Source organism: Nomascus leucogenys, chromosome 8 (assembly GCF_006542625.1).
Source record: "Nomascus leucogenys isolate Asia chromosome 8, Asia_NLE_v1, whole genome shotgun sequence".
Taxonomy (NCBI): Eukaryota; Metazoa; Chordata; class Mammalia; order Primates; family Hylobatidae; genus Nomascus; species Nomascus leucogenys.
Genome location: NC_044388.1, coordinates 40,045,532 through 41,198,964, shown reverse-complemented (window position 1 = coordinate 41,198,964; position 1,153,433 = coordinate 40,045,532). Strand labels below are relative to the sequence as shown.

The window sequence follows — 1,153,433 nt, the reverse complement described above, 5'->3', positions numbered from 1 at the left end:
GTTGTTTGCACTGTTGAAACCATACCATGAACCTGCTGCTATACTCAGTACTACTTTCTTCAATCCTTAATAATCTACTCTTAGACTCCATAAGCGATTTGCCTTTTTTATGGGCTACACAGTGCGAGTGTACAAAAAAATTGTTGCTGCCACTCCAACTTCAAACGTGCCATTAATTAAAGTGGTCAAAGTGGTCATCTCTTTTTACCACCAGTTATGCAATAATGTTTCAAATTAACAACCTGTATGGGAGCAGGCAATTCTATAGATCCACATTTAGTATTTCAAATTAATAATGGCCAAAGTGTTACATGCCTTTTATTTTGCAATGCTAGATAGTGGAGGTGTTTCTCAGTCAGACATAACATCTATTCCAATAAAACATTCAGGTAAAGGAAATACAACCACTTCACATAAATTTGTTCAAACATTCCAATTTTCACCTAAACTTCTACTTTAATTTCATCACTCATTGCATTCCCATAGTGTCCCTATCTAATTGTAGCCCAATTACTGCACTGGATTCCTGTGTCAAGGATTCCAAAAAAAGTTTTTTCTCCACTCCTTGGTCACTTTACCCGCACATGTGCATATAATCTTGGGTCCCCATGCCAGGGGTTATGACGAGAGATTCCGAGGTCCCTTCATCAACCTTTTATTCTTACTAATTTGCCAATTGACCATGGTAATTCAAGGTTTGGTTTCTCATTGTCATTTTGCCTTCCGACTTTGTACATTCCTCCAAACTAGGGTAAATAAAGTGGATTTGTTCATGGCCCTTCAAGACTGGGAGACCATCAAGACCTACCATCAGTCCACTCAACCCCTAGTAGTGTTGCTTTAAGACCTTTGTGTTGCACCGTCACTGTCCACATTACAAATACCATTCTGTAATAACAACTTAAAGACTTCCACCCCATTAGGGCAGGTATGTTGAAAATCCATTTTGTTTTCCTCCCATTTTTTGTGAATCACTTTAATTCTGTTCGCCTCTATGATACCCGTAAAGAGAAGCTAAGACAACATTTTAGCAAAGGTTCTTCAGGAAGCTAATAATGCCAATCTACAAAATGAGACAACATCTTCACACTATACGCCCTGGTTTTAGTAGTTCCTTGATTCAGTCTTTCTACTTCTTATAGATTTATTCATATATTTTATTTTCTCTTGAGCCAATATTGGTAGTTTGTATTTTCTGGGAATTTGTTCTTTTTTTCTAAGTTGTCTAATTTGTTGGAACACAAGTGTTCATAATATTTTTTTAAAAATCATTTTTATTTATTTAGGGTTAATAGCAATAGTTCTACTTTTCATCCTTATTTTAGTAGTTTGAGTAATTGTTGGTACTACTACTCCAACTTCAAATGTGTCATTAATTAAAATGGTCTTCTTTTTCCTTTGGTCATTCTAGCTAAAAATGTGTCAGTTTTATTGATTTTCTCAAAGAACCAATTTTGGTTTTGCTGAATCACCTGATTTTTCTATTCTTTTTTTGTTATTTCCATTCTAAATCTTTATTATTTCCTTTCTTTCTTTTGCATTGAGTTTAGTTCTTCTTTTTCTAATTTCTTACGGTAGAAGTTGAGCTATATGTTTGTAATCTATATTTCTTTTTAATGTAGACATTCATAGCCATAAATTCCTTCTGAGCACTGATTTTTCTGCATCCCCATACATTTTGGTATATTATGTTTTCATTTTTATTTATCTCAAAGAATTTTCTAATTTTTTATGTGGTTTCTTTGATACATTGGTTATTTGAGTTGATTAGTTTTCACATATTTGTACATTTTCCAGATTTCCTTTGACTACTGACTTCTAATTTTATTCCACTATGATCCGGGATGACACCTTTATGATTTCCATCTTTTTTGATTTATTGAGGTTGCTTAGTGGCCACATACATGGTCCATGCTGAGTAATGCTTCATTTTCACTTGAGAAGAATGTGTATCTGTTGTTGAGTGGATTGTTCTGTGCATGTCTGTCAGGTCTAGCTGATTTATGTGTTACTCTAATCTTTTTTCTTGATGATCATATATTTGGTTGTTCTTTTCATTACTGAAACAGGAGTATTAAAATCTCTACCTATTTCTCCCATCAATTCTGTTGTTATTCAATTCATATATTTTGATGCTCTCTTATTAGGGGCATAAATGCAACTAATTGTTACAACATCTTAGGTGACTGATACTTTTATCATTATATAATATCCTTGTCTCTTTAAAAAAGTTTTTGTATTTGAGTCTATTTTGTTTAGTATTAGTATAGCCCCTCCTGTTCTCTTTTGATTACTATTTGCCTGAAATATCTTTTTCCATCCTTTTACCTTCAACTTATGTGTGTCTTTACATCTAAAATGAGTGTTTTGTAGAAAGCCTGTACTTGGATCATTTTTTGATCGAATCTGCAAGTCTCTACCATTTAATTGGAAAGTTTATTAAATTTACATTTAATGTAATTACTGATAAAAAGGTATTTATTTCGCCATTTTTCATTGATTTTTGTATGTTATATCTTTTTTGTTCTTCAATTTCTATGTTACTGTCTTCTTTTGTGTTAAATAAATATTTTCTAGTGAATCACAATCTCCTTTTTTTCTTTTACTAAATATGTTTTAGTTATTTTCTTAGTGGTTGTTCTGCTGATTACAATTTATATCTTAATTTATGATAATTTAGTTCAGATTAATACCAATTTGTTTTTGTTAGTATATACATGATATTGCTGTCTTCTGTTTATGTTATTATTGTCACAAATTGTATCTTTTTATACTGTGCTGCCATGAGCATCAACTTATAATTATTGAATTATGTGGTTTTCTTCATTATATAAGAAAAACAGTTAAAAACCAAAAGTGTATTCATTTCAGCCTGAACAATTATCATTAACATTTATTGTAGAGCAGATCTATTAGTAACATACTCGATTTTTGTTTGAATGGAAATGTTTCAGTTTTTCTTCAGTTTTGAAGGATAGTTTTACCAAATATAGAATTCTGGGGGGTGGGATTAGGGTAAGTTAAAATGCCACAAAGCTCTCTTATTGACGTTCAGTTGGCTTTTCTTTATTAAGCATTTTTCTGTTTGTTGCAAGCATTTGGTTATATCTGGTTAGTTTCCAGAGTTCTGTGAAAGTTGATTCTGACAGTTTTACCAGTTTATTTGTTGTTTTTGTATAGGAATAAACTTTTGGAATTCTCTAATATGCCATTTTTGCTGATGTCAACCTTTTCTTTCTGCCTTGAGACACATTTCTTCAAAGGGTGAGTGATTTTCTGAATTTCATTTGAAAACCTACCTACAACCTGTGTCACCACAGAAAATTGTTAGAACTGAGCTAAGTGGAGTATGGCCAACACAGGTATTGTAGGCCCCCAAAGTATGCTGAAACCTTGTGCACAGTTGGGACATCTATCCACAGAGCCCCAGTAAGGCAAAGGCAGTAAATTCAACAGCCCACATAGCACTGTGTCAAAGATCACACTAACCTCGTATATGATTCATTCGAATGTGGGTCCCAGGGATTGCAACATGGAGGGCATGCCAAGGCAGTGAGAAATTCCAGATGATGGATAATAAGATTGATCTGGGTTACTTGGAAGTCATATACAGGAAACCAAATAATGATGTCAGAAGCTCAGAGGATATGAAGCAAAATAAGATTTAGAGTGAAAAATGATCAAGAAGTTTAGAAATAGGCTATGAAAAAAATGAGTGATAATGATTTATTTTTAATTTTTTAGTGTGTTCTAGCTCTTTATTTGCTTGGTCGCTCCTTCCTATGTAATACTTTCTTAGACCATACTTATAGTGATAAATTTTAATTCAAATTTTGGCTCCTTCATAATTTTTTAATTATTATTTTCATTTTTAAAAGGCTTCCTGTTTTTAGAGCAGTTCTACATTAGCAGGAAAACTGAGAGAAAAGTACAGATATATCCCAAGTACATTCTGCCTGCATACATGCATAGCCTCTCCCACTATCAACATCCCTGATCAGAGTGATACATTTGCTACAACTGATGAACCTGCACTGACATTAGCACATCATTATCACCCAAAGTTCATAGTTTAAATTAGAGTTCGCTCTTGGTGTTATACATTCTATAGGTTTGGACGAAAGTATAATAATATGTATCCACCATTATCATGTCACACCAAGTATTTTCACTGCCCTAAATATCCTATGTGTTCTATTCATCCCTCTTTCCCCCCAACCACTAGCAAATACTGATATTTTACTGTCTCCATAGTTTTGCCTTTTTCAGAATGTCAGTGGAATGAGACAGTATGTAGCCTTTTCAGACTGACTTCTTTCACTTAATAATGTAAACTTAAATTTCCTCCACATCTTTTCATTGCTTTATAACTTTTTCCTTCTTAGCACTGAATAATATTCCACTGTCTGAATGTACCACAGTTTATTGATCCATTGACCTACTGAAGGATATTTTGGTTGCATCCAAGTTTTGGCGATTATAATCAAAGCTGCTGTAAAGATCAGTGTGCAGAGGCCGGGTGCGGTGGCTCACGCCTGTAATCCCAGCACTTTGGGAGGCCGAGGCGGGCGGATCAAAAGCTCAGGAGATCGAGACCATCCTGGCTAACACGGTGAAACCCCGTCTCCACTAAAAATACAAAAAATTAGCCTGGCGTGGTGGCGGGTGCCTGTAGTCCCAGCTACTCGGGAGGCTGAGGCAGGAGGATGGCGTGAACCTGGGAGGCGGAGCTTGCAGTGAGCCGAGATCGCGCCACTGCACTCCAGCCTGGGGGACAGAGCGAGACTCTGTCTCAAAAAAAAAAAAGATCAGTGTGCAGGTTTTTGTATGGATATGTGTCAACTCCGTTGCCTAAATACTGAGAAGCTTTGTTGCCACATTGTATGGTAAGAGTAGTTCAGTGTGGTAAGAAACCACCATCTTCCAATGTGGCTGTAACGCTTTGCACTTCTGGCAGCAATGAATGAAAGTTCCTGTTGCTCCACATCCTAACCAGCATGCGGTGTTGTCAGTGTTCTGGATTTTGGCCATTCTAACAGATGTGTGGTGGTATCTTATTGTTTAATTTGCATTGCCTAATGACACATGATGTGGATCATTTTTCATATGTTAATTTGGTATATATCCTGTTTGATGAGATGACTGTTAAGGTCTTTGACCCATTTTTGTAATCAGGTTGTTTGTTCTCTTATTGTTAAGTTTTAATAGGTATTTGTATATTTGGTATAACAATCTTTTATTAGATGTGTTTTTTGAAAACATTTTCTTCTAGGCTGTGGCTTTGCTTTTCATTCTCTTGATAGTGTCCTTCACAGAGCAGAAATTTTTAATTTTAATGAAGTCCTGCTTATCAATTCTTTTATGGATCATGCCATTAGTGTTGTATCTAAAAAGTCATAATTGGCTGAGCATAGTGGCTCATACCTAGCATATTGGGAGGTTGAGGCAGGAGGATTGCTTGAGCCCAAGAGTTCAAGACCAGCCTGGGCAACATAACAAGACTACATCTCTACAAAACATTTTAAAAATAAGCTGGGCATGGTGGCATGCACCTGTTGTCCCAGCTACTCAGGAGGCTGAGGCAAGAGAATCACTTGAGCTCAGGAGTTCGAGCCTCTAGTCAGCTATGATCGTGCCACTGCACTCCACCCTGGGTGACACAGAGAGACAGACTGTTTCTAAAAATAAAAAGAAAAAGCCATTATCATACCCAAGGTCATTTAGATTTTCTCCTGTTATATTCTAGAGTTTTATAAAACTCATATTACATTAGGCCTGTGATCAGTTTTGAGTTAATTTTTGTAAAGGGTATAAATCTGTGTTTAGAATCTTTTTTTTTAATGTGGATGTCCAGTTGTTCCAGAATAATTTGTTAAAAAGACTGTCTTCTCTCCATTGTATTGTCTCTGCTTCTTTGTCAAAGATCACTTGACTATATGTATGTGGGTCTATTTCTGGGTTCTTTATTATTTTTCATTAATCTATTCATCTATTCTTTTGCCAATACCACATTATCTTGATTACTATACTTTTGTTATAATTTTTTTAATTTAAATACTGCTAGCCCTCCAATTTTGTTCTTCTTCAATATTGTATTGGCTATTCTCGCTGTTTTGCCTCTGCATATATACTTTAGAATTTGTTGATACCCACAAAATAACTTGCTGAGATTTTGACTGGGATTGCATTGACTTTCCTAGATCAAGTTGAGAAGAAGTGACATCTTGACAATTTGAGTCTTCCTATCAATAACCATGCAATCTCTCCATTAATTCCTCTTTGATTTCTTTTATCAGAGTTTTATAGTTTTTCTCATCTACATCTTTTACATATTTTGTTAAATTTGTGCCTACATGTTTCATTTTGGGTGGTGCTAATGTAAATGATATTGTGTTTTAAATGTCAAATTTCATTTTTTTATTGCTGATATGTAGGAAAGTGATTGACTTTTATATATTAACCTTGCATCCTGCATTCTTGCTATAGTCTCTTACTGGTTCCAAGAGTTTGCTTGTTAATTGGTTTGGATTTACTACATAGGCAGTCTTTGTGAATGTTTCATGTGAACTTGAGAAGAATGTACTCTACTGTTGTTGGATAAAGTAGTCTAAAGATGTCAATTATATTCAGTTAATTGGTGCTATTGTTGAGCTCACCTATGTCCTTACTGATTATCTACATGCTGTATCTATTTTTGATAGAGAGTTGTTGAAGTCTGCAAACTATAATAGTTTCTCCTTGCAGTTATATCAGTTATATCTATTTCTCTTTGCAGTTATATCAGTTTTATCTCCAGTATTTTGATGCTCTGCTGTTAAGGACAGACATGTTAAGAATTGTTATGTTTTCTTGGACAGTTGACCCCTTTATCAGTATTTAGTGCCCCTGTTTATTCCTGATAAATTTCTTGCTTTGAAGTCTCCTTTATCTAAATTTAATATAGATGCTCTCACTTTTCTTTTATCAGTGTTAGCATGGTATAACTTTCTCCATTCATTTACTTGTAAGCCACACATATCTTTATATTTAAAGTGGGTTTCTTGTAGATAATGTATGTCGGGCCTTGTGTTTTGATCCATACCACCAATCTCTATCTTTTAATTGATGCATTTAATTATTGATGCTCAAAGTAATTATTGATATGTTAGATTAATATCTACAACATTTGCTATTGTTTTCAATTTGTTACCCTTCTTTATTTCTGTTTTTGTCTTCCACTCTTTTTCTGCCTACTGTTGTTTTAATTGAGCATTTTATAAGACTGCATTGTTTCCTCCTTTCTTAGCCTATCGATAATATTTTTTTAAAAACTAGAGTTTGCAATAAATATTTATGACTAATTCAGGATTACTTACTTACCTACTTTTTTTAAAAGACAGCAATGATGCAACATGCACTCAGGATGGGCCCTTCCACCTGCCTTTCAAGGTAACTTTCAAATAACATGATACTGCTTCACAGGTACTGTGGGTATCTTATAACAAAATAATTCTAATTCTTCTTTCCCATCTTTTGTATCATTGCTGCCATTCATTTCACTTATACATGAGCATATATATACATAAAGTATATACATACATAAGCATACCTAATTAAATACATTGCTGCTATTATTATTTCAAACAAACTTTTATCTGTTAGATCAAATAAGTGTTAAAAAATAGGCTAAGCATGGTGGCTCACTACTATAAACCCAGCACTTTGGGAGGCCGAGGCAGGTAGATTGCTTGAACCCAGGAGTTTGAGACCAGCCTAGGCAATATGGTGAAACCTCATCTCTACAAAAAACTTTTAAAAAGATTAGCTACATGCATGATGGTGCATGCATGTAGTCCCAGCTACTAGGGAGGCTGAGGTGGGAGGATCACTTGAGTCTAGGAGATGTAGGCTGCAGCGAGCTGTGATGGCATCGCTCCACTCCAGCCTGGGCAACAGAGAGAGACAGGTCTTGGGGGGAAAAAAGAGAATTAGAAAGTAAGCTTTTATTTTACCTTCACTTATTTCTTTTCTATGCCCTTCCTTTCTGTATGTAGTTGCAAGTTTCTGACCTGTATTACTTTTTTCTCTATAAAGAATGTTTTTAAACATTTCTGATAAGACAGGTCTACTGGCAACAAATTCCCTCAAGTTTCTATTTGTCTGAGAAAACCTTTATTTTTTCTTCAGTTATCAAAAATAACTTTGTAGAACACAGACTTCTAGATTGGTGTGCTTTTTAAAAATCTCTCAACACTTTAAATATTTCAGTCCACTCTCTTCTGCTTTGCATGGTCTCCAAGAAGTCATATTTAATTCTCATCTTTGCTCCTCTATAGGTAAGCTGTGTTTTCCCCTCTGGTTTCTTTCAGATTTTTTTTCTTTTGATTTTCTGTAGTTTGAAAATGATATGCCTAGTTGTGATGTTTTTAGCATTTATTCTGCTTGTGTTCTCTGAGCTTTCCGGATCTGTGATTTGGAGTCTGACAATAATTTGAGGGAACTCTCTGTCTTTATATTTTAAATATTTCTTCTCTTCCTTCCTTTCTTCTTCTAATATTCCCACTACACATCTCCCTAACTTTGGTAGTTTTCCCACAGTTCTTGAATATTCTGTTCTTTTCTAAATTCTTTCTTCCCTTTGTTTTCCAATGTTGGAGGCTTCTATTGATATATCCTCAAGTACAGAGGCTTTTTCTTCAGCTGAGTCCACTCTGCTAGTAAGCCCTATGAAGGCATTCTTCATTTCTCTTATGGTGTTTTTGATCTCTAGCACTTCCCTTTGGTTCTTTCTTAGGATTTCCATGTCTTTGCATACATTGCCCATTTGTTCTTGCATGCTATCTACTTTACCCTTTAGAGGCCTTAGTATACTAATCATAGTTGTTTTAAATTTCTAGTATGATATTTCCAACACCCCTGTCATGTCTCGTCCTGATGCACGCTCTGTCTCTTCAAACTGTATTTTTTCCTTTTAGTATACATTGTAAATTTTTCTTGATAGCTGAACAGGATGTACTAATTAAGAGATATTGCTGTAAATAGTCCTTTAGTAATGAGGTGGTCAGAGCATTCTATAGTGCTATGATTAACTCTCAGTCTTTTAGTGCGCCTATGCCTCTGAACTGTGAGTTTCATAACTGTTTGTCAGTGTTTTTTCTCCCCGGTCTCTTAGGCAGAACAGCATGGCTAGAATGGGCCAGAATTTGGTAATTTTTTTCTCACACATGGAAGGCTAAAGTGGACTGGAGTTGGATATTTCCCTACCACAGGTCAGACTGGCTCTAATAAAATCCCAATAGTTTAGGCCCTGGTTAACTAGTTTCTGCTGAGAACAGACCTTGTTAAGAAGAACAAAGCTCCCATTTTGTAGGTTGCCTGTTCACTCTGATGGTAGTTTCTTTTGCTGTTCAGAAGCTGTTTAGTTTAATTAGATCCCATTTGTCAATTTTGGCTTTTGTTGCCATTGCTTTTGGTGTTTTAGACATGAAGTCCTTGCCCATGCCTATGTCCTGAATGGTAGTGCCTAGGTTTTCTTCCAGGGTTTTTATGGTTTTAGGTCTAACATGGGAGAAAATTTTCGCAACCTACTCATCTGACAAATGGCTAATATCCAGAATCTACAATGAACTCAAACAAATTTACAAGAAAAAAAAAAACAACCCCATCAAAAAGTGGGCAAAGGACATGAACAGACACTTCTCAAAAGAAGACATTTATGCAGCCAAAAAACACATGAAAAAATGCTCATCATCACTGGCCATCAGAGAAATGCAAATCAAAACCACAGTGAGATACCATCTCACACCAATTAGAATGGCCATCATTAAAAAGTCAGGAAACAACAGGTGCTGGAGAGGATGTGGCGAAATAGGAACACTTTTACACTGTTGGTGGGACTGTAAACTAGTTCAACCATTGTGGAAGTCAGTGTGGCGATTCCTCAGGGATCTAGAACTAGAAATACCATTTGACCCAGCCATCCCATTACTGGGTATATACCCAAAGGACTATAAATCATGCTGCTATAAAGACACATGCACACGTATGTTTATTGCGGCACTATTCACAATAGCAAAGACTTGGAACCAACCCAAATGTCCAACAACGATAGGCTGGACTAAGAAAATGTAGCACATATACACCATGGAATACTATGCAGCCATCAAAAATGATGAGTTCATGTCCTTTGTAGGGACATGGATGAAACTGGAAACCATCATTCTCAGTAAACTGTCGCAAGGACAAAAAACCAAACACCACATGTTCTCACTCATAGGTGGGAATTGAACAATGAGAACACATGGACACAGGAAGGGGAACATCACACTCCAGGGACTGTTGTGGGGTGAGGGGAGGGGGGAGGGACAGCATTATGAGATATACCTAATGCCAAATGACGAGTTAATGGGTGCAGCAAACCAACATGGCACATGGATACATATGTAACAAACCTGCACATTGTTCACATGTACCCTAAAACTTAAAGTATAATAATAATAAAAAAAAATTGACAAGAAAAAAAAAAAGAAGAACAAAGCTTTCTGGCATGTTTCTAAGTGGTCTCCTTTTCTTTTCCCCTGCTAGAAGCTAGGGGAGATTTTTCTTCCATATTTACTGTGAGAACCTGGCCAAAGTCCTGGAGGTAAGACATACAGGTTTGACCTGGGTCCTCACTTATTAATCTAAGAAGAGTGGTTGATTTTTCAATTTGTTTAACTTTTTACCTATTGGGACAGATTGGTGGCTGTCAACCCCCCTACATGTGGGAATGGAAACAGAGGTTATGGTTTATTTTTTATTCATTTACTCTTCATTCAGTCATCATTCATCAATTAATCGAATAAGAAATATTTACCATGCATTTGCTAGATCTTATCCTAGGGACTGTGGATATTGTAATAAACCCAATAGTCGGAACCATATGTTAATGAAACTTTCAGTCTGACAGAACAGCATATTTCAAACAATTATAAAATATAAAATTGTATAAGTTATAATAAGAATGATCATTGCATACTGTGTAAAAAAAGATAAAAAGTCACAAAGAAGAAAAATAAAATTATCTGTAAATCTTTCCTCCATTTATCTTTCCATTCAAGGTTTCCTAAAATAGTAGACACTTGTTATTCCTTCTGTATTTCCAAAACTATTTCTTGGTTATTATTTGGTAAATGTCTATCAGGTTCTCAGTCTATGAAGATTCAAAGGGAAATAGTTCTCTTTTTTTCCAATTCTCTTTCTGGTATTTCCAGATCTTGAAATTGACTTCAATGACTCTAATCTAGTTCATGAGCCATTCTAAAAGGGCTTACCATGGTAAAGGGAAGAAGAGTCATTTTGAGGAGATCTAATTATTGGAATAGGCAGCCAAAATTCTAACTCACTACTCATGAAAGCCTCTGAACTAAACTGTGAAGTTTACAAAAGTTGTCCTTTGAGCACTTTAACGTTGGTGTGCCTCTCCTAATGCAGCACCAACCCCTTGCCAGAATCTGGCCTTTTATGCCATCTGCTCAAGGTGAGAATACCACACTGCTAACTGTGGTATAGATCTTTCCTTACCTCCTCAGCTCTGCCAAAATGTGTATGTCCCCTGATCCAGTTCTTTGTCCACTTTAAGTGAAATGTGTAGGCATTTATCAAACATAAAAGGCAAATACAGTGAATGTTTATTTTTGTGTTTATTTGATGCCTTCATCAGATGTCATAATCATCTAATTCAATAATTTTTTCGTGTCTTAAGAAGCTCCCTATGCATGCACATGCACACACACAGACAAACACACACATTCTAATGTGGAAAAATTTTATATGAAAATTTCTTATCAATGACATTTATAGAGGATGGATTCTTGTCACATGCCTTGAGACAAGTAGTTAATTATTTTTTTAAGCATGGCACATTTTTAAATCTGCTCTTAAATGTCACTCTATTGTCAAGAGCAGCATTTCATAAAGATGGAGAACAGTTGTGCTCACTCAAACCAGAGTTTTCAAGAGGGCACATTTTATTCTTTCTAAGTTGAATAATATCATCTAGAGGATAAATGGTCTGTATGCTTCTTCTTTTACCCCTATTCTTTCTATTACTCCTTCTCCACAGACTTTAAGTAAATATTTGCTGATTTAATTGGGTCTGGTTGATGGGATAGATAGATGGGGTCTATCTATCCCATCCTGGGAAAATAACCCCATTTGCCCTATGTAATAAACTCCCACTGACTCCTCACTTAGATAGGGCAACAGTAGATGTTCAGGAACATGGGGCTCCAGGAATGCCCCTGCTTACAAAGATTTTTATCCTACTCATTTTCAAGAGCCAATGGATAAGCCATTTATCTTCGGTCACTGGACTAGGTTAAGCAAGATCTCATGACTTTCCAGGATTGAGGGGCAAATGGGTAGGGCCAGGTTCCACCTATACCATACAACCAGATCCAATTAAATCAGCAAATATTTACTTAAAGTCTGTGGAGAAGGAGTAATAGAAAGAATGGGGGTAAAAGAAGAATCATCCAGACCATTTATCCTCTAGAAGATATTAGTCAACTTATAAAGGCATGATATAAATAGCAGAAAATGTTAAATAAAAACACAAGAATCTCCTTTAAAAAAGGCAAAGTGCTAAAAGATGTTATAAGCTAAAACATGAATAAGAGGCTTGGTTTTGAGCCAAAAAAGAATTTTCAGACTAAACCTTTAATTTGTTTGTTAAAACTATCATTCATCTTAATTAGAAGAAATTATAAATTGATTATCAAAATGATTTGGGCTGATGTTACTGGGCAACTCACCATGTATTTTGTAGCATTTTTTAAAAGTCAGACCTCTTGGAATGCCTGTAACAACTCTTCCTAAATCTTCCTTTCACTCACAATGACTGTTATCCAGAGTATTTATGAGTATAAGAAGTCCAGCTGAGGACTTCTTACCTGTCAGTCCATTCCTAGGGCTGGCTACAGCCAAGTGTCACCAACGCTTTGGCATGGATGTTCCCCACTAGGCTTCTACTACATGGTACATGGCTCACTTTGGTTGTGTCTCCATGACAACCCTTCAGTCTAGGGGAAATTATATCCATTATCTAGTTGCTATGTTTCCATAGTGTCCAGTAATTTATGTTAATGATCCCCCTACCTGTTTGGTTACAATGCCCCTGCCCCCCAGCCTTTTTATTTTATTTTATTTATTTATTTTTTTTGAGACGGAGTTTCACTCTTGTTGCTCAGGCTGGAGTGGAATGGTACAATCTCGGCTCGCTGCAACCTCTGCCTCCCAGGTTCAGGCGATTCTCCTGCATCAGCCTCCCAAGTAGCTGGGATTATAGGTGCACACCACAACACCGAGCAAGTTTCTTTGTATTTTTAGTAGAGACAGGGTTTCACTATGTTGGCTAGGCTAGTCTCAAATACCTGACCTCAGGCGATCCACCCACCTCGGCCTCCCAAAGTGCTGGGATTACAGGCATGAGCCACTGCGCCCAGACAACGGCCCCTTTTAACCTTAGATATAAGTTTCTGTGGTTATTTCTGAGGTTAGAGGATTTGCAGTATATTATTTCAATGAACTAGTTTGGACTACTTTTGTTCACCAGTAAATTAACTGCATTGGCCATGAACATACCATTTTCATGAGAATGAAATGGCTGCAGTTCAATAAATAGGGTCTTCTTTTTAACTTTCATTTTTCCCTTATTTTCTCAAGTCTTTAAAGAGAAATTGAGTTAACAGCCATATAACTACTTGTTAATGTGTCAAGTTCTCATTTATATAACTAAATTTTAATAAACACGCGTGAGTAATGAATATAGAGGAAGCACCTAATTTCCTTTGCATTTTACCCTCCATAGATAGTTACAATAAAATATCCTGTGTTGTGAACATTGCATTTTAATGAATTTTAATATGCAGAATCCTTTTGGAGAGTTTTAAAAATCATTCTTTTAATTACCGAGATCAGCTTGAAGCAAAGGATTTGAAAAGCATTGCCAAAGAGAAAAAAATAGTATTCTAGAAAAAGCCAAAGTAAAGCGTTTTGACTTTATTTTTCCTCTGTTAAACTCATGGCAGTACTATGTTAGCAATTACCATCTTTTAAGTCAAAACTTTAAGAATCACTAAATATCAGCTAATCAGCAGCATTGTGCAATTTGCTAAGAAAGATTTAAAGCCCAAGCAAAGAGAAAAAATATTCAAGCAGCTCTGATAAGCTCCCAAAGATCAGTCCTTATCTGAAAATTTGATAGAATCAGAGTAGAATGGAATGTCATAATTAACCAGAGCTATTTTTTAATCTAAACCATTTTTTCTGCTATTGAACTTGAATAAAATTAATTCAGTTTGAAGAGGTCACTTTCTGATTTCTTCAATAAGATATTTTACAGGTCTACATGAGACTATCTGCCTTGGAATCAAAACTAGAAGAGTTTGAACTTCCAAATACTGAATTCAGGGTCAGAAAAAAACATTTTTTCAAGTGTGTCATCTAGTTAATAGTCAGACAATGGTTTCCTTGATTTGTTAGACTGTAACGTGCTTTTAACGGACATACATTCATTCCTTTATGCAAGAATATGTTTACACTGGGAGTAGTTAATTCACAAGAAATTTTTGTCAGTCACTCCTAATGGAGAGCCTTCCAAAGATGTGCTATTAACTTTGACCTTGAAGCAAGAAAACAAGTAATAATTTAGAGATTATATGTTTTTACTATTAAGTTTAAGGAAAAATACTTTGAGTCATACTCTCATTATGTTTATGTAATTTTCTGACTTCCTGACAGTTTCCTAGAAAGGTGAATGTTTAAGGTAATAGACTGTCAATTCTCTCTTGTTTTGTCTCATTGTGACTAATGTCTACCTTCTCACATCCCTTGCCCTAAATTATAAATTTGGAAGTTATTTTGAGTATTGCTATAATCAAAGTATTCAGCATGTGCTGGGTTGAAAGTGATTTTAGTAATTTGATAATTGTTTCCACTTTTTTCTATTAAATTGACAATTAGCATTAAGAGACTTAGTCATACTCTGCTATTTGCTAACAGTGTGGCCTTAGAAAAGTCACTTGACCTTCCTGGGCATCATCATCCTCATGTGGACTCCCCAGAGGAGGTTTGGAGCTATAGATGGTGATGTCGTAGAGAAAACTGTAAGGGAATTTGGGATGGAGGTGAGCAGAAATCAAGAGGCTTTTGGAATGGACAGAAGGAGTAAGGACTTTGACTATCTATCCTATTGGATGTGGTATCAAACCCCACATGCTCTAATTTATGAGGTCCAAGTGCACAGTAGCTCTGTGAGCAAAATCCTAAGGAAGCACAAAGGCAGGGTCCAAGCAGTTGTGAAAAATCCAGGAAAACCTAGAGACTAAGAGGCAGTTCAAAGGAAGGACTTTACTGCTTTTGATGTTACTCCCGGGCCTTTGTCTACAGACTGGAAAGCAGCAGGGATTTGGAAGGAGAATGGGATACCACTGTAGAAACATTACCTATGGGCCTACCTGAGATATGGAACTCAGTTCCATGACTCGTAGCACATAAAACATCATAGAGAGGGGGCAGTGGGAGAAAAAAATATTGAGTGCACCATGCAACCCAGAGAAGCAGGCAGGCTTCAAGTCCTTGGGAGTCATGGTTACTGACAGAGTGGGGGAGAGGGCTGAACAAAAGGTACAATTCGAGTGTCAATTCCTGCTTATCCTAGTTGCAATGAGCATCCAGCCACCTGCCCAACACTTCTCTGTAACCAGTGGAGACCAGCTTCACAGGATATCCAGGACTATTATTTTGCAAAGTATTGGTGAAAGAAGCAGTTTATTTACTTCTTTAGTTTTGATACACTGTTCTGGGGAACCGAAACTTCAGAATATTAGAAATCTTGTTCTCAGTGTCCACCCACTTGTTTTAGCAGAAGGCATGGGATCTCAGCTGGACAAGTTAGTGTGAACCTTGGAATTTTGCTGAGAATGCTGAGATAAAAAGGCGCTCTTTTCCTCCCGAATGTAAATGAGGTATCCAACCTAGAGCTGCTGGTAGTCATCGTAGAAGCACAGAAGAGCAGCAGAGTGACAATGGAAGTGACTCCAGAGGAAAACATTTGAAAACTGGCAGAAGGAAAGGCATGCCATGTTTAGATCATCCCCTGGAATGGCCAATTACATGAGCCAGCATATTTCTTATCTTCCAAACCTGTCTTTTTCTTAAGGCAATTTATATTGAGCTTTCCATTGTTTGCAATCAAAAACAATTATCGTAATCTCTAACCTAAGCTCCAGGCTCCCTGATGTGCCACTAACATGCTGTGAAATCCAAAGCTTATCTCTGAGACACAGCTTTCTTATATATAACATATGGAGATTGGACTAGGATATATTTACAATCATTTTCATATCTAAAAGTCAGTGATATCTGTGAACATGGTGTCAAACTCATATCAAAGTCTAGTTAACTAATTCTAGATTCTACCCTGAGGGTAAATTTGATGGGAGAAAAAAGTTATACCTAAAAGCCAAGAAAGAATGAGCTAGAACAAAAGGTATCCAGGATAAACTGCAATGGCTTTAGAGTTTCAGCAATTCATGACCTTGGGCTTTGTCTTACTCCTCTACTTAGGAAATACTTCAATAGTTAATGGAAGGTATGTCCACAGTCATATGGAATTGTTAATGATGTAAAGGTGCAAGCACAACGATCACTGGGACAATTGGACTGGGATATAAAACAGAGTCAGTCTCTGGTAGAAGAGTTAAAGCAAGTTTGGAAATTAAGGAGCATCGAAACAAAGTCTCCTCTTTAAAACTGACATAGTTTCCTCTGTGTATCCATGGTGTCTTATGGAGCTGGCAAAGCATTCGAGTCAATGCCTGTGAAAATCAGTTCCATGAGAATTGTTTTCAGTGAATGTCACATTGCTTGCTTATCTCCTTTGCCTAAGCAACCCACTCAGCAACATTCCTGGAAATATCTAAACTCCATCGCAGATAATCCAACTGTATTGTTATTTCAATGTACACTTGTAATATGATGAAATAACATGTAACTAAAATCACATTGCATTTCACAGAATGCCAAAATGTGTCACTGATTGAAATCAAATATTTGAATGGTACCTCCTGCATATGAATGAAGGTGGAAACCTGTTCTGGCATCATTATCCCACATGATCTGAGTGGCAGCCAATATCTACCACCTTTCTCGAAACCCCAAATGACACTATCTGTGTCACCATCTTCTCTGTTCCCTGAGTTATCCTTGTCTTCCATGCCTTCTTCATAGCCCTTTATTAAAGAAACAGAAAAAGTTATAGTTGCTTCTCTTTTTGAAGAGTCACCTCTCCTTTCTTCTGCCCATAATTATCATAGTTCACTCCTCCTGCAGTTCTTTCTGGGCTTAACAAATAATTATCACTAATTTTCATTAGTCATCATTTCCTCAGTTAGTCCTCTAATCTCCACTAGACCTAGAACATCCCCCCCATTTAACTATACACTACTGTGTGGTTAAAATAAGACGTTGTGATTCTTTGATGGTTTGTTATAAAACCAGTGGAATTTTACCCTAAAAACTGACAACCTCAATGTGTCTACTGAGGGTTCAGTTGGTTTAATGTATGAATATGCTACAATTATAACCAAAGTCATAGTTATAGTTGCTTTATGCTTTATTTTCATAAGCCACAAATATTTGATTTAAGCTCATTGCAGCCTTCATCCATTAATCCATTTTTGGAATAAAAATAACTGGATAACATGGCAAGTATTAAGAAACGCAGCTTTGTGAACTATAGTGCAAACTTGATAGATGACCAATACCATTATAATGATGACTAAAATTCAAACATCAAATAATAATCATCAGTCAGCATGCAGGCACACACTTATTGGGCATATGCTGTGTGCAAAGCACAGGGCTGAGTATTGTGAGAGGTATAATGACAAATAAGCTCTGGTCCTTATCTTTCAGAAGTTTACAGAACAGAGCTGACATCTTCCATCAGCTTACAAATGAAAACACTAACAAGATTCTGTTAATAGAACAAAGACCATGACGAAGATATAAGCAATGTGCTTTGGATACAGAGGCAGGACGGTTAATTCTTTCAGGAGAAATTTTTACAGGCTTCCCAGGGGCATGGGAAAATAATTAGTAATGAAGAAAGGACATAGCAGTCCTAGGAAACCAAATGAACAAAAGCTGTCCACTAGAAATCCATGTTTTCCATTATTGTTTTTGCCTATATTTATGATGATACAATGATAATCATCAATCAGAAAAATAAAGCATAGGTACACACAATTTTAATCCATCTTTAGGTTCTACTTCATTACTGAAGTAGCACAGATCATGTCAGTAGAATGAAGCTGCACATAAAAATGAATGGCATCTCATCAGTTTGTAAGTTTCAACTTGTCAAGCAAATTGTTTTCAACGCATGTGAATGGGGATTTCTGGGAGCTATGAACTGGATTGCTCCTTCCCACATAGCCCAAGTCAAGTCAATGAAGTACCTTAGCAGAGCTTAATGTGCTACACGAACCTCCCTATCTCAACCATTTCCTCTCCAGCCAATTCCCTGTAAAAATATTCTTATCCAAATTTACGTGCTCTTGACCTCCATAGTGAAGTTTTACCTGACTCTGCCTTTGACGGTCTTGTTCCATCTTAGAGGAATACCTGCTACTTTCCCTCTGCCTTCCACATGGCTATTTGTCATTGTCCCTTTAGGAAGCTTTTAGTGACACTCCCTTGTGTGATTAGCATGCCAAGAGTATCTGCTCAGATTATTCAGGTACTAGAAAGTATGATAGCGTTTTTAATACTTAGTTGTCTGTTTGTTTGTTCGTTTGTTTGGAAATAAGGTCTTGCTTTGTCACCGAGGCTGGAGTGTAGTGGTATGATCATAGCTCACTGTAGTCTGGACCCCCCAGGCTCAAGTGATCCTCCCACCTCTGCCTCCCAAGTAGCTGGGACTACAAGTGTGCACCACTATGCCTGGCTAATACACACACACACACACACACACACACACACACACGCACACTTTTTTTTGGAGAGATGGAGTCGCACTGTGTTGCCCTGGCTAGTCTTGAGCTCCTGTCCACTGCATCCAGACAGTTTATTGGTGTTTATTGCCTGCTAGGTCATGTGGTCCTTGAAGATCAGATATGTGTATTATTTTGTATTATTTTTATTTATTTGTATTTGTCTATTGGCGCTTACTGAGAAATAGTAAATGCATGGTATATTTGGCCCCATTCTCTCTTCTCACTCACGACAGACGGCAATATCCATCACCACATTATTTCTTGCTGAGCCCTTTCTCAAAATCGTTCTCATCCCAATTCTCCAGGCAGATGTTGTCAATCACTCAGAGTTACACACAAATCCACAGGCTACCGTTGCCTTTAGCAGGCTCTAAATCCTCATATGAATAATTAGTATAGCAAACAGCACCTCCTGTTTTCCTAATACCACTTAGATCAGGTGTAATAAGTACCTACTATGTTCAAGCCATCATGTTAGGTCATTTCTATGCCTTACCTGATGTAATTGTCACAATAATATGTTTGTGCTAACTGTTCGTTTCTTGTCCTCCCCTAGATGAAAAAAACAGATAAAGAAGAGTTAGACACTTGTCTAAGGCCATGCTAGGGAGTCTGGATTAGAAATCACAGCTATTTGACTTCCAAATCTAATGTCTTTTGTTACCTGCGAGAAGTCTGACTTGTTTTGCTGTTTGCTGTAAAGCCCTAGCTTTTAGCCAGTCATACTCAATGAACCCCAAGTCAGGCATCCACTGTTGCTGCCTCTGATCTTGTTACAGACTAATCCTGCATCCCTGTGCAACAGCAAAGAGACACATAGATCTGCTCAGTGTCAGCGAGGTGAGGGAGACGGCAGGGCTGGCCACACAAAGAAGGTTGGAGGAAGCCAGCTAAATACAAACTCTAGGGTTTTCATAATTTTAGGTGGAATTGGTGCTTTCCCTCACCTTTCCCCAATCACGTTTTCTGCACTGTTTCTTTTTTTTTTTAACTTCCTACCTTTTAATAATATCTTTGAGTATAGATGTTTCCAATTCTCCAATAGAAAGATGCAGAGTGGCTGAATGTTTTTTCATACATGTTTCACTAGTCCAGACACCCAAGAGTATGTCCTTCTCTTGGGCATAAGAAAATCTAGAGTTATATTTAGGGTATCATAATGTGTGGTGAAGAGTGGACAGAGCTGGCATGCTCACAATGACCAAATTACGTTGGTCATGTTTTAATCCAAAACATTGATCCACTATTAACTTGTAAATAAATAATGTACTTGCTTTCTAGACACATTCCAGGAAGACCAGAGAAACTGACTTTTATCTGTATAGAATAATCCACTGGTGAATTTCTTTTAGGATAGACCAAAGCTCATCTAGAACATAATCTTTACATACTTGGATCCTTCCCACCAGACAAAGAAGAACATCTGGGCTGAAAGGCACCATTAGAAGAGCAATGTGGGATGGTGCTGTGCCGACAATTGGTAGTCCCTGCCCTACATCTTTGTAGAGGACTGGAGCCCAGAGTGGGCCATGGTCAACTTACATGTTGAAGTAAAGACATCCTTCTAGGTGAGCATGTGCTTATTACAGATATGCCACGGTGCCAAGTACCCCAGGAGTACAGGAAAAAAATAAGAATACATCCTGTATCCATGATCAGGAGGCACACAGGTCAGAGTGCCAGCTGTGGAATCGCAGAGCCTGGGCTCAAAGCCTGGCTGGGCCACGACTGGCTGAATGACCTGAGGAACGGTCTCAGGCGAATTTGTAAAAAGAAGTGGAGACCCTGCCTGCCAGGAAGGGATGTGGTAAAGGGCAGCATCCAGTCAGGTCAGGGCACCACATCCTCTACTTGGAAACCTGCGCAGCCGGGCTGGTGGCCCTCAAGGCCAGGGCGGCCATGGAGAAGGCAGGCCTGGCTCCAGGCAGCACAGAGGTACTGGAGAGGCCCCGGGGGCGCCTGGTGGGATCTGGCTGGTCCTATGCTCTGTTTCCAGCAGGTTGTGGCCCTGTAACTCCAGGGACAGGGCCAGCCAAGACAGGGCCATGGGGTGCTAGCCAGCGCCTGGGCCAGGCGCCAGGTGGGAAGGGCTCTGGCGGATCAGTCCTGCACCCCCCACAGCCCAGCCCACAGCCCCACAGCCCCACAGCCCCACAGCGGGGCCCATCCAGGGCCACACACCTGCCCCCAGGAACAGGGTGTCCCTGAGGCTAGAGAGTCCAGCTGGACCAGTGGAGGGGCCTAGCCCTTTGCCCTTTGACTCCTCTTGTAGGCCCTCCTCGCTGGGCTCCTGCGCACTCCTTCACACCTTGGCTGTATCACCAGCCCCACTGTGATGTCCCAGGTGCCCAGGGCACACAGGCCACAGAGAAGTGGGTGACTAAGGAGTATCCTCTCCGCTTCTGACCCTCAGTTTCGTCCGCGCACAACTCGCTCAAAATGGGCAATTCACTAAGCATATTTTATTCCTGGTTCCGCTGCAGGTCCGTGCCATGCCATAGGCAACATGCTCCTCTAAGCTTTTTTGTTCTTGAGACAGAGTCTCACTCTGTCACCTAGGATGCAGTACAGTGGGGCGATCTCGGCTCACTGCAAGCTCTGCCTCCCGGGTTCACACCATTCTCCTGCCTCAGCCTCCCGAGTAGCTGGGACTACAGGCGCCCGCCACCACCCCCGGCTAATTTTTTTGTATTTTTAGTAGAGACGGGGTTTCACCGTGTTAGCCAGGATGGTCTCCATCTCCTGACCTCGTGATCCGCTCGCCTCGGCCTCCCTAGGTTCCGCTGCAGGTCTCGGCCACGCCATAGGCGACCTGCTTGTCTAAGAATATTTTGTTCCTGGTTCCACCAGCGGTCCTGGCCACACCATTGGCAACCTGCTAATCTTGTCCGTGAGGCCTTCCCAGCTGGCAGGGCTCCCCCCGCGGCTCCTGCGCCTGTGCCTGCCCCGGGAACCCTGGGGTCTTCCCGATTCCTCTTCAACCCTCTGCGATGTCCTAGGCCTTCTTTTCCAGCCAGGTGGGACGGAGCCCCTACAAGGCTGTGTCTTCTCCCTCAGAACACGGGCACCCCACTGGGGGTCCTGACTTCTGTGGTCTGGAGGCTCCCCTCAAGGAAGAAATCAGTGCTGTCTGCTTGCAACTCCATGATGTTCGGACACCTCAGCCCCATGAGGATCCCTGTCTCAGACGCAAGCTTAACCTCCAACTGCCTTCGCTAGAGGAGCAGGTGATCAGGTCTTGGAATCTGACCCTGATCCCAGCCACGCTCCCAAAGCCAGAAGTGAGGGCAGAAGAAGAGCCTGAAGAACCAATGGAGGTGGATCAGGTAGAGACCCCAGGACCAGGAGGACAAGAAAAGGGGCAAGTGTAGCAATGGGGAAGCAGCCTCCACCTCTAGGCCCCTGGAGGCTCAAGTGAACCTCACTTCCTCCTGGTGCAGTCCCAGGCGCTTGGAGAGAAATGTCCATCTCAAGAGCTTGACGGAAAAGAACCAGACTGACAAGGCCCAGGTTGCATGCAGTGAGTTTCTACTCCAAGGGCCATGGAGTCTCCAGCTCACACAGCCCTGCTGGAGGCATCCTTCCCTTTGGGAAGCCTGACCCAGTTCTAACAGTGTCCCTGCCCCAGTTCCAACAGTGCTCCCTGACCCAGTTCTGGGCTGCTCCCTGTGTCCAGAGAAGGCGGCCTTGAAGGTGCTGGGTAAAGACCACCTGCTCAGCTCTCCAGGCTTGCTGATGGTGGGGAAGGAGATGCAGTGCAAGGATCCTGCAGCTCTTGCATCAAGTAGCTCTTCTCCACCCAGAGCTGCCGGCCACAGGTCCCGCAAAAGAAAACTGCCTGGGCCACTGCCGCGGCTGCCGCCGACCCCTCCCCTGCAATTGAGGTGGGATAGAGACGAGCTGCCCCCACCTGCTAAGCTTCCCTGCCTATCTCCTGAGGCACTGATGGAGCTGGGTCAGGCTTCCCAAAGGGAAAGACGCCTCCAGCAGGGCAACATGGATGAGAACATGGGGGTATTAAGTAGAACATCAAAATCCAGGAGACGAAAACAGCCGCTTGGGAGGAGAAAGACATGGCAGGGCAAGCGCGGTGGCTCACGCCTGTAATCCCAGCACTTTGGGAGGCCGAGGCAGGCGGATCACGAGGTCAAGAGATCGAGACCTGAGGAGCGTCTCTGCCTGGTCCCCGCCCCATCTGGGAAGTGAGGAACGCCTCTGCCCAGCTGCCCACTGTTTCTTATAATTGCCCTGTGGAAGTCTGAAATGGTAGCTGCTTTTCTTACCACATACACTCTCCTTTTCTGTCACACACACAGACTGATTTGTTATTTCTAGGTTGTTCTTGAGTACTGGACTGTTGTTGATCATTGATTTTTTTTTTTCTGTCTCAGAAAAAGGAGCTGCAAGGCACTGCTTTTCAAAGAAAAAGAAAGAGCTAGGGAGAGAAAAACACACACACCTCTGAAGGATTGCATACACTTTGTAAATAGATGTGTTTCTAAAAGTTTTCATTTTAATCCAGTCAAAACATTTGAGCAACCTGAATGGTATTGCTACCTTCAAAAGAACTTAGCTGCAATTTTACAACAGAAGCACACCATTTTAAAGCTTAACAGTAACATGCCTTTAGATTCAGTCGCTAACAGTGGGAAAGGATCGTGATGTGTCTCCTTCCCCTGGGTGTTTCTTCTTTTACCACTTTTACCTCTTTTACTCTGCATGGCTTGGTCTTTGTACAGACTTTAATTGTGAATCAGCTTGGTCACCTCTTTCATCTCTCAAATTTCAGATTATATTCATATCCACAGATCTCCTGGTTTACATATCTGCCGAAAAACAATCTAGGAAGGCCAGGCATGATGGCTCATACCAGTAATGCCAGTGCTTTGGGAGACCAAGGCAGGAGGATTCTTTGAGGCCAGAAGTTCAAGACCAGCCTGAATAACATACTGAGACCTCATCTCTATAATTTTTTTTTTTTTTAAGAATTAGGCATAGTGGTGCTCCCCTGTAGTCCCAGCTACTCAAGAGGCTAAGGCTACAGTGAGCTATGATCTCACCACTGCACTTTAGCCTGGACTGCAGAGTGACAGAATGAAACCATGTCTCAAGAAAAAACAAGACAAAAACAGCAACAAAAAAACACTACAATCTGGGAAAATAACCGTGGCATTCAGAACTGGAACTCATATCAGTGTCTTTTCAGAAATGTATTTAAAATCTTTAAAAGAAGACCCATCTTAAACCTTGCTAAGTTTATCCAAATACTTTTAGCAGGTAAAAAAATAAAACTCCTTGTTTTCTTCTTTTGCATTCTAAGCAAAAATAAAATGTCAACAAAAAGGTTGTTTTAAGTTTCTAAAACATTTGTTACCCTTACAAATCTCTAAGTCTAAGTTAGTATGGTGGCAACTTAGTTTTACTATGTGACAAGTTGATTAGAACATTTTGGAAAACATTAGTGAGTTAAATTACTCTTAATTTTTTTTGAAAATAAGAATTCAGAAGTGGTAAAATTATGGCCCAAGATGTATTTGGTCTTTGATTATGTTTCTATACATTATTGTAATGATACAAATGATTTTCTTTTTTAAAAATACTTTGATATGCAAATGTAGATAGATGTACCCATAAAGTCGTTTTAAATATTATTTAAATAGTTATCATAAATAAAATATTTTTCTTTGCTACTTAATATATTAAAGATATAAAGTGTTTTTAAAAAATCATAGCACAGATATGCAAAACTCTGTCTCTTCCACCACTGTCCCCATTGGAATCGCCAATATATCCTATAGATTGCTGAGTTCTATATTATTTACCCCAAGGAGTCAATAGTTTTTTTTTTAATAAACTGGTAACTCTGAGCAAGTACGTGAACATGTTTACAACAGTATTCTCAACTCAGAACAATATTCTGAACACTTATGGCAGATTAACTCACTTTTGGCTGAAGCCTAATGCCAAAAAGATAAAGATTCTACATCAGTTTTAGGTAGCATCCTTTCATTTGTCCACTTCCGGAACCCAGGCTAACTCTCTTAGCCACTAATGCTTTGGGAGTAAATGCGACAGGAGTGTGTGAAATGAGCAGAGCGGAAACACCCACTGTCACTGTGGGGAAAGAAGAGCTCGCGAAGACTTCTCTGATCAATGGGGCCTCTCCCACGTTGTCTTCACCCTTATCAGAAAACATCAGCAACGTGCAAGGATTTTATTTTTCTAAATTGTTTATCTGGATACATTCAAGGTCATTGTAGAAACTTCCATCCTACATTTCTTCGGGAAGCATTTATCAGAGAGGACAATCTATGCAGAATCTCATGCGAGAGGTTAGGGGGTGGCATTGGAGGCTTAGGGAAAGGAGGCCATTACAAGAATTTTATTTCTGCTATCAGGAGAGAATATGAGCACATGCAAAATAATTACTCCTTGAGTTGCCTTATGCTTTGCTGCTGAGTAAAAACATCCACATACACTAAGTATTGTATTTACCTTCATTATGACTGAGGTGAAGTGACAGATATTATGAATGTCTTTTATTTATGTTTACATATTTTGTATTTTGATAGATTTAGGGAATATAAGTGTAGTTTTGTTACATGGATATATTGTGTAGTGGAGAAGTCTGGGATTTTAGTGTAACCATCATCCAAACAGTGTCCTTGGTACCCATTAAGTAATTTCTTATCACTCACCCCCTCTCTGACCCTCCCACCTTTTCAATTCTCCAGTGCCTGTTAGTCTACTCTCTATGTCCATGTGAACACATTACTTAGCTCCCACTTATAAGCGAGTCATCTACGTGTGGTATACGACTTTCTCTTTCTGAGTTATTTCACTTAAGATAATGGCCTCCAGTTTCGTGCAGATTGTTGCAAAAGACATAATTTCATTTTTCATGGCTGAGTAGTATATCATGGTGTATATATGCCACATTTTCTTTATTCAGTCCTCTGTTGATGACCACTTAGGTTGATGCCATGTTTTTGCTGTTGTGAACAGTGCTGAGGGAAACTTCAGAATGTAGGCATCTTTTTATATAATTATTTATTTTCTTTTGGGTAGATGCCCAAAAGTGGGATTGCTGGATCAAATGGTTGTTCTATTTTCAGTACTTTGAGAAATCTTCATACTGTTTTCCATAGAGGTTGTACTAATTTTCATTCCCACCAACAGTTTATAAGCATTCCTTTTTCTCCATATCCTTGCCAACATCTGTTATATTTTTACCTTAATAATAACCACTCTGACTGATGTGAGATAGCTCATTGTGGTTTTAATTTGTATTTTGCTGATGACTGGTGATGTTGAAAATTTTTGTACATGCCTCTTGGCCATTTGTATGTCTTCTTTTGAAAAATGGATTATTATCCTGTTTTAGAAATGAGGAAAATATGTCTGGGAATGTAAGAGAATTGCCTGTGGTAGATGGCATGTCTGGCTAAGTTTCTCACTCTTCTCTATCCATCCTCTTTACCATGGGACTTTCATTTGTCACATAAGGAGTGGGGAATATTACCCCACTCCTTGACTGGGACGCTGGCTTTATCACTTGCACTGGCCATCAGAAGAAGAGGGAAGCAACCCTTCTGAGTTCCAGCCTCAAAGCAACTTGCATGTTTCTGTTTATGCTCTTGACCCTCCACCCCTACCATGAGGAGGATGTGCCCAGGGTGACTCATGGGTCCCAGGAAAAGGATGAGAAGGACATGGAACACAGCCACCCTGGCTAAACCCAATCGTGATCAGCTGACCAGACCTGTGAAGAGTAAGAAATGGTTGGTCATTGCAGCCACTGAGTTTTGGCTCAGTTTTGCAGGACTAACTAACTAACACATTGCCCAAAACTACACAGGTAGTTGGGAACTGAGACAGAGAAGCAGTCATTCCTTTTGCCTTAAAAACCGTTGACATTCTATAATGCCAGCCAGATCTCCTCCTAAACATATTTGTGGGTAGACAACTTTTTAGTTGTGATGCTAAGAAACTTTCTTTTTTTCTTTTTTTCTTTCTTTCTTTTTTTTTTTGAGATGGAGTCTCGCTCTGTCTCCTAAGCTGAAGTGCAGTGGCGTGATCTTGGCTCACTGCAACCTCTGCCTCCCACGTTCAAGCAATTCTCCTGCGTCAGCCCCCTGAGTAGCTGGGATTATAGGTGCACGCCACCACCCCAGGCTAATTTTTTGTATTTTTAGTAGAGACAGAGTTTCACCATGTTGGCCAGGCTGGTCTCGAAGTCCTGAACTCAAATGTTCCACTTGCCTTGGCCTCCCAAAGTGGTGGGATTACAGGAGAGAGCCACCACACCCAGCCAAGAAACTTTCTTTTAGTAAGCTGTACCTTATCTAGTCCAATTTATCTCTCATGAGTCCTAAACATAGCCCTCTGTGAAAGATAGTCCAGTGTCCTATCCACCAACCGTTCCTACACGTGATTTTCTTTTTCCAGATACTCTGATGTAGTGCCTGTTTCTCCCTCTCAGCTCAACCGAATCTTCTACTGATTGAACACCCCACTTCTAATCCCCAGTTTTGAGAGCTCCCCTAATTCATCAATTCTCTGCTTACCTGGCACTTAGCATTCTGATGTAGTCTAATCCCACGCAATTACACCCTTAATCCCCACTCTTGAGGACTGTGTGTTTTGCCTCCATAGTTCAGCATGAGCTGCACACAGGAGCCAAGACCTCTCCTTCCCTGGTGCATCTATATGCACAGACGAGTGAATAAATAAATAAATGTTGGAAATAATTAAACTCATTGAGTATGAACTGCACTAGTAGGAAGGCTAAATTAGCACAACATCTTTTTTACTTCTCGTGTAATTGCTTCACATCTCTAGACTGGTAAGAAGCAAATACAAAGATCCTGTGACATTGTCTTGCTCTCTTGTCATCTGAAATATTATGGAAAAAAAGAAATAAGTGTGCCTTACCCAGAGAGAAGAATGCTTGCATTCTCCACCAGGTGTCTCCTCAGGTTCAGCCATTTTCTGCATCCCTGTAAAAGATCAGCTTGTGGCTAGGTCTAATGAGCACAAAACAGCGGAAGCCCACCTCCTGTAAAGGACTGCTGGGCCTGTTACATACCAGAGTAAGGCAGACAGAGTTACAACTTCAAACATTACCTTCCCTGCGTGCAATGTGGGCACACAAATATTTAAAAGAACATACCTTTTGAAAGGTATGTTCATGGATCATTATTTATCAAGAATTTCCAGCTCTTCTTTTAAAATTTAATTTCTACCTGAGGGAAAACCTTGATTTCTATGCATATTACATTTATTATCTTTGGTATACAGGTGGCTTATTAGCCGATTTTGGTATTTTTCACTACCCATTTATTGGAGCTTTTGCATTTGAAAGAAAACCAAATCAGCAATAATAGCACAGGATTTGCTCTGTTATTCTTTCCAGCTTTCCAATTGCTGCACTCAGAGTTGTAGGCTTATATTAGCCTTGCCAAAACTGTCATCCCTGTACTTCATTTCCCCGATGTGATTATTACACATTGTATGTCTGTATCAAAATATCTCATGTACCTGATAAATATGCACACCTACTATGTACTCACAAAAATTAAAAAGACTGTCATCCTTAAGAAGGGCCGTTATTATCACCAGTAGCTCCTCTGTGGGCCCAACTGACTAAGGGGCTTCCCAACATGGAGCGAAGCCTAGGTCATTAGACAGCTGTGTAGTCAGTGAAGGAGGAAAAGGAGAATCTGCCAGTTTGTGTACAAAAAGACACAGTTTTCAACTAAGAACTTGTATAAGTACTAGGCCCTCCTGAGAAGGCACTTCTTATTCTTATAGAGTATGCACACTGGTATTATTTCTTGCTATTTCTTTTCAGGGGTTTCCCTGGATACTCATTTTAACACAGTTTCCTCAAACGTGTGTGTGTCTGTGTTTGTAGAGGGAGTTGCACGTGTTCACATGGATAAACATGATCTAGGAATGAGATCAAATACTGCTTTGTCCTGGGCACTGCATCTTCTAGGGAGGGCTTTACCGGATGAGAGGGAAGGAGAATGCATTGTTGGCCCACTGACTTGCTAATGTCCCTTCCCACAGAGACCCACAGAATGGAATAACCTCGTCTTGCACTTTAAGATTCTGCCTATGACCTAATCATGTAGATCACACTGAGGATGGGGACCTAGAATGGTGGAGATGTGATGTTGCGGGTTGAATTGTATCCCCCCACCCAAAAAAGATATGTTGAAATCTTAAAACTGGCATCCCAGAATATGACCCTGTTTAGAAACAGGGTTGTTACAGAGGTATGCAAGTTAAAATGAGGTCATGAGGCTGGGCATGGTGGCTCATGCCTGTAATCCCAGCACTTTGGGAGGCTGAGGCAGAAGGATTTCTTGAGGCCAGGACTTTGAGACCAGCCTGGACAACATGGTGAAACCCCATCTCCACTAAAAATATGAAAACTGAGGCGAGATAATCACCTGAGCCTGGGGAAGTTGAGGGTGCAGTGAGCCATGAAAGCATCACTGCACTCCAGCCTGGGTAAGAGAGTGAGACCCTGTCCCCTCCAAAAAATGCCATTTAAGCCATCATGATGGTGGCGTATCATATGTCACTAGCTCAACTACTCATTCTCAATTACCTCATCTAGTCATTAAGTCCCAAGGAAATGCTTGGGGTATGGTTACCATTGCTATGTTAAGCAAAAAATTCCGCAGAAATCCAAGATAAAATAACAACCTCTAATGTCAGTTTTTGTCCTGCATTTTAGGTAGTGTAATGTTTAGATATGGGGGCATTATTAAGTAGCTGAGGAGAATTCAAATGAAGGAGACATTATTGTGAAGCTCTGTCATACCCATCACATTTCCCTCAGCTCTGAAGCAGGCCTGGTGTGATCTCAGGGTTAGAATGAGAGCCTGGACACTAGCATTCACATCCACCATTACTGAAGTGTTGAGTCCTACTGCCGTGATCTACCTTGGATGTCTCCCTGTCCTCCAATCCACATTTTCATTCTGGTAAGGTATGGAGTCAAATATTGGTATAGACACAGAATAATGATACTGATATGGTTTGGCTCTGTGTCCCCACTCAAATATCATGTTGCATTGAAATCCTCACGTGTTGCAGGAGGACCTGGTGGGAGGTGATTGAATCATGGGAGCGGACTTCTCCCTTGCTGCTCTTGTGATGGAGTTCTAGTGTTGATAGCACTTGCTTTTTCACTCTCTCCTTCTCTTGCTCCGCCATGGTAAGAGGTGCCTGCTTCCCCCTCACCTTCCACCATGATTGTAAGTTTTCTGAAACCTCCCAGCCATGCCTCCTGTTCAGCCTGGGGAACCACGAGTCAATTAAACCTCTTTTTTTTTTTTTATAAACTACACAATCTCAGGTAGTTATTTATAGCAGTGTGAGAACAAACTAATGCAGACACTGACTACTTGTGGATCTAGTTTTATAACTACATAATCTGGAAAGGTCGAAGTGTTAAAAGGTGTATGAGTAAACAACACAATATGTTCCAGGACATCTAGAAAGAAATAGCCATTCTCAATTAAATAGTTCTACTCACAAGGCAGGGAGACTTCACAATACACACAGCTCTACTCAGGTTTTAATTCAGCCCAATTTAACTCAATATCTATTAAGTGGCCCCTCCCCCATGCATCCAATGCTGCATTGAGGTTTACACAATGTTTCTGTTTTTCTTTTGTTTTTTTCACTGTTTTTTCTTTGCTTGCTTTCAAGAAAAAAGTACTGCCAGATTATCTCCACAATCAGATCTCTTCATATTAAAAAAAAAATAAAGCTTTAAAAGTAATGGAAGAAACCAAAATTGTCTTTTATGAATGTATTGATGTCTTCTTCGGGAAGATACAGGGCGTACACATGTACACATTTAGAACTGAGAACCACTCTTAATAAAAGGGAGCTTTGGGGTTCTGGGAGCTGCACCAGGACCAAGTGATAGATGCCCTTGACTAGGATGTTCTCCAAAGAAGATGGCCTTGTGCGACTACACACGAAGGCACACAGCTAGAAGCTGAGCTGCAATACAAAATGCATGTAGACCATGAGTGAAGACACCTGGGGGCAGAAGAGCATCCTGGTCATGTTTTATTCCCAGCAACTGACATGATGTCTGGCCCCACATGAAACCTCATCAATGTGTCCTGAATGAATAAAATAGCAGGATTGCTAGTGACTGGACTTGAGGTAGATAAAAAAAAAATACAGTAAAGCAAAATAAAGATAAACATTGAACTCATTTGGATATTGAGTTCTTCACCATCAGAATCTTATCGACTCTACTACTCTTTCTCACTCAGAAGTCATAGTGAAATTGATCAATTAACAAACCACACATCCTGAATTGATTCTGTTTGTTTGTCATGGGTTGAGCAGGAGGTGTGCGTGGGTGGTATATTTGAGAATGCTCTAGTGTTACTATGCCCTGGCTGTACCTTAATTGTTTGGATGCTAGCAATGCAAGATGCTGAGTAAAACAGCATCTGTTTGTGAAAACAAATTCTCGTTTTGAAGCTCCAGTAACAGAACTAGCCACATAGAGAGTGGTGAATGCAATTTATTTTCTTTTAAGTTGTGACAAATACTAAATGCATACTTTTTAGTCATTTTTCCCTTGGGAAAATGACTGCCGCAGGCTCCCTGCTGACAAAGCTTATCACTAATTCATTCGCCTTCTTTAACAATAAAAAACATTTTCCGTAAGCTGAAGTGAATTTGCTGCATTATAACTCAATCACCAACTAGGAGAAGTTTCCTTCTGCATCAGTTGAAAAACATTTAAATTTTTCTCAATTTCTTTGCAACATTAAGAATCTATGTGCTTTTATATTCCCATTTTTAACACTGAAAAAATGATTTCTCTCATTCTTGAAATCCAGCATGTTCTAGACACTTAATCAAACCTCTCCTGTATCTTCATAAAGTTGGCATAAATTACATGCATCTGGGAAGGCACTAATTCTGAAATTATTAAGTTTGTACAAGTGAATAAATAGGATATAGAATCTGAAACCAAATGGAAATTAAACTGACCTCCAGCCTTCCTGGAAACTTTTACTTTTATTTATTCATTTTCCTTTTCTTATTTGTAAGTGCTCACAACCTAAATTGGAGACAGTTCAGCTGAGAATATATTACAAAATAACATCATTTGTTTGTAAATAGCTAACACACTATTTGGGCAAATTTCTTAAAGAAATGTGATGCTTTCAAAACAATCATTTAATGTAGAGGAGAACAATTAGTTGTTATATAAATAAATATCAGTTGGTTGTTGAAAGATTATTTTGGAGGCTATAAGTAACTACATCTAAGCATTACACTACTTTCCCCAAATTACACAAATATGAAGTGTATAATTAGGATGGAAAATTAAAGGTCTTTGTGCTGTCATGATATAAAATGGTGACACTGTGACTGTAGTTACAAAGAAAGCCCCATGTAAAAAACAAACAACAAATGGAAAACCCATCACAAAGCAAAGCAGCCTGTGGTGCTCTCACACAAGCATGGTGTCTATACAGTATAATTTAATTCAAGTGTCAGAAAACATTCCTCAGGGTGTCTAGACTTGCTCTATTGAGGTACATGTCACCAGAAGTAACTCTGCTACGGGTTAAAACAGGAATCCCCAAGCTTTGCTATACACTGAGTCTCTTGAAGACATTTTAACCCTGATGCCTGGTCACATTCCAGCTTAATTAAATCAGAATGTTTGGAGAAGGTAGCCAGACTTTAGTTTTTGTTTTGTTTTGTTTTTTAATTGAGACAGAGTTTCACTCTTGTTGCCTAGGCTGGAGAGCAGTGGTGCAATCTTGATCTTGGCCCACTGCAACCTCCACCTCCCGGGTTCAAGCGATTCTCCTGAATCAGCCTCCTGAGTAGCTGGGATTACAGGCACATGCCACCACACCCAGCTAATTTTGTATTTTTAGTAGAGACAGATTTCACCATGTTGGCCAGGTTGGTCTTGAAGGCTCACACCTGTAATCCCACCACTTTGGGAGGCCGAGGCAGAGTATTGAGTATTTTTTAAAGATGTGCTCGCTTCGGCAGAACATAAACTAAAACTGGAACAATACAGAGAAGATTAGCATGACCACTGCTCAAGGATGACATGTAAATTCATGAAGCCTTCCATAAAATTTTTTGAAAATAAAAAAGTAAAGATGCTCAAGTGATTCTGATGTGCAGTAAAGTTTAGGAGCCACTGGGTTACAGAAAAATAAAGGTTAAAAGATCATCCAAATGTCATTCAATGTTGAGGCAAACAGCACTCACATTTTGACAGGATGGATACAAGTACAGGTTCCCATTTTTTATTTTGAAATCTTTGGGGATGATATGTTTTCATATGGGACTTTCTTTGTAACTACAGTCACAATGTCACCATTTTGGAAAAGTAGTGTAAAGGTTAAATTTAGTTACTTGCAGCCTCCAAAATAATCTTTCAACAACAGATTTTTAATTCTGTGACAACTGATTTTTCTCCTCCAAATTAAATGATTGTTGTGAAAGCATCACATTTTTTAGAAATTTCCCCAATTAGTGTTTTAGCTACTTACAAGCAAAGGATGCTATTTTGTAATATATTCAGATTCTTTTCATATTTTAGACATTACATAGACCAGAACAGACCAAATTGTGGAGATGGAGCACTCTGTAACCATCAAGCACTAATATTTCTGGAGGAAATAATTCACACTAAGTGAGATAATTGAAACTGTGGATCATCTCACCTCTACTGATGCCAGATTTTGACACCAAATATATTTTTTTCATACATTTGTAAAACCACTGTTGCTCACAGAGCTTTTGGGATTTTGTAATTGTGGATGAAGGCATGTGGACCTATAAACTGAGTCAAACCATAATTAATTCAAATCAGGAGCTAAAGCAAGACTTCATTCACAGCAGCAGCCCCTGCAAGGCTGACAGTGATGAGAGAGTGAATCCCACCACCTTCTCATCACAGTCTCAATCCCTTATCTCTAGGAACAATTCTTTTAAAAAAAAAAGAATTTTTTTAGTTCACACTCTTTTAATCCCTTAGTCCCCATAAAATAAACATTCTAAAGTGTAAGCAGTAGAAATAATGTAAACTCTACAGAAACAGAAATAAATTAGTTTCTTGACAGAAATAAATTAGTTTCTAGACTTGGTGGAGGTCCTTTTGCTGAACACCATACTCCATCGAGAACAGAATTCATCTTGAAGGAAGAAGAAATCTTTGGCCTATTTCTCCATGTCTTCAGCATTGCATAACAGACATTTTTCAAATTCAATTTCTTCTCCAACTGCACCAAAAAGGCAAGGATTAGTCTGTTTTAGGAGCCTAGATCTGGTTCTGTGAGAGCCCTGTCCATTTGGAACAAGCCTTTAACTTGTTCTGTTTCAGTATCAAAATCTATGTCACCAAAGCAGCGCCTAATGGGCATTCCTGGCGTGGTGCTCATCATTCCAACCAAAGGGTAAATGAACCCATTGCCATTCTTATACAAGAGCTAACAAGTTTTCTAAAGGCTGAATTATGTGTATGTGTGTGTGCGTTTATACACACATACATACATATATCATACACACACATATAAATGTGTGTATAATTAAAATGCCAACCCATTGGGACCTATGCCTTCAAAAAATCAACCAGCCACAATCTATAAGAATAATTAATCATCATGGTCTGTACCTCTTGAAGCTCTCAAATAGAAAATTTACAGTCATCTGTAATAACCTGTTATTTAGTATCTATAAACCACAGTTGTGTTTCAACAGCTCATGGCTCTAGAAGCCAGTCTTATCACATCCAAAATAGAGCATGCTGAGTCAGTTATTGGAAACAGCCTATTGGCTTTCTGTCCTCTGGTGGAGTTGCTCACTGGCGTTAATCAGATGAGGAGAAAACTCATGGATTTTTACTGGGGAAAGATGGGGATTGTCAATTAGAACAGGACCAAACTAAAGACTGAAGCTTTTACTCTAGAGGCATCTAAAGAAAACATAGCTTCATAGTATGGGGTAGAAGACCCAAGCTGATTATACAGTTTTGGTGCTAGGCAGCCAGTGGATAGCACCTCATAAGTAGTCTCTACAGGGATCTGATAGGATAAGTCTATGAAAAGCACATGAAGTTAGAAGAGTTATCCTTGTGGACAAAGTTCCCAAGGCTTCCTTCAGGAACTCATTGAGAAATAATTAGCTTCATTCAATGATCTGAGTGTTTCCTCCACCCACTCACTCAGGGGCACCAAACTCAAGAATCAGAGGGAGAAGCAGGCCTCTCGTTCTAGTATTGTCCCAAATAGCCAAGTGCAGATTTTATCACAGTGAAAGAACTAGCAAGGATAAGAACTACTGACTCCATTTGAAAACCATAGGTAGGTCTTCAGAGCTGCTCAAAATAATCCTTTGCTTGTTGCTGTTCACCTTTATTCATTATGAATAATAATGAATGTCTTTGTAAATTATACCAAAACATAATTTTTTACCATAATAATGGTATGAATGTCATTATTATTCTGAAGTCTTCTATCCCACCTCTCTCTCAGGAAATAGGCCTAGTTGACTAAACAAAATAAGTCTATCATATTTGGTTTCCCTCAGCTTCCTTCCCCACACCTACAAATTGATTTGCATCCACACCCACTATCCTGTTTCCTTCTTTCTTGTTCCTAGTCTAATTGTCCCACTTTTGCTACCAGCAGCAGAATGCAGGGACTTCTCTCTTGCATTTTCTATATTCCCCCTCCCAAATAGAGCTCTCTTTTACCTGTAAACATGCTAATACATTTACCATCTGAAAAACAACAGCAAAAAGTGAAATGACCTTAAGTTTGTCATAGCTTCACCTTCCTAGCTTTTATAGCCTAGGTTTCTTGAAAGGGGTGAATGAGAGGTGAGAAAATGAAGCTGGTTAACTTAGCTTCCCTTCCCACCAGTGCACTGAAATTATTCTGGCCAGGGTCAATTATCCTAGCAGCAGAAATTCAATAGACACCTTTTAGTCCCCTCCTGCTTCACCTTTCTGCAACACTTTTCATTCTTCCTGAACTAGGATTGGCTTTTTGTGACACCACTCTCTCTGGGTTTTCTTCATGTCTCTAAGCCCTTTATTCTGTTTTTTTTATAAGCACTTCATCTTCAACCTTCCAATTAAATTATCATGATCCCAGGGTTCTGTCAATGATTTCAATTACATCTTTAATATCACTCAAATCCATCCTCTTCTCTTGAGCACCATGGACATTAACTTAATTTAGAACTTCATCATTTCCACTTTGGATTCATCAACAGCTTCCTAACTGCTCCTCCCATCATTCTCCCAATCTTGCTTCACTTACCAGCCCTTTGATGGCAAATACCTGTCACATGATCTGCATGTCTCTGCTACTGTGCCCTTGAAAACCACACTTATTTTTAACAATAGGCAAAAATCTCATTTCTCTTGGAAGCTGAATCTTTCCTTGACTTATATTTCCATCGATTCCTCAATATGCCTCACATTTTCTAAATACTGCATGGTGAAGTCAAATGCATTCTTTTTGGAAGTGATACAATGGCAGCACACATATTTTTGGAAGTTCTTCCTGGGACAACAGTCATACCTGGATACATAATTAAGGTTTTTTTTCTACATTAGCCTGAACATAGCCTCAGAATCCTCTTCAACACAGTGCCAGTTTATGTAGTTTGAACACTAGTTGAAACTAATTGTCATTCTTGCTTTGAATATCCTCTACTCCACTGCACTGTGGTCCTTCTAAAACAAACAACACAGTGTGATCCTGATGCCACAGCTGACAGTCTTTCAGTTGTTCTCTTTTGCCTACAGGATTTGATCTGACTTTATTCTGACCCAGAAGTTCCCCAGGACCTGGTCTTGCCTATCTCAGCAGTCTTCCCTCCAGCACTCTCAGACTTTCGCAGTCTAAGCTGTGGCTTTCAAAAACTACTTACTATTACCAAAGACTGCATGTGCTCTTTTGTTTCCATAGGATGTTTAAGGCTTTTGTCTATGAGAGTCAATGAGGTCAACAACAACAAAATGAGCGTTTAAATTAGACAAAAGATCCCAGGAAGAACCTTAGCAGAAACCTATGCCATCATGCATCACTTACGGATGGGCTATGTTGTAAGAAATGTGTCTTTAGGCAATTTTGTCATTATGTGAACATCATGGCATGAACTTACACAAAGCTAGGTGGTGTAGCCTACTACACACCTATGCTATGTGGTATAGCCTATTATTCCTGGGCCACAAACCTTTACAGCATGTTACTGTACTGAATACTGTAGGCAATAGTAATGCAATGGTAAGCATTCGTGTCTGTAAATATATCTAAACATAGAAAAGGTGCAGTAAAAATACACTATTATAATCTTATGGGACTACCCTTGGATATGCGGTCACTCAGTCACCGACTGAAACATTGTTATGCATTGCATAACCATACTAAGGATTAAAGAAAGGAAGAAAGACAGATAAAGAGTGGGAAAGTAAAAGAAACTTGTCAGAAAAACTAATAGAGAAAAGTGTTACAGCAATCAATGGAAGAGAAAAATAAAAAGATGTATGTGAGTGAGTCTGTGTGTGTGTGTGTGTGTGTGTATGTGTGTCTTGCATCAGCCTACATTGAAAATGCTGAGGAAAGAGTAGTGATTAAGAGAGGAAGTAGATATGTGACCAAAAAGATGACCAATAATTTCAAATATTGCAGAATAGAGCAAAGTAAATGAGAACCAAGTAGAAGCTATTCAATATGGTGTCTAGATTGACTTAACTTGAAGTAGGTGTTTCCACTGAGAAGTTGGGGAAAATCAGATTACAAAGTGTTAGGGACTGAGTAGGTAGTGAGGAAGTGGTACAGAGTGGAGGAAACATGGTCTCCTTCCCCACTGGTCAGTGAGTTTTCTGGAGGCAGAGACTAGCATCTAGTACAGCATTTGTGCAGAGATTTCTTTGATAAGTAAGATTTATGAAATATCCAGCTCTGTACAGCCTGAAAGCCAAGACCTGACCATTGTCATGAAAATGACAATATGAGTACCTTTGATTGACATTTAGCAAAGCTTGACATGGGAACCAGGTAGATCTCCTTTGCTCCAAAGGGTGGTCCATTTTTATATTGAAGCCATCGGACTTCAACATCAATCCCCTTTTGCTTGAAAGCAATTTGATACATTTGAAAAATCTAAGTAGAGATTGCATAACCTCTGTTGGAGAATTATGTGAATGAAAGAGCATTTAAGCTAGTTATCCTCTCCATTTTTATGCTTTTCCTTTGTGATACTCTATAGGCAGTGTAGCCCTTGTCTCATTTTTGACTATCATCCTTCTGAAAGCTGATCTGTATTGCTTCACAGTTTCAATTATACCATGTCTTAATTGTTTTTCCCTTTTTGTTTGTACTGTGCTAAACCTTGTTACTTTTCACCTGGATTGATTTAACAGCCCCTTTGAAGCTAACAATTTCTTGATTATTTTTTATTTTGAAATTCCTTTATAGATAATTTTCTTGCTAAAAATCAAATGAAAGACATTTTAAAAAATTTATTTAAGTTGTTCCCTATTATCATCCAAAAATCTTAAACTGATTATCAACACTCACTAATCTGTCATTCATTTTCAATTGTATCTCTAGTTACTTCTGTATGTAGCCTACCCCCAACCAAATCCATCAGTCCCATTCTTACCAGAATCTTTCTCTCTAACTTATTCACACAGTTCTCACTCCTTTTCCTCTCTTTGGGGTATATCTAAATGTTCTTTTTCTTCATTTTGTGGGCAAGGAAATGCACCCCATGGAGTCATTCTTAGTCTTCCCCATCTATAATTTGCCTTCCTCATCTGTAAATGTTCACAGCCCTCTGTGCCTTTCTGGTGAGATGTATCATATTCTACCTTACATTATAGCTGTTTGCATGTGTCTTATTTCTTCTCCTAGATCTTCACGTAGTTTTTAGCCTAGTGCCATCCACATAGCAATTACTCAATAAATATCAAATGAATGCATGAATGCATGGATGAATAGGTGAGAAGAAAGATACAAGAGATTAAAATGCAAGATTAAAAACCAATCTGTGGGGATTTACTAAGCAATTTATTTAAAATATGTGGACTTCTAAATTGGCTAAATTAGGCAAACAAAGGAACACGGTATGTCTTAAATTTTACAGTTAGTATTAGATCCATCTCAATAGCCAAAGTCTCCTCCTCATTTGGACTGAATTGATGTAGCAAGCGACTGTACCCACTAACAAGGATAGAGCACTGGAACGTTTGTTTGTGGTCAAGCTAATCTTCACTATACAAATTTATGTTTTAAATGCTGATTTGGATGTGCAGACCAAGCAAATTAACAATTTTATGTTAGTGTTCCAATAAGCATTTTTAATGCAAATCTTTTAAAAGCACTGTCAACAATTAGCTGCATTTCTTCCTTAAAATATTTATCCATAAAAGACCTAAATTTTTCACCCACCAAGCCCTTAAAAAATATATTAGAAATGAGACTTGGACTAGAGAGTAGAATGGAGTCAGTCTGGATAAAGACAAGGCCAATCAATTAGTTGGAACATGCTTTTTAATGAGGTCAGGGTTATATATTCAATCCCCACATTGACCAGTTAGCTGGACTCCATTCAATTTCCAAAGCCTAAACCTCCATCCCTGATCAAATGAGAGAATGAAGCTGGATTGGCATAAATGTATCGCCGTTCTTGGAAAATAAAGCAAAATACTTCCCTTATGTAAAGAAGGTCAGAATAGCCATCAACTTGTAAAAGATGCAGCTCATTAAATTGGGGGTGGGTTTGAAGATAGAGGAGTCAAGAAATCTGTGGAGAAAAAAAAGGACTCTTCTACAGGTGAGCAGGGAGCAAGTTTGCTGTTGTCCCAAAAGGAAGTTTGGAAGTTGAAGACTTGGGGGTAAGATGGTTTAAAGTCATTTAGGAGAAATAGAAAAATATTTTTAAAGAGATCTATGGAAGGCTGAATGTCATGAAAATCTAGGGAAGTATTTTGTAAATCCTGCTGTTGTTACCAGAAAAGGATCCTGATCCAGAATTCAAGAAAAGGTTCTTGGATCTTGTGCAAGAAAGAGTTCAGGGTGAGTCCTCAGAATAGTGTGAAAACAAGTTTATTAAGAAATTATAGGAATAAAAGAATGACTACTCCATAGACAGAGCAGCGGCATGTGCTACTTGACTGAGTGTACTTAAGGTTATTTTTAGTCATATGCTAAACAAGAAGTGGATTATTCATGAGTTTTTCAGGAAAGAGGTAGGGAGTTCCTGGACCTGAGGGTTCCTTCCCTTTTTAGACCATATAAGGTAACTTCTGGACGTTGCCATGGCATTTGTAAACTGTCATGACATGGGTGGGAGTGTCTTTTAACATATTAACACATTATAATTAGCATATAATGAGCAGTGAAGATGACCAGACGTCACTTTCTGTCATCTTGGTTTTGGCGGTTTTCACTGGCTTCTTTACGGCATCCTGTCTTATCAGCGGGGTCTTTGTGACCTGATACCAGTCTTGCTGACCTCCTGTCTCATCCTGGACTAAGAGTGCCTAACCTCCTTGAAATGCAGTCAAGCAGGTCTCAGCCTCGTTTTACTCTCCCCCTATTCAAGATGGAGTTTCTCTGGTTCGAACACTTCTGACACTCTGGCCCCTTTCTCAATTGTATATATCACCGCATGCTTGTCATACTAGCTTATTGCATTTTCCGAGGGAGTAATAGGAATGGGATCATTATCAATGAGTTTACTCTCAAGATAATTATGCTGCTAAAGAACAATTGAGCACAAAACACCATTACTTGTAGGATGAATTAATGCACATATCCCAATAGATAGATGGATAAATAGTGATAGATAGATGATAGATAGATAGATGATAGATAGATAGATAGATAGATAGATAGATAGATAGATAGATAGATAGATAGATAGATAGATAACTTATCAGAGATTTTCTCTCTAAGGCAAATGATGTGGGTTGCAGTTAAAAGTAAACAATTTAGAGGTTGGGAGCTGGACTAGCAGTAAGAAAATGTACCTGAAATTTGAAATTTCCCAAGCATGTGACCCTGCTGGTCTATAAAACTACTTCAAATAAGCAAAAAAAGGACATTGATTGAGGCAAAGCAATCCACTGTGAAATGCTCGTGTCTCCTTGGTGTGCAGCACATTTCAAAGTAACTAATGCTTCCAAATTACTTTATCCTGTGTACATATCCACTTCCTGTCTCTGCCTGCAACATATGTGTTTATAATGACATATTGATTTCAAGTCCATCTTAAAATGGAATGGAAGCTGCCCCTCTACTGGAGAGGGGTCCATTTCTCCTGACTCAGCTCACACTGTGTACATTCTTAATGCATGATCTGTCTACTGGGTGATTGGTCCTTGGACTATGTGGAGAAATAAGGTTGAGAAAAAGGGAATAGAGTAGAGAAAAAAAAAAAAAAGGAGATGGCCCCTTTCTCATTTCAGAGGTGAATTGAGTTCCAGGCCTGGGTTAGTAGTTGTCTATCAAATTCTGTCCAAATTCTTTCCAAAGTCAAACACTTTAAATCTAGCAACCTTGACAACTCAAGATACACATTTTCAACCGTAAAGTTCAGCTCAGCATTCTATCTCGACATTGACAGCCACTGCCAGAATTATTACCCTGCCTCAATTCATCCAGTGACTCATGAATAAGACACCAACCAAGTGAACAGAAGACCTCAGAGAGTTTCCATTCTAATTCCAGAAAACTTCATCAATTCTGAACAATAAATACTCAGGAAAGTACACAGTAAAATACAGCAGCAACAAACAACATGAAATTACATAGAAAATATTAGACATGTAGAGGCCAAAATAAAATGCAAACAAAAAGTGAGCCAAAATTATGGATGTTTAAAAAGCAAATACAGTTTTATTACTTTCAGCTGCATATAATAACTTTGAAATAGAGTGTTTTTAGCTAGACAGACAACTGGCTCTGCTGTAATGAACAGATAAAATAAATTTGTTCCAATAACCTTCGATTTTCATAGAAATACAATGACATGTTTTAAAAAATGCTTTTTGATCTTCAGTAAAATAACATGCTAACATTCATTGGGTTATTACTAAATGCTGAAACGCTGAGACCTGTGTAAGATAATTTGCCCATGTTATCTCACTTAATTTAAATTCTAAAAGGTATTTAAGATCTCCTTACAGATGAGAAAAATAAAATTTGGGAAAGATAAGTAAAATGTCCAAGTGTATATAACTAGTAAATGATAGAGCTCAAATTTGAACTCAGTGCCCTTTGGGCTGCTGGTTCCTGTGGTATAGAGTAAATGTGCCCAAGAGCTCATTTATTTCTATTATTAAAATACATTGATCACCTGAGGTCAGGAGTTTGAGACCAGTCTTACCAACATGGTGAAACCCTGTCTCTACTAAAAATACAAAATTAGCTGGGGCTTGGTGGCAAACACCTGTAAGCTACTCAGGAGGCTGAGGCAGGAGAATCATTTGAATCTGGGAGGTGGAGGTTGCAGTGAGCCAAGATTGTGTCATTGCGCTCCAGCCTGGGCAACAAGAGTGAAACTCTGTCTCAAAAAAAAATAAAAATAAAAATACATTATAGGAAATGTGACCAAAAATTAAGACTGGCTTAGCTGACAATTTACATGTACAGATAATGTACATAAATGTTATAGGGAAGCAAATTTGGAAAGTCATAAGCTTATTTTAGTAATGCCACCCATCCTTGAAAATCTTAAAAATAATTTTAGAATTCTTATTTGAAATACCTTGAGAAATTTGTTTAAGTTCCTTATGGATTCTGAACGTTGTCAGATGCATGGATTGCAAATATTTTCTTCCATTCTGGAGGTTGTGTATTTACTCTGCTGATAGTTTCTTTTGCTGTGCAGAAGCTCTTTAGTTTAATTAGGCCCATTTGTCAATTTTTGGTTTTGTTGCAATTGCTTTTGGTGTCTGTGTCATGAAGTCTTTGCCAGGTCCTATGTCCAGAATGGTATTTCCTAGGTTATATTCCAGGGTTTTTATAGTTTTTGGTTTAAGATTTAGGTCTTTAATCTATCTTGAGTTAATTTTTTGATATAGAATAAGGAAGGGGTTTAGTTTCAATCTGCCACATATGGCTGGCCAGTTATCCCAGCACCATTTATTGAATTGGGAGTCCTTTCTCCATTGCTTGTTTTGGTCAAAGATCAGATACTTTCAGGTGTGTGATATTATATCTGGACTCTATATTCTGTTCCATTGATCTATCTGTTTTTGTACCAGTACCATGCTGTTTTGGTTATTGTAGATGCTGGTGAGGTTGTGGAGAAAAGGGAACACTCATGCACCGCTTGTGGGAATGTAAGTTAGTTCAGCCATTGTGGAAAACAGTTTGGCAGTTTCTCAGAGAACTTAAAACAGAACTACCATTTGACCCAGCAATCCCGTGATTGGGTGTATACCTAAAGGAATATAAATTGTTCTACCATAAAGACACATGCACACATATGTTCATAGCAACATAATTTACAATTGCAAAGACGTGGAATCAACATCAATGCCCATCAATGGTAGACTGTATAAAGAAAATGTGGTACATATATATCATGGAATTTTATGCAACCATTAAAAAGAATGCAACAACATGGATTCAGCTGAAGGCCATTATCCTAAGCAAACTAACACAGAAACAGAAAACCCAATATCACATGTTCTTGCCAATAAGTAGGAGCCAAACATTAAGGACACATGGACACAAAGAAGAGAACAATGGACACCAGGGCCTACTTGAGGATGAAAAGTGGGAGGAGGTTGAGGATCAAAAAGCTGCTTATTGGGTATATGCTTATTACCTAAGTGACAAAATAATCTCTATACCAAACCTCCATGACACACAATTTACCTATTAACAAACTTGCACATGTACCCTTGAATCTAAAATAAAAGTTTTAAAAAATTAAAATTAAAAAAAAGAAATACCTTGAGAGGCAGTGTATGTCATACGTGAAACAATATTCATGACATATTAATTGAGCACTGATATGGTTTGGATCTGTGTCCCTACCCAAATCTCATGCAGAATTGTAATCCCTAATGCCAGAGGTAGGGCCTAGTGGGAGGTAATAGGACCATGGGAGCGGAATTCTCATGAATGGTTTAGCACCATCCCCTCAGTGCTGTTCTTGTGATAGTGAGTGAGTGAGTTATCATCAGATCTGGTTGTTTTAAAAGAGTGTAGCACCTCCCACCTTTCTCTCCTGCTCCTGATCCAACCATGTAAGGCACTTGCTCATGATTTGCCTTCTGTCATGAGTAAAAGCTCCCTGAGGTCTTCTCAGAAGCAGATACTGCCATGCTTCCTGTACAGCCTGCAGGGCTGAGAACCAATTAAACCTTGATTCTATATAAATTACCCAGTCTTGGGTATTTTTTTATGGCAGTATGAGAACAGACTAATGCAAGCAACTTTTAAGTCACAGTCACTAAGTTGGGAGGGAAATAAACATATACAAATAAATATAGTGATGCAATTACTTCTCTCTAGTCATTTGAAATATATTTGGGAGAATGGGATATTTTCACAAATACCGCAGTGCAAGACAGCTTGCCGTTCACATGTCCTGAGGAGGGCAAATTTCTGCATATTGTACATGACTACATCAACAGCTATTCTGTAATTACATTTGGACTACTGAATAATTTTAGTTTTATTTTAAAGCTAAAATATCCAGGTCATGCTGATGCAAAAGGTAGGCTCCCATGGCCTTGGGTAGCTCCACCGCCATTGCTTTGCAGGGTACAGCCCCACTCCGGCTGTTTTCATGGGCTGGCATTGAGTGTCAGTGGCTTTTCCAGATGCATGGTACAAGTTGTTGGTAGATCTACCATTCTGGAATCGGGAGGATGGTGGCTCTCTTCACACAGCTCCACTAGGCAGTGTCCCAGTGGGGATGCTGTGGGGGTTCCAACCCCACATTTTCCTTCCCCACTCCCCTAGCAGATGTTCTTCATGAGGGTTCTGCCTCTGAAGCAAACTTCTGCCTGGACATCCAGGTGTTTCCATACATCCTCTGAAATCTAGGTGGAGGTTCCTAAACCTCAATTCTTGACTTCTGTGCACCCACAGATTGAACACCACATGGAAGCCTCCAAAGCTTGGGGCTTGCACCCTCTGAAACAATGGCTCAAACTGTACCTTGGCCCTTATTAGCCATGGCTGGAGCTGAGGCAGCTGGGACATAGAGTACCATGTCCCAAGGCTGCACAGAGCAGGAAGGCCCTGGGCCTAGCCCAGGAAACCATTTTTCCGTCGTAGGCCTCCGGATCTGTAATAGGAGGCACTGTCATAAGGTCTTTGACATGCTCTGCAGACATTTATGCCATTGATTTGGTGATTAATATTTTGCTCCTGGTTACTTATGCAAATTTCTGCAGCGGGCTTGAATTTCTCCTCAGGAAATGAGTTTTTCTTTTCTATTGCATTATCAGGCTGCAAATTTTCCAAACTTTTATGCTCTGCTATCTCTTGAATGCTTTGCCACTTAGGAATTTCTTCTGCCAGATACCCTAAATCATCTCTCTCAAGTTCAAAGTTCCACAGGTCTCTAGAGCAGGGGCAAAACACCATCAGTCTCTTTGCTAAAGCATAGCAAGAATCATCTTTGCTCTAGTTCCCAAAAAGGTCCTTATCTTCATCTGAGACCACCTCAACCTGGACTTTGTTGTCCATATCACTATCAGCATTTTGGCCAAAGACATTCAACAAGTCTCTGGGAAGTTCCAGACTTTCCCACATCTTTCTGTTTTCTTCCGAGCCCTCCAAACTATTCCAACCTTTGCCTGTTAACCAATTCCATAGTTGCTTCTACATTTTGGGGTATCTTTATAGCAGCACCCCATGCTCTGTGGTGTCAATTTACTGTATTAGTCTGTTCTCATGCTGCTATAAAAAACTACCCAAGACTGGGAAATTTATAAAGGAAAGAGTTTAACAGACTCATAGTTCCACAACACTGGGGAAACCTCAGGAAACTTGTAATCATGGTGGAAAGGGGAGCAACCATGTCTTTCTTCACATGGTGGCAGGAAGGAGAAGTGCTGAGGAAAGGGGGAAAAGCCCCTTATAAAATCATCAAGCCTTGTGTGTCATGAGAACAGCATGCAGATAACTGCTCTCATGATTCAATTACCTCCCACTGCGTCCCTCCCACAGTATGTGAGGATTATGGAAACTACAATTCAACATGAGATTTGGGTTGAAACACAGCCAAACCATATTATTGAATCTTGATGAATAGTTACCAATCTATAAACGGGGGAGTTGGAGAAAAGTTTATTTTCTTGCAATCCAACAATGAACAAACATTGTCTATGCATTGAAAAGTGAAAGGATAAATTCTACAGTAACATATTATTATTTTATGACAGGGGCATCATCTTAAACTTTATCTACTACATCCTGGCTAAAATAATGGGTCTTATTATTTTAAGGCAAATCTGGCCAAAGGTGGATTGGACTTCTACCTTAGTTAACAAATTTAGATTCCATATTTAGAGAACACATTTCCTTTTTTAGAAATGAGCAAAATTGTTCACAGCTATCATAATTGAGAATAGTCAAAACTCAGTTACAAGCTCTGAAGACAACTTGAAAAAAAGAAGTTGAAATTTATGAATGTCAGTAAAAAACCATTTTAAATGAATGACCAGACTTCCTGGGTGATCCCTTTAAAGGGGACAAATTGCCTTTGTCAGTCACACTTTGCAGTCACATCTCACGTGTAATATAGTCTGATATAGTTTGGCTAGTCTGTATATTTGTTCCCTTCAAATCTCATGTTATAATTTGATTATCAATGTTGGAGATGAGGTTTTGAGGGAGGTGTTTGGGTCATGAGTTTGGATCTTTCATGAATGACTTTGTGCCCTCCCTATGGTAATGAGTGAGCCCTCACTCTGTTAGTTCACATGAGATCTGGTTGTTAGAGAGGCGTCTGAGACCTCCCTTACCCTCCCTCTCTCTCACGTCTTCTCACCCTATGATCTCTGCACTCTTTGGCTCCTCTTTGCCTTCAGCCATGAGTGGAAACTTCTGAGTCCCTCACCAGAATCAGATGCTGGCACCATGAATCTTGGACAGTCTTTAGAATCATGAGGCAAATAAACCTTTTTTCTTTATAAAATACCCAACCTCAGGTATTCTTTTGTGGCAACACAAAATGGACTAACACATAATCCTTACCTTGAAAGGTCACCCAAATCCTCCTGTCATGGGAAGTTAAACAAATAAGATTTTATTATTTCCATCAAGCAAAATTATCTTCCTTCAGGACTTTACTCACTTTTTTAATGAGCACAGAATGAGGAAAACTTCTTAAGTTCAGAAATCTTTCAAAATCAGCCTTTTTTATTGCCTGCTGTGCCTTTCAATGGTTTGCTAAACATTTTTTCTCATTTTAGTAACTCCATCAACAAAAGCATCTATGCTTATGGACAAAGAAAATAGGGACATTTCGTAATTATCTGACTTGCTGGCTGATGCAGAAATCCCCTGTAAATAATTCAATAATTCAGGCACTGAAGTGGATATTTTGGCCTGAGCTGTTCAATTGAGCTATCATAAATTATGACTAAACATAAGATTTTCTCTTTGTTTAGCACTGTAAATCAGGGACAAAATGAAAAGTGTTCCTAGGTGTAGTGTAGATAAAAAGAAGAACACAAAAAGCAATTTTGTTACAGCATTTTTCCCTCTCAAGGCTTTAGAATTTCTGGTTATTAATCTGCCGTGGGAAGTTTCTATCTGTGTTTATTTTCGGTTATCTCATGAGCAGGTGTTCTGGGAGGCTCCTTCTTTCTAAATCTAACCTTTTAACAGATAAATAAGTATTCTAGGGGCTGGGAAATCAACAAAACCAAAACCTTCTTTCTCCCCACTAGTCACCAGGAAACAAGTATCAATAGCATATTAAAGGACAAAAATGGTTCAGGCCTGCTCTCTGTGCTATGGAAACGTCCACGCACACTGTGCCCAGGGCAAGGAGAGAAAGGAACATTTATTGCTGATTTCCATGGTGCATTGTTGTAAAGATTCGCAGATACAACTCAAGAAAGCCAAGTACATTGTTCGAATTACAGTTGAAGAAAAGGTAACCAGTGGCGGGCTGAAAGGAATAGTTGGAAAAAAATGCATTAGATATTTCCATGTCTCTCGACATTAACTCAGGCAAGAATTAAGCCAAATACAAATTAAATACCTCCTCTGTGTCTTTTCTTACTTTCTACAACCATCCCTCCTTCATTAAGCTTCTAATAACATGCTTCCTCCTTTTCTCTTTTCTCCTTTAGCCAAATCCTTCACGCTCACAGCCTCTTTATGGACCTAGAAACTTCAGGTGTGGACACTGAGCAGGCTGCCTAGGCTGCCCCTCTGCTCTCAGGACAGCTTGTTGGCAGACGCAGGAGCTGCTACTCTCCTAGGCCTCACTAGCGAGGGAGGGCATTTCCAGGCTAGAGGAGAAACTATGAGAGCTCTGCACCTCACTAGGCTGCAAAAGAAGACACATCCTGATTTTTATATAGCCATGGATTTGTAGTAATTTTATTATTTTTACAAGCTCACTATGATTATTATAATAAAAATTTTAAGTGCAATGTTCCTAACTCAAGGAAACATAAATGCTTTAGGTGATGGATACCCCAATTACCCTGATTTGGTCCATTATATGTTGTATGCCTGTGTTCAAAACATTACATGTACCCCAGAAATATATACAACTATTACATACTCATAATAATTAAAAATAAATTTAGTTTAAAAAGTAATCATCATTTCAAAGTGGTTAACTGTGCCTTATGAACTGAATTCATATGTGTGCACACACCCCATGACAAGGCAAACGAATCGTTCTTCTGATTCTTGTTAATGAATCTGAATATTGTTCAAGTAACATCTCCTATTCAGGGGAATCAAAAAAGTAGGCCATTTTCCCAATGGCAACATCTTCTTGAATTTTTGGTTCATTGGATTGTATGATGTTCTCCTTATTTTCTAGCATCTTTCCAAGTGTCCAGAGTTATCCAACAAAGGATCATCTTGAACAACCACCAATCTGATGCATGGATTTTCCTTTATGATATATTCCAGCTTCTAGTTTAAGTATCCAAAGGGATTTGAAACTCGCTGCCTCCCATGGTATTGAATGTGGCTCCGGATATTAGAATCTTTCCTTCTACTGACCTGAAATCTGTCTCCTGTAAGTTCCATCCTTTGGTCCTAAGTTATGCCTTGTTGTTGCATAGTTTAACTCCCCCACAGAAGGCAGTCTTTGAGCACACCCACCTTAACTCTCAATTCACTCCTCCAAGTCTGTTCCTCATACATCCTGATTCTTTTTTTTTGATCTGGAGTTTCGCTCTTGTCACCCAGGCTGGAGTGCGGTGGCGCGAGGTCGGCTCACTGCAGCCTCCGCCTCCCAGGTTCAGGCGATTCTCCTGCCTCAGCCTCCCAAGTAGCCAGGAATACAGGTGCATGCCAGCAAGCCCAGCTAATTTTTGTATTTTTAGCAGAGACGAGGTTTCACCATGTTGGCCAGGATGGTCTCGATCTCTTGACCTCGTGATCCGCCCACCTTGGCCTCCCAAAGAGCTGGGATTACAGGTGTGAGCAACTGTGCCTGGCTTTTTTTTTTTTTTTTTGATGGAGATTTTGCTCTTTCCCCGGGCTGGAGTGAAGTGGCACGATCTCGGCTCACTGTAACCTCTGCCTCATAGGTTCAAGTGATTCTCCTGCCTCAGCCTCCTAGTAGTTGGGATACAGGCATGGCTAATTTTTGTATTTTTAGTAGCGGTGGGGTTTCACCATGTTGGCCAGGCTGGTCTTGAACTCTTGACCTCAGGTGATCTGTCCACCTCAGCCTCCCAAAGTGCTGGGATTACAGGCATGAGCCACAGCATCCGGCCCATACATCCCAATTCTTTCAAGTCTCTTTGTTGTAGAATTTTACTCCTTAGTTTGGCTAAAACCAGATTCTAGTCACACAACCAGGAAAATTTAGGCATGCAGACACATTGAAGAGTGAGTAGAGCAGGATTTTATTGGGTGAAAAGGAAAAAAAAAGAAAAAAAATCCCTCAGCAAAGTGAGAGGGGAGTCCTGCTAACAGGCACCCCGCCTCCCAGATTGATTCCAGGCCATATACGCAAGAACTGAAGAGACCAGGCTTCTCTGCACTGAAAATGACATAAACTTCCTGAGGCTCCACCCCGCCCTCTCAACGCACAGGTGTGTCAGAGATTCTCCAGGGACCCTCCCCCTTATCTGCCTCCTGCGTCTATAATCTTCACCATCTTGGTGCTTCTTCTTTGGCTTACACTTCATTAAACTTGCAAGCAGTCCCTCTAATTTAATGTCCAGAAAGCAAGAATTAAAAGGCCCTGCTCTAAATGTACCTTTTTAAGTCAGTGAGCGGCAACTTCTGAAAGAACCCCCAAGAATTCTGCAGTAGGAGAAGCAGTAGAGGGTAGAATTCATCTCTTGTTCAAACTTGCGAGGGGCACCATCCTCTGGGATGTGATGTGAACTTGCCTGGAGCGGCAGTAACAGGCTTTAGATGGGGAGGAGAAACTTAGATGTGTGTTTTGCTGTGGTCATCAGAACATGGACTTTGGAATCTGGCAGACCTGGATTTGAAGTGTCAGGTCTGACAGTAACTTATCAATTGACACATTATTTAATATTACCAGGTCTTAGTTTCCTTATCTGTAAAATGAAGAATAATAACCTGAGTCCAGTGACTACAAAATTTTGTTTGTTTTGAATGGGAGACTTGAAGCTGAGTTTTAACAAAGAACATATATAGCATTAAGATCTTCCCTCTATTCAGTAGGAAAGAGCATAAAAGGAAATAACATTTTTTTCATGTATTCAATAATTCAATTATTTATTTAGTATGATTTATGTGGCACACACTATTCTGGGAACGGGACAAAAAATGCAAAACACAGCTGCTGAAATTCTACTTATACTGATGTTTAAGATTCCAGAAAGAAAATGTTGATAAATATTACAAATAAAAAAGTTATCATTTATTTATGTAATTCTGAAGAAGGAAATAAGAAAAAGTCACCCAGTTGCTGCTCTATGTGTACTTCTTGTGCTACTAAGTTCTAAAGTAATTTTCTGTTAAGAACATATAGCAAGGGCACACACAAGAGTAGAGGGTAGAGTTTCCCTGGAAGGGAGTGGATATTCAATCTGTGAACTTGTCTGAAATGATTCAGAGCCTGGAAAAAGATTTATGACACAGTAGATGAGAAGGAAACTATTTTCTCTAACCCTGACTCCATTGAGCCTAGTGTGCTAGCAATACAGACACTTAAGTGTAGCTCTGGGTGGTGGGAAGCTCTACAACAGAACATTCCTCTAGTTAGTCAAGGAGGTTGCTTTGTAGACATCGAGGGAGATCCCTATTTGACATTCAATGGGGATAGGCTTCCAGGTCCTGGGAACAACGTCATCTAGTAGTAAGTTGTAAGTTTCTTCTGCATTAGATACTTCCTTAATCTTCAAATGTTCCTTACTCTCTTGATAAATATACAATCTGGGTTTAGCTAAGCTGACCATGGCCCTAAAGCCATTATATTAAAGATAGCAACTTCTAAAGCAATGGTTCTCAACCAGGCACAGTTTTGCCCCTCCAACAGACACTTGACAATGTGTGAGGATATTTTTTATTGTCATAAAAATGAGGGAGCCTCTGAGATCTAATGAGTAGAGGCCATGGGGATGATGCTAAACATCCTGCAGTGCACGGGACAGAGCCCTAAATCAAATAGGTGTCTGGTCCAAAACGTCATTAGTGCCAAGGCTGATAGATCCCCTCTAAGGCAGTGCTTGCTGCCTCAGACTTGTGCAGACTGAAGTTGATGTGTGCAGGCAAGACTGGTCATCTGAAGCCAAGTAAAGTGAGTGGCAGAGGCAGTGACCAGGATCGTATCAGAAGCACATGTGTGACTCACTGTGTGACTTACTGTGGACATAGTGGAGTCCCCTGGAGTGAAGGGGAAAACTTCAAAAAGAAATCAAGGTCCTGTCATCATTCTGGTGACACCAGGAAACTTTAGGTTCTACCAGTTAGCTTCTACAGACAGTAAAACTATTCCCAAATGAATCCTATTTTACTCCAAAGCAATCAATCTTGACTTGGATGTTACTGCCTTTGGCCTTGATCTGCTGAAGCTTTTAAGACAAAAGTCAGTGCCACATTGCCCAGAGCCTAGGTGCTGTCATTGTCCTGAATGTGTGAAATGCAGGAATTGTCCTCCTGCTTTGGTGGATGGTTTCACAGTCTCTTAACAGGAAAATCTTTCAGTCTTCCTTTCCTCAGCCTTATCTCACTATCAGTTTGGCATTTGTCAGGGTTTTAATCCTTTTCATCTGAAATATCTGACTCTAGACTGATTTTTAACTTCCATTTTGCTGAGTCCTTGATTCTAAGTCAGTTGATATGTGTATATATTTTCTGTTATCTCTGCACAATAGATATTTGCCTGGATGGATTCATAACGGCAATAGATTTCTTTAGTGTTCTAAGATTGATTCTGAAGTGTTACTGCCCCATTTAGCATGTTGTGTCATTTCTACAGCCTGCATTATGCTTATCAATCTGTTCACCTCATTACATGGGGAACAGGACTATGCCCATTATAAATTAAAATGCAATAGTATTATTACTGTGTTTCTTGTGTTTGGGATATATTTTTGCAATAGAACAAAAGTACAATAAATCATTTGCATATAATGATTTTTCAGCACCTTTTTGAGATAAAAGCCACCCTGATTTGTGTTTTCAAGTATGACCTCCAAAAGATCTTCCTAAAACACAGAGAGCGTGAAAATGCTGAGTCCGTAAATCCTTCTCAAGATTAAGAAAGTTGTCCTGTTGACTCTTTAAGGGTCAATAGCATATGAATCCCTTCATCCTCTAGTCTGGTCTGTTGATTTGGATAAGCTCAGGGCTCTGTGATGAATTTGAAATAGAAGAAACAAAAAGAATATGGAAGAATGGTTTATTAGGAATGTATTATATTCCATGGTAATGTCAATATAAATGCAAAATAAAAACCCAGCTGGACTTGAATGTTTTAGAAAGATTCTGTTATTCTTCAGAATTTCATTAATCCAGTCACAAATAACAGTGGACTAGTCTATCTCCCCACCTCACCTCCTTTCCCCTACCTTCAGTCATTGTTCATTTTAAATAGTTTTAATGGCCCTGGAAGTATTCATGAATTCTGGTTGTTTCACTCTCTTAATCATGTTGTAGGCTTAAAATTCACATTTAATTAACCTCTTCACCCAAGGCAAAAATCAATAAGAAAACTCCAAATGCTTACCATATCAATCATCATTTTCATTTGGAGGGAAACTGTTGAAAATTAGACATTAGGATGCCTGAAAAAAAGCAGAGAACTAGTGGTGTAGAGCAAAAAGGAGTTAACACATGAGCTATGAAAATGAAAGCACTAGATATGAGGGAAAATATTCATTCATTCAGATTTCAGGGCAACTATATATTTGGGATGTGTTCAGAAAATTATGTTTTAGAGAGAAAATATTCATTCATTCAGATTTCAGGGCAACTATATATTTGGGATGTGTTCAGAAAATTATGTTTTATCTAGAAAAATTAGAGGCCATCTAACACACTGAAATCCAAGTGATATAGAACCAAACTTCTCAGGACAGGGAAATGATCAAAAAAAGAGTTATGATTTAGAGAAAAGACCAAAAATTTTATGGCTTGACAAATGTAGTTCAAATTCTGGCAACAATACTTTATCCATATTTCTTTCATCATGGATTTTAACATCTGTATGTGTCAGTTTCCCCATCTATAAAATAGAAAAATATTTCTATCTAATAGAACTATCCTAAGGGTCAGTTATGAGTAAATCAATTGAGGAGAAAGATTTCACAGGTATGTGTGATAACACATTCAAAGACACACACACATTGATTATTGATTATTAATTGACACAGAGGGGCATTGGGATTCAAACCAAACTAATCAGTGTTCTTCTTTGGAAGTTGTAACTGCAGAAGGGAGTTAGTTTGCATCCCCTCTCAACGAAGAGTGTTAATAAATGTAAGCCAAGAAGCCATGTTTCTTGACATGAAGAGAATATAGTGCACAGGAAGTATAGATAAAACACACACACACACACACACACACACAGAGAAGTAGAATTGAGAGATGCAGAGACTGATTCATGTTGGTATTCAAGTCAGGGGTTACAGCAGTTTACAGAGAACTTGCTATATCCACATTCCGCTTGTGTTTGGCTGAATGACTGCTTCCTGACCTTCTCATTTTTGACAGGATTATTAAGGCAAAAGTCACATATCATAAAATACATTGATTGTAAGTGTACACTTAATTCAATGATTTTTAGTCAATTTATAGAGTTATGCAACCATCAACACAGTCCAATTTAGACAAGTTTCATCACTTACTTACATTTGCTGGTTTGCAGTCAATTCCCATTCTCACCTCCAGTCCCAGCAACCACTAAGCTGCTTTCTGTCTCTATACGTTTGTTTTTCTGTGAATTTTATATAAATAGAATCATTCAATATAGGTCTTGGAGTATGACTTCTTTCACTCAGCATAAGGTTTTAAGGTTCATCCATGTTGAAGTATATATTAATACTTTGTTTCTTTTAATTGATGAATAATATCCCATTATATAAATATATCATACTTTGTTTATCCTTTCATCAAGTCACAAACATTTGAATTGTTTCCAGTGTTGGACTGTTATTAATAATGCTGCTATAGAAGTTTGCATGTAACTGTATATATTATTTATATTATTTCTCTTGGGTAGGCCTTGGAGTAGAATTGCTAGGTTGTATTGTAAGTTTATGTTTAAATTTTTAAGGAACAAATTGTGTTTGAAGGTGGTTCTGCTAGTGTACATATATACCAGCACCATTTCTTCACATCCTAGACAGTGCCATATATAAGGGAATAGGGTGTGGGTTACTTTAAGTTTGTGGCAATTGTCTGAATGGTCTATTTAAAAGGAGGCAATGGGAATGTGAGAAGTCCAGTCTGCAAGGCAGGAATGATGCCTCTAAGTTCTGATCTCTAGCCACCAGGTTTGGGCCATTTGGGTGTGGTGTTCTACTTCTAATTCCAGGCAGCAATGTTTGCTTTGTTGCTCCTGTTATAATGTCTCCACTTAAAGGTGATAGGTCATATTTATAAAAGTTCTGAACAGGACAGTATAGAAGTACATAGTGATAATTATAAATCCTTTGATTTATAACAAACACCTATTGCTATGGTTTGAATGTGTTCCCCAATTTCCTGTGTTGGCACCTTAATCCCCAAATGCAACAATGTTGAAAGGTGGGACATTTAAGAGGTGATTAGGTAATGAGAGCTCTACCCTCACAGATAGATTAATGTCATTATCGTGGGAGTGGATTCATGATTAAGACAGTGGGTTTGTTATAAAAGTAAGTTCAGCCCATTCTTGGGCTCACAATCTCTTTTCCACCTTCTGCCATGGGATGACATAGCACAAAGGCCCTCTCTGGATGCTGATCCATTGATCTTGGACTTCTTAGGCTCCAGAATTGTAAGAATAACTCTTTTTTTAAAAAAAAAAAATAAGTTGCCCAGTCTCAGGTATTCTGTTCTAGCAGCATAAAATCGACTAAACCACATATATTACTATTAATGCCCTTTTTTAGGACTGCATTAAAAAAAAAATCTTTTTTTTTTTTTTTTTTTTTTTTTTTTTTTTTTTTAAGATGACGTTTCACTCTTGTTGCCCAGGCTGGAGTGCAATGGCACAATCTCCGCTCACCGCAACCTTCGACTCCCTAGTTCAAGTGATTCTTCTGCGTCATCCTCCTCCGTAGCTGGGATTACGGGCACCCACCACCATGCCCACCTAATTTTGTATTTTGTATTCTTTAAAAATCATATATAACAAGGACACATATGAGCTGGGATTAATCCCTGTGCAGGACCTCTCAGGAAGTAGAGTGGAAGGATGAAAAGAAAAGACAAGTACTTCAGAGAGAAATACCATAGAAATGCCGCTGATACCAGGAAAAATACACTTCTCAAGCAATGAGGGATGTGGCTTCCTTAGTCACTATTGGGGTTAGATTGGCCAATATGACCTATTTCCTATTCAAAGGCACAAAGAATTTGTTAATATGAACCTTAGATTTTACCTGCTCCAATGATTCAAAAGATTCTCTGATATTTTTGTTGTTGCTGTTTTCTTTTTTCTTTTTTTTTTTTTTTTTTTTTTTTTTTTGACAGAGTCTCGCTGTGTCACCCATCCTGGAGTACAGTGGTGCAATCTCAGCTCACTGCAACCTCCGCCTCCCAGGCTCAAGTGATCCTCCTGCCTCACCCTCCCAAGCAGCTGGGATTACAGATGCCCGCCACCACACCCAGCTAATTTTGTATTTTTAGTAGAAACGGGGTTTCTCCATATTGGTCAGGCTGGTCTCAAACTCCTGACCTCAGGTGATCCACTCGCCTTGGCCTCCCAAAGTCTGGGATTAGAGGTGTGAGCCACTGTGCCCAGCCAAAATAATCTCTTTAATAAAGCCATTATGCCTAGAATTTTTGTAAAATTACCAAAATTTTTGAGGTATTTTTATATAAACTTCTATTAAACTAGAGCTACCATGCCTCACTTTCACTACCATTTGCACTTAACCTAAATATGGCAATTGACATTCACCGGTGTAATTTCTACTTCCCATTTTTTTCTATGATAAGATACCCTTGAATCCTGATTCTATTGTTTAACTTCTCTGCTATTTCTCTGAAATTTACATAATTGATACATTACATAACCATGATTTTTTTTGTCTTCACTTAAAAATTTATCTAGAGTAAGAATAATTTTGGATATAACCATGAAACAGGGACCAGACATAACGTTTCACCTTAAACTACTAAAACATTATAAATATATATATATATATAAAATAATGATTGTCAGACATTGGAAAATAGGTAGTTTAGGACTGCGATTCCTAAAAGAAGGGAAACAAATGAGGTAAACTCAGAGATTACTCCAGCTTCTTGCCCAGACTAAGTTTTCAGGAGGCAGCATAGAAAGGGGATACCTAGTTGCAGCCCAGTACTCTTTTTGCATAGAGTATATTGAGCTCAGTGTTGAAAAAGCAAAAAGAAAAAAAAATCTTTAGAATTTTTGAAGCAGATTACTGGAGAGAAAGAACCGTACAGAGAGAGCTCCAAGGATCTGCAGGGGTGATGGTCTCCCTCCAATCTTTGGTATGTATAAGAACTATGCAAGAGCATGGAAATAAGCATAGAAAGCAGTAAAATAAATAATTTTTAAACTCACATAAGGCTAGAAATCTTTTGCAATTCCACCAGACAGAGTGGAATGACCTCTTAATACACTGGGCTTCAGGTAGAGCCCTGAGAGGATATCATCTTAGGAGTGGAGGTAAATTAGCCAAAATCTAAAGACTAAACTGGATTTACTCTAACAAACCTGAAAAGACTTGAAAAAATCTAAGTGTCATCAGTACTTTAGCTGCATGCCAGGAAAATACATCATCATTTAAAGGAATAAAACAAAACTCAGGACACAAAAATATACAATCCACAATGGCTGACATCCAATAGAAAATTACCAGATGTTTCAACAAGCAGGGAAATATTAAACAGTAGAAAAATTAATCAAGATAAACTGATTCACAAATGACAGAGATGACAAATTTGGCAGGTACAGATGTTAAAACAGCTATCATATATATGTTCAATATGTTTAAGAACAGAACATGTGAATATGATTAAGAAAGAAATACCCTTCCTCTAAGATCTGAAACAAGACAAGGATGCTCACTTTCACCACTGTTGTTCAACATAGTACTAGAAGTCCTAGCTAGAGCAGTCAGACAAGAGAAAGAAATAAAGAGCATTCAAATTGGAAAGGAAGAAGTCAAATTATCCTTTTTTGCAGATGATATGAAGAAAACCTAAGGACTCCAACAAAAAACTATTTGAACTGATAAATTCAGTAAAGTTGCAGGATACAAAGTCAACATACAAAAATCAGTAGCATTTCTATATGCCAGCAGCAAACAACATGAAAAAAATCAAGAAAGTAATCTCATTTATAATAGCTACAATAAAATAAAATACCTGGAACTAATCTTAACCAAAGAAGTGAAGATCTCTACAATTACAACTGTAAAAGTCTGCTGCAAGAAACTGAAGACAATACTAAAAAATGGAAAGATATTCCATGTTCATGGATTGGAAGACTCAATATTGTTAAAATGTCCATACTACCTATCCAAAGCAATCTATAGATTCCATGCCATCCCTATCAAATACTAATGATATTCTTCATAGAAATAGAAAAAATAATACTAACATTTATATGGAAACACATAGGACCCAGGATAGCCAAAGCCATCCTGAGTTTTTAAAAAGAACAAACTGGAGAAATCATTTTATGTGACTTCAAATTATACTACAGAGTTACAGTAAATGAAACATCATAGTACTGACATAAAAAGACATGTAGACCAATAGAACAAAATAGAAAACCCAGAAATAAATCCATATATCTGCAGTGAACTCATTTTTCACAAAGGTACCAGAAACAGACATTGGGGAATGTTTGTTCCTGTCAACAAAGAACAGTAATGACAGTTTCTTCAATAACGGTGCTGGGAAAATTGAATATTCCTGTGCAGAAAGAATGTAACCAGACCCCTGTCTCTCACCATATACAAAAGTCAAATCAAAATGGATTAAAGACTTAAATCTAATACCAAATTATGAAACTACTAGAAAAAACATTGAAGAAACTCTCCAGGATATTGGTCTGGGCAAAGATTTCTTGAGCACCCAAAAGCACAGGCAACCAAAGCAAAAACAGACAAATGGATCATAGCAAGTTAAAAAGCTTCTGTACAGCAAAGGAAACAATCAACAAAGTATACAGACAACCCACAGAATGGGAGAAAATATTTGCAAACTATCTGACAAAGATTAATAATGAGACATTGTAAGGAGGTCACACAACTCAATAGGAAAAAACGTAATAACGTGATTAAAAAATGGGCAAAATATATGAATGGACATTTCTCAAAAGAAGCTATACAAATGGGAAAGAGATATATGAAAAGGTGCTTGATATCATTGATCATCAGAGAAATGCAAATCAAAATACAATGAGATAGCATCTTACCCTAGTTAAAATGGCTTTTATTCAAAAGACAGGCAATGATGAATGCTGGTGAGGATGCGGAGAAAAAGGAACTCTTGTATACTGTTGGAGGGGATGTAAATTAGTATAGCCACTATGGAGAATACTATGGAGGTTCCCCAGAAAACTAAGAATAAGGCCAGGCACGGTGGCTCACATCTGTAATCCCAGCACTTCGGGAGGCCGAGGTGCACAAATCACATGAGGTCAGGAGTTCAAGACCAGCCCGGCCAACATGGCAAAAATCTGTCTCTACTAAAAATACAAAAAATTAGCCAGGCGTGGTGGTGGGCGCCTGTAATCCCAGATACTTGGGAGGCTGAGGCAGGAGAATTGCTTGAACCCTGGAGGTGGAGGTTGCAGTGAGTCTAGATCATGCCACTGCACTCCAGCTTGGGCAACAAGAGTGAAACTCCATCTCAAAAAGAAAAAAAACTAAAAATAGAAATCCCATATGATCCAGCAACCCCACTGCTCAGTATATACCCCAAAGAAAGGAAATAAGTGTACTTAAAGGTTATCTGCATTCCCATGTGTATTGCAGCATTATTCACAATAGCCAAGATTTGAAGCAACCTAAGTGTTTATCAACAGTCAAGTGGATTAAGAAAATGTGGTACATAAACACAATGGAGTACAATTCAGCCATAAAAAAATGAATGAGATCTTGTCATTTGCAACAACATGAATGGAACTGGAGGACATTATGTTAAGTGAAATGAGCTAGGTACAGAGAAACAAACTTTGTATGTTCTCACTCATTTGTGGAAGTTAAAGCAATTGAACTCATGGAGATAGAAATAGAATGTTTACCAGAGGCTGGGAAGGTAGTTGGGGGAAGAGGGGAGATGATTAATGGGTACAAAAATCAAAATAGAATAAATAAGGTCTAGTATTTGATAGCACAACAGGGTGATTACAGTCAAGAATAATTTATTATACATCTAAAAGTAACTAAAAGTATACTTGGAGTGTTTGTAACACAAATAAATGATAAATACTTGAGGTGATGGATACCCCATTTACCTTGATGAGATTATTATGCATTGTATGCCTGTGTCAAAATATCTAATGTAGCCCATAAAGATACATACCTACTATGTAGCTATACAAATTTAAAATAAATAGAATACAAAGAAAAATAAAATAAATAAAAAAAGAAATGACACAAAAAAGACCTAAATGAAACTTTTAAATGTGAGAAATACAACATTTAAAATATAAATATATTGGTTTAGATTAATAGCAGATCATACAGTTGATATGTTTAACAAAGATTAGACAACGTAAAAGAAAAGGTGGGTAAGCCTAATGACGTAACAATAGAAATTGTACAAAACATGGCACAAAAACAAGTGAAACAAAATGCTAAGTCATGAAAAGGCATCCATGAGTAGTGGGATAATATCAAAAAAAAATCTAATATACGTACATTGTGATTTCCAGGAAGGGCAGCGTTGGGGAGGAAGAGAAAAATATTTGTGGATATGAATGTTGAAAGTATTCCAAATTTAAGTATTTAAAAAGTATAAAATCAAAATATTTACAAAGTTCTACAAACTCCATAAGGAATAAACATAAGGAAAATGATGCAAAGAAATATTATAATCAAATTATCAAAGATCTGCAATAAAGAGATAAATATTAAAAACATTTAAATGGGAAAGACATAATATGTACAAAGTTTAAAATATAAGAATGGTAGAGTACTGGTCATAAGGATCTATGAAAACTAGAGATGATGGAGGAGAAAGCTTTAAAATGTTTAAAGAAAAAACAAAAAGTAAAAAATCTTGTCAAGCTACAATTCTATAGCCAGTAAAAATATCTTCAAAAATGATGTGCAGTAAACACTTCCAGAAAAATAGAAACTGAGAAAAATCATTGCCAGCAGGTTTGCTCTATATGAAATGATAAAATTTTCCAGCATAATCCTATACACAAAAAATTGAAAAATGCTAGTAATAAAAATTATCTGAGAAATATAAAACATATTTTACTAATTTTATAATCTCTTTAAAAATGACTGCTTAGGGCAAACAAAATAAAAAGTGTAATGGATTTATTACATGTTGGAGAAAAATGCATGAAAACAGCAGCACAAAGTATAAGAGAGGAAAAAATATAATGTTCAAAAGTTTTTATACTATTCGGGAAGGGCTATAATATAATTTGAAGATAGGCTGTTTTGGGAGCAAAAACTTTCCCTCTACCAACCTAGGTCCTGTGATCAGGGGCCTGCAAATTAAATCACAATAGACGGATTAACAGAAGAAAAGACAAGGTTTATTTATACGTGCATGCAGGAGCATTTGATGAAGAGTCTCATTGAACAGCTAGAAAGAGGGGTTTATATACCAACTCATAGAAGAAAGCAAGGGAGAGAAAAGGACGTCTATGGAAAAATGATGGGCTTTTAGGAAAGACTAATGGCAGGTCTGATAGTTTGTGATAATGTTTGTCTGTGCAATTTTTCATCCCAGTGCTAAGGGTTGGCCTCCTTACTGGCTGTGAAGCTCCCCCAAGGAGGGAATTTATGGCAGTATCACTCTCAGAAGGCTCTGCCTTTAGTCAGATAAAGGAAGCTCTGAAAGGCTTCTTTTGCATCTGCTATAACTCAAAATATAGTTGCTTCCAGTGCAATAAGTAAAAAATGTAAATTGTGAATCACAAAGCAACAATCAAAAAATATATATATAGCTAATAAGCCAATACTGGAAGTAAAATGAAATCACACAGAATACTAAGTTATTTCAATAGAAGGTAGGACAAGAGGAAAAAAGACACAAACAACAACTGAGCAAATAGAAAATGAGTAGCAATATGGTAGCCATGGAAACACATGAACCATAAAAAATTTACAAATTAGATGTTATCAAAACAAAAATCATTTTGAAAGATACAGTTAAAATTTCAAAATGCAAACCACAACCTAGAAGAAAATATTTATGAAACATTTATCTGATAAAGGTCTTTGATTCAGAATACACAAAGAACATTTACAAATCAATTGTAATAAGAAAAACAACCCAATTTTTCCAATGGGCCAAAGATTTACACAGACACATCACCAGTGCAAGTATGCAAATGACAAAAAGCACAAAAATGCTTATCATCTCCCCTCCTTGGGAAATAAAAGTTAACTAGAATGTAAAGTAATGAAAGTGAAGCCAAAAGGAGGTACTACTACCCACTGTTTAGAATGGCGTCTACCAACGAGGTATAAGGAGAAACTTGAATTCTTACATGTTGATAATGAGAATGCAAAATAGTAGAGCTATTTTGGAAAATAATTTACCAGGTTTTTATAAATTTAAGAATACCCATGCCATTCAACACAGCGATCGAATTTCCAAGGAAATTAACCCAGAAAAATGAAAGCACATGATCAGACTGGAACATTCATAGTAGCTTTCAACTGTTGAATGAATCAACTATGATATATCCATGCAATAGAACACTGATCAATAAAAGAAATAGGGAAGTACTGACATATTCAACAACATGGATGAATCTCAATAACATTATTCTAAATGAAAGAATACACACAGTTCACAGTTCACAGTTTACAGTTCCACCGCACAACCGCCACTTAAATCTATCTATAAGCCGAAATCTGGTATCACTCCTACTAGATCTAATTTGACTAGAAAAATTCATACCAAAGACAATCTCACAAACCCAAATCACTGCCTCCATTACTACAACCACTCAAAAAGCCATAATTAAATTTTATTCCCCCTCTTTCTTCATTCAACCCGTCCTGACCTTACTTTTAATTGCATAATCTATTGCCCCGAGCAATTTCAATTACAATATAAACACCAACAAACAATGTCCAACCAGTAACCACCACCAGTCAATGCCCATAATCATATAAAGCACCCACACCCCATAGAATCTTCCCGAATTATCCCTGGCCTGTCCCCTCAAAAATCACTCAACTTCCCATGTTATTAAAATTTACTACAACCACCACTCCATCATACTCTGCTGCCCACCAAACTAATGCCAATTCCATTACTAAGCCCACTAGGACACTCCTTAAAACTTCAATGCCTGACCCTCAGGCCTCTGGGTATTCCTCAATAGCCATCGCCATAGTATAACCAAAAACAACTATCATTCCCCCTAAATAGATCAAAAAGACTATTAGACCCATATAAGCCCCACCGTAATTTAGAACAATAACACCACCTACTACACCACTGATAATTAACACCAAGCCCCCATAAATAGGAGAAGGTTTAGAAGAAAAACCTACAAACCCCATAACTAAAAGGATACTTAACAAGAATAAAGTATATGTCATTCTTCCTACATGGATTATAACCACGACTAATGATATGAAAAACCATAGTTGCATTTCAACTATAAGGACACTAATGACCATAGTACGTAAAGCAAATCTACTAATAAAAATAATCACTCACTCATTGACCTTCCCACTCCATCCAATATTTCTATATGATGGAATCTCGGCTCAATTCTCGGCACCTGCCTAATCCTTCAGATCATTACAGGCCTATTCCTAGCTATACACTATACACCAGATACCTCAACCGCCTTCTCCTCAATCGCCCCCATTATAGCCGAGACATAAACTACGGCTGAACCATCCGCTACCTCCACGCTAACGGCGCTTCAATATTCTTCATCTGCCTCTTCCTACACATCGGCCGAGGCTTATATTATGGCTCATTCTTGTTTTTAGAAACCTGAAGCATTGGTGTTATCCTTCTGCTCACAACCATAGCAACAGCCTTTATAGGTTACGTACTTTCATGAGGCTAAATATCATTCTGAGGTGCCACAGTAATCACAAACCTATTATCCACCATTCCATATATCGGAACTGACCTTGTCCAATGAGTCTGAGGTGGATATTCAGTTGACAAGCATACTCTCACACGATTCTTCACTTTCCACTTCATCTCACCTTTCATCATTGCAGCCCTAGCAGCCCTTCATCTACTATTCCCCCATTAAACAGGGTCTGATAACCCTTCAGGAATCTCCTCACTCTGATAAAATCACTTTCCACCCTTACTACACAATCAAAGATATTCTAGGTTTAATACTCCTTTTTCTCACTCTAATAACACTAGTGCTATTTTCACCTGACCTCCTAAGTGACCCAGACAACCACACCCTAGCCAATCCCCTAAAGACTCCACCCCACATTAAACCTGAATGATACTTTTTGTTCACATATGCAATCTTACGGTCTATCCCTAATAAACTAGGAGGCGTACTGGCCCTCCTGCTATGAATTCTTATTCTAGCAGCCATCCCTGCACTTCACACATCTAAACAGCGAAGTATAATATTCCGTCCACTAAGTCAATACTTATACTGACTGTTAGTCACCGACCTATTAATCCTTACATGAATTGGAGGACAACCAGTAAGCCACTCCTTTATTACCATTGGACAAGTAGTATCCATAGTATACTTCACTACGATTCTTACCCTAATACCACTCACCTCCCTAATCAAAAATAAGCTACTTAAATGAACCTGCCTTTGTAGTATAACCCAATACACTGGTCTTGTAAACTGGAAATGGAGACTCTTTCCCCAGGGCAACTCAGAGAGAAAGCACTCAACTTCACCATCAGCACCCAAAGCTGAGATTCTAATTTAAACTACCCTCTGTATTCTGATAAGGCATACAACACAACACATATGCACTTTATGATTTCATTCATGAAATGCCAGAAAAGTTAGAATCTAGTCACAGAAAGCAGATTGGTGAGTGCCAGGATCATGAGCTGGGGGCAGGGAGAGGAGATTGACTGCAAAGGACACAGAGGGAGGTTTTTGGAGTGATGGAAATGTTCTACATGTTGATGGTGGTGATGGTTATGTGTCTGAAACAGTTGTCAAACTCATGACACTGGCGCGGTGGCTCATGCCTGTATTCCCAGCACTTTGGGAGGCTGAGGCAGGCAGATCACAAGATCAAGAGATCGAGATCATCCTGGCTAATATGGTGAAACCCTGTCTCTACTAAAAATACAAAAAAATTAGCCAGGTGTGGTGGCTACTCAGGAGGCTGAGGCAGGAGAATTGCTTGAACCTGAGAGGCAGAGGTTGCAGTGAGCTGAGATCGTGCCACTGCACTCCAGCCTGGGTGACAGAGCGAGACTCTGTATCCAAAAAAAAAAAAAAAAATGGTAATTTTATGGTACATAAGTTATACATCCATCCATGAAGCTGATTTTCTAAAAAGTATAAAGCATCTCCCATGTTACAGGTTGTGCTAGTTACCACAATAAGAAAGCCACAGTCCCTTCTTTTACAGTCTGGTCATAAAGGTAGACAACAAATGCAATAACTGCAAATGATATGTGATATAATAGATGTATGCCCAGGATTCTAAAGAAATAGAATTTTAGAGACTCAGGGGAAATTACTAGATGAGGAGCTCAGGCTGGCAAAGTACATATCTCTATCTTACTAGCCTATTAAATTTACACTTTTTACTAATACATATCATATAAGGGCAAAGAAATCTACATATCAGAATTTTGAAAATTTTGTTAACAAGATAGATACATTTAAGTTCAAATTCTTAAGAGAATTCTCTATATTTTCTGTGCATCCCTTGTACTTTTGTACTCTTATTGTTGTCTTCATTTCTGTGAAATATAACAGAGTAAGACACACGAATCCTAAATGTACCACAAAATGAGTTTTTGCATGTCTATTCCCTCATAACCACCACCCAGATCAAGGGTTAGAACATTCTTAGTCTTTTTCTTTTTTTAAGGCCATTATTTGCTGGTTGATTATTGATCAGCGTTTTGAAATTTAAGGTAGAAGAGAATGTTGCCACTCCATGGTAAATAATGTCTGGGGAGATCAAGATTGTCATTGTTAGGTAGGTTGTGGTGGCTTATTCCTATAATCCCAGCCCTTTGAAAGGCGGAGGCTGGTAGATGGCTTGATTCCAGGAGTTCAAAACAGCCTGAGCAACATGGTGAAACCTCGCCTCTTTATTAAATACAAAAATTAGCTGGGCAAGGTGTTGTGTGCCTGTAGTCCCAGCTACTTGGGAGGCTGAGGTGAAGGATGCTTGATTCTGGGAGACTGAGGCTGCAGTGAACTGAGTTTACACCACTGCACTCCAGCCTGAGTGACCAGAGCGAGACCTGGTCTAAAAAAAAAAAAAAAAAAAAAAAAGATTGTAAAAGATTGTCATTGTTTTTTACAGGAATTTTTCAGGATTATCAATTTTGACACTATCAACTTTATTATGAGGACAGCTAATTTAGGTAATATTTAAACACTCCCATGGTGAAGCATGTCTTTCTGAGAGATGTAAATATGAATATTCTGTCCTTGGAAAAGCAACTGGAATTTTAAAATTATTCCACTGCAGGGGAAAACATAATTTTCAATAGGAGCATGTTGAACTCTAAATAGGATGGGTGCATTATAGTGAGTCTCCTGTGTGCTTTTGAGTAAGGAAAATATCTTTGTGAACCATCCTTAAAAGTCACCTTTTCTATGGCAATAATATATGGCTACCTACTTAAAATAATAATTAATGCCAATAAAATTGATAATTAGGAGCCATCTCCAATTTTAATTAGACATACAAATATTCTAATTAACCAGTTTTGGACTTGTCTTGAAGCTGAAGGTCTTCTATTCTTTGACAGAGGATGAGGACAACTCAGGAAAAGAGCAACACATCTGCTTTGAATTAGCCCATAGATCTGATTATCGTCTACTATGGTTTTCTGTCTTTGCGTGTTAGTTGGAGAAATAAGTACCTCCGAAGGAAAAATTGGGTTTCTTTTCAGAAAGAGGATGCTAAGGTCTTAATGGCTAGGTTCCCCTAAATATGTATGTTTGAGTACTAAGTATTAAGAGGTGGGGCCTTTGGAGGGTGATTAGGTCAAGAGAGTGGAGCCCTCATGAATGGGATTGGTGTCCTTAATAAAAGATGCCTCCGAGAGACCCCTCTTGCCCTTCTACCATGTGAGGTCACAGCAGAAAGGCACCTTCTATGAACTAGAAAGTGGACCCTGACCAGACACTGAATCTGCCCACACCTTGATGATGGATTTCCCAGCTTCCAGAAAGTGAGAAATAAATTTCTGTTGTTTATAAGCCAGTTTATGGTGTGTGTGTGTGTGTGTGTGTGTGTGTGTTTTGAGACACGATCTCATTCCATCGCCCAGGCTGGAGGACGCTGGCATGAGCACAGCTCACTACAGCCTCAACCTCCTGGGCTCAGCCAATCCTTATACCTCAGCCTCCCAAAAGGCTGGGACTACAAGTATGAGCCACTGCACCCAGCTTACGGTATATTGTTACAGCAGCCTGAACAGATTAAGACAGAGGGATACAGGGCCCTGGGCCAATCCACCAAGCTTCCTTTGGCACCACAATCTTCTCTTGTCAGTTCCAAAGTTTCTACCTTCAGACTTTTGTCAGAACTTTTCTGCTACTGGATCTTACCTGAAACTATTTCTATCCTGAGTCCTGAGCTCACAGTGTGTGAGAACTGAGTAGGTACTAAGGCCTGAGACAGTGATGGAATACGACACCAGAAAGGCAGATGGAGATGAGTCATAAATGTCCTTAACTCCAGACTATGTCCTTTCTAACCTCCATCAGTCAAAAGTGGTTTGAGATTCTCACTTTTCCTTAACCTTGCTCTATTAATGGGGCATTGATGTTTTGTTTGATGACACATTGCTCAACTAAAGCAACATTTTACAAGATGTGTTCTCATATCTATCCTAACTGAAGGAAGTGAGTGATGAGGATTTCAGGTCCTTTTCAGCTTTAGTAGGACGATATTTCTGACCAACCTGTCCTTTCCCCTCCCTCGGATTACCCTATATGGGTACTGCCTCCATGTAACTCGGGGTTGGAATGTTCCAGAACTTGGATGGCAAGGAGATGATATTAAGGATGTCACTTCTACCCCAGAAAGAACTACACTTGACAGCTGGTTTAACTAGTCTCATTTTGAAAACAATTTTGGACAACATACCCTATTCTCTTTAATGGCTGAGGAAACTGAGGCATAGTTCTGTCTCTCCCTAGAATCTCAGCAGCTTTCTCTGAGTTCACTTTCACTCTATCAGGACATGAAGGCTACTTTGCTGCTGGTATTCAGGCAAGTTAGTTTCCATAGTACCATCATGCCAGTATTCCCACTTCATTGACTGAAAGATTATGGTGTCAGTATCCAGTTTCTAAGACAGAAGCCTCTGGTTACAAATGTCCCAGATCCTGACATTCCCCACTGCAATTGTCAGTCTTCTGATGCACATCATTAGAATGAGATGGGTTTATTTGTTCTTTTTTTTCAAACAAAAGAAAAGGACATGGCTCCGTGCTCAGTCCATTCATTGAAGGATCCAACGGATCTCTAAGCATCATCTTTGCATCGAAGTGTCCTGGAGCATCAGCACTGGAGGACATTGCATAGACTTCTTGGTGAGCTTTTTTTTAAGTGAGGCTTTTATTTAGAATAATGTGGGAGAAACATTTTATTTGTAGTAATTTTGGATTTATCAAATGTTGCATGCTGGGAGCAGTGGCTCACGCCTCTAATCCCAGCACTTTGGGAGGCCGAGGCAGGCGGATCACTTGAGACCAGGAGTTTGAGACCAGCCTGGACAACATGATGAAACCCCCTACTCTACAAAAAAATTAAAAATTAGCTGAGTGTGGGGCACATGTCTGTAATTCCAGCATCTCGGGAGACAGAGGCATGAGAATGGCTTGCAGAGGTTTCAGTGAGGAGAGATTGCATCACTGCACTCCAGCCTGGGCAACAGAGCAGGATCCTGTCTCAAAAGAAAAAAATGTTGCAAAGATAGTACAGAGTTCCTGTATGCCCTTCCAGTTTCATTTTTCCTTAATGTTAACATCTTATATTACTGTGGTACATTTGTTAAAACTAAGGAACTGACGCTAATAAATTAAACTCCAGATTACTTGAGTTTTCAGTTTTTCCATTAATATCATTTTTTTTTTTCTGTTCCAGGATCCAATTCTGACAGCTTTTCAAATCAGTCCTCTTCACATCTAATATTGAAACAGGAGGAGTTTTCCCTTATCCCCCTCGCAGGGCATGCAATGGGGATGCGGCTCATTTCTTAGGTGCCCTACAACTCAAATTCCTGAGGGAGCACACAGACGGGCAGGTCATGGGGAGCATTTTTGGGCCCCGACCCCACAGCAGTGTCTAGGATTGAGTGTTTACAGTCCCCGAAGCCCCAGTGGGCATGCATTACAGTGTGCTCTTTCAGCTTAGCCATCCACAGGCAGCTTCTGTTAATCAGCTCAATTAGACCCTCTGCCTTATTGTAGGGACAGAGGGCTTTCTGTATCCCGGGGTTCTTGCCCTAGTGTAACAGAAACATCGGATCACACGTGGGCTTGGAGAATGAGATTTTATTGAGTGGTGGAAATAGCTCTCAGCAGATGGATGGGGAGCCAGATGGGGATGGAGTGGGAAGATGGTCTTCCCCTGGAGTCAGGCCACTCAGCAGCTGTACTCTCCTTCAACTACCCCCAACCAAATTTCCCTCGATGCCACGTCATTCTGCTGTCAATGGCCTGCCGGCATCCATCAATGTGTTCTTCTGCTGATGTGTTCCTTTCAATGTCCAGCTACTTCTGTGTGTACCTGATAGGGTCTCAGGGTTTTTTTATAGGCACAGAATGAGGGGCACAGCAGGCCAGAGTGCTCCTGGAAGATGCAACACTTGGGTGTGAAAACAGCAGTGTCTGTCCTCACTTAGGTCCATGGACACAGTCCTGAGGTTGGAGCCTTCTCCAGGAACCTCACCCTTCTCTACCTAGCACTTCCCTGCCCCCCCTCCCCCGTATCAATATGGGGTTCTTTCTAGAATTTATCTTCAAATATCAAAATTTTCTGTCTAATAGCTCTTTTGGTCTGTTATGGATCTCAGTGAGAACAGCATTTAAGCCTCTCACTGTATGTTTCTTGTTTTCTTCCTCACAACAGCGAACATCCCTTCTTCTAACACTTTCTGCTCTAATTAAACCAAAAGAAAGCAGATGGAGGAGGGATTTTTTTAACTGTCTTTCATTCAGTTTTATCAAGGACACAGTGGACATGAGCCAGTCTCCTTTCATTTTCTCTTTCTTTCTTTCTTCTGAATGTAAACATTGAGGTCGAGTTTCTCTGAACTAAAAAGCAGCTGAATTTTTTCCTGGAATCAATAGACTGCTTCCATAGCATCCACAGTGAAAGAGAGAAAAAGCCCTTGATGATCAATGCCCCTGATATGCTAATAATTCTTTCCTTTCTGCATCTGAAGGGTCACTTCAGATGAAGTGACCTTTAATAACAAAGTCATCTGGACCTCAAAATTTAACCGTAAGATGCATGCTCCTTGCTCTGGGAAGTTATGAAGTATCCTAATAGATTCAGTTTGGAATGCAATTCTTGTTTAGACAACCTCACCAAGCATGCAGCTCATGGGTTGTCCCTTTAAAGCTTATATAAGCAGCAGCATTTAGTTGCCTTTAAAAAAAAAAAAATTAAACCTCCGAACCTGAAGTTTACCTCCTCTCTAAAAAATGTCAATTCACAGTCACTCAGTTTACTGATGCATGTAAAGAGAAAGAAGGCAATTATTTCTGAGAGTAGGCAAACCGGTGTTCATGGGGCACGGAGGAAATTGTGATGAGCATTTACTATATTTAATTCACCTATTCATTAATTGAAGGAAAAGGCAAGAGGCAGAAGGAAATTAAATTATAGACTTTTTTGTGTCCACTGCCTTGAGAATTCTTTGTCCAGGTACTGTTACACAGTTACATGGACAAAGCATCCAGTTAAAACTATCCCCTAGATTTTAATAATGACTACTTTGGTTTGGTTTGAGTTTGGGTTTGATTTGCTTCACAGGAAATCTTCATAATTTCAGATCTCACTGAAACGAATCTAAAATTTTAAGTGTGTGCTGGGCTGAAGCTTAATTAACACTACTATGAAACATACCAAGTAGGTTTTTCTGAGCTGGGCGTGTAGGGGAGCCAAAATGGCAGGATTGTTTGAGGCCAAGATTTCAAGACCAGCCTGGGCCACACAGTGAGACCCCTGTCTCCCAAAAAATTTTAAAAATTAGTCAGGCATGGGAATGTGCACCTGTAGTCCTAGCTATTTGGGAGGCTGAGTCAGAAGGATCGCTTGAACCCAGGGGTTCGAGGTTACAGTGAGCTATAATGGTGCCACTGCCCTCCAGCCTGGGCAACAGAGCAAGACTCTGTCTCTAAAACATAAAAATTTAAAAGCAAGGTTTTGCAAAGGCAGTGGGGAGGGGAAAAAGAAGTATGTTTTTCTTAATACATGAACACTATGAACAAAGACTCATGCAAAGCTTTAACCCTATAAATGAGAAAAATTGGCTTTCAGATAGTGAAGAGGTTCAATTCATTGGGGTAAAAAACAACATTTTTTTTTTCACTATCTGTACCAGTTTTACTCAGCTGATGTCCACTCGTCTTCTTCCTTGAAAAATGGGTTTTCTTAATGAAAATTAAGTCTGATTGCATAATCTTTAATTAAATTTGTTAGTAAAACAATTCCATTCACTTAAAAAAGTCATTATCATCACTGATTCAGAGATGTGTTCCTCCCCACCGCTCTAGCATGAGGCTGGACTGGTGGCTCTGGTGGCTGCTACGGGAGTTGTACCCTCTGCTCTCCCTAATCTCTTATGCACCTAAACACACACACGTGCACCTTCTCTGTATTTACACTTTCAGTGTTTGGACAGGGATAAGGAATAGAGAAGACAGGTATTGTTGTGTGTGTCTGCGTTGAGTAAGTAAGTCAATTGCTCATAGCAATAGATCCAGTTTATTTTTCCCTGGATGAGTGGTGCTTCCACAAGCCCTGTGAGAAAAGACTCAAGTCCAAGAGGCTCACTTGGGCATGGGTGATTCCTTCTGATTCTCACCCACATCTTCCAACTGACTGCCAGGCAGTAGCATCACACTACAGTCTTCTAATATTTCCCTTTGCCTAGGGCTGCGATGGTTCCCAGCAAGTGTTAGCCCTAATTTCTTCTACTCATCACAGCCCCCACCTCTTGCTCTGGTTCTCCCTCAATTCCCCTTACCCACTAGCTATCCCTTCCCCAGTGCATGGTAAATACTAGTCTTGCCCATGGGAGAGCAGATGTCAAAGCATAAATAAATGTCAGGCTTCCCTTTTGGCTGAGCCCCAGGCTATAAAGGGATTCTCTTATGGACTCCCTCCTTCAGCTGCTCTCCACAATAAGTGCATTAATTTAAAAGTACTTATATGTATACCTAGCTTTAAATTCACATGTTAGAGCTTTGAAATTGGCAAGTATTTCACAAGTACTTAAATAACATAAAGAAAAAAAACTAAAGATCATGCAATTAAAATTTTCAGTTGTTTTTTTTTGTTGTTGTTGTCGTTGCCACAACTCATTAATTTGTGAAATACATAAATAGCTTTTGGAAGAAAGTAAATATATATATATTTTTTTTAGACGGAGTCTCGCTCTGTCACTCAGGCTGGAGTGCAGTGGTGCAATCTTGGCTCACTGCAACCTCTGTCTCCTGGGTTCAAGCGATTCTCCTGCCTCAGCCTCCCAAGTAGCTGAGACTACAGGCACACGCCGCCACACCCAGCTAATTTTTGTATTTTTATTAGAGACAGGGTTTCACCATATTGGTCAGGTTGGTCTTGAACTCCTGACCTCGTCATCTGCCCGCCATGGCCTCCTAAAGTGCTGGGGTTACAGGCATGAACCACAGCGCCCAGCCATAGTAAATATATTTTTTAAGTTATTCATGAAATAAAGCAAAGAAGTTATTGTTAATATTTAAATGAGCTATTAGCCTATAGCACAGTTATGTATTTTTTATTCTTTGTCTTATTCGTTGTAGGAATGTAACAAGGTTGAAATGAATGCACTTCAACTTAAATGTAAATAATGACGATGACGATAAAGCTTTCTTTATTTTATATTATTGATTTAATCCTGCTCTTAACCTCACATACCCTGATAAGTAAGATCATCCACTGGCATTTTTTTAGGACAATCTAGCTGTTTTTATTCCCATTGTTTCAAAGGGATTTTAATCGTAAGCAGAACAGTAAAGTCTAAGCTGTTGCTCTTTACACTATCTTTACACATTTCCCCTCTCACTGAAATCACCATTGCAAAATTATAACTGAGACAGTGAAAGAGGTCTGATGTAACCAACTCCATTTTGCTTCTAACCTCCAAGCTGTCCTGGCACAGACTGAACTAACCTTGGGAGAAACTTAGTTTATAGTTTAAAACAAAGACGGTAACAGCTCTTTCCCAAAACAAACCTCCTTCTTGCCTGGGGTCTAGACTGCCTTTGTAAGACTAACAAGTTAGCCACGAGATTAGAAATTATGGTTTAGGAGTCATGCAGCTGGAGGCTACAAGATTTTGACCCTCCCTAAACTGCTCCTAAGATCAGTGCTTGAGATATTTTGCAGACCCTGCACTTGATGGATCAGCTGGCACCACCCAGTTGGAAAAGCTGGCTTATCTGACCTTGTGGCCCCCACGCAGGAACTGACTCAGCACAAAAGGACAGCTTCAATCCCTGTGATTTTCATCTCTGACCCAACCAATCAGCACTGTCAACTCATTGGTTTCCCCCTGTCCACCAAACTATCCTTAAAATGTCTGATCCCCAAATGCTTGGGGAGACTGATTTGAGTAATAATAGAACTACAGTTTCCCACACAGCCAGCTGTGCATTAATTACTCTTTCTCTATTGCAGTTTCCCCATCTTGATAAATAAAGCTCTGTCTAAGCAGTGGGCAAGGTGAACCCATTGGACGGATACATCACCACTAGAGGCTCTTTTCTCCCTCTTCCTTTGGAACCAGACCTCTAGCCCTGCCGTATATTTCATCTTCTCCATTTGTAGATTTTTAAAAGATATTGTTATTCCTTTCTCTGGGTTCATAATCCTCATGGACCTACATTAATGGTTAAATGCTACAGAGGAAAGAAAAAATATGAATTGCTGACCAATAAAAGATTTCTAACATTATTCTCACTATATAAATATTTGGGCATAAATTTATGAGCATAGTGATGTTCCAGACTTAATTTTTTTAAAAACCTGTGCTAATATTATTGATTTCAGTGGCTATGATTTCACTAAATTAGAGCATGTGGCTAACGTTTGCATATTCTATTGGCCTTTTCCAAGGTGGCTGATAAGCTCAATTTTCATACAGTGATCGTTGTATTTTGCTGCTTCTTTATCCAGGAGCTACCCTGCTATATAAATCAATGTTTTCTAATTTTTATTTCATTTAAAAGGAAACATTAAGAAGTCCAATTCAGTATACACAGAGGACCACAGGGTATATTCTCATAGCTGTTGTAAATCACTGTACTGCTAATCAACTGGGAAGGTGGTTACTAGCCTGGATATAAATTCACATAATGTTTGAGTAGTATTTTCTTGACATTACTAATGTGGACAGGAGGCAGGGAAATACTGGGTAGAAGAGGGTGGTTCCCTGGCAAAGGATCCACCCTCAGGCCTGGAAACCTGTGGTCCAAAATGGGAACAAGCATTCCTGTCTTCATGCCCAAATGTTGCCTTTTGGCCTGCCACACCCCTATATCCTGTACCTATATAAACTCCAAGCCCCAGGCTCCATGAGCCGAAGAACAGAGGAGCAGAGGAACAGAGGAGCAGAGGAGCAGAAGAGTAGCACAGCAGAGAAGGAGACAAGAGAAGGAGTGTCTGAACGTAGAGAGGAGTTCAGCTGGGGATGATCAGAGAAAAGATCAGCCTTGGGACCTCCAAAGTCCACAGAACATCATCTTTCCACTCCATCCCCTTTCCAGCTCCTCATCCATCCCACTGAGAGCCACCTCCATGCAGCAATAAAATCTCCCACATTTGCCATCCTTCAATTTGTCCATGTGACCTGATTCTTCCTGGATGTCAGACAATGACCCAGGTACTAAGAGGGCACTGAGCTGGTTAACACTTAAGCTGTCTGCGAACAGCAGAGCTAAAAGATAACTGTAACATGCCCACTGGGTCTTCGGGAGTTGCAGGCACCCACCCCTAGACACTATCATGGGGCTGGATCCCAAAAGTGCTTGCCCGGCTCCTGCACCTGCACGTCTATGTGCTGCTCCCCATCCTGTAAGAGGTTTGAGCACATGGCGGTTGAACAGATGAGACACACCATTGTCACTTGTCCTGCAAGGGAGGTCAGGGAACTCTGCCATTTTAATATTGCAGTAACCCACACAATGCTGCCTATGGAAAAGAAAAAAAAAGAAACAACAGATTGTTGAGCAACTTAAAAGCAGGAAATTACAATATTAGAGAATGTGTATTTCTAATAGAATTATGTTTTATTGCTTCTAAAAGTTTGTAAATTTGCTACGCGGAAATGGAAATTGAGTACTCAATATAGATCTGAAAAGTTCTCAGCTCTAATTTGTTTTCTATAAACTTAAATAAATGGCATTTGGCTGCTGATATGGAGGCTGTAGAAGGGAATTGAAGCTACATTAATATTCCTAACTACATATAGTTCTTGTCCTTAAAGAAAAGATCATGATCTTTGACCAAGCTCTCAGCTTTGGGAGGGAAACACGAGGAGAATCAATAGAAGAAAATAGTGGCTGTTTGAGAGAATTGTACAGTACATTTGAGAATATAGCCATAATAGAGCACCCTTGGACCCATATATTCTTTATTTTTAAAATTCAGTTTATTATCTTATTAGTTGAGTCTAAATTAGGGCAGTTTGATGTGTTACCCCTTTTTTTTCTTTTTTTTTTTATTACACTTTAGGTTTTAGGGTACATGTGCACAATGTGCACATTTGTTACATATGTATCCATGTGCCGTGTTGGTTGGCTGCACCCATTAACTCGTCATTTAGGATTAGGTATATCTCCTAATGCTGTCCCTCCCCCCTCCCCCCACCCCACAACAGTCCCCAGAGTGTGATGTTCCCTTTCCTGTGTCCATGAGTTCACATTGTTCAATTCCCACCTATGAGTGAGAACATGCTGTGTTTGCTTTTTTTGTTCTTGTGATAGTTTACTGAGAATGATGGTTTCCAGTTTCATCCATGTCCCTACAAAGGACATGAACTCATCATTTTTGATGGCTGCATACTATTCCATGGTGTATATGTGCCACATTTTCTTAATCCAGTCTATCGTTGTTGGACATTTGGGTTGGTTCCAACTCTTTGCTATTGTGAATAGTGCCGCAATAAACATACGTGTGCAGGTGTCATTATAGCAGCATGATTTATAGTCCTTTGTGTATATACCCAGTAATGGGATGGCTGGGTCAAATGGTATTTCTAGTTCTAGATCCCTGAGGAATCGCCACACTGACTTCCACAATGGTTGAACTAGTTTACAGTCCCACCAACAGTGTAAAAGTGTTCCTATTTCTCCACATCCTCTCCAGGCCCTGTTGTTTCCTGACTTTTGAATGATGGCCATTCTAAGTGGTGTGAGATGGTATCTCATTGTGGTTTTGATTTGCATTTCTCTGATGGCCAGTGATGATGAGTATTTTTTCGTGTGTTTTTTGGCTGCATAAATGTCTTCTTTTGAGAAGTGTCTGTTCATGTCCTTCGCCCACTTTTTGATGGGGTTGTTTGTTTTTTTCTTGTAAATTTGTTTGAGTTCATTGTAAATTCTGGATATTAGCCCTTTGTCAGAAGAGTAGGTTGCAAAAATTTTCTCCCATTTTGTAGGTTGCCTGTTCATTCTGATGGTAGTTTCTTTTGCTGTACAGAAGCTCTTTAGTTTAATGAGATCCCATTTGTCAATTTTGGCTTTTGTTGCCATTGCTTTTGGTGTTTTAGACATGAAGTCCTTTCCCATGCCTATGTCCTGAATGGTATTGCCTAGGTTTTCTTCTAGGGTTTTCATGGTTTTAGGTCTAACATGTAAGTCTTTAATCCATCTTGAATTAATTTTTGTACAAGGTGTAAGGAAGGGATCCAGTTTCAGCTTTCTACATATGGCTAGCCAGTTTTCCCAGCACCATTTATTAAATAGGGAATCCTTTCCCCATTTCTTGTTTTCGTCAGGTTTGTCAAAGATCAGATAGTTGTAGATATGCGGCATTATTTCTGAGGGCTCTGTTCTGTTCCATTGATCTATGTCTCTATTGTGGTACCAGTACCATGCTGTTTTGGTTACTGTAGCCTTGTAGTATAGTTTGAAGTCAGGTAGCGTGATGCCTCCAGCTTTGTTCTTTTGGCTTAGGATTGACTTGGTGATGAGGGCTCTTTTTTGGTTCCATATGAACTTTAAAGTAGTTTTTTCCAATTCTGTGAAGAAAGTCATTGGTAGCTTGATGGGGATGGCATTGAATCTATAAATTACCTTGGGCAGTATGGCCATTTTCACGATATTGATTCTTCCAACCCATGAGCATGGAATGTTCTTCCATTTGTTTGTATCCTCTTTTATTTCATTGAGCAGTGGTTTGTAGTTCTCCTTGAAGAGGTCCTTCACATCCCTTGTAAGTTGGATTCCTAGGTATTTTATTCTCTTTGAAGCAATTGTAAACGGGAATTCACTCATGATTTGGCTCTCTGTTTGTCTGTGATTGGTGTACAAGAATGCTTGTGATTTTTGTACATTGATTTTGTATCCTGAGACTTTGCTGAAGTTGCTAATCAGCTTAAGGAGATTTTGGGCTGAGACAATGGGGTTTTCTAGATATACAATCATGTCATCTGCAAACAGGGACAATTTGACTTCCTCTTTTCCTAATTGAATACCTTTTATTTCCTTCTCCTGCCTGATTGCCCTGGCCAGAACTTCCAGCACTATGTTGAATAGGAGTGGTGAGAGAGGGCATCCCTGTCTTGTGCCAGTTTTCAAAGGGAATGCTTCTAGTTTTTGCCCATTCAGTATGATATTGACCGTGGGTTTGTCATAGATAGCTCTTATTATTTTGAGATACACCCCATCAATACCTAATTTATTGAGAGTTTTTAGCATGAAGGGTTGTTGAATTTTGTCAAAGGCCTTTTCTGCATCTATTGAGATAATCATGTGGTTTTTGTCTTTGGTTCTGTTTATATACTGGATTACATTTATTGATTTGTGTATGTTGAACCAGCCTTGCATCCCAGGGATGAAGCCCACTTGATCATGGTGTATAAGCTTTTTGATGTGCTGCTGGATTCCGTTTGCCAGTATTTTATTGAGGATTTTTGCATCAATGTTCATCAAGGACATTGGTCTGAAATTCTCTTTTTTGGTTGTGTCTCTGCCAGGCTTTGGTATCAGGATGATGCTGGCCTCATAAAATGTGTTAGGGAGGATTCCCTCTTTTTCTATTGATTGGAATAGTTTCAGAAGGAATGGTACCAGTTCCTCCTTGTACCTCTGGTAGAATTTGGCTGTGAATCCATCAGGTCCTGGACTCTTTTTGGTTGGTAAGCTATTGATTATTGCCACAATTTCAGAGCCTGTTATTGGTCTATTCAGAGATTCAACTTCTTCCTGGTTTAGTCTTGGGAGGGTGTATTTGTCAAGGAATTTATCCATTTCTTCTAGATTTTCTAGTTTATTTGCGTAGAAGTGTTTGTAGTATTCTCTGATGGTAGATTGTATTTCTGTGGGATCGGTGGTGATATCCCCTTTTTCATTTTTTATTGCATCTATTTGATTCTTCTCTCTTCTTTATTAGTCTTGCTAGTGGTCTATCAATTTTGTTGATCTTTTCAAAAAACCAGCTCCTGGATTCATTAGTTTTTTGAAGGGTTTTTTGTGTCTCTATTTCCTCCAGTTCTGCTCTGATTTTAGTTATTTCTAGCCTTCTGCTAGCTTTTGAATGTGTTTGCTCTTGCTTTTCTAGTTCTTTTTATTGTGATGTTAGGGTGTCAATTTTGGATCTTTCTTGCTTTCTCTTGTGGGCATTTAGTGCTATAAATTTCCCTCTACACACTGCTTTGAATGTGTCCCAGAGATTCTGGCATGTTGTGTCTTTGTTCTCGTCGGTTTCAAAGAACATCTTTATTTCTGCCTTCATTTCATTATGTACCCAATAGTCATTCAGGAGCAGGTTTTTCAGTTTCCATGTAGTTGAGCGGTTTTGAGTGAGTTTCTTAATCCTGAGTTCTAGTTTGATTGCACTGTGGTCTGAGAGACAGTTTGTTATAATTTCTGTTCTTTTACATTTGCTGAGGAGAGCTTTACTTCCAACTATGTGGTCAATTTTGGAATAGGTGTGGTGTGGTGCTGAAAAAAATGTATATTCTGTTGATTTGGGGTGGAGAGTTCTGTAGATGTCTATTAGGTCCACTTTGTGCAGAGCTGAGTTCAATTCCTGGATATCCTTGTTAACTTTCTGTCTCGTTGATCTGTCTAATGTTAACAGTGGGGTGTTAAAATCTCCCATTATTATTGTGTGGGAGTTTAAGTCCGTTTGTAGGTCACTCAGGACTTGCTTTATGAATCTGGGTGCTCCTATGTTGAGTGCATATATATTTAGGATAGTTAGCTCTTCTTGTAGAATTGACCCCTTTACCATTATGTAATGGCCTTCTTTGTCTCTTTTGATCTTTGTTGGTTTAAAGTCTATTTTATCAGAGACTAGGATTGCAACCCCTGCCTTTTTTTGTTTTCCATTTGCTTGATAGATCTTCCTCCATCCCTTTATTTTGAGTCAATGTGTGTCTCTGCACGTGAGATGGGTTTCCTGAATACAGCACACTGATGGGTCCTGACTCCTTATCCAGTTTGTCAGTCTGTGTCTTTTAATTGGAGCATTTAGCCCATTTACATTTAAAGTTAATATTGTTATGTGTGAATTTGATCCTGTCATTATGATGTTAGTTGGTTATTTTGTTCATTAGTTGATGCAGTTTCTTCCTAGCCTCGATGGTCTTTACAATTTGGCATGTTTTTGCAGGGGCTGGTACCGGTCGTTCCTTTCCATGTTTAGTGCTTCCTTCAGGAGCTCTTTTAGGGCAGGCCTGGTGGTGACAAATTCACTCAGCATTTGCTTGTCTGTAAAGTATTTTATTTCTCCTTCACTTATGAAGCTTAGTTTGGCTGGATATGAAATTCTGGGTTGAAAATTCTTTTCTTTAAGAATGTTGAATATCGGCCCCCACTCTCTTCTGGCTTGTAGAGTTTCTGCCGAGAGATCAGCTGTTAGTCTGATGGGCTTCCCTTTGTGGGTAACCCGACCTTTCTCTCTGGCCTCCCTTAACATTTTTTCCTTCATTTCAACTTTGGTGAATCTGACAATTATGTGTCTTGGAGTTGCTCTTCTCAAGGAGTATCTTTGTGGCGTTCTGTGTATTTCCTGAATCTGAATGTTGGCCTGCCTTGCTAGATTGGGAAAGTTCTCCTGGATAATATCCTGCAGAGTGTTTTCCAACTTGGTTCCATTCTCCCCGTCACTTTCAGGTACACCAATCAGAAGTAGGTTTGGTCTTTTCACATAGTCCCATATTTCTTGGAGTCTTTGTTCATTTCTTTTTATTCTTTTTTCTCTAAGCTTCCCTTCTCACTTCATTTCATTCATTTCATCTTCCATCACTGATACCCTTTCTTCCAGTGGATCGCATCGGCTACCGAGGCTTCTGCAATCTTCGCATAGTTCTCGAAACTTGGCTTTCAGCTCCATCAGCTCCTTTAAGCCTTTCTCTTCATTGGTTATTCTAGTTATCCATTCGTCTAATTTTTTTTCAAAGTTTTTAACTTCTTTGCTATTGTTTTGAATTTCCCCCCGTAGCTCGGAGTAGTTTGATCGTCTGAAGCCTTCTTCTCTCAGCTCATCAAAGTCATTCTCCATCCAGCTTTGTTCCATTGCTGGTGAGGAACTGTGTTCCTTTGGAGGAGGAGAGGTGCTCTGCTTTTTAGAGTTTCCAGTTTTTCTGCTCTTGTTTTTTCCCCATCTTTGTGGTTTTATCTACTTTTGGTCTTTGATGATGGTGATGTACAGATGGGTTTTTGGTGTGGATGTCCTTTCTGTTTGTCAGTTTTCCTTCTACCAGACAGGACCCTCAGCTTTAGGTCTGTTGGAGTTTGCTAGATGTCCACTCCAGACCCTGTTTGGCTGGGTGTCAGCAACGGTGGCTGCCGAACAGCGGAATTTTTGTGAGACCGCAAATTCAGCTGTCTGATAGTTCCTCTGGAAGTTTTGTCTCAGAGGAGTACCTGGCTGAGTGAGGTGTCAGTCTGTCCCTACAGGGGGGTGCCTCCCAGTTAGGCTGCTCGGGGGTCAGGGACCCACTTTAGGAGGCAGTCTGCCCGTTCTCAGATCTCCAACTGCGTGCTGGGAGAACCACTACTCTCTTCAAAGCTGTCAGACAGGTACATTTAAGTCTGCAGAGGTTCCTGCTGACTTTTTGTTTGTCTGTGCCCTGCCCCCAGAGGTGGAGCCTACAGAGGCAGGCAGGCCTCCTTGAGCTGTGGTGGGCTCCACCCAGTTCGAGCTTCCTGGCTGCTTTATTTACCTAAGCAAGCCTGGGCAATGGCAGGTGCCCCTCCCCCAGCCTGGCTGCCGCCTTGCAGTTTGATCTCAGACTGCTGTGCTAGCAATCAACGAGATTCCGTGGGCATAGGACCCTCCGAGCCAGGTGCGGGACACAATCTCCTGGTGTGCCGTTTTCCAAGCCCGTTGGAAAAGCACAGTATTAGGGTGGGACTGACCCAATTTTCCAGGTGCCATCTGTTACCCCTTTCTTTGACTAGGAAAGGGAACTCCCTGATCCCTTGCGCTTCCCGAGTGAGGCAATGCTTTGCCCTGCTTTGGCTCGTGCACAGTGCAATGCACTGACTGTCCTGCACCCATTGTTTGGCACTCCCTAGTGAGATTAACCCAGTACCTCAAATGGAAATGCAGAAATCACCCGTCTTCTGTGTCGCTCACACTGGGAGCTGTAGACCGGAGCTGTTCCTATTTGGCCATCTTGGCTCCACCGAAGATCTGATGTGTTATCCTTTAAAAGAATAGGCTTTTCTAGGTACCAATATTTCTTGTAATTAACCTCATGCATTCAAAGTTCATGTTCTTAAAGTGAGGTAAAGAGATGCTTCTCAGGCAACAGCAGAAATGCATGACACCAGCAAAATGAGGATAGGGCTCAATGGAAAACAATGGTGTGATATGCATGTGCCTTGAAGACTTTTCGCCAATCTCTGCTCCTCCTTGAAGATGAAATAGTTTTGCCAGATGTTCAAGCAGGCCAGCGAAAGCAGCTCCATAGAAGTTATTGTTCACTGACAGTAATTTACTACTTGCAGGAAGCTTTTAAATAGTGACAACTTGTAGTGGGCCTGAATGGTAGAGAAGAGCTTGGGGAAGGTCCCAACAGTTAATCAGAGGCACCAACGTACGTGAGGCACGTTTTGGGGAAACCTGGTTCAGATGCACCTGACTGGCTCTGGGGGGCTTGGATGAGCCATTTGTTCTTCTGGAACCGATTTTATCATCTATAAAATGAAGAGGCATGTAACTACAAAGATGTCCCTCCCAACCTGTACTATTCCAAGCCAACAGAGACTCATTAATAGAGTCTCAATTGTCACTTTAACTCTTTCTTTGACTAACACAAGCAATTCCATAAAGAGTCATATTATGATACCATGCAGATTGAGTTCTCAAGCAAGAAAAGGGATGAGAATTCTGTCCATGAAAGCAGTCTCTGATTGAAATAAAACTTTTTTGGCTACTACCACCCCAAACATTAGATCATAAAACCCTAAGCACCCAAAAAGGGTAAAATAAAGCCATATGAGTTCAGTACCCTAACATTCGAAACACACACACAGAAATGCTAATACTAATACTTTGGGCCAAGATGAATATGAAGTATTAAAAGAGCTGACTTTTAGGGTACTTTCATATGGTCATAATGTTATTATGTTGGTACTTATAACCACTTGGACACCAGTGGCAAAATGTTGCTGGTGAAAATATTTAAACAAGTTTATGATTTTAAAATAAATTGAAATCAAGATTAATAACTGAATCAGAAGCTCATTCCAGTCACCCTGCTTCTCACTACTGCCTTTGAGTTCCCTCACGACTCCACTGGAGAGCCCAGGCCACTTGATCCTTTTGGTTTCTGTGGTCTCCAGGGACTTTGTATGTAAGGTTTCATTTTCTATCAGTTTGACCAATTTTTTTCGTCCTTTGTCTCAGCTGAGCATAAAAGCATTTATCATTAACTGCTTTGTGTATCAGTAGAGTTCAGGGTATTGCGGGAAGTCAGGGACCCTGAACGGAGGGACCGTCTGAAGCCACGGCAGAAGAAGATAAATTGTGAAGATTTCGTGGACACTTATCACTTCCCCAATCAATACTCTTATGATTTCCTATGCCTGTCTTTACTTTAGTCTCTTAATCCCGTCATCTTCGTAAGCTGAGGATGTATGTCGCCTCAGGACCCTGTGATGATTGTGTTAACTCCACAAATTGTAAAACGTGTGTTTGAACAATATGAAATCTGGGCACCATGAAAAAGAACAGGGTAACACTGATGTTCAGGGAACAAGGGAGATAACCATAAGGTCTGACTGCCTGTGGGGATGGGCAGAACAGAGTCATAGTTTTCTTATTGCAAAAAATGAGTGGGAAAAATATCGCTGAATTCTTTTCCCAGTGAGGAATAACCCTGGGAAGGGAATGCATTCCCAGGGGAGGCCTATGGACGGCCACTCTGGGGGTGTCTGCCTTATGCGGTTGAAGATAGGGGATGAAATATGCCCTGGTCTTCTGCAGTGCCCTCAGGCTTGCTAGGATTAGGAAATTCCAGCCTGACGAATTCTAGTCAGACCGGTTCTCTGCTCTTGAACCCTGTTTCCTGTTAAGATGTTTACCAACGACAATGCGTGCACAGCAGGACATGGAACCTCATTGGTAATTCTAATTTCACCCTGGCCTTGTGACCTTGCTCTGTCCTTCTGCCCATGTGATCTTTTATTGCCATTTGAAGCATGTGATCTCTGTGACCCACTTGCTATTCATACCCCCCTCCCCTTTTGAAATCCCTAATAAAATCTTGCTGGTTTTGCGGCTCAGGTGGGCATCACAGAACCTGCCAATATGTGATGTCACCCCCGGAGGCCCAGCTGTAAAATTTAAAAAAAAAAAAAAAAAAGATTAATAACTGAAGTTGCCAATGACTTTTATACTGCTCTCAAAAAGTTTATTCTCTTGAATAGTTTAAACCATTTGGGACCATTTAATGAAGATATATAGATTTATTTTAAGCAAACGAAAAATACAGAGATTTTGCAAAGGTAAATTATAGCTGATCTTACTTCATTTGTTACCAATTTTGAGTCAGTGTAGTAGGATTTAACAATTTTACCAAAGAAAAGTATTAATTCAAAACAAATAGACAAAAAGTGTGATTACAGAAGATTTCATGAAAAGAGTAAACAAATAAATATGTGCCTCAAATATTGCTTTTATCTTTCCATCATAATGTTAATTTCAAAATCTTTGTCTTTTTAATTTTATTTTTATTTATTTATTTTTTATTGAGACAGAGTCTCTCTCTGTCACTCAGGCTGGAGTTCAGTGGCACAATGTCCGCTCACTGCAACCTCCGCTTCCTGGGTTCAAGTTATTCTCCTGCCTCAGCCTCCCGAGTAGCTGGGATTACAGGTGCCCACCACAATGCCTAGCTAATTTTTGTATTTTTAGTAGAGACTGGGTTTCACCATGTTGATTAGGCTGGTCTTGGACTCCTGACCTTAGGTGATCTGCCCGCCTCAGCCTCCCAAAGTGCTGGGATTACAGGCTTGAGCCACCGCGTTGAGAAATCCTTTTTTTTATACTTCTTTTTTTTTTTTTTTTCCTCCTCTCATCTCAGTTAAAGCAAGGGTCCTGCTTCACTGGGCAGCATATTTCAATCTCTCTGAAATGATGGCAGATATAGCTGCTGCTCTGAGATTTTGCGTTTTGCCAACTATGTGGTGGTGATTTTAGTAATATCTTCACCTTTAAATAGATCATATCTTACAAAGCCCCCAACAGATCCTCACTTACTCATTCCTGTAGTACTCCTAGGGGAGAAGACAAGGTGTGGCTAATCACGCCCTGGAGTAGAGAAATTAGAGATCCGTGAGGATATGGAGATGACAGGGAAGCCCAGCATGATGGAGTCTCAGTCACAAAGCAAAGCCACCATAAGAAATCAGAAATCCTGAAGTATTTCCAAGGTCAAATTTTTACCTTATGAATATATTGCCTCTAAAATCTTCCTGTTTATAATCATGCAGGAAAGGAAAGGGAGATTACACCACTTCTAATTAGGTGGACTGGTTTGCTTAAAGGTATCTAAGAGGTTCCTCAACTCCTTCCTGCTTCTCAAATTTCTGCCTCTAAAGGAAGTGAGCAGATCCATTCCAGCTACCACAGAGCTTAGCCTGGTTTAGTCCTTCAAGTAACCCTGGCACCAGGACTTGCAGAAAGTTTACACCTTACAAACTACCGCCTCCAGTGTTGAGCTGCACAAGTGCCAAAGTAAGAGTGAGGACTGTGAATGAATTTGCTTATGTTGCGACACTAAAAATTGGTTATAGTTACAATGTCTTTTTTCTTAACAACAGAGATACCTCCTGAGAAATGTGTCATTAGGCAATTTCCTTGTTGTGAAAACATCATACTCTGAACTTACACAAAACTAGACGGTACAGCCCACCACACACCTAGGTATAGACTATTTCTCCTAGGCTGCAAACCAGTGCAGCAGATTACTGTGCTGAATACTGTAGGTCATTGTAACACAGTGTGAGTGTTTGTTTATCTAAACATAGCTGAACATAGGAAAGGTACAGTAAAAATATAGTAAAAAAGATTAAATATGATACACCTATATAAAGCATGTATTAGTCTGTTCTTATGCTGCTATAAGACCATACCTGCAACTGGTAATTTATAAAGGAAAAAGGTTTAATTCACTCATAGTTCTGCATGGCTGGTGAGGCATCAGGAAACTTACAATCATGGCAGAAGGGGAAACAAATACGTTCTTCTTTGCATGGCGGCAGAAGAGAGAAGAGTAAGAGCCATGCAAAAGGGGAAGCCCCCTATGAAACCATCAGATCTCATGGGAACTTAATATTCTGAAAATAGCATGGGGGAAACTGCCCCCATTATTCGATTACCTCCCACTGGGTCCCTCCCATGACATGTGGGGATTATGGGAGCTACAATTCAAGATGAGATTTGGGTTGGGTCACAGCCAAACCATATCAGAGCATTTACCATGAATGGAGCTTCTAGGACTGGAAGTTGCTCTGAGTCAGTGAGTGAGTGAGTGGTGAGTGAATGCAAAAGTCTAGAATATTGCTGTGTACTACTGAAGACTTTATAAACCCTGCACTCTTAGCCTACACTAAGTTTATTTTTTAATCTTTTTTCTGTAACAAATTAACCTTAGCTTACTGTGACTTTTTGTTTTATAAAGTTTTTGTAATAATAGCTTGAAACACAAACACATTGCACAGCTATACAAAAATATTTTCTTTCCTTATATCCTTATTCTATAAGCTCTTTTCTATTTTTAAGGTATTTTAGTTTTTTCTTTACTTTTTAAATTTTTTTGTTAAAAACTAAGACACAAACAGATACATTAGCCCAGGCTTACAAAGAGTCAGGATCATCAATATCGCTGTCCTCCACTTCCGCATCTTGTCCCACTGGAAGGTCTTCAGGGGCAGTAGCAGGCATGGAGCTGTCATCTCCTGTGATAACAGTACCTTCTTTGGGAATACCTCCTGAAGGACCTGCCTGAGGCTGTTTTACAGTTCATTATATACACACACACACACTCACACATATATATACACATAGATATATATGCATATACATATATATGTAGGGGTGCACTCTAAAGTAACAATAAAAAGTATAGTAAATACATAAACCAGTAACATAGTCATTTATTATCATTATCAAGTATTAGGTACTGTATATAACTGTACGTGCTAGACATCTCTAAGACTGGCAGCTCAGTAACTTTGTTTGTAACAGCATCATCACAAACATGTAACGCGTGTTGCTATTACATTAGGATGGCTATGACATCACTAGGTGACAAGAAATTTTCAGCTCCATTATAATCTTATGGGACATCCATCATATATTTGGTCCATTGTTGATCAAAACACCATTATGTAGCACATGACTGTATTACGTATATAGTATGCATAATAAACTATTGCAATGCAAAGTTTTCTTTTTTTTTTTTTTTGAGACAATCTTACTGTTGCCCAGGCTGGAGTGGAGTGGCATAATCTCAGCTAACTGTAGCCTCTGCCTCCTGGGTTCAAGCGATTCTCCTGCCTCAGCCACCTGAGTGTCTGAGATCACAGGCATGTGCCACCGCGACAGGCTAATTTTTCTATTTTTAGTAGAGACAGGGGTGTCACCATATTGGCCAGGATGGTCTCGAACTCCTGACCTCAAGTGATCTGCCTGCCTTGGCCTCCCAAAGTGCTGTAATTACAACCATGAGCCACCATGCCCAGCCACAAAATTTTAATAGACTTTGTAATAGACTTACAATATGAATGTAAGTGCTATGCATTCAAAAGCTTTGCAATTGTGTGTTAGTGGCGGGGCGGGGTTTCCTAAGAATGAAGAGTGTACAATAAATCAGGAACAGTTTTCTTTCCTGAATCAAAATCTGTTTCTATTTATTTAATGAGGGAGAATGATCATCATAACAATTTTTTTAATGTAATTAACATGTATTCAGAATTCAGTGTTTGGGGCTAGGAAGACAAGACAGTTGAGGACACAAGATTCCTCTGTATCCTCTATAATGAACTGTATTTTATCAAATAGATTTATTCTGGCTCAAATGCACAAAGGAATAACACTTTAACAGTCAGGTATTAAAGTCACAGAACAATAAAAAGGTAATATGTAAAATCTAGTCCAACCATGTCATTTTAAAATATTTAAATAAACCTTTTATTTTATAATAGTTTTAAATTTACAGGAAAAAATGCAATGATAATACAGAGATTTTCCATGTATCTCATATTAATTTCCTCTGTTGTTTACATCTTACATGACTACAGCACATTTATCATAAATAATAAACAATATGGATATATTTTAGTCACTAAATTTTATTATTTATACGGATTTCATTTATGTTTCCTTAACCTCCTTTTTCTATTCCAGGATCTCATTCAAAATACCACATTTTTAAAAAATTATTTATCTAACGCAATCAACTTTTCTTTTCTTATACTTTAAGTTCTGGGATACATGTACAGAGCGTGCATATTTATTACACAGGTATACACACGCCATGGTGGTTTGCTGCACCCATCAACCCATCATCTACATTAAGTATTTCTCCTAATGCTATCCCTCCCCTAGCCTCCCACCCCCCGACAGGCCCCGTTGTGTGATGTTCCCCTCCCTGTGTCCATGTGTTCTCATTGTTCATCTCCCACTTATGAGTGACAACATGCAGTGTTAGGTTTTCTGTTCTTATGTTAGTTTGCTGAGAATGATGGTTTCTAGCCTCATCCTGCAAAGGGCATGAACTCATCATTTTTAAGGCTGCATAATATTCCATGGTGTATATGTGCCACATTTTCTTTATCCAGTCTATCATTGATGGGCATTTGGGTTGATTCCAAGTGTTTGCTATTGTGAGCAGTGCTGCAGTAAACATACATGTGCATGTGTCTTTATAGCAGAATGATTTATAATGCTTCGGGTATATGTGCAGTGATGGGATTGGTGAGTCAAATGGTATTTCTGGTTCTAGATCCTTGAGGAATTGCCACACTGTCTTCCACAATGGTTGAACTAATTTTACTCCCACTAACAGTGTAAAAGCGTTCCTATTTCTCCACATCCTCTCTAGCATCTGTTGTTTCCTGACTTTATAATGATCACCATTCTAACTGGTGTGAGATGGTATCTCATTGTGGTTTTGATTTGCATTTTTCTAATGACCTGTGATGATGAGCTTTTTTTTGTATGTTTGTTGGCCACATGAATGTCTTCTTTTGAGAAGTATCTGTTCACATCCTTGGCCCACTTTTTGATGGGGTTGTTTAGTTTTTTCTTGTAAATTTGTTTACGTTATTTGTAGATTCTGGATATTAGCCCTTTGTCAGATGAATAGATTGCAAAAATTTTCTCCCACTCTGTAGGTTCCCTGTTGACTCTGATGATAGTTTCGTTTGCTGTGCAGAAGCTCTTTAGTTTAATTAGATTCCATTTCTCAATTTTGGCTTTTGTTGCCATTGCTTTTGGTGTTTTTGCCCATGCCTATGTCCTGAATGGTATTACCTAGGTTTTCTTCTACGGTTTTTATGGTTTTAGGTCTTATGTTTAAGTCTTTAATCCATCTTGAGTTAATTTTTGTATAAGGTGTAAGGAAGGGATCCAGTTTCAGCTTTCTGCATATGGCTAGCCAGTTTTTCCAACAGGGTTGGTTAAATAGGGAATCCTTTCCCCATTGCTTGTGTTTGTCAGATTTGTCAAAGATTAGATAGTTGTAGATGTGCGGTGTTATTTCTGAGGCCTCTGTTCTATTCCTTTGATCTATATGTCTATTTTGGTACCAGTACCATGCTATTTTGGTTACTGTAGCCTTGTAGTATAGCTTGAAGTCGGGTAGCATGATGCCTCCAGCTTTGTTCCTTTTGCTTAGGATTGTCTTGGCTATATGGGCTCTTTTTAGGTTCCATATGAAATTAAAAGTCATTTTTTTCTAATTCTGTGAAGAAGGTCAATAATAATAAGAGCTATTTATGACAAACCCACAGCCAATATCATACTGAATGGGCAAAAGCGGGAAGCGTTCCCTTTGAAAACCAGCACAAGACAAGGATGCCCTCTCTCACCACTCCTGTTCAACATAGTATTGGAAGTTCTGGCCAGGGGAATAAGGCAAGAGAAAGAAATAAATGGTATTCAAATAGGAAGAGAGGAAGTCAAATCTGTTTGCAGATGACATGATTGTATATTTAGAAAACCCCATTATCTCAGCCCAAAATCTCCTTAAGCTGATAAGCAATTTCAGCAGTCTCAGGATACAAAATCAATGTGCAAAAAATCAGAAGCATTCCTATACACCAATAATAGACAAACAGAGAGCCATATCATGAGTGAACTCCCATTCACAATTGCTACAAAGAAAATAAAATACCTAGGAATCCACCTTACAAGGGATGTGAGGGACCTCTTCAAGGAGAACTACAAACCACTACTCAGGGAAATAAGAAAGGACACAATCAAATGGAAAAATATTCCATGCTCATGGATAGGAAGAATCAATATTGTGAAAATGGCCATACTGCCCAAAGCAATTTATAGATTCAATGCTATCCCCATCAGGCTACCAACAACACATTATTTGCTAAGGATCCTCTTGACAGTGACAGTTTTGCAGACTTTCCTTATTTTTCATGGCCCTGACAGTTTTGAAGAATACTAGTTAGGAATTTTGTAGTATGTCACTTAAGAAATAAAAATAAAATTCTAAGCCACCAAATAATTGAACAAACCTGCTCTTGGCCAAGGGGATCCCAGAAAAATCTTGAAAATGGACTTCATGGCAATAAGATAGATGGGAGGTTGAGCACACCTCATTATACCCCTTCACTTACTAACTACTTTGATGATTTCTTCCCTAAGGGCTAAACAGAAACAAGCCCTTGCAAAAGACTCCACACCTGGCTTCAACCAAGCCTCATTGCTGCCCCTCCCTTTTGCAATTTTTGACAGAACTGACCAGCATTTCTTCCTGATAAGAGACTACCAGCTGACTTCAGAGTGGTTCTGGTCAGTCTACAGAGGATGCACAGTGAGAATTTTTGTGTCCTCTGCTTCACCTTTGAAATCAGAGGACCAAAAACTCCATCCTAGGATTATGCTAACACAGCCATCTTTTATACATGGGACCCATGAAGAAGCACAAAGCTCAGTTGCACGTGCGCACATTTCTCCTTTCACAAATATTCGTGGATCTGCCTACAGCTTATTGAATATGCATATTTGGCCATTCTGCACTGCATATATTTCTGTCCCCTTTGTTCCTCCCTTGAAGTGCCTCTTTCTGGCTTCTGACCAGAGGCTGTGCTTCCCTGCTGGTCAGAATGGCCACCCTGCAGGCTGCAGCACTTTATATGAGAAATAAAGCTCTTCTTTCCAAATTTATGACCTCATTACTCTTCAACTGACACTCTCAAGTAGAGTTTGTCTGATGTTTTTTTCTCATGGTTACACTGGGATTATGAGTTTTAGAGAAGAAGTCTAGTATAGAGTTCAGAATATAGCACCCTAAAATATGACTCCAGGGGCCAGAACATGCTGCTCCAAAGGAAGCCTCTTTAGCATAAGGAGTATTTTGAGCCGTTATTTTGAGAAACTGCAGACACAGGAGAATCTCTGAGAAGTTACTTGTTTGTATGAAAAATTTACATATAAAGCAAATCTCCATTTGTAAGGGTGTCTTCCCCTCTGCGCTAGGAAGAGAAGGATGACTAAATCGTTAGAGATTGTTATCAATGGCATGAATTTAAATCTGCAATACAAGGTTTTGTTTTACAGCTAACTGGGACTTTCCCCAGTCACTTCTTTATTTCAGAGAATGATGGTATTTATCCTGAAGTGTAAGACAGTTCTTTGAGTTCTGCTCCAGAGATTTACTCATGTCTCTGGATATCTCCCAGAATATAACTCCTGATGTATACCTCTGGTGTACATATATTAAACTCATGTTTGTTTTCCTCTTGTTTATCTGTCTTTTCATAAAGGAAATCCCAGCTAAGAACTCATTAAAGGTGAAGGACAAAATTATTTAGTTATTTTATAACTACTGTTAGTTATTACCAAGACTGTTCTAGCCATTATGGATGATATAAAGATGAATTAGTCCCAGAGCTTGCTGGTAAGGGTACCCTAAAACATATCTCACTGTTGACTTCCATTGCTCCCAGTACAATGTAATATACAGAATAAGCATTAAGCAAGCAATCCTTGTTTAACAAATTAATAGTCCATCTATACAATATTGAGCTTTTGCGGTCTCCACTGGTAATTGTTTCAATTAAAGTGTTTACATTGTAATTGGTCAATAATGCGAATTGTGTGTTGGAAAGGCTTTTAATAATTATTTCTGTATGCTATCAATATCTTTGCACTTTTGATAATAAATCCAGTAAAGTAAAACTGATCCCATGACTGTGTAAAGCCCCTTCTTTATCTCATAACTGAAGAAGTGTGAGATATCTCTGAGGTGACATTTTCCTGAATGGCCATGCCTGTTGGTCATCCAAACTATTCCCAATAGTAAAGACAGATTTAACCACTCAAGTTTTATTTTTTAAATGGAAATTATATTTTAGATATACATTCTTAAAGCAATTTCTGTCAATTATTTTAATTTTAGCATATGAAATAAAGAATTTGACATAATGTTGAAATATATGTAAACTGTTCAGCTTCCAAAATGTCAAGTTTTTTCACCTTTCAATTATTTTTCAATTTATTCTAAATCAGTATTTTATATGGGATTGCAATTAATGCCAACATATAACATTTATATCAATTACTAGTCATGTAGCAATCAATCTACTGCCATCTAGTACCAAATGTCTAATGTAGGCAAAGCATTTCATACAATAGTAAAAATAATCACATTTCTACTTACATTTACAGTGGCTCATCAATATCTATCTCTGATTTATTGAAACACTATTGAAGGAATATAGTCAGAATTATAACTAAGGCATTTTATTGAGAGGCCATTTTTTACTGGCTTGTACTAAATAAAGCTAATTGATGTTAAAAGCAGTATCTTAAAGGGCTTGTTAAGAAATTTTTAGTCTCCAAAATACATAGATTTCTTTTTTTTCCCGATTTATATAAATTGAACATATTTATATCTTCTCTAAAGCAATTTATTCCCAATCCCAAGTGGACAAGAACGGTTGTTTCTTTTATAGCCCTTTTTAGTGTGTCCACAACCTTCATAATGAGTGGTTGAGTTTGGAAAGTAACAGATGTTCATTAGGATGTTGCAGCAACTTTTCCAGCTGGTCCACATAAACCTTCAACCACATACCTGGAAAACCCAGTGGAGTTGATGTAAGCATATTGGTTAGTGTTATTTGTGTAAAGGATGCTGCTTTGCATCTTACTGTAAATCTCTCAAGCTCCCCAGTTTCTGACCCCATAGGAAGAGAAAGTTTTTCAGAACTAATTTATCAGTGGAAAAAAATACATATATTAAATATGGATCATCTTTAACTTTATTCTTCAATTTTAGCTCTTTTCTTTATTCTTGCTATATTATTTTTAGGGTCTTTGTAAACTTCTTTGGTTTTAGTTAATTTGTTATTTTAGGAAAGCTCAAGTGAGTCCTGGTTTCCTATTAATTTGAAGATCATCTTGAGTAGAATAGAATCAAATTCCTAAATCCAAAGGAACAGAATAATATTCCCTAAACTGATCAAATTGAAATGAACCTATGAGAAAAGGTAAAGGCATTTGTAAAAATGAACTAAAAGTTTATCCCTCACTTTCTAAATCCTGCCGAATGCTCAACACACTGAAGTCTGAGCTCTGGTCTTCAGTCCGGCATATCATCATTCTCTGCACTGACATTTGGACTAACTTCACTGATCTGTAAAGATCTCATTTTCCTCTTTGAGGATAGGTGAAATTCTTCCCATCTAACAAAGGAGCAGACTATTAACACACCCACAATTGCTGGGGTAAGTGAGATGATCCAAAAACCGTAACAATCCATGGTTTAAGTTCAGATAACAGTCGTATTCTGAATATCTGAATGCTCAGCTTTAGGGAATTTTGAACATTACCCATATTTTCATGGTGCTAAGAGAAAGATCTGTACCAACATTTTATCTTCTCAGAGCATATAAAACAAAATTGGACTTGCAAAGCAAGATTGGTCTGCATCAGTAGGTATAAGCTTTAGGGAAAGACTGGGATGAACATGCTGCTCAGAGGGATTCTGGGGCATCACAACAAGCCCAATGCCTGGGGAACCTGTATAGGACTCCTTGCTCTTCTCTCTTCTTGCTCTACAATCCCATCGCAAGCCTCTATTTTATGCCTATTCCTTCAGGGTCAAGCTTTGTGGAATGTCAGTAAAATCAGGGGTTCACAGACTATGGCCTATGAACCAAATCTGACCCCATTGCCTGTTTTGGTAAATGAAGTTTTATTGCCAGCTCTGGTGGTTCACTCCTATAACCTCAGCAATTAGGGAGACCGAGGCAGGGAGGATCACTTGAGGCCAGGAAATTTGAGACTAGCCTGGGCAATATAAGACGACTCTGTCTCCACAAAAATTAAAAAAAAAAAAAAAAAAAGCTGGGAGTGGTGGCATGCACCTATCATCCCAGCTACTTAGGAGGCTGAGGTAGGAGGATTGCTTGAGCCCAGGAGTTTGAGGCTGCAGTGAACTATGATTGCACCACTGCACTCCAGCCTGGGTAAAAGAGCAAGGCTCTACCTCAAAAAAATAAAGTTTCATTGGAACACAGACACACATTCATTTACATGCTGACTACGGCTGCTTTTCGGCTACAGCCTAGCCTATTTTCTTTCTTACCCTTCAAAACAAAAAAATGCTGGCCTTGAACTGAAGGATCGACTGATAACTTTGAATGTGTAAACACTGTGGTGGTTTGCTGACTCAAAAGGCCAGGACAGACCACATACATCACTTATATTTCTTCATTGAATAAAATAGCATTTTTAACCCCAGACCATTTTCTCATTTCCACTCTGAAAAGAGAACTATGTGCTGCATGTTAAGAAAAAAAAAATCCCGGCAGGAAGGAAACTAGGAATAGTTCATCTGACTTCATTACTTTTCCCACACGTGTGACTCAAAAACGCGGAGAATATTGTGGACAGTGGCACTCCGTGTTTCTTTACAGCTCATCATTACTGATGTTGCAAGAAAGCACAGGCTTCCTCACTGCAGGGTTGGGTTCTTTTGCGCGCACACGCAGGCACGCACATGCCCACACACACGCACACATACACACATGCACGCAGGCACACATACACACACACGCACGCATATGCCCACACACACGCACACATACACACATGCACGCACGCACACATATACACACACGCACGCATATGCCCACACACACGCCCACATACAGACATGCACGCACGCACACATACACACACACGCACGCATATGCACACACACACGCACACATACACACATGCACGCACGCACACATACACACACACGCACGCATATGCACACACACATGCACACACACACAGACATGCACGGAGCTACTCTCAGTGGACACCCAGCCCCTTGCCTCACTTTTTAAGTCCACTCAGGTGCTGACTGCCAGCTGGCATAAATGACAGATGATGCTAACTTTCAACAGATGTCTTTCTGACCCCAAAGATAATGGAAATGACAAATAATAACTTTGTAATTACCTTAACTTCAACCAAAGCAGAAGCTGAAAAATCACCAGATGAGAACTGCAGGGGACATGTGGGACCGACTTTCCCATTAAGCATGCTTAAGTGTCCCCCGTGCTGTGCGGCTCAGGAGCTGTGCCAAGAGGGCAGGGAAGGCAGCCGAACATGCACCCAACCATAAATCTTCTTGGCCCCATGATAAACAAACAAGATTTCAACATCTGCACGCACAGCTGACTAGAAATGGAGAAAAGAAGATTAAACGGGAACTGGGGCACTGTCAGAGCTGGGAGCTTTACAGTTCCTTGGATTCTATAAAAGTCCTCTAATTAAAAATACACTTTAAATGCTCACATTTCATTTTTCTTTGCTGTTTTCTGGGACTGTTCCATGAGAAGAAACAATAGGAAAGACAAAAATGGCAAATAAAATTTGAGCTGATGAGAGTGTGCCTTTTGCTGGTATTCTAGGTGTGAGAAGTGGTTTAGAAAACTATCCTGAAATGCAGTGCACCGTTTCGAATCTTGACCAATTCTGGCATGGTTGCCTGGGTTTCACGAGATTTCTGAGCATGTTGGGACTTTTCTTTATTTTTAAAAGTCTGGAGCTTGTTTGAGCTACGTCTGAACCACCACTGAGATATAAATTTTTTTAGTTTGACTGAAAATTCTGACCATGCTGTCTACACATGGATTGAAATCAATCAATCAGTCTCTGGGTAGAAACAATTCTCACTTGTGATGATTAACTGTATGTGTCAACCTGACTGAGCCAGGGAGCACCCAGATATTCAAACACTATTCTAGGTGTTTCTTAGAGGGTGTTTTTGGATGCAAGTAACATTTAAATTAGTAGACTGAGTAAAGTAGATAGTCCTCCCTAACAGGGCAAGGCCTCATCCAATCCCTAATCCTAATCCGTCAAGGGCTTAAACAGAATAAAAGGGCTGACTCTTCCTTGGGTAAGAGATATTTTTTTTTCTGCCTAATGGCCCTCAAGCTGCAACATGAGCTTTTTTTCTGCCTTTGGACTTGCTCTGAAACATCAGCTCTCCCTGAGTGTGGAGCCAGCTGATCCTTGGACTGGAGCTACACCCGCAACCCTCCTGGGTCTCCAGTTGGATGACTCACCTTGCAGATCTTGAGACTTGTCAATCTCCATAATCACATGGGCCAACTCTCTAGAATACGCCTTTTTCTATGAAGACATATCTTGGGATTCAGAAAACAATACCCAGTATAAGGGTCTCAAAAGCAGAAGTTTTCTCTGATTTTTCTCCTGCCTTCCTGTCTCTCAGTCCTGTCTCGCTCCCTCAAGGCTAGCCATAAAAGCTAGAATTTGTATTCCTCAAGGCAGGTCATAGAAACCAGAACCCCTTTTCCCTGAAGCCAGCCATAAAACCTAGAAATATTAGTCTAATTCCCCCCACCTTTACGTATATAAACTGGCCATAAACAAATGATCTGACTTACTGTGTCTGACTGTAGGTTGTAAGACCTCCATTTCAGAGAGGGTCCTGCCCCATACCCAGAGCAAAAGAATGCTGCTCAGAGAGGGCAAGAAGAATCTAGACAGACAGGCCTTGCTCAGTTTCCCCACTCAGTCTAGTAGCATTAGGGCATACACTTTTTGTCCAATCCTATTTCTACATGGCTTTTCATATTTATTGAACCTATGCATACAAATGGATAATTTCTCCTGTATCACCAGGTCATCATTCTGAAGGCTCCCATGTACAGACATTAAATAAATTTGTGTGACTTTCTCCAATGAATGAGCCTCTTTTGGCTGATTTTTCAGCGAACATTCAGGGGCCCAAGGGCATTGGCTCCTACGCATACATCCCATTGGTTCTGTTTCTCTGGAGAACACTGACTGGCCATCAAATCTGAGGGTAATATCTTAGGACATGCATGAGATATGAACAATCTTATGATTGAAATCTTCTATATCTTCCTGCCATTGATACTTGTTATCCCCCTTGTAGCTATACTAGAGCAAGCCATATGACGACCATTGTCATTATCCGCGTTTGCAGGCTAACCACTCCAACTTGATCAAACCCTTCCTCATTAGAGGTAGTTGTGAGTTCTCCCACCCTCTGTGTCACTCTTTTCTACGTGTCCTCCAGTCTGTCTATATCCCACTTGAAGTGTGGTACACAGCCTTCTCTAGGTGAGAGTGGCATCATAACCTGAATCCTAGTGCCACATATCTACTCACCTTGCAGGGTATGTTGTCATTAGCTGTTTTAATGATTACGTGAATGTTTTTACCCACATTAGCTTAAATACTGCTGCTAAACTAAATGTTTCCGCTAAATTGCGTCTTTGTGCAGTAAGTTTTTGTTTGTTTTGTTTTGATTTTGTTTTTTGAACTACAAAAGCCTATTCTTGTTTGTTTGTTTGGAGCACAGTCATGCAATATCAGCTCACTGCAGTCTCTGCCTCCCAGGTTCAAGCAATTCCCCTGCCCCAGCCTCCCACGTAGCTGGGATTACAAACATGTGCCACTACACCTGGCTAATTTTTTATATTTTTAGTAGAGATGAGGTTTCACTATATTTCCATCCAGGCTGGTCTCAAACTCCTGGCCTCAAGTGATCTGCCCTCGGCCTCCCAAAGTGCTGGAATTATAGGCATGAGCCACCGCACCTGGCTTCCAATCTTTCATCTAGGCTCCAGAACCAATTCAGTCACCTACTGGGATGTCCACAGATATCTTACTGCAGTGAGCTTCAAGAGGAAAGAAATTTCTGTTTGTTTTATCCACTGCTGCATGCCAAGTGCCTAATGTACTCTCTGGCATCTAGGAGGTTCTCTACAAATATTTTTGAATGAGTAAGTAAATTAATTTTTTGTGTGTGTTTTTTTTTTTTGAGACAGGGTCTCACTCTGTCACCCAGGCTGGAGTGCTGTGGCACAATCATAACTCGCTGCAGCCTCAACCTTTAGGGCTCAAGTGAGCCCCCCACCTCAGCATCCTGTGTAGCTGGGACTACAGGCACATGCCACCATGCTTGGTTAATTTTTTTGTAGAGATGAGGTTTCCCCATGTTGCCCAGGCTGGTCTTGAACACCTGGGCTCAAATGATCCACCCATCTCAGCCTCCTAAAGTGCTGGGATTACAGGCATGAGCCACCATGCCTGTCCAATAAATGAACTTTAAATGTAACATGCTCAAGTATGGCCTTATTATCTTATCCCACTTGCAATATACACTCTCAGGAGAGTGGTGCTGCCATCTCTGCAGCTACTAAAGCAAAAATTTGAGAGTCATCTTGCATTTCACTCTCTGCCTCATCTTACATATCCAATTAGATCTCAAGGAACACAGATTTTTCCCAGAGTGTCTCTCAAATTGATTCAGTTTTCCCTTTCTCATCATCACTGCCATAGTTTAGGTCCTTATCTTTCCTCTATTGATGTTTTTTAATAGCCTCCTAAATGAATTACCAACTTTATTCTCATCCCCATTCTTTTAATCCATTTATTCTTCATACTGCTGTCAAATCTCTCTTTCTGAAATACAAATCTGATCAAATTATTGTACTGCTTAAAATTATTTACGGCTTCTCATGATTGTCACAATAAAATACAAATTCCTTAGCAAGCATCCACCATTTTAAGCTCCTTCGTGAACTGGCCCATTCCCACCTCTTCAGCTCCATTTTGTTTACTTTGACACCAAGTGCTCTGTTTTCCAGTCGTAATGAATGTGCCACACTCTCCTGTCTGACCTCTGTGTGTGTTATAACCTTTACTTCTCCCCTTTATTTATAGAATTAACTACAACTCACCAAACCATTCAGGAGGTGGTTGCGGATCACCCCCAGGCTGGGTAAGACTCTTGTCAGCACTCACAGAACACCTGTGCCCACCTTTAGTTGTAGACAATCAAAATCAAGTGTGATAAGAGCATTCTCTCACACTTGATCCTAAAATTGGGTGAACTTGTAATCTGAGTGCACAATCCCGGGTTCAGGACATATTAAGTCCTCAGCTGAATGAATTGCACCCTATTAAGCAGGTTGCAGAAGATGGGAGATGAAAAGTACTAAGAGAATGAGAGGCATTCCAGGACAGGTCATCCGTGTGAGCAAAGGCACAGAGGCAAGAGAATGTGGCTTGTGTCTGGGGGACTGTGAACTAGGCACATAGAGGTTAGGGAGGGAGGAGGGCAGCAGAGGGCTAGAAAAAAGGCTGTTTGTTACAAGGAGAATTTCGGAGGTCAGTGAGTTGCCATCTGGCCTTACTGCTGACCTAGTATTCCATTTCTAGTCTTCTAGCAAGCCATAAATTTTGTGCGTCCTTCTGACTTTCCTCTGGGTGTCCCACATCTCACATTTTGCACTGTCTCCCCTTTGTCAGCAATAACAGCAAAAGTTGCTGAGTTCAGCACCTATTATCTTGTTAGCAAGACTTTCCCTTCAGTGCTGCCTCTTTGCGACTCAGTCTCTCTAATGCTGACTACTAAAACGACTTGGTGTCCAGATGCAGATTCAACATCTGAGTCAGGAGCGCTGAAATCTGTGCCTGCATTGTGGAAACGTGCTGGCAGATGTGACCATGATTTGTCTGTTGCACATTCAACTGAACATTTCAAAGCTCTGAATAAAAACTCATGGCCAGGCACGGTGGCTCACGCCTGTAATCCCAGCACTTTAGGAGGCCGAGGCGGGTGGATCACCTGAGGTCAGGAGTTCAAGACCAGCCTGGCCAACATGGCAAAACTCTATCTCTACTAAAAAATACAAAAATTAGCCAGACGTGTTGGTGGGCGCCTGTAATCCCACCTACTCAGGAGGCTGAGGCAGGGAGAATTGCTTGAACCTAGGAGGTGGAGGTTGCAGTGAGCTGAGATTGCACCACTGCACTCCAGCCTGGGCAACAGAGTGAGGAAAAAATAATAATAATAAAAAAACTCATATTTATAGAGTACTTATCATGTACCAGGTATGGTTCTAAGTACACTATATGCATTACCTCATAAAATTTCTATGAGGTACATGCCATTATTTTTCTTATTTTACAGATGAGTTCACTGAGGCACAGAGAGGTTAAGAAAACTTTCCAAGGCCACACAGCTGACAAGGGCTGGTGTCAGAATTTTTTAAATGTAGCTCTAAAATCCATGAACTTAATCATTATCCTATATGCCTCTTTAAAATGCGTAAGAAGTACAGGACATAGAGAGAGTAGAGCTTCTAATATTTACTTTGCTATAAATTGTATAAATTTGAATAAATCAAAATCCCGTGTAGCTTAGTTTATTTCTGTCTACAATGAACACATTTGCATAGAAAAGCAGACTTCAAACACTTTTACTTTTGTAGCCTGTAAAAAAATATATTTTTAAAAATATTGTATCCCATTGTACTTTTTAATAATACATCTATTAATAGATTTTCAATTATATGTTTAAACATTTGCAAAGAAAATAGTTTCTAGCATTTGATAATATAAATCTTAAAATGAAACTATTCCACCACTCTTTTAATATAGGTACTTCAGCTTTCTTCTGGTTACTGTTTGCATGTATATAATTTTCCATCTTTTAAATTTCAGTCTGTCTGTGCCTTTCAATTTAAATTATGTCTGTTGCACAAGGCATATCATTAGAACTTGTTTCTTTTTTTTCAATCTAGTCTGATGATCTGTGTCTTTTGACTGGACTCTTTAGTGCATTCATATTTAATGTAAGTATCAATATGGTTGGATTTATGTCTGTCATTTTGCTGTTTGCTTTCTATGTGTCTCCTTATTTTTCTTGCAGTTTCACTGTTTCTTTTTTACTGGCTTTTTTGTGCTAGACCACTATTTTTTGGTAAACCATTTAAATTACTTTAAGGTTACTCAAAGTAGTTTACTTTACTTTGAGATAGCCATTAATTTTTAAATTAATTTTCAGAGTGGCTCACTCTAGGGGTTGCTACATGTATCAATATACTTCAGATTAATACTGACCTCATTCTAAAAAAAATATAGCTCCATTCCCCTACTTCCTTTCTGCTGTTATTGTCATATATATTGCATAGTAATACAGTGTCATAATCATTGCTTCAAACAATCTTATGGGTACTTTTAAGAAATTATGAGAAAAAAACATATATAGTAAGAGTATTCTGTACTTACCCACACATTGGTCATTTTCCTGCTCTTCACTCCTTCTTGTGCATTTGAATTAATATCTGGTGTCATTTTCTTTCAGTCTGTTGGACTTTCTGGTGGGGCAGATATACTAGCAAATAATTCTCCTCGTTTTTATTTGGGAATGCCTTTATTTTGTCACATTTTTAAATGATAATTTTGCAGGAAAAAAAAACCTTGACAGTTCATGAACTTCTACAACCTATTAAATGCGAGACAATTAGAACTTGGGGCAGCATTCCCCAAAAAAGTGTAGTCTGTGGCCATTCATTTGCTATGAAATATCCATGATCTAGCATAGTTGAAAAACACTAGTTTCTTTGCAATAAGGATTCTGAGTCTTTCAACCACTAATACATGTCTCGACTCAAAGAAGAAGGTAGGGCTTGCTGTCTAAAACTCTTTTGACTATTGGGAACTTTTTCTACTGAGCATCTTGCTTCACTGTTGTTCGACAAAGAGTAATGGCAACCAAAATGAGTGACTGAGGCAAAGGTCTGAATCACTGAGTTTTGTTAAGCCAGCATTAAAGCACGTCCAGGAAAAACAGGAACCACAGAGACATCTATGGCTGTATTTCTTTTTTCTTTTCTTCCTTTCTTTTTGTTGTTGTTATTGTTTAAGACAGGGTCTCATTCTGTCACCCAGGCTGGCATGATGATGGCTTACTATAGTTTTAAACTTCTGGACTCAAAGGATCCTCCTACTTCAGCCTTCTAAGTAGTTGGGACTACAGGTGCATGCCACCTTGCCCAGCTAATTTTTGTATTTATTGTTGAGATGAAGTTTTACCACATTGCCCAGGCTGGTCTCAAACTCCTGGGCTCAAGGGATCCTCTCATTCTGGTCTCCCAAAGTGCTGGGATTACAGGTGTACAGGTGTGAGCCACCATGCCCATCCCTGTGGTTGTTTTTCTGAGGACGTTTTCAGAAAGTTTAGTATGTATACATTTCCTTAAATGGAGGAAAGGCATGTAGGCAGAGGGGCAAGTAAGATATAAGATGAATGGTTACATTCCTGTGACATCTTGGTTAGTACCCAGTAAATCTATCTATATTTTACATAAGAGAAGGTGAATGATTTAAGAGAAAAAGGCAGTAAAAGAAGAATCAATTATGCAGACATCTCCTGGAAGGTGGAAGAATTAGTCTAGTCTTTGTCCTGCACCTGGGAAGACAACATTATCTGTGTGGAATCAAACAGACTTTAGTTTCAGGAGCTAGACTTGGATTGTAGATCTAAAGTTATAATTGGCATGTCCTTGTTTAGGGAGACCAGCAAAGAATTTACTTATGGATGATCTGTGGGGGCAGTCCTTCCTAGATCCCTGAGGCCTTTTACCTTTTGTAGGGATCTGCTAAACGCGTAATGTTAGTAACCACTATTCATTTGTAAGAGAGTGTTGCATGACTCAGTCTCCCAGCTTAACCTTTCCTTTTGTGTAAGAAGTTTGTGAGCCTTGAGATTTTTTATTTTGCAATATGTTCAAAAATTTTAATATAGTATGGGTAAGTACACTGACACACAGAAGGAACTGAGTGGGGCCCAGTGGGTGAAGCCATGGTATGATGAAAAAAAGAGCAGAAGGATTGCATTTCCATCCTATCCACTCCCAGCAGCCTCACAGCAAGGAGTATGTTATTGGAGAAGAAAGTCCTTTTAGCAAGGGTTATGACATTTATAGATAATCAAGAAAATATGCTGTGATTTATTTATTATTGGGTGTTTTGTTATTGTTACTTACTACCCTGCATTTAACCACAAAGCTTGCTAAGTTATTTGGAATTTGGTTCGTCATCTTCACCTTAATGCACTCACATGCTTGACTGTTATAGTTCAGACTGAATAGAAAAAAAATATGTATATTTGGCAATTTAAACATCCCTATTTTATAATTACATTTTGATTGCTGAGGTATTATCAGGGCATCCTGCAAAGCTCAACTAATGCAAACTTAATTCTTTTTTAATACCAACCCCAGGAGGAGTTTAACTTGAAAACAGTAAGATTTATTTTTGAGTCTGTAGATTATTTTAAATACCTAGCTTCTAGATTTTATGCACTATATAGAAGGGAGACAACAGATTGTCAGAAATCTCTATTAGTTCTTCCCTTCTGAAGTCGCCAGGGAAAGGCACCGAGCTGAGTGGTCAGCTCTATAGTCTGGAAGGTGACTGCGGGAAATCTAATGTACATGACACAAAATATGCAACAGCCCCTCAGGTAAGATGCATGAGAATTGGACTGCATCCTTTATGGGATTATAATTATTAGTATGATGAACATTTATTTAGCTTTCACTATATATAATTTATCCACACAACAATCTTAGGCAGTAGCTAATATTAATTATTCACACTGTAAAGATCAGGAAACTAAGCTTAAAAGATTAACATGCTTAAGGCTTACTCGAGGTCTTGTTTGATTTCATGTCTGTTTTTCACCACTGTTCTCTACTGTGGCTAACCATTGAAAAAGACTCTTTGTTTGATCAAATCTGAGTCCAGCTCCCCTGAACCATCTCCCTAAAAATGAAAATTTGTGTACTTCCTTGTAGAGTTCAGTTTTAGCAAAAATCTTGCTAAGTCCGTTTGGTAAGAATTCCCCACCCTCAATAGCTGATCCCTGATTAAACTCTTCATCCCTGCTATCCCCAGATGATATCAAATTACCCTAGCATTCCTGCAGCAAGAATCCTGTTAGGTCAGTTCAACCAGAAGTCCTCGCAGCCTTGATGACCCACCAGTGCCCTACCTCCTCATCTTATTCCTTGGTTATTGATATGGTTTGGCTGTGTCCCCACCCAAATCTCATCTTGAATTGTGGTTCCCATAATCCCCACATGTCATGTGAGGAACCTGGTGGAAGGTAACTGAATCATGGGGGTGGGTTTTTCCTGTGCTATTCTTGTGATACTGAGTAAGTCTCATGAGATCTGATGGTTTTATAAAGGGCAGTTCCCTTGCACATGCTCTCTTGCCTGCCACCGTATAAGATATGCCTTTGCTCCTCCTTTGCCTTCTGCCATGATTGTGAGGCCTCCTCAGCCATGTGGAACTGTGAGTCTATTAAACCTCTTTCCTTTATAAATTACCCAGTCTTGGGTATGTCCTAATAGCAGACATACCCAAGAACCTAAGAACAGACTAATACAGTTAGAAATCCCCACTTGTTATGATTGTCTTTGGAATTGAGTCCAATTCTACACTGGAGTTTCTCATCCCCTATTGCAATAGTTTTTTTTTTCTTGAATAAATCTATCTTCACCACTTAAACCTCTGTTCATCTCTGGCTTTCTTCAACACCACTCAGCAGTACCTCTCAAAGTATGGTTGTTTTAGCAGCAGCCTCAATCTGACTTGGGAATTTGATAGAATGTAAATGCTTGGGCCCCATCCCAGACCTACTGAATCTGAAATTGGGGATAGGACCCAGCCACCTGTGCTTTAACCAGCCCTATAGGTGATTCTGGCACTCTGGAAAGTTTTAGAACCTCTGTCATTTAGCACAATACTTATAAGTGTGGTTTGGATTGAGTTATATTTTAAGAGACAATATCAAGGATTTTTTTTTACTAAACATAACAAATCCATCACTCGAGTTTTCAGTGTCAAACTACAAAGCACATTACAGCATATATGCCTTAGGTCCTATTTATAGAAATGCATGACAAGATTTCTGGGTTTTTTTGCCTTGTTTCTTATATCAGTAAGTATTCTTGATGTCACTGCATTGTATGGGCACCTGACTCAGCTGCGTTGGGGAGGTCAGTCCACATCTATTCAAATCTTCTGAGCTTCAATTTCCTCAGGTATCTACCCAATTTACCTATCAGAATTGACCAGTATCCAGCACAGTCTCCAGTGCACAGCAGATAATGAATATTCAATAACTAAATAATTGGTTAAATTGCTGGGTACACTGTAATGCAGATTTCAAATTATTATTCTAGATACTCTTTTGAAACTGGATTTTAAATTCTGTTGACTATCTCATTGAAGTGGTTATAACAAGAGTCTACCAAAGTCAAGCAATGACATATTTCAATAATGACAAATGCAGTCATTAGTCTCCAAAAACGAACCCCCTCACCCCCCATGAACCATAGTTCCCAGGTCCTGTGTGGTGGTATTGGGTTAATTTCAAGACTAGGTAAAAATAAAAATGCCATGAAATTTCTGCATTAGTCTCTTGAAATACATGTTCAGGGAAAACCACTCACCATATAAGAATCTATCTTGAGACCTCCCTGCTGTAAGGAAGCCCCAATTAGCTAGCCATGTGGAGAGGCTATATAAATAAAGAAAATACCCAGACTACTCCCAACTCTTCCAAGCATCCCAAGTGAGGCACCAGACGTGTGAGTTAAAAGGCCATCATGAACATCCAGCCCAGTTGAGCCTTTAGATAACACTAGCTCCATTTGCCATCATCATTATGATGACTAAATATGATAGAATGAGTTAAGGGAGAAGGATAGGCAATATATGTAATTTATATCCTTTTGCTAGCTCTAGCAATACATTAGTGTTGCCTAAATGTAGACTGTAAGTGCTCTTATTGTGGGTATAAAAACTGAATTTGCATGACAGCGTTGCATATTGCATACTTTAGTTGGGTTAGAAATTTCATTAACAGCACAGGGAATATTTTTATGAGTGTCCATTAATGAAAAAAGAATAAAATTTGTATCCTGTTTAAAAGTTTATAACTGGAGTTACACTGTACATTAAGTAGATCGGTTTCTAATACCACCAAAGTAAAGTGACAGAATGTTGACTTGTACTGCTTCCATAAATCTGCAAACACTGGTATCCTGTGAAATAGCACCCAGTTCTCACTGTGACAGCCTGTTCAGAGAGCCAGGTCAATACACATTACATTTGCCACACTGGGGCTTTCCCTGTGACACCTGGTAAGCCTATCTAGTTAGCAAAATACAGCTTAAAATTTGTCAAATTCCTGATCCCGTAAAATCACCTTTTATACTAAAGTTACCTGTTTCTTTCTTCCATACCCTCCTTCATCTCCAATATATAGTAGTAGACTAAATGCATACCTTTATGAACTGCTTACCATTTGCCACATAGTATAAATGCTAGCTTTATCCTGCACAACTATAATAAATAATAATCTATTCATAGGCAAATGCATTTCTTAATTTCTTTTATACCCCCTACAGTACCTAGCTTTGTATATTAGAAATTCTTCAATAAGTACATGTTAAATGAGGGAAATGAATAAATGTATTGTATGCTTGAAAGATACTGCATTTTATTTTCCACATCCAGATACTTACAGGATTGCAGATAGATTGTACTTTCTTTATCCTTAATCTCTGATTTGTCTACTGAACTCTACTCTTTATTCTCAAATGCCATTCAATCTCTACAATGGGCTGGATTCTTTGGGAATATAGGAGAGAAGAAGTAATATCTGTTCCTCTCCCACTGAAAGTTTCATGGCTGAAATCCCTATAACAAAAGACAGGTTAACAAGAGAAAAGTATAACAAATTTGTTTAGCCAAAGTTTCACATGACACAACAGCCTTCAGAGAGGAAGAGCCAAAGACCCAGGGGAAACTGTATTTTTATGCTTAAGTTTGATGAAGCATGAACAGTTGTGTAGAGGTGTAGTTGGACAGGCCAGGTGCAGTGGCTCATGCTTGTAATCCCAGCACTTTGAGAGGCCGAGGTGGGCAGATCACTTGAGGACAGGAATTCGAGACCAGCCTGGCCAATATGGAAAAACCCTGTCTCTACTAAAACTACAAAAATTACCCTGGTGTGGTGATGCACACCTGTAATCCCAGCTACTAGGGAGGCAGGAGAATCCTTTGAACCCAGGAGGCAGAGGTTGCAGTGAGCCAAGATTGCACCACTGCCCTCCAGCCTGGGCAACAGAGTGAGACTGTCTCAAAAGAAGCATGGTTAGACAAAAAAGTACGATCTAATGGTAACAAATTGGGGGGAACATAGCGAGGTCTGGATTTTTTTCAGATTTTTCTTGGCATCTCTGTGTCTTCATTTCTTTCCTCCAAGTATAAGACAGGGCACCAGTTGCATGAAGGCTTTATGACCAACTTTTACTTTCATGGGAGGTAAGTCAGATAATTGTTGCTTTCGTTCTTTCTTTTTTTTTTTTTTAAGAGATGGGTCACTGAGGCTGGAGTGCAATAACTCATTGTCTTGAAATCCTGGGCTCAAGTGACTCTCCTGTCTCCCGAGTAGCTAGAATTATGTGTGTGAGCCACTGTGCTTGGCAGAGAATTACTTTATGTACTACTATTACACAGAAAGGCAGGCAAAGGTGAGAGTATGACCTCCAGGGTGCTGTATGTTGGGGTAGCATGTCCTACATCCCACCAAGGAGAGACAATCACTGATTTTAAATTCTGTGATGGAACTGTTAGACCCATTCCTATCAGTTCACCTTTCGACTTGACTCAAATAACAAATACTCCTAATGCCCCACTGTTTTGCTTGTGGTAAAGGCTTCCCTTACGGGAACATTGGAGAAATAAATTATAAAGTTATGTGTGAGTACTCAAGGCTTCATAAAATATTAAATCACCCTAAGAGGTGACCAGTGAGTCAAGCAACTGATATTTACATGCTTTATGTACACTTAAAAAAGTCTTAGCATAACATTTAATCTTGAGCTAATGGAAAAGGTATTTTGCAATGTCCTCTAAATTATTCCCAGAACCTTGTTTCTTAGTTTATAATACAAGAATGTTTTATTTGTCCACAATTTGGAGAATTTGGTTCATATGGTACTGGCAAGCCCACCCGCAAAGAAAAAGTACCATACAAATATATGCTTTACAATAACTCAGGCACTGCAATCCACACCTTGAGATTCACCACCACTAAATACTTTTAACACTTAAAGCTTTAAACAAGAACCCTATTAGTGGTCTACAATTTTTAGAGCAAGTTCTACTAATGAATTCCACATTGTGTAAGCACAGACACACACACACACACACACACACACACACACACACACACACAGCTCTCCACAGTGTGCTGGAAAATACTTTGTGGAGGAGAGCCCAGCTGGCAGGAAGTTCTCTTCCTTGTTCTCGTCAAATCTTTAAGGTTCGTCCGTTCCGTTGCTTAACACGGAATTGCTGACCCCTCTTTTCTCTTCCTTAGTTTTATTCTTACTAATGTTCTCAAAGATTAAGAGAAAGGAAAATTAAGAAAAAAAACTCTATTCATGAAAAGGTAGGAGAGCCCCAATACTTGGCTAGTAATGGACTGTTATCACTGAGCCAATGGAAGCGAAAGAAGAGCAAGGCACTGGAGATGCATCGGAACGTAGCATGCATGAGGGGGAATTGAAACCTAAGGGGCTGGTTTCTTGAGGAGGGATGGACAAAGAAAATCTGGGAAGTAAAATAGCCAGAGTCAGGGAATGCATTTTGCTGTGAGATCGGGGACTCCAGCAACATAATCCTCAAAAATGTAGAATTTTGTATTCATGCTACTCAACTTACTTCTTTGCTCCACTACACTCACCTTTTCAGAAGTAATTATTTTTTTAACTTAACATGACTAAAATTTTCATAGGACATATTGGCAGCTATGCTTTAGACCATAAAAGTGATGTTATAATGGTAATAATGTTACTGAAAACAAATGAAGTCAGCACTCTCTCATTTCCATACAATCCCCAGGAAAGCATCACGTCGTGAGGCTACTTGAAACATGTTTTGAGTTTTGCAAACCAGTGAGCCTTAATTCTTTCCCAGAAAAAAAATTAGTGAGGCAGGTGGAGATGTGATGTGGCAGGGAAACCCTAACCTTTAGCATCCTTACATTTCAAATTTGTTAGCTACAGAAGTTCTTTGTATTTTGTTAATGGATAACGTGGCATCTCAGACTCAACAGGCACTTGAGTTCCAGTGATGATGAGGCAGCTAACACAGCGACCTGTGTCTTTCTTTGCAGTTAAATCAGCCCTCTTGTTTCATCAGAGCCTGCCAAAAAGCCTACCCCTCCCTTCTCAGATGCCACTGATTCAAAGTGCCTTTATTCCTCCTATAATCCAATAGGAGCTCTCCCTTCTGCACCTCCATCACTCATAGCATCTATTGCATCTGCCTTAGATCCTACTCATGTCTTTGTGTCCTGTCTTTGTAAATTGTCTACTCTTTGAGGGCAGCATCACAGCTAGCTGATCTTTGTATTACCTTTAGATTTTAATACACAAAGGATTTTTGTGCCAGGCACTACCATATGCCCTTTACTGCATTATCTCAATCCTTAAGACACCATTGATGTCCCAGTCATATGCCTGTGGGCCTGGCTATTGTAATGCTCCTAGGACTCCAGTTGCAGAACCCACACCTCCTTGCCAAAGGCTTACTTTAGAATCCATTCAGCTCAAGGGCACTACAGACTAAAGTGCTGGAGAATTAATGTTTCTTTCCAATGTCTTCTTTTTAACAGCCCTCCGTAATTACTGGCAGGAATTGGCATACAAATATCCCAGCAACATTTTCCCCTTGGTGAGATAGCTCTGAGAAAGGTATTCTGCAAAGCTCCCAGAGTTCTCTAGCTCATTAGTTCTCAAATTTGAGTGTGCATCAACATCACCTGGAGGGTTGTTAGACCAGTTTGCTGGGTCCACATGCAGGGCTTCTAATTCAGTGGGTCTGGAGTGGGGCCTGAGAATTTATAACTAGTGCCAATGTGATGCTGAGGCGAGTCAAGCCACAAACCACACTTGGAGATTCTGTCTTTGCTCCAGGTATCACAACAATAACTACTTCCTAGGCCATCCTTCCTTGGTTACCTTTCCTCTTTTCACTCCCTAGCTCCCTTTCCAATGTTTCCTCGGATCATCTCAGAAGTAAACTATTTGTACTCAATCCTTATGGTTATTCTCGCCATGATATGCATGAGGAGCTTATTGCATACAGGGATTTGGTTACTTGACTCAGGTTCCACAGCTGGAAAAGCCTAGTTGTTAACAGTAACATAATGAAATCAAATGGTGTTGAGCAACTATCAACACTGGCTTACGGTGTTTGGAGTCACAAAGGTATCATTAGGAGTAGTTCAAGTTTTAGAATAGAGCTATGCAACTGAAAAAGGGACCAGATTTATTTAAGCAAGTCTCCTAGCACCTGAAGAGTAGGATTGGCTTGGCTCTGTATTGACACCATGGCCTCCTGGTGAAACTCGAGACTCCTGTTGTACTCTGAAAACTCAGATGATAGCCTGGAGAAGTTTACAGCTGTTTGACAGCTGGAGTCCAAATATCCGAATGCCCCCCTCTGGAGATAATTAGGCCCACTGTCTGCTGTCACTGATACCCTTTGATTCATCATTTTACATTAGCCAAGAGCCCAGATCCATCTCTCTCCAATATATATCATCTTTGCCTCAGCTCACCACTCTTAAAAGAATTTTGGAGTGTGTGTGTATGTGTGTGTTCTTTTTCTTCTCCATTTGTAGATGATGCTAATTTTTCCCCACACAGAACAAAGCATATGTCACAGTTTGTGAGTGGTCTTATGATGCAGTCACACCACTCTTTAAACTGCCTTGTCAAAAATTTAGAGATGGCTGAATACTCAGAGCTCAAAAGCAGAGAGGACTCTGGCTTCACAGATCAGTCAATCACAGAGCACTGGGCACCCAGAGAGAATTGTGTGTAATAGGAAAATAATATGTAATTGTGTGAACAATTCACTTTATTAGTTTCCTTGGGATTAAGCCTGTACCATCTACAGTCGATTTGACAGCAAAGAAAGGGGAAAAAAGGAAAAACTATGTGCAATTTTCATAACTTATTCTGTAATAAAATTGAATTTGAATTGAATTGTATGGTAAGCTAAAAAAATAGAATGAATGTAAGTTTGATTTATTTTTAATTAATTTCAGTGATGATAAAATGAGCCAGATCTCCAACTAGAGAGTTAGAACAATACCCAGAACAACAGAAAAAGTAGATAAGTAGGAGAGTTTATATCATGTAGAATGTCAATATCACTTCCACCATTATTCATAAGTCAATGGTTTGGAGTGCTTATACACAGCCCTTTGGAAAAGCATTGTGGAATGTAAGATGTCTCTGTATCAGGCCTGATTTTTAGGTCAGCTTGTACAAAATAAGAATAGCACAGATATTTTGAAGGAACTAGATGTTTTGCCTATTCAGTGTCTGCTGTCTACAAAATATTACTATTACTACTAAAAACACATCAGCAAACACTTCTATAGTGCTTATTTCCAGGGTCAACTTCATGGGTATAAGTCTCACAGAGCTCTACACTAAGAAAGGAGATCCCTACTGGGCTTTAATATTCTGCAGTTGCCATCTTGAAATTCTTAATAATTGTATCTCTGAATTTGTATTTTGTAAGTAAAGTCCAATGGGCCAATACAGCACGTGCTGGAAGCTTGAACTCTTGATTTATGTGCAGCCTACCTCCCAATGTCTCCTTATGTCCCCAGGATATATTCTCAGCCACCTTCTCTCCCACCCCTTGGCAGTGGGATACCCTGCTGGCCTCCCTCTCCTTCTGCAGCCTGGTGACCATTGCCACCCTCTGCCCTCAGCAGGGGCCTATGTGTAGATGCAGGAAAAATTGAGCTTTCATCCCTAAGACAATGAATATGATGAGCTATCATGCCCATGATTATGTTAGGTCACATAGCAAAAAGGATTCTTGTGAGAGGTAATTAAGGTTACTAATCAAATGAACTTGAGTAATCAAAAGGGGTTTCCAAGTGGGCCCAAGCTGATTACATGAGACTTTTAAAAGCAGTTGAGTTTTGTCCAGCTGAAGCATAAGGAGAAGTCAGAGACATTGAAAGAATAAGGACATGGTGTGTAATTGATGCATTGAAGGTGGTGGGGTCATGCCAGAAGGCATATGAGCAGCCTCTGGGAGAAGAAGGCAGCCTTTGCTTTAGCAGTCAGAAAGGAAATGAAGACCTCAGGCCTACAGTCACAAGGAACTAGATTCTGAAAACAGCCTGGATAATTTGGAAAAGGATTCTTCCAGAACCTCCAGATAAGAACTCAACCCGACTAACATCTTAATTTTGATTTTCTGACAGCCCAGTGAAATCAACCAGGGCTTCTGACATATAGAACTGTGAGCTAATAAGTGAGTGTTGTTTTAAGCTGCTAAATTTTTGGTAATTTATCACACAGCAATACAAAACTAATACACGTCCATTCTTTTTTTTTAAATAGGAGGTGGTTATTATATGAAATTAATGGTTGATTTAAGTAGACTCTTTAAAGACAGCTTTTCTGTGTTTACATCTACAAACAGTATTCCTCTATGAAATAATTTATGACAAGGCTGAATAGTTTTATAAGCAATAACATTTATAGTCATGTTAAATAAAGATGCATTAAAATATAAGAACCCTGTAGTGTTCTAAAATAAATTCTAAGTCTCACTCATGTCGAGCCCATGTTTTATGCAGGATACTACAAAACTTAAGAGAAACGTTATAACATTCTACCTCTCTGAGAAAGCCTCAGAGAGAGACAGAGGGCAACTTGGTGGAGAGCCATCTATCCTGTCAATTCTACCTTTGTTTTTCAATCTTAATCTGGTCATTGTGCATTTTTTATGCAAGTGAATTTTCAGAAGGGGGTCTTCAACTTTCAGCTCCTGTGAGAAACAATGTTGATGAATAAATGGGGCCAGAAAGAAGAAAGAATTTGCACTAGACTAAAGGAACCCAATTTGCTATACAGCCAGGATTGAGGCTTGGACAATTCAGAGTTGATTTTGGTCACTAGCTTAACTTCGTGTTCATTGTAACTCATTTTCTCTGCTCTCTTTCTTTATCAGTCTTTCTTCCCTGGCCTTTCGCTGTGTGAGACCCTCCAGAGGCTAACTCTAGAAATGCTCAAGGAAAACCTTTCATTTATCCCTCTGATCTCTGCTGGCCACTCGTCATCCCAACAGCAGGTGTCCTTCTCTTTGTAGTAGACTGTAACCATCACACCATTAGAAGTGAACTTTCAAATTCCTCCTGAAATTCTCCTGAAGCATCCAAGTTGTCCAGAAAAAATAAAATTAAGTCAATGATCCACACCGAATAAATGAAATTTAAGTCAATACCCATATTATTATTTTAAATTCAATCCCTAATAGAGAAACATTGATTTTACTTTTTTAAAAATTTGATGTCATTCAGCTAGGAGACTCTTAAACACAGCTTGCTACCAACCATTATTTATGCTCCTTTTCTGAGCAGCACCTAATAACTGCTAATTAAGTCTTTTGTAGCCTGACTCTGAACTAATTAGGGTTAATTGAGCCTGCTTGTGCATTAGCTATTCTAGCTCTTGTCCTGATAATCAGGATTTTGGAGCACATTGAATATTTAGTCAGTCTGTTAGCTTAGACTTCGCTCCACTGGACATTCTGCTGCAGGTCTTTGTCATCTCTTAATGAGCAAGAGTGTGCTGCTCTCTGCCTGATTTGCACATTGTGGTGTGTGTGTGTGTGTGTGTGTGTGTAAAGCCAGGGAATGTGATAGAGAACTAAGTCCCAGAAGAGTGGGCAAGCAGTAGGGTTAGTGTCACATTATTTTGAAATTGCCTTTGCAAAATTATGACAGTAAGAGGAATTTGCCATGGCTGACTCCATCTTGCTTCTAGCCTCACAGGCTGGCTGTCCTTGCTCATTCCTGGGCCTGGGCCAAGCTAACTTTGAGAGAAATTTAGTTAATAGTTTAAATAATAGCTCTTTCCCAAACCAAACCACCCTTGTAAAACTAATGAAAGGGCATCAGGTTGGGAGGATGCGATGGGCCTGAATTCTACTTAAGACATAGGTGCAGTTAAATGATTACTAGCCAGTATTCAAGAGGTCACAAGATTTGTTAACTTCCCCAATTACTCCTATAAATAACTTCACTATTGTAGAACCTAAGACTGATGTTTTGAGATGTCTTTTCAGGCTTTTACAATTCTGATGACTCTACGGCCCCACTCAGACCAGTGACTCCTCTGTGGTCCTTACTCAGAAATGGACTCAGCACATGAGGACCATTTTTCACACCCTTATGATTGCATCCCCAACCAATCAGCAGCACCCATTCCCCTAGTGCCTGGCCCGCCAAGCTATCTTTGGAAAAAAACTCTAACCTCTGAGCCTTCAGTGAGATTGATTTGTGTAAAATTCTGTCTCCTGGTGGTGTGGCTGACCTCATGTCAATCAAACTCTTTCTTTACTGCAATGTTATGGTCTCAGTGGATTGATTTTGTCTGTGCAGCAGACGTGCAGAACTCATTGGGCAGTTACAATTTCATTTTTGACTTTTTAATCATTAAAGAGAATCACCAGGCCAGGCATGGTTGCTCATGCCTGTAATCCCAGGATTTGGGGAAGCTGAGAAAGGAAGATTGCTTGAGTCCAGGAGTTCAAGACCAGCTTGGACAACACAGTGAAACCTTGTTTCATTAAAAAAAAAAAAAGAGAGAGAGGGAGGGAGAAACAATTACTGAATTACTAAGGAATATCACTTCTTGGAGGATGACAGTAAAGTTTCTGAGGTTCTGTGTTTGTGGTTCACAAATAAGACATTTTTAGTCTTTCTTCCTGGCCCTATTCATTGATTAGATAGTCAAAGAAGTCAACATATTTTTCCCCAAATATGGTTGCATGGTATAATGAGAGTTTTAAATTAAAAATCCTTAGAGGTCAACAATCACTAGAGGAGATTTTTCTCCTATGTACATAAAGACAGGACTGACCCTCAAGGAGAATAGTTGTTCTTGTTCCCCTCCCTGTTATGTCATTATTCATTAGCAAAAATATAACCACACCTGAACAGCCCCCTTTTCAAGAAATGACTGTCCCCAAGGAGCATTTAAATTCCAAAGAGAACTATTAACATGTTAATTTCTTCACAGATCCAATCCTTCTCCTTACTAATCATTTATTGCCTCTCAATAGAATTTCTCTTCTCCCCCTCCCATGCCCTGTTTTATCAGGATCCAAGCCCCCATTCTTTCTGTAACCTCAAGATAGTATATAAGCTTCTCTACCTTACTGAATGGGAAGTTGGGTCTTCATTCTAAAGGATCCCATGTATGCACATTAAATAAATTTGGATGCCTTTTTTTCTATTAATCAATCTGCCTCATGTCGGTGATTTTTCAGTGAAACTTCAGCCTGTGAACTGATACTGGATTGTGGTGCACCTGGATACATGTTATTGTTGATATCATTATTTCTTTTATTTTAGGCACGATCATGTGGTTCATATTAATAGGCTCTGTGATTGTCAGCTCTACATTCACCCCATTTCATGCCACTGACCATCCAATCAGTTTTTGAAATTTCCTTAAAAGATTAGATCATTTAACTTGTAATCCCTTCAATTGTTTAGTCATCTTTACTGTAAAAACAATTCTACATAAAAACAAATTTTTAAACATAATCACTGTAGTTTCTCATGGCTGTACTTTTCTTTTTTCTTTTTTCTGAAAGATATTTCCATTTATTTCAGTGGTATATTAGCAGATGAGATAGTTTTCAAAATAAGGGAAAGGGAAAGGGAAAGAAAAGGGAAAAAAATAGATGTATAAAGTACAATTTTTTTTCTTGTTTTAATTTTACTTTAAGTTCTGGGATACATGTGCAGAACATGCAGGTTTGTTACATAGGTATACATGTGCCATGGTGGTTTGCTTCACCTATTAACCTGTCATCTAGATTTTAGGCCCTGCATGCATTAGGTATTTTTTCCTAATGCTCTCCCTCCCCTTTCCCCCAACCTCTGACAGGCCCTGGTGTGTGTCGTTCCCCTCTCTGTGTCCATGTATTCTCATTGTTCAATTCCCACATGCAAATGAGAAAATGCAGTGCTTGGTTTTCTATTCCTGTGTTAATTTGCTGAGGATGATGGTTTCCAGCTCCATTCATGTTGCTGCAAAGGATATGATCTCATTCTTTTGTATGGTTGCATAGTATTCCATGGTGTATATGTATCACATTTTCTTTATCCAGTCTATCATTGATGGGCATTTGGGTTGGATCCAAGTCTTTGCTATTGTAAATAGTGCTGCAACAAACATACTTGTGCATGTGTCTTTAGAGTAGGGTGATTTATATTCTTTTGGGTATATACCCAGTAATGGGATTGCTGGGTCAAATGTTATTTCTGGTTCTAGACCCTTGGGGAATCACCACAGTGTCTTCCACAATGGTTGAACTAATTTAAATTACCATCAACAGTGTAAAAGTGTTTCTATTTCTCCATAGCCTTGCCCACATCTATTGTTTCCTGACTTTTTAATAACTGCTATTCTGACTGGCGTGAGATGGTATCTCATTGTGCTTTTGATTTGTATTTCTCTGATAATCAGTGATGACGAGCTTTTTTTCATAAGTTTGTTGGCCACATAAATATCTTTTGAGAAGTGTCTGTTCATATCCTTTGACCGCTTTTTGATGGGGTTGTTTTTTTTCTTGAAAATTTGTTTAAGTTCCTTGTAAATTCTGGATATTAGACTTTTGTCAGATGGATAGATTGCAAAATTTTCCTCCCATTCTGTAGGTTGCCTGTTCACTCTGATGCAAGTTTCTTTTGCTGTGCAGAAGCACTTTAGTTTAATTAGATCTCATTTGTCAATTTTGGCTTTAGTTGCTATTGCTTTTGGTGTTTTTGTCATGAAGTCTTTTCCCATGCCTATGCCTTGAATGGTATTGCCCAGGTTTTCTTCTAGGGTTTTTATGGTTTGTGATTTTATATTTAAGTCTGTAACCTATCTTGAGTTAATTTTTTGTATAAGGTGTAAGAAAGGGGTCCAGTTTCAGTTTTCTGCATATAGCTAGCCAGTTTTCCCATCACCATTTATTAAATAGGGAACCCTTTCTCCATTGCTTGTTTTTGTCAGGTTTGTTGAAGATCAGATGGCTGTAGATGTGTGGTGTTATTTCCGAGGTCTGTTCTGTTGCATTGGTCTATATGTGTGTTTTTGTACCAGTACCAGTACCAGTACCATGCTGTTTTGGTTACTATAGATTTGTAGTACAGTTTAAAGTCAGGTAATGTGACTTTGTTCTTTTTGCTTAGGATTGTTCTTCTTGCTTAGGATCATTCTTTTTGCTTAGGATTGTCTTGGCTATATGGGCTTTCTTTTGGTTCCATTTGAAATTTAAAGTAGTTTTTTCTAATTCCTTGAAGAAAGGCAATGGTAGTTTGATGGAAATAGCATTGAATCTATAAATTACTTTGGGCAGTATGGCCATTTTCATGATATTGATTCTTCCTATCCATGAGCATGGAATGTCTTTCCATTTCTTTGGGTCCTGTCTTATTTCCTTGAGCAGTGATTTGTAGTTCTCCTTGAAGAGGTCCTTCACATCCCTTGTAAGCTGTATTGCCAGGTATTTTATTCTCTTTGTAGCAATTGTAAATAGGAGTTCATTCATGATTTGGCTCTCTGCTTGTCTATTGTTGGTGTTTAGGAATGCTTTTGATTTTTGCACATTGACTTTGTATCCTGAGACTTTGCTGAAGTTGCTTATCAGCTTAAGAAGTTTTTGGGCTACGATGATAGGGTTTTCTAAACATAGAATCATGTCAACTGCTAACAGACAATTTGACATCCTCTCTTCCTATTTGAATACCCTTTATTTATTTCTCTTGTCTGATTGGCCTGGCCAGAAGTTCCAATACTATGTTGAATAGGAGTGGTGAGAGAGGGCATTCTTGTCTTGTGCTGGTTTTCAAAGGGAATGGTTCCAGCTTTTGCCCATTCAGTATGATATTGGCTATGGGTTTCTCTTAAATAGCTCTTATTATTTTGAGATCGGTTCCATCAATACCTAGTTTATTGAGAGTTTTTAACATGAAGGGATGTTGAATTTTATCAAAGGCCTTTTCTGCATCTATTGAGGTAATAATGTTGTTTTCGTCATTGGTTCTGTTTATGCGATGGATATGTTTATTGATTTGTGTATGTTGAACCACTTTTGCATCCCAGAGATGAAGCAGACTTAATTTTGTGGATAAGCTTTTTGATGTGCTGCTGGATTTGGTTTGCCAGTATTTCATTGAGGATTTTCGCTCTGATGTTCAATAGGGATACTGGCCTGAAGTTTCCTTTTTTTTATTGTGTCTTTGCCAATTTTTTGTATCAGGGTGATGCTGGCCTCATAAAATGTGTTAAGGAGGAGTCCCTCCTTTTCAATTGCTTGGAATAGTTTAAAAAAAAAAATGGTACCAGCTCCTTTTTGTGCCTCTTGTAGAATTCGGCTGTGCATCTGTCTGGTCCTGGGCTAATTTTGGTTGGCAGGCTGTTAATTATTGTCTCATTTTCAGAACTTGTTATTGGTCCATTCAGGGATTCAGCTTCTTGCTGGTTTAGTCTTAGGAGAGTGTATGTGTCCAGGAATTGTTTTAGATTTTCTAGTTCATTTGCGTAGAGGTGTTTACAATATTCTCTGATGGCAGTTTGTATTTCTGTGGGATCAGTGGTGATAAACCGTTTATCATTTTTTATTGTGTCTACTCGACTCTTTTCTTCTTTCTTAGCCTAGCTAGTGGTATATCTATTAATTTTTTCAAAAAAACATCTCCTGGATTCATTGATATTTTGAGGGGTTTTTCATGTCTCTATCTTCTTCAGTTCTGCTCTGATCTTAGTTATTTCTTGTCTTCTGCTAGCTTTTGAATTTGTTTGGTCTTGCTTCTCCAGTTCTTTCAATTGTGATGTTAGGGTGTCGATTTTAGATCTTTAAGTTTTCTGGTATAGGCATTTAGTGCTATAAATTTCCCTGTTAATACTGCTTTAGCTATGTTCCAGAGATTCTGGTATGTTGTCTCTTTGTTCTCATCGGTTTCAAATAACTTATTTCTGCATTAATTTTGGTATTCACCCACGAGTCATTCAGGAGCAGGTTGTTCAATTTCCATGTAGTTGTGCTGTTTTGAGTGAGCTTCTTAATTCTGAGTTCTAATTTGATTGCACTGTGCTCTGAGAGACTTTTTGTTATGATTACAGCTCTTTTGCATTTGCTGAGGAGTGTTTTACTTCCAATTATGTGGTCGATTTCAGAATAAGTGCCATCTGGTACTGCGAAGAATGTATATTCTACTAATTTGAGGTGGATAGTTCTGTAGATATCTATTAGGTCCACTTGATCCAGAGCCAAGTTCAAGTCCTGAATATCCTTGTTAGTTTTCTGTCTCATCAATCTGTCTAATATTGACAGTGGGGTATTAAAGTCTCCCACCATTATTGTGTGGGAGTCTAAGTCTCTTTGTAGGTCTGTAAGAACCTGTTTTATGAATCTAAGTGCTCCTGTACTGGGTGCATATATATTTAGGATAGTTAGCTCTTCTTGTTTCATTGACCCCTTTACCATTATGTAATGCCCTTCTTTGTCTTTTTTGATCTTTGTTGGTTAAAAGTCTGTTTTTTCAGAGACTAGGATTGCCACTTCTGCTTTTTTTTGCTTTCCATTTGTTTGGTAAATATTCCTGCTCCCTTATTTTGAGTCTATGTTTGTCTTTGCATATAAGATTGGTCTCCTGAATATAGCACACCAATGGGTTTTGACTGTTTATCCAGTTTGCCAGTCTTTCCCTTTTAATTGGGTCAGTTAGTCCATTTACATTTAAGATTAATATTGTTATGTGTGAATCTGATCCTACCATCATGATGATAGCTGGTTATTTTTGCACACACCAGGTGATGTAGTTTCTTCATAGTGTCATCAGTCTTTTCTTTTTTAGAAAGAGTTTTGCTCTTGTTGCACAGGCTTGAGTGCAATGGCATGATCTCAGCTCACTACAACCTCTGCCTCTCAGGTTCAAGCAATTTTCCTGCCTCGGCCTCCCAAGTAGCTGGGATTACAGTTGCCTGCCTCCATGCCCAGATAACTTTTGTATTTTTAGTAGAGATGGGGTTTCATCATGTTGTCCAGGCTTGTCTTGATGGTCGTTATATTTTGGTGTGTTTTTGCAGGGGCTGGTACCGGTTTTTCCTTTCCATGTGTAGTGCTTTCTTCAGGAGCTCTTGTAAGTCAGGCCTGGTGGTGATGAAATCCTTTAGCATTTGCTTGTCTGGAAATGATTTTATTTCTCCTTCTCTTATGAAGCTTAGTTTGGCTGGATATGAAATTCTGGTCAAAAATTGTTTTCTTTAAAAATGTTGAATATTGGCCCCCACTCTCTTCTGGCTTGTAGGGTTTCTCTGGAAAGATCCACTGTTAGTCTGATGGGCTTCCCTTTGTAGGTGACCTAACCTTTCTCGCTGGCTACATTTAACATTTTTTCTTTCATTTCGACTTCGGAGAATCTGATGATTATGTATCTTGGTAGGGTATCTTAGTGGTGTTCTCTGTATTTCCTGAATTTGAATGTTGGCCTGTCTTCCTAGGTTGGGGAAGTTCTCTTGGATAATATCCTGAAGTGTATTTTCCAACTGGGTTCCATTCTCCCTGTCACTTTCAGGTATACCAATCAATCGCAGGTTTGGTCTTTTCATGTAGTCCCATATATCTTATAGGCTTCGTTCATTCTTTTGCATTCTTTTTTTCTAATCTTGTCTGTATGCCTTATTCCAGCAAGGTAGTCTCCAATCTCTGGTATCCTTTCTTCTGCTTGATTGACTCAACTATTGATACTTGGGTGTGTTTCACGAAGTTCTTGTGCTGTGTTTTTCAGCTCCATCAGGTCATTTATAGTCCTCTCTAAACTGGTTATTCTAGTTAGCAGTTCCTGTAGCCTTTTATCCAGGTTGTTAGCTTCCTTGTGTTGGGTTAGAACATGCTTCTTTAGCATAGAGGAGTTTTTTATTACCCACCTTCTGAAGCCTACTTCTGCCAATTCATCAATCTCATCCTCTGTCCAACTTTGCACCCTCACTGGAGAGGTGTTGCAATCATTTGGAGAAGAGGAGGCATCGGGCTTTGGGAATTTTCAGTGTTTTTGCACTGTTTTTTCCTCATCTTTGTGGATTTATCTACCTTCGATCTTTGAGGCTGGTGACCTTTGGATGGGGTTTTTGTGGGGGGTCTTTGTTGTTGTTGTTGTTGCTTTCTGTTTGTTAGTTTTTCTTCTAACAGTCAGGGCCCTCTTCTGCAAGTCTGCTGCAGTTTGCTGGAGGTCCACTCTAGACCCTGTTCACCTGGGTGTCACCAGTGAAGGCTGCAGAACAGCAAAGATTGCTATGGGTGTACTTTTCAAGGTAGTTATGTTGGACAAGAACTAAAAATTTATTTTTAATTTCCATTAACAATAAACAACATTCCTAATCCCAACAAGATAACTGGCTGCCCAAAAATTTCTTCATGTGTATTATCTGATGAGCCAGAATTTAGAACAAATAATCTGGCCATGGCACAGATGAAAATGGTGTTTCTCTGATGGACTTCTGATAGGGAGGTAGGGAGGTCATCATGGAAGCAAAGACCCCTATTTGTTTATCTCTCATCATTAGTCTAATACATACTTCACAAGTGTGTGTTGACTTATGAGGACTGAATGAATTAGTGACTGAATGTGTCTTAATGACACGGCAAATAATTTTTTTTTTTTTTTTGAGACAGAGTTTCATTCTGTCACCCAGGCTGGCATGCAGTGGTGCAATCTCGGCTCACTGCAACCTCCACCTCCTGGGTTCAAGTGATTCTCCTTCCTCAGCCTCCCAAGTAGCTGGGACTACAGGCATGCACCACCACATCCAGCTAATTTTTTTATATTTTTAGTAGAGAGCGGGTTTCACCATGTTGGTCAGGCTGGTCTCAAACTCCTGACCTCAAATGGCCCTCTCAGCTCAGCCTCCTAAAGTGCTGGGATTACAGGCGTGAGCCACAGTGCCCAGCCAGTTATTTTCTCTATCTTATATATCTGTGCGATCTGGGTATTTACATTATGCAATTCCTTAATGTCTTTACCTCTGTCAGATTAGCAATTGAAAATTTACTGAGCCAGGCTCGTTCTGTCTGTTGTGAAGTGTGCTAATTACTGAGAAGATGAGTTTTGTACAGAGAAAGGGTTATTTACAAGGCAACCAAGAGAGGAGATAGGAGAAAAGATTTCAAATCAACCTCCCTGAAGATGGGGTTTTAGGGATATTTATGGGATAGAGAAGCAAGGTGGTCCAAGGCATAGTGAAAGGTGATTGGGGGTAAGGAAAAATGAGTCAATCGGTGATCTGCACAAGCACAGTCAAGCTTCATGGCTCTCCATGGGATGCATGTTCACAAAATGGCATCATTAGCATGATCTAAGGGTGGAGATTTTTGCCCTCTGACATCAAAGGGTCACCCGTCAGAGATTAATGCAGGCCAGTCAAAAGGTCTCAGCCGGCTCGAGCTGAACAAAAATGGACTCTACGTTCCCACAAAACAACTTAAGCAACTGTTACTGTGGTGACCTATACACCAGAGATATTACCTATAAGGAAGCCAGTGCAAGGTTAGTTATATATCGCTTAGCTTCATGACTTTTAGGTCTATGGGTTTTAAAATCAACTAAAAGCAAGTGACTAAAAAACAAGTGAGACAAATTAACGTTGGCGGGCCTAATCAGGTTAGCCCTCAGTTTTCAAAAGACCTATGATTTTTCATTTTGACCTCTCCTTTTTTCAAATCATGGAACTGAGAATTATAGAGGCCAAGTAGTGGACCGAAGGTCACTCACGATTAAATAGAAGCAAAGCTGAAATCCATACTCAGGGGTAAAGGTGGCCCCCTGCAGATGGGTTTCATTGTGAATGGAGATTCTGAGTGCTGACGTCATCTGTGCATGGTCATTGGCAAGAAGCTCTGTCATCCTCAGGAATGAGACCAAGCCAGTTACAAAGAACTGATTCCAAGCCTCCAAGTCTGAGCTAATGTCCACAGAGCACCTCGTTTCAGCTGTCCATTAAACAGCAATCTACAGGCGAACATTTCCTTTTCTTACTTTATGAAATTTATATAAATATGATCCAAAGAAAAATCTTCGTTACAAAGAATAGAAAGCTCCCTTTAATGTCTTATCTAAATAATATAACTATTTATCTATATATAGCATAGGGGCCAAGGGAAAACTTCCTCTTCACCACTGACGGTTTGCTGAAAAAGCAACACACAGAAGGCAGATTAATAGAAATGGCACACAGATTTGTTAGTGTGCATGGGGGAGAGTGATAGTGCCACCACACTATGGGTATAGATGATCATATAACCTGTTTCTCAGGGAAAGGGAAATGGAAAGTTTGAATGATTTTAGGAGGTAGTAAATAATTTTTAGGGGAATTCAACAGGCTTGAAGAACATACAGTGACCTGGGGCAAAGCCTGTTGGACTCAAACAGTAGACAATGGCTTGTGACAAAAGTCTGTCCAGGTGTGTTGACAGACCTCAGTCTTTCTTCCTGCAATATCATCAGACGCATTTGAACCACAGCAATTCCATCTTGAATAGGAGCTGAGTAAAATGAGGCTGAAACTTACTGGGCTGCATTCTCAGACGGTTAATGCATTGTAAGTCACAGGGTGAGATAGGAGGTCAGCATAAGATACAGGTCATAAAGACCTTGCTGAAAGAAGCCAGCTAAAACCCACCAAAATCAAGATGTCCACAAGAGTGAACTCTGGTCGTCCTCACTGCTATACTGCCACCAGCACCATGATGGTTCACAAATGCCATGGCAATGTCAGGAAGTTACCCTATATGGTCTAAAGGGGGAAGGCATGAATAATCCACCCCATGTTTAGCATATCATCAACAAATAGCCATAAAAAAGGACAACCAGGCCGGGCACGGTGGCTCACGCTTGTAATCCCAGCACTTTGGGAGACCCAGGAGGGCGGATCACGAGGTTGGGAGATCGAGACTATCCTGGCTAAGGTGGTGAAACCCCGTCTCTACTAAAAAATACAAAAAAATTAGCTGGGTGTGGTGGCGGGCACCTGTAGTCCCAGCTACTAGGGAGGCTGAGGCAGAAGAATGGCATGAACCCGGGAGGCGGAGCTCGCAGTGAGCCGAGATTGCGCCACTGCACTCCAGCCTCGGCAACAGAGTGAGACTCCGTCTCAAAAAAACAAACAAAAAAAAGGACAACCAGGAGCCCTTGGGACTGCTCTGTCTATGGAGTAGCCATTCTTTATTCCTTGACTTTCTTCATAAATTTGCTTTCACCGTACTGTACCGTAAGGACTCGCCCTGAATTCTTTCTTGCATGAGATCCAAGAACCCTCCCTTGGGGTCTGGATCAGTACCCCCTTCCTGTAGCAGTATGAATTCAGTTAATGAACACACAGGAAAGGGGCCAAAGGTAATTGTTTTCTTCTTTGGCAGGTCTGACCTTTAGGCAGATAAGGGAACTTTGGAGAAAAACTGCATCTGGTGGATTGGAAGAGACAGAGGACTGAGAGACAGGAGGGGTGGGGAAGGCCAAAGAGATACTAAGATTTCTTCAGTTCAAAGCACCACATTTTGGGATATCAGTTTCTGAGCCCCAACAACAGATGTGCCCATACATGTAAACATTCAAAGAAAGCTATGTGTAAATGGGAGTATATACCGTCATAACAAAGGCTATGGATATTTTTGGATTGCTTTCAACTGAGTTTATAATTAATCAATAAAATTAATACGTTGCCACTGAACTCTCAAAAACTTTGTGTCAATGGTTTTACACTAATGAGTCTTTTACATGACTTTAAAAAATACTGCCAACCATTGGCTGTGTATTGAAATAATATCTAATTATTACTTTATGTAGGGAAAAAAATAATAGAATCCATAATTGTAGCCCAAAAAACTGCAGTTTAAAGCATGCATGTGGCTGCTGAGATTTAAGATTATACTAATCAGGTTAATGTCAGGGTTTATTTCATAATGGGAATTTTATGATTCAGGAAAACAACTGTGATGGCTGAGAACCAGTTAAATGGATTTTTGTCCGAAGTATTGTTCCAGAGAACGATGTGAACACGTATTGCAGTGTTTCCCAGGGAATTCTTTCATTTCTTTTCCTCATAGCTCTCTGCATTCTAGTGTGATTAATATTACAGGCGATTCTTGATTTTACTCGTTTGATTACTATTACATGCAATTCTTGAGGGAAAGGAGCAGGGAGAGTACCGATGATTAAAATTAATCATATTATTCAAAGATTCATTACTAGTTTTTGTTTTACCTATACAAAACCATTTCTTGATTGTACCTAGATTTGATTTATAGAAATGACTAAATGATGACACACAAAGTTTTGTTATTCACAGTTCCCAAGAGAAGGGGACACAGGGCCACACAGAAAAGTAGCCTGTTCATTCAGGAAGCAGAAGGAAGGAAGAAGGGAAAAGCATGGCTCAGAGCCTTTGCTGTAGTTTCCCTGGGAAGAAATGGGTGAGACAAAGTGGGCAAGTTTGATCAAGTTTAGGATTAGATAGTTGGAATAATTTTAGCAGGCTCTGGGCTACAGGGGTGGTCTCTAGTTGTTTAGTACCTGACATTGGGATAATTTAGGGCAGGGCAAATATTGGCTTGGCGTCTGAGAGTTACATAAAGGAGGAGGTTGGAGATAGGAGCTTTGGCTTCTTGGTTTGCAAATAAAAGGCATGTTCACAGGGTAGGTGGGCTGCAGTGGGGGAGTGCATTTGCTATCTCTGGGAATTAGATAACCTTTGGAGGGACAGTCTCTCCCAAGCCAGAGAGGCCCCGAAGATGTCAAAGCTTCATAAAATATGAAATAGAAATAACACGATTAACATAATCATCCCGTAAGTTTCCTCTATTATTCTTCGTCTGTGCAGCTTCGAAAGAAAAGATTGGTTAAAGAAGGGATGAAGCTGAAATAAAGGAAAACCGGAGGGTCTTATTTGGTGTCACACAAAAAAGTTATCTTCATATCTGACCATGTGGTAAATGTGTTTCCCATCATTAAAATAAAATATTAGAAAATGAATTGTGTGTGTAACAAACATCATATGGCTATGTACGCATGTGTGTGTTTGTGTGTGTATTACTATTTGTTTGTACTTAAACTTGTTGTGAGTTTACTCTCAAACTACCATTTAGGAATATGTCTTTCTTCTGTATGTTAAAGCAAACTAAATATGGCCTGAGAAGGACTCCGTAATTCTATATTTGAGTTCTTGTGAAAGAACTGTAACCTAACTTAACAGGCAGACAAGATTGTAAACCTAACTTAGGAGTATGCATCTGTAACAATAGCTGAGTCTTGGCCAATCCTGGCAACCATACTTCAACCACTCATTCACTACTGAGTGTTCAAACTGTATTCAAATAAGGCAAACACTGAGCTGTAACCTATCCAGCTGTTTCTGTAACTCAATTCCTATTTCTGTACATCACTTTCCTTTTTTTGTCTATAAATTTATTCTGACCACAAGGCACCCCTGGAGTCTGTCTGAATCTGCTGTGATTCTGGGGGCTGCTCAATTTGCAAATCGTTCATTGCTCAATTAAACTGCTTTAAATTTAATTTGGCTCAAATTTTACTTTTATCATATACAATGTTCTTTTTCCCTTCAGAAACAGTATCTCTGCTCTCTCTCTTTCTGTCTCTCTCGCTCTCTCTATCTCACACACACACACAGAGCAAGAATTGAAACTTTTAAAATCTAAATTAGCCCTGTATTTAATAATTGAAAGTAGCCATGAATTAACTAGATTATTTTTCTGAGACCTTGGACTCTTACTTTTGAGGGACTGAATTTAAATCTCAATATTTATCTAAATATCTATTTTATTTTTCTTTTCTAGCTATTTTCTTTTCTTTATCCTTTCTTCCCTAACTTTTCCCTGTCTTTCTTCTTTTGTTTTTTACTATGTTCTTTGAACACACATTTCTATTATTTTTTGAACACTCAATAATTTATTGAGTTCAAATTATTCATTAAACTGGCTAATTATTAGTGATACAAAGATGAAAAGGCATCATTAAAATCTTCAAAGAACTCAGATACTGGTGGAAAAACACTGTGCTGAAAAATGAATATTTACTGGACATTCTAGGGGCTATGCTAAGAAGAAAGTGGGAAGGAGGTAACAGAGCAGGGAGATTGAAGTTTGTTGAAAGAGTCAAGGAGTTATTCACAGAGGAAGAAATTTCAGCCAAGAAGGAGCAAGCATTTGAAAGGCAGACAAAGGAAGCAAGGAAATTCCAGGAACAGTAAGAATATGTGGCCAGAGGTGAAGGGAGACCTAGTGTCTTTAAGCAGCTCTAAGTAGTTGAAACTGACTGAAGTTTAGGGATCATGGGAAGCAGAAAATATAGGTAAAATATAAGGCAAGGTTCATATCATGAAAGACTTTTTATGCCATGCTATAGAGTGTAGATTTCACCCACTCCATTCAACAAATATTGAGAACCTACTCTCAGATACCATTTGGAACATTGAGAAAAAGGCAGCAAACAAGACATCCCAAGTCCACTTACATTCTATTAAGCATATAAACAAATGTGGGCTGGGTACAGTGCCTCACATCTGTAATCCCAGCCCTTCGGGAGGCCGAGGTAGGAGGACCGTTTGAGCCCAGGAGTTCGAGACCAGGTCGGGCAATACAGGGAGGCCCCATAGCTAAAAAAATAAAAAAAATATCTGGGTGTGGTAGTGTGCTGTGGTCCCAGCTCCTAGGGAGGATTAGGTGGGAGAATTGCTAGAGCCTGCGAGGTTGAGGCTGCAGTAAACCTTGATCACACCACTGCACTACAGCCTGGGAGACAGGGTGAGACCCTGTGTCTAAAAAAATAAAATTAAAAAATCAAAAAATGTATAAAGTGTGTGAGCTGGTGATACAAGTAAGGGCTTGGGCTCTGATATGAGTGCAATTTAAAATAGGATCATCAAGAATCTCCCCATAGGACACGTCATTTAAACAAGGGTCTACTTGGCTGTGAGAAAGGACACTGGAACAAACCTGAAGGAAATGTAAAATTAAATAATTCAAACTTAAAGTCGTTGAAATTTTAAATTTTTCTGAGCCTTGAAAAGAATCTGGCTATATGGCCTGAGTGACGGGGCACATAGCTGAAGCTTTTGCCTTCTGCCCTTTTTTAAAAAATTATTATTATTCTATAAGTAATTAGGAAGAACAAACAGCAAGAGAGATAAGACCCACTCAGATCATTATCACTCCTCATAGAGTAATAAATTAACCTTCCTTGGAATGCAGCAATCTGTAACAAATCAAATTGCTATAATATATGCATCCATCTTCTATGGAAAATGCAATCCTGCTGAAACTTCTCTGTCTCTCCCCTTTGTAAATAAAATCTTAACTTCCCTACTTTGAAGCACTGACCCCATTTGTTTGGAGTCAGTGTTTCCAGGGTGGCTACCCTCAAGCTTTTCACTCAAATACATTCTATACTTAATCATATTTTCTGAATCTCATTATTTAAGGTTGACAGAAGGAAGACAGAAAGCCATGAAAATGTTCTAGGCAAAGGCAGAGATGAACTTGAGACAACTAGGAAAGACCATAGGCATAGCCTGTGTGAATGAGGGGTAGATTTGTAGGAGAAAAGGTCAGAGAGATGGGCAGGGTCCTACCTATGTAATTATACAAATGAGAATGTAACCACCCAAGGGTTTCACCTAGCCCGCTGCCTAGACAGAGCAGTTCATCAAGACAGGAAGTGCAATAGAGAAAGAGTAATTCACACAGAGCTGGCTGTGCAGGGGTTATAGGGAGTCAAAGATGTCTTCTTGCACTGAGTCAGTTCCTGGGTGGGGGCCACAAGATCACATGAGCCAGTTTATTAATCTGGGTGGTGCCAGCTGATCCATCAAGTGCAGGGTCTGCAAAATATCTCAAGCGCTGATCTTAGAAGCAGTTTAGGGAGGGTGAGAATCTTGTAGCCTCCAGCTGCATAACTCCTAAATTTTAATCTTGTGGCTAATGTTAGTCCTACAAAGGCAGTCTAGTCCCCAGGCAAGAAGAAGATCTGCTGTGGGAAAGGGCTGCTACTGTCTTTGTTTAAACTACAAACTAGGTTTCTCCCAAAGTTAGTTCAGCCTGTGCCCAGGAATGAACAAGGGCACCTTGGAGGTTAGAAGCAAGATGGAGTCGGTTAAATTAGCTCTCTTTCACTGTCTCAGTCATAATTTTGCAAAGGCGGTTTCAAGAATGGGAATAGAATTTCATTCTGTGATGGAATGCTTTTGAGAGTAACAAGAAACATAAGAAGGTTTATATTTTACAAAAAAGATGACTGATGTGTTATATCTTAATTAGATAATGGTTTCACAAATATATTCATTTGTCAAAACACATCAACACACACACAGTATCTGTATGTAAATTATGCCTCAAAATATTTTTAAAAGCTAATTGTCCGTGCTCTATGGAGATTCATGTATGGCCAGGTAGTGAGTGAAAGTAGTAGTTGTTGGACAGCCAGTTTTTTTTTCTTCTTAAAATCAGTTGAGTGTCATTGAGAACTGGCAAAAAAACAGGATCAGATTTATATTTCTGAAAAATAAGTTGAACAATAAGACTGCAGAATGAATTAGAGAACCTGAGAACAAAAAACCTGCCATTACTAGGTAGGGAATGATGAAGACCAGGGATAACATAAACAAAGAAGCGAGAATAAGTGAAAGAGGCATTCAGAAGATAGAACTGATATGATTTGGCCAATTGGATTAAAAAGGGAAGAGAGATAAGAGTCGAAGAGGAATGATTATCCAATTTATGGCTTTGGGCATTGGGGAAATTGTGACATATTCATGGAGATAGAAGATATCAAAGAAGGAAATTATTTGTGGGATGCAGTTCTATTTGCAACATGTTGAGTTTGAGATGTTTAGGTAACATGTGAGCAGCAATGGCCAGTATGCAGCCATCAAAACAGGTTTGAGTGCTGACAGTCACATGATCGGTAAACAAAAGTTTATGAGTTGCTAATAAATGACCATTGGTTAAAACTATGCATGTGAATATAAATGCCCTCAGAGAGTCTTGACTCACAGCCTACAGTCTTCAAAATGTCAACACTATTATTTAGTATGAAAGAATGACTTTACCTCTCCATATCCCATATAATGTAATCAAGGCTTTACTATGCATTCTAAGTGCTCAGTGGTAAGCTAGACACTATGATTAGCAAAATTTGGGTAATTTACATGGAATTTCTCTCTTAATGGGAGACAGATACAGAAAATAGTTAACTAGAATTATAATACCTTTAAAAATCTATTAAGTCTTAACTATATTTTATAGAGGAATTACCATTTATTGTATGCCAACTACTTGCCTGGAGATAGATTATTTTCATATAAATTTTACCCCTGGGTGACAGGTTGAAGTCTAAAGTGTCCCCAGGATTCCTGCTAGTGATGTGCATGCTCTGCAACATCGTGGGTTTGTGAATATCATAGATTTTACTCCCATGCTTAAGTTATGTTATATGGTACAGCTGACCTTAACGTAGGGAGAGGGTCCAGGTGGGCCTGACCTAAGCATAGGAGCCATTTAAAAGCAGACTTTTTTCTACCTGTAGCAGAAGAAGAAGTCAGAGAGATGTGTGTTAGCTCTTCTGGAAAAATGCAAACATTCGTCTTGTGAACTGTCCTTGGGGGGCAAAGAACTGCCGGCAGCCTCTAGGAGATGAGGGCAGCTCCTTGCCAAAAGCTAGCAGGAAGACTAGGAACTTAGCTCCAACTCGAAGGAAATGAATTCTGCCCACACCCTGTGAGCCTGAAAGAAGGTCTCGAGCATCAGATGAGAACCACAGCCCAGGCCAACACCTTGTTTTCAGTCCTGTGATATCCTGAGTAGAGACCAGCCATGCCGTGCCTGGGCTTCTGACCAACTGAAACTTGAGATAATGAATGGGTGTTGCTTTAAGCTGCTAAGCTGGTGGTAATTTGTTATACAGCAGTAGGAAACTAGTGCACACTTCATACTCAACAATTCTCCATGCTGAAGCTCAGGGAGGTAACATGCCCTAATTCCCTATGCTGGTAAGTGGAGCAGCAAGGATTGCAACCCAGGTGCACCTGACTCCAAATCCCCTGCTTCTCTCCCCCATTGCTCATGCAGAGCAGAGTCAGCTGGATGGCACAGTGGTGCAAAGGGTAACTAAAGCTTAGCATCCTCACTGAAAACCTTTGCTTCCTGTTTCTGTGCTGCCCATATCTACAACACAGACCCAGCGTCCTCTTCGGCATCCATTTATCTGACTCCAGGAAGGGCAGGAAACACTCTTCTCATGTACCAATTAATCTTTGACCAGGAACACTGCCTAGCAGAGGTAGGAAGGGTGAAATGGAGTCTTGTTTTTAGGAACTGAACTGAGACCCCTGATTTATTCCACATTGTTTTTGAAACAACAGCTAATGATTTCGGTTCACTACCCACCCGGAGTAGATTCAGGGAAACTTGTCTGGGGGAATCACAGGAGAACACAGTAAGGGTCGGAGCCAATGCACTTCTGCCTTGGCAGTAATTCATCTTCCCCTAGGTTCAAAAGGCTTGGGTAACCAGGGGAACATTTACTGTGGTCTTATAAAATGATGTCAATAACATAATCACTATTTGTGCTGAAACAGGTGTATGTTTCGGTTGTTCTTATGCTCCAGGTAAGCCCAGTAAATATCCCCTTTGTGTCAATAATATATAATCATAAAAATTCCTGGTTCTTAGATTCCTTATCTTCAACAGTAATATAGTAATACCTCATGGAAATATTGTAATGATCAAATGTGATAATATGCATGAAAGTGCATTAAAACTATAAATTGTAATCCACATTTAGGATACTACCGGTTTACGCTCAAGTTGTCTATAAAAAGCAAAAAAAACTTAATTAAAACTTCAAGCACATAGAAATTGCTAAATATGAATGGTTGGAAGCTAAATCTATTTTATATGTTAAGCCTCTCTGTCTCTCTCTGTGTATATGTATATATTTATAATATAAACATATACACATATAGATATAGATGTATGCATATATATGCACACACTATATGCACATATGTGTTTTTCTAAAATATGATGATCCATTTTGACATTTTCAATTCATCTTACATCACCTAAAAAATGTTCAGTTTATATGTTAAGTATACTCAGTTACACGCTGTCTCATTCCCCCAACCTCTTAGAGACAAAGATGATATTACTTACAGCTGAGACTGCACTTTTCTTAAAGCTGAGTAGTCTTGCCCAGGATAAACCGGGCTGTCTGGGTACCAACTATATCAGAAGGCTGTACTAGGCTAGAGAAAACTACCAAATGAGATACTGAAAGTGGAAGGGGAAATAAATGGAATGTTTCAGCTCCTAAAAGGGAATTACCCTCAATAGTGAGTGAGAAAAAAAGAAGAAAAATTACTGAGTGGGTACTGGAGAGTTACTTAAAATACATTTTTATGCATTGGACAATAGTGAGAAATTTGTCAACACTGGGTAGCATTATGTTCATCAGAGCTATAAAAAGGTTATGGAAACAGTAACCCAAAAGAAATAGAAACACATTAGAATTTATAGGACTAAATTTTTCACTATGTAAATGAAGCTTTCAAATATATATGGTCTATGGAAATTAATGTCATATTTATTACTCAGCTCCAAGATTAAAATTGGAACCACTCTGATTAGGTAGCATTACAAATCAATTCCCATAGAGAGAAGTAATAATAATACATCAAAGTACAAATGCTCTGATTAAACAAGTTTATATATAAGAAGAAAAAAGACGTGTGCCTTTCTTGACTGCTGCTTCTGAATGCTAGTCAGTTTTTTTCCTCGTTCTTTCCAAAACAATGGGCTGAAAGTAAACAGACAAGCTGGGTATGACACTTCTTATTTCAGTAAACACACAGGGAGAAAAGAGAGGGAGAGAAAGATCTGGGCTCCTTTCCCACAAGTTAAATATCAAATCATGTGAAGCTTGTATTGCTGAATGTGGCAACACTTCAAGTGCTACAATCAATGTAGCATTTAGCCAAAGAGAAGGCAGGAAGGCAAACAGAATGTATTACTGGATCATCTTTCAAATCAATCTCTCTTTTCCTTGGTTCTTTCCAACTGGGGAAGAGGGTTGTGCGGTGGAAGAGAGACTATTCAAGAATTAAAACATTTATTTAATTCAGTTAGATGTACTCACGACTTAAGAAAACTGACATTAACCATGACGTCCAAAAACATTGGAACAATTTTTCCAAAGTGGGGAAAAACATTCTACTGAAAGATGACAGAATGAGAGTAAATTTAAATCCCAATGCCTTTCCGGGTGCATAGGAGGAAAGAAACATTTCTAAAAGTGTGCTTTCAAAGCCTTCCATAGGAGCATCCACGAGCAGGACCAGTGTTCACTGAAGTCACATATATCTAATCATTTATATCTAAATGATTTGGGACCAGATCTTCCATTATTAATAGACAGAGAGGCCTTATCAGGGAAAGTAGCAACAGATAAAATAGAATTCAAAACAGACAGGAAATTTTTTTTTTAATTAACAAAGCTACTTCCCTCATCATGTTCCTTCTGTCCTGATCTACCCTAAGGTCTCGTTTGTGAGGCAGATCATGACTGCTCACAGGTGAGCTGATCAGGAAGTTTTTTTCTACTTCATTAAAGATGGATGTGATAGACTCTTAAAGTAGCTTCCGTATTTTATAGCAATATTATTTCTTTTATCATATTCTTCTTTTACTAAGATAAGTATAATGACCATATTCATCCCTCATATGGGAATAATTTGGGTCTCATGGAAATTTCTGGTCTCACTCCCGTCATCCTGGAGACATTGATATGGTGTGCTAATGATTGTCCCCCTCACGTCACTTAATCATCTGCAGTGTCAAGGTACACTTAGAACATTAAAAAAAGTGGGATTTGCTGTCTAATTGGCATATGCTGTATTGATCAATAAAAGACTGGATAGTTTCAGAACATGGCCATTTCATCGGGACACTGCCAAGTACAAGAAGAAGCCTCTTTATGGGACCAGAATCATTAGTCCTTGAATTTACTGTTGTAACAATGCTTAATGTGATCGACACCAGCATGGATATCAATGCTTTGATCTCTCAACTTTTTAACTGGGTGGTCTCAGAATTATGTGCAAGGTACAGTGCCAGGTGAGCCTTGCCTTTGAGCATGCTGTCATCCATCAGTGGAGATGGGACAGATAAATAATGTCCTCGTATTATCATTAATTTTAGTGTCATAAGAGAGACAGAACAAAGGTACAATAGGAGTTTAGATGAGTCATCAAGAGCTATTTTTACAATGTTGAACATCAGCATCGCATAAGGTTGGAGTTGGAAATGTCCCTGATGTCAGCCAGTACTGTAGAAATAACTAGCTATAGCCCTTTCTCAATGTCCAGCCCTACTACCTACTCGAAGCATGGAGGGGCTCAGTCACCACTCAGTCTTGGGTAATCCCATACTTAGATCTCATTCAGGCACGTCCTGATATCTGTTATGGAATTATGACTTTATTCCACATGTTTACCTTTTTTTTCTAGACTAATGTTGACAAAAAGAGTAAAACTCTGTAAAATACTCTTTAAATATTTCTTTAAGATTTTCTTTAATATTTTCTTTAAGATTTATTCTGAGCCAAATGTGAGTGACCATGGCCTGTGACACAACCCTCAGGAGGTCCTGAGAACATGTATCAAAGGTGGCTGGGGTGCAGCTTGGTTTCATACATTTTTAAGGAGGCATGAGACATCAATCAAATACATTTGAGAAATCCATTGATTTGGTCCAGAAAGGCGGGACAATTCAAAGCAGGGGGCTTTCAGGCTGTAGGTAAATTTAAACATTTTTTGGTTTACAATTGGTTGAGTTTGTCTAAAGACCTGTTATTAAAAGAAAGGAAACATTCAGGTTAAGATAAAAGACTGTGGTTCTTTTGAAGTCTCATAGTGGCTGCCCTTAGAGACAATAGATGACAAGTGTTTCCTATTCAGACCTTTGAAATGTGCTAGACTCTTGGTTAATCTCTTCAGGATTGGGAGGGCCTGGAAGAAAAAGATCTAGCTATGTTAACATTCTTAACAGATGCAAATTTTTCCCCACAAAGGATGGCTTGCAGGACCATTTCAAAATGCGGCAAAGCAACATGTTTTGGAGTAAAATATTTTGATTTTCTTCTTTGTCACATATTGTTGTGCCAGAGTCAGACTGGAAAGTAAGTCACGATATATAGGGTTAAATAAAATCCATCTGATGAGAATTTATGGCAAGTAGGACATGACTTCCTAGATCCCTCAGATAGGAATTTGGGCATGGTAAAAAAAAAAAAATCAAAGCTTAGCCCTCACTAACATTTCATTCTCTTTTTTCGGTACCAGCCATAAACTCTTCTCAGTTTGGGTTTCATTATTTCTTTTCCTGCAACTGGCATTCATGGAGAATAGGGAAGGCTTCATAAAGAAAGCAGCATGGCATCTGGCCTTTGAAGGATGGACAGAATTTGGTAACATGGAAATTGGTGTGAAGGGAGGGGGGAGCATTTCTTACAGAAGGTACATCATGAACCAAGACAGAAAAGGGAAAAGCATGTATGTTGTGCATGTTTCCTGCAGCACAAGGATATAAAGGAGAAATGAGGAAAAGTTTAACTAACTGTGAGGCCTTCATTTTTTTGACAATGGGAAGCCAGTGTCAGGACCAAGGGAAAACTCCCCCTTTGACCTCTAAAGTTTCACTGAATAACTAACAAAAGGCAGATTAATTGGAGAAATAGCATACAAAATTGTTAATGAGTACGCATGGAGATTTGCAGAGTATGACTCACTCTTCTAATGGGGTTTGGAAGCTTATGTACCACCCTGGCAAAAACGTGATAGTGGCAAAACGGGTTATGGGAGTGGGGTGAAGAGGACTTCTGTTGAAGGGCAATAAATGATTACTAGGGAGAATGAATAGATGGGAAATAGAGATTAAGTTGTCAGTAGCTCTCTTTGGAATTTGAATGATCCTGAGAGCCGGACATTATCTTGTGAAAGGGTCTTTTCAAGTGTGGTTACATTCTTGGTCTTCTTTTCTGCAACAAATAATGAGACAGGAAGGAGGGGAAATAAAGAAAATGATTGTTCTCCTGCTTGTACTGCTCACTGCGTGACAGCCAGTAAGTTGAGAAACAAGGAGTTGGAGCAAGAAAAGTGATGTTATTTTGGACCACCAGCAAACCGAAAAGATGGTGGACTAGTGTCCCAAAGAACCATCATAAAAAATATGGATCTCAAAAATTCTTCTTATATTGGAAAGGGGCAACAAAGAGGGAGTTGAGGTCAGGAGGTGAGTGGGGAGGTGTGGGGAGGTCAGGCTTCTTCTTCAGTTCAGCATGTGAAAGTGCCATATTTTGGAATATTGATTTTTGGCCCCAACACCAGGAAGGATATTTGAGCCCGAGATCACAAGGTCAGAGCTACTTTTATGGAAAAGTAATTTGGTAGCTTTGTGTGGAATGCTTTAGAGTGTGAAGAGAGAGAAAAATAAAATGAGAAAGTAATTATAATAGTTCCTGAAAAACTTTGCTTGTCTGAATTAAGACCACAGTTATGGAAAACAGAGGACTAATTATCATTGCCTCAAAGGAAGTGTGGCTAAGCCAAGAAGGAGAGGTGGCTTATAAATCTTGGCTTTCGTTTTTCCAAAGTCTAATCCCATAGAATACCTTATAAAGCTTGCAGGAAGTAAATGGGTTGGGGAAGCAGAGTGTGCAAGAAACAAGAAAGAGAGACCCTTGCTCAAACTAGAAAATTTATTCCCCTAGACTGTAAGAGACAGGTCTGTGGCTTGCAGAATTGTGGGACCAGGGCACCAGAGAGGCCTCACTACAAGCTTTAATTCAAGCATGTAGGCACAGAATCCTGGCCTCCTGAGATTCTTTCCTCCTATGCATAGCTGGGAAGGACCTAAAGGCACCAAGGAAGCAGGGAAGAGATATCTCATCATCACAGATATCTATCAGGTGGGGTTCCCTCCAGTACCCCCTCTCTGTGGAAGCCTTGGAATTGCATATGGCAATTATATATTTTTGTATCTTGGGCATATAGCACAGCATGTGTTATGCAGTCTGTATTCAACAAATAATAAATGGGGCATATTAATGTAAGTGGATGAGATTCAAGATAAATCCAATTTATTAAAAAAATACCCTATAGAACATAATAATAGAAATGTTTGTATTTGTTTTTTCCCTACTGATAATTATTTACTTTTTCTTCAAATATCTGATTTCATTGTTTTGAAAATTAAATTACCATACCTAGTACAAAAACAAATTCTATTTGCTCATCTGAAAGTTCTTGAATTTTGTCTTGCTTTTTGTTTTCCTTCTATTTTTTTTAACTCAAGGTAAATCCAATATTGCTTATACATTTTAAATCCCAAAAGATAACAATTCTTCCATTTAATTATAACATTAACTGGGAGGAAAACAGCTATTCTGCAAAAGCAAAATTTAATTGTGGTTTTAACAACAATAAATATCTCTTTTTTAAAAAACCAGCTAATCGCTTGCTTTCTTGCCACATTTAACTTTTTTTTATTAATGGTTTCCATCGATTTACGTGAGAATTGAGTGTACTTGCTGACAGAATCTGTCCCCGGTTCTGTGTCTGTTCATTAACCCAGCAATGTCATACAAAGGCCAACCTATTTATTCATTCCTGTGCACTGAAAACTTCTGGAAGCCTCAAAGTAGGATGCAGCTGGAGCTGGGGACACCTTCTCTTATATTACCTCCCACTTATAGTTGAGACTAGGTATTTTTCAGTGGCAAGAGCACCTCTTCTACAGTAAATTGTAACCAACCTTATTATGCTAAATGTTGAACAAAAAATCCACAGCCTGGCCCAGAGTGGTGGCTCATGCCTGTAATCTCAGCACTTTGGGAGGTTGAGGCGGGTGGATCATGAAGTCAGGAGTTCAAGACCAGCCTGGCCATGATGGGGAAACCCTGTCTCTATTAAAAATACAAAAATTAGTCGGGCATGGTGTCAGGCGCCTGCAATCTCAGCTACTCGGGAGGCTGAGGCAGATAATTGCTCAAACCTGGAAGGGGGAAGTTGCAGTGAGCCGAGATCACGCCATTGCACTCCAGCCTGGACAACAGAACAAGAATCTGTCTAAAAAAAAAAAAAAACGTATAGCCTGCATACAAAGTCTTACTATTTTTTTTCTTACCAAAATTCCAATGTGGCTATGTACTGGATTATGGTTGTAACTCTCTTATAATAGAAAAAGATTGTCTAGGCTGGGCACAGTGGCTCATGTCTGTAATTTCAGCAATTTGGGAGGCCTAGACAGGCGGATCACTTGAGGTCAGGAGTTCAAGACCAGCCTGGCCCACATGGTGAGACCTCGTCTCTACTAAAAATCCAAAAATTAGTTGGGCATGGTGGTGCACGCCTGTAGTCCCAGCTACTTGGGAGGTTGAGGCATGAGAATCGCTTGAACCCGAGGTTGCAGTGAGCAGAGATTGTACCACTGCACTCCAGCTTGGGTGACTGAGGGAGATGCTGTCTCAAAGAAAAAAAAAATTGTCTAAAGAGTCTAGGGCCAGGCACTGTGGCTCACATCTGTAATCTCAGCACTTTGGGAGGCTGAGGCAGGAAGATCACTTGTGTCCAGAAGCTCCAGGCCAGCCTAGGCAACATAGCAAGACCCTGTCTCTACAAAAAATAAAATTAGCCATGCGTGGTGGTGTGCACCTGTAGTCCCAGCTCCTCAGGAGGCTGAGGTGGGAGGATCGCTTGATCCCAGGAATTCCAGGCTACAGTGAGCCATGACTGTGCCATTGCACTCCAGCCAGGGTGACAGAGTGAAACCTCTTCTCTAAAAAATAAAAATGAATGAATAAATAATAATGAAGAATCTGGAAAGTTTTTATACCAATGATTTTTACCCTGGTTTCTGTGACAGTAAGTGCTTTAGGTTCCTTTGTCTCATGTTTTTCTTGATCTTTATGGGAACCCATTAGGTAAGCAGATATGCAAAGAAGAGGTGAGAGATACAAAGTAATACACTCCAGGTCATGCTTGTGTCTCAAGACATAACTCAAATGTGCACATAATCCTTCTTGGTACCACATTAATGTTTAAAAGATTTCCACCAACGTTTAGAAGAGCCTACTATGTGCTAGGCACATTTTAGGCCCTTAGAATAAAAAATTGTAAAAGGCTCAATCTTTGTCTTTTAACAGTATTATGGTATTTTATAAAGGATTGGTCAGAAAAGAGGGCATGTGTAAAATAAACTAATTATTGCAGTTTTCAGGACTGATTTTACTTTCTGAAGTAAAGCAGAGAAATTAGAGTTTAACCCAGGTACTCTTACCTTTTTTTTCCCCCATTGGATTTTCTATCACATTCATGCTTTGTAGACACAATGCTCCAGGAATGTGCAAAACAACATGGTCTTAGCAAGGAGTGATTGAGTCACAAGATGTAGAAATCATCGTAAGCTGGCTTGGTGTGGGGACCTGAGATAAGAGTACAGAAGTAAGTCATAGAACACCAAAGCAGGAAGCACAGAAGCACCTCCTGATCAGCGAGGCCTGGGCTCTGGAAAGCTGTCAGCGAAACTGCCTTTGTCAAGATGATGATAGCAAGAGAAATCTAGCATGGCTGACTCCATCTTGCCTCTACCTTCACAGGCTGGCTCTCTTTGTTCATTCCTGTGCATTGGCCAGGCTAACCATGGGAAGACTTGTTAATAATAAACAATATTTCCCAATAAACTTCCCAATATACATGGGAAGTTTATTGTTTAATTTTGGATCAAGGATGATAATAGTCCCTCCCTAAAACTGCTTCTCTCCTTGTTCTGGGGCTGAAGCCACCTTTGTAAGACTAATGAGAGGCCACGAGATTAGAATTATGGGAGAGGCTGCAATTCTGCTAAAATATAGATATAGTTTCTATAATCCCTTAATGCCCGGGGGTCATGTGGCCAGAGGTCACAAGTTAAGTGACTTCCCCAATTGCTCCTATAGATAACAACATTATTTTAAAGCCTAAGATTGTTCTACTGAGATTTTTTCAAACCAACCTCACTTGGACTCATGACTCATGATTTAACCAGTCCTGTAACCCCCACACAGAGACAGACTCAGTGCACAAGGACTGTTTTTCACACCCCTATGATTGCATCCCCAGCCAATCAGCAGACCCAATCCCTAGTTCCCTGCCCACCAAACTATCCTTGAAAAATCTTCACCTCTGAGCCTTTGGGGAGACTGACTTGAGTGATAACTTCAGTTCTCCCATGAAACTGGCCGCATATTAATCAAAGTCTTTCTCTATTGCCATACTATGGTCTCAGTAAATTGGTTTTGTCTGTGCAGCAAGCAGGAAGAGCCCACTGGGTGATTACATCCGGAACTAGGACAGGTCCTCTCCCTGTCTCTTCATGTCTTTCATCTTGCCTGGCCACTCATAGGGTCATGTTTCTATATGCATTTAGAAAACAAAATGCACCAGACAACTAAGATGCTTTCCTTTAGGATATTGCAATAGGAAGAACACTCATTAATGAGGAACATCTCAAAGAACATGGAGACATCCTAGGATTTTATAAAATGAGGGAGTCATTGAGGAAGGCTGGAAATGGATTTTGTCTCAGAATATGCAAGGGCAAGTCAGTCCTTTATGGTTAGCTGTTTTACCCAATACAAAAAATCACAAAAGGGTGGGGGATTTTACCAGTGCTTCTCTTTGCTGAGACACTCACCCTGCTTGTTCACCAGCATACGTGATCCAAAAATGGCCACTCTGGACCCAGTGTCTACCTAACCTCCCATCCCCACAGACAACTGGAAACCAATTCCTGATCAAAATCCTCAAGAGAAAGAAGGTTAGAAAAAAATCTCATGGGTCAGATACTTATGCTCAGTCCAATTATCCAAAAAAGGCTGGGGTTAGTAGATCACGCACTAACAGAAGGGATCCATCACTTCTGCTGCCTTGGTGGGGGATGGAAAAGGACAAGGCTCTCTAAGAAGAAATTATGAGGAAAGAAAATGCACCAATAGAAGTCAGTTACTTAGACAGCTGGAGGTGGTGCCTCACACCTGTAATCCCAATGTTTTGGGAGGCCGAGGAAGGAGGATCACTTAAAGACCAGGAGTTTGAGACCAGCCTGGGCAACATTAGTGAGACCCTGTCTCCACAAAAATTTTGAAAAGAAAATTAGCCAGGTGTGGTGCTGCGGGCCTGTATTCCCAGCTACTCTAAAGGCCGAGACAGGAGGATTGCTTGAGCCCAGGAGGTCGAGGCTTCAGTGAGCTATGATCATACCACTGCACTCCAGCCTGGATGGTAGAGTGAGACTCCGCCTCTAAAAAAAAAGACAGTGACCTAAAGGATAGCTATTGTGCAGCTTCTTGAAATGTTAATATCACTAGATAGTTTATGGGAAAAATGTTATTTACATAGTAGCACAGATAGGATATTGATCAAGGTGGTAGGTTCTGTATGCGTATGTAACTTTATTTCTATTGAAAATCTCTAGCAGTGACCACAAAATATATTAAAAATAACAAGTTAATATTTAGTTAATATTTAGAAAAATTTAGTTAATAAAATAAGTTAATACTTAGAAAAATTATTTATCCCAGGAATTTAGGGAGGATTTGACGTTAGGCAATATATTGAGGCATTTTACTGCAAAAACTTATAAAGTAAAAACAATAGAAGCTAAAAGATACTTTTTAAATTTAATTTCCATTCTCTATAAAAATTCATAAAAAGTTAGGAATAGAAAGAATCAGCACAAATCTGTTTAAAGTATCTTCCAGAAACCGATAGTAAGCATTATTAATATTAAAACAGAGAAAAATTCTCATTGCTGCAAGAGAGTAAATTTCCTCAGGTTTTCCTCATGTCGTCAAAATTCCTTTGACCTCTCTTACAGCCCCCAATTAATAAGAAGCAGGAACTGAGGTACGTAATTCAGGCCAATTAAATTTAAACTAAATATGACCCAATAATTTAAACAGTTTCTCTGGGTATAACTCATTGTTTGATGAGCTATTGACTATCTTTCCATTTCCTTGCCTTTTCCCCAGCTCTTCAGATGGCTCCTGGGGTATGAGGAGGCCTTACTCACTGTGTGACACAGGAAAAAAGGGACTTCCTGGCTTCTAACATGCCCCTGAGTGTGTACTGCCTGCCATCTGAGGTGTGCACATTCTGCAGTGTCTGTATTTAAGTTTGGTGTCTTGTAGAACTCTAGTCTTCTCTTCCTCCTTGGCTCTGCCACGGCTCGGTCACCCCTCCACGTGCAGTCAGTGTTTTTGCAGCTCTCTTTGGTATGGCATCTGTCTCTGAGCTCATGTCCTGTCCCCTCTGGGCCCTGGAGGAGCCCCCCATCCCTGAGCATCTCACCCCAGCACAGGAGGACCAGTGCAAAGCCCTCTAGCTCTAAACTCAGCAACTGGGCCAAATTGGAATGGAAATAACTCTGAAGAATTCCTTGCTGATTCTTTCTACCTGACCCAAGCTGCTCTGACCAATTATACTCTTTGTTGGTGCAAACCCAGCCCGTGGAGCAATAGAAAAAGAATAATTCAAATTATTCAAAATTATTCAAATATCGCTTCTATACCGCAATAACAAAAGGAAGGAAGGAATGCTGAAAGGAAGGAGGAAAAGGTTAATAAAACACCCCACCACCCCCCAAAAGAGCCAGTTCGCATAAAGGAATTTATCATGGTCAATGCATACATGGAATGAGCCCCAACACCATTAGTAATCGGAGGGATAAAAAGTGAAATAGCAATGAGATCTCATTGTTCTCCCATCAAAAAGACTGAGTTTGAATTCCAGCTCCATAATTGATCAGGTATCAAATCTCGGACAAATGACTTACTCTCTCCATGTCTGTTTTCTTATCTGTAAATGGGATTAGTAATACTACCTACCTCAAGGGCTGTCATGACCATAAAATTCATTAATAGGTGTAAAGTGCTGAGAACAGCACCTAGTCAATATAAGTGCTCTTAACATGTTTGGCAAATAAATAAAACTAGTGTTAGCAAGAATATGGAGTAACTAGTCATTTATCACTTGTTTCCTGAGCATTTCGGCTGCAACAGCCACTATTCTAAGTGCTGAGGATGTAAGACAGAATCCCTCCCTCAGGGTGTATATATTCTAATGGAGAGCCATGCAGGGAAAACCACATATTTAAAAAGAAATGGGGGCTGGGCGAAGTGGCTCACACCTGTAATCCCAGCACTTTGGGAGGCCAAGGCGTGCAGATCACAAGGTCAGGAGTTTGAGACCAGCCTGGTCAACATGGTGAAACGCTGTCTCTACTGAAAATACAAAAATTAACCAGGTGTAGTTGCATGTGCCTGTAGTCCCAGCTACTCGGGAGGCTGAGGAAGGAAAATCACTTGAACCTGGGAAGGGAGGTTGCAATGAGCCGAGACCACACCACAATCAAATATACACGCATATTGAAAAGATATCTTTGTGAGCACATTGTTTGCAATGTGGTGGGGTGTGAGAGGGTTTCCTTCTGGTTTCTAAAAACTTCACATGAAACAAAAGCACATCATACTTTTATGTGTTCTCTTCCATCAAAGGATTCCAAAGTATTTAACAACTTTCATTAAGTTTCTCCAGCATCTCTCAGGAGCAAATCAATATTTTTTCATACACCTTGTTACAAGACAGGGAAATAAAGTCCAGACCCCTAGCACATATTTAACATTCTTTTCCTGAAACATGAAAATTTCTTCTTGAATAGATTTAATTACAAGGGAGCAAACTTTTTTCCTTTTAATATGCCTTACCTTTTTTTCCTCAGTTAGAAATGAGACCAAAAAAAGCAGGCCTTATAGAAGAAGCCTGAGAAAAATATGATTTTTTGGAAGCCTGAGGAGTAAAAGCAAAAACATTTTTTTAATCTCTTAAGCATTATGGGAAGATATCCAATTTTTTTTTTTCTGACTGTAAGCAAAAGTACAGCCATATTTTCAGAGCCCCCAAATATTTTTTTTAAAAAGATAGATTCACAAAAGCAACTGAACCAAGTCTTTACCTCAAAAGTGTCATCAGAATGAATTAGAAATTGTTCCTCTGTCAACCTGTGAAGAGGAGGGGGGTGATGACTTTTATTTTCTGTTTTCTTTGTAGGATAATTGGGTTTCTCTGTGTCTTTTGATTGAGGATTGACATGCTCTGCTCTCAAAAAGTCCAATTGTCCACTGGGGAGAGACTAGGTTCTGCAGCAACCAATAGATCCTGGGATGTTCTCCATATGATAGGACAGGAAAGGGCTGCTCTGCCCCGTCTGAGGTGGCTCCCTGGGGACTCAGGGGGAAGAAATAATCTTGGAGAACAAAGCAGGTTAACTACTCACATTTCTCCACCTGGAGGCTGCTGTTTGTAGGAAACAAATTGCGATAATAATAGCTACACTTCTGCCACCTTCCTAGGTTCACCTTGGAGATGGATTAATGCTTCTGAGATGGAGGTTTCTTTGCTGTTAGGGTGAAACCGTGAGTGCCTGCAACTCTCTTTTAATGGATTCTGGAAGTGGAGGCCGTCTGCATCTCCTGCTTCTGAAAGCTGGAATCTGAAAGCATCCAGGCTGAGCTGTATCTAGACTTCATAGTTATGCAGCGGCTTCACTGCAAAATGCAACCTCTAATTCTAGTTACTTATGGCATAAACAAAGGGAAATGGCAGCTATTTGGTGTGGTAAATGAACATCTTAGGATTATACCCACTTTTTCTTGGGTGATCTGTTCTCAGGCACTTTATTCCGATATTCTCTAAAGTGGTTTTGGCAGATCTCGATGGTCAAGAGGGTATTGGCGTTCTTCCTCTCTGCTCACGCCTGCTTTGCCAGGAAGAATCACATTCCCAGAGAGGGTTTTGCCTGTTGAGCTGTGTGTACAGATGTAATGGGATGAGTTGGTGGGATGGCTAAGCAATGGTAGCATCTTCTTTCCCTACTGTCACCTACAGGAAAAAGACATCAACATTGTGTTTCAAAAGACCCATTGAGGAAGGTCTACTCTGAAAGAGAAAGGAGAAATCAAACTTTCTTTGTAGGATAATTGGGTTTCTCTGTGTCTTTTGATTGAGGATTGACATGCTCTGCTCTCAAAATATCTAATTGTCCAATGGGGAGAGACTAGGTTCTGTAGCAACCAATAGATCCTGGGATGTTCTCCACATGATAGGACAGGAAAGAGCTGCTCTGCCCTGTCTGAGCAAACTGTTTTTCCTACTCTTACACACAATACAACACAGAACACATCTGTGACCAGACCTACGTAGTTTTTCATACACAGCAAGCAATCCATTCTCCAGTGGACACCAGCTGGATGTCCTATAACTCAGTTCAATTTTCACACTGTCTACCTAGAGGTAGCATTAGATTCCACAGGTTCAGGGTTCAGTCCCATAAGACTGTCCCCACTTCAGATCCCAATTACAAGTCACAGGTTGTGATCTGTGTGCTTCTGACCAACTGTCTATAAATCATTTTCCCACTACCCACTCCTGGAGTTCAGTTAATTCTCTAGAACAGCCCACAGAACTCTCAAGGAAACACATCACTTATCTTTATCCATTTATTATGAAGGATATTACAAATGATACAGATGAAGAGCCAGACCAAAAGATGCACAGGGCAAGGTATGGGGTTGGGAGGGGCAGCGTGGAGCTTCCATGCCTTCTTTGTCTGCACACCCTCCAGTAACCTCCATGTGTTCAACAATCTAGAATCTCTCTGAACCCAGTCCTTTAGGGATTTTATGGAGGCTTTATTATGTAGGCAAAGTTCATTAAATTATTGACCATTGGTGATAAAGTCAACCTTCAGCCCCTCTTCCCTCCCTCCCTAGATGTTGGGAGGATGGGAGAGTGGGGCTGAAAATCCTAACTTTCTAATTATGCCTTTGTCTTTCTAGTGACCACACCCATCCTGAAGCTATCTAGTGGCCACCAGCCACCAGTCATCTTATTAGCATACAAAAGACAATCTTATCAATAGGATTATTCTAAGGATTTTGGAGCTGCACTTCAGGAACCAGGGGCAGAGACCAAATACATATATATTTTTATTATATCACAATATCACATCTACACATAGGATAATCATATATCCTGGTTTATACCACCTGCTTTCCTAATGCAGTTATAACTAATGCTTGCTTTTAGACTTACAAGTGTTCTGTTTTGAATGACATATGGTCACACTACCAGGCAAAATTTGCCCCAAAATAAAGAAAGAGAGAGAAATACCTAGAAAGTTAGACAGAAGGGCTGGTTCTAAAGAAGGAAAAGTCATATAGACTGAAAAGGAAGCAGGGTTTTACCAGGAAACAATTTCCTCATAGCACCCTGGACCTTCCTAGTATGTCTATTGAGGTTGATGCCAGGTGTTAAGAATCCAGATTTCAGTAAGACCTCTATACCCAAGCTTGGGTAGTAACAGGTCTACACATTGTGAATAGATAATGTGGACTTGAACAACATACATATCAGAGACCATCATGGTTGACTGAAGATTAGAGAACATTTCCTCAGTTTCTGGATACTCACATAAGCCACCTGTTTCCAAAAATATTAGAGTTTGAATTTCTTTGGGAGAAAGGAGTTCCATGACTAGTGTAGGCACAAAGTCAGGATCAATTTGATTTAGAAAGAATAAAATGTAGGATTTGTTACAGCTAGATGCAGTGGTAGAAAAATCATACATAATATACAAGCAACCAAGAGCTTCTGTTTGAATCACTAAAGTAATTGGTAGGCAGGTTGTTGTTGAGTTCAGGACCAGGTAGTTAAATCTGAAGTCTTGAGATCCCATAGAGAACATGTGAGGTTGGTGTTGTCAGTCACCTCAGATTCCTGTAGGGTCTTGTGAGCCAAAGTGGAAAAGAATGGAGATGATGGCAGAACCGCTATAAGGTTAGTCATTTATTCAATTGAGTCCACAAAGAGTTATTAAGCATCATTAACTCTTCCATGGCTGTGATGAAGTCTCTTACCCATGGATTCATAGACTATGTGCTATGAAGGTCCTTCCAACAAGTACACATTGTCTCAGATTGTAGAGTCACCTGTGGGAAAAGTGGCTTAGCAGGAGAGGTTTTGTGATTCATGTAAAACAGAACTTCACTACCCTCCATGTGCCCAAGGAGTCATGTCTAAGAGAGAGAGGCTGAAATACGAGAAGAACCAAAGTCCTAACAAAAAGCAAATATATATTTGGAATAAAATATTAAAACACAGATATAATGGAAACATGTCCAGGGGAACTAAAGATTTAAATAATAATGTAATTAGCTAATTGATTAATGTTCTACCTCTTTCTTCAATGAATGTAAGAATGCAAAGGCACAAGTAGAATGTTATTATTAAGGAAGTAGCCTGAGAGAGTGAATACTCACCTCTTATACAGCATAAATGTGCTTTATTTATTCTAAGGTAAGAATACAGGTGGAATATGGCTGCTGTAGGCAATTTTAGACTTTATAAGGACAGCCTCAGAGAAAGACTCCTTGAAATCTTAAACAAGCCATGATTTTTCCAATAAGGACATCTGAGGGCTTATATCAAGCCAAGTTTCACGAATCAATGAACCAATGGAAGATTTTAATGTCCTGCCTGCTATTTCTCACTTGAGCATCCACAACCAGAGTACAAAACAATTTGAAGTCATAAGTGATTATGAGCCATAATAGGACCCATAGATAGCAGAGGCAATTGGAATTCATGGGACATCATGGACTTACTGGTCCTGAACAGCTTTGTTGGGGGCTGAGGCCTGAAGTGGACCTTGAAGTGTGAGTAGGAGATGGGTGGAACACCAATAATAAATTTCATCATTGTCCCGTGTTTTCATCTTGACCAACAGAACCTGAAACTAATGTGCTTGTTTTTTCCAAATTCGCGTTCTGCCAGAGGCTTCTCAGAGTATATCTAATAATAATAGCGATAATAATCAGAATCAGCATCAGCATGACCTAGACCTTGAGGGGACACAATGATGAGTGTCTATGTCAGGGTTGCTCCGCCCATGTGCAGTGACAGTCTTCAGAATTAGTCCTGGGTGGTTGCCCAGGAGGAAAATGGATATGTCCACTCTCTCATATACTGAGGCCACCAAGGAGCCATCGATGAAAGTGACCTTAAGCCACAATCAACTTTGGCTAGCCTCAAAGCAGTGACCATGAAGTGGGAGGGGCTAACTATAGACTATCTTTCCTCTGACAGGCTTCAGAACTCTTGGCACATGGTTGATTCAAGCCTTGCAGCTGTTGCATTAAAAATTGTTATGCTGCCACTAAAATCTTCTTGCTCCTGCCCCTTTTCCCAAATAATTATCAGTTACAGCACAGATATTAAAAGTGTGCTTTAAAAATTAAAACACAGTTCTAAAAAGAAGACCATATAAATGTAGAATTAATTGCTGTATATGCTTCGAATTACCAAGAGACTTCACTTTATTTCTGTCACAGCAGAAAGTGCTGCATCGGGAAGAATTCATGTGGAGATCCAACCATGTCCTAGTTATTTTGTGTTTAATATGCTTGAGACATTTAATTATTTTTGATTAATTCATTTACCATTAAACTACCCAAAGACTTAGACGCATTTTGCACTGGGTGGCATATCAGTGTGTTAGTGATAGGGACTCCTTAAAAGAGTCAACATTAAAGTTCAGTATTGGGGTTCAAAAGAGATTAGAAATCAAACCTTGGCTCCATTACTTACCAGTTGTGTGAATTTAAATAGTTAACCACTTCTGAGCTATGGTTATGTCATTTGTAAAGTGATTCCTACTTCCTAAGGCTATTAGGAGAATTAAAAATTTTGGACTTAATGACTGTTTTAGGTAAGCACGCTATAAATGGTAATTATTATTTTTATTAGTTTGAAAAAATGCTAACCATGTACTATCCACCAAAGAAAAATACATACAATCATTGTTTGTTTTTCCGTATAGTGGTAAGCAGACTTCCTGAGATGAGCTCAAGTTCCAATTCAAACAGATGAATCTGAAAAAAATCAAGGTAGAGAGGACTCTTTAGATGGCCTGGACCTCAGCTCACATTTTTCAGACTTATATCTTACTAATAATCCCAAAGAACATGCAATTTTAGTAAAACTAGTTTCCGTAGTGTCTGCTGAGCACTCCTGCCCACTAGTCATTTCCCACCTACTCTGAGAAGACTTCTGCAACCACTACCGCCTTTGTTGTAACCTCCAATCCCTCTGGCACTTACTGAAGAACCATGGACAGATCAGAGAATTGAGAACTTACAGGAACTCACAGAATGTCAGAGTGAAAAAGGACCTTGGAGATCTTTTTCCAAAAAAAAAACACCTGAGTCCTGAAATATTAAATACCTTGTTCAAGGTCATACAACTAGAAAACAGCAAAAGCAGAACAAAAACCCGAGACTCCCAACTCCATTCCTACTATCCTGCGCTGGGCTGGCACGCTTGGCTGCCTCAGCTTGCTGATTGGTTTCAATTTGGCAACTTCTAGACAAAAGTAACCACTCAAAATTCCTTGCAGGGAGATCTTGGGGGTAGCATAAGCAGCTGTGCAGGAATTAAAGGGAAATGTCTTTGCTTCTGTTGTTACTACCAGTGTGTAAGCATCTGTCTCCAGGAAGAAAGGTGATAATTACTGATTCTTTACTGTGTAGCTGGCACCATGCTGTTATGGCCTTCCATGGCCTCACATTTTCCAGGCTTCACTAGTCTGGATCTAAAAACTGGAGAAAATAAGGGTGCTGTCTCACCATAATGGGAAAGCCAGATACCCTCCAAATCCTCCCTCCTGAATCAATTCTGGACATCCCACGGGGATGCTTCATATCCGCTAATGAACACCTTCACAGCTGCTGAGTGGCATCTACCATTTTCCTCTTCTCTTACTGCAGTTATTGAAAATTATCTTTTATCACCACAAACACAGTGGAGATGAGGCTGACTGTGACGCCACCACAGTATGACATCTTTTTGGTGTTTCCCGCCATGCATGATTCTGCCTCACTAATCAAGCTGTTAGGTTTTTTTTTTTTTCCTGCACCACATCCTGCTCCAGTAGAAAACCAAAAGGAAGGAAATACCATTCCTTGGCACAAACACAACACATAGCTTCAACAAAGCAGGTCTTATACTCTCAAATATTCATCTAGTGAAAATTGCTGTTACAGATGTTCCTTTGCTGATTATAGACCATGTTCTAAGACTCAGAAACAAGGCCCATGCAGGCTCTGACATGCTATGTGTGGTCCTGAAATCACATCTCCACTGCAACACTTCTATCTTGTCCTTAAACAAAATTTGTCTCCTAAGCTTCTCCATTGCCTTATGATGGGTTACCCTCACATACACACCCCACCCAGGCTCTCCATGACTTCCTCACCAGTCATATCTGAACATGAATCTTAATTTAGAGAACTTCACTGACACAAATTTTAACTCATTTGATTTTAACAAAACTGTTACAGGTAGGAACTATTGTCTTTATCCTTCAGATATCAGCACGAAGTCATAGAACTTATTATAATCTAAAGCCAGGAATGGGAGGCAGGAATTGACTCTAAGTGTGAGCCTATCCTCTGGGTACTTTGCTACTGAGCTTCCTATCGGACTTGGGAAAGCCTCCCCTTGCCACCTCCCAACCATAGTCCTCTATGACAGTACCAGTTGGGTTCTTGCCTACCTTCCCAGTGTTCCTTGTTTGAGAGCTCTTCATGGTTTTCACGTGTTCTGACTGTAAATAAATTTATTGCAGTGTTTTATTCTACTTCCGTTACCCTTGTGGCCAATGTGGAGTTCCTGTTGTTTTCTAATGATATAGTAACTGCCACCTACTGCCCTGTGTTATTATGTTATTATATGTCAAAGGTGAACATTTTCCAAAGAAAACCACAACTACACCATGCTTCTAATTAAAACTTACAGTGGACTAGGTACAAGAAAGCAAAGCTGTTATATATCCTGACAGTGACTAATAGAAGCTTGTGTCCTTGTTAATCTTTTAGTGAATTATATATACTGCACTGTATACACAAATGACAAAAAATACAATTTATCTCCCATGTCTCTAAGGATCTGGCCTATAAAAGCAGGTCTATCATGAAGAAGCATTTTAATAAAAGATGGAATGATAACCTGGAAAATAAAACTTCCATATAGACATTCATATGTAATAGGATGCTAAGGGAAGAAAGAACCCCTTAACTCTGATTTAGCCTGAAGTCATTGCAGACATCTACAACTTACTGGGAAGATCCTTGTATATTTTTCACATTCAGAGACCATTATTTAATATGAATATTGCACACAAGGAAGGATTCCTGATATACCAGTCTCCCAGCGATTTATCTATAGTATTAGGGTTTCCAGGAAGGGTTCCTGACATACCGATCTCCCAGTGTTTGATCTACAGTGTTAGGGCTTCCAGGAATTGAATGTCATTGTGGATGATCACTTTGTAGAGCAGGTAACTGAGACATGCAAGTTCAACAGGCAGCCAGCTGCCTCTTGCCTTCAATGTTGGAAAAGTACCAGGTCTCTTAACATTTTGGAAGAGGTGCTATCCTTGTTCAATTTAATTATTACCTCTCTTATATGACCAGGAACATGACATGACAGAGGCATCCTGAGCCATTCTGTCCATTTTGGTTTGGAAATCCCATGAGTTTTGGTTTGGAATCAGGCCATGAGTGCTTAAGTGGTAGGAAGACTGGAATGGAGACACAGCTCTCCACTCATACATTGTATCTGTTCTTCAAGTGCTCCCCTTAGCCACTGATCAGGAGGGAAATAATATTAACAGCAGTGACAGACACGAGTCCTTCATCATTTTTTCAAATTATTTTTTAGAAATATTCATTTTTTTTAATTTTTTAAATTATACTTTAAGTTTTAGGGTACATGTGCACAATGTGCAGGTTCGTTACATATGTATACATGTGCCATGTTGTTTTGCTGCCCCATTAACTCGTCATTTAGCATTAGGTATATCTCCTAATGCTATCCCTGCCCCCTCCACCCACCCCACAACAGTCCCTGGAGTGTGATGTTCCCCTTCCTGTGTCCATGTGTTCTCATTGTTCAATTCCCACCTATGAGTGAGAACATGCGGTGTTTGGTTTTTTGTCTTTGCGATAGTTTACTGAGAATGATGATTTCCAGTTTCATCCATGTCCCTACAAAGGACATTTAACTTTCACCATACTATGTCATAATGTCTTTTCTAATTGTTCTACTCTAAAACATAAGCCTTAAACACACATTACCCAGCTTTGCTCTACCTAAAAAGAAAAATGCCCATTCCTTGTTGCCAATTGATTCTTGTTCTCACTCACTGACATTTTATCTGTTCCAGTAATGCTAACATTTTTCTGTAAGGCTCTAGATCTAAGTTGTCTAATAGGGTAACCACTAGCCACATGTGATAATTTAAATTTATTAAAATTAAATATAGTTAAAATTTTGGCTTCTCAGATACAATAGCCAAATTGTACTTGCTCAACATGCCTTGAAAAAGCCACATCTGCCAATGGCTATTGTGGAGCATAGTACAGATATAGAACACTTACATTGTCTCGGAAAGTCCCATTGAACAAGGTTGTTCTATGGTGAAAGTTCAGTTATTGTTGATGATATTGTTGATGGTATTGTTGATGTTGTCATTGTTTTATTTTCCCAACTATCTCAAACAAATTATTTATGGTCTATACTCTATTCAAGAATTGCTCTTCAGGCCATGGTGGGGTAACAGGTACCCGATATTTATCCTTTGATCTTAAACAACTAGAAAATTGAAAAAAACATATGAAATATATTTTGGGGTTTTCAGGCATTGAAAAAGAGGCAGCACAGAGCCTGACCTCTGAAAACACTGAAATAAAGACAGGTAAGTTCTACAATTGACCCAATGCATGCCTAGTGACAGTTTTTAGGCTTAAAAACGTCTTAAGAGAAACCCAAACACAGCAGAGATGTCTCCATGAGTCTCTGCAGAGGAGACAAATATTAGAGGAAAGAGAGGTCAGTGATGTTAGAATGTATGGAGTGGAGTGCTAGGAGAAGTGAATTCATAATGAGAATGAACTCCAGATTCCAATAGAGGGTGGCCTTCATGGCTTGAGCTGATTACTGATCTACACTTCAATACAGTAAACTACTAAAGTACTGGAGAAAGAACTACTGAAAAAAATAGGCCAGGCCAGTCACAGTAGCTAATGCCTATAATCCCAGCACTTTGGGAGGCCGAAGCAGGCAGATTACCTGAGGTCAGGAGTTCGAGACCACCCTGGCCAACATGGCGAAACACTACCTATGCTTTAAAAAAATACCAAAATTATCTGGGCATGGTGGCAGGCACCTGTAATCCCAGCTACTTGGGAGGCTGAGGCAGGAGAATCACTTGAACTCATGAGGCGGAGGTTGCAGTGAGCCAAGATCATGCTGCTGCACTCTAGCCTGGGCAATAGACTGAAACTCCATCTCAAAAACAAACAAACAAACAAAAAAAACTGGCCAAAAAACAATTCTCGAAGAGGGTTGTGAAAAGTTTTGTTCTCATTATCCAGAGTGACAAAATAATAATAATAATAATAAACCATAATAGACATCAGCCTGAGAAGAGTATCACACTATTTTTAGGTATAAATTAGCCTCATTTAAAGGGTGTGCAGGACCCATTGTAACAAAGCTTACAAGCAACTTAACTGTATGCCAGGACAACATGCAGCATATTTTCAAGAAATTTTTAAAAAAAATTGCCTCCCCAAAACATAAAATTCACAATTTCTGGCATCCAATAAAAAAATCACCAGATATGACAATAGCCAAGATGTGGAATCAACCCAAGTGTCCATCAGCAGATGAATGGATAAAGAAAATGTGGTACATATATACAATGTAATACCACTGAGCATTAAAAAAGAAGGAAATCCTGTCACTTGAAACAAACATGGATGAACCTGGAGGAGATTATGCTAAGTAAAATAATCCAAGCACAGGAAGACAAACACTGGATGATTTCACTTACATGTGGAATGTAAAAAAGGAGTAGAATGGTGTTTACCAACGGTTGGGGAGATGTTGGTCAAAGGATACAAAATTTCAGTTAGATAGGAGGAATACATCCAAAAGATCTATTGAACAACGTGGTGACTATAGTTAATAACAATATATTGTATTTTTGAAAATTGCTAAGAAAGTAGAGTTTAAGTGTGCTCATCACAAAATATCATAAATATGAGGTAATACATGTTAAGTAGCTTGATTTAGCCATCCTGCAATATATACATATTTCAAAACAATATGTTATACATGATAAATATGCATAGCCTCTTTGTCACTTAAAAAATCATAGGTTTTCCAGGAAGCATGAAAATATGGCATAAAGATAGTAGAAAATTAATCAATTAAAACAGACCAACAAATGGCATATATAATGAAATTACCAGGCCAGGTGCAGTGGTTCATGCCTCTAATCCCATTGCTTTGGGAGGCTAAGATGAATGGATCACTTGAGTGCAGGAGTTTGAGACCAGCGTGGGTGACATGGCAAAAACCCATCTCTACAAAAAATATAAAAACTAGCTGGGTGTGGTGGCATGTACCTATAGTCCCAGCTACTCAGGAGGCTGGGGCAAGAGGAATAGTTGAGCCCAGGAAACAGAGGTTGCAGTGAGCAGAAATTGTGCCACTGTACTCCAGCCTGGGTGACAGAGTGAGACTCCCCCTCAAAAAAATAAAATTAAATGAAATATAAAATTAGCAGACAAGGATGCTCATATGGTTTGGCTGTGTCCCCACCCAAATCTCATCTCAAACTGTAGCTCCTATAATCCCCAAGAATCATGGGGTGGACCCAGTGGGAGGTAATTGAACCATGAGGGCAGGTCTTCCCATGTTGTTCTTGTGATATTAAACAAGTCTCACAAGATCTGCTGGTTTTATACAGGGCAGTTGCCCTGCCCATGCATTCTTACTTCCCACAATGTAAGATGTGCCTTTGCTGCTCCTTCACCTTCCACCATGATTGTGAGACCTCCCCAGCCATGTGGAACCATGAGTCAATTTAACCTCTTTTTCTTTATAAATTATCCAGTCTTGAGTGTGTCTTTATTAGCAGCATGAGAACAGACTAATACAGTAAATTTGTACTGGTAGAGTGGAGTGCTACTATAAGAATACCTGAAAATGTGGAAGCCACTTTGGAACTGGGTGACAGGCAGAGGTTGGAACAGTATGAAGAGTTCAGGAGAAGACAGGAAAATGTGGGAAAGTTTGGATCTTCCTAGAGATTGCGAGAACTCAGAAGACAGGGAGATGTGGGAAAGTTGGAAATTCCTAAAGACTTGTTGAATAGCTTTGACCAACATGCTGATAGTGATATAGACAACGAAGTGCACACTGACATGATCTCAGATAGAGATGAAAAGCTTGGGAACTGGAGTAAAGGTGACTCTTGCTATGCTTTAGCAAAGAGACTAGCAGCATTTTGCCCCTGCCCTAGAGATCTGTGGAACTTTCAACTTGAGAGATATGATTTAGGGTATCTGGCAGAAGAAATTTCTAAGCAGCAAAGCATTCAAGAAGTGACACAGCATAAAAGTTTGGGAAATTTGCATCCTGACAATGTGGTTAAAAAAGAAAAACTCATTTTCTGGGGAAAAATTCAAGCTGGTTGCAGAAATTTGCATAAATAACAAGGAACAGAATGTTAATCACCAAGACAATGGGGGAAATTTTTCCAGGGCGTGTCAGAGACCTTTGAGGCAGCTCCTCTCATCATAGGCCTAGAGGTCTAGGAGGAAAAAATGGTTTCGTGGGCCAGGCCCAGGGCACCCTGCTGTGTTCAGGCTAGGGACTTGGTGCCCTGTGTCGAGGCTGCTCCAGCCATGGCTAAAAGAGGCCAAGGTACAGCTCAGGCCATGGCTTTGGAGGGTGCAAGCCCCAAGCCTTGGTAGCATCTGCCTGGTGTTGAGCCTGTTGATGCACAGAAGTCAAGAATTGAGGTTTGGGAACCTCTGCCTAGATTTCAGAGGATGTATGGAAATGTCTGGATATCCAGGCAAAAGTTTGCTACAGGGACAGAGCCCTCATGGAGAACCTCTGCTAAGGCAGTGCAGAAGGGAAATGTGGGATGGGAGCCCCCACACAGAGTCCCTACTGGGGTACCACCTACTGGAGCTGTGAGAAGTAGGCCACCGATCTCCAGACCCCAGAATGGTAGATCCACCAACAGCTTGCACTGTGCACCTGGAAAAGGTGCAGACACTCAACACCAGCCCATGAAAGCATTCAGGGGTGGAGCTGCCCAAGAGCATAGGAACCCACCTGTTCCATCAGTGTGCCCTGGATGTGAGACATGGAGTCAAAGGAGATCATTTTGGAGCTTTAAGATTTGACTGCTTTGCTGGATTTGGGACTTGCATTGGGCCTGTATACTCTTCGTTTGGGCAAATTTCTCCCATTTGGAATGCGTGTATTTACCCAATCCCTATACCCCTATTGTATCTAGGAAGTAACTTACTTGTTTTTGATTTTATAGGCTCATAGGCAGAAAGGACTTGTCTTGTCTCAGATGAGACTTTGGACTGTGAACTTCTTATTTTATTTTTTGAGACAGTCTCACTCTGTTGCCCAGTCTGGAGTGTAGTGATGGTGCAATCTCAGCTTACTGAAACCTCTGCCTCCCAGGTTCAACCAATTCTTGTGCCTATGCCTCTTGAGTAGTTGGGACTAAAAGCATGAGTCACCATGACCAGCTAATTTTTGTATTGTTAGTAGAGACAGGGTTTCACTATGTTGGTCAGGCTGGTCTCAAATTCCTGACCTCAAGAAATCCACCTGCTTCAGTCTCCCAAAATGCTGGGATAAAAGATGTGAGCCACCACACCTAGCTGGACTATGGACTTTTGAGTTAATGCTAAAATGAATTAAGACTTTGGTGGACTGTTGGGAAGGCATGATTGGTTTTGAAATGTGAAGGCATGAGGTTTGGGAGGGGCCAGGGGCAGAATGGTATGGTTGGGCTGTGCCCCTAGCCAAAGCTCATCTTGAATCGTAGATCTCATAATCCTCATGTGTCATGGAAGGGACTTGGTGGGAGGTAATTGAATCGTGGTGGTGAGTTTTCCCATGCTGTTATAATAATAGTGAATAAGTCTCATGAGATCTTATTGTTTTATAAAGGGCAGTTCCCTTGCACATGTTCTCTTGCCTGCCACCATGTAAGATGTGTCTTTGTTCCACCATGATTGTGAGGCCTCCCCAGCCATGTGGAACTGTGAGTCCATGAAAGTTCTTTTTCTTTATAAATTACCCAGTCTTGGGTATGTCTTTATTAGCAGCATGAGAACAGACTAATACAGATACCTAAGCAACTATCAGAAATATATTCTATATGCTCAATAAGGTAGAGGAAAACATGAATATGACTTGGAAAGAAATGGAATATATCAAAGTAACCCAAGTGAAACACCTAGAGATTACAAATGAAATATCAAAAATAAAAAATATACCTTGGGTGGAATTACAGCAGGTTGTATTCTGCAGAAGAAAAAAATGGTGAATTTGAATACAGAAATAGAAATTATCCAAAATGAAACACAGGGGAAAACAACAAAGTGAAAGGACAGAGTGTACAGATCATTGACATGTAGAGCAATATTGAATGATCTAAGAAACATGTACAGGGAATTTCAGCAGGAAAAAGTAAAATGATGGAAATAAATGATAACATAATGTCCATTTTATTTTTCAAATTTGATAAACACTTAGAATGCAATGAACTAAGAATCTCAATCAATAAACTCCAAATAGAATAAGCAAAATAAAACTACAATAACACACATTATTATCAAATTACTGAAAACTTATGATAAATAGAAAATCTTTAAAGCATTCAGAAAAGAAGAAATATTAAGTACAAAGAAACAAAGAGAAAAATTTTGCTTGATACCTAATGAGAACTATGCAACCTGGAAGACAATACAGTAACATATTTAAATGCTGAAAGAAAAGATGGTCTACTCAGAATTCTATATTCAGCAGAAGTAGCTTTCAAAAATGAAAATATGATTATCAGACAAACAAAAGCTGAGAAAATGTATCTACAGCAGACCTATACTGTAAGAAATGATAAAGAAATTTCCTTCAGCAAAAGGAAAATAGTAACAAATACAAGTCTGGATCTACTTAAAGGAATAAAGTATTCAAAATGTGGGTAAGACTGAATGCAGAATGCATGATGACTAAATAATAAATAAATATGAAACAAAATTTGGGTCAGTATAGAAGATGTTACTAAACTTTTCAATCTCTTTACAAAGTAACTAACAGTTTAAACAAAAATAATAACAATGTATCATGGGCTTTATAACATATGTATTTTAAAATATAGTCATAGCACATGTTTTAAATTTGTCAGTTATACTTGAAGTGGCATAATTTTATTTGAAAACAGACTGTGATAAGTTAAAAATGTACATTGAAAACATTAAAACAACCAGTCAAAAAAAGAGGTATAGCAAATGAAACAATAGTGGAGGAAGGAAATAATAAATATAATTACAGAAATTGGTTGGATACAGTGGCTCACACCTATAATCCCAGCATTGTGGGAGGCTGAGGCAGGGGGATCACTTGAGTGGAGAAGTTAGAGACCAGCCTGGGCAACAAAGCAAGACCCCATCTCTACAAAATATTTTTAAAATTAGCCAGGCTTAGTGACATAAACCTGTAGTCCCAGATACTTGGAAGGCTGAGGCAGGAGGATCGCTTAAGCCCAGGAGTTTGAACTTACAGTGAGCTATGATCATGCTACTGCACTGCAACGGTGGCAACAGAGAGAGTCCTTGTCTTTAAAAAAAACATTTTTAAAATGATAATAGCAGAAATCAGTAAAATAGGAAATACAAAAGCAATAGAGAATATTAATCAAACTACATGCTGTTTCAAAGAAAAGATGAGCAAAACTGAACACACTCTGCCACACTGATCAATAAAATCAAGAATACAAATAATCAAAGTCAGAAATGTAGAAGAGGCCATCACTGTAGATCCTAAAAATATTAGGAATCTAATAAGGGACCATTATGAATAACTTTATGGAAAGAAGTAGCCATCATTGAGGAGTAAAAATGCTGTTCAAAGACACAAACTACTAAAGTTCACTAAAGAAGAAATAAATAGTCCTATATTTAACTTGTAAAATTAAAATCATAGTTTTAGGAATTACACAGAGAAATATTCAGACCCCAGTAGTTTCATTGGTTAATTCTATTTAACATATAAGGAAGAAATACTACCCATTACACAAAGAAACTCTTCCAGAACATAGAAGATGAATTCCATCCCCCAACTGATTTTAGGAGTCTAGCGTTATCCTGAATCCAAAACCAGACAAATATATTGCAATAAAAGAAACTACAGACAAATATCCCTTATGAACATAAATGCAAAAATCTCTTACATACATTTAGCAAATCAAATCCAGCAATATACGCATCTTGACTATTTGGGCTCACCCCAGGAATGCGAATGTGGTTTAACATTCAAAAATCAATCCATGGTATTCACTATGTTGATAATCAAAAAAATTATGATTATTTGATAATTATGATGTATAATCAATATATTATGATTTCAAGAAAAAGTATTTGACAAAATTCAGCACACGATTATCAGCATACTTGAAATAGAAGGGAATGTCCTCATCTGATAAATTACATCTCTTATAAAATGTATGGATAATATCACAATTAATGATGAAAGATTGAATGCTTTCTTTCTAGATTGAGAATGAAACACAAATACCCTTCTTATCACTTCTATTCAACATTATCCTAGAGGTCTTAAACTATGAAAAAAGAAACAAAAAACCCCATGCAAATTGGAAATGAAGAAATAAAACATTCTTTGCCAACGACCCAATTGAGTATTTAGAATCCCAATAAATCTACTAAAAAGATACAAAAAAGGATAGATTAATTTAGCAATTTTGCAGAATAAAAGGTCAATACTGTATGCAAAATTTATTGTATACACTATTCAGTACGATAAATCTATTGATGACATATTTTGATGCTGCAACAATATCCAATTTATATAACAGTTTCTAACACTCATTCTCAATTTTTGTACATCTCTCATTTTGGGCTTGTAACAAGAAGTTCATGGACTGGCACCAGCCTACAGACCTACCCAAATGAGACTCCCTTTTTTATTAATAAAGAAAATGTTTAATTTATTCAATAAGTACTTAGTATACATGAGTCACTGTGCTAAACACAGGGTCCCTCCCTGCAAATAAGCAAGACTCAGATTTTATGATAGAACCTCTAGCATAATATGTGACACAAGACAAGTATACACATAATGAATATTTCCAAGACAACCTTTATAGCCATATGCTCTGAGAAATTATCTGCATCTGACGAATGGAAGAATAGGAATGGAAGAGTGTACTGATTGGAAAAATCATAATGATTGAAGATGCATTTGAATTCACCATAGAACAGCAACATAGCAACCCAAACTTAATCACATAACAATGAACTTAATAGTGAGAGCTAGCATTCTCATATGAGTTATTTTTTCAAGCAATGGATTTCTATAAAACCTGGGATTTGGAAGGTAAGGAACTGACCTTAAATTCCGCTCTTCCGGTGTCTTCCCAATACTCCAAACCCGCTGATACTTCTGATTCCCCAATAGACACGGTATTCATGGCTGAAATCCCAAGCATAATATTTATGTACACATTGTGATCTCTGTATAATAGAATCATCAGTTATTAGAAATGGACAGTCTTAAGAAATCATATGATCCTAAAGTTTTACAAATAAGGCAATAAGAGAAGAAAGCTTTTTCCTAGGTCATGTGGCTTTCCTGGAAACAAGAGCCTTTAGATTCACCTCTGACACTAAATCTACTTCTCTTTCCATTGTACCATAATGCCTCGCCAGGTATAAAAGAAATGAAAAGCATTTGCTGCTGCTTCTGTTATTGCCCATAATTAACAAATTCAAATGAATGATGAGTGTGACAGGATGACAGCTTTACTCTAAGCATAAGGGCATGCCTGGACATAAATGAAGAACTGAGGACAAGTTCTCCAGATATGTGTTTAAAGGAGTGCAGAAAAAGCATCCTGGGAAATGATGTTTCCAAAAGGAAGAGAAATTGAGGTACGAAGAAATCAATTGATATACATATTAAAGCATGATTGAAAGAATTAGGTAAATCTGAAAATATTAGGTTATCACTAATACTGTACCCAGTCCAGCTCTCCTTAACTGACACCCGCATTCCAGAAAAAGTAAAAGCTACAAGATGAATTTCAATAAAATATCAGTGTGACATTGAGAGCAGTATTGGTCCTGGGCATGGCACTGGCAAGGGTATCAAGAGCACTGCCACTGGAGGAACTAATCCCGATGAGGGCCAATTCATAGCTGATTTGTTGGTGCTGTCAGCATCCAGGCAATAGTTTCAACATAAATGCCATAATATAAGGGTCTTATTCTCATATCCCACCAGCAAATGGATTTAAAAGCACATAAAATAAACCAACAAAAATCATGGACAATCCTCAATAAGACACATAGTAGCATGTCCTTGTTTTCAGAACATAAAGTCCTAATATAGGACAAACTACATTAAAAAAAATAAACCTCTGGAAATTCCATCATTCCAGAGCCCTTTCTTCCCACTGCTGTACTCCTTTCAATAGAACCAGGGACTCCTTATTTCCCAGTCCACATACAGAAAGTCAATTTATTTATTTTTTTATTTTAAAGCATTTTTTTTTTTTTTTGGAACAGTGGTTCCTAAACTGTAGGGTACATTGGAATCACCTTAAGGGCTTTTTAAAACAAACTGCTGTGACCAACTGCGCAGTTTCTGATTCAGTATGTCTGGGGCAGGGCCAGAGAATTTGCATTTCTATCAAATTTCTAGGTGTTGCAGACACTGCCAATCAGGATACCAAACTTGGAGAATGGCTGCTTTGGAGCTATATCCGTCCTCCAACCTCTTAACACAACTTTTACATTGTTAATAACATGTGAATAACACACGGACAGTAATCTCATGTGCCTCCTTCCCTGTTTTGTATGCAGAGCTTAGCACAGGACAGGGCATAGAATAGGGGTTCAATAAATATTTGTTGTATAAATAAATGAAAAGATGAATGGATGAATAGCTGAACTGTGAATGGATGAATAGCTGAATTGTGAATGAATGAATGAATGAATGAATGAAAAAAAGCATTTGCATTTGGTTTGCCTCAAAAACATTTAGAGCTGTTCTAAATGCAATGAAATGAAACACTACATGATGAAGAAACCCAACCAAAATGATCCTATCCCAGAATAAAGAAACTGTCCTAAAGATAAATTTCCCATTACACCTTTTGAACCACAGAGAGCAAATTTCTACCACTTTTCAAATAATGACATTTTCCCTATTTCTAGGTTTTAAAGGTCAAAACCTTGAGTGCCAGCCTCAGAGTATCTTTCTGTACAATCAAATTACATTAATGATTTTAAATGAAAATATTTATTTTAAGAAAAGAATATCCTTCTCCTTGAGTAAAATAAATTGCACACACGTGTTTATTTCTTCTTCCTCCTGGCATCCACTATGTCATCAACCCACAAAGACAAAGACTGTGGGAGAGAAACAGCACCAGAAAAGAGAGGTCAATGCTATTCTGAAAGATGGAAAAGAATGTCTGAGTGATAACTGCCTGGGCACAGCAGGGGAGGCTGGACCTTGAGTGACTGCAGAGGAAAAAAGTAATGAGCAGCAAGTTGACCCATGCAGAGAACAGGGAGAGCTCAGGGTCTGGAGGTCCCAGATACCTCCACTGGCCATGGTGAGAAGTGAAGCGAAGACAGGATTAATTGAAAGTTGTACAGTGTGAAGTGTGACCTTCAGACACTCATTCCAAGCCATGCCATGAATTCACATTTGAGATCTCACAACATTTGAGGAGCACCATTATCAGGAAATATAGAGACCAAGTCAAACAGGAAAAGGACGTTCAGAGAAAACAGAGGCAATGTGGGAAGCAGAATATATATATATATATAAAAAACATATATTATTAACATATATATAATATATGACATATATTAAGAAACATATATATTACGTATTTATATATTATATGTCATATGTTTATATATTATATATGTTATATATTTATATATTATATATTATATATAATATATGTTGTATATTATATATTATATATTTATATATTATATATGTTATATATTATATATTTCTATATTATATATGTTATATATTATATATTTATATATTATATATGTTATATATTATATATATTATGTTTTATATATAATATATATAATATATTTATATATTATATATGTTATATATAATATATAATATATATTATATATGTTATATATAATATATATTTATATATTATATATTATATATAATATATATTATATATTATAGATGTTATATAAATATATATTATATATTATATATTATATATAATATATTTATATATTATAGATGTTATATAATATATAATATATTTATATATTATAGATGTTATATATAATATATATTATATATTATAGATGTTATATGTATATATACATAGATATACACATATGTGTATATACACATATATACAATGCATATATGTATATATACGCATATATATATGCGTATATACACATATATACATATATACGCATATACGTATATATACGCATATATACGTATATGCGCATATATGCGATGCGTATATACGCGTATATACGCGTATATGCGCATATACGCATATATGTATGCGCATATATGTATATATATGCGTATATATGTGTATATATACATATATATATACACACATATATGTATATAAGTTCCTTAAGGACTATGTATATTGTTTAGAAAGATGAAAGACACTTTTTTATTTCTGGAACACACAAAAAAGTATAATTTTTTAAAAAGCTCTTTTAGAACTGACCTACAGTTGGATTAAATTTTAAGGGCACAGCTTCTGTTGCAGACAATGGTCTTAAAATGCTGAGTCAAAGAGTAGCTTCCTCTCAGTTCCTTCCTTAGCTGGGGCCTGAGTACATGCCTACCTCATGCAGTGTTGCCCTTTTGAAATATCCATGCTTTTTTAGTTATAGGAAGCCTGATCTGACCACACACCTTGGTGTCAAGCAGGCAATCCTGTGGTTGTTCCCATGATGCTACTAGATATATCAAACCATCTGAATGATTTTGAGTTTAGAAAACAGTTATCATGTCTATTTCCAGTGCTAGACAGAGCTGTCAAAAAGACATGCTCACTGTAACAGCCAGAAGCATCTAAGATTTTATAGGCAAATATGAACCATCATTATTGTAACAGTGAGCAAATGGATCATCTCTACTTCCAAAATACTTATAAATAATACTCAGAGACCTGCTGCTCCAGGACAGAAGCCCATTTGCTTATAAACAATTTAAAGAAAGAAATATATTAGGATTGATTCCAGCCACACATCTCAGCAGCTCTAACTCTAAAACCCTTCTGGAATCATCAGTTAAGATGATGGTCTTCTAAGATTGCTCAAAGAGAAACTAGAGCCAAAGCCCCTTTTGGCTAATTAGGTCCTATAAGTGCTGAGCTCCCTGGTATCTCTGAGCACTGTACACTTGCTTCTCTTCCTCCTCCACCCCAAGCCTCTTTCTCTGCCAGTCTGAATCCTACTCACCAATCAAGGCTTAGCTCAAGAACCATTTCCTTCAAGAAATGTTTCTGTAATTGAGAATCCAATGGCTTCTCATTATCTTCAGGATAAAAATCCAGACTTAATATGACATATTAAGCCCTTCATGGCCAGGCCATAGCTTTCCTGTCCAACCTAATTTCTCACCCTTACTTTCCTCCACACTAGTACTGAACATCCGGCTCTCTCATACCTCCAGGCCTTTGTACACACTTCTCCTCCTGTCCTTAACTCCTCTCATTCTTCAAACCCATCTCAGGTCACCTGAATTTTGGTTTTCTTAAATGTCTCATCTATGTACTACCATTTCTTGTCTTCAAATACCCACTTATATCTGTAACTAACTACTATTTATTGAGTACTTACAGAGTACCAGACATTACAATGGGTGTGTGCTTATATTAGTTTTTTTTTTTTAATAATTGCAACACCTGTATGGTATGTACTGTTATGCCTATTTCCCAGAAGATAAAAGCAGGTCTTAGATAGGCTCAGTAACATATTAACCACAGGTTTAGTACATTGTAAAGCCAAGATGTGAATATAGATTGATTTTACTCCAAAGCCTATCTAGTTTCTTACTCAGCATCATGAACTGTTCTCTTGAATGAGTGCATAATAATGAATCCCATAAAGCAAAGGACCATATCTAGCTTCTTTTCTATTTTTATTTTTTTTAGAGATGTGATATCACCAGGCTGATCTTGAACTCCAGGCCTCAAGCAATCCTCCTGCTTCAGCCTCCAAGAGTAGCTGAGATTACAGGCATAGACACTACATCTAGCTGTATCTAGCTTCTTAGCATTATGTTCACATTATATAGCAGAGGGCCTGGGTTATAAGAGGTACCCAAATATTTGCTGAATGAATAAATGGTCTATTCATTCAATGTGTTCTCCATTGCTTATATGGTCCTTAAGGATGGGAACAGCATATTAGCCATCTTTGCATCCTGAGATACTAGCCCAGTGTTTGTTGAATGAGTAAATGAATGAATGTACCACATATCTCTCTCTCTCACTCTCTCTCTCTCTCTCTCAAACACACACACACTCACACTCACACACATACACACATATTAGTTTTTACTTGTTCATGTAGGGCCTTGGAATCATACTTTGCTGATTTTGGACTTGTATTATTACCCAAACAGATCTGACACCTTTAATGGCCAAGAGCTGTATCTTTGGGATTAGGCTCTCTCTGCATTGATTAGCACGAGGCTTGGCACCTATTAGATGCTTAAAAATGCTATGTTGGTTGCTCCTTGCCTCAAAGAGAAAAAGAAATGCATCTTTGGAGTGGATTGTAAAAAAAAGCTTAGGTATCATTTGCTTGAGTAACTCTGGTTTATCCCTTCAAGTGAAACATGTTTGGCTGTGGAGATTTGAAAGCCATCCGACATGGATGGGCCTAAACGGTACACTGGCACTGAAAGTAATCCTGCTGGGTTGTGAGCTCTGTGGTTTCCTGTGATGAGAGTGTTGCAGAAAAAACCATACCTGTTCCTCAAAGCTGGTGGGGACCAGGATATGGGTGAGAGAGGAGCATTAACATTTTACTTCTGTAAATTAGAGGTTTTGGCACCTCTGGGGAAAAAAATCATGTGGCCTTTTAGAGTCTGCAAGAGCTGCTGCCAAATGTCTTTCTCCTTGAAACAAAAACTGTGTTCAAGTCTTGATAATTACTACTGAGCTGTGCCAAGTCCAGAAATCCTTCTCAGCCAAGCAGCCCCACAGGGAGTTGAAATTTAAATTTATAATCATTTACCTTCAAAAAAAGTGAGTTTTCAGAACCAAGCTCCACAAACATAACCTTGGGTTAGATCTGATTTAGACCTGAGGCTGGACCTACCCGTATCAACTAAGTAGGAGAAAAGCAGTTCTTTTCTCCCTCTTTAATTTAATAGGGGAAATTTAGAGGGGAAATAATGAAAGAATTGAACAGCGGAAATATCAGAAGCAAGACTGCCTTTGTTAGTACCATGTAGCCTGCTTTTCTGGAACTTTGTAATCCCAGAAATGAGTAGACTGTTTTTCATCTGATCTCCTGAGGACTCTTGTAGACTCAAGAGAGACACAGTTCTCAAATCCATCTGATCCCCTTTGCCTATCTGAGCAGAATCAAAACACACAGAGGCCCAAATATTTGGCCAAACAACACAAGTAGCCAGGCAACAGATACTAAAAAAAAAAAAAAAAAAAAAAAAAAAATCAACTGAAAAAGACGGATTAAGTTGCCTGCCTTTTCTCCTGATAAAGACAGTTTTACCATTGTCACAGAAAACATTCGTCGATATTATAAATGTCTGATTAATTCAGAATAAGTCCCTGTTTTCTGCTTTAGGTCCCATTGGTTTATGAATTCAGAATCATTAACAAACTGTGTGTCAATGCCTTAAGCTTTTATTTCCTTTTCTTCCTGGGAAAATTAAAGTCAGTCCCTGCTGGTTTCTTCATCTTTGCCCAACAAATGTACCAAAAAAAAAAAAAAAAAAAAAGCAAGCAGCTTCACAATAGAGATAGCTGATTGTAGAGTGTATGGTGGCGGCGTGGATGTTGGTAGTTAGATAAGGTAGGGGCCAGGGGAGTACTCTCAGCAATGTCTTCCTATTGGGATTTGTCGACAGTGGAAGAAGAATTTAACTGCCCCTCCCTCCTTCTTTAAGTGTGACAAGGGTAATATATTACTGCCAAACCTTGTGCGAATGTTAAGAAACATCATTCCAGCTGTTAGAGTCAATGAGAAAAGCCATGAGTCTTGTCAAGTCCTTTTGCTACTTCACAGCATAAAACTGTCACTTCATTAATTAGAGGAGCGTGTTGCCACGAGACTCCAGTATGCTCACTCTTCATCACTGATCTTTGTCAATTTCAGTAATAAAACAGCAATTTAATAATCCCCCCTCACACATTAGTAACTGTTTTATGATGGAATTTCAGTTTCTTGGTGGCACTTGATTAATCAGTCTGGGGAGGTCTTAAATAGATATATTAAGAGTTTAATTAAAAGGCAAGCTGCAAGGAAGACACAGTTCAAAGAAAACAAGTTGCAGAAAGCAACCAATCAGAGATACTTTCAATTTTCCATCTGCCACACAGAAAAAGGGAGGGGTCTTTCTTGCAAAGGAAGTAGCCTCTGGTCCTTTTGTTACTTAGTGTGGGAAGTTGGGGTTTTCCTTTTGATTTAGTTCTAGGCAGTCAGTGTGAATCAGCCTTAGGTTCCCTGCCTCCCAGACCCTATTATCCTGTCTCAGGTTCTGGTTCAGCTCTTCCACCAGCCATGACAAGTGTCCCTTGAATTACTCAGTTATTCAACTGAGTGCTTTCAGTCATTCATTTTTATCTCTCTCTGCTTTAATTTCATCATCTACACTTTTTCTAATGCCTTTTTCACCTCAGACAGCCCTAGATCCCTGTGCTATACCCTGTTCCCCTTCCTGTCCCTACCCCTGTGGCTTTGACAAGTGCTTTAGGGTTCTGGGAGAGAAAGGTGGCATTACACATTAACTAGGAAAAAATGTGGAGTACAGTCTTACTGATAGATAACATTAACTAGAGAACCCATAGGCAACACTATTGCATTCCTCAGTTAATTATATATCTCCACAAGACCAAAACCCCAGGGCTGGGTAGGGGAGGGGAGAAGCTGAGTACCATAATAGAGAGATTAAAAGAAACGGTCACATAATTCAAACAGCTAGAAAGAAATATCAGAGGCTGGGCATGGTGGCCCATGCCTATAATCACAGCACTTTGGGAGGCCGAGGTGGGTGGGTCACCTGAGGTCAGGAGTTCGAGACCAGCCTGGCCAACATGGTGAAACCCCATCTCTACTAAAAATACAAAAATTAGCTGGGCGTGGTGCCCTGTAATTACAGCTACTTAGCAGGCTGAGGCAGGAGGATCACTTGAGCCTGGGAGGCGAAGGTTGCAGTGAGCCGAGATTGCACCACAGCACTCCAGGATGGGCGACACAGCGAGACTCTGTCTCAAAAAAAAAAGAATAAAATTTAATAAAATGAAGAAAGAAACAAATATCAGAGAATATTTTGAATCATTGGAGTAGATAAAATCTAAGGTTCATATTAACAAATTATTTGTGCCTTTGAATAGGAAATAGATCATATTGGCTAATCTAACCCCAATAGTGACTAAGGAAGCCACATCCCTCGTTGCTTGAGAAGTGTATTTTTCCTGGTATCAGTGCATTTCCGTGGTATTTCTCACTAAAGTACTTGTCTTTTCTCTTCATCCTTCCACTCTACTTTCTGAGAGATCCTGTGTAGGGATTAATTCCAGCTCATATCATATATGTTATATATGATTTTTGAAGAACCTCAGGTTTACAGAATTAAACATAAGCCTCAGTCCATGATATCCTATCATTAATGATTCATATATGATGTTAATTTACTTGATTTATTAATTTTGATAATATAATAAACACTCAAAAATGTACCATGCAACCAAATAATTGGAACTCTGACAATAATGTTTATCTATTTATATGCTCCTCCCATACTGTTCCCCTATTTTCCTTCCACCATAAAATAAATACAATCCCAAATTTTGTGTTATTTATTCCCTTAAATATTAAACAGTCTTAGAAGTATATGTGTATGCTTAAACCATATATTATTTAGTTTTACTTGCTTTTGATTTTTGGAAAATAGTATTTTGCTATATATTTGATTTGATTTCAAGTCCCCATGATTTGATTTTTTTCTTTTCATCCATATTGTAGTGAATACATGAGGTTGATTCAGCTCACTGTCCTACAAAAGTCCATTGTTTGAATATATCGTAATTTAATTATTCATTCTCTTAAATTTCTTTACAGGTTTTCACTATTATGAACAGTGGTAATGTGAAAGTTTTTGCCCATGACTTCTGGTGATCCTGTGCAATTATTTCTCTCAGGCGTAAACCAAAAATTTGAATTGCTGGGTTGTAAGATACATAACTGTTCAACTTTCCAATATAGTACTCTTGTCCACTGATATCCATGGGGGATTGATTAGTTTTACGATCCCCCTGCAAATACCAAAACCTATGTATGTTGTAGTCTCTTACACAGAGTGGTGTCATATTTGCATATAACCTATGCAATCCTTCCATCTACAGTAATTTAAATCATCTCTAGGTTACTTATTATTACAGTATTATTTTTCATTTTCCTCATTGCTAATGTTGTTTAAAATTTCTAAATATGATTATTGGTGATAAATATTTTCTGTGAAATAACGATTTTCTCATTTTAATATTATATTGTAGAAGTTCTTTATCCTTTAAAGAGACAGTGAGTATACTCTATCAATGTATCAATTTATGTGCTGCAAATACAGTCTTTCCTATTTATAGCTTATATATTTTCCCATTTTCTTCAGCTATCTTTTGATTAGCAGGGGTTTTTATTTTAATATACACAAAATTATCTGTTGTTTCTTTTATGGTTATCACTTTTGATATCTTAAGAAAAAGTTTCCTACTTGTACGTTATCTATATTATCTACCAAAATGCTAAAATTTTACTTTTGATATTTGAATCCTCAATGCATGTGAAGTTGTTTGTTTTGCATGGTGTCAAATTGATTTCAGTTTTTTAGCCAGTGAAATAAGATAAGAAATTAAGTAATAAGGCTTGGAAATGAAGAAATAAAACTGTCATTATTTGCAGATGATATAATTATTAACATAGAGAATGCCAAAAAATCAACAGAGAATTGTTATATAAAAATATTACAGGTTATATTAATAACATGTAATTATAAATAATAGGAGAATTGAGCAGGGTCTCACTCTGTCACCCAACATGGAATTCAGTGGCTCAATCATGACTCACTACAGCTTTGACCTTCTGGGCTCAAGGAATTTTCCCACCTCAGCCTCCTGAATAGCTGGGGCTACAGGCACGCACCATCACACCCAGCTAAATTTGTGTGTGTGTGTGCGTGTGTGTGTGTGTGTGAGAGAGAGAGAGACCGAGTCTCACTATGTTGCTTTGGCTGGTCTCAAAGCCCTGGGCTCAAGCAATCCTCCCACCGCAGCCTCTCAAAGTGCTGGGATACAGGCGTGAGCCCCCATGCATGGTCATCTATTGTATTTCTATACATCAGTAACACATAAGAAAATGTAAGTATGTGAATAAAGATGTAATTCACATAGCAAGCAAAACTCCAGACTATTTAGAAATAAATCCAACTAAGATGCAAAGACCTGAGAGCAAAAAATTATAAAAATTTAACTGAGAGACAGTCAAGAAGACCTAAACAATTAAAGAGAGGGCTGTTTGTGATAGAGATGTATCATAGAGATGTCAATTCACCCCAGATTGATCTAAAGATTTGACACAATTCCAAAGTCATAATTGGACTTTTTTTTTTCTTTTTTTTTGGAAACAGAGTCTCACTCTGTTACTCTGTTGCCCAGGCTGGAGTACAGTGGCACAATCTCGGCTCACTACAACCTCCACCTGCTGGGTTTAAATGATTCACATGCCTCAGCCTCCAAGTGGCTAGGATTACAGGCATGTGCCGCCATGCCTGGCCAATTTTTGTATTTTTAGTAGACATGGGGTTTCACCATGTTGGCCAGGTTGGTCTTGAACTCCTGACCTTAGGTGATCTGCTCACCTTGGCCTCCCAAACTGCTGGGATTACAGGCATGAGCCACCACACCTAGCCTCATAATTGGACTTCTAATTAGGCTGATTCTTAAATTTCTATGAATATATAAATGGTCAACAACAGAAAAGACATATCTAAAGACAAATAATGGAGGAGACCAATTTTGCTATATATCAGGCTTCATGATGAAACTATAGTAATTAAGACAGGGTGTATTAATGCAAGAACAGACAAACTGACAAATGGTACAGAATAGAGAGCTCACAGACCAACACATCTATGGAATTGTGAAAGGTGACAAAAGTGGCATAGCAGATCAATGTGAAAAAAATTATTATTATAAAAATGAAATTGGGAAAAAATAGTTGCTCATAATGTATTTCGGTGAAAGTTAGTTTAGTGTCATTTGTATAATCAGTTAGTATTTATTAAAGTGGTAATTCATAGCTCCCAGGTTTGACTTCATTAATAACAAGCTCCCAGAAGTCTTTCTTTTTGGGGAGATGCTGAACGCTATTAAGAGGTAGATAACAGTCCCTTAGGAACATGCATGAATCACAACAGCTAGTGCCCATTCTGTTTCAAAAAGAATGAGGCTGGTCAACTTAAAGTTTTTTTTTTTTGTTTTTTGTTTTTTTTTGAGATGGAATCTCACTCTGTCACCCAAGTTGGAGTGCAGTGCACACAATCTCAGCCCACTGAAATCTCCACCTCCCAGGTTCCAGCAATTCTTCTGCCTCAGCCTCCCAAGTAGCTGGGATTACAGGGACCCACCACAATGCCCAGCTATTTTTTTTTTTGTATATTTTTAATAGAGATGGGGTTTCATCATGTTGACCAGGCTGGTTTGGAACTCCTGACCTCAAGTGATCAGCCTGCCTCGGCCTCTCAAAGTGCTAGGATTACAGCTGTGAGCCACTGCGCCCAGCAGGCTTGAAGCTTTTGTATCGGTGAGTGGGATGTGCAATTTGAGATCAAAGTCGAACTCCATGAGGCAAAAAGGAAAAGCTGAGTGCTGATTCTGGCAGTCAGGAATCCTTAAAAAAAAATCAAGTAAGTTTTTAAAACTTCAAAACTATTAGCTTATCTGCAATATTCATATATTCTGGTCTGCTTTTACTTCACAGTGGTTAATAAAGTCATGACTCATTTGCTTGGGCCCACACATTTCAGTACATTTCCAAGGTAACTGTCCATCACTGACATGTGTCTTTCCTATCATGCCTGAAACTTAACTTCTTATAGTCTCAATATATAAGAGCGTGTGCACATTAATTCACTTCAGCCCATAAATGTTCTCTAGGTAGACGTTTACATGTTGTCTATGGAACCATTCCCTTAATCATTCTTTCAGCTACTCTGTTGAGATTTATCTAAGTGTCACTTCAAGGATTCCTGCATGGTGCTCTGTAATAATATGTACCCAAAAGTTTTTCTTTTCTCACCATGTGTGTCTTAAAATATTTTGATTCAATGCATCCTGTGTGTCATTTCCTCATCTATTATTGATCTTCTGGGCTCTTAATATTTTGTCTCTGGTCTATAGACTTAAATCTTCCTTTTGAACTTGAGGTTGATGACACCGCTCAGACTCTTAACTTGACTCTGAGTGTTAACTGAAATTGTAATGCTCTTTGTTTTCATCCTACTTTCCAGGGTAATTTTGATTCCATTCCCTAGAACTAGAGCCAAAGCATCCTACCCTAGCTATAGTTCAAATGGCTGGCTTTCCTCCCCCATCTTCTGATGGAGGGAGTAAGCCACACAGCACTATTACAAGCCTTCCAAAAAGGCACAGGTTTGAGGAAGCAGGATATATACATTAAATATTTAGAGAACAAATCCCAGTTAGCATATGACTTCATGCTACATCTCTGTCTATTCAAATATACTCCATGTTTCAACTGCTTGGTTGAATTCTACTTCATATGGGAGGTCTTCCTATAACCTAATTCACAATTTACATTAAAGCTTTCTCTGCTTAGCAAATATGAAAAAGTATTTCAAAATCAGACAGGAACTTAGAACTGGATTTGTGATTTGGAATCCTTTTCCACATGCTGAAATCCCTGTGGTTGTTGTCTGTTTCATTCACTTGGCATTTACAGATACATTAAAAATAATTAACATTCAGTTGTAGAATATATGTTTCTTCTATTAGAGTAAAAGCTTTTTGAGAACAGCTCTACGACCCTTAATTATACTTTCTGTATTAGTCAGGGTCCTGGGAGGCAGCAGATGGCATACTCAAACTGGAATACCAGGAGGAAATTTAATTAAGCCATTATTTACAATTCCTAAGAGGTAGTGCAGTACCCAGAGGCTAGTAATCGTAGGGTTGATTCCCTGACTAGTTCTAAAAGGCAAGAAGGGAGAGCAATTGTCATAAGTCAGAAGCAGAGAAAACTTTGTACAGTGTGCTGGCTGATCTTTGTACAAGGTAAGCATCTAGTGGTGTCCTGTAAGGAGGATCCTAGAGACATAGGTGCCCTGGCCACATAAACCTCCTTCCCTCCAGTTTCCTGGTGGTGCCCCACATTGAAAATCCAAAAGGAAAGCGAAAGCAAGTGCAAAGGCAAAACTGAGTCCATTGCTGCAGTCTCCACCTGCAGCCTTTCAAGGCACAAATTAAAGTGGAGAGGAGACAATAGATCTGCAGGGACACAAGAGAGACACAGAGCACATTCTCTGAGCCTCAGAATACTTGCCTAGTAAATGGAGGTAACCAACTGGAATTAAATTAGAAATAAATAGCAGAATAGTATCTGGGAGATGCCCACGTATTTAGAAAAATGAATAGTCTGTCAGTCAAAAAAGGAATCAATAGAGGAATTAGGAAACATTTTTCCCTGAGTGAAAAGGAAAGCACGGTATACCAAAGTCTGCTGGATGCGTATAAAACAGTACCAAGAGGGAAATTTATAGCTTCAGAACTACATTAGAAGAGAAGAAAAGCTCAACCTAACAACCTTAGCTTCCGTAGTAAAGAAAAAAATATATTAAATTCAACCTAAAGTAAGCAGAAAGAAATATTAAAGGTATGAGCAAAAGCAAAATAACAGAAAGCAAAACATTATGGAAAATCAGTGAAACTATAATTTGGCTATTTGGGAAAATCGATAAAAATGAAAAATCTCTACCCAGAGTGATCAAGAAAAAAAGAAAAGTTACAAGTTGTAAATATCAGGAATGAGAAATGTGACATTACTACAGATTCTTCAAATATTAAGAAGATACTAAGGGAATATTATAAAAAATGCCCAATAAATTTGACACCTTACATGAAATAGCAAATGTTGAGGAAGACACAAGCTAACAAAGCTAACTCAAGAGGAAATAGATAACTTGAATAGTTCTATAACTGTTTTAAAATTTGAATTTATATTTTAAAAATCTGCTCACGAAGAAAACTCCAGATGCAGATGGCTTCACCGGAAAATTACACCATTTAAGAAATAAATAATACCAACTCTATATAAAATCTTTCAGACAAAAATTAAAAAGAAAAAAGTAATTTCTAAGTAAGTCATAAAGCCATCCCTCTCTGATACCAAATCCAGAAAAAAGTCTTTCAAGAAATAAAACAAAAACTGCTTACCAAACTCCTCATAAACATAAGTGCAAAAATACTTAATAAAATTTTAGCCAATCAAACCCCCACAATACATAATATATTATATCCAAACGGGATTTATCTCAGGAATGCAAGCTTGCTTTAACATTTACAGATTAATTTGTGTACAATAATCCCCCTTGTCTACGGGTTATCCATTCCAAGACCCTCACTGGATGCCTGAAACTTAGGATAGTACCAAACCCGATTGCTATCAAATCAAACACCTTTCTGTTCACATCTTCCATCCTCAAATTTAATGCCTTCTGTATGTTAACTAAGCACTTATCACACACTATGACCACAACTTTTGCAGCTTGAGGTGCAATGGCAAAATTAACATGAAATCTCTCAAATGTTCTAATTAGGATTAAAATGAAATCGACCCATTTTGCTTATAAACATAGTTGCATGAAACTGTGGACCATATGTTCTGAAATTTGATCTATAATCCTTTTTTTTTTTTTGGAAATGGAGTCTTGCTTTGTTACCCAGGTGGAGTGCAGTGACTCCATCTCTGCTCACCGCAACCTCCAACTCCTGGGTTCAAGTGATTCTTCTGCCTCAGCCTCCCAAGTACCTGGGATTACAGGTGCACTCGACCATGCCTGGCTAATTTTTGTAGTTTTAGTAGAGATGGGGTTTCACCATGTTGCCCAGGCTGGTCTCAAACTCCTGACCTCAGGTGATCTGCCTATCTCAGCCTCCCAAAGTGCTGGGATTATAGGCATGAGCCACTGCACCCAGCCTAATCTATAACTCTTGGTCATCAATTTCATTGCATCTTTGATTTAGTCTGCTTTTTTATCTCCTTTACACACTCTCTGTATTCATACTGATAAAACTGCCATAAGCCCTACTAGCACTTTCAGGTACTGACTATTTCTCTGCTCATCTTTATAGAAAAAGTAAGTCTCCCCAGTGAGTTGTAGGTAGTTGCTGCAGGCATTTTCTCCCCATACATTCTCTCTTTGTCCTATGTCAATCAGGATTTCATGCTAGCACTTAATTAAAACTACTCTTCAAAGATTTCTAACACCTTCCATTCTGCCAGTGCAATGGTTAATTCTCAGGTATTATCTTACTTAATTGATAAGAAGCATTTGACACATTCGATTTCTTCTTCTTTTTTTTTTTTGCTTCGAAGACAGCCTGCATTTCTGATTTTTCTCCTACAACTCTAGCTGCTCCTTTCCCATCTCCTTTCCTGGCTCCTCCTCCTCTTCCTGACCAGTCAAACTGCAGTGTCTAAGGATCTTTGGCTTTTTCCTCGGCCTTACTCCAGATGCAAGCATTCAGCTTCCAACTTGATATATTTTCTTGATGTCTACTAGGAATCTTTTTATTTATTTATTTTTTGCGATGGAGTCTTGCTCTGACGCCCAGGCTGGAGTGCAGTGGTGTGATCTTGGCTTACTACAACCTCTGCCTCCTGAGTTCAAGTGATTCTCCTGCCTCAGCTTCCTTAGTAGCTGGAATTACAGGCACACACCACCACGCCTGGCTAATTTTGTGTATGTGTGTGTGTTTTTAGTGGAGACAGGGTTTCACCATGTTGGCCAGGCTGGTCTCGAACTCGTGACCTCAAGTGATCTTCCTGCCTCAGCCTCCCAAAGTGCTGGGATTACAGCCATGAGCCACCATGCCCAGCCAGAAATCTCAAACTTGCTATGCTATACATCTATAACGGATTTTCTTATTTCACTCTCCATGTCTATTATATCTTCTTTTTCCATAGTCTTTCCCTAAATCTTACTAAATGGCAGTAGCATTAACCTGGTAACTCAGACCCCACATCGATAAATCACCCATGATACCTCCCTTTCCTTCACTCCTACATATAACCCATCAGCAAGTCCTATTGGTGCCACCTTCACAATGCAGTATATCCTTAATCTGATTGCTTCACCCTGCCTACACCACTACTACTCTGGTTTTGACTGGTATTCTGTCTCTCCTAGACTGCTCTCCCTTCTTTCACTTTTGTCCCCCTAAAACCAATTCTCTTATACTTAGCAGCTGAAGTAATGTTGCTCCAGCTCAAACCCGAGTGATATTAAGAACAAAGTTTGACCGCGATCTGTACTGTGATCGTAGGACTCTACGTGATCCAGCCCTTCCCAGCTATGAGAATGAGAATATCTTATCCCCTACCTCTTTATCCTCTCCTCTCACTTCGTTCTAGAAACAGTGGGGTTATTTTCCTATTCATTGGCTATACCAAGCTTATTCTTGCTTTTGCTAATTTGTACTTGTTCCTTCCTCTGCCTGAAACACTTCTCTTCGAAGGACCTGCATGGTGAATTCCTGCAGTCCAGTCATATGTCTGTTCAAACATCACTAGCTCTGAGAGGCTTTCTCTAATTGTGCTACTCAGAAGAGCTCCTCTCTCTCTATTGTCACTTTCTATTTTCATATCCTGCTTTATTTTACCTTAAAACACGTAAACTACATTGAATTGTGTATCTATTTGTTTATATATTTATGATCGGTCTTCCTAATTAAAAATATAAGTCCCATGAGGTAGGCTCTTTGCCTAGATTGTTCATCGCTATATACCCGGTACTTAAAACAATGTCTGGGCCATAGTACACACTCAATAAGTATTTTACAAATGAAATTTTGAAGAAACTATTGCATCAGGTCAATATATTTAATTAAAATCTGACCCTGTTTTGCTAATTAGCTTTTTCATTTTTTTACATGGCCCTTTCTTAATTCCATTTTGTGAGATAAAAAAGGAAAACGGGAACATCAATAAAACAAAAGAAATTCCAAGACAAGCTTAGATTTAAATATTAAAAGCATCAATCATAATCATGCCTTGTGTTTCAATAGCACTTAGTGATTTTCTTGGTACTATCTTATATTCTGTCCTATTTAATCCATATAACAATCTTTTATTAGTATCTCCATTTTGCATATGAGAAAATGAAAATTAAATGAATCTAAGGGACTTTAACAAGTTCTTGCTGCTAAGAAGTGTCAGAGACAAGATTAGAAGATGCTTCGGTCAGACTCTTCATCAAGGATTTGCTCACACTCTTAAAGCTAATCTAAAAACTTTCTGCTCTGTGCCAGGTCCAATATGAAAATATGAAAATCAAACAAATTTGAAATTGACATTCCATGGCTCACATTATGAAAATGACAGTTTTCCTTAAGAGTCAAACTCGAATTTGAAAAATATTTTTTTTCTGATTCTGGAACTCTGAGAATGAGCAAGAAGGGGAACTCGGCTCTGCAAATTCACACTTTTGGAGCAGGGGCTATAACACGGGTGTCAGGCAGAGAAGACTTACTGGCAGGGAACGTACTCAGGCCCTATCTGGTAAAAAGACATCCAGGTGGGTCAAGAATCAAATGAATTAATACAGAAGAACAGCTGTAAATGTGCAGGTATAGGCTGAATTCAGGCTGGATATCTTAGCTTGGGGTTGTGTTTTATTTATCTTATATTAGTGTGGTGGGGGGTTTTCCATTTTTAATTTGGGTTTAAATATTTCATATTCTGAGTATCTAACATAAAAGTCTGAGTTTCTCAGTTTTCTTTTCTTTTTTTTTTTAAATAGAAGACAGCTGGTTTACCATACAAAATCATGGCAAACCATGAAACGATGTAGCTGCTGCCTCTTCAAGTGGGGTGGCTACTTTCTATTTGCCACACTTCCCATTCTTACTCATAACTTCCACCTTTCTGCTTTGCTCATTTACATGGTTTACTTGATGCCTGTAGATATTTGAGTTTGTGATGTTAAATTTAGAGATTGCTAGCTATATGAAGCAGGAGGCACCAGAGCATCATCAGTGAGATTGATTTATCAATGGTATAAATGAGCTGCAAGGACGTGTTACTCCAAACTGAATATTTTTGTTTCACAGCAACAAAAAAACCTCCTTGAAAAGAGTGTCTTCTTAATCCATGTGTTGCAGCTAGCTAGAATAGATGGGTAGCCAAAACGGCAGCTTTCTAGTAGGGCTGATTCCCAGGTAATCTGCTGCTTTAACATATGAGCTGAGGATATTTATTATGACCTGTTTTCCTCTCAATGTCTTCCTCAACAGCATCCTGTAAAGTCTTGGATGAAGATCTTCACAGGTATATTATAACCCCCTGTTTGTGAAGGGTGGAACTTACTACGTAAAATATAGATCAAGTATTTCTGTTGGTATTGTGTAGAAGAGAGCGAAAAGACAATGGAAAATAAGAGAGAGAACGAGAGACCATGGGCACTTTAAGTAAGGACAGTACTGGAGACAGTGAGCTTGTGACAGTCCCTATGTTACTTATGGCAATGCCACGGTATTGGGCATTGTAAAAGGAGAAGAATGGCACTTGCACTAGGAGGCAATGTCTACTCCCTTTATCACAGAGAAAAATACGGGAAGAATCTTCTCACTCCTCCTTCCCCAGAGAGGCAGAGTCACTTATGTTACTCCCATATTTAGAAGACGTAGAATATTCTCAACACAGCCTCGCATTGTCACAGTGCATCCAGTATGCTTGTTCTCATCCTGTGACCTCTGGACGGTGATGGCATCTTCAGTGTGTCATCTCATGAGTGGCACATGCAGAGTAAGCTTCATTTAGAGAGAATGTGGTAAACGTTACTTCGACTGACCTCTTTGGCCATTTCTGGGTGCTGGACTCTTGATCCAATAGGTAGAGAGCACCACCAAGCAAGGATTTTTCTAGAACTTGAAACTATGAAGACAATAAAATGACTTATTGAAAATAACCAGACCTGTATTTTGAAATGAGGTCTCTTATAAATTGATTTCTAAATATATAATTACTTACAAAGAGTAGTTATGGTTTTAGCATCATATTCTATTTCCTCTTCACTGAAACTCTGGTTATAATGGTATAGGGTGGCCCTTCTTCTGTGTGAGGAACATTGCTCTTCTTCCACAAAATCTGGTCTTCTCAGAAGTGTTTGCTTTTTATTTCAGAAACTTAATTAGTAATCACACAAAGTTATTCATATTTTCTAATTACTCCTAGGCATGGCTTTCAGTCTCCAGGAGAACTTACTAAAGCTCAGGTGAGAGATAGTGCTCTACCTGTAGGATCAGAGTTCTTATTTCTGGCCTTTATGTTCTTTATATTACCTTTACTTTCTTTTATGTACTGTGATGATGTCGGGAAGTGGTTTTAAACTTTCTTTCAAAGATCTATATTTCTATACCTACTGGCAATGGGAACTGAAAATTGATCTTCTCCCCTATTTACAGTCCATAAAATTTCCTGTATTCCATCACAAAGACGGTGACTCAGAGCATTACTTTTTAATCACTTCAGGTCTACTTCAGTGGTTTCCAAATGCCTTTGTGTAAATGGACTGCATCAGAATTGCCTGGGAAGTATATTAAAATTACAGATTCCCAGGTCCCAACCCAATCATTCAGAAGAATCTCCAGAATTGACTCCCTTTAAGCTGTGTTTTAAACAAGAACAAAGGCAATGCTTATTCCAGCCCCCAGTTTGGAAATTTTTAAAAACACTATGACTAACATGCACCTACAGCTAGCAGTCACTATTTTCTGACTCAATGAATCAATGAATGGGTAACATTCATAAACATGAAAAAGACAAAAAGAGTACTTCTGAGCCTTCTAAAACCCTGACCCCAGACAGCTGAAAGACTACCATCTGTTTAAAAAATTAATGCAGCCTAGACTTCTGTACACAAACCAATGTTTCTGCTGCAATAACCAGAAGTCAGACATATTACCAAAAAAAAAACCCAAAATATATTTTTGGGTTCTATAGCATCAAAGAGCTATGGAAGCAAGGAGAATTAGATGATCTACAGCTCGAGAGGAGAATATTTCCTAGGTGACCTGATTATATCCAACCTTTTTGTTCATCTAGGAGCATTTGCCAATCCTGTGAATAAGCTAAGGATAGTGTTCACTGAGAAACTCTTTTGGGGAGAATAAGGACATCAGTAAGCTTTGTAGAGATTCTGTGGTGGTGAACTAACAGTTTAGAAATTCAGAGAGTGCAAATGCATAGCAGTTTTCCCTATGAGAAACTTGCTAAATTCCAGTGCTGAGTAGATGACTAGGACAGTAGGCTGAAAGTTTCTACAAGGCACAGTAAAATTTCCTGCAGGTTCATGGTGCTTAGGAATAAAGAAATTTGCAAGTAGGAGGCTTGCTTCAAACATACTGCCAATCTTTCCCTACAAATATTTGTCAAATTTTGAAGCTATATGGAAGTGGAGTTTGGGAAGCTGGGCTGGAAACTATGGAGAAAAAAACTTGATCTCTGAAATCTTCCAGAGCTAAAATATGAATTGCTGAAGACTCTTAAAGAAAGCTTAGGATGGCCATACATTAAGTAAAGAGGTAAACCAGGGGTAGCTTGATCTGATTAAAACTACAAACTAGTCCTGACTCAGATCTATTTCTGACTGGATTGAGATGTTTAGCTTCTCACACTGTCTTTCTAAGAGAAATGGGAGAATGAAATATAAGACCATTTGGAGTGTCTATAATTTCATTACACACAATGGCTAGCATGTATTTATAAATTACTATACAGAGCCTGGGCAATATGGCAAAACTCCATCTCTACAAAAAATACAAAAATTAGTTTAGATAGTGGTGCACTCCTATAGTCCCAGCTACTTGGGAGGCTGAGGTGGGAGGATAGCTTGAGACTAGGAGGTTGAGGCTGCAGCAAGCTGTGATCGTGACGCTGCACTCCAGCCTGGGTGACAGAATGAGACCCTGTCTCAAAAAAAATTACTAAGCAGGTAAACAGACAAGAAAATACGACCAATAATGATAACGGGGAAACCCACAGATGATCTAGATATTGAAATGAGAAGTCAGGCATCTTAAAGTAGCAATAATTAATATGTTGAAAAAAATAGAGGACAAAATGAATGAAGACTGGATAATTTCAACAGAGAATGGAATCTGTAAAGCAGAGTCAAAAGAATAGTCTGAAACTAAAAATACAATATTTGAGATTCAATGCATGGGTTTAGAAGCAGAACAACATAGGATTAATGAACTAATCAGTGGTTAGTGAACAGGTCAATAAAAACACACAGATTGAAACAGAGATTTTAAAAGACCAGAAAAAAAGACAGAAATGAGCACAAGATACTTGAGAGATATATTCAAAGAGGCTAATACATATAGGCTTGTAATTCTAGAAAGGAAGTAGAGGGAATGAGACAGAGCCATCTTCAAAGACCACAGTGTTGACAATTTTCTCAAAATGTATGAAAGATATCAACCTCAAAATTCAAGAGGGTCAGTGAACCCCAAGCAGAATACACACACATACACGTGCACGCGCACACACACACACTCCCCAATCTATGTAAATTAAGGTAAATTTCCTGAAAACCACTGGCAAAGAGAAAATCTGGAAAGCAATGAGAAGAGAGATAAAATCACACACTGCATTCAAAAGAACAATAAGAGTGACAGCTGATTTCTCAAAAGAAGTAATATAAACCAGAAGGCAATAAACTTTTATCAGACATTTTAAAAAATCTGATCAAATATAGTCCAGCTAGAATGTTATAACCAGTAAAAATAGCCTTTGAAAATGAGGCTAAAATTAAGATGTTTTCAGACAAAGACTAAAATATTTGTGGCTAGAGAACCTGCCCCAACAGAAAAAGAACAAAGAGAATTCTTCAAGCAGAAGATCCCATCAGATTCCAGAGAAAAAAGTTAAAATGTAAGAAGAAATGAAGAGTATTTGGAATTATAAATATAAGTGAATATTGTTTTTATAAAACAATAATTGTAATGTTTTGGGAAGTTAAAATTATATGCAGAACTAAAATGTATTAATAATACATAGGAGATGTTAAATGGAATTTAAAGATTCTAAGGGTTTAATAGTATTAGTACTATGAGAAAAGCAATCACTTCTATTGGGCTGTAATAAGTAAAAGATACATGTTGTAAGCTCCAGAAAACTGGTAAGAGAACATATGACTAACAAATTTATGAAAAATGTATAATAATAAAAATACTTGATAATAAAAGAGAAAGCAGGAAACTATTTTTAAAATAAAAGAAACATAAAAACAGTGGGCCTGTAGAAAATTACGAGTAAGAAGATAGATGTAAACCTAGTTTTATCAGTAACTACCTTAAATCTTAAAAACTCCAAATAGAAGACTAAATAAAATTGTCAGCGAAAAAGAAACCATAACTGTGTAGTCTTTAAAAGTAAACAGTTTAAATATAAGACAGACAAATCTTTGAAAAAATATATACCATAGTATCATGTATGCACTCATCAAAAGAAAGTTTCCAGTGTCAGAAAAAGCTAATTTTAAGGAAACAAATATTATTAACAAGAAAGAACCACAGAATATTCTGGCAGTTGCTCAAAAAATTAAACATAGAGTGACAATATGACCCAGGAATTCCTAAGTACGGGGTCATGAGAAGTGAAAATGTATGTTCACTCAAAAACTTGTACAAGAAGATTAAAAGCTGCATTATTCGTGATAGCCAAAAAGTGAAAACAAGCCAAATGTCCACAATAGGCAAACAGTATGCAATATGTTGTATACACATTAAATGGAATGCTATTTAGCAATAAAAAGGAATCAAGTACATGCTAAAACATGGATAGACTCTGAAAACATTTTGCAAAATGAAAAAAACAAATTAAGTTACAAAAGACAGCATATTATATGATCCTATTTATACAAAATCTTCAGTATAGGCAAATCTATAAAGACAAAAAGTATATTAATGGTTGCCTCAGTCTATGAAGGTTAATGTGAGGTAATGGGGAGTGATAGCTATTAGATACAAGATGTCTTTGGGGATTGCTGAAAATATTCTAAGCATTTGTGGTGATAGTTACACAACTCTGTCAATAATCAAAGACATTGAATTGCATACTTTAAATGGATGAATTGTGTGGTATATGAATTAAATTTCAATAAGGTTCTTAAAATAAAAAAATAGGTAAAGTTTCTAAAGTAAAAAATGTCAAACAGAGAACATCATAATCCTAATTTGTATAAATCCTATGGTACAGCTACAAACTTCATAAAACAAAAATTAACAAAACTATTATAGAAGGAGAAATGTACAAATCCTTAACTATTGTGGGAACTTTAGCACATGTCTCTCACTAACTGACAGGAAAAGCAGATAAAGAAAATGAAAGTCCATACAGAATGTCTGAATGGCATAATAAGCAAACAAACTGAACTGTCATATTTAGAACTCTGCACCCATAGACAACAGAAACATGGAAACACATCCCATGCTCATGGATGGGTAGAATCAATATTATGAAAATGACAATACTGCCACAACCAATCTACAAATTCAACGCAATCCCTATCAAAATACCACCATCATTCCTTACAGAGTTAGAAAAAACAATTCAAAAATTCATATGGAACCAAAACAGAGCCCGCATAGCCAAAGCAAGACAAAGCAAAAAGAACAAATGTGGAGGCATCACACTACTAGATTTCAAACTATACTATAAGGACATAGTCACCAAAACGTGTGGCACTGGTATAAAAATAGGCACATAGACCAATGGAACAGAATAGACAACCCAGAAATAAACCCAATAATGATATTATTTTCAAGTATACATAAAACACTTACGATTAGAGCTGGGCTGTAAAAAAACAAACAAAAAAAGCCTCAACATAATTCAAAAGTTCATTATCCTTCACAGTGCATTCTTTGGCCACAAAAATATAACCCCTAAAACTCCACTTTGTGAAAATTAATGAACCCACATTATTTTTGAAAAACTTCAATGGCAAAATAAGAACTCAAAATATAATTAGAAAATATTTTGAAATGAATGACAAAGAAGATACAAAATATCCAAACTTGCAAGTTGTAGCAAAAGCAACGATAAGAGAAAAATTACAGCTTTAAAATGTGTATGTTAAAAAACAATCATTTCAGCTAGAGCTGAAGGTCAGATGAAAAAAAAGTAAGATAAAAATAAATGTTTAAAGAAAAAGATGAGAAAATAAAGTGAAATAGGTTCAAAATTGAATGATTTGAAGTTTCTGTTTAAGAATCTAGACCAAAGGAAGATCAAATCAAACTAAAGAAAACTATGAAGAAAAGCATGACAAACATACTGGGAGAAATCAATGGCATAGAAAAGTGTAAAATATAGAAAAACCAAAAAAGACAAAATTAAATTATTTAAAATAAATGTTACAATTGATAAGCCTCTAAAACTACCTAATCAAGAAAAATGGGAGAAAACACAATTATCGATACTAGGAATTAAAGTGGATGTCACTTTAATAACAGATAGAAAATCAATAAACAGCTGAGTTAAGCAACACTGCAGATCAAATGGACCTAACAAACATATTCAGAATTTTCTACCCTACAGCAGAATATATATACATATTTTTCAAGTGTTCATAGGGCATTCTCTAGGACAGATCATTGGTTAGGTCACAAAACAAGTCAACAAATTTAAGAAGATTGAAATCATAGCATGTATCTTTTCTGAACACGATCAAATGCAATTAGAAATCAGTAACAATGAGAAAATGAGAAAATTCATAAATAATAAAAACTAAACAATCCACTCTTGAACAACCATTGTGTCAAAGAGGAAGTCAACGGCAATTTTAAAAAATATCTTGAGGCAAATGAAAATGGAAACACCACACACCAAACTTTATAAGACACAGCAAAAACAATACTGAGAGAAGTTTACATTGATAATTGTCTACATTAGAAAAGAAAATATATCTCCAATAAATAAGGAACTATAAAAAAGATTAAAGTATAATATTAACAGAAGGAAGAAAATATAAATTATAGCAGAAATAAATGAAATAGAGAATATGAACAATGTATGCTAGGCATGGTGGCTCATGCCTGCAATCAGAACTTTGGGAGGCCAACGCAGGAGGATCGCTTGAGCCCAGGAGTTCGAGGCCAGCCTGGGCAACATGGTAAAACCCCTGTCTCCACAAAAAAATATTTTTTTAATGAGCTAGGCACTGTGGTGTGCACCTGTATTCTCAGCTACTTGGGAGGCTAAAGTGGGAAGATTACTTGAGCTCAGGAGCTCAAGGCTGCAGTGAGCCATGATTGCACTACTGCACTCCAGCCTGGGCAACAGAGTGAGACTATGTCTCAAATAATAATAATAATAAATAAAAACAGAAACAAAAGAAATATTAACAAATAAATAAACAAAAGATAAAGATAACCCATATTGACAAACCCTTAGCTTAACTAAGAAAAAAAGAGGAGACTTAAGTAAAATCAGAAATGAAAGATGAGACATGACAATCGATGACTCAGAAATACAAAAGCTCTTAAGAGATGATTATGAACAATTATACACCAACAAATTAGATAACCAAAAAAAGAATAAATTCCTAAAAACAGACAACCCACCATGACTGAATCTAAAATAAACAGAAAGCCCGAACAGACCAACAATGAGTAAGGATGTCGAATCAGTAAACCAAGACCTCTCAACAAGGAACAGCCCAGGACCAGAGGCCTTCACAGGTGAATTCTACCAAACATTCAAATAATAATACCAATTCTTTTAAAACTCTTCTTAAAAAATAGAAGAGGGAATACTTCAAAACTCATTTTATGAGGCCAGCATCACTGTGATACCAAATCCAGATAAACATACTACAAGAAAAGAAAATGACGGGCCAATATTCCTGATGAATGCAGATGAAGAAATTTCAATGAAATACTAGCAAACTGAATTCGACAGCATATTAAAAGTATCACACACCATGAATAAGTGGGATTTTTCTCTAGAATGCAACATACTAAAATCAATCAATGTGATGCACCATAGTAACGGAGTGAAAGATAAGAACCATATAATTATCCCAAAAATACAGAAAAAGTGTTTGACAAAATTCAATATCATTCATGACAAAAAAAAAACTTTCAACAAAATAGGTGTATATAAGGAACTTACCTCAGCACAATAAAGGCCATATATAAAAATGCTACAACTAATACCATAATCAATGGAGAAAAACCGAAACCTTTTTCTTTACTATCCACTAAAGTAGCCTTCTCCCACCACTTATATTCAACATAGTACTATAAGTTTCAGCCAGAGCAGTTAGACAAGAAAAAGAAATAAAAGACATTTAAATTGGAAAGGAAGAAGTAAAATTATCTGTTTGCAAATGATAGGATCATATATGTAGAAAACCTTAAATACTAAACAAAAAACTGTTAGAGGTAACAAATGAATTTAATAAAGTTTCAGGATACAAAATCAGCATTCAAAAATCAGTAGAATTTTTATGCACTTACAAGAAACTATCTGAAAAAAATTAAGAAAATTTCATTTACAATAACAACAAAAATAATTAAATACTTGGGAGTAAACTTAACCAGTGAAATAAAATACTTTTATATACTGATAAACTATTTTAAAATTGATGAAACAAAGAAGACATATAAATGGAAAGATAGCCCATCTTTATGAATTGGAATAATTAATATAATGAAAATATCTATAATACCCAAAATGATCTACAAATTCTATGTAATAGCTATTAAAATCCCAATGATATTCTTTTCAGGAATAGAAAAAACAGTCCTAAAATTCACGTGGAACACCAAAGACTCCAAATAGCCAAACAATCCTCAGCAAGAAGAACAAAGCTAAAGGTATAACATGCCCTGATTTCAAAATATACTACAAATCTACAGTAATCAAAAAAGTATGATGGTGGCTTAAAATCAGACATATAGATCAATGAAACAGAATAGAGGGTCCAGAAATAAATCTGGACATTATAGGCAACTGATCTTTGACTAGGGTACCAAAAACACACAGTAGGGAAAAGATAGTCTCTTCGATAAACAGTGCTGGGAAAACTGGACATCCACATGCAGATGAGTGAAATTGTACCATTGCACTCAAGTGTGGGCTACAAAGCGAGACTCTGTCTCAAAAAAAGCAAAAACAAAAACAAAAAACCCAAAACATATAAAAAGCTCAAACAACTCAATAGTAAAACAGGTAAACCCCAAATAAAACCCAATTATAAAATGTGCAAAGTACCTGGATATACATTTATCCAAAAAAGGCATACGAATTGCCAACAGGTACATTAACAGGTTGTCAGCATCACTAATCATCAGGGAAATGCAAATCAAAGCCATAATGAGTCATTGCCTCACATCTGTTAGGATAGCTACTATCAAAAAGACAAAAAGATAATATGTGTTGGCAAGGATGTGGAGAAAAGGGAACCCATATACACTGTTGGTTGGAATGTAAATTGGCACAGCCATTATGGAAGACAGTACAGAGGTTCCATAAAAACTCCAGCAATCCCTCTTCTATATCCAAAGGAACTGAAATCAGTGTCTTTGAAGAGATAACCACACTTCCATGTTACCTGCAGCATGTTTCACAATAGTGAAGATATGGGAACAACCTAAATGTCCATCAAAGTATGAACGGATATGAATAAAGAAAATCTGCCCTATCTATCTATCATCTATCTATCTATCATCTATCTATCTATCTATCTATCTATCTATCTATCTATCTATCTATGTGTATAGTGACATATTATTCAGCTGTAAAAAAAAAAAAGAACCATGTCAGGTGTGACAACATGGATGAGCCTGAAGGGCATTATGCTAAGTGAAATAAGCCAGGTGCAAAAAAATAAATACTGCAAGATCTCATTCATATGTGGGATCTGAAATAGTCAAATGAGTAGAAGCAGAGAGTAGAATGCTGGATTGCCAGGGTCTGAGGGATAAGGGAAAGAGGGAGATGTTGGTCAATGAGGTGCAAATTTTAAGTTACACAACATGAGTAAGTTCTAGAGATTTAATGTACAGCATGGTGACTATGCTTCACAATACTGTATTGTATACTTGATATGTGCTAAGAAAATAAGTACATCTTAAGTATTCTCACTACAAAGGAGGAGAAGGAGAAGGGGGAGGAAGAGGAGGAGTGAAAGAGAAGAAGAAAATGATGATTTTGTGAGATGATGAATGTGTTAATTAGCTTAATTATGGTATTGTTATTCAGTTAATTAGCTAATACATTTGAAAATTTGAATGAAATGTGCAAATTCCTTGAGAAATACAAATTACAAAACCGGACAGAAGAAGAATTTAATATCTGAATAGTCTGGCATCTAATAATAAATTTGAAACACTTATTAAAACCTTCCCACAACAAAAACCCAGATGGCTTTCTTGGTGAAATCTTCTGAATATTTAAGGAATAAATTATACTAATTTTGTACAAATTCATCCAGAATAATTGAAAGAGCGAATATTGTGTCTTTATTTTTAGGCTAACATAAACTTGATTTTAAAAGTTTTCAAAGAACACTCCAAGAAAGAAAAATTATTACCTAATCTCTCACATAATCATAGATGCAAAAATCCTTAACAAAAGATTAGCAAATCAAATTCTATTATATATAGACATATATAGATCTATCTCTCTCTCTCTAAATATATATATAGATATAGATATAGATACATATATGGAGATATTTATCTCTCTCTCTATATATATAAAGATAATAGATCATTATCACGTTGGGTATTCCAGAGTGTAATTTATGAAAATTCAAAAATTAACCTACTGGTCGGGCGCGGTGGCTCACACTTGTAATCCCAGCACTTTGGGAGGCCGAGGCGGGCGGATCACGAGGTCAGGAGATTGAGACCACGGTGAAACCCCGTCTCTACTAAAAATACAAAAAAATTAGCCGGGCGTGGTGGCGGGCGCCTGTAGTCCCAGCTACTCGGAGAGGCTGAGGCAGGAGAATGGCGTGAACCCGGGAGGCGGAGCTTGCAGTGAGCCGAGACTGCGCCACTGCACTCCAGCCTGGGCGACAGAGTGAGACTCCGTCTCAAAAAAAAAAAAAAAAAAATTAATCTACTGAATTTACCACATTAACAGAATACAGAAAATAGTCATAGATAGGATCATCCAGATAAATGCAGAAAACATTAACAAAATTTAAAACCTGTCATGACTTTAAGAAATAGTTTTAGCAAATTAAGACCAAAGAATATATTTTTTAAAACACTACAGGAAATATCATACTCAATAACAAAGCATGGAAAGTTTTCATCTGAGATTAGAAATAAGACAAGGATACTCACTTTAGATCACTCTGTTCAATGTTGTTGGTAAAGTCTGAAAAATACAATAAGGTAAGCAAAGAAACAAAAGGCAAATTGATTAGAAAGGAAAAGATAAAACTGTCACTGCTGGCAAGTTATATAATTATGTATACAAAATCTGCCAACACACAAAATCTCTTTCAAAAGAATATTACAATTAATAGGTGAAGTTAAGAAAATTTTAAGATGCTAGGTCAGTATTAAAAATTAATTCTATTTTTATATAGTAGCAAAAAATTAAAAATAAATTTTAAACATATCATTTATAATACTATCAAAAAATTGCCAGGTGTGGTGGCTTATGCCTGTAATCCCACTGCTTTTGGCAGCCTGAGGTGGGAAAATCTCTTGAGCCCAGGAGTTTGAGACCAGCCTGGGCACCATAGCAAGACCCAGTAGCTGAGCACGGTGCCACATGCCTGTGGTCCCAAGCTACTGGAGAGGCTGAGGTGGGAGGATGGCTTGAGCCCAGCACGTCAAAGCTGCAATAAGCCAGGATCATGTCGCTGTACTCCAGCCTGGGTGGCAGAGAAAGACCCTGTTTCAAGAAGGGAAAACAAAACAAAACAAAATATAAAATGCCTAGGAAAATATCTCATAAGAAAATATGAAGAAATTGTCAGCTAAAAATTGCAAAATATTTTTGGGAGAAATTTTAAAGGACCCAATACAATGGATGAATATATCACATTAATGGACAGGAAGACTCAGTATTGTAAACATATTCATTTTCCCCAAAATCAACCTCTAAAATCAATACAATTCCTCTTTTTTTAAAAAAAGTATGTTTTTGGTGGAACTTAAAAAGCTAATTTAAGCATTCATGTGGACATGCAAAGACTTGAGAATATCACGGCAATCCTAATAAAACCAAAATGCTGAATGACTGACTTTTGCCGGATATCAAGATTCATTATAAATCTGTACTGCAGGGACAGACAAACTTACCAATGGAAAAGAATAGGATCCAGTAATATAAGCACACCTATATTAATCCATTCTCACACTTTTAATAAAGACAAACCTCAGACTGGCTAATTTATAAAGAAAAGAGGTTTAACTGACTCACAGTTAAGCATGGCTAAGGAGGCCTCAGAAAACTTAACAATCATGGCAAAAAGAGAAGCAAACACATCCTCCTTCAAATGGTGGCAGCAAGGAGAAGTGCCAAGCAAAGGGGGAAAAGCCCTTTATAAAAGCATCGGGTCATCTCATAAGAACTCACTCACTGTCACAAGAACAGCATGAGGGTAACAGACCCCCTGATTAAATTACCTCCCACCTGGCCCCTCCCATGACACATGGGGATTATGGGAACTAACAATTCAAGATGAGATTTGGGTGGGGACACAGCCGAACCGTGTCAATGCCCAATGACACAACAATTTACTTCTATCATACATCCCACAAGAATATAGATGCAGGCCGGGCACAGTGGCTGATGTCTGTAATCCCAGCACTTTGGGAGGCCAAGGCAGGCGGATCACTTGAGATCGGGAGTTCGAGACCAGCTTGGCCAACGTGGCAAAACCCTGTCTCTAATAAAAATACACAAAAAAAATTTTCCTGACATGGTGGAGCACGCCTGTATTCCCAGCTACTCAGGAGGCTGAGGCAGGAGAATAACTCGAACCCAGGATGCGGAGGTTGCAGTGAGCCAAGATCAGGCCACTGCACTCAAGCCTGGGTGACAGAACAAGACTCTGTCTCAAAAAAAAAAAAAAAAAAAATACACATGTAGGTGCACATTTACTAGAATGTTCACAACAGCGGTATTAGTAATCATTCCAAACTGGAAATTACCAAAATTCTCATTAACAATTAAATCATTTAAAAAATTATTATAGTCACATGATTTAACACTATGTAGTATTTTGAATGTGAATAATTTACAGCAAAAGTATCTACACAGAAAAATTTAAAAAAACTTACTGTTGAACAAAAGAAGCCAATCAAACTAAATCTCTACTATAGAAGTCAGGATTGTGGCTATCCTTGGCAGGGACAAGAAGGTAGTCTCTGGAAAAGAGAGAAAATAGCTCCTGTGGTGCTGGTAACATGGTATTTTAAATGTGTGCTGGTCCTATAGTTGTGCTCCGTTTATGAAAAGTCATCAAGCTGAAAGCTGATTAATTGTAATTGAGCCTATTTCTGTAAATGTATTATATTTGAATAAATCTTAAATAAATTAAATATCATATCAATAAATCTAAAGCAGCCTAAATTATTAAAGAGTTCTAGAGTTAAAAGTTATTCCAAAGCACCATATATGTGCTTCCAGTGTGGGAAATAACTGTACATGTTTAAATACTTATAGAAGAAATGAATAATGGACATATAATCCTATAGAAAATTAAACAAAAATTTATGGAGAACTTACTATACTAATGCTCTGATGGATGCCAAAATGAATTACCACAATCCCTTTACTCAAGAAGTATACAATATATAAGCGATTACAAACCTATAATAGTATCATTGGAAGGTCTACTAAAATAAATGTCATAAGATAAATACAAATAAATCACTGAAAGACAACTTTCAATTGCAAGTGGGAAGAAAGGAAGTCTATGGGAGAATGGTGTTGAAATTTACCCCGAAAGCCAGGTACAACCCTACCAGCTGAAGATGAAGCCAAGGCAGAGTGTATTTATTCCCAGCCTGTTGTTTTCAATACCCATTTTTAATTTTTATTCAAAGAGATGATAGTTCATAAATTAACATAGTGCCTTTTAATTTAATTTTTCTGTTTGGTTAGGCAAATGCCACTCCCTTCCCCCATCTCAATAACATTTTTTTCTTTATAATACTTCCACTGTGGCTTCATTTTTTTGTGGGTGCACAGTTCAGTGTTGTATTTTTCATGATTGAATTTCATCCTAGTATTTTCAACGTCGTTTTGAATCCTTTTTTCCTTAGATTGTTAGCACCCATCCATGTTTACATCGGGTCTATCTGATGGTATAAATTGACTATGGCATGATCAATTTCATATTTTTCACCCTCTTAGTGATTGGCCATGTAGCAATTGACTGAGTTGAAAGTATAAGGATTCAGCAATTTTTATCACTGTAATAGTCAAAATGGATCATATATCAAGGTTTATACATTTCGACTATCTAGCTCTGGTATCAGATTTTATTTTATCAAAATAAAATAACTTAGAAAAAGACATTTTGCTTTATCTGAGACAAAGTTCATTCTCTATGAATTTCTTATATGATGGGACTCTTCTTTATTAGATAACAGATGACAGATATTTGTGCCAGTCTCTAGCCTGTTTGCCCTTAGATCCATTGTTTTGTCTGCTTGCTGTGCCCTGTACTGCAAAGAATGTAGCAGGCTTGTTTTCAACTGTATTTAGTCAGGAGGAGGTCCTGGTAGAAGATTGAAAGATGGAAAGAAGAGAATATCCATTTATTTCTTTCCTTCCCTTTCTCCTCCAGAAAGCATGTTTAGAAGCAACTGCATTTCCTTCATCATTCCAACTTCCACCTTACATCTCCATTATGGTTTTAAGCTTCTGCTGGGACCTCCTGATTCTTGCTCTAATAATGCTACCTCCTGTCTCTATTCTTTCTGACTTTCTTCCTTCTGAGTGGCTTTACTTCCAGTTGCTGGATTCTCAATTCCTCTCTTCTATCATCCATATAACCCATTCCCTGCATTTTGGTCTTTCTGTTCTAAATACTCTGAATGCTGTTTGCTGAATAGATCCTGACCAATATAGCATTTCATGCTTAAAGTTATAAATTTACAACCATCTTTTACTCATAGAAGCATGAGTTGATCATTTCATTAATGTTGCAGGGAATAGGAGCCCAGTACTTTTATTTGACACAATTGACAGATCATGACTAAAAATTACTTTTAGTTAAATTAGCCTAGAAGCTCAAGATTGCTTGGCATGCACTAGCATGCCACCGCATATATCTACCAAACTCATAACAATATAGGGAAAAACATGCAGCATCACTTTCCTTTTCATAGATGCAAAAACTGAGAGCAAGGCACCATATTCATAGACTGTTATGGTCTAAGAGATCTTAGAAAGATAATCTTCAACAGGTTTCTCAATTCACAGTAGTGTGTGGAGGATTTTTGTTGTTTGTTTTTAATTTTTGTTTGTTTGTTTGAGATGAGGTCTTGCTCTGTCACTAAGGCTGGAGTGAAGTGGCATGATCATAGCTGATTGCAGCCTTAAACTCCTCGCCTCAAGCAATCCTTCCACATCAGCCTCCTGAGTACTAGGACTACAGGTGCACCCAACCACACCTGGATAATTTTTATATTTTTTGTAGAGAAGTGGTTTCACCATGTTGCCCAGGCTAGTCTCGAACTCCTGGCCTCAAGCAATCTTCCTGCTTTGGCCTGTCAACGTGCTAGAATTCCAAGCATAAGCCACCACACCTGGCCAGGAGGCTGTTTTGGTATTTTTTTTTTAAGAAACAAAAAAGTTGAGAATTCTCATCAAAATATTTTATAAGGGGATAAACTGAGACCCAAAAAAGTGAGAAGGCTTGTTCATGGACAAAGTGTAAGCTCAAAACTTTATGTGTGATTCTTGGCTTCCAAAACCAAATTTTCATCAAAGTGAGAATTCAAAATACTCTTATGATTACAGTTCTTCAATATCCCTTTCTTATCCTGAGAACCAAATAGAATTAAGTAGCTGTTGTGATCATTCATGCTAGATTTTAATTTAATAATGGCAAGACCCATGTTTTATATGATCCATAATCCTTGCAAATCCTGGAAAAATGGTTTTAATTTCCATCAACACATGGTTATTAATTTTCTACTACATAAAAAAGACACCATGCTTTTTACTACTATGGCCAACCAGACTTTAAATCAGATTTCCTGCTCTACACTGTATTCAGCTATATGAATGGATAAGTTGGACCAAAGATTAAATAGGTATAAGCATTTACTTCATCATTTATTCATTTACTTAACAAATACATTTTGAGCACATTTAATGAAATACCAGTTTTGGATACTGAGGATATAGCAGTGCTAGAGCTTCTAAAATCGTGGAGGAATAAAACATAAATGAGCAATAAATAATTTCAGCATGCAGTAAATACTGTGGATGAAACAAACTGGATGCCGTGATAAAGGGTTAAGGGTTGCTGGAATGCTGTGTGCAATCATGCATGTTTTGCACAACACAACCCTAGGAGGCGCCACTTATTTTATGGACATTGCAGATTTGTGTATTTATTGCAAAAATTTTCCGGCAGATGGCAGCAAAGTGTCTTGTTCAAACACATTGGTATACTAAAATTATTTTTTTTTCTGACAGATATAAGTAAAGACTCTTGAAGAAGTGCTGCTTTTTTTCCAATTTGCCCAAAGGCACCATGTGGACTAATGAAAGTTCTGAAAAGGGGAGATAAACTTTAAAAAGAAAGTCAGATAAGACCACTTTGATGAAGTGGCATTTAAGCTACGGATAAATACGAGTCAGTCATTTGGAGAACAGGAGTTAAGAACACTCCAGAAAGAGGGAAAACTATGTACTTCACATTATCTACTCATCTTTTGTTTTGCTTATTTTGACATTATATTCTTACAGTTAAAAATCATAAAGTTCTTTGTAGATGAACGCAATTTTCAATAGCAGAGTCTCTGCTTTGGATAGTTTTTGTTTCCACTGGTGATGACCTAATCTCCTTTCTCCCTCATTTCCAGGGCTTCTTGCTAAGGTTAAGAATTTAATATTTGGGCCCACGACCTAATGGAATGACCTCATTGGCAGGAGGTACTGAACAATTAATTTGACCTAATCAGTCCTCAAGGAAACTTTCATTACTATATATTAGGCCCTTCTATCATCCTTCCTTCTACATAACAGGTACCATGCTGTTTAGCCATACAACAGAGTTAAAATATCTACACATTATGTATCTTATTATGATAATAATAACCGCTAACACTTGCAGAGTATTTATTAAATGTCAAGTGCTATGTTTAAAATGTCATTAACTTAGCTCATGTAAAAATAACAACTGCCTAGAGTAGATATTTTACCTAATCTATAGAGGAATCTGAGGCTTAGCACACCTGAGAGATGTTGTTTGAATTTTAACCCAAATATCCTGGCTCCAGATCCATGCTCTTAACTCTTAAGAAAGACTTCAATGAATATTAGTATTACTAGATACCAAAGAGTGAAGTGATAAAGAATACAAACCCGAAAAGTTGACATGCTCACCTCTTAGGTGACTTCTAATAACAACCCTAAGGGAAGATATTACAACCTGACTCAACTACCATGGGACTTCTGTTCACTTCGTGCTTTCCTATGGTTACCGGCTTTCTTGTTCTTAAAAAGAAATCATCTTCTTCAGCGTACTCCTCAGAGTGACGCAGTCTTTATTCTCTCCTAGAAGTACCTGATTCCAAGGAGGAGCAGATATAGAGTATGCCTAAAAATTTCTCCATTCATCTAGGTTCCCCCTTCTAAGAGAATCCTACTAGGGTTCTCTAGCTGCCTGAAGCATACAGCAAAGAACTCCAATTAACAACAAAATACTTCTTGCCATCTCATATATTGCAAGAATACGGTTAAAATATTTAAAGTCTGCATGGCAGACTTTTACAGAAATTTGCAATTTTGAAGTACAAGGAAAACGCGCATGATGGTACTAATTTGATGAGAAGACAATTCGAAGCCAAGAGAGTGTTTAGACATGTCATTTTATTAAACATCATAAACTCTGCTGTGTTATAGGCACAGTGGAACCAATAAACCATTAATGTGGCGTCATGCAATAGCCAAGAGCAGAATATGAACCAGCTTTGATCAAGAGCAGGTGTGAGCACAAAGCAGAAAGTAAATTGTTCAATCAATTAATGGGAACAGAGTTAAATACTTTTGTTTATAGGTTGATTATAAATCATAGCATCCCAGTGGGAAGGGCTATATAATAATTCCCTAACAAAACTTCATGATTCTAAAACACTACAGTAAATCTTTTATCAGCATCAGCCTGGCATCTCTGTTGCAAGAGCCAATCTGTACTTTGTGTGTTCAGCCCAAATGAGTGCCCAGAAAAGAAAATTTTAGTGGAAGGGACTTAGGAGCAAAGCCCCAAATGTTCATGTTCCTTATCTTGATAAATACCCACAAGTTCAGTGGCTTATGTTAACTGTTAAAACATGCAAAGACAAGCTAGAATATGTGAGAATGGGCATTTGGAGTAGAACTAAGTAAGCACTCCAGGGAAGCCAGGGAAAATTAAGAGTCATTCAAGGAAATAGGCATCCAGACAATTTCGATTTTTTAAATTATTATTATTGGGAGATTTTTTTCCTAGGCAAGTATGCTCTCTAAGTCTCTAAAGAAGCCTCCCTAAAACTGGAAACCTCCCCCCCCCCCTTATGTCAGCTAAACTCTGAAACAAGCAACCTGGAAGGCAGCAAGTCACACTTGAAAATCTGGAAATTAAAAAATAACAATCCAAACTGCAACCAACTTAGATCACTTAAGAACTTTGATCACTTAAGAAAGGGTTCCTTTCTTTCCCTGGCCTTTGTAATTTTCACCCGGCTCTCAATTATAACAATTATAACCTCAATATTGTTACTGGTGCCCTGAGTTCCTGCAGTGTCCCGGGATCGAAATCAAGAGAGCCTACCAAGTACAGCATCGAAGAGAAAGTTTATTTAGCTTATGCCCAAGGGAGCCAGCACTGAAAAAGGAAAAGGAATGGGCTGCTCCCTGAGGACAGCGTGTGGGTTAGTTTTATAGGGTCTTTCTGTAGGGAAGGGTTATGTCAGGGCATGTATAGAAGGGCTTTTTTTAGTGCTGGCACAGTGGCTCAACATGCTTTTTCATATGTAGCATTAGCATTTTAAATCTCCAAGTCTAATTGTGCATGCAGGGTCTCTGGCAAAGTCCATAGCCACCTGAAATAGAAATTGGCAGTCAAAAGCTCATTGGGTCTTTTTTTACTGATTGGTTGAGAGTTTGACAAGTTAGAGCTCGAGTGAGGGGCTTTTATCCTTTTCCTCCAGATCATATTAAAACAGGAAACCAACCAGCCTGCCTGTCTCAATATGATTACTTAAATCCTGCCAAAAGAGCCAGTTTCTAAACCAGACTCTGGGATGAGCCTTCACCCTAAATGAGGGACATATATGATGCTTAAGTGTGGCACTAACTCTCTAGTTCAACCTCACGGGCAGTTTTTACATTGAGTGTTTTTGACCTTGGTAACAAGGTTCTCAATAACTGGATTCTTGACATGCTCTCCAGTTATAATGATTAAATGAGTACCTGGAACTAATGTACATCTGTGGCTTGTTTTCTCTCTGAACCTGAATTTACCCAATACTTGTTCTAAGTCTCTACATATGCCCATATGCCTCCAACCTATTTGCTTGTATTTGTTTATTATTCCGGATTACTTGATGTACATACATTTCCATTCTACCATTAGCAAATTTCTCAGCTTTAGTGTTAAGGATTTTTTTGTTTTTATTTTTGTTTGTTTGGTTTTGAAACAGAGTCTCACTCTGTCACCCAGCCTGGAGTGTAGTGGCACCATCTTGACTCACTGCAACCTCCGCCTCCTGGGCTCAAGCAATCCTCCCACCTCAGCCTCCCAAGGAGCTGGAACTACAGGCATGTGTCACCAAGCCCGGTTAATTGTTTAATTTTGTGTGTGTGTGCGTAGAGACGGGGTTTCGCCATGCTTCGCAGGCTGGTTTTGAACTTCTGTGCTTGAGCAATCTGCCTGTCTTGGCCTACTAAAGTGCTGCAATTACAGGCACGAACCACCATGCCCAGCCTACAGTTAAGTTCTTATTCTTTCCTTCCAAACATATATTGAGTGCCTCTTTGGAACTTGGTCTAAAGAGAGAAAATGACAAACTTCCTGACTTTAAGAGTAACTGTGAGTGTCAACATTTGAATAAAATCAGGATTCAGTCCTGCTTAACCCTTAGAACTTTCTGACTTTCAGGCACTAGTCTACACCTATTTAGTCTAAGGAACTGAGGCTGAGATCCCAAAAGGACACTAAATAGATTTCTCAAAGCTGATAAGCCTAAAGTATTCAGTGATAGTGTTTCCCAAGTGATGTCCATATTGCTAACTGGTTTGGCTTGAATTGGTTTTCTTTTTGTCTATTTTGCCTAATTAAGTTGTACAATGTTAGGGCTAACAATGATACTCCATTTAATATCTGCGTTAAGAAAAAATATTTAGTAATTTTTTTTTTTTTTTTTTTTTGAGACAGAGTCTTGCTCTGTCGCCCAGGCTGGAGTGCAGTGGCTTGATCTTGGCTCACTGCAAGCTCCACCTTCTGGGAATATTTAGTAATTTTTACAATAGATGTATAAACTTAATTCCTAGTAAGGATATTTTTTAAATTCCAGTTAGGATGTTTTGCCTTAGGTTGTGTCATGTTCACCATCAAATGAACGCATAAAGTTTTCCACACAGGTATTTAAATGGTAGAGACCCACCCAGTAACTCACTCAACACCTTATAGTTCTAGCACTAAATAATAACACATAAATTTAAGTTAAATTCAGAAAATGTATTTCCTTATAAATGAAGGATAATCCCTTTCCTTATTTTAAAATTTTTTTTGATGGGAACATTTGTCAACATTCCTCTAGGTGAGTGTAGAGTGTGGTCTAAAAGCCTACATTGTTGTGAGGAAAACTTTCCAACCAAAACTGATCCAGTGGACTCATGATCTCTCATTTCACTCTCTCTCTTTACACACACACACACACACACACACACACACACACACACACGGATAAATGTGTTCTATTTTAAGCATAAGATGAAGTTGAAAAGCAGCAAAAATGCAAGGACAAGTCCTCTATTTTTGTACTTTTGGCATTGATGGAAGAGATACTCAGAATTGCAGATTTCAACACTGAGAACAAACATTATCAAGATACCAGAAAACTAATAACATAGTTTAATGAGAAACAAATACTATGCATCAAATCGTTAACAGTTACCTTTGAGGATTATGGATTTTACCAATTAGCAACTTCTTTACAAACATATTACTTATTCATGAAAATTGATTTGATTTTCTTCGTCTAACCATCAGCAGCCTCATTTAGTGACCTTAGAGATAATAAACCTGGGATTATTCTGAGCCCTGGGGTAGATTTATAAAATGTTTTGTATTTATTTCTGGAAAGAAAAACTGATTTTTGATCAGAAGATATGGGCCTGAAGCTTAGTCCCTCTACTCATTAATTATATAATATTGTGCTAGCTATTTAACCTCTCTGTGGCTTAGCATTTTCATCTATTTAGAAGTTAATGACAATATTAATAATAACTGCTCTCAATTTGACTAGGTTTTTGCAAATGTTTTTGATTCTTTTTAATTGTAGTAAAATAGATATAACAAAATTCCCGTTTTACACATTTTTAAGTGTACAGTACTGTGGCATTAAGTCTACTTACATTGCTGTGCAGCCATCATCACATCTATCTCCAGAACCTTTTATCTTCCCAAACTGAATCTATATCCATTAAACACTAACTCCCCACTGCCCTTTCTTCCAGCCCTAAAAACCATCATTCTGTTTTCTGTTTCTACAAATTTGACTACTCTAGGAACCTGAGATAAGAGGAAGTACACAACATTTGCCCTTTTATGACTTAAAATACGTCCTTTTATGTCCTTATTTCACTTAGTAGAACGTCATCAAGATTCTTATTCATATTGTGGCATGTGTTGAAATTGCCTTCCTTAATTAAGACTGAAAAATTTCCATTGTAGTTATGTACCGCATTTTTTTATTCATTCATCTGTCATGGTGATGGGTGCACAACAATGTGAATGTACTTAATGCCACTGAACTGAACATTTAAAAACGGTTAAATGGTAAACTTTGATGAAGGCAGAGATGGATTCACTACAAACTCATGGAGCTTAAGCTGCATGGCCCCTGGCTTGTATAAGCTCGTTGCAAGGTTCTGACAGGAGCCCAGGAAATGTGTGCACAAGGTTATTTGTGCTTGAAAATTTGCAAAAGTTGGCAAATGGCTCTTTCCGTTGTGAGTTTCTCTCTGTCACACTTTCTGTTATGATGGGTAGAATGGAAGAACTCTCTTTGATGACGGTGAGCATTTTGTGGGATGCTGCTAAGAAAAAGTTGAGTTGGGCATTCATTTAGTTTGGGCTGATTGGGATACACTGATGCTGTTTATAATCATTTCCCATGGAAGTTAACTTACCGCTAGCCATTCTATTAAAAACAGCATCTGGGATTCTGTCTCTGGACACTTTGCTGACTCAGTCATTACAGTAGCACTATGATGCAAAAAGATATAAATATGTACTACAATGCCTGGCACAGAAACTCTGTGATTCGTGGAGGAAAAACAAGGTTTACCAGTATTAAGTCATAAACTTGTCTATATAAAAATTCATTCAATCATTATAAATGAAACGTTACAAGCAGATAACTCAGTTCCTATCAATGTCTAGTCAAAAACCAAAATATACTCAATAATGCAACATACAAAATTGTAAAACTACCATACATTTTTTGCATGGTAGTTATGCAAAATAGAATTTGCCTAAATTCATATTATTGTAAAATACAAAATGGTCCAAATACTACAAATAGCAATGAGTATGTTTGTAAGTCGTAAATGAAAGAAACTTGATAGAGATTTATAAAAATTTGTCTATACTACCAAAAAATATATATATATGATATTACCGGTAATGAATTGTGAAGCAAAAAAATAAAAAGAGGAACGCTTCTAAACCCTTATTCATAAAAAAACAGATATTTGTCAACCATGGTAGATTTAAAACATAAATTTTCGGGGGCTCATGCCTGTAATCCCAGCACTTTGGGAGACCGAGGCGGGCAGATCACCTGAGGTTGGGAATTTGAGACCAGCCTGACCAACATGGTGAAACCCGGTCTCTACTAAAATACAAAAAAATTAGCCGGGCATGGTGGTGTGTGCCTGTAGTCCCAGCTACTAGGGAGGCTGAGGCAGGAGAATCACTTGAAACCAGGAGGCGGAGGTTACAGTGAGCTGACATTGCACCACTGCACTCCAGCCTGGCAACAGAGCAAGACTCCATTTCAAAAATACATATATTTTAAAATGAAATCATTTAGCAATTTTTTGCTTAAATATAAAAATACTTTACTTAAAAATTTTACTTAAATTTTTATGTTTTATAATTTTATATTTACTTAAAAATTAAAAAATATATATTTTTCTACCTATCAGAGACACTCAAGATAGCATCAGGAATTTGCTTACAATCTCATCTTCACCAAATATTTGAAATTCTATTTAGACAAAGGTGCAGAAACACATGTGGTGAAGACATGATATTTCTACTCAGAAATAGAAGTTCTGATCTTGGCTTAAAAGTCTATGAGGCGAGGACCTCTGCATTGCAGGCTCCAGGGACACAGGCTCTCTGGTCTACTGACTTGGAAAGCAGAGAGAGAGAGAAGAAATGAGAGAGAGAGAGACTCAGGCATCCTCTGTAATTATTTCTCTGTCAGAATTATAGTATCTCAGAAAGCAATCTGTCATTTGTAGGAAACTCTGTGAATCAGCCAACATTTTCTACATTATCAAAGAAATGTGATGTGGTTTGGAGGAGAGGTGGAGAGAGTGAAAATGAAGATGCTATTATACTATGGCTTTCAATTCCAAGATAAACTTTCAGAGAAATTTGTCAAAATTAGCTACGATGTTCCTTCTAAGTAGTGCTCAGCTGTCACCTACTCTGGGAAAAGAAGAAGCCTGAAGGATGACTTTGTATTCTTCCATGTCTCCTTGTGTCTGTCAATAAGGAGATGACTATAATATGGAGGATAGTCCCTATTGACATTTTTCAATCATGTCAAAAGAACCACAGAACATTAATACTAATTATACCAGAAATTATAATAACTTTTTCTATTTAATTTTGCTATTGTGGCTTCCATCTCCATATTTCAAAGCTTATTATAATACATGACTCTTGCGTTTATCCTCCACCCCAACCCCAATCAGTCAAGAGAGTTTTATGGATTTTCCTGAGTTTGATAGTGAAATGTCAAAAGCCATGGAATACAGCCATAAAGAGTGTTAGTTATGGCTGGGCACGGTGGCTCACGCCTGTAATCCCAGCACTTTGGGAGGCTGAGGCAGGTGGACCACGAGGTCAGGAGATCGAGACCATCCTGGCTAACACGGTGAAACCCCATCTCTACTAAAAATACAAAAAAATTAGCTGGGTATGGTGGCATGCACCTGTAATCCAGCTACTCAAGAGGCTGAGGCAGGAGAATGGCATGAACCCAGGAGCCTTGCAATGCCTCAATGCAAGCTCAGCTTGCAATGAGCTGAGATCACACCACTGCACTCCAGCCTGGGCAACAGAGCAAGACTCCATCTAAAAAAAAAAAAAAAAAAAAAGAGTGTTAGTTATTAGATGAATGTACTCCTCACTAAACAGAGTTATCTTAGGTAGGAAAGTTGTTTATGCCTGCGGGAAATAGAGTATGTTAAATAATTAATCTAATTGAATCAAAAGATGGCAATTTGATCAGCAAATGTTTTTTATTAACAAAGTTGGGAGAGGAGATGAAAAGGAGAAAGAGATCATAACCATACTGGTGAGAAGATTTAGAGATATGTAAGATTTTCATCACTTCCACTTCTCATAAGATAGAGTAGATATAATTTCCCTATTCTTCCCACTAAGCACAATTTAAAAACTCTAGACATTATATGTAAAACAAACATAAGAAGACTCTAAAGGATGGAGAGAAGAAGGCAGACTGGATAGGGATGTCAGCAAGGAACAACACGGTGGTGAGTTTTATAGGTTTTCTGTTTCCATTATATACCCCAAACTGACAGCTGAAAAACCAGTGTGCCAGAAACAGTGTATGAGGACTGGAAAACCTCAACAAAAGCTTGTTCTGTCTAGCCAAAGGATCAGGAAGAGGTAATATAAAAATACAAAAAAAAACCTTTTAAACTGTAAATTCTCTATTTCAACCAAACATCATAAAAATAAATACAGACAACTCCCCACCCACATCATCAAAAACCAAGGGCAAACACAGAATCCCATGCTAATGACACTGTTGCAAGGTGCTCCAGCAACTCTCCTAGCACGAGGCCCAAGAAAGCTAAGTAGAGAGTTAGGACTTCCAGCACTCTTGGGCAATAACAAGATGTTCCCTGTGGTGTCATTAGAGACTACATAGGTTGCCTGGACTTCCACCGAACTGAAAATCAAAACAGGAGCGGGCCCTTCTCCTTTCCACTGAAGTGGTATCAGAGGATATCTAGCAGAGAGTCAAGTTTTTCACAACTAGCCATTAGTATTAAGGTCCTCCCTCTGTGATTTCAGTGGAGGCCACATGAGGAACAGTAACAAGTACTCCCCTCAGTCTGGGTGTTATTAGTAGAGGCCCAGAGGAAATCCAGAACTCCTCCTCCACCCAACAGTAATGAGAAGCTCTCCCCCTCATTGGATTCAGTGGAGGCCAATGTGAAACGGGGCTTCTACTCCCACCTGACAGTAACAATTCAGCACTCCCAGGCTCTCACTGTTGAAGCAGTGTCAAAGGGAGCCAGTTAAAACAGAGGGTTTAAATAAGATTCAGAATTTCATAACATACTACCCCAAATTTCCAGTTCTCAATTTTAAAAATCACTTGTACCAAGAACCAGGAAAATATCAACTTACAAAAAAGGGACAATCAATAGATGCCACCTCCTAGATGACAGAGATGTTAGAATTATCTGACAGAGATTTTAAAGTAGTCGTCATAAAAATGCTTCAACAAGCAACTACAAACATACTTGAAACAAAATAGTAGAAAGTCTTGGCAAGGAAATAGAAGGTTACAGCAAAGAAATATATATATAATATATAAATTATATTACATATCATATATACATTTTATTTATGTATATATACACATTATATATATGAAAATTTTAGAACTGAAAAATACAATAAACAAAATTTTAAAAGCTCAATGGAAAGTGCCTTGTTTAGCTCAATCTGCCAAAATAAAATACCACATATTGAGTGGCTTAAACAACAAAAACGTATATTCTCATAATTCTGCAATCTGGAAGTTCAAGATTGGTGCCAGCATGGTTAGGTTTTGGTGAGTGCTGTCTTCCTGACTTGCAGATGGCCACCTCTCCCTGTGTGCTCACATGACCTGTTCTCAGTTGCATAACAGGGAGTGGGAAATCAATCTCACTTACTTTTCCTTTTCTTCTAAGGTGCTAATCTCATCATAAAGGTCCTACCTGATGAAGTCATCCAAATTTAATTAACTCCCAAAGGCTTCAGCTGCAAATATTATAGCATTGGGGGTTAAAGCTGCAACATATAAATTTGGGGTTGGAGGACACAATTCAGTCCATAGCAGAAGGACTCAATAGCAGGATGGAGAGGGCAGAAGAAATAATTAGTAAACTTCATTATAGAACAATAGAAATTACCCAATCCAAACATCATAGAAAAATTACTCTGAAAGGAATAAATGAATGGAACATCAGGAACATGTGCATCTATAACAAATATTTAATACTTATGTAATCAGAGTCTTAGAAGGAGAGGAAAATGAGGGCAAGGATGAAAAATTATGCAAATAAATACTAACTGAAAATTACCAAATTTGACAAAAGACATTGACCTAAGAGGCTGATAAAACCCTACACAGAATGTATCCCAAACAATCTACAGGAAAACATCATAAGTACATTTCTGAAAACTAAAGACCAACAAAAAATTGTAAAAATAGCAAAGTAAAAAATAACACCTTATCTATACGGAGGGAAAAATTATCCAAATAACAAAAAATTTCTCACCAAAAATTATGAAGACCATGAGTAAGTGCCACAACATTTTTCAAGTGCTTTAAGAATTGTAAGTATAGAATTCTATATCCTGTGAAATATCCTTTAGAAATGTGGGGGAAATTAAGCTTTTAAATGATAGAAAAATTAAAATAATTTGTCACTAGCAGATGTGCCTTAAGAAATACCTGAAGATAATTCTCTAAAGAGAATAATTTGATAAAATAAATCTTGTAATATCAGTAAGAAAGAACAATGAAAAGAGTAGAACAATGAAAAGAGTAGTGCCATGCATAAAAAACAGATTTTTTTTCTCTTTTGAGTTTTCTAAGTTATGCTTCATAGCTGAAACAAAACTAAAACAGTATGTGATATGTATCTAAATGTCTGTGGAGGAAATATTTTTTCCAGCTTTATTGAGGGATAATTGAAAAAAATTGTTTATATTTAAGGTGTACAAAATGATGCTTTGATATATATATACATATACATTGTAGAATGACTACTGTAGTCAATCTAATTAACATATCCACCACTTCAGTTACTTTTTTTAATGGTGAGAACACAAGATTTATTCTCAGCCAATTTCAAGTGTACAATACAGTATTACTAATTATAGTCAGTTTGCTTGTACATTAGAGCTCCAGAACTTATTCATCCTGGATAACAGAAACTTTGTACCCTGGGACTAGCAGGGTCTGATTTCTCCCATCCCCCAGAACCTAAAACTATTAATACCATTTTACTCTCTGCCTTTATGAGTCTGACTTTTTAGGTTCCACATATAAATAAGATTATGCACTATTTGTCTCTCTGTATCTGGCTTATTCTACTTAGCATACAATTCGCCAGGTTCATCTAAATTGTCACATATGGTATAAATTTCCTTCTTTATTAAGGCTGGATATTATTCCATTGTGTGTGTGTGTGTGTGTGTGTGTATTCTTATTTTTAATCCATTTTTAAAAAGAAACTTAAAACTGTTTTTAATAATGACTGTTCTAATTAATATCCCCACCAACAGTGTACCAGAGTTTCCTTTTCTTGACATCCTCACTAACGCTTATCTTATGTTTTTTTAGTAATTGCCATTCTAGCAGGGCTGAGGTTATATCTCATTGTTATTTTAATGCATTTCTCTACTGATTAGTGATGTTGAGCATTTCATCATTTATCTGTTGGCCATTGTATGTCTTCTTTTTATTATTATTATCATTATACTTTAAGTTTTAGGGTACATGTGCACAATGTGCAGGTTCGTTACATATGTATCCATGTGCCATGCTGGTGTGCTGCACTCATTAACTCGTCATTTAGCATTAAGTATATCTCCTAATGCTGTCCTTCCCCTCCCCCCACCCCACAACAGTCTCCAGAGTGTGATGTTCCCCTTCCTGTGTCCATGTGTTCTCATTGTTCAATTCCCACCTATGAGTGAGAACATGTGGTGTTTGGTTTTTTGTCCTTGCGACAGTTTACTGAGAATGATGGTTTCCAGTTTCATCCATGTCCCTACAAAGGACATGAACTCATCATTTTTTATGGCTGCATAGTATTCCATGGTGTATATGTGCCACATTTTCTTAATCCAGTCTATCTTTGTTGGACATTTGGGTTAGTTCCAAGTCTTTGCTATTCTGAATAGTGCTGCAATAAACATACGTGTGCATGTGTCTTTATAGCAGCATGATTTATAGTCCTTTGGGTATATACCCAGTAATGGGATGGCTGGGTCAAATGGTATTTCTAGTTCTAGATCCCTGAGGAATCGCCACACTGACTTCCACAATGGTTGAACTAGTTTACAGTCCCACCAACAGTGTAAAAGTGTTCCTATTTCTCCACATCCTCTCCAGCACCTGTTGTTTCCTGACTTTTGAATGATGGCCATTCTAACTGGTGTGAGATGATATCTCACTGTGGTTTTGATTTGCATTTCTCTGATGGCCAGTGATGATGAGCATTTTTTCATGTGTTTTTTGGCTGCATAAATGTCTTCTTTTGAGAAGTGTCTGTTCATGTCCTTTGCCCACTTTTTGATGGGGTTGTTTGTTTTTTTCTTGTAAATCTGTTTGAGTTCATTGTAGATTCTGGATATTAGCCCTTTGTCAGATGAGTAGGTTGTGAAAATTTTCTCCCATTTTGTAGGTTGCCTGTTCACTCTGATGGTGGTTTCTTTTGCTGTGCAGAAGCTCTTTAGTTTAATGAGATCCCATTTGTCAACTTTGGCTTTGGTTGCCATTGCTTTTGGTGTTTTAGACCTGAAGTGCTTGCCCACGCCTGTGTCCTGAATGGTATTGCCTAGGTTTTTTTCTAGGGTTTTTATGGTTTTAGGTCTAACATGTCTTCTTTTGAGAAATGTCTACTCTGGTCCTCTGCCTATTTTTTTTTTTTTTTTTTTTGAGAGGGAGCCTCGCTCTCTCCCCCAGGCTGGAGTACAGTGGCATGATCTTGGCTCACTGCAACCTCCGTCTCCCACGTTCAAGCAATTGTCCTGCCTTAGCCTCGCAAGTAGCTGGGATTACAGACACCCGCCACCATGCCCAGCTAATTTTTGTATTTTTAGTAGAGATAGGGTTTCACCATGTTGGCCAGGCTGGTCTCAAACTCTTGACTTCAGGTGATCTACCCACCTCAGCCTCCCAAAATACTGGGATTACAGGCATGAGCCACTGCCCCAGGCCTTGATTTTTAAATCATATTTTTTTCTTGTTATTGAGTTGTCTGAGTTCTTTATATATTTTGGATATTAACCTTTATCTGATGTATGGTTTGCAGATATTTTCTCTCACTCTGTGGGCTGTCTCTCCACTCTGTTGATTGTTTCCCTTACTATTAAAAAGCTTTTTAGTTTAATGTAATCCTGTTTGTCTATTTTTGCTTTTATTACCTGTGATTTTTGTGCCAGAGCTACAAAATCAGTGTCCAGACCAATGTCACATCTTTACTTCTAGTAGTTTTATGGTTTGGGATCTTATGTCATTATCTATTTTGAGTTGATTTTTTTGTATATGTTCTGAGATAAAGGTCCAGTTTCATTCATTTGCATGTAGAGACCTAGTTTTCCAAACACCATTTATTGAAGAGACTATCCTTTCCCTATTGTGTATTCTTGACACACCTTGTCCAAGATTAGTTGACCATAAAAACATGGATTAATTTCTGGGTTCTTTATTCTGTTCCATTGATTTATATGTTTGTTTCTATGCAATTTTCATTTTTTATTGTTTTGATTACTGTATCTGTGTAATACATTTGGAAATCAGAAGGAGCTGGGCCAAATGGCCGACTGGAAGCAGCAGCGTTCAGAGGCTTCCACTGAAAAAAAACATAGTGTGTGTATCCTTCACCAACAACCAATGTATCCAGGTTCTCTCATCAAAATTGACTAAAAGGCTGGCATGAGCCACGGAGAGAAGGAAGAACAGTGTGGTGCTACAGCCCACCTGAGAGCCACACGGGGAAGGGGAACCTCCTCCCCCCAGTGAAGGGAGGTGGTGAGTGAGTGTGCAACCCAGCTGAGGAAACTGTGCTTTTCCCATAGAACTGTGCAACCCACGGATGGGAAGATCCTATTTGCAAACCCAAGCCACCAGGGCCTAGCAACCCAACCATGGAACCTGCATTCTTACAGCCTCTCAGTGGGAATCTGCTTAAGCTTACCAGGGGGAGGGGTGAGAGTTGCCTGCTGTGTAAGCCATTTGAGCTCCTTGGGGGGGGGGGTCAGCAGCCAGCACTGGGACTGGCAGCTGCCTAACATATTAAGCTCCCTGGCAGGGGAAGGATGGCATCCATTTCTACAGCTCCAGGCTGCGCTCTTCCCCTGCTGGAGCCAGGGAGGCTGGATGGCTTGGTCCCAAGACTTGTCTCCACAGCCCAATACACCGGTTGTGGCCAGAGGGCCTCTTCAGGTCTAACTCTGACCTATCCTTCTTCAGTGGGTAAGGCTTCCTTGCAGAATCTCCAATAACTCCAGCCAGAGGCTCAGGGACAGAATTTGGATCTCCCTGGGCCTGAGCCCCTAATGGGAGAAGTGGCTGCAGTCACTGCAGGCCAGCAGACTTAGCCTCTCCTCCTGGTAGTTCTGAGGAATCTGGGCAGCCCAGATGAGTGGGTTTCCCCCCAGCAAAACACATCCTCTCCAAGGGACAAAGTGCTTCATTAAATGGGTCCTGCTCCCCATGCCACCCAACTGGATAAGACCCTCCAACAGGGGTTGTCAGGCACCCTATACAGGAGCATTCCTACTGGTATTGGGTTGGTGGCCCTTGAGGTCAGAGGTCCCAGAAGAAGGCACAGGCACCCATTTTTGCTGCTCTCCAGACTCCTTGAGTGACATCTCCAGGTACGGGAAAGAATCAGATGAATAGAGCCTGAAGTGAACCCCCAGCAAACTGCAGCAGCTCTACAGAAGAGGGACCTGATATTGAAAGAAAAACAAGCAGAAAGCAGCAACAACAGCATCAACAGCAACAACAACAAAAAGGCCCCCACAAAAACTCCATCCAAAGGTCAGCAGCCTGAAAGACCGAAACTAGACAACTACGAAAATGAGAAAGTATCATCAAAAAAATGCTGAAAACCCAAAAGGCCAGAGTACCTCTCCTCCTCCAAATGACTGTGACATCTCTCCATCAAGGGCACAGAACTGAACGGAAGGTCAAATAGATGAATTGACAGAAGTAGGCTTCAGAAGATGGGTAATAAAAAACTACAATGAGCTAAAGGAACATGTTCTAACCCAATGCAATGAAGCTAAGAACCTTGATAAAAGGTTAGAGGAATTGCTAACCAGAATAACCAATTTAGAGAGGAACATAAACGACCTGATGGAGCTGAAAAACAAAGCATGAGAACTTCTTGAAACATACACAAGTATCAAAAGTCAAATGGACCAAGTGGAATAAAGGATATCATAGTTTGAAGACCACATTACTGAAATAGACATGTAGACAAGATTAGAGAAAAAGGAAATAATAGGAATTAATAAATCCTCCAAGAAATATGGGACTTCATAAACACACTGAACCTACAATTTATTGGAGTACCAGAAGGAGGTGGGGAGAATAAAAACAAGCTGGAAAACACACTTCAGGATATTAACCAGAAGAACTTTCCCAACATAGCAAGACAGGCCAACATGCAAATTCAGGAAATACAGAGACCACCACTAAGACACTCCACAAGTAGATAAACTCCAAGACACATAATCATCAGAGTCTCCAAAGTCGAAATGAAGGAAAAACTGTTAAGGGCAGCCAGAGGGAAAGGCCAAGTCGCCTACAAACAGAAGCCCATCAGACTAATAGTGGACCTCTCAGCAGAAACTCCACAAGCCAAAAGAGATTTGGGGGGGCAATATTCAACATTCTTAAAGAAAAGAATTTTCAACCCAGGATCTCATATCCAGCCAAACTAAGCTTCATAAGCGAGGGAGAAATAAAATCCTTTCCAGACAAGCAAATGCTGAGGGATTTTGTTACCACCATGCCTGCCCTGCAAGAGCTCCTGAAAAAAGCACTAAATATGGAAAGGAAAATCCAGTACCAGCCAGTGCAAAAACACACCAAAATATAAAGACCAATGACACTAGGAATAAACTGCATCAATTAGTGTGCAAAATAACCAAATAGCATCATGATGACAGGATCAAATCCACACATAACAATACTAACCCTAAATGTAAACGGGCTAAATTCCCCAATTAAAAGACACAAAATGGCAAATTGGATAGGAAGTCAAGACCCATCAGTGTGCTGTATTCAGGAGACCCATCTTATGTGCAAAGAAACACACAGGCTCAAAATAAACAGATGGAGGAAAATTTACCAAGCAAATTAAAAGCAAAAAAAAGCAGGGGTTGCAATCCTTGTCTCTGACAAAACAGACTTGAAACCAACAAAGATCAAAAAAGATAAAGAAGGGCATTACAAAATGGTAAAGGAAACAATTCAACAAAAGAGCTAACTCTTCTAAATATATATGCACCCAATACAGGAGCACCCAGATTCATAAAATAAGTTCTTAGACACCTACAAAGAGACTTAGACTTCCACACAATAATAGTGGGAGACTTTAATATCCCACTGTCAGTATTAGACAGATCAACAAGTCAGAAAATTAACAAGGACATTCAGGACCTGAACTCAACTCTGAACCAAGCCAACCTAATAGATGTCTACAGTTCTTTCTATCTCAAATCAACAGAATATACATTCTTCCAAGTGTCACTTGGTACTTATTCTAAAATCAACCACATAACTGGAACTAAAACACACCTCAGCGAAAGGAACTGAAATCATAACAGACAATCTCTCAGACCACGGTGCAATCAAATTAGAACTCAGGATTAAGAAACTCACTCAAAACCACACACTTGCATGGAAATTGAACAACCTGCTCCCAAATGACTCCTGGGTAAATGATAAAATTAAGGCAGAAATCAAGAAATTCTTTGAAACCAATGAGAACAAAGAGACAATGTACCAGAATCTCTGGGACACAGCTAATGCAGTGTTAAGAGGGAAATGTATGCACTAAATGCTCAATAAGAAAGCTAGAAAGATCTCAAATTGACATCCTAACTTCACAATTAAAAGAGCCAGAGAGAAAATAGCAAACTAATCCAAAAGCTAGCAGAAGACAAGAAACAACTAAGATCAGAGAAGAATTGAAGGAGATACAGACATAAAAAACCCTTCAAAAAAATCAACAAATCCAGGAGCAGGTTTTTCAAAAAAAATTAACAAAATTGATAGACCACCAGCTACACTAATAAAGAAGGGGAGAGAAGAATCAAATAGACAAAATAAAAAATGATAAACAGGATATCACCACTGACCCCACAGAAATACAAACTACCATCAGAGAATACTATGAACACCTCTATGCAAATAAACTAGAAAATCTAGAAGAAATGGATAAATTCCTAGACACATACACCCTCCCAAGACTAAACCAGGAAGAAGTTGAATCCCCAGATAGACCAATAACAAGCTCTGAAATTGAGGCAGTGATTAATAGCTTACCAACTGGAAAAAAAAAAAAAAAAAAAAAAGCCCAGGACCAGACGGATTCACAGCTGAATTCTACCAGAAATACAAAGAGGAGCTGGTACCATTCCTTCTGAAACTACTCCAAACAATTGAAAAGGAGGGACTCCTCCTTAACTCATTTTATGAAGCCAGCATCATCCTGATATCCAAACTGCGAAGAGATACAACAAAAAAACAAAACTTCAGGTCAATATCCCTGATGAACATCAATGCTAAAATCTTCGATAAAATATTGGCAAACCTAATCCATCAGCACATCAAAAAACATATCCACCATGATCAAGTCGGCTTTATCCGTGGGGTGCAAGTCTGGTTCAACATACACAAATCAATAAATGTAATCCATCACATAAACAGAACCAATGACAAAAACCACATGATTATCTCAATAGATGCAGAAAAGGCCTTTGATAAAACTCCACATCCCTTCATGTTAAAAACTCTCAATAAACTAGGTATTGATGAAACATATCTCAAAATAATAAGAACTATTTATGAAGAACCCACAGCCAATAACATATTAAATGGGCAACAGCTGGAAACATTCCCTTTGAAAACCAGCACAAGATAAGGATGCCCTCTCTCACCACTCCTATTCAAAATAGTATTGGAAGCTCTGGCCAGGGCAATCAAGCAAGAGAAATAAATAAAGGGTATTCACATAGGAAAAGAGGAAGTCAAGTTCTCTGTGTTTGCAGATGACATGATTTTATAGTTAGAAAACCCCATCATCTCAGCCCCAAAACTTCTTGAACTGATAAGCAACTTCAGCAAAGTCTCAGGATACAAAATTAATGTGCAAAAATCACAAGCATTCCTTTACACCGACAATAGGCAAGCAGAGAGCCAAATCATGAATGAGCTCCCATTCACAGTCACTACAAAGAGAATAAAATACCAAGGAATACAGCTAACAAGGTATGTGAAGGACCTCTTCAAGTAGAACTACAAACCACTGCTCAAAGAAATAAGAGAAGGCACAAATGGAAGAAATTCCATGCTCATGGATAGGAAGAATCAATATTGTGAAAAGGCCCATACTGCCCAAAGTAATTTATAAATTCAATGCTATTCTCATCAAACTACTATTGACATTCTTTACACAATTAGAAAAAACTACTTTAAATTTCATATGGAATCAAAAAAGAGCCCGTGTAGGCAAGACAATCCTAAGCAAAAAGAACAAAGCTGGAGGCATCATGCTACCTGACTTCAAACTATACAAGGCTACATACAGTAACCAAAATATCATGGTGCTGGTACCAAAACAGATATACAGATCAATGGAACAGAACAGAGGCTTCAGAAATAACAACACACATCTACAACCACCTGATCTTCGACAAACCTTACAAAAACAAGCAATGGGGAAATAATTCCCTATTTAACAAATGGCGCTGGGAAATGGTGCTAGCCATATGCAGAAAACAGAAACTGGCCCCCTTCCTTACACCTTATACAAAAATTAACCAGGATGGATTAAAGACTTAAATGTAAAACCCCCAATCATAAAAACCCTAGAAGAAAACCTAAGCAATCCCATTCAGGACATAGGAATGGGCTAAGACTTCATGACAAAAACTCCAAAAGCAGTTACAACAAAAGCCAAAATTGACAAATGGGATCTAATTAAACTACAGAGTTTCTGCACAGCAAAAGAAACTATCATCAGAGTGAATGGGCAACCTACAGAATGGGAGAAAATATTCGCAACGTACCCATCTGACAAAAGTCCAATATCCAGAATTTACAAGGAACTTAAACATATTTACAAGAATAAAACAACCCCATCAAAAAGTGGGCAAAGAACATGAGCAGACACTTCTCAAAAGAGGACATTTATATGGTCGAAAACATATTTTAAAAAGCTCAATATTACTGATCATCAAAGAAATGCAAATCAAAACCACAATGAGATACCATCTCACACCAGTCAGAATGATGATTATTAAAAAGTCAGGAAACAATTGAGGCTGTGGAGAAGTAGGAACACTTTTACACTGTTGGTGGGAATGTAAATTAGTTCAACCATTGTAGAAGACAATGGAGATTCCTCAGGGATCTAGAACCAGAAATACCATTTGACCCAGCAATCCCATTACTAGGTATATACCCAAGGGAATGTAAATCATTCTGCTAGAAAGAAACATGCATGCACATGTTTGTTGCAGCACTATTTACAATAGTAAAGACATGGAAACAACCCAAATGCCCATCAATGATAGACTGGATAAAGAAAATATGGTACACATACACCATGGAATACTATGCTGCCTAAAAAGGAATGAGATAATGTCCTTTGCAGTCACATGGTTGAAGCTGGAAGCCATCATCCTCAGCAAACTATCACAGGAACAGAAAACCAAACACCCCATGTTCTCACCCACAAGAGGGAGTTGAACATTGAGAACACATAGACACAGAGAGGGGAACAACACATACCAGGGCCTGTTGGGGGGGGTGGGGAGTTGAGGGGAGGGAACTTAGAAGACAGGTCAGTAGGTGCAGCAAACCACCATGGCACACATATACCTATGTAACAAACCTGCAAGTTCTGCACATGTATCCCGTTTTGTTGTTGTTGTTGTTGATTTTAGAAATAAAGAAAAAAAAATCAGGGCGTGTGACACCTCCAACTTTGTTCTTCTTTTTAGAGATTGCCTTGGCTATTTGAGGTCTTTTGCAGTTTCACATGAATATCAATTGTTTTTTCTGGCCGCTGACCTTGCATGCTTCACTTAGGGAGGTTGCGCCGCCCTGCCCAGACCTGGGATCCTATCACATAGGACAGTGTGCACCTTAAGATCTTGAAGAAAAGACACACAATATTTAAGTGATGTTTAGAAATAATTTGTGAGGGTGTGTCTGGGAAATCACGCAGCCATTAGGACACAGGCTCCGGGACCCGAGCATCATCCTCTTCTGGCTGAAAATTGTGATGATGAGTCCCTCGTCCTCCTCCTCCGAGGCCGACTAGGCCAACAGGGTCTGGCTCATCCGTGACGGCTGCGGCATGATCTGGGCCGTCAGACGTGGCGTCTGGTCATCTATGCAGACTTCCTGGTGACTTTGCCATGCTCCTGCCTTCCAGAGACTTCTGGTACTCTGTGGTACACCGGGTCACCTTTAAGTGATTGGCCGCGCTCGCCCTTTCCTCCCACCTGGGTTGCTCTTTGTGTGTCTGGTCTAGTGTGGCACACAGACCCGGTGGTGAATGGCCGTTCCTATAACCTCAGGGTTTCATTAACTCCTGGACACAAGCTTGTAGCATTTTTCCTGTCTTAACTGGAGAAGAAACATTGCCTAAATAACAGAGATATGGTATGTTGATGGAAAATATTAACCCATGGCACTGTTTATTCAGCTGAAGAGATTATGCTAGATAATTTCTAAAATCCCTTGTAGTTTAAATATTTTGTTTTTCCAAAGAAGAGACTGAAAGCTGGGAAGCCTGGGGTTCTAGATTTTACCACTTTACCAGTCTTTCACTTGTTATTTGGCCGTAAGCAACTAATTTAACTTCTTTGGGCTAAAGGTTAGATGTTTTTCCTAAATTCTTTCTAGCTCTGCGGTTCCCTCATTATCATGTCTCAGCTAAGGTGCAAATGTTGTGTTCAGCTAGCTGGTAAAAGGTAAAGCCTCAACCTGCCTGAAAAGCAGAGAGGAAGGATTCCATAAATAGCCATGTCATCAGACAGGGTTGATCCTTCCGAGGAAACAGTGCAACCTGGGGTTTAGGTCTAGTGCACGGGACGTAGATTGACACAGGTGTGTGGAAACAAGAAAGGTGGATTGGGCCCATCTTTGGATCAGATTCCCTTTAGGCCGAGAGTAAACACAGGCCAGACCTAGCACAGTGAACTACCTTTAGTTCTTGATGTTTTGCAGGCCAGCAGATTCAGCTTCCACATTGGGTTTAAGGCTGCTTCTGAGTTTTGAGACATCCTCCATTTAGGGAAGGGCATTAGGGCCATTGGTACAGAACCTCACAGCTCAGCCATCCTTCACCTTCGGTCAGTGAGTTTCAGACTCTCCACAGAGCTTGGAGCAGATGCCCAGCGGCTGCTATTGGGCGAGGCCAGGCATTAGCTGTCAATAGATTTTAATTTGAAGAAAATTCTTTCCACTGCTTTAAAACAATGATTTTAAACCATGGCACAGGGACTCCTGATTTGTCAGTTTAAAATCTACTGGGCTCCTGTTTATTTCTAAGCCATTTGTAAGGAAGGTACCCAGAAGTTAATGTTTTATTGCACACCTTTCTAATGAATAAGATTAGGACTTTTCTGAGAATAAACTGACACAGATCAGCTCACAGAAAAAAATTTTTTTCTATTTCTGAAAAAAATGTTATTGGAATTTTGATCAATATTGCATAGAATCTATGATTACTTTGGGTAGTATGGACATTTTAACAATATTAATTCTTAATATTTGACCCACGAACAAAGGATACTTTTTTATTTGTATCTTTAATTTCTTTCATCAATGTTTTATAGATTTAGTGGTATATATCTTTCACCTCCTTGGTTAAATTTATTACTAAGTATTCTATTCTTTTTGATGCCATTGTAAATGGGACTGTTGTCTTAATTTCTTTTGCAGGTCATTTGTTGTTAGCATATTAAACACAACTGATTTTTAATGATGACTTTGTATCTTATAACTTTACTAAATTCATTACTTAATTCTAACAATTTTTTGGTGGAATTTAGGGTGTTCTATATATAAGATCATGTTGTTTGCAAACAAAGACAATTTATAATAACTCTTCACTTTCCAATTTGGATGTTTTTTATTTCTTTTTCCTGTCTAATTGCTCTGGCTAGGACTTCCAACATTATGTTAAATACCAGTGATGAAGGCCAGTATTTCTGATCTTAGAGAAAAAGCTTTCACATTTTCACCATTGAGTGTAATGTTATGTGCTTGTCAGATATGGTCTTTATAATGAGGTACATTCCTTCTATACCTAATTTGTTAATGGTTTTTATAATGAAATGATACTACATTTCATCAAATATTTTTTATTCATTTATTGAGATTATCATATTTTTAGCATTTATTCTGTTAATGTGGTGTATCACATTTATTGATTTGTGTATGTTAAGTCATCCTTGTGTCCCAAGGATAAATCTCACTTGTTCATGGTGTTTAATATTTTAGGCAATTATATTTATTTATTTATTTATTTTTTTTTTTTTTTTTGAGACGGAGTCTTGCTCTGTCTCCCAGACTGGAGTGCAGTGGAGCAATCTCGGCTCACTGCAAGCTCCGCCTCCCGGGTTCACGCCATTCTCCTGCCTCAGCCTCTCCGAGTAGCTGGGACTACAGGCGGCCGCCACCACGCCCGGCTAATTTTTTGTATTTTTAGTAGAGACGGGGTTTCACCGTTGTCTCGATCTCCTGACCTTGTGATCCGCCCGCCTTGGCCTCCCAAAGTGCTAGGATTACAAGCGTGAGCCACCGCGCCCGGCCAGGCAATTATATTTAAATGGAGAAAGCCAAGGAACATAATAGGAGGTAAGATTTCTACATTCATTCAAACTGGTAAAACCTCAACCTGAGAAGATTGTGATAAGTCATAAACATATAATGTAATATCTAGAGCATCCTCTAAAAATGCAATACGAAAAGATACATTAAGACACTATTAATTTAAAAAACATATATATATTTAATAAGCCCATAGGAAGCCACAAAAAGTAAACAGAGAAATGAAAAGCAGTGAGAAAAAAATCAAGTGATTTTTTTCTTTATCATGAAAGAATATTTTCACAAAAAAGCAGGTGACTTAAGCCTTAACATATTAATAATTGCATTAAATGTAAATTACCTAAATATACCAATTAAAAGACAGATTGTCACAGTGAATTAAAAAGCATGATTCAGCTTGTATTATCTAAGAAACTTACTTCAAATATAATTATATAGGTAGTTTGTTAAGCATAGGGATGAATGTCATGAAAACATTAATTAATTAAAGCAGGAGTCACTATATTAATATCATATGAAGTATAGTTTCAGCAAAGAAGAGTTCCTTGCCAGGAAGTGAGAAGGATATTATACAATGGTAAAAGACTCATTCCACCAAGAAAACAGACCAATCCTAACATATATGCACCAAACAGCAGAGCTGCAAAATGTGTGATGCAAAAACTCATAAAACTGAAAGAAAAAAACAAATTAACAATTATATTTGGAGACCTTCCTTCAGTAATTGACTGAAAAATTAGACATTGAAAGTATAGAAAAACGCAACAACCCCACCATCAACAGAATTTAGTCAAAATTTATGGAATACTCTGTCAAATAACTGCAGGATATACATTATTTTATGCACTTATGAAACATATAACAACATAGACCATATCCTGAATATAAAACAAGCCTCAACCTCATAAAATAATCAAATTCATATAGAGTTTAATCTCTGACCACAATTGACTCAAACTAAGAATCAGTAACAGGTATATAACAGGAAAATATTAAAACACTTGAAAAGTAAACACACTTATAAATAATCCATGGATCAAAAGGAAAATTTCAAAGAAATTATTTAAATGCATTGAACTGAATGAAAATAAATATACAATATATCAAACTTTGTAGAACACAACTAAAGGGGTAATTTATAGCACTAAAATGCTGAAATTAGTAAAGAAAACCAGTCTCAAATCAATAATTTAAGATTCTATCTCAATAACTTAGAAAAATGATGTAAATATATGTTAATATAAAAGTATAAAGGTGAGGAAATAAAGAGTGTATATTAATAAAATGAAAAACAGAAAAAGTTTAAATATCAATGAAAGAAGCAGTTGTTTCTTTAAAAAAGAACATAAACTTCAAGCAAGACTGGGGAAAAAGGAAAGAATACTCAAGTAAGCAATATCAAGAATGAAATAGGAATTATTACTACAACCCTGCAGACATCAAAAGGATAATAGGTAGTACTATAAACAATTCTATACGCATAAATTTGACAACATAGACAAAATTGACTAATTCCTCCAAAAAATGCAAACTACTTCATCCATTATAAAATGGATAATTTGAACTATTTTATAATCATTAAGGAAAAAGTGCACTTTATTTTTTTTAATCCAAAGAAGTATCTAGGCCCAAATAGCTTTACTGGGGAATTCTAGAAAAAGCTTTTCAGCCTTTTTGCCCATTCTAGTATTATAGATTCTATGTAATGTCTTCTAGAAAATATAAGACAAAATTTTCTACCTCAGTTTATAAAGCTGGTATTACTCTGACAGTAAAACCAGACAAAAATTGTATGGATAAGACAGCAGACAAATATTCCATGTGAATATACATGCAAAGATTCATGACAAAATATTAGTAAATGGAAGTTAACAATATATAAAAGAATTATACACCATTACTATGCAGCGCTTATTCCAGAAATGCAAAGCTGGTTCAATATTTGAAAAATCATTAATGTAATTGACCATAATAATATATTAAAGAAGAAAAATCATACTGCCATAAAAATCAAAACATCTTAAGCATCTTACAAACTTAAATATCCACTCATGATCAATACATTTAGAAAAATAGGAGTAGAAGGAAACTTGTTCAACTTTGTAAAGAGTATGTACATGAGAGGCCAGGTGGAAGGACCACTTAACTCCTGGAGTTCGAGGCTTCAGTGATCTATGATTGCATCACTGCACCCCAGCGTGGGTGATCCAGGGAGACCCTGTCCCCCCCACAAAAAAAAAAAAAGAGAGAGAGAGAGACAAAATACTTATAGCTAACATCTTAATGGTGAAACACTGAAGGATTTCCCTTAAGATCAGAAACAAGACAAGAATGTTCACTCTTACCATTCTTATTTAACATAGCACTGTACTAGAAAGTTGAGCTACTGTAATAAGGAAAGAAAACAAAATGAAAGGCATAGCTAGTGGAAATGAAGAAATAAAATTGTCCCTATATACAAAGCACATAATTGTCTACATGAAAAATTCCAGGTAGTCTGCAACAATGTCCTGGAACAAATGAGTAGGTTCAGCAACATTGCAAGATACAAGATAAACATTAAAAAATCAATTGTATTTCTATACATTAGCAATGAACCTATGGAAACTAAAATTTAAAATATAACCCTACTTATAATTGCTTTAAACAATGAAGTGCTTAGGTGTAAATCTAACAAAACATGCAGGAGTTGTTATGTAGGAAATTTTGCAATACTAATGAAAGAAAGCAAAGAAGAGCTAAATAAATAGAGATATATATGCCATTTATGGATTGGAAGATTTGATATAGTAAACATTGTAATTCTCCCCAAAATCATATACAGTTTTATTGCAATTTTTATCAGAATGTTGGAATCATTATTTGCATACATAGGGATTATTGTAAATTGTACACACAAAGGTGTAAGAACCAGAATAGGTGAACTAACTTTGTAAAAAAAATAACAAAGTGGAAGTAATTGCCTATCTGATATCAAGATTTATTACATAACTACAGTACCAAGACTATGTTTTAATAGCAGAGGGATAGTCACGTAGATAATGGAACAGAATAAATAACCCAGAAATAGAGCCACACATATATGCTAAACTGATTTTTGATAAAAATGTCAAAGCAATTAAATAGAGCAAGAACAGCCTTTCAACAAATTGTGCTGGACAAATTGGACATCCCAATACAAGAAAAAAGAAAGAAGCTTAACCTAAGAATTACACCTCAAGCAAAAATTAAGTCAAAATGGGACACCCCAGAATTAAATGTATAACACTATAAATTATAATTATATAATTTAAATATAAATTAAATATATAACACTTTATAATTAAATTTAAACCATAACACTTTGAATATATTTATATATACAGAAGAAAATCTCCAGGATTAAACATTAGGCAAAGAGTTCTTAGACTTTACATCAAAAAGGTAATCCATAAAAGGAAATATCATTAAATTGGACTTCATTGAAATTAACAGCTTTAGTTTTGTGAAACAGCCTTTTAGGAAGATGAAACAACAAGCTACAGACTGGGAAAAAATATTTTCCTCCTGCATCGCTGATGAAGAATTACTATCTAGAATAAATAAAGAACAGTCAAAACTCAACAGTGAAAAAAATAGATAAAACATTTACAAAATGGGCAAAAATCATGAATAGACATCTCACGGAAGTAGATATATAGATGACAAACACAAGAAAATATGTTCAACATTAAGAACATGTAAATTAAAGTTATAATGAAATATCACTAATATCTATTAGAATGAACAAAAAAACTAGGGATAATACTAAATGATGATGCAGAGACAATGAATCACATTCATATACTGCTGGTAGCAATATAAAATGGTACGGCAACTCAGAAAAACAGTTCTTTCAAAAAACTAAATTTTCAACTACCGTACAAATCAGTGATTGCACTTCTGGGCATTTATCCCAGAGAAATAAAAGTGTATCATCACACAAAAACTTGTACACAAATGTTTATAGCAGCTTTAATTGTAATAGTCTCCAATTGAAAACAATGAAGATATCCTTCAATGAGTGAATGTTTAAACAAATTGTGATACATCCATGCCAAGAAATACCATTCAGAAATAAAAAGAAACAAATTATCACTACACATAACAACTTAGATGAATCTCCAGAGAATTATGCTGACTTTTAAAAAGCCAATCTCAAAATGTTATATACTATATGGCTGCATTACATAATCTTCCTAAAATGACAAAAGTAGAGAAATGGAGAACAGAGTAGCGGCTGGCAGTGTTCAAAAATGGGGAGTAGGAATAGAAATGTTTTGCATCTTCATTGAATAAATGTTTGTATCTTGGTTGTCAGGTTGCAATATGGTTTTTAAATGTTATTGGGGTGGGGGAACAAACTGAGTACACAGTACATAGGAAGTCTATTTCTTACAACTGCATGTGAATCTGCAATTATCTCAATATAACAAGCTAATAAAAATTACTATAAAAATAATTGCCATTCCTGTTACATGTTAACCTCTAGATATGAGGAATATCCAAGTATTCATGGTTCAGGGAAATAAAAAATCACTGCCTAGGCTCTGGAATCAGAAACACAAATAGTAAGTTAGGAAAATAAAGATAAAACTGAGACAACACCAGCAAGTTTAGAACAAGGGGCACACCTGAGCCAAAGCAGTAAAGATACTCAGTGGTTATTTCAAATCAGTATGGTGTGTTTTCTCCTGCAAAAATTATTGCTATATTCACTTACTCAACAGATCTAAAGTGGAAAAAAAGCTATTTTTAATTTAATTTATCACTGAGATTTGAGAAATGAGATTTGGCATAGTTAAAAACATCCACCACCCTCCTATCCCTGTAAATGGAAAAACTTAATAAAGTGCTTTACTAAATCTTGAATCACAAGATTCAGCATGTGGTATGGCTAACAGTAAAAAATAAAGACTGACATAATTATAACTATTTTTTCTGAAACTTCATTGAAAAATGGAACAAAAGCTAAGTTTCTATTTTGGATTTCTGGAGTATGAATTTAGATCTCTGGTAGAAACCTCCGCTTAAAAAGAAACAAACGAGACTGAAAAATGTACATCACAGCTTCATTTCTTTTCAGAAGGAAAGTAATTTGCTTCAAAATGCACATAAAGTACTTCTCTGAAAACTCACACTATACATTTAAAACATCAGCTAATTTGTGCAACGTATCTTTGCATTTACAACTATGACATGATAAGCAAAGTATTAAGTTCTCACGGAGTCGTCTAAGGTGTTCAATTGTGTCAACTTGGCTAGGCCATAGTACTTATATTATTAGTCATACATTATTTTAGAAGTTTCTTTAAAGGTATTTTTATATGAGATTAATATTTAAATCAGTAGAATTTTAGTAAATCAGATTACCCTCCATAATGTTGGTGGGACTCAACCAATCAGTTGAAGTAAATAGAAACTGATTCACCTCCCTCAAGAAAGGGGAGAGCCTGCCAGCAGATTGCTTTTGGATTCAAGCAACATCCGGGGACTCTGGCCTGCTAGCCTACCCTGCAGATTTCAGAGTTGTTAGCCTCCACAATCCTGTGAGTTATTTTTTTTTTTTTTTTTTTTTTTTTTTTGAGACTGAGTTTCGCTCTTGTTGCCCAGGCTGGAGTGTAATGGCGCAATCTCGGCTCACTGCAACCTCTGCCTCCTGGGTTCAAGTGATTCTCCTGCCTCAGCCTCCCAAGTAGCTGGGATTATAGGCATGCACCACCACACCCAGCTAATTTTGTATTTTTTTTCTTTTTTTTTTAGTAGAGACAGGGTTTCTGCATGTTGGTCAGACTGGTCTTGAACTCCCAACCTCAGGTAATCTGCCTGCCTCAGCCTCCCAAGAGTCAATTATTTAAAGTCTCTCTCTCTCTCTCCCTCCCTCTTCTCTCTCTCTCATACACATACACACACCCTATTGGTTCTGTTTCTCTGCAGAACCCTGATCAATACGGATTGGCTGAGAATGCTTCTAGAGGAAGTGAATCTTAAGAATGCATTTTCTGGGCCTGGCATGGTGGCTCACGCCTCTAATCCCAGCACTTTGGGAGGCTGAGGTGGGTGGATCACAAGGTCAGGACATCGAGACCATCCTGGCTAACATGGTGAAACCTCATCTCTACTAAAATACAAAAAATTAGCCAGGTGTGATGGCACGTGCCTGTAGCCCCAGCTATTCAAGAGACTGAGGCAGGAGAATCGCTTGAACCCAGGACACGAAGGTTGCAGTGAGCTGAGATCGTACCACTGCACTCCAGCTTGGGTGACAGAGCGAGATTCCATCTCAAAAAAAAAAAAAAAAAAAAAAAAAAGAGAATGCATTTTCTGAATTGGTCCTGAAATTTCTAGAATCTGAATACAAATAGAATAAATTAGATTTAAAGGCACCAATGACTATTTCCATTAGTAAAGAAGGCACTGATAGTTCATGGCATGATGTAGCAACAGAGATATATAAAGTATCAACATTGGATACTCCTAATCAAATACTTATAAACAAGGTTTCAGAGGTCTATATATATGATAGCTTTGAATATTTTTGTTAGAGTAATGTGTATAATGAGACTGGCTGGTTGCTCCTAATTTTACTACAGAAAGTAGAGAAAGAAAAAAATGAGCTCTTGATTTGAATTCCCAGCCCAAGTGCTGTGTAAATGTCTTAAAATTCTATGTCTGCCCTTAAAAAGACTCTTACCTTCTATAGCCACAGACTTGAGATTGGTGAAAACTAAACCTGGAATCTCATCCTGCAAGTAGATGAATTACAACACAAACTGAATTCCCAGCCTCTCAGAGTCTACTATTAAAGGCATTGGTTGGGAAGAAACAAGATTCTAAAAATTTGAATGGGGACATATAGGAAGATCCAGATGAGTCTGGAGACATTGAACTGCTAAATTCAGATGCATCTTTGTCAGTAGAAAGCAGTTGCTCTGCTCCTAAGGAGATTAACTCTGCTTTGCCTGAGGAAACTGTAATGGCCTCCACTGAGGCAGCTGCCTTCGAAAACTGCTGATTCTCTGTAGGAATCACCCCTATGTTTCTCCTCTTTTCTTCTAGACCTATAACTAACCTGAAGTCCTAGCAAGTAAGCTCCTAAAGGTAAGGTACAAATTGTGACTCGTGAAAAATTGCATTACACTCCAAAAGAACTACGTGATTTCTCCAGTGTACACAAACAGAAGTGCAAGGAATATGAAACGGATATCAAGAATGTGGGACAACAGTAGAAGAAATGTAAAGTTGAGTCAGGGTGAATTTACTTATATGGTCCCATGAAGCAGAGATTATGGATTTAAGGTTGCAGCTCTAGGAATCAGAAAGGGCTCTAACAATTTGGTTGGTTGGCTGAGATATGAAACAAAAGTAAATGCACTTAAAATGCCATAACTGCCTTGGGACACTGTAGAGGAAGGAATTCAAAGGCTAAGGGAGATTAAAATGTTAGAGTGCATTTGTCATTTAAGACATGCTCACCCGCATGGGGAACGTCCAGAGAACATACCTTGCATTATAACTGTGAGAAACAAATTTGTGAGGGGAGCCCCAGCATCCTTGAAGGGCTCTGTGATACTCTGTGATAAATCGCTGTAGGTCAGAAATTACAGTGGGAACAGCAGTCACTGAATTGGGAAGCCTAAATGCAATGGAGGGGACTGAATTTTGAAGTTGCAGGGGCCGAGTGACTGGACTCAACTGCAAAAGGTAAAGTGGGTGTTGTTACCATAATGGACAGCAGAATGGAAGCAGTTATCAGAATAGTGTCACACACAGAGACCTATGGAGTTGGCGAGTTGATCAAGGTATGTCCAGAAGTGAAATAGATGGGGAGCCTATTAAATTCTTACTTGATCTGCATAAGCAGAAGGTTCATAGGTTAAGTGAACAAAAGTCTTACTTGAGCCATAAAAACAGGCAATCATAGCCCCACAATTAATTCCCAGACTTGAGCTACTTTACAGACCCAGAACCCTTAAGCGAATGAGAGGACAGGTCCCTTTAAGGAAGGCCCCTAGTACAATGCCAAAATTTATACTGTTAATCTTTCTCTTAGCCTTTGCCAGAAAGACATATGACCTTTGACCAGGGTAACTGTGCATTAGAAAAAAGGAAATAATAAGGCCTTTCAGGGACTACAAAACTCTGGCTCTAAAGTGACACTAATTCAACGAAACCTAAAACATCACTGTTCTATCCGTCAGAGTAGGGGCGTAATGAAGTCAATGTAATTTTACTACGGGTCCATCTTGCAGTGGGCCCAGTGGGCCCCTGGACCCATGATGTGACTATTTGCTCAGATGTGGAAGGCGTAATTGGATAGAGATACTCAGCAGTTGGCAGAATTGTCACATTGACTCCCTTGACCTATGGGTGAAAGCTGTTAAGTTTAGAAAGGCCAGGTGGAAGCCTCTAGAATTTCCTCTACCTGGGAAGAAAATAAAACAGAAGCAATACCACAGAAAGTTAGCACCACCATTAAGAAGTTTAAGAATGCAGGGATGGTGACTCCCATCCCATCCCCATTCAACTCACCTATTTGGCCTGTGTAGAAGATATATGGATCTTGGAGAATGATAGTGAATTATTTTAAGCTTAACCAGGTGGTGACCCCAATTGCAGCTCCTGTACCAGAATTGGTTTCTTTGCTTGAGCAATTTACCACATCCCCTGGCACTTGGTATGCAGCTACTGGTCCGGCAAATGCATTTCTGTCTTTACCCGTTAGTAGAGAATGCCAGAAGGAATTTGGTTTCAACTGGAAAGGCCAAAAGTACACCTTTATTGCCCTATCACAGGGGTGGATCAACTCTCCAACTCTGTGTCATAATTTAGTCATAGGTAACTTGAACAGCTTTCCCTTCTACAAGACATCATACTGGTTCTTTACATTTTGCTGATTGGACATAGTTATCAACAAGTAAAAACTACCCTAAACTTATTGGTAAAATATCTGCATGTCAGAAGGTAGAAAATAAATCTGACAAGAATTCAGGGCTTCTAACTCAGTGAATTGTTTGAGGGTCCAGTGGGGTGGGGCATATTGATATATCCTTTCGAAGGTGAACACATTGTCACATCTTTCCCCTCCTGTAGCCAAAAGAGATGTGCACTGCCTAGTGGGCCTCTTGGATTTTGGAGGCAATGTATTTTTCATTTGAGCATACTGCTCCAACCCATTTACAGAGTAACTTGAAAATCTGATAGTTTTGAGTGGAGCCTAAAACAACAGAAGATTCTGTGACAGGTTCATGCTGCCATGCAAGCTGCCAGCCACTTGAATCATATGATCCATCAGTGTCAATGGGTTTGAGGTGTCAATTGCAAGAACTGTTGTTTGGAGGCTTTTACAGCCTCTTACAAGTGAATCACAGTGCAATCCCTTAGAATTTTAAAGTGAAGCCTTGCTATCCTCTGTAGATAACTACCCTTTATTTGAGAAACAGCTTCATTCTACACCTGGGTCTTAGAGACTAAATGTTTAACATGGGCCATCAAGTTGCAACCTGAGCTGCCCAGCATGGACTGGGCATTATCTGATCTATCAAGCCATGAAGTTTGGGCATTCACAGTGGTACTCCCTTATCAAATGGAAGTTTTATGTATGAAATCAGCCTCAAGCTGACCCTGAAAGCAATATGTCTAAACCCTTATGGTTCACACTGCTGCTACACTACCTTCTTTCTCTCAGCCTGTACCTATGGTTTCATGGGGAATTCCCTACAGCCAGTTCACAGAGGAAGAAGAGACTCAGGCCTGGTTTACAGATGGTTCAGCACGATATTCAGGCACCGGCTGCAATGGAGAGCTGCAGCACTAAAGCCTATTTATGGGACATCCCCAAAGGACAGTAGTGAAGGGAAATCCTCTCAGTGGGCAGAACTTCAAGCAGTTCATCCGGTTGTGCACTTTACTTGGAAAGAGGAATGGCCAGACATGAAATTATATACTGATTTATGGGCTGTGGTCAATGGTTTGGCTGGATGTGACCATGATAGAACTTGGAAGGAACATAACTGGAAAACTGATGGCAATGAAATTTGTGGAAGAAGTATATAGATGGACTTCTTTGAATGAGCAAAAAAAAGTGAAGATATTTGTGTTTCATGTGAATGCTCATGAAATGATGACCTCAGCAGAGGACATGTTCTGTGAATATCAGTTAGTTTATTTCTCCAGCTACCCCTGTTGTTGTCCAGTGAGCTCATGAACAAAGTGGCCATCATGGCAGGGATGGAGGTTACGCATGGGCTCAGTAACATGGACTTTCATTTACCAAAGCTGAACTGGCTATAGCCATTGCTGGATGCCTAATGAGCCAGCACTCTAAGGAATCCCCGACATGTCACTGTTCTGTTCCCTAGGGTGACCAGACATCTACCTGGTGGCAGGTTGATTACATTGGAGAGCTTCCATCATGGAAGGGGCAGTGTTTTGTTCCTCCTGGAATAAACACTTACTCTAGAAATGGAATTGCCTCCCTGGAATTCAATACTTCTGCCAAAACTGCCATCTGTGGACTTAAAAAATGCCTTATTCACCATCGTGGTACTCCACACAGCATTGCTTCTGATCAAAGAACAAACTTCGCAACAAATAAAATGCATCAATGAGCTCATGCTCATAGAATTCAATGGTCTTACCATAGTTATCCATCACCCTGAAGCAGCTATGGCTTGATAGAATGATGAAATAACCTTTTGAAGACTCAGTTGTAGTACCAGCTAGGTGGAAACACCTTATAGGATCAGGCAAGGTTCTCCAGGGGACTATGTATGCTCTGAATCAGCATTCAGCATTTGATATTGTTTCTCCCATGGTCAGGATTCATGGGTTCAAGAATTAAGAGATAGAAATGGAAGTGACATCACTCACTGTTACCCCTATTGACCCACCAGTTAAATTTTTGCTTTTTCTCCCCATGAATTTATGCTCTGCTGGCCTAGAGATGGTAGTTCCAAGAGAAGGAATGCTTCTGCCAAAACACACAACAAAGATTCAATTAAACTAGAAGTTAAGACTGCCACTCAGATACTTGGACTCCCTTATGCATCTGAATCAATAGGTAAATAAATGGAGGTAAGGAAGCATATGTCTACAACATAGGAGATCCCCTAGGGTACCTCTTAGTATTATCATGCCCCATGATTAAAGTCAATAGAAAAACTACAATTCAATTTAGGTAGTACTACTAATGGCCCAGACCCTCCAAGAACGAAGGTCTGAGTCACCCCATCAGGTTAAGAATCACAACCAGTTGAGGTGCTTTCTGAGGGCAAAGGGAACACAGAATGAGTGATGAAAGAAGGTAGTTACAAATGCAAGCTCTGACCATGTGATCAGTTACAGAGAACTACAACTGTCATGAGTATTTTTTCTGTTGTTATGAATATGTTTGTGTATGTGTGTATACATTTATACATTGTATGGATATGCACAATTTGTTTATAAATTCATTGTTGATGGATATTCATGTTTGCCTATTTGTAATAGACAATTTTGGGTTATTGCAAACCCAATTTTGGGTTATTACAAATAAACTGAACATTCATGTACATGAGTTTGGATGCACATATGTTTTATTTCTCCTGAATTAATACCTAGTAGTGGAATGGCTGTGAAATATAGCATATATATATATATATATATATATATATATATATATATATGCCAAACTGTAAACTGTTGCATTCCCAGCAACAGTGTATGAGAGTTCTAATGGCTTCACATCCTAATACTTGATATCATGAAACTTATTAATTGTTAACATTCTAATATCTGTGTAGTGGTGTCTAATGTGGCTTACATTTGTGTTCTCCTTATGATGAACAATGCTGAATATCTTTTCATTTGTCTATTTGCCATCTTTATTCCTTGAAAAAGTATCCATTCAAATATTTTTCTCATGTTTTATTGGTTTGGTTTTTTAATTATTGAGGTTTGAGAGTTATTTACATTTTCTGGATTCAAGCTGTTTATTATATATATGATTTACAAATATTTGCCCCATCTGTAACTTGTCTTTTTATTATTAGTGTCATTTAAAGAACAAAAGTTCTTAACTTTTGTGGTGTCCAATTTATCCATTTTTTTTCCTTTCAGATTCTCCTTTTGGTGTTATATTTAAGAAATCTCTGCCTAACCCAGGGTCACAAAAATATACTTTAATGTTTTCTTCTAGCAGTTGTATAGATTCAGGTTTTACATTTAGGTCTATAGTCCACATAAGGTTAATTTTTGTATATAATGTGAAGTATTGATTAAAGTTGCCCTTTTTTGCATAGATACATCCAATTATTCCAGCACTATTTATGGAAAAGGCTATCCTTACTCCACCGAATTGCCATTACAACTTTGTCAAAAAATCAACTGACCAAATACGTGTTAGTTTATTTCTGAGCTATTTTGTTCAATGGGTCAATCTGCCAATCTTTTTTTTTTTTTGAGATGGAGTCTTGCTCTGTTGCCCAGGCTGGAGTGCAGTGGCACAATCTCGGCTCACTGCAACCTCCACTTCTCGGGTTCATGCCATTCTCCTGCCTCAGCCTCCTGAGCAGCTGGGACTACAGGCGCCCACCACCATGCCCGGCTAATTTTTTTGTATTTTTAATAGAGACGGGGTTTCACTGTGTTAGCCAGGATGGTCTCGATCTCTTGACCTCGTGATCCACCCGCCTCGGCCTCCCAAAGTGCTGGGATTACAGGTGTGAGCCACCGCACCCAGCCTCAATCTGCCAATCTTGAAGTTAATATCACACTGACTACATTTAAAACTTATGAAGTCAAGTAGTGTAAGTCCCCTAAGTTTTTTTTTTTTTTCTTTAATCGTTTTGGCTGTTCTAGGTACTTTGTTTTACCATCTGAATTTTAGAATCAGCTTTTCAATTCCTACCCCCTTTAAAAAGCCTGCTGTAATTTTAATTGGTATTGTATTGAATCTATAGACCAATTTGGTAAACGCTGGCATTTTGAAATTATCAAAAATTCCAGTCCATGGCACATGCTTTATCTTTCTCTTTAATTCTTTAATTTTTCTCAGCAATGCTTATAGTTTTCAGGGTTTACACCTGGTGCATGTTTTGTTAGATTTATTCTTACTTCATATTTTGATGTTATTATAAATAATACCATTTTTTAATAGTTTTTAGATTCTGCAAGTCTCCCTGCCTGCTTCTTATTTTTGGGTGGAATTCATATCATATAAACTTAACCATTTTAAGGTGAACAATTTGGTGGCATTTACTGTATTTATGATGTCTATAACCAGCACCTCTATCTTGTTCCAAAAGATTTTCATCACTCCAAAAGAAAACCCTGTATCAAATAATCAGTTGCTCTCCTTCCTACCCCGCCCCCCCAAGCCCTGGCAACCACCGGTATGTTTTCTGTCTCTAAGGATTTACCTCTTCTGGATATTTTATATAACTCTATGTGATCTTTTATAGGGTAGCCATTAATATGTGACCTTTTTCATCTGGCTTCTTTCACATAGCATAATATTTTTGTGATTATGTTGTAACATGTATTGTACTTCATTCCTTTTTATGATTGAATAATATTCTCTTGTGAACTTCCCTGGGCCTGTAGATTTGTTTCATCCTTTGTTTTTTTCAGAAGGCATTTAAGACAAATTCATGTTTTTAGTAGATAGAAGGTTATTCAGGTTATCTATCTCTTCTCGAGTGAGCTTTGGTAGTTGATGTCTTTCAATCAATTTGCCCATTGCATTTAAGGTGTTGTATTGGCCATAAAGTTGCTCATAATAATCCTTGTATTATCTTTTTAAATATCTGTAAGTAACAACTATAGCAATGTCACTTTTTTCATTTTAGGTTTCTGTAATTTGTCTATTTTTATTTCCTAATCCATATGACTAAAGGTTTATAAATTTCATTTTCTCAAAGAATCAGATTTTAGTTTCTTTGATTTTCTGTATTGCCTTTCTTTTTTTTGTATTTCATTCATCTTTGCTCTGATATTTATTATTTCCTTTCTCCTCCTTACTTTGGGTTTCGTTTGCACTTTGCTTTCTAGTTTCTTTAAGTGGAAGCTAAGATTGTTGATTTGAGACCTTTCTTCTACACTAATATAGATGTTTAGTTCTATAAATTTCCCTCTAAATACTCCTTTAGATGTAGTCCATAAAATTTGATATGATGGCTTTTCATTTTCACTTAGTTCAAAATACTTTTTGATTTCCACTTCAATGTCTTCTCTGGTCTCTAGGGTATTTAGAACTGTGTTATTCAGCTTCCAAATTCAGATATCTTCTGTTATTTATTTTTAGTTTAATTCCATCATGGTTATACAAGATACTCCTTGAATACAAGGTATTCCTTGAATTCTTTTCAGTTTGTTGAGACTTACTTTATGGGCATTAATATGGTCTATTTGAGTAAATGTTTTATATGTACTTGAAAATAACACAAATTTTGAGTTGTTTGGTGGAGTATTCTATAAATACCAAGTAGGTCAAGTTGGCTGATGATGTTGATCACCAGTTCACTGAAGTTCTTTTTGTATTTTCAGTCTTTTTCTCCCTATTTTCCATTATAGATATTACATTGAAATATTATATTTTCAGTCTCCCTAATTGTTTCTAGCTTGTGTTTTCAAGCCTCCTAATTGTTTCTTCTGCAGTGTCTACTCTGTTAATCTTATCTGTGTGTGCTTTTTTTTTTTAATTTACAGACTTTTAGGGCCACAGCAAAATTGAGCACAAAGTGGAGAGAGTTCCAACATATTCCCCGTCTGCCACTCAGCTTTCTCCACCATCAATTATCCTCCACCAGTGTGGTACATTTGCTATAACTGATGAAACAATATTGACACTTCATTATTTACCTAAGTCCATAGTTTGCCTCACCCTTAGTGTTTGTACATTCTATGTGTTCTGACAAATGTATAATGACATTTATCCATCATTATAGTATCAGACAAAATAGTGTCACTGCTCTAAAACTCCGCTGTACTCTATTGGTACAAAAAGTAGTTAGAAAGAATGAATAAGACCTAGTAGTTGATAGCACAACAGGGTGACTATAGTCAATAATAATTTAATTGTACATTTTAAGATAACTAAAAGAGTTTCATTGGATCATTTGTAACACAAAAGATAAATGCTTGAGAGCATGGATACCTCATTTACCATGATGTGATTATTACGCATTGCATGCCTGTAAAGTATCTCATGTACCCCATAAATATATACACTTCTATGTTCCCACAAAAATTAAAAATTAAAAAAAAGAAGAAAAGGAGAAAATTGTACTTGAAGACTAAAGTATGGTTTCCTTCTGTGGGTTCCCCATCTGTCCAACAGATACGAAATATCCTTCCCCCAACTGTCAGTGAAAGTTCAGCTTTGTGCTATTGGAGCTTCCTTCTTTCACTGCACAATAAGAGTCTATACTGGCTTGTTGTCTACTTTTAAACTTGTATAGGTGTGAGCCATTATTCACTGAATACCCCAAATTCCAGTGGACATGTCAATTGCTTTGAGATCTTTTCTTGAGCCACCCTTCCTCTCGCATGAAGAACATGGTCAACTCTCTAAGAACATATTCTTTGCCAATCTTCAACTTTATGATAAATTTTCAGCCTCGTTTTATGAAACCTGGAGATCTTTGGTAAGCTAGGAGTCATGAAATCAGTCTTTCATAGTCTTAGTATAGCCTACATAGATTATCTGGCAACTACTGTTCTCAGCATTTTAAGGCCAAACACAGAGATAGCAGGAAAAGTCTCTTTTGATAACCTGTTTTATATGTAATATTTTACACATAGAGCATTTGTTAGTGTTATCCAGAGTTTCTATGCATCCAAAATCATAGAAATACTGCCTGGCAAGTAACGATCTTTCAATAAATATTTGTTGAACAAACAAATCCACAATTTTGAGGGTTACCTAGGTTTGCTACCATATTATAAAACCCATCAAGGTTTACAAAAGGTAGAAGACTCATAAAAAGAAATGAGAAATTATCAAAGATGAGGAAAATCTTAAAAGCAACTAAAAAGTAATGGCATGACTTTTTCTGTATAGTAGATTCACATCAGCACCAATAGATTCTCAAAGACAGTACAATACTATCTCCAAACTGCTGGAAAAAAAATAATAAAATTGCTTTCAATAGAAATTCTGTACCACGATAGGTTATCATGCAGCAGTGGAGAGCAAAATAAAAAGTATTTTCTGACAAACAAGATACTCACACACTTACAAACCCCAAGTAAAATAACTTCCAAAGGATTTATTTCATTAAATAGGAAATAAAATGGAACCAGAAGAAAGCAAGGTGATACAAAAAATGAGTGTGAATAAAGAATTGGAAATATGTTGATAGAATTTAAATGAGGATTGGCTATTCACAAAATTACTAATGACCTAGTTTGTTGTGTCTCAAAGTGAGAAAAAACTAAAATAGTAGAAGCAATAATATGGAAAATGAGAGTAAATCGGAGTTAAAATATCCCAAAATATCAACCATAGGAACAGAGATTGTGGCTAACTTTAGATTTTTACCTAAAGACTGTTTAACATTTTGGCCGGGCGCAGCGGCTCATGCCTATAATCCCAGCACTTTGGGAGGCCGAGGCGGGTGGATCACGAGGTCAGGAGATCAAGACCATCCTGGCTAACACAGTGAAACCCGTCTCTACTAAAAATACAAAAAATTAGCCAGGCATGGTGGTGGGCGCCTGTAGTCCCAGCTACTCGGGAGGCTGAGGCAGGAGAATGGCGTGAACCTGGGAGGCGGAGCTTGCAGTGAGCCGAGATTGCGCCACTGCACTCCAGCCTGGGCGACAGAGCAAGACTCCATCTCAAAAAAAAAAAAAAAAAAAAAAAAGAGTGTTAAACATTTTTTTTTCTTTTTGAGATGGAGTCTTGCTCTGTCGCCCAGGCTGGAGTGCAGTGGCACAATCTCAGCTCAGTACAACCTCTGCATCCCAGGTTCAAGCGATTGTCCTGCCTCAGCCTCCTGAGCAGCTGAGATTACAGGTACCTGCCACCATCTCTGGCTAGTTTTTTTTGTATTTTTAGTAGAGACAAGGTTTCACCATGTTGGGCAGGCTGGTCTCAAACTCCTGACCTCAGGTGATCCACCCACCTTGGCCTCCCAAAGTGCTGGGATTACAGGCATGAGCCGCTGTGCCCGGCCAAGACTGTTAAACATTTTAAGGATCAGCACTGAAAGAACAGAGACAAATTATATAATTTCAAGAAGAGGTCAGAAAAAAAGAGAAATAAGAATTTTAAAAGTTTATAAAGGCTGGGCACTGGTGGCTTACACTTCAGGAGGCTGGGACACGCACTTTGCTTGAGACCAGGAGTTCAAGACCAGCCTAGGCAATATAGTGAGACCCTCATCTCTACAAAAAAAAAAAAAAAAATTAGCTAGGTGTGGTGGTGTGACCCCGTAGTCCCAGCTACTCTGGAGGCTGAGGCAAGAGTATCACTTGAGCTCAGGAGGATGAGGCTGCAGTGAGCTGTGACTGTGCCAGTGCACTCCAGCCTGGGCAACAGAGTGAGACCCTGTCTTGGAAAGAAAAGAAAAGAAAATGAATAGCATTAAAAGTTTAAAAATAGAAAAATGATATGGCAGAGTTAAGTTTAAATATGATTGCAAGAAAGAGAAAAAGCAGGCTTTGAGATGCCGGAACCGATCTGACAATTACAAGGCCACAGAGTGGAGAGAAGTAGGCTTGGAACTAGAAGCTAGGCTATGTTGTTTTCTTCTTGGACATAAATAATCTCAAAGACCATCAACTTTAGACAAAGTCATTGTGAGGCCATGATAAAGTGAGACAAAACCAAACCACTGCAAAATATTATCTAAGCATAGTCACTGCCATTTAGCAGACCACAAAATACCAAACACCTCCCTCTCCTAGCAAATATGAGTGAATGTTATCGTTTTCTAGACCAATCTTAGCTTTTGTATCACTCTAGCCCGTGTCTCTTTAGCTAAGATTTGTTAAGACACCCAATTGTAGAATTGTCCCCAGTGTCTAATAGCACTAAATCCAGCATAAACTTCTCTTTTCTTAGACTGTCCTCCAAATCACCCAACTGAAGCCCAAATTACCCAACTAAAGCCCAAATTTGGTCATCTGTCCTTTATAATATCCTCTTACCAAGGTGCCCTGTCAACCTCCACTGTGTACAATCACCCATGATGTGATGAGTAATCAACTCAACTTGTTCAGCTCTAAGTGCACAGACAAGTGCAGACATCTATAATCACAATAAAATTAAAATGGCATTTTAGTTCACTGTTCTTATCTATTTGTTCTTAGATAAATTTTAAAATAGCCCTACTGATAGTCCCCAAACATCCCCCCAAAAAATCCTGTTGACATTTTTCATTCATTTATTTCTATTTTTTGCTCTCTGAATTTCTACTTCGATATTTTTCATTTGTTTTGGGTACAGAATATTTAGTAAGAAATGATTCTCTCTCCAATACTGAGTTTTCCCTTCCAGAAATATGATATATATCTCTATTTATACACATCATGGCTTATGGGGTTTTTCTGAAGTTTTATTCATATAGATAATGTATATGACTTGTCCGATTTATTTCTAAGTAATACATAAGAACCTATTCCTTGATATATATGAAAGAAGATTTTTACATAGGCATCCATGTATATACATATATATTTCTTTATGTAGTTTTTGTACTTTTACAAATTACTATTTATCTATATATTTTGTGCTATTATATATCACTATTATACTTTTTGTTTTCTAATTCACTGTTTTCTATTTTTAACTGTAAATTCTCTGTTGTATTTTCTTGATCTCTTTTGAGAATTTAGAATAAAATGATTGGTTAATTTATTTTTAATAAGCATTTTAGAATATGGATTTTCCTCTCAGCATAGATTTGACCATATGCTATAAGTGGTCACACTGAATATAGAGTTCTCATTATCCTTAATTCCTAAATTATGTGAGATTGCAATTATCATATTTTATGTTAGTTATTTAGAAATACTGATTTTTTTCCAGGTCAATAAAGCTTTGTCACTTTAATTTTTCATAATCAAGCTACATTTTTAAAACAGGATGGTGAGAGAATCTTACTGTTATAATAACTGAAAGTTTCTTGTTTTCCTCATCTCTTTTCATTTTAAATAATTTTCCATGAATGCTTAAAATGCAATATATTGTCCAGAGATTATAAATATATGTAGGTAAATCCTTTATACACATCCTTAATATACATGTATCTTTATGAATAAGCTTTTCCATATATATTACACTGTACAGTACACGTACTATATTCGTCCTTCTCACTATTGTGTCATTAGAGCCTGGCACAATGCCAGGCGTACTCAAGAGATACTTGCAGCTGAATAATTAGTCATTACTTTCATTTACTCTTTTCCCCTAAATGATCTGTCAAACAATAAAAGATGTCTTAAAAACTCCCCACTGCTATTGTTCTGTCAAATTTTCCCTACATGTTTAAAAACATTCAGCTATATTTACATTCTGTGTTACTTGGTGTATGAAGGTTCATAACTGTAATATCATCATTGTGGATTTTTCTATCAAAATAAAATTACCATTTATGTCCATTTATTGCTTTCGGGAATTGATTTCTATTTTGATGCATGTGATAGCTCCAGTGTTCTTTTGTATTGCCTGATACATCTTTGTTCCATTTTTTACCTTTTTACTGAAATTCATTTACAGTTGTGTTTCTTGTAAAGGCTATATAAATTCTGTTTTGATAGTTTTAATTAATATGAGCCTATGCCCTCTAAATTATGACATGTCATAAATATCTTTTATGCTTTTGGTTTTTATGCTTTCTTCTGTTGCTTTTACTATAGTGTTTTATAAATGTCCTTTACTTGTTTTTTTTTCTATTTCCCATAATAAATTAAAATATATACATAGTGTCTTAATAGGATGCATTTGCAAATATTTAAAATCACGAACTTTCTCAATACATCAGTCTGTCAAAGGAAATAATATACTGCTTTCCACCTACACCAAATTAGGAAAAAAGCATGCTTTTACTCTCTCTGCATCCTCAGCATCAATTCGCTACACACATTTTTTTTTTTCTGATCTGAGACTGTAGATCAGAATATAGATACTAATATTGTACACATTATACATCTTCTTTGTTAGGAATCATTCTTGATATTTCAGTTGTATTTCATTTATATTTATAAGTCTCTAGTTTTACTTCTATATTTAACTAGTTTCATGGTTTACTTCAGCTTTTATACCACAATTTTCCCATATTTGAGTTCTTTGATTTCATTTATCTCTAAGTTACACAAGAAGACATATTTAAATATCTTTCTTTACAGGAAAATAAATATATTTAAGCAATGTACTGTCTGATCATGTTCTTATGACAGTTATTCCTCTTACTTTCAGGTGAACTGTAACTGATTTATCATCTGATGCTCAGGCTTTCAGAGTAATCATTGCTCCTTTATACTTACTTTTTCCCCCCATGCCTGTATGAATGCAGAATTTTAATTTCTCTTGTCTAGAGAGAGGTCTAATTTGCTTTAGAATAGATTTGTCCAGAAGACTTTTCTACGATGGCAGGAAAGTCTTTTATCTGCACTGTCCAATACAGTAGTTATAGTAGCAACCAATCACATGTGGCTACTGAATACTTGAAATGTGGCTACTGTTAATTAGTTTAATTTAATTTATTATTTATATTACTACATATGGGTTACATATTGGATAGTACAGTTCTAGAATGTTCCAGAATCATGTGAGAGAAGTGGAGTTCTGTTTTGCGTCTTCTTTCATTTCCAACCAACTCCTCCCCTGCTTGAGAAACTGGATTTCCCTCTATTTCCTTTCTCTTGGAGTGCAGATCTGAAATCTTGTTGCTTTTGGCAACAAGATTTTTCCTTTCATATTTTCCTTTCAAGTTTTCCTTTCATATTTTTTCTAGTGGTCTATGACTGCATCTGTCTCCTTAAATCACCAACGAAACTCCACTTTGGGTCTCATCTTTTTTTTTTTTTTTTTAGTATAGGACAATGTGAGATATATTCTTTTATTATTTTTTCTTTTTTTAATTGTACTTTTAAGTTCTGGGGTACATGTGCAGAACATGCAGTTTTGTTACATAGGTATACACGTGCCTTGGTGGTTTGCTGCACCCACCAACCCGTCATCTACATTAGGTATTTCTCCTAATGTTATCCCTCCCCTAGACCTGCACCCCGCCGACAGGCCCCAGTGTATGATGTTCACCTCCCTGTGTCCATGTGTTCACATTGTTCAACTGCCACATATGAGTGAGCATATGCGGTGTTTGGTTTTCTGTTCTTGTGATAGTTTGCTGAGAATGATGCCATCTCACACCAGTTAGAATGGCGATATTAAAAAGTCAGGAAACAACAGATGCTGGACATGATGTGGAGAAATAGGAACACTTTTACACCGTTGGTGGGAGTGTACATTAGTTCAACCATTGTGAAAGACAGTGTGGCGATTCCTCAAGGATCTAGAACTAGAAATACCACTTGACCCAGCAATACCATTACTGGATGTATACCCAAAGGATTATAAATCATTCTACTATAAGGACACATGCACATGTATGTTTATTGCGGCACTATTCACAATAGCAAAGACTTGGAACCAACCCAAATGTCCATCAATAATAGACTGGATAAAGAAAATGTGGCACAGGCCTCAATCTTTCTCCTCCTCTTTCCTAGCTGCCTCTCATGCTATAAGTCTAGGGCTATTATTTCCACTACCATTATATTTGACTGCTGCCTGCGTGAAAGGAAAGTATTATAGTTTTGCTTTACCTAGGAGTTCTATTTGATGGAGGGATTGTCATATATATATATATTTTTAAGACGAGATAAATTGGGCTTAGGAGGCTTAAATACAAAACTAGGAGAGTCTTCCTCTTTGTACGAGGGTTTGTTGGTTTATTTCCTAGGCTCTTCTCACTCTCTCTCCTTGGTGTTTTCATCCTTTCCAAAGACACAGAGCTATGAGACGGCTGCAACTCACATCCAGTCCTTGACTGTTCTGGTTCCTGCATTCTTCACTCTGCCAGCTTGAGTGTCTCGCCATACCTTCTTCCCAATTTTGGCAACTCCAGCAGATGTTGCCATTCTCTTGTTCCTTTTATAGTCACTTTTATACTTCCAGTGTTTTGGAAGCCAAATCAGCACTTTCGCCCACAGCCTCAAGACAGTTTTTCTTGTTTTTTGATTTTTGGTTTATTTTTGGCAAAATAGAGGCAGTTTGGCTGGACTGGGAGACACTAGAAAGTACAGGAATTTATTCCTTTAGTTGTGTTCCAGACATCAGGTTCACATCAGTCAGGAATGAGGTTGGGGGCCTTTATAGCAAGTCTAAAATTATCTAGAGGAATAATAGTTTTATGACTTCCAAGACCTATCTTTCCATCTATGATTCAGCTCTTCCTCTGCCTCTATATTTCCTAGCTTAATGGTACCTACTGCTACAGGAGTTAAGAAGAAATCACTTAGGCAGATAGTAAGGGTATGGGCGTCCTCAGTAAGGCTTTTCTGTTTAATGAAAAGCAGCCCCAAATCATTTTCTAACAAAGAGGAGCCTGTAAAGTCAAGCTGCAGACAGATAAGCAAGCTGGGAGCTTGCACAGGTGAATGAAGGCAGGAACTAGGGACTAGACATGTTCGAGATGGCGTATCCATCTTCCCTTCTCTGCCAGCCATGTGTACAGTAAGGAGCAGACAATATGGCACCATCCAAGGAGAATTATTCGCATAATTAGATTAGGGTGGGGCGACCAGCCTTCCCAGTGCTATGTCAGCGTCACACCTGATTAAACCAATCTGTGAGCACTACGTAAATCAGACATCACCTCCTCAAGCTGGACTATAAAATCACGTGCATCCGCTGCCAGCCAGTCTTTTCTTCTGGGAGACCCCTCTCTCTCTAGAGAGAGAAATGTTTCTCTTTCTCTTCTCTTCTGCATCTTAAACCTCTACTCCTAAACTCGTGTGCGTCCGTGTCCTGTGTCCTATATTTTCCTGGCACAAGATTACTAACCCCAGGGTATATACTCCAGACAATGTAGCTGCTTCACTACTACCAAGAGACCTCTATCAAGGAATTCACTGATTCAAAGCCCCTTTCAGTTTCTGCTGCCCAGCTCATTGCAGAAACTGGGGCTAAGGAATTGATCTGTAGCCCCTGGTAGGCCATCCCAATACTGGTTTGCATCGTGGGGAGCACAGTATCTGTCCTTGAAACTGTCATCATGCCTGCAAGATGGGAGGATCAATGCTGTCTGTGTTATCACCAGCACTCCCAGCTTTGTTTTATCAGAATTCTGATTTGTTTCCACCATAAAATCATCTTTCCTGCATTTATTTCTGCTTAATTGACAACCAAAAATTTTCAGTTATCTTTTGACTCTTTAAGGTTCAGGGCACTCAGTAGGGCACCTAGGTCCTCAAATTGGCTGTGTGACTAAAGCCTTTCCGCCTCTCTGGCTTCCTGGCTCAGAAGGTAAACACACCCCTTGGTGCAGAATCTTCTTCTTCTTCTTCTTCTTTTTTTTTTTTTTTTTTTTTGACAGAGTTTCACTCTTGTTGCGCAGGCTGGAGTGCAATGGCATGATCTTGGCTCACTGCGACCTCTGCCTCCCAGGTTCAAGTGACTTCCCTGCCTCAGCCTCCTGAGTAGCTGGGATTACAGGCGCCTACCACCATGCCCGGTTAATTTTTTTGTATTTTTAGTAGAGGTGGGGTTTCACCATGTTAGCCAGGCTGGTCTCAAACTCCTGACCTCAGATGATCCATCCGCCTCGGACTCCAAAAGCGCTGGGATTACAGGCGTGAGTCACCAGGCAGGTGCAGTCTTCTATGCTTCCTGAGGCGGTTGTCTCCTCTCCTCTAGCAGAGAACAGAAAGCAGTCAAGCACTCTGTGCCTGACATCATCAAGTAAAGGACCTCATTGGCTCTGCACCCTCGCTGATTGGTTTGCAAACCAAGAAGGGGAGGGAAACGAAGAAAAGGGAAAGCCCCTCCTTTTCCCTTCCCTGAGGGGAGGGGCTTTCAAATCCCAGGAAGTCTTTCCAAGTTAGGTCTTCCCCTCTGTTTCTCCCACTTTCATCTTTCCTCTTCCTGTCTACCTCTTCTCCCCTTCCTCCTCCTGAGTCCCCCTCAATACCTAATGCAAACCAGGGTCCAGATGGCTCACTAGGGGTTAAAGACCATGTTGATAGATTTAAAAAAAAAAATGCAAAGGAAAAAAATGGGAGAATCTGGTGATAACAGCAGGTGAGCTTGTCTGGGAGAGAAAAAACTGGGAGTGGGGGTGGGAGGTACTGATTGCCTTGATCTTTTTAAGTTCAATACCTTTTACAAGGATACGTTTACCTGTGCATCTCATTTTGTTAATTTTGCTTGGTAGCTATTGTAGAGGATATTACATTCTTCCCCGAAAGGATTGATTTGAGTCTATAAAACAAACTCATAATGGATTAATAGGAAAAAAAAAGGCATTCAGATTTTATTAACATGCATATAGGCACAAGAGTCATGCAAACATGAAAAACTCAAAGAAATTGCCAGATGGTTGATTTTTTTTTTTTTCAGAGACAGAGTCTTGCTCTGTCAGCCAGGCTGGAGTGCAGTGGCGTGATCTCAGCTCACTGCAACCTCTGCCTCCAAGGTTCAAGTGATTCTTCTGCCTCAGAAGAATCAAGTGACTCCTAAGTACCTGGGACTACAGGCACACGCCACTGCGCCCGGCTAATTTTTGTATTTTTAGTAGAGACGGAGTTTCACCATGTTGGCCAGGCTGGTCTTGAGCTCCTGACCTCGTGATCCGCCCATCTCAGCCTCCCAAAGTGATGGGATTACAGGCGTGAGCCACCGCACCAGGCCTGGTTGATGTTTTTATACCTTGTTGAGATACAGAAAGAATGGGGAATTAGAGATTGGCAAAAGAGGTTAAGGCGGCAAGACAAGTTATACGAGGCAGAGAAGAGGAGAAAAGGCTTGGGGCAAAGGCTTCTGTGCTGGGCAGATAAAACCTCACAAGTAGTGCCCTCAGAAGAAATAGATGGTAGCCTGTGGTAAATGTTTCTCTGTCAGACCTTCAAAGGTGTCAGACTCTCCGTTCATCTTTCCTGGATCCAGACAAAGGGAAGCCTCAGAGAAAGGCTGTGTGCATCTGTTGTTGATTCCACTTTATTTCCTTTACAGATGCAAATCTCCTGCACAAAAGACAGCTTTGCAGGGTTATTCTTGTTTTTTTCAGGCCCTTTGAACAGCCACCTTGAAGGAAGTCAAAGAAGTATATTTCGGAGTAAAATTTTGTTGGTTTCCTTAACTATTTTGATTTTCAATTTTATGCCTCTTTTGAACTTGAGAAAATTGACTTTGATTATGCCTTTATTTTATTTCTTCTCTTTCATATATTCTGTTATCTCTTATTCAACATCAGCTATCTTCATCTTTGATCTCCAGTCTCTGTCTTCCATGTGTGCACTCTCTTACTATTTCTGTTCTCTCCACATGCTGGAAGAGTATCTTCAATATGTCACCCACAGTGTAATGTAACCCAGTGCTGATTCTGCTCTTTATTGCAATTAATATTAATTTAATTATCCTATTGTGTTTTTACTTAGGGTGCAGTCATGCTTTATCTCTTTTAGTTCTTTTTTTATTTCTGCCTTTTACCTAGCATCTTTTAAATTTCAGTTTTCTGTTAATTTTTTTTAAATCAATTCTCATCTCTTATTTTAAAGTGTGGGGGCCAGACAGGCTTTTGGCTTCCTAAAGGTTTGCTGAAAAATTACTGACATGATTGATTAATAGGAGAAAAGGGCATACAAATTTATTTATTTATTTATTTATTTATTTATTTATTTTATTTTTTTTGAGATGGAGTCTTGCTCTGTCACCCAGGCTGAAGTGTGGTGGCGCGATCTAGGCTCACTGCAAGATCCACCCCCCGAGTTCACACCATTCTCCTGCCTCAGCCTCCTGAGTTGCTGGGACTACAGGTGCCTGCCACCACGCCCGGCTAATTTTTTGTATTTTTAATAGAGATGGGGTTTCACTGTGTTAGCCAGGATGGTCTCAATTTCCTGACCTCATGATCCGCCCGTCTCGGCCTCCCAAAGTGCTGGGATTAGAGGCGTGAGCCACCATGCCTGGCACAAATTTATTTAATTTGTATACACTGGGGCCTTCAGAATGAAGACCAAACTCAAGAATAAATTACAGAAGCTTATATACTATCTTGAGATTATGGAAAGAATGAGGACTCAGGGCATAACCAGAAGCAGGTTTTAGTGGCTAGACAAGTTATGGGAGGGAGAAAGGAAAGGACTGGGCTAGCAAAGGTGGCCTTCCTACATAGAGGAAGCCTCCTTTAAAGATAATAGATGATAAATATTTCTTAGACGTTTAAAAATATCAGACTCTGAACCTCTCCTAGATCCAGGAAACATAGAGAAAGGCTGACTACACTAATGGAGATTCTCTACAAATGCAAATTTCCCCTACAAAAGACAGCTTTGCAATGTCACTTCTCTGTTGGCTCTGTGGCAGCCATTTAAAAATATGTCAAATACATATCTTTGGGTGTAAAATATTTTGATTTCCTTCAGAGGTCTGTTTTTATGAATTTTCTTGAGATAATAAACCACATACTGTATGAAATTTACTTATGTATCCAGTTATAGACCATATTTAGCAATACTTTAATCTGCTGCTTTAGTTCTCGTGTATATTCCAGAATATGTCTATGGACTCCATCTGTTTTGCATTTCCTTCCTTCCTGCATTGTTTCCTTCCTTCTTTAGGAAAGCCAGATCTCTTCACCTAAATGAGGAAGTAGATTCTGGTTGATTCTCCTTATTGATTGCTTCCAGACTCCTCCTTTTATAATAGATCACTAGAAGGAGTGCTAAATAAGGTACTGTGAAAGGAAAAGAAATCTCAGGACCCCAAAACCACTAAGCCAAAGGGAAAGTCAAGCTGGGAACGATGTCAGGCAAACCTGCCTCCCATTTTGTTCCTAAATGAGATAGATACGAGGATTAAAAAAGCAACATACCTCCCTGATAATTTGTCCACAAGGATGTTTCTTGTGGGCTTCAAGACTTTTACCCTAAAGCAGTTCTGTTGAATTTCACCCTCGCAATGTAAACGGATAGTTTATCTTCACAGGTGCAAGACAGAAAGTCATCCCTCTGCTCACCTGAGACAAATGCATATCTGATTGCTTTATCTGCCTGATTGTTTATGTAAAACTGCAGATTCACTGAGCCAAACTAAATTGTGTATTCAGTGAAAAATGGACCAAGAACTCAAAAGAATGCATCCTTTTGTCTCTTATCTCCCTATGACCTGGCAGCCGGCCTCCACCTTTGAGTTATTCCACCTTTCTGAACGAACATCTTACAGAATATGTGTACATCTTACACATATTGATTGATGTCTCATATCTCCCTAAAATACATACAAGCAAACTGCACCCCAAGCACCTTGGGCACATGTCATCAGGACCTCCTGAAGCTGTCACAGATGTGTCCTTAACCTTAGAAAAATAAACATTCTAAATTGACTGAGACCTGTCTCAGATATTTTGGGTTCATGGTACACACAGTCAAACCCAATTTCCAGTGCATTATAGCCTTTTATGTAGAATGGCTGGCCTTTTCTGCTTCTTGGTTACCTTCCTATTAGGAGCAGAGTTTATTCTGTACAATTTGAAACAGTCTGTGGTTCTCCCTTATCAGAAACAATAAGTGAAAAATATGACTCCCCAAGTGCAACTCTCCTGCAACCTTCAGCCCTTTCCCTTTAAAAACTTGCGACCTAACTTGCAAACCACTACCCTCTTTCCATTATAGCTGTCAATTATGTTTCATATTTAAGAGTGTTTGATAGAATCATGTCAAAAGGGGGGAAAGAGAAGTGTTAAACTAACTGCTCAGTAGAAGTTAGTTTTCTTCCCTTTGAAAATTTAAGACCTCTCTCTCTGATCTTGTATATACAAGGATTTGATGGATTCAACACCATATCAACTTTTCTCCATGTGGCCTTGTCATTCTGCCTCAGTACTTCATCTGAGCTATGGTACATGGAAATTCTTTATTAAATGTGGCACATCCTAGAGTCAAGAACCTAGACCATTATTTTGTACTTCTGAAAATTTGCGTACTTTGCTGTATTTTCTCAATAATAAAATGAGATTGGGTGGGAGGCAAATTAGACAATTATAACTTTGCCACACATAGTGGTCCAAGTCTGGTCAAGTAAATGCATATATTTGCACAGATTATCTTTGGGCTAGTGATATGGCTCTTCCCTCACAGAGAAGTGGGCCCATATTCACAATCATAAGTGATACTTGAGTGTTGCCTCAGCAACCCTCAGAAACTCAAAGAGGGTCTCATTGTTTAACTAAGGCCTTTTATTTTCTTCTATTTATGTCATTTCATATCTTTTTTACGTCCCTAGTATTTCCCATGTCTGTTTGCAACATAACAGTGAGAGAAATCTAACATGGTGGACTCCATCTTGCTGCTAACCTCAAAAGCTAACTGCCTTTACTGTTTCCGGCACATAGGCCATGCTAACTGGAAGGAATTTAGTTTCTAGTTTCACTTAAAGCAAGGATGATAATAGTCCCTTCCCAAAACAAATCCCCAAAGAGATTAGGAGGGTGTATTCACAAATAACAATGTTATGTTAAAGATTTACAGAAGCATTGTAACCTGACCAAGAATAAAGAAATTCTGCCACCCAATCAGACTCTCGCTGATGCCCAGAGGTCTGCGGTCACCAGTTACCTCCTGACCTCTACCCCCTTTTTGTTCCCTCTTCCCCAAAATAAAAAGAAGTTTGAGATTCATGCCTTTAAGATGGTTCTTTAGAATGGTAGTCCACCTTCTTCTCAGTTCACTGGCTCTCTGAAATAAAGTCACTTTTCCTGCCACAACACAATAAGTCTGTCAACTCATTGGCTGTCATGCAGTGATCACTGTGAGCTTAGGACTCAGCTATGGTAACAACAATCATTCATTCCTTTGGCCAGCAGATGTTTTACTAGGCTCTGTGTTAGGCACTGGAGATATGACGATGAGTAATGCACAGTTTTTGTGCTCATAAAACATATAGTTTAATGAGAAGAAAGCTAGTAAACAAGTAAACAAATAAATATTCATAAAAGTTGCATTACTCATTATGAAGAATAAACTGTGAGCTTTGGTAGGAAATATAGAGGGGATTAATCTAAATAAGGCAGCTACAGACTCTTCTGTTTTAATTGAGAAGAAGCCAGTTTTATAACATGGTGTGAGGATGATAGTTGGTGTCCTAGGCAGAATTGCAAGTGGAAAGGCTCTGAGACAGGAATCAGGAGAGCAATTGGAGGACAGTTGGAAGGGAGTCTGAGCATGAGGCTTGGAGAGGTAGGCGTAGAACAAAACATGCAGATTTTGAAGGTAAGGAAAATGGAATAAATTCTAAATATAGTGTGAAGCCATTGCAGAATTTTAATTAAGCAATAACAGGACATTTTAAATAGGGAATAATATATTTCAAATATGTGATTCTGCAATGGGGAATTGAGAAAGAGTGGAAGCAGGAAGGGATTTAGGTTATTACAATACCCACACCAAAACTGGACACATTTGAAATGTATTTCACAGGTAGGATTGATAGGGCTTTCACTGGTTTGGATGTAGGATATACAGTACAAGAAGCAATCAGGGTTACCTTTAGCATTCTTGCTTGAGCAACTGAGTGAGTGACAATATCTTGTACTAAAAGTGGAAGATCGAGAAAGCAACATTTTTGTTTCTTTGTTTCATGAGGTGAGGTTTCACTATGTCTCCCAGGCTGGAGTGCAGTGGCTATTCACAGGCACTAACATAGCACACTGCAGCCTCAAATTCTTGGACTGAAGTGATTCCCCTGCCTCAGCTTCTTGAGTAGCTAGAATTACAGGCATATACCCAGCTATAGAGGAACAGTTTTTCAGGAGAAACAGAAATCAAGAGTTTTTTTGGGACATGATGATATGGATAGGAGGCAGGGAAATACTGGGTAGAAGAGGGTGGGGTCTCTGGCAATGACTCCACCCTCAGGCCAGGACCCACAGCTCTAAATGAGAACATGCATTCCTGTTTTCCCTCCAAAATGTTGCCTTTTCCAAAACCACACTGGCCCAGCCTGCACCCCACCCTGTACCCATAAAAATCCCAAGCTCTACTGGCAGAAGAGCAGAGTGGCATGGCAGAGAAGAAGAGAAGAGAAGTGTCTGAATGTCAAGAGGAGAAGAGGCATCTGGATATTGGAGACTACAGTCGGAGAGGAGTTCAGCCAGGAAAGGTCAGAGAGGAGTTTGGCCAGGGACAGCTGAACTCCAGGGGAAGATTATCTTCCCACTCCATCCCCTTTCTAGCTCCCCATCACACTGAGAACCACTTCCACCACTCAATAAAATCTCTGCATTCACTATTCTTGAAGTCCACGTGGCCTCATTCCTCTTGGACACTGGACAAGAATTTGGGATGCACTGGGTGCGAGAACCCAAAGAGGCTGTCACACTGACTCTCAACTGTGCTGGTTAACACTTAGGCATCCGTGGATGGCAAATGCTAAAAGAGCATTGTTTGTAACACACACTCTAGGGCTCCAGAGGCTGCAGGCAACCCCTAGACACTGATGGGAGCTGGTATGGGGTTTGTTCCTGCTGGCACCAGAAGGCACTCACTCAGCTCCTGCACCCACTCACCTGCATGCTCCCCCTCCTGAAAGGGGTTTCAGTAAACAAGCCACACCCCTGTTGCAAGTCTCTCGAAGGGGTCAAGGAAACTCTCCCATCTCAGTGATGTTTTTAGTGAGTCTTTGAGTCAAACATGTAGTTGAATATATGTGCCTGGAATTTTTCTAGATAGCTGAACTCCTAGAGATAAAACTTTTGCAGTCATAGCATATACATAAATTTTAAAGACATATGAGTAAAATATATTATCTAAGAAGAGATGGTAAAGAAAGCCCTTGACAACTCCAACATTTAGAAATTGGGTGGAAGAGAAGAACCCTGCAAGGGAGACTAAAAAAGAGAGGACCATGAGGTAAAAGGAAAACTAGTGCTCTGAGTTATATGAAAGCCAAGAGAAGAAAGGAAGGGAAGAGATTAAGGAAGACTTTTTTTAAAGTTGGGAGATTCTGGAGCATGCTTATCTACTAATCATAGTGATCTAGGATAGGTAAAAGAGACAAATGCTGCAATCCCAAGAGAGGTTATCAGTAAGTGTGATATTCCTGAGAAGTTTGAAACCAGACCAATTGTCCCATAGAACTGAAGTTTACAGGTTTTTGTTTGTTTGTTTTTTGTAAAATAGACATAGAAATTGACCCTCTCTGCTCTTCAAACTTGAAACTTACTTCTGAGTTCCTTCCTCAGGAAACCAACCCTTAGGCAAGGACCTGAAACTCACTAGATCACTCCATCCAGACAGTGAGCCGCCAGACCCCTCATTTGTCATGATCACTTTTTAAGCCCTTCCTAATTTCTATGTTGTATCCCTACCCCTAGCTGGAAGCTACATTCCTTCCCTGCTATACAAACCACTAATTTTAGTCAATTAGGAGAGAGGGATTTGAGATTTGGCTTCCATCTTTCTGGCTTATGTCACCTGAATAAAAATTCTTCTTCCCTGGCAATACTCATCGTTTCAGTGATCGGCTTTCTGTATGGTGAGCAACGGAATCTACACCAAACCCCTGGCATTTTGGTAACAAGTTGAGAAAGAATGGGATTCAGAACACAAAGAAGGTATTGGGTTGTGATAACTGGAAGGAACCTTTAGCTATTGTAGTAGGAAGAATGAAGAGAAAGAATAGATGCAGGTGGCCAAGCGTGGTGCCTCATGCCTGTAATCCCAGCACTTTAGGAGGCTGAGGTGGGTAGATTGCTTGAGTCTAGGAGTTTGAGATCAGCCTGGGCAACATGGAAAAACCTTGTCTCTACTAAAACTAAAAAAAATTAGTGGGTTGTCACAGTATGTGCCTGGAGTTCGAGCTATTCTGGAGGCTGAGGTGGGAGGATTGCTTGAGCCTGGGAGGTGGAGGTTGCAGTGAGCTGAGATTGTACCACTGTACTCCAGCCTGGCCAATAGAGTGAGACCCTGTCTCAAAAAAAAAAAATTATATGCAGGTAAGTTTATAGTCTTAGAAAACAATTTAGGATTTTACCAACCCCTCCTTATCTGTTAACAATTGGGGTAAAGACTCCATCACATACTCAGATTAGTCATCAGAAGGGCAACCATATCCTACTTAGATAGAAATGAAATAACAAAGTCAAACAAAGACTAAACCAGCCAGATTTCTCCTTGTTACCTGATTAGCCATAGATTCTAACTTCTAACTTGCTTTGCTGCTTTCTGGAAGTCAGCTGCCAGACTTTGGATAACAGTGCAGCTGTGGTAATAAAGGTAGCTTCAGTTCAGCATTTGAAATAGACTTGCCTGTATTTACCCATACATGGTATGCCCGTTGCTTTGAATCTTTTCTTATCAGTGTTATAAAAACTCATTTGGTTTTAGTGATAAGAATTTAAAGTTGTCACTCTTGTTTCAAAACTGTAAAAACAGGGAAGTTCACATACAGATTGGGAGAGGAATACACAATGTCTTTTGAAAACTGAGCCACTGCACTGCAATGCTGAAGAATAAAACAAAAGCATTTTTGGTATACTTAAATTTTTTTTTTTACATTATCTTCAATGCAGGGCCCTGGGATTTTGAGCCTGGCTGGTCTAGCTCGCTGACACTGACATATTCCCTTATAGATCCATCTGACAACACACAGCCCACTAGTCACCAGCTTACAGTAATATTTATGGACACCTTTGAACACAATCACACAGACATACAGAAGAAGGAAAAGCAATGACAACTATTAAATAACACTTGCCTTATTTTTTTATATTTCTTAGACATGAAGTTAAGGGTTAAATGAACACATTAAGAGGGAGAAGTGCCTACTCTTAGGAAAAAGTGAATTGTCTTATAAAGAAAATTTCAAGAAATATCACCTAGTGGAGGATTTTCTCTTCCCAAAATGAAGCGTCACTTTAGGCTTCCACCTACATATGTCAATTTAATTATAAAACAGATTTTATAAATCAGAAGTAATAATGGGGTGCTGGGTGAGTGGGTGTGGGTGTGTGTGTGTGTGCATGCATGTGTAATTTTTAAATATTCAATGTGCACATTTTGCACTCCAGAGAATTAATCAAACTGTCAAGTCCAGGACCAAAAACTGAAAAGCACACACAGTGGTATGTCATGGTAACTTAGCAACCAGAGCTGAAGAGGTTAAGACAGAAATTGCTGTCATTTCCTTATATTTAAGAATTTCTACCTTATACTTTCCCTGTTCCCTTCCCCTGCCACACACAGTCTGATTCTTCCAGGTGGTAGTTTACTGAATCGTATCTTTTATATATTTTAATAATCTTGTGTATGACAATTTCTATTTGTGGAGGATAATAGGAATCACCTACTGAGTACTGAATTTCAGAACATCTGTGAATGTGTTATTGATTAAGACTCTAAGTCTTTTGTACATAGCACAGGTGTTACCAACTGGACTCATAATTTCCCATCAAATCATGAAACACATAGGTGATGAACAACCGCTATTTATAAGTCCAGCACTAGGGTGGCATAACTGGTTCCATGGAAGGTCTGTTCTGGTACTAAAGGTCAGTTGCTTCTGTCACGATTACTACAGGGCCTACATATGGCAAGGTTAGTCTTCTAAGTCAAAGAAATTCTGGCTTAGAATATATAAAGGAAATCTATAAAAGAGCTCTTTATTTTGAGGCTTGAGCAAAGAGCAAAAATAAAGTATTTATTAAAAGGGGGAAAAACAGTATTAGGGTACACAACATGCTGATATATTTAACAAAGTGCATAATGCCCTCAAGGGCATTGAATTAGAGTCAGGAATGCATATCCTATTCCTTCCAATCTCATCAATGTTGGCATGTCACACTGCACATTTTGCACTAGGTTTATTTGAGGGTAGCAATGGGCAAAGGTGAAGTGGCCCCATCTGCCTAATCTCCCTTATTCCATGCTGACCCTAGGACACGTTGCTTATAAGATCATGTGTTTCCTTTAAGATACATGTGGCTGGTGGCCCATTCAAGACTACAAATCCCTCTTAACTGTAATATGATTGGGCCAGATTTTGTGTGAGACCTTTAACAACAACAACAACAACAAATAAAAGGTCAGAAACTCAAGGTACTATGTGAAAAAGAAAAATGTGATTTTGCCACCCACAAATAATCTCATCTTTTGACTAAGTCTCAGTTCTCTTCACGTTCCTGGTCCTGCTCTGGTACATCCAAAATGGTGCCAGCCTCACTGGCCCATCTTCTCTAAGACTGTTAAACTTGAAAGCAAAATCACTCTAGGTGTAGAACCACTGTTTTAAGGACTAAAAAGTAAAACATAAAACTGTTGTTTTTGGTTTCTTTGAATAAACATAAAAGCTGACCTCCCTAGTCATAAAACTTAATAAATTTTCATTTGCCTTATCTGAGTTCCTTTCTCAGAAATCTGACCATCAGGCCTCCCAGATAGTATCAAGGAACTGAAACGTTCCAGAGCACCATATCTGGACAATGAGAAGCAGACCCCTCACCCATCAAGGTTGCCTAATGAACCACCTGCTTATTGTTGACCAGCTCCACTCCTTAGTTCCTATTTTCCCATATGTAATTACATTTCTTTCCTGCTATATAAATCTCTAAATCTAATCAGTTGAGAAGATGGATTTGAGACTGATCTCCTATCTCCTCAGCTGTAGCACCCAAAAGAGTCTTCTTCCCTGGCAATACTTGTTGTCGCCATGATTGGCTTTCTATGCTACAAGCAATGAGACCTAGATCTTATCTTCCATTACTGGATTATCTTCCATAATCCAGGAGCATGTACCTCCTGGCTTATGGAAGAGAATCCTCTGGAGCATAGGAAAAAATATTAAAACTTCTCTTAAATCTTTTTATTCAGGGAAAGGAACAAAATTATGGGTGGAATCCCATTAGCACATTCTCTTTTTCCTACTTTCAGGGGATCACATGTCATACATGGTACTATGATGTGGTGCCTCTCACTATGTGAGGTGCCTAGAAGAAAAAACACTAGTTTTGCCACACATATAGATTAACAGTGGCATCCTTGTTTGCTTTTAAGGTGCTGCTGTAGTGTGCAATTTATACTTGCTCAGTTAAGTGGATCAATTTTATTGTCCAGATTTAACTAAACTGATCCTCAAAGATGTACATCTAGCTTCTTTAATAAAAACATCACTGATTGAAGATAATAATGCAAGTATAAGGGAACAAAAACAACTTGATAGGGATGACAATCTGCCTTTCTAGCATATTATCTTGGTAAATTTTACAAGGGAAAAAAAGGCAATGGAGTGAGACTTACAAGAGGTTACCAGAATTTAAAAAAATTATCAAGGAGGTCTTTTGGAATGTGGTTTTATATTCAGCATCAATGAATGTCATTTGATTGTGCTCCATAATGAACTCAAGTCTAAGTAAATGTTGTTCCTTATTATGTAATCTAATGCCAGTATTATACATATATAAGTTGTAAATAAATATTTATGCATTTATTGGTGTACATACTCAAGAAAATTTAATGACATGGATTAGATATGCATAGCATTTTGTTTACTTCTTTGACCAGAACAAATTATGTATCAAATCCTGAGGAAAGTCTCTTGATTTTAATAAGAAAAAATACTTCACTAATGTCTCATAAGTTGCTCTCTCCTGCAAAATTTGGAATATACATTTTCTGTATGGCTTTTTTTCTATTTTCACATCAAAAGACTGTCAGCCCTTTCTTCCCCACTGCTGGGACCACCAAAAATGTATCCAAATATTGCCAAATATATTGGAGCAGGCAAAATCACTCCTGTAGAACCACTGTTTTAAGGACTAAAAAGTAAAATAACAGGTTGCTATAGTAGAGAATATTGGGCAAGGAGGAAGATTTAGATAGGGTTGTTTGAGAAAGCGACTCTAAAGAGCAGACGTGAGCTGATGCATGAGGAATGACAAGAAGCCAGCCCACCAATGTGGGTGGGGAAGAATCTTGTAGGTTGCAGTAATACTGTAGCAAGATGAAAGGCCCTGAATTTTGAGGTTGATGGACTCTGGGAATTGAAATAAGGCCAGAGTTGCTGGAGTACCATGGAAAGGTATGACATACATGATATAGGCAAAGGCTATATTACGCAGGGCCTTGTAAAACACCAAGTGGATCAGTACAAATCCTAATCCTGTGTTGGAACTCAGGAAACAATACCCAAAATGAAGCCTCCAAAGCAGCCTCAGAAACAAAAGTTTCTCTCTGACCTTCTCCTTCCCTCCTGTCTCTCAGTCCCATTCTACCCAGAGGCTAGCCATAGAAACTAGAATCCTTTCTTACCCAAGATGGGACACAGAAGTCAGAATGTATTTTCCCCAATGCTAATTATAAAAGCTAAGGCTATTATTTGAACTTCCTTTCACTCCTTGCCTTTCTGTGTAAAAACTGGCCATAAAGAAATGATCTTACCTACCTTGTTTGACTGTAGATCATAAGAACCCCCATTCCAGAGAGGGTCCTGCTTCAAACTCTGAAGTATTTTCAGTAGTAATGATACCAGATCTTCTTTGTACATCTGGTAGAATTTGGCTGTGAACTCATTAAATCCTGGGCTTTTTTTGGTTGGTAGGCTATTTATAACTGGTTCAATTTTGGAGCTCATTATTGGCCTGTTTAGGGATTCAACTTCATCCTGGCTTGGTCTTGGGCGGGTGTATGTGTCCAGGACTTTATCTGTTTGTTCCAGATTTTCTAGGCTATGTGCATAGGGATGTTCATAATATTCCCTGATGGTTATTTGTATTTCTGTGGGGTCAGTGGTAATATCCCTTTTGTTGTTTTTAATTGTGTTTATTTGGATCTTCTCTTTTTTATTAGTCTAGCTACTTGTCTATGTATGTTATTCATTTTTTCTAAAAAGCAAATCCTGGATTCATTGACTTTTGAATGATTTTTCATGTCTCAATCTCCTTCATTTCAACTCTGATTTGGGTTATTCTTTCTCTTCTGCTAGCTTTGGGGTTGGTTTTCTCTTGGTTCTCCAGTTCTTTTAGTTGTGATGTTGGGTTGTTAACTTGAGATCTTTCTAACATTTTGATGTTGGCATTCAGTACTGTGAATTTTCCTCTAAACACAGCCTTAGCTGTGTTCCCCAATATCTTCTGGCTTGTAGAGTTTCTGCTAAGAGGTCCTCTATTTGTCTTATAGGCTTCCCTTTGTAGGTGACCTAAACTTTCTTTCTAGATGCTTTTAACATTTTTTCTTTTATTTCAACCTTGGGTAATCAAATGATTATGTGTCTTGGGGATGATCTTCTTGTGAAGTATCTTAATGGGGTTCTCTGCATTTCCCAAACTTGAATGTTTGTCTCCCTATGTGAGTTGGGAAAGTTCTCATGGATGATATCCTGAAATATGTTTTCTAAGTTGCCTACACTCTCCATCTCTTTCAGGGACACCAATGAGTTGTAGATTTTGTCTCTTTACATAATCCCATATTTCTCAGAGGTTTTGTTTGCTTCTTTTTATTCCTTTTTCTCTATTCTGTTCTGGCTGACTTATTTCAGAAAGCTAATCTTCAGGCTCTGAGGTTCTTTCCTCCAGCTGGTCTATTCTGCTATTAATACTTGTGATTGCATTATGAAATTCTTGTAGTGTGCTTTTCAGCTCTATCAGGTCAGTTATGCTCTTTTCTATACTGGCTATTTTATATTTCATCTCCTGTATTGTTTTATTGTTATTTTTAGCTTCCTTGGATTGGGTTTCAATATACTCCTACATCTCGATGATCTTTCTTTCTATCTTTATTCTGAATTCTATTTCTGTCATTTCAGCCAGTTCAGAACCCTTGTAGAGAGGTGGTGTGATTGTTTGGAGGAAAGAAGGTACCCTGGCTTTCTGAGTTGTCAGGGTTCATGTGTTGGTTCTTTTTCACCTTTGTGGGTTGATGTTTCTTTGATCTTTGAAGTTGCTGACCTTTGGATGTTTTGTTTTTTCTCTTTTATCCTTTATGATGACCTTGAGTGTCTGGTTGTGGTATAAAGTGGATTCAGCTGACTGGGTTTATTTCTGGAAAATTTTATGGGGTCACTCCTCAGCTCCCAACTCCTGGACTGTGTGCTATAACTCTGGGGGTCTTGTATTGGGCACCAACTTTGTTCTCTGGCTCCTTGAGGTCAGGAATTCACTCTGCTTGGGGTGCTGATGGGCTCCTAGACTGCTGGTTACTACCCTCCAATGGGTGGTGTCAGCCAAAGTGTTTCATGGTGCAATAGCAGCATGATCTATCTTTTTTAACACATGCCAGCAGCAGCGAATGTGGCAGCCTGGTGGGGTGTATCCTCTTCAGCTGTGGCAGGGTGCTAGTAGGTGTCAAGGTGCCTGTCTCAGTGCAGGAGTTCACCACAGTGGCAGAGGCAGCTGGCTCAGGAGAGCCTGGGGGGCCCTTGGTAGCAACTGTGCACACAGTCGTGTTGGCAGTGCTATTGGCACAAGGGTGGGGCACTGCTAGACACAGGTCTCTGTGCACTCTTGTGTGCCACAGGCAGGCGTGATTGCTGAAGGCGGGCAGGGTCCACTGTTCTCTGTGCCAGGTTTCATCCCTTGGCAGTGTTGGCTCAAGGTCATGGTGCTGGCAGGGGCGAGACTGGCTGGCTCTGTGCCTGCCAAGACTCCAACTGTAATGGTGGTCCCACAGGGGTGGGGGTGCACACTATACTCCCTCCAGTGCTGGTAAGGCAAGGTTCACTCACACACACACACACACACACACATTGGTGGGGCAAGGAAGGCAAAACCTGCCCTCACACACACATGCCAGCAAAGCAATGTAGCTGGTTGCCTTGGGCCTAGGGGGAAGGTGCAGTGTGGGGAGGGAGCAGGCAAGCTGGTGCATTGCTATGGGGACTGCCCAGCTGGAGGTCTCTGCCAGCACCAAGGGGAGAAAATGTAGATGCTATCGCTACAACTTAGAAAAGGTGTTTGACAATTTCTCTAAGAAACAGTTGACAAAGTAAATCACTGTGTTCCAATTTGCATAATGAACTTTGGCCAACTCCGGATCTCTAAATTTGTCTGCTTTTCTGCTGTGTATTTGCTGTGCAGCTTCAATTATTAGAACCTCAGTTTCTTAATCTATAAAATGCTAGGGTCTTAAGGTCTATTCATTATCTTAAATGGTGTAATTCTCTGTTTATATTTTCCTCCCTCAAAGTAAATATAATTTACTTTTTAGTGAAATCTTCATAACTATGTAAAATAATTGGGGGAAAAATGTTCTCCTTCATCCCTGTTGTGTGATTACTTGCATTTGCATTTGAGATAATAAACCATAACATCTTTTCTTTCATAACTCAATTTATTTATCAAAACCTAAAGGTAAAACTGACTTTGGTCCAAAATCCAGCCAAAGATATATCCAGGAGCAATTTGCTGAAAAGAAAAAACCTTTCTTTTGCCAAACTTCCTTACGCCTGCTGCTCTTGAAAGCTATTTCTGCAGGAAAAAAAACATCTATAAACACAGATTTAAAAAGCTACTGTTGCCTCTGTTCAAGTTCCCATCACTTGTGACCTGATTTTCTTATCCTCTGTGATGTCTGGACCCTTATTTCCCAGGGAGAGCCAAGGCGAGTTGCTTTCAGGAGTCCCTATCTCTGTCTGCAAACCAAACCTAGTTTGCCAATTAGGCAGACATCTGGTGTGGAGACTTCCTCATGGAGCCTCAATCTGAGTGGAAGGCCAAGGTGTACTTGGTGAGAATTCATCTGAAGATCAAGAGGTCAGCGTCAAGGTAGATAAATGGGGTTGTTTCTGACACTAGGACTAAACAGAAAACATTTTGGGGACAATGAGTGGCCTGAGGCTGATGCTGTTTCCTGGAGAAAAGGGGCAAAGAGTGCAGTTGTCTAATGACTGCCCTTGAAAAAGTTGTTGCAAGGAGAAAGCATGACTCTGTGTGTGTGTGTGTGCTTGTGTGTTTGTGTGTGAGAGAGAGAGAAAAAAATGGATATGTTATTAATAACTAAAATCTGTAGACTATCACCAAATCGTTCTACAGTAATTCCACTACTCCTTTAAATCCTTTCTAAAGTCTTTTTAAGAGAGATTTTTTTTTACCAAGATACAACCTGGACTTCCAGTCTTTTTTGTTATGATTTGTATCTACTCTTTGCTGTAGTAGTTTATTGAAGGTACTTTCTGATATTTTGGACAAAACCAATGCTTTCAGAGCCAAATTAAAAAGTTTGAGTAAGGATGCTTCTGTCCTTGAGTAAAAAAAGAAAAAAATTCTGCAGACATCTCTTTTGGATTTTAGGAAATTAGGAAACCTAGGGTTGTTTAAACTTAAGGTAAGATCCTTGAGATTTTAAACACTGTAACATAAATACTACTTAAATCAGTTCATTATTGCCACATAACTGATGATCCTATAACTTAGTGATTAAGACAACATTCATTTATGTAGTTCCTATTTCTGTGGGTGGACAGTTTAGGTTGGTTTTCTCTTGTAGTTCTTCTGGCCTTGGCCAGGCACCCAATGCAGTAAAATGTATGTCAGCAAGGCAAGTCAGCTACTAGGGGCTGTCTGGCTATCAGATGGAGTGATGGTGAGACTGGGCTTCATTTCTCTCATCTTCCAGCATCATAGCCCAAATATAGTCACATGTGGTCAGAAGAGTTCAAGAAAGCAAGAAGTAACCTTGACTGGAAACTGGTGTAATGTCTATTAGCCCAAAGCAAGTAAAAACCCAAAGCAAGTAAAAAGCCTCAATTTACCAACTGGAAGGTGAGAAAAAGCTCAATTCACCAAGTGGATAATTACTGCCAGGGTTTGGTGGGACAGGCTGCAAAGTGCCTTGCAAAGGATGTGATACAAAGAAGGGCCATATTTGCAATCCACCTCACTACTCATTTGTGCAAAAGATGCTAGGTAACTTTTGTATACTTTCATCAATGTTTAGAACAACTCAGAAAGTTTCCCTTTTAAAGGTGAAAAAAAACAGAGAAGCCAAGTAACTTGTCCAGGGCCATAGATAACAAGCAAACAATCTCTATCTTGGACCGGGATTTATGTGACATCAAATCTTTACTTTTTCTTTACTCTTATTTCATCTATTTCTCTATTTTCATAGTTTCAACTCTGTTACATTCTTATCAAATTTAGTGCTTTTCTTCCTCCCTCTCTGTTCAAACTCTCATTAGACTTTATTACTCCATCTGTTTAATTTATTCATTTTCTCTAATTAAAAGAAAATTTGAGATTTGATGGATTTGGCCAAGACCAAAAGTGAACATTTTAGGCTTCTTAAGTAAAACCTAAGTAGTAATCTATACCATGGATTTATTACATATCAAAAACATTTCTTGACTATTATCCAGTCTTCATCAATATACTAGATAGAGACTGGTCGGGGGTGGCGGGAAGGGAGGCATCCAAAACACAGGCAGATATAACTAGGAAATGATAACAAAGGATGATGCATGTTCTAGAATAGACACGTAGTTTTAGTGGTCCCCTGTATCTTGACTCTCTCCTGAGAGGGAAGATCCTCCAAGATGAGTGCTCTGCACACAGTAGAATGCAAAGAGCCATGTCTTTGGAGTCATAACACTTGCATCCTGAGGCCTCTTGCATGACTAACTAGTTGCTTGTGGTTGGTACATCGCCTGATTTCTCTAGACCTCAGTTTCTCCACTTATGAACTGAGGATGTTAGAGCTGTAAGCACCATGGATACAAAATAATCCAACCTTCTGATTCACTGTACAAGGACATCTGGAGAAGGGAACGTATAAGGCTGAAATGTAACCAGCCTGCTGTGCTGAGCTCTGCCTGCTAGAACAAAGTGCTACCTTGTTCAGTTTTCAAAGAGCCAGCTTTCAATAAGAATATGAACATCCCATGTGCCTACCAAAGGGAATACCTTTTAAAATTATCTTAAATTGCCATGTGGCTACCCTTGGTATTGCCCTTAATGTTCTCTGCTCATTGTCTCTAGTAAAATGGGAGTGAGACCTGCACAAGTTTTATGTTCTCCTCTTGAGCTGCGGATTAACATAATTACCATTTTCTTCTAATTGAGTACAAGCACATAGTGACAGCAGCAATGGCTTATCCTCATAAAAACATCACCTAATGTTCACTAATTGTCAGTGACATTCTCCCCCCTTATACCTGATGTCTGAGATAAACTTCCTCTTGGAAAGAACAAGTCAAAGGAAGGCTTGGGGAAATGTTTAAGGGAGCATTGGTCCGGCAAGCTCTTCTTTGGGTTTCTGGAGAGAGATTATTTGCCTTGGTTTGTCTTTTCTTGCTTTTTTCTTTCTTTCTTTGTTTCTTTTCTTTTTTTTTTTTTTTTCTGAGACAGAGTCTTGCTCTGTTGCCCAGGCTGGAGTGCAGCAGCATGATCTCAGCTTACTGCACCCTCCACCTCCTGGGTTCAAGCAATTCTCGAGCCTCAGCCTCCTGAGTAGCTAGGATTACAGGCACATACCACCACACCTGGCTAATTTTCGTATTTTTAGTAGAGACAGGGTTTCATCATGTTGGCCAGGCTGGTCTTGAACTCCTGACCTCAGGTGATCCGCCCACCTTGGCCAACCAAACTGCTGGGATTACAGGCGTGAGTCACTGCACCCAGCTGGTTTGTCTTTTCATGCTGCTTCTCATTATCAGAGGAATAAGATGTTAGTTTTTCAGATGCACGTATGTGCTAGAGGTTAAGAGCATGAAGAAGTCTAATTTTTCTGGGGCATCATAGAATAGCAAGACACAAAGAGCCCTTCCACCCAACAGATGCCCAGCGAGGTGCTTCGGGATTGGCGTTTCCCCTGGTGCTTGGGACCAGAAAATTAGCTTTTAATCAGAATATTCATTTGCTGGCTTTGTGCCCTGTACAGATCTCACTCAGGAATCTGACTTTAGCAGCCACCTAGATGTTCACAATGTCAGATTCTGGTCATTTTGGGCTAAAGTAATATAAATAAACATTCAGAGTGCATTACCTGTGTAAATTCTGCTTAGATAAATTCTTACTACGCTGATCCCTACTAATGCTGAACTTTGCCACATTTGTGGCTAAGCATTGCCTTTATTTAAAAAATTTGCTTTTACCATCTCTACTTACTCTTTTACTAACAGGGCTTTTGGCTGTGTTAAAAACCACAATTACTTTTGCATTAATATTTTGTTCTGAGTTTTGTAATATGTTTTTCGTGACCAAATGCTTTCTTTTTAATAATAATGATAATAATAGCAATGACTCTATTAGTTTGTTAGGGCTGCCATTAGAAAAAACAGGCTGGGTGGCTGAAACAAGAGAAATTTACCTCCTACAGTTCTGAAGGCAAGAAGTTCAGGATCAAGGTGTCAACAGGTTTGCTTTTTTCTGAAGCCTGTCTTCATGGCTTGCTGTGTCCTCAGATAGGCTCTGTGCATAAGCACTGCTGGTGTCTCTGTGTCCTAATATCCTCTTATTAGGATACCAGTCATATCAGATTAGGGTTGATGCTAACGGCCCTCTTTTAACTTAATTACCCCTTTAAAGACCTCATCTCCAAACACTGTTGCATTGCAAAATTCTAGGGACTAGGGCTTCAATCTATGGATTTTGGAGGACACAATTCCACCCATAACTGTTATTATTCTTATTTCTGGCAGGCATGATTCTAATCACTTTGTATAAATGAAGTTCAGAGTTTCTCAAACAACACTGTTGACATTTGAACCAGATAATTCTTTGTTGGGGTTGCGGGTGGGAGCCTGTCCCGTGTATTATCAGATGTCTAGCGTCATCCCTGGCTTCTACCCGTTAGATGCTTGTAACACTTCTTTCCCAGGCAGTGACAGCCAAAATGTCTCTAGACATTGTCACATGGCCCCGGGAGGCAAATTTGCCCCAAATGAGAACCAGAGACAGGGTCACACTCTGTGGCCCAGGATGTAGTAGAAGGGCATGATCATAGCTCACTGCAGCCTCTCTCAAATTCCTGGGCTCAAGCAATCCTCCCACCTCAGCCTTCTGAGTAGCTGTAACTACAGATGCACACCACTGCACCTGGCTAATTTTTTATTTTATTTTTTGTAGAGACAGTCTCGCTTGGTTGCCTAGGCTGGTCTGACACCTCTGGCTTCAAGCGATCCTCCTGCCACAGCCTCCCAAATTGCTGGGATTACAGATGTGAGTCACTGTGCATGGCCAAGTCTAATCTTCAACTCAACATTGCAAGATAACTTTTAATATCCCTGCTTTGTAGAGGAAGACATTGAGATTAAGAGAGGTTGAATGACTGGCCAAGGTCACATACGGATTGAGTGGCAGGGCCAGGATTTGGACCCTTGTGACATTTTCCATGACATTACGCTGCTCATTTGTGGCTATGCTATACCTCTTCAACATTCACCACTCTCTCTAAGCCAGGTAAACCAAACTCTGAAATGTTGACCTAAAAATAACTAGTAATTACCATGTGATAATACTTTGTTTTATCTCTTTGCAAAAATCCAAACTATAAATTCATTGTCTTTCCCCAACCACTGACCAAAGGTTATTGCGATTGTCAACCTGAAATTACGCTAACTCTCCTCTCTAAAAATGATCATTCATAGTTGGAAACTAGACAGAATGATACACTTTAAGAACAACAGATTATAAATCTTAGCTTAATCTAACCATCCATCTATCCCTAAAATGTACAACACCCCAATGTTAAAGAAGTCAGAGCGGGTGAGTTGAAATATTGCTTTTGATTACACAAAGAATTAGGCATAAAATTAAGACATGCTCTGCCTTGTGAAACATTACTTAAAAATGAAAAATGCCTGAGCAATGCACCCCCCCAAATATGACAACTTCAGAAAGCTTTTTATTTTTTCTTAGGAGCCTACGTTTTCATTAAATATTACCTGAACTTCTAATAACCTCCAGAGAGAAGAGAACACTAAATGATCAGGCAAGTGTGTATTTTGCAGTGTCTGGGGGAAGATCTCTTCCTAACTCTTGAGAGGTAATCTTTGCTTCCCCACCATGAAGCTCAAGACTTGATTAACTTTATCTTAGCATACCAATAAATGTTGCATTGGCCATAAAAACAGTCAGCTCTAGCATAAATCCAACTCCAGTATTTAATTCCTTGACCTTCCATGTCAGAGATTCCCAGAAGCAAACTACATGCCCTGTGAAGTGTCTCCTTTTTATTGGCTCTAAATTTACTGCCTGATCACTGTGTAGCCCCTACACTCATCTTGCCATGAGACAACATAAAAAACAACTGTTCCAGAGACCTTCGTATTTTGGAACATCTTTATCTATTCATCTCAGACTATTCCCTCTGCCCCAACTCCTCCATATAGTAATGCATCTCCAGGGAGGGTGCATTTGTTTTTATTCAGAGTTGAAGCAAATGAGAGAAAATCCTCATTTCAGTTGAGAATGATATCAAGCTAAATCCTCTAGAATGTTGTTTCTGCTGTATCCATTACTTTATTAGAAATATAATAACTTACCTGAAAAGATTTCTAATACCAATCGTTCATGCTACAATCCTTTAAGGGTGCTCTCCCAAAGAATGAATTTTGGAGGTAAATCTTTAAAAAACAGATTCTGCATAGGAACTGCTAACAGAGACATTGTTTATTTTTAAGAGGATATATTTTAAGCCATACGAGAAGGCTACTTATCCTTGAGGAGACTTCTTTTATTGTTTTGAAATTTTTGTTTCTATTTTTATCACACTGGAGCTTTCTGTTTTTCTTTTTGTTTTTTGAGATAAGTCTCCTTCTGTCACCCAGGCTGGAGTACAATGGTGTGATCATGGCTCACTGGGCCTCAACCTCCTGGGCTCAAGTCATCCTCCTGACTTGGCCTCCCAAACTGCTGGGATTACAGGTGTCAGCCACCGCTCTCAGATATTTTTTAATTATAAATTTAGCAGGAAAAGGTAAAACATAACAATCACCCTTTTGGGAGTGTCTGCGCCTGTGATTCTTAACCACGGTCACCAAAGTCACTCCTGAGGATTTTTCTAAACTATACCCCATGATGCTTCCTCTTGCAGAGAAGCAAATACACTCTGATCCGATGCAGATCACAGAGCTACTGTTAACAGCTATAGCATATCTATCTTTCATGTGAACCTGGGCTATAAAATAGTATTAAGAACCACTGGTCTGTATTAAATAAAATGTAATTTGTTAGGTGGGATTTATTAGAAGACAGAGTTTTAAGTTTCTCTCCTGGGTACTTTATTCTAATAGATAACCCTACTCATGCTCTTCTCTCTTCATGCATTTTTTTTCTGCTTTTTTATTATTATCATTTTTTGAGACAGTGTCTCTCTCTATCACCCAGGCTGGAGTGCAACAGTGCAATCACAGCTCACGGCAGCATCGACCTCCTGGGCTCAAGCAATCCTCTCATCTCAGTCCCTGGAGTAGTTGGGACTACAGCTATGCACCACCATACCCAGCTAAGTTTTTTGAGAGATGCAGGGGTTCACTATGTTTCCCAAGCTGGTCTCGAACCCCTGGGCTCAAGTGATTATCCTGCCTCAGCCTCCCAAAGTGTTGGGATTGCAGGTGTGAGCCACTGCGCCCAGCCGGCTTTTCCTATTCATTGTTAAATGCCCGGCTCAGCTGTTTCTACTCTGGAATGCCTACTCCCAGCTCGCAGGGAGAGTTAGTTGTCCTGGCCTCTGTGCTTTCACAGCACCTTAATGTCTGCTCTTGAACCTTTCATATAATTGTTCTGGAGTCTGCCCTTCCTCTTGCTGGACTTTCAGGTCTTCACAGGTAGGGATGATACTTGATTATCTTTATATCTCTAGTACAAAGTAATACGTCTAACATATAGTGGAGGCTCAAAAACTGCCTTTAAATGAATGGAAATGGGCACTTTAGGGAGAGGACAGGCAGAGTTTGAGGGAATTGAGAAATGGATTGTGGGGAGAAGTATGAACAACTCGAAGACAACTGTTGGCCCGTAACATGGCTGAGGAAGTGGCTTTAGGAAGAAGTCTAAAGACAAATTTTGCCTACTTCACAAATTTGTCTCTAGCCCATTAGAAAAGGACAATGGGCAAGAAAGAAATGTTCACTTTAAGTTTTGGGTTAAAAACTTATTGTTTAACCCTCAGTGCCCAGAAGGCTGGTGGGAAGGCTATTTTTTGCTAAGAGAGTTATGGGAAAGTGGCACCCCACTTGGAAGTACTGATACTTTTTTTTTTCTCCAACCTCTCCATGACAATCTAGCAGCAACCGGTTCAATATAATAGAGGTGTTCTGAAAATTTGATGAAAGCTTCACGGTAAATGTTATTTTAACATCAGAGGCTGCAGCAACAAGAAAACTAATTCCTAGAACTTATGAAAAAAATAACAAAAAGGATTTGACAATGTTGTTTCTAGTAATAATAAGAAGTAATAATATTGCCATTTAAATCTGTCAAAACCAAAACAGCCTGACAGAGCCATAAAAAGTGGAGTCCCAAGAGCAGACAGAGATTCCCTTTGCTTTGCATGGGGTGACAGAGGGAAATGTTCTCTCCCCTTTAACCTTTATAACAGGGAATAAATGCCAGAGCAAGACTCAGAGCTCTGTGGCAGAAAAGGCCAGGATCCTTAAACCTTGGATCTGACTCTGCAGATAATCACTTGCCCAGGTGCCCCAGGCTAGTGAAAATTAAAAGGGCCCTAGCCCGGTAAGGACAAGATGTTTCCTCCTAAAAATTACGTGTAATATATATGTGAACTTCTCCCCTCTGGCTTGAAATTCTACTTCTCATCTGCATATTCTACATTCATTCTTTGAACCCAAGAGCTCTTTAAAAGCCAGACAAGGAAAACATGAAGTTGGCCAAGTCACAAATTAGGAAAGTTCTGTTTAGGAGCCTCGGGTAAAATTACACACACCTGCATGAGACCTGATACTGGAAACCAGATGAGAAAATCTGGGGAGGAAGCACTGCAGTTTTGGAGGCCGTCAGGGAGCGTGGAAGCCCAGGAAAAGGGAGAAATGTGGTAAGCAGGTGTTCTGGGACAGCGTTTGTGGGTTCCCTGAACATCCCCAGCAGGAAGGGTTTACCGAACCCCCCAGAAGGGGTTGAAATGGCAAGAGGGGGTTTTTGTTCTGTTCACCTGTAGACCTCCTATCTACAAATCACAGGTCTGGGCAAAATACCTTGCTAGAATTTGTGTTAAATCATTATCACAAAACTTAATAGAGGAATGACAAACTTGTGGCATTGAAGTGTCCCTGTCAGCATTCAAATTCTCAGATATGGTCAAAACTCATTTTGCTTCTGTTATCTGTTTCTTAAATCCTCTTGAGAGAAACTGTGACTTATAGAATGACTTGGTGGATGGTGAAATAAATGGAATTTATGAATATGCCCTCTCTTCTAGATATGTTTCCTCTGCTGAGAAATTGAAAAAAAAATCTAAAATTGGGACTAGGAGTGACTACTAGCAAAAGTAAAGTGGTCTGATGTAAAGAACACGAACTAGGGGCATGTCCTGTGATCTGTTACTGATTGTGGCAGAGATGATTATATGCTTGACAAAACTAGTCTCATTTTCCTCCTGGGCACAAGCTACACTGCATTTGCCAACCTCCTTTGCTGTTCAGTGTGGCCATGCTACTGAGGGCTGGCCGGTGAAATGTGGGTGGAAGTGACGTTTGCCATTGCCACGTCTGGCCCATAAAAATAGCTGTATTTCTCCCTGTATACTGACTGAATGAAGAAGGCATTGTGGGGATTACCTACAGGAGGACGCAGTCACAAGATGGCAGGATGCCAGATCCCTGAATGTCCTAATGGAAAGCCTCCCCCAGTTGCAAACATACGTACATTGGGCTCTGCATGACCGTGAAGTTTTTATTTGTTAAGCTATTTGGATTTAGGAGCTTGTTAGACCAGATTGCTTCACATACCCTAACCAATTTGAGTACCTGGGATAAGTTGAACATCATAATTTCGGTTTTTTCATCTGTAAAATCAGGTACTATCTGCCTGTCCTTCTCCTTAGCAGTTTTGGAAGCTCTTAAATGAAGGAATATGCATAATCAATGTTGTGAAGCAAAGTATGATATAAGGTATTATTGCTCTTATATTTGATGCCCCCTAGCACTATCTCCTAATATCCAAAACTATTACTATCTCATTTGCCATCCAGGTGTGCCCCAGCCCAGACCTCTTCTTGGCGATGGGAGCAATTGATTCCCTAACACAGTTAGGAGATAGGAATCTCTCCCTAGTCTTTTCTTGGTAAGCATAGTGACACTTCGTGGTGAACTAACTTGCCAGATTCCTTCCTGACAGCAGGGTTTTGTTTTGTTTGATTTGGATTTTTTAGGAGGGGAAGGAAAGAAAGCAGATTGGTCCATATAGATAACACGGGCACGAATGTTGACCAAGAAACATTTCTGAGACAGTTTCTCCAGGGATGAGAGTAGGCAGAGGCACCTCCTGGTAAGTGTCTGGCTGCTGCAAGGACTCTGAAATAGGTTGATCTTCACCAAGAGAAGCAGGAGTAGAGCCAGTGGCAGTAACAGGACTAAGTGGAAACCTCTTTGTTTTAATTTGAAGAAGGCAAACAAGTCTACCTGTCTTCTAAAATGTTTCCTATCTTGGCACCAAAACCAATGCTTTGTCTAACACACATAGGGTTTTGGTTCTGTGAGTCTCTTGTTGAAATGGATAAGTTACATTTGGGTGTAGTCAAACTCTAACCTATTCTTTTCTATTTGAGGCTGGAGTATCTTAGAAGCTATCTAGTTCCCTATTCCTTCATTTTGAATATTTGGCTCAAGATGAAAAATAATTTGCATGATGTGAGACAGTCAGCACCTGAATTTAGATCTCTTGATTTCTCATCCAGAATTCTTTTCATCTTAGCACACTATCTTCTATCCAGTGATAAGTATTATAATATTCTGAAAAGGATAAAACACAATTCTTTATCATTAACCTTGAAGATGGCATTTCTGTGCCTACAAATAGCAACATCACCTATGTCCTTGAATGTAGCATATGACATTTTATACAGTTGTTCATCTCTTGGGGTGTTGGGGCAGGATAGAGGTAAGGGACAAAAGCTGACAAGTATTCTCTTCTATGCTCAGTACATATTAACATTATAGAGAATACATTTACTGCTATGTTTGGATATAGTGTGACCAAAACTAGTGTTGAAATTTTATCCCCAATGTAATGGTATTGGGAGGTGGAGGCTAACAGGAAATATCTGGGTTGGAGTAGGAAATGAATCCCTCATGAATGGCTTACAGCTGTTCTAGCAGTAGTGCATTCACACTCTGGCAAGATGGGATTAGTTCTTGAGACAATGGAATTAGTTCCCTGAAAAGTGGGTTGTGGGCCAGGTGCGGTGGCTCACACCTGTAATCCCAGCACTTTGGGAGGCCGAGGCAGGTAGATTATCTGAGGTTAGGAGTTCGAGACTAGCCTGGCCAGCATGGTGAAACCCAATCACTACTAAAAATACAAAAATTAGCTGGATGTGGTGGCATGTGCCTGTAATCACAGCTACTCGGGAGGCTGAGGCAAGAGAATCGCTTGAACCCAGAGGCAGAGGGCAAAGTAAGCTGAGATTGTACCACTGCTCCAGCCTGGGCAGCAGAGCGAAACTCTGTCTCAAAAAAAAAAAAAAGTGGTTTGTTATAAAGCCAGGATGCCTGTTGAGTGTTCTCTCTTCTTGCACTTCCCCCTTTGACCTTGTCCATCATGTTGTGACACACAGTGTAAGCTCTCACCAGAAGTCAGAGCCATGCTTTTGAACTTTCCAGCCTGCAGAACCGTTAGCTAAGTAAATCTATTTTCTTTATAAATTTCCTGGCCTCAAGTATTCTATTGTAGCAACACAAAAGAGACTAAGATGCTTACATTTATGAAAAAAGAAAGAACTTTACAAGTTCTTAGTAAGAATTACATATTAAAAAATATCCACATATAAACATCAGATTTGTTTGACAATAATTAACCTTTTAAGTCGGCCAGAGAGAAGAAGTTGGAATAAACTTTAAGTTATACCATTGATGGGTAGATGGATCTTTGAGATATAATGACATATGACACAATAACTAATATGGTCACTTGGCATTGGTTACTGCATGCTAGCTGAAGTTCCATAGAACTGGCTATCTCACTACAGGTGTGTCCTGTTACAGAAGGCCATATGTATGCTCAAAGTTAAAAATGTACTATACTGAACATCTTATCTTCCTTCCCAACTTCCTCCACCTAGATCATCCTTATCTTGGTTAAAGCCAAAAAAAAAATGCTCAAAAAATCTTTTGTTTTTTTTTTTGTTTTTTGTTTGTTTGTTTGTTTGAGACAGAGTTTCACTGTGTCACCCAGGCTGAAGTGCAGTGGCATGATCTTGGCTCACTGCAAGCTCCGCCTCCCAGATTCACGCCATTCTCCTGCCTCAGCCTCCTGAGTAGCTGGGACTACAGGTGCCTGCCACCATGCCCAGCTGTTTTTTTGTGTTTTTCGTAGAGACAGGGTTTCACCATGTTAGCCAGGATGATCTCGATCTCCTAACCTTGTGATCTGCCCCCATTGGTCTCCCAAAGTGCTGGGATTACAGGCATGAGCCACCGTGCCCAGCAAAAAAATCTTACAAAGCTTAGCACTGTCCTTGAGTCCTCTTCTTTTCTTATGCTACACATTGAGTCTATTAACAAATCCTCTCAGCTCTACCCTCAAAATATGCTCCAATATGACTAGAGTTCTTATTGTCATCACCACAATCCAAACTAGTCATCTCTTGCTTGGATTATTTTAATAGCTTTCTTATTAGTTTGTCTGCCACTACTCTTGTCCCCACCAATTTGCTATCCCATACCAGCATAATCCTGTTTAAAACATAGGTCAGGTCTCATCACCTCTACTCAAAACCCTCCATGGCTTCCCATCTCTCTTGAGCCAAAAGCCAAAGTCCTGCCAACAACCCACAAAACCACACAAGGCCTGGTCTCCTCCTAGCTCTCTAACTTGCTCTTTTGCTTCTCCACTCCACAGTCAGCTTTGATTACACTGGACTTCATCCTATGGCTCAAACATGACACACACTCTGCTGCCTTCAAACACTGTATACTGTCCATTCCCTCCACTGGCACACCTTTTCTGGAACAGTCTCATAGCTTTTCCTCACTTCTGGGCTTTTTTTTTCCAGGGGCGTCTTCTCCATGTAGTCTTCTTTGACCACTATATTTAAGATGAAAAACTCTCCTACATTACTTCCCTCACATTCCCTCTCAATCCTTCTGTGTTTTATTTTTCACCACCCTTCTTATCAGCACCTAGTGTACTATGTTATTTATTTTGTTAATTGTGTGTCTTGTATCTTTAGAATGTAACTACTGTGAGGGCAGAAATTTCTGTCTGTTTCGTATATGGTAGTCTCTCCAGCATTTAGAACGGTATTTGGCCTACAGTAGATACTCAAAAAAATACATTTATTGAATGAATAAGAAATTGTTGAATAGAGGGAAAAGTTAGTGTACTTCGGGTTGTTAGTAAGTCCTTATTTTCTGATATTCTTAGAAATTAACCTTAGGGTAATAAGTTCTGCAGAGACAGCCTCCAGATAGAAAAGATCAGTACAACTACTTTTGTTTGTACAATATTGTTTTTGTTGTTATTTTCATTGGACTTGAATACTTTGAGGCAGATCATGGATATTACTGTTCACTACTCTTCTTATCCTCATGTCTCACACTTGGCTGAATGTAAAATGTACACATTTACCTTACTTGCTTGGCTTTAGAAGGCATTTGAGTTTGTGACCCTGATAATATCACTTTAAAGACTTGTCTGTAGAGCAGTTTTACAGAGGCCAAGAGTCATTGATTCATTCATTGATTTCGTTTACTGTGAATTGATCATTTTTATAACCTATGCTAATGCCAGAGAATCAAAGATGAAGGAGACCCTTTCTCAAAAATGAGAAATGTATTGGGGTTGTCACAGAAAGTCCAAATCCCATTTCTAGTAAACCAGTTTAATGCAAATAACTCTTGTTTCTTCCCAAGAAAGGAACATCTCAGAGATGCCATCAGACTGTAATCACCTGACAAGTTCTTCTTACCTACTGCACAGAAAGCCAATTCACTGAGACAGTGGTATTGCCATAGAGAAAGAGTTTATGAAATGCAGATCTAGCCAAGTGGAAGGGTGAGAATTTATTACTCAAATTAGCCTCTCCAAGAATTTGGAGGCTGAGGTTTTTCAAGGACAGTTTGGTGGGCGGGGTAATAGGCAATGGAGAATCATCACTGGTTGGGTTGGGGATGAAATAGTTAGGGTGTTAGAGCTGTCTTCTTGTACCGAGTCAGTTTCTAGGTAGGGGGTTTACCATTCCAGGTGGCACCAGTTGGTTCATACAGAATGCAAGCTCTGAAAACCATCTCGATTACCAGTCTTAGGTTTTACAATAACAATTTTATTCATAGGGGCAGTTGGGGAAGTTTTAAATTGTGTGGTCATTGGCTACATGACTCATGATTAGTAAGTGGTTTTAATAAAGCAAGTTATAAAGCAATGACTGGTTAGAGTTTATGCCTTTATGCCTGCATCCTAGCAGAAGAGGCAATGGCTGGATAGAGTTTAACTATGTCTACATCTTAGCAGAATTTAGGCCCCTATTACAATTGTAACCTTGTGACTTTTTTTTTTAATTCTACAAAGACAGTTTCAGTCTTTGAGTAAGAAGGAGGTTAGTTCAGGAAGGAGCCTGTATTAGCCCATTCTCGCACTCCTATAAAGAATTCCCTAGACTGGGTAATTTATACAAAGAAAACACATTTAGTTGGCTCATGGTTCCACAGGCTGTACTGGAAGCATGGCAGCATCTGCTTGGTTTCTGGGGAGGCCTCAGAGAACTCACAATCACAGCAGAAGGCAAAGTGGGAACCAACATGTCACATAGCTGGGGCAGGAGGAAGAGAGAGAGGACAGAGGTGCTACGTACTTTTAAACAACCACATCTTATGAGAACTTATTATACAGTGCCAAGGGGAGATAGTACTACCCCATTCACGAAAACTCTGCCCCCATAATCTAGTCACTTTCCACCAGGCCCCTCCTCTAGCATTGGGGGTTACGATTCAACATGAGATTTGCGTGGGAACACAGATCCAAATAACAACAGGGTTGTTACTGTCTTTTTTTTAGAATTAAACTATAAGCTAAATTCTTCCCATAGTCGGCTTGGGATGAGCAAAGATGCTTAGCCTGTGAGGTTAGAAAAAAAGTGGAGTCAATTATGCCAGATTTCTCCTTCTATCATAATGTTTGCAAAGGCAGTCTCAATACCAACATATTATTAGATGTTTCCTTCCTTTCTTAACGCTCTCCTGTCTCAGGTTTTTCTCAGACTATTTCTCCTACTTTCCCATCTTAACTGAACAATAGGTTTTTCTTTAAGGATTCCTGCTCCAGGCCAAGATCTGTGATTTTTCAGACCCAACCAGGCTTTGTCTGCCAGCCTCATGGAGAGAAGCTGCCCTCCGTGGTCCAGACTTGTTTCACAGTCAGTGGGTTAGAGTTTTCTGGAGAGATTTATAGTCAAGTACACCCTCCCCTGCCCACACACACAACCACCCCCTTCCCCTACCCAGACATGCTCACGTGCAATATCTGCATTCCTAGTCCAGGGCCTCCATTTGGAGGGATCTTTCTAGGGGACCTTGGGCTAAGGCACTTTTCTTCACTTTGACTCAGCATTCACCACTCCAAGACTTTCTATCTTTCTCTTCCCCAAATCCATGGGTCCATAAAACGGCAGAAACCTTTTCTTTGGGGATTCTCTACGGTGAGATGATTTTCCTTATCTGTGCTGCATCAACCTACCTCTTGCTTGGTGCTGTTCTGTGGGAAAAAGGGAACATTGGGAAGCTGGTGGCTCTTGTTTCTACTTTTGCAGTAAATGAATTAGGCTTCATTGTGACTTAGTTTGGCTCATTGTCCTAAGTAACCGCCATGATACCTAACTGATGGCTCAACTCTCTATATCAAAGAAGTTTGCAGGGGAATATAATAGACTCTTAAATCTCCTGTGTCTCCCCACCTCTTACCATTTTCCCTCAATATCATGGAACAAGCAGAAGGTACAATATTCTGTTAGCTCTCCTCTGTCATTTTGAGACTACGACTTTTCACTTTTGTTTAATAATCCTTGCCACTTTGAAGTTAATTGCATCCACTGGAAGTTACTAATGGCTTCCAATTGTACCTAGAATGACATTTAAATTCCTTCTCATGGAAAATAATGCCCCAGAGATCTGACCCTCATTTTTTTTCTGACTTTATTCATTACATTTTAGACATTCTGGCTGTCTTCTTTCTTAAATACATCAAACTTTTCCTGTCTTGGACATTTTGTACATGTTTTACCTCTGCGTAGAATGTTTTCCCCAGATCTCAGCATGGCCAGCTTCTCCTCATGCCTAAGCTCAAATGTCACCTCCTTAAGGAGATGTTCCTTTTCCAGTGGGACCCCCATTCAGTCATTCTTTATTACCATGCTTAAGTTTTATAGTAATTGTCACTATCTTAAAATATGATATTTGAAAATTCACTTGTTTATGACTGCAATGTAAGCTCTCATTTATCATATTCCACTTATTAGCATAGTACCTGATATATAAATAAATAATAGATGTACTTTCTTGTTATCCTCCTAGCTGACATTCATAAACTTCCAGGTCACTGTTTGTGTTCTTAATGCTCTAAATGCGTGTCCAGGTCACATTAGTGGCCTATTCAGTACCCTATTGTATACTTTTAAAAATTCTTCTTAAATGCATTTCACCATTCTCTACCTCAATAAGCCATTCTCAGAGCCATAATTTGTCATCATCTTGAACTTCTAAAATCCACCTCCCTTAGACCACAGTTACCTATCACATTCTTTTCTTAATTTCTACTGAATCTTCTCTTGAAGCTCATATTGATTTACAGATCCTCGAATCCCTTTTCTTCTACTTCATAATTAACCTCTGAATTTTATTTCCTCTCCCATCTTCTCCTGAACTAAATCGCTAACTGATGACTAAACATTTCATGTACTCTCTCAAGGTCTAAAAACAATTCCTTAGTCACATGACTGTATATTGGACTTTGACAACAAATTTGGACTTACAATATCAATGGAACTTTGCAAGGACAATGTTCTTTTCCTCTTGTTCTGTTCCAGAGTTGAGAACAGAGCAGAATCTTTGCTCTGCTGGGTCACCTTTAAGTCACCCCTAATGCCTAAGACGTTCTTTCTCATCTTCAAAACAGATTCTTCTATTTTTTTAAACTTCCAACTATATCCTATCACCCTCATTCTCAACGTAAGACCACATAATTTCTATTAAAAAAATAGATTCTTCTATTTTTCTAAACCTCCAACTATATCCCATCACCCTCATTCTCAACATGAGACCACATATTTTTTATTAAAAAAATAAAATAGATTCTGTCATATGTGGATTTAATTTCCTACCTCTGAATGTTTTTGTCCTTGTTTCTTCTGATCTATGTCAGAGTATGAAGTGTACAATGTACTTATTTATTTTCAGTACCTAGTACACTTTTCAGTGGGCTTTGTTGTATGTTGATTGAATAAATGACACAGGCGAAGGGCAGTTCAAAGCTTTATTAGAAGAAATTGAGATGTTTTAATATTCTGAAGACTAATACAGATGTGCTCTGACAGACCTATGGTCTGGAATAGAACAAAATACTAAATCCTCATGATACATTTAAATTAGTAGACATTTAGCCCTGCTGTCACACTGGGTCATATGTGACTGCATGTTAACAGATGCCACTGTGTTCATGGAGTCAGGAGACATAGTTTTCTAATCTTGACTGTTAGTAGCTGTCATTGGCTCAATTTCAATAACTTCATCCGAAAATGAGGCCCCGATAGTCTCTAATTTCTCTGGCTCTAAAAGCATATGATTCTTTTATTTCTTTGTCATTGTAGCAAATTGACAGCTAAAAGTGAGGACTTTTCTATAGAACAAGTGAACCCAGTGATAGGAAAAATATCTAAAGTGGGATTCTGGAAGAAGAGAATTCACGAAGGACATACTTAGGTTGACCTGCTGAGTTTCCCTTACTGTTTTGTCTCGGCCTGGTCATAGCAGGACACATTAACACTTGAGGCCTGAACCTCATTCTTTGTACTTATTTCAAACAGCAGCAGTAGAGAGGCAGAGTCAGGTAGGGACATGAATTAGAAAGGCTTTGTACACAATGCAGAAGATGTACTCTTGTCAGAGGCATTCTAACCAGAGTAACTCCATCTTGAGTAGGGGCTGGGTAAATAAAGCTGAGACCTACTGGACTGCATTCCCAGGAGGTTAGGCATTCCTAGTCACAGGACAAGACAGGAGGTTGGCACAAGATACAGGTCACAATGACTCTGCTGATAAAGCAGGATGTGGTATATAAGCCCACCAAAACCCACCAAAACTAAGATGGCCATGAAAGTAACATCTGGTCGTCCTCACTGCTCATTATATGCTAATTATAACGCATTAGCATGCTAAAAGACACGCTCCCCAGAGCCATGACAGTTTACAAATGCCATAGCAATGTCAGGAAGTTACCCTATATGGTTGAAAAAGGGGAGGGACCCTCAGTTCTAGGAATTGCCCACTCCCTTCCCAGAAAATTGATGAATAATGCACCCCTTGTTTAGCTTATAATCAAAAAATAACTATAAATGTACTCAGTTGGAGCAGCCCATGCTGCTGCTGTGCCTATAGAGTGGCCATTCTTTATGCCTTTAGTTTCTTAATAAACTTGCTTTCATTTCATTCTATGGACTCCGAATTATTGAGTGAGATCCAAGAACCCTCTCTCTTGGGGTCTGGATAGGACCCTTTTCTGGTAACACTTTTAGTTTTGAGGCCAAGGGAAAACATGGAAGGGTTTTATGTAATGACATAGATATAGTTTGGTGATGGTGAATACAAGAAGACCTATTAATTTTCCAGTGATTTACAGTACACTACATAACATAATGCATTGTTGATTTGCAGTGTGAAAGCTGTTAATTTGTTCTATTTAATCACTTTTTAGTTATGGCCAAGAAAGATAAGGGAAAGGACTAAGGATGGGTGAAGTCATTGTCCTCTATTTCTCTGAGAGTATTAATTGGTACTCTCCTCCATCAGACTCAAAACCAAGGTTTTCATAACTTGTAACATTTGTTACATTTTATATTTCTTTCTGTAACTTAGTCTATTCTTATGCCACATATTAAGCCAAGAGAAATATATGTAGAGTGCTGCCTATGCTATTACTCAGAAGCTCTGCTGGGACCAAGAAAATAGAAATAAACAGAACTATATTTCCCCTCATCTCAAGTATATTGTGTGTTTCTGTATAGTTGTAAGGTTGGTAGTGAACCCAGTGACAAAGTCAGTGAGAAAGCAGCTATCCTTAAATTATTATTCACATTGTATGCATATGCATGTGTGTGTGCATGCACGTTGTGCAATGCATTCTTTATTCAAATATACAAGTTAATCATCTCTTTGTACAATAAGATGAATAATATCAGGCACTTTGGTGATGAAAGGAAAAAGGTGTGTTGGGGCACTACCCTAACTGTGTTTGTTGATTCAGGGCCTTTTGTGAGATCAAGATGGTAAGCTCCATTCCCATCTAGGAAAGCCAGTTTTAGTGGGATAAAATTCTGCTTTGAGCATCTAGATATGAATGCTGTCACCTGCCTTTTTTTCCACAAGGAAAAGTGGGCAAGAATGGGTTATCACAGATTATTCCCACAGGAAGGAGGGACACGTCTCATGAGTATGCAGCATCATATTTGAGGAAAACAAAAAGTACATATTTGCTTATATGTCCACTTGCCATCTATCAGGTGGGCTGTGCCATTATCAGTTACTGACAATGAAGAATTTTTTATAAGCAGGTGGTACAAAGTAAATAAGTCATACCCCAGTGGAAAGTCAGGTGGATGCTGAATATATGGTTTTATTTTGTAATGATGGAAAGCTACTTTCAGTTGCACTGAGCTTTTATTTACTAGTGGACATGGAGTATATGGCATTCTCCAAATAATGCAGCTCCTATTTTTGCAATACAAATGGTCAAATTTGGACAGACATGAAGCCAGGTAGTTTCATGTACTTAAAAAATTCACTTCAGTGAATACTATATGGATTGATCATAACTGTGGTCAACTTTGGATGGCTAAAAGTGGTAAAAAGCAAAACAGATGCTGATTTTTTTTTTAAAGACAATTCAATTACCCTTTATCTTTCCCCTTAATGACACTAAAAAATGATTTAGATTGGAGTCATCCATTGTTTACTTGAAGGAACTTTTGCGTCACCATATTCCTATCAAATATCCATGAGCCATGTATTTTTAAGCACCTGTAAAATTACCCAGCCCAGCTCTTTCAGCCCCACAGTATATAAAGTACCAAATAAAAACAAAAACAACTTTCAGTTTCTTCTTTTGCCTAACAAGCAGGAAAACCTATTTTAATACCTGAATATTCAGTTGTAATGTGTGTAATTTCATAGTCCTGCTGTAAAGAATATTTTTCCTGCTTGTACAAAGACATAACAGATGAAATTAGAGGATATTATATCGTCATATGCATCGGAGGAATAGAGTTGGTATTAAATCTTCCACATGGCACTCAGACACCAAGGCATCAGAAAAGAAAATGGCATTCCTCAAAATCCCTTTTCACCTTTCAACCCCAGGGGACCTCATTATATCTGAAGGAAGGTATTTGAAGAAGTCAAATGTAGAATGGGCTATAAATTGTCATGGGGTGTTATGGGAAAGGAGGGACTCTCATCTTGCCTGAAGCAGCGCCCTCTCGAGGAGCACATAAAGTGCTGATTTCATATGCTTTGTCGATCCTCGAGTACTGTGACCATAGGAAGGGGAGGTTTGATTGATGAGACAGACCATTTAAGATTGTAGACAATGGCAGCCGATGGTTTTGAATAACAATGGCCAGAGAAGAGCTCATACACCATTACTTGCAAATTCTGATTACAGACAAGACACCTGCAAATGACTCTGAGATTGGAGGTACCACAATCTATGTTTTATCAGCAACTCAGAGCAGTCTCTGTAGGGTCATCAACTGCCAGTCTTCATTGTATTAATATTCTAGGTGTTATATTCATTCAGATGAAAAAGTAATGAAACTTCAAAACGATGTAATCATATTACAATATGACTAAACTTACCTTCTAAGACAGCCCGTGTGCTTTGGATAATGCTTTGTGTCATTCAATATGACATGTTTATTTATGCTGCATTAGATTTATTTTTTAAGCCGGAGAGAAATAATCATGCCTATAGAATTTTCTCATGATGGTTTCTTTCTCAAGTCCTATGCTCCTCTTGCATGGATTTTTTTAAAAAAATTATTATTAATTGGAAGAGAAACTGTTGTGGCTCAGAAGATAATACCCTAAAATAAAGGCCTCAGAAGCAAAAGTTTCTCCTTGACCTTCTCCTATCCTCCTGTCTCTCAGTCATTCTCCTATGAGGCTAGCCATGGAAACTAGAATCTCTCTTTCTGGATCATAGAAACCAGAACCCCTTCCCTCCAAAGCCAGCCATAAAGCATAAAAATATTACACTAACATTCCCTCTGCCTTTCTGTGTAAGAATTGTCCATTAAGAAATGATCTGACCTTCCTTGTTTGACTACTGGTCATAAGACCACCTTTACAGAGAAGGACCTGCCCCACATCCAGAAGGAAGGAATAAGTGCTTAGAGTGTTGGCCAAGAAGAATCTAGACAGTCAGGCCCTGGTGGATTTCCCTACTCAGCCTATTTGCATTAGTTCTTACCCCTTTGTCATAGGGAGTTGTGGGAAGGGAGGAACTCTCATTTTGTCTGGAGCAAGACCTTTTTGTCCAATCATTTCCACATGCTGCCCATGCTTTATTAAACCTATGCATAAAAATGGACAATTTCCTCTGTATCTTTTGGTCTTCATTCTGAAGGCTCCTGGGTATACACATTAAATAAATGTGTGTGCCTTTTCTCCTATTAATCTGCCTTTTGTGAGTTGATTTTTCAGCAAACCTTCAGAGGGCAAAGAAGAAGTTTTCCCTTGGGCCCTACAAAGCTGATTTGAAAGGAAATTAGCAGTTTTTCCTCACTTTGAACTTGTACTTATTCCAAAATGTATTTTTAAATTTATGTAGCATGTATTACAACCCACATATTTTTATACATGTTATTTATTCATTTAACAAATATCTGTTAAGTGCCAGACACTGTCCAAAGAACTAATGATATAGCAGTAAACAAAGCAGACAAGCTTACTTCTTCATGGAACTTGCCTTCTCTTCATGGGTGGCCACAAATAAACATGAAAGCAAATAAGAAAATAAAGGTAAAAACAGATTGTAATACATGCTATAACAGAAACAAATGGAATATACCAAACATTTATTGAACATCTGCCATGTGCAAAACAAGATACTAGTTATTTTCAGAACACTAAAATGAACAACAAAATAAAGTTCTTGCCCTCAAGTAGCTTACAAAAATATAAGAAAACATTAATAATCACTTTGTTCGTGTTAAAGTATTATGCATATTATTGTTTATGCGGTTTTATCTTTGAGCTCAATTCCCTAATAATCTCTTCCACAAAATGTTCCTACATGACAGTGCCATAATAAACAATGGCTACATTTTAGGAGAGTTATGAGCAAATCTGAACTGAAATCCAGGAAGGGAATTAATTCTTTAAGGAAATTCATAGAAAATGTCATAAAGAATAATTTTGTAATGCCATCCTACCTTGGATGGGGCAATCATGTAAATTTCTAACTGTATAAAAAGCTTGATATATTGCTTAATAATCGAAACTAGTAACTGACCTGATTTATTGTTTGTTTGTTTCTGTTTTTGTTATTGTTTTAGACAGGGTCTTGCTCTGTGGCCTAGGCTGGAGTGCAGTTGTGCATTCATGGCTCACTGCAGCCTCAAACTCCCAGGCTCAGGTGATCTTCCTGCCTCAGCCTCCCAAGTAGCTGGGACCACAGGTACATGCCACCACACCAGGCTAATTTTAAAATTATTTCGTAGAGATGGGGTTTTGCTGTGTTACCCAGACTGATCTTGAACTCCTGGGATCAAGTGATCCTCTCACCTCAGCCTCCCAAAGTGTTGAGATTACAGGCATTAGCCATCATGCCCAGCCTGGCCTGATTTTTGAAAAAGGAATAGACGTTAATTAAGTCATGTGGAGTGGGCAAGGGGACGTTACAGACTGATGGAATAACATGTATTATGTAGGTGTATCTCCTACTGGTTCTGCTTCTCTAGTTGAAACCTGACTGATACAGTGCTTAGAACATAGCTACTTATTTGTTAACTTCACTTGAATGCATTTGCAATGCACACACATCATGGTCTGTACATTTTTATTATTCACTCATAGTTAGTCATCTCAGTTAATGACACTACCATTCATCCTGTTACATAACTTAAAAGCCAAAAGCCTTCCTTGAGAATTTATTTTCCTCTATGCTTTATATGCAAACCATCACTGAATCCTACCAACTATACCTACTAATTATCTCTTAAACATCTAACACTCTCTATCTCCACTATCAATAACTTGGCTTAAACTACTCTTATCCCTTGACTGGATGACCCCAGAGCCACCTAACTCTTCTACCTGTGTAATGTGTGCTTAGTACTCAATCAGTTCTCCATTTTGCAGCAGAGTCACGTTTTCTAAAAACAACTATGATCATATTGACCTCCTGCTTCAAACACTTTGGTGCCTTCCTATTGGCCTTAAAAGAAAGGCCAACATCTTTAACCCATTTAACAGAGCCCTATTTGGGCTTTCTCTCACACAGCTTTACAACTGCAGATTCGTGTTGTTTTACTCTTTCCCTTTCTTTTCAGTTTTTTGATTTTGAGTGTTACATACTTTCCAAACCACCCCAGGCCATTATATGTATGTGTGCATATTTATAAACATATATACACACACCATATGTATGTATTTATTACATGGAATTGGCTTACAAAATAATTTGGGAAGCCTATTAAATCAAATCTCTATAGGAACCTTGTCTCTGAGTCTGATTCAGGAGCTTGGGATTCATAGGACAGACATTCAGGAAAGGAAGATCACAAGCAGGCTGTAACTGAAACCAGCCCAACTGTCCCATGGAACTGATGTTTATAGTCTCTTTTGAACAAATATAGAAATTGACCTTTCCAGTCTTAAAACTTGAGCAACTTAAATTTGTCTTATCTGAGCTCCTTTGTCAGGAAACCAACTATCAGTTCTCCCAGAGTAATGATACCCCAGACCTCTCACCTGGCATGATTGCATAACTGACCACCCGATGCCTGCTGCTGACCAACTCCTCTTCCATAGCCTTCTCTAATTACCATTTGCCCATATGTAGTTACAGTTTTTCCCTGCTATATTAACCCCTAAATTTAGCCAGTTGGGGAGATAGATTTGAGAATGACCTTGCATCTCCTTGGCTGTAGTAGCCAAAAAAGCCTTCTTCTCTGGCAATACTTACTGTCTCAGTGACTGGCTTTCTGTGCAGCGAGCAATGAGACTTAAACCAAACACCTGATATTTTGGCAACAGAACTCCTTAAGAACAAAATGAAACCTTATCTGTTTTTGTGATCTTTGACTTTGGTAATGACAGTATCTCACAGAAGCTGGGACCTTTCATGGCAGTAGTAAATAGTCTCCCCACCACTGCCCTCCCACCACACACCAGACTTAAGAAACAAAGAAATTGAAGGAGGACCAGAGGAAGGCAGAACAATTGCAGGCCCAGCTCTGCTTCATGCTAGAGGTGAGTCAGCAGTTGAGCCACATTTATGAGCCACAAAATGGCAGCTGCCTCCCTTCTACCTTCCAAACTTTCCAAGGATCTCCTTGTTGCCCACCCTAACAGGAAATATACAAGAAAGAAAATTCTGGAAAATGCAGTTCAGCCTAGACAGGTTGACACATCACAAAGCCATCATAGACACTGTGCCATTTTGAAGTAGTACTATAAAGATTAAGACCACGTTTTCTGACTTTCCATAACTAATGGTTTTCAAATCATATGGTAGGTTTAAATGCAAAAGCATACATAGGTGCCCTGGGAGCCTTGAGAGGCTTTTATCCTTGTCTGGGAGTTCAAAGAAAACTTTCTAAATGAGTTAAGTCTTAGACAATATGTGTGAAATAGATAAAGAATAATAGGAATGCAGTTGCAGACAAAGAAAGCATCAAAGCAAAGATGCAAAGAGGGTGTATAAATCGGCTTTTGCTAGATTACCCTGGAGCAAATTCCAGAATCTCAACATAGATTTGTTTTCTGTTTGTTTGTTTTGCTTACATGAATGTCTATCGCATTTGGCTGCATCTCCTTCCAATCTTCTTCACAGTGAGCCCCAGGCTGAAAAAGCAGTACCCACCTAAGACATACTTGCCTCAAGGGAGAGGTAAAGAGAAAATAGCCAAATGACACAGTGGCTCCCTAAAGCTGCTCAGGAATTCATTTCCTCTCATATCTTGTTCACCAAAAACAGTCATATGTCCAAGCCTGATTTCAATGAGGCAAGGAAGTATAGGCATCCTATAAGCAGTAATAGCAAATATTTCAAACAAATAAAGTACAGATATCTAGGTCACAAATATTCATATCTCTCCATTGTGTGTGCTAAGTCTGCCCCCTCTCCCAGAAGTCTCATCCAGGCTCAAAATCTAGGATCTTTTGGTAATTTTTGTATCGAATCTGGACGTGACTCTTCTCAATCTAGTGACCTGTGAACTAAAAAGATAAATTGTATTTCCTCATATATCCCGTATGTAATAGTGGAACAGGAAGATTATGCTCTCCCATTTGGAAAGGGGAAAACAGGAGACGTTCATCAGCCACTGTCAATAGCAATCAAAAAATTCATGGGGCAGATGTTACAATAGGTCCCTATGCTGGAGAACTAAAGGTTTCTTGATGGGGCCCGAGTTCTACAGCCTAGGAGTTGCTCTCCAGTTCATCATCCTCTGTGACCTTTGGCTCCACTCTTTGGGAGGCCCATTCTCTTTCTTTTATCATCATTGGCTACATCAGAAGATGGCACTGGAGAATGTGCCCTTCTTAAAGACTCAACGGCATTCTATACCTGCTTCCTTTTTTAAAAGCTTTGGGGCCCAAGATTAACTGCATTCTCCAAATCAATTCAGAAATTGTAGCAGGAACATTGTTTGCCACACCCTTCATTCAGACCATATCATCAGGCTGAATTTTGATTGGTCCTTGGCATTCACCAACCTAAATTTGTATCTCTCTAGTTGAAAATGACAATCAAATGTATCTTCAAACTCTGCACATAAATTAATTTCTGGATTTTCTATATTCCTTTTAATTCTGTGCGAATCAGCTAGTTCTTTTCTGAGCTCATCTTTTTTCTATGGTACTTTGACAAATGTAGCCAATAACACCCATGTTACCAACAGTCTTTTTCCCTCTTTATTTTCCTAAAGCCACACATTCATTAGATATATTACTTCGGACTTCTGAGTTATTATGGGTGACCATTTTACAGAATGGAGTCTGGGCGTATAGTGACAAAACACATTTCCTCAGTTAGGCAACACCCACACATGACCCAGAATCCAAAGCCACATATTTTAGGTTTTCTCCTGGAAGCATCAATTTTTGTATTAGATTTTGCTAGACTGTACTACAATAACCCTCAATCTTTAATGGCTTACAACAACAAAAGTGTATTTCTCACATCAATGCTGTTTGTTTGTTGGCTGCAGCTGTGCTCCACATCCTCTTTATTTTGGGACCCAAACTGAAAGAGCAGCCTCTAATTTGGGACACCCAGCCTCAAAACAAGAGGGAAAAACAAAATGGTTAAATGATTCAGTGGCACTTAATTCTTTGACATGTCAATAGACACTTCCACCCACATTTTATTGGCTAAAGTCATATAGCCAAGCTAACATAATGAATTAGGGAAGTATTTTCCTTTCACAAGTATGAGCCGTAAATATTTTGCACAAATACTGCAAACTCCCACAGAATTAAAGCTGGAGGGTGAGGTTCGCTAACAGTAGCATATAAAGTGAGAGTATAGGACAGGTAGAGTATTAGAAGAGATGTATTTGGAGGGCCCTATATGCTATCATGTACTTTTTGTTTTATAAGCAAAGGAGAATTATTACAGATCTTTAGGCAGCAGCACAGTGATATTTTCAGTTTCTATGCAGTGTTCTGGCAGTGGCAAATACTGGAGACCAGTGAGGAGTTAATTTCCTCAAACTCAGTGGGTGCTAATGAGGGTTTGAAGTAGAGCTATGGTAATAGATCAGGATGGGGCATGAGGTGTTGCATTCTTATTTAGAAGATAAAATATAGGAAGAAGGTAAAGATTAAGGGAAGGAAGATTGACTGTATTGAAGATAAAGAGGATAATTAATGATCTTAGAGGACATGGCTGTCATCCTCAAAAGAGGTTGTTTGCTTAAATTAAAGGATATGGGAGTTGGGTAGGAGATTTGAATAGAATGCCAAAGATACGGCATCCATGAGGGGAGTAGGAGAGAGAACAAATAGAAGTTAAAACTTTCAGGTAATCAAGAGGCTTGCCTACAGTGAGTTTGTAATGACTCTAAGGGATATATTTAGTTGATTTCTCCACCAATGCTATGCAGCCTTAGAGCTACAGTGGAAATTCTGGGGTTCTCAAGGTAATTGAGAATGTTGATGAGAGAGTGGCTGAAGTAATGAACTAGGTGGTCTAGGCTGGTTAGGGAAGTGAGAGAGCCAAGAGGTGGCTGAGAATCTGGAAGACAATGGAGAAGTCATGGGTCCCTTGACTCTCTGTATTTAGTCTGTACTGACTGTGTGGTTGGAGTGAGGGCATGAAGAACACGATGGATAAGAGTTTGAAATTAGAAAGTGGGATATTTGCATTTAACATTTCTGATTTGGTACAGTTGATGATGAGGATTAAGTCAAGGAAAGAGTGCAGCTTGAGTGATATTCAAGGGAAGTCTTTAGAGTTGGATAAACAAAAGAAATGTGAAGATAATATGTTGAAGTCTTTGTAGAAAGGGACATTGAAGTCATTCTTGATGATGTGGAGGGTAGAAATAATTGTTATGTGTGCTTTTGGAAGGGGCAATTGTTGCAAGGATGGCTGGGAAAAAATAGGAAAATTATTGAACCTCTTGATTCCTCCCTGTGGTTGGCAGAATTCTCAAATGACCCCCTGTGGTCTACACCCTTGTAGAATTATCCATCCCTTGAATGTGGATAGTATCAGTAACTTGCTTCTTACCAATAGGATATACAAAAAAGACATATTCCAATTATTATGTTATATTTCATGAGATAGATGAGGGATTTTGCAGATATAATCAAGGCCCCTAATCAGTTAACTTTAAGTTATTCAATAAGGAGATTATTCTGGGTAAGCTTGACCTTGTCTGGTGAGCCACTAAAAGGGTATCAAGGTCAGAGATGGAAGAAAGTCAGAGAAATACTATCCTGCTGGCCTTAAGAAACCAACAGCCATGTTGAAAATTTCCAAGAGATTTGGAAATCTTCAAAACAACTATGGGGTGGCATAGGAGCTGAGAGCTCCACTCCTACAACCACATGAGCTTGGAAGAGCACCCCCAGACCACAATAAGACCCCATCCCTGGCTGACACCTTGATTGCAGACTTGTGAGATCCTGAGCAGAGGACCCAACTGAGCCACACCCAGACTCCTGACCCATGGAAACTGTGAGATAATAATGTAAATTTTTATATAGCAAGGGAGCACTAATAGACTACATTAAATATACCACCTGATGTTAAAGACTAAAGTGTTTTCAGAAATCTTGTTTACCATTCTTTTTAAAGTGTTTTCAAAAAAAATTTTTGCCTTCAACTTTTATTCACAGAGACAAATATGAGACGGTTTCTAAATTAAGAATGTAGATTACAGCATGAGAAGCAAGCTGTGCAGTAGATGGATATAGAACAATGGGACGGATCTCAGTCATAATTTTCATCACTCCTACTTCTCTTTAGTCAACTTGTCTGCATGGAGCAGAAACAAAAGGAACAGGTGCGTCCAGTCTCAGGGGCTGGATCCGCTGACAATCAACACCTCAGGAAAGGATGCTGGGCTAGGAGAGAGGTAAAAGAAGATGTGAAGTTTACTGAATTGCTAAGACTGAGAATAGAATAGAAGTTGGGAGCAAGGGAAACAGAGATAAACGAAAAAGAAGAGAGAATCAACTGAGCAGCTGCTTTAATAGACACACATGATTTCTTGATGGCTAGTGATATTTACCCTACTTCCTAGAATAGTTGTCTTTCCAACTACTATGGGAGAGCTTGCATAGCCAGCCAGCCAGTAATGGCAGTGCCATGTTCTTAATAGTCTGAATTCTACCCCTACAAGGTTATTAACAGGAACACTCAAACACTCGAGGACACCAGATAGGTCCATGTACAATTATCTTCCATTTTATTTTTTCTTATCTATAGACTTCGTTATAAGTGAGCAGGAAGGAGCTTAGTATCTGTTGGCTGCCACAAAAATTAATGGCCATGAGAAGGGAAGAAAGCCTTAACTATTAAATGGAAAGAAGTATAAAAATGTTTAGTAGTCTATGAATACGTATCACTTCCACTTACAGAAAACACATTTTACATTTCAGTTTTGTTCTCAGAGTTCTCTTTGGAGTCAGAATGCAAAACTTTATGAAATTGCTAAGTGTTTCAGACTAAATTATGAGTAATACTTTGGGACATGGTTAAAGATTTGTTAAACACACCACAGAAGAGTTTAAAGTGTACAATGATTCAATAGGGTACAAAAGATATAGCGGGAGCCTTTGATTCATTATTTATGGAATCATACTTGTGCTACTGCTATTGAGTGATTTTTCATTGGTAGGCAAATATCCTTGACTATTTTGCCTCATGGTTATGGGAAGAGGGAAGGTGGAGTTGATTACCCGTTCAAGATGAAAAACAAATGTCTTTATTGAACTCGAAACACTCTGCTGACCCTCTGAAAAAAGGCAGAAATCAGCATAATAGCCAAAATGAACTTTTACCAGTATATGTGATTTGAGGGTAATTTGTGTTTCAAAAACACTATTTTCAAAACAGTTCATTAATTCAACAAATATATATATCTGCCCCAGACAGGTAGATAGATAGATAGATGCCCTTTATTCATAATGAGCTTGACACATCTTTCATTCAAAGAGAAATTAATCTCTTCCCTTCCCAGTTTATAAAAGCTATTTGACTAATTACATTATATAATGGTGTTGTCAAAAGACCTTTACCTAGGTGAGAATTCAATTATGTAGCGTAGGCAGAATTAATCACTAATACTTTTACGGCCTGTGTATCTATCTCCATGGCAAGAGAAGTCAAAAAGGAAATTCAGTGGACCAGCAAGTTAAAGGTACTTCTTTTGCTAGTTTGTGGTAGGTAAAATGAAACAGGATGGTGTTCCCAAATGTATGGTTTGACTGAACAAGGGTAGATATGCAGAATTTCACAGCAACATGCTTCATAAAGCTACATCAAGTATTTTACACCTAATATATTAAGTAGATGAAAAATCTGAAGATAAAATATATATACTTCCCCAGACAGGATTAGAAAAAAGAATTATCACAGTCAGTAAGCCTCTGGTAGGAGACAGGAGTAAATGTCTAGGGGAAATTGCACCAAGACTGAAATAAGACCAAAAGTTAATTGTGGAGGTAACCCAGTGATTGTCAGTCCTGATTCTGAAACCAGTGATTTTTAAAGAACAATAAGGGGAAAAGGGAATCATTATCACTATCAGTGGCTTTTTTCTGCATATGAAAAACTTCAAACCAGAAAATACATCTTCCTTGTGCTCTCTCTAAAATATATATATACATAAATATGTTAATATCTATATATTAACATATACTATATATTATCTAATTTTATATATTATATTATATATATGTATATATAATGCACTACCTCTATATACAACTTTTCAATCTAGCTTTATAATACTTTGTCATGGAAAAGAAGATGATTTTTAAAGAACTTTCCAGCTCCCATCTTCCTCAGAATAAAAAGTCCCAATCCTTTTATATTTTTCTAGGAACAATTACTTTTCCTACCCTTTACTTATTGCTCTTGTTTTCCTCTCTGGACTCCATCCAATCTTCAGGCTTGTTTTTTTTTTTTTAACTGAAGTTATAACTGGTACAATGTCGTGTTAAGATCTTGGCCAAGTTTGAATAGCATCTATGTTTCTGCATCTTATTAAAACCCCAGAATCATTGAAAGTGAGTCTTTTTGTGCTCAAGGTCAGTGTAGCCTGGCTGGGCCCTCTTAAAAATAGGATATGACCAGAAAGAACTGTAATCTGTGTTCACTGACCAAAAGAAGTTGCTGTGGATTCTTAAAGTGGCTTTAGCTCTCTGTAGACATCACTGACCTTGTTAGCTCATAGGCAAAACACTTTAAGCAGTGTTTATTTATAGGTGTTCCTTCAATGAAGTGACATGAGGCTCCCAAATGCTGTTCAAATCACTACATGATGAACCGCACATTAGATGATCTTCTGGCACTTCTGTTATTAACTCCAAAGAATCACTTTAGACATGTGTATCTCTTTTCTCCAAACTGTGGATAAATCAAATAACAGTTGTTTGACTTCACAAGATTTAGAGCTGATCTACAATGTGATTTTGTGCCTTGCAGATAGAGTAATCAGCTGGAATTTTCTCGGGCAAAGTAATTAGGCTGCACAGAAATACTGCAGTTGCAGTCTAAAGGGGAAGAGAGATCCCAATCACAGAGGCCTTTTACATTTATTTTTACTAATCCCTAATGGTCATCTGCATGCATTGTGTATTGCCATATTAAAAAAAATCACAAGTTGTTTACATTCCTTTAAGATGTTCTGATAATGGAATAGGAAAGTATCCCTGATTTAAATATTGCACAAGTATGAACTGTTTTAGAGGGGTGATTACAGATGAGATTTGTAGCCAAGCCATTTTCCCCAAACAACTTCTCAGCTGCAGGCCATTTAAGTGCAGTTAATTCATTAGAACAAGAAGAACTTGAGTTAAATACATTAGCGATGAACTGTTCATCTGTAATAAGGCTGACTCATGCTGGTAATTTCTTGCATAGTTATTATTCAACATATACTCTAAGTCCTGGCTGAAGGAGAGAAAAACAATGGGAAATGCAGTCTGTCTTTTAGTATCAGGGTTTGAGAATATTTTTTCTATGGCACTGGCCTGATTTGAGCATCCCACTGTTGCACTTCAAAGACAGCTCACACTTAGAACAGGCCAAGCACATTTCTATGACATCTTCTACAATGGCAAAAACCACAATTGCTTTTTTACCAACCTAATATCAGAGAAGGCTGGAGACCCAGGAAATGCAGGGAACAATATCAGAGGAGGAGTAGGGTTACTTCCGAAGGCTCATGTCTTCAGCTCTGGACCTTGAAATTACCTGTTTACAACAAAGCAAATCCTCCTTAGAACCAGTGACTCACCAGGGTCCTTTATTCCCTGAGCAAATGAATTAACTTGATAGTTGCTATTCCTCTTCCCAAAGCAGCCATGTGCTCTAATTGCCTGATTCCTCCTTCCCAGTTTGGAATGAAATAACTTCATATCACTTCCCATAGTAAGTCAAAGCGTGTATCAGCACCCAATGGCCTTTCACAGATGTTCCAACTTGTCCTTCTCACCTCCCTTGTCCCCACTCTTGCCTTCCATCCTCATCGCTAGATTCAAGCCCGTCTTCTCTCACCCCATGCCCTACCTAAAAATTTAGTGTTTCCAAGATCAGGCCTCCAAACCTCATTATTTCTTCTTATGTATTGTGCCTATAAAGTCAAAATTTCAAAGTAATGACAAGCCAGTAGAGATCTCTTTATGAAAACCTTGTGATTATTCCTTTAAAATTAGTGCCTTCCTTGCTAGTAAGTGTATAAGGCTCTTTTAAGTCTCTCTCCAATACTAATCTGATGTTTAGAAATGTGTGCTTGTGCAGGATCCCTATAAATGATCAGTATGCATTGCGCTACCCAGGGTTAATCTGTAATTTTAAGAGAATCTTACCATTTTTCTTGAAATTTAATTTTAAACACTATGTAAGGAGCATTCAAGTATACTAGGACCTAAATGGCATACCCACAATGAATTTAAACATTTTCAGGTATCAGCTTTCTTAAGAGCAGGGGAGTCAAACCAAGACTAAGTATCAAAATGTCACCTGCAATTCTTGTTAAAAATGTAGATTTCATAGCCCAACTCCCTGACCTGCAAAAACATCATCTTTGGGGCTAACACCTAGAAATCTTTGTTTTTAGGGCCCTCAACTAACAATTTTTTTTGTTGTCTCCACCTTTTAGGTTATAGGCTCCAAGAAGACAGAGATTTTTATCTGTTTTCTTCACTGCTGAATCCTTAGTGCCTAGATCAGTGACTGCTATTGTTTGTTCAATATTTACTAGTTGAATGAATCAATTCTCATCTGGAGCCAGGTTTTGAAAGTATTGGTTTAATGATAGATCACTGGAGACAGATAGTTCTTAGTTTGAATCCCAGCTCTGGCATTTATTAACTCTGTGACCTTGGGCCAGTCCAAGGTCTTTTTGAGCTTCAGTTTCCTCATTTTTTTTTTATTTTTTATTTTTTATTATTATACTTTAGGTTTTAGGGTACATGTGCACAATGTGCAGGTTTGTTACATATGTGACCATGTGCCATGTTGTTTTGCTGCACCCATTAACTCGTCATTTAGCATTAGGTATATCTCCTAATGCTGTCCCTCCCCCCTCCCCCCACCCCACAACAGTCCCCAGAATGTGATGTTCCCCTTCCTGTGTCCATGAGTTCTCATAGTTCAATTCCCACCTATGAGTGAGAACATGTGGTATTTGGTTTTTTGTCCTTGCAATAGTTTACTGAGAATGATGTTATCCAGTTTCATCCATGTCCCTACAAAGGACATGAACTCATCATTTTTTATGGCTGCATAGTATTCCATGGCGTATATGTGCCACATTTTCTTAATCCAGTCTATCGTTGTTGGACATTTGGGTTGGTTCCAAGTCTTTGCTATTGTGAATAGTGCCACAATAAACATACGTGTGCATGTGTCTTTATAGCAGCATGATTTATAGTCCTTTGGGTATATACCCAGTAATGGGATGGCTGGGTCAAATGGTATTTCTAGTTTAGATCCCTGAGGAATCACCACACTGACTTCCACAATGGTTGAACTAGTTTACAGTCCCACCAACAGTGTAAAAGTGTTCCTATTTCTCCATATCCTCTCCAGCACCTGTTGTTTCCTGACTTTTTAATGATGGCCATTCTAACTGGTGTGAGATGGTATCTCATTGTGGTTTTGATTTGCATTTCTCTGATGGCCAGTGATGATGAGCATTTTTTCATGTGTTTTTTGGCTGCATAAATGTCTTCTTTTGAGAAGTGTCTGTTCATGTCCTTTGCCCACTTTTTGATGGGGTTGTTTGTTTTTTTCTTGTAAATTTGTTTGAGTTCATTGTAGATTCTGGATATTAGCCCTTTGTCAGATGAGTAGGTTGCAAAAATTTTCTCCCATTCTGTAGGTTGCCTGTTCACTCTGATGGTAGTTTCTTTTGCTGTGCAGAAGCTCTTTAGTTTAATGAGATCCCATTTGTCAATTTTGGCTTTTGTTGCCATTGCTTTTGGTGTTTTAGACATGAAGTCCTTGCCCACGCCTATGTCCTGAATGGTATTGCCTAGGTTTTCTTGTAGGATTTTGATGGTTTTAGGTCTAACATGTAAGTCTTTAATCCATCTTAAATTAATTTTTGTATAAGGTGTAAGGAAGGGATCCAGTTTCAGCTTTCTACATATGGCTAGCCAGTTTTCCCAGCACCGTTTATTAAATAGGAAATCCTTTCCCCATTTCTTGTTTTTGTCAGGTTTGTCAAAGATCAGATAGTTGTAGATATGTGGCATCATTTCTGAGGGCTCTGTTCTGTTCCATTGATCTATGTCTCTGTTGTGGTACCAGTACCATGCTGTTTTGGTTACTGTAGCCTTGTAGTATAGTTTGAAGTCAGGTAGCATGATGCCTCCAGCTTTGTTCTTTTGGCTTAGGATTGACTTGGCGATGCGGGCTCTTTTTTGGTTCCATATGAACTTTAAAGTAGTTTTTTCCAATTCTGTGAAGAAAGTCATTGGTAGCTTGATGGGGATGGCATTGAATCTATAAATTACCTTGGGCAGTATGGCCATTTTCACGATATTGATTCTTCCAACCCATGAGCATGGAATGTTCTTCCATTTGTTTGTATCCTCTTTTATTTCATTGAGCAGTGGTTTGTAGTTCTCCTTGAAGAGGTCCTTCACATCCCTTGTAAGTTGGATTCCTAGATATTTTATTCTCTTTGAAGCAATTGTGAATGGGAGTTCACTCATGATTTGGCTCTCTGTTTGTCTGTGATTGGTGTACAAGAATGCTTGTGATTTTTGTACATTGATTTTGTATCCTGAGAGTTTCCTGAAGTTGCTAATCAGCTTAAGGAGATTTTGGGCTGAGACGATGGGGTTTTCTAGATATACAATCATGTCATCTGCAAACAGGGACAATTTGACTTCCTCTTTTCCTAATTGAATACCCTTTATTTCCTTCTGCCTGATTGCTCTGGCCAGAACTTCCAGCACTGTGTTGAATAGGAGTGGTGAGAGAGGGCATCCCTGTCTTGTGCCAGTTTTCAAAGGGAATGCTTCCAGTTTTTGCCCATTCAGTATGATATTGGCTGTGGGTTTGTTATAGGTAGCTCTTATTATTTTGAGATATGTCCCATCAACACCTAATTTATTGAGAGTTTTTAGCATGAAGGGTTGTTGAATTTTGTCAAAGGCCTTTTCTGCATCTGTTGAGATAATCATGTGGTTTTTGTCTTTGGTTCTGTTTATATGCTGGATTACATTTATTGATTTGCATATGTTGAACTTCCCTTGCATCCCAGGGATGAAGCCCACTTGATCATGGTGTATAAGGTTTTTGATGTGCTGCTGGATTCGGTTTGCCAGTATTTTATTGAGGATTTTTGCATCAATGTTCATCAAGGATATTGGTCTGAAATTCTCTTTTTTGGTTATGTCTCTGCCAGGCTTTGGTATCACGATGATGCTGGCTTCATAAAATGTGTTAGGGAGGATTCCCTCTTTTTCTATGGATTAAAACTGGGGATCCTAAATCCTAAAGTAAATATGTGTTGATTCAGTAAGGAAACTATTGGGTCAATGTAAGGATTGGGGATGACATATGGTAGAAACAGTGCCCCACTCAATAAATGGCATCCACTGTTATTATTTGGATATAGAAGTAGAGGACTGGCCAGCCAGGGGTCATTTTTATGAGGACCTGGGGAGGCATATGGAAGATGAACTGGACATAATGAGGCTAATGTATGGCCCTAAGAAAGAGCTGATTGGTGCTCAATTCACATCATCTAAAATAACCAAATGCCCAGGTTATTTCTAATGATAGAATTTTAAATGTAAAGCCATGTGAGAAGTAAGAGAAAGGGGAAATCAGTCTCATCCATAGTGCCATAAAGCCTCATAGAGAATTGACACTTGCAGACAGGGTGAAGCCCATCTCCCCACAGAGCTCTCACTGTCCATCTTTTTTAACTCTACTCCCTGCTCTGCTTCTACTCTGCAGGTGCCAAGGGTTCTTCTGCATAATCCACTGTTCTTTTGACTCTGTTTCTGAATCTATGCCTTTCTCTAGCATTCTCTTACCTAACTGTGTCTCACAATTAACTGGTAAAACTAGATCCTGCATTAGAAAGTTTATACAGGGTAGACCATCCATGTGGGTAGGCTTCTCATGCCAAGCCAGCTCACAGACTCCTGCGCAGCCCCTATAGATGATTGTGGCTGAATTTTGACCCATAGCATAACCCTCGGCAGTAATGATGGCAAAGTCAAATGCCCCAAAGTTTGGCAACATTTGTGTAAGAAGTCGTTTTGTTCATTTTTCCCAGGAGAATTAAAGGGTTGTCATTTTGATCATATTGCTTGGTGTTGTATCACAGAGATATCCATGAAACTCTGAGTGACTATTTTCCCATTGGTCCCTTGAGGACATTTTATATCGAGAAACAACATTAGATATCATTATAAATAACTTTATGACAATGCTAAACTTTACCCTATGAAGAAATTATGTAGTAAGATATTTTAGATCATATCAAATAACATCTATGTCTTAAGTTCTTAAACTTTAAAAAATGATCTTTACCAACCTGGTTTTAACTATACAGGCATTAAGCTTGGAGATAAGATGGATTACGTGGAAGGAGGGGATATGCAGGCCCCTGATATGAACAGTGGATGGCAGGTAGAGGGCAGAGAGGATGCTGAGTGCTTCAGGGTGTGTTGTCTCTCAGATTGCCCTCCACCTACTGTTGCCTTTCGGGAACTAAGTATGTCAGATTCCTAGGAAAGAAGGGGCTTAAACCTAAAGCAGGCAAATAAAAAGGTGTCAATCTTAGAGGCCTGGCTGGAAAATAAATATTTTAAAAAAAAAAAAAGAGTTCTCTTCTGTGACTAACAATGGAATGCTGCACATTCTGGAGGAGGAGTAGCCTTTCTCCGGCTCAGCAGGATGAGTATTGGCACAAGATAAAAGAATATCGCTGTGCCCGTGGCAGATGATGGCAGAGAATGAAGCCTCCCATGACCACACGAGGACGGCCAGATGGAAGCATGAGGGATAATGTCATTCATGAGCCCTGGATTCTGCCTCAGTCCCCTCCCACACAGGCACACACCCCTCCCACTAATCTCTTAAACCAGGGAGGAAAATTTAGGGGCTAGGGATCCAGTGGTTCTTATGGAGGGTGAGGAACCTTGTATTGATTATGTCCTGCTGCACAATAATTTTCCCCAAAACTTTGTAACATAAAACAACAAACATTTATTATCCCATCATTTCTGCAGAACATGAATTTTAGTGGTTTCTGGCCCAGTGTTTCTCATGAAGTGGCAATAAAGTGTCAGTTGAGGCTTCAGCCCCCTGAAGCCTTGACTAGAGCCAGATGATCTGCTTCCAGACTCAGTGGTGTTTGGCCGGAGGCCTCAGTCATCACTACATCCTATGCCTCTCCACAGAGCTGCTTGAGCGCTCCTATGATACAGCAGTTGGCTTTCCCCAGGCAAATGATCCAAGTGAGAAAAAAGAGGAAGCTACAATGCCTTTTATGTTCTCGTCTCTGAAGTCACACCCTGTCACTTCCACTATACTCTATTTGTTAGAAATGAGTCACAAAGTTCAGTTCACATTCAAAGGAGGAGTATTAAGCTCTACTTCCTAAAGAGAGCAGTAGCAAAGAAAGCCATAGACATATTGAAAATTCACTATTCATACTCTGACTGCATCTTATTTATATTTCTCCCACATGGAAAATATATTCATACCACCCCCCACAAGAATCTCAATACACTAGTAGCTTGAAATCCCAGATGTGGTTACGTAAATGAGATTGAGGTGTGAACAAAGCTTCTCAGATGTATTTTCTCTTGATCTGAAGACCAGAGAACTAAAGAGAAAAGTTCTGGCTCCCTCCCCGTACCCTGTTTTCAGTGGTGGGATAGGCACAAGATAACTGATGTAGGCACTCCTGTTCAAATAAGTGAACATGGAAAACAAACAGGAGTCACTGGTTTATACCAATTCTGACATCAAATCTGGGATGAGTTGTTTCTTGAGTGGAATACAAAAGGACAGGGAATAATTATCTATGGCTCTTAGTTCCACTCTCTTTTCTGCTTTCTGAGTCTTCCTTTCTTTTTCACGGAAGGTATCATGTGTTTGTAGCTGAGTAGTTTTCTGAGCCTACTTCCTGTCAGTAGAATTTGAGGGAGTCCAAAGGACTCTTTTTATTTAGTGCTGTTTCTATCCCCTTCTGTTCAAGCTGGCAGTGTTTCTGCTGATAAAATTCTTTTAAAAACATGTGGGTCTCCTGTGAATATTATTAGGTTCCAATTCATTAGAGAAAGCTACATCTACAAATCAAGATAAGCCCTTCTCTAAGACTTTTGCTGAAGTACAGTATCTTTAAGCTTCTTAGAAGCCATAATGTTTGACTGAGGGGAGTTCTGAGACATTCAAATCTTTTAAAGGCCTTTTTTCCCTGACAAAATGACATTCTGAGGCATTTCCGTTGATCTTTCTGATGTCTTAATAAGGGATTTTATGGCTGCACCTTTATCATCATTGTTAGACCTGGTGGAGCCCTTGATTTGATATTTTCCCTGAAGCTGTTTCCTAATTTTAACATCTTTTGCCTCCTTTAGAGGCTGAGAATTTTTAAAACCAGACACATTGGCTTCTTTTTACTTAGTGGACTTTCTATAACATCTCTGTCCTCTCAAATTTTACTATAAGCAGAAAGAAGAAATTAAGCAGCAAAATCAGCATTCTGTGTAGAAATTTCCTTAGCTAGTCCATTTAGTTTATTGGATACATTTTATACTTTCCATATTATTGCAGGTGTCAATATTGCTAATGTGTCTGCCACCATATAACAAGGACCCCTTTCCTCCAGTTTCCAAGAAGAAATTTTTCACTTTCCTTGGAAACTTGTTGACAGTCTTCTCAAAAGTCCTGACTTCTACTAATAGCCTGGTCAGGGTACATTAGCTTTCACTCTCCTCAAATTCTTTCTAGCTCCTGCACATTAGTTGGTCTCAAAGCTAATCCACATTTTTAGCTATGTGCTATGACAGCACCCCACTTCCAGGCACCCAAATCTGTATTAGTTATCTATTTCCACAATAACAAGTTATCCCAAAACTGGGTGTCTCAAAACAATAAAGATTTATTCTCTGTTTCTGTGGGTCATAAATTTGGGAGTGGCTTATCTAGATGGTTCTGATGTCTTTCTCATGAGATTGCAGTCAAGTCCAGGAGAAAGCTACAATTTTTTTTTATGTCCCATTGGGCATCACACGCTTTCACTTTGGTCACGTGGCAGGAGAAAGTTATGAAGGCCAGCTCCCACTCAAAAGGAAAAATCTTAATCTCCCCCTTCTGAAGGTGAGTGTACCAAAACATTGGTCATCAGATTTTTAAACCACCAGAAGCCTGAAACTTTTATTATTGAAATTATTAATAGAACCATATTTTACCCCCAGGCAGATATGGCATAGGAAAATGATGACTACATTTATGTAATCAGAACTTGCCAAGTCTTTAAGCTACCAATAAGCTCAACATAACTAAATATAATCAAACATTCTCAAGTCTCAACTTAACCTTTCAGTAACATTGGACATAATGTCTTTTTTTCCTTGAAGTACTTTTTTCATTGGGCTTCCAGAGTGCTGAATCCTCCTGGATTTCTCCTACCTCTAATTAGCTGCTTGCTTTCTATCCCATGTGCCATTTTCCCCTTATCTTTTTAACCCCAAAGCATCGGAGGGGGCTAGAGTTGGTAACTTGAACCTTTATTTTATGTATACTAAATCCTTGGTGACTTTATGCAATTCCAAGGCTTTAAATACAATGCGTACATATAACTGGCAAATTTATATCTCCCTCATGTAACTCCTCAGTTGTAGATTTGTATCCAATCACTTCTCCACTTGAATGTCTACAGGCATCATCAACTTAACATGCCCCTAACTAAGCATTTTATATTTACTGCAAACTTGCTCTTCCTGCAGTCTTCCTCATTTCAGGTCATGTCAACTCCATCTTTCCAGTTGCTTGGAATTCATTTCCATTCATGTTCTCTCTCCTTCTCTCCTTTATTATCTCTGTTTCTTTCTCTCCCTCTTCTCTCCCACATTTTTAATCTATCAGCAAAATCTGTTAGTTCTACCTGCAAAATAATAGATTCGTTGACCACTTTTCAGAAGCTCCACAACAACTACCACTGAGATAAAAGCCACCAGCTTCTATCTCATGGGTTATTGCAGCAGCTTTCTCATTTGCCACCTGTGTTCCCCCTTCCACTTTCACCCCGTACAGTCTATTCTCAGCACGTCATTCAGAGTGATCCTATTAAACATAAACCAGTTCATGTTACTCCTCTGTTTTATCTCTGCAGTGCCTCCCTCTGTCATGCAGAGTAAACATCTAAGTCCTTAAAATGACCCAGGTGATCTCAGACTATCTGGCTTTTGTCGTTTTCTGGCTTCATCTCCTGCAATTCTCCCTTTTACTCATCTTGCTTCAGCTCATTTTCCTGCGCATTCTTGTTTAAACATCAGGCATGATTTTGCCGCAGGGCCCGATCATTCTGCCTGAATGCTCTGCTCTTACATCTGCATATGATCTCACACCAATGTCATATTCTGAGTGAGCCCTACCCTAGTTAGTTTATTTAAAGTTGCTCCCCAACCCAATGGTCCCAAATCATCTTTTCTGCTTTATTTCCTCCATAGCACTTATCATCATCTAAAAAACTATTCATTTTGGTCAGATGCAGTGGCTCATGCCCATAATACCAGCAATTTGGGAGGCCAAGATAGGAAAATCACTTAAGACCAGGACATCGAGACCAGCCTGGGCAACCTAGCAAGACCCTAGATCTACAATTTTTTTTTAATTAGCTGGGCATGGTGATGCACGTCTATATCTTAGCTTCTCAGGAGGCTGAGGCAGGAAAAACACTTGAGCCCAGGTGTTTGAAGCCAAGTGAACTATGATTGTGCCCTATACTCTAGCCTGGGCAACAGCATAAGACCCTGTCAGTAAAAAACAAAAAAAGACAAAGACAACAACAACAAAAAACTATTCATTTTACTTATTTTTACAGAATGTAAACTATGAGGGAAGGAGATTTTGTTTGTTTTACTCAGTGATATTTTGTTAGCACTTAGGACTATTTTTGACACAATACATGTCCATTAGTATTTTCATTCTCATCTGCCCGGAAGGCGCTTCTTTCCCTCCTGTGAATGCCACAGCCTGACCACTCCAGACCTGCTCTTCAGCAGCCTTTTCTCACTAACTGAGCTTCCATTGATCTGCCCCACCTTCGCTTTCCTCCGCACTCAAGGCCATAGCCCAGGTTACATTATTATATACTTGTTTGTGTGCTTCATTTTTCTCCATCCTGCTTTTATATTCGTGTCTTGCTTGTCTAAACAGATCTTTGAAAAACCATATTCACTTCCGTTTTTTGGGATCACTCTTTTGCCCCTTTGCAATTATGCAATATACACTTTATAAATTCATGTTTTATAAACAACCGTTAACCCCCTGAAGTGAACTTCCTAACCCCACACTTCTGATGGAAGATGCTACTTCGAGACAACACAACGTTTTTGTAAAATGCATACAGTCATTTTTGATTTGTACAGTAATAAGTTTCAGGAAAAACCAGCCGAGCTACACAAGCAACTCTGTTCTAATAGTCACACAGTTATTATCTTCTTTTTAGGAAATGGAATCCACTTTTCCACATGGGCTGGAAATTGTAAGATGTTAAAAATATGTTTTTTAAGTTCCACTGAGATTTAGCTTCTTGCCATGATACTCTCTGAATGATTTCAGTGTTGTGTAAGGCATTATAAAACACTGTAATTTATGTGATCCTGAGCAAGTACCTCTCTAAGTGTTTGCCAATTTGTTCATTTCTGAACCTGCTCCTGATATCCCTGAAGGTAAGTGAGAAAACTCCCTTCATATGCAACCTAAATATAAGACAATGTCGAGATCAGTTATGCCGGCTAAATATTGCTGTAAGAATGGCTCAAAATTTTCTGTTATTTTGAAATATTCAAGAAGCTCGTCAAATGATTATACAAAGAATTATGCACAAAGATTTTTTCCTTCTGTGAATTTAACATAATCCTCTGCTTTTTTCTAGATTAATCTCCTTATTATATCATGATTTAGACTTTGCTTAGTGATGTTATAGATTGAAACTGGCTCAATTAGCTCATCTTTGTCTATCTCATCTCACCTTTGATACCATGTATGTCTGTTTTGATTCCAATCAATCATCTTAGGTTATTAAAGACACACTTGCACACACAAATCCTAAACACGGAAGAAGGACTATTAAAGTGCTAACCCTTCTTGGAGCAAGACTATTAGTATTAGAAAAAAAAAAAAACTTACAAGGTGTTCTCAAATATATCACATTTTGAATTAAGACTATCATCTAATAGGATCTGACTCCAGTCTAGAGATCTTTTAATTCATAAATAAATATAAATCGATGCAGCTTCATTTTTCTCCTGAAGAAATCTCATTAACCTGTTTGTTTATGCTGATACCTCTATTAATGTTTTAAATAATTTTGCAGAATATATATGACTATATAAAAATATTGACCCTGTATATCAATTTCACTTAATTTGACTGTAAGTTCCTGGTATTATCTCACAGATATAATTGGAATGTGTTGCTCTTGTTTTTGTCAGAGCCTTTCATGAAGCCTCATCCCAAAGGCTACCTGTTAAGATGGGAATTTATCACATGTGGCTACAAAATATACATCATATATGTGTATATGATCTTAGAGCTAAAAGGACCTCAGAGCTCTTCTAATCATGGATTTTTGAGCTTTCTTTCATCCCAGCAAACCTGAGAAACAGACCAATCATTAAGAGATACTCACCATAGTAGTGGATTTCTATTTCCTATTGCCGCTATAAAAAATTATTGTAGATTTAGTGACTTAACACAAACCTATTATTGTACAGCTCTATATGTCAGAAGTCTGCAGCGAGTCTCATGAGGCTAAAATCAAGGTGTCCACAGTAGTCATTATTCTGCCCACCAGAGGTAATGTTCTCAAGTGATGGAGGAGAATATAGATGCACATGTTATTTGAAAACTATGCAATACTGCATTATGATTATGACCATGGACTCTGGAACCAGATAAACTCTCTGTGCCTCAGTTTTATAATCTGTAAAACTAGGAATGATAATATTAGCGACTACCTTAGGTAGTTGTTTTAAAGACTTGATAAAATTATACATGTAAAAGCACTTAGAATAATTTTCAACCCATAATGTTTGATATTATATGGATCTGTGTCACTACCCAAATCTCATGTGGAATTATAATCCCCAGTGTTAGAGGTGGGGTCTGATGGGAGGTGATTGAATCATGGAGGGGGAACCTTCATGAACAGTTTAGCAACATCCCCTTGGTGCTGTTCTTGTGATAGTGAGTGAGTTCTCATGAGATCTTATCATTTTGAAGTGTTTATCTCATCCCCCACTCACTCTCTTCCTTCTGCTCTGGCCATGTGAAGTACTGGCTCCCCCTTTGCCTTCTACCATGATTGTAAGTTCCTTGAGGCCCCAGCAGATGCCAAGCAGATGCCAGCATCTCGCCTGTACAGCCTGAAAAATGATAAGCTGTTTAAATGTCTTTTCTTTATAAATTACCTACTATCAAATATTTATTTTTGTATTACTATTATACTTTAAGTTCTGGGGTATATGTGCAGAGCATGCAGGTTTGTCACATAGGTATACACATGCCATGGTGGTTTGCTGCACCCATCAACTGATCGTCCGTCATTTACATTAGGTATTTCTCTTAATGCTATCCCTCCCCTAGCCCCCTATCCCCATGCCAGGCCCCCATGTGTGATGTTACCCTCCCTGTGTCCATGTGCTCTCATAGTTCAAATCCCACTTATGAGTGAGAACATACGCTGTTTGGTTTTCTGTTCTTGTGTTAGTTTGCTGAGAATGATGGTTTCTAACCTCATCCATGTCCCTGAAAAGGACATGAACTCATCCTTTTTATGGCTGCATAGTATTCCATAGTGTACATGTGCCACATTTCCTGTTTTTTTTTTTTTTTTTTTTTTTTTTTTTTTTTTTTTGAGACGTAGTCTCGCTCTGTCACCCAGGCTGGAGTGCAATGGCACGATCTTGGCTCACTGCAACCTCTGCCTCCTGGGTTCAAGCAATTCTCCTGCCTCAGCCTCCCAAGTAGCTGGGACTACAGGCGCTGGCCACCAAACCCAGCTAATTTTTGTATTTTTAGTAGGGACAGGGTTTCACCATATTGGCCAGGCTGGTCTCGAACTCCTGACCTTGTGGTCCTCCCACCTCGGCCTCCCAAAGTGCTGGGATTACAGGCATGAGCCACCATGCCTGGCCCACATTTCATACATCCAGTCTATCATTGATAGGCATTTGGGTTGGTTCCAAGTCTTTGCTATTGTGAACAGTGCTGCAATAAACATATGTGTGCATGTATCTTTATAGTAGAATGATTTATAATTCTTTGGGTATATACCCAGTAATGGGATGGCTGGGTCAAATGGTAGTTCTAGTTCTAGATCCTTGAGGAATCGCCACACTGTCTTCCACAATGGTTGAACTAGTTTACACTCCCACCAACAGTGTAAAAGCATTCCTATTTCTCCACATCCTCTCCAGCATCTGTTGTTTCTTGACTTTTTAATGATTGCCATTCTAACTGATGTGAGATGGTATTTGATTGTGGTTTTGATTTGCATTTCTCTGATGACCAGTGATGATGAGGTTTTCTTCATGTTTGTTGTCTGCATAAATGTCTTTTTTGAGAAGTGTCTGTTCATATCCTTCACCCACTGATGAAGTTGTTTTTTCTTTTCTTGTAGATTTAAATTCTTTGTAGATTCTGGATATTAGCCCTTTGTCAGATGAATAGATTTCAAAATTTTTCTCCCATTCTGCAGGTTGCCTGTTCACTCTGATGATAATTTTTTTTTTTTTTTTGCTGTGCAGAAGCTCTTTAGTTTAATTAGATCCCATTTTTCTATTTTGGGTTTTGTTGCCGTTGCTTTTGGTGTTTTAGTCATGAAGAGTATGCCCATGCCTATGTCCTGAATGCTATTGTCTAGGTTTGCTTCTGGGGTTTTTATGGTTTTAGGTCTTATGTTTAAGTCTTTAATCCATCTTGAGTTAATTTTTATATAAGGGATAAGGAAGGGATCCAGTTTCAGCTTTCTGCATATGGCTAGCCAGTTTTCCCAACACCATTTATTAAATAGGGAATCCTTTCCCCATTGCTTGTTTTTGTCAAAGATCAGATGGTTATAGATGTGTGGTGTTATTTCTGAGGCCTCTGTTCTGTTCCATTGGTCTATATATTTTGGTACCAGTACCATGCTGTTTTGGTTACTTTAGCCTTGTTGTATAGTTTGAAGTTAGGTAGTGTGATGCTTCAAGCTTTGTTCTTTTTGCTTAGGATTGGCTATGCAGGCTCTTTTATGGTTCCATATGAAATTTAAAGTAGTCTTTTCAAATTCTATGAAGAAAGTCAATGGTAGCTTGATGGGGATAGCATTGAATCTACAAATTACTTTGGGCAGTATAGCCCTTTTCATGATACTGATTCTTCCTATCCATGAGCATGGAATGTTTTTCCATTTGTTTGTGTCCTCTCTTATTTCCTATGATAGAGGTTTGTAGTTCTCCTTGAAGAGGTCCTTCACATCCCTTGTAAGTTGTATTCCTAGGTATTTTATTCTCTTTGTAGCAATTGTGAAGGGGAGTTCACTCATGATTTGGCTCTCTCTTTGTCTATTATTGGTTTATAGGAATGCTTGTGATTTTTGCACATTGATTTTGTATCCTGAGATGCTCTAGTTGCTTATCAGCTTAAGGAGATTTGGGGCTGAGACAATAGGGTTTTCTAAATATACAATCATGTCATCTGCAAACAGAGACAATTTGACTTACCCTTTTCCTAACTGAATACCCTTTATTTCTTTCTCCTGCCTGAGTGTCCTGGCCAGAACTTCCAATACTATGTTGAATAGGACCGGTGAGAGAGGGTATCCTTGTCTTGTGCTGGTTTTCAAAAGGAATGCTTCCAGTTTTTGCCCATTCAGTATGATATTGGCTGTGGCTTTGTTCTAAATAGCTCTTATTATTTTGAGATACATTCCATCTATACCTAGTTTATTGGGACTTTTTAGCATGAAGGGGTGATGAATTTTGTCGAAGGCCTTTTCTGCATCTATTGAGATAATCATGTGGTTTTTGTCATTGGTTCTGCTGATGTGATGGACTACGTTTATTGATTTGCATTATGTTGAACCAGCTTTGCATCCCTGGTAGGAAGTCAACTTGATCGTAGTGAATAAACTTTTTAATGTGCTGCTGGATTTGTTTTGTCAGTATTTTGTTGAGGATTTTTGTATTTATGGTCATTAGTGATATTGGCCTGAAATTTTCTTTTTGTCTAGTGTCTCTGCCAGGTTTTGGTATCAGGATGATGCTGTTCTTATAAAATGAGTTACAGAGTATTCCCTCTTTTTCTATTGTTTGGAATAGTTTCAGAAGAAGGGCTAACAGCTCCCCTTTGTAACTCTGGTAGAATTTGGCTGTTAAATCTGTCTGGTCCTGGACTTTTTTTGGTTGGTGGGCTATTAATTACTGCCTCAATTTCAGAATGTGTTATTGGTCTATTCAGGGATTCGATTTCTAACACGTTTAGGCTTCGAAGAGTGTATGTGTCCAGGAATTTATCAATTTCTTCTAGATTTTCTAGTTTATTTGTGTAGAGGTGTTTATAGTATTCTCTGATGGTAGTTTGTGTTTCTGTGGGATCAGTGGTGATATCCCCTTTATCATTTTTTATTGCATCTATTTGATTCTTCTCTCTTTTCTTCTTTATTAGTCTGGCTAGCAGTCTATCCATTTTGTTGACTTTTTCAAAAAACCAGCTCCTGGATTCATCGAATTTTGAAGGGTTTTTTGTGTCTCTATCTCCCTCAGTTCTGCTCTGGTCTTAGTTATTTCTTGTCTTCTGGAGCTTTTGAATTTGTTTGCTCTTGCTTCTCTAGTTCTTTTAATTGTGATGTTAGGTTGTTGATTTTAGATCTTTCCTGCTTTCTCTTGTGGGCATTTAATGCTATACATTTCTCTCTACACACTGCTGTAAATGTGTCCCAGAGATTCTGGTATGTTGTATCTTTGTTCTCATTGGTTTCAAATAACTTATTCATTTCTGTCTTGATTTTGTTATTTACCCAGTAGTCATTCAGGAGCAGGTTGTTCAGTTTCCATTTAGTTGTGTGACTTTGAGTGAGTTTCTTAATCCTAAGTTTTAATTTGATTGCACTGTGGTCTGAAAGACTGTTTGTTATGATTTCCGTTCTTTTGCATTTGCTGAGGAGTGTTTTACTTCCAATTATGTGGTCAATTTTAGCATCAGTGTGATGTAGTGCTGAGAAGAATGTATATTCTGTTGATTTGGGGTGGAGAGTTCTCTAGATATCTGTTAGGTTTGCTTGGTCCAAAGCTGAGTTCAAGTTCTGGATATCCTTGTTAATTTTCTGTCTCATTGATCTGTCTAATATTGACAGTGGAGTGACACTATTATTATGTGGGAGTCTAAGTCTCCTTGTAGATCTCTAAGAACTTGCTTTATGAATCTGGGTGCTCCTGTATTGGGTGCATATATATTTAGGTTAGTTAGCTCTTCTTGTTGCCTTGATTCCTTTACCATTATGTAATGCCCTTCTTTGTCTCTTTTGATCTTTGTTGGTTTAAAATCTGTTTTATTAGAGACTAGGATTGTAACCCCTGCTTTTTTTTTTTTTTTTTTTTTTTTGGCTCTCCATTTGCTTGGTAAATCTCCCCCCATCCCTTTATTTTGAGCCTGTATGTGTCTTTGCACATGAGATGGGTTTCCTGAATACAGCACACCAATGGGTCTTGACTCTTTATCCAGCTTGCCAGTCTGTGTCTTTTAATTAGGGCATTTAGCCCATTTACATTTAAGGTTAATACTGTTATGTGTGAATTTGATCCTGTCATTATGATGCTAGCTCATTATTTTGCCCATTAATTGATGCAGTTTTTTCATAGTGTCAATGGTCTTTGCAATTTGGTATGTTTTTGCAGTGGCTGGTACTGGTTGTTCCTTTCCATGTTTAGTGCTTCCTTCAGGAGCTTTTGTAAGGCAGGCCTGGTGGTGACAAAATCTCTCAGCATTTGCTTATCTGTAAAGGATTTTATTTCTCCTTCACTTATGAAGCTTAATTTGGCTGGATATGAAATTCTGGGTTGAAAATTCTTCTCTTTAAGAATGTTGAATATTGGCCCCCACTCTCTTCTGGCTTGTAGGGTTTCTGCAGACATCTACTGTTAGTCTGATGGACTTCCCTTTGTAGGTAACCTGACCTTTCTCTCTGGCTGCCCTTAACATTTTTCTCCTTCATTTCAACCTTGGTGAATCTGATGATTACATGTCTTGGGTTTGCTCTTCTCAAGGAGTATCTTTGTGGTGGTCTCTGTATTTCTTGAATTTGAATGTTGGCCTGCTTTGCTAGGTTGAAGAAGTTCTCCTGGATAACATCCTGAAGAGTGTTTTTCAACTTGGTTCTGTTCTCCCTGTCACTTTCAGGTACACCAATCAAACGTAGATTTGGTCTTTTCCCATAGTCCCATATTTCTTGGAGGCTTTCTTTGTTTTTATTCACTCTTTTTTCTATAATCTTGTCTTCTCACTTTATTTCATTGAGTTGATCTTCAATCTTTGATATCCTTTGTTAGGCTTGATTGATTCAGCTCTTGATACTTGTGTATGCTTCACGAAATTCTTGTTCTGTGTTTTTCAGCTCCATCAGGTCGTTTATGTTCTTCTCTAAACTGGCTATTCTAGTTAGTAATTTGTCTAACCTTTTTTCAAGGTTCTTAGCTTTCTTGCATTGGGTTAGAACATGCTCCTCTAGCTCGGAGGAGTTTGTTATTATCCACCTTCTGAAGCCTACTTCTGTCAGTTCATCAAACTCATTCTCCATCCAGTTTTGTTCCCTTGCTGGCAAGGAGTTGTAATCCTTTTAAGGACAAGAGGCATTCTGGTTTTTGCAATTTTCAGCCTTTTTGCACTGTTTTTTTCCCCATCTTCGTGGATTCATCTACCTTTGGTCTTTGATTTTGGTGACCTTTGGATGGGGTCTCTCAGTGGACACCCTTTTTGTTGATGTTGATACTATTTCTTTCTGTTTGTTAGTTTTCCTTCTATCAGTCAGGCCTCTCTGCTGCAGGTCTGCTCAAGTTTGCTGGAGGTCCATTCCAGACTCTGTTTGCCTGGCTATCACCAGTGGAGGCTGTAGAACAGCAAAGATTGCTGCCTGTTCTTTCCTCTGGAAGCTTTGTCCCAGAGGGGCATCCTCCAGATGCCAGCCACATCTCTCCTGTATGAGGTGTTTCCTAGTCAGGATACCTGGAGGTCAGGGACCCACTTGAGGAGGCAGACTGTCCCTTATCAGAGCTCAAACACTGTGCTGGGAGATTCGCTGCTCTCTTCAGAGCCGGCAAGCAGGGACGTTTAAGTCTGCTGAAGCTGCACCCACACCCGCCCCTTCCCCCAGGTGCTCTGTTCCAGGGATATAGGGGTTTTTATCTAAAAGTCCCTGAGTGGGGCTACTGCCTTTTTTTTTTCAGAGATGCCCTGCCCAGAGAGGAGGAATCTAGAGAGGCAGTCTGGCTGCAGTGGCCTTACTGAGCTGCAGTGGGTTCCGCCCAGTTCAAATTTCCCGGAGGCTTTGTTTACACTTTGAGGGTAAAACCACCTACTCAGCAATGGCGGACAACCCTTCCCCCACCAAGCTCAAGTGTCCCATGTCGACCTCAGACTGCTGTGCTTTCAGCGAGAATTTCAAACCAGTGGATCTTAGCTTGCTGAGCTCCATGGGGATGGAACCAGCTGAGCCAGACCACTTGGCTCCCTGGCTTCAGCCCCCCTTCCAGGGAAGTGAATGGTTCTGACCCACTGGTATTCCAGGTGCCACTGGGGCATGAAAAAAAAAAAAAAAAAAAAGCTCTTCTAGCCTGCTCAGTGTCTGCCCAAAGGGCTGCCCAGTTTTGAGCTTGAAACCCAGGGTCCTGGTGGCATAGGCACTGGTGGGAATCTCCTGGTCTGCTAGTTGCAGAGACCATGGGAAAAGCATAGTATCTGGGCTGGAGTACACCGTTCCTCCAGATGCAGTCTCGCATGGCTTCCCTTGCCTAGGGGAGGGAAATCCTCTGACCTCTTTCACTTCCCGGTTGAAGCGATGCCCCACTCTGCTTTGGCTCGCCCTCCATGGGCTTCATCCACTGTCCAACCATTCCCAATGAGATGAACCAGGTACCTCAGCTGGAGATGCAGAAATCACCCGCTTTCTGTGTCGATCTTGCTGGGAGCTGCAGACCGGATCTGTTCCTATTCGGCCATCTTGCCAGCCTGACCAGCTCAAATATTTCTTTATAGCAATGTGAGAACAGACTAATACAGTGTTCAAAGATATTTATAATTATTATGTGTCCTCATTGTCTGAGAATAATTAATTCAGTCTAAACTTCTATTACAGATGAAGAAATAGAGTCCCCGATAACTTAAATAATTTGTACGAAACAATGTACTGGCATTAGATTATAAAACTTGTCACATTAAGATTATTTTGTACTATTGAACCAGCATGTAAACAAATCTGTTTTCAGTGGTGACAGAATTTTAAAAGTACCTGTTTTCTTATTACTAATAATTCTTAATTAATTGATGATATAATCAACAAAACACTTCACTCTTGCTTTAGTAATGAGAATCCTATGAACATATTTTCTTTCTCAATTTCCTGTAACTTGAAATTGAGAAATTGATAGGATTATATTGTATTTTGTAAAGGATGAGATATCTTGCCAGCGTGGCATGAATTTGAGAAGACCCAAGTCCGAGCATTTCACAGAATGAACTTGTCCTTGACTTTTTTTTTATCTAATAATAGTGTATATTGCCATTAAAATAAGTAGATGACTTTAAGCCTCCATTCAAAATGTGCTCCTAATTTACCTAATTTATAGATTTGATTTAGTCAGTGTCGATTAATTCTGTAACACAATCAACTGCTTCTCACACCAAACTGACCATTAGAATAACCAAATTAAACAGACCATTCAAGGTGGCAAATTTTGGTGATTTTGGTTATACAGGAGCTCTCACTGGTTCTTAATTTTTTAGTTTGCTTAAGAATCTTTCCAATCTAGGATTAGGACTCTGAGAGTGCTTGTTACAGTTTCAATGCTTATGATCCTTCCATATCCATCTGGCCCGAAATGAATTTTTTGAAATCTTTTCTTGCTGATGTGTTAAGCATGAACTATAAAGAGAAAAAATAATTTCATATGGAGAAATACTAAGTCAAGGACACATAACTTTATCTTTTCTGATGAAACAGAAATTTTCCACTAAAAGTTCAATTCCCTCCCTACCCTCCTTAACTAAAACATTGAATAGAATCCTGAAATTTAAGAACTGGAAAAGAGCATAGAGATTATTTGATCCCAAGCCCTCATTTTGTAGATGTCTTAGGATATAGGAGAAAAAAATAAAAATGAGCAAGTTAATTTTAGGGACCTGAAAATAATTTAATCATAGGATGTTTTTGGTTTGGCTCTAGGCCCAAAACATTTCATTTGATTGTGACTAAGACACATTTTCTTCTCACTGCTCTATTCTTCAGGCAGAGGTAACTAAGTGTTAATTATGATACAGTCCTTGATGGTTACTGTATCCTTTTTCTAAATGACTTTTACTGTTGTTTGGCTGCCAGCTAAAGACGGCCTTGTGATCTTAACATATTTTCAATGACTGTTCTACAAGAAATGTTTATATATTCCTGAACCACTGTGCTTATTCAGCTGTCAAGCCTCAGCTTTGTATTCTTCTCCTTTTAATGCTCTTCTCTTTTAAAAAAAATCAGTTCCGAAAGACAAAAACTGAAAGCCCTTCCTAGATGCTGCAACTATCCCTGCTGGTTTTTACCCCGTGTGTCCTTGATTAAGTCAGTTAAACACTTTGACTTTTGTCATCAGTAAAATGAGGACAACAGCATATACAAAATGAGATAATTATAAAATGGAGGCAGGCTTTCTAAATATCTGTTAGTTGTCATTACTGTTATTTCTTATTGTCAATTAGAAATGTTTTCTTTGAGGCTGGGTACAGTGGCTCATGCCTGTAATCCCAAAACTTTGGGAGGCCGAGGCGGGCAGATCACTGAGGTCAGGAGTTTGAGATCAGCCTGGCCAACATGGTGAAACCCCATCTCTACTAAAAATACAGAAATTAGCCTGGCATGGTGATGTGTGCCTGTAATTCCAGCTACTCCGGAGGTTGAGGCATGAGAATCACTTGAACTTGGGATGTAGATGTTGCAGTGAGCTGAGATCATGTCACTGCACTCCAGCCTGGGTGACAGAGCTAGACTCTGTCTCAAAAAAAAAAAAAGTAAAATAAATGTTTTCTTCGGGCTGGCACACCTTCATGCCCAGCCCCCATCCGGTTTTTCTCCCCTGCTGATTACCTGAATGCTACATGCTCTGCCACCCTCCAGGAAGTGACTGCCCATGAAATCAAAAATTCTCCCTTCACTTTTTCTGTCCCTCTCTTTCATTTGTAGGTCTTCTAATTTTGAGCTGGTTCACTTTATTATTTCTTCTTTCACACAAGCATAGCCAGACTGACCTCACCCCACACGTGTTCAACTTTGTTGAGTACCTGCTTTGTGCTAAGTGATTTCACATATAATATCTCCAATAACCCTCAAGTAAACCTTCAAGTAAATCAGCAAAGGAGATGCTATTGTATTTCATAAATGATGACCAAGCCTCAGAGATATTAACTGACTTGCCTGAGGTAATTCAAATGCAAGTGTCAGGGTCAGCATTTGAAGCTAGCTTACCACCAGGTCCCTCAGAGTTGTAGGGAAGTTGTTGGTTTGTTGGTTTTAACAGCTATCAGCTAACATTATGCCTCTGTAAAAAGCTCAAAATTTATCTTTAACCAAAGGAAAGTTAGTTCCCATACCTCATTCTCACTTTAAGATAAAATAAGACAGATTATACACTTTGTCTATACAAGAAACATCTGAGAAAATAATACCTGAAATTTATAGAAAAGTACATTAACACAGATGATGATCACACAAAGCAGTTTAAGAGAAGTTAGCTAGCATGAGAATTTAGTCCCGTACCACTGTTCTGTGATGTCACCAGCCAGTACTGAAAGAAATTTACATTCAGGACCCAATATCTTAATAATGGCTTTCTTCATTCCCCAAACAAAAAGGTAATCTAATTTATAAAAGTGTGTTTTCCAATCAACACAGGGTAAAAGGTATATGTTCAGTAATTCTCTGGCAAATCATTTTATTATATTCATAGAAATGCATATTATATTTCGTATTAAGTAAAACCTCTTGGCTAGCTTCAATTCCTTGATCCATAGAACTCAAAAGGGAGCAACCAGGGTGAGAGCACAGCTGCCGATATCCCCAAGTCCATTGTTAGGAGTCAAGTGGGAATTTCATGGACTCAAGTGATACTGCTCCTCTTTCATCACTGAGGTTTCTATCAGCAGAAATCAAGAAGTACCCTGTGCACTTGATGCAAGACTGTTTCTTTGTCAGCTGGCTAAGATGAAAGGAATCACATACATTCAAAATTAGACCACTGTGTTGTCAAGACCTCCAGTCACTTCCCAGGCTTTTCTCTCACTTCTTTGGTTACTACTCAATCCACTTTGCTGGTGTTCTTCTCTTCTCCCTATTATTAAGATGTTCAGCTCTCTGTCCTTGCACCTTTTCCCTTTTTAATGCTAGTCACTCTTTTGGGTACAACATCCTGTAACATGGCTATACATGCAATCTTTACACTAGTAACTCCCAAATTAATATCACCAGCCCCATTCTGTTTCCTGAACTTCATATTTACGCTATTAGCTACTCAATATTTTCATTTGGATTGATCCGAGGCATCTCAGACTTAACAAATCCTAACCTAGATTCCTGCCCTCCTTGCTCCGTGAAAGGACTCAATATACAAAATGACCCCCAAATGCTGAAGGAGTTTGAAAACCAAAGAACAAGGCAGCCACGTCCAGTTTGTTGGTAATGGATGTTTTACTTCAGAACTTACAGAAGCATGGTCTTGGGCAGCTGCAAGACAGATAGGGCTCTGCACTCATTACCCCCAGATCCAGGGCTTATGTACCATATGGAAAAAGTATATGTGCTCCAGGAAGACAATGACAGGCAGCTCTCCAGAATAGGCAAGACTGCTATTAATACATGTGTCATAGCCTGTAATGTGTGTGGTAACATCAAGGTTGACACATTGTTACACTAACGACAGGAAATAAGGAGAAATCAGGACTAGGGCTAATCAGAAGTCAACATGGCAGATTAGCATCCAAGATGGAGTCACTTTTGTCTCCACACCCCTCTAGTCCAAACCTACAGTTTCACAATGTCCCTCCCACCCACCCTTCAGATAATGATGCCTTCATTCTGTAAGACATCAGGGCTACATTGGTGAGGAAAAAGAGAGAGTTCTGTTTTTATGGAAATTATGAAACGCAGAGACAGACATTAATCAGATAATCCTACTCAAATTATATAATTATGATTGTGCTAAGTGTTTGGAGGAAAGAAGGCAGCTTGAGAGAACACTTAGACCTGACATAGACTTGAAGTCAATAAAACAATGAAAGAAATGTCATTTGAGCTGTGATCAGAAGGATGAGTTGTGAGGAAGATTTTCAGATGCAGGAAATAGTACATGCAAAGGCTCTGTGGGAGGAAGAGCATGGAATTTAAGGGGACCTGCATAGCTCAAGTCACATGAAGAGGGTGAGAGGAAGAATAGTGAAATAATAAGGCAGAGAGGTTTGCAGATACCTTTTACCTGTTAAGGATTTGGTCAATGGGCAATTTTGACACATGATTCTGAGTAGCGTTACTGAGATTTGTAGGAGATCTGAAGTCATGTTATTCAAATACCTTCCAACAAACTATTCAAACACTGTTTTCTAGTGTTTGAATATTTGCCATGAGCTATAGTTCAATGTAAACACTTTAACCAAGGAAGTGCAAAGAGAGGAAGATGTTTTTGTGGAACACCAACACAAAATGAGAAACTGATTTGAAATCTGAATTAGCAAAAACAATATGGATTTCATGGCAAAACCAAAATCAGGACAAGTAGACAGAATACTTTCATTGATAAAAAGGAAAATAAGCATATATGAAGAAATATGTACCTTAATGACAAATTTGAAATGCTTCTGGATGAATTCTTAAAAATTTGACCGCAAATGAACAAGGTAAGAAATTTTTTTACATGTACAATATTTGACATGAAAGAAAGGTCAAGACAGTTATAAGAAAGGACAATTAGTACTGTGTGTCTTTTTAAAATTAAGAATAACTCTTAACTATTAAATGCTTATGGTTTCATTTTTCCATTTTATAATTATTTTTATTTGACATTTACTTTCTGTTGATGTTCCCCTTATTTAATTTTTTTCTGCTCCCAAATGCCTTTATCAGGCAGAAATTACTTGTACATGCTATTAAAATACAGACTCTTGTCACAATATTTGATTCATGACAATAATAAAGTAACCATTTATTATTATACCTTTATAGGATACCTCTGAAACAGTATATTCCTATCACAGAAAAATAATGCACTATTTATTATTATGGGTACTTATTATTAAATATCTGTAAATATTGTTACAAAGTATTATTACCACCTCTCCCTAAAAAAACACATAAATAAACTGTTGTACAGAACAGCTTATGATTTCAGGATTTCTAAAGAATTCTCAGGAATTCTGATTTCTCATTTCCAAATCACGAAAATTACTATCTGTCAGGAACTTGCAAACACCAACAGAAGTGCAAGAAAGGAATGGTAGTATCTTGAACAATAGTGGTAGCAATGGAGATGGAGAGAAATAGACAAATTAAAGAAATATCCAGGAAGTAAAATTCATAGGAGTGGTAGAATAACTAGATGTGGAGAATGAGCTACAGAATAGTATCAAGAATAACTTCTGGTTTCTGTTATTGTGATGGTGAATGCCGTTCATTAAGATAGAGACCATTGAAAGAGGACCCATGTATAAGTGAGGATAGACTGAGCTATGCTTAAAAAACAAGCATCCCCCAATTACTGCTGATGTAAACAATAGAGGTTCAGAGAGAAAGTAGAATAGTGGTTCCTAGAGCTAGAGCTGAGGTTGGGGGAAAGACAATAGGGGAATGAATGCTGATGTGTATAGTTTCTTTGCCGGGAGGGGGTCGGTATTTAAAATGTTCTAAAATTAGATTGTGGTGATAGTTGCATAGCCCTGATTACTAAAAACTACTGAGTTAATTTTATGGCATGTGAAATATATTTTAATAAAGCTTTGGTTCACTTCTCATTCAGACTATATGTTGATTTCAGGCAAAACAGGGGCTCTGCTCGATGGCATATTCACTTAGGAACTAGGCTTATGATTTTTGGACCATCTGAAATATTGATTTGTTTGGGGCAGGGTGCATGAAGAGAACATCACAAAATTCACAGAAGCTTTTAAAGGCTTATACTTGGAAGTAATTAATGTCATTTCTGCTCGTATTGTATTGCCCAAAGCAAGTCATGTGACAAACTTCAAGGGCAAAGAGAAGCACAATCTTACCAAAAAGAAGCTATCTAGAAACACACTAATGACTACTAGCACCAGGATTGGGGAGAGAGATCAAGTGTTCCATTGTAGACATGTTGAATTTGAGATGCCTTTAAAATACCCAAAGAAATATATTAAGTAGGCAGCTGGTTTGTGAGACTAGGAGATTAGAGGAGCCACTGGGCTAAAGAAATGGATGAGGTGGTCATTGACATATAGGTAGTTATTTAAAGTCATGAGCATGGAAGAGATTGCAAAAGTAAATGTCATCTATAGACATCCTATAAGGCACACATTTCTTTATACACAGATACACACACACATCCCATTCTATCATGACTTCTTTCCTGACCCATCTGGAATTATAACTGCTAACAGCAATAGGGAGGATGTCATACTCTCTTTGGAATATTAGAAATATTGAAGGTGACTAGAAGGCAATTGGTATTTTATGTCTGTCAATTTTTATTCAAAAGGCTACCTGCTCAATGAAACCCCTGACATGACATATGCTCTCTTTGCCTTTCAATTTCCATAATACTTTATTTAGCTTTCTTTTATAATATACTTCATACTCTCCTTCATCATTCAATGTGTTTATATGCTTGTTTTATTCCTCCTACTAAACAATACGTCTCTTGTTGAGGTCTGTGTTTTAATCTTTTTTATAGCCATCATAACACCTACCACCATACCTTCTACAGGGTAGTACAAAACAAAAAGAGTATGTTTTATAAATATGTTTTCTCAAATAAACTATAAGCTCTGTAAGTACAGATGATGTGCCCATTATATCTTTGTGTTTTGATTTCTGTCTAGCATAGTGGTTTCCATATAGTTGGTGTTTGATAAATGTATTGATTGATGGATTAATTCAGAGAGAAATTAGAAGCCTTTGGCACATTATTTTAAGAGATTATTTGGGTTGCTTCCAGGTGGAAATATTTGTACAAAAATGTTTGGTGTATGTCCTTCACTTCAATGCAAACTTACATATTCAAAGCTATTAGCTACTACCAAGCACAGAACCAAAAATAAAGCTGGGCACTATGGCTCATCCCAGTAATCCCAGCTATTCAAGGAGGCCAAGATGGGAGACTCACTTAGGGCCAGGAGTTCAAGACCAGTGTGGGCAATATAATGAGACTTCATCTCTACAAAAAAATTTCAAAATTAGCTGGGCATGGTGGTATGTGCCTGTAGTCCCAGCTACTTGGGAGGCTAAGATGGGAGGATTCCTTGAGCCCAGGAGTTTGAGGCTGTGAGGAGATATGATCATGCCATTGCACTCCAGCCTGGCTTACAGAATGAGACCCTGTCTCTAAAATAAATAAAAATTTTAAAATAATTTTGCCTTCTCTGTCTATGATGTCTCAGACAAATAAGTTATTGTTTTGTAAGGTATCTTATTCTCTACAATGTATTCTGTGTCTATGGAATTCCATATTCAAAATGTCATAGCAATTCTCAAATCATTTATTCTCACAGGTTAATCTTTTCAAAGTAAATATTGAATATATTCATTTATCTGTTACATGCACATGTACATATATGGTCCTCTGTATTCTAATATGATTTAATTTAAAGGATAACTAGGAACTTAATAATTTACTAACATTTAAAAAAACAGAATATTATGATCATACAGACCCCATATAACAATATATGTAATTTAATTATGTAGCACATGTATAATTATAACTGACAATAATAAGTCAAGAATATAGCAACATAAGAAGATGCATGTTAAGGTAAAACAACTTTCCTTATAAGCATTATTATAAAATGGCATTAATCATGATACAAAAATGATATGAAACAATGGTATAAAAATAAAGACAACAAATCTCTGAGAAAAATAATAGATAATATATGTAGTATCTAAGTCAAATGGTTAAGAAAACTGGGGGGGGGGGGTCAGTTTTATTTGTATATTGTACAAAATTTACAGAGCCAAAGTCTAGAGACCCAATGGTATGGTCTTAAAGAGATAAAACTAATTCAGCTAGTTAGGAATTGTTGCATAATATTCCAGGCCTACTAATAAGTCTGAAATGAATTCCCACCACAAGTGATCCTTCCAGGACAGACTTTTTCTATGATTTGTACTGCTTTCTTTATTGCTTTTTAACTCCAATATAAATTACTACATATGAATTAATATGTAAGTTTATATTTATATAAATAAAACATGTTTTAAATATACGAATATGTAAATATATATATAAGTAACATATAATACAAATAAATATGTATAAGTAACTATAGCTACCAAGAACAAGCTTACCATTTTAAATTCAACAGCCTTGTAGATCCCAAATAGCAGGGAGGTGGGAATTGAAGTGGACAGTGTTTAAACAAATTCACGAAACACAATTCTTAACAATGCTGAATTTTGCTTTGGCTTTCTTTTTGAAATCGTGCTTCAGTGAGCTACTAAAAATCTTGATCGAGCACTTAACTATAAAGCACTTACCGGTCTATGTTACAAAAATGAAAACAATACAGCTCTTGCTTTCAACGAATTTAGACCCTTAGTGTTGGGTCTTTGCTTTCACTAAAGACTTCAAAATTCTAGTTCTTATTTCCTTACAAAATACCAGCCCCACACCCCAACAGACAGTGAGTTGACTTGGCACGATGGATAAATGCTGACTCATTTGGGAAGAAGACAGTCTGAAGTGAGGCTGTCATCCTTGAATGTGCAGTAATAACCAATGGCTATAACGATCCCAGCAACAGATTAGCTCTGTCATGTTTAATTACCACAGCTTTAACACACTGGAAAAAAAAGTGCCTTCCCCTTTTTCACACATAAGCGCATCCAGCTGATATCTCCTGAATGCCTTGGCAAGGCCCTCCAGCCCCCGCCAAGACATCCAGTCACATATAATAAACTGTAATGAAACTAGCTGCTAAACTAAGCATGACAATCCCAGCCCTTGAGATTTATTTATGTGGGTGAGGCATGAAATAATTCCCAATCAGATTCTAGCTCAGCATTTGCTGCTGAAAAAAAATCATTTCCAATTACCAACAATGTCTAAAGAGAATCATACACATCTTTACATCCACATGCATACACAGAGTAGACAGAACATACATGTTCACAGATGTTATTCCTGAATTGAAGCAGAGATCTATTGACCGAACAGATCAATAAATTCCATGAAAGTGAATCTTGACAATGGATGTTTACACTAAATTAGAAGGCAGAATTAAGGCTGACACCTTAAGCCTCAAATACGTTCATTTCTTTTGGTAAATGCACCTTCCCAGTGCCCCCTGCCTTGCCCTCCCCAAGACAAATGCTGGTCTCCTTTCTATCATGATAGATTTGTTTTCATTTTATAGAATTTTATATAGATTCATACTGCATATACTCTTTTTTTCCCAGCTTCCTTCACTCAGTATAATTATTTTAAGATCCATCTATGTTGTTGTGTGTATCTGTAATTCATTTCTTTCTATTGTTGAGTAGTATTCCATTGTATGTAGATCTCACAGTATATTCACATGTTATTCACATGTTGGACATTGGGTTGTTTCTAGTTTTTGTCTTTACAAATAAAGCTGCTATAAACATACAGCTCTCATTTTTTTAGGGAAAAAATCAAGCAATGGCTGGTAGTAATGTAGGTATATGCTTCACTTTTTCAAGAAAATTCTTCAAGCAATGGCTGGTAGTAATGTAGGTATATGCTTCACTTTTTCAAGAAAATTCTTAAGTTTTCCAAAGTGGTTACACTGTTTTACATTTCCACCAGCAATGTATGAGTTCTATTTCTTCCATGTCATTATTAACATTTAATATGATCAGTCTATAATTTTAGTCATTCTAATAGATATCTAGTGCTATCTCATTGTATTGTTAATTTGCACTTCTCAAAACACTAATGGCATTTGATGTGCTTATTTGCTAGCTCTATATTATCTTTAGGTATGGATCTGTTCATATCTTTTGCCCATCTTGTAATTGAGCTTATTGAGCTTTTGCTTATTGTAAAGTATTAAGAGTTCTTTCTCTATTGCGAATGGAAGTCCATCAAATATATGATTTTCAGATATTCATCAGACATTTTTTCCCAGTGTGTGGTTTGGCTTTCCATTCTGTTAACAATGTCTTTTGCTGAGTAAAGTATTTAATTTTGATAAAATCTTATATGTAAACTTTAATTTTATGTATCATGCTTTTGTTGTCATAGCGTAAAAAAAAAAAAAACAAAAAAAAAACTTTGCTAACCCAAGGTCACAAAAGTTCTCTTCTATGCTTTCCTCTAGAAATTGTATGGTTTTTGGTCTTACATCTTAATTTAGGATCCTTTTTTTTTTTTTTTTTTTGAGACAGAGTCTTGCTCTGTCTCCCAGTCTGGAAGGCAATGTGCAATCTTGGCTAACTGCAACCTCCACCTCCCAGGTTCAAGCGATTCTCTTGCCTCAGCCTCCTGAGTAGCTGGGATTACAGATGCCTGCCACCATGCCCAGCTAATTTTTATATTTTTAGTAGGAACAGGGTTTCACCATATTGGCCTGGCTAGTCTCAAACTCCTGACCTCAGGTGATCTGCCCACCTTAGACTCCCAAAGTGTTGGGATTGCAGGTGTGAGCCACCACGCCCAGCCTAGGATCCATTTTTAGTTATTTTTTGTATATGGTGTGCAACATACAGAGGCATTCTTTTTTTTTTTTTACTTTTTAAAATATTTTACTTTTTTTTTACATGTGGATATCCAGCTCTTTCAACATTAAGTGTAGAAGAGAATTCCTTTTCTTTACTAAATTATGTTTGTACCTTTATTGAAAATTAGTTATCCATGTATGTGTGGGTCTATTTCTCAATTCTATATTCTGTTTTGTTGATGTATGTGTCTATCTTTACACCAATTCCACTTTGTTTTGATTACTGTGGCTTTAGAATAACACTTAAAATCAGGCAGTGTTAGTCTTCTGTCTTTGTTTTTTTTTCTCAATGCTGTCTTGGCAACTCTAAATCCTTTGCAGTTTCAAATTATTTTTAGAGTGTAGACATTACTTCTGTGATTGATTTGTAATTTTAATTTCATTTTGGTTAGAGAGCATACTTTGCATGGCCTCAGTTATTTTAAATTTTTTAGATTTGTTTTGTTAGATAGAGTTTTGTTTTATAGCCTAGACAATGATCTACATGGATAAATGTTTCCTATCTACTGGAAAATATAAGTGTTCTTCTGAGTGAAGTGTTCTATAAATATTAGATAATGTTACATATGGGGCTATCCAAATATACATTTTTAGTTAATTATTTGTCTACTTGTTTCGTAAATTACCAAGTAAGGGTTACGAAAATCTCCCACTATAACTGTGAATTTTTTTTTGTTTCTCCTTGTAGTTGTATCAGTTTTTGCTTCACTTGTTTTGTAGCTCAGCTTCTAGATTTATAAACATATAGGAATATTATGTCATCTTAATGAATTGACTCTTTCACCATTATGAAATAAATTCTTTGTTCCTGGCAATATTCTGGGCTCTGATATCAGCTTTGCTTGACATTAATATGGCCACTCCACTTTAATTAGTGTTAGGATAGTATATATTTTTCTATCCTTTATTTTTATGCTATTTATATTTTTATATTTAAATTGCATTTCTTCTAGACAGAAAATAATTGGGTCTTGAGTTTTTTGTTTTTTTTTTTTACATCCATACTAACAATCTTTGCCTTTTAATTTGGGTATTTAGACCATTTATATTTAATGTGATGTAGACCATTTATATTTAATGTGATTAATTATATAGGTGAGTTAAATATGATATCTTGCTATTTGTTTTCTATTTATCTTATCTGTTTTTTGTTCCTTGTTTCTTCTTTTGTCTGTTTACTTTTAGATTAATTGGATTTTAAATTTTTATTTCATCTCTATTGTTGGCTTAGAAGCTATCTATATCATATTTATTATTTTAGTGGAATTTATAGGGTTTCTACATTGTTAATGTATTATGTTCCTCCTACAAGTGATATTACAACATTTTACTTATGGTATAAGAACCTCACAGCTGCATACTTTCATTTCTGCTCTCTTGACTTGTGCAATATTGTAGCTATCGATCTTAATTCTACATAAATTATAAACTACACATTATATTGTTATTTTTTTAAATGGTTTAAAATTATCTTTTAAAGGTATTTAAATAATAATAAAATATTTTATATTAATTCACATACCTAGCATTTCCACCAGTCTTCATTCCTCTGTGTAAATTTCATATTTCTGTTGCCTATCATTTTTGTTATGACTACTGTAATATATATGTGTATGTATATATATATGTATATACATACACACATATGTATATACATACACATATAATATTGCAAAAGTCAAAAGGGAGAAATGGGAGTATGCAGTTTTGAGGTTCTTATACTATAGGTAAAATGTTTAATATCGCTTGAAAGAAGAATAATACAGTAACAATGTAGAAACCCTATAAATTCCACTTTCAAAAAAATATTTCACTGCCGTAGTCTGCTTGCAATGACTTATTTCAGCTTCCATATGTCTAAAAAAATATTTTTTCCGTTGTTTTTGAAGGAAAAGAAAATTATTCTGGACATAGAATTCTAGGTTGAAGAGTTTCTTTCTGTAAAGAACATTGCTTCACTATCATCTCACATTGTTTCCAATAAGAAATTTGCAATAACGTTTATGTTTGTTACTCTGTATGTAACATCTTTTTCCCCCACTGAATCCCTTTTAAATTTTCTCTTTTTATTTTCTTTGAGATGGAGTCTCACTCCATCACCCAGGCTGGAGTGCAGTGGTGCAATCTCGGCCCACTGCAACCTCTGCCTCTCAGGTTCAAGCAATTCTCGTGCCTCAGCCTCCTGAGTAGCTGGGATTACAGCCTCGCACCACCATGCCTGGCTAATTTTTTTTTTTTTTTTCTTTAGTAGAGACATGGTTTCACCATTTTGGCCAGGCTGGTCTCAAACTCCTGACCTCAAGTGATCCACTCACCCTGGCCTCCCAAAGTGCTGGGGTTACAGGCGTGAGCCACCACACCCGGCCAATTTTCTTTTTGTCAGTGGTTTTGTGTTACTTGAATATGATCTGTCTGGTGTGGTTTTATTTGTATTTCTTATGCTTGATGTGCATTGTGTTTCTTGGATTTGTGGGTCTATAATCTTCATAAAAGTTTAAACACTTTCATTATTATTTTTTATTTCTTTTGCTTGTCTATTCACCCACTTGTTCTCTCCTTGGGGGATTATTTTTATAGTTATATTAGGCTACTTGAAGTTGTCTTCACCTAACTGATTCTCTGTGAGGGTTTTTTTTAATTATTATTCTCTTTTCCCTTCATGTTTCAATTTTGATAATTTCTATTTCTGTGTTTTACATTTACTAATATTTTCTTCTCCAATGTCAAATCATGAATCCCATTTTGTCTATTTTTCATTTCATATATTAATATTTTCAATCTAGAATTTTGATATGGGTGTTTACTGTGGCTTCCATAACTCTACTTAACTTTTTGTACATATGAAATACAATTATCATAACTGTTTTAATATTATTTTCTGATAAGTCTAACACTTGTGTGTGTTCTAGGTTGGTTTTGATTGTTTTTACTCTCAACATGGTTTATACTTTTCTGCTTCTTTTCAAGCCTGGCAATTTAAAAAAAAATTATTATGTTTTAAGTTCTGTGATTCATGTGCAGAATGTGTAGTTTTGTTACATAGGTATACACATGGTGGTTTGCTACACACATCAGTCCATCATCTATATTAGGTATTTTCTCCTAATGCTATCCCTCCCGCAGCTCCCCAACCCCCAACAGGCCCCAGTGTGTGAGGTTCCCTGCCCTGTATCCTTGAATTCTCATTGTTCAATTCCCACTTGTGAGTGAGAACATGTGGTGTTTGGGTTTCTGTTCTTGTGTTAGTTTACTGAGAATGATGGTTTCCAGCTTAATCCATATCCTTGCAAAGGACATAAACTCCTCCTTTTTATGGCTGCATAGTATTCCATGGTGTGTATGTGCCACATTTTCTTTATCCAGTCTATCATTGATGGGCGTTTTGGTTGGTTCCAAGTCTTTGTTATTGTGAACAGTGGTGCAATAAACATATGTGTGCATGTGTCTTTATAGTAGAATGATTTATAAATCTTTAGGTATACAGCCAGTAATGGGATTGCTGGGTCAAATGGTAGTTCTGGTTCTAGATCCTTGAGGAATTGCCACACTGTCTTCCACAATGGTTGTACTAATTTACACTCCCACCAACAGTGTAAAAGTGTTCCTATTTCTCCAATCCTCTCCAGCATCTGTTGTTTCCTGACTTTTTAATGATGGCCATTCTAACTGGTGTGAGATGGTATCTCATTGTGGTTCTGATTTGCATTTCTCTAACGGCCAGTGATGATAAGCTTTTTTTCATATGTTTGTTGGCTGTATAAATGTCTTCTTTGGAGAAGTGTCTGTTCATATCCTTCACCCACTTTTTGATGGGGCTGTATGTTTTTTTTCTTGTAAATTTGGAGATTCTGGATATTAGCCCTCTGTCAGATGGATAGATTGCAAAAGTTTTCTCACATTCTGCAGGTTGCCTGCTCACTCTGATGATAGTTTTTTTTTGCTGTGCAGAAGCTCTTTAGTTTCATTAGATCCTATTTGTCTTTTTTTTTTTTTTGGCTTAGGATTGTCTTGGCTATATGGGCTTCTTTTTGGTTCCACATGAAATTTAAAGTAGTTTTTTCTTATTCTGTGATGAAAGTCAATGGTTGCTTGATGGGGATAGCATTGAGTGTATAAATTACTTTGTGCAGTATTGCCATTTTCATTATATTGATTATTCTTATCCATGAGCATGGAATCTTCTTCCATTTGTTTATGTCCTCTTTTATTTTCTTGGGCAGTGGTTTGTAGTTCTCTTTGAAGTGGTCCTCCACATCCCTTGTAAGTTGTATTCCTAAGTATTTTATTCTCTTTGTAGCAATTGTGAATGGGAGTTCTCTCATGATTTGGCTCTCTGTCTGTTATGGGTGTTTAAGAATGCTTGTGATTTTTGCACATTGATTTTGTATCCTGAGACTTTCCTGAAGTTGATTATCAGCTTAGGAAGATTTTGGGCTGAGACGATGGGGATTTCTAAATATACAATCATGTCATCTGCAAACGGGGACAATTTGACTTTCTCTCTTCCTATTTGAATATGCTCTATTTTTTAATCTTGCCTGATTGCCCTGGACAGAACTTCCAAAACTATGTTGAATAGGAGTGGTAAGAGAAGGCATACTTGTCTTGTGCCAGTTTACAAAAGGAATGCTTCCAGTTCTTGTCCATTCAGTATGATATTGGCTGTGGGTTTGTCATAAACAGCTCTTATTATTTTGAGATACATTCCATCAATACCTAGTTTATTGGGAGTTTTTCGCATGAAACGCTGTTGAATTTTATCGAGGGCCTTTTCTGCATCTATTGAGATAATCATGTGGTTTTTGTCATTGGTTCTTTTTATGTGATAGATTATGTTTATTGATTTGTGTATGTTGTACCAGCCTTGCATCCCAGGGATGAAGCCAACTTGATTGTGGTGGATAAGCTTTTTGATGTGCTGATGGATTCGGTTTGCCCATATTTTATTGAGGATTTTCACATCAATGTTCATCACGGATATTGTCCTGAAATTTTCTTTTTTTGTAGTGTCTCTGCCAGGTTTTGGTATCAGGATTCCTGGCCTCATAAAATGAGTTAAGGAGGAGTCTCTCTTTTTCTATTGCTTGAAATCATTTCAGAAGGAATGCTACCAGCTCCTTTTAGTAACTCTGGTAGAATTCGGCTGTGAATTCCTATGGTCCTGGACTTTTTTTGGTTGGTAGGCTCTTAATTACAGCCTCGATTTCAAAACTTGTTATCATTCTATTCAGGGATTCGGTCTATTCATCTTCCTGGATTAGACTTGGGAGGGCATATTTGTCCAGGAATTAATCCATTTCTTCTAGATTTTCTAGTTATTTGCATTGAGGTGTTTATAGTATTCTCTGATGGTAGTTTGTATTTTTGTGGAATCAGTGGTGATATCCCCTTTATCACTTTGTATTGAGTCTATTTGATTCTTCTCTCTTTTTTTCTTTATTAATCTACTAGTGGTCTATCTGTTTTGTTGTTCTTTTAAAAAAAACAGCTCCTGGATTCATTGATTTTTTGAAGCATTTTTCATGTCTCTAACTCAGTTCAGCTCTTTCTTAGTTATTTCTTGTCTTCTGCTAGTTTTTGAATTTGTTTGCTCTTCCTTCTCTAGTTCTTTCAATTGTGATGTTAGGATGTTGATTTTAGATCTTTCCTGCCTTTCTCTTGTGGGCATTTAATGCTATAAATTTACCTCTAGACACTACTTTAGCTGTGTCCCAGAGATTCTGATATGTTGTGTCTTTGTTCTCATTGGTTTCAAATAACTTATTTATTCTTGCCTTAATTTCATTATGTACCCAGTAGTCATTCAGGAGCAGGTTGTTCAGTTTCCATGTAGTTGTGTGGTTTTGAGTGAGTTTCTTAATCCTAACTTTTGATTGCACTGTGGTCTGAGAGACTGTTTGTTACGATTTCCATCCTTTTGCATTTGCTGAGGAATGTGTTACTTCCAACTATATGGTCAATTTTAGAATAAGTGTGATGTGAGGCTGAAAAGAATGTATATTCTGTTGATTTGGGGTGGAGAGTTCTCTAGATGTCTATTAGGTCTGCTTGGTCCAGAGCCAGGTTTAAGTCTCGAATATCCTTGTTAATTTTCTGTCTCGATCTGTTTAATATTGACAGCAGGGTGTTAAAGTCTCCCACTATTACTGTGTGGGAGTCTAAGTCTCTTTGTAGGTTTCGAAAAACTTGCTTTATGAATCTGGGTGCTCCTGTATTGGGTGCATATATATTTAGGATAGTTAGCTCTTCTTGTTGCCTTGATCCCTTTACCATTATGTAATGCCCTTCTTTGTCTCTTTTGATCTTTATTGGTTTAAAGTCTGTTTTATCAGAGACTAGGATTGCCACCTCTACTTTTTTTTGCTTTCCATTTGCTTGGTAAATATTCCTCCATCCCTTATTTTGAGCCTATATGTGTCTTTGCACGTGAGATGGGTCTCCTGAATACAGCACACTGATGGGTCTTGACTCTTTATCCAGTTTGCCAGTCTGTGTCTTTTAATTGGGGCATTTAGCCCATTTACATTTAAGGTTAATACTGTTATGTGTGAATTTGATCCTGTCATTATGATGCTAGCTCATTTTGCCCATTAGTTGATGCAGTTTCTTCATAGTGTTGATGGTCTTTACATTTGGTATGTTTTTGCAGTGGCTGGTACTGGTTGTTCCTTTCCATGTTTAGTGCTTCCTTCAGGAGCTCTTGTAAGGCAGGCTTGATGGTGACAAAATCTCTCAGCATTTGCTTGTCTGGAAAGGATTTTATTTCTCCTTCATTTATGAAGCTTAGTTTGGCTGGATATTAAATTCTGGGTTGAAAATTCTTCTCTTTAAGAATGTTGAATATTGGCCCCCACTCTCTTCTGGCTTGTAGGGTTTCTGCAGAGAGATCCACTGTTAGTCTGATGGGCTTCCCTTTGTAGGTAACCTGACCTTTCTCTCTGGCTGCCCTTAACATTTTTTTCCTTCATTTCAACCTTGGTGAATCTGATGATTATGTGTCTTGGGTTTGCTCTTCTCAAGGATTATCTTTGTGGTGTTCTCTATATTTCCTGAATTTGAATGTTGGCCTGCTTTGCCAGGTTGGGGAAGTTCTCCTGGATAATATCCTGAAGAGTGTTTTCCAACTTGATTCCATTCTCCCCATCACTTTCAGTTACACCAGTCAAATGTAGATTTGGTCTTTTCTTAAGTTCCATATTTCTTGGAGGATTTGTTCTTCCTTTTCATTTTTTTTTTTCTCTAATCTTGTCTTCATGCTTTATTTCATTAAGTTGATCTTCAATCTCTGATATCCTTTCTTCCACTTGATCAATTCGGCTATTGATATGTGTGTATGCTTCATGAAGTTCTCATGCTGTTTTTCAGCTCCATCAGTTCATTTATGTTCTTCCCTAAACTGGTTATTCTAGTTAGCAATTCATCTAACCTTTTTTCAAGGTTCTTAGTTTCCTTGCATTGGGTTAGAACATGCTCCTTTAGTTTGGAGGAGTTTATTATTTTCTACCTTCTGAAGCCTACTTCTGCCAATTCGTCAAACTCATTCTCCATGCGGTTTTGTTCCCTTGCTGACGAGAGTTGTGGTCCTTTGGAGGAGAAGAGACATTCTGGTTTTTGCAATTTTCATCCTGTTTTTGCTGGTTTCTCCCCATCTTCATGGATTTATCTACCTTTGGTCTTTGATGTTGGTGACCTTCAGATGGGGTTTTGGTGTGGACATCCTTTTGGTTGATGTTGGTACTATTCCTTTCTGTTTGTTAATTTTCCTTCTAACAGTCAGGCCTCTCTGCTGCAGGTCTGCTGGAGTTTGCCAGAGGTCCACTCCAGACCCTGTTTGCCTGGATATCACCAGTGGAGGCTGCAGAACAACAAAGATTGCTGCCTGTTCTTTCCTCTGGAAGCTTTGTCCCAGAGGGGCACCTTCCAGTTGCCAGCTGGAGCTCTCCTGTGTGAGGTGTCTACTGACTCCTGCTGTGAGATGTCTCCCAGTCAGGAGGCACTGGGGTCAGGGACCCACTTGAAGAGGTAGTCTGTCCCTTAGCAGAGCTTGAGCACTGTGCTGGGAGATCTGCTACTCTCTTAAGAGCTGGCAGGCAGGAACATTTAAGTCTGCTGAAGCTGTGCCCACAGCCGCCCCTTCCCCTATGTGCTCTGTCCCATTGAGATGGGACGTTTATCTATAAGCCCCTGACTGGGGCTGCTGCTTTTCTTTCAGAGATGCTCTGCCCAGAGAGGACGAATCTAGAGAGGCAGTCTGGCTACACCACTTTGCCAAGCTGCGGAGGGCTCTGCCCAGTTTGAACTTCCCAGTGGCTTTGTTTATGCTGTGAGGGGAAAACACCTACTCAAGCCTCAGTAATGGTGGACACCCCTCCCCACACCAAGCTGGAGCATCCCAGGTCAATCTCAGTCTGCTGTGCTGGCAGCAAGAGTTTCAAGCCAGTTGATCTTAACTTGCTGGACTCCATGGGGGTGGTATCCACTGAGCTAGACCACTTGGCTCCCTGGCTTTAGCCCCTTTCCAGGGGAATGAATGGCTCTGTCTCACTGGTGTTCCAGGTGCCACTGGAGTATGAAAAGAAACTCCTGCAGCCGGCTCAGTGTCTGCCCAAATGGCTGCCCAGTTTTGTGCTTGAAACCCAGGGTCCTGCTGGCATAGGCACTGGAGGGGATCTCCTGGTCTGTGGGTTGCAGAGACTGTGGGAAAAGCATAGTATCTGAGCTAGAATGCACTGTTCCTCATGGCACAGTCCCTCCCAGTTTCCCTTGGCAAGGGGAGGGAGTTCCTTGACCCCTTGTGCTTCCTTGGTGAGGTGACACCCCACCCTGCTTCTGTTCACCCTCGTGGGCTGCACCCAGTCTAATCAGTCCCAGTGAGATGAGCTAGGTACCTCAGTTGGAAATGCAGAGATCACCCACCTTCTGCATTGATCTCATTGGGAGCTGCAGACTGGAGCTCTTCCTATTTGGCCATCTCGCCAACTGCCTCCAGGCCTGACAATTTCTTATTGGAATCCAGATATTGCATATTTAATGTCCTAAATATATTTGTATTCCTACAGATATTCTTACACTTTACTCTAAAATGCATTCACTTTACTTGGAATCAGTGTGATTCTTTCTTTGTTGATTTTAAAACTGATAAGACTAGATGAGAGCAATGCTCAACTCTATTAGTCCATTTTCATACTGCTCTGAAGACGTACCTGAGACTGGGTAATTTATAAAGAAAAAGAGGTTTAATAGACTCACAGTTCCACATGGCTGGGGAGGCTTGATAGTCATGGCAGACAGTGAAAGAGGAGCAAAGGCATGTCTTACATGGTGGCAGGCAAGAGAGCATGTGCAGGGGAACTGCCCTTTATAAAACCATCAGATCTCGTGAGATTTAGTCACTATCACAAGAACAGCCCAGGAAAAACTGACCCCTATGATTCAATTACCTTCCACTGGGTCCCTCCCACGACACATGGGGATTATGGGGGCTACAATTCAAGATGAGATTTGGCTGGGGACACAGCCAAACTGTATCAACAACATATGGCTAATCATGCTTCTGCACTGAATGTAGACCCTTTTGTGTATTCTTAATGCCTTGTGAATTATGAGGTTTTCCAATGAGGCTGTTGAAACAGGTGACAGGCACTACTTCTGGCTCCTTGTGAGTGCCAGAAACTGTTATTTCTAATCATTTTATGTAGGTCTTTCCCCAGACTTGAGTAGTTAACTGTAAAACCTGTTTTTATTAGTACTATACTAATTAGTACTATACTAAATACTTAGGAATCCTCTTCAGCTCTCTGGGATTTTGTGTCTTTGTAATTTTTTCCTGCCTGGTACTCTGTTCTTTGGACTCTAGTTTCTTTGGTTGTGCCAGAATTGCAGCTCTGTCTTTGCAATCCAGGAATTCTCCCAGGAACTGTCTGGATTTTCCCTCTAGTACCTTGGCCTGGAAACTTTTCCAGTGGGAAATTGTTGTTTCATATATTTTCATTCTTTTTTTGTTGTTTAAGGCATGAGAGAATAATCCTGGTTCTTATCCCTTGTTCTTGACTAGAAACGTAAATTTTGGGCATGTGGCTGATTTAGTAATATTCATTTATTTTATTCATCATAGCCAAAAAACTGAGAGCAGACAGGGGAGTTAAGGGTTTCATCTACTGTGTACAGTAACTGAAATTTTTGTTTATGGCTTGACTTTCCCAGAGTTCTCACTTCCTTACGCAGCATAAATAGGCCCTGAGACCAGTAAATAGTCTCTTACATACTAAGCCAATAATTTAGGAAATGTAGGCATTCTGCCTCAGTCAGTCTTCAAGTAACTCTGTCATACTTACTTAGTGTATTGATTGAGTCAGGCGTCACTGTGAAAATGTCATTAATTCTGAAGACATTTTATTTTCTATTTTCTTATACAGAAAGAACACATTTGGAATCAGCCTAGTTTTATGGAAAGGGAACTAGGTCTTGGAGAGCACTTACTAATCATTCTCCTGCTCCTTTTCAGTCACAGAAGCTTGTCCTGGCAAGAATCCTATCTGTAAGCTCTACAGAACTAGCATTTCCTCAATTTCCATCTGCCAAGATGCTAACAGCAGAACACAGCAAGTAAGTGGAACACACAGGGAACTGACCTTGACTTAAAGCAAGCATGGCAATCTAAGATCTCTGCTATGACATGACTATAGTTTATGAACCATTTACAATGGTAGTAATATCACATTATTCATTGTCCGTATACCATGTGCCCCAGATATTAAAGCCAATTGATGCATACTTTCTTTCACTCAATCCTAATTTTGGCCATTCATTACTAATGGCCTTTTTCTTATTTTGTCCCCAGAAGGAGTCAACAGTCACAACCATTTTAGAAGATTTACATGTAATTATTTGGGTGGCTCTTGTGGAGTTAAAACGTTATTCTTTGCAGCTAAAGAAAAGCTATTATTTATGAGAAATGTGTAAGTTCAAAGTAGACAATTTGTCTAATTTTATGAGGCATTATTTTGTTGAGAAAATTAATCCTGGGCCTACTGAACATAGTAAGGCATTCACAGAACCCACACAGAATCTTATCAGAACTTGAAGTTAGCTGTTTTCCTGGAAATTCATTACGGTCAATATGAATCTATACATTCAGGAAACATTTATTAAGTGATTTCTATATACATAGTACCTTTTCATATATTTCTTTAACATTCAAAAGAATTTTGGTACTATTTTCCTCAATTTACAGATGAAGAAAGTGAAGTATAGAAAAGTCAAGCAAGTACCACAATGGCATATAATTGGAGTGGCCGTATCAGGGTTCGATTCTCAAAGTTCAATCTAAGATCAAATTTCTTGGTCTCTCCAATGCAACCTGCTGCCTCCAAGGATAATAGTCTCCACTAAAATCAGATCTTTTACTCTTTTACATATATCATTCAGAATAGGCATGAAAATTTCATCCAACACCTATGCTTTATACTGAATAATTAAAATTTTTCTTACTATGATTGGTTAAAGCTCATAAATCATCTTGATAGTGATTTTTTAAAAATTTGCTTGACTGTTTATTGTGCCTAGTGAAAGTTATGAAAAAAGACTGTGATGATTTTAGTTTTAACTTATTATCTTAAAACATGCTGTTCAAGAAACCACTAGAATTGCAGTATTGATGTGCGTAGAAAGCCTAGCAATAGAAAAAGCAAAGCCCTGAGGGACTTCTTTGTATAATATCCATTTTGGTGCTAAGGAGAAGGATATATTCAGCAATCTCACAAGTCAATTAAGTGTCAAATCTGGGTAAAGTCAGAAAAGAGAAATTTTTAATATGACATCGTAAGAGGATTTCATAAATTAACAGGGTATTATGTGTTTTTTTTTTTTTGAGATGGAGTTTCTCTCTTATTGCCCAGGCTGGAGTGCAATGTTACAATCTTGGCTCACTGAAACCTGAGCCTCCCAGATTAAAGCAATTCTCCTACCTCAGCCTCCCGAGTAGCTGGGATTACAGGCATGCGCCACCACACCTCGCTAATTTTTTTTTTTTTAGTAGAGACAGGGTTTCTCCATGTTGGTCAGGCTGGTCTCAAACTCCTGACCTCAGGTGATCCGCCTGCCTCAGCCTCCCAAAGTGCTAGGATTACAGGCATGAGCCACCGCTCTCAGCCTTATGTGTTTTTTTAAAGTCTGTTCTCTTTCTGCAAGCAGACCAGACAATGTAGATGAAAAGAAAATCTAAAAACCCAGAGTTAATTCTGACTCTGCTTTTAAGCAGATATATGACTTTGGACAAGTCACCTCATCTGGTTTAATTTCTTCATATTAATGAGAAGAATAGGAATCAGAGGTTAAAAAAGTATCTTCCAACATTATTATTCTGGGCTTTTATGGTAAAATAAAAATCTCTTGGTTTATAAGTTTAAGAAATCAAACTTGATGACATCACATTTTAAAATGAGTGCCAAAGTAGGTCATAAGTCATTTAAGTAGATAACTTATTTGGTTGTAATATAAGGAAACTTTTCCATTGTCTTGCAATATGGAAGTTTTTATTTTTCTTTTTAGAGACAGGGTCTTCTTCTGTTGTCTAAGCTGAAGTGCAGTGGCATGATCATAGCTCACTGCAGCCTTGAACTCCTGAGATTAAGCAATCCTCCTGTCTCAGCCTCCCAAGTAGCTGTGACTACAGGCAGGTGCCACTATACCCAAATAATGTTTTATTTTAATTTTTGTATAGATGGGGTCTTGCTATGTTGCCCAGGCTGGTCTCAAACTCCTGGCTTCAAGCCATCTTCCCATCTTCACCTCCCAAAGTGCTGAGATTTCAGGCATGAGACACCATACCTGACCTAGAAGTTTCTTTACTTCACATTTTGTGGTCAGGTTATCTATTTGAGAGTATCTAAGCATCATAATCAGAAGATGCTTTGGTCAGTAATAACAAAACACAGAAACCAAGCAGGTCGCTAACCATGTACGATTCAACTGCTGAAAAAAAATCATTCTAGATTTTTTCTACTCTAAGTCACTGTTGTATTCTGATACATTCCTACACTATTTCTTATCTTTCTTACCCCTTCAAGTACATTGATGTTCTCAATTGCCATGGAAAAAAAGGATTCACATAAGTTGTATAATCTTTATTCTTAGACAAAATACACACTGTATAAACACCAGACATACATATGGCAGACACATGGTGAAATTCTCTATCTTCAAAAATCTCTCTGCCAAACATTGACTAATCTCTCTAATCTCTGTTCTCACTCATTCAATTAGCAGAAAGCTAGAAAAACAAGCAAACAAGCAAAGAAAGGGGGGCTGTCTGAAAAAAAACAGCAAGGAAACAAATTCCAAAAATAGTGTATTATTACTAAAAGCTAAAGTTTAAAAGTATAGCATCCATGTGATCCCTTCCAAGAACAGGCAAATCACTTCTAATCCTTGCTCATAAGTATCCTTCTTTTGCACTAATTAAGCCTGTATTGAATAGCTACTACAAAGAAGATACTATACTGTTTGTTACAGGAAACAAACCATGGTTTGTATTCCAAAGTAACTTACCATGTAACAGAAAAGGCAGACATTTACATGTATTATAAGTAAAAACAGCATATGATGGAGGGAAATGACAAAAGGTACATCTAGTGTATGGTTATCTTATGGGCATGATAAAAGAAATTTGAGTCAGGTTCATGCAATATTTATTCAATAAATAAGTGGTTTGAAAATATAGCAATACAATAGAATTACCTGAAGAGCTCTTTAAAAATATCGGTGTCTCGGCCTAATAATTAAAGCTCTGATTCAGTTAGACTGGAGTGAGGCACTGGTATTTTATAAAGACTTTACTGAGCATGGTAACAGGCAGGCAGGGTTGAGGACAAAGGCATTAGGGGTGAGGACCAATGTATTAAACTTTCTGTAGGTCCCTGCCAAAAATCAGATGCTCCTTATTCCCAACACCTGGCAAAAATAAATAAGTTCTGATCTCTGCTTTAAAGGTAATCAGTCTAATGGAGATTCTTTTTCAGTTATTTGAATTTGTAACCAATTGAATGATTGGACCATTATGATCTTGAAGAAAGAATTCTCAGGGAGTAACACAAAGCTCTGCCTTCTACAATGACTTTATTTAAAAAGTTCCCATTCATTATATCTGTGGATCATCTGTGGCTGACAGGAAAATTGCATATTTGGAACAATTTGTATCAAAATTCAAGTGTATTTGAAAGTAAGAGAGAAAATGATAAATCTAAAAAAGATTAAACAGGTCTAAAATCAACAGGGTAACAGTCTACCTTTGGGTCCTAATAGTCAACTGGGTAATTGTAGGACTGATAAGTTGTATCTTAGTAAATGCTAGAGAATCAATGGTGAATTTATTTTCAGTCAAATAATGGCTAAAAAAATTGAACTGAAAAAAACCGTAACAACATAGTCTGAATAGAACTATAAAATCTAAAATGAACAATGACATAATCTCACTCTCTCTGTGTTGTCAGTTTGGACTTGGATCAAGGCCATCTGTTCATGCCCTCACTCTTAAAAGAGTTTTAGATGACTTATAAAAAAATGTAAATTAACCAAGGCTGTGAAAAGTTTTGCACACAATTTATGTGAAGAATATTGAAGGAACTGTGGTAGAAATGTTAGGACTCTTTTGGCTGACTGTAAGAAAATGCTTAACTAAAAGTGTGTTGAAGAATTGTAATGGACTGGATGTTTCCCCCAAAAATTTATATGTTGAAACTCTAACCCTGAATGTGATGGTATTTGGGATTGGGGTCTTTGACAGGTAATTACGTCTAATGAGATCATAAAGGTAGGGTCTCCATGTTGGAATTAATGTCTCTTTGAGAAGAGAAAGAGACTAGAGCTCTATGTCTCTTCTCTGGTAGACACAGTTATTAATAGAGGGCTACAAACCAGGAAAAGCATCCTTGCCAGAACGTGGCATGATGACATCCTGATCTTGGACTCCCAGCCTCCAGAACTGTGAGAAAATAAGTAATAATAAGTTAATTAGGCAACCTCATCTATGGTATTTTCTTATAGCCATACAAACTTGTTCTATAAGAACTTGGGTTCTTATAGGACCCAAATTTGTTCTATTATTCTCTATATTATCCTCAACTTTTTGCCTTTCATGCTGTGGCTTGGTCATTCATGGATGCAAGATAGCTGCCCTATTATTACTTCGCACACCCATGACCAAATCAGGATGGTAACTTTCTCTTTGTGTGCATTTATTTTTTTTTAATGGTGAGAAAAATGGCATAATACCCAATATGTGCCATTGTCTGATCTGACCACATACTTATCCTAGAATAATCTGTGATGCAGGGAATAAAGCTACTGTGACCAATTTGGAACAATCATGATACATTTTCAGGGACCATGAAATTCTTGGATGTAATCCCATATCTATGACGCTGTAGAGAGGAAGAACTTCTCAATAGCAGTCTTCCAACATTTTGCTGAAATCCAATGTGAAATATGAGTGTATTCAAATATGAGTGGGCTTGCCCACTAAAAATTGGGCAAAGGACATGAACAGACACTTCTCAATAGAAGACATATGTGTGAGCAAAAAGTATATGGAAAAAAAAACACTATCACTCATCATTAGGAAAACACTAATCAAAACCACAATGAGATACCATCTCACACTAGGCAGAATGGCTTTTATTTATTTGTTTATTTGAATGAGTAAATATATTTACAATGTATATAACACACAAATGTACAACCAAGAATAGCATATACACATGTGTGTGCACATAGATTGTTATTAAAAAGTCAAAAAATAGCAGATGCTGACAAGGTTGTGGAGAAAAGGGAACGCTTATACACTGCTGGTGGGAATGCAAATTAGTTTGGCCATTGTGGAAAGCAGTCTGGAGATTTCTCAAAGAATTTAAATAAGAACTATTGTGTCTGGAATTGGTGGGTTCTTGGTCTCACTGACTTCAAGAATGAAGCCGCAGACCCTCGCAGTGAGTGTTACAGCTCTTAAGGTGGCGCATCTGGAGTTGTTCATTCCTTCTGATGTTTGGATGTGTTTGGAGTTTCTTCCTTCTGGTGGGTTTGTGGTCTCGCTGGCTCAGGAGTGAAGCTGCAGACCTTCACAGTGAGTGTTACAGCTCTTAAGGTGGTGCGTCTGGAGTTGTTCGTTCCTCTCGGTGGGCTCATGGTCTCGTTGGCTTCAGGAGTGAAGCTGCAGACCTTCGCGGTGAGTGTTACAGCTCATAAAAGCAGTGTGGACCCAAACGGTGAGCAGTAGCAAGATTTATTGCAAAGAGCGAAAGAACAAAGCTTCCCCAGTGTGGAAGGGCACCCGAGCGGGTTGCCACTGCTGGCTTGGGCAGCCTGCTTTTATTCTCTTATCTGGCCCCACCCACATCCTGCTGATTGGTAGAGCCGAGTGGTCTGTTCTGACAGGGTGCTGATTGGTGCATTTACAATCCCTGAGCTAGACATAAAGGTTCTCCACATCTCCACCAGACTCAGGAGCCCAGCTGGCTTCACCCAGTGGATCCTGCACTGGGGCTGCAGGTGGAGCTGCCTGCCAGTCCCGTGCCATGCGCTCGCACTCCTCAGCCCTTGGGTGGTTGATGGGACTGGGCGCTGTGGAGCAGGGGGTGGCGCTCGTCGGGGATGCTTGGGCTGCACAGGAGCCCATGGAGGGGGTGGGAGGCTCAGGCATGGCAGGCTGCAGGTCTCGAGCCCTGTCCCGCAGGAAGGCAGCTAAGGTCTGGTGAGAAATTGAGTGCAGTGCTGGTGGGTCAGCACTGCTGGGGGACCCAGTACACCCTCCACAGCCGCTGGCCCGGGTGCCAAGCCTCTCATTGCCTGGGGCCAGCAGGGCTGGCCAGCTGCTCCGAGTGTGGGGCCTGCCAAGCCCATGCCCACCCGGAACTCCAGCTGGCCCACAAGCGCCGCGCGCAGCCCCGTTCCTGCTCACACCTCTCTGTCCACACCTCCCTGCAAGCTGAGGGAGCCGGCTCCCTCCTTGGCCAGCCCAGAAAGCGGCTCCCACAGTGCAGTGGTGGGCTGAAGGGCTCCTCAAGTGCCACCAAAGTGGGAGCCCAGGCAGAGGAGGTGCCGAGAGTAAGCGAGGGCTGTGAGGACTGCCAGCATGCCGTCACCTCTCACTAGCAACCCAGCAATTCTATTACTGGGTATATACCCAAAGAAAACTTGAGAAATGCAAATTAAAACCCCAATAAGGTCCTTAACTTCATCACATCTGCAAAGTCCCCATTGTCATGTAAAGTGCCATGTTCACAGGTTCTGAAGATTAGAACCAGGACCTTTTTAGAGGGTTATTATTCAGCCTCTCAGGACACTTCAAGTGCTTTTCTTTCCATCTGATTTTTTCTTTTTTAGAATAGCCTAGCCTAAAAATGCTTAAGTTTCCCCTAGAAAACACATTAGAACTATCCTTAGTATTTCACATTGATATTAAGGAACAGAGTAACATAGGTAATAAGATTTTCTATTTAGAGTAATAAAAGCAATGGCAACAAAAGCCAAAATTGACAAATGGGATCTAATTAAACTAAAGAGCTTCTGCACAGCAAAAGAAACCACCATCAGAGTGAACAGGCAGCCTACAGAATGGGAGAAAATTTTCGCAACCTACTCATCTGACAAAGGGCTAATATCCAAAATCTACAATGAATTCAAACAAATTTACAAGAAAAAAACAACTCCATCAAAAAGTGGGCGAAGGATATGAACAGACACTTCTCAAAAGAAGACATTTATGCAGCCAAAAAACGTGAAAAAATGCTCATCATCACTGGCCATCGGAGAAGTGCAAATCAAAACCACAATGAGATACCATCTCACACCACTTAGAATGGCCATCATTAAAAAGTCAGGAAACAACAGGTGCTGGAGAGGATGTGGAGAAATAGGAACACTTTTACACTGTTGGTGGGACTGTAAACTAGTTCAACCATTGTGGAAGTCAGTGTGGCAATTCCTCAGGGATCTAGAACTAGAAATACCATTTGACCCAGCCATCCCATTACTGAGTATATACCCAAAGGATTATAAATCATACTGCTATAAAGACACATGCACACGTATGTTTATTGTGGCACTATTTGCAATAGCAAAGACTTGGAACCAACCCAAATGTCCAACAATGATAGACTGGATTAAGAAAATGTGGCACATATACACCATGGAATACTATGCAGCTATAAAAAATGATGAGCTCATGTCCTTTGTAGGGACATGGATGAAGCTGGAAACCATCATTCTCAGCAAACTATCGCAAGGACAAAAACCCAAACAGTGCATGTTCTCACTCAAAGGTGGGAATTGAACAATGAGAACACATGGACACAGGAAGGGGAACATCACACACTGGGGATGGTTGTGGGGTTGGGGGAGGGGGGAGGGATAGCATTAGGAGATATACCTAATGCTAAATGACAAGTTAATGGGTGCAGCAAACCAACATGGCACATGTATACATATGTAACAAACCTGCATGTTGTGCACGTGCCCTAAAACTTAAAGTATAATAATAATAAAAGAAAAAAAAAGATGCACTGTACCTTACTGGTTACAAAAATAAACATGACACTAAAGAACTGTGTTTCTGGAATAGTAATATAACATATAACCATGTAAATGTATTTCCCTTTCTTGGACCACACTAACCAAAAGATTGGGTACAAGGAGAAATGTGTTCCAAGAATAGTAGCAGGGAAGAAATATTTCAGATACCTATGCTATTAGGTTGAACTATATGAAATAAAAGCTCCGCTGATTGCCCCCCACTCTGCAAGGACACCAAGTTAATAAGTATCTACACAAAAAAAGAAAAAAAACCCACCTTCATAAGAACCAAAAATCAGGTGAGTTCCTGTTTTTAACTTCATATCACTGAAAGAAGTACTGAAGAGACAGAAAAAAACAGCAGCCTTAAATTGCCAGTGCCACCCTCCCCGACCCACGGCAGTAGCAATCTGGTGCAGAGAGCATCTCTGGGCACAGAGGAAGGGAGATCACAGCAATTGTGAGACACTGAACTCAGTGCTGTCCTGTTAGAGCAGAAAGGAAAACTGGACCAAACTCAGCTGACACCCACCCAAAGAGAGAGCTTGGAAACCAGCCCTAGCCAGAGGGGAAGCGCTGATCCCAGAGGTCCAAACCTGAGTGCCTGCAAACCTCACCACCAAGGGCTACAGCCCTCTATGTCTCCAAATAAACTTGAAAGGCAGTCTAGGCCATAAATACTGCAACTCTTATGTGAGCCCTCATGCTAAACTAGGTCCAGAGACAGTGGGCTGGAGGACATGTGACATATTGCGACACTAACTGGGGCAGCCAAAAGAGTGCTGGCATCACTCCTCCCCTAACCCCAGGCTGCACAGCTCACAGCTCCAAAAGAGGCCCCTTCCATCTGCTGGAGGAAAGAAGAGGAAAGAGTGGGGAGGACTTTGTCCTGGATCTAGAATACCAGTTCAGCCACAGCACAACAGAGCACCAATCACCGTCATGAGGCCACTTTTTCTGGCCCTAGCTTCCAGACAACATTTTTTTTTTTTTTTTTTTGAGACGGAGTCTTGCTCTGTCACCAGGCTGGAGTGCAGTGGCATGACTTCAGCTCACTGCAACCTTCGCCTCCTGGGTTCAAGCGATGCTCCTGCCTCAGCCTCCTGAGTAGCTGGGAATACAGGTGCACATCACCACGCCCAGCTAATTTTTGTATTTTTAGTAGAGATGGGGTTTCATCATGTTGGCCAGGATGTCCTCAATCTCTTGACCTCATGATCCACCGACCTCAGCCTCCCAAAATGCTGGGATTACAGGCGTGAGCCACCATGCCTGGTCTCCAGATGACATTTCTAGACATACCTTGGGTCAGAAAAGAACTTGCTGTCTTGAAAGAAAGAACTCAGTACTGGCAGCATTCATCACTTGTGAACTTAACAGCCCTTGGGTCCTGAATAACAAGCAGTGATACCCAGGTACTACATTGAGGGACTTGGACAAGCCTCTGAGGCTTGCTGGTTTCAGGTTGAGACTCAGCACATTACCAGCTACGGTAGCTACAGGGCAAAACTTCCTCTGCCTGAGAAAAGCAGAAAGAAAAATAAAGGAGACTTTGGCTTGCACCTTAGGTACCAGCATGGCCATGGTGGGTAGCGTACCAAGTGGGCTCTTGGGGTCCCAAGTTCTAAGACATGACTCCTAGATAGTATTTCTGGACCTACTGTGGGCCAGTGGGGAGCCCATTGCCCTGAAAAGTGAGTCCCAGGCTAGGTAGCATTCATGGAAAGCTGACTTAAGAGGCCTTGGGACTTAAGGGAACATCAGTGGTAGTCTGGCAGTATCACTGTCGGCTAGGGTGGTGGCAGCTACAGTGCGAGGCTTCTCTGCCTTTGGAAAGAGGAGGGAAGAGTGCAAAGAACTGCAACTTGTGGTTTTAGAACACCAGGTAGATGTCTAAGATTTTTGACTCTAGTCCCTGATTCCTGGATGGCACTTCTGGACCCACCAGGCCCTGGGGGTACTTGCCATCATGAAGGGAAGGATGGCCTGGCTGGCTTTGCCACCTGCTGATCGTACAGTCCCAGGGCCTTGAGTGAACATAGGCAGTAGCCAGGGAGTGGCTACAGCAGACCTTGGGCAAGACCCAGTGCTGTGCTGGCTTCAGGCCTGACCCAACACAGGCATGGTCCTGATGACCACAGGTTTAATTCATGTCACTTCACCCCCAGGCTTAGGTGGCTGAGAACAGAGACAGAGAGATTCTGTATGTTTGGCAGAAAGTAAGGGAGAGAACAAGTGTCTGCCTAGCAATCCAGAGAATTCTCCGAGTTCTTGTCAAAAACCATCAAGGTGGTACCTCTATAAATTTTTAAGAACCCCAGTTTTACTGGGCTTGGGGTTCCCACTAAAGCAGATACAGCTTAGATCACAACACCCAAGTTTTCTCAAATTTCTGGAAAGCCTTTCCAAGAAGAATGGCTGCAAATAAGCCCAGACAGTGAAGACTACAATTAATACCTAGCTCTTCAATGTCCAGACACTAAAGAACATCTACTAGCATCAACACTATCCAGGAAAACATGATCTAAACAAATGAACTAAATAAGGCACAAGGACCAAATCTGGAGAAAAAGAGATACATGACCTGTCAGATAATTCAAAATAGCTGTGTTGAGGAAACTCAAAGAAATTCAAGATAATACAAAGAAAAAATTCAGAATTCTATCAGCTAAATTTAACAAAGATATTGAAATAATTAAAAAGCAGAAATTCTGGAGCTTAAAAATGCAATACACATTGGCTAGCTAGTTATCACAATGCCATTTATTAAATAGGGAATCCTTTCCCCATTGCTTGTTTTTGTCAGGTTTTTCAAAGATCAGATCGTTGTAGATGTGTGGCGTTATTTCTGAGGCCTCTGTTCGGTTCCATTGATCTATATATCTGTTTTGGTACTATGCTGTTTTGGTTACTGTGGCCTTGCAGTATAGTTTCAAGTCAGGTAGCATGATGCCTCCAGCTTTGTTCTTTTTGCTTAGGATTATCTTGGCTATATGGGCTCTTTGTTGGTTCCATATGAAATTTAAAATAGTTTTTTCTAATTCTGTGAAGAAAGTCAGTGGTAGCTTGATGGAGATAGCATTGAATCTATAAATTACTTTGGGCAGTATGGACATTTTCACAATATTGATTCTTCCTATCCATGAGCATGGAATGTTTTTCCATTTGTTTGTGTCCTCTCTTATTTCCTTGAGCAGTGGTTAGTCATTCTCCTTGAAGAGGTCCTTCACATCCCTTGTAAGTGGTATTCCTAAGCATTTTATCCTCTTTGTAGCAATTGTGAATGGGGGTTCACTAATGATTTGGCTCTCTGTTTGTCTGTGATTGGTGTATAAGAATGCTTGTGATTTTTGCACATTGACTTTGTATCCTGAGACTTTGCTGAAGTTGCTTATCAGCTTAAGGAGATTTTGGGCTGAGACAATGGGGTTTTCTAAATATACAATCATGTCATCTGCAAACAGGGACAATTTGACTTCCTCTTTTCCTAACTGAATACCCTTTATTTCCTTCTCCTGCCTAATTGCCCTGGCCAGAACTTCCAACACTATGTTGAAAAGGAGTGGTGAGAGAGGGCATCACTGCCTTGTGCCAGTTTTCAGAGGGAATGCTTCCAGTTTTTGCCCATTCAGTATGATATTGGCTGTGGGTTTGTCATAGATAGCTCTTATTATTTTGAGATACGTCCCATCAATACCTAATTTATTGAGAGTTTTTAACATGAAGGGTTGTTGAATTTTGTCAAAGGCTTTTTCTGCATCTATTGAGATAATCATGTGGTTTTTGTCTTTGGTTCTGTTTATATGCTGGATTACATTTATTGATTTGCATATGTTGAACCAGCCTTGCATCCCAGGGATGAAGTGCACTTGATCATGGTGTATAAGCTTTATGATGTGCTGCTGGATTCGGTTTGCCAGTATTTTATTGAGGATTTTTGCATCAATGTTCATCAAGGATATTGGTCTAAAATTCTCTTTTTTTGTTGTGTCTCTGCCAGGCTTTGGTATCAGGATGATGCTGGCCTATAAAATGAGTTAGGGAGGATTCCCTCTTTTTCTATTGATTGGAATAGTTTCAGAAGGAATGGTACCAGTTCCTCCTTGTACCTCTGGTAGAATTCGGCTGTGAATCCATCAGGTCCTGGACTCTTTTTCGTTGGTAAGCTATTGATTATTGCCACAATTTCAGAGCCTGTTATTGGTCTATTCAGAGATTCAACTTCTTCCTGGTTTAGTCTTGGGAGGGTGTATGTGTTGAGGAATTTATCCATTTCTTCTAGATTTTCTAGTTTATTTGCATAGAGGTGTTTGTAGTATTCTCTGATGGTAGTTTCTATTTCTGTGGGATCAGTGGTGATATCCCCTTTATCATTTTTTATTGCGTCTATTTGATTCTTCTCTCTTTTCTTCTTTATTAGTCTTGCTAGCAGTCTATCAATTTTATTGATCTTTTCAAAAAACCAGCTCCTGGATTCATTAATTTTTTGAAGGGTTTTTTGTGTCTCTATTTCCTTCAGTTCTGCTCTGATTTTAGTTATTTCTAGCCTTCTGCTAGCTTTTGAATGTGTTTGCTCTTGCTTTTCTAGTTCTTTTAATTGTGATGTTAGTGTGTCAATTTTGGATCTTTCCTGCTTTCTCTTGTGGGCATTTAGTGCTATAAATTTCCCTCTACACACTGCTTTGAATGTGTCCCAGAGATTCTGGTATGTTGTGTCTTTTTTCTTGTTGGTTTCAAAGAACATCTTTATTTCTGCCTTCATTTCATTATGTACCCAGTAGTCATTCAGGAGCAGGTTGTTCAGTTTCCATGTAGTTGAGTGGTTTTGAGTGAGTTTCTTAATCCTGAGTTCTAGTTTGATTGCACTGTGGTCTGAGAGACAGTTTGTTATAATTTCTGTTCTTTTACATTTGCTGAGGAGAGATTTACTTCTAACTATGTGGTCAATTTTGGAATAGGTGTGGTGTGGTGCTGAAAATAATGTATATTCTCTTGATTTGGGGTGGAGAGTTCTATAGATGTCTATTAGGTCCACTTTGTGTAGAGCTGAGTTCAATTCCTGGGTATCCTTGTTAACTTTGTGTCTCGTTCATCTGTCTAATGTTGACAGTGGGGTGTTAAAGTCTCCCATTATTATTGTGTGGGAGTCTAAGTCTCTTTGTAGGTCACTCAGGACTTGCTTTATGAATGTGGGTGCTCCTATATTGGGTGCATATATATTTAGGATAGTTAGCTCTTCTTGTTGAATTGATCCCTTTACCATTATGTAATGGCCTTCTTTGTCTCTTTTGATCTTTGTTGGTTTAAAGTCTGTTTTATCAGAGACTAGGATTGCAACCCCTGCCTTTTTTTGTTTTCCATTTGCTTGGTAGATCTTCCTCCATCCCTTTATTTTGAGCCTATGTGTGTCTCTGCACGTGAGATGGGTTTCCTGAATGCAGCACACTGATGGGTCTTGACTCTTTATCCAGTTTGCCAGTCTGTGTCTTTTAATTGGAGCATTTAGCCCATTTACATTTAAAGTTAATATTGTTATGTGTAAATTTGATCCTGTCATTATGATGTTAGCTGGTTATTTTGCATGTTAGTTGATGTAGTTTCTGCCTAGCCTTGATGGTCTTTACAATTTGGCATGATTTTGCAGTGGCTGGTACTGGTTGTTCCTTTCCATGTTTAGCGCTTCCTTCAGGAGCTCTTTTAGGGCAGGCCTGGTGGTGACAAAATCTCTCAGCATTTGCTTGTCTGTGAGGTATTTTATTTCTCCATCACTTATGAAGCTTCGTTTGGCTGGGTATGAAATTCTGAGTTGAAAATTCTTTTCTTTAAGAATGTTGAATATTGGCCCCCACTCTCTTCTGGCTGGTAGAGTTTCTGCCAAGAGATCAGCTGTTAGTCTGATGGGCTTCCCTTTGTGGGTAACCTGACCTTTCTCTCTGGCTGCCCTTAGCATTTTTTCCTTCATTTCAACTTTGGTGAATCTGACAATTATGTGTCTTGGAGCTGTTCTTCTCGAGGAGTATCTTTGTGGCATTCTCTGTATTTCCTGAATCTGAATGTTGGCCTGCCTTGCTAGATTGGGGAAGTTCTCCTGGATAATATCCTGCAGAGCGTTTTTCAACTTGGTTCCATTCTCCCCGTCACTTTCAGGTACACCAATCAGACGTAGATTTGGTCTTTTCACATAGTCCCATATTTCTTGGAGGCTTTCTTTGTTTCTTTTTATTCTTTTTTCTCTAAATTTCCCTTCTTGCTTCATTTCATTCATTTCATCTTCCATCACTGATACCCTTTCATCCAGTTGATTGCATCGGCTCCTGAGGCTTCTGCATTCTTCACGTAGTTCTCGAGCCTTGGCTTTCAGCTCCATCAGCTCCTTTAAGCACTTCTCTGCATTGGTTATTCTAGTTATACATTTGTATAATTATTTTTTCAAAGTTTTTAACTTCTTTGCCATTGGTTTGAATTTCCTCCTGTAGCTCGGAGTAGTTTGATTGTCTGAAGCCTTCTTCTCTCAGCTTATCAAAGTCATTCTCCATCCAGCTTTGTTCCATTGCTGGTGAGGAACTGCATTCCTTTGGAGGAGGAGAGGTGCTCTGCTTTTTAGAGTTTCCAGTTTTTCTGCTCTGTTTTTTCCCCATCTTTGTGGTTTTATCTACTTTTGGTCTTTGATGATGGTGATGTACAGATGGGTTTTTGGTGTGGATGTCCTTTCTGTTTGTTAGTTTTCCTTCTAACAGACAGGACCCTCAGCTGCAGGTCTGTTGGAGTTTGCTAGAGGTCCACTCCAGACCCTGTTTGCCTGGGTATCAACAGCGGTGGCTGCAGAACAGCAGATTTTCGTGAACCATGAATGCTGCTGCCTGATCATTCCTCTGGAAGTTTTGTCTCAGAGGAGTACCCGGCCATGTGAGGTGTCAGTCTGCCCCTACTGGGGGGTGCCTTATGCCTTATACAAAAATTAATTCAAGATGGATTAAAGACTTAAATGTTAGACCTAAAACTATAAAAACCCTAAAAGAAAACCTAGGCAATACCATTCAGGACATAGGCATGGGCAAAGACTTCATGCCTAAAACACAAAAAGCAATGGCAACAAAAGCCAAAATTGACAAATGGGATCTAATTAAACTGAAGAGCTTCTGCACAGCAAAAGAAACTACCATCAGAGTGAACAGGTTACCTGCAGAATGGGAGAAAATTTTTGCAATCTACTCATCTGACAAAGGGCTAATATCTGGAATCTACAAAGAATTCAAACAAACTAACAAGAAAAAACAACCCCATCAAAAAGTGGGTGAAGGATATGAACAGACACTTTTCAAAAGAAGACATTTATGCAGCCAACAGACACATGAAAAAATGCTTATCATCACTGGCCATCAGAGAAATGCAAATCAAAACCACAATGAGATACCAGCTCACACCAGTTAGAATGGCAATCATTAAAAAGTCAGGAAATAACAGATACTGGAGAGGATGTGGAGTAATAGGAACACTTTTACACAATTAGTGGGCCTGTAAACTAGTTCAACCATTGTGGAAGACAGCATGCTGATTCCTCAAGGATCCAGAACTAGAAATACCATTTGACCTAGCCATCCCATTACTGGGTATATACCCAAAGGATTATAAATCATGCTGCTATAAAAACACATGCACACATATGTTTATTGTAGCATTATTCACAATAGCAAAGACTTGGAACCAACCCAAATGCCCATCAATGATAGACTGGATTAAGAAAATGTGGCACACATACACCATGGAATACTATGCAGCCATAAAAAAGGATGAGTTCATGTCCTTTGTAGGGACATGGATGAAGCTGGAAACCATCATTCTGAGCAAATTATCGCAAGGACAAAAAACCAAACACCGTATGTTCTCACTCATAGGTGGGAACTGAACAATGAGAACACTTGGACACAGGAAGGGGAACATCACACACCAGGGCGTGTCGTGGGGTGGGGAGAGGGGGGACAGATAGCATTAGGAGATATACCCAATGTAAATGATGAGTTAGTGGGTGCAGCACACCAACATGGCACATGTATACATATGTAACAAACCTGCGTGTTGTGCACATGTACCCTAGAACTTAAAGTATAATAAAAAAAAGAAAAAAAAATGATGAGTTCATGTCCTTTGTAGGGACATGGATGAAGCTGGAAATCATCATTCTGAGCAAACTGTTGCAAGGACAGAAAGCCAAACACCGCACGTTCTCACTCACAGGTGGGAATTGAATGATGAGAACACTTGGACACAGGGTGGGGAACATCACACACCAGGGCCTTCGTGGGGTGAGGGGAGGGGGGAGGGATAGCATTAGCAGATATACTTAATGTAAATGACAAGTTAGTGGGTGCAGCACACCAACCTGGCACATGTATACATATATAACAAACCTGCATGTTGTGTACATGTACCCTACAACTTAAAGTATAATAAAAATAAATAAATAAAAAAAGAAAGAAATTGAAAAAGACACCAAAAGTGGAGAAATATTCCATGTTCATGGATTGGAAGAATCAATATTTTTTAAATGCCTATACTACCCAAAGCAATCTAAGATTTAATGCAATCCCTATCAAAATACCAGTGACATTCTTTACAGAGATATAAAAATCCTAATTTTTTTTGGTTCCATGTATGAAACCTCAAAAGGCTCAAAATAGTCAAAGCTATTCTAAGCAAAAGAGCAATACTGGAGGAATCACATTACCTGACTTCAAATTATACTACAGGTATATAGTAACCCAAACAGCATGGTACTGGCATAAAAACAGACACAGAGACCAGTGGAACAGAATAAAGAATGCAGGAACAAACCCACACACCTACAGTGAACTCATTTTTGACAAAGATGCCAAGAAAATACACAGGGGAAAAGGCAGTCTCTTCAATAAATGGTGCTTGGAAAACTGGATATCCATATGTAGAAGAATGAAACTAGACCCCTATCTCTCACCATATACAAAAATCAAATCGAAATGGACTAAAGACTTAAATCTAATACCTCAAACTATGAAACTACTACAAGAAAGCTGTGGGAAAAATTTCCAGGATATTGGTCTGGGCAAAGATTTCTTGAGCAATACCCCACAAGTAGAGGCAACCAAAACAAACATGGACAAATGGGATCACATCAAGTTAAAAAGCTTCTGCACAGCAAAGGATACAATGAACACAGTGAAAAGACAATCCAGAGATGAGATAAAATATTTGCAAACTACCCATCTGACAAGGGATTAATAACCAGAACATACAAGGAGCTCAAACAAACAACTCTATAGGAAATAATCTAATAATCTGATCAAAAAAATGGGCAAGAGATTTGCACAGACATTTCTCATAAGAAGACAAACAAATGGCAAACAGGCATATGAAAGGTGCTCAACATCACTGATCGTCAGAGAAATGCAAATCAAAATTACAATGAGATACCATCTCACCCCAGTTAAAATGACTTTTATCCAAAAAACAGGCAATACCAAATGCTGGCGAGGATGTAGAGAAAAGGGAACTCTTGTACACTGTGGGTAGGAATGTAAATTAGTACAACCACTACGGAGAACAGTTTGAAAGTCCCTCAAAAAACTAAAAGTTTAGCTACCATGTGATCTAGCAATCCCATTGCTGAGTATATAACGTAAAAGAAGGGTCATCTGTGTAGGATAAGGAAATCAGTATATTGGAGAGATATCTGCACTCCTGTGTTTGTTGCAGCACTGTTTACAATAGCTAAGATTTGGAAGCAACCTATGTGTCCATTAACAGATGAATGGATAAGAAAAATGTGGTACGTATACATAATGGAGTAGTATTCAGCCATAAATAAATGAGATCCAGTCATTTGCAACAACATAAATGGAACTGAAGATCATTATGTTAAGTGAAATAAGCCAGACATAGAAAGACAGACATCGTATGTTCTCACTTATTTGTAGGATCTAAAAGTCAAAGCAATTGAACTCCTGGACATAGAGAGTAGGATAGTTACCAAACGCTGAGAAGGGTAGTGGAGTGCTGGATAGTGGGGAGGTGGGGATGGTTAACGGGTATGAAATAGTTAGAAATAATGAATAAGACTTACTATTTGATAGCACAAGAGAGTGACTATGGCCAATCACTTAATTGTATGCTTTAAAATAATGTAAAGAGTGTAATTGGATTGTTTGTAACTCAAAGGGTAAATGCTTGAGGGAATGGATACCCCATTCTCCATGATGTGCCTGTTTCACATTGCAAGCTTATATCAAAACATCTCATGTACCCTATAAATACACCTTCTATGAACCCACAATTTTTTTAATTTAAAAAAAGAAAGTAAAATAAAGTACTTTCAGATAAACAAAAAACATTGCAAACATACAGAAGCAGGAATATTATAATGAATATCCATCTAGCCATCACCAACTTTTGTTAAATGCTATTATTATGTAATATATTTCCTTTTGGTATTTTTGAGATAACTAGAACAATACAATAGAAGCACATGTGTACTCTTCCCTCAATTCCAGCCTCATCTGGGGAACTGTAGAAAATATTCTTTATAGGCCAGGCAAAGTGGTTCATGTCTATAATCCCAGCACTTTAGGAGGCTGAGGCAGGAGGATCACTTCAGGCCAGGAGTTCAAGGCTGCAGTGAGCTATCATCTAACCACTGCACTCCAGCCTGTGCAACAGGGCCAGATCCTGCCTCTAAAAATTAAAATTAAATATAATGAAGAAAATATTCTTGATAGATTGTAGTGCTCCCTAACTGTATACAAGTTTGTCTTTTTTAATTGACAACAAAATCAATGTATAGTTTCTTTTTATGTCTAGTGTGTCAGTCAATCTTTTTCATAAAAAATACATTTTGCATGTTGGTTTAATCTGATTCCACTCAAAAAACTGAATATCCTTTGAACATTCTATCGAATATGCTAAGGGGAAAGTGCAAAACTATCTTGAAGGCCTCTCAAAAGTGGTATGATTGGCTACTTGCACTGATCTTTCAAAATTCTCTTTTACCACTTAGTACTCAACATTCATTGGTAAGATTGACAGCCCTTCTTGGTCATGCCACGTGAATCTCTGTCCATGAAGTATACAATACTTGTTCAACACACATAAAAAGATCAGCCATGAGTATTAAGGGAAAGCACTCACAAGGCTCTGAAAAAAGTAAAGAATTTGGACTTTAACTGATTATATTCAATTAAATACAAATGTGCTTGCACAAGTACAGTCATGTCACTTAATGACAGGGATAGGTTCTGCAAAATGCATTGTTAGGCGATTTTTGTCATGCAACATCATAGAGTGTACTTACACAAACCAAGGTGGTAGAGCCTACTTCAACACTTTATAGTATAGCCTATTGATCTCAGGCTATAAACCTTTACAGCATGTTACTGTACTGAATGCTGTAGGCAAATCAGCAAATAGTAAATATCTGTGTATCTAAACCTATCTAAACATAGAAAAGGTACAGTACAAATATGCTATTATAATCTTATGGGACCACCATCCTATATGCAATCCATCCTTCGCTGAAACACCATTATGCAGTGCATGACTGCAAAGCTGCAGAAGTAGAGGCAGAATTTTTTACAAATAAAAGTTTATTGGAATGTCGGAAACATCTACCTCTAGGGAAGGAATATTTCAAATATTCTTTTCAGTCTCTAATTTTGATTAAAGTTCACATAATTGCCTTCTATCTCTGGGCAAGTAGCCATTTCATCCTACATTATTCTGGCAGCCTTCAAAATTTAGAGAAGGATAGAAAGTTTCTTCTAGTAATGAGTGAAAAATTGAAGTTCCTGGTGAAGGATATGCTAGTTGGAGTTTTAAAGCCTGCAAACTTTTACTTGGCATTTGAAGTTTACAAACTTCAATTTCCTTTTCGAAACTGCCCTTGTCAAGGAACCCCTGCATTTCAATTGTGATAAAAAGAATTTCAGAGGCCAGAGGTAAGAAAATGGGGTTTTGAAGAATAGATAGACAAAGTAGAATATTTGATTACTTGTGTTTTTTTGTTTGTTTTTTGTTTTTGTTTTTTTTTGTTTTTTTTCGAGAAGGAGTCTCACTCTTTCACCCAGGCTGGAGTGCAGTGGCGTGATCTCGGCTCACTGCAGGCTCTGCCCCCCGGGGTTCACGCCATTCTCCTGCCTCAGCCTCCCACGTAGCTGGGACTACAGGCGCCCGCCACCTCGCCCGGCTAATTTTTTGTATTTTTAATAGAGATGGGATTTCACCGTGTTAGCCAGGATGGTCTCGGTCTCCTGACCTCGTGATCTGCCCGCCTCGGCCTCCCAAAGTGCTGGGATTACAGGCATGAGCCACCGTGCCTGGCCGATTACTTGTGTTTTAATATCCAGTTTTTAACTAGATTTGGAAAAAAATGGTGATAGCTGCTTCTGATGCAAAACACCATTTATTTCCGCTGATATAATTTGAAAACTGCTGAACTAGTTATCACCAAACTTTTCAATGTAATTTGTCACCAACCCTGGAGCAAACATGATTGTAGCCTTCACACTCTCATTATTGTAGATGTGGGTGTGTTTCAATGTACACAATTCTAATAGAATTATACACTGGCATATGTAGAAAAGCTTTCATTTGGCAAGTAATTTGATATATGTCAAGACTTCATGTTTGAGTCATTCAATCTTTAGAATAAATGGTCATAAGTAAGGACCTGAGAACGAAGTTTTGCAAAATCTCAAATATAATCATCCCACTCTCCAAATGCCACATTTTACTTTTCCAGCTTATTACCTCTGGCTCGCTGACTCCAACAATCAATTGAAATCATTTGAATCTACAATTCATGACCCTCCTTATCCTTGCATTCCCTTTTTCCTTCTCACCTATCTAAATCTCATGCTGTCTTATAGCTGCCTCATTCTCTCCAGCACCACCTTTTCACTGCACCGCACCACCAAGATCCCCACTTCCCGACAGAGGCATTCATTGTATGATGCTAAGTCTGTTGGCTGTTCCTGGCCCACAACTGAGTGTCATCCCCAGGAATTTCCCTCCACAAAAGAGATCTAACTTGCCCAAGCCTACCCCTCCCCTCCAGGGGAAGCTTACATCCAATGACTGGTTGATGTTGGTGTACAAAGCCCAGCACTTTCTTGCCTCCATTAAGGACATTTCTGAAGGGCCATCTCAGCTCTGTTCTCCCAATATCAGCTAAGAGCTGTGTTATGTCACAGCCATGTAGCATTTCAGCCTCTCCCTGTGCCTAATCCTACCCTCTTTACTCCCATGCGGGTCCCCAACTGCTGCCCTATAAAACACCTGCATACAAATCTCCACCTCCAAGTCTGTTCAACAGGGAATGAGACTTAAACAGTTAGCATGAAGACTGGTGCTAGAGAGCAGATTCTAAAGTCTAGTTTTGGAAAGTGATCATCTGTCTCCAAGCTGGCAAAAAGGACAACATCACTGGTGGGAGGTGGAGTTATGACAACTCCTAGAATGCTGCAGTGCTGTGATTATTAAAACTACCATTGGTGGCAAGCTGAGATGGGATATCCATGGTAAAAGCACACTGGCAGGTACTATGTCTCAAGCATTTGAGAGATTTAGGAAATACTAATTATGTAGAACTATATAGAATTGGATGGCTGTTGCTGGGGGTTATTAAAGCATCGTAGAAAGATAATGAAAGGCCAACAGTAGTTAATCTCCAATTTAAGGTGAACAGTGAAAGCTTCCTTGGCAACATGCAGAGTCTTTCATCTTCTGCAGCTGGAGAACAGACAAACCCGAAGGTGAGGCCCAGGACTTACTTGGTAGTAGAGTGCCATATACAGTTGAATTCTAAAACCTATAAAGTCTACCACACCAAGACTAGGACTCTGAGAAGTAATGTGACTCTGGGCCTTGAGATGGGAACATGTAGATATTTGAAAATTTTGAGTGACTAGATTTCTTGAACATTTTCATACTATGTCAAATTTTGAGTGACTAGATTTCTTGAACATTCTAGAGCTATAGATCTGGTCCACTTCTTTCTACTAAAGGCCAGTGTTATCCCCTTGACTAAAGAAGAATCAGCTTCGAAGCTCACTAAGGTGGTTGGCAGAATTTATTTTCTTGTAAATGTGGGACTGAGAGCTTCAGATTGTTTTTGCTTATCAGCCAAAGTCTTCACTCAGCTACTACATGCCATCCACATAGCTCCCTGGCATGTGTCCATAGATGGCTCACAATATAGAAGTTTGGATTATCAAGGCTAGCAGAAGAGCAGTAGAAGTATACCAGCAACACAGAGCCTTATATACCACAATGTAATCATGGGGGTGACATCCCATTACCTTTGCCATATCCTTCTAATTAAAAGTACCTCATACGGCTGAGTGCAGTGGCTCACGCCTGTAATCCCAGCACTTTGGGAGGCCAAGGTGGCAGATCACTTGAGGCCAGGAGTTTGAGACCAGCCTGGCCAACATGGTGAAACCCCATCTCTACTAAAAACACAAAAAGTAGCTGGATAAGGTGGCACATGCCTGAAATCCCAGCTACTCAGGAGGCTGAAGCACGAGAATCCCTTGAACCCAGTATGCGGAGGTTGCAGTGAGCCAACATTGCACTACTGCACTCCAGCCTGGGTGACAGAGCGAGAATCTGTCTCCCAAATAAAAAAGTATATCATACATGCCACACACATTTTGGGGGAGGAGATGTCACAAGGGCACAAACATCAGAAGGTAGGAATCATTGGGGATCACCTTAGGGTCTGTTTTATTATTCTCTTGATAACTTTTCATACTATGTCAATAAATGGAATAGTCACAGCTCATGAGGGGCATGGCAACCAGAGGTTCGGACTTCCAATGGATTAGGGTTTGAATACCTCCCAAGTTAGCTGTCTAGACTAACAGAAGTGCTAGTCAAGGAAAGCACTAAAGGATAGCACTCATAGTCTATAATGGGTAGTAGGGAATGATGTATCAGTTGTGGCCCCAAGACCAGCTAAATTTTAGCAACAGAAACTGTAGTTCACCCTGCCAATCTCCCTCTTATAGATTTCCCCAGGAAAATAGACCATCTGAAACCCTGGGGTAGCTGTCCTCAGATAGTGATAATTTATCATATGAAGCGAGTGGGTTTCAGTTGCACAAGGGGTGGTCTATAATGAATGCTGTGGTATGCCTCCCAGATCCTCTTTTTAGTACTGAAGCAATTATTTTCCCAGTTACCAGAAGTGCTGCCTGCTGATGACTCACAGCTGACTCCTTCCCAGCATTGTCCTCAGCCAGAGGGAACTACCCTATCCAAAGCTGCCCTCCATCCATAGGGGCAGCCCACATCTCATGACTGGTTAAAATTGGGATACAAAGGCACTCTGCCCCCTTTCCTCAATTGAGGCCATCTTTCAAGGGGCATTCCAGTTTCAGAGTCCTGACAATCTCTGAAGGCAATACCAGAAATCGGTTCTACTCCCTCCTTCTCTGCAAATCTGCTACCCTTACTCCCTTAGAAAGTTTTCACAAGAATACTCCCTGCAAAACCACCTGCATGAAAATGTCTGCTTCTAATTCTATTTCCTAGGGAAGATAACCTATGACACTCGGCTAAACCACTGCCTGGTTAAACGCAGTTCCTTTCTCATTCCATGTTTACTTTCATGCAGTTGTTGACGGCTGAGGAAAACACACAGCAATGCTTACTGGCATCACTTCAAACTCAAGATCACTAACTTCAACCATTTGAAGTTGTACCCTTAATGCTTCCCAGAAATCTTACTATATTTACTTTGGGCATATCTTCATTTCACACTCTTTTAGACTACTATTTCACTTCTTTTTTTCTTTTCTCAAGTCTCCAACACCTCCTCTCCATTCTCACTTCCAACTGGCATTTTTGCTTTTTACTTTAATGAGAACATACAAGCATTCAGAATAGAACTTCCACGTACTCCCACTTCCTCATCTACTTACCTGCCTGCACTTATGCCTGTTACTCTTTATAACATGCATGTTCCTGGCAAAGGCCACTTCCTACACAAGTAAAATTTTATTCCAGCCCCTCTTTCCTCAAGCACACTGCTCCAGAAATTCCCAGTTTATTCCCATGCATAATACTGTTTTGCCTTTCTATTAGATATTACCCATTTGCACACAAACATAATGCTGTGTTTTCCTCTCAACAACATTTTATTGTCCTATCTTCTTTTAAGCAAAGACCTTCAAAAGAGTAGTCTGTATTATTTCCTTGATTCATCCCTTCACGTTCCTTTTTGAACCTACTCCATTATGGCTTTTACCATCTTCATTCCATAGAAACTATTCTTTGGAAGGTCACAGATGACCACCATGTTACTAAATCCATCTGATAATTTTTTTTTTGAGATGGAGTCTTGCTGTGTTGCCCAGGCTGGAGTGCAGTGGCGCAATCTCAGCTCACTGCAACCTCTGCCTCCAGGGTTCAAGTGATTCTCCTGCCTCGGCCTCCTGAGTAGCTGGGATTACAGGCGTGTGCCACTACACCCAGCTAATTTTTTGTATTTTTAGTAGAGACAGGGTTTCACCATATTAGCCAGGATGGTCTTGATCTCCTGACCTCTTGATCTGCCTGCCTCAGCCTCCCAAAGTGTTGGGATTACAGGCGTAAGCCACCGTGCCTGGCAATCCACCAGAAAATTCTAAATCCCCATCTTGTTCAGGATCATTTAATATAGTTAATCACCCCCTCTTTTGTGAAGCACTGTATTCACTTAACTTCTAGGATTTAATACTGTCCTGGATATCCTTCGACCTCACTGGACACTCTTTCTTGGTCTTCTCTACCAACACTCACCTCATCATCACGATGGCTTATTGTTGGAGCACCCTAGGATCAGTCCTCTGCTCTGTTGAGGCTTCCCTCCCTTGATAAACTCATGCAGCCTTATGCTCGTAACAACAATATAAAAGCTAATAGCTACCATGTTTACATTTTTTACCTAGAGCTTTCCTCTAAACTCCAGACATAAATATTTTTTGTGACATCTATACTGGAATGTCTAAAAGACATCTCAAGCTTATTATGTTCAAACCTAAAATCCAGTCCTTCATCCCAAACCTTCTCCTTCTAAAAAAGTCCTTCCTATCTCAATTAGTGGCCACTTTATCTTTCCATTTTCTCAATCTATAAGCCCTGGAGTTATTCAAGAATGTAGTCATTCACATACTACATCCAGTCCCTCAGTACATCTATCAAGTGATTTTTTTCAAGGTGTATCCAAAAGCTGGCCATGTCTCATCCCCTCTGCCACCTTCCTGCTCTAAGTCACCATTTCCCTTCACTTGGTTATTGCAGTGGCCTACTAATAATTCTCCCTGAGATAGTTCCACTTTTTTACATTCTGTTCTTAATACAACATCCAGGGTAATCCTGCCAAAACAGAAGCTTCCTCATGTTACTTATCTGCTGGGTACCTCCCAATGGCTCCCTGACCCACTTAGGGTAGAAGTCAAAGCCCATATAATGGCCTATCTGCCCTATACATCCTGCATCCCATCAGCTCTCTGAACTTATTACCCAGAACTCACCTCCCCTCATTTCATTTTAACCATACTGCTCTTAAGCATCCAGGCACTTCCCTGCCTTCAGGCCTTTGCAGTTGCTATTTCCTCAGCCTGTAATGCTTCCTTCTGGAGAGCTGCTTTTTTTTTTCTCGTCTCCTGTGGATTGTTATCTAAATGTCACTTTCTCAGTGGGACCTTCCCTAGCCATATTCTGCCCCTTCCTTCACTCATGCTTCCTATCCCTCTTTCCCTCTTTCTTCTACCTTCATAGCACTTTCCTTTTTCTAACATACTATAGTGTAACTACTTGTTTTGTATTATCTGTCTTCCCTAACTAGACCTAAGTTCCATAAGGGGAGAGATTTCTTGTTTGTTCAGTGTTTATATTCTTAAGGCCCAGAATAGCATATAGCACATAGTAGATATTCAACATTTTCTGAATAAATGAATCAATACAGGACTGAATGAATGAGTAAATGAACTAATGAATGAATAAAGCTAAACACTTCTGAATCAATCAGGGCCTCAAGCAGGAAATAAATGGAAAAAATCAAATGGGGAAACTTAGATAAGTTTGAAATAGGGGCTTCTTATAAATATGTGCAGGATTGAAGGGTGCCAGTCAGGGTGGTGCAATACCCAGGGCCAGGCACAGTGGGAATTGTTATTCTTATACATAAAGTATCAAGGGAAGGTATCAGATGCCAGAATGTGAAAAGAGTCACTATAAAATCAAGCTGCCCAGCAGAAGTTGTAGCCTTCAGTAGAAACATGCAGTCAATCAAAGGTGACCAGTAGGGAAGTAGGGAAAGAGCCTGGTCCAGTAGGGAAGGAGCCAGACCTCAGCCTCCTCTTGCCCCCATCTGTCCTGCAAATTCTTCCCCTTAGCAAAGCCCAGCTGCAAGTTGGAAGACAAGAAAGTCTCCCAGTAGAGTCCCTAATAGCCAGAGCTCAAGTACAAATAGGGTAGGAAAGGTTGGAGGGTGAGTTTGGAGAGGAAAAGGAAAAAAAATTGTATATTTGCATTTATTCTTTTTTATTTACAATTTCTTACTTGGATGGGACAAAACAAAAGCATTATTTAAAAACTGGCATACATTTGTTATAGAATATAAATTTCATTTATACTAAAAACTAAGTATTTTCACATTGCTTATGTATCACTTATTCCTTTCTTTCTAAAATAAAAATATTTAATACTTAGAAGGTTTGGATTTTTTTTAACTTTAAATCTTTACAGTTCATATTGTTTTCTCAAAATCAAACACTAACCTTTAAGAGAATGTCTAAAAGCTACATTCTTTGGCCTGTTCTATTTAGGTGACTAGAAGAAATAGCACTGGGATTTGCTAAAGGGATCCTTGGAAATTTTTTGAAATAAGTCTTATTTTTTTAAACAAATGGAAGCAAAGTATAATGAAAGGAACTGAAGCAACAGCCATGCTGTGGAAAGATAAAACTCAGCCCAGGCTAAAAATAGCATCCATAACTGCTGATGAGAAAAAGGCACATCTGGTAGAAAGAATGCATTTATCAGGTGGCACTTTTGAGAAAGTGCCTGCAGCATTCAGGACATTGTAACTATACCACTATGATGATGCCCTTAAGAAGCTGGAGTAGAAAATAAACCAAGAACATTATTCATAATGTTTAGGGTATAATGTAAATGGTGTTAGCTTTCTGTCTTCTAGAAATGGGGCTTTCTATTTGTGAAAGAGGCTTCCCCTGCCTTCATTGAGCCTTTATTTTTAAAAAGATTTTAAAAAAGTAAAAAAAGAAAAACACACATCTATAAAGAATGTGCAATTGATGACTCAACAAGGAGGTTAGGTAAAGAGGTACTAGTTATTGGAAGGATTTTGGCTCAATTCTGAAGGCTCAAATGTGAGTTCTGCAGGCCTAGAGGGTGATGGCATGATACAGGGTTGGGTCATAATTCCAGAGAATTTTATAGTGATTCGCTTTGGAGAGTCCTGAATGTGGTGGTGTTGCTTGTGTGCCCTGTTGAGCATTCATTTGCTATGGAAATGCTGAGAGAGTAGTGTGAAGGTTAATACTGAGTGTCAACTAGATTGGATTGAAGGATGCAAAGTATTGTTCTTGGTTGTGTCTGTGAGGGTGTTGCCAAAGGAGATTAACATTTGAGTCAGTGGACTGGAGAAGGCAGACTTACCCTTAATCTGGGAGGGCATGATCAAATCAGCTGCCAATATGGCCAGAATAAAAGCAGGCAGAAGAACTTGGAAACACTAGACTGGCTTAGCCTCCCAGCCTACATCGTTCTCCCATGCTGGATACTTCCTGCCCTCAAATATCGGACTTCAAGTTCTTCAGCTTTGGGACTCAGACTGGCTTTCTTGCTCCTCAGCTTGCAGACAGCTTATTGTGGGACCTTGTGATCATGCGAGTAAAAACTCCTTAATACACTGCCCTTTATATATACATCTATCCTATTAGTTCTGTCCCTCTAGAAAACCATGACTAATACAGGTAGTTTTGTTTTCCTTCTGAATTCTGCTGCTGAGCAACGTATCTTTCTCTTCTTTAAACTTTGAGTTTTTGGAATTTGTGATCTATTTGTTTCCTTCCATTTCTCTCACAAACTCAAACATGCTACCTTTGGCCCTCTCTTTTTGCATCTTATTTCCTCTCTACCATAGTTTGTTAGCAAAGAACTTGCACTCAGGGTGATAGTTACTATTCGTCCAATCAATGTTTGCTGATTTCCAGTAAATCCTCTGGCCAAATCTCTTGGTCACCTTTTATTCTTTCTATGAATTCCTGGCATCTCTGAATCAATGGCCCTACCTTATTGTCCTTTTCCAGCTCAGTAAATCTAAACTGTAAATAACAAAGAAATGTGCTTTTCTCCATTCTCTTTAGCCTCAAGACTGACTCAAAACTTTATTTTCTTCCTCTGCATGCAACTCAGATTCAGGCTTACGGTGGTATAGGTCTTAATTCAGCCTCATCTAACCTACCTCAAACTCTGCTCCATCTATGGTCTCTAGACCATACCAGATTATTTTCTTTGCATTCTCTACAGAATTGGGTAATAACATAAGAGAACCCTAGGGCAGCTTAGTTTGGGGAGCTATTAATTTAGACGTCACTGCTTGTGTGCCCATATCAACATGAGTTTGCTTATGGAAATAGGTATCTATGCCAGGGTTCCGCTCCATTAATTATCACATCTGGCCCTTATAACAACTCTGCAAAGTAGGTACTGTTCTTTCTATACCACAGATTAAAATTCTAAGATTTAAATAAGTTATTGGTCAGGAGCATCCTCTTGATAAGTGGAAGAGATATAAAATGAAACTATTTATCTAAATTAGTGCTTCTCAACCCTTACTGCTCATCGGAGTCACCCATATCAGTGTTTGTTAATATTTCCTGCATACACATTTTACTGAGAATCTTGGTGAAATGCAGATTTATGCTCTAGGGTAGGGCCCGAAATTCTGCATTTCTAACAAAGTCACAAGTGATGCCAGTGCTGCTGGTGGTCACAGGACATACTTTGAGGAGCAAAGGCCTTGAGTGCTTTAAAGAAAATGTTTGTGCCAGACCCCACTAAGCTATTTAGTCTTTAAAGATGGGCACGAGGCACAGAGATTTGTTAATTGTTGCCTAGGAGACTAATGCCTAGGCATAATTGAAAACTACTGGTCTGACGTCAAAGTTTGCATGTATTCCACTATAAACAATGTCTTCTAATAAGAATTTATTTTACTGAAAGTCTGTCTAAGTAGTACTTTACATGCTACTTGTCAATGTGTCACGTAGTTAAGAGAGGGGAGATGTGTATTGGTTTTCTGTGGCTATTAATACAAAAATTTTATAATCTAGATGACTTAAAACAACAGAAATTTCTTCTCTCAAAGTCCAAAGAACAGAGGTCCAAAATTAGTAGTACGGGGCTGAAACTAAGGTTTGACAGGGCTATACTCTCTTTAATAGGCAGGGAATAATGTTTTTTGCCTTTCTAGCTTCGACAAATGCTAGTGTTCCTTGGTTTGTGACCACATCACTCCTATCTCTGCCAGTGTCTTCATATGGCCTTCTTCTCTGTATGTCAAATCCCCCCCCACTTCCTTCTTATAAAAATATGTGGCAGGCTACGGTGCCTCACGCCTGTAATCCCAGAACTTTGGGAGGCCTAGGAGGGTGGATCATGAGTTCAAGAGATTGAGACCATCCTGGCTAACATGGTGAAACCCCATCTCTACTAAAAAATATAATAAATTAGCCGGGCGTGGTGGAACACACCTGTAGTCCCAGCTACTTGGGAGGCTGAGGCAGGAGAATGGCATGAACCCAGGAGGCAGAGCTTGCAGTGAACCAAGATTGCACCACTGCACTCCAGCCTGGGTGACAGGACGAGACTCTGTCTCAAAAAAAAAAGAGTAAGTGATTGAATTAGAGTAAGTGATGGAATTAGAGCCCACCAGGGGACTCTGGAATCATTGTCCCATCTCAAAATCCCAAATTTAATCACAAAGACCCTTTTTCTAAATAAGGTAAAATTTACAGGCTCCAGAGACTAGGATGTGGATATCTTTGGGGGCTAATATTCGGCCTACAAATGATGAAATGGGATTTATAATATCTCAATCAAGCTTGAATAACAAAACAAAAACACAGGACTCAAACCATTTGGCTGGAAGACTTATTATGAAACTACAGTAGTCAAGATGGTATAACAGTGGCTTAAGAATCAACAGATAAATCAGTGGAAAAGAACACAGCCCAGCAACAGACCCATCTTTGAAGGACTATTTGATTTTTCACAGAGGAGCCAAAACAATCTAACAGATAAAGGAAAGACTTTTCAACAAACGATGCTGCAAAAACTGGATAGTCACATGGAAAAAAGTGACTCACTATTCACACCATCCACTATAACCAATTTGAGATAGATCCCAGACCTAAACATAAAAGCTAAAACTGTAAAGCTTCTTGAAGCAAATATAGGTGAATATCTTTACAACTTGAAGAAATCAAAGGTTTCTTAGAACACAGAAAGCAATGACCATAAAAGAAAAAAATTACAAATAAGAGTTTATTAAAATGTAAAATCTTTTACTGATGGACATAATTTAGAAAATGAATAAGTACCCCCACAGACTGGGAGAAGATAATCACAAAACATATATCTGACAGATATTCAATATCCAGGACACATAAAGAACTACAATTCAATAAGCAAAACATAAACCACATATTTAAAAATGGGCAAAATATTTGAATAAATACTTGACAAAGGACGCTATGCAAGTGGCTAAGAAGCACATGAACAAAGTCCTCATCATCGTTAGTCATCAGAGAAATGCAGATTGAAACCACAATGAGACAGCACTACACAACCACCAAAAAAACTAAAATTAAAGAGACTGAAAACATCGAATGTTAGTAAAGATGAAGAAAGAAACAACTTTTATACATCATTGGTGAGAGTTTGAAATGGCAACACAATTATTTTCGGAAAAGGTCTGGCAATTTCTTATAAAACTAAACATCCACCCACCCAATGACTCAATCATTTCACTCCTAGGTATTTACTCAAGAAAAATGAAAACATATATTCACAAAAACACTTGAAGAAAATGTTGATAAGAGGTTAATTTATAGTAACCGACAATGGGAAAGGCCAGTTGTCTATGAATAGAAGAATGGATAAACTGTGGTATATTGATACAGTGGAATGTGACAACTCTGGTATATTGATACAGTGGAATGTGACAACTCTGCATGTAGACCAGATACCCACTCCACATCATGTTCTCCCCATACTCCACATGAAATACCTACACATTCAAGCTAGTTATTTTTCAAGATTGCACCACCGATACATAGAATAAGAATAAAATGAGGGCATTTATCTTATTTAGTGCTTATAAGCTTGCTCAGTAAAAAGAAACCATTGATACAAACACCAACATGGCTGCATTTCAAAAACATGAAAGTGTAAAAAGCCTGCAGATCAGAATACATACCGTCTGATCCACTTGTATGAAGTTCTAGAACTGGTGAAGTCAGTTTCTGGAGGGAAAATCAGAACAGCAGTTGGCTGGAGGGGATGTTGAGAGTGAGGACAGCCTGGGAAAGGGAAGGTGGAAATTTTCTGTGTGATGGTGATGTTCTTGTGAAGGGGCTGGGCTATGGAGGTTTATGCATTAGTGAAAACTTATCAAACAGGACACTTAAATTTGTGCATTTCACTTTATATGTATTTTTTCTAAATAAAACAAAACAAATATGAAACTGTAGTTCATACTGAAAGGAAAGGACATGCTGAAAACACAGCAATACCTACAACTCACTTATAAGTGCATCAAAAATAAGATGGATCGATAGATGAATATGTAGATATTAAAGCAAATATAGCAAAATATAAATTTTAGAATCTAGGTGCTGAATATATGGCTTATAATCTAAAATTCTGTACATTTAAAATTTTGTTCACAAAAAAATTTGGAAAAAATGGATTGGAAGGAAATGTTTTTGGGACTCTGAAAACCTTCTTCCCTTTCAGAATGCATCAACCATCCCACTTCTTTAATTTTTAAATTGACAAATAATAACTGCACCTATTCTTGGGGTGCATAATGATGTTTGAATATATACAATGTATAGTGATCAGATCAGGGAAATTGACATATCCATCATATCATACATTTATTTATTTGTGTTGGAAACATTCACAATTCTCCATCTTCTAGCTATTTGAAACTACATATCATATATTATTTTTAACTATAGTCATCCTATAGTGCTATATAACAGGGGTCCCCAGCCCCTGGGCCACAGACCGGTAGTGGCCTTTTAGGAACCAGGCTGCACAGCAGGTGAGCAGGGGAGAAGCAAGCATTATCATCTGAGCTCTCCTTCCTGTCAGATCACAGGGGGCATTAGATTCTTACATGAACACGAACCCTATTGTGAACTGTGCATGCGAGGGATCTAGGTTGTACACGTCTTATGAGAATCTAACTATTGCTTGATGATCTGAGATGGAACAGTTTCATCACAAAACCATACCCCCTTCCCCGCCATGGAAAAATTGTCTTTCCCTAACCAGCCCCTGGTGCCAAAAAGGTTGAGGACTGCTACTCTACAACACTAGAACATTTTCCTCCTATTTAGCTGTAATTTTGTGGCCTTTAACAAATCTCTGTCTCTCCCTTCACCCTGCCCCTCCCAGCCTCTAGCATTCTCTGTCCTACTTTTTACTTCTGAGATCAACTATTTTTTTCTTTTTAGCTTGCTTCCACATATAACTGAGAACATATGGTGGTTAACTTTCTGTTCCTGGATTATTTCACTTAACATAATGTCTTCCAGTGCCATACATGTTGCCACAAATGACAAGATTTTATTCTTTTTCATAGCTGAATAGTATTCTATTATTTATATATACCACATTTTCCTTTTGCATTCATTTGCTGTTGGACACTAAAGCTGCATCTGTATCTTAGCTACTGTGAAGAGTGCTGTAGTAAACATGGGGATGGAGAAACTACTCCCCTTAACAATAAACAGCTTATCTGTGACATCTTCAAATAATTTTTATTTTATTTTTACTATGAACTTACTCCTACTTTCTTTGCTGATGGGGACAGTTCAAATCTCTGAGATGACTTAGTTTATTGCAGAGCATGAAATATGGAGTCGTCTAAACATACTAAGGCTTAAATTTTAAATTCACTCTATCTTATGCTTATTAGCATGTAATTTCAGCCAAGTTATTTTGCTGATTTTGGTTTCATAAATTTAATTTTGTAATAATGATGATGATATAATACTACTAATAATACTTCTTTCATAAAACCAGTGTGGCAAATTAACACATTTTAAGATACGTGTTCTGTCTATAAACCTTTTTAAGACACTGGATCCTATCACATAGTCTTTGCTGTCCCAAACAGCTACGTTTTATACCACATGGCTTGTTACTAAACTACTACCACCCTCCTCAGCACGCTTGCACAGAGGCACAACTGATTTGGCAAACTGTAAACCAGTAACCAACACTGACTAGCCAGTGACATGTAGTTTGTGACCTAGTTCAAAAGAGGCACTAGAATTATTACTATTTCTCTCAATAATGTAAATCAAGACTCAGAGAGAGGTGGTAGTTGGTAAGGTTCTGAGCTGGAAGATCAAACCAAGGCTGGGATCATCCCCACTGGGCCATATGTATGATGACTCAGTATATAACATTTATTAAGGGAGAAAGAAAAAGTCATGAGTAAGCAGAGAGATGCAGAGATGTGAGAGGCTATGCAGCTCCTAGGATATTAATAAAATAGCCCTGGTTTCTGATTGTTTAGCTTCCTGTTCTAGGGAAGCCTAACTGTTCCTTGTTCTAATCTAGGATGTGCCTAAGATTCCTTGTTGAATGTTTTCATGACACTCCCCTTACCTTAAACTAGGTTGCATGGATCTCTGTAAGTCAGAACTAGAGTATGCTGTGGTAACACGCACAAGAAAATCTCAATATTTTATAGTCACAAAAACTTCTATTTATCTCTCATGCTACATGCCCAGCCCACATTAGTTGGGGCTCTGTTTGACAGTGTCTGAGGCCAACAAAAGGCCTTCTTGAAACCCATCAATCATCAGTTACATAGCAAACCACCGTGAGCTAGTTTATGGATCTACTATGTGGAAGTCACACTTGTCATTTCTGCTTTCATTTCATTGATAAAGGGAGCCCCATGACCGTATATGACTTCAACAGGAGAGAATATATACTCTCAAGGAGGAGCATTAAATATTGGTGAACACTAAGCCAATCCATCACAAGAGCTTGTTTTTTAAAAGTTTTTCCATAAAAATAGCACTGAGTGAGAGATAATATATAGAAAATAGCTGGTACCTAATAAATCATAAATCAAAGTGGCATTTGTCCCTGTGAAGATCTTTGCCCATTGAAAGCCTTTCTCAAAATGTTAGAATGTTCTTATTCCTTCATTATTTAGATACATAGAGTGCTCCTATATGCAAAGTAGGGTGCTAAATGCAGAATAAAATGAAGAACGAGATAGACAGGGATTCTACACACACAGTCCATACAGAATAATGGATAATTAAAATCAACAAATAGACAACTACAATGCCTATTATGATGCCTATGATAAGACAAGTACTGGGTACCTGAAAACACAGGAGATGAATCTAATTTAGATCTGTGACACACACACACACACACACACACACACACACACACACTCTACATATATATATATATATGTAGTACCTCGCTATGTTGCCCAGGGTGGTTTCTAACTCCTGGACTCAAGTGATCCTCCCACCTTGGTCTCTCAAACAAACTACTTCTTAGAGGGAGTAGCAACAGCTGAATCCATATGAATGAGAAGGAATTGGGGCAAAGGGCAAGAAGGAAGGAGAGTTTTATAGGTAGAGGGGGACAGCAAAGTTACAGATCCAGTGATGAAGAAGGCATGAAACATTCAATGAACCATAAAAAGAGAAAAGAGGTGGGCAAGCAGTTGTGAGCTGTGTAACAGAAGTTGGACTTTATCCTAGGCAATGAGGAGCCATTAAAGGGTTTTAAATAGAAAAGGAACTTTATCCAATTGGAGTCTTAGAGAGATCCCTAAGGACATAGCAAGTTTCTAGGGGCTTTGGTCTACTGGTAAAGCCATGCTTCTATTGGCCAATCCTTACTTCCTATCCACACACTTGTCTTATTAAACAGAAAAGAATGGACTAATGTTTAACTAAACTATGTATTTTCTCCATTTCTCGTTATAACTATTTTGTACGTGGTGTGCAATTGTACAGTGTGCTGAAGTAGGGGCAAAAGCAATAAAATGGAAACCAGACAACCAAGCACTAGTCTCAACTTCATTACTTCCTCAAAATGTGATTTTGGGCAAATTACTTAACTACTGTGAAACATAGTGATAACAGGTTAGGGGCTTTGAAAAAAATCAATCTATTTAAGATGGGTAGCATTACTGGAAGGTTTTGAATACCATTAATTTAAGCAAGGAAAAGAAAACATCTGTGAAATAATTTCATTGTGAAGCAAACTGTATTAGTGTAGCATAATTTGCTTGTGTCATGTGGATAGATCTTATCAGTAACCTCTGGCAAATAAGATATTCAAGTAGCACTCTTCAGATATTGCTCAGATGAATTAATTGAAATTTTTCTTCATTTTTGTGGGTGATAGTTTATAGTAAAACAAGAGCCTGTGGGAGATTTGATTGGCCTAACCCATGAGACATTTCTGAATACTGAACTTAGTCAATCTACACGAATTGTCCTTTCCTAGTTTGGATTGGACTTTCCAATTTGCATTTGAAATTCAAAATGTCAGGCCTAATGCTCCTGCTGCATCTCTGAGGGCATGACATGGCCTTTATAACTAAATGTTAAAACATAACTCGATGCCTGATACTTGCAATTCTATTTTCCAATCCTTGGTGCTGTCAAAGGCACTATGTAATGTGCTGTCAAGCTGGGTTGGTCAAACTACACAGAATACAGTCTCTTTCCTGAATGCTATTCTTAGAATAAGGAGTATCTCGTAACCACTTTCTTGTCTCACAGAATACCAGCAATATCTAGGATTCATTTCATCTCTTTTCAAGTCACCAGAGAAACTCTCTGGAGGATCTAGAGAGGCAAACACCACAGAAATGGCTAAAATTCATTTTTTATTTTTCCTATTGGGCAATTTATTTGTTTTTCAGTTCTTTCAGCTGCATTATGGAAAACTGCCCTGCCAGTAGGTAAATTTGGGTATTTGTCAAAAATGGCCTTCCATCCTCTGCTACGATATGTTTGGGTGGGAACAAAAGTATAGCTAGAATAGTCCAGGCAAAAGGTACCTTAGGGTCAAGAGAAACAGAAATAGCTATCAAATGACTTTGCATAAGAGATATCCATGTAGAAACTAGAATCAACATTATTATTCAGTTCAAGGAAATATTTCACTGTGGTGATTATCAAAAAGCTGCCTGTGAAGGAGCTGAATAAAGTTTGACAAACATTTTTTCCAACAGATTAATGAATGATAAATCCTGATGAAACAAACAAAGCACCGTAGAAATTCTGACTCCTCTTAAAGGAAATAACACAAAGTAGAAAATAAAAGGTAGGATAAAAATGCACATGATTCTAACCTGTCAGTGAAGCTTATATAAATATGGAAATTTAGAAAAATGAAAGTAAAATAATGATGGATTTTTTCCTGCTGTTAATGGAAGAGTTGGTTACAAACGAACTCTCCATTTGACAAAAACTAGAAAAGCTGGACAATTTTTAAAACTTGTGTTTGAAGGCTTTGTGACATTCCTACAGCAGCCAGGACTTGAAGTTTTGAGACACCATTGAGAAGACTATTGAGACAAGTGTTTTTCCCCTCAAGGCAGTTGTCAAGTATCCAGGACAAAAGAGAACCCAAGGGGAAATCAGTGGATAAGAGGTTAGGAAACTTAGCAGAACTTTTAGCAGTCTCATGGGGATGGAGTAACAAAAATATACTTCAGGACCCACAAGTTGGAGGGTGCTTGGTGAACATTTCAGACTACTACTTTAGACCAAGAAGGACTGTATTTTAGAAATAAGACAACCAAAACTAGATCTAGTGTCACAAAATTCTAAAATCCAAACTAGAAACAACTCAGACCTAAACTCTAATTGCCTGTCCCCAAACAAAAGTAAATCTTCTCTTGAAAATGGCAATCTAAGACAGATCCTAAAAATATTTATGTGCTTCCTTATAATGATGTCTGGTATTCAGTCAAAAATTATTAGGTATGCTAGGAGAAAGTATCAAATGACTGCAAACAAGGTCAGAAAATACCCAGTACAAATTATTCAATTATCCAGATATTATAGTTAGCAAGTACAAAATATAAAATAACTATTTATAATATGTTCAAGATAATAACAGGCAAGATGGAAAATTTCGTCAGAAACTGGAATCTATAAGAAGTCAAATGAAAGTTCTAGATCTGAAAAAAAATAAAAAATTTACAACTTAATAGATGGATTTAAAATAGATTGGACATAACAGGAGAAAAAATGATTAAACTCAAGATAGAACAAGAGAAGCACCAGAGAAAAAAGCAAGGATATAAGAGATATAGAATACTGTGAAAAGCATGATATATAGGTAATTGGAGAGAAAAGGAGGGAGAAAAGTAGTATATTGAACAAGATATTTATGAAACTGATATTTTAAAAAAATCAGATCAACAAAGCACAAAGCTCTCTATATTCCCAAGTAGATCAATTACAAGGAAAGCCACATTTAGCTCTATCATAGTAGAAATTTTAGGGACCAAAGACAAAATAAAAAAATCTCAGCTAGGCATGGTGGCATGAGTCAGTCCCAGCTACTGAGGAGGCTGAGGTAGGAGAGGATCACATGATGCTAGAAGCCAAGAGCCGAGTCCAGTCTGGGCAACATAGCAAGAGCTCATCTCTAAAAATAAAAAATAAAAAAATAAAAAACTCATAAGCAGAAAAGGAAAAAAAAACAATAAAATGGAAGACAGAAGGCAATAAAAAGTAGTATTAAAAACAATGGGGGTGGCAGAATAACTGCCAACATAGAATTCTATACCCAGTAAAAATATCCCTCATGAATACAAAATAAAAAAGGGTTTTCAAACAACAAAAACCCAAACCAGGGGATGTTTTTATCCATAGATTTATACTAAAAGAACTATAAAAGTAAGTAATTTAGGCTGGAGGAAAATGCTCCCAGATGGAAACATGGAAAATCAGGAAAAATGAAGAGAAACTGGAAGAGAAAATATGAAAATCAATATATAGGAATGACTTTAGTAAAGTTTCAGCATACAAAATAAATGTACAAAAATCAGTAGTACTTCTATATACCAATAATGTTTTTGCTAAGTGTCAAATCAAGAACATAATCCCAACCAGGCACAATGGCTCATGCCTGTATTCCCAGCACTTTAGGAGGCCAAAACAGGATGATCACTTGAGGCCAGGAGTTCAGGACCAGCTTGGGCAATATAGCAAGACTCCATCTTTAAATAATAATAATAATAATAATTAACAAGGTGTGGTGGCATGCACCTGTATTCTCAGCTACTTAAGAGGCTGAGGCAGGAGGATCCATTGAGCCCAGGAGTTGAAGGCTGCAATGAGCTATGATCACACCACTGGGTAGCAGAGTGAGACCTTTTCTAAAAACACACACACACACCATACACACACACACACACACACACACACACACAACACAATCCTACTTATTATCACAAAAAAATGGAAATATCTAGGAATACATATAACCAAAGGGTGAAAGCTCTCTTCAAGGAAAACTATAAAACACTGCTAAATGAAATCAGCAATGACACAAATAAATGGAAAAATACTCCATACTCATGGATTAGAAGAATCAATATTATTAAAATGGCCATACTGCCCAAAGCAATTTACACATTCAATGCTATCCCTATCAAAATATCAACATCAATTTTTGCAGAAGTGGAAGACACTGTTCTAAAATTCATATGGAACCAAATGAGAGCCCAAATAGCCAAAGCAATCCTAAGCAAAGAGAACAAAGCCAGAGGAATCATATTACCCAACTTCAACTTATACTATAAGACTACAGTAACCAAAACAGCATGGCACTACTACAAAGATGGACAAAGACCAATAGAACAGAATAGAGAAGAACCAAGAAATAAGACTGCATACCTGCAACTATCTGCTCTTCCATAAATTCAGCAAAAATAAGCACTGGGGAAAGGATCATTTCCATAAATGGTACTGGGATAGCTGGCTAGTCATATATGGAAGAAGGAAACTGGACCCCTACATTTTACCATATATAAAAATTAACTCAAGATAGATTAAAGATTTAAATGTAAGACCTCAAACTATAAAAATGCTAGAAGAAAACCTAAGAAATATCCTTCTCAGCATTGTCTTTAGCAAAGAATTTATGGCTAAGTCCCCAAAAGCAATTCCAACAAAAGCAAAAATTGACAAGTGGTACCTAATCAAACTAAAGAGCTTCTGCACAGCAAAAGAAATTATCAAAAGAGTAAAACAGGTAACCAACAGAATGGGACAAAATATTTACAAACTATCCATCCAACAAAAGTCTAATATCCAGAATCTACAAAGAACTTAAATCAATGAGAAAAAAATAAATAATCCAATTAAAAATGCCCAAAGAATATGAACAGATAAAGATGTACAAGAGTGAAGAAATGCTGAACATCACTAATCATCAGGTAAATGAAAATCAAAACTGTAATGAGATACCATCTCATACCAGTCAGAATGGCTATTATTTAAAAGTCAAAAAATAACAGACACTTGGAGAGGCTGTGGGGATACACTGTTGGTTGGAATGTAAATTAGTTCAACCACTGTAGAAATCAGTTTGGAGATTTATCAAAAAACTTATAACTATTGTTCAACCCAGCAATCTTGTTCCCGGGTATATATTCAAAAGAAAATGGATTATTCCACCATAAAGACCCACACTCACATGTTCCCCACAATACTGTTCACAACAGCAAAGACATGGACTCAACATAGGTGCCCATCAATGGTGGACTGGATAAAGAAAATGTGGTACCATGGAATACTACACAGCCATAAAAAAAGAACAAAATAATGTCCTTTGCAGCAACATGGATGCAGATGGAGGCCATTATTCTAAGCGAATTAATGCAGGAACAGAAAGCCAAATACTGCAAGTTCTCACTTATATGTGGAAGGTAAACATTGAATACACATGGATGTAAAGATGAGAACAAGAGACACTGAGGACTACTAGAGAGAGAAGGGGGGGGGGCATGGACTGAAAAACTACCTATTGGATACTTTGCTTACTACTTGGGTGACAGGACCATCTATATCCCAAACTTCAGCACAACACAATATATCATGTAACAAATCTGCACATATACCTACTGAATCCTAAATGAATGAATGAATGAGTGGTTTATAACACAGAAAAAGAAGAAGTCATGAGGTAGGAATGTTTGAGTCAGTGCTGTCAGGAACATTTCTGAGCACTGGACTCCAGCGGATTCACCCACTGAGTCAGGTCAGAGTGGTTCAGTCAGTAAATAATGTTCTTATACACATACAAAATCAGAAATATTGATTTCATGAAATCAGTTTTTTGAGTCAGAATATAAGTGAAATACAAAATAACACAAAAGTTAAGAAGAGTAAAGGGAATTGTGTTCTTAGGTCTTTGGACTGTCTGGAAAGTGGTGAACATTTCCATTTATACCAGACTTTAACAAGCCATGGATTCATTTTATTATCTCTAGAATAACAAATGAAAAATAAAAAATGTACAATTTGCAAACTAATAGAGTGGGAAATTTGAATAATGATTAGAAAAATACTAATTGATTCAAAAAAAAGTGAGAAGGAGAAGAAAGGGAATACAATAGGTGAAATAAAAAGAAAACAAATATCAAGATGGTATGATTAAAACCAAATACATAAGTAATTACATCAAATAGAATAAATATTCCAATTAAAAAATAGATTACCAGACTGAATTTAGAATATATTCAGTTATATGCTACTTATAGGAGATACACCTTAAATTACTTATTTAAAAATACATACAGATTGTAGCACTCACAGAAAGATAACAGGAACAGATCAGTAATATAAAAAGTAGACTTTAAAGCAAGAACATTACTATACATAATGAAATTAATGATAGAAGTGGAAATTCATCCAGAGGATGGATTCTTTATGGAGACAGAAGAGACTAAGCTTTGAGCTCCCATCAAGTCATTCTAAGACCTACTCCCAAAACTCTAATTTATTAAACATTTATTTCTACAATTATCAGTTTATGATTTGCTTCCCTGGTCATATTATAAATTCACTGTGTAGAAATTCTATTCATTATTGTATACTGAAGATCTAGCACAGGACCAAGCACAGAGAAGGAAATCAATAAATAATTTTTAATTGAATAAAAGGGTGGATTAATGGATGGGCAGATGGTAGGTCTGGGCTTCACAAAAGCAGTCAATTTTGTTTATATGGTAAATAAGATTATATTATTCCTGAAAACAATTACATAACTCACAGTTTTTAACAATAATAATTACAAGTGCTTTACTAATGAAAATGTCATGTTAGAAACTTTCTCAAACCTGATCACACTTTCTCCCTTGAGTTTCATTGATCTCATTTGCTAGTAGTTCTTTGCAGTGAATGAGATGTTTATGAGAAGAAGGGTTGTTATAGATGCAGGTGTGGACATTCCTGCATCCTTTAGCCAAATGTCATCAATTTTCCAATTTTCCACAATTTCCTCTAACAGTTACTTTAGCTAAACTCACTAGTTCTATGTTTTTAATTTTTTTCCCTTAAAGCTGCTTCCATCTTACTTATTGTATTGTAGCAGGATGAGCCACAGACAAAACCCCTCAGACACTGGGTTAAAGGAAGAGGCTTTATTCAGCTGGGAGCATAGGCAGACTTGTGTCTCAAGAACTGAGCTCCCTGAAGAAAGAGTTCCTGGCCCTTTTAAAGGCTTACAACCCTAAGGGGTCCATGTGACAGGGTCATGATAGATTGGGCAAGCATGGGGTATATGACTGTGTCCACATACGTTAGCAGTGGGGGTAAGCAATGCAAATATTTATCCATACCATTGTCTGCAATGTATATATAGCACAAGTGATTAGGGTGGGGGTTAATCTTTAACTTACAGGCCTGGCCAGTGGTGCCAATCACTCTGTTGTTTTTCAGCTTTTACTTCCTCCATCTCTTTGGAGATGGGACAGTAAGGGAAATGGCCTCGCTCTTCATTCCCCCTTTGAGAACCTCACTCACTAGTGGGTGTTTTCACTCTCATCCTATCTAGATCTTCCTGTGAGACAGATCGATAGTGATTCATGTAATACATTTGTGCTGAGGTCTTTTGAGGAAACAAGGTAGTAAAAAAAACCCTTTAGTAACTGGAGAAATATGGGTAATATACAAGGAAGTAACATGCAGGTTCCTAACACTATTATTATACCTAGTATAAGAGTTTTAAATCCTCCTAGAGCTGGAAACGGTTTTCCAAACAGGGATCCAGGATCAAACCTATGCCAAACCTTATGGGCACATGTGCCAGCTTTGTCATGTATCTAACTATATTTTTGACTACTTGTCCTTGATCGTCTGTTTGCAGACAGCAATTGGTCAATTTGAATTTTTCACAGACTCTTCCTTCAGCTGCTAGCAAATAGTCTAAGGCCAATCTCTTCTGATAGATGACATTTCTCATTTGGGTTTCCTGCTGGGCCAAAAGAGTCAAAGCTCTGCCAGTTTCACTAGTGATTATTTCTAAGACAGCCTTAACTGTATGATCCAGTTGAGCATGTAGATGGGGGTTTGGTATCCCCTGAGCTGTCTCGTGCCCATGTGGCTGGTCTATAGTACTGTATGATCCTTTCGGAGGGCCACTCATAATCTTTCCAATTTCCTATAGCTATGCTTCTCTTTTCTCGGGAGGCATAGACAGGGAAACCTAGGAGCTCACCTGTTTTCACAGGCAACAAGAAAAAGGATGGCTTAATGGTGCCAATGACACAGCTACCTGCCCATTGGTCAGGTAATTTAGTGTAGGTTCTATGCCCACATATCCAGTATAGTCCAGTGGGAGCTGTCCAGTCTCAATGAGATTCTGGATGGGCCCAAACAGTCTGTAACTTGGGAAATTTACTGAATGGATTATTTTCAGTGTGGTTGAGACCCACCAGGTGACTCTCCCTGTCCTGCTCTTATACAACTTTTGTCCTAGGCAATTGAGCCTTCCTACAGGGATGGTGAAGTCAGTTCCCTCTCTAGCTATGCAGTATTGTCCAATCGAGGTTTTAAAGACATAGAAGTTGCTAGTTTGAGCCTTCCTGACTGGAATTATGTCAGGAACTGGATCAGTAGGCACCAATTCTCGGGCTTCCCAAGGCCATCAGTCTCCTACAGTGGTTCCCCCACATACTTAACAGATAGTAACATTGAGGGAATGAGCTACATTTTCTGCTAACTGGAGAAATAAGTTCTTCATCTCTTTTTTCTTTTTGGAAGCTCTGGTGATGGCAGATTTCAGCTCATCACAAAAGGTCTGAAACACTGTTTTGGGAGAGTGCCTCTAGACCTCCGGTTGGACTGAAATATTTACTCGGGATTCAGTCCAGTTCCATTGATTCCTAGAGTTATATATTCTCCTGTTTTCCAACAGGGATCAAGGGGATTGGTAATTAGTAGTTCTAATGGATTACAGTGACCACTAGTGCAGGAAGAGTTACTCTTTCCTTTTTGAAAGTGGACAGGGTCCTTCTCATCTTCTTTTCAGCTGGCCCAAATGACACAGGACCAGTAACTATATTCATCACTACACAGTCCTAATTCATGACAAACATACTTATTTTCTACTATATAGCTCCTTTCCCAATCTAGAGAGCCACATCTTATTCTATTTCCATACGGGTCACTGTTGATTGCTTCACAGGCATCAAATTTTAAGATAATTTGTTTGGGGACTCCTTTTTCTTCTCTTCTAGTTATTACTTTACTCATATTGGCTTTTCCCCAGTTCCCAGTCTTCAACCTTATTTCAAATACTGTGGCCATGGGGGGTTCAGATGGGTTATAACAAACACTAGGTTGTCCATCTTCTGGACTGCCTACCTTATACTGGGTGTCATTATATAAAGAAGTTCCTTTTAGAGTTCCCATGTATTCATAATAACTATAAAACAGAAAGACTGTTTTAACCTTTTGCCCTACCTCAGTAACTTGATGTATACACTGGGAACAGTCCTCAGTCTGAGGAAGGTCAGTTGAAGTCCTTACTGTGCAAGTCCAAAATTTAAGGAAAATGTGTCCCACAATGCGTTTCCTCATGCTTCGGCTGTGTGGGGACCAGTCATCTTTCAGGTGTGACTGAAGCAGTGCTTGTCGTCTTTCTTAAGGTCACTTTACAGGGGTTGCCTGGGCTTGGTCTCGCCTCCCAGGTCTCAGGTGCTGCAGGTTTTACCCATCTATGGTGGATCCAGGCCGGGATTCCCTCTACCTTTACAGCTGTGGGAGTGGTCAAAATGATGGTCTGGGGTCCTTTCCACCATGGCCACAAGGGGGCTACATTCCAATCCTTGATACACACCTGATTACCTGGGGAGAAAGGGTGAACTGAGGAGAATAAGCTGATGGGGCACCTCTCATTTACCCAGGCTGAAATTGTTTGTGTAATTTTCCCTAAAGCCTGTAGCTGTCGCTGTAACTCAATTTCACCTAGCTCTCAAGGAGTGCCTGGGAGTCCCCGTAGTATGGGAGTGGGCCTATGATATAATATTTCATAAGGGGAATGTCCTGTTATTTTAGAAGAGGTACATCTAATGTTAAACAATACCATAGGGACAGCTTGTACCCACTTTAATCCTGTTTCTTGACACATTTTCCTTAAGCTATTTTTGAAAGTCTGATTCATCTGCTCCACCTTTCAGGAACTTTGTAGTCGGTAGGTGGTATGTAGTTTCCATGTGATCCCCAATACCTTTGCTGTCTTCTGTACCAAGTCAGCCACAAATCCCAGCCCGTTGTCTGAGCTGATTCGTAAGGGCAGTCCAAACCTAGGAATGAGATCTCAGAGAAGCACACGGGTTACTTCATGAGCTTTCTCAGTCTGTGTTGGATAGACTCCTACCCACCCAGAGTATGCACATACTAGAACTAGTGTTCTAGTTCTAGTTCAAATACTTGTTACCTCCACATTTGGGCATCTCGGTGAAGTCTACTTGGAGATCTTCAAAGGGGGCTGCTCCATAAGATTGTATGCCGGGCAGGACATTTGGACCTTGCCTAGCATTGTGCTGCCAGTAGGTGACACACTGCTGCGCCACTGTTTTGGCAAGGGCTGACAGATGTGAGATGTAGAAGTACCAGCCTAACAACTTTTCAGGTGACTCTTGGCCTAGGGGGATGGTCTCATGCACAGCCAGTACGACTGTGGCCCCTAGCAGCTGTGGCATGCCTATTCCATCTGGTAACCAGATCCATCCCTCTTCTATCACCTGTCCTCCCTCTGTCTGGAGAAAGTCCTTCTCTTCTTTAGAATAAGTAGGCAGGAGGTCAGGTGCCTGAGGGAGCAAGGGGGCTGTGACTGACACCTGGTAGGGGGTGGATGCTGCTTTTTGAGCCTTTGAGTCAGCTCAGGAGTTCCCCAAGGCAATTGAGGTGGAAGCTCACTGGTGTCCTCTTCAGTGCATGACTGCCACATTTTGGGGCTTCCACACTGCCTCCAATAATTACAAGATCTCTTGCTGATACTTTATGTCTCTTCTCCCAGAGTTTAACAGGCCTTTTTCCTGTATAATGCCCCATACACTTGGAGAGTTAAAAAGGCATACCGAGAGTCAGTATAAATGTTTACAGTCTTACCTTCACTTAGCTCTAAGGCCCAAATTAAAGTAATGAATTCGGCCTTCTGGGCTGAAGTGCCCTGGGGCAATGATTTGCTTCAGTGACAATGTCCAGGTTTACCACTGTATACCCACACACCTCTCTCCTTGTGGGTTGATGAAGCTGCTCCTGTCCACATACAGCTCCCAGTCTACTGATGTCCAAGGATGGTCTCGGAGGTTGGGCCTGCTAGAATAAACTGAGCCCAACACCTCTACACAGTTATGTTCAACTGGGCTCTCTGATACCAGGAGCAAGGTGGCAGGGTTCAGGGTGTTTCAAACTTCAATGGTTATGCAGGGATTCTCACAGAGCAAACTTTGGTATCTAGTTATTCTAGCATTCATTAGCCAATGATGTCCTTTGGTATTCATTAAAGTCACCACAGCATGGGGGGCCTTTATGTTTAGGTTTTGCCCAAGAGTTAGCTTATCCACTTCTTGTGCTAGCAGGGCTGTTGCTGCCAAGGCCCTCAAACATGGGGGCCAACCCTTAGAAACCCTGTCTAGTTGTTTAGAGAGGTAGGCCACTGGCCTCGGCCAGGGCCCCACAGTCTGGGTCAAAACTCCAACTGCCATTTTTTTCTCTGTCTGACACATACAGTGTAAAAGGTTTTGTCAGGTCAGGTAGCCCCAGGGCTGGGGCCGACAGGAGTTTTCCTTTTAACTCATGAAAAGCTCGTTGCTGTTGGGACCCCCATTCAAAATGTTCCTTATCACCCCACTTTGTGACTCCATACAGGGGCTTAGCCAATACTACAAAGTTTGGGATCCACAACCTGCAGAACCCTACAGCTCCTAAGAATTCTCTCACCTGCCTTCTGGTCTTAGGCTCTGGCAGGTCGCAGATGACTTGCTTTCTTTCTGATCCCAGGCTGCGCTCTCCCTGATCAGATAGCAAATCCCAGGTAACATACCTGCTATCTGCAGATCTGAGCTTTCTTCTTGGACACCTTATACCCACAGTCCTCCAGGTGCTGGAGCAGGGTATCCATTCCCTTGGCACAACCAACTGCTGTGGGGTGTCCCAGCAGGAGGTCATCGATGTACTGGAGCAGCACACAGCCTAGGTATCTGGCAGGATACTTCTGGAAGTCTCAAGCCATTGCCTCTCCAAAGATGGTGGGGGAGTTCCTGAACCCTTGGGGGAGCCGGGTCCAAGTGTACTGAGTGGTGACACCTGACCCCAGATCCTCTCACTGAAAGGCAAACAGTTTTTGGCTCTCAGGGGCTAGTCTGATGCTAAAGAAAGCATCTTTTAGGTCCAAGCAGGTGAACCAGCTGTCCTCAGCTGGCAGTAACCCCAACAATGTGTACTGGTTAGGTACCATTGGATGCAAAATCACTGTAGCTTCATTGACCATGGGCAAATCCTGCACCAGCCTGTAGTCCTTGGTCCCTGGCTTGGGAACAGGTAGGAGGGGAGTGTTCCATGGAGACTGACAAGGGACTATAATTCCAAGGGACCTCAGGTGCTTGAGATGGACATGGATGCCCTCAAGAGCTTCTCTGGGGACCGGGTACTATTTTTGCCTGACCGGCTGGGCCCCAGGCTTCACTTCTATGAGTACGGGGGCTTGGTTGACTGCCAACCCTGGAGTGTTGTCTTCTGCCCACACCTTTGGCCACCACTTAGCCAGGCTGGTCCTATCTCTTAGCCTGGCTCAGTTAAGAAGAGTCTTCATTCCTCTTCCCAAGGAACCATAAGGGCCATAATGACTTCCGTTCCAGGTAACTTTAGCTGTAAAGAGCCATGCTTTGTAAAAGAGATAGTGGTTCTCAGCTTGCTAAGTACGTCCCTTTCCAGTAAAGGCAAGGGGCAATCAGACATGTACAGGAACTGGTGAATTACCTCATGCCCCCCACAGTGCAGGTTCGGGGCAAACAGAAAGCTTGCTTTGCTGAAACCCCCGTGGCTCCAATTATATCAATAGTCTTTTTGGATAAGGGGGTGACCAGAGTGGTTACTACTGAATGTTCAGCACCAGTATTGGCAAGAAACTCAATGTCCTTGCTCCCAACTGTCATCCTGACCATGGGCTCTTTGGGGGCACATTAGCCCAGTCCCCGTCAATCCAGTAACCCATCTGCCAGATTGAACAAAGCCCCTTCATCCTTGTCTGAGGCCTGCTGCTCAGAGTCACCTTGTTTCCCTTTCAACTGGGGGCACTTGTCCTTCCAATGTCCTATATCCTTACAGTAAGCACACTGGTTACACTGCAAGCATGGACGACCAGACTGGGTATTTTTCCTGGGGCCCCCCTTATCTCACCCCTTTTGGGGGACCCTTCTAATAGCTGCAGCTAGCAGGTCAGTGTTTTGCTGGGCTTGGCATTCGCTCTCTCTGTGGTTCTCTCTGCAGCTTACCGCATCTCTATTCACAAATACCTAGTTGGCTATCTCCAATAACTGTGAAGTATTCATGCCTGCAAACCCAGTCTGTTTCTGTAGTTTTCTTCTAATGTCTTCTGCACTTTGATGGTGCAAAGTCATCAAACGTGTATATGCTAAAGCCATGTTAATCATGCACTGATTTTTCAGGGCTTTCAGGATCAAAGGGGGTATACATATGATAGGCCTCACATAGTCCCTCATAAAATTGTGCTGGACTCTCTTCCATTTGTTGAATAACCTCAGAAACTTTTTAACATTTGTGGCCTTCTGAACTCCCTTCCTTAACCCTTCCAGGAGAGCTTCCCTGTACCACTTTAGCCTTTGCTTACCCTGTCTTTCACTTGGGTCCCACTAGGGGTCTGTTCCTGGTAATTGTATCACATGCTCTTGGGGATTTTGGTAATCAGCTGGAACTTGTTCCCTCTATCCACTTAGTTGCTGCTTGGAGCACCCTTCACCTTTCATCCGTGTTAAAGAGGTATATGAGCAACTGGTGGCAATCAGCTCAAGTAGGGTTGTGGGTCTGGATAATAGTTTAGAGAAAATCAATTATAGCTTGAGGCTTTTTGGTATAGGATGGGGTATTGTTTTTTCAATTGAGAAGATCAGTAGAGGTGAAGGGTTGGTACACAAAGGCATGCCCTTCCACCATATGCCCATCCTCGTCTACCCCAGTATACCATTGCTCTCTCAGGGTCATTTATATCCCAGTTTTAGACCTCAAATGGGCTGCCAAGGGAGGTGTTTCTCCCGAGGTCTCACATCCTTTCTTTTCTACTCTGGGTGGCCTAGGGGCAGGTAGGCCTTATGGAAGCTGTGGCGCAGGAGGCTCAGGAGTGGAAGGACTTCCTTCTTGGTGAAAGGGTGGGGTGAGGGGCACTGGTGCTGTTTCTTGCCATTAATCCTCTGATGTTGGGTCAGACAGGACTTTAGGAGCCAACTCCCCTCAGCAGGTGGAGTGGGATTCTTCCTTGGCTATCTGTACCTTTGCCACTAGTACTGCTGCTGCCCATCCTCTTAACCACTGTGGGGAGTCTAAAACCAGCTGTAACCAAGTGTCTATGTATGGAAACTTTTCTGGGTATCCTGGCTTACCAGTTACCTTGTGCTATACCTTTGAAACAAGGGACCTGTCTAGGCTTCCTTCTGACGGCCAACCCACTCCTAATGTCAGCCAGTCTATTTCACATAAAGTTCTAAGTTTCCCTGGTGTCATAGTAACTCCATAGTCTCCATTAAAACCTTTTTTGAAATTCTTTAAAATAGTTCCTAATGGAGTGAGCTTACTCTGTATTTTACCCATCTCCTTCCCAAGACAAGAAAAGAAAAAAGAAAAGAACAACACTCACACTGCAAGAGGAGATTCGTGTCAATCACAAGTATTCACTCATTTTCATTCTCCTTTCTTCAAACAAGCCAAGCCAAATCAAAATCAAATCAAAACTGAGACCAAAGTGCCAATAGGGGCACACCATGGGTGATCAGGCCGTGCTTCCACTCAAATGGAGTGGGCAAGTTCCCAGGACCGGTCCTACCATATTCCAGATGTCCGGACTCTGAGCGCCAGTTCCTTCTGGGTGTTCAGTCACTGAGTTGATCCTCTGCAGGAGTCTGCCATGCACTGCTCTGACGAGGCGTTCCACTGGGGCAAGTACCTACCTGGGAGTGCTCTTAGGATCCACATCACTCAAGCTAGCCAGAGTCCTCCGCAGGGATGCTTTGCAGGGCAAGCCTAAGCTGCCTACGGGGCTGCCTCCACTGTCCATCAACCACCTCACTTCCCGGTCAGGGAACCAAGAAATGTAGCAGGACAAACCACAGACAAAACCCCTTAGACACAGGTTAAAGAAGGAAGAAGCTTTATTTGGCCAGGGGCATCAACAGACTTGCATCTCAAGAACCGAGCTCCCGAAGAAAGAGTTCCTGGCCCTTTTAAAGGCTTACAACCCTGAGGGTTCCACGTGACAGGGTCATGGTAGATTGAGCAAGAATGGGGTACATGACTATGTCCACATACGTTGGCGGTGGGGGTAAGCAATGCAAATATTTCTCCATACCATTGTCTGTGGTCTATAGATAGCACAGGTGGTTAGGGTGGGGGTTAATCTTTAAGCTACAGGCCTGGCCAGTGGTGCTGATCAGTCTGTTGTTTTTCAGCTTTCACTTCCTCCGTCTCCTTGGAGATGGGACAGTGGAGAAATGGCCTCTCTCCTCAGTATTATTTAGACCTTGCGTTTTAGATAAGGTAGCCAAACACAAATGGTATAGAATTATGGCTCTCTTTCAATGCAGCTCATAGGCTTCTAATTCAGTCATTTCCTGTGGTTTTATTGCTGATCATGTTCCTCATTGTCTCTTCTTAATCTATCACATTCCCTGTCCATGTTCCCAAACCAAGTTGTTATGAAGAAAGAAAATCAAGAGATTCTTTAAAGAAAACTATCTAGATAACAGTGTGTTCTGTAGAACATTTAAAATCTTTAAGCATCTGTTCAGTTTTAGTTTTTGCACAGAAAACTACCTGATTCACAGTCATAAATACACTGTACCTTCCCACAGACCTATAATTGAGTTAGTTTGGTTTCCCTGGCAACCACCACGATTAATTAGAATACTTGAGCATGGTAAGTTTATAGATGCAAAAAATATTTCGTGTATAAATAGTGCAATCTGTTTATGCTCAAAGGAATTTTTCCCCTCAGTTGAGAAATGTTTTTTTTTCTTTTTTGTCTGGATTAATCACATTTTCTTCCTCATAAACTCTATAAGCAATATTCAAGGATTAATGTTGATTGAACCCCTTCAGCAAAATATGCCAGCACTGACACTCTCTGGGTGGCTTCTGGCCTGAGTCCTGGGCCCCTGCTGGGGGAGACATGATTGCACCCTCACTGTATTTAGTGACAAAGCTTATGAAAGCATCCTCTGGGTCTCATGAATCCCAATTCTTTTCCTAAATTACCTTGTAATAAAAACAGTTGTGGGCCAGGCATGGTGGCTCACGCCTGTAATCCTAGCACTTTGGGAGGCCGAGGCAGGCGGATCACAAGGTCAAGAGATTGAGACCATCCTGGCCAACATGATGGAACCCCATCTCTACTAAAAACACACAAAAAATTAGCTGGGTGTGGTGGTGCATGCCTGTAATCCCAGCTACTTGGGAGGCCGATGTAGGAGAATCACTTCAAACCAGGAGGCAGAGGTTGCAGTGAGCCAAGATCATTCCACTGCGCTCCAGCCTGGTGACAGAACGAGATACTCCATCTCAAAAAAAAAAAAAAAAAAGTTGTGTATAAGAACATTCATATGAAAACTGTTGTCTCCCTAAGATAAACTTTGCATAAAACCAAAGGAGCTCATTAATTTAAAAAAAAAACTCCAGGCAACCAATATTATTAATAAATCATATTAATGTTTCATATTAGGAAAAAGATATGAGAGCTGTCATTTATTAAATGTCTACTCAATACTTCATTGATTTCAGTGTTTCACATATGCTATTTCATCTTCACAACATTTCTGTAGGACTGGTACTATGAACTTCGTTTTAGAGATATCCAAGCTGAGACCTTGGTACTTAAGCAAATTGGTCAGATTCACTAAGTTTGGAGTTGCAACATAGGAAGGTTTATCTAAATCAAACGCCTATGCATTCACACATCTGCCTGAGCTGTCATAACTTTCCTCTAAAGTGGCCATGGAAGAAGGAATAAGAGACATTCTAACTTTACATTAAAACAGGACACTTTCAGTCTCTCCATCTGTAAAGAATCTATCTCCATTCTTCCCTGTGAAACAAATAAAATGGGATATATGTGTGATATATCAAAACTTCCTTTTACTAAGACATACTTGGCCACCACATAACTTTTGCAGCCAGCTATAATTGAATTTTAAGCTAATTCTCAAGAAGTAATTATGTATAAGTAAGTCTTGTGCACCCCAATTGGGAGTGGGAGGTAACAAAGTGAAGTGCAAAAGGCATTGAACTGGTGCTAAGGAGTTCTTTCACTAAGCAGCTATTTATGCTAGGGAAGTGAATTTCTTCAGTGCTAACATAGGTTAGTATCACATATTACCACTTAGAAGTTTGGAGCTGTTAGAGGCTGTAGGAATTACTCATTGAAATAACAATATAAATTCCTCTCCATTCAGTCTTCTGGAAAATACTCTCTAGGGCTATCCCATTTCCTTTCAAAGGATAGGTGTAATTTCAACTACAGAAATTCAGCTTCTTCCTGTATTGGCCAAATTACTAGAGCCATGGGAAACAATGAGAAATTTTAGCTATTGTCTTAAAAATTTGCATATTGGAAGTAGTTCAAAGCTCTTAGGAATGGAATCAACTGTCCTAACTATGACTACTTGCCAATTTCACCATTCTCCTCTTGTGTTAATAACAATTTTTTTCTATTTAATTCTATTTTATTTCTATTAAATATTGTTAATAACAATATTTTCTATTTTAAACACTAGAATATCTATGTTTAAAAATCTCTTTCAATTTTATTAAATTCTAATATACATTGTCCTGAGACATCCTGGAAATCAAGCAGATTTGGCATGTTTACTAGTTTTTTACCAAAAATTTGGCAGAAATTCCTTTTTTGTATGCTATTCTGAGCTGTAAATATATCCTTCCTGCTAGCATATTTTAAACTAGGAAATGCATTCATAACATTTTAGACACTAATTTAACTGTATCAATATTTTTGGTATTTCTTGGTCATGACATTAGATTACTTTTTTAATATAGACAGATACTCAATTTTAGAGTTATCATATAAATTGACTTTTGCTTAAAAACCTAGAGAGGTCTGAAGGTTATGCTCCTTAAATATGATTTGCCAACACCCAGAATATGTACAGTGTACGGAATATCTAGCTTGTTTGCCTTTTTCTTGTCTCCTTCCCTCCCTCCTTCCCTCTGTCCTTCCTTCCTTTTTCTGTTTTGAAAAGAAACTACTTCTCTTATTCTCTTCCCTTCCCTGCATCTCAAACTCCCCCTACCCTGGCCTACTTGAGACAGGAAGCTCAAATGATACACTTTAAGCAGCAACCATAACAATTCAGGCCCTATGGCTAGGAAGTCCTCCTAAGATAATGGTGAAAACATTTCTCAAAGAGTAGATCAAAGTTGGAGGTGGGGCATTTAATAAATTTGTCTCTAGAATCTGTAACGTCAACTTCATATTTCTAGATCTCTTGAAAGAAAATTTAAAAACTGAATGAGGAAATAAAGACAGCTCTGAATATTTTCTGTCAGTTCAAATACTATAAGCAGGGTCTCATCCTATTCAGCTCTAAATTTTAGTACTAGCATAGGCCCAGAAGATATTAAGGGATCAATAAATGTTTGTTGGATTGAAGTTCAACATTTTTTTAATATACTAAACATGTTTATTTCTGGGAAATGTAGAATCATATTTGAGGAATTAACCAGTTGAATTGATGTAGCCCATATGTTTTTACCCAATTATAGGGCTTTAGTTTGTTGCAAGACTCATATAAAAGTTAATTCTTTAGCTATTTGAAAGAGTATGATCAAGTTCATGAATTATTAAAATGGTGCTAAAAAAAACTAAAACAATTGTAAACATTAACTCTGATTCTTTCTATGGTTTATGCAACCAAGATGTTTCTAAGGCAATGGCACCAGACACAACGTGTAGGGAAAATGGTTGTTGTCCCTGGCATCAACTCGGAAGTTGTGGATATCCCCAGATCATAACCCTCTGCACTAACTCCTTACCTTGAAACATTTAAAATATATTTTCTGTTTTCTTTTTCTTTTTCTTTTTTTTTTTTTTTTTTTTTTTTTGAGACAGAGTCTCACTCTGTTGCCCAGGCTGGAGTACGGTGGCATGATCTCAGCTTGCTGCCAGCTCCACCTCCTAGGTTCATGCCATTCTACTGCCTCAGCCTCCTGAGTAGCTGGAACTACAGGCGCCCACCACCAGGCCTGGCTAATTTTTTGTATTTTTAGTAGAGACGGGGTTTCACTATGTTAGCCAGGATGGTCTCGATCTCCTGACCTCGTGATCTGCCCACCTTGGCCTTCCAAAGTGCTGGGATTACAGGTGTTGAGCCACCGCACTCCACTTTAAAATATATTTTCAACACTCCAAAAAAAAATGGCTGAAGTCTCTATGACAAGTTAACATGTTATGTATTACTTTCTATGTTGAGATACTAATGAAGTGCATACTATTTTCTGTTATATGCCTTTGTTTTAACTTTTCAATGAAGCTTCATAATTCTTTTAGCCTATGCTTTCATAAACACGTCTAATTACACACTTTGCTTTTTCATAGATGTTATTATATCACCTTTTGCCTTGTCTTTATATACTTAAGACTCTTCACCATTTATCTCCCTTCACATGGTGGCCCTTGAACCTATAATCTATCAATCATTTCAGATTCTCTTACCAAATGTATTCCATATCATGAATCTATAGGCTTTGAACCCAGAAATGGAACTATGTTTGGCCTATGGTTCCAAGAATTAGTCTGCTTATCAGCAGACCCAACCCAACTAATGCCCAAAGCAGGCGAAAGGTAGATGAAAATTGGTGCTGATGATCTAAATGCCTATCTAATGAGCAGTAGGATTCACCAAAAAACAACAATCTGTCTTCATCAAATAGGTGGTAGAATTGTGGCTTTAGGTGCAAGTTAAATTCTCTTGGCCCAGTAGCATCAAAATAGCATGATATATACCCTCTTCAGTTTTCCCAGTGGTTTCCTAAGTGGTACCTCACATGTGCCCAAAGACCAATCATTTGGCTGCAAACACCACATGATATACATCCTCTTCTACATTGGTCCCACTTGTTATATCCCATGAAGTCTCCTCTGCCCCACTGCTCAGAGTGACCATCAGAAGACTGCAATACCTGAGACAGGGGTGCAGTCTCAGCTGGTCCATCCCAAAGCTGCCATTTCTCAGGGAACCAAAGCAGAGCTGAGTTCCGCACAGAAGCAGAGAGAGCAGCTTTCTTGCTAATGCTGTGTCATATATTGTTGCCTGCCAAAAGAGCTTTGCTCAAGAATAGAGACCCATACATTTTTCTCATAAAGAGTTTCACAATTAAGAATACTCATCACTCAATCATAGAGCTCCCCATCCAGTTCAATGGACCAAAAAGGGAACTGGAGTTGTGTCCATTTTCCTCCTCAGCCTTCAGCTTACATTAATAAGCCTCTCCCAAAAGAACATGATCTCCCCCAGATACCAATTTTCTGCCTCTGCTTTGAGATCAGCATTCTTAATCATAACTATTTTAGTGAAGTCTTTGGGAGAACAGTTATGCAGAAAATAAAAATTCAAACCTCCACACTTGAAGAAGCAGAACATTCTCTACTAGCTTTTCAACAACACATTTCTCAGTGCTTACTCATTGTAAATCTAAGGGGGATAAAAGCATAATCCAGAACAAGACCATCTTATTACAGAAATTTTTGAATGAAGCTGGGCCCCCAGTTGAGCTGAAGGCACTGTTAGGTGTGTCTATCCTCTGCAGAGAGGGAGAGGACTCAAGTCGTAGAACTGGACTAGGCTCCCACCCATCAAAGGAGCTAGTGAACAGACCAGAAACCAGGAAAGGAATGCAGGTGTGGAGACTGGACTCTCTCCACAGGATTAGAGGGATGAGCCATTCCTGGGAAGATTTACCCAGGCAGCAGATTAATCAGACCCTATTGTAACAGGATGGCAGTCTCAGCAATTATTGACTCATGCTCAAGACAGCAGATTTTTGATCCTTCTGACAGCTGGTCCTCAGGCAAGGACTGACACTCCAGCTGTGTCATATCTTCCTTGACATATAGCAACCAGAATGGAGCTCATTAACACAGGTGCAGAAAAGCTCTCCCCACACTCAAATAGATTGGTATAAAGACTGCAATATGTGCTTTTTGTTTTCACCATCACTCATGGTTGGGTTGCACCTATAGGCTTGTAAATCAATGCCTTTATTCTAAAGTCGTTTGTTGTGTCACATCTTGGAGTGACCGCAGCTGGGGGTCTGATACTGCTTTTCAGAGATTACAAGGTCATTATTTGAATTTCAATGCTAATAATATGAAAAACAGTCAAAAAGTCAGCTTTTATTGGGTCCCAATTTTGTGCTGGTCAGTGCTTGGTGCTTTGCAAGTAGGAAGAGCCTGGGCCAAAGAACATCAAGGCCAAGCAGGCACTGTACATGCTCCCGACCAACAGATGTTCCTCTTTAGCACTCTTTCTGCAAGCATCACTTACACCTGAGTCAACTTCCTATCTGTCATTTGTCTGCACTCCTCACACCTTGGAAAGCGTTATCCATTTTACAAAGCCCATGTACATGTATGCTCTTTCTTGATGCAATAACCCTGGAAAGTACATAAGATAACATTTTTTCTACTTTCCTCCCACTACACTCACTTTTTATCAATACTACCAGACCATTACTTCTCTTTCCCTTTTAAAAATCACATCATTTGGGGTCAGAAATAAACTCTTTTGTGGCTTGTGTTTGTGTTTTATGCTTTGGTTTTTGATCCTGCACCTGGAGGGGGACAAGCAAAGGGTGTGCCTTATGCATTTGCTCAATACACACTAGCAAGCTGTAGAGATGCAAAGTTTGTGAGATGGATCTAATTTCAAGGGAACAATCTTGGAGGAGCTGCCGGTTCCCATGTGCCAGCTTTCTGTGTTATTTGTTTGCATTATTTGGCTAAAATTACCCAAGTATCCCTGCACCCACTCCCATTTTTTTGTTACTATTGTTATATGTTTATTCATCATAGCTGTTATCAAAGCACAGAGCATAAATAAACTACTTAGTAAATACTTTCTGAACAAAACACGACAAATTGTTCAGCAGTGCAGAAACAGATGCTCATTTACTCACTGAAAGCTTCTGAAAATAAGGTTTCCGTGTACCATAGTAGAGAAATAGGGAGTGAAGTGGCAGTTACATGCTTATTTGGTATGAGTACCACCAACAGGTAATCAAGCTATTCCCACCTTCCTGGCCACAGGACAGGTGATGCTTTTCTTATTCTCCCTGCAGATGCCTGGGATGATAGGAGACTGAATTGCTGCCCACACTCACAGCCATTGCAGGCAGTGACTCAGCAGCTTCTCAGAGAGAAGTGGCAACTTGGGACCCCAACACTATGGATAAGACACCTTTTCGCCAGGCCATTCGGGGTCACCTGCACACATACAGACATCCCCAGTGCGCACATGTTCCTATGTGCATAATCTCACACACACAGACACACACACACACACACACACACACGCTCGCATAAACATCCTTGACAGAAATCTTCAGCTTGTGGCTAACACAGTCCTAAAACAGATTAGAGAGATAAATTTCATGCCTGAAATCCGACATATATTCCTTCAGCTTACATCTTGAAAAGATGCCTTTAAGATTTTGTAGGTCACACAGAGTTGTTTGGTGTGGAATGGGTGGCAGAAGCGGGTCATGTTCAATGTCCCCTGTCCACTGCCTCATCAGGCATGAGGCCTCTGAGCATCTGTCAGGAGGGAAAAAATCAAGACACAACAACTATAAAGATTCTCCAGCCCAAACCAGTGAATAAAATAGTTATATTTCTGTAATCACTGATAAAGAGGAAATCTTATATTACAGTTCCTTCCTAGTGCTTAAAGCTATTGCCTGTGAAATATTCTACAATTTGTTTTAGCTATTTAATACCACCTCAGCATAAATTGAGCTGGATTCTTGACATTTATTAGCACACAAAAATCCATTTATCTCTGTCTCTTTTTTGCTTCAGGAACCAGCCTTGCATTGCAAAAAAAAAAAAAAAAAAAAAGAAAAAAATGTACACAGAGCCCATAAAGACCCACTGATGGAGTGATAAATCTTTTTTAAACACTGGGGCACTACAGGAGTTTATGAAGCAGTAAAACTTTCTCCAGGCATGAGAAGTGCAGACTGACAGAGACCATTTTATCTGTAAGGCATTAAAGTATAAGTGCTACATCGGACAAGCATAATAGAAGAGAAAAATAATAATAATTTCAGGAAAGGCGGTCAACTCCTCAAGCAAAAACGATCAGACCAGGAGTTACCTAATGATCGTCAAAAAACCTAGAAGGAGCTAGCCTACGCGGCGTCTGAGTTTTCATTCAGAGGAATATTGGCTGCCACTCTGCCCTCCATGTCATTGCAAAAGGCAGCAGAAATTTGAAGTAATTCCAATAAGACTTTTCTGAAGTAAAGAGAGAATCCTATGTTCTCATTCTATCTTACTTCATTTCCCTCATCACTTTAGCAAAGACGTGTGTGGTGCTGTTTTCCGTAAGTATTTAGTGAACATCTACTATGTACAAAACCAGGCATTATATGTTGGGGAGGTAATAGCCAGACCCCTGCACTCAGAATCTTGCCTTTTTATTAGGGAAGAAGCACTATACTAGTGAATAAAAAAACAAAAAAACTACCAATTATCTATAACAGCAGTGAAAGAAGTACATGAGGATGATACATCAGCAAGAGGAATAAAGGGAGAGAAAATTTTAGATTATGTGATCTGAGAAATGTTGTAAGAAATAACTATAGTGTGGGCTTTACTGAATGTCTTTGTTCCTTAGTCTCCTAGGATTCCATTTCTTCAAGAAAGCTCCAAACAGTCATTCATTCATTCATTCATTTTCTCTGTCTTTAGACAGCATGGCTCATAAACTATTCCAGTTAGAGGAATACCTGTCCTATTTTAAAGGAAGTAGATCTCAAATATTGTTTTTTAGAACATTCTAGGGTTCTAATCTACTGTAATGACACATCTAGTTTGATCCAACTTCCTGCATTATTTGATTTAAGCATCTATCCTCTTTTTCCAGTTTTAGTAGGGAAACTAAAAAACTATTATCTCATCTGCAAGCCTTCTTTTCTTCGGATAGATATGTTGTTTTTTTTTTTTTTATTTAACCTTTAAACACAGATGCTGTTTTTATACTTTGGTTTTTCCAAAGTGACCTCTTCTGGGACATCTCAAATATTCTTGCTCTACAAAAGAGCCCTATTTGGACAAAGTAAAGACATATAGTTCTTGATTTAAACTCTTGGTTCATGGCTCAGCAACCTGGAGATGAATTCAAATGACTACCTCATGTAAGGATACAATCATGTCCAAGACTGCCTCTAACAGTTATTCCCCATGCTTCATTTCATCTGTGTGCCTCTTTTGATATGCCACTGACAGAGTTAAGTTTGAGTTGGGGAAGTGATTCCTTAAAATTGGTTTATCATTTTACTTATCCTTTCTCTTATCTTCTCTCTCTATAATTTCTCTTCCACAAAGCCATTCTTGTTTGTTTTAGACCATATTAATCTCCTTTTTTCCTGAAATATTATTGCAATTATTGTTCAAATGTCCCTTTCAGCACACTTCATACATAGCTGCACAGATTCTGCCATATAACTAAGGACTGAACACCTGGGCAATGCACAAACACCCTCTATACGGAATTTAAGTAGCGACATATGAAATGCACCAAATACAGGTTCAGATAATAACTTATATTGTATATATTATTTCATGCATTATGTATTAGATGTTGCATAGTATGTGTTACGATATTCTCCTCAATACATTCCTTGGCATGCAGTAAATATTCACCAAATACTCATTGAATGACAAAGATCTTCAGTGTTATACCTTATTTTAAAACCTTTGTGGGGATGGGTTTAAACAAATCAGGTACAAATGTTGTCACAGAAGATTTTTTCTGCTTGGAAATTGTAAATTGATCTGTAAGGTTATTCAAGAAAAAACATAATTGTTTACATGTTTATTGGAATGGGTATTACATGACATCTACACATTTTTGAAATAAATCCAGGAAGTATGGTACTCTGCAGAAGCATAGCCTACTCTGACCACAACACTCATCTGACAAATGTCCATGGATGGTAACGAGTAGTCACCAAATTAAACAAATAACCTTCACCTGCCCTAGACTCTGCCTAAACATTTAAAAGTGACTCATTTTCTGAGGAGACCAGCACATGACTTAGGATATTCCCAGTCAGTTTGAGTGTGACATCTGCCCCATCCCAAACAGAGGGCTCTCAGTTATCCCAGTACTGGTTGATGGAGAACAATGTTGCCCTGCTCAAGCATAAACTTTAACTCTTTCTAGGACTTTTGCTGTTCCTCATATCATTTAGCTGTTGTGTTCATCATCCTATAGTCAAACACGCCAGGGAATTCTAAATGGTGTGTAAAGTGAACATCTGTCCACTGCAGGATGGGCACATCTGTACCCATTAATTTTTCATCATTTCCCCCAAACAGGGGTCAGATGTTCACAATGTGCTAATGTCCTGGCATCCCTCTCCCATGGATTTAGTGCCTCTGAAGCAGATCTTGCAATTACAAGAAAACAGGGTAGCTTCGGCAGAGAATGTGGAGAATCTACCTCCCACTCTCAGAGGAAGAAAAGGAAAACAACTATTTTAAAAGATTGTATCTTCAAAGAAACTGGAAACAAAAAATCAGCTTGCTGCTTATTAAACATGAGATAATCATCTTTGCTATTTCCTATATGCTTGTTTAGAATAAAATGGGAATGATTTACTTGCTGGAGAGCTCCCTCTTTTGTGTTCTGTTTTTACATGTAATGGCCCATAACATTATCTTATTTTTCTTTCACCTTTTATCAGCACAGCTTACCAACTATTATCTCATTTTTGCCTATGGATCTCTCATTCTTTTATGCTCTAATTCACCTTTTCTTATTATTCCACAAGAGAATATTTTCAAAAGAGCAATGATTTGGTGCTGCCTAACACCTGCTCTTAGCCAGTCCACTTGCTCAGGTTTTCTGGTCCTTTCTGTTTCATTCTGACACATTGGGCTGGACACAAGGTAGGGATGCAATTTACAGCAAGACAAATAATCACAAACTTTGTAAGTGGCTGGTTGGGATTAAAGTCCGCAATGATCTAACAAACATTTTCTTAGAGGAGGGAAGCGCCTTCATGCAAATGTTACCGTCATATTCTATAGAAACAAACTATTCTCAGAAGCATTGCCTTGGTTAATTACCAATCTCATGGTGTGTTAAATATCTAAAAATAACTATTGATTGTCCTTCTTTGCAGAGAGTTGAAATCACAGCAGGAGGGCCATGAAGAGAGATGTTTTTAAAACTTGGATGGTTTCCCAGGATTTTTCTTTTCTTTTCTTTCTTTTTCTTTGGCTTCCCACTTTCCAAAAATACAAGGTAACATCAGAGGTTTCCCAAGCTGTCATAAGGTTTGAAGAGAGCGTGTTGGCATGTTCATTGCCCCTTAGGAAGCAAGTCTATCTGTTTTTCTTCCCAGCTTTGCAGTCCATGTGAGCATTTTGTTAACAGCAGGTCAGCTGTTTCCAATTCAGTCGCTATCAACAGAGACCTCGTTATCAAGGGTAAGAAAATACATTTTTTGCGAGCCTGGTTTTCTTCAAGTCTCCCTTTTGTTAGAAACTGTGGCCATTACTGCTTTTGTGAATAAATTTCATCCAACAACCTTCCTTCCTTAAATAAAATTGCCTGGCTCCATTCCAGGTTTTTTCACAATGACTCCAAACCACTGCCAACAGCAGGCACTAGCAAACACCGTAATTATCCAGTGGACATAGTTAGCCCAGGGCTTTTCTTTTCTTTCTGTTTTTATTATTTATTTATTATTGTTTTTTTTTGAGACAGTCTCACCCCGTCACTCAGGCTAGAGTGCAGTGGTGCAATCTCGGCTCACAGCAATCTCTGCCTCCCAGGTTCAAGCAATTCTCCTGCCTCAGCCTCCCAAGTAGCTGGGACTACAGGCATGAGCCACTATGCCTGGCTAATTTTTGTATTTTTAGTAGAGATAAGTTGCACCATGTTGGCCAGGCTGGTCTCAAACTCCATACCTTGTGATCTGCCTGCCCCGGCCTCCCAAAGGGCTGGTATTATAGGCATGAGCCACCGTGCCTGGCTGGCTTTTCCTTTTATAAAATATAGTAGTTTGGCATTCTGGCATTAAGGTTTTGAGAACTTCCTGTCTTTACTCTTTATTGATCAACCACTACAGACTTTCTGTTTGTTTCTGAGGAGATAACTTTGATCCAGGTGTTCCAGGGTGTAAAAGGAAAGATCACAATAGTGTTTTAGATATAGATAGCACTCCACATTTTACAAAACATTTGCATAGATGTCAGATTTTCCTTCGAACTAGAGATTGGGTAAGTATAAGATACAGTAACATTCTATTTTAGAAGACAAGACTTATACATGTTCACTTGATTTTTCAATCAGGAAGGGAGATAATATTTACCTAACATTGTACCAAGCATTGTGGAGAATTTTTACGTATATCATCTCATTTAATCCTCATAATTACTGTGTCCAGAGTTGGTTCCTTCCAGTGGGTTATTGGTCTTGCCGACTTCAAGAATGAAGCCACAGACCTTTGCAGTGAGTGTTACAGCTCTTAAAGGTGGCATGGACCAGAGTGAGGAGCAGCAAGATTTATTGTGAAGAGCAAAAGAACAAAGCTTCCAAAACATGGAAAGGGACCTGAGCAGGTTGCTGCTGCTGGCTGGGGTGGCCAGCTTTTATTTCCTTATTTGTCCCTGCCCATGTCCTGCTGATTGGTCCATTTTACAGAGTGCTGTTTGGCCCATTTTACAGAGTGCTGATTGGTCCATTTTACAGAGTAAAATGCTGATTGGTGCATTTACAATCCTTTAGCTAGACACAGAGTGCTGATTGGTGCATTTTTACAGAGTGCTGATTGGTCCATTTACAATCCTTTAGCTAGACACAGAGCACTGATTGGTGTGTTTACAATCCTCTAGCTAGACAGAAAGGTTCTCCAGGTCCCCACTTCACCCAGGAAGTCCAGCTGGCATCACCTCTCAATCCTCCCTCTAAACAGGACCCCCCAACTGCTGCTGGGAATTGGGCAATGACCACTCTAGCTACTTCCTGCTGGATAGGGGTGAAGAAGTGGCCCTGCCATGGTAGTGGAACTACCCAGGGGAACTCTCTAGGCCAGACAAAGGGTCAGTGGGTCGGTCCAGGGGTCCTTGGTAGAAGTTGTTAGTTGAGCTCATTTGGGGTTCCATTTGTAAGACCATCTGTAGCATAATGGCCTCAATCCTGGAGGAAACAAATTTAACAAGGAGGTTAAAAATACAGGGCCCAAAGATGAGTAACAGCAAAATGGCTGTCACAGGACCTAGAAAGGGGAGAAGCTATGTCACCCAACTCCAGAGGTCAGTATAAAAGTTTGAAAGGTGTTGTCTGATTTCAGAAGCCTTTTCCTGTAAATGCCAAGTAGCGTCTCATACTATCCCTGACTGGTTAGTGTAAAAACACTCTCTTCCCCTAAGAAGGTGAAGAGTCCTCCTTTCTCAGCAGTGAGGAGGTCTAGGCCCCGGTGATTTTGGAGAGTCACTGCTGCCAAAGAGTCTATTTGGGATTGTAGAGTAAGGATAGATTTCATTATTTCTTGCAAACTGTCTGAGAAATCCTTTGAGAGTGTGTGGTAGTGGATAATGAGGTAGATAAACCTGCTATTCTGGTTCCTGTAGCAGTGGCCATTCCTAACCCTGTAAGTAGGGGTATTAGTTGTACGACCCTGCACTGATGGACTTGAGCTTTGAGGGGCACTGCTAGGGTCTGATTTCCACAAGATTAGAAGTTAGGATAATACATGTTACACTGTTAACTTTTAGCAAACTTTACTTTTGTTGAAAACCTTGTAAGTTTGGGAGTTTAATTATTATTTCCTATTAATAAGACCTCGTTCAGTCCATATTAATTTAGAATTGGTATAGATGGCTCCTTCCTGATTCTGTAAGCACTTTAAGGTTTGGCTGAGTGAAAACAGCTTGCACGTTTGCGTAGACCAATTATTAGGCAATTTTAATACCCATTTGTGTGTTTTTCCCTTAATCAGGAGGAACCATCTATTGTCCTGTTCTGAAGGGAATTTCTCCTAGGTCTGGTCAGATCTTTGTATGGTAATTAATTAAGATTTAGATCCCCTGTTAGGAAACCTGCTGGGTGAAGGATTTTTGATAGGAAGGCTATGGGTTGTCAGTGGCCTCATTGCTTTCAGGCTATGCCCTTGTTTACACTGAGAACAAGGTGGTATTGGAGTGTTATAAGATTATGGAGAAGACTTTCAATTATCAATTATAGGTTTTAAATTTACCCTGGCTTTTAAAGGAATAGGGTACACTGTTTTTTCTTTACTACTTCTCTCTCTCTCTCTTTGACTTTCTATCTCTTTCTCCCTCTTTCTCTTTGACTCCCTTTTTGTCTCTCTGTCTCTTCCTCTCTCTTTCCTTCTCTCTTTGACTTTGTCTTTCCCCTCTCTCTCTTTCCTTCTCTCTTTGACTTTCTGTCTCTCCTTCTTTCTCTCTGACTCCCTTTGTCTCGTCCCTTCTCTCTCTTTGACTCCCTCTTTGCCTCTCTGTCTCTTCCTCTCTCTCTTTCCTTCTCTCTTTGACTTTCTCTTTCTCTTTTCCTTTCTCTTCTGGTCTTTCCGTGCCTCTGCCAGCTGCTTTTTGATGGCTTTGGCAGTGTAAGACTGCCACCTCCTTGGGTTTTTGCGCTGCGTGCAATAACTCCATGATTTCCTTGTGGTATTTAATGGGGGTTTCCCACAAAGGTTAGGAACTCCCTTTCTTTCCATATTGCAGCATGGGCATGGAGGATTAAATAAGCATACTTGCTATCTGTATACACATTTAATCTTTTTCCCTTTCCCAGTTCTAAGGCTCAGGTAAATGCCACTAGTTCTGCTAACTGGGCGCCGGTTCCTGGGGGAAGAGGCTTACTTTTAAGTACTGTTACATCACTAACTATGGCATAACTTGCCTTTCATATCCCACTCTCCACAAATGAACTTCCATCTGTATATAGGTTAAGGTCAGGATTAGCTAAGGGGACTTCTGAGTGATCCTCTTGGGCAGCATAAATCTGGACTATAATTTGTTGGCAGTCTTGCTCGATTGGTTCCTCATCTTCTCGGAGAAAAGTGGCAGGGTTGGGGGCCGCATACATGTGTATTTGAAACACTGGTCCCTCAAGGAGTAGTTCCTGGTATCTAAGCAGGCAGTGGTCTGATAGTCACAAACTTCCTTTGGCACCTACTATGCCATTTACATCATGTGTAGTCCAGACAGTGAGATCCTTTCCTTGTATTATTTTGATAGCCTCTGATACTAAGATGGCCATTTCCTCAACTACCTGTAAACAGTGAGGCCAGCCTTTTGCTACTACATCAATTTCCTTACTTAGGTATGCCACTGATTATGGGGTTGTCCCATGAGTCTGAGTAAGGACTCCAAGAGCTATTACTGTTCTCTCTGTGATGTATAAAGAGAAGTTTTGTCCTGTGTGAAGGCTTAAGACTGGAGCTTGTAGTAGGGCCTGCTTTAAGGTTTTGAAGGCTGTTTCTACCTCTGATTCCCATTCTACCAGATGAGTATTTGCCCTCTGGGTCTCCTTGATTAGAGTATAGAGGGGCCTGGCTATTTTGCTGTATCCAGGGATCCATAGTTGGCAAAAGCCAGTGATTCCAAGGAACCCCCGCAACTGTTTTAATGTCTTAGGGTGAGGATAAGCCAGTATAGGCTGTATTCATTTCTTGCTGAGGGTCCTGGTTCCTCTGCCTAAGATTAGGCCTAGATATTTGACTTGTCATAGGCAGAGCTGGGCCTTCAATTTAGATGCCTTATACCCTTGATTAGCTAGAAATTTCAAGAGATCTAGAGTAGCCTGCTGGCATGAGGCTTCTGAACTGGTAGCCAAAATTAAATCATCCACATACTGAAGGACTAGAGTGCCTGGACTTGAGAAGTGGCCTAGATCTTGGGCCAGTGCCTGACCAAACAGATGAGGGCTATCCCTAAACCCTTGGGGCAAGACTGTCCATGTAATTTGGGATGTGTGGTTTGTGGGATCCTCAAAGGCAAAGAGAAACTGGGAGTCAGAGTGCAGGGAAATACAGAAGAAGGCATCCTTGAGGTCCAGAGCTGTGAACCATTCTGCTTTCTCTGGTATTTGAGAGAGCAGGGTATAGGGGTTTTGTACAACTGGATATAAAGGAATTACTGCCTCTTTGATGGGTCTAAGATCTTGCACTAGTCTCCACTGACCGTTCTGTTTTTATACTCCTAGAATTGGGGTGTTGCAGAGACTGCTCCATTTTCTTACTAAGCCTTGAGCTTTTAAATGTCTAATAATATCCTGTAATCCTTTATGAGCTTCAAGCCTTAAGGGATATTGCCTTTGATAAGGAGAAGTGGTGGGGTCTTTTAGCCTGATTTGGACTGGGCAGGCATTTTTGCCCTTCTGAATTGTCCTTCCAATGTCCAGACTTCAGGGTTGATTCCCTCCTCAAGCAGGGGACAAAAAATGGATAACTTGTTCCCCATATTCATGTAGATAATGGCTCCAGCTTTGTCTAATATGTCCCTCCCTAATAAGGGTGTGGGACTTTCAGGCATAACAAAAAAGGCATGTGAAAAGAGCAAAGTCTCCCAATTACAACTGAGGAGGTGGGAGAAATATCTGGTTACAAGCTGTCCCTAGGATTCCTCAGATGGTAATGGTGAGGACAGCTCTCCAGGACAGGAGATTAACACTGAGAAAGCCACGCCAGTGTCCAGGAGGAAGTCAATTTCCTGGCCCTCAATGGTTAAACATATCCGGGTCTCAGGGTGATGACATGGGATGGCACTTGCCATGGGCGCCCTGTTGGATCATCTGTTGGGGGCTTCTGGTCCAGAGAACCTTTGTCCTCTGGGGCAGTGCGCCTTCCAGTGACTGCCTCAGCATAGTGGACATGGGTGAGGGGGCAGCTTGCTTCTTGTTGGACAATCTTTTTTAAAGTGTCCTTGCAAACCACATTGATAAGCTCTACTGGGTGATTGGCCTGCTCCATTTTCTGTCCTCTCTGAACTACCAAGGTTTGTTTGTCTGAGGGCCATGACTAAGGCTGCAACCTTTCTCTGATCTTGCTTTTCCTTTATGGCCTGTTCCTCTTGGTCCCTATTATAGAACGCCAAGGTTGCCAGGTTTAATAACACCTCCACATTTTGTTCAGGGCCGAGGGCTTGCTTTTGCAGCTTTCTCCTGATATCTGTGGCTGATTGGGCAATAAACTTATATTTTAGGATCAATTGACCCTTGAGTGAGTCGGGTGACAGGAGAGTATATTTTCTTAAGGCCTCCTGTAGCTGCTCAAGGAAGGCAGAAAGATTTTCTTCCTTTCCCTGAGTTATGGTAGACATCATTGAATAATTCATGGGCTTTTTCCTAATTCTCCTTAGTCCTTCTAGAACACAGGTCAACAGATCTTTGTGACTCCAGTCCCCATGATCTGAGTTGAGGTCCCAGTGGGTATCCATACTGGGGATGGCTTGGTGACCGATAGGGAATTTGTCCCTTTCTTTGGCTGTCATTCTATCATTTACTTGTCATTATCTCATTTGGAGATACCAGGTATCTCCAAACTCTCAGGCTGCAGCTAAAGCCACATTCTTTTCATTAAAGGCCGGGGTTTGATCTAACAATAGCATGACATCTCTCCAAGTGAGGTCAAAGGTTTGCCCTAGACCCTCTAGGACATCTATATACTTATCAGGATCATCTGAAAACTTCCCCAGGTCTACCTTGATCTGCTTTAAGTAAGAGAGGGAGAAGGGGACAGGTACCCAGTTTGGGCCAAATTCCCCTCCCCCTACAGCTTGAAGGGGATATAACTGATAGCCCAGGGGTTTTTGTTGTCCCTTGGAGATTTACTTGCTTGTTTCCTTCTGGGTGGGGGAGATTAGATGAGGCTTTTCATTAGTAGGAAGGAGAGCTATAGGAAGGCTTGGATATGAGGGTAAGCTGAGAGGTCCTCTTGTGGGATGTAAATTGCAAGCTTTGCATAGTTGTGGATTCTCCTTCAATGAAAGGAAAGCTTGGACATATGGTATTTCACTCCATTTGCTTTCCCTCTTACAGAAAAGATCAAGCTGCAGGATAGTATTGTAGTTTATACTTCCCTCAAGTGGCCATTTCTCCCCATCAGAGAGAGAATATTGGGGCCAGGCCATAGTGCAGAAAAAAAAAAAATGAGCCACCAAGGGTGGCTGAGTGTTTCCTATCTGAAAGGAAAAACCACTCGTGGTTTTTGTTTGTTTCCGCCCCCCATCCCTCACTGCCCAAGAACCCGCAATGGTCCCTGGACCCTGCTGATTGGAATAGTTGTGCTCACTGACACAGCAGTAGATCCCCCTCTTGCCCAATTACCTGCAATGGTCCCTGGACCCTGCTGATCAGAATAGTTGCACTCACCAACACAGCAGCAGAAACACTAGTTTTCCTCCTAGACTACAAAGAGGACTGAGGAAGGTTGGATTTAGTGGCTCTTACCAATGCATTCTCAAAAACCTGCACCCTTGCCTTTCCTCTTAGACCACAAAGAGGACCAAGAAAAATCGGATTTAGTGGCCCTTACCAATGCATTCTTGAAAACCTGTTAGAGTCCTAAGTGTTTTCTCTTGTTGGTATTGGGACCTTACCCTTGTCCTATAAAGATGATGTGCCTCAAAAATGGACTGGAGGGCCATACCCTGAGGGAGGGAAGGGATCTCCATGGTTGGAAGAGTGACGCCTTTGTCCTCACCTCTCATCATATAAATAGGAAGGATATAATTTCTGAGGCTTCTCATGTCCTATCTTTGGGAATAGCCTTTGTTAGGCCTGCTAGTCTGAGGAAGGATCCTAAAATTCCAGATAATGCCCCCCCACTGATGGGGCTTTGGGCAAAAATTTTGTCTTTCTGATTGGTGAGGCTGGGTGCCTGAAGAAAGGAAGAGAGTCCTGAAATTTATACTAGAAATCATTCTTATAGGAGAAACTAGAAAAGCACCAGAGAAGGGAGTGGTTTTTAGAAGCAGGACTAGCCTTGGAGAAGAGAGGTGGGAGGAAGTTTGTCTGACAGGCATTAGGACCCAGGAGGCAAGGGTCAGGATAGATAGGATAGATGGGTGAGTCTCACTTGGGTGATGTGACATTGAGAGTTCCGCTCATGGTTACAGGGTCAACCAACTTTTTGTCAGGATCCCAGAGCTGAATGGCTTTCCTCTCTGTCAACCCTCAGCTCAGTCCAGAAATACAGGAAAAGTGGAAGCTGGTTCCAGGCAAACCAACACTCCCAGCTCTGAAGAGTTGGAGGTTGTTAGAGAGCCCTTTCCCAGAAAGCCTGACACCTGTGTCTTTAGTCTGGTGGCCACGCTAGTTGCTTTTAACTGGCCGAAAGGTGCCCAGTGTTTAGCCCCAGAATTCTAAGGAAAAATAGGACAGAATAGCAAGGGAAAGGGGTCCGATGGTACTCACTGCTTGGCAATAGTCCCTTCGTGGTCACCAAGATGCGTCCAGAATTGGTTCCTTCCAGTGGGTTCTTGGTCTTGCTGACTTCAAGAATGAAGCCGCGGACCTTTGTGGTGAGTGTTACAGCTCTTAAAGTTGGCACGGACCCAAAGAGTGAGCAGCAGCAAGATTTATTGTGAAGAGCAAAAGAACAAAGCTTCCACAGAATGGAGGGGGACCCAAGCATGTTGTCACTGCTGGCTCGGGTGGCCAGCTTTTATTCCCTTATTTGTCCGTGCCAATGTCCTGCTGATTGGTCCATTTTACAGAGCACTGATTGGTCTATTTTACAGAGTAAAATGCTGATTGGTGCATTTACAATCCTTTAGCTAGACACAGAGTGCTGATTGGTGCGTTTACAATACTCCAGATAGACAGAAAAGTTCTCCAGATCCACACTCAACCCAGAAAGTCCAGCTGGCTTCACCCCTCATTACCTTTCAAGATAAATGTTACCACCCAAATCAGCCTTAGAGAAATGACTTGTACAAAGACACATATTTGAAACCAACTCGAATATGTAATGTTGGGAGAAAAACTGAGTGTTGGGAGAAAAGCTGAGTATTGGGAGAAGCTGATATAGGGCTTGCATGTCTGACATAATGTAAAAGAGTCTTGGAGCATGTCCGGGGGCCAGGATCTAAAACCCCTTGTGGCCTTTGGAACACCAAGCTCTGTGCTAAAACGTGGAAGGCTACACTGAAGCGCCATAATCTAAGCCCAGGGCATAAAAGCCCTCGTGGCATGGATAGAATCCAGGGCTCATGGCTCTGGAATGCGTCTAGACTTGCTGGCTGCTTGTTCCTTGTTCTCCCAGGATCGATGGTATCTTGAGTTAAAAGAACCTGCTCTCCATTAGCTCAAGTAGCAGAGCATATGCTAAACTGTCACAACTGTAAATCATGTGCTTAATGCAACACTCCTTTTCAACCCCACATTCTCACCACCTGTTTCTTTGTTTGATCACCAATAAATAGTCTGGGCTTCCACAGCTTGGGGCCTTCGCAGCCTCCATACTTAGCGATGGCCCCCTGGACCCACTTTCTCTCTCAAACTGTCTTTTTCTCATTCCTTTGACTCTGCCAGACTTCGTCACCCTCATGACCTGGTGTTGGGTCTGATCACCCCAACACCTAAGCTTCTTCCACTAAATTATGCAGACTGCTATTTGCAACAAGTGTCTTCTACAGGAACAAAAACTCAGATGGCTGCTGAAGAACCCCAAGGTATGAGTGTTTAAAGGATAGTGAGTTCAGCAATAGGGATGGCCAGGTATGATTTCATGGACTGTGGGCATCTGCTGGCTGTTAGCTCAGATTCTGATTCTCGGACTCATTATATGACCAATTGCAAATGAAATTCCTGTCTTGATCTCCATGACCAGCTTCCTGGGCTATGGGAATGTGTTCAAGTTCCATGAGATTGGACAGTTTGAGTTCAATAACAACCTAGATAACTTGAAGAAGATTCTATTTTGTGTGTCTAGACCAGTGTTGAATAACAGATAGTCCTGCACGTGAATCATTTCTTTTGTCTTTGATTCGCTAACACTAATTCTTAGAGCCAAACACTGTCCAATTAGGAATGAATTGGTTCTGCTCTGCCTACTAATTTATCCCGAAAGAAATTATGAAGGTTACAAAGTGAATTTAACTCATCTAGGTATAAAATGATACACAAATACAAATAGCTTCCCAATTGCCAGAAAACAAGTATACACTTATATCGCTATTGGGTTTCTAAATATTAAAAATCTACTGAAGGCCAGCTTTATATGTGCCCAAATCCCTACCAAGTTCATACCATTTTCTCCAGGAATATTGTCTCTAAAAATATATTCAACAAAGCCGAGTGCTGTAAAAATAGATTTATGAATTCAGTTAATTATCACATATCAACACATTATTTCATTCCAAACTAAATAAATTTTAATTTATGTTTCTACCCATGAAACAATCAGAAAAATCAAGATATCTAACATTTCCGTTACTTTCAAAAGTTGCCTCTTGGCCCTTTGGAATCCACCCTTCCTTCCACCCTTGTGCATGGGTAACCACTGCCACTATATTTTGTATTCTTTAGAATTATATGTCAATGAAATCATGTAGCACATGTTATTTTGTGTGTGGATTCTTTCAGTCTGTGATTTTGAGAGCATCTATGAAGTCTGTATCTGTAGTTTGTTCCTTTTTATTGCTGAGTAATATTGCATTGTAAGGATGTAGTACGTTTTATTTGTTCACCTGCTGATAGACATTTGGGTCATTTGCAGTTTGGGGTATTATAAATAAATCTTCTATGAATATTCATGTACAAGATTTTGTATGGGAAGATGTTTCCTTTGTTTTTGATAAATATCTAAACAGTTGAATGGCCATACCATGTGGTAGGTATATGTTTAATTCATTAATTGAAAAATTTTAAACTACCTAAACAAATAACAAAAAGTAAATCAAATACACTCTCTCCAAATGGAACCACCATGCAGTAATTTCTCATTTTAAAAGTATAATTCTGAGGAATTTTATGAACATGAGAAAATGTTCTTAATAATTTATTATGTAAAAATAGAAAAAAAGGCTCTCAAAAGATGTATATGATCTTTACAAAAAAGACTTGAAGAATATACAATAATTTCAACGATGGTTAGTTGCAAAGGTAATTTTCATTTTTTCTAGCTACAGAGGCAGAAATGTGTTATCAAAAAAGTAGTAATGTGTAGTTTATATATATATATAGTTTGTATATATTTTTTGTTTTTCTAAAGGCCTACCTGCACTCCAAAGGAGTTTTCTGGTGTGGGAACTCTGGGAAGAGAAAGTACAGTCAGAACAAATGTTTAAAGATAATATTTTGAATTGTTTTGCTCCTACCCAAAAGGCAATGACCAGCTACTAATAGAAGTATAAATAATAGGTCTTCACTTCTTTCTGGAGCAAGACTTAGGGTGCATAAGTAAATAAATTTTTAAATTTGTCTACCATTTTATTGTTAACCAAGTTGTTTTCACGTATAATGACTCTGGTTAATCCTTGCAATCACCCTATAAGTGGTCCCAAAGGGGTTTATTGCTAGAATAAAACTGTAAATTGTGAGTTTCAACGTTGCTAGCAGATAAAGCTCTCTCATCGTTTTATTCAAAAATATAAACTTTAAAAAAGTTACTTTATCACCAGCTTACTTTGCACATCCCATGTGTACAAGTGCTTGAGGAGAAAGCCATCATGGCATATGCTAGTGAAAGAATTATTCTGAGATACTTTTGTGTTGCTATAAGCAACCACAGAGATGTAAGCAGCAATCTAATGTTTGGGTCTTTCTTAATTTTAAGCACAGAAGATCCAACATAAGAAAATAAAGAATTCTTTTCTTTTCTTTTCTTTTCTTTTCTTTTCTTTTCTTTTCTTTTCTTTTGAGATAGAGTCTTTCTCTGTTGCCCAGGCTGGAGTGCAGTGGCACGGTCTTGGCTCATTGCAACCTCCACCTCCTGGGTTCAAGGAATTCTCCTGCCTCAGCCTCCTGAGTAGTTGGGATTACAGGTGCACACTGCCATACCCAGCTAATTCCTGTATTTTTAGTAGAGACTAGGTTTCATGTTGGCTAGGCTAGTCTCGAACTCCTGACCTCGTGATCCACCTGCCTCAGCCTCCCAAAGTGCTGGGATTATAGGCGTGAGCCACTGCACCTGACCAAAAATGGTTTTCTCTATATAGTTCCTCTTTTCCTTAAATCCACCATCTTCTGCTCTCTCCTCGTCTCCAATAATATTTTCCTCAGTGAAAGATGAGTGATCCCAACTCTAAAACCTAAGGTGGGTAAATCTAGGTCAGTGGCACAAAGCCTTGGTGATGTCGAATAGATCCTGTAATTGATGTTTTCTCAGGTCCCTGCTCTGGTCTTCTTTAAGGAGTGGTCCAGTCACTAAAAATCCATTAGAAACTTGCAGACTAACTAGAATATGGAACTCATTCATCTAAAGCCATGGTAAAACAAAGCAAATTCTCCTACTTTCCTTCCCCTTCCTCCAGGATTTCTAATCCCTAATTATTTTTGCCCCTTAATATTGCATTTATACAATTTATTTCACTTACTTTATTCAAACAAGCATCATGATTTTATACAATTTTTTCCAACCAAATTATCAGTTGTTCCATTTCTCATTTTATTCATCTCTGTATCACCTGAAGAACCCAGTATAGTGGTTTCGAACCTAGTAGGTGTTCAATATGTTAGCTGACTTGAATTAATTTCATTGATTCATAGTCCATTTTATGAGACAGTATCAGATTAATGTACCTGACAAACTGCTTTCATCATACTTTTTCTGACATAAGGATCTTCACAAGCTCCCTATTGTTACCTAATGTTGGTCTGTTAGTGCCAGCCTGATATAGACAGTGGACTTCCTGTTTTCCTTGTGGATTTACTGTACATTGCCCCAAAAGCTCCTTTTCCTCCAAACCCAGAAAGAGATAAGGTCTCGGCAGCTTACACGGTCTTTAGTATCAGCAGTGTTATTTCTAGTATAGGCATATAACTTCCCTGAACAATATCAAGAACTGTGAAATTTTTCTCTGCTTGCAAGCTAACAAGTGAGCCTGCCACAGTTTCATGGATGCTGATAAAAAGCACAAGACTCCTATGTCAGACACACAAAAACTACATTACTCACAGCAACAGCACGTGTCAGAGTATTAGCATTTACGCTGATTCCCCAGTCCAGCAACACACGGAGGACCAGATCAAACCATCACATGAAGAACACATTACTCACAGCAACAGCGTGTGTCAGAGTATTAGCATTTATGCTGATTCCCCAATCTAGCAACACAAAGAGGGCCACATCAAACCATCACATGCAGTAGGTTCCATTCCAAGAAATGAACCCTAAACTTGTGGAACTGGAATCTTTTGTAATGGTCGGAAAGCATGCCTGCCCTTTGCTCCAGAGGAAGACAGTATCTCTACCTTTCCAGGCTGTAGGTATATCTGCCCTTTGCTGTGGAGGGAAACACTATCTCTACCCTCTAAGGATATTTGCTATGCAAATCTAGAACAAAAAGGGAGGCAATTTCTTGCTTCACAAGTTGTGCAGAAATGCAGGATACCATGGGAAATTGGCCCCCACCACTCATCTCTACGTCATTCTGTTTCTGGCAAGTTTTCCCATGAGTATGCCAATCCAATGCTTACTCTGATTAATCTGACCAGCAGAGGCTGGAACCAAATCCATTCAATTAGTCTTATGCAGCATTTAATAAAGGCTACCACCAATAGGACTCCAAGCCCCAGGAGGCAGCCAACCTGCAGTAGTAACCTGACCATCCACTCCTGGTTCCCTGATCCAGCTGAACAAACCACATATGCCATCAGGATCTACTTCAGAAAGTCAAGTGTCTTTCTCTAAGTTTCTGTGTTGACTTTCTCATTTCACCTGAGACATTAATCCAGGTACAACGGGATATATTAGCATTTACATAGACTCTGTGCCTTTTCCAATAAGGAAGATATCTAGGGCAATATTTTCATCCACAACAACCCTTTCCAGTGAACTGGGGTTAAACAGATTGCCTTCTAGGGCAAAGTTGGTATCAATGTCAGGATCAAAATTTTTTACCAACTTTTATATTAAATGACACTGTGTGGACACCTGTCCATCATTTGTGTAACTGTCCATGGGGTGAGCATAAATAATGAGTCAGTTATCTCTCCAGGAAGTTCCTACAAATATTCAAGGATGGCCTTATTTGGAGTGATCTTGCAGCCATCTGAGGGATACATGATATACTATTGCCTTTTCTTTAAGCACTTGAAGGTCTATTACAATTACCTTCAAAATACAAGTCACCCTATTTTGGAAAAACCACCATCCCCTTGCCACAGCTCCCAGGTCCTAAAGTATTGCCTCCCCGGCTGCTGAGATGGTTGTTTTTATCCCATTGCACAAAATGTGGCCTGTCTCTTAAACACTCACAGAATTTTTATCTAGAAGAGCCCAGTGAAAGAGGGAAAAAAGAATTTGTATAAACCATTCAGAGATCCATTGTGGCTTCCAACTTAGTACCACATGGGCCTCCACAGGAGGACTGCAAGCAGTATATCCAACCAAGACATTATTTTTATGATCTTGGACTCTGTCAATCAAACAACAGAACTCAAGGGCCTGAACTAGAACTAAGTTTGACTCTCCTATGTCCCCTTTTGGCTGAAATATCATTCAGAGGGCATGTCAGCTGTGTTGGTGTGGGGTTGTCTTCAGGGAAAAGGAAAAAAACATCATATCCAAGAATGGTGGGGGAGGAATCCCAAGGTTTCAAAATAGATTTTTATAAAACCTACTCCTTTCAGCCTGATCACTACCCAGGAAGCAGGTGAGAGAAGATGATTCCTCTCTGGGTAGAACTGCATTCAATGACCAAACTGACTTACTAGGGTATGGAGCAGGTTAGAGAGAGTCAGAAATCTTCTTAAGTTGGTTTTTGAAGAGGCCATTCCAAGCTCAATGATACCAGATGCCTGCAGATGATAAGGAACATGAAGGCTCATCAAATATGTTGACTCTCAGCCTGTTGTTGAGTGGTTGTTGTAGTAAAAAGTAAACCTCTGCATCACATTTTAAGTCTGAAAATGATCTGGAAAGCTGAAAACATGATTCGTTTCTAAGGCCATAATGGTGTAGCCAGTGTCAACTGGCTGGACTGGCATCAGCAATGTAGAGTCCTTTGTGCCCAGTCTATGATAGTTGATGTCTGGCCGTGTCCAGTCTGATGATGGACCCAGGCAGCCATGTGCCAGTCTCTGTAATGCATGTTCCACTAACAGCTTCATTACAGTCGGTCTCATCACAGAACAGGCCCTTCCTGTGAACATGTGCCTCAGTGACACAGATGGTTCAATCAGCAATCCCAAATACTATTTTACTATTCTCCAAAGAGTATCTTTAATCTGCCAGTCTCTGGTTTTCCAAGGAGCAGACTGAATCACTGGAAATAGCTCAAAAGTCAATAAGAATATGACAAAGTTCATGAAGGTGGATATTGGCTAGAGCTGTAATCACAACCTTTTATTCTGCCCACTCAGTCAAGACGGTACACATCATCAGGTTTCAGCATCACTAAATCATCAGTTAACCAGGCTCAAGCATTTAGGAGAACCTCTGTGAATTGAGGGCCCTATTGAGCCAGTGGTTTTCCTATAGGCAGTGGAGTAGGGGAAGGTGAAGTTTCCTCCAAATGAAACAACTGTCACTTTTCCATGTAAAACTGCTGGGGCTGATCCCTCTGCATTCTTGAATATAACATTTTCAATGGAAAAGAAAATCTTGCATCCCTCTTACCTTGTCACTCAGTGAGTGTAAATTGATTCACCCCAAATAGAAATATCAGTCTATAGAATATCAAAATCTCCATAAATAAGGGCTCAATTTGTGCAAGAGCCCAATAGCAAGCTCATAGCTGCTTTTCAAAAGGTAGTCGATGAGTCCAAACTCCCACGCTGCACCCCCCGACTGAGGCTGGCTCCCTTTGCCAGAGGCTCCAATTGGCAAAATCATAAGTCATAGAGACTTATAGTTCAAGTGGACTTTAGAGTTAAGGGACCCCAAAGGCACCAGTACCTCTCTAAACATGTTACTCTTCCTGATTGGAATAATCGCCTCTGGCATTTATAGGACAGAGAAGTAAAAGCACATAAGATATCAATTCCTCCCACACATTCAGGTATAGAAACAATAACAGCATTACACTGAATTGGCCCAAAAGGCTTTACCAACAAGGTCATGTTAGTTTTTCTTTCCCACCAACCTTGCTCAAAACCTACAAGTTGAATTCAGGTCCCCTCTCCCTCCACAGGATTTGGGAAGGTGGTGACTTGCATGCTCGTATTCAATTGAACCATATAAGTTTAAGTCCTTCCCTGTCTGGAAGTTCCCCAGCATTTTCAGACTGGTGAGTATACAACCTTTGGTACTCCTTGGGGACAGGGAGACCTCAGCCCTACTGCAAATCATCTTTTCCTTAAAGAAGCTGAGGTTGGAAAAAACGGGGAGACAGGGATCCAGTGGCACCAACAGCAAGGATGTTTGGTCAGCTTTTAGCAATATGGTGGCTGTTTATTGCTCAACCAAATGAAATTCCAGTGTGTCTTCATCCATCCAAAGCCGATTTTAGCTGTGGGAACCCTTTGACTCAGCAGGAAATTGTACGTTTGGGGTCCCCCACATTACTTTCTAGCTACAACACACAGGATTGTCATGTTTGGGTGACCTTGAACTTGAACTTGACTTTCACATTAGCATCTTTTTTTTGTAGATAAGATATACAGATTTATTAAATAATGTTATTATCTATGAGTACCACATAACTGTCTACTTCTCACATAGATATAATTGTTCTTTTGTAAGTTTTATTGAGATATAATTAACATGCAATATAATTGATCTTTTAAACTCTACAATTCAATCCTTTTTCATATATTGAGTTGTGCATCCATCATCACAATCAATTTTAAAACATTTTTTCACCCCTCCAACGAATCTTCATACACGTTATCAGTCACTATCCATTCATCCACACCCCTCACCAATAGCTAGCCCCTGGTAATCACTAATCTACTTTCTGTCTGTATGGATTTGCCTATGCTGGACATCTCATATAAACAGATGTACACTATATACAGCATTTTGAGTCTGGTTTCTTTCACTTAGCATAATGATTTCAAGGTTTATCCATGTATTTTTTGGTAATTTTTATTGTCAAGCTATAATTCATACAACATAAAATCTGCCATTTCAAAGTGTACGACTCAGTGGTTTTTAATGTGTTCGCAATGTTGTACATTCATCACTACTATCAAATTCCAGAACATTTCCATCGCCCCAAAGAGAAACCATGTACTTGTTATCAGTAACTCCCAATTCTTCACTCCCCGCCATCCCCTGGCAAGATTCATCTATGTTATATCACATTAAAGTACTTCATTCCTTTTTATGGCCAAATGTTCCGTTATATGAATACCATATTTTGTTTACCCATTCATCAAATGATGGACATTTTGGTTGTTCCTAGTTTTAGCTGTTATGAATCATGCTGCTATAAACATTCATGTATATGTTTTTGTGTGGACATGTGTTTTCAGTTCTCTTGGGTATTGCTATAATCTGAATGTTCCATAAAATTCATATGTTGAAACTTAATTGCCAATGTGATAGTATTAAACTGTGAGGCCTTTAGGAGGTAATTAAATGATAGAAGTGGAACCTTTATAAGTGGGACTAAGGCCAAGAGGCTTCACGCAGCATCCAGCCCCTTTTTGCCCTTTTGTCCCTTCCACTAGGTGAGGACACAGCGTTCGGTCCTTTTTGCTCTTCTGTTTCTTCCACCATGTGAGAATACATACTGTCCCACTTGCCCCTTCTGGCTGTGTAAGGACACGGCAACAAAGTACCATCTTGGAAGCAGAGAGAACAGCCCTCACCAGACACCAAAATGCTGGTGCCTTAATCTTGGACTTCCCAGATTCCAGAACTGTAAGAAATAAATGTATATTCTTTATAAATTACTCAGCCTGTCACATTTCATTATAGCAGCATGAACAAACTAAGATAGGCATATAGCTAGGTGTGAAATTGCTATGTCATATGATAACTTAATGCTTTGCTGTTATAGGAGCTCCCAAACTGTTTGCCAAATATGCTGCATGATTTTACATTCCTAGCAGCAATGTATGGAAGTTCTAATTTCTCCATGTCCTCATCAATCTTATTATTGTCTGTTATTTTTGTTACAGCAGTCCTAGAGCTTATGAAGTGGTGTCTCATTGTGGTTTTGATTTGGATTTTTCGAGTATTAATATTGAGCATCATTTCAATGTGCCTATTAATGTGCTTACATATCTTCTTTGGAGATATGTCTATCTATACACTTTGCCCAATTGTTAATTAGAGTATTGGTCTTTTATTATTACTTATGTATTCTAGATGCAATTCCTTTACCTGATATATGATTTGCAGATATTTTATCCCTTTGTGTGGGTTATCTTTTCACTTTCTTGATGGTATTCTTTGAAGCACAAAAGATTTTAATTTTGATGAAATCCAATTCATCTTTTTTTCTGCTTTTGATTTTGATATCATTATCTAGGATGCCAAACCCAAAGTCACAAAGATTTACTACTATGATTTCTTTTTAAGAGTTTCAAAATTATAGCTCTTACATTTCAATCGATAAACCATTTTGAGTTAATTTTTCTTAATGTGTAAAGAAAGGGCCCAACTCCATTTTTTTGCAGGTGGGTACCAGTTGTCCCAGGACCTGTTGAAAGGGCCATTCTTTCCTTCAGTGAATTGTCTTGGTATCTGTGTTGAATATCAACTGACCATAAGTGTAAGACTTTATTTCTGGTCTCCTGATTCTGTTCTGGTGATCAATGGTGTCTATTCTTTTGTTCGGTAGCACCTTGTTTTGAAGGAGTTCACTTTAATCCTGAGCATTTGCTCTCCATTGTCTTGGTAAAACCTCATAAATTCTTGCCTTCTTCCAAGATAAGGAATAAGAGAGTTTTCTAGGACAATTGAGCTGATCACAGGCATTCATATATAAATTTATTTGAGACAGTTTATCATTCTCCAGTGGGTCACTTCATCAGCACTGAAACTCATTCTGCATACTCAGTGCATTATCTCTGGTTTTCCATGGGATTTTATCTCTCTCAAGGAAATCTACCCAAGGAGACTAAACTGCCTTATAGCTGCCAAATCCTACAGCCAAATACTCTGAGATCTTTTATTGTCATCTTCAAATGGATCTAAGGTTTGCATAAGACTGCAGGAAGGGATGAGCGATAAGATGACCCAGCTGCCATCTTTGTTCCTTCACACACATAACATGGCCTGCCCTTTCTCTCCCAAGTAATCAGCCAACGTTCTGACAATTTGCCTGGATTCTGACCATAGTGGCTGTGAATTTCACTGCATTCATGATTGTGTAGATGCGCATCTCTCTAACTGTGAAAGGTCTGAAATTTTGCTTTACTTACAAGCTAACAAGGTAGCTTGCTGCATTTTCATGGATGCTAGCAGAAGGCATGGGACCACTAAATTAGAGACAAAGGGCAGCGTGTTACAGCAATAGCCCTAGTCAAGGTTCAGAGTAACAATATTTGTTCTAGTTCCCTTAATCGCCTTAGCAGTCTTAATTGCTACCTGGTAATATGAAAAGAAACAGATGATATCTTCTTGTGCAATGGATTATCTTCCAGGAGAGATACCTGGCACTTTAGGAACCCAATCTTTTATAATGGTAACAAGTGTATTTACTCTTTGCTGTGGAAGGAAATACTCTTTACCTTCCAAGGCTTTGATGAAAACTGTCTTTTGCTCCAGAGGGAGACACTATATTTTGTTTTGTTTTCTTTTCTTTTCTTTTTATGAGATGGAGTCTCACTCTGTCACCCAGGCTGGAGTGCAGTGGCGGGCAACCTCCACCTCCCAGGTTCAAGCAATTCTTCTGCCTCAGCCCTCTGAGTAGCTGGGATTACAGGTGCCTGCCGCTATGCCCAGCTAATTTGTTGTATTTCTACTAGAGACAGGGTTTCACCATGTTGGCCAAGCTGGTCTTGAACTCCTGACCTCGTGATTTGCCCACCTCGGCCTCCCAAAGTGCTGGGATTACAGGTGTGAGTCACCACACCTGGCCGGGAGACACTATTTTGTTTTTTTGTTTTTTGTTTTTTTTGAGACAGAGTCTTCGTTCTGTCACCCAGGTTGGAGTGCAGTGGCGCAATCTGAGCTCACTGCAAGCTCCACCTCCCGAGTTCATGCCGTTGTCCTGCCTCAGCCTCCTGAGTAGCTGAGACTACAGATGCCTGCCACCATGCCCGGCTAATTTTTTGTATTTTCACTAGAGACAGGGTTTCACTGTGTTAGCCAGGATGGTCTCGATCTCCTGACCTTGTGATCCACCCGCCTTGGCCTCCCAAAGTGCTGAGATAACAGGCATGAGCTACTGCGCGTGGCTCGAGACACTATATTTTCTAAGGTGTTTGCTGCATAAACATCCTTAGAAAGATAGTTTGAACAAAGGCCAGTCAATGTGTCAGAAATGTAAGGCAGAACATTTGTAAGATGTGCAGAAATGCAAGAGACACATAAAAAATTGTCTCCCAACAATGAGCGACTTCCCAAGTTCAAACTGTTTTTCTCCTGCTTGTGAAACCCTTCTTGGCAGTTATTGTAAATACATCAATCGTACCTCTCTGCAGAATGGCAATAAGATATGGGGCCATTGCCGTGCCAGATCCCTATTGACTTCAATAGGAGTGGCAACATGTTTGAAAAGCCAAAGAGACCTGAAGCCAGTGAAGGAAATAAAATTTATTGAGGGGACTTCCATACAGAGTGGATCAGTGACCGCAGGTTGGATAGGAGAGGCACTACCCTTTGTAAAAAGCATGCAGTTTATACAGCATTTTCACTTAGCACCCCACCCCTAGAACCCTTCACCTGACAAACTTCATTTAACCCAAAACAAACGACCTCAATCCCTTGTATGGCCTACATTCCACAAGGTGGGTTGGGGTTCAGCTGTTAATCATAGATAAGGAATGATTCTCCAGGTTAGCCATTCCCAGTTTCCTTAGCTCAGAACTCTAATCAGACATTCTTCCTAGACCACAGGATCATTCTCAAGGTATGCTTACATTAATTGCTGTTCAGTGCATCTTCCATACAGCCGTGCATCGTATTTTGTTGATATTTTTGCTCATGTACGTTTCCCAACAAAGCCTACTTCATGCCTAAACCATGTGATATGGAAGCGTTTGCCTTAGTCTACCAATCCCCCATTGTGGTCACATTTTTCCTTCCTCAAGGACCTTTCTTCCCCTTCCTCTCTATGGATTCTTTCTCTTCCAAAGCTTATAACTGCTGACACCATCTATTTTAGCTATTTTATCAATTTCAGATGCCTCCACACAGCCTTTTCAGATAATTTCAACTATGTCATCTCTCAGTTCTCAAATTCTTTGGCTCTTATTTTCTATACTGGACACCTGACCCTTTTTAATAGATTATCTCACTGTGTTTTGCAAGTTAATTTCTGTTTCCCAACCAGAAAACAAGACTGTAAAGACAATATGGGTAAGGTGTTAGTGTTTTCTATCTCAATAATGCTTAGCACAGTTCCAAGAATATAGTAGCCATTTAATAAATAGCAAGCCTCTTACTGTTGGTAAATAATGCAGGCCCAATTTTAGTTAGGAAAGGAGAAGAACCTCTGAAGCAAAACAAAGCCATCAAGTCAATATGACCTCACCCTCGACCTATGTCAGACACGTGGCCCAAAGAAGCTGGACAGGAGGACAGATGTTCTGGGAAAGCTTTAATAGGTAAAGACAATGAAAAGGAGGAAGAAAATTACTTATCCACAATGCTCTGTTCATACCATTTTCTAGTGTAATTGCTACTGGAAAATGGAAAGGTGAGATGTTAGCTCTTATGCTCCAAGATAAGCAGACAAGTCGAGCTTGACAGATTGTCATAACCTACCTGATTCTAACCTTGATGGGGATGTGTATAGATTAAGGAGCTGGCCAAGTAGAAAAAGCCAGGATTTTGAAGTTAGTCAACCCTGGATCCAACCACTATCTTCACTACTTTATTAGAAAGCAAGTTATTAGAAGCAATTTGTACACTCTCTGACCTTGTCCTCTGATCTGTAAAAGAAGAGATAATAATAATGATCTTGTGATTGTTGTGAGGATTAAAAGAAAGGGAGACAACAGAACATATTGGTGGAGTTCCTGAGTTTGAATCTCTGACTTTGGGCAAGTTATTTGACCTCCCCTGCTTTAGCTCTTCTTCTCTGAGATAGGGATGTTAACATTACTTACCTCAAAATTGTTGGGAAGGTTAAATGGATTTATACATGTACAGCCACTTAGGGCAGTGCTGAGCACTTAACAAGACCTCAATAAGTTTTAGCTTCAACTGTGATGAAGTATCTAAAGCAGTCTCTGATAACTTCAAGCACTCATTAAATGGCAGCTACCTGCCGGGCATGGTGGCTCAGGTCTATAATCCTAGCACCCTGGGAGGCCGAGGCACATGGATCACTTGAGGTTAGAAATTTGAGACCAGCCTGGCCAACAGGGCAAAAACCCGTCTCTACAAAAATACAATAATTAGCTGGGTGTGGTGGCATGTGCTTGTAGTCCCAGCTACTCAGGGAGCTGAGGCAGGATAATCTCTTGAATCCAGGAGGCAGAGGTTGCAATGACCCAAATTTGTGCCACTGCACTCCAGCCTGGGTGACAGAGCAAGACTCCATCTCAAAAAACAAACAAACAAACAAATTATTTATTAATAATCATTTACTAATAAGATTATTTAGGGAGCAGCAATTCTTCCTTTCCCTTCTCCTAAGCATTGGAAAGGATTCAGAACTGGGGGTCAGGGGACTGTGATTCTAAAATCTGCACCGTGTTTAACTATGACCTTGTCAATTATTTCAACTCTCTGGGTCTCAGATTACTTCTGCTGTAAAATTAAGTGTTTAGAAGATGATCCCAAAGGGTTACTTGCAAGCTGAAGACCTCTGTGTTTCTAAGTAGAATGTGTATATGCCCACTTGTACCTCATGGAACGGATCTGTGTTAGCTAAGGACTAGAACAGTGATTCTTAAAGAATCAGGAGGATCAACATCATCTGGAAACTTGTTAGATATACAAATTGTGAGGCTGTGGCCCAACAGCTGTATTTAACACGTCCTCCTGGTGATTCTGATGTGCCCTAAAGTCTGAGAAACACTGAGCTAAAAGATTAGAAGAGACTTAATGAAGAGGGCTTTAGAGACCAACTAGATTCTATCTTGAACGATTGATTCCCAACCTGGTCTGTACACCAGATTTCCCTAGGAAAAGATGTATTAAGTACCAAATTCTGGCTTTGGCTTTAGAAATTTAGATTTGTTTGGTGTAGGATGGAGCCCAGGAATCAGCATCTTTAAAGAATTCTCATGTGATTCCCATCGAGCCCCACAGATTGTTAAACAATCTGATTATGCAAATGAAGGGTGCCCATAGAAATTAAATGGCTTATGAAGGTCAAGAGCTAATTTGGACTCTAACCCAGGTGTTCTAATACTTAAGCCATTCTTAAATCATGTGTATTTCATTGCATTGTATTAGTCATTTTGCAATCAGCCCTTTTTGGAAAAAAATCAGAGTAAAAATGTTGCAACTATTTAGTTGTCTAATATGCTTGCCCAAGGAGTCTCCAAGTCTTTTGAGATCAGGAGGCTATTAATGTTTTGTTTTATCATTCTATCAATGGTTGTTCAAATATTTCCTTACACACGCCTACCACCCAGAGTTCCAGTTTTTCATATAAACATGGATAAGTGGGTTTGTTCACAAAGGTTATTAAATATACTCTCTTCTAAGTTAATATTAAACAGGATTACAGAGATGGACTGTTGAAAACAGTAATCTCCATGCTGGTAAATTTCCAAGAAGCATGTCTCAAAGGGAAATATGATAGAACCTATGACTGTTGTTTACTGGGCGTCTATTAGAAACAACCATTGATGGCTTCTAGAGTCATTTACCTAACAGGACAATATTTACAAGTGAGTTAATAGCCCTAAAACACTATTTCCTTAAAGGAACTATAGGAAGACAATTTTTTATATGACAAGGAAACTAAACCAGTACAACTTCTGCTTCATAGAAACTTACTAACTGAAATAGACAGTGGCTTTCAAACTATATTTATTCCTCAAAGGTGTTTTACAGGTTCCATGAACTATTCTAACCTCATCTTTTACTTTATTTCAAACTATTTTAAAACGTGAATTCAAAATAAAATATGTACATTCAAATGTGTTATAGGAACATCGCATTGAAGATGACCAATCTATTAACTTGACTGCTTACTGATTAGCTTTATGTTATGAATTTGAATTTATATGATATTTTAAATGTGAAATAAACTAATGAAATATGCTTTTATATATGGAGTTCATGTAGCATTTTATTATAAAATATGTCTAAAAATTTTAAAAATCACTGCACTAGAGAAAGATAAATAGGAGTACTTAAGAAGTGTCAGAATTACTGAACACTATCTAAATAAAATAGCTACATGGAAAGAAAATATTTTTAGGTGTCTGAGGCATGCTACTGATATCTACTTATTTATTAGTGTGGATTCCTGGATTAACTTTACATATATATGTCAGCTTCACATTATATATGATTTACAAAACTTATCCAGAAATAGATCTTTATTCATCCTTACCATAATCAAATTTTGTAGATTATTTTCTCTCTTCCTTTTCATAGAATCCTAAATTGATGATATTTTCCCCCTAGAATTATAAGTGAAGAATCAATTAAACTTGGTCCGGAAAAAAAGATTCCTTTACAAAGTTTTTTTAAAAAAATTTCACTAGGTATAATTTATATCCAGACTGAAAAGAGAAAAATGTTCATGAATAGTAAATCCATAATGGCTAAGTTATGAATATTTAAGAAATGATTCTATTCTCTTCTTTATTATATCACAGATTTCAACTGATATGATATTCCAGACTATTAGCAGCACAGCTTTTGCTTAGATGTATCCAAAGTTTGCTTTCATAGGACTGGGCCCCATGACAGAGGTAAATTAATCATAGCTGATGTCTTCTCTCCGTTTTTCTGTTTTTCACTGGCTCAGTCAGGACCACATTCTGAGGTCTGTAATTTTCACCTCTTTTCCAGCAAACCCTGGGTTTCCACAATTATGCCAGAAATAAAGGGGAATGGTCCCTAATACAAAAGCCCTTTTGGTACCCTTTATTAGCCATTACAGATAATGGACAAAAAAAGTTATTCCAAAGAACAAATTTTGGGGTGGCCAGGTTACCTCATCAAGGATTCTGTGCTTTTCCTAGAAAGCAGGATGCTGTGATTTGAATGCATCTCCTCTAAAATTCAGGCTTTGCCAATATGATGGGTGGCAATAATGATGGCCTTTAAGAAGTGATTAGGCCTTTCTTGAGGGTTTCTTCTTTGTGAATGGGATTAAGGCTTTTATAAAAGAGGCTTCTTGCAGCACAGCCCTTCTACCATGTGAGGACACAGGGTTCTTTCCCTCCAGAGTATGCAGCCCTCATCAGACAGTTGAACCTGCCAGGCCTTCATCTTGGAATCTCCAGCCTCTGAAACTGTAAGAAAGTACATTTCTGCTTTTATAAGTTATCCAGTCTCAGGTATTCTGTAATAGCAGCACAAACAGACTAAACCACAGGATATGGTACTAGATGTTGCTTTTCACACTCCCTTTTTCTACATTGGAGTTCTTAATGTGACTATTCTACTTTTTCCATATCTTGTAAATTGGGAGGATGAAAAGCTGTGCAATTTTAGCACAAAGGTTGCAAAATCATAAGGAATACATATGGGTGGCTATCTGGCTCCCATCACATCCCTAGTGGCTGTTTCCATGACTCTTCTCTCTCCTTCAGTTTATAGACCATACCTCCTGTCCACCATTGGTGTAATGATGAGCACATGAAACAAATCAATGCATTAGGTGTCCTGCTCCCATATTTTTCAAGCAAGAACTGGTGGGAAAGAGGTGTTTCAGTGTCTAGAGCTATGAAGATGTGGTTCAAAGCTACATTCTTATTATTTATATCCTACTTCGGGGCATCTACACTTGGTATTCCCTCTGGAAATCTCTTCCCTTGATTTTTGCATAGTTCACTGCAGCTCATCATTCAGTACTCAGCACAGATATCACCTCCTCAGAGAAGACCTTTTTATTTATGTAAATTTCATGCTGTCTGCCTCACTGCCCAACCCTATATCTTTACCACTCATTTAATTATGTAACCCTCTTTTATTTTCTTCATGGCCTTTATCACTCTTTTGAAACATGTACTTGTCTCAGTCTCTACTTCTCTTCTTTGTCTCTATGTCTGGTTTCTCAAACTTTGAGCTGTGATAGCACCTTATCACACTCATGGCCTTACAGCCATGACTCCACCTCTAGTTACTATCTTGGCTTCATTTCTTCTATTTATTTTTCATTTATTTATTTATTTTTATCTTACTTTAAGTTCTGGGATACATGTACTGAACGTGCAGGTTTGTTACATTGGTATACATGTGCCATGGTGGTTTGCTGCACCTATCAACCTGTCATCTAGGTTTTAAGTCCTGCATACATTAGGTATTTGTTCTAATGCTCTCCCTCCCCTTACCCCCTACCCACTGACAGGCCCCAGTATGTGACGTTCCCCTCCTTGTGTCCATGTGTTCTCATTGTTCAACTCCCACGTATGATTGACAACATGTAGTGTTTGGTTTTCTGTTCCTGTGTTAGTTAGCTGAGAATGATGGCTTCCAGCTTCATCCATGGCCCTGCAAAGGACATGAACTCATTCTTTTTTATGGCCATGGCTTCATCTCTTCTTACCACAATGTCATAGTTTAAGTTTCTAAGATAATTTCATTAGACATATTTTTTTCTAAAGCCAGTTCAGAAGGAGGCAATCGGCTCAAGCATCACCTATCCTCCTTAGGTCAGGTGCACACCCCTGTGAAATGGGAAATAATCCTTTCCTCTTGTTTTACTTTTCCAAGTGGCTGCTTTTGTACCAAACAAGTGGTTTTTCAATGTGTGGTTCCAAGAACGGCAGAATCAAATATCGCCTGAGACCTTGTTAGAAGTGCAAATTCCTCAGGCCCAACCCAGACCTACTGACTCAGAAACTCCAGGAGTGTTTTAATAACCAGTATTTCAACCTGTTTGGACAAACCCTCTAGAACTTCCAGGTTCCTAAGGATGATGGGGATACCTATCTTTCTATCTCCTAATATTCCCTCCAGAAAACAATATGGAATACTAAAAAGAAAAGTCTCCTCAAGTCATGCCCTTAGTATAACTTTAAGCGAATGCCCAAACTTCAAAACAACTGTAAATAAAAAATGAAAAATGGCCAAATCTCAGTCCACTATTTCTGACTCCCACTCCACCCCTGCTATACAGCAGAGTTTTGGGCATGCAAAGAAAAACTAAGAAAGACTTTGGGGAAGACAGAAAACAAAAGCCAGAGAAGGAGACGTGGTTCGAACTAAATATACCACGAGAGAGACTGTCTACTTTCAGTCCAAAATTACTAAGAAATTATCCAGGTAGATCAGAGCACAGACTACAGGGTGAAGGACTTAAAAGTATGTGCAATTTGAAGGTTCAGTCTTCAAACTTATAAATTATAGGTGAGAAAAAGAAGAAACAAGTATCCTTTGATATTAGAAAAAAGCAAAGAAGAAAAACTGAGTTCTGTAACTCAAAAGGTAAACACACAGACACTTCATAATCCCTCTTTTACCTCAAAACATACAAAATCTATCAAAATGTCTGATAGAAGAGGAATTATTAAGCTAGGACTCTTGTAAAACACCCAATACCACAACAAATTAATTAAAATTAAAACTAACAGATTCATACAGAGGTATTATGAAAAGTCAGACAAGAAATGTCGATACACATACTAAGGGAAATTCCCCTTATTCCTCATAAAAAATTGACCACAAAACAGAAGAAAACTATAAAACAATAGTCCAAATGGAATTAAATATTCTCGAACAAGTACTTAACGACATGAAACAACTGATGACATAGATAAACTTGAGGAATTCTGCATGAATGTAGTCTACAAAGGATGAGGTTTACCCAACCAGAAGATGACTAAGAAAACTTCAGCGAAAGGTCTGATGGTAAGCTCTTTACAAAATGGAATACATGTTAGGGTTTCTCAACTTTGGGCCTATTGACATTTTAGGAGGATAATTCTGTTTTGTTTTTGGAGCTGTTTATAAATCATAAGATGTTTAGCAGTATTCCCAGACTTTGTCCACTAGATGTCGGTAACGCTAACCACCTCCACCCCACTCCCATAAAAATAAAAACTCTCCTTTCCGTAATAGAAATAATAGAAAATAATTGATTGATATTTAGGCAATAGGTAAGACTTAAAAGATATCAGTAAAAACTGATAAACCAGATAAGAAAATATTAAATAGTAAAACAATAGGCTAAGTGCATTAAAATATAAGACTAGGACAAAAATACAAACATTACTAAACATATATTTTTAGAAAAATAAAGGCAAAGGACACAAATATTGTGGAGGAAAAAATACTGGAAATAAAATAAATATATATGACTACAAAATCTAAAACATATTAGATCAATAAAAGTGAACAGGCTTAACCTACATATTAACTTTAAAAGCATCCCAATTTGGCTCATAAAATAAATCCCAACTACATTTTTGATACAAGAACCAAACCTAAAAAAATTAAGCTGAAAAATAAGTGGTAGACAAAGCTATAAAGTCAAATGGAAAGAAAAAGAAATGAGGAAAATAGTCCTGATGTCAAAATAGAATTCAAGCCAAAACAAATGACAAGGGCATTTTTTAATACTAAATTGACAATTTACAAACATCTAAAATTTGTGAATAATTGTGCAACAAATAACGCAGCAACTATTTTCATTAAGCAAAAAATACAGTAGATACAAGGAGAAATAGGTGGAAACCCACTAAAAATAGTAGACTCAAATATACCATTCACAGTACAAGTCAAATCAAATGAACAAAAAGTATAAGACATAAGCAACATAACCAGCAAGGTAGATCTTACAGGTCTATGTCAGTTTCTACACCTGACAATAGAGAATGCACCTTATGAAGTGTTCATGGAACATTTATAAGAATTAACCACATATTAGATTTTTTAAAATCATTGTTTCTTACAGTACAAATATTTCAAACACCACTCTCTGATTACAGTATGACAAAGTTAGAGATTACTAAGAACATGACAGCCCTTAAATCTAGAAATTTTAAACACGTCGATTAAATAATTCTTCAAACTAAAATTACAAAATTTTAATAATATAAAATGAAAACACTACGAATATGGTTTGGCGGTGTCCCCACCCAAATCTTGAATTGTAGTGCCCATAAATCCCACATCACTGAGCACAGTGGCTCATGCCTGTAATCCCAACACTTTGGGAGGCTAAGGCGGGCGGATCACGAGGTCAGGAGATTGAGACCATTCTGGTTAACAGGATGAAACCCCATCTCTACCAAAAATACAAAAAATAAATAGCCAGGCATGGTGGCACGCGCCTGTAGTCCAGCTACTCAGGAGGCTAAGGCAGGAGAATCACTTGAACTTTGGAGACAGAGGTTGCAGTGAGCCGAGGTTGTGCCACTGCACTCCAGCCTGGGTGACAGAGTGAGACTTTGTCTCAAAAAAAAAAAAAAAAAAAGAAAAAGTAAAGAAAAAATCCCACATGTTATGGGAGGGACCCAGTGGGAGGTAATTGAACCATGAGAGTAGGTCTTTCCTGTGCTGTTCTTGTGATAGTGAGTAAGTCTCATGAGATCTGATGGTCTTACAAAGGGGAGTTCCCCTGCACATACTCTTTCTTCTTCCCTATAGCCATGTACAATGTGCTTTTGCTTTTCCTTTGCCTTCTGCCATGATTGTGAGGCCTCTCCAGCCTGTGGAACTGTGAGTCCACTAAATCTCTTTCTTTATAAATTACCCAGTCTCAGGTATGTCTTTATTAGCAACGTGAGAACAGACTGATATAACAACATACTAAAAATCTATGAAACACATTTAAAGCCATGATCAGAGTAAACTTTATAGCACTGAACATTTCTATCAAATGCTATAGTGAAGTAAAAAAATGAAAATAAATTACTGAAGTACCAGATGAAAAAATAAAAAACAATAAAACGAAAGAACCAAGGAAGAAATAAAGGTATAAATCAATGAAGTAGAAAATAATGAAACCATAGACCTAATCAACAAGTCAAATCTATTCTTTGAAAAAATAATAGACAAGCCACTAGCCTACCTGGAAAGAGAAAAGGGGGAGAAATCATAATATGTAAAATAAGAAATAAAATGGAGAGACAACCACAGAAATTAAAAATAAAATAAGATACATTGCAGACAGCTATGGAAATACATTGCAAAACCTAGGTGAAATAGATTTTTTTTTTTTAGGGAAATACACATTGCCAAATTTGAACCTGTTAGAATGACTCCAGCCAAGATTTCTGGAGCAGATGCTGCCATCTCAAGTGGGCCCAGAGGGCAGGGCATTAAGCCAAAGATGATTGTTTCTTGAGCTTTAAGATCTAATGGAATATGCCTTACTAAGTTTTGGATTTGCTTGGGGTCCATTATGTCTTTTTTTTCCTGTTTCTCCCTTTTAGAATGTGAATGTTTTTTCTATGCCTGCTTATCACCATATTTTAGAACATAACTTGTCTAGTTTTACAGATTCACAGCTGGAGAATCTGTGAATTCTCAGCTGGAGAAGAATTTTGCCTCTAGTCTCATTCATATCTGATTTAATGAAATTTTGGACTTTAGACATTAGAATTGATGCTGGAATTAGTTAAGACTCTGGGGGCTGTTAGAATGGAATGAAAGTATTGTATATATGAGAAGGACATGAACTTGCAGGGAGCTGGAGCAGAATGCTATGGACTGAATTTGTCACCACAAATGTATATGTTTAATGAAGCCCTAATTCTCAGTATGACTGTATTGAGAGACAGGCTTTTAGGACGTTATTAGGTAAATGAGGTCATAAGAGTGGGGTCTCTGATAGGATTGCTACCCTCAAAGGATGAGCCAGAGATCAAAGCAGTCTCTTTCTCTGCCATGTAAGGACACAGTAATAAAGCAGCAACCACAAGACAGGAAGGGAAACGTCACCAGGAACTGAATCTGCCAGCACCTTGATCTTGGACTGCTCAGACTCCTAAATTGTGAGAAATAAATTTCTGTTGTTTAACCATCCACTCTGTGATATTTTGTTATGGCAGCCTGAGCTGACTAATATATTGCATTAATGTTAGTTTTCTATTGTTGGTAACTGTACTCTGCTTAGGAAAAGCTGAATGGAGAGTATATGGGAACTATTTTTGCAACTTTTCTATAAATTTAAAATCCTTTCAAAACAAAAAGTTATAAAAATAAATTTTCAGAGCAATCTCTCCTGTTGATTCTGATGCATGCTAAAGTTAGAGAATGACTACACTGGACTAGTAGTCCTTGCCTCTTCCCCTCTTATTTTTCCCCATAGATGTGACATTCATTTGTCTATATTTCTCAAGTGGACTACAAGCACCAGATGACTGTTCTTTTGGCTTCTCTCTTTACCCCAGATCTGTGCTTTACAAAATCAAAGTTTCACTCAGATTGGCTTTTACAAGGTCTTGACTTAGGGCAGGAGTGAGAGAAAAATGCTAGAAGCTGCTTTGGCCAAAGTTCTAGAGTCATATTTTCCAATTCTTTATCAGTAATAAAGCTAACATCTGCCTTTTCCTGCTTCTGTCTTTCCAGTGGTTTTAAGTGTGTAAGGTGGAGTCCTCCCTAAAACCCCCACTCCTTAGTCCAGTCAGTTGTGATGGAGAAATATGAGGTCACATGATTTGTACAGGGCTTCTATTTCAGTGCAGGCGCTGGGGAGGGCAGTTTTTCTAATATAATTCTTGAGAGCAGGAAGGAAAGTACATCTACCAAGGGATTTTAACTCATTTAAAATAGGGAACTATATCTAAGACCATAGAGACATGTTCCTAAAATTTTATGTAAAATCATGACACAAAATTATATGCAAGATGCCAAGACAAGTCAATGGGCAAAGAATAATCTTCTTTAATAAATGTTCTGGGACAACTGGATATCCACGCGCAGGAGAATAAAGCTCGGCCCTTTCCTTATATAATGCACAGAAATTAACTCAAAATGGATAACAGACCTAAAACATGTAAGAGCTAAAGTTGAAATTTTCAGGAGAAAACATAGGAATGATCTTGGGTTAGGCAAAGCTGTCTTAGATGTGACACCAAAAACACAAGTGACCGAGAAAAGATAAAAAGGACATCATCAGAATAAAAAAAAAAATGTGCTTCAAAGGAAGTGAAGACAACTATCAAGAAAATGAAAACCCATAGAATGGGAGAAAATGTTTTCAAATTATGTATCTGATAAGGGAATTGTATTCAGAATATATAAAGAACTTCTACAACTCAGTTATAAAAGGATAAGTAAACTAATTTGAAAAGGGGCAAAGGATCTGAATGGACATTTCTCCAAAGATGATAAATAAATCATCAAAAAGCACATGAAATGGTACTCAACATTATTAGCCACTTGGGAAATGCAAATCAAAATCACAGTGAGATACCACTTCACATCTACTAAGATGACTATTATCAAAAGTCAGATAATAACAGGTGTTCACAAGGATGTGGAGAGATTAGAACCCTCATATGTTGCTGCTTGGAATGTAAAATGGTGCAGCTCCTTTCGAAAAGAGTCTGGCAGCTCCTCAAAAAGTGAAACAAAGTAGCCATTTGCTGTAAGAATTCCACTCTTAGGTATATAATCCAGATAACAGAAAACACATTCTCACAAAAACTTGTACACAAATATTTAAAGCAATATTATTCATAATAGTCAAGAAATAAAAGCCGATGGATGAATGGATAAATAATATGTGGTATATCCACACATCAGAGTATTTTTCAGCAAAAAGTAATGAAGTATTGGCCAGGCGCAGTGGCTCACGCCTGTAATCCCAGCACTTTGGGAGGCCGAGGATGGCAGATCACTTGAGGTCAAGAGTTTGAAACCAACCTCTCCAACATGGTGAAACTAAAAATACAAAAATTAACCAGGCATAGTGGTGTGTGCCTGTAATCCCAGTTACTCCAGAGGCTGAGGCGGTAGAATTGCTTGAACCAGGGAAGTGGAGGTTGCAGTGAGCCAAGATCACACCACTGCACCCCAGCCTGGGCAACAGAGCGAGACTCTGTCTCAAAAAAAAAAAAAAAAAAAAAAAAAAAGGTAATGAAGTACTGATATATGCTAAAACATGGATGAACCTTGAGAATTATGCTAAGTAAAAGAAGCCAGCCACAAAAGAACATGTATTGTATGATTCTATTTATTTATTTATTTATTTATATTTTTTGAGACAGCATCTCACTCTGTCATCCAGGCTGGAGTGCAGTGGCATGATCTCGGCTCACTGCAACCTCTGCCTCCTGGGTTCAACTGATTTGCCTCAGCCTTCCGAATAGCTGGGATTATAGGTGCCCACCACCACGCCCGGCTAATTTTGTGTGTGTGTGTGTGTGTGTGTGTGGTAGAGATGAGGTTTCACCATGTTGGCCAGGCTGGTCTCAAATGCCTGACCTCAGGTGATTCCCCTCACCTCGGCCTCCCAAAATTCTGTGATTACAGGCATTAGCCACCGCACTCAGCCATATCCTTCCGTTTACATGAAACATCCATAATAGGCAAATCCATAGAGACAGAAAGTAGTACCTTAGCAGCTTTCCCGGGGCTGGAGGAATGTTTGGGAGGTGTGGAGGAGAGTGGCTGCTAAGGTTATGTGTAAGGAACATGGCTGTGCTTCGGTCAAGGATAGGCTGAGGTAGGATGTTTACATCTTGCACAACTCAGCAAGTTCGGAGCGCAGCCATATAACTCCACTTGTTAACACAGCCATGTAGCCATAACATGGGAAGGCCATCCCTTGGCTCTATGCCACTACTGTCTGTAAAAGGTATAATTGCCCTCACGCATAGCCTTGGCAGTCACTCCCCTCCACACCTGCCAAACATTCCTCCAGCCCTGGGAAGTTGCTATATGTACTACTTTCTGTCTCTGTGGATTTGCCTATTCTGGATGTTTCATGTATATAAAATCATATGCCTGGGTGTGGTGGCTGATGCCTGACACTGCAGGCACAGGCACCCAGAGAAAGAGAGAGAGAGTCAGAGCTGTCCGTCTTTGCAGATGGACAGAGGGGAGCCAGGACACAGCTCGGCTGGCTCGTGCCCAAAGAGAGAAAGAGTTAAGCTGCTGACCCTGAAGTTAAGGGAGAGCCGGCCATACAGCTGCAGGAGTAGGAGTGGCAGGAGCCACAGAGCCAGAGCAGGCACCAAGATAAAGGCGAGCAGTGTAGAGAGCTAGTGTAAGAAAGCTGCTGATGAGAGCTGCTGCTGAATAAAATCATCTTTCACCTGCTTACCGACCCCCTAGTGTTCTTCCTGCTCATCTACCCACTCCCTTCGGACCTCAACATGACATTTGGTGTAGCTGTGAACCTGACAGTACATGGCTTCTTTTGGTTAACAAAAATGTTTTAATTGGTTGTTGTAATGCTTCCACAACTCTGTGAGTACATGAGAAGCCACTGAATTGTACACGTTAGATGGGTGAATTGTATGGTATATGAATTATATATTCACATGAATCTATGAATTGATACCTGCTTTTAAAAGAGTACTGAGGGGAAAAAATTAAAACCCTATACAACTCTATTAAACAAAAACTTAACCTCAAAATCTTTAAAATATTCACTGTGATTATTTCTAGGTGGTAAAATTAAAGGTTATTACTTTCCCCTTTACACTGCTACTATATTTTCAACATGCACAAATACTATTTTTAAAGAGAAAAAATAAACCTTCATTTTAAGTGATTAAAATGGAGAAAACACTGGCTAATATAACAAACTTCTCAGCATGCCAAAGAGAGCTATCTGTGGTGAAAAACATCAATATCAAAGACATTTATCAAATTCTGGGATGGCAATGTCTCTGGGCTGGAGTACATCTGACCCACGTGCTGGTTAGCGATAAATGATTGACACACCTGCTGGGCCACTCTTGAGAAAGGTCTCCTTTCTAAATACCACTTTGATTGGCATCAAGAAGCCTGGAATTGGAGTCAAAACACATGGAGCCCCTTATTGGAGTCAAAACACATGGAGCCCCTTACTATGTTGAGACTTCAGTTTCCTCATCTGTAAAATGTGGAGAGAAAATAAATAAGGTGCAATTGGATCCAACTGAACTACCTCAGTAGTTCTCAGCCCTGCAGAATCAGCCTGCTCTGTGAACTTAATAGAAATGTAAATCCTCAGACTCCACCTGAAACCTACTGAATCAGAAACTCTAGGAATGGAGGGCAGCAACTGGTGTTTAAGCAAGCCGTCCTTGTGACTCTGATGCATGATAGATTTGAAAACTACTAATCACTATTTCTTAAGGGGTTGATGACAAAAATCACCATTCAGTACCTGGGGAATATTTTCAAATCACGTATCTCCAAATCACAGGCATTTTGAAACGCCCCTTTAAGGCCTTCTATATTCTCTTCCAAATGTGTACACACACACACACACACACACACACACACACACACACACACACACACACACTTCAATTGCTGCCATAAGAAGCCACCATCACTCATAAGCATGCCTCTCTCTCAGGTGTCAAGTAATAGTCAAAACCATTCAACACCTTCATACAGATTTCCTTTAATTTCTTTCAACTCCAAAATCCTGTGATCTAGCAGAGTGAAAGGAACCACCCCACCGAGCTGGAATAGCTAACGTTGTAATTTCTGGCAAAAGCCAGTAGACATCCTTTCAGTTGGGAAGGCATTTTAGCACTTTTGAATTTACACCCCCTTCTTTTTGGAGATGCCTCCTGTTGCAAATGCTTATTCCTACCTTTATTGTATCTATGTCTTGTTCACAACAATTTTCATCTCTTACATTTAACTCTAGACATCTTCAAAAACTTCCTGCTGAGAGATTAAAATATTCCTACCTCCTGTCTTCTTCCTAACCTAGTTCTACTTTTCTTAATGTCTGTTGTAGCATTTGAAGGCCAAAAGCTAGCTGTGATTTTGAGGAAGTGGTATGTCATTTAAAATTAACTGTACACCTCAGCAGCAGGGGGTAAGGTAGGAGTTAATTCCTTCATGTAACATTCAATTAAAATACACAGTGTACACACACTTATAGAGAAAGATGATATAAAAGCAGAAATTCTAAACAGATTGCTTTGCCTATCTGAAGGAATCTAAATTTATATTTTGTCTGCTAATTTGTTTGCTTGTCACCACTGATCTTTTCTGAGGCCCAATTTCTTTGCCCAGCACATTTTTTTGCAATGACCAGGACTTTCCATAAGTGCCCTGATCTGAAAACTACACAGAAAATGTTTGCAGGCTGAGCGAGGAAGGAAGAGAAGATGGACCTCAAGTTGAATATCTTCTCTCACCTTTAGAATACAGCAAAAATAAGGAGATGCAATTTGTTATACTCACATTGTTGAAAAGATTACCAGGAGTAATCTCCCTTAGCTACAGGCAAAGACAGCAACAAAGAGCTTGCTTCATCTGCCAACTGTTCTGTGTCTTAAGGGAATGTGTTGATTCACTGAATGACTGAACTAAGCCATTTTGCAGAATATATGAATCTTGCCTCTAATCCAGGTGCTAAATGTGTATGTTGCAGGTCTGTGTTCTCTCTGTCGGACACCATCTGTAACATGATAACAGCACTATCTCTTTTCCTCCCTTCTCTGCTTATTTTTCCGTAGCTGAAGAGAAAGATTCTGTCTCCTATCAGTAATATTTGGACCTTTTACCTACTTTTTGCATTACAGCCTACAAGATACTGATGGACCTCATGATTTTGTCAGTTTTGGTCATAATTTCTCATGCTCAAAGAATTTTAGCATAATAATAAGATGGTATTTTTATATGTATTCATTCCTGTCAAACCAGAGATCTGGAAAAGTATGTCCATAACAAATATTAAATCAACTGGGAAAGGCAGACCATTCAAACACACTTGTTTTGCTCTCTAAAATAATCTGGTAGCCCATTTTACCAAGGACAAATGTGAAGTTAATTTGTCTTTGAAGTGTTCTTTTGTTTCCACTTCCTCCTTAGCTCTTCTGCTACTAAAAATATTTGGTGCCTCAACTCTATTCTAGTTCTTTGCTTTCTTCTGAACAGATTTAATATACCCCAGGGGTATTTTTAATTCCTCTCTGGCTCCAAAGCTTTATCGAACTAAAGGACTGTATTAGTCTGATTTGTGTTGCTATAAAGGAATACCTGACACTGGGTAATTTATAAAGAAGAGGTTTATTTTGGCTTATGGTTCTGCAGACTGTACCACAAGCATGGCACCCGCATCTGCTCAGTTTCTGGTGAGGCCTCAGGGAGCTTTTACTCATGGTGGAAGGCAGACAAGGAGCAGGCAGTAACTTGGTGAGAGAGGGAGCTAAAGAAATGCCAGCATCTTTTAAACAACCAGCTCTCACATGAACTGATAAAGCAAAAACTTATTACCATGCGGAGGGCACCAAGCCATCCTGAGGGACCCACTCCCATGACCCTAACAGCTCCCACCAGGCCCCACCTCCAACATTGGGAATCACATTTCAACATGCCATTTGGAGGAGACAAATATCTACACTATATAAAGGACTAAAAGAATAATAGTAGAACCATACTGGGTTTGAAGCCTTACCTTATGCCCACAACTTACCCAATAGCAATCTGTTGCCTCAAAAGATTGGTCTAAGCACCTCTTTCCTTCAATTATTTAATCATCTTTTTGTCTGTCTTGTAGAATCCTGAACAGATGCACTGTAGCTTTGGTGGTTTCATAGGATGTCAAGGAATGTTTATCCCCAGGTGTCTTCCTATCCTCCTCATATTTGCTGTAGAACATATCCTTACTTTTCACTCCATACTCAATTACAGTAGCAATGGAGATACTGAGATGGGTCTTACCACAGGGGTGCTGGGTGATCAGATGCTCACTCACTACAGTGTAACGGATGACACCTTGGCTTCACATCTTAGCTCTGCCACGCGTAGGCTACATGAGCCTGTCTAAGCCTTAGTTTCTTCTTATCTGTCGGATACTGTATTAGTCCATTCTCACACTGCTATAAAGAACTGCCCAAGGCTGGGTAATTTTATAAAAGAAAGAGGTTTAAATGACTCACAGTTCAGCATGGCTGGGGAGGTCTCAGAAAACAATCATGGCAGAAGGTGAAGGGGAAGCAAGGAAACTTCTTCACAAGGTGGAACAGGAGGAATTACCAAATGCCTATAAAACCATCAGATCTCGTGAGAACCCACGATCATGAGAACAGCATGGGGGAACTGCCCCATGATTCAATTACCTCCACCTGGTGTCTCCCTTCACACATGGGGATTATGGGGATTACAGTTCAAGATGAGATTTTGGGTGGGGACACAGCCAAACCATATCACATACTAATAACAATTCTAAGATAATGCTATAATAATCACTTGTTTTCAAAGTGCCAGGAAGCATATTCAGTATTAGTTCTTTCCTTTTTTGTCCTTCCCCAACTTCTATCATTAGTAAATATATTTAAGATTTGGCATATTAAGCATCATAATTGAATCCCTGACCTCAAGGACACTAAAAATGGCATAAGACTAAGCTGCTTCTTCTAGTGGTAGAATTTTTTAAAAAGCAATATAGCTTAAGAAAAAAAAATTTCTCTTTCCTTGCCTATGTGTCCCAGAAAGAACAACTAATTGCTAGAATAGTGACTTCTACTCATTGCCACTCTCTGTTACCTGGCTTAAGCTTTTCAATATCACTAAACTTGTTTTTCCTCTATCTGGGAAAATACTAACTAGAATACTGAAAACCTTCAGAAACCATATTTTGCATTTTCACTATTAGTGTGGAAATCAAAATACTTGTGCTATAAATGTGAATGCTATTAAAACTGCAAATAAATTTTAAAACCCATAAAATGCAAAGATTGGACTCTGTAAGCATAGATAGTCCCTAGATTTTTACATATTACAGGCTGAAATGTTTTTCACTATTTAATCTCAAGACCAGACCTGTTCTCTGTCTGCTTGGCTACATTTATATATATACAGCCAATCAAGATAAACATAATTTTGAGGACATGGTGCAACTGTCAGAGTTAATGACCTTCAACATTATCAACTAACACACCTTTGGCATTTATTTACCTGGAATAAGTATAATGCTGAAGACCAATTAAGAATGTATTTCTCTAGACCCTGGAGCAGCTACTATTTGCTGGGTTAAAAAAATGAAACTGGAGCTCTCAGAGGTTATGAAACCTACTAATTTGGTGTTTTTCAAATTATTGTCATATTGCACTATGTTTTTGTCTCACACTTAAATTAGTGAGGTCATATGAAACTAAAACTCTGGCAGTTCTCTTGGGGAGTGATTGATTGGAGAAACTTCCACTTCTAAATAATCACCTTCTGTAATATAACAGAGAAAGGTATAAAAAGGGGGCCCAGGGTACCATTTCTAACTTGTACCAATTATCCTCCTTCGCAACCATTAGCCACAACAGACATAATTTGTTGATTTTCAGGAATCCTGAAAAGCAATATAAAACACAAAGCAATATACACTGTTTACTTGGTTCAACTCTCATTTCTCAAATGTTGAAAATGTCACCTCTTCTCCAGAGAGTTGAGGCTTATTTTCAAGTCTATGGGCCCAACAGATTGATTTTCTCAGTGATTTCTTTTTCTAAAATATGATTTTTTTACATATAGTATCAGAAAAATGTAAAGATATATACAATTATATTTGTGACTAAAATCAAAACAATGGCCAGTTCTTCTAAGTAGCCATTTCTGATCACCATGCAAATCCTCTGCCTGTCACCTTCCTTCAAAAGGAAGCTGTATACGTGAAAAACAGGAAGCATGAAATTGTTTACCTGATAGGAAAGCTTAGTATGTAAGGAAAAGTTACAACTTGTCGTTGGAAGGAAGGAAGAAAGGTAGGACACAAAGAAACACGAGAAGAAAAGGAAGGATGGACAGACAGCAGAAAAGAAGGAAGGAAGAAAGGAAAGGAGGAAGGAAGGGAGGAAAAAGAGAAAATAATATAGAATAGAATATTCTAGAATAATTTCATTCTGTTTATATTGCACTAGGTTTTCAAATGTCATAACTGACAAGCCCTGTGCAACACTGAACTCAACGTTCTTAAAGTGTTAGACTTAGCTGGGTGTGGTAGCTCATGACTGTAATCCCAGCACTTTGGGAGGCTGAGGAGGGTGGATCACAAGGTCCAGAGTTCGAGACCAGCCTGGCCGATATGGGGAAGCCCCATCTCTACTAATAATACAAAAATTAGCCTGGCGTGGTGGCATGTGCCTGTAGTCCCAGCTACTTGGAAGGCTGAGGCAGGAGAATTGTTTGGACCCGGGAGGTGGAGGTTGCAGTGAGCTGAGATCCTGCCCCTGCACTCCAGCCTGGGTGACAGAGCGAGACTCCATCTGAAAAAAAAAAGAAAAATGTTAGACTTACACTGATGAGACAAATGCTCTATAATCCATCCTAGAAATACATGAATCTCTAGTGCCAAGTTGACGAGAATTGTTAAGAACATTAAGGTGTTAGAAGCCACACCTATGAGCATTTCTTTAAGGACTGAAATATGACAATTTTTCTTTTATTACCCAAGTTGAAAGAATTACTCAAATTATAAATGCAGAAATATAACTTAGATTTTAACTAAATGCTAATGTTTTGTCTACAAGGTAATTCCAAAGTGGTAATGTTAATGAGCATTCTATTTCCTAATATGATCAAGGAATGGCTCTCTAAATCTCTCCAGGGACCCTGTAACATTTTATACCTGTTTCATCACCTTTCATCAGTATTCATAGACACATTTATAATTTTCAAAACATGAACAGAGCCCTGTTGGTGATACAGAGAAAAACGCCAAAACTACTTCCCGTAAGGGCAGTATTATGAAGGAAATGTGTCCTTAGGGACCCTCTGTTCCTGCTCCATCCCATCCCTGATCAGTGTCTCTTCCCCTAGATGAGCAGTGCCTGCCTCCTGCACACTGTTACCCAGAGCCCTCAAGAACTCTTGATGTTCTGCTTCCCTTCCTCTCTATTCCCAAAACATCTTGCTACAATGCTAAAGTGATTGTAATAATCTAATTTGCATGTACACGTTAATGGTTTATAAGAGTTGCATGTGTTCTCCCTCCCGGGCAACATGCTTACATACTTGCATTTTTGCTTGAGTTTCCAGGGCTTTCATCTAAAGGAGCAACCTCACAATTTCAAGATGGTATTTGCTGATTTTAATGGAGCTCGGGGCTAATTCACAGACAGTCTCATATGCAGCCACTGGTAGGAAGAGCAACTTCGCTCCACCTCCTTTTGCCCAAAAGATGAAAAATCAATAACCAGTTTTTCAAAATGATTCTGCAATGGTGAGTCCACCCTGAATAGCAGAAGCACGCTGTTTGGGTGACAGCCTTTGGAAAAACACGCCAGCCCCTGGTAGCACATGTGGCAAAAGTCTAGATGTATCTGTCACTCTGACAGCACTGCCAAGCAAGTGTCCCTCTGTCACTACATAGGATGAAAGGTGCGGACAGCCACTCCAAACATGGAAGAACACCTTCAGTAGTTATTGATTCCAGGAGAGGAGGTCTCAGAAGAGGGTGCACCCTTCCAGTGCCCTAAACCGAACATTGCTAGGGCTGGGGATAGAAATACCTCCAGGGGTCCATTTGCCACCCCCACTTTGCAAACTTTTGGGCATCCTCCATTTTACTCCTCATTATCTATCCTGTTAAACGGCAATGTGAAAGTAAGACTCATTTTAAAGGGATCTAAGAAAATTATCCTCTTGTCATGCAGAGCTTAAGGTTAAAGAATAAGGCATTTGCAGTCCTAATTGTTTTTCAAAGAAATAATCTGTAACTACTTGCAAGATTTTTTTTCTCTAAGTCCCCTCACTTCAGACATCGATTATATAGAATTGTTTGGTGGCACAGTTTTGTACAGAAGACACTGTTTTATCAATATTTGTCCCTTCTTAAGTAACTGTGGAACCATCTGGCATGCAGTAAACAGGCTTATGCCTTAACTGACTGCACTCAGGAAACCTTGCAGTTAGCAATTAATTTTATCCCTGAATGATGCAGTGGAAATGATAATCGATGGGACAAAAATGGACAGTATTGGAAAACAGCTTGGAAAACATCATATGTCCACAGATGTAGGGGTTCCTAGGCATTCACTCAGATCAGAAATCAAATCAATGTCAGATTATCTTGTATTTTATGGATCCTCCTTGGTTGCATAAATGGCAGCCCACCGATCATAAATTCCATGCAGTCTTCCTTTAATGACCTTAATGGGTTGCCATTATTTTACTGTACTATCATTCAAAAAAAGCCCATCTGGTATTCATAAATAGATGCAGGAGAGTGTGGACTTTGACAGATATAAATGCAACTGAAGAATATTTTCAGTTCAGGTAGAATCAGGAGCTTCTCTGACAAAACACCCTCAATGGGTTTCTATGATTCTTTCGGTAAATGAATCAACCTAAATGTCCACCATTAGGTACTGGTTAAGCAAATCATCGTTCTTTTACATGATGGATTATTATTTTTAAATATTTATTTAAATTCAAGTATTTTGAAAAGTATTTAAATGGCAAAAGCATGATACAAACTGCATGTGTACTATAATCTCTACCACATAACAGAATTGCACAGAACTACCAGCAAATGACTTCCACTCTTCCAGTCTCAGTTTCTTCTCCTCTGTAATGAGAACTGTCCCAGTTTGAATTCCCTCAGAGTATACCCACCTTGATCAAGTGTTTGAGTGCAAGTTGTTTATTAGGCTATGGCTTCAGGAAGCCCGGTGAAGAGTGGGTGGGAAAGTGAAATCGAGAAAAGAAAAAAGGGTGCTGTTCAATGCGTTAATTCTGAAACACTAAAGACAAACCATGCAGGAGCTCCTCTGAGATGATCACTCCTCAGAATTGCCCACTGTAGTATTTGTTCATTAGCACTCATTCCTTATTCCTTGCCATTTGTTCCTTGGGCACTTAGGCCTGTACCATGTGGACCAGGCAGCTTCCGCAGCCAGAGGAGACGCACAGGCAGAGAGCTGCAGGAAACCTTCCAAGCATGGAACCGTCTCCAGGGTGGGCCACCAGGATGTAGGCAAAGTCAGACAGAATCTACTAGAAGGTGATTGGATTAGATGACTTCTAACATACCTCCAATCCCTGAAAGCTTATTTAACAGAGAGGGATGAGGTTGAATGCCATAGTACTACATCTTTAGAATTTTTGGCAATAAGCTTTAGAAGTCTGTGACCACAGTTGTAAACTAGCCCTCAATCCCATCAGGAATTCTGAAAGACCCCTGGAATATGCTGAATAGATGGAATTGAGGTGTTTATCCACTAACTCCCATCAGTTATGTCTTGAAGACTCTTCCAAGTAGAGCATCAGCTCCCCAGCATTTGTGGCTGATGCCACCGGTAGGCAGAACAGACTTGGGTGGCCAGAAAATACCCTCAGGCAAAGAGCTGTGGTGCTTTGTGTTCAAAGTCAGCCAGCTTGCATGGAAATTGTGATGACAAAGGTATAAATGGGGCACTGAGAACATCTGCTCTAAAGGAGGTCAATTTGTTAAGCCCCAATGATATACGCAGAAGATTTGAGAACTCTGTGACGTATCGAGTACACAGTCTGTAGATTATTCTAGATTGTTCCACCTACGGAGGCCACTGGGGGGAAAAACCCAAACGTGAACACTTCAAAACCAACTCAAACTTATTGCCTCCATCAAGCGCCTCCTAATCACCACAGCCAAGCTTCTTCATTTTCTTCAAACTGTTTTTATGAAGGTTCTGTCTCTACCACCCATTCAGAACTTACTGCATTCTTTTTTTGTTCTACAAGAAAATGGATGACTTGTCTTCCTAACTATATTGTAAGTTTCTGCAGAAAAGAGCCTCTGTCTTACTATTCTATGCCATTCTCAGTGCCTAGCACATAGCAATGTTCTACAAATACTTGTTGCCTTGAATAAACTGTAAAAAGTAAGTATAGAAAATACTAAAAAGAAATAAGTTTGAAAATGGTATCTATGGCTAGTGGAATTGTTTTCTGCCTTTTCTTTTGCTTTCTTTTATTTTTAACTTTTTTCCGGAAAAGCAATATGTGCTCTTGAAGATAATTTGGAAAGTATAGAAACAGTAATAAAAAACCTGCTTGTCTAACAATGAAAAAAGCAAAGAAACTGGCTACTTCTTAAAATCAAATTTAGTCCCATATTCAGCACTAGATCTATCTAGTGCTTCAACATTCAAATGACTTAGAAATTGGTTACTTAAGTGAGCATTATTTTTGTCTGCCCATCTAAAATCGTAGTGCCATATTTCATCATAGAAAAGAAATGGTAAGATTAAATAAATGACATAAATAACCCATCCATGTTAATTTCCAGCCTGTTCAACTTTCTTTACTCATTGCTTCTGGTCCTCTCTATATCATATAGAATACTTCTAGGTACAAAGCTTGCCTTATTTAATTTAGAAACCAAAATACACTTTAGTGTAGTGCTAACCTTGAGAATGAGCTTCTTTGAACTGTGATGATCCTTCTTAATTTCAATGTATCATTATAACTACTAATTTAATTTTTCATGTTTTAGAGACACCTAGGTTTCAATCTGCACATTATTAACAATTAATGGTCAGATTTAGGATGGGATACTCTAATTTTAATAAAAGACTTCACAGGAAAAGTCAGTGAACTCTACAGAATCAATCATTTATAAGCAGTCTTTGGTTTTCACTGAAATATTTATGAATGATAAAATTATTTTGACAAGGCAAAGTTCAACATGGGGGCCATTTCTGACAACACAATATGGTTTCATAAAAATTCCAAAGAATAATTAAGGCAAAAAGCTCTGCCAGAGGAAATAGATTTTTCCATTTTAAACTCTCCAAGCAATGACAGACATTGATGTGAACACCCAGATGATTATATATACAACATCTTTTTGGGATAAGCCCAAAAGAGGCAGCCAGGAATAAAGCCTGAGATAAATATACGTATAAGAAAATAAAACTATTCTCCAATGTCTTAGCAAGCAGATGTTTGTGTGTTTCTACATTGTAAGAATAACAGTCAAAAAGCTGGCTATACACCTTAAGAATCAGGTCAACATTTTTTGGGGGGGAAAGTATTACTTACCCCTCCTGCAACCAAATTGACATAACAGAAACTTACTGTGTCATGTTATTTAACACAACTCTAGCAGAAATATAGATGGTTACATTAAGAATATTCACATGATGGGCATAGTGAATTAGGGCCACCGTCTTGGGGATCACAGGAAGAAAGAGCTGCCTTTCAAACTCTTTTCTACGATGTATGTATAAAATTAGCCCTTATACCTTGGCAATATTGCCAAGCATAAAGGTGGGCTTCTTTTTCCATATAACCTCAGTCTGACAGCTTTTGAGGTTTGTTTTAACATAATTTCACATGCATAAAAATGGGAATCAGGAGGAAGCCATTCATAAATGGAGTGGGCTCAGTCTGATTTTCTGCTGACCTTAAACAGCCCACATCTGCTCAGGCCCCACCATGGTAAGTCAAATTGACAAGGCCTTGGTGTTCTATGGGAACTACATTGTATTTGGAGAGTAGAAATAGGCATGGTGAAATGAATTAAACAACCTTAAAGATCAACAACTTGGTTTACTTTCTTTCCATATCCTCCCATAATAGAAAACATGTCTCGGTCTCTTCAATAAATGGTGCTGGGAAAACTGGATATCCATATGCAGAAGAATGAAACTAGACCCCTACCTCTCACCATACACAAAAATCAATTCAAAATGAATTAAAGTCTTACATATAAGACCTGAAACTATGACATTAGTAGAGGAAAATATAGTAAAAACACTTTAGGACGTTGGTCTGGGAAAAGATATTATGAAAAAGATTTCAAAAGCACAGGTAACAAAAGCAAAAATAGACAAATGGGATTATATCAAACCAAAAAGCTTCTGCACACCAAAAGGAATCAATAGAGTGAAGAGACAACTGGCATAATAGGAGAAAATATTTGCAAACGATGTATCCAACATGGGATTAGTATCCAGAATATGCAAGGAATTCAAATAACTAAACAGCAAAATCATCATCATCATCATCATCATCATCATCATCCAATTAAAAACATGGGCGGCCAGGTGCGGTGACCTATGCCTGTAATCCCAGCACTTTGGGAGGCCGAAACAGGTGGATCATGAGCTCAGGCGATCGAGACCATCCTGGCTAACATGGTGAAACCACGACTCTACTAAAAATACAGAAACAAAATTAGCCAGGCGTGGTGGTGGGCGCCTGTAGTCCCAGCTACTCAGGAGGCTGAGGCAGGAGAATGGCGTGAACCCGGGAGGTGGAGCTTGCAGTGAGCTGAGATCCCACCACTGCACTCCAGCCTGGGCAACAGAGCAAGACTCCATCTCAAACAAACAAAGAAACAAAACATGGGCAAATGAGTTGAATACCCATTGCTCAAAAAGAAAAAAATACAAATGGCTAATAGGTATATGAAAAAATTCTCAACATCACCAACCATCAGGGAAATGCAAATCAAAACCCCAATGAGATATCATCTTATTCCAGTTAGAATGGCTGTTATCAAAATGACAAAAAAAAAAATAAATGCTGACAAGGATGAGGATAAAAGGGAACTCTCACATACTCATGGTAGGAATGTAAATTAGTACAGCCAATAGGGAAAATAATATGGAAGTTCCGGAAAAAAAAAAAAAAAAACCTAAAAAGAGAGCTACCATATGACGCAGCAATCGTATTGCTGGATATTTACCCAAAGGAAAGAGAATCAGTAAGCCAAGGATATATCTGTGTTCCCATGCTTATTGCAGCACAGTTCATAATACAAGATACAGAGTCAACCTAAATGCCTATCAACAGATGAATGGATAAAGAAAATGTGGTATATATAAACAATAGAATATTACTGAGCAATTAAAATGAATGAAATCCTGTCATTTGTGGTGACACGGATGAGCTTGGAGGACATTATGTTAAGCGAAATAAGCCAGGCAAAGAAAGACAAGTAGTGCATGTTCTCACTCATATGGGGAGATAAAAAAGTTGATCTCACAGAACCAGAGAGTAGAATAGTGTATACTAAGGGCTGGGAAGGAGGGAGAGAACCCGAGCCTGGTTAATGAATACAAAATTATGGCTAGATAGGAGAAATAAGTTCTATTGTTCTGTAGCTCTGTAAGGTGATTATAATTAACAATAATTTATTGCATATTTTCAAATAACTGGTGGAGTTGAATGTTCCCAACACAAAGAAATGATTAATGTTTGAGGTGATGGCTATGCTAATTACCCTGATTTGATCATTGCACATTGTATACATGTGTGGAAATACCACACTGTACTCCATAAACATATATAATTATGTGTCAATTAAAATTTTTAAAATTAAAAATGATCAAATTCTAAAACTAAAATGTCTATAAAACTTGGAGTATTTCAAAACTTTCTGGAACTAGTCTGAAGTTCTTTCCATTTGTTTATTATTGTTTAAATACATGAATCCTGAGTTAGGAAAAATAAAAATATGGATTTGATATATAGATTTGCCTGGTCAGTAATCTCACATTAATTTAGAATAATTAGACAAAAGTAAAATATCCAGAATATAGAAATGTTAACATTATTTTGAGCACATATATAATGTGTTATTTAATTAAACTATTTTCAACAGAAGGCTGTGAAATGCTCTGTTTGTAATATTAATGAGACCTTTATATTTTTAACATTAATCATATGCTAGCGCCTGTTGTCCAAGTAGTTTCAGAATACATGAAAACAATTAATTTCCTTGCGATTTTCAGGACAATGTCTGGTCTGCCCAAGGAATAATTATTTTCTACAGATGGTTTAGAATTTCTAACTAATAGATTCTATTCAAATGATCACAGCTTTCAAATTAGTGAAACTAGCATTTATTATTTATTCCATCTCAAAGATTTGTTTCTGGAGGATTGGAGTTCAAATTCCATCAAGGACATAATGAATATAAGAGTTAACTTCTGAGTTTGAACATGTGGGTACTCACAATGCCAATGGTGGCTGGGCATGGCGGCTCACACCTGTAAACCCAGCAGTTTGGGAGGCCGAGGCAGGTGGATCACTTGAAGTCAGGAGTTTGAGACCAGCCCAACCAACATAGTGAAACCTCATCTCTACTGAAAAAAGAAATACAAAAATTAGCCAGGCACAGTGGCGGATGCTTGTAATCGCAGTTACTCGGGAGGCTGAGGCAGGAGAATCTCCGGAGGTTGCAGTTAGCTGACATTGCGCCACTGCACTCCAGCCTGGGCGACAGAGTGAGACTCTCTCAAACAACAAACAACAACATAATGCCCATGGTTTTTTTTGGCAACTGTGTCCCTCCTTCTCCCAAGTGTTGTTCCTATCTTCTCATCTCTAGCACATTGGAGAGTTCTCATTCAGTGTCTTTTCAAAAGCATCTGTTTTTGTTTTGTTTTGTTTTGTTTTGAGATAAAGTCTCAGCCTGTGGCCCAGGCTGGAGTGCAGTGGTGCAATCATAGCTCACTGTGGTCTCAAACTCCTGAGCGCAACCAAACATCCTGAGTATCTAGGACTACAAGTACACACAACCACGCCAAGCTAATTTTTTAATTTCTTTATAGATATGGGGTCTCGCTATGTTGCCTAGGGTGGTCTTGAACTCCTGGCCTCCAGGGATCCTCCTGCCTCAGCCTCCCAAAACTCTGGAACTATAGGCTTGAGCCACCGTGCCTGGCCTCACCCTTTATATTTCAACCAGTACCCCTTTCTAGTGCAGTCTCTTCTTCCTCCCAGGGATCACGCCCAACTCCTTCGAACGATTCTGGGTATCCCCTGCCTAACACAGTTCTGATCCTGATATTTCTCTATTCAGACATCTTCTGTGTTTCCCCATTGCCTGAGGTATAAAGTTCAAATTCCTGAACAGAAAGTGAATGCAGGCTGAGTTACACAGTTACGCATTTGTATTAGTCAAGTGGGGAAAAAAATCACATTTATTTCTGTGATTCTTCTCTACGTTAATATTTTCATCTGTGGAAATGGGAGACCTGGCTGGGCACAATGACTCACGCCTGTAATCCCAGCACTTTGGGAGGCCGAGGCGGGCGGATCACGAGGTCAGGAGTTCGAGACCATCCTAGCTAACGTAGTGAAACCACGTCTCTGCTAAAAATACAAAAAATTAGCTTGACGTGGTGGCACACGCCTGTAGCCTCAGCTACTTGGGAGACTGAGGCAGCAGAATCGCTTGAACCCGAGAGACGGAGGTTGCAGTGAGCCGAGATTGCACCATTGCACTCCAGCCTGGAGACACAGCAAGATGTCGTCTAAAAATAAAAAAAGAAAAAGAAAAAGAAAAAAAAAACAGAGAGAAGAAAGAAATGGGAGACCTACATTACCCATGTTTCAAAATAATTGAGAATATTAATTTAAAATGTAAAAGTGAAAATGCTATGAAAAGTGTAAAACTCTAAATGCATTCAGGTTACGTTATCATTATTTATGTTGGCTTCTTTGCTCAGCAAAGTTCTGGTAGCACCAGGTTTTTTAGGCTTTCAGATGTAACATAGGGTGATACACTTCCTTCATTGGCCCTTAATTTCTGCCCTGCCACAGAGGTAAATAAGCTAAAGTCAGACACACTTAGCTCCTTGCTGTGAAAACCATTATTATTCTTTTGTATAATTATTGCGCTTACAGATTTTGTAATTCTTCCTTTGCATTTGACATTTTACTTGGTGCTCCATAGCCAATTTTTGTATAAATCAATTCAATTTAATCTCACCATCGGCCTCTTGAAACAACAGTTTCAAAATACCAGGCTTCAAAGTCTCTTTCTCTCACTGCCTTCTCTGACTCTTCACTTGGTATTTCCAACATTCACATGGTCTCTTTGGAGATCGCCGCATAAAAGAAAAAGGCCATAAGGAAACACTTCAAGATGCTTGTAAACCGAATTTTCTGGGTCCTTACTGAGAGTCACATTTATAAAATTCATACTGGCAAAAGCTCAGTTACCTATTATAGTGCATTAAACTTAATCCTCTGTGAACCTTTCTATTAGACCCAACTCCAGCTGGATTAGGCATAGGCCATCCTGAGACAGTAAAGCTGTCTAAAATGGATAGACACACCACACACACACAAATTTAGCTGTTTGAAAACCTTGCAGGGGGAATTCTGCCAAAGATTTCTTAAGGTTTGAACTTGGCAGTTTTCACCTCCTGAATTGATATGGATTCTCATGCAGATAATTTTGTTGTGTTTTTTTTTCCACCCAAGAAAAAAGATGGAAGGAAGGAAAGTAGAGAGGAAAGGAAAGAGAAAAGAAGACCAAATGAGACAAGAAACAATAAAGGAAAGAAAATGGCCCATGCGTAAACGCCAACTCCAAAGCATCCCTTTCCACCTGCAAAAAAAGAGGATGGCTTATGTTGTCATTCATTTCCTGAGTTCACTCCAGTTTTGATCTTCAGTGAGAAAGAGGTTCTGTCTTCACAGCTGAGCAAAAAATAAAATACTCATGAAATAGTTTTGTTAACACTTGTATTTGTGAATTAGCATGGGCCAATTCTGCTTTTGCATTAAGGCTCAGCATAGCTCATCCAGGTTTAAAACTTATTGAAAGGCAAATACTTAACCTTTGCTTCCTTCCATTTCCTGTGTACAGTTGTTTGGTAATTAGGTCAGGAATATTGACATAATATATGTCTGGAGTCTCTAATGCTCACTTTCTCTGGTTGCTGTTGGCATTTTACATTACATTACAAAGTAATGACAAAATACGAGTTGCGTTAAGAGCCTTGACAGAGGACATGAAGTATAATTTTCAAAGGAAAAAAAGAGGGCCTTCTTTACTATTTCAAAACTGCCCTAGTAAGTCTATTTAAAAATATATATTAATTAATTTTATATACTAATTTTTTTGTGTCTTTGCATTTGGATGAAACATTAAAAGGAAGATACAATGATGAACAGTTATCATTAAGTTAAATTATAGTTTCTTCCCTAAAAGATTATTGAAAGACATTCTAGTTTATTACTCACCTGAATGACATGATGAACAAAGAAACTGAAATCAGCAAACAAAGGAAGGAAAGAGAAAGCCAACTGAGTTGCATTATAAAACATAATCTACATTGCAACAGGAGAACATTAATTTAGAAGAAAATTAGCAAGGTTCTGTTAACGGAATAATGAATAGTTTCAAAGGTTTACCATATCAAAAAGCTCTAATTGTGTTCATTAATTCCCAGTCCAACATTATTGTGGGAAAACTAAATGTGAACAAAGCAATAATCTACCTCATATTCTCAGAAACCTGCGCAAATGCTTTCTATTCATTACCTTTACTTCGGAACTTCCCATCTTAATTACTGTGGCAATATAATGAATACAACAGCCTCTGAAGATGATGAGGAAATGCATTGATTTCAAATATGATCTTCAAGGGTTGTATGAGGAGAGGTTGAGAAGAACACATGTGACCTTGCAGGTCACGATAGAGTGACAGAGGAAACACACAAGATAGTGTAATTGAAGAATTTACACTACATAGTATAGATTTAAATCTGTCATACCCCAAACATGAACAAGAATCTAAGTTCTTAGAGAACTAAATTTATAAAATTCAGTGGGAAAACAATATCAGTCAAATTTGGTAATTTGGGAACGTGTAGACAAAATGTCCACATGAGTGACTGGCATTTTTCCTTCTCAAACTGGTTGTTTAGGCAACATTAGACTCAAAATTGATGTCTGTGTTCTAGGGGAAATAAGTTTCTCTGTTGCAATTTTTCATTTTTAATAATATTAGTTCAAATTTCTCCAGTGCCTTTTATTCCATTAGCTCAAAGCACTTTTCAAACCACTAATGAATTACACTTCCTAACATCCCAGCAAGGCAGAAAGCCTCCCGCCCATTTTCATAGCAAAATGCTTTACTTCTAGCAGCACAAGCCATTAGAGAGTAGCCATGATTTTTAAAAAATATTTTATCATTTTTTTGCTTCCCATTTTATATGCTGCTTCATAGGTAAATCTGAGGCATTAAGAGGCTTAATGAGATCATTTTAAAAGGGAACAGGCAGACCCTCAGTCCCCACTAATTTTGTCTGTCCTACATCTGAAATTATTTGCAGGAAATTGATCCAGCCAGAATTTTCAAAACTCTCTCAGTGGAAGGACAAAGAACCAAAGGGAGATGCCCGCATATTCAGTGTTTCTCAGTAGGGCATCTCCATTATCCATGTATGTTCCAGCCTGAAAGCACTGAAAAGGACAGGTTAGGTGACACAAGTTATTTCCCAAACCTGAGTGAATCATTGACAACATCATCCATTATACTGTGAGAAAGAAAGCAATTGTCAAAGAGAACAATGTTAATTTCAGGTACATTTAAGTAACAAGTCACTTCTTTATAAAAGTTTACCCTGAGTGAGTCCTTTTGGATTTATAATTACTTATTTATAAAAATCTATCCTGAGTGAATCTTTTTGAGTTTATGAACAAAAATGAGATGGAGAGCCACTGAATGAGTCCATTCGTTCCCACTTTAAACAATTGAATATAACTTCCACAGTTATCATTTCTCGAGTTTTTATTTTGAAAACTTTTCACCAAGGGTAAAGGAAGACTTTTATCTGTTCTACGCCTACTGAATTGAACATATTAAATTCTGTAAAATGGTCATTATATTGTCACTTGTAATTTACCTTCTACATTACTGCATTTAGGTCTTTAATTGCATGTTTTCATCACTAGAATTAGATACTTTTTTTTTTTTGAGCCCATGGTCCTTCCTTTTTCCCTTAAGGCCAAAAAGAGTTGTCAAGATGGGCCTATGTCTCAAGTGACATGAACATGAGAGTGGCGGGGTTCCATGGGCAAGAATGTGGTAGAAGGAGGACTTCGTATTAATCTCAGAAGTCATGCTGTTTCTGCTTGGTATGAACTGAAGCAGAAGAGAAGAGATGAGCGAGAGGACTCAGTAGGGATCTGGAACAACTTAGTAGAGTCTTCTGAGCCAGAACTTCATACTGTATTGTAGAAATATGTTATAAAATCTCAACTTATCGGACATATCCACAGTCAAATGATACTTCAAACATATTCTGAAGTATAAATCCTATAAAATTATACCATAAAATTATACCATGACATAATAACAGCACCACCAAAAATGTACCATAACCACCCCCAGTCTGCAGAGATAAAGAAGAGTTGCCATGTAGCCTGTGTGGATGTGTCTAGTGAGTGTTTTGAAACAGACACTGGATAGCAGAATGAAGGGGAAACCCATTTCCTAAACTTCCACATAAACACGTAGTTACCCTCCACCGACACCAGATGGCCTTCCACAGCCAAGTGTTCACTTCCCCACCTTAAGAAACAGTGATGAGTATTCAGAATGTTGCAAAAAATACTAGCTACGAGTGTGTTGTAAGCATTTTTGGATGAGCACATTAGCCAAACTTACAGCTATGGAAAGTGGAGACCACCTGTATACGCTTTTTCTAAGGAATTCAGCATATTCGTTTATTGATGTAATTCTCTTACAACATTGATAATCAGAACAACTTCCTTTGAAAATAGATAAATGAATATTACTCTTTCTACTCAATAATGGAGATCAATGAGACACATAGAAATTAAGTTTGTGGCTAGAAAATGTCAGTGAAAGGATAACAAGGATAGCATTTGGAGGTATAAGAATTACTTGAACCCTAAGTAAAATTTGGATAACAAATTAAACCTAAGTAAAAATTGGATAACATGATGAAAAAATGGGTATAAAAATAATAAAGACACCAATATGTCATTTCTTATCTTCTTTGTGAAATAACCTTTCAAAGAAAGATCAGTCTCAGCCCCCAAGCAAAGGATGTTAAGATCCCAGAATAAAACACACCTTATACTTTTGATTCTTATACTCCTCTGTCTTCCCTTTGCTTTTTGTTCTTTAGATGTTACAAACTCTAGAGAATATAATGGCCAAATCAAAGCTTTACTGTGACCACACAACATGTCAAGTGCATGCAGGACCTAGAAGAAGCCAACAGACCTGGTAGAAAACAACCCAAAAGTCACAGACACACAGGCATAAGTGAAGAAGATTATATGTATTTGTACATATATATCTTTATATATACCTATCTTTAAGCTCAGGAAACTCTTCATGGACCTGTCTTTTCCACCTCAGTAAATATTCCCACTTTCTGAAGATAAGCTACTCAGCTTGACAATGATGAATTCTTCCTGTGTTTCTACTCTACCTGGAGAAGCACAGAAGGTGATAGAATGAAAGCAGGAATCAGAGAAAGGGGTGGTAGGACTGAACCATCTGCTCTGTTTTTTTCCTTATTCTCTACAGGCAAAAATAGTGCCTTAGAGGAGGAGTAGGGCTGGTAGTGTCTAAGAACTATTACTTTGGCAAGCAACAAACAGGAATCTTTTTGCTTTTTGGGGAGGGAAAGGGGGCTAGGTTTTAAGGGGTTATGGCTAAGTTTCTCTTTAACATATGCTTTTGGCCAATAGCTCAAAAGAAGAGAGGCTGCATAGACCTGTCTGTTTTACTTGGAAACCAGGGGCCTACATTTGAATTCTAGCTGTATCATCTATAAATTATGTAATCCTAGGCTTTACTTTTTCTAAGTGTCAGTTTTTGTAAAATAGGGATAATTTTTTATAGAGTTTAGTTTTAGTGTGATATTTAGGGTTATCTTATGTGGTGATTACATGAGATTTTTACATGTCAAGTGTTTTATACCACGCATAGAACATAGTAAATACTAAATAATGCTGTGTTATTTTTCTTTCATTAAAATCCAAGATGAATGAGTGTGGCTTCATCTATTCTTTCCCACATTTTGGACGATGTTGGTTTATCAGGCCACAGCATCTATTAGATTGGTGCAAAAATAATTGTGATTTTTTTCCATTAAAAATAATGTAATAATTTCAGAAACAAGCTTCTTTATCCCAGTTGGTAACTCATAAAAAATAAATGGAATTATCTGGCTTGCAGAGCTTCAAAATCCAAACATTTTTCAGTTTCTTCAAGAAGAAACTCATTTTCTTCTTTCTCTTTCTCTTTCTAGAAAAGGCTCCGTTTACTCATTCCCCAATTCTCTATTACCCTGCAGCTGCTCCAGCTGTTCCAGAGTGTCTTTTTCATTCAAAACATAACAACAAGAAAACTCTCTTTTACATTCTTTAAAGTGAAACTTTGTTTAAAGTGAATGCATGTGCATAACTTTGTCAATTTTGAGTGGAAATACTGAGTCACTGAATATATGTGTATCTTCAACTTTTCTAGTTAATGCCAAAGTGTTTCTCAACTGGGTTTTGACAGTTTTTACTCCTACCATCAGTGTAGAAGAGTTCCTGTTTTTCTTGGTTCAGGGAACCCAGGAAGGCATTGTTTGATTTGTTAATTTTTGCACATCTGGTGGGTGTATAATGGTACATAATTTGCATTTCCTTGATTATAAAGGGATTTGAGCTCGTTTTCAAATATTCATTAACGTTGGATTCCTTCTTTCCTAAAATGCTAATTCAAGTCTCTTGGCCATGTTTCTACAGGATTGTAGGAGTTCTGTTATTATTCTTGACATAAGTCTCATGGCAGTCATGTATGTGGCAAATATCTTTTCCTATTCAGTGTCTTGTCTTTTTGTTCTGGTTATGAAGTCTTTTTTATTAGTAGGAGTTGTTAATTTTAATGTAGTCATATGTAGTCATTTTATTAATCATTTCCATTATGGTTAGTGCTTTTCACTTCTTCTAAAAGAAATTCTACCCTACTCTGATTTTATCAGTTCCATTCTCCTTCCCCTCTGTTTCCAGAGAAGATTGAGTTTACCAGGCTCTTGAAAGATGCTGATTCAGCCTTGATTGAACAATGCTAAACCATACTTAGAACAATAGTTTGCTATTAAATGGAAACTGCTTCAGTGGCAGAAATCATATTTTATCCTTTTATTGATATGACAGCATTGTAAAATGTTCTCATTGCTTGTAGACCTGTGGATTTGCTGGTTTAAAGCAAAACCCTCCCTAGGAGATCATCAGTAACAGATACATTCCTATTGACAGCTTGACATTCAAGAAAATGCGACCAAAATATTGATTCTTCACTGGATGAAGTGGTAAAAGGCAGGAGAAATAACAAGATCATTAAAATATCATTAAGCATGCATCAGTTTTACTCAGGAAGTGAGATTTTCCTTTTTGGTAATAAATAAATTTTAAAAATAATTGGTACAATCTCACCTCTAAAGAGGTTTAAAAAATAAAAAAGAATAGGATAGCAAAATTTCATAATATTAATTAGCATGCACCTACTTGGTCTATATCACCAAAGAAGAATAGCATTTGTAGGCCAGGCATGGTGGCTCATGCCTGTAATCCCAGCACTTTGGGAGGCTGAGGCGGGTGGACCACGAGGTCAGAAGATCAAGACCATCCTGGCTAACATGGTGAAACCCTGTCTCTACTAAAAATACAAAAAATTAGCTGGGTGTGGTGGCAGGTGCCTGTAGTCCCAGCTACTCGGGAGGCTGAGGCAGGAGAATGGTGTGAATCAGGGAGGCGAAGCTGGCACTGAGCCAAGATCGCGCCACTGCACTCCAGCCTGGGCGACAACACAAGACTCCACGTCAAAAAAAAAAGAATAGTATTTGTGTTCATTCGTTTTGCATTGCTGTAAAGGAATACCTGAGACTAGGTAGTTTATAAAGAAAAGAGGTTTATTTGCCTCACAGTTCTGCAGGCTGTATAAGAAGCAGGGCACCAACACCTTCTTGGGTTCTGGTGAGACCTCAGGAAGCTTCCACTCATGGCAGAAGGTGAAGTTGGAACATGTCATATAGCATGTCGCATAGCAAGAGAAAGAGCAAGAGAGATTCCAGGCTCTTTTCAACACACAGGTCTTGCTAATAAAGGTCACTAATAAAGTCACTAATAAAGTGAGAACGAGAACTCACTCATTACAGTGGGTAGGACACCAACCCATTCATGAGGGATCCACACTCATGACCCAAACACCTTCTACTAGGCAATACTTCCAACTCTGGGGATCACATTTCAACATGAAATTTGGAGGGGACAAATATCCAGACTATATCAGTGTCGTTTATTCTATGGCTTTCAGTTTTGATAAACATGGTCAAGACATTCCTGTTAAAAAAATACCCTCCACTTATTTACTGAGGGGAATGTTCTATGCCCCCCTTACAAGAACACCATCCTTGTACCATGATTAATGTTTACCCCCGGGCTCAAAATGCCCATTCGAACTGCCAAGGCTTATAGGCACAAATCAAGAAAATATAGCTACAAATCATTCTCCCCAAATAAAAAGGTCAACTGGTATTAAATTAGTTCATTTACAGAACTCATTGAAATTAGCAGCATGTTCTTAAATTGCTTCTTGATTGAGGACATTTGCCTCATTAATTTTAAACAACCTGAGAAGAATATTAAAGTGTTACAGAAAAAAAATGACCAAAGGACATAATACACAATACACATTACTATCAGGGTGAATGTAAAATCCTAGAAAATATATACCTAAAGTGAGAAATCCAAGATGAGAGGGTTTAACTTTCATATTCTCCCATGGAAGTCCCTGTCTTCTTTTTTTTGGTTTTGGCCATTTTTTGTGTTGTCATTTTTCCAGTGAAGAACCTTCTATGCCACCAACCCACAGTCAGATAATTCTCTGCTTTAGTGATTCCTCTTTCCTTCTGAATAAAGCTAGAATGCTTTTGAGGATCTAGCTCTGGCTCCTCCTCCACGTGTCCATTTAGTCCCCACCATACTTGATCCTTTCTGTTACCTGAGTTTGCCATGTTCTTTTAACCATAATAGGTTTGTTTCTGATGCATGTGGCAAGTCAACATGCTAAGACACCAGGTTGCATCAGAGAAAGAGATTTAATTGGAAGTCTGCCAAAAGAGGAGATGAGAGGAAATATCAAATCTGTGTCCCCAAGGCATTTGGGCCTAGGGTTTTTAAGGATTTTGGAGTGGGCTGAAGTGTGGAGATTGTTGATTGGTCAAAGAGTTCAGGGCAAAGTCATGGGACAGGGAGATGAAGAACCTGCATTCTCATGCTGATTTGGTTCATTTGGGGGTGGGGAGGGTCAAACTGGTTGGTGTCACCTGCTTCGCTGGAATTCAGGATCCATGATCTACTTAAGCATTTATTAAACAAAAACCTTATGATTCTAATGTCAGAGATCCTATGTATAGAAACCATAAAGATGCATATGCTCTGTATCTAGTGTTACATGACTTCCAGTTACAAGGAAGAGGTTCAAAGTGCAGCCTAATTAGTGCTTAGTTATAATGATTTCTGGCTAGAATTCTTGTTAACTTTCTGGGATGGCTTCACTCTGACATACCTTTGGAGCTTTTTATATGCTTTATTTCTTCTTTAGCCTAGGCTGATTTCTACCGATCTTTTAGAACTCAAGTATCCCTTCTTCTGAGAAGCCTCCTGTAGACACAAGACTATCCTAAGTGCTCCTTGTTCTGCAGTTATATTTATGATAATATTTACCACACTAACATAATTGCCTGTTACTTTTTCTGTATCACCTATGAAAAGTCCTGTGAAGACAGAGACTATGCCTTATATACCATTTTATTTCTAGCCCTGGCCTTGGTAGGTGCTTGGTGGGTATTCTTGAGTGAATGAACAAATGAATGAATCAATTAGCTCAACACTTATTGAGCATTTTTTTTCTGTGCAATGCCATGTTCTTGTGGAGGACACAATGATGTCCCTGTACTGGAATGAGCACTCAGTATTTCAGAGTGTAAGTTACCAAAAGATTCTAATAACAAGGGTTCTGAGGAAGGAGTAACTATTTTTCCTTGAAGACATCAGGGAATTCTTCTGGTGTGGGAGAAGGTGGACAACATAGTACATTTTATTTTAATATCAACAGTTGATATGTAAGATTTGTATTAAAAAGATAAGGCAGGAAAGAAGATTCTGATTACAGGGAAGGAACAATATGAGCAAAGATCCAAAGAAAGAACGTTATTCATATATTTACTTATTCATTCATTCATTTACGTATTAATCAGTGATCACAAATTTATTGACCACCTTCCTACTGTGTCCAGAATTGGTGGGTTCTTGGTCTCACTGACTTCAAGAATGAAGCCGCGGACCCTCGCAGTGAGTGTTACAGTTCTAAAGGGGGTGTGTCCGGAGTTTGTTCCTTCTGATATTTGGATGTGTTCGGAGTTTCTTCCTTTCTGGTGGGTTCGTGGTCTCGCTGGCTCAGGAGTGAAGCTGCAGACCTTCGCGGTGTGTTACAGCTCATAAAAGCAGTGTGGACCCAAAGAGTGAGCAGTAGCAAGATTTATTGCAAAGAGTGAAAGAACAAAGCTTCCACAGTGTGGAAGGGGACCCGAGCATGTTGCCGCTGCTGACTCGGGCAGCCTGCTTTTATTCTTTTATCTGGCCCCACCCACGTCCTGCTGATTGGTAGAGCTGAGTGGTCTGTTCTGACAGGGCGCTGATTGGTGTGTTTACCATCTCTGAGCTAGACATAAAAGTTCTCCACGTCTCCATCAGATCAGTTAGATACAGAGTATGGACATAAAGGCTCTCCAAGGCCCCACTAGAGCAGCCAGATACAGAGTGTCGATTGGTGCATCCACAAACCCTGAGCTAGACACAGGGTGCTGATTGGTGTGTTTGCAAACCTTGAGCTAGATACAGAGTGCCGATTGGTGTATTTACAATCCTTGAACCAGACATAAAGGTTCTCCAAGGCCCCACCAGGGGAGCTAGATACAGTGTCGATTGGTGCATTCACAGGCCCTGAGCTAGACACAGGGTGCTGATTGGTGTATTTACAATCCCTGAGCTAGACATAAAGGTTCTCCACCTCTCCACCAGACTCAGGAGCCCAGCTGGCTTCACCCAGTGGATCCTGCACCGGGGCTGCAGGTGGAGCTGCCTGCCAGTCCCACGCCATGCGCTCGCACTCCTCAGTCCTTGGGTGGTTGATGGGACTGGGCGCTGTGGATCGGGGGGCGGAGGGGGACTCGGGGAGGCTCGGGTGGCACAGGAGCCCATGGAGTGGGTGGGAGGCTCAGACATGGCGGGCTGCAGGTCCCGAGCCCTGCCCTGGGGGAAGGCAGCTAAGGCCCGGTGAGAAATCGAGCGCAGTGCCAGTGGGCTGGCACTGCTGGGGGACCCAGTATACCCTCTGCAGCCGCTGGCCCGGGTGCTAAGGCCCTCATTGTCCGGGGCCGGCAGGGCCTGCCGGCTGCTCCAAGTGAGGGGCCCGCCAAGCCCACGTCCACCCGGAACTCCAGCTGGCCCGCAAGTGCCGCGTGCAGCCCTGGTTCCTGCTCACGCCTCTCCCTCCACACCTCCCCGCAAGCTGAGGGAGCCGGCTCCCGCCTTGGCCAGCCCAGAAAGGGGCTCCCACAGTGCAGCGGTGGGCTGAAGGGCTCCTCAAGTGCCACCAAAGTGGGAGCCCAGGCAGAGGAAGCATCGAGAGCGAGTGAGGGCTGCGAGGACTGCCAGCACACTGTCACCTCTCACTACTATGTGTCAGAAACTGTGGTAGGCACTAGATATTCAGTAGTGAGTTAAACAACCTCAGTACCTACTCCATAACACTTTTATTAAGAGGAAAGAAAAACATTAAATAACTAGTTCATAATTATCTACTTATTGTAAAAGTACTATATTAACTATATTTAAGAAGCAGGTCATACTTATCAGGAAAATGAGATTGAGGAAGTGTATTTTTTATCATAACTTTTATTCTAGGTTCCAGGGTAGATGGGAAGGTTTGTTTTACAGGTAAACTGTGTGTCATGGGGGTTTGGTGTACAAATTATTTTGTCACTCAGGTACTAAGCCTAGTATTCATTAGTATTTGGTTTTCTATTCCTGAGTTAGTATGCTAAGGAAATTGGCCTCCAGCTCTATCCATGTTGCTGCAAAGGAATAATCTCATTCTTTTTATGGTGTGTAGTGTTCCATGGTGTATATATACCACATTTTCTTTATCCGGTCTACTACTAATAGGCTTTTATATTGAGTGAAATTTGAGCATGTTCTAATCCTGATAGCAGTAATATGGAAGATAAGGTTAAGATACAATTGAAAGAGCAAATGACCAAGGAATGATATTTCATGAAATGCAAAAAGGATAGTCTCTGGACAACGTGACCTTAGATTTTAAAAATCAGAAGCAAGAGAAAATGGGTCTATGTATAGGGTTTGGTGATTTAGAAGTGGTAAGTTGAGGTTGCACCTGTGGTTCTGTTTCTCTGAGAAACTGAAGGCCAGATAATTTCCTTATGGTTTAAAAAATGTAGAGAAAGGAAATGCTGTTAGAGGTTGAAGCAAATGAAAATGGGCATTTGTAAAAGAAAAATCCAGTTCAGTTTGACTTAGGGTTTGAGTGGTGGAAATTTTCAGAAATGAGGTTGGGAGTGGAAATTGGGGGCAGATTGTAGACAGTTTTGGCTAATAAAGCTCAGCATGCCTGCCCTTACACTTCTGGCTGACTTATTGGAGAAGTGGGAAAAAAGGAACCTGTAACTAAAAGCTACTTTATTTTTCAAACTTAAACAGAAGAGACTCTTTTTTTATAAAACATCTTTATTCTTCCTGGTTGTGCTAGGGGAGAGGAAGAGGTCTTCCACTTTTTGTGGCTGCTTCTGGACTGATGTGAATAAATTCTTGGAAGAAAGGAAGTCATGGAACAACTGTTGCTTAAAAAGAACATAGACCACCTAACAACCTATGCATTATCAGTAGACAAAGTTGGCTCTTATCAGTGTCCCCTCACAGATAATGAGATGGCACAGTCGACAACAGATAGCTGGACTGGAGCTTTGAGATCATTTCTTTCATCTATCTCATCTCGCAGTTCATGAGAGCACTGCTGGGTAGTGAAAAACCCCTGCAGTGTGCATCACAAGACCAGAGCTCTAGTTCAGCTTCTGTCTGACATTCAAAAGATCACTTAAATCCTGTCTTCTTCCATTTGTACAAAGAAATCCTTTGATTTGTCCAATGTTTGAGTATTTTAAATTGCAAATATTGCTAGATCATTACTTCTATCCCCAGTGTAGCCTCTGATCAATTGTGTTTTAACCATGGCTTCCCATACTATATAGGTCAAAGAATTTTAGTTGGCCATCTTATGCCAACCTTATAATCCTCCTAATCAATTTTGTGTCCTTCTGTTGATCTTATCAAGAGGTTATAACTAATTTGAAACATAATCAAGTACGGCATACTGGAAGGGCAAACATAGTTTAGGAGAAAGATAGGATTGTATTTTCTGTTTTCATTCTCATCTATCTCTAATGCCAAGGATTGTGATAACCTTTCAGTCTACAGAATAGCTGTAGGCTAGTGTCTTCAGAGACCAATCTATACTGTCTCCCAGGTATCTGTTTTTACTTATTTGCTGTTGTTCTTTGACATTTTTTCCCCTCTGGGAGTGTTCCCTTAAACATGCCCACCCTGAAAATACAAATAAATAGTCCACTGTGTTTCTAAGTAGACTTTGGGAAATTATCTCAATGTTCCTGGCCCTGAAATGCAAAGAAATAAAGGAAAATCACAGGCATGGTCCCAGTCAGCATCTTGCTCTGCTCCTGAGCTTTTGCAAGACACTAGCTGACACTGACTCTGGACCAGTCATGAGGGGGATAACTGTAGAATAGGTGTCTGTCTGTTTGCACATATAATTATGTGCAAGATCACTATTGATCCCTAAGACGATATACAGAAACACACATTCTATAGATCAAAATCTGAAAGCATATTCTATGGAAAGTTTGAATAATGGGTGCACCACAACCTCTTTCTATTTGCCTTGCCCAAAAGGTGATACTTTGCAATGGAACAGTCTTGAACTTTGTTTTTCCTGTCATATCTAGAGATTCTTTTATGTAAAACTACATAGTTTCAACCCTTGAGGAGTCTTACTGTGAAATTGCTTGTGCTCAGGTTGAGTTATTAACTTAGCCCCAAATTTCAATTTCAGACAGCCTGAGGCTGGCCTCCCTAGTTACCAATGTTCTCATCATCCGAAAGCCCTTTGCCCCTCCCCCCATAACCTTTGGCTACCTCATTACCCTCTTTTGCATAAATTTGAGCATGAAGTAATGAGTTGGAGAGAAAAATGGAGTAAAGCAATGCATGAGACAGCATGAAGGAAGCTCTCTATTCTGCCACCCCTAACTTGGTGACAAACTGGTCAGCCTAACGTGAGTGCCAAGATAATTAGTGGGAATGCTCTTTATGGCTGCATAATTTCAAGCACCTCTTAACAAAATATCTCCACCTGACACTGTGTTCCAAGGTTACTTTTTTTAAATGAGGTGGTATGTGTCAAATATTAATCCTGCCATAAAAATGGAACCACAACCAACAGGAAAGCCCAGTGTGGATTTTCAGATCTTATTTTTATTATTTTTAACTCTTGGTTTTATGTGCATATTATGTGGACTGGAGACATAAAGGATGCCAGCCGACTCCAAAATTACAAATTGAAAATGTTCAGACCAATTGACTGAGTTGCATTTCATGCTTTCATCACAGCAGGATTTTATGCAGCCACTGATTGAGAATCTAAAAATCCCATTCTTTTTAGAGAACATCTTTTGCTACACCTAATTTCTACACTTATCTTCACAAATAAGTAGGGATATGTTTTTGTTAATATGCGAGAGTCCTCTCCACAGCTGATGAATTTTCTTCTTTGCATGACCCAAGCATGATATTCCATCAACGTGCTCATTGTCAAAGACAACTGAAAGGGAATGCAGAAGATAAAAGAGACTATTAAGCACTCTTTGAAATTTATTGATCTAATTCTAGCTTATGAGGATATGTCAGTTAGGAATGCTTCTTTTTTTTTTTTTTTTTTTTTTCTGAGACAGTCTTGCTCTGTCGCCCAGGCTGGAGTGCAGTGGTGCAATCTCGGCTCACTGCAAGCTCCACCTCCCGGGTTCACGCCATTCTCCTGCCTCAGCCTCTCCGAGTAGCTGGGACTACAGGCGCCCGCCACCACGCCCGGCTAATTTTTTTGTATTTTTAGTAGAGACGAGGTTTCACCGTGGTCTCCATCTCCTGACCTTGTGATCCACCCGCCTCGGCCTCCCAGAGTGCTGGGATTACAAATGTGAGCCACCGCGCCCGGCCAGGAATGCTTCTTGCTGTTAAGTCATAGACTTTATGTCTAAGAGTGGAACAAAGGACACATGTACATGTATTATCTCCCTTAAGTGGACCAGTGGCAGATGCTCCTGCACTGATCAGTCGTGCAGAAATGTCACTGGGTCTGTTTTCACCATTTTGGCTGCTCATCCTCATGCTTGTTGGTCTCTTGATTGTAATATGGCTGCCAAACTCCTTCCACAATGAAGTCAAGGAAGTAGGAATGGGAGCAAGTAGGAATGAAAGGAAAGACAGACTGCATCTTTTAAATCTCCAAGTCATGTCCCTCACCCCCCACTCCATCTCCCACACCTGGATTTACGTCTTATGGCCAGAATGGAGCAGGACCCCACTGCTAGGATGATCACCGGCACAGGAAAATGGGATCACCATGTTTGTCTTGAACCAATCATTGAATCATTGCCTGGGCCTGGATGCAGGGCCAGCTTCCACTGATATGGAGGGTCTCTTTCTACCTAAAAATCAGGGGTCTGTTACCAGAAAATGAGAGAAGATGGCTCCTGGGTAAGCAATTAATCATGTCAGCCACACAGAGTGGACAGTGTACCTTCAACACCTTGGATTGTTAGAGTTCTTTCTTCCATTGACAACCTGTTTGCTTCTATAAGTCTCCACTCATTAATTTCAGTTCCCAGTTCACTGCTTGCAGACCTTGGGTTTTCAAGACCAGGGCCATCATTTCTGAGTTGAGTGTATCTCCCAGCTCTTAGACTGCAGTATCAAACATGATCTCACAGTGTGCAGGAATACTTCAAAAGAGCATTGATAGAACATTCAGAAAATGATACTTTAAGGCCATATAAACTTTACTGAGTTCTTCATAAGTATTATTTTATTTTGCCATTAAAAGACATTACAGTCATCTCTTAGTATACCTGGAAGATTGGTTCCAGGACTCCATGTGTATGCCAAAATCCATGCATACTCAAGTCCCAAAGTTGGCCCTGCTCAGCCCTGCTTGGCCCTGCCCAGCCCTCCACATACTCAGGTTTCCCATCCGGTGAATATTGTATTTTTGATCAACATTCAGTTGAAAACAATCTGAATAAGTGGACTCATGCAGTTCAAACCCATGTTGTTCAAGGGTCAATTGTAATTGCAATTTTGGCACAGCCTAAATGAAACTCAGGGGAGGGAATTGGCTTGCTTGTCCTGTGTATTTTGCTGCAGAGCAATAGCTTAACCAGAGATCCCTGACCCAAATTTCATGCCTTTTTCTCCGCTACTACTGAGGTTGACCTGCCTGTGATGTTTATCACTATGGTGGCTGTATCTACTGCTTGAGCTCTTGCTGACGGTTCTAGCTGCCCCTTCTAGCCACTGTGGTAGGTTCCATACCTCCATTATATAATTCTTTCAACTGCCTTTTAGGATAATTATAATTAGCTTCATTTTTGAAATGAAGGCAATGAAGAAAAGGAAGAGCTTAATTGACCAAGGTTAGAGTCAATTACGAGGGATTAAAACGAGGGATTAAAACCCAAGCCTGTAGCACTTCAAATTTCACACTCTTTCCAACACACTGCCTCTCAATCACTTTTTGCCCCAAGTGAAGGGAAAAAAGTTATAGAGAGGAAATGAGACTTAAAATCATATTTTCCTCTTATAATATTAATGTAAATTCTCAAAAAGCAACTGATCCAATCTGCCTATCATCTTTAGGTTGGGAGATGGGACAAATGATGATTTGAGAGTTAATAGCAACTATAGGCTGACCTTATAAAATGTATTATCCTAATCGGAGTATTTCTGCAAGTGGAAGAAGATTCTATTTAAAATTATGTCATGACAACAGGTATAAACAAGGGTTGTTCTAGAAAAATTAGGGCATATGGTTGACTAAACTATAAACCATAAAATAAGAGCTTATGGAAAACAAAACCTAGGGGGAATAAAACCAAGCAACATCCAATTTAAGGTTCTGGCATGGATGTTCACTTCCTGTGCTCCAATTTTATCTCTAGGAAACTATTTCCACTCTGTTCCATGTACAAAGTGCATCTGAATTGCTTTTATAAAGTGTAACTCCCCTTATAAGATTTAAGTCATGGATGTTTTGGCTTTTTTTGTTACAGCAAATCTTGTTTATCTGCCTTTCTCATTTCCCCAGCCTCATTCTCCAGGCCGAGCTTTTGTGGAGGGGAGGTTCCAGGAGAGCCGTATGATGAAAAGAGCTTTAGCAGCTAAAACTGCAGGGAGCAGAGCATCATGGATCTGCAAGAGATTTTAAGAGTTGTGTTTGTGCTGGTTTTCCTTCAGTGCCCTCTAGGGAAAACTCTCTGGGAAGAAAATTGGTACTTGAGCCTGACAGGATAGTAGGAAGATCTTTGTTCAACTTTACAGACTGTGTTGAACTATTTGGGGGGCTTTAAGGAAATCCAGCTGGAAGAGAGTTGGCCAGAAGCCCCTATCAGTAGATGCAGGTGAAATTCTGAGGCGGAAAATAAAACTTTTTTTTTTTTTTCATTACTTACTGATTGTGTGAGCGAAGTGAGTTTTCAACCATCTGGTTCCTGGGAAAATGAAGAGGGATGAAAGAGAACGCTGTCCCACTTAGTCTAACCTCCTGGGAATACTGGAGGAAATCAAAGCTTGGCACCACAGACAACCCTGAATTAGATTTTCTAGGCTGGAAATTGCCTATTGAGACAACCCCCAGAATGGGAGAAAATATTTGCAAATTATGCATCTGATGAAGTACTAATATCAAGAATCTATAAGGAACTCAAACAATTTAGCAAGAAAAAAAACAAGCCCATTAAAAAGTGGGCAAAGGATATGCATAGATAGTTCTCAAAAGAAAACATACAAATGGCCAACAAACATATGAAAAAATGCTCCACATCTCTAATCATCAGGGAAAGGCAAATTAAAACCACAAAATGATACCACCTTGCCCCAGCCGGAATGGCCATTACTAAAAAGTGAAAAAACAATAGATGTTGGCGTGGATGTGGTGCAAAGGGGATGCATAGACACTGCTGGTGGGAATGTAGATGAGTACAACCTCTATAGAAAACAGGGTGGAGATTTCTCAAAGAACTAAATCTGCCATTTGATCCAGCAATCCCAGTACTGGGGCCTCTACCCAGCGAAAAAGAAGTTACTCTATCAAAAAGACACCTGCACACATGTGTTTATCGCAGCACAATTCACAATTGCAAAGAAAGGTATGGAGTCAACCTAATTGCCCTTGAACTGATGAGTGGATAAGGAAAATGTGGTATATATATCATGGGGTACTACTCAGCCATATAAAAGAATGAGATAATGTCTTTTGCAGCAACTTGGATGGACCTGGAGGTCATTATTCTAAATGAAGTAACTCAGGAAAATAAAAAACCAGATACTCAGTTCACACTTACAAGTGGGAGCTAAGTTATGCGCCCACAAAGGCATATGAAGTGGTATAATAGATACTGGAGACTCAGAATGAGGAGGATGGAAGGGAGATGAGGGATGAAAATTTACCTATTGGGTACAATGTACACTACTTGGGTGATGGGCACACTAAAATCCTAGACTTCACCACTGTACAATTCATCCATGTAACCACTTGCACCCCTAAAGCTGCTGAAATTTTTAAAAAATTGAAATACATAAAAAAGATTTGAAAAAAAGAAAAGAAATTGCCTATTGAGGGAAGGTACATGCCCCAAAGGCAGAGGAATGATTGGTTTCCCTGGTCATTTTCGCCCTTGCAACTGCAGTGGCATCTTGCATTCACACCAGCCTTGACCACAGAGATAGGATGTGTTGATTGGAACGGTCTGAACCGTTCAGTGATTCGGCAGGGATGGAAAAACAAACTTCAGGGCTCTGACCAAGACTGCCTGACTCGCCATATGCTGCTTCCCTGCTACTCAGCTCCTGATTGATGAGAAAAGGTGGTTAGACGGGAGAGGGAGGGGGCGGGGAGCGCTTCAGGTGCTCCAAATTAGGGATAATTCAGCCTATTAGTCTAATGAAGTCAAAAAGTTGTAGCTGCCAGCTGTTGAAAGGAAAGTTATAAAGCTCCGCAGACCCACACAGCCCAGTGGGGGGAACGCGGATGCAGAGCGATACACGCGGGGGACTTTGAATAAACACAGTCAACAGTGTCAGCTGAGAAAAGCTTGGCGGTGGCCAGGTAGCCTCATGGAAGAAGAGATAATGGAAATAATGACGGTAGGTGTCCGGGGCGCCAGTGGGGAGAGAGAGGAATATTTCTTTGCTCTGGCACTGGATCTAATCCCTGCTTACAGCACGCGGCTGTCAGCTGGTGCCAAGCTTAGAGGCCTCCGTTACTACATAGATAACACAGTTAGCGTCAGTTCTTTCTTTCCAGCCTCCCCTGGCAATTTATATTCAGCTCCTCATTCTTCCTCTACTTTTTTTTTTAACCACCAAGTAGACACTTTTTTTTAACCAGTTCATCTCCTGCACTGACTCAGGAAGCGTGCATTCGAAGACAAAAGCAAACTTGCCATTGTCACGCTGAAAGGAGACTGGGTCCTTTCCTAGCTTAGCGTTAGGTCCAGGGTACTATGCATTCTTGAACTTACCACTGCTCCTTCAAATGTAAACCTTCCTGGGAATCAGCTTGGACTCCACCTTGAGGTAATTATCTAACTTTTGACTCTACAGAAAATGCAAGTGAACTGAGAAAGTACTAAGTCCACAATGCCTCCAAAAGTGTACAGGTGAAAAAATTTAAAAAGCAAAAAAAAAAAGCCTGCTTGATCTGCAAAGACTTACTTTAAATCCATCCATAGAACTCTCAACCCCTCTGCAGCATTTCATTTAGCAGATGTCAGGAATACAGCATGTCTCATACTGCCTTGTGTCCATGTATCTATGCATGATTTTCTCTGCTATGTTACCATCTACTCTTCAAGAGAAGTGCTTAGAAGAAAAAAGTAGGTCTGGATAAATATCTATGAATGAAATAAAAGCTGCTCTTTAAATAGAAGCCATGACAAGCAGCCCTAGTTCTTTTTTTTTTTACTGTCATCAGATATGGAAAGCTGTCCACAGCATGTTTGAACATTTAATCATCCACAAAAGTTTCTTAATTACCTCATATCCTCCTCTGCCTTGAACACTGCTTCTTAAGAGTGTTGCACGTAATTTGAATGCATATTAAACTGGCCTGCTGTCTCTGGACTGAGTTTGGGTCTTAACCTTAAAAAAGAAAAATGCTTCTATTAGATCAGGGACTGTTCATATGCAAAAAGATTATCCCCTTGCTTGCTGAAAAGTTATGCAGTGTTGTAGTTGTAAAATTAGGTCTTAATATCTAACTGGTGATTAAGTCTATAATCACCCACTCTGCGGAGTGATTTAGGAACTCAGTAAACGAACTGTTGATGCTATTGAGACTTTTTCCCTGGGGCTAGAGGCTCCACTAGCTGTACCATTTATATTGGAACGGAAAGGTAACACTTGGACCTATCCAGACACTTGGCATGGATTAACTCCTTAAGTCCTCCCCACAACTCTGCAATGTTGATCTTCGCATGAGAGCCATGAGGATAATAATCATTTTACAAATAAGAAAAATGAGGTTCAGAAAGGTTAAGTAAACTGCCCAAGTTTGCATAGCTTATCAAGTTGTGAAACTACCATTTGAGCTCAAGACTATCTGGATTCTAAAACCCATCATGTCTGTGTTTTCCCATCTGGGACACAGAACTCCCATTCCCTCAACCCAGTGAGGTCTCCAGCAAAGTTAGATAATGTGCTTAGTTATAGCAGTAATCTACATGTAAAAGATAAGCACCTTCATCAGCACTGTGGCCAACTTATAATGAAATATAACCATGTCATAATTATGTAACTTGAAAGTCCAAGTTTACGTTTATGAGCAGATTCCTTCTGAGTCATAACCAAATAATGTCACAGGACACCTGACAAACCCGTGTTTTACTTTGTTTTAAATAGGGAAAAGGAGTAAGAAGTGGAGCCATCCCATGTCCTGCAATATCATACAACTATAGCTGCACCAGAGTTGCCAGGGCCTTTGGCAGACTGCCAGGCGATATCCTGCAAAGATGCCCATCTCTGTGCATGCTGGTGAAGTGACAGTAAGGTAGGGGTAAAAATGAAATGCCAATTATTTCTATTTGTAATCCTGATAAAAACTGACCATTTGAAAGTAGACTTTAATAATGCCACAATGCTAAGATTACTAGTATCTTTAATTGAATGAGACAATTTTATAGAATGAAACTTCGTTAAAATTGGTAATCATGAATTGATTGGTGGAAGTTTTGATTAAGCATGTGGTCTAACTTGAACTAGCCAACAATGCCTTAAAGGTATTAATTTTAATTGGTAAAACACAATTACAAGTTCACATTTTCTGTATTATTAAGCAAAAATAGATTAAATATAGGACCAAAGTTGAGTCCTATAATGATTAAGTGATTTCATTTAATCATTAAACATTATAAATTTAGTTTTATCAAAATAGCATCATGCATTATGTTAATGTTGTTTGAATGTTATCGATTTTTGCAGTGTTGCTTTTATATTTAATTTATAAACTTGCTTTGAGTTTACATAAGAGCTATAAACAAAAAAAATGTTGAGTTACATGTTAATATACATTAATATTCCAACAAAATAACTACAATCAGTGCTCAGGATTTAAAATAATTTTATTTTTACTTTAAATGGTCCATAGAATCAGTGCTCAGGATTTAGAATAATTTTATTTTTACTTTAAAATGGTCCGTAGATGATATTCAAGTTTGAAAGAGATTACACAAACTGCTTCCTTTAGGTAAAAACAAATATTGGAATCTCAACCTAAAAATAAAGCAAACTAGAGAAAATTTTGTATAAAATGTTATATACCAGGTTAATATTCCTATTTAGAAAAGCTGTATTCATATATATTTTTTAAATAGATTCAATGACCTATCATAAATAAAATTCATTTTACAGTCCTTTTTCTGTTTAAAAAGAAAATAGACATACATACAAATACAGATGCCTAAAGGGAAGCAAATACAGATGATCATCAAAATGCTAATGGTATTTCAGGTGGTAAGATTTTAATATTGCTTATTTTCTTTTTCTTACGTTATTCACCATTCAGTTGTCTTACAATAAACGGGTATGTGTAATCAGGGAGAAAAGCCATTTTCATTGTGGAAAAAATAAGCCAAAAGTAAAATACAGAGAGTACCCTTGTTATGTTTATAAGATTGTATTTGCATACGAACAATCATTGGAAAGAAATACTGAATATTGACATCAGTTTGAGAGGTTGAAAAGGTGAGAATAACTTTTTAAAAAATTTAGATTTCTATTACTTTCCCTGTGCAATTATAAAATCAATTATTTCAAGGGCTATTGGAGGAAGAAAGGGAACCACATTGGAGGGAAGAAAGGAATGATGGAAAACACGAAGCAGAACCTTAATTTCAGACCAGGTTTCCCAATTCGAAGTCTAGCACTTTTCATAAATAACCAGTATTTATTCAATAAGGCATGTACTGGGTGCCTATGCTGTCATAGGGATCGGATACTAAAAGTTCATCAATGTACAAATGAGATGAAAATCCCTGCCCTAGTGAAGCATAACGTGCAGTAGGGAAAGAGACAAAAAGCAGGAAGTAAATTATATAGCCTGTTAGAATATGCTAAGCATTATATCAAACAAAACTAAGCTAAGAAAGTAGGCTTAGAAATGAAAGAGGAGTGAGGACATAAAATGTTAAATGGGTTGCTGAAAATGCCATTAATTCATTTTTATGGCCGAGTAGTATTCTATCACATACATATATACCACAGTCTCTTTATCCGCTCATTGATTGACGGGCATTTGGGCTGGGTCCACATTTTTGTGATTGTGAATTGTGCTGCTGTAAACATGAGTGTGCAAGTATCTTTTTCCTATGATGACTTTTCCTCTGGGTAGATGGGATTGGAGACTATTCTAAGTGAAGTAACTCAGGAATGGAAAACCAAACATCGTATGTTCTCACTCATAAGTGGGAGATAAACTATGAGGTTGCAAAAGGATAAGGATGATACAATGGACTTTGGGGACTCGGGGTGGGAGGGAAGGTTGGGAAGGGGGTGAGCGATAAAAGACTACAAATTGAGTGCAGTGTGTACAGCTGGGGTAATGGGTGCACCAAAATCTTGCAAATCACCACTAAAGAACATATGTAACCAAATACTACCTGCTCCCCCAAAACCTATGGAAATAAAAAAATTAAAAAATTAAAAATGTTAAATGGGGCAGCCAGAGGAGGACTCATTGACTTTTGGGCCAAGTTGAGGGAAGGAGCAAAGTGGTGTGAGGAAGCCCTATGATTATTGCAATAAAGACCCTGTCCAGCAGGAAGAACATCCAGTGCCAGGCCCCCGAGGCAGGAACAAGCCCGAGGCACTCCCGTGACTGAGGGATGGCATGAGGGGAGAATCGAGAATCGAGAAATGCAGATACCCTGGGCTGTGGGGGGCAGAAAGTGCAGAGCTCTCCTGTTACCGGAAGGAAGGCCCTGAATGTGAGCTGTCCAGATCCTTGGCGTTTTGAACCAAGAATTAAATGCACAAACAACACAGGAATGAAACACAGGAAGGAAGTAGAGAAAGCAGAGATTTATTAAAGCAAGACAGCACTCCGCAGGGCGGCAGTGGGCCCCAGCAAGTGGCTCAAAGGCCCGGTTACAACGTTTTCTGGCTTTTAAGTACTCCTTTTGAGGTCCCTATAGGCTACCCCCTAACCGGGATGAAGGATTTGCCCTGTGGCTAATTAAAGGCTGAGGTGAATTGGTGCCCTCTGCAGATGAAGGGATGGCCTGTGCTTGGCCCCGAGGCCAATCCGAGGCACTCTTCCTTCCATTTGAGGCGTGGTGGAAGCGGGAGGGTGGTAGGGAGAGTAACCTTGGATCCGTTGTTTCTCGGTGTGGAGAGATGGGGTTTTTCCTTTTGCTTTAGGAAGTTTGTGTTAATTGGCTTTAAGGTCCCTGCCCCCAGACCCAGGTGTTTTCCCTTTGATTTAACTGTAGGAAATTATCACAAATTGGCCTCAGATTCCCTAACCCCAGACCTTGGTGTTTTCCTTTGATTCAGCTTTAGGAAATCTATATGAATTGTCCTTAAGTTCTCTGCCTCTAGACTCTATTCTCTTGCCTCACTTCCAGGCCATGTGAGAACTTTGCCATTTGCTCTGAGGGAAACTGAGGGGCCACTGAAGTATAGAGCAGATGAAGGACATGACCTGGAGTTACTGGTTTTAGCAGGATCATTCTGTCAAAGATAGAGTGGTGCCAACACAGGCTGGGCGTGGTGGTTCACACCTATAACCCCAGCATTTTGGGAGGCTGAGGTGGGCAGATCACTTGAGGTCAGGAGTTCGGGACCAGCCTGCCCAATATAGTGAAACCCTGTTGCTACTAAAAATGCAAAAATTAGCTGGGTGTGGTGGTGTGTGCCTGTAGTCCCAGCTACTTGGGAGGCTGAGGCAGGAGAATTGCTTGAATCCAGAAGGCAGAGGTTGCAGTGAGCTGAGATAGCATCACTGCACTCCAGCCAGGGCATTAGAGCGAGATTGTCTCAAAAAAAATAAAAATAAAAAAAGATAAATGTTTAAGGGATGGGTAACCCAGTTACCTGGATTTGATCATTATACACTGTATACTTTAAAATATCACATTACCTCCAAAATTTGTACAACTATGATATATCAATAAAAATACACACACACACACACACACAGACTGGGTGAGAGGGGGGGATTAGATTTAGGACTATTGTATGTGTATTAGTCAGAATCCCAGAAGCAGCACTGGTACACTGCACTGGGTAATCTAAAGAACAGTTTAATAAAGGTGCTATTACACTATAAAGCTATGGCCAGGATGTCAGGAAACCAATGGAACAGAGCAGGTACTATAACCACCTTTAGACCTGAATTAATGAGCAAGAAGGAACCTGGGACAGAGAGTGCTTGGTGGAAAGGGCCCCCTGATGAGAGCTGAGAACTTTGGTTGAGGTGTGGTACAACCAGGCTGTGACACCTGCCCAATTGTCCCAGAGAACTGATGTGTATGGTCTCTTTTAAATAAAGATAGAAATTAGCCCTCCCAATCTTGCAACTTGAGGAAGTTACACTTGTATTATTTGAGTTCCTTTCTCAGGAAACCAACCATCAAGCCTCCCAGATAGTATTAAGGAAAGGAATTGAAACTTACCAGATCTCTTGTGTCTGGACAATGAGATCCCAGACCCCTCGCCCACTGTGATTGCCAAACCAACCACCTGTTTCCTGTTGACCAGCTCCTCTTCACTACCCTTCCCTAATTCCTGTTTTCCTGCAAGTTACATTTATTCCCTGCTATATTAACCTCTAATTGTAGTCAGTCAGGGAGATGGATTTAGACTAATCTCCCATTTCCTCAGGTGCAGCACCTGATTAAAGCCTTCTTTCCTGGCAATACTCATTGTCTCAGTGATTGGATTTCTGTGCAGAGAGCAGCAGGACCTACATCAAATCCCTGGTGTTTCAGTAACGGCTGCAGGAACCCTGCAGGTGCCTGTGGAATAAACACACCAACATTCTCTTCTCTCCTCCTTTCATATCTTGCTAATATACCCTACTGACCAAACCAGTGGAATCCCAATGGAATGCAAGGGAAATCCTTGATGTCATCTAACTGTAGGTACGTGACCTACTGCCTGATTCAGTAGAGAGAGCTTTATTGGAATACACTCTTGCTCTTAATTTTCTTAGCTACAGCTGCTTTTATACCATAATGGTGGAATTGAATTCCTACAATAGAGACCGTTTGACCAGAAAAGCCTTCAATATTTACTATCTAGCCCTCTACAGAATTTTTTTTGACCCCTAAGGTAGCTCATACCAGTTTGCCTCCAGGACACAAGATAAAAAGTATGGTGGGCAGTGAGTGGCTAAGGAGGGGCAAATGGCAGCTATCTATCACACCAGAAAAGAGATAACAGGGGTTGGGATATGTTTTATGTCTCTGTCTATGGCCTATCTTGGTAAATGTTCCAGGAGCAATTGAAAAGCATGTGTACTCTTCTGTTGTTTGATGAAGTATTCTATAAATGTCAACTATGTCAAGCTGATTTTTAGCAGAAGAGATAGTGAGAAGTGACAGGATTCTGGAATTCTTTTGAAGTTAGACCCCAAAGGATTACAAATGACTTGGATTTGAAGCTTGAGAGAAAAAGAGGAGTCAAGGACGTCTCCAGAGGTTCGGGCCTGAGGAATGAGGAGGGTAGGTTCGCCTAGGAGGACAGCTACAAAAGAAGGTTGATGAGGGGGTGGAGATAAATAACTCAGTTTGGGATATGTTATTAAGTGCATGTTAGACATCACAGAGGAGATTTCTAGAACACAGTTTGATATACAAGTCTGGAGTTCAGGGGAGAAATTTAGCTCGATGTATAAATTGGGGGTCATCAGTATACAGATGGTATTTTGAAGTCCTGAGATCACATGAGACCACCAAGGGAGTGCATATTAATAGAGGAGAGGACTAAATTCTGCATCCTGAGCTACTTTAAATAGTTCACACATAATTAAGCCACACAACAATCCCATGACATGACTAAATTATTATCCCTACTTTGTACATGAGACAAACAGTGCTCAGAAGTCAACTTCATCATCAAATGTCACACCTCTGTAAGTACTTAAATCAGGATTTGAACCGAACTCTGGACTTCAGAGCACATCTCTTTAATATTCCAAAATTAAGGCTCCATGCCACTGCCCTATAAGCTTCCTCCTGTGTTGCAGCTTCAGGCAGGACTCTCAGAGCCGCCACTGCACAGCTCTATTCCCCAGGTTCTTCCTGGGTCACTTGGCTTTCATTCTGCTCCAGTCCACACCTTCTGAGAAACTATTAAGCTACTGGCTGAAGAACTAAAAGGAAGCAGAATTTGCTAAAAGGAACAAGGAGGGGGGGAAAAATATAATACAAATATTTATTTAATATAGGATGCTGCTGAAGTTTGTATATTTGATCTTGCCACATCTCATGTTGAAATTTGAAGCTCTATGTTAGAATGGAGGCTGGTAGGAGGCGTTTGAGTCATGGAGGCAGATGCCTCATGAATGTCATGGTGCCCTCTTCTAGGTAATGAGTTCTTTCTCTTTTTTTTTTTTTTTTTTTTTTTTTTTTTTGAGACAGGGTCTTACTTTGTCACCCAAGCTGGAGTGCGGTGGCATGATCTCAGATAACTGCAACCTTGATCTCCTGGGCTTAAGCAAAAAAAAGCAAAACTTTTTGCATTTTTGGTAGAGACAGGGTTTTGCCATATTGTCCAGGCTAGTCTCGAACTCCTGAGTTAAACCAGTCCACCCATCTTGGCCTCCCAAAGTGCTGAGATTACAGGCATGAGCCACGGTGCCTGACCCTTACTCTATTAATTCTTATGAGAGGTAGTTGTTCAAAAAAGAGCCCAGTGCCTGTTCCCTCTCTCTCTTGATTTCTCTTTTGCTATGTGGTCTGCCTATGCCAGCTCTCCTTCACCTTCTGCCAGAGGTCCTCACCAGAAGCAGAGGATGGGCCATGTTTCTTGTACAGCCTGCCGAACTGTGAGCCAAATAACCTCTTTCCTTTATAAGGGAATACCAGCTTCAAGTATTCCTTTATAGCAACACGAATGGACTAAGACAGATTCTGTCTATCTTACACTAATAATGCTAATGTTTATAATATTACTATTAAAACGTCTGTGAAAAGTAGTTTGAAATGTATTGGCATGATTATTGGATGGGTGGGTAAACTTTAAAATTAAGCTATTTCAAAAGCAAAATTTATTTGCATGTATATGCATATATGTGTATGTACATATTAAACATGTATGTGCATATTAAACATACATATATATACTGATAACCACACCCCAAAAAGCATTGAAAGATGATTAATAGTCCTCCATTATACATCAATATGTAGAGCTGGCCCAATTGGTAAATTTTTAAACATGTGGCATTATAATATCCATTTTAGCACTGAACACTTTGGAGTTGCTCTACTGTTCAAATTAAAAGTATAAGGCCCCACCATGACACTAGGAAGTGAGGCCAAGTGTCTAGCATTAATGAGAAGACAAGTCAAGAAGAGCAAAACGCTTTCTGTTCAAAAGCAGTAGAACCACATGGTGTTTGTAAGATACCATGATATGAAGAAAACAGGTTGTCAAAACACAACCTTGAGGCTCAGGCACTCATAAAGCCATGATGTAGCTCTGAACATGCTTTAAACTTCCTCAAAGATACCTGTGAAAATATCTAAGGAAGCCATTGTACATTTATCAGTTCTGATGAACTTTCCATTCAGCCTCTTATTAACAAAAAGTTTAAAGTTATTTTAATGGAATATCAATAAAAACAAACAGGAAGCACAAAAGAACAGTGAGGATTTTATAGTGGTTCGAATGATCCTGTGTCATATATAAAATTCTATGATTGTTTCTGATGCGTCTTCATCTAATCAATTTACACAAAAGGTTTATTATACATATTTATGTGTGTGTGTATATATATATATATATATATATATATATATGTATATATATATATATATATATATATATGTATATATAGTTTGATAACAGTGCTTAGAAATTTGGCCCCCAATCCCTTAGCTAGAGTGAATAAATTCAAGGCTAGTCTCACACTATATTAGAGTTTCCACGAGAAAAACAAGTTGACTAATCACCCTTCTGCCAGGAATGTAAATTGCTGTGTGTGTAGGGCCTCCCCTCATGTTGTTTTGCACCAGGATTCTCAATAAGCATAGGCCTGTTGCCATAAAAGAAAGTCAGCCAGTCAAATCCTGCCACCTCCACTACAAAGATATATGAAGACTTCCTCTTCCTGATCATCAATTCACACTCACCAAGCATGTAAGACAATGTCCAAGGCTCTCACTCTGGAGTCTGGGTAGGAGAAAATGATAGCTGTGCATTCACCTGTGCCCTACCAGCCCGACTGCATGGGGAGAAGTCAGCAGAACAGCTCTGGGTCCAGCTGCTTGGGCTGGTATTGAAAAATGTTGAATAATCAAATTGCCCATTTCTGCTCAATTGCTCTAATTTATTATCCCAGGCATTCTGAATGCTAATGAAAACCACCTATCATACCAGTCCATGTCACTCTACTTTATGATCTTATTAAAATCTCTGCATTTCTTAGCCCTGTGACAACAAATAGAGTGGGACAGCTGTCCTCCTGCCTCCAGGGTGGTTCAGACACTCGCCCTGCCACTGCTAACGGCTGAATGATTTAGGCCAAATGAGCAGCCTTGGAGTGATATTTTTATACCCGTGACAGGATTATATAACTTAGAGAAAGGCCATTAGCGAATACAAAGGAATAAGCAGGATGGGGAAGCAGGTGAAAAATGGGCAAGTAAATCTTTGGGTTTGACTCTTCATAGTAAAATGCCCTTCATGTTTAAATTTAATGAGCTGGTTATCTCACCAAAAGGGAAGGGGGAAGCTGTTGCCCAAGCTTCCCAGCTTTTCTCAAGATGCACCCAATTACAAAGGGAGACCAGGCAGATGCGGCAGGCGATGGACTCCTGACTCTGAGGGGTGCTCGGTGGCAGAGTAGCCACAAAGCCGTCCAGTGGGAGCAATTAGCAGCCCTCAGATCTCCAAGGCTATGGCTGGGAAGGGAAACATGGAGTTCATATTTGTGGCCCAAATATGATTAAAGCTAATGAATCTACAGCAATTTAGGCTTTTAGCGTGTTTATCAGTTTTTGTACCCTCTTCATTGAAATGGAAATAACACAGTTTTGCTAACACCACATGGCAAGAGCTATTTGACAGAGAAGCCTAAAGCCATGTCCCCTGGGGCAGGGAGGGATGGCACCTCACTATTCTTCATCTCAACATTGTTATTTAGTATTAACTATGAAAACCATATGATATGAAAGCCTCCAGAGAAAAAGTATTACTACCATTTTCCGTTCAAGAAATACATGCATTTAGTTCCCTCTTGGACATGATTCATTTGTAAAAGAAAAAATATATTTGATATTTATGTGCATATAGTAATTACCATTTCTCAAATTTCTGTGCATTTTAGTTTCAGAGCAAACGTTAGCTTTTGTTATCGATAAGGCTCATATAAATTTATGTAGTTATAAGTGACATATATGCAGTATATATGTGTATATATAAACACATGTATATATAAATGTACATATAAATATACAAAACCCCTTAATGCTCCCTAACCTTATCCATTTATGGATACTAAGTTGAATGCCTATAGGTCAGACCCTGTATTTGCGGTATTAATAACTTCCTCTTGCTGAATGGCAGGAGCTTATTGTCTTACTGCAGGTACTACCAAGAGAGTTGTAAACAGGAGATGGAATTTGTTTTACATTGCTTTGGGCAGTGGACCACCCCTGTGCTTCCCTGCCAGCCCACTAGGTATTAATGCTTACCTCAGTTGATGGAATTTAAATCTGCTCAAAAAGAGTACTGCCAACCCTTTTTTAAACTTCCAACCCTCTCACCTCCGCTCCACCCCCAAACACACACACACAAGTCACAGACTTCTGTGCTCACCTCTTTACTGTTTAGAATTCTCAGCTTTTCCTTCCAGATGTCTGATGTTCATCTCTCTCTGGCTTGCAAAGAAATTCCTGCCTCTCTCTTCTCTGGGATGATGATTTTTTAGCTGAGGGCATGGGGAGCTGGTTATAACAGTAGGGTATCTTCCAGCACTGGTATTTGCCACCACCCCCCAAAACACAGTTATTGAATGTTTGATACACCTCTCCTCCCAAGGGAGCTGAGTCACTCTCAGGGATCTAAGTTGGGATGCATTTAAACACAGCCTCAGCTTACTTAGAAATACTCTTCCCTCTGACTTAGCCACTATTATTAAGCCAGCTCCTTCCTTCCTTCTGGTGATGTTTTTCATGAAAGCCATATCATTCCTCCCCTGCAATCTGGTTTCTATCAGGGTCTATCCAATTCTTCATAAATATCTGTACTTCTCTGAATCCCAGTTGTGGTCAGCTTTTATATTCTTACCCACTGGCTTCTTGCTCCCAGGCAAATTATGGAATGTGGTTATTCTTAGTAGTGGGAGTTAAAAAAAGTTTGTTTTCTTAAATGCACATTCTTGCAGATCTTTGAGCTATACTCAGTTGGAAGCATAACCAGATGGGGAGAGGGATTCGAGGAAAAGCAAATAAAAGAGAGCAAGTGAGTCTGGAACTAGCTAGCCCTGAGATTAATTTTTCTGTGTATTCACTAAATAATATGTTAAGATCCAAGCCAAACAAGGAGAAACATTGTAAACAATAGCCTTGGGATGTTAAATCTTAGCCTAATGATCATGTCAATATTGACCATGGAGATATTGCATTGTCAAATTTGTTAAACATTTAACCAAAAACTGAGACAAAGGGAGATCTGGTTGTCTATTCTATGCATCACTTGCCATTCAGACTTTGTTTTGTATGTCTGGAGGTGCACAGTTGAATGCCAGGAAAGCATCATTGTTTTAATATTAGTTTCTCTCAGCTTTTTTATTCTACTCACTACTGGAAATAGCAGAAGGAGAAAGACAGGATGCTGCATTACTCAGCAGGCAAAAATCAAGCCCCTCTTGGCCTATTTCAACTCTCCTTTAGATGTATCTCTGTGTATAGAGATATGTTTGCATGTTCATGGAGGAGTGTGTGTGTGTGTGTGTGTGTGTGTGTGTGTGTATGTGTGGTCATTGCTATTCACCTGTGATGGGGGAAGTCTTGAAACACAAACTAGACTGATAGTGGTGGCCTTTAAGGCAAGACCCATTTATTGTGCATTCCAAGGGATGAAAGGCCATAAATGTTACCTGTCTCAAATCTGACTAACGCTCCCTCCTTTGCTTGGTGCTTCAAAAAGTGTATAGAGAACACTCTGGTTGAGCTGTGCAGAGTGAATCTGTAAAACAAGAGCTGGCTTCATCACTGTTACTGCCTGCCCATTCTCTTTTCTTCACCACTCCCTCCCTCAGCCACAGAAGAAGAGATATGTGAGACCCACACACGCGACCAGGTAGATGACTCAACATGTTCTTCCTGTTACGTGTGCACACATTTTCAAAGACGGTCATCAGGAGAACCTCATGACTAATACGAGGAAATGACGTGTCGAAAGTAAAAATCCAAGGCTGGCAATGGTGGCCCACACCTGTAATCCTAGCACTTTGAGAGGTCAAGATGAGAGGATCTCTTGAGCCCAGAAATCCAAGACCAGCCTGGGCAACATAGCAAGACCCCATCTCCACAAAAAGCAGAATTAAAATTAGCAGACATAGTGGTACATGCCTGTAGTCCTAGCTATTTGGTAGGCTGAAGCAGGAGGAACCCAGGAGTTCAAGGCTGGAAATAGCAGGAGAAAGACAGGGTGCTGCATGAAATCTTACTCAGCAGGCCAAAATCAAGCCTTTCTTGGCCTATTTCAACTCTCCTTGAGCCCAAGAATTCAAGGCTTGCTGTGAGCTTTGATTGCACCACTGTACTCCAGCCTGGGTGACAATGAGACCCTGTCTCTAAAAGAAAAAAATAAAGAAAAATACAAAATATCAATATAGACAATGGCATAGATGTTTAAAGAAGAGGAAGGGGAGACACATTAACATTCCTCTGAATTTCATTATATAGGCTGTCATTTCCTTTGCCAGCATTGAGACACTACATAGAAAAAATGGAGCTGATAGACGGTGAGCTTGACCATATTGAGAGCAGTTTTCCAGTATTGTTAAATAACTTAGAAATAAATTGGCGGCATACATTTTAAAAACAAAACTATGCAAAGGAAAATATTGAGGCAACTATTAACTCTAAGGAAGACCAAAAGTGATAAAAGAAGACAATGTGATCTGCCCCACTTGGCTCAGCTGTAAAAACTGAATATTTAATGAATGAATATATTAGGAGGATAGAGCTGTTGGTAGAAGTCATGTGGAAGTTGTAAGAGTTAAATCGTCTTTCATCAAAGAAAGTTTAAAAATATCTAAAACTTAAAATTTAAGAAATAGCAATGTTGTTATATTTAGAAACATGGAGGTAAACAGAAGAAAACTAAGAATTCAAAACAGCTCCCTCTGCTGAATAAATTGAATGGGAATGGGTGAGTCAAAGAGTTGTTTATCATTAGAATAAGTCTTGTAGATCACTTGATTCTTTTCAAGTATGCATATATATTTTGATAAAAATAAAAGCTAAATTCAAAGTTTTCTAAAAGCCTCAAGACAGGAAAAGCGAAGTTTCTCTAGCTTGCAAGATATGCTATAGTTCTAGGAACCCAGACTAGTGGAAGGAACAAAACGGATTCTTCTTCCCCTTATATCTCTCTTTAGGAATAAGGAGCCCTCTCCCAGAAGGCCTCCAGCAGGTCTCTTCTCATATCCTACTGTCTAGAACTGGGCCAGATACCCACCTTTTAACCAATTGCTGGCAAGGAAATGGGACATATGATTAACTTAGACTAATCAGAATTTAATTCCAAGTCATATGGAGGATGGGGAAACAACACCCAGAAATAGGAAGAACAGAATCAGTTGAGTGGTCAACCAAAAGTGTCTCTCAGCACATAAAATAATTATTCTAAGACCCACCCTTGATTGTCTTTTGTTTTAAATCAGTGGAGGAATGCTGAAAGGCTGTAGGAGTAAGACCCACTTGGGACCTTATCGTGAACACATTCAGGATTTATTGTTTATGGGCTTTAGTCCTATACTCACAATAAAGGAAGTGTCATGTACTTAATGCCAGTGGAGCTATCTGTTATTCACTTGCATTTAGTTTTTACAAAGGGCATCTGTTTTTTTGTTGTTGTTGTATGTTCATTGTCAGCATTCATAGGTTACAGTCCTGTGGTTCTGACAACTAATATTGTTTCACCAACTGCCTGAGATGTTTACAGAATGTGTAAACTACATGTCTGTGATATGTATGAAGAAAGGACATGGACTCTTAGAAACCACACACTTCTGAGAATGCTCTTCCAGAAGCCATACTTCCTAAAAGACTGGGCCTGCTTAGGGGAATTGTGCACATAGTAGTAAATTGCATGGCTCTGGAGCATCATACACTGCCTAATCCATGCAGTAGACAACCTATGTGGCTGTATTCAGCAGCCTGTGTGAAGGCCATCTTTTAGAAACTCAAGCATAGCCAGTGAATACTAACTTGAAGACATGTCTGACAGCTAACTGATGCAAGGAAGAATTTTGATAACAGGCTCAAGGTTGGGTAGCTACCGTCTTGGGCAATCAATACATATCCCTGTATTTTGGCCCCATCACTCAATAGCTATTGAATAAGTCATTTAGATACTCTAAAACCCAGTTTCTCATTTGTAAATTGAGAGAAGAAATACTAATCATCCAACATTTATAGAACTATTAATTAATACATTTGCATCACAATTTCCAGAACATAATTATCCAATAAATGCTTACCATTTATTATTCATACCTCAGTATTGCTTTCAATACTATGCATGAAATAATGCATGTGCAGTGTTGAACAAACTGCCTGGAAAAGAGTAGCAGTGCCCCTGCTGAATTATCCAGAAAAGCTTTATTGGCAACTAAAGTGATGTAAAAGGTGCTGCCTGGAATTAGGCACCTGGTAGCCCCACATAGGAATATTTAATAACTGCTAGATATTATTGCTATTGATAATGTCCCATCCATATTCTCAAAGGCCAGTTGTGTGATCTGCTCCTATTCCTTATGCAGATACTTCTTGGGCTACATACTACTAAGTCTTTCAAGGAGTCTTTGGTGTTTATTAAATCAAGTTCATGGTAGAATAAAGAAGAGGACCCCTGATAGAATTTACTGTTGAGACTCCTACCCTAGGGAAAAATTATGAATTTCATTTTCACAAAGGACAGATTGATAGGCTGAATTGTCCTCAGATATAAAACTTTAAGTGGAAGAGAACCAATGAATTCAACTCATTGTATTTCTCATTTAACATCATTTGATGCCAATATTAATAATCTGGAAGATCCCTGACTAGATGCACTACAGAACACAGCTGCAAACACGAGGATAAGCAAAGCAGCCACGCAGCTGAGAGCTATCTACCGCCCATTTTTCTCAAGCGCCATCTACTGAATTGCAGTCCAAACTGCAACACCAAAAAATGCTTTGCTATTCTCCCCTCTGTAAAACCAAGGGAAGGATTCAACAACAAAACCTGTACAGAGCCTTAGCCCTCTGAAAACTTCCAGAAATGAAGTTAAATGAATATACTCAATTTACACCAACCCTCCCAGATGAGAAAGAATCAATGCTAGATGACTCCTTTACCTCCAAATGAGCCCAACAGCTCATCAGTAATAGTTCTTAACCAGTCCAAAATGACAGACATGAAATTAAGAATCCTGATAGCAAGGAAGCTCATCAAGTTTGAAAAGAAAGTTGAAATTCAATCTAAGGAAGCCATGGAGACCAGTAAAATGATTCAGGAGCTGAAAGATGAAATAACCATTTTAAGAAAGACCCAAAATGAACTTCTTGAGCTGAAAAATTTACTATAGGAATCTCATAATACAATTGAAAGTATTAACAGCAGAATAGACCAAGCTGAGGAAAGAATCTTGGAGTCTGAAGAGTGATTATTTTAATCAACTCAGTCATATAAAAATGAAGAAAAATCAATTAAGATAAATGAACAAAACCTCTGAGCAATATGGGATTATGTAAAGAGACCAAATCTGCAACTCATTGGCATTCCTAAGAAAGCAGGAGAAAGAATGAGCAACTCAAAAAATATATTTGAGGATATAGGCCACAAAAGTTTTTCTAATATTCCTAGAGAGGGAGACATGCAAATCCAAGAATTACAAAGAACCTCAGCCAGATACAATACAAAATGACCATCCACAATACACATAGTCATCAGATTCACCAAGATTAATGCAAAACAAAAATTCCTTAAGGCAACTAAAGAGAAGGGGCAGGTCACTTACAGAGGGAACCCCAAGAGGCTATCAGCAGACCTCTCAGCAAAAACCTTACAAATCAGAAAAAATTAGAGACCTATTTTCAGCATATTTAAAGAAAAGAAATTATAACCAAGAATTTCATATTCTGCCAAACTAAGCTTCATAAGTGAAGGAGAAATAAATTTCTTCTCAGACAAACAAATGCTGAGGGAATACGTTTTAACTAGACCAGCCTTACAAGAGACCCTTAAGGGAGTGATGAACAGGGAATTGAAAGAATGACAGCTGCTACCACAAAAACACACTGAAGCACATAGCCCACGGCACTATAAAGCAACTATTCAATCAAGTCTACATAACCAGTTAACAACACAATGACAGGATCAAAATAACACATATCAATACTAACCTTGAATGTAAATGTGCTAAATATCCCACTTGAAAGACACAGAGTGGATAGAAAGGCAAGATATAACTAGTCTGGATAAAAAGACAAGACTCAACCATCTGATGTCTTCAAGAGACCCATCTCACATGTAATGACACCCACAGGCTCAAAGTAAAAGGATGGAGAAAAATCTCCCATGCAAATGAAAATAAAAGATCAGGAGTCACTATCCTTTTATCAGACCATATATATATATTTTTTTCACACATGTCTTTGAATTCTGGCATGTATTTTTTACTTACAGCAAGTCTTAATTTGGATCAGTTACATTTCTAATTTTATTATTCCATAAGTTATTGGGATACAGGTGGTATTTGATTACATGAGTAAGTTCTTTAGTGGTGATTTGTGAGATCCTGGTGTACCCATCACCCAAGCAGTATACACTGCACTATATTTGTAGTCTTTTATCCCTTGCCCCCCTCCGACTCTTCCCCGCAAGTCCCCAAATACCATTGTATCATTCTTGTGCCTTTGTGTCCTCATAGCTTAGTGCCCACATATCAGTGAGAACATATGATGTTTGATATTCCATTCCTGAGTTACATCACTCAGAATAATAGTGTCCATTCTCATCAGGTCACTGCAAATGCAGTTAATTCATTCCTTTTTATGACTGTGTAGTATTCCATTGTATATATACACCACAGTTTCTTTATCCACTCATTGATTGATGGGAATTTGGGTTGGTTCCATGATTTTCCAATTGTGAATTGTACTGCTATAAACATGTGTGCAAGTGTCTTTTTTGAATAATGAATTCTTTTCCTATGGGTACATATCCAGTAGTGGGATTGCTGTATCAAATGGTAGTTCTACTTTTAGTTTTTTAAGGAATCTCCACACTGTTTTCAATAGTGGCTCTACTAGTTTACATTCCCACCAGCAGTGTAGAAGTGTTCCCTGTTTGCCACATTCATGCCAACATCTACCATTTTTTGATTTTTTGATTATGGCCATTCTTGTGGGAATAAGGTAGTATTGCATTGTGGTTTTGATTTGCATTTCTCTGATCATTACTGATGTTGGGCATTTTTTTCATGTATTTGTTGGCCATTTGTATATCTTCTTTTGAGAATTGTCTATTTGTGTCCTTAGCCCACTTTTTCATGGGGTGGTTTGTTTTTATCTTACTGATTTGTTTGAGTTCATTGTAGATTATGGATATTGGTCCTTTGTCAGATGTATAGATTGTGAAGATTTTCTCCCACTCTGTAGGTTTTCTGTTTACTCTGCTGACTGTTCCTTGTGCCTTGCAAAAGCTCTTTAATTAGGCCCCAGCTATTTATCTTTGTTTTTATTGCGTTTGCTTTTGGGTTCTTGGTCATGGAATTCTTGTCTATGCCAATGTCTAGAAGGGTTTTTCCAATGTTCTCTTCCAGAATTTTTATAGTTTCAGGTCTTAGGTTTAAGTTCTTAATCCATCTTGAGTTGATTTTTGTATAAGGTGAGAGATGAGGATCATTTCATTCTCCTACATGTGGCTAGCCAATTATCCCAGCACTATTTGCTGAAAAGTGTGTTCTTTATGTTTTTGTTTGCTTTGTTGAACATCAATTAGGTGTAAGTATTTGGGTTTATTTCTGGGTTTTCTGTTCTGTTCCTTTGGTTGATGTGCCTATTTTTATACCAGTATCATGCTGTTTTGGTGACTATGGCCTTATAGTATAGTTTGAAATCAGGTAGTGTGATGCCTCTAGATTTGTTCCTTTTGCTTAGTCTTGCTTTGGCTATGTGGGCTCTTCTTTACTTCCATATGAATTATAAAATTGTTTTTTCTAATTCTGTGAAGAATGATGGTGGTATTCTGATAGAAATTGCATTGAATTTATAGATAGTTTTTGGCAGTATAGTCATTTTCACAATATTGATTCTGCCATTCCATGAGCATGGTATGTGTTTCCATTTGTTTGTTTCATCTCTGATTTCTTTCGGCAGTGTTTTGTAGTTTTCCTTGTAGAGATCTTTTGACTCCTTTGTTAGGTATATTCCTAAGTTTTTGTTTGTTTGTTTGTTTGGTTTTTGGCAGGTATTATAAAAGGGGTTGAGTTCTTGATTTCATTCTCTTCTTGGTCACTGTTGGTGTATAGAAGAACTACTGATTTGTGCCCATTAATGTTGTATCTGGAAACTTTGCTGAATTCTTTTATCAGTTCTAGGAGCTTTCTGGAGGAGTCCTTAGGTTTTCAAGGTAAACAATCATATCATCAGCAAACAGTGACAGTTTAACTTCCTCTTAACTGATTTGGATGCCCTTTATTTTTTTCTCTTGTCTGATTGCTCTGGCTAGGACTTCTAGTACTATGTTGAAGAGGAGTGGTGAGAGTGGGCATCCTTATCTTGTTCCAGTTCTCAGAGGGAATGCTTTTATCTTTTCCCCATTCAGTATTATGTTGGCTGTGGGTTTGCCATAGATGGCTTTTATTACATTAAGGTATGTCACTTGTATGCCGATTTTGCTGAGAGTTGTAATCATAAAGAAATGCTGGATTTTGTCAAGTGCTTTGTCTGCATCTATTGAGATGATCATGTGATTTTTGTTTTTAATTCTATTTATGTGGTGTATCACATTTATTAACTTGCATATGTTAAACCATCCCTGCATCCCTGGTATGAAACCCTTGATCATGGTGGATTATCTTTTTGATATGTTTTTGGACTCAGTTAGCTAGTATTTTTTTAAGGAATTTAGCATCAATCTTCATCAAGGATATCAGTCTGTAGTCTTCTTTTTTGGTTATGTCCTTTCCTGGTTTAGGTATTAGGGTGATACTGGCTTCATAGAATGAATTAGGGAGGGTTTCTTCTTTCTCTGTCTTGTGGAATAATGTCAAAAGAATTGGTACCAATTCTTCTTTGAATGTCTGGTAGAATTATGCTGTGAATCCGTGTGGCCCTGGACTTTTTTTGTTGGTAATTTTCTAATTACCATTTCAATCTCATTGCTTGTTACTGGTCTGTTCAGGGTATCTAATTCTCCCTGATTTAAGCTAGGAGGGTTGTATTTTTCCAGGAATTTATCCATCTCTTTTAGGTTTTCTAGTTTATATGCGTAAAGGTGTTCATAGTAGCCTTGAATGACTTTTTTGTATTTCAATGGTGTCAGTTGTAATATCTCCTCTTTCATTTCTTACTGAGGTTATTTGGATTTTCTCTCTTCTTTTCTTGTACAGTCTTGCTAATGGTATATTATTTTTCTTTTCAAAGAACCAGCTTTTTGTTTATCTTTTATATTTTTTTGTTTCAATTTCATTTAGTTCTGCTCTGATCTTGGTTATTTCCTTTCTTCTGCTGGGTTTGGGTGTGGTTTGTTTTTTGTTTCTCTAATTCCTTGAGGTGTGACCTTAGATTGTCTGTGCTTTTTCAGACTTTTCGATGTAGGCATTCAGGGCTATGAACTTTCATCTTAGCATTGCCTTTGCTGTATCCCAGAGGTTTTGATAGGTTGTGTCATTATTGTCATTCAGTTAGAAGAATTTTTAAATTTCCATCTTGATTTCATTTTTGACCCAGTGTTCATTTAGGAGCAGGTTATTTAATTTCCATGTATTTGCATGGTTTTGAAGGTTCCTTTTGGAGTTGATTTCCAGTTATATTCCACTGTGCTCTAAGAGAGTGCTTGATATAATTTCAATTTTCTTAAATTTACTGAGGCTCCTTTTATGGGATATCATATGGTCTCTCTTGGAGAAAGTTCCACGCACTGTTGAATAGAAAGTGTATTCTTTGGTTGTTGGATGAAATGCTATGTATATATCTGTTAAATCTATTTGTTCCAAGGTATAGTTTAAATCCATTGTTTATTGACTCTCTGTCTTGATGACCTGTCTGGTGCTGTCAGTGGAGTATTGAAGCCTCCCACTATTATTGTGTTGCTGTCTATCTCATTTTTTAGGTCTATTAGTAATTGTTTTATAAATTTGGGAGCTCCAGTGTTAGGTGAATATATGTTTAGGATTGTGATATTTTCCTGTTGGATGAGGCCTTTTACCATTATATACTGTCCCTCTTTGTCTCTTTTTTTATTTATTTATTTTATTTACTTTTATTATTATTATGTATTAGGTTTAAGGGTACATGTGCACAATGTGCAGGTTTGTTACATATATATCCATGCGCCATGTTGGTTTGCTGCACCCATTAACTCGTCATTTAGCATTAGGTACATCTCCTAATGCTGTCCCTGCCCCCTACCCCCACCCCACAACAGTCCCCAGAGTGTGATGTTCCCCTTCCTGTGTCCATGAGTTCTCATTGTTCAATTCCCACCTATGAGTGAGAACATGCGGTGTTTGGCTTTTTGTCGTTGCGATAGTTTACTGAGAATGATGTTTTCCAGTTTCATCCATGTCCCTACAAAGGACATGAACTCATCATTTTTTATGGCTGCATAGTGTTCCATGGTGTATATGTGCCACATTTTCTTAATCCCGTCTATCGTTGTTGGACATTTGGGTCAGTTCCAAGTCTTTGCTATTGTGAATAGTGCCGCAATAAACATACGTATGCATGTGTCTTTATAGCAGCCTGATTTATAGTCCTTTGGGTATATACCCAGTAATGGGATGGCTGGGTCAAATGGTATTTCTAGTTCTAGATCCCTGAGGAATCGCCACACTGACTTCCACAATGGTTGAACTAGTTTACAGTCCCACCAACAGTGTAAAAGTGTTCCTATTTTGCCACATCCTCTCCAGCACCTGTTGTTTCCTGACTTTTTAATGATGGCCATTCTAAATGGTGTGAGATGGTATCTCATTGTGGTTTTGATTTGCATTTCTCTGATGGCCAGTGATGATGAGCATTTTTTCATGTGTTTTTTGGCTGCATAAATGTCTTCTTTTGAGAATTGTCTGTTCATGTCCTTTGCCCACTTTTTGATGGGGCTGTTTGTTTTTTTCTTGTAAATTTGTTTGAGTTCATTGTAGATTCTGGATATTAGCCCTTTGTCAGATGAATAGGTTGCAAAAGTTTTCTCCCATTTTGTAGGTTGCCTGTTCACTCTGATGGTAGTTTCTTTTGCTGTGCAGAAGCTCTTTAGTTTAATTAGATCCCATTTGTCAATTTTGGCTTTTGTTGCCATTGCTTTTGGTGTTTTAGACATGAAGTCCTTGCCCACGCCTATGTCCTGAATGGTATTGCCTAGGTTTTCTTCTAGGGTTTTCATGGTTTTAGGTCTAACATGTAAGTCTTTAATCCATCTTGAATTAATTTTTGTATAAGGTGTAAGGAAGGGATCCAGTTTCAGCTTTCTACATATGGCTAGCCAGTTTTCCCAGCACCATTTATTAAATAGGGTATCCTTTCCCCATTTCTTGTTTTTGTCAGGTTTGTCAAAGATCAGATAGTTGTAGATATGCGGCATCATTTCTGAGGGCTCTGTTCTGTTCCATTGATCTATGTCTCCATTGTGGTACCAGTACCATGCTGTTTTGGTTACTGTAGCCTTGTAGTATAGTTTGAAGTCAGGTAGCGTGATGCCTCCAGCTTTGTTCTTTTGGCTTAGGATTGACTTGGCAATGCAGGCTCTTTTTTGGTTCCATATGAACTTTAAAGTAGTTTTTTCCAGTTCTGTGAAGAAAGTCATTGGTAGCTTGATGGGGATGGCATTGAATCTATAAATTACCTTGGTCAGTATGGCCATTTTCACGATATTGATTCTTCCAACCCATGAGCATGGACTGTTCTTCCATTTGTTTGTATCCTCTTTTATTTCATTGAGCAGTGGTTTGTAGTTCTCCTTGAAGAAGTCCTTCACATCCCTTCTAAGTTGGATTCCTAGGTATTTTATTCTCTTTGAAGCAATTGTGAATGGGAGTTCACTCATGATTTGGCTCTCTGTCTGTAATTGGTGTACAAGAATGCTTGTGATTTTTGTACATTGATTTTGTATCCTGAGACTTTGCTGAAGTTGCTAATCAGCTTAAGGAGATTTTGGGCTGAGACAGTGGGGTTTTCTAGATATACAATCATGTCATCTGCAAACAGGGACAATTTGACTTCCTCTTTTCCTAATTGAATACCCTTTATTTCTTTCTCTTGACTGATTGCCCTGGCTAGAACTTCCAGCACTATGTTGAATAGGAGTGGTGAGAGAGGGCATCCCTGTCTTGTGCCAGTTTTCAAAGGGAATGCTTCCAGTTTTTGCCCATTAAGTATCATATTGGCTGTGGGTTTGTCATAGATAGCTCTTATTATTTTGGGATACATCCCATCAATACCTAATTTACTGAGAGTTTTTAGCATGAAGGGTTGTTGAATTTTGTCAAAGGCCTTTTCTGCATCTGTTGAGATAATCATGTGGTTTTTGTCTTTGGTTCTGTTTATATGCTGGATTACATTTATTGATTTGCGTATGTTGAACCAGCCTTGCATCCCAGGGATGAAGCCCACTTGATCATGGTGTATAAGCTTTTTGATGTGCTACTGGATTCGGTTTGCCAGTATTTTATTGAGGATTTTTGCATCAATGTTCATCAAGGATATTGGTCTGAAATTCTCTTTTTTGGTTATGTCTCTGCCAGGCTTTGGTATCAGGTCGATGCTGGCCTCATAAAATGAGTTAGGGAGGATTCCCTCTTTTTCTGTCGATTGGAATAGTTTCAGAAGGAATGGTACCAGTTCCTCCTTGTACCTCTGGTAGAATTCGGCTGTGAATCCATCAGGTCCTGGACTCTTTTTGGTTGGTAAGCTATTGATTATTGTCACAATTTCAGAGCCTATTATTGGTCTATTCAGAGATTCAACTTCTTCCTGGTTTAGTCTTGGGAGGGTGTATTTGTCAAGGAATTTATCCATTTCTTCTAGATTTTCTAGTTTATTTGCATAGAGGTGTTTGTAGTATTCTCTGATGGTAGATTGTATTTCTGTGGGATCGGTGGTGATATCCCCTTTTTCATTTTTTATTACATCATTTGATTCTTCCTCTTTTCTTCTTTATTAGTCTCGCTAGCGGTCTATCAATTTTGTAGATCTTTTCAAAAAGCCAGCTCCTGGATTCATTAGTTTTTTGAAGGGTTTTTTGTGTCTCTATTTCCTTAAGTTCTGCTCTGATTTTAGTTATTTCTAGCCTTCTGCTAGCTTTTGAATTTGTTTGCTCTTGCTTTTCTAGTTCTTTTAATTGTGATGTTAGGGTGTCAATTTTGGATCTTTCCTGCTTTCTCTTGTGGGCATTTAGTGCTATAAATTTCCCTGTACACACTGCTTTGAATGTGTCCCAGAGATTCTGGTATGTTGTGTCTTTGTTCTCGTTGGTTTCAAAGAACATCTTTATTTCTGCCTTCATTTCCTTATGTACCCAGTAGTCATTCAGGAACAGGTTGTTCAGTTTCCATGTAGTTGAGTGGTTTTGAGTGAGTTTCTTAATCCTGAGTTCTAGTTTGATTGCACCGTGATCTGAGAGACACTTTGTTATGATTTCTGTTCGTTTACATTTGCTGAGGAGAGCCTTACTTCCAACTATGTGGTCAATTTTGGAATAGGTGTGTTGTGTTGCTGAAAAAAAATGTATATTCTGTTGATTTGGGGTGGAGAGTTCTGTAGATGTCTATTAGGTCCACTTTGTGCAGAGCTGAGTTCAATTCCTGGATATCCTTGTTAACTTTCTGTCTCGTTGATCTGTCTAATGTTGACAATGGGGTGTTAAAATCTCCCATTATTATTGTGTGGGAGTTTAAGTCTCTTTGTAGGTCACTCAGGACTTGCTTTATGAATCTGGGTGCTCCTGTGTTTGGTGCATATATATTTAGGATAGTTAGCTCTTCTTGTTGAATTGATCCCCTTACCATTATGTAATGGCCTTCTTTGTCTCTTTTGATCTTTGTTGGTTTAAAGTCTACTTTATCAGAGACTGGGATTGCAACCCCTGCCTTTTTTTGTTTTCCATTTGCTTGATAGATCTTCCTCCATCCCTTTATTTTGAGTCTATGTGTGTCTGTGCACGTGAGATGGGTTTCCTGAATACAGCACACTGATGGGTCTTGACTCCTTATCCAGTTTGCCAGTCTGTGTCTTTTAATTGGAGCATTTAGCCCATTTACATTTAAAGCTAATATCATTATGTGTGAATTTGATCCTGTCATTATGATGTTAGTTGGTTATTTTGCTCATTAGTTGATGCAGTTTCTTCCTAGCCTTGATGGTCTTTACAATTTGGCATGTTTTTGCAGTGGCTGGTACCAGTTGTTCCTTTCCATGTTTAGTGCTTCCTTCAGGAGCTCTTTTAGGGCAGGCCTGGTGGTGACAAAATCACTCAGCATTTGCTTGTCTGTAAAGTATTTTATTTATCCTTCACTTATGAAGCTTAGTTTGGCTGGATATGAAATTCTGGGTTGAAAATTCTTTTCTTTAAGAATGTTGAATATCGGCCCCCACTCTCTTCTGGCTTGTAGAGTTTCTGCCGAGAGATCAGCTGTTAGTCTGATGGGCTTCCCTTTGTGGGTAACCTGACCTTTCTCTCTGGCCACCCTTAACATTTTTTCCTTCATTTCAACTTTGGTAAATCTGACAATTATGTGTCTTGGGGTTGCTCTTCTCGAGGAGTATCTTTGTGGCGTTCTGTGTATTTCCTGAATCTGAATGTTGTCCTGCCTTGCTAGATTGGGGAAGTTCTCCTGGATAATATATTGCAGAGTGTTTTCCAACTTGGTTCCATTCTCCCCATCATTTTCAGGTACACCAATCAGATGTAGGTTTGGTCTTTTCACATAGTCCCAAATTTCTTGGAGGCTTTGTTCATTTCTTTTTATTCTTTTTTCTCTAAACTTCCCTTCTTGCTTCATTTCATTCATTTCATCTTCCATCACTGATACCCTTTCTTCCAGTTTATCGCATCGGCTTCCAAGGCTTCTGCAATCTTCGCATAGTTCTCAAAACTTGGCTTTCAGCTCCATCAGCTCCTTTAAGCCCTTCTCTCCATTGGTTATTCTAGTTATCCATTCATCTAATTTTTTTTCAAAGTTTTTAACTTTGCTATTGTTTTGAATTTCCTCCCATAGCTCAGAGTAGTTTGATTGTCTGAAGCCTTCTTCCCTCAACTCGTCAAAGTCATTCTCCATCCAGCTTTGTTCCGTTGCTGGTGAGGAACTGCATTCCTTTGGAGGAGGAGAGGTTCCCTGCTTTTTAGAGTTTCCAGTTTTTCTGCTCTGTTTTTTCCCTATCTTTGTGGTTTTATCTACTTTTGGTCTTTGATGATGGTGATGTACAGATGGGTTTTTAGTGTGGATGTCCTTTCTGTTTGTTAGTTTTCCTTCTACCAGACAGGACCCTCAGCTGCAGGTCTGTCGGAGTTTGCTAGAGGTCCACTCCAGACCCTGTTTGGCTGGGTGTCAGCAGCAGTGGCTGCAGAACAGCAGATTTTTGTGAGACCACAAATTCAGCTATCTGATAGTTCCTCTGGAAGTTTTGTCTCAGAGGAGTACCTGGCCGAGTGAGGTGTCAGTCTGTCCCTCACTGGGGGGTGCCTCCCAGTTAGGCTGCTCGGGGATCAGGGACCCACTTTAGGAGGCAGTTTGTCTGTTCTCAGATCTCCAGCTGCGTACTGGGAGAACCATTACTCTCTTCAAAGCTGTCAGACAGGTACATTTAAGTCTGCAGAGATTCCTGCTGACTTTTTGTTTGTCTGTGCCTTGCCCCCAGAGGTGGAGCCTACAGAGGCAGGAAGGCCTCCTTGAGCTCTGGTGAGCTCCACCCAGTTCGAGCTTCCTGGCTGCTTTGTTTACCTAAGCAAGCCTGGGCAAGGGCGGGCACCCTTCCCCCAGCCTTGCTGTGGCCTTGCAGTTTGATCTCAGACTGCTGTGCTAGCAATCAGCAAGACTCTGTGGGCATAGCACCCTCTGAGCCAGGTGCGGGACACAATCTCCTGGTGTGCCGTTTTCCAGGCCCATTTGAAAAGTGCAGTATTAGGGTGGGACTGACCCGATTTTCCAGGTGCCGTCTGTTACCCCTTTCTTTGACTAGGAAAGGGAACTCCCTGACCCCTTGCACTTCCCGAGTGAGGCAATGCCTCGCCCTGCTTCAGCTCGTGCACAGTGCGCTGCACCAATTGTCCTGCACCCACTGTTTGGCACTCCCTAGTGAGATGAACCCGGTACCTCAAACGAAAATGCAGAAATCACCCGTCTTCTGTGTGGCTCAGGCTGGGAGCTGTAGACCAGAGCTGTTCCTATTCGGCCATCTTGGCTCCACCCCTCTTTGTCTCTTTTAACCACTGTTGCTTTAAAGTTTTTCTCTTGTCTGATATGAAAATAGCTGCCCCTGCTCACTTTTGGTGTCCATTTGCATGAAATGCCTTTTTCCACCCCTTGACTTTAACTTTATGTGAGTCATTATGTGTTAGTTGAGTCTCCTGTAGGCAGCAGATAAATGGCTGGTGAGTTCTTATCCATTGTGAGTTCTGTATTTTTTAAGTGGAGCATTTAGGCCATTTATATTCAATGTTAGTATTGCAATATGAGGTACCATTGCTTTCATCGTGCTCTTTGTTGCCCACGTACTTTGGTTTTGTGTTTCTGCTTTTTAACTTGTATTTTTGTTTTATAAGTTCTGGTGATTTATGCTTTAAAGAGGTTCTGTTTTGATGTATTTCCAGGATTTGTTTCCAGATTTAGAGCTTCTTTTAGCAGTTCTCATAGAGGTGGTTTCGTAATGGTGAATTCTCTCAGCATTTGTTTGTCTGAAAATGACTGTATCTTTCCTTCATATATGATGCTTAGTTTCACTGGATACAAAATTCTTTGCTGATAATTGTTTTGTTTGAGGAGGCTGAAGATAGGGCTACAATCCCTTCTAGCTTGTAGGGTTTCTGCTGAGAAATCTGCTGTTAATCTAATGGGTTTTCCTTCATAGGTTACCTGTGCTTCTGTCTCACGGCTCTTAAGAACTCTTTCCTTCATCTTAACTTTGGATAATGTGATGAAAATGTGCCTAGGCAAACATCTTTTTGCAATGAATTTCCCAGGTGTACTTTGTGCTTCTTGTATTTGGATGTTTAGGTCTCTTGCAGGGCCAAGGAAATTTTCCTCAATTATTTCCTCAAATGTGTTTTCCAGGCTTTTATAATTCTCTTCTTCAGGAACACTGATTATTCTTAGGTTTGGTGATTTAACATAATCCCAGACTTATTGGAGCCTTTGTTCATATTATTCTTTTCTCTTTGTCTTTGTTGGATTGTGTTACTTCAAAGACCTTGTCTTCGAGCTCTGAATTTCTTTCTTCTACTTGTTTAATTCCATTGCTGAGACTTTCCAGAGCATTTTGCAATTCTAAAAGTGTGTCCAAAGTTTCCCGAAATTTTTATTGTTTTTTATGTAAGCTATCTATTTCCATGAGTGTTTCTCCTTTCACTTCTTGTATCATTTTTTTGGATTTCCTTGCATTGGGCTTTGCGTTTCTCTGGTGCCTCTTTGATTAGCTTAATAACTAACCTTCTGAATTCTTTTTCAGGTAAATCAGAGATTTCTTGGTTTTGATCCATTGCTGGTGAATTTGAGGGTGTCAAAGAGACTTGTTTTGTCATATTACCAGGGTTGGTTTTCTGGTTCCTTCTCATTTGGGTAGGCTCTGTCAGAGGGAAAGTCTAGGGCTGAAGGCTGTTACTCAGATTCTTTTGTCTGATGAGACATTCCCTTAATGTAGTACACACCCCCTTTTCCTATGGATGTGGCTTCCTGTGAGCTGAACTGCCATGATTGTTGTCTCTCTTCTGGGTCTAGCCCCCCAACAAGTCTACCCAGCTCTGGGCTGGTACTGGTGTTGTCTCCACAGAATCCTATGCTGTAAACTGTCTATGGGTCTCTCAGCTGTGGATACCAGCACTGTTCTAGTGGAGTTGGCAGAGGGTGCAATGGACTCCATGAGGGTCTTTAGCTTTGGTGGTTTAATGCTCTATTGTTGTGCTAGTTGGCCTCCTGCCAGGAGGTGGCATTTTCCAGAAAGCATCAGTGTTGAGAGGGATCAGTGGTGGGTGGGGCCATAGAACTCCCAAGATTATATGCCCTTTGTCTTCTGCTACCAGGGTGGATAGGGAAGGACTATCAGGTGGGGGCACGGTTAGGCATGTCTGAGGTCAGACTCTCCTTGGGCAGGTCTTGCTGTGGCTGCTGTGGGGGTGGGGGTGGCATTCCCAGTTCACTGGAATTGTGTACCTAGGAGTATTATGGCTGCCTCTGTGGAGTCATGGCAGGTTGTCAGGAAAGAGGGAAAGCCAGCAGTCACAGGCCTCACCCAGCTCCCATGCAAACTGAAGGGCCAGTCTCACTCCCACCATGCCCACTCCCAACCTCGCTAACAGCCCCAAGCCTGCCAGATGGAGGGTGAGATGGGCTTGAAAATTTGCCTGAGGCTATCTGCCTCCCAGCTGCAAAAGAAAAGGGCTTTAGTTTTTCCCCTGCCTGTGAATTCTGGATGCCCAATTCACACACTTTCCAGAGTTCTGTCTAGGAGGCTTCTCATCCCATTCAAATTGTTACAAAATTCAGCTAGAGAATGCCGCCTTCTGTGGAGTTTTACCCCCTGCTCCTCTGGCCACTCTCCCGATGGATCCCTGTGGTGCCAGGCAGGAGTGGGCTGCTGGGGACCCAGTGAGGTCCTAGGGCCTTTTTGCTACTTCTCCACCCCTGTATTTCGCTTGGCTCTCTATTTTGACTCAGCTTCATGTAAAGTTGGAAACTTCTCCCACACACAGACCTTCATCTTGTCCAGTGAGGGTGCATATTTGGGAGAGGAGGGTCTCCCTTTCCCAGTTCCCCAGTTTGGGCATTCACAGTATTTGAGGTGTCTCCTGGGTGCTGCAGGAGTAGCCCACTTCCTTCCTTCCTTCTCGGGATTGCTGGTTTGTTCTTGCAGTTGATCTGGAGATAAAATTCACAATGCAAACGTCCACATGCTGCTCTGTCTGGAGCTGCAATCTAGTCCTGCCTCCCATCTGCCATGATCCCCCTATTCCACATTCTGGATCAGTTACATTTCTAGTGCTAAATTGCCATATGAAGGTAGTGGCTACTGAATTAAACAGTGCAGATCTAGAGGCCACAAAATATACTTTAAATCAATAAAATTAAGAAGGACAATGAAGGGTAATAATAAAGGGTACAATCCAACAGGAAGCCTTAACTATTCTAAATATTTGTGCACCCAAAGTTGAAGCACCCAGATTCATAAAACAAGTTTTTCTTAGCCTATGAAAAGACATAACCACACAATAATGGTGGGAGACTTCAACACTCCACTGATAGTGTTAAATCATCAAGGCAGAAAACTAGCAAAGAAACTCTGGACTTAAACTCAATACTTGACAAATTGGACTTAATAAACATCTATAGAATGCTCAACCCCAAAAGCAAAGAATATATGTTGTTTTCATCTGCACATACAAGATTAACCATATTCTTAGTCATAAAGCAAATCTCAAGAATTTTTTTAAAGAATGAAGCCATACCAAGCACACACTCAGACCACAGTGCAATAAAAATAGAAATTGTCATCAAGAAGATCTCAACTATATAAATACATAGAAATTAAACAATTTACTCCTGAATAACCTCTGGGTGAACATTGAAATTAAGTCAGAAACCAGAAAAAAATTTGAAAGCAGTGAAAATAGGAACACAGTTTACCAAAAATCTCAGATGCAGCCAAAGCAGTGTGAAAAGGAGAGTTTATATCCCTAAGCACCTTCATCAAGAAATTAGAAAGATCTCAAATTAGCAATCTAATTTTTTACCTTAAAGGAACTAAAAAAAAAAAAATCCCAAAGCTATCAAGGAAAAACAGTAACTGAAATTAGAGAAGAATGTAATGAAATTGAGATGCAAAAATTCATACAAAAGATCAATAAAACCAAGAGTTTGTTTTGTGAAAAAGCAAATAAGACTGATAGACTGGTAGCAAGATTAACAAAAAGAAAAAGAAGATCCAAATAAGCACAATCAGAAATGATAAAGGCAATATTACCACTGATCCCACAAAAATACAAAAGATTCTCAGACTAGTGTGGAACAACTCTATGCAAATAAATTAGAAAATCTAGAGGAAATGGATAAATCCTGGATGCATACAATCTCCCAAGATTAAATCAGGAAGAGATTGAAACCCTGAGTAGACCAATATAAATTTCTGAAATTGAATAAATAATAAAGAACCAACCAATCAAAATAAGCCCTGAACCATACAGATTCACCACTGAATTTTACCAGACATACAAAGAAGAATTGATACCAGTCCTACTGAAATTATTCCAAAAAAAAATCAGTGAGGAGAACCTCCCCCCAACTCATTCTATGAAGCAAGCATCAGCCTGATACTAAAATCTGCAGAGACACAACAATAAAAGAAGACATCAGGCCACTTTCCCTGATAAACATAGATGCAAAAATCTTCAATGAAATATTAGCAAAGTGAATCCAGCAGTACATCAAAAAGTTAATACATTACCATAAAGTAGGCTTTATTTCTGGGATGCAGGGCTGGTTCAACATACACAAAACAATAAATGTGATTCGCCATGTAAACATAATTGAAATAAAAAACTACATGATATTCTCAATAGAGAAAAAGCTTTAAATAAAATACAATATTCCTTCATAATAAAAACCCTCAACAAACTAGGTATCAAAGGATTATACCTCAAAATAATAAGAGCCATCTATGACAAACCCCCACCCAACATCCTACTGAATAGGCAAAAGCTGGAACAGTTCCGCTTGAGAACTGGAATAAGACAAAGATATCCACTCTGACTACTCCTATTCAGCATAATACTGGAAGTTTTAGCCAGAGCAATCAGGCAAGAGAAAGAAAGAAGAGGCATCCAAATAAAAAAAGCCAAATGATCTCTCTTCATTGATAATATAATTCTATACTTAGAAAACTCTAGCAACTCCACCAAAAGGTTACTTAGAACTGATAAACAATTTTAGTAAGGTTTATACATTGATGTAAAATCAATACAAAGCTCAGGAACATTTCCATACACCAATAATATCCAGGCTGTGAGAGTCAAATCAAGAACACAATTCTATTTACAATAGCCTCAAAAAATAAAATACCTAAGACTACAACAAACCAAGGAGGTAAAATATATCTACAGGAAGAACTATAAAACACTGCTGAAATAAATCAGAGATGGCATTAATAAATGGAAAAACATTCCACATTCATGGATAAGAAGAATCAATATCAATGGAATAGCCATACTTCCGAAAGCAATTTGCAGATTCAACACTATTCTCGTTAAAATACCAACATCATTCTTTATAAAATAAGAAAATACTATTCTAAAATTCATATGGAATCCAAAAGAGCCCAAATCACCAAAGCAATCCTAAGCAAAAAGAACAAAGCTGGAGGCATCACACTACCAGACTTCAAATCATACTACAAAACAACAATAAACCAAACAGTATGGTAATGGTACAAAAAAAGACACATAGGCAAACTGAACAGTATAGAAAACTCAGAAATAAAGCCTCACATCTACAACCACCTGATCCTCAACAAGGCTGACAAAAGCAATGGGCAACGGACTCTGTTCAATAACTGGTTCTGGGATTACTGGCTAGCCATATACAAAAGATTGAATCTGGACCCCTACCTTTAAATTAACCCAACATCGGTCAAAGAGTTAAATGTAAGACCTCAAACTAAAAATTATTAGAAGACAACCTAGGAAATACTCTTCCCAACATTAACTTTGGCAAATGATTTTTGGCTGAGACCTCAAAAGCAACAAAACAAATATAAACAAGTAAGACCTAAATAAAGAGCTTTTGCACAGCAAGGGAAACCATCAACAGAGTAAACAGACAACTTATATGTGAGAGAAGATATTAACTTATATGTGAGAGATGATATTTGCAAACTATGCACCCAACAAAATCCTAATATCCAGAATCTATAATTAACAAATCAACAAGCAAAAAACAACCCCATGAAAACATAGGCAAAAGACATGAACAGACATTTCTTAAAAAAGAAGACATACATGCAGCCAACGAACATGAAAAAATGCTCAGCATTATGAATCATCAGATAAATGCAAATCAAAACCACAGTGAGATATCAGCTCACACCACTCAGAATGGCTATTATTAAAAAGCCAAAAAACAACAGATGCTGGCCAGGCTGCAGAAAATAGGACACGTTTATACACTGTTGGTAGGAATGTAAATTAGTTCAGCCAGCCACTGTGGAAAGCAGTCTGGAAATTTTTCAAAGAACTTGAAATAAAACTATCATTTGATCCAGCAATCCCATTACTGGGTACACAACCAAAGGAAAATAAATCATTCCATCAAAAAGACACATGCACTCATATTTTCATCATTGTGCTATTCACAATAGCAAAAACATGGAATCAACCCAGGTGTCCATCAGTGGTAGATTGGATAAAGAAAAGGTGGTATGTATATGCCACTGGATACTATGCAGCCATAAAAAATAATGAAATTGTATCCTTTGCAGCAACACGAATGGAGCTGGAGGCCATAATCCTAAGGAAATTAACACAGGAAAAAAAAACAAATTCTGCATGTTCTCACTTATAAGTGGGAGCTAAACATTTAGCACATGTGGACATAAACATGGGAACAGTAAGCAGCATAGACCATTGGGGGGATGGGAGGGAGGGAGGGAGAATTGGGTTGAAAAACTACCTATTGGGTCCTATGCTCACTACCTGGATGATGGGATTCATACCTCAAATCTCAGCATCACACAATATTCCCATGTAACAAATCTGCATGTGTACTCCATGTATCTGAAATGAAAGTTGAAATTAAATAATAATCTGGATAATGTCCTACTTAGGAAATCAGATTTTGGGCAACATCACCCATGTATAACAGAAGACTACCTTTTTTTTATTGGAAAGGAATCCAAAAAACTCTAAAATCAATTGCTGTGTAAATGATTCTGTTACAAGAGGTCAGTAGGATTTCTCTTTCCATTATCAGTTATTACATATAGTGCATTCTTAAAAAAAAAAATTTTAGGCACTTTACTTTCTGGTACTGGCAGTTTTCTTATTTATTGAGAAGCTATAATTTCTTATAGAACAGTAATGATATAAAGAGGATCTGGGTAGCTTGCCACAGTTTAAAACACCACATACAGGCTTAGACAATTTAGACTCTAAAGAGCTGTGCAGGGTATCATTGCTAAGAGGCTGTGTTTGAATTCTGAAGGCCAGTTGACTTGAAATCCTGAAAATTGAATCATCTACTCTACCTACTTTGCACCATTATTCTGAGAATCATGTGAGCTCAATGATTTTAGTGCCCCTTATTGAATAAAAGCAATGCCATACATTGGCACAGCACTTTATGATTTATAGGAGGCTTTGCCTCACTTTTAGGTGTACTGATTTAGAAGAGATGATATTTCATCTTAGAGGCACTGTTTGCAGGATTTTTTTGTTCTTTTTGAGCATAAACAGAAACATGAATGGTTGCTTAGAAGTAAAAATGTAAGAATGTAATTAGGAATAAAATGATTACTGTACTATTTATCCATTAAACTCTTTAGGTTACATTTATGTACTCATCAAATTCTTTTAATTATCTTTTAAGATGGAAAAATAATGTAGGACATCATTCATGTTAAACATACCAAATCATAAGAAAAAGTATATACTAAAAAATAAAATACCCTATCATGTTTGAATACTCAATTCGCTTCCACAGAAACAACTATGAAGTTCCTTAGCGCTTATTTTTCCTTTATTAATTTATTTTTAATTGACAAATAATAATTGTGTATATTTATGGTATACAATTTGATACATTGAAATATGTATACACTGTGGAAGGGTTAAATCAGGTTAATTAACATATGCATAATCCCACATATTTACCATTCTTTTGTGTTGAAAACACTTAAAGTCTACTCTGTTGGCATTTTCAAGTATACAATACATTGTACTAACTATGTCCTCATTGGTGTACAATGGGTCATTGAACATATTCTTTCTGCCTAATTGAAATGTTTTGTCTTTTGACCAACATCTCCCTTAGCCAGGTCTCTCTCCAACCCCTCCCCCAGCTCTTGGTACCACTATTCTACTGTCTGCTTCTGTGAGTTTGACTTTTTTAGATTCCACATCTTAAGTGAGACTGTGCATATTTCTTTCTGTTCCTGACTTATTTCACTTAACATCCTGCAGGTTCAGCCATAGTGTCACAAACACCAAGATTTCTCTCATTTTTTAAGGCTGATTGGTATTCTATTATATATATAATGCATACCACACTTTCTTTTTCCATTCATCTGTTGATAGGCACTTAGATATTCCAATCTTAGATACTGTGAATAATCTTGCAGTGAACATTGGAGTGTAGATATCTCTACAATAATCCTTTCATTTCACTTGGATGTATACTCAGTAATAGGATTGCTGGGTTATAAAGTAGTTCTATTTTTAGCTTCTTGAGAAAACTCAGTACTGTTTTCCGTAAGAACTGTACTAATTCACATTCACACCAATGGTGTGCAGGTGTTCCCTCCTCTCCACATCCTCATTAACACTTGCTATCTTTCATCTTTTTGATAATAGCCATTCTAACAGGTATGAGGTGACATCTCGCTGTGGTTTTAATTTGTATTTTCCTGATGATTAGTTGTATTGAGCATTTTTTTCATTTACCTTTTGGCCATTTGTATATCTTCTTTTGAGAAATGCCTGCTCAAGCCCTTTGCCCAGTTTTAAAATCAGGTTGTTTTATTGCTATTAAGTTGAGTTCCTTATATGTTTTGGATATTAATCACTTTTCAGATGTATAGTCTGCAAATCTTTTCTCTCACTTTGTGGATTCTGAGTGAAATCAGTTGTTTCGTTTGCTGTGCAGAATCTTAACAATGAGATAAGCTCATTTGTCAATTTTTCCTTTTGTTGCCTATGATTTTGGACTAATATCCCCCCCAAAAAAGTCATTCCCTAGACCTTTGTCATGTAGCTTTTCCTCTGTTTTCTTCTAGCAATGTTACAGTGGCAAGTCTTAATAAGCCTTTAATCCATTTTGAATTGATTTTCGTATGTGGTGTGAGAAAAGGGTACAATTTCATTCTTCTGGATGTAGATATCGTCTCAACACCATTTATTAAAGAGGTTGTCCTGTCCCAATTGTGTGTTGTCAGCGTCTTTGTAAAAAAATCAGTTGACTCTAAATGTAAGTATTTATTTCTGATGTCTCTGTTCCATTCCGTTCGTCTGTGTCTATCTTTATGCCAGTACCAATCTGTTTTGATTCCTATAACTTTATAGTGTATTCTGAAACCAGGTCATGTGATACCTCTACTTTTTTAAAAAATATTTTTAATTTTTATGGGTATATAGTAGGTATTTATGGACTACATGAGGTATTTTGATACAGGCATACAATGTATAACAATCACATCAGGGTAAATGGGGTGTCCATCACCTCAAGCATTTATCCTTTTTTTGTGTTACAAATGATTCAATTATACTCTTTTAGTTATTTTAAAATGTACAATAAATTATCATTGACCAAATCTTATTCATTTCATCTAACTATAGTTTTGTACACTTTAACCATCCCCACACCCCTCCACCCACCTCTTACTACCCTTTCTAGATTCTAATAATCATCATTCTACTGTATATCTCTATGGGTTCAACTGTATCTCTCTATGGGTTCAACTGTATCTTTGTTCTATTGCTCAAGATTGCTTTAGCTATTTCAGGTCTTTTGTGATTCCATACTACATTTTGAATCATTCTTCCTATTTCTGTGAACAATGTCATTGGAATTTTAATAGGGACCACAATGAATCTGTATATAGTTTTGGGTAGTACAGACATTTTAATAATATTAATTTTTCCAATTCGTGAGCACAGGGTATGTTACCATGTATTTGTGTTTTCTTCTATTTTTTAATCAATATTTTTTAGTTTTCAGTGTACAGATCTTTCATATCCTTGGTTAAATGCATTCCTAAGTATTTTTTTGGTAGATATGGTAAATAAAATTGTTTTCATGATTTCTTTTTCAGAGAGTTTATTATTACTATATAGACATGCTACTGATTTTTGTATGTTGATTTTGAATCAGCAGCTTTACTGAATTTATTTGTTTAAATAGTTTTTTGGTGGAGTCTCTAGGGTTTTCCATACTGTGTAAAGTTATGTCATCTGCAAACAGAGACAGTTTAACTTCTTGCTTTTTGACTACATATCTTTTACTTATTTCTCTTACCTAATTGTTGTGGCAAGGACTTCCAGTACTATGGTGCATGTAAGTGGCAAAAATGAGTATTTTTGTCTTGTACCTGATCTTAGCAGAAAAGCTTTTAACTTTTCACCATGGAATATGATGTTAGCTGTGGGTTTGTCATATATGGTCTTTATTGTGTAGAGGTACATCCTTTAATACTTAAGTTGTTGAGTTTTTTTAATCATAAAAGGACATTCAATGTTGTCAAATGCTTTTTCTGTGTCTGTTGAAATTATCATTTTTTCTTCATTCTGTTACTGCAGTATAACATATTTATTGATTTGCATAGACTAAATAATCCTTGCATCTCCCAAATAAATCCCACTTGCTTATGGTGAATAATCCTTTTAGTGGTTATGCCACTTGCCTGTGGCTACTGATCCTTTAAATGTTGAATTTGGTTTGCTAGTATTTTGTTGAGGATTTTTACATCTGTGTACATCAGAATATTGGCTTAAAATTTTCTTACTATATTCTTGTCTCACTTTGATGTCAGGGTAATGCTGGCTTTGTAAAATGAGTTTAGAAGGATTCCTTCCTTTTCAATATTTTGGAAGAGTTTGAGGAAAATTGGCATTAATTCTTTAAATGTTTATAGAATTCAGCAGTGAAGACATAAGATCCTGGGCTTTCTTTTTTTGATGGTAGTCTTTGTATTACTGAGTCAGTTTGCTTACTTATTGCTGGTCTGTTCAGATTTTCTATTTTTTCAGGATTCAGTCTTGGTGGATTATATGTTTCTAGCAATTTATTTCTTCTAGTTTATTCAATTTGTTGGTGGCTGGGTGTGGTGGCTCATGCCTGTAATCCCAGCACTTTGGGAGGCCGAGGGGGGCAGATCACAAGGTCAGGAGATCAAGACCATCCTGGCTAACACAGTGAAACCCCGTCTCAACTAAAATACAAAAAAATTAGCTGGGCGAGGTGGCGGGCGCCTGTAGTCCCAGCTACTCGGGAGGCTGAGGCAGGAGAATGGTGTGAACCCCTGGGGGCGGAGCCTGCAGTGAGCCAAGATCACGCCACTGCACTCCAGCCTAAGCTACAGCGAGACTCTGTCTCAAAAAAAAAAAAAAAATTGTTGGCATATGACTGTTCATAGTAGTTTCTTATGATCTGTTATGCTTTCACACTATTATTTGTAATGTTTCCTCTTTCATTTCTTATTTGATTTATATGAGTCTTATCTATTTTTTTCTTTTGTTAGGCTAAAGTTTTGTCAATTTTCTTTATCTTTTCAGAAATCTAACTAGTTTCATTGAAGTCTAGTGCACTGAAACTAATTTCATTGAAATTTTCTATTATTTTTCTCATCTCTATTTTATGTATATCTTCTCTGATCTTTATTATTTCCTTCCCTCTACTAACCTTGGGCTTAGCTTGTTCTTTTTCAGGATCCTTTGGGTGTAACGTTATGTTATTTATTTGAGATTTTTTTTTTCTTTTTTGACGTAGGCATTTGTTGCCATAAACTTTCCTCTTAGAACTGCTTTTGCTGCGTTCTATATGCTTTGGTATGATGTATTTCCATTTTCATTCATCTCAAAATATTTTTAAATTTTCCTTTTAACTTTTTTTTGACTTGTATATTTGGAAGTGTGCTCTTTAATTTCCATATATTTGTGAATTTTCCAATTTTTCTCTTGTTACTGATTTTTAGTCTCATACCATTTTGATCAGAATATATAGTTGATATGAATCTAGTCTTCTTAAATTTGTTAAGACATGATATGATCTATCATGGAGAATATCCCATCTGTGCTTGAAAAAATAGTGTATTTTTCTACTGTTGGATGGAATGTTTTTTATATGTTGATTAGGCTATTTTGTCCATAATGTAGTTCAAATTCAAAATTTCCTTATTAATTTTTTTCTAGATTATATTTCCATTGTTGGAAGTTTTGTAGTGATGCTACCTGTTATTAATGTATTGCAGTCAGTCTTTCCTTTCAAATGTATTAATATTTGTCTTATATATTCAGATGGCCTGATGTTGGTGTATATATATTTACAATTGTTATATCTTCTCAATGAATTTACCCCTTTATCATTAGATAATGACCTTCTTTATCTCTTTTACAGTTTTAAAGTCTCTTTTTATCCAATATAATAATATAAGAGACCTGTGCTCCCTTTTGGTTACCATTAGCATGGAATATCTTTTTCATCCCTTACTTTCAGCCTATAACGTCCTTAAAGTGAGTCACTTATAGGCAATAGATAGTGGGACATTTTAGCCACTCTGTTTTGATTGTATAATTTAATCCATTTACATTTAAAGTAATTACTGATACCAAAGAATTACTACTACCATTTTGTTGATTGCATTTTGGTTATTTTAAATAACGAAATTATTCCATTTGCTGTTTTCTGACTGTTCTGTAGTTCCTTTGTTCCATTTTTCCATTCTTGCTGTCTTTCTTTGTGGTATGATAATTTTTTGAATAATTTCCTTTGTTCCATTTTTCATTCTTGCTGTCTTTGTGATATGATAATTAGTCTGTTCTCACACTACTATAAAGACATACCTGAGATTAGGTAATTTATAAAGAGGTTTAATTGGCTCATAGTTCTGTGGGTCATACGGGCTTCTGCTTCTGGGGAGGCCTCAGGAAAATTACAATAATGGCAGAAGGGGACGCAGGCACATCTTCACATGGCCAGCAGAAGAGAGATCGAGCAAAGGGGTAAGTACTACACACTTTCAAACAACCAGATCTTGTGAGAACTCACTCAGTATCATGGGAACAGCAAAGGGGAAATCTGTCCCCATGATCCAATCACCTCCCACCAGGTTCCTCCTCCAACACTGGGGATTACAATTCAATATGAGATTTGAGTGGGGACACAGAGCCAAACCATATCAGGCATACTTTGATTCCTGTGTCTTTATTTTTTGTGTATCTACTATAGGTTTCTTTTTTTTTTTTTTTTTTTTTTTGGTTAATGTGAGGGTCATATAACATATCCTATAGTTATAACAAACCACTTTAAACTTATAGGAGCTTAACTTTGATTGCATTAAAAAAAACAGTTTTACTCCATATACCTCTATATTTTATATTTTTGATGTCATAGTTTATATCTTTTAATATTGTGTATTCTTTTATGATTATTATAGTCATTAATATTTTTGATAGTTTGGCCTTTTAACCTTCATACTAAAGATATACATGATTGTTCTCACTCATAAATGGGAATTGAACAATGAGAACACATGGACACAGAGAGGAACAACACACACTGAGCCCTTTTGGGGGATGGGGGGCAAGGGGAAGGGAGAGCTTTAGGACAAATACCTAATGCATATGGGACTTAAAACCTAGATAATGGGTTGTTAGGTTCAGCAAACCACAATGGCACATAGATGCCTATGTAACAAACCTGCACGTTCTGCATGTGTATCTTAGAACTTAAAATTTTAAAAACTTAAAGATGTACATGATTTACACACCACTATTACAATATTATAGTATTCTGAATTTCACTAGATACTTACCTTTACCAGTGAGTTTTATACTTTTATATGTTTTCATGTTATTAGGTAGTGTCCTTTTATTTCAGCTTCAAGAATGTCCTTTAGCATTTCTTATAATGCAGGTCTTGTAATCCATGTAATGGTTATGATCTCCCACAGCTTTTGTCTGTGAAAGCCCTTATCTTTCCTTCATTTCTGAAGGACAATCTTTCCAGGCATAGTATTAGTATTTTATTTTTTCAGCACTTTAAGCGTATCATCCCATCTCCTGGACTGCAAAGTTTCTGCTGAGAAACCCACTAATAGTAATAGAGATTTCCTTATACATAATGAGTTGCTTTTCTCTTCATGGTTTCGATAGTCTCTCTTTCTCTTTGATTTTTGAGAATTGAGTTACAATGTGCATCAGCCAAGATCTCTTTATATTTATTCTCTTTGGGGTTCTTTGAGATTCACGGATCTGGATATTTATGTCCCTCTCCAGATTTGGGAAGTTTTCTCTCATAATTTCTTTGAATAAGCTTTTTTGCCCTTTCTCTGCTCCTTCTGGAATTTCCATATTACATAAATTAGTTCACTTAATGGTGTCTCATAATTTCTGTAGACTTTCTTCACTTTTTTCCTTCTTATTTTTTTTAAGGGACAAGGTCTTTATCTGTCACCCAGGCTGCAGTACAGTGGCATGATCCTAGCTAGCTTACTCTGTAGCCTCAAACTCCTGGGCTCAAGCAATCCTCCCACCTTAGCTTTTAGTAGAGACAGGGTTTCTCTTTTTTCTCCCAGCTGGTCTTGAAGTCCTGACATCAAGTGACCCTCCTGCCTTGATCTTCCAAAGTGATGAGATTAGAGATGTGAGCCACTATACTCAGCCTCTTTTTTCTTTTTGTTCATCTGATGGGGCAATTTCAAATGACCTGTCCTTGAGACCATTGAGACTTCTGCTTGACTGAATCTTCTGTTAAAGCTCTCCAGGGGATTTTTTGGTTTATTAATTGTGTTCTTCAGCTTCCAGAGTATTCATTCAGCTCTTTTTTATAGTTTTTATCTTTTTGTTAAACTTCTTCTTTTGCTGATATATTATTTTCCTGATATCAATTAGTTTGTTTTTCTTATAGCTCATTGAGCTTCTTTAAGACAATTGTTTTTAATTCTTTGTCAGTGAGTTCATAACTCTCTCTTTCTTTAGGTTCAGCTACTTGTGCTTTATTTTGTTCTTTTGATGGTGTCTTGCTTCCCTAATTATTTGTGATCCTGTGCCTATGCATTAATGTTTGCATATTTGAAAACATAGGCATTTATTTTCAGTTTTTACAGACTGGCTGTGGCAGGAAAAGCCCTTCATCAGTCAGCCTTTTCAGACATCCTAGGAAGGCCATGTATCATGTTCCACAGGTAGACTTGCTGCTGGTGTCCTTGTGTAGCTTAACATGAAGCCTCAGTCAACAGGTGGGCACGTCTGGTGCCTGGTTTTGCAGGCTTGGGCCTTCAGCCTGGGTCCACTGGGGCAGATCTGAAGCATGGATCTGCTGGGGTGGGTCCATGAGGGCCAACCAGGAGCTGGGATGGGCCTGGCAACCAGGTCAATGGGTATGACTCTGGAGTGTGAGTCTGTGGGGGCTAGTCTGGTGCTGACGTGGGCCTAGATCCTGAGTCTGCAGGGGTGGGCCTGGGTCCTGGACCTGCTGGAGCATAGCACCATGAGAACCTGCCTGGAACTTGAGGCTAGTCTGCTTCTGGAGCAGGTTTGGAGCCTAGGTCCATGGGGGCCAGTCCGAAGGTTTAGCGTATAAATGCTGACCTGAAGCCTTGGGCTGTATCAGCTGCTTTGGCTCAGGGGTGGGCCTGGAGGCAGGCCTGGTGCTGTGGGAGCTGTCTGAAACCTTGGTCTGCAGGGGTAGTCCTGGAGTCTGCATTCATATTGACCAATCTGGCACTGAAGTCTACTGGGATGGACCTGGACCCTGGGGCCATGGGGTCTCACCTGGAATAGACATTTCTTTTAATAAAGAGGAATTAACTTACTTGTATATGTTACATGGCTGTGTATGTAAGTCAAATATATATACATATATATGTATATATATATATATATATATATTTTTTTTTTTTTTTTTTTTTTTGAGACAGAGTCTCGCTTTGTTGCCCAGGCTGGAGTGCAGTGGCGCGATCACAGCTCACTGCAAGCTCCGCCTCCTGGGTTCATGCCATTCTCCTGCCTCAGCCTCCCGAGTAGCTGGGACTACAGGCACCTGCCACGACGCCCGGCTAATTTTTTGTATCTTTAGTAGAGACAGGGTTTCACCATGTTAGCCAGGATGGTCTCGATCTCCTGACCTTGTGATCCACCCGCCTTGGCTTCCCAAAGTGCTGGGATTACAGGCATGAGCCACCACGCCCGGCCAGTCAAATATATTTTTTAAACCAGTTTTATTTTTTTCTTTGGCCAGAAATATTAAATAGTTTTTATCCAAAGACGAAATTCTAGTGAGTAGAGGTGGCTACCCAAGACATTGTATTGAAAAGACTTCTAAGTCCCATTGTAAATGTTCTCATTGGTACACAATGGATAGGGCTCTTTGTTTGCTAAATATGGTACAATGATTACTTTCCATTGAAGAACTAGATCAAGGTGTGATAGGTTGTTAGTATTAACACCCTTATTTAGACTAAATTTCACTATTTTAAAATGTTAAATTACATATAAAATAACATTTTATAAAAGCATTACCAAATTCTTCATTGTGTTTGGACTCCTTCTATCAGTCCTTTTCTAGGCAAATTGATGGGAATATATAAGTCCCTCACCAAATACTTTAATAATAACAATTGCTTCTTAATAGAAAAGCCTATCCTCTAAACGTCCCAATATAATACGAAACTAAGCAGTTAAATGTGTGTTACAATAGAGAACTAGGATACCAAACATTGTTTAGGAAATTTAAAATAAAATAGTGTGAGGAGAGCTAGTGTAGACAGGAACTGAAATCATTGATGGAGTAAGAAAAGTATCTAGGTTTTGTGTCTTTGTATTTGGTAGAGTGTAAAGATGCCAGGCAGGTTGTTGAGAGGGCTGACTTCTAAGTTTGATAGAAATAGTATTTGCAGGCCATGTGCAGTAGCTCACATCTGTAACCATAGAGCTTTGGGAGGCCAAGGTGGGAGGATTGCTTAAACCCAGGAATTCGAGAGCAGCCTGGTTAACATAGTGAGATCCTTGTCTCTACAAAAAGTAAAAAATAAAATAATTAGCTGGGTGTGGTCATGCAAGCCTGTAATCCTAGCTACTCGGGAGGCCAAGGCAGGAGAATCGCTTGAGTGTAGGTGTTTGACGCTGCAGTGAGCCATAATTGCACCACAGCACTCCAGCCTGGGTGATAGAATGAGATCCTGTCTCTAAAAAGAAAAGAAGGAAATGAAAAAAAAAATAGCATCTGCTGCAAATTCCATAGGTTTATCCAGGAAGATGGGTCATGTGGAAATTCATTTATTTACTTATTTATTGATTGAGTCTGTAAATATTTGTTAAGTAAATACAACATCTAGGACAAAACTGCAGGATGTACACTTAAAACATTGATCCTTTGGTGCTTTATGTCATTGTTGTCAGTTATCTTCTGCTGGAAGCAATTCATAATGACTTCAATTTCTAGCTCTACCTCAGTGATAACAGTAATAGTAATAATAATATTAGCAACACTAACATTGACTAATATGACAGGCACCAGGCTGTTTCATATACATGTAATCTAATTACTATGTCTGTCTTCTTCTATACCTTTAAAGTGGTAACTGTGCCAATTTTCCCATTAAATTATCTTTGGAAGGTGGTGATGTCATATAGTCGTTATTACGATAATTTCCTGGCCCATAACTGTGTCAGGAACTGTTTTAAGCACGTTTACATGTATTAACTGAACCCCAGAAAGCCTTAGATTATTACTATCTTCATTTAAAATATGATAAATTCAAGGCATAGTGAGGTTAAGAAACTAGTCCAAAGGCTCCAGAGCTAGTAAGTGATAGTGCAAAGTTGTTAATCCATGTAGGCTGGCTTCAGAGTTCATGCTTTTAAAACTATATTCTAGACCAGGCACCGTAGCTCATGCCTGTAATCCCAGCACTTTGGGAGGCTGAGGCGGGCGGATCACGAGGTCAGGAGATCGAGACCATCCTGGCCAATATGGTGAAACCCCGTGTCTACTAAAAATACAAAAATTAGCTGGGCGTGGTGGCGCACGTCTGTAGTCCCAGCTACTTGGGAGACTGAGACAGGAGAATCGCTTGAACCCAGGAGGCAGAGGTTGCAGTGAGCTGAGATTGCGCCACTGCACTCCAGCCTGGTGACAAAGTGAGACTCTGTCTCAAAAAAAAACCTATATTTTAATTACTGGGGCCCTTCTTAAATCCTCTTTTAGTTTTCTAAAAGGGAAAGAACATTCATCATTGTTACCTCAGTGATGATCATCATACCAATGATGTGTCTATTAATAAATGTTTTAACACTGTCTAATATATAGTAGATGTTACATAAAGGTTAATATTTTTTGTGTAACCATCATAGAACTTGCTGTTCTCTGGCCATTTAGAGATACATTGTTGATGTTAAATCCTTCAAACAGCCCATAGGCAGTGTAGAATTTTTGATACTCACATTATGCTGATGCAGACATTGAGGTACCAGGACAATAAGTAGATTTCACAAGATTATGTGGATGATAGGGTTCATGGGTGTGATAAGAATCCAGGTTCTTTGTCTTTTAGCCACAAAACTGTGCTTGGAACAATTAAGTTTGCATACAATAAAAGTCTTAGTATTAGTTCCCAGTGTTAGCCCTTCCTTTACCCCAAAATGATACTTTCTTCTACATTATTAGAAATATAATTGTTAGGAAGCTCTGCCTGTACATCCTAGATATAAAAATCTTTTTGAATTTTACTTAGGAAGCCACTAAAAGGCACAAAGACATCTGTGGTGTAATTCCTGGGTATATTCTAGGCCCGCTAATGAGAAGTATAACAACAGCTAACATTTATTGAACATTTATTATATGCCAGTAATTGTGTTAGGCACCTTTTATACATTTGCTTATTTAGTCTTTAAACAAACTCTCAAGGAGGTGTGTACTTCTAATTTGCCCAAATTACAGAAGAGAATTATGAGTTTTAGACATGTTAAGTAACGTGCTCAAGGTCATACATCTTAATAAGTGGGATGGAATGGAACTCATATCCAATGCCAAATTCTAGAATTTTTCCAATTCCCAAACCCAGGGTCTTGTAACAAATAATTCTAGTTACCCCTACCCATTTCCATGAGCAACCTCCCCACTAAAAATGCTGTTTAGGCCTAAAAATCTCCACTGAACTTTCTGAGTTTAGTCTTGATTCCCTACTTTGTTCATTCCTTCCTGTAATCTTCATGGGTCTTCTCAGTAGATTTGCTCTACAAAACCTAAAAAAACACAATTTAGGTGTGCTCAGGTGACCATCTACCTCCAAACCCACACTCTAGAATCTCAATACTATTTTCTATTCTTTAATTGACAAAACTGTGTGTGTGTGTGTGTGTGTATATATATATTTTTTTTTTTTTTTTTTTTTTTTGAAATGGAGTCTCCCTCTGTTGCCTAGGCTGGAGGGTAGTGGTACAATCGGGTCACAGCAACCTCCACCTCCCTTGTTCAAGTGATTCTCCTCCTCAGCCTCCCGAGTACCTGGGATTAAAGGCATGTGCCACCATGCCCAGTTAATTTTTGTTTTTTTAGTAGAGATGGGGTTTCACCATGTTGGCCAGGCTGGACTTGAACTCCTGACATCAAGTGATCCACCCACCTCAGCCTCCTGAAGTGCTGGGATTACAGGCATGAGCCACCGCACCCAGCCAATGTTTTAATATATATTTGTGGAATGGATAAGTCAAGCTAATTAATATATACACTGCCCCACATACCTAACCTTTTGTTTTTGTGGTGAAAACTCTTAAAATCTACTCTTAGCAATTTTCAAGAATACAATGCATTGTTATTAATTATAGTCACCATGGGATACAATAAATCTCCTAAACTTATTCCCCCTGTCTAAATTAAATTTTGTATCCTTTGACTAATATCTCCCCATCTCTCCCTTTCCTTAGACCCCATTAACTACCATTCTACTCTCTGCTTCTATGAATTCCTCGTTTTTAGATTCCACATATAAGTGAAATCATGTAGTATTTGTCTTTTTGTGCCTGGCTTATTTCACTTAACATAATGTCCTCTATGTTAATCAGTGTCACAAATAAAAGAATTTCCTTCTTTTTAAGGCTGAAGAGTATGCTATTGTGTATTTATACCACATTTTGTTTGTCCATTCATCAATTTGATGGACACTTAGGATGATTGTTTATCTTGGTTATTCTGAATAATGCTGCAATGAATGTAGAAGTACAGTTACGACTTCCACACAGTGCTTTCATTTCATTTGGTTGTATACCCAGTAATAGTATTTCTGGATCATATGGTAAATTATGATCATATGGTAACTTGTTGAAAAACCTCCATACTGTTTTCCATAATTGTTGTACTAATTTACATTCCCACCAACAGTATACCAGTGTTATCTTCTTTCCACACTTGAACCAACACTTTTTATCTCTTGTTTTTTTTTTTTCTTTCATAATAGCCATCCTAATAGACATAAAATGATATCTCATTCTGGTTTTAATTTGTGTTTCTCTCGTGATTAGTGATATTGAGCATGTTTTTTAAATACTTATTGGCCATTCATAGAAATGTCTGTTCATGTTCTTTGCCCACTTTTTAATCAGGTTGTTTTCTTGCTCTTGAGTTGTTTGAGATTCTTATATAGTCTGCATATTAGTCTTTTGTCAGATATATGGTTTGCAAATATTTTCTCCCAATCCATAGTTTCTATCTTCACTCTGATTATTTTTATTGTTGTTCAGAAGCTTTTTAGTTTCATATGATCCCATTTGTTTTCATTTTTTTTGCCCTTGGTTTTGGGGTCATATAAAAATATCATTGCCCAGACCAATATTATGAGGCTCTTTCTGTATGTTTTCTTCTAGTGGTGTTACAGTATCAGTTCTTAACATATGTATTTAATTTATATTGACTTGATTTTTGTATATGGGGTAAAATAAGGGACCAATTTCATTTTTCTGCAGGAGGATATCCAGTTTTGCTAACCATTTATTGAAGAAACTGTCCTTTGCCCATTTTGTATTTTTGGCATCTTTGTCCAAATGAGTTAACTACAGTGTGGATTTATTTCTGGGATATTTATTCTGCTCATTGATCTATGTGTCTGTCTTATGCCAGTACCCATTTGTTTTGATTACTATAGCTTTGTAGTATATTCTGAAATCAGGTAATATGATGCCTCTACTTTTGTTCCTTTTGCTCAAGATTGATTTGGCTATTTGGGGCCTTTGTATTTCCAAACAAATTTTAGGATTTTTTTCTATTTCTGTGAAAATACCATTGGAATTTTGATTGGGATTACATTGAATCTGTAGTTCTTTTGAGTATGGTATAGTACAGAATCTTATACTATAGTATAGACATGTAATAATATTTTTCCAATCAATGAATGCAGAATATCTTTCCATGTTTTTATATTTTCTTCAATTTCCTTTATCAATGTTTTATAGTTTTAAGTGTACAGACCTTTCACCTCCTTGATTAAGTTTATTCCTACTTCTTTTGAAACTTTCTTTTTAATTTTTTTGTTTTTATGGGTAGTAGGTGAACATATTTATGGGTAAATGAAATGTTTTGATACAGGCATGCAGTGAGTAATAATCACATGGAGAATGAGGTATCCATCCTCTCAGGCATTTATCCTTTGTGTTACAAACAATCCAATTATACTCTTTTAGTTATTTTAAAATGTACAATTATCAACTGTAGTTATCCTGTTGGGCTATCAAATAGTAGGTCTTATTCATTCTATTTTTTGTATCCCTATTTTTTTTTTTGTAGCTAGCGTAAATGAGATTTTTTAAAATTTCTATTTCAGAGAGTTAATTGTTAGAGTATAGAAATGCTCCTGGGTTTTGTATGCTGGTTTTGTATCCTGCAATTTTACCGAATGCATTTATTAGCTCTAATCCTGCAACTTTGCTGAATTCATTTTCAGGTATACCTTGGAGATACTTCAGATTTGGCTCCAAAGCACCACTAAAAAACAACACAATAAAGCGAGTCACACAAATATTTTTTTTTCCTGATACATAGAAAAATTATGTTTGTACTATACAGTAGTCTATTCAGTGAGCAATAGCATTGTGTTTTTAAAAGCCACATATATCATAATTTAAAAATACATTTTGTAAAAATGTTAATGATTACCTGGTCCTTCAGTGAGTCACAATCTTTTTGCTGGTGGAGGGTCTTGCCACAATGTTGATGGCTGCTGGCTGAGCAAAGTGGTGGTCATTGAAGGTTGTGGTGGCTGTGGAAATTTCTTTTCTTTCTTTTTTTTTTTTTCCCAGACGGAATCTCGCTCTGTTGCCCAGGCTGGAGTGCAATGGTGTGATCTCAGGTCACTGAAACCTCCACCTCCTGGGTTCAAGTGATTCTCATGTCTCAGCCTCCCGTGTAGCTGGGATTACAGGCGAGCGCCACCATGCTCAGCTAATTTTTGTATTTTTAGTAGAGATGGGGTTTCACCATATTGTCCAGACTGGTCTCGAACACCTGACCTCATGATCCACCCGCCTCGACCTCCTAAAGTGCTGGGATTACAGGCATAAGCCACCACACCCGGGTGGAAATTTCTTAAAATAAGATAACAGTGAAGTTTGCCACATTGATTGTCTTTTCATGAAAGATATCTTTGTAGCACATGAAGCTATTTGATAGCATTTTACCCAGAGTAGAACTTCATTAAAAATTGGAGTCAGTCTTTTAAAGCTCTGCAGCCACTTTATCAAATAAGTTTATGCAATATTCTAAATCATTTGTTGTCTTTTTAACAATGTTCACAGGAATAGATTCCAGCTTAAGAAACCACTGTCTTTGCTCATGCATAAAAAGCATCTCCTTGGCTATTCAAATTTTATCATGAGATTGCAGTGATTCAGTCACATCTTCAGGCTTCACTTGTAGTTCTAGTTCCTTTGCTATTTCTACCACATCTGCAGCTACTTCTTCCACTGAAGTCTTGAAGCCCTCTGAGTCACCACCAGGATTAGAATCAATTTCTTCCAAACCCCTGTTACTCTTGATATTTTGAGCTTCTCCCAAGAATCACAAATGTTCTTTATGGCATCTAGAATGGTGAATCCTTTCCAGATGTCTTCAATTTACTTTGGCCAGATCCACCAGAGGAATCACTATCTGGCAGCTATAGCACTACAAAAAAAATATTTTTTAAATAAGAGGACTTGAAAGTCAAAATTACTCCTTGATCCATGGGCTGCAGAATGGATGTTTTGTTAGCTGGCATAAAAACTATCAGAGCTCTTGGGTGACTAGGTGCATTGTCAATGAGTAGTAATGTTTTGAAAGGAATCTATTTTTTCTGAACAGTAGTTCTCAACAGTGGGATTTAAATATTCAGTTAACTATGCTATAAACAGATGTGCTGTCACTGAGGCATTGTTGTTCCATTTATAAGGTACAAACAAGTGCGTCAGCCTGTCCTATGAAACTTTGAAACCAGACTGACTTCTCTCTAGTTTGAAAGTTATAGATGACATCTTCTTCCAACAGAAGGCTTTTTGATCTGCATTGAAAATCTGTTGTTAGTGTAGCCCCTTCCATTAATGGATCTTTGCTAATCTTCTGGATAACTTGCTGCAGCTTCTACATCAGCACTTGCTGCTTCACCTTGCATTTTTTTATGTTATGAAGATGGCTTCTCTTCTTAAACCTCCTGAATCAACCTCTTCTAGCTTTAAACTTTTATTCTGTGCTTGCTCACCTCTCAGCCTTCACAGAATTAAGAGAGTTAGGGCTTTGCTTTCAGGTTGGGCTTTGGCTCAAGGGAATGCTGTGGCTAGTTTTATCTCCTATGAGGATAACTAAGACTTTCTCCGTATCAGCAATAAAGACTTTTGCTTTCTTATCTTTTGTGGGTTGACTGGAGTAGTACTGTTAATCTCCTTTAAGAGCTTTTCTTTTGCATTCACAACTTGGATAACTGTCTGGCAAAAGAGGTCTCTCAGCTTTCAACATGGCTTCCTCAGTGAGCTTAATCATTTCTAGCTTTTGATTTAAAGTGAGAGATGTGTAACTCTTCCTGTCACTTGAAACTTAGATGCCACTGTATGGTTATTAATTGGCCTGATTTCAATATTGTTGTATTTCAAGGAATACGGAGTCCCAAGGAGAGGGACAGAGGTGAGGAAATGACTGATTAGTGGAAAATTCAGAACACACACCTGTATCAAATAAGCCCACCGTCTTATATTAGCATGGTTCATGATGCCCCAAACAATAATAGTAAAATCAAAGATCACAGATCACTATAACAGACACAACAATAATGAAAAGATATGAAATATTGTGAAAATTACCAAAATGGGACACAGAGATATGAAGTGAGCACATGCTGTTGGAAAAAAATGGCACCAATAGACTTGCTCAACACAGGGTTGCCACAAACCTTCAATTTGTAAAAAAAAAAAAAAAAAAAATTATCTGTGACATTCAATAAAGTGAAGTGCAGTAAAATGAGGTATGTCTGTAAAAAAAACTCAAAGGAAATACACTGAGAATCTATAGTAAATTGGTAAGAAATATGACATACTCAATTCTGCCCACTTTCTTGACTTTCCCACCTCCTAGCCCAAATACAATGTGATTGCTTTCAACTCAAGAGTCTAAAGTACAAACAGTTCACGGCTCTTCCAGTAACCTGCCCAAATTCCTACCATTCCTCAGGGCCTCACTAAAGGCCACTTTCTGAATAAATCCTTGTATTCCTAATTCCTTTGCTCTGAGCTTGGTGTCTTACAAGTTTATGCTTTCTTTTTTTAAAGATGGGGTCTTGCTCCGTTGTCCAGGCTGGAGTGCAGTGGCATGATCATGGCTCACTGCAGTCTCAAACACCTGGGCATAAGTGATCCTCCCACCTCAGCCTCCCAAGTCACTGGGACTTCAGACATTTGCCACCATGTCTTGCTAAATTTTTTTTTATTTTTAGAGACAAGATCTTGTTATGTTGCCCAGGGTGCTCTCAAACCCTGCTGGTCTCAGATGATCCTACTGCCTCAAGTTTTCCTTTAATTTTGGATACCCATTATTCATTATAAGAGTGTCCAAATCCTTTACGTTTCCTGTATGCTAATTATGTCTCTAAAACTAGATGGCATGCTCCTTGAAATCAGAAACCATATCTTATATTCTCTCTGTGTCATACAGAACCTAGCACAGTGCAAAGAACATAGGTGATTTTGTTGAATTATCTAATTCTTTGCATAGCTTCTGTCTCTTAATCAGGCTATCCTGAACATTCACCTTCTGGCGTTTGAAACACATTTTTTAAAGATTCAGAACAGAGAAATGTTTGATATATGATGAGAGGCTTGGTTGTTTGTGTTTCTGCTTTACAGCTTCTTGTGATTTGGGGCAATTTATCTTTCTTACTGCTATTCCAGCTCTGACCTGTCTCAGCTCCCGCAGCCTGAATGTCACATCATTGATCTGACTTGGATTGTATCTTCCATATGTCAGAAAAAAGCATCTACTCACAGTTTTTTTCAATCAGGTTTAATACATCTAACAATCCCTAAGCCCACCAGGTAGGTTAAGGAGAATTATAATTTTAATTGCATCTGTAACAGCATACTCGGCATTGAACTTGGTGGGAGTACCATGTAAAACCTCAAAGCAAAGATAATCATGCACTTAACCTTTGGCCTCATGCTGGTTTTTGCTTCACTCAGTTGGAATTGTTAAATGTACTAACATTTATGATTGGTGAAGTTTCTTTTTTCCATTCTCCAGTTTAAGTGAACAAATAGGTGGTGGGGGCATTCCACTTCAATTAGGCACTTATTCTTTCCTGTACTATGAATTGCCCTTGCCAGATACATCCTTTTCTTTTTATGAATATGTCTCATTGTCTACTTGTAGATTCGCTCCTTTTCTTTTTTCTTCCTTTCTTTATTACAGTAAAGTACAAATATAAATTTTAAAAAGTTAAATGGTACTTCCAAACTTATACTGAAAAATAGCAATTTTCTTCTCCATCCTATTCACTCCCAATTCTTCTTCTCCTGAGGAAACACCTTTCAACTTTTTTAGCTATTCTTTTATTTTTACTTCTGTATTTGTGGATACCGTTTTTATACTTTTTCTTGAAAATTTTTAGCTTTACATATTTTCCATTGAATGCCTACTAGAGAGGATAAGACTTCAGTTCTTTTGAATACTTAACCAATACACCCACCCAACCACCCACACATAAACAAATACATGCATGCATAACACAACCTCATTCACTCATAATACACTATTTTTTCAATATAGTTATTATTTTCTTTCAATATAGTTATATCACATGTTTTGTTAGATCAATATTATGTGTTTATATTACTAGTGTCAGGCCTCTGAGTCCAAGCCTGCATGTATACATCCAGATGGCCTGAGGCAACTGAAGAACCACAAAAGAAGTGAAAATGGCAGGTTCCTGCCTTAACTGATGACATTACCTTGTGACATTCCTTCTCCTGGACAATAAGTATCCAGAGCTCCCCACTGAGCACCTTGTGACCCCTGTCCCTGCCTGCAAGAGAACAACTCCCTTTAACTGAAATTTTCCACTACCTACCCAAATCCTGTAAAATTGCCCCACCCCAACTCCCTTTGCTGACTCCTTTTTCAGACTCAGCCCGCCTGCACCCAGGTGATTAAAAAGCTTTATTACTCACACAAATCCTGTTTGGTGGGCTCTTCACACAGATGCGAGCAACAACTAGGATTTTGAAACAGTCATTCACAGCTGAGCCATGTATAACACAATCACATCTTATTTCCAGTACAGTAGTAAGTCCTGAGGTCTCTTATTACCTCATTTTAATTTTGCTTAGTTATCTGTATATTAATCACAAATATGTCTCCAGATTTGCTAATAGTTTTGATGATACCCCCTGAATATATTCAAATACGTTGGGTATTGTATCTGTTTTATTTTCTTGGCAGAAATACAGTTTCTGGAACTCAGAGACTTCTGGCTTCAATTTTGATTCATTGCTTTCTAAGTTTGAAGTATACCAGACATCCTGAAACTATCTTTCTCTAAAATCCTGGAAATCCCTTTTGCTTCTCATTTGTTTTGGATCTTTATTTTTAGTATTCTGTTTTTCCATTTCTGGTTTTCTCTTTCATTTTCATAAGCATATCTTCCAGGAGTTTCCTAGGAAAAGAAAATTTTGAGACATTTCCTGTCTGAAAATGTTTTTATTCTATCCTCCCAACTTAGTGATAGCTTGGCCAGGTATAGAATTCCAGGTTCTAAATTATTTTCCTTGGAATAGAGAACTTCAGTGATGTCCTTTCTCTGAAAACATATAGTAACTTCCATTTTAGGAGTTTGAAATTCTGAAATTTCAAAGTATAGGTTTAATTGCAGATCTTTAATATTTTTTATTCAGGATTTCAGAAGTGGTATCTTTAATTTATGTCATCCCTGACATTGTAGATTAAAAACAATTTTTTTGGCAATTTCTTCTACCCCTCACACCCTTCATTTTATCTGTTCTATCTGGGAATATGCATTTCCAAGCTTGATTCCTTAATCTTCTTATATTTCCTCACCAATGTTTGTATCTTTTGTTCTACTTTTTGGGAGTTTTTATCAACCATTAAGTTGGTTGTATAAATATATCTGTGGAATTACTTTAAATTTTTATGTAATATTTTTAGTTTCTTAGAGCACTTTTTTGTTCTGACGCTTTTATATGAAATCCTTTTCTTGTTTTAGGGGTGTATTTCTTACAGTATCTTTCTAAGGATATTATAGATGCTTTTATTTGCTTGTTTTTGCATTTTAATTTTAGTCTTAACTTTCTTCATCCTCTTGTATCTTTTTCCTCAGTTTTTTTGTATTCTCTTTTTAAATTTTGGTATCCTCCTTTTACATTAGAAGCTTTTATCAAATGTCTGGTCACCGTTGATTTTCCTTTCATACTTAAAAATGAGGCATCAAAAAAACAACAACAAACAAAGAGCCCTATTCAAACGCTCTCTGAAGACAAGTAGTGCCTGCTCTCATTCATATGTAGGAGCTGCAAAAGTGCATCTCATGAACGTAGAAGAATTGTGGTTACCAGAGGCCAGGAAGCGGCAGCAGAGAGTCAGGGGTGGGGGGCGGGGGGGATGAAGGCAAAAAAAAAAATTTAATGTAAAAGCACAATCATGTTGATAATTTCATTAATTTACTCTAGCAAGAAAAATTGTCCTTGTTTGGTAATAAGCCCATAATGATTTTTTTAATTGAAACTGAAGAAATTGTTGTTAACCAAGTGTGATTGCAGCTTTGAAAAAAGGACCTATAAAAGTCTTATAACAATAAACTTTACATGTTGGCCATTAAAATATGCAAGGAATTTCATCAAACAGATGAATTACCAGTATTTGTTTCAAAAAAGATTTCAGCTACAAATATGTTCTAAAATATAGACAGCCTGTCTCTTTGGGCTCTTCTCCTAATACCTGGGTATTCAAATAATTAGGTTTAGAAAAAAAGATACGGTTTTTATCTATCAAAAAAGAAAATAGAAAAACTCTCTGAATGGTTGGGGCTTGTCAACTGGTGAGCTTCACGGTTGGGTAATAAGGTTGACTCTGCCTGTCTGGTTTAAGGATCTCTAAATGTCAATATCCAAACTTGTTTTCTCTGGGGCTTGTCCATTTCCTCACATAAGAATGTAGCAATTTTCTGGGAGGGGTATAGAAACCTGACAGGTAGCACTGCCGGGAGAGAAGCCTGGAGTGGGGGTTGAGGGGTTGTAGAGCAGTCTCACTATTCAGTATATTCACCATCACTCTCCCTGCTCTAAGTATGGGACACACTCTTCTGTAACTGTATCTATTCTCTCTCAAGTTCTGCTGCTGTTATGGAATGGAGACACGGTTTGGAAACAATGCTGTGGGTCTATTTCTCTCTATATTAAAATCACCACAGGGTTTTTCTTTTTTAAATTATTAGTTAATCAGGCAATCAAACCAAAAGGAAGCAGACAATTTAAGTAAGTAACCTAGGTGTGGAGGACATAAAGCAGCCACCCAGTGTGATGGAGAACGTGCCTGGGAGTCTCCCTGCAACTCTTAAAGCCTTTCAGCCAGTCCTAGGAGCTCACCGACTGGCTCTGCTCCCCACTTTCACTGTGTGTTCACTGAATAGTCCCACTTTTAGAACAGTGCTTAGCACCTATTAGGTGCTCATTAAATATTTGTTGAACTAATGAATACATGACTTCATAACTTTGGCCTTTGATGGCTGAGCATTTTTAATTCCCTTGCAGACCCCTGCCCTGTAGGTCTGGTGTCCAGCGTTCTCAGGTATGCTACTTCAGCTGCTGCTCCTCCACTCAGATCAGTTTCTCTTCACTACACTTGGATCCTTTCCTGTTTTGGATATCTATGTGGTACATGGACTGTTTATTTTTTTCTGTCATTTTTGTTGACGTTGGCAATGGGAGAGATACAGGTTAATGTATATTTAGTCTGCCACATAACGACATGAGATTTTCTGCCTCAATTTTGTTATATATATAAAATACTTCAAGTATCAAAGTATATAAGATAAAAAATATATTTCCATATCTTTTAGAAAAATCTTATTTTAGTCACTTTGATCAGATCTCTCTCTCTCTCTCTCTCTCTCTCTCTCTCGTTTTTAAGGAATCCAAATATCACAGATGGATAGTTAAAGCCTCTTTTAACTTACATTCCTTTCCCTCATTCCTCAGAGGTAATTACTATAACTTCATTTGGTATGTTTTATATCCATCCATGTATTTCTTTTTCTCTTTTTTTTTGGAGACAGAGTCTCACTCTGTTGCCCAGGCTGGAAGTTCAGTGGCATGATCTCGGCTCACTGCCGCCTCCGCCTCCTGGGTTCAAGCCATTCTCCTGCCTCAGACTCCTGAGTATCTGGGACTACAGGTGTGCACCGCCACGCACAGCTAATTTTTTTTTGTATTTTTTAGTAGGGACAGGGTTTCACCATGTTGCCCAGGCTGATCTCGAACTCCTGAGCTTAGACGATCTGCCAGCCTCGGCCTCCCAAAGTGCTAGGATTACAGGCATGAGCCACTGCACCCAGCCCCATTTATTTTTTAATGTACATGTATGTAGCCCCATATAACTTATTTTTTTTCTATTGTTACAATTCTATGTAAATAGTGTCAAATTGCACATATTATTCTGCCACTTTTTTCACTCAGCACGTTTTTGTCACGTACATGACACGTTGATGCATTCATTTTACAGCTTAAGGTGTTCTATGCATATATTCTTTGTCCTTGACTTTTGCCTATCTTAGATTAAAAGCTATCATGGAACACAAATAGGGTCCTTAAAGCTCATTACATATCACCATTACAAAGAAGTAGCATAGTTTTAAGAGTCTGGACCCTGGTGTCAGGTAGGTCTGAATTCAAACCTAGAATCTTTCATTTACTAGTTATGTAATTTAGGGCGAGTTACTTAATTTCTTAGCCCTTGATGTTATTATTTATGAAATTTGTGTACTAATTATATAGACCTTATTGGTGTTGTGTGGATTAATTAAGTATGTAGACTTTGGTGCAGTATTTGAAAATAGTAAATAGTCAAATAATGGAGCTGCTATCAATATGATGTTATATAATGGCCAACAATTCAAGACTCACAGAATCTTGTAACTGGTAGTTTAACTATTGTAGAATGTTTGAATTCTCTTCGGAAATTTCCCTTCAAATTGTAATCTGGGTTCTGCCTGAATACCTTAAGTGACTTGAAATTTAGCTAAGAGAGTCATCCCAGTTTTGGACAGTGCTGTGAAAAATATGTTCACTATAAGGGGGAAAAAAAATGTTTCCCTGTGGTTTCTGCAGAATTGGTCTTAGTTCTACCACTTGGGACCAGGCAGAAAAAGTCTAATCCCTCTTCCATGTGACAGACTTTCAAATATTTGAAGACAAATATCAAGTCCCCCTGAGTCTAATTATATTGAAAACAGGAAAAAGAAGAAGAAGAAGGGAATTGGTGCATGTCAGTGATGGATAAAGCCTCACATATTGAAACCAAAAGGTAAAAGCAGAAATAAGTACCTTAGAACTTCCACTTTTACCAGTTCCTCCAAAATGAAAAGCTGTCACCCAGAACCTCTCTTTGAAGAAATCTTGTAAGTGCCATTGAAATTTTTTGTTACTACCTTTTGGGGACCTGCTTTGATGGTATTAACATAAATGCTACCAAATGGACTGCGAAAACGTATAAAGAGAATCTTTATTATAATCTGTTACACGTTAAGCCTGAAATGAATAATAATAGAAGGGGATGCTCTGGTTTTACAAGGCAATAAGGTGGTATCTGAGCAGTCAAACTTTATGGAGAGGCAGGCTGCAGAGTAGTTTTTCCCAGAGAAACTCTGACTGCTGTGGAACTGCTACCAATCCAGAGGTGTGACCAGTCTCAGGAAGACTTTGGTTAACAAAAATAGTTCTTCTTCCTTATTTTAATTTTTAACTAACGTTTACTCCAGGTACTGTGTTCAAAACATAGGCAATATACACTTTTCATATCTTCCACTGAAGGTCTTTTTTTTTTTTAATATTTATTTATTTATTTATTTATTTTTGAGACGGAGTCGCACTCTGTCGCCCAGGCTGGAGTGCAGTGGCGCGGTCTCGGCTCACTGCAGGCTCAGCCTCCCGGGTTCACACCATTCTCCTGCCTCAGCCTCCGGAGTAGCTGGGACTACAGATGCCCACCACCACGCCTGGCTAATTTTTTGTATATATACATATATATATTTTCTTCTTAGTAGAGCTGAGCTTTCACCATGTTAGCCAGGATGGTCTCGATCTCCTGACCTTGTGATCCACCCTCCTCGGCCTCCCAAAGTGCTGGGATTAAAGGCGCCTTTTTAAAAATAGCCCACTTAGATAAAAGCATTAAAATGTAAAGACATCTAATTGAGCACTTTTCCCCTGAAATCACAGCAGATTCTCAGCCTGCAGAGTCTCCTTTGAGATGCCAACAAATCTTACAGTATAGTTTTTTTTGAATTTAGTGTAATTTTATTTATTTATTTTTTGAGACAGACTCTCATTCTGTTGCCCAGACTGGAGTGCAGTGGCATGATCTCGGCTCACTGAAACCTCTGACTCCAGGGTTCAAGCGATTCTCCTGCCTCAACCTCCCAAGTAGTTGGGATTACAGGTGCAAACCACCACGCCCAGCTAATTTTTTTGTATTTTTTAGTAGAGACGTGTTTTCACCATGTTGGCCAGGCTGGTCTTGTCTCCTGGCCTCAAGTTATCTGCCCACCTCGGCCTCCCAAAGTGCTGGGACTACAGGTGTGAGCCACCATGCCCAGCAAACAAATCTTACAGTATAGTTTGGACAAGTTGTTCCTCCTTAGGGTCTATAATGAGTGGCTAGGGCAGAGCTGGGAAAACTGTGGCTCTCATGCCAAATCTAGCCAGCTACCTGTTTAGGTATGACTCATGAGCTAAGAATAATTTTTACATTTTTTTAGTGGCTTGAAAATTTTTTAATTATTTTTCATGATTCTGTTGGTCAGGAATTCAGACATGACACAGTGGGGAATTTTGTCTCTGCTCCCCATGCTGTCCATTGGGCTGGAATGGGCAGCATGACTTCTTCACGTATGCATCTGGTTCAGCAACCAGGCATTGGTGCCTGCAGCCCTGTTTGGTTGTGGTTTGTCTGAGTGGACAGACTGAGGAGGGGAATAAAGGAAGCAAAGAGCCACATATCTGGCTCTGCTGAGGTCCTTCCAATGTTTCTTGCTGTTGTTTTTTATTTAACTTTTAAGCTCAAGAGTCCATGTGCAGGCTTATTATATAGGTAAACGTGTTATGGGGGTTTGTTGTACAGGTTGTTTCATCACCCAGGTACTAAGTTTAGTACCTGATAGCTATTTTTCCTGATCCTCTCCCTCCTGTCACCCTCCACCCTCAAATAGGACCCAGTGTCTCTTGTTCCCCTCTATGTGTCCATGTGTTCTCATCATGTAGCTCCCACTTATAAGTGAGAAAACACAGTATTTAGTTTCCTGCTTCTGTGTTAATTTCCTAAGAATAATAGTCTCCAGCTCTATCTATGTTCCTACAAAGGACATGATCTAGTTCTTTTTAATGGCTGCATAGTATTCCATGGAGGATATGTATTACATTTTCTTTATCCAATCTACTATTGATGGGCATTTAGGTTGATTCCATGTCTTTGCTATCATGAATAGTGCTGTGGTGAACATACTCATGTATGTGTCTTTATAACAGAATGATTTATATTCCTTTGGGTATATGCTCAGTAATGGGATTGCTGGGTTGAATGGTATTTCTGTCTTTAGATCTTTGAGGAACTGCCACACTGTCTTCCACAATGGAAACTAATTTACACTCCCACAACACCACAACAGTGTATTAGCATTCCTTTTTCTTCACAACCTCACCAGCATCTGTTATTTGTTGAAATTTTAGTAATAGCCATTCTGACTGATGTGAGATGATATCTCATTGTGGTTTTGATTTACATTTCTCTAATGATCGGTGATGTTGAGCATTTTTTTAATTTTTTAATTTTTATTTTACTTTAAGTTCCGGGATACATGTGTAGAATGTGAACATTTCTTACATAGGTATATGCATACCATAGTGGTTTGCTGCACCTATCAACCAGTCATCTAGGTTTTCAGCCCCCCACGCATTAGCTATTTGTCCTAATGCTTTCCCTCCCCTACCCCCCATCAGGCCCTAGTGTGTGTAGTTCCCCTCCCTGTGCCCATGTGTTCTCATTGTTCAACTCCTACTTGTGAGTGAGAACATTTGGTGTTTGGTTTTCTGTTCCTGTGTTAGTTTGCTGAGGATGATGGCTTCCAGCTTCATCCATGTCCCTGCAAAGGACATGATCTCATTCCTTTTAATGGCTACATAGTATTCCATGGTGTATATGTACCACATTTTCTTTATCCAGTCCATTATTGATGGGCATTTGGGTTGGTACCATGTCTTTGCTATTGTAAATAGTGCTGCAATAAACATACATGTGCATGTATCTTTATAATAGAATTATTTATATCCCTTTGGGTATATATCCAGTAATGGGATTGCTGGGTCAGATGGTATTACTGGTCCTAGACCCTTGAGGAATCACCACACTGTCTTCCACAATGGTTAAACTAATTTACATTCCTACCAACAGTGTAAAAGTGTCCCTATTTCTCCACAGCCTCACCAGCATTGTTGTTTCCTGACTTTTTAATAATCAACATTCTGACTGGTGGGAGATGGTATCTCATTGTGGTTTTGATTTGAATTTCTCTAATGATCAGTAGTGTTGAGATTTTTTTCATATGTTTGTTGGCCGCACAAATGTCTTCTTTTGAGAAGTGTCTGTTCATATCCTTTGCCTACTTTTTGATGGGGTTGTTTGCTTTTTCTTGTAAATTTGTTTAAGTTCCTTGTAGATTCTGAATATTAGACCTTTGTCAGATGGGTAGATTGCAAAAATATTCTCCCATTTTGTAGGTTGCCTGTTCACTCTGATGCTACTTTCTTTTGCTGCGCAGGAAGCTCTTTAGTTTAATTAGATTCCGTTTGTAAATTTTGGCTTTTGGTGCAATTGCTTTTGGCATTTTCGTCATGAAATTTTTGCTCATGCCTATGTCTTGAATAGTATTGCCTAGGTTTTATTCTAGGGTTTTTATGATTTTGGGTTTTACATTTAAGTCTTTAATCAATCTTGAGTTAATTTTTGTATAAGGTATAAGGTAGTGGTCCAGTTTCAGTTTTCTGCTTATGGCTAGCCAGTTTTCCCAACACCATTTATTAAACAGGGAATCCTTTCCCCATTGCTTGTTTTTGTCAGGTTTGTCAAAGATCAGATGGTTGTAGATGTGTGATGTTATTTCTGAGGCCTCTGTTCTGTTCCATTGGTCTATACATCTGTTTTGGTACCAGTACCATGCTGTTTTGGTTACTGTAGCCTTGTAGTATAGTTTGAAGTCAGGTAGTGTGATGCCTCCAGGTTTGTTCTTTTTGCTTAGGATTATCTTGGCTGTATGGGCTCTCTTTTGGTTCCATATGAAATTTAAAGTAGTTTTTCCTAATTCTGTGAAGAAAGTCAATGGTAGCTTGATGGGAATAGCATTAAATCTACAAATTACTTTGGGGGCAGTATGGCCATTTTCATGATATCGATTCTTCCTATCCATGAGACTGAAATATTTTTCCATTTGTTTGTGTCCTCTCTTGTTTCCTTGAGCAGTGGTTTGTAGTTCTCCTTGAAGAAGTCCTTCACATCTCTTGTAAGTTGTATTCCTGAGTATTTTATTCTCTTTGTAGCAATTGTTAATGGGAGTTCACTTATGATTTGGGTCTCTGCTTGTCTATTGTTGGTGTATAGAAATGCGTGTGATTTTTGCACATATATGTTGTATCCTGAGACTTTGCTGAAGTTGCTTATCAACTTAAGGGGCTTGGGGGCTGAAACAATGGCATTTTCTAAATATAGAATCTTGTCGTATGCAGAGACAATTTGACATCCTCTTTTCCTATTCAAATTTCCCTTTGTGTCTTTCTCTTGCCTGATTGCCCTGGCCAGAACTTCCAATACTATGTTGAAGAGGAGTGGTGAAAGAGAGCATTCTTGTCTTGTGCTGGTTTTCAAAAGTAATGCTTCCAGCTTTTGCCCATTCTGTATGATATTGGCTATCGGTTTCTCATAAATAGCTCTTATTATTTTGAGATATGTTCCATCAATACCTAGTTTATTGAGAGTTTTGAACAGGAAGGGTTGTTGAATTTTATTGAAGGCTTTTCCTGCATCTATTGAGATAATCACGTAGTTTTTGTCATTGATTCTGTTTATGTGATGGATTACGTTTATCAATTTGCATATTTTGAAACAGCCTTGCATCCCAGGAAACAAGCTGACTTGATCATGGTGAATAAGCTTTTTGATATGCTGCTGGATTTGGTTTGCCAGATTTTATTGAAGATTTTTGATTCAATATGCATCAGGGATATTGGTCTGAAGTTCTGTTTTTTGTTGTTGTTGTTGTTGTGTCTTTGCCAGGTTTTGGTATCAGGATGATGCCAGCTTCAAAAAATGAGTTAGGGAGGAGTCCCTCCTTTTCAATTGTTTGGAATAGTTTCAGAAAGAATGGTACCAGCTCCTTTAGTACCTCTGGTAGAATTTGGCTGTGAATCTGTCTGTCGTGGGCTTTTTTTTTGGTTGGTAGGCTATTACTGCCTCAATTCCAGAACTTGTTATTGGTCTGTTCAGGGATTCAACTTCTTCCTGGGTTAGCCTTGGGATGGTGTATGTGTCCATGAAATTATCCATTTCTTCTAAAGTTGTTAGTTTATTTGCTTAGAGGTGTTGATAGTATTCTCTGATGGTAGTTTGTATTTCTGTGAGGTCAATGGTGCTATCCTCTTTATTATTTTTTATTGTGTCTGACTTCTTTCTTTTCTTTATTACTCTAGCTAGTGGTCTATCTATCTTGTTAATTTAAAAAAAAAACAAAAAACAGCTCCTGAATTCATTGACCTTATGAGGGGTTTTTTTTTGTGTGTCTCTGTCTTCTTCAGTTCCTCTCTGATCTTAGTTATTTGTTGTCTTCTGCTAGCTTTTGGATTTGTTTGCTCTTGTTTCTCTAGTTCTTTTAACCGTGATATTAGAGTGTCGATTTGAGATCTTTCTAGCGTTCTGATGTGAGCATTTAGTGCTATAAATTTCTGTTTTAACACTGCTTTAGCTGTGTCTCATACATTGTGGTACGTTGTCTCTTTGTTCTCACTGGTTTCAAATAACTTCTTGATTTCTGCCTTAATTTCCTTATTTACCCAGGAGTCTTTCAGGAGCAGATTGTTCAATTTATGTTTATATAGTTGTGTGGTTTTGAATGTCTTAATCCTGAGTTCTAATCTGATTGCACTGTGGTCTGAGAGACTGAGGAGTGTTTTACTTCCAATTGTGTGGTCGATTTTAGAATAAGTGCCATGTGGCACTGAGAAGAATGTATATTCTGTTTATTTGAGAGTTCTGTGGGTATCTATTAGGTCCACTTGATCCAGACCTGAGTTCAAGTCCTGAATATCCTTGTTCATTTTCTGCCTCATTTATCTGTCTAATATTGACAGTGAGGTGTTAAAGTCCCTCACTATCATTGTGTAGGAGTCTAAGTTTCTTTGTAGGTCTCTAAGAACTTGTTTTATGAATCTGGGGGCTCCTGTATTGGGTGCATATAGATTTGGGATAGTTAGCTCCTCTTGTCGAATTGATCCCTTAACCACTGTGTAATGCTCTTCTTTGTCTTTTTTGTCTTTGTTGGTTTAAAGTCTGTTTTGTCAGAGACTAGGATAGCAACCCCTGTTTGTTTGTTTTTTTGTTTTTGTTTTTTTTTTTTTGCTTTCCCTTTGGTTGGTAAATTTTCCTTCATCCCTTTATTTTGAGTCTATGTGTCTCTTTGCACATGAGAAGGGTTTCTGGAATACAGCACACTGATGGGTCTTGACTGTATCCAATTTGCCGGTCTGTGTCTTTTAATTGGGGCATTTAGCCCATTTACATTTAAGTTTAATATTGTTCTGTGTGAATTTGATCCTTTCATTATGATGCTAGCTGGTTATTTTGCACACTAGTTGATACTGTTTCTTCATGGTGTCATTGGTCTTTATATTTCACTGGGTTTTTGCAATGGCTGGTACCAGTTTTTCCTTTCCATATTTAGGGCTTCCTTTAGGAGCTCTTGCAAGGCAGGCCTGGTGGTGACAAAATCTATCAGTGTTTGCTTGTCTGAAAAAAAGATTTTATTTCTCCTTTGTTTATGAAACTTAATTTGGCTGGATATGAAATTCTGGGTTGAAATTTTTTTTTTTTTTTTTTTTTTTTTGAGATGGAGTCTCATTCTGTCGCCCAGGCTGGAGTGCAGTGTCGCTATCATGGCTCACTGCAACCTCCGCCTCCTGAGTTCATGCCATTCTCCTGCCTCAGCCTCCTGAGTAGCTGGGACTACAGGTGCCTGCTACCACGCCCGGCTAATTTTTTGTATTTTTAGTAGAGACGGGGTTTCACCATGTTAGCCAGGATGGTCTCAATCCCCTGACCTCGTGATCTGCCCACCTAGGCCTCCCAAAGTGCTGGGATTATAGGTGTGAGCCACTGCGCCCGGCCAAAAATTCTTTAATAATGTTGAATATTGGCCACCAATCTCTTCTGGCTTGTAGGGTTTCTGCTGAGGGGTCTGCTGTTAGTCTGATGGGCTTCCCTTTGTAAGTGACCTGCCTTTCTCTTTGGCTGCCCTTAACATTTTTCCTTCATTTTGACCTTGGAGAATCTGATGATTATGTGTCTTGGTGTTGATCTTCTCATGGAGTATCTTAGTGGTGGTCTCTTGTATTTCCTGAATTTGAATGTTGGCCTGTCTTGCTAGGTTGGAGAAGTTCTCCTGGATAATATTCTGAAGTGCATTTTCCAACTTGGTTCCATTCTCCCTGTCTCTTTCAGGTACTCCAATCAATCATAGGTTTGGTCTTCTTACATGGGCCCATATTTCTGAGAGGTTTTGTTCATTCCTTTTCATTCTTTTTTCTCTAATCTTGTCTGCCTGCCTTATTTCAGCAATATGGTCTTAAATCTCTGATATTCTTTCTTCTGTTTGACCAATTCAGCTATTGATACTTGAGTATGCTTCACGAAGTTCTCATGCTGTGTTTTTCAGCTCCATCAGGTCATTTGTGTTCCTTTCTAAATTGGTTATTCTAGTTAGCAGCCCCTGTAACCTTTTATCAAGGTTCTTAGCTTCTTTGCACTGAGTTAGAACATGTTCCTTTACCACAGCGGAGTTTGTTATTACCCACTTTCTGAAGCCTACTTCTGTCAGTTCGTCCATCTCATCCTCCATCCAGTTCTGTGCCCTTGCTGGAGAGGTGTTGCAATCATTTGGAGAAGAGGCACTCTGGCCTTTCGGGTTTTCAGCCTTTTTTCGTTGATTCTTTCTCGTCTTCGTGAGTTTGCCTAGTTTCGATCTTTGAGGCTGCTGACCCTTGGATAAGGTTTTTATGGGGACTTTTTTGTTGATGCTGTTGTTGTTGCTTTCTGTTTGTTTTTCTTTCAATGGTTAGGTCCCTTTTCTGTAGTGCTGCTGCAGTTTGCTGGGGGTTCACTTCCGGCACTATTCTTCTGGTTCACTCTTGTGCCTGGAGATGTCACTCCAGGAGGTTGGAGAACAGCAAAGATGGGTGCCTGCTCTTTCCTCTGGGATCTCTGACCTTGAGGGGCACAGACCTGATGCCAGTAGGACTGCTGCTGTATAGGGTGTCTGACAACCCCTGTTGGAGGGTCTTACCCAGTTAGGTGGCATGGGACTTGGACCCATTTAACGAAGAACTTTGGCTGTCCCTTGGTGGAGGGGATGTGCCTCGCTGGGGGGGGAAACCAACTTGTCTGGGCTGCTCAGATTCCTCAGAATTAGCAGGAGGAAAGACTAAGTCTACTAGTCCATGAAGACTATGGTCACCTTTCCCCCTAGGGGCTCAGGCCCAGGGAGATCAGAGTTCTGTCCCTGAGCCCTTGGCTGGAGTTGGAGTTCCTGCAGGGAGGCCCTGCCCAGTGAGGAGGGATGGATCAGGGTCAGGCCTGAAGAGGCACTCGGGCTGAAGGCTGCCACAACCTGTGTGTTAGGCTGTGGGGAATACCTCTTGGGACCAAGCAGTGCAGCCTCTCTGGCTCCAGCAGGGTAAAAGTGTCTGTTCATGCCCCTGCCTGCTTTATAATGGGGTTGTTTTTTCTTGTAAATTTAAGTTGTTTTTTTTTTTTAATAGATGCTGGACATTAGACCTTTGCCTGGAGCTGTAGAGATAGCTGCTGCCCTTTCCCCAGCCTTGGAGTTTAGTGTGTTAGACAGCTAGCAGTCTCAGTGCTGGATGCCGCCCCTCCCCCAAGGAGCTCAGACAGCTTAGATGGCAGACAATTGAAGCTGTGGTGATGCCACGTCCCCCTGGTCCTCCCCTGCCCCCGCCGGAACTTCACAGGCTTAGGCAGATTCTAGCTGAGTGGCTGTTGAGAATCTGTGTGGCTCCATGGTTGGGACCCTAGGCCCCAGTGGCATGAGCTCACAAGTGGGATCTTCTGATCCATGGGTTGCACAATTCCTTGGATAAAGCAGTTTCCCAGGCTGGGTAGCATGCTCACTCACAGCCTCCCTTGGCTGGGGGGTAGGGGTTCCCCTGCCCTGTGAGGCTCTCAGGCAGGCCGCAGCACCACACTGTTCCTCCTTCCTCTCCATGGCTCACGCCAGCCACCTAGTTAGTCCTGATGATAGAACCTGGAAACCTCGGTTGCTGGTGGGGGGTTCGCATGCTGTTTTGGTTGTGTTCAATGGGAGTCTCCTGTTGCCACAGCTTCTAGTCAGCCATCTTGGCCCTGCCCCGCATGATCACTATTCAAGCTTTTCTTAAAATATGCTTGCTGGCCACATGTGCTCTTCTTTTGAAGTGTCTGTTCATGTCCTTGCCCACTCTTTAATGGGATTCTTTTTTCTTGTAAATTTGAGTTCCTTATAGATGCTGGATATTAGACCTTTGTTGGATGTGTAGTTTGCAGAAATTTTCTCCCATACTGTAGGTTGTCTGTTCACTCTGTTGATAGTTTCTTTTGCTATGAAGAAGCTTTTTAGTTTAATTAGATCCCAGTTGTCAATATTTGCTTTTGATGCATTTGCTTTTTGTGTCTTCATCATGAAATCTTTGCTCGTTCCTATGTCCACAATGGTATTGCCTAGGTTATCTTCCAGGGTTTCTATAGTTTTGGGTTTTCCATTTAAGCCTTTAAAACATCTTGAGTTAATTTCTTTATATGGTGGAAGGAAGGGATTCAGTTTCAATCTTCTGCACATGGCTAGCTAGTTATTTCAGCACCAGTTATTTAATAGGGAATCCTTCCCCCATTTGTATTAGTCAGGGTTCTCTAGAGGGACAGGACTAGTAAGATAGATGTATATATGAAAGGAAGCTTATTAAGGAGTATTGACTCACAGGATCACAAGGTGAAGTCCCACAGTAGGCCATCTGCAAACTGAGCAGCAAGGAAGCCAGTCCAAATCCCAAAACTTCAAAATTAAGAAAGCCAACAGTGCAGCCTTCAGTCTGTGGCCAAAGACCCGAGAGCCCTTGGAAAACCACTGGTGTAAGCTCAAGAATCCAAAAGCTGAAGAATTTGGAGTCTGATGTTCAATGACAGGAAGCTTCCAGCATGGGAGAAAGACGAAGGCTGGAAGATTGTCAATCTAGTCTTTCCACGTTTCTCTGCTTGCTTTTATCCTAGCCACACTGGCAGCTGATTAGATGGTGCCCACCCAGATTGAGGGTGGGTCCACCTCTCCAGTGGACTCCAGTTTGAGTCCACTGACTCAAACGTTAATCTCCTTTGGCAACACCCTCACAGACACACCCAGGAACAATATTTTACATCCTTCAATCCAATCAATTTGACACTCAGTATTAACCATGACACCCATTGCTTGTTTCTATCAGGTTTGTCAAAAATCAGATAGTTGTAGATGTGTGGCCTTATTTCTGAGTTCTCTACTCTGTTCCATTGGTCTATTTTTCTGTTTTTGTACTAGCACCATGCTTTTTTGGTTACTGTAGCACTGTATTATACTTTGAAGTCAGATAGCATAATGCCTCCAACTTTTTACTTTTTGCTTAGGATTGCCTTGGCTATTTGGGCTCTTTTTTGGTTGTATATGAATTTAAAAATAGTTTTTTTCTAGTTCTGTGAAGACTCTTAGTTGTATTAGTTTTTGTTTTTTGAGATGGAATCTCGCTCTGTCACCCAGGCTGGAGCGCAGTGTTGCAATTTCTGCTCACTGCAGCCTCTGCCTCCCAGGTTCAAGTGATTCTCCTGCCTTAGACTCCTGAGTAGCTGGGATTACAGGTGCCTGTCACCATGCCTGGCTAGTTTTTGTATTTTTTAGTAGAGACAGGGTTTCACCATGTTGGCCAGGCCAGTCTCAAACTCCTGACCTCATGTGATCCACCTTCCTTGGCCTCCTAAGGTGCTGGGATTACAGGCATGAGCCACTTTGCTGGGCCTCTCAATTGTATTCTAATAGGAATAACATTGAATTTATAAATTGCTTTGAGCAGTATAGCCATTTTAATGATATTGATTCTGCCCATCCATGAGCATGAAATGTTTTTCCATTTGTGTCATCTCTGAGTTCTTTGAGCGGTGTTTCGTAGTTCCCTTTATAGAGATCTTTCACGTTCTTGGTTAGCTGTATTCCTAGGGGTGTGTGTGCATGTGTGTGTGTGTGTGTGTGTGTGTGTGTGTGGCAATTGTGAATGGGATTGCATTGCTGATTTGGCTCTTGGCTTGACTGTTCTATAGGAATGTTAGTGATTTTTGTACATTGATGTTACATCCTGAGACTTTGCTGAAGTTGTTTACCAGCTTAAGAAGCTTTTGGGCTGAGACTATGAAGTTTTCTAGATAAAGGATTATGTCATCAGCAAACAGGGATAGATTGACTTCCTCTCTTCTTATTTGGATGCCTTTTACTTATTTCTCTTGCCTGATAGCCCTAGCCAGGGCTTCCAATACTATGATGAATGGGAGTGGTGAGAGACGGCAATCTTGTCTTTTGCCAATTTTCAAGGTGAATGCTTCTAACTCTTGCCCATTCAGTATGATGTTGGTTGTGGGTTTGCCATAGATGGCTCTTTTATTTTGAGGTATGTTCTTTCAATACCTATTTTATTGAGAGTTTTTAATGTGAAGGGATGTTGAATTTTATCGAAAGCCCTTTCTGAATCTATTGAGATAACTATGTGGTGTTTGTCTTTAGTTCTGTTTATGTGATGAATCACATTTTTTGATTAGGGTGTGTTGAACCAGCCTTGCATCCTGGGGATAAAGCCTACTTGATCATGGTAGATAAGATTTTTGATGTGCTGCTGAATTTGGTTTGCTAGCATTTTGTTGAGGATTTTTGTATCAATGTTCGTCAAGGATGTTGGCCTGACGTTTTCTAGTGTCTCTACCAGGTTTTGGTATCAGGATGACGCTGGCCTCATAGGATGAGTTAGGGAGGAATCCCTCCTCCTCAATTTTTTGGAATAGTTTCAGCGGGAGTGGTACCAACTCTTTGTACATCTGGTAGAACTCAGCTGTGAATCCATCCGGTCCCGGGCTTTTTTGGTTGGTAAGCTATTTATTACTGACTCAATTTCAGAGCTTGTTACTGATCTGTTCTGGGATTCAGTTTCTTTCTGGTTGAGTTTTGGAAAGGTGTGTGTGTCCAGGAATTTATCAATTTCTTCTACATTTTCTAGTTTATGTGCACAGAATTGTGCATAGTATTCTCTGATGGTTATTTGTATTTCTGTGGGGTCAGTGGTAATATCTCACTTGTCATTTCTGATTGTGTTTAGTTGAATCTTCTCTCTTTTCCTCTTTATTAGTCTAACAGTCTATCTATTTGATTAATTTTTTCAAAAAAACAGCTCCTGGATTTGTTGATGTTTTGAATTTTTTTGTGTGTCTCAGTCTCCTTCAGTTCAGCTCTGTTTTTGGTTATTTATTGTCTTCTGCTAGCTTTTGGATTGTTTGCTCCTGGTTCCCTAGTTATTTAGTTGTGATGTTAGGTTGTTAACTTGAGATCTTTCTAACTTTTTGATGTGGAGATTTGGTGCTATAAATTTCCCTCTTAACACTGCCATAGTTGTGTCCCAGATATTCTGGTATGTTGTATCCTCGTTCTCATTAGTTTCTAAGAACTTCTTGATTTCTGCCTTAATTTCATTATTTACCCAAAAGTCATTTGGGAGCAGGTTATTCAATCTCCATGTAATTGTATGGTTTTGAGTGAATTTCTTAGTCATGATTTCTAATTTGGTTGCACTATGGTCTGAGAGATTGTTATGATTTCAGTTCTTTTGCATTTGCCAAGGAATGTTTTACTTCTTATTATGTGATGGATTTTAGAGTATGTGCCATGTGGTGATGAGAAGAATGTATGTTTGTGGAGAGTTCTGTTGATGACAGTCAGCTCCATTTGATCCAGTGCTGAATATCTTTAATTTTCTGTCTTGATGATCTAACATTGTCAGTGAGGTGCTAAAGTCTCCCACTACTATTGTGCGGAATAGTATTGTGTGGAAGGGCTCTAAGAACTTGCTTTATGAACCTGGGTGCTCCTGTGTTTGGTACATGTATATTTAGGATAGTTATATCTTTTTGTTGAATGGAACCCTTTACCTTGATGTAAATGCCTTTGTCTTTTTTGATCTTTGTTGGTTTAAAGACTATTTTGTCTGAAACTAGGATTGCAACCCCTGCTTTTTTCTGTTTTCCATTTGCTTGGTAGATTTTTTTTCCATCCCTTTATTTTGAGCCTTTGGATGTCATTATGTGTGAGATGGGTCCCTTGAAGAAAACATATTAATGGGTTCTTTTTTTCTTTTCTCCTTTCTTCTTCTTTTTTTTTTCTTCGAGATAAGGCCTTACTCTAGTTGCCCAGGCTGGAGTGCAGTGGCATGATCTCAGCTCACTGCAAACTCGATCTCCTGAACTCAGGTGATTCTCCCAACTAAGCCTCCCAAGTACCTGGGACTACAGGCGTGAACCACCATATCTGGCCAGCTTTTTTGTATTTTTAGTAGGGATGGGCTTTCACTGTTGCCCAGGCTAGTCTTGAACTCCTGGTCTCAAGCAGTCCACTTGCTTCAGCCTCCCAAAGTGTTGGGATTACAGGCATGAGCTGCTGCTCCTAGACAGGTCTTGGTTCTTCATCCAGCTAACCACTCTGTGTCTTTTAATTGGGGCATTTAGCCCATTTATACTCAAGGTTAGTATTGACATGTGTAGATTTGATCCTGTCATCATGATGTTAGCTGGTCATTTTGTAGATTTGTTTATGTGGTTGCTTTACAGTGTCACTGTTCTATGTACTTAGGTCTGTTTTTGTAGTGGCTGGTAGTGGTCTTTCCTTTCCATATTTAGTGGTTCCTTTAGGAGGTTTTGTAAGGCATGTCTGGTAGTAACAAATTTCCTCAGCTCTTGTCTCTTTGAAAAGTATCTTATTTCTATCTTCACTTACAAAGCTTACTTTGGCTGGATATAAAATTCTGGGTTGCAATTTATTTTCTTTAATGATGTTGAATATTGTCCCCCAATCTCTTCTGTCTCATAGGGTTTCTCCTGAGAGATCTGCTGTTAGTCTGATGGGCTTCCCTTTGCAGGTGACCTGACCTTTCTCTTTAGCTGCCTTTAACTTTTTGTGTTTTTTTTCTGACCTGGGAGAACCTGATGATTGCGTTTCTTGAGGAGGACTTCTGTGAAGTATCTTACTGGGGTTCTCTGCATTTCCTGAATTTGAATGTTGGCCTCTCTAGCTAGGTTGGGGAAGTTCTCAAGGATGTTATCCTGAAATATGTTTTCCAAGTTGCTTACTTCTCCTCATCTCTTTTAGGGACACCAGTGAGTCGTAGATTTCATCTCTTTACATAATACCATATTTCTCATCAGTTTTGTTCGTTCCTTTTCATTCTTCTTGCTCTATTCTTGTCTGACTGTTTTATTTCAGAAATTCTTTCTTCATGCTCTGAGATTCTTTCCTCTGCTTGGTCTATTCTATTATTAATACTTGCGATTGCAATATGAAATCATAGTGTGTTTTTTTAGCTCTATCAGGTTGGTTACATTCTTTTCCATACTGGCTATTTTGTCTGTATGCTCCTGCAATGTTTTGTCTCAATTTCTATCTTCCTTGGATTGGGTTTTGATGATCTTCGTTCCTATCCATATTCTGATTGCTATTTCTGTTACTTCAGCTATCACAGCCTGGTTCAGAACCCTTGCTAGAGAGGTGCTGTGGTTGTTTGGAGGAAAGAAGGCACTCTGGCTTTTCGAGTTGTCAGAGTTCTTGCATTGATTCTTTCTGATCTTTTTGTGCTTTTCTACCTTCAATCTTTGAGGTTTCTGATCTTTGGGTTTTTGTTTTCTGTTTTCTTTTTCTTGTTGTTGTTGTTGTTTCTTTTATCTTATTTGATGACCTTGTGGGTTTGATTGTAGTATAAGGTAGATACAGCTGACTTGGCTTTGTTTTTGGGAAGATTTTAGGGGGAAACACTCAGCTCCAAACTCCTGGACTGTGTGCTCTAACTCTGGGGAACTTGTTTTGGGCCCTGACTTTGTTGTCTGGCTCCTTGAGGTTAGAAATCCACTGTGTTGGGAGGCCAAGTTGCAGCAGCTACAGCAGAGTGCTAACAGGTGCCAGGGTGCCTGCCTCCTTGCAGGCATTTACCATGGCGGCAGAGGGAACACAGCTAGAGGGTGTGGGGGGCCCTGCTGGTGACTATGTGCATGGTCAGGCTGAAGGTGGAGTTGGTTTGGGGGCACGGTGCTGTGGGTGCAGATTTGGGAGCATTCTCTGTGCCCTGCAAGCAGATGTGGTCACTCAGAAAATGGGAGGATCTGCTGTTCTCTGCACAGTGTTAGCACAAGGGTGGGACACTGGCAGGAGTAGGTCTGGCTGGCTCTGTGCCTACTTATGCTCCATCTGCAATGGCAGTTGGTGGGGAGAAGAGGTATGGACTGCACTCCCACCCACTGGTGGGACAAGGAAAGCAAAACCTGCCAGTGCAGACACATGCCAGCAAAGTGATGTGGGGAGTAGCCATGGGCCCTAGGGTAGCTGCAGTTTGGGAAGGGAGCACGTGGGCTGGTTGGTGGCCGTAGGGGACACCCTACTGGAACTCTCTGCCAGTCAGACATGGTTCACCAGTGCAGAAGCTCTGGTGCAGGGCCCCCAATTCTGCCATGCTAGCAGGTGTGGACAGGCTGGAGCCCTGGGATATGCCAGCAGACCAAGGGGTGCTCAGATTGGAGCAGTCTCTTCTGATGGGCAAGACTGCCCTGCAGAGTTCAGGTCTGACAGTTTCCCTAGGGTTAAAGTCTCCTATGGAAGCAAGTCGAGCCTAGGGGGATAGCCATTCCAGGCCATGCTCCACTACAGACAATCTTGCAGTAAACCATCTAGGCTCTATCTTAGTTGGCTTGCTGCCCCTACCACTTCTTTAAGCAGCTCTCCCTGCCAACTGAAGTGTCCCTGATGGTCAAGGGGTCTCCTCCTGCTGGGGTTTCAGAGGTCTGTGGCAAGAATGGGTTGCTACTTGCCAGTTCAACTCACCTGTTCCCCGCTGAGGTGCAGGGACCCAAGAATGAGTCCTGGTTCATGGTAGCCTTGTGCAGTGTACCCAGCTTTCTCTCCCTTCAGCCCAGCTTCTGTGTCTTCCTTCCATCCGCTCTTAGTGCTTTACTTCCAAAGATCTGTTAGGAGCATGCAAGTCATCTTGGTCCCTCCCTGGGAGCTGTTCCCCCAGGCTGTGTCTAGTCAGCCATCTTGCCCTCCCTCCTTACATTTTTAAATAATTGAAAAAACCCAAAAGAAGAGTGATATTATAAATTCATAACATTATAAGAAAATAAAATTTCAATGTCCATAAAGTTTCCTGCAACACAGCCACACTTACTTATTTACATATGCTCCATGACTACTTTTTGGTTATAATAGTAGAGTTTAAAGTTTTAGCAGAGACCTTGTGGTCTGTAAGGCACCTAATATGTTTACTATCTGGCCTTCCAAAACAGTTTGCTCAATCTTGGGCTAGGGAATGAAAATCTATTAAGTGGGAGGGACCACTTGAAGGAAAAGAGGAAAACTGATGAGGGTTTGGGAAGAAAGGATTTATCAAAAACTGGAAAGAATGTCAACAAAGAGAGCTTGGAACTATTTGCATTTCAATGAATGCCATGGATCATAACTATGAGAAGCTTTTAAGATTCCTTAAAAGCTCATCCTAGTTTTGGACAGCTCTGTAAAAATTATGCTCACTATACGAGAAATATAAGACTCTTGTAGTTTCTGCAGAATTGGTCTAGTTTTACTACTTGGGGCTAGACAGAACAGGTCTAATTTGTCTTTCATGTGACAGACTTTCAAATATTTGAAGAGAAATATCAAGTTCCCCTGAGTCTAATTATATTGAAAAGAAAAAAAATACAGGAAAAAGAAAAATAGGGCAATTGGTACACGTCAGTGACTAATGAAGCCTCACGCATTGAAACAGACTTCTTTTATACCTCCTACAGGCTAACCGCATTACAATGACTATGAAAAACAATTCTCAAACAAGTTCAGGATTGGCAATTGCTTAGATTTAGAGACAAGGATGGAGAGTAAGAGAGGCCATATGACTTCTATCTTCCCTTAGTAGTTACAGATGTCAAATTACTGATGTTGGTAGCAAATGTAAACCAAAAATAAAATTATAAGCCCTTCCACCATCTGAATGGACCTATCCTCTCAGCAAAGGCATTCCAAAGTTAACCTGAAAAATTAGTTCAGGCTATGATCGGAAGGGGGAGCTGGACATGCCTCATTATACTCCCCTGTCTTTTGAAACTACTGATAAAACAGACTCTCTGAGTCTGATAAGAAACGTTTACAATCTACTCTCTCTAAAGCCTGCTACCTGGAAGCGTCATCTGCATGATAAAACTTTGGTCTCCACAACCTGTTATCTTAACCCAGACATTCTTTTCTATTGATGATAACTCTTTCACCCAATTGCCAATCAGAAGACCTTTAAATCTACCTATAACCTAGTAGCTCCGAGTTGTCCTGACTTTCTTAACTGAACCAATGTACATCTTACATGTATTTGTTGATGTATTATGTCCCCCTAAAATTAATAAAGTCAAGCTGTACACCAGCCATTTTGGGTACATGTCGTCACGACCTCCTGAGGCTGTGTCATGGGCAAGTCCTTAACCTTAGCAAAATACACTTTCTAAACTGATTGGGACCTGTCTCAGATACTTTTGGTTTTCACACAAAAAAAGAAAAAGGCCTGCCAATTCTTGGGGTAAAAGAAGGGGGAAAAAAAAACCCATAGAAGTTACTTGGAAAGTTTTTGAGAGATGATACACAAATAAAAGGCTCCCAGCAAATTTCCAAGACACATAGCATTGTCAAGAAAAAGTTGCTGAAGACTTGAACGTGCACAAAAAATGTGGAGTATTGGGTGTGCCTAGCTGACCTTTTAGGATTATCTAGTTCTATGGGGGTATACTTCTTTGACCTCTATTGACTTGGTTACATTATTAGTCCTGCAGGGGTAGAAGTTAAATGATGGAAAACTGAAGTCATGCAAATGCCTCTTGTCCATAGAAATGCAAAGGAATTTTGTTCAGATACAATTAATTTCTACTCTGGTAGGAAAGATAACATGATTTTTATTGCCCTATGAGGTATTCACATGTAGATTGGTATTCCCTATAGACAATTTTGTATCTATTACTACTCTATACCATATAAGGTCTTAAACAGTTTTGCCTGTATTACCAAATTCACTTCAGAATTCTCATTTACATATACATGTATGTATATAGTGTGTATGCACATGTTTATCTGTTCAAATTCTTCTTTGAACTGATTTTTAACATCAACTTCTTCATAAATAGTGAATGACGTAAAGAAAATTTTTGTCTTTTTTTATATTTGTATGTGTGCCATGTTTTTAACCATTCGAAAACATTTAATATAAAGATTTATATCGATGTATTCACTGCAAAATTATTTTAGACATAAAAGTAGGTTTCTTTGCAAAGTGTTGTGAACCCATAACTATCTGAGACAGGTCTCAATTTATTTTGCCAACTTTAAGAACGTGCTGGTGACACAGCCTCAGGAGGTCCTGACTAAGGACTAAAAACTAAAGGTTTTTTTGTTGATGTTAATGCTGGAGGGTATAATGAGGCATGTCTGACTCCATCTGCCACCACTGCCTAAACTAGATTTTCAGGTTAACTCTGGAATACCTTTGGCTGAGAGGAGGGGTCCAATGAAATGGTCAGGTTATTTTATTTTTGGTTTACACTCTTTTTAATGTATTCATTTATTCCAATTGCATCAGGAAGGAAGTCTGGAGAAGACGCTAACGTGTCTCGACCAACTGTAGTGTCTTCTGATGGTTCCCAGGAGAGTTGCACAGCTCAGACTTGCATAGCGCCAAAAAGCTACAACATGTAGAACTCTTTCATTGTATACCTTGGTTGTCTATCTTTTAGTACTCCTAAATTCTGCTTTTGAATTAGGAAGACTTTCTGAACTACATACCTTATGGCTGAAGAAACATCGAGGCAATGTATTTTTAAGAAAAGTAGCACCCCATAAGTAGACCTAATTGAAACCCTGCCACTAACCAGTTTTGTAATCTTTGCCTAAGCCCTTCATTTCTCTATTTTATTTTGTTAAATAAGCACATTATTACCTACATCACCATGCTTTAAAGAAAATTTATAGACATAAACCAAGTAAATGTTGAAATGTATAAATAAGTGCATAAACCAAGCGAACTTTTATTCAATCCATTCATTAATTTATTCCATTTTAGTGCCTACTATTATAGTGTTCTTTATCTCTGCCAGGGTAAATCTCTAAAGGATTCCCTTTTTTCCAGGACATCCTTATCTCTTGTACTATACTCCTCTCAAGGGTCTGTATATCTGACCCATCTCCCAGTCTTCTCAAATTTTGAAGTCCTTTTCCAGTACCTTCAGTCATCAGCAAAATGCTTTATATCCTCATAAATTTCTGTTTCCTTCTTTTTTGCTGTTACTGAAACCCAGCTCTTCCTTAAAACTACTGTGGCCCTTTTAGGTGGTTGCTATTTTTGCTCCTATATTTTCTCTACCCTTGGAGGTGGGCTAGGAGTTCTTTCTCCTTCTTATCACCATTTCCAGATAACTTTCCCTCTTCTCTCCCTAATATTTTCCATTTTTGATGCTCCTATTTTGAGGTAATGCCACCCACTATCTCTCCTGGTTGTGATCATCTGATGCCTAAGTCAGTTCCCCTTGTTCACAGAAGAATTAGCTCTGGCTCAGTGTCATTCTCTTCAGCATGCTTCTGTTCTAAGTTTTGAAGATTTTAATAAACATATAAATGATTTTTCTACCTCATTCTTTCAATCACTTGAATTTTGATTCTCCAATGACTTTATCTTTTACCATGTCTCAGCTACTTACCATCATTGTTATAGACCAGTGGTTCTCAAATACAGGCAATTTTGCTTCCAAGAGAACATATGGGAATGTTTGGAGATGTTTTTGATTGTCATAGCTGGTAGTTTGATTGTCATAGCTGGTAGATTATCATAGCTGGCATTTAGTGGGTACAGGATAGGGAAGCTGCTAAATATCCTATAAAGCACAGAACAGTCACTTACAACAAAGAATTTTCCAGCCCCAGATGTCAATGGGGCCGAGACCGAAAACCCTTCCTTACAGGCCTTGTTTACAATGAATATGCCCCTCCACAATCACAGTTTCAAGCATCTCACTTTGACTTCCTTTGCAAAAGAAACAAATAAAAGATCTCTCTTCTCATTACAGCAAAGCTCCTCAAAAGGATGGATTATATGTGCTGGCTCCTTTTTTCTCTTCTCTTTTTTTTTTTTTTTTTTTGCTTGAATCTACTTCAAAATAGGCTTTCCGACACCATACTCCACCTACACTGGTCTTGCCATGATCATAAAGAATGTCCACATTGCTAAATCCAAGGGTCACTTATTAATCCTCATCATACTTGACCTATCAGCAGCATCTGAGATAGGTGATTATGCCCATTTTTTTTTTTTTTTTTTTTAGACGGAGTCTCTCTCTGTCACCCAGGCTGGAGTCGTGCAGTCTTGGCTCAGTGCAACCTCCTCCACCTCCCAGGTTCAAGCGATTCTCCTGCCTCAAGCCTTTTGAGTAGCTGAGATTACAAGTGTGCACCACACCCAGCTAACTTTTTTTTTTTTTTTTTTTTTTTTTGAAACAGAGTTCACTCTGTCTCCCAGGCTGGAGTACAGTGGCACGATCTTGGCTCATTGCAAGCTCTGCCTCCTGGGTTCACGCCATTCTCCTGCCTCAGCCTCCCGAGTAGCTGGGACTACAGGCACCCGCCACCACGCCCAGCTAATTTTTTGTATTTTTAGTAGAGATGGGGTTTCACAGTGTTAGCCAGAATGGTCTCGATCTCCTGACCTCATGATCCACCCGCCTCAGCCTCCCATAGTGCTGGGATTACAGGCATGAGCCACCGTGCCCAGCCAATTTTTGTATTTTAATAAAGACGAGGTTTTGCCATGTTGGCCAAGCTGGTCTTGAACTCCTGACCTCAGGTGATCCGCCCATCTCAGCCTCCTAAAGTTCTGGGATTGCAGTCGTGAGCCACCATGCCCAGCCCATGCCCATTTGTTGGTTGCCCATTCTTCCCTTGCTCAGACATCACCCTCCTGATTTCTCTTTTACCTCACACACTACTCTTTCACCTCACACACTACTCTTTCCCAGTCTGTACAGATTTCTTCTCATCTCCTGAAGGTCTTAATTTTTGAGTGCCTCAAGGCTTGGTGGAGTCTCATGATTTAAAATACATGTATATGGACATGTGTATCATTCTTCAAATTCTTCTTTGAACTGATTTGTAACATCAGCTTCTTCATTAGTGAATGAAGTAAATAAAACTCTTGTCATATCTTTTTTATATTTCCCTGTGTGTGATGTTTTGAACTCTTTGAAAATATTTTTCTCTTAATAATATAAAGACTTGTATCAATGTATTGTCACTACAAAATTCTTTTAGACATCAGAGTTGGTTTCTTTTCAAAGCACTTGTGAACTCACAAGTAAGTGAGACAGGTCTCAACCAATTTAGAGAGTTTATTTTGCCAAGGTTAAGAAGGCACCTATGTACAGCCTCAGGATGTCCTGACAACATGTGTCCAAGGTGGTCAGGGTACAGCTTGCTTGTATATATTTTAGGGAGACATGAGAGTTGTCTGTATTCTGGCAACTACCAAGTATATTCCTCTCCCTTGAGCCTCAAACTGATAAGCCAGATGTATAATCCAAGTGTTCACTTGGATGTCTCATAGGTGCTGTGAACCTCAAACACACAAAATAGAGCTCCTGGTCTCCACTTTCCTCAAAACGTATCTCCATAAAACTCCATCCCAGGTAGTGGCATCTCCGTGTTTTTGGTTGCTTAGACCAAAATCTTGGAGTCATCATAGATTTCTTCCTTTCACAACATGCATCTGTTGCATCAGCAAATTCTGCCAGCTCTGCCTTGAGAATATATCTATAATTCAAACACCTCTGATCACCTTTACTGCAATTGCCCTGCACCAACTCACAGTCGTCTCCTGTGAATTACTACAGCAGTAATCTCCCTGCTTGCCTCCTTCTTCCCCAACATGTTCTCTAGTTGCCAGTGTGATCCTGCTGACACAGCTCAAATTTCTCCAATAGCTCCCCATTTCACATGGAGTATAAGCTAGAGCCTGGTAAGGCATCTATGATCTACCCCTTCACTTCTCTGAACTCACCTCCTACTATTTTCTCACTCACACTGACCTCCTTGCTGCTCCTTGAATAGGTGTACCACGCTTCCACCTCAAAGCCTCTACAGCTGCCGGTTCCTTGACTTTGAATCCTCTCCTTCCAAGGGTCTTCCTGATTCACTCTCTCATCTCCTTCAGGTATTAAGTCAAAAGTCACCTTCTCAATGAGGCCTTGCCTGACAACCCTATTTAAAAATACAAACCAGTGGCCAGGTGCAGTGTCTCATGCCTGTATTCCCAACTGTTTGGGAGGCCAAGGTGAGAAGATAGCTTGAGGCCAGAAGTTTGAGACCAGCCTAGCGACATAGCAAGACTCTCTCTCCAGAGAAAATTTTTAAAAATTTAGTTGGGTGTGGTGGCATGTGTCTGTAGTGCTAGCTACTCAGGAGGCTGAGGCAGGAGGATCACTTGAGCTCAGGAGTTGGAGAGTTTGATGCTGCAGTGAGCTACGATGGTGCCACTGCACTCCAGCTTGGGCAACAGAGTGAGACCCTGTTTCTAAAAACAACAACAACAAAACATGAACCAAATCACAACCCCAGATACCCTATTCCTCTTTTCTGCATCTAACTTACTCTGTAATTCACTTATTTAGCCTTTACCCTGTCTTTCCCCACAAAAGTGACATCTCTGTGAGAATGGGATATTTATTTTTTGTTTACTACTGAATTTCCACTGTGTACTACAGTGCATCCTCTATAGTTACACTCAGTAAATGTTATTTTAAAAAATAAGCTCACTGTAAAGCAGTGAGACAATAGAAGGCACAATTAAATGTGAATTGTGTTTTCTTGTTTGCCTAGATTTTAAAGGACAGTAAAAAGAAATTACAGTTTGGGCCCATAAAAGCCTAGAATAAGAAGTGTTAACTTTTACCTCTTTCAATGATAAAAACAAATATATAGTTGACTTTAGGATTTTGTATAATTTTTCACTTAGGACATGGCTAACCACACACACATATTGATGATCTTTTTCAGTCTTTGGATTTTTAAAGATATGATACTAGGAGAAGAGATTACTTGTTTCTCTGGTTATTCTAGCTAAATTATTCAGCCTAGGGATTGGAGACGAAGGAACAAGTCATGGTCATTTAACATTTTTTATGTGTATTTCTAACAAATTGCTCTAAAATAATTAATTTCTAGTCATTTGTTTACTCTTTGACAGTCAATGTACAATTCCCATTCTGTTAAAACACGTACCTGCATAGCACTTATTAGACTACAAAGCTTTTTTTCCCCCTTACATACAGTATTTCATTTGACCCCTGCTGGAGCCAAATATGGGAAGTGTGGCAGGATATTCATAATGCTGATTTTACAGAGGTGAAAACCGAGATTCAAAAAATGAAATGAATTGTCTGTGACTCCACTGGTAGGCATGAGAGCTGAGATTAGAACACATGTCTTCTCTTCCTATTTCAGGCTTTTCCCCCTTAGCTGCACAGTATCTTATGGATGGCTGGACACCTAACATTCCTTTTAAAGAAATGACAACATTGAATTTTGCTCTGAGCTTAGAGCAAAATTGCAATGACTCGACACAAGTTACTTAATTGCTTATAAACATGCCTCCAACTTTTTAAAGAAGTAGTCTTTATAAGGTTTAGCAAAAATATAACTAATTCTTACAGTTTTAAGGATGTATTTCTAGTGAGTTATAGAGAAACATGGTTAAATCAAGCATTCACAGGCAAGAATTATAAAGTTAAAAAGGTTGCTATGGGCTTATATGTTTAAAAATATGAAATTTTGTAAATAGCAGAGAAATGGGTGAATAGATGAGAAAACAGAAATATAAGAAAATCTGGACTAAATTAATTTAGCATGGAGCACACACTTTATCTCATGTATCTTTAGAGAAAATATACACCAAAATGTGAACTCTGAGATGTTACTACAGCTCATTAAGTAAGAGTTAGATGATGATAAATACTTGGAAAATGCTATAAACAGTAGCTGCAGTGGAGTGATTAAAAATGCACATTAACTTCTCTTTTCCTCAGTTTCTCCCTTTACAAAATATGAGCAATAATTATACTGCCTTCATGTGATTGCTAGGGGATTAAAATGAGTGAATTCATATAAAGTGTCTAGAATATTGACTGCACTGAAAATAACTACCATTATTGTGTTAAAGCCTTTGAGAGATCGCACAATAAAGAAACCTCTGTAAATGAAATTAACGCATCCTTTTCTAAACATTGCTAATCATGGGATCAGAACCTAATAACACAGAAGAGAAGTTTGGGGAGTGCTACTGTAGAAGACTCAGGGTTGTAAGGACTAGAGGCATGAAAAGTCTGGCCGCCTCTCTGAAATAAAATCCTTATTAATTGCCAATGCTAATCTTTCTGTTTGAATGTTCTTCCTCTTGTTTTTTTGTCTGACAAATTCTTACTCATCTCTGATGGAGAAATTGAAACCATGGTCCCAGTTCTCCATCCCTTCATGTATCCACACCCTTTACAATGTGATTTTCCAGCAATTCTCATCTAGAGGTGGATTCTATTTCCTTATCCCTTGAACAGGCAGGTCTTGTGGGTTGTGTTAGCCATTAGAATATTGCAAAAAAAAAATGATGATATTCCAAGTGTAGGCTTCACAAGAGATTCCACACATCTCTTTTTCTGCCTTTACCATGAGAACACGTCCAGCCTAGCCTATTGGACCATGAGGCACAACGAGCAGAGTGTAGTCCGTCCTGTTGTCCTAACCAATGCCCCAAATGTAGAAGGAGCCTAATCTGGAAGAGCTAGCCCAGCTCAATCTTTTAATTAATTGCAGTTACATGCCTGAATCCAGCTGAGGTCAACCGTGCCAGGTTTAGATCATGAGGACCTCCCAGCGGAACCATACATTTATGTGAATAATATATGGGTGTTATTTTAAGCCACAAATTCTAGGGTTTGTTATACAGTGTTATTCTAGAAGTCGCTTTATTTATAGACCACCTTTAGGTCTTAGCTCAATGGCAGCTTCTCCATGGAACTTTCCCTCACACAACACAATCTGGTTTCAGTGTTCCTCCTTTGTTTTATCCTAACAGTGGTGCTTCCCTTTTTCCTAACACTTTTTGTTGGATGGTGTAATAATCTCTTGAGTTGGAGATAGTGAGCTTCTAGAAGACTGGGTTAATGTCTGAATTGTGAATGTCTGATTGTAGTAGAGAGGTCTAGCACATAGCAGATGATAGTGCTTGCATAACTCTTTAACATTTAATTTGTGCAAAAACTCATGGTTTTAAGGCCCTGGTGTCATCTGAAAACCAGAGAATGGATCGTCTCATTGGTGGAGCACTTACTTTATGCAGGAACACTGACATTTAGACAAAATGTGATTTGTCTTAGATATGCCTTAAACATGCATTTGCCTCATCATCAACTCTAAGTTCTTTCTTAAAATCATCCTATGTGGTATGAAAATATGGGACCTTACTAGAGTATTTTTAATTCACTTGATGAAGCATTAACCTTTATATTAGAAAATAAGTTGCATTTCACTTAATTCAGCATCAGTAAGACATGTTTTTTTCCTTAAATAAATTTTAGGTATCAGAAAGATACTAACATTGAGTACATTATTGGTCCTGCTGTGACCTCACTATGTGTATATAACAAATGCTCCAGGATGTCTCTGTTCAGAAGCACAACTAGCCAGAAACAGTTGTAGATGTGTTTATGGTTAAAACAGTTCTTGAACACTTACTTTATGCTCAGTGAACTGGATATGATTATCATCTTTTAGAGACAGTCTCTTGGCCAAGGTCACAAATCCAAAGTGGGATAGACTCAGGATTCCCATCCAAGCCTATCTGCTCCCAAAGTCATTCTGCTAACTACTATGCATACCGCCTCTCTAAAATAAGATGAAAGTAAGCCCTCACTGACCGTTTACTAAGGACCATGGAGTGTGCTAAGGGCTTTACATGAACCCTTTCACGTAATCTTTAGACTTCGGGGAGAATATAAAATTCTCTTCTTATCCCTATATTATAAATGAAGCAGAAATGTTAAGTATCTTGCCTGACATCAAGTACAAAATGATTGAGTCAGGACTTGAACCCAGACTCTGCTGTCATGGAGAAAATGCTAAATAACTATTTTTTGAGTGAATGAGTTAACCCCTGTCAGAATAAAATCAAATTCTAACAAACAAATGTTCACTATATAAAAAAAGCATTAATTCATCCAAACTAACTTAATCCATTCAGAATTAGTTCCTAACTCAATAAAGCAGCTTTTAAATGAAGATTCAATTTTTTTTTGAATAGTTTATTACAGGTTCAAGCCAATCTGTTACATTTACATCCAGATGAACTAGTTACATCCAGATCTTTATGCTGGTCACATGATTCTTCTAGTTAAAATCTATTTTGAGGAACTCAAATTGGATTTATTTGCTCTAACTATTTAAATAATTCTGAGATTTTGGGTCTGGTTTTGAATAACTATAACTGATTTACCTCGTTTAAGTTAATTTCGACTAATTTTCATTAGGCTTGTAGATTAAGTATATTTTAATTAGCATTACAGCTCTGCCTAATTTAAAGTGGTCAGAAAGAACTGTTGGAACCACACACAGCCTCTTTGTGGATATTCTTATCTGTCCCTATAGTCCCATAAGAAAAAGAATTACATGGTCAACAGGGCTTAGGAAGTGCTGCATAGACTCCCCTCCTTCAGATCTATCATATACATAAATGTTTTCTTTTCTGAGACGGAGTCTCACTCTGTCACCCAGGCTGCAGTGCAGTGGCATGATCTTGCCTCACTGCAACCTCTGCCTCCTGGGTCAGGCGATTCTCCTGCTTCAGCCTCCCAAGTAGCTGGGATTACAGGCATGTGCCACCACGGCCAGCTAATTTTTGTATTTTTTTTTTTTTAGTAGAGACGAGGCTTCACCATGTTGGCCAGGTTGGTCTTGAACTCCTGACCTCAAGTAATCTGCCTGCCTTGGCCTCCCAAAGTGCTGGGATTACAGGCATGCGCCATGGTGCCTGGTCATCATATACATAAAGGTTTTCAAAAACGTAGTGTAGAGAATATTTCATTTTACTTCATAGCTTTTAAAACTTAATTTGAAAAAAGAAGTGTTTTTATATGGAAATGGCATTTTTTAAAAAACTGGTTTACATCAACTTTTGACCTTTTTAAAAAATTATAACTAACTAGTTGAAATAGACCAGAAGCCAACTTTGGGTAGAACATTCTAGTTCAACTGGCTCTGGCCTGTTCTCTAAGTAGTTATGAGTAAATTTGGGAGAGCTCTCAGCATTTTAAAACCACTTAAAGCAGGTTTAATCAGTCACATGTCTTTGGAATGTACAACAATGTAACTATTAACATTTTCCCACAGAAGGGCAGAAAATGTTCTATACAGTCTGGAAAAATAGTCCAAGCATTTTGAGGAATAAGGTGATTGGTATTCCAGTATTCCAGTTATGGTATGGCTATGATGACCTTGGATTGTATAAAACTGTATCCTAAGGAAGTGTGTGTGTGTGTGTATGGTACTGGCTGGGGTGGGAATTTTAGAAGACAATCTTCTTGCTTCCAGTAGCCTCACAACACTGCCTCACTCTCAAGGCTTGAGCAAGAAATTTGGTTCCATATGTTAACAGGTATTTGGAAATTGTCCTTTTGGAGAGCATTCCATCTCCTGCTAGGACATGGCAGGAGGTATACAAATCTCATCCTCATCGAGATTTCAAAGTGCCACTCATGTAGTATCCTAAAATGTCAATAAAAGACTCTTTATTCATAAATAACTGATATGCAGTAATTTATGTCTGTACATTTATCTTGAAAAGTCTGTAACCATCCAGTTTTTTTTTTTTTTTTGCAAACTCGACATAAAACATCCAAACCGTCCATTTTGTTCAATACAATATAACACAGCTGTTTGGCATTACCAAATATATATGTATATATATTTATAGATATGTACATGTGCTGAAAAAGAAGCCAGTGCAGCCTTTTCTAAGAAGTCCATCCAAGTATTTACTGTACAACATTCAGAATTTACATTGATAATACAAGGCACAAAAAGTGTGGTATGAAGCCAAGGCTATGCTTCATTCAACCTCTCTCCTCTGGCTTGCTCAGTCCTTCAGCTTCATGTCAAATTAAGTGTTCAGCCCTGCTTTATTTTATTTTTTGGCTTTGAACACATCAAATAAAAGTTGAGAGTGGTATGGGTTTGAGATATGAATCACTTGAAAGAACACCCCCACGCACCTTCCCAAAATAAACAGAAAAAAGTGAAATCTGTTTTAAAATCTTCCATGCAGAAATGGAGGTACGCAAGTACTCATATTTTTTGAGTTTGGGTCAGAAGAATGAGCCAGTTTTCCTTTAAATGCTTAGGTTGGAAATGTTTCTAGGTTGAGACTTCCTGGAGTGCATGTACCCATCAGACATGATTATGAAGAATGGGTAATTCTGAGTCTTTATTCCAATTTGGAAAAGGAGAACATTGTTCTTCCAACCAGAAAATTCCCAGATTCTGAGTGCTTTTCCACCTTTGTATAGAAAAGTTTTGAATGCTAGTGACCTACATAATTTAGGCATAAGCCTTGGAGAGTGTTTCTGATTGAAAGTTTTCAGTTACCCTCTGCTGAAGCTTATATTCCTGATACCTGGCACAGGGTGCTCTGTCTCTCAGCGTCATTGGAACTAGCTAATGGAGGGATATTGGAATTATTAGGTCTATTTCTGATTGTAATGTCTGTGTTTCAGTAATGGGATCATAAGGCATGATATTCTGCTGACAAACTCCCCTCAAATATTGTCTCTCCCTTCTATGATTCACCAGAACCATAGTTAAATCTCCACCTACAGATAGGAAAATTTAAGAGAATTATATAATTTGGCCAATTTTTTGGGATTTGAGTGTAAACAGTGCTTGAAATTAGTGAAATACTTTTTTAGGGTTAGCAAAACTGGAGGCAAAAGGGCATTTCCATTGTAATCATGCCTTTTGTGAAAGTATTTTGACGCGCATTCCCATTCATGTAAAGAACTACCTTACCAAATTTAGTAATATAGTCTATAATTCAAAGCTATGACTTTTTGAAAAATAAGTAAGACGGAGCCCTGCTGATCTCAATATTAGTGGGGAAGGGAATTTTTAAGCTTAGGCATACCCATGAAGCTTAATGCCTTTTTTATCTTTGGGTCAGATGGAGGGCGGGTGCTAGGACATGAAGTTTAAATGTTACTGCCTTAGGTCCACCTCACGGGGACATTCCCAATCCATGATCTTCACAGCAAAAGGAAAAAGCAATGAGTAGCTGCTTCAAAAACCACAATTATTCTATGTGAGTTAAATTTCCTACTTCAGATCACAGTACTACACACTAGTGACTAACGGCCAGGTCTGATTTCCATCCCCTGTTACTTTTTGAAGAATTACAGTGTACAAGTTGCCATTTCGATGTCGTGAATGACCCTGGAGTGGGGATGTGAGGAGTTCATGGTAGACACTGGCTCTCCTAGAATTGCTTTTGCAAAAACACCACATGCTGTCAATACAGCCAAACAGCTTTGTAACGGCAGCTTTTGAAAGAGTTTGGAACGTAAAAACACAAAATATGCAACACGTCTAAGATTAGTAACATTTTCACTTTTGTGACATTGGACAAAATACATTTTTGCTTGTAGTTCAGGAAAATTCTATGCAGACAAAACAGTGGAAACTACGGAAACGGCGGTCATTCAGCTTTTGGCTAAAGCATTGATTTTCAAATACAGCGCTATGTCAACTAACACCAAAGGCGAATAAAATTGTGTCATTCTCTGTAGGCCAACATTTTGCTCTCCCATTTGCTGTGGCCATCACCTCTAATCCATTCAATGAGAGTTACTGAGGATTCAAACTTTGCAATGTTTCATGAGGAAACAATGACAATGGGCCACAGACAGTGGGCCGGAGAGGAAGATTTCTCAGCTCCTTCACGACTCCTGTGACCTTTACAGAGCTGGAACAAAGACCTCTGTGAGAACTTTGCCTTCAATACATCGGATAGCTATATCACTCAACACATTTACAGAGGACAGAGGGACTAAGAAATTGAAGAGAAAATGGCTAAAAGGAAAAACAAAAGCATATCAAGAGATTTCATAACATTTTGAAATTCACAGGTAAATTTGCCAGAAGTTTGGCAAGTAGAAAATACTATCTAAAAACAATTATCCTATTTTAATCATCTACATTGTTTATCAATCCTGATGCTGAGAATGTTTCTCAAGGAAAATAGTTGCAATAAATCCAGAACTTTTAATCCAAAGAGAACCCTGTTTTAGTGATTTGACTTAATATCCCCTCCCAAAGACAACTGAAAGAAAAATATAGAGATCTCGGCAAAAGACACCACCTGCAGTTGGAGATAAAAATAATAATAAAAAAGTTCTTCTCTTTAAAGAGAACTGTGTCAATTCTTTTTCATCTCTTACAAAAAGGCCAATAAAATTTTTGTGGGAGTACATCTGAGTTTTATGAGACTTCCTGCACTGGTAGATGAAGTTTGCATTTAAATCCATAGAGCAAGCTTCCTTTTGGCTTAAAGGATTTTAATGTAAACTAGTAAGAATGTACAAGCAATGTTGTAAAAACTGTAAATTAACTTTATGATGCTAGAGTCTGGTGAATCTGTGAAGTGCACCATTTTGGTGGCATAATTTAAAACCATATTTAAAGCATGACTATTAGACTTAAATGCCTTTGAGGACTGAAAGATTTGGCATTGAGTGGGATATTTTTGTAAAAATTTTAACTTACCAAGTACTTGAGGCCACTTTTAATTTTGTTTCATTTTGCAATAGGACAATAAAATTTCCAAATTAAGTACTTGGATAGATGAGTAAATCTCTTTCAAGAGGGGCGTTTGTGTTGTGACAGGCACATATTACAATAGGACTAAATTTAGGTCACAGTGAATAACTAAGTTGAAGTGTAAGCTCACTTTTTATCTGATCTGCAATTCTACCTCCTCCCCCACACCTTGGTCTGTAAATCTCACAAATGTGGGTTCTCTTTGAAATTGTATTGTAACATACTGTGCAATCCTGACATGCAGTGACCACAGAATTTCATACATTTCTATAGAAATCCTATGTAGGATCCTAGCAGAAATAAATAAAAGAGAAACATAAAGAAGAAACAAAATGGGCTGAAGGATGAATTTGATTGAATCTTAGGCTGAAGTCTGAGGTGAATTCTGTTAACTTCTTCTTTTGTTATCCTATATGATATGATGTTCAAGTGTGTTTATAAAACCCAGGCCAAAGGAAAAAAAAATCCATGGGAGGTAACTCCAGACATTTAGGGATTGACAATAATCTTGTCTCATCTTAAAATAATCTAGATAGATTTGAGGGAAAATCATTTAGAATTTTCATCTATTTAAAAATACTTAAAATGTATCAAACATCTAAAAAAAAAAAAGACCTATGTAGATTCACAGAGTAGATGAAACAATTATAATGCCTATTAGAAGGGAAGAGGGAAAATGCTAAGGACAGTTTAAAACAAAAATCCTCCAAGATGGAGTCTAACATAAGCTCTATAATGTGCCTTCTCCAAGTTTTTACTCAATAGTGAATGCAGATTTCCTCTGCACACCGCCTCATGCCAACCAACTTGTGACTGGTTGACCATCTACTTCTCTTTCTCTTTCAGAAATTCTATCAATCAGTGATGCCAGATGATTTACATGTTCATGCTGTTTATCTGTTGTTTCCTAGAAGAAATAAATAAGTTAAGCACACTAGCAAAAGGGTGTTTTCCTGATCTTGACATGGTATTGTGAAAATATGCTTGACAGTTCTAAGATGATTTCTTTGTTCTACATCATAAGCCTTTGGTTCCTGAGAAAAGCGAGATGCTTTTGAATTACATGTAGCAAAGCCTTCTGTCTAATATAGGGGACCATATATACCACACATTAGTTAGAGAAAATGGCCAACACATTCAAGAGTTCTTCCATGCCTTACCCATGGTATCACAAATTCAACTCATCTTTAGGCCTTTTTCACTTGGCATGGAGATTCACAACATTATTATTATTATTATTATTATTATTATTATTATTTTACAAGGGATCTACAAAAACGTTGTTTAAAAAAATTGATCATATCCCAACTGCCAAGTACTCCCCAACTCCCCACCTCCCCCGTTCCCTGACTACTTTTTATTCGAATGTAACCAACCTCTAAGTAGCTGACTAGCTGCCTTGTGGTTCATCTGGGTCCTTGACTTTGGTTGTCCTGATTGTGAACAGCAAGTTAAAATATCCACCAGAAGATGAGCAAGAGCAAATCTGTTCATCTTTAGTCTACCAGGACATCTTGTCAAAAATGATTTAATAGGATAAAAAGATGGAGTAAAGTGATGAGGGTCATGAATTATCTGTGGATTTCAATCTTCCACAACATCACTGCCTTCTAATGTAAAAAAAAATCATAGAGCAATAGACATATGTTAATGGTTCTATAGAGAAAGCATATTCAGGGAGGCTGAATAGTCACAGCATGAAGGCTCCCTGAATGATGCATGTGGTTTCAGGGACACTGTGGTAGAGGTATTCCTCAAGTCTATTTATTCAGATATCATTTAGAGCAAAGACTATCTGCTAATTTCCCAAGAGGCAAAATGAGGATCACATATAACCTTACTAAGAGATTTTGTGATGACATAGTACCCACATGTTAGACAATTTCAAGCATCTGGATTGAAAAATGCAGTAAAACTCATTTTCTTATAACAACAATGTTAGAGAACTAGATCAACACATGCTTCCTAGAATTATAGCTGATTTGAGGCCTATGACATCTGCAGTTCATGTGTTTTTGAAGCTGCTTTAATCTCTCCTGTCCCCATATCCATGTAATAAGCTGTGTTCTGATAGGACTCAGCAATTTGAGTGGCTTAGATGGGAATAGAGATGGTCCCACTTTGTTGTGTTAGAAAAAACAACTTTCGATATTGACAAGTTTAATTATGCTCCTTGATACCTCTCTACTGCAAGGGGTAAGGAAGAGGAAGAAAGAATAAGGGTAGATTTGTCTCAGGAAAAAAGTAAAAGGGTGGAGTACACTAAAAGAACTAGTTTGTGGTCTGTCTTAACTCTCCATTTTGTCTCCATTAAGTGGCTAGAAGAGACAGGGAGTTGGTGCTGGTGTGATGTGCTCAGATTCTAAATTCTAAATGGCCTCCTTGACGTTGTTGAAGTCATACAAATGGGTTGGCAACCCTGTTTCACATCTAAAAGCCAGTTTTACAATGATTTCTGACATCACAGATGCCAGTTGGTAGAAAACTCTGACAATCTAGTACCAGAATCAGCTGGCCCTTTGGGGCACATCATTAAAAACCTATTTCAAAACATGCACTTAATCAATCTCTGCCTTCCCAGCATTATCATAGCTCATCTTTTCCCGCAGCTACTTCTGCTCTCACTTTTTTCCTTGCCACTCTAAATCTGAAGAGTTAACCCAAATGTGGATTCCAAGGAGATGGTAGAGCCCTCTTATATGTAAGAGAACTTGTACTTTTCCCTATTAACATGTTTTACCTATATAAAATTTAGTTTCTTCAGCAGGGGAATCTCACTGATTATAAATGAAGGCTGAATTCCCCCAACACCACTGGGCAGAAAGCGGCCTCTTTCCCATTTAAAGCAAATGTCCCCAAGCTGGCCATCACTCTGTCTCATGGGAGGAAGTGGACTAGAGTCCATTTTGCCTGCTGTAGTTGAAGTCGGCTTCATCAAGCTGGGATTCTGAAATGTTTGAGAGTTTCGTGTGTGTCCTGCCAATCTCTTCAAGGGCACAGGCCAGGGAGTCAAGATCACCATCATGCTGATGACGAGCTTCCCACAGGTTCAAAATGACAGCAGATGGGCTACTTTGTGTAGCGAAATAAGATAAATTCCTAGATGGAGAGAGTTAAACAAAAAGAACAAAACAAAACATGAAAATAAAGGAATAAACACCGATCACCATAAGAGAATTAAAAATGAATTTTAATAGATATTATTATAGTAGGGATAAAAAGCTATAGTAAGGCAGGTCTGGGGCAGTCTAATTTGTATCCCAGCACTCAATTGAAACTGTGCCATGGAATGTTACCAATAACCTTATCTCCCGAGTCTTGTTTTGTCTTTCTTGTTTGTTTTACAGACAGGGTCTTGCTCTGTCACCCAGGCTGGAGTGCAATGGCACAATCATAGCTCCCTGCAGCCTTGACCTCCTGGGCTTAAGTGATCCTCTTGCCTCAGCCTCCCAAATTGTTGGGATTACAAGTATGAGACACCATGTTTGGCCCCAAGTCTTTTGCATCCTCACTTTCCTTGAACTCTTTGTGTGTGTGTGTCTGTGTGTGTGTGTGTGTGTGTGTGTGTGTGTTTTCCTCTTGACCATCCCCTTGACATGCTCTATTTTATTAGTTTATGTCATACTTTCACTTATTCCTATTTTTTCAAAATATTTGACCCCTCTCTACTTTGGCAAACATAAGAGCTTTCAAGGTTTTATCTCTGATTTCTTGTTGTTCTTTCCTTCCTCAGTGGGCTTATATACTAAATGGAGTAGTTATCAAACAACATAGATAGTATTGTAAATCTATACCTCCAATCTTTAAGTTAATGTGAGCTAATTACAGATCTCTAAATGGCCTTGGGATTGTTCCAATTACAGATGCCTCTAGCTCCACAAATACAATGCATCAGAAACTGGTGTCTCCGTGCGTCCAAACTGGTCCTTCTTCTAACTAGAACAAGTATCCCAGTATTTATAACCATCTTTCTAATCTCTCACACTAGACCATTTGTTTTAGATTCTTCCTTTTATATTTTTTTTCTTTTTAACGTACTCATCAGCTTCTCTGTTGCTCTCCATGTTTACTACCTATACCTAATTTATACTCTGTCACTTTATGGTCTAAATCGCAGCAAAATCTTTAGTTTTTCCAAACTCGAATATACTCTGCATTCTAGTTCCTCAGTCATGAAATATCTACTCTAGTTGTCTTCAATGACTTCCTTGGTCTGGCCTTGATCTAGCTATGGATATTGATACAAATATCCATAGCTGGATATGGATATATATATATATACGTATGATGGACATAAAAGAAGACTGTCACACAGGAGACCCAGAGTCCACTCAGGCCTTGTCTCTCCATTTGCCTCTCTCCCAGCTGTTCCTTCAGTTTGACTTCTACCTGGGTTTTGGTGACAGTGTTTGTAGGAAGATATTGCAACTTTCCCTACACACATCTGTACATGACAAGGAACAAGTGCCAATATTCAAAACAAGGTTGTTCGGTTTTTTGTTTGTCTTTTTTTGAGACAGGGTCTCACTCTGCTGCCCAGCCTGGAATGCAGTGGTATAATCATAGCTCACTGCAGCTTTGAACTCCTGGGCTTACGTGATCCTCCTACTGGAACCTCCTGAGTAGCTGGGACTACAGGTGTGCACCACTGCACTCTGGCTAATTTATTTTATTTTTGTGGAGACAGAAGTCTTGCTATGTTTTTCAGGCTGGTCTTGAACTCCTGGCCTCAAGTGATCCTCCCACTTAGGTCACCACACTCAGCCAAAACAAATTTCTTAAATAAGAGGAACTAAGATCCCTTCAACTACTTAAGCAAGATTTGCTTTGCCATTTCTATTAGTATAGAAATGAATAACCATTAAAGAAAAAAGAAAAGGAGGAAGGAAAGAAAAGACGAAAAGAAAAACTGGAGAGAATGTTTTTAAGCCGGCCTTTTCTATTTCACAATTAAAAATGTCTATTAGTGGAACATACTTGTAGTGCTGTTTGGCAACCAACTGACTGTAAACAGGATCTTAAGACCTTTGAATAAAACAGCACTTTATTCACTCAGAATTGCTGTGTGTGTGTGTGTGTGTGTGTGTGTGTGTGTGTGTGTGTGTGCGCATGCATCTGTGGCTCTTATAAATGGCAACGCATCCTTAAAAGCTTGTCTGTAGTCTGAATGCTCCGCTCTACATCAGTCCTCTTTGTGACCATAAGCTGGGTGTGGTAAGGGAAAGTAATACCATCCTCAAAATAGGAAATACTTGGCTGGCTCTGGAAAATCTTTTCAACTCATCAGAATTTTACCAGAGATGACATTTCTATCCTTACTGTAAAAGTCCCTATGGGCTGGGCGCAGTGGCTCATGCCTGTAATCCCAGCACTTTGGGAGGCCGAGGCAGGCGGATCACGAGGTCAGCAGATCGAGACCATCCTGGCTAACACGGTGAAACCCCGTCTCTACTAAAAAAATACAAAAAATTAGCCGGGCAAGGTGGCGGGCGCCTGTAGTCCCAGCTATGCAGGAGCCTGAGGCAGGAGAATGGCGTGAACCCCGGGGGGGCGGAGCCTGCAGTGAGCCGAGATTGCGCCACTGCACTCCAGCCTGGGCGACAGAGCAAGACTCCGTCTCAAAAAAAAAAAAAAAAACCCTATGAAGAACAGTGACCTTTAATCTTTTGTGTTGTCTTTGTCTTCATCATAGAAAAGTTACTGTCCTAAAGCTTACCATGTTTTTACTGAAGACACCATGCCATCTTAAAAAGCACTGTAGGAATCAATTACTTGGCTGAAGAATGTTGAATAAACACCTATCGTAGTATTATCGTAAGTGCTGTAGCAGATTCAGAAAATCAGTAGATATGATCCTTACCCTTCAGGTGTTTGTGGTCAAATTGGGAAGGCAGAAAACACACACAAACACACACACACACACACACACACACACACGAAATAGATAAGCATTTTATTCACATGAAAGTTAAGTACAAGCATAAAAAGAGTTCAGAGAAGACATAAATCATTCTGGGAAAAGAGGAGATGAGAATTGAACCACTGGACACAGCCAGACACCACTGGGATTTCGAACCATTGAGACACACACAAAAAACCGAACCATTTTTTCCTGAGACAAATCTACCCTTGTTCTTTCTTCCTCTTCCTTGCCCCTTGTAGTAGAGAGGCATCAATGAGCATAATTAAACTTGTCCATTTGTGGGTGCGTATGATCTTGATAAACAGGATAAAGGGAGGAAGTGGACCTTCCTAGTGAACTGAATGGATTAAATTAAAGCAAGAAGCAAAGTGTTACCTAAGTCAGGGTCAGTGGCTCAAAGAGCAAAATAAGACTGAGTGGGAGAAAAGACTATATATATATATATACACACACACATATATATACACGTATATATATATATATATATATATGTGAGTGAGACCCTGTCTCAAAAAAAGACAAAAAAACCGAACAACTTTGTTTTGAATATTGGCACTTGTTCCTTGTCATGTACAGATGTGTGTAGGGAAAGTTGCAATATCTTCCTACAAACACTGTCACCAAAACCCAGGTAGGAGGCAAACTGAAGGAACAGCTGGGAGAGAGGCAAATGGAGAGACAAGGCCTGAGTGGACTCTGGGTCTCCTGTGTGACAGTCTTCTTTTATGTCCATCATGAGAATGATGACCATGGACATTCTTTTGTTTCTAGCATGGGTAAATGATTCTTTATGATCTCTATTGTTGTTTCAAAAACAACAGCTACAACAAAAAAGCAGCAGTACTTTCTCCTTATTAAGGATTTATAGTTAACATTTTATATTTGCTATTGAACAACGATGAACTTTTACCCTATGGGAATGACTAGAATCTTTGTGAGCCTACTACCTTAAAAGTTAACACTCTATTCTATACCAGGGGTTGACAAACTTTCTCTGTAAATGACCAGATAGTCAATGTTTTTGGTTTTGGGGGCCACATATGGTCAGTGTTGCTGCTACTCTACTCTGCCTTGGTATTGCAAAAACAGACAGAAACAATATGTTAAGTGAATGAGTGTGGCTGTGTCCCAATAAAAGTTTATGTGGCACACTGATATTTGATTGTCACACAGATTTCATGTGTGGCACAACATTACTCTTTTTTTTTTTCAGACCATTTAAAAATGCGAAAACCATCCTTAGCTCATGGGCTATATACAAGCAGATAGTGGGCCAGATGTGGCCTGCAGGCCACCGTGCTGACCTCGCTTCTCTGCTGTCTTATAACCTAAAGTAGGTTTCCATAGCTAGTAGTGATTTGAAAGAAGATCAAGCTGAACTTCCTGCATTTGAAATAAGCAACTAGAGGGCCAAAGTTACTGAATCTCTAGCTCTATGTCCTGCCTCAGGCACTCTGAGAACTTTATCCTAGGTAAATGTTTGGGGATCTTTGACATTTCAAGACATGACAGGAACACCAGGGCGTAAAAACGCAATAACAGAACCTTTAGAGAGGCATTAAAAACTAGGTTTTGAGGCTTCTAATGAATCATTGTCTCAACACAATATTAAAAATATTCGTGAGTACACCTGCCTCAAGGAAGAGAAGGGCCGGAGAATGACTCCTGCCAGTCATATGGTTCTGAAAAGTTCTGCAAATGTCCTGATTTGTGGAATAGGCACCCACAGCTAAAAGAAACTAAATGATCAAAAGAGGCAGAAATCTAACTCTCTTGGCACAGGTCTCTGAACATATTGTAGCAAGTGAAATGTGTTCCCCAAAGCAAATTTTAGATTTATTTTTTGAATTTGCACAAGCACATTCAGCACAACATAAATCTCAAATTCCACTTAATTTTAATATATACATAGAAGAATGTATTGGCCTTATTAAAAATAGTAGAATCAGCTTTGCAGTTAACAGACATCCTATTGTGAGAAAACATCTAAATGGCATTTTAAGTGCCATTTTCAAGGCATTATAAATCTAAGTACTACGAATGTAACAAACCACACAGCTCATGCACCTAGAAGGTCACAGTAAGTGAACAGAATGTAGACCAGGGGTCAGCCAGTAACAGGAAGAAAGTTTCATTATTGGGAAATCAAAACTTAAGCAGGGAAGATGACAGTGTATAACCTTATAAGGGGGATAATAAAACTTAGGTGACATCCAGGAAGATTGTTCCCATAGTACTTGGCCAATGAGGAACTGGAGGAGGGACTTGTGTGTTAGGAGATAAATTACCTGCTGTAGCTGCCCTGGGTATGCCTGCCTACCAGACATCCGATCTTGCAAGACCACTGTTAAAAGTCTTACTTTCTCTGTTTATTCTTTGGGTTTGGAAGGGTGAGTGTGTTTCTCACACTATTAAACTACATTTATCTGTTTACAATAGAATAATATATAGGCTTGGCGTGGTGGCTTACGCCTGTAATCCCAGCACTTTGGGAGGACGAGGTGGGCAGATCACCTGAGGTCAGGAGTCTGAGACCAGCCTGGCCAACATGGTGAAACCCCCACCTCTACTAAAAATATAAAAATTAGCTAGGCATGGTGGCATGTGCCTGTAGTCCCAGCTACTTGGGAGGCTGAAGCACAAGAATCGCTTGAACACAGGAGGCAGAGATTGCAGTGAGCCAAGATTGCGCCACTGCACTCCAACCTGGGCGACAGAGCAAGACTTCATCTCAAAATATATGTATACCTAAAATCTCAATGCAATAGGCTACTTCTCAAAGATAGTTGAATTATTTTCCTGCTTACCTGTGTGCAAATGCATTATGATTTTATGAAATTGGTATGCCATGTATCCATCTCATCTCCTTGTGAAATTATTTGGATCCTAATCTATGTGACCCATTTCTCTTCATCATAATGCTGGTGCATTTGGGCACCGGCAGGTAAATGCACACACCATTCAGGGAACATTGTTAATACAGTACTCCAAAACAGAATTCACAGTAATAGTTGATTTTAAACGATTTCCTGAGTGCGTTTGATTTATTTTTTTTTTGAAATGGAACCAGAACATTAGCAAAAATAGTAATCCTGAATATTCAGATAGATGCCTGAAAATGAAACTTAATTTTTTTCTTTGACAAATTTTTAAGGAAGTGAATGCTTACTACCCTCATCTTAGATGCTTCAGATTGTTAACTTTTTTATGCATTGACTCCAGGGAACCTTTTGTTACAGCTTTTTCAAATTCTGATCAATGGAGGTAATTCTGAAAACTAAGATTTATTTTTTGCAGTGCCATTAAGATGTTATATAATATGCAGACGTAAACGAGCTACTCTCTATTTTTTATTAATTATTTTATTTTTGAGACAGAGTCTCATTCTATCTCCCAGGCTAGAGTGCAGTGGTATGATCTCGGCTCACTGCAACCTCCACCTCCCAGGTTTCAGCAATTCTTATGCTTCAGCCTCCCGAGTAGCAGGGATTACAGGTGTGTGCCACCATGCCCAGCTAATTTTTATACTTTTAGTAGATACAGGGTTTCACCATGTTGCACAGGCTGGTCTCGAACTCCTGGCCTCCAGTAATCAGCCAGCCTTTGCCTCACAAAGTGCTGAGATTACAAGTCTCAGCTGTTGTGCCTGGCCTAAACAATCTAATCTCTAAATTTTAGGAATTTACTTTAGCATCATTTTGTCTTCAATTCATTTCCCCAGCCCTATAGACTCAATAACTTTATCTTTTCCTTTGGAACTCTGAGTGAGCACAGATAAACTGTAAAATACAGGGACAAGCAGATTGAAGCTTAGGCGAAGACAGCTGAATACATTTATCTATGTAAGTTCATTGAGTACTAATGGTTTATTAAATTTAATTTTGGTTTCTTGAGCTTAAATGCTTTCTATACACCTGAGTTCCAGGGGATTTGTTTTATTACCATGATTAATCTTATCTTTTAGAGACTTCTCTGTCTCCATCCCTTGGCTTCAATTAAAAGCCCATGCGTTATGTAGAAGCCAGGGCAGAACTGGAAACTTCCGAATCTTGACCTTACCAATTTCACCTGCTGGACATAGGCCAACTTACAATGGTGTATATGAGTTAAAAACCGAATTTTTATATAGAATCTTAATTTTCAGAATACATCTTTAAACTAATAACCTTGTTAAAATAATAAAACTTTAGATTTGAGGATTTCTGGAAATAGTTATTGAGCCTTCTGTTTTCTTTTTTGGAGGTAGAAAGGTGGGGTAGAGAATTGAGGAACCATGATAGAATTCTGCCTTGTAGGTCTTTATAAATTATTGCAACACAGGGCTAATTTTATGAAAAGGAAAAGTGGCTAGAGATACCACCTTTTCTTTAGGACTGTGAAAGCTTTCAGATCTTCCCAAATCCCTGAGTATTCAAATGCAAATATTTTAGGGACTAGCACATCTAAATCCTCCATCAGTTAACAAAGAGATTAGATAACAGGAATGGAAAGGAAGGCACAGGGCTCAGGCTCTGTCTTAGCCCTGGGGAGGTACACCTGAAGAGCTAGCTACCAAGGGCACCTTGCACTTCCAGCTGGAGTGGGCCAAGCTCAGCGTTCTGAGTCTGTAAGGGCCTTGCTTTCATTCGAAATTCCAGATAACAAAGCTTTTATTTCAGTTACTCAGAACCATGGTACCAGGAGGACAGTCTACCTATTTGCAAGCTGCAAGCTCTTCCCGTGACTGCTTGTGAGAATGAATTTCATATTAAAATATACTAGGGGATTGCATTTGAGTTGCAGCCCCACATTCTTAGCAGAGAAGTCACCTCAACCCAGGTACGTGCAATAATTTCCTTCAGAATTTGGGCTTTTGCCCAACACTTTCAAATAGAAGGGAACAATTGTATCTGTGACATGAAGGCAGCAAGTTTAACTGTTTAAAAATTGTTGCTACTTACATATGACTTTTTTTTTTTTTTTCCAAGATAGGGTCTCACTCTGTCACCCAGGCTGGAGTGCAGTGGTGCGATCATAGCTCACTGCAGCTTTGACCTCTCAGGCTCAAGTGATCCTCCCATCTCAGCCTCTCAAGTAGCTAGGACCACAGGTGAGCATCACCATACCCGGCTAATTTTTTTAAAAAATTATTTTTGGTAGATATTGGGTCTCACTATGTTGCCAGGGCTCACCTTGAGTTCCCTGAGATCAAGTGATTGTCCCATCTTGGCCTCTTAAAGTGCCGGGACTGTAGATGTGAGCCAGCATGCCTGGCCACTGTTTTTAATTTAGCTGCTAAAAAGAGTATTTTTAAAAGATCTTCTGGGCCAGGCGTGGTGGCTCATGCTTATAATCCCAGCACTTTGGGAGGCCAAGGAGGGTGGATCACGAGGTCAGGAGTTCAAGACTAGTCTGGCCAACATGGTGAAACCCCATCTCTACTAAAAATACAAAGAATTAGTTGGCTGTGGTGGCAGGCGCCTGTAATCCCAGTTACTTGGGAGGCTGAGGCAGGAGAATTGCTTGAACCTGGGAGGCGGAGCTTGCAGTGAGCCTAGATGACGCCATTGCACTCTAGCCTGGGTGACAGGGTGAGACTCCGTCTCAAAAAAAAAAAAAAAAAAATTTTTTTTTGAGTGGTTTGTCAGTACAAAAAGTAAAAAAGTTAAGCTGCCTATAATAAATTGGAAAACATCATTACAAAAGCAGTATATAATCCTATATAGCACCAGATAGGGAATTGAAACATAGTCATAATGGAAAAATATTAATATCTCTGCTATCATTTTAATTGTCTAATTTAATGAAGGCCTCTTATGTGACCAAAACCAACCCTCCATATGCTTCTTTAAATGCAAATAGAAGAGAAAAGCCATTTGTCCTCAAGAGCAGAAATTGAACACACCATAAGCATTTGGCCCATTCATCAAGCTTTCATCCCCAAACTTCAATTTCACTCGGTAGTCAACAAACAGCAAAGCAGCCTTCGGGATAAAGCAAGCCAGTGCTGCATTTTTAAAGACTCAGCAAGAGATGAGCACTATATGGTTCCTGCTGTCCCCCAGTATCTCCCAGTGAGAGGAAGCTGGCATGGAAAACCCGAAGGGGAAGGACATGGGCACCTGAAAACATGCTGAGTTCCAGTCTGCCTTGTTCTAAAAGTGGTGCATTAATTATTTCAGGCCAATTAATTTGGCAATAAAATTTCCCTCATCATTATCCTTTTACCTATTTCATTATCTGGTTCTTGGAAAAAAGCAAGAATTCTTTTTTTGGAAATGTATGAGAGCCCTGGATCCTTGAGGACTGTCTGTTGCCAAATGAGAACAAAGTCGGTTATAGTCCCTGTTTTCAATTCTCCAGCTTCATTCCTGACAGGATAAGCCTGTGACAGTTTCTCAATTTGGGAAATGAAAAGACGATAAAACCTCACAAATAATTGAAAAGAAATAGTTAATCACTTAAAGGACACTAATAAATTAGATACAATCATTCCTACGATTTTCCCGTCGCAAATTATGTAAACATCCTTATTCAGATGTACTGACATTGTTAACTTTTTTCAGTCCTATTTGAAACAGCACTTGTGAGGGGGACTATTTAGGCTATAAAGGGGTTTTGGCATGCCTGTCTTTTCTGAAAACGTTAGCTTATAGGAAGGAAATCTATTCCTTCAAAGCCTAGCACGCACACACCTACTGCCTAGAAGAAATGCGACACTCCTTGTCAACATCCCCTGAAGCTCAGTGGGATCATAACTTTAGTTCTCTTGGAGGAAAATAAAAAGCTTATTTCCCATATTGCCTTTAGGATGGGCACCTGCCACTTACAAACCATATACAGCTTGTTCATGGCTAAACGTGTCCCAGAGCTCTCTGTGTTGAGCTTCATATTAGCGGGCAGTTTCATGAATCACTGGCTTTGACAAAATGAAGCCCAAACATCCACCACTTTGCTGTGTTGGGTCCCTCTGGCTTCACTGCAAGGGCTTTTTAAATTTTGGACCCTGCATAAGTCCACACTGGACCAGAACCAAAAAAACCTGATTTGGGCTTCATTGTATTTTTGACTACAAGGACCTATGTATAATACTATCTCCCTATCCGATCATTCTTCTTGGAAGAGTCATCTGGTTTCTAGAACCAGGTAATAAATCTTGACAAGTAAATAAAAGGAAATAGTTAATCACTTAAAATATTCTCTCATAAATCAGATAAATCATTCCTAGGATTTTACTTTCTCAAATTATGAAAACATCCTTATTCAGATATACTGACATTGTCAGCTTTCTCAGTACTACTTAAAACAGGACATGAAGGCTGATTTTTTGGAAATGGCAGCCTCACACCCATTATTTGAAGGTTAGAATGTGTTTTCTAACCTGCAGAACCAAGAAAGCTTAGTTTAGTGTGATCATAGTAAATCCCCAAACACAAGAATGAAAATACCTAGAGCCCATAGTCACCAAGTAACCACACTTAGTGGTCTGCCTTCACCGGTGGTGAAGCCGGTGCTCTGTCTGCATCTTGTACTCATCATCCTCCCTCTTTTTTTTCCTCCCTTCTTCCTTCACTTTAAAGGCACGTGGCTCTAGGACTCTCCTACCTCAAGTGATTTCGCAACAGTTATTCAGAAACAGATTGCTAAGCTGCCTTGGGGCCTTCCTCCATCCTTTTCCTCGGCCCTCTGGCCATCTCACTGTTCCTTTGCATCCAATTAATGGGATGGACAGAGGAAATGAAAAGATAGCACCTCAATGCGAGAAGATTCTGTTTCTCGTTAAAGGCCTTCTTAAAAGATTTCATGGGAAACAAATTATAGCACAGCATGTCAGCCATGAGATATGAGGAATTTCACGTATACGGTTTTTACACCATAACCCATTAACTCTCAAATCTGAAGTGTGTTTGAAACATTTTAACTAGCAGACCAATAAGAAATATGTTTTCCCTGGCAAGTGCTTATACATGTTCAAACAAATACACTATTGAGGAGGGCACTGGGAAAAACTGTTAATAAGACATCATTTATCTGCTGCTTTCCATTTTGGAATCCTTTCTTCCACTGTGGCGGCCTCCCCTCTACTCATCTGCCCATATCTCATGGATCTCTTCCCATCTCATGAATCTGTTCCCATAGCAACTTGGTCAAGCTGGCTGTGTTTTCACAAGGGTTTCTGGAATATGAAAATTAGGAGGCATCACAGAAGAATGATCTAATAGAATTTCAGGTACTGTTAAGATCTGAGGGAAAAGACAGGAATCTTCCAAAATATCAGCCATGTAGCCTGTTTTAAGACTCACTTTCAAGATCCCTTGATGCTTGTTCATATCAATTCTATTTATTAAGAGGCAGGTTTTTAGGGTCAAGAACACTCTGCTGGCTAGGCATGGTGGCACACGCCTGTAATCTCAGCACTTTGGGAGGCCGAGGCAGGTGGATTACTTGAGGCCAGGAGTTCGAGACCAGCCTGGCCCACATGGTGAAACCCCATCTCTGCAAAAATACAAAAGTTAGCCAGGCGTGGTGTTTCATGCTTGTAGTCCCAGCTACTCTGGAGGCTGAGGCAGGAGAATCACTTGAACTCAGGAAGCGGAGGTTGCAGTAAGCCGAGATTGTGCCACTGCACTCCAGTGTGGGCAACAGAGAAAGACTCCATCTCAAAACAAACAAGCAAACAAAAAAGCCACTCTCCTGTCAAAGAGTTCATATCGTTCATTAGAGAAATATTTATTGAATAACCCCCAAGTAGATAGTCCTCTCTCAGTATGTTTAATTGCAATTAAAAAATAAAAAGTATCATAAAAAATACAAAGCACTATGGAAGTTTAGATATGGGGCAACACTTCTATGTAAAGCAGTTAGTTTCCAACATTTAATTTGTTAAGTCCTCTGCATTGCTCCCCACCACCTACCCCCTACATGACCAATTCGTTATTTCGCAGTTCTACCCAGCTACCAATCACAGGTGGCCAAGAGCATTGAAGTGGAGTTATTACAGCTCAGTTTTCAGAATAAATGTGCAATCTCAGCTTTGAAATGCAGCAAGTATGAACTCTGAGTAATAGTCAAAGTTTGCTCACAGAATCTATAACTACAACTGTTATCTATGACATTCTTTGCTAGGCTGTGTAGCTTATTTAGCGTGATCCATATGCCAGGCAAGCAGCAAGGCCACCTGTGTTGCCAGCCGTACAGCACACACTCCTGACATTTCTCGCATTCTCATCGACTGCTAAGCTTTTAACTTTACATTCCCTGTCTTTTCCTTCCTATTCAGATCTAAGTAGAAACCTGATTGGCAAAAAGGCATATTATCATCAGTGACATTTGCATTTACCAAAAGGAGGGTAAGAAAACATTTTCACTGGCAATAAAGTAAAAGCAAATGTTTTCTTCCACTTGTTTTGAAAGTTTTCCTTAATGATTTGAGGGCAGTAGTTTTACTAGCTTTTAAACGCTTTTTGGAATTGAATGGAGGGGAAGAGTCAGGAGAAAGTGCAGTCACAAGATCGAGGTAGGTGAACTGCCTGAAGAGAATGACTGTGTACTCTGTGATCACCTTTTTCTGATCCCAGGGTTGATGAAATCCTAAGCCATGCATAGCTTTCTTTCTCAATAATGTTGGCATAGAGACAATTTTAGATTTCTGTGTATTAAAACATTTACTATCAGTTCTAGACTATATTATTTGGAATCATAGGAGAGCAAAGACAATGGTTTGGGGCTTTTACAATGGGAAGTTGTGACAGATTACATCCAAAAAATCCCTGTTGTCTTTGGGACAGTACTAAAAACAGAAAGGGAACTTGACAATTTCTGCAAAATATAATTAGCTAACAGAGTGCAAGGTGGCTGTGAGTAGTTTTCTTCTATTCTTCTCCAAGCATTTTGGTGGCCAGCTCTGCTGTAACCACACCAGCCTGAAGACAGAACCGAATGAGAAGGCCCTGTTAAAAGATTTCATTTTACTTTCTCAAATTATAAAAACATGCTTATTCAGACATACCGACATTGTCAGCTTTCTCAGTACTACTTAAAACAGGACATGAAGGCTGGTATTTTGGAAATGGCAGCCTCACACCCATTATTTGAAGGTTAGAACGTGTTTTCTAACCTGCAGAACCAAGAAACCTTAGTTTAGTGTGATCATAGTAAATCCCCAAACACAAGAATGAAAATACCTAGAGCCCGTGCTCACCAGGTAACCACACTTAGTGGTCTGCCCGTGAAGCCATTGCTCTGTCTGCATCTTGTACTCATCTTCTTCCCTCTTTCTTTTCCTCCCTTCTTCCTTCACTTTAAGATAGAGCCAATAACATCCTATGGAAGTTTTATTAAATCAAGGCAAATTCACTTAAATCAGGGGTCAGCAAACTGCAGACTGTAGGCCAAATAGGGGTCGTTGTCTATTTCTGTGAATATAGCATACACAGTCATATCTATTTGTTTACAGACACTCTCTGGCTGCTTTCCTGTTACAGCATCAGAGTTGAATGTTGCCGAGTAGTTGCGACAGATCCCATATGGCCTAAACTCTTTCCTGTCTGGTCCTTTACAGAAAAAATAAGTTTGCTGGCTCTTAGTTTAAATCATTTTCACTCCATGATTTGACTATTTTTTGAGAGTAAAGCTAGAGATTAAAGAGAAAGGTAGGGAATGACACTCAGTGAAATTGATATGTTAACTGTATAAGGTTTTTCATTTATTTAGTATTATTGTTTTGAATCAGGGTCTTGCTCTGTCACCTAGGCTGGACTGCAGTGGCGCAATCATAGCTCACTGCAGCCTCAAACTCCTGGGCTCAAGCAATCCTCCTGCCTCAGCCTTCCAAATAGCTGGGGCAAGAGGCATACACAACCATGCCAGGCTGGAGCGCAGTGGCGCGATCTTGGCTCACTGCAACCTCCGCCTCCTGGGTTCAAGCGATTCTCTTGCCTCAGCCTCCAGAGTAGATGAAATTACAGGCGCCTGCCACCATGCCCAGCTAATTTTTGTATTTTTAGTAGACACAGGGTTTCACCATGTTGGTCAGGCTGATCTCGAACTCCTGACCTTGTGATCTGCCCGCCTTGGCCTCCCAAAGTGCTGGGATTAGAGGCATGAGCCACCGTGCCTGGCTAATTTGTTAATTCTTTGTAGATACAGGGTTCTCCCTAAGTGCAGGCTGGTCTTGAACTTGTGGCCTCAAGCGACATTTCCACCTTGTCCTTCTACAGTGCTTGGATTACAGGTGTGAGCCGGGCTATATAAGATTTAAGGATAGAAGTAGATTCCATATATTCGTGCTATTCTAATTTGCTATGGATTGTGAAAATGTCAAAGGGGAAAAACTAGCATTTATTAAGAATCTACATATTCTGGGTTCTGTGTTAGAAATTTTCCATGAAATAGGTTATATGAATTATGTCAAAAAAATTTTCCTGGAGATGGGATCTTAGAGAAAAACAAAAACCAAGTAAACCAACAGCCACATGAGCACTCAGGTTTTATGGCCCCAGACACAGAAGGGGGCAGTTGGCTCCAGGGTAGCCACTGACTGCTCATTAGCGCTCAGATACAAAAGGTTGTTAAACTTAAGTCTCCCAGTTTGAAATGCATTTTCCCTACTGTGCAAGGTCAGAAACTGATGACTTTGGAGGTACTCCCTGTAGTTCTCTTATGTGTACTATAAATGGAGAATAAAATGTAACAAGGTAGGAACATGTACATGCTCATTCAGCAAATTAATGACAGCATCTATGGGCACACAGGTACTTTGTGACAATTGTCTTTTCTAAGTGGTGACTTAAAAAATCATAAACTTTTATAGCCAGCATGAATTAGACTTAATATAGTTCAGATTCAATTGCATTTCTAGAAAAAGAAACACAGGGATAGTAAGTGACTCATTTAGGCAGACTGGTATTGGTAGCAGAACCAAGGCTCTCATGCAGATCTTCTGAGTCCCTGTTCACTGTTCCTTTTTAACCGTGTTATGTTTTCTGGGTTCATTTTTCATTTTTGGATCCATGTTGATCAGAAAGGGAAATTGACACAGTCATTGTGTTCACTGATTATAGACAAGACATCTCATCTTTTGTCAGAGTTGCTGGGAAATATTCAATCTAATTTTTTTCCCCTGTACACTCATACATTTTTGTTTCTTTCATTTTCAATATATGCCTTTTCAAACATATGTCTATTCTTTTCGGGCTTGCCTGTCTCTGTAAATTCAGTTTTCTCTTGCAATATAATGCCTCCGTATTGACTTTCCTCTCTGAGCCTGACTGACTTCTAGTTGCACCCTTCGTTCTTGGCTTCTGGATCCCTTTTGAAACAGAGAGCAGCACTCCATCCCTTCTTGACAGACATCTACCCCCCCTTTCAGAGAAGAAAGAGTCAGGTAGGATGTCTGTGAAAATAAAGAACCAAAAATGAAAATGACAGAGCAAGCCAAACAGTAAGAAAATAAAGCTTTGCCTGAAAGAAAAAAAAATAGTACCAAAGGAAAGAGAAATACAATGGTTCTGGCAAAATATATTCTCTTTTCTGTTCATTTTGGGGGCATGCAGAGGGCTTACAGGGAGAGGAGATGTTATTTTTCAGTGCAGGGATGCTGTGTATCCCTCAAGATGAGCCCAAACCTGCCTGGCCATCAGTGTTGCTCTGGAGAGTATCACCGCTGCCTGTCTCATCTAAAGTAATAAAGCCCATTATGGATCTCTTTATTCTACTCTCAACTACAAATGTTAGTGCAGTAATGAGCAGTGTCAGTTTTAGCAGCATGTTCATTCACGGTGCCTAGGCAAGCTTTTGCTTATTTCACATCCTCTGGCTTCAGACCCAAAAGTTATCTTCAAACTTCTTTTTTTCCTATCAGGCAATCGATTTTGTAGGTTGAGCATGTCCTCATTAAGGGTTAAAGAATGCTTAGGGTTACCCGATGGTAGAGGGGAGATGTGAGAAATTTGCTTGTTTGTTTCTGTATCACCGGCTTAAGAAAGTGCTCTGTTCACTCACAATCTCCAAGATAACATAGTCTAATTGCCCGTTTGGTGACCCAATTAGCAAACCTAGAGATGGTACCAGAACCAAAGTAGGGATTTTCTATAATGTTGCAAAAGGCAGAATGGGGTAGCAGGAAATGTCACACAGGGTGTCTTTTTTTTTTTTTTTTTTTTGAGCAGGATCTTACTCTGTTGCCCACGCTGGAGTGCAGTGGTGCAATCTTGGCTCACTGCAGCCTTGACCTCCCAGGCTCAAGCGATCCTCTCACGTCAGCCTCGCAGGCAGCTGGGATTCCAGGCATGCACCACCACGCCCAGCTAATTATTTATATTTTTTGTGGAGATGGGGTCTCGCCATGTTGCCCAGGCTGGTCTCAAACTTCTAGGCTCAAGCCATTTGCCTGCCTCGGCCTCCCAAAGTGCTGGGATTTCAGGCGTGAGCCACCATGCTTGGCCTACTGTTATTTTCTTGCTCTTTCCCCACTTACTTAGTGGGAACACACATGAAATATGGCCAGAGGAACTCATAAAAATATTAGGGCTCAGAAACTACATGGTTTCACTTAGCCCACTTTATGTTTCCAAGTTCTGTTAGTAACATCGTCTTCCAGAAGCGTCCCCAATTACCTGTTGATGCTGTTTTTCTGTGCTAACATCTGCCAGTCCTTGCCTTTGGCATTGGGGGTATCAAATGTGGCACAAATCCGCTGTCTGATGGAGTAGGGAATTTTGAAGGCTTTGGGGCCAGTCTGTGCAGGGAAAGTGCTGTCCTCTTGTGCGAAGAAAGTGATGGTTTCTCGTTCACTCTATAAACAAAATAAGGAATGCATGATCAGATCATCTGAAAGCAGTCCTGATCAACACTTTTATTTTTTAAGAAAATCTGGGTTAACACACATGCACAAAATGCTTGCCTGTTGTGATGGACTCTATAAAATACGTTGATAAGTTCTCCTTTCTTCTAAGATAGTAAAGAACTTCTCTAGTAGCCTAATAAATTGTGTACTGGAAATTTACAACAGCCTCTTCCACTCAGGGGAGTCACAATCACTAGCTTCCAGCATTAAAAGAGCTGTCAGAGGCCGGGCACGGTGCCTCATGCTTGTAATCCCAGCACTTTGGGAGGCTGAGGCGGGTGGATCACCTGAGGTCAGGAGTTTGAGACCAGCCTCACCAACATGGTGAAACCCCATCTCTACTAAAAATACAAAGAATTAGCTGGGCCTACTGGCAGGCACCTGTAATCACAGCTACTCAGGAGGCTGAGGCAGGAGAATCACTTGAACCTGGGAGGTGGGAGGTGGAAGTTGCAGTGAGTTGAGATCCTGCCATTGCACTCCGGCCTGGGCAACAAGAGTGAAACTTTGCCTCAAACAAAAAAAAACAAAACAAAACAACAAAAAAACTGTCAGGTGAGAGCAGAATTAGACTCTTTTTTGTTTGTTTTGGCTCTCAGGCATAGCTCTAGAATCAGCAGGAAGAAGCTACCAAATGACAGATTTCAGTTCAGCATGAGGAATGACATATGATAGTCATAACTGACTAATGGTGAATGGGCTGATCAAAGGAGCTGACTAGGAAATGCCTTGTAGGAAAGCTACAAGGGTATGATTGTATGTTGATTACCTCTAATTTTGTTTTTTTCCCAAGTCCTAAAGTTGTGTGATTTTATAATATGTATCTTTATTTCAAAATTAAATAAAATTGTTTCAGAATTAAATTGCTTTGGTATAACAGAGCCAGCCTTGAGTCAGAGTAACATATAGACCAGCCTGTATAGTGGTATAATCCGGAAGGCTCCTGCCTGCCTGCCTGCTTCTGGTTTAAAGCTGTCCAATAAGAATTTGTCATTTCAGTATTAATCCTTACATCCAACATGAAATCCCACAGAAATGTGCCAGGCTGCAGTGGTTGCTAATAAGTTTAGGTGGACTAACAGAATGTTAAGGACTGAAAAATATCCAGTTGAATCACTTCCGTGATTATAAGACAAAAGGGACTCTGCTGATGTAATTAATGTCCCTAATCAGTTATCTGAATCAATTAAGAGATTTTTCTGGGTGGGCCTGACCTAATCAGGTGGTCCTCAAATGAGAAGAGATAGCTCTTGTCTGGAGGCACCTTTTCTTCTAGCCTAGAGGAAAGCAAACAGCCAGTCTATGAGCTTCCTATAGAGGGGATCACGTGTCTGGGACCTGTGGGTGGCTTCTGGGGGCTGAGAGTGACCTCTGGCCAACAGCCAGCAAGAAAATGGGGACCTTAGTCCTAAAGCAACAAGGAACCAAATGGTGCCAACCTTAGAAAAGGACTCTGAGCTCCAGATGAGAACATGTCCTGGCCAACACTTTGGTTTCAGTCTTGTGACATAATAAATAAGTGTTGTTTTATGCTTCTAAATTAGTGGTAGTTTGTTATGTAGCAAAGAAAACTAATCCAAGGGGTAAGTAAAGCATCAGATCTGGGATTGAGTTAAGGGACTAGTTAGAACTGTTTAAACTCCAAGAAGCTGTCCTTTGCCTTAGAAACTTGCCTGTTGTGCTGCCCTCCAAGTCCACACATGCCCTTCCTTCCCTCCCTGAAATCCTGCCCTGATGCCTCTTCCAATTGTTAAATGTCTTCCTAATGTGGGCACCAAAACCATGATGGCCTTTTTCAGCTAGCAGCCGGGCTCACATGAGTAAAAACTTTCAGGCTTGGTAGGCTGAAAATAGAGTTCTTAAATCTGTTAATTGAGAAAACTGGTTGATACAGAAATTTCACTAATGATTGATAATGATTTTTGTCTTTCTGTAGCTATTTAACACAGTTGCATTTTGAGGGCTCTGTTTTTGGAAACACAGTGCCTTAATCCACCAGTTCCAAAAGGATATCTCAGAAGAGATTCCAAGAAATGGCAGTTTCATGGTCACACACATGTGAGAAATGCTGCATATCACAAGCTTTCCTTGGAACCTCAAAGTACATGTTATTATATTAAACAGATTCTACTTACTGGTTTTAGTTATGTTCCTGGAATATTTTAAAACAATACTCATCAAAACTATTCCAGTATTTGAGGTTATCATATTATAATAGAAAAGAGCATGGTTTTTAGAAGCAGAAAGACCTCACTTTGGAGTAAAACTCAACACTTTCTAGTTTAGTGACCTTGGATGCTAACTTATTTATCTCAGCCCCAACTTCCTAATCAGTTATTTTGCATTTGTATAGACTCCATAGAAGTTATGAAACCTGGAAAAATTCACCCATGTACGTTTGTGACAGAGGTGAAACTAGAATTCTGACATCCAGCAACTATACCAGTACTTATTTCACTATAGCACCGTGTTTCAAGACAAGTGCCAAGAAATCTACAGTGCTGGGTGGTTAAGGAAAACGTTCTCTGAGTACAGTAGGCAAGACTTCATGGAGGAGGCATTTGAGTTGGCCTGAAAGATAGGTAGGCACTGACTGAGTAGAAATTAGGTGGATAGGTGGTTATTCCAGGCACAGTGGACAATTCTGTTCTGATATATTGAATGGTTATAAAATGAACCTACTCGGTTTCTTCCTGCTTAAACTAGGTTACAAGATACATCATTTTTACCATGGTTTGTAAAATTTCTTCTAGTCTCTAAAAATGCAAATCAAGTAGGAATAGTGTCCTTGCATATTTTCTGACTTAAGACTATGATAGAAACTAGAAGCAGAATTTTTTTTAATTCTATGCAAGTTAACATGGTAGCTGTCATTGTCAATGCCAAAGACGTGGCTTATCAATGAAACTGAAAACACTGGAAGTGTCCATGCTAAAGGATCCCAAGGGACAGAATTGGCCTCTGAAAGCCCTCATGGCATCTATAAATTGTTGACCGAGCTCTCTTTTCACTGTGGGCAGAAGAAAAACCACCTTGATGCATGATATCTTCAGAGAAAGCTGAACAAGGTGGTCTTATTTGAAGGTGAATAAAGTATTATATGAGATTGAGTCTAACAATAAGTAATTTTTCAATTTACTACACATTAGTAAGTAGGTCCCCATTTCCCTCTTAAAGTTTTCAAATTTAAATATTTTCCAGGCATAAGGATGACACTTTATGTGACATTTATGATGCATTCTAAAAGACATCTGGGCCAAGTAATAAGAATACTGTAGATACATCACATTTTCTGATTGTTTAAATTAAATATGCAGAGGAACAGTAGATTTTCATGCTCTGCACATCTGAGATAAGCAGCTGCTACCTGGTAAGCTAAGCGAGTTGTAAATCAATGAGAAATTCCAGCTATTCTGTCTGTTGTAACAGACAAATTATCCCCCAACTTCCAACACTTTTGGAAGAAAGATAAGAGAACTGCTTGAAGGGAAAATTGTAACATGCAAAATTCCTTTAAGTTGTTTATATTGAAGAAAAGATTCTTTAATAATGTTACATTAATAAGGAATGATGAAATAAATTACTTGCCAATTCTTCCTTTCTCTTCAATATTTGCAAAATTGTTTTATTCCAGTCTGCAATTTTAGACTGTTGATACTGTTGCTTTATAGAGTATTGGTTGGCAATAATCATTAGGTAATTCAATAGGGTTAAATTTAAGGGGAACAACTTGCTTCCAAAGACTGATACAATAATGACCACTCTAATGAGTAAAAAAGATATATTATCTTGGTCACAAAAATAACTTTTAAGTGTGAAGGTGATATGACGGACTGGATTTATTTGAAAAATCACTTAGATCAGAGGCATGAAGGGATATGTCAGGGATGAGGCTGAACATGAAGGATCAAATGCCTTCAGTGAGGATGATTATTGCATTGACTTAAACATTTAAAGCAGTATTTACAATAGATATTAATATTTAAAAATCAATATTTAAAGTATTTTATATATCTTAAATCTTGATCCTATATAAAATGTTAATTATATAAATATATCTTACTAATGTATTAAACCACCTAAATGTCTTTTTCTGCCTAGGGGACATGAAGTATAATGCGCTTTAAAAATTGATCTATTATTCCTAACTCACTGATAGAGACCTGGGTCTAGAATGTATCCTGCACCTCCCCAGGTCATCCCAATTTCTCAGCACTTTCTGCGTCTTCACTTTTGTTGGAACCATTTACCAAAAAATTAAGTCATTTTAGGGAAAAGAGGACAGTTTTCTTTTCTTTTTGAGACGGAGTCTCTCTCTGTCACCCAGGCTGGAGTGCAGTGGTGTGATCTCGTATCACTGCAACCTCTGCCTCCTGGGTTCAAGCAATTCTCCTGTTTCAGCCTCCCGAGTAGCTGGGACTACAGGCACCCACCACCACTCCCGCCTAATGTTTTGTATTTTTAGTAGAGACGGGGTTTCACCATGTTAGCCAGGATGGTCTTGGTCTCCTGACCTTGTGATCCGCCTACCTCAGCCTCCCAAAGTGCTGGGATTACAGGCTTGAGTCACCGCACCCAGCCAAGAGGACAGTTTTTATGCATTATATGTATCACCAGATGCGTGTCTTTCCTGTGAGTCAGACAATCCCAGGATTAAATGGGTTTGAGCAATCATTCAACCAAGACATCCATTTGTAGGCAGAGCTACACGTAGGATCTCTATTATAGAATGAACAATTCTAGTCCATCACACAAATGGTTACATCTCATCCTTTCTTCTTTTGAAAGAACTTCTCAGTTTTCATATACTTTCAGGTACTGGAAGACAAAATTTCTGGTGCTGTGATGTTTGTCACTAGTACCTGAGTCCCTGAAGGGAAGCCATACTGTGAAGAAGGCCCACAGTTAAGGCTAATCCATTAGATGGCCTTGACTGGGGTCCAGAAGTAGTGCAGTGGAGTAGTCAGACTTTGATATTGAAGTCAGGTCTCTGAGTTGGGTACTGTGGCTCTACTCCCTTATGAGTTCCATGATCTTTGATCTTGGACAAGAAAGTTGATGCCTTTGAGACTTTTATAGCATGTAAAATTGTGATAGTACTAATACTTAACCCACAGAGTTTTGATGGTTGTATGACAAATACGAAAGCAAATGAAATGATACCTGAAATATAGTGGCTTACAAAAGTTATTAGTTGTCTTCTGACACAGAAAATGAGAGCAAATTAGACTTGTCTAAAAAATACAGTTTATACAAAGTGAAGATGACAACCTGGGCCAAATTCTGCAGCAATGCTTGAAGCAATTAATAAAGTGATCCTTGAAAGGATCAAAGGGTTAATAAAGCCTCTAAAATGCAGCAGCCCTCAAATTGGATGACTATAGACTAACAATAAATATTGAAATATTATTCTCATACTTGCCTCTCGTTATCAAGAGATATTATGATGTTATCTTCTACAAGGCATTTCTAAGTGACTGTAAACTTGTGAAGCATTAGAAAAGAAATTGGAGAGTAAACAATAAGGTTGTGTTTATTAGCTAATTTTCCTTTCAAGCACTTTAAGGATTTATTAAGCAAGGAGCAAAAATACCTATCATATTCCTCTTACATAAATGTCCTGTAATAGCACAAGTTGATCACCAATATCTGGATGCCTTTACAAACAATAACCTTTAAACCTGAACTCATTGGCCTGTTAACGGACATCTAGGGCAATTTGGATGAGAGGGATCTTTTATGTTATGCCTTTTCATGCGTCCTTCTGAATACCAACTCTTCTTGGATTTTTTGTTTTTATTTTTAAAGCCTTCCTACAACTTTTATTTTACTTTGCAATGTATCGTGTGAAATATACCAACGCTGTTCAAGAAAGAGCCCCTAAAAATATCCTACCCCAGGTTTTCAGATCTACCTTCTCTGTCAAAACTACTTGAGCACATAATGCTAATTGGCAATAATGAATGCAAATACTGCATAAACATGTCAGTTAAGACAGCTATCAATTTTAAGGCACAATCCTTTGGAAAGCCATCTACTCTTCAGAAAAACTATTTGGGGAATTAGCAATGCTCATTTTGCATAAACAATGAATTCAAATGAGAATAGAGAGAAGGAATAATGCTATACAGCTATAAATTTTCCAGGAAAAAACCTTGAAATTGAATTGTAGGTATATAAATGTGTTCAATCTTCTGCCAAGCCTAAATTTATAAATATATATTTATATATTAATAAATGCATGTATGTATGTATATGTATATATTTATTTTATAAGTGAAAAACAAAAAAATGTATGTTTTCCTACACTAGCCTGTAATGACCTGGAAACTGACAAACAAAAGCATCACAATCCCTCTGCTAATCTCCCCCTCTATCTCATTCAGGAAGGATGGCTGTTGTCTACTTTATAAGCTCATATTCAAAGCCATGAAGTCACTTAGTGGTTTAGGACAAATTGGAGCCATGACGGAAATCAGATGTCTTTTTGCAAAAGTTCTCCAGTGAATCCTCCCTTGACTGGTACTTTAACTCTACGTTCCAATACTGATTTGACCTGGACAAAGTCCTTTCTCTCTTTGCACTTCTATTTCCTTACCTTATAGAATGAGGTCCTTCTTATATTATTGTATTGTCCTGTCCTCCTTATATTATCGTATTGGAAGGGAGTAATGGAAATGTGGATGTACAGAATTCTGAGCCTGGGGAGCATGAGAAACAGTAAGACAGGGAGTCCCATCCCTGGAGATAAAATAACACATATAGGGCAACTGACTTCTGGAAAACTAGTCAGAACCAGCAGAAAAACAGTCTGAGGGTGGCTTTGTGCCTCTTTGTGGCATGTGTCTCAACTGTACCATCTAGCTTTAGTCTATAATGAATCTCAGCTGGTGATCCAAGCCTGCTGTGGAATAAGACTTCTTGCGATTTTTGTGTATCAAAGCCTGGTACCAGTTCCTTCCCCAGAGGTGCCTTTACAGTCTAAGCTCTCTGATGGGTTGAGTTTCCTTGCCCAGGGGGAAGTTTAGTTCAATCCTCGGCGTGGGATAAGGCTTATTTTCCCTCATCAGTAATGAAGATGAAGAGTTTGTGCATTTCGAAGCTCTTTCAGAACCTGAATAGCATGGCTGGTAGGTATAGCTTTATTATTCTTACCGTCCTTCAGAAAGGGGGTCAAATGACCTGTAGCTCAAGGACTCACCTCTAGGATTGATGTCTGCACTTGGAGGATCTGTTCATGGCCTTTGAGCTGCCGAATGCAGATTTTGCAGGACAGCTGGGTGGTGGTGGGCGTGTAACGCTCCAGGGAGAAGGCACAGTGCAGGGGCTGCCGGTTACTGCACCACACGCGGGAGAACGGGACTTCCTGCAGGGGAGATGGAAAGAAGGGATGGTGTGCAGAGCCCGGCTGAGATGAACTAGAACAGGACAGACTTAATAGCAATGATGATGATGATGATGATGATGATGACGACGATGAGGACAATCACAGCAGAGATAATTGCCTAGGCAGCTTTAGTGGAATTGTTGTAAAAATAATGTTCCAGCAAATGCCAAGCAGCACAAATGTCAAGTCCAATTGATAACATTTGAATTCCAAAACCGCACTGCAAGAGCTCAGATTTCACTTGGTGACACACAATTAGAAAGAATATCAAAAATTATCATTTTCATTCCCCAGTTAGAAAATATTTCCCTTTGGAAGACTCCTGTGGGCCATGCTTCTACTTCGGTCTGGGGTAGGATGTTATCTTTTCACTTACGTAAAAATTATGCTAAGGAACTGATTGGCCAGAACTTAACTCCATACCACAAACTCATGCAGAATTGTGAGAATACAATACTGCTAGCGTATCCAACATAAAAATTAATACCTAGTGCAAAATCACACACATATACACACAGCCAGGGAGAGAAAGAGGGAGGAATGAGGGGAGAGAGACAGATAGACACACATACAGGGCCACCCCAGAGTGATCTAGTTTGTCAGTTCTTCATTTGCTCAATTTGTCCATTCAACTATAATGTATAAAGTGCCTGCTAATGACCAGATACTGTACTAGGTAAACAATAAGAAACAATAACAGATTCAGTCCCCTACTCTCAGGGGACATATGGACAACTGAGAGGCAAAAATGCCTTTTAGTAAATGAGGAGGGAAATTATAAAATCTATAGCTTACTCATTTTTCCTAGTATTAGCCAGTGCTTGCTACCAGACTGTGACTAATATGAAGTAGAAGTTAGTCACTGAAATTTTTTCATGTACTAAAAAGTCTCTCTCCTTTCTACTCAAATGAGGCTTGGCCCTTGGCAATGACCACATATGCCTCTAGTGATCCTCACGGTCACTTTTTTTCTCTATTTCTCACCTTATTAGTTTGCTCCTTTACCTATTGCTAAAAATAAAATTTTCTGCAATATCAGAACTGAAAGGTGGCAAGACATGTATCAAGTCTGGAAGTTTGGAACCCTGAACTATGACTGGTGATGAAGCCAGCATGTGTCATGAGACTAAAGAACATGATTGAAATGACCTGTTCCCTTTGAGAAGCTATGAGTTACCTAGTTATTCGCAAGCCCTTATGTGCAAACTTGTTTGGATACTTTGCTTCCTAATTTTTCTCTATAGAAAGCCTCACAGATTTTTATTTTGGATACTTTCTGGTGGACTCAGGAAGGAGGGATGGATGGACTTTAGATTATTGTGAACTTGAAGAGAGGAGAGCCAGCTTTAAGGAAGTATGAAATAACAAAATCAAATATTCTACCATGCATCTTAGCAATAAACTGTGGGTTGTTTTGTTTGTTATTAATCCTGAACCAAAAGAAAGTGGAATTTCAAGAAGGATGTAGAGAAGGTCTATAGGCGGGCAACTATCTGGCATTTCACGGACTTCATTCCTGTTACTATGGAACTCTATCTTTGCCATTCTCTGTTCTTCCCCATGTGGAAGGGGCTGGAAGCCTAAAGCCTACGTTTTATAGACTCCCCTGCTGGCAGGAGTTCACATTCCCATTCCCATTCCCATTCTGCCCACAAGAGGTGCTCATGCTAGATTTGGAAGGGAGAGGAAATGCAGAAGCCATCACTGCCCCGCTAACATCAGCAGGCAGATCCAAAGGCTTCAACTGACAGCCCAAGAAAGGTGTGCAGGGGCTTCTGGACATTCACCAGAGAATCCACTGCTTCAGTGCTGGTGCACTTTCCTGAAATTCCTGACCTGACTGGTTTTCTAATACCACTAGTAGCTTTCTCTGACCTTGGCTCTCTACAGAGGTTTTGTAATCACATAAATCTCTTGATTAAATTGCCCCTCGGTTGAAATGTCTTGAGTGCCTTCTATTTTCTTGACTAAAACAATTCTTGATTTGAAGACATTATTTTAGAAACACATGTGAGTTGGGCAACCCTGAAAGGGGCTACTACTGAGTTCCAGAGGGAGGCTGTCGTCTGGGGAAAATGCTGGAAGAGGCACCAAGCTAATGATTACTAAGGATGCTTTTCATTGGAGGACAACTTGCTTCTACCATCAGCTGACAACACATGTCCGTTTAATGGTATCGCTTTCCCACTTTCTTCTAATACAAAAACATTTTACTTATGATCTCTTTTCTTACTGTGGTAGATCCTGCAGCAGAGGGCATTTCTGATTGGTGGGGCCTCCTGGCAATGCCTACAGGCAGTCATTTTCTCTAAAATACTCCAAATGACTTTTCACTTGTATCATCATATGCACTTAGAAGGTCTGCCATTTCTCCTTGTTATCTAATGTGATTCTTTTCCTAATTCTCCTGCACTTTGTTCCATTTTGTAAACCATGGGCAGCCCTTCCTCCACATCTCAGCCTCCTACACTTCTCTCTCTGCCTACTGTACTGTTCAAGATCCCATCTGCTCACACATGCCCCAACTGCCATCTCTCTGTGAAGGACTCCAAAAACATCATCTCTGGTATTTATCTCATTATCCTCAATTCCTGGCATTATACTCCTAAGCACTACAAACAATCTTGTTTGGTCTTTACTTCTCTGGCAAATTTAACTTTTGGAAACTGATTGCCATCATCTCTCTGCCATTGTTCTTCTCCTCTAATATTCTGGTTTCCATTATGCTTCCATTATGGCTAACTCTGGTCACCTACTCCCAGTCTTCCTGCCTTCAAGCTCTACTACATAGAGCAAATGAGGGGGTTGGGGCTTAATGGGAGAGGGAAATAGCTCAGGAAAACAGAAAGCAAAGCAGAAAGCAGCTGATTGGGATTATTCAGGGACTAGCATTATGGTCTCTTTTTTACCTCTAATGATTGGGGGTAGGCAATGATGTGACCAGGCCACCTAGGAACTCTGCATTTATTAGATGAGTGAGTCCTTTGCTTGGGGGACCACAGTGGTCCTTTGATCAGCCCGCTGTGTGAAACTCTGGCTCCTGCCTGGCCTTCAACGGCTTCCACCATTTCTTGCCCTATACTTGTTCTCTCCATTCTTATTTTTATTAGCCCTCAAATAAACTCTCTTCTCCAAACCAGTGAATTTTTGTAGAGTTGCTTTGCACTATGCGCTTCCATGAAAGTAACCGTAACGTAGCACTCTGGAGTTCACAGGTACTTTTGCCTAAGGTGGTTTTGCCCAGCTAAGCTAAGTAGGAGATTTTTGTTTCCTAAAATTGAAATTTGAGTTATTATAGTGTAATGCAAGCACTTGGACTTCAGGGCTAGACAAAGAACCATGCTCAAGATCCAGCTCTTAAGCAAATGTACGTTTTCTGCAATTTGATTTAAATCCTTGGTAATACTTGCCTTCCAAAAAAAAAAAAAAAAGGCACTGACCACTCATTTAAAAGTGTCTTCTCTGGTATCATTTGCTAAATTCTCTGTATTTTCTCCTAAAAACACTGGAAGAAATATAAGAGTAATGCCTACTGCAGAGATAGTTTTTCCTTGCAGAAAGACATGAGAATTAGCACCATTTGCTAAATTCTCTGTATTTTCTCCTAAAAACACTGGAAGAAATATAAAAGAGTAATGCCTACTGCAGAGATAGTTTTTCCTTGCAGAAAGACATGAGAATTAGCACCAAAAAACAATAAAACAAAAACCCTCTTTTCTCTTTTCCATTCCATTGAACACAATCCAAACATTTAAAAAATCTGATTTTAAGACAGTATCATCAAGGGAATATTTTTTATTGTTGACTTGAGTAGCAGCTGCCAATAGCACTCAACAAAACATTTAAAAATAATAGAATTAGAAGCACCGTGATTAGTGTGTTTTCAGGGCAATCATCTTCACTTTCATTTATTCAAAAAACAAAAACAAAAAACACCAACGAGCTCGCTGAGCTGAGAGGAATTATGTGGAAAGTAATAGGGAGGAGAAAGTGTAGCAAAGTTATGGGTGTTTAAAGAATTCCGGAAATGTTTTCATTTTGACTCCTATTATAATTAGGTTCTTAGCAGATGGAGAGAATGTAAATCATATCTTAGCAGGAGAGAGACACTGGGTTCTCCAAGATACATAGCATGCTGGAAAGACAGCTGCTTTTACCCCAGGGAGGTGACAACTTGACTTTGTGTTTTGTTGGCTTTTAAAAATAAATAATTTATTGTATTATGTTTATTACAGCTCCCCTACCCCACAGCCAGCAAGGAATAAAGGAAAGTGATTTAGGAGCTCTCAGGTCCCAGCAAGGAATAAAAGAAACTTATTTAGGTGCTCTCAGGTCCCAGTAACCTATTGAAAGAATAGATTTACCTCCCAGAGGAGGGTTGCTAATTCTACAGAGGCAAAAATCACATATTCCTAATGTGGTAGAGTCTTAGGGACTGACAAGAAAATGGGAAATAATGAATTGTTTACTTGGAGAGACTAGCATCGTGGGCCTCAGGTTTTCTTTGAACCAATGTCAGTGGCTGCTACCATAATGAGATCTCAGAAGAGCTGACATAGCCTTTCCTAATTCTCACCCAATATACCTGGCTTCATAAGTAATGACATCCATAAATTGTAATCCTCCAGAACCTAAACCAACAAGATTTAAGATCTAGTTGGTCCTTCAATATACAGGCTCTCATCGCATATCTCAGGGCCCAACCTTGAACTCATACCATTCTAAAAACATTTCTCATGCAGTTTGTTGCTGTCTGATAGGGAAAACATTGTATGCACTGGGTACCTCCCTAGCTTGAAGCTTTCTGGGAAATTCTACCACCTTCCCAGAAGAAAACAGGGAAGTTTCCTAGTAGAGGAGGGTTTGGGTACCAATTGTAATATGTCAGCTCCCAGATTCCTGATTTGAAGTTAGAGAGAGGGAGATTCACCAATTGAAGGAGAGACCTATAAATGATGTCAGGAACAGTCTGATTTTCTCTTTCCACAATAGCAATCTGGGGTAGCAAGAAATAGGCCCTGTTATTAGTTCCTAACCACTAAGCCCTAATGAAAAGCCATTCTCCATTATCCACACCAAGTTTGTCAGTGCACATGATGTTCTACATGAGGTTCAAGTAGGCTGAACACAAACCCTCCCCCAAGTGCTTACATCTAATGCCCAGAGCAAACACAGCATGGTCATTAAGCCAAGCACAATATCCATTCACAGAAGCTGAGGGATTTCAACGATGAGAGGGGCAAGGGAATTGGTGGTAGGGGTGATGAAGAGAAAGGAGGAATAGAGCGGAAAGCCATTTGGGGTAAGAAAAATGAAGTGGAAATGAAAACTCAGTGGCAAGCCTCCTGATGCAGAGAAAATTAAACTGTTTCTCAGCCTTCCAAGACTATTTCAAATTATGCTCAATTATAAAAGGCAAATATTTATACATGTTCACAACCTCCATGTAATCCAGGCCATCCCAGCAGTAAAGCTGGCTGGGTTTTCCTGAAAGTCAATGTCCTCTGGCTTTGGCTGGTTCTCTTGCACCCGCTGAGGTCAGTAAACACTGAGCCCCCTAAGCCTCTTCTTCCTGGGGCTCTCTTTGTTATTATCCCTAGGGTCGGAATTGTTGTTTAAGTCATGCTGCAAGGTAATGGTTCTTTCATCTGATTTTTTATCTCCAAGCATTAAACTTAATAGTTCACTTTGGACTGAGTCACTTGCATCAGATCCAGTGAAATGAGGCCCTTATAACCTATAAAGATTAATACAGAGGAGTTTGCATGACTATCAGGACTTGTTTTAACAATACTCTGAAGTTCAATTTGGACTAGAAACTTTGAATACTGCTTACCGGAAAGCAAAGAGACCTACATCTTGAATGTCATAAACAACACAATATATTTATTCATAGAAAACTTCTCCCTATGGAAAAAATGTGGTGAATGTGCCCCTGGCCCCCTGAAAAAAAATGTTCAGGGCAATGAGAGACGGTTGTGCTGCTTTGAATGCACTAAAACTGTACAGATGGGCAATTCCTCAGGTAATAAGTCTGAAAAGTCAATAGAAAAATGCAGCCCTGTCCAGTTTAAAAATTCTGAATTTTACAAGTTGGATGGTTGGTACAACACTTTTCTAACCATCATGATGCAGTCAAAGGTTTTTCTTTGTGACTAGGCTTGTTCCCATTCTGACAAGCTGGTATACCTGTCTATAGTTAAAAAAAAAATGCTGCAAGGATGGAAGGTTACAAAACCCAGAGGACTCTACACATTATGCTGACTGGTAAACCAAAGAAGCCTGAAAGCATTCTGTGATTCCAGGTCAATGTGAGTCCGCCAGAAGCTTTTCCAGAGTGAAGGAAATATCCTGTCCTTAAGCACTTGAAGTATAGATGACTAGCTTTAGAAACTATGGTAGGTGGTAGGCTAGCTAGCCACTTACTGTAATATGTATCACTGGGAATTTTCGTAGACTTCAGTGGCAGGATCACAAGTTTATAAGAGATCTCTTAAGGATAAGCATGTACTTGAAATAACGAAATAGGATCCAGAGAGATTCTGAGTCTCCCTGAAAGTTTTTTTTAGAATCTCTAATAGGAGACATGTGAACAATAATAAGTATCTTTAGATATTTATAAAAGGACTCTTAAGAAAGGCATGTTCTGGCCAGGCACGGTGGCTCACACCTGTAATCTCAGCACTTTGAGAGGCCGAGGTGGGCGGATCACCTGAGGTCAGGAGTTCAAGACCAGTCTGGCCAACATGGCAAAACTCCATCTCTACTAAAAAATACAAAAATTAGCTGGGCATGGTGACAGGCACCTGTAATCTCAGCTGCTCAGGAGGCTGAGGCAGGAGAATCGCTTGAACTCGGGAGGCGGAGGTTGCAGTGAGCCAAGATTGCACCACTGCACTCCAGCCTGGGCAACAGAGAGAGAGACTCCATCTTAAAAAAAAAAAAGAAAGAAAAGAAAAAGGCATGCTCTTTCTTTGCTTTTCAATTTGTAATTTCTTCTTCCCATCTTGCCTGATTCATTTGGCAGCAAGTGCACTTCATATATGAAAGAAAAAAATCTCTTGTTTCCACCTGGCTAGCCATAGCTCTCTACAACTCAAAATCATCACCCTTAAGAAGTTCCTCACTGACATTCAGTTTATTCATTGCTGAATATGATTACGATGCTGTCTCATAATGAACTGATTTTAATAAAAACAAACCAACTCACAAACCTGGCTCTATGTTGTTAAATTGGCATCTTCAACCTATATTGAGCAATGATTCCAACAGGAGAGGAGAAATGCCGTCTCACCTAACGTGCAAGCACCTTTCTTCCCACCCGTTAGAATGCTGTGAATTTATGACAACATGTTTCACTCCGTGTGTGTAGCCCAAACTGTTACCTTTCTGTGACAGTTCTGAGGTGAAATCCATCCCTTAAAGGAGGAGGAAAATCAAGCAGACCCTTGCCAGGATCTGTGACATGCTTGCTGGTTAAAGCAAAGCCGCTTCTGTTAGAAACCCATTTGGCCAGTACCTGGCAGGCAGTGAATGGTTTAATTCTCCAGAGGAATGGGGGAATATCAAGGACAGAGATCTGAAGACTAAAGGTATTCCCTTTGAAATGCAGCAACTTTGGTTCTTCCAGGAGCTGTCCACCTTGATGGCTTTCGTCTGAAACCACTTCCTATAGGAGAAGAAAAAGAAAAGAAGATCAATAATGAAATATCTTGCTACTTATATATTTCCTATCTAGGGATATGCACGCTCACTACCACGTGTCTTCCACAAATGGACAGAGAGCATAAGAGAAACATACTTCTTTACAACTCCATAGCCCATAAAGTTCAAGACTAAGGATTAACAACTGCTGAGTGACAAGTGTTTGGTTAGAAAGAGACAATTTTTTTTTTTATTATTTGTGCTGTTTAGGCTTTAAACCACACTGTGCCTTTGTTTAAACTTCAAAGACCTCCCCTGCCCCCAAGCAAATCATAATACTTCTGGGTTTCCACAACTGTAGGAATTTCACTCTCTGACCATAATCAAGGGACGCATTCATGCTCAACCTGACACATAATCATATTTCACACTAACTGGAAACAGCCCCCCTCCATTCTGGTTCAATTTTTCTTCACTAATGCAGGCATTATATGATATTTATTCTTTTGGCCTAAAATAAATGTTCCAGTGTGCATGTATCATGCTTATTTGTAGTAATGTTTGTAAAAGTTATTATACCAAAAGGCCAAGGAAAGATAAGTTGTGTATCAAGGTAGCTGTAGCTCAGGAAAACAGAAATCAAAATTCTGAGGAAACAGTCCTGTAGCTTTCACTGAAGAATCTTTATGTAATCTAATACAAACGCAATCCACATACATCCTGTTGAGTAAACCATTTCATTGGTTCTAAATTTGTGGTGTTAGGGTCATATTGGAGAGATGATTTAACAAATGGAATAACAAAACAAATACATATTCAGTGAAGTGCTAAATGATTGTGCGGGATTGAGGCTTTCGCTGTTACTGAAGATAAGAGATCTCCCTAAGTCCATTTTTGAAATCACCATTAATTGACATATTATTTCCTTGCAGAGCTAGGAGAAATTAGAACCTGAAATCCTTTATGTCCTATAATCTCAGATTCTTAAAAAAAGACTGTTTGAAATCAAATAGGTTTATAAACACAATCAAACTCACATTTCAATTATCAATGAGCAAAAACACCTTTACTGGTTATCTCTTGTCCATAAGTACAATGACAATAACAAAAACATTTTTGACTAAAATGTCATCCAAGTTTGATCCTTCACATACACATAAACTGTTTGTTAGTATGTTTTTCCAGGACTAAATCAGTGGCATTTTCTCCAGCTCTTTGGTGTTGCTTGGGGCCCAAGGGTCAGTGGTAAACTAGCTGTGATGATAGAAATATTCTATCTCTGCGTGGTCCATTATGGTACCCACTAGCTAAAGTGGCTATTAGCACTTGAAATGTGGCTAGAATGATGAAGGAGCTGACTTTTTAATTATAGTTAAATATCCACATGTGATTAGCAATGACCATACTGGACAGTAGAGTGCTAGGTAATTCATAACCTTGTGGATTTCAGAGTTGAACATGATAACATGGTAGCCAATGTCTGGTGGAGGCTACAAGGAATGGAAGAAAAGAGGCACTATGGGGAGGATAGGAAATTAATTCTAAATGCCTACTTGGCTGAGACATTAGGCGGTCTCTGGTCACTGGTTCCTTCTTTTGAGATTTACTAAATTTCCATCAGAGCTATGTTGGAGCTGGGCACTGGGTATGCAGAAATGAAACAACCTCACCACCACGAAACTTACAATATTGTGAAAGGGTCAGGACACTAGGCATTGATTCTAATATAGTATCTATTACCTTACATGTATGCCTAGGAGGTTAAGAAAGACAGAAGGTGCCCCTGGCCCAGATGGGAGGACAGACCAGGAAAGGAGTCTGGGCATTACTAGGGGAGATAGTATTTGAGCCAAACTTTGAAATAAATGGAGGAGCTGGCCATTTGAAAAGGAAGGAGAGGACATTCCAGATGCTGAGCAGGGCATTCACAAGCATGGTAGCTAGACAGAGCTGGGATGGAAGGCTGAGGTGGAAAGTGTGTGATTGGAGATGATGAAAATGTGGGGGAGAAACCAAATACCAAATTCTTGCTTGCTATGCTAAGGACTTTGTATTTTATTTTTGGGTAATGTTGCTCTGGTTTTAAGGTGCATTAAAACTCTTTTGGTGTCTTCATATACTCAAGAGAATACCGATCTTGTAAATTGAAGATAGCAGCATAAAATTCTAATCACATTTCTGTGTGGTCTTGGGCAAATTACTTTCTTTAGACCTCAGTTCCTTACCTGGGTTTATCTATAGCCAAGCAGAATAATTAATATGATAATATATTAACCTCTTTTTGCAACTCTGGTGCAAGATTAGAAACAAGTACAAACAAGAAATGTGCTTATTAAGACCATATTAAAGCCACAGTATAACAGCAACTCTTCCAAGTGTATTTGAACTAGACTTTCTCAAGTATACCCTTTTCTTTATATTTAACTTTCCTTAATGGACATGAAGTAGTCGACGCCAGGAAATGAAGTGACTTGTTCAAGGTCATGTGTTACTTAGTGTAGTGCTAGACTATTTTGTTATTTAGAAACTAAACACAATCATTGTATTGAAGGGAACTTAAGATTGAGAGCACCAAGTGCCTTATTTACACATGAAAACATGGAAGTCCCCTGAAGAAAGTTATTTGCCTAAAACCACATGGCTAGACCAGGGCAACTTGATCATGGTCCAGTGTTTTTTCTCTTAGATTTCCCTGCCTTTTCTTACTACTATGCTTGACTTTTTTTTTTTTTTTTTTTTTAAGAGTCATGTGAAGATCAGACGGTGATTAATTCTGTCTCATAAATGATTTTTCACTGATGCAGGATATATGTATAAGATGACATAAGTCAATCTATATTTGCCCTAGAGTTATATATACTGTCTACACAGTCCTTGAAACTCAGAATGGATAATATTAAGAATTTTAAAAATAGATATCTGCTTATAATTATTATGGAAGAAAAGAGTACCTTTGTAAAAGTTCTGCTCTAGGGCCTCAAATTTAAACACATGATTTATTTTTTGCTCTTTTCACTTATTCCTTAAATTTGCACGTATTCAGCCAACAATATACACTTAACAGTGTCTTGTAATCTTGTACAAAATATTAAGCAATTAGTTATTCTATAACAAAACAATTATTAAAATGAAAAAGCCTAGTAATGAACTAATAAGTGTATTTATAAATTTGTAAAGGCACAATTGGCTTCAAAGTTAAATAAATAGACTCCTGAGTACGAGCTTTAAAATACTCTCCAAATACAGTGGATTGCACTTAACACAGAGTTCCCTGAGCCTACTGTATTACTCTGGGGGGGCTAGGCCTGAGTATTTATAAGCATTTCTTGGATGCTTCTGATGACCAGCCAGGTTTGGACAACTCTGCTTAGCTCGTTCTAAATCACTCATATGGATGAATTATCCACAAAGTGAGCCTTGATAGTAATTTGATTTTTCCAATCTGCCTTCTATGTGACAAGGACCTCCTGTTAAATACCTCATTCCATTGTTAAACTGATAATCTGAGTTAATGGAACTAGGAAACAGGGTCTGGCCAGCTTTTTGTATATAAAATACACCTGAAGGCTCTGGATGGTGGTTTTTCTCAGCATTCTGTTTCATCATTTTACATTGGGGTTGCAAGTCATCCAGTTCTAGAAGCTGTGGCCAGGAAAAACTTGTGCTTTGTGCCTCACCGAGCTCTTTATGTTGATTTAATCAGACAGGCAGCAATATTCAGGTGTGCTTCAGGGATACTAAAACAGGCAGGCTAAATTTACATATTTTTGAGACAAAACGGTTTGAACTTACACACACACAAATTATGTCACTATAGTGTTTTCCTTTAAATGCTTTACGTGAACAATATTTCCCAAGATTGCATTATTGATAAACACAAGAACTACATCTAGAGGAAATCCTTTGAAATTAGATTCTAAATCCACCTTAAGGCCAAGTAAGTAATGAGTACCAAGAGTACTGTATAGGAGTGCTGGGAGCAATGGCAAAAAAAACCCTAGTTGTTTTTTTCTGTTTTCTTTCTTAGATAAGATAGGGTAACTGCTTAATTCCTTGCCTTCCTATGTCAAGGTTTGTTTGGGCTGTGCGTGTGTGTGTTCGTGTGTAATAAAAGACAATAACCAAAAAAACAGGTCTTAAAATGTTACTGCTTTGAAGATATATCACCATTTCTCAATCTTTGGTTTGAATTTATCAAAGGAGGCGATGTCAAACATACAAGCATAAAATGGCAGCCCTAATTATTACAAAAACACAAAAGCAAGAAGGACAAGAAGCCATTTACTTCTTGTCTTCTTATTCTTTTCTCACCTACCTACAGGGAGATGACATTTTTATTTTTTAAAAAAACAGCAGATTTAATATTTCACAGAGACGATTTTAGATGTGTTTATCAAAACGGATCTTCAGAAATCTGAAACTAAATTATGTCTTAGCCTGGTGCACAGAGTATTTTGTTTTTGTCAAGGAAATTGCTAGTATTACTCAGATAAATGAGACTCAAACAGAGTGGCCCTGTAGGGGGTACAGGGAAAGGAAGATAGGACTAAAAACAGAGAATGTCCCTATTTAGATACTGAAATTCTTTCAAGGAATATTCTATGGTGGGCCCATTATATTGCCTGGTCCCCACCCAGTTCTGAGAGGACAGGTGGAGTTGAGTCTCTACACGTTCCTTCTTGCAAGGTCTTCCAGGGAGAATGTAGGCATTTCAGTGTTTTATGGGATACAATCTCCCAGTGAGACATGAATGAAATGAAAGATGCAACCACGCACTTAACCCCAGCTTCCTTTTGGTTAAGAGCACAGTTAGAGTTGGGCACACATCTGTTATCATTCTTTGAGATATGAAAGATGCACTGCAATAAATACAGCAGCTGTAACAACCATGTTCACATTGATTTCCTAATCACGACAAACATATCATCATAGGATAGTTGAAGCACATTCCAGGGTGGGCAATTTCTGCAGAAATGCTCCATGAAAAACTGCTTACTGATTTTGATTAAGAAGTCAGGGTTCTTTTAGGGTTGCAGAAAATGTTATTACTGTATACTCTATTTTCAGCTTACGCCACAGAAGTTGGGAGAGCTAAATACTAATTTGTGAGGTCTTTAAGGGGTTCAAAAAGGGAACTGTTGTTAAGGCTTTCCTAAAATAGAACTGTTTTAATGGGTTAGTAACTAATTTCCTCCTCCAATGCAATATCACATATGAAGCTATCACACTATGAAATGATTTGGGATATGCAGGTGATCAAAATAAATCTCTGCAGAAGGCCCTGAACACATTCACTTAGCAAAGTAAAAATCCAGAAAGCAAGACAGTTTCAGAAACAAAACCCAGAAACTAAGACGGAGGAGTACATGGCTGTTTCCTGTACTAGGAAGTCTCAGTTCAGAAAAGCCACAAGTTTCATTTTAATCCATATGTGGGCCAGAAAAGTTATTCAAGCAAGGTTGATGATCTTTCAAAACCCCAAGGGGGATACATGGCCTTTCTGCTCATGACAGCTGTCAATAACAAGTACAACCAAACGCAGCTTTGTTTGCCATTGTAGGAGAGATAAAGAATCACTGGAGGTAAAAAGATTAGGACAAGTGGGGTCAAAGGTATTTCTACCAAAAAACATTACTCTACTCTAAAGCAAAATTAAGGAGTTTTACTAATTTAAGAAATACCTCTCGGCTGGGCACGTTGGCTCACGCCTGTAATCCCAACATTTTGGGAGGCTGAGCTGGGCGGATCGAGATCATCCTGGCTAACGTGGTGAAACCCTGTCTCTACTAAAAATACAAAAAAAATTAGCCAGGCGTGGTAGCGGGCGCCTGTAGTCCCAGCTACTTGGGAAGCTGAGGCAGGAAAATGGCATGGCGTGAACCCAGGAGGTGGAGGTTGCAGTGAGCTGAGATCGTGCCACTGCACTCCAGCCTGGGGGACAGCGAGACTCCATCTCAAAAAAACAAACAAAAAGAAATACCTCTCAATGATGAAATACATTTGGATTCAATTAGAGGGAGAATAACGTTCTCCCTAGTACTGTCTAAAAAGATTCTATTACCAACCAGAAGTGGATAATGGTTTGAAAAGCTATGTTTAGGGTGTATTCATGACGTCCACAATAATTTGTATTCATCTGTGAACAGTGGAGCCGTGGTAGAATATGGTAGAGATGAAAATAGATGATCTGAAAGTCACTGAGAACAAGCTCTTTAAGTACACGTCTACCTCACTGCTATATACATCAGCTGGGAGACCATTACTCAAAGAAAACTCCAAACTGGTTATGAGGGCTGACTTCCAAGACAATTGTGCAGCTCCACACAGTCACAGCAGTGGGTTACCTGGATCAGCCAGGAGACTGGAAATCTTCCATGATGCTCCATGGTTACTCCAGTGTACTCAGCCTTTAAAATCTGGCTGAGTTACTAAACATCCAACTTGAGTCATGGTGCATTTTACAACTGGTTAGTAGTAGTAGTGACCCCAAGACGAACCCTCTATTTAAGATATTTATTCTTTATTTTTGCTTCCTGAATATCTGTTATATATTTGCTCTTGGAGCAATCCTCTTATTGTGGGGTGGGGAGTGCAGAGGAAGATTATTAAATGACGATGGTGGGAGGAGGTTTAACTACTTACACTGAAGTTTCTTATTCCACAAAGTGGCACACCTTTGAAAGATGCCCCTTTTGTGAGCAGCCAAAGATGAAGTGTGCCCTTCACAATGACCTGTGCTACTTAAGAGGTACTCGGGGGGGTTCGGGATCACAGGCTGGTGCTGTGTCACCTTTACTGGCTTATGTTCAGGAGTGAGGTCGTGGTATTTTTTTTCTACTGGTAAACATGAGTTTTCCAGCTCAGTGTCTTAAAATCTAGTTACTGAGGAAATGCTCTGCATAATGGACTTAATGACCCAAAACTGGAATAGCAGGGATCTGGAATGAGGTGTGTCAGGAGAGCTATGCTATTTATATATGGTCAGAGCTTACACAGGCAGTTCTGCATCATCCTTGCTGCTATTAATAAACTTGCAGTCTTCCTGAGTAGCTAAATTAAAATGAATCTTACATGATTAAAAGTACCAAAAATGGAAAGGAACCTTGAACCATCTCTGCCCTAGTAGCCCTGATAATTAATAGACTATATGTCCAGGATAGAAAATGACTACCTTGCGATAGGTATGATTTATAATTGTGGTTCCCTAACTACAACCTTCAGTTGATTCAAGCAATTTTCTCACTGCCCTCTGCACATCAAATAACTCTTTTTGTTCCTGTGGCTCATGCTATTTTTTCTCTCTTGATGTGGTGTTCCTTTCTGTTTTGTTCCTAAATCACATCCATCCATGGAAATTTGTAAAATCGTTCTCAAAAACTCTTCTCCATTTTTGTCTCTGTTTACTGAATTCTGACTACATTTCTGGTCAGTTGCATAATTTAGCACACAATGTTCAGCACATGCGTTAGTTTAGCCCTTCCCTCTTCTTGAATGCCAAGTACCCCAACCCCTCTTACATTGCTGACCACACAGTAACACGGCTCTTGCTTCAAGGTAGGTATCCCAGTCAAACCAGTGGTGAAACTGCCATTGGAAAATTATAACAGAAAATTATTACAGTGAAAGAGATCTGACCTAACCAACTTCGTCTTGCTCCTAACCTCCAAGCTGTCCTTGTTCATTCCTGTGTATCGGCCAAACTAACTTTGGGAGGAACTTAGCTTATATTATAGTTTAACTTTGAAACAAAGACAATAACAGTCCTTTCCCAAAACAAATCCCCTTCCTGCCTGGAGACTAGATTGCCTTTGTAGGACTAACAAATCGGCCACAAGATTAGAAATTATGGTTTGGGAGTCATGCAGCTGGAGGCTACAAGATTCTGACACTCTCCAAATTGCTCCTGGGGATAACATTGCTATTGTAAATCCTAAAATCAGTGCTTGAGATATTTTGCAGACCCTGCACATGGATCAGTAGGCACCACCCCGTTGAATAAACTGCTCATCTATCTTGTGGCTCTGACCCAGGAACTGACTCAGTGCAATAAGACAGCTTAGACTCCCTATGACTTCATCTCCGAAGCAACCAGTCAGCACTTCCAACTCACTAGCCCCTACCCACCAAATTATCCTTCAAAACAATGATCCTTAAATTCTTGGGGGGACTGATTTGAGTAATAATAAAACTCCGGTCTCCCGCACAGCTGGCTCTGCGTGAATAACTCTTTATTGCAATTCCTCTGTCTTGATAAATTGGCTCTGTCTAGGCAGCAGGCAAGGTGAACCCACTGGGCAGTTACAGTGGCGTGGGTTCATTTTCTAGACCCTCAATAATAAAATTTTCAATTGATACTGATCTTTTGGAAAACCCACACTTTCATGACACCAAAAGAAAATTATTAAAACAAAGGCTGACCTGAAATGCACAAGGGGTATTGTCCACACAGTAAACTCTCAAGTTGTAATCCAGGGAGTTACAGGACATGCAGCCAAAAACCGCCACCTTCAGTTGCTTCACGGCACAGTCTGTGATTGGCTCTCCAGTGAGCGCATAGGTCCCAAAGCTGTCTAGGAGCACATGACACGCAAAGGGGTCCAAAAGGCAGTAACAGGATGTGGATTCGTCTTCCACTGACATCACTTCCTGTTGGGAAAGGTATGCTTATTCTCTCACTTGGAAATAAGATGTGATCTAACCATTATATTGCCAGGACACAAATAAATAAACACACAAATATAAATTTTTTTTCAGAATAGTCCTATTGCCCAATTATCCTGATGTTAACTGTTCCTCTTCTATCAAAATAACTGCTGACATCAAGCACTCAAGAAATGGGCTGGGCATGGTGGCTCATGCCTGTAATCCCAGCACTTTGGGAGGCTGAGGCAGGCAGATCACCTGAGGTCAGGAGTTCAAGACCTCCTGGGGTTGAGGGGCCGGGGGGACAGGGGGCGGGTCGGGTCTGAGGCAGGAGAATCACTTGAACCTGGGAGGTGGAGGTTGCAGTAGGCCGAGATCAATCCACTGCACTCCAGCCTGGGCAATAAAGCAAGACTCCATTTCAAAAGAAAAAAAACTCAAGAAATGGTTATGTTCAGTTTGTTGGAATTTCCACTTCATTGGTTATAAAAACAAAAATCACTTTGAAAGTTCTATTTCTGGCTAGTTTGTTCAATGTTGAGTTTTAGAAATCTTAAACCTTATCAATAAGCAAACTTTTTTTTTTTTTTATAAACACCTATTTCTGACAACTCTTTAAATATCCTTAAGGTAATGTTTATTTTCTCTCAAACATTTTATCCTCTTTCATTCCACTGAAATAATTTACAAGGGACCACTAAATAAATGAATTGGATAAGACGTACTAGAATATTTCACCCTTCCTGATAAGAAGTTTAGTATATGTGACTGGTTTGATAGAGCATAAATATAACACCATCTGTGTATAAGAGACTGTGAGGAAGTGCTGGAAAGAAAAATTAAATTAAAGTGGCAAAAATCAAAGCAAAACCAAACATAATGGGAAGAGGACTAAAACATGGCCCTTTAGGAAACCCATGGAACTTCATGCCCCAGGAAATCTGCTCATGGTTGCACTAAAACGCATTAAATAGCAGAATGCATTCTGGAACAAAGAAAATAGTTTCAAGACACTAGTTGGCAGGGTAAAGGTAATCCATTGCAGCAACTGGGAATCTTCTTCTTCTAAAGGAACATGATTTTCCTTTTACTTCTTTGGCCTGAAGTGCCTTCTGGGAGGAAGACCCTAGGGCTGGCTGGAACAGGTCGTTTGTGTTCTAACAAAGATAATTCTGCCAGTTTCACACAAGCTGACTGCAGATGGACATAAAGGAAGCCCTATCAGGCAGATAAATCAGAGCTTTCACTTAAAATAGTAATTCAATTGCAATCTGTCTTTGCTGTGACTGTCTCCCCTGGTGTTAATGTCTTATTATGTATCCTCATTCTCTTTCCTTGTCTCCTACTGTATCCCTTTTGTATGCACTCATACACACAGGAAATAGACACTGATACTAATTCTCAATGCATTCGTTAACTTAAAAAAATATTAAGCACTAAATGTGTTCCTGATTAAACAGATACCTTAGAATCCCCAGGATGGAACAAAATAGACATAGTTATTTTCTTTTTGAACACGGACTGCCTGCCCTTAACCTCCTCCCTAACTCCACAGAGGCCACAGAATAATGTCCATTCAGACAGAGACAAGGCCAAGGAGGAAGTGAAGGGGATCAATGAGCAGGTATGTAGGTGTAGATGAATATATGGGTAATTACAACTGTATTCTAAAACCAAACAAGGAAGCTGGATTATCTCTTGCTTCTCTTTTCTATTATAATGGGGGGGGCGGGAAAAAAAAAAAAAAACTAGCCAATATGTTTAGGATATTATCAAACACTTGCCACCAACCCTTTGCCAACGAAGAAATGCTGATTTGTGGTGTTAGATGTTAAGGTTAAATATATCCCATAGGTGGAACCCAAATCCCACTGTTTAAAAAAGGAAGTAAAGGGTCTCACCTCCCATTTGCCCTGCTGTGTCCTCTTCTTTAAATGGATATTCCAGTGCTCAGAACTGACATCTGCACAGTGTGGGATGGTCAATGCAAAGGGAGTGGTGACGATCATGTCTGGAGGACCACAGGTGACTTCAGGACTCAGGAGCACCTCAGAGCCATCTGACTGGAGACTTCACAGTTGAAAAAAGGATAGAAGAGAGAAGTATGTAGAGGAGGGACCATATTTGAATGAAAATTTGGTTAACAGACTGGGGTTTTCTTCAGGCTTATAAATATTCCTTTCCAGGATTTTCTTTTACAAAGGACTGGTCTGGAGAACAAGCATTTGTCATGAAGTTCTCAGACACATGGAGTTTAAGCCTAGATTTCAAATCTAGGTTTTGACAAACCTACCAACAAAATGACAAATGCTTCTTTGGAAATACAGGGCAGAATTGGAGAATGCAAAGACCTGGCTGGTAGGTCATGCACCAGCTACTGAATCCTTATTCTTGTTTATGCCATTATCAATGAGCAAACAAAAACTTTATAGAAATGACTGATCTGGTCATCTCATTACCATCAAATTCCTTTCTCATGAAAACACAATCTAAAATATTCTTAATGCTGGTAAATGATAAAGCAAATTATTATGAAGCAAAACAGTATTTTGAAGATACAGACTGAGTGTGTCTATTCTGGCTTTGAAAACATTTATTTTTTGCCAATGAACAAATACATAGCTTATATAGCAATAGCACAGTGGACAGCTACAAATGTGCATAATATCATACATAAATGTATATCTTTCAATCCTTTTCTATTTTAGATCTAAATTTAAAATCATTCAATCCAAACCTGGTGTTCAGTTTTTTTGAATTGTGAATTATTTACAGTGAGAATGCAGAGTCATGGAACAGATAAAAGAAAGTGAAAGTTAACTAAAATGGAATAATAATACCTTATTGAATGCCTCCCTCTTTCATTTCTTTGGCTTTTGTTTTTAATCTGTGCCCCTAAACAGTAAGGAGGAGTAGTTTACAGAACAGTAATCAGCAAGAAGAACCCAGATGTCTGCTTATTTTTCCCCTAATGGCATATGTGTTCTTCAACAAGCTATTTGATCCTTTGTTTGCTGGATTTTCACTTGTAAGAAAAATAATAATGAATACAGAGCAATGCTACGGGAGAGCTGGAATTGGTATTATTACTAAAGCTTTTACTTATACTACCCAGGAAGGACATTTAAATGCGTCATCCTTGTCCGAAAAAGCAACCCATTGGGCAAAATAAAGATAAAATTTAGTGCTAAAAGATACCATCTTTCCCATGATCTTCTATAAACAAAGAGTTTTTCTCTGAGTTCATCTAATGTGCTATTCATTTCTGAATTGCTTATGTTGACAACTCCTATTGTCTCAAGTTAGTAATGGTTATACTTGAGCTCATTATTTGTAACTTGCTGCTGCAATAAAGCCAAGCCATATAATTGAGGAGCATCTTATGTCTACTGCGTCTAAAACAGTAGATGTAACATTATCACATTGTCTCCTCCCCTCTCCAAGAAGCCCTGGAGATGCCTTTAAAAAGTTCAGTCTTCCACAAAGGTAACCACAGTCCAAAATGGACAATTCTTCCTATACGAGCAAAACACAGGTTAAGATGATCATGTCTTCATTTACCTTTAAGTAGGGGAGGAGAGCAGAGCGGGACTGGAAAGCAGTGTATTAGCAACATCAAATGCTCTGTGGAAAGCCTAGAATAATATACTCAAGATTTGGGGAAAAAAAAAAAAAAACATAAAATTCAAATGTGCAGCCTGTATGTGGGTGCCTGCCAGCGGCCATCAGAGAGGGTGAAGTGCTTTTCATGTAATTACCGCCTGCATTCATCATGGACAGGAATAGCAGGGATGCTTATGAGTGACCGATGACAAGCTCTCCTAAAAGAACTACTTAATTGGTTTCAGAGAATCGTCCTGTGTTGAACATATTGTTCAAACATATGGGAATTTGGGGAATTATTTAATGCCAAATGAACTGAAATCAGCTAATTAGATGAACTCTCACACTCGTTATGAATAGCAAGACTCCTTTCACAGTGGTAACTTAAACAGCTTTAGGAGTCAGAGGCAGCGCATATTGAATATGAGCCAGGGCATGGAATAGGAGTTTTGCATTAAATAGGCATTAGGCATTTCCTTAAGTGCAGAGTAAGTAAATCAAGATTTATATTTAATCCTCCTACTGCGAAAATAGTGTTCATGGGTGTAGGTCTCTCTCTGGTGAAGGAACAAAACTTCACCAGAAGTTCACCAGAACTTCACAAAAATCTCTCCATTTTTTTCTCCCCACAATTAATAACAATTTGCCCTTTTCTTCTACCTTCTATCTGTAACAATCAGGGAGATTTACAAATATTAATTAAAGCTCTTCGCACACCTATAGAGGCAGGTGCTAACAGCATAAGGTCACAGAGGAGTCAATCAAGGTGATGGCAGGAAAATAACCCAAAATTTCTCACTCACAGGTTCTTGCTCTCTGTGACCAGATTGTACTTTTCTTTGTTACCGGAGATTTCTGGCCAAATTGCTGGATCTTATGACATCTCAGGGAAAGATTGGGGAAGGGGGTTGCAATATAGTCCAAGGGTAATCATGGATACAGATTCAGGACATTTGAGGACAGAGGGCTGGGGAGAGAAGCCTTTAATGGGATGTGGACAAAAAAAATGAGCCTTCTTAAGGAAATCATAGATGGCATTTAAGCTTTCCCACATTGCATAATCCACGACAAGGCAGTATACATGTCCCTGCTGGGAAAAAAAAGGTAACACATTTTTCTAAAATTGCTGTGAGCTAATAACAACTGTGAACTGATAAAAGCAGTGATTTCAGGATAAAAATATGAACCACCTCGATGTATCATACAACCGTGTGGCCTGTAGACTGAAAAACCTTTTTGCATAGAACTTTTGCTACTTAATGTTTTTCATCGTTCTCTATCTATACATATATATGCACATATACATGCATGCTTATATATTTGTAGTTTAAATTCTGTGTATAGATAGAAAAAGTTTAATAATTTAATAGCCCAGTCTTATTTCTATAGGAACTCTGCTTTCTGAGATGACTAATTCATGCAATTGTCATACATTGTCATTGCATCAATGTACGCTTTGACTTAAATTCTCAATGCCTTAGGAGTGTGCATTTAAGGCTCCTTGGAAATGATGCTGGTCTCCTTGCTTTTATCCTTGCCTTTCACAGTCTGGCCCCCGTGCAGCCACCTCAGTCATGCTGCTAAAAATGCCAGTGTGTTCTCATCTCATGGAATTGCTACAATTCGTACTCCTCTGGAGTGCTGGGTGCTGCCTGGAAGAGTTTTCCCCTAGACATCCACATGATTTACCCCACTTGTGCCTGTCAGGTTCTTGCTTAACTGACATCTACTAATGAGGTTTTCTCTGACCAGGCCTTGGTAATTGCAACATTCCCAACACTAAAAGCGGATCTTTGTTTGGCTTTTTCTCCCCAACACTTAATGCCCTCTAGTGTACCATACCATTTGCCTATTTATTGTTATTTTTTCTGTCCCACAAACTAGAATGTAAGCTCCTTGAGGCCAGGGAATTTTTTTTTTTTTTTTTTGAGACATCGTTTTGCTCCTTTCACCCAGGCTGAAGTGCAGTGGCACCATCTTGGGCTCACTGTGACCTCCGTCTCCTAGGTTCAAGTGATTCTATGGCCTCAGCCTCCCGAGTAGCTGGGATTATAGGCACATACTACCATGCCCGGCTAACTTTTGTATTTTTAGTAGAGACAGGGCTTCACCATGTTGGTCAGGCTGGTCTCGAACTCCTGACCTCAGGTGATCCACCCACCTTGGCCTCTCAAAGTGCCGGGATTACAGGCATAAGCCACCATGCTTAGCTCAGGGATTATTTTTTTTTTCCTGCTTAGCTCATCATTGCATCCCCAGTGCCTCATACATGCCAGCTGTAAGCACTCAAAAATACTTGTTGAAAAGGACACAGAAGCCAGCTTGAAGAGATTCTCACTGATCAAATCTGGAATCTTTTGAGCATCAGAGTAAATCATCGCAGTAAAGAATTATAACCCATTGAGTCATACTATAAGAATCCACAAAATAAAAATCCATGTAAGAATGAATCCATGAGAAGGGAAACCTCTTCCACACAAGAAAAAAACCAACTAATAAATATAGTAAACCGTCAATTAGCAATCAGCTACATTAATACTTGGTTGAGAATCATAAATGGATGTTAACCTATTGGGAGACAGTTTAAACAGTAATAAATAACTATTTACACATTCCCAAAATATCTTCCCACAAGGTACTTAACTGTTTACCAAGGGTAAAATAGTACTTCACAGCAGACACCACCTAATGTGAGCGACCAAGTTAACGTTCCCAGGAATGGGATGGATCCACAGAATATACCTCCCGACAGGACACAGAGAAGAGAACCTAGAGTCACTTCTGTGACATTCCTGCTAAAAGTCCACAGTCTGAATCTCCTCATAAGGAACTATTAGACAAGCTCAGAGGAAGGCACATCCTGCAAAATAACTCACCTGCACTCTTCAAAGCTGTCAATGTCATGAAATACAAAGACTCAGGAACAGTTCCAGATGAAAGCAGACCAAAGGCACAGGACAACAGCATGCAATGAAGTGACTTGGAGTTTAATTTGCTCTCAAGGACATTATTCAGACAACAAGTGAAATATAAATAAGGTGTGTAACATACTAAGAGTATTCTGTCACTTAATTTCCTGATTTTGTTAATTGCGCTATGTTTATACAAGATACTTTCTTGTTTGGGGGATATATACATGGAAGTATCTGGGGATAAAGGGTCATCTTGTTCACAGTGGTTAAAAAATACACATATGCACATATATATATATGTATTTTATTGACTTTTATATGTATATGAAGGAGAGAGGAAAGAGACAAATACAGAAAATTTAGTAAAATATTAACATTTGTGAATCTGAGTGTAGGACACAGGAATTCTTAATATTATTCTTGCAATTTTTCCTTGAGTTTGAAATTTTGTCAAGATTAAAAAATTTTTTTTTTTTTTTTTTTAAAGTGAATGCAGCTGGGCATGGTGGCTCACGTCTGTAATCCCAGCACTTTGGGAGGCTGAGGTGGGGGGATCACTTGAGGTCAGGAGTTCAAGACCAGCCTGGCCAACATGGTGAGACCCCGTCTCTACTGGAAAAAAAAAAATACAAAAATTAGTCAGGCGTGGTGGTGCATGCCTGTAGTCCCAGCTACTCACGAGGCTGAGGCGAGAGAATTGCTTGAACCCAGGAGGCAGATGTTGCAGTGAGCCGAGATCACCCCAGTGCACTCCAGCCTGGGCAACAGAGCGAGACTCCGTCTCAAAAAAATAAATAAATAAAAAATGAATGCATGAAAACAGAAGGCCCAGGGAGAATTTTTCCACAATTCTTACAAAGAAATCAGCAGGTAGACTGCTCTGTAAATATCTGTTAAGTCCATTTCATTCTAGGCTACAATTTAAGTCCATTGTTTCTTTGTTGACTTTCCGTCTTGATGACCTGTCTAGTGCTGTCAGTGACTGGGTACAGTATACACTGCTTGGGTGATGGGTGCGCCAAAATCTCAGAAATCACCACTAAATAACTTATTCATATTCATGTAACCAAACACTACCTGTTTCCCAAAAACTATTAAAATAATAATTTAAAAAAAATCAGTGGGGCCACTGATTAATGTATGAAACACACAGTGGAGGATGAGGATGATGAAGGTGCTGTAGTTGGTGGTGACAGGGTGATGGTCCAGACCTCACCACATAGTACCTAACATCCTACAGCACCCATCTGCACACAAGTGCCAACCGGAGGTCATGCCGAAGGTCAGCTACGAGGCACCAACTGCTAATAACCATGGCAGGACGGGAGGTGTATCCTGGACATTTTACCTCTGTGCTCAATACTCCTTGACCTGCTGCTAGACTTGTAACACTTCGCTTTCTTTAAGGAAAGTGACCAGTTCCAAGTTCCAATATGAGGTTTTTACTGTAGCTGTTGTCTTCCATGCTGTGCTTGGTAATTACCGTTCCCTCCTTTCCTCTTTATGGTCTATATTCTAGATTAATGTAGGTTTGATCACCTTTACCCAGAGTATCACTCAGAAATCCAGGCAGGAGAGTAATGATAGTTTTACTATGTCAGACCCTGGGTCGATACATAATTAAATCATATTTGAATGGAAAAGACATCAAGGCTGATAGATGGAAGCTATACTCAAGTTCAGAAAGCAAGGTAGCTCCAGCCTCCTGGAGTTTTCCACCCACAAGACATATAGTTTTAACTATTATTATTCATGTTTCATTAAGATCCTCAGATTTTGACCTGGGGTGCTAAAATTGCTGTGGATAAAAATTAAGGTTTTAAGGTTTATTATTTGTCTCTTTTTTTTTTTCTTTCTTGGAGTCAGATCTCTCTCCCACTCAATTGCTCTGACCAGAGATTTCAGATCAGTCCCAGGGAAATGACATCATTGAATCTCCTAGACAGATGGACCCTTTAAAGCCAGCTTTTCCCATCAGCCAACCCCAACACTGTGGCTATGTCTTCTACTCCTGGTAATTGCTGTGTGTGATTTAAGAAAACAGACTCCTGGAGAGGGAGAACAGGAAGTGAGCAGAATGGAGGACAAAAGTGACATTGAGCAACATCTTCTCTTTGTTATAGCAGACTCCTGTTTTCATCTTCAAGTGGTTCTAAAACTGTGATGTTTTTCAAAATTTCTTAGGAAGCTTGTTTAAAATTATACTCCTGAATGCCACCAATGAAGATTTTGATTTGGCATTTCTGGGATAGGGCCCAGGAACCTGCATTTTTTACATGCAAGTTGGTGCTGGCACTAACCTTTGAGAAAAGTTGTGTAGTTCTTAAAAAAAAAATATCCAAAGCAACATCTCATGCACTGGGGCCTTGGTGCTCCATCAAATATAGGACAGTCCATTCTGAAGTGGAATATAGTTGATGGTCAAGTTTAAATGCTCAATATTAAGGCCCTGGCTGATGCTACTATGATGGAAAATCCAACTACACAGGGACTGTTCCTACATCCCGTTTCTGTAAGTAACATGTGTATTAATAGGCAAGGATGTCAGGTTGGGGGGCTGATTAGCAGTAACTGGAAATAATGTTATAGCTCATCAAGCCATTATAGTCCATTCATTGGGGCAGGAAAAGGAGCAGTTAGAACAGTGGATTATTACAAGCAACAAGCTCCATTCACTGAGGATAGAAGCATATGGCTGTACTATTAAAGGGCTTAAAGATCTGGGTCACCCACACGCTATTATCTGAAATAGGATCACAGAAAGAGAGATGGCATACGGGTTGGGGTGGGAGGGGAATTATATACACACTGGAATGAGTATCTGAATTTGCTGAAATTTGAGCAACACCACACAGAGAGATTACCCTGTTTGCATATGTTAAACGGCTTTAGTTTACACACACATTCATAGGGTGTTTACCAATTAATATACTAAAGGAATCACAAATCATGTGTAAATCACCAGTTCCTAGACACAATTTAAGCCTCATCTTTCATGCAGTGTCGGGCTTGCATTTAGCTTGCCTTTTTAGAAGAAGTGAGATAGTGAGATGATGGCTCATTGAAAGTGCCTTAAAAATGAATGAGAATGAGGAGGATGGGAGAAGAGTGGGACTATGTATCATGCTGCTGGGGCATTTTTTTATATCCACCATGCTGTTTATGCACTTATATTTTGAATAGAGAAAACAGCCTTCTCTGGAGGTAATCTGAAACCTATTTCACAGAATCCTTTTATTTTAGGCTGGGGAGGGGCTCAGGAGTTATGAGGCCAACACCTTCTTTGTTCAGATGCATGGCATGGGGTCAGTGACCCAACCAAAGTCACATCTAAACTTTGCAGAGCTGGAACCACAGTCTACTGCTCTGTTAGTCATGGTTGGGATAGGTAGGCAGTGGAAGGAAGAAGGAATATGTTCCCTGGGATATATTCTCCAAACCTGGAGTTTAAAATGTTGGTATGGGAATTAAGACTGGACTCATAGACACTAAACAAAGCCCAAGGAAAGCAGGGCCCTGAGGTACACAGAGGGGTCAAAATAGAGGCTTGTATTAGCTTCCTATTACTGTCACAGCACAGACTTACTAGCTTAAAACACAAATTATCTCACAGTTCTCTAAGTCAGAAGTCTCACTGAGCTAATATGAAGGCTGTCAGGAGGGTTGTGCTCCTTCTGAAGGTTCTAGGAGAATCCAGTTTCTAGAGGCTGCCTGCATTCCTTGGCTTAAGGTCCCTTCTTCAAGCCAGCGGCATGATACCTTCAAATCTGTCTCTCCCTCTGATATTCCTACCTTCCTCTCCTAAGGACCCTTACATTAGGTCTACTTGGAGAGTCCAGGGTAATCTCTCCTTCTCAAGGTCTTTGATCCCAATTACATCTGCAAATTCCCCTTTGTATGGTTGTAAATTCACAGGTTCTACCAACTAGGACATGACATCTCTAGGGAGCCAGCCTTCTGCCAGGCTTTTCATGCCTTGAGATCCCCCTGGGGCTGTCTCCTGATCCACTATTGTCTCTCAGACACCACGCAATCCACCCAAGGTATCTGTTCACTTTAGGGCTATCTTCATTGTTTCAGTTTCCAGAACCCCCACCGTAATTTGCAGAGTGAAGCTCCATATTTGTATATAACTTTATGGAGTCCTGGGAGGTTGTTATGGTTTATTTTAAAGATTATAACTGTGGGGAATAGAAGGTTGATTGTCCAGGTTTTCAAAGGGCTATGTGGATTGTCTTAGAAAGCGTGGGAGCTGTCTCCATGTGGGCTGATGTCTTTGAGTATTTTTATTAGGCTATAACAAAATGAAGTGGAAAGGATGATATATATTAAATGTCTTAATACTTTTATCGCCATACTTCCAGCATGGGCGATAAAAGAGATGGCACATACAAATAAAAATAATTACAGTATGTGGTGCTCCTTTACAATGTGCAATCAAACTCATGGACCAGCGACTTTCCCCTTATTGAATTAAGGTACACCTTCCATTCATATCTATTAACAACATTCACAAACCATTGTTATCTTGTCAATGGCATCTTTAATTAAAGACTCCTCTGGGCCACTCTAATCATTTCACATTGTGTGTGTCCATGGTCTTCAAATGCACCCTGATTAAGATGATGGCAATTTTTATTTACATGTGTTTACTTGTGGACCAAGGGGGTGTGAGGTGGAGAGGAATAGCAAAGAGAAATGCTCCTTTCCAAAAAGAGCAGGTCTTAAAATGACAATGTGATTTTTAAAAAATTTGTTCCTCTCCCCCTTTTCTATCTCTTCCTCTGCTCATTTTTTTTGCGGGGGGGGAGTGTGGTGGTGGGTTAATGGCATTATATTCTAACCTAAATGACTCTGTGAAGAAATCATCATGATTTCACTGGGGAACAGAGTACAATCTTCAGCTAAAGGTGCATTAACCCTTCTAGGCCATTAAGATACTATTTGATAAATTGCCCTTTTTGTTACACTGCATGGCACTGGTAGCCTGAAAGAATTAATGTATTTCCCAAATGGCAGCAATTTACTCCCCCTTGCACTAAGAGAAAAAGCCCCCTTTGTTATCTGGGAAGCATCTTTCCTCAGTGATTCTCTCTATGCCTGGAATAGAGTTAATTAATGCCACATCTCTTGGAAGAAATAGGTATATACCATGAACTGGATTCTTCTAAGACAAAAGACAGATTTCTAAGTCTCACAGCAACAAATCAGATTCAAATCCATGATTGACCATAGAACACAAATGATGACAAGGACAATTCATGCATTTTCATCCATCACTAGCAAGAAAAGCCTGACAAAATGGACGGGGAGAAAAGTTGTTCAAGGCGGCATAAGCTTGACTGACCTGCCCTGCTTGACTGGTCACTGATTTCCTAATCTTAACACCAGCCCACATAGAGTCTACTGTTTAGACTCATACGATATACCTTTAAAGTATAAATCCCATGCCAGAGTGTTATGAGAAACAGAGATAGACTCAAAGGAATTGATGCAGGGAGTTACCTGTATCTTCATGAGGCTCTTGGTTTTAAAGCCAACTATTAATATGTTTGCTATAATTGAGTTAATCTTTCCTCTGAGTCTAGGAGTGTGTTAGCAACAAAAAGAGACGAACTCTGCATCACTGGGACAGAGCTAAAGCAAATTCCATGCACTTCAGAGAATTTCTGTCATCTATGTAATTAAAAAAGTAAGACCAGGTATAAGAAGATGATTTCCAAATGTAGCATTTAAACAGTACTTCACAGTTTGCACCAGACTTCTCAGCTATCAAGTCATTTTATCGTCCTCACCAAAATCTGAAAGCAAAGTTACTAATATATAAAATTGGTAGATGATAAAACTGAGGCCTAGAGAAAGAGAATGATTTGCTCAAGGTTACACACACAGGCCGTTGCTGAGGAGGGCTTGGAACCCAAGACTTCTGAATTCCTGTGTCCTCTCCACTCTACCACGCTGTGTCATTTCTGAGAATTTTCTTTCTTTTTTATACAGAGTTTCACTCTTGTTGCCCAGGCTGGAGTGCAATGGCTTGATCTTGGCTCACTGCAGTCTCCGCCTCCTGGGTTCAAGCTATTCTCCTGCCTCAGCCTTCCTAGTAGCTGGGATTACAGGCATGCACCACCACACCCGGCTAATTTTGTATTTTTAGTAGAGACTGGGTTTTTCCATGTTGGTCAGGCTGGTCTTGAACTCCCGACCTCAGGTGATCCGCCCACCTCGGCCTCCCAAAGTGCTGGGATTACAAGCGTGAGCCACCAAGCCCAGCTGAGATTTTTTATTTCTTATGCTATGTCAATGCTGAGGTCTGCATTATTTTCCTGACTAATTATTTATGTTATTAGTTCACTTCAATGAGTTTCCAGGACCAGCATATTCTTACTTCAGAAGGCAAAGAAAACAAAGAAAGGCAGAAGATTTTGCCTTGAATGAAGCAGGTAGGCATAATTATGCCGAATATCATGACATCTTACTAGTTAAATGAAATTATGGTCACATGCTGTGGCAAAAGCTGATGTGGGATTTCAATTCAACAGTCATTTTTTGTTCTGGTTATAAATATTCTTTTTAACTTCTTTATTAATTCTTCAGTCATTTTTTTTCCTACCCTTTTTCTTGTAAGTCAAAGAGCTATGTTTATTCCCTGGAAAGAAATCCAAAGTTGCTCCCAGAGCAACTATTAGCACAAACTCTCAAGTGACCTTCAGTCGGCAGATCTCTCTCTCCTAATTAATCATCAGTTTCTGAGCCAGAATTCTGGGAATTATCTTCAATTCCTTCATCACACATTAAAACACACACACACACACACACACACACACACACACACACACACACACACACACAGCAGATCTTGCCAAGTTTCTCCCCAAGTCTATCTCAAAACTCCCCGCTGACAGCAATGTGGGGATTACAGAATGGATTTAGAAACATTAAAAACTAGAGACAAGGGCACTCAAAAGTAGAGTGACTATAAATTATTGCCCAAATTGAGATGCTTTTGAGGAGGAAAAGAAACACTATTAATAATTGTGCCAAGGAAAATAAAACATAGTTTCACTGTACTCTCAAGGAGGGTGCTTATCTAGCGAAGATTTGAACTTGGGCAATATCGGTGGAGATGAAACGGAATCTGTCTAAAATATAAGCATGACTAGGTATCCCAAAACTTAAGCCTCATTCACCCCTACCCACCAGATAAACTGGATATTCTCTGGGGGGCGAACATCGCTACGCGATCTAGTCCTTATTTCTTCACCCTCATTCCCTGTCACTCACTCTTCCTTTCATATTTCACTCTGCTTTGCTTAGCTTCCAAAATATGTGATGCTATTTATACCTCTGTGCCTTTGAACACACCACTCCCTTGGAGAGAAACCCCTTTTACTCTTTTAGTTCATAAGACAACTGTTATTTCTCTGAAACTTTCCCTGAGCCTTTAAACGGGGTTCATCCTTTCGCTCTGGTCACTGTATATACCACACTGCAATGTGATCATTCATTTAAAGAACTGGATTTCCTTATGGGGGGGCTTAACCTATTATGGTATGAAATATATCAACTACGGTTTTGGTTTTCCTAGTAATTGTTAACAATTATGCTTGTTGAAACCATCCACAGTAGCAGGGTCCCTTGAAGACATTCCGTTTTTCTTATATAACTGTTCAGTAACATCTAGTTATTAAAATAGTGTAATTTGGTTTTTAAGACTCCTTTTTCTTTTATTGTTGTTTGAGACAGGGTCTTGCTCTATAGCCCAGGCTGGAGTGAAGTGGTGCAATCTTGGCTCACAGCAGCCTTGACCTCCCATGCTCAAGCCATCCTCCCACCCCAGCCTCCTAAGTAGCTGTGACTACAGGCATTTACCATCATGCCCTACTAATTTTGTTTCATTTTATTTTTATTTTCTATACAGACAAGGTCTCAACTGTTGCCCAGGCTGGTCTCAAACTCCTGGGCTTGGCAGCAGGAGGGAGTGTGTTACCTTCTGAAAAATCAAGGCCCTCAAAGGTGCCAGGAAAAGCATATACAGTTTCATATTTTACTGAGATGAGCAGTTTAGAATAGCCACAAATGTCTACTATAACATAAAGAATAGTTCACTACAAACAGATCTTATTAAGAGAATGACCAGCTGGCCCATCTTTTAATCTCATTGATAAAAGATATATACCTGCTTTCTTTTTACTCTTTTGGAGATGAGATCCTCTCAAATAGTCCAAGGACATTTCTGAGTGCTTAGGTCCGCATGATATATGAGGAGGTGTGTGTATGATTTTGTTTTTGTGTATATGGTTTTTGCTGCTGGGGAAGAAAAACCACAGTAATCTCCACAGTAATGGCTTATACTGCAGTGTTTGTGAGCCCATTACTGGGAATGAAATTCTATCCTTTCTTCTCTATTTTCCAGAGCTAGATTCTTTTTACCTTTCTAGCCTTGTATTTGCTCTTATTTCATGCCTTGCTATTAAAGCCATGGTACCTTCTAAGCACCCTAAAAAAGATAATGTTTTCTATTACCACCATCTCTACCGTCTCAATCCTTACCCCAAAATGTACTTAGTGGGCAGACCATACCATCTTTTTTTTTTTTTTTTTTTGAGACGGAGTCTTTCTCTGTCCCCCAGGCTGGAGTGCAGTGGCGCGATCTCGGCTCGCCGCAACCTCCACCTCCCGGGTTCATGCCATTCTCCTGCCTCAGCCTCCCAAGTAGCTAGGACTACAGGCGCCCGCCAACACGCCCGGCTAATTTTTTGTATTTTTAGTAGAGACGGGGTTTCACCGTGTTAGCCAGGATGGTCTCGATCTCCTGACCTCGGGATCCGCCCGCCTCGGCCTCCCAAAGTGCTGGGATTACAGGCTTGAGCCACCGCACTCGGCTTGGCAGACCATATCATCTAACAGAAGTGGTTGAAATGTCCCATCTGGGCTGAGCCCAAATTTAAAAATATGTGTTCTTTTGTAAATTCTTCAATAAGATGACTTACAACATTTCCAATTTTAGTCTAAGCATTTGGTCAGGAGTAGCCACATGACAGTGTAATTGGAAAAAGAAATGAATGTTTGCCTTTGGTTCCATTGTATTGCTTTTCAGAAGAAAGCCCCATATAATAATTTTCTGGTCCAGTTCTCTCCTCTCCAACCATGGGTTCAGGGGCGGGGTGCAAAAGGAGATCTGAGAGAGGAGAGGAGAGGAGTAGTGGGAACTTCCTGCTACATCTGTATCATTCTCTTATTGTAATGTCAGTGAAAAGAACCTCTGAAATGAGATTGTTGATTTTTTAATCCTGTTTGAATGCCTTAATTTTATTAAAATGATCTAAAGGCTGGGCACGTGGTGGTTTTTGCCTGTAATCCCAGCACTTTGGGAGGCCGAGGCGGGTGGATCACCCGAGGTCGGTGGATCACCCGAGGTCAGGAGTTTGAGACCAGCCTGGCCAATATGCCCTGTCTCTACTAAAAATACAAAAATTAGCTAGGTGTGATGGCGGGCACCTGTAATCCCAGCTACTCGGGAGGCTGAGGCAGAGAGAATCACTTGAATCTGGGAGGCACAGGTTGCAGTGGGCCGAGATGGCGCCCTTGCACTCCAACCTGAGCAACAGAGCAAGACTCTGTCTCAAAAAAAAAAAAAAAAAAGATCTAAAGTGCGTAGAATAAAATTTCCCCTCCCTCAAAAACGTTCCCAATAAAATGTAAAAAAAGAAATACCCCGGCTGGGCATGGTGGCTCACACCTATAATCCCAGCACTTGGGGAGGCCGAGGTGGGCGGATCACCTGAGGTCGGGAGTTCAAGACCAGCCTGACCAACATGGAGAAACCCCATCTCTACTAAAAATACAAAATTAGCCAGGCATGGTGGCACATGCCTGTAATCCCAGCTACTAGGTAGGCTGAGGCAGGAGAATCGCTTGAACCCAGAAGGCAGAGGTTGCAGTGAGCCAAGATCACGCCATTGCACTCCATCCAGCCTGGGCAACGAGAGCAAAACTCTGTCTCAAGAAAGAAAGAAAAAGAAATACCCCAAATCTTTCAAATTAAAGTTTGAGAAATGAGATAGGCTTTTTTTTTTTTTTTTTTTTTTGAGAGTGATTACTGCTGGTTTCCTCCCCTGCAGAGGGTGTAAAGCCCTGTGGAGGTGAGGGGGCCACATCTAGCATGGATGGCTTACATACCCTTGATCCAGGAGGAGCCCCAGGGCTTCTCACCAGCAGGCTAATTCTGACAGCTCCAATTTCATGCCATGGCCTTTGTGTCAGGCCACTCCAGTACCTGTTCCTACAATGTCACTAAATATCCCCTATGTTATAAATGGGATAATGCATTAAACCAACTCTTTGCCTGTGGCAAGGCCTGGGCTACAGTTGGAAGGACACTGTTGGATGCAATGTTCTGGCATCAGGGTGACTTTAAAGGAGGAAAAAAAAAATCACTGGGTTTAGACCCCTCTACCCCTCAAAGCTCTACAGAAAACTACAGGAAAATGCATTGTGGAGGATGGAAATCATTGAGTTATAGACCTTACTCCTTTCTTTGTCTGGCTAATTCCTATTCATCTTTTAAGACTCAGTTCAATGACATCTCCAGGAAGCCATCCTCACCCCTGTACCCCTCTTTAACCCAATCCTTAGAATGGATTAAAGGCCCTGATTTAACATACCAGTTCCTCTTCCATTACATCACTACCCTGATATATTGGGGCTGTAACTCAGATATGGGCAACAGAAATGTATAGTCAATAGGAAAAATGGAGCAGACTTTAATTTCAAGAGAGCATAAAGATGTGGTTTGGAAGATCCTACTATGTTCTGTGTGTATGGAGGTGATGGAGAGTCCATAAATCCAGTTCTCATGATGAACTAAGAGAGAGGGAACTGTGGTAGCTCTAGAGGTAGAGATGACAGGAAATGAACAGTGCGTTCCAGCTCCACGAACTTCGAGGAAAACGGGCCTTCTTCTCAGCATAAGTTCAAGATGGCAGACGCACAGCCCAAAATGAAAACGGGTTTTCAAGTGATATTACAAAGAAAAGATGACACACTGGCCTTTTTCTGATTAATCACAAGATTAAAAGCTGAAGAACCAGACCCAAGCAGCCTCCTTGCAGAGATGAAATAATTCACCCCAGCTTAAAATGAAGTAGTAGAAAGGTATTTGGTATTTTCAGTGTTTTTCTAAGTAGTTGTGAGTTATCAAAAGGGAATGAGGCTTTGTCAAGGAAGGTAAATGGCCTTTGGCCCAGTGACAGGTCATTTCCTTAGAACATCTGGGAAGGTTTCAGCTACCTGAAAAGGAATGGGCGGCTTCCGGTAATTTTGTTTTTTTCACAGTTTAGATCTGTGAGGTATGAGTTTTTCTCTCTACTAAAGTGTTAGATAAGGTTCTTCTGTTTCTGTCCACCTTCCTAGACAGCAGTAGACACAGAAGGATAAACCGAATTGGTTACCATGGAGCTTACAAAGCATTCAAGGGGTGACCACAGGAGGCCAACCTGTTTTTTGAGGTCTTTGGGCTCTTGCAAGTTCTAGGTATTCCTCTCTCTTACTTTACAATTGCAGGTAAGTTGTAAATGAGGTGCCTGGGAAAATGCGAAATTGCCCTAAGTTGGTTCTCATGTAATGAGGTGGAAGATGCTGGAGATGGATTTGAGAGGGATGAGCTCAACACAGGCTTACTGGATCAATTACAACCAAGGGAGGGGGATGCAGAGCTAGGAGTGTGTAGGAAGCTGTGATTCAGGGAAAGTGGACTGGATTATACCTCATACTTGATTTTTGCAGCATGATATGTTTTAAAGCACATGTGTAATGGGCCATAACCACAAATTCAAACAGGTATGGTTTCTTAAGTAAATCAACCCAATGGGTAAAAAAGGGGTGACTTCCATCCAGGGAACTCCATTTTTAGGTTTGCTTAAGTGACTAACCTAAGATTTTGAGTAAACTCTTCAAACTTTCTGAGCTGCTTTCTCCCCCCAATTGCCAAGTGGAGATATTTAGACACCAGCACTTTTTCAGATATACAAGTAAAGAATCTAGCTTTAGACAAGTGGGGAAATAACATGAGATCCCAACACAGTACAACCTGCACACAAATCCCCTAAAAGCCAGCCTCACAACCAAATGGCAGAACCTTTTCTTCCATGCCTCTCGAGCCCTGTACAGCAGAAAGTTAAAACCACTGAGTACCAACAAATCCTTTTCTAGAAATAGCTATCAAAATCTGTTTAAACCATCTGTTTCTCTGGCTGTTTTTCCTCCCAGTGTTTTTCTTTCATGTGTTCTTTGCTAACAACAACAAAAAGAATCTATTCTAAAATAACCAAGATGTTATGACTAAAAATGCTAGAGGTATATATCCAGTTTATGAGAGAAATTGCTTTCTGAAGAGGAGTCAGGTTTATCTTGTGTGGAGGAAGACAACATTTCCAAAAATATTATACTTGCACTAAGAAAATAACCAACTACTTTCATTAAAAGGGAATGTGACAAGATTTGTATTTGTTCCTGTAATTGAATTTAATGCTGCTGAAATTTGTCAGGCCTGAAAGCAGTTTAAGTTTCAGGTCATATTTTCACATTGCCGAAAATTGCCTAAGAAATTGTCTCTCAGGCAGTGTAGAGTAGGTCTTCTGCCTACCTTAAAAGGATCACGAATCAATCATTGTATGTATTTGCCTAAGGCTTAGCACCAGTGAGTGCCTCCAGGGATATTTTCTTTGGGGAGGAAGACTCTGAGACAGTCAGTGTTTATGGAGTGGCACTGCTTCTGACCTAACAATTCACTGTTTTCCATTTGATGTTTCTTGTGTAGAGACTGGTGAGCATAAAACTGTGGAGTCATGTGTGGTTTCATTTCAGCCAATAGTTTTGCAATTGTTTTTTTCCTTTCTAGAATCAAGGAGTTCATGATCTCATCTATACACCTCTAAGTCTCATTCTCTTAGTTTCAGATTTTCTACAGAAGTTCCATTCCATATTTAAAATGTGTTTTTTTTTTGTTTTTTTTTTTTTTTTTGAGACAGTCTCACTGTCACCCAGGCTGAAGTGCAGTGGCACGATCTTGGCTCACTGCATCCTCTGCCTTCCAGGTTCAAGCAATTCTCCAGCCTCAGCCTCCCGAGTAGCTGGGATAACAGGCATGAACCACCATGCCTAGATAATTTTTTTTATTTTTAGTAGAGACAGGCTTTCGCCATGTTGGCCGGGCTGATCTCGAACTCCTGACCTCAAGTGATCTGCCCGCCTCAGCCTCCCAAAGTACTGGGATTACAGGCATGAGCCACTGTCTTTAATATGCCGTTCTCTGTCTCTCACCTGGGTTCACCTTGGTTGATGGACATGTAAATCTCCCAAGAATTCTCCTCTGGGATGGCACCGTGTGGTATGAGTAAGCTCACCCCTAAAACAGAAAAAGCCAACAGGTTATTCATAGATTTTTCCAATTATTATGAAGTTCGTCACTCGAGCACCTTACAGACACCTGGAGAACAAGCTACTTTCTCATGGCAATTTATGAAATCTCAATCCTTGGAAAGTTTAAGGTTCAAGATTATAACAGGAAAAACATTGTTTTATAACAGTGACATAAGGAAGGGCATATTATTCAACTGAGTACTCAAATTAGTTTTGTTTTTTTTTAAGTCATCCCAGCATTAATTCTTTTAAAAGATTGAGTGTTCTAAGACCAGGCAGTATTAAACATATCTGAGAATGTAACAGTTTATCCATACATCACTTAATCTGCTCCAAAATTTAAAAAAATGTATTTCTCTATCTCGTCACTATCTGTTTATTTCCTGAAAACCTACGTGAAATGATGGGTGAGTGAGTGATCTAATACTGTGCTAGAACCCGGGATGAAGCTGTCTTATCAATAGTGCATCTGGAAGCAAGTTGAAGGTGGTACTCAATGGGGTGTTTCATTTTGTCAAGAAAGTGAAAGCATCTGATGTGCTTAGGAGCCTTATAGATTATTGCACAATCAGTATGACCCTGTCTAGCAAACAGAACCTAGAAAGGGTTAAGGTGAAAGGTTACTTAACCAGAGTGATGTCAATGTCAGATTGGAAAAACTAGCAGCCTTCCATAAAATCATACAATGCAGGAAGGGAAGGCACAGGAAGCCATATCTCACTGCATGTTAAACGTCCTCTCTTTCCTCTTAAACGCTGTGAAGAAAATACTGCACCTTGGCCAAGAAAGAAGAGTCTAAGGAGGGCAGGGATTCTCTTTAATGTAGCTTCTTGTTTATAAAAAGAAATGAAATAGAGAAACAGTAAGATCCTTACAAAATAAAATCTCAAGGCAACCTCCTATTCTTTGAGTAAGGCAGCTCTCAACTCCTTTTCCTTTCATTAGAGCTAATGTAATCGCTCAGAAAACTTTCACGTTGCTGATGATAATTTAAATCTAGAGATGGCAGGCTTTCCTGATCTCCTTCTATGTGCCTGTTAGCAGCTACAAAACCAAAAAATGTAAACCTTATTGCAAAACAAGTCATTTACGATTCACATTTATAAGCATTTATAAGCATTCAGTAATATGCTAGTTATCAGTATCTTTCACCAGCACTAAGAATAAGGCACGTTTAAATCTGGATTACAGCTTTGCCTTATGGAGGTCCATTTATATTCTGAACCTTAATGGCAATAGCAGAACTATAATTGCCACACTTAGAGACCTCCAGTCCGACTCTTCCCTCCCTTGTCTATTCTTCCTTAAATGTAGTTGCCAAATGAAGGGGCCTCCATTATAACCCTCCCTGCTGCTAAACACAAGTTGCAATACACAGGACATCCAGCGTGCTTGGAAGTCAACCTAAATACATGCCCTCGACATTCTGTCTTCTCTTAGTTTGACCTAAAACTTCCTCTCTGCTGCCACTCTTTCAGGCTGTCTAGGTCATTATGATGACAGAGACATGCAGTCTGTATTCTTCAGACTTAGAAGTACAGGAAGCTATCAACAAGCAATAATAATAATATTAAATCAATTACACTTATCACAATGCCACTCATGGAGCAGGAAGCCAATAAACACATCATGAAGATATAAACGAAATAGGATTCAAAATTCTTAGTAAAAACGCCAGGCTCCGAGACATGTTAGCTTCTGTAGTTCATCATAGCCTGATGGCCAACTCTCATAGCAAAACAGAAGAAAGATGTGTGAGGACAATTGAGAAAGGGCTGTGTGCGCAGATCACACCTTATTCGTTTCAAGTTGGCCTAATTCTCTGTGTTTAGATTGAAACATTATTCAGAATACTCCTGAATTCAACCTGAATCTATGGGATCACTGGAGCTTTAAATGATTTTTCTCTCTTCAATCAGAAATGGTGTTATCCTTCAAATATACTTCCCCTGATCCTCCTGCCCAAACATGCAAATACTATGTAGAGTCTGAAATAGTCATACACAAAGGCACGTGGGGAGTGGCAAGTTACAGATAGTGAAGAATGAGATACTGTGGGACAGCTTTATGCCTGTGATCCCCTAAAGTAGAATTCATTTCAATATGTTGTTCGCCAGTTACCTCTGATTAAAGAAAAATATAATACCCCCATACTCCACCTGCTACTGTGACAGCCTTTTATTTGATATGACCACAGAAGCACCAGTCTGAGCTTCCTGTTTTATATTTGGAATAATAAGTGATTTCTAGAGTGTGGAGACCACCCTAACCTTGTGGAGAAATCATTGCCAGGCACCATACAACAATTTAGGATGGATGGCGTTAGAGCAGTCTAATTTCAGTGCCTTGCTTTCTTTATACTTTAGCTCCCTAGGGCATATTTTGCATTTATTTCCTGCAAATAACAGAGCATATGTTTTACTTCTCCACAGTTATTTTACATCAAACTCATTCCCAGTGAACAGCTTCAATCTTGTCCAACACTCCTTGTCAGGAGCTTTGAAAATGCCCCATTTCAAGGAGAAACTGTTTGGGAATCACTGACAATGCTGTCAGAACTTTTAGTTTTCAACGTGAGTGCTGCTCAAGTCAGAGGTGAAGATAAATCTCTGGTTCATCATGATTTCATCTTGCTTTCTTTGATGAACGACAAACACAGCCAATGAAAGGGTCAGTCATGGCTCTCCCTCTACATATGTGTAAACAGATGCACACACACACATACATACAGTAAGAAAGGAGGATGCAAAGAGACAGAAGCAGCAATGGGCAGTTTATCAACTAATAACTGAGAGACTTCTAAGTGCCAAGCATGAGCAAGAAAAAGATAATTGCACAACTTAATGCACAGCTTTATATGATTCTGTATTTTTGTTTTTATGGCATTTTTTTTTTTTTTTTTTAGAGACAGCAACTTGCTATGTTGCCATCTCTGGTCTCGAATTCCTAGACTCGAGCAATTTCCCCACCTCAGCCTCCTGAGTAGCTGGGACTACAGGTGTGTGCCACCACACCCAGCCAAATTTTATATAATTCTAACACGTCCTGTTCTTTAGGGCAAGGGTTGTATTCTTTTGCTTTCCTCAGGACTCACATGTTTAGTTTATGAATTCTTACAGAAAAGTTAATTGGTAAACATGGCTGATTGACTCATTATCTTCCAGTTATCAACTGGAAGAATTAAATCATGCATAGGCATTCACACATTGACACGCATACACATTTGAACCAAGATCCTTACAATGTCCTAAAACACTGACCAATGAAGATTTAGAGAATTGGAAATTTAAAACACAAAACCTTTCAATTACGGCTGCCATTGAGGGCTAATATGTTTTGAAATGAAGATTTTAAGGAAGTAATTGCTCTAGGGGAGAACAAGACAACATTCATCAACTAGAAATAAATTTCAGTCTCCAGTCTCTAAGCTACTAGAGGAATCAGTTAGCTAGAATGGTAGAATCAGACCAGTCGTAGTACAGATTTTATTTATGGGATGAAATGCTTGATTTGAGAGGTTGGTTAGCACCACCCTAGAGAGACATCTGTCTAGACTATAATGTCCCTGACTCAATGCTGACGTGTTGTTTGATAAACACTTACAGATCCAACAGATACTCTTCCCTCTTAGCAGCCAACAGATCACTACCTGCTTCAGTGGACTACCTAATTCTCATTGCTTAGAAATCTGAGCAGAAATTGACCTTGTCTACTATCTGCTTAGGTCTTAGGCAGCAACTCTGAAAACTAATCCATAGAAAGGATATCACTTTAAAAGTGATCTGGGCTGGATACTTTAAGTATCATGTCAAAACATCATGAAAATCTCTCTTCCAGCTAAAAGGAGGAAAAAAAAATGTGAGAATTCATTATACTGACATAGCCCCGGAACTGAAATTTGAATTCAAAAGAGCAACTCCACAACGACCCCTCATCATTGCTCATCAGAAAGTAGCACTATAGCAAGGGCTATAGAGTGTTCATTAGGTCAGTTACTGATGAGATGTTGTTTCACTAAATTATCAAACTAGTACATAAACCATGCTTAGGTATAAACATGGGGTCCTGGTCTGTCATGCCAGAGAATTTTTTTCAGTGCTTTCTTATCATGCCTAGGAAATATACTCCAAAGGGGCTTAAAGCCTGGGGACTACCCAAACCTTTCAGGCAAATATAGTTATCAGCTCTAACAGGGAATCAAAGGGAGCATTCAATCCATGCTGAGATGAAGACTGCAAAATCTAATCTCAGCACTGGTTCCGGTTTGCTGTGTAAATCAAGTGGACTAGTGGAGCCGCAGCGTTTGCAGGTCTGATGAGGGGATGGTAAACATCATAAAATGAATCTGATGGGAAGTAACTGAAAAAATGAAACATTTAAACGATGGAAAATACACAAACACACACTTACCACCCACCTGTATTTGGCATTACTAAGCGCCCCCCTAAATGGCCAAAGACACCAGTTGTCCTCAGTTCTGTCCTTGTGGGGAGTGATGACAGATTTTGGATGTAGGGCGTTTTGTTTCTGGGATGCATTGTACTAAAGCTGTGGTTGTTTCCATGGGGAAAAGTCCTGGAATGATTCTTGCCGTGGTACTCAGCTCTCTCAGACACTCCTAGGGAAACCATGAATGAGCTCTGGACTTTGACTTTGATGTCCGACAAAGGGTTAAAGAGTGAGGACTCTGTCATGAGCTCCTTGTCCAGAGGGTCCTGCAGACAGATGGGTCCGCTGTATGTCCGGCTCACTGTCAGATCTGGCTGCATGGCGGAATTCAGGAGCAGGGAGTTACCTGGTAAAAGAAAATTGATCTGTCACTCAGAAACTAAAAGGCATCTCAGTTACCCCTGTACTTCTGCCTCCACAAACTGCGCAAGAGCCTGCATAGGTGCCAGCAGTTCCAATCCAAGCTAGCTCTTCAGGACCACCCTGCCAGGTTGGGTGCTAGTGACTAGAACTTTTGAATCAAGAGCCCTGGCTTCCACAGTCCATTCTCTAAATGCCACTGACCCAAATCTTTCACTTTCCAGAGATCTTTCCATGCTATCTTTTCAAAACAAGTATTTCTGGCACTCTCTCTGGCAACGAACTCAGGTATTATTGTTTATGTGATTATTTCAACTGGCAAAGAGAAGCTAAAATAACAAGAAAAAGGGGGGGTGGGAGAGATGTTTTGCAGTCGAGTTTTGAGCAAAAATAACATCTGTTCATTTTAAATGGCAAGAGATGACACAGCGTGGTGACTAGGTAGTGCTGTTTATAACAGAAGCTACATCGGTTCTAGTTTATTTCATACGGAATTCTGTGCAGATTCTGGAGCTGGGGAGGAAATGATGCGTCCTCAGAGCAAAAGGGTCAGGGCACCTCATGAATCGCACCACATCTGAGTAGCCAATTTGCTCTAATAACTCATATGTCACTCTGCGAGGGAAAGAATGCACCACCCAGAGACAGTGAGAAGCTTAGATTCTACACAGGGAGCAGCTTAGAATGGTTTCCTTTCTGTCTCAAAGGGAAAAAGTATATATAATATCTTTGCAAAAACATGAGAAAATTGGGCTTTGTCATCTGCTGGGGCTCGCCAATTTTTTCCAAGCCAAATATTAAAAAGAAATGCTGTGATACTTTCTTGTGATGAAGTAATCTCATTTATTAGTAAATAACAAAATAACCCTCAGTCCCAAGCTTCACACCCATATCAGTCTGTCAATATGACATCTCAAATTGAAACCCAAACCATATTAAACAATTTTCCTTTGGGGCCTGACAAAAATGTTTAAAGTATGATCTTTTTGAAAATGTTGCAATTCTTGGCCATATTGTATTAGCCTCTATTGTTTTTCCATTTCCATAATTTGCAGCAACGCCAGTAGGAAGTCTATCACCCTGACTTTTCCCATCTCTTGTTGTGATGCTCTAAGAACCCAGAATCACAGAGGAAAATATACAAAGTGGACAAAATAAATAATGCTATAGAGCTAAAGGATCCTTGATGATGATTATTTTTTTCCATGCATGAGTGTGTTGTATCAAGACCCAGGTACCATCAGGGAGCTGTGCTTTCCAGCAGGTCTGCACTGAGTTCTTCAGGTGACCACTTTGCTCCTGTTTATGGTCTTCCCAGGAAAGAAACGGGACCAAAACCCATCTTAGATTAGAAAAGAGTTTAGAACAGGAGGTTCCGTGGAGACCTCAAAAGCCATATGCCTCAGTCACCTGGCTCTTTTATCTCAAGCCCTAGCCTCTGAAGTTTAATTTTTGGCTACGCTTAGAAGATCTGCCTAGCCTAAGTGACACAAGGAAGCAAAAATATTTCCTAGAGTGAGACAGCACTTGAGCAGGAAATGCCTGATTCTGGACATATGTACATAAGATAGCACCCACGGTCAGAGAAAATTGGCTGCCAGCTTAACTGAAGTCTGACCAGCGACAGTCACCCACCGCTGGTCACCCCCATCTTCTCTTTGGAAATCCTTCAAGTCCCTGGTCTGTTCTGTGTATGGCATTCTATTTAAAAGGCTCAGTCAGTGTTCACCTTGCCAGGGCACTGGATGTATTGCTCAAAAACGGATCTAAGACAGTGGAGGTGAAAACCACATTATATCAGCATGAGGCAGATCACCATAATAAATGCAGGGAGAGTGGCATTTACCAAAGGATTTTTCTTGTATCATTAGTTCCGTGATATTCTTGGCTAAAAATAAAAATAAAACAAAATGGTCAGATAAGTTTGGTAAGACTAATATTGTCTTAGAGATTCACAATACACATAAGTTGTGTTTAAGTGTAGGCAAGTCAGCACTCCCCAGACAGGTGTAGGCCAGGGATCCACCCCTCTCACCTGCTGCCTGGTGCTCCATGGAACACGCTGGCATCTTGTACTAGGGTAAGAGGAAGCAACCAGCTTCTAGAACTCTATTCGCTGCATTTGTGAGCACTTTCCCTATGCCAAGGGCTTACCCATGTTATTCCAGGTGATTTCATCCTCAAGAACACTTTGAGGTGAATGTTACTAACCCCATTTTATAGCTGTAAAACTTGAGACTCAAGAGGATAACGGACTAATAGCAGTTTTAGACTAAAATCTAACTTCAAAGCCTACGGACTTATGCACAAAACTGTCTCTCACACTAATATTGCTCGTCTATTTTCAAGTGTTATGGTATAAGATATTGATATTTTATTATTTGATGAAAAATATGTTTCTAGTTTTTTAGGTAGCACAAAAATCAGTTCTTGACCGGACCCAGTAGCTCATTCCTATAATCCCAGCACTTTCAGAGGCTGAGGTGGGAGGATCGTTGAGGCCAGGAGTTCGAGACCAACCTGAGCAACATAGTGAGACCCTGTCTCTATAAAAAAGAAAAATAAAACAAAAACTTAGCTTGGTGTGGTGGCATGTGCCTGTAGTCCCAGCTGCTGAGGTGGGAGGATCACTTAAGCCCATGGGTGGGAGGCTTCTGTGAGCTATGATTGCACCACTGCACTCCAGCTTGAGTAACACCACTTAAAAAATCAGTTCTATATTTGGATTTATTTCCAATTAACTACATATACTAAACTATATGTCCAAATGTAAGGGATGTGTTTCTTTTGAGGCCTCTCTGAGGTGCCCAGAAGTGAATGGCAAGAGGGAAGGTACTCATCTCTCTGGCCATCTCTCAATTTTTTCCAGCATGCCTGTGTTTCCACTTTGGAAGCCTGTCTACTCAATCACTACCTTGCACTGAGACTTCTGGTTCTGCGCTGTAGGCACCACTGATGCACAATAAACAGAAATAAAGGTGATGATATTGACGACGCGGGTCAAGGTAGAAAACTTCATCCTCTGAAAAGAGACGGTTTCATTTTTTTCTAAAATGAAAGCCGTGTATGTTTCATCCCCACCTTGCAATAAGGAATAGATTTGGTTCCTATAACAGAATTAAATGACTCTGTTTTGAAAATGAGTATTGCTACAGTTTGACATGATAGATTTTCCTTCCCCCACAACTAAAGATTGCTTGGACTTAGCAACAGCTGAGAGTCGTTTAGGCTGGAATTTCATTTTTTTCCCCTGGCTAGCTGACCCATCATCTATTCTCTAAAATAGAAATAACAAAATTACGCCACTTCATAAATAGGGTAATAAATATACCTGGGAGGTTGTAATATAGGTGTTAGTCCTCAGTCTTGAATAATCAATACTTTGGTTAACTAAATTAAATATACATCCTCAAAAGGACTTTTTTAAAAAGAAGGAGAATTTGAAATAAAATAACGCATTAGGCTGACCCCACATCAAAAATGGAAATGCCTCATTGAAAATGTTGCTGATAATAAACCGAGATCCTCTTGTCCTTGTGGCAGACAAGGACCTAAGCAGACCACTTCACCCAGCCTGGTCTGTTCATGTGTGAAGACAATTTGGTAGCGGCTCCCAGTGCCAAGAGCTACCTTCACACGGGGCCCAGGAGAAGGCTGGGGTCCAGTGTGAGCGTAGTCTGTGGCACTGAGGACGAGGTGTGGAGGGACCTACGCCGCTGACCTTGACGGACTGTTTTGAAGTTGAAGGTCTGGAAGCCACCTGTCAATGCAGAAGAGTCAATGACGTCCACGCCATAGTCACTCTGGCTCCGTCTATAAAGGGTGACACCAATGACCAGGACTGCAACGGCCACGACGGCAGCGCCCAAGCCCGAGTACAAAGCAATGTCGCTGGCATTCTCAATGCCTGAAAGACACAAGAGAAATCGTAAGTGACCAGCATGGGCACAAAGCCAAAGAACCACTCGGGGATACAAAAGGAAATGCTATTGGATTTTTGGAGCTACTGCTCAGAGAAAATGACAGATGTACAGTGAACACAAGTGGTACTCACTTTCACACAATAATCGTGTTTCTAAAATGCCTTGTATAAATCAAAGGGATGTTAGGCAAATACCTTAACTGCATTAAGGTAGCTTAGCGTGTAATAGACTCTTGAAGAGAATCAATTTTGCAAAGAAAATAATGTTTTTTTCTACTAAGCAGACACCTCCTTAGTTTAGGATGTCATGTTTACCTGCAAAACGCTTTTTACACTTTACTTTTCCCAGAGCGAGGGCAGACCCACACACAGTGATAAAATATGGGTGATCTGCTCTGCTTATGTGAAACCTGGGGCACGTGCATTTGCAGAGAGCAGTCTAGGGCAAGGAGATAACACAAAGTCTATGAGTTGAGAGAAAGACCAGAGTTTACAAATATGAATTTTAGCTTTGGTACAAATCATTCATATTAAAAGTACACTGTCAACATCAGTTTAGGGCATACAGTCATTATGAGAGAATTTTATTGTGGGATATGAAGGTCTTGGTCCCAGGTGCTGTTATGTCCATAGTAGATGTTTTCTGACACCAATTAAATGCTAGACTCTAATAATTTATTGTGGAAGAGGACGGGTCGCTAGGACGGCACATGCTGTTTCTCCCATACCTCTCCTACTCCATCCTATTGAATGCATGGGCAAAGCAAAAATAAAAGCGTTAGTTTGAATTTAGAATGTGGGTGCCTCCCCACCCCGCAAGATGTGCTGTAGCTGCTTTTCACCCTTTTTTCTAGAAGTGCGTTGGGTGTGGTTATTCCTGTAGCAGATCCATGATGGCTCCTGCAATACAGCACACGAGATTTATCTGAGATAACATAAGTCTCAAAGAGGTGTAATCTTAGAAGGTGTGTGAAAATGGAAGATGGCAAGTGGCTAACTACATAGTTAATCTTCCTACAGATTATGTGGTAAGTACACTTAATGGGTCCAAAAGTAATTACTCTGTCACCCCTGTGTTGGGCTTACAGGATAAAATAAACCCATCATATATTTACCTTGTAATTGTGCAGCACTTACTATGCATTCACCGCACCCTAATATGGTACTTATGTTATCAAATGAGTAATACTAACCACACAAGGAAAGTGAATTTATTTTCAACAAAGTTAGTGGACTGTAAAATAAGGTGCTACCAAATTAAAGAGTGAACGAGGAAATCAAGCAGAACTGGTTCAGTAATAGGGCAATAAACACATAAAAATAATTCTCAAGGGAGAACACAACCATCAAAAAAAAAAAAAAACAACCACATCTGAAAGGTCAGAGGTTTATCAAATACATTTAATAACCACAACAGCATGGTGGCCGCTGAGAAACAGGGTGTGATTTAAACTTCCATTCCAGCTTCATGATGATTCAAATGTGAGAGAGACAGGAATGTAACCTACTTCTCCAACCGCTCATAACCATGGCTGAGATGATAAATGTCAACCTCAGTTTCCATGTGTGCCTCTTTCATGTGTGGTAAGAAGGAGGGCAACTATCATTCTTAAGTTCCCACCTTCCCTCTACTCAATTAAGTGCCTTGGAGGGAATAATTATTCCCAGAGCAGACAGAGGACACAGAACACAGCAGATGCATCATGCCAGCGTGTGGGAAGCAGTGAGGGAACTTTGGATTGAAACCAACTAGCATTTTCCCTCCCTTTCCTCCAGTTCCTTGGGCACTGCTGACTGATGACACTCTCACCTTAAAAGGTGTATCTGGGGAGAACACACCTGCTCAGCAAATGAGCACATACAGAGAAACAGCCTGGCAGTGTGCAGAATGCAGCTCCTTTGTTGCTGAGTTGACAAAGTAGAGACAAACACATCCTCAGTTTTCCAGGTACTAAAATAGGAAGGACCAGAAGCCAGGAGGATGACCAGGGCAAGACGCCTGGGCTGGAAATGGATTTCAGTGGCAGTGAACATCCTAAGACAAAACCAAACAGCAGGAACAAGTTGTCTTTGTTCCCCTGGATTGCCATTTTGTCTTTTATGTTTCCACTCCCTCTCTACCAGGTAACCAGAATTCTCATTCTCCCTCCAGATATAGATCCTGCTTTTTAGGAATAACCCTATGTATGCCTGCAGACCAAAGTATCAATGTTTCATGTGGCTCAGTGTGTTTCCTCTCCCAGGAACATCGGTAGAATCCATTTGACTTAAGTCAAAGGAATAAAATACTAAATTATAGAATTTTAAAAATGAGTAGAGGAACTTCAGGGACAGGGTAGGGAAAGAAAGCCAGTGCATGGTGAGCACTGGCTCCCTAAGGCTCACCCTGACACTGGGACGGCTTGATCTACAAGCTAAGTGGCAGAGGAAAGGGATGCCTATAGAGAGAGAGAAGCAAAATGGGAATTATTTTACAGAACAGTTTGTCCTGGGAATTATAAAACTCAGCTTACAATAATTTCACTAATTCAACAAACATTTATTGAGGGGCAGCAATGAGGATGCATGGATGAATTAACACGTGGCCCATATTCTCAGTCATTTCTTGTCTAAAGGTGGTAAGGACAAGGTAGTGGTGAGATCTGGGTATTTCAAGTGCAGCCACAGAGGTATACACAAGTCCTCAAAGCCACATTTTACACTTCAGGAGATAGAACCAGACTTTACCCACAGCTCACATTCTTCAACAGTTGGGTCACTGCGCTTCTTTCTTTTCTTTTTTACCCTTCTCTCTTCGATCTACCTGGTTGTATTTCACCTCATTCTTTTTTCCTCTTCCCACCCACACCTCCATCCCACTGTTTTCTGATCTTTCTTTCTAAGAGTACACAGTGGCTTTCTTTGTAAAGATTTCTGTGTGTTTACAAAAGTTGAAGTGGTCCTCTTTCATGTGTTCAGTACTGGCCCCAAGGTTTAGTTCTAGATTTTTTACCCTGGCTTCATGAGAGAAGGGAGAAAGTCATGTGTGTGGTGTGTGTGTATGTGTGTGTATAAGCACATGTGCACTTAAGCGGTGCCCCTGAAGAATCATCACATGCACACAAGAACATACTCAACTCCCTAAAGAACCTTGGAAGCCTCCGCCCCTCATTCCTGGGAGAATTGCTCCAGCAACAGGACCGCAAGGCACAGTCACTTCCCAGGGACTGGCAACTTTTCCCATGACCACCATTCCTGTGCTCAGCCTTTCAGCCCTTTATTGCATTGTCATTCATCCCAGGTGCAATTGTAATTGATATCTCTGCTAGATGGACACTTGCTAACAAAAGGCCATACGTATTGGTCAGTGTAATATATACCCTCCCACCCCTACTCCACTAGGCATCTAGACCCTAGCCCTCTCCATCTACCCATCAGTCAGGGTACCCAGTGCAAGGTCCTCCTCTCCCATGAAGGTGATCCTGTCCTGGCCAATCCAGCCAGCGCTGCCGCCCTATGGTCTTCTGAACAACTTGTATCACTTGTACTTCCTAGATCTCATTTTGGGTTGTGCTTTTTATTGTCAATTTTCCAAACGCCAGTGAGTTGCTTTGTTTTCCCTAACTGCCTTAAACTCTTCAAAAGCTACAATATCTCTATAACTTCCCAGGGAAACTTGCCAGTCATCATGAACAGCTATTTATTGATTGCTTGTCTGGCCTCCAACTGTGAGAAGAGAAAAATCAAAGAAACCACAGTCTTAGGTTGATTTGAGAACCCCTGCTGCCAGGACTCTCTTTTCATTTACATTTACACATATGTTTATACCTATCCCGTCTCTCAAGTACAGTGTGGCTGGTCTGTTTGCTCAAAGTGATTTTGAACAAAAGCCCTGACTGAGCAGACTATCTGTCTCTTTGTGGGCACAGGATACTTTGCCTTTTCTGTTTCATAAACCAAGCTTTACATACCAATGTGTTGCAAATGTCTTTCCTGTTTTCTTCATCCCTATTTTCCTCTCTCCCAGAGTCACAAAAGCTTCAGGCAAAGCTTGGGAGGACTCACCAGGTAGTAGAAAAAATTACTGTCTACAATCTACAGGTATTAAAAAAAAGCCCGCAAACCCCACAAACAATGCAGAGCACTGACTGCAAAATCTCTTGTATTCCAAATTAGTCAGAAACTACTGAGGAATGTGCTCATGGCTGGAAGGGACACAGAGCATCTGCAGAGAAGGCTGAAAAGATTCATCGAGAGCTGGAAACTAGGACCCTGGAGAGGAAATGTTTATGGGTTCATTTGGCCTGAAGAAAAGGGAGCTGTAAAGTGACTTCCTGGTGATCTTGAATACATAAAACGTTGTTATAAGGAGAGCAGAGGCCTACCGTCTGGGTAGGTGCTCAGTGACCATTCATTTATGATGAAGCTAGTAACCAACTCTTCACCATCTTTAACAAGAACTGCAAAAGAGGACGTGACCTTTTATTATAGCAACTGGGACTCTGGTCAGATATTACAATGAGGGTTGTTAAAAACCGGAATTGTGTTTCTGGGGAGGATTGTAAAATCTCCTTTCAGAAAGTCTCTAAAAGAAAGCATGACTCTACAGTACTCTCCAGTTATTTTATTTTAGTTTTTTGGCCAAAGCTGGGGAGAAGGACTAAATGACCTTTCAAAGACCCTTTGAACTTCACAGTTCAGGGAATGGGTATTAACAGGGTTGATGGCTTTATGCATGATAATCATATCCAGTCATTTATTGTCACCAATGTGCCCAAAGGACTCTATAGAAGGGCTTTTTAGTTGGTTTTCCTCCTTCCCTTTACATAACTCCCCTCTAAAAGATGTATTAATGCCAGCCACTTACTAATGGAAATTTAACTCAATGCTCATGTTACGACCTTAACTATATACCAGATTACAATCTATGTTGCAGGATTTGGATAAGGGACTGAGAATTAACATAGGAGCACAGCGAGTACCTTTCCAAACATATGATATTCTGTTTTATCTCCCATTGGATATTGCAGAATGCCATTGTTCCCATTTCAGAAAAACAAACATACTTGAATTGGTATATATGTTAAGAAGAAGTGAATTACTAAGGAATCCATACAATAAATACAGCACATCCTGAGAAGGGTAAGACAAACAGAAAACGAGGCAGCCAGCCATGGAGATGGAATCCCATAGAAGGACAGGTAACAGACACCCCAGGAAGCACCCTCAGCACAGGAGGTGGTGTTGATACAAAGTGCCCTGCCAAAATATTTAATTGCATGCCGAAATATGATGAAACAGAAGTTATTGTTGTTTATATGTGCTGTCATGAAGAAGCAAACTTTTTTTTCCTTTAATTTAATGCATCAGAAAATAGCTTTTAAATGGTTAGCCATGGCCAACCATGCTAAGCAATTTCAATTATATTTGCAATTTTTAGAATCTCGTAACATCTCTGCCTTTCCAATTTCCCAAACTCAAAAATCTCAATTTGCTATTGTAGTTGTTGTTTTACTGTTGTAATTAATGACAATAGCAGTTATATCTTAAAAAGCACTTAGAAGGCACTCTTCTAGGACCTTACATTTATTAACTCATTTTAATCTTCCAACAACCTTCTAAAAATATCTTCATTGAGATGTGTAAACTGAGGTGAGAGAATTACTTGCCTTTCTCAAAGCCTCATGATTGGTAAGTAGCAGAACTGGGACTCAATCCCATGCAGTCTGGCTCCAGAATCAATGCTTTTGGTCACTCTCTATCCAGTTGTTGACCTCTGTCTTCCTGATCATACTGTGTGACTACCTCTCAGGAACCACAGTAACTCAGTAACTAAGCACTAACCTTATGCTGACTTCTCTAAGAACTACACAGATGATCACATTCTCATCCTCATAAATAAAATCTATGAGATAGGTATTATATATTAATATCTTATTTTACTGATGACGCAGTGTCAAGTAAGTTGGTAACTTGGAAAATGGCAAAGTCAGGCTTTGAACACATGTCCGTCTTCACTCCCAACCTGCTTATGACACGGTGTCTCTTCCTTGCATCTCCTCCCTGCTCTCTCCATACCAGCACCTGGATTAACTTGCCCTGCTGGAGGAAGTTACTAACTATAGCACTGGTGTCATCAAAAAACTGATGCTCTGCAACCTCACGCAGGCTTTCCTTGCAACTCAATAATTATTTTATTCACATTCTATGGCCAAATTGTGCTTTCCTCACAACAGCTGCTCTGAACTTTGTTCCTTTCCTTCAAGACCCCTACTCCTCACCTGCCCTCTTTCTTGTTGAAAACATGGAGACCATCCTATGTGAGTTCACTCCCCTGCAACTCAAAATTCCTCTGTTCCTTCATCCAATTTTCTTTTCTTTTTTTTTTTTTTTCTGTTCCCTGAAGAGCTGCCCCATGAGGACCTGGCCTCATTCATTATTCTCTTTTGGTCTTGCATCTTCGAATTTTTCCTCCACAGCTGGGCCTTGCCCCCTGCCTACAAACACAGTCTAGTCTCTCTAATCGCCTCTCCCCAAATCCTTCCCTCAACTTACTCTCTCACAAACTTCTCAAACATGCTGCCTTTTTAACATCTACTGATTTCTTAGCTCTTTGTCTACAGGAACTTTAAGTATTTTTTAACATTAAATATTTCTTAATACTTGTTCCATAATCTCCCCAATCAGTTAACACCGTACTGTTAACAAAAAAAGGAACAAATAGAATACATATGTAAGATTAGAAAATGTTCTAGGAAGTATAAAAAGGTACATATACTATGCAAAAAGCAAGCTTGACTTCCAACTACCACTTCTCCAAAAGTAGTAACTATTGATAGTACCTTGTATGCCCTTTCAGAAAAAAAAATATGTAAATGCCCTCCATTTATTTTTCTTTTCCTTTCTCTACACTAAAGGCTCTATATTATATTTCCTTTACTATACCTTCCTTTAAGAAAATGTACGTTATCTTATCAATCACTTATCAGAACATAATATGCCTACTTCATTCTGTTTGTTTTTTTTTGAGACAGTGTTTTGCTCTTGTTGCCCAGGGTAGAGTGCAATAGCACAATCTTGGCACACTGCCACCTCCACCTCCTGGGTTCAAGTGATTCTCCTGCCTCAGCCTCCCGAGTAGCTGGAATTACAGGCATGCACCACCACACTCGGCTAATTTTGTATTTTTAGTCGAGACTGGGCTTCTCCATGTTAGTCAGGCTGGTCTCGAACTCCTGACCTCAGGTGATCTGCCAGCCTCGGCCTCCCAAAGTGCTGGGATTACACGTGTGAGCCACGCACCTGGCCGGCTTCATTCCTTTTTCATTTGCCTAGCCCATACTCAGGTTGCATGATCACTTATTTAACTACCCCCCTACTGCCACATCATTGGATTGTTTCCATACCCTGTAAAGTCTGTATTTGCCCAAACCACTGTTCTCTTGAAGGTCGTTTGCAACTGCATCAACTGTAACATTCTTTGTCTTATTCTTTACCACTGCTCTGCAGCAATAGACAAGAATAGCAAACTTCCTCTTAGAAAAAAACTGCCCCTTAAATTTGATTCTCTTGAAGTTTGACCTGTTCTTTACTGATTGTTTAGTAACTACCCTTCATTCTCCTAGTTCCAAATAGGCAGGCTTTAAAGTTCAGTTCTTGGCCCTTTTTCCTTTCTCTGTTCTCATCTAATTGGATAATCACTCACATACAGACAGTGCCAACGATTTCCTTGATCCTGAACAGCCTCAGATTAACATCTCCTGCCTCATCTTCTCTCTGAAGATCTGATGCCATATTTCCTTCCTGCTCGCTGGGCAAAACTACCTGCATCTTTTGCGCACATCTCACATTTGTCATCTGATTTACAGATTCATCATCATCACTCATTCTTACCTCTTCAAATATTTTCTTCTCTTGAATTCTCTTTTCTGGTAATGACACCACCAGGGACATGGCTCAAGATCGAAGAGTCATCTCTGAATCTGTTTCCATTCACTCCCTCCTCAAACCATTCACGTATTCGAGTGATTGTGTCTAGTGCCTCTCCTATCTCAATTTCAAAAGGAGACATCCCAGTGGATATCCACATGGACCCGTCCCCTCCACCCACACCCCCAGTCTTTGATTACTTTGAACATTTTACCTGTGGATGACTTCCCAAACCCTGTTCTAGTACAGTCACCCTGACACCTTTCATGACTCTGCAGGATGGACTGGATCCACTCCGGGTGGACTTCTTTCACTGCTCAAGACACTTCACACTCTGCTCACACTACAGTTCAATGCTGTTTACCCACTTCTCATCTACATGAACCCTATTCTTTGGTCAAACCTGACTACTCATTTTTTTCAAGTAGACCATGTACTTTTGCAGACTTTTATTTTTGGCTCCGACTTTTCACCCTCACTGAGAGGCTCTCTCCTCCAATATCTGCTTCAATTCTAACCATCCTTCCAAGGTTGGCAACAAAGGTCTATTTTATAAAATATTTTTGATAGTGCTCATTCAGACATGTTTACAGCTCCTTTTAGTAAGCTTGCCAGATTGAACAAATAAAAGTTTGACACACAGTTAACTCTAAATTTCAGATAAAAAATGAGTAGCTTTAGCACAAGTATTTCCCATGCAATATGTGGGGCATATTTATCCTAAACATTTATTTGATGTTTCTTTGAAAATTGAATGTAATGGAGGGTCATCTTTGAACTGTAAAAGAACTATGCTTTTGCCCTTCAGATGGGGAGACAAAATTGAAACAGAAGACAGAGTCAAAAAGAGCAGAATTTGAACTCCAGCTCTTGAAAAAACTACTTCACTTTATGTCTTATTCTGAAAACGGAAGATATAAACTCTACAAATTTTTAGTTACTGAGAGGTAGAGAGATTCGGCTTGTAAATTCACATTTTTAACAAGCACCCAAGTTATTCTGGTGCTAAAGAACATACTATTAATAGTTTATCACTTACTTGTGTCTGTGCTTATGTCTGAGGTATTTAATTAACAAAATCCCATCATGTCCATTAAGGGCAGAGTCAGCAAAATCATTGAAAATGGTAGTAAGAAAAGATATATACTTATGCTGGAATAGACATTAGATCATAAAAAATAGAAAATAGTAAAAAAAAAATACAAATGTTACACATATATATGGGTTGAATTGGTTCACAGTAGGAATGATTCTGAAGGATGAAGCAAGTCAGGCAATTTTTGGAAAGTGCTATATTTATGTAATTGGAAATAATCAGCAGGAGATGAGGAAAAATGGACAAAATAGGAAGAAAAAGAGTTTGAGACAGTGGTTAGAGCATCAGCATCAATGCCAGTAGCCTTATGTTAGCTTAGGAGAGCTTAGAAATCTTTTGAGAATTGAATGACCAAAGACACAGACGGTTTTGTGGGTTCAAGATCCTAATCAAGTCTCCATAGCCTAAAAGAGCATGCTAAGTTGCCAGTGCAGCCCCCACATCCTCTGAGGAATTCTGTACCCGGTGAAGATCATAAATAATACGGATCAACATGATCTCATTCTGAATGAACCCAGTGCATTTTGGGGAAAGGTGCAGAATGGAATTTTCTTCAGTGAGAAGAGCATACCTACTTTTCAGACTTTAAGGATGCATTCAGGCCATTGTTTGGTGGAAATGATTTCAAGACGCATGCATTTTGGGCTTTAACCTAGTGTCTGGCACAGAGTAGATGATTATTACAAGAAGTTTCCTCACTTTTCTCAAATCTACCTTGTATTAAAATTGTAGGGAAGATACATTTCTTGTTTCATGGAACCAAGATTATTTGTATGGGACAATGTACAATAAATGTCTTCTACATGAATGAATAAAATTGACTATATTGAAGCAAAATCTTGATTTTCTTTCTTTTTGAAATGGAGTCTTGCTCTGTCATCCAGGCTGGAGTGCAGTGGCGCGATGTTGACTCACCATAACCTCTGCCTCCTGGGTTCAAGCAATTCTTCTGCCTCAGCGTCCCGAGTAGCTGGGACAGCAGGCACCTGCCACCACACCTGGCTAATTTTTGTATTTTTAGTAGAGACAGGGTTTCACCATATTGACCAAGCTTGTCTCGAACTCCTGACCTTGTGATCCACCCACCTTGGCCTCCCAAAGTGCTAGGATTACAGGCATGGCCGATTTTCTTTTACTTTAACACTAAAAGGTCCAGTGAGAAGTCAGCAGGAAGAATGAAAACCACAGCACAACAAATATTAATTGAATATCTACATGCTAGACTCTGGTAAATTCAACAGGTGTAATGATGAATAAAACTCTATACTGTATGTCAGATGGCAGGGACTATGTCTATCAGCTAGGGAATCCAGACCAAAATAAAGGCAATGAAAATATTGAACAAAAACAGGGGATAGTTTGATACCGAGGCAACTTACAAGAGCAACTAACTCACACTTAGGGTGGGAGGGTGAAGTCCTTGCAGACATGAAATCTAAGTTGAAAACTGAAGGAAGAGTAAGTTAAGCAGGTTAAGTGTTAGGATGAGGGAAAGAGACTTAGTCAGAAGTAACAGAACACATAAGGGAAACTATAGGCCATCATGGGCACCAGGCATTCAAACAGAGGGGCTTTGTTTTGCTGAGGAATACAGCAATGGTGAGAGGGTAGGAAGGAAGATACTTAACGATAATAAAGAAAAGAAAGCTGGGGCCAGCGCAGTGGCTCATGTCTGTAATCCCAGCACTTTGGGAGGTCGAGGCAGGCAGATCACCTGAGGTCAGGAGTTCGAGACGGGCCTGGCCAACGTGGTGAAACCCCGTCTTTACTAAAAATACAAAAATTAGCCAGGCATGGTGGCAGACACCTGTAATCTCAGCTACTCGGGAGGCTGAGGCAGGAGAATCGCTTGAACCTGGGAGGCAGAGGTTGCAGTGAGCCAAGATCACACCACTGCACTTCAGCCTGGATGACAGGGCAAGACTTGGTCTCAAAAGAAAAAAAAAAAAAATAGAAAGCTGGGACCAGATCATATGCATGTTAAGTGCTCTAGACTTCCTTTTAAGAATAATGCTGAACTACTGAAGAGGCTTAAACAGGAATGTAATGTGATCAGGATTTGTTTTAGATAGATCAGATAAACTGATGCAGGGCAACACTGGCTACAAAGAGGCAACTCTAGAAATCCTGGTGTGGCAATGAAGATGGCCTGAATTTTTAGACTTTTCTTCTGGGACACCATTTTCCTTTCATTTGGTTTTTCTCTTACTCCTTGGGCTGTTGCTTTTCTTTCTTCTCTGTAGTGACTTCTGACCTCCTCTACATCTAAATATTAATGTCTGCAGGTTCCGTCCTCAGATCTTTTCTCTTCTCTATTCATGCCATTATCTAGTGATCTCATCCAACCTTAGGGCTTTAAATATCATCCGGACACTGACAGGCCCCAAATTTATGGTACCAGCCCGCACTTCTCTGACTTCTAGACTGTCTGGCCAATGTCAACTGTCTACTGAACCTCTCCATTTAAATGTTTAATAGGTATCTCAAACTTAGCATTTATAATGCTGAACTCCTGATTCTCCCTCCAGGTTTGCTATGCCAAGTTTTCCCCATACCAGTAATGGCCAACTCCATTCTTCCAGTTGCATAGTCAAAATTTTGGAATCATCCATAACATTTTTCTTTCTCTTGTACTCTACACCCAAAATATCAGAAAATCCTTTTGACTCTGACATCAAAAGACATCCAGAATATGACCCATTTTTACAATTCCTCTTGCTACATAGCTGGCTCAAGCCACAATCATCTTAGAGCTAGATTAAGAGCCTAGGTATTGTAACAGATTATTGTTATAATAGGTCATTGTGATAGATCTCCTTGCTTCTGCCCTGGTTCCCTATAGGTTTACACTCAACATAGCAGTTAAGAGCTTTTCCTTGAATATATTAGGTTGTGTCACTCTGAATAAAAACCCTGAATAGCTTCCCAGCTTCCTCAGAGTGAAAGTCAAAGTCCTTACAGTGGCCTATAGCAAACTCAAAGTATAACAAAACAAAATTTTCTTCCCTCACCTCGCTTCTCTGACCTTAGCTATTACTATTCTCCACTTCTCATTCTGTTGCAGACATCCTGGTCTCCTTTTTGCCCTCAGAGACTCCAACCAAACTCCCACCTCATAGCATTTGCGTCCTGCTGTTCCCTCTGCCTTGACTGCTCATCCCCAAGCTACCCAGAATGTTTGTTTCCTTGTTTTTCTCCCCTCAGGTCTATTCTCAAACATAACTTTATTTTATTTTATTTTGTTTTATTTTTGAGACAGTCCTGCTCTGTTGCCCAGGCTGGAGTGCAGTGGCACGATCTCAGCTCACTGCAACCTCCACCTCCCGGGTTCAAGTGATTCTCTTGCCTCAGCCTCCCGAGTAGCTGGGATTACAGGTGCATACCATCAAGCCTGGCTAATATTTGTATTTTTAGTAGAGGTGAGGTTTCACGGTGTTGACCAGGCTGGTCTCGAACTCCTCACCTCAAGTGACCTGCCTGTCTAGGCCTCCCCAAATGCTGGGATTACAGGAGTGAGCCACCACGTCCGGCTACATAACTTTATGATAGAAACCCCTGAATACTTTACATCAAAAGGCATCACTCACTGTAACCCTGTCAGAGCCCCCCACCCTGCTCTGCTTCTCTTCATAACACTTACTACCTACCATTCAGCACTATGCATTTTCTGGTTTATTCCTGTCCTTCCTCACTAACACGTGAGCTTGATAGAAGGAGAAGCTGATTGTGTTTTGCTCAGTGTTGATTCTCCACCACCCAGAACACCTCCTAGCATAAGGTCAGCACTCAGTAAGTTGCTGACGGAAGGAAGGGATGGGTTTGAGTAGAGTGGAGATGGAGATCAGCTGATGAACTTGAGATCTGGTAGGTGGCAGAATAGATTGTGATGAATTGTTGGGTATTGGCCGGGCGTGGTGGCTCACGCTTGTAATCCCAGCACTTTAGGAGGCAGAGGCGGGTGGATCACGAGGTCAGGAGATCGAGACCATGGTGAAACCCCGTCTCTACTAAAAATACAAAAAAATTAGCCGGGCCTGGTGGCGGGCACCTGTAGTCCCAGCTACTCGGAGAGGCTGAGGCAGGAGAATGGCGTGAACCCGGGAGGTGGAGCTTGCAGGGAGCCGAGATTGCACCACTGCACTCCAGCCTGGGTGACAGAGCAAGACTCCGTCTCAAAAAAAAAAAAAAAAAAAAAAAAAAAAAAAAAAAAATTGTTGGGTATTGAGCAGGAAAAGGGAGACGAAGGAAATAAGAGGGCTCTAGGAGGCTCTTTCTGCCCTACACACTGAGTTGATGGTATACTGTTCCCTGAAATAGAGAAGATGGGAAAAGGATTTGATTAAGGACAGGGACAGAGCAGGATAATTTCAACTTTGAGGAAGTTGAGATTCAGGTTATTAGGACATATTCAACTGAAGATATCCTGGAGGTAGCTGGCTCTAGAACTATTAACTGAGTTTGTGCTGAACACTCATCTCTTTTAGGTACAAAACTGCATGGAAAGGAGATGAAGAGAGACTGTATAGTATTGAGTTATTTTCCAGGGAAAAGCTAAATCCTTTTCACCCCTTCAGGTGAACTTACCAAACCAGCTGCTACTCAGAAGCTCACAGCCTTTCAGAAAAAAGGTATTCTCCAAGCCTCCAAGGAGTCTTACTGTCTCAATGCAACCATTTTTCAGTTTGACTCTGGGGGTGCGTGTTTGCCATTCAGAACCTACTATATTTTACCGCACCTCCTGACATTGTTACACAACATTTATTGAAAGCACATTTGATGGTAATGAAGTTTCTATTAACTATGATTAAATCTCATAAAGCACCTGAAGATAATTTAAGATGTGCAGAAGCAGAAAATGAAACATTCGGTTTAGTACATTAGGAAACGTAATTGATTAAATTATCTCATTTACAATAAGTGCTTTCATGAGCTATGCAGTGCACATATTTTCCCCAGTTTGTCATTATGATTTGCCAACAGATATCTTAAGACTTCACTTCTTTTTACACCTCCCCGCAACTCTAAGCTCGTGCCTCTGCCCGCCTGCTCATGGAGCACTCTGTGCAGAGCTCTGAGTGATGTTTTCTATCTGCCAGGCCTTATGGAAGATCATGTCTATGGCTATATATAGGCACAGGTTGTTTCTCAATTATCTTCATAATTGACTTTGATTTTGCATCAGTGATGATTCATGTCGTCTCACACTAAGCCCCTCTTTCGCTGAAACAACTGCAGCCTGAATTTCTATAATGCACTCCTAACCATGCAGCTTACAGAACCCCGATTGGATTCCTCTGGGAGCCTTTTGCAATCACATTGATTCTCTAAGGTCTTATTTTTAGAGAAATCACAAATTAAAACAGTTTAAGCAATTCCGTTGCAGTATCCAGCAATTAAGCATGGTGCTCAGGAGCGAGAACCCCAAGCAAAAACTAATTCCGAAGTCCCTAAGGACTGGAAATGGCTTCTGTGGGGTTTATGGCTGGAAGTACAGATGTAACCAAATTAGAATGGCACAGGACTCACAAACTAAGTGTGAAATTAATTTTAAAAACACATACATGCATTTCTAAGTAACTCTCACATTGGCCACTCCATGGATACCTATGATCTTTTTTGTGCTATACGACAGAATCAGTGGACAGCATGCACCACGTGGCCGGGAGCAAGGTAAGAGTCCACTTACTCCATCTGTCATCCTGAGGGTCCTGACACAAGCACAGGCCAAATATTCAGTGATTTGTTTATTTCTGTCTCCCTCAATGCCCATACGCGTGAACACACATATACACAGCCAGGTGCCCCCAAACTCAATCTTCCCATAAATTCAAAATCAAACATGCATGATGTCAGAGGACCAATACTTAAGTAGTAATGATTTTTTTTAATGGGCAGCAGACAGCAGGGAAATAAGTTTAAATGTTTATTTTTGCTGTTTTCCCAAATTCTTAGACTTTGCAAGTAATGATATCTTTGTATCTCTAGCCTTCCTGAAGCAACATAAGGAAATAGGAACAGAATGGCTTTACTGGATTTTTCCCTCATGTCTTCTGACCCTTGTCCCAAGGTACCTATTTCTGTCTATCCTCACAGGGTCTTAATTCTCTCAAAGAAGTTAGCTCATAATAGCTATTAACTTTTCCAAGTGCTTTGAATTTTAATACCCTAGGATTTAAAAGATCAAAAGTCATTCAGTTGATACTAGAATGAGAGATGCTAGGCAGGGACGTCTTTCACAAGCTTTACAAACCAAACCAGCCAGGCAGTTGTCCAATCTCCTACTAATGAGAGCTATATTAATGTTGCTCCAGTATCTTGAAGTTTCCCTACTGTCCTTTACATATTTCTGATGTATGAGAATGACTTGGGGAACATATTAACACATAGATTCTTAGGAGCTCCTCAACCAGGAATTCAAATTTATTTGTTCTGTTCTGAGGTGGTGCATATTTAATTTAACAAGCTCCAGCCACACTCTGAGATTCTGATGCATGTGGATTCTGATCCATCTTTTGAGAAACATTTTTCTAAGATCATGGTTCTCAGTCCCACCTGCACCTTGGAGTCACCTGAGGAGCTTTGAAAAATAGAGATACCTGGGTCCTGAAAACCCTCCACCTTAAATTCTGATAGCCTTGATACAGCCTGGAAATTGGGAATTTTAAAAGGCCTACAGGTGATACTGAAGAGCATAAGGTCAAATGCCATACTGCTAGCCATTCCAGCCATCTCCTCTCTCCAACTCTACAGGGAGCATAAAATGACGACAATGCAAAGGCCTCTCCCATAAGCAAGCCTGGGTACAATGAGCCTAAGCCAGCACCAACACCCCAATCCTCAGCTCGTAATTATTTCGCCATGGAGTTCTGGATCCTAATCTGCCCAGCTGCCATGGATTCCACGGGAGGTAAGATGCTAGGTGGAGAGACTTGTAGTCAGGCTTTTGCCCAAGGCTGCTCTCAAGAAAGCGTGTACTGACAAATATTTATTAATTTTAATGTGATAAATCTCTTCAGAAATAAGAATCCTAGATGACATTTGCAGAGAAATGGACTTACAGGCAGAAAGAATCAAGAGGAGAGATTTATTTTGACTGGGAGGGAGGAGAGGGGTGTGCATATTTCTTTTGGATTTAAACCTCTGATATGTGACTCAGAACTCAATGAGGAGAGGCCTCGAAAGCCCTGGATCTTTCATAGGAACTTCAATTCTGCTCAGCTCCTAAACAAATACAACAGCAAGGCAGCAAATATGAGAATAAATTATATTCACAAGAGGAAAAATAACTTACTTTGGGGTTTTATTTCATGAAGAGGTTTTTTATCTAAAAGAAAGAAAGAGAAAAAGAAAGTTGCATTTAATAAATTTACATGGAGCAGATATATTTCCTGTATCACTTTATATCTACCTCTATAAATAAAACATTTTCTCCATTTTTACGGACAACAGGAATGGCATTGTCCATAGTTTTTTCATTCTATTTTTTTAAAAAATTTTCTCTTTTGAAAAATAAATAATTGTAGGATGATTACTTCATCATTTGAGAATTTATTTTCTTGTGGATTTACTAGCCTTTCTCTCTGTTGCATTTGCTAGATTCTTATCAGGATGAGCAGAGCAGTGAGCTTTCAGCCTGTCACTCTGTTATATACAGCCAGAAGCCTGCTCAGGTAAGGGATGCTGTTTCACTCTAGAGGATAGAAAAATGAACCAGCGAATAAATATTTAAAGGGATCCTGCCCTGGTTTGCAGTGATCACAGACTGGATAAAAAGTCCCCAACTCTGCCTGTTTATCCATTCTCATCAGGTATGGGTGTGGCACAGTGAACAAGTTAGTTTTGTTTTTACGAAACTTTTTACTCTTTTTTTTTGTTTCACATCTCCATTATCTGCTAAAATCTGTTCCATCTCTCTCAATGGAAAAGGTGTCATTTTATAATCACAGTATTTAGCAGTGCACCCATCAGATAAGGTGGATTAAGAGAAAAGGCATTCGGCATGGCCACAGGAGTCAGCTCAGCTGAGGAATTTTCTCAGTGCCCCCAGTGTCCCCCATCCATTGTCTCCTGTCCCATCTCCCATCATTAAAATAATCTAATCTTACAGGTCACTTTGAGACTGGGCCTCTGTGGCTTATTCTGTCACACCACAGTCCCTCTTCTCCCCATTCCCCCTGCCCTCGTCCATCTCAGGCTCACACAACTCCACCACAATGCGGGAACCCAAGGTGACTGCCCTTCAGACGCTATGCCAAGATTCTAGAAGATCTGCATGGTGCTTCCTCCTTCTCATTAGTCCTTTCTTAGGGTTTAGATGAGTCATTGTCTGACTACAGGGATCCAGGCTGTCGCTAATCGTTCACAGACTCACACAAGGGTAGGGGGACTCTACACAGTCCCCTTGTCTGTTTGCCCGAAGGTGAGCCACGTGAGATGGAACTGTCATTTTGGATTATGTTTTTAACTGAAGCAAATCTGGTACAGTACACATTTGAGAACTTAAATATTATCTGACTGACTGCACCATCACCCTTCCCAGGCAGATCAACACAGCTCTATTCCGAGTTCTCCATAGAGTCTTTCTCACCCTAACTCACTCCTGCATTTAACATGGTTTCTACGGAATGCTCTTGCGTTACGTGAATGCGGTGTGCTATAAATGCAGCTCTAGTGTGTTTTGCCATCCGATTTGTTGTGGAAGTCACTTTCACAAGGTGTGTGTAAATCACACTCTTGAAAATGGGCCACTATTTTTTAAAATAAAATAGAAAGGCAAAGTGAGAGGTAAAGGGTAATTTCTGGCAAATATTTCTTTAAAAAGAAAAATCCTTATAAAAGATAATAATTTGTTGACGTTGATATGATCATAGTCAGGTTTTTTTCCATAGTCAGGTTTCTTAAAACAGAAAACACTTGCATTTCCCTTACTGAACAGATGTGACGGTACTAGTTTTCCTGAGAGCAGGTGGTCCCTCCCGAAGTCCAGATGCTAATGCATCCAAGAATCAGAATAAAATGACTTTGGTGGTTTTAAGCTAACCTCAGTTTTTGCTTATTGCACAGTATCTGAAAGCATTTGGCATAGGGCACAGCGAGGCTGGCAGGCCAAGGCTGAGATGTCTGAAAGTGATACATTGCTACAACTACACAAGGAGACATGTAGAACATCTGTTTAAGAACTCTGACTGAGCTTAACAGTATTTTCTTCCTTCTAAACCACAGGAATGAAGATTACGCTGGGTAGCAAAATGAAACTCCATTAAAAACAGGTGAGATATATAACTATGCCCCAGAAAAATAAATCTAATACAGCCAGGCTACGAAAAAATTGGAGTAGTAGAGTTCTATCAGGTTCGGCTCTGAAAGAATGAATGAACAAATGTGGCTGAAAAGCCCAGGGCCATGGACTTGAGACAGAGAAATCAGGCAACAAGGGCACACAGGGCATGAATGCGGCACTCCCCCCTCTAACCTGGCTTTGGAGCCACTTTTAGTGGCATTATGGCATTAGTAGACCAGGATCAGAACTGGATTTAAACCTTCAATTGTCTACATGTGTGACCTCAGTATTCTCACAGTAAAACGGGAATACAAATTCCCATTAAAGGTTGCTACTGATGATTAAGCATGATAACTGGAAATCCATGCAGCATAGAGCTAGCACATGTTTGGCATCAATAAATGTAACAATCGATAGCTAATGACACAATTTCAACCTGTTATGATTATCATGATCATCGTCAGAGTAAAAAAAAAAAAAAAAAATGCCTATTTGTGCTGTGGCTTAGAGAGAAGTCACAACTCCAGGTCAGAAATTCTAGTGAATTTTGGGGATTCTTGAATGCATGTTAAAACTTGTATCTTGTTCCGGCCTCTGCTAATATGAGACCAACGCAAATCAAAACTTTCGTTTCCTGATATGTTAAAAATAAGGGCAGGGGCTAGAATGCAGTCTCCCTTGCCTTCACCCACTGTAAATCTGCAGACCAGCAACCAAAGACATTCTACAGAGTAAAAATTATTCAAATGGCCGCTTCCCTACAGTGGGACTTGTTATGCTAGGGTCCAGCATGTATTGTGTATCAGCGTGTATCCTCCTATGGAAATGGCTGGAAATCTCTGGTGCCCAAGAGGGTTTTAGTCCCCTGGCATCAGCATCAAAATTGGATTCTGCTGTGTTTTGTGAAACAAGGTACCTTGACAGGAATCTGCTAACACAGAGCATTTTCCCAAAAAGAAATATCTGATCGAGATTGTTCTACAATGAGCACGAGAGGGCTACCCACTGACTTCACTAACTTTGCAAGAAGTACCCACTCTATGATCTTTTATTCTGTTTGCATAATCATTTTCTCACAAGGCTCAGGGCCATGGTACATCCTTGATCAACTACATTCTCTCTGCTTTAATTTTACCTCTCCAAAGGTCAAGTTCAAATGACCCTTAGTAAATTAATCCATTCGGGCTATGGTTTTTGGTGGTGGTGTTGGCTGCATATTAGAATCACCTGGGGAGCTTTTTAAACAAATACTCATACCTGGGCCCCACTCCAAGAGATCTTGATTATTTGAGGTTTGGGCTTTTGTGATCATGATCGCTTTTGGGCAACACATCTGGGATCTGTGTGGTCAATTTGTTAGTCTCTGCCTCCCTAAGACGCCTTATGGTAGCTATGGTAATATAAATGGCCCCAGAAGGGTCTCTCCTATATCTTGCAGATGAGAGACGTTGCAATTTTGAGCCTGTGGAAGCTGAGCTGTAGTTTAGGAAAAAAATCATAGCAGTTTTCCCAGGGTCTAACATATACTGATTGGTACCTTCTGAGTAAGTTGGAAATTGATGATAAATTATTATAACTCAGTCTTATAATCTTTTTGTGTATTTATAAGTTAAAAATGCAAACATTTTTAAGCGTTTTAAATTGTCACATTTTATGTCACTTTTTTCATTTATTTCATTTTTATACTTACACAGTTACTAGGTAGTTGTTCATCCAAAATAAAATATATATATTATATATATAATATATATAATAGATAATCACAAAGGGAAAAAAGCATAATTCCAGCACCAAGGGATAACCACTGTTAAGTTATATATATAAGCCTAGGTCTTTATCCCCTATGATTTTATAGATATGAAACTACATAAAATTGCCAGTGATTTATCATTTTTACCTATAAAAATGTGGAATTGTCTTTTATGTATTGTTCTGCAATCTGCTTTTGTCACTTAGTACTGTAAGGCAGCTACTGCTTTGTGTCTGCCCTTGTGTATATGAGGGGGGAGGTATATATCTATATGATGGAGAAAGAGAACAATCTACCTTTTATTTTTGGCGATGATTCATTTCTTTTTCACCTTTAATTTCTTGCTTCCTTTTTTATATTCCATGCTCCTGAACCATTTCCATGGTATCCATTGTTCTTAGCAGCTATTTATAACATCATCCCTACACATCCAGCCTCTACTAGAGAACAAATGTGGTCAGCTGCATGCAGCCCACATCCCTGGGACTACAGAGAGCAGGCCCTGGGGGGAGATGGCACATGTGGACAGAAGGGTTCATCTCCAACCATAGAGTGAGGGCTGCAGACAGAGGGCTGCTCCTCAAAAGCTGTAGCTGGTGATTACTTGAAATCTGCTCCCACTGGTTTTGAATACTGCATAGATGTGTTTGATACCAAGGCCTATGTCATTTTTAAGATTCAGTTAGTAGGGTTGCTTAAATGTAGACTAAATACCCAGTGGGGCAGCAACTCAGTTCCCAGCAGCAATTCAAATACGTCATTACAGTCAATGTTTATTTACCATTCTTTCATTTCACTAGACTAGACATATCCCATATTTTTACCTACAAAGACCACTTTAATTATTTTGTTTGTCATAAATCATATGCTTTGAAACCTTTTCCACCCCCAAAAAGATATGTGTTAACTGTTTTGTATTTTAACTTACCCTTCACATTCTTTGTACTCTTAAATGATTTAGGAGTTGATTCTGAAGTCTGTGGAATAGTCTGCCTTTTGTATCTATTCTCTGGCTTATTTCCTTATTTGTTGCAGTAATTCTGTAGTATTAGCGTGAAAGAATCTACCATGACTCCACATTGCCTCTGAGTCATGGTCAACTGCTCTGCCTACCTTTATGGTCTTGCATTACTGGTCCCACCATGCCAGATATGAATTAGTTTCTGGAGCACCTCAGTACAAATCCATGTACTAGTCTGATAAATCTATTAACTTTCTCCATGGTCAACTCAAAGCTTTAAGTCCAGGCTGTTGCCTCACCTTGGGAAGCCCTTCCCTCTTCAAGGCTCTTACAGAAAAGTTTCCTGACTCCATGGCACAGATGGATTTCTGATTATTTCCCGAAATCTCTGGTGATTACTCCATTTGCAGGGATTGCTTCCCTCTCTCGACAGTTTGTCCAACTTACAGTCACTAAAACACAATGTATTATTTTTTTCCAAAAATAACATCACAAATGTTCATTTGATATATTTTATACTTTACTTTAAAAATCACTGTCAGTTATGGGTCTCTAACATATAAATCATATTTAAATGCTTATTTGTGTGACACTGCGACCACAGAGTCACAGCAAGAAAAAGATGGGGGGGACGAAATTAAGAGCTATTTGCTTATTTGCTGACTGGTAGGAAAGAGATTGAGGTTATTGATTATCAGTGTATTGCATGTATTCATGCTTTCTCTCTCCCCCCATAACTAGAAATAATTAAGAGCTGGGGTTATCCCTCTGAATGCTATCCAAGGCTGCAGGAAATCCCAGGGCCTGGCAGATAGGCCTTGTATTGGCAGTGAAGGATAATTAGACAAACATGAGGTCTGCTTTGCATTGACAACAACATTATGGCGGAATACGTCAGGGAGACAATGACAAGTGGGGATTCTGTTCTCCTCCGAGTGTTCAAAGTTCATTTAGGTCATAGAACATGCAGGAAAACAACCTCCAGCTCTTGTATACATCCTAAAACTATTTCAGTGATTAAAAATGCAGAAATATTAAAAGAGATTAAAATATAACTCATCTCTAGATTTGACTCTTTTTAGTTTCCTTATTGCATTTTTCTTTTCAGTTCATTTTTAAAGATCTTGGTCAGCAATGACCCTTCAGAGACCATATTTATCCCACTTAGTACTGGGTTAGTTCAGTTCTTGCTTTCTCACTTCAACCCTACTCCCCCCAGCTTCCCAGCCTGTATAGACATCACAAGATCTATTACCCCTTTTAAAACGCAATCTGAGCATACTCATAGAGGACAAGCACAGAGAGTAGGAAGTTTTTAGAGATTCCTTCTGGAGTTTTCCAACTGGTGATGTCAGTTAGAGAAATCACTGGTTTCCCCAGAGAAATCTGAGAATTAGTGGAATTCCAGGGCTGAATGTCAAAAACACCCACATAAATAACAACTTCTATGAGTTGAGATGCACATTAGTAAATGAAAAACAGTTCTATTGACATCTTCTAACTATGCATTGTTCAAGATCCCATCATGTTAATTAGATGAAGTCAGAAGGGTACCAAAACGGATGGCTCAAGGATGTCACTTCTGATGACAATGACCTTCCTGAATTGCCTTTAGTCAAAGCACATAATTAGTGTGCATTCAGGAGATGTAGTCTTCCCTCTTTTTTCTTTCAAACTGGGGGGCCTGGACAAATAAGTATCCTTAATGACTATGCTCACAAGTGGCATTTACATATTTTTGAGCTCAATCACTGAAACATCTAGATTGATACCAACTTCATTGTGATGTCTATCCATTCCTACTGATTCCATGTGTGTTAGTTTTTGTGATGAATATGCAGAGTAAAATATGCTTTTGGGCCACTGCAAACACTTTTAAGCCTATATCTATAAGACTTTCTTACCAGTAATTAGCCTTAACGTGATAAAATGCAATGCTTCCAACTCTGCTCCAAGGGAAGATGCATAATAAAGTCCTTTTTCTAACCTATGAATTCTTTTGCTTTGATCACCTACCTTCCAGTCACAATAGAAATATATACTGTATATATTCAAAATGGAACAAAAAGTCCAGATTCTATAATTCAAGCTTAAGACGTATTGGTTAATGTCATGATAATCACTGAGTTTGAGGCAAGAGTGATATTCAAATATTTAAAAATCATTTAAAAATATCAAAATGAAATTATTAAAGAGATATCCACATTCCCATGTTTATTGCCAGGTGATTTACAATAGCAAAGATATGAAAACAACCTAAATGCCTGTTGGCGAGTGGATAAAGAAAATGTAGCATATACAAACGATGAAATATTATTCACCTTAAAAGAGAAGGACATCCTGCCACTTTTGACAACATAGATGAACCTGGAGAATATACTAAGTAAAACAAGCCAGATGCAGAAAGATAAATAATGTTTAATCTCACTTATATGAGGAATCTAAAAATACCAAACTCATAGAGACAGAGAGTAGAATGGTGGTTACCGAGGGCTGAGGCTGGGATGGAGAGATAATGGTCAAGGGGTGTAAAGTTTAATTAGATAAAGAAGTCCTAGAAATCCTAGAAATCTAATGTGAAATAATGTGACTACTGTTAACAATATTGTACTGTATACTTGAAATCTGCTAAGAGGGCAAGACTTAAATGTTCTCACCACATGTGCACTAAAAAAAAAAAAAAGGAGCTATGTGAGGGATGATGGATATGCTAATTAGCTTGATACGGCAACTATCGCACAAATACACATATATCAAATCATCAAGCTGTGCAATTTAAATATATACAATTTTTAACTGTCAAGTAAACCTCAATAAAGTTTTAGAAAAGGAATCTGATGTGTAAGTGCCAGCCTTGCCGTAGGGTCACAGTGGCTTCCTGCCGTGTCACGGGCTATTCCTTAAATTGCTCAGGAGGGAGGTAGGGAGGTTTGGAGAGGGAAGATGGTGGGGGTTGAGATCTGGGAGGTGTTTGTTATGATGACTAAGAAAATACTTAACTGATATGAGGCTATCAGTCCTGACTCATTAAAAAATGCTTCAAGGGAAATTGTAAATTGAGGACCCTTGACTTCCAAATTGTTTTTCAGCTTCATTAGTCCTCATGCTAGACCAAACATTTATCTAACATTACAGACCAAATTACCTGTACACAGGGTCTACATCAGTCTTGTTTACCTATTTCCAGTACCTAGAACAATAAATAGAATATAGTAGGTACTCAATAAATATCTGTCAAATGAATCAGTGCTGCTAAGCCTTATCCAGTGTCCGTAATTTCAATCACAAATATTACAAAGTCAAGATTCATCAATTTCCTATGTTCTACATGAATTCATAGGATGTTGTGGCTTCTCGATGAGGAGTTTGGAGTACAATGCTAAAGAGGTTGGATTTGATAAGTCAGTCCCTAAGTGAGGCCAGCAACTTGTTTTGTTGGGGTAGGGCAATTTGTTTCATATCTAAAAGATGCCCAAGTCACTTTATGTAACAACCACTCAAATGGAATAAACTTCTCCTCAAAACTCATTAAAAAACACATAATCTGAAGTCACTGCCATGTCAGTGGTATAATTTTCATATTTTATATATATGTGTATATATATGTTTAATATGTGTGTGCATATATATCTGGAAGCTGGTAAATATATAGCTGCAATGTATATTCATACTTTATATGTATATATGTGTATATCTATTTTAATGTGCTTATGTTGTGTATGTGTGTATATATATATATATATAAGTGTGTGTATCTATCTCAAGTTTTTAAGCTAAAATGAAACTTAGAGATCTTCTTGCTCAGTTTCCTCATTTTACAGTTACAGACACAAGGCGCAAGATTGTGAGATTTGCCCAAGGTAACGCACTAGTTAACAAAAGATCTGAACTGGGTCCTAGGACTCCTGACTCTTTGTTTAGAGCTCTTTTTACTACCCTATGATCTTTCTAAATGATCATGGCAATTTTCCATTCCACTGAACACTAACACTGTCCTGTACTAAACACACGTAAGAAGGCCAGGTCTTTTCTTATTCACAGTACTGACACTCTGGAGAATGGGGAAGGGCAGGGTTAATAGAGTTAATGATAACGTCTATTGATGATGTCAGTATCATCTTTATTATATTTATCACCTTTCGTAATGATCTTGAAGAGACGTGTATTTAGTTTGTAATTTAAAGAGAATAGGTGGAATCAAAACAAAGAGGTTTCCTTTATCTCTATTAATTTGCTTTGTTCAGCACACCCCGGAGGCCACTGAATTTTTCACAACAGTAGATTACTCAGTTTTAAATCACTGCCCTGATTGGGTTCTTGCCACTTCTTTTATAGCCAAACCACTCTATGATCTCAGACATTAAATCTTTCTCTAGTCCAGACTAATATTTCTTACCCAGGGTTTTGTGCTGTTGAATCCTGATTAATTACACTGCAAATGTGAAATTCGTAATTGACAGAACTAATAAAATGAGGATAGTTTTGTTTATATGATAGAAAGCCTAAACTTTGGAAACATCCTGACTCGAAGGGACCTTGGATATCAATCATTACTGACAGCAAAAAAGAAAAATTTAAATATTGAAAATAAATACGGCAAGATTGCTAATTTTGGAATCTGGGAATGTGGAATAAGAGAAGTATCCAGCATGCAACAAATCATTGTTCTAGAACTGGTTCACAACAGAATGGTAATCCTGGAATCTATAAATTGCTATACAGTCTAGTACAGTCTAGTAATGCATATGTTGTTGGATTTCATTTCTCCTGACTCCATTGAGAAATAATTTTTGAATTTGTGTTGACAAATTAGGATTTGCTTTATAAAAAATATTTTCTACCACCTGTAATCCCAGCACTTTGGGAGGCCAAGGTGGGCAGATCACCTGAGGTCAGGCGTTTGAGACCAGCTTGGCCAAAATGGCAAAACCCCATCTCTACTACAAATACAAACATTAGCCAGGCATGGAGGCACACACCTGTAATCCCAGCTACTCGAGAGGCTGAGACAGGATAATTGCTTGAACCCAGGAGGCAGAGGTTGCAGTAAGCCAAGATTGTGCCACTGCACTCCAGCCTGAGTGACGGAGTAAGACTCCATCTCAAATAAATACATACACAAATAATATAAAAATATTTTCTGGCCAGGTTGTCAGAATACATGTATTTCTTATGAATGAGAGAAGCCTGTATATCCTGCTCTCAATATGGCGAGGACTGATTTTCTCACCTGTGGTTCAGGTGTTCCTCTTTCCCTCTCCTGAGCCTTTCTCTTGAGGGTTTATTTTATTTTTAAGAGACAGAGTCTTGCGATGTTGCCCAGGTTGAAGTGCAGTGGCTATTTACAAGCACAGTCATGGTGCTCTATAGCCTTGAACTATAGGCCTCAACTGATCCTCCTGCCTCAGCCTCCAGAATAGCTGGGACTATATAGGTATGCACAACCGTGTATGACTTTGAGTTGTTTTTAACTGTTGGTTAGAATCTACTGTTGGGACCTTACAGATCCCCTGGTCTGTCACCTTCTCAGGACCAAATCCTACCAGCTGAGCAGAGGAAGGATAGAAAATGGAGAGTAGTTCATTCAGCTACTTATCAGAAGTTCTAGGAAAGGATATTGATTCTTTTGTCCGACAGAAAGTTTAACATACCTTGTGAACTGTTAGGATTCTCCCAAACTCTTTTTGACAGCGGACAGTATTTCTCAAATTACTGATCAAAAATAGTTTGTATAAAGAATGTAATGAATGTATAAATAATGTCTTCTATAGATTTTAATGACAAGTACATTTTATTTCATTAGACGCTATCTTAAGCAGATATATTAGGAAACGTGTTAATGAAACATAGAAAGTATCGCACTGTTGATACTCTTGCAGAACATGGAAAACATTTTTTTTCTGCCGCAAGAATTCCTTTATTAGAAAACACACACATGTGCTGAGCATGGTGGTTTGCACCTGTAATCCTAGCACTTTGGGAGACTGAGGTGGGAGGATCACTTGAACCCAGGAATTTGAGGCTGCAGTAAGCTATGACTGTGCCACTGAACTCCAGCTTGGGCAACAGAGTGAGACCCTGTCTCAAAACAAAACACCACATACACACACACACACACACACACACACACACACACACACACTATAGTAATTGCTATTTTGTGTAATGGAGTGCTTACTATGGAGGGAAAATGCTTCACTCAGATTAGTTTATCTTCTCACAAAAAACCCTTTGTAATAGATACTGTTATAATTTTTGTTTTACAGATAAGCAAATTTAAGGTTAGAGAAATTAAGACACTTGTTCAAGGTGTTCCTACTTAAAGTATTGCAATCAGAATTCAAACTCAAACTATCTCACTGCAGAACCCTGAGGCTTCCACCTATCCTTCATTTAAAGGATGGATATTCACATCCAACAGGCTCAATTCATTCATTTCTTCCAATTCTAGGTTCCTGTCTGTCCATCCTGAGTGCCTCAGAAAGAGAACAGCTGGTTTTAACTTAGTCACAAAGGAGCTTTGAAGGCTATTTAGCCTGTGTTCTTAATGCCAGATCAATCCAGGCCCAACCTAGGCCAGCCTCACTGAAGCTCAACCTCTGTACCTTTCAACAGTCCCCAGTTCAGTGTTTCTCGGGGATATCATCTATAAAAGTTGTCTTTGTTAAGAATTTGCACTCTCACTGACGATCTGGTTCTAAGATTATAATTTAAGACATGTTTTTAAGCTTCCTAATGGGTTTGTCTCTAGTTTACATCATCACAGGAACTCGTTCTTATGTGTTTGTTTAGTTTTCCTGGGTTTGTGTTATGTTTTACTTTGTTTTGCTTTTGTTTTTTTCCTCACTCTCTAAGTAATATGATCTGGAGGTACATGCATCCTGCTCTCCAGCTGCCCAAATTCAGTTTTAGAGCCCTTGCTTACAGTGGAGGTTTTTATTTCAATTTCTCTCATAAAATGAACAAAGTTAACAAGATGTGCTTGAGAGAAACAAACTTCCAGAGATTATGTTCTGAAGTGCTACATAGGACTTTCTGTCTAATTTCACCAAAAGAATGCAAGCATAGTGGAAAAATACACATTGAAATATCTTGGGGGGAAAAAGTGGGTAGCAATGGGAAAATGTAGGTAGAAGGAGAGTTAAAGAGAGACAAGCAGAATAACTGCCTTCATTTCTGTTAGCTGAGAAAGCAATTCTTACCTAGGCTCCTCTGTCTTAGCTCTGTACCTGTGGCACAGATCCATGAGGAAATAGAAGATGGTGACAACAGAAAAAGTTTCCTGGGTTACAAAAGGCATCTGAAGTGTCTCCGACCTGGTTGGTAAGAAAGGCCACAGATTTTTAATAGCTTATGAAATACGCATCCATCATAAACCAATGGATGAAGGCCAGTCTTCATTGAGAAGGGAGATCATGTTCAAAAAAACAATCAAATGTCTTTTTCTTTTTATTAACAAGGCATAAAAATAGAAAAGTCAATAGTGGGTGGGTAACTAAGGGAGAAGCGTTATGGTAATTTGTTGTGTGCATTTTATTCTTGATCTTGTTTACGTCCAATCCACTCAGGATATGGCACTTGAGTGCAAGTGCCCATCAAGAGGCACAAAAATGGCAGTTTTAGCTTTGTAAAAAAATTGTTTTTAAAGCCTTCATGGAGACACATGAATATTGCACTATCTCTGCTTTATTTTCTTTTTAATTAAACACAATGGAAACTTCAGTCCTGAACCACTCCACTCTGTCTTGTTAAAGCTTGTTCCTCACTGGTCTTCATATTGGGTCCCACCATGGGAAAGTGTTCATTTGGGGCATGGGGGAGAGATGGTTGCTAAGCTGCTAATGACACCATATGTGCCCAAATCTACATTCTTGACTCCTGTGGGTCTGCAATATTATATCTACATTTGCTATGCAGCATACATGAAGGCAAATTCTGAATTAATCAATTGTTATGCAGAAAGGCAAGCTATTGAGTATTTCTAGGAAAAAGTCTTTATGTAAAAATGAGCACCTACTATGTCCTATAAATTAAAAGTACTTGGGAGAATTAGCAAACAGTAGGATGCTTTGTGGCCACATAAAAATATATTGTGCTGGTATGTTATCTTGCTAATGCCATTTTCATTTCCTGACTTTAGAGAGTTTACGCTATCATTAAGCAATTGTGCAGTGTGGCTGGTTCAGCTGGTTTTGAAATATGAACTTGCCCAACAAAAAGTCTAGATTGAGTCAAGTATGATTACTGACTCTGACCAAAGAAAGGAATTGACAGGTTTTGATTGGGTAAAGGGACACTCATCCATTATAATCCCATAAACAAAAGAAGTATTCCATAAAACCACTAGTACAGAATCAGTTGTTTTAGATGCATAGAGGTATCTCCAGGATGAAATTTCTCTGATTCTGTGCCCTAGGAAATACAGGGAAGGAACTCAGGTAATTACTCTAATGGATTAACAATGAGGTTTAGAATAGTCCAAGAGAAAATGCTTAACAAAGCAAACATGCCTTTCCTGTGATTACAGGTTCACCTTTTCAGGTGCTTCCTCTAGGTCATTTAAGTAGATCGTTCAATAGACAATGTGTTTAGATTATTAGATGTAGCTCAGGGATGTTTATTTGAACCTGCTATTGTGTAGACGTCTTTATCCTTGATGGAGTTTCCTAACCATCAACTCAAACTTTTCTTATCACTGTAGCCATCAGAAGTGAAAACAAACCACCGTTTTACTGATATTTCAGTTTTTGAACAGTCAATGTTGAACTGACCTATGTTATGCCTTGACAAGAGGAACGGATTAGCTATCAGGTAGCTAAGCCTTGGAGACTTTCTCTTTCAGGCCCCTGTGGCATTTCTCTAGCTTTAGTCTCACTACACATCTAGGTGCTAATCCCTTCTGAAGCATACCCATTTAATCTTCTCAAGCCAATGCCCTTAGTTTTATATCTGCTGGGGTAAAGAGAGAGGGAGCTGGCTTCTCCTATTCCTCAGGATCAAATTAAACACCCTGCTATTTTCACCTTTCTCTTCTTATCAATGAGGCATGCGCAGCTTATTTGCCTCTGGCTGTGATCTGAGAGCACAGACACAGCTATGGCCAGCAAGGAGAAAGACCAATGGTCAGGAAACTACCTGATTCTGGTGTTCAAGCTCAGAAAACATGGATCAACAAGTTCTCGTTTCTTGACAGTCATACCACATCATTACCTTTTTCCTCTGGAAAAGCAATACTCTATTATAAAGGCACTGCATGTTTATGCTTGTAATTTAGATTCGTGGATTCACTGTTACTGTCCCCAAATTCCTAATCTGCTTCTTACCAGTCTTGGGGCATTTACTTACTTTTTGATTTTTAAGCGACAGGGTCTCCCTTTGTCAACCAGGATGGAGTGCGGTGGAGCAATCATAGCTCACTGCAGCCTCAATCTCCTGGGCTCAGGTGATCCTTCTGCCTCAGCCTCCCAAATAGCTGGGACTACAGGCATGCACTACCACACTTGGCTAGTTTTTTATTTTTCTTTTGTAGAGACCGGGGTCTTGCTCTGTTGCCCAGGATAGTCTTGAACTCCTAGCCTCAAGTGGTCCTCCCTCCTGGGTCCCCCAAATGCTAGTATAACAGGCATAAGCCACTGTGCCAGCTGTATTTATTTTCTTGTTGAGAGCATCTAGGTGTGGCCATCTGTGACAGTGTAACATTAAGGTTCTGTGTTCTAGTCACAACTGACCAAGCAACAATAATACCCAAATATTAAAGTGATCATTCAGAGCTAGCAGCTTCATCTCTAGGAGAAATGCAACCCTCAGAGACAACAAAGAAAAACCAAATGTTTTGTTGAAGGCTAAATAAAAATCAAAGACATGTAGGTCATCTAAGAGCAAAGAAATGCCATTGTGAATCCTCCACGAGAAGGTGGAAATTGAGGAATTGCTTTAGGGTCATGTTGAGTGTCAAGGAAGAAAATCAGGATGAAGAAAATTCCCAAATTGTAATATGACCTAGATTCTTCAACAAAGCTACTGCTCCATAAAGCTGTTGCCAAATGCTATTTTAATCAAAGCCAGCCTTCATTGGAGCTCTATCCTCAGAGCACAGCTATTTTCACCAAGAGCACTCTGACAGAGTACCAGTGAGAACTTCAGAGTGATGTTGGCATCATTTAATTGGATTACTGTTCAGTGCTTCCTGAAGAGATAGTGAAGTGTTATTTTTATTTATTTATTCTTTGAGACAGGATGTCACTCTGTTGCCTCAGCTGGTCTGCAATAGCACGATCATGGCTCACTGCAGCTTCACCCTCACACCTCAGCTTCCAGAGCAGCTGGGACTACAGGCATAAGACACCACGTCTGGCTTATATTTTTTTAATTTTTATTTTTTGTAGAGACAGGGTCTCGCTATGTTGCCCAGGGTGGTCTTGAACTCTTGGACTCAAGGGATCCTCCTGCCCTGGCCTCCCAAAGTGTTGGGATTACAGGTGTGAGCCACCATGTCTGGTGTTACTCATTTTTGTTGATATAGGTAGCCACTTTCTATCTAAAAGGATAGAATACATCCTGGTGTTGGGGTCTTATGAATACACCTGTTTCCCACTGATATGCAAATAAATATATCTCAATTACATCAATAATCTCACAGACTTCACCCTTTCTCCTTCAAAACTCTTCATCACTATAGCCATCAAAAGCCTCTGATAATATTTGACAAATACACTAATATGCATACAATGAAGGCTAGAAAAAGGTGCTGAAGTGAAAAAGGAATTGGAAGAAATTAATAGATTGAATAGAAAGAAAAGGCTTATGTAGCATTTTAAACTCATAGGGGTATTTAACAGAGATCTTTTTACACATTCCAAGCCTATCTTCCTAGCTATGTTATTTCCACTATAGGAAAGGATTGAGCTGTTTTAATTTCACAAAAGTACATAAGCATCCGTGATAGTTAATTTTATGTGCCAACTTGACTGGGCCATGGGGCGCCCAGATATCAAGTCATATATTATTCTAGATGGTTCTGTGAGGGTGTTTTTGGATGAGATTAACATTTAAATTCACAAACTGAAAAAAAGCAGATGGCCCTCCATAATGTGGGTGGGCCTCATCCAATCAGTTGAAGACCTAAATAGAACAAAAGACTGACCCTCCCCTGCGTAAGAGAGAATGCTCCTTTCTGACAGCCTTCCAACTAGAACACTGGCTTTTCCTGCCTGACAGCCTTCCAACTGGGCCATCAGATGTTCCTGGTTCCATAGCAGCCTACCAACTTTTGGGCCTGAACTGGGACATTGGCTTTGCAGATTTTGGACTTGCTGGGCTTCAGAATCACATGAGCCAATTTTCATAATAAATATCTTTAAATATCTCTCCATTGCACTCTTTCTCTATGTGTGTGCATATCCTATTGGTTCTGTTTCTCTGGAGAACCCTGACTAATACAGCATCTCAGATTTCAGAGTTAGGATCGAGGCTTGCCAGTACACTCTCAGTGCTGATAAGTCTTTTTTTCAGCCTTAAACAGAACTCTTATTCAATTGGTAAGTGACAAACTATTACAATGCAAATGCAAAAAAGTAATATTTGTGTGTTGGATAACAATTCTTTCTTACATTAAGAGAGCTAACCATTATCTGTCTCCAGTCAGTAATTCTCAGATTAAGTCTTAGTCAATTAAGATTGAAGCCTGATATCCATTGATTTTCCCCAAGTGCAAGTACAACCTGTGGTTGTTAGTGAAGGTTATTACTATGACTATAAAAATTTCAACCAGTAGCCAAATAGTTATATTGTCATGGTTCTTTAGAAGACATGAAATTCACTGCCCAACTGTACTAATTTATAATCGTGGCCAAATATCTGGACATCCCATGGCTCAGTCAGGTTGACACATAAAATTAACCAGATGTATATGTACTCGTAAAATTCAAAAAGCTTAGTTCTTTCCTTGAAGCCACTCATGGTCGTAGTTCGGGTAGTTGCTTTAAGCAATTTATTGGCTTATTAAATGAACTCGTCCTATGGACACTGGCCATGTGTAGTTTTCTAAGTGTTCTCCTTGTATTTTCCCGTAGTGGAAATAAAAACAGTCACACCTCAAATGTGTGCATTAGAAAAATCTGGTGGTATTCAAGAGAGGTGAGAAGCACATTTCTTTAAATATCCTTCTATTGAGCTTGTGTTGAGATTCCTTACATTTAGGAAGGGGGAAGGCTTTCTGAAGGCAGCAAATGGTTGGTATGCATTTATTGGAGAGCATACCCAAACTACAACTGGTGGGTAGGTGGTCTTCCATTACAGCTCCCTGCATTGTATCTGATGCATGCAGGGTAATCAGTGCTTGTACTAGCAAATAAAGGCACTATAGGCTATCAGGAAATGCTCATTTCAATGTACTAATCATTTTAACCAATGTATGAACCATACAGAATTAGTCTGAAAATACAACAGGTAGCAGGTGCCTGCCTTCAAGGGTATTCAGTCATACTGAGGCAGAAAAATAAACCCAACTTAGCTTTTTCCTCCATACTGTCATCTTCCCAAAGAAAATGTGACGCATGTCCCTGAGATCACAAACTTGTAAGCTATGGTATCTTTTTTTTTTTTTTTTTGCTGAATATTTCCCAGAGAAATTTCCAAGAAGGCGACCAGTTCTAGAGAAATAAGTGCTCAGTCTTGTGTGTGTTTTTTTTTTTTTTTGAGGTGGAGTCTTGCTCTGTCGCCCAGGCTGGAGTGCAGTGGCGCGATCTCGGCTCACTGCAAGCACCGCCTCCCGGGTTCACGCCATTCTCCTGCTTCAGCCTCATGAGTAGCTGGGACTACAGGCGCCCGCCACTACGCCTGGCTAATTTTTTGTATTTTTAGTAGAGACGGGGTTTCACCGTGTTAGCCAGGATGGTCTTGATTGCCTGACCTCGTGTTTTTTTAAAGACCCCAGCAAAATCAATACACTTTGGCTCATCTGAGTGGGTAAGTGGAGAAGAGATCCATATCAAGTGTGCACCTACTCTGCGCCATACAACATTCAAATATGTTCTTTTACCATTTAGCCTTGACAATACTAAAAAGTGGGTATCATATTTGGTAATTATAGTCAGAGAAGATAAGAGGTTAAGCAACTTGCCCAAAGAACACAAAGTAAATAAGGAAGAGCACCAAATTAAAACCTATTTCTCTTTGACTCTAGTTGACCCTCCCATACCTTCTAACCCAGACAGATAGTCCCTTGGTGATGGCAATAATGCAATCTCAGGAATAAAGCAAAGACTTGGGAATTTTGAAACAAGCATTCTACTTGCTACTCTGCCGGACCACTGTGATACAAAGCCACCCACTTCCTCAGGTATCACTCTCCTTTCCCCATAACTTTTTTTTTTTTTTTTTTTTTTGAGACGGAGTCTCACTCTGTTTCCCAGGCTGGAGTGCAGTGGCACAATCTCGGCTCACTGCAAGCTCCGCCTCCTGGGTTCACGCCATTCATCTGCCTCAGCCTCCTGAGTAGCTGGGACTACAGGCGCCCACCACTACACCTGGCTAATTTTTGTATTTTTAATAGAGACGGGGTTTCACCTTGTTAGCTAGGATGGTCTTGATCTCCTGACCTCGCGATCTGCCCGCCTCGGCCTCCCAAAGTGCTGGGATTACAGACGTAAGCCACCACGCCCAGCCTATTTTTAAGATAACAGTAATAAGACATGTTCCTTGCCACAGAACCCATGGTCTCTAAAGATGTATTAAATGCTTAATGTGCTTGCAAAATTCCTGGGGGGAAATATAACCACAGAGTGATCAGTATCAGAATTTCATCAAAATTAAAAATGGTAGCTTCTAAAAGTCAAAAATATTTTCTTAACTATTTTTTCTTACTCTTAAAATGTTATCAAATTAATTTAATAAGTACACACATCAACAGAATGCACAGTGGTACAATATATGCATTTATACCATCTCTATTAAAAATGCATTTGTCTGCTTTTCTGCACTTTTTACCTAATTTATTTTTGCCCTTAGCAACTTGGCTTTCTGCTAGCTTATTTAACCACATTAATGGCTGTAGCTTACTTTCTTGAGATGCATAAATGGTATTATGAACAAACACTGAAGATGTTAAAGCGAAAGTGTTACCTAGGATGCAAAGACCATCTGTGCAGTTTTCGGATTCCTGGCTTAGACCTTCACAGAATTTGCCCCCATTTCTCGGGGGTGGTGCTGTGCACTCCCGGATCCGCATATGTTCACACTCTGGACTGCAGACGGACCATTCGCTCCACACTTCCCAGCTCCCATCCACTTCAAAGGGAAACAAAAGAAACCATCGTTAGAATGAATCAAGTAGCTGTCAGGAGACTCACCCCAGGACTGCTGTTGTTCTAGAGCTGGATTTTAAGGAAATAACCACCAAACAGAAACAAAAGAACATATCCACTTATCTTCTCTCCATGGTTTCTTTCCTGAAGAGACAGGCTTACAAAAGCAGTGGTATAATACTCTTGCTATTTCAGGATGAGACCAATTACCAAATTGAGGCAAGCATTCATATTTCCAGCACCATTGGGTCAGCTAAAAATTTGTCATGACCCATTCTTTCCCAGTCTTTCATGCCCAAGTGCATCTTAGGTGGACAGGTAAACTGTGTGCAGTAACTACTGACAATCAGCCACTTTCTTAGCGGTTGACAGTTTAGAACAGAGTATAAGGAACTATCTTTAAGCCCTAGAAGCCCCTAAACAATATAAAGTTAAACCCAAATATATTGATAGTATTAAACTAAAACAGGTCAGTGAAACCCCAAGACACCAGGACTTATATAAATAGAATTTCTTGGGTCATGGACTGCTGCTGGATGTAGAAATGAACAAACTGAATTTAATTCCACTAAAAAGGAACCCTAGAGATCATGGCAGATGTCTGAGGCAATTGTCCTTTACCTCCTAGGAATAGTTCAACCATGCTTATGTGGGTTATTTAAGATACTGCAATTTTAAATCTAAAGCAATTAGTCAAGAATAGGGTACTATAAAAAAAAATACTGAACTTGAAGCAAAATGTCTGAGTCCTTGTCTTGGATCTGCCAACTTATCCGCTGAGCAACCCTGGGCGAGTTACTTAGCCTCACTCTACCACGTCTGCCAACTGGGGATAATAAAACTCACAACACAGGAGTAAATGACATTATGCATGTAAAAGCATCCTGCACAGTACCTGGCACATAGTAAGCACTCAATAAATGCTTATTGAACATAAGTCCAAAATGAAACTCCAAGAATATGCTGCTGGGAAGAGCCCCACCTTAACTTCGATTGCAACTAAATTTGCAATTTTATTATAAAGACATGAGACGCTAGTCCAGTGTCCTTGGAGTTAATGTTCTGGAGTGCATGTGAGACCCAGGGTCAATTTATTTCTCAGTGGGAGGATATGCGTTTCATAAGGAAAGTCATCTTCCATCTCATCTATTTCTCGTTGTATAAATTGGGTTACAGCCAGTAAGAGACAAAGGAATTTATGAAAGCCATACTTGGTAAATGAAGTATCTCTTTTTACAGAAAGAAAGGCAAGCATAGACCAAATGTAAAATATAGACTGCTGTGACAGTATACAGTCTCTATCAATTGTCTTATAAATAAATACAAAGCTGGAACTGATAAAGTTGATAACTAATGATAAAGAGGCAAACATTTGGTACCCGTTCTTTTGTGCTTTAAGACAACTTACCTAATCCCTGCTAACTATTATACAAATAAAGGCCACAAGATGGGAGAACCCAAGGAGAGAAGGGGATGGCTTAGCCCAACCAAATGCTGGCAGTATAACAAGACTTCATAGCAATTGGCTTATTGACGATTAATGTTCAGTGTCATCTGAGTATTAAAAAATATGCCCCAAAACATTGCACCGTGGTATTTCACCCATGTTGCTGCCACGACAATGAGCTCTACATTAGCACCTTGGATAAAGGTTCTATTCTAAGAACTTGGGAGAGGGTAACTTTGGAAAAGAAGGTAACATTGATTGCTTCACACCAGCTTAATAGTGTTGGTGGATTGGAAGGGAAAAGGGAATCTGCATATATCTCACCAGGACAAAGAGAAGTGCAGGTTATTTTCTGCACTGACATTCCCTCACAAAAGGCCCCACCATTGAGAGGAGCTGGGTTGGTGCAGGTCCGGGAACGTTTCTGCCATCCTCTACCACAGCGAACATTGCAGGCTGACCACTCTGTCCAGGAAGACCAGCCTCCATTCACTGAGAGAGAAAAATGGGGAGGGGAGAAAAAAAGGAGAGAGGTTTTTACTGATTGCCTACTATGTGCAAGCCACTGTGCCAGGTGCTGTGAGTCAGGCATCCAGGGACCGAGAGACTGTGCAGCCCCCACTGGCTGCTCTATCATGAGACAACAGTTGGGGGGGTCATCTCATCCAGTCCTCAGCCTATTCATCTGAAATAGGAGGGACACAGAATTTGCTTTGCAAGGAAATTATAAGAAATAGAAAGAACTCATCAATAAATCTCTAAAGCACTTGAAAATCCAGAGTATAAGAAGAAAATATCAGCATTTGAATTTCTATGACTTTAAGTGCTTCAAAAATAAATCCCAGGACTCTTCCATTGTGAAAGGGAATGCCTTTACTTAAATAGCTGGGAGCTTCTTTTATACAATACCTGAGATATTCAGCAAATAGTATTGTTTGTTTTTGGAGGATTTCACATACCAGGGGAGAGACTACCTGACAGCAGGTCTAGGAAAAACTGGGGTGTTGGGTTTGAGAGGCGTGGGAAGCAGAAGTTGCCCATCTCAATTCTTTTCAAATATAGACATAATGGAAGAAAATAAACAGCTTTTTATTATTTTTAAAAGAGAGATTGGAAATGTCACTGACTATCACACAGATGTGCAATATTGGAAGGAACAGCAAACGCATTAATAGAAATAGTGATGTTTTTCACCTGCCAGACGGGGGAGGCAGGATAGAGTACTGCAGTGAATGAACCCCAAGGTCTTTGCAGGTCTCGACATTGAAAGTTTTAATAAAATACACATCTCTCTACCTCTTTCTGCCCTCCCTATCCATTCCTGGCCTTTGGAATGGTCTTACCGTAGACCACCACAGTGGCTGACAGGCTTCTCCTCTTAGCCACGATGTTGGCTGCCATGCAGGTGTAATTTCCTGAGTCTGAGAGCCGTGCCTGCCTGATGATTAGGTTATGGTCAGCCCTGGTGTCAATGTTCTCGTCTTGTTCAGAGTCAATGGGCTCTTCATTTTTCAGCCATTCCACCTACAGGAAGAAAGGAATGTTTACAAGTCACTAAAAAAAAACAGAACTCTTTTTCTGGAATTGAAAAGTGAGCAGATTTGGGTGTGGGAGAGAGATGTATCTAAAATATAGAGCAACAGCAATGATTGGTTTCTTTATTCCATATCCTGTCCCTTTTATTTGGTAAATTTGGTTATATTCAGGAAATGGATACTCAAGCTAATAAGCTGGGAGCAGGAAAAGAACACAAATATCCTACATTGAGTTTGACCCATTTTCTAAAAATGCAGTGGAGGAGAGAAAAGAGGTGACTGCAATTAGGCCATTTCATTTCATTACAACGTTCATGATGATGATGATATTTCAATAATTGGTCCAAAGTGGAGCTCAGAAAATCAACATATAAATGTAGAACTTGTATTTTGTGTTGAGAGGATATTACATTATTAGACAAGGTTTCAAGTCAAGATGCCTGAATTTAAACAAGTTTTGATAAAGTTTTGAGATTGTACCAAGGCTAAAGTAATACAGATTTGTGCAATCATAAGCAGATAAATTAAATTTACAGCTCAGTGTTCTGTAGATTTTGAGATAAGTTTCTTTGGCGGTCATTTACGTTACTCTTCCGGTGATCGAAGAGACATTTAGGCCTTGGGTTAGCTGGCTGACACAGTTGAAGGCCCAGCCCCTCTTCTGGAGAAGCCCACCTTCCCCATCTTCTGAGCACAGGCTACTCCCATTTTGGATGTGTTTTCTCCTAGATGCTGAAGAACCTATTTTCTTCTTCCCAGTTTTATCTTGGTCCTATCCTTGGTCCAAACTTCTCTTTCCTTGAACACAAAAGGAAGCCGCAGATGGAAGCCTTCTGCTCCCTGGATCCTCAATTTACTTCAAGTGGAGATATACCACCCTGAGCACCTCTATTTCATCACATGCCGGTTTCCTCTGATCTGTGTTATTTCCTTATTCACCCTCTGCTTCCATATCTAAGCAACATCTCTACTCTCTAGTGCCCCTTGGTAGCACTAGACACATCTCTTGTTTGACAACAACCATTCAGCTCTAGTTATCAGCATAGGTAAAACACAGTAATTTAAGGGACACATAAAAACTGAAATTTATCACAGAAAGCAATGACCGTGATGACATCAAAGAGAAGTCACATAGGAGCATACATATAAGGGGCATTTCATCATACTCTGCTCACCACAAGCACAGCTCATTGAAAGCTGGTTTTAGAATAGGATACTTCATTTCATTTCTTAAGTCTAAAGAATTCTAATTTATCACCAATAAAAAGTGTCATCTGGGCCAGGCGCGGTGGCTCACGCCTGTAATCCCAGCACTTTGAGAGGCCGAGGCGGGCAGATCATGAGGTCAGGAGTTGGAGACCAGCCTGACCAACATGGTGAAACCCTGTCTCTACTAAAATTACAAAAATTAGCTGGGCGTGGTGGCACGCGCCTGTAATCCCAGATACTCAGGAGGCTGAGGCAGGAGAGTCGCTTGAACCAGGGAGGCAGAGGTTGCAGTGAGCTGAGATCAGGCCACCGCACTCCAGCCTGGGCAACAGAGCGAGACTCCATCTGAAAAAAAAAAAAAAGTGTCATCTCTTCTATAATTAATTGGTTTACTAATGATTTGTCTTTGTAAATAGGGATTTATTTACCAGGGGAAAACATATTAGAATCCTTCCATACTTACCCCAAGTACCACCCCATGAATGAGAGCTTAAATACCCCAAATCATCACTATCCAAAACTTACTTTAGAAGAGGTTAATTTGAAAGAAAATGATACCAACTAGCACAAGGAAGAGATCTGAGAACTACAGTAAAATGTAAAGTAAAGCTGTCAGAGCCGAGTGGTACCAAACAATGAAGTAAAAAAGCAAATCTCACTACCAAATCCCAGGGTTCCTGATGGCACCAGCCTGGAAGTGTAGGTACTGACAATGATCAGAGCCAAAAAGTGCTGCTCTGTTTAACAAAGTAGGGCAAGGGAACCAATTTTATAATACATCTGACTACCAGCCTGTGACACAATGTCTTCCATTCACTACTACCATTGCATATTTCAGAGCCATCCATTTGTTCATTTGACAAATAACTAAACATCCGTTGAGTATCAGAGATTGTACTGAGAGCTGGGTAAAACTAGGTGAACAAAATCAAGATGATCTCTTCTTTCACTGGATCTTACAATGAATGGGTAAAATAGAAATATAAGTAAATCCACATTCTCACCAAAATATAAGAGTTGAGAGTCACATTGTCTCAAGACAATGACTATAATAAATAAATTCCTTTCCCTTGAAAATTACCCAATCTTGGATATTTTGTTATGAGCAACAAGAAATGGACTAAGACCCCGCCCTGCCATGATCTTCTTTCTGGGATTTTTGCAGTGGCTTCTTAACTCACTGGTCTGTCTGTGGCTTCTATTCTTGCCTCTACAGTTGATGTTAAGGTATAACACTTACTGTAAAGCCAATAGAATTAGGTCTTTTAAATTCCCATCACTCCTATATCACTGCAAGGAAGAAATTGGTCAGCTGAAAGCAGGTCTGGGAACTTTTTTGCTCTACCTCCACTCTCCTCCTAGGTCAGAAATTCAGGGGTAAATTGCCTGTTTTCTGATTAATTCCTTACACTTGCTATTTGTAGCATCTAACAAGCACTTCTCCTATGTCCCCTGCTCAGCTGTCCTCTTCTTTCATACCTCTCCTCAAACAGTTGGTCAGGAACTAGAGAAAGTCTGGCACCGACCCATAAATAAATTATTCATAGCAAGTAGATAGCCCTGTGGGCAGTGCTCCTGAAGATTGAAACTAAAGGAGTCCTAGCACCTGGAAATCAAGCAAAGCTGTCCTAAAGGAATCTTGGCTCAGAGGAAAATTAAAGGTACAACCGTCAAGTAGAAACTTGGCTTCAAGTTGAAAACTTAAAGAAAAATAAAATCATGCACAAAAGAATGAGGCCAAAAAACTAGGAAAATATTTGCCATAAATTTGATAGATATAAGATTAATAATATGAATGGTATGAGTAAAAATAATATGAACGCTCAAACTTTCATTTAAGTTGATGATAAAAACCCATTCCAGTAAATCTGGCATAAAGATGAGTATATAGTACACGAAATAAAAAAAATCCACTAAACACATGACAATTAAACAATTGAATAAATATTATGTATCACTAAGAATAAAGTCTAAAATTAATGTTAGAGCAATATGTTTCCTACCAAAATAGCCAAGATTAAAATCTCTCTCTCAAACACACATGGAGTTTTCATTTTAGTGATTTGTTTGTTTTTTGTTGAGAGTGCAGACCAGAGAACATTTCACCTACTGTTTGATACCATGCTATGAATTGAATATATTTCCCCTCCAAAATTCATATTGACATTTAACATCCATTGTGGCAGGATTGAAAGGTGGGGTCTTACAGAGGAGATTAGATCATGAGGACTCTCCCCTCATGAATGAATGAAAGAATGGATTAATGAATTAATGGGTTATCATGGAAGGGAAACTGGTGGCTTCACAACAAGATGAGAGGCCTGACCTCGAATATTTGCCTGCTCAGCCCCATTGCCACGTGATGCCATGTCCCATGCCACCTCTGGACTCTGCAGAGTCCCCACCAGCAAGAAGGCTCTCACCAAACATAGCTCCTCGACCTTGGATTTCTCAGCCTCCAGAACTGTAAGAAATAAATTTCTTTCCCTTGAAAATTACCCAGTTTCAGATATCTTGTTATGAGCAACAAGAAATGAACTAAGACACTGTCCTACCATGATCTTCTTTCTGGGACTTTGGCAGTGGTTTCTTCACAAACTGGTCTGTCTGTGGCTTCTATTCTGACCTCTACAGTTGGTTTTCTACAAAGGGATGAAACCACACCACTTTCTAGCTTGAGATCCTTCAGTGGCTTTGATTCTTACTTAGAATGAAACCTCTAGGCTAACAAAATCCTTATGGGGGGTCTAGCACCCTCTGTGTGTTAGCCACCTCACAGCCTCAAGCTCACTCCACTTTAGCTGTGCTGTACTTATTCCTGCCCTTTGAACTTTTTAAAGTTCAAAGCAAGTTCCAACCTCAGAGCCTTCATACCTACTGATTCCTCTGCCCTGAAGAACTTTCCCATAGGTGGTGCCATGGCTTAATCCCACTTTGCATTTAAATCTCAGGTCAAATGTTATTTCTTCACACAGCCCTTACCCAACAACCCTTTCAAAAATAGTAAGCCCCACCCCTTCCTGCTTTTTCTTCCTAATGCTTAACTCCTTTTGCTAATCTTTTTTCCTTTTTATTTTTTGAGACAATGTCTCAAGAGACTACTGCTGGAGCACAGTAGTGTGATCATTTCATAGTGAGCTATAGCCTTGACCCTCCAGGCTCAAGCAATCCTCCCACCTCAGCCTCCTGACTAGCTGGGACTACAGGTATGTCACCACACCGGCTTATTTTTATTTTTTGTAGAGACAGGGTTTCACTATGTTGCTCAGGCTGGTCTCGAACTCCTGCGCTCAAGCAATCCACCTCGGCCTCTTAAAGTGCTGGGATTACTGTCATGAATCACAGTGCCTGGTTCTATTTGATAGTCTTAAAGATAATTATATCATTTGTACTTGTCATTATGGGCTTAGGAATTTACCAAAAGAAAATATTAAGGGTGCGAGTTTAACAACAATAAATTATTTTTGACAGAAGAAAGAGAGAGAGAGAAAAAAGAGAGAGAAAAGAACAAAAGAGAAGAGGAAAAAAGAAATGATGCAAGGGGGAAAGAGTTAAAGCATGCCAAAGCTACAAGACAAATAATGAAGCTTTTAAAAAATAAATCGGGACTTAACAATTGATTTAGTATTGTGTAGACATTAAAAGCTCTGGTTTCAACTAGTAAAAACATAAAAAAATGGTCATATACATGAAAGAGTAAATATATAAAATTATGGTTAGTTATCATAAATTTATAAAACAAAAACAATAATAAACATATGTATGCTTAATGTAAACATTGGAAGAGAATACAGTGTTTATAGAAGTCTTAACTGGGGTAATTATTCTTTTTTTCTGGTAGTTAATTATGGCAAATTCGAGGTAAAATCTTTCATAATCTAAAAACAAATTACTTTAGCTTAAAAAAAAATCTCTTTTACTTATCATGTAGCACAGTGATTTTCAAATTTATATTTAGCTGCAGAGTGTTTCTTCAATTCAAAGCTTATCTGAAACCCAAAATGAAAGAGGATTAAAAAAGGGAAGATATTATGACTGATGCAGAAGTGAGGTATCCGAACTGCAGATGTGAGGGACCCTAAGATGCATAAACTTGGTCATGCCAGGCCCACTGCACAACTCCAGAAGTGATGATTCACATCCTCCCTTGTCAATGTAAATGATGCATGCTCGAGATGCTTGGTGCACAACTTGTGCTATCATATGAGCTGGCCCTGCTGTATGGTCTACCCCCAATCACTCATAGGCACTATGGACATATACTATGGTCTGCTTCTAGGCCTTCCAAAATTATAGTTTGAAAACTATTGATAAGGTAAATAAGGTGTCCTACCTGTATCTATACACACACACACAGACACACACACACATATATATACACATACACACCTATATACACACACATACATGCACACACACATACACACACACACAGACACTCACACACCCTATAAAAACCTACTCTCATGGCTTTCTTATGGAAATGCCAAGCATCAAATAACTTTTTACATATCTACAGACCCCAGCATATCAGCATATATATATATGCTGGTATACTTGATGTTTATGGTGTTATGACTGGGGTCCTTCAATCCAATTATGTCTATAAACAATCAACATAGTAGTAGACACTTAACTGTGGAACTGTTTTTTTATTCGTAACCTAATAGTTTATCCATTTAACTGATGGCAGGATCTTTATGAGGAAATCAGTTTGGTATTTTCTGGGCTTATAAAAGTGACAAATTGCACTTGGATTTATGCTTTTGTCACTTAGAGAAACTTTAAAACATTTTTGATGAGCTAAGTGCTCCTAATGTAGAACAGTTTAATAAATAAAATAGGAAAAAAAATTCTCAACACCAGCAGTTGCAAACTCCAGTGTTCCTGGGGGCCAGGGAGGTAACATAAATTAGTGAAGTGGTGCTGGGTATGAGACCTCCACGTGCACTGCTTGCATACTAAAGACAAGGGACTGTTCTTCATTTCCACAGAGGAATGAGCTCACACTCATTTTTCTTAAAAAATGTGGCATTTTCTGTCTTTTTAGACAGAGGCATGGGTATTTTTAAAAAATGATAGTGCAATGAAAAGTGACAATGAACTCATTTTTGCTTAATAATCTCTTTTGCTTTTCATGTGTCATGGTGGTCTTTAATTTACAGAGTATTTAGCTTTAGCATCAGAAATTATAGGAAAGTAATAACCGTGGCAAAATGTAGACCGCAAGACCTGTGTAAATGTGTAGCCACTAGTTAGGGTCAGACTATCATTATCATGAGAGAACACAGGCACAGTGTGGCCAGATCTTATATTTTTCATGAAAAGCCAGAGATATTTATTTCAATGTAATATTTTTTGATTCTTATATGATGGCCCATATATTGTAAAATATATTATGAGGACCAAAAAAAAAATATTCATGAGCGAGATGTAGATTTGCCCCCCTTGTCCACAAAAACCACAGTACAGCAGACTTCTGACTCCTGGTGAATGTTATCACAAAGAGGAGCTCAATGCCCTACACTGGATTTAATTTCCTTTCACTAAGTCATTTTCCTCAACCATCCATGAATGTTACGGTGCATATGTGTTACTGCCCACTCTCATGGCTTTCTCATGGAAATGACTGGCAAGCACATAACTTTTGTACCTATATCCAATATTCTGCAGGTATGATAAGGGTTTCCATGTACGCTGAGTTCAGAAATTATTTAACAAGAAATTGCCTACCCTGTAAATCCCTAATTAAGCTCTTAACAAAAGCAATACAGATTTTCAAATTAGCATTATGGGATCAATAAATTGACCACCTTGTGGCTAACAGACATTTGTATCACTTATGCACACGACCTCCTGCTAACAGGTCATCTTTTTGACAGAGAGGCCTAACATTCCTGAAGGTTGTTGGAGGCATTCACCCCTCGGATGAACAATTCTTTATCTGGTTTCTACTTACTTGGTTCAGATAGATAATCCCAGTTCAGAACATACAAAGAAACTAGTTACTTAGAGGTAATGAGCTTATGGATTTTCAGAACGCCAGCATTCATTAGCATAGTGTTACGTACAGATGGTCTGCAATTTGTAGATTTTTTTTCCAGTTTATAAACAAATCTGGAGAAGCAGAACATCAAAGACAATTAGATTTCATGCCAGACAGTAGGTTCCTGATCAGTCATTCTGGTTAGCTGGGGACAGAAGGTATGCAACTGATGAGCTTCTAGTTTTCTCACCAATAGGCAGCATGATGTAATCGGATTGGAGAGGGAGCCTCCACTGGAAGGGGAATAGAATGATGCATTGTGGGAGATTATCTTACCTGAGACCTGGCTTAACATATGAATATGTCTGCATGCGTCATAATATGTCACTTACTCTGATCTTTTATTAAAGACATCTAGTATGTACATACATAAACCTTAAACCTAAATGTTTATTTCCACCAGACAATATGTGAGAATTTTCTTGCTTCTGTTCTTGTTCTTAATGTTCTATAAAAGAATGAGAAGGAGAGTGATGTCATTAATCCTTTAGAAATGGAAAAAACAAAACAAAACCCAAAGACTAGTCTAGAAAGAGGAGAAAGCTGCTTTAAAATCCAGCTTTCCTCATATGCAGGACCCCAAGCCCCTTGACCTTTGAATTCTAGACTGGACCAACCCAAAAATCTACCCTCATATCCCACGGAAAATGCAAATCAGGCCCATTAATTGATATCATCGACCATGTGCTCCTACGCTTCATTCCCAGCCTTCTCTCTTGGGATTTGGTAGACTCAGTATCAAATGGAGTTGTTCGTACATATTATAGATGCAACCTCAGCTTTATGACTTCTAAAGTATCTCAATTCATCTCATTGCCTGTGATCATTTTCTTTCTGCTCTACTTGTCGGCAAGCTCCTTAAGAACACGAACAATATCTCAAGTATCTCCCATCTAAGGATGTTCAATGGCACCTGCTGAATAAATGTGCTAGCCCAAATTGCTGTCCATGCAGATTTAGAGGTTGGTGCAATATACATACATGCACACATATGAGAACATTTCAAACTGTATTTTACGGATAGAGGTGAGGGAGGGGTCCATTATTCTTTGCTTTAGTTCCCAGAGTTGAGCATAGAAATGACCTAGAAGAGTAAGACTGCTGAGAGAGCTGTTCTTCAGTATATTCTGGGAGCCACTAATATTTCATAATGGCTACACATTTTTCATACTGAATTTCACATATTCACTTAAGATTTATGAATTATATTAGAGTAATAAATATTTTTTTTCACACTATAATAAAAAATGTCTTGGGAAGACAACCATATCTAGTGGGACAGGGTAGAGAGACAGGTCTATTAGAGATGTATAAGCGGTAGAGCCAGGGAAAAGCTGGAAGGCCACAGAAGTACACAACATGATCACTCCCTACATAAACTCAAAGCTTTTGTAAAGTTAGCATCTTACAAAAAGCAAGACTGATTGTGCTTTTGTGAGAAAACGGGGAGAAGGATGAGGTCTGCATTCCAGCTGCTGAGCAGCTGAACTGAGACGGCACCCAAGGACATGAGGCAGGGACAACCTGCACCAGGCAGAGGTGAAGATGGGATTCCAGGAACCATGAGGAAGGCTTTAGACTCGCATATGCCAGGACTCTGGTCTAACCAATACATTTCTCATTCGCTTTAGGTTATAGTGTGAGTTTTGATCAAATGGATTATTTCCCAGCCTAATAATGATATCTAGCATTTCATGAACACTTACCATGTGCCAAATACTTTTAGGCACTATGCATGTGTTAGTTAATTTAATCCTTAAAGCATCTCTATGAGGTAAATACCATTTTTATCACCCCCATTTTATAGACAAAGAAACAGATGTTAAGTACTTTGCCTAAACCATATATACACACACATACACAAACACACTCACACACGTATATACACATAAACATATATAGACATAATTTGATTCCAAATTTAAGTCTTGCTTTTATCCACTAAGCTCAGTTATCCTATCATTTGCTAGATTTGGTTGGAACGACCATTGGCTCTTTGCAAAATTACATTGAAATACAGAAACTTGTCACCATTAAAGAAAATTTTGAAAATGTATTTTAGGTTTTTATGATCACTCCTAAGGAACAATTGCAAACAATTTTCTTGGGAATGGCAACATTGTTAGAATAAGGGTATTGTCTCCAAGGTGGGTGATTTAAAGGACAGCTCTCAGTTGAATGCACACACTCCAGTTATATCATTACTGTCAAATGTTCAGAATGTGACCTGAATTATTTTGACATAAAAAACTTACTCAAGCTCAGTATCTGTCCGCGGATAAGTCATGCCAAGTCAAGCTATCCCCCTGAACATTATCTGGGGTCTCATTTTGCTTTTGGCACCACGTAGAAATGAGTGCAGCATGCACCCATGAAGTCCTGCTGTGGCGATACATCCTAATGTCCTAAAATGTTTAAGAAGACTGACTGGATCTAAGTCAACTGGAGAACTTACAGGAGAGCATTTGCTTTTCTGAGAAAAGGGACTGGTATTCCTGTTCTTGTGACTGTATTGGACACCAATGTGATTCTAACAATATGGCAGCCATCTTGTGATCATGAGGAAAAGGCAAAGAAAACCACAGGGCTGTGGGCCATTGTCTTTACACTCACAAGTGAACATATTGTCGTTCAATACACTATCTTATTTGATCCTCACAGCAACCCCAAGATAGGCAAAGAAAATCTTATTCTTCCCATTTTCCCAATTATATGATTTGCCTAAGGCTATATGCTTGGGAAATGGTAGAACTAGAATTAGTAGCCCTCAAATATATATTTTTTCTACCACAAGGCATTAGCCACTTTCTTAGGTGTCTTACTGACTGTGTGAAAGGCTGCTCTTTAATATTTGCCTAATTTGACTTGGCATTGTCTAGTAAGTCTCCAATGGGACTGAACCATTACACAGCGATGCCTCTCTGCTCACAATGGGGCATATTCTTGCCTAATGTTAGTTCAGGCCATTACTTGCTTCACCACTTTCAGATTAAATGTCACCTGTCCTCTCCTCTCTCCTTGATAATATTTCTTTCAAGTTATTTATAACAGTACTATCATGTTTCCCCTTTTGTCTTGCTTTTCTTTCCAGGCTCTACAGATTGATTTTAAAGCCACCTACACTGCAGTTTCTTCAATCTAGCTCCACTTATCTGATTATGCATCACAAAAGGAAGCAGAAATTCAGCTTAATTGTGAAGCCATTGCAGCAGAACCAAGCAAATGATAGAAAACCTCATGATCACAGACAGAATCACACTCACTGATGCTGAATGAAATGACAGACGTCCGTCCCTCTGCAGAAGCCTGAATACTGATCACAGAACTTTATGTTCTGACATTGTGTGTCTCTTGTCGGACAGTGTTGTCCTTTACTTTCCCTGCTTCGGTCGTGAAAGTCAGGTGCAGTCTCATACTATTTTTTTTTAAATTCATTATGACAAGTAAATGGTCTCTTGGAAAGCAAACATCCTCATCCACTGTTTACTGAAACTGTAACACTGTCATGAGTGAAGAATGAAACATGTTTACTTTAATGTAAAGAGTTTGCAGAATGATGATCAGAGGAAAAGAACATTAAACCGAAGAAACATAAATATAAGAATGGGGAGAGAGATGTAATCAAAAGACGGCTTGTAAGGGAGGTTACATGCTGCCATTTGCTTTTCAGCTGTGTTTTCCATAGTGGGACAGATCTTGCTCTTTGTTACTTCTACTTTTGCTTTTTCCCATCTGCAAAGAGGAAAACAATCTGCTTTTGAATCTCTAGTGAAGCATCACCTAGAAGATGCTGCCAAAGCTTGATATCCAGAGTGCTCTAAAACATCGTATGATGTGCCCTTTCATCTTAAAGGATTATTTTTGGCTGGGCAGACCTCTCTAAGATAGATTATAAGGAGCTGGCTTTTAGAGGCACTGAAAACTGCTTCTGTATTCACATTTACCCCCTCCCTCCATTATCTGGGGTATGCAAATAATGTTTTAAAGTGGTGATGCGAGAATATTGTTTTCATTTCCTGTTCCTGTTACCATGTAATATATCTTCAAGTGCTGAGAAAATATCTTACGAAACCATTGAAGATTCCAAATGTTCATACATAAACAGGTGTTAAAAGCTGATGCCTGAGTTACATACAATTAATGATACACAGACACGTATCACACATACATGTACATGTACCACTGGAAAAATTAGATCTACAAAGAATAAAAATATTTCTGTCAGTGAGTAAAAGGCTAATAATGTAATGATCTCCAAAGGAAATGCAGGGACACACATGGATGAGCTCGGATTCCATATATTGGGTGACTAAGAATGAATTAGCATAAATTATAAATTTGTTCCAATTATAGAAGGTAATTATTGGAGACCAGTTTACAGCATTATGAAAATTAAAAACGCAAAGTGCATCTATATTCCAGGTAGATGCCATTGCGTTAATCGTCCTGAAAAAGAAAACCCAAAAAGACTACACTTATTCATCTTCCATTCCTTTGATTACTAGACACTCTATCCAAGTTTCCCGTCAGCTGACAGACACAAAGTCACCATGAAGGAAGAAAAACATTTTGAAAATCATGCTTAATAAAACAACTGCAAAAAACCAAATTCAAACTCTAAAGTCTTGTATGGATTCTTTATCTAGATCAGTGGTTCAGATAGTGCTTTTAAATTTTAGACAGGAATTCACATTGCCTCTTGTGCTGTCTCCAAAATACTAATTAGGAATAAAGCTGTGACTAAACTTGTCATTACCTGCTCCAAACAAAAGTTCTTTATGCAGAAATCAAGTGCTATTTTATTACAATACAAAGGTAGACATGCTGCTGTTCATATTATTTGTTTTCATTTGGCTTCCCATTATAAATGTAACCTGTTGCTTTGTTAACCATTGCCAACCTGGAAAGAACAAAGTCAAGTCAACATATTTTGAAAAGGAGCCAACAGATTTGGTATCCAAATTGTAGAGCTGAAAATGCAATTCCACTTAATGAGCTGAGATTATACATTTATATTAGAATATGCCTAGCAATTAAGGAAACAAATATAAGAGAGACACTCAAGAGATCACAGATTAATAAGACAGACAAAAACGCATTTCCGTTGTAACTAAGCACAATGGTTTTACTATTATGAAGGATGGCCAACTCAGTGGAGGTGGGGCAAGGAAAAGGGGAGGAGAAGAAAAGGGACAGAAGGGAGACTCACATTTTATACATATTGATGGTCCAATATGTATTAGATGTGTCAGATAATATTCTAGGTTATTTCTCATCTTGAACCACTTGGTGAGTTCGACATCGTTAACTATGTTTTTATCATCTAAAAATAACTGAACATCAAAGAACTGAAATATGCCAACATATTCAAAATTCTGCCATCTCTTTATTTTATTTTGTTTTAAAGTTCCAGGATACATGTGCGGAATATGCAGCTTTGTCACATAGGTATGCATGTGCCATGGTGATTTGCTACACCTATCAACCTGCCATCAAGGTTTTATGGCCCGCATGCATTAGGTATTTGTCCTAATGCTCTCCCTCCCCTTGCCCTCACGTCTCCCAACAAGCCCCAGTATGTGTTGATCCCCTCCCTGTGTCCATGTGTTCTCATTGTTCAACTCCCACTTATAAGTGAGAACATGCAGTGTTTGGTTTTCTGTTCCTGTGTTAGTTTGCTCAGGATAATGTCTTCCAGCTCCATCCATGTCCCTGCAAAGGACATGATCTCATTCCTTTTTATGGCTGCATGGCATTCCATGGTATATATGCACCACATTTTCTTTATGCAGTCTATCACTGATGGGCATTTGGGTTGGTTCCATGTCTTTGCTATTGTCAATAGTGCTGCAATAAACATACGTGTACATGTGTCTTCATAGTAGAATCAAAATTTTGCCATCTTTAAAAAATAGGTAAACAAAATCCCTCTTTTCCCTTCATGGCCAATGTATGTTGAATTATTTACCAGATATTTACCCCTTATCACCATATCCATTCTATCAAATCACTGAAGTAGCTCTTGCTAAGGTCATTAAGGATTTTCAAGCTATTACATTCAGTGCACATTGATCTGCATTCTTATTTGATTGTTAAGGGTAATGATGGCTATTCTTGAATTCGTTCTTTCACCTGTTTTTATAATACCATATATTCTTTCCTCCTCCCACTCTGGCCACTCGTTCTCTATTGAAACATTCAGTGTTGTATTTCTTCAAGTCTCAGGTTTAGGCCCTGTTCCACATCTCACTGTAAAACACCTCCCCACATGATCATATCCGGACTCACGTCATTCATGGTCATACACTGAACATTCCCAGATTGACATCTTCAGTTCATTTACCCTCTTGGGCTACAGACTCTGGTACTCAGAGTCTTACTACTCAGTGTCTACTTTTGTGTACCTCAAAGGTACTTTCAGCTCAACACGTCAAACTGGACTTGGATTTTTTTTTTCTGCATAAATAAGAAAGGGACGGATGATTTCCTTACCTGTTTGACATTAAAATATTTGAAACTTACCATCTGAGAAATAGAGATTCACTGAAAACATTTAAAGAGCTGGTGATAATAATATTACATTTAAAAGATCACTTTTGATATAATGTATAGAACACATGGGATGGGGAGGGGCAGGCACAGCTGGCAACAGAGAGGTCATTGGGACACTGTAACAATGGCAGGGAGAAATTACAGTGGCTTGAATGGAAGGTTTATAATATGTATACAGTAAAGAATCTTGTAAAGGAATTAGGGGGTAAAATAGGATGGATAGAAATTTGCAACCGACTTGCTATTAGATTTAAGGAGATGGGCATCAAAATTTGGCACCCATATTTCCGACTGAGACAAGTGATATAGGGAATACCAGGTAAAAAGGTCATTATTGCATGCTGCACTGTTAGGTACTGACTATCGGCTTAGTCCCTAATACACAAAGAGCACCCTGAAAATCAATAGAGTGAAATGAAGAAAGAGAAAAAGAGAGAACAAGAAAGATCAAACTAAACATGGCCATAGAAAAATAAGCTAAGGATGTGAATAATTAATTCAGTGATGCATATAGTTAAGTTTGAAATGCACACAAGGCATTGAAATAAATATCTTCAACACAGATAAGTCATGAGCTCCAGACTTAACTACTTTTTGAACATATTTATTCAAGTCTTCAGCATACATTCTATCAGAAACTATAGACATATTGAAATCATGCAAAAAGTGTAAAATGGAAAGAAGTGGGAGTGGAGGGGGTGTGGGTTAGGACACAACCCTGAAGAAAAGCACTTTAAGATCAAGAAAGGGAAGAGGAAGATGCAGAAGTATGCTGATGATAAGGTAACAGACAAATCAGAAATTCACGAATCATGAAAACCAAGAAAAAAAACCATTTTAAGTACTGAAAATTATCACTGGAGTAAAAAGTGAGTCTGGGTAAGGTGCCAGGCTCCATTTCAACAAGAAGCTCCTTCCACGGTATGTTAATTAAAATCAGTTTAAAGGATCCCACTCATCTTTGTTATTTTTAATGCAAATAATTATAACAATAAATTGTACTTTCCTACTCTGTTAACTTTTCTCAATATTCACTAAAACTTCTCCAGAGTCAACTGTCCTCTTGAAAAATAAAGTGGCATGGAATGTTCTTCCATTTGTTTGTATCCTCTTTTATTTCATTGAGCAGTGGTTTGTAGTTCTCCTTGAAGAGGTCCTTCACATCCCTTGTAAGTTGGATTCCTAGGTATTTTATTCTCTTTGAAGCAATTGTGAATGGGAGTTCACTCATGATTTGGCTCTGTTTCTCTGTTATTGGTGTACAAGAATGCTTGTGATTTTTGTACATTGATTTTGTATCCTGAGACTTTGCTGAAGTTGCTAATCAGCTTAAGGAGATTTTGGGCTGAGACAATGGGGTTTTCTAGATATACAATCATGTCATCTGCAAACAGGGACAATTTGACTTCCTCTTTTCCTAATTGAATACCCTTTATTTCCTTCTCCTGCCTGATTGCTCTGGCCAGAACTTCCAGCACTATGTTGAATAGGAGTGGTGAGAGAGGGCATCCCTGTCTTGTGCCAGTTTGGGTTGGAAGAATCAATATCGTGAAAATGGCCATACTGCCCAAGGTTCAATGCCATCCCCATCAAGCTACCAATGACTTTCTTCACAGAATTGGAAAAAACTACTTTAAAGCTCATATGGAACCAAAAAAGAGCCCGCATCACCAAGTCAATCCTAAGCCAAAAGAACAAAGCTGGAGGCATCACGCTACCTGACTTCAAACTATACTACAAGGCTACAGTAACCAAAACAGCATGGTACTGGTACCACAACAGAGACATAGATCAATGGAACAGAACAGAGCCCTCAGAAATGATGCCGCATATCTACAGCCATCTGATCTTTGACAAACCTGACAAAAACAAGAAATGGGGAAAGGATTCTCTATTTAATAAATGGTGCTGGGAAAACTGGCTAGCCATATGTAGAAAGCTGAAACTTGATCCCTTCCTTACACCTTATACAAAAATTAATTCAAGATGGATTAAATACTTAAATGTTAGACCTAAAACCATTAAAATCCTACAAGAAAACCTAGGCAATACCATTCAGGACATAGGCATGGGCAAGGACTTCATGTCTAAAACACCAAAAGCAATGGCAACAAAAGCCAAAATTGACAAATGGGATCTAATTAAACTAAAGAGCTTCTGCACAGCAAAAGAAACTACCATCAGAGTGAACAGGCAACCTACAAAATGGGAGAAAATTTTTGCAACCTACTCATCTGACAAAGGGCTAATATCCAGAATCTACAATGAACTCAAACAAATTTACAAGAAAAAAACAAACAACCCCATCAAAAAGTGGGCAAAGGACATGAACAGACACTTCTCAAAAGAAGACATTTATGCAGCCAAAAAACACATGAAAAAATGCTCATCATCACTGGCCATCAGAGAAATGCAAATCAAAACCACAGTGAGATACCATCTCACACCAGTTAGAATGGCCATCATTAAAAAGTCAGGAAACAACAGGTGCTGGAGAGGATGTGGAGAAATAGGAACACTTTTACACTGTTGGTGGGACTGTAAACTAGTTCAACCATTGTGGAAGTCAGTGTGGCGATTCCTCATGGATCTAGAACTAGAAATACCATTTGACCCAGCCATCCCATTACTGGGTATATACCCAAAGGACTATAAATCATGCTGCTATAAAGACACATGCACGCATATGTTTATTGCAGCACTATTCACAATAGCAAAGAGTTGGAACCAACCCAAATGTCCAACAATGATAGACTGGATTAAGAAAATGTGGCACATATACACCATGGAATACTATGCAGCCATAAAAAATGATGAGTTCATGTCCTTTGTAGGGACATGGATGAAACTGGAAAACATCATTCTCAGTAAACTATCTCAAGGACAAAAAACCAAACACTGCATGTTCTCACTCATAGGTGGGAATTGAACAATGAGAACTCATGGACACAGGAAGGGGAACATCTCACTCCGGGGACTGTTGTGGGATAGGGGAGGGGGGAGGGACAGCATTAGGAGATATACCTAATGCTAAATGACGAGTTAATGGGTGCAGGAAATCAACATGGCACATGGATACATATGTAACAAACCTGCACATTGTGCGCATGTGCCCTAAAACCTAAAGTATAATAAAAAAAGAAAAAGTTAAAAAAAATTAAAAAAAAAAAAAGAAAAATAAAGTGGCATCTCTAACTCACAACTGCAAAACAAACCCTAGACACATGAAATATTAAAATGTAATAAGTGCAACCACAAAAGTACTATAAGAAAGCATGGGTAAATATTCTTGTAATATTAGGATAAGGAAGGATTTACTGCATGGTATGAAAACGAGAAGCCATAAAGACTGCTATTAAAATTTAAAAGTTCTATATAGCAAAAATGGTAAATATGGAAAAAAAGTTTAAAAAATGTTTGCTGCATGACAGTGTTGTTATACCAAAATAAAGGATGATATTAAATATATACTGCATTCAATAAGAGCAATAATGGTCAGTATGTTGAACCAGTGTGTACTGCCTGGTCTGTAATATATAAAAAGCACCCCCAAATCAATAGGAAATAAAATTCCAACAGAAAGATGATCTAAGTACTTGAATAGATTATGTAAAGGAGGAAAAATACAAATGAAGAACTTACCTATGAAAAGTCATTCATCCTTACCAATAATGAATATGAAAATGAGATATTACTTGTTGCCATGGCAAATATTGAATCTAAGGTTTGCTGAAGTATAGAAACAGAAGTTTCTATTCACTTTTGATGAATCTAAATTAGTACATTTCTTGTGTAGGACAATCTTAACAACTTTTATCGAAACTGAAAATGTTCCTGTCATTTAATGTAAAATTCCACTGACTGCTGTAGAATAATCATGAGTAAAAATCCAGAGATATGTGCTAAGAATAACTTTAATCACAACCTTGTTTATAGTAGTGAAGAAGTTAGAAACAAACCAAATGTTCTTCACTCGATTAAATCAATTATGGCACATTTACTCAATGAAATACTATGCAACCATCAAAAAATACGCCTTTCTATCATAATAGAATTGGAAATATCTCCATGGGACATTCTTGAGCATAAAAAGCAGATCGACAAACTGTTCTGTTATTATGTCTACATTCAAAGACACAGACTAGTACCTGGAAGGTAGGTCAACAAATGTTATTTGAAATTTTTGGTGATTGATATTTTCTTATAGATTCTTAGATTGCTATAATTTTCTGTATGAGCTATTCATCAAATATGTCTGGCTCTCTGTTTTACAGGTAGATTGCATTTCCTGACCCCTTTGTAATTTGGCAGGATCACCTGTCTAGTTCTGACCAGTTAGTTGTCAGTAGAAGAAACTTGTTAGTTCCAGGACAAAGAAGTCAGTTTCCTGTATTGAGATCCTCCAAACTTTTCTCTTTCTCCCTCTGCCACAGCAGCTAGCTAACGATGTTTTGGAAAATGGCTACTCCATCAGCCTTGAAACTATCGTAAGAGTGTCATGAAACACACAGCACCTAGCTGACTGTGATGGCCCTATGGCATGAGAGAAAAACAAATCTTTCCTGTGTTAAGCCGCTGAGATTTCTAAGTTGTTTGCTACTTTATCATAATTTAGACTATCCTATTTTCTGCAATCTATATTATGTTTATAAGCAGGGGAAAAATGCTATTTTCATTAAACAAATACATGTTCCAAGTTTGGAAAAAAAAAAAAAAAGTCTAAAGCTCTGGGTCTCTAAGAAGTAAACAAACTGTCCTATATTGTTTTTGTTTTTTAGTTCCATAAACTAATGTATTAACTAGAAACCAATCTATTTCTAGATGGCTAGCAGGCGAAGTCTCATACCACATTTTACCTTCCCAGCTATCTTCCCCTAGTTATTTTAGACAACTATGTTATTTTTGCATAATCTTACACAGTGTGGATCATGGATAATGAACCACTGTGTCAAAACTCTAGGCTCTAAATCCACAGAGGGAAATTTAAATGAAATTACATTGCCTTTACATGTCATAGGTACTTCAGTTGACCATGCAATTTCACTAACCAAATTGAGTTTTCATTTCTGTTTATTTTTTAAATAACGCAGGTAGTTTCATGAGTTACAAACATTCCAAGAGGAATCTAAAAACAAGTAACTTTGCACATCAAATGTTTTCTCATTTGGGGAGGGTGTTTACGTTTCTCGTCTTAATCAGCCTGGTCAATTAAATTGGACGGTTTTCTATTTGTTTCTATCCAGTTTATCCTCCTCCTCTTTGCATTCTGGTTTTTATGAACTAGCTCAGAGCTGCGGTTTGGGCTTCACAACACTACAGGGAATGTTTTAAAAATAAACTAAATTGCCTTTGTGACTTTTTGTTTTTAAACTTGCTGAAAATGAGATTTTCAACAGCCTCCATTCCACAGCCCCTGCCTTCGTTTTTAATTTAAATTTTGGTACTAAAATGAGTTTACAATATTCTATTAATATCGCTAGGGAAGACACTTCTTTCCAATGCAATGTACAGATTAGTCCACAATTCTCCTCACTCTGATCCTTCATTGTTATTTGACTTTAGTGATGCCTATATAAAATATTTAGCAACTTATTTGCCTTTAAAAATCCACCTTTCCATATTACTTATTTCTTCATAGGCATACCTTTACAAAAAAAATTAAATTCCCATGCAACCCTCATTCCACCATAAAATATTTCTTGAAAGAGGAAGTGGTCATAGATTTATCTCAGGGCACTTGGAGAGTCAATCCCTAATAATCCATTCAAGAAGGAAAACCATGATCAAAATCGTAAAAAAAAAAAAAAAAAAAAAAGTATAACCAAGTTTGGAATGAAATATTTGATGATTTATTTTGTGAAAAATAAATGTACATATGAACATATTAATGTACATATGAAAGGGATATACAGTCCAGAATTAACCAAATATAGCGTAAAAAGCAGTAATATGCTAGTACATAAATGTATACATTATATATCCTCACAGATAATCCATAAATTCAATAATTTACATGGACATTATTGAGAGTTACTTCTGTGTAATACTTACCTATTCAGTCCCTGTGAGTTCAAAACCCTATTCTTCCTCTGCAAAATGAAAAAAAATGCAAAATGCAAAAAAAAAAAAAAAAAAAAAGCACCTTCTCTCCCCTACCTCATGGGCTTTTGGGAGGTTGAAAATGAAACTGGAAGATCAAATGAAACTGGAGAATGAAATGGGAGGATGAAAAGCTTTTTTTGTAAAAGTAGAAAGCAATACATTAAAATAATCTGGTAGCAGATTTCCAAAACCCATGGTCTCATTTGGGTGTAACATCAATAGTTGAAAGAGAATGAGGCCAGAACAGCAGCAGCTTGTACTGGATCCTGCATGCCACTCAAGGGGCTTACACTCAACCTTGAAGGCATTAAGGAGCCATTAAAAGGAGGAACCAAAGGAGTTCTGCTTAAGAAAACTCATTCTGACAGCAGGGCAGACAGTGACAGGTGACACTGGGGGTTTGAGAAGCCAGAAAGGAAGTCGTAACTCCTTTAAGGGGGATAAAGGATGAAAGCTTGAATAGCACAATGTGGCTAAGTTTGGAGAAGACATAACGCATGAAATAGCATTGATAACTAGTGATAATTTAGAATGAGAGAAAAGGCTGGGCACAGTGGCTCACATCTGTAATCCCAGTACTCTGGGAGGCCAAGGCAGGAGGATGGCTTGAGGTCTGGAGTTTAAGACCAGCTGGGGCAACAAAGCAAGACCCTGTCTCTATAAAAACTTAATTAGCTGGGCATGGTGGTGCACATCTGTAGTCCCAGCTATTTGGGAGGCTGCAGTGGGAGGATCACTTCAGCCCAGGGGTTTGAGTTATGATCAAACCACTGCACAACAGCCTGGATGACAGAGGTTGACTCATCTCTAAATAAATAAATAAAAATAAAATAAAATAAACTGAGAGAATAGATAAGTGAAAGAATCCTACAAATAAAAGTTTCTAGCTTTGGCAACTTGATTAATGGGTCCAGATCTTCAAGGTCAAATGCCTTTTCATACATGTCATTATTGAGGTAGTGTGGGAAACTTTTAAGAACCAATCATTGGGCCAGGTGAGGTGGCTCACACCTGTAATCTCAGCACTTTGGGAGGCTGAGGCAGGTAGATCCCCTGATGTTAGGAGTTCAAGACCAGCCTGGCCAACTTGGTGAAACCCCATCTCTACTAAAAATACAAAAATTATCTGGGCATGGTGGCGTGTGGCTGTAAGTAATCCCAGCTACTCAGGAGGCTGAGGCAAGATAATTGCTTGAACCCAGAAGCCAGAGGTTGCAGTGAGCCGTGATTGCACCACTGCATTCTAGCCTGGGCAACACAGTGAGAAAGGCTCCATCTCAAACAAACAAACAAACAAACAGGAACCAATCATTGACTTAGGCAACTGGACTCAACCCAATTAAAACAAACATCCAAGCAACATGGCAGCAAAACTGTTTCTGATTTGAGAATAAAGCCCATTTTACCCCAGGATCTGTAGAATCATCATCAATGAAAACAGTGCTTCTTTGTGGGCTTTAGGTTGGCGATGATAATTTTATAGGTAAAACTACAAAATAACTGCAGTTCTTGAGTTAAGATGAAACTATTCTGCCCTTTAAATATATCTGACTTTCGATTGTGTTCAGTAAGTGGAGTACACAAACATCAGAAGTATCACATCTGGAATGTCAGCACCCCTTGAAGAGGGCAATCAATGATTTTCTGGATACAAGACAGGACTGTAACCAGTTTTTAATATACAAAAGTTCAACATCTGGCTGGTGGTCACAACTGATTTGCTAATAGCCTATTCTTTTCAGTTTATAAACCACACTCTTTTTAAAAAATAAAAGTTTGTAGGAGGCTCTTTACCTCATATTTTCAAGTCAACCACCTCTCATCTGCAACTTTCTACTGTGAGTAGGGAACATCAAAATAAATAACTATACCATACTTCCTTTAATCATTTTACAAAGTGAACAGGACCTAGCATAGATATGGGGGCATCTTGTGGGGAATAATTACCATCAAAATCTTTCTCTCATTTTATAAATCATTCTCTCTTTTTCTGTCTTTATCTCTTTCTCTTCCACATTCACATGTATACACCATAACCACTACATACATCGTTGCTGCATATGCTACATACATATGTCACCAATGCATACACCTCCCGCCACCACCAGCACCAGAGCATGCCAGACAGACTCTCAGACATGGTTACCGAAAAAGAACACCTTCTTTATTTTCTTGCACAGTTTTAGCTGGACATGAACACTCACAAGCTACCTTTAAGCCAGAAGGCTCAAACTGTCAAATCCCACAGTTGCTATTGCAATCAATGGTGTCACTCTGTTCAGTGTTGAAGACCAGCAGAAATGTGAGCTGTTAGAATCTTTTTCTAGAGTACCCTGAATTGGAATAAGGACAGAAAGCATACCTAGCCAAGAAGGACCTAGCCAAGAAAGAATACCTAACTAAAAAGATCAGCTCATCGTTTTCTTTAGCCACCTAAAGAACAGGAATGTGTTGACTGTCCTCTGCTCTCACATTGGTGTATCTGTACACACTGGCTGGTAATAAGTAACCCCCCTTCATGATGCTTTAAAGCAGCGGTCCTCAACCTTTTTGGCACCATGGACCAGTTTTGTGGAAGAGAATTTTTCCACAGACCTGGGGTGGGGAAGTGGGGGATGGTTTCAGGATGAAACTGTTCTACCTCAGATCATTAGGCATTAGATAGATTCTCATAAGGAGCATGCTACCTAGATCCCTCTCATATGCAGTTCACAAGAGAGTTTGCACTCCTGTGAGACTCTAGTGTTGAGGCTGATCTCACAGAAGGCGGAGCTCAGGTGGTAATGCTCCCTCGCCTGCTGCTTACCTCCTGCTGTGGGGCCCAGTTCCTAACTGGCCACCTACTGATACTAGTCTGTGGTAGGGACTGGGGACTCCTGCTCTAAAGGAACTGAGTGGTAAAAACCTCACCTCTCTAACAAACTTGTGACTGCAGAGTGACCATTTATATAACTTTCCATTTTAGAGCTGTGAGCTATTCATTTTTAGCCCAGATTTGCTCATGGAAAAATGTTAGTGGGGTGCAATACATTTATGCAGGGAGGACTTAGTGTTACCTGGTCCAGGCTGTGCATCCTTCTGCCCCCATTATGACCCTGGAACTATACGACCCTTTCCCTTTCCCTGACAGTGTTTATTTTGCTTTAAACCAAGGCTCATCTCTTAAAGCTCGTATTTTTTTTTTTTGGTTTTTTTTTTTTTGCACAAATCACAGCTAAACACACTTGTTCACCTTCTCATCCACACATTTGCTATCTCTATCAACCTTGGCAGTAATGCAGTATCACCTGAGGGCATCATCTGCTTTACGAACTACTGGAACTTCAATAAAGCACGGGTCTGGCTTTACGATACTGGTCAAGGCTGTGAGTCTAACTACATATGGGGCTGCCAGACCACATCTTATCATAGAACCAGATTTCACTTAAATCAGTCTAAACCACTACGCACAGTTTTTTTTTTTTTTTTTTTTTTGAAAGCTTTTGTTTAGTTCCTTTTGGACTCTACTAAACATAAGAGATACAAAGGAGTTTACTTCCTAGGCATTTCATAGAGAAAATGCTGGAATGGATACACATTTATGACAGTAATTAGTCCTGGCATCAGAAAATGTATTTTGCAACCCACTGCTATTTTTTCCTGTGAGAAGATAATGTTGGCAAAATGATGCTAGGTCCTTAGCCCCAGCGTGTGGAGTGGCAGGAGGAGAAGCACCATGAATCAGGGAATAAGTGGAATGTACCCTCTTGCTCAGGAAAGTTCCCAGGTTTCACTGATGGAGCCCATCAGGAATCCAAGAAAGGAAGCCTGTGGAGTGAGAACATCTTTAAATAGATACATTTCTTAGTTTGATTATTTATCAAATGACACATACTTCACCTGTGACTGAGGATGGTTACAAAAAGTGGTAAAATGCTATAAGACAGGAAAGATAACTAGATAGAAGCTTTTCTCCAAGTTGACAGGAAGTCCTGTGTGCTGTGCATGATGAACAGGCTGGCCCAGGGCTCTTCAGCTTTCCTAGTAATGCAGGGGGTTGGTTCTAGAATCTGACATAAGGATCAACGTAGAAAAGGCGACTAAGGAAACCGGCATTAAGTCTAAAGCAGGACAAGGCTGGGAAGAAAAGCGAATCATTGCAGATATCAGCGTTTAAGTAGTAGATTTCTCTTTTGTCATGGTTTCTTTCTACCCAACCCTCCTGAGACCAGGGCCATGCCCCACAAGCTCTCTCTCAAGAATACCAACCTAAAAGGAAACCAGAAACAAAGAGGACATTAGAACCAACCTGCCTACTCCAAGACATGGAGTCAATATCATGCTGTTTTCTCTCTTCTCAGCAAAGGACTTCTCATTATTTCAACCATTAGAAATGGGCAATGCATCCAGTATGCCAGTCCCTTTCCAATAAATGCCTCTCTACATCTGTATCAATGAATCCCATAGACATTTCTTGTTTGAGGCAACTCTATGTGTATAGCACTGTTCTTGCAGCATCTAATCTGAAATAATTGCCAGAGGAATTTATAAGTCCTTTTTTTAATTTTTTTTAACCTGATAGGGTCTCACTCTGTCACCTGGGCTAGAGTACAGTAGCATGATCGTAGCTCACTGCAGGCTTGAACCCCTGGGTTCAAGCTATCCTCCCACCTCAGCCTCCCAAGTAGCTGGGACTGTAGGCACAAGCCACCATGCCCAGCTAGTTTTTTAAATAAATTTTTTTGTAGAGAAGGGGTCTCACTATGTTACCCAGGCTGGTCTTGATCTCCTGGAGTCTGGAGATTTGCAGAGAGAGGGAGCACAGTGGCTTGCTCTAAGCTGGTTTCATGGAATAAGAGCAATTATAACCCAGTAGAGTTGGGCATTGGGCAGTAGGTGGTTGTCAGCCAGGCTTTGCAGTAAACAACCCCAAGGGGAGGGACTCTACCTGTTCCCACTCCTCCTCCTTAGTGGACGAGTCCCATGGCATTATTTTATCTAGATGGATTACATATAGGTGCAACTCTGCTCCTCTCTGGTTCCCTTTTTTCCTGTTTCCCTTGTTTTACAACATAAGCTAACTCCCAGCGGAATCTGAGTGATGAAGGGGTGCCTTTGGTTCTGCATACATTACAGGGATCAAAACTAAATGCTGGGTGATAAACACCACCAGAGAGCACAGAATGCTCCAGGAGAAAATGATCTTTAATGGAGTCGTTCTTAAAAGTATCTGCATGTGGCAACATTAAATACCATGAAGTCATGGTTACAGATCACAGACCTCAAATGCATGAATATTAAAGAAGAAAATAGCTGCGAAGCAACTAACAGTGAGTGGAAGAAGCTACTAAGAGAAAACCACATTCATCCAGTTTACTTCCTTTTATACGACCAGCTCTAGGCAAAACCGTAATAGATAAAACCTTTTCTTCCAGATTCATGTTTCACCCTTTCTCTGTTCTCCCCATGCTTCTTAATCATTCCATTTCTATCACATTCTGCCTACAGAGGTAGGATCTGAAAATAATTAGGAGAGTACATAAATGACGTAGCCCCTGGATATTTGCATTTTAATTGGGACAAAAGGTTTAATGTAAGGAATGACTTTCCAATAGCGAAATTTCAGGCAAAAATGGAAAAATGAAGGCTAGGTGGAAATGGATGGAAGTTTTGGGAAGTGAACTCTTCCTTAAATCATATCCCTTAAATGGTTTTCTTCATTCATGCTAGTTCTTGTCCTTTGAGCTGACTGCTGCTCTATTCTTTTCCTTTTTTTTTTTTGACGGAGTCTTGCTCTGTCGCCCAGGCTGGAGTGCAGTGGCGCAATCTCGGCTCACTGCAAGCTCCGCCTCCCGGGTTCACGCCATTCTCCTGCCTCAGCCTCTCCGAGTAGCTGGGACTACAGGCGCCCGCCACCACGCCCGGCTAATTTTTGTGTATTTTTTAGTAGAGACGGGGTTTCACCGTGGTCTTGATCTCCTGACCTCGTGATCTGCCCGCCTCGGCCTCCCAAAGTGCTGGGATTACAAGCGTGAGCCACTGCGCCCGGCCCTTTTCTTTCCCAAGAATGGGTAGTGGTGGCCTGGGGAAGGGGGGTTCCTTATAGCTTGGATAAATCAAGCTTTTCAGGGGTTGACTTTGCTAAAGTGTGATTACTATTAATGCTTTTCATAACACTTTCTGCATTGTTCCAGCAATGACATCAGCAATACAGAGGCACCAATTAGAAGCCATTCTCATGGAACACTCACTTGCTGTGGAGACAAGACCCATTTAAATCACCGTCACCTTCAAGATGCTGCATGAGCTCATACCTCCACATAGATGCATGCGTGTTGGTGTGCATGCGCACATACGTATGTGTGCTTGCACAAATGAACCTTAAAGATTCAAGTTAAACAATAAGTAGAGGAATAGAACTGAACTGCTGTGAGAAGTCAGCAGTCATCATAAAATGTAACAACAGGTGATTAATGTAAACAAACCTCTACCATACCCACAACACATCACTTGGTTTACTAGTTCTACCTTGTTCATGTTTGTTTCCATGATCATATTGTTTTGTCATGGTAATAATCAAAGAACATACGTCTTCGTTTCACAAAACTGATCTCAAACCTAAGAGAGGAGGAGGTCACTTTACCTGCTATAATGTCTAAACAAACCCAGAGAGGGATCTTGAGACATTCAATCACGGGGCTGTCATTTGGTTTGGGTAAGCATATTTTCCCTTCATTAGATTTAATATACAATCTCATTATAGAAATCTGACACTCCATACTGACTCTCAACTCATAAATCAGCTTCTACTTCTGTTTCTACAGCTCAAGAAGGGGGAAAAAAACTATAACAAAGTGTGATAAAAATGCATAGCATAACATTTTCTCAGCCACTCAGAAATGCCACTCCACTTCCCATTCTCATTGTTGATGTATCCAACTTCCACTGCCACATGGACTATCATGATGACTTCCATTTTTCTATGCAATCAGACATTTAAAAAATACGTCACTCTGCCGGGCACGGTGGCTCACGTTTGTAATCCCAGCGCTTTGGAAGGCCGAGGCGGGCGGATCATGAGGTCAGGAGATGAAGACCATATTGGCTAACACGGTGAAACCCCGTCTCTACTAAAAATACAAAACCAAAATTAGCCGGGCGTGGTATCAGTCGCCTGTAGTCCCAGCTACTCAGGAGGCTGAGGCGGGAGAATGGCGTGAACCCAGGAGGCGGAGCTTGCAGTGAGCCCAGGTCGTGCCACTGCACTTCAGCCTGGGCTACAGAGTGAGACTCCGTCTCCAAAAAAAAAAAAAAAGTCACTCATGAATTCTTCCCTTTAAGGTCACTTCCTAACTTTTCTCCACCTAATCACAAGAGCTATTCTTTATTTTTTATCATCATGCAACATCTATCATTTATTATGTGTAACATCATTACGCAGCATCTTGGTACTTGCAGACCACCAGCCTATTTATAGAGCACCTACAATATGTCTTGTACTTTGTCCAGTCTTAAATGGGATGGAAAAGACTAGCAGACATATCCCCTGGCTTCAAAGATGGTGCAATACATATAGGAAAAACAATACCATAATTTTAATCCCAACTAAAGAGGTTTTCTTAATGTCGGATGTACATGCTGACATATCTATAATAAATAGACACCATTCATGAAATATCTATTTGCTGACACAATATACTTCCACTTAAGATTTTAAAAGATTGTAAACGAATAATTTCTTACACAGACAAAAAGAAGCTGTTTCTCTATTTTGTAACTTTTTTACCTTTCCAGGATCATTAGTCTATTGAGGTCATATAATAAGAGTTTCAATCTCAAAGAGGAACAAAACCTAGGAAAATATGAATTATGTTAGGGATTAGATATTAAAAATACATCTATTAGTTTACTGGTAATATTATGATGCCTTCCTGTGTAACATGTATGTAGTCATTATGTCTTTGGCAGTAATATGTTATAGAGCATATTCTTTAAAACCTTTCTATTCCTACTTGTCTTTTCCAAGCTTCATTTAAATTTAAATCTTACTTAGGAAGTTATAATAGTGTGCATGGTTAGTCCAATAATTCTTTCACCTAAAAGTTCCCCTCTCTAGATGTCAAATGTATAGATATTTGCTAGTATTAAATTGCTATGAAAATAATCACAATATTAACTAGGCATGGTGACTCATGCCTACAGTCCCAGCACTTTGGGAGTCCAATGTAGGAGGATCACTTGAGGCCATAAGTTTGAGACCAGCTTGGGCACTATAACAAAATTTTGTTTCTATAAACAAAATTTAAAAATTATGCAGGCATGGTGGCACAGGCTTGTACTCTCAGCTACTAGGAAGCTGAGGTGGGAGGATCATTTGAGCCCAGGAGTCCGAGGTTACAGTGAGCTATGATACAGCCACTGCACTCCAGCCTGAGAGACAGAGCAAGACCTTACCTCTAAAAAAATAAAAAATAAATAATGATCACAATATTCTATCAGGCAAAATACTGGTAATACCCAAGAACTTAATATATAACTGGAAATTAGCCCTTCAGATTTCTTGGCCATAAGGATCATAAAGCTTTATATTGTCCCATTTCTGCAAATGGAAATTAGTGTAAATATACAGTGTACCTAAGAACATGATTTGGCCCAAGGTGCAACAAACAAATAAACAACAAAATCTCTAGCAGTTTCAAACTTTTAGCCAGGACTCTGGAGAGAATGGTCATGAAAAAGCAACTGGCATATATACACACACACACACACACACACACACACACACATTCCACTGCACTCCAGCCTGGGCAGCATAGCAAGACCACATCTATAAAAACAAACAAACAAACAGTCAATTTATTATGGTAAAGTGCCAAATATGGTTCCAGACTTCTTTATCTGAAAATTAACACTTGTTTTTGGAGAGGCATGTGTCTATGTGTACATTATTAAAAATCTGCTGAAAGATAGAAAGACTGAGAAGGCATATGTGAACTTTATGCTTTTATAAAGATTGACAAACTATAGCACCAAATTCTTCCTGAACTGTGCTGCTAAATCTCCCTGTGTGTGGCCTAGAGTGGATACTTTACACATTGAGAAATGTCCTGCTATTGGTATGCATGTCCCTAGGATTAAAAGAGTAAAGGGAGAGACACAGATTCTAGATTAGATCCAAATCCTATGGTGACAGGTGCAGCTCCCCAAAGAGGGTTAATGTTTGCATTACGGAGGTTCAAGGGAAGTGACTCTCTCTATGCTCTGATTTGAGAATCAAGGAGGAAGAAGAACAGGAAAGATAGATAGTATGTTCAATAGGAGAGACACTGTGAAGTGTTTAACTCTTAATGCTTTTCCCTTGGATGATGGGGAAAATAATATTTAATCTACAGAATTCAAGTGTTTGCTTTCTATGCTAGAATTCTCTTTTTATTAACTGTCAACTTCTCAGAAAAACCTGATATACCATATGGCATTGTCTGGTTATACTGGGATGGAATAAAGGTTGGAGGCAATAAACAAAGTGTGTCCTATTGAACACACACCCTTTGCACTGAAGTTGCTTGGAGGCAATAAAATGTGTTTTGTTGAACACACACCCTTGCACTAAAGTTATTGTGGAAATCTCAGGAGGCCAGGAGCCAAGTAAGCAATGGTTTGTGCAAGAGATGCCTGGCACTTCCCTATCAGCGGAGAGGCAGATGACTCGGGAGTGGATGTGAGACAGATCCTATCTCTCCCAAATAAAGAAGAACAGGGTGACTCTTGAGGGAGGGAGGCTAAAGCTTGGATTACATAAGCATAATTAAAAACTACCATGTTCCTTCTGCTGAACAAAGAAAGATTTAATATTAATAGTGCCCAAGTTGAGTATTGTTCCCATGCAAATTCGGATAGGTTTTTATATAAGTACGTGACTAACATTTGGCCCAGCTTTGCACTGCTTAAATTATAAAGTTACATCGAGCACAACTGGCCAATTCTAGACAAAACCCTACACATTGTAGCTGTTTATTATAATTTGGCTGTGGGCATCTCTCCCTCTCTTGCCCACACCATACTGTCTGAAAGGACTGCCCTTCTTACAATGATTCTTCTCCATCTGGCTATTCTACCATGCTCCTCAAAATTTCTAAAACATTTACTGTCTATACCATACATCTAGGACTTAGTGTCTTCAATCTTATATTATGAACTACTTTTTCATAAGTCCTGTCTCCTGAATTAAATTGGAAAGTTATTGAAGGAGTGAAATCTATCTTTGGGAATCTCTGATATCTAACTAGGTTTATTATGAAATGTTTATTAAGATGATGACCAGATTGCTTTTCCTTATGAATAAATGCAGAAAGGATCAATATCATTCAAATAGAGCAGCTGAAATACAAAAGGAGTTAGAGAGCTAGTTATAAAGTCCATTCATTATCTCTATGTATGACTCCTTAGATACCAATTAAATACCCTAAAGCAAAGGGCATCCAGCTAGCGTCACGAGTTGAGAAGACAATGTGTGCAAATACTTGTTATATAGCTAGGAGACTTTTATCTCAATAAGAGAAGGTGACAATATTTTTGACTAATACCCATGTGGTAATTGGCTAAAACCAGGTGACTATGAAAAACTTAATTACAGAGAGAATGATAGCTTGAGCATGTTTAGGATGCAGGTAAAGCAATTTATAATCCAATAAACCCTTTAAAATTTTCCTATACAAAGCAGGTTGGAAGAAAATTCTATAACTTTATTACTATTTTTCATATTAGAGAAAAGAAACGCTGAATGGCTGAATTTCACAAGCAAGTGTATTGTCTAAGGCCACTTCTTTCTGTTCAATGTCCTAGTACATTCTGTAGTTTCATCTGTCTTCCACTTTACATCTATGCATCATTTTTACCACCCTCAAGTCACAGGACTTCAGAGAAGGGACTCCATCTAGCTCAATCCCCTTGCTTTCGATCTGAGAAAACCGGGGGCAGAAGAATGATACAAGTTACTTGAAATCACACAACTAATTTGTAATTTCTGACCTAGTATATTAACTGAAGTTAGCCACTCAAATCATGGAAAGTATGTCAAAACCTCCCCATCCCTCCCAAAAGAAAGAAAGAAATAGCTAAGAATTTTGGTTCTGAAAACATGATATAATAGATGTGCAAAGAAATCTTACTAGTAGAGAATAACTAAAAATGTTAGATAAAGCGTGTCATGAAAAAAAGAAAAAAAAACAACAACTTTGAAAAGCATCGCCAGGCTGGTGATAAAGTAAACAATTTAAAGCCAGTCTTCTCAAGGAGTGATCTGGGTGAGTGAGCCTAACAGCAGGCATTTTCCACTGCTCCATGCTCCAAACCCCAGGGTAGTGAGCCACGCATATAGACAGGGGACAAAGCCTGACACTCAGAGTGGAAGATCAGATCAGGGAGCCCTGTACAAAACAGGTATCAACAAAGAGCAATAACTCACAGAGCATGAACTAGAAAAAGCCCTGTCCACAGAAAACTTAGCTTTTCTTGGTGTTGAAAGTGGAGCAGGGAAAACCAAACGTCTCTCTCAAGAGTTCTTCACTCAGTCTATTTTCCAAAAAGTGAAGTCAGAATTCATTGATAGATGCACTTAAATCTCAGAATTTACCATTATAGAATTTATCCATGTAATCAAAACTCACTTATACCCCCAAAGCTATTAAAATAAGAAAAATTAAAAAGAAAAAGAAATTCATATAATAGGAAAAATATCAGGGAAAATTTAAAGTGGTTATCAAATAAGAAGTGTTCATAAGTACCTGGCAGAAACAATTTACAAATTCTCTCCAGAAAAACACATTCTAAGCATAGGCCACAAAGAATTCCTGCAGATGAATCTCAGTTAAGCATGAGCTTATTATTTAAAAATAATGTAACTAAGTACATGAGGAAACAAGTCTTATGAATAAGAATGTGCAGAGACAACAAAGTATCAGATTTTCAAAGACTGATGATATTATAACAAGTACAGAGTATGAAAGTTTCAGAATATTTAAATAAAAGAATGTATGAAGATATAACACATTAAAATTCATCTATTAAAAATGACTGGGAAAGACTGAAATAGAACTTACAGAAATGAAAATAATGAGATTTAAAACTCAAATGTACATTCAGTAGTTTAATCTATCTTCCACTTTAGAACTACGATATTTGACACAGTTGGAGAGTTTGTGAACTGACACGTAAATATCAAGAAATTACATTCCAAGTAGCACTGAGAGAGAAAGAAACAAAAGATTGTGCACAGGAGCAACTGGCCAGTAGGCATATGAAAACAGAATGAGAAGGTCTAACACAGTATGGTGATCCACAAACAGCATTAGCATCAGCATTTTCTCAGGACTCAAACGTGAACCTACCATGCTGTAGAAATTTGTGCTATAGGAAGCCCTTTAGATGACTTTTTGGTAGCCCAAGGTTTGAGAAGCATGGCTCAAATATATCTCCAGTCTGAGTTTTCACACAGGATATATAAAATATTGGAGTAGTATCATTGAAAAATAGTTGAAATTTACTATAATTAATAACATCAATCCTCAGACTGAAGAAGGTTAATGAATCCCAAGTGGACAAATAAAAAGATATCCTCAGCCATGCGCAGTGGCTCGTGTGTCCTCACTTGTAGTGAAAGTGAAGACCACCAAAGACAACAAGAGGATCTTAAAAGTTGGAGTAGAAGTAGTTCAGGTCAGAGTCATGTGAGATCAAGAGAATACAGGCTCCCCAGAGAGAGAGAGAGAGAAGTCCACATAAAAGCAGATGAGAAAGCCAGAGGCAAGATTTCTTCAAGATGATAACATACACTCAACACTTAATATCTAATATGTTTAAATATATAAAGAGAAGATTTGCACATCTGGCAAAAATTTTAGGGGTGGAGTGAGTGATAATCACACAGAAAACTAAGAAAATAAAAAAAACAAAACCCGTAATAATTACTCTCTGGGGAAAACAAAATATTGTGTAATAAAAGTAATTATGCTATGCTTTACTCATCTGTGAATAGCTTTTATATGCTCATGCTAATATAAATTATTGTATAATGACCTAACAGAAGTTCCCTATAACTGTATTGGGAACACAGGAGGCTGGGAAGTACATGCATATGAAATGAGAGTTGGTAAATCCTCATTTTCTATGAGTAATATGGTAAGTAATATCTCAGTTTGCAAAATCAAGACATAGCAAATTGACACATGGATGAAAATATTTTTAAAACTTGCTAAAATAAGTAGATGACTTTGAAAAGCAATTAATGTTTTTATTTTTTTTAGCCAGCTTCCTTGAACTAGTTGACTCTTTATTTTTTTGAGACGGAGTCTCGTGCTCTCACCCAGGCTGGAGTGCAGGGGCGCAATCTCGGCTCACTGCAAGCTCCGCCTCCCAGGTTCACGCCATTCTCCTGCCTCAGCCTCTCCGAGTAGCTGGGCCTACAGGCGCCCGCCGCCACGCCCGGCTAATTTTTTTGTATTTTTAGTAGAGACAGGGTTTCACCGTGGTCTCGATCTCCTGACCTCGTGATCCGCCCGCCTCGGCCTCCCAAAGTGCTGGGATTACAAGCGTGAGCCACCGCGCCCGGCCTAGTTGACTCTTTAAGTTCAGCCATCATAAAATAACATTTTGCCTTCTGGCTCACTGTCAAAAAGTTGGAAGTTTGAAAATAAACGCATTGTTGTGTATGCAAGGCTAAAAGGATCAGTCACAGCTGGTGAGCACTCATATATAACCACTTCTATAAGAGCAACTTGGCATGGCAAGGCAAGGAAGGGTATGCCCGAACTCTGAGATTTGGCTTATTCTTTAGTGCGTAGCCTAGAGAATCACCTGTACATTGGCACCAGGATGGGTGCACAAGAAAGGAAAGATAAGCACCATTTGTACATATCTGAAACGTGGATACAAACCAAAGTTTCTTAAGCAGCAGAATGACTTCATATGATGTAATCTAGTCACAGAGCAAAACAGTAAACAGCAGTGAGCATGAATGAACTAGAATTATACACATTAACTTAAATGAATCTCAAACATACAAAATTGCATGAAATAAGCAAGACACAGAAGAGTGTAGTTTCACCTACACAAAATTCAAAACTAGACAAAACTAAATGGGGATACATTATATATAGTGAAAGGTTAAAAAGGTACTACAGAGAAGTGAAGGAATCATTTCAAAATGGAGGTTCTCTCCAGTGGGGGAAGAGAGAGGTTGCAGGAGCAGGAATTCACACAGCAGGGTTTTATTTCTTAAACTGTTTTGTGAATTTTCTTATTCTTTTTAAAGCTGAAAATATAAATTACATATACTCTTTCGTATTTGTGATTAAAGTACAATCTGGCTCAGGCCACCCGTTCTGAATCTACGATTTTCCAAACTGTCTGATCTCGGCCTCTCTCACTTTGCTCCTAGCTCTGTTCTCTCAACTGTGTTTACTTCTCTTTTTATTCATTTACTCCTTACATCATTCCCTTCATCCTTTTGTCTTTTATGTTGACTCTTAGCTTCTAACCTTGGTTCCCTTGAACCACACTTTTTCTTCTTTTCCTTTAGTTCCCTATATTTACACACAACCTTTCAGTCTGGACTGGCCCCAGGGAATTTCTGCTGTATTCACATATACTGCTTTCAAGGAACATGTCCCACACAGAGCGGCCTAGTTAATAATACACAGATACCAGAAAAATAAATGTTGCCTGTCTTTATTCTCCACCCAGGGCTGTTTCCTTTAAACAATACCAACTCAGTTATGTCATGCAATACAATGGGGGACAGACCCCATGAATATCCCATCATCTCTGATAGACAAGGAACATTCTATAAGCTGAGCCTGTCACATGACCACAGATCCAAAAATCTGTCAGAGTAAGGAGACTACCAGACTCTGAAAGGACTTAATGGGACAGATAAGATATGCCTATTTCTTAACAAGGTATCTCATTCTCATTGAAAACCATCAGGATTTGCAAAGATGCTCCTGAGAAATAGTAATGTAAATTCTCACTCCTTGCCTTCTCTGTTGTAACCGCTGGCCCAGTACTGTATCAAAAAGACAGCAGTTCTTGGCTGGGCACCGTGGCTCACACCCATAATCCTAGCACTTTGGGAGGCCGAGGTGGGCGGATCACCTGAGGTCAGAAGTTTGAGACCAGCCTGGCAAACATAGCAAAACCCTGTCTCTATTAAAAATACAAAAAAAATTAGCTGGGTGTGGTGGCACATGCCTGTAATCCCAGCTACTCAGGAGGCTGAGGCAGGGGAATCGCTTGAACTCAGGAGGCAAAGGTTGCAGTGAGCCGAGATCACACCATTGCACTCCAGCCTCGTGACAAGAGTGAAACTCAAAAAAACAAAAATAAAAACAAAAACAAAAAGACAGTAGTTCCTTTCTGCAATGTTTGCCCACTTTGTAATCCACGGTAGTGATCATTAAGGAAGAGTAAAACACTCCTGCTTGGTACAGTCTATCATATTAGAACTTGCTTCAGGGCCAAGGGAGGCTCCTGACACCCACAGTATATGACCTCAGAGAGGAAGAAATAAGAATAGGAGGAAGATGACATCAACAAGGCTCACAAGTCAACGATGGAGCAGGCCAGGGCCTCGGTCATCACCCATTCTCCATTCTATATTCCTGGAGCTATGGAATTATTTTTCTGATACAGGTTAAGTGGTTGTGGGGTGTTTTTTTTGTTTGTTTTTTGTTTTGTCCTGTTTTTTTGTTTTTTGCAGTTTCAATACACATTTTTATTTTGGAATAAAATTGGATTTCCTGAAGGTTTCAAAGACAATACACTACCCTCATATACCAATCCAGTTTCCACTGATGTTAACATATTACATTAACATCTGACCCATGATTATTAAATAAACTGCAGGCTTCATTCATATTTCACCATTTGTAACACCAATGTCTTTTTTCTGTTCCAGGATGGAGACCAGAATACTATGGTAGATTCAGTCATCAGGTTTCCCCAGGCTCTTCTGCTTTATGTCTGTTTCTAAGTATTTCCTAGTTTTTTCATAACCTTGGCAGGCTTGAGGAGCACTGGTCAGGTACTTTCTAGAAAATCTCTAAAGTTGAGTTTGTCTGATGTTTCTCCATGACTAGACTAAGTTTATAAATATGTAGAAGAATGTCTCATATCATCATATCCTGTTGTATCAGGGAGTTCATGTAATTAACATGATCCACTGGTGATGTTAGCCTTGGTCACTTGGTTCAGGTGGTGTTTTCCAGGTTTCTCCACTGTCAGGTTATTATGTTTCCATCTTCATAGTGTTGATCGGAAAGGAGCCAGTAAGTTCAGCCCAGTCACAGGCAATCATTCAAATTAATCGTTAGAGTCCAGACTTCTATATGAAGGTCAAGTAAAATTCTCATCGGATAATCTTCAAGGTCTTCTGTATGAACATACTCTTCATCCAGTGCTGGCTGCAGCCAGGCTATCTCACAGTCCAGTGTGCTGGCCAGAGTCCAAGCTTTATTTAGGGCTCAGAATCAAGTCCATGAGGACAGGGCAACTGAGTAGGACTCCAGATGCCAACCAATGCCATCTCTTAGTACCACTCCTGCCAGCTTTTCTTAATCTCAGTCTGCATGGTCTGAGTTGAAGGTATGCAACTTCCCTTGCCTAGTCCATATAATAGTTCCTCTATATTGAGAAATTTCTTCCATTCCAGAAATATTCTCCTTCAATGATTCTAGAAATCTAATGTCACAAATGTGATCATGGAAATGTGACAGGAATCTTTTATTTTTTTCTTTTTCTAAGAACATAATCTCAAAGATCAGCTAAATCTTAGTATGTAATAAACATGAAGTACCATCTCCTTCTAATTATTTTTGTTCTTGACATTGTATTGCCTTACTAGACCCTATATAGGTGCTTGTACTTTTTAAGGATGCCTAAATCTGTGTTAGATATTTCAGATTATAATCTATTAGCTCTACAGTGTTTACCTTGTCCAAGAACTTCCTTGACACAATATCATACCTGGTGTAATGAATGCCATTGATCAAACATCTGACTGCACTATCAGACCCCCAACTTGTACATTGCTAAGAGTAGCCACTTTAAATTTTGTTCCTTGCAAACTATCTCACTATTGACTTCTTCTTTAGAAAGAGCTGGAGATCTCTAATTTCTTTTTTTTTTTTTTTTTTTTTTTTGAGATGGACTCTCACTCTGTTGACCAGGCTGGAGTTCAGTGGTGCGATCTGAGCTCACTGCAACCTCTGCTTCCCAAGTTCAAGCCATTCTCCAGCCTCAGCCTCCCGAGTAGCTGGGATTGCAGGGGCCTGCAACCATACCTGGCTAATTTTTGTATTTTTAGTAGAGACAGTGTTTTATCATGTTGGCCAGGCTGGTCACAAACTCCTGATCTTAGGTGATCTGCCCACCTTTGCCTCCCAAACTGCTGGGATTACAGGCATGAGCCACCACGTACTGCCAGAGATAATGCTTTAATTTCTTTAAGCATTCAGGCCTGTGAGGATATTGTGGGAGCAGGTACCTCTGTCTCACTTTTTAATGATGTTAACAATCATAAAATGAACACTACTGCAAGGTAAACGGTTGTTTCTAGATTCAGGCCACATAATTACGTAGTAATTTTGTACTCGAAAGATAAGTAAAATGGGACATACAAGGTCACGTTCTATAGAAATGAGCTGCGTATTTGGCTTTTTACTTCCGGTTTTATTTGGAACACCCACTCATGTTTTCCTTCCTGCAGGTGCTGCATTATGATTCACTGTTTGCAGAGGATTCCAGATTGTCCTATAGGAATATGTGGTGTACTTTTAAGTGATGTGCAGCATAGCCATCAGTTGACTTCAGTTAGTTTCTAGTAAGAAATAAATGACCTGACTATTGCTGAAACTCTAGATCCCTTGACTACAGTTCATGGGAATGAGAACAGCAAATTATCTGAGTTGTCTTTGGAATACTACTTTATCTTGCTAACTTGGGAAGTAAAAATGTAGAGGAACACCCAGTCTTGCTTTCTACCATGCTTATGTAAGCAAATTTCTTGCATCTAGATTAAAAGATAAAAGAAGCCCAAAACCACTCCCTATAATTATTTCTAGTTTGTCTTCATTTATAATTAACCAGGAAGTGCTGGCATACTGCCATTAGATAAATCGTACAAAGGACCATTTTGTAGATAAGAATACTGGTGACTGTATTTTTGTGTAATCTGCTAACAGAGCATTTGTCTATATAGCAGTCATTGCAGAGATTAGAATCTACACAATATTCATAGACAACTAATGCTATAAACCAGGAAACTCCTCCTTGCATAGCTCCTATTCCCTAACATGAAGACTATGCATTAAAAAGACTGAGTAAATTAAAATAAATAAATGTAATGCTTGTATAATTCTGGGTGTTCCTAAAGACACGTAATTGTACACAACCACATAAGCATCACACACACACACACACAAATACACAGGAGCTCCAAATCAGGATTTTTAAAATAACAAAGCATCTTGATAAATGTACCATGGCCTAAAGAAATAAATTGTTTTCCACTGCTGGTTTGTGTGGTCCTTCTTCTTGATTACAGCAGCAAGTTGAATAGCTCTGCTCTATGTGTAAAAGTAACGGAGACTAGATATGATTACGTTCAGAGTTACAGCTAACTAGGAAGGCTCAGACACAAGACATTTTCTTTTGATAAACAGTTTCTTTCAAAGAATACATTTGTTTTGTTTTGTTTATAAGATGCAGGTGAAGTCAAACAGATAGAAACGTCATTAAGATCTGCTAATGAATCATCTTCCTATTTGGACTGGGAATAAGTATTTGAACTCAATGCTGTATCTATGTTTGAGGAAATACAATTATTGGTTAACAAATGTGTTACATTTAGGTGGTAAGGATCGGTGAATACTAACCACAAGCAAGCAATCATTGAGTCTGTTAGGCTAGAAAAATATAGTATATCAACAGCGACATCCCATTTTCACCTTAGCAAATACACATTAAGTATATTAAGTCAGAGTTATTCTTTTAAAATTCTTTTAAAATTAATACTGCTTTTTACTGGAAACATATTTACGATTAAAACGCACAAAATAAAGACAAATAATAATCATCAGTGATCTCATCGTTTAGGGATAATCATTGTTATAATTTTGGAATCTATCTATCTTTTTATTACAGATACACATTTATATATACCCATGGCTGGAGCACAGGGAGAAGTATTAAGAAGTATTAAGCTTTAAGTATTATAAATCATCTGTCATTTAAATTGTTTTTATTTCCTAGAGCATTACAGACAAATATCAAACATGACACAGGAGCCCATGTTTCCATAATCCTGGGTATTTCAGGACTGGGTTGAGGCAGTGTACTGGTAATGATGTCCACACTAAAGATGAAATCAGAAAGAAATAGGGACAGGCAAAAATGAGCTGATTTTAATCAGCTCCTGACTGCCTTCCAATGTTCTTCAATGTTCTCCCTGTGCTTTACTCCATAAACGTCTTTCCTGAGTCAAACAACTTCTAACATCTCACCACTTTCATGAAGAATGTTTTAATGTTGTAGAAAAAAAGCGTAGTGTTTTTCTCCTTGGATCCCACCTCACCTATCACCTAGTAATCCGCAAGCTGAAAGCAGAGATTATGTTTTCTCTGCCTTTCTCCAACCTAGCAAAATGACAACACAATAAGTGCTCAGAAAGTGTTAAATCTACTAAATTGCATGCCAATGAGCTGCATTATATAAAAACGTTGCTTAATTGATATTATTCTAATCCATTTCTTTGGTTGATTATTTTCACATCATTTACATCACTTCCTGGGTTGACAGTCTCTGCTGAACTTAACAGATAGAAATATTAGTTTAATGTGGGAATCCTTTGCATAATCTTTTGAGTAAAGGGGTGTGTGTGTGTGTGTGTGTGTGTGCGTGTAATATAAAGGAACACACACAGACTTCACTCCTATCAAGGACCGGGAGCTCAAGAGAAAGGGTGCAAGTTTAGGTTTTACCATTCTGTGACATATACGTCTCATCCATCTGGACCTTGACCAGCAAGTGTCTAGAATGGCACGAAAGAGAACAATACCCTCAAGATAATAGCATAATTCCTTTGCTCTGCCATTTTATACTCTCTGAAAAACACCTGTATCTACTTGAAAGCAGCCTAGTTCAAAGAGCTTTGCATAATGCTACACCAGGGAAGTGAGGCTCCAAATTTTCCACCCAGGAAAAACACTTCACTTAGATTACATATGCTGGGAAGAAGGGTGGGAGTACTAGAAACAAGAGAGAATTCATTATATATATATATATATATATATATATATATATATATGAATATATATATAATAATATATAAATATAATAAAATATATATGATAGAAAAATATATGAATATATAAGTAATATATATTATACACATATACGATAGAAAAATGTTGCAAGTGGGTTCAAGTAATCTTATTATTTGCTTGCAGATTTTCTTTAGCTTTATTGCATTATTTTGCTAAAATAATGCATTATTTGCATTATTTTGCTAAAAGATTTTCCAGAGGCTAAAACTGCAAGCTGGGCAGCTTGCCTGCATCTTTCTAATAGAACACAATGCATGCCCAATGGATTCAATAATTAATTAATTAGAGCAACCAGGCTGCTGCTTCAGCTTCCTCCAAAACAGTAAATAATGCCCAAATTAGGGTTCTGTCACCCATTCGAAAGTAATTCCCCTGTGCATCTAGTTCAGGGAAGATTGTCTGAGGTTTCCAAGGTACCTGAAAGAGACACATGAAGACAGCTAAATCAGACCGGTGCAGAAAGATGAAGTGGGTAGATGGACATGTTGCAATCTGTGTGTGTGAACTCTCACTGTGCCAGAAGTAGGAAGCATTAAGCACAGCTAGGAGGCATTGCAACTGCCCTGCCCAAAAGTCACTACGATTGTCTGGATTGTTAGATTGCTCAAATCAGATCAGTGGTATACAAAGACAAAGACCTTTATTTAGAGTCCCTAGACATGATTATATCAGCTATATTATAAAAGAAACAATATCAGAATTCTACCATTGTCCGAGTGCTCCAAGTCTCACTTTTTGATACATGTCTATGTCAATGAAAATCCTAGACATAAACATCTAACTCTTTTAGTGATTTCATGTGGTCTCTCTACTAATTGGGCAAAAATGTGATGAGCCACAACCCTTTAAGATGATCAGAAAAGAACTTTCACATGAAAGGAGAATATGTTATACATTTTTAAAATATAATCCAAGGTGTTCTATATCAATGAAGGCAAGACAGGCTTGTGAGCTGCAGACAACCTGCATGATGGTTACAAAGTGAGCACTCTGAGTGTTCCCTCAGTTATTTTCAGTCTGATATAATCAGCCCAGAGATCTTTAAAACTGATCAAAATGGTGCTAGATTGTGGATCCAGGAACTAAAGGTGATGAGCAGCTTTTCATTCTGGGACTATGATGAACTTTAATTCTCAGGGTCTTATAAATAACTGGAGGAATAGAGGACAGGGAAAATGTTGAATCAGCAGAAATCGACTAAGCTACAGCAAAGACAAACATCTTGGTCCCCTGTGGATAGACTTGTGACATCGGCTGTGTTAATAAGAAAAAGGGGCTTTCTTTAAGTGCTCAAAGCATGGCCACCAACAGGTATACAATTGTCCTATGGGATTCCTGTTACCCATTTCTCTGTTAACCACTTCTGTCTCAACCTTCCCTTCCCACTCTTACTGAAGCAGGAGATAAAAAATCCTAACTCCATATAAGCCTTAATTTTAACCCAGCAGAGCCTGGACTTTTGACTATTAATATTTGTTAGCAATTACAAATGTCCGCAATACATGATGATTTAGAATTTTGTAGAAGGACAAATGTGAAATGTGCATAGTGAAACTGTGGCAGGAGTGAAGAATTAAGCTGGTGAGAAACATAGCCGATGGCTCAATATCCCCAACAGCTTTATTGTTCTCTACTTGTTTTGTGTAGGTGTAAGTATTATGGGGAAAATGGGGGGCTTCATCTCAGCTTGGAGGATAATGAAGCTCTCAGGCCCTGAGACTGATGAAGAGCAGGGATTTATTTTTTAATCATACCACTAGTTTTGTTGATAGAGCTTAATTAAAATGGTAAAACAACCTCTCCAGATTTCATTGCCTACTCCATTGTCCTTCCTGAACCATTAGCATCCTAAAACATTTTTAGACATTTAGAAGCCACTAAGTGACTCTGAAGTCATGCAAGGATTGATCTGATTCTTAAATCTCAATTGCAGCCCAGGCCAGTGGCTCACGCCTGTAATCCCAGCACTTTGGGAGGCCGAGGTGGGTGGATCATTTGAGGTCAGGAATTCGAGATCAGCTGGACTAATACGGTGAAACCCTGTCTCTGCTAAAAATACAATATAAACCCTGTCTCTACTAAAAATACTAATATGGTGAAACCCCATCTCTACTAAAAATACAAAAATTAGCCAGGCGTAGTGGCATGCGCCTGTAGTCCCAGCTACTCAGGAGGCTGAGACAGGAGAAATGCTTGAACCCAGGAGGCAGAGGTTGCAGTAAGCCGAGATCGCAAAAAACATCTCAACTGCAGAGGTTTTAAAACAGAGATAGGCTGCAAAAAGGAGGAGAGGCGAGATGAGGACAGAATTAGGGTGGTGGTTCTCAACCAAGGGCGATTTTTTCCTCCAGGGGACATCTGGCAATGTCTGGAGACATATTTGGCTGTCACAATTGGAAAGCAGGACTAAGTGGTGCCTATTGGGTGGAGGCCATGGATCCCACTAAACATCTACCGTGCACAGGACAGCCCCCCCACAACAGAGACTTCTCTGGACCAAAATGCCAACAGTGCCGAGGCTGAGAAGCCATGAAATCAGGGAGAGTAACTCTCACTTCTCCTACAGACAAGAAACAGCAGGGTGACCAGAAGCTGGCCTGTCCCTTTTGTTAAGGATGTCTTCCTAGCATGTTTCTAAGGCTGCTCCGTGGGCATTAACACTGTTCAACAAAAGACCTGTTTGCTTTACTCTATCTGGGGTGGGTTGGGGAGAAGGGAAAAACAATCTTGTGACTAAAAAGAGGGGGAAATGGATTTTGTAATTAGCACAAAATTGCATCTTACTGTGTGCTTAGGACATCATTAAAATGTCTTCTAGGAGCTTAAAGTCTCATCAAAATTAAATCTGTACCGTGCCACAAAACAATATTTCCTAGTAATCTTTGCAGTATGTGCTAATTAAATTTAGCAAAAGCCTTAAGATTAGCCAGGAACCCAGCTAGGAAAGCAATCTGCTGATCTGCCCCATCTCCAGATTGATTTGATGGGTCAGCTGCCCTGATTTGGATTTCGCAGGCTTCAGAAGAGCACCCATGGCCAGTGCAACTTGGTTTATCAGAGAAAAAATTAACCCCCTACTTAAAGCCTGAGTGGAAACCTAGATATATGACTATGGTTTGTCTAAGTGTTCAGACTTGCGTAAGAGGACAGAAAAACCTCTAAAAAAATCATATCATGTTGTTGCTATTTGTTTGTAATCAGAGTCCTGAAAACCTCAAGAATATGATACCAGATACACTGTTAGTAAAATATGGGCAAAGAAAAAAGGTACCGTAAAAGAGGAAAAAGCTCTTGATCCCAAGGCCTGGGATTGAACCACTGCTTTCATTAACACCCATGTCCCACAGATAATGTGGCTAATTTCACAGCTATAAAATGAGGTGACAGGCAGCAGCACCCCAGTTAATTATGATCATATGAATGTGCGAATACTGGATTAAGATTTGCTGCTTTCATAGATCAGCGAGTGTAAGATAAACTCTAGGTGGAGGTGCAGAATCTCACGCAGGGAAAAAGTTATTCCTCAGGTCAGAGAGGCAGGGGGAGGTTCCAAGTCTCACACTATAAGTATCAACTGACTAATGGCAATGCGCTTTAAGAGAGATTTTAGCTCCCTGTTCATAACCAAATGTCTTGGAGTGTTTGAGAGAATTTTCAGGGTATTCAGTAGTGAGATGGTACCACCATCCATACCCAAGCAAGAACCTGGAGGAATAAGGAGCTATAATTGTGCCAGCCCTTTTTATTTAGGGTTATAACAATCTTAAGACAGCACTTGCAATTGGGATCTTTGAACCTGGAGTTTGAAATAAATATATTGTTTTCAAGGTCAATCTATTAAGATGTCCTACACTCCTATTTTCCCAAGCTACTTTGAAATAGCAGTATTTTTGCACAGGTGCTGTGAACACAGCCCAAGAATTTGAGGCTCAGTTTATCCTTTTCTTTCTATCCATGAGATGATACAGAATACATATTATATTGTACTTATGACTGATGGCTAACATAGTCATACTTGATGACTGTCATAATATATTACAAATTGTAGAATATGACTCAATGTCTAATGAAGGCTAAAGGAAGGCTATATGTATTCTCACAAAGAGAAAGATAATTATGTCCTTGCAGGCCATCCACTTAAACAGTTGGCAAAGATCTGATCAGACACCCCATCCCAGTGGACCTGTGAGTTCTCAAATGTTGTCGATGCTTTTTTTTTGCCTTATTTTTTTTTTCTTGTTTGGCAGTGAGATATATCATACAGCCACAATCCTGCTGCCCTAAAATTGAAAAGAGATTGAATGATTAGAAGCTTTTGGAAGCTGTAAAATACTGCTTAGTAGACTTTGCCTCTGTATCAAATGAGGAGATGAGTATCAACACAGGAAAAAATTCTGCTCATTAGTCATATTCATATACACACAGCTTTCAGAAATGTGAGATCCTTGTGCCTTTGGGAAATTTCTTAACCCTAATCTATGTTTTGTGAATGTCTCTATTAAACAACTTATAGTTCTAGGCTTTGATTGGGCCCAAATCGAATTGAATTTCTTATCTCTAAAAAAGCTGTCTTATAAATAGAAAGAAACCAAGAGAAGGGATGTGCTCTAATGGGCCGAAGTTACATTTCAGAGAACTATTAGAAAGAGAGAGAGAGAGAAGAGGAAGAAGAGGACAGAGAGTTATGTTTAAATGACTGAAGAAAACTAACAAAAATTTTCTAAAAAATTGATTTTAAAGGAAACGTTCTTTTCTTTGTATAGCTGGACTTGGCCATATTTTAAAAATCATAGTCTACTTCATAGACACTGTAAATAGATCCAAATTCAAAAGACATGACACTTAAAATTGCAACTGTGAAAAACATCTCTGCGTTTTCAGGGAATTTAGATTTTGAAAAATATAATTGTGATTTGAAATCAGAGTGGAATTTTTACCTTAATCTTCCACTGCATCATCCTGCTAGATTACCTTTCTCAAGGCAGGACTGTAATAGTGGGAGATGTCTGCGATTCTTAACATCAAATCTTCTTGCTCATGTGGAGTTACTCCAGACAGCTTTATATCATCCCTTCAAACTCCAGAATCTGATTGTAAGATACCCAGTCCACATAATATCATATGAAGAAAGCAAAAAGTAGTTTTGACCACAAGCTACATTATTTTAGGTTACATTATTCTGAGTTCCATTATTACGGGTACATGATTTCTTGAAGGGCTGTTTACTTTCACACCACAATCCTGAGTGGATGAATCACAATCTGATCAGGATACAAAAAGTTCAAGGACAGGGATGAATGAACGCTTCATTTTGTGCAACCAAGAAACTGTGAGAGCAGGAAAATATTTAGCCTAGCTTGGGTTTAACCTTGTTACACACAAAGTAGGAACTAAAGTGTAAGCAGAAACTGGGGTTTCACAATTAGTAGAAATCACTCTTTTTGTTTTCATTAAAAAAAATTAAAATTTTATGAAGACCAATAGGACACATCTTAAATATTTTTCAAATAAATAAAATGGACCATGTGATTGTACATTATTTAAAAAGTGAAATAGGCCAGGCACAGGGGCTCATGTAATCCCAATACTTTGGGGGGCCGAGGCAGGACGATTGCTTGAGGGCAGGAGTTTAAGACCAGACTGGGCAACAAATGAGACCTCATCACTACAAAAATTAAAAAAAAAAAAAAATAGCCAGGCATGGGGGTCCGTGCTTGTAGTCCCAGCTACTCAGGAGGCTGAGGTGGAAGGATTGCTTGAGCTCAAGAGGCAGAGGTTGCAGTGAGCTGAGATCGCACCACTGCTCTTCAGCCTGGATGACACAGCAAGACCTTGTCTTAAAAAAAGAAAAAAGAAGTCAAAATATTTTATATGACTTCTAATGAAAATAAGTAGTTCTTTTCTCCCACTGTTCCCTACTCTTGAGTTTTATCTTCCAGAATTTATATCAATATTTTAAAATAAAGGTAATATGTGTTTATAGTTATTAATTGGCTTTCAGATATTAGTAACTGTTTCCCATATTAAGGATTAAGATTTAATATTACAGCATCCCTCAGAAACATATTTTCTATAATCATCCTGCCAATGTAATAAATATATTACGTTTGATTAAATTCACCATATTATGACTACTTGCCATTGTTTGCTTTCAAATTATGAAAGCAATATGCTATGATTACTCTTCTATCTTGACAACTTTTTTCCCTATAGTTAACAATTGAATTAATTTTTGGTGAAGGCAATTTTTATACCAAATCTCCTAAAGAACTGTAAACCACTCAATATGAGCAAATAAATCAGGCAACCTGTCAGTTCCATCTTCTTTTTGAGATGTCCTTTCCTGGTCTCCCTGCACCTTAGTTCCACATAGGGCTACCTGCCCTCTTGTGCTGTTGCACAGGCCTTTGAGTGGACATGGTCCTGGGATCTCATTCACCATCATTCTTGGGTTTCTATTTATTTCTCTCCTACACAGAATCCAATCATATCCGAACAATATTCATTTTCCCTTACTGTTGAGGTTTGCTTTGGGTACACAATTCAGTGTGGGAAAGATATACTTAACTATGGTACCTGTAGCATCTTTTCCTGAATGTGGCCTACAGAAGACTTAACAAATGTTAGAAAAATGAAATGAACCAATGTAGGTATAACTTATTTGGCTTCAGTTGCTTTTACCAAAGTCTTAACTAAGTTTCAATATGAATAAATAGTTTATTTTAGTTCTTTTCATCTACTCTTCATACTATGACTGAGGCTAGTCTCAGGATAATTTATGTTACTTTTTTTTTTAAAGAGACAGGGTATTGGTTTATCACACAGGCTGGAGTGCAGTGGCAGGATCACGGCTCACTGTCACCTCCAACATCTGGGCTTGAACAATCCTCCCAGCTCAGCTCAGCTTCCTGAGTAGCTAGCACTGTAGGTGCGTGACATCATACCCTCTAATTTTTAATTTTTTTTTATGGAGACGAGGTCTCAGTATATTGCCTAGGCTCGCTCAAATCCCTGGCCTCAAGCATTCCTCCCTCCCTGGCCTCCTAAGGCACTAGGATTACAGGTGTGAGCCACCAAGCCTTGCCAAATTATGTTAAATCTTAACCCTTATCTTGTTAGAGGGTAAACAACTACACATAAAAAAAGTAATAATAAAAATTGAAAAATATAGATCATATAGTTCACTCTTCCAGTTGTCTTTCATTTAGGAAAAGTGAATATTCATTTGCGCCAGATACTTTTGTAGGCATTAAGTTCTCATTCAGGAAATTCTTACTGTATTTAAACAAGTCTTCACCTGCCAAACACCACTCCAATTTTAGTTGATTCCCATTACTATCCTTCTGAAAGCATAGTATTTAAGTTACTATGCATAATGATTTCATCACTATGAGACAAGTGTTTGTTCTCAAAAAAATATGTATAGGAAGTGTGGGTGACATGACTTCTTTCACTATTGTGAATTTACAAAACAAATAATTCCCTTTTCTTAAAGATGGAAAAAGTATGAAAATCTCTAATAGGCTCTTGAAATAAAATGTATGAAGAAAAGATTCCATAAAAGAACACACCACAGGCTTTTTGAGTTTTCCCTTGCCATCCTTCTTAAGATACCCACGGCTGAGAGTGACAGCTAGTCCAGAATCTGAAACATAACAGACTGACCTGGTCTATCATGTTGTATGTTGGCCGGCACATGGGGACTGAAGAGCAAGGTCAGCAAAACTCACAGTTCAAAGAACAGCTGTTGAATAATATCAGAGACTGAGTGCCCCTTGAAAGCATCCTCGTTATCATGCAAGAATGGAGAAGTCCTCTCTTTGGAAATGGAGCACCCCATTTTATTTTTCCTTTTGATTTAAACATGTGGAAAATTCCCATTAGTACCAAGAGATGGCAATGCAAACAGAGCAGGCTGAATCCTCCTGTTAAGATATGATGACCTGTGTTTAATTCTGCAGTTAATAGGATGGCCATGTGTTCATTTCACCAATTTACTATATGGATACTTTCCTACTCAAGACTACCCTCATGCCCATTGGAGAGGCCTCATGAAAACGTGAACTCTAATCTCATATTTTACATCCATCCCTAAAATGGGCTCATTATCACTGGCTTTCTCTCCATTTTACAGGTGTATAATGAAGATAAAAGGGCTACACCACAAGTACTTCAGAGATTTTAGATGGGAGGTGAAGTAAAACTACATATAAATGAATGTAACCTATGCACCTGAGAAGCTTAGCTTCCACATGAAACCTAAATTAATATTTTTGATTGGTATGACAATTGATCCTAGTTGTGCTAGAGTCTCTTTGTGACCCTATCACAAAGGAAAAGTGTGATAACTTTTTTAAAAAGACAAAAGCAGAAAAATAAGACAAAAAAGGTAAATTCCTCAGAGTACAAACCTGTTTATGGGCTTTACACAGAAACAATGTGTGCTAATAATTAGGAACCACTTTAGGAAACTGGTGATTGCACCTCTACTTGGAAAACTAATAGCAATGAATTGTACTATGTGGTTGGGCATGATCATAAGGAAATTCAGCTTTTTAGGCTGCAAACATTTCATCCTCATTGGAAGTGAGACATGAGAAAGGGTTTATTTGAGTTATTTGACAGGCAGTCAGAATGTCTGCAGGAACAGACCTCAGGCAGACTCAAAGACCTGGTCTCACTAGGCAGCAGCCTGTAAAACTGCCTTTTGACTTACCCACTGCCAGAGCAAACACACAGCAACATTGCTGGGATTATTTTGAATGTTACTGGGGTTACTTGTATCTGCCTAGTTAGCAGAAATGCATCCAGATTCTCCAAAATGTTTGGATGGGCAGGATATACAATGACCTTGTGAGAACAGAAAGGAAGGATATACCTCTGGAGGCCTGGTGAGGGAGTCTCCCCTACCCCATCCGCCAGCACTTTTGGTGAGTGATGGATCCTTCCCTGGGGAAGACACAGCCAGGAGGGATCTGTGGAGTCTCCTGCTCTGTGAGGCAGTCTGTGTACAGGCAAGTTCTTAGACTCTTTACCTAAATCAGTAATTATACTGGGGGCAATGGTGTCTCCATGCTGGGAGAACATTTGGCAATGTCTGGAGACACTTCAGTTTGGCACAACTAAAGGGGCATCAGGGAGTTCTACAGGCACCCAGTGGGTACAGCTCAGGGATGCTGCCAAATACCCATAATTCACAGAATAGACTCCGGGACAAAGAATTACCAGGCCTGATATGCTGAGGTTGAGAAAACCTAAGTTAAAAGAAAATATCCTTTCGTCGTTTAATTTTAGGCCATTGACCATCTCCTTTATGACAGATGCTAAGTTACTAGAAATTATTACTGGTAGGTACAAAACCCATCATTCGACCCCGTTTGCTTTTTTTCCTTGCTCTATGAAATTGATTTATGCAAATGAATGCAGAAGAAAATCGATACCTCCTGCATAATCACAAGCATGTGCAATATAGGATTCGGCAACAGATAATCAGAACTCTTAAAGATGAGCAAAAATATAATCACTCTGAGGTTGTGCCATTGTATGGCCCTCCTTCTATACCACCTCTCAGCCAAAAATAAGATCTCCCGAGATTTCTGCTTCCTTCTTCCTAAATAGTTTCCTCCCCTACGTCCACCATAATTTTACTTATTTCGTTTCCGTGAGGGATGAAGTGCATGCCCCTTTTCAGCACACCTCAGTGAGTCGGAGAGAGGGAAGGCTGAAAACACAATCTTCTCCTATTGCCTTGATGAGGAAGGAAAATCTACACACATAACTCTTTTCCCTTTTCCTTTCCATACGATTTTTGATCTTTAGTTTCTACATACATAACAACCTTATTGTGTATGTGTCTTTTATTGTTAGCCTGCTCAAGTCCTTTTGTGAAAGCCGGCAGGGTATAAATTACAAATAAATAAATGCCACACAGAAAAACCCTTTACTACATGCAGCATGTGCTATTTATAGCAGGTTTCACATAGCCTTCATCAATGAACTGCCAGCAGTCAGTGTTGTTAAAATGATTTCTTACAACGAAGGAGCATTATCATGTTTTCCAAGCAGGCAAGGCAATGAGTTATTATAACTTCTGCTCAACTTCTTATTAAGAGCTGAACTGCTTCAAAGCCAGAGCTTGTTTCCTGGATAGGTGAGTAGACCTTGGACAAGTGACAGGAAAAGCAGATGACAAATACTTAACGGGTTAAGACAAAACATGCATTCCTTTCAAAGTCAAAAGATTGTGTCATCTCTGAATATACTGGGTGATGTTGAGTGACAGCAAGAGAGGTATCAATACATAGGAGTATCATTGTACCCCAAAGGAGGTGCTTTGGTGCAAATACTCAAAATGAGATACCTGACATGGAGGAGGAAAGGGAGATTCAAGGAAAGAAGAGAATAAGGGATACAGTCTCCCCAAAACACGATGTATATTACGGTGCTGAAGGACAGAGAGAGAAAAAATAGTGCACTCTTCTAAGAAGTCAGTGTCGAATTTGTGTAACTTTTTAGAAAAATCCAAGCTGGGCACAGTGGCTCATGCCTGTAATCCCAGCACTTTGGGAGGCCAAGGCGGGTGGATCGCCTGAGGTCAGGAGTTCAAGACCAGCCTGACCAACATGGAGAAATCCCGTCTCTACTAAAAATACAAAAACTAGCCAGGCATGGTGGTGCATGCCTGTAATCCCAGCTACTCAGGAGCTGAGGCAGGAGAATCGTTTGAACCTGGGAGTCGGAGGTTGCCGTGAGCGAAGATCCCGCCATTGCACTCCAGCCCAGGCAACAAGAGTGAAACTCCGTTCCCCTCCCCTCCAAAAAGAAAGAAAGAAAAGAAAGAAAGAAAGAAAGAAAGAAAGAAAGAAAGAAAGAAAGAAAGAAAGAAAGAAAGAAAGAGAAAAGAAAAATCCAGAGGGAGAAAAACAACTGTAAGAACTGTTTCCTTATTTACCTTATAATTGCACAAAAAGCACTTGAAAATCAATATGTGCCACCCCGTCATCTGTTTTTTCCCCCTGCATCAGTATTTGTAACCTTTCAAAACTAAATAACTTGTCTCTCTGTACCCTGAAATTCAGTGTGCTTCTTCTAAATGCTCCTAATTCTATCAAATAGATCCATTTAGGTCACTGTCAGCCCAGGAAATGAATTCACAAAGCTCTAACAGGAGCTATCTAGTTGGAACCAGAGGACCTTGGGATGCAAATCGTTCTCATTTTAGCACTCCCATTAGTAGGGATGTGTTTTGCTATAGTGTTTCTATTCTGCAACCTTTGCTACTCCTTTATGCATTGCCTTGTTTAGTTTACAGTTTAACACAGAAGTAAAAATGTGCAAGCCACCTGGTTCTCAGGGAAAATGTGTGCGCCGTGCCTACTTGCCTTGATTGAATGGAAATTCTGTGTGATTCTGGAAAAATGCTTAAGAGTGCAATGCAAACAAAATGCCTAAGGTTTTCATCTCACTTGGGAGTTTACAAACCATTTTCCAAATAATCCTGATTTTAAATGTTAACAACACCCTACAGAGATAGATATTATCTGGACTAAGATGTGAAACCTAAAGATCACACAGGCTAATGAGTGATAAAGTTAAAATCAAATGCCAGTATTTTTTCTTTGGTTTGGTTTTACAAAGCTTGTGTTCTCTGTAAATTATAATGGCTGATCAGTTTGGACTAATGACTGGGCTTTGATTTGGCTTCTTGTCATATTATATCTTTCACATTCCTTTCTTAGCTCTACAGATCATGACTCTTGGGTAAATGACTTTCCACCTTATTCCTGGCTCAGGCTCTGTGATACTACATCCCTGCCTGGGCCCACTCCTTCAGCCTCCATGATCCTAGAAGTCTGTATTAGGTCCTGAAAACTGCAGACCTGGTCATTCTGACCAGGAATATTATAAGCTGTATCTGAGATCTAAGCTGGTGTGCAACGGTACAATCACAGCTCACTGTAACCTCAAACTCCCAGGCTCAAGCAATCCTCTTGCCTTAGCCTCCCAAGTAGCTAGGATTACAGGCATGTGCCGCCATGTCTTGCTAATTAAAAAAATTTTTTTTGTAGAGACGAGGTCTCACTATGTTGCCTAGGTTGGTCTTGAACTCCTGGTCTCGAGAGATCCTCCCGCCTTGATCTCCTAAAGTGTTAGGATTACAGGTGTGAGCCACCGTGCCCTATACAAAAAAAGATTAAAAAAAAAATCTCACATAAAAAAGAGGCTAAAAGAAATTCCTCAATATTAGACTGGAAGGTATATGTGGTTATAAAATTATTGGCTGTGGTTTAGAAAAGGTCATTGTAAATCAGAAAAAGATGAGACACAGGGGAACACCTCCAAGGGAGTATTTAAATTGTAACCTGGCAGCAAGTGAACAAGCATGTAGAGATACGCTGCTGATTCACTTAAGCACTGTAGAGTTGTGTTACCAACCTTTTACGCAAGAAGTCCTATCCTAAGGGAGCGAAGGATGTCAAGGAGACCTGAAATATTGCAGGTGGCAAGGCTGCAGGCTATATACTGTCAGGGGCGCTACTGGGGAGGCAGAGAGCCTTACAGAGGGGACCCCATGCACCTGACATGGAGGAAATTACCTGGGACATAGACTATTGGAGCTGCAAGTTGGTCCCTGACAACTGACTTCTCTTCTGTAGGAGGGAGCTGATTGTTAAAGCTAAAGCCCAAAGGAGGTGATAACCTGTGGGCAGGTTGTCTGCAGAAACAAGGGAGGCGAAGAGTAGTTTTGGACCAGCAAAGGGGCTCCAAAGAAACTGTAGTCAGTAGCTGAGAAAAAGAGATGGCTGACCGGAACAGGTTAGACCACACACCCTCGTGGGCCAGCCTAGACTCCTCTCCTTGCCTGAGCCCCTCTGGCCTGTAAAGTGGTAACATCTGAGAAGAGCACAATGTCCGCAAGTGTGGGCACATGGGAGGTGGAAGTGTGCCATTGGACTGACCATGTGCACTGTTGTGCAGTGGACAAGACAGAGAAAAAAAAGGTAAGCCCTGGCTTTAGGGATGTGCTCTTCAGAGGAATATTCAATTTCTTCTCTTACCTCCGCATGCAGCAGCAACAGCACAGGGATGAGGCCCCAGCTGGTTGAATGTTCTTTTATTCCTTTGGAAAAGAAGTGACCTGTATCAGAGGACAATCAGGTCGGCTTGAGGTCAAATGACACTCAAGCTCCAGAAGTGCCCAGGCCCCCTTCCTCAGCTTCCATAACCATGGTGATCATTGTGATTACAAATAAGAGATTTCCATTTCATCCCACGGGACACACAAAACAAAAGTAGCTAGACTTGCAGTTCCAGGTTATGCAGGGTATCAATGCTGGGTTAAAGGATGCATTTTCTAAATAATGCAGTTTCCTCACTCATGTCTCAACAAGTAAGCATGAGTTGCAAAGATGCCCAAATTTCACTCCAAATAGAAAAAATGGAAGCTTTTCTGCCCAAAATGAATGCATATCCAGTGACAGCGGAGCTACAGATTTGAAACTGGTTTCACCTCTTCTTGGTCTTAAGTGCAAGAAGACTTGCTCTGTCGAAATGCAATAGATTTCTGTGCTTGAGCTGGGGAAGAACAGCATGGCTTTGTGATGAGCCTGTTGGACAGTGGACAATGTCAGATGCATTCAGGGGGCAAACGCTTACATGTGCCCCAGTGAGAAACCTGTCTGATCATTTGAGTATTGGATAAATCATGCATAACACTTAATTGTTCTGGCTAATATAAAACCATACTAAATAATAAGACAAGTAAGTCAAGGTAATGTTAATACAGGCTTTGAAGAAAGGGCAGGAGCAAATCTCTGCAGATTCCAAAGCTCTCTAACTACTCTCAATAATCCCTTTATTGTAATCCTATAAAACAGACCACCTAAGGATTCTTATGGTCAATATCCTTATATTACGGGTGAAGAAACTGAGTTCCAGGGAGCAAAATGTATTGCAGAAGAGCTGTCAGTAAGATCAGAATAAGTTCCTTACTCATCTACTCTGTTTGGACTACTTGCTGGAGAAGTGAGCAACTTCGGCCCTTTTCTGCTTCAATAAATTCTAACTTCCCAAGTCCATACGTGGACTATGGTGACAAAGACAAATAAGGCTTGACATCCACTGATTTGAGAGAATTGGGTCAACAGCTTTCTAACAAAGGACAACTGATGCTGCCCAGCAGTGCATGGTGCAGTTGAAGGGACATTTGACCAGGAGTCTGTAGAACCCTGTCAAGCTGGGTGACTCTGGGTGAATCATCAGGCCTCTCTGAGTCTCATTTCATACCTTCTATAAAACAAAGCGGTCAGGCCAAATGATTTTTTTTTTTTTTTTTGAGACAGGGTCTCACTCTGTTGCCCAGGCTGGAGTGCAGTGGCATGATCTCGGCTCACTGAAACCTCCGCCTCCTGGGTTGAAGCCATTCTCCTGCCTCAGCCTCCCCAGTAGCTGGGACTGCAAGGCACACACCACTACATCCAGCTAATTATTTGTATTTTGGTAGAGATGGGGTTTCACCGTGTTGCCCAGGCTCATCTCGAACTCCTGAGCTCAGGCAATCTGCCTGATTTGGCCTCCCAAAGTGCTAGGATTACAGGCGCGAGCCATTGTGCCCGGCCCAGGCCAAATGATTTTTGAGACTCCTTTCAGCTCAAACATTCTGTGTTTCCACAAAGGAGAAACCCTAGTCTCAATGTCTAGAGAAACTACTTTCATTCCCAAATGATGATCACTGTGTCCGGAGACATCCAAGTGCTATCTTGAATCCTTGGGGCCCAAAAATTGTGCCCTTGGGAGAAGCATGGCTTAAATTAGGGATGAAGTTTGCAAACTTCTGGCCTATTCCCCCCCACCCCAGTACATTATTCTGGCTCTGAATTAATAACTTTGGTAGCATTGTAACCAGTTAACCAAAAGTAGATGCGGGGAGATTTAAGCAGCCTTTTTCCCGCCTTATGAATCAATAGATGAGCAAGGAAAATTTGATTGGAGGGTAGGTACGGCCCTAAAATTCTTGAGAAAATCATGGGAATTTACCCAAGACAAGAATTTGCAATGTGGTCCCTAGAGAGAGGCAGAACAGGGTCAAACACACTTCACTGTCACAATATCCTTGGCTTGAAATCACACGGACAGAAAAGGACACCACTGCTTCTGAGGTGCCAACCAGCCTTAGCTTTGCATTTTCCTCTACGTCAGGTATAGACAGTCTGGACAACTCAGGCAATGTTAGAGGAATAGTTAGCTATCCATGAATTAAGACTTATTTTCTGAGGCCAGGGCTGCTTAGAATTCAAATGAGTGGCTAGTAATCCCTGATAATACACTAATCATAAAAAAGCAATTGAAAACAGGGAAAAAAGTTGTAGATCATTGGATAACAGAGTATTTGTATATAGCCCAAGTTGCTGAAATATAACCTTTGCCAACAAAATTCCACTACCATCATAACATTTCTTACAAGAAGTTCAGTATAAAAAAGGCCAGAGTTCATCTCTTGTGGAAGAAGCAATTTGTTGAACTTATTTCATTGGATTAAGCAATTTCACTCCAGACAATAAAAGATTTGCCAAACAAAGTCTTTCCCATGTGTAAATATCAATGAAATTATTTTATTAAGGTAAAATAAAAAAGACTGCCAGGGAAGGAAGAATTCTAAATGAATAATTCCATATAAAGGGGAAATGCAAAAGCAGGGGAAACAAAATATTAGGATTACCCCTAAGTTACAATACAACTTTGGGTCTAGGCCTCATACTGTTAACTCATTTATAATGATCTCAATACTTTTATGACCTGGGGTGGGGGGATAATTTAAGATTGTGATAAATAGACAATACATTATAATACAGAAGCTAAAGATGTGTTCTAGAAATTGTATTTGTTTTTGTGAAACTAAAAGATATCTCTAATTACAGAATGACTTAGGAATTCATCTATGTTTTTTAAATTATAGATTTGGGGGATCCATGTACATGATTGTTACATGGGTATATTGTGTAATGGTGGGGATTGGGCTTTTAATCTACCCATCACCCAAATATTGAACACTGCACCGAATTGATTATTTTTCAACACTCCCTCCACTCTCCTACCCCCGTTTTGGAGTCCCAGTGTCTATTATTTCCATCTTTATGTCCATGAATACCCTATGTTTAGCTCCTACTTATAAGCGATCACATTGAGAAAATGCAGTATTTGATTTTCTGTTGCTGAATTTATTCACTTAAGATGCAACTCAACAAGAAAAAAAAACACCCCATTAAAAACTGGGCAAAGGACACGAACAGACATTTCTCAAAAGAAGAAATACAAACAGCCAACAAAGACATGAAAAAATGCTCAACGTCACTAATCATCGGAGAAATGCAAATTAAAACCACACTGAGATATCATCTTACACCAGTCAGGATGGCTATTATGAACAATTCAAAATGTAGTAAAGTGTCTGTGTTTAAGTAGCTTTCTACTCTTGGACTTAAAGCACAAAACATTGCTGCCATTACTTAGGTGGGGAAAAAAAGGCTTGCTACTGAAACAGTACTGGGAGTTTGAGAGAATAATGGCAAATCAGAAAGGCAAAGAATTAGAAACTCTGCATGTAAAACTGTTCCATGGGCCCCTCCCCTCCTCTGCATCAAAGATACCCACAGAGGAAAGAGCACCAGAGAGGAATTTGACTGTTTTCATTTTGAGATTGATTTTGCTCATCTGTATAATCAGGGGGTTGGATAAGCCTATATAATTATTATAATTTTATCCAGATTTGACAATCACTAATTCTATGAGATACACAGAAATTTTCTAGAAGGGGCCACACTGTTGGAAATCTCTAATTAGTGTATCACTGAGAGTATGTCTCATACCATGATAAGCACCAAGCTAACTGCTCAGAGTGTCTATGCTAACAAGCTTTTCTTTATACCCTTCAGAAACCTGTCTTCTTTCTGAACCTATAAAACTTACCTTGGGTTATGTGGTACCTAGTAATTTAATACCTAATCCATTTCTGAAAATATTCATTTCAGACTAGTTGCAAAGTTTTAAGGTTCAATACTTAAAATAAGAAAAGGAAAGGAAAAAAAGTCAGTGAAGAAGAGTAAAAACAGTACGTGTTTCTCTGGTTCTGAAAAATCTATGCACACTTTGCATATGAACATCATTAAAAGCAGGATGTGTTTTTAGTTGATGACATCTTAACATTAAAAAGGGCTTTCTGGGCTGGGCATAGTGGCTCACGCCTGTAATCCTAGCACTTTGGGAGGCTGAGGGGGGTGGATCACCTGAGGTAAGGAACTCAAGACAAGCCTGGCCAACGTGGTGAAACCCTGTCTCTAATAAAAATACAAAAATTGGCTGGGTGTGGTGGCAGGTGCCTGTAGTCCCAGCTACTTGGGAAGCTGAAGCACGAGAATCAGTTGGACCTGGGAGGTGGAGGTTGCAGTAAGCTGACATCATGCCACTGCCCTCCAGCCTGGGCAACAGAGTGAGACTCAGTCTCAAAAAAAATAAGGAAGGAAGGAAGGAAGGAAGGAAGGAAGGAAGGAAGGAAGGAAGGAAATAAATAAATAAAGGGCTTTCTTAAAGGGCTATATAAAATAATGGTAATTTTTAAAATTGATTAGGTCTATGAAACATGGTATTATTTATCACATACAGACTAATGCATGCCTTCTTCCCTCAACCACACCCCCGACCAAAAAACAACTAACCCCATTAGATGAGTAAATACAACAGAAGAATTTTCTTCTTTTTTGAGACAGTCTCACTCTGTCACCCAGGCAGTAGTGTAGTGGCACAACCACAGCTCAATGCAGCCTCAACCTCCTGGGCTCAAGAGAGCCTCCTGCCTCAGCCTTCTAAGTAGCTGGGACACGGTGTGTGCCACCACGCCTGGCTAATTTTTCTATTTTTTGGAGAGACAGGGGTCTACTATGTTGCCCAGGCTGGTATCAAGCTCCCAGGCTCAAGTGAACCTTCCGCCTCAGCCTCCCAAAGTGCTGGGATTACAGATGTGAGCCACCGCACCCAGCCAAGCTTTATTCTTTTTAAATACAGTACTGTCAACTGGGGAATGGCTCATGGAATTTCTTATAATGATGAATATTTAAAAGTCTAGGGTCATTTTCTGTGGAAACAAAAAGACTGGATTTTGCTAAGTAAAGATGGCTGCATTCTCAGACAGAAGAAGACCAACATACTATAAATTATTTACCAGGGCAAAAGGCTGCATGACTGCTATGAGAGGAATGGTGACAAATTAATACAATAAAGATGCCCTGAGTGTACTAAGAATCCGCAGCTCCCCTGCTCCTCTGTCACTGCAGGATGATAAATCAAATTAGGTCAGAAATTACGAGATTAATTAAGCCAGATGATTATGTCTGAACGTTATTGTTCGGAACTTGGAACTCTACCTTAAAGGTCATTGGATTTTACTCTAGAGTGTGTGTCTCAAGCTGATAAGACAACTTAGGCAAGAAGAGGCTAATGTAATGGAACCTATGAAAAGCTTTTTCTTACCTGTCCCTATTTTAAGTTTAAAATCCCTGAATACATTTTGTTCACATTTGTGCTTAATTTAGCAAAATTAATGAAATTGTTGCCTTTTTAACCATTTCTTAGTAGATGGGTGTTGGTGGAATTAGTTTCTATGAATAAAGAGTTAGCATTTACTAGGTTATCAGTACTGAATAGTCACCAAGATGCTAGTTAAAGAAACTATTCTGCTTCGGGGCAGCAGCTACTTCTCACATTGACAATAGCATGAGCCAGTCTACAGATTTTTAGTAAGTGAATATATCTCTAGTACCAACAAGCCAGATATCTGGGAGAAAAAAAAATATCAGCAAGGTGTTTTCATATATAGACTAGGCCCTACATGTATATGTAGGTTTGTTTGATAGTATTATCTAGAAAATGTTTGAACTCATGCAAAGACATAATGAAATATCTCTTTTGCAAGAGCACGCAGATGCCTGGATGATACATATTCCCAGCCTGTGCTCTAGGGAAAGTAATAGCAACACAGCAAGTGGAAATTGTACCTTGCTAGCTCTGCTTTAATCATTTTCAAGCACTCGTATCTTGCAGACAGCTTTGAACCCAAATGAGCTGAAGGCTACGTGTGCCCTGCTATAAACGCAACACCTTACAGAATCTAATTAATCATTTTCATTCATTTCTAGCCTAGGAGCATGGTTTCCATGGTTTACCCAGCACTATAATCTCATATATGCATATAGCTAACCAGAGAGTTAAATTCCAAAGGGAGGCTATATTTTAATCTTTTGGTTATAATTACAATATGAAACTAAGTCATATACAAAAATACATATGGATATTTGTATGGGTTTCCAGGATATTTTGACTATGATTTTAGCATTCGTAAAATACGCTAAGAATAATATATAGGGTTTACATATTGAGACTTCCTTAGACGCTGATTTCCTTTCCTTACCTTAAAAACAAAAAAAAAGTCTGAGTGGCCCCAGGGAGAGAAATCCATGTGGTATTTTGCAGACACAATGGAACATGAGGTCAGCTGCCCCTTTACAGCATACAGCTCCCATTAGCATTAATGAGAATGCTACACATACATCAAGAGGGAAAAAAGACCCCACAGGTTCTAAACCAAAGCTGAAAGACAGCCCTGCTATCTGCCAAGGAGCAATTTAATTAAACTCTTATTTATTGCTTCTCACTCCAGCTTCATGGGTTTCAGAGAGCAGCAGCAGCAGCAACAATGTTTGCTTATTGCAAAACCAGTCTTGCTTACTTTCAACAGGGTTTTTAGATCAATAATCATTGAGACATATATTGCACACTCTGACTCCAGAACTGAAGCCAGTAAGTCTTCAGTGAAAAATGAAGCACACTTATTGTATTTGTAACTAATGTTCCTTAAAAGTAAAGCAAATATTGATATTCTAGGCACACATAAAAACCAAGATCTATAACTAAGTGTGTAAAATGCACACTGCATGCATTTAATAATCATACTCCATTTTTAGTAACGGGAAACAAGTTACAATGACTGCAATAATTCACCATCCCCTTTTTTTCTTCAGCAAGCAGCACATTGTTTTATTACAATATAGCAATCCTGCCACATTACATTTTACAGTATGTGTACAAAAACCATAAATACACCAGTCCATCTAAAATATGCAGCAGCCGCTCTCCCAGCTTTAGTGATACTTGCAACTTTGCGTTTTATGTGAATTTCATATTTTGTTGATGTGTTTGCAATGAAATCAGTGCTGCCCAGAAGAGAAATTATTTTACATTTCCATTAAAATCTACAGTAGTAAATAAACCATCAGAGTTTATGTAGATATCCACCAGAACATCGAGGGGGAACCCATTAAAGTGCCAAACCCTATGTTAAACATTTGATAAAAGAGCACCTATAAGGTGCATTTCTAACATTTTTTTTCAAGTGATAGAGTTTTAAAGATATTTTATAATACTGTACCAACCTCTGCAGAACACTCAAAAATCAAGGGAAGTTTATGTTTGTGAATAAAGCAGCTGTACAGCTCATCACAATGGAATGCCCTGTCAGGGCTGAAAATGAAATGGTGATATCAGAAAACAGATGAAAGACTACCAGGTCGCAGAGGTTCATAGACCACTGGGCTCAGATTCATACACACATATGCATATGCATACGCACATTCAAAATAAGCATGAAGTAGATTACAATAATTAAGGGATGATTAATAATAATTAACATTCCCACAATTGAAAAGGCCCTATTTTAAAGAATTAACAAGGAGGTTTACATAGTCACATATATATATGTGAAATGTGACTCACTGCAGCTGGCTGACTGTGGAAAGGGAAGAAGCACAGCAATTTGTTAATTTAGAGAGATGCTGTGGATGGTTGTAAGATGCCCCCGGTTAAGTTTCTCCTTAAAAAATGAAACTGTAGTTAAGTGGAAAGGAATAAGGAATATGAAAAGGTGTCTGTGTCCCTTAAAATGATGTGTCAAGTAGTATGCCAGTCATTCTTAAAGACCTATCATTTAAATGTTAGGACAAGCCAGAGGTATGGACATTATTATTTAATTTCTGTAAATGAGGATATCAGCTTGTAAGGCAGAACTTGTCTGAGACCACTCAGTCAACGATTGTCAGAAGTAGGGTTTGGATTCTCTTCTGTTGATTCCAAAGCTCAGGCCTTTTGTGCATGAATGGGCAAGACGAATACGTGACTATTATAAAATAATCATCAGAGGTCATGCATGTTGGGAATGAAGGATAAACAACATCAATTTTTAAACACCAGTCATCTTCACCTGTGCAACACTAATGTTTATCACTGCAAACACACTAACTATGCAGAAAGGTATTCTTAAAAATTAGATGATTGCATAGGTATTGATTAAAGAACTAAAGAGATTGTGGCTTCCACTATAGACGCCATACAGCACTCTTCTCATCTGTAATCCATTAGTGTTACGTGAGTGAAGATGACTAATCTTTAAAACCAATGCCATACATCATTCATTCACAACATGCGTGATCTGTGATGACTTTAGCTTTGTAGAGAAATAGGAAAAATAAGACTAATGAATTTTTTTTTCTTTTTTGAGATGGAGTCTCGCTCTGTCACCCAGGCTGGAGTGCAGTGGCACAATCTCGGCTCACCGCAAGCTCCGCCTCCCGGGTTCACGCCATCCTCCTGCCTCAGCCTCCAGAGTAGCTGGGACCACAGGCGCCCGCCACCACGTCCGGCTAATTTTTTGTATTTTTAGTAGAGATGGGGTTTCACCGTGTTAGCCAGGATGATCTCGATCTCCTGACCTTGTGATCTGCCCGCCTCGGCCTCCCAAAGTGCTGGGATTACAGGCATGAGCCACTGCTCCCGGCCATGAAATTTTTATAAAATTAAATTTATTTAAAAATGTGTAAATCAGATGGCATGTTGTTAAATGCCTGCTTCTAAATGAAATAATAGTTATAAAAAATGGCAGTTATTCTATATTAAAATCCTTCCCTGAAAAAAATATTAAAAGCTGGCAACACTTGTCTAATCCCTTCTCTTAGGGAAGGGGAAGAGGGGACTTTTTAATGGCTCGTGAAACCCAGAAATCTGGGAGCCACTTGCGGCCCTGAAGGAGAGAGGCCATGCAATGGCAAGGTCATCTTCTGTGCGGCTGCAATAAATAAACAGAGATGCCAGAAAAGAGGATGCTGAAAAGAGAGGAAGGGAGAAAAACAATTTTGGCAAAAACTTTGGCAACAGGGAATAATGAAGTCATCACAAAAAATAATAAAAATAAAATAAAATGTACGCCGCGGGTGTTCATAGCACATTCTCCGTTCCTGAGCCCAAAGTAAAAGAGATTTTACTCAGCCAAAGAAAGTAATAAGGGGAACAAACAAACATAAAAATGACTCAAAGCTTGACATACCGGATATATTGACCAAGTCCTCCCCAGGCTTGGCATGGGAATGGTCTGATAGCCATGGCAGAGAACGCAAGGTTGGCTATCAGATCGGACAGGAAGAAGAAATTACCAACCGAGAGACAGAGAGGCAGTGATAATTTATTCTTTTTGCTGACTCTATCACTAGGAGCTGGGATCCATTAGTCATATTGATTCTAGACGTTCCACCTTGACTGGTACAGAGCACTTGCAATGACAAAATCAAGTTGTTCACATTCTTCATTGTTTTACAATCAAAGTAAATGGCTTTGTCACTGAGAAAACATGAGTCCAACAGTGGCTACATCCCTAAAACTGAAAGAGATCATGATCATTCAGAAAAAATGCATTAGCCCCGACTGGAATAGGAAGAGCTATTACAGGCTAAGTAGGACAGGTATAAAGTTTGACCAAATTATTGTAGGAAGAGAGAAGAATAAGTGAAAATTTCAACATGACCTCACTTCAACAACATATTACAAGGTGAGAATAAACACAGAAGCAGAACTATTTTTCCACACATGTGAATGGAATGCTGTGGACAAACAATAACATAAAAAAAAAAGTCTTATTAGATTTTATTATCTATCTAATACTACTAACAACAAACATTTAATGTGCCAAGAACCAAGGTATATGTTAAAAAGACATTATCTTATTTAAATTAATCTCCAAAACATCCTTAAAGGCATTTTATTCTGTTTTTTCATATGAAGACCCTTATGTTCAGAGAAGTTATAGAATTAGCCTACCACACAGCTAATAAGAGGAGGAGCTTAGATTGCACACCTCCCCTACCTGACTTATAGTGTCAAAATCCATGCTCTTGAACAATTTGCTTGTAATAAGTAATGTCTCCCTCTCAGGATTTTTTTTTTTTTTTTTTTTTGAGACAGAGTCTCCCTCTCTGTTGCCAGGCTGGAGTGCAGTGGTGCGATCTTGGCTCACTGCAACTTCCGCCTCCCGGGTTCAAGCAATTCTCCTGCCTTAGCTTCCCGAGTAGCTGGGACTACAGGTGCGCGCCACCACGCCCAGCTAATTTTTGTAGTTTTAGTAGAGATGGGGTTTCACCATGTTGGCCAGGATGGTCTCGATCTCTTGACCTCATGATCTACCCGTCTTGGCCTCCCAAAGTGCTGGGATTACAAGCGTGAGCCACCAAGCCCAGCCCCCTCTCAGGATTTTAAGGGGCCTTCACACAACTGCGTTTTGCAAGCCTGTTGCCTTTCAAGTAGGAACAGTAGTATTTCCAGTTAAGAAAACACGAGATTTAAGCTTTCCTTGCTCTGAGGTGGAGGAGGGAGTCTAGAATACGGTCTCTTGTCTTTGACATGTCTCATTTCCTCTTCAGCCACATTAAGTGGAGCCAAGGGTAAGTGTGTTCATATTGAGTTTTGAAGAAACCACCCTACTGAAGGCTCAGGCACATGCTCCAGGAATATGCTGTACGTTCTGGGATCTGATATGCTTCAGCAGGCTCTCTACTCTGAGGTGTATCCTTTGCAGGGTAGTGGGCTGATGGTATTCATCTATGGTGTGAATTTTTGACCAACCAGTTCAAAGCTCTGCAATCTTTTTTATTTTTATTTTTTTAATGAGAAGCCAATGGCAGAGTGTAGACAATGACCACGGTGCAGGTTCTACAACTTAAGCCTTCATCATGCTTCCCTCACTGACTTCCTCTTTATTTATCTCTTCTTATATGGATCCACTTCATCCCTTGAATTCTAGCTCGCAATGACCCAATACATGTAACTCTTGATTAGTCAGCAAACCTAACATAATCATTCCATTTGAGCTTTTTGTCTAGTCTTTTCAATTAGGCATTCCTTCAACATATATTTTCCGAGTGCCTGTTACGTGCTAGGTACTGTGCTACGGGATGGTTATAGAGAGAGATGAGGCATGATACTCACTCCCTACACTGTGATCCCAGGCTAACAGGCACACGTTAGCAACTATCTGTTGATAATTCAAACAAAAATTATTAAGCACCTGCTATATGACAGCCAATGTATGAGGTGCTGTGGAGAGCATGTTAATGAGATTCTAAGCTCCCTGAGAGGAAGACAGAGTCTCAGGGATTCTCAGCCAGGAATAACATTTGGCAGTGTCTGCTGACAGTTTTGGTTGTCACAAGTGGACTTGGCCAGTGGGGGAATGGAGGGTCTACTAGCATCGAATGGGTAGAGGCCAAGGATGTTGCTCGACATTGTACCCTGAACAGGAAAGCTCCCCAGAATAAAGGAGTATCCGACCCCAAACATCAACAGTGTTAAGGCTGAGAATCCTTGCTCTATCTTATGCTTCTCCAAGTCTGAGTGAGTCCTCAGTGTTGAATGACTGGTGACCAGAATGTGGAAAGAAGACAGTCTTTGATAGCAGCTGCCCTTAATTGCCTTAGGAATCCACAATTGTTTTTGGGAGCCAGGAAGACAACAGAAACTAGGAAACTCAGGGATGAAAGCCCAATAATAAGAGCATAATTAGGCCTAAGAACATAAGTAAATTAGAACTAACTTTCAGATTTTAAAGCAGGCAAACGAAAGAAATAATGGTCTCAGCGCTTAAAATGGTCCTAGCACTTTAAATGCAGGAGATAAGGTAAACCATAATTGCCTGAGTGAGACTTGACTGAATAAGCCCAACTGCACACAGGCACACAGGGTAAAAGCAGATGCAAAGGGTAATCGGAACAGTGGGGGTAAGGGTCTGATGTGAGGAGAAACTCACTTCACATGATGAGTCGCAGAGGTGATCCAAGAGAACATAAAAGCCCGTTTGACTGCAGGACCAAAGAACCTTTGACAGGCTATCTACATTCTATGGATGAAAAGATCCTGGTCCCGCCTCATGGAGACAATGATGACAACACTCCACTGTCCTTTGTCTGCCCTTAACACAGGCTTTAGTGAAATACCGTAACAACTCGGTACAGCCCGAGAAGCCGGAGTTTCCTACCTGCCTCCGATGGGATCAAAGTCACTGGTAAATGGAAGGATCTCAGCATGTTTCAGGGAGAATGTGGATCAAGTACAAAGGAGGTAAAGAAAATCTTCAAAGACTTTGTCAAATCGTTCTGCAAGTCCATGTTGAATACAGAGGTGAAGGGATGGTGCAGGGACATCTAATGACATGAAGATCTTTTACCCCCTCTTTAGGTGCTACTTTTATTCTGAATGAGGGAAGGGCAAGGATACCCATTAGAGGAGCTGTGCTGAGTGAATGAGCTGAGTTGAGGCAGTCATGCTTACAGGCTGCAGAGCAAGCCTGGGGCTGGGCCACACTGCTCTACATCAGGAATACAAAGCATCTACACTCTCTACACTGCCTCTCACAAGCTCCGTGCAACAGGTGCAGTAGAAAGAACAAGAGAGCTTGAAAAGACAGATTTGGACTTGCTGAAGATAAGGAGTCCAGGGACAGTGGTCACAGCACCTGGCAGAGCAATTCTAAAAGGAGGTGTCTGCTAAGAGTTACTGATTCTTAAGATTGCATACAAGTCTGAAATAACTTACAAACAGTTTGTAAAAAGTTAGTTCCAACAATGATGTAAAGACAAATCACACCTATTTGCAACTTCCGACCAGCTTCCCAGTTGCAACTGGATTACCAGGTCCTAGAAATAACAAACAATATGGACACTGAAACAGACAGACAGACACATAAAGCTTGAGAAGCAAGTCCCTCAGTGGCTCCCTACCACCTACAAGTGAAAAGTCCAGTTTTTTTTCAGGATGGAAGACAAGACATTCTGTGATCCAATGCCTGACTATTTTCTAGAGTCTCTGCTTCAGTGATTCTCCCACTTGTGCCTTAGGCGCTCTCAAAATGAAACTAGTTGTACTTCCTGGGCAACCATGCCATTTCATACCTGCATGCTTTTGACCATGCCAATCTTGTTTCTTGACTGTTCTGTACAAACTCTCACCACAATGAGCTCATTCATACTTCAAAAGCCTATATGGGAATTATATTCTGCAATGTCTTGTCTGATCACCCTGGCCAACAGAAGTTATCACATCCCTTCTATTTTATTGCTGTTATTATAAGTAACACACTCTATTTTAGATACTTCTTTACATATTTATTTCATTTGTTGGATGCTTGAGCTTGTCAGGAACAGAGACCATGTCTCATTTATTACTGTATCCTCTGAGGCAAAGAAAGCATTTATTAACTAAATTGAAATCTGTAGTAAGAGATTAAAGCTGTAGCAGACCAAGCAAGATGCTGTCCATGAATTGTCTTTGAACCATGCTCTGATTTCAAGTACAATAAAGTTGACCCAGCACCAATGGGGGTGTGGAGGGGCAGGGAGTAATGTGATACAATAGACAGGAAAGACACAGCCCTGCTATAATATCTATTTCTTTACTCAGCAACTTCATGGCATGCAGTAATTAACGAAGTGTCAGGTAGTGGCAAGATTTAGGCTTTGAAACCAAAGAGAACTAGATTCTTGCCATCTGACAAACTTTGGGGAAGTTACTTAACCTAAGCTTCAATGACCACATCTGTACAATGAAAAATAATAAAGTACCTAACTCAGCTGAAAGAATACAGCAGAATCACATAGTTAAATACCTAGGAGAAAGCCTGGCATGTGGGTCCTCAATGTATGGTAACTAACAGCGATCATCAGTAATGAGGATTCTGTCATTTTGGCAGTTCACACAATTCAGTGAAACGCCATATAAATAAAATCTAGTATTTGTCAGCTCCCATCTCTACTTTGAAGTCTTTTCTCTCTTTAGCTTGTATTATTCCTTTTTAAAAATCTATCATTACCATCACCAATCTATAGCACCAATTCACATTGCCTATTAGTCTAATGAGTTAATTAAAACTGAGAATGGAAGCTCTAAGAAGACAGACTTTCCCAGACCAATGTACAACGTGCATTATCATTTAATAATCCTTCTAAAAATATCCCGATACTGTAACTACAGCATTTCCAATGGTACCTAGATAACAGCGTTGAAAAAGAAGATTAAACTGATCGTCTAAGCCCACAGATGACTGATGAACTAGAGTGACTGCTCTTGTCAAGTTCTGGTGGTATTATGCAGATCTGTTTTTTGTTTCCCTGCAGCAGCATGCCAAAGCTGCCTCTAGAAGGTGATCTTCAAATGATGCTGTTGAGCCAGTATATGAATCGTCAGCCTGACACTTCCTGCACACAGAAATTAAGGTTTAAGCCATCACTTGTAACTCACAAGGGCCATTGCTGGCAGCCCATGGAGAATGAGAAATATTGCACATGATTAATAAATACATCTATAGAGAGAATCTGTTGAGAGGATTGACAGCCAGATCTGGAAGCCAATACTGAATCAACAATTAAAAGAACAGTTCCAAATCAGTTAAGCCAGAGCCAAGAGAGACTCAGTTATATTTAAATCAAAATTCACCACAGCAGGGGATTCTCAGCTGTTCAGTTCTGAATGTTGGATGTTTTTCCTGGAAGCTTAACTGATAGAACCAAGTGAATCTGAGTTACATGCGATGGGAATGGTGCAGCTGCTAAGCTGGGGCAGTGTGCCTGTAATCTGTGCCGTGGAAGCCACTGCAATTTGCACAAATCAAAGCTCTGGGAGTTTCAATAAGTCACTCATTTACTCTATGTACTGACTGTGCTGAATCTAAGGTAGCTCTGAGGGAAGATCCCAGCTCCTTAAGATTTTACAGGGTGGAGAGGCTTGAGAGCTGTGAAATGCAATGAAAGAGGCCATCTAGGATTCTTTTAGCAGTTACAGATTCTAGAACTGAAACTCAATTGCAGTAAGATCAGCTGGGTGTATCTCAAAAGTACCTGTAGGCAGGTGCTTATTCTGCAGGTCTCTACCCGCGAAGAAAAAATGGGCATGCTCTATTTTACTAGCAGTTATGCAGAAAACTCTCCAGGGTGGGGGCAAGTGCACCTTCTAGTCACCCAAACTGGCTAAAAAGGAAAGGCATCACGGAAGGTGGCATTTCTTCCTAAACAGATGATACACAGAGCAATTAGGATGTGGGGATCACAGCAAAGGATCACCAGCAGAAGCTGTGGCTGTGGTGGTTGTGGCCGTTGTTTATCTGTTTTAATAAGCTCAGCCTAAGAAACAAAGGCAGTCTACATTTGCTAAGTGAATCGGGGTGGTGTGTGGTGCACTTCATGGAAACATTAAAATCCATGCTGCCTCAGCAGGATTGGGATGAGCTCTTGATTCATGCCCATGGAACATTACTGCTGAATTACAGATCTGCAGCTCCTTATGTGGCGGCATCCCAGACTGCTTTTACTTCTGCATAATTCAAGATATAAAGACTGTTTATTGCCGCTAAACTGTATAAGAAAGCATAGGACAGAGAAATAGCTCTAAGCCTTCATTATGTTAATTTAGAAATCATACATTTCCTTTTCTTATATGAGGTTTCTTTAAAAATGCTTACTACCAACTGACTGCTGGCCTTCAGATCTTTCCTCCAAATCGCCTTCCCTCTGATCCATTTGCTGCTTCTCTCAATCAGAGAAACCTTAAGCACAATGTGCAAATTTTATATTTTTGAAAAACCCTATGTTGGTACAGGATAACGGATGTAATTTCCTGCAAGGGAAACAAATTGGAGAGGAGATGGAGGAGAATAAAGACAGGTTTTGTCAACAGCGTTTCTCCCATCCCATCAAAGCCTGCTCAAAGTTGTCACCAGCACTAAGCAACCCTGCCAAACCATCTCTAGAAGCTGAAAGTAGTGCAGAGTCCAATGCCATCAAATCGGGAGAGTTAACTGCAATCGGGGAGCAGTAAAGCTCAGACTTGGAATCACAGACATGCCCGGCAAAATGGAGGAAAAGCAGGAGGCTTGTATATGCTTGTGCACACACACACATTCATAAATGCCATTCTTTTACCTTCTGCTTAGCTTTGTATGCAATGAAATCAGATGGTGAACTAAAGACAGGCATGCTATCCGACTCTGCTGGTGCTCAGCATACAATATCTGACACATAAAGCAGCTTTAACAGGTTAAGTTTAACAGAACAGTCTCTGAAGTCAGGCTGTCTGACACAAATATTGGCACAGATCACTCAGTATCTGCCTATGCCCTTGAGTAAGCCGCTTGACCTCTCTGAGCCTCAGTTCGGTTATTTATAAAACTGGCATCTAGGTGCTTCAAAAAGTTGGGAAGATTCGGTGAACAGTGGCTGGCATTGAGTACACATGCACTAATGTTAGCTAGATAGCAGTTTCTCAATGAATGTATATATTAAATGAGTCTATCAAGGATAGCAGTATTAGGGATATTATCTATCAACAAATGGTAGCTTTAAGGATCAGATGAGTCCATGTATATGAGAATCTTTGTAAATCGTAAAGTGATATTCAACTTTAAGAGTTTACTACTATGTGCAGCCCACAGTGGTTGTGCAAATATTCATCCTCTGAGTCACGTACACTCCCCAGATATCTACTATGGTTTTAGATGCCTTTATGTTACCTACTGAGGGTGATGGGAGAGGATACTGAAAAGTATACTGTGCATTTCCTATCCTGAAGGGAATTAGAGAATATGACACACAGGCATGAAAAATTAAATATAAGAGAAAACATTTAGAAAGCAATATGCTATAAAAGCCTTTAGGAGGGAAAAAAATGCTGTCCTTACTTGAGCAGTTCATGCCAGTTAAATTAGGATTTATAGAAAAGAGCCAAGATCTTGCCACTGCACTCCAGCCTGAGTGACAGAGCAAGACTCTGTCTCAAAAATTAAAATAAAATAAAAGAGAGATCAGTGTCACCTGGGATGGGCAGGGAAGAACTCAGAGACTGGCTGGGTTAGAACAGATCCTCCTAGGCTGTGTAAACCACAAACAGATGGATGAGGTCAAGGACATTCCAAGCAAGGAGAAATAACGAGGACACGGAGAAAGGTCTGCAAATAACATTGTCAGAGAGTCATTCACAGAAAGAAAGAGGGCTGATTATGTAGAGCTGACAGGCACAAAGAAAAGAGGAGGCAAAGACAAGCAGCTAGGAAAGCTTTGTAATGTTATCTCTGGCCCCACGCTGGAGTGCAGTGGACTAGTCATGCCTCACTGCAGCCTCAACCTCCTGGGCTCAAGCAATCCTCCTGCCTCAGCCTCCTGAGTAGCTGGGACTACATGTGTGTGCTGCCATGCCAGTTAATTTTATTTTTTTAGTTTTGTGGAGATCGGGGGTGGGTGGGGGGGGCGCTCACTATGTTGCCCAGGCTGGTCTTGAACTCCTGGCCTCAAGCGATTCTCTTGCTTTGGCCTTTCAAAGCACTGAGATTACGGGTGTGAGCCATCACACCCAGCTGTAAAGTGTAATTCTAAGGTCCATGTTTCTGGCCTTCCAGAAATACAGAACAAGAGGGAAAAGGAAAATAAACACCAATTAAGAGCTTTAGATATCTTCTTTCCTTTTCTTCTTCAGTACGGAACTAGAGCTTCCCAGCTAAAGATGTGTCAAAAGTCAGTCCATTAATAGGACTTATTTAAGGATCAGTATTAATGATGAGGGTATTTGGGCTGTAGACATGCACTTTTAATATAACTTACATTAACCTCATTTTCTTATCTCTTTTACCATAGCAAATTTTTTATGGAAATGTTTTCAGAGAAGTCATTGACTGGTCCTTAATTACTAGTGTTTAACCAGTAAAACTCACTTTTTTTTTTAGAGTATATTAGTTTTCTATTATAATATACATTCTAATCAAATGTAGCTTTCTGCAAAGGTCCTCATTGTCAGTCTCCTCAAAGCAAAGTTTATCTGGACTATTAGATATTCTTTCTGCTTTGGTTGCACCAAATTAGATTAATTATTTATACCTGAGGCCCACGGCTTCACAACATGGGCACCACACTTAACATTTCTCTAGTGAATTATTAAAAGTCTTACTTTTAAAAGAAAATCCTCATTTCATAGTCTGTTTGATTGAAGTTAAACACAATAGTCTAGTGATTCCTGTATTAAACAGTCCAATGTCATAAGACTCTCTCCTGGGTTTTATGCCAATGAGCACATTTGAAACAAATGAACCTTTCATTAAGAACACCCTCACAGGGGAGAAGGGTAAAGAGCTTCTCGCTTGAAAACTGTCTGGCACCAGTCTGGGCAGAATTATTAAAACAGCAGGCAAGTCAAAGACAGTGTGCAGATTCTACTGTTAATACATCAGAAATAATTAGAAATAAGAAATATAAAAGTAACTTTGGGGTCCTCCCTCTTTATTCTACAGACAAAGAAAGGTTAACACCTCACACACAGTCTTTAGCTCACAGTGACTTGCTTTGCTCCAATGGACACTTTCAAATATTTGTCAAAGACATTCTGAAAGTAATAAGAGATGGCACAGGTACTAAAATGTGCAAGGTTTTTATTTGTTTTTGAGACAGTTTTGCTCTGTTGCCCAGACTGGACTGCAGTGGCACCGTCTTGGCTCACTGCAACCTCCGCCTCCCAGGTTCAAGGGATTCTCATGCCTCAGCCACTCAAGTAGCTGGAATTACAAGCATGCACCATCATGCCTGGCTAATATTTGTATTTTTAGTACAGATGGGGTTTGCCATGTTTCCCAGGCTGGTCTTGAACTCCTAGCCTCATGACCCACCCACCCAAAGTGCTGGGATTACAGGCATGAGCGACCCTGCCTGGCCAGGTTTCTTCACTGCAAACAACAAACTCTGCTCTGGCTGATTTATGTGAAAAAGAAATTTATTAAAGAGTATCAGTAGTGCTCAGAACCTCCAAGTGGGCCAAAGAGCCAGGTGAGGCTGCTAATTGGCCAGAAATAATGTTGAAACACACCACGGGGAAAGGTACACTCAACGACGACTCCTGTAGTGCAAAAAACATGAGGCCAGGAGCGGTAGCTCAGGTCTCTAATCCCAGCACTTGGGGAGGCCAAGGTGGGCAGATCACTGGAGCCCTAATGTTTGAGACCAGCCTGGGCAATATGACAAAACCTCACCTCTACAAAAAGTATAAAAATTAGCTGAGCATGATGGCGCATAGTGGTCCTAGCTACTCAGGAGCTGAAGCAGGAAAACTGCTTAAGCCTGGGAGGCAGAGGTTGCAGTGAACTGTGATCGTGCCACTGCACACCAGCTTGGGAGACAGAGTGAGATTCTGTCTTAAGCAAAATACAGAGCTCACAACCGTGAGACGTGGGCGAGGTGCTGGTTCTTCTACCTGCCCTGAAGAGTGGGGTACCTCTGCCACCATCCTCTGCAGAGGGTTTCCACAAACCCACAGCATTCACTCCCCATCCCATCTTGTACAAGACCACCTGACTGCAGGGACCTAACTGCAAAGATGATTAGAAAAGGCATTTGTTGGGCTTCTATCTTAGGTAAGTGAAACTTAAAAACAAATTCCCCAAACATTGGAAAACATGACAGATATCCATGTGTCCCAAGATTAACAGGCCTTCTCAAAACCTTTTTTTACAAAACCTTTGTAGGATTGCTATGAGACAAAGAAGCAAAAAAAAAAAAAAAAAAGTGCAAAACACTTAGCAGTTTCTAATGCTAAATAAATGGTAAAGATTATTTTGATTTCTACTGTTCCTTCTTCTTTCATTTTTAAAGCTTTAAGAACCTTTGATTCTCCCAAAAAGATGTAAAACCCGATTATGTTTGGGGAACCAGATTAAAACAGAAAATTCTTATAATGTCTAACATGTTTTTAGCCATTTGAAGAAGTAGTGAGCTGCTAAGACCTTCATTTCTTCTTCTCAAGCCTTCCTTTCCAGATAGGCATCTGGAAGTCAAACAAGGAAAATGATCTCCTTTCCCTAATTGCCCACCCACCCTGTCACCCCCAAATTTGGTTCCTAACACTTGTATGACTTCAGCATACTTCATCATACAAAAAATACATTCTTTCATTCTGCTCCTAGTGATCAGCCAATGACAAAGCTGATTTGGGGCTGAGCAAGAAGCAGAGAACCTTCTTCTTATCTGTACTGCATTGACAAAAGCCCTTGACCTTCCCGAGTTTTCTAATTCCAACATTATCTTGACTCCTAGGTGAGATTAAAAACAAGAATAGTGCCTGGCATGCAATGCCTCAAGGCTAGAATCTGTCTGTTGCTTAGCTTTAAGGCCTGAATTCTCAAAGACATTGAATTATTTTGAGTAGACTGTTTACCTCGATGTGAGCAGAATTAGCCTTAGACACTACGCCTTTACGGCAAATTTTATTGTCCAAGGCAAATATAATCTGTTAAGATTTACAGGCTTTATTAACAGCAATAACCATTTTACAGCCAACATCAGTAAATCAGGGTTTATTGAGAACTCTACAGTTTTAATCTGTGGAAAACCATTAAAATGTCGGATTTTCATTGGACGTAATTTCTAACTTTTATGAAAGATAGATTTTCCATTTAATTAGGGAGTATAAAAAAGTGCAGTGTGGGATAATGAATTGTTTTGAAAAGAGCAAATTCGTTTTAGCTAAACAACAAGGGTCAAACATTAAAGTTGCTATCTTTAGTTAGAACTGCCCCCAAAGTTAAGGCTAAAAATAACTGCAGTGACAAATAGGCTCTAATACATCCAGCTATTAGGATGGGCTCATGAAGTTTAGAAACATTTGAGTTATGATTCATTCACATGTCAGGTATTTTGTAAAACAATGTGTGTGACCTATTTTGTAAAAAATTCACGCGACCTATTATATGTTATCTAAGCCAGTGTCTAACTGTAATGAGAACCTTCCAGTTCACGTAACATTTTCATAAAGTGTTTTAATAACAATAATATTATTCATAAGATACTTCAATGGTGGTAAGGTAAAGAAACATTGGTGGTCACCAGCCTTCATCAATAATTATTTAATTCCTCTATGTGACAGATTATGAGAGGGGGCCAAGAAGCTTTTTGATAAGTGGCTTTGTCTTTGCTGACCTTGAAGGACAAGAGAGGGCAATGTTTGGGAGAGGTAGAGCTCGTGGGAGTGGGCTGGTCTTAGCAGCTCACCACTTCTTCAAAGGGCTAAAAACATGTTAGACATTACAAGAATTTTCTGTTTGAGTCTGGTTCCCCAAACATAATGGGGCTTTACATCTTTTTAGGAGAATCAAAGGTTCTTAGAGCTTTAAAAATGAAGGAAGAAGGAAGAACAGAAATCAAAATAATCTTTACCATTTATTTGGTATTAGAAACTGCTAAATGTTTTGCACTTTTTTTTTTTTTTTTTTTTTTTGCTTCTTTGTCTCATAGCAAACCTACAAGAAAACACTTTTCTCATTTCCAGAGGAGGAAACTGAAGTTCAGAGTGGCTAATCAATTGCATTACAAAGTCAGTAGCCAGAGTCTGTTGGCTTCAAAGTTCATACTTTTCCCATTGTGCAACCCTGACAATCTTTGTTTCTGTTTCTATCATTTCCATACCCCACTGATGTATACTAGGTGAAATGACACTGTGATACAGACACAAGTATGCATTTGTCAGAGTGAATTTGGGGCCTGTTTTGACAATGTGATCTGTCAGGGCCATGGCTAAATGTAGAGAAAATTGTAATGACAGTAGAGGCTGCACTTGGTTCCCTCACTTGTGTCTTTATACATCCCTTTTCTTCTACATGGCCTCTTCTATGTAACTTTAGGCATCCTGTCTCCTCGGATAGCATGAAATCTGGGCTCCTTGCCCTTCAACGGACAGAGTGATGTCCTGTCCCAGGTTCCCTAACCCCTCGGCCTCCAAAACTTCCACACTCTCAGTGCTCTGTTCTTGGTTTTATTATCAGATTACATATTTCAAATAAACAGGCACAGAATACATAGCAAATTTGAGATTAGGATATTCACTAGAAAATAATTTAATCCAAACACCTTTAATTCTAAGGGTGGAATGAAGGCAGCACAGTGGGCAGATAGACTATCATTGGCCTGGTGGCTCCCAACCTTCAAGAAGGCTTGGTCCAATTAAAAACAAACAAAACCAAAAATGATTAGAGAAAGGACAGATCGAGGTTTAAAGTTGGCTCCTGGTGCTTCCTAGTGACCTGAGAGCTAAGACAAGTTGCTGTAGGATAGACATGAAAGCTCATATAGCTTTTCAGCATCTCATAGCACTTTGGTTTTTTTTTTTTTTTTTTTTTTTTTTTCAAATTAATTGAGATAACAGATGATAAGCCACCTACCATAGTTACCTGGTACACGAGAACATTTCAAATATGGTAGCTCTTTCTATTTTTATTATTCATAACACTTTTCTGGTCAGATAAATGAGTTCATTGCCAAGAAAGTTCTGTCTTGTAGAGGGAAGTCTATTGTATATGTCTTGGGATAACAGAATTTGGACATGCCCCCCAAGGTGATTTTCAATGTGTCAAGTAGGAAACTACCTATTTTACTGAGAGATAAAACCAGCTGATGTATTGGGGGCCCCGCCAGCTACATCCCTTTCTAGTGGTGACCCCATGAGCCCCACATCAGGTGGGCAGAAAGGGAACCAAGTGGTGGCATGGAGAGGCTAGAACATGGCCTGCAAAAGGAAGATGACTTTGACTGACAGCATTTCACAGTAACGATTACATGACTAATTTCTAAACACAGTTCCCAATTACTCCCACACTGGAGAGTCATTACCTATAGTATACTCATGTCACTATGAAGTTAATAGGCAGAATGATACATGCTCAGTGACCTGACCACATAACAGGGATTGGTAGACATCTCCACCCTAAATGACACCACGACTGTGGAAGGGTATGAACATTTTCACTTTCCTTCTCCATCTTTATCATTTCTCAGCTTTCTTCTCTCATTCTGTCTTGTTTTCAGCAAAAACACAGATGCTGATAGCAATGACTTACTGTATAAGCTACTGCTGACAGTAAAAGAGCTATAGATATTGGTGCACACATAATGGTAGCATCCAAATCACGGAGAAAAGAAATTCCAAAATAATGCAAGTGTTTGAGACTAGGATACTGTCCCTCATTAAGATGATGTTATACATACCTAACCCCATTAAAGAGTTGGGCAAAGGATATGAATATACATGTTTCAAAAGAAGACATAGAAATGGCCAAGAAACATGATAAAAAGTTCAACATCACTAATCATCAACAAATGTAAATTAAAGCCACTATGAGATACTACAGTGTTATACCAGTCATAATGGCTATTATTAAAAAGTTTAAAAAAAAAACTGGATGTTGACAAGGATGCGGAGAAAAGGCAACTTTTATACACTGTTGGTGGGAATGTATATTAGTACAACCTCTATGAAAAATAGTTTGGATATTTCTTGAAGAACTAAAAACAGAATTACCATTAGATCCTGCAATATCACTACTATCTACCCGCCAAAAAAGAAATAGATACATGTACTCACATACTCATTGCACTACTATGTACAATAGCAAACATATGAAACAAATCTAAGTGTCCATCAATGAATTTAGATAAAGAAAATGTACATATACACAATGAAATACCAGTCAGCTATAAAAAATGAAATCATGTTTTTTGAAACAACATGAATGGAACCAGAGACATTATGTTTATGAAATGACTCAGACAAAGAAAGACAAATACCATGTGTTCTCACACGTAAGTTGGAGCTAAACATGCACATAGAGTTTGAAATGACAGACAGTGGAGATGAGGCAGGGTGAGGTGGACATAGAGTGTAGAATAATAGACAGTGGAAACCAGGAAGAGGAGGGGATGGATGATGAGAAATTACTTGTTATTTGGGTGATGGATACACTAAAAGCCCTGTCTTCACCATTATGCAACCTATGCATGTAACAAAATTACACTTGCACCCCATGCATTTACGCAGATCAGATTTTTAAAAATAAATGTTTGCTAAGGCATCAATAGCCTATTTAACCCTTAATGTAGCTGAAATACTTTCCATATTCATCTATAATACAACATTTATAAAACAAGGCTTTCGCCTCTTCTCAGCTGAGAATTTCTGTTTTAAACTACCCTAAAGCCCCAGCTGCTCCTTGGAATTAGTTTCTGTTTAATTTCAGCTGGTCTGGGTCTGAAATTTATTCCTAAAAGCATATACATTATTAAAATAAAAAAGTGATGTGATGCCAAAGGTAGAATGGGAAGTGTACTAGGCTGAATAGCAGTCCCCCAACATTCACGTTGATTTGGAACCTGGGAACCTGACCTTATTTGGAAACTGGGTCTTTGCAGATGTTTTGTGATGCAGAATATAAAGTATGAGGCCATGCGGGATTACAGTAAGCCATAATCTCATGGCTGGTGTTCTTATAAAAAGAAATTCAGAGACACAGAGAGGAGAACACCACGTGAAGCTGCAATTAATGGAGGCAGAGACTGAGTGATGTATCTATGTATTAATCCATTTTCATACTGCTAGGGTTAGGGTTAGGGTTAGGGGTTAGAGTTAGGGTTAGGGTTAATTTATAAAGGAAAGAAGTTTAATTGACTCACAGTTCCTCATGGCTGGGGAGTGAAGAAAGGGAAGCAAGGTACCTCCTTCATAAGACAGCAGGAAGGAGAAGTGCCCATCAAAGAGGAAAAAAGCCCCTTATAACACCATTAAATATTGTGAGAACTCACTATCATGAGACCAGCATGGGGGAAACTGTCCACATGATTCAGTGATCTCCACCCGGCCTCTGCCTTGACACATGGGGATTATGGGGGATTGCAATTCAAGATGAAATTTGGATGAGGACACAAAGCATAATCATATCAGTATACAAGCCAACAGACACCAAAGATTGCCAATAACTACCAGCAACTAGGAGAGAAGCATGAAACAGTTTCTCTTCCAGAGCCCTAGAAGGAATTAATGCTGTTGGATTTCAGACTTCTAACCCGGAACTGTTGGAAAATAAACTTCTGCTGTTTCAAGCCTCCTCAGTAGTGGTAATTTATTACAGCAGCCCTGGGAAACTAATATAGGAAGTGAATAACTACAATTTGGAAATGTGTCAGAAAGGTAGATACCAGAAAAGAAAACATGCTTTCTGATACATCTATATGGTGTTTCCTCATTCCACAGCTCCCCAAAATATTTTTTTTCACTGACATTGGACTGTGCTGCCACTGAAAGTTGTTCATATCTTGCTCTCCTCCTTGTGGTTACAGCTGAAAAGCACCCTCAGAAGCAAATGAAGAAAGGGGCTGATCCAGTCTACAGAGCTCATTTGCCTTCAAGTGTAGGGCGCTGGGGCAAGAAACAGGCAGGGATGTGTAAAGAGCTGCTTCCAAGCATTCACCAGAGTTCAGCCTCTAAATAACTGAACAGATGGGCATGCTGCTCACCTCCTAGAAGCCAGCCTGTCTTCTCATAGGAATCCTCTACCAATCTCAGTTCTGAACAGCCGCAGAGTTCTTATAATTCATAAGTCCCCTGCATTCTCTCAAAAGATGCTTCAGTGTGGGTGGCTGGATATGCACACTCATGTGGGCATTTATGAACCAAAATGTATTTTTGCTTTTGGCTGCTATCTTACCAGACTGCACATCCTTTATTCTTCTCTCTTTTGTTCTTTCTTTTTTAATTTATGTCTTCAACAAGCAGTGGGGGCGGTAAGTGGGAGCTAAACACTGAGAACATATGGACACAAAGAAAGGAATAGACACTGGGGTCTACTCGAGGGGAGAGGGTGGGAGGAGGAAGAGGATCAAGAAGCTACCTGTGGGGTACTATGTTTATCACCTGAGTGATGAAATAATCTGTACACCAAACTCTCGTGACATACAATTTACCTATATAATAAACCTGCATATGTACTCCTGAACTTGAAATGAAATTTAAAGAAAGCCATAGACAACAGCACAGAGTGAACCTTAATGCAAACTCTAGACTCTCCTTAATAAAAACGTATCAATATTGGTTCAGTCATTGTACGGGATATACCACATTCATGTAAGGTGTAATTACAAAAAAGAAACTGGGTCAGGTGCGGTGGCTCATGCCTGTGATCCTGGCACATTGGGAGGCCGAGCTGGGCAGATCACGAGGTCAGGAGTTAGAGACCAGCCTGGCCAATGTGGTGAAACCCTATCTCTACTAAAAATACAAAAATTAGCCGGGCATGGTGGTGCGTGCCTGTAATCCCAGCTACTGAGGAGGCTGAGGCAGGAGAATCATTTGAACCCAGGAGGCGGATGTTGCAGTGAGCCAATATCACACCACTGCACTCCAGCCTGGGCGGCAGAGTAAGACTCTGTCTCAAAAAAAAAAAAATAAATAAATAAATAAATAAAGGAAACTGAGGGGGAAGGTACATGAGAACTTTCTGTAGTACTTCAACTTTTATGTAAATTCAAAATAGTTTCACCTAATGTCTATTAATTTAAAAGTGTGGCAACACTCTCTCAGGAAAAGCTCCATTTTAGTTAATGTTTAACAATCAGCCAAATGTCTAAATATTGTATTGAGGTGTTCTTTACTATTCAAAGTGAATCAAACTTGAAGTGAAAATATATTTTTATTTCTTTAGTTGTAGGACTACTGATTGAGTTAATAAATTTATATTTGCATATATGGGTGGAGGCCACCACAGCTCAAGGAGGCCTGCCTGCCTCTGTAGGCTCCACCTCTGGGGGCAGGGCACAGACAAACAAAAGACAGCAATAACCTCTGCAGACTTAAATGTCCCTGTCTGACAGCTTTGAAGAGAGTAGTGGTTCTCCCAGCATGCAGCTTGAGATCTGAGAATGGGTAGACTGCCTCCTCAAGAGGGTCCCCGACCCCCGAGTAGCCTAACTGGGAGACACAACCCAGTAGGGACAGACTGACACCTCACACAGCTGGGTACTCCTCTGAGACAAAACTTCCAGAGAAACAATCAGGCAGCAGCATTTGCAGTTCACCAATATCTGCTGTTCTACAGCCACAGCTGCTGATACCCAGGCAAACAGGGTCTGGAGTGGACCTCCAGTAAACTCCAACTGACCTGCAGCTGAGGGTCCTGACTGTTAGAAGGAAAACTAACAAATAGAAAGGACATCCACACTAAAAACCCATTTGTATATCACCATCATCAAAGACCAGAGGTAGATAAAACTGCAAAGATGGGGAAAAAACAGAGCAGAAAAATCAGAAACTCTAAAAATCAGAGGGCCTCTCCTCCTCTAAAGCAATGCAGCTCCTCACCAGCAACAGAACAAAGCTGGATGGAGAATGACTTTGACAAGTTGAGAGAGGAAGGCTTCAGAAGATCAAACTACTCCAAGCTAAAGGAGGAAGTTTGAACCAATGGCAAAGAAGTTAAAAACTTTGAAGAAAAAAAAATAAGATGAATGGATAACTAGAATAATCAATGCAGAGAAGTCCTTAAACGACCTGATGGAGCTGAAAACCATGGCACGAGAACTACGTGACAAATGCACAAGCCTCAGTAACCAATGCGATCAACTGGAAGAAAGGGTATCAGTGATGGAAGATCAAACGAATGAAATGAAGCATGGAGAGAAGTTTAGAGAAAAAAGAATAAAAAGAAATCAACAAAGCCTCCAAGAAATATGGGACTATATGAAAAGACCAAATCTACATCTAATTGGTGTACCTGAAAGTGACAGAGAGAATGGAACCAAGTTGGAAAACACTCTGCAGGATATTATCCAGGAGAACTTCCCCAATCTAGCAAGGCAGGCCAACATTCAAATTCAGGAAATACAGAGAATGCCACAAAGATACTCCTCGAGAAGAGCAACTCCAAGACACATAATTGTTAGATTCACCAAAGTTGAAATGAAGGAAAACATGTTAAGGGCAGCCAGAGAGAAAGGTCGGGTTACCCACAAAGGGAAGCCCATCAGACTAAGAGCTGATCTCTTGGCAGAAACTGTACAAGACAGAAGAGAGTGGAGTCCAATATTCAACATTCTTAAAGAAAAGAATTTTCAACCCAGAATTTCATATCCAGCCAAACTAAGCTTCATAAGTGAAGGAGAAATAAAATACTTTACAGACAAGCAAATGCTGAGAGATTTTGTCACCACCAGGCCTGCCCTAAAAGAGCTCCTGAAGAAAGCACTAAACACGGAAAGGAACAACCGGTACCAGCCACTGCAAAATCACGCCAAATGTAAAGACCATCAAGGCTTTACATCTACATCAACTAACGGTCAAAATAACCAGCTAACATCATAATGACAGGATCTGCATCAACTAACGGTCAAAATAACCAGCTAACATCATAATGACAGGATCAAATTCACACATAACAATACTAACCTTAAATGTAAATGGGCTAAATGCTCCAATTAAAAGGCACAGACTGGCAAATTGGATAAAGAGTCAAGACCCATCAGTGTGCTGTATTCAGGAAACCCATCTCATGTGCAGAGATACACATAGGCTCAAGATAAAGGGATGGAGGAAGATCTACCAAGCAAATGGAATACAGAAAAAAGCAGGGGTTGCAACCCTAGTCTCTGATAAAATAGACTTTAAACCAACAAAGATCAAAAGAGACAAAGAAGGCCATTACATAATGGTAAAGGGATCAATTCAACAAGAAGAACTAACTATCCTAAATATATATGCACCCAATACAGGAGCACCCAGATTCATAAAGCAAGTCCTGAGTGACCTACAAAGAGACTTAGGCTCCCACACAATAATAATGGGTGATTTTAACACCCCACTGTCAACATTAGACAGATCAATGAGACAGAAAGTTAACAAGGATATCCAGGAATTGAACTCAGCTCTGCACCAAGCGGACCCAATAGACATCTACAGAACTCTCCACCCCAAATCAACAGAATATACATTCTTTTCAGCACCACACCACACCTATTCCAAAATTGACCACATAGTTGGAAGTAAAGCACTCCTCAGCAAATGCAAAAGAACAGAAATTATAACAAACTGTCTCTCAGACCACAGTGCAATCAAACTAGAACTCAAGATTAAGAAACTCACTCAAAACTGCTCAACTACATGGAAACTGAACAACCTGCTCCTGAATGACTACTGGGTACATAACGAAATGAAAGCAGAAATGAAGATGTTCTTTGAAACCAATGAGAACAAAGACACAACATACCAGAATCTCTGGGACACATTCAAAGCAGTGTGTAGAGGGAAATTTATAGCACTAAATGCCCACAAGAGAAAGCAGAAAAGATCGAAAATTGACACCCTAGCATCACACTTAAAAGAACTAGAGAAGCAAGAACAAACACATTCAAAAGCTAGCAGAAGGCAAGAAATAACTAAGATCAGAGCAGAAATGAAGGAAATATAGACACAAAAAACCCTTCAAAAAAATCAATGAATCCAGGAGCTGGTTTTTTGAAATGATCAACAAAATTGATAGACCACTAGCAAGACTAATAAAGAAGAAAAGAAAGAAGAATAAAATAGACGCAATAAAAAATGACAAAGGGGATATCACTACCGAACCCACAGAAATACAAACTACCATTAGGGAATACTATAAGCACCTCTATGCAAATAAACTAGAAAATCTAAAAGAAATGGATAAATGCCTCAACACATACACTCTCCCAAGACTAAACCAGGAAGAAGTTGAATCTCTGAATAGACCAATAACAGGCTCTGAAATTCAGGCAATAATTAATAGCTTACCAACCAAAAAAAGTCCAGGACCAGATGGATTCACAGCCGAATTCTACCAGATGTACAAGGAGGAGCTGGTATCATTCCTTCTGAAACTATTCCAATCAATAGAAAAAGAGGGAATCCTCCCTAACTCATTTTATGAGGCCAGCATCATCCTGATACCAAAATCTGGCAGAGACACAACAAAAAAAGAGAATTTTAGACCAATATCCTTGATGAACATTGATGCAAAAATCCTCAATAAAATACTGGCAAACCGAATCCAGCAACACATCAAAAAGCTTATCCACCATGATCAAGTGGGCTTCATCCTTGGGATGCAAGGCTGGTTCAACATACGAAAATCAATAAACGTAATCCAGCATATAAACAGAACCAAAGACAAAAACCACATGATTATCTCAATAGATACAGAAAAGGCCTTTGACAAAATTCAACAACCCTTCATGCTAAAAACTCTCAATAAATTAGGTATTGATAGGACGTATCTCAAAATAATAAGAGCTATCTATGACAAACCCACAGCCAATATCATACTGACTGGGCAAAAACTGGAAGCATTCCCTTTGAAAACTGGCACAAGACAGGGATGCCCTCTCTCACCACTCCTATCCAACATAGTGTTTGAAGTTCTGGCCAGGGCAATCAGGCAGGAGAAGGGAATAAAGGGCATTCAATTAGGAAAAGAGGAAGTCGAATTGTCCCTGTTTGCAGATGACATGATTGTATATATAGAAAACCCCATCGTCTCAGCTCCAAATCTCCTTAAGCTGATAAGCAACTTCAGCAAAGTCTCAGGATAAAATATCAATGTGTAAAAATCACAAGCACTCTTATACACCAATAACAGACAAACAGAGAGCTAAATCATGAGTGAAATCCCATTCACAATTGCTTCAAAGAGAATAAAATATCTAGGAATCCAACTTACAAGGGATATGAAGAACCTCTTCAAGGAGAACTACAAACCACTGCTCAATGAAATAAAAGAGGATACAAACAAATGGAAGAACATTCCATGCTCATGAGTAGGAAGAATCAATATCGTGAAAGTGGTCATACTGCCCAAGGTAATTTATAGATTCAATGCCATCCCCATCAAGCTACCAATGACTTTCTTCACAGAATTGGGAAAAACTACTTTAAAGTTCACATGGAACCAAAAAAGAGCCCGCCTCACCAAGTCAATCCTAAGCCAAAAGAACAAAGCTGGAGGCATCACGCTACCTGACTTCAAACTATACTACAAGGCTGCAGTAACCAAAATAGCATGGTACTGGTACCAAAACAGAGATATAGACCAATGGAACAGAACAGAGCCCTCAAAAATAATGTCACGTAGCTACAACTATCTGATCTTTGACAAAGCTGACAAAAACAAGCAATGGGGAAAGGATTCCCTATTTAATAAATGGTGCTGGGAAAACTGGCTAGCCATATGTAGAAAGCTGAAACTGGATCCCTTCCTTACACCTTATACAAAAATTAATTCAAGATGGATTAAAGACTTACATGTTAGACCTAAAACCATGAAAACCCTAGAAGAAAACCTAGGCAATACCATTCAGGACATAGGCATGGGCAAGGACTTCATGTCTAAAACACCAAAAGCAATGGCAACAAAAGCCAAAATTGACAAATGAGATCTAATTAAACTAAAGAGCTTCTGCACAGCAAAAGAAACCACCAGCAGAGTGAACAGGCAACCTACAGAATGGGAGAAAATTTTTGCAATCTACTCATCTGACAAAGGGCTAATATCCAGAATCTACCATGAACTCAAACAAATTTACAAGAAAAAAACAACCCCATCAGAAAGTGGGCGAAGGATATGAACAGACACTTCTCTAAAGAAGACATTTATGCAGCCAAAAAACACATGAAAAAATGCTCATCATCACTGGCCATCAGAGAAATGCAAATCAAAACCACAATGAGATACCATCTGACACCAGTTAGAATGGCCATCATTAAAAAGTCAGGAAACAACAGGTGCTGGAGAGGATGTGGAGAAATAGGAACACTTTTACACTGTTGGTGGGACTGTAAACTAGTTCAACCATTGTGGAAGTCAGTGTGGCAATTCCTCAGGGATCTAGAACTAGAAATACCATTTGACTCAGCCATCCCATTACTGGGTATATACCCAAAGGATTATAAATCATGCTGCTATAAAGACACATGCACACGTATGTTTATTGTGGCACTATTCACAATAGCAAAGACTTGGAACCAACCCAAATGTCCAACAATGATAGACTGGAATAAGAAAATGTGGCACATATACACCATGGAATACTATGCAGCCATAAAAATGACGAGTTCATGTCCTTTGTAGGGACATGGATGAAGCTGGAAACCATCATTCTCAGCAAACTATCGCAAGGAGAAAAAACCAAACACCATATGTTCTCACTCATAGGTGGGAATTGAACAATGAGAACACATGGACACAGGAAGGGGACCATTACACACTGGGGACTGTTGTGGGGTGGGGGCAGGGGGAAGGATAGCATTAGGAGATATACCTAATGCTAAATGATCAGTTAATGGGTGCAGCACACCAACATGGCACATATATACATATGTAACAAACCTGCACGTTGTACACATGTACCCTAAAACTTAAAGTATAATAATAATAATAATAAAAGAAAATATATTTTTATTTCTTTAGTTGTAGGACTAGTGATTGAGTTAATAAATTTACATTTGCATATATGAAAAAAAAAGCAGGTAGGAATGTTTTCTTCACCTGTTAGTACCCAATCATGAGAGAAAGACAAAACAAAACAAATCCAAAATTTTGTCTAATGTATTATACATTTTGTCTAGGGCTAATCCTGGGATAACCTTAAATATTCATCAATATAATTAGCAGATTAATTTCCCTTCATATTCAATAAGTATTTATTGAACACCTGGATGTGAGAAGCATGTTTTTTAAATTTATTTTTTAAGCTAACAAATTGTATATATTTTTCATGTATAATATGTTTTGAAATATGTGTATACTGTCCAATGGCTAAATAAGGCTAAATAATGTATGTATTACATCACAAACCTACTGTTCTTTTTGTGATGCAAACACTTAAAATCTACTCTTAGCATTTTTAAAGAATACAGTACATTTTTATTAACTATAGTCACTGTATTGTACCACAGACCAATAAACATATTCCTCTCTAACCAAAATATTGTACCCTTTGACCAGTGTCTCCCCAACCTCTCCCCATCTCCCCAACATGTGGTGACCACCATTCTACTCTAGTTCTGTGACTTCAGCTTTTTTTTTTTTTTTTTTTTTTGGAGACAGAGTCTTGCTCAATCACCTAGGCTGGAGTGCAGTGGCATGATCCTGGCTCACTGCAACCTCCACCTCCAGGGTTCAAACCATTCTCCTGCCTCAGCCTCCCAAGTAGCTGGGACTACAGATGTGTGCCACCATACCCAGCTAATTTTTGCATTTTTAGTAGAGATGGGGTTTCATCATGTTAGGCAGGCTGCTCTCAAACTCCTGACCTCAGGCGATCCGCCCGCCTTGGCCTCCCAAAGTGCTGGGATTACAGGCGTGAGCCATTGCACCCGGCCAACTTCAGCTTTTTTAGGTTCTGCATAGAGGTGAGATCCCATGGTATTTTTCTTACTGTACCTGGCTTATTGCACTTGACATACTGCCTGCTTGGTTCACCCATGTCGTCACAAATGACAACATTTCCTTCTTAAAGGCTGAGTAGTATTCCATTGTGTATGCATACCACATTTTTTAAATTCATTTGTCCATTGATGGACACTTAGGTTGATGCCCTATCTTACCCATGGAGCTGTTGTGAACAGTGCTGCAATGAACATGGGAGTGCAGGTATCTCTTCTACATACTGATTTCATTTGCTTTGGATATATACCTAGTAGTAGAATTGCTGGATCAAGTGATAGCTCTACTTTTAACATTCTGAGGAATGTCCAAACTGTTTTCCATAATGGCTATACCAATTTCCATTCCCACCAACAGTGTGCAGTGGTTTCCTTTTCTCCACATCCTTGCCAATACTTGTGAAAAATCTTTCACCTTTCTGAAAATAGCCATGAGCAGCACTGTTTCATGTTCTGAGGATACAGCAATGAAGAAGAGTAAGCACAAATTTCCCTCATTGAACTTAAGTTTCAGTGGGGTAGACAGAAATAAGCAAAGTAAATACAGTATGCTTGTGATAACAGGTAAAAAGAAAGTATATACCTAGTAGGATAAATTGCTGGGATAAAGCAGGGAAAAGGTGGAGTGGGGGAAGCAAATATTTGCAACATTTGCAGAGTGTACAGAGCAGGTCTTACTGGGCAAGTGATATCTGAGTAAGCCCTGAAGAAAGGTGGGACAAAGCAGTGTGACAGCTGGGGAAGAGCCCTCCAGCAGAGAGGCCAGCACATGCAAAGGCCCTGAGGTAGGAGCATGGCTGGTGCATCTGAGAGAGATTGAAGGGGCCAGGGTGGCTGTAGCGCGGTCAAGTGCAGAGTCAAATAAAACATATAAGGTCACACCAGGCCAGATTATGTCGAATCTTGTAAAGCACTATAAGAACATAGGCTTTTGCCTGGAGTGCTTTGGAGTACCTTTGCAGGATTTTGAACAGAGCCCTTAAATGGCTGCAAGACCTTTGGTCAGTCACTGATACAAGCATCAGTTTTCCTGCTTCTAAAATGCAAAGGTTATGCCAGGTAAATATGTAAGTTATCTTCCATCTGAAAAAAAAGTAGATTAATAGAGATCTAGAGTATGCTAAGTTCCTATAGGCTGATGGCTAATCAAAACATTAGCACCTCTCTCTGCTGCTGCCAAAGTCAATGGTAGTGACCGGACACAGAACCAGAAGGAAACACGGGTGTACCAGGGGACACTCACACAGCTGGCACTACAGAACCTAGACATTTTTATGCATAAAACATTTGTAAACTGGGACTTTTTGAAAGATGGGCGCTGAATGTAGAGAACTGCTGATACCTCTGTTAGGCTCCTAGAACACATGCGATGTCCTAAATGAGAGGGACACAATCCCTTGCCTGACACTTAACTGCCCTGCTCAGGAAAGGAGGGTGTGCTGTTTGTAGGAAACAATAGGGCAGCAAAAGGAGATCAATATCTTTTTTGTACTATATTCAATAAAAAATTTTTAAATAAGCACTTTCCTTTATAATCATTTTACATCATGCATGGAGTGTTCAGTTTAATTTTCAAGTCCGTTTACTTCATTTCTGTGAGCCATTTGAGCTTTGAATAGTGTCCACCCAGCACACTTTCTAAATAGGCAAGTATGTGTGTTTTTTCATTCCCCTTTATTTTATCTCCTTTTTTGTCCTTCCAATTATAAAATCCCAATTTTACTAAAATATGAGGCAAAGGCTCCTGGTTTTTTTCTTTTTCTTTGTATATCTGCTTCTCTGTGAATAAACAATAGCTCCAAACACTGTTTCCTAGCTTCCCATACAAGAGTCAAACCTGGACCATGTGCTGCTGAACTCAGGCCTGTGAAAGGAAAATAAACCTTGGGGCCCCCAAATCACTAAGCTAAAGGGAAAAGTCAAGCTGGGAACCCCTTAGGGCCAACCTGCCTCCCATTCAATTCAAAGTCACCCCTCTGCTCACTGAGATAAATGCATATCTGATTGCATCCTTTGGAGAGGCTAATCAGAAACTCAAAAGAATATAACCATTTGTCCCTTATCTACCTGTGACCCGGAAGCCCCCTCCCTGTTTCCAGGGGTGTTATCCCACCTTTGCTTCCAGTTGTCCAGCTTTTCCCGGACCTGAACCAATGTTCGTCTTACATATGTTGATTGATGTCTCATGTCTCCCTAAAACATATAAAACCAAACTGTGCTCTGACCACACTGGGCACATGTCATCAGGACCTCCTGAGGCTGTGTCATGGGCGTGTGTCCTCAACTTTGGCAAAATAAACTTTCTAAATTAACCAAGACCTCTCTCAAATTTTCGGGCTTCACGGGCCTAAATTTATAAACTTTTCATTATATTAAGCATGCCTTATACTTCTTAGTGTTTTTCCTCCAATAATAGCTATATTACTAGTCTATCAGGGGTCATCTTTTCATAGTGAATAAAAGATTTAGAAAGACTTTCCTATGACCAGAGTCCATTACCAGAGACAATTATATTCGAATAGTAAGGTAGAAGTTCTAGAAAACATTCAAGAAGCAAAAAACATTGTGACTCTGCATTCTGGACACCTTGCTGTGAAGGAAGGATAACAGATCAGAGACCTGTGGCTTCCTCATGTTTTATATCCCTAATGCCTGCACAGTACAGAAAACATAACAAACACTCAAGAAATGAATGCTTTTTCCACAAAAAAGTGAAGGATGAACAAACACCAGCGACACTGGGACTGGGTCTTCTGACCTTTCCTATGGGCATTTTCATGCGTGTTTGCCTGTTACAGCTCAGATTTGCTCCGTAAGCCAATATGCATATCAGAAGATCTTGACTGAGGACAGAAAAAATGACATCTGCATGATTCAAGGTCCCCAGAACCAAGAAGACACATCAAATCCTACCCAGCCTGCCTACCAAGGGCCTTGTGCAAACACAGAAGTAGATGGGAGACGAGTTCTTTCTAGCTTATTTCCTAGACAATTTCTTCTTCATCTTTAGCAACTGAGCCCAGGCAACAAGAATCCCAGACATGGGCTCCTTTACTTCCCTTCCAGCCACACAGGACTCTGCTCTCCCTCTTGGGAACAGGACTGGTTCCTCCCAGGAACCAGGAGACTGGTCCCAGGATCCTGTCTTACCTCGGCAGCAGGGACTCCCTCTGGCGGGCGGCAGTGCAGCACAATCATACCTTCAATGGGAACCTCCCTTCCTTGTGGGTCTTGTTCAAAGTTTTTCCGTAAATCTGCAAAGAAGCATGAGATAGGTGACACATTGCTCCAAGTCTAGTGTTATTCAAATTTGGTCCAAGTTCAAAAAAAGTGAGCTTAATGTCACAACCTAGACACACACACACACACACACACACACACACAAATAAGTCACTTGTTCCAGGAATTCTAGAATAAGAGAATCGTTTTTCCAAATATTCATAAATGCATGCGAAATAACCTGGACAAAACAGTTTCTGATGTCCTATATTGACGTGAAGGATGAAATAAATAACTAGGAGAGTAGGAAAAAAAAACACAGAACACCCCATTGTTTCATGGGTCTTTGCCAGCATTATCTGCTGAGCATCTGATGAAACACTTGGCCTAATAAATTGCCATCCACAACTATTATACAGTCGAGATGCACATGATTTTTTTCTATTAACTGAAGAGTGCATTATTAATCTGTAACCTCTGCCATTCCCTTAACCCTCTAGGGGGCTCTAGAAGATGCTAATAGAGTGAGATTACCTATTAGTCTTTTTATTTGTAACCAGGGAGAAGGGACAACATTCAACCACAACAAAATCTATAACCTATCCAACCAAACATATAATTGTAAAACACAATGCCCTCCAGTCAAACAACAATGCTGGGTATTTGGGTAGTGCCCTTCATGGAAGGCTCCAGGCACTTTGCAAACAAGCTGTACTATTAACCTTTTACACATGGAAGGATGACACTTGCAGAGGTTAATTGGCTTGCCAGTGGTCACAGAGAGCATCAGTGCCAGTGATGGGGAACAATGCACTAAGCGTCCTGACACCCAGGCTGAGTGCTAACCAGCAAAGCCTTCTCAGGGAAAAGGACACAGATGGACAGTGTAGAAGAGTTTCATTTGCATTGTTTTCCACTTGAGCACACACTTCATTAAAAAAAGGTGGGGAGTTGGCCTTTATTTCTCTGGAGGTGTCATGACAACTCTTTGATAATCTTGCAGCACGATGGTAATTCTTGCTGCCACTTGAAAGCATAGGATAGTAGGGCAAAGACAGGTTGTTTACAAGTCTTCCTCAGTGTAAAAGATTTTGCCCTCCCTCCCTGACAATGCATTTTTCTTCAAATTGAGTATCTCAAATTACAGGCTGTGAATTTATTGATTTAATTTTCTTCAGTGCTTACAATAACGTGAAATATGTTCTTTGTAAAGAAGAGAGCTTCAGAATCAGTTACATCTTTATAAATTGTATAAATACATTAAACTTGCTTTTAGCAAGTCAAAAACACTCAATGAATAACAAGCACAGCAAGCCATGTATTCACTTTCCTCTGAATTTTACTCTTAATGCTTTCCCTCCCAGAGGCAACCAATGTCTTTTGTTAGTAGCAGTGCTACATATTTGGAGGTCTTCATGAGTATATATAAGGCAAAAGATCTTAAAACAACTTGAACTGCAGGTGGGTGACAAGATCCATTCTCTCATTTCTCTGCTGTCCCCTGAGTTTTAAAGCCAGCTTCCCTTTATCTGGGAACCATAAATTGCCACAGCCTGTTTGATTCAGGACTTCTGACTCCAAGTATGATGAAGGTCACATACCTGACAACAAAACTGTGAAGGTTCTGTGAATAAACCCAGAATGAAAAATCTCATGTTTCCCACACAATTCTCTGCTGTCTCACAAGAGATCTTTGGGTCAAAAATCCTTCCTCCATATGACTTGGTTATTTATCAGAACTCTATCAAAATTAGTCTATCATAGAGCAAGAGTGACTTTAACATGAGATGTCAGTTTGTTGATGAAGGAGCTGTTTTTTGTTTTGTTTTGTTTTGGAGATAAGGCCTTGCTCCATTGCCCAGGCTGAAGCGCAATGGTGTGAACATAGCTCACTGCAACCTTGACCTTCCCAGGCTCAAGCTATCCTCCCACCTCAGCTTCCCAAGTAGCTAGGGCTACAGGTGTGTGACATCACACATGGCTAATTTTTAAAAAATTTTTCTGTAGAAATGGCCAGAGTGTCACTTCTTGCTTTGTTGCCCAGTCTGGTCTCCAAATCCTCCGGCGATCCTCCTGCCTTGGCCTCCCGAATTGCTTGGATTACAGGGATGAGCCACTGTGTCCGGCTTTTGTTTGGTTTGTTTGCTATTTTTTTTTCCTTTTCCATCATTGCTTTGTTTTCTGAAGGAAGTTTTGTTCCGTGCTGCTAAATGGTCATCCCAATTTTGACACCAACTAATCTGTATGCAGCCAGATAAAGTATAGAAAACCAATAGTGCAAATTTCTGTTTACATTCTACTTTTGTGTCCTTTCTTTGATCAACAGAAATAGAAAAGGTAAAAAATACTTAGTTCATGGCTATCTACATACTACTACATTAACTAAGTTATCAGGTGAAAAGACAACTGGAGAAATGTCATTTTTTTTCTCCCCATTCCAGCCTCTCAGTAAAATAGGCAAGTAAATACATACATATCTATTTATACACGCTTATATAATTTACATATTTGTGTGTGTGTGTGTGTGTGTGTGTGTGTGTGTGTATATATAAACTATTGACAGTGGGACCTAGGAAAGGGTATTACCCATAAACTAGAAACTTCGAGGAACTTCTAATAGATCTCACATAGGCAAGATCAGGTAGAAGAAAAGGCCAATCCAACCTGCTGCTCTTTCCAAATGACATTTGAAATGACTGGAAGAGTCGTAGCAAGACACACATTTCCCTCCCAAAGGTGTACATAAAAAGAACAAAGATTAAAGGCAATGACTGGGGGACAGGGAAAAACTAGGGCACTATATATATCTGGATCCAACAGTGGTAACAGGCCGCTGACCTGTTAGGGAGCTGTAATGATCAGACATCATTATACCAAGTGAGACACACAAGTATCATGGAGTCCTAGTTCTGGCTTGTACCTGATACTGGTGCCAGGACAGTGACTACTAAGGAGGGCAAACTTTTGAATCCTAAGGAGGGTAAACTTACCAACAAATTCAAGTTAGCTACTAAATATAGTAGACATGATGGAAATAAACTCTTTAGACATAGAGGTATAGCTATGATTCTCACCATAGGGCACCCAGTCTAATTTGTTTCTGAATAGGCAATCTGAACACTTTAATCACCTATATGAGCTCCAAGGCTTGAAAGAAACAGACAGGAACCGATCCAATTTCTAATAGTAGGGAAAACATCCTTAGCCATATAACAAGAATTATACTACAAGATAAGGAAACAAACCATAGAACCGAAAATAGATTTCTTCCTCTAAAAAGACATGAAGCTAGAGGCATATTTTTAGATAATTTCTAATTTTAGTTCTTTAAAGTCAAAAGGAAATAGCAACTGAGAATCTAGAGTAGAGAGTTATAAATAGGATAACATCTGAGATCAAGAAACCGCCACTATGAGGAAAGAAACTAACTGCTGATTTAGAAATATATAAATAAATATGGAGACAGTAAATAGCATATTGAATATTGCAGAAAACTGAACCAGAAGACAGGCAGCATCAGTCAGGATGCATCAGAAAAACAGCAAGTACACCGATTGGTTTAACAAAAAATATTAATATAATGAAATTTAAAAAGTAGGCAAAGGGGAAACCGCAGGAACATTACAGGGAGCCTGGGCTTGGCAAAGGAGCTCTATACCTTTCTGCTCAATTTATAGATAGACCAGTTGGTATAGACATGGAAGACTGCTGTGCTGGTAACAGAGCAAGAAACGTCCTCTACTAGGGTGCTTATGGTGACTTGTTCTACATCTGTTTTCCTTGTTCTATCACCGGTTCTATGAAAGCAGGTTCTACGTCCTAGACTTTCACTCCTCTATTCCCAGTGCCTATTGTAATATCTTATACAGGGCAGGTTCTTAATAAATACCTGGTGAGTAAATGAGGTAAGGGGAAAGTGATAAAGTGACAATGAGATTGTCAGAGGAAGGATGAAATGAATGGCAAAGTGGAGAAAGAGGAATACAACATTACATGTAATAGGAATTTTAAAAGGACACAACAAGCTGAAAAAAAGAAACAAAAATCAATTTAATAATAATAGTTCTCTAAGCTAAAAAAGCACTTGAGTTTGCAAAATGACTCATTGGATATGAGGCAAACTAGCTTTAAAAAGAAACAACCCTAGATAGATCTTAGTTGAAACTGTCAATTTTAACAAAATTAATAAAATGCAAAAATAAATTTACAGAAATTTATTTTACAGTATTTTTGCAGAAAACAAGAAAAAAATTTACAGTATTTTTGCAGAAAACAAGAAAAAAATTTACAGTATTTTTGCAGAAAACAAGAAAAAGAATAATGGAACAAGAATATGGAATTTATTTCCTATATTTTTTGTGTATCAGAGTATACTTAATCAAATTCTATTTTATTTTTTGCTTTTTTATTTGTAAAAAGCATAGGTGCTAATTTTTTATTTGCGAACAAGTTCGTATTCAGGAGTAACCTAACAACAATGTAGTGTCAGACATGATAGGACCATGAGATTGTAAGCAGCCACATACTCTTCCTGAAAACATTACCTTGTAAAATAAACTAACCAATGAAAAACAACTCAATGCAATAATTTCAGTATTTGGAAGTTGTCGTTTTTAAAAACCTGGCAATGGGCAATAAAACACTTAAAAGATTTAAACCTAAATACTTTTTATAATATAACTAAAAATATTCACATAACTATCTAAGGGATCAGGGAATAAAGATGCATAATATATCATAAATACGCATAATTAATGGTATGAACTTAAAACTGCTGGATCATAGATCTCAGGACCCCACCAGGCAGGAGTGGTCACTGGTGAGGAAGGTGGGGGCTGCAGCTTGTGTTTTTGTTTGAATTTTGGGACAACTTACTCGTACCTTGACTCAGTAAGTATCTTCGATCTCTCTGCCTCAGCTTCCTCATCAGTGATATGAGGATAATAATTCACATACATTTTGTTAAGACTAAATGCTAATATATGTAAAGTCCATTTAAGAGCACTGGTTGCTTCATAGAGGTCATGTGTATTACTAGATCCTATTTTAAAGCCTTGATGATTAAAATGGGGTAGCTTTGTCATAAATCAGGCAAATTAACTATAAACCAGTGCATTTTTCAGAGACACTCAAATAGAAAGAATAATGCAGTATATGATTAAAGTGATACATAAATTAAGTGGGAAAAGGTATTAAGGTGACTAATTGCCCTTTTGGAGAAAAAAATAAAAACTAGATTGATGTCTTTATACCAAAATAAATCCCATATTAATAAGAAATATTTTTACACAAAACTACAGCGCAATAAAATAAAATATGCACTGGATCTTAGGAAGAGGAAGGCTTTCCCAGACTTGAAATTAAAGACCCCTTAAGGGATTGATTGGTAGACAGTGTTTCATCAAAATTAAAATTTTTTTTTGTCTAAAACATTATAAGCAACATCAAGGGCAGAGGGTTAACAGCCTTAATATATAAAGAGCTCTTACGAAACAAAATAAAAACAATACCCTCAAATAAAATGGCAAAGGGACATGAAACAAAATTTATACAAGAAGAGATACAAGTGGCTAATAAAAATATCTAAAAGGACCAAGTCACTAATTATTCAAGAAATGTCAATTTTGAAACCATCACTATATCTCCTTCCTTTTCCAAGAGGCTTAGTTTTAAGTAATAACGCCCAAGGTTAGCAAGCATATAAGAAACAGTAATATTAAACACTGCTACAAGTGAAAATGGGCATACATGAAGAGCGAGCTGTAATGTGTTACTTCAAAAGTTCATAGATGAACGGTATGGCATTCTGTTTAGCAATAAAAAGGAAAGAAGTATTGATGCATGTTACAACATAGATGAATCTTAAAAATGCTATGCTAGGTAAAAGAAGCCATTCACAAAAGGCCACATATTGTATGTTTCGCTTATATGAAATATACAGAAGAGGTAAATCCATAGAGACAGAAAATAGATGAGTGGTTACCTAGGGCTGCAGCTGAGTAAGGAGTATGAGGAAGGACAGCAAAGAGAAATAGTTTTGGTGGGTTTTTTATGGTGTGACAGAAATATTCTATAATTGACCCTGGTGATGGTTATACAACTCTGTGAGTATACTAAAAACTACCAAATTGTACACTTTAAATAGGTAAGCTGCATGGTATGTGGATGATATCTCAGTACAGTTATTATTAAAAAGAATTCATTCATATGATTCAATAATTCTACTTCTAAAGTTTTCTAAAAAAAAAAAAAGAAAAAAGATGAGAGCTCCACAGAAAAATGGATGCATAGTGGTATTGCTCAAATAATCATTTATAATGATGAACACTTGCTAATAACCTAAATAATAATATAGGGGTGGTTAATTTTTTGGTTCATTCATACAATGGAACATTATGCCACCTTATGATTAAAAATCATAAGCTCAAACTATTTAAGATTATAGGTAAATATTCAGATTAAGTGCTAAATAAAATAGAGTGGAGTACATGATCTCTATCATATGCATGTTAGTAATAAAAATCATTCTTTCCCAAATGTAGTAATTGTATTATTATTAAATACATCTACTTCCAAATAAAAGTAGGTGTACCTGCATTAAAAACCAAAACAGGCAAGTAATCCCTTTTTTTTTTTTTTGAGATGAAGTCTCGCTCTTGTTGCCCAGGCTGGAGTGCAATGGCCCAATCTCAGCTCACTGCAACCTCCGCCTCCTAGATTCAAGCAATTCTCCTGCCTCAACCTCCTGAGTAAATGGGATTACAAGCGTGTGCCACCACGTCTGACTAAATTTTTTGTATTTTTAGTAGAGACGGGGTTTTGCCTTATTGGCCATGCTGGTCTTGAACTCCTGACCTCATGTCAGCCACCTGCCTCGGCCTCCCAAAGTGCTGGGATTACAGTCATGAGCCACTGCACCCAGCTGGTAGGTAATCCTTAATTTGCCTTCATAAATTGTGTAGAAGTGCAATAGTCTTCTTCACTCACTCCCGCTGTTGACCATGGGCTGGACACTGTCCCAGGCAGTGGGATACCTGACTGAACATGCCACAGACTGCCCTGGCCTTCCCACAGCATATGCTCTGGCAGGGTGACTAGCTATTAAACAAGCAATTAAGAGGTATACATCTGAGTGATGAGACGGAGAAGTGGGAACTACCCTGTAAATGTAGCACAGTGGGGCCCACATAAATCTAGTGATTGCAGAAAAGTTTCTCAGAGAGTAATATCTAAACTGAGGCAGAGAATCTCACAGGCCTAAAAACACACACCAGGTGCCATTTATAGTCTCAATCTGACTTGTACTGGCTTAAAGCATAACCACCATATTCCTTTCCTTTTAAACATATATACATATGCTCTCTCACTTTTTTCTTGCAAGTCTCTGCAAAATGCTTGCCTAGCTACCTCTCTTTCCTAAGTTTTCATATCACATGAGGACACTCTTTTATTAGACTTGTCTTCTATTCATGTATATTGAGAGGGTGGAGCATAAATAGATTTCCACCCTCTGATCTCACTCATAATCATGTGCACATGGTCTATGGGGAGAAGAAAAGCAGTCATTGTCACATTGTTCTTGTATAAGGGAACTGAACCAAATTGCATACATATGCATAAAGATAGATTTTAAAATGTGGTTTAAAAATACAAAACCTTACCATCTGAAAATAGCAACTGGTGTGGGATTAGTATATATATATTATTATAGTTATAGGAAAAACCCTAAAAAGAAATTACTAAACATTTTGAAGATTTTCCACTGGATGAAATTTGGTATATTAATTATCTCCTTTATCTGTTTCTGCATTTTCCAAAATTTCTGTAATGAATATGGATTACTTTCATAGCCACCAAAAATCACGTCCAAAAAAAGATCCCTTTCTTCTATGAGTTGTCAAGCATCTCTGTACTAGACCAAACTGTATCAGAAGCCAGGAGAGAAGTACATCTTGTTTCATTTTATTGTACCAAGTTTCACTCCTACGATGTCTATCAAAGAAGGAAGCAAGGAAGATCATATCCTTCAAACTTTTCAGAATTGCAAATTCTGAAATACCCTTCTCTAATTTTATTTTAGTCATGGGAATCTGCACATGAGGGCAAAACTTTTCATTGGTTCTGTTTATTGCCATATTTCTGGCAGCTGGAAGATAGTGACTTAATACATACTTGTTGAATGAATGAATGAATGAATGAGCAAATGTAATTTCCCACTTCAGCTCATCTGAATGATGACTATGAACTAATATGCAACGAAGTCTCTGGCAGTTAAGATGACTAGGAAAAGCAAAACCATGAACAGATATGTGCAATAGGCACTGCAATGATGCTAAAATAACACACTCATTCAGTGTCATCTTTACACACACACGTGTGTGTGTGTGTTTGAATGGTACGAACAATCATCAGCACAGATCAATTTGGAGCAGCACTCTGTCTAGTTCTGTTCCTTCTTCACCCCATCACCCTGTTTAGTTCCACAGCAGAATGCCAACAAAGCCCACGATGCCTGGAATCAAAGACAGCAGAAGTGAAGAGGAGGGAGAGGTAACAAAGCCAGGTACTTGGCTAACCTGTAAATCATATAGCCAGCAACAGGATCATCCAGACTCAGCAGTACCTGCCAATAAGTAGTACATCTGGGGCTAGACCTTGGAAAGCAGCAGCCTCCCCTTCCTCACCCCATGCCCTATTTGGCCTTTTTCTCATTTTCCTTTCATGCTACTATGTTAGAAAAGTCATTGTAGCACAAGAAAATCAATAAAAATTCAATTCCAAATAATAGTTCTTTGCAGCTCAGCAACACCAGGGAGTTATCGGGTCATTCAATGTTCTGGCAGTTAATGCAATGAAATAAAAATAATTTACTCATTCAAACCAAATCAGCCAGTGAAAAATCATAGTCATTTTTTTAATAGTCATAGTCAAAGCCATTTGTTAAGATTCCAGGAGGATGGTCTGATGTCCCATTAGTTGTCCAACTACACTTGTATTCAAATAGGCTTTGAATCTTTCCCACCCATATTTCTCTGAAGGAACAACAAACCCCATTTGTCATACATAAAAGAAAATTGTAACTTACCCAAATACAGATCATTTATTGTAATAAAAGTGCTGGTTCACACGCAGGACAAGTACATGCCAGCAAACCGGAAGTCAAGGCCTGGTGCTTCCATGTGGTTCTGCCTCAATCCTCCAGCCCTGAGTTGTTATGACCTAAGAAGTCAGTTACTGACTCCAGTTCTCGAGGGAAGGCACGTAAAAAGCTTTCTATTAGGTCAATTTTTTCCTCATTGTGATACTCTTTTGGGTGTGGCACATTATCTGCGCTCCTCCCGCAAGCCTGGCTTAAACCCTCTACCTTGCTTAGATCTATGTATTATGCACATTTCTTTTCTTTTCTTGAGTCTCACTCTGTCACCTAGGCTGGAGTGCAGTGGTGCAATCTTGGCTCACTGTAACCTCCGTTTGCCGGGTTCAAGTGATTGCCTTGTCTCAGCCTCTGGAGTAGCTGGGATTACAGGCATGTGCCACCATGCCCGGCTAATTTTTGTATTTTTAGTAGAGACGGGGGTTTCTCCATGTTGGCCAGGGTGGTCTCGAACTCCTGACCTCAAGTGATCCACCCTCCTCGGCCTCCCAAAGTGCTGGGATTACAGGTGTGAGCCACTGTGCCCAGCTGATTCTGCACATTTCTTGACCGGCAGACCCATATTGATATTAGGCTGTTCCCACCTTTCATTTCATGTCTTTGTGTTAGATCTTCCAGTTCTTATTTCAGCTGTGTCTCCCTGAGTGATAACTGGCATTAAAGGAGAATGCCACATGTAGATTCCTATACATCAGGAATATATATATATATATATATATATATATATATATATATATATGAATATAATATATATATTCCCCTTAACATTATTATATTCATTTTATTGTACCGAGTTGCACTGCTACAATCTCCATCAAAGAAGGAAGCAATAAAGATCATATCCTTCAAAGTTTAGTGAATTACAAATTCTAAAATATCCTTCTTTAATTGTATTTTAGTCATAGGAATCTGCACATAGCACAAAACTTTTCATTGGTTCTGTTTATTGCCATATTTCTAGAATGAATATATATATGTATATATATATATACACACGCACACATACACACATATTATGGTTGCAATAATATATTATATATATGACATCTTCCTGAAATTCCTGAATATTGCAACCATAACTCCTGTTCAGTAAATCTTATAGCAATAACGAAGAAGGGCCACCTTTGGACAGACGCCACTGAATCACCCTACAACTCTCCATGCGCTCTCTTCTCTTGATGCCAGGCACTGAGCATTCTCTGCTTACTGGGACAGCAGCGTGTTTGGCTGATGCAAAAGGTCCTGTCATGCTGACGCTCCTCAAGGCTGTTTCTAGGACCATAAAATAACTTTGGGCCTTTGTGAGATCCCTTGTGCTCTGTAATCCCTCTGCTGGTAAATTGCTGTTATCAATAAAGCATTTTATAACTAGCACTGTGTATCATTATCCTGTGTTCACAAGTAGCGTAGCTTGTCAGGTAACAGTGGGGTTGCCAAGGGGATAGGTATAGTTGTACCTGCATTAGGGACATATTATGCTGAGTAGAGACAGTTGTAGTTTTCCAAAATGCTTCAAGAACTAATTTAACCTATTCTCTATTGAGCTACTCCCAACACAATAAGATCTATCGCGCTCCACCTCTTTTGTTTATAAAAACAAAAATCATTCATATTCCAACAAGAAATTGAGAATTTTTTGAAAATTAGGAAGATAAAAATCTTAACGATGAGTTTAGGACTGACTGGCAACCAAGACAGACCAGGCTTGAAGAATAAGAAACACAATACAACTGTGTCTTAAAGAGGCTATAACATAGCCAAACAAGGAGACAAAGAGATCCAGTTAGGGTCACACACGGTGTCTCTTGCTTGTAATTCCAGGATTTGGGGAGGCCAAAGTGGGAGGATCTCTTCAGGCCAGGAGTTTGATACCAGTTTGGGCAACACAGTGAGATCCTCATCTCTCAAAAAACAAAAAACAAAACAAACAAAAAAAACAGGAAAACAACAACAACAACAACAAAACAGGCTTGGTGGCGCATGCCTGTAGTCCCAGCTACTTGGGAGGCTGAGGCAGGAGAATCGCTTGGGCCCAGGAGTTGGAAGCCATAGTGAGCTATAATCACGCCACTTCACTCCAGTCTGAAAGATGGAGTGAGATTCTGTCTCTATAAAACAAAACAAACAAAACAAAACAAACAAACAAAAAACAGGCTCAGTATAATTCTTTCCTCTGAGTTATTTCATGATCCTCTCAGCACACACACGGCCATGTCGCTTCTGCCCTTCCTAACCAATCCCCTCTCGCTATGGCCCTAATGGTCTTTTTTGCCGATTGCATTCACTCATGGGTGCTGGTGTCTCAAGGCCACTGCCACCTGCTTCTTTTTTGGTGCCTTCTACCTTCAGTTGTCACTACCAACTGCTGATTCTGTTTCAGGATGAGGTTATACTCGGAAGAGCAAAAATCTACAAGATAATAATTACTTAAATTCTTCTCAAGTGAATCTATCATACTGAGTCAATTCATGTGTCTATCTTGCCTGGGGGTAGATTCTTGGCCCCAAGGACACAACAGTGGGCACATGTGGCACCAGAATGATCTCCCCTGCCTATGAAGCCACTCGGCACTACTTCTCTTGGCAAGAAAATAATGGGTAGGAACCTCACATAAGGAAACCATGCCTGTAGAAAGAAGGATTGCTGCTTGCTTTGTCTCCAGGTTCCATAGAAGGCACTTTCTGCATATTGACTGCATTGATTTGGTTGTGTCAATACATAAAGGACAGGTGAAGTTTAACCTAAATAGGAGATATTAACAATCTTCAACAGCAAAAGCCATTAACTGAAAATACAGAAATTCTCTGCTGCCTTGTTTTTAAGGCATTAAACCAAGGGAAAATATGCTGATAACTCACATTTTGTATCTTTACATCATGTTCCACCAAAAGCTATAGGGACAAAATATCCACAAGTTCCACATTCTGTACATTTGAGAGTACTATTTTTCTACTTGCTGTGCTAATGAGAAAATTGAGTCCTAGGTGAATGCAGAAATAGCCACCAAATCAAAGTGTTTTTGATAGAAAACAAAAACAAAAAGATCAGTGCCTGGAAGCACTGACTGCACCTAGGCTGCTCAGTTCCCAAACAGGATATGAAAAGACTATGCTGGTCACACACACACACACTTTAGAGATTGGGTCTTGCTCTGTCACCCAGGTTTGAGTTCAGTGGTGTGATCATAGCTAACTACAGCTTAAAACTCCTGAGCTCAAGCAATACTACTGCCTTGGCCTCCCAAGTAGCTAGAACTATAGGCACATGCCATCAAGCCTGGCTAATTGTGAAATTTTTTTGTAGAGATGGGGTCTCACTATGTTGCCCAGGCTGGTCTCCAACTCCTGACCTCAAGTGATCTTCCTGCCTTAGCCTCCCAAAGTGGTGAGATTATAGGCATGAGCCACTGCACCCAGCCTGTGCTGTTCATCCTGTTGTCAAGTATCCCTTTTCTGAGACAGCTTAATTTCTACATCTCCTACAAGCAGTAATAGAGCTTATCTGCAGCTCAGCATCCAGCTGGGCACTCGAATGCAAAATGAACCCCATGGCTGAAGGGACAAAGTTTTAAAAACCACATGGATGTGGAGAATCATCCCTGAATTTCCTGAGTGACCTCTGAGTCTTCTACAGGAAATTAGAGGGATGTGAACTAGCAACAAGTTTAAGAAGAAATGACCTAAAAATAACCTTAAGCTTTCAATACTCACCACCTCATTGTAATTCAGTACCACTCCTGGAGAGGGATGAAAGGAAAACAAAGGGATAGAAAAGAGTCAAAAAGAAAAGCCAACCCAGCAGCAAGAAAAAACAATTTAACCACATTATTAGTTTTTTGGTTCTTCCCTCATCCCACATCTCCATGAGGCCAGAAAGGTCAATCAGGACAAGATGCAGCCAGTGTCATGAGCATGTAAACATTGGATATGCCACCAAATATCTAGCATCTCCTGCCTCCAGCACGGCCCCACAGAACAACCGAGTGGAAGGAAGAAGGCTGCATTTTGCTTTCCTTAAGCCAATCTTGCCAGAACCGGGAAGATCTAAGGAACCACTTTGGCTCAAAGTTGTTCACCTTTTGGGTAGCCAAATCTGTATTTTTTTTTTAATAAAATGGCCCAGCAGAATGCAGATGAAACTATGCAGAACTGACAAGAAAGAGTTAACCACTGCATCAGGAGGATGCTTTCCAGGAAAAGTGAATGATCAACGGCGGTGAAATAGGAGCTATCATGGGGATCTGAGAAAGGAAAGAAATCATTGTGGCTGCAACAGCCACAATGACTGGTGACTGGAAGCACTGTATAGTCAGGGAAGGGAAGAGAGACATGGGGGTTCATGCCTATGGGGCCAAAAGTCCAAAGTTTGGGAAGACATGGTGTTCAACCATAGGAATAGCACAATCTAGTTTGCATTTTTCTTCAAGAGTAATCATTCTTGTTGCTGTGTAGAGAATGCATTTCAAGGCAGCAAGAGCAGAAGCAGCAAAGAGATTATCATAGGAGATAAATAATGTTTGTATCAGGTGGAGAGAAGAGGACAAATTCAGGATCTAGTTTGGAGGCAGAGGTGGCTGGACTTTTAGGTGAACAGGATGTGACTGAAGGAAAGAAAAGTCCAGGATGACCCCTGGGTCTTGTCAGGAGCACCTGTGGTCCCTTTACTGAAACAGGAAACACTGGGAAATAAACACAACTTTACAGCAATGATTTTTTTCTTTTAATTTTTTTGTTTTTAATTATTATGGGTACATAAGAGGTACATACATTTATGGAGTACATGTGATGTTTTGATACATGCTTACAATGTGTAATGATCCCATCAGCTTATTGGGATACCCATCACCTCAAGCATTTATTATTTCTTTGTGTTAAGAACATTCCAATTCCATTCTTTTAGTTATTTTAAAATATACAATAAAGTAGTGTTCACCATAGTTCACATTGTTATGCTATCGAATACTAAATCTTATTCATTCTTTAACTACATTTTTATACCCATTAACTATCCCCACTTCCTCCACCATCACCCTGCAGCAGTATTGATGGAGTGAAAACCAAAAAAGTACTTTTTGGGACACAGCCAGTTTGAGACACCTACTAGATATCCAAGTGGATGTGTCAGGTAGGCAGTAGATGAAGAATTTGGGAGACAAGGTGCCACGTTAAGGCTGAGCATGATCAGAATACAGACAGCGAACAAAGCCCTGGAGCGAAAGACTCCATTGAAAGAGAGACTGTGGATTATGGAGGGAAGAGGCCTCAAGATGGAGATCTAGAATACTACAATATTTACAGGTGGGAAGAGAAGGAATCTAGACAGAAAATTCAACTGTGGTCAATGAGAAGAAGGAAAACCAGAAGACAGTAAACTCAAGCCCTCCTTCCGGAGATGAGGAATCTAAAGGTCCTGAGTGAGACCCAGGAATCTTAATTTTTAGAAGTTCCCCATGTGATTCTCATGTGTGGCCAGTATCAGGAGTCACTCTGAAAGTGCACAAAACCGAATAGTTGGTCCCAGAACGTGAACCCAGCTCTTCTGACTTCTACTTCCTCACTCTGTAACTCCTATACCCTCTCTACACTTTTTAAAAATACAAGCCATTTCATCTTCATGCTGGTATTAAATTCCCATCTATTCCTCAAATCATTAACTCTAGCTATTGCTCCAACTGTTCTCTCTTTAGTCAAACTTTGGGAATGAGTTGTCTACATCATCTCTGCTTTCTCCTCTCCTATAGATTCCTACATCCACACTAATCTCCTATCACCCTGGCTCATTAACATTGTTTTGTCCGAGTCAATGGAGCCCTTCACGTCAAATGTAACAAAACTTCTCACTTCTTACTCCAATTGTCAGATCCCATTGACACCACTGACCATTTCTTCCTTCATAAATCTTTCCCTTCTCCCTCATGGGTCTCCTAGTGCCTGTTCTACTTTTTTTTTGTTTTCTCTCAGTCTTATTCATGGGATTCTTCTCCTGTGTTCACCCCTTGACCATTTACAGATTTTCACTCATGTTCTGCTGGTTGTTTTTTTGGTTTTGTTTTTTTTCCTCATCAGCAATTTGAGAGCTGAGGACTAACGTAGAGATTGTGTAGTACAGAAAAAAATGTAGCTAGTTCTCATAACCGTCTGCTCCTTCTATCTTCCTGACAGATGTCTACTCACCTAACTACCATCTACTTGCCAGTAACTCTCAATTCTGTATTTTTGATTCTGCTTTCATATCCTTGAGGTTCAGGCTCATAAATACAACAGCATGATGAAAACAGTCCATTGAATATTCCACGGGTAGTTCACACATGACATGATCAAAAACTAAAACCAGTATCTTATCTTCAAACTGGTTTATTTTACTCTATTCATAACCTACTTAATGGAATCATTTGAGCCAGAAACCTAGCAAGCCCAAAACTTGGAGGAGTCCCCAAACTCCTCTCTTACTTCCCCTTAGTTCTATATCTAAGCAGCCATAAACTCTAGCTAATTTTACATTCCTGAATCCTCACATTTGTACCTTCGTCTTCAACCTATGCTATGCCTGCAGAAGTTCAGGCCGTATCAACACTCTCAAAGATTGGTGCAAAGCTTCCTTGAGTTGACTCTTGCTGCCCTTAAATCTCTGACAGCAGTGAATGGGAGGGTTGGGAGTTTGGAAAGTATGATCGCATCACAGCCTTGCCTATGACATTTCAATGCCCCCAAACTACATTCTGGACAAATCTAAACACTTAGCAGAGAATTTGAACACCCTCCATAATTTGGCCTGTTCAGTTCTCTTTGGTAGCCCCATCTTCTGCCATCTTGTGATTCATTCACTACAAGTACTGTGTTGCTTGCGTTCCCACATAGGTCACGTGATGTTCCATCCTGGATAGATGGACTCAAACACTTTTCTTTACTTGGAATGCACACTCTAAATTGTTACTCCTCCTTCTTCCTAAGGATTTAGCTCAGACATTGACTCAGGAAGTGTGTCTTAGGCCTCAAGGATCAGTAAATTATCACTCTTGGTGGCTCCTAAAATATATTATGCCTACCACAAACCAGATTCTGTGAAAACACTTGTTTATATCTCCCTTATTATAAACTCTTCAAAGAAATGGACAATATTTTATTAATTATCATGCTGCCTAGAACATGCTAGATAATTATTCATGGATGCCTGATACTGTTACACCTTAGTTAGTATTCTTTTACCACTTGGCAAATTTCTGGAATGCACCTTCTCATCTTTACTTAGCTGGTGGAAGGATTTGAAATGATCTAAGATGACATTCCTAGGCTCAAAGAATCCCCAAAGATTAACTAAGGTAAGATTTTTGTTTGTTTTTCTTATCAGCTATTTGTATTGTCTGTCAAAAGTTTCCTTTAGTGGAGAAAATGAGAGTTGAATTGAAATAAAATCTATATCCTCTCCCCTGATAAACTTTTACTGAGGTTTTTATGGAAATGGCCATCTTCCAGGAACTTTTAAGGTGAATTTCACCATAAGAATGGCAGACTGAATTAAGCTGTGATTTCCTTCAAAGGTGGTAGCTACATTTCTGCATATTCTTCTTGGTAAGGTAATGGTTGGCAATAAATAGTATGAAGGAATACTATTTGGGGAAGTTGTCTTTTTCACCATCCACAGTAAGATGTGGTGGAATACGCTTCTGCCTTAGTGGTTCCCATCTTGGTGTTCTTCACTGTGCATGTGTTAATTAAGCAAAAGTAGCACAACTTATATCAATTATATACGAGTCATTCTGTGTTCCTAGAACCAGAGTCTCTTACAGTTCAGTGTTGCTCACACTGTCTATTAAAATGCTTCTACTAAAAAAGGAGAAAAACTGATTAACCCCATGCCATCTATGGATGGAAACTAAAAAGATGTAGCAGGCACAAAGTAACTTTGAAGTTTCAAATTAAATCTTCAAAATTTATCCAAGTTTTTGCATTTCACTCCATACTGTATCCATGTTTTATTTTCGCAGATCTAAAGGGGAATATAATTGATGCTTCAGAAAGATGTGCCATGTCTATCTGGTGGCTTCTTATATTCCCGGAGCACCAAGCAGTATCCCACATGTAGACAGCATTTTGAGAAACACAGTTAAATGAACCATTACTTAAAAAGTTCCTTAACACAGGTTTGTGTAATGCCTTTCTACAGTTAAACACAGATTAAACATTTTTTTTCTTTTTTTTTTTTTTTTTTGAGACAGAGTTTCGCTCTTGTCCCGCAGGCTGGAGTGCAATGACACGATTTCTGCTCACTGCAACCTGAGCCTCCCGGGTTCAAGCGATTCTCCTCTCTCAGCCTCCTGAGTAGCTGGGATTACAGGCAGGCACCACCACACCTGGCTAATTTTTGTATGTTTAATAGAGATGAGGTTTCACCATGTTGGCCAAGCTGGTCTCCAACTCCTGACCTCAAGTGAACCGTCCGCCTTGGCCTTCCAAAGTGCTAGGATTACAGGCATGATCTACTGCACCAGGTCACATTTTTCTAAGGATATCATTGAAGTGATATAGTCTCCTGGGCCTCTCACATCAGGAGACACATGCTGTTGATTTGACCCATTTTTGGTGACATTAACATTGATTAGTTGATCAAAGTAGTGTACTATAGGATTTTCCTTTGCAATGCTATTATCTAGTTACCCCTTTATAATTAATAAGTATCTTGTGAAGTGATACATCCAGATTATATAAATATCTAGTTTTCCTGAAACTTTCACCCATTAGTTTTAGCCTCCATGCTGATACTTGTGTGAATCAATTTATATTTTACAGATGTCTTTACAATAAGAAAGAGCTCTTCCTTGTGTCATTTACTTATATGTTCATTCATTCATCTTTTAAAATATCAGTGTAGATTCACAGATTCGTATTTCATGAGCTATAGTCTTTGCTATCATTTATTTTGATGCTCAAGTTGTCCCAGATTTGGCGAGTGGGAGCCCCCTCAGGGGTGCTGCTTCCTTTTCCCATGTTCAAATTGAGGGGCAGTAAATAGAACAATGGATCTTCACTCTCCAAAAATGCAAAGTCGTCAAAGACAAAGGAAGATCAGGGACCTATCCAGATTAAAGAAGGCTAAACTGACCTCACAACTGAATGTAACACATGATCTAGGAATTTGTTATTAAAGGAAATTATTGCACAACTGATAAACTCTAATAAGGCCCCTAGCAATGGATAATACTATTGTGTCAAATTATTGATAATGATACTAGTTATGTCAGAAAATGTCTTTGATTTTAAAACATACACCATAAAGTATTTATGAACAAGCGGGTATCATATCTGCACCTTAATCTAAAACAGTTCTGAAAAAAATTTAATTTTCTCTATATAGACAAACACATAGATAAACACAGAAAGAGATCATGCTAATGCAGTAAAATGTTAACGTTTGAAGATTCTCAGTAAACGGCTTAAGGGAATTCTTTGTATATAGTGCAACTTTTCTGAAAGTCTGAAATTATGTCAAACGTTTTAAAACTCTGTTAATCACCAGGCACGGTGGCTCATGCCTGTAATCCCAGCACTTTGGGAGGCCAAGGTGGGTGGATCACGAGGTCAGGAGATTGAGACCATCCTAACACAGTGAAACCGCGTCTCTACTAAAAATACAAAAAAATTAGCCGGGAGTGGTGGCAGGCACCTGTAGTCCCAGCTACTCGGGAGGCTGAGGCAGGAGAATGGCATGAACCTAGGAGGTGGAGCTTGCAGTGAGCCGAGATTGTGCCACTGCACTCCAGCCTGGGTGACAGAATGAGACTCTGTCTCAAAACAAACAAACAAACAACTCTGTTAGTCCATACCTCACCTACTTATTGAATGCAGGATTCCTTCCCCAGTATCACTGCCAGACATGTATTCCTTGCCTATCTATGTACAGTTTATAGGGAGTTATGGCCATAAGAAGACTGTCTCATCAATGGGCATTTCTAGTTTTAGCTCAACCCCAAATATGCCACCTTAAAACTAAGCTCATGTGATGCTACCTCTGGCGTTCTATCAAAACAGAATAATTCTGTCCCAATTCTACATTAGACAGTTTGAATTCATGCCTACCTTTTCTAGGCCTATTATTTGCTTTTCATGTAACGAATGCATATTTGAAATGATTTCTAGAACCATCACTATTACTGCCACTCAGAGCCAACTTCATGGGTGTGTGACCCATGCAGTTACACAGAGTTCCATGCTTGATTTAATGCACTTGCTGTTGATTGCTGAAAACTCTTAATAATGTTTGAACAAAGGCTCCATATTTTCATTTTGCACTGGGTCTTGCAAATTATGTACACAGTACTGCTGCAAAAAGTCTATGTGGTACCTTTGTGTAAACTGGACACCCATAGGCATAAGGCCTGGTGAGAAAACAGTACCTATGTGCCCGGGAAAACTAGCCTCCTCTTCCTTCAGGTGGATTAAATCATATTCTAGAGTGTGCATCTTGGCTAGTGAATGCATACTCCGGAATGTGAGAGGAGCTGTATTTCAACACTCATTTTTTTACCTGGCTAGATGCTATTACTTGGCTAGATGCACAACTTTATTTAGAGGTCCAGACTTTCAAACTCTGCAATAGTATTCCTATATTAATTTCAGTCTATGGAAAAGGACTGAGCATTTACAGAGTAGAATAATATTGTCTCTTGGCTTCAGACACTTTTTTTTTCCATGGGAGAGGAAGGAGAGTTTCAAGCTTTTGTATGATTTATACCAAGTGTTGAGCATCGGTCTTAATATTATGTTCCATGCCATGGGAATACATCCACATTCTGAACAGATAGGAAGGGAGCAGTGGAGGTATTATTGGCAGTTTAGGTTTTTCCAGAGCTGTACACTGGACAACAGAGAGTTAGTGATTTTCATGCTTCCTAACTTCCATTCCCATTTTGGAATGGCTTCACTGTAGTACTGTTAGGAGTGCACAAACAAGAAAGGACAAAGATGGCCCTTATCTGTCAATGCAAGCTATCAATTCACTAAGAAGCCAGATGCCATGTTAGATCCATCGTGCAATCATGACCTACAGCTAACAAAGGTCTTTTCCTAGAGCCGTATCCTACACTGGTAGGGTTGTTTTTCAAGCCAAACACATTTATAAAATAAAGGTAATATATAAGATTGTGTACTAGGCTAAGGAGTCAAGAAAAAGAGGGTAATGCAGGTTGAATCCTCAAGCAGTTTACGATCTAACTAGGGACATAAATCCACAAATACCTTCAACATAACTATGATTCGGGGTATTTTAAGTAGTGTGGTAGAAGTACTAAATCGATGCTTTGAAAACTCAGTTAGACACTTAGAATTTATGAAATTTTGAAGCTGGGGGTGCCACAGAGCATTCCTTTCAATACTTAGTCGATATGTGAGGCTGCTGAGATCAACAAATGATAGGGGATTTGCTAAACTAGGTTTTGTGAAGGAAACAGCATGCAAGACGGCCCATGGATTTAGGGAGAGATAGGAGTGTGAGATGGGCCACAGAATATGTTCCAAGGAGAAAAGAATAGATAAGCAAGTCAAGGAGGGGAAAAGCGAGTCCCACATCCCAGACTCTAAGCATCTAGGTCATGCCACTCAAGAGGACAAAGAACACTTGTAGGGATATCATTGGAGATAAGAATGGCGATGTACAGGAAGGCTGCATCTGTAAGCCAGGAAGATGTGCCTAGATGTATTTATTTACATATTCAAATTTGTGGGTAGCGGAGGGCCATTAACAGTTTTTAGTAAGAAATTATTTATCAAAGCCATGAAGCCAAGATCCATAATTGAGGTTTCATTTGATGTCTCTCTTCCATCATTTTCAAAAAATTTTTACCCTTCAAAAAGCAAATGAAAATAATACTGCTTTGACTATGGGAGTTTCAAAGCTTTTGAATGAAATTCTCTTTTAATTTCTTTACTCCTTCTTGGCACAATTGCATAGATATTTTAGGGGTGTCTTAAATCAGCAGCATATTTAAATTATATTCAGGATGTATCACATTTTATACGTTAAAAAACAAACAAACAAAATAGTGGTTTTCTGCTGTGTTTTCTTTCAAGTGGCTAACTTGCTATAACAGGCTTGACTAAAACAGGCAAACATTCCCTTTCTTCTCCAATCCCAAAAATCATATGGGAGAAAAGGCCCAAGTGTTAAGAAAAGTTTGCCCGGCCAAGGGTTAGTGGTACAGGCCCAACATTTTATAAGCAGATGAACAAGAAGGAGAAAAACAGGGAAGAAAATAAAGGGCTAGGCAGCCAAATGTTCACACATGAAAATAAACAACTACAAATAATTGAATATTCCTAGTTTTGACAACCGTCCAGCAGCAGAAGTAACAGATGCCATGGCGTGCCCGTCTATCTCTGGCTCTATTGAACCAGACAAACGAGAGGAGGCCCGTGGGAGTTGTTCCCTAGAGATAGACTTCTGCCAATTTTGTGGGGTAAATGTAGGTTGGCTTTATTTATTTATTTTTACCTTTATAAAATCACTTTTGAAACTAGGCCTCCACAATTTCCAGCCCCAGGCAGTTGGACAGCAGCCAACATCTTCCTGAAACAGTGTGGAATTATTAAGGAAAAAAACAATAGTTTAAGATAACAGACACTTTGACTCCTAAAACAAAATGTGTGTGTGCGTGTGCATGTGTACACACGCACACACACACACAAACTGGACCATGAGAAGGAATACAATTTACTCTTAAAGGAAAGCTATTACAGCTTTCTTCAAGGAAACACTCAAATGTACATGAACTTTTTTCTATTATGGTTTTTAAACTCCCATGTAACAGAAAAGGATCAACATACCTTAGTGCCAACAGCACTCAGGGTGAGAGTTTGAAAGATTCAGGACCTGGTTCCATGTTGGTATCAGCTGGGTGACCTTTGGTCACCTAACTTTTTTTTCTTTTCTTTTTCTTTCCTAAGAGATGGGTTCTTGCTGAGTGCCCCAGGCTGGAGTGCAGTGGCTATTCACAGGCACGATCATGGCACCCAACAGCCCCAAAACTTCTGGGCTCAAGTGATCCTCCTGCCTCAGCCTCCTGAGTAGCCATGACTACAGGCACACACCAACATATCCAGCTCACCTAACCTTTTGCCTTTTGAAACATCACTTTCCCAGCTGTTAAATGAGGAATTTGGATGAATGGTTAAATCAACATTTTCTAAATAGTGCTTCAGAAACATATTTTAGGGTCTTGTAACTAAAAGTATGGTCCACAGACCCACTGGCAGCATCTGTAGGTATCCAGGGAGTTCATCAGAAATATAAAATTGTGCCGGGCACGGTGGCTCACGCCTGTAATCCCAGCACTTTGGGAGGCTGATGCAGGCGGATCACAAGGTCAGGAGATCGAGGCCATCCTGGCTAACACGGTGAAACCTCGTCTCTACTAAAAATACAAAAAATTAGCCGGGTGTGGTGGCGGGTGCCTGTAGTCCCAGCTACATGGGAGGCTGAGGGAGGAGAATGGCGTGAACCCAGGAGGCGGAGCTTAGAGTCAGCCCAAATTGCACCACTGCACTCCAGCCTGGGCGACAGAGTGAGACTCCATCTCAAAAACAAAAAAAAAAAAAAAAGAAAAAAAAAGAAATATAAAATTGCAGGCTTCATACCAGCCATACTGAATCATTTTAACTGAATCACCAGCATTTTAATAGCATTCTGGTTGATTTGCCTGCATGTTAAAATTTGAGAAACACTGCTTCTGGGCAAGACAGCTCAAAGGTGATCATAGAATCACCTGGATCCAACTTGATACAAATATGCCTTTCTAGGTCCTTTCTCCAGTCTCAATCTGAAAGCCTGGGGTGAAAGCTAGGACTCTGCATATTTAACTTAATACCCCACGGAAATCCACTTCAGTGATACATGCATTATATAACTTTTTTTGTTTATATTATTTCTCTTTAAAATCAAATGATCTCAAAGTGGTATAATTCCAATGAGCTTCCTGGTGTTTTTGCAAACATTGGCTAAGGTGATCATGTCAAGACCCTGCGTGTCAATGGATCCCTCAGCTGAATTGTCCCAGATGCCATAGAGGTTAAGCCCATGCAGTTTTTTTCAGTTTTTTGTTTGTTTTGTGTGGGTTTTTTTTTTTTTTTTTTTTTTTTTTTTTGACAGTCTCACTCAGGCTGGCGTGCAATGGCATGATCTCAGCTCACTACAACTTCTACCTCCCGGGCTCAAACGATCCTCCTACCTCAGCCTCCCAAGTAGCTGGGACCACAGGCACATGCCACTGTGCCTGCCTAATTTTTGTAATTTTTTGTAAAGATGGGGTTTCGATATGTTGGCCAAGCTGGTCTCGAACTCCTAGGCTCGAGCATTCCGCCTGCCTCAGCCTCCCAAAGTGTTGGGATTACAGGCGTGAGCCACTGCACCCGGCCCATGGCAGTTTTAAAATTGGTAATTCTTGCTGGATAATTGGTTAAATGCAGGAAACAGAAGGAGCTCTGATGGTGAACTCCAACAATTTAATGAACAATATTAAAATGATACTAATTTTGCAAAGCCCCCTCAAGATGATTGTCATCAGATTCATAAGCTACATTCATCTATCAAAGTCCTCATTTAGCACATTAAGACGTCTCTAGTATTTCAAAAACCAATCTTTAAAAGAAGAAACATAGCGAATTATATCCAATTTAGCTTTTCATGTATTGGGAATAAAGACGATCCTCACACACAGTGTGTCACTTGCAGGAAAGTGCTTACAAATAGCAGCCAGAAATTTCTCTCATCCCCATATAACATGAAAGACATTTTTTTCTAAAGTGGATTTTTTCTTTTCCCTGCAAGCAAATCAAAAGAATTCTAAGCAAGGTCCTAAAGGCAATTCCCCCACCCCCCTGACTTTTGATGCCATTACACTAGTTAAATTTCAATTTACATTTTAATGTACACTGGTCCCCAAGTCAAATGCAATATTTAATGACAAATCATGTCTTGACTTGCATAAATAATTTTAAATAAATTAAAAAACCTCTCACTTGCTACATGAGAAGAAACTAAATATGTGTTGCAAATGTTAGAGATTATATTAAGTACATTGGATAATATAGGCTTTAATAATATTCAGACATATTTTTATTTAGAAATCACATCTTTAATACAGATACAGAAGAGTGACAAAATAGTTTTTAAATCTCTAAAACAACTTGGGAGCTTATTACTACAAAAATATTTTATGATTCTAAAAAGGTGGGAAGTGATAGAACAGTGTTCTCTGGGGCCAGGCTCAGTGGTTCATGCCTGTAATCCCAGCACTTTGGGAGGCTGAGTAGAAAAAACTGCTTGAGGCCAGGAATTCAAGCAGCCTGGGCAACATAGCAAACCCCATCTCTCTCTCTCTCTCTCTCTCTCTCTCTCTATATATATATATATATATATATATAAAGTCTATATTTTAAGTTCTTTCTCTCTCTCTCTCTCTCTTTCATTCTTTCTTGATGGAGTTTTGCTCTTGTTGCCCAGGCTGGAGTGCAATGGCATGATCTCAGCTCACTGCAATCTCTGCCTCCTGGGTTCAAGCAACTCTCCTACCTCAGCCTCCCGAATAGCTGGGATTACAGGCATATGCCACCACGCCTGGCTAATTTTTTTTTCTTTTTTAGTAGAGACGGGTTTCTCCATGTTGGTCAGGCTGGTCTTGAACTCCCGACCTCAGGTGATCCACCCACCTTGGCCTCCCAAAGTGCTAGGATTACAGGAGTGAGCCACTGAGCCCAGCCTAAGTGTTTTCTATCTTTCACATTGTTTATTCTGTCATGCCTGGGAGAGTTGGGGACCTAGGGCTGACCCAGAATAAATTTTTATAGAATCCATAATCTATAGAAAAATTACTAGGTTACTAAAATTTTAATTCAATTTGTTTCAATAAGGATTAACACACCTGCAAATGAAAGATGGTGGTAGAGAATCAAATATATCAAAATAATAGCTGATGATTGATAAATGCTCATATGTGCAAGGCACAGTTTTAGATATAGTTTAACTATTAAAATAATTCTATGAACTAGGCACCCTTTTATCAATGAAAACATTAAGACACAGAGATGAAATAAATTTTCTACCATCACAAAACCAAGTAGTAGAACTGAAGTTGGAAACCAATAGGACTCTGGAGTCTGGGTTCCTCCCCATGCGATGCATGTGTGAAAGTGGAAACTGCAGGAGCAAAGGCACACGTCAGACATGCGAGGGTGACATGCAGAAAAGCAAAGGGTTTAGAAGGACAGAGAATACTATACACCACGAATGGCAACGGGAAACTAACAAAGGTGTATTTGAGCCATTCTTTGCAACATTTGTAAGCAAAACCAAGGTTTTTCCCTGGACAAAACCCCTGGAAGTTTCCAGCAGGCAAGTCCCAATGAAGAATTTAGTGAGCAAGAAGGATGGAGATGGGAAGGATGGGCATGTGCAGAGATCGGGGAGAAGCTATTTACAGTAGTTTGGAGTATAGGTCATGTGGGCCTCAGAGAAGTGAAGAACAGGAAAGGAAAAAGTGAGGGTGAGCAGAAAAAAACTGAGGGGCCCTATATTGAAATCCTCTCTGCTGTTTTGCAGATAGAGCCTTGAAATTACCTATTTTATCTTGACTCAAGTCAGATGCCCTGGCTGGCCTGATTGAGGCCACGCTGGGAGTACAGACATTAACTTAAGAGGAGATTAAATGCAAACATATTCTCTCTCTCAGCTGGCCTGCTACTTTAAAGTCATAAAATAATTGTTGGCTAAAATTAATTAACTAAATAACTATAGGAAAATATTTCCCTTGGCTCTCACATCAAGAGCCTGGCTTGTGAGGTGACCTCTTCTCCCTGGCCTATCAGAACTCAGGCAATACCCAGGAGAAGGCCTCCCCAAATCACCAGTAGAATGAAGGTGACATGCATATTTTAAGAGGAAGATTTCATTCCCCAGGAAACATAAATGTCTCTGCAAATAGCAGTTCACTCCTATTCTTAATCCCTAAACCATCAACATCTGCTATGAAGAATTACTTGAGTCCGGCTGGGCGTGGTGGCTCAAGCCTGTAATCCTAGCACTTTGGGAGGCCGAGGTGGGCGGATCACGAGGTCAGGAGTTCAAGACCATCCTGGCCAACATATAGCGAAACCGTCTCTACTAAAAATACAAAAAAATTAACAGGGTGTGGTGGCGGGCACCTGTAGTCCCAGCTACTCGGGAGGCTGAGGCAGGAGAATGGTGTGAACCCGGGAGGCGGAGCTTGCAGCGAGCCGAGATGGTGCCACTGCACTCCAGCCTGGGGGACAGAGCCAGACTCTGTCTCAAAAAAAAAAAAAAAAAAAAGAATTACTTGAGTCCTCAAATAAATCTGTCTCATCCTGTATTCTTCATGACACTCTCAAAAGGTGGTATTTGAATAAAACAACAATAACCATTTCTTCCCCTATCTCCCAATTTCTTTCTGGAGGTGATTTTACAGTCCCAGGCACACAAAAGAGGTTTTATGGGGATCCACGGAGGTGGAATAATGGAAGTGGGAGGGCTGAAGACATTTTCAAGGAGAAGAAAAAAAGTTTGTGTATTTATGAAACTTTTTTAAAATTATAAAAACACTGATGTTGAAACATGATAAAGAAATCTTGGACCCTTCTGAAAAGCAATTTTCTTTCTTTCACACTTTTTTCCAAGTGTGTATTTTTTTTTTAGTCCTACTTGGGTCAAACTAACGCAGTTTTAAAACGCATTTCCACGTTTTAAGATTCAGAGAGAAGAGATTGAACAGTAGGTTATAAAAATCCCTTAATGTCTTTAATGTGGTACTTTTGCAGATTTGCTGGAAAGTAAACAGTCATTGCTCAACTTTTCCCATAAGTGCCCCTTGAACTTTGTCATTGATGGTGAACAGCAGAACCCATTTGCGTGAATTTCATTCTCTCAGGAACAGGTTTTCCCTGGCATTGTTGAGACACCTGCACTCTGACCGTCTAAGGCAGAATCTCCTAGCCAAACTGATTTGCTGAATGTACTCTGGAGGAAATTATCAAACTTATTTATTTTTTGAGATGGAGTCTCTCTCATTCTGTCACCCAGGTGGGAGTGCAGTGGCACGATCTCAGTTCCCTGCAACCTCCACCTCCTGGGTTCAAGGGATTCTCCTGCCTCAGCCTCTTAAGTAGCTGGGACGACAGACGCACACCACCATGCCTGGCTAATTTTTGTATTATTAGTAGAGACGGGGTTTTGCCATGTTGGCCAGGCTTGTCTCCACCTCCTAATCTCAAGTGATCCTCCCACCTTGGCCTCCCAAAGTGCTGGGATTACAGGTGTGAGCCACTGTGCCATGCCTGGCCAGAAATTATCAAACATTTTAAAATACCATTTTAGAAGAGTAAATTTAAGTCCTCTCATTTACATTCTGTAGAAGCATCTGACATCTGTAAAGCCTCTCTTCAGCTCTATTTAACTCTCATTTGTGGTCCTACAAGACAAGGTCACCCAGAATGTACTTACAGGCGATGCGCACAGAGGCCTTCCTGCTCTTGGAGGTACCCAGGTGGCTCCACGCCACACACTGGCACCAATAGTCCTCGGGCCCATGGAAGTCCTCCACCTGTTGCCTGGTAACGTTGATGAACACTTCGCGGACCTTCAAACCTGATGGCGGGAGAGATAAGAGACAAATCAGCTGAGGCTGTTATATTTCTCAAACAGAAAGTTAAGGTTAGCCAAACCTTTTCTTTTTAATTAAACAATCCTGTTTTTAATCAAGGCAAGGTTTTAATTACCTTGACAATAATATATTACTGCTAATTAAATTTCAACAGCTGAGTACGCTGGAAAGCACACGTGTAAAGTATTATCAACCAATTGCGGCTCCCAGGCAATAGAATAGTTCTCACAGTACCCTGACTTAGTGCTGTTTGTCTTTCTTTGGTACTACATTCCTCATAGATACACAATGTTAATTGCTAGGATTCTTCAAGCCAAAGAGGCCTCCACAAATCAATGCCAGGGACACGGTTCCAAGTTGTTCTAAGCGCCCCTACATCTGGGTTTGGCAGCTGGGGTGGGTCATTGTAACAGTCTGGCTTAGAAGAAAGAGGAGTCAGTGAACATTTGCAGATGGGGTGACCAGGCTGAAAATCTGAGGAAGGACCAAGGCATCAGCATTCAAAGGCTCAGGACAACAAAGCCAATGGGACCAAAAGAAGGAATGAGCACAAAGAGGAGACAAGTTGAAATAAGTATTTTTTTTTTTTAAGCGATGGGGATCTCACTATGTTGAACAGGCTGGTCTGGAATTTCTGGCCTCAAGTAATCCTCCCATATTGGCGTCCCCAAATGCTGGGATTATAGGTATGAGCCACTGTGCCCAGCCACATGGGATATTTTGATAAATGTATACAATATGTACTGATCAAATCAGAGTAACTGGGATATCCATCACTTAAAATATTTTTTGCTTTTCTGTATTTTTTCATTGATATATCATAGCAGTACACATAAACCAAGTTAGTCTTAAAGCCCTGAGAAGAGAACCCAGGGAGGCCCCCACAGCAATGGTATGAGGAGGTGAAGAAAGGGGGGTTTTTATAGAAAGAGTGGCTAAGGGCACAGCAGTGAACTGAGATGCAGCTATTAAGACTATAACCTTTTAATGGTTTTTTTCTGTTGCTTTACATCCTCCTTCTAAAATTAAACAAATTGTCTGGTGCTTCTAACTGGAGAGAGTGAGCTTCTTCTCCACCTTTGACCAAGGACTATCAACCTTTCTTTGGGATGAACAGTCGTCCTGTACCAAGGATGGAAGGGGCACCTCACTTGCCTCACCAGTTAACTCATCACAAACAGGGAAGCAGCCTTCACAGCCAGCATGACCTCTCCACCCAGCACACATTCTCTGAGGTTGTGCCTTGCTCTAGGATAGGCAGGTTGGGAGAAAAAGAGGCAATGCTTATTGAATTCCACCTAACTGCCGCATGTCATGATAAGCCTTGAACCTATGCGCTCTTTACATTTCCACAGTACTCTGTGGCAGTGCATGTTATTGTGTCCCTACTTTGCAGAGGAAAGAACTAGGACTCAGAGAGGCTACGTCATTTGTCCACAGTCACAGAGTTTGTAAATGAAGGGTCCAGTGTGTGAGCCTGGTGGTCTCACACCAAAACCAGCACTATATGTTCATGTGCCTCTTAACAATTCAATTCTGTTTCTTTTAGTACTTACACTTAATTGTGGCAATAAGGTTAATACATGGAACGATTTTTTTTTAAATTAAGTACCTAACTATGCTTTTTCCTTTAAGTCCAAAAGAAATTCAGGGGATAGAAGCATCACTATAATGAAAATGAGTCCAGAACTCTCGATGGAGGAGGTGTATCATGATTATATCTTAGTTTCAGGATTTAAAAAACAAAAATGGAGGTGTAGGATTAGTCAGGCTGGGGAAACGTTCCCTTCTACCCAATCAATAACGTGTTATTTATAGTGTGTGATGAGAGATGGTCATGGCCACATAAGTCACCATGTGCAGTTTGAGGTATACTTTCTAAATTTGTAGGAGGAACCCACATAACAGAAAATCATCTTGATGACAGTTGGTAACTCACGTTTCCCCTGTTTGTGAAAGTACAAAAGCACTGTGTTTTCCCTGTCAGAGACTATGAGTCCAGAAAGCCGACTCCTAAATCAAATAAGAGAAAAGAAGCCTTACAGGTGATGATGATGTTGTTCCTGCTGCTTTGTTTTTTCTTTCTTTACACTTTAATAAAAGAAGAAATATGAATGGGCGGACAAAGGCTAGGAGAAGGCAGAGTTGGCAGGCAAAGGCAAGAGGGAAGAATGTCACAGACAGTGGAAATAAAGGAAGGTTTTTAAAAAGTTTCTTAGAAGCAGATAAAAACATATACTGGGGAAAGGACACCCTAATTCAATAAAAGGTGCTGGGTAAACTGGATCACCAAATGCAGAAGAATGAAACCAGATCCCTCTCACCATATACAACAATTAACTCAAATTGGATTAAAGACTTGAATGCAGGACCATAAGCTGTAAAAATTTTAGAAGAAAACCTAGAAAAATTATTCTAGACATTGGCCTAGGCAAAGAATTTATGACTAAGAACCAAAAGCAAATGCAATAAAAACAAAAATAAATGAGACTTAAACTGAAAAGCTTTTCCACAACAAAAGAAATAACAGAGTAAATAGCCAACCTACAGAATAGGAGAAAATATTTGCAAATTATACATCTCACAAAGAAATAATATCCAGAATCTACAAGAGACTCAAGCAAGTCAGCAAGAAAAGACAAATAATCCCACTAAAAATGTAGACAAACGACACAGATTTTTTTCAAAAGAAGATACATAAGTATCCAACAAAGATAGAAAAAAATGCTCAACATTACTAATTATAAGGAAATGCAAATTAAAACCACCATAAGCTACTACCTTACCCCAATCAAAATGACCATTATTAAAAAGTCAAAAAATAATAGATGTTGGCATGGATGTGGTGAAAAGGGAATACTTACACACGATTGTAAGCGTAAATCAGTAAAACCTCTGTTGAAAGCAGTACGGAGATTTCTCAAAAGACTAAAAGTAGATCTACCACTTGATCCAGTAATCCCACTACTGGATCTACCCAAAGAAAACAAAGTCATTATATCAAGAAGATACCTGAATTTGTATGTTTATTGCACCACAATTCATAACTGCAAAGATAGGGAATCAAGCTAAGGGCCTGTCAACCAATAAATGGACAAAGACAATGTATTATATCATGGAGCACCACTCAGCCATAAAAAAAGAATGAAATCATGTATTTTTCAGTAACTTGGATGGAACTGGAGACCATTTTCATAAATGAAGTAGCTCAGGAATGGGAAACCAAATACTGCGTTTTCACATATAATTGGGAGCCAAGCCATGGGTATGCAGGGGCATACAGGATGGTATAATGGACACTGGATTCTCAGAAGTGGGGAGGATTGGACAGGATGAGGGATATAAAACTACCTATGGGGTACAATGTACACTATTTAGGTGACAGGTACATTAAAAGCCCAGACTTCACCACTATACAATTCATCCGTGTAACCAAAAACCACTCGTACCTCTAATGCCATTAATTTTTTTGTTTGTTAGGACAGAAAGCAAGCTGGAGTGGAACATGCATATTAGAAAGTAAAGTTGAGCAGGTAAAATGGAGGCACTAGGCTCTGGAGAACAGGGCTTGCTTTATGTTTTCTTCTCTGGGCAAATGGTCGATGAGCTCCTTTAAAGAGTAAAAGGCGGGAGAGAGAACATCCATCAATGCGTAAAGGTAGGAGGAGGTAAAGTGACTTTAATATTCCAGAGCTTCTATATTGCAGAACAGGGAGACCTATTAAAGCAGAATACACCCACACTTTGAGAAGTGGAGTCTCACCAAAGAAGCATTCAATAACCTTTAAGGTAAGAAATGTGTTTAAGCATTTTACCCAGCTGCTACAAGAAGACGCATTCATCTCTTCAGCACACAACATATTCTCCAGAATGGACCATAGGGTAGTCCACAAAACAAGTGTCAAAAAATTCAAAAAAAAATTGAAGAGGAGAGAATACTTCCAAACTGGTTCCTTGAGGGTAGCATTACCCTGATACCAAAACCAGACAAAGACACAACAACAACAAAACTACATGTCAATATACGTGATGAACACAGATCCTCAGTGAAATACTAGCAAACCAAATTCAATGACACATTAAGGGATCATTCACCATAATCAAGGAGGATTGATCTCAGAGAGGTGAGGACACTTCAACATATGCAAATCAATAAACATGACACATCATATTAACAGAACCAAAAATAAGAAAAAATGATCATTTAAATAGATGCTGAAAAAGCATTTGACAAATTTCAACATCCCTTCATAATAAAAACCTCAAAAAATTATACATAGAAAGAACATACTTCAAACAATAAAGGCCATATATGACAAACCTACAGCTAACAACCTACTGAACAGAGAAACCCTGAAAGCCTTTCCCCTTAATCTGAAACACAACAAGGATGTCCACTTTTATATTTTCATTCAACATAGTACTGGAAGTCCTAGCCAGGGCAATCAGGCAAGAGAAACAAATAAAAGGCATCCATTTGGAGAGGAAAAAGTCAAATTAGCCTTGTTTGTAGATGACTTGATCTTATATTTAGAAAAATGTAAAGAGTCCACCAAGAAACATTGGAACTGACAACCGAATTCTGTATAGTTGCAGAATACGAAATCAATGTACAAATATCAGTAGCAATTAAATATGTTAGTGGTGAATAATCTGAAAAAGAAATCAAGAAAGCAATCTCATTTATAATAGCTCTCCCCACCCTGCAACCCCCCACAAAAAATACCTGGGAATGAACTTAACCAAAGACATGGAAGATCTCTACAAAGAAAATGATAAAACTCTGGTGAAAGAAATTGAAGAGGACATACACAAAAGTAAAGATATTCCATGTTCATGGATTGCAAGAATTAATGTTATTAAAATGTCAATACTACACAAAGCAATGTACAGATTCAAGACACTCCCTATTAAAATACCAATGACATCTTTCTCAAACATAGAAAAAGCAATCCTAAAATTTGTATGGACCCATAAAAAACTCTGAATGGCACCAAGAACTCTGAGGAAAGGATAGTATCTTCAATAAATGGTTCTGGGAAAACTGGATATCCATATATGGAAAAATGAAATTAGACCCTTATCTCTCACGATATACAAAAGTCAGATCAAAATAAAAACAAATCTAAGATAGGAAACTATGAAATCACTCAAAGAAAACATTGAAGAAACTCTCCAGGACACTGGTTGAGGCAAAAATTTATTTAATAAGTCCTTAAAAACACTGGTAACCAATGTAAAAATAGACAAATAGGATTACATCAAGCTAAAAAGCTTCTGAACTGCAAAGGAAATGAACAACTAAAAGACAACCCACAGAAAATGAGAAAATATTTGCAAACTATCTATCTGACAAGGGATTAATAACCAGAATATATGAGGAGTTCAAACCACTCAATAGCAAAAAACAGAACAAAAGATTTAAAAATGGGCAAAAGATCAAGACCTGGGAAGACATTTATCAAAAGGCCAAAAAATATATTTTAAAATAGCCAAACATCACTAATTATCAGGGAAATGCAAATCAAAACCACATCTCACCCCAGTTAAAATGTTTTGTGTCAAAAAGACAAAAAAAGGTAGGTGCTAGAGAGAATGTGGAGACAGAAACCCTCATACACCATTTTTGGGGATGTAAATTAATACAGTCATTATAGAAGACAGTATAAAGGTTTCTTGAAAAACTAAAAATATATCTTCCATATGATTCAACAGTCCCACTACTAGGCACATATATCCTCCTAAAAAGGAAATCAATATATCAAAGAGATATCTGCAACCCCATGAATCAACCTAAGTATCCATCAGTAAAGGAACTGATGAAGAAAATGTGGTGTGTATATATATATATGTATACACCATGAAATATTATTCAACCATATAAAGGAATAAAATCTTGTCATTTGTAGCAACATGAATGAAACTGGAGGTCATATGTTAAGTGCAATAAGCCAAGTACAGAGACAAATATCACACATTCTTACTCATATGTGGGAACTGAAAAAGTAGATCTCATGAAAATAGAGAGTAGACTGGTGGTTACCAGAGGCCAAGAAGGGGGATGAGGAGAGAAGACAGGTTGAAGAATGGGTAATAAAATACAGTTAAGTAGAAGGACTAAAATCCAGAGTTTGACAGTTCAGTAGAGTGAATATAGTTAACGATAATCTATTGCATATTTCAAAATAGCTAGAAAAGAGGAATTTACACGTAAGTGTTTGAGGTGATGGATGTTCCTATTATCCTGATTTGATTATTAGCCATTTTATGAATGTATCAAAATATCACATGTGCCCCAAAATATGTAAATTATGTATCAATTAAATAAAAGGAATAGGTTCAAGCTAATGGGAAGCACTTTTTTTTCACTTTCCTCATCTTATAAGAATATCTAAGCTATTGATTTTTTTCAGCTTGGAAATGAAGACAAGCACCATCTCAAAATGGTTCAGGGTTATCATGTTTATAAAGTAGTGAATGTCCAAATCCAAAACACAAAACTTGCTATGATTTAATCTTGGCACCATGGTATTTTAAGAATACCCAGGATTTTTTTTTTCAATAAAGTATTTTAAGAGATTCAGACATGGAAGTGACTTTTATGAAGGAAGAAGTTGACACTCACAGGTCCTGAGAGACAGGAGACACAGCAAGCCACGGAGAGCCACATGGGGAAGGATGGGGGTCTTTCAGGAGGCAGAAGTGGTAGGGGAACATGTGGCCAAGGGCCATTCCATTGTGGTTTGCATGGGAAGAAACAATATGCTGGGATTGGCTAGCTTGCATAATGTCAGTGGGCTCTGTGGCGTTGTTGGTACCCAAGTTGTCTGGTACCTAGTCCTGGGGTTAGGGCAGGGGAACTGTGATCTGGAGTATAAGAGCTCCATAGAAATGGTGGTTAGGGGTGTGGCCTCTGAATCGCTTGGTTTGCATATGAAGGCAAACTCACAGGCAAGTTGTTTGATCTGTCTAAAAATTAGCCAGCCCTGGGCAGAGCAGTCCCTACAGGGTCAGCAAGGCCCCAACTAGAAAATGTGGTCACATAGACAAAGAGCTGCACATTGTGCTTTGGAAAGCATAAACAAGGGACCAGGGCACCCCACTATGAAGATTATATCTCGTCTTACCCCATTCTTGTCAGGAGGTTTTGCAACCCCTCATTCAGGCTAACCACAGTTGGGAGGAAAATGCTGAAGTCAAGATTTCAACATTAGGATGGCTCAGTTACCAGCAGAGGCTCCCCATGTGATCAGCAGAACAAAGTGCATATAAAACAACTGCTCCCAAACACGGTATTTTCCCAACCCATGGCATCAGAGTGGCCGGCTTCTTTAAAAGGCCACAGGAGACATTACCATCCCACAGAAGGTATATTATCTCTCTAGATTAGGCCTTCTTCTAACATGAGGTCTTCAGTTTTATCAAACCATCCCCTCCAAAAGAAGCCTTAGCAAATCATGAATTCTTTGTATGATATTTTCCTCCACTATAACAAGAAATAACTGTTGAATAGGATAATTTTTTAAATACATTCTCAAATCCTCACTGATCAAATGATATACATACAAATACACATTTACATAGGCAGTATACATACATACCCATATACACATATGTAATAGTACATGAGTGTATACACATATATGCATACATATACATGATATATTCACAAATGAGAAATATCCAAGGAATGCGGCTTTAAGAAAATTGCTCTTCCCTATCTCTTCCTCCACTGAATTTCATCTAACAGTGTTCCTGCAGAAACAGCTATCTACTTCAATATCTCCAGAGATGGCAGCTAACTTGTTCATAGAAAATGCTACAGAGGAGCAGAAGTTCCAGGCAAATAAAAAATGGCACGTCATAAATAAAAGTAGAATTGTACCTGATAACTGGCATAACTCTAATAAGCATAGAAAAGTCCAACCCTTTAAATTATTGTGCAAATTATAACCATCAGCCTTTGTTATGGAGTAGAGTCTTAGAGAATATACAAATATGACTATGGTACTGATATGCTAATAAGCTTTCTAGGCCGTTGGGTGGTTTAGTTGTAGATAATGTTGGCAGCAGATGAATAATTGCTCTGCATGTACTAAACATAACGGAGCAGCACAGAACTTCATCATTTGTCAGCTTTATTTGTTTAAATGAGAAAAATGCTGACAGCAGTTATTGCTATAATCCCCTTATTTATCAGATATAAAACACTAGTTACTCTTAGCAGGTCTAATCCTGTTGGGAGACTAAAAGTTAGAGGATTTTCAGACTAATTGAAGGTATATGCTTCACTGTGCAAGGAAGAGAAATGTAAGAGGAGGGAAGAAATGGAGAAGGGAAAATAAAACGCTTTATTTCTGGTCAACTTTTAATAAAAGGGTGATGGTCATAGTCTAAGATCCTAACTTGTTCTGGACAAAATAGAGAATTCTGGAATAGTATTTAACATTCAGTACCATGCCAACCCCAGCCCGGTGCCTACCAACACCTGGCCCTGAGCTTTTTATCCACCGCTCATTATCGCACTGACAAAGCCGTCAGCAGCATCCTGCTGTGGTTACTGTTTCCAGCCAGTTCTCAAACACACCTGGTGATGGGCACTTCGGGAGGAATTTGACACAGTTCTCAAATGCTTGCCTCCCCACTCAGCCTTACTGCTTCAATTATTTGGAAGTTCTCTGTAGTAGGATGCTCGGCTTACCAACTGGAACCAATAGATTCAAGAAGGAAGTGAGAATCCCTCCCCTCTAAGATGTTTCTCATCTCCCCAACCATACAGAAGCCGTAAATGACCAGCTAACTAGGTTTCAGTAGAATGGTTTTCTCATCCCAGTCTTGGTGCCTGTTTTCCCGGACTTTTTCAGTTCAATGTTTCACTTTCTTTGTACCTCATTGTTCACATTGTAGCGCTTCATGGTCGGGGCCGGGAAAATGAGTATTCCATTTTTTGTAGACAAAGTCCCAAAGAATTATTCCAATACAACTTCATGAGTAATGCTGGGCCTTGCTCAGTTCTCTGGGAGAGAAACAAAGCAATCAAATTCTCTTGAAAAGCAATAGATTTTTTTTTTTCTTTTCCCTGGAGACAGAGTCTTGTTCTGTTGCCCAAGCTGGAGTACAGTGCTGCGATCTTGGCTCACTGCAAGCTCCACTTTTCAGTTCAAACAATACTTGTGTCTCAGCCTCCCGAGTAGCTGGGATTACAGGAATGCGCCATCACGCCCACCTAATTTTTGTGTTTTTAGTAGAGATGAGGTTTTGCCTCGTTGGCCAGGCTGGTCTGGAACTCCAGGCCTCAAGTGACCTGCCCACCTCGGCCTCCCAGAGTGCTTGGATTACAGGCCTGAGCCACTGCGCCCGGCCTGAAAAGCAATATTCTCTTATATTCAAGAGTTTTCTTGAAAGAACCATGAACTCCCAAGGTTTCTCAGCCCCTCTGATGCCTGGATTTGGCTGAGGTATCCTCTCTTACTCTGATGTCTCCTGAGCAGACAAAAGCCCTTTCAGCGGAGAAAGTGAGTCTTCCACTTACATAAGGGAATGTTTTCCACTTGTCTCTTACTGCTTCAGGATCAGAGCATCAAAAACTACACTTCAACAATGAGATACTCCCTCATATTTTGAATAACACATTGTTATCATCATTATTAGTTATATAGTATTTGCATGGCCCTTTATTTTTATTAATACCATCACAGGCATTTTGGTTTTTTATCTTAACATCATGTTACTATTATTTCTAGTTTTTAGTATTATTATTTTGCCACAGGTCCCCTACCATAAGCAATAGATCAAAGATGTCATAAGGTTTATGACACGTTTTGCTGGAAGGACAATTATTGAGCACCCTGTATGTGTCTGTCACTGTGTTAGGTGCTGAGGATACATTGACAAGCAAAACATCAAGATCCCTACACTCAAGGAGCTTCTGGGTTGGAGGGTGAGACTTTTTTTTGTTTGTTTGAGACAAAGTTTCACTCGTCGCCCAGGCTGGAGTGCAGTAGCACGATCTCGGCTCATTGCAACCTCCACCTCCTGGGTTTAAGCGATTCTCCTGCCTCAGCCTCACAAGGGATTATAGGTGCCCACCACCACACCCGGCTACTTTTTGTATATTTGGTAGAGACGGGGGTTTCACCTTGTTGACCAGGCTGGTCTTGAACTTCTGACCTCAGGTGATCCACCCGCCTCGGCCTCCCAAAGTGCTGGGATTACAGGCATGAGCCACCGTGCCCAGCCCTGGAGGGGGAGACATTTTAACATGCTCCGACAATGCTCAATGTGACAACAGCCATGACACCAGAAGCACAAGCTGCTACGAGATCACACAAGAGGCTGGGTGCCATTCTACCTACGACTTGAAAGCTGTGTCCTTATTAAATATACAGCCTGCCTTCTAGACCACAGCTCTGGGGACTCTTTTAAGGACACATGTATCTCACACACATTTGAAGTTTCAAAACTGACAGATAGGGAAGAAATGTCATGCAACTGTACCTCCATATCTTGAGAGAGCTTAGATATCTTTAGGCCAACATAGTACTGGAAGTAGTAAATTCAATACAGAAATGAAAAGGCAGAACAATGTTTCATTTTACTGGCAGATAATTAATTAGGGCTAAATGTCTTTTATCACTTCATCCTAGCAACAAGATAAAAATGTATCTTGACCAAAAATAAAATAGTTATCCTTTGAATGTGCATGTGCGCTATGCCTAATAGTCTTTTGTTCTCCCAGGATAATAAGCACTCCACGTATTCCTCAGAAGCACCACGAGTTCAGTCTTAAGTACAGAAACAAAGAATACACCCAAGCTCTCCAGTTTCTTCCACACAAGAGATTAGAATTAATCAGCTCAGAGATGTCTGGTAAAGGAAAGCAAATTAAGTTGATAGTGTTGTCTGACAACAGCAAGAAGAGAAAGTTAAGAGGCGGAAGTGGACATGGAAGGGTTGTTTAGAAAACGCATCCCATGAATGACTCACTCCCGTGTCATACTCACAACATGGTGGGCAACACGGCCATGATTTCCAATCCTGTTGCTTCAATCAATGACTTTCCATTCCTGCAGTCACTGAAATCATCTCCTGCAAGTAGCTTATGGCCTGAGGTCAGGACATATATTGTACCACTTGTATCACCCACAGTGCTACTATCAGAGGTGTTCGAACCAGAGCAACTCCATTGTGAGTGAGGGCTAGGAAAATGAGGCTGGAACTTGCACGGCTGTGTTACCACAAAGTTACGCATTCCTAGTCTCTAGATGTTGATGGTTAGGGGAACAAATTAATAATGTTTACTAAACAAACCCAGACTTGGGAGTCTACAGATATCCTGATATCTGGAGAACAAAGGCATTCCTAATTTTGCTTTAAAGATAATATCGATTCTTGCAAAATATAGTAATTAAGAAAATTAATCCTTTATCACAAACCCTTGTAGCAGAGCACATCTCCCCACATATACAAGCATTGTACCTAGAGTGGATGTGTTCCTCCTCTTACTTTCAGGAACATCCTATTCTGTCTATGGAGTAGCTGTACTTTCAGCACTTTACTTTCTTAATAAATTTGCTTTTACTTTGCACTGCAGACTTTCCCTGAATTCTTTCTTGAGCAAGATCCAAGAACCCTCTCTTGGGGTCTGGATCAGGAGCCCTTTTCTGTAACACTGCCATGGACTCTGAGGGTAACATAGACACACAATGCGACCTGAATGATTGAATTACATGCAAGTAAGGCAATATTACTCTAGAAAGGGCAAATATTTACCTGTCAATATTAGCCCTGTTATGTTCTCAGAATGCAAAACTCTATGATTATATATTTGTTTTTTGAATCATAATCACCAGACACTTCTCATTCAAAAAGAAGAATAAAATAGCTATTTTATTATTCATCATTTTGAGGGATAGTCTTGACTGAGCATTTGCTGTACACTAGCCCCTGGGCTAAGCATGTCACATGTATTAGGTGCTATGTGATGGTGGATACAATTATCACTGCCATTTTACACACGGAGGAACCAAGGAGAAAGGAAGCTCAATTCTACATCCACCTGAAAAAGTAGGTAAATGGAGAGCCTGATTTCAAACATTGCTTCCTCTACACCAAAACCCATGTTCTTAACCATTAGGCTAACCTCAGGTTTCTCTCTCTCTCTCTCTGTGTGTGTGTGTGTGTGTGTTTTGTTTTTTAGAGATCTTTATAATTATTTGTTTGGTTTTTTTTTTTGTATTTTTTTGAGACGGAGTCTTGCTTTGTTGGCAGGCTGGAGTGCAGTGGTGCGATCTCAGCTCACTGCAACCTCTACCTTTCAGATTCAAGTGATTCTCCTGCCTCAGCCTCCCGAGTAGCTGGGACTACAGGTGCGTGCTACCACAGCCAGCTAATTTTTGTATTTTTAGTAGAGACAGGGTTTCACCATGTTGGCCAGGCTGGTCTTGAACTCTTGACCTTGTGATCCGCCTGCCTTGGCCTCCCAAAGTGCTGGGATTACAGGCATGAGCAACCGTGCCCAGCCTATAATTCGTATTTTAAATCAATGTACACACTTCTTAATGTGTGAACTGAGGAGACTGGTCAAGAATTTAGGCCTTGAGACAGATGTATGGTCGATATCAGACATTATTAAATTATATAAAGTGATTAGCTGATTTCTATCACTGCTAAGGATGGATGAGAGTAAACAATCTTATTTCCCTTTTGTAGGAAAAGTTAAATTAGCTATAGGAAACAAGGCCTTCATACTCTACCAGTTTATGTAGGGAATTCATAACATTTTCCTGAAAACCTTTTAAGAACATGTCAGTCTTCTCTGAGAAGTAGAGTGATGAACAAGATGAAATCTAAGGTGGGGAGGGAGAAGGCTTCCATAAAAGTGAGTTTGAAACCCACAAACTGTCAATAAAACACTTGAGAGATTATTTCTGTGTTATGTAGCCTAAAATATATGCTTCCCAAATGTACTTTAATGATTTGTGAATCATTGAAGATACTTTCAAATTAATGGTTTTCTGGAAGATACTATATTCAAATCCCCATCACCAGCATAGCAACATTCTAAGATATAAACTTTTAAGATTTAATACATTTTTATTTCTATTCTTCACCCTTTTCTTAACATAATCCATTAATCTTTTATCCCCAGAGAGTGACTCCAGTTGTTTAAAAAGGAAATCACACACAACGAGGTCCCTGAAATGAAATTCTTTAAAAAGAAAAATATTAGTTTACTGGAATTGAGACTTTCCCATAACACATTGGAATACACATTATTTCACTCATTAGAATTCAATATCTCTGAGGTGGATAAGAGAAGAGCCACGGCGTGTTGTTAAGAGAATTCCTATTTTTATTGAGCAATAAAGAAGTAGTTTAGCTTATCGATAACTCCAGCTCCCCACAGGCCACATAATCTTGATTGCCAAGATACATTTGGTTTGTGGTTGTTTACTATTGTGTGTATGATATACGTGTGTCTCCCTGTTAGATTAAAACTCTTAATTTCTGCCATACTGCATACGCCATCCTTTTCACAGGGGCACAATTCCTGGGTTGAGATTACTTCTCAACTCTGAGCTTCCAGATGTTAACAGAAGAACAACACAAGGAAGACGAGTTCCCATATTTCCAAATGAAATGAGGCAGAACAAATGAAAGAGGATCCCTTGGCTAGTGCAGAGAACTGCAAGTGTACATTACTAAGAGGTGTAGCCTTGTCTGTGCAAACACAGTAACTCATGTCACATAAATTGTACTTTTTGCAGGAAAGAACTCTAGCTCTGGGTTTTCCAAGCTAAATTGCATGAAAACACACAATCTTTTTTCTTCTTATTTGAACTGTTAGATGACAGGGCCATATTACCGGAAAGACCAAAGGCAGTTTGCAGCCTTTAACAACTGAAAGGACTTATTGCTTCCAATTTAGGAACACAAAAGATTCTGCGTCTCCTCCAAACACTCCCAGGTCCTATGCATTTCCCATTAGTTCTGTGAAGACAGAATGCCTATAAGTAAAAAGAATTATCAAATTTCTCTAGAATTTCAGAAATGGAGAATACGTTGTCCAAAGAGACATAAGGAGTTACTTTAGACAGGACTTAAAAAAACAGGGACAGTGCTCTCAGTCACTCTGGTCAAATGTGGTCCCACCATCCTTGGCTTCTCAGTGTCATTCACTCCTATTAGACTGGCAGGCATTATTTTACGAATCCAGTCAAAAGCCATTAAGTCTGTAAAGGAAGTCAAGTCCTATTTCCCAGCTCTGCCTTGGAGAACCCAAGGAGGTAATGCATCTATTTTTCAATACCTGAGGCCATTTTGTTTACAACCTAAATTGCATTTAGGTATTGTTTTGGGGTATAATATCTCCACTCATCTTGTTCTTGTTTCCACAATTCTACTATTAATACAGAGCTTAGGAAACGTAATTGCAGTGTGTGGCGGATAGTGATTTTTATTAACTACACAGAAGAAAACTGTTTAGGGAGAGACATTTCTTTCACATTGATTCAATCAAAATGACTTGGAAGAAAAGGTTGTGCTTATTAAGTTCTTTACAAAAAGGTAACTGCTAAAATTTAAATCCTTTCTCAACAGCATATTTTTAAAAATCGGTATATAATATCCTCAGATTTGGTCATTTATGAATTTTTTGTTTTGCTTAGTTTCTTTGAAATATGTCTTTTATTGGCTTTCTTTTTTTTTTTAAGGAAGTAGAGAGGAGGAGATTTCTACACGGAGGTAGAGAATGTAATCAAAAACGCTATCCACATGACATGGAGTTGCCTAGCAATGCTAGGGGAATTAAAAGGGGAAGCAATAACAAAACAGAATGTAGTGAAATTGGAAGAGGGTGCACTGTTGAATTGGCTTGCAATACTTCAAGAGGTCTTTATATGAGAAGGGATATAAGATTTTTCTAGCAGTGGTAAAAGAAATGGCTGATCATTTTACAATATTCTGTCCTTCATTTGGAAGAGTTTGCCCAATGGGATTCAGCTATTTTGAGTTCATTGCTGGGCAAAATCTAGGACAGAGACATCTGATGATAAAACATACAGCCCCAGTGAGCCACTGGTATTTGAGTCCTTTTTAGTTGTACTAGTTGAGCAAAAGACACAAGCCTGTCATATTCTGCCATTGTTTTGTAGGCTTTTGCTTATATGGTAGATGTCATTCCCTTGGTTACCCTCTCCCAAATTCCAGTGTCTTCCTTTGAATTTTTAATGTCAACGTAAGTGAGACTGGTGTTGTCTCTGACTCAATCTCTCCCAGCACCAGGCCTCTGCATCTAGGTCTCTCCTGGGTCCCAGCCTTGGGAGCACAAGATCAGAGACGTTCCTGAAACCAAGATTCAATTTGTTCTCTATTTTCCCCATCGACATGCCAAATCCTTCCTTCCAAATTAAAACTTTATCAACAATCCTGGAAATGTCTATCATTGCTTGCTATAAACTTTTGTCTAACAGTGCCAGAAACATGCCCAGATTAAAGGATTGGGTTTTACGAAGATGGAAGAAATGGTCAGGAATAAAGAAATTCTAATGATATATGTATAGGATGATATGCATGGGTGACTGAAACCCTAAATAGATTCATAATGGAAAATGATGAGCCATGTACTTCAGTCCATCCTCATATCAGCAAGAAAACTTGTCAATATTTTGATTTGGGAGAAAAGTATAGAAATCTATAGGTGAAGGTGGCTCATGGTGTTGAAGAAATTCATCTGAAGGAGAAATCAGGAGATCTGGGTCTCTGAAACAGCTATGCCATGAACTCATTGTATCTCTTGAATCTTAACATTTTTAATGCATAAAATAGGGCTGTTAGATTATCACTAAGCTCTCTCTTTCCCAGTTCTTACATCTAGATTCTAGGATTCTACACATGCTTTGGTCTGAAGAACAACATCACTAAAATGGGCACTTTTTTTTTCTTCCTCCTCCTAATTCCAATTTGAAATAAATAGGGAATTATTATAGGGTTTTAGGTGTTTCTCCACTTTTTGGAGTTTTGAATTTCTACTGCAATCCTACAGTAGTTCAGAACTGTGTAATGATTAGCACTCTTTCTTTACATGTAAATAAGATGTTTAGTCCTTGGCCCTTTTCTTTATTGATAGAGTTTTACCTACAGATCTTTTTGAGATAACTTTTTCCTTTTGCTTTGGAACACAGCATCCCCTGGTTACTTCTTTTTTCTTTTCCTTTTCCTTTTTTTTTTTTTTTTTAGAGGGAGTCTTGCTCTGTCACCCAGCTAGAGTGCAGTGGCACGATCTTGGCTCACTGCAACTTCTGCCTCCGGGATTCAAGCAATTCTCCTGCCTCAGCCTCCTGAGTAGCTGGGACTACAGGTACCCGTCACCAACCCTGGCTAATTTTTGTATTTTTATTAGAGACAGGGTTTCACCATATTGGCCAGGCTGGTCTCGAACCCCTGACCTTGTGATCTGCCCGCCTTGGCCTCCCAAAGTGCTGGGATTACAGGCGTGAGCCACCACACCCGGTTCCCCTGGTTACTTCTTTGCCGGAGGCTGATACTCCTACCCCTGTCTTCTGAAGAGGTATATCTGTAGGTCCACTTCCTTTTCAAGTAGACCTAGTTGACCCTTCCCCTCTAACAAGTCTTCCACCCACATGGCTTCATTCTTTCCTAATGATTCTCAAATCTACTCTTCTACCTCCTGATTCTATCAAGTTCCAAATCTACATCTCCTTCATTATATACCATAAGCACTTCAAATGTAGCTTGTCAAAACTATGATCTCACATTTTTCTCCTTGTTAATGCAATTACTTATATTTTGGTTGTTATTTCTGTAGCCTCCCCACTCTTGAACCAGTTTTTACCTTCTCTCACCTGAATTATCCATGTCTCTTAGTTCCCTTGTTCTGGTTTTTGCTTACCAACGTTTCTTCCAGATTCATTTTTTAAAGCAGAGCTCCAGCCACTGCATACCCGTACATCAATATGATCGATCACCACAACCAAAATACCCATAAAACTAAGTAAAGGACTCCACACTCTTATTTGAGGCCTTTCATGCCATTGATTAAACCGAGTTTTCTAGCCACTGGCTGCTATTCTTGTACATAAATTTTATATTTCAAAAAACCCAAACGTTTTGCTGAACATATACTAAGCTTTCTTCATTTACTAACTTTTGTGACCTTCAGGCCACTAAAACTCCTCTCTCCTCCATATGGTGTAGCATCAGTTATGCCCATCTGACTTACATATTCATCAATGTCCCTTTCAACTGCTATCAAGTCTACAATACCTTTACTGATAGTCCTAGTTAGATGTGATTTAAGAAACAAATCTTCCATAGAATCATATTCTTCTCTTCATATATTTATCCTAACTTCATCAGCACAGCATTTATGGGCATATTTGTCTTATCTCTGTCATTATGTGTAAAGTTCACCCCTGTGGGCTATTTTCTTACTTATCTCTGAATACTCTGAAAGGCCTACCTTGTTAATAGAGTATCTTTGCTATATAGTTAATAAATTAGGCTGATTTGAAACTTCAGAGTTATACTGATGTTTTCTGACTTATTCAAAAATCTGATATCTAGTGAGTTGACCATCTAAAAAAATCAACAATCTAACGTGTGATCAGATTGGATCTTGTCTGAGAAAGCAAAGTTCAAAAGCATAGATTGTTTCTGTCAACATTAAAATATAAAAGGGTATACATTTTGAAGGCTTTGAGTCAAATTATCTCACTTTGACATCCAGGGCAAGCACTTTACTTAATCTCTTTGAGCCTTAGTTTCCTTGTCTATAAGAAGGTAATAATAGCATTATCTACTGCAGGGGACTGTTGAAAAAACTGAGCAAGATAAATAATGTCTGTCAAATGCTTAAAGCCTGATATATAGTGAGTGGTCAATATGCATTAGCTAGTATAATCATAATTTCCATCATCACCACGTATCAGCCAAACTCACCAATAATTTACTAATAATGTAAAGATGACCCCACAATTCTTCCATATTGGAGATCCTGCTAGGATAAGGTAATCTAATTTGGGATCTGCCACTACACCGTAGTCAAAAAAAAAAAAAAAAAAAAAAAAGGGACTCAGAAACCACCAAATGTGGAGAATAAAGTGCAAAGAATAAAATCTAGGAAAGATTAAAGAAACTCAAATCATGCAGCTTAACAAGGGGTTTGATACAAGATTTAATATTTGTCCTCAAAAATATTCAGAATTCTGCAAATGAAAACAGTGACTCCCTGGTTTATTTCCAGTGATAATATTAACTTTCATACAAAATTTGGTGTTTAAAGTTATCTACAGCAAGAAAAAAATGCCTCTGCATCATATTGGAAGCCACTACCAAGGCAGCTGTAGGGTCATTTGAAGAAAAGGATTGCATCTTATATGCCGGGAGTGATGTAACTATGACCCCATTCACACAAGGCAATGGGGGGTGATTTCCAGTCTTTCCCAGAGACATAACCACAGGAGAACCTGAAAAGTCACTGCGGCTGCTTCTGACGCTGCACGCTCCTACCTGAGCTCTCATCCAGACTCTCTTCAGAGACGTGCTCGTTCTGATGGACCCACTCGCCATTGCATTTGAAGAATATCTGCATGGCTGGCCTCGCTTTGCACCTGAGTGCAATAGGGTTGCTCTTGATAATATAAGCATCATCTGGCTCCTCTATGAAATGAGGCAGTGTCCCAGGAGCTGATGGGATGGACTCGGGAAGGGCTTCGCCATTGTCAGTTCCTGTGAAATAAAAAAAGACATCAGAACACAGCCTACGTTGATAGTACATACACCAGGATACAATGGCAAACCCGCACCAGCTCTAAGATTCTGTGCTGGAGAAATCTTCTTTATTAATACAGCATGCTTGTAGAACTGGTGTAGATGAATTATCTTCTAGAAGCTGAACTAGGAGGATATGGTGCCTCTAGCTAGCCACAGCTTCAGTGTTACTGGATGAAGCATAAGAATGGATAGGACACCCCTCAAATTTCTGTTTTGAATCTGAGCATCTTTGCAGAAACAACTGAGATAAACATCTGTGAGGTGAGAGGCTCTGGTGAATGGTTACCTCAAAGGGCTAGTGACAACCCCAAGCTGCTTCAAAACTTTGAAAAAATGGTGAGAATAGATGTTGTCCCACACATGTATGTGAGTGACAGGGATGATAACAGAGGATACTCAGCCATAAAATACAGTCAAAAGATTCCAAATGGTCTGCTTTCTTTACCTATGAAACGGTAGAGATTGTCTGGCAATCTGTCTTGGATCTTGGATAACTCACCAGCTCACTGCCCCTTCAAAGGGAAGATGATTCCATTTTGCTTGCCTTTGGCCCACCCTCTGCCCCTAGCAACATTCCGCTGGTGAGAATGAACACAAATCACTAATAGCTCTGAGCTTATAGCCAGTAGTTATAATTACATTTGATCAAATGAAAGGAATCAACTGGACTCTCCCCTAACCTTAGAAAATGGAGGAAGCAATATAAAAAGGGAAGTGCAGGAGGGAAAACTGTACTTCCCTGTTTCTTCATACAGTGAGCAAAGACTTAAGTCCCAGGAAACTGCCACAAAATCAAAGGCAGGAGGGTGTGATTGCTGAGCACAGTGGAGAGGACAAGGAGGAGTGGCATCTTGTACCCTCAAAAGGCCATTCTACTGTAAGACCAAAGAAAGCGAACATTTCAATAGCAAGATTAACTGCCCTAGAAATGGTTGTTCCCATTGAGACCAAACCAGTCTTTAGGATGAAGTGGAGGAAAACTACCGAGTGAACCACTGGAAGAACAATCTCACTGTGATGGTTAATACGGAGTGTCAACTTGATTGGATGGAAGGATGCAAAGTATTGTTCCTGGGTGAGTCTGTGAGGGTGTTGTCAAATGTCAAATTAACATTTGAGTCAGTGGGCTGGGAAAGGCAGACCCACCCTCAATCCAGGTGGGTACCATCTAATCAGCTGCCAGCATGGCCAGAATAAAAGCAGGTAGAAGAATGTGGAAAGACTAGACTGGTTGAGACTTCTGGCCTACATTGTTCTCCCATGCTGGATGCTTCCTGCCCTTGAACATCGGACTCCAAGTTCTTCAATTTTGGGACTTGAACTGGCTTCCTTGCTCCTCAGCTTGCAGATGGCCTATTGTGGGACCTCACCCACCTTGTGATCGTGAGTCAATACTCCTTAAGCAACTCCCCTTTATATATACATCTATCCTATTAGTTCTGTCCCTCTAGAGAACCCTGACTAATGCACTCACCCATCAGATCCAACTCTCCGAAGAGTCTGGGAAAGGGGTGCATCTTGTGACCTCACCTGCTTTCTGCAAGTCATTGATGCAGTTGTGACCAGAGCCTCTTACTATTCATGCTTATGTCAACAACCCAAATCAGGAAGCATTGTCAATGGTAAACCTAATTCATTAAAAACAGGAGCATTGTTCTGACTGGGCGCGGTGGCTCACGCCTGTAATCCCAACACTTTGAGAGGCCTAGGCAGGCAGATCACTTGAGGTCAGGAATTTGAGACCAGCCTGGCCAACATGGCAAAACCCTGTCTCTACTAAAAATAAAAATAGTATCCAGGCATGAGGGCACGTGCCTGTAATCTCAGCTACTTGAAAGGCTGAGGCAGGAGAATTGCTTGAACCTGGGAGGCAGAAGTTGCAGTGAGCCAAGATCATGCTACTGCACTCCAGCCTGGGCGAGAGTGAGACTCTGTCTCAACTGGAAAAAAAAAAAAAAAAAAAAAAAAAAAAAAAAAAAAAAAGAGTAATGTTCTGTTGAGGAACTACAGGAGGAATTCTTAAAAGTAAAAAGAGGTTACAAAGGCTCAGACTTCAAGAGGTATTTTGTATAAGGAAGAAAATAAAAGACACTGAGTTAGTAAATGGCTCCTAACAACTGGGAACACACATGCACAGTTTGCCACTGGAACAAATTAAAAGTAACTGTAACTTGATTCTTCCAAATAAGATTTTTTTCCCAATAAATACATCAGCTTAAGGGGAGAAAAAACAGCCTCACATAACAAAGAGTTTAAGAGACTATAAGCCTTGAAATATATTTGCAATGGGAAAGCTAACTCACGTTCAAGTAATTGTCAGCATTAAAAAATTGTAAAGCAAATATTCTAAAAAGTAAGGGCAAACAGTTTATGTCAAAAGTACAATAAAGTAAGAAAAAATGTGTATCTGTCACAGGGAGTAAGAGAGGTTTTGGGGTAGAATCTCAGATGTGGTTTTTAAAAAATATTTTAATTATATTTAAAATGGATTTCATAAAATAAATCACATATTAATTTGTTTTGTTACTGAATGCTTATGCCAATTTCTATCTTCAACAAATACCAAGTCCCCGCAGGCTCTTGTAAATCCATACGTTAGAGGAAACGACAAAAGTATTAAAAGATTTTATATGAGCATCAACTGCTTACACTCCCATTGGGGCTTTAGTTCTGTCCAATTCATTGTTCAATTCATAAAAGGGCCACTTGATAAACAATACATACCCAGATCTATAGTGGTAAGCTGAGCGGACAGGTATAGATGTGCAATCTGAATGATGCATTTTTGCTTTACTAGTAACAATGCATGAATATGTCTATTTATCTGGCATAAATAAATGCCGAATAAATAAAGGCACTAGATCATGTAATAGATCAAGTTTTAACCATTCAACTCACAAAACACAGGGAGATCTAAAAGCAATTAGGTTCCCCTCCTCCCATTTTAATAAATGTCCTTTAGATAAAGCAGCATGTTCAGCCTGCATCTGAAAGACAGAGCAGGAGAATGTAATGGACAAGCCTGAGAGTAAATGTCCTAGCTACCGGAGGATCCCCCTTAAGGATCAGTCAATCAGGCCAGGCACAACAACTCATGCCTGTAATCCCAGCACTTTGGGAGGCAAAGGTGAGAGGATCTCTTGAGCCCAGAAGTTTGAGAACAGCTTGGACAACACAGTGAGACCCTGTTCTCTACAAAAAAATTTAAAAATAAAAAAATTAGCTAGGTGCACGCATGTAGTCCCAGCTACTTGGGAGGCTGAAGTGGGAGGCTCACTTGAGCTCAGGAGGTAGAGGCTGCAGTGAGTCAAGATCACACCACTGGCACTTCAGCCTGGGTGACAGAGAGAGACAGACCCTGTTTCAAAAATAAATAAAGAAAAAAGAATCAGTTAACGTTCAGAGGATGACAAAAAGGGTGGAATGTAACATTACATTTTTATTATTACATAAATATAAAAAGTGTTGGGATCCATGAAAATAAGAAACTAAGGAAAATGATTTATTAGAGTGGCAGTGGGAAGGTGAGGGATTGTAGGTATATAATTGTATACATATCACTGTTTATTTGCATCCGTCTAACAAATGAGGTAGGTGAAAATAAGAATCTTTTTTTTTTTTTTTTTGGCTTTGTATAGTGAAGTGCTGGGAGTGGTTACTGCCTATCCCTGTACCCCGCCCTGCCTTCCCACACTCCAAGTTCCACACTGGGTCAGGCTCTCATTCCTGGTGCAGCAAAGCCCTGCCCAGTAGGTGGCTGCCCTCCAGCAAAAGGGCTTAATCCCCTCAGCAGGCTGCCTCTCCAGGAGGACACCCCTTCCTCATCCCACAGGGCGATGACTCACCTCTCTCTCCGCCTCTCCAACCCATACTTGCCAACCATGCTCAGCCCTGCCCGTAGTTTTGAACTGAATTCTTCAGGAAATTGTCAATTCTTTCAGTAAAAGGGAAGGGTAGGGAAGAAAGAGGAACAGGAACAGGAACTGAAGTGGAAACTTTTAAGGGGCTTATAAATTGCTGACAGATCCTACTCTTTGGGACAGAGTGGGAAGAGGTCACTTACTTTAATAAATAGTTTTATGCAAGACTGCATGAATGCTTTTTTTCCTTCAAGATAAATTTATTCATAATCTCAACACATATGCCACAACTCCACTTTATAATTCAGAGTTTTAAATTCTGGTAGGACAAATGGCTGGTGACTGATCCAGCCATCTGCCTCCTTCCACACCACATTCACAGCAGAGGCTGGAAAAGTCACAGACTCTGATGACCTTCTTGCAGGTCAGCATGGTCAGGTGACACTGGTTTAGCACATGAGTCATAAACAGAAGCTTCTGTGAAAGCTTATATTTCCCTGATATAAAGAATAGGTATGACCAGGCATGGTGGCTCATGCCTGTAATCCCAGCACTTTGGGAGGCGGAGGTGGGCAGATCACCTGAGGTCAGGAGTTTGAGACCAGCCTGGCTAACACGGTGAAAACCCCTCTCTACTAAAAATACAAAAATTAGCCAGGCATGGTGGTACATGCCTGTAATCCCAGCTACTCAGGAGGCTGAGGCTGGAGAATCACTTGTACCCGGAAGGCGGAGGTTGCAGTGAGCCAAGATCACACCGTTGCACTCCAGCCTGAGTCAAACAGCAATACACTGTTGGAAGGAAGGAAAAGAAAAGAAAAGAAAAGAAAAGAAAGAAAGAATAGCTGTGGTTGGTACTGTCCTTTCTCCTGTTTGTTCCTGCCTTACTGGGGAAGTTTGGGAGGAAAAGTCCAACAGGAACCCAGAAGTTCCAGCACAGACATCACTGAGAGCTTTAACTAACACCAGGATCATCCACCCCCAAATAATATATTACAGCTTTTTTTTTTTAAACAATCCCTACTTATTTAACGCTACTGATAGATTTTCTGTTATTTGTGGCAGAAAACGTTCCTCACCGATACAACTGCATCTTCCTTCTTACACAAAGCCAGCACTCCAAGCTTCACTTAATTAAATCCTAATGGCATCATCTGTTCAGGAAAGAGCCTTGGTAGGCTAAGGAACGTGGAAACTCCGTTAGCAGAAAGTCAGAATAAGAGCTGCCATTTACCAAGTGACTATAGATTGTGCTAATAAGCCTTCTACACGAATTCAGTCATTTAAGAGACACAGACACTCTCCGAGGTGGGTGTCACTGTGCATCTGAGGAGATGCTTTAATTATGTGCCTTGTCTAAGGCTGCACAGACAGTAAGTGGTGGGCTCAGAACTTGAATGCAGGTCTCTGACTCCAGCCACCTCAGAATTCCATTTTGTTTCAGAGGAATGGACTCTTGTAAGTCTGATACTCTAATTTAGTGAATGCCTGTCGTAGGGTAATAGTGTGCAGTTCATAAAACCAAAAGATGGTACAAAAACACACATTATCTCTGAGTCACTTCTTCACTTACAATAAGTATGACATTTACCTTAAAGATCATTTGGTTAACCTGTCAGCTGGACTGCGATTCCAGGTTAGGATGGGTGTGTTAGGAACCCCTCCCAGAGAAGGCCTTGAGAAAATAAATATTTTTGAGAGAACTAGTGTTCTACCAACTATATTTAACTGACTAGACCTCCTCACCAAAGTCAGAAATAAAGAAGTCAAAGAATAATTGTTTGAGAATAAAATAATAAGAATTTTTCTGTGTTTCATTTAGAAATAAATGTTTCTTTTAAAGCAGGAATATTTAACAACTAAAATTCCAATTAAAATATAAGGACGTGGTGAACATTAGAAAGAAAAACAACTGGGTGAAAGGCAGTGCCATTCTATTACGGTTAAGCATAACAAACTGCCAATATTTTATCATTTGATGTGTTGTATCTGTAATGCAATTGGGCACACTGGGGCCCACAGTCATCCAAAATTGGGATTCATAAAATCCTGATCCATCGGATTACTGTTTAAGTGAAATTTGAGCATCAAGAGATTTTGAGACGTTCTAAATTTTTTGTATACTTTTTTCTTGAGAGGACATTACTTTGAAATACATATCACTTTTTTTCTCCTTTTCTGTCTCCAAAATATGCTTTTCTTTTCACTATACTGGTATTTGTTTCAAAGTGTAAACAGGGACCACACCAAAAAGCAAAGACTAAATCTGCTAAAACTAAAGAACTTTATATGAGAATCAAATAACCTGACAAGGTCTGTGTTAACTCTGTGTCCTTGGGTGAATAACTTAACCCTGATGTTCCATCTTTCTCATCCACGAAAATGGATGACTAAAATCTGTTGCTGTTTTGTGATGTTAAAATATATGTAAAAATAGATTAAATGGTTAAATATTACATACATATCATGACCACAACCTTCAGCATCATCACTGTGTGGACAAAGAAAAGCATAAAAAGGAAAGAATTACAATTATCATCCCTATGATTTCCATCCCCAAACTTATTATCCTAACATTTATATTTTGATTTTCTGATTGCTATTATCATTTTCATCTCAGAGTCCTAGTGATATGGACTGTTGCTTATAACACTTCTTTATCATTTGCTCCCTGTAGCTACATTAGTAAAATTCTGTTAGGTGAAAAATTCAGAACACATGCTGTGAAGCACTTATTCAATAAACATTCAGTGAAATGGTTACACTGTACACCAGGCACATAGCTATCTTGCAAAGCAGGCTAATACACAATGGGTTTCCTGTTGGCCAGGTCCCAAAACTATTGGCTTTAATAGGAAAGTAGTTAATAAACATAGGAGATTTTATAATATTCCAGAGTCCTTCTCACTGCAATATGTAAATAGAGTAAGGCTCCTTAGAATTAGCTCTTTAACTTCCATTCATTTTCTGTGAGTGTATTGGTCCACGGCAATGTGCAAGTCAGAGCAGAAAGCCATAGCAGGAAAACCAAGTTACATAATCTAAAAGAGAATACAATAGAGCCAGGCTTTCTGCATTCATTTATGTAAATGTGACTTGTCTCCATATGGTTACTTAATTAGATAGGGGATGCATTTCACCCATTTAATGCAGAACAGCAGCCAGAATTTTACATACCAAATATTTAATGCAATTTATGAAACACAGACTCTTTACCTAGGCCCCAATAAAAGTTTCTTGTTTATTTATTTTTAACTTGAAAACTATTCTTTCTTCCTCACCTGTAATAAAAATGGAAACATTTTATATCATTGTGTTTGCATCATTCACCTCACCTATGCCAATCTTATATATGACTAAGATATGACTTTATTGAGATCTTAAATCCTGCAGAATGAAAGATGGGAAACAGCGCTTAAGACACATTCAAAGAAATCAAAGAGCCATTCTTAGTTCCTTAAAGAACTACAGATTTCAGTAGACTCTACAAAAGCACATTCATTATTCTCCAATTTATCAGTTTAATACATTCAATGTATTTTTTTTTAAATAGACACATGTGCATGCCTACTAAGATTAGACAATGTTCTAGGTACTAGGGATTCAAAGATGACTAAGACAGAGTTACTTTCTGCCAGGAGCTCACAGACTAAAAATAGAGATAAATAATAACAAATCTATGACAAGCATGCCTACAGTAAATTGGAAGTATATGCAAAGTGTCATTGGGTACAGAGGAGAGAGCCTAACTGTCCCTGGGAGGGTTTATGGCAGGCATCACAGGGAAGATTACCCCTTATCACAGTCGGATAAATGTGCTGACCAACTGGGAAAGTTGGAGAAGGTAGTCCAACAGCGGGCATGCCATGTGCAGAGATTAAAAGGTAAGAGAGAAATTTTAGGAAGTGTGGGATGGCTGAAATATTACGTGCCATGGGTACATGGAAAGGAATTTGAAAAGTTAGGTAGAGCTAAATATCATCTTCATTAGAATGCACATTTTAAAGAGTTTGAGATTTTATTAAACCATTGGTCTTACATGGGTCTGTTAAATTAAGTTTAGACTAAAGCTGCCTCCTGACATATTTTAAATTATGCCTAAAGCCGATGGTTCACATTGTGTTCAAATAAGATAAACACTGAGCTGTAACTGATCTGGCTGTTTCTGAACTTCACTTCCGTTTTCTAAACGTCACTTTCCTTTTCTGTCCATAAATCTTCTTTGACCACGTGGTAGCCTGGAGTCTCTCTAAACCTATTTTGGTTCAAGGACTGCTTGATTCGTGAGCAGTTCTTTGCTCAATTCAACTCGGTTAAATTTAATTTGTTTAAAGTTTTTCCCTTAGCAATTCTAACATCTCTCCTTTCTGTGTGCCTTGAACTAGGAACTTTCAGAGATGCAGACACAGAGTAACCACCAGATTATAGAAAGAAAGCTGTCTTGGTTTATAGCATGGGCCCTAAGACCAGTTCAGCTGTGCGTACTTTGAATGCGAGAGAACCCATGCTGGTCCTAATACACAGGACAGTTATTCTTTCAGCCACTCTAACACAGGTGACTTATGTCCCAAGAGGGCCACAAAGAAAAGTTTTGCTTTTCTTTGATTGTTAACTTGTAACCATCATTTTAGCTTTCACTTAAGTCATCTCCAAAACTGGCCTCTCAAATTGGATCTAAGCCAGACATTCTACACCACTTATGATGGCAGGTACAGCTTTGTCCCCTAATGGAAACATACAGTGATTTAACCTGAGACACCTGTTCCCATAACAGTTTATTCAAAGAGACTTTGAAGTAAGATGTCAAATTTAGTCCAGGTATTTTTCTCTGGGTCATGCAATGTTAGTAGTTTAAGTTTGTATTAAGTTTTTAGCTTTTTATCTATTTTTAGGTTTCTAGAATAAACACATAACCAGGAAACACACACACACACACACACTCCTCCGCTTTAGTGAAAGAATATAAAAGGCTTCAAAAACTATGGCAATTCTAGCTTTCACTTCATGGTCTCTAACTTTAGTGTATTAAAATCCACGTATCAGGGAAAAACAAAATATAAATGTATTTAGGAAAAAATGAAAAAGAATAAGATTATAAGATTTATAACAATTATTCATTTTAAAATGTAAAAAAGAATATCTTGCTGAGAATATGGAGATGGAGTTTATAAATTGTTTAATTCCTCCCCCAACAATGGATACATTTGTGTATGAATATGTACTACTGACTAATTTTCAAATTCATCTGAAAACCTAGTGGGATTTGGGAAAGGTTTTGCTTTCCAAGTGTTATCGCTTTTCATTTGTAACTGACAGTTTTCAAGAGTGAGGCCATTCATAGTTATGGAAAAATGGTTGTTTTAATGCAACATTGAATGACAGAAAACCAAACAATCAAACACCATTCTCATATTTTTCACTCTTGGAAAATTACCTTTCAGGAAGAGCTTTATGTTTTATGTTCTGCACACTAATACAGAAAGGATTTTCAATCATTTTATGACAAAAAGAAGAAACAAAAGAGGGAAAACAAAACTGTAAGGAACAAATATTAAATTCTCTTTGAAAGAAATACACTCCTATTAGATGTCAGGTCACATAAAATCCTAGACTGTGGCCATTTAGCTGCATATCTCAAAATGTAAATATAGGCTTATTTGACTGGAACGTGGTTTGACGGAATTTTTTGTATGTGATGTGGACACAGGCAAAATAAGGTGGAAGGTCACCTTAGAGAAAATTCAAACCGACTCTATCTTAGAAGTCATCCAGGCTCTCAGAGGCTAAACAACTTGTCAACGAGTTCTAAGTCACAGGCACAGGATAAAAACCTCTTTGCACTGACATCCAGAACAGCGTTTATTCATCATGTCAATTTTGTTTTGGTGGAACATGAAATATGAAATTGACAACTACATTTTGTGTTATTACCTATTGAGAAATTTTACCCTCTAAAATCTTGGAAAGTATCTTTTATAGTGATCTTATAACTTGTAAACATTCTATAGTTCAATATAGTAAAAGTGAAAATATAGTTAACATTTTATGATATATTTTATATGGAAAATTATGGTTTATACTAAATTATAGAAAAATACAAATACATGTTAAAAATATTCCTACCCATTGTCACCAAATTCCCAAAGACCAATACTATTAATAATTTGATATGATTCATTCTAGTATCTGTTTCAGATGTATACTTAATATTTTGGTTTTGTATACATAGAACACACATATATTTGTAATGTTATCTCATTTTTTCATGGTATTACCTCCTCATAAAACTAATTCTAATGATTGCAAGTGTGTCAGTGTTGATCTATTTCTTTACTACTGAACGTTTAGCTATATCCAAATTTTAGCATTATACTATAATTCTCCACATATCTATATTATACCAAAATTTATATCTTTAGTACAGTTGTCCCTCTGAAGCTTCAATTCTACACATAAAATTGCCTCTAAATATAGTTACTTAAATGTCCTAAAGACTCCTCAAACTTTTATGCCTCAAACAGACTTATTGCTTGGCCCCAAGACTGTTTTTTGGCCTACATCCCATAAAGCTTGTAATGGCTCTAGTATTCACCAGGTCCCCTAAGCTAGAACTTGAGTATCACCTACTTTTCTCCCATTCAGCCCCTATATCGAATTCATCACTAAACCCCATTGATTCCCTCTCCTAAATATCCTTCAAATTCAGCAATTGCTCTTCATCTCCATTCTTCCTATGCTTGTCTGAATCACCACCATCATTCCCCTACATGACTACAATGGATCCTTTTTCTCTTCTGCCTGTCCTCCTTTAATCCCTCCTACACACTGCAAAGCAGAATGCTCTTTCCAAAATGCAAATTCAAACATGTCATTCTGTCTTGAAATTCTTAATCCTTTAGATAAAATTCCTCAGTCTTTTGAATAAAATTCTTATACACATATTTTATATATATATTTTTATCATGACTGACCAGGCCTTTCATGACGTGGTCCCTGTATTTGTCGCTAGCTTCAGTGCCTAATCAGTTCACCACCTAGAAGCTATAGGGACTGCCACTCTATTCTTTTAGGGATCTAAACGCTCTTCACCTGGAGCTCACACGCATGCTTTTCCTTCTGCCCCATGATACGAATGTCCCCCCTCTTTTGCTTATAGCAGATTCTCCTTCTTTAGATTCAGCTTAGTTGACACATCTTATGTAAGGCTACCAGAGTCCCCAAAATCCTAGGGTGGCTACATTCCTCTTTTTTGCTCTTCCATAATACTTTGTACAACTAAGCAACTATTCATGTGTACCAATGTCCAACTATTCATGTATGTAACTATTCATGGATATCATGTATATCTAGACTATAGGTTCCATGAAAGCAAAGGATGTGAGATCCTTCATTACTTATATTACCAATGGTTACATAGCTCTGAGACTCTACATGTGTTTGTTGAATTTTTAAAAAAATAAAAATAAAAATAAATGAAGCTGTGAAAAAATCCTGTGACCATCATCTTTGCAATAAAATGTACTGAGTGCAAATGATGCATTAGCAGATATCTTTTTAAAATTTTATTATTTAAATTTTTATTTATTTTTATATATAAATAAAATAAATTTTAATTTAGTTATTATTTTATTTAATTTTTATTTATTTACTTATTTTATTTATTTATTTTGAGACAAGATCTTTTCCAGGCTGGAGTGCAGTAGTGCCATCATAGTTTACTGCAGCCTCGAATTCCAGGATCAAGTGGTCCTTCTATCCCAGCCTCCTTAATACCTGATACTACAGATGTGTGACACCATGCCCAGATAATTATTTTCACTTTTTATGGAGACATGTTTTCTCTCTGTTGCCCAGGATGGTCTTGAACTCCTGGTGCCAAGTGATCCTCTCACCTTGGCCTCCCAAAATGTTAGAATTATAGGCATGAGCCACCGTATCCTGCCCTAAATTTATTTTCAAAAGGAAAATTGACGCAGGCACCAGCATTATAGAAGCTTACCAATTGTCCTCATCCTCACCAGCGTTGAACATAATCTTTGAGATATTTGTTAGTGGATAAAAATAATATTAATTGCTTAATATACACTTTCTGATTACTAGGAAAATTAAATATTAAACCATATTTTTCCACTATTTTTGTTTACCTTCTGAATTGTTTATTCATATTTTTATCATTTAAATTTTATGTTTTACAGTTTTAAGGAGAATGTGGCTCTATAATCTGTAAAAAGAAATAAAACATAATTTGAATGTATCTATTTCATTGTCTTAGCATCAAAGTCTGAAATGATACCAATAACACCGTGTTTTTCATTTGTTTGTTTGTTTTGTTTCTGAGACGGAGTCTCGCTCTGTCGCCCAGGCTGGAGTGCAGTGGAGCGATCTCAGCTCACTGCAACCTTCGCCTCCCTGGTTCAAGTGATTCTCCTGCCTCAGCCTCCCGAGTAGCTGAGACTACAGGTGCATACCACCACACCTGGCTAAATTTTGTATTTTTATTAGAGATGGGGTTTCACCATATGGGCCAGGCTGGTCTCAAACTCCTGACTTCATGATCAGCCCACCTCAGCCTCCCAAAGTGCTGAGATTACAGGCAGGAGTCACCATGCCCAGCCACACCTTGCTTTTTATGTTATTTCTTCCAATTCATTAATTCATTCGTGACCATATTTTTAAAAGAATTTTGGATTACAGCAAGCAAGAGATGAGTTTCACTATTCCAAATGCAACAGAATTTTGACCAGAATTTGTATCTCTAGACAAAAGCAGGTTTCGTGCAGGGAAGAACATACATCTTTAAAAAATAAAAATAGAAATTAATGCTTTATGTGGAGGATTCATAAAGAAAAGGAAAATAAATGGGATTTGTTTTCAGTTTCTTAATGAGATGACCTTCTTTTTACAACAAAGTCCTTCTTCTGGAAATTGCCTAAGACCTTGATATGAGGATGAAGTTCTGATGCTCATATGAAATCCTTTAATTCCTTTGTTATTTTTCCTAATACACAGATTTAGTTGAGCCTGCTCGGATGTGGTATTTAGTCAAGATTGACAATACGCCACTTGGTACTAGTGTCCAGCAATAGAAGCTGTGCCCTGATTTGATTTGACAGTTATCTGACTGGGATGTGAAACTTCTACAACAGAGGGGGCTTAATTTCCTTATCCTCCTTGGAGAAGATGCTAGACACGGTCAGAAACAGATTTATACCAAGTTGTATTTGAAGCACAAAATATTGTTCCTCCTGATATTTTTTATCAAGAGGCAACCTGCTACAGGGAAACAAATGTGAGCTTTGGAGTTAAGACAGAGCTAGATTCAAATCCAAGTTTTCTTACTATTTAGCTGTGTGATCTTAGGCAAGATATCTAACCTACCTTAGCTTCTATATTCTTCCAGGTAGAAAGAGAATATCGAACCACAAGGTTGTTGTGTGCATTCAATAGCTACATGCAAATAAACTTGGATATTGTATGGCATATAATAGGCAGTCAGTCTATAACAGGATATTGTTAGCACATTTTTATTAATTAAGGAAAAATTAAGGGATGGATGGAGAAGGATGAAGCAGAGATAGAGTTGCATCCCATAGATTATTATTACTTTTTGTTTGTGAGGGAGAAACTGCTAGAGCAAGAGCCCAGTCTACTCAATGGCACTCTAGGAAATGCCTGAATATTTTACATATTTTTTCCCTTACAGAGCAGTATCTAACATTACAACCCAGAAACCAACTCTAGAGACCTGGATGCTCTTGAAGGGTTAAGGCTACCCGCCTTTGCCATAGGGTGTTTGGTAAAGAGCTTTATGTACCTCACTGGAAGACCTGCTGTTGTACCTCAAGATTTTGGCATTTGACTTATGGAGCTTAAAAAAAATTAAAAAAAAAAAAAAAAACAGCAACAACAACAACAAAAAGCCTATTACATATTCGAGCTGTTTAGTACTACCTAATCAGCTTAATTGTACTGGGGTGAAGCCTGGTATGCATACTGTCAGCAAGAAGAATGGGGAGGAGAAGAGCACTGTAATAGAGTAAATTTAATTGCATTTTGTGATTTAATTATTTAGTTATCTCAGCACCCTACCTCCATGTACACATGAATGGGAATCAGACAATCATTTGCATATTGCTAGGCCATTATAGTTTGCTATTTATCATCAATGGGTTGATAGCTTGCAGGTATCCATGGCTTATAGCAAGCACTTAATTTTGTTGGCACCCAGGGTCTGGGTCAGGAGATGGGTAATGACCTGTATTACTACTGTACAGGTTTTGAAATTAAAAGAAACAACCAACATTACTTGGTACTTTGGGGGAAGATATTAAACCATCAATCAAATGGGTCAGTGTGCCCTAAGAGGAATGAGACATTCCCTAACATTTAGAGGTAACATCTAGAGCAAATATGTGGGAGTTCAGAGAGTTTCAAAATTTTCATGTTAGGTAAGCAGGCATAGAAAGGGAAAGAAAAAAATGGATGTTGATATCATTACACTATATATACGTATATATTTTCTCCTATCTCTCAATCTTTTTTTCTAGCCCAAATATATATTAAAACAAGTTTGACTACAGGGCTTTCCTGATCAAATGTACTATCTTCGAGCATTTCAAATATTAAATTAGAGAAAAGACACTGTATATCCCAGGAAGGACCTATTTTGTGGTGCCTTTACTTAAAAATGGCCCTGAATACTTTTTGGATACTATTTTATATAAATGAGTAAACATAGTTATTTTGAATTGATCTTGAAGTAAATCTAGAACCATCAACCCAAAGTTTCTCAAGCAGAAGACCAGAGTAAACGTTAACTTATTTTGAAATGATCTTTAAGTACATCTAGAACCATCAACACAAGGTTTCTCAAACAGAAGACCAGTGAAGGTGTTCATAGTGGATGTCACATTGGTGTTAGAATTTAACATCGTAACTGCAAATTAGAAATAAGGACACTTAGTACCCACATATGAAGACAATATCATGTCATTAAAAGACATTAAAATCCGTGTTTAGACAGTGTTTAAAGTTGACAGTATGATGGAAACAGTGGCACAACAGTGTCAGAGAAAGCTGACAAACAGCATTACGAGTTGCTCATCAAAAAAAACTCTAGATACATGGTACATTACCATTTCCTCCCTATAATATTATATAATTCCTATGATAAAAAACTACAAAAGAAAACTGAGACCTACAAATTCCTTTTTTCCATTGACAAGTGATGATATATGGTATCAACTATAATAATAACCAGTTGTTTCTAGAATGCACGATAAACTTAACTGGGCATTGTTACTGATTAAATATTGTATCCTCCCCTTTCCCACTGCCAAATTAAAATGTTGAAAATCTGATGCCTGATTCGCTGGTGTTAGGATGTGGGGCCCTTATAAATTAATTAGGTTATGAGAGTAGTGACCATTTGAACAGGACTAGTACCCTTAGAAGAAAGAGGAGAGGCCAAGAGTGGTCGCTCATGCCTGTAATCCCAGCACACTGAGGGGCTAAGGTGGGCAGATCACCTGAGGTCAGGAGTTTTAGACCAGTCTGGCCAATATGGTGAAACCCCGTCTCTACTAAAAATATAAAAATTAGCTGGTTGTGGTAGTATGTGTCTGTAGTTCCAGATACTCAGAAGGCTGAGGCAGGAGAATCGCTTGAACCCAGGCAGCAAAGGTTGCAGTGAGTCGAGATCATGCCACTGCACTCCAGCCTGGGCGACAGAGTGAGAGTCAAAAAGAAAAAAAAAAAAAAGAAAAGAAAACAGGAGAAACAGGAGAGCTTCTTTTCATTCTGCTCTCCCTAATGTGAGAGCACAAAGAAGAAACAGCCATTGCTAACAAGGAAGCCGGCTCTCACCAGACACAGAATCTTCCAGTACCTTTGTCTTGGACTTCTTAGCCCCAAGAACTTTGAGCAATGAGTTTCTGTTGTTTAAGCTACCCAGTCTACAGGATTTTTGTTATAGTGGTCTGAACTGACTGCGACAGATGCCCATCTTTCAGGAAGGAGCTCTGGAATACAATGATTATTATCACATACAAATAATTCAAATAAAAACAATCCCTACTGGATCTCCTGCTGTATACAGCACTGGCCAGACAATGAAATCAATCTGGAAGTACTTGAAGGTAAAGGGATTAGGGAAAATCATAAAAGTCTCAATTTGGAACAAGGAGAGAGAGAAAAAAAAAAGTAACCAAAAAGCCTGCCTACAATTTTTACCATTTGACGTACCAGAGTACAAGCGATACGTGTCATTTTTTAAAAAATCTTTTTTCTAAGTGACATTCCATTACATAGAGAACCACCTCATAAAATGTGATGAGAGCAGAAGTAAAGGCATGGAAAGTTTTGACCCATGATGGATACAAATAGTCATTTACGCGTTCATTATAGATAGGGTCAAGGAGGAAGACCGCATGCCTGCAACAGATGGAGTCACGGAGGGTACCCAAAGATCAGATACATCAAAGGATGACACTTACTGAAACACACCGGGCATTTATATGCCATTTTTTTTTTTAATGGGGGAGGCATTTGAATACTCAGAGGAAACTAGTATATATGAGATAAGCATGTATCCCTCCTGGTTAATTAATCTCATTTCTTAGATGGCAGAAAATAGATTTTCTCAGGATGGGGAAAACAATGAACTCTTCATCTCTCAATATTTAAAGTGCTTGGAAATAATTCTGGAGGGATTTAAAATGTTAGCATTGCAGAAACAACAAAAAAGGAAAGAAATAAAAGAAACAATTCACAGGTCTTCCTTTTTACCCTGTGTATGCGGTCCCTACCTCTAACCCACACAAATCCCAGACAAAACGATTATGACAACTACAACAACTCAGGTGGAAGAGGCCACTGATCTAGGAATCTGCCTGGCTTTCAAGGTACTAAATGCTTTTGAGGCAGTGACTGTGTGCAGAACAGGCGAGATAGATGAGGTGAGTTCCCACTATTATTACAGCTGCAGTGTCCAAGGACTCAGGGAGCCACTTTCTGGAGAGTGTGCTGCTCTCCACAGGACTGCAGGGAACAATGCAAGCCTTCAAGATAAATGTGGACCCTGGTTTTGGTGGAAGGTCTGGGCCTGTCGCAAATGCAGATTACTAGTTTTCTATGAGAAAGTAGAAAACACCAGATTTCAGTGAGATTAATTATACATCAAAGCAATGTTCTCAGTGGGTAACCACAGACTTAAAGGTAAAACTACTAGAACAGAATCGTGCTTTTTCCCTTTGTATCACAGAGAATGATTTCATTGCCGCGCTAGTGTCACATTGCAGTGAATCACAGAAGAATGTAATGCTTAATGAGTCAAATATGAAGATAATTATGCCAGTTATATTTGGGACACACACAAAATAAGGGACCATATTTGTAGACTCTTTATGAACACTCCAGGGCAGGGAGAGAAGATTTTCTTTTTTAATAGCTAAACTGGATTTTACTATGACTAAATACCTTTGAAGTAACACATTGCTTTTCTGCACAATTAAAACAAAGTTAGTTAAAAGAGCACATTCCTAATTTCAGAGGATACAAATGGAATTTTAGGTTGCTCTGAAACTTCAACTAGATTTTATCCTCATGACCTTCAAGGGAATAATCAGGTCTGTCATTTCTTGAAAATTATCTACTTATACCAGGGTATCTTTGCATAGCTGCTTTTTAAAATTGTGAATTAATGTTGCAGATTAACTAATACAACCAGCCAGGCATGGTGGCTCATGCCTGTAATCCTAGCACTCTGGGAGGTTGAAGTGGGAAGAACGCGTATGTCCAGGAATTCGAGACCAGCCTGGGCAACATATTAAGACCCCAATCTCTACAAAAAATAAAAAATTAGCTAGACGTGGTGGTGTGTGCCTGTAGTTCTAGCCACTTGGGAGGCTGAGTTAGGAGGATCACTTTGGTCCTGGATATTGAGGCTGCAGTGAGCCATGAGTGCACCACTGCACTCAGTCTAGGTGACAGAACAAGACCCAGTCTCAAAAAAAAACAAAAAAACAAAAAAACAAAACACTAATACAATGGCACCACTGTAATTATTTAAAAAAAAATAGTTCCTAAATCACAAAAACAGTTGAAGAAAGAAATATATATAGATCCATGTAACAGGCTTCATTATATTGTTAGATATCAAACATAATCATTGATTGGCAAATACTGTTATCAGGCTATTCAAGCAATTTTTCAGAGCAAGGGTACAAATCATATTATGTTGTGGGTTGAAGAAAACATTGCTTAAGAAAAAAACTTTAGATGAATATTAGGGATGTCTTTATTATGGAAAAAGCAGAAAGGAAGAGAGTGGTCCAAATCTACTTTTGGAATCATTACATATTAAGGCCTAGAAAAGATAGTAGAGATCATCCAGTTTCACATTTTATAAACAAGATGAGTATCTTCTTAGATACTTAGTAATTTGTCTAGGTTCACTGAAGTAGTTAATAGTACAATTGAGGTTAGGGTTCTAGAAACACAGCTCTTAAGAGTTCTTTCTACCATACAGCATAGAGATTCCAGTGAAAAAAATCTGACATTTAAACCCAAAGTTGCCTTAAATGATTTCTTTTCTTCTAGATGAAACTTCCTGTCTTTGCAAAAACAGTTCACAGGGTAAAAATATCCCAAGGCATTTCAGCAATTGATTGAAATCACAAGCCCATTGTAATCATCTTCATAAACCCTTGGAGTTCTGTGAGGGCTCCTCTGATCAGAAAAAGGGCAAATGAAACGTTTATCTTTGAGAGAATTTAGATTTGGCTTCACATGAGAGCTCATCAAAGACTAGGAGAATTGAGTTTAGATCAGATTACTGCTAAGTGGGTGCACAACTGATTAGAAAAGTGATTCCTCAAATCAGATTTTAGACATCCAAGGATGACACCAGTTATCTAAAGCATTGTAATAGAATTTATCCCTAAAATACTCCCAGAGTAAAATAAAAAAATATAAATGTTAATTTTAGAATCACCAGATATTTTACAAAGATAGTAGGATGAGCAGTGGGTGTTGTGTGTCATGTTTGTTGATGGGGAACATGGTGTTATGAAATCTAAGGCTTTGGATGCACAAACAACCATGTGGTTTGGACTGTTCCTCCAGGGATGTTAATTAAGTTCAGTATCTGAGGGAGGCACATAAAGCCTGATAGCTGATCATTGCTCTAATTTATAAAAACGTTCTGATTAAGGCTGGGCTATAGAGAATGTGTTCATTAAGGTGCTAATGCTGATGAGAACCAATTTAGCTAAGCATGTAACAACCTTAGAGCAGCTACTTAAAATATCATGTAACCTTTTAACAATTTTGAAAAGTGGGTATCTAAAAATAGAAACACAAATAAAAGAGGTCACTAGGAACACTTTGGAAGGAAGAATAATCTTCTAACCCAGGGTCGTATGATCTTTTAAGATTCAATTGAAATTCCCACCAAACAATCCATCACGGGGCTGGAAATTACAGCATTAGGATCAACGAACTGCTTGTAACTTCAACAGAGTGCTTAACGAGGCAGAAGCCTAGAGGCCTCAGCATTTTGGGGACTCCTGCTTTGTTTTCGTTTTTGTTTAATTTATGCACTTCTACATTAGTTAATCAATTATCTTTCTATGTTATTTGAGACACTGTTTCTCTGTCACACATCAACCACTCTTAAAACGTGGTCCTTTTCATGATTTCCTAAAAATATAAAAATCAAAATGTCCTGACTTACTTATTACACAAAGTCTTTGTTGAATAGCAGGATTAATTTAACATCCTTAGTACTGGGAGCCATTTAAGTGGTAGGAAAACATCATTTACATTGAGTATCAGATATTCATTTTCATAAAAGTAATATGCCCACTCATTTTCTTCTTCGTTATTTTCTCTCACCTCTCATGCTCATCTATTCCTCCTCTGCCTCCTCTCTTTCAAAAGTTTTTTAAAACTTTACATTTTTAGAAAAAAAATGCATCCCCTCTTTTTTTCTAATCCAAAACATTTCATATTTGTACAACCAAAGACTCATTAATGTACTAGGCTAAGAAAGCAATGAACAATCTCTCCATGATGTCACCCTTTGTCTATCCCTAGCAGTCTCTTGAGTGAAAAAGGAACAATATAAACATACACTGCTCCACTAATGTCAATTGCTCCATCTCCTTCAAAACAAAAGAGAAGGCTGTATGGAATTTCATTATGAAGTATTTTATACAAACAAAACTTTTCGTAATAAGCATTTATTAAAATTAGATATGAATTGCAAATATTAGAAACAAAGCAGGACAATAAATCCATCACTCGGTCTAAGAAAATGGGACTTTCCCAGCACAATGGCTCGTAATGAACCTCATGTGAAACTTAATGGTAATGACCACCACTTTGGGTCGGATTTTTTTTTTCTTTCTTTTTCAGATCTCTCCCTCCTTTATATGTTCATAGTTTTATCACATGGGTATACATACTACCCTAGACAACATACTGTTTAGCTGATTGGTTTTGAACTTTATAAAACCTGCAGCAGAATACATACATTCTTCTGATTGCATCTTATAAAAACATCTGATATATAACCCACATACCATATAATTCACCAATTTAAAATGTACAATTCAATGGTTCTAATATAGTCACAGAGCTGTAAAACTACCACCACAATCTAAATTTAGAACATTTTCATCACCCCCAAAAGAAATCCTGAACCCATTAACAGTTGTTCCCCACTCTTCCTTATTCCAGCCCTTGGCAACCATCAATCTATTTTCTGTCTCTACGGATTTGCCTACCTTGGGTATTTCACATAAATGGAATCATAAAATGTGACCATTTGTGACTGGCCTCTTTCACTTAGCATAGTATTTTCAAGGTTTATCCATGTTGTAGCATATCTTGATGCTTCATTTCTTTATATTGACAAATAATATTCCGTGTCTGGCTATTCTACTCTTTGTTTTTTCATTCATCTGTTGATAGGCATTTGGGACATTTTATCTATTAGGGATAATTCTGCTATGACTCTTCATGAACGAGATTTTATGTGAACATGTGTTTTCATTTCTCTTGGGTAGAGTATAACCTAGGTCTAAAATTGGGGGGTCATATGGCAGATCTATGGTTAACTTTGAAGAAGAGCCAAAGTCTCTTCCAAAGTGCCTGTACCATTCTACATTTCCACCAATGTATGAGGGTTCAATTTTCTCCACATCCTTGTAAACACTTGTTATCATCTGTCTTTTTGATTACAGCCATCCTAGTGGGTGTGAAGTGGTATCTCAGTACAGTTTTGATTTCCCTCAAGGCTAAGGATGTTAAACTTTTTTTTCCATGTTTCTTAGCCATTCATATTCTTCCGATTGCTTTTTTGAACTCAGTGTTGTTTTTACAGTTCACCTTTGTCAATGCATGTATTTTAAGTTTTTGCATTTTCATTATAGTATTCTATTATGTGAAAATATCATTATTTACTTATTCAGTCTGTCAATGGACATTTAGGTTGTTTACTTTGTCTTGCTATTTGAAATAATTCTGCTATGAACATTCTTTATATACATTTTGGTATACTTTAAATAATCCCCCACCCTGTGGTCTTCATCATTCTACTAAATAAATACCTATATAGCCAAATATGCCTTTGTACAACATATCAACAGGCATATCTGGCCAAACTAGTGGGCCACATACTAAATATAAACCAGCCACTCGGTACTGCTTGTGCGCATGTGGGTATGTTATAAATGTTTGAGGCCTGCTAAGCAGATGGGACATAATATATATTTCCTGAATAAAGGGATAGATATATACATATGTATGCATAAGTACAGAAAGTCATATATAAAAACTGGGAGGTAATCATGTCAGCCCCATACAAGAAAGACCATTATAAGATCATATTATTTTAGTTTTAAGCCCTAAAAACTAAACAAGATATAGATAAATCTGAAAAAGAATTGACTAGAACTATACAAATATCCTAAGGGAGGAAACCCCAGAAAAAAGGCTAAAGAGACTAGACTCATGCAGGCTAAAGGAAAAAAAAAGTACTTTAAATCAGCATATGGGATTAGAAGAAGTTATTTTAAGAGTAGAAGCAAGCTTGTAGCTGTTCTTCATTACTTCTGGAGAAAGCAAGAGGGAATGAGGCTTCAATTATAGAAGTAGGATTTTAGGTCAAATGTTGTTAAAAATTCCCCACCTCTTGTGTTCTGAGACACAAATATGTAACCAAAGGGATCTGTGGACTCCTACTCTAGTATTCTTTCTAAAGGTAGAGTAAAGAGAATTTCTAAGACAAGTTAAATTTAGCCCTGTTCAGAGGCAGAGAGGTGCACTACTACATCAGTGATATCCAATTCCTTTGACCACGTCTTCCTAGGGAGTCCATGTTGTAAAGGATTCTGTCTGCCAAACAGCATTATTTAAATAAGCGTTCTTCTAAAGCTTTTAATAATTGGAGACCTATAGAAATTTCTATCAGAACATGAGCCAAAGAAAACATGCATAAATATGTTCTACATGTTTTCCAGAGAAAAATTAAATATACCTGTCTACCAATAGTAGATCTAATAAACCAAAGGTGACATATTCGCAGAATAGAATACTATACTGCAGTAAGAAGGGACCATCGATCTATCTACCAACATATGTAAATTCAATTTATGTTGCATAAAAATAGTTGCAGAAGGATATATTCTGTAGGGTTCTATTTTCGTAAATTTTTATAAATCATAGTCATCAAGCAGTGCAATATGTATTACAAGTACACACAAGTATGCTAAAATATAAAAATAAAATGGAAGGATATTAAAGCACTGAGAGGAACTGCTTTTAAGAAAATGGGGGAGGAAAAGACAGTGGAAAGAGATGTGAAAGAAAAGGCACTTTAATGTTATCAATAATGCTTATTTCTCTTGTTAAAAATACATTAGTGGATATGATAAACAGTGCTACTTAATAAATAATTGTTGTCAAGGTTAAAGATACACAAGTGCTTTTTTCTTTTTCCAGTATTTTAAAAAGTTCTCAGGCAAAAAGTTTTCCACATCTCTGATTAATCCATTGCAACAATGTTTATGCCCCCCCCAAAACTCATGTTGAAATCTTAACCCCAAAGGTGATAATAAGAGGGGGGCCTCCGGGAAGTGCTCTGCCTTCATGAATGAGATTAGTGCCCTTATGAAAGGGGCACCTGTGAAATCCCTTGTTCCTTGCCTATGTGATGTTACGGTTAGAAGACAGCTGTCTATGAGGAAGTGGTCCTGCACCGGACACTGAAACTGCTAGCACTTCGATCTTGGACTTCCCAAGCTCCAGAACTATAAGAAATAAATTTCTGTTGTTTGTAAGCTACCCAGTCACTGGTACTTTGTTATGGCAGCCCTGAACAAACTCAGACATCCATCATTACCAGTATAACCCTGCTGAATTTAAAAAGCTCCAGCCAAGTCAAAGAAATGCATTGTGAGTAATTCATACTTTGCATTATGCTTTATGAAACTCTGAAAATTGGGCACTCACGTCAACTGCTCTGCAAGCTCATGGCATCGAGGACTCCACGCTAACATAAAGAGGATAGCGATCTTTTAAATCTTTTCTGGCTCCAGAACAGCACAGGTCTACATACTAATAGGTAAACTATACCCTACTAATTATGGGTCCAGCCCCAGTCTCACTTTCCTCCCTTTAAGAGCAAAAGGAAACTATGACAAAAATATTGCCTATTTTCAGCTGTTCTTCATGTTAAGATTTTGCTTTGTTTCAGGCCATCCCACCAGCAAGGATAATTAGTTCCTACCCTTTCTAGTTTTTCCACCCATATGCCTAGTTCCCAAATTCTTTGAACACGATTGAATGACAGTCTAGGTACTCTATACACATTCCAGATGTCTTAGAAAAGTTAAAGAGAGGCACGTGTCTGAAAATGGGGCAGTATATGTGGCTTTGGGGAGAGGAGGCCTAAAGGGAGGATCTTGGAAAGGATGAAAGAGAGGGAAGAAACTCTCAACTACCAAAAGGCTGGACAACATCAAAGTCTTCAACCAGTGCTTTAAAAACTTCTGTACCAAAATGATTGTAACAGCAGAAATGAATGAATGAATGCAGGTTTTTAAGAATGTCAGTGAAGAGCGCAGCATGACCTCAAATAAGATGTTTGTCTTATTCATCTCAACTTAAAGTTCAGGCAAATTTAGATTATTGCTTTATGATATATCTAGTTAACAGAAACAAAGGCTCTATATTTTCAAGTAAAAATAACACTGAAGTAAAATAAGATGTGGCATGTTCAACCTGGGATTCCTCATACACTTGGACACTGCCAATTACCCAGAATGGTAAAGCTGTTCTTGGGAAGCACAAAATAAGCAAATAAAGATATCTGTAGGGCTTGTGCTGGATACAGGAAGGAAGAAAGAACCCAGAGACTGAGGTTGAAGGGGGAGATCTGGGTAGATGAATTTGGGAGAGATAGTAGAGAAAGTGTTAGGAGGAAAGTTGAAGAATTTACTATCAGCTTTTTCATTCTACGTCTTGAGCAAATCCAGTACAAAGGCTGTTTGGCTTCCATCTATTGATGGCATGATGTAGGAAAGATTATGATCAACACAGTGGCTTCTAGCAGATTGTCGAAGCCCTCAACATACTGCCGTGGCTGTGCTAGTGGTGGACCACCACCAAATGACAAGCCAGGTGACACTTACGAGCTGTGAGAAGTACAAACGTCTGGTGTAAACCAGAACAGATTTTCAGGAGAAAAATAGGCAATTCAGTTTGGAGCAAGGCTGTTATTTCCACATTAACAACAACACAACAAAATGCTCTTCATGATCAAATCTGTCTTATTCCAGATTTGCATGCAACTGATGGGAATCAAAAATATAACATGAGAAATTCCATAAACAATGTCTATGAAGTGGTCCAAGAGTGGAAAATAAGACATTATTTCTTGCTGCATATATCATGAAAGGCTTTTTCAAGAAAGTGGAATTTGTGCTGGCTCACAATGGGTAGGCAATATTTAAGTGTGATAAATAAGTAGGATGATAAATGACATGAAAAAAAAAAGCATGGGAATTAGGTAATTAGACAGGAACCAGCAGGAGACAACAGTTCAGTTTGATGGGCTTGAACAGTTGATGGGGTAGGGAAAACTAAGATAGAAAAACTAAGTCAGGGTGTCATTATCCAGGGACACGAATGCCAGTCCAAGGATTTTAGCCCCTTCTCTGAGTCAGCTGAAAGGGTCTTATTTCGGCATGGTAAAGTCTACACTTCAGAAAAATTCTTTTGATAGCAGCAATATTATTATTACTTATATCCATAAAGCAGTCAAAGAAACAAGGAAAAAATAGTTTTATATTTATTCTGACAGTTTAAAAGGTTGCCGCCCTTACATATGGACTTTTAAAATCTGTTTTTGTTTGTTTTTTGAGACAGAGTCTCATTTTGTTGCCCAGGCTGGAGTACAGTGGCACCATCCTGGCTCACTGCAACCTCCACCTCCCAGGTTCAAGTGATTCTCCTGCCTCAGCCTCCCAAGAAGCTGGGATTACAGGTGCGCACCACCACCCCCAGCTAATGTTTGTATTTTTAGTAGAGACGAGGTTTCACCATGTTGGCCAGGCTGGTCTCGAACTCCTGACCTCAAGTGATCCGCCCACCTTGGTCTCCCAAAGTGCTGGGATTACAGGCGTGAGCCACCACACCCAGCCCTAAATCTGTATTTTGTTGATGGTATTTACTATGCCGTCTAAACAAACTCGAGAGAAATATTAAACTCAATGGAGACAGTAAATCACTTGAACCTGAAATCAAATGGCAATTTCATCTATACCCATGCACCAATGCTGTTTTTGGTTCCATTTACCAAGAAGATGAACAACAATAGTTTCAGGCAATCAATTCAGATCTTTGGTAAGACCACAAAAGTTTTGCTGAATACAAGAAAACAGTTACAACATTAAGGTGAAGAACATCATTTGCCACGCTGCAGGTTCAGAACTATGTGAGTGTGTTTGTGTCACTGAAGCTAGTCTTTCAGAAATTGCCCTAACCACCGGAAATCCATCCACAGCTTCATAGACACTTTAGCAAGCTGGACTCTGATATCAGATAGTAGTTTCATTAGACCCTTTCACTTTCAAAGGATCCACAGTATAAACTTTCAGAGCAGGCAACATAATCCTTCTCATCAAATATTTGGGCGACAGGTGGAAAATTGTTCTGCCAGCTGAAGAAGACAAAATCCATTCCTTCTGGCAATTTTCTGCAAAGAAAACTCCAGAAATGAATGTGCAATAACTTGTGGAAATAAATTTCAAATATTATCACACAAAAGCAGTGTGCTCAAAATCTCCAACTGTAAACTAACTCCTGCTTATGTGAATTTTAAAATGTTGATTTCTCTTTATGTTTGAATTGCCACTAAGGAAAGACAAAATATTTTCAGACATAAAAAGCCAGAGAAATGCTAAATTCAAACAACGTAAAGCAATGTTCAAAGCTATACTTGGTTAGTAGCATCTCTTGGGTCAGGATATAAAGACCAAAAGGCCATTTTCTATCGTTACCTAATTTCTAGCAACTGCGAGATTATCCGCTTTGATTGGAATATTGTACACAAGCCAGCCTAGAAATGTGTTGGGCTTTGACTCTTCCTGGTTGGTTGCAGCAACTTCCATCTGCTCTCCCATGCAGAGATAGATCACTTGGCATTCCTGATAATGGTTCTTTTAAAGGTTTCTCTCAAAAGCCCTCATTTGCTCACTCCCTATTTGTGTAAGAGTCTGGCAGATGGGTATGTGATGGCATGGGAGACTGACGGGTTTGCAGCAAGTTAATGAGGGAGAGAAGGTTGCACACTAGCAATCTGGGTTGGCAGTGTTGCACGTGAACTGCTCAACTATGCTTTCCTGCATAGGGATTCTGCATGTCAAGTATTCATGTGGCTGCAGAGATGCAGAATGGACTCAGCTGAGGGTCACGCCAGGTAGAAGGGTTCTGCCTTGAAATGCCACATTCAACAACTTCATTAAATCTTTTTTTTACTTGGAGGACTTTTCCATCCTTTTCACCAATGGTTTTCTTACATGGCTTGTGTGTATAATGACCACCAATTGATTCTAATTTAGTTAGCTGGAATTCTAGAAAATCTATTGATGAAGTGTATGTTTGCAATAGCTTAAAAATGTTAAACAAATAAGGGATGTAAACAAAATTGCCAGTTTACTGCATCATTTGGTTTGAGAAAACAAACTTCACGGATTTTAAAAGAACCTGTTTAACGGGTAAACAGCCATTATACACACACCATTCCCATTCACCAATATCTTTGGTGCTTTCTCTGTACAAGGCTCTGTGATCAGAGTTTGGAATATTCAGCAAAAAAAGGAGACAGAATCCTTGCCCCTCAAGTAGCTCGCATTCTTGGAAGGAACAAGGCACTCATTTTTAACAAGTCTATAGTATGTTAGATGACAAGTAAGTGCTGTAGGGAAAACAAAGCAGGGGAGAAGAACTAGGAATGTTGGATGAGAGAGCATTGCAACTTAGAATAGCTTGATTAAGAAGGGCCCGGCCAGGCACGGTGGCTCACTCCTGTAATCCCAGCACATTGGGAGGCTGAGGTAGGCAGATTGCTTGAGGTCCAGAGGTCAAGGCCAGTTTGGGTAATACAGCGAGACCCCATTTGTGGGGTCCTATACCCCACAAACACATCTGCAACCTCATCTCCATAATTTAATAGATTTATAAATTTTTATAGCAAAACCTCCTTAATGTATAGCTACTAATTATATATTATAATACCTTAGAATGATACATCTCTGTATTTTCTAAAACGGGTAAGTTCACCAAGCAAATTTAAAATGTACACAAGACCAGGGGAGGAGCAGACTGTTGAAGCTAGATAAAGACCTCTGTTTTCAAAGGATGTCAGACACCTCCATTCTACATGGTAGCCAAGGATCTCCATTTAGTAATCTATTCATACATATATATATATATATATATATATATATATATATATGGCTTACTGTTAGCCTTGAACTCCCAGACTCAAGAGATCCTCCTGCCTCAGCCTCCTGAGTAGCTAAGACTATATAAGCACGTGCCTGGCTAATTTTATAATGTCTTGTAGAGACGGGGGTCTCACTATGTTGCTCAGGTTGGTCTTGAACCCTTGACCTCAAGTAATCCTTTTACCTCTGCCCACGAAAGTGCTGGGATTACAAGCGTGAGCCACTGCATCCAGCTCAGATAACCCTTAACCTTACATTGCATGAGTATATGGAAGGGAAAAGTAAACTTTTGAACTTATACTTTATACTTTTAATGTGTTTTACTGTAGTATAACCTCCATTAGTTGATAGTCTAACGAAGTGAGGTGTTTTGATTGGGGGTGTATTCTGGTTAGAACCACAGTACCTCAGTATCTTAGAGGTGGAATACAATTTAAATATCTGAACATCATTTCAATTTTTCAATCCTACCAACATATCACCCATCTTCTGCCAGACCAGATCGATCTGATGTGGAGGCAACCATTGCCTGTGAAGACCATCTCCTCCTTTGAATAGCCAGGCATTCAGAAGGTCCTGGTAAAGGTTAAGTGTATCAGTTTCAGAGTCAGACAGCTTGAGTTTAGATCAAGCACACCTAACCTATGCCATGTGGCTACATGCAGCCCAGGATGGCTTTGAATGTAGCCCAACACAAATTCATAAACTTTCTTAAAACTTTGAGGGTTTTTTTGGTGATTTTCTTTTTTTTTTAGCTCATCAGCTATTGTTAATCTATTTTATGTGTGGCCCAAGACAATTCTTCTTCTTTCAATGTGGCCGAGAAAAGCCAAAAGATTGGATACCCCTGGATCAGATCCTTCCTACCACTTATTATTGTGAGGCCTTCAGCAATTTACTTAACTCCTCTCAACCTTCGTTTTCTTCTATTTAACATAGGAATAGACATACAACTTCCTCCTGGAAGGGGATTGTGAAAATTAAGACCTATTTATTTATTTATTTATTTTCATCTTAGAGGGGGGAACTCTCTACATTGGTCAGGCTGGCCTTGAATTACTGGGCTCAAGCGATCCTCCCACCTGAGCCTCCCAAGTGGCTGGGACTACAGAAACACACCACTGCACCAGCTATGAAAATTAAGACCTAAATCACATAAAGTGCTTATTTCAGAGTACACACAGAATTATTAACATGATTTTATACATCGGTCCTAAACTACTACAGGTTAGCCAGAAATCATGTTCTTTGTATTTACACAAGGCTTTATTTCAGTATTTTCTTGGCATCTCAGGATTTCACAGCCCATCATGGTGCTAAGTATGTGAAGAATCAGCGAAAGAAGAGCTGCTCTTATATAGATCTTAAGGTATAATCTAGAAATCTCTTTCGAAGAGGAAAGTCCCTGAAAGCTTGATTTTCCTAAGAGATGCAAATCTCTTAACTTGAGGGAAGACCAACAACAAAATGATTAATCGAGGTCCTCTTAGTTGGAGGCCAATTAAGGGAGGCTTTGCTATATAATTGGCCTTTCCCTCAATTAGTCCAAATTAGTAAATTTTACTGTACATTTGTTCCTGTCAAGAGTGAATTAATAATTTAGGTGTGACATTAAATAAATACCAGACATTGATTTATATGTGTCATCTCTGAAAACATCCATTTTCCTGGCAAGTGAAGGCAGCAGGGAGCCTTTGCTTCACTTGTGTATACTACCCAGGACAAAAAAATGTGGAAAGCTTCCTCCTTAGAAAATCAAGTGGATTGATTCGAACTTACAGACAGCAGGCCTGACTTGTCTGGCCAAGCTGAGATGTTGAACAAGGCTGTTTGTCTGTACTGAGCTTCCCAGTGCATCCTGAGCTAACTGGTGAGGATATGGTGGAATCAAATGTTTCTCGGTCTCAGGGCCACCTCATGAGGCAGAGGTGGTAAGAGGCTATTTATTACAACCTCAGCAATGAAGCCTTATTGTCGCTAAAAAATCAGAGGCAGCAGGTGATAACTGATCACGGGTGCAAAGACATGCAACAACTGATAATATCTATTTCAACATAGACAACGATGTGTGTGATACTGTGAAATATATATTTGGTCTTTGTTCCCTTTTCCTGGCAAACAACTCCTAATATCCTGGGAATCTCCAAAGTGTTTTTTTTTTTTTTTTTTTTTTTTGATATAAAAAAAGATGACTGGTAACTGGCACCCCCTAGGTAGTTCCAGGGTGGAGGCTGGTCACTGGAAAGACCAAGACCAAGGCTTCAATAGAATGTTGTGACTTTCAGCTCCACCTCCTGAACTCCAGGTAGTGGCGAGGGGAGAGGGGATGAAGGTTGAGTGTATCACCCTTAGCCAAGGATGTAATGAAAAATGCCTAGTAATGAAGTTTCCATTAAAACCCCAAAAGACTGGATTCTGGTAGCCTCCAGGTTGCTGGACACTGGAGGTACTTGAATGATGGTGGACCCAAAGAGGGCATGAAAGCTCTGCACCCCCTCGCCCATATCATGGCCATCTGGCATTCACCTGTATCATTTCTAATAGCCTTTATAATAACCAGCAAACCTAAGTAAGGGTTTCCTTAAGCTCTGTGATTCATCCTAGCAAATTAAACTTGAGGAGGGGTTATGAGAACCCCAGTATATAGTCAGGCTTTTAGTTGGCATCTGAAGTGGAGACAATTGTGTGGAACTAAGCCCTCAACCTGTGGGATCTGAATTACAGGACACCCAGTGTCTGCTGGAGAATCTGCCAGAAAATTGCTTGGTGTGGGAAAAACCCATGAATATCTGAGGTCACAAAAGTATTCTGTATTGTGGTAAGAAGAGAATAGGAAGACCCCACTGTTTTTGTTTTGTTTTGTTTCCCATATTCTCACAGTGAGAAAGGATGGGAAAAGTATCCAATGCAGGGGAAGAAGTTCAGCATGTAGTATGGTCCAGGGTCTCAGAAAGAAGGAGAGAAGAAGAGAAGAGAGGAGGGGAGGAGAGGAGAGGAGAGGGGTAGGGGAAAGGGAGGGGAGGGGAAGGAAAGGGAGGGGAAGGGAGGGGAGGGGAAGGAAGGGAGGGGAGGGAGGGGAGGGGAGGGGAGGGGAGGGGAGGGAGGGGAGGGGAGGGGAGGGGAGGGGGGAGGGGAGGGGGAGGGGAGGGAGGGAGGGGAGGAGGGGAGGGGGAGGGGAGGGGAGGGAGGGGAGGGAGGGAGGGGAGGGGAGGGAGGGAGGGGAGGGGAAGGAAGGGGAGGGGAGGGGAGGGAAGGGGAAGGGAGGGAAGGGGAAGGGAGGGGAACGGAGGGGAAGCGAGGGGAGGGGAGGGGAAGCGAGGGGAGGGGAGGGGAAGGGAGGGGAACGGAGGGGAGGGGAGGGGAACGGAGGGGAGGGAGGGAGGAGGGGAGGGACGGGAGGAGAGGGAGGGGACGGGAGGAGAGGGGAGGGGAATGGAGCGGAGGGGAATGGAGGGGAGGCGAGGGGAGGGGAATGGAGGGAGGGGAGGGGAGGGAATGGAGGGGAGGGAATGGAGGGGAGGGGAACGGAGGGGAGGGGAGGGGAACGGAGGGGAGGGGAGGGAGGAGGGGAGGGGAGGGAATGGAGGGGAGGGAGGGGAGGGGAGGAGAGGGGAGGGGAGGGAATGGAGGAGAGGGAGGGGAGGGAATGGAGGGAGGGAGGGAATGGAGGGAGGGGAGGGAATGGAGGGGAGGGGAGGGGAGGGAAGGAAGGGGAGGGAGGGGAGGGGAAGGAAGGGGAAGGGAGGGGAGGGGAGGGGAGAGGAGGGGAGGGGAGAGGAGGGGAGGGGAGGGGAAGGGAGGGGAAGGGAGGGGAGGGGAGGGGAGGGGAGGGGAGAGGAGGGGAGAGAGGAGAGGAGATTCTTGTTCTCCCAGTAAGATAAGCTAAAAATTTATACAGGGATCTATATTTAACCCTGTGCTCTCTTCCTGACTGCAGGCTCTAAGCAATTTGTACCCTTTCCTCCCTTGCCGCTTCTTGGTGCTGGCACGTACCCCTACATCCCATGGAGAGCTGAAGCCTGACCTCCTGCCCTTACCTCTACTACTTTGCTACAATAATAAACCTATTTTCTTTGACTGGTGCACAGGAAATGAATAACTCGTGCTATTCCTGTGATTCTGATACTCTCCTCTGGCCCTGTACCCCACCATATACTATTTCTCCCTGTCTACACAATTTCTGAGTACAGACCTTTATTCTATGACATAGTAGAAAATACTGGGGAAAGGGAACACTTGGCCCCCCAGGCACACAATTAAAGTTCCTTAGCCTCCTCAAGCCTCCCTCTCCTCCTTATCTATTAGGATGAAGTTTCCAATATCAACCTTGAAGAGTCATAGCAAGAATCAAAGAAAATAAGTAATTTTTCATTTACCTTAGACCTTAGCTATTGATAATAAATTCAAACTATTTAAGTTTTGACAAAATGCTCACTAAATCAATCCTGAGGCATGCACACTGCTACATTTCACTTTCTAAAGGTGCTAGAATTCTGCCAAATACCTCCAGTTCATTTCTAGACTGCAAACGAAGCTCTACATCTTTATTTTCAAATGCTCTCCCTCTCAGCTCTGCCGAGCGTATCACTAGTGTGTGTAATTAAGGGGCTTAGTGCTTAGCTGGCATTCCAAGAGGCATAGTCCCTGCCCTGGTGCCACCTGCCAATGTATCCAAATTTGTTTTCTGCCACCCTGCCACTTCACTCTCTGAAATCTTCTTTTTGAAGAGAAAGCTGGAAGAGACATGAGGCCACTTTCTACCTCCCAGCAGTGCTTCAAAAAATGTACAATTTGTCTTTTTAGAGAGCTCACTCTGGACTTGCCCATTAGGCAATTATGAGAAGAGATTCAAAGGCAGTAGCTTTGTGTAAGTGATCCCTGCCTTTGTCTCTCACTAGTCTCTAAAGAGAAATAGTCTTTCTCCTTAGGAAATGCCCAGTGATCTCTGATAAAGACAAAAATGTCAGGCCCTCAGCAGATGAAGATAATTTAAGACATTAAAATAATCTAGACCTAGGTCAGAATTTTAACTTTTCTTCCCAGCTGTATCTCAAAACAATCATAGACTTTAAACAAACAAAAGACTCCCCAAGGTCACTGTCTGAAGAATGCACTGAAATCCAAACAGTGAAGTAACAGAATATCAGAGTGCCAAGAAGTTCCTAGAGGGAGCTTTTGGACTTTCAAAGCATTTCCACATATATTCACCCCTTCATTTTGTGCAACAGCCTTGGGACTGTTGTTATTACATTCATTTTCCTGAACAAGAGAATTTAAGTGCCATGACTGTCATGATAGGAGCAATGAGTGACAGTGAGAGGACTTCCAACTCCAGGTTCGGCATGGTCCCAACTAATCCACAGCCCTTGCAACCTACTGAGCTCTGAAAGCCAGGTTTCTTGGTAGGCTTTTTTTCCTCTTCATTTTTTAAAAAAATTAATTTTTAATTTTTGTGGTATATAGTAGGTATGTATACTTACAGGGAACATGAGATGTTGTGACCCAGGAATGCACCGTGTAATAATCACATCATAGAAAATGGGGTATCCATCCCCTCAAGTGTTTATCCTTAGGGTACAATCCAATTATATTTTTACAGTTATTTTAAAATGTACAATTAAATTATTAACTATAGTCACTATTGTACTATCAAATATTAGGCCTTATTTACACATTCTATTTTTTGTACCCATTAACCATCCTCACCTCCCCCATCACCCCACTACTCTTCCCAGCCTTTGGTAACCATCCTTCTACTCTCTGTCTCCATGACTTCACCTGTTTACTCCACTTTTATCAATAACCAAGACCCATGACAATTTCTCTATCCACCAGGCTGTGTTGTCATTGCCTCTAGGACCTTTGCCATGAAGTGATTCTTACTTACAGGGTAAAGACAAACTGCCTCAAATGGCACCAATGACCACAGCACTTCAGCCATAGCGTGGGTCTGTGTACAGGAATTGCTAAGAAGAAAAGCCCTGATGGAGGCCTGCACGAAGAACTTACCTCTAAGAAAACACCGTCGATGAAGGTAGATTTGTTTGTCAAACATAATTTTTAAAAGCCAGAAAATTATCAAATAAATCATTAAAGCAACATGGCCTGTATCATTTGCCCCGGAGGTTGACAGCCCTTCAGCCCTTTTCCAAAAGTCTTGACCCACCAAGCCACATCTGTCCCCCCACTTGAGATTCACAGGGCTTTTCCACGCACAGACCTTAGATGCCTACACAATCACTGGCGAATGCTGGACACAGCTGTCCTGTTCTGAATCCTTCCTTCTATTATATTCCCTAAAATTATTCAATCAGTGCTCTCAGACTCCTAGATATATGTCCTAACCCAAAGCAAAAAGTCCATGAATCATGTTGCAAGGTGTGGTCTTTAAATCATGACTCTAGAGTCCGAAACCCTTCAGTTCAAACACTGCCCAATCATTTCCTAACTCTGTGACCTCAGGCTAGCCGTTTAAATCTTCAATCCTCAGATTCTTTCTCTCTGACACTGAATGATTATACCTGGTCCTCTAGCGAATACTACTGTTGCCGAACTTCTTCCTCCTTATAAAGGGAGCTGCTTTATCTAGTACATTCTTTATCAAGGCCCTGCAATTTAATATGCCAATCAGGATAATTCCATTTGCCATGCAAGTAATAGGCAGAAGAAACCATTTTGAACATTGAAATGTGAATGACAGTATGTTGGGGGACTTTGGGACTTAAAAAGATGTATCCAAGAAGAAAAGCCTTTCTTTTCCTCTTCTGAACACTGTGGTGTCTGAATGTGATGGCAGAAGCTACCGCAGCTATCTTGCCTCCATGAGTGGGGCCAGCTTGTACATATAGTCAACACATCGAGGATCACAGAATACTAAGATCAAAAGTACCTGGGTTTCTCATATCCTCACTGAACTGCAGAATTTATAACCTACTTTCCATCAAATAATAAATGTCGTCTAGGTCATCTGAATCAGGGCTTTTTCCCACCATTTGAAGCTTAAAAGCCAGAAAAATAATTAAAAATAATGATAATAGTTAAACACTCATCAAGGAATTTCTCAGTGTCAAGTACAATGTGAAATATTTCGGTGTATTATTTCATTATCACAACAACCCTCTAAGGTTGTTAGGAAACAGCACAGAGAGGTTAAGCAACCTGCTTAATTCACCCAGTAGGGAGCAGGAAAGCTGGAGTCTGATCAAAGGCAGTCCGGCTCCCGAGCCAACCACTGTGCAGAATCACTTTCCTTACATACTGTATCTCAAAGCGGGGATATAGGCTTCGGTTTAAACATAAAACCATCTCGACAGCCCCTAATGAAAAGTTAGAGGAACTCAAACATACTGGTAATTTTGCAGTAATGCTGATGTTTTCCATCTGCTTCCTGCCATCTCAGGCATCTCCCCACTCACTGCAATTGCTTTTGCTCACCCTCCTAGTATCTACATCTTTGAGTTTATTATTTACATTACCCTTGCCACAAACCTCCCAATCCTATCTTGACCATCTACACCCCTACCACAGACCTGGCCTCAGATTAATTCCACTCACACCTGATGCTCAATGGTAGCCTTTCTGCTGTCAGGAGTTTCCAAAGCTGCATGAGCCTCAATCTATTTTTGAAAGAACTGATTTAGTTTCTTCAAGCCAGGCAAGCAGAGTGGCCATTCAGTTGTGCTAAGACCTATTTTCTTTTTCTTATCCCCAAAGTAATCCCATAATTTGGGGGATCATTTATTTTGGGATAATTTGGGGGGTTACATTAACCCTTGCACATTTATCCCAAAATAAATTTATCCCAAAATTATAAAAATGTACAAAATTTAGAAAACAGGTCATCATAATTTACAAATATTTCTCTTTAATTTTTTATTTTTGTGGGTACAGAGTAGGTGTATATATTTCTTGATTACCTGAGATTTTGATACAGGCATGTGATGTATAATAATCACATCAGGGTATGGGGTATACATCACCTCTCATACTTATCCTTTGCACTACAAACAATCCAAGTATACTCTTTTAGTGTTTGCAAGTAATTTGATTCAAGTCATACAAAGTTTCCATGAATACTTTATCTCGTCTAGAACAATGGCTGTTTTGGGGGGGCTACACATGGGTGTTCGGCATAGTTGTCTCTTCATCTGCAGAAAAAAACTTGAAGGTGGACACAGGGAGCCATATGGTAAGAGGGGAGGGTGGATTCTGTTTCACCATGAGAGAAGAGAAGTCATCTAGAACCACCATTAGCAGATGCGGAACTCAACAGAATTCAGATGCCTGAGTTCTACACGAGACTTCACACATCAAACATTTTAGAAAAAGGCTCAGGAAGATGCACTCTACACTGTTCCCTAGATAATGCTGATGCATACAAAAATCTGGGATTCTATTAGAGTTGCCAGAAAGAACAAAGGAGCCAACAAACTCGAGGCTTTGAATGGAGTCTAAGCACCTCCATAAGGTGATTAAGCCTGGTGGTAAAACCGTGGCCTTCCTTATCTTCTCTTCCTTTGCTCTTTTACAATGCATTCCTCACATTCCACCTCAGGACCTCTCCACCATTCACAAGCAGGTTATTAGCTTGAAGGTTTTAAGAAGCCTGTATCTAATACTTCTGGGTATTCCCAATGAGGATTGAAAACTAAGAGCTAACAACTGCATAGCACCCGTGACAGGCAATGACTAAGCACTCAGAGATATTAAGTCTTTTAATTAGCCTCACATAGCTATGAGGCTGTCATTTTTTCAAGCTACCAAGATCAAAACAGAGAGCTCAAACAGCTTGCCCAAGGTCACATGGCAGGTCAGGGCTGATCCAGGATTTGACCCAGGTATCCAGCTGATGCCATAATTAAGGGAGAAGTCATCAATGGTTTTTGCTTCACTCTCATCAAACCCCCATGAGTATGTGGCACTCTGTCCTTCTAAGCATTTTCCTCGTACTTTCTCCTGCATGGAATATCTCACATCTTCATAATCTTTTTGCCTCTCATGCACCCTTCCAGGCCTATAGCTAATTAAGGTCAGCCAAACCTGGCAACCATTTCAAGGGTTAAAAGCATGAGTGATGATACTTTCTGCTTTATAGGGTTGTTTCTGGAAGTTTAAGTCATATATTTTAAATGCTAATAAGCACTGTGCCGGGCACTCAGCTAGCATGTTGAGCAGGTAGCTATATTTAATGTTCTTTTGACTGTCCCATTCTCTTTCTTTAGATGTTAAGACAGCATCAGACACACAGAGGCTCTTTTAATACACACTCTTCAATGACGATGATTCAGAGGGAGCAACACCAGGAGTGGGAATTAAAATTCTAACTCCCTTTCTATTAAGGAAGCCACCAGCACAGTGTTTAACCATTTTAATTAACGAAAATGTACACTACTAATTACCCTCCATTTCTTCGTGAGAGAATGCGAATATAACAGGGTGAAATATGCACAGTCTTGAGCACAGGGTCATATCCTTTCCCTGACACTTGCCAACTGATCTGGTTTGGCTGTGTCCCCACCCAAATCTCATCTTGAATGGTAGCTCCCATAATTCCCACATGCTGTGGGAGGGACCTGTTGGGAGATAATTGAATCATGGGAGTGGTTTCCCCCATACAGCTCTTGTGCTAGTGAGTAAGTCTCAGGAGACCTGATGGCTTTATAGTGGGTTTTCCCTTTGGCATGGCTCTCATTCTCTCTTGCCTGCTACCATGATTGTGAGGCCTCCCCAGCTACGTGGAACTGTGAGTCCATTAAACCTCTTTTTCTTTATAAATTACCCAGTCTCAGGTATCTCTTTATCAGCAGCATGAAAACGGACTAATACACCAACTATGTGATCTCCGGGAGCTCACTGTCCTGAGTCAGATTTTTGGTGCCAGCCACACACTTTGAGACCCTGCTCTGCCACGTTGTTAGCTGAGAGAATTTAGGCAAGGCTACAAGTCACCCAGGTATCTTGTAAAAATTCAGGTCTGGAATCAGTTGTTCAGGGGATAACTGATTTGTACTTCTACAACTGATTTTGTATTTTTAACAAATTCCCAAGTGATATTCATGCTCCTGGTCTATGGACCACACTTTGAGTAGCAAGGAGCTTGAGCATAGTTTCCTTGTCTATTAAGAAAAATTAAAATAACAGGATCATCCTTTTTGTGGGGATGAAATAAGAGAGTCCATCTAGGCCGGGCACGGTGGCTCACGCCTGTAATCCCAGCACTTTAAGAGGCCGAGGCGGGCAGATCACAAGGTCAGGAGATTGAGACCATCCTGGCCAACATGGTGAAACCCCGCCTCTACTAAAAATACAAAAAAAAAAAAAAAAAAATTTAGCCAGGCATGGTGGTGTGCATCTGTAGTCCCAGCTACTCAGGAGGCGGAGGCATGGGAATCGCTTGAACCTGGGAGGCAGAGGTTGCAGTGAGCCAAGATCGCACCACTGCACTCCAGCCTGGGTGACAGAGCGAGACTCCATCTCAAAAAAGAAAAAAACAAAAACCAAAAGAATCCATGCAAAATCCTTAGTACACAGCCTTAGAAAGCACTCAAATCCATTTGAGACATTTTATCTGAAATAATTTTAGTTAGGAAGAATTGGCAGTACTGAAGGCCACGGAGCTTCCATGGTCATCTGGGATAACCAGGATGGTAATGGCAGTCCTGAAATTTGATCCTGCCACACGCATGTGTGACAACTCTGCTTAGATCTGAATAGCATCTACCCTTTACAGGAAAAAAGCTTTGGCTTATAAGAAGGATAAACGTTATAGGCATCCCTCATCTCTAAGTTCACCCACTCTTGGACTGTTCATCCAGTCCTCTGAGTGCTTTCGGTAGGCTCTGCCATGATATGCTTACCTTAATGAGACTGCAGAAATTGAGGGATAACTTCCCATCAAACATGTTTATAATTGGCTATGGGAGACCAACACATTATATGTACCAATGAGGATTAATATGCTCATAAAACACTGGTAGTAGAAGTCACTCTTGCCAGCTGAAAATAATGCATCATCCCTTTTGTAGTCTCTTGTCTTATAAATTCATATTTTATTTATGTACAATTTAAAAATACTCAAACTTTAAATATTAAGCGGAGGGCAAGTTATCACAAATAATCATCTCTCTCACATTTGTTTAATGCCGAAGTTAGGGGAAAACATATTCAATTAACACAGATCATTTTCTTCAACACACAAAGTTTTATTTGTTAACACATCAAATAAAGCACAAAGTAGTATTTGCTCAGAGGTAAACTACGAGAGCAGGAACTTTGTAAGGCTCATGGGAATTTTATATTTATGAAGTACATTCTAATGATGGTAAGAATGGGGTAACTGAATGCAAATCCTTTATATCAATTCTGAATGGTAACAGTCATGATTTTAAATTTTTGTTTCTTCTTTTTTTAAAAGACACAAACTACTCAGAACTTTGGAGGCTTTCTGACATATTTGTTTTATAACATCTGCCTTCTGCCCTTGCACGGAGATTTCAAAAGCTGAGATATCTTCAGCTAAGCTTTGGCTGTGGGTGACTTGAGAGGCATTTCCCTCCAAGAGGAGCTTATAGCTACCTTCCTCATGGAGCCCCGCTGCTCCATTCAGATGCTCTGCCCATAGTGATCTGAATTTGAAAGCTTTCTTCCCCTGGCCTTATGCCTTCAAGTATAGAAACATAAAGGAAAGCCACCATCAGCACAAAAGCTACAACTAGGGGACAAACATGTGGGAGGCCAACTGGTGGGGACTCTTTTTGCTTTCAACCTTGGTCAGGCAGCACCTGAAGTGATAGAGTTCTCAGGAAAAGTTTTTTCTGACACTAAGCCTTTCTAGATAGATGGCGTTATTTCGAATGCCTCAGTAATCACATTTTCTGAACCGTGTCAGTGTTTGCAGAGTAGTTTCATGGCTGACTCTCTGGGCAGACAGCCTTTGGTCAGTCAGACGTGAGGTATTTATTGAGCAACTACTATGTAACAAGTGCTGTGCTAACTACTGGCAAACAAGTCAGACATGTCCCCTGACCTCACAGAGCTCATGAGAAAGCACCCAGAGGTGCAGTACCAAGAATCATGGTAATCTAAATGCTACTTTCCCCCTATTTCCTTTGAATTTTAACAATTTTCAAACCCCTATTAGAAAGGTTTTGGATTTTATTTTTAACTAATCCATTTTAAAATGTCATACTTGTCATTCTCCCTTGCCCCTAAATGTGGAAAATATCCAATAAATTCAGCCTGATCTTTTGCTTTAAGGCGTTTGTTCATACACCTGCATTCAATCAATCACCAATCATTTATCAGGCAGCTGTGATATACAAGGCTCTGTGCTAAATATGAGAATAATAACCAGCCCAAGATGCCCACAGCCTAGTAGGCAAGGTCAGAAACCTCAGTGGGTTAAAATATAATGTGATGAGTAGCATAAATATGGTTTACAGGCAGTGTTGTGAGAAGTTCAGAAAAGAAAGATGTCAGGGATTACTTCCACAGAGAATAAAATATTTAATTCATTGGGTCACATACATATACAGTTGAATAAGAAAATGAAGGGTTTAATAGAAGTACTTAACATCTTATAAGGCTAATAGAGTCAATAAAAGGCATTATAGGTTAAATGTAGCCCCCAAAAGTTAACGTGTTAAAAACATTATCTCTCTGCCCTCATGAATGGGTTAGTGTCACTATCAGGACGGTGGGTTCCTTATCACAGGAGTGGCTTTGCTGTAAAAGCAAGCTCTCTCTGGCTCTCTCCCTCTCGCCATATAATGCCCTCCACCATGTTATGATGCAGTAGGAAGGCCCTCACCAGATGCTAGCACTATGCTCTTGGACTTCCCAGTCTCCAGAACTATAAGAAATAAATTTATTTTCTTATTCAGAAAATAGACTAAGAGGCAAAGATGTATTTCCTTGAAAACTAATTGATACTATCAGAATACATGGCTTAATGTCATTCAAATATGAAATCAATTATTTAAAATGAAAGGTGAGGGTGACAATTTGTTTTTGTTGTTGTTCAATACTGTTTAGAGTTTGAGTGGTGCAAGATGTTTACTATTCCCAATTTGATAGTTTCACTTGCACAGAATCCAATTAGAGTGTCAGATATTTTGCATTTCCAGTGTAAGCATTAATAAAACATTGTAAGGGTAGGGGATGAGAAAATGAAACATTTGTGTCTGCATGATTCACGGATGTTTTTCAATATCATGCAATGCTCCAACTAATGAGCAATAGCTGAGAAGCAATAGAAGACATTAACTGTTCCATGTTATTAATGCCCTGCTTGAGAATGAAGACAGGTCTGTTCCATGCTGCTTATAAATGGCTTGCAGTGCTCCTGGAGCTTGTCCTGGGCCCCATTCCTCCCTCTAAGCTACTCTTCTCATAAAGCTTTTCTACATTAAACCCAAAACTTTCCAAGGGAGATTAAATGGCTTCTCAAAAAAATGTTTCCTCTGGCTAAATGATGCCAGCACAGACATAATTAAAATATATTTACCACATTTGTTTAAAAGTGTTCACTCCAGAGAACAAAGTTTCCCCAACAAATGATCTTTGTACACTCAGTACAGTCACTGAATCACATGTGGTTTGTTGGGTGGGGAAATTTCTGTCATTCGGTCAGTTAAGTTATGATGAATCAAAGAGATAAACAACCAAGAGGGAGAACTAAATGATAGCAAGGCTAATACTCAATCTTCCACAAAGGATGACTAAAGTTGAGTTTTCTCTTAAGTGTAATTATCGACTTAATGTAGGTGCCTATCAGCCCTTAGGTCTGAAATGTCTGCTAATGCATGGACTTGCAAACTGGCAGGAGGATAGTAAAAAATAAAACTGAATCTTGCTCTGATCATAATTGCCCCTGTGGTGTGGTATTTATTCTTAGCTAGAGAAACATTTCATTTATTGAAGCTATTCGTCTGAACCAATCCCCAAGCTCTTCCCTCAACTTGATTTGCAGATCAATTGTCATGATTAAAGTTAAGGGGTGTGAAGGAGCCAAGTGCTGATTCAAATGGTAGAGGTGCTTACTGCAGTGTTATTCAAATTCTGCTTTATACTGAACTGGTTGGGTTCCGTTTTTAAGCAAGAAAAGTTTCAAAGCATTGCTGAATGCTTGGAAGCAACTGTAGAGGAGCAGGATCTAATAGGGAAAAAAGAACCTAGGAATAAAAGTAATAAAAATACACAGGGTAATTTCTGAAAAATAAAAATGTTGCCAACTGTGGTGTAAATCACACATTTCCTTTAGTGATTATGAGTTTTGAGCCAAGAAATCCGGGTTTGTGGATCCTTTATACACAATCACCATGGCTCTGTGCTGATGTCTGATGACTAAATTCAGCCAACCTCCAGCCATATCCATCAAAATGTATCAATATGGCTAACGATAATTCCTAAAACCAACATAAATCTACCCATATCTCCACCCAGTCCTGCATTTTCCTTCCCAGTACACTGGAGGAGCATCCAGTTTCCTGTTCCTCCAAGTATACCTTTGATCCCACTCCTCCACAATGCTCACCCATCATGTTTGCCATCTCTTTCCTATATATAACTTTGCATGTTTCCTGTATTGATCCTTCTAGTCAATATTCGGCTATGGTCAAATTGCTACCATGTTTTTAAAAACATCATTCAGATTTACATTGCACATATCTCTCTTCTTCACAGAAGGATGGTTTTGCATCTTTTCACTGGGTTTGTCACCCAGTCTTTAATATAGTCCAATCTGCTCCAACCAACCTACTCCAAGCAACATAGCTCCCACCCAGGTCAAAAATGGCATCCAAGATAATAATACCAATGGAAACTTTCAGCCCCTGACTTAGTAGACATGTGGGTATCATTTGACAGATATGACCTTTAACAATTCCTTTTTCCTTGAAATATTCTCTTCACTTTGCTCCTGATTTCCCCCTACTTTTTTTTTTTTTTCATTTTGAGATGGAGTTTTGCTCTTGTTGCCCAGGCTGGAGTGCAATGGTGCAATCTCATCCCACTGCAACCTCTGCCTCCTGGTTTCAAGTGATTCTCCTGCCTCAACTTCACAAGTAGCTGCGATTACAGGCATGTGCCACTACATCTGGCTAATTTTGTATTTTTAGTAGAGACGGGGTTTCTCCATGTTGGTCAGGCTGGTCTCAAACTCCTGACCTCAGGTGATCCACCTGCCTCAGCCTCCCAAAGATCTTTGGATTACAGATGTGAGCTACCACACCCAGCCCATTTTCCTCTTATCTCAATGGACATCCTTTTCTTGGTTTCCTTCTAATTTATCCTTTATACAACCATTAAAATGTTGTGAGTTCTACAAGGCACAGTCCTAGGCCATAAGTTTTCCCCCGTCTTTTTTTTTCTTTCATCCATGCTTCATGCTTCCATTACCATCTGTAAAAATTTGATATTTCCATTGGCTGTCCAAAAGACATCTCACACTTGACATGTCCAAAATCTAACTCATCATCTCTCCCTTGCTGTTGCCAACCCTGCTTCTCTTCTGGTGCTACCCCTCAAATAAAGGAAGCATCAGGTTTCAAATTGGAGAGAAGGCCACAGAATAAATGTGATAGGGTTCATGACATGCTGCCCTGGCATTTGAGAAAGCAGCAGTAGGAAGGTCACCCTCACTTTCTCCCAGTCTTGTCCCCTGAAGCAGGTCTAATAACCTAGGAAAGCTTTTCTGACTTTCTGAGGGTCATAAGACCCTCATTCCAGAGGTGCCTTCCCTATACCCAGAAGAAAGGAACATCCTAATCTCTGAAGACACACGGAGAGACCCAGAGAAAATCCTGAACAAATGGACCTTGCTAAGTATCCCCTAGTACATGGCCATTAGATCACCCTCTTTTGTCCAATTCTATTTCTCCATGACTATCTACTTCTTCATCAAACCTAGCATAAAAATACACAAATTTAACCATTTATTGGGGTCTTCATTCCCTATGAGGGCTTCTGGGTAATATAAAAGGTATATTAAATAAATATGTACACTTTTCTTTTGTTAATCTGTCTTTGTTATAGGGGCCTCAGTCATGAATGTAGGAAAGGTGAGGAAAAGACTTTTTTCTCCCCTACACATGTGCCTCAAACATTATGCTGCATGAAAGAAACCAGATTTTTTTTTAAAAAAACACATATGATTCCATTTATATGAAATGTCCAGAAAAGGCAAATCTGTAGAATAGCTGCTTTGTAGGGCTAAGGATGGTAATGGGGAGTGGCTGCAAATGAGCACAGGATTTCTTTCTAGGGTGTTGAAAATGTTTTAAAATTAGACTTTGGTGATGGCAGTACAGTTCTAAAAATATACTAAAATTTATTGAGTTGTACACTTAAAAGTGGGAAATCTTATGGCATGTAAGCGGTATCTTAATAGAACTGTTTTTAAAAATTACATAAGTGGGAGTGACGCGTGACTCCCTTCTCTCCTAACCCTCCATTATTGCCCCATCCCTGAGTTCCACCGTTAGCCTACCAAACTATTTCTTGAGTTATTCATTTCTTTCCATCTTGCTCCACTTTAATGTAGATTAGCATTCTCTTTTCCCTGGCCACTGCGATAGCTTTTCCAACGGTCTGTCCCATCAGTTCTGACACCCACAACAAACTGTTCTCTATACTACAGCCAGAAAGATCTTTTCTCTTACAAACCCTTTACTGCCTTCCAAAAGTCCTTAGATGAAGACCACATTCCTTAAATTGACCTCAGCGATTCAGCATGACTCTAGCTCCTCTCTTTCCAGTCTTCCCCATCCCCTACCTCACAGATACTTACCTATCTCTGTGTGCAACCTCTTCTACCCCAACCTCACCTGCTCAGTTTCTACTCCTCCTTTAGATTGCAGCTGAAGAATTACCTTGGGGAAAACTGTCCAAAGCAGTTTAGACTGAACTCTCAGCCTAAGTCAGCCCTATTGGTTATTGTTCTCAAAGAACCACAATTATTGCCTTCTAAAACCGAATTCCAGTTTGCAATTAAACATTCCCCACTGTGATGAGGTGGGTTAATATCTTCCCCTTTTTCCACCATGTAAAGTTGCCCGAAAGAAGGGAATACATATCTTTTGGCCCCTTTTTTCAGCATTGTATCTTTAGAACTTACACTGGTACTTGACCTTAAATAATTGTTGAAAGGATAACTTCTGTTAGTAGTAGTTAAAGATTAACACCTTTTATTAATAGGAAATCTCTTCTTTGATAGGAGGATCAAAAAACAGGGTTTTTACTGCTGTTACTTAGTATTTCAATGAAATTTTTGCACACACTTGTGAAATTAGATTTCTACTGTCTTTATCCCTGTTGAACCCAGATAAACTGAGAACTAGTCTCTGAGAGGCACAGACAGGGGCACCAGAATGGAAATATGGTAAACCTTCACCTTCCTATAAGTCAGGCAGAAATTAGCTTTAAGGCTGATCTCTACATCAAGCTTGTACAACCCACAACCTGCAGACAGCTTTGAATGGGGCCCAACACAAATTTGTAAACTTTCTTAACACATTGTGAGATTTTTTTGCTTTTTGTTGTTGTTGTTGTTCATCAGCTTTCACTAGTGTATTTTATGTGTAGCCCAAGACAATCCTTCTTCTTCCAACGTGGCCCAGGGAAGCCAAAAGATTGGACACCCCTGCTCTAAATCAAGGCTGTCTTCCAATTTGGTATAAAAAGACCTCTTCCCACCAAATACAAATGCTTACACTCCAAAATTTTGCCAAGAAAAAGATATTTTGACATATTTTCCTTATCTCATTCCTGTGCTGCTGTTCTGAAGTATGACAGCACCCATGGCAAGTATGGAGTCCTCGGTCTCTCTCGGCCCCGTGATTAAAAATACACTTCCAACCATTGCTTGGCAACACTGTGGCTGTCAAGCTCCCAGTCTCAACTCAGTCACTGTTTTTCTTTCCCTGGGCAGAATTGTGACCCTCACTGGATCGGTCCCCTGGGAGAGAATCTGTCTATCCCCTGAGTACCATTCCTTTACCCAAAATCCAAAGCCCTTAGAGGCCACCCTGTGGGGAAGGAAATCTAAAATACAGGCTAGAATGAATGCCAGAGTCATGTTCTAAAGGGTCTCCTTTAGAGATTCTTAGAATGAAATAGTTAAAAAACAAAAGTATAATTAAAGCGGAGCAAATAAAAGTCCCTTTTCACACAATAGAATTAAAATACTCTTGGAAAGATAAAGAACTGAAATCACACACAAAAAATATAACGAATATATTTTCATGTTATAGATGGGGACTGTCAGAATTATTCTGGACAATTGTATCTGAATAAATATTCCAAACACTGACTCAACTTATGCAAGACACAGCTTTCAGAATTAGAATCCTGCCAGGGTATACGAATGATTTGAATAGCAAGTAGTTGAATGGGGAGTGCTGCTTTTCATCATGGTCACTATTTGTAATTCTTAGGAAATCAATTCTTTCTAGAGATTATTGATTTTCTATCTGTAAAATGAATATAATACTACTTGGCATTCTTATAGGATTTTTTGAGGAGTAACAAAATTATTGTAGCAGAAGTAAAGTTTCTAGAAGTTCTAGGAACAAGCTATTATATCATACCTCTATTATCAAGGGAAATAACCCTAATATGTAAATAAAAATTCATTATAATGTAAAATATTACTAGAGAACAGTGTGTTTAATAAATTATTTCATGTTCTTTAGAAACATTTTGGATCAAAGCCTAAGGAACATTTCTGAAGAGACACCAAATACTTAATCAGATACTTTATTATCAGAAATAGCATCATTTTAACTTTATAATACTAAGTGCTAATAATTTCACAGAAAAGGTAGTTTGTATATTTATTTAGAGTTTAAGAGAGAAAGAGGCAGCTGAAGGGAAACAACAAAAATTCAGAATAGACAAAAAAGAGAGGATAAGAAAGATCACTTTGAGAGCTTGACTTTTCAGTTGGGATCTATTGCATTAAACAGGACTATCTACTGGTGGAAAGTTGCTTAACTCCTCTCCCAGTATCCAAATATTGGTTATTTTAAAACAAAATAACTAAAAATCAAATTAACTTTGGACTGTTTTCATATATGTTTCCTTTGCTTAAAAAAATTTACCTATCAATTTTAGTAACTTTGCCCATGGTATATTCTAGTATAACCTGGAAATGCAGGGTCTTATTCACGGAAATATGGAGAATAGAGTATTAAAGAAAGAAAAGAAAGTCTCCATTGAAACCCATATTAAAGCATTCTAGCAAAATCAACTTCGTATAGAAAAACACAATAATATTCTGTTTAATTTTAAAAGTTCAAAATATTCAATATTCAATATTATTGTTTCATATTTGTAACACCAACAACTCTTTTTCATTAAATTCCATTTGGGAGCATGGATTTGTTTGCTTTTTTGTTTTGCTTTGAGATAGAAACAACCTAAAGCCACCTTTAAATTAATTGACAGCTAGAAAGGCAAATTTATTAATTACAAAGGCGTGACCAACAACATAAGAAAGTGCTATCAAGTTTTAAAGCAACTGGCTTCCAGACCCACTTTGACAACATTTCATAACACACACAACCCAGATACTTCCTCACAGTGAGCTGGATAACACATTTCCTATTTTCAAGACTAGGAACAGATGCTTGACTACAAGGCAAACTGTTGAATTTTTTTGTTTTTGTTTTTTGGTGTGTGTGTGTGTGTTTTTTTTTTTTGGTCACAGACTTTACTGAAGCAACTCTTAATTGTTAGTGAAATTAAAGTATGAATAAGAACAAATTTAAATTGTTGTTGGGGTTCAGAGAATGCCGCCCCAAAGTAAAGTGCTTAGAATTGCTGAGAACTATTAAATTAAAGAAAATTGGAAGGTCTTAGAAGCTGCCTCAAATCACGGACTTTTTAACCATTGTTTCTCCTCCCAAAGCACAGAGAAGATCTCTCTCTCTGCAAGTTTCCTTGTCGAACTGAGGAATATTTCCTCCAAAAGAAATGCAATTGTCTTACGATCCCCACCCTAGGAGTTTCATGGGATAACCAAGATTAAACAGAGAAGAGACAAAGCTTTCACCACACCCAGACTTTTCATCTATTCTTTTGAGTGCAGCTCTGAAAAATTACCTAGGAGACCTTGCTTGCATAACAAGACAATCTTTGTTTGCAGTGCAGTTCCACCCCTCACCTTCCCACAACTTGCCCGTTGTGACCAGTTTTCTAAGAGAACCATTTACAGACTAGTATCTTCTCCTTGGGCCTATTTATTTCTCCTGAAAATCATTTACTACCCCTCACAATTGCTTACATTCTTCATTTCCTTCTCCCCATAAATAGGCCATTTAAGCCTCAACCATCTGGCCCTTCTTTGAGTCTCATATTTTTTGGCTCCTGCGCTTATTTACTTTAATAAATTTACATGTTTTTTATCCTGTCAATCTGTCTATTGTCAGTTAATAATAGCAGACTAAGAACTTCGGAGGAAGAGGAAAAATCCTTCTTGCCCTTACATGTTTGTCACACATACAACGGCTTTGGAGAACCCAAGTTCTCAATCACCGATGGCCAACTTTAGCTTTTCCTCATTAAAGATGAAAATGCAAGTAGCAACTTCATATTTCCCTCTTTATATATTTTCCTTCTCAAAATGCTCTCACAGATGCAGCATACCCCACTGACAAAATTATTCTTCTGACTTACATCATGTCACAGTTAAAAGAAAAAGAAAACAGATGAAAGATAAGAGAAAGAAATCACCAAGCTCTGAGGGTAGAGTAATAACATAGCTGTCTGTTGCATTTGACCTAAACTTGGAGCTCATTCTTTGCTTAAGGAAATAATGGCACTGAAATATAGACTCACATTTGGACCCTAGGAAAGGCAGGAAAAAAAAAAAAGAAGAAAAGTGATGTTCTGAAAACAATGGAAGGTAAATAAATCAGTAAGTGAAACATTTGACACTATCACTTATAGAGAACTGCTCCATGCAAAGCCACCTTTCAAAAGTGGGTCAAATCATACCTCCTTTGCTTTTATGTGGTTACACAGGTGATGAGAAGAAAATGGGCAAAAGGAAAAGCCAAGGAAGAAAGGACTCAATAACTATTCTCACATAAGCTAACTGCATAATATTTAATATATGTGTTTGATAGCTGGTCAGTTTCTGGCAGCTAAAGGTCTAAGAGTAGAATAAATAAGAAAATGCAATTTAAAATACAAGATGCAGGACGTGGCATACTAGGAGGAAAATTAATCAAATCAAAGGATACATGTATAACAAAGTACCACTTTGTCAGTCCGTAAAGAGCACTCCTCCTAGATGCTGCAAACCAGTACCAGGTATTTCCAGTGGTGGATCTCTACACACACACACACACACTCTAAAGTGTTGCCTACTCCTTGGAGTATATTTTTTGAGTGTGTTACACTACTACCAAGGATAATAATGCTGGAGTCTCTCATCTTATGTAAATGGCCATATAACAATTTAAGTTTAAAAATTAGTTAATATGAAAGAAAATGGTGATGTTATAATCTAGCATTGGAATTTCTTTAAATAATGGCATTTCTTGTGTAAGCCAGGTATAATCTATCACCCACGGGCCTATTGTTTAAAGCCAAGTCTATCATGTAAATCATTACATTAACTGCCAATATCTCCCTGGTTCAGTTTATGCTTATTTTTAAAAAATACATGGCAAATAAATGATCACACATCCTCTAGAACAGGGCATTTTTATTTCATGTTCACAAAGTCATAAAAGATCATGAAGAAATACCTCCTGGAAAGATGTCCCTTTTTTGAGACCTATTCCACTTTTACAATTCACTCAGCAGCCCCAAATATCTGAATATAAACAAGCAAATGAAAAACAATGGTAAACCCTTAATAAGTAATATTAAAGCAGCGAAGTTCAGGTAGTAAAAAACAGGCATATAACCCAAGACTATTCATGCTTACGTTGCAACCAATTTTTACCAATTCAATTATTTTAAGTACACAGTGAAGAAAAAAAACAGCAAACTAGGAATGACGAAAAGGAACTCCATAGGTGAGTGGATGAAAATGAAGAAAAAGAAAAGACCAGAAATAGTTAAAGAAAATTTTGGTAAAAAATTAAAAATAAAAATTATAAAACTATTCCTAATAGGTCAAATTAGATGACAACCTGAAGCCATTTGATGAAATAACAAACAGCTCAAAACCCTCTAGTAGCTTCTGACAGTACTGGCTCTTCTAGAGGCCTGTAAAATAATAATGTTCAAGGTGAAGCCTCTGAAACAGCAGAAACATTTAATCCAGGTCTACTGTACCTGACAGACCAATCTAAGGCATTACATAGTATGCTTAAAGACATTACCATCAAAGATCCTTCAGGTGTTTATTTCAGGTTTGATATATAAAAGCTATATAGAAAGTTCTCTTCCATGAAGGCCCGAAATTCTTTTTTAATTTTTTTTTTATAAGAGATAGGGTCTTGCTCTGTCACCCAAGCTGGAGTGCAGTGGCTTAATCACAGCTCACTGTAGGCTTGAACTTCTGGGCTCAAGTGATCAGCCTCTGAAGTAGCTGAGACTACAAGCATGCACCACTACATCTGGCTAATTTTTAAAAAACATTTTTGCAGAGATGGATAATTAAAAAAAAAAATTATAGAGATGGGGTCTCACTATGTTGCCCAGACCGGTCTCAAATTCGTGTCCTCAAGCGATCCTCCTGCCTCAGCCTCCCAAAGTGCTGGGATTACAGGCATGAGCCATAGTGTCCCACTCCAAAATTGTTAATAAACCAAAACAAGGCATTTCTGTACTTTTGTTTCTGGTGACTACCAAAAAAGAGGAAAGGGAATTGCTAAATAGGGAAATCCCTGGTTACAAAAAACCCAACAATTTTATTCATAAAATATTATAACAAACATAATAGCTTCATAATGTATCCTTTCCTCTGGGTTATGTTTAAATAAAAATCAAGATTTGTATATGAATAGTGATCTCTCTCTTTTTAGTGGATGATATTTACTAAATATAGAATCTAAAAAATCATCTTCAACCAAAAAATAAATAACACAAAATCTACCAAAGTTGAATGTTATTATAACTGAACATAAATCTTTGATGGGCTTGTCTCAGATCATGTCTCATTATTTCAAAGTAGATGGAATACCCTAGGCTATAATGTTTAAATGTTTGCAATAAACCAAAGCTACATGTTTGTAGAAGTAGCACCAATACAACGGGCTCCTTAATAAGTCAACATTTCAGAATAGTATCATTGGAAAACTGTGCCAAGTGTATTAGTTTGCTAGAGCTGACATAACATGATACCACAGACTGGGTGGCTTAAACAACAGATACTTCGTTTCTCACAGTTCTGGAGGCTGAAAGTCCAAGATCAAGGTATTGGCAAATATGTTTTTCCCGCCTGTCCTCACTTGGCTTTTCCTCTGTGTCTGCACATCCCTAGTGTTTCTCTGTGTGTCCAAATTTCTATTTGTATAAGGACATCAGTCAGATTAGATTAAGAAGAGATTAAGGAAAACCACCCTGAGGGACTCATGTTAACTTAATCACCTTCTTAAATGCCCTATCTGAAAACATAATCACATTCTGAGACACTGGGTGTTAGAACTTCAACATATGAATTTGGGGGTGTCCGGGTATTAGGGTGTTAGAACTTTGTGGGTGGCCGGGCATAGTGGCTCATACTTGTAATCCCAGCACTTTGGGAGGCTGAGGCAGGTGGATCACCTGAGGTCGGGAGTTCAAGACCAGCCTGGCCAAAATAGTGAAACCCCACCTCTACCAAAAATACAAAAATTAGGCAGGACGTGGCAGCACCGACTTGTAGTCCCAGCTACTTGGGAGGCTGAAGCAAAAGAATTGCTTGAACCTGGGAGGCAGAGGCTGCAGTGAGCAGAGATCACGCCACTGCACTCCAGCCTAGGTGACAGAGTGAGATTCCCTCTCAAAAAAAAAAAAAAAAAAAAAAAAAAATTGGGGGGAGATAATTCAGCCCAAAATACTCTGCCTTATACGGCCCGCCCCCAAACTCAAGTTCTCGTCACATGCAAAATCCATTCATCTCCAACTTAGTAACCCAAACCCATTCCATCATCAACTCCAAATGTCAAATCTCTAAATATCATCTAAATCAAGTATGGTTGAGAACTGAAGTGTGATTCATCCTAAGGCAAAATCCTTGTGCCATCGCCAATCTGTGAAACCAGGTAAGTTATGGGCTTCCAAAATACAATGGTAGGATATGCATCAGACAGACATTCTCATTTCATGAGAGCCAAACAGGAAAGCAGAATATGATCATATAAAGCAAGTCTGAAACACAGCAGAGAAAATACAATTCAATGTTAAGGATCACCCTCCTTGGTTTAATGCTGCATCCTTAGGGCCACCAGGTGGCAACCCTGCCTTCCAGCCCCTTGCGGGGTTAGAAGCATTACCCCTGCGACCCTGGAAAGCAGCCCAGTCCCCAAGGCCCTCAGAGGCAACCTGGACTGCTAAAGCCCAGGAGGAGACAGTCTCCACCTCCAAACTTGTGACCTCTAGGCTCATGGTGGCAGTGGCACCCCTGCTGGTTTCTGAATCACCTTCTGGGTCATTCTGTCCTTTTCTTGAAAGATAACCCATGTTCACAGCTGGATAGCTCTATTGTCCCATCCTTTAGAATCCAAGAAATCTACCAGACTTCCTTCATTTTTGTCCCATCTCTGTAACCTTTAGTCCCAGGTAGCAGTGTTTCTGCTGGCACAGTGCATCTCTACTGTCCTCTGCTGAGATGGCTGATTGTATCCATGGGTTACACCCACAATCTCTTTAGCAAACGGTTGCTCAGCACCACCTTTGGTACGCTCTCCAGTACACATTTTCTCAATTTTTTGCAATATAGATAGGCTGAGAATTTTCCAAATCTTCATGTTCTGACTTTGCTTATCAATTCCTCATTTATCTCTCTCCTTTCATATTTTACTTATAAGCAGTAAGGAGAAACCAGACCACACTTTAAATACTTTGCTTGGACACCTTTTCAAACAAATATCTGAGTTTATATCACTCACAAATTGTACCTTCCACAAACCACTAGAAAACAAGTCAATCAAGTCGTTTGCCGTTTAATAACAAGGATCACCTGTCCTCCCGTGTCCACTATGATGTTCCTCATTTCCATCTGAGTTGTCACCAGAAGCTCCTTTTATGTCCACGTTTCTACCAACAGTCTCTTCAAGGCAATGTAGGTTTTATCTAGCATGTATCTCAAAACTCTTTCTGCCTATATCCCTCAGTTCCAAAGCCACTTCACATTTTTAGGTATTTGTTATAGCAGCATTGCACTTGTTAGTACTAAAATCTGTATGAGCAGGGTTCTCCAGAGAACTAGAAGGCTGTGTGGTGTGTGTGTGTGTGTGTGTGTGTACAGAGAGAGAGAGACAGAGAGATTGATTTTAAGGAATTGGCTCATGTACTTGTGAAGAGCTTGATATGTCTAAAATCTGCAAGGAAGATAGGCAGGCTGGGGATCCAGGGAAGAGCTTTACTCTGAGTCCAGAGGAAGTCAGCTGGCAGAATTCCTGCTTGCTCAAAGGAGGTGAGTTTTCGTTCCAACTGATTGGATGAGGTCCATTCATATTATGAGGGGTAATCTCTACTCAGAGTCCACTGATTTAAATGTTAATCTCACCCAAAACCACACCTTCACAGAAACACCTAGAATAATGTCAGACCAAATAGCTGGGCACTGTATCCCAGCCATATTGACACAAAGAATTAACCGTCATGCAATATCATCTTAATTTTATGAGGCATTCATCAGGAATGCTGTGACCCATTACAAGATCAGCAGCCATGGTGAGGTTCCAAAGACTGAGGATTTTTGCCTCATAAGTAGAGTAACTAGACTAAAATTACTTAGGCTTTGAGCTCAGTAAAAATTATCTAGCAAATCTTGGTTATGCCTTAGTGACCTGGGGGGTTGGATAGTATGGCCTGGGATTCTGTCACTGTCTAGTCTGAGCCCTGTCCCGGGAGCCTTAAAACTGAGAATCCCACCTCACATGCAGTTAGTTGTATGACCCTGGGAAAGCCAGTTCTCATCTCCTAGCCTGGGTTTCCTTAACGGTTCAGAGGATGCATTAGAAGAAAAGGCTTCTTCTATATCAAAAATGCTAATATACAGAGTAGCCACTCCAAATAACTTTTCCTTAAGATGAAAATAGAAATGTGTGATACTTTTCATATGGGCAATAATGATACCTAATCCATGGGAAAGCATGTACTCACTTTGCATTTTTTCCTACTTAAGATAGACATATTAATCATATTTCCTTACCTGGTTCCCTCGTGACAAATCATAGACAGTCTGGCTAGCACAGGCTTTGATCTCATGGACCAAACCAGTCAGACATAAGGATGAAAATAAAATCTAGCTAATAATAATTTAAAAAATTATGACTTGACTCTAAGTTTCCATTTTTAAAGGTTCAAATCCTCCTAAGTGTCCTATGGAGTAGAAAAGATCAAAGATCATTTTAACATTTTTCAGAAGAAAAGGCTTAGACTGAACGCTTCCTTGGGCCCCTCTCCATCAGCATTGGTATTAGTATTGAACGTCATTGAGCTTAATGCCATCACTCTGGGCACCTTATTATGTGTTTAGGGGATGGATCCCATTAGACAGCATGTGTTGGATGAATTACTATTGCAAAGGGAATTTAGCCATACGTATGCATAACAGGAATTAGAATGTGCTTTCCTCACAAAGCCCCCCAAAATGGCTTTTATACCTACTCATGCTAATTAGGAAATTACGGAAAATATTTCCCATATTTAAAACAGCAGCACTCCTCATTGATATGCCACTCTCTCCTTATATGGGAACCCTGATACGAATCAAAGCAGAATAATAATCCATCACTGTCAAAGGTAAATTACTGCCTAGAAAAAAAAGCAGTGTGACATTTAAAGCATTAGGAAATAGTCAGCTAGTCCCCCATGTGATCCTCAAGCTGCAGAAAAGCAAAGGTGTGATCTGTATGAGGGGCCAGAACCTGGGAGGTCCTGTTCCACTCATACCTGCGACACTAGTGCAAACAATGGGGACCATCTGGAAGAAACATTCTTCGATCATCTCCCCTAGGTCTACCATGGCTTTGCATATGTTATTTCATTCGATTCTTATAACAGATCTTAGGTTCCAATCATCTCCATTTTATAGATCAAGAAACTAAACTTCAGGAAAATTAACACTTTGCTCAGGGTCTCACTGCTAGCAAAAGGGGGAACCAGGACTGACAAGCAAAGTCTGACTTCAAAACCTACGTTATTTTCACTGCCTCACACTGCTTGTGCTACTGGGGTACTGCGGGTATTTTGCTGAGTTGTGCCACGAAGGAGCAAGGTATATTAATACACTGGATATTCATAAAGCCTCTGGGATTTAAAACTACATAAAGCTTGTCTATGCTTCAGTTTGCACCACCGTATCATGGAATAATAATTACCCATCTAAAAATGTTATGGAGATTAAATGAGATACTTCTTATGTAGCATGTACTAAGGATATGAGCCAGGATTCTTCCTAACATTCTGGAATCTGAAAATATGAATACATTTAAGGGATATATATGCCAGTCATCTTGTCCATCTCACAGAAATATTATACTGACAGTATTCTAGAAACAAATATTAGCTTAGTCCTGCAGATGTAGGAACAATTATTACTGGTATGATCTTCAGCAGCAGAATGAACTTGAAGCCAAATACTGAAGTAGATGGCATGGTCTTTAATTATGCCACCAACTACTCTCTTGCCTGTCCTGCTTTGTGTTCTGCTTCTAAGGGTTCGCCTCTCCTGAGCTCTTGGGTTCCTCCTACTGTAGGGGAGAGTGATCCAATGAAATTATGTAAAGTATTATGCTAGTGACTTAGAGTGTTGCTACCACACATCTCTGCCTCAGTAAAAATAAAACAATTTTTAAAAGAAAGCTATTTATTTAAGGCAAATATATTTATTAGTGCTGTTAAAATATTGAGAACTGGGGTTAGACATCCTGGATTAGAATCTTGGCTCTGCTTGCTACATCAATATTGAATAAGTGTCTAGGCTTTGTCATTCATTCTAAGCCCCTCCATTGAAGATGGTGATAACAATACCATCTCCAAAGGGTTATTACAGGCATCAAGCAAGAGATATGAAGTGCTTGGTATGGCGGCCGCAGATAGTATGCATTCAATTCATTTTAGATTTTATTGTTGGAATAAGATCCATGATTTTAAGTCAAAGAGAGTCTTAAAGAGCACGGGGATCCTTTGCCCAAGTCACGCCATGTCTCGGTCTGTGAAATACCTATTTTACTTGGTATTTCCTCCTGGTATCTGCAATTATCATAACATGTCAGTGGGAAGCCATGGAAGGGTCTTAGCAGAGGAGTGGTGTGAAACTATTTACCTTCTAAGAAGACCACTTTTACATGAGGCAAATAATGGCCTTCAATGGTGCCACGTGGGAGTGAGGAGACTGGTTAGGCATGGGGATAAAAAAGGAAATAGAGATATATTACGGGATAATAGACACGTTGATAGATTGGTGTGGGGTGAGCAAAAGAGAAAATGAGAATAACTAAAGATTCTGGCTTGAGTAGCTGCCCAGCTGGCCCCAGTGGAAACCTAGACAGTGAGCACAGCCAATACCAGGCCTTGGCTGCTTAGTAAAGGTTCTGACAAAAATACAATAGAGAGGTTATGTGGGATTGCTGTTGTTGTTTCTGTTTTCCCTTCTTAATTTTTTTCTTTGCTTTTTCCCCCTTAACGGGCTTTGGACAAGGAGCTTGGCATTGATGTCTTGGTGATTGAATACAAATACGCTTAATTCACTACAGGCAGAGATAAGGGACCTCAGCCTTCCCTTAAGGGTCATCATCCAGATATGATTATATTGTCAATTGAAAGTAGGTCTCTAGAGGCAGCCAATTGATCTGTCAGTTCAGAAGCCCCTCATCTCCTCACATTTGGATGCAGCACAAATTTCCTACTTAGAATCTTCATTCCAGCAGCCCTGTGTTAACCACATTCTAAGCTTCTAATGTCAGAAAAGCAGCCTAAGTGACTGCCTAAAGAAAAAAATAATTAAAACGTTTTTATCTGTTATTGAGACTCATCCTGAGTTAATATATTGATTCAACCATTGCTCTTGTAAATGGTATTTTAAAATCAATACCCTCTCGGCCCCATGGAGATTAGGGGTGGGTAGAGAAAAGCCCTTCATTTCCTTGGTGCCTTGACACTTATCTGTGATAATAAATTGAGAGATACAAATTCTTGGGTTGCTCCATTAGCAGAGTCCAGTTTTGGAGAAAGAACCATACTGCTAATGTAGAAGTGATCAAACACATTAAAACGTTCTATGTCCTGAGATCAATTTCTACCTTTCAAGCTAAATTTCCTTAACTAAAGCTGCCATAATGAATGACCTAATCTATAGTGTGCTTCAGGAAGACTTGCTTGCTATCAATGTATGAAATACAGAGAATATGACTGATCTCTCTCACACACACCTCCTGCTGGTGACTGCAAAGGTAAAAAGACAAACTATTCTGAACTATTTATGGCAAGTTAGATATGCAAATACATACAATTTGGTCACCATCAGTGGACAGCACTAGTTCATTTCAGATGTCACTGTGAACTAGGAAGGAAGAGTTTTTCAGAACCTAATTTGTTCACAACGCTTAGAGTAAATTCTGTATCACCTTGTGCTGTAACCATACAAATCTGAGGTTTGGAGGCCTGTCCACCAAGATTCAAAACTCCCAATGCCCAGAGTCTAATTCATGTGAGAATGAACAAGAGCACCTCTAAAAAACAAAAAACAAAACAAAAATGCTGCCAGGTGCAGTGGCTCACACCTGTAATCCCAGCACTTTGGGAGGCTGAGGCAGGTGGAGCACTTGAAGTCAGGAGTTCTAGACCAGCCTGGCCAACATGGTGAAACCTCATCTCTACTAAAAATACAAAAATTATCCAGGCATGGTGGCAGGCGCCTGTAATCCCAGCTACTTGGGGGGCCAAGGCAGGAGAATCGCTTGAATCCAGGAGGCAGAAGTTGCAGTGAGCAGAGATCGCGCCATTGCTCTCCAGCCTGGGGGACAAGAGCAAGGCTTCATCTCAAAAAAAATAAAAAAAAGAAAAAGAAGAAAGATCTCTTTAATGACACACTGATATAAGTAATTGTAGTTACCTTGCAAATTATTCATTTTTAGATTTCTTAATATTTGATTTGATTTGTAGTCTCTAAGTTTCATGAGGTCAGCATCTGTGTCTGTCTGTTTCCTAGAACCTATTATTGAATCTAGACCAAAGTAAATACTTAGATATTGGTCAAATTAATGAAATATTATTAACAGGCCTCATTTAGACAATAGATTTCAATTCACAGGTCCATATAAGAGGATTTTCAGTGGTTCGTCAACTGTGGCAAAGTGACTAGAAAGTGTGGCAAAGTGACTTAAACAGTTAGAAAAAGAGGAGTAGGAAGAGAGGGAGCTGGCAGAGCAGAAGAAGCAGGAGAGTTAGAACAACAATGTCAGCACGTAGGCTTCAGAGATAGACAGAAATCTGCTCAAATTTTGGCTCTAGTACTTTTCAACTTAGTCAAGTTTATCCATAGTCATATCTAGCATTTTTTGTGTGCAAACTTTGTGTCAGATACTGCATAAAATGCTTTATGAGCACTACAGTCAGGAGGAAAAAGGACAAATCCATCCATAAGGGAACAATTTAGAAAATCATGGTAAATTAATAACAGGAAATATGATGTGGGTATTAAAAGCAAGGATTACTTCTAATCTATAGACCTGGAGAGATGTTCACTATTCAGTCTAGCTAAAGAAATTTATAAAGTTTGACCCTACTTCAAGAAAGTTCAAAGAGGAATATAAATTACATATCCAGGTACACACTGTCTACCATCTATCTATCTATATATTTCTCTCACACTTCACATGCAATTTTTCAGGGAATCTTTTTGACTCTCTAATATATACCCACCGCCATACATAAATATCTGGATAACTAAATCATCAGGCTGTTAGTGATCTTGAAAAGCAGAGGGCGTTGGAGAGTGGGATATTAAACACCAAAACAGGCTGGGCGCGGTGGCTCAAGCCTGTAATCCCAGCACTTTCGGAGGCCGAGGCGGGCGGATCACGAGGTCAGGAGATCGAGACCATCCTGGCTAACACGTTGAAACCCTGTCTCTACTAAAAATACAGAAAATTAGCCGGGCGTGTTGGCGGGCGCCTGTAGTCCCAGCTACTCGGGAGGCTGAGGCAGGAGAATGGCGTGAACCCGGGAGGCGGAGCTTGCAGTGAGCCGAGATCGCGCCACTGTACTCCAGCCTGGGGGACAGAGCAAGACTCTGTCTCAAAAAAAAAAAAAACCCACCAAAACAAAAAACCCACCCAGTGAGTACTCCAGCATATTATAAAGTTAGATAAAAATAGAGAATATAAAACTCAATCCACATTGCAAAATCCAGTTATTAAATATGCATGTGGATACTAATAAGATAACTTTTTAATAGAAACGATTGATTAACAAGATGATAGGATTTAGTCTTCAATGTCTTTTGTTTTAACCCTTTTTCAATTTTACACCTTTTAAGAGTAATCTCTACTTTACATTTGAACTCAAAGGTTGACAAAGATGTAACATCTAGGGAAGCATTTAGAGAATTTATTCTAAAGTTCAATACTACAAAATACAGAAAGTCAATGGAAATGTGTTAAGCATGTAGGGGCTGAAGACCTGGTATAAGTCTGTTCTATAAGGTGGGGTTTTTGTTTTGATTGTTTTGATTTTAGTTTTTTGTGGTCATTTTCTCTTTTCTTTCTTTTCTGAGACAGGATCTTACTCCGCCACCAGGCTGGAGTGCAGTGGCATGATCATGGCTCACCGCGACCTCCACCTTTGTCATTTTATATTGCACTAATACACACTGCCTTAGCTCTGATAAGAACAAGGATGACATTACAACTCTACCTTCTGCTCTCTAAATTCTGTGCCTCATCGGATGGGCAGTCAGCACTTTATTCAATGTTAAAGGTTAATCCCCTCTTCTGGTAGGGTATGTTTGTCCAATAAAATATGTGCTCAGCTTTATGTGTTAGAAAGCAAATAAAGTCAATTGGCTTCAACCAAGATTATATCATCCACAGAATCAACTAAAAGATTTTGCCACAGAGACACTTTGCTGGAACCTGTTAACATCTCAGGTTCTCAGTTCACAAACTGCAGATGTTTAGACACTCCTCTCCATCTCCACTTGGCATTTCTCCACTTGGAGATCTAATTGTCATCTTAAACCATCCATATCTAAAAACAAACTTCTTATCCTCCACCTCCATCCAAACAAACTCTACCAAATTCTTCCTCATCTCAGTGAAGGGAAACTTTATCACTGTAGTAGTCAGACCAAGGGTCTGGAGTTATTATTCCATATGAATGGTAACCATTCCTGATCTCCTTTATCTTGCCCTATTTGTTTGTCCCATAGCACTTATCACCTCTATAAGTTGCTTAGTTATTATGTTTTTTCTATCCCATACTTGCTAGAATGTAAGCCTCAAAAGAACATAAACCTTTGTAAATTCTTATTGTAGATATATCCTAAAAACATAGAACAGACTCTCACATATAGCAATTAAAAAAAGTTGTTCAATAATGATTATTGTTTTGTTTGCAATAACAAGTAGGGATGAACAATGAAAAAACATATCGTCTTCTCTTTCTGCCAGGAAAACTCATAAGGACTCCTCAAGAGCTCCACCAAGGAAAAAGGATCAAGTCACGTTAACACCAAGACAATCCTCAAAATCCAGTGTGAATTCTTAGCCTCACTGACAACTCTTACAATAACACAAAGCCTTCCTTCTTCAAGATAGACCAGATTGTATCATGGTTGTTTTGTTTAGAATTTAAGTTGGTAGACTTTTCATTTATCTTTTAAGTGGCAATACATATATTACTGTTTATGACTTTAGCTTCTCTTTTCATTAGAGGTACAGTGTTTGGCAGTGGAACCATATACTGTTAAGAGTAAATATGGGGGAATTTATGTTCTAGAAAGGTGATATGCTCAATATTATGTATCTAAATTACTAGTTTGCTACTGAAATACAACACAGTAAAATACTGGAGACTAAAATTATCTTGAATATATTTATGACACTTCACTGACAACTCAGAGTGATCTGTTAGGGATTGCCATTGGAAACACACAGTAGAAGTAAGCCCATTAGTGGTGCATTCCAGAGAACAGAGTGCTAGATCAACACATTTTAAAGCACTTTTCTTTTACTATTTTCATTTTAGGTTCAGGGGCTATGTGGGCAGGCTTGTTATATGGTTAAATTGTGTGTCACCGAGGCTTGGTGTACAAATGATGCCATCACCAAGGTAGTGAACATGGTACCTGATAGGTAGCCTTCCAACCCATGTTCTCTCCCTTCCCTGACCAAGCAGTCCCTCATGTCCATTGTTCCCATATGTATTCAATATTTAGCTCTCACTTATAAGTGAGGAAAAGTGGTATTTTGTTTTCTGTTCCTATATTAGTTCACTTAAAATGATGGCCTTCAGCCACATCCATGTTGTTGCACACAACATGATGTCATTCTTTTATATGGCTGCGTACTATTCCATGGTGCATACACACCACATTTTCTTTATCCAGTTTACTGTTGATGGGCATCTTGGTTGATTCCATGCTGCTGCTATTGTGAACAGTGCTGCGATGAATACATGTGTACATGTCTTTTGGTAAAACATTCTATTTTCCTTTGGGTATATACACAATAGTGGGATTGCTGGGACAAATCTATTTTTAAGTTGAGAAACCTTTATATAGAGTACATTTTGTTAAGAGAGGGCTCCACAGTCATGGGATTGACACTTTTGTCTCACTAATCAGATATGGAGATCAGGAATCTTGATTTCTGATTCCTTTGTTTTCCTCCTCTACTAGAGGAAAATTGCCTTCATAAGGAATCAAAGACTCCTAATGGCTAATGATTTATTAGAAATTCCGTGTAACTTTCTGCCTCAGGCTTGAGACATAGTAGGCTCACTTGTTCTATGTGTTTCCACACCACCAAATGGCAGGGATAAAGCTCTCCAAAGCCTGTATGAGCAAACTTTTAACAGTCAGAAAAGAAAAATGCTGCAATCCAGTACTGAAGATGTTTCTGTAAACTACATTGATATTTCCTGGCTCCAAAGACAAACTTTCTCTAAGTCTCTCATTCCAAAAAGACATCATGCTCTCCAAAGACTTGCCCTTTATTTCACTCAGAAAATTTTCTGGAACCCTCTTCTACAATGCCTAGTTTGAAATGTAATTTAAATAAACTCAATAGCTAAGAATGAGGAGCTGCAGTGTAATTCAACCAATAGAGCCTAAAATCCCTAATGATCTAATTAAAAGCAGGTTAAAGAATGTTGTACTTGACTTTTTGCTTCCTCAGATACCTCACACTTGATCAAAAAGCATAGAATGTTTAATGTTATTAACACATTTCAATACCATCAGTTTCAGACTGATATTGAAAAGCATTTAAAATAAAACCCAAATTAAAGATCAGGATTCAATGCTGATTTCTCCTTATGAGACAGCTATATTTCTTTAAGTAAAGCATGGTCTTATGCTTGAAATTTTGTTCTCATAGGAATAAATAACTTTAGCACCAAGTCAGCAAGGACTGGGGAAGCACAGCATTTTGAAGTAAGAATCCTAGTGAGAATAGGTATGTAAAGCTAAATTTGCTTATATGTTTTCATCTAGGATATTAATGTACAATGTCTTAACTTTTTTATGAAGAAAAGTCATTTTTTCTATAAGCTGCTGAAGGAAAAAGGCTTTTCATATGTGTGCGTCTAGCCTGTGGAACTTTTGACATCAAGTTAAAGGTTGCTTAGTTACCAACCTGAAAGAACAATGTCAATCATCAATATTTAAAACCACTGTGTTGACTTTCTCATGTGGGCTCACATATTTTTTTTTTCAAATTGTGGCATACTCAAAAATTCAAAAAATTTTTGAAGAGGTAAACCCATCCGTGTTGATTAATCTGAAGTTTTATCTAATTTTGGAATAGAGATTCTGAATATTAAGATCTGTCAATATCTAATGACAATGGGAAGGAAGAGAATTGGTCAGTGCATGAATTATGAATCTGTACACAATTCTTTGCTTAAAATGAAATTATTGATTAATATAAGGCCTTCTCTTCATCTCCATTAGTGATATCAGCCCCCTAGCATGGGATTTAAAATCCATTCTATTTACTTTTATTTACCAATAATAATGCCCAAAGATTATCTTCCTATTTAACCAGTAGCTTTGAGGAAAAAAATACAAATAGAAACTCAATAAGAGTGGTCATTTCTTTTGTTTGTTGTGATCACCAGCAAGCATTCAAGACATTCTACATATTTTTTCTTAGTTGCACTATGTATCGAATATTACCACTGAGTGTTAACTAGTGGCTATTTGGTAAAAATTACAGAATAAAAATGTGATCTTAAGTTTAGGGGTCATGAGACTCTAGATGAATTTTTACTTTTCAGTTGATTTTTATAAACAATTTTTTTTCCTTTCCATGTTACTTAGTAGCCACACATGATTGTCTTCGATTGGGTGTCAGAATAGCCTGTGCATGGATTCATGCACATTTTCTCCACATACCAATTCAAGAATAATTCTTTCTGTACAAAGATTAGCATAATCAGCAGTTGCATCTTCAAATAGTGAGCATCATAAAAATCATTCTGTGAAAAAAGAAACCAGAGGTTGATTTTCAATGATGTGATGCAGATTTTAAAACTATGCCAGTAAATATCCAAATGACATGTAATGAATAAGAAAGACCAAAAAAAAAAAAGAAAAAAGAGAAAAATAAAATACTATGAGTCTCAGCCTTATGAAAGCAATATTCAAACTAGAAGTTATTATGAGAAATGAAAAGGAAATTCTTAAACTAATCAAAGAGAAAAGGGCTACATTCTAAGGCTTGAACGCATTAAAATTCGGCCATGGAATAATTTCAAAATTAAATGAAATGACTCACAGAAAGCAGGCAAATGACTTTTAAAGCACAAAGAAAATTACCTAAGAAGATGAGAAGGAGTATCTTTTCAAGTACAGCACATCAGATAGACCAGAAGGACCTACAAGGGGGCTGCCTGGTAAATGTAATGGACAGATGATGCTAAACATTCAAATGAATGCCCTGCTATAATGATCACAGAAGGAATAAGACGCAAAGATTGCAGAGAAGGACCTAAGTCTAGGAGCAAAGAAGGCTGGGGGGAAGCAGAGTGGAAATCAATATTAATGCTAGAATGGGTGATCAAAGCATCACAATACAACGTCCAAGCCCTGGGCTGTGAAGCTTGAAAGAAATGGAAAAAAACATATATGCAAAATCCTTCATTTATTTTCCAGCCTGAGCTTCGAGAAGAAAAATAAACAGGATTGAACTGTCATAGATGGTAAGCAGCCTTAATTTTCAGGAGAGGTCTGAAATATCACTCAAGACTAACCTAGGACAGTAGCCTTTCAGAAGGCAGGGTATGAGATAAAGGAGGAAAACTTGGCTCTGAAACAAACGAAGGGAAGACACTTGTCATTGGCAGTGGTGAGAACAGCAGACGCTACTGCTCTGACCCTGGAGGTAAGGTTCAGAGTGTTGGCCAGAGAGTGTTCGTGTTCTAAATCACAAAAGATACACATCTCCTTTCTCCTTACTGGCGTATCATATACAATACCATAAAATACTTCCCTGGGAAAATGCTGTGAAAGAGATTCATCAAATATTAGAGTCAGAAGAAAACTTTGTAAGCATTTTCATACATCTTTATAGCTAGATGAATGGACTAATACCCAAAGAGGGGAAGTGTCTAGTTGACCTCACAGCATAGCCAGGATTAGAACTTGGGTGTTGGGAGTGGTATTTTGCCTGTTCCAGTGTACTTGTGAAGGCCCATTGCCTAACTCAGTTCCCAGACTTTTGTTTGCAGTAGAGTCATCTGAAGGCTCATTTCTTAAAAGGCAACTGCAAAAATCATGGCCCTAACCCAACAACAGAAGACAGTAAACAATCCTGAGCCAAAGAGAATTATTCCAGCTTGCACATAACACAACTTACTTAAATCCAGAGCGAGAGATGTTGTTAATTGTGATCTTTTTGTGTGCAATATACTACCAGATGATAGTCACTGATGACAAAAACACTGTCCTCAAAAGGCTTTCAATCTAGTAACTTCACTGCTTATTTCAGACCAAGAGCCTAGTGGGCACTCAGTAAGCATTAGCTGAAAATGATGGCGCTAGCCTCTGCCAGCTGGTGAGTCACAGATGTTCCATAGTAGAAAAAAAATGATTCTACTCTGAGTTTAACACCGGTTGCACACTTCCCACAGATGCACAGAACAGTAAAAGGGATGGGTCATTATAGTCATAAGTAAAGCCTTGATAGGATGCATCTATGCTGCAATTGTTTTTAAACTCAAAGCAAAAAATTTGGATCCAAACCAATTTGTCCCCACCCCCTTGTTAAAACACAATGCAAAGCAGACAGACGGTTTATCAGGATGGGTAATTCTGGAAAAAGGTGTTGACATGTACCTCCCACCCCCTTCTCTTCCCACAAGCCCATTGAGAGAAGCCAGTACTGGCAAAAACAGGTATAGGTGGGTTCCTTTGGGAAATCCCTGGGAAAGACTACAGGCACAAGATAAGCCTGAGGACTGTAGAAGGTGGGAGTTCACACACATCAAGTACACAAGTACAGAAAAGCCCAGAGTTCAAGTCCCCAGACAGAGCCAACACAGGCAAGCAGGTGGCAAGGCTCTGGGTGGCCATGGTGGCTGTTTTTAGGTCCCCTTCTGGGCCTCCGCTTGGCTACTGTGTAGGCAGGCCTAACAAAAAAGGACAGAATGTGGAGAAAAATGGATATTCAGCAGACACAGACTTGGCTCTCCTTCCGCCTTTATCCCTCTGTCTCATTGGGGTCCCCTCAATTTGACTGATACTGATAGTACCAAGTCTGGACTCCCAAATTCACCTCCTACTCCTTTAATACTTTTCTTCAAGTTCAAGGAAAAATAAAAGCAAGTAAAACAAAACAGAGACACTCTTTCTCTTATCCCTGAGTATTTACTGCTATTCTCCTAAATACTGAAGGCCCAGATAAAGCCTCTGAGACCCATCCAGAGAGAACCACTGAAATCAACCCCCATTTCCTTTTCACAATGTACCATCCCAAGATTTAAGTGATTTACATAATGAATGACCTCACCCACCTACTGACGCTCAGATTACCAATGCCCCACCTAAGGGGTTGTGCATGATTCACTCCTCTCCTGAGCCTCCTTTACACCACTGTGAAGTGGATCAGTTCACTAAAGCCTTATAGAAAGTTTTATTAGTCAAGGGAATTTATTATCTTAGCTACTGCAACAAGCAATGAAATCTCAATGGCCTCATGTAATGAGAGGTTATTTCCTGCTCACATACAGTTCTAAGCAGGTCAAGGGGGACACTCCTCCATCCAGAACTCAGGGATCCCCAATCCTGCCAGGCTGTGATGGTGCCAATCGCCACAGGGGGCCTCCAAGGTTGCTGAGGCAGAGAAAGCCCCACAGCTTCACCCTTATTGCAGGATAGGCCAGTAAAAATAGAGAAGTTTATGGAATACTTAAAGTGTATAAACTCAACTACGATAGCAATTATAACTTACATATAATATTATATGTATACCATATACATCGTATCTCGAATGGCCTTTTTCTCATATTTCTACAGTCCACCTCTCAACGGTTGCTATATCTGTTTTGGGTGGTAGAAAGTATTATCTTCTGATGTTCTGCGGAGGTAGCTACATAAATTGGAAAATCATTAAAAACAAATAAAAACAGTATCAAACAAAAAGGAACAATTATTTTGTCTTTGCATATATGAAGGATCAGAAAATAGACATGGTTAAGAACTGTGGTAAATAGGAAAGGTGTGAGTAGAATATAAAGGGGAAAATTACAATTGGTAATATCTCTAATGAACACATTGGATGGATGTACATATGAACATAACATCCTATAGGGCATGTGCACATTGCTATGGTGTGAATGTGTCCTCCAAAGGTCCTGTATAAGAAACTTGATCTCCAATTCAGTGGTGTTGGGAGGTAAACTTAATGGGAGGTGTTTGGGTCATGAGGGCACCGTCCTCATGAACAGATTAATGCTGTTATTCCAGGAGTGGGTTCCTTATGCGTTCAGCCTCCTCTTGCCCTCTTGCTTTCTTTGCCCTTCTGCCATGGGAGGACACAGCAAGAAGGCCCTCACCAGATGCCAACCCCTTGAACTCAGAGCCAATAAATTTCTGTTAATAAACACATTTCTGTCAATAAATTACTCAGTCTCACATATTCTGTTAGAGCAACACAAAGACACACACATCTACACACACCCCATAAATAGCCAAAAATATCAGTTATATTATTAATTGTGTCCACATGTTAGATTTTTACTTAATGCCTCAAAACAAATGGAATATAATAATGTAATCATCCTGGTGGTTTCAACCTTCTGCCATTCAGTGCCCTCAGTCGAGAGCACTGACTTAACAAGGTGAATGATTAGATGTGCTTCACATAATTTTTGGAGCTGCACAGGACTTGAGCTTGTAAAGTGAATTCTTTCAACATAAAAAATATATTAAGAATGTATCTTTTAATAATGGTTGTCAATGTGCAGTGGATGAGAAAAAAGTATGTGAGGGATTTGCTCACCATGCCACCTACCACATACTTATTGGATGCATACCATGTGCCAGCCACTATTCTTAAAGCTGTGGATATGGCAGTGAATAAAGCTTACAAAAATTCCTGTCCTCATGGAACTTATCTTCTAGAGTAAATCTGAGTTCGCTAATTTGCAGTAGCCTTTTCTAACTGGCTCTTTTCTTCAGCGCTGATATTCTCTGCTCTCCATCCTCTGGGTCATCCCCAGATGACTTCCCTGGACCTGTTTCCAAATACTACACCATCTCTCATTTCTCCTGCGTTATCAGCTGAGGTTGGCATCTTCCCTTGTAATTGAGGTCATTGGCTCATTTGCTTCTTGGAAGTTTTGTTGTCTATTTTCAGTGTAATCACATTTAAAGAAACATTACATTCTACAATTGGCAACTTGAATATTATTTTCACATTCTATTTTACTTAGTTTACGGCTCAGACAGCCCAATAAGACCAACTCTGGTGTGCTTCTGTGACTTGTTTTTGTTACTCCCCCCTGGTGTCATTGACCACCTGTGAAAAATCCAACATTTGGATGAAACGCTTTCATCCCGGGGTCTTTATTTTCCACCTATCATTCTTTCCCACTCTCTACTCACTACCCTTCATGTGAGGCTAAGCAACATATGGCAATGTCCAAGGTGAGAAGCTTGCATTCTCTATTCATCCTGGCAACTAAATACTTCTATGGCTTTAAGTAACTCACTTTTCCTCTTTTGAGTTTCAACAGGATTCTCTGTTCAGGGTTTCTGAACAAAGAGTATTTTCTCGCTTTAATTTACCTTGGGGCTTTATGGTGATAGAAATGTCATGCCCTATTTTATTTTTTTGCCCCCTGAATGGTCTCTATTTCCCATATCCCTTCCCATAAATGTGCTATCATTCTTGTCAGTCTTGATTTCCCCTAAAAACACAAGGTTATAGTTCACCTGGTTGCTTACCAGGGCACTCAGCATCAAGATCAAAAGCCTCACATTTTTCTCAGTGTTTTTCTGAATAGGCATTTTTTTTTTTTTTTGTACCTTCCTCCCACTCTAACATTCATCTCAGGTTAAGATCACTTATCAAGTTTCTACTCATCCTGTCAACCCACTCAGGTCCCCAGAAATCACTCATCACACCATTATTGTGGGCTATTCTCCTAAACTGATGCTCACCAAACCTTCTCCTCTTGTGAGTAGAGGTTCCCCGCCTATGCCCACATCCCCTACACAACTCTGCTTCACCATGACAGTTTTCCTACCTATGGGAATAAGTGTTCTTCTGATGAGAACTCCTTTTCTAAATATACAAATCAAGATCTTTTGCCTTCTTACAATAGATTTGATCTTTCATTTCTACATAAGTAGCAACTTCATTTAAACATTATATACTTGTAGTCTGTGTTCCTTTCAGTTTGTTCTTGTCATCTTAACTTCTTAAAGAACTAAGAAAATTTAACAGCTTTACCTGTCTAGTACTGATTCACAAAGAAAACACTGAGATGTCTGCTTATTTTGTTTTGTTTAATTTGTTTAGTCATTACATGGTTGGCAATAAACTACAATAAGGCATCAATATATCTCAATGTAATGGCAGCTTCCTCTTTTAATAACTCAATGGATCTTGAAACACTCACCAAACATCACATTCTATAATAGCCACCAGGCAAAAGATGTCTTTACCAGTATGTGTTTGTGTAATTCATTAAGGGAAACAAAGAAATTGTTGTGGTTTACTGCATCCCAATAGCTTTGCTAGATCTTAGAATATTATTTTTCTTAACCATGAAGGAGGAAAAACAAAGAAAAAACACAAGGAAAAGCTAACAAGAGAAAGGTGTAAAGCAATAGAATACACTATAGCAAAATTTAGATGCTTTTGCTATTTTTCTTTTGGTATTAATTTCTTTAAGGTCCACTGGGGAACTTGAGTTGACACAGAAAAAAATCTTTCATTTATTTTCCCAATATTATACATTGGTTTACAAGGTGTTATAATTCATTTTAATTATAAAAAAACCTCACTGAATGCTTTGTTAAAGTATTACTAGCTTCACGCAGTGTCTTCTATTTGCTGAGAGGCGGATGCACACTGCCTAATTCCTCAATTCTCTATTCCTGTGAAATCTTTTAATCAAACCTTCTGCGACATAAATAAGTCAATAGCAATATTCATTTGCTCAAGGAATCTCCTGGTATAGTTATTACTTGGATCTTAGGGGCTGGAAATAAATGTGAGATGAAAAGGTTGTTAGTGACTAAACAGTTTCTGTCACCCTTAGCTGCAGAACAAAGTCACAGAATATTCCTTCTCAAGCAACAGCTCAGTATTGAGGGGAGTGGTTGAACAGACAGCAGTGATGGAGGAATTGGCTCCGTGGTACTAGAATTGAGAAGTCAGGTTCGAGTGCTGAGATCTCTAATAACTTGCTGTGTGAAGTTAAGACTAATAATTAAATCTCTTTGAGTTAGTTTTTATAGTTACAAAATGGGAACTCAACCCCAAACAGTTGATGCAATGCCTAAGTGATAAACACGCAATACAAATGCAAGGCCTTGGAGGTGGCGCTCTCACCCAATGCTGCCAAGCTGTGCTTCACAAGTCAGTGCCATACCAACTCTGCTCGTTCTTTTTATTTCATTTATTTCATTTATTTATTTATTTATTTATTTATTTATTTATTTAGAGAAAGTCTTGCTCTGTTGCCGAGGCTGGAGTGCAGTGGTATGATCTCAGCTCACTGCAGCCTCAACCTCCTGGGCTCAAGTGATCCTCCCACCTCAACCTCCCAAGTATGGGCCTAAAGGCATGTACCACCATGCCTAGGTAATTTTTTTTTTGCATTGTTTTGTAGAGATAGGGTTTCGCCATGTTACCCAAGCTAGTCTCGATTTCTTAGACTCAGGTGATCATCCCACCTCAGCCTCCCAAAGTGCTGAGATTACAGGCATGAGCCAGCACACCTGGCCTATGCTCATTCTTTACACTAAGTACATATGTGTACATCTTCCTTCCCCTGCTAGACCACAATCCCGATATCAGGATCCATGGCCAATTCCCCTAGGTCAACAAGGTGTCATGACCTGCAGAAGAGATGCTCAATAAATGTTTGTTATGTTAATGAATAAATTACCTAAGATTTTATGTTATGGCCTCGAAACCATATTTAAAAGAGGAGTCTTTCTCTAATGTCCCCAACACCATCCTGAGGTGCTTACAAGCCATTTCACACAGACCTACATTAGTATCTGCCTCAACAAACTATAATTATTTAAATATGTTTGTCTCCTCAATTACTAGTTGTATTTATTTACTTTGTATTCTTAGCTCCTGGCTGAATGTTTGTTTATAATTCTACTTAATATTCAGCTGGGAAGTCATTCAAAATCAAAATTAAAAAGTATGTATTGCGACCAGTGATTTGTCCAGCACTATGTTTACAATATCCTTCATCAATTGTACTCAAAAGGTGAGGAGTGGCTTAATAATTATGTAGCATGCATTGAAGAAGGACAAGAAGTTCCAGTGTCCTTTCCTTTATTCCCATACAACCAAGAAAGGGCCTCTAACATATACCTAAAGCTGTATCATATTTTGGTATTTGTTCCTAAGATACAAAAATTACGATCTATGTTAGGCGTAAACCCAATAATGAAGTCATGAGATCTGATATTGAGCTGAAAACCTCGTATTCGTCATTCAGGTCTTTCTGGGGAAATGCATTGTAGTTTTCCTTAAATGCCCTTCTTTAGTCAAATGGAAATATTACATAGATTTATAATCTCTACCTTTTTTACTTCTCTGCAAAGTAATTGAGCAGTTGGTATTATCGTGCTCTGGAAAGGTAAATAAATTAATGCACAGACAGTATATTAAGTGAGTATTCCAAAGCAAAGAAAGTTATTAAATCAAGGCTATACTGTCCCTTTCTCCGCAAACATAGACACTCGATATGGGCTGTCCCAGTAAATGACGACAATGTTTTTGGTAATCTATGGGCTTTTTAGCTTTGGTTCTGAAGATACTATTTACTTCTATTTACTGATTACTCCCCATATGAAGAATACTAGGCTAAGAGCTTTCATGCATTATTCCATTTACTTTAACTTGCAAGGCAATGCTATTAGGCAAATTATTACCCCTACTTTAAAATAAAGGAAATGAGACTCATAGAACATAAATGGGCTGTCCAAGCTTAAATCCATGTATTTGACTTCAAGTATTAACTAATAAGTATACTTCCTCCTGATAAGGAGAAGTTTTTACCTATATAGGTCTGATAAATGAATGCCGTTCATAAAACTTGCATTCTCTTTGACGAGAATAGGTTATGTCACAAGAGCCCTGTTAGTGAGGAAGGTGCAGTAATAGATTATTTCATATCAGCTACCACCCTCTCCAACTCCCACCTCCACACAGCACGAATATTTTCTCTCTGCAGAGGCTTTGCTGGCTACTTTTCTCTTATTTCTCACTCCAATTAGCAAGGGCTCTCCTGTTTCCTGAGCACTCCCACACCCTCAGTTTTCTTCTAACTCACCTGCTAAGGCAGCAGGCTGAAGACAAGAATCTTAATTAAAAAGTCATCAGCACTGTCCCATGGAAATCACACCTTCTTTGCCAGGAGGTGTCTTCAATGACACCATGTATTGCTATTCAGGAATGATGGCAAAATGTGACTGCAATCACTTTGCAAGATTAAATGTCCCAGAGCAATTTGCTGCGGCTGGCCAGGTGATAAAGTAGTTAGTGCTGGAAACCATTCCAAGTTGTGACATAACTTTAAAAAATAGAGAATTCTGTCATCCATGTTTACACATGAATGTAATAACTCAAGGAGACAGAGGACACAGACAATAACACTACCAACTTGGGGAAATCATGGCTCTCTATATTTGAGATAGCTAGGGACTGAATATTCAAATTTGACAACTCATGTCAACTCATACAATAGATAGCTGGGAACTGAATGTCCACATTTGACAACTAATTTCTCCTTTATAGGAACAATCAGCACTGAAATCGAACTTTTACAACAATGCATTATTTTACCCAAAGTGAAGGGTGATTTTGATTTTCTCAAAGAGTGCAGGCAAACAAAGAGAACCCTATAAAGTGGTAAAAGAGAGCTAGTGATCTCTGTTCTTGGGAATGGTGAAAAGTACTTGCCTATCCCTGTTTATCTGCGTCTTCATGTGCACAACAGTGCTCTCAATAGTTATTCATTACTCTAATATAGGGCAATCCCTATACGACCAACACATTACCGGGCTAAGTTAGTTTCACCTATTACATTCTGAATGCCATCTTGGTTTTGACGTTGAGAAATTTATCTAATTCATGGTAAAAGCAGGTAAATATCTGCTTTAATAATTTTAAACTTTGTGTTATCCTTAAGGAAAAAGTTGACACATTTCTGAATTTCTTTGAGAGAAACTTAAAGAATTCATAAAGGATTGTTTATATATCCTTTTGATAAGATCACAGAATTTTAGATTTGGTAGGAAAAAATATCACATTGGTCATTGGTCATCTAATACTACTTCTCAAACAATCTCCCACTAAAAAGTGATCATCTGGCCATTTGGCGATAGCTTTTTGTTATCAGAAACACACTCCGTGATTACACAGCTCTTGTTGGAAGATAGTGCTTGGTAATCTTGAATGAGCTCTATTCCCTCCACCCTACCCCAATATCTGCCCAAAGGTCCTAGTTTTGCCCTAAAATAGACACTGGATGAGAATACAACTTCTCCCTTCACTATGTGAAAGTTCTTTAAATATTTGGAGACAGTTATTGATAGGTTACTCAAACAAGTCTGATTTTTTTTCTTTTTCTTTTTTTTTTGCCTGTCATAGTTTCATCATGGCATGGAAGATTTCAAATATAAAGGTTCTGGATTAGTTTGAACATTAATGCTGCATACCTAAAGGATGAATCCAAAAACCTCATGTACTGCAGCTGAATCTAAATTATCTTCTACCCTGCCTTCATAGCTTAATTTGTGCTTTCAAGCTGTCAATCTACTCCCGCTTTGAAACCAGCTAATTTGGTGTGTCCACACACTTCCCACTTCCTCATCTTCCCAGAACACAGTTCCATGATGAATTCAGCATTGAGAAAAGAACAGGTAACCTCAGCTGGGTTCTCAGGAAAGGACATTAGAAATTACAAACTATCCATCCAGTGCTTAAAGACAACTGGCACTTGAGTTATGGGCATGTTTTAAGGAATTCATCTTAAGAAAAAACTGTGAGGGAGTACGAATTTCTGAACTTACACACTCAAAACCTGCTTGTCTGAGAAAGCCTCACAAGGTATCACAAATGTTTTCACCCACTAATTTTATAGTTATTTCCATGACCTGGAATTTCACCCCTTGTCAAAGAGTCTCTAGGAGACAGCATCCTTGACTTGAATAATTTTTATCCCAAGAAAAAGTAAAATTAAGTTGCAGCAAGTGGTACAATTTTCCCATTTTCTCCTCACTTCTTGCAGAAAGAAATTCCAAAAATATGCTACATAATACAACCATGCTCAAAGAAACACAATCCACCATTGGCCTATACTACACTTGGGAGCATGCAGTTGTGCTGTCTAGAAAAGTCCTATGAGGCAAAGAGATTGTTTTTATTTCAATATATGTGAATACCAACCTTTCTTTTTATATGATCAACAAAATTCTCATTACATAAAATATGAAAAGAACTGTAAATTATGATGGCAAATACGGGATTGTTGAAATCCAAACTTTTCTCATTTTCAACTAAAAATTGAATTTCCATTTTTGAATGGCATCCATGAGAAATAACCTCATGGGATAATAGAAATGACTTTTTAAAGGAAATATCACCATCTTGTGGGCATTTAGGACTCTAAAGCTCAGTACCATTTCCAATGTGTTGCATTTTTACAATCTGATTAAAAAAGCACTGGCTTGAATGTAAAGCTTTATGAATTAGATAATGCAGAAGGATGCAAAGACAAATTATATATAAATCCTACTTCCCGGACACTCAAATCCAAGGTTAGGCACACACCTGCATACACAGGTATCTAATAAGAAAGAAAGTGATGATACAGAACATAAGGTTTTAGTTACGTTCAAGAGACAGTAAGAGATGAATTCTGACTAAGAATCTGGGAAGTCTTGGAGCAGGTGAGATTAGTACTGGACCTTGACATCTTTATTAGACTTCAGTAACTCCTTGTGAAGAGGAAGATTATTCCCAACATTATGATCAGCAGGAGGAAAAAGCACGAAGGTAGGAGTATCAGTTTCCTCCTGCTGTTATAACAAATCATCTGCTAGAAGCTTGGTGCCTTACAACACAAATTCATCATCTTATAGTTCTGAAGGTTAAACGTCTAATATGGGCATCACTGGGCAAAATCAGGTGTCAGCAGGCTGTGTTCCTTTTTGGATACTGTAGGAAAATAACCCTATTCCTTTGCCTTTTCCAGCTTCTAGAAGCCGTCCACACACCTTGGCTCATGGTCCCTTCCTCCACCTTCAAAATGAACAATGGTGGATGGAATTCTCTGCATTGTCTTCCACGATAACATCCCCCTCTATCTCCTCTCCTCTGCTTTCCTTTCACTTTTAAAGACCCCTGGGATTGCACTGGGCCCACCAGTGCAATAGGAAGAGAAATCCAGATCCTCTTCCTATTTTAAGGTCAGCTGAGTAGCGTCTTCAAGTCCATCTAACCTAACATATTCACAGGTTTCAGGGATTAGGATATCTCTGGGAGACCATTATTCTGCTTATAACAGTGGAAGAAGACAATATTAAGAGAATGATGAGTAGATTGAGTTTCACATAAAGAAACAAAGACACACAAAGAGGATATAAGGAGGGATAAAATAAAAGGATTGAGACTTATGTGGCTTTTGAGCACACAATTTTTTTTTTGAGGTTGGGTCTTGCTGTGTTGCCCAGGCTGGAGTGCAGGGGCATAATCTTGGCTCACTGTGCCTCGACATGCCAGGCACAGGTGGTCTTCCCACCTCAGCCTCCCAAGTAGCTGGGACTACAGGTGCATGCCACCACAATTGGCTAATTTTTTGTACTTTTTGCATAGGCAATGTTTCACCATGTTGCCCATGCTGGTCTGGAACCCCGGGACTCAAGCAATCTGCCCACCTCTGCCTCCCAAAGTGTCAGGATTACAGGTATGAGCCACCGTGCCCAGCCAAGAAATATTATTTGACCTTGTCATAAAGAATATAATCCTGGCAGTGATATGTACAGTAGACTGGAGGAGATATCTACCCAAGGTGAGAAACCAAGTAGAAAACCATCACTATCCAGGTGGTTACGGATAAGTGCCAGAACTCATATGGGGATTGCATGAAGGGAAGTGGCAGACATGAAAATCACTGTAAAGGCAGAACAGAGAAGGCTCTGAATGTTATCAGGTTTCTAGAGGGGGAAGAAGAGGATTTCAAAATCACTCATATTTCAAATGTGTGAAAAAAATGTTATGCTATTATGTGTGGGAACACAGTAGCCTATTACTTGGGAGATGGCCAGGGGTAGGGATAAAAGTAGATTTACTTAAAGCTACATGAGTCAATAAAATGGGCCAGAAAGGCTAGATGAAATATAAAAATAAGCAGGTTAGGATTGACCTTCAAAGATTGCCTCCCATTTAAAAGTTGAAGAAAAAAAGGAAACAGAGGAAAAAGTCTAAGAGAGAATCAAGATTAGGAACAAGAAAGCTTAAGGAAAGAAAAAAGAAAAACCAGTGAAAAATGAAAGCTGCAGATAGGCTGAGCAGTCAGCAAAGATGACTTACGATCCCAGAAAATTACAAATAACCTGGGCACTCAAGTCTTGGTGTAATTCAGCTTTCCCAAGGTTCTTCTCCAGGTAATGATAATACCACATGTCACAAATAAGTACACAGGTTTGAAACTATTGGCAAGAGAATCATTAGTCAACAGGTTTTTTTTCTTCCTTTTTTTTTTTTTTGAGAGGGAGTCTCACTCTTGTCGCCCAGGCTAGAATGCAGTTGCGCAATCTTGGCTCACCGCAACTTCCGCTTCCCGGGTTCAAGCTATTCTCCTGTTTCAGCCTCCTGAGTAGCTAGGATTACAGGCAGCTACCACCACACCTGGCTAATTTTTGTACTTTTAGTAGAGATGGGGTTTTGCCATGTTGGCCAGGCTGGTTTCGAACTGCTGACCTCAGGTGATCCACTCACCTTTGCCTCCCAAAGTGCTAGGATTACAGGCATGAGCTACCGCGCCTGGCCAACTGTTTTCTACTACATAAGTACCTGTATAAGATTAGAAATCTGCAAGTTACTATGGGCAGGTTGTCACCAAAGCATAATAGAAAACCAACTTTTATTGCACATTTTCTACCGCCCACTTTTTAAGCACTTTACATTTAGCTAAATAAGCAAATGGTTTCAGAGTATATATAATATCCAGGCACTACTCTACATGCTATGAATGTAGCAATAACCAAACGGACAAAATTGTTGTCATTTTTTTTTTTTTTCTGAGACAAGTTATTGCCCTGTTGCCCAGGCTGGAGTGCAGTGCAGTGTCACAATCAGAGCTCACTGCAGCTTCCAACTCTTGGGTCCAAGCGATCCCCATACCTCAGCCTCTCAAGTAGCTGGGATGGCAGGTGTGTGCCACCACACCTGGCTAGCTTTTTTTTTTTTTTTTTGTAGAGATAGGGTCTTTCTTTGTTCAAAATTGTCTTTATGCAGCTTCTATTCTAGTGGATTTAATTCAAACAATAGTATTATAAAGCAAGTCTTATCATTTTACAGATGAAACAGGTATCATTGACTTCTGTAAGATCACATAGCACTAAGAAGTGGAGAGGAAGGGAAGGGGCAAACTCAGGTAGCCTGGCTTCGGAAAAACCTTGGCAGGTACTGTCTTTCACAACGTAATCTCTACCCAGTTTGAAAAAGTGGTCAATAACAGACTGTTTAAAACTGTCGTATTTCCATATTAGCTTTAGAGACTTCAAATTTGCATAAATGCTTCTGTTTGTCTTCTCTCTCTCATAACTAATTTTTCAAGTCTGATAGCTACACCAGTAAAGAGAACATACTGGGATACAGCACTCGGCAGAGAGGAGAGGGTGTGCTCTGTGGGTAGGAATGGGACATGATTTTAGTTTGTAGGAACCCATCCAAGGCTGCAACAGACATAAATCCAATTGGAAATGCTTTTAATAACTATGCACATTGTAGTCCTGCCAGAAAGGAAACACTTGTCAAGAATACAGACTCAGCCTCTATCCAATCCAAAGAGGGATGGGAAGGATTACATAAGAGTGTGGTGTTCCAGAGAAGATCCCATGTCTTAAGAAAGCACCATGAAAAACAATCTACTTTTAGCTATGTGCCCGAGATGGTTATACCTTTGTAAGGAGAGATCAAGAAACTCAGTTGCTGTCTTAACTTAAATCGGGGGATGGAGATATGAGACCAACCCCTCTTATAAATTCTGGAGTCTTTGATTACACCCATCAACAGGGCAGTGACTTTGGCAAAAATGAAGTAGTTTGCTCTTACTCCTTTGGGTCCATAACTCACTCATGCTGGGAAAGAGATCCCATTTTCCTTGATATGACTTTCTTTTTTTTCCTATCAGGTGAAAATGTTATTTAATCCCAGGGAAATTTAGAATAATGTACAGAAATAATGAAGTAAATTAGTCCCACTATATTATTATTGTTTGCCAGAGTTAAGAATATTTTGATGATCACTGGTATTTTAATTATACCATTAGTGCTGTTTAAAGAGAATTCAGCATAGAGTATCTAAGATATCATCTCTATGATTCAAGTTTAAAATGATGCATAATAACCTTTAAAATTAATTTCAAGTTGGTAGCAGTGAGAATTTTTCTAAATTCTTAAATAATATTGTAACATACAGAAGAATTAAGATCTACCATATTTATACATTTAATTTATGAGATTGATGAGTGTTATTTAAGCACGTGGGTAAGTCTATTTGTTAGACAATTTAAGTAGTTAAAGAGAAAATAGAATATATTAAATTTATAAGTGCAGTTTAAAATATTTGAGCAATTTAATTAACTAAGGTTGTTAAAAAAAAAAACCCTTTAAAAGGGATTGCTAAATTTGCTAGATTTACTAAAAGAATAATTAGATTTGTAAATTGAATTTAAGGGCTTAAGAGAAAACTGAGTTTTTGAATTTGTAATTTTAATAAATTGAATACTAATATTCAAAACGAAAGTAACCCTTGAATAATCTTTTCTAAGCACTAGAGCAAGTTTTAAGAACACCAGAAAGCTCACAGATACCATGAAACTTTCCAGGGTGTCGGTTTCCTCATCTATTAGGAAAGGCCTGAATTGAAGAACCTCTAAAACCCCTTCCAGTTCTAAACATCTGAAGGTTGTGCCTCACCTGCTAAGCAGTTTGTTATTATAGTTTATTCAATGTTGGTCATATTTTCAGTCTTTTATATACGGCAACCAGGTCTAATTTCAATTCTTATCACAGATCCACAGTTATGATCTTAAGCAAGTTATTTCCCAAGCACTGTTATCTGCCCTCTCCTTACCGTCACCTGCCCTCTCCTTACTGTCACCTGCCCTGTCCTGGAGAAGCAGAGTCCCCAGCAGTGGCTCACTGGGGTGCTGTGAGCGCAAATAAGGCAGTGTTTATAAATTGCATTCCCACAAGATGTGCTTTTAAAAATTTTTCTGTTATTGTTTACTCCTACAGTGCTAAAAGGTATGTATGAACAATACTCAAAGGATGGGAAAGATGTACATCTTCTCCAGCTGGAATGGAATTGCTATTATTATGTGTTAGGGGATCCATTAATGATCCTGTATATTGAATTTTTTTCACCCTTTCCAGGAAGAATGGGCTCTCCACCACCAAACACAGCTTCACTTTACTTCTGATCATGGGCCCTTTCCAGTTGCAACCTGAGTATTCCTTTTTTCACATGAGTATAGCATAGAAGTAGGAGATTCCGAACATAAGCAATGTAGACATGTAAGATATAAAGCCAGATAGGGAGCTCAAGCATAAAAAGGCCTCCAGCTCATCGACAGAAACAATGGATATGAACTTTTCAACAAATAAACATCATCAAATGTCCATTCCCTTAACCAACTCACCCATCACCACTCCTGGGAAAGACTATGAGCTCTGTAACTTTCTGCTAACTACCCAGGTAGCTAACATCCCGCATCAGCAATACTGGAGCCTTCCTTTAAGAGTTTATGTCCACAGAGCCACCAGATTTTATACTCAAAACATAGTGTCAAGTACAACAATCCCTAGAACAATGAAATCTTCTTTTGCCTAAAAGCAAACATGAAATAACAAAAAGGTAAAGCTCTGTTCAATAAGGAAAATCGCCCTGATCACATGCCCTGTTTTGCTTTCCAAATAGACCACTGGATGGAGGAAGTTAGAAAAACATAAATAGAGTAATTCACTGGTTGCTGATGGTGAGGACAAATGAGCTTTCTAAATGTGCGAAGTAAAGGGCAGGGTGATTGAAAGGGCATATGCCCAGAACACAGCAAGGGAAAAAAAAAAAAAAAAAACCAAAACAGCCAGATAGAGATAGATAAGGAAAATTGTCTCCAATATGTGTGCAAAAGGCTTCAAGCAGCTTGCAGATCTTTAAAGAACTCTGCATCATGCTCTAAACAAAAGGAGTAAAAGATGTGGGAGTGATAAATAAAACATGCTCTCAAAAATCATTGAATAAAAATTAATTGGCATAGTGGTTTAGCACTGCAGCTATTGCATTTCCTTGGTTTAAACTTTACCTTACCCAGGGGATTTTGAATAATTTGATGAAGCCATGTGTATTTCAGAGGTTTTGTGGTCCTGGTGTAATTTCCGGTTAACAAGTTCAGGCTTTACATTTTATGTTGTGGCATCTGGAATATTTCCTGATGTGCAGTTTGTTCTAACCTACATTTCCATGAGGATTCCTGAGTTGGCTCCACTCTGGTGTCTCTCAAGCTGTCAAGAAAGCCTCCCTGGGGAGATTATAACGTCTTCTGGGAAAGCAAGCCTCAGGAATGTTTTGAACACTGAATGCTGCCCCCCTACCCTCATTCTCAGCAAGCAAGCAGCAGAGCTAATATCTGGTATCACACTGCCCAGTTAAGAGGCCTTTAATTTTTCTGGGAGTAAATAGAAGGTGATCATTCAAGTTGGTACATTTGGAGTTTGTGTATGTAAAAGTAAGCTTATTGTTTCCCTTCATTCTAAACTTCCAAATCATTTAGAGACTGGCTCTTTTGCTCAGGTGTGCTGGTGACACTCACTAGTTGCTCTAGTCACTTTCAGTGATGATGAATCGTGGAGCCGAATCCGGCATGGTTAGACCCCTCCAGTTTAGTTACACTTGTCTAAAGGCCACAGCAGGTCTAAAAATACCTAATGAGCCCTGTTCATGCAAATGTTTTTCAGTTATAGGATTGTCCGATGCCATAAAATCAAGCTAAAAATACATGCGACGATATGTTAGAAATCAAAACACGAGGCTCATTAGTGAAACAGAAAGGGCCCAAGTTTGAAATAAGATGCTTTCCCATTTGACAATACAAGTTGACTCCACCATCCTCCATAATGAAGTATGATTTAAAAACAAACAAACATTTCCTTCACCTAATCTGATGAATAATGCATTGGTTATGGTGACAGGTTTATAAAGACTGTGCTAGAAATTGTGGAGGCTATGAATCTTCTTAATTCTTCCCTGTCTAATACATGCCATGACCTTCAGCTTTGTGATTTGAACATTTGGCCTCAAATGTCAAAAGGCTTGTGCAGTCAGCCCAGCAAATTCAGCTATGTGTGATTGGATTCAACACCAATTCCAGGATTAATGTGTGTTCAACAAGCAGTTATACTTCAGTAACATTTCACCATGAAAGAAAAATCGGGCCAAAAAATTTAAAATTGAAATGTTATTAGCCTGCTTTTCCTTGTTACTGGCAACAATATCATTTCCGGTTACAGGTTTGGGATGGCTGCCTGAAATTCTCCACCCTCACCTAACTGACCAAGACACCCCAAATGAGTAAATGCAAAAGTCTTTTGCCTGCACTAAGGAAACAAAGGGTGTTAATCCTTAAGGAGCCAGAATTATTTATGCAGTCAGATCAATTAGCCTGTCCAGTAATCCCCTTCTTCCCCTTATACCACAAAAGAGCCAGGAAAAAGAAAAACGAGTTATTAATACATCAATCAATGACTTCAATGGAGATAACCAACCAGCTCATGGACATTCTGAAATGTCTTACCCATACATGTGTGGGAGTGGAGGTCAAGGGAGAAATAAAGGAGGCATAAAAAACAGGGGGGAGAAAAGTTGTTTTTATACTTAGATAATTAAAATGCCACTACATCCACTACAGAGCTGATCAACTCATAAACCCCACAATGTCTTGGTCTTTATAGGATGCTCCATGCTTTATTGCCAATTTCAAGAGGTCTTCAAAGAAAATTGTTTACCAGCCTTTCATGAGATTCTTGGATCATTTTGGATTGTGTAGAAATTTTGACAATAAGAAACAACAGGAAAACCCAGTAAAATCTGAGGCTTGCATAAGGCACAATGGCCGTAGAAAGGTTACGTGCATGGTTTTGTTTCATTGATATCCACTTGGAGCACCTCTCTGGCCCTGAATGTGTACCAGCCACTTCCAGTATCCCTGGGCTGTGCTCTCGGCACAGCTCTCTTTTCATCCAACTAGAAGTGTCTCGTTATTTTAAATCAGCTTCTTGGTTTTCCTTAGTGGCAAGAGTGAGGGCTTTCTTTTCTCTTGCTTTCCTTTAGATGCTATTAATTAAAGATTCTGTGTTGAAGGGAAAAGGAATGGAATCTCACGTCCAACAGGTCAGTGCTAGTGGCCTCAGGAAATGGGAGCACTATTGCAACTACCAATCGTGGTGAGCCTCAGCAACAAGCAAGTCAGGGTCAAGAACCACCATTAACAGTCCCCTCTGTGGAGCCTGTCCTAATGATTATTTGTACTAAATTAGAGAACTTATGATTGGGTTCATTACAAGGTAGGGAAAGGTACTGGGAGGCATTTCTATGCCAGAAAACAGTCTGCCTATGAGGGAAGTGAATTCCTCCTCTGTACAATGAGGAGCTTGCCCTGGGCAACCTCTAAGGTCCTGCTCTAACATTCTGTTCTGAAAGAGCGAGGATTCTTCAGCAACCATGTTACTATGGCACAGAGCAGGCAGCAGTGCTCTCCAGTAATCACCATAAGGATAGACTCTCAGTCCACTACAGAGCTGATCAACTAATAACCTCCACAAGGCCTTGGTCTCTATAGGATGTTCCATGCTTTACCACAACTTTGAAGAGGTCTTCGAAAAAATTGTTTGCCAGCCTTTCATGAGATTCTTGGATCATTTGGGATTGTGTAGAAATTCCAAGACCACTGTGCTATTTTAATAAGCTCTTTTATTAAAAAATAACCATTGAGCCCTTACTGTGTGGACATTGGGATAACCACTGGGAACATGAGGGTAAGTAAGATCTAGTGTCCTCGAGTAGATGCTTCCCACTGGGTTCCCAAGGGACTCAGTAAAGAAGTGTCTTGGAAACTTACAAAGCAGCAGAGAACTTCCCTCAGTCATATCCCTTTCTTATAGATTTGGGGCATTAGGGCACAATTCAAATACTTTCCCAACTCACCCAATTAGAACCATTCTCCATATTCCTGCCTCCAGGTAGCACCCACATCAAAGACAAGGACATATTCCAAAAGCTTGAATGATTCATGACAAGGTAAACACTCGGTTTTATCACAATGGAACTTGGTAAGTTATCAGTACCTATCAGAACCATAATGCACCTTCAAACTTGCTACCTTAAGAATGATAAATGGTATAAGAATTTGTGGTAGTTGTAGACAGTTAGACCTGGCCATTGTCATTCTGTTGAGATGGAGCAGAAAGCATGATATAGGGTAAGGAATCAAAATTTAAAGTTTACATCTTTAAACTAGAAGAGCCTCTAGTCTGACACTTGAAAACAACTTTGAAACATCATGACACCAAAGAATCTTTCCAATTATGTTTGAAATCAGGAAATGTCAATTAAATTTTATTTTGTTTTAATGTTAAGCAAATGACATAAAAAAAGAAAGGGAAGAATTAAGTATCTATTATATGCTAGTCATTTTACAGGCTATCTGATTTCATTTTCAAATCAACCCTAATTAACGGCAGGTATTATTATCCCTTTAACAGAGAAGGAAAATGAAGCCTAGTTGGAGGCAATAAGAAACTTGCTCAAGGACATACAATAAATTTGAGTGAAAACTCAAAACCTCGAGAAAATGCATCACAAGTAACATAGGTAGAGGCGCTTCATGCATCATATAGATTACAGCTGCTAAAAGGGAGATGCATGTTTAGTGCATGTGATCTTGTAACTCCTCCAAAAACAGTCCAATATCCATCGTGTAACACATGTTTACTATTGCCCTTTCCCAACGAGCCAAAGAACTTCACTAAGGAATGCAGCATTAAGGCCCAGATTCCCATGTAATGCAGTGAGGCACTATTAGATTTAACAACTCTAGGCTTCTAACAAATATGCTGACAGATGAGGTCAATTACATCAATACCTTCTCCCATTGTCCATTATGGTCAAGTGGATCTTGACTCACCTAATACGTTTGTACTTTTAGGCAAAGTGATGTTGTGACAAGTCACACTGAAACAAAATATTTCTGGGAGATCACTACCCCTCAGTTCTCGCAATGCTTTAAGGTCATGGAGCCCAGTGTTAGGTAGAAGTGAAAATCTGCAAATGAATGCTAAACTGCTCAGGCATCCACAAACAGGAGCTAATTGTATCCAAACTTACAATTGCGGCTTGTTGTGACCTTCAGCAGTGGATCTCAAAGTGTGGTACCTTAATCAGCAGCATCAGCATCACCCAGAAATGTAACATCTTAGCTCCATTCCTAACCTATCAGAAATTCTGGGGGTAGAAGCCAGCAATCTGTGTTTTAACAAGCCCTCCAGGTGATTTTAACACACATCCAAATTTGACAACCACTAGCCAAAAGAGAACAATGGTTTAGTAATCCGGATTGGAAATATTAGAAGAAGAATCAGAAATGCCATTAAATTATAATGCTATGTAATGTTCTAATGAAACTCTTTCCAGAGAATCAGAAATGCATTTGCCTCTTTTAATAAATGGATTCTCCTCCTTAAAAATTATCTGAATTAGGCAGGCCAAGTAGGTCTAACTTAATTGCTAGGAAGTAGAATCTCTATACATCTGTTTGTTTTGTATATTTGTTACAAAACTGCCACCCTGCACTTTTTACAAGGGATATGGTTTGGCTGTGTCCCCACCCAAATCTCATCTTGAATTGTAGCTCCCATAATTCTCATGTGTTGCGGGAGGGACCAAGCAGGAGATAATTGAATCATGGAGGCAGTTTCCCCCATATTGTTCTTGTGGTAGTGAATAAGTCTCATGAGATCTGATGGTTGCCTTTCACTTGCTTCTCATTCTCTCTTGCCTACCACCAGGTAAGATGTGCCTTTTGCCTTCTGCCATGATTGTGAGGCGTCCCCAGCCACATGGAATGGTGAGTCCATTAAAGCTTTTTTTTTTTTTTTTTTTTTTATAGATTACCCAGTCTCAGGTATGTCTTTATCAGCAGCATGAAAAGAGATGAATACAACAAGATATTAGAATATCCATTCCTACCTTTGGCCAGGTGTGGTGGTTCACCTCTGTAATCCCAGCACTTTGGCAGGCAGAGGTAGGTGGATCACCTGAGGTCAGGCGTTCAAGACCAACCTGGCCAATATGGCGAAACCCCATCTCTACTAAAAATACCAAAGTTAGCCAGGCGTGGTGTTGTGTGCCTGTAATCCCAGCTACTTGGGAGGCTGAGGCATGAGAATCACTTGGACTGAAGCGGCGGAGGCTGCAGTGAGCCAAGATTTCACCACTGTACCCCACCCTGGGTGACAGAATGAGACTCCGTCTCAAAAAAAAAAAAAAAAAAAAAAAAAAAAAAAAAAAAGAATATTCATTCCTAGCTATAAAACTTTATTTTATAGAAGAACTTTATGATCAGGAAGGTCAAATATTTATTAGTACTTTATAAAATTGGGTCACTTTATGTCCAAACACAGCACTCTATAAGCAGATAGAAAGATAGATGACAGATGGGTTGATGGATGACATGATATCTTCTGTTTGTATAGTAATTTTTACTGGAGTAAACCTATAAGTCTCTATAGACCCTAAGAATTTCTATCTACTAGATTGTCAACTACATAAGTAAAAGAAGTAAGCCTTATTATGAAGGTGCTCAACAAATGTGTGTTGATTAAAAGAATAAATTCCATAACAAGGGGTAAATTTCATTTGAGACCCAGACTTCTAAATGACTTCTAGAGAACTGTGCCTGAGTCAGGAAAGGGAAGTTGCCATATGACAATTCCTCACCAGTGTATGGTAGATAGGAAAATTTTTTCCTTTACCCTCAGGTTCTGTGAATTAGGTCTGTTAATAAAACTGACAAAAGACAGATTAACAGGAGAAAGGCATACAAATTTCATTGGTGTTTTACATTTTTATGTGCATGGGGGCTACACAGAAAAGAAATATACCATTTTAACAAAGGGCAATAAATTGTGGGGAAGGAATTAAATAAAGGAAAAGGAGTGTGGGCTTGTAGGGACAAGTAAACTGTGGGAAGGTATATATATATATATATTTTTTTTTTTTTTTTTTTTTTTTTTTTTTTTTTTTTTTTTTTTTTTTTTTTTTTTTTTTTTTTTTTTTTTTTTTATATATATGAAAACTAATAGAAGATAAGAATTTTTTAATAATGTTTCTTTATGCAGACCCATCTCAGAACCTACTTTCTTGTCTCTGCTGATGAGGGTTGTTCTCCTCCTGACACAGGAAAGAGGAGGAGGAAACCTTCACAAAGGGAAATTTATGCCCTGTTTTTAGGCAAGTGGGAAGGGGTGAGCAGCTCTTCCTGTGTTTGCTTTTCATCTATTCCCTTTTATATCAAAGTGACATTTTATAAATGGCATATTCATTCTGATTCCCTTCACTAGTAACTCCTGCATCTCTGCATGAGGTGAAAAAAATACCTCTACTGGATGGTTCTCTTCTGGTATGTTCCTGTGTGTCATGCTTTCTAAGACCTGGAACTTCCCCTCCCCCAACTAAAGAGGTTTGAGAACCCTTATTGCAACCATCAAGAATGTTATCTTTCCCATTCCTCTCCTGTTCCATATAACATGAAGTCACTGAGGCAAAAGAGGGAAAGTCTGTCAGGTTGGTAGATTACACGTTAGATCACAAAACAAGGACTCCAAGATCAAAGTATAATGGGTAACTGAATTTGCCATGCAATTAAAAGGAAACAAGTCTTGTATTAATATTTTTCTTTTATACCTTCATCTATCTCTGATTCTACATTTTTCTACCATTAGGAGAAATGGCAGGGGGTAGGGGGGAGGAAAGAAAAAGGCAGCTTAGAAAAAATAAATCCAGCCCCTTTCACTGAGTGTGGGCAGGAGGTTAATTTTATACTCCAGCTAAAGGAAGATGAGGAATGTCCTGGTAGGCAGGAGAGTGGGTGGGTGGCAGATGTCTTACTCTGCCTTTTAGAAACACATGTTTGAAAGTAGAGTCCTGAATATGCTACCCCCTTGAGATGCAAAAGCAGCCAAGAGGCCTGCAAGGAGTGAACACAGACAAAAAAAGAACTAGGCCAAACAGCAATTAGAGAAGAAATTAACTGAGAAAATGCCAGAGGACTTTCTCTTCTCTTTTCTCTGTTCCCAGGATACAAATTTAAAACTAAATGTGAAAGAAACAAAATTATTCTATTATTGGATTTGCTGATCTCTTACTGCTTTTAAGACTCTGTGGTCAATGTAGCCCTACTACATGCCTCAAATAATAATCATTTAGATTGATGTAACCAGGGGTTGCCAGAAATTTGAACTTTCAGACTCAATGCTACAGACTTCCAAGTTAACTATGTCCTTGGATTTCCTTTTTAGCACACCCATTTTTCAAGACCCTCACAGTACAACACCTTTGCTTCATAAATCTTAAATCTCCATTTTGATGGAGATAGTGCACAGATGGTCACATTGGTCATGGCTAAAAAAATAACTGGAATTCTGGGATGATCATTCACTATTCTCAGTCCTAGAAAATGCTACTGGAGACAGGAACAGAAATTCAAATATGAAAATGTAAATTAATCCTTATGCCATTCATTTGAGGTCAGTAATTAAATAGATTTCCCTACTTTCCAATGAAGATATTGGGCATTCAAAAAGGAGGCTGTGGGTATTCTACTGATTTTGCACAACTGTAAAAGCCAGAAGCCTGCAGGACAAATGCATTAGTTAATTTTCCACTATCACACACTGAACAGCTTTTTTTGGACTCTAGACATCAATTTGTTCCAATACTGAAGGCCCCAGTAGTAAAAAGATATAAAAATATTCAAAGTAAACTAATGCCTCCTGAAGCTCTTGGATCAGAATACTAATGCCTCTATCTGAAGATGCCGTAAGTCTGTTATCTTTCCATTAGAAACCTTTCACATAAATCCATTTGGACAATAAATACCTGTGGCTCACAGAACAGTAGTAGGTAATACCCATTTATTTTTCTATGTAATGTCCTTCTTTCTCAGCATGTCTTGTGCAAATTCATCAGCAACACTGTTTTTGTGCTTTAAATCATAAAGAATTCAAAAAAAAGCTACTACCATGTCTTTTTTCCTAACTTTGGGTTGTAACTAGGATACTATCATGCATGCTCGGCTGCTTGGTAAAATTTATTAATAATAGATATTAGGCCGGGCACGGTGGCTCACTCCTGTAATCCCAGCACTTTGGGAGGCTGAGGTGGGCGGATGACGAAGTCAGGAGATTGAGACCATCCTGGCTAACATGGTGAAACCCTGTCCCTATTAAAAATACAAAAAATTAGCTGGACATGGTGGCATGTGCCTGTAGTCCCAGCTACTCAGGAGGCTGAGGCAGGAGAATCGCTTGAACCTGGGAGGTGTAGGTGGCAATGAGCCGAGATCGTGCCGCTGCACTCCAGCCTGGGTGACAGAGCGAGACTCTGTCTCAAAAAAATAAAAATAAAAATAGGTATTAGAATTTTTTCTGCACACATACACATGTGTACAAACTCACTGATATTCTAAAGAATTAATAAATCGTATGGTTCCCTTGTGATTCACAATATTGATTCATAAACTAATTCATCAAATATATATTAAGTGGTTGCTGTGTGCCAGGAACTGAGCACTGCATTGTGAAGTGGATATGTATGGTACTGCCTTATTCATACAAAGCTTCCCCTATAGCAAGAAGTAACACATACAAGCTTTTAATTAAACAAAGGTGCCAAACTATTGCTTATTGCCTAGGCATGGGAATGAAGAAAGAGACTTCAGAGGAAGTGTTAGGGGGCTTCAGAAAAGAAAGATCTACTTTAAATTTGCCTCCCTCCTTTCAAGGCTTTCCCTTGAAAGGAACTTGAAATTTCTTCTCCCAATATCGCACTGTGCAGAACAACATGAATTTGAGAAATCAACCACTAGAAAGACTGAAAGCACATAACCATAACATAATAAAGCTAGAAACATTCAGCAACAAGTTCAAACTAAAAACGCCCTGTATGCAGTAATCAGAGGAAAGCTTCATAGCAGGACCAAGACCCTTTGGGACATACAGATGGGAATACAGAAGAACAAGAGATAAACACAGCATATTGCTTAAGAGTATAAAGGGAATAAAACTGTAGAGCAGTTCTTCTAAGGTTGGAATCTTAGCTCAACCACCTACTGCTCTGTGACCTTGGGCAAGTCATCTAACTTCTCTGCGCCTCTGTTTCCTCATTTATAAAACTGGGATAACAATGCCCACCACTTTGGACCATTGTAAAGACTCAATGTCTTTATATATATAAAGAGCTTAAAATCATGCCTAATGATGTGCTAATTAGATGAAGTGTTCACTTGCCACCCAGTCAACTCTTATAAAAGGTTATTACTATAGGGCCAGGTGCAGTGGCTCATGCCTGTAATTCCAGCACTTTGGGAGGCTGAGGCAGGTGGATCACCCGAGGTTGGGAGTTCAAGACCAGCCTAACCAACATGGAGAAACCCCATCTCTACTAAAAATACGAAATTAGCCGAGCATGGTGGTGCATGCCTGTAATCCCAGCTACTTGGGAGGTTGAGGCAGGAGAATCACTTGAAATCAGGAGGCGGAGGTTGCAGTGAACTGAGATTGCGCCATTGCATTCCAGCCTGGGCAATGAGTAAAACTCTGTCTCAAAAAAAAAAAAAGAAAAAAAAAGATTATTACTATAGATGCTCCTCGATTTATGATAGGGTTATACCCCAATAAACTCATCCTAAATCAAAAATATTGTAAGTTGAAAATTATACCTAACCTACCAAATATCATAACTTAACCTAGCCTACTTTAAAGGTGCTCAGAGCACTTACTTTAGCCTATCGTTGGACAAAATCATCCAACAAAAATCCTGTTTTATAAGTATTCTATATCTTATCTAATTTCTTGAATACTGCACTGCAAATGAAAAACAGAATAGGTGTATGGGTACTCAAATTATGGTTTCTATGGAAGGCGTATCATTTTCACACCATTGTGAAGTTAAAAAATTGTAAGTTGTACCATTGTAATTCAGAGACAATCTGTAGTTTTTTGCTGAGGAAAACGCAGATTACCTTCAGAAATAATACTTAAGTTTATCTTCATTTGTTTGAAGTATATTTTATAATCAATATATAACATATAGCTTTCTCTGAAGAATACAAGCAGCAATAATACCTATGTCATAGATGCGAGAAAAGCATTATTTTGTTCATTAGACATAGTCGAAAAGCATTTTCGGCTTCCTAAAATTCTAAGGAAAAAAAAATCTTGATATTACAAATAGATATCAATATTATAATGAATAGATAAAAAGTAAAGGTTCTGGGTGCCCAGAACAGAAAACCTTGGTGAGCATACAGTGGTCTATCTTCTTGAGGATTATTCTCCGTATTGATAGAAGACCAGTAACTCACTCTGAGCAATGGACAGGACACGTGAACCATGGTCTCTAAAAGTGTCAAAGATGGAGTTTTAGTGAGTCACTAGTGTGTGCATTACTGTGCATTTCCTCATCCAGATTTATTCAGCACTTATAGACAAGACATCTTACTAAGTGCTAAACAAGTTCCATTTTCATTCTTTGTCCTCAGGCAGCTTAAAACTCAGCAGAGCGATGATGCCTAGTATAATATGAACCTAACAAACATGTGTCACTGAATAGTTCCAGAATAATACAAAGCAATATTCAGACTAGAGTGTGGAAAGAGATCAGCATGTGTCAAAATAATCTGAAAAGGCTTTGTGGATAAAGAAGATAAATGGGAATGGATTCTTGAAGGACAGGAATGCCTAGAACAGCTGTAAAAGAGGGGTAGGTCATGCTGAATAGATCACCATGGAAGACTAGAAGGCCAAAGACTAGAAGGCGGCACATAGTAATCAATGTCAGAGGTCAGTTTAGTTACAATGTAGAGGAGGCTCTGTGGGTCTAAAATATATTACACAACTACCATGTACAAACAGTAGGCCAGGTGCCAGAGATGGGAGGCTGGAGGAAAGAGTACAATGATCTCATGGAGCTTTTGATAAAGTGGAAGACATAAAATGGGCAAGAATAATGACAACAGGATGACATAGAGTGAGTTAAGTTACATAAGCAAAATTCCATTTCCCAAGCATATAAAATAAAAGCTCCATGGCGGCAAGAACCAAATCTGTTGTGCTTATTGTTTTGGCTTATTGTATTGAACAGCAGATGCTCGATAAATATTTGTTTAATGAATGAATCCCAAAGCACTATAAAAGATGCTAAATGCATGGGGCGGGACAAGTCAGTAGAGTGGAGGGTAAGACTGAGACCCAAGAAATGCTTCCTGAATGAGCCGACATCTTCATTGAGTCAGAGACCATGAGCAGAAGCTCAATGACAGAGAGGACATGGAAGGTGCCATGGGAAAGTTCTTATGGTAAGGGAGCAAAAGAAGGGAGGAGAAATACAGGGTTAGGGAGAAGAACGGTGAGTAGTTCAACTCAGTAGGCACCAACCTAGAAAGTAGAAAGCTTTCTACTTTCTCATGAAGAAATTATGTCAAAGAGCTACCTGTACTTGTATGTTTATCACAACACTCTTCACGACATCAAAGATATGTCACCAGTTTAAGTGTCCATCAACAGAGGACTGGATTTTATAAAATGTTGCTTTGGTGTTCATTCATTAAACAAGTATTTATTGAACATCTACTCTGCCAAAACAATAAGCACAACAGATTTGATTCTTGCCCTCACACACCATGGAATACTACTCAGTGATAAAAAAGAATAAAATCCTACCTTTTGCAGCAACATGGATGGAACTGGAGGCCATTATCTTAATTGAAACAATTAAAAAACAAAGTCAAATACTGCATCTTCTCACTTATAAGTGGGAGCTAAACAATGCGTACACACGGACATGGAGTATAGAATAACAGATATTAAGATTTAGAATGGTGAAAGAGTGGGAGAGGGTTCAGAGATGACAAAATACTTGATGGGTACAATGAACATTATTCCGGGATGGTTATAGTAAAAGCGCAGATTTCAACACTACACAATAAATCCATGTAACAAAACTGCATTTGTGTTTTCTAAATTATACAAATAAAAAGAAATAAGAGGGTTTAAGTCACTGATTCCTGAGCCCCACCTCTGCTGGGGAGGTGCAGATTAGGCCAAGAATTTGAATATCTAATCACTCCCAGGTGCTGCTGATGCTGCCTGGTTTTTAAATAGCACTTACCTAAAGAATACAAATTTAAAGACCAAAGAGTTTGAGTCAAGTAATGTCTATACTGGAAATTAATTAAAGCAGGGAAAAAATTTACTAAAAAATAAGAAATCATTTTTCAGCCTCCCAATCAGCATCATCATCTTTAAAGCAATTTTGAAATAACCCCTCATTTAACTCCTTTCCTCATGTCTGTCTTAAAAATACTCTTTAAAAGTCTTAAAAATATGATAACTAGCAGACTGGAGCCCGCAAACCCCATTGGTCAAAGACATGGAACAACCATTAGCCTGAAATCTTCCAGGGATAGGCATAGGGTAAGGGTGACAGAAGTATGAATAGAATATATATTTTTTTAACTCCAGTTCATCCAGTTCATTTAAAAATATTAATTTCAAACTGGTGACAAAATGTGTTGCTGCTGTAGCTAGAAAATTCTGCAACAGACCAAAAGGGAGGCGGTGGTAGGATGGGAGGTTTTGGAGAATACTGGAAAGGAGATATAAAAATGAGATGACTTTTTAGGAACAAATTTGGAAACCTTCAGACAGAGGAGTATTATTTCCTGGTAGAATAATGCTTGATTTCCATACCTTCAGAAGTTCTCCTGTTACTGGTTTTGGACTGTAATTATAGCAGAAGACTCCAGAAGCAAAGAATAGGAGGAAACATTTGGAACTAGATTTTCTACAAATCTCTACTACTCGATGAGGGTAGAGGATGAATAATAAATGCACCAAAGTAATTTTTTTCCTTGCTATGTCAGTACCCACATGAGATCCACAAGTCAGCTCACCCAAAACATCTACTGTTTTAATAGAATATGTTGATTCATTGGGATATGCGGGGGCACTATTGTCTGCCAGGCAGATTTTTAGGCACTTTAAATGTTACTTTAGCCTCACAATTTCTCCTAGAAATACATTAATATTCTCTCCATTTTATACTTGCAGAAACAGGCTTAGAAAATTTGAATGAATTGAAGGACAAAAAGGTAATGCACGTCAGTAGAAGGACTGAAACCTAGTTTCAAATGTGGACTCTCTGGGCTATTCTCCTATAGGCCACTTCCTTTTTGAAGTTGCTAAAAATTTTATAATCAGAACCTCTGAGTTTAGCTGCAGCTCTCTTACAAAACAGCTAGCCATTTGTCCTTGGACAAATTAACCCCCTGAATGCCATATGCCTTATAAATAAAGTTAAATTACATCAATTCAATAAGCATTTTAGTACATATTTAGTATAGTTAGTGATAAGCATTTACTAGATTGTACATCTACAAAATACTGATGTTTCCTCCTTCCTTGCTATGTGAGTTTAGCCAACTTCCTCCACTTCTGTGCCACCATGAAAACTTGAGTTTTTATACAAATTAGACAAGCTATTACAGGGAGAACACGTAAAACCATATGGCATTAAAAATTGTCGCACCAAAATGCTCACTCTTAGCTCTGAGGATAATGGCAATGATGATGGTGGTGGTGGTGGTGATGGGAGTCACTGTGCTAAGTGATATTAATTAATATCTGCTCCAATACCTCTGGATATCCCTGTGAAGATGAGATCCATGCTTGTGAAAGCACAAACTGTAGAACACCATACGGATATTAGTTTCCATCTTCCCTCAAGGTGAAGCTTACATGCAACTGAGATTCTGTTAGGGAAGAAGTAATCCTCACAGAACAGGCCATCAGAGTCACTGTGTTAGGCAAGAAGGTGTGGGTATGGGGAACAAACTGGATTTCCTCTATGAGGTGAAAGATCTACAGACCCAAGGGCAATTAACTGATGCTCCATGTCAGAATTTACAAAATGAGAAAAGGGGGTAAGGAAACTGAAACCTTCATTAAAACAACAGGGAATTTCTGAGATTCGGAGATGTCTAATGAAACTCATTTATTTAACAAATATTTACTAAACCATACCCAGTTATTTTGCTAGGCTTTTTTAAAGAATGACAAGGAATGAATTAGTTAATTACACTTGGGTAATTACTTTTTTTTAGTTTTTAAAAATTAGATCTACATCTTATATCACAATAAAACAAATGCTATCGAGGTTAAAGAATTAAATGTAAAGATCAAATGCATGAAGTAATTACAAGAAAATGTAAGTGAATTTTCTTCTCATCTCCAGTTGCAGATTCTTTTGGGCATAGAGACAATGTAATATGGTTTGTGAGTTGCGTTGCAATTAAACAAAATCTCAAAAACATTAAAAAAAACAACAAATCCCACATACAAATAAAACATCTGCATGTTGGAAATGCAGGGAATCATTTACAATAATATTTTAAAATTGTCAATGCCTTTGAGGACTCGGGGGGAAAGGGTGGGAAGGGGGTGAGGAGTAAAAGGCTACAAATTGAGGTCAGTGTATACTGCTCAGGTAATGGGTGCACAAAAATCTCACAAATCACTGCTGAAGAACTTAGTCAGGTAACCAAATACTACCTGTTCCCCAAAAACCTATAGAAATAAAAAATTTAAGAAAAAATTGTCAATGCCTAAAAAGGTTTTTACAATACATTAAGCAAATATAAGCAAATTATAAAATTATAATCATCATAATGGCCACCAATTCAATTTTCAGTTTTAAACTTTTATATATTTTTCCAAATTTTCTAAAGTAACTTTTGATCACTCATAAATAAATACTACAGATGTATTAATCAGTTCTTTAACACAAAAAGAACTGAAAGATGTGCATTTCTCAAACACGAATGAGCACCACCTATAGTTTGCTGATGGGTTCCTCCCGAAGAGTTTCTGATGCAACAGATTCCCAGGTGATGTTGATGTTCCCATACTGGAGGGACCACAGTTTAAACTACTGGGTTATAGATAGGATCATAGACTTCTGAGCCAGATTATCAAGTTTAAAGCTCACCTTCAACACTTGTTTTTAGTGGGTAAATTAATTAACCTCTGAGCTTTAGTTTTTTCATTTGTCAAGTGAAAATTAAAATGGCACATAATAGTACCAACCCCTTAAGACTGTTACATAATTTAAATAAATTAACATTTACAGGGAACTCAGAAGCACACTTATGACATAGTAAATGTTAAATGTATTATTTTAGTGAGAATGAAAATCTAGCATTGTTCGTATTTCACTAAAAATGTCAAGTAACAGGTTTAAAGATTTCTACCACATTTTGAAACTTATTCATAGTTTTTATTTTGTTAACTCCTTTTCAATTCCTTTGTACTTGCTTGCCACAAAGTCTTTCAGAATCTTGAAAAGAATTATGTGTTTACTGAATGACTAGGAGTGGACAGAGTGGAGGGAGAGGCCAGTTAAGTACTGAACCTGGAACCCAGAGGTACTGGGGGCTGGCATGAGAGACAGGAAGACACGAAGTTGGGGGCTACACTCTGATACCAACAGAATCAATGGGTAAGGTCTGATGTACACATCACTTTGTCAAGAAAGATCATCTACATTTAAATAAAAATATGACTCTAGGAGGGAAACATCATGATCCACAGCTAGGGTGATGCTATAGTTTATCATCTAAACTGAGACAGTTTAAAAGTAAACAGAAGAAGGTGCTTTGTTAACAATTACAATTGGTTAAAATGCAAAAATGATACTATCTGTGGCTTCCACCTTTTAAAATATCAAAATTACTAAATAAAATTTGTTATTCTCCTTTATTGACAAGGATAATTCTTATGAGGTTTGTATTACTATGGAATCTTGGAATTCTAATAGTCTTCAGAAGAAGCATAAGTGTAGTTGAAATAATAGAAACCTAGGAGTCAAAGAGTCTTCAATTCAGGGTGGACAGTGGACCAGGTCAGAAATTTCCAGCCAGGGTCCACATATTCTCTCATTTCTGTTGCCATTGATCTTCCTAAGGCTAGGATTAATGAAGGCATGAGTTTTTCCTCTTCTAATTTGATTTCAGAAGATGAATGAATTTGGGAAGAGAGAGAGAGAAAGTGTGTGTTTCTATATGCATGGTAAATGCAATCATGCATATGCATGCACACTTACACACACACACATACTCATTCTATGTGTTACTTGAAAGGGAAAAAGAAAATTAATCAGGCCCTTCCATAAAGGCTGAAAAAAGAAAGAAAAGAAATCTGCAATAAGCTGATTACTTTCCAGGAGATAAACATTCTCTAAATGTTTAATCTCAGATTGAACGTGCTTACAAACTGAAATTAGCCAATTCCTCCCAAAGAGCTTATCACTCGGTTCAGTAAGAAGAGCTAGCAGAATGTTTAAAGAATATGAAACCAAGTACTGTAACACATCCACACTTCAGTGGGGCAGAATAGAGAATGGGAAATTTGATGTTTCTTTCAGTAATGACTGCTAGTTCAGTCACCTTCTGTATGGAAGATGAACATTCAGAGATGGGTGAAAAAAAGGTTCCCCCAAATACTTTGAACACTAGATAAGAAAGACTACCAAATCAAATTCTTGTGTTATAATCTGTCAAATAATTTGTTTTCAACAAAAGTATGTGTTTAAAGAATGAGTGAGAAAGAACACTTACAATAAATATCATAAATTTCTATATTAAAAGCAGTGAACAAAGTGACCCTTTCTTATATCTTCTAAGACGATTTACAAATAGCATACAATTTCTGCTTCTATTCTCATTACAAAAGATGATCAGCTAATATATATAACCTTTTGATACACTTCCATGGAGAGCTGTATATGCAAATATAATTCTATATTATATCCTAAGTATTTACTTTATGACAACAATCAGACCTCAATAAAATAAGTTGGGAAAGATCATTTGCAAAATAGTCTTGCACTTGTAACCATAATAATAAAAAAAATTCTTTCCAGTGTGAAGCTATTACCATTGGCAGGCGACGATCTGAAATAGAAATGATGCAGTGCCCTTCTTCTGAAATAGAACTAAATATTCCGCAGATTCCCACTGAGATCTGTAAGCTTTCTTTTGCAAATCACCAAAGAACTAAACCCACCATCACTTAGACCAAGCAGCAGCAGATGACACCATAACATGCCTCTTCTGTTCAAGGTCCAGCTGTGTGCTTTAGACTCCCATCTCCTCTCACTGTTTCACAATTTTTTCCAGGCTAAGAATGCTGGCTGCCCCTTGATTCAGCATTCTGTGGGAGTCTGTGGCTCCCGCAGAATGATCTCCATGCCTTTCCCCTAGATCCTTCCTCATTTCCACAGAGAGCAAACTGACTCAGTAGCAGAGAAGTCTCTGTATGCCCCAAGACAGCACACACAGTAGGTGCACATTTTACAGAAGTTCTCAGAATATCCTTCTTGGTAAAGCACAGTACAGTGTTCTTAGTACATTAAATACGGTTACTTGGGTTTTAGCACCCTGAGATAGAATAAGCTCCGGATACCTGACATGGTATAAAGAACATATGTGAATATGTCCAAAGCCATGAGGTCATTCCTCTCCTCTCTATTACTGGTTGTAAACCCAGAGGAAGCTCCCTGAGCCTAATGGTCCTCACCTATAATATGGTATTTTGATGTCTGTAATTTACTGTCAAATACTTAAGCACAGTGGGGTGTGTGTGTGTGTGTGTGTGTGTATGTGTGTGTTTGTGAGAGAGAGAGAGAGAAACAAAGAGAGAGAGAGAGAGAGATGGTGTAAGAAATAGAGTTTTAATTTACAACCAACCTAAGGTAATTATATGTCTGAATTGGGTTTGCTGTTATATAATCTAAGCATTACAATAGCTACAACAAACACTTCAGCTGTCTTATCTCTACTCAGGAACAGAGGTTTTATTAATTAACATAAAACAGATTTTTCATATGGATTTTCATTGGTGAATTTTGTGTTCAAATTCCTTGGATTGGCTGGAAATATTCAAACTACTAAACATACTATTCTATCAACAAGTTATACAAAGACTGGACCTTTGAGGTGGGACTTGAGCTTTGTTTTTTAAAAAGTCTCTAATCCAACCACTGTTTCAGAAGATTATAAATTACATTACTGTAATTCCTCCCAAGTAAGATCTAGTATAGACTCTTACCTCATGCCTCTAGAGTAACTGTTGTGTTTGTCACAATCCATCTTGCATACATGCTGGGGGCAGAACCCTTAGATAAGGGAATGCTGCATGTCACTGTTTACCTAGTGTGGTGTATAACTAATTTCATACTTTCCTTCTAATAAATATATTTATGTGCAGTAGGATTTGGTCCAAAATATACTTGTGAATGGCAGCAAGGTTATGAAGGAAGACACATGTAACTCTCACCTGCCTTCAATAACTGTAGGTCCCTACTATTAAAAAACAGAACAAAAACCACCAATTAAAAAAATCTAATAACCTTGAATAGCCAAATGTGTTTATGTCAATTTATAATAAACAGGAAGAAAAATAAAATGAAAGTAATTTTACGTTTTGCAAGGAAACATCGGCTATACAGGATGTACAGGGTTTTCTGAGGACAACATAAGCTATGGTGCACTTGGAATATAGATAGTGCTAAAAAATTACTTTGTTATCATTCTACAAATCAAATAGGTCCTGGAATCAGAATTCTGTTGGCACAAGACAGGGCGCTTCATCAAACCCCTTAAAGAATTTCTGCTTCTTGTTGGTTGTCCCGCTCATTAGACAAATAATGGTCAGACGATGGATTCTATTGCATATGGCGCTGATTCTCCTTCGTTCCTCCCAAGTAAGATCTAGTATAGACTCTTCAGCCAGCATATTCTCATTAACCTACTCTATGACGCAATATAGCGCAAATGGGCAACCTATTTTATACCTCAGTTTCATTATACCAAAATCAAAGAGATGTCAATTGTTAGGAATCACTTTGAAAGCCAATGACCCATGTCTAACATACTCAGTTTCTTAACTAACATTTTGACCTACTTCTGTTCTAGGATATTAAGAAGTTCACAATTCAAGGCACCACCAAGAAAAGGAAGTGGAGGAGACTAAATTACAGTAGTCAGCCTTATCTTCAGGGGGCACATTCCAAGGCCCTCCGTGAATGCCTGAAACTGTGGATAATAGCAAACCCTATCTATACTACATGTTTTCCTATACATACATACCTATAATAAAGTTTGATTTATAAATTAGACACAGTAAGATTAACAATAACTAATAAAGTAGAATTATAACAATACTGTAATAAAAGTTATTTCTCTCTCAAAATCTTACTGTGCTGTACTCACCTATTTTTGGACTGCAGTTGAATGCAGGTAATTGAAAGCTAGGAAAGAGAAACCATGGATAGGCCAAGGAGTATGTTCTGAGTTTCTCTCCTTTCTGGCTACATTTGAAACTGCAGTAGTGAAAAAAAAACTATAATCCCTGGATCCAGCCTTATGAAATGGTAGGTCAAGGTCTACCGGTATAAGAAAACCAAATGTTCATGGCCAAGAGGGGAGTCACACCAGCAGAAGATTGCCTGCTCCAAAGACCTGCAATCTTCCAGCAGCCAAAGTTTTAGAAAACATATAAAATGCAGACTCTTATTAAATCTTTCTCAAAAGAGTCCCTACCCTCCTCTCAGAACATATATAGTCTTTCATGGAGATAGATCACCATGTATGAATCACTGATTGGTATATATGAAAACACATGAATCAAGAACAATAATAGGAAGACAAAAATAGCACTCATCAATCAATGAACATATACTAATTCACTTGTGACAAATGTTTTACATGGCAGAGTTGTCTAGGGAAGGTAAAAATTGGCAACAGCCGCTCACATTTACATAGCACTTCCACATGTATTAATATTCGTTTCTAAAATAAACAGCAAAGGTAGCCCAGGAAGGCTTTGGGGAGGAGGCGAGATGCAAAGGGTTTGCTTCTAAATTAGTTACTTAATTTAGCATGCTAGTTAGGTACTTAACTTGCTAAATGGTGCTAGTTTAACAAATGGACCAAATACATTCATCAGGAAGACGCCAACAGAAGCAGACAGTGGACTACTTGTCTGGCTGAATTTAAGCTCAAAGTTTCAAAGAAATCACAACAGAGAACAAAAAAGCTTAAAATTCATGTTTTAATAATTTTTCTCATAAAACAGGCTTCATGAGAAGCAGCTAAAAGTGGCTGAATTTTCCAAGAGACCTGGGCTGAGTTTGGAAGAATGCGCTCGCTAACAGTAATTTGTGTTCCTGTGATGTGCCCCCATGATACAACAGGGACTTTAAAATGAGACCATCAACATGCACTCAAAGAGCTTTCAGGATCTCAGTTAAGCCCAGATGGGCATGCTTAGTTTCTTACCTATGAAGAAACATTTCTCCGCAACAAAGAATGGAGTTAGGTAGAGACTCCAGAGGCCTATTGCTACTGCCTGGCAATACAGGTCACCAGCGTGATAGAGTTGAACTTGAGGACAGCATGGTAAACAAAACATTGAGGATTAGAGGGTGCATTATGCGGGGAAAAGCACTGATTCTGAAAATACTTGTTTTGTGACCTTTATATCTCTATATAGTGCTATTGGACATACTTTCTTAGAACTGAAAATTTCGCTACCTCCTTTAGTTTACCTTTAAAAGTGAAATATGCCAGCCTGAGAGATTTTTGACACATCGGTGGAGTCAGGAATTCAGTAAAGGTATAGACACATAGTCAGGAATTCAGTAAAGGTATAGACACATAGCACAGGAACTGTGCTTTTCATATTTAGAAGGAAAACGACTTTCCATATTTAGAAGATGACTTTCCATATTTAGGAAAACAACTTTCCATATTTAGAAGATGGAAAAATGACTTTCCATATTTAGAAGATGATACCCTTCTTGGGAATGACAGGGAACTCAGATATACCTTGGTCTATCCCATGGCTTTGGCAGGTGGAGAAAATGAAGCCTGAAGAATTAGGGTGTTGCTTTTCCATAGCTTCAAGAGACTTCTGCTAAAACAAGAATTCATGATGTCACACAGTGTTCTAAATCAGACATTGGTTTTTAAACTTGCCCAAGTAGTTACCACTTGGAATGGGTTGATTTGGGAAGAATGGCATGAAATATTTATGCAGCTTGTTCATTTGTTTTGTTATCTGTTGCCCCCCACTGGCCAACAAGTAGCAGTAAACACCAAAGGGGAAAACATGAATCTCAGAGAAACTGTCAATGGAGAATATCCCAAACAAATTTAGGTTTCCTGAAAAATAAGAAGAAGTTACTCTCACGTTATTTTTCCTAACAGTGGCACACACTGAATCAGCTTACAGGATGCAGGCATCATACACAGACATGATGATGATGAGGAGGAGGAGGATGACGATTTATTGACAGCCTACCGGGGACCAGGCACTATTTTAAGTACTTTTCAGTCTATAAGGCAATCTGTGGCATAGGCATTATTTCCCGCATTTCAAGATCTAGAACTAGGGGCTGAGATAGTTTAAATAATTTGCCCAAGGTCACGCTCAGCTTAGAAAAAAAATCAATGTATGAACCAGAGCTGTCTAATTCATCAGGCCAGATTTCTGGCCCCTGTGTCCATCTCTCCCAGAACAGGAGTCCTTTTATCTCCACTTATATGCTTAGCCTTGCAGTCCCTTAAGCCAGACCTGACCTCAGAATTATCTGACATTGCACTAACAACCTCAGGTCCTAATTTTGCTAAATGGGCCTCTGATAAATGTTCCCTGTTCTTGGATAAGTTGATATCCTAAATTCTCTAGCTCTTGGTCTCTGCTTTACATGTTCTTGATCATTCACTAGAGTTTTCACCTAACTCCAGCCTTATACTTGGAGTCTTGCTTCCTGCTGCAAACTTTATCAAAGCAAATTTATGCAAAGGCCAGAATCAATATAAATCTCCCACTAAAGGTAGTTTGGCTTATGTTATTCTCTGCAGGAAAAAAAATGTATACACACACACAAATAAGGTGATCCTTGATAGTGAATGTGAGCATAAAGACATTTAAAGTTTTCTATATGCAAGATGCCCACATATCTTTGCTTATAAAAGACCTGATTTTAAGCTGGTTGTCCCAACATGATTACTAATAGTGCCCCATTAAACTCTCCAAACCATCTGAGTTGGAATGATACATTTTAAAGTTATCCTAATCCTGTGCACCACTGAGGCACCATGAAGACACTCTACAAACGTCACTTAATCTTTTTAAAATTTTCACATTCATTTAAAAATGTAGCTACCCTTATTCCCATTATACAAATGAGTTAGGTGAAAATCAGAAAGGTCAAAATATATAATTCAAAATCCCATTATTACTAAATGGAGACAAAATTCAAAGCCACGTCTGTCTGGAGTCGGTCTCCTTACTCTATCATATTGCCTTCTGCGAGGCTTTCTCAACTAATCTATGTTGGTTTTTTTTTTTTTTTTTTTTTTTTGCCTTTTCCAAAATGGATAAAGGGTAAATAGATTTAAAACATACTAATATAACATAAATTTGGAAAAAGTGGAAATAAGAATACTGAAAAACAAAGTACAGAGTTAAAACTGAGCCAGATGTAATAGTAATACCAGATTATTTACCATAAGATTCAATATTCTGACTTCTCATGAGAGAAATCCAATCAGTTTACAAGCCAAATATCAGTAAGAGAAAAAAAAAATCAACTGCGCAGAAGAAATCCAATTGCTCCTGTTACTAAATTCACAAAGCAGCAAACCATTTCTCACGGAAAAGGTACTCACAAAAGGGACACTGTAATTCAATGGCAGAGATCATAACAACATCTTTACAGAAGACCCCACAAGTTTTTATAGATCTCTTTTCTATAGCCTTCTTAGATATCGGCTAATAGCACCACTCCAAACCGTAATTCAGAAGACTCCGTGGGTGGGTGTTGGAGGATGGAGGAGAAAGATCGATTTTATAGGAAGCCAATAAAATATCATTCATGTATATAAATGTTGGTTGGCCTTGATCTTGGGATGGATATTAGCATATTTAATGGTTTAGAGTATTTAATAGGTATTCATCAGATACCCATCCATAGATATTTCCTTCAGCTGAACAATGATATGGGGAAGACCTGTTTATCTGCTGCCAGAAAAGAACTTTGCTTACCATTCTACATGGATCAAAAGGATTACTTTTTTTTTTTTTCATTGCAGTTTTATCTTACAGATGTACCATCTACTCATTCCATGCTGGAGAGGAAATGTAACACATTGAAAAATCAAGAAGTCAATAATATAAACATAATATGATGGTCTTCAGGAAAACACCTATAGACAATGGCATATGTTTAAATTTTTATAATGAGCATGATAAATGCAATATCCATTCTAAGAACATGAGAGCATACTTTGTCCCTTAGAATAACGAAGTATGAGCCAGGGACAGTGGCACAAACTTGTAATCCCAGCTGCTCATGAAGCTGAGGCAGGAAATTTCTTATGCCCAGTGGTTCGAGACTAGCCTGGGCAACAAATGTGGTGAGACACTGTCTCAAAGAAAAAAAAAATTACTAAGTATGAAAATGAGATTTTTAAAATGAAGTTCCTGTGTAGTAAATGACAGTAGTAAATTGAATAAGATTCATGTATTGCTATTAAACATATTTAAAATAGTTTCTAGGTACTTCCCCCCCCAAATACAGAATCATATAGTAATTGGTACTAAATATTTCATGAAAAAAAATCCCTAGGCTTTTTATATGTGTGTATGTATGTCTGTCATTTGTTTTGTTTCTTAACTGAAACACAGTAGGAGTTATGAATCTCAGTAGTCATCATTTTAGGGTATATAGTCCCTTAAGCATTTGTGGGTTATAAAAAATTTTTGTCTTCCAGTTTCCACATTCCCAATCTCTCCTATTGTGACAGAATACAGTTTTTGATTAGTATTTATATGGAGATATACAATCTAACACTAAAAATTTCTGTATGACACCATCAAACTGACCCAACTGAATGCCAACTCTTGAAAATACCAGAAAGTTTCTCAGCTAAATACACAGTTTTTGATATACTCAAGAGCAGTTTTTGAGTGCAGAAAAGGACTCAGTTCAGGGCTTTTGTTTAGCTTCTACAATACTAATTTTAAAGGAATTATAAGCCCCAAAATATAGCTTTCTTAAATTAAGTAGCTAAACGAATCCTATCCTAAGTGTAATAAACATTATTTCAAGGGTGCTTTGACTAATGCTTGTTTTTATTATAAATTTAAACATCTTCAAACATTTAAAACAGCTTTTATACATTTAATATTTCTGAAGACTTCAACAGGCTCACTTATAGACCCCAGTGTATAATCAAAATATTGTTAGAATCAAATACATTAAAACTATAATGTGAAGAAATGCAAAATTTACAAATTATGTGCTCTAATGTTTACAAGCTTACTAAATTCCCACTTACAATCAGTTATAACTTAATTATTCAAATTACAAATTTGAAATTGAAGTCACAGAATAATTTCTCTGATACTCCAAATATTCATAAATATTGCCAAGTACAAATATTTAAGAATCCCTTTTAATATAAATATTAATAAACTCCATATCTTCTATACTTCATGGCTAAAACTTTCTACGAGTTTGATAAATGCTTATTTCCAAGAAAATAATCATTTCAAGTCCATAACGTAAACTGCAACATAATTTTGGTGTGATTTCTCAGTATTCTTCAGCTCAGAAAATGACCAGAATTCAAAGAGGTTGACTGCCTTCAACAGCTACCCTTAGAGGAAACTTTGAACACTATTTATAGCTTCCATGTCAATGATTCCAAAACCCAGAGGAGATAGTGTCCAACACTTGAAATTCAAGTTTTACAGTTCATCCCCCCACCCACAACTAATTTAGATGTATTAGTTGATTAGATTTGTTTTCTTCTTTGGCCCTTATGAGTTATTTTCATTTTATCTCCAAAAAAGCTTTACATTTTTTTGAATGAATTCTTACATTGTTTCATATGCTTAGAAATATTATGATGTAGTCAACTGGATTATTGTTATCACACATGGCTCTACTGTACTATCTGAATACAACTTCCAATGTCATTCTACCTGTAATTTCCAGTTCTTAGAAACTGCAGTACTTCTGTATGACCAAGTTAGTACATTTTAGCCAGTATATTTCTTTTGCCAGTTTTGCCCAGAAATGCATGAAAGAAATGTAGGAGTGAAGACAGGGAATGTTTTGCTACCGTTGGAAAGTTATAACCTGTCCTCTGTTACTACAAAAGTGAAATGCAATCTTTAATGTTTACATTAGGACGTGAATCATATTTAATTTTTCAAGTGTTCGTGGATTAATCTGTTTATAGTGTTTAAGATATTTCAAAACAAAATTAAGAATTTACCATATTGGTAGTTATATATAAAATAGATACAGTAGTTTTGATAAACCCCCACATAAAAAACAAAAAAGATTTTAAAAATTCCAAATGATCAGTGAACCCTCTTCAGAAAAAACCATACTCCACAGTCTTTCCAAGTTTAAGATCATTAACTTTTTTTTAGGTTCAGCACCAATTAATGTAGAAGGATTCATTAAGTGCCCAGATGAAGATATGGCCAGAATAAAACTCGCACACAGACACACACACACAATTTGAATAGCAGACCAAGGACTGGTTCATATCTTTTCATTCGTAACTGACCATATCATTGCTTTAGGTCTAGCATTTATCAGAGAAAATATTTTATGCCTACTACATAAACTGTACACTTTTTGTTTGCTTTTAATGCAATTTGACCTAGGAAAGAACTATCATGTAAGTTTTCATGCTCCTAACTTGCTTTTAAGTTTTGGTATATCATGAAAAATATATGCCTCCTAATGAGTGGTACATGAAAACCACTTCTAATTAAATTGTGGAACTATTAGTGTTACAAGATTTGTATATTGATTTATAATAAGAGAATGACAATTATTTATGAAAGAGGAGAGAAAGTTGAAGTGGAAGAAGAAAAGATAACTTTAAATTATTCTGAGGAATAATTTCTTACCAAAAAAGCCAATAGTGTGTAAAAAGGCTGAAAGCAAATATTGTACATTTCCAGGTGAGCAGTTTAAAAACAGATTGTTTCTGTTACTTAGTTATTACTTAAAATAAAAAAAATTAAAATCACTTCCTTTAATTTCCAATACCCCCCCCCCACCAAATAAAAATATCCTCACTTTGGAGCAACTCTAAGACGACAATTGATATTTTCAAAATCTAAAATGGAATCATTGACTCTCATTAGTGGAGCATGCTACATTTTCATTAAAATGTTACCACAATTTATTTCCATATTTCAATTTTATACATGAGCTAATACATAAAATCCACATGAAATTGAGTAGATTTAATTTACTGTCAATTCTGAGCCAAGACTTCATAAATTCACCAGGTTTTTCAATTAAGCTTAAAATTCGTATTTTCCTAAATCAACAGATTTTAGTGCTTTATACCAAGCACTAAAGCATACCAAGTATACTTATCATTGTTACATATTCTGACTTTTTAATATCTAAAAAAAGCTAGTTTTAAAATAAATTATTGTATAAATAAGGTGAGAATCATAGAATACACTGCAAGCCTATGTCACAAAATAGAGTAGAAGTCAGGAAAGGTAATTGATAAAGATCATAATTTAACTAATAAAGTTCCACTGGTATAAATTAGAATATAGCTTTTGTTTGTTTGTTTGTTTGTTTTGAGACGGAGTCTCACTCTGTTGCTAGGCTGGAGTGCAGTGGTGCAATCCCAGCTCACTGCAACCTCTGCCTCCCAGGTTCAAGCTATTCTCCTGCCTCAGCCTCCCAAGCAGCTAGGATTACAGGCATGCGCCACCATGTGTGGCCAATAGTATTTTCTTTATTCTTATGGCCTTTGAGTACTGATGGTTTATAAACCAATTAAAAAGATATAAGAATTAAATGTAAATTTAGCATTCATGAATATTCTATTCATTTATGTTCATATTCTAGTGTAATAAAATAAGCAACTATTTTTAAAAGGAGTCTTTTCATAAGCAAATTGAGTAAATTTTTATTATGTTTTTCTGTAGGGGGGAGTAGATAGAAATTAATACACGTAAACTCGTGTAAGTTACATTTCTTTCCTTAGTGAATCTGTTAGTTTTTCCTCTCATATGCTATCATAAAGGAAGAAGGAAATTTTAGAAAGTCAGAAAAAGAACATTTTAAACAATTTGAGACTCAATATTACATTCTTAACAAATGGACCAAGGACATAAACATTTTGAGATGAAAGAGATTCCAAGGTATTTCTAAGTGCCAGGTAGATCTATCTCCTCTTGAGACCTCACAATTTCATTAGGTCATCCAACTACAATTTGATTCTTGTTCTTTTTAGACAGATTTGGCATACTAATAGAAATTAATCATCCAAGTCTTCATGCAAAGATAGTCAATGAAAATAAATGTGTTAGCTTTCACACTGAACATCAGAAATCAGTTAAGTATTCAATTCAAATTCATAAAAAATTAAGTGCCAACACTTTTTAGTTATTAAGGATATAATTATGTTTACGACATGATCCTCACCTCCCCAAATTTCACAGTTAATCAGTAAATATATTTTGTATTTGTTCATGGCTATTCACCTGTGTAACAGAATGAAATGCTCTTTATAAGAATTTCAAGGAAATTAATTGTACTTGGCACCAGACAAAGCTGCCTTGGCCTCGAAAGTGATAACAGATCAAAGTACTCAGGCAGGACAGCCAACTATTTGGTGAATTGAGTTGGGAAACTGAAACGTTTATTCTCATGCAAAGATGAAAAACACACAAATATTATATCCGTGCAAGTAAGATGGTTTATTATTTAACTGATGAGGGACCCGTTTTTCCAGCTCATTCCACCATGAAACATTTTCCTCTTGCTTTTCCACTACCAAGCATAAAACATTAGTTGCATAGAATTATGAGCTAACCCCAAGTTGTTCTAACACAAGCGATTCTAGTTGGAGTTAAAATATTTACTATAAAGCTTATTGGTAAGAGTGAAGTGGATAAAGTTTGTTGGTAAGAGTGAAGTGGGTGTGGGGCTTTTCAGGACCCTGGACAGCACCTCAAACCAGCCTGGGAAGAGGTACTTTGTAAAACAAGAGAAAGAAAATTAAACATCTTCCAATTGAGTACTTCCCATAATTTTCTGATTTATAAAACTATGTCATAATAATGTTGTCTCATTAAAACTGTGAGAATTAAAAAACTATTTCAGGATGGGGTAATAATAACAACGACAATAACAGAGGTTTTTATATGTGTCAAATGCTATTTTAAATATTTTCCCCAGCTAAAGTTGTTTGATCCTCACGATAATATTATGATATAAGTGGCATTACTTTCCCTATTGTATAGATAAATAAGCTGAGATTAAATAACTTACCTAAGGTCACACAGCTAGTATATTATAGATCCAGAATTCCAACCCAGGTATACTGACTCCAGAGGCCATGCTCTTAATCATTCCTTTGTGACTTAAGAAATTTAAATTAAAATCAATATGCTTTTAAGGATTATGTCATAAAATTCATTTGAATACTCTATTTAAAGTTAACTGTAACTTATGAAGAAAATTGTTTACTTTCTGCCATTTAACAAATGGCTCATTCTGCTTATTTCAAGAATAATTTATTATTACTATTATTTGAGTTAAATCACAATTCATAAATTGCTTGTAAATATTACACTATATTAGGTTTGGAAAGCAAACACACGTTATCAAAATATAGACTGAAAACTATGTACTGTGATATCAAAAATAATACCAAACTAATTTCATTATCTGACGTTTAAAATTGTTGTACTTTGTTCATAAAATATATGTTGGTATATATAATATTTGTGTTTTAATTCTAAATAAAATAAGTGTTAGAGTATTATTTTCAAGCTCTTCTCCATAAATAACCTATTGTACTTGCAGAGTTTTTATACTTTCCTCAATGAAAAGCCAGATGGAATATAACCGCATTTTTCTTTCTAGCATTGGTTTTTTGAAGTCCTAGAAACATTCTTTTTTGTTTACTTAAGGAGCCTTGAAAATAATGGTAAGGATCATCTTGAAATAAATGTTTAAGTTATAATCCTTTATATTCCTAATTTCTTATTCTAGGCACATGATAAGCATAAATTAAATAATACAAGATTAAGCATAAATTCCATGTAAAATTATGCATTCTTCAAAATGACCAGTGCAGGTGGTGATGTTCAGATGAGTAATAAACTGAATGAATAACTGAGTCATGGACATCCTCAAATGAACTTCACTAACCATTATGATAACTACCCTTTTTACACTTATGGTCTTTTACAGGGAAATATTTAAACAAGTATTTGCCCATTTTTGAAAATGGAAACTGAAGCAGATGTCAATAAAGATTCCTGGCTTATCTTATTAACAGTGCATAACAATTGGTTAACAAATAATTATTTACCATCATTTAAAATTCAAGTATACAGATAACTGAGGAAGTTAAATGACTGGCCCAAGATCACAGAGATAATTAATAGTAATAATATACTCTCTCAAACTTTTTCATGCCATGTGTCCATCACAATGTTCAACATTGTATGACAGCACTTAAGTGGTGTGTTTGTGCATGCATGCATGTGTGTGTGATTTAGTATTTGTCACCAAGGTGCTTCTTCCATCATCTGTCAATCTGCCCTCTTACTCTGGGCTTTGAGGTAGATTTTAAACCTCTGGGAAGAACAAAGCTGATAGGGGTTATTTGTTCTCAGTAGCAAAAATGTTTTTCCTCTGTTCTCACACAACACAGCATACTTCTGTGACCATATATATGTGGAGGCTTTTCCCCCCGCCCACCAAGTGAGCAATCAGTTCTACAGTGGACACCAGCTGGGTGTCCTCTAATTCAATTCAATTCCAACACTATCTACCTGGAGATAGCATCAGATCCCCCAAGGTAATGGCTCAGTCCCATAAGACTGCCCACCACTTCCTATGCCAATCGCAATCCCTAGGTTGTTTCATTTGTGCTTCTGATCAACTGTAGAGTTTCTAGTGACCCCCTTCTTGGGTTTAATTGATATGCTAGAGCAGCTCACAGAACTCACGGAAACACTTACATTTACCAGTTTATTATAAAGGATACTACAAAGGGTACAGATAAAGAGATGCACAGGGCAACGCATGGGAACAGGGTGTGGAGCTTCCATGCGCTCTCAGGGTGTGCCAGCCTCCAGAAACATCCAGACGTTTGGCTATCTGGAAGCCCTCTGAACCCAATAATTTTGGGTTTTATGGAAGCTTTAAGTAAACATGATTGATTAAACCACTGGCCACTGGTGATCAACATAACCTTCAGCTCCTCTCTCCTCCTTGGAGGTTGAGGAGGCTGAAAGTCCCAATCCTCTAGTCAAGCCATGTTCTTTTTAGTGACCAGTCACCATCCTGGAGCTGTTTAGGAGCTGCCAGCCCTCCAGCTCAACTTATTAGCACACAAAAGACATCACCCTGGGGATTCCAAGGATATTAGCAGTTGTAATTCATAACACTGGGACAAAGACCAAATATATATTTCACAATATCACATTAGTAAAAATCTATAGAACTACTAAGGATACAGAAAGAAATATAATTGTCAAATGCAAAAACAGTCTTGAAATTCGAGAAAATGGTTTTGGGGCAAATGAAAACAAAATGTTCGGCTCTACAGTAACAAAAAAAGATCAGTGGTCATCATGGGCTGGGGACTAGGGTAGGAGGAAATGACAAAGGATCCTAAGAAACTTTTAGAAGTGATGGACATGTTCTCTATCTTGAATGTGGCTGAATGAAACCTCAAAGGATACTCTTTAAATTGATGTAGTTTATCATGCACAAATTGCACTGTTATAAGATTGATAAAATGGAAAAAAAGTGTTATTTTATACCTTGTAGAGAAAGCTTAAATAACTCATTTCCTCTAGTGATATTTTTATCCTTAATGGCTAAATAATGATATTAATGATGATATAATAAAATACAAAACAAATTTGTATACTTATGCTCTGACATCAGTATCTAAAATCTTAAGAATGACCTGTAAGTAACAATTTGAGCTGAACAAACCCATACAAGTCACAAATATGGAGAAAACAGAGAGTTAGTGGTGGTCTGACTATTCACTGAAATGCCCATATAGGAAAAAGAGGAAAAAAAAAAAACAGGTTTCATGGAGAAAATCTAGTTAATTCATAATCTCATTTCATTGCTGTCTCTATGAAAAACCTATAGCTCAGAATCTCTAGCACAACACTTCCCGACCTCTTAAAGAGACTAACCCACACGACTCCTCAGTTCTTCATTATCAAAGAAGAAAGGGATAAAACGAAGATTATTGCAGCTTTTGAAAAATAGTCCATTTTCATGCCAACAATTAACCATGATGTGTTCTATACAATGTAAATGAAGCATAAAATAGCAAGCAGATCTCACTTTCATGGATGTAGCTACCATATTTTCCATTTAACCAGCAAACTGGGGCAAAGGCTTTTAAGAGATGGATTTACTCCAGCTTAGCCACATCTCCCATTCTCTCAATGACGAATCAATTAACATATTAGATTTGTGAACTGTCTACTTATTTTTCAATGATTGTCTTCTATTTATTTAAAGTCAGTAAAGCCTTTCACAAATAGCGAAAATGGTCAGGAAGGTAGTCACTCTCTCTTCAGTGAGGGATGGTTGGTTGGTGGTGTTTTCATATCTGAGCTGTCACTACCACAGACTTATTTTTTTTTCTTTTGGTTTGGCTTCAGTTAAGTGATGTTAGAAAACCCTGATGGGTAAGCCCTTGCTGGTCAAGGGTTCAACACCAGCTTCATAATCTCAGGTACCCATCGTGAAACATGGATATCTAACAAAAGTTTATGGGGAAATGAGGGTGTGCATGTGTATCACAGCCGCCAAACATCAGCATAGGGTTCTTATGCTGCACAGGAGAAAAGTGTGTCTTCTGTGGGGCAGAAGAGAGCCAAGGAGGAACACAATCCATTTATTCTGCAAGAAAGTAAAGTTGGCTGGGGGGCAGTAGCTCACACCCATAATCCCAGCACTTTGGGAGGCTGAGGCAGGAGGATCGTAAGAGCCCAGGAGTTTGAGACCAGCATGGGCAACATGGTGAAACCCTGTCTCAAAAAGAAAAAAAAAATTAGCCAGGCATGGTGGCATGCACCTGTAATCCCAGCTGCTTAGAAAACTGAGGTAGGAGGATTGCTTAAGCCCTCGGAAGTGGAGGTTGCCTTGAGCTGAGATGGCGCCACTGTGCAGTCCAGCCTGGGTGACAGAGTGAGACTTTGTCTCAAAAAGAGAAAGTAGAGTTAAAAACATGACCTGACATACCCTTGGGTGTCACATTTGTTTCCATGAATGTGGGAAAAGCTACCTGAGCAAGGTTCTTAACCTTGCTCTTAACTTTGAGACTCTAACTATCCATCTACAGTTCAGTCTGGGCAGCACTTCCTTTATCTTTATCAAATATTGAGCTTCCACAAAATATTTCTTTCAAGCCAAAAGACTTTGTTATTGAAAAGTGTTTGTAAACCAGGCCTCTATGATACAGTCACCATTCCTACTGCTTCAGTGAGTTTTTACATGCACTGTCCTGATACAGTGGCTTACAGTTTTATCAGCAGGAAAGAAATATATCCCAGAACCTTGTAATTTATAATGAGCTTTCCAGAGTAAACTTTCTTTTGATTATACTGATTTCACATTGAGGATTTTGAGTGAGGACAAAATTGTTAAAGAGAACCAAGGATAAATTATTCTAGTCTGATCAGTATATTAATATATGAAAGGACAGGGATTACAGGAGACTCCTATCAGGATCACAGAACAGGAAAGATCCAAACTGAAATAGTCTGTGATAAACAACTTCTTCCTACTTAATCAATGTTTCATCATCTATATCTAAAATCCCTACTCATTCTTCAAAAAACAGTGACAATCCCTTTGTCTCTCAGGCCTGATGATGGACAAAGCTATCTGACTATGTTTGGCATCCATCCTGCTAAAACACATGGGGAATTCACTGATAATAAAAGCAATTCAATAAGTACAATTTCATACAACGGCAGTCTGAAAATCCTGGGACTCATTGTTCTGTTTTCCCATCTAGCAAGATGCCACTCAATGTAGCCCCAGGTGGGTTTGTGAGGACCAGCACTCACTTGTCCATGCACATGTGTGTCTACTCACCTATGTGCATGTGAACATTCAGTAGAAGAAGAGAAAGGAGGAAATTATGTGAGCAGAGGTGAAAGCCGGCCTTGAATACCAAGCATGTCAGCATCTCCTTATTAGGAAATTTCACCTGTCAGACCTAACAGAATAATTTGAAGTGGTAGGTGCAGGGAACCCTGAATTCTACACATTATATCGAGCTAGAGCTGAATATTCTCCACTTCTACTAAAAGCTGTTTGGTCAATAAAGGGGAATAAATCAAGGAAGATGTATTTTACCTTTAGTACAGCCAAGTGATTGCAAAAATCAACTCGTTCATCATCTTCCATCACCAAGAAATTCGGTAAATAGTAGCAGAATGGGAGTCAATAAATGTGCTTAAATAATACCTTGGCTTTTACTCACTGTGCTTTTAATTTGCTAAATGAATGCCTTCCACTGGGTGACCACTCTAGAGTCCAAGCAATGACGTAGATTAAATACTGTTAGCTCTGCAAAGCTGAATGCATCTCAGAGGTCTAGCTAACAATAATGGTCCTGGAACATTCAGCCTAAATCTCCCTGCTGTTTAATTTCTAACATTGAAAAGGGGCATGTGGGTGCAACAAAACTCTGAAGTTAAAAATATCACCTTTTTAATAGTTTTAAGGCTGGTAACTGTACAAATAAAAGATAGATGCCTTTAAGAAATACAAAAGGATATCTCCATAAAACAACTGCAGGATATTTTACTGATTACATTAAGTTAACCTCAAAATAACTCTCCTAGTGTGATACTAGAACAGTATGTTTAGCAGAGCAAAGATACCTACTTTCCTCTGACTTGGTTTCATCTTCATAACACAAAAGGTGTCATGATGATTATTTTTGAAATTACAAATGCCAAGATTATTCAGAAGAGAGGAGAAAACTTTTACAGAATTTTTTTTTTACCTCTTTATTTTCCCTAATTCTCTAATTTTGTTATGTATCTGCACTGATCAAATTATATTTAAAGTAGTATATTTAAGGAATAGTCTATGAATTCCATTCAAAGGACAGTAAGGCTACTTAGAACCATGTTTTATGAGGAACAGTTGAAAGAACTCAATTACTCAGCCTAAGGAAGAAAAGGCAGTGGAATATTTTGATGGTGGTGGGAAGAATCCACCTCTTATTGTCATACACTTGAAAAGTTCTTATGTCTAGGTATCCTATGTAGTTTCAAAGGGTAGAATTTACAGGAATACGCCTTTTGGTTACAATAAAGGAGAAAATTAGTGTTTAAACATGAAATGGGCTGCCTTAGGTATTGGTTAAATTTCTGTTGTTCATGGCGTTACATGGAGGGTTACGTGTCAGGCTACTAAAAAGGATGTTCAAAAATCATGTTAGTGCCTAAACCAGATGGGTTTTAGGTTTCTTCTGACCCTGAAATGGTTAAACTCCAGTCTGATCACTATATATTATATGTATCAAAACATAACTATGTATCCTATAAATATGTGCAATTATGATATGTCCAATTAAAAAGAAGAGAGGTCATTGTTACTTAACCAGAAAACAAACCCTCACAAATTCAAAGCCTGCCAATATATTCCCTCTGAAGGGCAGAGCAGGGTAGAACTGGCAGAAAAGATGCCAGAGGATGACAGAGACATGAATAGGAGAAAAACAATTGGTTCTGAGGGAGGAGAATCAGGGCCCTTGAGAAACGCATTGTCCTTGAGCAAGTCAGTTTGACCTTCTAAAGTACGGCTTTGTTCACATTTCTATAAACACTTACTTAACTCACAGGCATGCTGCGGGGCTTACCATAATCCTAAGATGACACAGTATACCAAGCACAGCAATGTTTTAACCGGGGGGTCTCGGAGAGTGTACACATCAGCATTTACCATATTTTGTGCCTGGATAAACAGAAGCTCTAAGAAGCTGAAAGCATAGCTAAGAGAAGAATGTCTTTAGCCAGGGACTGAAGTGGAAACTTCCCAGATCTCTGCCTTTTTACTGACTTGGTTTCTACGCCGAGTTTTTATAAGTAACGTGCATTTGGGCGAGGCAAAAAACCAAAGGTAAAGATAAATTCCCTAACATTCACCTTTGTGAGAAGAGGAGCAACAATTTCTTTTTTCTTTTTATTTTTATTATACTTTAAGTTTTAGGGTACATGTCCACAACGTGCAGGTTTGTTACATATGTATACATGTGCCATGTTGGTGTGCTGCACCCATTAACTCGTCATTTAACATTAGGTATATCTCCTAAAGCTATCCCTCCCCCCTCCCCCAGCCCCACATGGGAATTGAACAATGAGAACATATGGACAGAGGAAGGGGAACAATTTCAACCCAGTACATGATCACCCACATTCTAACAAACATCCCCATCACTATCCCACAACCACAGCTTAAATGGAGAAAACAAGTCAGCAGCCCTGTAGAACACACCACCTAGGTGTCAACTTCTAAAGTGCCAATTCCTCATTTCTATAAATACGTTACATACTGAGTTACCTCCTGAAGAGCAGAGCAGCTTGAATTGGAGAAGGTAAGAATAAGAGAAGGCCCCCAGATTTCCTGATGCTCCTTCCCAGGTTGCAGGGGCATGAGTCCTAAGCCCACACTATAGAGACGAGTGTGGAGCTGAATTTCAGAGTCACCTCCAGATCACCTGAAGAGCTTCATAAACACAGATGTGAAAGCCTCCCACCCAGATTTACCAAGCCAGAACCTCTAGGAATGGGGTCTAGGGAATCTTGTTTTTTAAAGCTTTGTAGAAGATTCTGTAGCTCACACAAGAAACACACACTTCTTAGCTCATTCCCAGACTGACAGCCTGGATCTGCCTTGTCAATACAGTAGGCACCAGCCACATGGGTGACTGAGCACTTGAAATGAGACTAGTCCAAACTGAGATTTATTGTAAGTGTAAAATACACACGGGGTTTCCAAGACTACTACTAACGAGAGAATGTAAAATATTGATTGCATGGTGAAATGAAATTTTGCATATATGTTAAATATGAAAATTAATTTCTCATTCCTTTTTATTAATGTGATAACTAAAACATTTAAAAGTATATATGTGGCTCATAGCTGTCATATAAATCATCTCTTGCCTTTCTATAGACTTTCTAATTTTCTTTCCCATACATTGTCTCATTACCCATACAACAACTCAGCAGAAGAAAATCCCTCAGACTCCCTCAGAATTAAGTACTCCTGGCTGGGTACAGTGGCTCATATATATAATCCCAGCACTTTGGGAAGCCAAGGTGGGAGGATGGCTTGAAGCCAGTAGTCCCAGACCAGCTGGGGCAACATAGCAAGACCCCATCTCTACAAAAACTTTTTTTTTAATTAGCCAGACTTCATGGCACATGCCTGTAGTTCCAGTGAACTATGACTAACACTGAACTCCTGCCTGGGGGGAAGAGTGAGAATCTGTCTCAAAAAAAAAAAAGTCCTCCTTATTAACATCTTCCAGTTTATAAACTCTTTACTCTTATATTATTTCTTAAGTCACTTCAGCTTCATTTCAAACCTTTATTTTCAATTTAAGGGCAGTCATTCTTCATACTTCTGTAGAAATAATACTGCCCCTACTTTTCCATTCTTCGGAGATAGTTTCCAATTGCTTTATCTCCAAAACATGACACTTGTTAAAAACTGTCATAACAAATTTAACAATCAAGCAGTACTTGCCAAAATTGTATTAGTTCAAGTTTTTGCCATTTTCCTGTTTATTACACCCAAACATTGAAAATCGGAGGAAATTTCTATGCACAGGTGTCTACAAATCAACTGAGAAAAATAAAATTAGCTACATGGTTTCTAACCTCAAAATAGTTTCATCAGGGGAAAGACCAGGGCTTATGTGTATAAGAGACAATCTATTATAACCTGAGGTAGGAGCAGCTGACTTGGCAGGAAGGAGGAGGACATTTCAGAGAGGGAAGATGTCATGAACAATGCTGGAGCTGCAGTGAGCACAGCATCTGTAGGTCAGAACCTGGCCCCTGAGCTCGTCTGTGAAGATGCTCAAGGGCATGTGTGGTGACAAGGACTAATGTAGTGGGTGTGTAAGTCTCACTCACAAGGAGGAGTCCTGCTCAACACAACCACGTTCTCTGTTCTCTCCTCACCAAGAATGGAGAGAAGAACACCATAAGAACCGTTCTCCATGCGCATGTCATAAAATTGACCACTAAACCACAGGTTAAGTTGCATTGCAGCTGCTTCTCAAAAGTAAAAGGGTCATTTTCACTTGGTGGGGGTCAGTACTGGAGGACAAGTACAAAACCTGGATTCCAGCAACTGCTCTTCACATAGTAACTGCATACCCTGAGGCAAGTCACTGAAACTTGTGGAGGCTTTGTTTCTTCATCTGTGGGGCACTTGAGAGCCTCCAATAAAACATCTGCCCATGTGGCCACTTTAGTTACTATAACTACACATAGACTAGGGGGAGCATGGGCTTTGAGGACAGATTATGTTCACATTTTTCCATCCCCTTTTTCCAAAAGGGAGAAAATACCACATACCTCACATGGTTGTTGTGTAAATTAAATGGAATTATTTCCCTACTACCTGGCACATAGTAGGTATTCAATAAACGATAATAGTCCTTTTCTCCATTACTATGATTTCAAGTGATGCCAAACCATGTCCAAATTTTCATGTAAACAAAATCAGCATTGGTTTTGGTCACATGAAAAAATAATTATCTGTGTGCATAGATATTGAAATTTGTAGAGAAATGGAATTTTAGCATCGATTGCAAGACATCTTTTGTCATTTTGTATTGCAGAGGCAATTCTCCTGCTTATTAGTGATTGAATCCAATGAGTGGTCTCCTACTAGGTATGACAGCTAAGTTTCGAGACATTCACTGACAATGAAAGAATATTGTCCCTTTAGAGAACAGTCAAACTCTCTCTCCTGCCAGGATTGATTCAAATGTACTTGGCTCAGCAAAACACAGAATAACTGAGAAAATGGTCCCCCAATGAAACCCAGTCTTCTCCAACCTCTTTCTAAGCATGACACGTTTTTATTAGCACATTCTTCAGTGTTGGTGGTTCCAGAGAGTCCCATTAATAAGCAGTCCAACTGTGGCCATTACTGTAGGCCCTAAGTTTGCAGGAAAGGGGCCATATTGCAACCAGTGACAACTGGTGGCAACTCGGAGAGTGTGAGATGGGGCTCTCTAGGCATCTAATCACTGCAACAATCCCAGCGTGAGGCTACACGGTTCATGGTTTCCCACATACATAACATCATTTCAGAGTTTAAAAAGCCAAAATGTAGCAATTGTTGAAAAAAGTTTCTCTTAATGGACATGAACAAAGTAGAAGGTATATAATTCTGTCCCAAATTTGTTTTTTATCTTGTGTCTTTCAGAAGAGCATCAGTGAATATATATTCAGAAAAGCCCACTGTAGAATATGTCAGTAGATATGCTGAGTTTAAGTTTTATTTCTCACTATTTTTCAAAGGTAAATGATGGTGTAAAGAAAAGTTTAGACTAGCCAAGAGTAATCTAAACTTGAAGGGTGGGGTTATTTGGTTTTACTCTTCCTATTTTTTCATAAAGGTTATATTTTTCTGTGTGAGTACATACACATATGTACATAAATATGATATATACATGTGTAGATATCTGATATACAACTATTTTATGACTATACAAATACATACTCATAATAAAAGAATGCAATCAATAAAAAATTGTTTACATTATAAAACTAGTTTTTCTACAAAACTGGATGAATTACCAACAATTCCTATGATTAAAGTAACATTTAAAAGTCTCTAAAAATAAGAACTGTACTTATTGCCTGAATATCTTCAGTAAGAATCTGGTATATGTTTGTTAATAACATAATGGCCTTTTAGTTTGTGTTTATATAAATCATGTTTATTCCCCAATACTAATAATTCTCTTCTCCCTTTCCCAATACAGGCGTTAGGTGAGGTCTTCAGGCAGATGGCACCACTGGCTCTCCAGGTATAGCTGCCAAGTAGGGGCAAGTTACCTAGCACAAAGTCTGTACCTCATCCCGTGCCATTTCAGAGATACCAAGAAGCCGTGTTTGGCTTCCAAATTGCACAGCTCCCTTACTTACTCCCACTGTGCTCTTGAGATAGTAAACCACTGAGGCACGTTTAGATAAAGGTTAATGTCGTAACCTTTCCTGAGAGCAAACTTTGATACGGGCACAGAAGAGGTAGTCCTCTGTGGCAAGAGTCCCTAAATGGAGGGAAGGAATGGAGAGGGATTCAATAGAAGCTATGAAAATGGGACACTTTCTACCTTCACCATTTAGCCTGGGGTCAGTCTTGCAAAGAATGATAGTAGCAACCAACCTATAACTTAAGTCAGTCTCTGGTAATGCCAGAACAAAGTAATCACACATCATTTCTGACCTGTATCCTACTTGATTTGTCAGATACTTTAGGTAATAATGATTTTTTATAGCTCTCCTGGGCCTACCCTTTCTATACTAAAGCATGAGAGAAATATATATACTTTCTTCCAACACACTGAAATGACAGTCTCTCTAGGAAAAAAAAGCCCATGGTATTAACACCAATTAATAAGGCATCAATATGATTTTTCCAGTCACTCACATCTTAAACTATAGGTTATTAAGGGACAAAGGGGAGGGTAGGAGGCACATCTGGCTCCCTAGAGGGAACTGGTGTCTTTGCAGATGCACCTGCTAGTCTGTTCCTGAGTTGTGGCTTCCACAGACTTCAGACTAATTGTATTCCAATTAATAGAGGTAACAAGCACTTTATCCTGAATTTCGTTTTCAGAGCTTACTTCAAGACACACAAAAGACAGTTCAGAGTACCACATTGGCAATCACCTTTATGAACCACCAGGAAGGCACCAGTGGAGGGGAAAGAAATAGGAAGAGAAAAACGCTGTGTTCATTGATTCTAATGAGAAGTTTCCTAGGCAGGCAGATCTTGTTCTTAAATCTCTCATCAAGAGGGTATGTATGAACTATACTCCAGATTTGTGAATGCTTTAAATTATATGTATATTAATAAAAGCTCTGTAGCTTCAATTTCATGTTCTTTTATTGTAAAAAAGAAGAAACAAAAAAATAGTTGCTCAAATGATTCTTCATTATGATAGACAAATTCCTAGGTAGGCAGGCACAGGTCCCTGGTGAAACCTCACATTCAAATCAAAGACAATTTAAGGGCTGAAAACTCTTTTTTGATTTTTGATTGCCTTTTATCCAATCAAATAATGCTTTTTCCAGGCCCACCCATGGACCAATCAGCATGCACTCCCCCATTCTGAGCCCATAAAAACCCCTGGACTCAGCCATATCTGGGGCTATCTGCTTTCGCCTCCCCGCCCCCGCCCCCCCCACACACAGAGGGTTGCTCAATTTGGGTCTTCTCTTGTGTTGACAGCTGTTCTGTCATTCAATAAACCCTTATCTGCCTTCCTCACTCTCCATTGTCCATGCAACCTCATTCTTCTTGGACACAGGACAAGAACCTGGAGCCTGCTGAATGGTGGGTGTAAAAGGAGCAGTAACACTGTGATCCTCCCTTCTCACTTGTCAAGCAACAGGAGAGGAAGCTGCTGGGCACCACATACCCCACTCCGTTTGCCCTACTGCAGGTGGCAGGAACAAGCCATAACACGAACGAGCTGTAACACACCTCCCTCCAATTCTCTGCGCTGTGGGTGGTGGAAAGGAGAGAGAGCTGTAACAGCCCTTGGGGGCTCAGACCTTGGGACTCCCCAAGCAAGAGCCACAACACCCTCTGGGGCTCCATGATTGCTGGACTCTCCAAGTTTTCTGGTGTCACCATGTCCCCCTCATCCAGATGCTGGCACCCAGGGTGGAAGACAGTCACAGCATGCTGGGACCAGTCATGGACTGAGCACAGAACTGCAGCAGGCACGGAATCTGGGCTGGTAGTGCGAGCTGAGTGCTGCCTGCTTGGCCAAGTGGGAAGAACTAGCCCAACGGTGAGCCTGGAGCTGAGTGAGGCCTGGGCAGAGGCATCACTGGCCGCAGAGATTTCTGGCTGGTAAAGCAGCACCAAAACAATCCTGTGTCAATTAGCTGGTCACAAAGATTCAAAAGATTCCCCACATGTGATTGGCATCATACTTACTGGAAGGCAGTCATACAACTTAAGGAGTGGAGTAATTTAAAAGTGGTGTTAATGAGCCAGTTTGTTGTAATACTTGGGGCTGTATTTTGGGAACCACATAGAGCTGTGAATTTCTCTGCTAATAAGTGTTTCTGGAATATTTCTGGTTGTTTCTGCTATTGCACCTGAACAGTTTGTTCAAATTCTCAGGGTCCGAGTGAGCAGCAGAACTGAGTGACCATCCTATGAATTCTTAGGCTGTTTCCACAAATACCTAAGCATTAAAATATCCACCTCTACCACTTCTTCCTTCCAAACTTGAACACAGTTTACTGACTCAAAAATAAACCTCCTAAGAATTTGTACTAAACAATTTTTGACACACCTTTAAGTCACTGGACAGAGGAACGAGTTGAATGCACCAACGTCCGTAGGTGAGAACATTCCATCATGTTAATTTTGCATAGAACATGATATTACTGATGAGATATGAAGTGGCCATGGGGTGGAACTTTCCTTAATGAGGTTCTCCCAATTAATTCTCATCTTTTCTTGTTTTTATGTAACAATCAGGGTCTGAGACCAGATCTTGAATACCATTCTGACACACATTTTGAAGACTAAACAGCAAAGTGCTAAAGTCCAATTCATCAGAGATGCTTCCTGGTTCCATCAGCCTGCAACAGGGGTCTATATTACACAGAAAAGAAGGGTTGCAACAGGGGCTATAAAATCATCACTAATGTGCACTTGGATTAACAACAATATGCTCAAAATGCCTTTACATGTCAAGTATGAAGCAAGCTTTTGGCATTCGCAGAAGGAACTAAAGTGAAATGAAATGCAGGCAGCAACTCTCTAGATCCACAAGGGAACAGGTTGAGTCTCTGATAACAATTGCTCCCTGGAGGCTCTGAGATTGCTGTGAGCAAACCCAGGGAGGCAGGGGTTACCAAAATAAACAATAGAGATTGTTTCTGAACAAGACTGACCTGAGCCCTGGGGCAGTAAGAGACAAAAAGGAACAAGACAGAATTTTTTTTTAATAAAGTAAAAAAATATATATTTAAAATCAATCCCCTATCTCTATTTCCAAAGCTCACTCACTCTGCAGGGGGCTCAGGGTCTGCAAAAAGGAAAGGTCATGGAATTCAATGAGAAACGAATGGACTCAATCTGACTTAAACTAGCTCACCTAAGCACTGTTCAGCAGAGTTGAAAATTAGCATAGTTAAAATCTGGAAATCGGAGTCAGAAGTCCCATCATCTCCCCTCCACTGATTTACTATGTGACACAAATACTGTGCCTTTAATACTGTTACAGCTGTGTATGTGGCATAATGATTCTTTTGTTGATTTGCTTAGAAATATGGAAGCAGAAATACAACATGCCCAGGGTGGCTGTTTGGCAATTACTTTTAAAATGAAGAGACAGTTTCCATTTCAAGAGGGAAATTTAATAACAAAAAGGTGAAGATGTCATAATAAATAAGCAAATGAAAAGAGATTAGCATGTTTAACAGAGAAAATTTATTGGTGTAACACCTAGACTTGTGTCATTAAAAAAAAATCTATATATTTGACCTGTAACTTCAAGCAAAATAAGAATAGAGTGCTGTACTGGCTGATTCATTCCATGTTATACTGCTTTTCTGCACACTAACTTTTTTCAAATGGCTCTTTTGGAGAAAATAAATCATCTGTACAGCCCACTTCTTAGCCACATCAATCCTATTTAAAATGTATATCCAGGCTTAATCTAAGTACCCAAACTCATACTGCCCAGTGAATCTGAGAGGAAAATAAGTCTGCACATCCTTCTTTGACTATGAGTTCTTGAGGTAAACTCATCATTGCAGACCCCACATCCACAGGGATCATTTCAAGGAACCCCCAAAACTCATGGAGATAGAAAGTAAAAGGACGGCTACCAGAAGGTGAGAAGGGTAGTGGGGTGGGGATGGGGTGGGAGAGAGGTAGGCATGGTTAATAGGAAAAACGATAATTAAAATGAATAAATAAGACCTAGTATTTGATAGCACAACAGAATGACTGCAGCCAATAATTTAATTGACTATGTACCCACAACAATTAAAAATAAAAATAAAAAATAAACAGAATTCCCTTCTTTCTCTGTAATAAATAAGGAAACCTCAAATAGCCAAGTATCATCTCAATGACAACTGAGTTTGCTGTTGAATCATGGGTGCTAAAAATAAAATTATTATTATATACTTACTGGCTTCCTTTCAGATTAAGTTTGTCTGCAACTGATGCAAAATGTATGTGAAATATGATCATAAGTAAACCAAGGCCATGGACATTTTTTTTTTCTCTTCCAGTTGGAAAATCTCAACAGTTACTCCTGATTCTACTCTTATTATAAGAAAAGAAATATCACAAAGTCAAACACTTGTTAAAACACAACAAAAGTGAAAACAGGAAGGCCACCTGTATTTTCTTTACACATTTACCCAATTAGATATTTTTAGGGCCATTCTCAACTTTATCTCTTGTAAGTGACCAACCATTTTTTGATATTTACATTGTCCAGGCATTTAAAGATCAACTTGTTTATGAAATACTGATTAAACCAAATGCCAGATTTAAATGTGTTCTCGATTAGTCATTTTTTAAGTATAAAGAAAAGAAATCAGTGCAGTACAACATGAACCTTTCTTTTTTTTGCTGGGCTCTGTATGTCTCTTTAGAGTGTTTTTACAATTCCTTTGTATTCCTGAAATCTGGTTCTCCTTTTCTAGTTAACAATCAATCAAAAAAAATGTAGCCAGCAGGTGCCATCCCAACACCAAGTCAGTCTTCCTATGGTTATGCTTCACCTTTTTTTGAATTTTTAATTTCTGTGGGTATATAGATGTATAGACGTATGGACTACATGAGATATTTTGATATAGGCATACAATGCATAATAATCACATTAGGGTAAATGGGATATCCATCACCTCAAACATTTATCCCTTGTGTTGCAAACAATCAAATTATGACCCTTCTTGGTACCTTGGAATGTTGCATCATATAAGTGTTAATACTAACAGCAACGGCAGCAATAACAAAACTTCATTTTGCTCAGCACTTTACAGTTTGCAAGGTAAATGTCCAGCACAAATCAAACTCAGGTCTTTCAGATACAAGCTCAGTTATCTTCCTACTCTACTGTAGTTTACTTTTCTGATCCATAAAATAATTACAATTTTTTTGTAGTATATATGATTGAGAGTAGGAGAATAGGGAGCAGAGAGGGGAAAACGTCATGGTCTTCATAACTGCTATATATTTGGAAATACTTAGTGTTCAAAGTGGTATAACTAAAAATGAACACAAAAGTCAGGAAAGTAGTGGGAACAGCTGGTGACTAGAAATTCAAAGTAGCTGCCTGGACAATTCCCCATTAGCAAGTCACAGGGCACTTCCTGCATCCCACGGTAAATGTGTAAGAGAAGTATAGAGCTACCTTGATGGAAGGGAATCGGAGAGACCATTCAAGAAACCAAAGAGTGGTTGGTGTAGGAGATAGGGTAAAAACAAATGGCCATTTGTTTACAAAGTGAGATCGAGACTTTCTCTTCCCTGTGTAACTCTGAATAGATTTTAAATAATATATGACATACATTCATTGCTTATTCCATCCATAAAAGAAGTGAAAATAAACAACAGGTGGATTGCATTGTCAGAGGGGGTCTGGAAATTTAATTTTGAATGCTAACGTCACATCAGAATCACCCATTCATGTGGGGTGACTTGAGTATCCAGACAACAATAAAGCCAAATCCTGAGGTTTGTCAGTCCATCAACACATAATTATGTCTTGATCAATTACAGACTTAGAAACAAACTATAAAACATTAGAAGAAAAATCTATCATAATTTCTGTAATAATGTTGGGAAAGGCAAAATATTCTCTGCAGAATTCCTACATGATTTTGTTTTTATATAGTTATGTAGCCACCCAACCTGCCTTTCTTTGAACAAAATTCTGATTTAGACCTAAGGTGAGGTCTACCCACAGGTAACTTAAAGTTCCCTGGATAATTTGGCACACTCCTAGTTGAGTTCCATTAAGCATTGTGACAGTCATTGGAAAATATTTCTTATTAAATGACAAGAAATAGAGAAAAATAATAAGTCTTCTTGTTCAGGGCCTAGTGCATAATTCCAAGTTCACTACTGGGACTGAAAAAGAAATTAAGTTTATTATGATTTGGAAAACTGACCCTCCAAGAGTTGAAGGAAAGCTAAGAATGAATAAGACAACCAGTATGACTGATGAGAGAATTTCTTCAAAGGTAAATTCTAAAACCTCAGCCCAGGTCAGACTTTTCACAGTCTGTGGTAAATGTGACAAATAAGACAATGAATCATTTTTCAAGAAGCTTAACTTCCTCAGAAATTTTCCTCAAATTCCTCTAAACTTATGGCCTATGTAATTTTTTGGTTTTGAAAAAAAATCCCTTTTAATAAAAGAAAGGATCATTATATAGATCCCAGTTTTGGGGTTTAATTCTAGAGTTTGAGGTTAGTAAATAAAAAGTTGGAACACCTATATTGGACTAACAACAGGTAGACTATTTTTTTTAAATAAGGCAAGAGCTGCTGTAAGAAAAGTATAGCAAAGCTAGAAGAAGGAAGCTACAGTCTGAGGATGGATGGAGGTAAGATAATGTGTTATAACTACATGGCAAAGTAATCACCGTAATTTTTAAACTTTAGGACAACTAAAATCCTGCACTAAGGTATAGCATAAGTATTCAAGAGCACACAAAGGAGAAATAAAGACATTGTTCCTGCCTTTGAGGAACTTTGAAATCACAATTTGGTCATAGGCTCTTGGGTCTATTTTAGATGTTATTTGTTCCTATCTTGGCTCCAGTATATAGAGCCAGAGAAAAAATTAAACTAGTAGAATTAATGAATACTAAAACAGGTGGTTATCAACCTTAGCAGCACTTTCAAACAACCTAGAGAGCTTCAGAAACAAAAACAAACAAAACAAACACATCAGGATTTGGGTCCCATTCCAATCAAGAATCTGAGGTCAGCTTTAATGGCCCTAGAACATGTCTTTTTTAAAAGCCCTCAAGATGGTTGTAATATATGACCAGCATTAAGACCCACTGATGTAGCATCCATACTCTATAAATATTCTATAGGACAGAAAACTTAAAGACTTATCCTACTAGAAAAACTAACAATGCTTTCTGCTACCCACTTAAGAGATGGATTACGGTAGCTCCTTTTTTGTCCACTTTCTGTGATTTCTTAAGCCAGTCTCAGTACTTGTACATGGCATTTATGAAGATCATAATCATTAAGTTAAATGGATCACAAGAAATTTGGAGTGAGTAGTCAGGGCTTTGTACACTATGACAAGTTCCCTAGGTAGAGAGATCCTTTCATCAAGATCAAATTGACAACTTTTAAATGTTGTCATGTGACTTAGATAGTAGCAGAAAGTCAAAGGGCAATCATCATCATCATCATCATCATCATCCCCTTTAATAAATGCCTGTCAGCAGCACACCAACAGCTGCTATTTTCACATGCAGAATGCTGCAGTTAAAAAAAAAAAAAAAAGCCCATGGTGGCTTCAGGCTTCTGGCTATATTCTTAATGAGTTTAAGAGGGGAGTTAAACAGCTGAATAACTTTTTTTTTTTCAAGGTCTGTAAAAACCCTAATCTCCAGATGTCCATCTCCAATTTGCCCAAAACAGTGGAGAAGAGAGAAAACAAACAGACATACACACACACACACACACACACACTCACACACACACACCTGCCCCCACCTGATTACGAATTCTGAGATGGGTGCCTTCAGAAATCTAAGATGCAGGAGCATGGAACATAGCTAATGTAGATTCATTTTGCATTGACTAGACAATGAAATTCATGGTTGCTCCTTGAAGTAAACAAACCAGTTACTGGCAAACTTTGCATGCAGCTCCTAGCATTAATCCACTACATAGCACATTTGCAGCCTGTCAATGTAAACAAGAAACTCCACTGACGGTGAAATTCAATAGAACCAGGTCATTTCATATGCTCAAAAAGAATCCAGTGAGACCCACACGTGTGTTATGAAGCACTCCCTCTGTAGACCTGCATGCATACCTGACTTCCTCTCCAAAGAATTTCCTGCACCCCTCCATGGAATCAGAGCTCCTTTCAGTTTCTAGATTACTAGTCCTGGGAGTTGGAACAAACATCTAACTCTTATGCATAATAAATAGGAGAGCACTGGAGCTGTCTCCCATACCTGATAACAAGCAGTCTACTCAGTAGAAAAGTCTCATCAGAACATAGCAGAATGGCCAATCTACTGGTGTCTTATCTCATGGTAAGAACTTCCTTCCTAAAGGCCTCATAGTGCTTTATTTACATGTGTTGATTCATCTTTCTAAAATGTCCATTTCTAAAAGGAAGATGACACTTTTATCGTATTAAAGATAATAACACCATGGGAGGGAGAGGTTAAGAATTCTGCCTGAGGTCATAAAGAACCTGGGGTATTTAGGAATAGAAGTCAGATCTTTCTGATTGTGGTTCAGTGCTTTTTTTTTTTTTTGTCATTACATACAAAAAGCAAGGGGCCCAGGCAACAGAAACAGTGAGCATCCTTAGCCCAAGGGAACACCTCTGAAGTCTCTGTCAAATCATTTGTTTCTGCTCAATGCAATAGTGCTTATATTTTTAGCATAAGATCAGATCAGAAGAGCCAATGCTACCAATCTAAGAAGAACATTTTCTCCCCATTACTGTCAGTGAGGACAATTTAAGTATAATCCTAACTGGTGCCCAATGGAGGGTTCTAAAAATAGAATAAAAGGCAGGAGCTCAGGGAACCTAACGGCCAATCCTGCATTCAAGATGTACCGGAAGCATTTCTACTGAAGATGATGTAAAGCAGACCACCAGACACTGACCAGAGGCAGTTTACACACCAATAAAATAACAGAGTGATTTTTAAAAAGTCAGGTAAACAACAGCACATACACTTTTTTCAGTTAAAGATGTTGTGTTCATTTTGAAATACCTACTCCGCTCTCTTTAATGATTTCCCTGTATCACGGGGACAGGCGAGGACATGAGGTGACATAGATCTTGTCTTTCATTTTGAGTAGAATAGTGCCAAGCAGATATGAAGCATTTTACTCATTAAAGGAACACATATTGAACACTTTTTTTTTTTTTTTTTTTTTTTTTTGAGAAGGAGTCTCGCTCTTTCACCCAGGCTGGAGTGCAGTGGCGCGATCTCGGCTCACTGCAGGCTCCACCCCCCGGGGTTCACGCCATTCTCCTGCCTCAGCCTCCCGCATAGCTGGAACACTTTTAAAAATATAATATGGCAAGGACCATTCTGGGTACTTCAGATATACATTGATTAAAAAAATTAAACAGTCCTTGCCCTCCTGGAGATTCTATTCTAGGGGGTAAGAGAGAAAATGAATAAATATACATGTAATGCAATGTCAGTGCTATTTATAAGATTTAAAGAAAATAAAGTTAGTTAAAGGAATTAAGAATGATGAGGTTGTGGTTTACAGGTAAGATGGCCAGGGTGGACATCTTTAAATAGGTGATATTCAAGCTGAGATCTAAATGAGAACTATTTTATTTCATCTTTCATTCAATTCATGAAAAATTTAGTAATTGTCTACTATGTGTCAGCACTGTTCTGGGCATTCAGCATACATGAGTAAGTGGCCTTCATAAAATCCCTGCCCCATAAAAAATATTTAGGGTTAGGAAAGAGTGCTGCTACTCTCAAATTAGGAATGGTGACTGTCATCTTAGGTAGGACTCATCCAATTTCTGTTTGGAGTTTTCTTGTTTATTCACGTTTAATGTACATATTTAAGGAATTATACTTGCAACAGGTTTAAACAACTTAATTTGCAAATCTCAGGAGGGTTTTCCATCTTCTCTGAGATGTCAGGAAGCATTTTACACCAAGATAAAAACAAACTTTTAAGTTCAGAAGCACCTCCATGGTGCTCATGGAGCCATGGGTAATCGCTAGAATAGCACTGTCCTGTACTAACTAGGCGCCCCTCTCAAATTATCCTGCTATCTAGTTTTCAGTAATCTCCATCTCCCAGCTCTACCAATATTTTCCATCTGGAGGCAGGAATAACATAAATAAAATATCAACAGGGGAGGCTTAGCATTAATGAGAGCTTCTTCCTACAGGGAAGGGACTGCAAGGTGTCCACACCTCAAATCAAATATTTAAGCTAAGAAAAAGTCCAGGCACATTCCTCATGATAGCGTGCAAAGGAAATATAAAACACAGTTCCCATAGAAACATGTAATACAACCTGAGAAAAAATGTGAAAAGACAGTCATTTGGAGCTTTGTCCTAAGAATCAGAAGATGGGGGCTCCACGCTTCCACATCAATTTCGTGTGCAACCTTGGGCAAGTTACATAATCTCTTTGAGGCTCTGTTTTCTCATCACTGCAGTAATGATATGAGGCTTTCAAATATCTCTGCAGAGCTCAGTTCAACCTGAGTAGCTCTGCTTTTATCTGTTCTGACTGTGTTTCTGGGTAAGATTTCTTTTGAAAAACGGTGCTCTGATGAAAAATAAAATTTTATAATCACTGAAAGAGATATTCTTTGCATTCTTTCTATTCCACAATACCAAGACTCTTAATAAGATCCAAAAATCTCACTCAAACTTAAATGAGGAAGGAGGAGGGAGAGGACCTTTTTAAAAACAAACTGTATCCTGCCTTACAAAGCCACTTGTTACTTTCCCCTATTCAAAGAAGAAACCAACCCTTCCGTGGTACTGCTAGAACTTCATTTTGACAACTGAACTCAGTAGCCATTATGGCAAATCCCATAGAGACTTGTTTTTTCTTTTTTTTAAGGTAATGTGTAAATTCCTTTCCTTCTGAAGTTTTCCCTAGCTGACAGTATATGGGGAGAAAAAGCAAAATTAATAGTATCTTTCTTAAGCTGCTACTTTGTCCAATAAGTATTTATTGAATGCTTACTACATACCAGACAATAGTTGCTCATGGGAGTTACTAGATTTTCTCAAATTAGAGAATAATCTCCAATTGAACATATATCAAAGACGTAAAGTGGAGAGTTCCCATGGTGGTAGATTGGAAAATTCATTACTGTTCAAGTGTCAATTCTCCCCAATTTTGAGGAGGTCATGGCTGGGTGATGCAAAGGAAATTCAATGGAGAAAGGACAGTTTTTCAACAAATGTTGCTTTACAACTAGGTATGCTATGTTTAAAAAAAAAAAAAAAAAGAGCCAAGATTCTTAAATCATAATTTATACAAAACTGACTCAAAATGGACTGCAGACTTAAATATAAAATGTAAAACTATAATATTTCTTTAAAAATAGGAGGAAATCTGCATATTAAGTTTGGTGATGATGGGTTTAGATGTGACATCAAGGCATGATCATAGGGAAAAACTTGGTAAATCAAAATTAAGATCTTTTGCTCTGCAAAACATAAGGCTAAGAGAATGAAAAGACAAGCCAGAGACTGGGAAAAAATGTATCCAAATCACATATTCAATAAAAAATTTATACTCAGAATATATAAAGAACTCCCAAACCTCAAAAAGAAAGCAAAAGTCCCAATTTAAAAATGAGCAAAAGATTTAAAAAGACACATATCCACAGAAAATAAGTAGATGACAAATAAGCATATTAAAAATTCTCAACCTCATGAGTTATTACGAAAAATTAAGTTAAAACCATGAGAAACCAGTATCCACCTATTAGAAGGATAAAATGAAAACAAACAAACAAACAACAAAAGCAAAAGCTGACAACACCAAGGCTGTAGATGCACTGGAGCTCTCATCCACTGCTGATGGAAATGCAGAATGAAATACGGTACAGCCTTCTTTGGGAGAGAGTTGCTAAATTTCTTGTTACAAGTTCACATATACTTACCACACTCCTAGATATTTACCCCCAAAAAATGAAGACGTATGTCCACGGAGAAACCCGTGTGAGAATTTTTAAAGCAGCATTATTCACAATTGCCCAAAACTGGAACCAACTCAAGTATTTTTCAGTTATACATCCAGACAATGGAATACAACTGAGAAATAAAAGCAAATTATTGACTCATACAACAAGGATGAAACACATAAGCATTAAGTGAAAGAAGCTAGACTTAAAAGGACATATACTGTGTGATTTTATTTATAAGATACTTTAGAAAATGCAAAGCTATAGGAGTTTTCAAGTTGGTTGCCAGTAGCTAGGAATGGAGTGTTTTCCAAATCACGAGGGAGATTTGGGAGAAATAAAATAACTACTCTGTATCTTGAATGTGATGGCGATTACGCAATTCTATGCATTTGTCAAAATTCCTAGAGCTATATGCTTTACTGTTTGTAAATTAAAATACTTAAGTCCATGGACATTTGTGATAGGTAGTAGTTTTTTTTTTTCTTTTTAATCTCTATGTACCCACATATGGTTACACTGTGGGATTTAAGTTTTATGGGTGAATGTGGGTTTTAAATTGTGGTAGCATTAAAGCATTCAACAATTAACCATACTCTTTAATACAGGAAATACCCCTTCCGGTTCTCACATACACACAGAATAACCCATTTTAGCCACGCTCTGACAGCCGTATAAATAAACAAGCAGCGAAACGTCAGCAGAAAACAGTTTCATAGGGGCCAATTGTCCAAGTATGGCTCACCATGTAATTTTCATTTAACATAATATGACAAAACGATACACACAGAAAGGAGGTTCCTCCAATGGACTTTTTACATTCTGTTCTTTGCATTTTGCCTGATGTGCATTAAGACTATCATTGTTAAAATTTGGGTGTTTATTCCTAGATTGTCATATCTACATCATCATATTAAACCAAAAAATAAATAAAAAAGAAAGAAAAGAACTTTCAGGAGCATAATTATAAAAAAAGGAGATGATAAACTAGTTCCTTAATGTTTAACTGCTGAGTAAACTAAAAGCAAACATTGAAAACAAATCATACGTGTGAGCATGTTTAAAATAGATCTTATTGCATTTATTCAAATACTAATAATTTAATATTTTCATAAAAGTACCTATCTTAAATTGATACGAATGACCACAAACATTCCTTTGACAGAGAGCTAATTTTAAATGATCTAATGATTAAGGGATAATTGCAGTTTAGTCTTTCATTTGAAAACATGCATGTGTATGTTCATTGCAGCACTACTAACAATAGCAAAGGCATGAAATCAACCTAAATGCTCTGGATGAAGAAAATGTGGATAGACTGGATAAAGAAAATGTGGTACATATACACCATGGAATACTATGCAGCCATAAAAAAGAAAGAGATCATGTCATTGCAGGGAAATGGATGGAGCTGGAGGCCATTACCCTTAGCAAACTAACACAGAAGCAGAAAACCAAACACTGCATGTTCTCAATTATAAGCAGGAACTAAAGGATAAGAATATATAGACACATAGAGGGGACCAACACATGCTGGAGCCTTTCAGAGGGTGGAGGGTGGGAGGTGGGAGAGGATCAGAAAAAATAACTAATGGGTACTAGGGTTAAGACCTGGCTGATGAAATAATCTGTACAACAAACCCCCATGACAGAAGTTTACCTATGTAACAAACCCGAACTTCTACCCTGAACTTAAAAGGTAATAAATAAATAAATAAATAAATACAAATGAAAACCTGTATTTCTATAGTGCAACTTCTAGGACTCTTCTGAGAAAGTGATCAGATCCAATGTAGTGGTATCTGTCTGTCTGCTTTTGCAAAATATATGACCAGAAAATCAAAAATAGTTAATGCTCAAAAATATTACTATCAAGTGTTTTCTTTTTTTTACTTATACTAATACGTATATACAGTCATGTTCACTTAACCACAGGGATATGTTCTGAGAAATGCATCATTAGGCAAGTTCATCATTGTGCAAACATCATAGAGTACACTTACACAAACTTAGATATTGTTGTCTACTTCACACCTAGGCTGCATGGTATAGCCTATTGCACTAGGCTACAAACCTATACAGCATGTTCCTATACTGAATACCTTAAGCAGCTGTAATACAATGGTATTTGTGTATATAAACATATGTAAACATAGAAAAGGTACAGTAAAAATACAGTATTACAATCTTGCAGGACCATGGTCATATACGCAGTCCATTGTTAACTAAAATGTCGTTATGCAAGGCGTGTCTGTACATGATAGTTCACATATGTATACATATATATGCACATATACACATACATACATGCATCATATATACCATCTATACATGCACCATACACACATTATGTAATTCTGTTTGTGCAAATTTGTGGTGTAATGAACATAAAACTGGAAAACAAAACTGCTAAACTAGGAGATTATAATCCTAACTCTGTCACCAACTAGTTATAGGATCTTGAACAAGACACTAGCATTCTTTAGACTTCAGCTTCCTAAATCCAGAGCATCACTTCAAGTCCTAAAATTGTATCAGAGCCCCAGGGAAGCCCTTAAAAGGAAAGGGAGCACTTCCCTCCCTTGCCTTCCCACACTTCACTCAGTCCCAGGTTCTCTCTGGGAAATATACTTTTTGAAGCCGAAGCTGGTACTATCTTTCACTCTTTGAACTTCTTTAGGCCAAATAACCCTACAGCAATTTTCCAGGACCAGCCCAACATGACTGAGATAAAGTACCATCTTGGAAAATTAAGGTAGCTAAGTTTAATCATGCTGAAAAAAGTGGCAGTATTTGCTATCACTGAGAAACACAGTGAGTCATAGAAAAGTTCATTTTCATAAAAAAATAACTTGCAGGAAAAAGGCTCCTTGCAAAGTAACATCACTTATGAATTCTAAAAATATGTGCAATTTGTCAATATCTCAGGATGCAAATAGTGAAAACAGTTAACAGTTTACCAAGTATTGTCATCTTTTGGTTTGGCATTCAACATATGTTATTAAAGAGAATTCAGTTATTTTTAAAGGCCTTTTTAAAAATAGGAAGGATCAAAGTTTGTTATCTCTAGTCTATCCTGTTTGAGGCACTATTTTACTATCAAGCCTGAAATATGATAAAATAGAAGGAAAAATCAAAGAATCTCATTAAACACATTTAATTATTTGTAGTCCATAATTAACTTAATGCTACATTAACAAATTTAGCATACTCAGAAATATTTAATTTTCGCATTTTCCTTCCCTTTAGTCCATTTAAGTCTGCAAACCTAGAATACAGCTAAATCTTTGAGTTACATATGTCAGGATTCTAAATTCAGTGAATTATATTTATATTCACATAGATATTATTTTTACATACTGCAGTGCAGCACACTAAAAGGAAATCGGTACATGTAATAATATTTTCCTACAAGAAAGAAGTGCTAAAAGCTGGTCAGAGTTGTAACTAGAAATGAAGATGAAAATTAGAAAAAGAAACGACTGTGATAATGTGATTTCAGAGCCCGGAAAAAAAAGTTGTGAATAGAGAATGTCAACTCCGAGAAACAGTTTAACATTAGGCGAACCGTCATTACAAAAGGAACACTAATTCTGACAGAAATAAAAAAAAAAAAAAGGTGGAGAGAATTTTTTCTTATACTTCTTTCACATTCATCATTGGAAATGTGAATATGCAAATTAATCATTTCCAATTATTATTAAATCTATATTGCTATTGCCAGGTCACATTGCTATACAATTTAAATCCATTTTGGTCAAATCTGGCACAAGGTAATATGTGCATCATAGGCTCAGCTTAAATCCAGAAGTAACTCTATGGTGTTATCTATTCAATCTATGGAATTTCAGGAAAATGCAACATGTTAATTAGGATACAAGGTTAATTTTCTTTGGGAGCCAATATGATCTTATTATGCACCACCTGATTTCTATCATACACACCACCACTAGCCTCCCCACACACCCAGCCTTGAGTTTCTAGTTGCTCCTCCTTTCCCCACTATCTGGGTGCATGCAGCTACCACTATTTGGGCATGGACTGCTGCTGGTGTGAAAAATGAGATTGCTTGCAGGAAGTCTCTGAATTCTTGGCTTTAACAGCTCTTTGCTCACATATTGTTTTTAAAAAGCTTTATGTTTCATAAATACATCCAAATATATTATTTTTTAAATATGTGCACTAATAGTGAGGTAGCTCTAAAACTCATTTTTTAGTTAAGAATAGAAGATTGAAGTATAGAGTCTAACTTAAAAAGTCACTTTAGCCATTCTTAGTACAGACCAATGCTTCTCCAACTTGAATGTGCATAGGAATCACATGGGACTCAGGCGTGGTGGCTCACTCCTGTAATCCCAGCACTTTGGGAGGCTGAGGCGGGGCCATCACCTGAGATCAGGAGTTCAAGACCAGCCTGGCCAATGTGGTGAAATCCCGTCTCTACTAAAAATACAAAAAAATTAGCCAGGAGTGGTGGCAGGTGCCTGTAATCACAGCTACTCAGGAGGCTGAGGCAGGAGAATCTCCTGAACCCAGGAGGCAGAGGTTGCAGTGAGCCAAGATTGCACCACTGCACTCCAGCCTGGGCAACAGAGCGAGACTCCATCTCAAGAAAAAAAAAAAATCACATGGGAAATCTTGTGGAAGTGCAGATTCTAATTTGGCATAGTTCAGGGTGAGGCCTGAATATATCCCTTTCTAATAATCTAATAATCTCCTAGGTGACGTCAACTCTGCTGTTCTAAGATCATACTTTCAGCAGGAAAGTATAGACAGCATTTGAACCCAAACCTTCTAAGTCCAAGCACCACAAAACCCAGCTTTCTTTATAACTAGTATCTATTCCTTCTCAAACCCTGCTGCTGGGTGTCAGGATGGTACATTGTATCTCACATATGTGACTCAACCCTTCAATGGCTTTCTTGATCTCTTGCCAAACCATTAAGAGGCTTCTTCCTTCTGAAATCTCTAACCATGGTGGGCAAATTCCTCTTCCAGCCCATCTCCACATACTGTTATCTTTCCTAATAGATCTACCACCAGTTACCATTTATCAGAAGGGTTGTCTTTGTTTTCAATAAAAGAGAGGCTCTAGCAACTTCATGTCCTATAACAGGCTGTCTCAGGCTGTTATGGAGTAGCTGCTGGAGAAGGGAATACCATCTGTGGGACCTCAGGCTGGGAGAACAAGTGCAGGCAATAGGCATCAACACCCACACTGTCATCTCACACAGCAAACCAGAGAGCTGGCATGAGACATGACTTGGTGGGGGGAATGGAGAGAATGTCAGTGGAAGAAACAGAGGGGAAGATGGACAGAGGGAGTGCAGTCCAGGAGACAGCAGATTTTGCCCCTCCAGGAATGACTATCTGAATTTAGTTTGATCTAATTATTCAGTTGAAGAAGACAATGACGATGACCCTTTTGGTCATTCTCTACATTAGCAGCAGAATTTTCTTACTGTGAGTGAAAGAATGGCATTGAGGTATGGGTTGAGCATCCCTAATCAAAAAACCCAAAAGTCCAAAATGCTCCCAAATCTGAAACTTGTTCAGTGCCAACATGATGCTCAAAGAAAATGGTCACTGGAGTATTTCAGATCTTGGATTTTTATGTTATGATGCTCAATTATTATGTGTTTTGCAAAAATTCCAAAATCCAAAGAAATCTGAAATACTTCTGGTCACAAACATTTTAGGTAAGGAACACACAATGTATATTTGCACTTTCTTCCATTTGAGGTACTTCCAAAGACTCTGTCCTCAGTGCCTGGCTCAGTGTCTTACTCACAGTCAATGCAATGCAATGGATTTGGGGATGGTGAGGAGGACTGCAACTCTAAGGAGTAGGCTTTAGGCTGGATACAGAAGCATCTTCCTTTAGCTGCCCAGACTGCCACAGTAGGTAGCAACACAAAGGTGTTAACACACAGCAGTTTTGCTAAGGAGATGCCCTGAATGCAGCTTTTATAAATGTGACACAGTGACACAGCGTTGCTAGCCAACAAGCTTTAGCAAAAGGTAAGAACATTACAAATAGCTATGCTTTCATTTCTGTGATTTACACGGTATAATGTGATGGCCTGGCCTGATTAGTAAATACAGGTGACATGGAGTAGAAACAGCAAAAGCTAGTAAATGTTAGCTCATGTATTCCCTGACTCCCAGAACCTGGTAGTGTCCGTCTTGTAATGACCTAGCAGGATTTGACCATGATACTGGAGAGAAAGAACAGGTCTATGAGGCAAAATGAATGTTGACACAGGTGTGGCTTTCCAAGAGTGGGGCAGCACCAGATCCAAGGTGGGCACAAATATGGAGAGCCCCTAGGGAAATTAGGAACAGGATGATCTGAGGTACATCAAACTGTCCCCAATCCCTTAAGGGCCACAGTATTCAACCTCTCACTATTCTTTTGGGGCTAAAAAGTAAGAAGTGCTAAGGTTAGTAAGGATGGTCAGAAGAGGAAGCAGTAGCAGGAAACCAAGCATCCTACTGCGGTAACCTAATGCCTCCAACACTTGAAGGCCAGGATGAGAAGCCATTATCAGATAAGCTGGTCATCGAGTTGGTGAACAGCCCAAGAAAACCAGTCTCCTAGTGTGTCATGAGAACATGGATTATGTGAACATTTCAAATTCTCACGTAGGTGATGATATGATTTGGCTGTGTCCCCACCCAAATCTCCTCTTGAATTGTAGATCCCATAATTCCCACGTGTTGCGGGAGAAACCCTGTGCGAGACAATTCAGTCACAGATGCAGTTTTCCGCATGCTCTTCCGGTGGTAGTAAGTCTCACGAGATAAGATGGTTTTATAAATAAGGGAAGCCTCTTTCATTTGGCTCTCATTCTCTCTTGCCTGCCGCCAACGTAAGAAGTGCCTTTCACCTTCCGTCATGACTGTGAGGCCTCCCTAGCCATGCTGAACTATGAGTCCATTAAACCTCTTTTTCTTTGTAAATTACCAAGTCTTGGGTATGTCTATCAGCAGTGTAAAAACAGACTACTACAGGTGGAGAGGGGATAATGACAGACAAATGAAATAAAGATTACGTCTTCTATAAGCCACTCCACGTAGTGAAAAGACCAAACTCCTTGCATATCAGTTTGTTAACACTGGGAAGTACAGGGCCTTTCAGTGATCCACACAGAGCAGAAAAACAATCATGCACAGAATGATCAGAGTGTTCGCAGGTATGTACACGAGAAGCTGTCCAGGCTCAATCCATTATTTACAACACAAAATTAAGATGAATATTTCTCACATCTCTCTAAGAACACAGTCCAGGAGATGAAAGTAAGCAGGAAAGATGGCAGTATTTTCACAGGATAATGCCGACTTGCTAGTTTCTTTTGAAGGCTTCAGAAAGGTCTTTGCGCTGTATATCTTCATCCAAGACAGTCTCCTAGAGAACCCGTACACATTAGAGATGTTTTCTCTTTAATTTATTCTGGAATATGAACCTGGTGCACAGGGATTTAGTAAGATGTCTCTTTATTCTAGCCTGGTGTCTGCTGCACCAGCTTTCAGTTTAGGGAAAGAGAGTAATAAGGTTGAAACAAGCAGTGTACCCTTTTCTCTTAAAATGTCTTTGAAACAGATGATATTATGAAGTCTTAAATAAAAGATGGGCAAGGAGAAATGAGGTGTCCTCATCTCAGAACTGTCTCGTTCATCTGTCAAGTATTTCTCTTCCAGCTTCCTTCCCTTTTTGAGATGGAGTCTCGCTCTGTTGCCCAGGCTGGAGTGCAGTGGCCGGATCTTGGCTCACTGCAACCTCTGCCACCCAGGTTCAAGTGATTCTCATGCCTCACCCTCCTGAGTAGCTGAGATTACAGGCATGTGCCACTATGCCTGGCTAATTTTTATATTTTTAGTAGAGACGGGATTTCATTATGTTGGCCAAGCTGGTCTCAATCTCCTGATCTCAGGTGATCCTCCCGCCTCAGTCTCCCAAAGTGGTGGGATTATAGGTGTGAACCACCGCACCTGGACCCTTGTTTTTTATACCAGTATCTCTATTATGGTTAAATGGACTGTTTCCTTTTTAATTATGAGTATTTTACCTTCTTTTGTAAAAGGGCTATAGTTACTCTAGGCTGTCATTGCTATAATTATATAATGTTGATGTTTATTTCTGGTAATTTTAGTAAGAGTATGAATGCATGTTGTATTACTGGTGCCAAGAAATCAGCAGGACTGACAGCTTCCTGGGGACACATCCAGTGCTAATAAACAGGCATTATATATCAGTTATATACATGCCCCCTCCACTGTACACGTGCACAAAACTCAATAAGATGCAAAAACAAGTAACTAAAACAAGAAAAGTGACAATTACAAATTTTCTCATCCCACTTCTCTTACTGTTCCCCACCAGTGGAGCTGAATGAGAGGGGTCACAAAGGATTATAATCGGTCAATTTTGAATGTGGTGGGAGATGAGGACAGGAGTGGAATGCCTATGAAATTCTGTCAAGATTTATTTCATCAACTATCAGATGATGCCTCTGGGTGTAACCTGATAAAACCCAACAAAACATGCTGGTATATTTGTTACCCTAATGACTGAAGGAAAATACAGCTAGGAGAGGTGAGTGCAGGGTTTTGTTTTATTAACCAAAAAAATGAAGTCTACATCTGTTTTTAGATCTATAAGGAAGGAAGAGAAAAGGCCAGCAGAGAAGAAAGCGTCCCTGCCTGACAAAATTTTGCTTCAATTGTTGTTGGCGTAATCCAGGATAATGAGGAGCTTGATGATTAAGCACAATGGGAAAATATCTATCTTCTCATTTCAGATACTAAATTAATAACATATCACCAGAATATGCACACAACTACACACTTACAATATAGGCATCTTAAAGGTAAATTTATTAAAATGCATTTGGATTTTTAAAATTAATTTTCCCAGTATATCAGCATTTTTTCTGTTAAAAAAAAAAAGGATCTCAACTAAAAGTGGCTTACACTACAAAGACATGTATTATCTCCCAAGCACAAGTGTTGGGGGATAAGATGCTTCCAAGGCTGGTGCAACTACCTAATAATGTCATGAATGCCCGAGCTCTTCTCCTCCTTCCACTCAGCCATCACCAGGATTGACTTTTCATGATCACAATGGGGCTGCTATTGCTCCAGGCATCATATCCTTAATAATCTTATACAAAGGCAGAAGAAGGGGTAGTTTCTCCTCATACAGCTGTTTTTTATCACGACTGAATCATTGCCAGAAGTCACCAAGCTGATTACAGTCAGACCCTATTCTCACATTTCCCTTCAAGTCCCCTTGTGTCAAATGCCCATTATTCCTTGGCCACAGGGGCTTCAGAAAACATTGAGTATTTCATCTTTCATCCTTATAGTTGAGGATAGCTCTGCTGGCAAAGAGGAACCTTCTTGGTGGGCAATCAACTGCATCCACACCTAGTTTTCACAATTAAAATTTAAATTGTTACACTGAATTAAGAGCAATGAAAAGCCTTTATCCTGTAATTAAAACAAACTTGATTCCAATTCTCAATTTTTTTCTTATCCTTTAAAGAGACACAGATGTTAAGTGTACTAACTTTTGACATATGTATGCATGCAAATTTGTGATGCCCAGATGTAGAAACTGGCTTATAAACAAGTTTCTAAAGATAGCAGAAAATACATGGCTTGAAAGTTGACAAACTCTTCACTTTGAGTTGAATCAGAACAAAATAAAAGCTTTCTATCTCTAGAGAATATAATATCAAAATAGCAAAATTATAGCAGTTGGGGTAAATTTTAATTCTACCTACAACTTGCAGACCTATATGACTTATTAGGCCTTAAAAGAAAAAAATAGGCAGCAATGTCTGGATTACCACTCAAAGGACTGGGAAATGGCAGAGGTTCTGCATAGCATGAAGAGTCTATTGGTTTCCTCCTAGAAATCTACTTTGTGTTTACCACTTCCAGGAGGTCAGAGCAAAATTAATTCCTTCAACGGTGAGATGAATTAATGGTTATGTAGAAGACTTTTTTTTGTTTTTTTTGTTTTTTTTTTTTGGAGATGGAGTCTCACTCTGTCACCCAGGCTGGAGTACAGTCCTGTGATCTCAGCCCACTGCAACCTCTGCCTCCCAGGTTCAAGCAATTCTCTTGCCTCAGCCTCTCAAGTAGCTGGGACTACAGGTGCATGTCACCATGCCCAGCTAATTTTTTGTATTTTGGTGGAGATGGGGTTTCACCGTGTTGCCCAGGCTGGTCTCGAACTCCTGAGCTCAGGCAATCTGCCCACCTCAGCCTCCCAAAGTGTTAGGATTACAGGTGTGTGCTACCGTGCTCAGCCAGTTTTTTTTATTGAAAACTACTTAAACTGTTTTAAACTCCTGTTTAAAAATTTAAAGAATGAAATGAAATTTGAAGTACGCCTATTTTATTTAAAATGTGCTCAAATCACTAACAAAACCACAAGCCTGAGAGTTTTTTGCAGAGGTAACACATCCCACCACTAAACAGTCCACTACTACATTTTTCTAAGATAACCAAATTAATTCCTTATGTATTCAGTAAGACACCTGAAAGATAAACCCAGGAATTTAAAGAAGACCCTCTCAAATACAACTTCAATGTGGGGGGAAATGAAAGGAGAACACAGCAAGTGGAATAAAGAAGAGACTTTTTTTTTTTTTAATGTCTGCTTAGAAGCACTGTTGGTATCTAATTACAAATTAAGGGGCTATTTATAAAGTATCTACTAGCTCCGTAGGGTGCTGGCTATAAAGCCCATGAACGCCTGAAACTTCACAGCCTAGTGGAGGTAAAAGATGTTAAACAAATAATCATATAAATTATGACATAATTAGTGATTATGAGATGATTAGTATGAAGGAAAATGATAGGTTGTTATATATATATAGAGAGATAGTGATTCAATTTAAAAGAAGGAGGTCAAGAAAGGCCCCAGCAAGGGAGGGACCTATTAGTAGGGTGGCTGAAATTCCCAGGTTACAGTTGTTGAAATGGAAGAATTATAAATAACATCCCCTTTTCCTCTAAATAGTTTCCTGGTTTGGATGATAAATTATGTGATTCTCTACCTTTAAAATAAGCTCTAAAAAATTTATAGGCATTCACTAACAATAAGAGATAACAGTGTTCCTATGTATAAATTAGTTTGTTCAAACCCTGAAGGTTCAGAGAGCCTGGTGAATTTGGAGAAATGACAGAAGACCAGCATAGATGCAAAGTAACAAGAAGAATGGTTCTAGACAGGGCTGGACAGGTCAGGATCACCTAATATCATATTCTGGACACTGGGCTTCAATCTTAAGAGCAAGGTGAAGTCTCAGAAGAATTGTAAGTAAAGGAGTAACATTATCCAATTTTTAAATCAAGAAAAAGTCTCAGGCTCTTGGTGGAGTGTGGATTAAATTAGGAAGGCAAATGTTGAACAGAGAAGCCAGTTTGGACGCTATTGCAGCAACCCAGACTACAAACGAGAGTGGCTTGAATCAGGAGGCAGAAGAGGAGAGAACAAATGAGACAGACTCAAAACATATTTTAAATCTAGAAGAAACAGAACTTGGCAGACAACTGTACACTGGGATGAGGGAGCAGGGCAAAGACCAGCTGAAAAGCACCTACTCAATGCACGATGTTAAGTGCCACTTGAGTTTTCAAGAAGCATCTGCTGTGTGTGTAATTACACTTCTGGTAAACAAGTTGAGAAGTTTGTAAATTGGTACATGATTGTGCAAAACAAGGTTAACATAGTCCAGACTGTTGTTCCTTAAAAGGACTGTTGACTAGACTGGCCCTTGCCTGGCATCTGGGAACTTGTATTTTGTGAAGGTTTACACAATTCCCAGACCTGCTAAGAGTGGCTCACTCTGCCTGAACTGTTTGTACAAACACTATGGTGTGTTAGACCCCTGCTTCCTTATGAAAGCCTAGAATGTTGGTATGTGCCCAGCAGTGGGTATCTACAGGATCATCCTCCAATAAAACCTTAGGCTTGGGCCAGGTGTGGTGGTTCACACCTGTAATCCCAGCACTTTGGGAGACCGAGGTTGGCAGATCGCCTGAGGTCAGGAGTTCAAGACCAGCCTGGCCAACATGGTGAAACCTGTCTCTACTAAAAATCTAAAAATTAGCCAGGTGTGGTGGCACACACCTGTAATCCCAGCTACTTGGGAGGATAAGGCAGGAGAATTGCTTGAACCTGGAAGGCAGAGGTTGCAGTGAGCCAAGATCGTGCCATAGCCTGGGTGATAGAGCTAGACTCCATCTCAAAATAACAAACAAAAAACAAACAAACAAAAAACCCTTGGGCTCGGAAGAGACACATAATACACATATAACAAAACTTCACATGTATCCTATCAATTTATACCCCCCCCAAAAAAAGCCACCTTGGGACCAGGTGCGGTGGCTCACACCTGTAATCCTAGCACTTTGGGAGGCCAAGGTGGGCTGATCACTTGAGGTCAGGAGTTCAAGACCAGCCTGGCCAACATGGTGAAACCCCGTCTCTACTGAAAACACAAAAATTAGGTGGGTGTGATGGCACATGCCTATAATCCCAGCTACTTGAGAGGCTGAGGCACAAGAATCACTTGAACCCAGGAGACACAGGTTGCAGTGAGCTGAGATCACACCACTGCATTCCAGCCTGGGAGACCGAGGGAGATTTTTGTCTCCTGGGGGAAAAAAAAAAAAAAGAAAAGAAAGCCACCTTTGGTTCTGAGACTCTAAGGAGCCTCCCTAGCTCAGATCATCTGCATATGCTGTCTTAGCTTGCTGCTGGGGGAACGAGGTGCACCCGGTGTGACTCTACTGGAAGAGGACCCTTGACTGCTTGTGCCTGCTTCCCCCGACTCAGCCCCACGAGCCTTTCCCTTTGCTGATTTTGCTGCGTAACCTCTCGCTGTAATGCATCATAGCCACTGAATACAACCATACGCTGAGTCCTGTGAGTGCTCCTGGTGACTCATCAACCCTGAGAGTAGTTACGGGGGCCCTGACACAATCATCAAATTCCTAAATGTAGATTTCAGAGCTAAAAGGGAGAGGAGGTTAAACAAAAGGGGCTGAGCAATATGAGATAAATACCTCAGGGTTATGCCTTGAGGGGCTAGTTAGTCTAATACTTACTAAATTATTAATATTAAATGCTCTACAAATTGGTTTTCCCATGGCTCAAGCTCTGGGGCCTTTTCTTCTTAATCCCAGAGAGATAAAGTCACCATATCAGGAAAAGTCATTGCTGATAAAAGTATTTTCTTGACAGGTCAAACTTCCTGTGTGCCACTGCCCCAGCTCTATCCTGTGCTGAAGAATCGAGTTTGAATCCTGCAGCTGTGGGCCACGCAGGACATGTGAGGACTGTAGAGAATGGGAGATTGAGACCTGCTGACATCTGAGGAAAATAATGTCAGAGGTTGAGGAAGTGCCTGCAGATTTTTGTGCTGAATGAAAGGTGCTTTCTTGTCTTGTGAAAATCTAGTGTTAGCCGTTGTCTATGTATTCTGGATGGAAATGAGCCAGCACTAAACGCAGAGAAGTGAGTTCTGAGCAGTTTGGAGTGGTGGTGTATGTTGATTATTCATGACCCCTCCAGCTTTCAAATGATTTATCTCTACTATTAAATCTAAAAGTAAGTTCAGAGAAATTCTTCTTTAACTAAAAAAAAGACAACTTGAGCAATATAGATCAAAGAAAATCCAAACGTTCGGCTAATTTTAACACTGACTCCACCCCACTATCTCCTGTTTTCTTTTCTTTTTGATACTGAAAAGGTTGCTCAAATGGTGTTATCTTTTACCCTATCAGATTTGCAGTAGCTTTTTTGGTTAAGTCTTTTCTGATAGCCACATCTTCAGGGAAAAGCAGTACTTATCTCGTCTTCATTTTCATGATCAACTAGCATTAATAAACTGTCCAAATAGTCAAGTTATAGTGCCAGATATTAGCAGAAAGTAATAAAAATAGAAACAGCCCTTGTTCTTTAAGATGTGAACATTGGAAAAAACTACTGCTTTGAATAAAAGGTCTTTCTTCCAACCCGAAGTTCCTAAAGCACTTAACACACATTATCCATATAATTTCCCACTAGTTCTCTGCAGAAGAATAGCCCTGTGCTTCTTATTTTTGCAAAAGTAACTAGGTGAAGCACATTACAGGAAAAACAAACAAACATATGCCAAAGAAAGCTGAGGGAAGCTGAGGTCTTCCCACTGCTCCATCCATCTCTTTATCCAACAAATGTATTAGGTGTCAAGCACTGGGCACTCTGCTTGTTTCTGGGATACAAAAAGGGTATGAAATACTATTTCCATTACCCTTTATCTAAAGATTGCCCCTCATGCCTTTCTCACTACTAACACGACCTGAAAATTATAATGTCAAGATTTCTTGCAATAAGAGAAATCATACTTCTCCATATTTACATAGAAACTCTTCTCCTTTTTCCTTAAGCTTCCTGCTATTGAGATGACATTGAAGCTGGAATTAGGTTCCTCCCCTTTTGGTGGTATCTCATTGTAGTTTTTGCTTTCATATTTGCTTTAAACAGCTTTATTGAGGTCTATTTTATCTTCCATAAATTCACCAGGCTTCCTAATTTTTTTTTTACAAAATGAAAATAAATGCTCATCATAAACTTCAAATTATCTAGATGTAGGTAAAGTAGGAAGCAAAAGCCCCAAGAATATGCCAATCCCAGCATTATTTTTAAAAATATATCTTTCCACATTCTTCTCACTATAAATATGGACATGGTTTTTTGAATATTATTTAAAATGAAATATATACACACAAAAGAGTAAATCATTAGTGTACAACTCTTTTGTATTTTCACAACATTGTAACTTGTTTCCAGATCAAGAAACATGAGAAATATACCACAAATAGAATTTTACTGTTCTGCAACTTCCCATGGCAGTATATATTCATTGACATTGCATCGCTTTCATAAATTATTTGCTTAATAATTTTTCATCACATAAAGAATTATATGACAAACATCCTTGTACATATTGTTTTCTTCTGCTTTTGAAGAACTATCCCTGAGTCACAAACATGATTGGTTTCACAGGAAAGGTTAAGTGGTTTGCCTGAAATACACGTCATGTAAACTCCCAAGGCCAAGAAGAGAAAAAAAGGAAAAAGATAAACCAAAACGAGATGAGAGAGAGAAAAAGGAGAAAAAGGAAGGATGAAGGAGAAGGAGAAGAAAGGGAAGAAGAGAAGAAAGAAGACAAAAGCAAAAAATTTCCTTTACCAGGTATGTATTTTTCTTCTTTCAGCCACACAAAATTGTAAAACTAAAATCATCTTTAAGATCTACAGTGAGTTCTTCCAATTTCCCTTTCCTTAAAACAGGCCTTCACATAGGAACCACATATATTCTATGGCTGGAAGACCTTATGATAATGAAAAAGGGAGAAGGAGAGAGTTTCCCCTAAATCATAGGTGCTTTTCATTTTCAATACCTAAAGCAGGACGCTCCAATTTATGCTTGTCACTGGTACTTTTCAAATGACGAGACAACTGTCCTGCTGACTTCTATACTTTGGTAAGTACTATCTGCAGTGTGCCTGAGAGCAGGGTGGATTCCTAATTCACATAAAGCATTACTGAGAATGATCTACATGACAGTGAGATATAAAAACCCAAATACAAGTCATTTCTCACTGAAGATAATTTGAAATAGTATTGTGACAAGTGAAAAGGGAGAAGATTCCAGAGGATAAAAAGTAGGAATAGGTATTTAGATATTTAGTTACATTTACATAATTATCTAAAGTAGGTTTCCCAGGTCCTCATGGGACTAACTAGCATATGATGAAAAGAACAGTGGTTTCCTAAAATCACCCCAGAAAAGATTTTTTAAAAAGAACAAAATATATGAATGTTATCAAATAGATCCCATTGAGATCCAACCTTATTCCAAGAAGAAATGCTACAATTCTTGCTTTTTGTGAATATAAATAAATGCTAGGTAATAAATACCAAAGAATTATCTGTACCATGAGATAGCCATTCTAGTGGCCAAAGGCTGCAATGAACAAGGTTCTTCCAATTTCGGTAGAATCCATCCTTCTATGTGGTAGGTCAAATGACACCATCCTCCACCCCTTTACCCCCACTAAGATGTCTTTATCCTAATCCCTAGAACCTGTGAGTATTACTTTATATGGCAAAAGGGACTTTGCAGATGTGACTTTGCAATGGGTAGAGTATCTTAGATTACCAGGTGTGCCAATATAATCACAAGGTTCCTTAAACATGAAAGACAGACGTGTAACTTTCCAAAGAATGAATAGAGAGACACAATTTTTTTGGCTTTAAAGACAGAGGGAAGGGCCAGGCACGGTGGCTCGTGCCAGTAATCTCAGTGCTTTTGAACTTGAGGCCAGGAGTTTGAGACCAGCCGGGACAACACAACACAATCTTGTCTCTACAAAAGGATACAAATTTTACAATTGGCTGGGTGTGATGTCACATACCCATAGTCCCAGCTACTGGAGAGGCTGAGGTGGGAGGGTCAGTTGCCTAGGGCCGAGGAATTTGAGGCTGCTGTGTGCTAAGGATGGCGCCACTGCACTCCAGCCTGGGTGACAGAGATACTGACTCCAGAACAAAACAAAAACGGAGGGAGAGATCTACTAGTCAAGGAACATGGACAACCTCTAAAAGCTGAGAAATTCAAGGAAATAAATTCTCCCCTAGAGAACATTTGGAAAGAAATGTAGCCCTACAGACAACTTGAATTTAGAGTAGTGAAATCCATTTCAGACTTCTTACCCACAGAACTCTAAAAGAAATCTGTGTTATTAAGTCTTAAGATTGTAGTAATGTGTTATGGCAACAATAGGACACATACCATTTCTCTATCAAGACTGAGAATTGAGTCCACTATAGTCTCCAGTCCCTGTGCTAAAGAACACGAGACTAAGCAAAAAGAAAATGTTTGTAAACCAAGTACAATAGGTTACTTACCAGCAAGACTAGTGGCTTCCTCACCAATATTCACATCCACTCATCTCACTTTGCCCACCAGACCAAAGTTTTTATGCCAAGAACTGCCAGTTCTAATTATCCTCACTTTGCGAGACTTGCCCCCAAATCACTCACCCCAGGCTTTTTAAATTATAAATATGCTTCCTATTTTCCTCTTTTTGAGAGGCTACAAAAACTCAAGTTGGGATTCTCCCCTAGTACGTAAGTCTAATAAATAAACTTAGCTTTGCTTGACCAATAGTTTTTCCTATTTAGCGTGTTGGTCACACACAACATGGGGCATTTCTTCCACTGGTATAACTCAAAATGTCTTCATACAGCTGTGAAGACAGGGGGGCATGGACCCAGAATAGACTACTACTATGCTGAAGAGAAGAAATATAAAAATGGAGTTATAGAAATAAAAATATAGATTAATTGAATACCATGTTGTTTCCCATTTTTCTTAATTAGACACTTAAATTTTGCATGTGTTTGTGATGCTAAGACTAACTCCAAAAAATAATTTGCTTGGCTTCTGCTGCACAGAACTGAAGAATTTCAATCTGGAGCTGAGAAATGATGATGAAGAAGGAATCCCAGGAATCTTTTTTGGGAAAGTACACGGGGTGGCTTTTTCCACACTTTACAACTTTGTATTTCATAATATTAAGGTTGAACAAATATGTTGCCTCAGCAGAACCAAGTCTAGTTTCTTTGCAAACGTTTTTTCAAGACTGTTCCTCCTATGCCTACAGCATATAACATCCTTTATGCATCTCTCCCAGATTTTACACCCTCCTGTACTTCCTAGTTAGCAGTCACAGATGAAAGCACAGAAGCTCAACCCAACACAAGCCCCAACGGCATACAAAACAAGAAAGCTCCCAGTGTGCCTTAAAGTACTTGGACATTGCCCACTAAAAACCAACTGTTTTTCTGCATGTGGAATTTAGATTTTGTTCCTGTTTTTATTGCTTTTTAACTGAGAATAGGGAGAATACATGGTACATTCTTTTAACAAGCTCAGAAGACAATGAAGAAGAGTTATAATCCATTATATCCAAATTACATGTCAGTTGGAACTGGGTTTTCACTAGTGAACATGAACATTTAATCCATAGAGAGAAACTAATGAGATATTTGAAAATGAAATATATGCATTGGTAAATTTAGAGAGACTTAGCTAGGATTAATGAAACGCCAGAGTGTTACCAACAAATAAGAAAAGTATTTCCCTTGGTTGTGTTTACTTAACACAAAGATCAATTTTACTTTTTTGGAAACAGGTTTTTACAGTATTTTCTTTCAATTCTGTTCCTTAAAGACTTTGCTTTTCTCCTGGAATTTTTCTCCAGAATATTTTTTTTTTCTGATATTGTAACCAATGCTGAGAACATACCCTTAAAAGAATCTTAGAAAAAAATGAGCATTGACATCATTTATGTAACACTAACAACAATAATCAGGATGACAACTATTATTTATTGATAACCTACTATATATCCAGAGCCTATTTTAAGTTAACTCTCGATATAGTTTGGATATTTACCCCATCCAAATCTCATATTGAAATGTAATCCCCAATGCTGGAGGTGGGGCCTGGTGGGAGGTGACTGGATTATGGGGCTGGTTTTCTCACCATCGCTCTTGGTATTGTCCTCCTGACAGTGAGTGAGGTCTCGTGAGATCTGGTCATTTAAAAGTCTGTAGCACCTCCCCGTTCCTTGCTTATCCCTCTGGCCATGTGACATGTCTGCTCCCCCTTTGCCTTCTGCCATGATTGGAAGTTTCCCGAGGGCTCCCCAGAAGCCGAGCTGATGCCAGCATCAGGTTTCCTGTACAGCATGGAGAACCATGAGCGAATTAAAGCTCTTGTCTTTATGAATTACTCTGTCTCAGGTATTTCTTTAGAGCAATGCAAGAATGGACTAATACAATTCTCTTAACAGGTGGGATTAACAGGTGGATATCTTCTGTTGCCTATTCTGTTAATAGGAAATGATGATTATGACTATGTAGATTAACTCTATCTGGATAGTCACGCACACATTCTTTCTCAATCCCTTTAACTTCCCATTGCTTGTACATATTCCCCCATGAGACTTTTTTTTTTTTTTAATCAGCCAGAACATTAACTTCCAGAATTCCATTAAGGAGGTGAACCATGGTTGCAAAATCCTTTCTATACTGCAAAGTAGTTTTCAGCCTTGGTATTATATATTTAATCATGCAAAGAATGAAAGGGCAAGTTATTTAGCAAGTCATAATGTTCTTTCTTGTTTTTTATAAAAGAGGCAGGGGAAAGATGTGGGGAGATCTAGGTTCAACAGGGGGCATCAGGATTTTCATCCTTACAGTCATGTTATGGTATTGTTTTCTAAACAAAAGACGAATGATAATCTAGCTCTCTGTTACTCAAAGTGTGGTCCAAAAGCCTGCAGCAGCATCTGCATTACCTTGAACGTCCAAAAAATGCAGAGCCCCAAGCCCTACCCAGATTTTAACAAGGGGCTCAGGTGATTTGCACACACATTAAAATGTGAGTGCAATGACCTAGTTTCTTTTCTTATAGTTTTAGAGGGCCACAAATAACAGAAATCAAGAATTATGCAGGATTTCTCAATCTTAGATGTCCATTAGACATCAGAGCAGAACATGACCAACAAAGTCTCCAGAAATGGACCCCAAGGTTTTGAATGTTTTAAAATTGCACAAGTGGTTGTGATACACGTGTAGTGTAGAAGACCATGGGACAAAGTGTGAAGAATCTTGCTTCCATTCAGATAAGAAATAACTATACACACAAACCCTAAATGACTCCAAGTTCACTTGTCAACTCTGAAATTAGTGAAAGATACATAAACAATGACAATGAACACTGTCAATGAACATTGAAAAAAAATGCCTTACTTATTTTCACTAGGAAACCTTAGGCTTTCAACATGAGAGCTCTATTTTTCATCCCTAAAAGTTAACTTCCTTATCAATGGCAAAATTTCACCTCAAAAGATAGTTTATTCAATATATTCTGGAACAAATCAGTCCCTCTTAATTCAGTAATCAGACAAATAAGACAAAGATAACAACTATTTAGGAAAATGACATGTAAGAATCTTGGCAACACAGACTATCTTTCATTGTCTTTATAGCCACAACACTGTGCATGGAGATTTTACACAGAAGTTATGTTTGAATTTAACTGAATTGGCTAAAAATATGCCTATATATGAATATATGCCCTCCAAAAATCTACAATCATACTATGTACTTGCCCGTGATCTATTTGACCATATAACCCTTTTATTTGGATTACTGTTGCAAGATGGTAGAACATTTTAATCTAAATCTTTATATCTATGAAAATAAGGAAACACACTGCCTTTATAACTACATGTTGAACATGCTCCAAGTATGGTGGACTGAAGATTCAGTGATAGGCAATTTAGGGAAAAGGGGCCATTGGTTAAGAGACTTCCTTTTTTTGTCTTTTTTCGAGATGGAGTTTCGCTCGTCACCCAGGCCAGAGTTGCAACAGTGCAATCTTCGTTCATTGCAACCTCCACCTCCCGGGTTCAAGCGATTCTCCAGCCTCAGCCACCCGAGTAGCTGGGATTACAGGCGCCTGCCACCACGCCTGGCTAATTTTTGTATTTTTAGTAGAGACGGGGTTTTACCACATTGGTCTTGAACTCCTGACCTCAGGAGTGATCAACCCACCTCGGCCTCCCAAAGTGCTGGGATTACAGGCATGAGCCACCGCAACCCAGCCAAGACTTCTTTCTTAATAAAAGTCTGATTCCTGAGCAGGTCTTAAAGAAATTCCTCCTCAGTACTATTTCTTATCCCATTCTTGGCCTTTTCCCAACACTTTAGTGTGCTGCTCTTTGGGAAACCTGGTATTATTTTTCTTCTTAATTACTTAGCCAATCAATTTTCCCTTTCAAGAAAGAAGCAGATAGTATTCATTTACACACCACTATAATACTAAATACATAGACTCTTCTCAAATCATTTTTATTGCTAATCATAATTACAATAATAGCTAATTCTTCTTGCATTACCTGGGTCCCAGGCACTGTTCTCTCTAAACACATGTACTCCTAAATCCTACTGAGATGGATGATATGAAGATCATGACACCCTCCTAAGCCTACACATGAACTGAAAGTCAAAGATGTTAAGGAACTTGTTTAACGTTGCACAGCCATCAAGTGGCCTAGCTGAGCGTCAAATACAGGTAGTCAGCTCAAGTATTTCCATTCTGAATCTCAACTCTGTATGTCTCTGCTATCTCTTATTTACTGAAATTATTAAATATTAAAGAAGCTTCCAGCACTAGCAAAAGAGAAGCATTTTGAGCAAGTGAAGAAAGCACTTTGGAGACAACGGAGGGAAATTTATCTACGGAAACTGCTTAAGCCAGGGGTTCTCATACTTGGGAGTGCATTAGATGGACACAGACGGCCTGAGAATCTGTGTTTCTCTTTTTTTTTTTTTTTTTTTTTTTGAGACAGAGTCTCGCTCTGTTGCCCAGGCTGGAGTGCAGTGGCGCGATCTCAACTCACTACAAACTCTGCCTCCCGGGTTCACGCCATTCTCCTGCCTCAGCCTCCCGAGTAGCTGGGACTACAGGCACAGAGCACCACGCCCGGCTAATTTTTGTTGTATTTTTTAGTAGAGACAGGGTTTCACCATGTTAGCCAGGATGGTCTCGATCTCCTGTCCTCATGATCTGCCCGCCTCGGCCTCCCAAAGTACTGGGATTACAGGCGTGAGCCACGGCGCCCGGCCTGAGAATCTGCATTTCTAACAAGCACCTAGGTGATGCTGATGCTGCCACTACGGCGCGGGGGCGGGGTGGGGGGGAGGGATTCCTTCTCACCATCCATCATTTGCAAACAGCAAAAATCACATTTCACTATTCACGAACATAAGTCACTTCTCATTTCCAATCTCTCCCACTCATCAACACCTTCAGAAAAAATTCAGAGTGAAAAATAAAAAATAAAAAGAAGCTAAGTAAGCCCTATCTATATCATTTTCCACCAAAGCTTTCAAAGGAAAGGTAAGCTCAAATTGTCCCTTTCCCACAGTCACAGATTTAGCCGTTTCCTATGTTTAAATTTAATGTGGAAAGCCTCCCGCATGCCACTTTTGATAACAAATAACTCAGGATGCTCTTCAATGCCATTTCTTCAATTATATTTTCTTTACTGCTCAAACAAGATAAATGGGGGGAACCCAAACAATTTTTCATAGGTCAGAGATTCCATGCACCCAGTGCCGGCAGAGTTTGGTTAACAATACAGCAACAGCTCTTCTAAAATTACAAGCCAGACGTTTTTTTCCCTCCTCAGGCTTTTAGTCGATTTCCTTTTTACAGCACTGAGCCTCCCGTTAGTAAAAAATAATTAACAGAAGAAATCACTGAATCTTCCAGTTAAAAAAACAATGAGGTACTTTTAGAAAGGCAAGCGATTGATCTGCAGGCTCTCAGGGCTGAGTGATTTTCCTATTTAAATTGAGTGGGGTGTGTACATGTCTATAGAAAGAAGTACCATATTTCTCTCTAACAATTTTAATAATTCCTTGTTGGAAAGTTCATTTTTAAATCGGAGCAAATGATGCTCTGATAGGGTTTGGTTTAAGTGGCTTAAAAAAATCAGTGATAGGAGACTTTATGAATACTTCTTACTCCTAGAAATTTTTACTGAAAAGAGAGAAACTTGGGAGAAAGATGTAAAAATTAAAAATAAAAGATTAAATTGAGCATGAATGTTGGCGTTTCAAATGCAGTATGAACAACAATTTTGAGTATGAACAACATTTAAATTTTGAGTATGAACAACAATTATTCCATGCTATGGACACACGTGAGATGTACATTAAGAAGGTAAATCAATTATAGATAGTATGGAATCGTATCTAGATGTGAAAGTGAAGCAATCTACTACAACAAAATAGAATATTGTTAGCTGGATATGGTTTAAGATGTCAGAAATTATTGTGAACCATGAAAAACAATTTCATCTAGAAAGAAGACAATCATCCATCTCTTTATTAACTAAACTTCTGCATAAATCTGAAGAAAGTGCCTACTGTTGTCTTTGTTAAAAAGAGGTAGGTAGAGGGATGTGAAGACAAAGCAACAGGTGTGACTTTGTCTAACAAAGTAACCATCCCCATTATGAGATTGGTGGCATGTAGGATTCAGATAGCAGAAGAATCTTAACCAGGCGCTACCAGAGTTTGTGTGCGGAATGGCAGCTTTAACAGGTCCAATGAAATTCAGCCCTAGGGAAGGTCAATACGTTATCACTCACAGCATTAAGAAATGGACTGGATAAAGCACTAGAGAATCAAGCATAAGGAGTAATCCCCATGCTGCCAGAGAGTAAAGGGATGGGTGAGATCGTCAGATGAAACAGACCTTTACCACCCTAATTTGTACGATTTCATAGCACTATCAAAGCCAAGAAAACTTCACTAAGGAAAGAGTGAGGTTACATGGCGGCCTGCCAAGGTCTCCTGTGACTTCACACTGGCATTCTCAAAATAACAAGTGGGTATAATTTCAACACACGGTATGAAGCACCTAGACCTCTTGTTCCCCCACCTCAACTTTAGTGTCTATCCCAGAGCACTCCCATGTAACTGACTCCCCTTTTGTGCAGATTCAAAAGCTTAGTCCCACAACTTCTGGGGTGCCTAGACACTCCTGCATTGCTGCCAGACTTCTGTCAACTCACAGATGTAAAAGTGTAAACCTTTAGTCATAAACAAGACTAGAGATACACTTATGGTAGGTAGATCAACCGCCTTTTTGGAGAGCAAATATCTTCTCTAGGCTTGTCAAGTTAAAAAATGAGAAAGAAATACACTGAAACTTTTACCCGCTAATTAATCGGCACAAGCTATAAATGTGGGTCAGTGGGTCAGCTCTTTTCTTTGTCCCAGTTTGGGTTTCTGCAATTGCCACCATGTGTAACTTGGCTTAAGGGTTCTGCATTTCATTAGGAGGCCATAAGGGTTTAGGGGAATGAACAGTGAAGTTCCACAGCATAAACAAGCATTAACAACAGAAGGCTCTTTTACAAGGTTGGCAAAGACCTCAAAGACACAAACCGCTTCCAATTTAAAGGGGGCAGGAGAGGAGAGATACTGCAACACTGCACCAGACATGTTAGAATGCATACATGTGAGTGCACCCGTATTTATAGTACATACCATGTGTCAAATCACGTACACATTGAGCCCCTAAGTGCACAGCCTGTTCTAAATACTGTGGGAAACAGAGTTAATTTTATAAATACACCTATAAGACCATATTATTTTAAATGTTGGTTTTTTTTTTTTTTGAAATAGAGTCTTGCTCTGTCACCCAGGCTGGAGTGCAGTGGCACGATCTCGGCTTACTGCAAGCTCCGCCTCCCAGGTTCATGCCATTCTCCTGCCTCAGCCTCCCCAGCAGCTGGGATTACAGGCGCCCACCACCATGCCCAGCTAATTTTTTTGTATTTTTAGTAGAGACAGGGTTTCACCATGTTAGCCAGGATGGTCTTGATCTCCTGACCTTGTGATCTGCCCACCTGGGCCCCCAAAGTGCTGGGATGACAGGCGTGAGCCACCGCACCCGGCATCTTATTTTATTTATTTTTTTTAGTAGAGACAGGGTCTTGTTATATCACCCAGGCTGGTCTCAAATTCCGGGGCTGAAGCAATTCTCCTGCTTCCTCCTCCCAAAGCCCTAGGATTACAGGTGTGAGTCTCCACACCAGGCCTTAAATGTTGATGTTTTACCACCACGACACACATGAACTTAGCTTTATGTTAAAAATTAAGGATATTTCAACAATAAAACAAGGTCATACACTGGAAACTAAGCTTTGGTCTGCAATTAATTGTAAAGCCCACCTGTTCTGCTTCATTTGCTACCACTTCTTCCTGTGGTCAACCACAGTCCACACTCACCCGGCCACTATGTGTTTGCCTGTGCTCTCTTGCCTACCTTAGAGGCTCTTTATCTGCATATTTATTCATCGGGCCCCCGTTGAAAGATCATTTTACCTGGAAACCTCTAAGATAAGAGCAGTCAGTTTTTCTTCTATAGGCTCAAAGGAATAGGTATACAATTATCTAAATCTAATAACACTTTTTGCATTGCCTAGTCATCTTCATTCCTTCCACGTGACTATGGCTTCTCAAGGGCAAGATCTAATTACTATATTATGTATAGAGATTTCCTCTTGGTGAGGATTTTTTTTTTTTTTTTTACTAGAATATTTGTCTGTGGTGGGTATGGAGGAAATGGCAGAGTAATGAAAGCAACACTGGCCCTGGAATAAAAAGGCATGAGTCCTACCCTGAGCTCAGGTTTTACCAATGGTAAGCTGCTGAACAAACTATTTAATGTCATTGTGATGAAGTTTCCTTGTCTATAAAATCAGAGTGATAGTAAATTACCCTCTTATTGAATTACTTTAATGTGATCATTGATATCAAAGTGTTCTTTAAACTGTAAAGGGCTGTCAAACCATCACTAAATGCACTTCCTTTTCTTGTACTTTGCACTAGGGAGTATTTTAAGCAAGGTTTAATCCAACGTCTGAAGTTTATTGAGCCTGTGCTGCCTCATGCCACAGAATTCCTGGGAATTGCAGTGAAAAGTAGACGACGACAGTGTTAAGAAAATGTAGGTAATATCCATAAACTAGAGAAGTAATTATGACCAAAGATGTAAAAGTGAAACATACACTTTCACAGAAACATCAAAGCCATGGTCACCGTCCAGGGGCACGCAGAATCTCACCAGCATTCTGGGATCCAAGCAATGTGTAAGCTGGCGAGTGTTAATGCCCTTCTTGAAATACGAGAGCAGGGGCCAAGTCCAGACAGAGTCACTATAAATCTACAAAGCAAAAACCTCCTTTGCAATTCTTATTCATCTTTTGGAATTTATTACCAATGAAATATTAAAGCCCCGTCTCAACACAAAAGATAAAGTACTTTAGCCAGTAAACTTTAAGGTGAATGAAAAACTGTACTTTTTATAAATAATACATCTTTAAAATCCCAAACCAGCAAAAGAAAGCGCTAAATTTTTTAAAATAAAAAAATAAAGGGCCTCTCTGTTCACAGATGTGGAAGTTAAAGACCATAAACAAGTTCAGTTTTAGAAAAAGTGACCTGAGGCAATTCTGAAAGTCTCTCCAATGTTCTTTTCTTCTTTGGCTAAGGACATCACAGACACCTAAAGCAGGATAAGAAATACAGTTGTCTGGCCTGAGTTACATATCAAAAAATGTCATCAACCGCTATAGGGGAAAACACAGAACCTCAAACTCCAGCCGTCTAGGTGCCTTTCAATTCACCTTGACAGATTTTATCTTAGTCTGTGCAGAACTGTGAACTCCTCAAGGTTATTCCAGACTGCTTTGTGCTGGATCTACTGTGTTAGGATTTTCAGGCACTTGTTACTTAAAAATGTATCTGTGCTGAAACAATCCATAATTACAAAGTTATTTTTAAATCCCAAAAGGCAAATGTGTTCTTTCAAAATGCTGCAATGTTCACTTTTGAAATCACATCCAACTTTCAAACAGGTTCTCCTGGCAGTGTTTCTGTACTACATCTACTCACTTTTTAAGTTAATGAAGATTTAATATGAAATGAAATCACTGGCACAAAACAAAAGCAACAGAAATCTGTGACAAGAAATCATGAAGAGGAGAGAAGGCACCAGCTCTGCTAAGTCAAGCCTACGCAGGTGTGTAAAACACAGGGTGACTATATGCTTTGTGATAAAGACTTTATGCTTAGAATCAAAGGAGCAAAACTTCAATATTTCATGTTAGCACAGTGGCTTGGCAGGCTAAAAATTTAATAAGTGCTATCTAAACTAATGGCAGTGCTTCAGACTAGGGGAAAAATAACATGCACGAGATTAAGCATTCTAATGACTACCAATGAAACGTAAAAGAATATAGATCATCTTCTCTTGAATTAAATGACTCACTCTAAATAAGACAACTTAAGACACATAATCACGGCCCACAGCTGAGTCTGCGGAAGATTCTGCTGCAGAGCTGATGATTATGTCAGGCTCTCAGGAAAGCAGAATCACTGAGTAAGGGACTTGTGTGAGGCAGTAGCTGGAAGGGATCCGTTAACACAGCCAGTGTGGCCGGCCCAACTCCTCTCCAGTGTGAGAGTCTATGGTTATAAATCACCTAGGATTCAGGGCCCTGGAAGAGGTAGAGGTAAAAAGAACAAGATAAATTATTTGGACTCTAAAGGCAAAATGTAAGTGTCATTTGCTCCATAAAATCTTTCACGATCATCCCAGTCGACCTACACAGATCTCATTCAAATTCCTAGGCATTTTCTCTTCCATTCATTTGGAACATTTAGGAAGCTGATTTTTAGTGCTGGCTATCATACCAATTTGACTGCCTTATATATTTAGCTAGATCAATAATTCTTCCTGGAAGAATATTTTACACACACACACACACACACACACACACTCTCACACTCTCTCTTTCTCTCCCTCCTTCTCTCTGTTCGTCCCTCCCTGCTTCCTTTGTAGCCATCTACAGAATTTAACACAATACCGTCCTTTCACTCATTATTCAGTGATTAGAAGGTAATAGTTAGAGCCTTAAGCAAGAGGTTGGCAAGCATGGTCTTGGGAGGTGTGATGTTAAATAAATTACTTTTTCTTCAAGGCTTCTTCATTTCTCTTAAAGTGGACATAAAAATACTGTAGATTTAAGAATGATGATTCCAACGCATAGTTGCCTGTTTCTGCGCAATATATACAGATTGACATATTGCTTTGTCAATGCATGTTATTCCTAATTGTATAACATCCAGAATCACCCTCTATCATCTAAATTCTAATTTTATCTGCTTGAAGAGACCAGGTTCAAATAAGCTTTGCTTTCGACTTTCTAATCTAGAGGCCAGAATCCTAACAGCATGAAATTATAATAAAAAGAATAATCAATATTAATAAAAATCATATCCTAAATGGAATCTCTTGGGAAAATACTTCAGCATTTCTCTAAATAAAACATTATGCCTTAGAGAGCACATCATTCTTTCAAATATGAAGAAAAGTTTACGTGTGTCATATTATAATGTTTATATATGTCTGTTTACATGTGCACACTATGTACTGAATGCTGTATGCCGTCCCCCCACCAAGTTCATATATTAAGGCTCTAACCTACAATATGATGGTATTAGCAGACAAGGTATTTGGGAAATAATCAGGTTTAAATGCAGAGAGTGGGGTCTTCATAGTGGGACTAGCGACCTTACATGAAGAGACCAGAGGTCTTGGTCTCTCTCACTCTCTCTCTCTCTCTCTCTCCCCCTCCCCCTCTGGTCTCTCTCTCTCTCTCCCTGTCAGTCTCTGTCTCTCTCTCTCAGTCTCTCTCTCTCTCTCTCTCCCTGCCCATCCACCCCCCCCAACCCCCATTACAGGTTAAGAGTTTTCTACAAGCCATCAGAGGAGATCTCAGAATAAAACCTAGCTTGCTGGGGCCTTTATCATGGGTGTCCCAGCCTGAAGAACTGTGGGAGATAAATTTCTGTTGTTTAAGCCACCTAGTCTACAGTACTTCATTATGGAAGCAGGAGCTGCCTAAGACGATATATAAAAATGTATGTGAGTATATACCATTAATGTACAAAACATTAGCAGCTTTATACATCAAAGCATACATTGTTTAGGCTACTAGGAAAGGCAAAGCTAGACTTTATAATGTCTCAGTACTCCCTTTGTCTCTCCTCATACACATCTTTGTGTAACTATGAACCTTAATTTTGGCTTTCCCCTCATTAAGTCACAGGTTTTCCTAACCTGGGTTCTCAGGTCGATATTCTAGTGCCACAGAGAGTCCAGGGAGACTTAAAGATAGGGATAGTCCATAGAACACAGAGATGCACTGGTGGAATTTAGTGCAGGACGGTCCAGGCAAGTTGGAGAAAGCTGCGGGGAATGAGCCTGCAGTTGTTCTAGAAAAGAGTCACACAGATGTAAGATAATGGAAGAAAGGGAACAGACAACAGCATCTCTAGATATGGTAGAATCAATGTGGCTCAGTCACTCAGTCTCTTAGGGTAGAAAGAGAAGAGTGAAGATGATGTCCAGATCTCCAACTTGCGGGGCTCAGGCGCAGCTGCTGTGGCGCTTAGTAAACCAGGAAGGGAAAGGTGACGGTGGACTGTTTCATCAGGATGGTGGGAATTGGGCTAAAATGTAACTAAGCAACATGCACAGTGTCCTAGAAGACTGGAGAGAAAGTCAGGGGTCCTCACTGGGTAGCTGTGTGACTATAAGTTACCAGGCTTTGGTGATCTCCTGTCAAAGGAGCAGGTGGAAGGAGATGACTTTTATTCATTCCTCAGCTCAAGAGACCACCACTCTAATGTTAGCAGTCCTATTTCCCCAGTCAGCAATGGAGGAAATCCAAATTATCTATCCTTCTCAACACAGGAGGTAGCTGTAAATATGACGCCAGATAATTTGCTTCTATCCTTTCTAGGGTTTTCCCAATCATCAAGGACACCTGCTGAATCACATCCACTCCTACACCTGACAAAACCAGAGACACTGCCTTTTGCTTTTTAGTGTAATGTGCAGATGAAACACAGTGAGAAGGCAATTTGACTGAGGCCACTACAGGAGTTCCCCAGCCCACCATTCCCATTCTAGACCACACCTGTTCCATTCCTCATCCATCCTGCACCCTGTTAGGCCACAGGACCTTTACAATCCAGGTGTATAACAGAAACGCTCAAATTTTTCATCTCTCTTTAGAGCTTCCACTGGCCAATATAGTAAAATGAGTTCTAAAACTAATGGATTGATAGTGTAGGCACCATGTCTGCATGGCCACATGGCTTCCAAAAGGGAAGAGAAACAGATTCCAAGCCAGGATCAGGCAGGTGCAGCCAAAAGTATGAATGCTGGATGACTGACACCTCTGGCAGGAGACACCACAACGTAGCAAACCCACAGGGTAGGGCAGGGTCTCAAATATGGGGCAAACTGGAGGGGGTGAGCCTCTTGACATCAACCTAGGCTTGTAGTCTTGCAAAAATGCTTGAAGCACCCTTTGTGTCCTGATAGATGTCATGGAAGGCTTGCATTACTTGCTCTTCAAGTCCTTTTGCTGTGCCCAGGACCCATGTGGAAGATCGGACATTCCAGGGAAGTACTGCAAGACAACTAGGGGGTTGACACTAAGTAAAAAATGAATCTTAAGAGAAAATTTTCTGTTTTAGCAGAAGATAACACTTATAAGGTACTTTGTATTAGAAAGGAGAGGTATTCAAAAATCATGTGTACATCACATTTGTTAACAAGGGCTTCCACAAGGCAGGAGATAGGGGATCGCAGTCAGGAAGCCAGCATGCTTATCCTCTTAGAAGAGTTTTTTAAAACAGTAAAGGTTTGGGGACATAGAGTGACAGCATGTGAGTGACCAGATAGCAGCAGCCAGAGTGATTTGTAATCACCTAATCACTGGGAACCAAACATTATACAAAGAGTTAGGGGGAGGACAGCACAAAGCAGGAAAAGTTCTGAGTGACACTGCAATGCTTGCAATATGGTGAGAGAATGAAGGATGAGCCTCCTAAAAGAGGAAAACAGAAATAAAGGACATAGAACACAGACCGATGACTTATCTCCACAGGAAAACTAACTGTGCATAAAGCAAATCAAATGACTCACATGAGGCATTCATTTTAAAGAGTCCAGATATGACCCTTTGCCTAAATCCTTCAGAAAAGCGACCTAAGATGTCACAGGGATCCAGCAGTACCCACGGATATGAATGTCTTCCCCTTGCCTCACCTGGGGTGCCTCTGATCTATATTGTCACCTTTCTATGTAAACACAGACAAACTAGGGAACAAGGGCAGATGAATCAAAGGAACTCAAGCTGTCCCTGCAGTCCTAGCTTGGTTTACAGATACATTCCCAGCCTGCTCAGCAGGAAGCTGAGGTCAACACGCTGGAAGGTGGCACGGGGGAGCTTTCCCACTGAGCTGCAAGTACAGAAACACTCCGCTTTAATAACCCCAAGCCCAGGCCCTGCAGAGACACACCGAGCACTCAATGCCCTGGTGCTGCCTGCTGCGCTTTCCAGGAGAGCTGTGCTCAGTAGGAGCTGGGTTCACAGGTTCCTGCAAGATTTAAAATGCAGATAGGACACCTGCACTTCCACAGCACAAGACAACAGCCACTCCAAAGCTGAGCCAGGAAAGGATCCTAAAAGAAAGCCTCACCTTGTTACACAGGTGAAAGGACCACTGCGTCCCAGCTCAGATTGGAGTGTCCCCAAATAGTTTTGTAATGGAGGTCTGCCATCATCCATATAGCACGCAAACAGTATTTGCTAGGCAACAAGGCACTATTCAGAGGATGACCTGAGAAGCAGACAAAATGATACACCACCTGGTGTGCTCTTGTGAAAAAGCCTCATAAGCAACTGAAGACGGCGAAACATACATAAATATGCAAGGAGAAATGAACAGTCAATCAATAACAAATCGAGTTTACCAAAGGAAAGCAGAAAAGTGGAAGGAGTGCACTATGAGATGAGGGGCTCAAGGATGCTTTTATGAAAAAGATATGACTTTTGCTGGTCCTTAGAGGATGGTAAGTCGTGGACTGATGGTGGCATAGCAGTGATCATTCCTGGCTGATGAACACTATGAACAAGGGTGTGGAGAAGAGGGTTGCTGGCTAGGGTTCAGAGATCGCTGTGGACGGCAACTGCATGTTGCAAAGGAAGGTTAGGACCAAGTACAGAAGGCTTTGAATAGATTCCGTTATCTAGGCAGGAGGGATCACTAAAGTTCTCAAGCTGGGGAGTGACTTCCAAGGAGTATGAAAGGAATCATGGGTTTTTAGGACATGTCTTTCCACAAATTTTCATCAACTCTCTTTTTATCAATGGCATAAACTTCCAAAAAGGCATCTGCTTCTCCATTCTCGCTCTAAATATACATGCTTCCCTACATACATATCATCTGTGTTTTTTAGCCCAGTGTTCTTTCCAACCAAGCTAGGCACCCCCAATTTACACGGTTTACTCACTCACCCCTGGGTCTGGTGTTTAGTCTCACCGCATGGGACTTTTCAGAAACAGGATCACTCGTTCTTCACCAAATACATCATTCTGTAAAAATTCTCTCTGGCCTATGGTCAGAAGGTATGATAATCTCTTCTTTCAGGTAAAAGACTTTCAGGAGGGACTTAGAATTCAAACACATCCCTCTTTTCTCCTGTTGCTGTTGCTAACTAGTGAAAAAAGAAAATTCATGGAACAAATGATTGCCCCATATCAAAGGGTTCCCCCAAGCAAATGATACTCAGCATGCCACTTACTCTTTAGATAGCACCACTACAGCGCATTTCAATTCGTTTTGATAACTCCAATTTTACTTGAGATAGAAAGTGGTAAGATTTTGTATGTATCTGATCAAAAAACACATAATACAAGAATGTTTTCAGCACCATAAGATACAGACCGCAGTTTGCCCAAACCAATGTCTGGAAACATCTCAAATTTCTTCTGAGATTCAGGAGGTGGGAGAGTATAAAGAGGTAGAATATCTAGAATTTTCATATTGAAAATCATATTATATTGAAAATCTAAAAATCATCAGCACTTGGGATTCCAAGCACTGCCCTGGGCTCTAACACGAAAGGGATTAAAAATATAATTCCTTGTTTCAAAAATGCATTTGAACTAAGGGGACAAATTCAATTGCCAGGCAATTCCGTTATAGCTTTAGGAACTGCCGACTCCATGAAATGCAGCTAAATTAATAGTTTGGATAAGAGAAGAATATTCTCAATGACTTTTATTTATTCTATTGCTTTCTCTCAAATGTTGGTGATTTGTAACAAATGAAATTCCATTGTTAAAATTAAATATAGATTGTAAAGCCATCACCATTAATCTTATTTGTTTCTATTATTATTGTATGAGCATTGGTTTGCCATCACTGAGCATGGTCTGAACTGTAACTCACGTTCCTTTTTTGTGTGCATGTTGTCTTTTTCATTAGATAAAAGCTCAACTGCGGGAGGAGGGTTTCTTAACCATCTCTGATTTCCCTCATGTGGAATTTGTTGAACATCCTTTTTCTTCTCTTTCCCCAGCACCCATAAGTGTAGCAACGATCAAGGTGTGGAACATTAAGAACCTATACTTCAGTGACTCATGCTAATTATCTTGGTGCCTTTAACAGACATTTTTTAGTTCAATTACTTTGCAATTCCACTGCAGATGGAGTCTTACACAGACAGCAAACTCATAAAGCTTTCTTTCTTCACCTTTCAACACAAGAGAGATGGAATGAACCTACATGTAAATATTTTTTCCCACTCTGGATTGTACTTAAAATATTTTTCCCTATAAAACAACCTCACTAATTTCAACTGTTCATCACAGGCTTTAATAATTTGGATATAAGCCTTAGCAGAAGTCCACTTTTCTATTATACAGGATTTTAAAAGTCAACTATGAAAATGAATAATATAGAAAAGGTTGTAAAAAGAACATTTAGCTCCTTATAATAAAACTAATTTTCTCATTCTTCTTAGAAAGTTCGTTTATATGAAAATTTGATCTGCTAATTAAAACTAGTCTTACATCCTCATTAAAGCAGAGCCCCAAAGAATCGCAGACAACTGTCAGCATTTAATTCTCAATGCATTATGCACCCATAAAATGTATTTTAAAAAAATTCTATAACCCCAAATTGTCACCAGTTCTGCTTCCCTCACAAAAGGTCTGAACCAGTGAAGATCCTGGCTATACATTTGCAATCTCTGTTAAAAGGCAGAGGAATATTAAAGATAAATGAAACGGGAGTTTAGTGCGTCCTTTTGAGACAGTAACAAATAAGCATTTGGGAGCTCACTGATGCCTGACATGAGATGTGAACATGGATGTGAGGAAGAAGCTAGTTCCTAATAGTCTCCTTTTGGTCTGGTCTCATTTCTGTGAGCAACCTAACTCTACCATGCTTAGTCCATTCTTCATAAACAAAAGCTTCGCACATGCTTTCATCTGTACATTGTTACCTTCTTGTAGCTCTTAAGGAGACTGCTTTCATAGTAACTTTTCTTGCTCAACGGAAATGGCTCACTACCCTTTGAAAACTCATTCTCGTTAACGTTTCTTTCCTCCAACTTCTTTTCACCAGTACAACTTCAAAACTCTAACATCACATCATCATCTTTGGACAACTGGCTAGGAACACCAGACAAACTCTATTTAAAACACACACTTTCTGTCATCATTTAAGTGAATTACACCTTGCACTAAACAGCAAAGGAACAGTTTATGGTAAAAGCAAAGTGAAGGTACAGTGGTAATTTCTCCAACTGAAGTGCAGTATCATCAATACACATTTAGGATGTCCATTAAACTACCAGTATGTCACCAGGAAAACCCACAGGATCTCTCTGCAAAGTTCATATTATTTTTTGAACCAAATCCCTCATATAAAAAATAGCCTTTTAAATCTACATTATTCACTCCCTTGCTCTCCCTTCCCTGAAGATGAAATAATTCCCAGCCCATTTTGGAAAATAGAGCATGCCTGAGATAGAAAGATCAGTTTGATCTTCGGAACCCTGGTGCTCAAATGAGATAAGAGAGTGTCAGTGGTGAAGTGTCTATCAACATCATTTTTCTGTAATAACAAAAAAGTGAATATGAATTTAGACTCATGAACTGTGAGTTAACTCTGGGGTTTAAACTTTCAAATTGTGTACAACTGCAGATAGTTGACTCTAATCTCTTCTTTCAGCTCTCAATCCCCTTCCAGTGGTAAGCAATCCTAAATGCATTGCTGATACGTTCTCAAGACAGGGTAAATTCAAAATAACATCATCATCTTCCTTATCAGGAAGCCCCTTGGCTGCATGAATTGTCGACTTTATCGCACCAGAGATAGTAATTAAACCTTCACCAGCTCCAGCACATGTCCCAGCACAAGGAGAACAAGCACGTAGACTCATATTATGTGATGCTTATTAACTAGAAAATAAAAGCTTTGTTAAAAGAATACGCCTGACAGGAGAAAAGAAGGCTAAGTCCATGCTTTATTGCTACATGTATTTTTAAAGAAATGCCTATTGTACTGTGGAGTAGGTAACATTTCCCAGTATGTTTGAAATCATTCACTGAGCACCATATGGTGCAGTAATGTCACTGAACGGTGGGGCACAAATCACTCTCAATCCATTTCACTGTGCACTCTTATTTGTTTAAAAAAGCAAAACTATTCTGGAATGCAAAACTGCCATTTGTTACCCTTCAGAAAGCATGAAGATAGGCTGAGCATTAGTGATGCTATTTATTTTTACGTAGGAAGCCACAGAAGAAGTACACATGAAAAGGATACCCTTCAGGAAAGGATATCAAAGTTAGTCAATGCATGGGAACCGGGCAGACCACGGAGGGGGAACTGAGATTCCATTTACGTGGCCCCTAAACTAAAGCAAACCACTGGCTCCAAGACTCAACAGAGTTTGGCACTCATTGAAGTAGGCAAAGAGACCATTTGCTCAAAGGAAATATGAATGGATTGAGTGTATAAAAATATTAAGGCAGGGCACAGTGGCTCACATTTGTAATCCCAGCACTTTGGGAGGCCAAGGCAGGATTGCTTGAGGCCAGAAGTTTGACACCAGCCTGGGTAAAATGTGAGACTCCATCTCTACAATGTGTTTTAAATTAGCTGGGTGTGGTCACAATTCCCTATAGTCCCAGCTACTTGGGAGGCTGAGGTAAAAGAATTCCTGGAATAGGAACAGCTCCGGTCTCCAGCTCCCAGCCCCAGCGACACAGAAGACGGGTGATTTCTGCATTTCTGCTTGAGGTACCGGTTTCATCTCCTTAGGGAGTGCCTAACAGTGGGTGCAGGACAGTCGGTGAAGCGCACTGTGCGTGAGCCGAAGCAGGGCGAGGCATTGCCTCACTCGGGAAGCGCAAGGGGTCAGGGAGTTCCCTTTCCTAGTCAAAGAAAGGGGAAGCAGACAGCACCTGGAATATCGGGTCAGTCCCATCCTAATACTGCGCTTTTCCAATGGGCCTGGAAAACGGCACACTAGGAGATTGTGTCCCGCACCTGGCTCGGAGGGTCCTATGCCCACGGAGTCTCGCTAATTGCTAGCACAGCAGTCTGAGATCAAGCTGCGAGGCGGCAGCGAGGCTGGGGGAGGGGAGCCCGCCATTGCCCAGGCTTGCTTAGGTAAACAAAGCAGCCAGGAAGCTCGAACTGGGTGGAGCCCACCACAGCTCAAGGAGGCCTGCCTGCCTCTGTAGGCTCCACCTCTGGGGGCAGGGCACAGACAAACAAAAACTCTGCAAGAACTTCCACAGACTTAAATGTCCCTGTCTGACTGACAGCTTTGAAGAGAGTAGTGGTTCTCCCAGCACCCAGCTGGAGATCTGAGAACGGACAGACTGCCTCCTAAAGTGGGTCCCTCACCCCTGAGCAGCCTAACTGGGAGGCACCCCCCCCAGTAGGGACAGACTGACACCTCATTCAACCGGGTACTTCTCTGAGACAAAACTTTCAGAGGAACTATCAGACAGCTGAATTTGTGGTCTCATGAAAATCCGCTGTTCTGCAGCCACTGCTGCTGACACCCAGCCAAACAGGGCCTGGAGTGCACCTCTAGTAAACTCCAACAGACCTGCAGCTGAGGGTCCTGTCTGGTAGAAGGAAAACTAACAAACAGAAAGGACATCCACACCAAAAACCCATCTGTACATCACCATCATCAAAGACAAAAAGTAGATAAAACCACAAAGATGGGGAAAAAACAGACCAAAAAAACTGGAAACTCTAAAAAACAGAGCACCTCTCCTCCTCCAAAGGAACGCAGTTCCTCACCAGCAACGGAACAAAGCTGGATGGAGGATGACTTTGATGAGTTGAGAGAAGAAGGCTTCAGACGATCAAACTACTCTGAGCTATGAGAGGAAATTCAAAACAACAGCAAAGAAGTTAAAAACTTTGAAAAAAAATTAGAAGAATGGATAACTAGAATAACCAATGGAGAGAAGGGCTTCAAGGAGCTGATGGAGCTGAAAGCCAAGTTTCGAGAACTACGTGAAGATTGCAGAAGCCTCAGTAGCAGATGCGATCAACTGGAAGAAAGGGTATCGCTGATGGAAGATGAAATGAATGAAATGAAGAGAGAAGGGAAGTTTAGAGAAAAAAGGATAAAAAGAAATGAACAAAGCCTCCAAGAAATTTGGGACTATGTGAAAAGACCAAACCTATGTCTGATTGGTGTACCTGAAAATGATGGGGAGAATGGAACCAAGTTGGAAAACACTCTGCAAGATATTATCCAGGAGAACTTCCCCAATCTAGCAAGGCAGGCCAGCATTCAGATTCAGGAAATACAGAGAACGCCACAAAGATACTCCTCGAGAAGGGCAACTCCAAGACACATTATTGTCAGATTCACCAAAGTTGAAATGAAAGAAAAAATGTTAAGGGCAGCCAGAGAGAAAGGTCGGGTTACCCACAAAGGGAAGCCCATCAGACTAACAGCTGATCTCTCAGCAGAAACTCTACAAGCCAGAAGAGGGTGGGGGCCGATATTCAACATTCTTAAAGAAAAGAATTTTCAACCCAGAATCTCCTATCCCACCAAACTAAGCTTCATAAGTGAAGGAGAAATAAAACACTTTACAGACAAGCAAATTCCAAGTGATTTTGTCACCACCAGGCCTGCCCTAAAAGAGCTCCTGAAGGAAGCACTAAACATGGAAAGGAACAACTGGTACCAGCCACTGCAAAAACATGCCAAATGGTAAAGACCATCGAGACTAGGAAGAAACTATAGCAACTAACGAGCAAAATAACCAACTAACATCATAATGACAGGATCAGATTCACACATAATATTAACGTTAAATGTAAATGGGCTAAATGCTCCAATCAAAAGACACAGACTGGCAAACTGGATAAGGAGTCAGGACCCATCAGTGTGCTGTATTCAGGAAACCCATCTCACGTGCAGAGACACACATAGACTCAAAATAAAGGGATGGAGGAAGATCTATCAAGCAACTGGAAAACAAAAAAAGGCAGGGGTTGCAATCCTAGTCTCTGATAAAATAGACTTTAAACCAACAAAGATCAAAAGAGACAAAGAAGGCCATTACATAATGGTAAAGGGATCAATTCAACAAGAAGAGCTAACTATCCTAAATATATATGCACCCAACACAGGAGCACCCAGATTCATAAAGCAAGTCCTGAATGACCTACAAAGGGACTTAAACTCCCACACAATAATAATGGGAGATTTTAACACCCCACTGTCAGCATTAGACAGATCAACGAGACAGAAAGTTAACAAGGATATCCAGGAATTGAACTCAGCTCTACATAAAGTGGACCTAATAGACATCTACAGAACTCTCCACCCCAAGTCAACAGAATATACATTTTTTTCAGCACCACACCACACCTATTCCAAAATTGACCACATAGTTGGAAGTAAAGCTCTCCTCAGCAAATGTAAAAGAACAGAAATTATAACAAACTGTCTCTCAGACCACAGTGCAATCAAACTAGAACTCAGGATTAAGAAACTCACTCAAAACCGCTCAACTACATGGAAACTGAACAACCTGCTCCTGAATGACTATTGGGTACATAATGAAATGAAGGCAGAAATAAAGATGTTCTTTGAAACCAACGAGAACAAAGACACAACATACCAGAATCTCTGGGACACATTCAAAGCAGTGTGTAGAGGGAAATTTATAGCACTAAATGCCCACAAGAGAAAGCAGGAAAGATCCAAAATTGACTCCCTAACATCACAATTAAAAGAACTAGAAAAGCAAGAGCAAACACATTCAAAAGCTAGCAGAAGGCTAGAAATAACTAAAATCAGAGCAGAACTGAAGGAAATAGAGACACAAAAAACCTTCAAAAAATTAATGAATCCAGGAGCTGGTTTTTTGAAAAGATCAACAAAATTGATGGACCGCTAGCAAGACTAATAAAGAAGAAAAGAGAGAAGAATCAAATAGATGCAATAAAAAATGAAAAAGGGGATATCACCACCGATCCCACAGAAATACAATCTACCATCAGAGAATACTACAAACACCTCTATGCAAATAAACTAGAAAATCTAGAAGAAATGGATAAATTCCTCAACAAATACACCCTCCCAAGACTAAACCAGGAAGAAGTTGAATCTCTGAATAGACCAATAACAGGTTCTGAAATTGTGGCAATAATCAATAGCTTACCAACCAAAAAGAGTCCAGGACCTGATGGATTCACAGCTGAATTCTACCAGAGGTACAAGGAGGAACTGGTACCATTCCTTCTGAAACTATTCCAATCAATAGAAAAAGAGGGAATCCTCCCTAACACATTTTATGAAGCCAGCATCGTCCTGATACCAAAACCTGGCAGAGACATAAACAAAAAAGAGAATTTCAGACCAATATCCTTGATGAACATTGATGCAAAAATCCTCAATAAAATACTGGCAAACAGAATCCAGCAGCACATCAAAAAGCTTATCCACCATGATCAAGTGGGCTTCATCCCTGGGATGCAAGGCTGGTTCAACATACACAAATCAATAAATGTAATCCAGCATATAAACAGAACCAAAGACAAAAACCACATGATTATCTCAATAGATGCAGAAAAGGCCTTTGACAAAATTCAACAACCTTCATGCTAAAAACTCTCAATAAATTAGGTATTGATGGGACGTATCTCAAAATAATAAGAGCTATCTACGACAAACCCACAGCCAATATCATACTGAATGGGCAAAAACTGGAAGCATTCCCTCTGAAAACTGGCACAAGACAGGGATGCCCTCTCTCACTGCTCCTATTCAACATAGTGCTGGAAGTTCTGGCCAGAGCAATCAGGCAGGAGAAGGAAATAAAGGGTATTCAATTAGGAAAAGAGGAAGTCAAATTGTCCCTGTTTGCAGATGACATGATTGTATATCTAGAAAACCCCATTGTCTCAGCCCAAAATCTCCTTAAGCTGATTAGCAACTTCAGCAAAGTCTCAGGATACAAAATTAATGTACAAAAATCACAAGCATTCTTGTACACCAATCACAGACAAACAGAGAGCCAAATCATGAGTGAACTCTCATTCACAATTGCTTCAAAGAGAATAAAATACCTAGGAATCCAACTTACAAGGGATGTGAAGGACCTCTTCAAGGAGAACTACAAACCACTGCTCAATGAAATAAAAGAGGATACAAACAAATGGAAGAACATTCCATGCTCATGGGTTGGAAGAATCAATATCGTGAAAATGGCCATACTGCCCAAGGTAATTTATAGATTCAATGCCATCCCCATCAAGCTACCAATGACTTTCTTCACAGAATTGGAAAAAACTACTTTAAAGTTCATATGGAACCAAAAAAGAGCCCGCATCGCCAAGTCAATCCTAAGCCAAAAGAACAAAGCTGGAGGCATCACGCTACCTGACTTTAAACTATACTACAAGGCTACAGTAACCAAAACAGCATGGTACTGGTACCACAACAGAGACATAGATCAATGGAACAGAACAGAGCCCTCAGAAATGATGCCGCATATCTACAACTATCTGATCTTTGACAAACCTGACAAAAACAAGAAATGGGGAAAGGATTCCCTATTTAATAAATGGTGCGGGAAAACTGGCTAGCCATATGTAGAAAGCTGAAACTGGATCCCTTCCTTACACCTTATACAAAAATTAATTCAAGATGGATTAAAGACTTATATGTTAGACCTAAAACCATTAAAATCCTACAAGAAAACCTAGGCAATACCATTCAGGACATAGGCGTGGGCAAGGACTTCATGTCTAAAACACCAAAAGCAATGGCAACAAAAGCCAAAATCGACAAATGGGATCTCATTAAACTAAAGAGCTTCTGCACAGCAAAAGAAACTATCATCAGAGTGAACAGGCAACCTACAGAATGGGAGAAAATTTTTGCAACCTACTCATCTGACAAAGGGCTAATATCCAGAATCTACAATGAACTCAAACAAATTTACAAGAAAAAAACAAACAACCCCATCAAAAAGTGGGCAGAGGACATGAACAAACACTTCTCAAAAGAAGACATTTATGCAGCCAGAAAACACATGAAGAAATGCTCATCATCACTGGCCATCAGAGAAATGCAAATCAGAACCACAGTGAGATACCATCTCACACCAGTTAGAATGGCCATCATTAAAAAATCAGGAAACAACAGGTGCTGGAGAGGATATGGAGAAATAGGAACACTTTTACACTGTTGGTGGGACTGTAAACTAGTTCAACCATTGTGGAAGTCAGTGTGGCGATTCCTCAGGGATCTCGAACTAGAAATACCATTTGACCCAGCCATCCCATTACTGGGTATATACCCAAAGGACTATAAATCATGCTGCTATAAAGACACATGCACACGTATGTTTATTGCGGCACTATTCACAATAGCAAAGACTTGGAACCGACCCAAATGTCCAACAACGATAGACTGGATTAAGAAAATGTGGCACATATACACCATGGAATACTATGCAGCCATAAAAAATGAGTTCGTGTCCTTTGTAGGGACATGGATGAAACTGGAAAACATCATTCTCAGTAAACTATCACAAGGACAAAAAACCAAACACCGCATGTTCTCTCTCATAGGTGGGAATTGAACAATGAGAACTCATGGACACAGGAAAGGGAACATCACACTCCGGGGACTGTTGTGGGGTGGGGGGAGTGGGGAGGGACAGCATTAGGAGATACACCTAATGCTAAATGACGAGTTAATGGGTGCAGGAAATCAACATGGCACATGGATACATATGTAACAAACCTGCACATTGTGCACATGTACCCTAAAACCCTAAATAAAAAAAAAAAAAAAAAAAAAGAATTCCTTCAGCTCATAAGTTCAAGGCTGCAGTAAGCTAGGATTGTGCCACTGTATTCCAGCCTGGGTGACAGAGAAAGACCTTGTCTCTTGAAAAGAAAAAAACATAATATAATAAAATATTAGAGCCATTTGGCCTATTATGAAATTGAGTGTTTATTCATTTCCTTTCTGAAGCTTCAGGTTCAAATATCAAACAATGGCTATGTAGGATAAGCCCAGCTGCTTCTCTGTAAAAGTATCATAACCCCCCAAAATATACAAGGTTGATCCAACATTAGAGTCAAAAACTAGATCTGGGCATGGTGGCTCATGCCTGTAATCCCAGCACTTTGGGAGGCCAAGGTGGGTGGATTGCTTGAACTCAGGAGTTCAAGACCAACCTGGGCACATGGCAAAACCCTGTCTCTACCAAAAATACAAAAACATAACCGGGTATGGTAGTGCGTGTCTGTGGTCTCAGCTACTTGGGAGGCTGAGATGGGAGGATCGCTTGACCCCAGTGGGTGAAGGTTTCAGTAAGCCAAGATCACACCACTGCACTCCAGCCTAGGTGACAGAGTAAGACTCTGTCTCAGAAAAAATGAAAACTAAACCAAACCAAAACAAAACCTAGAGACAAGCCAAATCAAATAATACATCTTCCCATGTCATTATCAAATGGTCAGGGTGAGGGGGAAAAGTACAGGGAGTAGCTAAACGCAGATCAGAGGCTAAGATCAAAGATCCAAAGAGCAGATGCCTCCATGTCATTATGATTCCCCCATAACCCACCCGATTAGACAACGGTTCATTGCTCATCCTTGTTTGGTTTTATTCAAAGGGACAATATATCCACAGGTCCTAATTAAGAGGAAGGATTATAAAACTGTCTTTAAACACCTACACCTAATGGGACATCATGTGGAAATACCATAATACGCAGCAAGGCAAATAAAACTAAAAGCACACCAACAAACAAGAAAACCCTAGGACCCAGAATTGTATGAGGGTGCACAGGAAATGGCCAGAGAAACAGACTATGAGAGTTATGACCTGGATTTTTTTTTTCTGTGAGTCTTCTGAAGTCTTGATGGCTACAAATGTATAACAAACCATAACTTGGTACAAGTTCTTCTTACCAAATCAGGAAAAAAATAGATCCTCAGCCAAGTCCTTCCCTTCTCTTCTACAGCAGCTGTTTACTAGACAAAGGCTTGATATCTAGTCATAATTCTCTATGAGCTTTGCATGTCTCTAACATCCCCTTTCCCACTATATTTAAAATGATAATCTCAGCCCAACACAAACCGAAATACAGAATATCATCAAATGCAAGAGAAGGCACTGTTATAAGTCATCTTGGCCTGGAAGTAGGAACACTGTTATTTTTCTTTTCTGCATTAATGGGACCCAGGTGTTATAATCATGATTAAGAGGTGGTAATCCAATGAAGCATATGAAGTATGAAGCATAAATCAGAACATATCTAAAATGCTATGTCCTCCATCTTTGCTATCTGAAAAACTTTTTTTTTTCTTTTTTGTGCAGTGGCACAATAATAGCTCACTGCAACCTTGAGCTCCTGGGTTCAAATAATCCTCCTGCCTCAGCCTCCCAAGTAGCTATGACTAAAGCACACACTACTATGCCCAGTAAATAATTTGCTTTATTTTTTGATAGACATATGGTCTTGCTGTATTGAACTCCTGGCTTCAAGCAATCATCCCACCTCAGCCCCACAAAGTGCTCGGATTACAGGTGTAAGCCAGCATACCCAGCTTTAAACTACCTTTTTAAACAAATTAAAAATAAGTTTTACATGAAATGTTTTCACAAGTACATTGTAATTAATTCTATATAAATTACCCATGGGTGTCTTCAGATGTGGTTGACTAAGTTGTTTTACCACTTACTTAGTGACTACATTTATTCAGCCCATTTCCATGAAGGATAGAAACTATGATTAAGCTACAACCATTGTTGTGGCATTTGGCTCCATACCAACAAACAGAATAGATTCAATGGCCTCAGCATGGTTTTCATGTTTATTTCATTTCCATGCCTAAAAGTTACTTTCATTATTTGGTTCCTTTTTTTTTTCTATAGCTAACAGGAAATAAAGAAGAAGCTGACAGACTGTTAAGAAATATATACAACATTTAAACAGCACGAATATAAGTGAACCATAAAAATCTCAGGAAAATTGCCATTTTCTCAACAACAGTTTTAATTTTAAATACTTAATATTCATAGGAAATCTCCTAGACACAATTACATTGACAAGGCTTTATACATTTCAAAGGAATATGACAGAACACTTAGTTAAATGTTATATTAAAGATTCATTGTAAATTAAATATTAAAAAGTATTCAACAGATCCAAGTGTGGTTCAAATCCATCTGTTACTACAAACTATATTTTTTCTTTATTTTAGCATTGCCATATGCCATGGCAGAGCACCCAAGCTTTTCTTGATTTTCCGTTTGAAAACACTCCTTCAAAATGAGTAGCCATGGTTAACTAATGGTATTTATTCTTCACTGTAGATGATCACAGAGTCATATTTCACTAGGTTCGAGTTTGAAAGACCACAGATACAATTTAATTAGAGAAAGCCTTCACCCCAAAAGTATTAGCTTCTTAGAAAGTCTGCATAAAAAGTCTATCACCAAATTGGCCTCAAGTTATAAGAAACATGAAGAAAAGAAAGGGAAGATCATATATAATATTTCCAAGAGTGGGAAAGAAAAAATGCAGGAAGGAGAGAGGATACAATACAACAAAAAGAGAAAATTGCAACACAGAAAATAAGTGGGTGGGTTTAATTCTCCATTCCTTACATTGCGGACAATCTGGTTATTGAATATGTAGAGAAAGCCTGACACGGAAGGAGCTAATGAAATCCCTACCAAAGCAAAGCTCAGGAGACATAGGTCTGCTCTTTATAGCCTGTTCTGAGGGGAAATAAAGACAAAAACAGAGACGAAGAAGAGTTATCTGTAGATTATTCCACAGCCACCATCATGCCTACTCCCAGAGAGGTTGTACATAAAGAAAACAAACCAGAAGAGAATAAAGAGCTCCACAGGACACATCTATGCATGGACATGGCCAACTAGACTAAGTCCCAGCACTCCTGGGCCAAGTCAAGATGTGAAAACTGTGGGCACATGAGATTCACAAACTTAATATGGATTCAGGCCTTCTCTGACAGAGGCAAGAAGCATTCCAGGAAATAAGAACTCTTGTCCAACCTTTCTTCATAAATCTTCCCTATTAGTATTTTCCACTTAATTATAAAACCACTATCTCTGAAATGTGTATATACTTGAATTCTGCTCCAAAACGTCCCAAAATCTGATTTAAAGGAATATTCTATCTGTTAATGTCAATAAAATTAATTCAAAGTATAGCTCAACTCTAGATGCTGAGAATGCAAGGATAAATGGTATAGGAGCCCTGGACTCCACGTGATTCTTGATCTTAAAGAACTCATCCTCTAGGGAGAGAGACTACCTGAGAGATAGGTGATTTAATTACAGTATACTCACCACCAACACTGTTTCTCTCCACTTTAAAATTGTATATCATTAGATACAATGTGTTTGAAGATAAAGATATATTATCTATAATACATATAGTTATATAATATGATATAGTCTTGTCAGACTGCCAGTATTTAATATGATAAAGTCTTAGGTCAGACTGCCATAGCATGCCATAGCAGGGGCAGCTTAAACAACAGAAATTAGTTTTCTCATGGTTCCGGAGACTGGAAGTCCATGATTAGGGTGCTAGGATGGTCAGGGTTGGTGAAGGCTCTGTTCTTGGCTTGCAAACAGACACCCTCTCACTGTGTCCTTACATGGCCTTTCCTCCATGGGTAAAAGCATGGAGAGAGAGCAAGCTCTCTACTGTCTCTTGTTCTAAGGGACCCAATATCATGAGGGTACCACCCGCGTGACCTCATCCAGACCTAATTACCTCCCAATGGCACCACCTTCAAATAAATCCCACAGTGGGTTAGGGCTGGAATATACGAATTTTAGAGAGACACAACAACACAACATTCAGACCATAACAAATATATGAGACATAATACATATTATTTATATATATTTAATATACAATTGAATTATAATTATCTATATTATCTTAAATTTACATTTCTTAGGTAATAGTAAAATTTTAATTTATATTAAATTTCCTGAATATGATACGATAGACTGGTTATATAATAGAATGTCTTTGCTTTTAGCAGGGAATATAGGCTGAAGTATTCAGGAATGAACTGTAAAGATATCTGAAACTATCTTTAAAATGGCTTAATTTAAAAGTATCAGTGTGTGTGTGTGTGTGTGTGTGAGTGGGTGTGCATGCATGCACACATGTGCACGTGTGTCGGGGGGTGGCAAATACTGCAAAATGCCAGTAATTGGTGAACCTGGATGAGGAGCTCTAAAATCAGTTTGTTGTTCTATTGTTTCAGCCTCTCTACAGGTTTGAAATTTTTCAAAGTAAAATTGAGAAAAACAGCAAATTAACCAAGATGTTTTCAATCTAAATAATATTCTTATTATAGTTGTTTATTATAGTTGTACCAGGTTTAAGTTCTCTTTCTTTTGCCTGGCATTTGGAAATATATCACTTAGTAGACATAATTTGACCTGTTTTGCTTCACCATGAGCTTTCCCACATTATTAAAGCACTTCTAATTAAAAACAAAGGTAGGCATGGACATACTTTACAAGAAACCTGCTTGCTAATAAATTAAAAATAGAGAGACATATAGAGAAGACGTATAGAGAAACAAATGAGGGAGAGAGAAAGCAAGGAGCAAAGGGCCTTGTAAATGATTTATGTGTGGCCAACCTCTTTGTTCTGTCCCACACCACATGACAAGATGATTAACTGGTTTGACTCATTTGGTAGAACAAGCTAAGGAGACCAATCAGAGCCAGTGGAAGCAAACTCCAAGGCTTCAACAACACAAAGAACTGTCATTATAAATTCACTCCTCTTGCCTACTGTTTTATGTATGTCCCTAATGCAATATTTTTAATTTTTGACTTTACTATTTTTATGTTTGCCATATTATACCATTACAGAAACAGAAGTGAAGTATTCGAGAGTTTATACAGTTGAGATATGCATGTTCAATAGTTCTATTATGTTCCCAATAATTACAAATGCTCTTCCTCCCCTGGAAAATTGTAAGGGCACATTCCCACATCTGCCATCGACACACTAGTCCCCAACATGATTCATTTATGCTTATGTTTTCATCTGGGGAATTCCTTTCAATACAAAAACAAAAAGCATATCTGAAGTCAATCTTCCTTTCTGTAGACAGGAAATAATAAATTGAAAAAATACAAGTTTAATGGCAGACAGGAACTGTGGAAGGGCATGAAAGCATGGGAAAAGGGAAGAGAAGGTAAAAATTCACATATCACTCTTTCAATAAACAGGCAAGTAGGTGGGTAGGTAGAAAGCAACATGCACTAGTTCTAGATGATGCTCTAGAAGTTGTGGGGAGAAGCAGAAAAGTACCCCATGATCAAGTTGGAAATACTCTTTACTATATCCCCTGAGAGACTCACAATGAACAGCAGTATATGCGAGGTTCTATGAAGTTCTTCTGTGAAAAATTACTAATATGATTTTAAGAGATCTGTAGCCTGTTGTTACTTCCGTCAACTAAATTAGAACCACTAGAGTCATGTCAAATTGTTACACATTTCAAATTATTAATCGTATCCCACTTGGAGTTGTAGAAAAGATTACACTAGAAGAATGATCTCTATTATGACATGAGCTAAGAAAATAATTTCCATTAATATTAGGTGATTAGGCTTCTGATCAGGCTGTCTACCATGTGACAAAGAATATGTAATATATCTTAGATGATAATCATGCCACAATAACCCTGATTTTTTAAACTGTTTTCCAATACATTTCCAATTATATCCATAGCCTCTAAATTACTCAGGGGAAGAAGGATCTAGAATGCACATTATCCTGCATCCTAAATTGTTGGACCATTGATGAATCATCCACTTAGCAAATAGGTTGTGGGTGGTGAACACTGCTCTAGGTGAATCTAATGATATACATGATAGACAGAGCCTTTGCACAGAAAGACTTTACAGGAAGGGTAAGTGGACAATTACGTAAGCAAATGGAGGACAGTTTGCTAGATGAGTTGACAAAACAAATACAAAATAGAAAACTCTCACCAGTTCTGGAGAGTCAAGAAAAATACCGCCTGAGAAGTTACATCTAACCCGAGACCTGAAGACCGAGTGTAATTAGCCAAAATAAGGTGGCTTATGTTTGGAGTGGAGGGCGAGCAGGTGTCCATGTAAAGTGCATGCACAAGACCATGTGGCAAGAGAGAAATGGGATACTGGGGCATATGGAAGAAGTTCCTTAGCATCTCGAAGGAAGGGTAAGGGACAAGGAAAAACAGTGAAAAAATAGGAATCTATGTGCCCTCAAAAACACTCCAAGATACCTGGTTTAGAAAAAAAAAATGCAATTAGTTCACTTAAATGGGGTTTAATTCCAAGAATGCCTACATTTTGGCCAAGCATCCCAGGAATCCATATGGGATCACCTCTTCTTTCCTTTCTTTCCCACTCTGCCCAAATCCATAATATTTTGGGGATAGTGAATAGGTTGTTAAATGTCTTATAATTTGTTTCAGTGACTTATTATGGTTAGAGATTTAATTCTTGTTATGTCTTATTTATTCTTCTGTTTATTTCCTCCCCACAAAATGTGGGCAGTTCTTTCATTGCCTAGTTAATGTAAACCACAGGTGAAACCTTTCAAGTCAGGGCTTCTGCCTTATTTTTTCATTCAACTCTCATTATTTTTCTTAATAAGATGCACTCAAAGCATTCACTAGATCTAAACCTAGCTGGCCTGTAGAAGGAAAAACTATTTTATTTAATACCAGGATTCTATTCCCATTCAATGATACCCTTCCCCATTTCCCCTGGTACCTGGTGTCTACAGAAATTATAGCTGCCATCTTTAGCTTACATCTCCTCTGCTTGCAAGTGACCAGTTAACTGTTATCCTTCACAGCTGCCTTTTTTTTTTTTTTTTTTTTTCAGGGGATGGCATGAAAGCCTAAGAAGATAATCCTCTAGTGAAAGAATTTTGGACAAAAACAGTGGTAGGGAAAGAACTGTGTGGTAGTATATGTTGTAGGGGCTTCCAGTTGGACTCTTTTCTTAAAACTGTTCTTCATGTATTTTTTTTTTCAGATACCAATATATCTTGGAATTATTGCTACATTAGTTCACAGAGATCTTCATCCTCTGTGACAGCTACATAGCCCTCCATTGTAAGAATGTACAAAAGTTAACCCAACTTCTCTCCTACTGCTGAAGATAGAAGACTGTATAAAAATATCTATGTATCTGCTCAGTTGTGCAAAATGAAACACAGGAGGGATATACCAGACACTAATGAGATTGGCTACACCCAGGAGATAATGGGAATGGAGTGGTAAGAATGAGCAATCGGGATTGAGGCTGAAAGGATGGGAAGGAAGTATTTCTCTGAGTAGAACTTCTCATGTATTTCTGACTTCAGAACTATGATCATGTTTCACACATTATATAATAATTAAAGACGAGAAGATGACATACCACTACAAACAAATGAAACTAACCCTATTATAAATGCATAGCATGATCCACACTGCAGTGTTGAAATAATCTATATGACCTTGGAAATAGCAAATTGACTCTATGAAGAGAAAAAGAACTTCACACAGATTTTCTTTCACAGGGGTATGGGTTAGATTTTCAATACTACTTTTCTAGATTCCTCAATTAACAAGTAAGCAAGCATATCATTTATAATGGTAGCCAACTTCCACAGTGGAAAAGAGTTAGAAACAAAGAAATAGGAAAGGGGTAGGTTCTTGTTATGTCGAATTGAAATTAGAGGTACTGGGATAAACTTGTGGATTTTAATATATATATACTGATAGGTATGGAAATGTATACAAATGCGTGTATATATGTGTATGTATGTGCACATATATGTAAATACATTTTCTAGTCCTGTTCACTGAGAAGGCCTGAAACCAATGGTACTCTAATAACAATAACATGCCTTACTCCCCAACCATGGTTTCCAAATACTATTCTGTAATAAAAGAAACCAGGAATCATTGGTAAAACACCCTGATTCCAGGATCAGAGCAAGCAAAGAACAAGATGAGCCTGTAATAGTTTGTGGTATCATAAAACAGGAAAAGTGCTTTAGAAAATGATGGGGACATCAAAAGAAGACAGCAGCTCATTCCAGGGTCCTCATAGCAGGCAAATATGGGATAATTTTGACCAACAAAATACATGACAGCAATGAAAACTTAACCAAAAGTATAACAATCCATGAGCTCATGCTAATATAAAGAAATAAAGTATAAGAAAGCATGTCTTTACCATAGAGTACCAAGTGATAAATGTAGAAAGAATAATGAAAATTTATTTATTTTTCTAATTATTTCATTTTTGAGACAAAGTCTCTCGCTCTGTCACCCAGGCTGAAGTGCAGTGGCATGACCTCAGCTCACTGCAGCCTCTGCCTCCTGGGTTCAAGCGATTCTCCCAAGCTTAGCTACTTGGGGGCCTGAGACGCCTGGTTAATTTTTGTGTTTTTTATTAGAGGCACAGTTTTGCCATGTTGGCCAGGCTGGTCTCAAACTCCTGCCCTCAAGTGATCCTCCCACCTCAGCCTCCCAAAGTGCTGGGACTACAGCCATAAGTCACCATGCCCAGCCTAGAATAATAAAATTTAAATGTCGCCATTTGGCAAAAAACACAGTATTAAATATTTAAGGAAAGAATCATCACTAGATGCTAAAATTAATGGGAAAAATAAAGAGAACCAATATTTTCTGTGTTCCCGTATGATAATTACAAAGGGAACATTGTAACTTCTAAATTACAAATGGAAAAATAAGCTTATAGGGGAGAAACCTGACAGATAACATGTTAACCAAATGACTTGGTTTAGCATCACCAATAATGGGACAAATTAAGATTGTGCCTCCTAATATAATGCAGAGAAGGCCACAACATCATATCTGTGCTATGCAGAATGAAAATGCACAATCTAAATACAATGCTGAAGAAATACCAGAGATGCCCAAGTGGACATATAGCTTATAATATGGTTTGGCTGTGTCCCCATCTAAATCTCATCTTGAATTGTACTCCCATAATTCCCATGTGTTATGGGAGGGACCCAGTGGGAGATAATTGAATCATGGGGGTGGTTTTCCCCATATTGTTCTCGTGGTAGTGAATAAGTCTCACAAGATCTGATGGTTTTATCAGGGGGTTCCACTTTTTCGTCCTCTTTATTCTCTGTCTGCTGCCATCCACGTAAGATGTGACTTGCTCCTCCTTGCCTTCCGCCATGATTTTGAGGCTTCCCCAGACACGTGGAACTGTAAGTCCAATTCAACCTCTTCCTCTTCTAAATTGCCCAGTCTCGGGTATGTCTTTATCAGCAGCGTGAAAATGGACTAATACAGCCTAAAAAGTAACAGGCTAATATGCTTCCCAAGTTTTGAAGTCCTTAAATATAAAAACAGATGAAGAAACTGTTCCAAATTGGAGACTAAGATGACGACAACAACTTGCAACATGTGACCCAGGATTGGACTCTGGATCAGAGAAAGGATATTAGTAGGAAAACTGTCAATTTAGAAATACAATTTGTGGATTTATGGGTTGGTAAACTAAGGCTGGCTGGTCACCTATTTTTATAATTAAGGTTTTGGAAACACAGCCATTACTATCCTTTTAAGTATCTTTCATAGCTACTACAACAACAGAAATGAGAGATGAGATGAGGAACTTATAGCCAACAAAGCCAAAAATATTTATTCTCTGGCCCTTTACTGAAAAGGCATACTAATCTCTGAATTAGAAAAGAGTATTGCATCATGTTAATTTCATGATGTTGATAATTGCATGTGGTTCTTGAAAATGTCAGTTTGGGGAATCTAAGAGACAGATTTGCAGGAATTCTGTTTTTGCAACTGTTTTGTAAGTCTAAGAATAATTCAGAATGAAGAATTTAAAAATCATCTATACCTGAGAGCCTAATTATTTCCACTGTCAGAATGGTCCAGTAATTTGGCTCACTGCATTAAAGTTCAGGTCTTCATTGCCCCTGGTGAGACACAGCTACCCTCACAGAAAGCTAAATATGGAAATGCAAAACCTATGCACTTAGCTAGAAAGTGCTCTACCCCAGAAGGCACTTTATGGTTACCATTTACTCTGTGTCAGGCTCTGGGCTAAGTGCTTTACACCTATTTTCTTGTAAGGAAGTGCATTTGCAAAAAGGAAAATCCATTTACTTAAAGAGTTCTAATTCCATAAAACACTTTTTACTAGCTAGTAAAGTGAACGGGCAAGGGCTGCAGAGGAGTGGCATGAGACAGTTGACTCAATTGTGAAATACAACTTGTGAAAGAGTTATTTTTAGCAAAATTCCTCCACATCCAACATCCCAACCATATTAATGGAGGTTTTCTGTCTCTATTACAAATATTTTCCTAAAAAGAAACTTAGATCATGTCTGATACTACAGATTAATACTATAACCCATCAAAGATATTACTGAATGTAAGATGTATCAAGATTTTATTTGCCACTAATTGCAAAAGGTTTACCAATTTTAACTGGAAGATGCCACTGATAAATAATTCCAAATTCACAACTTAAAATGAAAAGATGTGTACCTTTGAATAAAACGCAATATAGCATATAATTGATATATGGTCAATATGCATTTTTGGAAGCATCTTTTACTCATTTGGGCTGTTCTAGGTAGAATTATATTTGAGGCCTAATTTAATAACTGAAGCAGATGGCCAGTTAAAGCTGTTGCTAAGCTTCACACTATTGAAAATGGTGGACAAGACTGGAAAACTTCATCTCTGAGGAATGAAAGAGAAGCTGCATAAGTGATTCTGAGAACCCAAATTGCCTCCTCCACAGACTCAGTTGGCTGCAAGCTAATCACCTCCTCAGGCATCTGTGCATTTCCATTAGTGCTTTGCTACTGGTGTCAATGACAGTCAATACCACCCGAAAAGAAACCACTCCATTAGTGAGGGATTTCTAAGCATTCTGAGTTGACTTCCTGATGGTCTCTGAGATAAGACACTTAGACAAATGACTACCTTCTTGCGACTTTTGTCCTGAATGTGTTGTCTCATAGAGGTTACACAGCTTTAACATAAGGTCACATTGCTCCACTTATTTTATTTACTGTTCACTTTAAAATCAAGGACAGCCATGAGATTCCATAGTTAGGTCTTCTTAGACATCGTACAGTCCATCCTTTTTTTTCTACAAATGAGTTGACAGAGCAGAGAAAGGTGACAATATCTGCATGAAGAAAGTAGATAAGGTAGACTGGAACACAGCCCAGACCAGAACCCAGGTCCTCTAACTCCCAGTTCAAAGTTCTTCCTATTTCATTAGCAGATGATCGAGCCTTGTTTAATATTTGCAACCATCCTGAAACTCCCTCATCATCCACATACCATTATCACAATCCTGGCAAGCATGCTAGTTTTCAGACATTTTGGCATCCATTAAATTTATTTTCCTTCTTCAAAAATGAGCCCAAATGTGCTTTTGATGTTTGAGAGTATATATATTTTAAAAAATCTTTTTAAAAGCAACTTGAATAAAAATAAACCTATCTAAAGCAAGAGTAATTTTGCAATAGTGTTCCAATCACAGTTCTCCCATCTGGGGAAACCAAGCAGAAAACACAGTAGGAGTTTTAAACTACACATTGTCAGTAGCTGCAATGTGTGTTTTAAAAAAAAATATATTGCCAATTTCACATCAGTTCTTGGAACATACGTTCATATGGCTATAGCCACAGTTTTCTTCTGCCACCATGCCTATATAGTTTCCCAGCCTCCTAAAATATGTACTCACACAGCAGAAATTAATAGATTGAATTCAAAGATGCACATACTTGACTTACAACACAGCTGTAGTTGAAATGCAGACACACAGAACATAGAAGACAATTTTCCTTCCAAGTAACGACTGGTAACCTATAGACAATGCACTAAACAAGACAGATTATGGAATTCTGGAACACACTCAGCATTCCAGAGAATATGCCGAGCTGTGCATCAAGCCAATCAGCAGCTCAGCAAAGCCCAAGACCAGAGCCCACATCTTCCGTAACTGATTTAATGAAGTTCGCAAAAGCTGCTTTAAAGGAAGCATTTGACAAAATTTAGGATAGAGAGATTGTCTAATGAAAGCCCTCCCTACAAAAGTGAAAGCTTCTAGTATTAATTACAGGAATTCAATATGTTACAACCTTCTGAAAAGGCGATTCACATTTGTATGTAAAAGGAAATCAGAGACAACACTGATGTTGGGACATGGTGAGATACGCACAGCACCTGATCAGAGCTTGATAAATGAGCTGCAGACAGAGCTCTCAACGACAGGGAAAGAAACTGTTAAATGGCACAGGGACATGAAAAAACCCTCTAGAAGAAACTAATTTTCTAGTGCATTATTATTTGAGTTTGCAAACTAGAATAATTTCAAGTAATTCAGAAAAAAAAGAAACTCTGAAACTCTTCTGTTTTTGCAACTGTTTTGTAAGTCTGAGAATAATTCAAAATGAAGAATTTAAAAAGCATCTATACCTGAGAGCCTTATTATTTCCATTGTCAGAATGGTCCAGTAATTTGGCTCACTGCATTAACGTTCAGGTCTTCATTATCTAAAAATCTAGAGAGTAAGCAAAGATCTGGAGGCAGGGCAAATCAAGCCCCACTTCCAGGCTTTTATGGTATAATGATAATCAGTATTCATAATTTTAGACCCTAAAATTTTGAATCCGCATATAAAAATGGGATTCAGAAATACATCTTTTTAATGAATGTGATGTAGAATATAGTTTGAATAAACTACTGTACTCATTGCTGAGGGGCTAGAAAATATATAAGACATAATACAGGTATTCAAAGGAAAGAGAAACCTTATTTCACTATATTTTGCAAAACTAAGTAATCCATGTATGGTGTAAGTGGAAACTTTAGTAATCAGGTTATTCAATTAATCAGAATGTCCCATGTCAAAGAACATTGGTGTTCACATACATGATTGTCACAAGACCCACAATCCCCTCACACAGAAACTTTGATAACATTGTGATGGTCCACGAATAAAGATACATTCAAAGAGACTTGTATTCTAAAGGGGTGATGAAGTCATTGCATCCCATGGTTTGGCAATCACATAGAAGCTGGTAGATAGGTGAAGAATTTGTTTTGAGAGACTTCACAGTCCATGTATGAGGAAGAAAAGAAGCCACACGGTCACACTGGCCAGATCTTTGCTAAGTGTTAAAACAAGAACACACAACAAAACAAAAATATTTGCATTCCAAAATAAATATACTACCTTTTTCTTGAAGAGTCTTATAATCTGTTTTTGTCTGTTTTTTAAAGACAGGGTCTCGCTTGGCTATCCAGGCAGAGTGCAGTTGTGCAATCACAGCTGATTGCAGCGTCGAACTCTTGGGCTCAAGTGATCCTCCTGCCTCAGCCTCCTGAGTACATGGGACTACAGGTGTGAGCCACCAGGCCTGGCTCAAGGCTTATAGTCTCTATGGCCATCATTTTCTATCTGTACCTTATCTATTCATGGGAATCATAATTTTAAAATATACCAATTCTTAACTCATTCATATAAAAACCCAGTGCCAATAAAAGCTTACTGTGATATTGGCTCCACACAAATACCAAAAAATACAGTACTAGTTTCTATAATTTTATAAATAGGAAAACATAAATTTCAATCAGTGGACATAATTGTGTGTCTCAGAAATACAAGAATGTCTCATAAGGAAAGAGTTGGAATAGAATGACTGGAACACTCCTTGAAGGAGGGATGAATATTGGACTATGATTTAAATACATGATACAGCAGACAGGAAGGGGGAACTATTTTTTTAAGTTCCAGGGTACATGTGCAGGATATGTAGATTTGTTAAATAGGTAAACATGTGCCACGGTGGTTTGCTGTACCTATCAACCCATCACCTAGGTATGAAGCCCAGCACACATTAGCTATTTTTCCTGATGTTCTCCTTCCCCTGACCCCCACCACTAAACAGGCCTCAGTATGTGTTATTCCCCTCCCTGTGTTCTCGTTGTTCAGCTCCCACTTTTAAGTGAGAACATGCTGTGTTTGGTTTTGTGTTTCTGTTAGTTTGCTGAGGATAGTAGCTTCCAGCTTCATCCATGTCCCTGCAAAGGACATGATCTCATTCCTTTTTAGGGCTGCATAGTATCCCATGGTGTATATGTACCACATTTTCTTTATCCAGTCTATCGTTGATGGGCATTTGGGTTGATTCCATGTCTTTGCTATTGTGAACAGTGCTGCAATGAACATATGCATGTATGTATCTTTATAATAGAATGAATTATATTCCTTTGGGTATATACCCAGTAATGAGATTGCTGGGTCAAATGGTATTTCTGGAAACAGGGAACTTGTTCTAAAAATCTAGATAGTAAGCAAAGATCTGGGGACAGGAGAAAATTTTCCCAGTGCTCCAAATTTGATATAAATATGGGAAGATGTTGTTATAAATGGCAATAACTTCCCGTTGATGTGGAAGTCACTCATATGGGAATCTTACCTGCTTTTTTTTTCCACTACCAAGAAGGTAATAAGCAAAGAAATAAGAAAGGAAAGAAGGAAGGGAGGATGGAAGGATGGAAGGAAGGAAGCTAGATAGCTTCTAGTCAGCAAAAGCATGTTTTCAATGAAAATTTCAGTGAAAATTTCTTGACTCAGAGAATCATACCATCAGCCAAAGCATATATACAATTGGCTTTACTTATTCCCACAACTGATTTTTCATGGTGGGGGCTGGAGGGTTGGATTTTCCAGGCACCGTTCTAGGTTTTAGCAATAGAGCATTCAAATAACTCAAGATTCTACTTCCTCAAACTTGTAATCTAAGAGGAGACATAGACTAGGAAATAAGCAAAGCCAACACAGTAATATTCAATAACATCTATCCTGGGGGAAATAAGAGGGTAAAATGAGACTGCACAAAATGAGAATTAATCTGCTTTGGTGGGTCAGGGAAGGCCCCATCATCCAATCTGAGACCTAAGATGTGGTAGAGGCAAGAGAGAAGCAAAGCAAAAGTGTTGACACCCAATGCTCATCATGCCCAGCAGTCTGGGGTTAATGAGCAAAGCTTGTTAGGGGGACAAATATAATCCACACTGTTGTGACATCAAGTGAGAAAAGGAAACAGGTTAGAATAAAACCAGAGGAAAGCAGCAGCTGTCATTCAGAGGCTTGTCAGGTATTTGACTTTTTTCTGGTGGTAACAAAGCCATTAATTAAAGGAATTTAAGCTGAGAAGTCATATCATTAGATTTTTACATTAGGATGATCCTTTCAGATGCAGTGCAGAGAGGAGGGAGATAAAACTGGTTAACAGGGAAATCAATTAAGAGACTGTAGATGAACAAGAGATGCTGGCAGCCAAAAGAGAAACACAGTAGTTCCCCCTCATCTGTGGTTTCTTTTTTCACAGTTCAGTTACTCATGGTCAGTCTTGGTCTGAAAATGTCAAATGAAAATTTCTAGAAATAAAAAAAAATTATATTTTAAAGAAGTATGGTACTCTGGGTAGATGGTGAAATCTCATGCCATCCCAATCTGTCCCACCCAGGACACTAATCATCTCTTTGTCCAGTGGATCTATGCTGTTGATGCTCCCCACCCATTAGTCACTTAGGAACCATCTCAGTTCTCAGACTGACTGTCACAGTATCATAGAGCTTGTGTTCAAGTCACCCTTACTTTACTTCTTAATGGCCTGAAAGTGCAAAAATAGTCACGCAGGCAATTTGCATTGGCCATAGAAAAGCTGTTAAGTTCTTCCTTTAAGTGAAAGGGCTAAAGTTCCCAGTTGAATAAGGAGAGGAAAAAAAAAAACATCTTTGTTGATGTTGCTACAGTAAGACCTATGATAAGAATACATCTTCCATCCATGAAATTTTCAAGGAAAAAGAAATTCATGCTACTTTTGCTGTCATGCCTCAAACTGAAATATGATTGGCCACAGACCATGATTAAGTGCTCAGTTAAGATAGAAAAGGTATTAAATTTGTCAGTGGAAGTCATAAACAAAAATGTGTTCCAACTGGTGACAACAGGGTTCAGTACTATCCACAGTTGGATGCCCAAAGGCATCCAATGGGGGTTGCAGAATGTATCCCCAAAAGATAAGGAGGGAGTACTGCAGTAGTAAAGGGAGTAGAAAAAAATGTAAGCTCATAAGTGTTTAAAGAGAATTTTATCACAATTCATTACGTAGCTAATATATGGAGCACTGATCACATTCCTGGAGTAGCTTGGTGTGGGGAAACAGGCAAACGAGGCAAAGCATGCTCTCCTACACTGATAGAATAAGTGTCTTCGTCCATTTGTACCACTATAACAAAATACCCAGGACTGGGTAATTTATAAAGAAAAGGCCGGGCGCAGTGGCTCACGCTTGTAATCCAGCACTTTGGGAGGCCGAGGGGCGGATCACGAGGTCAGGAGATCGAGACACGGTGAAACCCGTCTCTACTAAAATACAAAAATAGCCGGGCGTGGTGGGGGCCTGTAGTCCAGCTACTCGGGAGGCTGAGGCAGGAGAATGGCGTGAACCGGGGCGGAGCTTGCAGTGAGCCGAGTCGGCCACTGCACTCCAGCTGGTGACAGAGCAAACCATCAAAAAAAAAAAAAAAAAAAAAAAAAAAAAAAAAAAGATACCCGGGTGGTAGCACACTCCTATAAACCCAGCTACTTGGGAGTCTGAGGCAGGAGAATTGTTTGTATCAGAGAGGCGGAGGTTGCAGTGAGCTAAGGTCATGCCACTGCACTCCAGCCTGAAGGCTGGGAAGTCCAAGATCAAGACTCCCCAGGTTTAGTGTCTGGTGAGGGCCCCATCTCTGCTTTCAAGACAACACCTTGTAAGCCAACCTCAAGAGGAGAAAACTCGGTTTTCTCACTTGGTGGAAGGGATGGAAGAGCAAAAGGGGCCTAGCTAGTTCCCATCCAGCCCTTTTATAAGGTCATTCATGACTCTTTATAATCTCATTCATGAGGGCTCCATCCTTATGACTTAATCACTTCCTAAGAGCCCTACCTGTAAATATTACCACATTGGCGATTGTGTTTCAACATATGAATTTCAGGGGATACATTCAGACCACATCAGTAAGAAAGCCAAAGAATTGGAAATAAGACCCAATGTTAATAGTGGCACTGCATGACAATGTTCTTGGAGGATACTTCACTCTGCTTGACGTGCACCAAGATGGAAGACTAAGGAAGCTACTTTCAAAAGGCTTTTATGGAAGAAAGGATAAGCAGAACTTTGGGGAATGATGGTTAGATTATAATACGCTGCTAGGGGGAAAATGAAGAACAGAGGCTGCACTGGATATTCAGAGAATTCCCTCCTGGGCAGGAATTTCGTAAGAAAGTAAAGAAAATTAAGTTTTGGGCTTAGCACAGAAGCACAGGTTAATTGCTAACAAGGAAGGAAGGTTCACTTTGCGGTTTGAGCTGATGGATGACTTTCAAAAACTTCCCGATACAGTTTTTAGGATCTTGCTCAAGTTGTTCAAAAAAAAAAAAGGGGGAGTTTGGGCAAATTAAAATTGAATTGGTCATCAATTCTTTGGCACTCTTCCTATTAAGAGGTAAAGTCTGTGCCCTGCCACAATGAATCTGAGTAGACTCTGTAACTGCACTAACCAATAGAATATGGAGGAAGGGACTGCATGCCAATTCGCCAGTCAAGTCCTAAAGAGACTGGCAGTTCTCATTTTCCTGTCTCTTAAAACACTGGCTCTTGGAAATCAGCTGCCATAAAAGAAGCATGACTACCCTGATAGCACTGTGCTGTGAGAAGTCTAGGCCACATGGAAAGACCATTTAGGATAATATGTCATGTGGAGGGACTGGTCACAGAGAATCAAGGTGCTGCACATGTGAGTGAAGACGACATCTTACAAGTGGGTCTTCCAGCCCCAGGTGTGGATGGAAAACAAACCATCCAGCTGTGCCCTTCCTGGCATCCTGACCCAGAAATTCCTGAGCTACATAAAATAGTTATTCGAGGCCACTAGGTTTTGAGTTTTTTAATGCAGCAAAGGATATATTGGACAAAATCATTAGTAAACTAAGAAAACCAGGCCACTTTTTTAGAGTTTTAAGTAAAAACCTGCTTTTCTGGTATTAAGAAAACCTCTCCCTCACCTTAGTAAGGGTACATTAACAACAAGAAAGAGGTCAGATCAGTGATGGTGGGTACTATATAAACTAAGCAAAATAAAATAAATTATGCGTAATGAAAAGGAAAAGCTCAGTTATCCTGAAAACACATGCATATGAAACAGCTCAAGTTGCCCTGGAGTTCACAACATTTCTCTGTTAACATCTTGTAAGATGTTTAAGTGTTGATTAACAAAGATGTCATAAACTCATAAAAATTCTCACATGGGGTTTCTCAATGACAGTCTGTCACTCATATTTGTCTCTGCTTTGCTTAATATATCAAAAGAACAAAGCAAGGAGGGGGGAAGAAAAGAGAATAAACATGGCATAGAGAGAAATTACCTGCTTATTTCATCTTATTTGTACTGGAACCCCAGATTAACACTTGGGGACAGGTGAAAAAAATAGCAATACTCTGTGATTCCAATAAATTTTCCTGTGTTCGATACAATCTCCCTTGTACGAAATTACTAAACATACCTAAAACAAGTTGCTGTAGGCAGTCACATTAATATAGTATTCATATTATATTTTATGTTTCATTCATTTTCAAGCTAAGTGATTTACTTAAACTATCCAAACTCCAAGCTTTGTAAAGAGTATGGAGTGAAAAGTCAACCTCTCCACAATGTCTCTAGCCTGTCAGTACTCTTCCCTGGAAGCAACAAATATTAACTTTTTGCTCTTATGTAAATACCATATGTTTATGTAATTATATGCTCATTTTATAAATTTTATACACATGTGTATGTGTAGAGATGTGTAACTGTCCCCTTTTCTACACACACATTATCCAGTGTCCTGAACTTTCTTTTTCCCACTATCTTTTTTGGATTTTTTTCAATGTTAATACACATGGAGGTATCTTCTTCTTTTTAAGAATAATATATAGCATACTGCTCTGCATTTAACTGGAACCCTATCAATGAACTTTAAGATGCCTGTAGTCTTTGCTTTTTACCAACAATGCTGTGATGAATTACCTCTTCCACACATAGTATGCTAGTATGCAATATATGTAGCATTTCAAAAATGTGAGCTGTAAATCGAAGGATATGGGGGTTCATAGTTTAAATAATCACTGTCAATATTATGTACGTGGAGATTCTATAAAGTTACAATCCCAAAGACAACAGTTGATTTTATCCACAGACACGACAACAGTATTATGAAATGTTTGGGCTTTTGCCAATTTGACAGGTGACAAATTGGCATTTCAGAGTGCTTTCTTTTGTAATTCTCAAACTCTAACTGTTAAAATTGTAAGTGTTATTTATGTTTAGGAGCCATTCACAACTCTGTGAATGCTTGGCTCATATTCTTATGCTATTTCTGTATTGAGTTGTTGGTCTTTTCCCTATTGATTTCTACAAGTTCTTTATTTTAAAGATATTAGCCCTTTGGCTGTAATAGGAATTTGAAAAATTATTTTCCTAAGTTCCATTGGTCTTTTGAATTTGCTTAGGTTAGCTTTTGTTATGAGCATGGTTTTTATGTAGTTGAATTTATCAAACTTTACTTCAATGGCTTCTACATTTAGGGCCATGTTTGTAAGGGCTACTTTACATTTATTTTGTTTTAAGGTGTCCACTATTTTTCTCCACAAAAAGCAAAAGTATATTGGTCAGGTGCCATTATTAAGAAATACTAGCATTGGCCAGGCTCAGTGGCTCACGCCTGTAATTCCAGCACTTTGAGAGGACAAGGCGGGTGGATCACTTGATATCAGGAGTCTGAGACCAGACTTGCCAACATGGTGAAACCCCGTCTCTACTAAAAATACAAAAATTAGCCAGGTGTGGTGGCATGCACCTGTAGTCCCAGCTACTTGGGAGGCTGAGGCAGGAGAATCACTTGAACCCAGGAGGCAGCGGTTGCAATGAGCTGAGATTGTGCCACTATACTCCAGCCTGGGTGACAGAGTGAGACTCTGTCTCAAAAACAAAAGCAAACAAAAAAGAAATACTACCATTGAGAAAATCTTTACAAAACAAAAATGTCTTTTAAGACCTTATTAATGAATAATTTATTTTTAGCAACATTTGAATCAATACAATTATAGTGCAATAAAAAGGGAAATAACTTCTTTTCACTAAAGAACAGAATTTTACTTATAATTTATGTTGGTAGCTTTTCTTTACTCTTAAAATCACACGTGCAATAAATAATTGTTATGAAAATCTTGTAAAGAGAATAAGGACCAATCAAGCCAACAAAAAATCATTGGAAATTCCTCCATACAGGATCATAACTATTACTTATGTGTATGTCTTTCCTGTTTTGTTTCAATGAACATGTATATGTAACCTTTAATAATAATTTGAACCTCATTAACATAATAACCATCTTACGTGTCAATAAATATAGAACCATACCTTTGTGTTAATGGTTAGTTATCTAATACCCTCTTTACTTATATATTTTTCTTACCTCTTAATGGAATATCAGGTTGATTTAATTTTTGCAAATACCAAAAAACACTTCAATGTGTCCTTATGTAAATGCTTATATGTGTACTTGCATGATTATCTTCTGTTTCTTTGAACGTTTTTTAAAAATTGAAATATGTGAATCACTTTCAAGAGATTTTGCTGTTCACTGATAAATTGCCCTCCAAGAAAACTGGTACCACCAGTTAACCAATGTATGCATGTTTCTACCTTCTATATTCATGCCAATATCAGCATTAGTCATTTTCAAACTTTTAACCCTTTGTTAATATTAAAGGGGAAAAATATTACCTTCATATTTTACCTTGCATTTATTATCGACAATTTTAAAAATAAAATTAAACCCTTATCATTTACAATTCTACTAAAGCAAACACTTTCTCATAGTAGGCAGTTGTCCTAATGACTATCCCTAAGGCTAGGGAGAATGAAATTAGAAAATTTCTTTTTTAAGGTGGCAAATATTTAATGCTATACACTTCCTCCTTCCTAGGGGACAATAATCCTCAGTCTTTATGCACAGAAGAACAGTTGTTTGGGTCTATACTCTTCAAGGACACCATTGGTAAGATGGCACTGGACACAATTCAGAGGCATGGAAGATACAACTGTGATGGTGCACCTTTCCACAATGCTTGAGACTTCAAATTATTTAAACTGCATTGTTCTACAAGCCTGACTTTATAAAATACAATCTATATGTATAGATATATTTTATATTCTGAGTTCAGTTGCTTTAAATACTACTGTTAGGGATGTAAAAATCCCTGGATAAGATCACCTCTGACTTTTAAGGTATATAATAGTTTTAAAGGTCCATGAGTCATGTAGGGGATTATGTGGGTAGGAGAAAGGAAAAGGATTTTCAATGGCATTTTGGGGGAAAAAAATGTGAGTCTCAAGGCTGTGCAAGTGGGGCCTCTGTTAAAAGTATTTGCACACGTGGATTCCTGCAGCTACTTTTCAGCTGCCTCAGGATAAGTATATTTATGCTACTGTTTTAAGCTTGTCTGCTTATAAAGTTTAATTACCAACTCTCTCTCACACACATACACTCAACTGATGTCAGCAGAAAGAAACATTCTCACTAGAATGACATGCAGTCTCAAGACACAGTCTGTTTGAAATAACTTTTTAGATATTTTTGGTATCTTTCCTTTCCCATTAAATGAAATACAAACATTATCTACTTATTAATAAATTTAAGGGATTGTGCTGAAAACAACAAAAACTGCAACAATCTGCAAGCACTTGATGGCCATGAAAGAAGAGAGTGCACAGATTGGAAATCAAAACAAACTCAAAAACATTAAGACAGCATGTTCTTACACATTTTTCTAAACATAACGTTTCCCATTCCCCCGGTTTATTAAACAAACTACAAACATCACTTCCATTGAGACTTAAAAAAAAGGATGGAAGATAGGAAATTTAACTGTTTCTAAATTATTATGCCAAAAATAATCATTTGGAGCACAGGTATGAAATCACTTTTGGAGTCCACTTTAAAGCTAGAGGTTTTGAAATCGAAAGTGGGGAGGGCTGAGGGAATTATTATTCCTGCAGTGTTCTCTAAATATATCGTTGAATAGTACATATTTATGAGTTTTATTCATGAAAATTATTCAAACATTAAACAAATGCTTATTGTATGCCTACTACATGCTAGGCACTTTTATTTACTTAAGACATCAACATGAATGAAATAGACAAAGACACCTACGCTAAGGGAGACCCACTTCAGTAGGGAAGTCAGATTGCTATAATCGCCTGCACTTCTTTTTTCAGGTAACATGTTTTTGAGATAGGACCCCATTAAATGACTATGCTACAATTTGTTTATCTATGCTTAAGTTAAAGGACACTTAAATTATTTCCAAATATTTTTCTGTTAAATAGAACTGTACTGTAAACATTCTTGTACACATAATTTGCTGCACATGTCCAAGCTTTGAAGGTAATTATTCTCAAAACATGATTTCCAGAATTCTGGGGGTTCCCAAGACTCTTTTGGGAGATCCAGGCAGTAAAAACTAATTTAATAATAACACAAGAATATTATGTGCTGTTTTCACTACACTGATATTGCACAGATGGTGGACAATTCAATGTGGATGCAACCGCTGTTGCTGTTAGCACAATGGAAACTGTGGCACTCAATCTTTATTAATCACTATATCCTTTACTGCCACTTACTTGCAGCAGAAAAAGTGCCAGTTTCAAGTCCTTGATGACATTAAAAGTCACTAATTTTATTAGGTCTCTACCCTTGAGTATATGTCTTTTAATAACAAAAATTATGCATAAAGCCATTCTGCAGCATATTGAAGTACAGTGGTAATCTTAAGAAAAAGCTCTCATGTGACTGAGTTATAAACTAAACTGGCTTTTCATTTCATGGAGTGCCATGTGTTACTTGAAAGAATGTCTGAAAAAGCTATAATTATTCAGACTTAAGCAGACATTTTCTCCAAAATAAATAATGAGACTATAATTGTTTTAAGAAACTGACAGTATTCATTGCCAATGACAAAATTTGTGCTTTTGATTGAAAATTAGAATTTTGGAAAACTTAACTGCTACTCTGAACTTTATAGCTTTCTAACATACAAAGGCTTTTCTGATGAAATCAGTGGTAATAGTAATGAAAATGGTTTTGATATTGCATTGTGAAATGGCTCAACATTCCGAAGATATAAATAACTCAGTGAACCAACATTTTCTAATTGATCATTGTTTGAAGTGACAAAATTATGGGTAAAGATATGCAGGCTAATAGAACAGAGTGTAAAAATTCTTTAATACGGTTTCAGATTCCTACATTGTCACTTAACTTGAAAAAACTACCACTTGTGAAGTTTTAGTGTAGCATCAAAAAGAACGCCATCAATATCTGAAAGGGCTGTTAAAAAACTCCTTCCTTTGTCAAGTATACTTATGGGGCCAGATTTTCTTCACATACTGGAACCAAACAATGTATCACACAGTAAATGCAGAACCAAATTTGAGAATCAGCTTTCTATGAAGCCAAACATTTGAAAAGACATTTTCAAAAATTTTAAATAATGTCATGTAAATTTGCTAAACTTTTTAAAAAGTTATTTTTTATAATATGCTGTTTGTGTTAACATATAATGGGTTTTATTGTTTCGAAATGTAATGAAGTTTACTAAAATTTCATGTCTAATATTAATAGATGAAAAATTACATAAGAAAAAATCTTTAGGGTTCTTGATAATTTTTAAGACTCTGAAGGGTGTCCTGAGATAGTACTATTTGAGAACCTTGGTTCAAAGGTACATTCTTAGTACGGAAGCATTAAGCCCAGGATATATACATCTTCAATTTTATTAGATAATGAAAACATGTTTTCAAATTTACTTGTCATAGTAGGAAAAATCATTCCTCTTTTCTGTATCCACTCCATTTTGGGAATTATCAGAATTTTTAACGTTTGTCATTCTCACTGTCATTCTTTGAAATATCAAAGAAATGATATTTCATTGTAGTCTTAAAGTTCCTTTTCTCATGACTAGATGAGGAGAACTTGGTGTATTCTACATTGATTTTCCTAGGGTAATCTAAAGCTCCAAATAGCATTTCTACATATTTGATTACAAGAAATAAAGAAGTAAATTTCTACCTAATCATTAATATTCAGAATATCCACCTATCCTGTACTACCCAATAGACTTTGAAATTATTGAATGTTTATTTCCCAACTGTGCCTAAGAACATTCCAGATACCCCTTTACTCTTGCTCCTCTGCTTCTGTGTCTTGCATTCATAACTTGTTAATTCCATGACATATATTTAAGTGAAAAGGCAAATTACAGACTAATATATATATAATTTTTTTTGGTAAAACACCACCACTAATGACATGATAACTTAAATATACTTTAATAAATTTTTATAAGCAATAGAAAAAGTGGAAGAGTGGACACTAAGCTACGAGTATTAGCTGCATTAGATGGAGAGGTGGGGATAAGGTCAGGAGAAAAGGCAGATAACCAACTTTGCCTTTATACATCTTTGTATTGCCTTGTTTCACTTGACAAAACAAAGAGGTATTACTTCTGCAGTTTGAAGAATTTCCACTAAAGAAATATGAAATAAAACTGAATATTTCTCCTTTGCATTTAGTTCCCAATCACAGGTTATTCTCAGCTGTGTTTCTGTTAGACCTTCATTCATCTTTTGTAAACTTCCCTGGTCTTTCTTCAGGTGACCTCTTGGGCTATGCAGCATAAATTTCAAGCGATATTTCAACTGAATTCTAGAGTTCAACAGAGTTAAAATTCTCATACAAAAATCACAAATGAGGAATACACTCATGAAGCACAAAGAGCACCGATCTTGAGACCTGGCCTCTTTCTCTCTTTGCTGCCTCTGATTAGCTTATGGTCCACAGAAGTGAACTTGGCAAAGAGAGAAGTGTTGGAGTTTGAGCAGTAAGGTATGATGACGCTCAAATATCTTCCAGCAAAATCCTAAAGGAATCATATCACCAAGAATCAGTTCAATGTATACTGGGGGAGACAATTATGGTTTTGCAATTATTGCTATTTTAACAAAATCTTTATATTGATATTCCGAGGGGAACACTCGTCTCATCCCAGAGAATCCATGCTGGCTGCAATGAAAATAACAACACAGATTTTTCCAGATTGAGTATAGACTAAAGATGAAGGGTGAATGCCATGTGTTCATCACACATGTAAACAAAATCCTCAAAATATGACAAAGAAAGTTTGGTTGGGCTATAAAGCCTCTAAACATGAATGACTAAATACACAACCTACAAAAAGCCCACTGACCACTTGGGTAGATAATTGGCTCATGAGCTATCTCGGCTGCTGCTCATGGAGCCAGAGTCTGTTCCAGCACACTGCCAAAAAGAATCTAATTCTGCTTCAAACCTACCAATTATTCTAAGTGGTCAATCAATGTGTTCTGTTGACCACAGCCACATTACAAGACTCAAAGGCCATTTTCCAAAACATTAAGCTGTTCTTTGCTATCCTTTCAATGGTGGTGAGCACCCCTCCCTCATATTTTAGTTCAACTTCTGCCAAGCTTCAATTAACCTGAAGAATAATGGTTATTGTGCTTTAATGTATAAACTGTCTTGTCTGCATTGATGTACTGTGTTGCTCTGAAGAGGTCCAATGTGGCTTCTCAGAAACGAACACAAACAAAAAGGGAAAATCATTACGTGAATGCCAACATCTGAAATACAGAATCATTAGAAGAAAAAAAAGATGTATATATTAAGGAGCAGTGAACGCTTACTGCCTTATCAGAATGATCAAAGTAATAATTCTAACAATGAGATTAATATTTGGAACAGTGACACATTACTATCTACAGTCAAAATAAGCAACTCATTCCACTGCATACTCGAGGCCATGGTACCAATTTTTCTGACTTTTGATTATACCAAATATTACATAGCTGAACATAAAAATTTTGGTTATATGGAGATGTAATACAATATTTAATACATATAACATGTATTAACAATGCATAAATATAATTTCATGATTTTATATTTCTGAAAAAGTAAAATGTTTAAAGAAAATTCCTCTCTTCTATATTACCCCTCCATTTTCTTTTGACAATTATCCCTGTTCCAACTATAGTTCACATATGGACTGTGCAACCATGTATTGAAACAAGGAAGAAAACAGCCCATATATCTAAGGATGAAAATAGACTCTGAAGTTCCATATATCACCAATGTTTTTACGTTGACTCTTCAAACATATTCAGGGAAAAACCCTTTAGAATCTTAATCAGTTTTAATTACTTTCTCCATAAATATATACTAGTCATTATCACGTAAACAGTCTAATCAGACATGCATTCCCACACAAAGAAAATCGATTGTTTCCACAGACTTCCTCAGTCCAATCCTACCGTTTAAATAATCATGATACCATGGCTTCCACCCACAGTTCTTGCCTATGCTGTCCCAAAAGCTAGAGTTCATTTTCCTTTTACCCCAGGGAATATACAGATTAGACACACATCATCGGTAAAGCAAAGCATTTTTGAACTCAGAGAATTATTTTCTCTCTTTTAAGAATTTCAGCATGTTAAAAATGACTTGAGATTCCTCCAAAGAAAACACACGCCATGACCTGAGAGGTCAGGATAGACTATCCACAGACACAAAAGGCCACCATAATTAAGTGTGCAAATCTTTCTTTCAGTTGGTGATGCTCTTTACAAAGAGATGACTCTGCTTCACCTTAATTTTTTTTTTTCTGTCAGGTCTGTATTGGAATCATAAAATCTCTGTTCCTTACTTTGGGCGCTTTCCATTTTATTAGGCACTTTCATGCATGAGTTTTTATTCAGTGTTTGAGGTAAAAAAAAAAATTCTAATATGTGTTTCATATCCTCTAAATTTTTGTGAGCACACAGAACATTTAAAATAAAAGTTTATAGCAAAGTCTCAGAGATATAAAGTTGGCATATTGTGTTTCTGAGCACACAGCTACGTTTACTCTTCTTCCCATGCCCAACACTGTCAAAGATGAAAATCACTTTAGTGAATAAAAGAAATTCCTTTTTAAATTAAAATGAAAATTGAATCAGAAAATTTACTAACAGAAATGTGTTATTCAAATGTATTTGAAGCAGAGTATATAACAGGATTTTTATTTCTAGAAATGCCCCATATGACAAAACCAAACCACACAGTAGGACATTTTTTTCTTTCCAGGTTCCCTTGGAAAGGCTCAAGTATTTTCTAGCAGGCACTTTTTTTTTTTTCACATTTCTGCTATTTTGTGTTATTTTCTTTGCTGATGCAAGCAAAAGGGTCATGGAAAATTCTAGAAGAAAATCATTAACTGAAGACACAGCAGGTCAGGAATAAATGTAGGCTTTATAAAATGTAAACAGCACTGGCTACAATCAAATATAATTAGATTACAAGCATTCTTTTCAGCTCACACATGGAGAAAGGTATTTTTAGGTAAATGCCTATGATCTAGCAAACACAAAAGTTAATATATAAACTTTGCCACATTTGAAACATTAAATGTAATGGAGTTGCACTGTATAATCCTTTTGGCATTTACTACAGCAAACCCATTAACCAATAGGCTAGACGCATGTTTAGATTACTAATATATTTTTTCTATACACAAGCGCACAAACCCACTTATTAGTACTTACCTAGGATATTAAACACTATTATGACAAGAAAGTCATCTCACGATTTTATAAACGTGTGCTCCTTAAAGAAATTTTGTATCTATCGTAATACTATGTTTTGGCAAAAATAATGTTCCCCTCATCCCCCATGTAACATTTCTATGCTTTTGAAAGATAAAATGTAAAGGATCTGAAGCATCAAGGTACTAAGATAATCATTTAAAAAGGCAAAAGATTCAGTGTAGTAAACCTCTTTATGAGACTGTAGTAGTTGGAGATGAAATTGTAAATGGGGAAGCGTAGACTGCTTTGATTTAGAAAATTGTTGCCATTAAACAGTTTACAAAGAGCCTACTGTTTCTGCATCATTATCCTGGATGTGTCAAAGTCAGCATTTTCACAATATTTAAAGCACTCCCAACTTCCTCATAAATATCATTTATACTCCTGCACAGCCATTCAGCATATCTAAGGATATGATTTACAGTCTTCTGTAGTTACACAGTAGTATCACCTGAGCCAATGCAGGTGAACATGAAATAAAGATATAGAGGAGGGCAAAATTCTCTCCCAGCAGAATCATGGAGATCATGGAATTGTACTGCCAAATTTGATCCAGGACTAAGGACATTGTGTTCCTTTGTGTGTGGAAAGTAGCCCAGAAGGTCAGCCGGGCCTGATGTGTACAGTCACATCTTACTACCCGGCAAATCAATTTCAGATGAGCAGGTGAGCCCACATTCCAGCATTGCCATTTATTTTTCTTAATATACCTTGTGTTGCAAGAGGCCTCTCTTGCTTATAAGAAAACAGAAACTGACCCAGAATTGTCTTTTCCTATCTTTCTGTGCATTCAAATCCCAACAGAACCATTTCAAGCCACTACCTCCCACAAGCAGCAGCTGCTCCAGGTGACACTGGTCATAGCATTCTCTGAAATTCTCTGGCATTGATCAGTACAGGAAACACCAATTTTGATAGGTAGTCTTATGTAACCTTCAGATGACTCTTTCAAGAAGTTCTTGTATAGGTTAATAACTTTAAGCTGCAAGAATGATAAAAGCAGTCCTTAAATAGAATTTTAAAACAAATTCATTTGTGTTCAAAACAGCAAGGCTGCAGAATTGTATAAAGTATCTTTTTGTTTCTGAGGCTCTGAAAACCAAATGATGGCTAACATAGAAGAGAAGATACCACAAGCCCTGTGGCTGGAATAACAGAAGCCTGTAGCAGCCACAAACTGAAAGAGAATCACTTAGCAAAGAAGATTTTTAGTTTCTTAATTAAAGCTAGATTTCTTCAACTAGCAAATGTAAAAGCTGAACGGGTTACAAAGAAAATGTCAAACTGGGAAACATTTCCCAGAAAGATGGATGACTTATTTTACCTATTAAGCCCTCTTACAAAACATCAAGAAAAAAACTAAAACTTCAATTAAAAAGATAAGCTATAAACAATAAACCAAATTAAAAGAGGACTGTGTGTCATACAATGAAAGTATTCAATATTGAATGATCGATGAAATCAGATGTTTTACAAGATAGTATTTGTCCAACAGGTTAACAAAGATTAAAATAGAATGATGACCTCTAATGTTTTTCTCAAGCAAGAAGAACAAAACATAAAAATACACAGGTGGTACAACTTAAAGTATGATTCTTTTCATTCTATTATACAAATTTGAGGCAGGAAAGAAAAAGAGGAGAGCTCAACAGATCAGAGGAGAAATAGTTTTTGAGTCCTCATCAAAAACAATTTGTATCTTAATACATTACGACATTGATTCTCCAAGTATGGTCCCCAGACCAGCAGCGTCAGTATCACCTAGGAGCTTGTCAGAACTATAGATCCTTAGGGCTCATCCCAGAACTACTGAATCAGAAACTCTAGGAGTAGGACCAGAATTTGTGCTCTAATAAGACCTCCCCGTGATTCTGATGCACACTAAACTTAAGAAACTACTGCTTAGAAGACTATAGCATGTATAGAGTGTAGCAGAGGTATTTGTTTAAAATGCTCTGCACTCTAGCAGTGAGAGACGAGATGTCATAATGCCTGTAGCACACTTTGAAATAGCACAATATCTCCCTCTATGTTAGATATATGTAGAGATGGGAATGTTCACCAAATTGTTAGCTAACATAGAATCTAAATGGAGGTGATAGAGCACAGTGTCTCCCCTGAGCTAGTAAGGTAGTAGGTCTGTACCCAGGAATCTGTGACCAGGATAGGTTTGTGCCCAGGAATCTGGGTTTTTTATCAAGTATCCCAGGTTTCCTTTAGGCTGGTGTGGTTTACACCACTTTACCAAATGTCATTTAAGAAACATCACTCTAGACGTCTTCAGTATTTCTTAGTAAATGATGATGTGGCCTAGCAGACATCTGTCCCAAAATGTACAAGCAACTTCTAAGATTTCACAGACCAAACCTGTGGGTGGTTCTATGTGTACTCCCATTATTTGCCGATGGTGGATTCCCAACAGCTTACCTGATGAATCCTGTTTTCCCACACATATTACAGAAGACGATGCCCAACATCTTTTAAATCAGAAGGTAACATGACAAGCAATTCTATAATATTATGTGATCACTCAGTAGAGGATCAAATCCCATATGATGAATAGGAATGAGCACTGGAGGCAGGAAAGCATTCTTCTCTCTTTCGGTCTGTCCACAAGGCAAATTCTGATCTACCTGGGATTCTGGGGTCATGGAAAGGTTCAAACTCATAGACCTGGATCACTGAGTTTTACATTATTTACAAGATCCTACATGTGAGCTACACTGGGCCCTACGAATTCTACAAAGGGCTTTGTTCAGATAGCAAACAACCACGGGGAGAAATTACTTAAATGCATCCACGGTAAGTATTTTTCAGATGTTATAAGATTGTTACCAAGGAAACTTAAAGGGGGAAAAAAAAGACCTATATTCTACAGTATTGATACTGATACTGTGAAGCATGCCATTTAGACTACTGTGAAGTTGAGTATTTGACATTTTGCCCTATTCTTCCCAAATATAAAAATGTTGCAAAAAGAACCACATGGTTATTGCATAAACCACCTATATGACATCTTTTTCCTTAGTGTGTCTTATGAAACAGAATTAACTATGATCATCTCATTTTTTAAAAAATTAGCTGGTTGCTACATGTTTCATTATTAATTCCATTTGCATAAAATATGTGCCACATCTCTGGTCACTTGTTAATAAGATGTTTTGCTAGTAGTTATTTCTCCTATCAAAGATGTATCTTTTCTGCCTAATTTACATGATCGTTAAGCATCTCCACTTTCTTCTAAGTACTTGCATAAAGGTTATATCAAGACGACAGGCTAAAAAGTATTTTAAAATGGCAAAAGAGAAGAGGGAGAAGATTCTATCACTGCGAGTATATCCAATGATCAGTTCAATCAACTTTAAATTTGTCGCTACTGGAAAAACAAGAAACAGAAAGAAAAAAAAAACCAAGCTCCTTCACACGCCCATTCTGGTTTTCGCTGTTCTGATCACTACTGTAAATGTGAAAGGATATCCAAGTGATAGGTCAGCCAAGAATTAAAATCCATGTTACATGGAACTCGAGAAAGAATTTTTGTTTAAGTAGGTCATGCCTTTTTTTCCCCATAGATATCAAAAATGAGTGACAAGTGTCCTAAATTGCATATAATTAGTTTTGAGGATTTATAAAAATTTCTAGATTATAATGGAAAAATTCTAAATTATTCCAGTATGAACAGTTCAGATATTTTTCTCTGAGTATTATATTTCACCAGAATTGAATGATATCTTTGTGATTAGCTGTGTCAACATCAGCTATCGGAGCAGGTAAATATCACAGATAACTGCTATTACAATAGTCACAGGGCAGGGTATGTTCCTAGTTCTTAAAATTAACCACTTTTAAAGTAGGGAAAATTACATTCAGTTTAGAGTCCTTAAAATTAACTGCTTTTAAAGTATGAAAGATCAAATTCAGATTAGATTTCTGAAAATATATTTTACTCTCAGGTAAGTGAATGTCAAAAGAATAGATTTTTGACCAAAATATGTTTCACCCATGTAACATTAGATTTGAAAGTTTGGGCCCCTGAGCTTCAAGGCTGGAAATAAACCAACAAATCCTTATATCCTTGTTTCTGTGGCTATTATGAAAATCTCAACTTTAAGGTCATCAAGTAAGAGTGTCTGTTTTTCACCATGCTTTGCACACGTTCAGTTTCTTCTCCCAGTAATATATCCCAAATGACCAAATAAATTGCAAAGAGGTGAACAATGAATTCTGGACCTGGGTACCAGAGACAAAGGAGAGATGATTTTTCTGTAACTTGCAAATGGAAGATTCCAAACCTTCCGTTTAACCAGAGATAGTTTCTCCAATGTTTTCATCCATACTCTGTAACTTTCCTATGAACCCTCAAGCACACCAAACTAGTGACCATATTCCAAGTAAGGCAGTTAGTTCCCAAATAAAAACCTCTAGAGTAATAACTGTGGTCCACACAGAGCCATATGCCATGTTGCTGGATCTGGCCCTCAACAGCTTACAGTGTTCCTCCATGAGTCCGTACTGGATGTCCAGCATCAAGACATTCCCAGGAATATGTCTGTTCACAGTCGTGTATTCTTGCTATCAGACAGTGACATTTTCTAGACTATTGTGACCAAGTGATTTTGTGTATTTTCATGGGAATGGGGGCAGACAAGGGTTCATGAGAAAATGCTCTTCCCATCATCTGGTCCTGTAACAGTGAAGCAGGAAAAGAACATAACTAACTCCATTTTTGTTTAAGGGGCCTTTACCCATCCCTGAACATAGACTAGGATAATTTTAGAGCAGTGAGATAATATGCAAAAATAGCAATCATGTAGTTTTTAAAACTAGCTCTGAATTAAAGGAGACGTGTGTAAACCAACAATGTTTTATGAAAGATTTGTAGAGGCACTGTGACCTGACCAAGGACAAAAGTTCCCAGGCTCCCGGGACCCTCACTGGCACCCAGTTACTTTTTGATCTGAACCCCTTCCTCTTCCTACTGCCCTTAACATAAAAAGAGCCTAAAATTATACTGACTCAAGATGGTGCTTTAGAACAACAGTCCACCATCTTCTCAGTGCACTGGCTCCCCAAATAAACCTGCTTTTCCTCTGAACAACTCTGTCTCTGGAGTTCTTGCTTTTGAGAGGTGAGCATTGGAACCTGGATTCAGTTACAGTCCCCATCTTCCAATCTAGACATGTTCTTCTGCTCCGACGCACTATCCATGCAGCAGCAGCAGCACACAAGGAATTCAGGTCTCCTAAATGCTCAACACACATCCGTGTTTCCACACCTCCGTATATTCTATTTTTTCTTCCTGAAATTCCCTTGCACCTTTTGATGCCCTGGAGAGTCTTCCTTCAAATCCTAAATCATACATCGTTTTCTCTGCAAAGACTTCACTTTGAGCATAAACGGACAGATGGAAAGGAAATAAATGAGTCCCACTACATCTTACATTTTACTGGATATGCCACCATGTTCAGGACCTCAAAGTATTAAAATTAATCACATCATATAGGACTTATTTGCTTATTTCTCTATCTTTTCCATCATTTTATTAACAAGTAGGATTGGTTGCTATGGGGAAAATAAATGTTTTCTTTTTATTCCTGGATCTTATATACCATTAACCACTCAATTAGCTCTCACAGGGAAGGAAGGAGGAATGGATAGATTCCTTTATATATTCGCACTGTACTTTGTATTCAAAGGTAGAGTTAGGTCCCAATGCCAATATACTTTGGACTACATCAAACTATTACATGGATCTGTTCTCTAAGTTCTCTTTCTTTTCTTTTCCAAGTAAGTTATCAGAAAGCCATTTTAGGCATAAAAGTATGTTATAGAAAGTAGATTCAGATATCTTCTATGAAGTGATATTCACTACAATGCCCTAAATGAGTGAAAACAGCAGCCCCAAGGTACATACAGGCTTACATCAAGGGAACCTAGAGTGGAATTAAATATCTAGTAGCTTTCTAGGGCCTGATCCTGTGAAGGTGAGGAATGGAATTCAGGGCAGAAGTCGGTCAGGGTGCATTTAACAAGGCAAATCAGGGCTGGTGCATGGAAAAAAGACTGAGGCAGAAGCCAGAAGGCGAGGAAGAAGGAAACTGGCAGGGGTGAAAGCTGTGAGCAAACTGGAATGTGTCTAAAAGTGAGCCAGGAAGAAAAGCGCAGTGAAGTCAGAGATGGGAGCAGAATCTCTTCCCCTCTAAGAGATGTGCCACTGGCCAGATGCCAGTCCTGCAATGGGCATTCAGTACCCTGGTCTCTAACAGAAAATCTCCATGGTCACCGAAAAATCTCAGTATAAGTATACACCTACTTCTCCTTGGCTCAGATGAGCTGGTTCTCAAATCTATCTCAGTGAAGCAAATGAATCAAGCATTATGGCAAACATACTCTCTGGCTTCTCTTGTTTTACACACACACACACCACACACACACACACCCCAGAAAAACGAAAATTGGCTTAAATGAACATTGCTGAAAATATCACTGAGTTTTAAGCACATAGTCACACTTCTCAATTGTTATTAGTTGTTCAACATAAAAGAAAAAAACCCTGAAGAATAGCAAATTTGATGATTTCAACAAATTTCCCTTTAGAGAGACTGGCACTTGACAGCCTATGCTGTAAGAATTTCTGGTGCAATTTCTACATCCTAAGTGGTCACTTACTTCTCCAGAAATTAGGTTGAAAAAAACCACAGACATTAAAGACAACCAAGGAATGAAAGTTGCAAAAAAACCACAGACATTAAAGACAACCAAGGAATGAAAGTTGCAAGGCCACATTTTGAGTTTCTTTTTCAAACCTTGAAGTAGTACTCTGATTATGAATACTGTACAATAATTTTAATATAATCATTTGCATTCTGCAAACATTTTAAAGCAATGAGAAAGCAAAAGGCAAATTAAATTTTTACTGTATGCCAATCAATTTGGATAATGCAGAAGTGAAATAATGTCCCAAACACAAACCTTTAATAATTTATAACTTTGATGGTAATAACTAAAAATATGATTACCACTTTAGAAATGTTGAAATTAAACCAACAATTGACTTTCTTGGCTATCTGATTTTTTTTTTTTCTTCTTGAAAAAAGAAAGAGTCAGTCTATAGTTGCATAGAAAGAGGCTTTTATGGTTTTTCTAACATAGATAATGAGAAGTTGAGTTTGCTTGAGAGAAAACATTCCAGCTACTTACTGAAAGGAGCAAAATTCAATGTGTGCTTCATACCACAGTAGAATGCTAAGAAGAACTGCCCACAAATCGGTGCATATTCTCTTAACTCGGTAGGAAAAGCTGACTGCTTTCTTGATGACTGCAAGCTGAAGTCAACATATGCATCACCCGGGCAGATCGACTGAATAGCATAAATGCATAAGTCAAATGTCACTAGGGATCCAACATTACCTTTTTATGTCAGAATGGAAAAAAAGACCCACTTTGTTTAAAAGCAAGATCTAAATAAGACACTGCCAAGTAAGTTTCCTCTGTCTCTAAGAATCCTCAAAGAAAATAACCAATTTTTAATTGAAAAGATATTTGCAACAATCTTGGAAACTCTTATCAAAAAATAAAGTCTTGCATACTAGTAGGGAGTGATATTGGGAAGGAGGTGAGGGGGAGGGATACAAATATATGGAAGACGTTAATGTCTCAAGTGTATATCTGAAAAAGACAAAATTAAGATCATTCAGTAGTTGAAGTCTATGATGTATTATATCAGCATTTATAACCACTGCAAGATTTCTAAATCATTATTCTCCTATGATGGGGTCAGCATTTTGAATATTACTCAGGGAAAAGAAGCTATATGTATAAATAAATAAATATGAAAAATACAAATGATAGTCCCGACAAAATTATTTCGGGGTTATAAGATAGCAACTGCTCACTGGCATCTGTTCATCCAGCATCCAGCTGTTAGTGGAAAAGACTGAAAGCAGGTGACAATTTAAGTGCCACATTGTGGTTAATTTCATACAAGATGGTGCTGAGCAGAAAAGAAAATCCAAAACAGTAAAACTAAAAATAAAGAAAAAAAAACACTATTTCCTTTGGTCTATCTGGGCTTCGTGTTTGAAAATTCATCTCCAGGGAGGATGCTTTAAGTATTATTCCACATTTGAAAGGAAAAAAATATATGTCTGCATACTATCCTTACACAGGCTACTTTCAAGCAGACTTGGAGGGAGGGAGCAGCTCAGCTCTGACCCTCTGTCACCGGTGATGGCCTGGGAGCTCAGCTGTGTCTCCTGTGATGCCTGGCTGGTTCAGCATTCAGACCAAAAGAGTAGCAGCATTGAATCCAGTCACGCGCTGAAGACTTCTGCACAAATGCACTTTTAAAAAAATCACACCTCTCCTTGAGCAATCATAAAATTCTCCATGGGCATAATTAACAATGATTTCCACTCAATGTTTCGGTTGTAGGGAGTGCCAGAACGGTTAAGGAAGCATCTCATCATGTAATCTGTCACAAAAGTCATAAAACTTTTGAGCCAGAGGCCAATTGTCTTAGTGGCAGAGAGGTTAAATTATGTTCCCAAAGCAACACAGCTAATAAAGAAAGTGGTTTTAGCTTTCAATCTAGAGATTACCATGCACCAACTAAAGAAGCAGCTTCAAAATTGCATTTTCTTTATATTACCTCTTCTGTCATTGACTCTCCGTATATACATAGATATTTACTAACTCTTATTAAACTGATTACACATCCTGTGCATTTTAATATGTGAAGAGAGTCTTTTAGAATTGAAATCTCTTGGCGGGCGCGGTGGCTCACACCGGCAATCCCAGCACTTTGCGAGGCCATGGTGGGCGGATCACGAGGTCAGGAGATCGAGACCATCCTGGCTAACATGGTGAAACCCCGTCTCTACTAAAAATACAAAAAATTAGCCGGGCGTGGTGGCGGGCTCCTGTAGTCCCAGCTACTCGGGAGGCTGAGGCAGGAGAATGGCGTGAACCTGGGAGGCGGAGCTTGCAGTGAGCTGAGATCGCGCCACTGCACTCCAGCCTGGGCAACAGAGCAAGACTCCGTCTCAAAAAAAAAAAAAAAAAAAAAAAAAAAAAAAAAAAAAAAAATGGAAATCTCTCATTTCATTCTATCCTTTCAAAGGTTGTCTGCTTAACATTCTATGTATTTCATTAGCGAATTATTATTCACATCTCATGTTACAAGTAAATATATCTTTTAAACAGAGTATTTATTAGATCCACTATCATGGAGTGCCTTGAAATAATCATTTATCAAATGAACAAATTTTCCTGAGATATAAGCTTAAAAATTGTAACACTGAAATTTTCTAAAGTTTTCAAATTGTTAAACTTAAAAAAAAAATAGTTAAGATTTTAAAACCTAACTATAAGCTAGACAGAGTGCTAAGTGCTTAACATGAGTCATATAATTTAATCCTTCTAAAAAATGTGTGCTTTTAGGTATTATCTAAGAGGTTAAAGGACTAATACAATGTCATAAGCTAGTAGATAGAACAGAGATTTAAAGCCAGGCAGTCAACAAGCATCTAGCACATGACCCAGCCATTCTATTTCTAGTTATTTAGCCAAGAAATTGAAAGTATGGCCACACAAAGGTTTGCACATGAAGAATCAATAGTTTTATTTGTAATAGAAAGATGGAAACAATCCCAGTGCCCATCAATGGGGAATGGATAAACATTGTTGCATACACATACAATAGAATACTATTCAGCAAGAAAAAGCAACAAACTACTGATACACACACAGCATGGAAGAACCTCAAACAAAGTGAAAAAAATTTGACAAAAAGAAGAGCACATATGTTATTAATCTATTTAGATGAATTTCTAGAAAATGCAAACTAATCTATAGCAATACAAAGCAGATCAATGATTGTCAGGAAGAAGTAAAGACTAGGGAAGGATGGAACTCAGGGGTTGGAGGAAACTTCTGGGGTGAGGCATATGTTCATTATCTTAATTATGGTGATAGTTTCCCACCTGACAATATCTGTCAAAATTCATCAAACCAGGCATTTTTAAAAATGTACAGTTTAGGCCAGGTGTGGTGGCTCACGCCTGTAATCCCAGCACTTTGGGAGGCCGAGGCAGGTACATCATCTGAGGTCAGGAGTTCGAGACCATCCTTGCCAACACGGTGAAACCCCGTCTCTACTAAAAATACAAAAAATTAGGCGGGCATGGTGGCAGGTACTTGTAATCCCAGCTACTCGGGAGGATGAAGCAGGAGAATTGCTTGAATCAGGGAGACGGAGGTTGCAGTGAGCCGAGATGGTGCCATTGCACCCCAGCCTGGGCGACAAGAGCAAAACTCCATCTCAAAAAAAAAAAAAAAAAGTTCATTGTATGTTAATTATACCAAAAAAAAAAAAAAATCTAAGTAATCCAACTCCAAAATGTACGCCCCTAACCACCAGAGTCTATGGCCTCAGATAAAAGTCCTACTTAGAAAAGGAAGTATATTGACTTTAATTCCATCTCACTTATTTTACTCTCCAAGATATAAAGGGCCAATTGATGTTGTTCTAATTAGTGATTTTGTTACCTTCTTGCTGTAAAATCTTTAGGGACAATTTTCGTCTTGATCATTTTGTCCCTACTCAGAATGTTTTCACTGACGCTACTTCTGCCTTTTCGCAGCTGTCCCTGATCACTGCAGTTAGTCTTTCCTTGTCTAGATGGGTCTGTTTCTCATCTATTCTTTTAATCTGTTTTCTTCACTGTGTTTCAATCCCTTGGGTTGTGAAGTTATATAAAAATGAGCATACACTGCATATAAAGTTAAAAAACTATCAAAAATGTTCTGTGTGGAAGGAGGTTTTCTGCCACATTTCCTACAGAGTAAAATGCTCTGTTGGAGTCATTTTTATTGATGTTGATAGTTTATTCACTTAGAGTACTTACAGCTGAATCTGAAGCTCTCCCAAAGTTTCTAAAATTTGAACACTGAATAATATAGGTAATTTACTATACAAGCTACAATATTAATTTAACATCTTAAAATACTGTAGTAAAGTACCCTGTATTCTAAACTTGTAGTAACAGATTTACCCTCAAATCATGATTAAAACAAACACTGGCCTGGTGCAGTGGCTCATGCCTGTAATTCCAACACTTTGGGAGGCCGAGGCTAGTGGATCACCTGAGGTCAGGAGTTCGAGACCAGCCTGGCCAACATGGAGAAACCCCCGTCTCTACTAAAAATACAAAAATTAGCTGGGCGTGGGGGCAAGTGCCTATAATCCTAGCTACTTGGGAGGCTGAGGCAGGAGAATCACTTGAACCCAGGAGGCAGAGGTTGCAGTGAGCCAAGATTGTGCCACTGCACTCCAGCCTGGGCACCGAAGCAAAACTCCCGCTCAAAAACAAACACTAATTCTCCAGCTTCCGAGAAACCTAAAGATTGTACAATTTGAAGGGGTTACTTTAAGGAAAAGATTACAAAATAACAAATGCAAAATTAAATCAGGATTTGGAAGGGGCCTATCTAATTAAGGGGTTTAAAGGGCTAAAGCTTATATATAATTTCCTTTATATATATATATATAAAATATATATAAAGGAATTTATATATATATAAATTCCTTTATTTTTTAGAGACAAGGTCTCACTCTGTCAACCAGGGTGGCATGCAGTGGCACGATCAGAGCTCACTGCAGCCTCCAACTCTTGGACTCAAGCAATCCTCCTGCCTCAACCTCCTGAGTAGCTGGGACACAGCCAGCTAATTTTTTAAAAAATTTTTTGTAGAGATGGGGGTCTTGCTATGTTGCTCAGGCTGGCCTCAGGCAGTCCTCTCACCTCACCCTTCCAAAGTGCTGGGACTGCAGGCATGAACCACCACACCTGGCCTAAAGCTTAAATATCTTTAGCTATGTGCAAAATCCACCTGTGATTTTGGAGCAGCTTATTCATAAGGGCAGAGATCTGAGACATGTACTTCCCCAAAATTATGTAAGTATTTGATTAGAACTGTATGTTCACCCCACTCAGAAGAGCAATCAAGATTTAGAGCTCCTAGAGGCAGCTATGTTTGCACAGTTAAAGCTGGAGTGGAGACGGAAACTTTATCTTCTTTGTCCCCAGCACTCATTTTACCATACCTCAAAGTAGGCCTCCATCTTCTCTTTCCAAGCCCATTGAAGTTCATGTAAGAGTGGGGACGGGCACGCATTTAGCACTAACCAGCTGTGGCTCAATTACCAAATTTCTTGGCCCAGAAAGGAAGTGCCTAGGTCATAAGTGTGACTTGTCTGCCCCTATATAATTGAGAGCTGGTTGCATACAATTAAATTGCTCAATTACCTATGTTTTATGTTTTAAAAACCACATGAAACTATCATGGTCTGACCATCAGAACTCAACATATTTAACTGTAGCAACTAAAGCAAAAGAGCTGTATAAATCCAACAAGAGTTCACATGAAATCTTTTCATGTTCAACAATATTCACAAGACATTACTGCGGAATAAGGAAAAGATATTTGCTTCTTGTTGTTGTTGCTGCCTCTGCTATTATTGCCACTATCCTCAATGGAGCCTGGAATATTTCTATTTGAGAATATTAGACCAAGAACTTTGAAAGTGAGCTTTTAATAAACCCATTCTGCTACATCACAGTACAGTAGTAAAAGCCTCCAAAATATTTGCAGACTGAACACATTGAAAGCTCGACCTATATCAAACATGATTTTTAAAAACCTACTAGGTACGTATACTCCTAGCATCATGTTAACCCTGATTTTGGCATGTTTATGCCTGAATCAGAAAGTTTATGGTTGTATCCCTCAAGAAAATGCCCTTGCTGCGTCATTCTGACATGTGAAGATGTCAATGTAAGGCATCCTTATATTAGAAGATTCTGACATGTGAAGATTCAATGTAAGGCATCCTTATATTAGAAGATGAGTTTACTACCTTCCAGCAAGAGAAAACAACTGCAAATCAAAATCATAATGATGCCTACCAAATATTGAACATGTGCTATCTGCCTGGAACCATGCTTTTTATGTATTGTTGCCACCTCTCCCAAGATCTGGGCAAAGAAAATGTGTTTTCCCATCTTCAGATGCAGCACGGAGAGAAGCAGAAGCACTTGGCAGATGTCCTATAGTCAGTAGTGATAGAGGAAGGATGTAAGGCTGACTCCAAAGGCCATTCTTATTTTACACTATCAGGAGGTTTGATGTGATCCTGTTCAATTCTCCTCCAAATTTTCTTCATGAGAACTGGTTCATGATGAAAAAGAAACATTAAAAAGATTTCTGTGTGAGTCAGAGAACCCCCTCCCAAGGATGGTCCATATTCAAAGACTAGCAAGACTGACTGCTGACGCAGGCTGCAGTTGTTTTCTCATTGGCTAACCACTAAGCCAGTGGACAAGCAGGGCGAGTGATACAGGCGAGGAGGCTAAGATGAGTAGACACAGCTCTGGCCTCCTCCTTTGGTTTTCGGAGGGTGCTCTTGAAGCTCCGTAGTTACTGCTGTCTGCAGGGTTTGAGCAATCCACCATATTCAGGGAGCAAAGAAACCTGTATCAAATATTAATTTCACTAAGCCCAGGAGAGAAATGACATCAGTGCTCAGGAGTCTATAAATAAAGAGAGAAGGCGGCTACCATACTCATAAACTCATGAGTTTTAATTTTTATGGAACCACTGGACTTCAAGCAAGCCCAGTGGCCCCCCAGTATAACTATCCTCTTCTTTTAAACTGTTTCGAATAATCTATACAGGGTTGTGAATTAATCTCTCATCTTTCACTCATCTTCCTCTTTTTCCTGTCTCTTAATCTCTCTGCCTTTATTTCTGCTTCTCAAAAATTCCCCTTTGGATAACAATTTTTCAAAAAAAAACAAATCAAGACTTAACATGATCTTAGCTTAGCAAACAACAAACAAACCAACCCATCCAAAGCAACCCTGAGCAGCCCCAGGAAGCACTTAAAAGAAAGGAAATGAGGCTGCATCACATTTGTGGTCTCCCTGGGGCCAAATACTTTACAGTGCGATGGTGCACTTCACTTATACAATCATTTTTAAGCCCACTTATCACTTTATCCACATTTTGTATAATACAGTGAAAGAATACACTCAAAAGCCAAAGCATCCGCGCATTAAGGAGGCCTGTCATGGTTCATCTCGAGTTAAATTTTATAGGTTTTTTTCATTGCAGCCCCCAGCTATGCCACTCTTTGGTAATCAAAGTCAGGCTCGTTCGTATCATCTTATGTATATTTCAGATTTCCAAACTCAAGGTTAGAAGCCTAAATGTATTTTGTTTTTCAAACATTCTGAAAAATGATAGAGGCCCTGCAAAAACGTATCTAGATTGGATCTAAATGGAATTATACCACGATGGCTGAAATAATGCAACAGCTGGAATAATGCAATAGCTATTTGCCCCATAACTGCAGTGCATCAGCTAGCAGTTTTGAACTATTTTTCTAGTCACCACTTCTGGTTTTATTAGCCAGTGGTTAAAAGAGACCTTAGACTTCATTGAACCCTTTCCCCTTTATTTTACAGAGGAAGAAAATGGAGTCTGGAAAGGTGATATGAATTAAAGGTAACAAGAGCTGAAAGAGGCATAAATGTAAGCCAAACCTTTATCTTCCAATTACAAGCTTGTTTCAATAAATACAGTCTTTTTTCCACCTAAGAGGCATTTATTGAGCAGTTAATATGTGACAAATAATTGCATTAGACAAGGAAACTATAATATGTACTAAAGTTAAGGACCTAGACTCCGAAGTCAGAGAAATTAAGAGTTTGAATCCAGCTTTACTACTCACTATCTCTGTGCCTTTGAACAAATTACTTAGCTACTGTGAAATATCAGAAAAGTTACTGCCTTTCCAATTATTATTTAGTTTTCTCCTTTGTAAGTGTGAACAATCAGCACACCTACCTCACAGGGTCATTGTGAGGATTAAATGAGGCATTGCCATGGAAGCACTCAGCAGGGTGCCTGGGATTTATCAGGGGTTCATTCAATGTTAGCTATTATTATTATAAGTTGAATAAAGCATTGTCCATACTTGCTCAAGTGCTAGAAGATCCAAGTTCAGAGACAAGCAGAGAAACAATGAATAATAGAATTAGTTCAGTACAATAAGAGCCTCGTGCATGGAGGTAAGGGCAAGGAAGGGGGTGAAGCCATAAACTCTGGTTAGGGTGAGGGCCTCCTGGGACAACCGAACTAGGCCCCAGTTACAGACCTTTTAAAAACTTTTTTCTTAATTTTTTTTTAAACTGGTTTAGCTCTATAGCATACCTAATCATGGCCTAATACATGGAAAGGAGTCAGAGGAGGAAATATGGAAACAAAATGATGAGTGAGACTTCAGCTAGGAACGCAAGCTAATTAACAGCACTGGGCATTTTTCTGGTGCTTATCTATTCTCTGGTCTCATTAGAATCTAATGTGTTGCTTTCAAGATTGATATCTACTTTTTCTATCCTTTTTTTTCCCTATATATCAACCCAATAAAAAACAGAAAATTGGGAATATTCTCTACCTACATTAGTTTAATATGCTGAAAGCTATCTTTTTTTAAATCAGAAATATGTAATCTTCCTAGAGGACAAAAATAAAGCCGAAGCTCTGGAGACGATAGCATGGCATTAAAAAATAGGACTTGGGAAGTGGACAATTCCAAAATCAAATTTTGGCTGACTTTCAGCATGTTATTTAACCTCTCTGAGCACAATTTCCTGTCCAAGAGAGAAATAATAACATCTATTTTATGAGTGCCAGTGATGATTAGAGGAAGCTAGATATGTAAGAGATAAAGCGGCTAAAAACATTGTTTTAAAGTGGAGAAAAACATGACTTTATGAAGGAACTCTACAAACTCACTCATCAGTATCTCAGAAAATATAACTGTGAGTAGAGATTGATGCAGGAGTGTGTGTTTTAAAGCAGGGAATTGGGGCAAAGAGATGTGAGAAGGAGAAAAAGACATCACAAGAGTAATGAATATATGTGTGCGATTGGGGAAGAAACAAAAATAGAATACTTCCAAAACGCATCATGAAAGAAACAGTTCACCTCAACGGTAATATGTGGAATGATACACTTGTGGCCTCCAAGAGTAAATGCAGCTCCTGATGCGGACCGACTGCCTTGGAAGAAGCTTACACCTTGGGCCAATCTAACTTTATTAAGTTTATATGTGATGTCTGAGCTGGTGTATTAAAATTTTCTCTCAAATTCAAGCCTTCTCTGCCTTAGAGACTGCTATGTTACCTCAGGAGACCCAATACCAACAAAAGTTTATAAGAAGGGAGATCCACAGACACATGATTGAAGCACAAATTGGATAATTATTATAGTGAGAAGACAAAAAGAGTTTTAGCCTATGCCGTGATGGGAACTATTAGTTCATAAAGGAAAACTGAACCTAAGTCCTTTCCAGGAAGTGAATGTCCAAAGTCTTCTCAAAGCCAATCTTTAGACTAGAAAACAAACAAAAAAAAATACAAATAGAACCAGAAATAATGATTTGACTTTACCTCCCATGGAGGAAAGAAACTGTCACTGGCTTTACAGTCTGTGATTAAAAAGATTTTAGCAATACCACCTGTGAGTTTTTGAAGGGATTATTAAACATCTCTAATACAGTATTAGGCAAAAAAAAAAAAAAGAAAAAAAAATTAAAGTAAATCTTTGTTAAAAGCATTTCTAGGGTATCTTTTATTCAAGCTTTTTTTATTTTTTGGAACAAATACACATATACATTATATAAGGGTTGCATCAACTGAGTTTTGGAGGTGGAGGGGTCACCCAGATCTTTGCCAGTGTTATTCCAGCCAAAACAAACAAACAAAAAACACATCCTAGCATTTAAATAGTGGAAATGTCCACGAAAACCTTTCCTTACCGCAATTTTCCCAATCGTACAGGCCAAAAATTAACAAATGAACCCACTGACTGTCATCTATCAAAGACCTTCTTATCCGAATCTTCTGTGACTTATTTCTCTAAGTAGTGTATCTAACAGCTGTCACCTCAAACATCCAAATCTCAGGGTTCACGCTTCTGATAAATGACTCTTGCAACATTGTACTTGTGAAATCAACTGACCAGCTGGGAGCTTAGAACTTTAACTCAGGCTGTCACCTTCAATCCATCATCGTGGATTGGAAGAGAGTCACAGCTCTACAACTGCAGACCGTGCCAAGGTCAGAAAGAGCAGTTGCAGTCAATTAAGCAGTTTAGGGATCAACTTTCCAGATCCCCCCCACAACAGATAAGTATCTTGTTGAAAGGGGACATTTGTAAAATAAATGCAGAAGAGAGAGGTCAAATATGCCCCTGGCAGAGGAGCCCACCCAGGCACCTTGTGCACTCACAGAAATCTGGGCTCTGGGAAATGGTCTTCCTGCCAAATATGGACTATGTGATATTTTCCATAAGTTGAGAATTCTCTTAAACCTTGAAATGTCGGAGCAAATTGACACCAGTGGTATACACGGGTCATTGGCATGAGATGGATCAGCAAACATGCAATGTGGGAAGCAGGCATGCAGAAAATGCATTCCAGAGCAAATGGCATCTTTATAATCATTTGGAAAGGCCATTTAGTCCATGTAAAAATTAACTGATATAATTTACATAGTTGCAATCGAGTGAGCTGTATGCTCATCACTGAAATATCCTTTGGGAAACATGTCTTAGGAAATATCATTACAGCTATATGTTGCAGAACTCAGTGGGCATCTAATTTTAACAGGAGATTCCTGCTGTTCATCTTTCCGCCAAGGCACTAAGGCAATGTACCCTCAGTGCTTTGCATTTTATAGAAATATATATCTGACCATCTCCACTAATTCAGACAAATTTCCCTCCAACAGGTCAATCCAGTGGGGGCAATGTTCATAACAACTCCCCACCGCTAAACCTTAAAACAAATTAAATATGATGTTACCTCAGGATTGACCCTTCTTTTTGTACCCAATACACGTATGTATTTGCCAACATCCAGAGGCCCTGAACGCACCAGTGTGGTGCCTCCCCCGGTGGTGATTCCTGCAGGACTTTCCTTTGTATCAGTTTTCTCATGGTGCTGATGCCTTATATGGGCCTTTTTTTTTTTTTCCCTTCACTTTTTATTTAGAGAAAGAGTCTTGCTCTGTCACCCAGGTTGGAGTGCATGGCACAATCACAGCTCACTGCAGCCCCTGACTCCTGGACTCGTGAGTGAGCTCCTGCCTCAACTTCCCAAGTAGATGGCACTACAGGCTTGTGCCTCCATGCTTGGCTTTTATTTTTATTTTGGTACAGACCTGGTCTTGCTATGTTGCCCAGGCTAGTCTCTAACTCCCGGCCTCAAGCAGTTTCCTACCTCAGCCTCCCAAAGTGCTGTGATGACAGGCGTGAGCCACTTGGCCCAGCCTATTATTTCTTTTTCACTTGAAAACCTGCTTTTGGGATTCTGGTGGATCCTCGGCTTCTTTACTGCCAGCTGGGCCTTCCCCTTCCTTCCTTTCTAAAATGTGTCTTCGTTTCCAACCACGTACTTTGACCTATCCCTTCTCTGCCTGTTTTCAATTTCCCTGTGCAGCTTCTGATGCTACTGCACCATGGTGCTCGCTACAGGCTTATTCACAGGATCAGGTAACACTTCCAGGGTTGGAGGGAACTTGAATGAAGGGGTGGCCTGCCCCTCCACACCTGTGGGTGCTTCTCGTTAGGTGGGACGAAAGACTTGAGAAAAGGAATAAGACACAGAGACAAAATGTAGAGAAGGAAAAGCGGGGCCCAGGGGGCCGGTGTAGGTCCTCTGTAAGCACAGCACCGGTCCCCTGGGCCCCGCTTTTCCTTCTCTACATTTTGTCTGTGTCTTATTCCTTTTCTCAAGTCTTTCGTCCCACCTAACGAGAAGCACCCACAGGTGTGGAGGGGCAGGCCACCCCTTCACTTGAACATCTGCTGCACCTGGCCCTGAACATTCCAGTCAAGGGAACAGCCTGCTTAGGCCTGAATAACTCCATAATGAGAAACTCCCTTCCCCATACAAAAACCTACTCTATATTAAGAGAATTTGGTAGAAAAGTATTCATTATATGGAGTCTAAATCATCACTGAAGTTTCTACTCACTGGTCCCGTTTTTAATCTCTTAGGACAGAATAAAGAATTTAAAGAATATGGACCTTGAGGACCGAAAGATGCCAGTTAGGATGATGGTAACACCTTGGTATTTGCTGTGTAACCTTGTGCTTAATACCCAGCCTCAATCATCCTCATTTTCCCAACTTTATACTGAGGACCATGATAGGATGATGTTTTGGTGACCATTAATTGTGGTATTTTAGTACCTAGCACGGGGACATTAAGTAAACATTCCATCCTTTTCCATTCCCCCTTCTTCCACCTGAGAACAAGTCTCAGATGTGTGAGGGTTTATCATGCCTTCCTTGAAGTCTTTTGATTTCAAGTTCCTTAAAGCAACTGGCAACTCTCCATTTAGCATGTTCTAGTTGATGATATTTTTAACATGGTACCAAGAATAGAACGCATTGCATGTGTGTTCAGGTGAGTGTATAGCAGAACTATCACTTCCTTTGCTACTAAGTACTATAGGTATAATAATGCACTCCAAGTTCCCCTCTTTGACTCACACTGCCAACAGCTCATCATTAACACAGCCTCCTGCCAAACCCTCCTTTTACCTCCACCTCACTGCCATGTCATTCTTAGGTTTTTCAATCTTACTTTTCTGCCTGCCTTGTCTATGCACTGAGATCTATCTTCCTTTGTTACAAAACCATTGATGAGCTTAAGTTTTCACCGGTGGTCTTGAGATTTTCAACCTGGAAGCACTTAAGCATTATCAAGTTAAGTCTTTTTAAAAATAATTACTAGCATGTGCTTTAAAAATCTCCTTTAAAAGTTAGCTGGTTAACCATTAACCCCAAAGCCCCAAATTCTTTATTGATAGATATAGAATGCTTTGTCATTTCCCTCTGAATTCTGCTTATCTGCTTAGCCCTGATTCCCACGGTCTCCCATTTCTGAGGCCACTTCCAATTTCAGTTTTTTGTTGGCTGAGAGCAACCCATTTTATTTGGGACTTTCAGTCTTTACAAGGTTGCTTCTACTTTGAGAAATATGACTATCCCAGATTCTGTTGTGCTGAGTGATATCATTCAACACCATTCCTGGCACACACCAATGTTGCCAGTCTCTCCTCACGCCTTTTTCCATGTCAATGCCAGAAAAAGGGGGCCAAGAATAGACCTTAGAGAAATAAGCCTGCCTCACAAAATCCTGTCCTAGGACAGGTGCAGGCTGCCTTTTTCAGCACAGAGAACTAATTAGCATGCATTTTCTGTAACAAGCAAGTTGCTAATTTGATCAAAAAATCCAAGTAAATTTGCAGCTTCTCTTCATCATATAATATTCATTTTTATTTAGCAACATGGTCATCTCATGCTGAATATTAGTTTTGAGATTTTACTTGACTATATGTCTTTTATTCAGGAACGGCAAACACCAAGTTTAATCATTAAGATGGAATTAACAAATGACTGCAGTTACCTATGAGAAATGCACATAAGAGCGAGACTCCGTCTCAAAAAAAAAAAAAAAGAGTTGTTCAATAAAACAATAACAAATGTAAAATCTACATTTGCACCACATTTTATAATTTAGGAAATGCTTTTAATACCTACAATACCTATTTTAAATACTCAAAAACAGCACAGAAACAAAAGATGGAAATGACATAATGAACAACAAACGGGAAAGGATTATTTCTCCTTTTGTCTCCAAATGTCCTGCATGATACTTGGCACATAAGAAGTACTCAAAAAATGCCCACTTAATAAATTATGAATAGATAATGGGATGACTCATCAATGACTCATCACTTTTTTTTTTTTTTGGAGACAGGGTCTTGCTGTTGCCTAGGCTGGAGTACAGTGGTGTGATCATCACTCACTGCAGCCTCAACCTCCTGGGCTCCAGTGATACTCCTGCCTCACCTCTATAGTAGGTATTGGGACTTATAGGTGGATGCCACCATGCCTGGCTAATTTTTAACTTTTTGGTATAGATGGGGTCTCACTGTGTTTTCCAGGTTGGTCTCAAACTCCTGGGCACAAGCCATCTTCCTGCCTTGGCTTCCCAAAGTGCTCGGGTTACAGGAATGAGCCATCATACCCAGTCGAACACCATTCTTATGTATGTCCCGAAGCTATATACACAGGACACGCTCTTAAGAGCACTGACCAGGGATTTTCCTAACAAAATGAATAACCAACCTGCAAGCCCAACAAGGACAATGACTTTGCTACTAGTTATAATAGATTAATCACTCCATAGATTACGGAGTAATGCTGCCTGGGTGCAGATTCAGCTCCACCACTTAGTAGCACCTTGAGCAATTAACTTTCTGTGCTTTACTTTATCGCTAAAATGGAGACAAGAAGAGTGCCTGCCCCATATGGTTGTTTTAAGGAAAACTGGATTAAAGTATGTAAAAATATTAATCCACACACTATAAATGACATATGTATTTGGAGTTAGGAGTAGCAATATTTCTATTGCCTATCACAATGCTTGGTGCAAATAGCAGCTACTTGAACGAAATGTATATTTTTCATAGTTTATATTCTCTAGAATTACTTCAAAATGGTGAAGGGCAGACTAAAGGGGGGTGGGGCAGCCAGGCAATTTGCAACTCATTAAAATGGTACATTGCATTTCCTTAGAAGCCAAGTGACTCAGAGTAAAGGTTATGTCAATTAGACTCCACAAAAACATCTAAAACATAAAGACACCAATTAGGTAGCCACTCCTTTTTAGAAAACACATTTTCTCCAAAAGCTTACTCCTGATTACTTTGATATGGTCCCAGGTATCACAATGGCTGACTAAAAGCCTTTTTCGAGTTCCATTCACGTAAAAAAAAAAAAAAAAAGAAAAAGAAAAATAGGAAAAAAAACAGTAAAACATAAAGGCTTTTTTTCCTCATGTCAGAGATGCAATAAATTAATATTTATCTTTTCTGGTAGGTGTACTAGTTTACCTTTTTGCCTAAATATTGCCTGACTCCATTCTGATATATGTGAAGGTCATATTAGTCCTACTGCTGAGACTGGATTGCAGAAGCAGAAATGCCTGGGCTAAAATAAAGAAGCCTGTAAGATATATTATCAAGAAATATAGCATGTTAATGGAAGGGCTTGCTGCTCTAACTAGATATTATGTGGCAAGAAAGTACTGTATGATTTGTCTCTTTAAACTTGTCAATCCAACCTCTTCGGAGAGTAGTAAACTCATCAAATCATTATAATGATTTAGAAAGATCATTTAAGAAATCGTAGGTACAGAGCCAAAACCTTGTGCCATGATTAGGAAAAATTAGAAGCATTAAGTTACCTATAAATAGGAAATCAACATATTAACCTTTACTTTCTTTAAAAAGGCAGACACAACATGCATTGCAAATGAGGAAATTTCACGTACACATATCCTCTATTCACATTATTATTAAATCCTCTTGAGAAGACAGGGTCAGAGCAGGGCTGAAAGCACACTGCTTCATTCAGTCTCCTAGGGGAAGCAAAAAATGTATTACGTGAAAACAACAGATTGACACAGGGAACGTGAGACCATAAGTAGAAGAGATGGACTCAAAGCGCATGCTAATCCCAACGAAGCTAAAAAGGTGAGTTTGTAAAATGAAGACTTACAAGTGTTTTGTGTTTGTCAACTTAGGAGATACTCTAGTAAACACTACTTTCTAAAGGGAACCAAAAAGAAAAAAAAGGGGGGAGAAAAAAACATTGTTTTCAATTATTTATATAAGGACGGAATAAGAACCATGAAATATTTGGAATTGAGAATGCCTGAGAGATGCAGGCAATAAATATGTGCACCTCTGAAAAGAGAAATCCATGACCAAGGAAATAAATATCCCTTTCAATAAGACTACCTCTTAACACTAGAATCTGCTTACATAATGATGATTTGGACTTCTTTCACAACACTCATAACATTTTCCTTCTAATGACCAACTCTTAATTATGCAGGCAATAATCAAAGTGAACATCTACTATGTTCAAGTCACTGGGCTGAGCATTTTACATACAAATTCATAATGCATTTCTCACAACAAACCATGAAATGGGTACTGTGGGTTTTAGTTTCTGCCTACAACATAGGAATAAGGATATCCACTTAACACTTCAAAAGACCTTAAAATTTGCACCACATGGTTTGTTAATTAGCATAAGGAAAGGTGAAGTAAGAAGTGATGGAGACAGAGAAAGCAAGCCAAGGGCCTCCTAATACCTCACAGGCAGTGCTTGCAACATGAAACCCTAGCGATCCAGGAACCCCCAACTTCAAGGAAGACTGACCCCTAATCTGCCTATATAGTTTGTTTTCAGCATGTCATTGTATCTTCTCCAGTTATCTGCCATGCCCAATGCTGGTTGCACTCATGAGGACTGTATTAGTCCATTCTCACACTGCTATAAAGAAATGCCCATGACTGGGTGATTTAGAAAGGAAAGAGGTTTAATGGACTCACCGTTCCACATGGCTGGGGAAGGCCTCAGGAAACTTACAATCAGGGTGGAAGGCGAAGGGGAAGCAAGACACCTCCTCCACAAGGCAGCAGGCGGAATAAACACAGGAGGAACTACCAAACATTTATAAAACCATCAGATCTCGTGAGACTCACTCACTAGCACGAGAACAGCAGTGGGGAAACCAGCCTCCGTGATTCAATTACCTCCACCTGGTCTCTCCCTTGATACATGGGTATTATGGGGATTACAATTCAAGATAAGATTTTTGGTGAGGACATAGCCAAACAATATTAAGGACAGAATCAGGTCCTAAGTGAGCTTACAGAACAGGCTATATGATAGTTTTTGTCTGTTTGCTGACAAATGTGTGTGTGTAAAACCTACTATCATTATAACCTGTGGCCAAAAAGCAAATTGTGGTCCAAGGGTTATAAAGTCCTATCAACCTAGAACAATAAAGCTGATGCAAAATTAATATAGAGAGGTTCTTTGGGCCAAGGTTGAGGACTGCTACAAGAACACACTTCTAAGCTCCCTTACGGAATGCTCCAGAGAACAAAGGAGATACCCAAGTTTTTGAAGAAAAAAAGGACAAATCAGGAGAGAAAGTGATTATAAAACTTGTTCATCAAGAATTCTCATTGGTTTATAGAAATACCATTGGTTAGTCATTGGCTATACATTTGAAAGTCAAAAATAAAATTCCAAGCCCCCCAATCAACTGAATGGACCCTTCCTCTCAGCCAAGGGCGTTCCAAAGTTAACAGGAAAACCTAATTCAGGCCATGATTGGAAGTGGGTATCAGATGTGCCTCATTATACCCTCCTCCCTTTGGATGTCCAGGCACAGCTGACCAGCATTAATAATAAAACACAGCTCTTACAGCTGACAAAACAGAGTCTTTGTAGCAATAAGGCACCAAATTCCAGTCTGACACTAGTACAGTATCATGTAACAGCAGGCCCTGAAGGAAATGAAAGTATTTTAGCCCAAAATATATTTCTTTTTTTTTTTTTGCATTTTTCTACTTTTTTTTATTTTTTATTTTTTATTATTATACTTTAGGTTTTAGGGTACATGTGCACAATGTGCAGGTTTGTTACATATGTATCCATGTGCCATGTTGTTTTGCTGCACCCATTAACTCGTCATTTAGTATTAGGTATATCTCCTAATGCTGTCCCACCCCCCTCCCCCCACCCCACAACAGTCCCCGGAGTGAGATGTTCCTCTTCCTGTGTCCATGAATTCTCATTGTTCAATTCCCACCTATGAGTGAGAACATGCGGTGTTTGGTTTTTTGTCCTTGCGAAAGTTTACTGAGAATGATGTTTTCCAGTTTCATCCATGTCCCTACAAAGGACATGAACTCATCATTTTTTATGGCTGCATAGTAGTATTCCATGGTGTATATGTGCCACATTTTCTTAATCCAGTCTATCGTTGTTGGACATTTGGGTTGGTTCCAACTCTTTGCTATTGTGAATAGTGCCGCAATAAACATACGTGTGCATGTGTCTTTATAGCAGCATGATTTATAGTCCTTTGTGTATATACCCAGTAATGGGATGGCTGGGTCAAATGGTATTTCTAGTTCTAGATCCCTGAGGAATCGCCACACTGACTTCCACAATGGTTGAACTAGTTTACAGTCCCACCAACAGTGTAAAAGTGTTCCTATTTCTCCACATGCTCTCCAGCACCTGTTGTTTCCTGACTTTTTAATGATGGCCATTCTAACTGGTGTGAGATTTTCTTTGACATATTTTGAAATGGCCATGCAAACCTGTTTCTTGTGGAGAAAATCCACATTCTGTAGAGATCTCCTTCCTTTCCCAGGTCTTTTCCCTGATCCAGGAGAAAATTCACTAAGAACGTGGCATCTTTTTATGTCTAATAAGAGCTTGGAAGCCTCCTGGAGGCTCCTTGGAAGAACCTGAAGCCTTCCTCTGCATGATTAAAACCTTGATCTCCACAACTCCATATCTTAACCCAGACACTCCCTTCTACTGATTCCGATTCTTTAGATAATAACTTAACTCTTTCAACCAAATGCCCATCCAAAAATCTTTGAACCACCTATAACCTGGAACAGTCCCCCACCCCCACTTCGAATTGTCCCGCCTTTCAGGACCAAACCAATATACATCTTACATATACTGATTGATGTCTTATGTCTCCCTGAAGTGTGTAAAACCAAGCTCTACCCCAACCATCTTGGGCACATGTTCTCAGGATCTCTTGGGGCTGTTTCATGGGCCACCGGTCACTGATATTTGTCTTAGAATAAATCTCTTCAAATATTTTCCAGAATTTGACTCTTTTTGTCAACATATTGCTGCTACTTAGGGTCAGTTAGTCTAGAGACTACATGGCAGGAGGCTTCAAGAGGTGATTCTTTGGCTCAAGGGGGAGTGAAACATGACTGTTAACATTTTAAATGTCTCTCTGGGCCTGATAATTTAAAGGGGCTCACATTCTCAAATAAAAGCTTTTTTTTTTTTCCTCCATTTCTACCTCCCTGTGATCCCCGAATACTAATGATAGTTCCCAAAAGAACATGACAACTCTGGAGGACCATATTGTATTTGATTACTTTTCAAAGTTTCAACCACATCAGAAGCTAACGGCCAAAATACAGTCTTATTCCTTTCTGGCTTCCTCAATATGTAAGCTGAAATCAATTTATCTCAGTCTAGTGATTCTCTTTGCTAACTACCAATTTAAAAGAGGGAAAGGCAGAAGTTCATGGAAAGTAAGTGATGGAGGAGAAGTTCTAACTGAAACACACATCCAGGGAAGACAAGAACATATTATATCATAGGAAAGAGACCATCTTATTAAGGAATACAAATTAATCTGACCTTTACCCAAATGCACATCAGATCAAGGATTCAGACAGCCTTCCGCACAGCCCTTAAACAATCTTGGCCATTCTTCATGCAACGGTAAAAGCAAAATGTGGTCTATTTCTAACAAGTAGAGGCATACATTTAAAATGCAGTCTGAAAACTGTAGCAAACCAATAGTGTGGAGCCTGTGGGGGGCAGAAGGAAGATAGGCTCAGGTTTCTGTAAATGAGATTAAGTTTGCCTGAAGGGTATATTTTAATATGAAATTAGAATATAGTTTTATAACTCATACAAAGGGGGAAAATCCAGACTTCATTGCCATGCTTACACAGCTGAATTCAAAGATGCTTTGTCAGCTTCATGCACTTCACACAGACAACATATGGGTATGAATGCTATGGCGGGGGAATCATGGAATCCTTTCTTTTTTCTAAAGACTGAGGGAAGAAGAGATAACTGTTTGTGGAACACAGGTGAGGTCCTTCTCTAAGATTTTATGCATTCAGACAGATTTTCTGTTATATGAAACTCCTTAGTATTAATTTTTGTGTGTTTTTAAGATCTACACTTAAAGACACCTGAAATGGATAGGTTACAGCTAATTCCAGAAACCACATATTTTTTGCTTTATTATCAAAGGTCTCTGATCAAAATTTGTGTTCTTACTGAGCATATGCCATATGCTCAGTGAAACACAGCCTTAGGTGTGTTCAGGCTGTTTTAACTGTGCTTAGGATAATAAAGTGTAATACAATGGGAAGTTACTTTATCCATCTTTAAATGTCATCTATCTATAGTTCTCAGCAGAAAAGACATGATTATTAAAGACCTATTATGTGGTAGTCACATTGACAATAAATAGTTAATAAATAGACTGCTTTTATTCCTAAAACAACCCTAAAAAATATGTATCATTAAAATGTTATGGATGATAAAACAGAATCAGATGCAAAGATATCTGCCCCAGGTCACATAGTTAGTAAAAAGTGAGGCCTGCTTCAAACCCGGCTGTGTCTGACTTCCAAGATGATCCTCATTGCATGTGTCTTAGGAATTCATGTATTTAGCATGTGCTCACTTTTTTTGCTGCTTACAAGAGACATGATCTGTCAGCTTCATTATTATTAATGGTGGGCGAATGAGAACTAGTATTGTGGAGTTTAACAGAGCACCAGGAAGACAACTGCCCTTATATATCGGTCCATCTAAATCCCTGACAAAGTATAATATTTTTTACATTTATGTAGAATTTGAAGTCCAACCTAGGGAGAGTTGGAGGCAGTGCATGAAAATGACAGGAAAGTGATACAGTATCTTCCAAGAACTGGGAAATAAAGGCAATCAGGTGGCCTGCTGAGAGTTAAATAGTAAAAACATGTAAAGTTCCCTTTCAGAGACAGAGTATCTCTTATGCAATAAGACTTGAAAAAGAATTAACACATGGAGTGGGAGTGAATTATCCATCAGAAGAAAGGACAGTCAGAACTAAAGAAAAGATAGTCACTAGAACAAGGGTTGGCAGTGCCTGTCCTCATACGAACCAAAAGACACAACCAAGAACTAAATTGTCTTGTCTAAGTAGAAGGCAACTAAGTTATCTTGTCTAAGCACAAGGTAGTCCTACAGTGAAAATGGCATAAAAGGCAACATTAGCCTGGAATATGATAATTATATAATTACATAATGTTAATTATATACACATATAATTTATGTCACATAAAATATGTGACAATTCTCAATACCTACCCTTAGTCTTACTCTGAGTTCGCCAAACAATCTGGCTTCCCAGGTCCATGGAGGCAAGAGAGAGTGTACACCATAGATCGATAGGAATGTCTACTTTGACTGATTGTCACATGTCTCACTGTAAAATTGATGGGCATTCTGCCTTCTGTTAGTCTCTTTCAAGTTTAGTTAATGTGATTCACCATCCTTAGTTGAGTATATCCTGATAAACTGTTATAATTAAATTTGGGGGCTGGTCAGCTAAAAATTATACCTTTGACAATAACAAACTTACCAAGATATTTTCATAATAGCCATTGTGGCCACTAAAGTCAGCCGGTTATTAGCTGGTGACCAGATGACCCAAACTACCTTCTTTCAAACCCTTACAGAACCAATTTAACTCTTTGAGAAGAGGTGTTATCTATCAGCAAACAGACAGACTTCTTTATTTTAGCAGGAACAGGTATACCAATCTATTTATTACAGATAATATTTGGAAAAAATTAATCACAACGGTTACGGGACATTGAAATAGAAAATGTCGATGGAAGATGCATTGGACAGGAACTAGAAAGTTATTTCTAAACTCCGCTGCTAATTAGCTATGGGACCTTGGAAAAATCATTTAACTGTTTTGATCCTCAATATCTTTATCTATAAAATGGAGAAATTGAAATATATGCTGTCTACGTTCCTTCCAAAATGCTAGCATTTGCTCACTCTAAGTTGAGATGTTAGCTTATCTTCTAAAAGTCAGAACATTTATTTTGTACTGAAATGACTTCATTTCTTTCAAATACTGGCTTGCTACTGTCATGGTTGCTCTCAATGATTAAATAAATGTCCTCTAGTGGTCCCTAATATTGCTAACCCATCGGACGGCATATTTCCTGAAAATGCAAAGTAATATAAGCAATGAAGAAAACTGAACTCCACAGTCTCTGAATTATCTGGGACTTTACTTACTCATCACAGAGAAATGCAGTCTCCATAAAAATTTAGCCTAAATAATTATACTCCCAATTAAATCTCTAATCATTCTCATTCAGGCTCACGTGAAACATCCCAAAAATCAAGAGGCCAGGAATTGCTAAGTCAAGTAAGATAACAAAATCCCCCTTCCATTTCATAATAGTTAGGCCAATGTGTGTGATTTTTCTAAGATGCTGCATAAGTCGGTCTTCTGTAAAAATATATGTTCACACCTTGCCAGTTAGTTTGGCAGATGGACAATCACAAAGGCGTTTTGTATTCACTGAATAAATACCAGCTATACATTTAGCTCATAGAGACAGAATGAGGACTAGCATCTTTACAGGACCAATTAGCAAATATATTCATTAAGCCCCTTTCTCACCTCCATTGTCAACTCCAATCATTTATTTATACCAACTAAAATCTTCTGCCTTCATTATTCAATATTGACTAACAAGTAATGAGGTGATTGTGCTTTCCTAAATGTGTTATTTATATATCCACACTATTCTAATTTTTCCAAGCAACTCACACCCAGTCAATACTGTCACATTAATATGAATGCTTTTTCACATATTTCCTTAATTTAAATAAAACCATACAGCTATTCAACTGCCACTACCTTAGATCAGGCTTCCTTCAGTATACTATTCGATTAATGTACTGCCTAGTTGGTTGGTCAGCCTATTTCCAATCGTGCCCCCCTATAATTCATTCTCCATCATGTAGCTCGACTGATCTTTTTAAGCTATAAAGCTGATCATGTCAGCCTTCTGATCATCATTTTTCAATGGCTCTCCAATGCCCTCAGGATAAAATCCTAACTTCTTAGGACAGTATATGACATTATTCATTTTCTGTATCTATTTGACCTCTCCCCTAAAAAGCCCACAGAGCACAATGGGTAAGAATCTGACTCTAGAGTCACATTGCCTAGTTGCAAAATGCCAGTCCTGCCACTTACTGGCTATGTGACTTTGAACAAGTTCACAAATCTCTCTGTACATCTGAGGTAACTGGGGTTGGCAACAATAACACATGCCTCACTGAGATGTTTTAAGTTGCAACAGACTACAAAATTGGCCGCACATACTTTCGATCCCCTTAAAATGGAAGTCATTTCTCACATACTTCAATCTGGGTTAACTAAATGACTTGATCTGGCTAAAGAGGAGTTAGCAGAGACTTGGAATGTGCTTGAGAACTGAGATGTGTCCTCTTGCTGATCTTAGAGCCCTAGCTGTCATGTGAACCAACCTGGGCTTCTTCACTTAATGACCAGAGACACGTGGCCCAGTCATCTCCACTGCCCCCAGCCAAAAGAAGAACAATTGCTGAACATGTGAATGAGTCCATCCCAGAAGAACAGCTGAGCGCAGGTGAATGAGCAAATCCAGCCAAGATGAGCCAAGCCTACCCCGTAAGGGAAGAATCACCCTGCAGATTCCTAGACTCAAGAGCAATAGTAAATGATTGTCCTAAGTTACTAAGTTATGGGGTTGGATTTTTTTATGCAGGAAAAGCCAACAGATATAATACAATTGAATGAGTTAATATATGTAAATCATTTTTAAAAGTATGAGGCATATATATGAATATAAGCTGTTATAATTATAACTCAGTTGCCTCTAAAACATTCTGTTCTTACTGAGACCACTAGTACTTATAATCCTAGAACCTAGTATGTGCTGACATCTCCAGGCCTTTTGAAAGTTTATCAACCTGGAATACTGCTGTCCTTACCCTCACCTACCTGGTAAACTCCTAATTCTCTTAGCTTAACTATACCTTCTATTGTGGATCATTTCCTTACTGCATTATGTGGTGTTTAACATCCTTTCTGTGAATTCTCAAGAATTCCATGCTTACCCCACTGTAGTGTTTCCATATTGTACTGTTATTATCTATAGATTTGCCACCTACACCATTTTACAAGCTCCTGAGGGTTAGAAGCTATGTCACTATTGGGTATTAGAAGCTGTTTTATTTTCAGCAACTCTCTATTACAGTGCTGTAGTCAACCCCATAGAACCAACAAGAGTTGACTGTCCAAAACAAAGTTACTTATGTTTGAAGGTTCAAAATGTCTTTAACTAAACTTCTGTTATGCCAAGACTACTTCACTATTGTAAGATTTTTTAAATAAATTAGATGATTTTACATATATTCCTATTAAATTTTACTTCAGTTGTTTCAACCACTATTCCTACTAATTGCTTTTCTTTTTAAAATAGAGCTGTTGTCAACATTAGCTTTCTCTCTAAAATGTGTGTCTCTTACATGATATGTATGTTTTCTAGGTCTTCATGCAGAAACCAATGATATGAAAATTGAATGGAAGTAGGCAAAATAATTATACTTTCATAGGGTGTGAAAGATGCCCCCATACTTGAGAATACAGTATTTTTTGTGGTGTTCTACCCATGAAACAGTAACTCCACTTGATCAAACTCATGTTCATTTCGATCAAAATACATAAGGAAAGAACCCATATAGTCAGATAAAGCATCTCTTATACCAACAATCCAGTAACACTTTCCAAAAACAAGATTAGGCAGTTTGAAATCACTTGCTTTTAATTAACACATTAAGATGGTTAGTGACCACTGCATTTTTTTCTGAGTGCTCAAAAGCCATCTGTTTAGTAATTTCAACTAGAATTTTTTGAAAGAGAAATTGTAACAATCTATTATTTTCAGAATCCAAATGTTCCATCAATTTAGAAAATTAGAACAACATTTCCATTCTCCTGACACCTTCCTTGCGCTCAATGAAGCATAAGAAAAAATTAACAGTACTTAACTTCAACACATCAATTCACCTTAACAAAAGTTAAAATAATAATAATGGGCTACATTTATGGAGCACTTACCATGTGTCCCACACTGCTGTAAGCTTATTAGGTAAATAAACTCATTCAATCTTTGAAATAATCCTATGAGGGTTGTACTGTTATTATGTCCATGTAACGAAGAAGCTGGGGTATGGTATTAAAGGGCTGTAACTTAACAACATCACATAGCTCCCACGTGGCAGAGCCAGAATTCGCACCTGGGCAGCCCTATTCTGGATCCATCCTTTTAACTACTCAGGGACAACAAAAAGAGACAACTGAAATACTGCTTTGATAACTAGTGTAATCAATCAGGTCTCTCACATGCATTACCCATTTAGAAGAAATGTCAGTGGATGACTATCAAGAGTCTGCCTATCTCTGGCTTGAAAGGTTGTTGGTTGTTCTTTTTGCAAGTTATCACAAACTTCCATATGGAATGGGATAATTATAGTCATTTTCTCTCACCTGGGACATGGTTCTATTCCATTTCATGGAAGAGAAAACTTGATGAGTAGTCTACAATATGTTCAAATGCTTTCTGTAGCACAGTTCGACCATCACATACAGTATCAGAAGAACAAAGCATCATGATATTAAAGGACATTATTACACACTCCACCAAATGACTAAAGAAAAGGTTTCCATGAACTATCTCCTTGAAGATAAATATTTGGATAGATGCACCATATTTACAATTTATGTAAGCTTGCACTCCTTGTATTTTAAGAGAAGCACAGTTCACCTTAATGACCTATCGTGTGTGAACTCTAATAAAATAAATATGGCTAATATCTACTCCAGTGGTGACTTGTACTTCCTGTAAGTAAAAAATTTCATTAATTTGAACTGATTGTTCTTTTCAAACAACTTGTTGAGTTATTTTAATGTGGTTACTCAGCTGTCTGATAGAACTATCTTGCCATCTGATACAAAACGGTCATGTGAGTACATCCTAATGCAGCTAAGTTCTCCGCTGGTAGTGGAGGAAGTTGGCAAGGACAGATTAATTTGACAATTTAGGTTATAAAGCAAAAGATTAAATAAATGTTATGCAACAATGACTATTTAGTGAGAGTTTATATTACGGAATACTATCCTACATTGAAACATGAAGTTCTGAAACAGAGGAGAAAATTCAACATAAATTCAACACTTCCTTTGATTTCAGTGCATCTGTGCTATGATCTGACGGCCCTTATAAGACAGCTGGTGTCACTGGGTTTCCTAAATATTCTGAGATGCTAATCAGTTGTTATGAAGCCTATTGAATATGTCAAAATTCATTTTAAAATATTACCTTGTGTGACAAGCCCATCCTTACTGCCTTCAAAAGACCCTTGTATCCAATTTCCACATCTAATAACTCTTAGTCACATAGACAGATGAAGCTAAACTACCTTGCATTCTTCTCCAACTTGAAATTTAGTATGAACATACAAGAAGACACTTACTGATACACAGAGCATTAAACTTTAAAGTCACCGAGGAGAAGCAATGCTGTTTTATCTTGGCAGAGAATGTATTCTGGACATATATTTAAATGTTTGACTTGCCTACAATAGTAATTTCTGACATTTTCAAATGGTAGTGAATGCTACTGGCAGTAAAAAGCACAATTACATATTTGACAATTATGTCATCCTGGTTAGACATTTTGGATATTATTGTAAGCTATGTCGGATCTTGCCACAAGATGTGTTTTCAGAAGCTGGGTGATGACAAGGAGGCATCACAATGATTTATGGTGCTTGTGACAGCATTCAATTAATTGTTCTTAACTGATTTTAATTAATTGAAAAACAATGTTAGTTTGGGAAACATGACTTTACCTCCGAGGATGAAATACTGATTGAATGGAGTACAGCACTTGCATAAAAGCCCTGATTTCAAATGAATGAGGGAATTTTTAAAAAACAGTGGGAGGTGTTCTTTTTTTTTCCCCGTTATTCTAGGAAACAGAGGGAAATATATTATGCCAATATGGAGTCCAGGAACATTGATACAAGGATTGTAAATACGACAGGTTAAAACACATCCCAGTAATTCTCATGGAGGTCCTAATAGAAGGTTATCTTCCTTGTACTTTTAAAATAACTTTGATTTGTTCTCTTTGTCTCTAGGGTCCTCCTTCTCTATTCCTTCTCCATCCGACTCGTCAAACTACTTCCCTTGCAAGTTGCTGCTGAGGATGTGATTTAGTGCATTTTAAAGTCTGTACAGTTTTATTCATTTTAATATCATCAAACCATAGCTCATGCACCATGCCCAGCATATGTATTTTCTGAATATTTGCCAAATGAAACAAATGATCTTCACCCTGACATATACTGGGTGTTTGCTCCATAGCAAGCTCTTTACATATATTATCTCATTTAGCCCTCACAAAAGACCTAAGAAGATGAGGTTATTGTTGTCCCTATTTTAGAGATAAGCAAAAAAAAAAAAGTTTTCTGAGGTTAATTTGCTTACCCAACCAAGATCATACAAAACCCAGGCCTGTCCAGCATCTGAGTCTGAACTTTTGAATACTACTTCACAATGGGCAATCCAGAGATCACATCACACCTCTGTAAAAAATCATCTTCCATGGTCCAAACTTCTTAGCACAGTGTCCAAGTCCTTTCTAAATATTCTCTGAAACAATCTTTTCAGCTTCTTAACCCACCATTTCTCTACACGCATTCCCACTTCCACTGCTTGTTTTGTAGACACTCAAATACACAACTCTTATGCCATGCGTCCTTTCTCCAATCCCCCTTTCTCTCCTCTCATTTTATGAAATTGTATTCAGCTCCAAGACCTGTTTCAGTTACACTGTCCGCCATGAGGCCTCCTGCACTGAGTCCTATGATGACTTTATTCTCTAGGCTTTCCTAGGCTTTGTGATTTATGCAATTATTTGTCAAATTAGGGTGGACACTATCTAGTCCTGCTTGCCCAATAAATTGTGTCTCTGAAAACTAACTACGTCTTACTTTTACCTATTTATCCATCATTATGGACCCAACTGTGTTCCCCAGATATTCATATGTTGAACCTCTAACCCTCAGCATGAGCATATTTAGATATAGGACCTCTAAGGAGGTATTTAAAGTTAAATAAAATCATAAGAGTGAAGCACTAATCCACCAGAACTAGTATCCTAAAAAGAACATGAAGAGACACACAGATGCAAGGTCAGGAGAAGATAGAAAAACTATCTAGAATGTGTTTTGCCTTACAGAGCTTTGCAGGTTACTTGCAAATTTTTTTTATTTTTATTTTTATTTTTTATTTTTATTTATTTTTTTGAGACAGGGTCTCAGTCACCCAGGCTGGAGTGCAGTGCCAAAATCTCAACTCACTGCAACCTCAGCCTCCTGGGTTCAAGCAATTCTCCTGCTTCAGTCACCCCTGTAGGTGGGATTACAGGGATGCGTTACCACATCCGGCAGATTTTTGAATTTTTATTAGAGATGAGGTTTCGCCATGTTGGCCAGGTGGATCTCGAACTCCTGACCTCTAGTGATCGGCCTGCCTCAGCCTCCTGAAGTGCTGAGATTACAGGCATGAGCCACCGCTCCCAGCCTAAATTACTTGTAAATTCTTGAAAGCATAACAATTTCAGGTAATTTACGCATAGCTTACTCTCTATCCCTTGTATTTCATTTACGCATTTATTGGGAGATTTGCAAAGAAGATATTAAAGCAAACAGAACATCAATTCCACACTGGATTACATACTAAAACATAAACAAAATTGGAAAATTAGGTATTAATTTCTATGCCATTGCAGTCTTTTTAAAGAGACACTAGAAACTTTCAAGGGTATTTGAATAATGTGTCTAAATATAAAAATAAAATTATCAGAATAGAGGTCTAGATATGAAGAATCTTGAATAGCCTCAAAACTGCAGAAACACTTAGTATATTTCATTTAAAAACAATATTTTAATTCATAACATCAGTAAAACTATCACTAAATTTAAAATTAATCAAAATTCAAAGTTGGCATACTAGGTTGAAGATTCTCACAATTCTTTTGATTACCTGTAACAGGATTGCCTGGAATGCTTGCTTAACATGCAATTATTTGGGCCCTACCCCAGAACTAGTGAATAGCAATTTCTGGGAGATAGAACCTTGGAATCTGCATTTTAAATAAGTTCCCTATGAGAGGCTTACATCTTTTAAAGGTTGAGAAGATTCTACATTATTAGGTAATAAACAGTAACTTGCAATGAAAAAAATGTGAGAGAAATGGTTCATAGGAATTCTGGTATTTCAGCCTAAAACAAATAATGTTTGAAAGCTAATAATAACAACTATCCACAACTAACCTTTGGGATTAATATTTATTTTTAGTGTTCTTGGCTTGTTTCAAAGGAGACTTACACTTAACTAATATTCATATTGGCCAAGGACATCCAGACACATATTTCCCAGTTAACACAGTCAAAGACCCACAAACGCTGAGAAGAACTTGCATGAGCCATGAGGGAGACATAGGATACACAATGATTCTGGGCATTATCCCTGAGAAAATGATGCTGTGACTATGGCAACTAATGCAGGGCTTAACTCTCCTGTACCTCAGTGTTGCACCTGCAACGGGGGACAGTAGGGCTAGAAATCACTGCAGTGCCTTCTGTTTTGCAAATATACGACTTTTGGTAGCACTGTTATTAATCTGAGTCACACTTCAGTTCCCCAGTCTATAGGCTGAAATAGGCATTTCATTGAAATGTTGCTTGGTGATAACAAAAAAATGTGGAGGAATTTCACAAGTGTTTGAAGGTCCCAGAATTGTTCATGAGGAAGAATGAGAGCCCAGCTGATTAGGGATTGACCCTCAGCCAGTGTTTTTATGGAAAACAGTTTTTCTAGAAGGTACCAGGTAAAAGGCAAATGGTAAGCAATGGTCTTAAAATCACCACCCCTATCTAGCCAGGCTGGCTCTCTCCTCCCTTTAACCAGTGATGACACAAGTTTCATGTCCTCTAAGTTTCATAGCATAATGATTCTTCCCTGTTAAAGACTAAAACATCCATGGCATGGAATAATCATTACTGATTCACAAGTCACGGCTGCGTTTGTAATTCTAGTATAAACATGGACCATGCATGGAAACCATCCCTTCTCAGGAAGTGTCATTTTGTATGTATAAATATTGATCGAGCTTTGGTTCCTACTACCAGATGGCAGACCTGTGAAATTCTAATAAAGCTGAAGAGATTCAAACAGATTATCATTCACTGAAAGGCACTGGAGACCATTGTGAAGGCCAAAGTTTTTATTTCAAAAATAAGTAATTAGAGTTGACAGGAGAAGTGTAATAGGGCCCAAATGAATAAATTTGTTAATTGGACTTCCCTGGGGTAGTGGTTAACCCAGGACTGTTTGGTCATGAAACCTGTTCGTATCTATAGTTTCAAGGTAAGAGTGTCCTTGGATTCCAGGCACAAAATGGAATCCCAGATGAGACTGTAGCATTGTAGTAACCAATGAGAATTTTGTCATACCTACTCAATGTAAGGCCTTGTTAATTACTTGCTGACAGAATACCTCCTTGACAGAAACCCATGGTACACAAATATCATGTGTTAAAGGCTGCCACCTCTAAGATTATATTTACAGATCTATATATACACACACACACACACACACACACACACACACATATACATTGTGACATAGAAAAGGCTTAAAATGGGAATCTCTATTGGTTATATAGCAAGCATTTCCTTCTTCTTAGTAAGAAATATATAAAGTATAATCAAACTGGTAGGAAAAAGTTGCCTCTATAGCAAATGAGAAGTCGATTATCGCAGGCCTGAGTGCATACCCTCAATATTGCCACATATGCCAATAATTAGGGCTTGCACTTTCATACATTCCAAATGAAAATTTCAGAAGGTTCCCCCCAACAGTCTTTTCCATTGCAATCAATGTTGTGCTTCTGACATTGAATCAATATTAATTGTAAAGTTCCCGTGTGGCATTTCCATATGCATGTGTAGGAAGGCAATGTCAATTCTACCCCACAGCATTTTCTCCTCACCTACCCAAAAGACTGCACTAGTGGAAATGCGAGGTTAATTAAACCAAGTTCACTGCAAATGACCATGCGTTGCCTGCCCTTCTTTCTATTGCAAACTCTATCAATTAAATCTAAGGCAATTTAAATTATTTTCCACTAACTCAGGCTTCCCTTTTCCCCTATCCATCCCTGCTAACTCTTTATTGAGCCTCTCCTCACTTAACCAAAGAAAAACTTTTAGGTCTTCTCACTGTCCCATTAGTAACTAGTACCAGTCAAACAGCAGTTGTCAGAACCATGTCATATAATACTTAAGAATATCTGCTGCTTAGACTAATAATGCCTCCTCACCTAGGCCCCTTAACAAAGTGCAAAATCTAGATCAGAAAACATCAGGCAGATAAGGACTCTTGTCTAGATGACCTGTAATCAGCAAAAAGTAGTAATGAGTCACTACGAAGACATTATTGACCTCAAAGTAAGTTCTGTTCTTGAATTCTAAGTTATCTTATGGGATAGGCCAAGCTGGTCCAACCTGCGGCCCATGGACCACATGCAGCTCAGGACAGCTTTGAACACAGCCCAACAAAAATTTGTAAACTTTCTTAAAACATGAGATTTTTTGTAATTTTTTTTTTTTAGCTCATCAGCTATCAGTAGTGTTAGTGTATTTCATGTGTGACTCAAGACAATTCTTCTTCTAATGTAGCCCAGGGAAGCCAAAAGACTGGATACCGTGGGATAGGCCATCATTGTAATTTTCACAATTGTGAATACATTTGTACTGATGAAATTTGAGATTTGACAAATAGCTCAAACTGGAAATCTCAAATGACAAACTAAATACAACAAGAAAAATAACAATGAAACAGCATGAATCTGATCTATCAATGATGGATCAAATTTTTAGTTAAACCATTTTGAACTATTCCAAACAGAAATGGAAATGTAGGCATAGAATAATGTCTAGCCATCCAAGAAGTGTATTCCAACTTAAGCAGATACTCCATGTGAACATCTTCAATGTAAAACTTTGGAGATAATTCATGATGGTGATGATTTTATTACAGAAGGCCTTTATTCTCTAATTCCCAATGTAAATCTAAAGTAATCTCCTTCCTGAAATAGCTAATACATGAACTGGTTAGTAACCAACAGTTACTAATATTTCACTAAAGATTTTGAGACAAAAATAAAGTTCACGCAAAATAATCACTTTTAGACAGTATAGACTGCTCTCTCTTGTTCACTCTCTTTTTCTGTAAATAAGTAGTCTTCATAGTATTCAGGCAAAACCATAGAAAATTTTTAACATGTTAGGAGTGGCTATAAGTCCTAACAAGTTAAAAGCATCTCTCCCTTTAAAAATGACTACAATTATGCTTATAAAATTATATTTTAACCTAAAAATATAATTGATAATCTTGAGAAACTGTTAAAAAAAAAAAACCTCAGTGGATATTTTTAAGCAAATTTCATTAGGTGAGAACATATTGAAGCCATCTCATCAGAGGACACACACACGCACACACACATGCACACACACACACACACACACACATCGCCCATTCCAACGTTCCTAATTTTACATTTTTTCATTTACCTCAAATCATTTATTCAGTCTTCTGTATAGTTTAAGACAAGTTCCTCTTATTCTTTTCACATTTCAGGTGAAGAACAAAATACTTAGCTATCCTTCTATTGCAGTGTTGTTTACTTACACCAAGTTTAGCAAATGGATTAATTTATCTCACAGAAAGCCATATTATCCGAATCATATTTCTGTGTGGTAAGCAGAAAAAGTATCATTTATATATTGGTAAGGAGAAAAAACATCAGAGAGAGAGAGAGAGAAAAGAAAGAAAGAAAAAGAAAGAGAGAAAGAAAAAGAAAGAGAGAAAGAAAAAGAAAGAAAGAAAGAAAGAAAGAAAAGAAAGAAAGAAAGAAAGAAAGAAAGAAAGAAAGAAAGAAAGAAGAAAGAAAAGAAAGAAGAGAGACAGAGAGGGAGGGAGGGAGGGGGAGTGAGGGGAAGGGAGGAAGGGAGAGAGAAAAGAAAGAAAGAAAAAGAGAGAAAGAAAGAAAGAGACAGAGAGGGAGGGAGGAAGAAAGAAAGAAAAAGAGAGAAAGAAAGAAAAAAGAGAAAGAAAGAGATAGAGAGGGAGGCAGGCAGGGAGGGAGGAAGAAAAAAAGAGAGGGAAAGGAAAGAGAAAGAAAGAAAGAAAAAAGAAAGAAAAAGAAAGAAAGAAAGAGAAAGAAAGAGAGGGAGGGAGGGAGGGGGAGTGAGGGGGAGGGAGGAAGGGAGAGAGGAAGAAAGAAAGAAAAAGAGAGAAAGAAAGAAAGAGAGAGAGGGAGGGAGGGAGGGAGGAAGAAAGAAAGAAAGAAAGAAAGAGAGAGGGAGGCAGGCAGGGAGGAAGAAAAAAGAGAGGGAAAGGAAAGGAAAGGAAAGGAAAGGAAAGGAAAGGAAAGGAAAGGAAAGAAAGAAAGAAAGAAAGAAAGAAAGAAAGAGAAAAGAAAGAGAGAAAGAGAGAGAAAGAAAGAGAAAGGAAGAGAAGAAAAAAGAAAAGAAAGGAATTTCCCCCAAAAGTCTTGGTATCTAAGTGGCTCACACACAATTCTACGGTATTTTGCTAAAAACCCAGGCTTCCTCCAGAAGGGTGATTTCCTGGGTGTCTGGGTTGGAATATAAAGGACCTTAGATGGTCTCTCTGTTTTTTGAACCCCATCTATTTAATTTTAGAGAATCTCTGGACTTAAAGGGAAGGGACCTACCGGTGGGACACAAGCCTCTGAGAACTTACCAGCTCTCAAGGAATTCCATGCTATTTTAAGATAGTTCTGATCGTGGTTATTTCTTCATTTATATTCAATTAAAATTTGTCTTGTCACTTAACGTCCATCCATCCTACTTCTCACTTGGAGTCACACAGAACAAATATACCTCTCTTACATATGTTTTCAAATATTTGATGACAGCTATCATAATTTGCTTATTTCTTAAAATGATAAGGCTGAAATTATTGCCATTTCATGAGGATGACCTTCAGAGTAAAGCTGGATGATCATGGAAAAAAATTATCAATAGCGCTGCTTCAATTCTTCAGCCTAAAATAATATAATACATTTCTGAGGCTTTCAAACTAATATAAATGAATATAATAACTTCCTTTTGTTCATAGCTGATTACATTATATTACAACAGCATGACTTCCAGAGCTAGTATGCAAAAGTAATTTATTTTTCTCCCACATCTGTAACTATTTGGGAGAGCAGCTAAGTCTTAATAATTATGCTGCAGACACAGTAAATAGAGCAAACCCAACAGGTCACACTGTGACTATAGTTCAGAGAGAGAACAATTATTTTATCCCATATAATTTGCATCCAACATTTCATATAGAAAATGAAAGAGAAAAACATAACACTGGTTTACAAAATTACTACAGTCTTTTAATATTCACTCTTCTTTTTTTTCTGTTTAGCAGCTTTTCCGTCTGGAATACGAAAACACACACATGCACGTACACACACACTTGTGCACTTACAGCATAAATGACACGCCTGAACAATTTTCATTAAAAAGTCATTTCCTTTTAGGTTGTGATTCATTTTACTTTGTCTGACATAGATTAAGTTATTATGAAATTAACTAAAATTGCTGGCATGTCATTCAATTTTTTTTTCTCTTTTCCTCCCCCCATACAGAAACAACATTCCGCCATCTAAAGAATGGTCAAAGTCAAGAAACGGGTTTTCTTCTTTCATCAACAGATATTGCCTAACATGTTTTTTTTCCTAAGTAGAGTAAAATGTGCTGTCAAAAATGCAAATCAACAGCAAGTAAGTATCTTCCCTGAGAACCATGTCTGTATCAGGCCATTATTGAGAAATCAAACCAGTGTGTTTGTGGGGTTTAGAATATTATTATTAGTGAAATATGTGAAATATGAAAATGATTCTCTTGTGACACTTAAGGAAACAAAAAAAACAAGTCCAGGGCAATTTTTCCTGCCAATCAAGGGATTCTGTCAAGACTTTCTTTGTTTTAGAAGTCAAATCTCATGGAGAGATCAATGTGAGTCCCTTTGAGAAATGCAGTCTACTATCCTTTGTTTTTTTTAACATGGAGGAGCTCCAAAACGTACAAAACAAAATTAAAAGCACCATGACAAGGACGAACAACTTAGACTGTTAATAAAATACAACTAGAGAACCTGAGTAAACTGCACAAACCTCCTGAGTAAAATGGCTTTAGCTGATTATTTACATGCCCTCATTTTGTTGCGGTAATGACTAAGATTAACTAAGAACTCCATTAGCGTTGTTGCCTGTGAAGTGTGCTTGCTTGCTGCTCTCAGAAGGCCTGCCTCCTCTTCAAAACCCATAAACAAGCTGCCTCACAGTGGACAATTGATTTTAGGCATTCAAGCCCATTAACTTCGGTACAATTATCAAAAAGCAGAGGAGAGAACGTATCCAACTAAGTAAACTCTCATTACTACACAACATCTGCTACGCAACAGATTTTTTTCCAGAAGTTAGAGTTAAAATCATGAAATTCTGAGTTGTGTTAACTCAGATTTAAATGTTGGTTCCAGCACTTACGAGCTCTGAGCCTTTCAGTAATTAATTCTAACTCTCTAAACTTACACTGTTTAGCCATGTATTCTACTGAATATTAGCCATGTATTCTACTGAACACTTGAAATGTGGCTACTGTGACTGGGAAGCTGAATTATAAATTTTATTCTGTTTCAATTAATTAAAATTTAAATTTAAAAATAGATCCTTTATCTAATTATTTGAAAAACTTTTAGGCATGTTGGAATATTTTGGGTCTGTAAACATATTATTTCAACTAAACATTTTATAAAATTGTAATACAGATCAAGTAAGTATTTTCAGTGAAAATTTAGCATCCAAATTGAGATGTGCTCTATGTAGAAATAGGCACTGATTTCAAAGACTTAGTATACAAAAAAAAATGAAAAATGCCTCATTAATAATGTTTGATATTGATTATATGTTGACATAATAATATATTGGATGAATTGAGTTGAATAATATATATATTTAAAATTAATTTCTCCTGTTTCTTTTTCTCTTTTTTAATGTGGCTGCAAAAAACTTAAATTATATACATAACTCAAATTTATGACTTGCATGTTTCTATCATATAATGCTTCTCCAAACATTTGATTCCTTATTTGTAAAATGCAAGGACATTAACTGCATTGTAGGGTTTTATAAACATTAAAATGTACACATATAAAGTATAAGTGGTCACTTTTATTAAGACTGTATTATCTAACAGAGGATGACATACTTATCTTGTGCAATATTTAATACCTTAAAGTCCAAATGTGTATCAAATATGTCTATTACCTACACTGTAAGTTTTTCTTTTCTCTTTAATACTTTGAAATACAAGATCTTCACAAATGCTTTAATGTGTTCTCCAAAAAATTAAAAGATTTTTTAAAAAGAAATTTAACTCGTTTTCTATTGTGCCTTCAGATAGCATCCAGTCAAAATCCCTACTCTCTTTGGTCTATCATGTGCACTTGTGTGCACAACCCAACCCTTATTACATCTGGTCACAGAAAGAAGGTTCTTTAAAACAGCCTTCTAAAATCGTCCAAAAGCCCTGGTGTAGCACAGCATCTGAGGAAAAAACAGCACGGAGTGCCCTGTGATGCTCTCATTTGGTGATAAGGTCACTTTGTTGCACCATTTTTCAGTTGTATTTGGTTTAGCCCTCTCCTTTTATAACAAGGGAGACATGCAGAATCCTAATAAAAGGAAGTAGTGGAGAGATTGAATTTCTCCCATAAAAGGATTTTCCAGATTTGGCTCTCAGCCCATCTCCATTCGGAGATTCAGAGCTTCTCTCATTCCTTCAAACCCACTGGCACCACTGAGCTGCTCAATGCTAAATAAATATTTCAAATATAAGGGTAAGCTGTTGAATTTATCCAAAGTGGATTAACAAGAGTCCAATTCTATCCCTTCTTCCTCCCTCCTTCCCCCAGCATCTCTAATCCCATTTAATCAGGCATAAAATTTTATATCTCTCTAACTCATGGCCTCACCATTGCCAAATTTCACAATTCATCTCCCAGGTTTGTTCTCTCTCGTTCTCTCTGTCTCTGTCGAATAATTTTAGACTTACATTGCATCAAGAGTTCCTGTACATCCTGCCTGCATCAGTAATTACTGTATTATTTACCCAAGAGATTTTCCATTTCCCTCATTCTTTTTACATTTTTAAATCAAATTCCATGAAAAAAAAAAGTTCCCTCTCCCCATTCTTCTATTCAAGTATTTATTTATAGTAAATTATATAAGAAGGAGGCCATTTGTTTGAGGCTGCCTCTGTACTTAACGTTCCTATGTAACAAACTGCAACCTAACCTAAGAATGCAAACAAGCCAAAATGTAATTTCGTAGAATAGTTTTTGTAACAGCCATATTTCAGCCAATCAGAGGCAGCCAACTCAATACGCCACGCTAAATAACAGAAATGCCTCAGCCTACCATGCCGAAGTAAGGCAAACACCTGGCTGTAACTAATCAGATGATTTCTCTACCTTGCTGCCACATTCAGCTTGTAATAGCTTGCTACTCAGGTTACTGGATGGAGCTCTTTAAACCTCTTCTGGTTCTGAGTGCTGCCTGATTCATGAATTGATTTTGCTCAGATAACCTCTGTGAAATTGGTCTAAAGCTCTTAACACTGGTATCAATAAGGACTCATCTAGATATTTATTTACCCTATAGGTTATAATGGAATACCATTGTTATTTATTGACTTATTTGCTCAAGCTGTGCCACCTTTGACCATTGGGAACTCTTGAAGTTTGACTCTTGTATCCTTTCAACACGTCATTATCCTTTTTGAACACTTTCTTACTTTCTGGCACCACAAGACACCTCAAGGTCATCTTACATTCTCCCTGTTCCATCTCTGGAATCAGTAATTTCTTGAAGGAGATAATTTCTTTCATTAACAAATTGTATTTAGAAACCAAGATCTAGGAGCAAGGTGTGCTTGTTGCTACTGGAGCTTCAGTGCTTCCAGTCCCTCTCAATAGGCAGAGCTAGGAAATACATGGATGTATACACATAAACATACACACACATCTATATTCCTGTTGGTGTCTATCTGCATATACATTAAAACCTATGCATTCATATTAATATCTGTCATCCCAATCCAACACCACAGGGTTTATTCTATATTTCTCCCTCTCCTTATTTGTAACTTGATATTTTCAATACGAAGAAATCCACCTCTCATTATCTACAGAATACTATTTCTTCAATCCCAGAACATCAAAAGTAACTTCACAATTATTAACCCACACCCTGTGGGAAACAAAGTTACTAACTGAAGTACAGTATTTGCTATTTGTTTATCCTTCTTCTAAGCTTTAGTTTCATAATATCTAGTCAGAATATTGTTTTCCAAAGTTACTTAGGTTAGTTTTTCTTCTTCCTCCAGGTGGAGTCATTTATGATACAGTTAGGTTCATTTATTACTGCTTGTATTCCCTTCGGCTTCCTGATTATTTATTTTTAAATAGATGATACATTACTCTGCTTTTTTTTGTTTGTTTGTTTGTTTGTTTGCTTTGAGAGGGAGTCTCTCTCTGTTGCCCAGGCTGCAGTGCAGTGGTGAAATCTCGGCTCACTGCAACCACTGCCTCCAGGGTTCAAGTGATTCTCCTACCTCAGCCTCCCGAGTAGCTGGAATTACAGGCATGTGCCACCACAACCAGCTAATTTTTGTATTTTTAGTACAGACGGGGTTTTGCCATGTTGGCCAGGCTGGTCTCGAACTCCTGACCTCAGGTGATCTGCCTGCCTTGGCTTCTCAAAGTGCTGGGATTAGAGGCGTGAGCCACCATAGTTCCTAAAGGTCAAGCTAAACTAAAGTGTAAGAGAAGTGCTGTTGTTCCTCATCTCTACTACCTCAGTCCTCTTCCTTCTACTCCTTCCTCATCCACTTTCTATAGGTAATTTATCTCACTGGTTTCTGATTTATCTTTCCAGTATTTCTCTTGTACAAATTAGCAGGTGCATGCTTATTTTTCATATATCCTTTTTATTTTAGTAAGTTAGGAATATCTCAGAGTAACCCTTCTGCACTTTGCCTTTCCACTTTACAGCATATCCTGGAAATTATTCAATAGCAATCAATTCACAGTAATTTTCCTCACTCTATTTTATGGTTGCATTGTACTCCACTGTGTAGATGCACTGTCATTTATTCAACCATTCTCTTATGTGTGAATATTTAGATAGTTTCTAATATTTTGCTATTACCAAGAATACTACAGTAAATAATCTTATCCACTTGTCTTTTCATATTCTTGCAAGTAGATCTTTTGCATAAATTCCTGAAAGTGAGATTCTGAGTTAAAAGGTGGTCTTGTTATGTATCACCATTTTTTCCTCCAGAAGAGCTGTGCCAGTTTGCATCTCCATCAGCAGAGAATGACAGTGCCACGCTTTATGTATTTTTTATTTTTACTCTAACACAACCTCCACAAAGCATGGAAATCATCAACAGGGAAGAAAGGAAGGAGAGAACAGAGGAAGAATAGACCCAGCAGTCTGAACACATCACTGTCCAGCTTAAGGATGACGACAGTTCCTCACTGGCTGTGAAATGAAGCCCTTATGCCTTTGAATACTCTTGCAAGGCTCTTTCCAGGTTTAGCAACTCTCTCCTGGCACTGCTTTTATCAGGGGACCTGCCATTCCTCAAACAGTCTACGATCAGTTTCCAACGTTGCCAGTTTGGTCACACTCTTCGCTTTGCTTGCAATTCCACACTCCCACCCATCGTAACATATTTTGGAAACCTTATTCCAATTGGTCCTTCAAGCTCAAATGTCAACTCTACTTCCTCAGAAGAAGGGTATATTTTACATCTTCCTTAGTGTTCTAGAATTTCTTCATTCACACCATCCTGACTGCACTGAACCCACCGTGGTATTTTCGGCACCAGGCATATCTGGCTCCTTTGCACAAGTGTTTAATCACTGACAGTGGAGACATTGTCTTTGAAGCTCCAGTACTGCAGGTGTACCAATTTTGAAATAAACAAAAAATAAATAAACAATACATAAAAATAACATTGCCCTTTATTCAAAAGCATGCTTCCCTTTCACATATTTCTTCTAACCTAATCACTTTGTTAACGTTCAAGTACCACTTCTCTAAATAAGCACATTTTGAAAGGGCAAATGCCAATACTTAAATTCAGTACTGCCAAGTATACATCCTTCTAACACTTCTCCTCTTGACATTATGTGGAATTTTGGTCTATTTTCCTTGCTTTACTTTCTTAGGATATTGTGCAACCCTACTGCTATTGAACACATATGTTCGGGCCCTACTCAACATACACATACTTTATCAGCCCTCCTCCCCTCCTTGTAGTATCCAAAAAAAAAAAAAAAAAAAAAAAAACCTAGAATGATCAAAAATATTAAAAGCCTAAGTAATCAATCTTTATTCTGACAAAGACTCAGGTGGTGACAGTACAATATACTGAGACATTAAATTGTGTTTTGTTAAAGTGTCAAAGGAGCCTTGCCCATCCCCCATCTCCAACACACACATTCAAGAGAGTACCTAAGCCTTTGAATCCAAGAAAAATTGACCTTTTCTTTTCTGAAGTAGAACTAACACACAGTTGTTTATAAAAACACACAAAGAGGCTCAGAGCCAAGGTTTAGGGGTGAAGTGGATAGGGAATGCTTAAGAGTGGGAGAAAACTGGAGTGGGTAAATTGACGAGAAAAAGTTGACTTCCCTTAAACTTGGGGCCGGGCGCGGTGGCTCATGCCTGTAATCCCAGCACTTTGGGAGGCCAAGGCAGGTGGATCACAAGGTCAGGAGATCGAGACCATCCTGGCTAACACGGTGAAACCCCGTCGCTACTAAAAAAATACAAAAAATTAGCCAGGCATGGTGGTGGGCACCTGTAGTCCCAGCTACTTGGGAGGCTGAGGCAGGAGAATGGTGTAAACTTGGGAGGCGGAGTTTGCAGTGAGCCGAGATCGTGCCACTGCACTCCCGCCTGGGCGACAGAGCGAGACTCAGTCTCAAAAAAAAAAAAACTTGGAAAGAGCCAGGGACAATGGGGGTGTTTCTGTGAGTAACAGAGTCCTAGATCCTACTGGTGTGCAGTGTCCAGATCACTGGGACAGAGTTCTATACATTCAGCTGCTGCTCCCAGGACTTGCATATTCAGAGAAGCAGAGGAAGTCCCTGTGGGTGAGCAGGGAGAGCTCATAGTCTGCAGACAGGACTCCTGCAAGAGGAAGCCCTTTTGTGAAGCCTGAGACTGACCAGAAAGATCACCAGTACTGACTGTGAAGACAGAGAGGAATGCTACTGATTAAAGGCCAGGTCCTTTTCTCTGTTCTAGACACCAAAGAAACCTCCCAATTTGTGGCCCCACTTAATAGAAGTCGTGGAACGCTGTCAAATTGGTGAGTTTGGGGTTTTAGTATTTTTAACATCCTGCTGACTGTAGATATGGAGCCTTATTAAGCTTGCCAAAATTTAAAAAAAAATCATAACATCTTACATCTGAGTGTTAGGGAACACAATTCACACCTGTCACATTTATAATGTATTAAATCCCAAGGCAGCAAACACTAGAACTTTATCTACACACCCTCACCAACAAGTCCTCTAACATAGTTAGGAAGGGATTCAGATTAGAGGTGGCAAAGAAAAGGCTGGGTCTGTGTCCTAATGTAAAGACCAGAGAGCTGCTGAAGTGAATTCTAGGTTCCTTTGGCTCCTCAGCTTCCTGATGTAGCCTCAGCCAACCTACAAAAGGGAACAATATCATCAATAGATGTGATTCCATCATTTAAATACTTCTATCCTCTGCTACTCAAATCATGGGAAATAAAGGTCCAAGCAGTTGGTCATGACATCATTTCAGAGGCCTCTTCACCCTTCTACTCAAATATTTTCTGGTATGTAGATGCCTGTAATTTATTGAAAAAATAGGAAAGCCTTTTTCAGGCTACAATTCAGAATAGTTGTCTTTAAAAATTAATCCAATAACCAAGAATTCTTTGTGTGACTAGCTATGAGGATTTTTTTCTAAGCAGAAAAGGAAAGTGAGAGATATAAAACACTTATGATTGAGGGAGGTGTCAGGAAAAAAGCACCCGAATAGACGTGCTTAGAAACACACTTCACCACGTTAGCTGAGGTGAACCCTGTGGAACTCAATGAAGGCAAACATAAGTTTTCCACTGAAGAGCTTCATCTAGACATCTGTTTCTCCCATGACTTATAAAATTTGTTTTGTGTAAATGTTCTGAGCTGAAGTGATTTTATATTTAGGATTTTCAACTTTAAGAAATCTGTTACTATCAATATTATTATGTGGCTGACTTTAAATATTGCAAATTGGCACGGCATTATTTGTTGACTGCCCTTAGAATGTAGGATAAAAATATGGGTATCACAGTACAATGAGTGGTGTTGTGTATCAGGGAGAGGGGTGATATATTTATTTTGGCCACAGAATGTAATCAACCAATATATTTTGAAATAAATTCAAAGAAGATACATGAATGGCCAAAAGATACATGAAAAGGTACTTAACACGGCCAGGCATGGTGGCTTACACCTGTAATCCCAGCACTTTGGGAGGCCAAGGCAGGTGGACCACTTGAGGTCAGGAGTTCGAGACCAGCCTGACCAACATGATGAGACCCTGTCTGTACTAAAAATACAAATATTAGCTGGGCATGGGGACGGGCGCCTGTAATTGCAACTACTCGGGAGGCTGAAGCAAGAGAATTGCTTGAACCTGGGAGGCAGAGGTTGCAGTGAGCTGAGATCATGCCACTGCACTCCAGCCTGGCCAACAAGAGCAAAACTCCATCTCAACAAAAAAAAAGATACTTAACACAACTACTCATGGGAGAAGTGTAAATCAAAACCACAATGAGATAAAACCTCACACCTATTAGGATGGCTACTATCAAGAGGACAAAAGATAACAAGTGTTGTCAAAGGATGGAGAGAAAAGGGAAGCTTGTACACTGTTGGTGGGAATGTGAATTGGTAGAGCCATTATGGAAAATAGTATAGAAGATCCTCAAAGAACTAAAAATAAAGTTACCATGTAACCAGCAATTCCTGTTCTGTTTATCTGAAGGAAACAAAATGAATATCTCAAAGAGGTATCTGCACTTCCATGATCATTGCAGCATTCATGACAGCCAATATGTGGAAAAAACTCTGTTCAGCAACTGATGAATGGATTCACAATTGTGTAAATTTACAATGAAATATTATTCACCCACAAAAAAAGAAAGAAATCCTGCCATTTGTGACAACATAGATGAACCTGCAGGGAATTATGCTAAGTAAAATAAGCCTGACAGGGAAACACCAATACTGTATGATCCTACTTACATGTAGAATCTAAAGGAGTCAAACTCAAACAGAGAGAGGAATGGTGATTGTCAGAGGCTGAGGAGTGGAGGAAATGGGGAATGCTGGTGAAAGGCTGCAAACTTTCAGTTATAAGATGAATAAGTTCTGGAGAGCTAATGTACATCATGGTGATGACAGTTAATAATACCATATTATGTACTTGAAAATTTATAAAAGAGCAGATCTTAAGTGTTCTCACCACACCTACAAAAAAAGCTGACTATGCGAGGTGATGGATGTATTAACTGACTTGATTGTAGGATAGTTACCACTTCACAATGTGTATGTATGGCAAATCACTTTGTGCTCCTGAAATATATACTATTTTATTAGCCAATTATCTCAATAAAGCTGGGGAAACATTTTTTAAAAAGCAAAAATAAAATAAAACATGGTTGGCCCTTGAACAACACAGGCCTGAGCTGTGTGAGTCCACTTATATGCAGATGTTTTTCAAAAAATATGTTGGAAAATTTTTTTGAAGATTTGCAACAATTTGAAAAAAACTTGAACCATGTATTTTAAAAATTAAGAAATATTTTACAAATTAAGAAAAAGATGTGTCATTAATGCACAAAGTATATAGAGATACTAACCTATTTTAGCAATTACTACCATAAAATCTATTGTAAAAAGTTAACATTTATCAAAATTTATGCACACAAACACTTACACATAACACATGGAGCCATTTTCAGTTGAGAGAAATGTAAACAAACTTAAAAGGTGCAGTATTAAATCGTAACTGCATAAATTTAACTGTAGTCCACACTGTATTACTGTAATAACTTCGTAGCCACCTCCTGTTGCTATTGTAGTGAGCTCAAGTGTTGCAAGCATACACTTAAAATATCATGTGAAACTAATCATCTTTGTGTGAGCAGTTCATCTCTCCAGTAAATTGGGTATCACAGTACAAAGTGACCTCCCGTGGTTCTTGTGTATTTTTCATTGTGTTTAGTACAATGCCATAAACCTCGAATAACACCACGGGATACATACACTTTCAAAGCACCACTAGTGATGCTGAGTGTTCCCAAGAATCAGAGAAAAGTCATGTCATTACAAGAAAAAGTTGAGCTGCTTAATACATACTGTAGATTGAGGTCTGCAGCTGTGGTTGCTAGCCATTTCAAAATAACTGAATTCAGCATAAGGATAATTGTTAAAAAAAATGAAGAGAAGGAAATTTGTGAGGTCATCTCTGCAGCTACACCAATAGGTGCAACAACACTGAAGTTTTTGTGAAACACCTTTTTATTTCATGTTGAAAATGCAGCTTTTATGTGGGTACAGAATTGTTATAGGAAAGGCATCCCTATAGATTCAAGATTCAAGAGAAAGCAAAGCAAATTCATTATATGATAGTTCGAGCAAAAAGAATTAAATGCCAGCAAAGGATGGTTTGATAATTTTAGAAAGTGATTTGTCTTTAAAAATGTCAAGATGACAGCTGAAATAGCTTCTGCCAACTAAGAGGCAGCAGACAAGCATATAGATGCCATTAAGAAAATTATTGAGAAAGGATATTTACCTGAACAGGTTTTTCATGCAAATATAAATGCTCTACTCTGGAGGAGAAAGCACCACAGAGGACATTTATTAGTAAAGAAGAGAAGAAAGTACCGGACTTAAGGCAGGAGGGATAGGCTAACTGTGCTGTTTTGTGCAAATGCAGTTGAGTTTAAAATTTGGACTGCCCTTATTTTTAAAGCTGCTAACTCCTGAGCCTTGATAGGAAAAGGGAAACACCAGCTGCCAGTCTTTGGGTTGCACAACAAGAAGGCCTGGACAACAAAAATCCTCTTGGATTTATTTCATTGACGCTTTATCCCCGAAGTCAGGAAGGACCCTGACAGTAAGAGACTGTCTTTTCAAGTTCTTGTAATACTGGACAATGCTCCTGAACACCCAGAACTCCATGTATTCAACACAAAGGTATCTAAGTAGCCTACGTACCCCCAAATACAATGACTCTAATTCAGTCTCTAGATCAGGAATCATTAGGATATTTAAGGATCATTACACCTGGCACCCTATGGAGAGAATTGTCAACACTATTGGGAGAGCCCCAATAGAGAGGACATCATTTAAGTGTGAAGAAATTACACTATTGAAGATGCCATAACTGTTATAGAAAAAGCTATGAAAGCCATCAAATCCTGATGCAATGAATTCCTGTTGGACAAAATTATGTCCAGATGTTGTGCACGACTTTACAAGATTTACCACAGAGCCAATCATGGAAATCACCAAAGAGATTGTGGACATGGCAAAAAAGGTTGGGGGAAAGGGTTTCAAGATAAGATCCTTGGAGAAATTCTAGAGCTAGTAGATACCACACCAGAGAAGTTGATGGAAGATGACTTGATGGAGATGAGTGCTTCCAAACCAGCAACAGATGATGAGGAAGACATAAAAGAAGTAGTCTCAGAAAATAAATTGACATTAGACAAGCTGAAAGAAGGGTTCCCATTATTCAGGACTGCTTTTGACTTCTTTTATGCTATAAACCCTTCCATGTAAAAGCACTGAAACAACCAAATGGTGGAAGGAGGATCAGTAGCCTATGGAGACATTTTTAAAGGAAATAAAACAGCAAAAATTCAGATAAATTATAATTTATTCCCATAAAGCTACATCAAATGTGCCTGCCTCTCCTGCCTCCCCTTCTACTTCCACTACCTCTTTCACTTTGCTGTCTCTGAGAGCAAACCCTCATCTTCCTCACCCGCCTCAGCCTAGTTAAAGTGAAGACAACAAGGATGAAGACTTTTATGATGGTCCACTTCTGTTTAATGAATAGTAAATATATTTTATTTTCCTTATGATTTTCTTAATAATATTTTTCTTTCTCTATCTTACTACATTGTAAGAATACAGCAGCCAGGCATGGTGGCTCACGTCTGTAATCCCAGCACTTTGGAAGGCCGAGGTGGGGGGATCACTTGAGGTCAGGAGTTCAAGACCACCCTGGCCATCATCAAAAATTACCCGGGTGTGGTGGCACATGCCTGTAATCCCAGCTACTCAGGGAGCTGAGGCAGGAGAATTGCTTGAACCCAGGAGGCAAAGGTTGCAGTGAGCCGAGATTGCGCCACTGCACACCAGGCTGGGCAACAAAGTGAGACTCTGTCTCAAAAAAAAAAAAAAAAGAAAAGAAAAAGAGGGAATACAGCATATAGCAAAATAACATACAAAATATGTATAAGTCATTTCTGTTATTGTTAAGGCTTTCTATCAACAGTAGGCTATTAGTAGTTAAGTTTCACGGGATTCAAAATTACACGAAGATATTTGACTCCACTGGTGGGTCAGTATTCCTAAGCCCTGTGGTTTTCAAAGGTCAACTGTAAATTCAAGTTGCTTTTTTTTACCATTTTTGAAGGCTTTGACCAATGTCCAACATTGCAATGCTACAATAATTAGAACAAAATTTTTCTGCTAGAAATGAATTAATAACTGAAGTTCTGAATATGCAGCATGCTCTAATCCTGGTTTTAAAAATCCCTAATGGGCTTTGTAGCAATGCAATTTGGCAAAGTGAGTAAAATCCTCACATAATAGATAAAGGTAATTAGAGATGCAGAACAAATTCTTTTTAAATGCCCTGAATGCAATTCGGACCCTTTACTTCCTTCTTCAGAAATGGGAAACTAGTGAAGGGAAGAAATGAGACAAATCAAGAAAAGAATATGGGAAAATCAAACTGTATCAACCACAAAGGGATTTGGGGCTTGAGAGTTGTTAGAATTCCTTCTAGCTATTTTGACTTTCCAAAATCTCCCAAGAAACTGGCCAACTTGCAATTAGTGAATCTCTCTATTTAGAAATAGCCTAACTTCAATTAGCTTGCCAAAATGGGGGAAGAAAACTAGAAGAAAATCAGCGGGTGAATGTTTATGGATAATGAATATTTTTTCCATGGCTGTACAATCTCTTCTCATAACTAACAGCAATCATTCCAAAGAAGTACACATTTGTCTTCAGTATATGAAGAATAAATTGGTTTTATATCAAAAATAATCACCTGGTTAGACTTCAAACTGAAACTTATCTTTACAAAAAATGTGTCACTCTGAGCTACATATAACTGGTTACTTGAAATTCAACAACAAAAGAGAGAAATGAAAGAATGGAACAGAATAAATGGAATTTAGAATCAAGGAATATCAGAAGTGGAATGTCCTTAAAGGCATACAATCCACTACCCAAACCAATGTTACTATAAAGAAACAGAGCCCCAAGAAGTTACTGAAGTGTCTGAAAGCCAATCATTATATACAGGGAAAGGTGAGTCCAGAATGAAATCTTCAGTTTTCCAGCTCAGTTTTTTTTCTACTGCAAAATCAGGCCCGTTTTCCCACAAGCAGCTCCAGAGGCCCATGGATGTGCTGAATTACTAAGCAAGTGATGGTCAGACCACCAAGGATGTCATGTGAACCTGATGGAGGCATATCCTTTATGGTACTTAGAATAGTTTGCTGGTTGACTTATACAACAATAAATAAGTGATTTCAAATTCCTTGTCTCTTTTTATCGTTTTTTACTTAAATTCTATTTTGTCTGATGTAAGTTAATTATCCCGGCTCTCTTTCAGTTCCCATTTGCATGGGAAAACTTTCTCCATCCCTTCTCTTTCAGTTTGTTTCCTTACTAGTAATATGAGTCTCTTGTAGGTACCATGTAGTTAGATCTTGTTGTTGTTGTTTCCATTCAGCCACTCTATATCACACAATTTGCTCCCAGCAAGGCAATTCTGAGAAACTCAGTTTCCATTTGGTTTACTGGGCATTGGTCTGAGGTTTAATTCTAAAAGCTCTGTCCCACAAGGATAGCCAAAAGCAGCTGATTTCTGGTTACCCTTCCAATTTCTCTGACACTGTTTCTAGTAACACCTCTTTTTTTTTTTTTTTTTTTTTTTTTTGAGATGGAGTCTCGCTCTTGTCGCCCAGGCTGGAGTGCAATGGCACGATCTCAGCTCACTGCAACCTCTGCCTCCCAGGTTCAAGCGATTCTCCTGCCTCAGCCTCCTGAGTAGCTGGGATTACAGGCATGCACTACAATGCCTGGCTAATTTTGTGTTTTTAGTAGAGATGGGGTTTCTCCATGCTGGTCAGGCTGGTCTCCAACTCCTGACGTCAGGTGATCCGCCCGCCTTGGCCTCCCAAAGTGCTGGGATTACAGGCATGAACCACCACGCCTGGCCTCCACACTTCTTTTTTTTAAATTAATATTTAAACATTTCTCTTAGTTACTTTGAAATACATAATACATTATTATTGACTATAGATGCCTTGTTGTGCAATAGATATTAAAACCTACTCTTCCTGTCTATTTGAAACTTGGTAACCTTTGATTAACAACTTCTCATTCCCTCGCTCCCCAACCCCTTACCCTTACCCCAGCCTCTGGTAACCACTGTTCTACTCTCTAATTCTATGAGTTCAAAGTATAATCATACAGTATTTGTCTTTCTGTTCCTAGCTTATTTCACTCAGCATAATGTCCTCCAGATTCATCCATGTTGTCACAAGTGACAGGATTTTCCCCTTCTTTAAGGTCTAAGAGTATTTTATTATGTATATACACCATCTTTTCTTTATCCATTCAACCACTGATGGACGCTTAGGTTGCTTCCATATCTCAGCTATTGTGAATAATGCTGCAGTGAACATCCCTTCAACATTGATTTCAGTTCCTTTGAATATATACGCAGAAGTGGAATTACTGAGTCATACAATATTTCTATCTTAGTTTTTTGAGGAACCTGCATAATATTTACATTCCCACCAATAATATACAGAAGTTCCTTTTTCTCCATATCCTCTCCCAACACTTGCCTTTCATCATTTGATAAAGACATTCTAACAGGTATGAGGTGATACCCATTATATAATTTATTTTTATTTTTATTTCTCATTTTTTGTTTCAGAGCCAGAGCCTCACTGTATTGCTCTGGCTGGTCTCAAATGATCCTCCTGTCTCAGCCTTCCAAGTGGCTGAAATTACAGGCAGATGCCACCATGACTGGCTCCTTCATTGTGGTTTCAATTTTTCTAATGATTTTCAATGCTGAGCATTTGTTCGTGTACCTATTGGCCATTCATATGTCTTCTTTTCAGAAATGACTGTTCAAGTACTTTGCCAACATATAATTTGAGTTGTTTTCTTGCTATTGAATTGTTTGAGTTCATTATATATTTTGGATGTTAACCTCTTATCACATGTATTATTTTCATTCTCTTAAATTTGTTAAGATTTGTTTTGCGGCCTAATGTGTGATCTATCTGGAGAATGTTCCATATGCACTTGAGAAGAATGTGTATTTTACCATTGTTGGATGGAATGTTCTGTACATATTTGTTAGGTCTATTTGATCTAAAGTATAATTCAATTCCAGTGTTTCTTTTCCATCTAGATGATCTGTCCATTGTTTAAAGTGTGGTGTTCAGATTCCCCTACTATTACAGTATTGCAATCTATCTGTCCCTTCAGATCATTTAATAATTTCTATATGTATTTCAGTGCTACAATGTTTAGTGCACGTATATTTACAACTTTTATGTCTGCTTGATGAAATAACTCCTTTGTCATTATGTAATAAACTTCTTTGTTTCTTTTTGTTTTTTACTTAAATTATATTTTGTCTAATGTAAGTTGGTTATCATTGCTCCCTTTTAGTTTCCATTTGCATGGAATACCATTTTCCATCCCTTCTCTTTCAGTTCATGTGTCATTACTGATAAGGTGAGGCTCTTGTAGGTAGGATGTGGTTAGATCTTATTTCTTTTTTAATTCATTCAGCCACTCTATATCATTTCATTGAAGAATTTACACCATGTATATTCAAGGTAATTATTGATAGGTAAGAACCTGCTACTGTCTTTTTGTAATTTGTTTCCTGATTGTTTTTTAGGTCCCTTCTTTTTTTCTTCCTCTCCTGCTGTCTTCCTTTGTGGTTTGATGGTTTTCTATGGTGATATGCTTTGAATCCTTTCTTCTTACATTTTGTGAAACTACTATAGGTTTCTACTTTTGTGGTGGTCATGAGGCTTACATAAAATATCTCATCCTTATGAAAGGCTACTTTGAGCTGATAACAACTTGCCTCTAGTTGCATATAAAATCTACACTTTCACCCTCCCAGCAACTTTTATGATTTTGAAGTCCAAATTTACATTTGTTTTTGTAATTTCTATCTCAACAATTTATTCTAGCTATAGTTATTTTCAATTGTTTTTTGTGTTAACCCTCCTACTAGGAATACAATTGTTTTGTATACCACCCTTACAGTATTAGAGAATTCAGAGTATGACCAGGCATTACTTATACCAAAGAGTTTTTTACATTCACATATCTTTTGTTATTAAAAGCCTTTTCTTTCAGCTTAAAGAAACCATTTAGTAATTCCTGTAAAGCAGGCCTAGTGGTGATAAACTCCCTTAGCTTTTGTTTGTCTGTTTTTATTTGTTTGAAAGTTTTTATTTGTCCCTCATTTATGACGAAGATCTTTACCAGGTAAAGTATTTTTGGTTGATAGTCTTTCTTTTCCCCAGTATTTTGAGTATACCATCCCACTCTCTCATGGCCTATGGGATTTCTGTTGAGGAATAAGCTGAAAGATGTACTGGGGCTCCCTTGAATGTGATATGCTTATTTTCTCTAGCTACTTTCTGTATTCTTCATCTTAATTTTTAATAATTTGATTATTATGTGTATAGTAAACTCCTCTTTGGGTTGAATTTGATTGGCAACCTCTGAGCTTCCTGTACCTGGATGAGATTATCTTTCTCCAGATTTGGGGATTTTTCAGCCATTATTTTCTTAAATACGCTGTCTAAGCCTTTTGCACTCTCTCATCCTTCAGGAATTTGTATTATGCAAAGGTTAGTCCACTTACTGGTGTTCTATAATTTTCATAGGCCTTCTTCACTCTTTTACATTTTTGATTTTTACTGCTTTGATTGGATAATTTCAAATGTCCTGTATTTGAATTCACTGATTCTTTCTGCTGCTTAAGTCTGCTTTAAAGTTTATTTATTTATTTATTTATTTATTTATTTATTTATTCATTCTTTCATTTATTTTGAGACAGGGTCTCACTCTGTCACCCAGGCTGGATTGCAAAGGTGCAATCATAGCTCACTGTAGCCTCAACCTCCAGGGCTCAAGCAATCCTCCAACCTCAGCCTCCGAATATCTGGGACTACAGGCACACATCATCATTCCTGACTAAATTTTGCTTTTTTTTTTTTTTTGGTAGACACAGGTTTTCTTCATATTGCTTAGTCTGGTCTTGAACTCCTGGACTCAGATGATTAGCCTGCCTCAGCCCCCCAAAGTACTGGGATTTCAGGCATGTGCCACCATATCCAGTCTTCTTTGAAGCTTTCTATTGACATTTTGGGTTCATTTATTATATCCTTTATCACTATGACTTCCATTTGATTTTTTTATTTGTTTCTTCCATTTCTTTGTCAAACTTTTCATTTTGTTTATAAACTGTTTTCTAAATTTCACTTAATTCTCTATCTGTATTTTCTTGTAGTTCTGTGAACAACTTTTAGAGGATTATTCTAAATTCTTTGTCAGTCATTTCATAGATCTCCATTTATTCTGGGTCTATTACACAAGCTTTATTGGTTTCTTTTGGTGGTGTCATGTTGCCTGATTTTTCATTATCTTTGTGTCCTTATGCCAGTGCATTTGAGGAGAAGGCCACATTTTCCAGCCTTTGCAGGTGTTTTTTGGTGGTAACAGATGCTTACTATTTAGTCTAGCCTGAGATTCTGGATGGGTGGCTGGCAGCCTTTGCTTGGTGTCAGGTTCTATAATTGGGCTGGGTTGCTTCCTGTGCTCTTAAATCAAATAGTGTTTCTGGCTGTGCTCTGTGATCAGTGAAACCACTACTGAACTCTGCCATCAGGTGAGGCTGCTGATTGGGCTCTGCAGCCATGTCTGATTAGGTAAAGTTGCAAGTTGTCTTCCGTGGCTCTGTTGTTTGGAACTTGTAGTTGGGCAGGGCTGTATGACAGGCTCCCATGCTAGGTGAGATTTTTGTGGTTGTTGCTCAGCCACACAAGGTGGACAAGGCTAGAGGATATGCCCTATAGACATGTGTGGACTTGGGCTTACCTACTGGTCTAGAGTAGAGTAGAACACCAAGGTTTGGTGGTGGCCAGATGCTCTTTCCATGGGTAATCACTGACCTGCAACTGCCTCCTGGTTCGGGAAAGACATAATGAGAGCATCAGGAATGAGCTGGATCATCTCTTCACTGCTAGGCTTGGGCAGGACCAGATACTGTGTCCATGAGTAATCACTGACATGCAGTTGCTTCTCTCCCAATCCGGGGAAGATTTCATGTGAGCGCCAGAACTTAGTTGGATTACCTCTCCACTGCTAGGGTCAGGCAGGGCCAGATGCTCCCTCCATAATCATTGGCTTAGGAGCACCTGGCAAATGTGGGGAAGCTTGCTAGGAATTCAAGCCTAGAAGACTTGTGGGCGGTGTTTCCTACAGTATGACACTGTTGGCTAGTTTCTCTGGTGTGGCACTCACTCCCAAGTTCTTGAATATTTGGGATAGTATTCCTGCCTGTGGATAGTTGCTAGCTGGATTTCTGTGAGGGGAGTAAAGTTAAACAAAAATTCCTATTCCACCATCTTGTTGGTGTCACTCTGAGAAAATGGTCACACTTTCTTAAAGTCATATATGTTGATTGTATTTGACACACAGAGTGAAATGCAGCCCTATTTGTGATGATAATGTATTTTAACAGTTGTCAAGACTGATTTGACAGAAGGCTACAGTCATTCCTAACTGCCAAACAACTTTTTCATTTTTATATAAAACTTTGGGGCCTCATAAATCGTTATGATTTTTTATTTTTCCCTATAAAATGACATACTCACTAAATTGTGACTTATGTTTCTAATGTTTCTGTTTCTATGTTATTTTTTAAGATTATACTGTCATATAAAATTTGCTAACTGTACAATCACAGGACTTTCACCTCAGCGGACTACAAAGTCCAAAATGTAGCTAGATAGAAAACTGCTTATAATGTTGATAGCCTCATTGTCAGATTCATGCATAAGGGAATTAATCTGTGGATTCCCCTGGCTATCTCTTGGGGTAAGGCTGACTTTTTACCCCAAGGGACAGGTAAAACACCCTTCACTGGGGCTCACCCAGAAAGACTTCTTCAATAAGAAGCTTAACCTGTATACAGCAGTGATTACAATTCTTTGCTCTGGATTAAGAAAAACAAATTGTTTTTTCTAGATCCCTGAATAAATATAATTGATCAATTAGCTTGATTTTTACCTTTTATCTCACATGATAGCAAATTAAATGCTATCCAGAAAGCTTACTTGGATTCATCTATCATCTCCTTGAAGAAAATTTAACGTTATTTACATATTCATAGAACGCTAGAAATTGAACTTATGCAAAGCTTCATCTGAAACCAATTACTACTTCTAAACAAAACTATAGCCAAACATTTGGGACAACGGTTATCTTCCAGATGCTACAGAATGTCCTAGCATGAATGGCATAATTCTCCTAGGGAGACCCAGGGAAAGGTGTTTACCCAAAGATAAGTTAGCCTTGTCCTGCAGAGAATAGGTTGGAAAAATACGCAGGCCTTTTCCTCATCCATGAGTCTAACAAGGACACTACCACACTGTCAAGCAGTTTCATATCTGCCTAGCTGCAGTTTGGAGTTGATAGGCCACGTTAAAGTCTTATGATTATACAATTTGTGGTATTGTATAACAGCATAAACCCAAAAAGTCACCAAAACATGAGTGTTACTATTTAGTGAGTGTATCATTTAGGTGTTGGTATCTATCTCAAAGCCAACTAGAATGAGTCTATTCTAAAATCACCAGTGATAAAGGTATCAAATAGGAAAAAAAGCACCCCAGGTCAAAAGAGGCAAATCGATTAAAAGAACTTTACTATATGGTATAGAGCTCGGAGAGAGAAATATTTTGCTTCTAGAAAATAAACATTAGAGGCCAGGTGCAGTGGCTCATGCCTATAATCCCAGCGCTTTGGGAATCTGAGGCAGGTGGATCACGAGGTCAGGAGATCGAGACCATCCTGGCTAACATGGTGAAACCCCGTCTCCACTAAAAATACACACAAAAAATTAGCCGGGTGTGGTGGTGGGCGCCTGTAGTACCAGCTATTCAGGAGGTTGAGGCAGGAGAATGGCGTGAACCTGGGAGGCAGAGCTTGTAGTGAGCTGAGATCGCGCCACTGCACTCCAGCCTGGGCGACAGAGTGAGACTCCATCAAAAAGAAAAGAAAAGAAAAGAAAAGAAAAGAAAAGAAAAGAAAAGAAACATTATATTTTAAATTAATTTCTCCGGATTTTCCTACTACTAAATCAGAAAATAGATGTGGTTTATATGCCATGGATAAAGATAACTGAGAAATTGTCAAGAGGTAATATATCTCCAACTCATTGCATTAAGTCTGGGATTTAGATGGACAGTGCTAGGAGTAGTGAAAGAAGGTAATATTTTTGTCATTCTTGTGCAAATAAAATCTCTGTCACCAAAAGTAGTGAATTTTTTAAGCATTTAATTAAAAGATGGCTTTTTAACCTGTATGTTTCAAAGAAATAAACACTTGCTATTAGTTAATAAAAGTTGCTTATGCCCCCTATGAGTCCATAATTATTTCATATGCATAATTTTCAAACTCAGTATGATTTTTTTCAGAGAAAACTATACACTAGCATAATATAGTTTAATATAGTTTCATGCAGTCTTTATCTTATTTTATTTATTCATAAAACTGGTCAAGACCAAGGTTTTCTGTTGATACTCTCACTAAATCTTTCTGCAATTTAAAATGAATCCATTCCAAAAAAGACTTCTTAGAGAAATTACTCTTGTTAAAACTTTCAAGATTTATTTTGAAGACTGTAGGTAATTGAATTAATCTAGATATAAATAGATCTCAACCTTGGCCATGCTAGAATTATGTGGGGAACTTTAGAGAAATGCTGATGCCTGGGCCCCATTCTAAAACAATTTAGGAATCTCTGAAGTTAGGACGTGGGTATGAGCATTTTTTTTTTTTTTTATTCGGAATCTCACTCTGTCACCAGGTTGGAGTGTGGTGGCGCAATCTCAGCTCACTGCAACCTCCACCTTCTGGGTTCAAGAGATTCTCCTGCCTCAGTCTCCCAAGTAGCTGGGACTACAGGTGTGTGCCACCACACCCAGCTAATTTTTGAATTTTTTAGTATTTTTAGTAGAGACAGAGTTTTGCAATTTTGTATTTTTAGCAGAGACAGGGTTTCACCATGTTGGCCAAGATGGTCTCAATCTCTTGATCTCGTGATCTGCCTGCCTTGGCCTCCCAAAGTGCTGGGATTACAGGTGTGAGCCGCCATGCCTGGCCGGGTATGAGCATTTTTAAAGCTCCGCAGGTGATTCCAATCCACATTTGAGGACCTCTGCTAATTTGTAATGTGACATGACGTGCCTCGCTAACAGGGTTCCTTAATGTTTCACCTTCCATCACAGATATAATTAGAGGAAGTGGCCTGCTAAATATTGATGCTGCAGGCACAGACTTGACAGTGAACAGTTAGAAATCAACCCTTGTATTTGTATGCTGGGGACAAAAGTGACCAGAAATATTCTGACAGAGAATGATCTATTAAAAAAAAAGAAGATTACATGAGCAAATTTTCTCAAATTAAAAATTGTTCTCCTTTTTACATGATGTAGTTTTGCTTTAATTTTCTTTTTCTCTACCATTGACAACCTCCAGAATGAAAACTACCCCAAATAGCTTCCCAAGAGCATTAAATTACCAAATAAATAATGTTTGTGTCGATCACATGTCAACTGGTATTATTACTTTTAGCCAACCTGGGAGTTATAAAACATTGAAAGTGTTAGTCAAGGCTGAAAGTCTATTAAAAGAAACATACACATGCTTCCATACAGTAAAAGAGCTGCCCCAAAAAAGAAAGAATCCTTTATAAAGTACTTCACTATAAATTTTAAAAAGTAAAAAGCCCTAATCAGTATATTTAGCAAGTTCTATTAGTACTATTTGAAGTAGCTGACTTTCCGTTAGCTGATGAATATTATTATTCCAAGATGGGATAACAAGAAGGAAAGGAAAGAAGGATATGTTGCTTTGGGTTGCTTTTTTTTTTTTTTTGTCTTTTAATAACTTGTTAGCTAAGCAAAATAAGTTCGGTTTAGAAATAACACATTTTAAAGAACACGGGAAGCATTTATATCTCAGATATTATGGTGCCAAATCAAGTTTTATGAACTCTCTTCTATATTAATTTTGGTATCGTAGAGTTGTTTAGGCAAAGTCATATATGTGGAACAAAAATATAAAAATCCTGCCCTCTTCCTGACAACTCCCTATGCCCTATTGAAGAGACTTCACATGTGACAATAATTTCTGATAATCCAATTATAGAAGTAATTACAAAATGGTATTAAGAAGGGTCATGGGATTGTTTAGTATAAGTTTGGTTTATTGTTCCTTACAAGAGGAATGTAGGCTACCACATTAAATTTACATAATTTGCAATCAAATTTTAGCAGTAAACAGGTACAAAGAAAGGAAAATGAGGACAAGAAGTTGTTCAAAAGGGCTGGCAGCCATCAAGCTGACAGCATGCTGTCCTCCTTCGATGCTATGGTGGCATCAACAGCAGTATTCAGAGAGTGGCCCCTGTTTCATGAGGCGTTTTAAAAAGAGACAAACTATGACTAGGTTACTTATCATAAGAAAAACAATTTGTTAGACCAAATTCCTGCTTCTGCAAATTGCTGTGAGCCTTTGGAGATTTAGAACTGCTCTTTACAGCTGAATCCGGCTTAGCTGGCTATTAAGTGATGGAAAATAATACAATATTTTAGTGCCTAAAAGAATAACCGAGTACATGTGCAGGGATAGTTCATTAAACGTGGATATTCAAAAGGTGATATAAAAGTAACCCATACACAGAAAATGTAAAAGCAAAAAGGATATTTAGATTTAGGCTACATCATAACCCTATTCACCAAACCCAATGAAGTAAGCAGGCTAGGAATGGAGAGAAGAATATCTGCTTAGAAGTATCAAAGGCATGGCAGGATTTATTTCCCATCCTAATGAAGATGCAAGAACAGCGCAATGGGGCTGTCCTAGACCTCAGCTTTAAGGCATGCTCACAGGGGAACATTCTGCAGGAATCCGTCACACAGCCCACAAGAGGCTCTTCAGGGAAGGTAGCATAGCAATGTTAACCTTTCAAAAAGAAGAGGGCTGGGCGTGGTGGTCCATGCCTGCAGTCCCAGATACTCAAGAGGCTGAGACAAGAGAATCGCTTGAACCCGGGAGGCGGAGGTTGCAGTGAGCCAAGATAGCGCCACTGCACTCCAGCCTGGGCGACAGAGCAAGACTCCATCTCAAAAAAAAAGAAAAGGAGTTTGGCAAAAAAAAAAAAAAAAAAAAAAGTATTAAAAGAGAAAGAGCTGTAATTACTCATTTGGTGCAAAAACCAGTTGCACTCAGTAACATGGGTATAGCTCTTTGATAAATGGTGCCCCTCATATAGCCGACTTAGTATGCAGCCAGCCATCAAAATGTCTCTCTTTCCTTGAACCAGGGCAGGAGACAGCAAAGAGAAAATGTAGCATTGTCAGTAAAAAGAGGTGAATTTTCATCAGGGCAAAGAGTTAGAAGATTTGAAAAAAGGGCTTCAGTATAGAGAGGAGTTTGCCCACGGGGAGACAGATACACAGAAATGTGATCACAGAACTGAGATCTGAGGCACAGCGAAGGCCTGGTGAGGTGCTGAAGAGCTGAGTGAGTTCCGGCAACGGGAACAGAAAAAGAAGGCTTTGTACCCAGAGTGACGGGGAAAAGGTATCAAGCTGAGAGATGTAATGAGTTGGGAGACAGGCACACATATGTTTGAAATAAATATCATTTTGGAACTCTATTTTTGTTAGGCAATGGGAAAGACTGAGAAAATTTGGGAATGGGAGAGACATCATTAGAATTGAGCATTAGAAAGATTAATCTGGCAACTGAGGATGGAACGAATCTATGGGGAAGGTAACCAGTGATAGAGAAGTCCACTGAACTATACTCTTTCAGGCAAGAGAAAACTAAGGCTGAACTGGTGGCAATAGAAATGAAAAGAGGCAGCAGTAGTAAACTAGACTGTAAATACGTCTAAAGATATAATTTGTTTTAAGAAGTATCAGAGTGTTGCAAATATTGCCAAGACTATATGAATATTACCAAGACTATATGAACTCTATTTCAGCTGACAGTGGGTTAAGAGAATCACTAAAGAGAGGATGTGTTCCCTTTCATTATTAATGACCCCACCAACAATAACTACAACACTCACACAAATGCACAAGCACAACAATACCCACATAGAATCTCACAATCAATGCCAATGCAGAAATAAATATTTGTAAACTTAACTCTGGATCTAATGCATAACATGAGACATAATGGACTCTCTCACTAAATATCAAAGGATTAAATACCAGGATCTCACTACTGTCTTCTCCGAAAGACCCTTCCTCACAGGTATTTTGCAGAGTGAGTGGAGAAATTACAGATCCACCTCAATAAAGAAAAGGTGGGACATGCCTGTAATCCCAGCAATTTGGGAGGCTGAGGCAGGCAGATCACTTGAGTTCAGGAGTTCAAGACGAGCCAGACCAACATGGTAAAACCCCATCTCTACTAAAAATACAAAAATTAGCGAGGTAGGGTGGTGGGCACCTGTAATCCCAGCTATTTGGAAGGCTGAGGCAGGAGAATTGTTTGAACCTAGGAGGCGGAAGTTTCAGTGAGCCAAGGTCATGCCATTGCATTCAAGCCTATGTGACAAAGTGAGACTCTGTCTCAAAAAAAAAGAAAGAAAGAAAGTAAAGGTAGTTCTTTATAATGTTCATATGAGTGGACCTTTAACTGCATGATTGATGAGAGTGTGTTCTATTTCCACCATAAGAGTAGCCAGAATTCTGAACTGTTCTTGATGATACAAGGCCAAGTCTATAGATTCCATTTTCAACTTTGGTTCGAATTTGCTCTAGCTAATTGGAAGCTGGGGATCTTTTGCCAAGGGAAGAGCCAACAGCAACCGCAGTCTGATCCTTTCTCTACCTCAATGTCTTTCTGAAGCAAAGCAAGTTCATTGCCTATCTGTTCATCTTCAGAGTATTATACATATGTGGAGGTAGTCAGGTTAAAGGTAGAAGGGAAGAGTCACCAACGTGACTTGAGGTTTATGGGAGTAATAGACCTGGTTATCAACCAGCCATGGAAAATGATTCCACCACATTTTACATTTGGGATCTGTGTTCATTAATCACCATGGTGACCTACAACAAAAATATAATGCTGACAAGTTTTCTCTTCATTGCAAAGGGTCAGTCCACTTGGGAGCAATTTGCCACCCACATGGAATTTATATTATTTTTATGTTCTCTGGATATTGTACAAGTTCATCACTGTATCTCAGAAACAGCTGGTTCTTATTCCCAATGTCATCTCTCCCCACTATAAATAAAAACTCACCAAGGTACAGGTGGACAACTGAGCGAAGTACCAAATATTCCTTCTGAGTTTGTTTTATTTACGTTTGTCTTTCAGAAACACCAAAGGAAGGATGCCTTAACTCAACTCTAAGAATCAGATACTATTTACATAACAACTGAGTAGACAGGTATTGAGTGTACACAGCATCATTAGAATTCAGCATACTCCGTGGCCTCTTCTGAGTAGCTCAGCAGGATGAGAGTTTCTGCTGGAGTTTGACAGAGCCTCCTAGGCTGGCGGTCATAGCAGGGAGCCTGGGACAGGGCAGAAATTGGATTTCTTCAAGGTTATAAATCCTGGCTCTTTCTTAAGGTAGATAATCACTCATTACTGGTGACAATAACTGGCACCCGCCATACTAAACAAAACTTAACATTTAGTGGTGGATTATTTTTTAAAGATATCTGATAGCCAGGGGCAGAGAGGTGGGAAAATGAGGAGAAACTGTTCATCAAAGGTTACCAAGCTTTGTAAGATGAATATAGGATGAATAAGTGTAGAGATTTAAGGCACAGCATGATGACTATAGTTAATAATGCTGTACTGGATTCCAGAAATTTGCTAAGAGAGTAGATTTCAGGTGCTGTCATCACCAGAAAAACAAGGTTACTATGTGAGGAGATGAATATATTAATTTGTTTGATTGCAATACTCTTTCACCATGTATACTTACATCAAAACATGTGTATACCATATACATATATAATTTTTATTTTAAAAATAATAAATAATAAATAAATTTACGTCCCTAACAACAACAGAAAAATGAAATTTGGTTCTGTCGGTAATGTACAGCTGTAAACACAATTATTTCCATCCCCCAATTCAAATATCCACTGAAATAACCAACTATTTTTTTAATAAGGAATAATCTGCTTATATTTTTCTCAACAAAAAGAACAAGGATTTTTTTGCTAGATATAAAGCAGATGGAGTCAGACTGAGGAAAACCACCCTAATGAAGACATTTTAAATGTGAAGAAAGCGTGCACCTGGGAAGGTTGTGGAAGTGATCCCAGCTCGCTACTGGCCATTAGGTAACAGTGTCAGGGCTGGTGATGAGTGTGGCCAGGGGGCAGCTGCAAGCACATGTGACTTTCCCAGTGCATCTGGGAAGCACAGCAGGAGTTGGAGGGCACTGTGAGCAGGGACCAGACATCAGAACTCAGTGCTAGATGAAGGCTGGCTTTCACCAGGGATGAAGGCTGGAGCACAGTCCTGGCTGGCTGTTAAATCAGAAGCCCCAGACCAGGAAAGGAAGGAGGAGTTAGTGAGGCTAACTAACCCCTGCACACTAACTATAGAAAGAAACAGGCAACAAATAGGTCAGGCAGCCTCGGGTACTCAGTTTGCTTCTGGCCACCCCTGCCCAAGCTGCTGACTCTCAAATTTTCTCTTCTCCCTTCATTAAAGCCTGAACAATTTGAAGAGCATTCATAACCATCTCTGAAAGAACCCACTGTAATTGCTACTCTTTGAAAAGCAAAGGTATTCCCCCATACATAAGCAAAATTTTGAAGAAGGAAAGTGATCATCTTCCTAAGAAAGACAAGAAGAGATGGAAGTACTTATTTTAAATTTATTCTTTTAGCAGAACTCAATAGCACACTGAGTCTCTGACATGAGAGTAGAAGGTCATGAAAAGAAACAGTCAAGAGCAGGAAAAATAGAAAGCCCAGCTCACATAATGAGAGACAACAATGAAGGCCGTGAGCGGCAGTCAGGATTCTGGAAAAAATCAAATCAGTAAAGTAAAAGCTTGAGAAAAGTCACCCAAGACTCAGGGGTAAGAATAAAGAGACGAAGATTAAAAAAGAAAAGCTAAATGACAATGAAGTCAGGTACAGGACATACAATATGCATTATAGGAGCACCAAGCAGACAACAGAGAGGACACAGAAAAAGGATTATCAAAGAAATGTAATCAAAAACTCTCCACAATTGAGAAAATGCTCCAAAAATGCACAATCCATGTACTAGCCTTTAAGAAACTGTCCTAAGGATATATTCCTGCCAGCAGACACAGCAATAGTTTCAATGCTGATTTATTAATTTATTGCAATAGATAACTGTCCCAAGCACGGTTGTTCCCAGATCAAACTGGGGGTTGGGCTGCTATTTCTCATGTCCCAATAACGAGATGCAGATGAACTGGAGAGGAAAAGAGTTTCTATTTCTGTAACCGGTTACAGGGGGAAGGCCTGGAAATTATCGCCAGACCAACTCAAAATTACAAAGTTTTCCAGAGCTTATATAACTTCGAAGCTATATGTCCACGTGTAAGTGTGCATTCATCTAAAGACATCAGTGATTAACTTCTTTTAATCCATAACTAAGTTCTGAGTCCTGAAGACCTTCTTCTGGAGCCTCAGTAAGTTTACTTAATCCAAATGGGTCCAGGTGCTAGGGTGATAACGCTTATCTTGTCTCCTGCTAAATCATAAAGGTTTGGGGAGTTCCTTCAGACTCCCAATAAACTTGTTTAATCATGCCTTAAGGTTCAGGATTGGACTAGGCAAAACTCTTTGTGGGCTTTTGTTACATTACAGCCTTTGTATAAGGGCAATGGCTTTTAATATTTCACCTAACCACTCAGTCAGTACTGGAACAGTTGCTATGGAGGCTAGTGAGACCTGGTCTGCCACACTATATCATGCAAAAATTCCCCTGATTTCTTCTCGTATACAGACCTACATGGGAAATTATATCATAACTCAGAAAATTGCTTAGTGAATGTGGAATCAAAACAAGTGAAAAGAGATGGACAAATCAAAACTTCAATGATATCAGCTTAAGGTAGCTACATGCAACTATCTCAAAATATGTACAGCTATGCTGATGACTTGAAAGTGCCTGAAGTATACTTCAGCCTATGTTGGAAAGTGCTGGCACCGGTCACATGGGACTCCTTGACATCCGTTGGCTATGCATCTGAGTCTGACACTCTGATCAGTTATTTATTAGCTGTGCTAATTCAACCAATTAACTTCCAGTCAACTCTCGCTGGCCCAGAAGCAATTCTGATGTTAGGGGGGAGAAAAAAAAAACAACTTCCACATATCTAAGCTTTGATCTATTATATGTCAATACCCAATTTAACACTCAGAGGGCAAGCTTACTGCTGTTATCATGTTATTATGGGACAAATCAGTGTAAACCTCTGTACTGACAATTTACTCTGAGGATTTCAAAAATTTAATAAGAAGAGTGATTAAATAGATGTACACTGTAATCTTCACAACTTGCCAATATAAAAACACGTTGTATCTTCAATTTCCATGAATCATTAACAAAACATTGATCCTATATTAAACCACAAGGAAATCTTCTATCTCTACCCACCCCATCTTCCAAACAGTGGACTCGGTACATGGACATATCCCATTTATCTGGCCATACGTCCCTAATCCCTTAGAAATGTTAAACTATTTTGTTTCCAAAAGGTCTTGGTGTGATGAGAAAAAAAATGTAATTATAAATAAAAACTACTTACAATATAGATGTATAAAAGTTAAGGCACACAAACAAAACTGCAGTTAAAGGCAAATCAATGGCACTTTACATATGTTACTTCAAGCCCCAGGAGAGAAACTTGACTATGCCCATTTTACAGATGAGGAAACTGCCACAGTGATTTCCTCCAGGTCACACAGAGAGTAAATGGTGAAGACAAGATTAGATTCTACGTATGCCAGACGGCAAGCCATGCTTGTCAAAATACAACCAGGCTTCCACAAATAATGAAAACAAAATAAGCATAACTTCACGGAGCTGAAATGTGCACAAACAAAACAAAAATAACTAAGAAAATGAATACAAGTTTCCAGTGATATTGCCCCAAAGAAAAGAAAAGCAGGTCATGTTCTTCTGTATGACAGACACATTTTGCCACATTGACTTGTCACAATGATACTGATTTATATTTATGGAATTTTTTCAACACTCTTTGCCTGACATTAGGACACATTAATTTATTTATAACAGATGGTGACATCTGTTATGAAATTTTGATTCAAAATATTAGATTTCTTCTACCCAAGGTCTTTGGGAGGAAGGGTAGTAGGAAAGATAGGAAATAGGTGGGAGTGAAATGTGGTCAAAATAGGTAGCACAAAAGGAGGGAGCAAGTGAAAGGGGAAGAGTGCAGCTTTGTCTTCTTATTTCATTATGTTTTAATAAAAATATATATATATATATATATATAGTTGTTTTGTTTTGTTTTTTTGAGACGTTGTCCTGCTCTGTCACCCAGGCCGGAGTGCAGTGGTGCAATCTTGGCTCACTGCAACCTCCGCCTCCCAGGTACAAGCAATTCTCCTGCCTCAGCCTCCTGAGTAGCTGGGATTACAGGCACCCACCACTATGCCCGGCCAATTTTTTGTGTTTTTAGGAGAGACGGGGTTTCACCATCTTGGCCAGGCTGGTCTCGAACTCCCAACCTCAGGTGATCCACCTGCCTTGGCCTCCCAAAGAAAAATATATTTTTTAGAATTGATAAAGTTTTTAAATATTTTATGCATATATTAAATCATTTTGCCAACAAAAATGTTCTTGGTTTGTGGTTGCCTATGATTCAAATACAAGCACAAACTTTTACATCATAAAGCTGCAGGTCAGCCCACCTGTGCTAGGAGACAAATAAAATGATGAATTGATGTTGTTATCCAAGTCTGCCACCAAAGGACAAAACGTGGCATATCACACAGCAATGAGATTTGGAGGTTCTCTTCAGGCTGATATAAACGCTTGTCATCAATCCACAGGCCGTTGTCTTCTAGGCTGGACACATGTGCACACTCACAACCACACTCACAGGCCACACACCAGAGGTGCTGAACTTCATCCAATATCTGCTGGATAAACAGGTTACAAATACAATCTGGCTAGACAATCATTTTCTCTCCCTTTTGAGCCAGTTTAGTTTCTTAGGACGTGAGTGCTGCTATACTGAACTTAAGCAATGAGTTCTTAAGACAAATCCTTCTCTAGAGATTTGCTAAATCATCTGAAGAAACCATTTCACTCTCGGCTTTTCACCCTGGCAGTCCTTTCACACTGTGGTGTCTTTAAAAACTCGCCTTTACACCGTAGTAGGAGGAACTTATATATTCTGATGACTAAGAAAAGATTTTACTCTCTAAATGCCACCTGGTACCAGCAAGCTCTTTTGAACTTTACAAAGACAAGATTTGAGATTCTTAAAGGTTAAAATGAGCTCCATTCAAACCGTAATTATGCTCAGTCAGTTGAGGTAGACAAATGAATCCTCATTCCTGAGAAAGTTTAAAAAAAAAAAACCATGATAAATTGACATTAATATAAAAACTCCATAAAAGGCATAAAAATGATACTGGGAAGCCTATGAGAAAATGAAACGCTTTGGGTTGTTAAGCCTGTATTTCTCCCGGGGTTATAAATAAAATTTATGGAGGAGGATGTTAAATTTATAGTTAACAAACTTTTCCAGGCTTTGTGGACACTTAGAGTTTTCTGACCCAAACTTACTGGAAAAGCAACCGATTTTATGCAAGCCAAAAAACACCCATCAGTCAAGTGGCAAGAATTTTCAAATATTACCATCCTAGAGTGGTTATGATATGAGACTAAAACACTGAAGTTAAAACGAGTATGTTTTTCCTGAGTTTCAGCTATTACTTTTCCCTAATTTCCTTAGGGAAAAATACTTTTGAAATCCACCTTTTGGGGAGCTTTCTAAACATAAAGAAAACTCTTTAACACTGTGTTTCCCAGCAGAATTCATATTGACTCACACAGAGGGAAGTTTTGATTCCTTAAGTCTGAAAGAGGCCTTGCTGTAAGCTTTTTCATCCTAATAAGATCCACTGTGGCAGTTTAAAATGAAAAGCTGGGGCAAGGACCTTCAGTACTTAAATCACGCCGACTGACTCCATCTTGAAACACCTATCTATTTCTTCACAGTTATTTATGTGTGTGTTAACATGTTGTATAGCAACAGAGCGATAAGATACATGCATTGCCAAACTCTCATAATTGTTTTAATTGACTCTAGTTGATTAATTCAGGAAGTGCTGTTTCATCTGGTATTGTGTCTGGGGACTCAAAAAACTTGTATCTGAAAAGATTATTGAGATACTCCATATTTAGCCAAATGAATGAATGCTGTGGGTTAAGTCCAGATTCCGTCTTTAGGACAAAAGCACTCATTCTCCTGCCTGCTGGGAGTATTGGTGGCTGACAACTTTCAGCTGTCCTCCCCATTCATGAGCTCTCCTCACCCACAATTGCTTAGAGCAATTGCTTAGACCAGAGTCCCTCAAACTATATCAGTCTTTGGAGCCTCTCATGGCATTCCTTAAATTAAAAGTGATACCTAATGTACTGTTTAATAAGTAGCTCAAACAGCTTAATAAGTATTCAAGTAACACTAGGCACTACGCAACTTTTCAAACTCTGGAAGACTAGACATCACCACCCTCGTTTTCTGTTTTACATTGAGTTCCACATGTTACTTGCTTTTTAATCACAGTGACTACTGAAAACCTGGTTTTGGAAGGCAAACTGCAATCTTATGTAGAAGTGGCGAACTGTCTTGAGCTAGTAGCTCCTACTGAGTCCTACAGCACCCCTGAGTCCACTAAGGAGCACTGGGGCAGCTGGTGCACAGTGTAGAAAGCAGTCCTGGGCTGTAAAGGGTTGGCTCACTCTAAGTCGCCCTCTCCCCAGGGGCAGGGCATGTTAGGTGACATTGGGGATGAAAGCAGGGCAGAGCAGTGTTCAAGTCCCAGGCACTTGCCTGAGTTTGGAACACTCTAAAGAGCCACTGTAGTTCCAGAGCTCCCCGTGGAATCCACTGAGGCCTCTGCTGCAAGGACATTGACCTTGGAGTTCTCCCTCTACTAGCCCGGAGTCTTCTCTTCCCCTCAGAGCTGATTCCCAGGGCATGACCAGTGAACTTCCCACAAGCTGGTCTGCACCTCAGAGCCCACATCCCAGGGAACCCAACCAAGAATGGTCATTTAAAACGGAAAATTTTAAAAAAGGAAGAAACCATTACATTCTCCAGCTAGTCAACTGAAAATATACTTCAAGTAATAGTTATTTTTTAAACATCATTTTTCAGTTTTGTTTGGGGCTCCATAAACACTCAGCAATTCAACCTCATGGTTTTTTTTTTTTTCTTTTCATGAAAATCCCACAGTTTCAAAAACAGCCTAGCATTAATTCCATTCCACAGCTGCTGTGTTCTCCCAGAGTTTTATTTTAGTGGTGGGTGGAATGACCATATGTTACACCTAACCAAGGCTCTACAGCACGTGCAGCTAAAAAGAGCTCCCATCCATACTGTGTTTGCCATGATATTCTTATCTACAGCTGTGACATGAAGGCTTCTCAAAAGCTAACCTCAGGGCTGCAATTTATTTCAAACATATCTATTCAAATGGAAGCTCCATGAGGGGAAAAACTTTGTCTGTCTTATCCCCTGCCTATAGCAATGGCCAGCAAATTATAGGCACTTATATAGATAGAGTGCCTATGTAAATATATGTATAAATGTATACATGTATAAAGATATGTATAAATATATATGTATACCTGTATAAATATAGGTATACATATGGTATACATAATATATGTTACATGTAATATATAATACATGTATAATATAAATATATATGTATGCCTGTATAACTATAGGTATACATATGTATACATATATAAAAATATATACCTGTATACATATATGTATACATATGTAGACCTAAATATAGTTACACATATATGCATACATACGTAGACCTAAATATAGGCACCTGTATAAATATAGGTATACCTATATGTATAGGTACACGTGTATGCATATACATATGTATATGTGTATGCATATGCATATGTATATGTATATGTGTATGTGTATACATATGTGTATACCTATACATACGTATGTATATGTATACATACACACATATATGTATTCACATATACATACACACATGTATGTATACATATGTATACCTATACATATAGGTATACCTATATTTATACAGGTATACTTTTTTAGATTTATATTTAAATATATTTTAATTTATATATACATATATATTTGTTGAATGACAAAAATCTCCAAAATCAAATTTTTGCATCCCCATTAAGGATGCTTATTTTCCTGCAATGTAGCCATAGGACAGAATTCATTAATCTCTCTTAAAATATCAGTTATGATTACTGTGACATGTATATATTTTTAAAATGTAGCTCACCCAAATAGATGTGCTCTGCTGATGAGAAATGGCAGGAGACCTACCCCAGTAATGTAGTAATATATCCGTAATATACCATAGGGGCACATTTCAATGTTAAAAGTTTAAGAAATAAATAGTGATTTTTTTTTATTGCAGCCACAAGTATAGTGACATAAGTTGGCAACTGGAAGAAATGACTGCCTATAAATTCACTGTATGTTATGAGCCACTGTTTTAAATGGCCATGATGCAGGTATCTGCTAGACACTTGTACAAAGCTAAAAGGTTCATAAAAATATAAATGAGCAGTGATGCTGTGTCTTAGATCTTATCATTTAAGATCTGACAGGACACAAGATTTTAGTTTTAATTTGAAGAATATACTAAACTGCACCAAACACAACTGTAACGATAATGACACATACAGTCTATCAATTTGTCATAATCACTAATTAAGAAAGCCTATTGTATTATCATTATTGTTTATTAAGACTATTCAAAAGAAAAAGGCAGAAGCTGGGTGAATAGGGTTAAAAATTAACTCAATATAATCAGAGTCAGAAAATGGTTTCTCATAAAGCTTGTCTCCTGAGACAATCGAGAGAGAATGATTCCACTGAAAAGTAGATGGACATTGGTTGAATTAAATCAGCTACATGAGTGTAGTAGGTGCAGCAATATCTCGCACCAAACTCTACAAACAGCTATAACCACATGCAATCTTCTATCGAAAGCCCAAGAAATCGACTGCTTACCACATAATGAGTTTACCTAGCCACACTCAAGCATCCACTAGGTGACTGTTTAAAAATGAAACACAAACAGTACAGGAGGAAAATTGGGAGAATTTCTTATGGATCGACACTGAGCTAAATTTCATGGCTGGTGGAAAGAAAAGTTCATCTCTCTGGTTGCCTCAGTTTCATTTCTTGTCCTTCCCTCTCAATTATCTTCTGTTATCCACAAGAGATACATTCAAAAGGAAGCAGTAGAATAAATACCTTCTTCCATCCTACTTCAAACAGTAAAACCCTACTCTGTGCCACTAAAGATCTCTCATACTTTAGTGGCTGGGGGATGCCATCAAAGCTGTACTGAATACAGGATTTTATGTAGCAGAACAGATATGGACGTGCCCTTCAGAGTCACTGACCTGAGTTTGAATCTCACCCATCTGTGTGACCTTGGACTCACTGCTTAATCCCTGTAAACATAGTCTCCTAAAGGACCTGCCTCACTGGGTCATTGTTCAGATGAAATGAAATAGACTACTAAAGTACTGATGACAGCGTCTCATACCCAAACCAGCAATGGGAGGCTGAGTATCAGCACAGCAGCAGGAGAAACTGGAAGAGAATATGTCTAGCATTGTGCCAAACAGACGAGATTTTTGTAATAAGTTGAACCCAATATGGTTAATGGCCTTTGCAAGCTTATATATTACTGGGAAAGATAAATGAGAAAACTTAAAAAAACTAATCGACGAATACAGGAAAACACTGACACTATCATAAAGCAAGTGGAAATGGTGACAGTGGGAGCTGTGAATTCTGCAGACATAGTCAAGGAGGGCAGCATGAAGAAGGGAGCATTTGAGCTGGATCTCAAAGAATGAGTAAGCAAGATAGGTAAGACTAGAAAGGCTAATATAAGAAGAGGAGAGTGCACACCCCAGATATAGAGACAGGAAGGAAGATGGGTGTTCAGGGCCACCTGGGGTCTGACTAGAGCACGCTTGGCAAATGGGATGACTGTGGACTAGGGCTAGGCTGAGAATAGTCCAGATATCATTTTTTGTTTTGTTTTGTCATTTTTATTGGTACATAATAAATGTACCAATTTTCAGGGTACATGTGATAATTTACTACATTCATATAATTTGTAAAGATCAAATCAGTGTAACTGGGATATTCATCACCTTAAATGTGTTTTCTTTATGCCAGAAACATTTAAATATTATCTTCTAGTTATTTTGTAATAGACAATAGATTACTGTAAACTGTGGTTACCTACCCACATACTGTTTCATGAAATTGTGGTTCATCCTCTAGGTTAGTGATAGCCAAATTTTTGTCACTGAATAATTTGTTCAGTTATAATTTTTATTGGATCCCCAATAAATGTAGATTTATTTAGAAAATACATACAGTAATGTCTTATTATCTATGTAGGGACCCTGCATAAAATACTTCTTTCTCTGACTGTATTCCTCATCCTTAAGGCAGAGATAAACAATATCATTTTCATAGGGGCGTTCTGAGCATTAAAAGGGTTAATAAGCAATATATTTAGAACAGTGCCCAGAGTCTAATAAGTTCTAAATAAGTGATCTATTATTATTATATTGTAAAATATATCCCAAACAGAAAATTTTAATTAATGAGAAAATATGAAGTAAATATTTTTTAAATGTGTGATGTTATTAAGGGCACAAAAGTTTTGAGATCACAGAAACATTAGTAATTAATAACCCTAGCCAGGGAAATGTGATTTAGTATGCAATAGTACTTTTGACTATTTTGGTTTACTTGGTGATAAAGGAATTCAAGGCTCTGTTTTTAAATTATGTTTATCACTATAGTACTAGGTTGTAATGGATTTTAGAGTGGAAAAAGACATCGTAAGGAATCTACGAGACCAAAAGAACTACATTTCTGGGTGCACTTATTAAGTAATTTAATCATTGTTCAGTTCCATCCACATTTTTCAGGTTTTTTTGTTAGTTTCATTTAATAAATTTTCATCTTCACTGATGTCACTAAGTTGTTCTAAAGAAAGAATCAGAAGATACTGAAATTTATATTTTTAACAAATAGGTTGAAAACCATTGAAAATTTTGTTACTTGGAAAACATTAAAGTACATTTATAATATTATGTTTCTAAGTTTTCTAAGGGAATATGGGAATTTATAGGAAACAAAGAGTATTTGGAACAAAAAAATCATGAATTAATGCATTCACTTCCAAACTCTAACTTTTAAATATTCTCAACATTCTATAAGTTTATTTTTAGAATCATTTATGTTTTCATTCATTTTTATGATGATGAGAAACATCAAATGTAGTTTTGTCTTTCTTTTTTCAAAATCTTTGCAAGTTAGAAATCTAGTGATACTCACTTGCCACCACAGAAAAGGCCAGCAAACCTGGAACAATTTTCTTTTTTGAAAAAATATATACATATTCATTTTGATGTCTGACAGTTCTTTAGGTTCTTTTGCCTAGGACAGCCAGAGAATCTCTATATGGTTCAAAAAATATTCATGATCAGGCTGGGTGCAGTGGCTCATGCCTATAATCCCAGCACTTTGGGAGGCCAAGGCAGGCAGACCACAAGGTCAGGAGTTCAAGACCAGCCCGGCCAATATGGTGAAACCCCGTCTCTACTGAAAATACAAAAATTAGCTGGGTATGGTGGTGGGCGCCTGTAATCCCAGCTACTTGGGAGCCTGAGTCAGGAGAATAGCTTGAATCCAGGAGGCAGAGGTTGTAGTGAGCCGAGATCGTACCATTGCACTCCAGCCTGGGTGACAGAGTGAGACTCCGTCTCAAAACAACAACAACAACAACAAATATTCACGGTCACTTCCCAACTCAGCACAAAATATTGTCAAGATTCTAGACTAATTTAAAAGTCTTGTTCTTTTATTAAATTAGCTATATCAATACAACATGCTATTCTTTGTGCCTGTGTGGTTTAAGATTTTTAATGTTTAAAGAGCTCAATGAGCTCAATAATATATGATGGAGAAATAAATAAACTTCATGTGGAGTGGTTTCTTATTACACTTACCCTGGAAAAATTCTTTTTCTGCCATCAAAATGACTACTCAATCAGGGATTACACTTGCAAAATTTATTTATTGCTTACAGTGGGTATATATCTTCTCCGGTTTAACTTTCCCTTAATGGCTCATCAAAAAAAAAACAAAAAACAGTCCCTGTGGCAGTGATATACGGTCCCAAAAATGTTGATATTTTTTCCAACTAGAGGTGAGTTCTATTTCTCCAACCTTTCAATCTGGTCGCCTCATGATAGCTTCCATCTATATAGTATGGCAGAAGTGACTTCCAAGATTGCATCTTAAAATTCTGTCTTCTGTTTACTTGTCTTGGAATAGGCATTCTCCAGAGGCTCCAATTTGGGATGCTTCCTCCCAGCTGCCATGCCATGAGAAGCTAAACTATACAAAGAGGCCATGTGTAGGTGCTCTGTTAACCATCCCAGCTGAGCCCAGCCTTCACCAAGGTATTAGATATATGAGTGAAGAAAATTCCATTTGATTCCAGCCCCAACCATTCGGGTCACTTCCAGGCATTCAGTTCTTCCCTACTGAGGCCCCAGAGTTCATGGAGTGGAGACAAGCCATCCCTATCGCACTCTGCTGAATTCCTGACCCATGGGATCAAAGAGCATAATAAAATGGATGCCTTATGCCACTAAATTCGGGGTGGTTTCCCATACAATAGTTACTAGAATAGACCTTTATGTATTTCACAACTGAAATGTAATCTAAGAAACCACATAAGCTCTGAGATGTTGGAACATCTGCACTTTTACCTAACCATTTGGCAAACCTCCCATGAATAGTTTGTTCTAATACTTGTTCCTTCAAATCTTCAACAGTATTTACTATATATGGTCCAACAGTATTTGTCAGCAAAGGAATACATTTCAATTGAATGCTATAATGTTGGCTACATATTATTTCAGGCACCTTTACAAAGCAAAGAGAAACGTACTTTTCTTCCAGTGGTATGTGGATAATTATCTTTTGTTATAAACCTCGAATAAGCTCCCAAGCATTTACCATCAAATTTAGTGAAAAGTGGTCAACTTACTAAATTGAAAGATGATTTTAAAGATTTTGAAGAAAAAAATAAGAGGTTTGCCCTAATGTTCTGGAGGCTTATCTTTACTATTGAAAAGTTAAACATATACAGTCAGAAATATGTAATATACTGTCATGTACCCATCACCTTACTTCAACAATTATCAATACATAGCCCATCTGTTCTCATTTATATCTCTACCCTCTCTCCCTAACATTTCTAACACATTTTGATGCTAACCCCAGATATATTATTATTATTATTATTATTATTATTATTATTATTATTATTTTGAGACGAGTCTTGCTCTGTCACCCAGGCTGGAGTGCAGTGGCGCGATCTTGGCTCACTGCAAGCTCTGCCTCCTGGGTTCACGCCATTCTCCTGCCTCAGCCTCCGGAGTAGCTGGGACTACAGGCGCCCGCCATCATGCCCAGCTAATTTTTTGTATTTTTAGTAGAGACGAGGTTTCATCATGTTAGCCAGGATGGTCTCAATCTCCTGACCTGGTGATCCGCCCGCCTCGGCCTCCCAAAGTGCTGGGATTACAGGCGTGAGCCACTGCGCCCAGCCATCATATTATTTTTCTAAGCATTTCTATATGTGTCTCTAATGCAAGGGTCAGCAAACTATAGCCTGCAGGTCAAATCCAGCCTGCTTCCTTTCTGCTTTTATAAATAAAGTTTTATTGGAACCTAGTGACACTCATTCATTAACGGATTGTCTATAGCTGCTTTCCCCAGCAGAACTGAGATGCTGGTAATAGAGAACTTACGAGCTGAAAAGCTTAATATTTTTACTATCTATCTTTTTTTACAGAAAAAGCTTGTCAATCCCTACTCTAAAGATGAATCTTTATGGGGAAAAAAGAAGACCTAGCATAACATGCCTTGCTAATCATTATAGCTCCATATTTAGATTAGAGAATATGACTAAGTAATAGCATCAGACTATGATAAGGTCACAGTCCTAATATAACCTAAGAGTAGAATTTATTGTTAACTGTAGTCTAAATAAGGTCACTTTAAAGTGATTTGCCTAACTTCTTGTTAAACCTGCTTTGAATGTTACTGTTTTTCCTCCCAATATGGAAGATAGAGAGTATGCACTGAGACCTGGAGAAACACATCTCTTCCACTTTCTTTGGTTTCATTTGTGGTTTGCGTTATTATGACTGTTTTCGATGTACTACTTGTTTGCAGGAATATTTATGAACCATCTGCCCATTTTATGCAGATCAGTGAAGACTAGAGGATCCCTCAGCTGTCCTCTGCAAGCCTTCTGGGCTGTGCAAACTCCAGTCTACTCTTAACACACCTCAGGTACCACAGGATGGCCCTGCCAATAGCCTGAGTAGGCACAAGAGGCAATTTGCACTTTATATATAAAAAAAGCTTAACACCTTTTACTTTTTTTTTTTTTTTTTTGAGACAGACTCTCACTCCATCACCCAGGCTGGAGTGCAGTGGCATGATCTCGGCTCACTGCAACCTCCGCCTCCAGGGTTCAAGCAATTCTCCTGTCTCAGTCTCCCAAGTAGCTGGGATTACAGGCACCTGCCACCACGCCTGGCTATAATGTTTGTATTTTTAGTAGAGATAGGGTATCACCTTGTTGGTCAGATTGGTCTCAAACTCCTGGCCTCAGGTGATCCACCCATCTCGGCCTCCCAAAATGCTAGAATGACAGGCATGAGCCACTGCACCCGGTCAACTGTTTTCTAGATTAAAAGATGTTGGCCAAAGCTTGGTGCAGCCACATGAATAATCATTACGAAGTATTCTCTATGTCCTATTATATACTTGAAACATTTCACGTGAAAAGGCATTTTGCTCCTGCACCCCAAGAGACTGTATTGCAAATCCCACTTTGAAAGCTTGTGGAAGAATTTAACCACTCTATTCATTTGCACCTAGAACATCTGCAGTGCCTAAGCAAATAGATTAATGAATTGATAAGCTACAATTTTTGCTGTAAATTTAGTCTTTATATGCGATAGCTAGATAGCCCATGCTTTCACGCTCCAAAATGCTACTTTATCTGATAAATCACATAACCTTATTTGATTATGTTTTTTGCCTGGACCAAAAAAAGGATGACCCATTTGTAAGCTTAGTCTCAAAACATAAAAGTGGTTTCTTTTCTAAGAAATTTATTAAATAAATACAGGTATTAATTACAGCAAAAAATCATGAGTGCATTATTTTCTGATAAACTTGTGACAATTTTATACTATTGGAGTTTGCAGCCAGTACAGGAGGGGTAGACAATATTATTTATTCTCACTTGTCAAATGAAAGTGACAGGCTAGAAGTTTGCTTCATTGCCATAAGGCAAGTCAGTTGTCACTTGAGGATTATCCAGGAGGATTTGAAAAGTTGCAAAAATCAGTCACCTAATTCTAATTCCTAAGGTCAGGTCATTTATTCAGTTTGTATTCTGTCATCTACTCTACTATTATCAAGGCTTACTATTCAAATCATCTTTTAAATACTAAAGCCTTATTGTTCAGATACAAAGCTACAGATGTGTGGCTTCATTATTAGGTGGCTGGAAAAACTCCACTATGACTTAGAAACAAAAATTATTTAGGAAGGTGCAGTGGCATGAGCCTGTAGTCCTAGCTACTCAGCAGGCTGAGGTGTGAGGCTCACATGAGCCCAGGAGTTCAAGGCTGCAGTGAGCTGGACTGCACTCCAGCCTGGGTAACAGAGCAAGACCCTGTCTCTAAAAAAAAATTGCTTTTAATTAAGAAAAATAACAATTTATTAAGTATCATGTGCTACACAGATGACTAAAACACAGTCTCTCAAAATTTAGCGCAAATGGACAGAAATAAGCAATTTATTGATTGTAATTTAATAAATTAAATGCCATATTTTAAGAAACTGGTCTCAGAGGGGAGTGGTTCATTCTATTCAGAGGAATTATTAGAGGGATTTACAGTGGTTTTCACCTTTAAAATGGGCTTAGAGGGTTAAATAGGAGTTTGTCAGCCTGATAGACAGGTGAAGCAACTTTGTCTCTTAGAAAAGAATATGTGAAGGTGCAGAGCTATGAAAAGTTCATGATATATTTTGTGGTTGGAGTATAAAGTACTGAGTGGACAGTGGTGAGAGATGAAACTGGAATGGTAGACTGAGGATAAATCACATTACCAAGTCTGTACCTTACCTTAATGGCAATAAGGAACTACTGTTGTTTTTTGGGGAGTGATAAGATAACAAGAGGCTTTTAGAAATAGATTAATCGTACTATGGGATATGAGAAAGTAGGCAAATCTTGCTCTAGTAATCTTGCTCAGTATCACAGGATTCCATCTTGAACTTAGGAAGGGATTATTTGTCTGTCTATAAATCACCCTAACAAGCAACACAATTATTTTAATTATTTTAAGCATCTTGCTGAGAAATGAAGTCGCCAAAAGAAGAAACCTGCCTGGAAACAGGACATTTTGGTTGTAATGGAGCTGGGATCCAAGTTATTGTAATTCTCAATCCCAGAAACTAGCTCCCTCTGGTTCTCCAATGAAGCCCTTCTAAATTCTTTCAGTACAATCATTGCTCTTCAGGTTTGGGTGAAAGTCTGTTTCCTACTGAATACAATGCCTTACACTGAACTGTACCTAGAAAGGCTTGTTTGTTTGTCTTTTTAAAGCTGATTTGGCTGTGTTCAATACTTAAGTAGGCTTTTAAATCATTTGAAATTGAACCTAATATGAAAGGCCAAATATTTAAGAAAACAGGGCTGCCTATTGGGCAAATATTTACACAATCTTTGAAACATTCAATATTTATTCAGCTGACCATAACTGTAGTTTCCAAGACATTAGTCAATGTAAATACATGCTAACTAGAAACAGGGAGAAATGACCCTAGAGGAGAAGGAACTCTTATTGGAGAAGCTGTTTTCATTTTTAATTCCCTAAAGTTTAATAAACTATAACTGAAGTATCTACTAATAAAAAAAGTTTCATTATAAGCTCTTACTTATTGCACCAGAGGCAAGGAACCCCATATGACTGTTAAAATTTAGTGAGCACGTACACAAATTTAACATTGTCCCAGTGCCCAGAATCATCCTCTTAATCTGGAGAATTTTCAGTGCTGTACCACGGAGGTATTATTTGCACAGGTCAATAAAAAGAGATCAGGAAACCCAGACAACTACAATAACCCACTTTTAGTTTTTGCCAGCACTGACTTTATTTAGTAGCATCAGACATATTCTTTCTAGAGATATATATCTGGCTTCAAACAGTGGAAAAAGCGGCTGAGGAGCTTAATTAAAAACAACCTCCTTCCCAAACCTACTAACACAATGAAACCTCTAAATGGTCCCTGTTATAAAACTCAAGAAAACAGTGACATAGTGCACTTAAGATTGTTCTCATCAGAGTTAAGAACATATGCCTCAAAACCATTTTTTGCTTTCAGTGTAAGGGCAACAGTCCATATCCTGAATCGGTAATGAGCCTCCATGAAATACACACACGCCTCCCCACCCCCCGCCACACACACACACAAATCATTTCGATGCCAGGTTGTATTTCCCTTAAAAGGAAGAGCACAAAAGATGAGCACTGAGAGTCTCCCATTGAGAAATAGCTCTGGCTGGCTCTAGCATAATAAACTGCTGTTTACCTTTTGGATTCTATTTATGCCACATGCACATTGTTCATCATTATTAAATGATCCTTTTTTATCTTTCTATGACAGTTACATATTTTAACAGGTGACAGTTTGCCTTTATAAGCAGCAAAACCCTGGTTTATTAGTATGCTTGTGTGGCATAAAATAGAGTTCATTTTTTACTGAAATAACTGGAGGATAGAAACATCAATTGTGCAGGGTTCTGAATAGCTCAATGGGTATAGAAGGTACTGGCAGTAAATTAAGATAGGTTTGCCTTATTTATGAATCTTAGGTATTCCTTCACAGTTGCTACTGTGCATGAATTTTAAGTGGCCCTTTGATGGGCAAGTCCATCTGAAGCAGCACCAAAAAACTCACATAGTTTCACAATTAATTGCTTCTCTGCAGTAAACTCAGGGTAGAATGTAACTCTACCATTCAGAATGTTCTTTCTGGTGTGACCGTAGCAGTGAAGGCTGCTTAAAAAAAAAAATAGAGAGAGGGAAATTATGATACCGCTGAGTCACTGAAATGGCAAAGTGTGTTATTTATCAGATTATACTGCAAATCCCAATCCAGATCATTCTGGAAACAGCCGCCAGTGTCCTGAATGCCTTCTTGGAACCAGAGTCTGGAGCTAATCCTCAGCCTGTAGATTAATGCTGCAACCACTGGGATACCCAAAAAAGACAACGTTTTTGGCAAATGGCGTTTAAGAGTCACAGCTGCTACACACTCCCTATGCCATTGTTCAAGTTTATATTTAATAATAGGCGTAACTAGCACTTTGCAAGGCAGATGTGGGTGGATTCTCTGAGCTTAGGAGTTCAAGACCAGCCTGGGCAACACGATGAAACCCCATCTCTACTAAAATACAAACAATTAGCCAGGCGTGGTGGCATGCACCTGTAGTTCCAGATACTCAGGAGGCTGAGGCTGGAGAATCCTTTGAAACCAGAGGTTTCAGTGAGCAGAGATCATGCCACTGCACTCCAGCCTGGGTGATAGAGCGAGACTCCATCTCAAAAAACAACAATAATAATAATAAGCATAACTAAAACCCTTCTTGCGGATAACACTTTGTCGTATGTACTTTGAGGACGAGGCAAATGGCCCATCCACCTCGGAATGTCACCACTGAGCATTGCCAATGAAGCCTGAATCAGTAGATCTTTTCTATAGCTGCTTGTAGTAAGCACCTCACTGGGTAAAATATGGTGCTTTGGAATGATGGACCGCTCCAGAGGTGTCTGCTGTATGGCAGGTGTGGTACGAGGCTGAGATAATGGGGCTGGCTGGTGGCTAAGTTATTTGTTTCTCACCTGACAGGTGAACTGTTCCCTCTGCATTTTCGAGAAGATGTAACTATACCTGTCACTCTGAAGGCAAAATTCACTCAGGAATAACACTGGCAATTTCCTGATGGTGCGTTGATTTCATTCTCAGTGGTTAGAGATTTGGCAAATCATTGCCAAAGAAGGAGGCAGTCATTTTCTCAATTAAAATCTTGAGAGACACTTTTTTATTTGTATCCTGGCATGAACCTGGGGGGAAAAATGATAAGGACTATTTCTCCTCCAGTGACTTTAAAAGGAAAAAATAAAAATCAAATTCCAGCCACAGCGGAACAGTTTCACTTTCCAAATGTGTACCCTTCCCTGCCCTCTCACCCCTCCCAACTTCCTCCACCTTTTTACCAGCGTCCACATACACTGGCCCACAGGATATGTCTTCTACATGTTTTCATTACAGCACTTAAAAAAAAAAAAAAGATCAGTCAGCTTTTTGCACTCTTCTCTCTCGCTAAAGTTGCTTCTGCCCTTTGAAAATATGAAAGCCCTTGAGTGATTTTATATTTTCAAAGGGTAAAAGTGCTAAAGAGCACTCCTCTATTTCAGAGAGGAGGAAAGAAAGTAAATCAGTCTGGCTAAAGTGTTCACTTGGAAAAGGTAAAAATGAACTACCAACGTGATGGGGAGTAGTTACTGCATCTAGAGTAATAATATATAGCACCCTGGAGTCCACGGCTAGAAAACAAAACACGAGGCATCAGCCTCAGCTCAAATCTGCATGGCGTCTGCTTCTGATGGAACCAATTCTTTTCCAAACAACTATCATGGTAGCGCACATCCAGCCAGCATTCATTTCTGCCCTGGGGAAGTACTGCAATGTGGGTAAAATCTGTGTCCACTCCCCAATCCCCTTCCATCCTCACCACCAGCCAGCCACTGCCAACCACCTCCTCTCCCTTTTCTGAAGATTCTTCGTTGGTGTGTGAATTCTCATTCCTTTCAGAAATCCACAGCCTGTTCTTTAATGCACTGGCTTTTCTTCTCTCTGCCTTCTCCACCCCACTGTTAGGAATTACCTTATCGAAAGGACTGGAGTTTAGAACTCAACACCACAGAACAAACCAACACTTACTGCTCCCAAGGACATTTATCTTTTTCCTTTTTCCATGGAAAATAAAGTTTTGTTTTCTGTTAAATGCGCATTCCCAGACCTAAACAGCCAGGGGGAAGAGTACTTCTCCAGATAACGGGCTTTGGTCTTCTTGGTGCTGCCCTGAATCACCTGTCTCTCAAACCTTCTCTACATGATTCCTACTCAAAATTCACCACACAGATCAGTGATCACTTCCTCTGGGTAAACTCCTACTTCAAAGATTCGGGAGGCTCTTGGCTGTGATGCCATAGCACTCTGAGATGTTTCAGTCCCTGCATTTCCCACTTTTCCTTATAGAGTTTATTCTGGCATCTCCCTTGCTAAATTGAAAGATCTTTGATGGCAGCTATAGTCGCTTTTATTTCTAGATTTCAGTTTCCAGCACAGTGTCTCAGATACAGCAGCAGCAGTATTAATAATAAATGTAGATAAAATATTATCTATTATAAATGTTTTAAATACTTTGCATATATTAATTTGCTTAATCCTCACAACACCCTGATGTGGTAGGTACTATTATTTATCCCCATTTTACAGATGAGGAGATGGAAACACAGAAAGGTTCAGTTATTTTCCTAAGGACACACAGCTCATAAGTACTAAAAAGTGAATTCTAACTCAGTAGTCTGATCCCCTACACTGTGCACTCTGCCACTACTCCCTACCGTCTCTTTTAAAAATAACATATTACTATGGTTCAAATGTTTGTGTCTCTCTAAAAATCATGTTGAAATTTAATCCCCAATGCAACCATATGAAGAGGTGGAGCCTTTGGGAGGTAATTAGGCCATGAGGGCTCTGCCCTGATGAAACAGGATTTGTGCCCTTATAAAATGAGTTGAGGGAGCAAGTGTGTCCCTTTTTTTGCTCTTCCACCATGTGAGAACACTGTTCTCCCTTCCTCCATGTGACGATGCAGCAAGAAAGCATCATCTTGGAAGCAGAGAGCAGCCCTCCTAGACATCAAATCTCAGGCACATTGATATCTTGGACTTGCCAGCCTCCAAAACCATGAGCAAGAAATGTCTACTATGTATAAACTACCAAGTCTAAGGCATTTTGTTATAGTACCACGAACAGATTAAGACACATATGTATACAATAAATGTACTCCATACATGGCTTTGGAATGAATTAAAAAGGAATAAATTTAGATCCATTGCTCACAATTTGTTATGACTCAGGAAAGCTACTTAATCACTTCTACTTTTATTTTCCTCTCTGCAGTGTCACTTTTCTCCCTTTGAGAACTTAATAAAATAGGATCTGCAATCTGGCTAGCAAGGTGCATGGGTGTGTTAAATACCTATTAATTCCCCTGCTGTAATACTGACCAATGGTGTTAATAGTCTTAGTGAGTCTCTGGTAATAAAAGCTCAGTTAGAAATGCAGGTTACTAATTTTACCTGAGGCGACCATTTGGCATATAATTCATACCACCAACTATTATTAGTTTGTATATCAATGCATGCATAATCTTTGCCCAAAGCAAGGTCATGTCATACATAACACTGACTCCATGGAAAAGGTATTACTATTGCAATTTTAAACCTAGTCCTCTGGATGTACAGAAAGCATCAGGCCCTGAAACAGCAAGCACCGTGAGAGTTAGGGTCCAGTCATCAGCCAGCATAACACTAGTAGGGTGCCTGCTAGCAGACCAGTACCCCAGACAGCCAGACTCTACCATTTCTGTGCCATTTAGGCACCAAATGGGGAAACAGAATCTGTGCTCAAGGACAGTTACACAGTAGGAAAAATTGTGATCTATAAACAGGTAATATAAGAGATAGCCAGGCTGGGCGCGTTGGCTGACGCCTGTAATCTCAACACTTTGGGAGGCCGAAGCAGGTGGATCACAAGGTCAGGAGATCGTGATCACCTGACCAACATGGTGAAACCATGTCTCTACTGGAAATAAAAAAACTAGCTGGGCGTGGTGGCACGTGCCTGTAATCCCAGCTACTCAGGAGGCTAAGGCAAGAGAATTGCTTGAACCAGGGAATCAGAGGTTGCAGTGAGCCAAGATCTTGCCACAGTACTCCAGCCTGGCAACAGACTCGGTCGAAAAAAAAAAAAAACAAAAGAGAGCAAAACCAAAACAAAAGAGAGTGAGAGAGCCAAAAACAAAACCAAAAAGATGGATTTCAATATGTATTTGCTCAGGGAACTCCCTAGCATATCTGGTGGCTAAGGAGTAGCTGGGAGTAGCTACTTTGGAAAATAAACTACAGCTGGGTCTAAAAGGCATATTATATCCAATATATCCAAAGAATCCTGGACAATTCTATGTCCATCCTCTTCATTATGAAGTTAGACGCACCTTGATATGATACTAGGAAAGAATATATGTGTTGGAGTCAGGCTGCCCTGTGTTCAAATTCTTCCTGCTCCACTTCTTGGAAGTATGGACTTAGGAAAGTATATATCTGAGTTTTAATTTCTTTTTCTTTGTAAAGCACATAATAATGTTCATTTTATAAGGTCATTGTACAAACGAAGACATTTTTATGGTAAGCATCTAGCACAATGAATGGCCCATAGCAGACACTCATATTATCACATAAAATTCCCCTGTCGGGGCGTTGGGGGCCTTGGGAGAGATAGCATGAGGAGAAATACCTAATGTAGATGACGGGTTAATGGGTGCAGCAAACCACCATGACACGTGTATACCTATGTAAAAAACCTGCACGTTCTGCACAGGTACCCCAGAATTTAAAGTATATAAAAAAGGTATGAAGTCAGAGCTCAGTTAACCCACAAATATTCATTGTAGTTGGTACCTATTCATCCAGTCATCTATTATTCCTTCAGTGACTAAAATGTCCCAAACAAGTATACAAAGATTTAGAAAATAACAAGTCCCTGTCATCGAGGTGCTTTATGAAGAAATATAAGCACACATTCAACGTGCTACATAGGGGACCATTAGCTACAAAACACTAACACCATGTATGTGTGAATACACATAGGGGAAGGCACTTCTATAGATTAGGAATTTTAGAAATCTTCCATTTAGAGATGAGTACTTTGGCTATGAAAGATGGTGGTGATGGAGGAATGAATAAATTGAGACCTTCATATAAAATTGAAGTCTGCTATGAAATATGGTCTTCAGATTTTTATTTTCTACCTCTTAATTACTTCAGATGCAGTTTATTAATAAATCACTTTAAGAAGAATGTGGGTTGGGAGGCCAAGGCGGGTGGATCACGAGGTCAGGAGATCGAGACCATCCTGGCTAACACAGTGAAACCCCGTCTCTACTAAAAATACAAAAAATTGGCCAGGCGAGATGGCGGGCACCTGTAGTCCCAGCTACTCGGGAGGCTGAGGCAGGAGAATGGCATGAACCCCGGGGGGCGGAGCCTGCAGTGAGCCGAGATTGCACCACTGCACTCCAGCCTAGGGGACAGCGAGACTCTGTCTCAAAAAAAAAAAAAAAAAAAAGAAGAATGTGGGAAGGAGACTAGGCAAAGACTGATTGCTCTCATCTTAATTAATTTGCCTATGAAAATTCCATGTAATTGTTTATTTCTATCTAAGACAAAAAAAGCAGAACATAATTTGAATATATGTCATGATGTCATTGCTTAGAAGTGAGGCTATACCACAACTGAGATATTCTCAACACACATAAGAACAGTAAACATTCTAACTAAACACATCCCAATTTCTCTGCCTCTACAGTTGTCAGAAGAGCTCATATTAGCCAAGATCTGATGCTGAGACAAATCTAATATATGGTAGCATAGCAGGAGTAGAAAAACCAGCCTTCTCAGTTGTTTTGGGAGATTAAATAAATATAATTTTTAAACAAACAAACCTCTGTTCTAAATATCGGAGTAGTAATCTATCCACACAACATTCTCATCCTGAGAGATTTAAAAAAAATGATGTTGGTTTGTGTCTCTTAATTAGCTCACAAAGTACTACTCCATAAGTTTTCTGAAGAGCTTGCTACTGGTGGCCTTGAGTCACTATGATGAATGGGTGAGTCTACTCAAGATGACCAGTTGTTAAAAATAACAATTATGTGATATTTTGACATTATCCAAAGCATTGAAGATGTGTAACAGAGCATACAAGATACTTAGCACCAGTTGCCAAGAAGCAAACATTCTGAGATGATAAGAAGAGCAACGCTAGAGTGTTAGTTTAGCACTTGAGTCACTGGATGTTCCTCTTCCAAAATGGTGGTGACTAAGAGAAACCAGCAGAGACCTGCAGATCAACAGGGGTACCATGAGGGATGTGGCTTCTAACTTAAGAACCCTCCTGAGGTGGTTATTTTGGGATTTTTAGAGATTTCTGTTCTCTTTAATACTTTTCTCTATTTTCAAACTTCTTACAATAAGCACATAACAGAGCTTATTTATAAGCTCATTTGAAGTTTCAAAAATTTTTGCCTCTTTGATTTTTTTCATTTAGTACATCTTGGATAACTAATTTTTACCAAACTTAGCCCTGTGCTGGGTGTTGAGAAGACACAGATGAAAAAATTGTCTTTGACTTAAGGGGTGACAATCAAAAGTGAGAGATACCATAAAAAACAACTAAAATATGGTCTGAATGGTGCAGAAGGAATGTCAAAGTGTGGAAATATAGCATTCAACAGGAAGAAATTAATCTGTAAAGATAGAGAAGCTCTATGGACAGTAGCACATGAAAGCAGTTCTCCTGAACAAGGGGCATGAACAAAGGCAGAGGTGCAAATCAGTATATTATGCTTGGGTGATGCTGAGTGTTTTGATGTTAAGTGAACATCATTTTTACTAATGGACTCAATAAGTGTAAGGGTCTTGGACCTACCATATATGTGTCTCTTCACCTGTTTTCTAGCATCTTCGTATTGCTTTACACTTCTGGACAGCATTTTAATAGTTCAGCCATTTGATCATGGAATGGATATTAAAAGACACTCTGGAATAAGCTCAGGAAAAAAAGAGACAGTGACGCAAAAACATGTGTGAAACTGGGCATTGCATTTAATCTCTATAAATCTCAGTGATCATGGATGGGCAAATATAATGGGAGTGGTCAGGTAATTTCTAAGACCTTCAATTCCAAACCCCAATTCAGTTCAGTGATTTACCAAATACCTATTAAGTAAAAAACACTGTATTCATTGTTTAATGCTACCAAAGATGAACAAAATATCCTTCCTGCTTCCAAAAGCTTACAACATAATTGGGAGCAAAAGAGAAATAAATATACCTAAGACAATAGCACAAGGCTGAATGTGAGAGGTGTATGAAAGCATTAAACTCTTAAGACAAGGAAAATCATGGGACAGTTTCGAGGCACATCACACAGTTTAGTTCAGTAGAGAGTCCATGAAGGGAACAGTAGGAAATAAAACCAAAAACGTTTGCAGGAACTGTTTTGAAGAACATTTAACGCCAGACTAAAAAATTCCCATGTATATGTGCAACCTTCACAAATGATGAAGGTGACATTGCAGATCATTAGAGAAAGAAGCAGCTCCTCACTATATACCTCTGGAACAATTGCCTATCCACATGAAAGAATGAAATGAGGCCACGCGGTGGCTCACACCTGTAATCCCAGCATTTTGGGAGGCCGAGGCGGGCGGATCACAAGGTCAGAAAATCAAAACCATCCTAGCTAACATGGTGGAACCCCATCTCTACTAAAAAAAAATACAAAAAATTAGCCGGGCGTGGTGGCACACGCCTGTAGTCCCAGCTACTCGGGAGGCTGAGGCAGGAGAATTGCTTGAACCCAGGAGGTGGAGCTTGCAGTGAGCTGAGATAGTGCCACTGCACTCCAGCCTGGGCGACAGAGCAAGACTCTCTCTCAAAAAAAAAAAAAAAAAAAAAGGAAATAAAATCTCTACTGCAAATGCTACAGAGGGGAAAAAAAAATCTACTCCAGGTGGATTAAAGGAATAAATACGAAAGGCCAAAATATAAACTTCAGAAGAAAGTATGGAAGATTGTTATCAATGAAATTTAAGAAGAATTTCCTAAGCATGACCCAAAAGAGCTAAACATAAGATAATTAAAAACACTGATTACATTGAAATTAAAAATTGTAGCTCCTGAGAACATACCATAAATAACTCCACTTCATCAGAAGATACCTAAAACAAGTGGGGAAGAAAGGAAGCATCAAACCGGGAGAAGAAGTTCCAATCATATATAACACATTAAGGAGATACACAAACACACACACACACACACACACACACACAGACTAGCTCGCTCACTGTCTCAAAACTTATAATTCAATGATGACTAACAAAAAATGAGAAAAGTCATGAGTAGGCACTTTACAGAAGAAATAAAAATGGCAATAAAACATATGAAAAGATTTTTAACTTTATTAGTAATTGAGGAGATGGAAATCAACTCCCTACAGAGATAATCATATTATATCCAGTAAATGAGTGGAAATCACTAGGCCTGGAAATATCAAATGCTGACAAGTATAAAATGATGGGAACTCATATCTTACTGAAAAATAATTGGCAATATCTAGAAAAGATAGCATGTTCACCTTCAAGGTCCAAGTCATCTACTCTCACATATATAAAAAAACACTTGAAAGTGTATACATTAGACACGTACACAAATGTTCCTAGTAGCATTTTTCATACTAGAAAAAAATCTGATAATCACCCAAATTTTACTGACAACAAAATGAATAAGTAAATTATGGTATAGCCACACAACTGAATATTGTACTTCAGAGAAGTGAATCAACTAGGGATAGTAAATGCAGTAATACAGATGAAACATAATATTGGGTAAAAAAACAAACTGCTGAAGAATATGTAGACCACAATAAAATTTAAATATATCTCAAAAAGAAGCAAAAGTAACCTATGCTTAGGAGTACACACATATTTGTTTAAATTATTTTTTAAAACAACAGAATAAGCACAAAATTTAAGAGTGATTACTTTTAAGAAGAACCAGAAAAATGGGTTAAAGGAGAAATATGCAGAGGAGTGAAAGATGTTGATAACTTTACTTCTAAGTATAGTGGTAAGTTCATAGACATACATTTTCATCTGATACTTTTTAAAAACTATATTTATTCATCTGCAACAATTAAATAAATCACAAAATGTTTTACTTGAACCAAGTTTTACAAGGGGCTTTTCATAAATAACCATTGGCGCCTGTAGTCCCAGCTACTCAGGAGGCTGACGCAGGATAAGGGCGTGAACCCCAGGGGGCAGAGCCTGCAGTGAGCCGAAATCCACTGCATCCTGTACTCGTCCGTTCTCACGTTGCTATAAGAACATACCTGAGACTGGGAAATTTATAAAGGAAAGATGTTTAATTGACTCACAGTTCAACATGTGAACTCCAGCCTGGGCGACAGCGAGACTCCGTCTCAAAAAAAAAAAAAAAAAAAAAAGAACCATTGGTGGTTAGGAACAGGGTAGTAACATCAGGAAAGCTTGCTTTAGGAGTAATGCCTATGCCGTATTTCCTACAATGGCAAAGGTGTGTGGGCCAGGGGTTCCTGCCCACCTCTTTTGGTTAACAGTAGATAGTGACTAGGACCTCACCCTACACCATATGAGGAACTACCAGGCCTACATCCTTCAGACACTAAGATAAGTACAAAAATATTAGTCCTTTCATAAATATGGCCTCTTATCATTTACATCCTGAGATGTAATATCTAAGACACATTAGATGAAGGTTAAAGGAAAACAAGGAATCTCCATTTATGGGCCCCTATGTTCTTGTCCACAAGAGAAACATGGCACAATCTCTAACCTCATGTTCTTAAAACGCTCCTTCCTAACTGTATAATCTGTCCACATAGTCACATTCCTTTTATTAATACCTCAATTCTTCTACCCTAGCAAGAAAAGTCTAGCTCCCAAAAGGTGAAACGTTGTGTGCCAACATTCAATTTCACTCATGCAAGGGGTTTAGGATGTGATATGGTTTGTCTGTGTCCCCACCCAAATCTCACCTTGAATTGTAGTTCCCATAATCCCCACGTGTTGTAGGAGGGATCTGGTGGGAGACAGTTGAATCATGGGGGTGGTTCTCACGAAAGTTCTCATGAGATCTGATGGTTTTACAAAGGGCTTTTCCCCCTTTTGCTCAGCACTTCTTGCCGCCACCATGTGAATTAGGACAGTTTTCTTCCCCTTCTGCCATAATTGTAAGTTTCCTGGGGCCTACCCAGCCATGTTGAACTGTGAGTCAATTAAACATCTTTCCTTTATAAATTCCCCAGTCTCAGGTATGTTCTTATAGCAACGTGAGAACGGATGAGTATAGGATGCAAGGTGGAAAGATAAGGCCTAATAGGGCGGAAGAGGTGAACCATTGGCGGTCATCTTCATACCTTATGCTTTTGTCATGATAGGAATTTTCAAATATCTTCTTGAATTCTCAAGAAAGAAGTTTCTACATTTATACACAATCATTGCACACATTAAATCCATGGCTCTCATTATCCTAAGGAAATGAATTCAGAAACAGAAAACCAAATACTGCATGTTCTCATTTATAAATGGGATCTACACACTGGGTACACATGGACATAAAGATGGCGGCAACAGACACCAGGGACTACTAGAGTGGGGGAGGGAGAGATGAAAAACCAACTACTGGGGCCAGGAGCCGTGGCTCATGACTGTAATCCCAGCACTTTGGGAGGCCGAGGCAGGTGAATTGCCTGAGGTCAGGAGTTCAAGACCAGTCTGGCCAACATGGTGAAACCCCGTTTCTACTAAAAATAGAAAAAAATTAGCTGGACGTGGTGGCGTGTGCCTGTGATCCTAGCTACTCGAGAGGCTGAGGCAAGAGATTTGCTTGAACCAGGGAGGCGGAGGTTGCAGTGAGCCGAGATCGTGCCACTGCAGTCCAGCCTAGGCAACAAAGCAAGACTCCGTCTCAAAAAAGAAAAACTAACTATTGGGTACTATGCTCACTATCTGGGTAACAGGATCAATCATGCTTCAAACCTCAGCATCACGCAGTATACTCAGGTAACAAGCCTGCACATGTACCCCCTGAATCTAAAATATAAGTTGAAATTCTTTGGAAATAAATAAATAAATCCATGGCTCTCAGTCTTAAGTTCCCAAATTAGGAACGACCAGAGCAACTTAAAACAAACAAACAAACAACAACAACAAACAAAACCCTGGGTCCTTCCCACTGAGATTCTGACTTAAGTGCTCTGAGATCAAGGTCTTGGCATCAGCTGACTGAGAACTTCAGAATTAAACTCTTTCTCTTTAGAATTTCAATTACACACATGGATGTTTCTGTAAACACGGGTTACATTAAACATTTGGTGCTCATCTTTTAATCTAACGTGTTCCAATAAAACCGTTCAAACTTTTAAATAACTTAAAAAAAAAAAAGGAAATGCCCACACACATTCAAAGCACCTATGATGTTCTCACCTAACCCTAGGTGACAATACTACAGATGTTTTCCTTTCTGCAATTTAAAAAAAAAGGGGGGGGGGCTCTCAGTGAAGATAAGAGATTTGTAGATTCAAAGCCTGACCACTATTTCCAGCAGCAAGACACTTCACTGATAAATTGCTAAAATAGCCAAACCTTGAATATATTGACACCTAATCTCCAAGAATCAGGAGTTTTCAACACCCCGTGTGTCTAACACTTCTCCAGCAAGGTGGCTTCAACATGAATAATCATAATAGAGGCACCAGAGTTTCATAAGCTCTATACAGTGATTGCTTTTTGCACATTATTATGGTCACAAGAGATGCAGAATTCACTTTAAAAGAAACTCGGAACTGCATGAGAAGAAGCAACCAAAGTTTTTATTTATTTTTTTAATTATTATTATTATTATTTTTTTTAAGACAGAGTTTCGCTCTGCCGCCCAGGCTGGAGTGCAATGGTGCAATCATGGTTCACTGCAACCTCCACCTCCCAGGTTCAAGCGATTCTCCTGCCTCAGCCTCCCGAGTAGCTGGGATTACAGGCACCTGCCACCACACCTGGCTAATTTTTGTATTTTCAGTAGAGACGGGGTTTCACAATGTTGGCCAGGCTGGTCTTGAACTCTTGACCTCAGGTGATCCATCCGCCTTGGCCTCCCAAAGTGCTGGGATTATAGGTGTGAGCCACCATGCCCAGCCACCAAAGCTTTTAAAAGTATATCCAGTCACTCTTTTTGGATGCAAATTTATGGCTTTTTGAGGATATCATGGACATATTACTGCCAACATGGAAAGCTTTCTTCAAAATATATATATATATATATATATATATATATATATATATACACGTATATATATACACATATATAAATATATAAATATATATGTGTTTTATATATATATATATAAATATATATATATTTATAAATATATAAATATATATGTGTTAATGCATACATGTGTAACTAATGCAGAAGTGGGTTGGCAGGAGAAGACCTGGAGGAGTTAGGCACCCTCTGCCATAACTCACCATTGCTCAGCTGGGTGTATGGGACCCCTCTTGCTAGACTGACTTCTTTCTTTTTTTAGTAGATAAGAGATATATGAAATTTCATGTTAAACTTGCAGATCTGAAGTCTTATCAAATTGTTTTCATGAAGCACCGTGACTCCAGCATATATATATATATTATATATATTTATATATGTGTATATATATATATACATATATATATACGTATATATATACATATATATATATTTATATATGTGTATATATATACACATATATAAATATATAAATATATATGTGTATATATATACGTATATATATATATATATATAGAGAGAGAGAGAGAGAGAGAGAAGGTATTTAGGATCTCCTAGTAGATTCATACTGAACAAATTTACTATCAAGGATCCAGATGTTAAGTAACTGGAACAAAAGCTTAAGACTTAAGACACCCTAACTTTCACCCAAACACAAAACAAATCTATAATGCAAACCTCTTTTACAATATTAGTTCTGCTACGCCAAACTGCAGCCCTCATATCATGACCTCAGCATTCTATGAGCCAAAGGAAAAAAAAAAACTCTATAATTTCAAAGATATTTTAGAAAAAGATAAACAATTTAAATAAAAGGAAAACATCCTTTAACAGAAGGGTAAAATGATCAATAGTCTTTAGTCTTCTGGTATCATTCTTTTGAATTCCTTTGTGCCTCTATTGATTACTTTTGTTATTATAAGCCTGAAAGGGAAGAGACAAGGACAACACTGAGAAAATGAAGACCTGGATTCATGGGCAGGGACGGACTGAAATGACCTCTAAAAGCCAAGCAAGCAACTTCACTCCTCGACACCTTGTTTTCTCATGTACAAATTTGGGCTTTGGCCTGGAAATTTTAGGGCCCCTTTTAGCAATGTAATTTTATGATTGTTTTTCTTTGCAAATGGAAAACAGAGAGCCACAGAAACTCAGTGATCAAATCAGTGTTCAATAAAGGGCCATGACATAACACTATTCTACAAATCTAGAAAAAGTGTTGTATGCCCACGGCTGAAGCAAAGATAATTACTGAAAATGAGGACCAACTGGCTCCCTGATTCTTTAAATATCTTAACAAAACGTGACCAAGTCATTGATTTGAGACAAACTGGACGGCCGAGTGCCATATCTTGTGAGTTTTGCTGGAGTCACGGTGCTTCATGAAAACAATTTGATAAGACTTCAGATCTGCAAGTTTAACATGAAATTTCATATATCTCTTATCTACTAAAAAAAGAAAGAAGTCAGTCTAGCAAGAGGGGTCCCATACACCCAGCTGAGCAATGGTGAGTTATGGCAGAGGGTGCCTAACTCCTCCAGGTCTTCTCCTGCCAACCCACTTCTGCATTAGTTACACATGTATGCATTAACCTACAGCCACTGATTTCAGAGAAATCAAAACGAAAAAATAGATTTCTCTTATGATTGGTACATTCTTGAAAATGCTTAAGCCAAGGATTACCGACGTCATCATGAAGTCCCATTAACTTGTCCTGCAATTTCTATTTCCAGAGAATTATCCTTTTACTGAAGGTTTGATGCATATTTAAAATGCCAAGAAAAGCTTCCTGAAATGATAAAAAATAATGTGAATAAACGGTACAGAAAACAAAGGGCGGCATCACTGAAGGTCAGAGCAGGAAGGAGCCTTAATGATAATTTAGTCACTGCTTCTCCTTCTACAAATAAAAAGAACTAGAGAAAAAAAGTGATGTTTCAAGGACACATAATTGTGAACTTTTCAGCCCCCCACACTGCTTAAATGGAAAGGAAGTTTTGACTTGAAGAGGAGAAAGGAAACAAGAAAAGACCGAGCATAGGAGGTTAGATGGGAGACACCATGGAGAGTGAAGTGATAGTTAGCAGAATTAAATAGCTGACTTTTGAGTCAAAATTGTGATTACATCCCAAGTTTAAGTGTTACTAATGCCATTTAAATTAATGGCATATAACTTTAATGATATAAGTTTGCTATGACGATGATATATGACATTCTACTAATATATAATACACACAGATATCCATGAATTACAGTCCTTATCACCTTGACAATTATTAATAATTGACTCTACAATGGTCTTCTCCGCTGCGGAATGTGGTAGTTTAGAGCTGTCTTTTCACATTGATATCCTGGAGACTGATGTGCATTGCAAGTTAGCTGCTAAACTTTAGAAAACGTCAGATGGATATTTTTATTTTTTGCTCTAAGGTGAAAAATAAAATTAATGACAAACCTGTTATTTCTTTACAGCAAACCCCCAAACCCTTACATCCCTCCCACACACCTCACACTGACAAAACCTGTGAACATCCTGATTGCTTTTTTTCAGAGAAACAACTTTGGAAACCTCCTGATATGAGCTACTAGTAATCACTGCAGCTTCTGGTCCCAAGAACGAGGGAGAAACAAGGCTGTCTATTCAGAGGAAGGATAAATTCTTTCTTTTCCCAGTTCCTTTCAAAAGGCTTACAACACAGTTATAATTCTCTGGCAAAGAATTGTATTTTGTGCTCTGTATTTTTTTTCCATCTCTCTTAAAAAAACAGGCTAGACACTTCTTAATGACATATTGATGGAAATTGTTATTATAAGTCCAATTGTATTGTGCCACTAAACTACTTTCGAACACAAATCAGAAGAATTTAGCTTTACAACTGGACACAGAAAGTAAAAATAAAGCACATACACTCAAAAGTAATAATAAAGACAAGATATTTAGAAAACTACGCAGATTGAGGAGCTAGTATACTTCGAAAAAATTGGTGTCTCTAATGGCATATTTATTTATTTAATTAATTTTTTGGAGGGACAGGGTCTTGCTCTGTCTCCAGGAATGGAATGCAGTGATTATGGCTCACTGTCACCTCAAATTCCTGGGCTCAAGCAGTCCTCTGACCTCAGCCTCCCGAGTAGCTGGGCCTACAGGCACTAACAACCACGTCCAGCCAACTTTAAAAAAAAAAATTTGTAGAGAAGAGAGTCTGGCTATGTTGTCCAGGCTGGTCTCAAACTCCAGGCCTCAAGCCATCCTCCCACCTCGGCCTCCCAAAGTGCTGGGATTACAGGCATGAGTCACTGTGACCAGCCTGTAATAGCATCTTTAAAAACAAAACCTAAAAAAAACTACTGTAATTTGTTATTTTACTTCCTTTAATAAACTACATTAAATCCCCTGATTTTTCAAAAGTTCCTCAGAATATTCTACACATCAGTTACTCCATACTACAGCATGTTGTTTTTAATATATTCATAAAGTTACTGTCCTCCATTCATTCCTGACACATTTGTGACAGCCCTTTGTCCCAGAGAGGGCCATTTCTGTTTATAACCATGAGAAACATACCATCCTACAGACCAAGAAGGCACAATAGGCAGTGAAATGAATTTTTATCCATTTATTTCTCTTTCTGTCTCCGATGCTTATACATCCACATCTGTGTCAAATGGAATATGAGTGAAGTGCTGTATCATCCCACTTCAGTATAATCAATCCATGTGCTAATAAAATAGAACTACATAGTAACATCATCGAAAAGGCCCTGAAACCATGAAGGCTTGGCTTCTAGTCCTAGCACTGTTTATCACTACCTGCTTGGGTTTGTTTGGCTTTGGTCAAAAAATCTCTAAAGTCAACCTTAATTTCATCATCTGTTCAATATCAGGGTGGGTGCAAAGATACAAAGCAATCAAAATTATGTGAGTCCCCTAAAAATGTTAAGTTGCATACACATGAATTAAACAGCCATGCATAATAGGACCACATGATAGATGTCAATCATCTTTCTAGAAGAGTCTATCTAGGAATGTAAGCTTTAGTATCCATCTAAAACAAATGTAAAACCCTCTTACAATTATTTTATTCTTCCTCTGGCGAATAAAGTTTCCTGAGGGTTTTATCACAGTATTGAGTAGATTTTTGAAATTTTATTCTAAATACTTATGCCTTAATAAAGTTTGAGTAACACACATTATTCAACATGTGCTATGGGACAAGCCCTATCAGGTACTGGGTAAGTAACAGTGAATGAGATGGAACTTGCATCAAAGACAGAGGGGCCTGACACAACCTCCACACCACGTTGGGACGGGGATCCAACCGCTTGGGAAACATCACTACCCCATATGGACTCACTGCTGTTTTTGTAAAACAACTGTTCTCATTCTATATCTTGCTTAACTACAGCCTCGTCCCCTCATTATCGTGAACTCTGGATCATTCTTAAGCATATGTAGCTTCTGCCAAGAGAATAAAGTGAAGGAGTGCTAAAGAAAGTTAGAAAAGCCTCTTATTTAACAAAAATCTGACTTTGGGCAAACTGGTAAAATTCTGGGTGAGTCAATTTCCTCTTTATGACAAGAAATAAATTAGATGCAGATATAAGACCCCAATTAGCTCAAAAGGAAATCCAAGACTTCTAAAATATTGTGAAACTGGAGCAGATACTGCATCTGTCTTTATAAATGCTTTACACTGCATCAGGACGGCGCCCTCAGAATGCGTATTTGTTTTTTAAGTGGCTGTGTGTTTGTCTGAGTTAAAATTGACATTTGTGTTTTCTTATTCTTCAATTGGCATTTTAAAAATATTCTTACATGGAATTCCACTTCATACTGGCTTGCAAAAGAAAAAACAATATTGAAAATAGAAAACAAGAATTACTATCATCTATGACCCATAGATGGTGTCATCTGGGAGTCTATCAGAAATGCAGAACCTCAGGCCCCTCCCCAGGTTTATTAAATCAGAATGTGCATTTTAACAAGATCTGCAGTAATTCACATGCACGTTAACATCTGAAAAGCACTGATTTGTGAGTTTCAAATATTACCAGCTTAGCTTCCATAACCCATGATCATTTGACTTCCCCTTCTCTCCCGGTAGGTTTATTACACTAAATTCAAATAAAGATGTTAACTACTAAATAAGTACTGTTGCTAACAGAAGACATCAATGACTTCTAAGCAACCCTAAACTACCACATTTTTATTTAGAGGCAAATCTTCTCCAATATTGAGTAAATACGTTCTCTTTAATAATAAGTTGCTGGCCAGGCACAGTGGCTCACGCCTGTAATCCTAGCACTTTGGGAGGCTGAGGTGGGCAGATCACGAGGTCAGGAGTTTGAGACCAGCCTGACCAACACGGTGAAACCCTGTCTCTAAAAATACAAATATTAGCCAGGCGTAATGGTGCATGCCTGTAATCCCAGCTACTCGAGAGGCTGAGGCAGGAGAATTGCTTGAACCTGGGAGGCAGAGGTTGCAGTGAGCCAAGATCCTGCCACTGCACTCCAGCCTGGCAACAGAGTGAGATTCCATCTCAAAAATAAATAAATAAATAAAATAATAAGTTGCCAACATCTGTGAATTGTATCACACAAAGCATAGTCATCCCAGTGGTGGTGAGTCCCGTGAAGTAGTTCAGTTTCTTCACTGTGGCCTCTTGCATCTTCTCCTTCCTATGCCTGCCTACCAGTTACTTACCTTCCCAAATGTCTGCAATGTCATTTCCCCTCTGACTTATCTGACTGGGAAACCATAGCATTCACTTTAGGTAACGACAAAACATCTGTAAAGTTTCTTATTCAAATCCCGTGTGGTTACAGTGATATTTTCCCACCTGTGGAAAAATACCCTTACAATGTGGGCTGGAGCGGTGGAGGTATCTGTACCAATCTTTCTGGGAATGAGGGTTCTTTTGCACCTTATGAACCCAGTAATTTGGGGGCAGAAAGTCAATATTTGCGTTAAATAAAGCCAACATTGACCTGTCTTGGAAGACAGCTTTCAGCTTTTTCAGTGTCCTCATTTATAAAATAAACTATCAAAAAAAAGAAGTTGATAAATGGGTACAAATATACCACTTAATAGAATAAGACCCAGTGTCTGATAGATTAGTAGGGTGACTATAGTTTATAATAATCTATTGCATATTCCAAAATAGCTGGAAGAGAATAATTCAAATGTTTCTAGCATAAAGATAAATATCAAAAGGTGATAGATAACCCAAGTACATTGATTTGATCTTTACAAATTATATTAATGTATTAAATTATCACTTGTACCCCAAAACTATGTACATGTACTATGCATTAATTTTAAAAAGTGTTAAAATTTAAAAATAAAAAATAAAAGCTACTGTGAAGTTTGAAAAAAAAAAAAAAGAGACTGGTCATATAAGAAGAAACTGACCTCATTTTATCCTTGTCCTGATAGAAACAATATTCAGAAATATTTTATGCTCTATAGTGGCCTGATGTCATCTGAGAAATGTTACTACTTGGTTACTGTTTCTACTTTAGCCCCATAAACACAACCCTCATATTTCTATCACCGAATTCAGTGAAGTGGTGTGGGGGGAGTGGTGGTAGGGTGAGCACAAAATACTTAATACACAGCAAAAACATACTCACTTTCAAGAGAAAATTCCAAAAGCACAGGAATTAGCAGTGGATTTCAGATAACACAATCCAAAATGAATACATTAACATCCGTCTAATTCTGAAAATTATCTACGCACAGCGTGTGTATGCACACAATAAGGCCATACGATGCAATGTGGCACAAACAATTAAAAGTTCTTTTCAAAGTGGAAATGCAAAATAGAATGAATATCTATTTTCTATAAATGAATCTAGCCATCTGCCTCACAAGAGCAGCAGCAGGAGTACCCAAAACAGCAGAAACAGCAGCCTCTGGTGTTAACAATCTATTCTCAAACCTCATGCTCCACATTTCCCTGGCAAACAAGGCTAAAAATACAAGACATGCAACAAATAGTCTCGTGGGATCTGCCGTTCCATGGATGGCGCATTCAATCAGAGTCATATTTTCTGTCGAAATTCAAAATTGAAAACAAAAGCAAGCTATCATACTGGAAACTGGCACTCAGAATTTTAAGTGTGAATCCAATCCCAAAGTATAGTAAGCTGAATGGGGACAGGGTGGTTATTTTCATACAACACAAATCTTTTAGATTTATCTGAACATATTTATAGACTTATTTAAGGTACTCTAAATTCCTCTATGCCTCTTGATAGTAATAAAGATATCATTTGAGTACTTTTGTCATCAAAATACAAGGGTCATTTTCTTTTCTGCATAGTTCAGAAAATTATCTTTGTTGTGGGCCCTGGCGTCAGATGGAATAGGTACAAATCTAGGCCCTACTATGTCCTAACTCCATGGCCTTGGACAAGCTTTCAATCTATGTCCCTCTTTTTCTATCTTACAAATGGGGGTAATCACAGTACTTACCTCAAAGAGTTATCTTCAGGATTACATCAGTTAATGTTTGTAGAGCATTTAGAATCATGACTCTCACACATGAAGTAAGTACTATTATTAGGAGTATTATTTCATACTCAACTAAGTATGAAAGTATTACTAATAAGTATTACTATTATTTCATATGTGTTATTTCATATTCAAACAAAGTTGCGGAAATGTATTATTTTAAGGAACAGGTACAATACAAAAAGAGTGCTAACAATGTGATAATAGGTCTTATGCTGCCAGTAGACATTTAGAAAGTAAAGGGGTGAGGCTGGATGTGGTGGCTCATACCTGTAGTCCTAGCACTTTGGGAGGCCAAGGCAGGAGGATCAATTGAGCCCAGGAGTTCAAGACCAACCTGGGCAAAATAGAGCTAATCTCTACAAACAAACAAACATACACAAAAAATTAATGAGCCGGGTATGATGATGCATGCCTACAGTCCCAGCTACTCAGGAGGCTGGGGTGGGAGGATCACTTGAGCCTAGGAGTTCGCCACTGCAGTGAGCTATGATGGCACCACTGCACTCCAGCCTGGATGATAGAGTGAGAACCCGTGTCAAAAAAGAAAGGAAAGGAAAAGGAAAGGAAAGGAAAGGAAAGGAAAGGAAAGGAAAGGAAAGGAAAGGAAAGGAAAGGAAAGGAAAGGAAAAAAGAAAAGGGAAAGAAAGAAAGAAGGAGGGAGCAAATAAGTGTCTCTACATAGAGTATGTGACTAAGAATGAAATAGAAATAGGGAAAGTTTCCATTGATTATTCTGTTGAGCAGTTAGTTCATGAAGGTATCAGAAGAGGAGGAAGAAAGAGAAGACAATGATGTTGCTGGCCAAGTAACAGCCTGGACGAAGGGACAATCAGCATTAATGGCAAAGGTGTAATCAAGAAGGAGGGCACATCTGGGCTCCCTGTGAACAAATCTGCCTTCCCATTATGAGGGCATCACACGCCACCACTACCCCCTTCCTTAAGAGGATGCTATGGAATAAATCACTTGTCTTTGGGATTAGATTTTAATACATGTCTGAGTCTCTAGCCTAGATATTTAAAAAAAAAAAAAAAAAGCAGAAGGGAAGGATATCAAACATGCATTATCTCCCAATAAACCAATTCCCTGATAAACACTGGCAGTGTTTTAAGTTGGGTACTACATTTGGTAGGAAGAGGACAATAGAAACAAATTTACGAAGCATTGAGACAATAAACAGAAAAGCGATTTCCTAATCAATAAGACAGCACAGTGTAGAACTACCTGACGAATTCGGTCATCCAGTCCTGAGAGAGCTCAGAAAGGATCCACAGTTCCAAATGTTTCCCTCCCCTATGAGGTACTACTTAAAGAACCACAGACCCACAGATAAGTCATCTGGAGAGCAAAAAAAGTATGCAAAGGGTGACAAGTGCTATCATTACAGGGCCAAGTCAGAACAATTAATCTCTTCTTAAAAACTGAGATGCTTAAAAGATCTCTTAAGAAGGTGCCACTGGGCTGCTCAAAATAAGAGCACAACCCAAGGATCAGGAAAAAATAACAGGCAGGAAATGGGGAAAAAAGACGCTTTCTCATAGTCCTAGGAAGAGAAAGATTTGTGAGGAAAAGGAACAGAAGGAGAAAAGTGGGAAGGAAGAGGGTGGCCTTACAACATTCATTAAGGAAGAAATGACTATAGATTTTAAACTGTACGAGCTAGACAGATAAATGGATTTAAGTATGTGTAAATCACAAGACTATTATTATGACTATGTAATAAGTGTGTACTTCTCTTGCCATTAATGCAGTACTCTAGTTATTGTAATCAACATTTCATTGTCCGGGAAATGTTTTAAAGCAAGAAATTGTATGAAAGCTCAGTCTGTCTAAGATTATCTTCCTCTCTGCCTTTAATGACTACAGTATCTTATATACAGTATCTAAGGCAAAAATAACAAGCAAATCAACAGCAGTCCCCCCCTTTTTTTTTAAAGAACAAAAACAAATCAGTATGACAACATGATGTGGATTCAATTGGCACTTGGCAGGTCATGAATAACTTTTAAAAAACCTCCTTTTAAGTTGTAAAGTGTAAAAACATACAGTGATCATGGCACCAGAGTGCCTTCCTTACAATGTGCCAACAGGCAGAGATGTTCATCTGAAAAGCTAAGTCTTGCTTACAAAGGAGGGAAACAGAACATTGCTTCTTGGGCCCCTACTGGGCTCTACAACAGTTCCTTGTCCCAAGGGTCTTTCTCTTAGAGTATATTCAAAGCCAATTTGAAATCTCCCTCTGATTTGCAGAGGTTTCTACATAAGTATGGAGGGAAAGAAAAGAAAAAAAAAAGTTGGTGCAATCATTTTGGAAACAGATAAATGATAAATATGGTAAAGAAAATGCTACTGAATTGTTAAATATTCTCGTAACATCAAGGCAAATGGCATAATTCCATACCCCGTTGGTTAGGGCAAGTAAGGTATCTTGTTTCAAATCAACAAGAAAAGTCTTAAAGAACAAAAACTATTAATTGGATAGGTAAGAACAACCTAGGGCTAATCCTAGAGAATATGGTGAGACTAGTGGACAGGCAAGCATGCCACACCAGTGCATCTTATCTTGGTTTTAATGAATGGACACCTTTCTGGGATGGGAGAACTTCATAAGCACTGAAACACACCCTCTATTCTGAAAACTCCAATTACGCCCAACTGTGCAAAGCCAGGTGCATGTGGCTTCACCACTTTCACAACCTGACTAGTGCTCATTTCTTGAGGACTCTCTGACAGTTGCTAAGGGGAATGGGCTTCATGCCCCAGAATGTAAAATATGGCATGGGAAATATCAGTCAGATTTACTGTTCCACTCCATGTGTCTTGCATATTACTATAATCTGTGCAAGACATTTGTTGTAAATAAGCCTGCAGAGTGTACAGCATGTTTTCTAGGAGACCTTTAAAGAACAGCTTGCAGACAAGAGGTGCTAGCCTTAGTTTCGCAGCCAGCAAAACTCCATCCAAGAGGCTGCTGGCATGTCCCCACCTCTTGTTTCGAGCTGGCTTCAAGACAAAGTTACTAACCCAATTCCAAGGGTGAGTACCTGGAGTTAGTGACTGTGAGGTATTCCACACGAATAGTAAGTGGAAACTCAGACATTTAGATCGACATTTAGAAAAGACCCACTTTTCCCATAAGAGTGTATTAAAAACAACTGAAAGCTGATTTTGCAATGAGGCATTTGCCGTACGTAGTAAATTAAATGGCTGAAGCTTGTGCTTCTTCCAGCACGAGAAAGAACTGTGGTTCATCATAACCCAGGGTGTACAATCACCGAGGCTTATTTTTAAACCTCCCCTGCTTCTTAAAAAGCCCGGTCCATTAAAAAAAAAAAAAAACTTTTCTGGAAATGAAATGCAAATGGGCACAGAATAGGATCGTACAATGGAAAGCCTCTATCAACCTCTTAAAAAAAAAATCTTTCTAGGCAGCCGGACTGCTTTTAACACACCATAAGCTTTTATAAAAATGAGATAACATTGGTTCTTTTGTGATCGTCCTCAACCCCTTCCACCCTTTCACTCTCCGGGCTGGTCGGAGTATGTTCAGGAGCCCGAACAGAGCAGAAGGTGAAGTGGTCAGTTCAGCTCCACCTCTCCCTGGACAAGTGTAAGGCAAATCATTTAACGGTATCACATATTCTAAGCCTAATGGATGGAACACAGAGAAGGAAAAAGGAAAAGAAGGGCGGGAAGGCAAAGCTTCCGATTTTTTTCAAAGGTAAATCTCCGGTACTGGAGCTGTGTCTGAAACTGCCTCTGATCATCTTCAAAACAAGTCCTTGGGATTTATCTTTAACTTGATGCTGCCTGTCCTCGCTCAAGGTGGAGCTGAAAGCAGTTGCGAAAATTCCCTCTGCTGGAGTCCAGAGGATCCAAGAAAATGGGGTCTAGGCTTCTAAGTCGGAAAGAAGCAGAGGTTTCCCTGCGGCTCGGTGGGGCCCGCGCTTCCAAGCCAGAGTAGGCGCCGGGAAGGGAGAGGAGGCGCCTGGTGAGCCGCCTCGGGCCAAGTGCTCATCCCCGATGGGCACTGCAGGCGCGGTTAAACTGGGATGGTGCATGCCGCTCTCCCGAGCTCCCGCACACACGCGGCCTCCGCCAAGCCAAGCCCAGGGCTGGCTGGGACCTCGAGCTAAGGTCGCCCGAGGGGTGCCAAGCTAGGCGCAGAGCGAAGGGACTTCAGCATGGGTGTTCCTCCCCTAAGGGAAAAGACACCCTCTCTGTTCAAGCCCACCCTATGGACACTCCCATCACCTGGCCCCTCTCCCCAGGAACTCTCTGACATCGCTGTGGGCGCCAACTCATGACCAAGCTCGGCTTTAGAGGAAGTGGAGAGGAGAGGGGAGAGCGAGGTTGGAGTGACGACCGGGCTACTCCAGTCTGCAGCAATTGGGGAGGGCTTGGAAAATGGAGCAGGCAAGGAGAGTCAAGGAAAACGGTAGGGGCCCGGGTCACAGCCACCTGTAGGATTGCGGCAGATCGCAAACTTGGGTTGGAAGGCTGTGGTCCCCTCGGAGTCCTCCACTCGGCTCCCACCCGGTCGGGCTCGGCGCGCCGAGGTGCAGGGCGCAACTTGGGAAGCCAACGCCATCGGCGCGGGTCCCGCTCCGTCAGGCTGGCGCCCCTGCGCCCTCGCCCCCAGCTGCCCGCTCCGCCCAGCGCTTACCTCGGGCAGCCGCAGCCCCTGTCGCCCAGAAGCACAGCCCCAGCCACGGGAGCCAGCGGCGCGCCCCTCCGCCGCCGCCTCCGGTGGCCGCCGCTCTCCCCATGCTCCTCGCCGCGCTCCGGATGACGGCTCTTCTTCACGCTCCGGGAGCCCGGGAAAGGGTCGGCGATGAGGGGCCCGAGTCGAATGGGTCTCGGGAGTCTTCGGAAAGTGACTCTGCTCCACGATCGCTTCCTAAAGCAGCGGGGCAGGGAGCTCCGAGCCGCCGCTGAATGGGCACCCCGAGAAAGGGCGCGTCCCCATAGCTTCCCACGGCGCGGCTACCGCTGCCGCCAGCGCCGATGCCGGAGTCGCCCGCAGTCCCCGCCGCGCAGTTCCCAGCCCTGGCGCCGCTGCCGGGCCCCGAACTACGGAGCGGAGGCGCGAGTCCGCATCGCTAATGAGACCCCCGCGGCCGCCCCTTCCCCTCCCCTCCGAGCGGCAGCCAATGAGCCGGGCTGGGGCGGGGCCGCGGGAGGGGCGGTGGCGCGGCCTCGCTAGGCTGGGGCCCGGGAGGCGCAGGTGAGCCAGAGGCCGCTCCACGTGCCCCCGGGGCGCTTCGGGCCCCGCCTGCAGCCCCAGCTGGCGGAGAGAGGAAGCCGGCTGGGAGTCGGGCGGCGGGGATGCGGCCACGCCGCGGGGAGCTGAGCGGAGCCGACTGGCCTCTTGGGGCGAACGCCGCGCAGATATGTGGGCATCTTGGTTGCCTAACTCAGTCACCTGCTTCCCGGAGACCTCCGTTTTGTTCATCTACTTTGAGCCCTTCCAAAGTCTTGCCTCTCCTACTTCCACTTTTTCCCATTAGATCAGACATCACTCAGGAAAACATCCTGAGAAAAAGAAGACTTAAAATAAATGCGTAGTGGGAAAAAATAATAATGGAATTACTCCATTGCTGCAACTATGCTAACCGCATTCATATAAATAAAGAAGTGGGGAATAACAATCATGGGTGCATTAAGGCTTGTATGATCGATTTTTATTTTTGCTTTCTTTTTTTCGAATTCCCTATTCTGTTGTCCTGAACATTCCGGAATCCCCAAACTTTTCAGAAGCTCCCTCATTTCGAATGACTCCTATTTTTGTCAGTTTTAATCTGTGCCCAAGGAATTGCCTTCTGGTAAGTATCAGGGAAAGGAGTGTCGACTTAAAAAGGAAGAAGGTGAGGCGAAATTAGTATAAGTAAGAGTTTATTTGGGCCAAGTGTGAGGACTGTAACTCAGGAGTTATAGATTTAAGTTGTTTTGAATATATATTTTGATTAGTAGTAGTTATAAGTGGATTCTTAAAGGCAAAATGGGGGATGGGGAGTGGACTGATGTAACATTTGTTAGGAATTTATACTGGTTTATTGAAATAATGTCGATGAGTGATTAGTTATATATAGTTAAGTCATAGGATGTGGGTTATACTGTTTGATGGGGTATTATTAGATTAATTTATAATTATTTGTAGTAATAGTATGTAGTTTTAAGAAATGAATATATAGTTTAAAGGAAGGAGTAGGGCATGATTGTGGTCTCATTCTAATGTCTCTCTGGGCCTGACAATTAAAAGGACTTTGAAACGCACTGGACTTTTATAAGAAGAAGGAAAGAAGACTCTTTTTTTTTTTTTTTTAAGTGTGGCTTGTTTCAGATAGATTTTCAAATTTTTATTTAACTGCTTTCGAAAATACCTCACGGTTGCATCTTCCCTCTGCTGGAGGAGTAACTTTAGAGAGCTTGTCCTAGGTCACTGAATTTCAGAGCACACCCAGGAAGTTGGTGGGGAGTCCCAGGCCCCCCCAGTTGGACCACCTCATTATGGCTCCCAGGATGGAGCCCTCGAAATGGGAGCAGAGCTCACCTTTTGCCTGGTAATCCCCCATAGAAAAGGGAGCCTTGGTTTGAAAGGCAACCTTCCCAGCAGTTCCTCACTGCCCACGCTCAATATCGAGTACTTTTCAAAAATCCATGTCTGCCGCCAAAGTGCTACCTGCTCCCAAACGCCTTTCTCTGAAGAATAAACAGTTTAAGGTGAAGTAATTGTTCTGGATGAGGTAATTGCACTAACTCACTTTCTTCCCAGGAAAAGGAGGATAATAGGCAAAAAAGATTGATTCTCTGATAAGCACATGTGCCAGCCCTCTCCTGAGTGCCACCAGACACGTGAATGTCTGTTCAAGAAGCCGATTGTTTCCTCCAGTCGCCTTGCGGCTCAATAAAAGGTTTGGGACCTAGTCAAGAAAACCAAGCTCTGCGGAATGGATGCTTCAAAGCAAAGACTGATGTGGGGCTGGCTAGGGACTTGCCTGGAAATCTCTTTAGAATCTTGGTAAATGAGGGTTTTGTCCTTTTCTGCTCAGAAGGTGAATTGAGAATTAATCTACCAAATATGCTTTACCTGTCTTCTGGAAAATAGTCATTCATCGCCTGACTTTCCTTATTCTTCAGGACTATGTGGCAGTTCTGTCACAAATGAGGATTTTCTTAAAACAAAAAAGGAAAAAAGAATTACTATGTGTCCAAGAGACTATTTAAGTCTTTCTACTGACCCACTGGGGGCAAAAATAAAATCAGTTTTATTTTGAAATGGGATATAAGTAATAGATAAGCTAATTTTAGGTTAATAATTCAAGTAAAATTGTAATGACAAATGAGAGTGAAGGGGGAAATTAATAACCTTTGAGTGTATACCATGCTCAAGGATTGAGTCTTTCATGCAGATTATTATTTTAAAACAGAACCAAACCCTGCAAGGTAGGCATTATTATTCCTATTTAGCAAGTGAGGAAAGTCAGATTGAGTTTAAAGGTGATTTGCCAAAGATCGCATTAGTAAGTGGCTGAACATCATGAGTGATAAACTAGTTTGTGTAATTCTAAACCCAAGGTGAAGGCTGAGGTAGCATCCATTCAATCAGGTTTTCCAGAGATAGACTTTCCACCTCATCCTCCTAAGAACTGTTTAGATACTGGGTTGACAGAAGCTGAATCTTTAGTATTATACACACTGTATTAATTGCACATCACATATTATGTTCCAGATAATAATATACCCTATATTAATCTAATCCTGGCTATTTTTAAACATGTGTGAATTGTACTTTATTCCATTATGGAGAAATATTTATATCTATTTGGAGAAGTAAGTTGAGTAGTTGCTACCCAGGATCACTGTCTCTGACCAAGAAACAGCAGGAGGTAATAGAACTTTCCTGAGATTCAAGACAGGCAGAAGCTAGGCCCTGATACCATCAGGGACTGGTTAGATAGCCTGGGCCAAGTCAAGATCTCCTATTTTCTCTTCTATAAAATGAGAATGTTTGACTAGATGATTTTAAGATCACTCCTATTTTAGGAGCCATCAATTTTAACTCTACCATGTTATAATTTTGAATACCAAAATACTCAACTCATGATGATTCTGCCCCCATGACCTAATCATCTCCCAAAGGCCTCGCCTCCTAATATCATCACACTGGTGATTAGGTTTCAACATATGAATTTTGGGGAGAGATAAACATTCCAACCATAGCACCAGGTAATATTGATTCAATGAATAGACTTTATGAAGTGTTTTTCTCAATTATTTGTAGTTTGAATTGATTACACCCATTTTCTAACACTCTACCCGTAAAGATAAAGAGGTAGAAAGCTTCTACTTCCATTGCCATTTGATCAACTCTAGCCCGGCAAGTTCCAAAAAATAGAAAATGTTTAAGTCAAACTTGGAGGAGGGGATGTAGAGATTGAGCATGGATAGATGAGCCCTTCCACATATAATGAGTATTTTTTAAGTGGTTTATTATAATTCCTTAGGAAGAGCTCTATGTTATTCCGGAACACATTGATTTATCAACATACATGGTATAAGAGTGTGAAACTTCAAGAGACATTAAAGAATGTAGAAATATTCTCTGTGATTAAGGGGGAAGAATTTGTAGTTCTAGGAGATGGGGAAGGCAGAGGGGAGCCAAGTAATTGGTGAAAAGCCAGGCCTGCTAAGATGTGGCCTTCCTCCTTGCAGGTGCAAATCATCATTAAGGTTATGGAGGTGATAGAAATCCTTATGAGAAATGGTGAAGGGACTGGACAGGCGCACCTCATTTCATGGGGCTTCACTTTATGGCACTTCACAGATTGTGTTTTTTACAAATTGAAGGTTTACAGCAAGGGTGCATTGAGAAAGTCTATCAGTGCCGTTTTTTTTTCCAGGCACATGTGCTCACTTCATTTCTCTGTGTCACCTTTTAGCAATTCTCCCAATAATTGAATCTTTTTCATTATTATTATATCTGTTATGGTGATCTGTGATCAGTCATCTTTGCTGTTGTTGTAATTGTTTTGGGACTCTATGAACCACGCTCACATAAGACAGCAAACTTGATTTATCAATGCTGTGTGTTTTCTGACTGCTCCACTGACTAGCCGTTCCCCTGTGCCTCTCTCCTTCTCTCACTGCCCTTTCTCTCTCTCTCTCTCTCTCTCTCTCTCTCTCTCTGTCTCTTTTTCTCTCTTTCTCCTTAGGCCTCCCGATTCCTTGTGACTCAAAAACATTGAAATAGGTAAATTAATAAAATCAAATGTTAGACACAATTAAGATGAGCGATGAATGCATGTTGAAGCCAACATAAGCCAAAAGCTAGGCTTCTTGTGCCAAACAGTTAGCCAACTTGTCAATGCAAAGGAAAAATTATTGAAGGAAATTAAAAGTTCTACTCCAATGAACCCACAAATGACAAGAAAGCAAAACAGCCTTATTGCTGATATGGAGAAAGTTTGAGTAGTCTAAATAGAAGATCAAACAAACCATGACATTCTCTTAAGCTAAAGTCTAATCCAGAGTAAAGCACTAACTCTCTTCAATTCTATGAAGTCTGAGAGAGATGAGGAAGCTGCAGAAGAAAAGTTGGAAGACAGCAAGGGTTGATTCATGAGGCTTAATGAAAGAAGCCATCTCCATAACATAAAAATGCAAGGTGAAGCCACAAGTGCTGATATAGAAGGTGCAGCAAGTTATCCAGAAGATGAGGTAAGGCTCATTGATGAAGGTGACTACACTATACAATAGATTTTCAGTGTAGATGAAACAGCCTTCTATTAGAAGAAGATGCTACCTAGGACATCCATAGCTGGAGAGGAGAAGTCAATACCTGACTTCAAAGCTTCAAAGGACAGGCTGACTCTCTTGTTAGGGGCTAATGCAGCTGGTGACTTGAAGTGGAAGCCAATGTTCATTGAAAATCCAAAAATCTTAGGGCCCTTAAGAATTATGCTAATTTTTCTCTACCTGTGCTCTATAAATGGAACAACAAAAGCTAGATGGCAGCACATCTGTTTACAGCATTTGTGTTTGTGCGTGTGTGTGTGTGTGTGTGTTTATTTTTATTTCTTTTTTTGAGACAGAGTCTCACTCTGTCACCCAGGCTGGAGTGCAGAGGTGCAATCTTGGCTCTGCAAGCTCCACCTCCCTGGCTCAAGGGATTCTCATGCCTCAGCCTCTGGAGGAGCTGGGATTACATGCACACACCACCACACCCAGCTAATTTTCTGTAGTTTTAGTAGAGATGGGGTTTTGCTATGTTGGCTAGGCTGGTCTCTAACTCCTGTCCTCAAGTGATCCACCTGCCTCGGCCCCCCATACAGCATGGTTTGCTAAATATTTTAAACCCACTGTTGAGACATACTGCTCAGATAGAAGATACCTTTCAAAATATTACTGCTAATGGCAACACAACTGATCGTCCGAGAGCTCTGATAGAGATGTACAAGGAGATTAATGCCTGTTAACACAATATCTTCAGCCCACAGATCAAGGCTAGTTTTAACTTTTAAGTCTTATCATTCAAGAAATATATTTTCTAAGACTATGACTGCCATATACAATGATTCTTCTATTGGATCTAGGCAAAGCAAATTAAAAACCCTCTGGAAAGGATTCACCATTCTAGATATCATTAAGAATATTCATGATTCATGTAAGGGAGTTAAAATATCAACATTAACTGGAGTTTGGAAGAAATTGATTCCAACCCTCATGGGTGACTTTGAAGGGTTCAAGATTTCTGTGGAGGAGGTCACTGCAGTGTGGTGAAAATAGCAAGAGAACTAGAATTAGAAGTAGAACCTGAAGACATGACTGAATTGCTGCAATCTTGTGATAAAACTTGAACTGATGAGGAGTTGCTTCCTATGTAAGAGCAAAGAAGGTAGTTTCTGGAGATGGACTGTAGTCTTCTTGAAGATCATGTGAACATCGTTGAAATGACGACAAAGGATTTAGAATATCCCATAAACTTAGTTGATAAAGCACCAGTAGGGTTTGAGAGGACTGACTACAGTTCTGAGGGAAGTTCTACTGTCAGAAAAATGCCATCAAACAGCTGAGGAGAAATCTTTCATGAAAACATGTCAGTCAATGTGGAAGACTTCATTGCTGTCTTATTTTAAGAAATTGCCAGCCGGGCGCGGTGGCTCACGCTTGTAATCCCAGCACTTTGGGAGGCCGAGGCGGGCGGATCACGAGGTCAGGAGATCGAGACCACGGTGAAACCCCGTCTCTACTAAAAATACAAAAAAAATTAGCCGGGCGTGGTGGCGGGCGCCTGTAGTCCCAGCTACTCAGAGAGGCTGAGGCAGGAGAATGGCGTGAACCCGGGAGGCGGAGCTTGCAGTGAGCCAAAATTGCACCACTGCACTCCAGCCTGGGCGACAGAGCGAGACTCCGTCTCAAAAAAAAAAAAAAAAAGAAATTGCCACAGCCACCCCAACCTTCAGCCACCACCACCTGATCAGTCAGCTGCCATCAACGCTGAGCTAAGACCCTCCACCAGCAAAATGATCATGACTCAGTGACAGCTTGGATGATCCTTAACATTTTTAGCAATAAAATTTAAAATTAAATTTAAATTTAAAATTAAATTTAAATTTAAAATTAAGGTATGTTAGACATAATGCTATTTTATACTTAATAGACTACAATATAGTGTAAATGTAACTTTATGTGTACTGGGAAACAAAAAAAAATTAGTGTCACTTGGTTTATTGTAGTCATCTAGAACTGAACCTGCAATATCTTTGAGGTATGCCTGTATTTTGAGTCTAGATTACTGAAGATAAGAAAGACACTCAGAAAAGATAAAAAATACCTTAGACATAAAAACATTCAAAAAGTATGGGGAAACTTTTTGATTACTCTAAATCATAGACTAGATTCTTTTAGAAGCAGAAAGCCCTTCATTCAAAATATGTACCAAAGCAAGAGGTCAGAAGTCAGTGAGATTGAGTCCTTTGGGAATAAAACACATTTACTTGTCATTAGAAACACAAATCAAAACCCCAATGACACGACAGTTAGAATGGCAATCATTAAAAAGTCAGGAAACAACAGATGTTGGAGAGGATGTGGAGAAATAGGAATGCTTTTACACTGTTGGTGGGAGTGTAAATTAGTTTGACCATTGTGGAAGACAGGGTGGCAATTCCTCAAGGATCTAGAACCAGAAATACCATTTGACTCAGCAATCCCATTACTGGGTATATGCCCAAAGGATTATAAGTCATTATACTCTAAAGACACATGAACATGTATGTTTACTGCGGCACTATTCACAATAGCAAAGACTTGGAACCAACCCAAATGCCCATCAATAATAGACTGGATAAAGAAAATGTGGCACATATACACCAAGGAATACTATGCAACCATAAAAATGGATGAATTCATGTCCTTTGCAGGGACATGGATGAAGCTGGAAACCATCATTTTCAGCAAACTAACACAAGAACAGAAAACCAAACACCACATGTTCTCACTCATAAGTGGGAGTTGAACAATAAGTGGGAGAGAACACATGGACACAGGGACACACACCGGGGCCTGTCAGGGTGTGGGGGCTAAGGGAGGGATAACATTAGGAGAAATACCTAATGTAGATGACGAGTTGATGGGTGCAGCAAACCACCATGACATGTGTATACCTATGTAACAAACCTGCATGTTCTGCACATGTATCCCAGAACTTAAAGTATAATAAAAAAAATATATAAAAGCTATACCTGAAAGGGAGAGAAGATGAACATGTGAACATTGAAATAAGACTTAGGGGAAGAAGAATTGAAAATAACTCCACAATGCATTTGTACATCATAATTTACCTACCCTTCTGGACTGAATGGGGAGTTTTAGCTATGAGTACTGTAAAAAATCTTTCTTAATGTTGCTGGGGTCTTTTAAAGTTGCACACAGTTCCTCTCCTGGGCATGGGCAGCAGAGGCAATCTTCCCATACTTGGAACGCTAACATTGTAGCTTTCCTTTCCTTGAAACTGATGACTATATCTGAAGACCCAACTAACAATTTATTTCTGGCTCTGTGACCTCCAGATGTTTCTGATAAAAGCCCCTGTCTCTATTAATCATATAATTATGATAATAAATAAAAGAAAACAAAAGATCAACTGTACAAAAGGGCAACAGCTGGCAACTTCAGTTGGTGAACTTGGCAATGCAATTCAAAAGATATTCCACGAGTGATATTTCCATTGGGAATACTCCATGCCAGTCATTTTCCCAGGATGGTCTTGTTCAAAAGTGGCACGTTTTAGAAGTGCATGTGGCTAACAGAGAACATGCTGAATTTTATTCACCACTGTGTGTGCTCACAGCCCAGCTCAAGATTCATGAACCTGCTAGAAATGGGAGAAAAATGATGTTAAAAGCTGGGGAGCTGCAAGTGCTTCACATATGATGTTCTATCTGTGTACAATAATCCAGGTTAACAACCTTCCCTGTTAAAGGCAATATGGGATCATTTGTTAAGTAAACTCTCTCTTGCACACAAAATTAGAGAAGTCTATTTTAGAGATTGGGCTATGAAGCAGCAATAAAGTGCAAAAATCCAATACATTTGTTTAAAAGGGCAGCAGGGCACCAAGATACGACTTTAACTAAAATGGTTTTCCTGACACTGCAAGTGTGCCTTGACCACTTTGTACACTGGGAATTCTTCCTAGAAGCAGGCATCTTGGAGTTCAGCTGCAGCTACTGACACAGACGAATGAAAGAACTTAAAATAATAACAAGGAACACAATTCTTTGGCAGTAAAATTAATGTGTTAGTACTTTTAAAAATAATAAACTGTGGCGAGAAAAGATGAGATGTGTTAACTCATAAAAGATGTAGCCTTTGATGACAGCAGGACATGCAACCCTGAGTTACCTTACCTTGGCATTTAGCATCAGAAATGTGACAATTACACATCCCAGCACTTACAGGTCTTTATGGTAACCCAGCAATAGCCTGATATCCTTCCATATTGAGAGAAAATAGTAGGATTTTTATTGTCAAATAGAGATGCCGCCATATCTTTATGGGGTGTGTATTTGTGTCAAGTTTTTACAGCCTAGTTTTGTCTTTATGTACTCTTTCCACATTGCACCTTTGAATATCATTCATTCATTTGCCTCTCTTTATCTACTCTGGTAAGCTCTATGCCTCTTGGTGCATAGAGAGAATGAAGGAAGAGACAGCCAAAGATAACTAAAGTGAATTTGTAGTTCTTGAAGGGTTCAAAGTCATATGACTGCCATGTAGCCTCCACTAGACCACACAGATAAGCCAAACAGCTCTTCAAATAGAACAAGGCTGAAGGAAGCCTGAGAAGATGATTGCCCTGCAGTTTCTGGTCAGGAACAGAATCAAAAATCAAAAATGTGACAAGTGAAACAAACTCATATTCAAATGTCTGTATCCTGTCATTAATGTGAGATCCAGGATGTTTGATTTCTCTGTAACTGGCAAATCCATGTAGAATAAATTGTTAGGGGAAAGTGAGTTTGATGCAGAGTTTCCAGAATGCAGACATGAGTAGGGTCAGCCCATATATTTTTACGTGATAACTATCCATCTTACCTTAGACTAAGGACTTAGGAATGGATGGGTGCAGTTGGGGAATATCTGAATGTCAAAGTTGGAGACCAGGAAAAAATACATTGCCTGTCTGGAGTACCAGAACCAAAAGAAAAAAGAGCTATCCGGCCTCTTGAACAAAATGTTACCAATGGAGTATGTATTCACAAAGTTGCCTATATAATTATGAATTAATCTAACAGATCTTATAACCAGCCACTTGTAAAAATGACATCTAGAAATCACTAAGCAAAGAAAAATATGATTTCTCCGCAAGGTGGAATAAAAGAAATAGGCATATAAGTTGTCTTTCTATTTATTTTTTATTTTCTGCTTGTCTTCATTTCCTTCCTTTTTTCTTCTTTTCTGTTGACTTATCTTCTGGAATAAGATACTATAAATTAATCCCTGTAACTAAAATAAGGATGACATCTTTAGCAGTCCTTTAAAGCAGGACTTAAGTAGCTGTTACATGATTCCAGTTGAAGATGTGCAAAGAAAAGATGCTAGCTTAACAAACAGACTCTTCTTTAATTTTTAAATAAAGTGTTGACTTTTCTGGCCTAAATCTTATACCTGCTTCCTTTTGTCCATCTTACAGCAAAAATATTGAATTTATAATTTGTTGTATCTTAAGGCTCAGCCAGTAGATTTAAAAGCATTCATTCGTAAATGATTGTCATGCATTCTGAAGGAGAAAAGATCTGCTTTACATGTTAAGTAGTATTTTACAGAAAATAAAATTTAAGAGAGTACCATTTGCAATTTAATTCAACCAAATATTCCACTTATCTTCTCAGGTGTAAGGACGACTTTATCCCAATTCAAGTACCTGCTTTCCTAGAGACCAACAATCTAGGTCTAGAGATGGTGGAGATCGCTAAAAGGTCATGATCATTATTAGTGCTTTAGTAAGAAACTATCCAAGCAGAAAATCATGGTAAAGTTCCTCAGATTCTCTTGCGCTCAAACAACTGACAGTATATTTCCCTACTGAGAAGAGAAAGCAGATTACACACATACACGCATACACACATTCTGGGTAGATGCACCAGTTCACCCACAGAGCTATAGATACATATATGTTTATATACATATAGTATTGTGTGTGCATGTATATGAGTATATGTGAACTGGTGCATCTACCTAAAGAGAGAGAGAGAGGAGAGGGAGAGAAGGAGAGAGACAGAAACAACAGAAGTAAGATATTTGAAGGTATTCATTAAGACTCTGAGAATAAAGAAATGAATTCTGACCAGGGTGACCTAGTAATTTTATACATTAACTAATCTTTATCCACTTACACATGTAGGAACAACAGATAACATATAAAAAAGGAAACTCGACACACACACAGCCTGGCTCAAATTCAAGATAAATATCTGCATGGATCATCAACAGAACGGAACTGCTAAATGGTGAGTTGGGATAAATCCAGGGAATTTCTGGGATCTGGCTTTTGAAGTAGGCAGTGGGGTAGGGGGTCTGAATAATGCAGTGCAATAGGGAATTAAGCTGAAACCTTGCAGTAATCTCAGTAAGTGCTAAAAGGGCAGTTGCAGAGACCAAGGTGGGAGGGTTCCTTGAGCTCAGGTGTTCAAGACTAGCATGGGCAAAATAGCAACACCTTGTGTCTAATATATATATATGCAGGCATGGTGGCATCTGCCTGTAGTCGCACATAGTTGGTAGGCTGAAGTAGGAAGATTGCTTGAACCTGGGAGATTGAGGCTGTAGGGAGTGATGATTGCACCACTGCACTCCAGCCTGGATGACATTGTCTCAAAAAAAGAAAATTTAAAAAGAAGACTGTCACTACATTTTGCATTTATTTGTGACTAAAAATTACTAAGCTATAAAAGTAGTACATTCTCATGATTGATAACTATTCTAAACCCAGAGCCAAAGTTATAAAGCATAATGCCCGTCTTTCTCATTAAAACTGTGAATAAGCTAGAATGTGATCACTCTAATTATTTGACAATATTCTAGATAATTCAGCCATGACAAAACACTATTTAAAAAATCATGCTTATCAGAGAGACCAGTGAACAAACGTTATTTATACATGTATAATTTTTTACTTAGAAAACTCCAGAACTGAACTCTAAAAAATTATAAATTCAATATGAACACTTCATTTTATAGCACATAAAGAAAAAATATATATAAATGCTAGATAAAATATTACCAACTTGTTTTTAGTGCATAGTCAAGTTCCCATCTGTCTTAGTCTGTTTTCTGCTGCTATAACAGAATACCACAGACTGGGTAATTTATAAAGAACACAAGTTTATTTGGCTCACAGTTCTGGAGGCTGAAAAGCCAAGAACATGGAGCCATATCTGGCAAGAGTCATCCCATGGCAGAAGGGCAAGTGAGCATGCAAGGGGAAGAGGAAATGGTGGCCTAATTTATCTTTTACCAGGAACCCATTGCCGCCATCACTAACCCACTCCTGAGATAAAGGCATTAATCTCTTAATGAGGGTAGAGCCCTCACAACCTGATCATCTCTTCTAGACTGCAGCTTTTTAATATTATTACCATGGCAATTATACCTCCAATGCCTGTGAACTTTTGGGAGAAATACTTACACCACAGCAACTTCAAATTGAGAGAAAAATGCTGAAGCCAAAATAAAGATGTGGACACCAGAATGATAAGTTTACTTTGAAACTGGTTGTCCTGAGGAATTTAACAAAGTTTTAAACCTACAGACTTGCACTTGATTGCTAACTCTGGGGACCTGAGGCAAATATTGGGTCTTCAGAAGGAAAGGAATTGGACTTCAGATCTGCATAGAAACCTGAGACCCATAAAGTAATACAACATGACTGAAATTGGGGACCAGCAATGTCCACTTATCAACAGAGGGACAATATTAGAAGACTCGTCTTTGTTATTGTGATATCTAGGTTTTAAAAAACAGTTTCTATTTTGAAAGCAACCTTCCTGTATATAGATTTGGGGGTAAAAATGATACTACCTACTTGGTTACAGAAAAATCCAAGCCTTGAAATTACCTCTTCCTAGATGTGCAGTGTCCCAGGATATAGAGCAGTAGGAAAATGATATGCTTGAACTCTGGGATTTTACACATAAAACCCAGACAAACATGAGTTTATAATTAAGTATGACAAATACTAGCAAGTAACCCACAATCAGCATCAACAGAATAAACAAGCTGAAGAATGACATTACTGAGAACTTCAGATATTGCAATATTTGTTTATAAAATTTAAATAAGCCTTTGCACAATATTTTAAAATTGAAATAATGAATAACAGGACAAGAAACAAGAAGCTAAATAGATACAAAGTACTAAATGGATCTTTTCCTTCAGGAAATTTACAGGATATTCTGTATTAGGGTATTTTATAACACAGCATGTCATATTCTTTCCCATGTACCTATAATTCAGGACAAAATTGGTAGACAGGAGTTATTTCATGTGTGTTTGTAGTTGATAGATTTGCCCCAAAACAGAATCAGAAGCTGCATGGCAGAATTCCTAAAACTAGAAATAAAAACAAAACAGAATTTAGTCCATAGAAATATTGTTTTATCTAATTTACTTTGGTGGGCTGTAAAATCTAACAGGTGTTTTGGAGTATTCAACAACTGATATAGAAGACAAACCTCTGCCTATGGAAGCATGGAGTGTCTATGAATCCTAAACAAAAGTATAAAACTAGATAAAAAGAGGAATTGCAGGCTCTAGAAATGAGAAAAAGTGAGGAAATGCAAGAAGACAAAATGAGAAGTTTAGAGGCAAACACGGTGGGAGCCCGTGGACTTTTTGTCTAGAGATGCTTCTATTCCTCCTCCCCAGCTTGATTAGTGAGAATTGTAGCTTTACCAGCAAAATAATGAACAAAAATTCTGGCACCAAAGCCACCAGAGTGGCAAAATTAATTTGGGACAGGTATGAAGTCTTGTAGCTTTATCAGCTGCCTGTGGTAAACTCAGTAGGAAAACTCCTGCAACTTTGATATTCTGAGATTGAGGGCACCGTTGTGGCAACCAGACAACCAGCCGGAAATTAATGGGAGATCGTGGAATGGTGAGAACCATAAAAGTGTTGAGATAAGTTTTCTACATATAACTGGATGACTAGGAATCTACATACAGGAGCAGAAAAAGACTTGCAAGAATCCAGTAAAAAGTAAAACCCAAGGGAGATAGGCAAACTGCCACCAAATTTGAATGTGCAACCTAAACCACAGACAGATCTATTTGTATCAGATGAAGGACTTATGGGCTTCAAGGTATTTAAGTATAACCTTTTCCCAGATCATTGACTAATAGCTATGCAGACATAAGGGCAAACTCTAGGGAACCAGACTGAAAAAACGACTGAACAGAAACATCCTGCAGTGGACAGATTTCACAGTTTAATTCAAGGCAAGATATTAAAAACAAAACACGGTAAAAAAAAAAAAGTCAAAGAAAACCCAAGGATGTTGCTAAAATATGTTATTTTAAACATCAAATTCTTTGCAAAAAATTATGAAACATGCAAAGAAACAGGAAAGTGTGACCTATACTCAGAAAAAAGACAGTCAATAGAAACTTACTCTGATTGAGCTCAGAGGTTGGAATTTAAAGTCATTTACAAACTTAATCAAAGAAGTAAAGTAAGCATGTTTACAAGTTTAAATGAAAATATAGCAAACTGACTCAATAAAGAGAAAATTGAGTGCCAGTTGAGAAGTAGAAACTACTAATTAAAAAAGAACTCATTAGAAATAAAGTTGGGACAATACAGTTATAAGATATACAAAAAAACAAATAACACAATGGCAAAAATAAGTCCCTGTCAGTAATTACTGTAAGTGTAAATGAATTAAAATTCTCAGCCAAAAGACATAGATTGGCAGAATGGATAGAAAAATAGAATATAACATTATGTGGTATACAGAGACTCGCTTCAGATCTAAGGGCACATATAACTTGAAAGTGCTAAAATAGAAAAAGATATTTCATGCAAATAGTAACTAAAAGAGAGCAGAGGTGGCTATACTGATGTAGACAAAATAGATATTATGTCTAAAACTGTTGTAAGAGACAAAGGACATTATATATTGATAAAAGGATGATCTCACCAAGAATATATAGCAACTATAAACATATATGTACCAAACATCAGAGCTCCAAAATATATGAAGCCACATTGACAGAATTGAAGGAAGAAACAGCTCTAGAATAATTGTAAGAGACTTTAAGATGCCACTTGCAAAACTGATAGTGTCCAGCTCTCAGCAAAGAAGGTAGTGCTTTTTTTTTTTTTTTTTTTTAGATGGAGTCTCGCTCTGTCATCCAGGCTGGAGTGCAGTGGCGCGATCTAGGCTCACTGAAAGCTGCTCTGCCTCCCAGGTTCACGCCATTCTCCTGCCTCAGCCTCCCAGGACTACAGGTGTCTTCCACCATGCCCGGCTAATTTTTTGTGTTTTTAGTAGAGACGGGGTTTCACTGTGTTAGCCAGGGTGGTCTCAATCTCCTGACCTTGTGATCTGCCCACCTCAGCCTCCCAAAGTGCTGGGATACAGGCATGAGCCACTGTGCCTGGCCGGTAGCGCCTCTTTGCAGAGAGAGGAGCTACCTTCTCTGCTGAGAACCTAACATTTGTTGAGACGACCTGCCTGAAGACAGGAGCTACCCTCCCTGCTAGGAGTTGAACACTGGTGGGGACACCCTGGCTGCAGGAAGGAGCTACCCAATGCTGGTGTCCTCTGCGCTGTTATATTGCTCAATAAAGCTCCTCTTCATCTTGCTCACCCTCCACTTATCTGCATACCTCATTCTTCCTGGTCACAGGATTAGAACTCAGGACGGGACGAATGGCAAGGCTAAAAGCTGTAACACAAACAGGGCTGAGACATGCTCCTTGCTCGCCAAGTTGCAGGTGAAGGGAAGGAAAGAAGAGCCGTGGCCCTTTCGGGAGCCCAGACCTGGGAGCTCCCCTAGCCCGGGCTGTGACCCACTCTTTGGGGCCCTGCGGTTCCTGGTGTCTCCAAGCTTCTGGGGGCCACTGTGTTCCCCGGTGCCAGCTGTGGAAGTGCTTGCAGTGTGTCTGGTCCAGCTGCAGCCTTATAGACAGCCTGCGCCCGGGTATGACCTGGAGCTTCCTACCCTGCTGCAGCAACCGGCATGTCTGACTGCACAGTGGCCAGACCCCAGGCTCACACATAAACCCCTCACCACTCCACGCAGTCTCCCTTGGCAGGCGTGGGATTCAGGCCAGTGGCCTGAATTGAGCACAGCCTGCCAGGCTGAGTGGGTGGAATGAGTCCAGCGGGCATGAGCAAGACTCGGGCAAACATGCCAATGGCTACAGTGTTTTCTGGCCAGATAAGCAACACCCCAAAGATCCCGTAACAAAGGGACAACCAGATAGAAGATGAATTAAAAAAAAATAGACGCCTTATACAACACTACAGACCAACTGGATGTAAAAGACATACAGAACACTCCACCCAGCGACAGCAGAGTACACATTTTTCTCAAGTGACCATGGAATATTCTCCAGGAAAAGTGATATGCTAAGCCACAAAACAAGTTTAGTAAATGTAAAAATATTGAAATCACACCAAGTATCATTTTAAATTACAACAGAATAAAATTAAAAATTAATAGTGGAAGTAAAACTAAAACATTACGAATATGTGGAAATTGAACAACTCACTCCTAAACAAACAATATATTAAGGAAAAAAATCACAAGTAAAATTGGAAAATATCTTGAGATAAATAAAAACACAATGTACCAAAACTTCAGAGATGAAGCAAAAACACTGCTGAAAGGGAAATTTATAGTTGTATCACTAATAATGATAGATAAACAACATAAACAATAGACAAACAATGGAGAAAATATCAGTAAAACCAAGAGCTGGTTATTTCGAAAGATCAACAAAATTGACAAACTTTTAGCTGTATTGACTAAGGAAAAAAGGGAAGACTCAACTAAAAACAGAAATAAAAGTTAAAACATTATTACCGATGTTACAGAAATTAAAAAAAATTACAAGAGAATACTACGAACAATTGTATGCTAACAAATTAACCTAGATTAAATGGACAAATTCTTAGAAACACAAGTTACTGTGACTCAATTACATAGAAATAGAAAATCTGAATAGACCTGTAACTAGTAAGAAGATTGACCCAGAAATCTAAAACTTCCCAACAAAGAAAAGCCCAGGACTATGTATCTTCACGGGTACATTTTATGAAATATTTCAAGAATTAGGACCAATACTTCTCCAACACCACCAAACAAAGTAAAGAGGAAATACTTCCTAACTCAGTCCCTGAGCCCATCATTAACCTGATACAAACGCCAAAGATCCTACAAGAAAACTGCAGACCAATATACCTTAAGAATATTGATTCAAGAATCCTCAACAAAATACTAGCAACTTGAATTCAATGGTATATTAAATAGATCATGTACCTTTACCAAGTGGAATTTATTCCTGTTATGCAAGGATAGTTCATCATATACAAAATGTGATTAACAGAATAAAGGGGCAAAAGGTGATCATCTCAATTAATGCAGAAAAGTCATTTGACAAAATTTAACATCATTTTGTGATAAAAACACTCAACAAACCAGTAATAGAAGGAACCACGTCATTATAATGAAACACTCACAGCTAACATCACATGCAATGAATGGTGAAAAACTGAAAGCTTTTCCCACCAAATCACAAACAAGACGAGGATGCTAATTTTCATTACTTCAATTCAACATAGTATCAGAATTTCTAAGCAATTAGGCATGAAAAATTAAAAATGTAGCCAAATTGGAAAGGAAGAAGTAAATTATCAGTTTTCACAGATAATGTGATCTAGTACATGGAAAATCCTAAAGACTCCCAAAAAACCTTTATAACTAACAAACAAATTCAGCAAATTTGCAAGATAAAAAACCAACACACAAAAATCAGTGATGTTTCTATACACTAAAAATGAAAAGTAAAAAGAGAAATTAATAAAACAATTTAGAATAGCTTCAGAAGGAATAAAATACCTAGGAATAATGTTAACTAAGGAGGTGAAAGATTTGTGCACTCAAAATTACAAAATATTGCTAAAAAAAATCGAAGATACCAATAAAGAAAAGAGGCTTGGTGGTGGCTCCCACCTGTAGTCCCAGCACTTTGGGAGGCTGAGGTAGGCAAATTGCTTGAGCTCAGGATTTTGAGACAAGCCTGGACAACGTGGCGAAACCCCATTTGACAAAAAATACAAAAATTAGCTGAGCATCGTGGTGCGTGAGTGTGGTCCTGGCCCTCTGAGGAAGGCTGAGGGGGTAAGATCATCTGAGCCCAAGAGGTTGAGGCTACAGTGAACTGTGATCACACCACTGTAGTCCAGCCTGGGCAACAGAGGCCCTGCCTCAAAAAATAAAATGGAAAGGACTAAATTGAATTTCTACAAATTTAAATTTAGTACTGAAAGTTAAAAACCCACTAGTGGTTTAAATAATAGTAAGTTATTTCTTTGACTTCAGGGCTCATATTCTTAATCATTATCCTATATAAAACTTTTAATTTTATACATCTTTAAATTTCTGTATTTTTTACTTTGAATACAAATTTCCTTTTAGATTTTAAATAAAAGATGCAGAATTATTTATGGATGTCTCTTGAATTCTTGTTTTCATAGACTATCCAACTAGTTTTGCTGGCATGATTTTGCTCCCAAATTAGTTCATAATTTTTCCCATAGTCTCTCCCTGCTCTCCTCTGTGCTACTCTTTGTGGGGTAGATCTTTCCAGGTCTCAATTACAATTTTGCTTTCTGGTTTCAGATTCTACAATGGCTTCTTGCATCTTATCCAGTGAGAATAATTCAAGTTTGTATTTTAATAATGTGTACAATGTTCCAGGTTGTCAAAGATTAGTGATATTACTGTATTTCAAATAATATTAAAAAATTATTAAATTCTAGCTCTCAAAATCTATGAATTTATGAATTTGAATAATAGACACATTTTTTCTTTTAAATGATCACTTTTTCTAAATGGTTTTCCCATGGCTCAGTACATCGAGGCAAAACCTTTCTGATTTTTTAAAATATTTAATACAACTAGTATATTCCTAACAAGGCCTACGAAGCAACTATCATCTTTCCTGATAGGGCGAAGGGGTACTTCAGGCTTTGATGTAGCCAAGTATTTAGGTATTTAAAAAGTACAAATATTCACAGGACACGTCATATCACAAAAGTTCGCTGACAAAGAATCCTGAACTGTGGAAGTGATCCCCCTGTGCAAAATAATAAATATTACGTCTGATGCATAATTTGAGCTTTGACTAGAACTCATTTGCAAAATGGTGTTTTATTGGGTAAATTATCCTAGTCATTGGATAAATGGTCATTCTTTTAGTGATAGGTGTCCTGATTCCATTGCTGTAAAGGGAGTTACTCTTTTGCAGACACGTCCTGTGTTTTCCTGTGTGCTCATGAGATGGTTGTATTATCTGTAAAAATATGATGATGATAATTTTGATAATGATCATGATCATAAAGAAATACGTGGTAATAGAGAAATTTCTGAATATTAAGTCAAGTTTAGAACAAATGAATTGAGGACACAGAAACTAAAATCTGCTTTAGATTTGTAAAAACCATATTATTTATAAACATTTCTATTAGCTCCTTACTAAGTGACATGTGACAACAATGATTTCACTAAATTAGACAGAAAGATGTTGGCATTCAATTTAAGGCATGGCTACAAGGAAAATCTGTATATTATTTTTGTCACTGCTAATCAAACTCTTGTCTTTTAGCTTGGTGTGTGCGAGAATTTATTCTCATTGGTTTGACTGAATTGGCTGCTTTGTAATACCAATCCCTATGAAACTCACAGACAAGAATACTCAATTATTACAATGAAATAATAGGAATAGCTAAATAATCTTACCTGCTACTGTGACATTGTGGTGTGTTTTGTGTCTGTTAGAGTTCTGATTTCTGGACCTCATTCTGTAGGCAGTAGTTGTTTTGAATTCATAGAATTGAAGATGAGGAAGACCTTGAGGAGTAAATCTAATGCATTATCATAACATAATACATTTCCATTCTTCATTTTAGGATGTTTCCTCTACATAAACAGGGCTGGTCAACAGGGTCATCTTCTACCTGGAATATTTTGGAACATGAAAACATATCAGCAAATCCTTTAATTCAGAGATTTCCTTTCTTTGTTGTTGTCTGAGTCATCCAAAACTCCTGGTATTCGACACTGCCATATAAAGTATATATAAAATGGTTTTGAAGATGCCCAAAACTCATCAATCACAGTTGAATTATTTTCTTTTTAAGGACTTATTATAGTGGCTAATCAAAAATATATGTGAACTCTTTTGCGATAACATGTTAGGGCAGAATGTTTTTCAACTTTCTCCCTAAATTTCTAAGAAGGAGTGAGGATTCCTTTTCTACAGTCTTAAGATAACTTATCACTTATATAAAAATATGCCTGCATCAATGGATACTCATTAAAGTAAAATATAATTTGGTTTATACCAAAGAACTCTATAATACAATGATATGCTTAACTTTTTATTTCAACAATGAACTACTTGTGTGATCTTTTGTAAGTGTTAAGTGAATGTGTTTATCACCTCACAACTTAAAGCAGTTAGATTGGTAATTGCTCAAGTATTTTGTCAAAGATTAAGTAAAATGGTGCATCACACCATTTAACTTGGCCCAACCATTCCTACATATCAACGTTGCTAGTGCTATAATATAGAAAATCACTTTTTAAAATTTAACAAATTAAAGAAAAAAATTTTAGTGCAAGGGAAGCAGTGTTGCTATCATCTAAGAGTTATGATAACCATGACACAAATAAGGCATACTCTCAAAAATAAATATAAACAAGGCAGAATTTCAAGTACTGAGAAACAAGTCAGAGCAAAGCCACCTATTAAAAATAATTCAAAGGTTTTATATTCAAAGGTTTTATATTATGAGTATTTGTGTAAGAGGATTCTGTTTTTTGAGAAGTGTGAACTGCAAATCACAAACTAAGAGACAGAAAGGTGGTTGGGTGGTGATTGTGAAAGATACCTGTTTATTTCAGATCTTCAGTTACCATGCCATCATAAGGAAAAAGGTGATTATTTATTGACAACTTCAAAGAAGCTTTTAGGAATGAAATAGGAACGCACGTTGGGCATAGAGAATGTAGTCTTTGAAAAAAAGCATGGGAAAGATTGTGCTAAACATACATCTTCTACTTTAAATGAATACAGTTGTTTTTATCTGTAGAGCAAATATGACATTCCTTGAGTATATGACATCTGCTTGGTGGCATTTTTTCCTCCCTGAGTGTAGTTATTTAATTACCAGCATGTAATTAAATGATGCAAAACATTCCAAGGTGCTCAGTTACAAAATTAAACAATTCAACAAAAAGTCTTCTGACTTTGGCTATCTGAAATTCATTATACGTAAGTATATTAAAAGAAATAGCTTTCATGAGCATCTATATTATACCATCAAGAACTTTCCATATATATGAAATACACATACACACGAGAGAAAGAGAAAACTAAATCTGGACTCCTAACTAAATCTAGACTCCCCACACCTTTTAGACACAGGGGAAAGAGGCAAGCTTTGCCTTACTGGAGTGATGCCTTGAGTTAGGACCTCAGAGTAACAAGAGGTATAAAAATGTCCACACTGAACCAAACCATTGTTTAGCCCTGACTTTCTGCATTTGTGCCAACTGATATGTTTGGCATATTTCCCTTCATGATCTCATTATTATGATCTAAATAAGACATGAGGGCAAAGCTCTGACAAAATACTGTAATTCACGAGTGTGAATGACTCTCTGGTGAACAGTGACAAATGCTGGTGAAAAACTTGTCAAAATAATAAAAGATCCACATATGGTGGAGACTTGAACTGAGCTGAACGGTGACATCGCTGCTAAAAAGATGTGCCTTTTGGCTATTGTGGGGATATTCTCCAACTAGTATTTGTAGTGATGTGGGAGTAATTGGGCCTTGTTTTAATTCAGTTAACAGCTTCCTGTTAATGCTTTGGTTACAGGTTATAGCCACAGAAAATATACCTTGTATATGTGAGTGGTATAATTTTGAAGACTCTAAAATATGGTAACAACTATGCTGACTCTATTGTATAATGGAGGTGAATAGAATTCAATTAACAAAAGACACTGTGCAACTCTTAATTTTCAAACAGCAATCTCACACCACTGTTGCTTCCTGAACAACTAAGCAAAAGGCAAGGAGTTAAACCACACATAATTTGACACCCTGTAACCCAGGCAAGCATGGTTTAATCTTAGCAGAAACTTGAAGAATTGAACATTTGGTAACTTGAAGGTTATATAATTTTTAAAAGGCTACGTTTTATGCATAAGAATCTTATTTGAATAAATAAGTAGAAGTGGATGACTATAGACATCAAAATATTAGTGAAACCATAAACACAGATTCTGGGGTTAGATACTTTGAAGATACATTGTAAAACAATGGACAACTTCTTTCATCATTTATAGTCTCTTAAAGTGGAGTTCAGCTTGATGAATCAACTGATTTTGGTAGCTGAGTCAGGTATATGGTTTAGTGCCATAGGAAAATGAGAAGGAATGATTCTGTGAATCATTGCAACTAGATAAGAAGGGAATTAACATATTCAGTCTCATCAGAAAGGTTTTTTCTTTTTAAAAACAAAATACAGCTGGTAAATGGGAATCAATTTGCACCTGCTATACTGCAAAAAATTATATTAAATCCATATGAAAAGAAATAGCTTTCATGAGCATATATCTTGTACCATCAAGAACTTTTCACAAAGACTTTGTCTGGAAGGTAAAAGGCTTTTCCCTCCAGTGTAAATAGTATCACAGACAATGATCAAAATGCTCATGCTTTTATAATTTTTGTGACAATTTTGCCTCTGTAAAGGGATAAAATTTTTGTCTGAAATTCCTACATGATCAAGAGCTGCCTCTTTTGCAACACCAACAGGAGAAAGAGTGACAAGCTCCCAGTGTAAAGCACCCATTTACCTTGCTGACCCTAAGCTGCAAGTCATTATACCGCCTACTTTGAATTAATGGTGAAACATTTACCTTGTTTCATACAATGCATGCCTTTTTCCATGCTCCGCCTTTCACCTGACCTGTCTGTATTTTTATTATATAATACTTCTAACTATCTGAAGGTAGGACAGTCTTATTTTCTGACTGATCCTCCTGCTAGCAGCACGTAACAGGTTTCTCTTCATTATTCCATGTTGGTGTGCTTTATTTGAAGATCTTCCTATATTTTTGAGCACATGGCTCCTTTTTTCTCCATATAGAAGTGATGGTTATTTCATGGCCAGACAAATATGCATATTTAAAAAATTGTTTTGAAACTATTTTTTAAAGACAGGATCTCATCCCGTATCCAGGCTAGAGTGCAGTGCTATGATCATAGCCCACTGTAGCCTCAAACTCCTGGGCTGAAACAATCCTCCTACCTCAGTCTCCCAAGTAGGTAGGACTACAGACACATGCCACGATGACTGGCTGATTTAATTTTTTTTCAGAGATGGGGTCTTGCTATCTTGCCCAGGTTGGTCTTGAACCTACTGCCTCAAGAGATCTTCCCTCCTTGGCCTCCCAAAGCACCGGGATTACAGGCGTGAGTCACTGTGCCCAGCTATATATTTTTAAACTGAGAAAAGATGGCCTTGAGTTATATAAGCCTGAGAAAAACTAGATAATTTTCAGTTACCTATTTCTTTAACTGAATCCACAGGTAGGAAAAGCCTGGGAAGAGTCTCAGTATATATTTTCCAATCAACTTACATTTTTCATTTAACTGGTAGTGTGGGCAGGCCCACTTTTGAGTTTATGTGCTTGATGTTCCTGGTAATTTAGAGTGAATTTGAACAGGTGTATTAGTGTTGCCTCGTGTGACACAAGAAGCCAGATTATTTAAAAATAACCCTGGAAGCTTCCTTCAGGTGGTCTGGACAAGGATGTAGCTTGGGCAGGCAGGGATGGACAGTTTATTTCCAAGCCAGAGAGGCTGCCTCCGAGGTCAGCTTCCTATGACGTTCATGGAATCCTTTCAGCAGCACTGCAACTTCACAGGAGTCCAAGATTCTGGGCAACATACATTTCCAAGCAATCCCTACAAACTGCTGGCACCCAAATCTATTCTGCCTGGAGTTCAAGATGTTTGTGTGTCTTCTCAGTAATAATGTTGCTTGCTCTGTAAAGAAGAAGGCAATAGAAGAGGGAGACCCTCCTCAGGATTACCAACCCACTTTATTGTTTATGCCCAGCATGCTTTATTGTGGAATAATGAGGGTGGGAAGCGTGTCACTTTTCTTCTCTTAATTAACCCTGCCTGGTGAGATGGGCCTGATCTTGCATGACAATTTAAAAAAGAAATGATGCACATATGCAATGTGGGTGTCTATGATCACACACAAAAAATACAGATCTGAAGCCTATACCTACCTATTTTTATTTGTTCTAAAATTGCCTCCTTCCAGGTACAAGATTTCAGAGGAAATCTATGTGCCTACAATCTTTCCCTTGTATGAACACATATTTCCTCTGAAAGCCAGGTTAGTTCAAACAAGCTACCTGGATTGCCTGAGTTCCTGGCAATATGATACAGTGTTGAATGAGTACAGAATGAATGCACCAACAACAAGAAGCAGGAGGGGAATTAAATGAAGATCTCCTCTTTGACTCAGAGAAGTGAATGTTTCCAGAGGCTAGCTGATCCTGAAGACATGTTATGTAATGAGCCAGAAGAACTAATTTGCTGAATGAAGTCCGCTGAAAAACCACAATTGGCATGGCCGTCTTCTGTATATTCCATAGTCTACATTTTGCCTTTTGTGACAAATTTTCTTGTCCAAGAATGACTTCAACATTCATTTTTTGTTTTTTTTACAACATTTATTTTAACTTTATCCTGATTTAAAGTACAGACTAACTTAGATTTTAAATACCCTTGATATTTATAAGCCACTTAGACACATGTTATTACTTACTGGCACTCATGTTAACAAACTTGAACATTCCTCTATTGTCATGGAGAAGATAGATAGAATCTCTTCCACAGTGCCTACTATATTGAGATGTTCAGCAGGAGTGTCAGTGACTTTTATTAAGATACTTGGGAATGGGTGGCTTCAGTTAGAGTCATCTGCTTCGGTTTGAGTATTCCTCCTTTCTTCTTATGAATACAGTAAAACTAAGGCTTTCATTTGGCTTATAAACATTAAATACAAAGATCTGGTTTACATTAAATAAAATCATTGGGCAACAAAAGCGATTATCAGAATTTGAAGGGTTCTGTTTATCCATTCATTTACTTGTTTATTATTCAATAGTTCCATCAATCTGTCCATCCATCCATCCATCCATCCATCCATCCATCCATCTATCCAATGACAGCTGTGGCCCATCTGCAGCAGCTGCTGCAAGGACACCAGCTGCTGCAGGGGAGGCACAGCTGGGGCCGAACACTCACAGGAGCTGGCAGGGGCCAGGAACAGGTGGGAACCCCGCCCCCTACCAAGTTGGTTGGGCGGGAGCCCCACACTGCTGGGCACAGCTGCAGCCTCCCAGCCACAGGTCCAGATCCCTGTAATCTTGGGGGCCTAAGAAGCGCCCCTCCACCCACAGGCTTGCAAGTGCCTGTTCCCACTTGCTGGCCTCTTTCTGCTCCTGGTGTCCGATCCAATTTTGGAGCAAAGTTGAAGCTAAGCCCTAGTGCTGTCACAACCCAGCCAGCCATGTGCATGCTTGGGGTGGTGCTGACATGCTAGCCCCCACCACTGCTTTGGCCCCCTCCAAAACTTTGGGCACTGATGAGCTCAGGGAAGGAGGTGGGGTCATGGGCTGAGCATGGCTCCAGGCAGAGCTGTAGGCTCCCCTCAACACGAACACCTAGACACCATGGACAGCATGTTGATGGTGGCAAGAAGCAGACAGGTGGGAAGAGGTGGGTCCCCGGTGAAGCCCCAAGTTCAAGCCAGGGAAAGCCTGAAGCCTGGGGGCTGGGCTGCCAGTTTTAGGTTGAGTCACCAAGTGGAATGATAACTTATGGTGCTTTTTCCAGGCCCACCCATGGCTGGCCATGGACCAATCAGTACACACTTCCTGCCTTCTGAGCCCATAAAAACCGTAGACTCAGTCAGACTTGCACACTCTTCCAGATGACCTGCCTGTGGAAAAGAGCTACCCACTATATGTCTCCTCTCCACTGAGAGCTGGACACTCATCAGGGCGACCTGCCTGTGGAAAGGAGCTACCCACTTTGAGTCTCCTGAGAGCTGTTCTGTTGCTCAATGAAGCTCTTCTCCGCTTTGCTCATCCTCCAGTTGTCCACATACCTCATTCTTCCTGGACGTGGGACAAGAACTCAGGACCCACCAAATGGTGGGACTGAAAGAGCTGTAACACAAACAGGGTCAAAACACATCCCTATTCTGTTATCATGTTGCAGGCGACAAGAAGGACTGAAGAGCTGCAGCCCTTCAGGGATCCCAGACCTAGAGGCTTCCGGATCCAGGGCTGTGACACCCTCTTTGGGGCTCTGTGGTTCCTGGTGTCTCCATGCTTCTGGGTGCCACTGCATTCCCCTTGTCTAGATGCAAGTGCTCACTGAGGAAGCCGCTTGTGGTACATTTGATCCAGCCACAGCCTTGGACGGAGCTGGTGTCTGTGCAGTGCATGGAGCTGCCTGCCCCACTGCAGCAGCCCACGTGCCTGGCTGTGCACAGTGGCTGGACCCCATGCTCGTTCATTCACACACCCCTCACCACTCCACACTTGGCTCACCCTTGGCAGGTGTGGGATCAGGACCAGTAGTGACAGCCAAGCACTGCCTGCCAGACTGAGTGGATAGAATAAGCCTGGTGGGCGTGAAAAAAACTCAAGCAGAGGTACTGCTGGCCACAGAGGTTTCTGGCTGGTGAAGTAACACCCTAAGTATCCCGTGATACATCCATTATTTTCTATCTAATAAATATGGAGTGAGTAACTATCACATGTTGGAACTTCCAAAGTGAATAGCATAGACAGAGTACCTATTCTTATTAAGATAAAGTTCTAGCAACAGAGAAAGGGATATTACATAAAGCTATGTCTCTCTCTCTCTCTCTTTCTTTTTCTTTTAGAAATAGAATCTTGTTCTGTTGCCCAGGTTGGAGTACACTGGCTCAGTCATAGCTCACTGAAGCCTCAAACTCCAGGACTCAAGCAATTCTACCACCTTAGCCTCCTAAGTAGCTGGGAGAACAGGTGCACACCACTATTCCTGGCTACTATTTTTTTCCATTTTTTTTAGAGCCAGGATCTCATTACACTGCCCAAGCTGGTCGCAAACTCCTGGGCTTAAGCAATCCTCCTGCCTCAGCCTCCCATGTAGGAAGACATATTTCTTATACAGCTGTGTTTGCGGGCTAAGATTATAGCTGCTATGCATATTATTATATAAAAATAATGAATTCACAGTTATGATAATCACTGAAATTGGGTACTGTGATTGTATATAAAATGAGGACTTAGTATGAAATTAGAAAATATCTTCCTAAGGAATGGGAATTCTAACTCCCTAAGGAAGAGGGAATTGCTTGTGCAAAGGCTTTGAGGAGGAAGAGCTTGACCACAAAACAAAATAATACACAACACAACAAACACACTGTGTTTGGAGCATATTGAGCCAAGTTATAAAGAAACAAGACTTGAAAGGTCAATGTGAACCAGATCCTGAAGGGACTTTTAGAATGTTTTAAAGGTTTTGATCTTTATCCTTAGAACAACAGGCTATATTTAAAGAATTCTAAGCAGGAAACTGACACGATCAATTCTACTGCTTTTCATGTTCCTTTCCAAACCCTGTAAATTTATTATTATTATTACATAAATTCTTTTCTATTTTTTAAAAATGTAACACTTTCTCTTAGTTAAAGTTGAAACGATTTTAAAAAATTGTACAGTACAAATTTCCCTTCCACCATGTCTTTTGACCTACTAGTTCTCCTAGTACAAAGCAACCGGTATTACTAATATCTTGGCATCCTTCCAGAGGTACTGACATTTTTCTGACTGACAATATTAACATACATAAAAGTAGAGATAATAGTATAATGAGCATCCATGTACCTACCACATAACTTCACCAATTGTCAAATTAGTGCTAATCTTGCACCTCCGTAACTCCACCTACTTTTTCAGCAACCCTTTAATAAATTTCATTGAAATAAATTTCAGATATCTTAAATTTTATCTCTAAATGTTTTAGAAATCATTTCTCAAAGGAGCCCCTTTTAAAACATAACATCAACATCATGATCACACTCCAGAAAATGCAAGTTTATTATTGTAAAATTCCCAGTGTTTTACCCTTGTATCCCCATAAAAGCAGACTCTATCTACAATGAAGATTTGGATGTCATTATACCTTACCTTGGGAGGTGATACAAAGAAGCACTTTAAGAGTGGAAGAAAGTAAGCCAGTGGAGAAATGAAAGTCAACAAAGAGGTGTGCGAAGGAGAGGTTCTGTTGTGCAGAAGTGGGACTGAATTCCACTGGAGATCACTGGAGACATTGTATAGAACACATATTAGAAGTTCAAGGAAACTGGAAATATCCTCTGATTGTTGCACCTCACAGGTTGCAGTGAGGTTGAGAGCTACCTCACTGAGTCTTCTACTCTGTTCCTAGGGCCAGAAAATGCCCTCAGACAGAAAGACTCAGGAGACTCTGGCAGGCCCAAGAACTGTTTGCCTCTGACCACTGGTATAGGCTGAGGAATTTTCAGGAGGCACAGTCAGCATCTGACACATCACTCACTTTTCCCGTAGTCTATATTATTTTCACTCTTTGTTTATTGAATTGGGGTCCAAAGAAGGTCCATGAACTGGAATTGTGCTGATTAATAAGTCTCTTAAGTGTCTCCTATAGATTTACCTACCATTCTCCTTTTTTCTTGCATTTTTTGGTTATTGTTATAGAATCTAGTCTTTGTTTTTCCGTAGAATTTGTCAGACCGTATAGTGGAGTTCCTCTCCATGATGTTGTTTAACATGTTTTGTTGGTTTCTGTGTTTCATGCACATTGGTAATTATTGTATTTAAGTTTAATTTTTTTCTTGCCAGATGATTTTGTAGGTAGTGGTATGTTCTTCCAACAAGACGCATATAATTTCCAGTTTCCATTTTCTCATTGTGATAGTAGCTGTGACTGAAAATCACTGAGCAGATGCATTAATTCATTAGAGGTTACAGAAGGGTAATACACTAATTCTATCATTCTTTTTTTTCCATTGTTAATGTGAATACTTCTGTAAAGAGAAATTTGCCTTCATGAAATATCTGGTTGCTCCAAGATATAGTTCTTAGAGGTTAAATGCTTGGTTATTTTCTTTCATATTTGAGTTTTCAAAATAATGAGTTAGTCTTAATATATTCCAAAGGTGGTGACTGATTTTGTGTGTGTGTATCATGAACTCCTAGATTTAAATAGTTTAAATTTTTTCAATGCACACAGTTCTTGTCCTTATTTGTGCTCACATTGTCTCATTTTCAACCTATTTTGAGTATCTGAACTGAGTAACCGAGTACCTGTTCAAGGTGATGCCCACGTTCTTTTTTTTTTTTTAGACAGAGTCTCCCTCTGTTCCCCAGGCTGGAGTGCAGCGGTGTGATCTCAGATCACTGCAACTTCCACCTCCTGGGCTCAAGTGATTCTCCTGCCTCAGCCTTCCGAGTAGCTGAGATTACAGGTGCATGCCACCACACCTGGCTAATTTTTGTATTTTTAGTAGAGATGGGGTTTTGCCATATTGACCAGGCTGGTCTTGAACTCCTGACCTCAAGTTATCCACCTGCCTCGGCCTCCCAAAGTGCTAGGATTACAGGCGTGAGCCACCAGCACCCAGGTTCTTTTGACACAGGGTAGTCATCTCAGAGTGTTTCCTTATTTTCTGGTATAGAAATGCTTGTCTTGTTTCCTTATGACCTCACCGACTTTCCTAGATACCCTCTCTTTGATTATTTTGGAAATCGTCCAAGATATTTTCTAGGCTGGTAACAGCTACTTTCTCAAAGAACCCTGGTTCTTTTTCTGTTCATGTTGGCATGTCAAGACTAAACTGGGCATTGGGGAAGTTTTCTACTACTTGGTCACTCATTGTCATTAGGCCTTTCTCGGTCATTAGGCCTTTCTGACAGAGCCAGAAGATATACATTTTTAAAAAATAAAATGAATTATGAATTTATACTGGCACTTCCCATTAGAAATCAGGACTACAAAGATATTACTTAACATCATAGATCTTACATCAGTATTTCTTTTATTCCATGCCCCAAATCTTAGTTCTAAATAACACCAATGCAATTCCTCATTTGCTGTGTTTCACACTAGACACACAACAGCCTCATAATAATACATTACCAACAATGGTATGATTAGTGAGCTCAGCTACAGTTTTTTGTTTTACAGTTTTTTGTTCCCCTTAGGATCTATTCTGCTATGGATGTGCAGCTGAGTTAATAGGTATTAAAGTCCCTTGAAATATTTACTGTCTGGGGATTATGTTAAAAATTGAATTATAAAATTATCACTATTTAGTTCTTTTTTTATTTCTAGGAACATTTTTAAAAATTTAATTTTGTTTTATAATTATATATGTACATGATTTAAAAATCTGATTTATAAAACAAGATATATTCAAATAATTTTAGGTTAAAATGTTTTTCATTTTACTTTATTCTGATCTAGGCAACCTTACCAATATAAGCAGATACATAAAAATGTATGTATGAACAGATATGTGTGTGTGAATGTATATATATATGTATCTGTATTTGTATTTCCTTCCTCCTTAGATAGATGATAGTACTTTTGAGAATGTTTTTCTCATTGATATTTGGTACAATACCTAGGAAGACAACCTACTCTTACTGTAGGGTAAGAGTCAGGAATATATGGATGTGCAGTATCTGATAACAGAAACCTGAAGTTCAACACAGCACAGTGGATGTTTGTGCTTTCTCATGCCTTTTTCTAATGAAATTCTTAATTGCTATTTACTTGCTCTTCTTTGTTTGTCGATGGTTTTGCCAGATAAAAATGATTCTTTGAGGTGCCTGAGTTAAAGATTACTCTTCTGAATTCTGACGGCATTTCATACAAGTTGTTATAAGAATAGGTAGGCTACAAAATTTCCATTTGCACACACATCCCTTGTGCTACATGCACACTTCATGCAAGAAGACCTTGGCTTCCCAATGTATTAGCGCTTTAGAAATACACTTCGTTCTTTTGTTATTTTCAATTTAAGGTATTACTTTTTGCACTTAACAGAGTCTGGAATAAGTGTAACTGGATTAGTCAATTTTACTGTAGATTACTGTTCAATTTAAGTCAGTTTTCTTTTGCCTGTGCTCTGGAATTAACATAATGAAGTAAGATCTGGCAGTGAAAGGAAAACAAAGGCCATTTTCCAGGTTACATATGTACTTTTTTATTTTTGAAACACACAAAGTTTCAATTCTGTCATGAAAATTAGTGCTCTCTTATCACCTTAAACAAAATACAATTTCATATTCTTTTTTTATCACACAGCCTGGGAAATGAAGTTGGCTTTAACCAGAGGAAGCTAGTACATGCCATTGAACTTCACTTGATTCATCAATAAACATTTTAAAAACTGGTGGATTTTTGAATGGCGAGGACAAAAGAAGAGAACCTTGGATGGAGGTTTAAGCAGCTTTCATGAATGGACACTATGCGGTATTTAATTGGGGTGGCTGAATTATAATGTGTAAATTGCCACACTTGAAGCATGGATACTTTATGAAGCCTTGGATAAACACACACCTAATTACATACATAAGCCTTTTAAAAATAATAGAATAGGCCGGGCGCGGTGGCTCACGCCCGTAATCCTAGCACTTTGGGAGGCCGAGGCGGGCAGATCACGAGGTCAGGAGATCGAGACCATCTTGGCTAACACGGTGAGACCCCGTCTCTACTAAAAATACAAAAAAAATTAGCCGGGCACGGTGGCGGGCGCCTGTAATCCCAGCTACTTAGGAGGCTGAGGCAGGAGAATGGCGTGAACCCGGGAGGCGAAGCTTGTAGTGAGCCAAGGTAGCGCCACTGCACTCCGGCCTAGGCGAAAGAGCGAGACTCCTTCTCAAAAAAAAAAAAAAAAAAAAAATAAAAAAGTAATTTTGTTGTTAAAATACCATTTCAAAAATCAAAATCATTTAATACAGCATTACTTTAACAAACTACCAAAAATTTAAACATAAGAAACAAAAAAATTAGGAGGCAAATACTACTCACTAAAAAAGATGCATTTCTGGCTTCCTTTAATACAGTCATGCATCAGTTAACGACAGGGATGTGTTCTGAGAAATGTGTCGTTGTATGAACATCACAGAGTGTACTTCTACTAATCTAGATGGTATGGTCTACTGCACACCCAGGCTACATGGATTAGCCTATTGCTCCTAGGCTACAAATCTGTCCAACATGTTACTGTACTGAATGAACACTCTAGGCGGCGGGAACACAATGGTAAGCATTTGTGTTTCTAGACATATCTAAACATAGGAAAGGTAATGCGTTGTGCTTTGATGGTTATGACATCACTAAGTGATAGGAATTTTTCAGGTCCATTATAATTTTATGGACCCATCATCGTATATGTGATCAGCCTTTGACCAAAATGTTGTTATGCAGAACAAAATGTGTCAAGCTTCCCTAATATTGTCCAAATTTAGTCAATTTACCAATATTTTCTTTAGCTGTAGCATTACACATGGCTGTTAAGTAAAAGTGGATATATTAATGATACACTTTTTACAGCTTTTTCCACATGAGATCACTGATGACCTTGGGAAATCAATTGCAAATACTTCTGTGATAAGTAGAAGACGGTGAAGAAGTGGAGAAATCTGATGTAATTTACTCATGCTTTTATTAAAATAATATTTATTACTCTTTTAAGAAGTCTAAGTGTATGTGGAACAGAAGTAGCATGGTAATGTGAAGATACGAGATAAAAGACAGTTTTCTGGTAAATTTTTTGTAACTGGAATGGAAATTATTTTAGTTTTAAAAATTAAAATTTTGTTTTTTAAAATTTTAAACAATAAAAGTAAATTTTTATGGGCAATATTTTCATTTTGGGAAAAAAAAGATAAAAATAGGATGTTATACTTTAAGGCAAGCCCTATTTCCCCTGGTTTTGCCTGTTGGCTTCTGACAGGAAACCATGTATATCAATTTTTTGTATACCTTTCCTGGCTTTTCTTTATGCAAATATAAGGAAATATGAATATATACCATCCACTATGTTTACTATTTACTTTAGAAGAATTGTTTATGCCTCATATTTTTAAGTTTACATTTTCTGGTGATTTCCACTATAATCATGCTTGTATCTATTAGTTTCCAAAAATGAGCATTCAAAAATTAATTTATATCTTCTTACATTCTTTATCCATTTCCCTCTCAACCCAGTATACCTCCCTCTTAAATGTACTCAATGGAATTTTTCCTTAGGTGTTATCATTGTACTCTTAAATATGCTTATATTTCTATGTGATTTGATTTGCCAGCTTTAACTGCTCTTTTGGCTTCTAGCTATTTAAGAGGAGACATAAGTATATTAGTCTGCTCTCATGCTGCTAATAAAGACATATCCAAGACTGGGTAATTTATAAAGGAAAGAGGTTTAATTGACTTACAGTTCCACATGGCTAGGGAGGCCTCACAATCACGGCTGAAGGCCAGTGAGGAGCAAAGTCAAGTCTTACATGGTGGCAGGCAAGAGAGTTTGTGCAGGGGAACTCCCATTTATCAAACAATCTCATGAGGCTTATTCGCTACCACAAGAACAGTGTGGGGAAAATCACCCCCATGATTCAATTATCTTCACCTGGCCCTGCCCTTGACACATGAGGATTATTGCAATTCAAGGTGAGATTTGGGTGGGGACACAGCCAAACCATATCAATAAGCATATTTACTTTACATGTGGCCTCCCATGTCTTCTCCCACTCTTCATTTTGTTAGTTGTTTTATTTCCATGTCATCAAGCCACCTTGTATTTCCATATTCTTCCCATACCCTTATCTCCACTTTTTTTTTTAATTTTAAGTGTAGCAAGATATATCCATTGCTTACTATCATTATTTTTTTGCCAAACTTTCCCCAGTTATTTCTTAGTTGGGCAAAATTCTGATAACCCCTTCTTCAAGTAGAGAAGAAGTTTTCTCTGCATTTTACCATTTTAAACTATTTCTCTGTAGTTTTAATAAGTGGATTTTTATGTTATATGCCTAAAGGATAGCTTGGCTAGATAGAAAATCCTTGACTCAGATTCTTTTTACCTATAGTATTTCTTAGGTGCTGCTTCACTGTCTCCTGGCACTGGATATTGTGGTAGAGAGAAGAGTCTGATGTTAGCTGGATCATATGGAATTTTGTTTTCATAGAAGTGACTTAATTTTTTTTATTTCATATCTGGAGAGTCTTCCATTATATTTAACATCCAACAACTTTACTAAAATGCATCATGAAGTTGACTGCTCCAGTCAACTTTCCCTGGGACAAAATGTAGGTTCAAAATTTCTCTACTTTCAGAAAAAAAATTCTTGAATTATATTTTAAAATATTTGTCTTTGTTGTGGGCTTTTAAGAAATCCAAATATGAGCCATGTGTGGTGGTGCACACCTGTAGCCCCAGCTACTCAGGAGGCTTAGGCATGAAGGTTGCTTGAGTCCAGGAGTTCAAGGATGTAGTGTTCTATGATGGCACCTGTGAATAATCACTGCCCTCCAGCCTGGGCAACATGGCAAGACCTCAGCTCAAAAAAAAAAAAAAAAAAACAAAGAAAGAAAGAAAAAAGAAATCCAAGTATGAATACATTGATTACTGATTACCCTCTTCTCTTTCCTCTATATCTTTCTAGCCCTTTATTTATAGTTCCTTTATTTATATTTTACTTATTTGTTTCTCATTTCTATCAACTTTGTTCTTCATGTGGCTACTGGTAGCCACAGTATCTATTCTCCTAGTACTCTTTCCAATAATCTTCATTTCTGCAATTCTTTCACCTTCCTTCTCTTTTCCTGAGTTTGGTCAGCTCATGTTTCACATTTCTGTATTGTGCCACCATTTTCCCTCTGAGCTGTTATTTTTCTGCTTTGTGGTCTTCTTTCTCGCAGTGATTGCTTCATAACTCATTTTAATGGTGCAATCTTTGGCTAAATCTTCAGCAACAACTTGGCAATATTTTTCTGCTTCTTTCCTCCTGTTGGAAAGTTTTATTGCTTTTGTGCACATTTTAATGGTACTTTTGTGTGGACTCAGTGCCACTGTTCTTTTATGATTCAAAGTTAAATATATTAGATTTTTCCTGACCAGCTATTTGCAGGAGTTTTCCATGGTAGGTGGGATGGGGGATGTATGGGGCATGGAAAAGGACTTACAGCTTCAAGGATTCTATCTTCTGCTGCCAGAGAAATAGACTATTCACTGAAAGTATGACACTTCTGTGTGTTTCTCCACATGGCTTCTCAACAGGCCTCCTCCTTTTTCCAAAATTAACTTGGCCCAGGAGGGTTTCTGCCACCAGTTCTGGTCTCATGGTGGCTATTTCTATGAAGCTTATTTCACAGATATTTCACAAAACACTTTTTCACATGAGCTGTGTTCCCCAGCCCCTCTTGTCACTTTTCTTGGCATCTCTGTTCACTGAGATTTCTGGATAATCTCAGTTCTGTTCTCAGTAGCTCCCATTTTGGTTTTTGTACCTTAGGATTGTCCTCTGTCATCAGGAAATGTATTTTTGTTGGTGCTTCCTGGGATCTCCCACACTGACATCCCTTAGTGTTTTGCCTACTGCTCACTGCTGCTCTGGCCAGCGCCCTTACAGCTCTGCCCCATGCCCAGCAGCTCTCTGTTTTCTTGTTCCACTTTAAATGGAGTGTTTGTGCCTTTTTGAAAGCACCTACACCTACATCATTATTTATTTCTAATGTTTCCTGCAGGAAGAGGGCAGATTCCTGATTTAAATTCTTACTATTATACACTAGGATTATTTTTGTTAGCTTTTTAAAAATTATTATTTCTTAAAGTGAAAACCGAACAAAGTGAAAAAAAACAGAAGGGAAAAAGGGAATGAAAAGCGAGGAAAAAATATTAAGAAGAAATATTAAGAAGTGAGTTCTTAATTATATACCAACAAATTGGATAAACTAGAAAAAATGGATAAATTCCTAAAAATACGTAACCTATCGTGACTGAATCATAGAGAAAAAGAAAATCTGAACAGACCAAGAACAGGTAAGGAGACTAAATAAGATGTCTTTCATCAACAAAAAGCCAGGGACTTCATGGCTTCACTGATGAGTTCTACCAAAAGTTTGAAGAATTAACATCAATCCTTGAATGGGGGGGAATACTTCAAAATTCATTTTATTAAGCTGGTATTACTCTGATACCAAAGCCACTCAATGACTCTGTAAGGAAAAAAAAAACTACAGGTCAATATCCCTGAAGAACATTGATAAAAAAAACCCTCGAGAAAATACTAGAAAACTAAATTTAACAGCACATTAAAAGTACATTATGTTCAAGTGGAATTTATTCCTGGGATGCAAGGATAGTTCAACACACACAAACCAATAAATATGATATATTATATGAACAAAATGAAGAAAAAAATTTATAATCATCTCAACAGATGCAGAAAAAACATTTGACAAAAATTCAGTCAAATAGACAGAGACTGAATGAAACTTAACATAATAAAGGCCATATAAGACAAGCCCACAGGTAATATCATAGTCAATGGCTTTTCCTCTAAGATTAGGAACATGACAAAGATGCTACTCTCATCACTCATTCAACATAGTACTGAAGTCCTAACTAGAGCAATTAATCAAGAGAAAGAAATAGAAGGCACCAAAATGAAAAGGAAGGAGTAAAATTGTCTCTGTTTGCAAAGGCCATGATCTTATATATAGAAAACCCTAATGACTCCACCAAAAAGCCATTAGAACTAATAAGTGAATTCAGTATAATTGCAGTATACAAAATTAACATAAGAAGATTGTCATATTTCTATAAAATAACAAAAAAACTACCCCCAAATTAAGAAAACACTGTTATATACAACAGCATTAAAACAATAAAATTCTTAGGAATATGTTTAACCAAAGAAGTGAAAGATCCATATACTAAAAATTATAACACACCTATAAAAGAAATTGTATATGATGCAAATAAATGGAGAGATAACTCAGGTTCATTGATTGGAATAATTAATATTGTGAAAATGTCCATACTACCCAAAGCAATGTATAGATTCAGTACAATCCCTACTAAAAGTTCCAATGGCATTTTCCACAAAAATAGAAAAAAAAATTCTAACTCTTGTATAGAACCATGAAAGACTCTGAATAACCAAAGCAATCTTGAGCAAAAATAATAAAGCATAAGTTATCACACTAATTGTTTTCAAAATATACTCCAAAGCTAGTAATCATGACAACATGGTACTAGCATAAAAGTAGACGTACAGGCTAATGGAAAAGAATAACCGAGTCCAGAAACAAATCCATGCATTAATAGTCAATTGATCTTTGATAAGGGTGCCAAGAATACACAATGGGGAAAAGCAGTCTCTTCAATAAATGCTGTTGGAAAAACTGGGTATTCATATGCAGAAGAATGAAACTGAATCCCTGTCATATATTATATACTAAAATAAACTTAAAATGTACTACAGACTTAAAAGTAAGGCCTGAAACTGAAAAAATACTAGAAGAAAATATAGAACAAAATATTCTTGACATTGGTCTGGGCTATGATTTCTTTTGATATGACCCCAAAACCGCAGGCAATGAAAGCAAAAATATACAAAGGGATTGCATCACACTAAATACTTCTGCATAGCAAAAGAAACAAGAGTAAAGAGACAGCCTATGGAATGGGTGGAAACATTTGTAAACCATAATCTGATAAGGGATTCATATTCAAAATATATTGGGAACTAAAACAACTCAATAGCAAGAAAATATATTTCTGATTGAAAAAATGGGTAAAGGATCTGAATACATATTTCTTCAAAGAAAGCATACAAATGCCAATTGGTAGACAAAAAGATATTCAGCAGCACCAATCATCAGGAAAATGCAAATTGAACCACAGGGAGATAGAACTTCAATTCTGTTACAATGGCTATTATCAGAAAGACACAAGATAAGAGTTGAAAGAATGTTGAGAAAAGGAAGCCCTTCTACAATGTTAGTGGGAATGTAAATTAGTGCAGCCATTATGGAAAACATTATGTAGGTTCCTCAAAAAATGAAATAGAACTACCATATGATTCAGCAATCCCATTTCTGAGTATATGTGTGAAGAAAAGGAGATCAATACCTTGAAGAGATATCCGTATGTCCATGTTAATTGCAGCATTATTCACAATAGCCAAGACATGGGATCATTCTAAATGCCCATTGATGAATAAATGAGTAACGAAAATGTCACACACACACACACACACACATATACACACACACAATGGAATATTACTCAGCCTTTAAAAAGAAGGAAATCAAGTTGTTTGCAGCAACGTTGATAAACCTGGAAAGAATTATGCTAAGTGAAATAAGCCAGGCACAGAAAGACAAAATGTGAGATCTAATATAGCCAAACTCATGGAAGCAGAGTAGAGTAGTGTCTGCCAGGGACTGAGAGCTGGGGATGATGGAGAGATGTTGGTCAAAGGGTATAAAGTTTCAGTTAGGCAGGATGAATATGTTCATTTAAAGTACAGCATAGTGACTATAGTTAATAAGACTGTATTATATACTTGATATTTGCTAAGAGAGTGGGTCTTACATGTTCTCACCAAACATATGCACACAAAAATAACTATGTGAAGCAATAGGTATGTTAATTAGCTTGATTGTGCTAAACATTTCTCTCTCTATATATATATGTGTGTGTGTGTGTATACACACATCAGAACACCATGTCGTACATGATAAATATATCCACTTTTTGTCAACTATGCCTTAATAAAGCTGCAAGAAAAAGAAGCAAGTTCTTGCGAGATGCAAAAGACTGTAGTGTCAATAATACACATCCTCCAAGACAGAAAGGAAAAGAGAATAGGGTAACACACAAGGGAATGCTAACATGATGAGAAACATTTGTTTTCAGATGAAGGGTAAATGAGATTAGGAATTAATGCTAGATGTACTGGAATTTCTCTACATCGTGAAGATAAAAATCACTCCTTGAAAGTTAGAGATCTGGAGATAGCAGTGAACACTACAAAAGAAATTTGGAATCATCTGCTAAGGGATATTAAAGAAGGAGTTAGAAAATGATAAATAAAAGTTTTCTAGGCAGTCTAGTTGAGTTTGGATAGATAATTTAGGAGACAACAGAAAACAAATGTCCTAGGCCAAGTGGGGTGACTCACACCTGTAATCCCAGAACTTTGAGAGACCAAGGCGGGAAGATCCCTTGAGTCCAGGAATTTGAGACCAGTCTAGGCAACATGTGAAACCTTATCTCTACAAAAAATTTAAAAAATTAACTCAGTCTGGTGGTATGTGCTTCTACTCCCAGCTACTTGGAGGCTGAGAAAAGAGGGTTACTTGAGCCTGGGAAATCGAGGCTGCAGTGAGCTATAATTGCATCAATGCACTACACCCTGGGTGACAGAGTGAGACCCTGTCTCCAAAATAAATAAATAAATAGAAGTGAAAAGAAAACAAATTTTCTTGACTTTTCTCCCCATGCTCAGCAGCTGGGAGTTAACACATCTGGGGCAATAGGAAGGATGAAAGGGTCAGGGTTAGAATTTGTGTAATGGAAATGGCAGAAGTTCATGGTGTGGAAAGTTTCTACAGTGCTCATAAAGATTATGCTGAAATGGTAAACATGTGGTCTGTGACTGTCTTAGAATGTGAGCTTTAACCTAAAGTATTCTCTATTAACCACAAGTCATTCATGGTTCTGTTCAAACATACCCACAGAATTATAAAGAAAGCTTTATACAATGTAAGGACAGATGAATTTCCCTGGCTATTTTTCATAATTGTAACCATCCACCTGGGTATTATCCAAAGTCTAAAATTCTTCATAAACTATCATGCCCACAATATTCAATTCACTATTTAGTCTGGTGCTCTGATTTATCTCAATATGAAAATATTTTCAGATATGTAAAACCCACTGAAAACATCTTAGATTAAAAAAACCACTTCATTTGAAAAGCATATTTCAGCCCTTTATAATTTAAGCAATTCAATCTCATTTAATATTAATAAGGCCAAAGTTTTCTATGAAACTGAATTTTGTTTGTATTTTAAGTTTAGGTTGTATTGGGAGCATGTGAGCCCTATGTGAATGTGCATGTGTGTTTATATCAGAAATTTCTAAAGTAGCCTTTTTGTTCATTCACAAAAGTGCACAAGCCTTCATTCAATAATATATATCTCACATAAACTGGGATGAATGCTTTAGCTTTGTGGTCCTAAAATATCTCAAACAAAACAAAGCTATGTCAACATATGCCTAAATCATAAACTAACTCTGGGCATGTATAAGTCGAATATTTTAAAAATAACCAGAACAGACATTGAAAAACAGACAAAATCCCGGCGAAAAACTTCTGACCGAAGCAGAAAATATTAGCAGGTGTTGCGTTTTCAGTAGGTACAAAGCTGGAATTCTGGTCATAAGGGTATAATCAAACTCAAGCTCTTCAGTCATTGGACTGAGTTACTTAAAGAAGTGGCATAATTCCTTATAATATTTTACTTGTTCTGAAAGAGAGAAATTATCCCTATTTGATATTCCCTTGACTTAATTGTGTCATGATCCAGGTTCAGGGGAAGAAGCTCTAATCATTAACTACTTGTTCACTTCTAATTTTAAGTAACTCTGACATATGGAAAGCAAGAGTTCAAATCCATCTTTTCCCAAATGAGTGTCACTTCTATGACAAATTTTCATAACACAAGGTCTACCCTTACTCATATTGACTTATTAGTGCACAGAAAAGTTTTCAAAAAATATCAGCCTTTGGTTCTTAAGGGAAACTAAAGAAAACCTTATAATAGATGCTTGACAAGTAATAGACACATAAGCAGAAAGAAAAGACAAGCTACTGACTCCTGGCTGTTTTGATTTTTGTTTGTTATTGCTGTCTTGTCTTAAACCTGGCTAGGAAACCCTTAAAGAGGGTAAGGATTCAAATTTAAATTTTGGAGCACATAACTTTTTCCTATTCTTTACAAGTTAACATTTCTGCAAGTACTTATTGTGGAAAATTGTCTAGCATGTTTGAAATGAAGAGGGAGACGTAGCAAAAGTGGTAGGATTAAAAAGAAACCAGTAATATTTCATAGTTGCTTAAGAAAACAAAGGAAATCAAATCAACAGTAATTTCTGCCTCTGAGAGAGGCAATTTAGCAGCTTGACTGTATGGGAAATTGTGGGTTTAGGGGGAAATATTTCAGATTCAAACATTATAGGAAAGTTACCCAAGGTGGTCTTTAAAACATCTTATACACTATTTTACACAGCACTGCATAGTTTAAAATAGAGATTGTTAAGTACAAAAAGCTACAGAGCCTCTATAGGAGAAAGTGGGATAGAGAAATTAAACACATAAGATGTGGAGAAAGAAAGAATCTGGGAACGTTTACAAAATAATTATTCATGTACCCACTTTCTTCTTTCTTTTTACTTCTTGTCCAGTTGAGATTGCTTTTACACACTCATGAGCCATAGTAAATATCTATTCAATAAATGAATGCCTTAATCAAAACCACCAGCCCTTCTACAATGTAAAGAAATAATTTTTCATATAAGGTGTAAGGACGGGATCCAGTTTCAGCTTTCTACAAATGGCTAGCCAGTTTTCCCAGCACCATTTATTAAATAGGGAATCCTTTCCCCATTGCTTGTTTTTGTCAGGTTTGTCAAAGATCAGATAGTTGTAGATATGCAGCATTATTTCTGAGGGCTCTGTTCTGTTCCATTGATCTATGTCTCTGTTGTGGTACCAGTACCATGCTGTTTTGGTTACTGTAGCCTTGTAGTATAGTTTGAAGTCAGGTAGCGTGATGCCTCCAGCTTTGTTCTTTTGGGTTAGGATTGACTTGGTGATGCGGGCTCTTTTTTGGTTCCATATGAACGTTAAAGTAGGTTTTTCCAATTCTGTGAAGAAAGTCATTGGTAGCTTGATGGGGATGGCATTGAATCTATAAATTACCTTGGACAGTATGGCCATTTTCACGATATTCGTTCTTCCAACCCATGAGCATGGAATGTTCTTCCATTTGTTTGTATCCTCTTTTACTTCATTGAGCAGTGGTTTGTAGTTCTCCTTGAAGAGGTCCTTCACATCCCTTGTAAGTTGGATTCCTAGGTATTTTATTCTCTTTGAAGTAATTGTGAATGGGAATTCACTCATGATTTGGCTCTCTGTTTGTCTGTGATTGGTGTACAAAAATTAATTCAAGATGGATTAAAGACTTACATGTTAGACCTAAAACTGTAAAAACCCTAGAAGAAAACCTAGGCAATACCATTCAGGACATAGGCGTGAGCAAGGACTTCATGTCTAAAACACCAAAAGCAATGGCAACAAAAGCCAAAATTGACAAATGGGATCAAATTAAACTAAAGAGCTTCTGCACAGCAAAAGAAACTACCCTCAGAGTGAACAGGCAACCTACAGAATGGGAGAAAATTTTTGCAACCTACTCATCTGACAAAGGGCTAATATCCAGAATCTACAATGAGCTCAAACAAATTTACAAGAAGAAAACAAACAACTCCATCAAAAAGTGGGCGAAGGACATGAACAGACACTTCTCAAAAGAAGACATTTATGCAGCCAAAAAACACATGAAAAAATGCTCATCATCACTGGCCATCAGAGAAATGCAAATCAAAACCACAATGAGATACCATCTCACACCAGTTAGAATGGCCATCATTCAAAAGTCAGGAAACAACAGGTGCTGGAGAGGATGTGGAGAAATAGGAACACTTTTACACTGTTGGTGGGACTGTAAACTAGTTCAACCATTGTGGAAGTCAGGGTGGCGATTCCTCAGGGATCTAGAACTAGAAATACCATTTGACCCAGCCATCCCATTACTGGGTATATACCCAAAGGACTATAAATCATGCTGCTATAAAGACACATGCGTATGTATGTTTATTGCGGCACTATTCACAATAGCAAAGAGTTGGAACCAACCCAAAAGTCCAACAACGATAGACTGGATTAAGAAAATGTGGCACATATACACCATGGAATACTATGCAGCCATAAAAAATGATGAGTTCATGTCCTTTGTAGGGACATGGATGAAACTGGAAAACATCATTCTTAGTAAACTATCGCAAGGACAAAAAACCAAACACCGCATGTTCTCACTCATAGGTGGGAATTGAACGATGAGAACTCATGGACACAGGAAGGGGAACATCACACTCCGGGGACTGCTGTGGGGTGGGGGAAGGGGGGAGGGACAGCATTAGGAGATATACGTAATGCTAAATAACGAGTTAATGGGTGCAGCAAACCAACATGGCACATGGATACATATGTAACAGACCTGCACATTGTGCACTTGTACCCTAAAACCTAAAGTATAATAAAAAAAAAAGAAATAATTTTTTAAAAATCAAAGAGGCCTGGCGCGGTGGCTCATGCCTGTAATCTCAGCACTTTGGGTGGCCGAGGCCGGAGGATCATGAGGTCAGGAGTTTGAGACCAGCCTGACCAACATGGTGAAACCCTGTCTCTACTAAAAATACAAAAAT

The 1,153,433-nt window shown here is 38.8% G+C and overlaps 1 protein-coding gene, 1 non-coding gene and 1 pseudogene across 10 annotated transcripts; 2 read left to right on the top strand and 1 right to left on the bottom strand.

Annotated features, from left to right (window-relative positions):
• Positions 1–21,458: 21,458 nt before the first annotated feature.
• On the top strand, positions 21,459–23,126 carry LOC100599030 (annotated as a pseudogene).
• A 9,944-nt stretch (positions 23,127–33,070) lies between these two features.
• Positions 33,071–33,177, top strand: LOC115836428. Its single transcript, XR_004031512.1, has one exon. It is a non-coding gene; the product is annotated as a U6 spliceosomal RNA (small nuclear RNA).
• Positions 33,178–547,927: 514,750 nt separating this feature from the next.
• On the bottom strand, positions 547,928–1,110,025 carry UNC5D (unc-5 netrin receptor D). Of its 9 annotated transcripts, none has more exons than XM_030817085.1 (18): positions 1,109,595–1,109,710; positions 797,885–798,103; positions 779,194–779,337; positions 751,473–751,576; positions 661,209–661,389; positions 660,190–660,357; positions 658,237–658,401; positions 639,416–639,448; positions 623,849–623,863; positions 622,920–623,105; positions 618,807–619,184; positions 614,291–614,375; positions 596,357–596,525; positions 594,231–594,458; positions 585,688–585,837; positions 577,983–578,147; positions 570,552–570,730; positions 547,928–554,132 (listed from the first exon to the last, which is right to left on the bottom strand). In XM_030817085.1, the coding sequence occupies exons 1-18, from the start codon at positions 1,109,695–1,109,697 to the stop codon at positions 553,928–553,930; spliced, it is 2,877 nt and encodes a 958-aa protein (XP_030672945.1). In that variant the 5' UTR covers positions 1,109,698–1,109,710; the 3' UTR covers positions 547,928–553,927. The 9 variants fall into 9 exon arrangements, with proteins under 9 accessions (XP_030672945.1, XP_030672947.1, XP_003269615.1 ...); XM_030817087.1 differs by having other exon boundaries at positions 622,959–623,105; XM_003269567.3 differs by lacking the exon at positions 623,849–623,863 and having other exon boundaries at positions 1,109,595–1,110,025.
• Positions 1,110,026–1,153,433: the final 43,408 nt, after the last annotated feature.

Bases quoted from the DNA above. Each gene is read 5' to 3' on its own strand.
- UNC5D (XM_030817085.1), bottom strand. From the start codon at position 1,109,697: ATGGGGAGAGCGGCGGCCACCGGAGGCGGCGGCGGAGGGGCGCGCCGC. The intron at 661,390-751,472 runs GTAAGACAGGAT...TTCTTCCTGTAG, and splicing joins AGGGAGTCCCTGCTGCCGAG to GTGGAATGGCTGAAAAATGA. The intron at 594,459-596,356 runs GTGAGACCCTTT...CTTTCCCAACAG, and splicing joins CACAGCAGGGCAAATGGGAG to GAAGTGATGTCAGTGGAAGA.